At 40.6% G+C, this 1061565-nt stretch overlaps 5 protein-coding genes across 15 annotated transcripts; 3 read left to right on the top strand and 2 right to left on the bottom strand.

Moving 5' to 3' along the window:
* The first annotated feature begins 152110 nt into the window (after positions 1–152110).
* LOC132825831 (probable G-protein coupled receptor 150) lies at positions 152111–153367 on the top strand. Its single transcript, XM_060841357.1, has one exon. It carries the CDS (start codon positions 152111–152113, stop codon positions 153365–153367), a length of 1257 nt encoding a protein of 418 aa, XP_060697340.1.
* A 5944-nt stretch (positions 153368–159311) lies between these two features.
* arsk (arylsulfatase family, member K) lies at positions 159312–210010 on the bottom strand. Of its 3 annotated transcripts, none has more exons than XM_060844242.1 (8): positions 209811–210010; positions 206124–206253; positions 190406–190565; positions 187481–187763; positions 181629–181800; positions 173819–174043; positions 171922–172143; positions 159312–161015 (listed from the first exon to the last, which is right to left on the bottom strand). In XM_060844242.1, exons 1-8 carry the CDS (start codon positions 209973–209975, stop codon positions 160735–160737), a joined length of 1638 nt encoding a protein of 545 aa, XP_060700225.1. In that variant the 5' UTR covers positions 209976–210010; the 3' UTR covers positions 159312–160734. The 3 variants fall into 3 exon arrangements, with proteins under 3 accessions (XP_060700225.1, XP_060700243.1, XP_060700234.1); XM_060844251.1 differs by lacking the exon at positions 159312–161015 and adding an exon at positions 165630–166357; XM_060844260.1 differs by lacking the exon at positions 173819–174043.
* A 263-nt stretch (positions 210011–210273) lies between these two features.
* On the top strand, positions 210274–325967 carry skic3 (SKI3 subunit of superkiller complex). Its single transcript, XM_060844228.1, has 41 exons — positions 210274–210312; positions 215708–215801; positions 219558–219701; positions 225935–226026; positions 228216–228291; positions 235448–235588; positions 237302–237400; positions 241857–241965; positions 242737–242877; positions 245436–245537; positions 246432–246568; positions 247163–247246; positions 247570–247673; positions 249590–249716; positions 252696–252875; positions 255108–255232; positions 256473–256726; positions 261335–261437; positions 264517–264699; positions 270195–270330; positions 271405–271483; positions 272054–272115; positions 273159–273215; positions 273434–273502; positions 274637–274711; positions 274827–274968; positions 277570–277663; positions 286967–287044; positions 292444–292568; positions 294315–294438; positions 299358–299579; positions 302762–302834; positions 305298–305351; positions 305500–305611; positions 310205–310333; positions 313939–314063; positions 314447–314605; positions 319499–319651; positions 322281–322411; positions 323695–323818; positions 325451–325967. The coding sequence occupies exons 2-41, from the start codon at positions 215712–215714 to the stop codon at positions 325526–325528; spliced, it is 4692 nt and encodes a 1563-aa protein (XP_060700211.1). The 5' UTR covers positions 210274–210312; positions 215708–215711; the 3' UTR covers positions 325529–325967.
* Positions 325968–334454: 8487 nt separating this feature from the next.
* Positions 334455–369998, bottom strand: fam81b (family with sequence similarity 81 member B). Its single transcript, XM_060844215.1, has 8 exons — positions 369973–369998; positions 357639–357888; positions 351670–351788; positions 348933–349062; positions 348592–348698; positions 346689–346824; positions 337811–338006; positions 334455–334893 (listed from the first exon to the last, which is right to left on the bottom strand). The coding sequence occupies exons 2-8, from the start codon at positions 357837–357839 to the stop codon at positions 334757–334759; spliced, it is 1026 nt and encodes a 341-aa protein (XP_060700198.1). The 5' UTR covers positions 357840–357888; positions 369973–369998; the 3' UTR covers positions 334455–334756.
* Positions 369999–382885: 12887 nt separating this feature from the next.
* On the top strand, positions 382886–1029349 carry LOC132823183 (multiple C2 and transmembrane domain-containing protein 1-like). 9 transcript variants are annotated; one of them, XR_009645516.1, is made up of 23 exons: positions 382886–383669; positions 488322–488396; positions 625605–625719; positions 656899–657041; positions 672259–672338; positions 674871–674982; positions 695100–695138; positions 711316–711480; positions 718057–718187; positions 748020–748206; positions 772674–772767; positions 804632–804734; positions 818498–818600; positions 818917–819018; positions 819224–819298; positions 839332–839451; positions 915238–915357; positions 952294–952353; positions 961070–961138; positions 1004595–1004704; positions 1006291–1006400; positions 1007822–1008015; positions 1021677–1021762. XR_009645516.1 is itself a non-coding variant. In XM_060836773.1 (23 exons), exons 1-23 carry the CDS (start codon positions 383223–383225, stop codon positions 1029113–1029115), a joined length of 2733 nt encoding a protein of 910 aa, XP_060692756.1. In that variant the 5' UTR covers positions 382887–383222; the 3' UTR covers positions 1029116–1029349. The 9 variants fall into 9 exon arrangements, 8 of the variants coding, with proteins under 8 accessions (XP_060692756.1, XP_060692763.1, XP_060692772.1 ...); XM_060836773.1 differs by lacking the exon at positions 1007822–1008015 and adding an exon at positions 1029041–1029349 and having other exon boundaries at positions 382887–383669; positions 1021677–1021774; XM_060836780.1 differs by lacking the exons at positions 695100–695138; positions 1007822–1008015 and adding an exon at positions 1029041–1029349 and having other exon boundaries at positions 382888–383669; positions 1021677–1021774.
* Positions 1029350–1061565: the final 32216 nt, after the last annotated feature.

The raw sequence follows: 1061565 nt of genomic DNA, 5'->3' as shown, positions 1-1061565 counted from the left end.
ACTGATGTTCAGTCGGGTTCTGCCAGGGCCACTCAGCTGCTGACCTCATTATATATCCTTGCTCCAAACATGGACAAAAGAGCTGAAATCGAGAGAGAGAGAGGACGTGAGACTGTTTGTTCTTCATGTTAAGGCTGCATTTGACTGAGTCTGACATCAAGCAGCACTCACAAAACCTCAATCAGTGGGAGTCAGAAAGTAAATTTTGCTGGTTGGAGTGACTTCATACAAAGGAAAGGGACTGTGGATGTTGGAGGTCAATCACCTCAGGCCTGAAACATCAATGCATGAGATCCCCAGGGATCTTCTAAACGCAGCTCACATGATTCATAAATAACTTTCCTTCCATCTTAAGGTCAGAAGTGTTGACATTCACGGAAGATTGTACAGTGTTCAGCAGCATTTCCAGCTCCTCAAAGCAAAGAGGTCTGTGTCCTTCTTAAGCAAGACCTGGACTGACAAGTGGCATGTAACAGTAATGTCATACAATTGTGATGGAAGTTGACAGTATATTAGTGTTGTTTTGGATTTATATTTTATTGTCATGTGTATTCAAGTACAGTAAAAAGTGTACAAAGTTGCCAGTCTCAGGCACCAACTTAGTATACAAAAGACAGGATTACAAACAGAAACAGAAATAAAGGAAACAGCCAAAAGAAAAGAAAACATCCAGAAAAACAACAATTTTGTATTTCTGTATTGTCCATGTTAAGATGGGAGAAGACACAGTTTTAGTTTCACTTTGAGAGGAAATGTCATGTTTGTTTATACATTTGTTTAATGAAGGTTACAGCCTTGAATTAGAGCATGAGGTGAACAGTTCAGAGCATTAAAAAAAACAATAGAACAGAGAAAAACTGTTGTTGCCTTGTGACAGGAGTCCAGTAAAACAGAAAGTTACAATATGGAAGAAATCAGGCAGTGTGCAGGTTCATGCAAAGGTAAAAGATCTGTAACAGTAAGGTTAGCAATCTTCAAAATATTCAGAGCAGGAATGAGGAAAAGTCCCAATTGTTTAGGAGAAAGGCTCCAGCTGATAAAGATATATGTTTATGGAACAAATGTTCTGTAACAAAAGAGTTGAGGTATTATTGCTTTTTAAGGGTCTTAAGATGAGCCATTAACCAAAGAAAATATAATTGAATGAACTGCATAAATTTGCTGGAAAGAACCTGACTAAAGCTTTTTCTTCAACATGTACAAATGTAAAGTGAAGATGGACAGTACCTTCACTGAGTTTTGGGTGTTTGTTTGGATAAAAAGGGTTGAATCATTCTTTTTGATATTTGTAATGAGATCATTTCAAATAGTCCTTATACAGTGTAACATGGATCACGTTTTTCTTTTGTCTAATAAAACTTCAAGTTATTTTCTTAAAAGTATCTTGTGAATATGTTCAGTAACTAATTTCCATGGTAAAGGAAAAGAAAAACAACACTTAAGAGCAATAAGCCAGATCTTACTTGGGGATTAAACTTGTCCAGTGTTCCAGTCAGCTGGGATCTTAACAGGATCAAAATTCATGGAATTTAAGAGGGATCTGTGTATCTTAAAAAGTATGTGCAAGTACACTGCATTAAAAAAATAGGAATATGTAGTATATTGTACTGGTAGGACATTCAAAATGACTGACTAGATTACTTACAGTGTGGAAACAGGCCCGCCGAAGCGCAACCCACCCATTCCCCTACATTTACCCCTTTACCTAACACTACGAGCAATTTAGCATGGCCAATTCACCTGACCTGCACGAGGAAACCAGAGCACCCAGAGGAAACCCACGCAGACACAGGGAGAATGTGCAAACTCCACACAGTCAGTCACCTGAGTCGGGAATTGAACCCGGGTCTCTGGCGGTGTGAGGCAGCAGTGCTAACCACTGTGCCACCTGTATTGCCTATTGCCAGACTTTATTGGAAGTACAAACTGTCACAAAAGGATTACTTGAAATCTTTGATAAGGCTAAATTAAGAAAGATATCGAAGAAATTGAAGATAAAAATAAAAATATAATTTAGAGTTAAAAAGAGGGAAACTTGAAATTGACCTGTCATTGATAAAATGAGCTTTCAATGAAAAAGCTTGAATCAAAAGGAAAATGCAATACAGAACAATGCAATACAGAGGAACATTCCTACTCCTTATTTAGGCCAGTTACATATTATTATCCATTCATAATATTTATCCTGCTGTTCACCTCATGTTCATGTGTTTATCAAAATACACTTTCGACATTGCTAATGTGCCTACTTCCACCTCCCCCACTGACAGTGCTTTCCAGGCATCCACCATCCTCTGTCTGAAAAACTTTCCACAACTTCTCCCTAAACTTACCCTCTCTCATCTTGAACCTATGCCTTCTGGTAGTTGAATAGACAGAAATGAAAAATAAGGAAAGGGAAGGGAAAAACAATGATAAAGAAAATGAGAAACAGACAAATTTGAAAAGAGATGGGCAGAATTGAGCTTGAAATGAAAAGTGTGAAGGAAGAAAAAGAAAGACAGTGGAATTTAAAAGGCTTGAACTCTAGAAAGAGAACTCAGACATGACTTGGTTGAGAAATACTGAAAGTAAAGGGAGAAAGAAGTGGTGAAAAATGATGATTCTGTTTCCATGTGGGATTAAACTAGAAATCGGTGTTTAGTTCATAAAGTTATAGAGGATGTAATTCATTGATATTGTCGTAGTACCCATGATGTTGAAATGGCCAAAAGTTCCTTGGCCCTCAATATTATAAAATCGATTATTAGCAGATTCATTAAGTGTAGGGGGCCATTATGTCTGCACCAGTTGTCTGAGCATTTTAACTCAATGCCAGTTTCCTGATAGGTACAGCTATGAATGTGTACACTATTTCGTCAGAGTCACAAAGTGCAGACTATGAAGCTGTTAAAAGGGAAACAATCAACATTTATGAGCTTGCCGCTGAAGCATTTTAATTAAAATGTAGGATTCTAATAAAGCACTCTAATCATATACTTACAGACATTGCAACAGAAAAGAAATATCTGTGGAATCAGTGGTTTCAATCACTGAAGTTGGAGAAAAATTTTAAGAATGCAAGTGAAATCATGACTATGTATTAATTCTGAATAGTGTTTCAGCACACCGTAATACTTATCCTGATGAGAGTCAAATGTCAAAGATCCAAAAAATGGCATCTCTGGTGGTTACCATTGATATCTCACATAGAGTGTTAGATGGGAAGAAATAGTCATATGAGAATCAAGAAAGAAAATGGAAACATTTCTGGGAATGGAAATTATATGAGTTTTAGGGAAGAAACAGACCTTTTCTTAGATGTGCACATTGCTTCAAGTATTTTTTCAGGGATTCTTCCGTGTGGCCCCAGTAAGATTTCTTTCTGTATATTACCAGACGGGATACACCCGAAACAGCGACTTCTTCACCTCCTGATGGTATTTGGTAAGTTCTTCCAGCCTTCTCTCTGCATACCTAATTAACCAGCTACCCCACCCCTAACAGAATGAATCCATCATGTCCAATTGCATCATCGTCTTACCAAAACAGCTTTGGATATCTGGCAACTTATTGAAGAGACTGGGGGTTGGGCAGAGGGGTTGGGGTTGCCTTGTTAGTTAAGAATGAAATTAAATCTATGGTACTGAATGACACAGTATCATATGATGTGGAGTCTGTGTGGATGAAGTTGAGGAACCACAAAGGCAAAAAGACCACAGTGGGAGTTATGTACAGACCAGAAATAGATAGGGCATGTCAGAAAGACAAGGTCACGGTCATGGGGGACTTCAACCTGCAAATGGACTGGGTGAATAATGTTGCCAGTAGATCCAAAGAAAGGGAATTCATGGGATGTTTATAGGATAGCTCTTTGGACCAGCTTGTGATGGAGCCCCAAGGGACCAAGCTATTCTGGACTTAATGCTATGTAAAAGATCTTAAAGTAAGGGAACACTTAGGAGACAGCGATCATAATATAGTAGCGTTTAGTCTGCAGTTTGAAAGAGAGAAGGCAAAATTGGATGTTACAGTTAAATAACGATCATTACAAGTGCATGAGAGACGAACTGACAAAAATCGACTGAAAGCAGAGCCTGCTGGGGAAGACAGTAGAGCAACAATGGCAGGAGTTTCTGGGCATAATTGAGGACATAGTACAGAGGTTCATCCCAATGAAAGATTATCCAGGGGAGGATTAGACAGCCATGGCTGACAAAGGAAGTCAGGAAATGTATCATAGAAAAAGAGAAAGCCCATAAAGAGCACTGGGAAATTAGGAGATTGGGAAGACTACAAAAACAAACAGAGGATAACAAAGAGAGAAATAAGGAAGGAGAGGATCAAATATAAAGGTTAGCTAGCCAATAATATTAGAAATGATAATAGAAGTTTCTTTCAATACATAAGAAACAAACAACAGGCAAAAGTAGAAATAGAGCTGCTCCAAATTGACACAGGAAGGCTAGTAATGGGAGATAAGGAAATAACTGAAGAACTTAATATATACTTTGTGTCAGTCTTCACAGTGGAAGACATGAATAATATCCCAACAGTTAAGGAGAATTGGGGGCAGAGTTAAGTATGGTAGCCATTAGAAAAGAGAAAGTGCTAGAAAAGCTAAAAGGTCTAAAAATTGATAAATCTTCTGGCCCCAATGGGCTACATCCTTGAGTTCTGAGGGAGGTAGCTGAAGAAATAGCAGAGGTGTTGGTTGTAATCTTTCAAAAATTACTGGAGTCAGGGAAATTCCCAAATGATTGGAAAATCACTGTTGTAACCCGCTTGTTCAAGAAAGGATCAAGACAAAAGATGGAAAATTATAGGCCAATTAGCCTAACTTCAGTTGTAAGTCAAATTTTAGAATCCATCATTCAGGATGAGATTTCTAAATTCTTGGAAGTGCAGGGTTGGATTAGAACAAGTCAGCATGGATTTAGTAAGGGGAGGTCATGTCTGACAAACCTATTAGAATTCTTTGAAAAGGTAACAATTAGATTAGACCAAGGAAACCCGGTGGATGTAGTCTACCTAGACTTCCAAAAGGACTTCCTTTGCCTCACAGGAAGCTGCTGAGTTAGGTGAGGAGCCATGGTATTTGAGGTGAGCTACTGGCATGGATTGAGGATTAGCTGTCTGACAGAAGGTAGAGAGTTGGGATAAAAGGTTGTTTTTCAGAATGGCAGCTGGTGACAAGTGGTGACTCTCAGGGTTCAGCATTGAGGCTGCAGCTGTTCAATTTATAAATTAATGATCTGGATGAAGGGACTGAGAGCATTCTGATGAAGTTCGCCAATGATACAAAGTTAAGCAGACAGGCAGGTAGTTCTGAGAAAGTGGGGAGGCTGCAGAAAAATTTAGACAGCTTAGGAGAGTGGTCCAAGAAATAGCTGATGAAATTCAATGTGAGCAAATGCAAGTTCTTGCACTTCAGAAAAAAAGAATACAGGGATGGACTATTTTTTCAATAGAAAGAAAATTCATACAATTTAAGTACAAAGGGATCTAGGAGTGCTAGTCCAGGATTCTCTAAAGGCTGACTTGCAGGTTGAGTCTGTGATTAAGAAAGCAAATGTAATGTTGTCATTTATTTCAAGAGGGTTGTAATGTAAAAGCAACAGTGTGCTACTTAGACTTTATAAAGCTCTAGTTAGGCCCCATTTAGAATACTGTGTCCAGTTTTGAGCCCCACACCTCAGGAAGGACAGACTGGACTGGAGCATGTCCAGTGTAGATGCACACAGATGATCCCTGGAATGGTAAGCCTAACATACGATGAATGGCTGAGGATCCTGGGATTAGAGTTTACAAGGTTGAGGGGAGATCTAATGGAAACTTACAAGGTAATGCATGGTAGAGAAATGGTGGATGCTGGAAATTTGTTTCCACCAGGCAGAAATATTAGGACTCGTGGGCACAGCCTCAGAATTAGAGGGTGTCAATTTAAGATAGAAATGAGGAGACATTTCTTCAGCCAGAGAGTTGTGGGCCTGTGGAATTCATTGCCACAGAGTGCAATGGAGGCCGGGACGTTAAATGTCTTCAAGGCAGAGATTGATAAATTCTTAATCTTGTAAGGAATTAAGGGCTACAGGGAGAGTGCGGGTAAGTGGCATTGAAATGCCCATCAGCCATGATTGAATGGCGGAATGGACTCGATGGGCTGAATGGCCTTACTTTCACTCCTATTTCTTATGGTCTTATGGTCTTAAAGGACTAGCATCCTTGGTTCCTGCACCATATTCAAAAGACCACTGTTCACCCAGACGAGCTCTACCACTCTGAAGCTGCCCTGCTTAGTCAAGAATGTTTCTGCAGTTGTCAGAAAGATGATACATAGCTCTGTGATGCTCCAATGGGCATCTGGATGTTTTGGTTCAAGAATTGGTGCAAAGGAGATGAGTCTTTTTCCTAGAGTACTGCCAGAAGACGTCACACCACAGACTGTGGCAGCCTGATCCAAGGTTGTCAGCAGATCAGTGCGATGCTGTGAAGGAACAGCTCGCAGATTCCCATCCTGGTAGCCCTTCCTGTGAACTCTCCAGATCTCCACCCAACCCAGCTACACAAGCCTGCACCAGCCATCTTATCTCCTGACCCTTGGCATATGAGTTCTCCTAAGTCTGGGCAAATCCCCCTCCTGTATGACCTGCTCCCCATCCATAAGTTACGATGTAACCCTTTGCAGATACTGGTGCCCCCTTTCACATTTATCATTTCCTTATTTCCCCCCTACCCTGTAGCCCCCAAATCTGAAGAACAGTTTGCCAAGGCTTCCCAGAAATTTCTCCATCCCCTCCAATCCTCTTCCCTTAAAAGAAAATTCCAACCAACAAAATTTGGACCCAACCAGGACAACCTGTAAAAAGAAAACCTGCCTACGGAACCGACTGATCCCGCAAGGACTCCGGGCTACATTCCAACCAACAAAATTTGGACCCAACCAGGACAACCTGTCAAAAGAAATGCTCCCACGAGGAGGTTGAACAGTTCATCAACTTTACCAACACCTTCCATCCCGACCTCAAATTCACCTGGACTATCTCAGACTCCTCCCTCCCCTTCCTAGACCTTTCCATTTCTATCTCGGGCGACCGAATCAACACAGACATCTACTATAAACCGACTGACTCCCACAGCTACCTGGACTACACCTCCTCCCACCCTGCCCCCTGTAAAAACGCCATCCCATATTCCCAATTCCTTCGTCTCCGCCGCATCTGCTCCCAGGAGGACCAGTTCCAATACCGTACAGCCCAGATGGCCTCCTTTTTCAAAGACCGCAGACTCCCCCCAGACGTGATCGACGATGCCCTCCACGGCATCTCCTCCACTTCCCGCTCCTCTGCCCTTGAGCCCCGCCCCCCCAACCGCCACCAAGACAGAACCCCACTGGTTCTCACCTACCACCCCACCAACCTCCGTATACAGCGTATCATCCGCCGTCATTTCCGCCACCTCCAAACGGACCCCACCACCAAGGATATATTTCCCTCCCCTCCCCTATCAGCGTTCCGCAAAGACCACTCCCTTCGTGACTCCCTCGTCAGGTCCACACCCCCCACCAACCCAACCTCCACTCCCGGCATCTTCCCCTGCAACCGCAGGAAATGCAAAACTTGCGACCACACCCCCTCCCTTACCTCTCTCCAAGGCCCCAAGGGATGCTTCCATATCCGCCACAAATTCACCTGCACCTCCACACACATCATCTATTGCATCCGCTGCACCCAATGTGGCCTCCTCTATATTGGGGAGACGGGCCGCCTACTTGCGGAACGCTTCAGGGAACACCTCTGGGATGCCCGGACCAACCAACCCAACCACCCCGTGGCTCAACACTTTAACTCTCCCTCCCACTCCACTAAGGACATGCAGGTCCTTGGACTCCTCCATCACCAGAACATAACAACACGACGGTTGGAGGAAGAGCACCTCATCTTCCGCCTGGTAACCCTCCAACCACAAGGGATGAACTCAGATTTCTCCAGTTTCCTCATTTCCCCTCCCCCCACCTTGTCTCAGTCGATTCCCTCGAACTCAGCACCGCCCTCCTAACCTGCAATCTTCTTCCTGACCTCTCTGCCCCCACCCCACTCCGGCCTATCACCCTCACCTTGACCTCCTTCCACCTATCACATCTCCATCGCCCCTCCTGCAAGTCCCTCCTCCCTACCTTTTATCTTAGCCTGCTGGACACACTTTCCTCATTCCTGATGAAGGGCTTTTGCCCGAAACGTCGAATTTCCTGTTCCTTGGATGCTGCCTGACCTGCTGCGCTTTAACCAGCAACACATTTTCAGTTTCTGTGAAAGGACCTGATAGACTGACTGTGACCATTCTCTCGAGGACCTAATTGGACGCCATGATAAGAGGTACCCAAACTCCGATTGATGGCTACTATTCTTCCCCCAATATTAGCTCTTATGGAGTCACTGACTACCACCCAAGCCTTGGAATGGAGAGCCATGGATCTCCTGATGGAGATAACACCATCCAGATTCGTGACCATGCACAATCTCCTGGATTAGGTTGACTTATTCTGGTCAGCATCTCCATGCACTTCAGTGGGGACTACTCTCTAAGACCATGAGACATGGCTTCTTGCTTGCTGTGCATGCAGTGTGTTTGCCACATAAGCTGCTAGTACATTGTACTGGTATGAGGTTAATGTATCAAGACATCTGCCCTCTTGTCTGAGGAGCAGACCAGCAAAACAGACTAGCAAGACAAGGCGTGGATGTTGTGAGCATTCAGGAAGGCATCAAGCAAGTAATTGCTAAGAGGACAAGTGAGCAACCATGAGATGCAGCCCTGCTCTAATCATGATGCAGATACCTGTTTCTGTACACAAAGTGTCCGGATTCTCTTTTTCAATGCTAGTTGCAATTGCTGCTTGCAATACAAGATGTACTTCTAAGCAACCAGGAAGATGCCATGCTGGACATGAGGGGTTGGCAAATGCCAAATGAGAATATTCATGGGCATGAGGTATGCACGGCCTGCCTTGGTTGTGACCATGTGCTGAGCTATTCACAACCATCAGAGAACTGAAGTCACCAGGTACCCATTCTGATTTCCACATCAAGAATTCTGGACATCTAACTTGTTCAGATAATTTGGTTCAATGAAAAGCAAAATATTATGGGTAGAGTTGGGACATTATTAAAGCAGGAACTGAAATTACCAAGCTATAATCCATCTTAATTGTCAACCTATCATGCCTAAGTGAGAACCTTGCCCCCCAGCAAAAGGATAAAAGATGGACTATGTGCACCCAACATCGAAATTGACCTCAACTGACTTCTTGGCCAATTCTGCCACAAATCTTGTCATAGACCATATTAGTCAGACCCCTGTAAGCTTCCACCCTAGGACACCAAAATAATAAAGGACCAAGGTTAGAATCTAAAAATCTTACAAAGAAAATAATTTCTTTTACCATAGTAATACGATTGGACAAATTAGAGATAATTGCTGCAAGTTAAATGGGAGAACTATTGCAGTTATCAGAATACCCAAGGAACCCGGAGAAAAGGGTGTATCAATAAAGGAAATGGATGGTAAAACTGTAGCTGTGGTACAGATGGAACCGGTCAAGAAAATCAAGCAAGGTCTTCCTTAAAGATTGCCAAGAGAATCAGTGGAGATTTTGAATATTTAATTTCAAAGGGGGAATGTGTTTTTTTCTCCAGGAGGCAAATCAAAAAAGTTGTTGAGAGATACTGAAGCAAGCCTCATGCTGCTACTGGCTGATGATACAACATGTCTTGAGAGCTAAGGTGCTGGACAGAAAGTTAGCTTTACAGAACATCTGTATTCTGTCTGCAAAAATGGTGCTGAGCGTCAAGCAGTCTGCTACTTCAATACACCACTGTGTCCCCACACCAATCTTTCTGCCTTGGGCTTCTTGCAGTGCTTCAGTGAAGCTCAGCACAAGCCGGAAGAACAGCATTTCATTTTAGACTTGGGACTCTACAGCCTTCAGGACTCAATATCGAGTTCAATAGTTTTAGAATCTGAACACTTCCTTCTATGTCCGTTACCAACCCCACACACCTTAGGCCCTGTCATGACATGGGCTGCTTTCATCACAGCTAAGCCATTTCTATCCATTAATACTCCCTATTGTCAACTTTTCTCCCTCCATGGTTCCCCATCATCCATCTCTTTTTCCATCAACTGTCTTTCTGTCTCTATGGGCTCTGTCTCCACCTATCTGCTTACTTGTCTTCCACAGATATACTACCTTTTCCTAGCTACATCAGTTCCGAAGAAAGGTCACTGGACCCGAAACATTGACTCTGCTTTCTCTCCCCAGATGCTGTCAAACCTGTTGAGTTTTTCTAGTCTCTTCTGGTTTAGTTTCCAACCTTCAGCATCTGCAGTTCTTTGTTTTATCACAATCTTAGCAACTGATTTGATCGTGAAATAAAATTCTGCCCCCCCTTCCAATGCTGTCCATTCCAAAGACAGAATCATAGAATTGTTAAAGTTCAGAAGAAGACCATCCAGCTCATTGTGCCTGCCTGTGAATTCCATTGGTGCAAAACAGCATGGGATTTGATCCCAATTTCAACTGGGGTAGATTCAGAACCTGTCATGTTGCCCAATCTGTGCTGAGATGGATTTGTCTTTGGGCAGAGAACTGAAGAAGAGAAACGAGACATTCTTTGAAGAGGTAATGAGCACTTAGACAATGGAGAACTAGTGGACATGATCTATTTGGACTTCCAGAAGGCCTTAGACAAGGCGTCATACAAGACGCTGCTAAATAAGATAAGAGCCCATGATGTTAGGGGCAGGGTATTGACATGGATAGAGGATTGGCTGACTGGCAGAAAACAGTGAATGGGATAAAGGGGTCTTTTTCAGACTGGCAGTCAGTGACTAGTGAAGTTACATAGGGGTCAGTGTTGGGATCACACTATTTAAGTTATACATAACAATCTGGATACAGGAACTGAGGGCATTGTTGCTGGGTTTGTAGGTCACAGCTGCAAATGTGTTGCTGGTCAAAGCAAACAAAGATAGGTGGAGGGACAGGTAGTGTTGAAGAAGCAGAGGGGCTGCAGAAGGACTTGGACAGATTAGGAGACTAGGCAAAGAGTTTAGTGTGAGAAAGTGTGAGGTCATGCACTTTGGTAGGCAGAATAGAGTCATAGACCTTTGCTAATCAGGGACAGGCTTTGGGAATCCTCGGAGGTTGGGAATTCTAGTTCAAGATTCTATTAAAGTAAATGTTCAGGTTCAGTTGGCAGTTAGGAAGACAAATGCAATATTAGGATTCATTTGAGATGGCTAGAATACAAAAGCAGGGATTTGTTGCTGAGGCTGTACAAGATTCTGGTCAGGAACATTTGGAATATTAGTGAGCAGCTTTGAGCCCCATATCTAAGGAAGGATGTGTTGGCATTGGAAGGGGCAAATGATCCCAGGATGAAGGGCTTGGTTGATGATTTGAGGATGCTGGGTTTAGAAGGATGATGAGGGATCTCATTGGAACTTCTAGAATACTGAGAGGCCTCGATAGAGTGGGCATGGAGAAGATGTTTGCATTGATAGGAGAGATTAGGACCTGAGGGCATTGCCTCAGAATGAAGGGATATTGTTTAGAGCTGAGATGAGAAGGAATTTCTTCAGCCAGAGGGTGGTGAATCTGTGGTATTTATTGCTGCAGAAGGCTGCGTAGGTTAAGTCATTGAGTCCATTTAACACAAAGATAGATAGATTCTTGATTGGTAAGGGGTTCAAAGATTATGTAGGGAAGACAGGAGAATGTGATTGAGAAACATATCAGCCATGATCAAATGGTAGAACCGGCTCAATGGGCCAAATGTCTGATTCTGCTCTTATGTCTTATGGTCTTGTGATGAATTTCAGAATCACAGAATTGTTACAGTATAAAAGCCAGCCATTAAGCCAATCATACCACCAGTTCTTCAAATGAGCATCATTACCTAGTGCCAAATTCCACCCTTTACCTAAATCTCTGAACACTACTTCTATTCAACTAACCACCAAATGCTCTATCGAATGCCTCAGTTGAACCTGCTTTCACCACATTTCCATACTCTAAGAAATCAATATTTGAAAAAGACTTCTCTTACATCACCCTTCTTCATTTACACATCACTTTAAATCTATGTCCTCGTGTGTCTGATCTTTCAGGAGCGAGACATCTTTTCCCTATCTATTCTGTCCAGTGTACTTATGATTTCAAAAGCGTCCATCAAATTTCCTTTCAGCCTTCTTCCCTCCAAGGAGAACAGTCTCAACTTCTTCAGTCTATCCTCATCACTGAAATTTCTCATTCCTGGAACCACTCTTGGAAACAAGTCATCCTTCTCAGGGCTCTCCCACAATCCATCTGCTACTGAAATCCTCATCCAGATTTTATTTAATTTCTCGACACAACTACTAAACTATTATTCTGGACAGCTTCTCTCTCATTTCCATCCTACATAAAACTGAGGTCATCAAAAGCTCAGTGGCCCATAACCTAATTCACATTGAAACACATTGATCCATCTGCCCTATGCTCGTTTGACTTCCAGTTCCACAAAAATACTGATTTTAAATTTCTCATCCTTGCCTTCAAATCCCTGTGTAGCCTTTTCCTTTTCCAATTTTGCAGTCACTTTCCATCATACAAATTTGCAATCCTCTAACTGCAGCCTCTTTTGCATTCTACATGTCTTTTATATACCTTTGATGTTTGTGCCTTCTGCCATCAAGGCATTAAGCTCTGAAATTTCATCTGTAGGTTTTTTTCACATGTTGTACCCACTTTTCTCTCAGCCTCTAAGACAAACTTTTGACAAAGCATTCAGTCACTCATCTGAATATTTTCTCATTTAGCTTACAAACAATTTATTGTTCCATTGTATCTTTGTGAAATAACTTAGGGTATGTTACTGCAGTGGGTGCTATGGGGTCACCCGTCCCAACTCCAACACCCTCCTTCCCTCCCCCATGCTAAAAGCTGGTTGGCATAGTGCCAAGCAAAAATCTCTTTGTCCTGGAGTGATATTACACTGGGAATATCTTAAGACAAAATCAGTAGTCTCTCTTAATGATGCTAATGCTATGTTTATCACGATTTCAGAAGATAATTGCTCACCTTACAGTATTTTTCTGCCGCTTTGAGTGTAATGAACTGAGATGGGCGAGCAGAAGTTGCATGATGTTAGCACATCGCGAGAAATGTTAACTATAAATTGAGACTTGTTCTGAGCTTCACCCCCATGTGTAGTTTCTCTCTGGACTAAAAAGAACTCACAAAAGTGATTCATGTGTCTTAACCTATCCAAAGCATATCTAACATATATTCCCCTGGAACATAATGAAATAATTCTCCAAATCACTGGAGTTCAAATCGTACAGTACAGCATTGTTTCAGTTTGAATCACCCAACACCATACTGTACTTGACTTTGAAGCATGCAAACTGAATGCAGGAGTCTGCCATTTGTCATTATGACATCAATGAGCTGTAAAAATAAAGTCCAGAAGTGGAACAAAATAACATTTCAAATTCTAAGTCACAATTATTGACATGGATAGAGTGCTCCAAGGTTGTGTTACGTTTTAAGGTTCAAATTATGATAATGTGTTGAAACTTAATTTTTAACAATTTGTGAATTAAGAATGATAACTTCATGTGATACTGACTTACAACTAATACCAGTCTATATAATTTCATTTTAGAAAGGTTTTCTCCCACAGAGTCATTTAGAAACTTGGTGAAAAGAAAAAAAACTGTTTGGGCAAGTTTCTCTGATTTAATCAATTAAGAGAATTGCTGAAAAAAGGACATATTTTGTTGAACATTTTCATCTTGCTTACATCAGGACAATTTGCAAGAATGTCAATGTAAAGGAAAAATGTTAACACACGGAGAGTGCAGTTTGGTTGCCAAGTAGACTTTAATTGCTGGAGGCATTATCATAAAGACCTGCCAAGGTTCGAAAATGTGTCCTAATTACTTTGGGGGTTTGGTATTTCAAAGGTTTGAGCAGTAGTGTTTCATGTTGATATTATGCAGAAGCAACACAAGTGGTCTCTTCCACTATGAGGTTAAGTAAATGATTAATGTGGTGAATTAATTTCTAATGTGATATGATGCTAGGCCTCTCAACCTGAAACAACAGTTGGATTCCACTCTGCAAAATATGCCCCTACCTTCCCTCCATCAGCTTGATTTCTCTCAGAGTGCATGGTGATTTTGGAGATGGATCTATGTTCATTGGTGTGATGATGTGGAGTTTGCCTAGTGTCTTGGCCTAAGGCAGTATGAAGCAGACATCCACTTTGCATTATGCTGAGGGATTCTTAAAGAACATATGAATTTGGAGCAGGAGTAGGAAATTTAGCCCATCAAGCCTACCCTGCCATTTAATATGATCATGGCTGACCTCGTCTCAGCCTCAACCCCACTTCCCTGGTGAATCTGAATAACCCTTCAACCCATTATTAATTAAATTCTTAGGGAAGTTGGCTTATTGTCTGCAATATCTGTTAGTTAGCAAAGGCCATTAAGAAATATTAATTACCAACAAAGGACTTTTTGGCACGCATTTGAAATTATGATTTGCACACAGCCTATTCATTACAATGCCCCTTTACATTTACAGGAAAGGACAGCATATAATGTCAGAGGCAGGGATGGAAATGATGAAGCCAAAATGGTCATTCTCAACTTTATCGAGTAGGAAATAGATTAGATTACTTACAGTGTGGAAACAGGCCCTTCGGCCCAACAAGTCCACACCGACCCTCCGAAGAGCAACCCACCCATACCCCTACATTTACCCCTTACCTGACACTACGGGCAATTTAGCATGGCCAATTCACCTGACCTGCACATCTTTGGACTGTGGGAGGAAACCGGAGCACCCGGAGGAAACCCACGCAGACACGGGGAGAATGTGCAAACTCCACACAGTCAGTCGCCTGAGGCGGGAATTGAACCCAGGTCTCTGGCGCTGTGAGGCAGCAGTGCTAACCACTGTGCCACCGTGCCACCTCAATGGTGTAGCCATTGTCACTTCAATGAAGATGCACCAATGTTGGAGGAAAGTCTCAGGATTCTGCAATTCCAAGGATGCAGAGCTTGCAACCCTGCAAACAGTGTTGATGGTGATGGTAACATTGATGACTTTTAACTTTGGAGACTTGCAGATTTTGGGGGACAAATGTGTGCCTCAGTGTTAAAGGGGCTGAGATTGAAACAACGGTTAATATCTCTGAAGATGTCTCTCTCTATTGTCACCTGAAACATTGGCATTGCCTTCATTCGCCTTAGTTTTTTTCCCTCCATAAGTTGACACTGGGCATGCTTGCCCCAAGGGATCAATGCTAACCCATGGGAGGAAAAGGAAGGACTCTGACAGGGTGCAGAGTCACATCCTTGCTCTGGTCCAGGCACAGATGCACACATCTCAGGCTTGTATGAGGGAATTGGCTGAAAGGGATCTACACAATGGCACAAGCAATTCGCAGTCACAAGACAAGTGATCAGGTTAGATTGGGCAGGCCTCTGGCAATTGAGGCAAACTAGATGCTGCATCCCAAATAGATGATGAACATTTGGGTCCAGCAGACACAAGGTGTTAGATTTAAAGTGAGTTACATGGAGACAATTCAGTAATTTCAGAGCGGTTCCAGATTAGATGGACAGTGAAGGAGTCAATCAGACTCTGTGCATTGCTATCACCTACTCTTCAGAACACACATTTTCTTTTCTGAGTGACTAATGATTGTCATAGATGGTTAAATCCAGCAGCTCACTGAGAGAATACTGGGTATCGGTTCTAGCTTGTATTCTATCCTTTGAATCTAACATCCAAGGCCCAGAGTCAGGGAGAGCTAGTGTTGAGAAGCTTGGATTCAGAGCCAGGTCCTGGTTCCTCTCAGGATAGTAGAGAGGACCAATGGAATGGAAATGTTGATGAACAACTGCTGCCAACATTGGGAGGCAATTCAGGACACTCCTGTATAGGCACTGCCTCTCCTTTGCTATTGGCCCCAATGGCCACAGCAACAGTGGAACCTCCATATGTCATGCCATACCTGGGCCCCATGGTCACAGGCAACCTCAATGCCTTTGCACATGGAGATAATGTAACGAAACAAGAGGTTACTCATGTATGGCTTCATAAGGGTAATTGTTCAGTTTTGATAGTGACAAAAATTGTTAATTTGTTTTGAAATTACATGAATGTTATTTTCTCTTGATGTTCCAAAAGTGTTTATGTGTGCAAATTGATAGTTTTCATTTGGATTGACTACATGCCTTTAAGAATGTTTGTTCATGGCTGTCCAGGTGTTCGGCTTCATTTGGTACCCACATTGGCATGTATACAACTGCTGGCTGCGGATGTGTGGGAGATACCAGGAAAACATGTGCAAGTCCAAGAAGTTTTCATTAAGGAAATGAACAAACACTCCTCAAATCTTTGCAAAATGAAAGAATATTCCACCACTCTAGTATCTGAAGCTTCCATCTATGTGTCCATGGTCACTGTCTTTGTCTTACAGCCCTTTGCACACCAGTAGGTTGCACACCTTGGTGGAATACATGGTGCATCTATTGACTGCTCTCCTCCTTTTTCCCCTTCTCAGTGGAAGAGGCATCTCCTCCAGATGTCCTACAATTCCCCTGGGGGAATGGCATTTAAAGGTCTAACTGTTAAAGTACACAAACCTGATTGTAGCACTTTTTAAAAACCCATCTGCCTGAGAAAATTTTCTAAAGCAGGCTGAAAACTAGACTAAAGCAAGTGTAAACCACTGTCAAACTCTCCCACCTGGTTTGGATCCACAAATACAACTGAATTCCAATCAGATTTGTTCAGATGAAACTTGCGTGTCCCTTATCTGACCTTGAGGCAAGCGTCTTGTTGTCGGGAGTGGAGGTGAGGGAGGAGTGAAATAGGTGCCAAATTTGGTTCATTTCATAAGGACATAATTACACTATTGCATAAATATTGATGCTAAGTGAATCCTAATCTTTAGGTCAGAACAAAGCTATCAATATTCTGCAAGAATTCTTCCAATCACACATCATAAATTTAGTGGAAGTCTGACGCATCCCTGTAGAAATAATGCAAATGGCTAAAAAATAAAACGAAAGAGGAGTTCACTAAGTTATAAGTACCCACTATGAAAATTTTAAAAATTGCTTTACGTGAGATCTGTTGTTGCCAGAGCCCTGAAATTTCACGTTGGCTCAATGTTAGAGAGAGGATAGACTTCCAGATTCACATTTAATCCAGTTTCAAGTCGTATTTTAGTTTCTACAGCAATGGGGGGGGGGGGGGGGGGGGTTGGCCGATGGAGTTGGGAGTAAAATGTTGATTGAATTTCGGTGCTCCTCCATGTCAAAAAGCATGTGTGGTGGTGTGGTGGAATTCCCTTAATACATCAGGAACTCCACCTAGTTTATCCTCACAATGATAAAAAAGTAGTGGAATGTTCTGTGAAAGTCCACAATTTGCTCCAAATCTTAGAAGGATCTATTTCCTTTTAATTCAATTATGAAACATGAATCACTGAATTTGTTCAGTTTCATCAAGTTGGACATTCAGTAAAATGTTAACCTTAAGCATTGAATATTTGTAAGGATCATAAAAAGAAAGAAACATAATTAACTGTCCAAGTATCTAAAATACAATTTACCTTGACTATAAAGTGCTTAATTTTAACTTTTTTTGATGAGACGTTCATTCTCAATTCTTTCTGCTAAGTATTCTTACCACTGTCATCCAAAGGTCCTGGCAGCTTCCTTTCTTCAAACAATATAAGAAAAGCTGCTCAATGGACGAGTCAGGTTTGAAAGAAAAGCAATTTCATTTAAATAGCATTACAACATGTTCCTGGGCTTCACATAGCAAAGTGCAGTCACTGTTGTTATTCAGGAATGCAGAATAAAATGCAAGGAAGAAATGTCTATGCCTTACATTGAAAATGCAATAAGCCCTATCAAGAAGTGCAACTTTCAATTCCCTAACCTGTCACTTGCCAAGTTCAGGGATTGTCCAAATGGGAAGAGGAAAACAAAATGAGACCTATCATCATTTGACTGTTCTCACACTCTTAGGGTTCATTTAAGAACAACATTTTCAGAAAGGTGAGAATAATTGTGATAGTTGTCAGTTTACTTGAGCAAACACATGGGCTGCTGAAAACAGAAAGTGGGGAAAATGACTAAAAAAAGTCATACTCAATCCACCTTACACAGAATGTGCAAATAGAGTGGCTGATTTTTGAGCAGTGATTGTTTTTATGCAATTTAATCAAATATTTCAGATGAAGCCATAAAATTCATTCCCTCTCAGAATGTGTCAAACCTTTACATAGTCATTTTAAAAATTTTCATACCTTTTACAGACTTATATGTAGTATTTTTAAAGTAATCTTATTTTAATTTACAAAGATATACGTGGATTCACTAAAAAAATGTGGTTATGTTGCCATTCTGCATTTGTTTCAATTGTTCACTGAGCAGAACAAAACCACCCCACACTGCATAAGCTTTGTATTTGTATAACTCCACTGGGATGAAAAGCTGATTTTTCCTGGATAATTTCCTGGAACAGCTGGGCATATTTTACGCCAGGGGTTTATTTGTAGGTGCTTCATTCCACACTGTAGATTTTTTAGAAGTTAGGTAGAAAGCCGCTTGTTCTCTCACACACTTTTGAGGAAGGGTCACTTGACCCGAAACGTTAACTCTGATTTCTCTCCACAGATGCTGCCAGACCTGTTGAGCTTTTCCAGCAATTTCTGGTTTTGCTTCTGATATACAGCATCTGCAGTTCTTGGGTTTTATTATTAAGGTTTGTTCTGTTTATTGCAAAATATTTCTGATATTTTGAAATGTTGAATTTGAAAATGAAGATGTGGATTTATAAAATTAGTTTGTTGAATCTGGAACTTTTGTAGGCCACTGAACAGAGTGGTGTTAGTGAAAGGATTGTAGAATAGAAATAAACTCCCTACACTGTGGAAAAAGGCCATTTGGCCCAACAAGTTCTCTGAAGAGTATCCCACCCAGACCAACTCCCCTACCCTATCACTCCCTATACAGGGAGAACTAGCCATTTGGATACAGAACTGGCTTAAAAGTAAAAGGTGGTGATGGAGGGTAGTTTTTCAGACTAGAGACCTGCGATCAGTGGAGTGCCACAAGGATTGGTGTTGGTCTACTACTTTTTGTTATTTATATCAATGATTTGGATGTGAGCATAGGAGGTATGGTTAGTAAGTTTGTAGATGACACCAAAATTGGAGGTGTAGTGGACAGCGAAGAAGGTTATCTCAGAATACAATGGAATGGGCTCAGAAGTGGCAGCTGGAATTTAATTCAGATAAATGCGAGGTGCTGCATTTTGGGAAAGCAAATCTTAGCAAGACTTACACATTTAATGATAAGGTCCAAGGGAGTGTTGCTGAATAAAGGGATTTTGGAGTGAAGGTTCATAGCTCCTTGAAAGTGGAGTTGCAGGTAGCTAGGATAGTGAAGAAGGCATTTGGTATGCTTTCCTTTATTGGTCAGAGTATTGAGTACAGGAGTTGGGAGGTCATGTTGCAGCTGTACAGGACATTGGTTGGGCCACTTTTGAAATATTGCGAGCAATTCTGGTCTCCTTCCTATCGGAAAGATGTTGTGAAACTTGAAAGAGTTCAGAAAAGATTTACAAGGATGTTGCCAGGGTTGGAGGATTTGAGCTATAGGGACAGGCTGAACAGGCTGGGGCTGTTTTCCCTGGAATGCCGGAGGCTGAAGAGTGACCTTACAGAGGTTTATAAAATCATGAGGGGCATGGATAGAATAAATAGACAAAGTCTTTTCCCTGGGGTCAGGGAGTCCAGAACAAGAGGGCATAGGTTTAGGGTGAGAGGGGAAAGATATAAAAGAGATTTAAGGGACAACTTTTCAACATAGAGGGTGGTACGTGTATGGAATGAGCTGCCAGAGGATGTGGTGGAGGCTAGTACAATTACAGCATTTAAAAGGCAACTGGATGGTTTTGTGAATAGGAAGAGTTTGGAGGGATATGGGGCATATGCTGGCAGGTGGGACTAGATTGGGTTGGGATATCTGGTCGCAATGGATGAGTTGGACTGAAGGGTCTGTTTCCATGCTGTACATCTCTATGACTCAAACAGGATTTTGTGGCACTGAACAATAACAGAAATGGTTGAGCCTGTCTCCTGACATTAAAAAGCAGCTGTTGTGTGAATAGAGCTCTGAGCTTTTGCATGGGTATGAACAGAATGTAATACATAGGCAGAAGCAACCTTCAAGACAATTCATTCTAAGACGGTTCTTTCTCACTGTTGTGATGTCTTTTAACGTAAAAGTACCAAAACACACATAGGGAGTGGTGGAATAATAGTGTGTGTTCTTGATCTGAAGGCAAGACTGTGTACAAATAAATTGGGAGAGATCACATATTTTTCCTTTTTGATGACAAACTGGATTGGAAATCAGACACTGTTAAATAGCTAAAATACTAAGGAAATTTTGCAACTTAGAAAAATCAAGTGGTGCTTATTTTTAGCTGTCCAAGTGAGTGGGGGGGGGTGGGGGGGGGGGTGGGGGTGGGGGGGGGGTAAGCATCTTCCCAGCTCCTGAATGATTGGTGGGTCAGGGTCAGTCAGGAAAATAGAGTGAGATCAGTAGCAATGGAACTCTCAATGCAGAAAGGAAAAAGTCCAATCCTCCAACCATGTTTTGAACAGTGCGACAAGAATCTCACTATTGAGCCGTGAGAAATCTATTTGCATGCATTTGCCTGCATTAGCATGTTATTATTGCCTCATCTTGTTTTTTAAATTAATTCGTGGGATGTGGGTGTCACTTGCTAGATGTTGACAAATCCTGACATGGAAGTCGTGTACCTGGTGACTCCAGCCTATTGTTTGCAGCTCCAGGCTCCCTCTTGGATAACAGTTACCAACAGTTCAGGGCATGTTCCTTGGGCAGAAACTGCTAGCTACACCCCTCCCCCCCACTTGACAATGGATATTGACATCAGACCTCACCACACCCTCATGGCATGTCGCTGACTGACTTACAAAACAGTCTTGCATTTTAATGTTGCATTTTGGAGCACCGTGTACCTATCAAGGTAAAGCTGCCAAAAAATAAATAAAAGAACTGTGGCATTGCTGGAAATCAGAAATGAAAACAGAAATTGTTGGAAAAATTCAGCATGTTTGGCAGCGTTTGTGGAGAGAAATCAGAGTTAATGTTTTGGATCTAATGACCGTTCTACAGAAATGCTGCCAGGACATTTTGTGTACAGGGACAGCAGGGAATGTAGTGGGAGGCACGGTGGCACAGTGGTTAGCACTGCTGCCTCACAGCGCCTGAGACCCGGGTTCAATTCCCGACTCAGGTGACTGACTGTGTGGAGTTTGCACATTCTCCCCATGTCTGCGTGGGTTTCCTCCGGGTGCTCCGGTTTCCTCCCACAGTCCAAAGATGTGCGGGTCAGGTGAATTGACCATGCTAAATTGCCCCTAGTGTTAGGTAAGGGGTAAATGTAGGGGTATGGGTGGGTTGCGCTTCGACGGGTCGGTGTGATCCCAGAATCTGCCTGAAGTCCCAGGAATTGACTTCTCCAATTTCCCTATCATTGCAATGGCTGTTGATAATCCATCTTGCCTTTCACTGAGCAAACCCACATGACTGATTGTGGCCCATGCCCACCATCCCCACATCACAACTAAAATAGATGAAAAGCCTGACTCATGACTGTCCAGACCTCTGACCCAGCTTAGTCTTCTTTGCTTTCTCTTTTAGTGCATGCTCACTTTATACCTATTTGGATCTACATAGTGTCTGCCTTGTCTTGGCTTTTTGTACTTTGCCTTCTCTGGTTGGGGCTCACAGTACTTCTGTCTTGCCTTGTCCTTTAATGCAAGCCAAAAGCCAGACAAATTGCTAAGTGGGTGGACAGATTGCTAAGTGGGTGGGCAAGTTGCTGTATGAAAACATGTAACATTATGTCCACATCTCCAGCTTACTGAAATGTACTGCATATGCTTGAACCAAATGGACATGTATGTCTCAAAGACTACAAGGTGCAGTCCTCAGTAAGATCAAGGTAGATAGCCTTCAGTCAGGGGAAGTCCTGGCATAGTAAACCAAGGGCAGCTCTTGTTTTGTCCAGGGACTTGGGCACAGTCACTCAGTCAATCAGGGCAATCAAGGTCAGGACAACTAAAACTCTGCAATTCAGGGTGTGAACTATGGTCAATTCTGCAAGGCAAGTGCAATCTATCCAGGGATTTGCATTAACCCTGTCAGGGAGTTTCACACAAATCGATCAGGGGTCTAGTCAGGCATCAGTCAGGGCTGCAAATGTGTTGCTGGTCAAAGCACAGCAGGCCAGGCAGCATCTCAGGAATAGAGAATTCGACGTTTCGAGCATAAGCCCTTCGCTGGTCAAAGCACAGCAGGCCAGGCAGCATCTCAGGAATAGAGAATTCGACGTTTCGAGCATAAGCCCTTCATCAAGAATCATCAGTCATGGCTGACCAACCAAGTTGTCAGGGGATCAGCTCACAGTCAGTCCTGGGAGTCAGCTTAATGAACATCAAAGGGGGTTACCAGGGGCCACTACCTTAATAGGAAAGTTGTGCATGGCAACACTGGAGTTTGGAGGCAGCATACTAGAATACAGAGGAGACAATATTTGCAAAGTGGGTGAAACATATAAAGGAGGAGATGATTGTTCATTGGAGGACATGGGTTGGTTGGGAGGAGTGGGACCATCAATGTCACAACTATCCTGGCCTCAATAGGGGAATGGCGCAGCATGATGGTTGGCTACACTGGGCACTGAGGGAAAAATGGCACTCCTACAGACAGGGTTTTAAGACAGGATGACATTAAGAATGGACAACCTGTGTTGCTTTGGTATTTAAGTAGCAATAATTTTACAAGCATTTCCCCTTTGGTTTCCCCTCAATCTGTGCACGGGCAAAGCTAATCTCCTGTCTGTCAGCACTTAATCTGGTGCACAGTGGGCTTCAGACATGATACCAAATCAGGGACTGTCTGCAGATCCTGGCAGTGGTGAGGATTTCTGCCTCCGGCCATAGGGAAGATTTGGTGCACAGGGCGCCTAGACGCGGGATGCATATGTAATGAGATGAGTTTAGAAGAATAGACTGGAGATGATCTGGGGCCATTTATTTAAGACTGAAATGAAAGGGAGTTTCTTCTCTCAAAGGGCATGAATCTGTGGAATTCTTTACCGCAGTGGGATGTAGAGGTTGGGTCATTAAGTATATTCAAGACATAGACATATTTTTAATTAGTAAGGGAATCAAAGGTTACGAGGAGAAAGCAGAAAAGTGGAGTTCAGAATTATCAGGTTAGCCAGCAGACTCTCTGGGCCAAATGTCCTCCTTCTGCAATGATGTCATGTGGTCTTTTTATGGTCTGAATCTCACTACAGCTCACAGAGAGACTCTTCATGAAAATTGCCACAATTGACATTTGATATCTGGTAATATTCAGCCTAATGTTGCTTTTAAAGTAACAAGAGCGATGGAGTATTGCGTCAGAGCAGCACCAGGAATTTTTAGGTTAAGGAAAGACTACTAAACATTAGATCTCAGATTGGTCAAGCTGCAGTTTGTTACACAGCTGTAAGTGTAGGGCAGCTACAGATCTCCAGAGCTGTCAAACTGGTATGAGTGACAAGTCAAGTAAAACCCAAGAAATTTAAAAGAAAGTATTTTAATATATTGAAAATCATAGTCCATTGGATTAACTATTGAAGTGAGGAACAACATCAGTTTACTAGCACAAGCTATTAGAATTACTTAAAGCAAAAGAAACTGAAAGACCATTTAGCCTGTCCTTGAGATATGGATGTTTAAACTTCAGAATTTTGTTTCTTGCTGTCTTTTTTTTTCACCCATCATTTTTTTGTCAAACCATCTGTCTTTTGATTGTTTCATTTGTCAGTAAGTGTGTATTCAAAGTTTGTGCGAAGATTTGTAGCTCGGGTGCTTGTTTTGGTGGTTCTGTTCGCCGAGCTGGAAGTTTTTGTTGCAAACGTTTCGTCCCCTGGCTAGGAGACATCATCAGTGCTCTGGAGCCTCCTGCGAAGCGCTTCTTTGATGTTTCTTCCGGTATTTATAGTGGTCTGTCCTTGCCGCTTCCGGGTGTCAGTTTCAGCTGTCCGCTGTAGTGGTTGGTATATTGGGTCCAGGTCAATGTGTTTGTTGATGGAGTTTGTGGACGAATGCCATGCCTCTAGGAATTCGCTGGCTGTTCTCTGTCTGGCTTGCCCTATGATAGTAGTGTTTTCCCAGTCGAATTCATGTTGCTTGTTATCTGAGTGTGTGGCTACTAGGGATAGCTGGTTGTGTCGTTTCGTGGCAAGCCAGACAGAGAACAGCCAGGGAATTCTTAGAGGCATGGCATTCATCCACAAACTCCATCAACAAACACATTGACCTGGACCCAATATACCAACCACTACAGCGGACAGCTGAAACTGACACCCGGAAGCGGCAAGGACAGACCACTATAAATACCGGAAGAAACATCAAAGAAGCGCTTCGCAGGAGGCTCCAGAGCACTGATGATGTCTCCTAGCCAGGGGATGAAACGTTTGCAGCAAAAACTTCCATCTCGGCGAACAGAACCACTACAGTAAGTGTGTATATCTGGGGTTTTAAATGGGTGTGGTTTACGTTGCACAGTATTAGATGTGCAGGGCTGGTTGATTAGCTATGATAAATGTGGGTGTAGGGGACTGGGTGTGGATGGGATGCTCTTTAGAGGATTGGTGCATAGCCAATGGGCTGAAATGCCTTTTTCCACATTGTAGGAGTTCTATGGATTAGCAATCCATTCGCTTCCATTTGTTAAAAATAAGTGGACTTACAAGAAATGTAGTTATTCGCTGTTAATGATGAAAACTAGCATGAATTGTTTTTGTCCTGAATAGCACTCAGTCAGGCAAAGTGATCACTTTGGTGGTTTAATCCAGATTTTACACATTTGTGATGGCTTGAGGAATTTTGTGAGTTTGAATTTCACCATACACTTCTGAGATAAGTCATGTCAAGATTTGCTGGGAGGCTATATACGGAACAACTGATCACTACCACTGCTGCTTCAGACTGCAAAACAAGCCATGACACTAATACAGCATGTCCTGCTGAAGTACTTAATGATAGATGGCAATTGAAGAAATGAGCCCTTAAAGTCAACCGAGTGTGCCAACTATAGCTACCAAGCCAGGATCAGTATTGAGGTATAATTCAGCATAATTCTCTGTGAAGTTGGCTTGCAGTTAAAAAAAAGACCCTTCGAAAGCACCAAATGTCTGGCAGCAATAAAGGTTTTGCAGTTGTGGTGCAGTGCAATATATGCGTGGCTTCATGCACTGTATGCAAATGTTACATCTGCCTAAAAAGTGTTGGATCAGCATCTGAGCTGGTGACTCACATGTGAGTACAAATTATATTGTTTCTATGTCAACACTTACTTTCTGTTCTTGCGCCTTTTGTTATTCTACCACTGTCTGGCCAAATCACAACTGTGGGCCAATCAGAAATGAAAAAGGTACAAAGATGATATTGTTGTAAGAGGAAGGTTGGAAAACAAGAGATGGATATTTACACAATTTTCAGTTTGTAATCAGAAAAGATTGTGGCAAATGGGGTTGGTAAGAGGTGAGATGGAAGATTAGTAATGAAGATAACACTATCTTCCTTGATTTTAAACTGACTGCAAGCCATAGCCTCAGACATGGTTGTTCCAAAGATAACTATTGATGTCTCCTCCATCAGAGTAAGGACATATAGTTGAGTTTGCACATTGTTGTTAGTCCTGAAGAAGGGCTTATGCCTGAAATGTCGATTCTCCTGCTCCTTTGATGCTGCCTGACCTGCTGCGCTTTTCCAGCAACACATTTTTCAGCTCTGATCTCCAGCATCTGCAGTCCTCACTTTCTCCCACTTTGCTAGTTAGGTCATGTTGCCTTCAGTTGCATACTGCACTGTCAGCAAGTGATACCAGTGTAGTATAACAGTGAATGTGCCGCAAGATCTGGGTGAGTTTTGCAGCAGCGCTAAGTGTGTGAAGGTAATGTGAAGCTATAAATGGAGTCATTAATGAATTAAAATTTATCATTGCTGGCGAGAAAAAGTGATGTTATTTAAGATATACTTTGACTTTGACCACATGGGAGATCATTGAATGTCTTGAGGTACTGCATTCAGAACCTCAATTATAGATTCCTGACAGTGATCACCACACTCATCCCAATCCATTGCCTTCTCAAAATGTGTCTTAAGATCCACTGGTCACATCTCTCCTATTCTCTACCTCCTGTAACAAGGTCTCCAATGCAAGGTTGGAATATCATAGAGTCCTCTCCCTGCCAACATGTGCTATTATTGAGATCCTCAATTCAAAATTAATTTTGTAATGGCTTTCAGCACCTGCTCCAGCCACAATGTGCCACATCTTCAAGAGGTATAGGCTGGCTGGATGTAGTTCAGGCCAGCTTTAACATGTGATAGCTTCTTATGACTTTGTGAGCCTTTCTTAGAAATGCAGTCACTCAGGAGAGAGGGCTTAACAGTGGCTGCATGCTGCAATCAGTTAAATTAACAAGAGGATTGTGTGCTACCTGTATTAGGAACAGAGTACAGGACAATCCTACATCGAAATCCTGAATCAATTTTCAGGTCCTAGCCAATCTTACATGAAAATTTATATTTCTAACCTGATTAACCACACTGCAAGCAAATCAGGAAAATAATTCTTGTCTGAGGTTCATTAGTATTTTCTACTGCATTTGTTACATGTTTTAAAATAATTGTAGAATTGAAAATGATTGTTTGCTCGTCTAATAATCAATATTATTCTATATCATTTACTTTCTTCCTTCTTGTGTCATGCAGCTTCATATACTATTTCCTTGCCAGGCATCTAGAGGAAACTGCATCTTCAAATAAGCTTTTGATCTTGCTCCAAGAAGTACACATGAGTGGGTTGTATCCAGTAACTCTTTCACACGAATAATCATAGGCACAAATCCATAACATGCTAAACCCTGGCACAACACATTGAAGTAACATTGTACTGTGTTACTGTGACAAAGTCCTGAGAAAATTTATGTTTGAAGCCATTCAACATTTTGAGATTAAAGTGAGGTCAAGATTGATCACTAATTTCCTTGAATTGGTTATGCTAAGCTCCCCTGCAGTTATGACTTGGGCACGTACACCTCCCCACCTTACTCTACCACCTCCACCTCTTTATCGTTTGAATGTTTTACAGGCAACACTGCCTAAAAAGGAATAATATGTTTGATTATGGAATAATGCGGAACTCAGAATGCTTGATAAATGTACAGCTATATGCAGCCTAGATAAAACAATCATAAATCAATAACCAGTACAATGATTAAATCTGTGGTCCTATGTGTATAGTTACCCATTGTGATAACATTAGTCAGGCAGCCAAAACCAGAAAAAGGGAAAGCAGTCCAAGAGTCTCTAAAAGCTGATGAGCAGCAGCATTGGAAAGGCCACCTCAAAGAATTGGCTATTTTATCAATGTTAGCATTTGGGGAGCGGATGCCAAGTCCTGACAGCTCAGGCAAAGATGCTAAAGCTCAATGTTCATTTGAAACACACACTTTCCATTGGTTCTGATAGCAGCTACTTTAAGGAACTGAAGCAATTAATTTTAATCTTTATTGAGCAATAATTTATTGTGGCAATATACTTAATCAACTATTATTGGTCCAGCTTCTCCTCACATATTGAATGTTTATAAGACAGATATTGTGATAAAATTCACTTACAGGAAGCACATAAATGCTGAAGATCTCGAAAACCATTTGAAATGGGAACTTTGCCTGCTTGTGGTCTTGTTCAGTGCCCACCTTCTGCTCTTGTTTGAGGTCAAAATAGAAGAGCTAAATAGCCTTGGTGTGTGGGACCTTTGAGAACCTTCTTCCACCTGGAATAATTATTTCTTGATTAAATAATAGACCTTATGACTCTTCAAGGGGCTCAAAAATTGAAGCAAAGATAAAATAAAACATCCCTCTTCCTGGGGCACCAACCTGAACATAAACGCAACTCAAAAAGCAAAAGGAAAACTTATACAATAGAAACAAAAAGATTTACTAAGCAAAAATGTTATTGTTCAGATTCATGAATGCTCTCCAGTTCCGCAATTCTCCAACACCAATCTTTAAGCCATGTACTTATCTCTGTAGTCTGATTTGTTTTATGACAGATTGTATGTGGCTCAGATAATAATGCAGAGTTTGTTACCTTTGAGGGTCTGCCACTTAATTTGGTGTATGGTTCTTATGCTGACCACTCAGAAACATTTTTGTAATTCTATGTAACGAGTACTAACACAGATGGTGACGACTAAATCCTCCCCTTCCTATTTCAGGGGTGACTTGGTGGCTCAGTGGTTAGCACTGCTGTCTTACAATGCCAGGAACCCACCTTGATTCCACCCTTGGGAGACTGTCTATGTGGAATTCATATTTTCTCTCCATGTTTGCACAGGTCCCCTCTGGGTGTTCTAGTTTCCTTCTCACAAACTAAAGATGTGCGTTAGTAGATTGGCTATATTAAATTACTTATTATGTCCAGGGATGTGTAGGTTATGTGAATTAGCCTTGGGAAATGCAGAGTTATAGGGTACAGAGGGTGGGTCTGGGTTGGATACCCTTTGGAGGGTCAGTGTGGACTTGATGAGCTGAATTGTCTATGTCACACTGTAGGGATTCGAGGCTGCAAGTTCCTCAATGGTTCCAGGCAGGCATTCTGAACCTGGAGCTGGGTGGACAACACAGCAGTCTGGGCCTGTACTTTTGCTGCAGGGAGCATGTCAATCTCCCTTACTATACTGTCCATTATTACCCTACATTCCTTTCTGCTCCCCTTCACCTTGTACAACAACACGCCATGGCCAGACTGCTCATCCAGCTTTTGGGCCTTGCTTTTTTCCATACAGGATGAGAGCACTTTAAATTGGTTTGACAATTGCAAAGTCTGACCCTTCGTCATTATATCTGCTTGGCCCCTTTACCAGCATAACTCATGGTTATATCCTCCTATCCTTCATAGCTACAAAATCAGGGGAACCGATTCTGATTGTCATCCAGAACACAGTGCCAGGTCTTTGGTGGGCGACACAGTGGTTAGCATTGCTGCCTCACAGCACCAGAGATCCGGGTTCAATTCCCACCTCAGGTGACTGACTGTGTGGAGTTTGCACATTCTCCCCGTGTCTGCGTGGGTTTCCTCCGGATGCTCCGGTTTCCTCCCACACTCCAAAGATGTGCGGGTCAGGTGAATTGGCCATGCTAAATTGCCCATAGTGTTAGGTAAGGGGTAAATGTAGGGGTACGGATGGGTTGCAGGTTGGTGTGGACTTGTTGGGCCAAAAGGCCTGTTTCCACACTGTAAGTAATCTAATCTTGCTCCCCCCTCTTTTATGTTGTGTAGTCTCAGTAGTTTGGCATCTAGCAACAATCCTAATCTTAGCCACGCATCAGCAAAGGTGAGTCAAATGCACCTCACTTGAAAGTTACATGGTTAGCACTTAAACACTTGCTTGGAGGCTGCTTCATCAATTGATGCCATATTGCATTCTGTCACTGGGTCAACACGTGGAACTCCTTTGAAGGCAGCAGTTTGTGTGTCATTAGCTAGGCTGCTGTAGTTCAATAAGACAGTTCACCATCACCGTCTTGAGGACAATTATGTGTGAGGAATAAACGCTCACCTTGTTAGTTGTGCTCACATCCCAGGAACAATTAAAAGAAAGCCTATCAATGCAGAATGCATGGTCCTATGATTTATAGGATTCATAACATGAGGTCAATTCAGTATCGAACCAGTCTTCTGTACATTGCTGCCACTGTATAAGGAATGTAGAATTATCCCTGACTGTCAGACTGAAAATGTATTTATCAACACTACATGAAGAGAAATTCTTACTTTTATTCTTGGTATATTGGCAACTGTAAACACACCAATAACTAGCCCAGGCACTAACTGACACAAACTTTATCAATCAATAGCAGAACAGTAAATAATCCAAAAGATACAGATGAAACAATCAACCTAAATCTCCAAACAAATAGCAGAGCCAGCAGTCTTACTCCTGTCCTTACTTAGCTGGGATGTAAGTGGAGCATAACTTTGTCGAAATCAATATTGCCCAAGTTTCAAGAAACATTTTAACAATTGTCAACTTCTACCTTTCTTAGCCATTGGAATTCTATCTCACCTTTTAGATTAGAATCAATCTAAACATTATGGCATAGATAGAGAACACAGGGGGCTAACAACTTCAACATAATATCTAGCTAACACCAATTGTTACAGTTAACTTGAGAATGCAACTTTTAAAAAGAGTTTTGTGATTTACACATGAAAGAAGTGAAACTATCATGGTGTTCGAACAGATGAAAGACTCAACAGACAATCAAGGTATTTTTCAATGTATGATTTCAGTTACATCACACTGTAAACTTTTGCTATAAATTCAGTGCTTTACAATTGTGTCCTCCACAACCACCTGATGAAGGAGCATCGCTCTGAAAGCTAGTGTGCTTCCAAATAAATCTGTTGGAATATAACCTGGTGCTGTGTGATTTTTAACATTAAAATTCATGACCTATGATGCTAATCCATTTGCATTTCAGATTTTTAAAGTTTTGTTGGAAATTGGATGTCTAAACTTCGAAAGCTTAGAATCTCTTTCATTGTGATGTGGCCAGAATTCATTCTTGATCTTGGTATTAATCAGTGCCCAGTTTAGTTTTAACTGTGAAAATGGCTGTCACATTACTTTGAAGAGCAGCTGGGCTGCATTTAATTTAAGTAAAGCAATTGAAACATATTTCTAAAATGTAAAGTTAATTTTAAGTAGAACTTCTGTAGTTCAAGGAAATAGTCAGAAAGTGGTATGATGCAAAAGTAAGTACCCCAAGTGCGAATGTACACATTCCCTTCCCACAAAAATAAAACAGTAGAGAAAAAGAAATATTAGAAATGAAGGTGTGAAACACAACTGCTATGAAACTAATCAAACTGAGCCCTTAAGCCATAACAAATAAAAATTAAGCTATGCTTGTTTGAGCATTATAATCTGATAGTAGTTACCATGAAAAATTTTTCTTTGACGAAGAAGTTGCATTTAAGAAATGTTCTGCATTTTAAGTCTATTTTCTGAGTTTGCATTAATTACTTAATTTAACAGAGTCTACTGGTATCCTGATTGTTTAGCCACACAATTGTATGTATAAAATCTCAAAACTAAATAGCCTTGGATAAGAAAGTCTGTTTTTATCATGATACCTGTAAAATACCCGATTAGAGGTTTTGGCTCAAGTGTCACCACAGTTTACCCCAAACTGTGGCAGGATTTTACACAGGACCAGCCTTAACTATCAGACATATACAGGGATATGTATCAAAACCAGCAGCAGGATACATTGCAAAGCTAATTCAAAGCTGACCAGTTGGCAAGTGTTGGTATTGAAATACGTTTTTAAGTTGCCTTCCACTGTCAATCTGGCCTTGGATGCCAAATGCCTATTACAGAAACTGCCTAATTTCTATTTCCATTCTTTCGATAGTTGGCAGCCGATATCAAAGCAGACTTTTGAAAGTCTCTTTGTAAAGCTCTACAAAGTTACTTGAAGTTATTATATGATATTGTCATCATGTCATCATTTCAGTTTGTTTATGTAGAGAGTGGACACAGACCCATGATGGACCAACATTCGCCTCTGGGACTGTAACAATTCTCTATACTATAATATTTGTTTCTGCTTGGGTGCCAGAAATAGAACACATGCATCACAGATCCATTGCATAATGCTTATTCAAACAAATATATGAACGAAAATTAATTTCTCAGAAAGCTGCAATATCTGACTGGTTTCTGACTTCTTTTTTGTTTAGTCCTAACCCGTTGTATAATCTGAAATGGCTACAAATAATGGCCCAATTTTCCAATCGCTAAGTAATAGCTTTACATAGGAGTTGCCCATGGGTACACAGGAGAGACAGAGGATTTGCCCAGGAAAGTGAAGGTTCTGTTGGATAGTTCTCCTATGCTTGGAACCCTCTGACAGTATTCACTGAAACTGAAGATTTCAGAGGGTTCTATTGCAATTACACAGAAAATAGGAGCAAGGGTAGACCATTTTACCCTTTGAACTTGCTCCACCATTCAATATGATCATGGCTGTTCATCTTACTCAGTACCCTGTTCTCACTTTTTCCCATACTCTTTGATCCCTTTAGCCCTAAGTTTAGACAATTGAATACATAGACTAACTGCTGGGTAAGTATTATATTCAATACACACACATGCACAAATTTCTGCCTCCCCCAGACCCCATACATCCCCGCTCCCTGACCTAACAACCTTCCCCCATCAGTGCACTCGACATTGCCTTCCCCTCAAGTCCTGAATCACCCCACCATCAAACAACACCCTGATTAGGCTGGGGTGGGGGGGGGGGGGGGTGGGAGTGGGGGAGGGGAGGGAGGGGAGAGGGTACAATCTCCGTTCCCTGCTCAAACCTTCTCAATGCCTCCCATCCTCCCCCAGTCAGCCTGTTGGAAGTTGGCACGTTACCTACATGACACTCTACCTACCCGACACTTCAATACTCTGTTGCCTACTCAAGTGGCACCCTGACCTCACACTTACCTTGAGCACTTAACTTTTCACAGGAGGTATTAAAGTCACAGTCTGGACATCCAATTCACAAAATACAGCCATTAACTTCCAGCGTTAGGAGATGTGGTTTGCCTTTCCCCAGCTATTACGGGAACTGTCAGAATTAGAGCACTTGTCGTAATCGGTATCGCCTGTCTGAAATGCAGAGTTCTTTCTTAATGTAAAAAAAGGCACAGAATTGCAATCTGAGTGTGGTTGGGACTCCTCAGAAATCCAGGTCAACATGTTTTGCAGCTTACAGCAGAGGTGGATCTTAAGATGAGATAGGTCCTGAATTCGTGTCTTGCTGGACATCGGAGTGCATCTGGGAAAATTAATAAACAGTGAAATTCACAACTAATCTTGGAGGAACTGTTGGGCGAAGTTTACAGCACAGAATCAGATCAGTTAATTGTTGTTTTAAGTCTGTCCAAGAGAAAGGATACAGTAGTGGGTACAGTGATTCCTGAAGAAGGGCTCATGCCCGAAACGTCGATTCTCTTGCTTCTTGGATGCTGCCTGACCTGCTGCGCTTTTTTCAGCAACACATTTTCAACAATGGATTCTTTCTTGATTATATGTTTTTGGAGATAAACCTCTTGATTAAACTTAAAACATAAGCCATAGCTATTAATTTAACCTGGGACAGTGTTTGTAGAGGAATAAGATGGTGTTATTTTCTGGGTCTGTAGATTGTGAAGGAGCAAAAATGGCCTTTACAGTGATATGTACTTCTTGTCAGATGTGGGAGTTTAAAGAGAATTTAAGGGTTACTGCGGATTATATCTGCCATAAATGCTGTTGGATGCAAATTTTATCAGATCGAGTGGATCGGTTGGAGAGACAAATAGAAGCGATGAGGAATTTGCAACAGCAACAGTATGTGATGGATGGCAGTTATAGAAAGGGTGAAAGTCTCAGATACAGTCACAGTTAACTCCAGGAAGGTTCAGAGAGGTAGGCAGCTAGTGCAGGAGTCTTTTGTGGATATACCCATTTCAAACAGGTATGCTGTTTTGGAAAATGTAGGGGGTGATGGATTCTCAGGGTAGCACGAACAGCCAAGTTTCTGGTATTGAGACCCCCTCTAATGCAACGAGGGGTACGTCGGCTTCCAAGAGATCAATTGTGTTAGGGGATTCTGTAGTCAGAGATACAGACAGATGTTTCTGTGGCCAGCAGAGAAAAAGTTTCCCTGGTGTCAGGATCAAGGATGTATCAGCGATGGTGTAGAATGTTCTCACAGGGGAGAGGGGCCAGCGGGAGGTTATTGTCCACATTGGAACCAATGACATTGGAAGGGAAAAGGTTGAGTCTCTGAAGGGAGATTACAGAGAGTTGGGCAGAAATTTTAAAAGGAGGTCCTCAAGGGTGGTAATATATGGATTACTCCCAGTGCTACGAGCTCGTGAGGGCAGGAATAGGGACTAATATACTGTTGGGGAAATTTGCTAGAACTGCTTGGGAGGATTTAAACTAATAAGGGGGCGGGGGGGGGGGGGGGTGCGTGGGGGGACCCAGGGAGATAGTGAGGAAAGAAATCGATCTGAGACGGGTACAGCTGAGAACAGAAGTGAGTCAAACAGTCAGGGCAGGCAGGGACAAGGTAGGACTAATAAATTAAACTGCATTTATTTCAATGCAAGGGGCCTAACAGGGAAGGCAGATGAACTCAGGGCATGGTTAGGAATGTGGGACTGGGATATCATAGCAATTACAGAAACATGGCACAGGGATGGGCAGGACTGGCAGCTGAATGTTCTAGGATACAAATGCTACAGGAAGGATAGAAAGGGAGGCAAAAGAGAAGGAGGAGTGGCATTTTTGATAAGGGATAGCATTACAGCTGTGCTGAGGGAGGATATTCCTGGAAATACATCCAGGGAAGTTATTTGGGTGGAACTGAGAAATAAGAAAGAGATGATCATCTTATTGGAATTGTATTATAGACCCCCCCAATAGTCAGAGGGAAATTGAGAAACAAACTTGTAAGGAGATCTCAGCTATCTGTAAGAATAATAGGGTGGTTATGGTAGGGGATTTTAACTTTCCAAACATCGACTGGGACTGCCATAGTGTTAAAGGTTTAGATGGAGAGGAATTTCTTAAGTGTGTACAAGACAATTTTTTGATTCAGTATGTGGATGTACCTACTAGAGAAGGTGCAAAACTTGACCTACTCTTGGGCAGGTGACTGAGGTGTTGGTGGGGGGACACTTTGGGGCCAGTGACCATAATTCGATTTGTTTTAAAATAGTGAAGGAAAAGGATAGACCAGATCTAAAAGTTGAAGTTCTAAATAGGAGAAAGGCCAATTTAGACGGTATTAGGCAAGAACTTTCAAAAGCTGATTGGAGGCAAATGTTCTCAGGTAAAGGGACGGCTGGAAAATGGGAAGTCTTCAGAAATGAGATAACAAGAATCCAGAGAAAGTATATTCCTGTCAGGGTGGAAGGGAAGGCTGGTAACTATAGGGAATGCTGGATGACTAAAGAAATTGAGGGTTGGTTAAGAAAAAGAAGGAAGCATTTGTCAGGTATAGACAGGATAGATTGAGTGAATCCTTAGAAGAGTATAAAGAAAGTAGGAGTATACTTAAGAGGGAAATCAGGAGGGCAAAACAGGGACATGAGATAGCTTTGGCAAATAGAATTAAGGAGAATCCAAAGAGTTTTTACAAATATATTAAGGACAAAAGGGTAACTCGGGACAGAATACGGCCCCTCAAAGATCAGCAAGGCGGCCTTTGTGTGGAGCCACAGAAAATGGGGGAGATACTAAATGAATATTTTGCATCAGTATTTACTGTGGAAAAGGACATGGAAGATATAGACTGTAGTGAAATAGATGGTGAATTCTTGCAAAATGTCCAGATTACAGAGGAGGAAGTGCTGGATGTCTTGAAACGGTTAAAAGTGGATAAATCCACAGAACCTGATCAGGTGTACCCCGAGAACTCTGTGGGAAGTGATTGCTGGGCCTCTTGCTGAGATATTTGTATCATCCATAGTCACAGGTGAGATGCAGGAAGATTGGAGGTTGGCAAACGTGGTGCCACTGTTTAAGAAGGGTGGTAAGGACAAACCAGGGAACTATAGACCGGTGAGCCTGACTTCGGTGGTGGGCAAGTTGTTAGAGGGAATCCTGAGGGACAGGATGTACCTGTATTTGGAAAGGCAAAGACTGATTAGGGATAGTCAACATGGCTTTGTGCGTGAGAAATCATGTCTCACAAACTTGATTGAGTTTTTTGATGAAGTAACAAAGAGGATTGATGAGGGCAGAGCAGTAGATGTGATCTATATGGACTTCAGTAAGAGGTTCGACAAGGTTCCCCATGGGAGACTCATTAGCAAGGTTAGATCTCATGGATTACAGGGAGAACTAGCCATTTGGGTACAGAACTGGCTGAAAGGTAGAAAACAGAGGATGTTGGTGGAGGGTTGTTTTTCAGACTGGAGGCCTGTGACCAGTGGAGTGCCACAAGGATCGGTGCTGGGTTGTCTACTTTTTGTCATTTACACAAATGACTTGGATGCGAGCATAAGAGGTACAGTTAGAAAGTTTGCAGATGACACCAAAATTGGAGGTGTAGTGGACAGCGAAGACGGTTATCTCAGATTAAAACAGGATATTGACCAATGGGCTGAGAAGTGGCAGATGGAGTTTAGTCAGATAAATGCGAGGTGCTGCATTTTGGGAAAGCAAATCTTAGCAAGACTTATACACTTAATGGTAAGGTCCTAGGGAGTGTTGCTGAACAAAGAGATCTTGGAGTGCAGGTTCATAGCTCCTTGAAAGTGGAGTCTCAAGTAGATAGGATAGTGAAGAAGGCGTTTGGTATGCTTTCCTTTATTGGTCAGAGTATTGAGTACAGGAGTTGGGAAGTCATGTTGCAGCTGTACAGGACATTGGTTAGGCCACTGTTAAAATATTGCATGCAATTCTGGTCTCCTTCCTATCGGAAAGATGTTGTGAAACTTGAAAGGGTTCAGAAAAGATTTACAAGGATGTTGCCAGGGTTGGAGGATCTGAGCTACAGGGAGAGGCTGAACAGGCTGGGGCTGTTTTCCCTGGAGCGTCAGAGGCTGAGGGGTGACCTTATAGAGGTTTACAAAATTATGAGGGGCATGGATAGGATAAATAGGCAAAGTCTTTTTCCCTGGGGTCGGGGAGTCCAGAACTAGAGGACATAGGTTTAGGGTGAGAGGGGAAAGATATAAAAGAGACCTAAGGGACAACTTTTTCATGCAGAGGGTGGTACGTGTATGGAATGAGCTGCCAGAGGATGTGGTGGAGGCTTGTACAATTGCAACATTTAAGAGGCATTTGGATGGGTATATGAATAGGAAGGGTTTGGAGGGATATGGGCCGGATGCTGGCAGGTGGGACTAGATTGGGTTGGGATATCTCGTCGGCATGGATGGGTTGGACCGAAGGGTCTGTTTCCATGCTGTACATCTCTATGACTCTATGTCATTAAGTCTTCAGAGCATAACATGTAGTTTTAGAAGCATTGATTGTGTCATTCTTGTCTTGGATACAAATGCAAGGTGTACTTTAATTTGTTAAATAGTCTTGGTTTATGCGCAGATCAATGTTATTGTAGTTGCCAAGGAAACATTTGTTTAGAGTGCAATTTTGTAAAGCCCATGGATCAAACCAACACAATTGTTGGAGTTGAAGGATCAATCTCCTTCTGTTAAATTTTTATCTTAGGTGCAGAACCTATTGTTGAAGAAATTCAGAATGAATACTATCTTGTCTGAACAGTGCAGATTATCCATGGAATTAAATATCAGTGACTCCAGTTTTATGCAATCTGTTTGACTTTGTGCTCATTAATTCTGAATTCCAGCAATATGTATTGTTTGCAGTATTTACCTTTTAGATCAGGAGCTCTGTAGTGGCAGCACGGGCCAGGAGCATTGATCAGTGTGCCCAGCAACTACTTAAAAATTAGACACCATGTGGAGGTGTCGGTGTTGGACTGGGGTGGACAAATTTAAAAATCACACAACACCAAGTTACAGTGCAACAGGTTTATTTGGAAGCAAATCCTCCATAACTACCTGATGAAGGAGCAGTGCTCCAAAAGTTCGTGCTTCCAAATAAACCTGTTGGACTATAACTTGGTATTGTGTGATTTTTAACTTTAAAAATTAGAGGTTGCCCATTTAAAACAGAGCCGCAAATCTGAGAACATCAGCACCTTCAAGTTCCCCTCCAGGTCAAACACCATCCCGAGGTGGAGTTAAGTCACCATTACTTCACTGTCCTTTAATTCTCTCAAAAGATTACAAAGATAACATTTCACCATCATCTCCGTCAGGGTAATTATACACAGGCAATAAACACTGGTCTTGTCAGTGAGGCTTGGATTCTACACATGAATATTAAAAAATCATTGAGATTATGCTGTCTTCTGGCACTCGAAATCCTGGAGAATGAAAATGAGTGCAGCTGTCTTTATTAAAATGTTGGAATATTTCACTCACCATCTTTTTACCAAAGTATTTTTTCGATTTAACATTTAGACCTGGTCATTTGTTAGTTTCTATGGGTAGCGGATGATCTTTAGGAGATGGGAAGCAAAATATGACCAAAATTGAAGGTTTTAACTCACATAGTAATATTACTATCAGACAAATATACTCACAAGTATAGGAGTAGGCTATTCAGCCCTTGAATTTGCTGCACCATTAATAAGATCATGGCCAATCTGATAGTAACTAGTATCTTCAAGCGTTCTCGCTTACCCCCGATATTATTTATACCCTTATATCAAAAAAACTATCCACCTCTGCTGTAAATATTTAGATTACTTACAGTGTGGAAATAGGCCCTTCGGCCCAACAAGTCCACACTGACCCGCAAGAAGCGCAACCCACCCATACCCCTTACCGAACACTACGGGCAATTTAGCATGGCCAATTCACCTGACCTGCACATCTTTGGACTGTGGGAGGAAACCGGAGCACCCGGAGGAAACCCATGCAGACACGGGGAGAACGTGCAAACTCCACACAGTCAGTCGCCTGAGTCGGGAATTGAACCCGGGTCTCTGGTGCTGTGAGGCAGCAGTGCTAACCACTGTGCCACCGTGCCGCCCAAATATATTCAAAAACTGTGCTTAGACAATAGACAATAGGTGCAGGAGTAGGCCATTCTACCCTTCGAGCCAGCACCACCATTCATTATGATCATGGCTGATCATCCTCAATCAGTATCCTGTTCCTGCTTTATCCCCATAACCCTTGATCCCACTATCCTTAAAAGCTCTATCCAACTGTTTCTTGAAAGTATCCAGAGAAGTTTCTCCTCAACTCTGTTCTAAGTGGCCTACCCTTTATTTTTAAACTGTGTCCTCTGGTTCGGGACTCACCCATCAGCGGAAACATGCTCCCTGCCTCCAGTGTCCAACCCTTTAATAATCTTATACTCCTCAATCAGATCCCCTCTCAGCCTTCTAAACTCAAGCATATAAAAGCCGAGTCGCTCCAATCTTTCAGCGTAAGATAGTCCTGCCATTCCGGGAATGACCTCGTGAACCTATGCTGCACTCCCTCAATAGCCAGAATGTCTTGCCTCAAATTTGGAGGCCAAAACCGCACACAATATTCCAGGTGCAGTCTCACCAGGGCCCTGTACAGCTGCAGAAAGACCTCTTTGCTTCTATACTCAAGTCCTCTTGTTATGAAGGCCAGCATGCTATTAGCTTTCTTCACTGCCTGCTGTACGTGCATGCTTGCTTTCATTGACTGATGTACAAGAACATCTAGATCTCGTTGTACTGCCCCTTTACCCAACTTGACTCCATTTAGATAGTAATCTGCCTTCCTGTTCTTGCCACCGAAGTGGATAACCACACATTTATCCACATTAAACTGCACCTGCCATGCATCCGTCCACTCACCTAGCCTGTCCAGGTCACCCTGAATTCTCCTAACATCCTCCTCACATTTCACCTTGCCACCCAGCTTTGCGTCATCAGTAAATTTACTAATATTACTTTTAATACCTTCATCTATATCATTAATGTACATTGTAAAAAGCTGCGGTCCCAACATTGATCCCTGCGGCACACCACTGGTCACCACCTGCCATTCCGAAAGGGAGCCGTTTATCACTACTCTTTGTTTCCTGTCAGCCAACCAATTTTCAATCCATGTCAGTATTTTTCCCCTAATACCATGTGCCCTAATTTTGCTCAGTAACCTCCTATGTTACTCCACTGCCATCCCTGCTAGGGTATTGCACCATTGAACTTCTGTTACCTTTTCAGAAATAGAGTTCCAAAGACTCATGATCTGCTGATAGATTATATTTTGCCTCTATTTTAAATGGGTAAAAACTATGACTGCAGATGCTGGAAACCAGATTCTGGATCAGTGGTGCTGGAAGAGCACAGCAGTTCAGGCAGCATCCAACGAGCAGCAAAATTAACGTTTTGGGCAAAAGCCCTTTATTCCTGATGAAGGGCTTTTGCCCGAAACGTCGATTTCGCTGCTCGTTGGATGCTGCCTGAACTGCTGTGCTTTTCCAGCACCACTGATCCAGAATCTATTTTAAATGGGTCATCCCTAATTTTTAAATAGTGATCCAAAGTCCAAGGTTCTCCCACAAGAGAAACAATGTCTACACATCCAACCACTCAAGATCTCCCAGGCTCTTATGTGTTACATTCAAGTTGCATCTTGTTCTTGTAAACTCCAACAGATACAAACAAAGCCTGTCCAACCTTTCTCATTAGAAGAACTAGCCATTCAAGATATTAGAGACAAAAATAACTACAGCTGTTGTAACCCAAAGCAGACAATGAGGAGGCTGGAAAAACACGGGAGGCCAGGAAGCATTAGGAGATGGAGAAGTTGACGATTCAGGTGTACCCCTTCCTCAGGATTGGGGTGGGTGCAGGTAAAGGGCGTGGCAGGGGCAGGCTGGTGAAGTCGGGGGCACAGGATGGTGAAGTGGGGAATATGTGAAGACAGGTAGAGGGTACAACCTGGTTGGTCAATGGGAGGAATGAATCCAGCTGGTGGTAGGGAGGAGTGGAAGTGAGGGGGAGGGTCTGGGTAGGTAGTCGGGGGATGGGAAGAATAGTTATTTGAAATTGGAGAAATCAATTTGAGTCCTCCAGGCTGTAGTCTGTGTAGACAGAAAGATGACATGTTCCTCCAAAGTGGTTTGTTGTAGCAATGAAGGAGACCAAGGATGGTCATGTCGGAAAGTGAGTGGGAAGGGTTTTTGAAATGGGTGGTGACTGGGAGGTCCGGTTGGCCCCAGTTGGCACATCTATGTTGCTTGGCGAACTGTTCCCTAAGTTTACATTCTGTCTCCCCAGTGTAGAGAAGACCACATAGGGAGCACCTGATGCAGTAAACTAGGTTGGAAGAGAGGCAGGTGAACCTCTGCTTCACTTGGAAGGACTGTTTGGGGACTGGATGGAGGTGAAAGGAGTGGTGTCGGCAGGTTTTGCATCTTTTCCGGTTGCAGGGGAAGGTACCTGGGGGTTTGGGGGGAGTGGGGAGAGAGGGGGTGTTGGTGAGGGGAATGGCACAAACCAAGATGTACAGAAAGCAGAGAGGAGTGGGGAAGGGAAAATGGTGGTGAAGTCTATTGGAGTTGATGGAAATGTTTAAGGATGATGTGGTGGATGCGGAGACTGGTGGGGTGATAGGTGAGGACAAGGTGTCTCTGTCATTATTGCATTTGGGGGTGGTATACAGCAGTGGAATGGGGAATGGAGGTGGTGCAGTAGAGAGCTGTTTAGATGACAGAGGGAGGAAAGGAACGTTGTTCGAAATAGGTGGGCATTTGGGATGCTTGGAAGTGGAATGTCTTCTTTTCTGAGCAGATGCAGCGGAGGTGGAGGAATTGGAAGAATGGGATGGAGTTCTTGCAGGATACTGGGTGGGAGGAAATGTAGTCCAGGTAGTTATGGGAGCCTGTGGGTTTGTAGCAATTGTCCGTCTGGACACTGTAGCTGGAGATAGAAATGAAGAGGTTAGGAAAGCGGGGGCAAGTGTCCAAGTGGTTCAAGTGAATTTGAGGGCAGGATGGAAGTTGTGGGCAAAGTTGATGAACTGCCAGCTATGCCTGCCTCGTTGACAGCTACGTCGAACCGTCCCTCTTCAGTACCTACACAGGCACTGTGCCCTAACTCGTCCACCGTTACATCGATGACTGTGTCGGTGCAGTGTCCTGCACGCAGACTGAACTGGAGCTGTCCATTGACTTCGTCCACAACTTTCACCCTGTCCTCAAATTCACTTGGTCAGTCTCAAATACCTCCCTCCCCTTTCCTGACCTGTCCATTTCCATCTCCAGCGACAGTCACCAGGCAGACATTTACTACAAACCCAGAGATTCCCATAACAACCCGGACTAAACATCCTCCCATCCATATCCTGCAAGAACTCTATCCTGTTCTCCCAATTCCTCCATCTCCACCACATCTGCTTGGACGAGGAGACATTCCACTCCCAATCATCCCAGACGTCCACTTGTTTGAACAGCGTGCTTTTCCTTCCTCTGTCATCCAGACAGCCCTCCACCGTACCACCTTCATTCCCCGTCCACTGCTCTAACCTCCCCTCCAAATGCAATAAAGACAGAGTCCTCCTCATCCTCACCTCCCACCCCACCAGTCTCTGCATCCACCGCATCATCCTTAAATACATCCATCAACTCCAACTAGACCCCACCACTAAGAACATCTTCTCCTCCCACCTCTCTGCCTTCCACAAGTACCATTCCCTTCGACAGTTCTTGGTTTGCACCATTCTCCCAACTAACCCCCCTGAACCACAGATAGCTTCTCCGACATCCGAAAAAGATGCAAAACCTGCCAGTACACCACCACCCTCATTTCCATCCAGGGCCCCAAACAGTCCATCCAGGTGAGACAGAGGTTCACCTGCTTCTCCTCCAACCTAGTTTACTGCATCAACTGCTCCCAATGTGATCTTTTTACAAAGCGTAAACTTAGGCAACGGTTCACTGAGCCTGTCAGACAGGCCCAGACCACCCAGTCACCACCCATTTCAATTCCCCTTCCCACTCCCTTTCTGACATGACCATCCTTGGCCTCCTGCATTGCCACAACAAACCACACCGCAAATTGGAGGAACAACACCTCATCTTCTGCCCGGCTAACCTAAAGCCAGGACGATTCAACATTGCATTCTCCAATTTCAAATAATGTCTCTTCCCATCCCCCGACTCCCTTCCCATCCCCCGACTCCCTTCCCATCCCCTTAGTCCCTTCCCAGCCCCTCCCCCCCTTCCACTCCTCCTTGTCACAAGCTAGATTCATTCCTCCCATTGACCAACAAAGTCGTATCCTCTACCTGTCTTCACCTATCCCCACTTCACCGCCCTGCCCCCATCACCTCCTTTATCTGTAGCTCCCCCTACACACACCCTCAGTCCTGAAGAAGGGTTACACTCAAAATGTCAACTTCTCTACCTCCTGATGCTGCCTGGCTTGGTGTGTTCTTCCAGCCACCTGCTGGGTTTGGGGAGACGGGGGAGGTGGGGGCGGGGAGAGGGGCTGAGAGATAAATGGGAGGGTGTTGAGGCTGGGGGGAAGGTATCTGGGAATGCCTTCAGGTAGATGAAGGTGGAGGTGGAAGTGATAGCTCAGAGGGGAGGGTGGAGCGGATACAAAAGATAATGTATGTTGAAATACAGATAAATTTTTGTTGGATGCAGAAAAATCCTTTGAGACCTTGGATCACATCCCCTCACCTCCATCCAAGGCCCCAAAAGATCTTTCCACATTCGACAGAAATTTACCTGTACTTCCATGCATGTTATCTACTGTATCCATTGCATGTGGTGTAGTCTCCTCTACTTCAGGGACACAGGACTCCAACTTGTGGATCATTTCAGAGAACATCTCTGGGACACCGACACCAACCAACCCCACTGCTCATGGATGAACATTTTAACACACCCTCCCACTCCACCATGGCCTCCTCCATCACCAAACCCTTACCACCTGACATGTAGAGGAAGAACACCTCATCTTCTGCCTTGGGACCCTTTAACAGCACGGGATACAGTTTCCTCATGTCCCCCTCCCCCACCTTATCCCAGTCCCAAGTCTCCAACTCGGCACCACCCCCTTGACCGGTCCTACCTGACCATATTCCTTCCTTCCCACCCATCCACATTTTCATCTACTTACCATATTCCTAGCTACCTTACCCGCAGCCTCAAGCCCCTCCCATTTATCTCTCAGCCTCCGTGGCTCACAAGCCACATTCCTGATGAAGGGCTTATGCCCAAAATGTTGATTCTCCATATCCTCGAATGCTGCCTGACCTGCTGTGCTTTTCCAGCACTACAGTCTCGACTAGATACATGAACAGGAAATGTTCAGAGAGATATGGACCAAATGCAGGCAAATGATACTAGTTCAGCATGGCCGTCATGGAAGAGTTGGACTGAAGGGACTGTTTCTGTGCTGTATGACTCTATGATTCTCTTGCATTTACTTTCCTAAATCTTAACTGAAGTTATATGTTAACCTTAAGAGAATCCTGAACTAGAGCTCCCAAATCCCTTTGGGCTTCAGAATTCTGAAGCTTTTTCCCATTTACAAAATAGTCCAGACCTCTATTCTTCCTACCAATGTACATAACTTCGCATTTCCCCAAATTGCATTCCATCTGCCACTTCTTTGCACATTTTCCTGGCCTGTCCAAGTTCTCTGCATCCTCCTGTTTCCTCAGTATACATAAATATTCTCCCAGCCAGAATTACATATTCTTCTGGCCAAAATGGAAAATTCTACACATTCCCATGTTATATACCATTTGTCACATCTTTGCCTATTCACTTAAGTCTATCTAAATCTCTTTGTAGTCTCCTTATGTTCTCTTCCCACCTTACTTTCTCACCTACCTTTGTATCATAAGAAAATTTGGTAGCATACTTTCTTTGTACCTTCATCTAAGACATTATATTAATTGTAAACAACTGAAATCCCAAAGCTAATTCCTGTGACACATCTCTCATTATATTTACCAACCTGAAAAAGACCCATTTATACCATCTGGCTGCATTCTCTTAACCAGCCAATCTTTTATCAATGCCAATATGCTACCTCATAAAATGTGAGATTTTGTTTTCTGCAATAACTTCTGTTATGACATGGTATGAAATACCTTCTGATGATCTAACTCCAGTACAACAACTTGTTCTCCTTTATCTACAACATACATTATTCCTCAAATAACTCTAATAAATTTGATAAACATGATTTCCTTTTCACAAAACTATGTTGACTTTGCCAGATTACCTGGAATTTATCTAGGTTCCCTGCTGCAACCTCTTTGGTAATAACCTCTAACATTTTCTCCATGACAGATGCTAAACTAAATGACTTGTATACTTTTTACAGTCTCTCCTTTTTGAAGAAAAATAGTTATTTCTGTTATCTTCCACCCTTATAGGACCTTTCCCAAACCTAGGGAATTTTGGAAAATTACCATCAATGCATTAACAACCTCATTAACTATAGCTTGTAAGACCTTCAGATGAAGTTCATCAGGCCTTGGGCAGCTGTCAGCTCATAGCTCCAAAAATCTATACGTTTTAAGTTAGTTGTCTGGTGATGGTAGTTTTCTAAAGTAAATCACTCCCTTTCTTTGTAAGCTGCTGCAGGAATGTTATCTGTATCCTCTATAGTGAACACTGAAACAAAATATCCATTCAATTCATCTGCCATCTACAGATTTTGCATTATTATTCCTCTAGACTTACTTTCTATATACCAATGATCAAGGTGTTAACTCTTATTTTTTAAAGTATTTTTACAATATATTACCATCTGCTATATTTCTGGCTAATCCTCTGTTATATTCTTTATTTTACTCATTCTTTGCTTTTCCTTATATTTCATCCTGTGTTCTGACCTGCGAGCTGAACATGCACACTACATTATTTTTACACATGATATTATCTCGAACATGTCAAGTAAACAATGGATGTTAGGTATGTCCCTTGGAATTTTTCTTAGTTGTTGGTATGTATGTAGACTCTTAAATCTCTGCCACTGCATCTGTGTCAAATTACTCTTGCACCTAATTTACCAATTTGTTTCTGCCAGCTCTGCTTTGATACCTTCATAATTGCCATTATATAAATTTTTAAAAATAATCTTGGACCCATTCCTTTCCCTCTCACATTATGGGTGCTGCTACCTACAGGCATCTTCACTATGAAATCATTAATTAATCCTACCTTGTTGCACATTACAAGGTCTATGATAGTCTACTGTATTGTCAATTCCAAAATATAATTTCCAGAAAATATCCAAAAATATTCTATTACTTCCTTATCTAGACTACCTTTGACAATCTGACTTTTCCAGTTGATGGGTGGAGTTAAAATTTCTCAGGATTATCGCTGTGCCTTTCTGACAAGCTTGCAGTATTTTGTCCTTTATGGTCCACTCAACCATGTGGTTACTCTTAGGGCATCTGTACACCATCTTAATTTATTGGCTTTATCATTTCTCATCTCTCCTCAAACAGTTTTCACATCCTAGATTTCTGATCTCCTTGATTGTGCTCATGTCATTAATAACTAATGACCCCAGCCCTCCAGCTTTTCTTAGCTGCCTGCCCTTCTGAAATGCCATGTGCCCATCAATATTTGGGTCCAAATCCATGTCATCCTGCAGCCATTTCTGTAATGATCACCAGATCATATTATAAATATATATACATAGTTCTGTTTATGCTCTCAATTCTTCTCTTTTGTTTTGAATTCTCTGCCTTTGAGCCCCATCCCTCCAACTACATCAAGGATACAACCCCCCTGGTCCTCACCTTCCACCCCACCAATCTCTGGATACAACGCATCGTGCATTTACATCCAGATCCTTTAGTTTTTTTTCCCTTTTAATCCCTTTGTCAATTCTAGTGTTATCTGTTGATTTTCTCTTAGATTTGTTCTTTTTATCCTTTCCTGTCACAGTCTATCATTTCTCATACTAATCCATTTGTATTTACGTTTTGTCTCTACTTACCATATTTTTCTAAATTCAATCCTTTACCCCTCTACTTTCCTTGTTATGTGGCTCACAAGTCAACCCTCCTCAGAACAGTTCAGGTGGAGATTGTCCTTTTGCTTCAGTCCCTTTATCCCCAGGACTGGAGCTGACAGGCTAAAAGCTTGAATCCAATTAGGTCTTGAGCCATATATATATCTCGCTGGGTAAGCCTATATCAATTTCCACATGATTCAAGTAATAATCCAGAAATCATGACCTTTATATTCTGCTTCTTAATTTGGCTCCAAACTCTATGTACCAACTAGATGGAATCTCCTTCTTTGTGCTGTTTATCTCATTTGTACCTTCATGGACAACAATAACTAGGTTCTATCCCTCCCACAAGTTCCTGTCCAGCTACAAGCCGAGATCCCAAAGCCGTCTGGACACATGTTGTTTCCTCTGGAGCATGCTGTCCAGCCCTGTATTGACTCACCCATGACAACTAGATTCCTTTCTCTCCCCCCACTTGAATGGCTTTCTGTGATCACAGCACCATGATCAGTTAGTTTATCCATGCAGTAACCCCAACCCCATCTAAACATGATGAAAGAATCTCAATCAATTGATTGGACAATTGAAAAAGCTGAGGTTCAGTTGTTCCTGTCCTTTGGGTCCCTCATTGGTACAGACCATCTCAGACACCTCCCTTCTCTTTCTGGACTTCTCCATCTCCATTTTTGGTGACCGACTCAACGCTGACATCTACTTCAAACCCACCGACTCCCACAGCTACCTGGACTACACTTCCTTCCAAACCCCTCCCGTAAAAATGCTATCCCTTACTCCCAATTCGTCCATCTCAGCCATATCTGCTCCCAGGAGGAGCAATTCCACATCAGAAAATCCCAGATGACCTCCTACTTCAAGGACCACAATTTCCCCTCCCAAGTGGTCAACAATGCCCTCCAGTCTATCTCCTCCACTTCCTGCACTTCTGCCCTTGAATTCCACCACTCCAACCACAACAAAGATAGAACCCCACCCCCCCTCACCCCAGTCCTCACCTTCCACCCCACCAATTTCCGATACAATGCATCATCCTCGCCCATTTCGGCCATTTACAGTCAGATCCCACCACCAGAGATATATTTCCCTCCCCACCACTATCAGCATTCTGCAGAGATCATTCCCTCAGCGACTCCCACGTTAGGTCCATGCCTCCCACCAACCCACCCTCCACTCACGGCACATTCCCTTGCCACCATAAAACCATAAGACATAGGAGTGGATGCAATCATGACTAATGGGCATTGCAACATCAGTTATCCACACTCTCCCCATATCCCTTAATTCTTTGCGAGATTAAGAAAGAGGTGTAAAACCACCGCCCAAGGAGTTTCAAACTTGCGCCCACACCTCCCTCCCTCACCTCCATCCAAGGCCCCAAATAATCCTTCCGCATCTGGCAGAGATTATCCTGCACATCTAAACACCTAATCAATGTGCTGTCCTCTACATTGGGGAGACAGGATGCCAACTTGCGGAACGTTTCAGAGGACATCTCTGGGACACATGTGTCAAACAACCAATCCTGTGGCGGATCACCTCAACTCACCCTCCAACGCCACCAAGGACCTGCAAGTCTTGAGCCTCCACTGCAAAACTCTAGCCATCTGATGCCTGGAGGAAGAACACCTCATCTTCCACCTTGGGACCTTCTAACTGCACAGCATCAGTGTCAATTTTACCAGTTTCTTTATCTCCCCTCTACCACACCTCATTCCAGATCGACCTTCCAACTCAGCAACCCCCTCTTGAACTGCCCTACCTGCCCATCTTCCTTTCCACCTATCCGCTCTACTCACAGCTCTGACCTATCACTATCAGCCCCCACCTGTATCTAACTATCGCCTTCCAAGTTACCTTCCCTCCCATCCCCACCCCTCTTCTATTGATCACTCAGCCCCCTCCCACACCCTCCCAACATTCCGGACACAGGGCTTATGCCCCAAATGTCGACTCCCCTGCTCCTCCGATACTGCCTTGACCTGCTGCACTTTTCCAGCGCCAGACTTTTCAACTTTGGGCTTTTCTGAATAAGGCGAGTAGCGGCTAAGCCACAGCAAGGTAAGGTATTTTCTTTTCTTTTCCTCCAGAAGTTATTAGAGGGGTGGTAATGGCAGTGAGTGGAGTGGTATGCTCCTCCTCTGAGATCAGGGGAGATCCAGGAGAAGTCCCTGACAACTATACCAGCAGGAAGTGTGTCCACTTGCAGCTTCTCTCAGACCACATAGATAGGTTGGAGCGGCAGTTCAACTAACTGAGAAGCACACAGAAGGCAGAAACTTTTAGAGACAGAGGTTTCTGGGATATGGCCACACCAAAGGTTTTGTTAGGTAATTGGGCGATGCCAAGAGGGACAGGCAAGCAGTGCAGGAGTCCCCTGTGGTTATACCCCTCACAAACAGATACACTGTTTTGGATATTGTTCGAGGAGATGGCCTCTCCATCTCAGGTAAAAGCTACCAAAGCAGCCAGATCAGTGGCACCAGAACTGGCTCTGTTGTACACCAGGGAAGGTGACAGTGTAGGCTAGGAGATTCTATAGTCAGGTGCACAGATATGCAATTCTGTGGCTGCAGCTGAGACTCCAGAATAGTGTGTTGCCTCCCTGGTACCAGGTAATGGAGGTCTCTAGGTGGGCACAGGACCTTCTGAAAGGGAAGTGTGAGCCAGTAGGTCATATTGGTACCAAAAATATAGGCCAGAAGAGAGAAGAGGTCCTGCAAAGGGAAATTAGGAGTTACGTAGGAAGTAGAAAAGCAGGTTCTCTCGGGTTTTAATCACTACGCCACATGCTAGTGTAGCCAGAAATAGGAAAATAATGTAGTTGAACATATTACTTTGCATCGGTATTCACCAGGGAGATGGAAAATATTGATGCTAAACTGAGGAAGAGGTCCCTTGATATTCTAGGGCATTTCAGTATGGAGAAGGGGGAGGTGCTGGATGTATTTAACAACGTTAAAGTAGATAAATGCCCAGAGTCTGATGGGATCTATCCCAGGATAGTGAGGTTGGCAAGGGAGGAGATTACTGGGGCCTTTTTTAGCCACAGCTGAGGTCCCAGTAGACTCAAGAATAGCATATGTTATTCCTTTGTTTAAGAAGGGTAACATGGTTTTTAGCAGGTGAAATCTTGTCTCATAAATTTGATTGAGTTTATTTGAGGAAGTGACAAATGATTGATAAGGGTAGGGTAGTGGATGTAGTCTACATGGATTTACTAAGGCCTTTGACAAGGTCCCTCATGATCATCTGATCCAGAAGATTAAGTCAGATAGAATTCACAATGAGTTTGCAAGCTGGATATAAAATTGGCTTGGTCTTAGAAGACAGAGGGTAATTGTGGTGTGGTGTTTTGCAAGGATCAGTGCTGCGACCTCTGTTGTTTGTGATATATATAAACAATTTGGATGAAATTGTAGGTGTTCTGATTAGTAAGTTTGCAGACAACATGAAAATTGACAAGAGGTGTGGACAGTGAGGAAGGTTGTCAAAAACACAACAGGATATAGACCAGCTGGAAAGTTGGACAGAAATTGCAGATGGGCAAGTGTGAGGTGATGCATTTTGAGAGGTCAAATGCAAGAAGAAAGCATATAGTAAATGGCAAGACCTTTCAAAGCATTGATACACACAAGGATCTTTGTGTGCAAGTCCATAACTCCATGAAAGTGACAACACAGGTGGATAAGGTGATAAAGAAGGCATACAGCATATTTTCAGTCATCAGTTGGGGCATTCAGTATAAAGATTAGCAGGTCATGTTGCAGATGTATAAAACTTCCGTTAGGCCACATTTGGAGAATTATGCACAGTTGTGGTTACCACATTATAGGAAGGGTATGGAAGCTTTGAAAAGGGTGTAAAAGAGGTTTACCAGGATGTTGCCTGGATTGGAGTATTGGAAATAAGGACAACTTGGACAAACTTGGATTATTTTTGTTAGAGCACTGAAGATTAAGGAGTGACATGATTGAAGTATATAAAATTATGACAGGTCAATACTAAAGAGCAGAGGTTTAAGGTGAAGGGGGGAATGTTTAAAGGAGACGTGTGAAGCAAACCTTTCCACTGAGGATAGTCATTGCCTGGAACGTACTCGAGGAGAAAGTGAGGTCTGCAGATGCTGGAGATCAGAGTTGAAAATGTGTTGCTGAAAAAATGCAGCAGGTCAGGCAGCATCCAGGGAACAGGAGATTCGACGTTTCGGGCATAAGCCCTTCTTCAGGAATGAGGAAAGTGTGCCCAGCAGGCTAAGATAAAAGGTAGGGAGGAGGGACTTGGGGGGGGGGGCGGCGATGGAGATGTGATAGGTGGAAGGAGGTCAAGGTGAGGGTGATAGGCCGGAGTGGGGTGGGGGGCGGAGAGGTCAGGAAGAAGATTGGCTAAGATAAAAGGTAGGGAGGAGGGACTTGGGGGAGGGGCGATGGAGATGTGAGGCTAAGATAAAATGTAGGGAGGAGGGCTAAGATAAAAGGTAGGTTCCCCCAAGTCCCTCCTCCCTACCTTTTATCTTAGCCTGCTGGACACACTTTCCTCATTCCTGAATTAGGACTTATGCCCGAAACGTCGAATCTCCTGTTCCCTGGATGCTGCCTGACCTGCTGTGCTTTTTCAGCAACACATTTTCAGCTCTGATCTCCAGCATCTGCAGACCTCACTTTCTCCTAGAAGATTTTAACCTACTGCGAATCCTCTTGTAAGGATGCCTTCCTTGAAGAAGCTCTCTTTCTCCCTCTACAAGGATTTCATTTCCCCTCCCCCCACCTTGTCTCAGTCAAATCCCTTGAACTCCGCACCGCCCTCCTAACCTGCAATCTTCTTCCTGACCTCTCCGCCCCTACCCCACTCCGGCCTTTCACCCTCACCTTGACCTCCTTCCACCTATCACATCTCCATCGCCCCTCCCCCAAGTCTCTCCTCCCTACCTTTTATCTTAGCCTGCTGGGCACACTTTCCTCATTCCTGAAGAAGGGCTTATGCCCAAAACGTCGAATCTCCTGTTCCCTGGATGCTGCCTGACCTGCTGCGCTTTTTCAGCAACACATTTTCAGCTGGAACATACTGCCAAAGGAGATGATAGAAGCAGATACAATAGTAATGTTTAAGAGGCATTTAGATAGACAAATGAACAGGCAAGGAATTGGGGGATATGGACCTTATTCAGGCCCATGGGATTAGTATAGAATGACATTAAGGTTGGTACAGACATGGTGGGCTGAAGGGCCTGTTCCTGTGCACACTGGTCTATGTTGTATAAACAAACAAGATTGGATTTATACATAAATTAAGAAACTCTTACCCTCCAATGCCAGCATTCAGTCTTAGAAATCATAGGACCAGGACGAGACCAAGAGGATTTCTTCTCATTGATTCCATCACATTGATCAGCGAGTTTGGTAAACAGCTATAAACTAGTTTCAGAAAAATCTGTGATTATCACAGCTTAACATCTTAACAAGTGAAAGGAATTTTTTTTTAATAGTGTGCTGGGCATAATTTTAGATCCACAATCACAAGATAAATAAGAATAGTCGTATACTTAACCAATATTTTCTTTATTGAGGTGTACATAATCATGAGGAGCCCATGAATTACAGTCCCTGCTGCAATATCAGAAATGTAGCTGCTAATTTGAGCATAGCAGGCTTCCTCAAACAGAAATGTGGTATTGATCAGACGATCCAATTTAATGATGATGATTGAGCATTAAATATTGGCCATGACTCCAAGGATAACTGACCTGCTTTTCTTCAAAAACAGTGTCACTGGATTATTTATATTTATCTGAAAGTACAAACAAGGGTCCATTTTAGCTTCTCATCTGAAAGACAATATCTGTGACAATGCAGCGCTTACTTGCTCATGAGGCTGATGAAGTGGAATCTGCTACTAAAGCTGGAAATGATTTATATCTATACCCCATCTTTTCCTGTTAATATCTTGAAGACTTTGATCAGGTCACCCCTTATCCTTCTAAATTCTAAAGAAAATTTCTATTTATAACTTAACTCTAGAATTCCAGGTATCATTCTTGTAAACCCACACTGTACTCCTTCCTAGATCAATATTTCATTCTTAAAATATGGTGAGATCTAACCAGGGTTTCTGACATAGAAATCAGGACGGGTACCCAGCAATTTCAGCTTGCTGCCTGCTCCGCAGGTCCTCCACATTGGACAACAGGCACCAACATCTCAGGGAATGCTCCAGCAGCACTGGCCACACCCAACCCAAGTCCATGGACTTTGGCATCCAATATGAGCCAACTTAAGAACCATCATGGAACATAGAGTCATAGAGATGTACAGCACAGAAACAGACTCTTCGGTCCAATCCGTCCATGCCAACTGGTTTAACACTTTCAGACCGACTGAGGATTGTTTTCTTCATGGAATGAGACTGATGCAAGCATCAAGGGAGATGAAAGTTACTTTTAGTGTTGGTGGAAATGTGCCCCGAATGAATAAGAAGGCAGCACAGAGGGCATGCAGGGCTCATGATGTCAGGGGTTGGACTGGGTAACAGCAAATGAGGGAAGATATTTCCAGGAACAGTTAGAAGGTTTGAGCATGAGCCTTGTTGAGAGGTGGGTACAGTAGCAGAGATAGTGTGTGTGAGGTCTCAAAAAGTGTATGGTATCACATAAAGTGGTATTTTAAAAAGTCATTGACCTTCTTCCTACATTGCTGGGAATTCTTCCAGATGGCTCTAACCAGGTTAGAATCAGACCAGGTAGGCATGGACTGCGATTCCTCTGTTGGTACTCGTGAAAAAGGGTCCCACCTGTGCACTACCCGAATCCACAGCTCTCCAAGTTTTTGTCAATAAAGCAGGAAGCTGATTTCTCCCCTGTCTGATATGATTAGGATAAATTTCAGCAACCATGCAGCTTCAACGTGACAGTGCTTGTGGAATATACGATGGGTATTTAAGATGCAACAGGTGCAAATGATGCTGGTTGCTGGTTGCCTCCAGGATATCCCAACAGTAGCACATTGTTATGAAAATGGTGCATGGTAATACGGGGCTGTAGTAAGGCTTGAGTGCTGTCTTCGAGGCTCAGTAGGTAGCTAATGAGGCAAGTTTGGTATGATTAGATAAGCAAACCTGTTGCCCTCACAGTGAAAATCAGTACAGGACAATGTGGTGCAACACAAACCCAGCCAATTAGGCCCATTGTGTAAAGATAGGCAGATGAATTCAAAGTATGAAAAAGAGGCTGAATTCTTCAGGCATGATAACAAATTTCCCAAGGCAGAATTTCTGAAGGGCTCTTGTAATGTTCTACCCAAATGTCTTTGCTCAAGATTGTTGAAAATCCTGAAGTAAAATTGGAAGGAGACATTCTTACTGCTTCTTTAGAGAGTTCATCAATTTTCTGTGAAGTTAGAACACCAGCTTTAAAGTTCTTTCCCTTTACATTCTTATGGATGACAAAGACTTGTCCCTTTCATCACTTACAATGTATTCTAGAACTATTTATTTACTCTTACTTGTCTTCTCAAGGAGTCATAGGCCAAATTCTTACAAGTGCCAATATCCCACCCACTGTCCAGAAGGTCAGGCAACACTGCCTGCTCATGAATATGAAAACTAAATATGATTTCTGAGTACAACTGTGGAATTTCCATTTATACATAGACACTTTATTGCCTCAAAGATTGTGGCAGCTGAGAGATATTAATCCACACAGACTGGTGATTGAACCTGAGACTATCCTGGGTCACATAACTTAGTTACACACATTATTAACTCACTGAGACATTGGGAGAGTCAACCAAAAGAACTATGTCAAAACTTAACATTATGATTGTGTCAAATGTATATTATTATAAATTGAGGGTGATGTATCCAATATATGGTCGGAAACCCAACAGATGGCATCACTATACATATTCATTTAAATGTATTGACTGTGATGTCACTGTTGTTGTAAAACAATACTTCCTCCCCAGACACAAAAGATCCTATTAGCATTTGACGTTTAAAGTAAAGAAATTGAAGGACGCTATTTATCAGGATAAAGCTGAAATATAAATGATGAAGTCCTGACACATATTCTTCTGCCCTATCTGCAGTAAATTATTCCAGATATCTATTACCCTTGACTGTCAGAACAGCAAATACAGGCCTTTATTTAACGTGGACAGGAATTGCTTCCTGGCCACCCTAATTAAAATTAACGTTTTCAGCAAAGTGTTTAAAAATGAACTTTTGTCACTATTTTCCTCAATATGTGACTTACCTTTTCACTGGACAGCTTCTTTCCTGTAACTGTTAGTGCTTCAATCAACCACCAGGAATATACAGGTACAAAAGTAATTTGAAATAAACCAAAGAAAATTGCTCAGAGATTCGGTTTTACCCAAGTGTATAATCCCAACACATTTCCAAGACAGTCTGCCAATGTAGTGAAAGAATTATAGAGAATAAACAGAACAACCACAAAATGTTAAAGCAGAGATCAGCTTTAAACAGGAATGGAGAAAGGTAAAACTGTCAAAAATCCAAATCAATTGAAGAGACGTAACACCACCAAAAAATGTGTAATATCCATCTTACTCAGTGTTGGCTAATTACAGATTACTTAATAAAATTACTGTCATGACAACAAACTGGAGAAATTAAAAATGATTTCATAAAACATAGCAGCGTATTGGTGATGTCTCACTTCAGTCGATTATAAGTGAGAAAGAAGGATGTTGTAATGTCATGACAGGATGTCCGTTTGGTAACTATATTATGTTCTATATATAGTTAGCCTTTACATCTTATTCTTAACTTGCGTGCAGATCTGTCGCCATCCCAACCAATATTGCCTTTGAATGCTATTCTTCAAAAATTCTTTTAAAATTTTAATGGCCTTTAAAGGAAAGCAGTGAACATATTTACAAAACCCATAGCTCACCAACTACAAGTTAGTTTTTCACCTTCAGTGCCGAGCTCACATTTTTCATGGTTAAGTAATTCTGTATACTTTCTTCTGTTAATTGAATTGACTTTCCTGTTATTCTCCAGCAGGACCATTGTGAGGATTTTTCTTAATCTATTTATTATATAGACTTTTTACTATTGTGATGCTATTATTAAAGTATGTTGGTTAAATTTTATTATTGATGCTAGTTTTCAACATCAATTTTAATGTTGAGCTAATTTTGAGGTCTGCTTATTTCAATTTAGAATCAACTAATACTTTATTCCTACTTCTGCCTTGTGACATGCCACAGTGTGTTATTCCTTTTTAATGTTTAACTTCATTAATAATTGACAATCATTGAAACTGATCATGTGCAATGGCATAATTCAATCGCATTAAGTTGTAAGTTTAAAAAGAGCGAAATCTTCCATTCTCTGAACTATCAAAGACTGGAACTTTTTTTTCTGGAGATCCATGTTGGGACATGCAGATGTCTTGGCTTAAGGATGTTTGTGAAAATTGTCCAGCAAGGTTAAACGTTTGGTGGCTTGATTCCTTGCTAAGTACCCTCAATGAATGTCTTTGACTTTGAACTGACATTGGAGATTTTACCGAGCACACAGGAATTAAGTTGGAAATGTTAGACAGTTTGAAATAAAGTCTCACCTAGCTACCCAGTTCAGCCACTTGCCCACTTCACTTAATCACCCACTTCATGCGTACTGCTGTGCTGCTCTGTGACAGGACAGATGACAGAGAGCAGGACAAACTGCATGGAGAGGGAGAACAGGTCGGGAGAGAAACCTGGAGAAAATTTTGTCTTAAGATGTTTAAGGTATCATGCTTCAATCAGAGTGAGGAATAATACATCAGATATTTTGCTTCACAGCCTGGACTTCAGCATCAGAGCACAATAAGATAAAATAACAACATTCCATCAATGAATGATTTTATTGTCACATGTATTTGGAAAATACAGTGAAAGATGTTTTGTCGCCACAATCCAGTGCCATTTTGGACTGCAAAATGAATAAAAATAAATTACTTAAATTGTGCTTCATCTTGTGTTTAATTGACAGAAAGATGTCAGGGCAGAAAAATAGGAAATAGTGTTCAGCTTAATAGTCTTTCTTGTCAAGCATGGCTCTGGGTTTTCTTAAGCTGTCATAGGTTTTTTAAGGTGCTCCCATCTCCAGGCTGTAACGAGTCCCTGTTCCGGGTCCAGTCGATACACCAGGAGTCCCTGGCTCCACTGCTACTCCCTCCCTGACGTCGCTAGGAGTCCCAATCCAGGCCCACCATGCAGCCAAAGCTCTTTCTTATCATAGCATTTATCATGGCCATGTCCCTGTGATGGCAAGCACTATCTCCTTCTGAGAGATGAAGGCATTCAACCATGTCTGTGCTCGATTAGTTAGGTATTGCTGCTTTTGGTTATGTGCTAAAGGAAAAGTCCTAAAGGAAAAAGGTAAGTTTGATAGTCAGTGCTGTACAATGTGCTTGGAAGAAGTGACTGTTCTAGTTGAATTAGCTGCAGTGTGTGCAAATTGCTTCATTCCTGATGAAGAGATTTTGGCAGAAACATTGATTTTCCTGCTCCTCGGATGCTGCCTAACCTGCTGTGCTTTTCCAGCACCACTCTAATCTAGACTTTGATTTCCAGCATCTGCAGTCCTCACTTTTGCCTAAGTTGTGAGATGTGGCTGGGAAGCCTGTAGCAATGTGACGTGTAAGGGTAAGGGAAAGTTATGAAAATTGATGTTTGCAGCATGGTTGATACAGATTATAGATAAATGAGTAAAGCAGATATTGGTGAGTTTAGCAGTGTGTGAGGCTAATGGTTCAATTGGTTGGTTCTGGCATTTCGTAATGCATTCACTCACCTTGATCATTTTTGTCAATGAACTGTCATTGAACATCTGTGGTTGGAAAGCTACTCGAAAGAGTTCTTAGGAATACATTTGGAAAAGCATGGCCCAATTAAGGACAGTCAGCATAGCTTCGAGAGGGAAAGGTCATGTCTTACTAATTTGATTGAATTTTTCAAGGAGGTGATTGATGAGGGTAGAGTAGTGGATGTTGTTTACACTGATTTTAGTAAGGTCCCTTTTGGCAAGGTCCCTCATGGTAGACTCATCCAGAAGATTAAGATACAGGGGATACGTGGATTCAGAATTGGCTTACCCACTGAAGTCAGTGGGTGGTAGTAGAAGGGTGTTTTTCTGGCTGGAGGTCCATGACTAGTGGTGTTCTGCAGGGATCCATAGTGGGACCTCTGCTGCTTATGATATATAAATGACTCAGATGAAAATGTAAATGGGTGGGTTAGTAAGTTTGCAGACAACACAAAGATTGGTGGAGCGGTGGAGTGTAGAAGGCCGTCAACGGATACATTGGGATATAGATCGTTTGCAGATATGGGTAGAGAAATGACAGATGCAGTTTAATCTGGGCAAGTGTGAGGTGCTACACTTTGGAAATCAAATGTTAAGGGAAAATATACAACTAATGGCAGGACTCTGAATAGCATTGATGTGCAGAGGGATCTTAGGTTCAAGTCCATAGTTCCCTGAAAGTGGCCACACAGGTGGATGGGTGCCAAAGGTGTACGGCATGCTTGTCTTCATTGGTTGGGGAATTCAGTACAAGAATGTCATGTTGCAGCTTTATAAGACTTAGGTTAGGCCATGGTTAGAGTATTGCATTCATTTCTGGTTGCCACATTATACGAAGGTTGGTGGAAGCTTTGGAGAGGGTACAGAAGTGGTTTACCAGGATGCTGCCTGGATTAGAGGGTATGAGCTATAAGGAGAGGCTAGAAAATCTCAGGTTATTTTCTCAGGAGCAGCGGAAACTGAGAGGAGACCTGACAGAAGTCTATAAAATTCTAAGATGCATAGATAGTGTTGACAGTCAGAATCTTTTTCCAATAGTTGAAATGTCTAATACTAGGGAGCATGCATTTAAGGTGAGAGGGGAAAGTTCAAAGGGGATGTGAGGGGCGAGTTTTTTTACACGGAGCGTGGTTGGAGTCTGGAACATGCTGCCAGGGCTGGTGGTGGAGCACATGAATATGCAATGAATGGAAGAATATGGATCATGGGTAGGCAGAAGGGATTAGTTTGATTTAGTGTCATGTTCGGCACTACATCATGAGCTAATGGACCTGTTTTTGTGCTATACTGTTCTATGTTCAATGTTACCCGGGGACTATTTGCTGTTACTACCTTGCAGTGTTGGTCTGTAGAGTATTTTTATCCTTTGTAGATCGCGCATGTCTCTTTATCATCCCACTTCCTACTCCAAGGCCTCGCGTCCTACATTTAAAATTATACTGTGTTGCAAATTGACAAGGCACAAGGAAACTCAAACTCGGGTAATGGCCATTTATTCAACCATTCACAAGGAGAAGCAGCCTTAGGCAGTCTGAGACGGTATTCCAAAAGCCACAAACGTTCATCCCTATGTACGCATACTATAATTCAGTTCCAGTTTTGTCACTTTATAATCACATGCTAAACAAATATCCCTGAATTCAGTCATAAGGTATAGGAGCAGAAGTAGACCATTCAGCCCACCAAGACTACTCCGCTAATCAAGAGTTCCTAGCTGACCTGATAATCCTCAACTCCATTTTCTTGGCTTTTTCCCATAACCGTCAATTCCTTTATCAATGAATTAATTAAAACTCAATCTATTTCAGCTTTGAATATACTTAATGATTCAGCCTGACCAGCCCTTTGCCATGAAGAATTTTACATGAAAAAAGTTCTTCCTCATTTGCGTGCTAAAGGGGCAATCCCTTATTCTGGGTTCTCGACACTCTCACATGGGAAAACAATCTCTCTGCATCGATCCTGTCAAGCCCCTGTAGAATCTTGAATGCTTCAATAAGGTTGCCTCTCATTTGTCTTAACTCCAATGAGTACACCGACTCAACTCACGCTCATAGTCAATTCCTCCATACCAGAAAACGACCCAGTGAACTGTCTCCAGACAGCTTCCAGTGCCAGTATCTGTTTTCTTACAAAAAGGTACAAAACTGTTCACAGTATTTCAGCTGTGGTCTACTTAGTACCTTGCCCAGTTTCAGCAAGACTTATCTATTTTCATACTCCATTCCCTTTAAAATAAAGGCCAACATTCAATTTGCCTTCCCTATTAACTGCTAAATTTGAATGCTAGCTTAACTTGTCTATATCCCTCTGCAGACTCTTTGTGTTAACCTCGCTATTTCCAATCCCATCTACTTTTATGTCATCTACAACTTGACTAAAGGACATTTACTTCCCCCATCCAAGTCATGTATTTATATTGTAAATAACTGTGGCCCCAGTATTACCCCTTGGCACTCCACTGGTTAGACTTAGCTATCTTGAAAAGGCCTCCCAAATCTCTGTCTTGAATTAGTTAGCCAGTCCTCTATCCACAATAATGTGCTACCTCCAACACTGGAGTGTCTTGTTGTATTAAGTTTCCTACATGATATATTATCAAGTGCCTTCCAGAAATCCTTATTTTCATGTGTACACACATCAGTTTTCATCCATGTAAAGCCTCCATTATTTTGCTGTTTGTGCAGTCTAGGCTGTCTCTTTGTTTCTATCGCCCTCTCCCTGTTGTCCTTATCTTTTAAAAATGGACAATTTTGCTTGAATCCCAAAATAGGTGAGGTTGATCACATGATGGTACTTCCGGGAAGTTCTGAACTCCCTGCATTGAATAGACATTCCAGATAAAGCTGACAATGTGGAGATAAGTCATCTGCCTCTAATCATCTCTGGATAAAGGAAAACACCAGAACCTATTTAGCTAAAACAACACCAATGGATTACAGTGGCTTTGTTACTTTGCAATGGAAACTCTGCTGTGGGTGGGAAAACAACACTGTTAGCTTAATAATCTTCCACTTAGGTAGGCCATCAGCACCTGAGGTACTTCTCCTAGTCACCTGGTTGAAATTACACCTTTTGAATTGCTTAAATATAGAATTCTAAGAGTTTAAGTGAGTTGTTATTTGATCTCCAAAGAGAAAGCAGAGCTCAAATGTTGGCAGTTTGCCTCAGACCCTCGATTTCTGTCTGCCAGTGGCTGATTGGAAAGATGATTACACCTTGCCAGCAAGAAGGAAAGCGACTGGATCCAGCTAACCAATGACACTGTTATTGGACTCTGACATCTGAGAAGTTGTCACTCACATGAAATGATATTAAATACCTTCAAATTGACCAAAACCTGTAATTTGGGACCTAGCTCCTCTCTTGTCTTTCTCAATTCCTTGAGTGGCATCAGACAGAAGAGTGTGCTTACATTATGCAACTTGTTCCCTGCATTCATTCTAGGGGCTACCAATTTTGAGCCCTGTTCTTTCTATCCAGGGATTCAAAATATTCAGAAGAATTGGAGGAGAGTGTGCATTTGAGCACTAGATGTACAAGTGTACAAAACAATGATCAACTAAAATTTTATGACTGGAATAAATAGCAACCCATGGAGAGAACTGAGGATGATTAGGATAAATGCAAGATGAATAGATGCTGCAGGAAATCAGTTATGCATTTCCTGAATGATGGGACTTTGGAAATACATGCCAAATTGACAGCAGGACTAGGATATAAAGTGTTAGTTTTGTCAAAACATTCAGAAGACAGAGTTCCACTAATAGCATTCTATTCCCTACTCCAAAATTTTTCATGCCCACTTATACCAGATCAAGTTCACTCTTCATTATCCACATGTACATTTGACTGAACTTGGAAGTCGTCTGCCTTCTACCTCTGGGTATATGATTCTGATTCACAAAATATTCTGTGCTCCTGAATAAGCTGGGACTCTGGTTTGCTCAGTAAATCCAGGACTCTGAGTTGTATGAGGTGGCAACAACAGTGACAGCGATTCACTCACATCACTTACATCAGTTCATGTGCAGAAATGTGTTATAACATGGAGACAAACAATTAAGTCAAGGCAGCCTCCCTACCTCTATATTCACAATATGATAGAATTAAAAACTTCAAAGACTGTCAAAATTGACTCCAATGTTTCCGAACCAGAATTTTTAAATAATCAATCCCAGATTTTGTAAATAATTGATTCTACACACTAGGTTGCAATTTAAACAAAAGACTTAATAATTTATTAAAATATAGTAATTTTAGCAGAGTAATGTTAAACAACAACATGATCTAATTGATGTCTATGATTTAAACTAATAACCTTTGTTTTCAGCCCCATTCTCACAAAAAACTGACAGGCAAATGAAAGAATAATGTTTTTCAAAAAACTGGCCAAATAACTTAAGTAATTTTCCTGATACATTGTTCCACGGGCATACATGACTGTTTTTTGGTTGACTTTCTGAAGACATTGATCAGTGCCACTTTTTCAGTTCATTCAGAGGAAAATAAATCAGCTGTACTTATAACTCAGCTTCTATTCTTTGAACTTCCAATAGCAGATAATGGGACGTTGGACAGGGAGCTTTCAAATCTTCATGTTCTGTAATTACAGCCAAAATTCTTCTCTCAGAACTCCAAATGCAGTCTAAAAACCAGTTCAGAATCTGACCTCTCCTCCGCTAAACTATCCTTTTCCAGCCCAGACTTGCTAGCACCAGTTCCCAGGTACTGACCTCATCAATGGCCAAACCGCTCTCCCTAAATGTCGCAGTTTTTGTCAAAATCCAACCTGCAATTTCAGGCCGATCCTCATAAACAAACAATAGTGTATTTCTTCCTTTTTTTAAACACAAGCTGCTGCTCACAGTCCAAATGTCATCTTCAGCTCATAGTTCACAGCTCCAAACCAAACTTGATAAAAGAATAAAATAAAAATCATGAAAAATCAATGAGTGTTCTAACAAATATCTTTTAAACTAATATAGCCTTCTCCAAGGGAGTGGGAAGACATAGTGCACAGGATGACTCAGTGCAGAGTGGCAAATTTGATTTTAGTGTGTGCATGCTGCTGGTGACTTCCTGAACTATCTTGCACTCACTAAAGCTGGATTCAACTGCAGTCAAGCTGATTATTTGAGGTGACAAATTCTTCAATTGTTCTTAAACATCATCCCCAGTGTTTGCACTGAACACGTAGATGTTCCCAGGCTCAAATTTAATGCAGTTAGTTTGTTTTTACCTTGCTCTACATTACTATTGAGCCAGGTCCACTTGTATAATGGGATCCCATAAATGATAAAGTTGAATGACTATAGTCTCCAAAGGAAACTAGCAGTAGGTGATGATAGGTTTTGCATGGATATCAATAACAGGTCAATGCATCTTATAGCTCCTTTACATAATGGGCAGAGTTTTATGGATCCTCTCTATGTACATATCCACAATGTAACTAGGTGGCCAGGGTGGAAGGGGGTGAGGCAAAAGGCAGCTTTGCTGCCCCAATTTCAAAGGACGCCCTATTGTAACTTATTAATATCCACCTAATTATTAATATCCACCCAGTTTTGGGTGAATGTGTGAAGGACAAGGTGACTCCCCTCTCAAAGCACGACCAGTCACTCTCTCTTGCCCTACCACATGGGCTCCTAATCCTCCTCATCATGTGAACCCGTGTTTACCTGCAAAAAGAGGCTCTAGCACTTTGACAAAATAGATTATCTGACATCTCTCTAAGATAGGACTTCTGCTTTATTGACGAGTCACAGGCCCAGCTCCAACTATTTAATGTCCTTGGAGATCACTGGAGATGCATTCCGCACTAACATATCCAGCAAATCTCTCCAACAGATGCTAACATCAGAAAACATTTATCAGATGAAATGTCTCAAGATGCTTTACAACAATATTATATTAAAAAAAACCAAATCATAAGGAAGATAAATCAGATGAACAAAATCTTGGTCAAATGCATAAGTTTCAAGATGTATCTTAAAGAAGGAAAGCAAGATATAACGGCAGAGAGGGAATTCCAGAGTATGGAGCCTAGGCAGCTAACTCATGTCTTGGCTAACAATTGGGCAACAATTAAAATGAGGAAAGCACAAAAGGCCAGAATTAGTGGCATACAGATAATTTTGAGGATTGTGAAGCTGGAGGAAATTACAGCAATTAAGGAGGAAGGAAGCCTTTGACGGTTTTAAAATCAAAGATGAGTATTTTAAGATCAAAATGGTATTTGACTATGAACTAATGTAGATTAGCAACACAGGCTGAAAGGGGTTAGTTGTGAATTAAGACATGGGCAGCAGTGATTGGCTGATCTCAAGTTCATGGAGAATAGAAAATGGTAGACCAAACAGGAAAGCATTGGAATAGTTGAGTTGCACAACAGACATTAGAGATAAGTAACAACAAATGGAATAAATAGGATAGAACATAAAACGTAGAACATAGAACATTACAGCGCAGTGCAGGCCCTTTGATTCTCAATGTTGCATCGACCTGTGAAACCAATCTGAAGTCTATCTATCTCAAACTAGTCCATTTTCATTCATATGTTTAATAAATGACCATTTAAATGCTCTTAAAGTTGGTGAGTCTACTACTGTTGCAGGCAAAGCATTGCACACCCCTCCTACTCTCTGAATAAAGAAACTACTTTTGGCATCTATCCTATATCTATCACCCCTTAATTTAAAGCTGTAAAGATAGTAGCAACATAGATACAAAATTGGCAAAGGGATAGGAAACAGAAGGTAATGTTAGGTAAATATATATTTTTCAGGCTGTCTGAGGTTTGTAGTAGAGTTCCCAGTATTAGGAACCTTGCTTTCTGATTTATATTAATGACCTGCATCTTGGTGTGCAGAGTTGCAATACAAATTAAAATTCCTGTTTAGTGCCAGGTTTACCATTAAATATCTTATTTATATCGGGTTTTAAACAAAAAGATCTATCAACCAGATTTCTTTGTAAATATAATTGAGGGTTTATTCTGCTTGTCACAAAGCTAAAAGTGTAAAAATATTTCCATTAATACCACAAAGGCCTACAATCATTTGCTTTATTACAAGTGCTGGATCACTCACTGTTGCGAAAGGCTTTCTGACATTTTCTTTAAAAAAAATACTGTTCACAAAAACAACCAATGCACATTGGTCCCTATTTTGAATTCCAAAAATTATATATATATATGTGTGTGTATATATATATATATATGTTGTTGTGGTTCTGTTCGCCGAAGAGAACCACAACAACAAGCACCCGAGCTACAAATCTTCTCACAAACTTTGAATATATATATGTACATCAATGATCTACCTTTAATCACAGATGTGAGAAAATTAATTATTTTTACAAAATGTGTGTTTTGGTTTGGAATGTACTGCCTAGAACAGTGGTGGGGATAGGTTCAGCCAAGAGAAAAAATAGTGCAGTAATAAGTTTTTAAACGGAGATAATGAACAGGATTATGGGGAAACAGCAAGGTAATGGCACTAAGACAAACAATTTCTTGAATAAATATAATCTCAAACAAGAAATTGTTAGGAAAATCTCAGCAGGTCTGCCAGCATCTGTGGAGAAAGACACAGTTAATGTTTCGAGTGCAGAGACACTGCTTCACTAAGTCCTGGAGCTCATCCAGAGAGCTGGTACAAGTATAATCAGCCTTATGCCCTTTTCTTTGGCTGTAACAATTCTGAAATTCTGATTCAAGAGTTAACAAAGACATGCGAAGGTTTCAGCAGCAGATGAGCTGAGGCAGGGGAAAAGTTCAATGGCATCATGAGTAAATTTGAACAAGTTGAGTGAGTATTGGAAAGGCAGAGCAGATGAAGTACAATGTGGGAGTAAAATCAGAAAGGTAGGTATTTATTGAATGGCACTAGATAGGAACGGCTGAAGTGCAATGAGACCTAGGTGTCCTCGAACAACTGTCACTGAAAGTAAATCTGCAAGTGCCGTTGATGGTAAAGGAAGGCAATTGGAATGTTGGCCTTCAGCATGATAGGACTTTGAGTACAGGAGCAGGGTTGGCTTGCTGCAGTTGTACTGGGCCTTAGTGAGATGACATTGTGTGTAGTTTTGGTCTCCTTATCTGACAATGGATGCTGTGGCTGTAGTGATAGTGCAATGCTGGTGTACCAGACTGATTCCTAGGATGGCAGGACTGACTTATGAAGAGAGATTGGATCGGTTAGGATTATATTCATTGGAGTTTAGAAGAATGAGGGGGATCTCATGGAAACCGATAAAATCCTAACAGGACTACACAGGGTAAACACAGGATGTGCCTGTCAACTGGGGAGTCCAGAACAATGGCTCACAGTCTGAGCATACAGGGTCAGCCATTTAGGACTGAGGTGAGGAGAAATGTCTTCACCCAGAATGTTATGAACTTGTGGGATTCTCTGCCACAGAAAGTGGTTGGGGTCAAAACATTGCATGTTTTTAAGAAGGAGTTAGATGGAGCTCTGAGAGCTGAATGGATCAAAGGGTATGGGGAGAAAGTAAGAACAGGGTATTGAGTCTCAGCAATGATTGTAGTGAATCACAGAGCAGGCTCAAAGGGCCTACCCCTGCTCTGGTTTTCTATGCTTTGATCTTTCTAGTTGTATACAAGTGTTCCTACTGATGACACAAATATGGGATCATCAATGAGATGCCAAGTTTGCAAACTATTTGGCTTAACTTTAGATTGTTGCTGGGGAAAGAGATGGAATCCGTAGCTAGAGATCAAAGGTTGATCAGTTGGCAACTTGTGGGTAGCTTTAGCAAGTGCAGAGCTTACCTAGACAAAATCAGTTGATTCAGGTAGGTAATGATTACTCAGGTCTCCATTCCTCTACTGTGGATGTTTTTGAGGATGTAGAACATAGTGAATCTACTCTCAAATAAAGACTATTACATCAGCAGGATCTGCCTGCTTCCATTGAACACTAGCAGGTGGCCTGGCAGATCCTAATTGTAAAGTCCGATGAAAAAAGTGGGAATCAAAGGCATGATGCATTAATCTTCAGGAACAAAAGTTGTGGGTCCTTGCTCCAGTGGGATACATGGTGATATAGAACTTTGATGACTAGCTTGCTTCATGGAATGGTATTGTGGCAAAATTGCTGAGTCCTGAAGTGTTCCATAAGGGGCTGGAAGGTATAAATAACAAATTGGTTGAGGCCAATTGTGACCTTTACTGGTCTGACACTGAGGCTGCTGTTGACTGACTGTCCCTGTTTTTATCGAGAAAATATTCACCGGCCATTATGATGCAGCTTGATAACTTGTTGACTCTTATTCTCTGTGCTTCTGGTCCTTTTCCACTCCAATATATTCAGCATATGGGAAGAATGACATTGTGCTGAGTCTACTTTCAGCTCATGCTTCCTGAAATCTAAATTGGTGCAGGCAGAAATTTACTCAGAGCTGAATTCGGTATGACCGCAACATGGCACACTAAATGGTGCAAGAATGAGAATTAATTCAACTGGAACATTTGCTGGGCCACAGGATTAGACTACTTAGCTCAAAGGAAAGAGGAGTCATTTCAACAAATCAACAATTCGTGAAAAGAATATACAGTAGGAGACAGAATGTTCTCTGAGTTCAGTGTATTGATTCATGATTTGTTTGTGCGCAGTGATCTGTGAGACAATGTTTCACAGTTCAATTAATTGCAGCAAACTGTTTTGAACTTGACCCTGCATGAACCCTGCTGGCCATTCTAACTCACACCGACTCCCATTCATCCATTCCACATTGTCCCTGTGCTTGTTCACCTACAGTTTCCTGGTGTTTCAATTTTAACATGGTCATCACTTTCAAATCCCTCCATGATTTTTTTTCCTCTCTGTCCCTGTATTCTCTTCAAACTTGCTAAGATCTTTGTGCTTCCTTAACCCTGGCTTCTTGCACATCCTCAATCCTCATAATTCCACCCTTGACAGCTGTTTCTCCAAATCTTAACCTCTGGAATTGGCCACCTACACCACTGAGTTTTTGTAACCTCTTAAAGATGTTCATTAACATCTCCCCCTTTATCTAAAATCTTCTTTGACTGAACCTTTAAGTTTTGTTTTAATATTGCCTTGTGCATCACAGTGAAAACAGTTGTCCGAATATGCTTCGATGAAGGGCCCCTGGGACATTTTATTTCATTAAAGACAGTATTGTTATAAAACTTGCTGCTGTACATTATATACCAAAGGCTGTTCCACTGCCACATCATCGCAACATATCGGTCACTGTGCCCCCTACTCAGAAATTGGCATTTTACACCCAAATTTAAAAAACCCATTAAATTAAAAATCTAGCCTCTTGCACAGCTTTCGGTCAGACAATTAGTTGAACACCTTAAGAAGACACTTCCACAGTGAGAATTAAACAGTGACATTGATACTAAAACTGTATTCTCGGTGTACTTAAATTTAACAGTCCCAATTCTAATCAAAGCTTGACAATACAGTTGTTTTATACGCCGTGCTTGTCTAACAATTAAACACAGTTCATTGGTCTCTTAATATTGCTGAAGAAAAAGACCATTTCGTTGAAGAATTTTGTCCTGTGCTCATCAGGATAATTTGTAAGATAATTTATACCTATGAGAGAAGAGTGCTGATTGGTTGTCAAGTGAACCCTGATTTGTGGAGATGCTGCCATGAACGATGTACCAGTTAGATGATGTTTGACAGTTAACAATGGAAAATTTAAGCCAGAGATACCTAAAAATGAGGTATCAAGATTAGACTAGATTACTTACTGTGTGGAAACAGGCCCTTCGGCCCAACAAGTCCACACTGACCCGCCAAAGCGCAACCTGCAGACCCATTCCCCTACATTCATCCCTGCCCCTAACACTACGGGCAATTTAGCGTGGCCAATTCACCTAACCTGCACATTTTTGGACTGTGGGAGGAAACAGGAGAACCCGGAGGAAACCCATGCAAACTCCACACAGTCAGTCACCTGGCACAATGAGGCAGCAGTGCTAACCACTGTGCCACCCACAAATTAATCGGGCACTTTTGCACAAGTCATGAAATCAACTTGGTGAATCTACAGCACAGACTATTTCCATGACAAACTGGAGAAGTAGAGTGCCTTAGTGTGATAACCCTGAGAAGCTCATGTGAAATCATTAACTAATCTCTTTGTGGGGGTCAAAAGTATGGTTCTGAAAAAGCACAGCAGGTCAAGCAGCATTTGAAGAACAAAAGAGTCAACATTTTGAGTATAAGTTCTTAATAAGGAATGTTGTGGTTTGGGAGATAGGGGTGAGAAGCGGCTGTGATATAAATGGGAGGGGGTGGGGCTGGAGGAAAGTGGCTAGGAATGCGATAGGTAGATGAAGGTGAGGGGTGATAGTGATAGGTGAGAGCAGAGGGAGGATTGGATAGGTGGGAAAGAAGATGGACCGGTAGGGCAATTCAATTTGGCGGTGCCGAATTGGAGGTTGGATCTGGGATAATACAAAAGAAAATAATAAAAAGAAGCAGACCCATACATGAGAGGTTATGGTTAATAAATGTCTATAAGAATACTTCTGGATATTAATAAAAAGCAGATCAAGAAGATGGTGTACACACCCTAGACCATCATGGAAGCCAACCTTCGATCCTTGGCTCAGTTTACACATTTCATTGCCATGGAAATATTTCCAGCATTATCAAAAATCTCTCCCAGCTCGGTAATGCTCTCCTACAACCTGTTCCATCTGGCAGGTGTTACAGAAGTTGAACACACGCACCAATAGGTTCAAGAGCAGCTACTTTCCTGTCATTATTAGACTGATGAATGGATTCTCTAACTTCAAATGATTTTGATCTTATTAATGATGATCTGAGATGGGCACAGCTGATAACTCAGCCTCGATGTCTCTATTGCATGAAGAAGAGGATGATTTCTGCCAAGACGCTCCAAGTGTAAAAGGCGGCTATAATCTGCTACTCATCACCCGTGTCTGAGGCTGCATCTGAGGAACAGAACCCTTGATGAAATATGCCCCAGGATAGGTTACAATCCCTGTACCTGGTTGGGGTGGGGGCAATGTAGTGAGGTCAGCCAGGTAGACCGCTTAGAATATGAGTCCCTTGATTGAGACTGTTAATCCATTACAATCAGAGAGCCGTGACTGATGGATATAATTGGGAGTGTCAGAGGTTCTCTTCACTCGGAGAGCTGGCTCTGAGGAAGCTGGACAAACACTATGCAAATACAGAAGCTTTGCTGGTGGGATACCGGCCTCTGTGGAATTATTTCACAATCTGTTTCTATAGAGATTATACATTGACAGTCAATACAGCCTTCCACTTAGACAGATACCATATGCCACACATAGAAGACTTGTTTGCAAAGTTGACTGGAGGTTACATATTTTCTAAATCGAACATGACCCACACCTACCTCGAACTGGAACTTGAGACTCATCCAGGAAGTACATCACTATAAATACTTGACAATATGAGTATACTTGCTTGCCCTTTGAGGTGTCATCGACTTGAGCCATCTTTCAAAACATAATGGACAACATTCTCCAAGAGGTGCCCAGACCAGTGGTCTGTCTGGATAGCATTTTAATCTCAGGAGCTAATGCATAGGAACATGTGGAGAGTTTGGAAGAGGCCTTCTGAGGCCAACTTCCAGCTAACAAAGGAAAAATATGTGTTTCAGGTAAAAGAGGTTATGTATTTCAGGTGCAGAGTCAATAAAGACAGTTTATACCCTGTCAAAGAGAAGGTGAAGCCATATATACACTCTGACTCCAAAGAACACAACTGAAGTTTGATGTCTTTCCTAGTTCATGAAATCACAAGGGGGAGATATGGCCAATGAAAAGAACTTTGGTGATGACTCTACAGGGATTCTTGGGGTTATCCTTAAAACTCAGGACTTGTATTGTACATGGTCAAAATGGGGAGAAGATCACAAAGCAAATGTTGACCAGCTCTAGCAGAAACCCTCCACAAAGAGGATTGTTTCAACCCATACACTACTGAGCATGAGCACCCTGTAGTGACCTTTCAACAATCTTCATGGAAGACACATTCACCTACTTATGCCTCACAGCGCCAGAGTCCCGGGTTCAATTCCCGCCTCAGGCGATTGACTGTGTGGAGTTTGCACATTCTCCCCGTGTCTGCGTGGGTTTCCTCCGGGTGCTCTGGTTTCCTCCCACAGTCCAAAAATGTGCAGGTTAGGTGAATTGACCACGCTAAATTGCCCGTAGTATTAGGTGCAGGGGTAAATGTAGGGGAATGGGTCTGGGTGGGTGCACTTCGGCGGGTCGGTGTGGACTTGTTGGGCCGAAGGGCCTGTTTCCACTCTATAAGTAATCTAATCTAAGTAATCTAATCTAATCTAATGATATGTCCCTTGATCAGACCCAAAATGCAAAAGGAGTGGGTACAGGGGTTAAGCAACACGGGAGGCCCCATCATCTCAGGAGAAAGGCAGAGCCCTCAGACGCAAAAGGGAGCAATGTAATAACTCCTACAACGCCCATGTGGAAGCAATAATTAATCTCCCTGTTCAGATCATTCAGTGTGAATTCCTTTGTAACAAGCAATAGACTGTCCAATGGAAACTCACCTGAGTCTGAAAATAAAATAAAGCAGACTAAGCAGGCTTTGAATGTAAATTAATCAATTGGAAATACACGTGATTTTCTGGTAGTGGTTAATAAATTAAAAAAATAACCACTGTGATTTGATGATTGGGGGGGGAAAGCAAAATAAAGCAGATCCAGGGATAGGTTTGCAGAACTGTCTGATCGGGCTGGGATTAACCTATGAATGCCACAGACAGTGGTTTTATTTTGGTATTTAACAATAAACTGCAACACAGCTACGTTTAAACTAAGTAGCTGGGGGGAGGGGACAAACTGGATGTTTAAAAAGGAAATTGGAGGGAAAGTTAGAACAAGGGAAGTCAAAAAAGATAACTGTATCAATGAGGCAGAAAACTCAGAGAGGGATCATGCTGTAAGGTTGAGTGAAATAGGGATTGATGGGAAGGATGAGGGCAGTAACAAATTAAAAATACTATACATGAATGAATGAAGCATTAGAAATAAGATGGATGAGCTTGAGGCTCTTTTGGAAGTTGGCAGATATGATATTGTGGGGATAACTGAGACGTGGCTTCAAGTGGACAGGGCCTGGGAAATGAATATTCAAGGCTACACGTGCTATTGTAAGGAAAGACTGATGGACAGAGGGGGTGGGGTGTCCATGTTGGTAAGGGATGATATTCAGTCCCTTGCACGGGGGGGGATCTAGAATCAGGGGATGTAGAGTCAGTGTGGATAGGGCTGAGAAATACTAAGGGTAAAAAGACCCTCTTGGGAGTTAACTACAGGCCCCCAAACAGTAGTCTGGAAGTCAGATGTAAGTTAAATCAGGAGCTGAAATTGGCCTGTCGCAAAGATGTTACTATAGTTGTTGTGGGAGATTTCAACATGCAGGTAGACTGAGAGAATTAGGATGGTATTGGATCTCAAGAAAGAGACTTTGTGGAGTGCCTCAGAGATGGATTCTTAGAACAGTTGATGCTTGAGCTAACCAGGGAGAAGGCAATTCTGGATCTGGTATTGTGCAACGAACCAGAATTGGTCAGGGACCTCGAAGTGAAGGAGCCATTGGGAAGTAGTGGCCATAATACATTAAGCTTCCATCTGCAATTCAAGAGGGAGAGGGTACAATTGGAAGTGACAATTTTTCAGTTGAATAAAGGGAACTATGGAGCTATGAGGGAGGAGCTGGCCAAAGTTCAATGGTGCAATACCTTAGCAGGGATGACAGTGGAGGAACAATGGTGGATATTTCTGTGTATAATGCAGAAGTTGCAGGATCAGTTCATTCCAAAAAGGAAGAAAGATCCTAGGAGGAGGCATGGGTGGTCGTGGCTGACGAGGGAAGTTAAGAAACATATAAAGTTAAAAGAGAAAAAGTATAACATAGCAAAGATAAGTGGGAAAACGGAGGACTGGGAAGCTTTTAAAAAACAACAGAGGATTACTAAGAAGGAAATACGCAGAGAAAAAATGAGGTACGAAGATAAACTGGCCAATAATATAAAGGAGGATAGTAAAAATTCTTTTAGGTATGTGAAAAGCAAAAAGATGGTTAAGACTAAAATTGGGCCCTTGAAGACAGAAACGGGAATATATTATGGGGAACAAAGAAATGGCAGAAGAATTGAATTGGTACTTCAGATCTGTATTCACTGGGGAAGACACAAGCAATCTCCCTGAGATAACAGTGGCTGAAGGACCTGAACTTCAAGGAATTTATATTTGCCAGAAATTGGTGTTGGAGAGACTGTTAGGTCTGAAGGTTGATAAGTCTCCGGGGCCTGATGGTCTACATCCCAGGGTACTGAAGGAGGTGGCTCGAGAAATCGTGGATGCGTTGGTGATTATTTTCCAGAGTTCAGTAGATTCGGGATCAATTCCTGCGGATTGGAGAGTGGCTAATGTTATACAACTTTTTAAGAAAGGTGGGAGAGGGAAAGCAGGAAATTATAGACCAGTTAGTCTGACCTCAGTGGTGGGGAAGATGCTGGAGTCTATTATAAAGGATGAAATTACAACACATCTGGATAGTAGCAACAGGATAGGACAGAGTCAGCATGAATTTATGAAGGGGAAATCATGCTTGACTAATCTTCTGGAATTCTTTGAGGATTTAACTCTGAAGATGGACGAGGGAGATCCAGTAGATGTAGTGTGCCTGGACTTGCAGAAAGCTTTTGATAAAGTCCCACATAGGAGGTTAGTGAGCAAAATTAGGGCACATGGTATTGGGGGCAAAGTACTAACTTGGATCGAAAGTTGGTTGGCTGATAGGAAACAAAGAGAAGTGATAAACGGAATGACAGGCAGTAACCAGTGGTGTACCACAGGAATCAGTACTGGGACCGCAGCTTTTTACAATATATGTTAATGATATAGAAGTTGGTATTAGTAATAACATTAGCAAATTTGCTGATGATTCTAAGCTGGGTGGCAGGGTGAAATGTGATGAGGATGTTAGGAGATTACAGGGTGACCTGGACAAGTTAGGTGAGTGGGCAAATGCATGGCAGATGCAGTTTAATGTGGATAAATGTATGGTTATCCACTTTGGTGGCAAGAACAGGAAGGCAGATTACTACCTAAATGGAATCAATTTAGGTAAAGGGGCAATACAGAGAGATCTGTGTGTTCTTGTGCATCAGTCAATGAAGGTAAGCATGCAGGTACAGCAGGTAGTGAAGAAGGCTAATGGCATGCTGGCCTTCATAACAAGAGGGATTGAGTATAGAAGCAAAAAGGTTCTTCTGCAGCTGCACAGGGCCCTGGTGAGACCACACCTGGAGTACTGTGTGCAGTTCTGGTCTCCAAATTTGAGGAAAGACATTCTGGCTATTGAGGGAGCGCAGCGTAGGTTTATGAAGTCAATTCCTGGAATGGCAAGACTACCTTACGCTGAAAGACTGGAGCGACTAGGTTTGTATACCCTTGAGTTTAGAAGACTGAGAGGGGATCTGATTGAGACATATAAGATTATTAAAGGATTGGACACTCTGGAGGCAGGAAACATGTTTCCGCTGATGGGTGAGTGCCGATCCAGAGGACACAGCTTAAAAATACAGGGTAGACCATTTAGGACAGAGATGAGGAGAAACATCTTCACCAAGAGAGTGGTGGCTGTGTGGAATGCTCTGCCCCAGAGGGCAGTGGAGGCCCAGTCTCTGGAAGCATTTAAGAAAGAGTTGGATAGAGCTCTCAAGGATTGTGGAAACAAGGTTTATGGAGATAAGGCAGGAACAGGATACTGATTAAGGATGATCAGCCATGATCATATTGAATGGTGGTGAAGGCTCGAAGGGCAGAATGGCCTACTCCTGCATCTATTGTCTATTGTCTATTGTCTAATAAACAATGTTGTTTTCAATCAGTTGTCCTGAGTTATTTTGTTTTGAATGAATATTCACATCCCCAAGCAGGTTGTTTCTAATTGGCAAGCCATTAGCCTTAGAAATCAAAAGTATTATACTTTTAAAAAAAGACAACACACAATTTCTAATACATGAGAAAAAATGTTGTATACCTTCTCCAAAACAATACATTTCACAATTTCTAATATATGGAAAAAAATGTTGCAGAGCTTTTTAAAAACAATACAGGTACAGCATGCATACATACCCACACAGCAGTCATGTTGTGATTATACCTTAGACTATGTGATAGGAATGCAAATGCATTAAACTTTTTCTCATTCATTCACAAATAGATGCAGGTTCAATCTGGTATAAGACAGAATTCCCTATAGCACCATTATCAAAAAGTTCTTCTTCATGGAAGAGAATGATCTACATATAGAATTGACTCATGGGCTGAATTTTCATTTCAGCAGTGAGAAACAAGAGCAGAGATTGTTTTCAAGTCCCAAATCAACACCAGTAGGGGTAGGAGTGGGAGAAGAATCACTCAATTTTGACTATTACCCCCTTTAACAGACATAGGTGAACTGTCTAATGAGAGTAGAAGGTGCACTCTTGAATATGAAAGGACAAATAAGGTGCCTTCTAAGTATAGCAATGCACCCAGCTACAATAGATGTATGTAACTGAGAGGCCACCTCATCAACAAGGTGCCCTCTCAGTCACTTTCTAAAATTTAACTTAGAAAACTTGGGAAAGCAGCATTTGGCTATACCCAGAAGCTTGCAGGGTGAGAATGTCTATGGGTATACCAGTAACACTGAAATCTCAACCTGTCACTCCACACCATTACAATCTCCCTTGGCATACCATGAAATTAGAGACTAGCTGGAAAATCCCAATCACCTATCTTAATCCCTGATTGACAATACTCAATAAGAGTCTAATTGTCTGCTCACATTATGGAGGAGAGCAGTCATGTGAGAGCAGTGCTAAGGCAGTGCTAAGTGATCCCACGGACAACAGGTCTGCTTTAAGCTCTACCACATACAGCCATGAATGGTGATGGTTAACGAACAAGAAGAAAAGGATAAATACCCTCATTGTCAATGATGGAAGAGTCCAGCACATCAGTGTAAAAAAAGCAACATTAATGCATTTTCTTTCAGATTCAGCCAGAAGTGTCTATAGATAATCCATCTCCTCTTCCTCTTAAAGTTCCCATCATTACAGATGCCAGTCTTCAACAAGTTTAGTTTAATCCAAGTGATATTAAGAAATGGCTGAAGGTGTTGAATATTCCAAAGGCTATATGTCTTTAAAGCACTTTGGTAATAGAACTAAAAACTTGTGTTACAGCACGAGCCATGCTTCTAGTCAAATGGTTCCAGTACAATTAAAACACTGGCATCTATCCTGACAATGTGGAAACATTCCCAGGTTTATCATTTCACAACACAGAGGACAAACCTAACCTGAACAATTATTGCATGATCAGTCTACTCTTGATCATCAAGGGAAAATGCTTCATTGATTGTGGCTATTGGAACTCAATCAACTCAGCCCCAAAACATCACTGCAGGAGTTCTTTAGGTTAGGGTCCCCCGCCCTGTCACCTTCAATGATTCATCAATGAACCTCTCCCTGTTATAAAGTCAGAATTAGGAATATTTACTGATGTTCACAATGTTCAGCACCTTTTACGATTGCTTATGTACTCAAGCAGTTCAAGTTCAAATGCAGCAAAAAGTGGACAATATCCAAGCCTGGATGATAAATAATAAGTACCAGGCATTGGCCATCTTCAACAAGAGAGGACCTAGCCATCACTCTGTGATGCTTCGTGACACAACCATCACTGAATCCCTCATTATCAGCATCCTTCAGGATTACCATTGACCAGAAACTGAACTGTACGAGCCATATAAACACTTTATTTATATGAGCAGGTCAGAGGAGATTTCTGTGGTGAGTATTCTATCTGCTGACTCCGAAATGTTTCTCCACCATCTCCACAAATCAGGAGTGTGATGGGATAGACTCCACGTGCCTGAATGGGTGCAGTTCCAATGACATTTATGAAGCTTGACAGTATCCTGTCCATCCGCCTGATTTACCCTATATTCACCATCTTCAACATTCACTCTCTTCACTACTGTCTATCACATCGACTGCAAGCACTCACCCAGGATCCTTCAAAAGAGCCTTCCAAACTGATGACCTCGACAATCCAGAAGGACAAAGGCAGCAGGTGAACGCCAATCCTGCCATCTGCAAATATCTTTCCAAACCACATACCATGCTGGTGGAGCATGATGGTGGAGAGACTTGGAACTGTATCATCATCTCTTTACTGTCACTGTCTCAAAACTCTGGAACCCCCTTCCACTAGGAGTGTGGGCTTCCCACACTCAAAAAACGACAGCATTTATAGAAGGCAGCCTACAAACCATCTTCACTAGATTTATTAGGGGTGGGAAATACATGCTGGTTCTTTTATCAATGCCCGTATCCCATGAATGAAAATAAACTTTGCCCATGTATAGAGAGGCAATGGCCTAGTAGTATAATTGCTGGACTATTAATCCTAAGACCCAGGTAATGTTCTGGGGATCTGAGTTCAAACCCTACCACAGCAGATAATAAAACTTGAATTCAATGAAAATCTGGAAGTAAGAGTCATTCCTGTGACCAGAACAACTCTAGTGAAGAGGCATCTCGACATGAAATGTAACTTGTTTTCTCCCCATGGGTGTTGCCTGACCTGCTGTGATCTCAGTACCTGACCTGCTGAGTTATTTTCAGTACAGATTCCAGCATCTGCTCCAGACCATCCTAACCTGGTCTGGCCTAGGTGTGACTCCAGAACCACAGCAATGTGATTGATTCTTAACTGCTCTCTGGTCATTTAGAGGTGGGTAATAATTGTTTGCCTACCCAAGATGCCCTCATCCTGTGAATGAATATGAAAGAAAAAAACCACACTGATTCAGAGAACACTGACAGGTATGAGAAAACCTCCTGCTGGGTGTTATAGGGGGGAGTTTCCATTCTTACAATTGCTAAGGCGGTATCTGTCTGTCCTTCCTTCTTGAAGGGGGAGTAACCACAGCTAACTCTGACTCTGGCAAGTCTTCCCGCAGAATAATGTTGGCCATTCACGTGTCATGTAATCTCCTGCTGTCCTCACACAGTATCTTAAACATCTTCACTTTAAATAGTTGCAGTAAATCAGCAAAAATTCCATCACCTGCTAACTTAGTGCAGAGATTAATGAATCTTTGTAAAACAAAATACTTCCTGACAGCTAATCTAGTTCTATTCTTATCTTGCCTGTTATGCACAAATATGTTATTTGAAAACATAGACACTCACTCCTCCACTTCACCACTGACATACCAGAGCTAAGTCATACACACTGCAGCGATTCATGAGGCCCTCTGAAGAAGCACTCCTAAACCTTCAATGGCTAAAAGAGCAAGGGCACCACTGGCGTGCGAATACAGGCACCTCTAATTCCAATCTTCATTGCAAAGGACACTAACAATATTCTAAAAATACTAAAAGGAAAAGAGAAAATAAATGCAAGGACTATCATTGGAGAAACAATGCTAGGCAAACTAATGGGGCTAAAGGTCAATAGGTCCCCCTGGACCTGATGGATTACATCCCACGATACAACAGAACATAGCTACAGAGATACGAGATGCATTAGCTGAAATCTTCCAAATATCCTTAGATTCTGGAAAAGTTCCAAGGGTTGGAAAACAGACAATGTGACAACATTATTTAAAAAGAGGAGACAAGAAAAAAGTGACTTTTGGTCAGTAAGCATAGCACCTGCAAATTGAGAAAACGTTAGAATCTATTACAAACGTTGCAATACCAGGGCATTTAGAAATGTATACTATAATCAAACAAAGTCAGCATGACTTAATTAACAAATTGGTTACAATTCTTTGAAAAGGTATCAACATGATAGATAAAGGAGAACCAGTATTTGTAATATATTTGAATTTCTAAAAGGCATTTGATAAGGTACTGAACTAAGGTTACTTGATAATACAAAAGCTCATGGATAAAGGATGGCTAACTATAGAAGACAGAGGATTCATTTTCAGAATGACAAGCTTTAACTGGTAGACTGTCAGAGGAATCAGGGTGGTGCTGGAAAGGCACAGCAGGTCAGGCAGCAGCTGAGGAGCAGGAAAATCGATGTTTCGGGCAAAAGCCCTCCTCGAATGCTGCCTGACCTGCTGTGCTTTTCCAGCACCACTCTAATCTAGACTCTGGTTTCCAGCATCTGTAGTCCTTGTTTTTACCCTGTCAGAGGAATCAGTGCTAGTTGCCGCCATTACTGTATTCACAATTTGAGTGAACCATTCTGAGGAGAGAAGTGAATATATTACAGCCAAGTTTGCAGATGACTCAAAAATTATTAGCTCATGGCATGTGGGTATCCCTGAATGGACCAGCATTTATTAATTACCTCCAGTTTTCCTTCAGTTGAGTAGCTTGCGAGCCCAATTCAGAGGGAAATGGTAAAAGCCAACAGCAATGTTTTGGTCTGGAGTGACAAAAAGGCCAGACTAGGTAATGATGGAAGATTTCCTCCCGAAAGGATATCAGTGAGCCAGGTACATATTTACAATAATTAACAAAGGTTACATGCTTGCTATTAGACTAGCTTTTAATTCTAGATTTTTATTGTATTCAAATCCAAATCCCCAGATCATTAGACTGGCCTCTGGATTACTAGTCCAGTGACTATACACTGGCCCCTCAATTTACAAGTCATTTCATAATAATTGCCTGCAAAAAATCTGAAATCACATCTCACCATTTATTGTGATCCTGTTTTGAAAGTTTTGATTATACTTTTAATATTAATTAAATAACATATTTTGAACTTTCAATTAATCCATAGGCAATAGGTTTAAAAGGCATTCATCGGCTATGCAGTGCTGTAGTTAGGTTGCAATCAGAATTTTACCAAGATCGTACCTACATTCAATTCAATAATATCATCATCTCAGCTGGCTCATGGAAGAGCTCAGCTCTTGAAATTGGGGGATTTGCACCATTCACAGAGGGTAATAATTGCATTGTATACAACATTCTGACACTTGGTTTAGATTCAGTCTCACTTGGTATGCCAGCAGATACAGGAATAAATTCTTGAACTGTTTGAATCAGAGTTTGGCTTTCTTGGATGTTCTCAAAGGAAAATCTTAAGTTTAATAGAGATGGAATTTTAAAGTTAGTTCCCCATTGTCTAACTAATAGCCCAGAAGATACCTATAAATTAGTTAGAAAAGACGTAATATCACTGAAATTGAAGTTGATCCTGAAACTATTAAATAAAATGGTTCTATAAGTTAAAGAAGGATGCACTCAATTATTCTCATTTTCTTTGCAACATTCTTAGGTTAACCATATACTTCAGCTGTCAGCTTTGGCTCAACACAATGCCCTTTGTTGGGGTCATATAAGCTGGTTAACATAGGCTCAATGGTTGCAAATAGCCTGCCAGAGCATAGACAGAGCAAAGAAGAAGCTGCGCTAAGACAGGGTTACACCAGCTAGGCATTCAGTATCATGGTCTAGTGGCCATTAGCTACCAATAATGCTCATGGGGGAGAGGCGGAAGTTACTACACCCTATGGCGGTGACATACTTTTTTTAAGCTAGCAGGAAAAATTTGTAAGATTTTTAACTGTGGAAGAGAAATATTCATTTCCAAGATGCAAGCCAAACAGCCAGAAAAGTCACTTTAGGGGTAATGAAGCAGTGAACTGCATCACACTGATCACTGTTCAGAATACATGCAAAAGACAAAGTTGTATTAAAAGTGCTCATTTGGGCTGATGTAAGTTTGTCTAATTCTTAATCAGCAAGAAGGAGGTTTGGCACTTATCTACCAAGTTCAGAGTTTGAGTCTTAATTAAAACCATTTAATTTTATTTCATAACCATAACAAGCATAAATTAATCTCATTGCCATCAGTTAAATATTTATTCATAATAAACCTTAAAATTACTTCATGATGCATGATGCATGGAAATCAAAGATTTTTTTTGACGTACCATCTATTATGAGTCAAGGTGAATCGACTGCCCTTTTTTTTTAAACTGCTAGAAAGGTTGCCACAAAGATTAAAGCTTTGTTTTAGCAACAGCTAAATCACACTTCAGTTAAAATGCAATTCATTAGTTCAAAAATGCAGGAGCCAAGTACAAGATTTCATTGAATAAGAGAAAAAGAAATTTTATTCCCTATAAACATTTAGAAAAATATTAACAGAACATGAAACATGCACACGCATAAAATGCACAAATAAAATTTAAAAATGGGCAAGTGACTGGTTTATAAAGGAAGATAAAAATAACAGTTTAAGAAGTCCTTAGTTTAAGATGGTGGGTTTAACCTGAGACCACAATTGTTTTTGATTTGATTTATTACTGTCATATGTACAGATGTACAATGAAAAATGTTGAGTCGCAGGTTTCACAGGCAGATCGTACTACACCAGTGCATCAAGGTAACGGAACACAGTGCAGGATACAGTTTTATAGTAAAAAAAATTGCCAGGGTCTGATAAATTACGTCCCAGAATACTAAAGGAAATGGCTCTGAAAATAATGGATGCATTGGTAGTCATCTTCTAAAATTCTATAGACGCTGGAGCAGTTCCTACAGATTGGAGGGTGGCAAATTTAACCCATTATTTAAAAACAGAGTATTGTAACCACAAAAAGATAATACCCAGATCTGCCATTCCTTGAACCAGGTCTTCAATATTGCCACAGGATTGTAATCCTACAAAACAATCTATGCCTGTAAATCCCCAATTTTATCAACGGGACTTCATGCATTCACATACATGCAACGCAATTAAGCTTAATACTTTCTCCCTTATTTGGACCCCACGTATTAACTTACTATTCTCCATTTCTTGTTAACTGCCAGCATTTTGTGCACTCTTGTATTACTTTCTAATGCTCCCTCCTGGTTTCCACATTCCTGCTGAGTTAGGTTAAACTCTTCCCAACAGCACTAGCAAAATGCTACATAAGGAGCTTAGACCCGGTTGTGACAGGATCCACCCATCTGCCTTGTGCTATCACTCGGTGAACCATTGCCAATGTCCCAGAAATCTAAAGCCCTTCCTCCTGTACCATCATTGCAGTCACACACTCATAATTTTTATCTTCTTTCTTCTATACTCACCTGCACATGGCATGGGTAGCAATCCAACAGTAGTGCTTGCTGAATGTTTCACCTACCCCCTAAATTCTGATTGCAGGTCTGTATCCTTCTTGCTACTTACATCACTAGTATCAATGTGCATCACAAATTTTGGCTATTCACTCTCCCCTCAAAAACAGTTTACCTAATGAAACAATCCACTCTTAGTACGACCCTTCCACTCTTCTTCTTCTTCAATGCAGCTGGGCTAACCCTGTCCCTCAGGCTTGTCTCTTTTATGTTCCTAAAATAATCCATCACCCTCACTAATATCCAGAATGGGAAACTAGTTGGTGAACAAGATCTCTGGTAGCTCCTGCACTATCTGTTGGTTTCTCTTAGTCACTCTGCCAGTCAGCCATCCCCTATCTGCTGGCCTGCCCCACACTCGCAGTGCGACCACCTCTCTGGACATGCTATCCCTCTAGTTCTCTGACTAACAAATACAGCTCAGTGATTCTTACAGTTGCTTGATCTCTGAAATCTGGAGCTTGAGCTTATGGCGACACATCCTGGGCTTGTCTAGTCCACAATTCTCCACAAGTCATAGGACAGGCATTCTGCTTTGTTAAGCTGACCCGCCACAACTTCACTTACACTTTTCAGTTATTCCACTTACCTTAGTTTAATTACTGTAATATTCATTTTAACCTTCCTCTTTTACTATTAAATAATAACTGGAGATTTGCAATAAGTAGAAATCTTTTGCTTCTGCACACAAATCAACTTTCTCATATCTATAGATTCTTACCTTCCCTTTTTATTTAGAAATTTATGTTTTTCAAAATTATTCGAGTTGAAACACAGTTCCTAAAAGCAGCAGATCAACAACTAAACATCATGACTTTCCTGTGAAGTTACTCTTAAGATTTTGTTTCTCTTCTCTTTGTATTGTTTTATGTGCTGTCCACTCCCTCCAACTCTCCCCCACTCTGTACATGAGCTAGATTTTATTAATTTTCTCAAGGCTAGTACTTCCACTTAAGAAAATTTTGTGATTGGTTCCTTAATATTAGCTGGTACGACATTTTAATTTAAGTAAGATAGATTTACTAAAATTAAACAAAATACTTTGTACAGCTAACTGAGAGAAGAGAAAAGGTCAACCACACTTCCTTGCCTGATTGTAACACTGGTTCAAGTTAAGTTTCTGGTCAATGTTAACTCTTACTACTTTGATAGTGGTGGATACAGTAATGGTAATTCTATTGAATGTCAAGAGCTAATGGTTAGATTCTCTCTTATCAGAGATAGTCATGAACTGACACTAGTGTGGCATATTAAGACCTTAGACATAAGACATAAGAGAGGAAGTAAGGCCATTTGGCCCATTGAGTCTACTCTGCCATTTAATCATTTTTCAACTCCACCTACCCACACTTCCCCTGTAGCCCTTAATTCCTTTTGAGGTGAAGAATTTAACAATCTCTGCGTTGAAGACATTTAACATCCCAGCCTCCATTGCGCTCCGTGGCAATGAATCCACAGGTCCCCACCACTCTCTGGCCGAAGAAATGTCTCCTCATTTCCATTCTAAATTGACTCCCTTTAATTCTAAAGCTGTGCCCACGGGTCCTAGTCTATCTGCCTAATGGAAACAAATTCCCAGCATCTACCCTTTCTAAGCCATGCATTATCTTGTAAGTTTCTATCAGATCTCCCCTCGACCTTCTAAACTCTAATGAATACAATCCCAAGATCCTTAGTAGTTCATCATCTGTTAGTCCTACCATTCCAGGGATCATCTATGTGAATCTCCAACTACGGAGATATTTCCCTGGTTTTCAGTTTTGTTATGACTCCTTGATACCACACATGATCAAATGCTGTTTTAATGTTAGGGGCTAACAGATGTAACATGAACAAATTCTGCATATTTTCCCATACTGAATTATGCTGATCTTTTTAATTTGTTAATTGATTTCCTCACAGATGAAAATAGGTTCCTCTTCACTTCTGTATAGCACATAAAATGCAAGGTACAAATACAGTACACACATTAACTACAGTTCATCGCCTTCTTCTAAAGGGCAATTTAAGGATGGGCAATGAGTGACAATCTCACTGGCATTGCACACATCCCATGAATAAGTAAAGAAAAAGATACATTTGAGTGAAGTACATTTGAGTGAAAGCAATCAAAATCTTATTACCACAATGAGAAGTGAGGTGGAACTCATCTTTACATCTTACCTAAGGAGTAATCTATGTGCCACTCCCTCAGGACTGCAAAGGATCATGTGATCAATTTCTAGCTGTAAAAGATGAACAGTCAACTTTTCGATTGAAAGAAAAGAGTAGAACATACTAAGCCAAGTGGATATTTAATGACATGTATGTGAAAAATGTCAAGTTACTGTAATATCCATCATATATAACTTTCAGACAGCTACTGCTGCATCACAATGGGTTGATATTATTACCTACTGCTGCACTGAGGAGTGGCTCAGTCACAAGACTCCCTCGGGCTGCATTGTAACCATTTTTAAGAGTCTTTCCTAAGAAACCCCCACTGACCATTTTATTGTATTAACGTGCTCATCTTCTGGGAAGGCCCACTGGAATTGACACTAGCATGTTCACAAGACCAATAGGGTGGCTATGTGGTGAGCTTCTCTCTAAGTTTTCAGGGCATGGTAAGTTAAGTGAGAACAAATTACTTGTTGATAAACTCATATTATAAACATGCTGATGCAGTGGAATTAGGTTCTTGCGTTTCACTCTAAGATTTCTCTTGGCTCAGATTAACATTTGGTTATAGAATTAAAGAGGTCAACAACAAAGAAAAGGCCATTTGGTCCACTGTGTTAGCGCAACATAAAAATAACCACCTAACTATTCTAATTCCATTTCCAGCATTTGACCCATAGCCTTGTATGCCTTGCCATTGTAAGTTGTCATCCAAATACTTAAGACCATGAGACCACAAGAAATAGGAATAGGAGGAGGCTCTTTGGTTTCTTGAGCTTGCTCCACCTTTCATTGGATCACGGCTGATCTGTTCTTAAATGTTATGAGGATTTCTGCCTCCACTATTCTGAAAAGCAGTGAGTTTCTGATTCCCACCATCCACTTGGTGAAAAAATATTCCTGCTATCCCCTCTAAACCTCCTGCCCCTTACCTTAAATCTATAGCCCTGGTCATTGACTCCCCTCAGCACAGGGTAAAAGGTTATTCTCGAATGCCCCATATAATTTAATGCCCCATATAATTTGAATGCCCGCAACCATTTCTCACCTCAGTCTTCCCTGCACCAAGGAAAACAACCCAAGTCTATTCAATCTCTCCTCATACCTAAAACTCTCCAGCCCAGATTATATCCTCGCAAATGTCCTTTGCACCCTCTCCAGTGCTATCACATCCCTCCTATAATTCTTGAATGTCAGATTCCAAAACTGCACATAATACTTAAGCTGTGGCCTAAGCAACATTGTATACAGATCCATCACCTTCTTAATGTCTATGCCACAATTAATAGAAGGCAAATATACCATATGTCTTCTTAGTTACATTATTTATCTGTCCTGCTACTTTCAGGTACTGGTGAACATGCACACCAAAGTCTGTCTGATTCTCAGTGCTTTCCAGAGTCCAACCAATCATCATTCCCTTGCTTTGTTTGTCCTGACTAAGTGCACCACCTTACATTCATCTGGATTCCATTTGCCACTGATCAGCCCATCTGACCAACCTGTCTATAGCCCCACAAAAATCTAAGGCCATCCCTCCTCACTAGTTACCACCCCAACAAAAATAGTCATTGAGATGTACAAGTATGGAAACAGACCCTTCAGTCCAACCCGTCCATGCCGACCAGGTATCCCAACCCAATCTAGTCCCACCTGCCAGCACCTGGCCCATATCCCTCCAAACCCTTCCTATTCAGATACCCATCCAACTGCCTCTTAAATGTTGCAATTGTACTAGCCTCCACCACTTCCTCTGGCAGCTCATTCTATACATGTACCACCTTCTGCATGAAAACGTTGCCCCTTAGGTCTCTTTTATATCTTTCCCCTCTCACCCTAAACCAATGCCCTCTAGTTCTGGACTCCCCGACCCCAGGGAAAAGACTTTGCCTGTTTACCCTATCTATGCCCCTCATAATTTTGTAAACCTCTATAAGGTCACCCCTCAGCCTCCGATGCTCCAGGGAAAACAGCCCCAGCCTGTTCAGCCGCTCCCTATAGCTCAGATCCTCCAACCCTGACAACATCCTTGTAAATTTTTTCTCAACCCTTTCAAGTTTCACAACATCTTTCCGATAGGAAGGAGACCCAAACTGCATGCAATATTCCAACAGTGGCCTAATCAATGTCCTGTACAGTGGCAACATGACCTCCCAACTCCTGTACTCAATACTCTGACCAATAAAAGAAATCATACCTAAATGCTTTCTTCACTATCCTATCTACCTGCGACTCCACTTTCAAGGAGCTATGACCCTGCACTCCAAGGTCTCTTTGTTCAGCCACACTCCCTAGGACCTTACCATTAATTAAGTCTTGCTAAGATTTGCTTTCCCAAATGCAGCATCTCGCATTTATCTAAATTAAATTCCATCTGCCACTTCTCAGCCCTATAGCCCATCCTGTTGTAAACTGAGGTAACCCTCTTTGCTATTCACTGCATCTCCAATTTTGGTGTCATCTGCAAACTTACTAGCTGTACTCTTATGCTCACATCGAAATCATTTATATAAATGACAAAAAGTAGACTACCCAGCATCAATACTTGTGGCACTCCACTGGTCACAGGCCTCCAGTCTGAAAAACAACCCTCTACCACCACCCTCTGTCTTCTACCTTTGAGCCAGTTCTGTATCCAAATGGCAAGTTCTCCCAGTATTCCGTGAAATCTACCTTGCTAACCAGTCTCCCATGGGGAACCTTGTCGAACACCTTACTGAAGTCCAGATAGATCCCATCTACCACTCTGCCCTCATTAATCCTCTTTGTTACTTCTTCAAAAAACTCAATCAAATTTGTGAGACATGACTTCCCATGCACAAAGCCATGTTGACTATCCCGAATCAGTCCTTGCCTTTCCAAATACATGTACATCCTGTCCGTCAGGATTCCGTCCAACAACCTGCCCACCACCGAGGTCAGGCTCACTGGTCTATCATTCCCTGGCTTGTCCTTACCACCCTTCTTAAACAGTGGCATCATGTTAGCCAACCTCCAGTCTTCCAGCACCTCACCTGTGACTATCAATGATAAAAATATCTCAGCAAGAGGCCCAGCAATCACTTCTGTAGCTTCCCACAATGTTCTCGGGTACACCTGATCAGGCCCTGGGGATTTATCTACCTTTACCCATTTCAAGACATCCAGCACTTCCTCCTATGTAATATGGACATTTTGCAAGATGTCACCATCTATTTCCCTACAGTCTATATCTTCCATAGCCTTTTCCACAGTAAATACTGATGCAAAATACTCATTTAGTATCTCCGCCATTTTCTGCAGCTCTACACAAAGGCTGCCTTGCTGATCTTTGAGGGGCCCTATTCCCTCCCTAGTTACCCTTTCGTCCTTAATATATTTGTAAAAACCCTTTGGATTCTCCTTAATTCTATTTGCCAAAGCTATCTCATGTCCCCTTTTTGCCCTCCTGATTTCCCCCTTAAGTATAGTCCTACTTCCTTTTATATTCTTCTAAGGATTCACTTGATCTATTCTGTGAACTTCTTGATCAACCCTCCTACATTCAAGTCTAACTTGTTTAAAAATACAACAAACAGCAAAGGCCCAACACAGGTTTCCAATCACATTCACACACTCAGCCATCACCCTGATTCTGGTTGCAATTTGTCAAATTTCCTTGGTTTCCACGGGTTCTTACCTTCGCTATTCATCTATCATGTGGGACCGTATGAAAAGTCTTAGTGAAGTCTAAGTAGACTATGTTGAATGCATTGCTCTCACTGACGTACCTGGTTATCTCTTTCCATAATTCAATCAAGTTGGTCAAACATGACCTCCCCTTAAGCAAACTATGTTGACTATTCTTGATTAATCCCGGTCTCCCCAAGTGCAGATTAATTCTGTCACTCAGAATGAACTTTGCTTCTCAAAGTGACCAATGTGAAATCAATTTGATATTATCAATCCAGTTCTTTGTGGACAGGAGTCCAAAGCATGAAAAATGTTCTTTTAGTTTATCCATTTCACAAAATGACTCATTGGAAATTAGGAATAATGCAGTTAAGAATCAAATTGAGAAACTCTTGAAGGAAATTTATTCTCCATTTAACTTCTTAATACTTTACTTGGGAGAGCTGAAATGGAAAGCATCCCATGTCTAAATTTAATACTTCAATCTTAATGATGGCATAAATGCCAAGACCTCTTATCATTGAGAAAAAAATGAAATTATACAGCAGATCCCTTACCATCTGAAAAGCGATAAGGTATGAAAGCAGTTCCTGAATTAATTCTGGTTAAAAGGCAAACTGAGTTATTAATCTATTCAAATTGCAATTTTCCTTCAATGCTTGTACTTCTGTCTTCTTTAATTCATCTCCATAATGTTTAATACCTGTTTAGAAGCCTTAAATTTGTCATGTATATCATGTATATTTCATGCTGCCATATTTGTTCATGTTTTAATTTGGGAGAGGTTTAAAAGACTATTTAAAAAACTGTTTTGGTTCAAGTCTTGATCACTTATATAAATTCTTATTTTGATCTGCTTGAGCTAATAGTTCTGGTTTCTGTTCTACTCTGTCTCTCTTACAGCTACTGTCATCCAACGGGCTGCATTGGGCATTGTAGAGGAGGCCAAGGATGAATTTCCAAATCTGACATCTCTAGTGCAATCCCAGGTACATTATAGCTTCCTGAGGAATGAGAAAATAAAATTTCTACTGAAAAGATCTGTAAACAGGAGTAAGACAGACAATATGTGAGCTATACCGCTCGTTCCTATGATGTTAATTGTGTAAAGATATTTTTTACAGCAGTATCGTCCAATATATTAGTCACTAGCCATATATGGCCAGTTGGAGATCTAGAAGTAGCCATTTCCATTTTTGATTAGTAAATTGAGCATGAGTATCGGATCCTATTGCTAAGCATACATGCAGAGTGTACAGTGTGTTTTAACTTTCTATGCACTTACTTGTAAACTGGCAAAATAAAAATAGAGTGAATGTATTTTGAGCTGAAAACGTATTGCTGGAAAAGTGCAGCATGTCAGGCAGCATCCAAGGAGCAGGAGAATCGACGTTTTGGACATGAGCCCTTCTTCAGGAATGAGGAAAGTGTGCCAAGCAGGCTAAGATAAAAGTTGGGAGGAGGGACTTGGGGGAGGGGCGTTGGAAATGTGATAGGTGGAAGGAGGTTAAGGTGAGGGTGATAGGCCGGAGTGGGGGTGGGGCGGAGAGGTGAGGAAGAAGATTGCAGGTTAGGAGGGTGGTGCTGAGTTCGAGGGTTGGGACTGAGACAAGGTGGGGGGAGGGGAAATGAGGAAACTGGAGAAATCTGAGTTCATCCCTTGTGGTTGGAGGGTTCCTAGGCGGATGACAGTCCTGTTACTATGGTCTGGCGATGGAGGAGTCCAAGGATCTGCATGTCCTTGGTGGAGTGGGAGGGGGAGTTGAAGTGTTGAGCCACGGGGTGGTTAGGATGATTGGTCCGGGTGTACCAGAGGTGTTCTCTGAAACATTCCGCAAGTAGGCGGCCTGTCTCCCCAATATAGAGGAAGCCACATCGGGTGCAGCGGATGCAGTAAATGATGTGTGTGGAGGTGCAGGTGAATTTGTGGTGAATATGGAAGGATCCCTTGGGGCCTTGGAGGGAAGTAAGGGGGGAGGTGTGGGCGCAAGTTTAGCATTTCTTGCGGTTGCAGGGGAAGGTGCCGGGAGTGGAGGTTGGGTTGGTGGGGGGTGTGGACCTGATGAGGGAGTCACGGAGAGAGTGGTTTTTTCGGAATGCTAATAGGGGAGGGGAGGGAAATATATCCCTGGTGATGGGGTCCATTTGGAGATGGCGGAAATGACGATGGATGATACGATGTATATGGAGTTTGGTGGGGTGGTAGGTGATGACCAGTGGGGTTCTGTCCTGGTGGCGATTGGAGGGGCGAGGCTCAAGGGCGGAGGAGCAGGAAGTAGAGGAGATGCGGTGGAGAGCATCATCGATCACGTCTGGGGGGAAATTGCGGTCTTTGAAGAAGGAGGCCATCTGGGTTGTTCAGTATCGGTTTATAATAAATGTCCGTGTTGATTTGGTCACCCGAGATAGAAATGGAGAGGTCTCGGAAGGGGAGGGAGGAGTCTGAGACAGTTCAGGTAAATTTGAAGTCGGGATGGAAGGTGTTGGTAAAGTGAAGAACTATTCAGCCTCCTCGTGGGAGCATGAGGCAGCGCCGATACAGTCATCGATGTAGTGGAGGAAAAGGTGGGGCGTGGTGACAGTGTAGCTGTGGAAGATGGACTGTTCCACATACCCTACAAAGAGGCAGGCAAATCTGGGGCCCATGCGGGTGCCCATGGCTACTGTTTTGGTTTGGAGGAAGTGGGAGGATTGGAAAGAGAAGTTGTTCAGAGTGAGGACCAGTTCAGTCAGTCGAAGGATACTGGTTGGTACGGCGGGAAAGGAAGAAGTGGAGGGCTTTGAGTCTTTTGTGATGGGGGATGGAGGTGTACAGGGACTGGATGTCCATGGTGAAGATAAGGCATTGGGGACCAGGGAAGCTAAAATCATGGAGGAGGTGGAGGCTGTGGTGGTGTCCCGAACGTAGGTGGGGAGTTCTTGGACTAAGGGGGACACGACCGTGTCGAGATATGCAGAGATGAGTTCGGTGGGGCAGGAGCAGGCTAAGACAATGGGTCAGCCGGGGCAATCAGGTTTGTGGATTTTGGGCAGGAGGTAGAAACGGGCGGTGCAGGGTTGTGGGACTATGAGGTTGGAGGCGGTGGATGGGAGATCTCCTGAGGTGATGAGGTTATGGATGGTCTGGGAGATGATGGTTTGGTGGTGGGAGGTGGGGCCATGGTCAAGGGGGCAGTAGGAGGAGGGGTCCACGAGCTGGCGTTTAGCCTCAGTGGTGTAAATGTCAGTGCGCCAAACTACTACCACACATCCCTTGTCTGCCGGTCTGATAGTGAGGTTGGGGTTGGAACAGAGGTAGTGGAGGGCTGCACGTTCCGAGGGTGAGTGGTTGGATTGGGTGAGAGGGGTGGAGAGGTTGTGGCGGTTAATGTCATGGCGGCAGTTGGCTATGAAAAGATCGAGGGCAGGTAAGAGGCCAGCACGGGGTGTCCGGGTGGATGGGGTGTGTTGGAGGTGGGAGAAGGGGTCGTCAGAGGGTGGGTGAGAATCCTGGTTGAAGAAGTAGGCACGGAGGCGAAGGTGGCGGAAGAATTATTCGATGTCTCACCGCGTGTTGAACTCATTAATCCGAGAGCGGAGGGGAATGAAGATGAGGCCTCTGCCAAGGACTGACCTTTCATCCTCAGAGAGCAGTAGTTCTGGAGGGATGGTGAAAACACGGCAGGGTTGGGAGCTAGGACCTGGTGTGGGGCTGGAGCTGGGAGTGTGGGTGGGGTTAGGCGTGGGGGCGGGGATGGAGATCGGGGCGGGCGTGGGGTTCAGCGTGGGGGCGGGTTAGGCATGCGGACGGAGATCGGCTTGGGGGCGGAGACGCATGCGACGTGGTCATTGTGCAGGCGAGTGATGTCACTGGGGGCGGAAGTATCTATGGCAACGGCAGAAACAGTGTTGTTCCCGATAGCCGTGGACCCCGCGGAGGCTGCGAATTTGTTGGTGATGGTCTTCCTGGCAATCGTGGAGGCGGTTGTCTGGGCGGCGATCGCGGAACTGCGAGGTCGGTGGGGGCGAAAGTGACATCATGGTTCGCGGCAGCGGTTGCTGCTGCGGGCGCTGCAGCGGCCGCTTGGTTAATGGTGCCTGAGTGATTTCAGAGGCCAATGGAAGATTCTGGAACAGTTGAGGAACCCAGAGTGTGGGGGTAAGTACATGAAAGTTTTTGGTACTTACTGTATTTAATTTCCGATATAGCTAGGAAGAACTGTTTGTTTAGTGTGTGGTTTCTTCTGTGGATGAAGAAGAGTAGAGGTCCTTTGCAGGTCTGTGAGAATGTTGTCCTGAGCTGGGGTAGGGCTGATTGCAGGGAATGTAGGTAGCGGCGCATGGCTGCAAGCGTGGAGCGGAGGATCCGGAGGGAGGTCTGTTGCTGGGGGCTTTGGATTTGTTGTAGGTACTGCTTGTCCTGGTTGGGTCCACATTTTGTTGGTCTGAACGTAGTCTGGAGTTGGTGTGGGGTCAGTCGGTTCCATAGGCAGGTACTGAGGAAGTAGATGTGGCTGTGGTAGCGAGTCTGTTTAAAAATGTGGCTGAAGAGCTGGAGATCAGAGCTGAAAATGTGTTGCTGGTAAAGCACAGCAGGTCAGGCAGCATCCAAGGAGCAGGAGAATCAACGTTTCGGGCCATGGAATAAAAGGAGTAGCCGTGGGCACCCGCATGGACCCCATATATGCCTGCCTCTTCGTAGGATATGTGGAACAGTCCATCTTCCGCAGCTACACTGGCACCTTTTCCTCTGCTACAGTGATGACTGTATCGGCGCTGCCTTGTGCTGCCACAAGGAGGTTGAACAGTTCATCCACTTTACCAACATCTTCCACCCTGACCTCAAATTTACTTGGACCATCTCAAACACCTCCCTCCCCTTCCTAGACCTCACCATTTCTATCTCGGGTGACCGAATCAACACAGACATTTACTATAAACCGACCGACTCCCACAGCTACCTAGACTACACCTCCTCCCACCCTGCCCCCTGTAAAAACGCCATCCCTTATTCCCAATTCCTTCGCCTCCGCCGCATCTGCTCCCAGGAGGATCAGTTCCAATACTGAACAACACAGATGGCCTCCTTCTTCAAAGACCGCAATTTCCCCCCAGACGTGATCGACGATGCTCTCCACCACATCTCCTCCACTTCCTGCTCCTCCGCCCTTGAGCCCCGCCCCTCCAATCGCCACCAGGACAGTACCCCACTGGTCCTCACCTACCACCCCACCGATCTCCATATACATCATATCATCCGTCGTCATTTCCGCCATCTCCAAACCGACCCCACCACCAGGGATATATTTCCCTCCCCTCCCCTATTAGCATTCCGAAAAGATCACTCTCTCTGTGACTCCCTCATCAGGTCCACACCCCCCACCAACCCAACCTCCACTCCCGGCACCTTCCCCTGCAACCGCAAGAAATGCTACACTTGCGCCCACACCTGCCCCCTTACTTCCCTCCAAGGCCCCAAGGGATCCTTCCATATCCGCCACAAATTCACCTGCACCTCCACACACATCATTTACTGCATCCGCTGCACCCGATGTGGCTTCCTCTATATTGGGGAGACAGGCTGCCTACTTGCGGAACGTTTCAGAGAACACCTCTGGGACACCCAGACCAACCATCCCAACCACCCTGTGGCTCAACACTTCAACTCCCCCTCCCACTTCACCAAGGACATGCAGATCCTTGGACCCCTCCATCGCCAGACCATAGCAACACGATGGCTGGAGGAAGAGCGCCTCATCTTCCGCTTAGGAACCCTCCAACCACAAGGGATGAACTCAGATTTCTCCAGTTTCCTCATTTCCCCTCCCCCCACCTTGTCTCAGTCCTAATCCTCGAACTCAGCACCACCTTCCGAACCTGCAATCTTCTTCCTGACCTCTCTGCCCCCACCCCCAATCTGGCCTATTACCCTCAGCTTAACTTCCTTCCACCTATCGCATTTCCAACGCCCCTCCCCTAAGTCCCTCCTCCCTACCTTTTATCTTAGTCTGCTTGGCACACTCTCCTCATTCCTGTAGAAGGGCTCATGTCCAAAACGTCGATTCTCCTGCTCCTTGGTTGCTGCCTGACCTGCTGCGCTTTTCCAGCAACACATTTTCAGCTCTAATCTCCAGCATCTGCAGTCCTTCCTCTCTTTCCTGAATGTATTGTGATTATTGTACATGATTTACTTTTTGCTGACTGCATATTTTTTATCTGCTAAGAGGGTATGCAACACAAATTAAAAGTTCAGTGTCAGATCCACAGGAAAAATCGTGAACATTGTATTGAGAGGTTAATTTTAGCCAATTAGAATAATTGTGGAAGGAGTGAAAAGCAAACGCTATCAATTGCTCGCAGCTCCAGCAGATGTTACTATGCCAAAGGGCACTGAGTAGCCAGCTGTGTACTGTGTAGAGGTCAGGACCAGATGTTTCTAAAGTTTCTTTATTAGTCAACATTCTCAACACTGATGAAGTCAAATGCCATGCAAAACTATTGGGCAAAACCCAAAAAGTTACACAAACATTTGCTGTGTCGGAATTTCAAGTCCTGATGGAAGATAAAGACAGCAATGTTTCACATTCAATTGTAATAAATGTCATTATGGGTACAATATGCTTAAACCTAATATTCCGAGAGTTTATGCAGGTAGTGATTTTTTCCACCTGCAATAAGTTGTTTCCTCAATAGAAATGATATGGATGTTTCAAAGTGTAACTACCATGTTTCCTTTGAAAATAGGAGAAAGTAGGGATTGCAGATCAGGGTCAAAAAACATGGCGCTGAAAAAGTGCAGCAGGTCAGGCAGCATCCAAGGAGCAGGAGAATCGACTTTCATTCCTATCATTTTTGATGAAGGGCTTATGCCGGAAACGTCAATTCTCCTGCACCTTGAATGCTGCCTGACCTGCTGTGCTGTTCCAATGACACAGTTTTCAACTTCCTTTGAAAATAGTTTAGAAACATTATGCTTTGATGCCTAGAAACCACAGAACTCTAGAAAAATCATGGCACAGAAAGAGGCCATTCAGTCCAACCACCAACCCATTATAGCATCAGGATCTCACTCCTGTTCTGTAACCTTAAGTAACACATTGACTACAACAAACTTTTCTGGGCCAAATATTATCTTCTCACAATACTTACAAAATTTATTGAAGTTGAGCATACTAACAACATTTGTTTAGCCCTACTCCAAGTATTCTCTAAATTTTGTGCCATCCACAAATTAGGGCATTTTGGAAACAATTTATCTTCCATTTTATTCAAAAGATTTTACAACAGCATCATCAATGTTGAACTTTGTCACACACTTGCTGTTAACTGTCAGCCAACAAATCCCTTACTCCTCATTGTTGTCTAAAAATCAATCACTCACCAATCAATTTTTAATATATATCCATCTATCCTATGAGCTTGGACGTTATTCAGCAGTCCACCATTGAAGTACACCTGAGCTGGCCATTCAGCTCCATCACATCCCTCTAAACTCTTTAAAAGAGTTACGAAGTTTGTCCCATTCTACCATTTGTAGAAATGTTTTTCTCAAACATAACCTAAATTTTCTTTTAGAAGTTACTATTGAATTTACTTCCAGTACGTTCCAGATCATATCACATAACCATACCAAAATATTTTCCATTATTTCTATGCTTTTTAAAAAAAATAAATTATTTTAAATTTGTACTCTTTAACCACTGATTCAAGCACCAGTCGAAGCAATTTCTATCTAGTGCCTCAGAAATTTTGACATAAATTAAGAATGAATGAGCAAACAAATTCAGCACAGGAATTCCTACTTTGGAAATAGAACTTGTCTGACTCAAGGTTGGAATAAAGATAGAATAACCTCACACCTTTAATGCCTTGTGAGCTGAGATATCTTTCTTCAAACATTAAATTATCTCAGGAATGTGACTTGAAAGAAGTTCTATAATTTACATATTAATAAATCAAAAGCTGAAACCCATTCTAAGTGATTGAAGACTTAACAGCAACCTAGGTTTGTTCAATACATCGCATCAGTTGTATGACACTTTGATCTTTTATGGTAAATTTTTTATCTTATAATCCTGCCTCACTAGCTACCTGATGAATGAGCAGTGTTCTGAAAGCTTGTACTTCCAAATTGACCTGTTGGAATATATCCTGGTGTTGTGTGATTTTTAACTTCGGTAAAAACAATGACTGCAGATGCTGGAAACCAGAGTCTAGATTAGAGTGGTGCTGGAAAAGCACAGCAGTTCAGGCAGCATCTGAGGAGCAGTAATTAATCCACCCCAGTCTAACAACAGCACTTTCACATTTGTAAAAGTATGCTGACTTTTTTTGCTCATTCGTGGGATACAGACAGCATTGACTAGGCCAGAATTTATTGCTCATTCCTAAAAGCCTTTGAATATTTTGTGCTAACCTGTGTTCTTGAACCACTGTGGTCCATGTGGTACTAACCCACAGCATAAAAGAGGAGATGTTTCAGGATTTGGGTTCAGTGACAGTGAAGCAATGGTAATGTAGTTCCAAATCAGGATGGTATGTGGCTTTGAGGGGAGCTAGGAGGTGGTTGTATTCCCCGGATTTGTTCATTTTTACTGAGGTGGTAGAGGTCATGTTGAGGAAAGTAATTGAGATGTCTTGGTAAATCATTAGAGAACATCTTGTACACACGGTACGCATTGTTGCCACAATGTGTCAGTGGTGGAGGGAGTGAATGTTGAATGGGGTACCAATCAAATGGACTGCTCTGTCTTGGATTGTGTCAAGCTTCCTGAGTGTTGTTGAAGCTGCACTCACTCATCCAGGTAGGTGGGGAATATTCCATAATACTCTTAACATATTCCTTGTAAGTTTGCTTGCTGAACATCCAGAACCTCAACTTGAGTTACAAATCTTCTCAAAACTCACTAAAATACCTTGTAGATTGAGACAGGCTTTGTAGACTCAAGAAGTCAGTTTCTTGTTGCAAGATAGTAGCCTCTGACCTCTTGTAACCACAGCATGGCTGGTCAAGTTTGATACGTAGTCAATGGTAATTTCCAGGATGTTGATAGTGGGAGAATCAGTGATGCTAATGTCATTGAATATCAAAGGACAATGGTTACAATCTCTCTTTAGGCTGCTGGTAATTGCCTGGCACTTGAGTTGTGTGTACATTACTTGCTACTTGCCATTCCAAGTCCAGATGTTGTCCAGGTTTTGCTGCATCTGAACATGCTGAAAAATATGTTGCTGGAAAAGCGCAGCAGGTCAGGCAGCATCCAAAGAGCAGGAAAATCGACGTTTTAGGCATGACCCCTTCTTCAGGATGGGCTCATGCCTGAAACATCGATTCTCCTGCTCTTTGGATGCTGCCTGACCTGCTGCGCTTTTCCAGCAACACATTTTTCAGCTCTGACCTCCAGCATCTGCAGTCCTCACTTTCTCCTGCATCTGAACATGTACTACTTCAGTGTCTAAAGAGTTGCAAATGGTGTTTAAGTAGCTGTAGATGGTTGGGCCTAGAACACAACTCTGAGGAACTCCTGCAGAGATGTCCTGGCACTGAGATGACTGACCTTCACCAATCATAATGACCTTCCTTTGTCCCACATATGATTCTAACTTGCTTTCCGCTGATTACATTGATTCCAGTTTTCCTAGGGTTTCTTGATACCATACTTGATCAAAAACAACAGTCACTCTTACCAAATATCTGTAAATTAGCTCTTTTGTTTATGTTTGAACCAAGGCTACAATGAGTGGCTTTGGAGGAACTCAAACTGAGCATTGCTGAGCAGGTTATTGCTGAGTAGATGATGCTTGATAGCAGTGTTGATGATGCCTTTATCACTTTACTGATGATTGAGGGTAGATTGTTTGGGCAGCAATTGACTGAGTTGGATTTGTCATGGTTGTTGTGTACAGGACATACCTGGGCAATTTTTCACATCAGGTGGATGCTGGTGTTACAGTAATATTTGGTGGAACTAAGCACACTGGCCAACTCATTAGCATACATGGTGTGCCAGTCTAGGATGGTGTTGAACATCAATAACCTCTGGCTACTTCCTTCCAGGTAGGTCGTGTTTTGAGCCTTGTTGTTGGTGAAGAGCTATTGACATTTCAAGGGATATTGGTGGAGCCTCTGCCTCCTCCAGTGTTGTTTAAATGCCTACCATAACAAATAGCTGTGAGTCATTCTTAGTTATGACTGGTGCTGCTCCTGAAAATTTGCCTTTCTACATTTTTTATTGAAGTGTATGCTAGATCCGGCTGCTGAAGATTTCCCTTTATCTTATCTGAAGAATTTCAAACTCTTTTCTGTGAAGTGATAAGCAGGCTGGCAAATCAGTAACCTGATAATGTGAGAAAGTGCTGGATATGAGCCTCCAGGTGGATAAGGTAGTTAAGAAGGTATACGGGATATGTGCCTTCATTAGTCAAGGCATTGAATTCAAGAACAAGGAGGTCACAGCTGGAGTCCAGTGTGCAGTTTTGTTCACCACAGTATAGGGAGGATATGATTGCACTGAAAGGGGTGCAGAGAAGATTCACCAGGATGTTGCCTGGAATGGAATGATTCATCTATGAGAGATACTGGGCTTATTTTCCTTAGAACAGAGAAGGCTGACAGGGGATCTGATTGCAAAGTATAAAGTTCTGAATTGCATAGGCAGCGTAGTTCCCATTAGTAGAAGCATCAATAACCTGGGCTATAGTTTTAAGAACCAAGTAGTTTAGAGGGACTAAAAACTGAAAGAACGGCAGATACTGTAAATCAGAAACAAAAACAGAAATTGCTGGAGAAGCAAAGAAAGTTTGGCAGCATCTGTGGAGAAAAATCAGAGTTAGCATTTCAGATCCAGTGGCCTTCATCAGAACGACTCTGAGGAAGGGTCACTTGACCTGAAACATAATATGATTTCTCTCCACAAATCCCTACAGATCTGCTGAGCTTTTTGAGTTTAGAAGGGAGTTGAGAAACATTTTTTTCACCCGGAGGGTTGTGGGCATCTGAAAATCTTTGCCTAAAAGTGTGGTAGAAGTAGGAACCCTCGAGCTGTTTAAGAACTATTTAGATGAGCACTTGAAATGCAATTGCTTAAAAGGCTACAGGCCTACTGCTGGAAAATGGGATTAGAATAGTTGGATGTTTAACGTCCAACATGGACACTATAGGCCAAATGGCCTCTTTCCATGTTGGAAAACCTCTATGACTCTCTATGATTGCACAAAAAAAAGGACAAATCCAATACTGCCAATTACCATCCTGTCATTTTACTGTCAATTAGCAACAAAATATTAGAAGGTGTTACTGACAAAGTTAACAAGTGGAACTTACCACACCAATAATCTGTTTGCTGATGTCCGGCCTTTGTCCATTCATGGACAAAAGAGTTGAATTTCAGAGGCAAGGTGAGATTTGAGATCCTTGACATTAAAGCAATATTAAGTGCAATATCAAGGAACCTGAGCAAAACTGGAGTCAATGAACTCTCGACTGGTTGGATTCATATCTCGCACACAGCGAAACGATTATGCTGTTGGATACTAAGCATCTAATCATAAGAACATCACTGTAAGATTTCCTAAATGTAGAATCCCACACCCAGCCATTGTTGGCTGGTTTATCAGTAAACTTTGTGCCTTCATTCACTTATAAGTGGCAATGTTTGCTGATGATTGCCATGTTCATAATTATTTACGACTCCTCAGATTGTGAAGCAATCCATATTTGCATGCAATCAGACCTGGGCAACATTAAGGCTTGGGCTGATCAATGGCAAATAACATTCATGCTACGCAATTGTTAGGCAATGACTACCTCCAATAACGGTGAATTTAAATATTTCCCTTGATGTCTAATGCAATTGCCATTATTGTCTAGTCTCTCCTTAAAACAATTTAGACAACTCTGACCAAAAAGTTATGAATGAATTTGCCCAGATATCCCACAATACTGAAGCGATCGAATCAACACAAACTCAAGTCTGTGCCAATGCAAAATAGTCCCAACTTTATTAGCAACAAAGTTACAATAACCTTTACTACTAAACATACTATACGTCTAAACCTGTTTGGTCCCTCAAGGTTACAATATTTCCTGAGTCTCATGCAGATTTGCACAGGCGCTCTCCGTGGCGCTCTCTCTCTCTCTGGATCTGCGAAGCTGCTTCCTTCCTCTCTCCCTCTCTCTCTCTTTCTCTTCCTGGATGTTCAGCTGGTCTCTGCCTCCCACCATGCTGGTCTGCTCAGAAGGCCTCAGATGATTCTAATCAGGTCCGAGAGAGAGGTCTGAAAGTGAACCCTGTATTTATACATTTTAGATGGTTTTCTGGAACTTTCTATAGTTCTGGCCAGTCAGGGAGATATATTTAATAGTTTGAAACAGAGGCAATTATTTGGATGGCATGCTACCGTTAGTTTCTTTATCTTTGGGCCTTCGTTGGTTTAGAGGATAAGTTGGAGGTATGTCTATGCAGGATAACTGTGCCCTATTATATTATGCAAATATCATTAGCACCTAGCTATTGTGTTTGCGCTGCATCTGGTTTGTGAGTTTTGTGATTTCAAACTTTTACTTGGCCAACATATGCAGCATCCCTTGCTGTTTGGCCAAGTTAGCAATCTGTCTGTGTTTATCAGCCAGGAGGTTGCTACACCCTCACTCAATGCCCCACTATTAAATCCTGGAGATTGTCACTGAGCAGAAGCTTCAGTGGAATAGTTCATAATTAGTGTGGCTACAAAGCGTGTCAGAGGTTGATAATTATATAGTGAATAACAGATCTTTTGACATTGCCAATTATTCTGCCATTCATAAGACTCAAGTGAGGAATACTATTGAAACAATTTCCACTTGCCTGCATTAATCCAGCTCCAATAACACACAACAAAATTAATGCCATCACAGATAACACAGCCATCATGACTGATATCTCATCCACCATTTGCTTTGCATTTTAAATTCACTTAAAAGCAACTTGCAATACAAGTGAGTCCTCCCTAATAACCCATCACAGAACTGATACCAGTATCTGTAGGCATCTTAATACCTCATGAATCTCTCCTCAAGTCTTGTGTTAAGGGATTTAATTGTCCTTGCCTAATCTGCTCAATGCATGAATCATATCACATAAAATCATATAATGGAATCATATCATCATCATAGAATCATAGAATCATAGAATCATCATGAGGATGGCACAGTGGCTAGCACTGCTACCTCACAGCACCTAGGTTCGATTCCAGCCTTGGGCAACTGTCTATGTGGAGTTTGCACATTCTCCCAGTGTCTGTGTTGATTTCCTCCTGGTGCTCCGATTTCCTCCCACAGTCCAAAGATGTACAGATTAGGTGAATTGGCCAGCACGTTCAGGAATGTATAGGAAAAGTACATTAGTCAGGGGTAAATGTAGAGTAATAGGGTAGGGAAATGGGTCTGGGTGTGTTAGTTTTCAGAGAGCCATATCTCGCACACAGCGAGACTTGTTGGGCCAAATGGCCTGTTTCCACACTGTGGGGATTCTATTAAGTAATCTGCAAATTATTAAATGTTAAGGTCTTGGCTTCAAGCCTGATGCTAACTTTTATCATACTGTCTCCGCTGCATATTCATAGCATTTTCAATCCTGCATCATCAGTTCCTAGCGCTTTTAGGTTACCCTCCCACTCTTTTCAAAAATTTTTTGATCTGACCTGTTATGCCCTTCATTTTGGAACCAGACAGACAACAAGCCATTCAACAGCCAGCTACAGGCTGCTGAAAGGTGTTTCTATCCCTCTGATAATTTAGTTTCTGATCCTTGAATAATATTTGTTCCAAAGTACTGCAGCATTGGTTGTCTTTACATTCATTTGTTTGACTGGTCTATGAGCAGAAGAGCACAGAAAGCTGAATCTTACCAGAATTTGGCAAAATGTCAATTTTGGTTTGTTTCATAGAGGGGTTTTTTTTGCACCTAATACAGTTTCTCATTCTATCTTGCCAAACTCATCTCATTACTTATGCACCATGCCTCTATGGCACTCTGCTCATCCTATTTTCCTACTCCCTCTCAGCAGACATTCTCACCATTGCTGGGATATCCCAGAATACCCAAACATTGGTGCAATTTCTGAAGCCCAGCCATGCACCCAGTCAAGCATTGAAGCTCTGGAGTTGTTCGTGATGAGGCATGTACTGGGAGAGCAAATACAAACCAACATGGGTGCATGAGTAATATAGTTGACATACAAGAACACAATTATATCACTAGTTAAGAAGCAAGGGATACTCAGCTTTCACAATCTTAGCCATATTCTATCTTACAACCCTATCAAAATCAGCACCAGTTCTTCTTCAATGATGAGTGTATCCCGGCAATTACACATTGTTCGTTGTGCGAGTATCATATACAGAAAAGTCATTAATTGGTTCAAAGCATTCAAGTTATTCAGCAATAGTAATAATGAACAAAAACAAAGAGAAGCCCTATTATCAAATCCGTGTGGATAGGGTTGAGGAACCGCAAAGGATGAAAAAAGACCCTGATGGGAATTGTGTACAGGTCTCATAACAGTAGTCAGGATACGGGGAAGAAAATAAATCAGGAGAATGAAAAGGCATGTAAGAAAGGTACTATTACAATAATCATGGGGGACTTCAATATTGCAGGTGGTCTGGAAAATTCAGGGTGGTAGTGGATCCCAAGAACAGGAATTCGTGGAATGTCAAGGAGAATTTTTTTGAGCAGTTTGTGGTAGAGGCCACTTTAGGCAACAGACAGTTCTGGATTTGCTGATTTGTAATGAGGCCAACTTAAGGTAAAGAAAGCCACTAGGGTGTAGTGACTATATATGATAGAATTCACCCTGCAGTTTGAGAGAGAAAAGGTTGAATCAGATGTAACGGTATTAAAATTGAGTAAAGCTAATGACAGGAGATATGAGGGTGGAGCTGGCCAGAGATGATTGGAAGGGGACCTTCCGGGGAGAAAATGGTACAGCAATGGCAGGAGTTTCTGGGACAAATTAGGAGGCCAGCAGAAACTCATCCTAAGGAAGAATAAGCATTTTAAAAGGAGGACCATGGCTGACAAGAGAAGTCAGGGATTGCATAAACCAAAAGAAAAAGCATACAATGTGGTGAAAATTAGTGGGAAGCCAAAGAATTTGGAAAACTTTAAAAATCAGAAGAGAACAACTAAAACATCAGAAGATAAAATATGAAGATAGTTAGTAATATAAAAGGAGGTTGTAAGAGGTTTTTTTAGATATATAAAAGGTAGGAGAGAGGCAAGAGTGGGCATTAGACCGTTAGAAAATGAAGCTAGAGAAGTAGTAATGGGGAACAAAGAAATGGCGGAGGAAGTGAATGGGTACAATGCATAGTTTTCACAGTGGAAGGCACTAGCAGCATATCCAATCTTCAGGAGAGTCAGGGAGAAGAGGTGAGTGTAATCATCACTAAGGAGAAGCAGGGTAGGCTGAGGATCTGAAAATTAATAAATCAACTGGACCAGATGGACGATACCCCAGAGTTTTAAAGCAAAGGCGATTGTTAGGGACATTGGGAGTCATCTTTCAGGAATCACTGAAATAAGGGAATGTTCAAGTGGACTGGAAAATTACTAATTTAACATCGCTGGTTAAGGAGGGAGGGAAGCAGAACTCAGGAGATTATAGGCTGATTAGCCTGACCTCGATCACTGGCAAGGTTTTAGAGTCCATTATTAAAGATTAAATTGCAGAGTGCTTGGAAATGCAGGGAAAATAGGGCTGAGCAAGCACAGCTTCATCAAGGTGGGATCAGGCCTGGCAAATCTGTTAGATTTCTCTGAGGAGGCAACAAACAAGTTAGTAAATGGACAGCCAGTAGATGTGCTCTATTTGGATTTGCAGAAGGCCTTTGACAAGGGACTGCACAAGACACTGAGGAATAAGATAAGATGGTGTTAGGGGCAAGATACTGGCACAGATAGAGAACTAGCTGATTGGCAGAAGGCAGAGAGTAGGGACAAAGTGGTCTTTTTCAGGATGGCAGCTGTCATTGTGGATGTCTGCAGGAATCAATGTTGGAAATACAACTATTCACGTTATTCCTTGATCTCAACGAAGGAACTGAGGGCATTGTTGCTAAGTTTGACACAAAGGTAGGCGGAGGGACAGGTACTGGTGAGGAAATTGGGTAGTTGCAGAAGGACTAGGACAGTCTAGGAGATTGGGCAAAGAGACAAATGGAACACAATGCGGGAAAATGCATGGTTTTGTACTTTGGTAGGAAGAATAGAGGTATAGACTATTTTCTAAACAGGAAAGGCTTCAAAAACATGAATCCCAAAAGGAATTAGGAATTCTAGTTCAGGATTCTCTGAAGGTTAAACATGCAGGTTCAACTGGCAGTTTGAAAGGCAAATGAAATATTTTCATTAATTTCAAGAGGACTAGAATACAAAAGCAGAGATATATTGATGAGGTGTGGTTAGACCATTATGGAATATTGTGATTCTGAAGTAGATTACGCTGGCATTGGAGGGGCCCAGAGTAGGTCCATCAGAATGAATTCAGGAATGAAGGGCTTGACATATGAGGGCCAGTTGAGGACTCGGGGTTTGTACTCGATAGAGTTTAGAAGGATGAGGGGGATCTCACTGAAACTTATGGAATACTGAGAGGTCTACTGGAATGGGAGTGGAGAAAATATTTCCATAATAAGAGAGATCAAGACTTGAGGGAACAGCCACAGAATGAAGTAATGACCCTTTAGAACTGAGAGTGGGAGGAAATTCTTCAGTCAGAGGTGGTGAATCTATGGAACTCATTGCTGCAGAAGGCTGTGAAGGCCAAGACACTGAGTGTAATTATTACAAAGATAGTTTGGTTCTTGATTAATCAGAGGACCTATGGTTATGGGGAGAAGGCAGCAGAATGGGGTTGAGAGACATATCAGCCATGATTAAATGGTGGAGTAGACCAGATGGGCTAAATGGTCTAATTCTGCTCCTGTAATTTTATAGTCTTATTGTATTTACCTCTTCAAACAGAAGCAGATTGCTTGCCTTTTGTGCACCAACAAATTTACAATCAACCAGTGATCCCACTCACATTCACTAGAACTGAACGTTAATTGAGTCCTGGTTTTTTTGTACCTGACGCTGTGCTGTTCTATAGAAGATAATGCTTGGCCTTCTCAATGTCCTCATCTTCCTCCTGAGAAGTCTGTTTCTGCTTTCCCAGCTCTTCAGAGTCCATCACCTCCCCTCATTGTCTATTCTTTTTACATAGAACAATCTATCAGGAGTGTACTGCGAGGCTTACCCAACTCAAACTAAGTATAAAAACTTTATCTTCAGCAGGGTCTAGATTAGAGTGGTGCTGGAAAAGCACACCTAGTCAGGCAGCATCCAAAGAGTAGGAAAATCGATGTTTCAGGCAAAAGCCCTTCATCAGGAATAGAGGCAGGGTGCCAGCAGAATGGAGAAATAAATGAGAGGGAGGGTTGGGGTGGGGAGAAAGTAGCATAGAGTACAATAGGTGAATAGGGGTGGGGATGAAGGTGATAGGTCTGAGAGGAGAGTGGAGTGGATAGATGGAAAGGAAGATAGGCCAGTAGGACAGGTCATGGGGACGGTGCTGAGCAGGAAGGTTGGAGTTGGGATGAGGTGGGGGAAGGGGAAATGAGGAAACTGGTGAAATCCACATTGATGCCCTGGGGTTGAAGTGTTCCGAGGTGGAAGATGAGGCGTTCTTCCTCCAGGCGTCGGGTGGTGAGGGAGCAGCGGTGGAGGAGGCCCAGGACCTGCATGTCCTTGGCAGAATGGCCCCCATTCACCTATTATACTCTTTGCTATCTTCCCCCACCCTCCTCTTTGACCTATCACCTCCATCCCCACCCCAATTCGCCTATTGTACTCTATGCTACTTTCTCCCCACCCCCACACCCCTCTCAATTATCTCTCTGCAGGCACCCTGCCTCTATTCCTGATGAAGGGCTTTTGCCCGAAACGTCGATTTTCCTGCTCCTCAGATGCTGCCTGGCCTGCTGTGTTTTTCCAGCACCACTCTAATTTAAACTCTGGTTTCCAGCATCTGTAGTCTTTGTTTTTACCTTATCTTCAGCAGGCCTATTGTTTGCTCGGCCATGACATTTGTTGAAGAACAAGCAACATTGAAACTACGCTCCAACTCAGTCGGAGATGGTTTGTAATGGAGCCATAAGCCATGGTCAGAGTGTAGCCCTGTCTTTCTGTAACCATCCTCGTAGGATTCCATGCCTTGAAATACAGCAAGAACATGACAATTCTCAAGGATTTAGACATCTTGGCAGCTGCCAAGGTACCTGACACAGACTGTTGGTATGTGATACCGATGATCACAGGCGACTTGAACATAGAATGGAACCTTTTTCTGTTGATGCGTTCAGCTGCATTATGACACAACCTTCTCAACGCAATGTGTGTAAAGTCTGTCATGCCCTGCACATAGGAGGTGCCAGCTTTGTTAGCAAAACCTACTGCTGAAACTACAGCACTGATTTTGTCATAGGGAAATCAAGTGAAGTGCTATGATCTTTCATAAATTACACTGGTAACAGTCTTGATACACTTGTGGGTTAAGGATTGAGAGATCCCATACATTCCTCCAGGCTCCTTGGAAAAAGCCAGTTGAATGAAAGTTTAGCATAGATGCTACTCTGATGGTCACCGAGATAGCACAGCCACTCTGTATCAGACTGAAGTTCCCACTCCAGCAGATGATACAGTTCGATGACAGTGTGTTGAGACATCCTCAGCCTGCAGCAACACTCTGCTGCACACATTTGGAGGAAATGTCTTTGAAGATAACAGACTCTCAGCCTCCTGGACTTCCACTGCATCCTGAGGGGACCTACAGTGGTAATTGCTTCATGTTGAGGATGTTTAGGATCCAATGGAGGTTGTTGCTGGTCCTAGGCTTGCTGGAACATCATAGCCATAAAGACAATAACTCCATTATGACTGTATCCATCAATCATGCTTACAATGAGTCTGTGTGGGGAACATAAGAAACAGAACAGCTCATTAGTAATGTGAGTACTCAATATTCTTATCACTCACTCGTGACAACTTACCTTACTCCTTCATACAGTGAGACATGGAGACAAGGTGGGCCATGAAATGGATCTTTGACATTTCACCGTATTGTGGTGTATGCAAAGAAACAGTAGGAGGTTGAAATTGCTACATGAGCCTTTGACCTCCCAGCCCTACATCATCTATCTTAGCGAATAGGTAAAGCTCAAGGTAAGAGGAAATTAGTTCTGTGTCCCTGTATTGCCAATGGGATCTTGCATTATCTCTATCTTAGTGGTCTGCAGGTGCTACTTTTAAGTTCCATGTGGTTACTTCTCTTCACAATGATGACTCAATCCTAAGTGGCTGATGACCAAAATTACATGGGAATAGCATTTGTGCCCCACACAGTTATATACTGCATGAATTTCACATGCAGAGCACTATGAATGCAGAAGACTTAAAGCTATGCTGTAAAAGTGCCTAATTAATTTCATTGCCCTTTGATGGACCTCATGTTGTCATAAAGTAGAGCCCACGCATTCAGACAGTAAAGAAATACTGACCCCAGCCACTCTGGGTATGGTTGCGGCCATTTTCCATTTCCAGTGTGTGTTTACTAGTTGATCAAACATGGAAAGCAATGCAAATTGCATTTGGTACAAAGGCTCAGGCAAGGGCATCCTCTGCACCTTCATGTGTCTTTATGCCTGACATTCCCTAGCTTACCCATCAGACTATAAAATATAGGTTGAGATTTAGGCCATTTAAGCCACTGCGTCTGCTCCATCTTTTGATCATGGCTGATATGTTTCTCAGTCCCATTCTCCTGGCATCTCCCCATAATCCTTGATCCCTATGCAAATCAAAAACCTATTTATCTATCTGTCTTAAATACACTCAATGACTTGGCCTCCACAGCATTCTGCAGCAATGAGTTCAACAGATTCACCACCCTTTGATAAAAGAAATTCCTCCTCATCTCGATTCTTAAAGGGTCTACCCTTCACTATGAGTTTGTGCCCTCAGGTTTCAATCTCTCCTACTAATGGAAACATCTTATCCATGCCCATTCTATCCAGGCCTCTCTGTATTCTGTAAATTGCAATGAAATCCCTTTCACCCCACATCTAAACCCCATCAGATATAGATCCAGAGTTATCAACCGTTTTTCATATGACAAGTCTTTCATCCCAGGATCATTCTTATAAGCTTCTTCCCCACTAATGCCAATACAGCCTTCCTTAGATATGGGGCCCAAAATTGTTCACAATATTCCAAATGCAGTCTGATCAGAGCCTTACACAACCTAGCAGTACATCTCTGCTTTTGTATTTAGCTGTCTTGATATGAATGCTTACATTGCATTTTCCTTCCTAACTACTAAATGAACCTATATGTTTACCTTAAGAGAATCCTGATCTTGGACTCCTAAGTCCCTTTATGCTTCAGATTTCCAAAGCCTTTCCCCATTTAGAAAATAGTCTATGCCTCTATTCTTCCTGAATAGTGCACACTTTCCCATATGTCCCCACACACTACTTGGAATTTTGTCTGAAGCTCTGGTCCTGGCATCGTATTCCCAACTTCCCTAACAAAGCAGTGTCCCCTGATAAACCCCTTTGACTTTCATTAAGCTGTTTCATTGACTGTTGCCCACCTCATCATCAACTTTGAGAGAAGGCCCTGATTAATGAGTGACTAGACCACTGAATAACTTATGTGCAGCTCCTGATGACTGACTGTGGCTTACTCCCTGCATGGTGGTGAAACAGTCCTCAATTGTGTCCTCCCCAAGCAGTTGACTAATCGTGAGCAACAACTGGACTGGAATTAGATGATGCTCTTTACCAGGATCCCCTGACTGATGGCAACCCCTCTTGACTTGACTGAGGAATTTAGGAAAAGGTAAGGTCCTAAAGTCTTGGACTTTAGGGCATGGCCATTTGATTGATGCAAGTGCACTGTATATGCTGTGTAGGGTGCTGGCATGTGCTGTAGGTCTAAGATTAACATAACATGATGCTATATAGCAGCATATCCATCTCCTTGAGTGATAACTGCTGACAACTAATACAAGCTGCCCTGGCTTTGTGGTTGCACTAAGCAGCAAACAGCAAGCTCTGGCTCAGGAGGTGAAGTGTCAAAAGGCAAGGCAGAAATAGAAACATCGAAAATAGATGCAGGAGTAGGCTATTCAGTCCTTTGAGCCTGCATCACCATTCAGTAAGATCATTGCTGACCATGCAATCTCACTATCCCACTTCCGCTTTCTCTCCATACCCCTTGACCCCTTCAGCTGTAAGGATCACATCCAGCTCCCTCTTGAATATAAATAATGAGCTGGCCCCAACAGTTTTCTGTGGTAGACAATTACACAGGGTCACAACTCTCTGTGTGAAGAAATTCTTCCTCATCTCTGTCCTGAATGGCTTATTCTTAGACTGTGACCCCTTGTACTGGACTTCCCCAACATCGGGAACATTCTTCCCACATCTAGCCTATCCTGTCCCATCAGGATTTTATATGTTTCTTTGAGATGCCCTCTCACTCTTCTAAATTTGAGTAACTAATCGATCTAATCTTTCTTCAGATGTCAGTCCTGCCATCACCGGAGTCAGTCCGGTGAACCTTCACTGAACCCATCAATAACAAGAACGGATGAGGAAAAGGGCTCTGGACACGATGAGCCAACTGACCAAGGCACCATGGTGCAGAAGAGGGGGGAGCTAATAGACAAGCAGTGGTTATAGGGGATTCTATAATTAGGGGGACAGATAGTATCCTTTGCAAGCCGGATCGGGAGTCTCGCATGGTGTGTTGCCTGCCCGGTGCCAGGGTGCGGGACATCTCCGACCGGCTTGAAAGGATATTGGAACGGGAGGGGGAGGATCCAGTTGTTGTGGTCCACGTTGGTACTAACAACATAGGCAAAGCTAGGGTGGAGGACCTGTTTGGGGATTACAAAGCACTAGGCAGGAAATTGAAGCACAGGTCCTCAAGGGTCATAATCTCCGGATTACTGCCCGAGCCACGTGCCAATTGGCATAGGGACAAGAAAATTAGGCAAGTAAACACGTGGCTAAGGGATTGGTGTGGGAAAGAGGGATTCCACTTCATGGGGCATTGGCACCAGTTTTGGAACAGGGGGGATCTGTACCGTTGGGACGGTCTCCACCTGAACCGATCAGGTACCAATGTTCTAGCGAAGAGGATAAATAGGGTGGTCAGTAGGACTTTACACTTCTGAGTTGGGGGGAAGGGAAAGTGAAAGCGACAGGGTATGGCGTTAAATGGAAAGATAAGCAGCAGGATAGCATGTGTCCAGGCGGATTTAAAATTGAGGCAGACTGAGAATGCAGACAAAAGCAAGGATAACTTAGGACATCATATGACTTCCAACATCTCTAATGATAAGGAAGTTAGCATTAAGGCACTTTACCTGAATGCTCGTAGCATTCATAACAAAGCCGATGAACTAATGGCACAGATAATAGTGAATGATTATGATGTGGTAGGCATCACAGAGACTTGGTTACAGGGGGGTCAGGACTGGCAGTTAAACCTCCATGGTTTTTCAACTTATCGAAAAGACAGAGAGGTGGGCAGAGGGGGTGGGGTTGCCTTGTTAGTTAAGATTAGATTACTTACAGTGTGGAAACAGGCCCTTCGGCCCAACAAGTCCACACCGACCCGCCAAAGCGCAACCCACCCATACCCCTACATTTACTCCTTACCTAACACTACGGGCAATTTAGAATGGCCAATTCACCTGACCCGCACATCTTTGTGACTGTGGGAGGAAACCGTAGCACCCGGAGGAAACCCATGCAGACACGGGGAGAACGTGCAAACTCCACACAGTCTGTCGTCTGAGTCGGGAATTGAACCTGGGTCTCAGGCGCTGTGAGGCAGCAGTGCTAACCACTGTGCCACCGTGCCGCCCAAATTTAAGAACAAAATTAAATCAATGGTATTGAATGACATAGTGTCAGATGATGTGGAGTCTGTGTGGGTGGAATTGAGGAACCACAAGGGCAAAAATACCATAATTGGAGTTGTGTATAGACCTCCTAACAGTGGTCAGGACCAGGGACGCAACATGTACCGGGAAATAGAGAAGGCATGTCAGAAAGGCAAAGTCACATTGATCATGGGAGACTTCAATATGCAGGTGGACTGGGTAAATAATGTTGCTAGTGGATCCAAAGAAAGGGAATTCATGGAATGCTTACAGGATGGCTTTTTGGAACAGCTTGTCATGGAGCCCACAATGGAGCAGGCTATTCTGGACCTAGTGCTTTGCAATGAACCAGACTCTATAAAAGATCTTAAAGTAAGGGAACCCTTAGGAAGTAGCGATCATAATATGGTAGAGTTCAGTCTGGAGTTTGAAAGAGAGAAGGCAAAATCGGATGTAATGGTGTTACAGTTAAATAAAGGTAATTATGAGGGCATGAGAGAGGAACTGACAAAAATAGACTGGAAGCAGAGGCTAACCGGGAAGACAGTAGAGCAAAAATGGCAGGAATTTGTTGGTATAATTGAGGACACTGTACAGAGGTTCATCCCCAAGAAAAGAAAGATTATCCGGGGAGGGATTAGACAACCATGGCTGACAAAGGAAGTCAGGAAATGTATTAAAGAAAAAGAGAGATCCTATAAAATGGCCAAGAACAGTGGGAAATCAGAAGACTGGGAAGGATACTAAAACAAACAGAGGATAACAAAGAGTGTAATAAGAAATGAGAAAATCAAATATGAAGGTAGGCTAGCCAGTAATATTAGAAATGATAGTAAAAGTTTCTTTCAGTACATAAGAAACAAACGACAGGCAAAAGTAGACTTTGGGCCACTTCAAACTGATGCAGGAAGCCTAGTGATGGGAGATAAGGAAATAGCAGGAGAACTTAACAAGTACTTTGCGTCAGTTTTCACAGTGGAAGACATGAGTAATATCCCAAAAATTAAAGGGAGTCACGGGGCTGAGTTGAGTATGGTTGCCGTTACGAAAGAGATAGTGCTAGAAAAGTTAAAAAGTCTTAAAATTGATAAATCTCCTGGCCCTGATGGGATACACCCTAGAGTTCTGAGAGAGGTGGCTGAGGAAATAGCAGAGGCATTGGTTGAGATCTTTCAAGAGTCACTGGAGTCAGGAAAGGTCCCGGATGATTGGAAGATGGCTGTTGTAACCCCCTTGTTCAAGAAAGGATCAAGACAAAAGATGGAAAATTATAGGCCATTCAGCTTAACCTCGGTTGTTGGTAAAATTCTAGAATCCATCATTAAGGATGAGGTTTCTAAATTCTTGGAAAAGCAGAGTCTGATTAGAACAAGTCAACATGGTTTTAGTAAGGGGAGGTCATGCCTGACAAACCTGTTGGAATTTTTTGAAGAGGTAACAAGTAGGTTAGACCAGGGAAACCCAGTGGATGTGGTTTATCTAGACTTTCAAAAGGCCTTTGACAAGGTGCCACACGGGAGGCTGCTGAGCAAGGTGAGGGCCCATGGTGTTCGAAGTGAGCTGCTGGGATGGATTGAGGATTGGCTGTTTAACAGAAGGCAGAGAGTTGGGATAAAAGGTTCTTTTTCAGAATGGCAGCCGGTGACGAGCGGTGTCCCGCAGGGTTCAGTGTTGGGGCCACAGCTATTCGCATTATATATTAATGATTTGGATGAGGGGACTGGGGGCATTCTAGCGAAGTTTGCCGATGATACAAAGTTAGGTGGACAGGCAGGTAGTACTGAGGAAGTGGGGAGGCTACAGAAGGATCTAGACAGGTTGGGAGAGTGGTCCAGGAAATGACTGATGGAATTTAACGTGAGCAAGTGCGAGGTCTTGCACTTTGGCAAAAAGAATAAAAGCATAGACTACTTTCTAAATGGTGAGAAAATTAGTAAAGCCAAAGTACAAAGGGATCTGGGAGTGCTAGTCGAGGATTCTCTAAAGGTAAACATGCAGGTTGAGTCCGTGATTAAGAAAGCGAATGCAATGTTGTCTCTTATCTCAAGAGGGTTGGAATATAAAAGCAGAGATGTGCTACTGAGACTTTATAAAGCTCTGGTTAGGCCCCATTTGGAGTACTGTGTCCAGTTTTGGTCCCCACACCTCAGGAAGGACATACTGGCACTGGAACGTGTCCAGCGGAGATTCACACGGATGATCCCTGGAATGGCAGGTCTAACATATGAGGAACGGCTGAGGATCCTGGGATTGTATTCATTGGAGTTTAGAAGATTGAGGGGAGACTTAATAGAGACGTACAAGATAATGCATGGCTTGGAAAGGGTGGACGCTAGGAAATTGTTTCCGTTAGGCGAGGAGACTAGGACCCATGGACACAGCCTTAGAATTAGAGGGGGTCAATTCAGAACAGAAATGCGGAGACATTTCTTCAGCCAGAGAGTGGTGGGCCTGTGGAATTCATTGCCACAGAGTGCAGTGGAGGCCGGGACGCTAAATGTCTTCAAGGCTGAGATTGATAGATCCTTGTTGTCTCGAGGAATTAAGGGCTACGGGGAGAACGCTGATAAGTGGAGTTGAAATGCCCATCAGCCATGATTGAATGGCAGAGTGGACTCGATGGGCCGAATGGCCTTACTTCCACTCCTATGTCTTATGGTCTTACAGTCTTATGGTCTTAACGCCCTTCCTCAGACTAGGAGACCAAAACTGCATACAATACTCAAGGTGTGGTCTCATCAAGGCCCTGTATATTTGCAGCAAGACATCCCTACTCCAATACTCAAATCTTCTCCCTATGAAAACCAGCACACCATTAGCTTTCCTCACTGTCTGCTGCACCTGCATGCCAACCATCAATGACTGTTCTCCTATGACACCCATGTCTCATTGCACCTCACCTTTTCCTAAACTGCCACCATTCAGATAATAATCTGCCTTCCTATCTTTGCCACCAAAGTGGATAACATCACATGTATCCAAATTATATTGCATTTGCTCAGTATTTATCCACACAGCCAGCCTGTCCAAGTCACCATGCAGCCCCTTAGCATCCCCCTCACAGCACACACTGCCATCCAGCCTAGTGTCCTCTGCAAATTTGGAGACATTGCATTCAATTCCTTCTTCCAAATCATTAATATATTGTGAACTGCTGGGGTCCCAGTACTGAACCCTGCGGTACCCCACTCGTCACTGCCCTGACTCTGAAAAGGACTCATTTATTCCAACTCTCTGTTTCCTGACTGCCAACCAATTCTCTATCCACATCAATACATTACCTCGGATATCATGAACTTTAATTTTGCTTGTTAATCTCTTGTGTGGAACCTTGGCAAAAGCCTTTTGAAAGTCCAGATACACAACACCTCCTGATTCATCCTTGTCTACTCTACTAGTCAAAAAAATTCAGAATATTTATCAAGAATAATTTCCCTTTAGTGAATCCATACTGACTTGGACCGATCCTATCACTTATGCTCAGTTATTACATTCTTCAATGCTGTATGCAGATGCTGTTAGCACCAAGCAAACACAAAGTGAGTGAGTGAGCACTAAAAAGAATGAGCAAGCAGCCTTGAGGTGCAGCCTGGTCTAATTCGCAAACAACGTATCCTGATAACAGCATTGCAATGAAAGGTGCTGTGTGCTCCAAAGTGCAGAATTGAAATGCAGAACTGTAATTGGATCAGAAATGTTTCCATATGATGCAGTGACACTGATATGTATCAGATACCAAAGTTCTTAGACTGGAGGTGGTGCGTTGTTGCTGGTACATATCAGATGCCTGTTTCACAAACTGGGATGTGTGAGGTCACTGCTCTCTAAGATGTCAGTGATTGATGTCTAAGGTGGAGGTCTGGAGGAGCAGGAGGTGAGCTGGAATCCCCAGGTTACCTACCCTATCTGTAATGCCAAATACGATCACCATCTGGTTTCTATTCTGCAGATGGGAGACTGGAATTCTGTGTTGCAGTGAGGTGAAATTAGGAAATAATGAAATATAATTGGTCTTATTTACTCATTTTTTACTAATTGGTCTGTTGCTGTGTGCTAGCTAGAACCCCATTTCACCACTCAACAATTAGTTTTTAAATTAGACTTTTTACTCCTGATGCTTTACTGGTCAAGTCATATTCTCTATCTTGCTTGCCTTTGCTAAATCTGTTTTCCATTCCATCAAAAAAATAGGCCATTCAAATGGTGTCTCTGAAAAACTATTTTATCACACTTCTGTGTGAAATTGTCAATGACTTCACTTTAGAACTTTGTCTGTTAAAAATGTTCCATGTAACTACAATTTAAAAGATGGAGCGACAGAAGTTTGTCTATGCAGCACTGACAGGCTGGCTCAGCTTCGCTGGGGTAGGCAATCACTACCTGTGTGGCTCTTGACAATTTCTTTAATGTGTTGGGATCCATTATTAAGGTTAGGCAGTGTAAGAAACTTTATTGTTAGGTAGTGCTCACGTAAGGTAGTATTAGCAAGTCTGGAACTTGTTAGCTTCACTAGACAACAGTAAGCCATTATGTTACACTAAGAACAGACTGAAAAGCTGATGGCATAGCCTGAAGAGGCCCCAGGGAGGGTGAGAGATAACAGGACATTAGAGCCGTGTCTAGATACACGTAGCTCAAACTGAGGTAATAGAACGTTATCAGGTGAGACCCAATCACATATGAAAATTCTGAGTTTTACCAAATAAGGATGTAGCACTGGGATGCGAGGGGCTAAAAAGCTAGACAAAGAGAACAATAGACAGAAGGCGCTTTCTCCAGTGAGCTGTAAACACCTCACTGTATTTTTGTGTATGTCTCTCTCTCAGTAAACAGCTTATATTTTGAATCAGATCCAGTGTTTCTCTCCTTCAAACGAACACGGGGACGGTAGCCCGTCCTAACAAATGATATCAGCTGTTTCTGTAGCAATTGTGATACACCAATAAATTTGTCCGAGAGAAGTTGTGATGTATTGAGGATTGTTATTAATTCACAGAATCACAGAGTTGTTATGGTGTATTTAGCTGCAAATGTGTTGCTGGTCAAAGCACAGCAGGTTAGGCAGCATCTCAGGAATAGAGAAGCAACACATTTGCAGCTGTGATCTCCAGCATCTGCAGACCTCATTTTTTACATGGTGTATTTAGCCCATTGTGTCAACTACCTTGACTTAGATATCAACCAGTGCAGGATTTCCAAGCAGTGGGAGGTATTTTGTGATGAGACTGAATGAGGTGCATTTTTTTTAACCAATTCCTCACCTAGAAAGTGAGCTGATTTCGGCTTGGATCCCTGTAGATGCAAAATGCTGTTAGACACTGGCGATGAAGTAGTAACTTTGTGCTGCTCAGCTGTAGAGTTTGCTACAGTGAGATTTGTAAGTGTTGTAGGCAGTTTTAGAAGGTCAGAGAAACTGAGTTAGAGATGGGGGTCCAGGAATTCAGAGATTGTGGAGCAGGGTTGTTAATTACAAGAGGAAATCATGATCACATGATTAGGTCCCGTCACAAAGAGGGGTAGTCTAATTGTTTGGGAAGTATTGTTAGTCAGTGCTTATGAGTGAGGTCCTAGCATGCGGAATGAAAGATAGTTTTGGTTGTTGGGCTTTAGGGAGGATACCTGCTTCTCTTGGCCCATAAAGCAATGCTAGAAAAGGAATGTATCTCTTCCTCACAATCATCAAATTCTTTGAGGTCTGGGGGAGAAAATTACACTTCAATCCTGACTCAGATCTTACTTCATATCGCCATATTTATATTGTCATCATTAATTATACTTTTTAAAAATTTTGAATCATCTTATTCAGACATGTTTCAACACACCTCTCAGCACATGTGAGACTTGAATGTGGACCACCGGCCTAGGCTTAGGAAGAGTACAACCGTGTCAGAAGACCCCATTGAAGAAACAATTTATTTACAGTTTTACTCGATTATTTAAATCAAAAGGCTTGCAACTCAGATTATGGAAACCACTTGAAAGGATCACTCAGAGATAAATAATTCAATTTATGCCACGGTTTGATATTCACTTTGGGTTTAAGTGCCTGAAAAAAATGGCTGTTTATGATACCTGTGAACAAGAACAGTAACAACCTGCATGTAACTAAAATGATTTTAATGCAGTAAAAGCATTTAGCCATCGCAATTTACAACACAGATGGAGGCTGTTTGGCCCATCATATCTGTACTATCTCTTTCAAAGTCCAATCAACAATATGGGATGCTTAGTCCCATATCCCTATTTCATTTTCATAAATCTGTAAGTGCCTCAACCCAATTTTGTTTCAGATTGTTCTGATCATTTAAGATTTCATAATGTTCACATTTAATGTATCTCCAGTCAAAACAACTTTTCTGATCTGTGCAGCTATAAATATTTCCAGCCATCAATTGCAATGCAATCTCAGTGAGACAAGTCAGCTTTGAGTGTCTGTAGTAGATACGTTGATGTGGAAGATTTTGCACAAACAAGTCACTGTTTATGCGCTTTAACTGTAAGTTTAACTGATAAGTATTGTTTCATCGCAGAAAAGAGAACCAGTATTTAAAAGATCAAGAAGCATAATGTCTAAAGTCATGCGCAAACACAATGATGAAGAGCTTGCTAATGGAATGACCAATATCTTCAAATTCAGCAGATCAACACCTCTGCTTCTGCGGACTCAATTCCTTCCGAAAATGGGGAACCTGCATCGCAAAGCCCACCAACTGATGACAGCCCAAGCACAAATCAAACCACCTCAACTGGTAGGAAATTGTAATTATTATGAAATTTATTGTGATACTGGTTACTGTTTTGCAATAGTCACAGCTAAAAAGGTAGAGTGGTTAGTTAATAAATCCATCATTCATACGTTCATCATTTTTTTCATGAAATGAGATGTTTTAATCCCATTTTACAAGGCCAATTCCTCTTCATTGTTGGGCACTACAAGTCCTAAAAGAAGACATCAGAGTAGATACTTAATTGGAATTGAACAAAATTGCCATTTCCGTTGACATTCCTGGTATTTAGCTTGACCTAAAATGCTTTGAACTTTAGTTAAGTCTGACACTTGGAAATAAACTTGGATCAACATTAAGACAGCGATTTACCATATAGTTCATTGCTCTGCTTTTATGTCAATAGCCTTTGGTGGTATTTACCCAATACTTTCCTGGGTCAGTTTGTTAGCAGATCCATTGGAATACTAACTGGTAGAAATCCTATGTCAGATGGGTATAACTTGCTGGAATGCATGGAGTCATAATGAATGGTGAGGAGTTTCAACAGGCCAAATGAACTGCTTCTGCTCCTAGTTTCTATGATTCCATGAATATAGAGAAGAGTCTATTTTTTAAGAAACTATTTCAGTAGCAATAGCAGCAACAATCAAAAGAAGGAAAAAACAGGTGTTATTCAATACTTTTGACAACATTAGGGCATCCCAATATATTTGAGAGTCAGTAGAAGTATGGTTGAAAGTTATGTTTGCATTGCAGGCAAACATATTTGGCAATTTGTGTCCAGCAAAGTTTTGCAAAAAACAATGAGAGAAATTATCAGAAGCTCTTCTTTATGTCACATAAATGATAAATATTGGTGTGCATAGATAAAGAACAGGTCATTCAATCCTTCAAAGTTGCTTTGTCATTTCATTAAATGATGGTTGATTTACATTTCTTAATATATTTATTTAATTATCCACCTCGATGTTTAATCTTTCAATTGCCCCAGCACCGGCAGCGTCCTAGGGAATAGAGTTCAAGATTTCTGCTGTTTTTTGTGCAAAAGTCCCTGAAAGATCTATCTTTTACTTGGAGTGGCATGGTGCCTCAGTGGTTAGCGTTGCTGCCTCACAGCACCTGGGTGTTAGGTTCGATTCCAGCCTTGGGAGACTGTCTGTGTGGAGTTTGCACATTCTCCATGTCTGGTGGGTTTCATCCGGGTGCTCTTGTTTCCTCCCACAATTCAAAGATGTGCAGGTCAGGCGAATTTGCTATGCTAAAGTGCCCATAGCATTTGGTGCATCAGTCAGGGGGAAATGGGTCTGGGTGGGTTACTCTTCGGAGGGTTGGTGTGGACTTGTTGTGCTGAAGGGCCTGTTTCCACACTGTAGGGAATCTAATCTATTATTTCCCATTATACTTCACTAACTCCACTAGAAGAATTACTTTCTTCATATGTACCCGATCAAATACTTGCAAAATTTTAGAGATTTTGATTAGACTAACCCTCAATCTTCTCTATTCAACATAATATTCTTAAGTTTAAATGATCTATCTTCATAATTCAACCCAACAGTTTCCAGAAAGTTTCCAAAATGACCCCGTTTAACACTTGAAAATTAACAGATGCCAACAAAGCAAAATTGACATCTAAAGCAGCATAGTAACATTCATAACTCAATGTTCATATCAATATGAAAATCGGAGTTTAAAGTATGCTGTACAATAGATAATAGCAGTTTTACACATGTTGATTTCTGCCTGACTTCCCCTATTCCCTCTTGACAAGAGAATTCTGCCAAGCCTCTCCCTTTCACTTCCACACATTTTAAAAACCTTCCCTTTCTCCCAGTCTCTCTCTCTCTCACACACACACACTACCCACTTACCTTCAAAACTCTATTGTCACCTCACAAACATGAAGCCTCTTTTCCAAACACCCCCTCCATTCCCCCACCAACCCCTCAATCATACAGCAACTCAACTCCCATGCCCTTACTATCTTCAATTGCAACCCCCCTTCCCAAAACCCCTCATCTTATTTATGGAATCGACTCACCTCCTCTCCACTTTTTGTCTAGTTGCTGGAGTCCAGACATTCTAGACATATTTTGTAGAGACAGTGGTGACTATTTAGAAGAGATGAGAACAGTTCACCACAGAATACAGAAATTCTGACCTGCTCTAGTAAGCACAGCTTTCACATCCAGCTGAATTCTTGGGCAATGGTAATGGTGTTGATGAAGGAAACTTCAGTGATTATAATGGCATTGAAAGGTAAAAGGTCTCTTTAAATTAATTTGTTGGAGTAAGCTGTTGCTTGGCACTTCTGTAATGTAAATGTTGCTTTCCACTTAACAACCAATGTTATCCTAATTAAATTCACCAATAGCTTCTATGTTGAAGTTTGCGAAACTTTATTGATCCTGTCAATTCCCTTCTAAACTTTGTGAATGCATTCAAACACATTCAACTGGATAGTTTTATCTCACTGCTTCTTTGATGATGGGCAGAAGCTGCTGAATCACTCAAATTACCTGCAACCTATTGCAATCCGCCTAGGTAAATAGCATGTTGCCATTGAGTAAAGCTCACGACAAGGTGCTTTGTGTAATGTCTATTAAGAGGCTGTGCATTGCAGTTATTACATGGTTCTGGCTGACTAGAAGGCTCTCAGATGTAAACATAAATGCAGCGAATGATATTGCAGGCCTTGCCATTCGTTGCCTGGAAAGAGTTTGTCCTATAAAGATTGGGTGGGGGAAGTCCCTCATATTTACACCAAGATAAACACAGATAGATCACCAATGTTACAGATTTCTATGTAACTGGTGGCAGAGCTCTTGTATTGCCTCTTCAGTAAAATACACATATCATATATGCAAATTTTCTCAAAGCCTTGTAGCAGTTGGGGCGGGGGGAGGGGGCAGTTAAAACTGGTACTTTCCTTTAATGGTACTTGACACTCACTCATTCCATCTCTATTGCCCTTCCATAATAACAGCATCCAAGCTTATGCTCATTAGAAAAAGTATTTCCATTTCTAGGAATATGGCCAAATTGTGAATGGGGAAAGGATGAGGATGATACAAGTTTGGCCTTTTTGAATGATGTCACTACCCAATCTATAATGGTGTGGTACCATGACCAGAAAATGACTTCAACGAGAGGTTCCCACCTGCAGAACCACAAACGAAACTTTGCATACTCTTGGGTGTAGGTGCTTTCATTTCTGCCCGTCCCAGTTTATCCTGACCAAGTTGTGGCTTATAATTGTCAGTGCTCTGCAAGTGCAAAAGTAGGAAATTCAATGCCACCAGGGCTCATTATAGTTTACTTAACTGAGGTTGTTAAGGAGACAAGTAAGGAAAACTTCTGGCAAAATGGAGAACAATCGAGACCCCAGATGCTTTGGGTTCACAATCCATTTGAGGACTTAATGGCCAAAGAAAGTGGGTTCATAACACAACCAAAAACAGGTTGAGTATCAACTTGTAAATTCTTCCAAATTTACTAAGAGTGGAAGGAATTTTACATGGTCAACCCTGTAACGGGAAAAAAAATTGGAATCACAACTATCACCATGCTCATCTACAATATGCATGAAAGGGTATATGGTTGTCATAGCAATCTATGCTCCATAGGCAGCTAGTTATCTCTGATGGCTGGATGGCTAGTGTGAATCAGATTGATATAACCAGCACTGGATTCAATTCTGGTTTTGGCTGGGATGGGTTCAGAACTTATCGCCTTGCCTAATCTCTGCTGAGATGGATCTAAGCAGAGAACTGAAAAAGGAAGAGGAGACAATTGGCAAATTTAAGAATGTTCTGACATGGGGTAATCCCTCTGCAAATTTAAACCTAACACACAGAGAAGCTTGCCCGCGCTGTAATCTGTTAAATTTCAAGAGGCAAAGAACAATCCCAGATTTTAATATTTAAAGTAAAAATTAAGAATTTGATACTTTAAGTCTGACAGAGAACATTAAAACCACAACTATTTACAATTCCTTTCTCTTCAATCTCTCTTTTACCTCCCACTCTACAATACTGGTCCAATAAACTCCCTCTTAAATTTTCAGTAAATCAATTTCAAACCCAGTTGTCATCTTCAGATAGATATCGAACATTCACTGTAGATTTCTCTAGATTGGCTTCGGTCTTCTGCTGCACAATTTTTTGTGGACAGGTACCTTTCAGAAAGCTATTCTGCTGGCAGTCTTTACTTATGAGTGCCCTTTACTGTTCTCCCTCTAACTGTTCAAAATGCCTAGTATCATACCCCAAAATATCTGATTATTTCATTGGTTTGATGTCATCCCAAATAGTAAAATTCAAATATGATTGGAGTTTGGACTCGGGGCATAATTTAAACTGATTGGCCGAATTTGAATTTCTTTTTATACCATGGCAACACAGCACCAGCTATTTATGTCAACCAAATGTTACATTTTTAAACTGTTCAGCACACGTTGTGCTTTTAATCCTTGCCAGTTTGCTCTCTTTCATAAAGGTATAGTACACCTACACCTTCATAACAAGAATTAAAAACTGTTACGGTGTAGAAAGAAGCCAATCGGCCCAATGTGCCCATTGTATTTCTTAAAATTTGCATCATCATCCTTGCACACCATTTCTATCCAAGTAATCATCCAATGCCATCTTAAATGACTCAATTCCAGGCACCACATTTCATTTTGTCACTTTCCTCAAGTCCAGGGAAGAGTGAACAATCATGGCCAGTGCTCCCCTAATTTCTAATCTCAGTCCCTTCAAAGTCCTTGGATATATCTCACCCACTCCCAATGCCTTATCAAATTTAAGCACCAACACTTCTTCATGATTAAGTTTGTACCCAATTAGTGATAGAGTTTCCTTTTATGTCATCATGGCCTGGGTAGAAACCTCCTTTTATAAAGACAGATGCAAAGTATTCATCAGCCATACTGCTTACCCTTTTAACCTCTAATTGTCCCTTCTCCTCCATTAGCCACTCTTTTGCTATTTATCCCTATAGAAGACTTTAGGATTCCCCTTAAGCTAACTGCTACTCTTTTCTAACAATCTCTCTTTCCCTTCCTTTATTTGTTTTGTCACCCAAATTAAACTTTGGTATTCCTCTAGATTCCCAAATGTATTTTTTACTTCTGTCATAAGTTGACCATATCCTTCTAATTTCTATCACCTTTGTCATCCAAGGAATGCTGGATTTGTTTGACCTACTTTTCCCATTTGAGGGAATCTACCTCAACCTTACCTGAACCATCTGCTCTGTGAAGGTGGCCCAATGTTCAATTACTGCTTTTTTCCTGCCAATCTCTTATTGAAATCAATCCTGCTTAGCTCTGTGAAAAATCCAAAAGAACTACAGATGATGAAAATCTGAAACAAAAACAGAAACTGCTGGAAAATCTCAGCAGGCTTATCAGTATATGTGCAGACAAATCAGAATTAGTGTTTTAGGTCCAATGACCCTTCCTCAGAACTACAGGTGGTTTTACAAGTGTTAATGGGAGAACTTTAACATAACTTGACAGGGGTATATGAACCAAGGGAGAGTAGCAGAGTAGAATATCAAGGTTCAGGAAATGCTTAGAGATGCAGGTGGCATTAGCAGAGCAGCAGTAAGTTAATAGGTGAAGTCAGAGTAAAGAATAAAGAAATGAAGTCCAAAACAAAGCTAACATCTATGTTTGTAAATACACAGAAGGGGAAGGAAAGCTTAAGGGGAGTCAATGGCTGAATGGTATTATCACCAGACTAGAAATCCAGAAAGTCAGCTAATGCTTTGGGGACCCAGGGTTGAGTTTCACCACAGCAGATGTTGGGCTTTGAACTAATATTTTTAAAATCTGAAATTAAGCATTTACTAATAACCACTAAATTGTTGTTGACTGTCAGAAAAACCCATCTGGCTCAATAATATTAAAAACCACACAACACCAGGCTATAGTCCAATAGGTTTATTTGGAAGACTAGCTTTCAGAGCACTGTTCCTCAGCCACTTGATGAAGGAGCGGTGCTCCGAAAGCTAGTACTTCCAAATACACCTGTTGGACTATAACCTAATGTTGTGTGATTTTTAACTTTGTCCACCCCAGTCCAACACCAGCATCTTCAAATCATGGCTCAATAATGCCTTTCAAATAAGGAAATCTACCATCCTTACCTAGTTTGGCCTAAATGTGACTCCAGACCCAAAGCAATGTGGTGGACTCTCAATTGTCCTCTGAAATGGCCTAACAAGCCATCAGTTATAGCAATCACTACAAAGTCTCAACAAAGAAATGAAACAGGACAGATCACCTGGCACTGACTTAGGCACCAGAAAAGACAATGGCAGAAATAGTCCTGTTGATCCTGCAACATCCTCTTCACTAACATCTGGGGGCTAGTACCAAAACTGGAAGAGCTGTCTTAAAGATTATTCAAGCAACAGCCTAACATTAGCCATATTCATGGAATCAATCCTTGCAGAATATTTTCCAGATACTACCATCACCATACTTACGTATGCCCTGTCTCACCAGCAGGACAAACCCAGCAGAGGTGGTACCACAGTAGTATACAGTCCCAGTTGCCTTGGGAGTCCTCAGCATTGACTGTGGATCCCATGAAGTCTCATAGCTTCAAGTTAAACATGGGTAAGGAAACCTCCTGTCGGTTTTCAAGTACCAACCTCCTACGGCTGATGAATCAATTCTCCTCCACGTTGAACAACCCTTGGAGAAAACACTGAGGGTGGCAAAGGTGCAAAATATACCATGGGGGAGGATTTTAATATCCACCACCAATTGATAGCAATACTATTGGTCAAGCTGTTTGGGTCCTAAAGGCCATAGTTGCTAAAGTGGGTCTGTGGCAGGTGATGAAGGAACCAACAAGAGGAACAAACATACTTGACCTCATCCCTACCAATCTGTCAGCTGCAGGTGCATAAGTCCATGACAGAATGACCATTGCATAGTCCTTGGGGAGATGAAGTCCTGCCTTCACACTGAGAATCCCTTGTTCGTGTTGTGTGTCAGTATCACTGTACTAAATGGGACAGACTTCAAACAAATCTAGCAACTCAAAACTGGGCATCCATGAGGTGTTTTGGGCCATCAACTGCAGAAGAATTATACTCAGTACACTTTCCAACCTCATGGCCTGGAATATTCCCCACTCAACTATTACCATCAAGCTGGGAATCAACTGTGGTTCAACGGAGAGTGCAGGAGGACATGCCAGGAGCAGCATCTGAAAGTGAAGGGTCAACCTGGTGAAGCTACCAAACAATATAAGCAGCAAGTGAGAGAGCAAAGTGATCCCACAACCAATGGATCAGAATTGTGGTAGACAATTAAACTCCACGTGAAATCAAGAAATGGCTGGAGGCACTAGATAGAGCAAACACAATGGACCCTGAAAACATTCCAGTAATAGATTAGATGACTTACAATGTGGAAACAGGCCCTTTGGCCCAACAAGTTCACACCAACCCGCCGAAGTGCAACCCACCCAGATCCATTCCCCTATATTTATCCCTTCACCTAACACTACGGGCAATTTAGCCTGGCCAATTCACCTAACCTGCACGTTTTTGGACTATGGGAGGAAACCCACGCAGACATGGGAAGAATGTGCAAACTCCACACAGGGAGTCTGTGTGGAGTACTGAAGACTTGCGCCCTAGAACATGTTGCTCCCCTGACCAAGATCTTTCAGGACAGTTACAACACTAGCATCTACCCAGCAATGTGGACAGTTGTCCAAATACGTCCTGTACACAAAAAGTAGGACAAATTCAACCTGGCCAATTACTGCCTCATCAGTCTACTCTCAATCATCAGTAAAGTGATGGAGGGTGTCACCAACAGTGCTATCAAGCAGCACCCACTCAGCAATAACCTGCTCACTGACGCTCAGTTTGAGTTTCGCCAGCGCCACACAGCTCCTGACCTCATTACATTCAAACAGAAAAAAGAGCTGAATTCCAGAGGTGAGGTGAGAGTGACAGGCCTTGACATCAAGGCCACATTCAACCAAGTGTGGCATCAACGATCCTTAACAAAACTGAAATCAATGGTTATCAGGGGCAAGTACTCTGTTGATTGCAATCATACCTGGCACATAGGAAGATGGTTATGGCTGTTGAAGGTCAATCATCTCAGCTCCAGGACAACTCTGCAGGAGTTCCTCAGGGTAGTGTCCTAGGTCCAAACATCGTCAGCTGCTTTATCAATGACCTTCCCTCCATCATAAGGTCAGAAGTGGATTTTCGCCAATAATTGCACAATGTTCAGCATTGACTTTTTCAATAGTGAAGCAGCCCATGTTCAAATGTAACAAGATCCAGACAATATCCAAGCTTGGGCTGACAAGCGACAAGTAATATATACGTCACACAAATGCTAGGCAATGACAATCCAATAACCACCCCTTCACGTTCAATGTATTATCATCACTGAGTACCCTACTATCAGCATCCTTGGGGTTACCATTGACCAGAAACTCAACTGGACTGGCAGGTAAACACAATGACTACAAGAGCAGGTCAGAGACTGGGAATACTATGACGAGTAACTCAATTCCTGACTCTCCGAAGCCTGTTTATCCCCCATGAGGCACAAGTCAGTAGAGTGATGGAATACTCCCTATTTGTTTGGATGAGCACAGGTCCAACAATAACACAAGAAGCTTGACACCATTCAAGACAGAGCGGCCCATTTGTTTGGCACCACATCCAAAAATTTTCACTCCCTTTACTCTGAAGCTCAGTAGCATCAGTGTGTACTATGCACAAGATGCACAGCCGAAATTCACCAAACATCCTTAGACAGCACCTTCCAACCCATGACCACTTCCGCCTTGGCAAGAACAACACTGTAAGTTCCCCACCAAATCACTCATTGCTCTGACTTGGAAATATACCACTGTCTCTTCTTTGTCACTGGCCAAAATCCTGGAATTCCTTCCCTAAAGTACATGGACTGCAGTGGTTCAATAAACAGCTCACCACCACCTTCTCCAGGGCAACTAGGGACAGGCACTAAGTGCTGGCCAGCCAGTGACGCCAATGTCCCACAAAAGAATTTTAAAAAAAGGAAATGAATGGAAAGACTGGGTATTAAATATCCCTGGGTGTAGTTGTTCAAGAAAATTAGAAAGAAAAAGTTGCAGTATTAGTTAAGGAATTCATTATGCTGCTGGGGAAAAACATGTCTCAGATGTTCAAGGACAGAATCATTTTGACTAGAGCTAAGGAATAAAAAGGGTACAATTACATTGCTCAGACTAGTCTATAGACCACCAACTAAGGGAAAGGGGCTGTTCGCATGCAACCCCTCTGGTTTGCACATGTGCCATTTCCCCAAGACCCTGTGTCCCAGGAATCTAAAGCTCTCCCTCGTGCACCATCAGGAGCAGGAAATTCAGCAGAGTTGATCTAAGGATGGAAAACCAATGTAACTGCTTCAGGCCTATCAAGAGATTCTAAAGTTGGTTGCTCTGATCAATGACCACATTGCATATTTTTAATATTTTTAAATCACACAACATCAGGTTATAGTCCAACAGGTTTAATTGGAAGCACTAGCTTTCGGAGCGCTGCTCCTTTATCAGGTGGTTTGTGGAGCAATTAAACCTGTTACAATTAAACCTGTCCAATTAAACCTGTTGGACTATAATCTGGTGTTGTGTGATTTTTAACTTTGTACACCCCAGTCCAACACCGGCATCTCCAAATTACATTACATATGAAATCCTGGCCTCATGTGAGGTAACTAAGGCATTTTCATATCATACCAGATGTTATTTATGAGCCTATCTTTTTAAATACTAGCATGATTATAACATGATAACATGATTTGAACGGCACAGTGGCACAATGGGTAGCACTGCTGCCTCACTGCACCAGAGACCCAGGTTCAATTCCATCCCAGGCAATTGTCTGTGTGGAGTTTGTACCTTCTCCCCATGTCTCTGTGGGTTCCTCTGGTGCTCTGGTTTCCTCCCACAGTTGAAAGATGTGCAATTTAGGTGGATTGGCCATGCTAAATTGCCCAGGGATGTGCAGACTAGAGGAATTATGGTTAGGAATTTGAGAAATGCAGGGTTATGGGGTGGGTTTGGGTGGGATGCTCTTCAGAGGGTCAGTGTGGACTTGAATGGCCTGCTTCCAATTGTAGGGAATCTTTAGTTCTGTGAATCTGCTGAAAACATAAAAGATTCTAGATGTTGGCTGAATATTGGAGTTCTATCCAATGATATGTTCAGTTTCTTAGAAGGTGGTGATACCACTTTAAATTCATGCTTGGAAGGAGAGGAGCGAGTACTTGATCTGCCTTTGCGAGCCCTCATTCATGGCTGGCTAACCTTATATCTTCCATTCCCATCAACGTATCCTACCCAAGTCCAAATGAATTGTGAAACATTTAAAATCATCTAGTTTATTTGTTTCTGCCAGCTCACCTGTATTCATAATAACTAGAACCCATTGGCCAAGCTCACACTCTGCTATCACTTTAGTCTTGACTATATACCTCTGTGCTATAAGGCTTCCTTCAACAACTTACATCAGTGAGTTTTGGTACATTGTATAGCCAAATTAATTGGGTTGAATTCAATCCTCCCTCCCTGGGGATAAAATGTAATAGTCTTCCTCTGACCAAGTCTAGGGAGGACTCATATAAGAGAAAGTGAGGACTGCAGATGCTGGAGATGAGAGTCGAGAGTGTGGTGCTGGAAAAGCACAGCAGGTCAGGCAGTATCTGAGGACCAGGAGAATAGATGTTTCAGGCATTGGTCCCTCATTCCTGATGAAGGTCTAATGCTTGAAATGTCAATTCTCCTGCTCCTCAGATACTTCCTGACTGGGGGACACAAATAGACAACCTTCCCACCCAGAAGCCAATGGCCACCAATTCATCCATTACCACTCAGAGAGGCCTCCCAGTAAACCCTATCAGGCATGTCAGTGACCTGCCAAGGTGTGGTCCCACATTCACAAGTTCTCTGTGCCTGATTAGGGGGCTTAGCATTGGGAAGGGGGACCCCACAGAATGCAAATCCCAGCCCTTGCTTCTGATATCTACCATTGACAATCCCCTCTCTGTGATCTCCATTCCACCCACTTGCTCCCTTTAGGGATTCAGTGGGAATCACTGGTGAAGCCCCCATTATAATAATGGTAGTAACCACCAATTAGAGTCATGGAGTCAGAGAGATGTACAGCACAGAAACAGCCCCTTCAGTCCAACTCGTCCATGCTGACCAGATATCCTAAGCTAATCTAGTCCCATTTGCCTGTATTTGGCCCATATCCCTCTAAACCCTTCCTATTCATATACCCATCCAAATGCCTTTTAAATGCTGCAATTGTACCAACTTCCACCACTTCCCTGGCAGCTCATTCCATACACTTACCACCCCCAGCATGAAAATGTTGCCCCTTAGGTATATTTTATATCTTTCCCTGCTCACCTAAACCTATGCCCTCTGATTCTGGACTCTACCACCTCAAGGAAAAGACCTTTCTTTTTTACACTATCCATGCCGCTCATGATTTTATAAACCTCTATAAGGTCACCCCTCAGCCTCCGATGCTCTAGGGAAAAAAGCCCCAGCCCATTTAACCTCTCCCTCTAGCTCAAATCCTCCAACCATAGCAACATCCTTGTAAATGGGCGGCACAGTGGCTCAGTGGTTAGTACTGCTGCCTTGCAGCACCAGGGTCCCAGATTTGATTCCATCCTTGGGCGACAGTCTGTGTAGAGTTTGCACATTCTCCCCCTGTTTGTGTGGGTTTCCTCTGAGTGCTCCAGTTTCCTCCCACAGTCCAAAGATGTGAGGGTCAAGTGAATTGGCCATGCTAAATTGCCCATGGTGGTAGGTGCATCATTCAGAGGGAAATGGATCTGGGTGGGTTACTCTTCAGAGCGTGGTGTGGGCTCGTTGGGCCGAAGGACCTGTTTCCACACTGGAGGGAATCTAATCAAAATCTAATCTAAATGTTTTCTGAACTCTTTCACAACATTCTTCCAATAGGAAGGAGACTAGAATTGCACACAATATTCCAAAAGTGGCCTAACCAAGTACACCCGCAACATGACCTCCCAACTCCTGTACTCAATACTCTGACCAATAAAGAAAAGTATACCAAATGCCTTCTTCACTATCCTAACTACCCGCGGGTCCACTTTCAAGGAGCTATGAACCTGCACTTCAAGATCTCTTTGTTCAGTACCACTCTCCAAGACCTTACCATTAAGTGTAAAAGTCCTGCTCTGATTTGCTTTTCCAAAATGCATCACCTCGCATTTATCTAAATTAAACTCAATCTGCCATTTCTCAGCCTATTGGCCCATCTGATCAAGATCCCATTGTACCCTGAGGTAGCCTTCTTTGCTGACCACTGTACCTCCAATTCTGGCCTTTGATTGACCAGCAGCTTTTGAGAGAGTGATTTCAGTGAAAACAAACCCAGTCTACTTGGGCTTAATCAGTTTGAGGCCATGGGCTGCCCAAGAAATGCACTTGACTGGAATATAATAGTACCAGTTCTTCCACTGAAAACGATGTGGGATTCCCGCCTATCCAGCCCAACCTCATTCCTTAAGGGACACTATTATCCAGCGTAAAATCACAATGATATGAGAAAGAATTGCAAGAAGCAGAAAATGATTAAAGGCTATAGGTTTCCTTTATTGTTGTGTTTGAGTCCTGAGTATAATTGGGACCTTTGACCTTTGACACCATGCAGCTTCCAAGTGTTAATAATGTCTCCCAACATGTTAGAGAATGTACAGCTGGAGGCAATTACTTCAGCATTGGAAACTTCTGCTTCTCTGACCCATAAAGGAACCAGAGAAACATTGGGAGTTGGTATGTCCAGTTGCGGTAAGGTACAAAGGGCAGGCATGGACTCTGCTGCGAGGGTTTCAAGGTAGGAATACAATTTCATGTTTCATACAAAATCATGCACAGAGAATGTACAGCTTTTTAAAAAAAATTTAATGAAAAGTCATAATGAATTGCTAACTTAACTATTATAAGTTGTACATCCTGATGGTGTAGTTAAAAATCAAATAAAAACCTCTATTCCATTTTGCTCTTGAGAACAATGTTGGGAATCATATTAGACAAAAAAATATGAAGGTTATTAGTCATACAGTCATAGAGTCATACAGCATGAAACATATCCTTCAGCCCAAATAATCCACGCCAACCATCATCCCAAACTAAATTAGTCCCACTTGCCTGCATTTGGCCCATATCCCTCAAAACCTTTTCTATTCCTGTACTTATCCAAATATCCTTTAAATGTTGTAACTGTGCCTCCATCCACCATTTCATTTGGCAATTCATTCCACATACAAACCGGTCTATGTGTAAAAAAACATTGCCCCATCACGTCCTTTTTAAAGCTTTCTCCTCTCACCTTAAAAATATATCCCATAGTTTTGAAATCTCCCACCCTAGCCATTCACCTTATCTATGCCCTAATAATTTTATAGACACCTATAAAGTCACCCCTCACCTTGCTATACTTCAGTAAAAAAAGCCCCAGCCTATCCAACCTATTTTTATAACACAAACTACCCAGACAAATATGAGATGATGCATTTTGGAAAGTCAAGTGCTGGTGAAAATATACAGTGAATGACAGAACTGTTAGGGGTATTGATATTCTGAGGGATCTGGGTGTGCAGGTCCACAGATCACTAAAGGTGGCAGCTCAGATAGATAAGGTAGTAAAAATGTCCTATGGCTTGCCTTCATTGGATGGCGCATTGAGTATAAGGATAGGCAAGTTATGCTCCAGCTTTACAGAACGTTACTGAGGCTACACTTGGAATATTGCATACAGTTCTGGTCACCACATTATCAGAAGATATGGATGCTTCAGAGAGGACACAGAAAAGTTTTACCAGGATGTTGTCTTGAATGGGGGCTTTTAGCTATGAAGAAAGGTTGCATAGACTAGATTAGTTTTCACTGAAACGAAGGTGGTTGAGGGATGACCTGATAAAAGTTTATTAGATTGTGAATGGCATGGATAGAATGGAAAATATGAGACATTTTCCCAGGGTGGAGGGCTCAATTACTGGGGGACAGATGTTCAAGGTACAGGAGGGGATGTTTCAAAGAAATGTGCAAGGCAAGTTTTTCACACAAAGGGTGGTGAGTGCCTGGAAAACATTGCCAGAAGAGGTAGTGGAAGCTGACACAATAGCAGCATTCAAGAAGCACCTGGAAGAATACAGGAATAGGAAGGGAATAGAGGGAGGCTGATCATGTAAGTGAAGACAGTTTTTGAGTGTAATTGTTGCAGGCTTGGAGGCCAGGAGGGCCTGTTCCTGTGCTGTATTGTTGTTCATTTTATCCATTCCCAGCAACATCCTAGTAAATCATTTCTGAACCCTCTCTAGTTTAATAATATCCTTCCTATAGCAAGGCGACAAGAACTATACCCAGTACTCCAGAAGAGGCCTCACCAATATCCTGCACAACTTCAACATGACATCCCAAGTCCGATACTGAAAGGTCTGAGCAATGAAGGCAAGCGTGAAACACCTTCTTCACCATTCTGTGATACAAATTTCAAAGAATTATGTATCTGAACCCCTAGGTCTCTCTGTTCTACAACACTACCCAGGGTCCTACCACTAACTGTGTAAGTCCTGCCCTTGTTTGTTTTACCAAAATGTAAAACCTCACATTTATCATAACTAAACTCCATCTGCCACTCCTCAGCCCATTGACCTGACTGATCAAGATCTCTTTGTAATCTTAAATCTCTTTGTAAATCTTCACTGTCCACTATACTCCCAATTTTGGTGTCATCTGCTAACTTACTAACTATGCCTCATCCAAATCATTTATATAATTGACAAATAAAAGTGGACCCAGTACCAATCCCTGTGAAACACCGTTGGTCACAGCCCTCCAGTCCGATAAACTACCCTCCACCACCTCTCTCTGTCCCTGAACATAAAGTCAATTTTGTACCCAATCGGCAAGCTCTCCCTGAATTCCATGTATTCTAACTGTCTACCATGTACAACCTCATCAAAGGCTTTAGCTTTACATTTATATTGTAATGCTCTGCCTTAGCAACCTCCCACAGCAGGGTGTTGAGAGGAATCAGTTTACGCAAATAACAAACCTTCACTAAAGACACTTGACCTTCTGATTGCCATTTTCAAATTGAATACTTTTGACTTTGCCATAAATATGCTTTCTTTCTCTTTTTTTTATAAAGATGGAGAGGGACCATCCACTAAATGCAATCTCATTTCCTGCAAGGGCAATCGTCAATAATATAGTGTGTGCTTCTTACGCAATAATAATCTGCATGGTAGGTAAACAACTAAATAACTCCATTTTTTAACAACACTCCGCATTAAATCAACTCAATTCAATAAGTATTTTTCTTTCTCAATCTCCACTTAGGCAGTCTACAGCAAAATGGCAGTGGAACTTTTGAAGGACTTTACTTTGGTTCAGTGTACACAACGGGAAAAGGATGGCAGCATTAACAACCAATTTACAATTTCAAAACACTGCACAACAAAGAATGGAGCTCCACTGGAAAAGAACAACATAGTTTCAAAGCATTAAACAATGTCATGGTCATAATGATAGAATGAGAAAAACAACAAATGCACACAACAGAGCTGCTCACATCCAACTGCTTTCGCATACCAACTGGGGGGATCACCAATAACCAAAAAGGACCAGCTCTTCATTTCCTATATGTAATATTGCTTGCACGGCTGCTTTGTAAGATCTAAGCGTTTTCACACTTGTCATTGGTACTGAAACAAGTAAAGCTGGGTTACAGAATTTTTATTCGGTTTTTGTTTAAAAGGATACATAAGGGACAAATAACCATTCCAGAATATTTTACAAATGACAATGTTTTTGATTGGGATGTAGGTGTCACTGGCTAAATTGCTCATCTGGTTCCTCTTCAGAAGGTAGTGGGGAACTGCCTTCTTGATCCGCTGCAGTCCATTGGGTGTCCATAACATGATGCATCAGACAAACTGACCAATGCATGGAAAAATGTAACCTTTTTCTCAATAAAAACTAAAAGAATGCAGATGCCATTCTGAGGAAGGGCCACCGGACCCGAAACATTAATTCTCATCTCTGTTTTCAGATGCTGCCAGACTTGCTGAGCTATTCCAGCAATTTCTGTTTTTGTAACTTTTTTTTCTCAATTTGGCAGATGAGGAGCTGAGCTGAGAAAAGTAAGCTCCCACATCCTCTCATGGCCTGTATTGTATAAATGACTCTAATACTATGATTAGACTTGCTGCTCAAGGTGGGGAGGGATAGCATAACTGGCAGATCTCCTTTAACTGATTGGATTTGGTTGAAAATAGCATCAAGACTCAGCTGTGATTAAGTATGATTCTTGGATAGTTTGCCAGTACTCACTCCTCAGACAAACGTTGTTGTTAATTGGAATTATGTACAACATGCCTGCCTTCAGGAGAGGAAAAAAAATCAATTAGGGAGGGAGTGGAGACACAATTAGCACAGTTATATACTTTGTGTGAAGAATATGTTTGATATTGCAAATTCTAATGAAGTAGTGCACATTATTTAGCTCAACACATTTTATCAGGTAAACATAACTCCTTTCTTCCAAAATTGTTGTAGCATTCAGAGATCCCAGTACAAATTTTCAGAAATGGCCATTGGCAAGCTTTGCTTCTAACCTTACTGAACTTTACATAAACTGGACCAGCCAAGGTTCAAAATAGTAACTTTTTTTTAGTGCAATTACTGCCTAAGGAGCTCTATGCTAATCAATATGTCTGCTTTTCATTCATGTCCTCACATATCAGAATGTCACACTGGCCTCAGGACTCTCATAGGCCAGGCCCACCACACCCCATTTAGACTAGAAAAAGGTTTGGGGTTAGGCTTGATTTCACAGGATGCTATTCTCACTATTTGACCACCCCTTTAACTGAAAAGTCAGTAATCAACCTACTTGCCCAAAAATATAACTTGCTTTTTTACTCAAAAATATAACTTGCTTACCGTGATCTTATGCTGTGAGCAGACTTGATTATTTCAGAAACATCTGTCTCCATCTGGGAGGACACTCAAACTTGGAGAACTGCTGGCCAACCTGACTATCCCAGTATTGAGTGTCAGCATTGAGTGGTGGCCACTGGTGAAACAAAGGAAATCCTCAGGAACAAGACTTTGAGCCTGTATTTGAAAGTTGGGTGACTTTGGCCAAACTTGGCTGGCAGACACTGGTGAGAGGTGTGGAGATGGGGCCATGGTTTTATAAGCTGCTAAGGAGGGCCTCAGTCTTAGAAGGGATGGGGTATGGGGTGTGGGGTGGGGTGGGGGGTGTAGGGAGAGGAGAGGCTCCAGTAGGTTGAGATCCCCCAAAGGAGGTGCCCTTCCCTTTCCTGCCTGACCACAACTTGTGTAACGGAGGCTGCCCTCCCGGTTGCTTACCCAGTCCTGGACACTGCGGCTGCTCTTGAAGCACGAAATGGTCGCAGGACTGCCTGAAAGACAGGGATGCAATCCTCACCAACTCCTTGACAGGTGAGGCGGGACATTGTGCTAAAACAAAACCCTAACAGTCTATCCTCCATTACCAGTGATGCCCTGCTCAAGATTTATTGGTGTGAACATCTAACACCAGATCCCACCCCCACATCCTGCTCCACACCGTCCACCACCAAGTAACAGCCCGACAACCAGATTGTTGTCAGCTGAATTCAGAATAGGTCACGTGACCACATTGTAATAAAACATATTTTAAAAAAACAGTCTCACAAACATCACATCTGTAACAATGACAAGAAATCCAGATTTCTCACAAAATTTTTACACCTCTAAATCACAGACCAGGTGAATAATCCACTGACATTCATTCCTGGCACCCACAGTCCAATTCGGGAGATGAGTTGCCTGTGAGTGGGGATCAAAGTGGAGAAAAATTGAAAGAACATTAAAACAAATGTATTTTTTTGTTGGTTCCATTCATTACAAGTACAGTGCACGAGTATTTAATTTGTTGCCTGGGCTTTGAAGCTCTGAACCAAGGGACTGGCACAAAACAAAGTGTCACAGGAAAGCTGTCAGTCCATTGGTTGGTAATAGATGTTAATTTGATTATCTATTATAGGTTACTATAAGATTGAAGGTAATTTAGGGAAATATTTACAGGTTACAAACTGAAAGACCAGCAGGAACTTTTTTTCAAAATAAATTAAGAACTAAGTAAAATTGAGGTGCAGGGCATGTCTAATAGGTTTGAGATTCTTGCTGTGTGTGTATGTGTGTGTGTGTGTGTGTGTGTGGGCGAGGGCAGGGGAGGATGAGCAAACTGACCATAGCACTGTGTTAGAGGGAGCAATTCAGGAGCAGAGAGCAAAGCGTTATGTACACGCCTCCTAGCAGTAGTCAGGATGAGCAGAAGAATGTAAATCAGGAGATGGTAGGGCACATAAGAAAGGCACTATTATAATAATTGTGGAGGACTTTAACATGTAGATGTACTGGGAAAATCAGGTTGGTAGCAATTCCCAAGAAAAGGGCTTAGTGAAATGTCTACAAACGTTTTGTTTGGAGCAGATTTGTGGTAAAGCCCATTAGGGAATAGTCAGTTCTGGATTGTGTGGTGTGTAATGAGCTGGAAGGACAGCCTAGCAAGGAAGACAATGGAGCAGCAATGGCAGAGGTTTGTGGGGATAACTCGGAAGGCACAACAGAAATCCACCCCAAGGAAGAAGAAACAATCTAACGGGAGGATGAGTCAACCAAGGCTGAAAAAAGAAGTCAAGGTCAGCATAAAAGCAAAAGGATACAATTTGGTGAAAATCAGTGGGAATCCAACAGAAGATCATTTTTAAAAAACAATAAGTTGGGGGGGAGGGTGTAGAGAGGATGAAACATCATGATAATGTGAGAAACAAATAATTTCAGTCCGAGACAAGATCTGAATCAGTAGTGTCATTTATTTCACACTTGCAAGTGGGTGTGATGTCCACTGTCCACAAGGCAGGGACAAAAAACACACCCCAAATTCAACGAATACTCGATATTTATATAAGTTGGTTCCTATTTTTTAAATTTCATTGCTCCCCCCCCCTCCCCCCGTTTACATCCTCCACTTCCCTAAGACCGGTACCCATTACTCCTGTTTATCTCTTGTCTTATCCGGCCTTGCCTGTGACAAAATGCTTATTCCTGGCCTCACAAGGCCATTTGACCTCATCCTGCTGTGGGTTATTGTTAGGCACATCCTTTGCTTACCATTATCTACTCCCTCCATCTGTGCCGCCCCTCACAGCATCTTATCATTAAGACTCTTTTAATTGGGGTTTGTTCCTGTGTTTCTGTAAAAGTGGGATACAGATGTTTATACCTACTGTTTATACAGGCGTATCTAGCTTAACTGCCTCTCTTCACAGCATCTTATCTAATGCCTGTATTTCTACCATTGTTTTGCAGTCCCGTTTCTTTCTTGCATACATTTTTAGCTAATACAAAAAAACAATTACGCATTTCCTCCACATAGTTTCCATTCTTGTTGACTCAGTTCTTGGCTGAAACATATTACACACTGGTGTGAGTTCATTTACTTTGTATAAACAATTATAATTGCAAAAGTAATATTACTTTACCTATATCCCACAGTAATTTAGCTAGTAATCTAAGAAGACTGTAAGAGTTTTAAGATCAATAACAGGGAAGACAGAGGCAAGAGTGGATATTGAACTGCTGGAAAATGAGGCTGGAAAAGTAGTAATGGGGAACAAAGAACTGGCAGAGGAACTGAATAGATACTTCACAGGAGTCTTCATGGTGGAAGTCACTAGTAGCATTCCAGACCTTCAAGAGAGTCAGGGAATAGAGGGGAGTGGGTGGCCATCATTATTGAGAAGGTGCTGGGAAAGGTGAAGTACAAAGTGGATAAATCATCCAGACCAGATGGACTACACCTTCAGATAGTTGAGGAGATTATGGGGGCATCAGTAGTGATCTTTTTTGGGGTCAGTTTTGGGACCACAACTGTTCATGTTATACTTTAACATTCTGGATGAAGAAATTGGGGGTATTGTTGCTAAGTTTGCAGAGGACACAAAGATAGGTGGAGGGACAGGTAGTCTTGAGAAGGGGGAAGGCTGCAGAGAGACCGGCTAGGAGAGTGAGCATAGAAGTAGTAGATGGAATACAATGTGGAAAACTGCGAGGTACTGCACTTTGGTTGGAAGAATAGAAGCATAAGCTATTTTCTTAATGGGGAAAGGCTTTGGAAATCTAAGCAAAAAGGGATTTAGAAATCCTAGTTTCGGATTCTCTTAAGTTTAACATGCTCGTTCAATTGGGAATAAGGAAGCCAAAGACAGTGTTAGCATTCATTTTGAGAACAGTATAACGCAATAACAGGATTTACTGCTGAGGTTGTATAAGGCTCTGGTCAGACTGCATTGAGAGCAGATTTGGGCCCCACATATAAGGAAGGATATGTCCAGTTGGAGGGGATCCAGGGGAGGTTTACAAGAATGATCTCACGGATGAAGGGCTTGTCATATGAGAAGTGTTTGATGACTCTGGGTCTGTATCCAATGGAGTTGAGAAGGATGAGGGCTATCTTAGTGAAATTTACACAATACTGAAAGGCCTGGATAGAATGGAGAAAATAGTAGGAGAGTCTAAGACCTAAGGGCACAGAGTCAAAGTAGATGAGGGTGGTGAATCTGTGCAATTCATTGCCACAGAAGACTGTGGAGCTTGGTCACTAAATGTATTGAAGACATATAGGTAGATCCTTGATCAGGAAGGGGCTCAAAGATTACAGGGAGAAGGCAGGAGAATGAGTTGAAAAACAATTAAGCCATGGGCTGACTGGCCTAATTCTGCACCTATAAGTTATGGTCTTATATGACAGGCAGATAAAGCTCAATACAAGGAGCAAAATCTTGGGCTCAGAGGCTTTCTGCTTGCCCTGCTGAGTATTTACTGTTGTTATTTCTGATTCATAATCCATAACATTTTGTATTTGTATTTTCTCTCCTTTTGCAAGAAAGATGTTGGTATTCTAATGAACAGCAGTTTATGACCTTTTTATGTAGGATTAGGAGCTAAAGGAATTATTTGCAGAAGTTATTAGATAGGATTGAAAAACTAAAATAATTACATGTTCATTAAAATTTGTACCCATAAGGACCGCCGATATTTTTCATTTCGAGTCTTAGATTATAATTGGCTAGCAGTTTTCATTTATATTACTTATCTCAGTATTCCTGTTTCCTGTTTTAAATATTCCCATTCCTGCCATACTTCATTATTACCACTGAGTAGCGCTGTAATTAGCTTTATCAAAAAAGTCAGATGTTGTGGCAGCCTGGTGCCCTCTACTGACCGACATAGGAAACTACAGGATAGTTTGCTTAACATCTGTTACAGGGAAGTTATAAGAAGTTATTGAATAAGTTATTGCAGGACATAATGGGATAATCAGGCAGAGTCAACATGGTTTTATGAAAGAGAAATCATGTCTGTTCATTCTGTTGAATTTCTTTGGGGAAGTAAAATGTGCTGTGGATAAAAGTGAACTGGTAGATGTACATCTAAAGTAATATATCAAAGGTCATTGCTGAAAATAAAAGTCCATGTTACGTGAGCAGTAAATTGGCATTGATACAAGAATGACTGGCTAGCTGGAAGCAAAAATGGCCTTTTTCAGGTTAGCAAGATGTACTGACTGGTGTGTCACAGGGGTCACTGCTAGGACGTCAACTGTTTACAATTTATGTAAATAACTTAGATGTACGGATAATAAGGTATGGTCACCACATTCACTGATGATACAATGAGAAGTAGCAAAGTAAATTGTGAATAGGGAAAAAGGGAGATTACAAAAAAGATATGGATGGGCTAACTGAGTGGACAAGGATCTGATAAACAGAGTATTATGTTGGAAAATGAAATTGATTATTTGGCAGGAAGAATAAAAAGAAACATATTAGCTAAATGGTGGGAATTTTACGAGCATGGCCAGCCTGTATTGCCCTTCCCCTGCTGTCCTTGAGCTTAGTAGCTGGCTAAACAATTTCAGAGTCAACTGCATTGCTGTGGGTCAGGAGTCACATGTAGGCCAGACCAGGTAAGATAGCAGATTTAAGGAGATTAATGAACCAGATAGCCTTTATGATAATGGTTACAATTAGATTAGCTTTCAATTTCAGATTTTTATCAAATTCAAATTTCATCATCTGGCGTGATAGGCTTTGAATCTATATCTCCAGAACATAAGGGATCCTGGATTACCAGTCTAGTGATATTATCGCTGCCAAACCGCAGCCCCTAATCTCAAATCGTTAGTATGCAGGTACAGCAAATAGAATGTTATGATTGATTTTGAGGGGAATTGAACTCAAAAGGTAGGGAGGTGATGCTTTAGTTAGTCAGGACACTGGCGAGGCTTGAGTATTCTAGAGTATTGGCCACCTCATTTAATGAAAGAAGTTGAAGGAAAGTAAAGTAAATATAATCATAAAAACTGGAAACATTTCAGAAATGGTTTATCAGTCTAGTACCTGGAATGAATGGAATGCCTTTGAGGAAAGGTTGAACAGGTTAAGCTAGTATCCACTGCAGTTGAGAAAAATAAGAGGTGATTTGATTGAAACATACAGAATCCTGATAGGTCTTGACAGGATAGATGTAGAGATTATTTTTCCTCTAATGGGAGAATGTAGAACTTGGGGTCAGTGGTTAAAAATAAAGGTTCCTCATTTAACATAGAAAAATAATTTCTTTTTCTCACAGAAGACCAAGAGTCTTTGGAACTCTCTGCCTAAAAAGACAGTGGAAGCAGTGGAGTCTTTGAATATTTTTCAGGCAGAATTGGTAACCAAGGGGTTGAATGGTTGTCAGGGTAGGTGCCAGTGTGAACTTGAAGTTACAATCAGATTAGCCGTGATTTTAATAAATGGAAAGCATGCTCCAGAAGCCTTATAGCCTATTACTGCATCACATTCATACATTTGTATGTCACATAGCTCCAATTAAAACAGCAGAAAGGTTTGGCCAATAAGGGGTCTTAATTTACTGCAGCAGGGCAATGAATGCTTTAAATCTATCCTCCTTAGTCTAATTGCAACAATGTTTTGCATCCACAAACCACTGAAAGTACAATGAAATAAGATTACATTGAGATAATCAGGCATAATCAGGCACAAGCAGTTTTGTATCTCTTCAACTAATCAAGCCATATGATTATATAAAAAAAGTATAAGGACTAAGAAAGAGTTCCAAATTAGAATGAGTGAATTCTATTGAAAAAGAGCAAAATATCTATTTTAAAACTTGAACAACTAAACTCAAGACTGAGGTGCCACATTTGTCACAATTAATTTTCTGTGTCCGAGACGTTGTTTTGGCAGCAATTAACATGTAGTACATTTACTTAAATGCTGCTGAGAGGAACATGGTGCTGAAACTTAAGTGTCTTTCACTCATCAGGACAAATGCAAGTATGTATATATATTTTAATCAGCCTATTCAGAGGTGTTCAGATACCCTACGGAACAGGTGAGACTTGAACCCACACCCTCTATTCCAGAGGTAGCGAAAATACCACTGCACCAAAGGAGCCTTGAAAATATAAAAATACTAAATGTCAAATAATCACAACAATTTATGTTGCAGGAGAAAAATGTGCTGATTGCTTGATGCTTAGTGTCCAATGTCATGGATAAAGCAATGGGGAACTTTTGGCTCCCCAAGCTTCCAGATCATTCAAATAGTTTCAAAACTATTCATTTTATTTACAAAGAATCAATCATTGTGTCTGATTGTATGCCACAAAACAAACACAACTAATTATGTTAAATTAGTTGTTACAGTAGCTATTATCATACTAGTGACAATGCAGCGAGTGTTGCCTATTTGCAGAATCACATTAAACAGTAGATGTTTTGTTTTGGATTTTGTGTGGGCTGTTTGATTATCATGTGTACTCTTTTATAAAATGTTGAAGGAGTATGCTGTTTGATTTCATTAGCCAATTAGGATGTAAGGCCAATTATTTTGCATCATGTCATGCTGAATTTCATATGCAATATGAGTCAATTGTACAGTAGGTAGAATGCCTTTTTGGACTAATCTGATGGCAACTTCCTGCTGGTGAAAAATCCTATTTACATTTTTCCAGTTCTGAAAGTGGCAATCTTTGGCTTATTTACAAGTTTGCATGATATCACAGCAAAGAATGATATAATCAGGTACTGTATAGTCATTATTAAGCAAGGGCAAAGGCCACTCCTACAAGATTTCTGATCAAGGTGAATCTTTCAGCACAGGGATCTAAATAAATCTAAACTGACTGATGAAGCTAGGCGTGTGCTGAACTGAAGTGAGGAACCCGTTAGTGGGTTTCTTAATGAACATGTTGAAGAAAGGAAGTACAATAGACTGTTCCATCTCAACAGTGATGTGGAGTTACCAGCGTTAGACTGGGATGGACAAAGTTAAAAATCACACAACACAAGGCTGTAATACAACAGGTTTATTTGGAAGTACAAGCTTTCGGAGCGCTGCTCCTTCATCAGGTAACTAGTGGGGCAGGATTATTGATCAAAGTGTCATACAACCTATGCGATGTATTGAATACACTCACTATGCTACACTACACTATAGAGCTTGGGTTCATGTCACATTACAGGTGACCCCAGTACACAATACACACACACATACTCATGCAGACCCTCTCTCATACACATGATCTCTCTCAGACACACACACTCAGACATATACCCTCTCACAGACATATACTCTGTCTCACTCACACACACACTCGCACACTCTCTCCCCTCCCCCTCCCCCCAAACACGCACACTCTCTCATTCCCTCACGCATGCACACACACACATATAGGTCTATGGGGTGAATTTGCATTTGCAAATTGATTTTATTTTGTTCAAAAGCACACAATTTGTAGACAGTCAGTCCATGTGACATTTTATAAGTTCCTACTTTGGAAATAGAACTGGTTTGACTCAAGGTTGGAATACAGACAGACTCTAACCTTACACCTTTGATGCATTGTCTGAGCTGAGATATCACCTGTTTTTTTGTAAAACCTTAAGTTATCTCAGCGATGTGACTTGAAAGAAGTTCTGGGATTTATATAATAATTAATTGAACCTACATCCCCATTCTAAGTGATTAAAGACTTAACAGCAATCTAGGTTTGTTCAGTGCATCACATCAGTTGTATGACACTTCGGCCTTTTACTATAAACTCTGTGTCCAATGATCCTGCCCCACTAGCTACCTGATGAAGGAACAGCGCTCCGAAAGGTTGTACTTCCAAATAAACCTGTTGGGCTATAACCTAGTGTTGTGTGATTTTAAACCATCTCAATAGTGAAATTGAACATGAGATCATGTGTATTCGGTGTCTAAAACTAGTCCTTATATGAGGCTGCCGTTTCAAAGCTCGTGAATATATTGGAATTATATTGAATTACATTGAGCTTCAGAAGACTGCAGTTGCCCATTTGTCCTCTGAGGCAATGCCTTGACAGTTAGAGTCAAATTGCCATTACTCAACTGTTTACACCATAGATACTGTAAAGTCAGCAAGCATGATCAAAACATTGAACATTCAATGGATCTGCAAGATTGTAGAAATCATCATACTCTGTGGTTTAGGAGAAATATTACCTTTTGTGCTGTGCTTTCAAACATATGTTTCCCCCAATAAAGGCCATAAGTAAAATGTTTAATTTTAAAAGTTCAAAAATAATAGGCTGATTGTTTGTTATGGAGCAGAGACTACAGAACAGCACACTCCTCTTTAGCGTCATGATGATTAAAAACTAACACTAACACCAAAAAACATCAAGATACAAGAACTCAAGTCAGGATAAAGGCTAAAGGGAAAAACACAGATAATGAAACAGAAAAAGGGAAACATGCGTAAAATGAAGAATATGAAGATTAGTAAAAGAAAATTAAACCAAAGGAATAAGGAAGACCAAACAAAGTGAAATGTATGAAGAAGAAATGACAGTGAATGTACTGCCCATCTGTTACCTAATCTGCGCCTGTGCCATTCTGGTTGCTGTGCTACAATACAGATTCTGTTTACTACTGACTGGCTCGTTCAGGGCACTTGGTGTCTGATATGACAGACTGTGAGAAGGTACAAGAAACTAATACCATTTCTGATATTCTAGACATGTCATTGCTGAATAGTCATGATTTGGAGATGCCGATATTGGAGTGGGGTGGGCAAGGTTAAAAATCACTTAACACCAGGTTATAATCCAACAGGTTCATTGGGAAGCACTAACTTTTGAAGTGCTGCTACTTCATCAGGTGGTTGTGGAGCATAAGATCATAAGACATAGAATTTATAGCAAAAGGGTTACAGTGTCGTGAAGCTGTAATGATGTATTAAACAAATTCAGATTAAGTCCTTCATCATTTAGAATGGGATATGGTAGTTCCAGTTCTTTAATATGTGAATCCCAGAAGTCCTTTTAAGTTATATTCTTAAAATAGCTTTAGCTTTTTTAACAATAGGTGCCATCTCAGCTCAGACAATACCTTAAAGGTGTGAGGTTAAAGTCTGTCTGTGTCCCAGTGTTGAGTGAGACTGGTTCTATTTCAAAAGTGGGAACTACAGCACCTTACATGGATTTATGCAGTTTTTGAGCAAATAAAATGCAATGCTGTGAACACAAATTCACCCCACAAACTTATATGTGTGCATGTACAGGAGAGACAGAGTGAGTGTGTGAATGTGAGTGTGAGTACATGCAAAAGAGTGTGTGTATGTGACTGTAAGCTTGGTCAAGTACGTATGAGTGTGTTGCGTATAAGCCTGTGAGAGTAGAGTACAGTTGAGTAGAGTAGCTTTTAATTTGTCATTTCTATCATATACAACTGATACAGTAAAAATGAGACAGTGTTCCTCCAGGACCGAGGGTGTTACGTAGACAGCACAAACTATACAGTCGTACAGCATAAAGTGCAAAACATACAAGTTGCAGTGTAATAGATTAGATTACCTACAATGTGGAAACAGGCTCTTTGGCCCAACAAGTCCACACTGACATTCCGAAGAGTAACCCACCCAGACATTCCCTTAGCTAATGCACCTAACACAATGAGCAATTTAGCATAGCCAATTCACCTGACCTGCACGTCTTTAGATTATGGGAGGAAACCAGAGTACCCAGAGGAAACCCACACAGACACAAGGAGAACATACAAACTCCATCCAGATAGTTGCCTGAAATCGAACCCAGGTCCCTGGTGCTGTGAGGCAGCAGTGCTAACCACTAAGCCACCATGCCACTCGGTTCCATAAAGCAGAAGAATGATAAATAATAGACATATTTTCTAGCAGCAATTCAAAGTCGTGCAAAGAATTTCAGATGGGAAAGGGTCCGATCATACTGTGTGAAGGAGCCTGATGGCTTGGGGGAAGAAATAGTTGCTAAGATAAACCAAATGCTCCAGTATCTTCTGCTAGATGGCAGGAGGGAGAAGAGTTTGAGTGAGGGGTGTGGGGTCTTCCACAATGCTCTTAACCTTTCAGAAACAGCATAGAGTCATAGAGATGTACAGCACGGAAACAGACCCATCAGTCCAACCCGTCCATGCCGACCAGATATCCCAATCCAATCTAGTTCCACCCGCCAGCACCTGGCCCATATCCCTCTAAACCCTTCCTATTCATATACCCATCCAAATGCCTCTTAAATGTTGCAACTGTACGAGCCTCCACCACTTCCTCTGGCAGCTCATTCCATACACATACCACCCTCTATGAGAAAAGGTTGCTCCTTAGGTCCGTTTTATATCTTTCCCCCCTCACCCTAAACCTATGCCCTCTAGTTCTGGAGTCCCTGACCCCAGGGAAAACACTTTGCCTATTTACCCTATCCATGCCCCTCATAATTTTGTAAACCTCTATAAAGTCACCCCTCAGCCTCTGATGCTCCAGGGAAAACAGCCCCAACCTGTCCAGCCTCACCGCACAGCTCAAATCCTCCAACCTTGGCAACATCCTGGTAAATCTTTTCTGAACCCTTTCAAGTTTCACAACATCTTTCTGATAGGAAGGACACCAGAATTGCATGCAATATTCCAACAGTGACCTAACCAATGTCCGTACAGCTGCAACATGATATCCCAATGCCTTCTTCACTATCCTATCTATCTGCGACTCCACTTTCAAGGAACTATGAATCTGCAAGGTCTCTTTGTTCAGCAACACTCTCTAGGACCTTACCATTAAGTGTATAAGTCCTGCTAAGATTTGCTTTCCCAAAATGCAGCACCTCACACTTATCTAAATTAAACTCCCTCTGCCACTTCCCGGCCCATTGGCCCATCTGATCAAGATCCTGTTGTAATCTGAGGTAACCTTCTTCGCTGTCCACTGCACCTCCAATTTTGGTGTTATCTGTAAACTTACCAACTGTACCTCTTATGCTCGCACCCAAATCATTTATGTAAATGACAAAAAGTAGAGGACTCAGCATCAATCTAGTGCACTCTACTGGTCACAGGCCTCCAGTCTGAAAAACAACCCTCCACCACTACCCTCTGTCTTCTACCTTTGAGCCAGTTCTGTATCCAAATGGCTAGTCCTCCCTGTATTCCACGAGATCTAACCTTGCTAACCAGTGTCCCATTTGGGAACCTTGTCAAATGCCTGATTGAAGTCCATATAGATCACACCTACCTCATCAATCCTCTTTGTTACTTCTTCAAAAAATGTAATCAAGTTTGTGAGACATGATTTCCCATGCACAAAGCTATGTTGACTATCCCTAATCAGTCCTTGCATTCCCACCACCAATGTCAGGGTCACCGGTCTATAGTTCCTTGACTTGTCCTTACTACCCTTCTTAAAGAGTGGCACCATGTTAGCCAACCTCCAGTCTTCCGGCACCTCACCTCACTCTGTGATACAAATATCTCAGCAGGAGGCCCAGCAATCACTTCTCTAGCTTCCCACAGAGTTTGGCAGTACACCTGATCAGGTTCTGGGGATTTATTCACCTTCATGCACTTCAAGACATCCAGCACTTCCTCCTCTGTAATATGGACATTTTGCAAGATGTCACCATCTATTTTGCTACTATCTACATCTTCCATATCCTTTTCCACAGTAAATACTGATGCAAAATACTCATTTAGTATCTCCCCATTTTTTGCGGCTCCACACAAAGGCCGCCTTACTGATCTTTGATGGGCCCTATTCTCTCCCTAGTTACCCTTTTATCCTTAACGTATTTGTAAAAACCCTTTGAATTCTTCTTAACTCTATTTGCCGAAGCTATTTCATGTCCCCTTTTTGCCCTCCTGATTTCTTTCTTAAGCATACTCCTACTGCCTTTATACTCTTCTAAGGATTCACTCGATCTATCCTGTCTATACCTTACATATGCTTCCTTCTTTTTCTTAACCATCCCTCAATTTCTTTAGTCATCCAGCATTCCCTATACCTACCAGCATTTCCTTTCACCTTAACAGGAATATACTTTCTCTGGAATCTCGTTTCATTTCTGAAGGCTTCCCATTTTCCAGTCATCCCTTTTCCTGCGAACATCTGCCCCCAAACAGCTTTTGAAAGTTCTTGTCTAAAACTGTCAAAATTGGCCTTTCTCCAATTTAGAACTTCAACTTTTAGATCTGGTCTATCCTTTTCCATCACTATCTTAAATTTAATAGAATTATGGCCGCTGGCCCCAAAGTGCTCCCCCACTGACACCTCAGTCTCCTGCCCTGCCTTATTTCCCAAGAGTAGGTCAAGTTTTGCATCTTCTCTCTGTAATGGAGGGAAGATAGACCCTGAGAATCTTCTCAGATGTTCTCACTATCCAATCTGAGATGGGGTAATTCCTGAACCAGGTGGTGATGCAGCAGCTCAGGGTATTTTCAATGAATCCTCTGTAGAATGTGGTGAGGATGGGAGGGTGGGAGGTGGGCTTTCCTCAGCCTGTGCAGAAAAGTAAAGATGTTGCTGGGCTTTCTTGGTTATGGAGCTGGTATTGAGAGTCCAGGTGAGATTCTCTGCCTGGTGTACACCAAGAAATTTGGTGCTCTTCACAATCTCCTCGGAGCAGCCGTCGATGTCCAGTGGAGAGTGGTCACTCCGTGCCCTCCTGAAGTCAACAACCATCTCTTTCATCATATCCATGTTCAGAGAGGTTTTTGGCTCTGCACCAGTCTGTTAGCCACTGCACCTCCTCGCTGTATGCTGATTCATCATTCCTGCTGATGAGACACACTACAGTCGTATCATCAACGAACTTGCTGATGTGATTTGACCTGTGCATCACTGCACAGTCATATGTCAGCAGGGTGAACAGCAGTGGACTGACTACACAGCTCAGGGGGCTCCCCATGCTCAGTGTGATGGTGTTGGAGATGCTGTTCCCGATCCGTACTGACTGAGGTCTCCCAGTCAGGAAGTCCAGAATCCAGTTACACAGGTCGATATTCAGGCCCAGCACATCCAGCTCTCTCTTTCTCTCTCTCTCTCACACAGACACGCACACGCACCCTGTCTCATACACAAACGGTCTCTCATATGCACACACATGCAACCCCTGCATTCACACCGATGCATGTACCCTCTCTCAGGCTTATACCCAACACACTCGCGCACATACTTGACCAAGCTTACACTCACATATACATATTCTTTCACATGCACTCACACTAACATGCGCACAATCACTCTGTCTCTCCTGTACATGCACACATATAAGTTTGTGGGGTGAATTTGTATTCACAGAATTGCATTTTATTTGCTCAAAAACTGCATAAATCCATGTAAGATTCTCTAAGTCCCATTTTAGAAGTAGAACCAGTCTCACTCAACATTGGGACACAGGCTTTAACCTTACACTTTTAAGGTATTGTCTGAGGTGAAATGGCACCTATTGTTAGAAAAGCTAAAGCTATTTTGAGAATGTAATTTAAAAGAGCTTCTGGGATTCACATATTAAAGAACTGGAACTACTATATCCCTTTCTAAATAATGAAAGACTTAATCTGAATTTGTTTAATATATCACTACAGCTCCATGACACTGTAACCCTTTTGCTATAATTTCTATGTCTTATGATCTTATGGTCTACAACCACCTGATGAAGCAACAGCACTTCAAAAGCTACTGCTTCCAAAAAGCCTGTTGGATTATAACCTGGTGTTGTGTGATTTTTAACATAGCTGAATAGGTCAGTAAAACCTTCTCCTCCATCTTTTCCCACGCAAATGCTTTAATTGTCCCTTTTAATAAAGGTCAGTAATTATTAATATTGGCTCATTTTCCACTATTATCCACTGCTCAGGAAAATCAAGACCCATACTTTAACGTGAAGTGTAATAGCAGATCACACCTGGAGCTAAAGATCCCCATTGTCATTGCTTCACTTGCAAAGGAAAATATGTTCCATAGTAATTAAGCCTGTCAATAACAATACCAGGCTCATTGTCATTTTTGAGTTTAAAATAAGCAGCCAATCTGGAATTGTGTACTGTCTTTACCCGCTAAAGGCTACATTTTGTCCTCTGTTTCTTACAGGTATTAGTTTTTGTTAAAAAATTCACTTTATATGTCAGGACAATTCAAATGCATACTTATTGAGAGTGTGGTCATGAAAAAGAACAGCAGGCCAGGCAGCATCCGAGGAGCAGGAGAATCAACGATTCGGGTAAAGGCCCTTCATCAGGAAAGCGTTTCATCCCTGGTGAAGGGCTTACACACGAAATGTCGATTCTCCTGCTCCTTGGATGCTGCCTGGCCTGTTGTTCTTTGCCAGCACCACACTCTCAACTCTGATCTCCAGCATCTGCAGTCCTCACTTTCTCCAAATGCATACTTGGTTTATTTAAAAGTTTAAATAATTTGTTCTTTCTGCAAAATGATATCAAATTAAGCTAAAGAAAAGTTCAATGTATCTTTGTGAAATTTAAGGAATGTAAACAAAAGCTGGACAGTATTTTTCTCTTTCTTTCTCTCTCACAGTGATACAAAAACAGAAATTGCTGGTAAAACTCAGCAGGTCTGGCAGCATTTGTGGGAAGAAAGCAAAGTTAACATTTTGAGTCCATGATTCTTCATCAGTTCTTCATTACTTACCTACTCAGACCTGCTGAATTTTCCCAGCAATTTTGGTTTTTGCTTCAGATCTCCACAATCCATAGTTCTTTGTTTTAACATATACACTGACGCCCTGCTTTAAACAAAAGCTTCTATAAAAACTTAGCCTGACCAAAGTAGCTTTTCGGAACGACTAAAATGTAATAGTCAGATGAGAGAAGCTTATAGCATGGATAGCACAGTTATCAAGGGTGACTTCAACCTGCATAGAGACTGGGTAAACCAACTGAGTGCTAAAGCTGTGAAGGACGAGTTTGTTGAGTGTGTAAGGGATGGTTTTCTGGAGCAGTATGTTAAGGAACCAACTGGAAGACATATTATTTTAAGATCTAACATTATATAAAGAGAAAGAGCTAACAGTCTTGTTGTAAAAGAATCTTTTGGAATGAGTAATCACAATATAATTGAATTTTATATTTATGAGATAGTTAATTCTTCATAGAGTTTGTTAAATATGAATGAGGGAAATTACAAATGATTTGGAGATGTTGGTGTTAGACTGGGGTGTACAAAGTTAAAAATCACACAACACCAGGCTATAGTCCAACAGGTTTAATTGGAAGCACTAGCTTTCGGAGAGCTGCTCTTTCATCAGGTAGTCGTAGAGTATATGATTGTAAGACACAGAATTTATAGCAAAAGTTTACAGAGACGTAGCTGGAATTATACACTGAAAAATACCTTGATTGTTTGTTCAGTCTCTCATCTGTTAGAATGACCATGTTAGTTTCACTTCTTTCATATGTAAAATTACAAAGACATGAAAACATGGCTAAGGTGAATTGGGAACATACATTAAAAGGCATGACTGCACATAGACAATGGACAGTTTTAAAATAACTATTACATGACTTACAGCAAGTATACAAAGTCTGAGAAAAGATTGAAAGAAAATGTCTAAAACAAGAAATAACAGTATTTCTGAAGATGGAAAGATTTGTTAAAGAAGCCCAAGAAACTGATAAGGTGAGGGAGAATGGAATGCAATCTAGTAGCATAAAATATTAAAAATGAAATTTAAGAAGTACTGGGCGTGCCTAAAAAGGTAGCATTCGAATAAAATAATTGTAAGTCCAGTACAAGTAGAATGAGGAGGATTTACATTGGGGCACAGAGAACTGGCATAAAGGCTAGATGATTAGTTGGTATCTGTTTTCACTGATGAAGATACAAAAAATTCTCCCAGCAGTACAGATCCAAGTGGGTAGGGAGAATGAGGAGATGAAGGAAATCAGCATTAAGTGGATGACTGTGCTGGAGAAATTAATGGGTCTGAAAGTTGAATCACTAGGCCAAGATGATCTACATCAAAAAATGGTAAAGGAGATGGACTGTAGATGTATTGATAATTATGTTCCAAAGTTTTATAGGTTTTGGAATGATCCTGCAGAGGTACCAAATGTCACTCCAATATTTAAGGAAGATTAGATTAGATTTACAAATTAGATTAGATTTACAGTGTGGAAACAGGCCCTTCGGCCCAACAAGTCCACACCGACCCGCCGAAGCGCAACCCACCCATACCCCTACCCCTAACCTAACACTACGGGCAATTTAGCTGAGGTGAGGGAGAAAACAGGGAACTGCTATGAGACTTGTTTGTCTTATAGCAGTTGTAGAATAAATGCTACAATCTATTCTAAATGATGGAGTTAGTAGATACTTGGATGATTGTGAATGGGAAATCGTGTTAGATAAATGTGGCATTTTTTTGAAGATTTTACTAACAAAATTGACGAAGGAGAGATGATGGATGAAGTATATTTGGATTTTCAAAAGGATTTTGATCGAATTCTGTGATCTTTTGGAGATCAAATTTGCATTTCCAGAATGTGTTTAATCAAAAATTTGTTTTATTATTCATTACAATGATCGACTCTGAAAAATAAACTGTTTTAGCACAAAGTAAAATATGGAACTTTTATAGAACTACCATCTTATGTCTATAATGGAACCCTCACATCAGGCTGATATTAAAAGATAAATAAACAAACCGAACAACCAGGTGTTGCAAATCAAAAACAAAAAAAACACAATTTGCTGGATAAACTCAGTAGGTCTGGCAGAGAAAGCAGTGGTAAGGTTTTACGGTTCAGTGACTTTCCTTCAGATGCTGCCAGACCACTGCCTTTTCCGCAATTTCTGTTTTTGTTTCTGATGTCAAGAGATAATTGAACATGTAATTCAGGAGATTCCCCCCCCCCCCCTCTGTCTGTCCAATCCCATTTCGCCTCAGGTTTTGTTACACTTTGGCAGCAAGTCGATGAAGGTATCAACGGTGGGACTTTTGAAAGGATCTGCGGGAACATTATGCATTAGTTTCGAACTGAACTAACTGTGTAAAAAGGAGACATCAGAGACATTCTCTTGTCAACACGAAACATTGTGTTTCTGAGGGTCACTGGATCCGAAGCGTTCTCTCCAGATGCTGCCAGACCTGCTGAGCTTTTCCAGCAATCGCTGACTTTGTAACACAACATTGGTTTACTTGCGCAGGTCTGTCAGCAGATGACGTGCAGATATATATATAAAATGCATCAGTGCAGACAACAATGATCATTCAGTTGGACAAGCAAGAAACCGGAGTCTAACTGGAATAATGTGTTGTTTCATGGACCCGGCGATGGCTTTGGACAGTCCATTTGAAAGAAACTTTTCTCTGGATGCCTGGAGTGTAAATCCTACCGGAAATGTGAGCGATGTTTTCGAGCTCCCGTTGTACCACAGACAGATGAGGATAATCTCCATGACGGTCATTTTCAGCCTGGCTTTGATTGGGAATGTGGCGGTGCTGCACAGGAACTGTTGCAGCCAAAGCAGAAGGCGGAAAATTGACGCCCTGGTCAGTAACCTGGCCGCTGCAGACCTGTGTGTCTCTGTCCTGCTCCTGCTCTCTCAGATCATCCAGGAGGCGTTGGAGGGAGAATGGCTGGCTGGAGATGTCGCGTGCAAAATGTTCAAAGTTTTCCAAGCTTTTGGACTGATTGCTTCTTCCGGCATCATTGTCATTGTCGCGTTGGAACGGCACCATGTCATAGTCAATCCGCTGGCATCTCCTCTCCCTACCAGGATCCTGACTGCAGTCATTTGGATCGGTGCTTTTGTGCTGTCATTACCCCAAGCTTTTGTCTTCAAACTGACAGTCCAGGAAGGCAGGGAGAAATGTCTGAGCGTGTTTGGGCAGCTTCCCAAATGGCACTTCCAGGTATATATCATGTTTGGAGCTGTTATTGTCTTTTTAGCTCCCTTTTGCACGCTGTGTGTAGCGTACACGAGAATTCTCTGGATCATTTGGAGGCAGAAGCAGCACATCAGAAAAGGCAAAGCAAGTGAAAAGGTGAACCAAAAGCAACAGAGAAAAGTCCAGATTCACGGTACCAACGGCTCCATTCCAAGAGCCAAAGTGAAGACTCTAAAGATGACTTTGGTCATGATCATATTCTTCGTAGTCTGCCGATTACTTTATTTTATAATAGAGATGAAAGTTGCCTTCGGGACCATCACTGAGACAGACACCAAGGTGATTACAGCGCTGGGAATCTTTGTGGTTTCCAACAGTGCTGGCAATCCATATGTCTATCTGTTCTTCAAAACCAACAATGTCCACTTCAGACGACTGGAGAAGAGCGTGTGTTTCACCTGTCTGAAAGATTACAGAGAGAATACATTTCACAGGGAACTGTGCGCAATTGGCAAACGGGTAGAGCACTCCCGCACCACACTGAAGCGGCCACCATCCACTCAATTTCCTTTGTCAGACTCCTGTTGTGAATTCTCAACAGGGAATTCGCATCCGGAGGGAGTTCTGTCTGAAGAGCGCATTCCCCAACCGGGATTACTGTCCACTGCTGGCAGTGACCATTGCTATTCAGTTTCTTAAAATACATCAATTTTTTTTTTACAGAACCCTTTACATTTTCCAGACAATATGAAAATGCTATCTAGTAAAAGCCTCGATTATTAAAAACCTTGTATTATTATTTTAATGAATCGTTCATCATATATTGCTTTCTTAAGGACTTTGAGTAAAATACCGACCGTTTTGTTTTTCCCTAAAATCGGTATGATCAGTTCTTCGGTTGGATTGATATTCGTTCATCTTTCAAGGCTGGGAACCCTATCAAATGGATCTGGTGTCGTTCATTTAGTGTAATATTAAAGTCTGGGAATTGCCGCCACATTTTAACACTTCTCTTCATCGGCTCCAGGTTAGTCTCATATTTCACGTTTTGAACTGATCCCCAAAATGTAATAAAAAGGGCAATTTGAAAGAAATCTTCTTAGGCTGCATGTATTCAAAACAAAATCTTATAACAATGTAAGGAAGTAATGCCATTTATACCGGAATTATACACTTTTATTCAAATCGTATCCACAGTTTAAGAGTTTCCAAGTATTCATTTTGGCTCAAAATTGCTGCCAAAAATAACAGCAATAATGCAGAAATCAAAAAGTTACTGTTGGAGTTGCAGCAGTCCACCTTATAATCTAAAAACCGCATTTCTCTTTCTTGCTCTCAATTCAATGCAATGGAGCAGAATGAAGTTCCATAGCAACTAAGCTGTCTCACCACAGAAAGCTCAACCAAGCTAATTCAAATTTTAAGTACCTATTTAATTATTGCTAACTGAACTCCCTGGCATTAAGAATTAACACTACTACTGCAGAGTCCCGCTTCTTCAGGTTTTGTGGTCGGAGATTTTTCAATTCATTGTTCTAACTTAGTCTTCCTTATTTAGATCTACCAGATTAGAGAAGGAGATACAGAGTGACGCCATAAGTCGTAGGAACAGACGCTAGTCAATCAACCCTTTGGGTCAGTTTTACCATTCAATAAGATAATGGCTGAATTGATAATCCTCAATTTATTGTCCATAACTCGATTCCTTTAATGATTTAGAAATTGCTTCTGTCAATACACTTCACAGCCCTCAGAGGCGAAAATTTCCACAGATTAACTACCTCTTAAATAAAGAAATTCGTCCTAATGGATGTTTCTTTACTGTGGTGTTCTATTCCTAGACTCAAGAGGAAACAACCCTTTACAACTACCCTGTCACGCACCTAAGAATCTTAAGTGTTTCAATAGGGTTGTGTTGTAAAGCAGGAACAGCAATTTCTGTTTTTGCTTCTAAGTACTTATTGCGCAATTGTTTGCATGGTTCACTTAAATCCTTTAAAAGCTGACTTCAACTCGCACCTCAGCAACTTATCACACAAAATATAACAGAAATTAAATGGGCAAGTGCAGATCTAACTAATTGCACGTACAATTCTTCGACCCATTATGGCAGTGGTCTCCAAACATTTTTGAGCACAAGATTGCTTTTCAAATTTAAGTGCACCTCAGGACCTATCCTGAAGAAAACAAAGGTTTTTAGTTTCAGTATGACTGCACATTATCTGCCAGTGCATTGAACTCGGGCTTGAAGTTTGAGGCTGCATTACATCAAATGGGTATCTGTGGGGTGGATGTGATATTAGCACTTGACTATCTTTATTTGGGAAAATGCTGTCTCATAGAGGTGCTTGGAGTCAAAGTTAGCTTTCACTTTAAAAGTACAGGATGAAGAAGTGGGTATTTTTCTGAGTCCCCAAAAATCACTGTCCTTTGAATGGGTTTTGCATATTGATTATCTCTATCAACTCTACTGTTTTGTAATCAACACCTAATGGCCAACCCATCAATATCGACTTGAAGGAATGGATTTATTCTATCATATCCAATTCCTGAAATTTCCCGTTGAATTCCTTTGCTAAGTTTCTCAGCTGTGTACATAGGTTTTCAGGGTGAAATAGCTATTTGTCTTAGTTTTTTTTAGTATTTACTCTCGACTTGGTAATGTTGCAGCATTTCATTTGTTTATTTGGGAGTTTTAACTACATTCACATTTATATGTAAAAAACTAAATGTCAAAATCCCTTGGTTCACAGTTCAGCTCATTCAGTTTTGGTATTATGTCTGCTAAGGAAGTCAAGTAACCACATATAATCTAACACCTCATTGCATTCTTTGAAGTGATTTCTGGCAGCCAATATTAAAATCTTTACAAACATATTCCTTGACTTAATCAGCATAGAGAATTAGTTCAGCATAGGCAGCATCAAGTTTGTCAAGTAGGGATTTATACAAGGTGTCCCTGAATTGAATAGAGTTTATAATCTTGACAATAATTTCCTTTATATAAGAAAAGTTCATTTCATTACCTACATGCCGTGAGATTATAATGACATTTAACAAAAAAGGAGAAATCAGAATCATTTCTGCAAAATGTAACAAAGCTCACATTTTTTGCAAAGCATGGCAAATGCATCAGTTGTGCTTAACCTCTTTCCTTACGAACAATTATATCTCAACAAAAGATTTTTTAAAAATCAATTAATATTTTGTGGCTGTGTTAATTAAGTTCCACGTTTTACTATTAACCTTGTTCACAGATTAACACGGGTGGAAATAAAGTACAGAGCCATTTTACAGACACATACATAATCTTCAGCTGGTGGACCACTCATGCATAATGAAGCCTCCATCCAACCGGGAAACACTGTCGCTAGAATTTGCCCCTGCAGTTAATCTTTGCAACGCACTAGTTAATCTTCAATGCGCTCATGTACAGGAAAGAGAGAGCTAGACAATGTGTTCCAAGCAACGATGACAATACACTTTAAAACAGTGAACAAAACCCCCGATAAACACCATAGAGTTAAAAACGCATGGAATAAACAAAAGTTAGACTCGAACAATTACGGTATCCCAAATAATGTGAATTAAGAAAATGAGTTCATATAAATCAATATTAACAAATTAAAATCATGCTGTAAAATAGCCTTGTAGGTATGCCACAATAAATCAATACATTCATAGTCACGAACATCGGAGTTAAAAAGGCACCAACCATTACATTTATTTTTGTTTTAGTGGAGAAAACAATTACTTTAGTTTTGGCAATGTTTAATTGGTGGAAATCACAGCTTATCTGGGGCTAGATATGGGTGGAGAAGGTGGGGAGAAAAAAAAAGAGGTACTAGAGGATTAAGGATTTGGTGGCGGAGGTCGAGTATCATCAGGATACATGTGGAAATGTGTTGCCGTGCTTTTTGACATTAACTGCAAGAAAGCATGTCGATAAGAAGTAGGGCTGGGCTAAGGAAAATTCCTCAGAGGAATCCATAAATGTTTGCGTGAGGTGGGGAAAGAGTTACTCCATACGATTCTTTGACAGCATTTGGCAACATAAGAACGGATCTGGATGCAGAAATTCTAACCTGGCTGGCCAATGGAGGAGAGGTATTTGAAGAGAACGTCATGATAAACCGAGTAAGAAAGGCTACGAGGATAGAGAAGGATCAGAAGGAATCGTGCACCACCAATCACTCTGGATTCAATTTGTGACTGTTCAGAAACATTAAAGTATGGAATTAAGTCAAAGATGGGCACAGATTTGTGTAGTGACATGTTAAAGGACTTCAGAGGTTGGGATGGATGGGTGATTTGCAAAGACGGAGGTGTAATGGGTGTTTACTTTGAGAAGGGAGAATAATGCTGACAGATTTGAAAAGAGTACATTATCTGGGAGAAAGCAGGTGGTTGTTAGGGAGAAGGTGAACTCAGAGAATAAGAATGTAGACATGGGAGAAACCAGAGTTGGAAGTTTAGGAATACGGCATGGAGGAACCTTGTTGAGGAAGGGTATGAGCATGATCATGGAAGCAGAAAGGAGTCCTGTAGTTCCTTGCATTACCTTATTAAATATGCACTCCATTAGTAATAATGAAGCCCGAGGACCAATTCCAAGTAATCCCTGGGAATGTCTTTTGGAATACATTGTCCTTGCATCATCTGTTTCATGGTAATCATCCGATATTAAACTCGCTCCAAAATAATATTGAGTGTGCTTGATGACAATGGAGATATCAATTCTCCACTTCCACCTTTGTTAGCATTCATTGTTCCCAGATAAGTGATTGAAAGAGAACTCCTTAATGATAGCTATGCAGAAGAATTGGTCAGTAGTCCAGTAACATATTCACTTACTTTCCCTCTCTCATGAACAACAATGGAGCAGTTTTTGCTTGGAAGTTCTTAGTGTGAGAAGATCCAGCTGAGTTAAGAATTTACAAACTGATCTAAAGACATTAAAAAAAACATAAATTAAATGCCACATAGTGATAGCAAGTTTATATCTCTCCTTGTAATTTGAGATTGGGAGAATAGGCATGAAGTAGAGTTGTATTCCCTGGAATTTAAAAGACTGAATGATTAGCTTGAAGTTTTCATGTTATTTAGCAGTTAGAGAGAAATGATTTTGTTGATAGCAGCATCTAGAGCTACGAGTGAAGTTAAGACACACTTCTACATAGAAATTTTGCTTTAAGCATGGAACCAGCTGCCAGAAAGGCAAGTGGTGCTAGGTCAACAGTTAATTTCAAATTATGAAACCTATTCCCTATCTCCTCCTTTAAGACCCTTAAGATCCACTTCTTGAACATGGTTTTGTTATATCAATTTACCAGTCTTTCATTCTTGGGTTCTATAGCTTTCCATATTAATGGATTTTTGTTAAACTGCAATATTATGGAATATAGAGCAAAGCAAATGGAATGGAGCAATGGCTACAAATCCAGAGGCCTGACCAATTCCTCTGTTCGAGGAGAAAGTGAGGTCTGTAGATGCTGGAGATCAGAGCTGAAAATGTGTTGCTGGAAAAGCGCAGCAGGTCAGGCAGCATCCAAAGAACAGGAAATTCGACGTTTCGGGCATAAGCCCTTCCTGATGAAGGGCTTATGCCTGAAACGTCGAATTTCCTGTTCCTTGGATGCTGCCTGACCTGCTGCGCTTTTCCAGCAACACATTTTCAGCCCCAATTCCTCTGTTCACCTACCTTCAAGGAGTTCTCTTTCAATAGTGTATCTGCGAGCTAAAACATAATAAATGGAGTTAGTGAAATCTTGGCTGATCTATGATCCAAGTGGTACAATAGATATGTGGGGTAAAATGGTCGACTCTTACGGCCTTACAAGTAAAATAACTTTACGATGCTCAAGAAAATCTTAATAAATCTATGTTGACAAATACATCAATACAACTACATGAAGAGTTAGTATGCATTCATATGATTTGATCTCAATTATGAACAAAACACAAGAAAAGCTTCATAATTCTTGCAATGCAAATAATGACAGCAGCATTTTACATTCACGTTTTCCCTCTAAATTAACTAGGAAGAATCTGCAGATACTTCACAGGTGTATAAAGCTATAGAACCCAAGAATGAAAAATGGGTAGATTGATATGACAAAACCATAATCAAGAAAGTGGATCTTAAAGGAGGAGATAGGGAATAGGTTTTAGAACTTGACTCTATGTAGGAGAAGGCATACACACTCCACAGATGAGGTGAAGGAAGGGAATTGAAGAAAAGGCTTGAGTCATAGAAATAGAGTTTAGCTGGTGGAGGGTTTCCTTGATGATTAGAAAGATTTGCACACGAAGCTGAAGACATGGAATATTCTAAAAATGGCAAATAGTTTAAAAATCAATTCATATTATGTGTAAGATAATTACAGATATGGAAGTGCCACCATTTTGATTATTATAGCCAGATTTCATTTCAATTCCACATTAATATGTTTTATATTCCCCTTCCAACTAACATTGGTTTACTCTATCTTCAAGTTCATTCCATATGTTGCTCACTCTGTTAAAAGCATTTTCTGTCATTTGTCCAAAACTAATGTTGAATCAATTGTCTAATTCAATTTCAGCTATTCGCATTTCACCCACCTTTTCTCACTTTAAAGGATCATTTCTCAGACACCTCCTCTCAGCCTGGAAAACACTGATGGCAATTGAATACAACAGAGCCACTTTCAAAGAGCAATTAAAGAACTTTTATTTACATACAATCAATTCTGCTATAAGTTGCATTTCTTCAACGCAAATTGGCAATAACATGATTGAAGAATTTAGACCATTATTTGTAGAATGCAAACTTTTCTGACCTGTATTGGCTATAACGTGATTCCAGTTCCAAATGGTGCTGCTATTATGTGATTTTCTTATAATGCACGATTGCACGAGAACGGAACTATCACGTTATATTAGAACAGAGTGTAATACCTCTCGTGACTTTAGGATCTTTGAAATTTCTTGAGTCAATTAAATAATTCAGATGTGTATTCAGTAGTATGATGTAGTAAATTTGGCATCATTATTGGACATAAACAAATTTCCTCAAACAATACCATAAGGACCAGATAATCTGTTACAATGATATAGATGCAAACAGCTCTATGGATTAACCCAATTTCTTGGTTCTGCACCATGCTTGGAGCTAAAATATCACCCATATATATCAACACCCAGTACACAAAAGTGCAGTTTAACCTACATTGTTTGATTACAGATTTATTTTATTCATATTCAATCTTTTGGCTGTTTAGTTAAATTTTTTATTGGCCTGGTTGATTGCAGTTTTGCATGTGACTGGCATTTGGTTAAGAAATACCTTTGTCTCTTAATTTGGTCAACAACACAAGCAGTTTGACACCGTCCAGAACAAAGCAGCTCATTGCATCAGCACTACACCCACCATGTTAAACATGCATTTCCTCCACCACCAATGCACCCTGACAGCAGTATGGTTGATATGCAAGAGACACAGCAGCAAATTGACAGGCCTCCTTCAGCCAACTTCCAAATACTCAATATTTACCACCGAGAACAAGGGCAGCAGATCCACAGCAATATCGCCACCTTGAAGATTTCCCTTCAAGCTATACCATCCTGGTTTGGAACAATAGCCATAACTTCACTCTTGCTGGGGCAAAATCCTGGAACTCCAGTCCTAACAGTATTTTGGATGCACCTGCACCAAATGAACTGTAGCAGTTCAAGAAACTGTCTCATCACTATCTTCTATAAGGCAATTACAGATGAGCAACAAATGCTGGGGTTGACTCTGGTCAAAGCTGAAAATGTGTTGCTGGAAAAGCACAGCAGGTCAGGCAGCATCGAAGGAGCAGGAGAATCAATGTTTCGGGTATGAGCCCTTCTTCAGGATTCCTCACTTTCTCCTTGACTCTGGTCAAACAAAAATTAAAAGAATGTTGCAGATGCTGGCCCACATTTGCCCATGTCTACAAGCAGCAACAATATGTTGATGAGCAGAGGAGACAGCTAAGGATAGAACCTTGGAAAAGCTTGTTCTTAACAGTACAAAGGTGGAAAACTAAATATATGCAAAGCTACATTCTAGCAGGTGAATATAACCACTTTTTAATAGCATTTTCATAAGTTGCAGGATCCTTTTGCCAGTCCTCGTGCCATCTGAGATTGGCGATAACATCTGTGTAGTTCTTTCCTAGACTTCTTTTCCATTTGACAAATTGAAGTTTGTTGTACTGATGAACAGTTTTGGACACTTCTGGGTAATTTAGTATGGAGCGAAGTTTTTTGTCAAGAACACTCGTAACATCTAAATACTTAGTAGCCACATTTTTCAATTCATCTGGATCAGCTGATAGATCTGGAGAAAGGTCAAAAAATACTGTCAATACAAATTTGTTTTAGAAGTAACTTTACAACATAAGGATAGACACAGACATAAACAGATAGAAATTTATCTTGGCTTCATGTCAGAAGGACTGTTGATAAAAATGCATTAATAAATATTGAGGAGATTTTTCAGACAACCATTATATCTGTTTCAGGCAGATGAAGGCCTTTATTTCATCACTGAATTACACACATCCAGAAAATGATGGACTGATTATATAACAACTTTGGATATCCGAGCAGGTCAGAGGTTGGCAGTTCCAAGCTTAGCAAATTCCCTCCTGATGCACAAAAGCCAGCCTGATGTCTAAAATAGACAATTCAGGAGTGTGGTGGAATTCTTCCTATTTGCCTGGATGACTGCACCTAATTCTGGATTAGTGGTGCTGGAAGAGCACAGCAGTTCAGGCAATATCCGAGGAGCAGTAAAATCGACGTTTCAGGCAAAAGCCCTTCATCAGGAAAACAGGCAGAGAGCCTGAAGGGTGGAGAGATAAGTGAGAGGAGGGTGGGGGTGGGGAGAAAGTAGCATAGAGTACAATAGGTGAGTGGGGGAGGGGATGAAGGTGATAGGTCGGGGGGGAGGGAGGGTGGTGTAGATAGGTGGAAAAGAAGATAGGCAGGTAGGACAAGTCATGGGGACAGTGCTGAGCTGGAAGTTGGGAACTGCGGTGAGGTGGGGAAGGGGAAATGAGGAAACTGTTGAAGTCCACATTGATGCCCTGGGGTTGAAGTGTTCCGAGGCGAAAGATGAGGTGTTCTTCCTCCAGGCGTCTGCTAGGAGGCAGAGGAATTAGGAATACGGGATGGTATTTTTGCAGGAGGTAGGGAAGAGGTGTAATCCAGGTAGCTGTGGGAGTTGGGTTTGTAAAAAATGTTGGTATCAAGTCAGTCGTCATTAATGAAGATGGAGAGGTCTAGGAAGGGGAGGGAGGTGTCAGAGATGGTCCAGGTAAATTTTAGGTCAGGGTGGAATGTGTTGGTGAAGTTGATGAATTGCTCAACCTCCTTGTGAGAGCACGAGGTGGCGCCAACCTTCCCCTGCCACCGCAGGAATTGCAAAACCTGCGTCCACACCTCCTCCCTCACCTCCATCCAAGGCCCTAAAGAAGCCTTCCACATCCATCAAAGCTTTACCTGCACATCCACCAATATCATTTATTATATCCGTTGCTCCCGATGTGGTCTCCTCTACATTGGGGAGACTGGATGCCTCCTAGCAGAGCGCTTTAGGGAACATCTCCGGGACACCCGCACCAAACAACCACACCGCCCCGTGGCCCAACATTTCAACTCTCCCTCCCACTCTGCCGAGGACATGGAGGTCCTGGGCCTCCTTCACCGCTGCTCCCTCACCACCAGACGCCTGGAGGAAGAACACCTCATCTTCCGCCTCGCAACACTTCAACCCCAGGGCATCAATGTGGACTTCGACAGTTTCCTCATTTCCCCTTCCCCCACCTCACCGCAGTTCCCAACTTCCAGCTCAGCATTGTCCCCATGACTTGTCCTACCTGCCTATCTTCTTTTCCACCTATCTACTCCACCCTCCCCCACTCACCTATTGTACTCTATGCTACTTTCTCCCCACCCCCACCCTCCTCTCACTTATTTCTCCACCCTTCAGGCTCTCTGCCTGTATTCCTGATGAAGGGCTTTTGCCCGAAACGTCAATTTTACTGCTCCTTGGATGCTGCCTGAACTGCTGTGCTCTTCCAGCACCACTAATCCAGAATCTGGTTTCCAGCATCTGCAGTTATTGTTTTTACCTACCTGACTGCATCTGATGCAAGTCAACACTGTCAGGACAAAGTAGCTTGGCTCATTGTCTCAGCGGCAGCAATGTATACTATATGCAAAATGAACGTCAGCAATTCACCAAAGCTTGTTTGGACCAGTGATCTATACTAATGGCAAAATTAGAAAGACAGCAAATGCAGGGGAACACCCCAACCGGCAACGGTTTACCTCGAAACCACGCAAGCCCGATATGGAAACATTGCCAGCAACTCTAAATATACCTGGACCAAATTAAACATGGTTATTCAAGAAAACAGACCACTTATTAGGAATGGGTAACAAACACTGGCCTTGCCAATGATGCGCACACAATTCATTCATGGATAAAAAGCTTTAGTGCCTTCTATGAACAATTTTCCTTTTGCACATTTTTAATATCCACAAATGTTATTTATTGACCAGTCAGGTTGCATCTTGAAATCCACTGCAAGAGATGTCTTGCCTAGAAATGACAATTAAGTGAATGGACTTTATTTCTTTGAAGTTTTAAAACTCACCAAATTATATGCTTTCTATTCTAATATTGTTCACATTTTTCTTTGACTTTTTTCTCTTAATACAATTTTTTCTCTCTTTAATTCTCTTTCAGTACCTGCTGGATTCAAACGTTCTCATTCACTCCACTGCTCACCAGTTGTACTTGTTGTTTTTGTAACAGTCTGCAATTCCAACAAACTTGTGGGCAAAAGATTTTAAAGCCTAAACATGGACGACAGATTGAACAAAAACATCTTGTGAGGTACCCTGTTTCAGCAAAATCTGAGCCAAGCTTTCCTGTTTTAGCACCTGCGCTGATTACAATTCCACATGCTATCTAAAATTTTAGATTTTAAAAAAAGTTTCTCTTGCATTTGGCTTCACTTGTAAACGTTGTTCCCTGTGTATCCTTAAAATCTGTACATGGCAGAAAAGATTAAGTGGATCCAATCTGTTGAAATATTCTGTAATTTCAAGCATATCAATTCTTGGGATGTAAAGATCCAGGGTAGTCTATCTTTCTTTAGGATATAGGTTCTCTGATCCTTTTCAATAACTGAATGTACAGATGCTTCTTTCCCAATTTCATTTGAATGTTTGGGTTGAATTTTCATCTGATGCAAGAAATGCAAATGTGTTTTCAATGAAGTGATCCATGATAGGGATCTGTCTTGCAAAGATAAAGTGACCCTTGCACTCACCAACATAGTTTAATTGTTCATATATATGACAATACTTTTAAAGAAAGCATAATAATAGTGAACGATTTTTACATAGTGTCCTGTCAACCTGTGCTGTGATATTTTTGGACTGTAATTTAAATATATGGTAGCTCAGGCTTATTAAAACATAAATCTACAATTAACATTTGAAAAAAATCCAACTCGCTGCACCCATTCATTGGTGGAGGCAGTTTTGAAATTGAGATGGGTTATTTTCCTCTCAAAGGAACAATTGAGGTTATTATGAATGCTTTATCGAGTTTGAAGTGCAAATTAGTTTTGCCATATTAGGTGCTGTCTTCATCTGAGAACGAAGAGATTGTACATTTGATGTGATTTTTGTTTTGACGACACAGACAAATACGATTGCAAGTATTGCAAACTTTCTGCTTCCGCCACACATTAGAACTCTTCCACCCAGTATTAATGGTATTACATTTCATAAAAGTGGAGATGGCATTTGAGGACTGGGTATTTGATGAATACTGGGTGAGCAGCTATGAAGAATGCATACGATGAATGAGATCGAGGGGAGGGTTCAAACAGCAAAGGTGGGCCTCCTGACCAGCTTGTTGCCATACCCGTCCTCCTTCAGCACATGTTCGTGGCTTGTAAACCTCGGTCTCACAAAGAAAATTCAGCCCTTTTAGGATCATTCAATGATGGTGGCCAACCCTCAGGATGAGTAAATTGAGTTAAAATGCACTATATTATACTAATGATAATGGTAATCATGGCGCATTAACAGGATCACCCATGTCCTTTCTGGCTTCACATTTAGCTAAGCATGTTTCAATAACTTTCCTACTTGGCCATAGGCAGCTCCAAGGCATTACATTTATCTCTTCTTACCCCCGCACTACTGCCTAACTGCGATAGTGCTTATTTTACCCCCGCCCCCATGTTGTGTGTGCAGGTGTGAGACACAGTGAAAGAACAAGGTGCATGCATCTTTATTCGATTTCCACCAACAGGAAGAAAAGAAACACCTAAGTGGCGAGTGACAAGCAGTGCCCTTCACATCAAAGGGCAATGCTGCGTGATCAAATAGTGAAGGGGAGGGCAGGGATTAAATCAAAATAGAGTTGGAGGGGGAAATAATGCACTCCACTTCCTGCAGCACCCACCTCTCCCTGAACAACTCCAGGGTGTTGGTGGACACCGTGTGCTCCTTCTCCAGAGACACCTGGGCTCTAACATAACCGCGGAAGAGGGGCAGGCAGTCGGCCCTAACAAACCCCTCCATGGCCTGCTGCCTGGGCCTGTTTATGGTCAGTTTGGCCAGGCCCAGAAGCAGACCCTCACGGAGGTCTTCAGATCTGTCCTTCCCCCTCCGTACTGGGTGTCCGAAGATCAGGAGCGTGGGACTGAAGTGCAACCAAAAACAGAGGAGAAGTTTTTTGAGGAAATCAAAAGGGAGCATTGCATTTATTTTTAAAAAATTTTTTTAAACCCCTACACTACCGCCTAACTGTGGTAGTGCTTATTTTTCCCCCAGCACCCATGCTGTGTGTGTGCAGGTGTGAGATACAGTGAAAGACACAAGGTGCACGAATCTTTATTCAAATTTCCACTACCAGGAAGAAAAGAAACATCCAAGTGTCCAATGACAAGCAGTGCCCTTCACATCAAAGGGCAATGCTGTGTGATCAAACAGCGAAGGGAAGGGCAGGGATTAAATCAAAATAGAGTTGGGGAGGGGGAAATAATGCAATCCACTCCCTGCGGCGCCCACCTCTCCGTGAACAACTCCAGGGTGTCGGTGGACACCGCGTGCTCCTTCTCCAGAGCCACCCGGGCTCTAACGTAACCGCGGAAGAGGGGTAGGCAGTTGGCCCTAACGGCCCGCTCCACGGCCCGCTGTCTGGACCTATTTATGGCCAGTTTGGCCAGGCCCAGGAGCAGACCCACCAGGAAGTCTTCAGACCTGCCCTCCCCCCTCCGTACCAGGTGGCCGAAGATCAGGAGCGTGGGACTGAAGTGCAACCAAAAACAGAGGAGGTGGTCTTTGAGGAAATCAAAAAGGGGGCATTGCATTTATTAGTGCAGCTGGCTTCAGTGAATGCAGCTGTAGTCAAAAAGTTTTCTCAGAAGCAGCCAATTCATAGTATCTTCGAAAATGCCTCCTTTACATTATGTACAATGTGTGGCAGAATGATCTTGAAGCACAAAGTGCCACTGCTATTGACAATGCCTTGAAGCTAGCTCAACAGGAATTTCTTTAGAACATTCTTAAATAAGCAAAACACTGTGGATACCAGAAATCTGAAGCAAACACAGAGAATGATGGAGAAACTCAGATGTCTGGCAGCATCTGTGGAGAAAGAAACAGAATTAACATGGAGTCTAGTATGGCTTCTTCAGAACCTGGTTTCTGTAACCCTGTTACATGACATTAGTATTTTCAGCATGGGTCACCGACAACTGCAATGCAGCAAAGGGCTACCACACCCAAAGCCTGTTGCGATTCACTGCAGACGACTTAATTACATCATCTATGTAATTAGGGGCGACACTGTACCTCACAACACCGGGGTGTTCGAATCCAGCCTCAGGCGATTGTCTGTGTGGAGTTTGCGCATTGCCCCCGTGTCTGCGTGGGTTTCCCCCAGGTGCTCCGGTTTCTTCCCACAGTCCAAAGATGTGCAGGTCAGGTGAATTGGCCATGCTAAATTGCCCATGGTGTTACATGCATTAGTCAAGGGTAAATATAGGGTTGGGGAAGGGGTCTGGATGGGTTACTCTTCGGAGGGCTGATGTGGACTTGTTGGGCCGAAGGGCCTGTATCCATACTGTAGGGAATCTAATCTTGCAGGCATGCCACAATTCTGATCAACAGGTGTGTGAAGAGACTTACTCTTATTGCAACCAGCTCATGCAGCACCAATACCATTTCAGTCATAGAGCATGCTGTTGGGTACTGCATTGCTTCATCATTTGTCTATTAACTCATGCATTCACCTGGTGCAGTTTTTTGCCTGTTGCCCCTAATGCTCTGTAGCTTTGCAGCCTTGAAAAAAGTCAAGTTAAAATGCCTTCTGATGTTTTCTCTAAGCTGTAGGTTATATAATAATTTGATATTTTCCTTCAACTACCCTCACACCTTTAAATTACTTCCATATTTTAGTTTTTTCTCAACATTTATTCAAAGCTACACCTGTAAATAATTATGTAAATAAGTTCACCCAGAGCATTCAAACACTAAGTGTATCATCAGTCTAGTAATGACTTGCAATAACGTTCAACAATTTAAAATAAATGGCCAATTAAATATTGGCAAGTTTAGTGTTCATCAGTTCTTGAATGAAAGTTGAGAGGATAGATCATTCATCCACAAACACATGGAAGGGTTAAAGAATAACTATAGCTGCAATTTCTCAGAGCACCACCTTCCCCCTCCAGGGTAGCTGGATTGGACACCAACAGTCAGACTGCTGTTGCCTTTTCGGGGCGGGGGGGTGGTGAGTTGAGTCTCCAAATAGTGCACACGCACACACACACATTTGACTGCAACTTTTTGACAAGTTCCATATTTGTCCTGTGCAGGGCAATGTTGGAGAGATTATCTGGGGAAGGGGGTTTTAGTGTACACCCTTGTGCAGAAAGTGGGGGAGAGAGGGAGGGAGAGAGGGAGAGAGAGAGGGAGAAAGAAAGAAAGAAAGAGAGAGACCATTCTTCCAAACAACTCTGGCATAGTCCTCATGGAAATAATATCAGTGGTTGTTAGTGTTATTTCCCTTACTGTTCTACTGGTCTCCCAGGGTTACAGGAGACCTACAGAATTTCAATAGCACACACAAATGCATGACGATATTAAATAATACTGACCAGTTTTATTAGTACTTTTCTGCTGTCCTAGCTACAATTTCTATGGTGACAAGAGAAAATAGGAAGTTCGTCATCAACCAATAATTATCGCTAATCTGCATGATTGCTGTACAGCAGTATGTGATTTTTGAAATAATGAATAAAGGTTTCGAGCATTGGCACTTAAGGTGAATGGAAGTGATGATGATAAAGATAGGATGCAAATGTTTAGATGGATTAAATTGGAAGATATCTCTAGCTGTATAAGACTTTAGCAGAATATATAAACTAAAATATCTTGAGGTATTCCAGCATGCAAATCTCTTAAAATGAAGTCAATATCTTTTTTTTAAGCTTAGCTGCTTCAAATGTTATAGCATTTAAATGACAATGACAAAAAATGCTGTAAAAATTCAACATGCATTGGGACAAACACTTATGAGCTGTGCGGAAATGGAGGCAGAAAATAGGACTGAACCTACAAGTCTGAGTTTGCACTAATTCACTAATGCTGCTCTGTTTCTCGTAACATATGGAGTATTTTGGGGTTTGAGACAGGCTTTACCTGTGTGATGTCTCTGCCTGCTTTGGAGATAATAGCTGTAATTGTCACAGGATGGAAAGCATCTCTCCAGCATGGTATATACGGGAAGACATCAAGAATTGCCAAGAGACATCCCTTTGGGATTGGGAGTGGCTCTATTTTGCACTTGCACTGTTCCCAGAGTCCATTGCCATCTAAATGATCCCAATAATGAAAATTATCATAGAATCATAAAATCCATAGTGTGGAAACAGGATATTCTGCCCATTGAGTCCACATTGACCCTCCAAAGAACATCCTACCAATACCCATTTCCTTATACTATCCCTGTAACCCTGCACTTCCCGTGACAACTCCACCTAGCCTCCACATCCCTGAACACTGTGGGGCAATTTAGCCAATCCATCTAATCTTCAGATCTTTGGAGTGTGGGAGGAAATCGGAGCACCTTTGGAAACCACGCAGACACAGACAAATGTGCAAACTTCACACAGACCGTCGCCCGAGGGTGGATTTGAATCTGGGTCCCTGGTTCTGCAAGACAGCAGTGCTAACCGCTGAGCTACCACACCATCTATAGTTTGGAAAGTCCATCACTCAATATAAATCCGATATAAGTAAAGGTATTGTGGATGCTGGAAGTCTGAAAATAAACAAATAAAATGGGTGCAGAAATACAAGAGGTCTGGCAGCCTCTAGAGAAAGAAACAGTACTAATATCGAGTCCAATATGACTCTTCCTCTTTAAAAGCTGGAAAGTTGTGGTTGTCAGATGCTGTCACAAATTCTATAATGGTTTTATAGGACTAGGCACTAACAAGTATCTCAAACCTTTCTTTAAACTCAAATCTTTTTGGCCAGTGTTTTGAGAATTTTGCAAGTTTCGAAAAATTTGTTCATGATTTATACATAAAGCACGCCTTGTCACAATCTTAAAGGGTGCCCTACCACCACTAAAGGACCAGAATCGTCGAGTGTCTTGCTTATCAAGTCAGCTTTTCTGTTTGTCTCTTACAATGTCAACTACTTCACTACTTTTCTGTGCGCTTTTCGGGTTATTCGCTCTACCCACCATTTTTGTATTTTCTCTCCCTTAAATTTGTCCTCTTTTCTACCACCAGTCTTGGATTCCGTATGTTACTATGTTCTAGGTTTTAGAATATTAAAATTACATGCATCTGTTTAATTTCTCCAAGCATTTTCCCTGTTCTTACATCATTGCGCCAAATGATCTAGACCCGTATAAAGTTGTAAAATTGGGGAATTCTGTGTACGTTTTAAAATCTTTAACTTTTGTGATGACTCCAGAATCAGTGAGACTTTACTTCCAGTGTGTAACCCCAGTGAAGTGAAGCATTGAATCTTTGCTGAAATAGGCAAGAAAATTATGTATTGCAGAACTAAAGAGGCAGCTCTGGTTGCTGTGTAGAATTTAAGAAGACTAAGAATTTTGTACTGCAACAAAAGACCAAGATTTTGCAGTTTCTCCCAGCAGAGCAGCTTATCACCAAATATCAACAGAAGATTGGGTAGAGATTTGCCTACATTGAGAACAAAGCAAAAACGAAACAGAAGTGTGTGCCAATTTATGAGTATAGATCGAGTGCTCTCTCAGATTGTTAATGATGGATAAGAATGTGTGTAAAAGGTACATAAACAGCTCGAAATGTCCAATATGTTGTGAAACTTGAAAGGGTTCAGAAAAGATCTACAAGGATCTTGCCATGTTTGGAGAATTTGAGCTATAGGGAGAGGCTGAACCGGCTGGGGCTGTTTTCCCTGGAGCGTCGGAGGCTGAGGGGTGACCTTTACAGCTTTACAAAATTATGAGGGGCTTGGATCGCATAAATAGGCAAAGTCTTTTCTCTGGGTTTGGGGAGTCCAAACTAGAGAGCATAGGTTTAGGGTGAGAGGGGAAAGATATAAAAGAGACCTAAGGGGCAACTTTTTCACGCAGAGGGTGGTACGTGTATGGAATGAGCTGCCAGAGGAAGTGGTGGAGGCTGGTACAATTACAACATTTAGGAGGCATTTGGATGGGTATATAAATAGGAAAGGTTTGGAGGGATATGGGCCGGGTACTGGTAGGTGGGACTAGATTGGGTTTGGATATCTGATCAGCATGGATGGATTGGACCGAAGGGTCTGTTTCCATGCTGTACATCTCTATGATTCTATATCAAGACCTATCATTTAGTACAATTATCCATCATAGTTATTGTACACAAGATTAGTTACTGTGGCTGCTCTTTTGGAGCTCAATGTCTTCAGACCACTGATGAAAGAATAAGTGATAAAAATTATGCTGACATTTACAATCTTAGACGCAGGGAAGAGATTTCTCAAAGGTTCAGGGCCTCTTATCCAAGCAAAGATATATTGACATATGCGGCATACAGAAAAGGTTTACTAGGCTCATACCAAGCATTGAATTGACTGTCTTGTAAGGAGAAATTGAATGGGCCGGGTCTGTACTACTTGGAGTTCAGAGGTGATTTTAGTGAAACATACAAGATTCTTACAGGACTAGTTTAGTTTGGGATTATGTTCGGCATAGACTGGTTGGACCAAAGGGTCTATTTCTGAGCTGTTTGACTCTATGACTTTAGCTATGGAAAGGTTGTTTTTTCCTTGTAGAGTGTCTAGGACCAAAGTGGATAATCTTAGAATTATTTTCTCAGAAGGTAGTGAAATATAGAAAGCTGTTGATGTTGGGTTGCTATTTAAGGTTGAGATAGACAGATTTTTAATCAGTAAAGGAAATCAAGGTTTATGAGAAAAAAGTAGAAAAGTGGAGTCGAGGATCATCAAATCATTCAGGATCTCATTGACTGGTGGAGCAGCCTTGATGGGCTTGTGGTTACTGGTGATTTTTGTTAAAACATCAATGACTTAAATGTGGGGCTGTCAGGCCAAGATTTTAAATCTGCAGAGGGTAAATGTTCTATTAGCTGACTTTAAGAGCACAGATAGGCTGGGGAAATATACAATTTTCATAGTAGGGTGCAATTTGATGACAGAAAATCTGAGGTGATATAGTTTGATGGGAAGAATGAAGGCATAATTTAAATGATACAATTTCAAAGAGGTGGGAAGAGCAGAGAAATTTGTGACTGCTTGTGCACTTACCTTTGCAGGGTCAGGACATGCTAACAAAGCAAGATAGAATCAAAATTAATAAAACATATGGATAATAGTAAACATAATTGTGAGCAATAACACAGGAGAACTATGGAATGATTAAACTTTGACAGGAAAATTGGCACTACGGTCTACTATTAACTTGTTTGCTGTGCACAAAAGTGTTTTTTTTCCAGAATTAAGCAGCAGAGGCTATCCAGGAAAGTGAGCTTGAAAATTTCAGACACTTTGAAATCTGACTGAAATGCACAATATCAACACAAAAAAAATGCAGATATCATTTTGAAAGTATGAAACTTGTACATGAAACAATTGCCTAGGTCAGCAATTTGATCACATTATAAATGAGAATTTAAAATCGCCATCAATATTTTAATCAGACTTACCAAACAGCTGAGAAGGCACAGTAATTCCATCTGCATAGGCCACATATTTCCAGTGACCACTTCTAATCATATAGGTGGAGGCATTTACATTGCAGCCATGAAACTCACTAAAAATCCAGTCAGGACGCAATTTTTTAACAGACACTTCCTCTTCAAATCCTTTCAACAACGGGAACAAAGAATAACCACTTATATTTCCAGGAACGGGGATTCCAGCAATATCTAAATGGAAAAGGAAATTATTGTTTTGATGGAGTTTGGAAGACATTATACTGGTGCATAATTCTGTGCATAAATAATCATTTGAATTTAATTAATCAGTTAACAGTAATTTATTCAATATTTGGAGAAAAATGAAAAATGCTACAGTTTCTGTCTTGTGATAATAAATTAGTAAAGGGAACACTTTGTTTGAAGAACTCTGTTACAAACTGATAATAGGGAGTGTCATAAATGTATAAATTTTACTTTGTACTGAACCATGCTGCACTATTGAAAATAAAAACAATGTATTCTGCTTCTCTTGACCAAAGACGCTTGAAATTAAAACATAGCTAATTAGGAAAATGCCACCATTGCCAATGGTGCCTCCCCTTTAACTTAAGAACAGAAAATAATTCCAAAACAACATTTTTTTAAAGTTAGGGTAGGCTTATTGGCCTCAAGTAGAGGATGTCATTGCTGGGGAATTAAAAACTCAAATATTAGCAACAGATACTCCCAGGGCAGGTACTGCACGTAATGTAGATCTCCTCCTATTCCTCTCAAAACCAGGTTTTCCAGGCACTGTTTCATATGGCATTTAATAGATGAACTGCTCATGTACCAAACTGAATAACTATCAAAAAAGATAATTAATATACAGCATTATACTACTCATATGCAAAAAGCTGACAATTTCAACAGCTGTGATGAGTGAAGATAAATGTTTATTTGCATTCTGTATCTTAAGCAGTAGGAAAGTTCTTCATTTGTACAGTGTAAAATAAAAAAAAATGGAAACCTCAAAACACTTGCAGAATTAATAGGGATGCTTGCTTCAGCCAGAAAGTAGAATCATTCCATCAAGTTGACCCCACCCAAAGAGTCGAGATAACAGCAAGCAAATGATATATGGAACATTTGATTTTCAAACCTTAATTCTTTGATAGGATACAAAGTGCATAAAATGACACTTTCTGAACTTCTACACTGAATTTTAAAAGGCAAACGTGGAAAACATCAAAGTTCCCTATCAATACTAATACTTGACAGTGTTTCTTTTATGGAGAAAGTGATGACTGCAGATGCTGGAGATCAGAGCTGAAAAATGTGTTGCTGGAAAAGCGCAGCAGGTCAGGCAGCATCCAAGGAGCAGGAGAACTGACATTTCGGGCATAAGGAGGGCTTATACCCGAAACGTCGATTCTCCTGCTTCTTGGATGCTGCCTGACCTGCTGCGCTTTTCCAGCCACACACTTTCTTTTTTACCAAGTCAATTCCAAATAAATGCCAGAATGTTTATACAGAAGAACCTCGATTATCCAGACAAGATCGCAGGGTCCCCGTGCTTGGCTAAACTGTGTTATCTGACATTCGATTAACCAAACAAGATATTCCCAGCCGTGTAGTTTAGACAATTGAGGTTCCTCTGTATATCTATGATCACTGCATCCTTGATTCCTAATCTAAAGCCAAAGTACGGAAAGGGTCAAGATTAGAGTTGGTTTGAGATCACTCAAATTCAGATCCTTTGAGATTTCCTTCAAAAAAACTTATATCCTCTCAATTTAAGGCAAATCAAAATGAAGATTTCAGCACTAAGATTGGAGGCTAATTAACATTCACCAAACATGGACATCAAGAAAAAAAGTGATACCATCTTTACTTCTCTCATGTACTTATATGTTTTGCTCACCAAGAAGAGTTGGATAAATATCCACAAGAGATACCAAATTTGAAATCTGTTGTCCTCCAGAGATACCTGGCCCAATCATCAACAAAGGAACATGCGAACTTCCCTCATACATACTCATTTTATAGAACTGACGATGCTCCATTGCCAGTTCACCATGATCAGAAGTAAAAATTACATAAGTGTTGTTTTCGAGCCCTGTGTCATGAAGGGCTGTTAAAATTTCTCCTGTGGAAATAGAACAGTATACTTTAGCAACTTCATGATATACAAACAAAACATTTTTATTTTACCTTAGCTAAAGCCTTATACTTTCGCAAGCTAATTTTGCTGTCCTCCCAGCTTAGGTATTTTAAAATGTGTTCTGGTTGTTCGAGATCAATTATCCCAGTCCAGATCATCCCAGTAGGATTTCCTCAGAGTAGTATCTTGGACCGACCTCTGATAACTGCTTCAACGACATTCCCTTTATTATAAAGTCAGAAGACAGAACGTGTCCTGGAGGTTGCAGCGCTTGGTACCACCTCAAACTGCTTAAATATCTGAGGCATCTATACTGACATATTGCATCATGTACATCATTCAGGCTTGGACTTATGATTGACAGTTAGCAGATGGGCTAGATAATGTCCACTTCCAACAAGATGTCATCTGGTTGCCCCTTGGCCTTCAATGGCATTGCCACCGCTAAATTTCCTACTATCAACATCGTGAAGGAGAGGGAGAAATTTATTGTGACCAGGTATATAAATACTATGGATAGAAAAGAATGTAAGAGGATACGATTCTCTGATAAGTAACTTACTCTCTAAATCCATAAAGCCTAACCACCATCTACAAGGTGAAATTTAGGAATGTTACAGAATTTCTCTCAATTCCACTATGAATGCAGCTCCAACAACATTCAAGAGGATTGACAGCACCTTGCCTGCCTGAAAGGCATCCTGTCTACCATGTTAAACATTCATTCCATCTACTAATAGTATGCATTTATAATATCATGCATCATCTACAAAGTACACTGCAACAACTAATGAAGGCATCTTTGACAGCTCCTTATTAACATGAAACCTCTTTGACTTCGAAGGACAAAGGTGGATAGTTCACCATTTAAATGCTCCTCTCCAAGAAACACGACATCCTAATGTGGAACTTTGTGAATTCACCTTTATTCGATCAGCTTCCCTGAAATGGAACTTCCTCCTCAAATGCACTTTAGATGCATTATACTGCTGCTGAGAACTACTGCAGTCAATCAGAGCTGGAAAATAAATGGTGGCCTTGCAATTACAGTCCATAAGTGAATTTTTAAAAAAGACATTCTCCTCCCCAGTCCTCCAGACAAAATTCATAAATCCTGTACAGTAGAATAACTGAAATCTGGTATTAGATTACTTACTTTCAGTGTGGAAACAGGCCCTTCAGCCCAACAAGTCCACACTGACCTGCCAAAACACAACCCTCCCAGACCCATTCCCCTACATTTACCCCTTCACCTAATGCTACGGACAATTTAGCACTGCCAGTTCACCTAACCTGCACATTTTTGGACTGTGGGAGGAAACCAGAGCACCCAGAGGAAACCCACGCAGACACGGGGAGAATATGCAAACTCCACACAGACAGCCGCCTGAGGCAGGAATTGAACCCGGGTCTCTGGTGCTGAGGCAGTAGTGCTAACCACTGTGCCACCGTGCTGCCTATGTGCTACCGTGCCGCCCATATGACGGCCTTTTCCCAACGTTTCCTTCTATTTGATGCTCTGGAATAGCACAATCGCCAAGCAGATTGAAGTTTTCGCTTGCTCTAAAAGATCTCTATGTTGGACATGAGGCACCATGTCGATCATTCCTGATGAAGGGCTTCTGCCCGAAACTTCAATTTTCCTGCTGCCTCAGATGCTGCCTGACCTGTTGTGCTTTTCCAGCACCACTCTAATCTTGACCATGTTGAATCATGGAGTAAAAAATGAGGTCTGCAGATGTTGGAGATCACAGCTGCAAATGTGTTGCTGGTCAAAGCACAGCAGGTTAGGCAGCATCTCAGGAATAGAGAATTCGACGTTTCGAGCATGAGCCCTTCATCAGGAATAAGAGAGAGAGAGCCAAGCAGGCTGAGATAAAAGGTAGGGAGGAGGGACTAGGGGGAGGGGCGATGGAGGTGGGATAGGTGGAAGGAGGTCAAGGTGAGGGTGATCGGCCGGAGTGGGGTGGGGGCGGAGAGGTCAGGAAGAGGATTGCAGGTTAGGAGGGCGGTGCTGAGTTGAGGGAACCGACTGAGACAAGGTGGGGGGAGGGGAAATGAGGAAGCTGGAGAAATCTGAATTCATACCTTGTGGTTGGAGGGTTCCCAGGCGGAAGATGAGGCGCTCCTCCTCCAGCCGTCGTGTAGTTGTGTTCTGCCGGTGGAGGAGTCCAAGGACCTGCATGTCCTCGGTGGAGTGGGAGGGGGAGTTAAAGTGTTGAGCCACGGGGTGATTGGGTTGGTTGGTTCGGGCGGCCCAGAGGTGTTCTCTGAAGCGTTCCGCAAGTAAGCGGCCTGTCTCACCAATATAGAGGAGGCCACATCGGGTGCAGCGGATGCAATAGATGATGTGTGTGGAGGTACAGGTGAACTTGTGGCGGATATGGAAGGATCCCTTGGGGCCTTGGAGGGAAGTGAGTGTGGAGGTGTGGGCGCAAGTTTTACATTTCCTGCGGTTGCAGGGGAAGGTGCCGGGGGTGGAGGTTGGGTTGGTGGGGGGTGTGGATCTGACAAGGGAGTCACGAAGGGAGTGGTCCTTGCGGAACGCTGATAGGGGAGGGGAGGGAAATATATCCTTGGTGGTGGGGTCCGTTTGGAGGTGGCGGAAATGGCGGCGGATAATACGTTGTATGCGCAGGTTGGTGGGGTGGTAGGTGAGAACCAGTGGGGTTCTGTCTTGGTGGCGGTTGGAGGAGCGGGGCTCAAGGGCGGAGGAGCGGGAAGTGGAGGAGATGCGGTGGAGGGCATCGTCGATCACGTCTGGGGGGAATCTGCGGTCCTTGAAGAAGGAGGCCATCTGGGTTGTGCGGTGTTGGAATTGGTCCTCCTGGGAGCAGATGCGGCGGAGACGAAGGAATTGGGAATATGGGATGGCGTTTTTACAGGGGGCAAACGCCATCCCATATTCCCAATTCCTTCGTCTCCGCCACATCTGCTCCCAGGAGGACCAATTCCAACACCGCACAACCCAGATGGCCTCCTTCTTCAAGGACCGCAGATTCCCCCCAGACGTGATCGACGATGCCCTCCACCGCATCTCCTCCACTTCCCGCTCCTCCGCCCTTGAGCCCCGCTCCTCCAACCGCCACCAAGACAGAACCCCACTGGTTCTCACCTACCACCCCACCAACCTGCGCATACAACGTATTATCCGCCGCCATTTCCGCCACCTCCAAACGGACCCCACCACCAAGGATATATTTCCCTCCCCTCCCCTATCAGCGTTCCGCAAGGACCACTCCCTTCGTGACTCCCTTGTCAGATCCACACCCCCCACCAACCCAACCTCCACCCCCGGCACCTTCCCCTGCAACCGCAGGAAATGTAAAACTTGCGCCCACACCTCCACACTCACTTCCCTCCAAGGCCCCAAGGGATCCTTCCATATCCGCCACAAGTTCACCTGTACCTCCACACACATCATCTATTGCATCCGCTGCACCCGATGTGGCCTCCTCTATATTGGTGAGACAGACCGCTTACTTGCGGAACGCTTCAGAGAACACCTCTGGGCCGCCCGAACCAACCAACCCAATCACCCCGTGGCTCAACACTTTAACTCCCCCTCCCACTCCACCGAGGACATGCAGGTCCTTGGACTCCTCCACCGGCAGAACACAACTACACGACGGCTGGAGGAGGAGCGCCTCATCTTCCGCCTGGGAACCCTCCAACCACAAGGTATGAATTCAGATTTCTCCAGCTTCCTCATTTCCCCTCCCCCCACCTTGTCTCAGTCGGTTCCCTCAACTCAGCACCGCCCTCCTAACCTGCAATCCTCTTCCTGACCTCTCCGCCCCCACCCCACTCCGGCCTATCACCCTCACCTTGACCTCCTTCCACCTATCCCACCTCCATCGCCCCTCCCCCTAGTCCCTCCTCCCTACCTTTTATCTCAGCCTGCTTGGCTCTCTCTCTCTTATTCCTGATGAAGGGCTCATGCTCGAAACGTCGAATTCTCTATTCCTGAGATGCTGCCTAACCTGCTGTGCTTTGACCAGCAACACATTTGCAGATGTTGAATCATGCTCTATGGACACCAGACACACACATGCCATGTCCATGCACACTGGCATCTAACATATGTCAGCGTCTATGAACCTTCAATCAATTTACAGAATGTTATTGAATTAGAATTAGGTTTATTGTCATGTGTATTTATGTTACAAAAAGAAACAGTAGAAAGTATACATTGCCAACATACGGCACCATCTTAAGTACAAAACAGAAAAAATAAAGAAAGAAGTTTTACAATGTATATGCATAATGCAGCGTAAGTTTGAAAAATAAGAAATAAAATTTTAAAGATAGACATTATGGTCTGTATATAAGGGCTTCCACGTGGTCTGACTGGGTTCCACTAGATCCCAACCAGTATTACACTTCAATGATGCAGGCTGGACTGGATCAGGCTGTATCATTGAACTCTTCACTCAATGTCATTGCGCTCACTCACTGAAGCCTACCCAGACACTCATGAGCTTTGCCTTTCGTGTTTGGCCCTCTCAGTCAGAGACGCCAGATTCATATTCCTACTAGCTTGTTATGCCATTTGGCGCAGACACAGTTTGTGTTAAGTTTGCACATTCTTCCTGTGCCTGTGTGGGTTTCCTCCTCATGTTCTAGTTTCCTCCCACAGTCCAGGATCCTGACTGTGGATTGTACTGCTGTCCCTTCACTGTCCTTGAGTTAATATTCTGGAACTCCCTGACAGCACTGTGGATGTACCTGTACCTCAAGTACAAAGTTCAAAACAGCTGCTCACTAGCACCTTCTCACGGGCAATGAGGGATAGTCAATAAAATACTGGACCAGCCAGTAACACGGCCATCCCATGAACAAATAAACACAACACGTCATTGTCTTAGCATAATGCTTACCGATTAAAACTACTCTATTATAATTATTTTTATTTACAGATGAATATCCTGAAACAAAAACAAGATACTGAAGCAGAAATAATGGAAGAAGTGCACAGGATGACATTTTTAAGTCATGTACTTCTTCATCTGGTGACATCATGTACTGCAGTAAGAGTGTCCCTACATCCCCACCCAAAGCTAAAATGTCTGGGTCATCTTCCTTTCCATGGTTTGATGGTCACAAAAGGTGCATTCATAGTGTGACCAGACATGGAGAATATCAATCCTAGTAGCTTACACCAATGGCATGTGGAAAGAGCAATGTAATGGAAAGAAAATTGGACCTTATACCACCACCAATCTTAGCTTCAACTTATAACTAGCATGCAAAATGTACATTAACGCAGCAACTTGAATAGGGGTCAGTTGGCACAGCGGCCACACTGATCAGTTCATAATTGTCAGCCATTACTGTTGTTTGCTTCACAGTTGCAGCCCTTTGGTCTTCAACATGGTTTCTTAATATAGAATATAGTAAGTTTTTAAATTCTTCTGACAGAGTAATCACTCTGAGCCATGATACTTGGTTTCAACTTCTCATTCTCATAATTTATTTGCCTTGCTATTTTTTTCCAAGTGACAAAGAATGTCTCCATACCCTTTCCCTCAAACTTTGGTCGGGTCTGTACAAATTTTAAAATTTTCTCACTGAACTTTAGATTATGACTAGGGGTAGTCTGCATCAGAGACTATATTAGCATTTGAGGTCTCATTTTTAAACTACAGCATCTTAAGTTTATATGCATGTTCTCTGTAGAGGGGTGTGGTATTGCAAGGTCAACTGGCATTCTTCATTTGTCTGCAGGTCACTCACTGGCAGCAGCCCAGGATGGCTAGTGCTCCAGGAAGCTTAGAGGTCTATCTTCCACTATCTGCCTAAATGTAGCACTTGTCCCAACCCCATCCTGTGTCTTATTGCTGCTTTGAAGCTGAGAGGTATTTAAGTTGCCCTTCTCTCCTAGGAATTTACTCTCCTAGGAAGCTCACCCTCTGTCCATTCTGACAAATTGGAAAAATCATAATTTTTTCCAACAGTTTGGGCTTCTGGCCTCCATTTGAATACAATGGTGGGATTCAGAAGTCTCCTGGGGAAAAAAAGTCATAAGTAGCTAGTCCATGTAAAGGTAGCAGTTTTCTTCCCAAAAGACATGTAGAGAAATCCATCAGGTTCAAGAGTGACAAAATATTTCTTACATCAATCCAGTGACAAAATGGTGAAATTAAAAGAAACTTTTAATTTAAAACTTTACACTGAAGGGAAAATATGCTATACCAATGGGTTCTGCTATAGTGCACATTTCTTCAACACAAATTGGCTTTAACGCCATTGAAGAATTTAGACCATTATTTGTTGGGTGCAAATTTTCCCTACCTGCCTTGTCTATATCATGATTCTGGCTCCATTAGTTTAAATGGTGCAGCTATTGCGCACTTTTCGAATAATACAAGATCGTATGAAAATGGAACTATCCTACTATATTAGGATGGTAATTCTATTTAAAAGGAGTGAGATTTCATCTATATTGTGATCTGCCTGTAAGTCGGCCATATGCAAGTATTTTTGCTTTAACCTCATTTTAATAGCACTGATGAATCTTGAATTTTAAAACCAGGATGCAGGGATTTAATTGTCATTTCATATGCTCTCTCCAACAGTGACATATTTAAGTTCTGATGCTGACATTGCTAAAAGCTGAGGTGATATGGTTACTGTTTGTTTGCATCAAGGTGACAGTCACGACATTTTGTGTCCTCATTAGTCATTAGCAATTATGGAGAGACAATTGCTAATGAATTGTTGTCACATGCATGGAAAATCCAAATTTAAGTTTAAAATAGCCAGCTAGCACTACCGCGATTAGGCGGTAGTGTGGGGGTTTAAAAAAAGAAAAAAATAACAGAAAATAAAAAACAGGAAAGTCAGCGGTTCTGTTCACTAAAAAAATAAAATAGCCAGCTATCCCATCCTCTTCAAGAACTGTGGCAGAATATTCTAAACTTGCATCGGTGAGGGTAACTCGCAACAATACTCTTGAAGCTCACTATTATGCATGAGAAAACAGCACAATTAATTGGTATTTTGACCACTATCTTCAACATTCACTCCCTCCACCACTATCACACACTAGCAGCAGTATGCACTTTCCCTCTACATGATGCACTTGCCAAGGCTCATTTAATAGCACCTTCTATGAACTCCAAACAACAGAGATTTAAATCTGAGTTCAATTAACCTTGTTCTCTGCCAAACGAAAATGGGAGTGACATAGGAAATGTATATTCACACAGCCATGTGTGTGTGTGTAAGGAGTGACACACAGAAATGATAAACAGAAAATTGATATGAGATTGTGAAATTGCAGCATCAGTAAATGAATTCCACAATTAATTAATTTTGGTATGAGCCTGCAACATAAGTAAGTAATGAATATGTCTAGAGTATGGTGCTGGAAAAGCACAGAAGGACAGGCAGCATCCAAGGAGCAGAATTTACCCAAAACGTCAATTCTCCTGCTGTGCTTTTCCAGCACCACACTCTCTACTCTAATCTCCAGCCTCTACAGTCCTCAACTGTGCTGAGTCAATACCTGCTACTGCCAAAACTTCACGCTGTCATTGCCATCTTTCAAAGTCAGTGAATCACTTACCAAGCATCAAATCTGTTTCGGCACACATTGCATAGTAAAATGATCTGATGTCCAGGATGTCTTGATTTGTGAAATTGCCAGTACAGTTCTTTGTGTATGAGGAATAAAAATCTACAGGATGCATCTCAGAGAAAGCAAGCCATTTTGGAATCCTGATTGAGTGATATTTCACCTGCAATTAAAAGAATGAAAAGAAGACTAAACTATAAACTCAGAAATGGGCGAAATTAAGAATGAATGTTGTGGCTGAATAACATACAAATTTTCTTCAGTTTAACTCTAGTAAAAGTAATGATATAGCTCAATCTCTATTTTATGACATGTAAATAGAGAAACATACTTAAAACTTTACTATAATTGTAAAACAGCGAATTAATTTTTCAATGGCTTAAATATTAATTCTTACAATCAGACTAACTATAAGTGTAAAAGAACTAGAAGGGCATGTTTTTTATATATAATATTGGCAAAGCATTTGTCAGAAAAGTATGACCAGTTCCTGTTGACACCACTTTTTAGTGACTAACAAATTGAGCAATATGTGGAGAGGAGAAAACATGTCCATGAATTATGCGTCACCGCTGCTGCTTGACAAATTGGACAGTGTTGTTGTTACCCTTGCAAAAATGGGTCCACATCATCAACCCTTCCATGCATTTCAGGAAGTGGCTGGATTATCAGAGTAAATGGCTGGATTATCACAGTAAATTGAAATTAAATAGATAAATTTCTTAAAGTTAAAGATGTCAGGGATGTGGACAGACAGCTAGTACAACAGTTTAATAGAGAATCATACGTGATCATGCTGAATAGTCGAGTGGAAACGATATGCCAAAAAGTCTACTCCTGGTCCTATTTTCACCGCAGAAGAATAGTCTGTTAATTTCATGGTAAAAGGACTCATTACAAAATAGAACATTACAGCGCAGTACAGGCCCTTTGGCCCTCGATGTTATGCCGAACATCGGAACCAATCTAAAGTCCATTTATCCTACACTATTCCATTTTCATCCATAGGTTTATCCAAAGACAATTTAAATGCCCTTAAAGATGGTGAGTCTACTACTGTTGCAGGCAGGGCTTTCCATGTCCCTACTACTCTCTGAGTAAAGAAACTATTTCTGACACCTGTCCTATATGGGCGGCACAGTGGTTAGCACTGCTGCCTCACAGCGCCAGAGATCCAGGTTCAATTCCTGCCTCAGGCGACTGTCTGTGTGGAGTTTGCACATTCTCCTCGTGTCTGCATGGGTTTCCTCTGGGTGCTCCAGTTTCCTCCCACAGTCCAAAGATGTGCGGGTCAGGTGAATTGGCCATGCTAAATTGCCTGTAGTGTTAGGTAAGAGGTAAATGTAGGGGTATGGATGGGTTGCGCTTTGGCGGATCGGTGTGGACTTGTTGGCCCGAAGGGCCTGTTTCCACACTGTAAGTAATCTATATTGGTCACCCCTAAATTTAAAGCTGTGTTTCTTTGTGCTAGCCATCACCGTCTGAGGAAAAAGGCTCTCCCTGTCCACCCTACCTAACCCTCCAATTATCTTGTTTGTCTCAATTGATCACCTCTCAACCTTCTTCTCTCTAACAAAGACAGCCTCAAGTCCCTCAACCTTTCCTCATAAGACCTTCCCTCATAAGACTTTTCCTCCATACTGGGCAACATCCTAGTAATTCGCCTCTGAGCCTTTTCCAAATCTTCCACATCCTTTGATTTGTAATCCCGAAAATGTCACTCAAACCTGGACAGCCATAAAAGGAAGAATTGCAACAACGAAGTTTGTTAATGTAGAAGAAAATTACTGCAGATGATGGAATCTGTACTGAAAACAAAAAATGCTACAGAGCACAGTGGGTCAGACAGTATCCATGGAGTGAAAGCAAGCTAACATTTCAAATCTAGATGATTCTTTATCAGAGCTAATGTGAAGTGGGGAGGGGGCACCATTTATACAATAGTTGGGGGTGAGGGTGGGGGAGTGGAAGGGAGTGGAGTGCTGTGGAGAAAGGATGGTGAAAGTTCATATGAAGTGTTTGGAATGTGAAAGTAGCAGAACTATGGTGTATCTAACTACCAGACTAGAAAGAGCAGTCAGTCCCATTGGGGTGGGGTGGGATGAAGAGGGCAGAGAGGACATAGTAACAGACGATGTAACAAATAAAGCTAAAACAAAAGGAAAGGAATGGGAGTAGGAAAGGAATAGGAGTACAGTAACAATTTGAAGGTGTTGAACTCAATATTAAGTCCGGAAGGCTGTAAAGTGCCTTGTCTGAAAATAACAAGTTGTTCCTCCAGTTTGCACTGTGATTCACTGGAGCATCGCAGTGTGCCGAGGACGGACATGTGGACATGTGAGCAGGATGCTGTGCTAAAACAACCAGCTATGGGAAGGTCTGAGTCCTGCTTGTGCACAGACAGTAGATTTTCTGCAAAGTGGTCACCCAGTCTGTGTTTGGTTTCTCCAATATAGAGGAGGCCACATTGGGTGCAGCAAATACAATACACGAGATTGGAGGAGATACAGGTGAAATGTTGCTTCATCTGGAAAGACTGTTTAGGCCTTGGGATGGTGAGCAGGGAGGTGGTGAAGGGTTAGATTTGCACCTTCTGCGGTTACATTGGAAGGTGCCGTGGGAAACCGGCAGCTGGTAGTGGTCGAGGCATGGACTATTGTGCCCCAGACAGGCAGAGTAAGGGGAAGATGTGTTTGGTGGTGGCACTCTGCTAATGTTTTCTGGGTGGAGAGTGATCCTTTGAACGCGAAGGCTAGTGGAATGAAAAGTGAGGACAAGGTGGACCCGAATACACTGTTGTGAATCTTGGGAAGGGGCAAAGGCGGAAGCATAGGTAATAGTTTTGATGCAGTTCAGGGTCCTGTCAACTACAGTGGACAGGAAACCACAGTTACGGAAGAAGGAAGCTACGTCAGCAGTGCTGTTTTGGAAGGTGGCATCATCCAAACAGATACAGTGTAAGTGAAGGAACGAGGAGAATGGGTTGGAATCTGGATGTGGGATTTGCAGAGCTGTAGTGAAGGTAGGGTATGGGAGTCAGTGGCTTTGTAGAGCATGACAATGGACAGTTTATTGCCCAAAATAGAGAGATGGGGTCAAAGAAAGGAAGTGAAGTGTCTGAGAAGGATGATATGAAAGTTTTGGAAGGATGGAAATTTGAGGTCCAGGCGGAGCGTGAAGCACCAAACTAGTCGTTGATGTACAGGTATGCCTTGCTATCTGAAAGTAGAGCATTCCTATGAAACCTTTCATAAGCCAAAATGGTGTAAAGCAAAGAAGCATTAATTCATATGGGAAAAACCCTCTCAGATTCCTTTCGGTTAGCAAAAACAGGTACTAATATAGCTCTTTCGTAAAGCGAACCTTTTGAAAAGCGGGGGATACCTGGACCAAAAAAAAAATAGTTGTTGGAGGTGGCCAGTGTAGGACAGAACAAAGATTGCTCCACATAACCCATAAAAAGGCTGGCATAACTGGGACCCATGCAGGTGTCCATAGTTATTCCTTTGAGGTGGCAGAAGTGAGGTGAATTAAAGGAGGAATTGCTCAATGAAAGAACCAGTTCAGCCAAGTGAAGGAGAGTGGTGGTGGATGGGGATTGTTCAGGCCTCTAGTCAAGGAAGAAGCCGAAAGCTTGTTTGTTAAGTTGCTTTTAAATAGTAAACCTTACTTTTTCTTTCTTAGTTTTTCTCTCTTAATACAAACACTATTTCCTTTTCCATTTCTTTTGCTGTATCTAATTTAATTTATCTTACTTCTATTATCCTTCATATTTTTGTTTATTTTTCTGTACCAAAGTTTCAGTATGAAGGAGATACACTTTTGGACCTGTTCTGTATTTAAGTCCCAGAAACCCCAATGACTTCACCATGCTATTATCAATTTGGATTTCAGTAACTTATGGCACAAAAATATTAGAACTGAAGAGCAAAGGACAAAAAGAAAATCAAAGTCTGGCCACATGATGCAACAAGCTGGCCTGCTCCAGCTAATTCTGGGTGATCGTTAAAAAGTCTAATTAGATTTAGTGTGGAGATTGAGTATTTGGAGAAGACTTTTGAGTATTTGGAGAAGAGTAAATGAAATTAAAAATCTGGCTTTACATTACTTATTTCACGAATGAACGAGTTTAGGAGATTTTTACGGGAAAATGTTTCTTATGCAGGCAACATTTCAAAAAAATCTTTGGAGAAGTCTCAGTTGAGAGAGATAACAGCAGTGAGCGGCAGGGGAAAAGAAAATACCACTTTTAATAACCACTGCTTTAATAGCCAATCATGTAGTTTTTGAACTGTAAACATGATTGCAATGTCGGAAACATGGCCTTCCATTTATGTTCAGCAAGGTCGAATGATGAGAAAATCTGTTTCTGATATATTGACTGAAGGATAAATAATGACCAGAACAACTTTGAAAACTTTCTTGCTCTTCTTCAAAACTGTGTATGGGTTTAGTTTTTACATTCACCTGAACAGGCAGATGGGACCTTAATTTAATATGGCATTTGAAAGTTGGCACTTTTAACATTGGCAGCGCTCCCTTTATATCGTACTAGAGTGTCAGCCTTGATTTTTGTGCTCTAGCCTTGGTCGGGCCTTGTGAGATTCAAAGGTATTAGCTGAATTACTAAAGTCAACTGTATCAGAAGTTGGGAGAAATACAATCATATTTTTGCTACAAATTCTCATCCTCACCCACTTCGGATACACCAAGCAGAACTGGTAGTTGCATATATTATATAGTTGAACTCAATAGTAGCTAACCTTCAGATGAGAGTAAGTTCATTTTAACAACTGCTTGATTAAATTAATGAATAAAAAAATAGGAAGTGCAGGTAACATTCTTCCTAGCTTTTTACTGGAGTATGAGGCCCTTTAAATTCTTTGAGGGTAACTTCAAGCATGCTCAACTTGGAATTTGGGTTGTTGAGTAGCCTACAGAAAACATTGATGTGTAAGGCAACCCATGTGAGTGTTGTTCCTCCTCAGGGTTACCCTACTTAAGAAAATCGACCCTTATTTCTTTTTTGTTCAAAGACTTGTAGTGTTGCACCATTGTTGTAGGATGGAAAGGTTTACTTTTGGTCAACTTTATTTAAGGCTCTAACTTAAAAACAGTTAAACCCTTATCGTACAGTACATACCGTGTGGGCGGCACGGTGGCACAGTGGTTAGCACTGCTGCCTCACAGCGCCTGAGACCCGGGTTCATTTCCCGACTCAGGCGACTGACTGTGTGGAGTTTGCACGTTCTCCCCGTGTTTGCGTGGGTTTCCTCCGGGTGCTCCGGTTTCCTCCCACAGTCCAAAGATGTGCGGGTTAGGTGAATTGGCCATGCTAAATTGCCCGTAGTGTTAGGTAAGGGGTAAATGTAGGGGTATGGGTGGGTTGCGCTTCGGCGGGTCGGTGTGGACTTGTTGGGCCGAAGGGCCTGTTTCCACACTGTAAGTAATCTAATCTAATCTAATCTAATATTCATGATTCACTAACTCAAAATACAACAAAGTCAATCTACAACAATTTGTTTCCCTAACCTTCCACTCCGTAACAGCTGAGAGAAAAGCTTTTCTTTCATGTTATCTTGCCACTTGCATACCCCTAAAAAAGTGTCCATGTCAGCCAAATGAAAATTTTATTTCTCTCACGGCTAATATGAGTTTACGAACAAGACGCGTGTCATCTGGAAGCTTCTACAGAAAAAAGGGGGTTGTTCCACTGTCTGGTTTATCATATTGCCTTTAAATAGCCAAACACTAACAGTTCGATACATTTTGTTTGGTTTAAAAACGGGAACTAAATGTATCTTAATAAAGCAGGATCAGTAATTCAGTTTTGCAAAATATACCCTTTTAAGCCAGTAGGGTGATGTTTTAAATGTGGAACCACCACATGCCTCTCCCATACTTGGCGTTGGATACGGATGAGGCAAATTCAGACCCAAACTCAGAACAAATGGTTGATCCAGCTGTGTTGCTTTGTGTCGGATCCATTTTGTAGCTTCATCTACATTCTGCCAATCATGGTCCATGACTCTGACAGTTGATTCATTGCCAGTCAGAACAGTTGTTGGTCTACCTTCCTGGCGAAGCAAAAACTTGACATCCCTTGTCCAGGCTTCTACGCGGTTACTGAAGTCAATGAGAATTATTGTGCAAAACAAAATTATTAATTTAACACAAACAACAACCAAATATCTATTCACTCTTAAATCAGTTTTAGATTTTGATTGGTAGTGTTAAAAGAGTTTTGATCTTTGAGTGTTAAAAGGAGTGACCACAGAGAAAATAAATGAATTAGTTGTTGGGGTAAAGACAAAGGACAAGAAAAGCAATTTAGACTGATAACTATCACTTAAAAAAATGGCAGAATCCATTATCAAATGGCATGCAATTATCATTGACATTCAATGGTATTACCATTACTGAATTCACCATTATCAACATCTTGGGGGTTATCATTGACCAGAAACTCAACTGGACGCACCATATAAACACAGTTGCTACCAGAGCAGTTCAGGGACTAGGAATACGGCAGCATGTAACTCACCTCCTGATTCTCTAAAGCCTGTCTACCATCTACAAGACACAAGTCAGGAGTGTGATGGAATATTCCCCCCACCGCCTGGAGGAATGCAGCCCCAACAACATTCAAGAAGCTTGACACCATCAAGGACAAAGCAGCATGTTTGATTAGCACTATATCCACATTCATCCACTCCCTCCACCACTGACGCTCAGTACCAGCAGTGTGTACTATGACCAGGATGTACTGCAGAAATTCACCAAAAATCCTCAGACAGCACCTTCCAAATTCACAACCACTCCCATCTAGAAAGACAAGGGCAGCAAATATGTGGCAATGCCACCACCTGCAAGTTCCTCGCCTAGCCACTCACCATTCTGACTTGGAAATATATCGCCGTTCCTTCACTGTCGCTGGTTCAAAATCCTGGAATTCCATCCTATTGGCATTGTGGGTGAACTGACAGCAGGTGGACTGTAGCAATTCAAGAAGGCAATTCACCACCACCTGCTCAAGGGCAACTAGGGATAAGCAATAAATGCTAGCCATCCAGCAAAGCCCACATTCCACAACATGAATAATTTTAAAAAAATATTAGCAGGACATTTAGAAAACCAAAATACTAATCAGGCAGTTGCTTCATCAATGGCAAAAAAACCCAGAAGTTACTGGATAAACTTAGCAGGTGTAACAGCATTTGTGGACAGAAAGCAAGGTTAACATCTTGATTCCAGTGATCCTCCTCATCGATGACCTTGCCTCCATCATAAGGTCAGGCTGCAAGACCATGAAATTAGGAGGTTTTTCTGCCCCTTGAGCTTGTTATGCCATTCAGTTGGATCATAACTCATCCAACACTCCCCATGCCCTTTCACCATACCCTTGATCCCCCTACTGATCAACAATCTATCTCATCATTAAACATACACAAGGACTCTAAACACATAGCTCCCTTTGGCAAGGAGTTCTAAAGACTCTCACCCTCAGAATAAATTCCTATTCATCTCAGTCTTAACTTGATACCCCTTAATTCAAAATATGTGCCCGAGATTCTTCCATGAGGGAAAATATCCTGCCACCACTTTGCCTATCAAGTCCCTTAAAAAACATTTCTGTTTTAATGAGATCACTTCTCATTCCAATGAGTATAGTCCTAAACTGTTTAACATGTCAGAATTGGAGGCATGGGTTGATAATTGCACAATGATCAGCATTATTTACGATTCTTCAGACACTGAAGCAGGTCAGCTCCATATGCAATAAGACATGGACAACATGCATGCTTATGCTGATAAGTGACAAGTAATATTTGCACCACAGACAGTCTCAAAAAGAGAATCTACTGATCACTCCTTGACATACAATGGCACCACCATCACGAATACCTGGCAAACAACATCCTGGGGTTACCCCGACCAGAAATTGAATCGGATTAGCCATATTAAACACTGTAGCTAGAACAGCAGCTCAGAAACTTGCAATTCAGGCATGGGTAACTCAACTTTCATCTCCAAAATGTCTGTTCACTATCTACAAGGCAGAGTCAGTGGCATGAAAAGAATACTCTCTCATGTCCAGATGGGTGAATCTGCAAAACATTTAAAGTTCAACATCATCTTGGAAAAATCAAAGCACAACTGATTAGCAACAAATTAATCTGTGATGCACATAGCAACAATGTGTACCAGCTACAAGATACACTACAGCAACTCACAAAGACTCCTTGACAGCATCTTCTGAACTTATGACATCTACCAAAGAGAAGTGGGATAGAGCATAGGAACATCAGCACCCCTACAAGCCATGCACCACTGAAGTTCTGGAAATCCCTTTCTGACAGCACAGCCAGCATACCTACACCCCAAGATCTGCAGCTCAACAGCATTCACTGCTACTGTCTCAAGAGCAATTAGAAATGGACAATAAATGTTAGGTTAGCCAGCAATGCCCAATCTAATGGACAAGTTTTTAAAAAGCACATTCTAGGAAGGGTGACTTTACACTTACATAGATTTAACAAAATTGAATTGCGGTACATGTTCCAGATGCATTTTACACTTTACATACTCTGTTGCCATATAAATGGAATGATCAAATTATGTATTATTCATAGCTAATGGGAGCTACAAACAGCTGCAATTTAAAGACTTTGTTCCTTTTTTTAAAAAAAGAAAACCTTGATTCTAAATAGAAGGAAAGCTGACAGAAATTCTCACCAAAAAAGACAAATTAAAAAAAAGTATCCTACCTTACAGAGTGGTGTCCAGAAGTATAATCAGTTTTACCATAGACTTTTGTGTAATAACCATATTTCTGCAGGATTTTCATCCAAGTGGGGTAATCATGGTTCAAGCACTTGTAATTATTCCAGGATTCCGTTAAATGAACAAACCGGCCACTCCACAAGGCTTAATAATTAGAAAAACATTGGCTCTAATCATAAATCTTATTAAATTGATGATGATTAAAAGCTATAAATCAATGAAGAAAGCAATTGGTGCAGGCTTAGCAAACATAGGAACATAAATATACATAGAAAAAGCTGGAGAAACTCAGCAAGAGTTGTTTCTCTCTCCACAGAATCTGCCAGAGTTGATACCCCCTCCAGAGATGCTGTCAAACCTGCTGAGCTTCTTCAGCATTGTTTGTTCTAGAATTGACGTGGAAGTGACACTGTTGGACTGATTTCAGAGCTTTCAGAGATTTCACATTAGCCTGCTGGACTATAACCTGGTGTCTTGTGATTTTTGACTTTGTTGTAGAATTTGGCAGACAACTGGTTTAGCTATTGCCCACCAGGTCTGAGTGGACTACTTCCAAAAACAAAACTATTTGGTCCTACTCCTATCTGCTGAAACTTCCTGGAATGCAAAGGCAACCCAACATTTTTTCTCATCTTTCTAAAATCTTTTTTTTCCTGAACCTCCACCCTCACCACCACATGGATTGGTTTGTTATTAATATAAATACCACCCCATCAAATGCCTCTGTCATCTAATCTCATTTCCTTTAGCCCGGATGACTAAATTATCTTCATGATTCTCCTTGCCCTGACCATGCACTCACACATTTCTCTCCCATTCCTCCTCTAGGCCATTCTGAGCTCATTTTGTTCATGAAACCAACCTCCTATTCCCACTGAACTGCTGGGCACCCAAATTCTGTTCTTGGTTCCTAAGTTAGCTGTAATTGTAAATGGTCTTCTCTTTTCAGGCATTGCCCCTTACATGTTTAAAACTACTATCATCACTTCTTTTCACACAAGAAACCAATGCTTCATGCCTCTATCCTTCAAAACTACTGTCCCACCTTCAACTTTTCTTTCCTTTCAAAATCCTTGAATGTATTGTCGCTTCCAAAATATATCCCAGTTTTCATGAAGTCACTCTCTTCAATCAGATTTTGTACCTATCATTATTAAAACGGCTCAATTTTTCAAATAGCACTTGCTAATAAACAAGCAAGGAGGTTAATTCAATTTTTTCCCTCTTTTCCTATCTGTAAACAGGGACGTTTTAAAATTTTGTCTATTCTTTCATCTTTTGCAAAACCCTTTCCAGATGCTCCGTTTATAAAGTCGATTTTTATTTTAATATGACATGAAACAAACTGTCTGTAGGATTCGAAACAGAAATGTTAAAACCATAAGATGTAGGAGCAGAAGTGAGCCATTCAGCCCTTTGAGAAGCTGCACTATTCAGTTAGATCATAGCTGTTCTGATAATTCTCAATTCCACTTTTCTTTCTTAACTCCTTGACCTTGATTCCCTTGATAATTAGAAACCTGCCTATCTCAGACTTAATGACGCAGCCTCAACAGCCCTCTGCGGTTAACAATTCTACAGACTCCCCACCTTCCAAAAGAAAAATCCTCCTCATCTCTGTCTTAAACTGGGTTGGAAGAGTCCAGAACTAGAGGGCACAGGTTTAAGATGAGAGGGGAAAGAATTAAAATGGACTTAAGAGGCAATGTTTTCACGCCAAGAGTGGCGTGTGTATGGAATGAACTGCCGGAGGAAGTGGTGGAGGCTGATACAAATACAATATTTAAAAGGCATCTGGATGGGTACATGATTAGGAAGGAAGGGTTTGGGGGGTTATGGGACAAGTGCTGGCAAATGGGACTAGATTAATTTGATATCTGGTCGGCACAGACAAGTTGGACTGAAGGGTCTGTTTCCATGTTGTATAGCTCTATGACTCCTTACTCTGAGGTTACGCACTCTGGCCCTAGACTCTCTCAGAAAGGGAAACAATCTCTCTGTATTTACTGCATCAAGCTTCCTCAGAATCTCAAGTGTTTCAAAAAGGTTACAATGCATCCTTCTAAACTCCAATGAGTACTGGTCCAACCTACTCAATGTCTCCTCATAAATAAGTCCTTCCATACTAAAGATTAACCAACTGAAATATCTCTGGACTGTGCCCAATGACAGTATATATTTTCTTAGATAAAAGGCCCAAATCTGTTCACAGTATTCCAGCTTTGGTCTGACTAGTGACTTGTATTGCTTTTGCAAGACAGCCCCAACATTTTTCTTTTTTCCCTTTGAAATAAAAAAGGTCAACATTTCATTTGCCTTTCATGTTTGCTAACATCACATTTTCCCACATTATATTTCTATTTGCCAAGTTTTTGCCCATCGTCAATCTGTCTATATCCCTCTGAAAACTCCTCATGTCATCTGCTCTACTTACCTTCCCCTCCAGTTATTCACTAACTCAGCAATAGTATATTTATGTCATCTATGTCATTAATATTTGACAATGAATGTGAGCCTAGTTGTGGTATTTTAGTCACAGCTTGCCATTCCTAAAATAGCCCCTGTATCACAACTCTGACTTCTATTAGATAGCCAATCTTCTGTCCTTGCAAATATATTACTCCAAGGCCACAGACTCTTAAATATTCTGATGTGCAGCACCTAAACAAATGCCTTTTGGAAGTCCTATTATATTACATCAACTGATTCCTCTTTATCTCCCCAGCTTGTTATCTCCTCAAAAGAACTGTAAAAAAAAATTAGGTGTAATTATCCCTTCATGAATCCACACAGATTCTCCTCAATTTTCATATTCATTTCTAAATGCTCTCTTATATCCTTTCTAATAGCATCTAACACTCGGCCAAAGACACGTTCAGTTAATTAGGTACCTTCCTTTTTGAATAGGGGCACTGCATTGGCAGTCTTCCAGACTACTGGGACTGGTCCAGAGTCTAAGGATTCTTGGACAATTACTACCAGTGCATTCACCATCTCTGCAGCTACTTTCAGTAATATCTGACGATCCAACACAATATGGGGACATATTGACCTTTAGCTGCATTAGTTACCAGAGTACATTTTTTTCTCGTGATAGTTATTGTACTTAGTTCCTTCCTGGTACCCTTTAGCCTTCCCACTTATTTGGTGTATTCGGAATGTAATTAATATCCTCTATCAATGCAAAATATTTGTTCAACTTATGTCATTCCCTGGCTCTCCAATGTTATTTCTCCACCTTCATGCTCTAAGGGGATTATGTTCATTATTGCCTCCCTCTTCATTTTTATATACTGAAAGCAGTTCTTATTGACTTATTTTTTGTGTTACTTGATGGTTTGCCTTCAGTTTATTTTCGTTTTGTTTTGAGTGACCTTTTGTTGGTTTTTAAAACTTTCCAAATTCTTTGATTTATCACTAGTCTTTGCCAGATTGTGTGTTTCTTCTTTCAACCTGATACTGTCCTTAACTTCCCTGCTTATCCACGATCGAGTATCTTTTTCATAGGATCCTTCTTCCTCAGTGGGATAGATTTTTCATTTTGAAAACATCTGTCATTTTTTCTGCTAAAATACTTGCCTAGTATACTTCAGTCACCTCTGTTGTCATTTTCCATGTAATTACCCTTTAAGTTTATCACAAGTTTTTTCAACCCCATGTATCTCACGCTCAAATCGAATGCTAGAATATCAATGTCATGCTCACCATTTCCTTGGGGATCTTTTCTTCAGAGATCATTTATTAAACTTGTCTCAAATGCAACATAACTTGATCACTGGCAGGATCCAGAACATATTATTCTGGGAAACTATCTCAAAAAACTATGAATTCTTTCTTGTGATACTTCTGCCAATTTGATCTTCCCAATCTGCAAGAACTTCAAAGTCATCTTAAATTAGGGTGCTGCCTTTTTCTTTTTTTACATGCCCTCAACATCTTCTGATTTATTCTCTATCTTAAAGAACAGCTTTCCAAGTTGACGGTGGCGGGGTTGACAGCATTCAGCTCCTGAGCACAGGGCTCAGCCGCTCATGGCTCATGCGACAGTTTTTTGCCACATCCACATGGCTTCATTGTTGTCCTTCCAGCTCAGTAATTTTTTTCGGTTTGGTTTCCCTGTGGCATCTTCCTGATGTCCTCTTTCTGTTCATGGGAAGCAGTATCAGAAGTTGATCCAAGACACTGTCAGTCAACTCAGAGTCAGAACCTATCAGTCGATGTCCAGCATCAGAGATGGTGTGGGACCCGTGCAGCATGACAGTCACCTGCTTGCAGGCAGCAGAGGCAGAAGTGATGGTGCCGGTGGCAGAAAAGGAGCACATTGCCAGGACCTAGGGTGATATCAGATGGTGGCAACTGGAGGAGCAGAGAGGATGAAGGCTGTAATGAGGGAAGGACCTTGGTGAGGGCTCTTCTGAAGTACTACATGCAGTTCGAGTCGCCGTTTACAAGAAGGATATTATTAAACTGGAAAGAGTTCAGAAAAGATTGACCAGGACATCGCTGGGAATGAAGGATTTGAGATGTAAAATTAGACTGGAAGGGCTGAGACTTTTTTTCACTGAAACGTAGGAGGTTGAGGGGTGACCTTATTGAGGTTAATAAAATCCTGAGGGGCATAGATAAGGTGAATGACAAGGGTATTTTCCTTAGGGTGGCAATGTTCTAAACGAAGGGGCATATTTTTAAGATGAGAGGAGGAAGATTTAAAAAGGACAAGGGGGGAGGGCTTTTTTTTTAACAGAGTGGTTCATGTGCAGAATAAACTGCCAGAAAAGTGTTGGTTGCAGGTACAGTTTCAACGATTAAAACACATTTGGATAAGGACATGAATAGGAAAGGTTTGGGCCAAGCGCAGGCAAATGGGACTAGTTTAGTTTAGGAATATGGTCGGCATCGACTGGTAGGGCTGATGAGGCTGTATGACTCAATGAACTTTTGAAGCTGTTTCACTTTTAGTAATGTCAATTTAATGTTGATGTATTCACTAGTTGTACAATTTATTCAGTAATTTATTTTGTAATCCAAGATGACGTCAGAACATGGTGACATTATCCTCTTTTCACTGTACCTCGGAACAAGTGACAATATCAAATAAATCTAATTCTAAATCTAACAGCTGGTCTGACATCTATAAACTATTTCCACCAGTGCCTTCTTCCCTTTATGATTCCTTACCTCCCTCCCCCATTGGATTCTGTATCACCCAATCTATTTCTTGCCAATGTACTCCATATCATGATAACAAAGTCACCCCAAACCCCTTCCCTTCTGTTGTCCTTTTGGAGGATTACATACTCATTTAGTTCCCAGTTTCAATTTCCTTTAAACCTTGACTCTATGTGGATACAAAATTGTACCCACGAGCCTGTATTTGTGGAGTTAATTTGTTTATTTTGTTCCATGCACATTCATGTAAAGAGCCATTAATTTTGCCCTTATGCCAATTTACTCCTTTTGTCCATAGCTTTTGCTTTTTTAAAAAATGCTTGTATACACTGCACCTCCTGAGTAATTCTGGAAATTGCTGTCAAAATAATGGCCCTGCAATGCTGCCATATCCTTTTGTTTTGCAAGCCTACATTCCTCTCCATGCCTCTGTTATGAAGGTGTAGAGATATATGAACAAGGTAACAATGTAACAACTTGTCGAAAAAAATAGCAGCAGCTGGCTGGCCAATGAACAAAAACAATGAACAATGCCTCAAGATACCAAAATCCAATCAAATTTAAATTTATTATTTTGATGACATTAAAACTAATGAAACGATCCGATGTTTTGAACGGTTGGAGTAGAACTGCCAAAGAACAGCAAATATAGATTCCTAGCTGAAGAGCTCTCTGAAACATACTTGTCAGTAGGAAGTTTGCACAGCCCAGCATCGAGGCCAACTTGGAGAGAATCTACAGAGGAAAATCTACAAAGGAAAATCTACAAAGGAGATTCATCAAAGCTGACTGGTTTTGTAATGTGATTTTTTTTAATAAATCTTAATTGGGATTTTCTTAACCGGACTAGTATTATAGAGTGGGAGGTAAAATATAGATTTAAGAGAAGGGAGTTGTAAATAGTTGTTGGTTTTAATATCCTCTGTTGGACTTAAAGAATAAAGTTGCTATTTCTTTTACTTTAAATAGTGACCTCTGGGTTAGTTCTTTGCCCATTGAATTTTAACAGATTACAGTACAGGATGAATCTTTTCTGTGTTGCTGGTTTAAATTAGCAGAGGGGTTTACCCCATGTTGTAAATCCTCCGACAATTCCTGAACTCTCCGTACAATTAGTTTAAAGCTATCTCTACAGCTCCAGTTATTAGATTCGCGGGGATACTGGTCCTAGCATGGTTCAAATAAAACTCTGACTGGTACAGCTCCCCTCCTCTGTAGTACTGATGACAGTGCCCCATGAGTTGAAACCCACTGCAATCTTTAAGCCACACATTTAACTGTTTGACCTTATGTTAATTAACCTTATGTTAATTTTCCAGTGGCTCACGTGTAATCCTGAGATTATTACCATGGATGATCAGCACTTTAGTTTACTCCTAACTCTTCAAAATCTCTCAATGGTATCTACTTTCCAGTTCTAACAATGCCATTAGATGCAATATGGATGACAATGACTGGATCTCTCTTCTCCCACTCCAAGTCCCTTTCCAGCCCTAATCCCAAGGAAATATCCTTAACCTTAGCTTCAGGCAGCTAACACAGCCTTCAGTATTCATGATCATGGGATTTAATTGTCAAAACATATACAACCATACAATGAGGAAAGAAAATAGTGGAAAAGGTTGAAAGGAGTTATACTTAAGAATAAGTTGTAGACCTAAGATTTGGACATTAATTCATGCGATTTTTGTCTAAGTTCAGAAAATCTGTGTCCAGTGAAGAATATTTTTCATAGTAACTCATACTATGCAAGTGCCTGGCGTTTTAGACTTAGGTTTGAAGTTGAAGATGATGCAAGACAATATCGGTTACAAACCTGATGAAAGAAAGATGTTTTCCAGAGATTAGGCTTCACAAGGGTCAGTTTTGAAGAACAGTCATACGAGACTCAAAACATTAATTCTCTTTCTTTCTCTGCAGAAGCTATCAGACTTGCTGATTTTCTCCAGTATTTTGAGGTTGTTTCAAAGAGGTTGAGACAGGAGGCAGGCATACGTCCCTGTATTCCATAAGATCTAACCTGGCTAATCAGTCTCCCTTGGGGAACCTTGTCGAACGCCTTACTGAAGTCCATATAGATCACATCCACAGCTCTGCCCTCACCAATCCTCTGTTACTTTTTCAAAAAACTCAATCAAGTTTGTGAGACATGATTTCCCACGCACAAAGCCATGCTGACTATCCCTAATCAGTCCTTGCCTTTCCAATATATGTAAATCCTGTCCTTCAGGATTCCCTCCAACAACTTGCCCACCACTGACGTCAGGCTCACTGGTCTATAGTTCCCTGGCTTTTCCTTACCTCCTTTCTTAAACAGTGACACCACGTTAGCCAACCTCCAATCTTCCAGCACCTCACCTGTGACTATCGACGATACAAATATCTCAGCAAGGGGCTGGCAATCACATGCCTAGCTTCTCACAGATTTACCAACTTTTATGCGCTTCAAGACATCCAGCACCTCCTCCTCTGTAATATGGACATTTTTCAAGATGTCACCATCTATTCCCCCACATTCTATATCTTCTATGTCCTTCTCCACAGTAAACACTGATGCAAAATACTAATTTAGTTTCGCCCCCATTTCCCATAGGCTGCCTTGTTGATCTTTGAGAGGCCCTGTTCTCTCCCTAGTTACCCTTTTGTCCTCAATGTTTTTATAAAAACCCTTTGATTATCCTTAACCCTATTTGCCAAAGCTATCTTATGTCACCATTTTGCCCTCCTGATTTCTCTCTTAAGTATACTCCTACTGCCTTTTATACTTTTCTAAGGATTCACTCGATTTATCCTGTCTACACCTGACATATGCTTCCTTCTTTTTCTTAACCAAACCCTCAATTTCTCTAGTCATCCAGCATTCCTTACACCTACCAGCCTTCCCTTTATGAATAGGAAGGGGTTAGAGGGATATGGGCCAAGTGCTGGCAAATGGGACTAGATTAGATTAAGATATCTGGTTGGCATGGACATGTTGGACGGGTGGGTCTGTTTCCTTGCTATACATCTCCAAAACTTTATCTCTGCTTCAATTCCATAGCAATTGTCTGATATTGAGCACAAAACCAATTGTGTTACATTTGATCCATAGATTTGCCTCACTAACTTACAGTTGCACCTTTCTCAAAGAAAAAGTGCTTTTATCACTCCCACCCTTGTTTTCTATTGTCCCTAATGCTTTACGTCTCACAGTCTGTGTTATGAACTGTCTCATCCAGGCATTGATTTTTGCAGGAAAAGTGACAGGTTCAGTGACTAGGTAACCATTTATGCAATGACTAAAGACAATGTTTCAAGTCAAAATAATTTCCCATTATTTAGATGAGAGAAATTTATGCTTGTCCAACATTGTCCAATCAGTCTGATATTTTAGGAATAGTGGAGGTGTCAAGTGAGGTGGTAATCACATTAAACTGGATCTCCATTTGACTATGGCCAATATGTTTCTCTGTTGACAAGTTTGGTGCTGGAAAAGTACAGCAGGTCAGCCAGTATCCGAGGAGCAGGCGAGTCGACGTATCGAGCATAAGCCTCATTCCTGGTGGAGGGTCTATGCCACAATTTTCAACTCTGATCTCCAGCATCTGCAGTCTTTCCTTTCTCCCTGTACATTTCTCACCCCATTCTCCTGCCTTCTCCCCATAAGACTTGGTCCCCTTACTAATCAAGAACTTTTCTACCTCTGTCTTAAAGAGACTCAATAAGTTCACTTCTACAGCCAACCTTCATCAATACGTTCCACAGATTCACTACTGTGTGAAGAAATCCCTTCTCGTCTCAGTTCTAAAGGGTCGTCCCTTCATTTGGAGGCTGTGCTTTCAGGTACTAAAGTCTTGTTTAGTGGAAACATCATCTTCACGTCAAATCTTTCTATGCCTCTCAGTATTCTGTCCGTTTCAATGAGATTTCCCCCTTATCCTTACTCCTCATATGACAAGCCCTTCAACCCAGGATGATTCTTGTGAACCTTCTCCCCTCCAAGGCCAGCACATCCTTTCTTAGATACAGGGCCCAAATCGACTCACTGTATTCCAAATACTGTCACAACACTGCCTCAGCAGTATATCATCCCCGCACTTGTATTCTAGTTCTCTCGAGGTAAATGCTAACATTGCATTTGCTTTCCTAACTGCCATTTGAGCCTGTAAGTAACTTTAATAAAATCCTGAACTAGGACTGCTAACTTCTTTAATATTTCAGATTTCCAAAGTCTTTCCCCATGTAGTAAATGGTCTATGCCTCTATTATTCCTATCAAAGTGCATAACCTCATACATTCCCATATTGTACTCCATCTACCATTTCTTTGCCCACTTTCCTCATCTGTCCAAGTCCTTTTACACTTTCTCTGCTTCCTCAACACTACCTGTCCCTCCCCCTAACTTCCTGTCATCTGCAAACTTAGCAATTATGCCCTCAGTTCTTCTGTCTAGATTGTCAATGTGTAACATGTACAGTTAAGGTTCCAATGCTAACCCCTGCAAAACTCCACTATTTGCCCCTACCTTCTGCCAGTCAGTCAATCCTTTATTCATACCAGTACCTTGTTCCTAACACCATAGGCTCTTATTTACCAGTCTCCTCTGTGGCACCTTGTCAAAGATCTTCTGGAAATTTAAATAGATCACTGGCTCACCTTTGTCTAACTAGCTCATTACCTCCTCAAAAGAATTCTAACAAGGTTGTCAGGTATGACCTCTTCTTGCCTATTTTACCATGCACTTCCAATTACTCCACAATCGCATTCTTGGTTATGGTCTCTACAGTCTTACCAAGGTGAGCTCAGGCTAACCAGCCTATAATTTTCCATCAGCTTCCCTCCCTTCTTAAACAGGAGTGTTACATTTCCATCTTGCATTCCTCTGGGACCTCCCTAACTCCAGTGATTCCTGAAAGATAACCACTAGTACTTCCACAATATCCTTAGCTATCTCATTCAGGATCCTGAGTCTATCCACTCGGGGTGATTTATCCATCTTCAGACATTTCAGCTTCCCCAGCACTTTCCCCTATACTCATCTCTGCTCCCTTATTCTCTCCTGGTCTGCTATTAGTATTTTCTATTGTGAAGACTGATGCAATGCATCTATTCGGTTCCTCTACCATTTCTTTGTTCCCATTACTACTTCTCCAGCCTCATTTTCCACTAGTCCAATGTCCACTTTTACCTCCATTTTATCTTATGTATGTCTTAAAAAAACTTCAAATCTTCTTTAGTCAAATGTAAGATTAAGGAAATTGAATTAAACAAGACCCTTCAGAAAGATAAAGAAAACAGAAAAGAACTTGAACAAGAATTAGGTGGGCTGGAAAGGGACACAGAGTTTATCCATATATTAGGAGCAAGAGGGTAAATGGGGAAAGGGTGGACCCACTCAGCAACAAAGAAGTTAATATATTATGTGGAGTCAGAGAAAGTGGATGAATCCTTAATTAGTACTTTGCATTGGTATTCTCCAAGGACAAGGACAACGATGAAGGTAAGATTAAAGAGGGGTATGTTGATATTCTGGGGCATGTCAATATTAAGGAGGTAGTGGCATTTGGTATCTTGAAAAACATTAAGGTTGGTAAGTTGGAATCTATCCCAGGATACTGAAGGAGGCAAGGGAGGAGATTGCTGGGGCCTTGTTTTCTTGAGCCACAGGCAAAGTTCCAGAAGAGTGGAGAATAGCCAATGTTGTTCCTTTAATTAAAAAGGGCAACAGAGATTATAGGCTGGTGAGCCTTAGCTCAGTGGTAGGAAAAGTATTGGAGAAGAATCTTAGAAATAGTATTTACTCGCATTTGCGGAAAAAAATGTATATTAGGGATAGGCAGTATGGCTTTATGCAGGCAAAGTTTGTCTCACAAAACTGTTTTTATTTTTTGAGGAAGTGAAGAAGCTGATTGGTCAGGGTATGGTAGTGGATGTTGCTTACATGAACTTTACTAAAACATTTGAAAAGGTCCATCATGGTAACAGGTGACTAAGTCACATGGGATCCATGGTAAGTTGGCAAATTGGATCCAAAATTGTCTTACCGTCACATGAGATAGATTGTAGATGTGAAAGGGTGTTTTTCTAATCAGATCAGTGGTGTTTTGCAAGGATCAGTGCTGAAACCTTTGTTTTTAATTTATATAAATGGCTTAGATGAAAATGCAAGTGGTCTGATTAGTAAGTTTGCAAATGACATGAAAATTGTAGAAGTTGCGGATAGTGAGAAAGGTAGTTGAAGGATACATCAGACTATCGAGCAGTGGGGAGGCTGGGTAGCGAAATGGCAGATGAGGTTTAATGAGGACAAGTGAGGTGATGCATTTTGGGAGGTCAAATGCAAGAAGAAAGTATACAATAAATGACAAGACATGTAGGAGCATTAATATGCAGAGGGATCTTGGGTCCAGGTCCATTGTTCCCTGAATGTGACAACACAAGCAAATAAGGTGTAAATAAAGAAGGCATTCAGCATGCTTGCCTTCATTGGTTGAGACATTGAGCATAAAAGTTGACAAGTCAAGTTGCAGCTATATAAAACTTCAAGTTAGGCTACATTTAGAGTAACATGCAATTGTAGTTGCCACACTATAGGAAGGATATGGAGATGTTAGAGGAAGTGTAAAAGAGGTTTACCAGGATGTTGCCTGAATTGGAGTATTTTAGCCATATGGAGAGGTTGAACAAACTTGGATTGCTTTTACTAACATGTTGGAGACTAGGGAGTTCGGGTAACCTGATAGAATTATACCGAAAATTATGAGAGTTAATGGATAGAGTGGATAGTCAAAATCTTTTTTCTCGGATGGAAATTTTAAATACTAGGGAGCATTGGTTTAAGGTAAGGGGGAAATGTTTAAGGGAGATGTGAGGAAAGCTTTTTCACACATAGGGTGTTAGGAGCCTGGAAAGGTGCTGCAGGGTTTGGTGGTAGAACAGGTGTGTTACTGAATGTTTAAGAGACACAGGAACAGGCAGGAAACAGATGAAAATGGACCACATGCAGTTTAGAATGGCACAATTGTCGGTACAGACACTGTGGGCTGAAGGGCTTGTTCCTGTGCTGTACTATTTTATGTTCTTTCATATTACTAGCTAGCTTAGTCTATAACTTCGATCCCCCCCTCCATTATTGTTTTTTTAGTTGTCCTCTGCTAGTTTTGAAAGGCTTCCCACTAATCTTCACCACAGTGTGTGCTTTTTCTTCTGTCTTTATGTTTTTCCTGACTTCCCTTATAGGCCATTCCCTTAGTATGTTTCTTCTTCCTTGAGAAGGATTTTGGTTGGGCTTCCTGAATTAGCCCCAGAAACTCAACTGTCTTCCCGACTGGGGTCCCATTCCAATCAATTCTGGCCAGCTCCACCCTCATGTCTTTACTCAATTATAATACCGTTAGAGTTGACTCCAGCTTCTCCCTCTAAAACTGCAGGGTAAATTCTATCATATTGTTGACACTGCATCCAGGAGTTCCTTCATCATAAGCTCCCTAACCAAGTTTACCATGTTACGATCACCAAATTCAGAACTGACTGTATCCTCGGGGTTCTACTACAAACTGCTTAAAAAAAAATTCGTAGATATTTCACAAATTCCTTTTTTTGAGAACAACTACCAACTGATTTTCCGAGTCTATCTGCACATTGAAGTCTCCAGCGATTATTGTAATTGTGCCTTTTCTACATGCCCTTACTATCTATCTCATTTATTTTCTGCCCCATATCCTGATTCCTGCTGGACAGGGGGCCTGTACATAACTGCCATCAGGATCTTTTCTCTTTTGCAGTATCTCAACTTTATCCACTCAGCTCCTATGCCTTCTGACTGTGTAATCACTTCGTGATATTGATTTAATTTCATTTCTTACTAACCCCATCTCTCTGCCCATCTGCCTGTTCTTTCAATAGGACACCTTTCCTTGGATGTTTGATTCCCAGCCTGATTCCCTTGCAGCCATGTCTCTGTGATGCGCACAACATAATACATCCAATTTCAATCTGCACAACAAGCTCCTCTACTTTGTTTCATATGCTGTGTGCAGTTAGAGTCATAGAGTCCCAAGCATGAAGTCAATCCCATTGGCCCAAACTAGTCCATGCTGACCAAAATGTCCAACACCCTCAGTCCCGCATTGATCATACCCATCTCATAGCTGTCCCCTTAACTACTGTAACTGAAGTTAAGCTCCTCACCTTTTTCATACTCCCTGACTGGTTACTTGTTAAGGAACCTTTAATAACTTCTCCTGAGCACACCCGCACTTCTTCCTTTATCTATGGGTGCCAGTGTTTTAACAAGCAAGCTCCTAAAAAACAATATAATCATCCAAGATACACCAGCTAACAAGGATAGGTCAGAACAAAATTTAGATGAATATAAAGCCACAAAAACTGCAACAAGGGAAATGTTGTAATTTAGAGCTGGCACACAAAATTAAGACATTTGTAAATTACTTAAGAAAATTGCTGCCTTTAAAAAATGACAACTGATAAATAAACCAATGGTATAAAATACACGTGACCAAAATTATTTTGGAATGAAGTTAAAAAATTCCCTACGGATAAAATACCTTAAAATAAAGTTATTCATGCTCACAGAAATTACTGCAACAGAAACTTCCTGCCTCATACATCATCACTTTTGAAACAAGTAGTCAATTGTTTTGTACTATTTCTAATATTGGCAGGTTTACACAAACATCACTAGAAATATTGGCCATGCACCAGCAAATTTGAATATTGTGTCAGGCCAGCTTTACCTTTTATTTTTCTTGACATCAATAAATGGGTTGAAAATCCATGAAGGCTCTAGCATATCACACCACAACTTTGGAAAATACATAAGACTGATCCATAAATATGCCAAGTCTGGCTTTACAGTGAAAATCCTGAAAAGATTGTCTGAGAATTTAGCCTCAGTCCATCCCAAACAAAGTCAAAAGCATGGGTACAGATAAGTTTATGACCAGATATTTTTGATAAACATAACATCAATAGAGACATCCTACTGAGATCATGAAATGTGGAACAGCTGCATATAATTTATTTCAACAACGGCAGTGAAAGGAAGAAGTTGCACCAATCCTACTGAAACAACTACTTCCACCGTAAACTGTAAGGCTGCCCTTACAGACAATTGTTACACAAGAGTGTGGGACCAGGTATATCCATTAAATGCTTCGCATGCAATCATCATCTAGCTCTTCATCGTAATTATTAAAGTTACAGTATTTGTACCACAGTGATACTGCCTCTCACTTATTTGTGAAGATTCTTACTTAAAACATAAAAGTAGCTACAATACTCAGCAGCTCAGGCATCTTCAGCTCAATGATATTTCTTCACAAGAATTAGAATTAGAATCTGGGTAGCACGATGCTCAGTGGTTAGCTCTGCTGCTTCACAATGCCTTGGATTCCCACCTTGGATGACCGTGTGTGTGGAGTTTGCATATTCTCCCCGTGTCTGCATAGGTTTCCTCCCAACAATCCAAAGATGTGCAGGTCAGGTGAATTGGTCATGCTAAACTGCTCAGTGTTAGGTGCATTAGTCAGGGGTAAATAGAGGGTAGAGGAACGGGTCTGGGTGGGTTACTCTCCAGAGGGTTGTTGGGCCAAAAGGCCTGTTTCCATACTACAGGGAATCTCATTTAATCAAAGAGAACAAGCAAGATCAACGGTGGCTGCTGAGGTGGCACCAAATGAAGCAGTAGGAAAAGAAGGGCAGAAGACACAGACCAAGTTGTGCTCTCTACACGATCACACTCAGATCTTTTCCCATATGCAGTTTTACACCATTCCTTATTCAATTCACCAGCTGTTTCTCCATTCCCAGCAAACCTAACCACAATGTGTCCCTGACCTTAAATATGAAGTTCCTATCCTTCCCTGTCCTATATGTCCTTCTCATGTCTCTCCTCAGGAATTCTTGCAGTACTGCCATGCCCTTTTTATTTCCACTGTTCCTTTCCACTTAATCACCTTTATCTGAACCTTTTGAGTTGAACCCCACTGGCTTGCCTTGGTCATGTTTGCGGACATCAGCCAAGGTGGGTGTCTAACTTGGACAGGCTGGTTGATCACTTCAAGACTTCAACCCTTACACTGTAGAACTCTGTGCCAAGAAATGGTTTAGTTGTGAAGAAGCCAAGTTGAAGAAATTTGTACTTTCCAGAGCTTAGAAAACGTCTACCCTACCAGTCACACCTCTCATATACATTAGCGGGTTTATGAACACACATTTTTGCTGAAACAGATTACACCCTAAACATTATAGGGTCTCACTGAATATTCATACCACGCTAATGAATGAATTGTAGACTTCTGACTATCAACGTTGTGAAGGCTGACCTGCAAGAAAAGTTCAGAGAGCTTAATTCCAAATTTTAACTCACTGCTGGGCTACTGGCTTTTTGCTTCCCCCAATTCACTTCCTCCAACAGTCCACTATTCTAAAGCTCAGGCAAGACTGCAAGATTCCGGTCTAGATGTACAATGATGCAATAGGTTCAGAAGAGATAGGATATTCTTGTAAAGGTTTTATTTTTAAGAAATATACCTGCTCGAGAAGGACAGCAGATTGGGGAGTTGCTGTAGGCATTGAGAAAAACAGCACCACTGCCCTTCATGAAGTTTATGTTGGGAAGTTTAACTGTCTGGTTCTGTGGGCTGAATGTCAATCTTCCATCCTAGAAAAGATAAATTCATCAGATTAGTAGAATTTTAATAAAATTTCTAGCTCTCTTACAAGAAAATTTTGAATGGGATTCACAATATTATCAGATTTAAGGATCAAATGTTGCAATAACACCCAATTTTAAGGCATGTGTTTTATTTTTCACATGATTATCAAATAAACAGTCAGTTAATTTAACTTTGACAATGATGGTAGTGTGAAGAATGTTGGTCCGGACATGAAGTGCACTACATATTCTTCCAATGATACGACAGGTCTTTTATATCCTGTTGGATATAAAACTCAAAATTTTCCATGTTCTACTAGCTTGATGGTGTGTTCCTGTATCTTGCAATTTAACATGAATTAGAGTTGTGGATAAGTGTTTTTCCATTCCATTCATACATACTGCAACAAAGAACAATTCTAAAATGCTTCCTTTCTAACCCAGAAGACTCCAAGATTCTAATTTAGAGCAATTCCAACTTTCAAAGCTACAGATAAGTCTCATGATTCTGAGATCATTTCTGAGCAGTCGGAACCTGTACACGTTGGACAGGTTATACTTAACCAGAGTGGAACTGATATCCTTAACTGAGAGATATGCTAGTGCTGTTGGAGTGGGCGGCACAGTGGCAAGCACTGCTGCCTCATAGCGCCAGAGACCCAAGTTCAATTCCCGCCTCAGGCGACTGACTTTGTGGAGTTTGCACATTCTCCCTGTGTCTGCATCGGTTTCCTCAGGGTGCTCCAGTTTCCTCCAACAGTCCAAAAACGTGCAGGTTAGATAAATTGGCCATGCCAAATTGCCTGTAGTGTTAGGTGCAGGGGTAAATGTAGGGGATTGGATCTGGGTGGGTGCACTTCAGCGGGTCGGTGTGGACTTGTTGGGCTGAAGGGCCTGTTTCCACACTAAGTAATCTAAACTAGTTTGTCAGGAGTTGGGAACATAAGGCATAACTCAAAATGGAAAAGATTAACATTGTTCACAGCAAGTGGAATTAAGAAACAGCAAGGGATAGCTGACATTGCTTGGAATTAGTTATGAGCCACCAAATAGTGATGGTAGAATCAGGAGTTGAAGGAAATCAGTATTAGTAAGCAGATGATGGTAGGAAAATTATGGTTGAAAGTTTACCAATACCCAGGACCTGACAGTCTACATCTCAAAGTATTGAAAGAGGTGACTTTAGAGACAATGAATGCCTTCCACAATTCTATAGATTCTGGATGATTTCTATTGATCGGAAAGTAGCAAATGACACCCCACTATTTAAGAAGGAAGTTCTGACGAAACATTAACTCTGATTTCTCTCTACAGATGCTGCCACGTGCTGAGCTTTTCCAGCAATTTAATGTTTGTGCAAGGGGAATATGCGTTTGATGAAGATGTAAAAAGGCTTCAGGAGGCTTTGAACAAGTTTAGTGAATAGCCAAAAACATGGAGTATAAATATGTCAAAATGAAAGATTATCCACTTTGGTAGGAGAAACAGATATGCAGAGCATTTCTTGAATGGTAACAGGTAGGAAAATGAAAAATTAGGTGTCCTTGTTGACAAGAAACTGAAGGTTAATATGCAGCTGCAGCAAGCTATTAGCAAGGCTGACAAAATATTAGCTTTTATTGCAAGAGGATTTCAGGACAGGAGTAGTGAAGTCTTTCTTCAATTGTTTAGGAAGTTGATTGAACTGCACTTGGAAGATCGTGTGCACTTTTGGCCTCAATAAAAGGTACAACAGCGCTCTTGGTGCAGTGGTAGTGTCCCTAACCCTGGCCTGGAAGGTTCAGGTTCAAGTCCTACTTGCTCCAGAGGTGTGTAATAACATCTCTGAAGAGGTTATTTAGGAAAATAGGTTTTAAAGAAAAGTACAAACTTGGGGATATAAAAAAAGGTACATACTGCATGTTCATATCCTATCCATGTTTAGAGGCACCTAGTTGGATTTTAAGGAGCTCTTGTGTACAGTGGTAATATTCTTACTGTTGAGCCAGGAGACCTGAGTTTCAGTCTCACCTGCTCCAGAGATGTGTAATAAGAACTCTGAACAGGCAGATAAAGAAAGAAAGGTACTAACTGTCGCCAACATACACTTGCATAGAAGTTGTGTAATGATTGAATCCTATTCATCACCTCAATCAGGCAAACAATTTAATTGTAAAGAATCTGATTTTAATGAATTTGCATGTCTAGACAGTTAGATTTTCTGTTATTACAGATGATCATTACTTGGTACTTGTGGCACAAATGGCATTTTTTACTGAGCCCATTTCTGAATGTTGTCAGGTCGAGCTACATTTGGGAAGAACTGTTCCATTTCTACGGAGTAGCAACGAAGCATCCAATCATCAAGCAGAACCACTTTTAATATTGGGGGATCGTGGACAAAGTAGGTGAAGATGTTTGAACCTAGCACAGTATTTTGAGGAATTCTTACACTAATATCCTAGGGCTGAAGTAATCAGACCCAACAACCACACTTTGGTATTGATGCTGCAATGGCATCAAGGACCCTAGACTTTGCAATATCCAATGTCTTCACCTATTTCTTGATAATGCATGGAAGTAATCAAATTGGTTGAAGACTGGTATCGCTGATGCTGGGTACCTCAGGTCAAGCCAAGATGGATTACCCACTTCTCAATGAAGATTGCTGCAAATGTTTAAACATTGCCAGCAATACTTATATCCTGATAAAGTGACCGCTTGAGTGGACTCTGTCAAGGAAGTTGATTAGGCAGGATTTTCCTTCTAAGAACCCAACTTTAATTGCCCTTCAATACAGGAAATGATAGTGTCATTTTCTCTGAATAACCTGCTCAGAAATCGAAGAAAATACTAGGAAGCAATTTTGACTTTTAGGCAAGCGTTAAAATGGGCAAGATTGATTCAGCCACCCATGAACTCATCTCTTTCAAAATTGAGGGATGTAATTGGTCGGCTGTTTGTTGACTGTCAGTACCTTTCACAGTTTTTGTTTCCTCATTATGTAGCTTATTATTCTTCTCCATAGTCTCTGGGCTAAATAAAATAACACCTGGCCCCAGAGATTTAAGTTATAATTTTAAAAATATGAATAAGTCACTGATGGGTTCAGGGTAAACCACATCTCTCTTACTCTGCCCCTCATCATAAAAATATACAATCTTGTATTCACTGTGTCCGTGTGGAGTTTGCATCGGTTTGCTCCGGGTGCTCTGTTTTCTTCCACAAACGGAAGATGTGCAGGTTAGGTGGATAGGCTATGCTAAATTGCCCCAATTTAGGTTTGTGTCGGCTAGGGGGATTTACCATGGTAAATGCGGGATAATGGGTATTTGGGCGGGATGCTCTTCAGAGGGTAGTACAGACTCGATGGGCCGAATAGCTTCTTTCTGTACTATAGGGATTCTAATCCAATATGCAAAGTGCTCACATTCATGAACACTAAGACTATTCAAAGGACATAAGTTAATAAACAAGCATCAAGTCTACGCCCTTCATTGAATCTACAGTGGCAGCAGGTCACAAGTATTAATTCGCTATCCTCTCAACATTTACCCCCGTTTCCGCTCAAACTTTCCCCTTACCAAAGAGTCACAAGTGACCAACACTATATTAGCTGCCACTTGCTGCTCCCGTGTGCCGATCCCGGAGTCACTCCGGCTGCTGTCCGCTCCGTGAATCGCGAACACAATCAAGATCCCAATCGCGGTGGTTACAACAGAACGGTTTAAATCGAGAGAACGTTCCATTGTCGCCCCAAGTCCGCGCAAGGCAGAGCACTGCGCCCGTCCCGCTTCAAACTACAACTCCCAGCCGTCCCTGCGGCACGCCGCGGGCCTGGCCACGTGACCGTTCTGCCACAACTTCAGCTTCAAAAAAGATAATCAAAAGAACGGAAAACAATCAGAATGGTATTAAGATTAACGGGATGCTAACGTCGTCTATTTTTATATTAAAAGGTTTTTGACTGGATGGAGTTGAATTTGTCTCCTTTCCGAGAGGGCAGGTGCCGCAGTGGATGCTGGGATTGGTTTGTGCTTGAAGTTGCTGGACCCAGCAAGAGAAGCTCTTTGACACAGCTGATCGGTAAGTGTCTCAGTTTTAACTGTGGGTTACCTTTAGGAACAGATTTCCGTTAACAGTCAACAATTACATTGGCTGTTGGAGAAGGCCAGCTACCAGTGAATGGGGCCAGTAACAGTTTGGAGTCGTGGCCGTTTATTATTTCAGCTTTTGGAGGAGTTGGGATTGTTCTTCCCAACTAAAGAAAGTTGATTAAAAATAAAATTGAGCATCTCTATTATGATGGTGTTGATGGAGTAAAAGGAAAAACATTTTCCACTGTTTGGAAGATTAGTAATCAGAGGGCACAATCTGAAACTAATTGGTAGAGTGATAGGTAGGAATGAAGATATTTGTGTTTGCACTGAGTTATGATGACCAAGTATGCATTATCTGAAAGGGTGGTGCAAACAAATTCAGTGCTAATTTTCAAAGGGGAACTGAATCAGTACTGGTGGGAGGAGAGGAATTGCAGGGCTAGGTATTTTCTAATAAAGAAAAGAGCGATGGATGCTGGAAATCTAAAACCTGAATTGCTGTTGAAACTCAGCAATCTGGCAGCCTCAGTGAAGAAAGCAGTGTTAACATTTCAAACCCAGATAATGCTATTTCACCAGACTCAAGAAAGTGTTAACTCTGTTTTCTTCTGATAGATGCTGCCAGACTGGCTGAGCTTCACCAGCAATTTATGTTTTTTGTATTTTTATAATCACTTAGTTCAAGATTTTAATACACCCACCTTTGGAGACTTGAGCCCAGGCCTTTTGGCCCAGGTTATCAGTGCATCAGAAGAGCTCCTTGAAATGCAAGGGTATGCATTCATGTTGAGGTTAATTAGGTAGCTCTATCAAAAAGCTGCCATAAACTCACTCCCCATATAATGCTTCCTGCTTGATTATATGATTTAGTGAAATAAGTTCTTGGTAGAATATGTGTAGTATGATATGTACTTTAATTGATCCATAAAGATGGCAATGTTGCCACTTGAGGGATGCAGGAAAGCTGGTGGCAACTGCTGCAAAGGTTCAGTGGGGCACTGACTATGGCCTTTCAGCCATTGTACACCAAGGTGCAGGTAACATAGAATCACAATGGGCTTGCACTGTATATATAAAGGAAATGTCACTTGTATGTAAGTTTGATTGAGGCATCAAAGACTGCAACTTCCTGAACAGAGAAATTTATTTATTTTCCATACTGTCCAGTCTGAAGCATTTTAGAATATCCTTTTTGTATTTTATGAGGAAAGTATATACTTACAGAAAAAAAGTGTATTTTTTGTATGAGTGATTTTAAAAAATGGAACTGAAGTCGAATTTATTTTCCAGTACCCATTAACATTGTTTGTAAGTGAATCTGTCATGGAACTTTAAAGGTCTTTAGAAGTTGAACCACATTTCATAATATTTAATACAGTGTAAATTTGGGATGTTTCAACAAAATCTGAGGTTAGCCAAACTCTTCCTTTCTCCAAAGCAGTCTTGCTGAAATTTTTCGGCTATTTTTATGCAGTTTTTTTTTCCTTTTTTTGATTTAAACATTGTTCGATTTGAATTTGCTTAAGTAGCTGAATAAGTCTTACAGCCAGGTTTGTTTCTGTATATAACTGTTTCTGATTTTGGTAAGCTATGATCTTATGAAATGGCAGAACGTGCTAGAGGGGCTGAGTGGCATACTTTTGTCTCTTGTTTGTTCGAGGCAGAATCACGAAGACTTAATTGAAAATCAAATCCCAATTGCATCGCAGATTGTTCATACCTTAACTCCTGTACCCTAAGAGCTAGACTACTCAGATTTCAGGTGATAAATAAAGGCAGCTGAAAAATGTGTAGATGGAAAAGCACAGCAGGTCAGGCAGCATCCAAGGAGCAGGAGAATTGACGTTTTGGGCATAAGCCCTTCTTCAGGAATGAGGAAGGTGTGCCAAGCAGGCTAAGATAAAAGGTAGGGAGGAGGGACTTGGGGGGGAGGGGTGTCGGGAATGCGATAGGTGGAAGGAGGTTAAGGAGAGGGGGTGGGGGCGGAGAGGTTGGGAGGAAGATTGCAGGTCAAGAAAGTGGTGCTGAGTCCAAGGGTTGGGACTGAGATAAGGTGGGGGGAGGGGAAATGAGGAAGCTGGAGAAATCTGCATTCATCCCTTGTGGTTGGAGGGTTCCTAGGCGGAAGATGAGGCGCTCTTCCTCCAGGTGTCGTGTTGCCATGGCCTGGCAATGGAGGATGCCAAGGACCTGCATGTCCTTGAAGGAGAGGGAGGGAGAGATAAAGTGTTCAGCCACGGGGCGGTTGGGTTGGTTGGTGCGGGTGTCCCCGAGGTGTTCTCCGAAAAATACCGCAAGTAGGCGGCCTGTCTCCCCAATGTAGAGGAGGCCACATCAGGTGCAGCAGATGCATAAATGATGTGTGTGGAGGTGCAGGTGAATTTGTGACGGATATGGAAGGATCCCTTGGAGGCAAGTGAGGGGGGAGGTGTGGGCGCAAGTTTTGCATTTCTTGCGGTTGCAGGGGAAAGTGCTGGGAGTGGAGGTTGGGTGGTGGGGGGTGTGGACCTGATGAGGGAGTCGCGGAGAGAGTGGTCTTTCCGGAATGCTGATAGGGGAGGGAAATATATCCTTGCTGGTGGGATCTGTTTGGAGGTGGTGGAAATGACGAAGGATGATATGATGTATCCGGAGGTTGGTGGGGTGGTAGGTGAGGACCAGTGGGGTTCTGTCCTGGTGGCAATTGGAGGGGCGGGGTTCAAGGGCGGAGGAGCAGGAAGTGAAGCAGATGCGGTGGAGAGCATCGTCAACCACGTCATAGGGGAAATTGTGGTTTTTGAGGAAGGAGGCCATCTGGGTTGTTCGGTATTGGAATGGGTCCTCCTGGGAGCAGATGCGGCGAAGGCGAAGGAATTGGGAATATGGAATGGTGTTTTTACAGGGGGGGCAGGGTGGGAGGTGGTGTAATCTAGGTAGCTGTGGGAGTTGGTTGGTTTATAGTAAATGTCCGTGTTGAGTCGGTCGCACGAGATAGAAATAGAGAGATCTAGGAAGGGGAGGGAGGAGTCTGAGACGGTCCAGGTGAATTTGAGGTCGGGCTGGAAGGTGTTAGTAAAATGGATGAACTGTTCGACCTCCTCGTGCAAGCACGAGTTAGGGCCAATACAGTCATCGATGTAGCGGAGGAAAAGGTGGGGGGTGGTGCCAGTGTAGTTGCGGAAGATGGACTGTTCCGATACGTGGAACAGTCCATCTTACTATACTTACACCTTTCTCCCCAACCTCAAATTTACCTGGACCATCTCAGACTCCTCCCTCCCCCTCCTAGATCTCTCCATTTCTATCTCGGGCGACTGACTCAACATGGACATTTACTATAAACCGACCAACTCCCACAGCTACTTAGATTACACCACCTCCCACCCTGCCCCCTGTAAAAATGCCATCCCATATTCCAAATTCCTTCGCCTTCGCCTCCGCCGCATCTGCTCCCAGGAGGACCAATTCCAATACCGAACAACCCAGATGGCCGCCTTCTTCAAAGACCGCAATTTCCCCCCAGATGTGGTTGACGATGCTCTCCACCGCATCTCCTCCACTTCCCACTCCTCCGCCCTTGAACCCCGCCCCTCCAATCGCTACCAGGACAGAACCCCACTGGTCCTTACCTACCACCCCACCAACCTCCAGATACATTGTGTCATCCTTTGTCATTTCCGCCAGCTCCAAACAGACCCCACCACTAAGGATATATTTCCCTCCCCTCCCCTATCAGCGTTCCAGAAAGACCACTCCCTCCGCAACTCCCTCGTCAGGTCCACACCCCCTGCCAACCCAACCTCCACTCCCGGCACCTTCCCCTGCAACCACAAGAAATGCAAAACTTGCGTCGCACCTCCCCCCTCACTTCCCTCCAAGGCCCCAAGGGATCCTTTCATATCTGTCACAAATTCACCTGCACGTCCACACACATTATTTACTGCATCCGCTGCACCCGATGTGGCGTCCTCTACATTAGGGAGACAGACCGCACACTTGCGGAACGTTTCAGAGAACATCTCTGGGCCACCTCCACACGAACCAACCCAACCGCCCTATGGCGGAACACTTTAACTCCCTCTCCCACTTCGCCAAGGATATGCAGGCCTTTGGCCTCCTCAATCGCCAGACCACGGCAACACAACGCTTGGAGGAAGAGCGCCTCATTTTCCACCTAGGAACCCTCCAACCACAAGGGATGAACGCAGATTTCTCCAGCTTCCTCATTTCCCCTCCCCCCACCTTATCTCAGTCTCAACCCTCGGACTCAGCACCGCCTTCTTGACCTGCAATCTTCTTCCCGACCTCTCCGCCCCCACTCCCTCTCCGGCCTATCACCCCCACCTTAACTTCCTTCCACCTATAGCATTCCCAACGCCCCTCCCCCCAAGTCCCTCCTCCCTACCTTTTATCTTAGCCTGCTTGACACACCTTCCTCATTCCTGAAGAAGGCTTATGCCCGAAACGTCGATTCTCCTGCTCCTTGGATGCTACCTGACCTGCTGCACTTTTTCAGCAACACATTTTTCATTTCTGATCTCCAGCATCTGCAGTCCTCATTTTCTCCTAGATAAGTAAAGGCAGCTGTTTTTGTGCAAAGTGGTTTTAATTTGAATTGTGCTGCCTTAAGGGTTGTGGAGGAAGATTTAATCTTATTTTCAAAGGAACTTGGATAAGCTTCTGAAGGGGAAATCCTTTGCGGGGAGAGGACAATTGAATGAAAGGCATTTCTCTTGCAGAGAACCCGCGTGAGTTTGAAGGGTTATATGATAATTTGTTGTTTTGTGCCACTCTATGGTTCTAAGAATTGGGAGTTGATATACATGGATGACATTACTTTTAGCTTATGTATTTTGTAATTGGAAATGTATTTGCCATTGTAAAATAAATATCAATTTGTTTAGGAATGTATATCAATTTATTTTAAGGAGGCACCTTTCAGTTTTGCTTACAGCCTTAATTCCAAAATATGTGAACATTAGGTTTGTCCGTTTCAAGTTGGGGGATAGGATATGGTTTTATATCAGTGCTGTTCTAATTTAGAGTTTGTAATTTTGTAATTGATATTATTTCCTAGCTGCTTCTCTTCTTTGAACACTGCCTTGTCAACTTACATATTTCTAGAAAACAGCTACTTCTTTCATTGTTTTGATACGCTGAGACATGAAAACAGTCAGTGCCTTTTTAAGTATTGCATTGATATGTTGAATTGAGTACTTCCCAATTTGACATTTCAATTTGTCATGGTTGATGTAATGCCCCACATTATAAGCTCTACCGCATTTACTTGTTGACTGAGCCCAAATGACCAGATCATGAAATTTACCTGCACAATTGAACTGTAGTTCCTTTTATAGCACAATATATCAAAGATTTTATAATTCTTGTCTCCTATTTTAAAGGAAAATGTCCAATAAAGAAGTTAAGGCCACCTTGAAAAATGCAAGGGAAGCTATAAGAAATAAGGAATTTAAAGAGGCATTGAAACATTGCAAGGTACAGTAAAACAATGTTTTTTGTATGGTAAGGTTAACTTCTAGTTTAATATTAATGTTTAAGTTTAACATTTTGGTATTAAAAATTGCATAAATATTTAAATTGGTAAGCGTAGTGTCAGACAGTTGATCTCAATACTTGCCTGTGTTCCCTTGCTATGCACCTCTCTGATAGTTGATCTCACCACCCACTCTCATTCCCTTGCCGTGTGCATGTTGATCATCATTTTGCTGCATGTATTCCACTTCTGGAAGCCACTTGGTTAGAGAAAAGTGCATGCTGTTAATAAACTCGTTTCAGTTTGGTCCAACTCAATGATTATTGCAGAATAATGTAGATTTTGTGGTGGCTATACAAACAAATAAATAAAAAATATACTAGAGCTGATGTGAAGTCAGTTTTAGAAATATGAGGCTGTTCAGTCTGTCATGTCCATATGATCTCTGCAAGAGCAGCTCAGTTAGTTCTGCTCGTCTGGTCATTCTCTAGACATCTGCAATTTTCCTTCCTCCATTGTGACATGGTAGGTGCATATGGGTGAAGAAAATTATGGGGAATGATGAAATATCTGAACAGAGCAAGCTGACTGGGGCCCCAGAAACACAAGATGATCACAGAAGTGACCTCCTGTACCTCCATACATGAAAGTAGTCTGTGACAATGTGGATGTTCCTGAGGCCGATCTGCAGGGTGACCAGTGCAAGGAAACCAGACATTGCAGCAAAAATGGTTTCTAATCTGTGGAGCTTCTGCGATAGGATGTTTGTATAGCAGTCTTCAGGTTGTTAGAACTGAGAGTGTTCTAGTTATCAGAACACTGAAGGGTTCACATCAGCATAATTAGAACGGAATTGTAAACAAAAATGTCTAATAGTTCAAGAGAAAGAAACTGGAAAGATTCCAGAAAGATGATTCAAAAGCTGAGGTCAGAGTGATATTTCTCTGGAATAGAATATCTATAAAAGGATAATTTTGGTAAACTTTGTTCTGCATTAAGATATTTTGAATGTCTTTTTGTTTAATATATCTATATTTCATTTTTAAGAATATCTGCAGCCTTATGTGAATATATTTCAGTAGGAGTTTGCACATTCTCCCCGTGTCTTTGTGGGTTTCCTCTGGATGCTCCGGTTTCCTCCCACAATCCAAAGATGTGCAGGTTAGGTGAATTGGTCATGCTAAATTGCCTGGAGAGTTAGGTGCAATAGTTAGGGGGAAATGGGTCTGGGTGGGTTACTCTTCAGAGGGTCAGTGTGGACTAATTGGGCCAAAAAGGTCTGTTTCCACACTGTAGGGAATCTAATCTAATAATTGCCATGTTAACTACCTACACAAATTTAATGTATGAATTATCGGTCCACTTTGCATTCTGGGCTCTGAATTATCCAGTACAGCAGATATCTTTTGTCCAAAAACATTGGGATCAACTGCTTTTCAGATGAAGAATATTTCTGTTTTTTTGATTACTTAGCATTAAATGGACTTGCCCATTTTTAATCACTTGATTTAACTTGACAGGGTTAAAATCAAGATCATAATGTCTGTTCAATGTCTGTTCAAATTTCTGGCACTTGTCGCGTTCTGCCAACAGTTATTGGGGTTCTTTGTCACAATGCTTAGTGAATTATTTAATTCACAATGGTTGTTACCTCCTGTGATGGCTGCACTCAAAAAAAAAAATTGACCATGTTGTGTGCATAGGTGTGTTTAAATAAATGCAGCAGAGAAAAATATGACACAAATCAATCATCAAAAGACTTGCATTTACCAGGATACACTTAGGTCTACAGTAGGTATGTTTGGGCCATGTGATAAAGGACATCATTTAACCCAATTAGAGCTGAATGGAATTAGAACGGGCCTGACCAGAGCAGACTTTTTTTTTGGCTCAGCATGTCCCCAGGTCTATTTGGATACGTCCAGATTAAGTGCAGTCATTTTTACAAAGGGACTGAACTCCGTGTATCTACGGATTCATTTGGGTCAGGTTTTAGGTCTTTTTGGTTTTCAGACATGTACATAAATGACACCCAAGTTGTATTTCTGTAGCTGGGCCAAAACAGTTGCATCAAAGCTTCACATTCCTCAAACTACTATGATCATTACTTGGGAGGGACAAGCGTTTTGAGGCCAGAAAAATTTACATGTTTGGAGGAACATATAAGCTTTATTTGGATTTACTGACTTTGAGTTGGAGGAGGTGTAATAACTTATTTTATTTTTAAAAATGTAATACTGTATGTAATACTTGACACATTTAACATGATGGTAAAAACAATGACTGCAGATGCTGGAAACCAGATTCTGGATCAGTGGTGCTGGGAGAGCACAGCAGTTCAGGCAGCATCCAACGAACAGCGAAATCGACGTTTTGGGCAAAAGCCCTTCATCAGGAATAAAGGCAGTGAGCTGGAAGCATGGAGAGATAAGCTAGAGGAGGGTGGGGTGGGGAGAGAGAAGCATAGAGTACAATGGGTGAATGGGGAGGGGATGAAGGTGATAGGTCAGGGAGGAGAGGGTGGAGTGGATAGGTGGAAAAGAAGATAGAAGTCCGGACAAGTCATGGTGACAGTGCTGAGCTGGAAGTTTGAAACTAGGATGAGGTGGGGGAAGGGGAAATGAGGAAGCTGTTGAAGTCCACATTGATGCCCTGGGGTTGAAGTGTTCCGAGGCGGAAGATGATGCATTCTTCCTCCAGGCGTCTGGTGGTGAGGGAGCGGCGGTGAAGGAGGCCCAGGACCTCCATGTCCTCGGCAGAGTGGGAGGGGGAGTTGAAATGTTGGGCCACGGGGTGGCGTGGTTGATTGGTGCGGGTGTCCCGGAGATGTTCCCTAAAGTGCTCTGCTAGGAGGCGCCTAGTCTCCCCAATGTAGAGGAGACCGCATCGGGAGCAACGGATACAATAAATGATATTAGTAGATGTGCAGGTAAAACTTTGGATGTGGAAGGCTCCTTTAGGGCCTTGTCTAGACGTGAGGGAGGAGGTATGGGCACAGGTTTTACAGTTCCTGCAGTAGCAGGGGAAAGTGCCAGGATGGGAGGGTGGGTCGTAGGGGGGCGTGGACCTGACCAGGTAGTCACGGAAGGAATGGTCTTTGCGGGAGGTGGGGAGGGAAATATATCCCTGTAAAGTGACGTAAAGTCACTGTATATCTTTTGGAAGAGGGAACTATGAAATAATGTTAGGCTAATTGTGGTGGCCATTTATTTTTCTACTCTAAAGTGCTTCACTGAAATTGAGATGAGAATTTCCCTCGTACCTTTTTTTTTGATCATTTATGACACTGACATTTACATGTGTTTGGACACCTGTATCGACCGTAGACCATTTGAGTAATTGCAGTAAAGCAGAGTGCAAAGAAAAGGTTGCCTGACTTGCCTTACCTTTTTAGCCTGAAAACAAATACTGTTTGCTGTAAGTTTGAATGGTTTTCATTTCCTATGCCAGCCACCCTTACAGTAGCATAAGATCAGTAAATTGCAATGTGACCCAATATAGTCTTTGAAATGTGTTGTGATTATACTTGTCACCTATATTTCTAAAATCACTGAGAGACTGAAATCATACATTTTATACTATTTTCCTGGTCTGGATTAAAATCTAAACCCAAAAGGGGAAAAGCTAGTCACAGATTTTAGATAGCAAGTTGGGTAGTATTGTTTATTATACTTAAAAATAGCAATCCCATTTCTAGAAGGAACAATGTCAATCTATGCTGCACTGTTATTTCTTACATTTGCGTTTTTACTGTCCAGGCTGTGTTGAAACAAGACAAGAATAACTACAATGCCTGGGTTTTCATTGGAGTTGCTGCAGCAGAGTTGGAACAGCCTGACCAGGCGAAGACTGCATATAAAAAAGCCACAGAACTTGATCCAGACCAGTTGCTGGCATGGCAGGTAGATAAGGAATCAAGTAGATTTATGTGAATATGAAATTGTATCATATAGTATTTACATAATGTGCAGCAGGAAACAAACCTGCAGCAGTATTACATGTACAAGTAAAATTGAGGCTTGCATTAGTACAGTAGAAAAACAGTTGTTACCATACAGTACTTGTACTTTATTAGCTATCTCTTCATGTTGACAGCAACTTAAGCATTAGTCAAGCTGTCAACAAACTAACAACAGCATTTGATAGATTCAAACATTGACAACATTTTCATTCAACCTGAGGGGAAATCTGTGGATATGTTTTACCAGTAAGATTTGTGAAAAGTACGTGCACCAGAGCTGTTTTGGTATTGCTCAATGATCTCTCTCTCTCTCTCTCTCTCAATTTTGACTGCTATCTTGTTCTTGGTTTTGCTTTTTTTTGGTGTGATTTTTATTTCTCTCATTTTCTACTTTTCTGTCCTTTGCCAATATTTTGTGATTATATTGGGGTTGTGGACGAAGGAGAAAGAGTGGTACAGATCAGATTTGGATGTTAACAGTTGGGACCAGGCAAATTGAAACTGAAGATATGTGTAGGCAGCAACCAGCAAGGCAGTGGAGAGGAGAAGGATATTGGTTAAAGAACTCGGAGAGTTGAGATAGGGGATTGGGTCATAAGTGGGATAGAATGTAAATACATAAAGTTGAATGGGGTCACTTGTGACCACATGACCTCTTTAAACACTGTCCTTTATCCCAACACAACTTTGATATTCATCTTGGATGAGAGATGCTGATCCTCAGTAACTAAAGCTACTTCCTAGCATCAGGTTGGGAATTGCCAGTTTTCTGTTATGTCACTATAAATAGACAATAGCACTCTAGTACAAAGAACAAAGAAAATTTACAGTCCAGGAACAGGCCCTTCGGCTCTCCAAGCCTGAGCCGATCCAAATCTTCTGTCTAAACCTGACGCCCAATTCCTAAGCTTCTGTATCCCTCTGCTCCCCACCTACTCGTGTATCTGTCCAGATGCATCTTAAATGAATCTACCATGCCTGCCTCTACTACCTCTGCTGGCAACGCGTTCTAGGCCCCTGCCACCTTCTGTCTAAAGTACTTGCTGCGTGTATCCCCCTTAAACTTTTCACCTCTCACCTTGGAAGCATGACCTCTCGTTATTGAATCCTTCACCCTGGGGAAAAAGCTTGTCTCTATCTACCCTGTCTGTACCCTTCATGATTTTGTAAACCTCAATCAGGTCATTCCTCAATCTCCCTTTTTTCTATTGAAAACAAACCTAACCTACTCAACCTCTCTTCATAGCTAGCACCTTCCATACCAGGCAACATCCTCGTAAACTTTCTCTGCACCCTCTCCAAAGCGTCCACATCCTCTTGGTAATGTGGCGACCAGAACTGTACGCAGTATTCTAAATGTTGCCGAACCAATGTCTTGTTCAATTTTAACATGACTTGCCAGCTCTTATACTCAATACCCTGTCCGATGAAGGCAAGCATACCATGTGCCTTCTTGACCACTCGATCCACCTGTGTAGCAGCCTTCAGGGTATAATGGACCTGAACTCCCAGATCTCTCGGCTTAGCAACTTTTCCCAAGGCTCTTCCGTTTACTGTGTAGAATTAGATTTCCTAAAATGCATCACCTCACATTTGCTTGGATTAAACTCCATCTGTCACTTCTCTGCTCAACTCTCCAGTCTATCTATATTCTCGTGTATTCTTTGACCGTCCCCTATGCTTTCTGCTACTCCACCAGTCCTCGTGTCATCTGCAAACTCGCTGATCACACCAACAATGCCCTCTTCCAGATCATTTATGTATATCACAAACAACAGTGGCCCCAGCACTGATCCCTATGGAACATCACTGGTCACCTTTCTCGATTTCGAGAAACTCCCTTCAACTACTACAATCTGTCTCTTGTTGCTGAATCAGTTTTTTCATCCACCTAGCTAGAATACCCTGCACATCATGTGACTTCACTTTCTCTGTTAGTTAAGTATGGGGAACCTTATCAAACACCTTACTAAAGTCCATGTATATGACATCTACAGCCCTTCCTTCATCTATCAACTTGGTCACTTCCTTAAAGAACTCTATTAAGTTGGTAAGGCACGATCTCCCCTGCAAAAAACCATGTTGCCTGTCTCTGATAAGCCCATTCTTTTCTAAATGTAAATAGATTTTATCCCTCAGTACTGTCTCCAGCAACTTTCCCACCACTGACATCAGGATCTCTGGTCTATCCCTACAACTCTTCTTGTACAGGGGAAACAACATGAGTAACCCTCCAGTCTCTGGCATCTCACCTGTGTTTAAGGATGCTCCAAAGATATCTGTCAGGACCCCAGCTATTTCCTCTCTCACCTCCCTGAGTAACCTGGGATAGATCCCATCTGGTCCTGGGGATTTGTCCACCTTAATAACTTCTAGCCTACCCAACACATCTCCCCTACTTGTGTCAGCGTGATCCAGAATTATCAAACTTCTGTCTCTAGTCTCAATGTTCATCATGTCCCTCTCCTCAGTGAACACTGATGCAAAGTACCAATTCAGAATCTCACCCATTCTGTCAGGTTCGACACACGGCCTTCCTTCCATATCCTTTAGTGGACCAATTGTTTTTCTAGTTACCCGCTTGAATCTTATAGAAGAATAAAAGGTTTTGGGATTCTGCTTAATTCTGTTTGCTATGATCCCTTGATCCCTTTTATCCCGCTTGATTCCTCGTTTAAGACTGGTCCTACTCTTCTAATATTTCTCCAGGGCCCATTCTGTTCTTAGCTGCCTGGACTGTATGTATGCTTCCATTTTCCCCTTGGCTAGTCGTATAAATTCTCCTGTCATCCATGGTTCACGAATCTTGCCTTTACTATTCTTTTGCTTTCAACGGGAAATGCCTAGTACTTAGAAATGAAATTGCTGATTCTTGACTGATGCTTGGAACTAGACAAAAGAAAACACAACCACTTGGACCCAGTTTACACTCTGTCTGATTTGCAGCAATATATTTTGAAAAGTTTCTTGTGATATACAAGTGAGGTTGTAAAGTTTCTGCTTTGGATGCAATAGGTGATCTAGCACAATTTTTTTTTTTCCTCAGTCCTGCTTATATTTATTTTCATATCACCCAACAGAAAATTGACCATGGACTAGTACAATGGGTAATGTTTTAAAACATATTTTCAGTTTAAAGATCTTTCATTTAAGAAAATAGCCATTATATATTTAGTGCAGCTCATTAATACAGCTGAAATTAGTCAGAGAAAGGCTTCTTTAATCAATGTCTAATCAAGTTCTTCTTGGTAATTTAGATAGTGGAAACAGGCCCTTTGGCCCAACAAGTCCACACTGACCCACCGAAGCGTACCCACCCAGACCCATACCCCTACATTTACCCCTGCACCTAACCTGCACATCTTTGGACTGTGGGAGGAAACCGGAGCACGCGGAGGAAACCCACGCAGACACGGGGAGAATGTGCAAACTCCACACACAGTCAGTCGCCTGAGGCGGGAATTGAACCCGGGTCTCTGGCGGTGTGAGGCAACAGTGTCACCACCATGCCACCACAGTTGACTGGCTGAGCCATATGGTAATATCAGCCAATGTAAATCTTCAAATTTGAAGGTTCGAATCCAAACCTTACTAAATCAATGTGTTTAACTTCTGTATAACCATCATACCATGCAACAGTCAATCTATTTTTGATTGGCTCTAGCTGTTGGTAAATTTTGTTGAATTCCACTTGTATTCTCTAAGACCGTCTGACTTTAACACCTCAAACAAATCAACTGGATTAATTCTATCTAATCAGCTTTTGAGCACCTTTTTTAATTATTAAGCTGAATATTTGCAAGGCCATTGTGTACTGTCTCACAGAGCTCATTAGGGTTGCAAAAGATTTTCTTGTTTATACGATCAACTAAAACTGCACTGCATCATGAGAGAGACTGATTTAAAAACCTGTAAAGTGATTAATTCTTAGTTGAAAGCTGCACTTTCCTAAGATGATTGATTTAGATGTTAGCGAGTTTTGAGAAGATGTGTAGCTCAGGTTGAAGTTCTGGATGTAGGCTTGCTTGCTGAGCTGGAAGGTTCATTTTCAGATGTTTCGTCACCATGCTAGGTAACATCATCAGTGAGCCTCTGGATGAAGCACTGGTGGTATGGCCCGCTTTCTATTTGTGTGTTTAGGTAAACCCAAATAGAAAGCGGGCCATACCACCAGTGCTTCATCTGGAAGCTCACTGATGATGATACCTAGTATGGTGAAGAAACATCTGAAAATGAACCTTCCAGCTCATCAAGCAAACCTACATCCATTGATTTAAATGTATTGATTATTTTTATTGATTATAATTTGATCATTTGTTTCATAGTTGGCCACAACATAATGTATTTTGATCAATATATGTAGTTAATACAAGCTACGAAATGGCTTCTTCAGTCATGTTAGTATTAAAATAGCTTCCTTTTGTCCTTGTTAGTTACAACTTTAAATGTCATCTAACCACTGCACGTGTAACCGCAAGAAAGAATTCATAATAGCTTCCTGGAATGTGTTATGGGTCAAACCAGGAATTGGACTGCTTTGTACCTGGTAATAACGAAAGTTTAGTAAATGAACTGAGAATAAGATGTTTACTAAGAATCATTAACTATAAGATGATAGAAGTTTTAGTGCTCAATCGAGCATGAGCAACTTAGGTCAGAAAGAACAATGCTACACTTATAAGGTTAATTACATTGAAATTAGGACAGAGTTAGCTTGAGTGGACTAGGAAAAGGGTTTGGTAGAAAATAAAGTTGATAAACAATGGTAGCCATTTTGTAAAAAAAAAATCCAGGACTTGCAGGAACAATATATACCAGTGAGGAAGATCCTAGAAGGGGATAAACTGACCAGGGAAACTAATGGCAGTATCAAATTGAAATAGAAAAAGTATGCAATCCAGTAAAGATTAGAGGTGAATCTAAGAATTAGGAGCAGTTCTAAAAAGCCAACAAAAGGTGACCAAAAAGAAAGAGGGAGAAAATAGATAAATAGAGTAAATTTGCAAGTAACATAAATAGGCTCTCACTGTCAGTTTTTTTTTTAAATAAAAAGGAAATGCAAGGTAATGGTGAACACAGGCCTTTAGAGAATGATGTTAGAGAAATAATAATGGGAAGCCAAGAAATGACAGAATAGTTTAAAACTAACTTTGCCTCAGTGTTCATGGGAAAGGGCACGAATAACATTCCAGAAGTGCAAGATAATCAAGGAATTGAAAGAAGGGGGAAATAAATAAAATAACTGCTGCTAGAGAAAAGGTAGTCGAGAAACCAATAAATCCCCTGAATCTGGTGGGATACATCCTAAAATTTTAAAACAATTAGCTACAGAGATAGTGGGTGCATTGTTAATAACCTTTTGAGAATCCTTAGATCCTGGAATAGTCTCGGGATTGAAAAACTGCCTATGTACCACTCTTCAAAAAAGAAGGGAGAGAAAAATCTGGCTGAAAATGTGCTGCTGGAAAAGCGCAGCAGGTCAGGCAGCATCCAAAGAGCAGGAGAATCGACGTTTCGGGCATGAGCCCTTCTTCAAAAGAAGCGTCAGATTCAAACCAGTATAAATGCCAGAGGAATCAGCACAAAAGCGCTTCACAGGAGGCTCCCAAGCACTGAGGATGTCACCTAGTAAGGGGACGAAACGTTTGCAACAAAAACTCCCAGCTCGGCGAACAGAACCACAACATTAAACATAAATATGAAAATTTTTCATACACTAATTGAGTATTTGTGAGCCAAAGAAAAACCGGGCATATGGGGTGAGTGAAACTTGATGTAAGATAGGATAAAGGCATCAATCTTTTTGGAGTTGCTGAGATGCATAGGGGATGCATGTTTGGCCAAGAGAACATTGTGGTTGTCAAGTCAGATGACAAATGCATATGGTAAGACTTACAATATTGCAGTGTTGCAAGTGGATTTTCTTTGTCATGGACAGGTTATAGAGTTGGTTTCTCGGCCGAAGTTGAGTAAGATATTAAAATAATGTAAAGTGTGGTTCAGTTGAATGTTGCCTGCTACATTCCGTGTACCCCACCCACCCCACTCAACTCCAAAAACTCACTGATTGTAAAATTCAGGAATATAAATAAATTTTCCACAAATTCTAATAATTTGTCTTTATGTTCTAGTTCCTCCTCACAGTGCTTGCACAATGTCTTGTTTTCTTTTCAGGGGTTGCTAAATCTTTGTGAGAAGAACAATACATCTGACAACAAGCATGAGCTGTTGGGAATTTATCAGAAGCTAATGACGTTGTATGAAAGGTAACCTGGATGAATGTATTGAACTTGTGTTTGTGTGATGATGAGTATATCTATCCATGTTTGCATTAGAGCTTACACTTTTCTTTGTTCCTGAAAGAAAAGACAATGTGCATTTAGAGAAATTATTATTTGCAAATTCAAGTGTATAGCTTTGTTAAAAAATCTATTTTTATTGATTGTTCTTACCACTCTTCAATTCACTTTTTGTTCCACAGAATAAATTGGTCAATGAGATTATTTGTTTGTTGCTCCCAATGTTTTTTAAGAGAATTGTCAAATTCCACAAAATCACGTCCAAAAGAAGTAATGTTACTGTAGTTTCAGGTTTTACTTGTAACATTGTGCAGTAATTCACTGACTGGAAGAAACTTGCTATATGTATGCCATTGTTGTAAAGTTTATATTTGCAATGCCCATCCAAATGCTAGATGTCCCCAGAAAGGGGAAGATCTATATTTGGCTGTGAAGTAATAAATGCAATAGTACCTTTTTTATAATCCAGGCGGTCAGGCTATTTGGAATTTCAGGCATTGATGACCTATTTATACCATCTGTCAATGTTAGGAATAGTACTATCCAAAATGGGAAATCACAAACATGACTTTGTGAACTACACCTGACTCATTTTAGAATAAAAATATGGTAATACGATTTTATCTTCTAGCCAGTGTTGTAATATGCTGTTCTAAGCTTCTAGTGTTACTCCTCCAAACAAGCAAACTGCTATCAGAAACTGTAGGACATGTTGTATCATGGCACAAAAACAGAAATTGTTGGAAAAGCTCAGCAGGTCTGGCAGCATCTGTGAAGAGAAGTCAAAGTTAAAGTTTTGAGTGTGGTGACTCTTCCTCAGAAATGTAGTGGCACGATGGTCACCGGATGAAACTACTTGAGAGATAGTAGAACCCAACTTATAGTGAAAGCAGGTTGCCATATATATGTAAATATATGATACTTAATACACAGATGGCTTACCTTGCTATCATAAAGTTCTGCAGCCAGACTAATAGTTTTGAAAGATAGTTTTTCCATAACTATTTACATAGAAAATCAGAGAGTTCTCATAAGTGCATAATTCAGTTGTTACCAATCGTAACAAAACAAGTGGTATCTTCAGTAGCACAATACTGCTGTCAAGTCAAGAAAGACTTTTTCTTTACCACACAACTAAATATTGTGGCTTATGAATTTCAGTGCCAGTGTAATGCCAGATATATACATCCCGTATATCCCAAAGGTTGTAACAACCAGCATGTTACTGTGTGTTTTGTAACAAGCAGAGAATTGACTAAACTCAAACAGCCTATGTTTGCACAACTCAGCACATAGTGTCCAATGTGGGATGTGATTTTATGATTGACTGGCATTCCCCCAACAAAATTGAATGTGCTAAATGATGAAGAGTGTGATGCTGGAAAAGCACAGGCAGCATCCAAGGAACGGGCGAATCGATGTCTCAGGCAGAAACCCTTCATCAGGAAGGGCTAATGCCTGAAACGTCGATTCTCCTGCTCCTCGGATGCTGCATGACTGGCTGTGCTTTTCCAGCACCATACTCTTCGACTCTGATTTCCAACATCTGCAATCCTCACTTTCTCCTGATGGTGCGAAAAATTATGCTTATAACCAATTCAATATCATCAAGGCTCACAATATGGTTCACTTGTTCTTGTTAGATATTACACATGTTCATACAGGGCCCTCTCCCTTTCAAACAGAATGAACGTGTCCACACATTGTGCCTTTTTCAATGAAACAAAAACTGTGTGCAACCATTCTTGGGTGCAATCCACAAGGTAGGACCTAGACCAACCCAAGTCAACTTGTCTAGTTTGAACTTGAACAAAAGTTTGATAATTAACTATTCCCTGATGTACCTTTATGGGAACAACTTGACCAAAGTTGACTTCCCAATGAATTAGTACCATCCTTTATGCAATAACATTTGTTGTTACGTTTGAAATTTGGTGTTTTGATTCTACTGAGTTCAAGACAAAAAGCTTTGACACCAATTCTGTATTTTTTTGTAATAGTCCTTGAATTCTGTACTACCAAAAACAATTCATCTCCTTTTCCATTTTCAAACCAATCCACAGGCTGGCAAAATTTGTTTTCAGGTCCTCCATCAATAATTTGTTCCCACACTCATAAAATTTCAAATATTACACTTTTTCTTTCCCATTCTGTAGTTCAGACAAACAGAAATGGCATGAAGTCTGCTTAAAATTAGTTGATCTCTACAATCAAGAAAAGAATTATCTGGAGGTGAGTGAATTTAGATATTGGACATATGTAGTCCATCAATATAGATATGTTAAAAAGTGGAAAAGATGTAACTGGGCAATTCCTGGATTACATGTTTTTTGCGGGAAGTGGGTTCAGTAGTTTAATGTGTGCCATGATCAGCTTGCAAACACTCTGGTTAGAATCATACCTGGCACAAAGGAAGATGTTTGTGGTTGTGGAGGCTCAGTCATCCCAACTCCAATGCATCTGCAGGAGTCCCTCAGGGTAGTGTCCGAGGTCCAGCAATCTTCAGCTGCTTCATCAACCACCTCCCCTCTATCATAAGATCATAAGTGGGGATCTTCGTTGATGATTGCAGTGTTCAGCATAATTTGCGATGACTCCGGTACTGAAGCAGTCCATGCTCAAATGCAACAAGGTCTGGACAATATCCAGTCTTGGGCTGACAAGTGGCAATTAACATTCGCACGGCTTAAATGCTAGACAATGATCATTGCCAATAAGAGAGCCACTAACCACTGCCCCTTGACATTCAATGGTCTCACCATCATTGAATCCCTCACTGTCAACATCCTTGGGGTTACTATTGACCAGAAACTCAACCGGACTCACCACATAAACACAGTAGCTACAAGAGCAGATCAGAGACTAGGGATACTGTTGAGACTAACTCACCTCTTGACACCCCAAAGTCTACCATCGACCAAGCACAACTCGAGAGTGTGATGGAATGCTCCCCATTTGCCTGGATGGTTGCAGCTCCAATAACACTCCAGAAACTTGACACCATCCAAGACAAAGCAACCGGCTTGATTGGCACCACATTCAATCCCTCCACCATCAGCACTTAGTAGCTGCAGTGTGTACTATCTACAAGATGCACTGCAGAAATTCACCAAAGATCCTTAGGCAACACCTTCCAAACACACAACCACTTCCAGCTAGAAGGACAAGGGCAGCAGGTACTTGGGAACATCACTACCTGCAAGTTCCGCTCCAAGCCACTCACCATCCTGACTTGGAGATATATTGCTGTTCCTTCACAGTAGTTGGGTTAAATTCCTGGAATTCCCTCCCTAGTGACATTGTGGGTCAACTCACAGCAAGTGGACTGGAGCAATTCAAGAAGGCAGCTCAGCAGCATCTTCTCAAGGCAAATAGAGATGGGCTATCAATGCTGGCCAGCCAGTGATGTCCAAGTCTCACAAATGAATAAATAAAATTTACAAGAAGTCAAGTGACTTCAAAGAAAAAGTCAAAGAATGCTTTGAGAGTTAAGAGAGGATATTTATGACCTTTTTTAATTGCTGGAAAACCTGTCCTTTGAAAAGACTACAAGGGGCTTGTGTGCTGATGCTTCCTTGGCAACTCTTTCTGGACTCTTATTTCTGTTATTCTGGACCTCGATGGTCAGGAAGAAAATCCAATAGTAGTTACTCTCTCTCCCTCTCTCCCTCTCTGCCTCTTTCATCCTCTGCCTGTCATCCTTCCCTCATTCTTGGGAACCTTATGAAGTTTCCAAACATCAGTATTTCTGACTATTTTATAAATCCTGAAAAGCTGAACTGTAACTATTTTCTAAAGAATCTGGTCCAACTTGATTTAAATCTGAACTGGAGGTTTTCCATCTGTCTGCCTGTCGGCAAGTCAGTTTGTCAACCGGAAACTTTGGGCCATGAAAATCCATGAAATTCGATACTTTGTTTTCAGAACCTTGGCCGCACAGATGTTTATTTTCTTTCGCTTTTTTGTGTTTCAAGACATCATTGCTGTAGAATCTATTGTCTTTTGTGTGATGTGAATGTATCTATTTGGGATTAAGAGGATATAGTTTAATTTTGGTTTACAGCTTAGGTATTCACCAGTGTTTGCTATTTGTTTTAAGAATATGTTTTGTGTTATATTAAACAGATTGTTTTGCATTAACCAAAGAAGTCTAGTGAACATTTCATCATTTTGGTGATTATATAAAAACATTTATATGGTGCAACTTGTAGTGGGACTTGTTCAGCAGCACAATATCGATGGGGGGTCAGAGTTAGAAGCTTGGGCTCATGACAGATAGTTGTATGTAGTCCCTCCATACCTGCGAGGGATATGTCCCAAGACCTACTGCAGATAGGTGCAAATCCATCCATTTTAATGGGAAATGTACCTTCCTGGCAGTCTCTAGTCCCTGGTTCTGAAACATTCTCATTTAAATGTTCAGGCTGTGGTAAACTGCGGGTAACTCAAACTCTGGTAACTGGACCTACTGATTATGGGGGTTGCCCACAGGCCTCATGGACTAACTCATACAGGTAGTTCTGGGTAAAAGATAAAAGATTTCTAATTTTAAAAGAAGCCAATTGGCATTGAAAATGGCTAAAACGTTTTTGCAGATGGAGTAATTAATGCTGAGTGGCTTCCAAGGTTTAACTGAAGCTAAACTTTTTTCTTTATTTATTCATTTAATGGAATGTGGGCATCGCTGGCTGGCCAGCAGGAATGGGTCTAGGTGGGTTGCTCTTCGGAGGGTCAGTGTAGACTTGTTGGGCCGAAGGGCCTGTTTCCACACTCCAATCTAACCTAATCTATATGCCATTTAGAAAGTGGTGGTGAGCTGCTTTATTGAACCACTGCAGTCGGCCTACTGTGGCTTGACCCAAAATGCCGTTAGGGAGAGAATTCCAGGATTTTGACCCAGCGACAGTGAAGGAACGATAGTATATTTCAAGTCAGGATGGTGAGTGACTTGGAGGGGGACTTTAAGGTGGATCTGCTGCCCTTGTCCTTCTAGATGGAAGTGGTTGTGGGTTTGGAAGGTGCTGTCTGAGGATCTTGTAGATAGTACACTCTGCTGCTACTGAGCATTGGTGGAGCGAGTGGATACTTGTGGATGCAGTGCCAGTCAAGCGTGTTGCTTTGTCCTGGATGGTGTCAAGCTTGTTGTGTTGTTGGGTCTACACTCATCCAAGTGAGTGGGAGTATTCCATCATGCTCCTGACTTGTGCCTTGTAAATGTGGACATGCTTTGAGGAGTTGGGAGGTGAATTACTCACTGTAGTATTCCTAGCTTCTGACCTGCCTTTGTAGCCACTGTGTTTATCTAGTGAGTCCCGTTGAATTTCTGGTCAATAATAACCCCCAGAATGTTGATAGTAAGCGACTCAGTGATGGTAATATCATTAAATGCCAAGGACGTTGGTTAGATTGTCTCTTATTGGTGATGGTCATAGCCTGGTACTTGAGTGGCGAAAATGTTTGTTGCCACTTGTCAGCCCAAGCCTCCATATTATCCAGATTTGATAGAACTTGCAAAGGAGTTAAAGATGGAGATGCCTGCAAAAAGCTAAGAAGGTTAACATATTAGCTCAGCATTTGGGAGTGATAGAAATACAAGGGTAGGGGGTACATTAAGTGGTGAGTCAAATGAATGAGCAAAAAGTCAGTTGCAGTTAAAGCAGCTTGAGAATGATAAAGAAATGAAGCCGCTTGAAATTAAGAAAGGGATGTGAGACTGTATAAAATATGAACTTTTCAGTCAAGTGAAGAGGAGAGAAAGTGAATACTGACTTAAAAGATTTTCATTTTTTAAAAAAAGCTAAGATTCAAAGACCTGAGCCTAACACTCTGTCTTGGAAGGAGATCCTGAAGTTTGCACATACCTTACCGAAATTTAAGGAAAAGGATGTGGATGTATTCTTTATTTTGCTTGTGAAGGTCGTAAAACAAATGAGTAGTTGAAGGTACACTGTGGGCTCCTCATGCATAGCAGTTAACAGAGAACGTAAGGTTTATTCAACCCTTTCAAAAGGAGTTCCGATGGTTTATTGTTTTAAAAAAGGCTATCCTTGGTGAATACAGGTAGTTCTGGGATAACGTGCATTTTGACAATGCGATTTGGCTATAACATTGCTGAAGAATTACAGTACGGTATTTTCAAAAACGCCTACCTCCGTTGGCAACAGCACAATTCCAGTGGGGATCGGTTTGCGTGCTTCGTTCTGCTTATGCTCCAGTGTCCACGCTGAAACCTCCACACTGTCCACACTGGGGGGAAGGGTAATTGAGTGTTTTAGGTAGATTTGGGGGGGGGGGGTGCATGTAATGATAGGTCAAAGAGGAGGGAGGAGTGGATAGATGGGCAAGTGGGACAGATCATGAGGGCGGTGCTGAGTTGGAAGGTTGGAATTGGAATAAGATGGGTGGGGAGGGGACATGATTTCACCAGTTCTTTTCTACATTGATGCCGTGGGGTTGCACAGTTCCGAGGTGGAAGGTGAGAGTAAATGACCTGTCTAAAGCTCTGAGAAATTATTCACTTAGAAAAATTTTAAAAAGCTAGAAATTCATATCCTCCCATAAATAACTCTCAAGTTAAGACCATAGTTTTACAAAAGCTAAATAGGCAGTGGCTTCATTTGGGAGTGGGGGTGGCAAGGACAGAGAAAAGTGGAGGGCTTGGCTGCCTGTGGACTGTGTTGAATGAAACCTCTCTGAGAAGCAGGTGCCTACTTGTAGTTCCTCCTTCAGCTAGTCTCTTGTAAAGGAAGAGGCACCTGGGATACATCCTAGGGTTCCCCATCCTGCTGTTGGTCCTGAGGTGTGTGTGCCTTTTCAGCGGATCCTAAGTATACTGGATTTCATCTCCACACAGCCACCTACCTGTGCTTGGACACAGCCAGACAGTCGTTCAGTTTGCTGCAATGCTGCAGCTTTTAGGCTACGATGGACAGAATGTTGCACTTTTTTCTTGTCTGCCACTCCTGCTTCTCCTTGAGCACTTGGATGAAGTCTATAATTGCTGACACCATGGCATCCTTTGTTGCGTGTGCCTGAGCAGGTCCCTGGTCTCTGGTATTCCTGTGGGTGCCAGCAAACTGGGGCACTACTCCAGTCAGCTGTGTAACTGTCAGTAAGATGCTTCTCAGATTGTACTCCCACACTTTTTAAGTGCCACGTTCCCATTGAGATGCCAGTATCTGAGCTGATGGTTAGAGAAGGAGGCAGTCTTGCTGGTGCTTCCTCTGAGTCCTCAGTACTATTGTCCCTCATCAGCTGGGTATTTCATCATAGTGGTGCCAGAAAAAGTGGTCAAGTCGTGTGCACCAAATGACACTAACCATGAAATTAATGTGAGAGTTGCAGTGAAATAATGGTTCTTACTCAGGTGACTGGGCATGGATGTCTTAGCACCCCCACAGGACTAGTCCTGGTCTTTTCTAAGGGCCAGAAGCACAATGCCCTTCATCCGTTCACATGTACAGACCTCCCCTGCCCTGTTCTGACTGTGTTCTGGAATGAGAGCTAGGGAGGAATTGAATGAAATGAAAATAATTGGCACGATTGTAAGTCCTGTTGAAGGTGTCTGAAAGGCAGTAAGGTATTTTTGGGTTGCTGAAGAGGTTTGGTGGTGGGAGGTTGAGGTGTGTGAGAGCAGATAAGAAAGATGTTGCAAGCAAGAATGGTAGAGTAGGAGCCTTGATGGGAGGTTGGTCCAGTAGGGCAGAGAGAGCGAGTGTGGCACTTACCTTAGCACAGGGGATAAGGCCATTGATCTCCTTATGATGTTGCCAACTGTTCCTTCAAATGGTGGATACAGTACTGACCCAATTGGTGACATCATACTGTGCTGCCAGGATCTGGTGGTGTGACCTCCTCATCTGACCTCTGGGAAGAGGAGAGACCTCACCTTGACCAAACCTCCAGATTCCTGTCAGAGTATTATGGTACCATCTTCACCTTATTTGATATGTTTAGAATCTGTTTTTAACTGATCCATACAGTTTCAGAATTCCATTGTTCATCTCTATATTGTGGTATTTTAAAGATGATGCAGGCTCAAGGAATCCTGATGTTCTGGTAGAAGTCCATTAACATATGTTTTTATTTTGGGAACAGTTTGTGTAGTAAGCTGGGTTCTGAATTAGATGTGACAGGTTCCATGGGAGTGGATTTGGTAGTTAATGCATTGTGTTTGGCAATTTTATTTTTATACATAGTACAGCTTCCCTTACAATGGAAATCCCTTGCAAAAGCAGGAAGCACGGTGGCTCAGTGGTTAGCACTGCTGCCTCACAGCAACAGGGTCCCAGGTTCGATTCCAGCCTCGGTTGACTGTCTGTGTGGAGTTTGCACTTTCTCCCAATGTCTGTGTGGGTTTCCTGCGGTCTCCTCCTACAGTCTAAGGATGTGCAAGTCAGGTCGATTGGCCATGCTAAATTGCCTATAGTGTTAGGTGCATTAGGACTGCATCATTATCAGAGGGACTGTCAGTGGAGCTATGGCATTATGATGGAGGAAAGACTATTATGTAGCAGTTAAAGAATTGGGCGAAAGACATGTGCCTGAGAATCTCCGATAGCAATGTTCTGTGAGTGCAAATACTGGACTCCCAACAGTTCAAACTTACCATCCTTTGGATCATGTTTCAGTCTCGCCACTAAAGAAATTTGATCCCAATTACTTCACTGTTTTCTGAGGCACCTTGATGCCATTCACATTTGAATGCTGCCTTAAGGTTAAGGACAGTTATTCTCGGATTTGGTTTTATTTTTATTTAAGGCATATGAACATAATTAAATCCTAGCTACGAATTTCCATTTGAGAATGAATTGATTATGTAAGTTAAAAGCAATTACTTGATTATGCTACTTTGCTTTCTGAAGGTAATATTTCTGGATAATGCAGAAATGAGTAGCTAGTAGTCCAAGTTTATTTTAGGTACCTACATCTTTTCCAAGATAGTTATAGTTTGCAGTGCTATTCTTAAGACAATATTTCATGTTGACTTGTGACTTGCCCCATTCCATTTTCAGCTTTACAACTTGAGCCATCTATTCCCATCTCACTTCTCTGCTTACTCTCCATGTTTTAGTATTTCTATCTTTAAAGCACATAATTCTTTTTTGAAAATAATCTTTTAATGTTATTTCAGTAATGGTTTGAGGAAAATAATTTTGTATGCTAAAAGTTATACAATCTTGTGAACCATCTTTCATTCTTCTATGATTATCTGAAATGTATGTAATTTGTTGTTGTCTTTCTGATTAGTGCTCTTACCAATCATAACCTTTCTAATCTTGTACATTTATTATCATCATCACTTTTTGATCTTAGTGTATTTGCCCTAATTCCTCAAACTGTGTTCTGAACTGTATTTCCTTCTTCATTGATAACACCTTTGTTACAGGTCGCCAAAACTTGGAGTCGCTTGATACAGCTAAAACAACAAGATGGAGCTAGTAAACAAGAGCTCCATCAGATGTGGAGGAAGATGATCCAGTTACTTGCAGATAAAGTAGAGAGTCAGGATAATGAAACCCAACAGCTGGTAAAGGCCTCTCATGCATGTTAATCTCTGTTTGTTTATAAATAATACAATTTCATAGGTTTTCAAATGATTCATATACTACTGTTGGGTTCGATTTAATTTATTTTCAAAGGGATGAAATATATAATTTAATACTTGGAAAGAAGTTTAATTGTTGTTTTTCCTGTGCAGAATTGAAACTTGCAGTTGCTATTATTTTAGAATAGAGCCACTTGCCATTTTCTACATTAACAAAAACTGAGGAAGGAGTCTTCCAAGAATGGATGGATTATTTCCCGGTTTGGAAAACAAGGAAAAGTACTTTCCTTTTCCAGTGTACTTACACTTTTACAGACCTGAGATTTGTTTGAATAATGAACCAGTGAACTTATAGTAACAAATAATTTTGTTTATTGATTCCCTTCATTCAGTGAGCTAATTCACAGTCCTTAATTTAATAGAATCGGTCTCGCAATTCTGGACTGTAATAGTGAATGTAGCTACCAGCATGTGGTTCAAGCTAGAATGTGTCCTTAAGCTTTAGAAGAAATTGGCATTCAACCAGTGAAGGGGCTGGTGTTTTTCTTCATTCAGTAACCACTCTGTTGACTGAAACATGTAGTCATACATATGCTAAAAGCCATTTTTTTTCTTTTTTCTGAAAGATTATCATGCTGTATTTCAGTAAAGAATTTAAAAACTAAAAGAGCATATAAACTTACTATTTAAAAATGAAGTTAGTATTTTGTTCAAGATATTGTTATTTCCTTAAATGGGCAAAAACATCTTTTCAAAAGAAATTTAGTTAGTCAGTACTCATCTTCAATATTACTTTTGATTTTTCAAATATTTCACAAACCAATTAAGTATAGCATTGAAATAGCCATTGATTAACTGGCCATGATATTTCTCTGTCATTGATATGAGTTTTATTGTCTTGGGTGCGATATCCTAAGTCATTCCTCTCAGATATGATTTGTATGGGTTTTGGCAAAGCAAATGAAGATAAAGGTACAATTCAAGCTTTATAAATTGTATGTGTCATGCCCTTGTGTAGGTGGCAAAGAAGCTGTTAGGCTCTAAGGAATTAATATTTGCAAACTGCAAACAGCTGACATATGATCGAATGTTGTGTGATTGACCTTCAAGGATTATGTCAATGCATTTTGCACCTTTAGCTGAAACTGATCTATTCTCGACGTTGTACTGAGTCAGAGGTAAAACCTCTATGACTTATCACAGTGATAGCAAAAATCCATTTTATAGTTGATAGGCTTTCATTTTAAACCAGCAAATGTGCAGTTTGGAAAGCTGATTTTCAGATGGGGGCGAAAACACATGCCTCAGGACAATTGAAATAAATCTCCTTTCGGTCTTAGAGCGTAGAGTTTGAAAAAAAATAATTTATGAAATTGATGGTCTTAAATAAACACTACAGATTATGGTAATTGATTAATGTTAAATTTTGTTGGTTGTAAATATCTTTTCAGTTCAACTTGGTGGTAGTAAATGTGGTTCCATGTCAGAAGACTGTTCAATAGAATAAGTTATTTAATTATTTTTCAAACTTTGTGAAGATAAATTTGATCTGCTTGTGCCGGCATTATAAGAGTGATTATGCTACTTAATTTGCTATGTAACCTATTGGGGCATCTTACATTTATATAACAGCTTTCACAATCTAATATTTTTTCAAAATTCTAATGCATTGCTAATTCTCTGTTCTCCATGTAGTTGATAACAGCTTTTGAAAATGTCCTTGCTTCCATGGACAAGATTCCAAGTGATAGCCATCAGAAGCTTTCCACGGATTATGTTAAATTTCTATCAAAAGTAAGTCTTTTTTCAATTGTTTTACAAGCTGTGGTCATTCATGGCAAGGCCTGGATTTATTGCCCAACTCTAACTGTCCTTGAAAAGATAGTGATGAGCTATATTCTTGAACTGCTGAAATCTTTATTGTGAAGGTTGTCCCCCAGTATTGTTAGAAAAATCCGAAGTTTTAACCCAGCAATAATGAAGCAATGTGCTATTTTCCAAGTCAGGATGCTTTGGGACATGGAAAGGAATTTGACAAGTGGTTGCATTTGCTACCTGTTTTGCTACTGACTGGCAGAAATTGATTTTGCCAGGTACTGTCACAAGTACATTGACACATTGTTGCAGTATACAGAATACTATCGTGTTGGGCTTCAGTACAATAAATGATACGCAACGTTGCCATTTTGAACCATTACAAGAAATAATTGTTTGAGGTGGTGGATGTAGTGCAGTTCAACTGGGCTGCTTTGTTCTGGATGCTATCGAAGTTGATGAATACCCTGACTTTGACAAAACGTGGTAGACACACTAATTGAGTGGCTAGTCCATTTTGTTAGGAGCAAGAGCAGTTGGCCTTAAAACTTACTCCACCACTTAAAAAGATCATAATGAACTTGACTGTATTCGCAATTCCATTTTCCTGTCTCTACTACTCCCCACATCCTCTTGGTATCCCCGCTATTATGTCCCCACAAAATTTTATATTTCAATAAGATCACTTTATTGATTTTTATCAACTGTAATGGGTTTGGGACCAACCTGTTCAATCTTTCATCATATAAAAGAGCCTTTCATGCCAGGAGTGGGTCGAATTAATTTTCTTTGAACTGCTTCTTTCATAAATATATCCTTTCTCAAATGAGCATTGGTTGATAGAGAATTAAATGATGGTACACTCGGTCAGTAGCTTGGGAAAGGCAATTAAACACTTTTGTAAGGAATGGAGCTTGCCTGGCACATGTGTGTACAACTTCTCATTCAATAACCTCTGGCTAAAGGTTAAACAGGACTTGCTGCCTGTGACCACAGACTGCTTTAATATTTGAGAAGTTAGCAATGCTCCTGAACATTGTGTAATCATTGATAAAAATACCCACTCTTGATGTTCTATTGGATGGAAGGTCTTGATGAAGGACCTCGTGGTCGTTGGATTTAGTGGCTGCGGCAGCAAAGGGACTGAAATGAATGGTCTAAAACAATCATAGTTGTCATCATTTGGTTGTACTCAGCCAGTTTAAGAATTTTGGGAGTTTCAAGAGTTTGACCTGCTAATGTAGTTCCGGGTAGGATCTGGTGTCCCTTCGATGAAAACTTGCAGATAGTGATGTTCCCATACATCTGTTGTTCTTGGTGCTATTGGAGGAGGCTTTGTGTGTTACTGCACCTTATTATATAAATGATATGCACCACTGCCACTGTGCAATGGTGATGATGGTAGTGAATCTTGAAGTAGGTGGATGGGTTACCATTCAAGCAAGCTGCTTTGTCTTGCATAAAGTTGAGCGTCTTGAGTGGTGTTGACTTGCACCATTTAGCAAATGGAGTGAATTCCACTGCACTCCTACCTTTTACTTTGTAGATGGTGGACAAACTTTGGAGAATCAGGAGGTGAGTTACTTCAGAATTTCGAAATGTTGTTGTGCTGTTGTAGCCACAGTATTAATGTGACTGATCTAATTCACTTTCTGCTCATAAGCCTGCAGGAAGTTGGTGGAGACTCCGTAGTGGTGCTGCTGTTGAATATCCAGGCATGATAGTTAGATTCTGTGTAGTTGGAGATGGTCATTGCCTGAAACTTGTGTGGAGAGATAGTTACTTGTCAATTATCAGCTGAAGCCTGAATAATGTCTGAATCTTGCTGCAACTGATGCATCAGCCTCTGAGGAGTCATAACTAGTGCTGAACATTATGCAGTGATAAGTAAACATGCAACTTGTGACCTTATGAAGAGAATGCCATTGATGAAGTTGTTGAAAATAGTTGGTCTTAATACTACCCTGAGGAACTTGTGCAGTGATGTCTTGAAGGTGAGATGATTGACCAAGAGCCATGACCAGGGTTGGCATAGTGGGCTGCTTCACAATGCCAGGGATTCAGGTTCAATTCCAACCTCTGGTGACTGTGTAGAGTTTGCACATTCTCCCTGTGGCTGCATGGGTTTCCTTTGGGTGCTCGAGTTTCCTCCCATAGTCCAAAGATGTGCAGGTTAGGTGGATGGGGCATGCTAAATTGCCCATAGTCCATGGATGTGTAAGTTAGGTGGATTACCCACTGAAAATGCAGGATTGCAGGGATAACTTATGGGGGTGGGTCTGGGTGGGATTCTTTCCAGATAGCTCGTGTGGACTTGGCACAAGTGACCTGTTTGTACACTAGGGATTCTATGAATCTTCCTTTTGTATCAGTTATGATCTCAACCACCAAAGCATTTCCATCTTAATTCCCATTAACCTAATTTTGCTCCGGCTTCTTCATGTGCTTCTCTGGCAGGTGCTACCTTCATGTTAAAGACAGTCACCTCATCTCTAGTCAATCCTTTTGTCCACGTTGTAACTAAGGTTGTAATGAGGTCAGGAGCCAAATGATCCTGATGGAACCCAAACTGTGCAACAGTAAGCGAGTAGTTTCTTTGCTATTACAGCTTATCAGCAATATCCAAGACTCCTTCCAAGACTTTGTTAATGATCAACAGTAGACTGACCAGGCACAAGTTGGCTAGGCAGCATTTGTCTTGCTTTATGCAAGACATGCTTGACAATTTTCCACATTGTGAGATAGATGGCCCTGTTGTATCTGTGCTGAAATCTACTTTGGATTGCAGCATCTGCAGTTTTGTTTTGTCTGCCGTAACTCCCCCTACCCCATCTCCACTCCCGAAATGTTGACTTCACACCCTGCGCCTGATGCTGCCTGACTTCCTGTGTTCTTCCAGCCTCCTGCTTATGTATTTTGGTAGGGGTTTGGCAGCTACTAGAGCACATGCCTTCAGTACTATTGCTGGAATGTTGGCAGGGTACAAAGCCTTTGCAGTATCCAATGTCTTCAAGTGTCTCTGATATTTTCTGGGATGAAATTGAATTGGTTGATGTCTGGCATTTTTGATCCTGAGGATGTCAGGTGGAGGATGCAACTGATCATTCATTTGGCACACCTGGCTGAGAATGGATGGAAATACTTCAGCCTTGTTTTACGCACTATTGCGCTGGCCATCCCATGTCATTGAGATTATAGTTGTACGTGTGATCTCCACCTCCTGTTCGTTGTTTAATTGTCCAGTGCCATTCATGAATGCTTGTAGCAGAACTGCAGAGATCTGTTGATTGTGGGATCATTTTTACCCTGTCTGTTGCATGCTGCTTCTACTCCTTGACATGCAAATAGTCCTGTGCTATAACTTCACCAGATTGTCACTTCATTTTTAGGTATGTCTGCTGCTTTTGGCATGCTCTTCTACAGTCTTCATTGAACCAGCATTGATCTCTTAGCTTGATGGTAGAGAGAGGGATAATCCAGGCCATGAGAACACATGAATTGAATTCTGCTGTTAATGACACACGTGGATAGCTAGTTTTGAGTTGCTAAATCTGTTCCAAATCTGTGTGTTTTAGCTCTCTGGTTATGGTTAAAACATGATTGAGATAGATCCAGTGTGAAGACAGGCTTTGGCTCCACATGGGTAGTCACTCCGATAGTTAAATTTTCCCCTCTTGATGGTTGTCTCATGACCTGCCACAGAACTAATCTAGTAGCTATGATCTTTAGGAATTGGCTACTTTGGTTAGTATGAGTGCTGAAAATGTGTTGCTGGAAAAGTGCAGCAGGTCAGGCAGCATCCAAGGAACAGGAGTATTGACGTTTTGGGCATAAGCCCTTCTTCAGGAATGCCTGAAACCTCGATTCTCCTGTTCCTTGGATGCTGCCTGACCTGCTGCACTTTTCCAGCAACACATTTTCATCTCTGATCTCCAGCATCTGCAGTCCTCGCTTTCTCCTAGTATTAGTGCTGCCAATCTACTGTTTGTGATCGAGAGTGACGTCCTCCATCCAGAGTACATCTGCCTCCTGGTCATCTTCAGTGCTTCCTTTTTTAATGTATGTCTGGTGAATATTTAGAGAAATAAGCTAATATACTTCTATATTACTGACTATGTTAAACAAGCATTGCATTTTAAATTAATATATTTTGTTTTGATAAATCAATAATTGTATTTCTTAAACCTAATTAATCTTGTTGTTTAAAACCTGATATAGATATGGTATATATTTTGGTAACTGGAGAAATTTATTTTTATTTTATGTTACAACTATGGTGTATTGGGACTCCAGTGATAATGCACTTCTCCAGCTTCAGTTTTAACTTAATACATGATTTATGATATGTTTTATTTTACTTGAGGTTGCTTAAAATCAAAGCCATAGTAGTTTGAAAATGTAATTATGTAACTTTGTTAAAACTTCTTTCTTTCAGCTGCCACATGAAGGAAATAAGCTAAAACTAGCATGTGAAACTTTGATAACCCAGTATCCTGATTCTTCTTCTTCACTCGAAGTACTTGCCATGCATTTTATCCAGACAGGTAGATTTAAAATAATAACTCTTTAGACAACTGACACCAGGTGGTTCAGATCTCACAAAGCAGAAAAGTATCCATAATTTGGCACAAATTGAGAGTCTTGCAGAATTAATAAAGATTTAATTGTCTGAGAACTGAAGAAATTCATACTGTACATTAAGAGGCATGATCTTGATGCTGGAGTTAAGGGCCATTATTGAAATAAAACCAAGAGGGAGTGTTTCTATGGTCAGTACAACTTTGATTTGTACATAATGTTGACACTTGTAGGAAAGAGCACAATTTTCTAACACTGGTACTTCTTGTTTTGATAAAAATGACTTGCTCAATCTTTGAAAGGTAAAATAGTTTGAATAAGAAAGCAATTTTTTGATTCAGAACTGAGTCTTAAACATTTATCTCTAGTACATGGGGTTTGGTGCAGGTTAAAGAAGAATATGCCAGTCTAAATTAACCTTTTTAAAACTTCTCAATCAACATGTTTAAATTGATTGATTGGCATTGAACATTTCAAGTGTTTCAGCTTCTCTATTAGCTCCTAGCAGGGGTATTATTGGAATTAGGTTGTTTCTTAACATGCTACTGTTGAAGCATATTTGTTTTCTATCCTATTGTCTTTCTCACACTTTTGAAGCTTGCTATCGATACTGTTAGTAGCAAATTTCTGCAATGTGCTGAGGATACCTTCGATGGTAGATAATCTTTTTATGCACCACTACAGACTTGATAATCAGGTTATGTTACTGTACTAAACCATCTTCTAATTTTAAATAGAGAGCTTTAGTGAAGAAGCTTTGCAATGTTATTCAAGACTTAATATAACTGAACCAACAAATGGGCTAGGTCTTATTGGAGTTGGAATCAAAGCTATGCAAGAAAAGAAATATGAAGAAGCTGCAAAGAACTTAACTACAGGTAGTTTTTTTAGGTTGTTTCATTTGGAATTATACTTGTGTGATAAGTCTACAATAATAGGTTATATAATACACCATTTGTAATGTGTCTGGCTGAAGAATCTCTGAAAGTTAATCTGATTGTATTATTTCTTGATTTTCAAAAACACGTTTAGTGAAAATGTATATTTTAATGTCGATTTTTCTGTTTACAATTGCAGATTTAATTAAAAGTAAAAATAATCTGGATGCTAGAAATCTTGTGGTGACTTCCTCAGCAGAGTTATATTAGGCTTGAAATATTAACTCAGTATCTTTTGGATTAGAAAACAATCAGACTTGTTGAGTTTCTACAGTATTTTCTGTTTTTATTGCTAATTTATTTAGGCCAGGATATCTTTCCAAATTCAGAAAAGATGTGATCTGCTAACTGTTTCATTTTAAAATAAGTTGGACTAGATTCAACCTAATTTCTAATGGTTGTTGGTTTCAAGCACAAATTTGCCTTAACACATGCATGGAAACATGGGTATATATGTAGAGTGAATTGGTTGATTCATTTATGGAACTGATCATTATGAAGTGATAGATGAAACCACTTGGAGTTAAAACAAGCTTTTAGGGCAGTGTAAGGATAACCTCCTGCTATTTGACTGTGTTGTATACATTCTAAGTTGGTGGTGTGGATACCTGGAACTGTGGGGTCGAAGTGTGATTGTCAATTTTGTCTAGGATGTTTCTGGATCACCCGCAGCAGATACAATGTTACAAGCCTCCTCTGACAGTATGGTTCCATTGCTTTTTCTGTAATAGTGTAGTTGTGGGTTTCAGCATTTCATTTTTGGGAACTGGTACTATTAATTTGAACTCTTCCTAGATTACTTATAAATTGTGGAATTGAAAATACACTTTTAAGGAACCCATCATTTCATTTCAAATGGCTCGTCAAATGTATTTATAAAAATCACATTAAATTTTAGTTGTATATGTGCAGTTTTGGATGCGGTGCAATTACATTTTGAAATGATCATTCATAAAAAAGAAATTTGAAAACATTTCAGTGTTAATTACAAATTAAAATAGACTAAAGTTGAATTATATGAGAAAAAGTATTGTGCCTGTGAACTATACAGAATTCCTTGACTTTGCAGAGGTATGTTCTCCAAAAGGTAGACAATTGCAGAAAGTTCAATAAATCTTTCCTTCCTTCACTTTCCCACCAAACAAGCCTTCCCCTCCCAAAGGAGAAAGTGAGGACTGCAGATGCTGGAGGCAGAGCTGAAAATGTGTTGCTGGAAAAGCGGAGCAGGTCAGGCAGGCTTCCTGAAGAAGGGTTCATGCCCGAAATGTCTATTCTCCTGCTCCTTGGTTGCTGCCTGACTTGCTGCGCTTTTCCATCAACACATTTTCAGCTTCCCCTCCGAAAGACTAAGCCAAGAAATGCCAGAGTCATTTCTGTGCATGCTCAGGATGTGCATACTCATCCTGTATTCAAATACAATCTGCAACCTCATGGTTTGGTATGTCTCCCACTGTATAATTACTGTCAAGCGAGGGAATCAGCACTGGTTCAATGAAGAGTGTAGGAGGATATGCCAGAAACAACAGCAGGCATACTTAAAAATGAGGTGTCACCCTGCTGAAGCTACAACACAGGATTACTTGCATGACAAAGAGCAAAATCAGCAAGCAATTAACAGAGTTAGCAATTGCACAACCATTGGATCAGATCTAAGCTGTGCAGTCATACTACATCCTGTTAAGTATGATGGTGGAGAGTAAAACTGCTCGTTGGATGAGGATGCCCACAAATATGTCTGTCCTCAATGATGGAGGAATTTAGGATATCAGTGCAAAAAGTTGATTTGATATATTTGCAATAAGCCTTATCACAATGTAAAAGGCAACACCACTTTTCTGACCTGAAAAACAGTATTTTTACATTTAAATAGCTGACATGTTGACCCCAGGTTTCAACAATGTCACACTGCATTCATTGATATTAAGCCTCAATTTTTCACTTCACAAATGCATGCATTACTCACCAGTATGTTTTAAGCAGGCTCAAGGCATCTCTTTATCTGTTCTCATTCATGCCATTATTACCTCCAGACTTCCAATGCATTCCTGCTGATCTCCCACATTCTACTCTGTGAACTTGAGGCCCACACCTTAACTTCCACCAAGTCCTGTTTTCCTATCACCATTGTGCTTACTGATCTACATGACTCCTAGTCAAGCAGCATCTTGATCTTACAATCTTAGTCCTTGTTTTCAAATCCTTCACTTTCTCAGTACTTTCCTCTAGCTCCACAACCTGCTGAGGTATCTGTGTTTCCTGGTTGCCAAGTTGTGATTGCTGTTCCTGTACTTCTCCAGGTCCTTCCTCACTTTTTAATGTTTTACAACATGCCTTGAAACCTACTCATTTACCAAATATCTGATCATTTGATCTCATATCTCCATGTGACCTGGTGGTGTCTTAGTGCCTCAGGATGTTTTATAATGTTAAATATATGTTGTTTGATCTGAATGTTCGATCTCTTACAAGACTTGAGAGAAATGTTACTTGTATTACAGGATTAAAGCAGGCACATTCAGCAACAATAGCATGGTTTTACCTAGCAGAGATCCAGTTCCGGATGCACAAATATGAAGCAACAATTAGCTCCTGCAGAAGTGGTAGGAAATGTTCTTTTGTTTACATATAAAAGGAATCATATGCTAATTAATCATTCCTATGTTATTCCTGGATAAAAATTAATATAGCTCAGTCTAATTGTCTGTTTGTCTCCACTGCTACTTCCATTTTCATATCTCATCTCATTGTTTGTGCCTCCATCTCCGATTTCTTTTTCCTTACTTTTTTTGAGATGTATCTACTTTTGCAAGTACTATACATCACAATGTAAAAGGCAACCCCATTTTTCTGGAATGAAAAGCAGTATTTTTACATTTAAACAGCCCATACTTTGACCCCAGGTTTCAGCCATGTCATGCTGCACTTATTAATAGTAAGCATCACTTTTTCACTTGACAAATGCATGCCTTACCAGTATCTCTTAACTGGGCTCAAGAGATCAAGCAGGTGATACAGACTGTGTTACAAAGATGTGTGGCATTTTAAGACATACCCATAAAGAGCAGAACAACAAAGAGGAATGATCCTTCCAACAAAACAAATGAAGTATGTTGCTGGTGTCAAAGTAAAATTCATAACATTTGATAGCTCATTAAATAGCCGCTGAAAGGAAGGAATTTGGTGTTATGAAAATCTGTGTGTAAATAGATGATGGGAAATTACTTCAGGGCAGATTCCTCCAAGCCCAAATGCTCAACAGGAATAAAGACTAGCCAGGAGCTAAATATTCAAAAAACTGTTGAAGGGGAGCCCTCAAAATCATAATGTTTACTACATCACCAAAAAGTTATTAACTTTATCTGTCATTGAAAATTATCTCATTAAATTTCAACATTAAAATTGCTAGTGCAATATTAAAGTATTTTTTGTATTCAGTGAAATCAAATTAGGAGCTGAAGTTTGTTACAGATTTTGTTTGTGATTCATGTCCATAGGTTTGGAGCTGTTGGAAAGCAGTGGTCATTATGGGAATACACAGCAAAAACACAAGTTGCTTCATTTACAAGCAGATGCAATGATCAAATCTGGTGATGCAAATAATATAGAGAAAGCCTTTGATATCTTGGAACAGGTAAGACACTGTGAAGGAGGCAAAGTAAAAACTGTACTATTTTTCATGTGAAGTCCTTATTCTTTTCCTATTAACAGTAATATACATTGTATCCAGAAGTTTTGTTCAAAATTACTGGTTAAGGGAAAATCAGTTTATTTTGAGGGATTACTTGCTATTGAATTGAATTTTTTTTTGTCTGTTAAACAAAGTTTGCATTGTTGAAATTGGAGGCTTTTTAGAAATTGTCTTAGCTTTTCTGTTCTTTATTATAACGTCTGTTTAGCTTACACACATGGCAAGGTGACAGGACTTTGGGTGATCACAATGCTGCTGAATCCTGGTCATCATCTTCAAGTTACCAAAAGATGTAGTGTAATACTAATATTCTACTGATGATTTATAGCTCATGGATTCACTTCTGATATTTTCTTAGAGCTCACATAGTTTATGGAGATCTTCTAGTCACTTAAAATCCATTCTCCTGCTCCGTATTAATTCAGAAATAGCTGAGCAGGAATTACCTTGTCCAAAGTAGGGTTTGAAATGTTAGCGAGAATATAGAAACAATTGACTGATCTTTGCGACATAATTTGAATGTTGCTACCTCTTTAGCTTCCTGACTCCAATGAACCAACACTACTTGCCTTGAAAGGACAAGCTTGTTTGAACAAGGGTCTGATGAAGCAAGCATCTCAGGTTTGTTTGTTTTGAAAACTTCTTAATAATATGCAAGTACATGTGAAGCAAATGTTCTAATAGTTGTCAACATTATTTTCACTTTGTAAATGCAACTGAAATTCGCTGTTTTGAATGGTTGCATTTTCTTCATTGAAAGCAAGAAAAAGTAATTCTAGTACAATGTAAAAACTGTAGGAAAATGTTTACATGCATGAAATTTAGATCTTAGTTGTTTTATAATTTTTTTTTTCCAATCAGCAACAATCCATTGCATAGATATTCAGCAGAATTTGAAATCTTTCTTGAAAGATTAATTAATATGTTCTTCATTCACCTGATAGATTGCAGCAGATCTTGTAGCTTCTTGTCCTGATGTGGCAGAAACATGGGAACTCCAGGGCCTTGTTAGTTATGCCCAAAAAGACTATATTCAAGCAGAACAAAGGTATGAGAGGTTTTAAACTCTGAGGTCACTTTGTGTTTGCAAATAAAATTAGAGATACTTTTTTGCTTACAGAATTAGATGTTAGGCCTGATTTTTTTTTTATAGAAAAGAGAAGCTTTAGTTTGTAACTCATTTAATTTTTCACTAATTAATCAACTAGATCTGAATTATAAAGATATCGTACTAAGGTTTGCAAACCAGAAATATTGGAAGCATAAGGAATTTTTGAAATTTATATTGCTAATGCATACTTTTGCAACTAGGCACTTTTCAAATTGGTTTTCCTTTCCCCATCTCCACAATTAATCATCTATAGACAGTGATGAATTGATTCCTATGTTGTAGTAACACATTGGATTCTTCACTCAAATAGACACTTTGTTATGAACATGGAAAATGAATGTTGCCAATTTATTTGAACATGTGAGAATTCTTAAAACTAAGGCACATTCTGGTTCTCAACCAATGTTACTATTAGAGTAAGTAATGCAGACCTGAACCAAATGGATTTCTCCCAAATGTTGTTTAATTTGAGAATGAATTTCACAATGCAGAGTATAAATTCTCCACTGTAGTGGATTGCAGATGAGGGGAGATATTCCAGGATGGGGGAGAAAAGTTTGAAAATAACCTCAGTTGGAAGATTGGTGGATGGGTAGGTGGAAGCCAGCCCACTTTTTTTTATTTTGATGAAAATATTCTGATATTTTACTCTTCCCTCTCCTGATCGTCTTAGCTTTCCAACCATCAAGATTTCATTGAGCATTATTGAGATAGGAAGAGATGCTACAAGTACAGGAATGATGGTGTACATGTGTTAATTCAGAAATGTTATGAGGAATCTGAAATTTTAAGGAATTGAGTACCCTCAAAATGGAAGCATACACTTGCTTGCAAAGGACAAGCTGAAAGTAATCTATTCCATTAATGGCAGTCTTAAGTACAGCATGAACCTTCTTTGAGGGGGTGAAGTTATTGCCTTAGACTCAGAATGTAGATACAGTGCAGTGATGGAATCCAGCTTTCAAAGAAACCTGGCATGGAGTTTTGGAAGTGGGAAGAGGCCTGCATGGTCCACAGGTGCAAGGTGCCAGCAAGATTCTAACAAAGGGCACTTTTATTGACCTTAATAGAAAGTGGAATCTGAGTGAACAGATTTCTTAGAGGAAAACCCATATGAAGCAAAGTGATGGTATAATTTTTAAAATTATTTTAAACCTACTGTCACATTTCCTATATATTTTCTCATTCCTTTGTCAATGCTGGTGAAAACACTTGAGACTTAGTACCTAGTCTGCTCTGTAGCATTATCAGGGAACTGGAATCCCAAACTCAATACAAAACAACTACTTTGTCAAACGCAAAAGAGTTACTGCAATTAGTTATTAATTCAGTTACTAATATCGGTTAACTCTTTGTGTGACACAGGGACTTGGAAATCAATCACCTGTATGTTTAATGGAAAAATCCTTTAAATGTAGTTGAGAAAGGAGTTTTCAACAGATTTTGACGTTGTGTTGTGATCTGCACACCATTTTTCATATGTAGTAGCCACGTATGTACTGTTTCTAAAGACAGTGCAAAAAACTATTTACAAATAATGAAAAGGCAACTTGGTGTTTAGATTATAGAGATAAAATTTGGTCTTGTGCAAGAATAAATGCCAACAATTTAGCACTGGTTTGGCTTAAGAGAAAGCTGAATTGCTGATACAGTACCACCTCAATTGTTTAGATTGCTGTTTCACTGATGTCTTGCTGGTGACTGAAAGAATATTGAAACCAACTGCATGACCACATTAGTCAGAGTTTTAAAATAGCCTGTGTAAGGAATGAATTCCAAAATCTTCACTGTTAAATGATCCTAATTATTTTTGGAGAAATAAATCTGATAACTTTTTTGGCGTATACCTACAGTTTCCAGAAAGCTCTGAAATTGAAAGCAGAGTGTGGAAAATATTACTACTACCTTGGACTAACTTACTGGTTCATGGGGGAGGTGATGAGAAAAGACAAGTCTAAAACTGCTACACATTTGTTAAAGGTTTGTGAAACCATAATGATCGATCTTATAATGTATAAATTCTGCAAGTAAATGCTGAAATATTTCATCATGTGGAGGTGTTAGACTGGGGTGGAAAAACTAAATCACACAACACCAGATTATAGTCCAACAGGTTTATTTAGAAGTACAAGCTTTCATAGTGCTGCTTCTTCATCAGGTAACTAATGAGGCAAGACCATAGGACACAATTTATAGCAAAATATGAAAGTGTCATGCAATTAAAATGATATGTGGAACAAACATAAATTGCTGTTAAATCTTTCATCTTTTTGAATGGGACTATAGCCTGGTGTTGTGTGATTTTTAACTTAAATATTTCAGACAATGGTATTATGACTTCTGACTTATTAAGAAATCACCTAATCTCATTGATCTTGCTTTAACTCATCATATGCATTCTCAGAGATGCTAGTAAGATTGATTTAAATGAAATTTTATTAATCATCTAACCAAGAAAACACTGCAGCCCATTGTACCGTAGTATATTGTTACGTATTAGCTAATTTCAGGGTTTTTGTCCACACTTGTCCAGAAAGCTGTTCTATCTGTTGACATTTTTTCTGTATGAAGAAATTGCTAAAAAATTGCATGAAGAAAATCCCTAAATTTTGAAGAAATTCAATGTGTAACTTTTCCCTGAAATGCCTCAAAGATTGGAATAAAACAGTATTACTGTATAATCTGACTGTTATACGGTCGATGTATGATTTTCTTTGATCATTTGGCTATGTAGTTCACATTCAATTTTCTTGATTGGTGGTTCATACTGGTGGAGTATCTTAAGAATAAGTCTACACACATTTCCAGTTCTCTTTTCAATTTTATCTGTAGGTGATTCAAAATTGTTCACTTATGTCTTTTTTTTTTCCTGTTTGTGCAATGCTTTTACATTTGTTTTGTACTCTGTGAGCAGCACCTTTTAACAGTTGCTGCCCTTTGTACTGTTTAATCTGAAGGGTGTAGATTTGCTCGCTGAGGTGGAAGGTTCATTTTCCTCTGTATAGGGTCTTTCAAGTTCATTAGTTGCAATGAGAAAAATCTTTTTCACACAATGAGGAGTTAAGGTATGGGATTCTTTGCCTGGAAAATAGAAGCAGATTCAACTGAGGCATTCACGAGAGCATTTAATGAATATATGGTTAGGAATAGTGTGCAAGGATATGGGCAAAAGATGGATCGAAATTTTGTGCCCACACCAGTTGCAGTACTATGAGCCGAAACGCCGTCTCCTGTGCTGTAATAATTTGGAAAGTCTGAATGAGCTCAAGTACATGGTGGGTATAAAGTGGAAGACGGGCCAGTATAGTTTAGGAATAAGGTAACAAATGCATAGGTAAACTTTTCAGCAGCAAATGAGCTACAATTGCATACAGTTTTGGCCTCCTTACTTGAGGGATTAGTTGCATTGGAGGCATTTCAGAGGAGATTCACTAGATTACTTCCAGAGATGAGGGACTTATTTTATAAAGTGAGATTGAGCAGTTTTGGGCTATATTGTCTAAATGAGGTATATAAGATCTAAAAGGTTATTGACAAAGTAGACATAGAGGGAATAGTTCCCCTTTTGAGGCAAGCTAGAATAGGAGTCTTGATTTTGGGATAAGCGTACCAGATTTAAAATAAAGATGAAGAATTAGATTTTTCAAAGGGTCATGAAATTCGCTACCCAAGAATATGATGAATTCTGGGACGCTAAATAATTTTAAGGAGATAAATTTTTAGTTCTATCCCATTCTAAATGGGATGAAGGGTTATGGAGAGTAGGCAGGAAAGCGGAGTTGGGACCAAGATGAGATCAACCTCGTGTATAAATGGCTAAGCAATCTTGAGGGGTTGAATTGCCTTCTTCCGTTCCTAGTTCTCTGTTCTTGTGAGCTAGGTGGGACCGAAGTTACGGAAGTGGGATTGGTGATCATGTTACTTGAGAGGATTACTGGTTGGAAGTTGACCCCTTCAGTCAAATTGTCACATCCTTGTAGTCTGTCTCCAGGCAGAGGGATGCAATCATTGGCTATGGACTGCAGACCATAGCTTCATTTAATTGGTAAATTTCTATTGATTCTCTGGTTTGAATAAAGTCAGTGAAAGGATTGAAACTGATTGATGTGATATAACAGAGTTGGATATTGTTCGACAGATTCTTTATGCTCTGTGAATGCTTAACATTCATTTAAACATATGTTACCTGCTACAAACTAAATAAGCTGGAAGTCACGTATGAAACCTTGTCAAAATGTCGTAACCATTTTTGACATGAAAAGAATTAAGAAACATAAAGTACAACTAAGTACATGTTTAAACCTTTCAAAGGAAACATCCAGAGGGCAATTGGATACTGTATTTAATTCTAACCCATAACTTATTGATTCCCTTGCATTTTTTTGTAAGATTTTGAAAATAAACTACTGTATAATCTTGGAATTAGAGACATTTCTGAATAGTGAAAGCTAAGACACCTGAATTCAAACTTTATAAAAGTTATATTTTTGTATCTTCTGTCGTAACTGTGCTTGGATTTCTTTTGGGTACTTAATTGTACGCAATATTTTTGCAGTTATGATCATCTTGTCACATTTTCCAAGGTGAAACTAAGGAAAACATAATGGAAGCTTTGCTAAAATAATTGCTACTTCAATATCATTATAGATTTATAATGCAAAAGAAAGGTGTGACTCAGCATTCTAACTCCCCCCTCCTTAATCTGTGGTTCTAAGGACAAACTATTTCATTTAGGAATTAAAATTCAAACGAGTGTACCATGATGGAAAGTTGAAGACGAGGAGAAAACAGTTACAATTTAGCTATCGAAGGGTATATTTTCCAGTTTCTGTTACAATGTGTCTAATACTAACCAATTATAGTTTCAAAAGTGTCAAGATATTTTGTTTCTTCTGTTGTCTTTTTCATTTTTGACTTCATTACCAGTTTATTCTTAAGTTTCTTCTTAACCGACTGTAGGCTGCCAAGTTGGACACATACAATGGACGAACATTCTGCTACTTAGGCCACTACTATCATGACATAGTACAAGATAAAAACAGAGCTCGTGGTTGCTACAAAAAAGCCTTTGAGCTAAATAATAGTGATGAAGAAGCAGGAGCAGCTGCTGTTGACCTCAGTGTTGAACTTGGAGATATGGTACTGCACATGTTTAAACTATTCTTTCAGAATTGTTTTCACTTTGTGACTGAAGCTAAGTTAGAAAGGTACATATTCATCCTAGTATATCTAAACGGTGTTATGATTCCCACACAGACTTTTAAATTTTTAAAAGGTCATTTGAATTTCCATTGAATAACTGGAAAGATTACACAGTAGGATTTCAGGCTTTAAGACTTTTATTATATTGTTCAAACTAAAAGCTGTTCGGTAGATACAGCACGGAAACCGACTCTTCGGTCCAACTCATCCATGCTGACCAGACCTCGTACATGCTGACCAGGTATCCCAAATTAATGGAGTCCCATTTGCCAGTACTTGAAACCCTTCATATCCATACACCCATCCAGATACCTTTTAAATGTTTCAAGCTTCATAATTTTTTTGACCTTTTATATATAGGTCTGATACTTTTCTTTGATCTTTGTATTTCATGTGTACCTTAACACATGACCTGTGACCTTGACGAATTGTTGGGCATTTTTCTTCTGTTGAAATTGGATTCAGATGCGCAAAATAATTACATAAAAATACTTTTATCCCGTTTTCTGGGCTAGTTTTTAGCCTAACAAAGTCAACTTCGGCCCAACAAGTCCACACCGACCTGCTGAAGCACAACCGACGCAGACCCATTCCCCTACATTTACCACTTCACCTAACACTCTAGGCAATTTAGCATGGCCAATTCACTTAACCCGCACATTTTTGGATGTGGGAGGAAACCAGAGCACCCGGAGGAAACCCATGCAGACACTGGGAGAATGTGCAAACTCAACACAGTCAGTTGCCTGAAGCGGGAATTGAACCCAGGTCTCTGGCGCTGTGAGGCAGCAGTGCTAACCACTGTGTCACCGTGCTGCCCCTAAGTTTTGAAATAATATCAGTCCTGACTTGGCATTCAACAAAAGCAGCAAGGCTGGCAATAGTCACCAATATTAGAGTAAGTAGTACAGGAACTTTTGGGGTCTGTCCACTCACCGTTAAACAAGGAAGTCTGAAAGTTGAGAGGTTATTTACCCTGCTGCTCTGTATTCTGCATTATAACAGAACTTTGCCTATCATCTCGGTTTTGAAAATTTGCCTGCAGTTTGTTAGTTATACACTAATCACGGCAAAAAATAATTGGGACTGGTGTATTTGAGTTTTAACTGTGAGATAACATTTGCTGCCAAGTAACTTCTCTGGTCATGGAGTCTCACTCTTTCAGAAGCTTATTTCTGTTGGAGATTATTTTGTTAAAGAAAAGTCCTTTTTGACTTTATAATAACTAATTAATTTATAATTTCTCTTTCTCTTAACACTCTTTCTCTTTGCACACACTGACTAATATAAGAACAGTTTAAATGCATTTTTTTACTGGTTTAGATTGCATGTCTTTGTGAAGTTTTTTTTGTTTGGTTGAAGATTTGCTGTTACTTCTCTACTTCCCTACTTTCAGTTGTCACAAATCCTCAGCTGAGGGCACCTGCTAAAGCAGATGCGAGAATCACACAAGTCTTCGCTTAAAAGCCAGCAGACCCTTTGTGGGCAACTGTCATGGGATGAATCATGAATCTTGTCACTGACTACCCATTATGTGCCAACGTTTAACTTGCAATACTGCCAACTTATTCCAATCAGTTAGTTTACTGTTAGTAAAGTATATTCATGGGCGGCACAGTAGCACTGTTGCCTCACAGACCCAGAGGCCCGGGTTTAATTCCTGCCTCAGGCGGCTGACTGTGTGGAGTTTGCACGTTTCCCCCAGTGTCTGCATGGGTTTCCTGCAAGTGCTCTGGTTTCCTCCCACAATCCAAAAATGTGCAGGTTAGGTGAACTGGCCATGCTAAATTGCCTGTAATGTTAGGTGAAGGGGTAAAATGTAGGGGAATGGGTTTGGGTGGGTGCACTTTGGCGGGTCGGTGTGGACTTGTTGGGCCGGAAGGCCTGTTTCCATACTGTAAGTAGTCTAATCTAATTTAAGTAATTCTGTGAAAGGTGAGTAGGATGGCAATGATTGGAACTGAACAAGCTTGAAAGTCACATGTTGTTGCGTTTTACTTGGATGATGGACAAGACCAAATTGATTACTTGAAAATTTTTAATGCAACTTTTTAAAAAAAAAAGTAATTCCTATTGTTACTTTGGCAATTGTATTACACAACGAGTCGATTTGTAGTCGTGATTTATTTATTTATATCACTTTTCACATTGATATTTGTTTACTTTTAGGAGACTGCTCTTGCAATTCTGAGGACAGTGACTGATCAGTCAAGTGCTGGAACATCCAAATGGGCTTGGCTTAGACGAGGACTTTATTACATGAGAACCAACCAGAGTTCACTGGCTGTGGCAGAGTAAGATATCTATGTTTGATTGCCAGGTACTCAGTTGCGTCATTAGAAGAGAATTATCAGAGCAGGTGGGGAAATGAGTATCCTAGCTGAGGGAGAATATTGAGGGTGATTTGAGAGAGGTGTATAATGCATAAATCTAGCACATGTTCCCCGTGATGGGGAGGGAGGAGAGAAGGAAAAAAATCAACAAAAGCAACTATGACTGGAGGAATGCGCTGGTGAAACCCCACTAGTCCATATGTTGCATGATTCATAAAGAAAAATTAATTCAATCACAAATGGCAATTGTTTGTCTTTTATTCTGGATAGCAATATGAAGGGGATTTTGACCAGAGTTGTATTTTTTTCATGAAATAATTGATCAATTTAGTATAAAACAACCATTGTTAAACATAGGCAAAACCAGTTAACTTCGAGGCCATAATCTGGAGTTAGAAATTTTTATTTTACTACCAAAACAGGTACATTCTCACAGTGCAAAAGACGACAGACGTGCCAATGTCTGCAGAGGTGATATTAGGGCAAAAGGAAAATACACCTCTATTGACCATCGGCCTGTGAACAAAGGATAGAATTTGATCATTCTCATGGGTGCACCAGGTTTCTTGCTGATAAAATTGAATTGCTTACTGCAAGTGGCAAATCTTCCAAATAAGGCTCCAGTTAGGATGGAAAATGAGTTGGATCCAAGTCTTCAGATAATAATCACAGTTCAGCTTTTCCGAGTTTATAAGATAATCAAGATACTGAGGTGTGGAAACCTCATCAAGTTCCCAAGTACTTCATCCAGAGAGGGAGCGAGATCAAGGAGGAAAAGGAGAATCTTGCAATGATGCTCTTACTTTGTATGTTTTTTTTATCCTCCTTTTTAGACCTCTCTGCATTGGTGAAACCAATAACAAAAGTTCAGAAAGGCTTGCTGGGAAATAATCAGCACAAGGGGTGATTTCATTGACAGGCATAAATTGGAAACTGAAAAAATGTAAAGAGCAAAGTGTTGAGACTCACTGTACCACACCATACCAATGCTTGATTTTGTTTTTTTTTGTTTATTTTTATTTATTTGTATGTCTTTCAGCCCAGTTAATCTATTCTCTCCACTGTTAAAGAATTTTAGGGCCACAGGAAAATAGCTTTGTGGAGAATAGTTTGAACGACGTCAGTGTTCTCTTTTATTCTATGATTTTAAAATCAGCTTTTGATTATATTATTGGAATTAATGATCTGTCATTTTTCACAGTTTACAAGCAGCCTTGAGAGCAGACCTGAACGATTCAAATTGCTGGGAATGTTTAGGAGAAGCTTATCTCAGTAGAGGAGGTTACACTGCTGCCTTAAAGGCTTTCACTAAAGCCAGTGAACTGAATCCAAACTCTGTATACAACATTTACAAGATTGCAGCCATTAAACAGATTATTGGCAAATATGCAGAAGCAGTTACAGAGTATAAACAGATAATTCAGAATTCAAAGAAGTATGTCCCTGCCCTCAAAGGTAAGTTTTATTTATTTTTACTTTGTCCAAGGTGCATTAAGTATTTCTGTGTTGCATGGTAAATTATTGTTTGAGGTAGACAGGATATGGAAAATTCTTGAAAGCTAATATTTCCAGATCAATTTGGCAGGTGTCTCACTTGTCCTTCAGCTGGGTTACTTTGTTCAGACAAGGTGAGGAGGAATAATGTTTCTTATTGTGACTCCATGTTTCAGAACTTTTGACCATTTAACACCTAAGGATTTGGTTTCTTTGATACATAAAATGCACGTTGACATTTGGTGCACCAGCTGACTCAAAGTACTGGCACCTTTCACCCTACAAACCTTCGCATAAACCAAATTATCCGCCACCTCCAAAAAAACCCCACCACCAGGGATATTTCCCTCCCCATCCCTTTCTGCCTTCCGCAAAGACCGTTCCCTCCATGACTAACTGGTCAGGTCCACGCTCCCCTACAACCCACCCTCCCATCCTGGCACTTTCCCCTGCCACTGCAGGAACTGTAAAACCTGTGCCCACACCACCTCCCTCACCTCCATCCATGGCCCTAAAGGAGCCTTCCACATCCATCAAAGTTTTACCTGCACATCCAATAATATCATTTATTGTATCCATTACTCCCGATGCGGTCTCCTCTACATTGGGGAGACTGGGCGCCTCCTAGCAGAGGGCTTTAGGGAACATTTCCGGGACACCCGCACCAATCAACCACACCGCCCCGTGGCCCAACATTTCAACTCCCCCTCCCACTCTGCCAAGGACATGGAGGTCCTGGGCCTCCTTCACCGCTGCTCCCTCACCACCAGACACCTGGAGGAAGAATGCCTCATCTTCCACCTTGGAACACTTCAACCTCAGGGCATCAATGTAGACTTCAACAGTTTCCTCATTTCCCCTTCCCCCACCTCATCCTAGTTCCAAACTTCCAGCTCAGCACTGTCCCCATGACTTGTCCAGACTTGTCCTACCTGCCTAGCTCCTTTTCCACCTATCCACTCCACCCTCTCCTCCCTGACCTACCACCTTCATCCCCTCCACCACTCACCCATTGTACTCTATGCTACTTTCTCCCCACCTCCACCCTCCTCCAGTTTATCTCTCCACGCTTCAGGCTCACTGCCTTTATTCCTGATGAAGGGCTTTTGCCCGAGACGTCAAGTTCGCTGCACTTTGGATGCTCCCTGAACTGCTGTGGTCTTCCATCACCACTGATCCAGAATCAAAGTACTGGCTGGCTGCAGCAAATAGATGGTCAGAGTATTCTTTTCTGGACTATTTTACATCTAATCATTGAGCTGCAGAGTGATGATTGAATGTCTCTGTGTGGCTTGTCAGATTAAGGCAGGCCAGGTCTGGGTTGCCTCGCAAGGATAGTGCCCAGAAGGACAGTTCTAATAACGATTGCAAAGGAAAAATCCTAATTATTTTTATGGGGTTTCAAGTACTCTTTGTTCTTCTGAGCCTCCACATAATATCATTTAAGCAGTACTTTTGCTGGGTCTCTTCAGTTTAGCATTTGTAAGTATTTTCTAAAAGAACATCTTTAAACAACACCCCACCTAAGTTTGCTTCATAATTCTCGCAGAAAATAGTACTGCTTCCTTTTGTTCTCGCTTTGAAGGCCAGGGAAATAAGAGAAACACAGTAACATGTAATTGAGCTGTTATAAAAGGTTTAGTTCGATTACTGAAGAAGCATCAAAAAAGTGTGCAGTTTAGACCTTAGTACAGGTGCTGCTTTGCTTTGTCAAACAGAATTGAATGATTCACATTAACTAGTGATTAAGAAATTGAATTTGTGGTGCTAATCTGATCATGAGTCAAGGCTGTCTCATGGTTATTTAGAGTAAGTACTTTAAATATAAAAAATACTGAATATACTTGTAATTTAACTTGAGGTTCCTTAAAAAGAATAGAAAGAACCAGATAGAATATTCACGAAAATCGCAACGCTGATTTGATGTAGGATTGTTGTGGAACAGCATGCCAAATTATTAAAGCAGTAATTTTAAGATTTCTGTAACAGCTAGTGAGTTACCAATTTTAGTAAAGGGTGTAAAATAAACAGTAAATTCCAAGAAAGAGCGAGCAGAAATGATTGCTGCATTAACCTCTAATCATTCTTCCTTGTTACCCTTAAAGTCAAACCAGCTTTCATCAAACTGAGAATTCTAAACACTTCAGACATACAAAAGATATTTCATAGCAATTTATTGAGCAGAACCAGATTGTACCAAACGTAGTTGCACTAAACTTAGTTACAAAACAGTAATTTTTAGAAGCTACAGAAACCAAAGTGGGAGATGGCAGGATGGAGAAATTTGGAAAGACTGTCCAGTGATACTAAAAAAATGGTCACTACTGGTAGAGAAAAAGTAAGGAAAGGGGGGTAGCTGGTGATCGATAAATACATTGTGTATGTTTGGACCTATGGGATATTGCTGAGCCAAATGTTATGAAGATGTAGGAGTACTGTACATTTTGAGAGTTGAAGGACTTAGCAAGCACACAGAGTGCTGGAGAATTTACTATGTTACACTTGGTCCAGCAGCTAGCAGTACCTGGGTTACTTTGAGACAAAAACAGATTTAAATTCGGCCTATCAGTTTAAATTATGCCCCAAGATACTAAACTACAATCAAGTTTGAATTTGGTACTTGACAATATTAAAACCAATGAAACGATCCGATGCTTTTGGGTATAAAACTGAAAAAAATTGAACAGTTGGAGGAGAACTGCCAAGCCACCAAAATATGCAGACTGCCCACAGAATAGTTCTCTTAAGGATATCTTTATCAACGACTTGTGAAACAAAACCACTAAGGAGAAGATGCAAAGAGAAGATTTGTCAACCAGCTGATTTTGGAAATTTGAACATTTTGGTAAATCTGAATCGGGGGGGGGGGCTTTGTCGGACAGTATTATAGGAGGGAAAGTAAAAGATAGGTTAGAGAAAGGAGTTGTAAATAATTGTTAGTTAATTATTATCTGTTAGACTTTTTTGAAAAGAAAGTTGTTAATTTTAACTTTAATGATGACCTTTGGGATAGTTCTTGGCCTCTCGAATTTTAACAGGTTACAGCATAGGCTAAATCGTTTGTGTTGCTGTTTTAAATTAGTGGTGGTGGTGGTGGTGGGGCAGGGGTTTACCTTGTGTCGTAACACAAGTTCAAGATAAGGATGATAAAGGATTTTAAATGCATCGGTTATTCTCATTTTTTCTAATAATAAACTGTGATTAAGCTGGAAAAAAGGAAAGAAAAAATACATATGGCATATTATATAGAACATAGAACAATACAGCACAGAACAGGCCCTTCGGCCCTCGATGTTGCGCTGACCTAAGCCAGAATATACACTAAATCACAGTCATTTAAGTATTTGAAACCTGGTAAGCTAAAACAAAAGGTGTCATGTTGGCCGGGATAATGCATTGAAGGTGTGAACTGCCCTGTGTGAGACTGTCTGTGCCACAATGGTCAGACTGACTCTAATCTAAAATTTGGATTTACAGAATCTTACACAGATTTATATAAATCCCTTTTTTTTAGATAGGATCAGACTGAACATTGGGACTCAGACAGCCTCACGCAGGGCATCTCACACCTTTGGTGTATTATCTGGGCCAACGTGGCACCTATTATTAAAGTTCATTTGAGAATGTAACTTTAAAAACTTTCTGGGATTTACATATGAAAGAACTGAAACCAACATGCCCATTCTAAAAGACGAGAAACTTAACAAACAATCGGTCTTTTTCAATATATAATTTCAATTAAATTACACTGTAAACATTTGTTATAAATTCTCTGTCCTACGATCTTATACTCAACAAAAATGGTGGGCGGCACGGTGGCACAGTGGTTAGCACTGCTGCCTCACAGCGCCTGAGAACCGGGTTCAATTCCCGACTCAGGCGACTGACTATGTGGAGTTTGCACGTTCTCCCCGTGTCTGCGTGGGTTTCCTCCGGGTGCTCTGGTTTCCTCCCACAGTCACAAACATGTGCGGGTCAGGTGAATTGGACATGCTAAATTGCCTGTAGTGTTAGGTAAAGGGTAAATGTAGGGGTATGGGTGTGTTGCGCTTTGGCGGGTCGGTGTGGACTTGTTGGGCCGAAGGGCCTGTTTGCACACTGTAAGTAATCTAATCTAATCTAAAAAAAAATCTGAAGAAGCAGCAGCGCTCCAAAAGCTAGTGCTTCCAAATAAACCTGTGGATTATAACCTGGTGTTGTGATTTTTAACTTTGTACACCCCAGTCCAACACCGACACCCCAAATTATTTGCAAGTTAGGATGACTGCTTTCAGGAGCCTCTTCAGGCTGAGTTACCTGGAGGATGGCAGGGGTTCCTTCAGTTGCCCAAGGGTGCACGTATTTTGAAGGGAGAGAAATAACGTTCACGTATTCTGATCTAAATTTAATTTTTTGAAATGCACAACTAAAATAAAATAGTATGCAAAAATAGCATGAAAATGTTTTACAAGTGTATTGTTGGCAGAAAAAAACGTACTTAAATATATAAAGTTGAAGAGGATATTCATTTCTTTTTTTTTTAAAAAAGTAGACATCCTCAAACCACATGGCTTATTCATGCTTTTCTAGGCCTAGGTGAATGCTATTTAATGATGACACGAAGTGCCCTTGATGATTGTTTAGATGGAAGGGCTTTGGATTCAGCAGAAGAAGCACTTCAGTACTTAGCGAGGTGAGTAAAAACAAACATTAAACCAGCTTTGAAATTGTTGTTTCAACATCTTTGTTAAATTTGCAAAGCACTAAATTAGTAGTTAAGAGAGCAAAATACGTTTTGTACTTGTACCATTTACACCAATCCAAAACAGGATGCTTTTATTTACAAACTATTTTCTTTTGAATCCTCTACAACAACTTCAGTGAGCAGAATAGAGTGGTGACAGCAGGGTAGAATATAAAGGTGATATAGGTTTGCTGTTGCAATTCTCCTCTCCTTTGTTGAGTTCCAGGTCTTCATTGAAAAGACAAGTGCAGACCGACTTGGAGTCACCAACATTATTTAGTTGTAGCCAGGAAAAATTTTAATTTTTTTTGCGATGCAAATTCATATGTCACATCTAGCGCACTGGCCCTGTGCTCATGCAAACCAAACAAATCTCCAGCACACTGTCCTAACCCTCTGTCTGATTCACATATGATCGCTTGCGTAGTGATTTGTACTTCAGTATTTTCTTGTGCCAGCAGTTTGTCTTTGGAAAGCCATTCCACCTTACCTCTCTGCTCACTCTTGCTGATTTCCCAATGGGAAGAATTGTTTTTTCTGATCTAAATGATCAAAGCTCTTTGTAATTGTGAGAAGCATATCAAATTTTACCTTGTTCTCTACTCTAATGTAAATATTGTCAGCATTTCAGTTTTTGCCTTGTAACTAGTTTCCAACCTTTGCACTATTTTGGATTCTACGCTGTACCTGCTATGTGTCCATGTCCAAAATGGTACCCAGTGTTGTAAATGTGGACTCATCAATTCACTGTTATATTGTTATATATAAGCCAGATTTGTTCATTTCTGGATTAAGCCAAAATCTAAGATTAATGAATTAAAACCTGTGGCTTACCTTTATCAGAAAGCCTGCTGGAATCAGATGTTACACTGGCAGCTGAAGGTTCCCAGTAAGCTTTCTGCTGGAAGTAAGAAGCCACACCAGAAAGTTCTACTCACCTGGAGCTACCAGCCAATCAAAATCCAGAATGTGCCAATACCATGGCAGAGGCCATGGCTGCTGCCAAGCAATCACTCATGTCTCAGACACTCTGATAAAGGGTCAAAGGTGAAATTTATAACTGTTTAGGGGTTAAGAGGTTCATCAGGTTTCTATTTGTAGGGAGGAAGTCAGAAGTGAGCACTGGGAGTGTTTTTCAGAGCCCATATCCTGACCTGAGGTGAGCCCCTCAATCTTGCAATCGTTAATGTAGATTGAGGGACCACCAATCCCCAAACTGACAGCGTATCTGTGCTGGTTTATTTCTTGGTTAGGCTAGCTGTTTCTTGTCCTTGCTGCTGCTTAAGTAATTGCAGCCCAGGCGAGATGTGGCTGTTAAGTGGTTATTAATTGATAACTTAAGGCTCTATTTGCCAGAAGATGGGGAAAGTCAACCATGGGCCTTCCGGCCCAGAAATTAATATCTGTGGTGGCAAGAAGGAGGTAGATATCTTCCTAGTGCCAACCTGTCCGATTTTTGTTTTTTTTTATTTCGGCTGCCTTCTTAGAAGGAGAAAGGTGAGATGTGAAGCCAGTGAAACCAACTAACAGGACTATTTGTGTGCCAAACAATATAAGCAGCAAGTGATACACAGAGTTAAGCAATCCCACAACCAACAGATCAGATCTAAGCTCTGCAGTACTGCCACATCCAGTCATGAATGTTGGTGGATGATTAAACAACTCACTGGAGGAGGAGGCTTTACAAATATCCCCATCCTCAATGATGGAAGAGCTCAGCACATCAGTGCAAAAGATGAGGCTGAAGCTTTTGCAGCAATTTTTAGCCAGAAGTGCCAAGTGGATGATCCATCTTGCTGTCCTCCAGTGGTCCCCAGCATTACAGGTAATAAGTTTTGAGCCAATTCAATTCACTCCACATTATCTAAAGAAATGTTTAGAGGCACTGGATATTGCAAAGGCTACAGATTCCAACAACATCCCAGCAATAGTTCTGAAGAATTATGCTCCAGAACTTGCCGCTCCCCTGGCCAAGAACTTCCTGTACAGTTGCAACACTGGCATCTACCTGACAATGTGGAAAGTTGCCCAATTTTGTTCTGTACATAAAAAGGACAAATACAATCTAGCCAATTGCTGCCACATTAGTCTACTAATGGGCAGCTAGGATGGGCAATCAGCGCTGGCCTGCTAGTGATGCCCACATCCCAAAAAATGAATAACTTTAAAAGCAAAATCCCACCATAAACTCAATGAAATAATTAACTGTCAAAATTGGGACAAAGCTAATAACATTTGCAGTTCTTTTTATGCAAATGCTATGCAAATCAAAAAAGGAAAGACAGATTGGAAATGCTGAAATTCAGAAGTTGTTTTTCAAGATGCACCACTGCACTGTTAATTTAGTAAAAGCAGCAGGGCTTCCATCTGTTCACCATTGAAATGTACTGAATGGAGTGATGTCTCGGCACTTGTTGGAATTAAACTCACCACAAAGTAATATGGAGATCTGAAACAAAAAAACAATTTGCTAGAGAAATTGCTAGAGAAACTAGGCAAGTCCAGCAGCATCTGTGTAGAGAACAGAATTAACATTTTGAATCCTGTGGCACTTCAGGATTAGAAGCAACTAAAGTTGTCTTATCCATTTCAAAGTACCAATTACTGCTGAACGTCTTCTTTCATGCTTAGAATAAACAAATTACAATATAGTGTTAGAGATTTTAATGAGATAAAATTAATTTTGAATAAAGCTTTCTTTTTCTTAATCACTTTTTGTTCTTCATTTGATTTGAATTCACCCATTTTAACTTTGACTTTCTTCTCGTCCTAGTGCTGTTAATCTCCCAGTTCTTCAGCATAATTAGTTAAGGAGGTACATTTGTTTCGTCCTGTCCTAAATGCCCTGTTCTCTCTCAGCAACTTTAGGAGCTCACAATGGTTGAAAATAATTTAATGAATTACTGCTTTTTTAAAAAAATGTATGTATATTTTGGTAGCCTTGACCTTTTGTTAAAGGCAGCTGCTTGAAAGTGGTGCTATAGATTAAGTGACTGTGTTTATTGTTTTACCTCTGGTTTTATTGCAGAGCTGTACAGTGTCGACCTGATGTATCCTGCCTATGGAAGCTAATTGGAGATACGTGCACTGTGCTCCACGTTTTGTCACCAGCAAAAGTTAACATTAGAGTCTCTGCCATTCTCATTGGACAGGATGAAAAGAGAAATGTGCATTATTTAGATAAAAATGAACTGCTCCGACTAGGAGGAAGGTAAATTACTTTGTCAAAAAAGAGGCCTAGTCTCTCTCTTTTTTTTATATAATCCTTCCTGTAGCTATACCTTCTTAGACTGTTCTCCCTTCAAGTCCATAATTTTTATAGTTGCACTTGCCTACTATTGGAAAATCATTTTAAGGTGAGGAAAATCTAAAGTCTTCTATCTATAACTCACTACTTTCTACAGCCCTCTTGATTTGATTCCTTTTTTCTTCACCTCCAGTACCAATGAAGAAAAGCAGAGGAACACAGCCTCTGAACTTGATCTCATCCCTGTAATTGACTCTTACTTATTTTGTCATTCTCTCAGTCATATCAGTTAGCCACCAGCTTCCCCAATTCTTGAAAATCTTCTAGGTCTCTGCCATAATCAATGAACAGTTTGTTTTTTGCCTCTGTACAAAATAAAATTAGAAATTAAAAATCTTCCAAAAACCATTGCTACTGCTGGCATAATGCAGAGTTAGCAGCCAACATTTTCCTCATTTCAAATTTCAAAATAAAGATTAAATGGTGTTGAATTACTAATAATTGAAAAAACTATTGAGTCTAATAATATGAGCTTCAATAATCATAAGAGACTAGAAAATTAATAATGTAAAGAGCAAAGATCAGTATGTTCCTGGCTGCATAAGGAAGGGAGGCATTGCTGGATCTGGTTCTGAAGAATGAGATAGATTAAGTTGTAATAGTGGGACATTTAGGGAGCATCACTCACAGTTCCATTATATTTGAATTAGAAATAGGGGAAAAATGAGGAATACTATGAGGTAAAAATGCATATTTGGATTAGAAGTAATTTCAGTGAGGTAATAAATTGGAATCAAAGACTGGCTGGCAAGACTAATAATGTAACAATGGGTTGCCTTAAAGAAGATACAGTTTGGGTACAGTGGAAATATGTTCCGACAAGAGGCAAAGATAGGGTAAGTAAAGCCAGAGCTTTCTGAAGGATGAAAGATATTTGAGGAAAATTTAAGCTGAAAAGGCATGCATATGACCAATCTGAGATTGATAATATAGGACTAGACTGAATATATAACATTCAGAAGGCCAACGAAAATTGAACTAAGACATGCAAAGACATGGAGAAGAGACTGGCAGCTAACATAATATGGACTTTTTAAATCTTATATAGTCATATAAGAAGTAACACAATACAAACAAAAGTAATAGAGTAGATTAGGCACCAAAAAGAGGATTTACACTTCTAGGCAAAAAGCATATCTTATGTATAAATTACGGTATTGCATATGCAATAGCAAGGAAGAAAATTCTGCCACGGTAATGTTGAATGTCCTAAACATTGATAAAAGTGAGCTAATAGACGGCTGTATTAAATTCGGGACCTGACTATATGGAGATGAAAGGTAGAAGTGGCCATATTTTTTTTATTTTACGATGAGGTAATTAATACAGACTGGATTCTGGATTCCATATTAATGGAGGTATAGGATAGAAAAATCAATGGAGTCATGGTGGATCACTTTTAAAGTACTGATTCAATCTCAGTTGGATTGTTACGTTCCTTTTTGGGCAATATACTTGATGGATGATGCCTTTAAAGACAGTACAGAGAAGATTTTCAAGGATGGTTGCAGGGATGAGGAACTTCAATCATGTGAATAATATGTAGAAGCTGGCATTAATTTTAGAGAAGAAAATGTAGAGAAGGGATTTGAAAGAGACTTTCTAGGGTATGAGTAGTCTACACAAAGTAGGTGGAGAGAAATTATTCACATTGGCAGCAGTTTTGAAAACAAGAGAACAGAATCTCAAGGGAATGAAGGAAGCCCAACATGACATGAGGAAACTAAGAACTGCAGATGCTGCAAATCTGAGTCAAAAATTGGGCCCCCACAAAGAAACAGGCATAGCTGGGGCTTATGCAGGTACCCATGGACACACTTTTGATCTGAAGAAAGTGAGAGTTAAAGGAGAAGTAGCTCAAATTGAGTACGGGCTGAGCCATGTGGAGGAGGGTGGTGCTAGTTAGGGACAGTTCAGGCCTTTCCCAAAAGATCTGTCTCTGTCTGTCTCTCTGTCTCTCTGTCTCACTCTGTGTGTCTGTCTCACTGTCTGTCTGTCTGTCTGTCTGTCTGTCTGTCTCTCTCTCTCTCTCTCTCTCTCTCTCTCTCTCTCTCTCTCACACACACACACATGCGAAAGGTGTAAATTACTCCAATTTTGCCTTTTTTATTAGTTGAGTTTCTCTTTGCTGATTTTTATATTGCATTCAATTTGTAATCTACCATTCACTTATACAAAATGGTTTACTTTCTCTTTAATTCTACCTTTTAACTTTTTAAATCATGGATGGTGATACTTCCCCCTTGAAATATTTTTCATAGTCAGTCAAACAGTCAGGGCAAGCAGGGACAAGATAGGACTAATGAATTAAACTGCATTTATTTCGATGCAAAGGGAAGGGAGATGAACTCGGGGCATGGTTACAAATATGGGACTGGGAATATCATAGCAATTACAGAAGCATGGCTCAGGGATGGGCAGGACTGGAAGCTTAATGTTCCAGAATTCAAATGCTACAGGAAGGATAGAAAGGGAGGCAAGAGAGGAAGGGGAGTGGAGTTTTTGATAAAGGATAGCTTTACAGCTGTGCTGAGGGAGGATATTCTCGGAAGTACATCCAGGGAAGTTATTTGGGTGGAACTGAGAAATAAGAAAGGGATGATCACCTTGTTGGAATTGTATTATAGACCCCCCCAATAGTCAGAGGGAAGTTGAGAAACAAACTTGTAAGGAGATCTCAGCTGTCTGTAAGAATAATAGGGTAGTTATGGTAGGGGATTTTAACTTTCCAAACAAAGACTGGGACTGCCATACTGCTAAGGGTTTAGATGGAGAGGAATTTCTTAAGTGTGTACAAGACAATTTTCTGATTCAGTAATGTGGATGTACCTACTAGAGAGTGCAAAACTTGACCTACTCTTGGAAAATAAGGCAGGGCAGGTGACTGAGGTGTCAGTGGAGGAGCACTTTGGGGCAGTGACCATAATTCTATTAGATTTAAAATAATGATGGAAAAGGATGAACCAAATCTACAAGTTTAAGTTATAATTTAGAGAAAGGCCAATTTTGACAGTATCAGGCAAGAACTTTCGAAAGCTGATTGGGGGCAGATGTTCGCAGGTAAAGGAACGGCTGGAAAATGGGAAGCCTTCAGAAATGAGATAATGAGAATCCAGAGAAAGTATATTCCTGTCAAGGTGAAAGGGAAGGCTGATCGGTATAGAGAATGCTGGATGACTAACGAAATTGAAGGTTTGGTTAAGAAAAAGATGGAAGTATTTGTAAGGTATAGACAAGATAGATTAAGTGAATCCTTAGAGTATAAAGGAAGTATGAGTATACTTAAGAGGGAAATCAGGAGGGCAAAAAGGGGACATGAGATAGCTTTGGCAAATAGAATTAAGGAGAATCCAAAGGGTTTTTACAAATACATTAAGGACAAAAGGGTAACTAGGGAGAGAATAGGGCCCCTCAAAGATAAGAAAGGCTGCCTTTGTGTGGAGCCGCAGAAAATGGGGAAGATACTAAATAAGTACTTTGCATCAGTATTTACTATGGAAAAGGATATGGAGGATATAGACTGCAGGGAAATAGATGGTGACATCTTGCAAAATATCCAGATTACAGAGGAGGAAGTGTTGGGTGTCTTGAAATGGGTAAAGGTGGATATACCCCAGGGCCTGATCAGGTGTACCCTAGAACTCTGTGGGAAGCTAGAGAAGTGATTGCTGGGCCTCTTGCTGAGATATTTGTATCATCAATAGTCACAGGTGAGGTGCCGGAAAACTGGAGGTTGGCAAACGTGGTGCCACTGTTTAAGAAGGGTGGTGAGGACAAGCCAGGGAACTATAGACCGGTGAGCCTGATCTCGGTGGTGGGCAAGTTGTTGGAGGGAATCCTGAGGGACAGGATGTACATATATTTGGAAAGGCAAGGACTGATTAGGGATGGTCAACATGGCTTTGTGTGTGGGAAATTGTCTCACAAACTTGATTGAGTTTTTTGAAGAAGTGACAGAGGATTGATAAGGGCAGAGAGGTAGATGTGATCTATATAGACTTTAGTAAGGCGTTGGACAAGGTTCCCCATGGGAGGCTGATTAGCAAGGATAGATCTCACGGACTACAGGGAGAACTAGCCACTTGGATATAGAATTGGCTCAAAGGTAGAAGACAGAGGGTGGTGGTGGAGGGTTGTTTTTCCAGACTGGAGGCTTGAGACCAGTGGAGTGCCGCAAGGCTGGGTCCTCTACTTTTTGTCATTTATATAAATGATTTGATGCAAGCATAAGAGGTACAGTTAGTAAGTTTGCAGATGACACCGAAATTGGAGGTGTGGTGGACAGCGAAGAAGGTTACCTCCAGATTACAACAGGATCTTGACCAGATGGGCCAATGGGCTGAGAAGTGGCAGATGGAGTTTATTTCAGATAAATGCGAGGTGCTGCATTTTGGGAAAGCAAATCTTAGCAGGACTTATTATAATGGTAAGATCCTAGGGAGTGTTGCTGAACAAAGAGACATTGGAGTGCAGGTTCATAGCTTCTTGAAAGTGGAGTCGCAGGTAAATAGGATAGTGAAGGCGGCGTTTGGTATGCTTTCCTTTATTGGTCAGAGTATTGAGTACAGGAGTTGGGAGGTCATGTTGCGGCTGTACAGGACGTTGATTAGGCTACTGTTGGAATATTGCGTGCAGTTTGGGTCTCCTTCCTATCGGAAAGATGTTGTGAAACTTGAAAGGGTTCAGAAAAGATTTACAAGGATGTTGCCAGGGTTGGAGGATTTGAGCTATAGGGAGAGGCTGAACAGGCTGGAACTGTTTTCCCTGGAGCGTGGGAGGCTGCGAGGTGACTGTTTCGAGGTTTACAAAATTATGAAGGGCATGGATAGGGTAAATAGGCAAAGTCTTTTCCCTGGGGTTGGGGAGTCCAGAACTAGATGGCACAGATTTAGGGTAAGAGGGGATAGATATAAAAGTGGTTTGTGTCATCTGTAAGGATTCACACATGGTGCTGAACATTATGCAATCTTCAGTGAATATCTCTACTTCTGATTTTCTGATGGAGGGAAGGACATTGAAGCATCTGAAGATGGTCAAATCTTGGACGCTGAGGAAGTCTTGAGGAAGTGTCCGAGAAGTGGAATGACTGACCTCCAGCAACCACAACCACAGTTCAAACTGGTTTCCTTAACTAACTAACTACAAACAGAGAGCTTTTATATCCCTGCTTAAGCCTGAGTGAAATTTAGAGTTCAAACAAAATTAGGAAAATTTTCATCAATACTGTAAATCGCATTTATATTAAATGCAAGCAAAATTCATTTCTAGGAAGAGATCAGGATTTCCCTTACCCAACTGTCAGCACACTGTTCAAAGAGATGTTCAATCTCAGCCTGATTCTGTTATTTGTGGTGTGAAAAGTGTAGTTTCACTTATAACTGCAACTTATTTTCTCCTAGATGCTATGGACGGGCCCTTACATTGATGTCGACATCTGCCAATCTGTGGTGTGACCTTGGTGTGAACTACTACCGACAGGCTCAGGCTACTGCAGAAGGGAATATAGTGTCTGAGTTATTGGAAAAAGCACTACTGGTAAATTTTTTTTATATAAAAAGTAGAGAAATACATCTACCTTAGAGGGTCTAGGTTTTCAAAGTTTTGAAAATTTTGATGTATTTTGTTTTGGTTTTTGACCTTTTTTTGCATCAAGTTGAATTGCATACTGTGATTACCACTATACTCCCAACACTCATTCTGTTTTTTAATTTTACAATTTGAGAAATGTGATTGATCATTGATTGCATCCATGTACACAATAAAAAGGTTTGTTTCAATTTATTGCCCTGTCAGTATTAAACCTAACCAAAACTGAAGTGGGAGCAAATGCTCCTGAGAGCAGATGTTTTCCATTACTAGTTGCTTATATGTTTTAATGGCGTGTGTCCTCTCATAGTCTGTTAGTATAACCTTTAATTCAAACATATACTGCACAACTTCAGTTTTATTTCTGAATTGAAAGCATTCTTTCTTGTGTAATTAAATGCCTTCATTTCATCTTTCTACCTGTTTTACAAATACTGCTTAGTGTCTAGTATTAGCTTGGATATAATGGCTTGGACTTCTTGCAAGCTTTCCACCCATGCAGCTGCTTAACATTAATTCAACAGTACCTTTGCCAAAGCTTGCTATGCCCAATTGAAAAGAGGAATTTGCCGGTTGCAACCCCAGTAGAAATTCCAGGCTAGTATTGATGCACATTTCTTATTTTATTTGAACATAATGGATCACCTAGCAACTGATTAGGAGAAGATCAATTCTGATTCAGGGATTCTATCTGACTTTTAATTTACCTATGTTAATAATAAGTCAATTTGTTGAGCTCTATTAGCACATGCAATCCTCTTTTTTTTTTCCTCCCTCTTCAATGTGTCCAATTGATCTGTTCTGTCCAACTACAGTTCTGAAGAAGGGTCACTGGACACTACATTAATTCTGCTTTGTCTCCACAAAAGTGGCCAAGCCTGCTGAGTTTCTCCAGCAATTTCTGTTCTTGTTTCAGATTTCCAGCAATTCTTTGTTTTATAATTAGAGGAAAATTGGTTAACTGCCTCAAAATTACATGTTTATAATTTTTAATGTAATTTTCATTGCATGTCTATTCAACAGTGCCTCAAAAAATCTGTGATGTTAGACAGCAAAAATCATCTACACTGGAATGCACTTGGAGTTGTTGCATGTTATAAAGGTATTGCTTTATTGAATTTCAAGTTTGGTATAGCAGTAAAAACTGACTTACTGAAAATCTATCTGGAAGTTATTAATTTTCTCTGGGACAGCTCAATGGTTAGCACTGCTGCCTCATGGCATTAGTGACCTGGGTCCAATTCTACCTGTGGGCAACTGTCTTTGTGGAGTTTGCACATTTTCTCTCTGTTGTCCGTGGGTTTCCTCCAGGTGCTCCGGTTTCCCCCCACAGTCTGAAGATGTGCAGGTTAGGTGGAGTAGCCATGCTAAATTGTCCATGATGTTCAAGAAGGTTTGGGTAGGTGGATTGGACTCGAGATATGCAAGTTTCCGCGTATAGGGTAGGGTGGCAGGAATGGGTGGGATGCTGTTCTGAGGATAGGTATGATCTGCTTCCACTGTAGGGATTCTGATTCTGTGATGATTCTAAAACTTTGGTGCACTAAATTTTTGTTTTTAAAAAATGTTTTTGATGCATTGTCTCATCAGTACAAAATAAGATAAGCAGCAAATTAATTGGATAACTTTAATTAAATGTATTTTGATTACTTTCCTCATTGTTCTGATGCAGGTATTGCAAATTATGCCCTAGCCCAACATGCATTCATCAAATCTGTTCAGGTTGAACAAAATGTAAGTAAACTTGAAACTTCATTTTTTACACTTCCAGTAAGTGCATTTTACTCAAACTATTATTAATTAGGTGATTGGTTTGTTTGAAATAATTTTAAGAGAGCAGAATCACGCTTATTACAGTGCAGAGGGAGGTCATTTGGCTCACTGTGCATGCATTGGCTGTATTACTACTGCTAATCTCCTGTTTTTCCTCATATTCCTGCCCATCATTAGGATCTAAATAACCATCTAATTCCCTCTTCAATGTCTCAGTGCATTCCATATCCTAACAATCAGAGTGAACAAGTCTTTTTTTTCCTCACCACAACCTTTTCTCATTTGCATAACACTTTAAATCTATGACCTCTCAGTCATCTTTCTTTTACAAGCAGAACAGGTTTCACCCTATCTACTCAGCTAAGTCATGATTCTGAAAGGGTGGCACGGTGGCTCAGTGGTTAGCACTACTGACTCAGAGCACAAGGATTTCAGGTTCGATTCTAGCCTCGGGCGACTGTCTGTGTGGAGTTTGCACATTCTCCTAGTGGCTGTGTGGGTTTTCTCCGGGTAGTCCGGTTTTCTCCCACAGTCCAAAGATGTGCAAGTCAGGTGAATTGACCGTGCATTAGTCAGAGCGGAAATGGGCCTGGGTGGGTTAGTCTTCAGAGGGTCGGTGTGGACTTGTTGGGCCAAACGGCCTGCTTCCACATTGAAGGGAATCTAATCTAATCTAATCTAAAAACTTCAATCGGAGGTTGTCTTAGCCACCTTCTCTCTGGGGAGAACAGTTTGAACTACTTCAATTTATCCGGTTCTGAAGTTTCTCATACTTGGAACAATTCTAGTAAATCACTTTTGGGCTCTTTCCCGTCCATTTGTATATTTCCTATTATGCAACCACAACTGCACAGAAAAACAGAATACATTGTACAGTTACAGTTAATATTAAGATAATTTAAATGACATTGAATTCAGAACAAACTCTAATAGCATATGTTTCAAAAGCTAGACCAGCAAAACTTAAAACTTGATTTTTCAAATATTATAATCTCTTCTACTAGAATGTAATGGCCTGGACCAACCTGGGGGCAACTTATTTGAAGAATGAAAATATTGAGGTAAATGTTGAGAATACTAGTAATTACGTTAAAGTAAGATTGATCGATTGTCACAGTAACTGGAATTACTTAGTATTATGTAGCTATTCAATGTTAATTCATAATACCGCTGATAAAATCTCATCCAATCCTATTTAAACCATTAATATTTTTGAAAATGTAATCCTTACTTTAATATTATCATCACTACTTATGACTTTCATATGTTTCTAATGTAGCTTGCTCATGAAGCCTTTAAGGTAGCCCAGTCTTTGGAACCCTCGTATGTTATATGCTGGATTGGACAGGTAATCATCTCTGTTTCTGCAGTTTAATATTATTTGAAGCAAGGTGAAAATATTTTCCAATTGTTGTATCAGTTTGATACATTTGGATAGTTTAAGGATCTAGATAGGTAACTTTACCATTTATTTGAGACACAACTTATGCAGTAATTTTTCCACTTTTATTTTAAAATAACTTTTGTAGCATCAGAAATAATCATATAGCATACAAACATGATAACTCTATAAAATTAAATAATTAAGTGTTGTGATGCTCAAATTGGTGAAAATGATCTGTCAAATACAGGAGTACCTTTCTCTCAAGGACCGAAAATCTACTTTATCTATCTTTCAAGACCTATCTGTTGCTTTGCTATTTCACACACGGGCCACTATCACAGATTTCTCTCCTCCTTGGTTATCGATAACCTGAAGAATTAATAAAGTTGTTTAACTGAACTTTCATAAATTATATACTTTTGTCTTTTGCACTTACACTGTTTAGATGTTTAATTACTATTTATAATACTAATGTATAAAGTCATATACAGCATGGAAACAGACCCTTTCGACCCAACTCATCCATGCTGACCAGATATCCAGTCCCAATCTAGTCCCACCTGCCAGCACCCAGTCCTTATCCCTCCAAACTCTTCCTATTCATATACCCATCCAAATGCCTCTTAAATGTTGCAATTGTACCAGCCTACCACTTCCTCTGGCAGCTCATTCCATACCCGTGCCACCCTCCATTTGAAAAAGTTGTCCAGTAGGTCTCTCTTACATCTTTCCCCTCTCACCCTAACCCTATTCCCTCTAGTTCTGGACTCCCCAACCCCAGGGAAAAGACTTTGCATATTTACCCTATCCATGCCCCTCATAATTTTGTAAAGCTCTATAAGGTCATCCCTCGGCCTCCGACGCTCCAGGGAAAACAGCCCCAGCCTGTTCAGTCTCTCCCTCCAGCTCAAATCCTCAACCCTGGCAACATCCTTGTAAATCTTTTCTGAACCCTTTCAAGTTTCACAACATCTTGTTTATAAAAATGTCATACTTTTGTCATCTTTAAATTTTTTTCTATATTGGGAAGAAATTTTAATTTGTTACTTGTATATTTCTACTTTGGTAGTCTAAGTTTCCAATTATTTGAACTTGTAGGCACTAATTGCTGAAGCTGTTGGCAGCTATGAGACCATGGATTTGTTTAGACATACCACAGAGCTTGGTGTTAATGTAAGTATTGTTCATTATTTTGGTTATATGTAAGTATGTCTAACTTGTTCAATTTTCAATCAAGTTGAGTTTATTCTAATTTGTTCAACTAATTTAGAAAAAACTATTTTTACAGACTGAGGGAGCTAAAGGTTATGCACACTGGGTGTGTTCAACACTGCAGGATAAATCAAACAGAAATTCTGAATTGTACAAGTACAACATTGTACAAATGAATGCAATATCTGCTGCGCAAGTTGTCATGAGCAAATATACAGGTATGGTAAAATGTTTGAACTGGAGCATTTAATATAATTAATGTTTCATTCAGTTTATTTAGAAAAAGAGGTAATGTTATAGCCCAACTATGAATGTATCCATTATTCCAAGAATGCAGTCAAAACTTCTGAAGAATTTTACATTGGCTTGGCAATACCTAATAATAATGAAGTCTCTTGTAAAAGTGTCACACATCTTAATAACAAAATATTATAAGAATATTGTGAAATTAAAGAACTAGTGGTACATTGGTCAATTATCCTTAATTTTCTTGGTATTGTCATGGAATGTGGGCATGACTGGCTATGCCAGCATTTATTGCCCATCTCTAATTGTCTGGAGGGCTGTTCAGAGTCCACCACGTTGCTGTGTGTCTGGAGTCGTATATAGGCCAGATCAGTTAAGTACAGCAGATTTCCTTTTCTATTAGTGAACCAAATTGTATTAAAAACCTATTAGCACTGGTTGCATGATGGTCATTAGATTATTCCTTTTATTTCGTATCTTTTATTGAAATCAAATTCACCATCTGCCGTGGTGCGGTTTTAATCTATGTCCTCTGAACATTAGCTTGGATTTGTGGATTACTAGTCCAGTGCCATCACTGCAACATGGCAACTTCCAAATAACCTATTTAAGTACAATTTTCAATGGAGTAAATTTCCCAAGATGTATCTCAGAGATGTAATGAGGTGATAATGGGTATCAAGAGAAATGAGAAGATAATTGAAATTGACTAGACATTTGTTTAAACAGGTTGGTTTAGATGGAATGCCAAAGGAGATGAGGGTTGACAGGCTTGAGAGAGGCGTTTCAGAGTATTCAGCTTAGTTATTTGAATACATAAGTCAACACTGAGGTGAAGGTATGGAGGATACATTAGAGACTAAAACAGATGTAGTGAGTGGTAAAGCTGGAGGAAATGAGAATGCTGAGATCATGAAGGATTCGAGCACCAGAATTAAGAGTTTTGATTTTTGAATGAAGACTGGGAGCCAGCAGAGATTAATGAAGATAGGATTGATGAGTTGGTTGCTGCAAAATACAGTGGCTATAAATTTTCGGTAAGCTAAAGTTTTAAGAGCATGGAGGAAATTTGATTGGCTAGAAGGAGAGGCATTCTGTTAGAACCATAGAAAAGAATCTTTATAGTATGGAAGCAAGCCATTTGGCCCATCCGACCTTCTGAAGAGCATCCCACCTCTACTCACCCCCCCCACCCTATCTCTGTAATCCTGCATTTCCCATGGCTAATCCACCAAACCACATCCCTGGATACTCTGGACAATTCACCATGGCCAATTCTCCTCACCTGCGAATCTTTGTACTGTAGGAAGAAACCAAAGAACACAGACACGGAAAGAATGTGCAAACTCCACACAGACAGTCACCCAAGGGTGGATTCAAACCTAGATTCTTGGTGCTATAAGGCAGCAGTGCTAACCACTGAGCCACGGTGCCATCAATTTGTTAGAAATGGTGTCCTGGCAAGTAGGGAGAGAACACAAGAGAAAAGAGACTGAAGTAACATGGAAATGTAAGGCTATGGAAGAGTTAGGTTTGACAGATAGTTTTATCTTAGTGATACAGAGATACATCAGCGTCTTGCATTAGTTTCAGAATGTGACGGTAGAAAAACAGTTGACAGTAGAGATTAGAAACCAGGGATTATCTCTGCTGTCATGAATTATCATGACAGTCTGAATTTAACAGAAGATGGTGAAGCCAGATAATCCTTAATGCTGTCCAGCCAAAGCTTGGGGGTGTTTGGAAAAAACAGGTTTGCACTAGATGCAGTCAAGAAGCATTCTTTCGATTTTACTGAGGATAAGGGGATCACAGTGAGTGAATTATTGAGATCGGTAGCTGCACAATTGGCTTGACAAATGAAAGGCCTTAAAATTGCAATTGAAAGAGACTTGGAGCATTTAGTTCTTCTGAAGAGCAAACTCTGAAGGAGATGTGATTTTGAGATGCTACTAGCACTCGGGTAATGAGTGATAAAAGGAAATAGTTTGAGGTGGGATTTTTTTGATTAACATCATTGGAATAGAAAAGTCACGAATTGGCATGACTGGAGGTTTAGCTGTTAAATTTCAAAACTGTATTTGTATGACTTGAGAGGTTATAAAATGGCTGTGAATTCAGAAGAGACTTAAAGTGATTTGAGAAGGAGATTATAACAGTAAGAAGCAGTTGTCAACCATGTAGTTGAGGATGAATGTCTCAGGAGTGGGATGTAAAAATGCTGGCAGATGAGGATCTCAAATAAAACTTGAGAGGTACAGAACAAGGCGAGATGCTTAGAGTACAATGTGCTAGAGAGCTGGGGAGGAACAAGATGTAATCTCATAATGAATGTTGTCCCACTGCCACCATGGAACAAGTAGTGAAAATTATAACCAGGCCTCAGGAAGCTGCAAGATAAGCCAGTTTTCAGTGAAAACGCTGTTAATTCATTCTTTTGCAAAAGACTGTGGATGAAAAGGGCCTAGTTACAATGATCAAATATTCTGGCTGAGATACTGTATTGGATTCTTGTGTGCAGCTTGTTTTCTTTGAACCAGATTAATAGAATGCTGTTTTATGTTTTTTTTAAGAGAGAATTCAGAGTGATGCAACAGCTTTCACAATGTTGGGTTATTTAAATGAGTATCTAAACCTCAAAGAACAAGCAGAAGTGGCATATCACAGGTAAGGATCGTGTTTAAATACAAAGTGCATCTGCTTATGTTTGGAAGAAAGATTTCCTGAAACAAACATGTATAAATCTCCATGAATTTATGTCGTCTATAAAGCAGCAGTTTCAAAAGAATGAAAAATTCACAGGCTTATCTCAGAGTTCAGTCAAAATAGTATGCCCATTACTGTGTTATTCCATAAGAGCTGAGTATACTGTATAAGCCAAGGATCAGGATGATACCATATGACTAGCAACCATGAGGATTCTAAACAGCCGCACTCTAGACTGAGGTTGTGAACTGTAACTTGAAAATTATCTGCTTAGGTAAACCTGTTTAGAACTCTATATTTTTCCCCTCTCACTCTAAACCTATGCCCTCCAGTTCTGGACTTCACCACCCCAGGGAAATTTTTTTTTAAATCTATTTATTTATCTTATCCATGCCCCTCCTATAAGGCCACCCGTCAGCCTCCGAAGCTGAAGCGAAAAGAGCCCTAGGCTATTCAATCTCTCCCTACAGCTCAAATCCTCCAACCCTGGCAACATCCTTGTAAATCTTTTCTGAACCCTTTCAAGTTTCACAACATCTTTCCGATAGGAAGGAGACCAGAATTGCATGCAACATTCCAACAATTGCCTAGCCGATGTCCTGTATAGCCGCAACATGACCTCCCAACTCCTGTACTCAATACTCTGACCAATAAACGAAAGCATACCAAACGCCTTCTTCACTATCCTATCTACCTGTCACTGCACTTTCAACGTGCTATGAACCTGCACTCCAAAGTCTCTTTGTTCAGCAACACTCCTAGGACCTTACCATTAAGTGTATAAGTCCTGCTAAGATTTGCTTTCCCAAAATGCAGCACCTCACATTTCTCTAAATTAAACTCCATCTGCTACCTCCCAGCCCATTGGCCCATCTGGTCAAGATCCTGGTGTAATCTGAGGTAACCTTCTTCGCTGTACACCACACCTCCAATTTTTGTGTCATCAGCAAACTTACTAACTATACCTCTTATGCTCGCATCCAAATTATTTTTATAAATGATGAAAAGTAGTGGATCCAGCACTGATCCTAGTGGCACTCCACTGGTCACAGGCCTCCAGTCTGAAAAACAACCCTCCATTTCCACTCTGTCTTCTACCTTTAAGCCAGTTCTGTATCTAAATGGCAAGTTCTCCCTGTACTTCATGAGATCTAACCTTTGAGGAAGTTAGTTATTTTGTTAATGTTAATAAAGAGAACCACTGATGTAGAGAATTGGAAATTTTGCCTTTTCTACAACAAAATGATGTAACCTGTTCCTCTGTTTGTTAACCTGCTATGAATTGCTCAAGCCTGCTCCACTATTCAGTGAGCTCATGGCTAATTCTGGAACTAAACTTCACATGCCTGGCTTTTCTCCACATTCTTTAATATATTTGGTTAACAGCGATCTATTAATATTGAGTTAATATTACCAGTAAACCTAACATTAACTGTCTGAAAGTTTTAGCTCTAACTTTTAATCTGTCACTTAACATTGTATCTCAATCAGTACAAATAGATTCTATTGCTCATGTCTAAATTTGTGGATTCAGGTAGTATATCAATATTTCTGTAGTGTTATGACTTCAGATATATTGCTTGGTAAGCAATCTGAAGTCATAACACAATAGAAATACTGCTTACTATACTGCTTATTTTGGTGTCATTGGCAAATATGTGACACTCTAACCCAAAATCTCAGTTCTTCATAAATATTGTAAATGGTTAAGGTCCCAAACCAGGCCTCAGGATTTTACTGTTCTACCTTCAAATGGAGCAGGAAGGCACGTGGATGAGGCCATGAGGGAGTAGCATATCACAGTAATATAAAAACAAAGTATAGTGAACGCTGGGGATCTGAAATTGAAACAAAGTGTTTGAGAAGTTAAGCAGGCCTGGCAACGTCAGCAGAGAGAGAAAGAAAGTTAAGGTTTCATGACTGATATGCCCCTTCTTTGGAGCTGAGTTCCCAAGAAGAGTCTTATAGGACATTAAATGTAACTTTATTTCTTTCCTCAACAACACTGCCAGATTGCTGAACATCTCCAGTGATTTGTTTTGTTGCCTTCCTTACAGCCCTGGTATGTGTTGTTGTATGAGTTTAAGTTTGAGTTTGATTTATTGTTGTCACATGTACTGAGATACAGTGATAAATGGTGTTTTGCATGTTATACAGGCAGATCATACCATACAAAGTACATAGTAGCAGAACGGAGTGCAGAGTAGTGTTATGGCCGTACAGAAGTTACAGAAAGATCAAAATTAACGTTTAAATATCTGAAAACAGCGGGATAGGAGCTATTTCTGAATCTGTTGGTATATGTATTCAAACTTTTACATCTTCTGCCCAACAAGGGGGTGGAAAGAGTATAACTGGAGGGGAAGAGGACTTTGATTATGTTGGTTGCTTTCCTGAGGTAGCGGGAAGTATAGATGGAATCAATGGATAAAAGGCTGGTTAATGTGATGGACTGGGCTATGTTCGTGCTTCACTGTAGTTTCTTGCAGTCTTGGGAAGAGCAGTTGCCATACCAATCTGTGCTACATCTATAAAAATTGGTAATAGTCTTTGTGGGCATGTCTAACTTCCTTAGTCTCCTGAGGAACTAGAGGGATTGTTGTGTTTTGTTGACCGTCTTGTGGATACGGGTGGACCAGGTCAGATTCTTGGTGACCATCACTCCCAGCAACTTGCTGCTCTCGACCATCTCCATTCCAGTGCTATTTATGCAGACAGGAGCATTCCCTCTGCTTTGCTTCCTGAAGTCAATAACCAGCTGCTTCAGTTCACTGACAATGATGGGGAGATTGTTATCTTTATACCATGCTGCTAAGCACTCAATCTCTTTCCTGTATTCTGTGTCATCATTGTTTTGAGATCCACTCTATAGTGATGGTGTCGTCAGCAAACTTGAAAGTGGAGTTGGGGCAGAATTTGGCCGCACATTCATGCGTGTATAGTAGAGGGCTGAGTACACAGTCTTGCAGGTTACCAGTGTTGGTGATTATAGTGGAGGAGGTGTTGTCACTTATTCTTACTGACTTAATTTATGGGTCAGGAAGTTGAAGATCCAGTTACGGAAAGGGAGGGGAGCTGAGACCCAGGTCTCGGAGTTTAGAGAAGAGTTCTTTTGTCGTCAATAACTAGGAGTCTGACATAAGGTCTGTCTGTATCCCAACCTTCAGTCAGACTGGTTCTGTTTCCAAAATAGGACTGATTGCCTATTGATTGTGTGCTTTTTGAACAAAATAGAATGCATCTGCAAGTACATTACAGGTAATCCCACTACAGAATACATTCTTTCACATGAGCACGCGTAGACACACACTTAGACATGATCAAACTCACACAAACCCTCTTTCATATACACATTTGCTCACATACACACGTGTGCATACACATTCTCCATGCACGCACACACACTTTCCCCCTCTCCACACATGTACACACTTTCTTTACATGTGTACACACACAAGTGTATTGGTGAATTTGCTTTTGCAGATATATTCTATTTTACTTAAAAAGGATATCATCTGTAGGCAGTCAGTCCATGTGAAACTTTATAAATCCCTATTTTTAAAATAGAACCAGCCTGACTCAAGTTCGGAATACAGGCAGACTTTAACCTCCCACCTTTAGTGCATCGTCTGAGCTGAGATGTCACTTTTAGACTGATAAAACCTTAAGTTAACTTAGGACTGTGACTTAAAAGAAGTTCTGGGATTTACATTTTAATCAATTGAAACCTACATCTCCATTCTAATTGATTAAAGACTTTTTCCAGCAATTTAGGTTTGTTCAGTACATCGCATCAGTTGTATGACACTTTGATCTTTTACTATAAATTCTGTGTCTTATGATCCTGCCCCACTAGCTACCTGACAAAGGAGCAGCGCCCTGAAAGGTTGTACTTTGAAATACACCTGTTGGACTATAACACTGAGCCTGACGTAGGTATCTTTGCTATGCAGATATTCCAGGGATAAGTGTAGGGCCAGGGAGATGTTGTCTGCTGTAGACATGTTGCGCTGGTAGGTGAGCCATGATTAACCTCTTAAATCATGACTATCAGATAGTAGTCATTGAGGCATGCTGCATAATTTTTCTTTGGCACCAGAGTGGTGGTGGTCTTGAAGTCAGTGGGGACTTCAGATCATGAGGAGAGGTTAAAGATGTCTGCAAATACTCCCCCAAAGTGGTCCACATGTGATCTGAGTGCACAGCATACTCCTCTATCTGAGCTACTCGTTTTACATGAGTTCACTCAAGAAGGCTGACCTAACATCTGCGGTGGTGACCATGGTACAGATGCGTCTGAGGCTGTTGGGATAGCTCACATTGGTTCACTGATGTCCTGTTCAAAGAGAGCATAGAATGCATTGAGCTCAGGTAGGGATGCATTGTTGTCAGAGAATTCTGTTTAACTTCGTTTTATAGCCTGTTCTGAAAGCCTCGCCACACGGATGGGTATCTGTACAGGTATTCTGGGTCTCAAGCTTAGATTGGTATTGCCTCTACAGATTAGTCTTTGAGCAGTATACACATACACCAGTAATTCTAGATATGGAATCAATACATGAGAGCAGTTAACACCACTAAACTCGAGAATATATTTAAGCAAAACCTAAAATTGTAACAGGCTGTAGAAGCTACTTTACTCGTGGAAAAATATTTTAAACAAATATTTTATAAAGTGGACTTATAAAGGAATGCTTGCAAAAGACAGATAATTAAAATAATGGGCACAAAAACTGAATAAGTCACTATCTGAGAATAATGTCTTGAAGTGATGAGAGATTCCTGTGTGAAATAAATCATATAGAGATACAAATTTTTTTCAATGTTTATTTATGACAGCAATTTGTGTCATAGTTAAAAATAACCTTAAATTGTCAAAGATCTTTCTGTCCTGATAAACTTTGAATTATGTTTCAACATCCGTTTCTGTGTAGGCTCCCTTGTCCCAAAACTTCCAAGAAACAACGTTGTGGGAAAATATCATAGGGATAACAATTCTCCTAAATAAAAACTTGATTTGGAGATGCCAGTGTTGGACTGGGGTGTACAAAGTTAAAAATCACACAACACTAGGTTATAGTCCAACAGGTTTAATTGGAAGCACACTAGCTTTCGGAGCGCTGCTCCTTCATCAGGTAATAGCTATTACTATTGACTATTACCTGATGAACGATCAGCACTCTTAAAGCTAGTGTGCTTCCAATTAAACCTGTTGGACTATAACCCGGTGTTGTGTGATTTTTAACCTAAAAACTTGGTTTGATAATGCAACTTTCTGCTCATCACTTTAACGAAGAGTGTTGGTTAATCCAGAAAAGTTCAGTGGATTTATAAACTGCTCTTGTCCCTGCCCTTTGTAGGTGATATTACATTCCGTACTTCAAAGTTAGTTCTGTTCATCCTCGATTTTTAATTTGTTTATTACCATGCCTGAAAAAATAGCAATTACATTTGAATTTTTTCATTATATTTCCAGCTGTAAAGAAAGTATCTGATGTATGCTCAAAGGTCAAATTCTAACAAAAGGCTGTTTATGTTTAAGAAAAAAAAACTTGTGCTTGCAGTGAGATGGTGATGATGAGGCTCCTTCTTGAGCTCTGTATTTTGCTTTAAAGATATATAAATACAGTGAATGTGTTGTTGGAATAGAAAATTGGAGAATTTAGTTAATCCAGATCCTTGTGTGAGAACTTTTAACACAGAAATCACAATAGAAAGCAATGATGACACCCAACAATTCAGCTGCTTCCACAGACCATGTATGGAAACTTGGAAACAGGATTTCCTTTGTTTTTACATTCAGCATTTAATTCAATGAGTCACTTATTAAAGAAGTGAGTAAGTCTTCAGGAATAATGCTGCATATAATATGCCTATTGAAAATTTTAGGATGAAAAGTTGTGAACCTGTAATTAATTATTTCTCCTCCAAGATGCTGCCTGACTTGCCAAGTAATTTTTGAGATTTTTCATTATCCAGAGCAATTTTATTTTGGATTTCAAATATTCTCTTCCTTCCATATTAAGGAAATCTTTAAGTTAGGTTTCCAACTCCTGACTAGTACCCCCACCATGGGCAAGCAGCGATGTCAAATCAAATTAAAGCAAAATATGCACCAATGTAGTCGTGAGAAACCACATTCAGCCTAGAACTTGCGTTTGTACGCTGATAGGATTTCTTAGCTTTCTTATTGTAAGCAAACCTGTCAGCTAAAAGAACAAATATGCTAAACTTGCTAGATCTTACTGAGGGGTGCAAAAGAGGAACAAAATAGCCTTGTGGACTGTGTCACAAATCTGACCTGCTCTAGGCTTAACTAACTTGCAAGTAGTTGGAGTCTAGATTAGAGTGGTGCTGAAAAGCACAGCAGGTCAGACAGCATCCAAGGAGCAGGAAAATCGACGTTTCGGGCAAAAGCCCTTCATCAGGAATAGAGGCAGGGTGCCTGCAGAGTGGAGAGAGAAATGTTTTCTCAGTGCCTGCCTCAATAACCAACTCATCCCACACGGACTGTAAACCACCTTTAAACCAGCAGAGTCCGTAACCGAACAGGACAATCGGTACAGACTACAGATTCAAAAACACCAGCAACAGTTCTCCTTCAAGATCCTTCGCTTCACGCTCGCAGCCATGTGCCGGCACCTAACCTCTCTACCCCCCTCTCATTTATCTCTCCACTCTGCAGGCACCCTGCCTCTATTCCTGATGAAGGGCTTTTGTCTGAAACATCGATTTTCCTGCTCCTCCGATGTGACCTGACCTGTGCTTTTCCAGCACCACACTAATCTAGACTCTGGCTTCCAGTATCTGCAGTCCTTATTTTTACCTTGTAAGTGGTTGGAGTCTTATCTAGCTGAAAGGAAAACCAATCATCTCAAACTGCAAGAGCTCCTCAGGGTAATGTTCTAAACTCCTGCAGCTTCATCTTTTGTGGGAAAAGATTTGCCACCCTGCCTACCGGCCACACAGAACACAGAGTCAACCTGATCAAACCATACAAGAAATACCTAAAATGCCTCAGCATTGACCAAACAGGCTGACAAGGGAAACCAGACATGACCATAATCACTCACAGACCAGGGAATACACTTCCCAAGACAAACTGACAATCAGCTTCCTGGACCCTATAGACACAGCTGTCCCAAAACCCTAAGGGCAGTCTTGTATCCCAGTGATACGAAAGCCACACAAAGGACAGGTCAGACAGAGAGGCACCAGAATGCCTCGCTCACAGGAGAGAAGCCGTGAAAATACCTTATTTTTTAATTACCCTATTTTTTAATTAGCACCATTGTACAGTATTCCTATAAAAACTGGCTTGAATCTCTGCTCAGGGAAGTGAACCCTTGATCTACCTGTACAGACTGAGAGATCTGTGTTAACCTAATCAATTTCTCTTCCAGTGAGATAGCTTCTAATAAACAACTTGTCAATTTCACCCGATCTGGCTTGTGTGGTTTCTGTTCAGTTGGGCTCAATTCTCCAACAGCTTTTATTTTGTAATCGTTCACGGAATGTGGACACCACTGGCTAGGTGAAGCATTTGCTCATCCTGAGCAGTTAATAGTCAACTGCATTGCTGTTGGTCTGAAGTCACATGTAGCCCAGACCAGGTTAGAATGGCAGATTTTCTTTCTCATAGGACATAAGTGAATCAGGTGGGTTTTTGTGACAATTAACCATGGTTCCTATCCAGATTTTGATTGAATTCAAATTTCAGCATTTGCCATGGTGGGATTCAAGCCAGTGTCCCCAGTATATTGGCCTGGGATTCTGAATTGATGGTCCAGTGACACTATCAAAATGCCACCGACTCCCTGTTGACCTCAATGCAATGACAGGGCAGATGACCAAAAGCAAAAGAATCAAATGTTCAGTTCTGGCATGATTATTTCTCTGCAAACAATCAACCGTTGCTGAAGCTCTGGGTGACTATCTCTCAATTTGTCATGTAAGGTTTGTGATTTATATTTAGTTTCATGTCATTTATTTAAGAGTTTAGATTTAAGCTAGTGATGTGAGAGTTTTGGTCTGAAGGGATTTAATGATCAAACTACAGGTATTTCTATGTCCATTGTGATTTTGCTTAAAAGAAAAGCCTAACAGTGCATACTCGGAGGCTACTGAGAATTTTTTTTACATTGATAGAGATTTTAGTGAGTAAACAACGAAACAGATTTGCATTAGCCTTTCAGTTTAGAAGGTCAGATAGATTTTTCTCATTTTTGATGAGGGAAAACATCCATATCTTTAAGAAGACTTTTGGGTTATGATTTGGCAGTTAGGCAGAACTCTTGGCTGAAGCTCATTGTGAGAATCAGTTGCTCCCAAACATAAAAGATAGTTTTGAGTTGTAGAGGAATAGATTATCTCGGTGTAAGGAGCTAGTTTGAACATTTCATATCAAAAGTGTTTGATGAAAACGTGGAATGGGTTATTTGAAGCTGGGAAAGTCTAAACTCAGTTGTATGAAAACTCCAGGAATAGGATAGCAGATTCTCAAGATGGGTCATTTTAAGCCACCATCCTAAAATAAATCAAAGATACTGGAAATTTAAAACAAAAACAAATTGCTGGAGAAACTCAGCAGGTGTGGCAGTATCTGTAGAGAGAAAGCAGAGTTGTAGATGTGATAACAAAGGGAATTCTTTCTCTTATGAGTGCTGTAAAAGAGATGCTTTTGGGGTTAGTGGGATTGTTTTTTTTACCATCTGTTTCGAAAACTTGTGTTATGCACAAGTATGGATTGTTCTATTTTATCTTCATCTCTTTTGCAAATTAACTTCTGTTTTCATATTCAAACTGAATCTGCAACATTGCATGTTTTTTATTCACTTGTGGGATGTGTGCATCATGTGCTTGGCCAGCATTTATCGCCTGTCCATAGTTGCCCGTGAGAACATTGGTGAGCTGCCTCCTTGAACTGCTGCAGCCATGTGCTGTAGAAGACCCACAATACTGTTTTGGTGGGGTGGGGTTGCGTGTTCTGGTGCAAGTTCTGTGAAAGAACTCATCATTGATACCAAGAGCAAAATGTTCTTTCGACCCTGATTTTAATTGTGGGATTGGACTTACCTTCTAATAATATTAGTTACAGATGAATCATCATTTCATATGGTATGGTGCGTGCCTCTGCTCAAGACATGTGAATGGTATCAGTGCATAAGTATTTTACGATGAGCTGCATTACTTGCCATGACACTGAGGATCTGATATTCACAAAAGAATGGTTTCCTTTAAGAAATACGTTTCTTGTATTTTCAGAGCATTTTTGCTGCTCCAGAATACTGAAGATGAAGAAAAGCTTAAGTATGCACAGAGGAATTGGATGCGAGCTTTATGGTAAGTTGTAAATTTCTGCTGAGCAAAAGATGTTTTTACAGTTTTCTTCTGTCATTTTGTTTCTGACAATGAACGCTATAAAACATATTTAGAATCTGTGTCCCAATCAGCTTTCTTTAAACAACTCTATACAAAGTTCCCTATATTGTATGAAACTCAGTTACATGTAGTTGATCTTATTTTCTTTGGACTTTTCATAACTTTTAATGGTTTGCAGGAAGATAGTGTCATTGTAATAATGTCACTGCACAAGTAAATCTGGGAGCATTGATTCAAATCACACTTGGGTAGCTGGATGGAATTCAAAATTAATCAATTAATTTGTCAATCATAAATAATCCAAAAAGAAATTAGTTTTAATAATAGTGATCACAAAGCTATCACTGAATATGGTAAAAACCATCTGGTTCATTAATGACCCTTAAGGAAGGAAGTCTGTCAGACTTATCTGACTTCAAACCATAGCAGAGTGCTACACTCAAAACCTGCCACAGGATAATTAGGGATGGGCAACAGATGCTGGTATTGCCCGTGACATCCACATTCCTTAAAAGAATAAATAGAATTTTTAAAAAATTGAGTTTAGAAATGCGTATGATGCTCTTATCAAACTGTCACTCCGAAAGCTAGTGTGCTTCCAATTAAACCTGTTAGACTATAACCTGGTGTTGTGTGATTTTTAACTTATCAAACTGGATATGGAGTTGGTGTTTTGATGTCTGCAGATATACTTGAATATACCAGGGGTCTTTTTTTTTTAGGGATCATCTTGAGATTTCTTCAGAGCTACATTTTGATTTTTGGGAGTTGATTATTCCTTTCATTTTCAGGGGCTTTTTTTTTTAAAAATTCACTCGAATGCCTTAATTAGGTGTAATGCTTTCAGATTTGGAGTAATGATTTGGAGATGCCAGTGTTAGACTGGAGTGGATAAAGTCAAAAACACCAGGTTATAGTGAACGCACTAGCTTTACTTAGGTTAGATTAGATTACCTACAATGTGGAAACAGGCCCTTCGGCCCAACAAGTCCACACTGACACAACCCACCCACTACATTTACCCCTTCACCTAACACTATGGCCAATTCACCTAACTTGCACATTTTTTTTTTGAACTATGTATGGGAGGAAACCCACGCAGACACAGGGAGAATGTGCAAACTCCACACAGTCAGTCGCCTGAGGTGGGAATTGAACCCGGGGCTCTGGCGCTGTGAGGCAGCAGTGCTACCCACTGTGCCACCGTGCCACGCTGCTTCATCAGGTGGTTGTGGACTCTTATACTCTTCAATTCTTTGAAGAGGTGATAAGTAGGTTAGACCAGGGAAACCCAGTGGATGTGGTCTATCTCGACTTTCAAAAGGCCTTTGATAAGGTGCCACACGGGTGGCTGCTGAGCAAGATGAGGGCCCATGGTGTTCGAGGTGAGCTGCTGGGATGGATTGAGGATTGGCTGTCTGACAGAAGGCAGAGAGTTGGGATAAAAGGTTCTTTTTCGGAATGGCAGCCGGTGACAAGCGGTGTCCCGCAGGGTTCAGTGTTGGGGCATTATATATTAATGATTTGGATGAAGGGACTGGGGGCATTCTAGCGAAGTTTGCAGATGATACGAAGTTAGGTGGACAGGCAGGTAGTACTGAGGAAGTGGGGAGGCTACAGAAGGATCTTGACAGTTTGGGAGAGTGGTCCAGGAAGTGGCTGATGGAATTCAACGTGAACAAATGCGAGGTCTTGCACTTTGGCAAAAAGAATAAAAGCATAGACTACTTTCTAAATGGTGAGAAAATTCATAAAGCCAAAATACAAAGGGATCTGGGAGTGCTAGTCGAGGATTCTCTGAAGGTAAACGTGCAGGTTGAGTCCGCGATTAAGAAAGCAAATGCAATGTTGTCGTTTATCTCAAGAGCGTTGGAATATAAAAGCAGAGATGTGCTACTGAGACTTTATAAAGCTCTGGTTAGGCCCCGTTTGGAGTACTGTGTCCAGTTTTGGTCCCCACACCTCAGGAAGGACATACTGGAGCGTGTCCAGTGGAGATTCACACGGATGATCCCTGGAATGGTAGGTCTAACATATGAGGAACGGCTGAGGATCCTGGGATTGTATTCATTGGAGTTTAGAAGATTAAGGGGAGACTTAATAGAGACGTACAAGATAATACATGGCTTAGAAAGGGTGGATGCTGGAAATTGTTTCCATTAGGCGAGGAGACTAGGACGCGTGGACACAGCCTTAGAATTAGAGGGGGTCAATTCAGAACAGAAATGCGGAGACATTTCTTCAGCCAGAGGGTGTTGGGCCTGTGGAATTCGTTGCCACGGAGTGCAGTGGAGACCGGGACGCTAAATGTCTTCAAGGTAGAGATTGATAGATTCTTGTTGTCTCAAGGAATTAAGGGCTACGGGGAGAATGCTGGTAAGTGGAGTTGAAATGGCCATCAGTCATGATTGAATGGCGGAGTGGACTTGATGGGCCGAATGGCCTTACTTCCACTCCTATGTCTTATGGTCTTAACCATCTGATGAAGGTGCAGCGTTCTGAAAGCTAGTGCTTCCAAATAAACCAGTTGGACTATAACCTGGTGTTTTGATTTTTAATGTTAGGAAGTAACTGTTTCTTCTATATTTGTCTTAATGTTTGGGAAATTTAGACTTTAGCAGAAGCAGATTTAGAGTTCATCAATATTCACAATAACTATCAACAGACCATTAAATGTAAACCCATAAACACAGAGGAAACCTTAAATTTCCTGGGTTTCACCTTATTTAAATTGACAACAATCATAAGCAAGCAACAAAAGATTTTGTTAAATATGTGACACACATTCCATAAATAGAGTAATTTGCAGGCAACTTGAAGTTTTTCTGACTCCCAGTTGCTGAGTATTCTTTTGTTGATAGGTTTAAAACTGCCCAAGCACCCCTCCCCCTCCCCCTCCCCCTCATATACATCACCTCACATTTGTACTGCAAGATTCTGACCTCTCAGATTTCGGATCCACTGACAAAGAAAGAAAGGCAGAGGCCTGAGCACAGGACGGCAACAGAATGGTACGCAGGACAGAAAAGCCTAGTGCCTAGTTTCGGATCTATTGCATCCTGCTTGCCCATGATATCCTCATCACCCAGTTTCACCCCTTCAAAGAGTATGATAGGATGTGGCATGGTAACTGCGCTGCAGAGGGTACCCTTGCAAGATGTGAGGTGACTGTTGTGAGATTTCTGATGGTGGCACGTGCTCTTCAAAGATTTAAGAATTTGTCCTCAACTCTATGATCAATGGAGAAAGCAAGAAAAGATAAAGATATCTAACCTCTGAAATCGAAGCCTCCATAGTGTTTAGGTTTCCTCAAGTATCTGAGTTATGAATGTAGCAAATAGCATCCCTTCATTTTTGCATTATTCCTAGTCACTCTGTCCACTAGGGATGCACATCTCACCTTCCTCATGATCAGCTGCACTAATATATCCATCGTGACCTTCTCCATTTTGGTCCAAATTGGACATGCCTCCAAGCATTGTGTCCTACCTTTTTTTTAATTACTTAGTGTGGAAACAGGCCCTTTGGCCCAACAAGTCCACACCGACCCACTGAAGAGCAACCCACCCAGACCCATTCCCCTACGTTTGCCCCTTCACCTAATACTACGGGCAATTTAGCGTGGCCAGCTCACCTGACCTGTACATCTTTGGACTGTGGGAGGAAACCGGAGCACCCGGAGGAAACCCACGCAGACACTGGGAGAATGTGCAAACTCCACACAGAAGCTGCAAATGTGTTGCTGGTCAAAGCACAGCAGGTTAGGCAGCATCTCAGGAATAGAGAATTCGACGTTTCGAGCATAAGCCCTTCATCAGGAATAAGCCAGAGACAATTGCCTGAGGCAGGAGTTGAACCAGGTCTCTGGTGCTGTAAGGCAGCAAGTGCTAACCACTGTGCCACCATGCCATGCAAGAACAAAAGGAGAAAAGTCTACTGCTGGATTCTATGACCGGTGCCATTGACTCATTAATATAAATTGCAGTTATCCATGCTGGCAAGTTTCCAGCATGACTGAAAATCCCTCTGAAGGTTCAGGCTGTGCCCTGTGCACTCATTCCTCAGGCTCGGGCTGTTCAGTTGGAAAGTCTCCTGGAGGTTGAATATCCATAGTAAGTCCTGAGGGTCTGGGTAATGCACTCATCTAGCCAGACTGAGTAAAGTCATTGAACCTCTACCAGCAATGTGTCAGGTTCCTCCTACACTGCCCCATTCTGTTGTCTCATTTCACATAATCACAGAAGGGTTATGGCGCAGAAGGTGACTATTCAGTTCATTGTGTCTGTACTTGGTTCTCAAATGAGTGGCCTTTATCTAGAGCCAATCTCCTGCTTTTTTTCCATACCTTTGAGCAATTATTTGGATAGAAATAATGCTCAGTGTCTTCTTGAATGCCTTCACTGTATGTTTACGCAGTGCATTCCATACTTTTTCACATAGCAAGTAGTTAGGGTATTTTCTCACCCCACATTAACTACTTTTGCAAATCACTTTAAATCTATGCCCTCTAAATCTTGATTCTTTTAAAGCATTTTGCATGTCTGCTTGAAATAGATGGTGGTCGTCCTCTGCTACCCTCCAGGAAAGAAGCTCTTTTTCAGTAGTTCATTGCCTCTCTGAGGATGTCCTGAGTTTGCTTCTGTAAAGTGACAGGCAGTTCTGAGCCTCTGCCTTTCTTGGACCATGTTTACCACTGCAAATGAATGAGTAAAACAATGGCCAGTGGTTGCCGTGGTAATTCAAGTCTGTACTTGCTACTGTTACGACTAACTCCCTTCCACACTGACAGCTGCTAAATAGCTCCCTAAGCCACACTCCTGGACTGCTGCTGTGAAAATAGATAAATTGGATTGTTTCTTCATTAGATACAAATATGAAGCTAAATCAGGATAATCTATTCTTTCAAATTTAACATAAGGCTGATAACTGCCGATCCTTATAATTTAATCATTTTCATTGTGTTTTGTTCTGATATAATTTATTACATTGATGTTGCATTTTGTAGCATGCAGCAAATCCAAAATATAATTCAGACCTATGACAGCTCTCATGCAAACAGTGACAGCAAACAATCCTTTCTTTGCATCCAGATGGAGGAACAAAAAAGAAAGTTAGTCAGATTTTAAGTTTTAACGCTATTACACATATCTAGCCTGGATAATAGATCTCCAGTTCAATTAATTAATGTTTTGGTTACTGTTACATTTGGAGTTTTTATCTTGATGGATTAAACAAAGGTCAGTTTCAATGTGACTGCCCTGAAAGGCATTGATATTGCTCTGTATTTACCTTGTGGGTTATAATGCAAGCAGTGTGAAGTTGACCTTGTTCTACATAGAAGTCACCTTTCTATTTTTTAGTGCTGCAGGTCAGTACCGGGAGGCCATTGAGACTTACATGTTGAACCCTTTTGTGGAGTTTGATGACATAATTAGTCTTGCTCTGGTTTACTTGAAGAAAGGGCTTCTTCAGGAGAGTGCCAAAGGTAAAGATGGATTTAGCATGAACTAGGAATGTGAGGAGAGCCTGAAAGTTGAATATTCCTGTGTAAAATGTTCAGTATTTATTAGTCTAGATGTATCAGTTTGTATCTTTATTTAACCAATATATAATGCACCTGGATTAAACTCTGAAATATATATATGTTTAACTGTTTATAAATCAAGTTACAATGACCTGGATTTTGAGGTCAGCAGTGAAACAGTAGTGATCACCACTGCCCCCAAAAAATTTGCCGATAAAGATCCAATGATTTCTGTGTGTACTTTAGCTGTCTTCCACTGTGAATCTAGTGTCGTGGATCTCCAGGCATCCAGCAACTGTGATGCTATCGAGTCAGCGAAACAGCATATTACATTAAAGTATTTTCATGGAAAGCAAATGCACCAATTATCCTTCACTTTGTGAATATAATCTGAGATCAAAATAAATGACTACAACATATGGAATTAAGGTAGAAATTGAGATACCATAAATTTAAAAAAGTCTCTGCCTTTTAAATATGTGGAGACATTTGACATTTACAAATAAAATTTTTCAGCAGTGATTATATTTACCACTGCACCCTTGGGAGAAATGTAAAATCAGAGACATGCAATTTCTCAATTTCCATGTTTAACTACACATTTCGATATCATATGCTTCAGAAGAAGCATTAGCAGTACTGTTGTGGTTCTGTTCGCCAAGCTGGGAATTTGTGTTGCCGACGTTTCGTCCCCTGTCTAGGTGACATCCTCAGTGCTTGGGAGCCTCCTTTGAAGCGCTTCTGTGATCTTTCCTCTGGCATTTGTAGCCCTTTATATCTGCCGCTTCTGGTTGTCAGTTCCAGCTGTCCGTTGCAGCGGCCGGTATATTGGGTCCAGATCATTGTGCTTATTGATTGAATCTGTGGATGAGTGGCATGCCTCTAGGAATTCCCTGGCTGTTCTCTGTTTGGCTTGTCCTGTAATACTAGTGTTGTCCCAGTTGAATTCATGTTGCTTGTCATCTGCTTGTGTGGCTACTCAGGAAAGCTGGTCGTGTCGTTTCGTGGCTAGTTGGTGACACGCAGATGACAAGCAACATGAATTCGACTGGGACAACACTACTATTATAGGACAAGCCAAACCGAGAACAGCCAGGGAATTCCTAGAGGCATGGCACTCATCCACTGATTCAATCAATAAGCACATCGATCTGGACCCAATATATCGGCCGCTGCAACGGACAGCTGGAACTGACAACCGGATGCGGCAGATTCAAACCACTACAAATGCGTGAGGAAAAATCACAGAAGCGCTCCCAAGCACTGAGGATGTCACCTAGACAGGGGACGAAACGTCTCCAACACAAATTCCCAGCTCGGCGAACAGAACCACAACAACGAGCACCCGAGCTACGAATCTTCTCATTAGCACTACTGCCGCCACAAAATTAGAGCCTTTCTTGAAGTGGAAAAGAGAAAGCTGTCAAAAGATTAATAACAATCACTATTGTGTTTCAGTGTAATTCCTGTCTGAATCTGATTTCAGCAACCTTGCACAGGAAAGTACTATAAAATGCCACCTTGAAGAATGCGATTTAGTTTTGACGAGTGAATTCTTGCATTTTATCATCCAATTAGTATTCTAAAATTTATTAACTAGGTAGTCATAATTATTTCTATTATACTGGAGTTCCTTTTTTTTCTTTAATAACAAGCTGATCAGTTAAAGTTTTGTAGGGTATTTTTGACTATTTTGTATTTTTACAGCTTATGAAAAGGCTTTAACTATTGCCCGTACGGAGAACGAGAAGGCACACATAATGATTGCACTTGCAATGATTGCTTTCAAAGAGGGTAGGATAGATAATGCCAAGACTTTACTCTTCAAATGGTAAGTATCTGCAAAAAATATTATTTGTTACTAGCCATTCCAATTTTTAGTTACTTGTATGTATCTAGTTTTGTTCTTTGTAATTTATAGACTTTGGTAATTAAAAGACCTTTGAAGTAATTTGAATCTAACGTACAAAGATTGTCTGTAAAACAAATTACATTTTCAGATAGCATGAGCTATTAGATGAATATTTACCCACTACATTAAAAAAAGCTATGATTCCTGCGCGCACAAAGAAAAAGTGAAGTCTACCAAATGAAGTAATTCTTTGTGCTACCTGAACACCAGTAGTGAGGCAAACTTTAAAATTCTTGACTGAATTTTTAAAAAACACCCAATTTCAGTGCCTTTTCAGAATTTACCATGTTCCAGGTGAAGGTTGGGCTTTCCTGCAGCATTTTGCTGAAGTCTGTTGATTTTTCTGAGCTTTCTACACTTTAGAACATGAGGGAGAGAGAACAAATGTAAATGGTTTTGAAATAGGATCTGGACATTGTTCAGAAAAGAGATCTTAGCAAGGTTGCATTTATTGCCCTGCTTATTAATTAGTCTCATCATGAATTTTGGTCATCTTGTGAGCTTCCTGAGATCATCCATACTACAATCAAAGTATGCCACTAATGATGTTGTTTATTATGAATGCTGTGGGACTGTGTTCAATGCAGGAGTAGTGATCACTCAGTTTATTTTTGTTCATTCATCAATGTGGGTGTCATTGGCTACACCAACACTTATTACCCATCCCTAATTGTTGAGTGGTTCCCTGAATCTCTGCAATCCATAGGTGCTGGTACACCCACAGTGCCATTGAGAAAGAACTTCCAAGATGAATGATGTTCCACAATGTCACACAGTAATAGTGAAGGGCGCTGATACAGTTCCATGTCAGGAAAGTGTGTGGCTTAGAAGGGAATTTGCAGGAGGTGGTCTTCCCAATTATCTACTGCACTTATCCTCCCAGATGGTTGTGGTCATTTGTCTGGAAGATGTTGAAGGAGCCCTGGTCAATTAGATGGTACACTGTTGTTACTGTTTCAGTGATGGAGTAAACGAATATTTGTGATACCAATCAAGTAGGCTGCTTTGTCCTGCAAGATGTCAAGCATCTTATGTGGTTGGAACTGAAAACATCCTGGCAAGGGGATTGTGTTCCATCACACTCCTGACTAGTGCTTTATCGATGGTAATGCCATTGAATGTCAAGAGACAATGTTGAATTCTCTCTTGTTAGAGATGCTAATGTTACTTGCCAATTGTCACCCCAAACTAGGCATTTTCTAGGTTTGTGGCATTTCGAAATGAATTGTTTCAGACTCTGAGAGTTGCAACTATTGTTGAACATTGTGCAGGTGATCAGCTGCTTCATAAAGAAAACCTTCCCTTCATTATTAGGTCAAAACTGATGATGTTCAGTGAAGGTGGCTGGTCCTATGACACTACTCTGGGCAGTTAAGGGCTCTCATGGTGCAGTATTAGTGCTCTACCTCTGAGCCAGAGGGACTGAGTTCACAACCCACTTCTGACATAGTGGTGGAGATGAAGTAGAAAATCATCCTTGATTAAAATGGATGGCAGAGCAGGTTCAATTTCAATTTTTTTATTTAAGTAACAATTACTCTATTATGTGCTTCAACAGAGGATGGAACAAATGGTATATATAGAACTTGGGACAATACGGCATAGAACAGGCCCTTCGGCCCACGATGTTGTGCCGAACATTTGTCCTAGCTTAAGCACCTATCCATGTACCTATCCAATTGCCGCTTAAAGGTCACCAATGATTCTGACTCTACCACTCCCACAGGCAGCGTATTCCATGCTCCCACCACTCTCTCTGGGTAAAGAACCTACCCCAGGCATCACCGCCCCCCCCCCAATACCTTCTACCCTTCACCTTAAATTTATGTTCCCTTGTAACACTCTATCGTACCCGGAGAAAACGTCTCTGGCTGTCTACTCTACCTATTCCCCTGATCATCCTATAAACCTCTATCAAGTCACCCCTCCTCATTCGCCGTTTCAATGAGAAAAGGCCTAGCACACTCAACCTATCCTCTTATGACCTATTCTCCATTCCAGGCAACATCCTGGTAAATCTCCTCTGCACCCTCTCCAAAGCTTCCACATCTTTCCTAAAGTGAGGCGACCAGAACTGCACACAGTACTCCAAATGTGGCCTTACCAAGGTCCTGTACAGCTGCTGTATCACCTCACGACTCTTGAATTCAATCCCTCTGCTAATGAACACTAATACACCATAGGCCTTCTTACAAGCTCTATCCACCTGAGTGGCAACTTTCAAAGAGCTATGAACATAGACCCAAAGATCCCTCTGCTCCTCCACCTTACTAAGAACCCTACCATTAATCCTATATTCCGCATTCTCATTTGTCCTTCCAAAATGGACAACCTCACACTTGACTGGGTTGAATTCCATCTGCCACCCCTCAGCCCAGCTCTGCATCATATCTAAATGTGAGTGAACAAATACATACATTATAGTTAAAGATACATTCTTAACTGTTCAGGCAACATAAGCTTAATAACCTGTTTTATTTTTGTTTTTTCAAAAAAAACTAGGGTAGAGAACTAAAACAAGTTCAGTTATTAGGAAACACAAGGTAAAACTAATGAAATCATAGCAAAGTGACTTTCCTGACTCCATCATTTGTCCTGGAACACACCAAGCTTTGTTTCGCAATGAGCTTCACAATCTCTTTTATAATGTGAATTCAAACAAGGACAAAATAGGGTGAATATCCGAAGTACAAACCAAATAAGCTGGAATAGCTCCTTTCAGGCAGTATCCATGAAGAGAGAAAATGTTGACGTTTTAGGGCAATGACTTTTCATCAGAATTAAAGAGAAATAGAGATTTAAGGCTTTTTAAGCCATTTAAACTGTGATGATAGGTGATGGGGAAGTGTAAAATCTCAACATCTGAAAGCATTCTATGACACAACTGCGACGTTTCATTAGATGATGATTTGGAGGTGCCAGTGTTGGACTGGGGTGTACAAAGTTAAAAATTGCACAACACCAGGTTATAGTTCAACAGGTTTATTTGGAAGCACTAGCTTTCAGAGTGCTGCTGCTTCATTAGGTAATTGGGGAGCATACTCTGAAAGCTAGTGCTTCCAAATGAACCTGTTGGGCTATAACCTGATGTTTTGTAACTTTTTTAAAAAACTCATTAGATGATGTGTGCCTTCAATGGGATTGATAATTATTAATTGTTTAGGACAGGTTAGATTTCCACAACAGCCGCTGGATTCAATTTTACAGCATGGACCACTGTTTACTAGGAACTTGCTGAATAAGCCTCAGGAAGAAAATGGACCTGTAATAGACTATCAATCCAGAAACTCAGCTAATGTCGTGGGGACCTGAGTTCAAATCCTGCCATGACAGATTGAATTCAAATTCCACAATAAAGAATCTGGATTTAAGGGTCTAATGATGATGACCATAAAGTCTTGGAGGATTGTTGGAAAAACCCATCTGGTTCACTAATGCCGTTTATGGAAGGAAATCTGACATCCTTATCTGGTCAGACCCATGTGTCTCCTGACCCAAAGCAATGTGGTGGATTCTTGACTGCCCTCTGAGGAATGGGCAATAAATGCTAGCCTAGCCAGAGACACCCAAATTCCATGAGTTAATTGCAGAAAAACTTTCTAGTGGAAACAATTATCAGCCAGCAAGGAAGAGCAATCTTTAGCCTCTTCCCATTAGATTTGACGTTACTTTTAAATTCTGTTCCATATAATCTCTCCCTTAGCTTCCAATGAGACCATGGCTAATGTGCTCAAAAGTAAACGTCTTTTTTTTAAAGTATCTAAATCCAAGATGCACTCCTCCCAAGACCAACCTTAGGTGTGATGCCCAGATCTGTTCACAGTATACCAGTTGTAATCGAAGCTTGGACTTTATATAGCTGTAGCTTAACTTCAAGCCTCTTGCATTTTATAATGTCAGATGTAAAGATTGTCATTCCATTAGTCTTTTTGATTTTTTTGTTTATGCCGCTCCTGTTCATGATATTTTAATGTATTTGCATGGATTGCTTCACCTTCTAGCTATTCACTGTTTTGGAAGTGCACTCTGTTTCTATCCTATTCAGGTCCTAAATGAATGATTTCACATTCATCTGGATTTAAATCTCTTTGTCACAGTCTTCTTAATTCACCTATGAATGGCTTTTTGTAACCTTATGCTTCCATTTACACTACTTAGAATACTGCCTACCTTCAGCAAATCTAGATACATGGCTTTCCTTTCTATCCCATCAATTAAATTGCTAATAAATATGGAAAACACCTGAGGCACAAATACAGATCCCAGGTTTTTGAAAAGGAGGAATGCAAATTAGCAACCAAGATTATTCTTCCTGCCAGAATGCAACAGTTTAGTTTTTAAATTAATTGGTCAATTATCAATTTTGCAATCTTATTAATGTATTCTTTTTTTATGTTGCAGTCTTCCTCAGTATTAATTATATTCCCCCAACTTAGCAAGGTGCACAGATTTTAAACTTCAAAGGTGACCAGTTGCAGTAAGAGCACTACTGCCCATATTCTGTCAGGCTAAGTAATTACCCTTCACCTCTCCCAACCCTAGCAAAAATGGATTAATTGGTCATCCATCTAATTGCAGTTTTTAAACCTGTATTTTGGTTAGAAAATACTGTAAGATTTACTGAATTATGTTGGCAGCAGTTGAAATGATTCGTTGTATATAAAGTTTGACAGAGAAGGTACAAAATAAATCATCTTCTTTATTTTCTGTTTTAATTTATTTAATAATTGTGAATATATAATATATTGAAAGGTTGCCAATCTTGAATGCTTATATCATTGAATATCAAAGTTAATTTTATTCTGTTAATTCTACTTTTTGTATAATTTGTTTAAAAGTTCCATGCTGAAGGATCCCAGTGTAGAAAGTCTGCAGGCTTTATGTGCTCTGGGTCTGTCGAAGAAGGATACCACCCTCACTACAGCAGCACTTAATGAACTGTTCAAACATTCAGATAAAATCAACTCAACCTATGAAACCAGCCTTCTTTCTTCAGGGATGTTTTCTTTGCAAGCAAACAATTTAGCTGTGCAGAGACAAGCAGCTAAAGCTGTCCACAGGTAAGAAAAGTTGATGTAAGTCCATACTCTAATATATTAATGAGAATTTGTACTCTTTGCACTATGAAGAGAATTTAAAATGAGTGTATGCTGTACTCTAATTCTCTATGATTTATACCTTAATAACAGAATAATAGCTGTATTATTGGATCTTGGCAAAATAGAACATAGAAGAACACAGCGCAAAACAGGCCCTTTGGCCCTCGATGTTGCGTCGACCTGTGAACAATTCTCAGCTCATCCCCCTATATATCCCATCGTCATCCATATGCTTATCCAAGGATTGTTTAAATCTCCCTAGTGCGGCTGAGTTAACTACATTGGCAGGTAGGGCATTCCATGCCCTTACCAGTCTGAGTAAAAAAACCTGCCTCTGACATCTTAAATCTGTCATCCCTCAATTTGTACTTATGCACTCTCATACAAGCTAACATCATCATCCTAGGAAAAAGATTTTCACTATCTACCCTATCTAATCCTCTGATCATTTTGTGTGTCTCTATCAAATTGCCCCTTCACCGCCCCCTTTCCAATGAGAACACCCAAGTCTCTCAGCCTTTCCTCATAAGACCTTCCCTCCAGACCAGGTAACATCCTTGTAAATCTCCTCTGCACCTTTTCCAATGCTTCCACATCCTTCCCAAAATATGGCGACCAGAACTGTTCACAATGTTCCAAGTGTGGCCACACTAGCGTTTTGTATAGTTGCAGCATGATATTGCGGCTCCAGAGCTCAATCCCTCTGCCAATGAAACCTCGCACCATGTGCCGCCTTAACAGCACTATGAATCCGGGTGGCAACTTTCAGGGATTTATATACATGGACTCCAAGATCCTTCTGCACATCCACACTACCAAGAACCTTTCCATTGACCCAGTACTCTGTCTTCCTGTTTTTTTTCCAAAAGTGCATCATCTCACATTTTAGCTGCATTGAACTCCATTTGTCACCTCTCAACCCAATTCTGCAGTTTATCCAAGTCCCCTTGCAACCTGTAACGTTCTTCCAAACTGTCCACTACTCCACCAATACAGGTATTAGTCTGTGATACTGATGCAACTTAAGCTGAAGAAGAAATTTACAGTGTTGATTATTTCCAAGGATACCACAGTAGATCCTGTCTTCAAAGCTTCAAGATCACTTTTAACTCAATTTTTGAAACTTTAAATGTCGACCGTTGTGATGCAGTCTAATTAAATGGTTGGAATTTAGTTGGAATTCAATTAATGTTCAGAACTACTCTAAAATTTTTCTTGCAGCTTGACATTTAAACACTTGGTTTGAATTGCAATGATTTTTCCTTACCGTTCAGAATTATATTTTCATTTGACATTCATCTTAAGTAGCATTAATAAAAAGCTAAAGTATTTGTAATGAATGATTTTAGAAAATGTATAAAAGATATAAATCAATCTGTGGTAAATGTCCAATGAGGCTAACCATCATAATGCAAGTTTGAATGAGTTTTGACCTCTGTTACATTATGCTACTTTAAATACAAGTATATATTGCTAATGTATTTAGTTTATTATTAAAAGAATTTAATTATCACTCTGCAGGCCATGGTATTATGCAATTTTTAAACACTGAAGACATTTGATGAAGTAAAGTTCTTTTTCCAAACTGATTAATAATCACTCAGTAAATGTTTTGCCAAAGAAAATTGAAAGGACGTTTGTATAATGAACAGGTGATTTATGAGTCAAGACCAAATTTAGGGACATAGCAAGAACTTGAGTGAAATTGTACATTACAGAAAACCACCTGTATAGACTTAGCAGCCTAAATACCTGTACTACAAAACAATTGAAAATGGCTAGAAATGAATGCAAAGGTCTACTGAAGCTTAAGTGCAGTGACTACATGCAATTTTGTTTGATCAATTTATGATTATGATTATTCACAAACCATCCTTTCCCAAAGCTGAAATGGGGGAGACATGTGAAATTACAAGAAAATGAAATGGGGTCTTCAGGAAAGTGATGAAGCCCTGCCAGCATCTGACTGTCTGTTCACTGGCTGTAGTAGTAGGAGTAGTAGTAGTGCTAATAAGTTGAAAGGACTGTTTGCCATCGATGCAACCTTTATATCCAGCATTTTGGAATGGTTGGGAAAAGGTAGGAACAAATGAGATCTTTCTGCTGACAGTTGTTACCTTTAGCATTGAGTGGAATTTAATCCAGCCTGCTGCACCAGAAAGCATGGCAGTTGAACCCATTTAATTGTGGGAGAGGCAATATATCTGTTTTCAGTAATGGATAAATCCCTACAGTTATGTCAAACGTGGAAAGGGCATCATACAGGAAACTCTACTACCCATGGCATATGTTCATCAGATTTATTAAAGAGACAATTAACACCAATTAATCTGATCCTGCTGTGATTTAGTGATGGCTCCGGGGATTAATACACAATTTTTCCATGTCACCTGAAGGCCTCCAGTAAACTATAATCAAATTTGTCAGCACTAATTTAGAGTGTGTTTTGTGTGGTGAGGTAACATTGTCAAGCACTTTGCGCCCATTTGAGGTCCTTGTATAGGGATGGAGGCACTGCTGCTGAAAATCAATCCCCAACCTTGCCTCTGACCTTGCAGTTGTACACCTGTGTCTAAGTACCCAGTGGTGACCCCTGGAGAAGGACCTGGAACACAAGTGGCACCAGCACTACTGCTATGGCACTTCATCTCCAATGAATGGTCTCTGCTTGACCAGCAGCTCTCTGAACAGGTAGGATTTCTGCCACCATCATCCTAAATCTGAGGAAAGATTCGATCCTGGCAATTTGAACCAACGTGGCTTTCCCACAGTTTCCCCAAGCACTGGGCAGAAAACAATCAGGAACACTCTCTGCTGCACTTCCATGCAACTGATTTTGCACTGCATTAAATCTGGCCTGTGCTTAGCTAAACTTATGATGAATATTTTCTTTAGCAATTATTGTTGGTGGTACATTCGTGTAATATATCTTCTATGATCTACGTATGAGTTTTATTTTACCCACTTCATGCTCTGATAAGTAGTCTTAATTTTAAATTGTATGGATTCACTCCTTTTAAAGAATATGTATTTATAAATATTGTAGATTTTCGTGTCATAACATCTGCATTCTTCACGGAAAGCATATTATATTTAAGTTCAAAAACTATAAATAATATATCTGTTTAAACTTTACTTTTCAGCAATCCAGCTGATCCTGCCCTTTGGACATTATTATCCAGACTTGTTCCACAACATACTCCCCAGATGGCAGAAGTAGGTTTTTTTTTGCTTAAAATTCTATTGCCAGAGGATTTTTTTTCTGCAATATTTTCTTACAAGAGAGTTTCTTATGGTTTTATATGTATCTCAGCTGTTTATGGTGAGAAAAATGTAATGTTTCAGGTAAATTATTTGGGAGTCACAAGGAACTTTAGCATTGTTTCTGCCAGGTGATGGTAACAAACTGGTAAGGCAGTGTGAAAGAATATGGTTTGAATGGACAGGAACAACGTTAAGGATTTTTGCTTTTGTGAGGGAGGCCATAAATTCATAAATCATAGAAATAGGCAATTTGATAATCCTTAATTCTGTTTCCTGTGTCCTCATAACTCTTGATTTCTTATTGTTTAAAAATCTGTCTTTCGACCTTGAAATTATTTAGCAACCCAGTCTTAACAGCACTCTGCAATAAAGATTGTTGGTAGATCCCTAGATTGTAAGTGTTGGAAACTGCAACGTTTTGTCTACTTATTCAGAGTTTTGATTATTCTGATATGACCTGCAATGTTTGCTGTTATAGTAGTGAAATAATAGATACACGAAACGAATATTACAGTACCATATGTACATTTGTTGCCTTGAGTATTTCCCTACAACATTCATAGTTGTAAATGTAACTGAAGTTTCCTAACCAACAAGTTCCATTCCAAACCACTCACCATCCTGACTTGGAAATATATTGCCATTCCCTCTGTGTTATTGGGTCAAAATCCTGGAATTCCCTCTCCAGTGGCATTATAGGTCTGCCTACAGTATATGGTCTGCAGCAATTCTAGATGCCAGTTCACATCACCTTCTCAGGAGCAACTAGGGATGGGCAATATGCTTGCCCACTTCTTATGAGTGGTGACTTATTTTGGAAAAAAAAACAACATATGCATCATGCTGTTCACAAACACAGAAGTATCCCACAGTAACCATGTTAATCTGGTCATCACTGGAAAATTCTAATAAGTTTATCATTTCTTGGCATGTCAGCTAATCATAATAAAGCCTACATGGTCAGTGAAGAAGTACAGTCCACAACCCAGGTAATGACGCCCAATTTTATGCAGGTAATGGGCATGAACTGTAGGTTTTCTTGTACTCCTACAAATACCCACAGACTAGAACTTTGGTTGTTAGTTTGAGGTATAAAAAGTATTTTTAAATCAACTTGGTCAAGCATCTTATGCATTTCCAGGGCAAAAAAGGTCTTTAACCTGGACCTTCTGTCAGACAGACAAAAAGGGAAAAGAGATGGGTTAGCATTGTTATTAAAGGTCAAATGTCTATACTAGCGAAGATTTAAATATTGGTGTAGAAAATCATGTGTAATCTGTACAGGTGAGGGCCAGATGGCACAGAAAATATTGGGGATGATCTGAAGGCCTGAAGTAGTGGAGATGTAGAAATCAAGTGCACACATTAGGGTATAACTGTAATCATTGGTAATTTTAATTTACATATAGATTGGACAAACAAGCTAACAGTAGTATTGTGGAGGATTGGGTTAGTGAGCATTGTAGCAAAAGAGGACAAAGTTTCATCAAGGTGGGGAAATAGACCATGACAGTAAAGTTGCAGAGAATGTAGAAACTGACTGTAAAAGCTTCTATCAGTATGTGAAGAAGAAAAATGAAATGAATGAAAACAAATGTAGGTCCTTTATCGCCAAATGGGTAGCACGGTGGCCCTGGTTAAGTTATAGCTCCAGGGACCCGGTTCAATTCCAGCCTTCCCACAGTCCAAAGATGTGCAGGCTAAATGGATTAGCCATGCTAAATTTCCCTGTGGTGTCTATGGATATACAGGTGAAGCGGATTAGCCATGGGAAAATTAAGGTTATGGAGATTAGGTGCAGTGCTGGGTTTAGTTGGGATGCTTTTCGGAGAGTCGGTGCAGTCATAATGGGCCAAATGACCTCTTTCTGCACTGTCGGGATTTTAGATTCTATGATTTGATAATCCGGAACGAAGAAAAATTATTATGGAAACAAAGAAATAGCAGATAATTGAACTCACACTTTGATTCTATCTTCACACCAGAGGGCAGAAATAACATTCTCGAAATGGTAGGAAAGACGAGGTCTAATGAGAGGTAGGAGACTTCCACGATTGTACTAGGAAGTGTACACTTGTAACTTGCAATTTCATACATAAACACTTATAAAAGTTTCTAAGTTTGGCTCTGGTCTGTTGACTTTCTGGACTATAATACCCACATGACCACAGGCAGAAATGCTCCTTATTTTAGAAGCCAACCTACATCACCAGTACTAAGTTTGTCTTAGGGGTTGTTATGACCATACTTTATGAACAAATGCAAACTAGTTCATTAAGATGTAAAACTATTGGTACAAAACAGCTGTCTGAATTGAACAACTAAACACTTTTGTGTTATGTTGTTTTACCTTTTAGTGTACTGATGATCAGAAACTGTAGCTTGATCTTCTCAAACATTTTCCTTTCTCTGTAGGGTGGAATAATTGCTGGCAATATTGCAGAGATTTTAAGTTCCCATCAGACAAAGGTAAATCCAAACAAAACCAGTACTTTTTTGTTGTTGTTTTTCAAACTAGCATCACAAATTTCAAATCTTGTATAAAAGCCTTGTACTTTACAAATATCTTAACATCTTCATGTTTTTTAATTACTACCTTTTTCCTCCTCTTTTCTAGAATGCACTTTTGTTCAGTGCTGCAAATCAGTTGGCAGCTGGTAAAGGTACAGCAGCCAATGAACAAAATAATGCATTAAAAACTATTCAAAAGGCAGTCCATCTGTATCCAGGTAAGAATACCAGTCTGTTTCAAAGTAAAACAAATCTAATGATCCCATCCTTCCCCCACTCAACTCCAGTATCTGTTTAAAATAATACTACTGTTGTTTTCTGTGCAAAACTAGGGCTCATGGGTTCACACTGGATTCATCTTTTATTAACATTTAGTTTCATCAAGGTGGGGAAATAGACCATAACAGTTGAGTTGCAGGGAATGTAGAAACTGGCTACAAAAGCTTCTACAAATATGTGAAGAGGAACATTGGAAGGCAATTTTGTAAATCCAGTATGTACATAACAAACTTGAAATCAAAAATGATGCAAAATTGGTACTATTACTGCCAAATTCAGGATATCTCAAACTCTGTGTTGTGGATAATCCAACAATGTCCTATCCTTGGTTGTGATATCAGTAGATTTTAACCTTTTGCACTGGTCATCAACTGCTTGGTAAATCTGTTATTAAATATATGTTACATGTAATGTGACACCAGTTGTCTAAAAGTTTCTTGTGTCTGTTGATGAACGAGCACACTGCAGCAAGCTGTGTTGGAATGGAGTCAGCTGAGGCAACAGATTATTGCATCAGCTAACAAGAGCATCACAGCATTGTATAGAATAGAAACAGTACATTCAGCATATGTTGATGATGATTGTATATAAATGGCAATCCTAAACCCTTGTACCTGTTCTGTTTCCTATAGACCACTTCAGTCATCTGTTTGTCAGTGTTTCCTCTCCTTCAGTCACTTGTATTGGTAATATATCAGCTTCTTTCAAATTACCATATCCACCTGAGCCTCTGCTTTCATGATTTGTGAATCTGATCCCCAAATCCTCCAACAAAACAGTTTCTATAAATCTGCAATAAAATCTGAAAATATAAAATAAATCTGAAAAGTTGGAAATTTGATCTGGCAGCATATTAACACTTTAATGTTTCAAATTATTGCTTCAGGTTGATGTCCTTTCATAAGTACAATGACCTTTCATTAAAATCTTTCTGAAAACAGATTTGGCTCAAGGAACGGTAGGACTGAATGCATATACCTGGGTATGAGGTGTTCAAAAAAGACAAGAAAGGAGGTGTGTGCTGGTATTGGTTAAGGAGAGCATTGGAGTGCTTGCGAAAGACAATGTCCCAGAGGGTTCAAGGACAAACATCGATTTGGCTAGAGCCATAAAGGATGCAATTAAGTTGTTTCATACAGTTTGTAGACTAGTGGGAAGAGAGCTGCGAACATTTATAAAGTGGTTACAATGGGGACTTTAGATGTAGACTGACTGTAGCATGTAGACTAGGACAGTGATAACACAAAGCATGGACTGGGGGAAATGTCCCTAGATTATGATAAGAAAACTTTTGATTGCAGTGTGTGACAAGTTCAATAGACTAAATAGACTCTGGTGGGGAGTTCTGAGGAAAGGTCACTCAACCCAAAACAGTAACTCTGATTTCTGTCTACAGATGCCTCCAGACCTACTGAGCTTTTCCAGCAATTTCTGTTTTTGTTTTAGATTCCCTGGTGGGACCTGGCTCGAAGAATTGTAATGGGCGAAGTCAATCAGTTGTCAGTGCAGGATCTTGACCATGTCATTGGTGAATACAACTAATCATAAATATCTTTGTGAAGCAAAAGCAATCATAGGTGGCCATAATTCACAAAGACAATCCATACTAGGCAGCACAAAAGCATAACATTGATTTCCCCTCGCTTTGAATTTGTTAAATATTTGCCAACATGTTTTTGTACATAATGGTGTGTTTTGTGGGTTATGTGGGGAGGTAAGGTTTCAATAATGCTTTTGCACTTAGTTCCTTCCTGCATTTGCAAAACCTGACTTCTGATGCATACATGAGAATAAGGTTCAACATGTCAAAGGTCATATACAGACATTCCATGGTCCTCCTTGTTGGGGTCCCCATCTCAGTATACGAAGCGCTATGCTACACTGTGTTTGATGTGAATACTGACTGCTCACATTACAAAGGACATTGGCATCATGACAAATGGATTGAACCATAGCAATTATTGTTACGATAACCATGGTGTAATGAAGATGCAGATACATTGAGGAACAAATATATTAGCAAGCTCAGGTACAGCAGCAACCTTTTGGTAACATTTTGAAAAATATTTTCACATGGAACGTGGACATTGCTGACTGGGTCAGCATTTCTTGCCCATTCTTAGATGGCTTGAGAAGATTGGTGGAGAGCTGCCTTTGTGACCTGCTACAGTTGATGTGCTGTAGCTAGATTCTCAATGCTGCCAAACAGTCTCTGTGTAAAGTTGCAGCTGATAGTCCCTTCATGATGCGAAGTAGGTACCGAAGGCATACAGAATCCATCATTCTCAATGCTGTTCTCTCAAGATGAATGAGACGCAATACCATTACAGAACTGTCATCTACTGGAGCAAGACTTGCAACCTGAAAGAGTGATGATTATCCTATCGCTTGGGAGTCAAGATGTCAGCTGTGATAAATTTGTTTGTGCATCTGATTTCTTCCCGGGCAGTAGGTTTAACAAGTATAACTGGCTAATCCCAGGTCTGGTCTGCCATAGACTCTGCTGTGGAGAATGCTTTTCATAACAAGGTTAACTTCATTGTGAGAAAAGGGTTACATTCCATCTATGTACATGTCATCTGTTATCATTAGACAGACTTGAAGTCTGCGCCAGTTGTTCTGGAAGTTGCCATGATGGCTATATCATTGTGATCTCTCTCGTTCCTGCTTCAAGGTCCAGATGGTTACTAGAAGACCAGAACTACCCTCTGAAACCGTGTCTACTGACTTCTGTTACACAGTCCCCAGACTGAGGCTGAACCGAGATATAATGCAGTCCATTCTCCACCAGCGCCATTATAGAGCAGATGATAGCATTCTTGAAGACTTGATTCTGATGCTTGGTTTTCTCTGGAGGTGTCCTTGCTGTTCAGTACAGAATGTGCTGTGTATTCCTTGCATACATTTTGCACAATTGGAATGGGCAAAGAAGAGATGTGATATATGCTGAAGAGCCGGGAGAGGGGCAATAGCTTAGAGGAGCAAAATGAGGAAATTGAGTAGAAGGAACATCATCCCGACTCAGGTGACTGTCTGTCTGTGTGGAGTTTGCACATTCTCCCCATGTCTGCATGGGTTTCCTCCGGGTGTTCCAGTTTCCTCCCACAGTCCAAACATGTGCAGGTCAGGTGAATTGGCCATGCTAAATTGCCCATAATGTTAGGTAAATGGGCAGGGGTATGGGTGGGTTGCGCTTCGGCGATCGGTGTGGACTTGTTGGGCCGAAGGGCCTGTTTCCACACTGTAAGTAATCTAATCTAATCTTTAGAATGATAGAACAGAAGCAAATATAGACTTGTTGTTTTCTTCATATTTTCTGTTGTTGAATTGAAGTTAATGTTTTCAACTGTTTGAAGGCTTTCTGACATGTGATTTCTCTCATTAAACAATGACAAGCTGTTAAGCTGCACTAAGCACATTAGGGAAAGAGTAGCATTTCCTCAAAGAACATTTTACGTGGTGTCGTGCTAAGGATAGTTGTAGTTATAATGACCATTGATCTGACAGGTGCTAATATAAAGTAGCAATACATTTGTAAATGTGAGCTTCTATTTACATACCACCTATGCGCCTTAAGCAGTTATTTCTAATTTCCCTCCTGTTATACAGAACATAAAGGGGTTATTTGTGGCTTGTAGCAATTGACCTGGTGCATGGTTGGGCTTTAAATCTCGCACCAGTGGCAGAAATCTCAATGTCCAGGCAGTGGGGCCAGTACTTCCACTGCTGCTGAGCCAGTGATAGTACAGTTGTGGATAGAAGCATACTTAATGAGTTTAAGCAATAGGGAATTGTAGGAGAACTCCTGAGAAGTCATGGAGAGAAACCTTCCAACACTCCGGAATTAACATTTTAGTTAAATTGTACGAACATTTGGCTGAATGGTTATCTATTTAAAATTCAGAAATGGTCAGATATCTGTACCAGGCTTGCTAACATTTCTAGGAGAAAGTGAGGACTGGAGATCAGAGTCCAAGAGTCTTCAGAATTCTGATGAAGAGCTTATGCTCAAAACATTGACTCTCCTGCTCCCCGGATGCTGCCTGACCAGCTGTGCTTTTCCAGCACCACACTCTTTGACTCTTGCTAACATTACTGTATGTAATTGCCTTCATGTTCATAGTTTGCACAGCTCAAATAGTGTCCTTAGCCATCAAGGCGCAATATGAATATCAATAACAATGGCCAAATATCTGCTAATAAGGCTAATGGCATCTAACACACCAAGTGAAGACTGAACTGGTGAAGTTTCTGTCCGCCGCTGTTTCAAAAAAAAAGGTTTGGTTTAACATTTTGGCTGCTAAGCTCAAAAATCTATCTTTTGCAACCTTTCGGTGTAATGTTAAGTAAAATCTGTACTAAACTCCATTCTTATGGAACAGTCCTCCTGCTATGTTGGTAAAACAACCACGATTGATCAGTCATTCTTCTATATTGTAAATGTATAATGTAGCATGAAAAAATAATACATGCTGCTGCTTTGTATTTACTATGTCTTAAGTAGTTGTGTTTATATATGGACTTTTGTGCAGATGATCCTGCTGTTTGGGCCAGTTTAATGGCAGCCTGTCACATGGAAAATACATTATCACATTTAGAAAATACAAAACCAAAACATACTACATTAGAAGAGATGTTTGTCACAACAATCACCACCAAAGGTAAGTGATTCATTTTCCAACTTTCATTTATTTAGTCGGATGCATTTAAAGATTCATTTGTATTCTTTCTTAGATATTTCCTATCAACCTGTTCAGAGTTGGTATTCCACACCTCTGCAACATGTAGGACTTGTACCCAGACGTTCTGACCCAGAGTTAGGGAGACAACCACTGTACCAAAAGAGCTCTTTTTAATGTTCCATAGTTCAGATGCTGGGATGTAGTATATTATCAATACTCTTTTGGATGTATTTTCTAATCATCTGTTCACAGATGTTATTGTACACCTCTGGAGTGTGTGGGACCTGATCCCAGGCCTCCTGGTTGACAGGCAAGCACACTATCACTTTGTGACAAGCGACTGTATAGTGCTATATAGCTATTTTTAATTAACCTGTTCAGATCTGCTAAGACACGTCTCTGGAGCAGATGAGGCTTTAATTTGGGTCTTCTGGTTCAGAGGTAGGGACACTACTACTGTGCCACAAGTATCCTAAAGCTTATATCTGGTATTCCCAGGCAGTCTCCTATCCAAGTACTAACTAGGCCTTAACTTCCATAATCCGATGAAATCTGGTATTTTCAGACTAGTATGGCCATAGGATATTGTGCTGCATATCTTAAATAAATTTATTTTTCTCATCAACCTATTCAGAGAATTTATTACACACCTCAAGAGTAAGTGGAACTTGAACCTGGCCTCCTAGTCAAGCAAAAGGGACACTATCACTGTGCCACAAGAGGCCCCCCCCAAAAAAAAGCACAATGACAAGTGGAATTTGAAGTATCGTTCTTGCAATTTGAATAAACATCTTCTGATAAATGTACGTCAGTAGAACAAGCTGACATTAAGAGACTGTCAAGGCCGGGGTTTGAAGTCTGGAGCCTCAGATTAGAAGTCTGACTAAACTGCCCAGGCCCATAATGCTGCATATGTACTTTTGTTAATCAACCTGTTCAGAAATGTAATTACACATGTTTGGAACAAGTGGGATTTGAATCTGGGCGTCGTGGTCCAGCAATGGGGACACTAATGCTGCGCCATAGTGTGAGCAGAGATTGGAACATCAATGCTAAACTTAAATGAGGGCAAAGCTATCTGAAGTGGATGGGAAAGAAACTTAGGAGCAAAAGCAACTGAGAAAAGTTGGCAGATGTTTAAGAAATTGTTCATGACTGACAGCAAAATATCGCCCAGTGAGAAAAGGAATTCTAGGAAGGAGGTAAACGAACCATGACTGACCAGGGAATTTGAGGCTGGCAAAAATTGAAAATAAAATACAATGTGGCCAAGACTGTATTGGATGATTAAGAAAGCTTTATTTTGAAAACTAACAAAAGATGACCAAAATAAATAGGGCACAAAGATAAACTTTGACAGTAAACTTGCATGAAAAATTTAAGTCAGGCAGCAAGAAATACTTTAAATATGTAAAAAGGTGGAGAAAAGCAAAAGTTAACTTAGGTCCCTTCGAGAGTGAGGCAGGGGAAATAATGGTGAATCAGGAAATGGCAAGGGAGTTGAATAAATACTTCCCATCAGTCTTAGTAGAAGATGCAAATAACATTACAAAGTTACTAAATAATTAAGGAGGAAAAGGAAGAAAGGAATTAGGAAAAAGGTATTAGAGAAACTAATGAGGCTAAAGACCCATAAACCCCAGGACCTAATGGGATGCATTCTAGAATATTAAAAGAAGGGTTCGATTCAAGCCTTGTATGTGTGGAGTTTGCATGTTCTTCCACTGTCTGCCTGGATTTTCACTGGGTGCTCCAGTTTCCTCCCACAGTCCAAAGTTCTCCAGGTTAGGTGGATTAGCCATGGGAAATGTGGGTTTATGGAAATAGGACAGGGACCAAGGTCTGGGCAGACTCAATGGAATGGGCCAAATGCCGCCTTTCCACACTGTGTAGAAATTCTCTGAATCTATGTAGCTACAGAGATAGTGGGTGCACTGGTAGAAATTCTTAGATACTGAAAAAGTCTCAGAGATTGGAAAACTGTCTGTCTAACACCTTTGTATAAAAATAGAAGGAGACAAAAAAAAAGGAGGTAACTATCAGCCAGTTAACTTCAGGTCTGTAACTGGGAAAGTGCCAGAGTTTCCCGGAGAGTATCTGATAGTAGTAGAGCATTTAGAAATATGTACGATTATTGAGCAGAATCAGGATGTCTTCATGAAGCAAATGTATGCAAATTCTTTTGAGGAGGAACAAAGCAGCATATATAAAAGGGAAATTGATAAGGTACTATACACATTAGGCTACTTAAGAAGATAAATGCCCCAATTGTTGGATATGATATATTAGCATAGAAAAGAATTAACTATTACACAGAATTTGGATAAGGGGACCACTTTTTGGACCCCAACGTATTGATACTGCAGAGATCAGTGCCACATTTACTTGCTATAAACATTTCTGATTTGGAAGACATAAATGAATGTACTGTAGCCAAGTTTCTGGATGACACAAAAATGGGTGTAAAGGCAAGTGATGAGGATGACCATAAGAAATGACAGAAGGATATAGACAGGTTTAGCAAATAGGCAAAAACTTGCCAAATGGAATATAATGTGGGGATATGTGACTTTGCAGATTTTAGTAGAAAGAGTAGAGTGAATATTAGTTAGAAAGCTACAGCACAGAGGAATTTGGGGGTTTTGTGCATAACTCACAAATAGCATCCAAGTTCAGGTAATAAGGATGTAAAAATGGAATGTTTCTGTTCATTTCTAAGGAAATAAAGTATAGAAGTAGGGAGATTTTGCTAAATCTATTCAGACTACAGCTGCAATACTATGAATAGTTTTGGGTCCCTTATCAAAGGAAAGGTATACTGGTGTTAGAGGCAGTCCACAAAATTTTCACAAGGTTGATCCTGGGTATCGAGGGACCGTCTTGTGAAAGAAGGTTGAATAAGTTGGGTCTGTACACATTAGAGTTCAAAAGAATGCAAAATGGCCTTACTTAAACTTAATAGATTCTTAAGGGATTGATAGGGTAGATGTAAAAAAGTAGTTTTCTTTTGTAGGAGAACCAGAGGCCATAATCTCAGAATTATGGATCATCTATTTAGGATTAAGATAAGGAATTTCTTCTGACAGTTATGAATTCCATGCAGTTCTTTGCCCCACAAGTCTGTTGAAGCTTGACATAAAGTACATTTAAGGGTGAGAACTAACTTTTCAATCAGAAAGGGAATTAAGGGGTTGAAGAAAAGGTAGGAAATTGGATCTGAGGATTATCAAATCATCCGTAATCTCATTGGATAATGGAGCAAACTTGGTGGCTGAATGGATGTCTGGTCTTCAACCCAATTTATCAGTAAATTGCTTGCTTGACCATCATGTCATTATTTACCCCTGCTGTTACCTCACACAGTTTCTTGAAATATTATTAATACTTTTATAACCTTATGATTTGACTTATCCAGGTCAATCTATGACTTCTTCCCACTGTGCCAGCTAGTCAGAACATATATAATATTTTCAGTTGTCTTACATTTGCCTGTTACATCAGTGTTATTGGTTGCTTCTGTGCTGTTTTTCAGGGAGTACTGTACTCTTGAGTTATATAATTTTAATATTTGTGTTATCCTATAGTTGAAGCAGAGAAGACCATGCCAACTCCTTATCTTCAATCCATAGAGAACTGGTCTCTGCAACAAGCTGCAACTGGATTAAAAGAAGAGGGCAGGCACTCTGAAGCTGAAGCCTTTTGCACTAAAGTACTGTCTGAATCAAAAAGCAGTTTTATTTATGCAATTATTTATTTATGCAGTTTATTTTATTACCTGCAATGTGATTGACGATATTAATAATCTTAGACCAAAGAAGCCAAAAAGTTCTTATACAATACATTTTTTATTAAAACACAAAATTTCTTATAAATATATGAAGTTTCAGTTCTAGAAACTTAATATGTCCTAACATATATTAAGTATATTTTTAATATCTCTATAATATGCTAATGACATTGTTTTATGATTTGGTGTAACAACAAAAACTTGGATGCATTTTAATGTTAGTACTGTAGTGTATCATAGAATTCGGGAACTGTATGCACCTATGCCACAAGCACTTTCTTTTCTGTCTCACCTTTATTATTTAGGTTCTGAAGAGGCACCCAGACCATCCCATGGTGTTCCTGTTGCTGAGACAGGTTCAATGTGAACAGCTGTTACTTTCACAGCAACGACTTCCAGATCCAGTTTTAGAAGAACTGAAAAAGGCAGTGATGTCAAACTTCACCTCGGTGACAGCTTGGCATGTAAGTTTTATTTGTGCTTGTATCTTGTAGTAGTTTTTTTTTTAAGTTTGACTTGTGATTTAGGTTGTCCAAGCACTAGGTTTCATGTCAATAATTTTAACAATACTTACATTTTTATGATTTGGAGATGCCGGTGTTGGACTGGGGTGTGACAAAGTTAAAAATCACACAACGCAAGGTTATAGTCCAACAGGTTTAATTGGAAGCGCACTAGTTTTTAGAGTGTTGCTCCTTCATCAGGTGACAGTGGAGGGCTCAATCCTAACCCACAGAATTTATAGCAAAAATTTGCAATGTAACGTAACTGAAATTATACATTGAAAAATTGATTGTCTGTTAAGTCTTCCATCTGTTAGAATACTGTGATAGTTTCACTTCTTTCATGTGTAAATCACAAAACCTTTTTTTTATGAAAAAGTTGCATTTTGGGTTAGCTGTTAACAATGGTGATAGCTAGACAATATGTTGAAAGTGTTAGCCCCCTCTGTTCTCTGTCTATGCCATGATCTTTAGCTTGATTCTAATCTTAAAAAGTGAAATAACGAAGTTTCACATGAATTCATGCAGTTTCTGAGCAAAGTACAATGTAACCCTGCAAGTACAAATTCACCCCACAAAATATATGTGTGCGTGCGTGCGTGTGTGTGTGTAGGTAGTGTCTTAAGTCTGTGAGGGGGTGCATGTGGGTGTGTGTGGGTGTCTGTGTGTGTGTTTAGTGCAATGGTGGTCACCTATAATGTGACATGAACCCAAGTTCCTGTTGAGGCCCTCCCTATAGATACCGAACTTAGCTATCAGCCTCTGCTCGGCCACTTTTCTCTGCTGCCCGTCCCGAAGTCCACCTTGGAGGATGGTCAACCGAAAGTCCGAGGCTGAATGTCCTGGACCACTGAAGTGTTCCCCAACTGGGAGGGAACACTCCTGTCTGTTGATGGGAACAAAGAACTGGAGAAATTTGGCATTCTCACTAGTAATAGCAAAGCACACCCTGGAACCAAATAGACAATATTATCACTGTGGGGAAGTCTATTATCAACTTATCGAATCACACCCTTTGACCAGAAGAGATTGAAGTCCTGAGTAGGGGTCTCAACTTCTGCCCCACTACCAAAATGGACCCGTTGGTTCTGGCAGCAGACACAGAGGGGTTCATCAGATGAATGAGACTCTGGGAATTCTTTAAAGGTGCCAACAGTGATCCCAATGAGTCCACTGATGAACTGGAACAGTCATCACAGGGATCTGTAGAGGAGCGACCAAAGGTGGTGTCAACTTGGACCCCACCAGAGGGCTGCTGCCGTGGGCTTGACATGTATGCTCAAACCATCAGGAAATGTATAAATACCAGATTCATCAGCCGTACCCACAAGGTAGAGCAAAACATCACCCATTCACAACGCAATGCCATCCAGGCTCTCAAAACCAATCACAACATTGTCATCAAACCAGCAGATAAAGGAGGAGCCATTGTCATTCAGACTAGAACAGATTACTGCAAGGAAGTGTACCAACAACTGAACAACCAGGAACACTACAGGCAACTACCAGCTAATCCGACCAAAGAACACACCCGTGAATTAAACACACTGATGAAAACTTTGGATCCAGTCCTTCAGAGTTCCCCACATGCCCTCATCCCAAGTACTTCTCTGTAGGCGACTTCTACTGCCTTCCAAAGGTACACAAAGCCAACACATAGGGACGTCCCATTGTGTCGGGCAGTGGGACCCTATGTGAGAATCTCTCCGGCTATGTGGAAGGCATCTTGAAACCTATTGTACAGGGGATCTCCAACTTCTATCGCGACACTACAGATTTCTTACAGAAACTCAGCACCCACGGACCAGTCGAACCGGGAACATTCCTTATCACAATGGACGTTTCCGCACTCTACACCAACATCCCCCACTATGATGGCATCGCAGCAATTGCCTCAGTACTCAACACCGATAACTGCCAATCTCCAAACACCATCCTACAACTCATCCGCTTTATCCTTGATCACAACGTCTTCACCTTTGACAACCAGTTCTTCATCCAGACACTGGATAGCCATGGGGACCAAATTTGCACCCCAGTATGCCAACATTTTTATGCACCGGTTCGAACAAGATGACTTTTCTATGCAGGATCTCCAACAAACATTGTACACCAGGTACATTGACAACATTTTCTTCCTCTGGCCCCATGGCGAGGAGTCACTGATAAAACTACACAGTGACCTCAACAAATTTCATCAAACTCACCATTTATTACTCTCGACTATCTGTCTCATTCTTGGACACATGCATCTCCATCAGAGATGGACACCTCGGCACCACCCTCTATCGCAAACCCACAGACAACCTCTCAATGCTACACTTCTCCAGCTTCCACCCGAAACATATTAAAACAGCCATCCCCTACGGACAAGCCCTACGTATACACCGGATCTGCTCAGATGAGGAGGAATGTGACGGACACCTGGAAGTACTCGGGGATGCCCTCACAAGAACTGGGTACAATGTCCAACTCATCGACCGCCAGTTCCGATGTGCCACAGCAAGGGACCGTAATGACCTCCTCAGGAGACAGACACGTGCTGCAACGACAGGGTACCCTTCATTGTTCAGTATTTCCCAGGAGCTGAAAGATTACGCCATGTTCTTTGTGACCTGCAACACATTATCAATGAGGATGAGCACCTCACCAAGACCTTCCCTACACCTCCACTACTTGCTTTTTAAACTACCGCTAAACCTCAAACCGATCGTTCGTAGCAAGCTGCCCGGCTGTCAGGGCAACTCCATACAACTGTCACGGTAGGCACTGCAAGACGTGTCACAGTGTAGACATAGATACCACTATTATGCGTGGGAACACCTCCCACCTTGTACATGGCAGGTACTCATGTGACTCAGCCAACATTGTCTATCTTGTACGTTGCAGGCTAGGATGCTCTGAGGCATGGTACATTGGGGAAACCGAGCAAAGGCTACGATAACAGATGAATGGGCACCGCACAACAATCAACAAACAGAAGGGTTCCCTCCCAGTTGGGGAACACTTCAGTGGTCCAGGACATTCAGCCTCGGACCTTCGGGTGACCATCCCTCAAGGTAGACTTCGGGATAGGCAGCAGAGAAAAGTGGCTGAGCAGAGGCTGATAGCTAAATTTGGTACCCGTAGGGAGGGCCTAACCGGGACCTTAGGTTCATGTCACGTTACAGGGCTGTATGAATACCATTATATCGTTGCTAACACTCTGTCCTGTTCATGTACTAATATTCTGTGTAAGAGTGAAAGCATTGCAGTGGATAGGTATAAGTATTCCTACATCGGTTTGTGGGCGTGAGGCTGGTGGGCGCTCAAGCTGTGTCCGTTATGATGCAGAGATGCACCTGATCATCAATGAATCTACCTATGGTCCCATTATTTTCAGTGGGTCAGAAGTAGGATTCTTGGACAGGAACATTGCTTTCTTCATACACCAGCCTCAAACCCAAAGTGGATTTTCTATTTCAGATTGATTTTGTAATAAAGGTGGGTATGTACTCGGTAGAGGTTATAAAGATGAGAGCAGATCTCATTAAGGCTTACAGATAGTGAGAGGCCTGGATAGAGTGAATGTGGAGAAGCTGTTGCCACTAATAGGAGAGACTAGGATCTGAGAGCACAGCCTCCGAAGAAAGGGATGACACTTTAGTACTGAGCTGAGTAATTTCTTCAGCTAGCGGGTGGTGAATCGGTGGAACTCATTGCTGCAGAAGACTATGGACACCAAGTCTTTGAGTGTATTTAAGACAGAAATAGGTTCTTGATTAGTAAGAAGATCAAGGGTTATGGGGAGAAGTAGGAGAATGGGATTGAGAAACCTATGGTGGAGCAGACTCAGTGAGCCAGTTGGCAAATTCTACTCTTGTACCTTACGACCTTATGGAGACAATCTACAAACTGTATCCTCTTTAATAACATTCATTTGATAGATTTGCAGTCAGGAAAACAAAAATGCTCATTGCAGGCATCAACGAAAGTCTCATTGAGAGATCTAGCGATCTCTGTGGCATGAGCTTTTGAATTTCTTGACCTGAAATAGAGGATAGTATTTTTTAATGGTGATTGTCAGTGTCAAACTGCAATGATGTCATCAAGCTACTTAATTGGCTAAACCCAGAGGAGTACTCCCAGCCACCAGGAAACAAATTCTAGTCTTAAATTCCAGAAATTAGCCAAATGATCGTTAACAACATTCCTAAATATGAATTTTATTTCAGAAGCTTATTGGTTGTGAAGTGGTAGCTATGTCTCCAATTACCAAACACAAACTTGATATGAGAATGGAAGTTTCGATTGTTTTGCCCAATCTGCTGATTTTGCTGTATGCTGATTTTAACTGGGGGTTTGGGGAGGATCCACAGCACAGCCTGTGGCAAAACTGTGGATGACTGACTGACTGAAATTTCAGGATTTCAATCATTGTGTTAAACTCTGAAGTTGTGGTCAAATCCATTGAGGTTATGACCATGAGGGCTGTCAGCTGTGAAAGTTTGCCTTAATGAGTATTCAAACTCATTACCAAACACAAACAGCTCGATACCTTGGGTGGATTTTTGTTTTGTTAGTATTTGTTAGATTACCTTTTATTAAGAATTTATGTCATGAAAAGGAATTAAAACATGGAACATCATTGAAAATAAATCTGTCATTGAAGCATCACTTAAATGCCACTGTTTTTCATGTAATCTCAAGCATTTATTTGTCATATAAATGTACTTGCCTATTTTCAACTCTGTACTTCAGAAAATTTTCAGAACCTGATTTAATGTTAGCAAATCAATCGTGCAGCAGGACGTCAGGTATTTGACACAGACTGCAATCGGTGCTCATTTTTTAAAAATCTCTGTTTCCACCTAGTGGCTGGCAGAAGTATATAAATCTCAGGGTTTAATGATCGCAGCGGAAATGTGTTACAGGCAAGGACTGCAACTATCTTCACAGCACGGCAATATGAATGGCAAACTGTCAAGTCTACTCAGATTAGCATTGCTTGCCCTCTCTCTCAGTACGGTAAGAATTTCATTAACTGCAACTGGAATTTTCTTGTGCACATGCTATAAGCAAAGGTTTTCTTGTTTTGTTTAAACCCTGTTTGTAACCGCATGCTGAACTTTGTGGTGAGAAGCTCGATTCTTGCTGCTACTGAAGGCATTAATAGGACAATTAATTTTAACAAGTTTAATTGTTTTCCACTCTTCCTAAATATTGAAATATAATAGCTGTTTTCTCCCCTTAGGTGATCTCCGTCCAAATTCAGTGCAGGGTTTTAAAAGTTAATTGAATATATCCAGTGAGAATTTAGAGGGCTGTGTCACATGCTATTTTATATAAATAGATGTGTGCAGCAATAAAGTATGGCTACATCCAAATTTCCTTGTCAGTAAAGAATATTCAAACTTTTATTCAGGAAAATAGAATAAATAAGCTGTTGCATGGCCATTTTATTTGCAAGAGATGTTTATGATTATTTGAACCTAGGATATAAAAGATTCCTTCTCTTCAGACAAATGGTTTAATTACATTTTTCTCCTATCAATTTCCTGTCTGTAGCAGCAACGATGAAATCCAGTTGCTCTTCCACTTGCATCAGTTCCTCAAAGAGAACTTTGTGCGTATGACCCTTCAACTTTACCTTCCTCCATTTGAAGAAGCAAGCCAAGCCCTCTACTTTACATCTCCCATAGTGTCATATTTCAAATCTTGAGCTTGCATCAAAGAAAATTAAAACTATAAGTTTGCAACCTGTATAAGTTAGTTGAACTATCAATTATGTGATAGATAAAACGGCACCAAGAGCAACTGCTGTCACTTTAATAGCACTGATAATTGTCTAATTTTATGCAACTTTTTAAACTGACCTTATATCTAAAATCATTGATCCCTTGAACTGATTTGTTAAATCTCCATACCCTCTCAATGACCACAATATCCACTCTAATGTGTAGTGACCAGACTAGATACAATGGTCTACTTGTAGCGTGATGATAACTTCATAAAGGAAAAATTGACCTGCTCTTATATTCAATACCTCTATTTATGATATCCCAGGTGTCAATTGCTTTGCTGCCTATGCTGTTACTATGCCATGCCACCTTCAACAGTGTATATACATGAACTCTGCAAGCGTTCTGTCGCTGTCCACTTTTTATAGTGATGTCATTGACTTTTCCTTCCCTCATTAACAAACTATGTGGAGTGCCATTCAACTTGAAGATAATATATTGTTCATTAGCTTCCTCATGTTTCGTGACACTGTCTCTTTCTTGTCCCCCCCCCCCCCCCCCCCCCCCCCCCCACCTCCCCGACTAATGATAGCATTTCTGCATCTTGATCTATAACTCTATCTTGGTAATTGAATCAATTACAGACCGCCACCGTTCCCATCTCTGGAGGATAATGCTTTGGTATTTGAATAAAGGTATCTTTGAGTCATACAACATTTATTCACATCCAATGAGTAGCCCAATATGACAGTGATTTTCAGTGCAAGTTCCTTTGAGGAGTTTTATGACTTTATAACTTTCATTGTTTCCTAACTTTTGAGTTGAATCCTAAAATATGCCTGTTTTCTTCTTGCTGAATGAAGTTTTAATGTCGACAGATTCAAAAATTGCCTACCGACCTAACAGTAGCGCTTTAGGACTGAAAACTGGTAAAATATTTAAAATTAGTTGTCTTAACTCATTGATTTATCTGTTGGAGAAGTTTTCCTTTAAATATATCCCAATATTATGGTTTCGAGGAAGACCGCAATCATGACATTACTAGCCTATTATAATGAGTAATTGCTGGAGACTGTGACAAGTGAACATTCCAATTAGTGATAACAGGTAATGAAATGTTTTTAAACAGTAGCATGAAATTTAACTTTGAGATCAATACAGTGCAGAATAAATTATTTTAAAAAGTCTTACACCTTTTTCCTGCTGCAACCAACCCACTGTCTTTGGCTGTGGAACATAGCCACTCCATCAAAATTTGCATATTCAGTTATAAATGCTTCCCAGAAAGTAGCACCTATCTTCATTTTGGTTAACTTTTTAATTTGAGAATTTATATTCAAAGGGTGTTCTGAGTGTTTTTGAGAATGTTCACCTTGTCCACTATGATGATACGTGTAAGTACTTGCTATCCTGCAAGTTTTATTTTGAATATAGACTGATTATTAGAGATTAACAAATGTAGATTTTTGCAATAATCAGCACAAACTACCTCTTTTTAAACCTGCATTAAACTTGGAATCTAAAAGATGAACAGGAAGGGAGAGTAGCAACGCAAATTGATAAATTTCTTAAGTACTTTTGAAAAGCTGAAAACTGGTCAGGATTCTGTAAAGTGAGCACCACCAGTTTTCATCCATTTTAGGTCAGTTAGATTTGATCATTATTATCTGGTCAATTAAATTTCATATTTTAATCATGCATTTTAATATAAATTTTCAGAGTACAATGCATTCAATTTTAAATGAAGTTTGTCCTTACTCCTTGTTAATAACATAACATAGCTTAAACATTGCAATAGATTTACAAACCTGAAATGTGATATAGTTTTTGCTGTACCTGTCAAGTTTAAAACCTAATTTAATGTATTGAACATTACTATCTATATAAACTTTTTATATTTGAACTCTTTTTGTTAGATTAAACTTCAGAACAATCGATGGGCATCATTAGTCAAAGAAGCAACCAGTGAAGCTCAAAAGATCTCTCTTTGTCCTCTTGCTGGTCTATTCCAAGCACTCCTGCAATTTATAGTTAAAATGGGAGCAAGGTAATATATATTTACATTTCAGATTCCATGAAATGTTATAATGTGTAGTTCTATACTTTTTTCCTTTATTTTTAAGAATGTTTCAGTGCATTCAACTTACTGGAAATATACACTTGGTATTCATAGGAAGGCATTAAAACTCTTGAAGTTTGCCTTCAATCAACATCTGTAGTTTGGAGTGGACAAATGAATTTGTAAATATGCACAAGCTAAAATTTTAAATAACATTTGTTAATGAACAAAACATTAATTTCGGAGAAAAGTTAAGTATTAACCCCATTACTGTGGGTCTGGAGTCACGTGTCGGTCAGAAAAGGTAAAGTGGCTGATTTCCCTCTTTAAAGAACATTATTAAACTAGATAGATCTTTACAACAATCATTATACAGTCACTATTAGACTAGATTTTATGTTCCAAATTTTTATTAAATTCAAAATTGCTACCTGTCCTGGCAGATTTCAAACCCACATCTCCATCTCGTTAATCAAAGCAAAATACTGCAGATCTGGTGTCCCAAGTCCACATTCTTCAGCTGCTTCATCAATGACCTTTGCTCCATTATAATGTCAGAAGTGGTGATGTTCATTGTGCAATTGTCAATGTTCAGCACCATTCAGAATTCCTCAGTTACTGAACCAGTTCATATCCAAATTCCACAAAAGCTGAACCGTATCCAGTCTTGGACTGACAAGTGGCAGGTTACATTTGTGCTATATAAATGCTGACAAAGGGTCTCCAAACTTTAATTTGATTTTTCTTTCTCCTGATGCTGCCAGATCTGCTGAGTTTCTCTAGCAGTATATTTTGCATTGGAATATTAGTCTAGTGACATTACCACTGCCTTCCAAAGTTGGCACGGTCAAAAGGCTGACCACAAACATGGGTGGGAGAGCTATTATGAAAAGAGAGGGCTGTGATTTATGAGGAAAAAGGTAAGGGAATGTTGGTGATTGCTGAAGTAATCATTGAAGCTATTGAGGAAAGAAAGGAAGGACCAATGTATCATGGAAATTTGGGACAGATAAATGAAATGATAAAGAATGAAGATTTTTCAGGAGTGAACTTAAACTTAAGAGCATCTGACATTATGAAGGAAGAAAGGCTCCCGAAAGAAAGGAGGAGGGACTAAATGTTGATGGTGTGATGAGATGATTTGCATGGGGTAGGCAGTGGAAAATATATTCAATCTTTGGACTTTAACTATTGACTTTATTTCTCAGTTTTGGAGGGTTTTAAGTGGTTAAATAGTTCAAATGAATTGATCATATTTTACTGCCCTATAGGGAAACACGACGGCTGCTGGAGAGAGTGGTATATCAGCCAGGTTACACAGAGAGCATTGCATCAGTTGGCCGTTGGTACCTCTTACGACATCTGTGGGCTAAAAATGACGATGAACTTATCACAGTAAGATTAAACAATTGGCACCTATTTTGTTTTTAAATTAGGAGCGTTGTACAGTTTTATTGCTGGCATTGATCTTTGCTTATAAAGCTACAGTGAAATTTAACAAGTGTTTTCAATTTTATTTTATCTTGTATTTTTTTTTTATTTGTTCATATGATATGAACCTCTCTAGCTAGGACAACATTTATTATTCTGCCATGTTTGTCTTGAGGGCAGTTAAGAATTAACTGCATTTACAGTGTCTGGAGTCATATGCATGCCAGACCAGGTAAAAATTTCCTTCCTTATAAGATCATTGCAGTTTGTGGAATCTTGTAATGTGCAAATTTGTTGCTGAGATTTGACTACAAATCAAACATTAATTCACTAAGTGTGAAGTACTTTAAGTAATGGACTGTGTGTGAATGGTACAATATGAACACATTCTTCTTTTTGCAGCTTTATTGTTTTAGCAAGAGGAGTGATGATGTAGTGGCAGATGTCGCTGACTAGAGCAGAATTTATTGCTCCTCTTAATTACCCAGAAATCAGTTAAGAGTTACACTGCTGTGGAGTCCCATGTAGGCCAGATTGGGTAAGGATGGTTGTTACCTCCCCTAAACGACGTTAGTATACTAGCTGAGATCCTCTGATAATCAACATGGTCATCATTAAATCTTAATTCCAGATTTTTTTTATTGAATTCAAATTCCACCATATCCCACTCAGGTTTCAAACCTAAGTTTCCAGAAGATTACCTGGATCTTTGGATTACTAATCCAGTGACAATATAACTGAACCAATATAACTGCCAAAATTTAGAGGGCAATGGATGGGCAGCACTCTCTGCTCTTTACATCTATAATAATTTAAACCCATGTCCTCAGAACATTAGCCTGGGTGTTCTGAGTCCAGTGAAAGTGCCACGATGCTGCTGCCCCTTGCTAAAATAACCAAGACATAAAGGTTTTTTAAAAAAAAAGTATGTTTAAATTGTACCTTTCACAACCTTAATGCATTACCACAACCTTAATGCATTACTGCTCGGAGAATTATTTTTGATGCGTAGGCATTGTTACGGGCAACCTCAGCATTAAGTTTGCACATTACAAGACTCCACAAACAGCAATAGACTAAATGATTTTGAATCTGTTTTCCTGGTTTTGGTTATTGAATCAATACTAACAATTACTCTCCTTGCTAAACAGAATATTAATGTAGTGTAAAATCGAATGAAGACAAGATTTACTTTGTTGGAAACACTTTAATCTGGTCTTATATACCACGATCCTTTAAAATTTGCATTGTCTCTCACAGAACTGAAGGATGATCACTGGACTTAAAACATTAACTGTTTTTTTTATCCAAAGCTACTGCCAGACCTGCTAAGTTTCTCCAGCTGTTTTGCTGTTTATTTATTGTACTGTTTTCTTCTTTGTTTTCCTTATTCTCCCATATCTGCAGCACAGGGTGAACTCATTTGTGGGAAGCCAATGACTGGGTTCAGCTAATTCAGCACGAGCTAGGTACAGAACATGGGACTTAGCTGATATTTGAGGATCGTATTCTCACCAGATAAATGTTGTTACAAGCTCCCAAGAAAATATTCACGTATTCAAGATGTCATCTTAAATGTATTTGTTGTATTTTCAGGTATTACTTCAAAATGGCAAAATGAATGGAGATTCTAGAATTGAAGAGCTGCACAAGAAGCTTATTGAAGCATCCTAATCAAACAAGAAAAAAGATTGAACTCAAATGCATGCACACTAAAGTCTCACATTGTAGCTATAGTTGCAGCTGCCATATTACTTAGATTTCTGGTTGTCAAAAAGCAGTAGCTGTGGCTGGCATTTTTGAAACAATTTGATTACAGTATGATTTGTTGCACTTTGGCTATATTGAAAAAGACTGCAAATATTTAGACTTGTTCTCTTCTGCCATCATATTTCCTGCACTTTTCATCTTAAAAACTGAAAATTTAAATATACCATCATGACTGGGAAGCATGCAGATTTGTTTATTTAAGATAGAACGCCTTCATTTTAACTTGGCAAATGATCTGTATTATTGTAGTATAAATACAAAGAAACAATCATGTCTGAACATTCATTGCAAAGTTTAATGTAATGTTGTGATTAAACTATGCACTCACATCATGATTTCCTATTGAAACCTATAGTCGTGTTTACATTTTTGTTTTTTTTCTTTTTATTTCACTTAGTCATTTAAGACAGAAATATCATTTGTTCTTTGCATCAAATGTATTCAGTTTTGTCAAATCACTATGCAATAGCAAACATTTCTGTATTGAACCAGAATAATCTTGTTGCAATATCTCTTCCCTACAGTTTTGCTTCATGCTCTGTTCTGTCTAATTGAACCAATAAAAATGCAAAGGACTTTGTTACAATCATATTCTCCTCTGGGCCCATTTATGGCACCTTATTTTTAAACAAGTATACAGAATGGATGGTTAAATTGGTTCTAATGCAACATAGAAAAATTAAGGACAAGTCAACTAATCTGAGTAAGCAGGTAGTAGGTGCCTTGACAGTCTCTACTGTCAGTTGCAGAACTAGTAACTTAAAATTGAGCCATAGAATCATTCAGCACAAAAACAGACTCTTTGGTCCAACTAGTCCATGCCGATCAAGTTTTCCCAAACTCAACTAATCCCATTTGCGTTTGGCCTAATTCAGTCTCAACCTTTCCTATTCATGTATCTGTCCAAATGTCTTCTCAATGTTGTGACTGTACCTGCATCTTCTACCACTTCTGGTGGTTCATTCCATTCCACACATGCACTACCCTCTGTGCGGAAAAGATTATCTTTCAGGTCCTTTTTAAATCTTTCTCCACTTAAAAATATGCTCTCTACTTTTGAATTCCTCACCGTAAGGAAAAAGCCTTTGATGTTTGCTTTATCAAAGCCTCTCATGATTTCATAAAGTTTTGAGGTCACCCCTCAACCTCCTACATTCCAGTTTAAAGCGTCCCAGCCTCTCCTTATAACTCAAACCCTCCAGTCCCAGTAACATCCTTGTTAATATTTCTGCACCCTCTCCAATTTAATATTCTTCCAAAGCAGGACAGCCAAAACTCTACACCATATTGTAAAAGTGGTATCACCAATATCCTATACAAACACATGACATTTCCTACACTCCATGGTCTGAATAATGAAGGTAAGCATGCCAAATGACTCTGTTCCTTGAAAGTTGTGTCACAGGTAGACAATATACCTGAACCCCTAGGTGTGTCTGTTTGACAACACTCCCCAGGGCCCTAAATGGAAGAATTGGAAGTAATGTTGGAATTTGTGGAAAGAAAATTAATGTTCTTAAGTGATATCTGAAAATTTGTGAAGCAGTCTCACCAGAAGTGGGCTTTTTTGTAATTGGGTTTTGCTAAATGCAAATTTTAGAGCATTTTGATACTGTCAAATTTAATAGAATCTAAAAACAGGCTTTGTGAGCATTGTTTACCCGTTCTTGGATGTTGTGTAATTATTGATGTGTTGAATCATGACAGCACAAAAGGAAACTATTCAACTTGTGTCTGTGTCAGCTCTCTGCAAGAACAGCTCAGCTGATCCCATTTCATTGTCTGTTCTCCACAGTCCTGCCCATGGATTTTCTTCCAGGCCCAGTACCTTTTTTGAATCTGCCTACATTCACCTCAAGCAAGGAATTCCAGTCATTTTGGAACTTGAACTCATTACTTTAAATCTGTGTCCTGGGGCCAATGGGAACAAGTTCTCATCACCTGTTAGAGTCATTGAGGCATACAGCATTGCAACAGGCCTTTCAACCCACTGCGTCTATGCCAACCAAATACCAAAATCTATTAATTCTGTTTACCTGCACTTTGTCCTTAACTTACAATGCCCTGTCATTTGAAATGTTTGTCTAGATTATCATGCAGTGCTGTGAGAGTACCTGCCTCCACCAGCCTCTGATAGTCCTTCCCATATTTCTTCCACTCTCTGGGGGAAAAAAAAATTCCTTGGATCCTCTCTAAACCATTTACTCCTCATTTTAAACTTACAGCCTCTGTGTTCGGCATATCTGCCATGGGGAGAATATTTTCATGATCTACCCTTTCTATGCCCCTCATAATTTAATGTACCTCACATCCTTCCTTGGCCTCCTCTGCTCGAGAGAAAATTAACCTAGTCTCTCCTTGTAGCCAAGCAATATCCTTCCAGTGCAGTCGCATCCTTCTGACATGAGCAGAACTGCAGGGGTATTCCATCTGTGGCCTAAACTATGTGCCATCAAGTTGTAACTTCCTGCTCCCTGGCTAATAAAGTCAAACATCCCATTTACCTCCTTCACTGCCCCAACTACGTGTGCTGGCACCTTCACGGACATATAAATTTGTGCGCAACCTCCCTTAGTTCATCAGTACAGTCAGTCCTTCTATAATGTGCTGGTTGTGTTCTTGTGCAACCCCATGTTATAGAAAGATTGCACTTTGGAAACGGTGCTTAAAATGGTGGTGCTGTAACCGTGTGACAGCCAACATGCGTGTTAAAACTTTGCACTGTAGAAAAAGCTTCTCCAATTTGTCAATTGTGTTATAGCGATTAAATGTTAATGAAACATGTATTACAACAAAACCACCTGTACTCCCTAGAAACTTACCATTTATTGTGTAAATCCTTTTTTAGATCTCCTAAAATGCAACACCTCACTTATCAGTATTAAATTACATCTTGACATTGTTTTGCTCAATTTATCAGCTGATTGATATCAGACTATAGCCTGAGGCCGTCCTCCTCTATCAACAACAGCACCAATTTTCATGTCATCTGCAAACTTAGTATATTATACCTTCTGCATTTACATTCAAGTTGTTAATGTACATACCAAAGAGTGAGGGTACCAGCACTGATTCCTGCAGTACACTGGCTTCCAAACAGACACAAACTTCCACCATCACCCTTTGCCTCTTGCAGGCTAATTTTGGATCCAGTTGGCTAACTTGCCTTGGCTCTTAACTTTTGAAGCAGCCTTCCATGTGAGACCGTGTCAAAGGCCTTTCTGAAGTCAATTTAAACCACTACAGCTGCATCACTCATCAATATATTTAGTCACCTTTTCAAAAAAACTCAAATTATTCAGGCAGGGTCTCCTTGCAACAAATTCATCCCGTCTATCTCCAATCACTCCCTGCCTTTCCGACTATTAATTCATCCTGTGCCCCAGAACTTTTGTCCAATAATTTCTGTAATTACATGGTTTATTCTGGCTGCCCTCCTTCATCAAAGGAATGTTAGCTATCCTCCAGTTATCTGGCACTTCATGTGTGCCCAATGAAGTATTAAATATCTATGTCAGAGCACCAACAATTTCCTCACTTGCCTCCTATAGTAGGCATCCTATCTAATGTTGTGATATCCTTTCCTAACTGTGCTTGCCAGTATTATAGTCCACATGATGTAAATCAGCACACAGCAATGTCAAGAAGGACATTCAGGATGTTGGCCTGGTAACATTGGAATAGTGATGATATTGTTGCATGTTCTTTTGGTTTGGTGCTTGGAGAAGAACTGCCAGGTGATGGTGCTTCTGTGTATTTTCCACCATTGTCCTTTTAGGTGATGGTTGCAGGTTTGAAAGAAGAATCCTTTCTGTCATGTATCATGAAGCTGGTACACCTGGTGGAGGAGAGATGAAAGTGTATGGGGATGAATGGTGTACCTATCAAGTGGGCTTCTGTATCCTGGATAATGTCAAGCTCCTTGCATCTGGATGAAATGGGGAGCAGGAATTCTATCACAGTCCTGACTTGTGCCTTGCAGGTGGAGGTCATGTTTTAGTGTCAGGAAATACAGTTACCACAGAATTTCCAGTCTTTTTATGGATGTTCAAATCAAGTTTCTGGTCAATGGTAACAGCTTATGCTGTTGAGAGTGGGGGTTCATCAAAATGTCAAGGGAAGACAGGTTCTCTCTACTTGGGAGCGATCATTATAATTTTGTGATGTGAAATGAACTTTTATACTTGTCAGCCCAAACCTGAATATTGTCTGGGTCTTGCTACATTTGTTCTATAGCTGCTTCAGAAATTGAGGTGGGAACGTTGCTGAACAGCAGTCGTAAACATCTCCAATCTGTCCTCATGATAGAGAGAAGGTCATTGATGAAGCAGCTGAAAATGTTTGGGTCTAGGATTCTACCCTGGGGAGCTCCTGCAGAGATGTCCTGGAGCTGAAAAGATTGATCTCCAACAACTACAACTATCTTTGTGATTCCAATCATCAGAAACTTTTCTGTGATTATATTGACTTCAGTTTACCTCCGAATTCTTGATGTCACTCTCAGTCAGTTGCTGTTTTGACATCGGGGGCAGTTGCTCTAATCTCTAGAGTTCAGCTGTTTTATCTGTTTTTGAAACAAGGTTGTAAGTGAGGCCAGGTGTTGTGTGGCCCTGACCCTGTAAGCCCAGTGAACAGTTAATCACTCTAAGTGCCACCTATTAATGACTTCAACACCTTCTGTCACTCTGCTGATAAAACTCACTTTTATTCTGTGTGATTTATCTTTGCTAATAAGCTTGTTATATGGCATTTTATCATATACCTTTTTGTAAGTGCACATACACTGCATCAATTGCATTACCCTCATCAAGCTTATCAAAATCTCCAACTTAGAAATGTCAGGTTGCTACTGACTAGTTAGAAAACTTGGAAGGGAAGTGAAGAAGAACAAGGATGAAAAGGAAGGTATGAAAGAGACTTGGAACTAATATGATTTGGAGGTGCCAGTGTTGGATTGGGGTGTACAAAGTTAAAAATCATGCAACACCAGGTTATAGTCCAATAGATTTATTTGGAAGCACAAGCTTTCGGAACGCTGCTCCTTCATCAGGTGGTTGACAACTGAAAAAGCTCCGAAACCTCGTGCTTCCAAATAAACCTGTTGGACTATAATCTGTGTTGTGTGATTTTTAACTTTAAAACTAATATGAAAGAGAGAACCGCAACCATCATCCTAAAGGCTTCCCCAATGCTAGGAGGAGCATTAACTGCTTGAAGGTAAGTCTTCTATCCCTGTCCCAGGAATGTCCTTCCTAGTTGGACAACCAGGAGCTCAGGCCAGGCTTCATCAGTGACTTTCCCTCCATTAATGCTCAACTGGAAATGGTGGCAACTCCTGTGATTTGAGGTACCAGTTGCACTGTGCTGAGACACTCAGCTCTGTCCAGCACTTTTCTCTATTCCTGAGATGCTGCCTGGCCTGCTGTGCTTTGACCAGCAACACATTTGCAGGGGTGAGGAGGGAGCATTACATGGGACATGACCTTGATGAGTGAGGGAGGGAGGGGTGTTGTTGATTCGGATGAGTTGGGGGAACATCAGTTCAGAGCTCCACTGGTGGCAGTGCCCATTAGGTGGCAATAAGAGCCTCAGGCCAAAGGTTGGCAGCTCTCTCACCCGCATTGACATATCATCTTGGTCAGGTACAGATACTGAGAAAGTTTGTGTTTGGAAGATTTGCTAAATTTTAGGTTTCCTCCACCACTTTCAGATCCATTGACTGAAGAGTGTAAAGTTTAATCCACTGTTCATGAAATCTTTCCCACCCTGATTAAACTGATTGATTGACTTCTGGTTCTGGGCTTACTCTTGCAGTCTTCTTTGAACATGGTTGTAGCATTTTTTGTTGCCCAGTCCTCTGGTAGCACTGCTACATATAAAAGATATTGAAAGATTATTTCTTCCTTCATAATTTTCTGTTGGATTTGATCTAGTCCTGCAGACTCAGTTTTAAGTACAGTCATGAATATCTCCCTTTTTTTTTAGCCCTTCTGGTGTTTCATGTACTTCCTCTTACATTATGACATCTGTTTTTAACAAAAAGACTACCAAAATATTAATTTAATAACTCTTTCATGTACCATTATCACTTGGGATATAGGCATCACTGGATGGGCCAACATTTATGCCTATCTCTAGTTGCCTTTACGAAGGTGGTGTTGAGCTGTCTTGTTCAACTGTTGTAGTCTGTGTGCTGTAGGTAGACCCTCAGTGCTGTTAGGGAATTCCAGGATTTTGATCCAGTGACATTGAAGGAATATTTCCAAAGCCTGATCGTGCATGGCTTGGAGGGGAACTTGCAGATGGTGGAGGTCTTCCCAGGTATCTGCTGCCCATGTCTTTATAGATGCAAGTGGTCACGGTTGTTGTCCTGGGAGCCTTGGTGAATTTCTTCAGTATCTTGTAGATAGCATGCACTGCTGCTATTGAGTTTCGGTGGAGTAGGGAGTAGTCAAGCAGGCTGCTTTGTCCTGGATGGTGCCACTTGAGTATTGTTGGAACTTCTTCTCCAGGTGAATGGGGAGTATTCCATCACACTCTGGACTTGTACTTTGTAGACGTTAAACAAGCTTTGCTGAGTCAGGAAGTAAGTTACTCACTGCAGAATTCCTAGCCTCTGAATAGATGTTCTTGCCACTGTATTTATGCAGTGGGTTTAGCTCACTATATGGTCAATGGTAAACCCAGCGTGTTGACTATGTGGGATTTAATGATGGTATAAGGGACAATGATTAGATTGTCTCTTATCGGAGTTGACTGTTACCTGGCATTTGTGTGGCGTGAATGTTACTTGCCACTCTCAGCTAAGCCAAGATATTGTCCTGCTACCTAACATTAACTTTATCTATTGCATGCTCTTCAAACCAAGGGTCATGCCCTACCCCTGTCAATATTACATGTAATGGCTTACCTCAGTTGCTCTCACCCACCCCACACACACCCCACTAACTCTATATGGTCTCTACGCTGCCTACTCATGCAATCAGTATCCGTCACCATGTTTTCCCCATTTGCACTAATGCCCCAAATTTCAACCTACTCAATCCTTTCCTTTTCTCGCATTCTAGATGAAAGCAGCCCACTTTAGGGCAGAAAGAGCCAAAATGAATGGTGGCTTGTGACATTCAGCTCCTTAGCCCCAAGGGGAGGATTCTGACCCGAGCGCTCAGAGTAGACCAAGTCTCTGCATTGATAAAGGAGACTTCCCTTACTGTAATAGGACCCCTGACTGAAGATTATTTCTCTTGGTAGGCTCAAAGGGAATAAGTGCTAAGAGAGCAAGTGAGCAACCCTGAGATGCAGTCTAATCCAATCTGAGTTGGATACCTGTCCCATGCTTAAGCTGTCCTTGCAGCAGCATTTCATTACTGGTTGCCAGTCCGTACCTGAAGGAGAACAATAATGTGTAGAAACATCCTGTAGTTTAGAGATGTGCCCCAAAGGTCCTGAGATACCACTGTCTGTGGGCAAGGGGATGGATGTCCTGAGATCTGTTGCCAGGTGTTCAAGATGATAGTCCATGTGACATACCTGACTAGGTACTTGTTCTGATGGTCACATGAGAAATTCTCAGCATCTGAGTGCTAGGATAGGAAACTGTATATTAATGATGTGCGATGCGAAGTTAATGAGGCTGATAACAAGCACTAATCTGTCAGTTAACATCTCACCATTGCCCAGTGAGAATCTCATTTTGACATCTGGAACTTAGTTGGAAAGTGCAGCTAGTTTCTTTCAACATCAGGAAAGGCTTCTCTAGACTTCTCATGTAATGTTCCCAGATTTAACATCATTCAGTTCCAATTCACATCATTCTGATTCCACCCAATGAGTTTTTCGAATGAGTACCAATAAGAATGGTTACAATAAGGTTAGAGGTAAACATGATTGGAAAGTAAGCTATGGTCAGAGGAATCTACGCAGAAGACTGACAGAAACTTGAAAAACACACTCAACTGGCATTGGATATGAGAACGGATGTTAGTTTATAGTCACGGTAAGAAGTAATTGAACTCTTCTAAATACGGAACAATTGGGGATAATGTGACAAATCAATAAAATTGCATCCTTCGGCCAGGAAATCAGTAGTGTAAAGCATATGGATTGTATACAAAATAACACATTTTCCAGTGTCTTCAGTCAAACAGTTCTAATTGAAGTATTTTCTAATAATGATGGAAACTGAAACCTCTCAATTCTGTGAACCAAAATACCTAAAAATACTCATGGGGAGAAACTTCAGAACCACAGTAAGACAATTTTGTGTTGGCCCAAAGAACCGTCATAGGATTTAAAATAAAGTACACACTTTTCTAATAGTTTGTTATAACTACATATTATGGTATTAGCACTTAATGTTTCAGTAAAATCATTAAATATATGTGATATGGGCAGATAGTGATGAAGAACAAAATACACACAATAGACACTAAACGTGGATATATCGCAAAATGATATTTATTCAAATGTGAATGAACATTTTCTAATCTGATTTTACTCCGCTAATGTCAGTAGTTTTGGGTGAACAATAAAGATTTAGGACTAAAATTACAAATTGTTCTTTCAGTGTTTATCATTTTTCTTACATGATTTAGTCCAGCAGCAGTTGCAGAGCGATTTTGCATTTCCCACAGCAATAATATATTACTTTCAAGAATGTAATCTCATTAGGACAGCCACTGAAGTGATCTTAATAACAAGGTTACTAATAAAAGTACCAATGTTCAATTGATCTCATATTGACCACTGATTACAACTTCCTGGAGTATTTACCTATCGATTTTAATTTTGGGGAAAAATATCTAAGTACCAAAAATTACCATATCTCAAATTCCAGCCATCACAATTACACTTGAATTGTATATTTGCAGCCAGAGCATTTTGTTCTTTGATAGAAATCACTGGTATTTGATGATGGGAAATAAGCGACATTGATTCTTTTTAAGGAAGATAATCTTAACCAGTTTCATTGCATGAATTTAAAACTGTAAATCCCATTTTAGCAGTAAATTCAATATTGAAGCTTAGATGAATATAAATCATGTGTTGCCGGTCTGATGTCTGATTGAATCTCTCGACGGACTTCCTAACTTCATTTGCTTCCAGATATCTGTTGAATCTTATTATGTTAGCTTATGGATGGCTTTTAAGATCAAAAATATGCCGCCTAATCTGTTTCAGGTCTTTCTGGATCTTTCCTTTGTCAATTTCTATCTTCTTTTCACTGATCTTGTTCAGTGAATTAATTGATTCCATAATGGAGTGAAATCCTTTTTTTTAAAAAAAGCTACAATTCAGATATTGAAGTTCATCCAAAATACAGTTGTAATTTTCCATTGATATATAAACAAATATTAAAATGGTAAGGTTCTATATTTGCTAAACACACAACAGATTATTAAAAGCAATCTATTTAGAAGTTATGACCCAACATTAAATGGCTGAATGAAAAACAACTGAGTCATTAACATTTTACTCCTTGATCATTATCATCCATGGAGGATGTGACGCAATGAAATTATTTGGCCACTAGAAACAAATAATTGAATAATCTATTTTAAGTATATCCCTCAGGAGAAAAACTGGAATCATACAATGTTTTAGCCTCCACTACTTTGTGTAATAGTGAATTCCAAGGGCTCACCATTCTCTGGGTGAAGAAATTTCTCCTCATCCCAATCCTAAATGGTTTGCCTGCTATCCCCAGACTGTGACCACTGGTTGTAACCACTCCCACCATCAGGAACATCCTCCCTGCATTTACCCTGTTCTAGTTCTGTTAGAATTTTATAGATTCCTATGAAATCCCCACTCATTCTTCTGAACTCCAGTGAATAAATCCTAAATGATTTGACCTCTCCTCATATGTCAGTCCTGCTTTGCCAGAAATCAATATACAGGGTAATAAACCATTGCTGCACTGCCTCCACGACAAAAACATCCTTTCTCAGATAAGGAGACCAAAACAACACACACTATTCCAAATGTGGTCTCTCCAAGACCCTATATAATTGTAGCAAAATATCACTGCAACTTATAAGAATTCCTTCACTGTGAAGGCTGACACAGCGCTTGCCTTCTTTATAGCTGCACCTATATGCTTACTTTCCAGCAAGTCTCGTGGCACATTCTCTTCTCAAATGATAGCCGTTCAGAAAATAATCTTCCTCCTGATTTTGCTACCATAGTGAATTAATCACGTTTATCCATATTATATTCATCTTCCATGCATTTCCCCACTCACCAAGCTTATCCAAATCACACTGAAACATCTATGTATCCTCTTTACAGCAACACTCCCATCCAGCTTTGTGCCAATTCTACTAGCTGGTGGTTTATTGAGATTATCAGATAGTGTAATTACATCTTACCTGTTCCTTAAATCTAGCCAAATAAATTCTGTTCTAGACTCTTACTGGACATTCCCTTTGCCCAGCACTGTAATGCTCTCCTTAATGTTGTAATCCTATCCACTTTTCTCCCTTTCCAAGCTTTCCTCAGCTTTTTGCATCAGGAATAATTAACACCAAGTTCTCTTCTCCTTTAAGCCAAGTCCCATAGCAACATGGACCTTTTTCCCTGGAGCTTAGGAGACCAAGTGGAATTTTATAAAATCATGAGAAACATAGATAAAAGGTAGATAGCCAATGGCTTTTCCTTCTGGCAAGGGAATCTAAAATTAGAGGGCATTGGTTTAAGGTGAGAGTGGAGAGATACCAAAGGGTCCAGAAGGGCAATTTTTCACACAGAGAGTGGTGAGTGTCAGGAACAGGCTGCCACAGGCTAGTACAATTTTGTCATTTAAGAAACAAGTACATGGATGGGACAGATATGGAGGGATATAAACCAAACACAGGCAAATAAGACTAGATTATTGTGAAAACTGGGTGATATGGACAAGTTGGTGAAAGAGCCTTTTTCAGTGCTGTAAACCCCTGACTCATTGGCAATACCACACATCATGTATTCACATACATTCACAGTAACTCTGACGTAGACATTATTACTTTCTCCATTACTCTGATTCCACCTATGAAATCCTTATTCTGCTGATATCTATCTTTTTCAGTATTCTGTACAATTTGGTATTCCTCTCTGATACTATCTCTTGTCACACCCGGCCAAGTTAGTTTAAACCTTCTCTTATTGCACTAGCAAACATCTTTGACAGAATTTCAGTCCCACCTCTGAATAGGTCTCCTCTGTACAGGTCCTATCATTCTCGATTCTAATGTTTCAAGAATTTAAAGCCCTTCTTCTTGCACCATCTTTCCTGCCACATATTTCTCTGCTGTATCCTACTGTTCCTATACTCAGTTGCACATGGAACTGGTAGTAATCCAGAGGTTGCCAATTTTGAGATCTCATTTACTAATTTCCTGCTTTGCTCCCTGTATTCTCATTGCAGGACCTCATCTGTCTTGCTATTTATGTCATTCACACCATGCTGTCTGTTCACCTTCCCTACCTCAGGGTGCTCAGAAGCTTCTCAGTGACGCCTTTGACTCTGACACTAGAGAGGCAAGACACCATCCTGGATTCATGTCAACGGCTGCAGAAATACTTTACCCTTGCTATCAAATCATGACTCCTCTTCCAGACTTCCTTCTGCCCCCTGAACCACCAACCCCATCCCTGTACAGCTCAGCTATGGCAATGTCACAGACTTGGTTCTGACTATGAGATTTTTTCTGTGCTTTACAATGAATTGCACAGAGCAGATTTTAGAATGCTGATGGGTAAAATGACCAGTTTTAATGAATAGTGAGAGAAAATTCTATTTGAAATTTATCTTGTGTATTTGACTGTTAGTTCACTAATTTAGCATTTATCCAAAATATTGTACCATCATTTGTGTTTTGATTCATTAATTCTATCATTATTTTTATTTTAAAATGCAGCAGAGAGCATTTCAGCAGAAATATCCTGTGGCGAAAGAAAAACACATTCCTGTGTCAAAATTCTTATCACGTTGTGTGAAACTTGACTTAGTGCTTGCAATTACTGTGTGCATTGTTTTATTTTACTAAGTAGAATTTTCCCCACACCTTCAGGTTTGCCTTGACATCACTGAAGGATTTGTTTTATTAGAATATATAGATTCGAAAGCATTCCCAATAAATGTACATGTCTGAACTAATTTATTGTCATATCACTGAACCAGTTTAAATGAAATGACCTACTCACCTTCTCTATAGTCATTCTTTATGCTTTCTAACTCGTGCCAAATAGTCTTTTCTACTTTGGCAAGTTTTGCAGTGATTTTCATGTCAGAGTAAGTCACTTTGTTGGATTCAATGTCAAGGCTTTGTCGGTTTTCCAGTTTTTCTAGTCTCACAGAGATCTGATTAAGTCTCTCCAGTATATTCTTTTCCATTAGCTCCTAGAAAAGTCAGAACAAAGCCAAATGCTTACTCATTCTTTTAAAAAAAAGGTGTTCCTACTAGATGTCAACCGTTACATTTTAGTTGAATCCTTTTGAAAATTCATTTGTGCCCCCAACTATATGCATGCTTTATCAGCACAAGCCCTGATGAAGGGCTTGTGCCCGAAACGTCGAATTTCCTGTTCCTTGGATGCTGCCTGACCTGCTGCGCTTTAACCAGCAACACATTTTCAGCTCTTATCAGAAAATGTCTAAAGGTAACCTCGTAATCAGTGCCTCATATGCCATTTCTCCATCTGCTGAATTGCCTGCTTATGGTTTGCCAACAGTCTCAGCAATGAGGCATCCAGTCCCATACAATTAATCAACAACAGCATCCTTGTGTATTTTCATTAGAATTACATTTAGTTGTAAAGTTAGCATTTTCATCAGATGAAGTGATGGAGTATAATAAACTGCTTTCTAACTGTAGAAATAAGCAGAAATTTATATTTGATGTATGTACCAAGCTTAGCACCTTCCTTTACAGTACGAAGGATGGAGGAGATATTCACTACATCTTGCTATCAGCTCGAGACCAACTGGTCATCCATAGGTGACTGCAACTGAGACCTCAAGTTGACAGAGATTGGAGTCAATGCATGAAAAGTCTTCACTGCTGATGGGAATGCTTGGGGACAAGCAGGTGAAATGGGTGAAGAAAAAGCAGAGGATGAAAGATGTTACCAGGTGGGAAATAAAAAGAGCCTGGTGAAGGAAAACCGATCAGTTGATTAACCAATTAATAGTCACCTCTGCCAGCTGGGGATTTACCATTAATAAATTAACCTCTACAACCACAACAAAATCCATTCAATCCAGGCATGATCTACAGCCAAGACACAGTCCACCACCTCCTAAGGCAGGTGGATACTATCCCTATTTAGGGACTGGTTTTTGAATCCAGCTTTTGCTTGATATCCAAAGAATAATGTGGACATTTTATTTTATAAGGCGTACTTTCAGAGGGAAAGGAAAGAAAGGCATAATCAGTTGTACAGGAGAGTGCTAGGACATGACCAGTGAATATGGTTAAGCCCCTATGGTAACAGTGCAGATAGACAGCCTTGGCTGCTTTACTTTTTTGTTGTAGTAAACCTATTGATCTGTCCTCCCTGAATTCCTGACTGCTTAAATACTAGAAAGTAAAGAGGACGTGTAATTGGTTCTGCAACAAATGTACCTCAAGGTGTATCAGCTTTTGTACAAAACTTCGTGTTGAATTTTCCTATCTTTTAAGCAAAGTGTTTTTTTAAAATGAGATTCATGGTGCCCAGTCCACCATGATACATGTCAACTTTTCTCACCTAATCCTCCACTCCTTCTCTCATTCATTATGCAATCAGCTCCTTGGTACCCAACCCATGGAATTGTGCAGCAGGAGAGGGTGGAAGGCCCTGACACTGCTAACACTTTAGAACATTCATGACCCTTGTGGAGAATTTGAGCATTAGCTGAAACCACTTCAAATGGCACAGAGAGACAAGTTAGCTCCTTGGTTTGTTAATGGAGAACTGCAGGTATTACATAGAAAACATAGAAACGTAGAGTATTGAACCAGGTGTAAAGCCATTCAGCCTTTGAGCCTCCTCCATTGTTCAATATGATCATAGTTGATCACCCAACTCAGTTCCTGATTTCTAAAAACTATATCTACATCTTCAATGTTTCATCCTTAAGAGTTTCCTGTGGCAGAGAATTCCACAATCTCATCACTTTCTCGATAATGAAATTCCTCCTCATCTCTATTCTAAAAGGCCTACCTTTTATCCTTAGACTACGACCCCGGTTCTAGATTAGCCAGTTATCAAGAACAACCTTCTCCTACACTGACAACCTATTAGGATCGTACAGGTTTCTATGAGACCCTTCTTTCTCCTTCTAAACTCAACTAAATACAGTCCTAACCAATCAGCTCTCTCCTTGCATACCATCCCAGGATTCAACTCGGAGAAAGTGAGGACTGCAGATGCTGGAGATCAGAGTCAGGAGTGTGGTGCTGGAAAAATACAGCAGCTCAGGCAGCATCTCAGGAGCAGGAGAGTCAATGTTTCGGGTGTCGATTCCTGAGAATTCCTGATGAAGGGCTTATGTGTGAAACGTCGATTCGCCTGCTTCTCAGATGCTGCCTGACCTGCTGTGCTTTTCCAGCACCACACTCCTATCCTAGGAATCAGTCTGGTAAAACTTCTTTTCACTCCCTCAAAAGCCAGATCATTCTTCCTCAGATAAGGAGATCAACTGTACACAATACTCCAGGCATGGTCTTACCAATGCCTTGTCTAGTTGCTGCAGGACATCCTTGCTCCTGTACTCCAATCCTTTCACAATGAGACATTCAGTGAGTGGTATATAAGGACAATCAAGTCTCGTTGCACCTCGCCTTTTCCCAATTTATTGCCATTTGGATAATAGTCTACCTGCCTGTTTTTACTGCCAAACTGGATAGCATCACATTTATCCACATCATAATCCATCTGCTATGTTCTTGCCCACTTACCTAATCAAATCATACTGAACCATCTCTTCATCCTCCTCACAGTTCACCCTCTTACCTAGCTTTATGCTATCTGCAAACTTGGAGATATGACATATAATTTACCCAACTAAATCTAATTTAATATATATTGTGACTAGTTGGGGTCCTCACACTGATCCCAGTGGTACCCCAGTAGTCATTGCCCTGCTGCTCAGAAAAAGAGCCAATATTCCGATTCTTTGCTTCTTGTCTGCAAACCTGTTCTCAATTCATTTCAGTAAACATCCTCCAATTCCAAGTGTTGTAATTTTACATGCTCAGCTCTTATCTGGAACCTTACCAAAAGCTTTCCAAAAGCCTCAACTGGTTCCCCTTTATCCATTCTATCATGTATATTTCAAAACACTCCAGTCCATTTATCCAAACACTACTGCCCATTCATAAATCCAAGCTGAGTCTGCCTGATCTTGTTACTACCTTTCAGGTGCTCGGCTATTACATTTTTACAATGGGCTGTAGCATTTGTCCTACTACCAATGTCTATAAATGGTCTATAATTTTCTGTTTTCTTTCTGTCTTCCTTCTTAATTAATGGAGTTACATTAGCTAACCTCCAATCCACAGACTGTTGTGGAGTCGACAGAATTTTGGAAAATGACTACTTGTGCATCTTTATTGCCAGGACCTTACTTCCTTAAATACTCTGGGATGGAGATTATCAGGCCCAGTGGATTCATCTGCCTTTAATCCCATTAGTTTTCCCCAACACCATTTCCCTACCTATATTAATTTATTTCAGTTCCTCCTTAAGCCCTGTGTTCTCCCTTTTTTTTAGAATATTATTTGTATCATTCTATCTGAAGACAGAATTAGAGGATTTATTTAATTGGTTTGCCATCTCTTTGTTCCCCATTATAAGGTCCCCTCTGTCTGCCTGTCTGGGACCTAGATTGATCTTTACTAATGTTTTTCTCTTCACCTAAATACAGAAGCTTTCCCATTGGTCTGTATGATCCCTACACCCTTTTTATTCTCTTTTAAATCAGTCTCTTTGTCGCCCTCTGCAGGAATCTAAACTGCTTGCAATCCTCACATCTGTTGACTTTTTTTAGCCAATTTGTATGCCTGTTGGTTGGATTTAATACTAATCCTAATTTCCCTTGTTAGCCATCATTTGATCACATTTCCCATTTTGATTTTTATGCCCAACTGGGTACAATACTTTTTGCATTTCCTCCCTGTGCTTTTTAAATGTTTGTCATTGTTATTTACCACCATCCCTTTAAATAATGATGCCCAAGTTATCAAAGTTAGCGTGCATCTCATACCATTATAATATCCTTTATTTACATTCAGGACCCTAGTCTCAGAAATAACTATGTCATTCTCCAGCTAAATGAAGAATTCCATCCTATTATAGTCATTTTTACCCTCAGAGGTCCAACACAAATTGATTGTCAATTATTCCTTCCTCGATGTACAACATCCAGGCAAGATCGCCTTTTTCTAGCTCCTTCACTGTCTCAGGTTTAAAAAAGTGGAATTCCCTCCATAATGGAATTGTGGGTCTATTCTACAGCACATGGACTGCAGCGGGTTCAAGAAGGCAGCTCACCACTACTATCTCAATGACAACCAGAGACAGGTAATAAATGTTTGCCCAGCCAGCAATGCCTATTTTTAAAAATTGGTTCTTCAATTTATTGACCCATAAAACTATCACATATACACTCCAAGAATTCCTCTTCGACAGTAGTGTCATTGATTTGATTTGCAGATTGAAGTCACCTGTAATTACAGCTGTACCTTTATTATTTGCACCTCATTCCTTTTAAATACATTCTCCAATATTAATGCAACAGTTTGGGGGTCTACGTACAACCTCTACTATAATTTACTGCCTCTTGGAGTTTCTAAGCTCAACCCACATAGATTCTACTTCACCAGAGCTAATAATCTTCCTCGCAATTGCATTATTTTTTCTTTTTAATCAACAGTGCAAAGTCACCTCCCTTTTTATTTGTCTTTTCTAAAAACTGAAAACCTCTGGACATTTAGTTCCCATTCCTGCAGCCACATTTCTGTAATCCCCATCACATCATACCCATTTAAATCTTTTTGCACAACTAATTCATCCAAATTATTGCATTCTTCGTCCTGTCCACTGTGACACTGCTCGATTCTAACTCTTGAACTCTGCTTATCTCCTTTCTTATTTCTCACTCTGTTTTCTGTCTTAGACCTTATTTCCCTGTCATCCATCTGCCTATTATGGGTTCCCACTGCCTGCCATTTTAGTTTAAACCTTCTCTAATAGCCCTTGCAATGACTCCCCCAACGACATCAGTCCCAGTGTAATCCGTGCAGTTTGTACTGTGCCACCTCTCCCAGAACAGGTCACAATGCCCCAGGAACATGAAATCCTCTGCCTTACACCATCTCTCCAACCATGTATTTATCCAATATATCCTGTTATTTCTACTCTCGCACGTGGAACTAGTAACAAACCTTTTGAGATCCTATTTCTTAACTTGCTTCCTTACTTCCCCTATTCTGCTTTTTGTACTTCTTTTGTTTTCTTGCTGATGTCATTGTTAAAGACGTGGACCACAACCACTGGCTGTTCACACCATCCCACTTCAGAATGTCCTGGAGCTGCTCATTGACAGAAGGGTTGGTCGTAAGTGAGGACTGCAGATGTTGGAGATCAGAGTCGAAAAGTGTGGCACTGGAAAAGAACAGCAGCTCAGGCAGCATCTGAGGTGCAGGAGAATTGATGTTTTGGGAATAAGTCCTTCATCAGGAATCTGGGGTGGGGCGAAGGAAGCTGACAGATAAATATGCGAGTGGGGGTGGGGCTGGGGGAAGGTAGCTGGGAAGGTGATAGGTAGAAAGGAGGTTTGGTTGCACTTGACCTGCAAGTCTGACCTTGGCCAAAGCCCTTGACTGTAATTACATGAGCCCCGAGATGATCGTCTGTGGTGGTATCCCTGATTAACTGTAGATCCCCTGACCCCACTAAGGACTGGTCCCCTTTGACTTTCATACATGGCTGTTTGGTTGAAACACATGCAATGTGTTTGCTGCATATGTTGTTGAAATGTGCTGTATCTGTGACAGTGATTTAGCATATTAGCACAACAACATATCCATACCTTTGGTTGTTCAGTACTCTTAATGTTCTAAAAAGGAATTCAAGTCACAGAGACAGTCAGCCTCAAAGGAAGCACAAAGTGAGCACTAAGCAACTAAGTTACGAGCCATAAAATGCATCCAGTGTGGATGCATAATATCTGTGTATGTATGCAACGAGACTTGGCAGACCCATACAAATTGTACATGTCCCTGAGCTCCGACCTGAAAACTGAAGGGCTGCATGGATGTGTGAATTGGTCCAAGAGCAGCAATGACAATGTGGTAAGTTTAGTGGTTTGCCATTGCTGACTTGGTGGAGTGAATGATGGAGGAGGATGGTATCCACGCAGCATGTAGTAGCGCTGTGATGAAAGCAGAGTTGGACAAGCTGCTGCTAGATTACGAGAAGTTTCTTGGTCGAAGGAGAGGAGAATTAGAAGGTGCAAAGAAAGTAGGTTAGATGGTCTCATAATCATAGAATCCCCACAGCGCAGAAAGAGGCCATTCAGCCCACTGCAACCCACCAAGGACCTTCCTACCCAGACCCAGTTCCCCAACCCTATGCCCATAATGCTGTATTTCCTATGGCCAACTCACCTAGCTTGCACATCCCTGGACACAACAGGCCAATTTAGCATAGCCAACTACCAAACCTGGACTGTGGGAGGAAACTAGAGCATGCAGCAGAAACCCAGTTAAACACATGGAGAATGTGCAAATTCCACACAATCACCTGAGGCCAGAATTGAACCCAGGTCCCTGGTACTATGAGGCAGCAGTGCTAACTACTGAGCCATCTCAGAAATATGGTGGTTGCTGTTCATTCGCAAAATTCAGAACTTGCCATTTAAACCTTAAGGGAAAAATTAGAAATAGTTTTCTTGGTTTCAATATCCTGAATTTTTCATTTTTGTTACATTTTCTAACATTTCTCATCCATGGTCATTCTGGTCGAGAGAGCAGCACATTCTAGCCTTTGTTTTCGCAAATCCACAATAAAAAACAATGTCAGTGTACCACACTGTTTATATTGCCACTCTGAGTTGATCTCAGAGAACAGGTCTGACCAGGTTACTTCATGAAGAAAATTAGAGATGTACCACAGGAAACCCAACCTGAAATGCTGGTATGTATCAAATTCAACTTGTGACAAAGTTGCAACAAACATTTGTTTGGAAAAGTCACTCAGTGTTTGAGTACATTAACTATCTTATAAGTTTTGAAATTTGAACTTATTCAAAACTATTTCAGGAATTTGTGTGTGTCATTATTACAGATATTTTGAAAAATAAACGTTTTACAAATTGTTTGTAGTTCTGAGCAACAAATGACAGTTGCAAGTGTGATTCAAATAAGATCCCTTAAAAAGCAATGGCAGCAGTAAGCTCTGATTTACAAAGTATTGATAAGAATTGATCCAGGCTATAGACTTTGACTGCACTGGCAATTCAATTCAAGGCAGGGTCTGTCAGGTTTGCCTATGAGACTTCCTAATCTTCAATCACGCAGGTTGTTGACTCGAGAGCACAGTTGGCTGCCAAGCAGAAAATCTGGTGAAACAGCCCTGTTAAAGGGGAAATTGTGATAGTGACAGCAAATCGTCTAATTAGATTTGACTGGACCTTAACCTTGCCTTTCACTGCTGTTCTTCTGTTACTATATCTGCCAAGGGCAAGAAGGTCATACTGTTTCCTCAAACCCCTTCCTTCACCCTCACTACCCTCGCCTTCAATGCTAAACGTGAAGAGCTAAATTTCTAAATCTGAGACTCACCGTGCAGTTTCCTCCTCCTTTACCTCTGCCCTCCTCCATCACCCTGATTCTGATTGTCAGTCACATTCCATTTTTGACTCATTTCTTCCAGGAGACCCAAATTTGTTTTTTTCAATCTTCTCACTACTCCACTGAGAACCATTCAATACATTCTTTCCAACATTTGCTGATATTTAATGGGTCCCTCTGCTTATACACAATCCCTCTTCTATTAAGTGCTGCTGTCATCATCTACCTCCAGAAAACAGTTCACCCTTGATAAATGTGTCTTACCCATATTTTGATCCATCCTTATTTCATAGGTTTGGATTATATTCACTGGAATTCAGAAGAATGAGGGGGCTCTCATAGAAATCTGCAACATTCTAACAGCACTAGACAAGGTAAATGCTGGAAGAATGTACCTGATGAACAGTGAAGGCCAGAACTAGGGGTTACAGTCTGTGAATACACAGTAAACCATTTAGGCCTGAAATGAGGAGAAAATTTCTTCATTCAGAAAGTAGTGAGCTTATGGAATGCCACAGGAAGCAGTTGAGGCCAAAACATTGTTTGATTTCATGAAGGACTTGGAGAACTTGGGATTGAAGTGATCAAAGAATATGGGGGGACAAATGGGAATAGGCTATTGAATGAGATGATCAACCTTGACCATAATGAATGGCAGAGCAGGCTTCAAGGACCAAATGGTCTATTCCTGCTCTTATTTTATTTGTTTCTATGTCTACTTCAACTTCCTGTTCTTCAAGGCTCCCCTCCACACACGCTCCATAATCTCTGATATCCAAATCTCAGCTGACTTCTGCTGCCTTACATTAAGCCCGGTTCACTATGGCTCCCTGTCCTTCAGCACACTGAATCTAAAATTAGCATTTTCATCTCAAAATGCTTCTGTAAGTTTGTCCATCCTTATCTCTGCAACCTCTGTAATGTGCCTTGTGTCTGTTTTTTAAAGTTAAAGTTGCAAATTTTTTATCTATGAGAAGGAAGTTATTGATTAATTACATATGTCACATAAGCAAAAGTGAGCACTGAAGATGCTGGAAACCAGAGTTTAGATCAGAGTGGTGCTGGAAAAGCACAGCAGGTCAGGCAGCATCCGAGGGCAGGAAAATCAATGCCTCGAGCAAAAGCATTCATCAGGATATTGATCGAGGCGTCGATTTTCCTGCCACTCTACATATGTCATATGCATAGTGTTATGAGTTATCTTTTTTTTTACTGTGTTAAGTAATATAAAGCAAACTGCTTACGGTTTTCTCTTGCATAACATGTAAGGAGTGGTCTGCTCTCTGTATTATCTCAGTCTCTGTTTTATCCAATTTGTATTCTGCCCACTTCCGTTGGTTTTGCATCTGTGTTTGCAACTCAGTCAGTGCAGTAGTAATCCTGGAATATGATTGCTTAATGATTGTTTACAGCATAAAATTAATTTAGCCTTCAAACAGGGTTTATACAGCACCCAACAGTTTCAATGAATGCAAAAATAAAACAGATGAACAGCTACCAATGTTCTGCAGTAATTTCTTGGAATTCTCACATTCGTGAAACACATAAGCGTTACAAAGATTATACAAGCAGAATCATGTCCAAACTTTTCCACAGCTACTTTTAGAGGAAGAGGAACAGGACTGTTTTAAATAACAAAGGAAAGTTTTGACAAACTTTCATTGTGTTTCAATTTAATGTTGCTTGCTGCATTTCAAAACAAAGAAAAACCTTTCAATTTAGTTATGAATTATTCCTTCAATTAGGAATCTGTGCATGACAAAGGTACATTGTCATCTTCTATCTTGCTTGACCAACCTCATTGAATTTTTAAAAGAGGCAACAGAAAGTAGGAAAGAGTAATGTAGTAGATGTAGTTCATAGAAGGCATTTTGAAACTTTGAATAATGTAAAGTAGCCATAGTCGCAGAGGACTGTTGTCTCATTCCAGAGAGATCACTACAGCTGAGGTGAACCTGAGGCTTATCACACCTCATGTGAGGAGGGGCAAAGTTGAGAAGGCATGATTTTCAATGGTAACCTCAGCGAGAATGGGAATTGAATGCATGCTATTGTCATTGACACATTATAAATCAGCTAACCAGCAAATTGAGCTAACCAATCCTAATACAAGTAATGGAGTAAGTAATAGACTGATGAATAGGGTCAAGGAATATAGACTCACGTGGTAGGTAGCAAAATGAATGGCTATCTGGCTTCAAGACAAAAAGCAGAGTAGGGGAATAGAATACTTACTAAGAGTGACAAAAGGTGGGAAGTGGTGTTCCACAAAGATCAGCCCGGGACCCACTATTAGTCACGATTTATATTCATGATTAAGGTTTTAAATCAAAATATAATTTCTAATATTGCTGTTGACACTAAATTGTGATGTGGTCAATGAGGAGGACTGACAACAAATTATTAATTTGTAGCTGGGACAAGTTCAGGAAAATAAACTTTAACATCGAAAAATGTGAGGTATTACATTGGGGAACAAAAATAAGGAGGTTGCATGTTATCTGGAAAATAAAATCTAATCAGAGGAAAGGAGCATCTGGAGGTACAAATGCACAAATCACTAAAAACAAACTTAATACAAATTAACAAGGCACAAAATAAATTTACAGGAATTACAAAAAAATGGGAGTATGCCTAACAGCTGAGAATGAATATGCTGGGGTTTCTTTTCCCTTGCAAAAGAAAGCTGTAGGAGATCCAACAGAGATAAAAATGTTTTCCATTTATGAGGAGGACCAAAATTAGAGACAGCAATGCAAGATTGTCTCCTCGAATTCAAATAGGAGATTCAGAAGATACTGTTTTGGCAGTGATTGGGTGAGAATATGGAACTCAGCACAATGAGGAGAATAGTATGAATGCTTTTTTCTGGGGATGGTAGATAAGTAGAGGAGGAACAAGAGAATAATGCTAATAATGTTAGATGAGGAGGCTTGAGTTGAGCATAAATGTCAACATGACAAGTTGGGCCAAATGACCCGTTTCAGTGTTGTGTATGCCGCATAATTCTAAGTTAATAATTCAATTTATGTAGTTGTTCTAAGTTAACTCTTAAATACCAGTTAAATCTCCAAAACCTCCAAATAGAATAATTCAACAAAATGAATGTGGTAAAAATTAACACATTCACATTTATAAAAAAATTACTTGAAATCTAGTCGCTGAAGTTCATGTTGTAGCTCTCCTCTTGCAGTCTTTAAGTTTGTATTATGTTCACATTTAGAGTTATCTATATTTCTCAGTAGTTGCGTCACCTATTATAAAAACAATGACATAAGTGACTATGTTTCCATGCTCTGGAAACATCAACATTACACAATATCCTAAAATGCTGCACTTCATAAAGTTTTCTCTCCTTCCAGAGTCCATCTCTGTATACGTACACATAACTAATAAACACTTTGGTGTGAAAGTTTTGATAACACGAACAAATTACATTTATATCAAGAACTCCATTCACATAACTTATCTGAAAAAAATCTACCAACCTTAATTTCCAATTCTTTGATTTGCTCCTGGAAGGAAGACTTAGCATCTTGAACATCTTTCTTTACTTTTTGAATCTCATTGTTGGTTATGCTGACATCCCCAGCCAGCTTGGAGATACTGGCATCACACCTTGTGTTGGAAAACAACATTATAAAGCCAGTTCACTGCTTTAAATTGACAGAAATTAAGCAGGTTCCCATATTCATTTGCAACCCTCCCCATTCCATTTTTCTTCCGCTGCACTACACTTGGGGAATTGGCTTTGCAGGTACAGGCAACCTGCCCCTTCAAGCTTAGGGAGATGAGCTTTGTATTAGAAGTCACACCAGTGCAGTTAAGACATAAGATTAGGAAGACAAAAATAATCATAACACCAAGAAAGGGAAGAAAACGGGATGCAAGAAGAGAACAGACTGTGAGCTAATGACAAATTCTGCTGAGGAAGTGATAAACCAGCAGGTATAAGGCAGTAAAATAAGTAATAAAATGTTTCATGGTTACATAAACCAGACAAATGTGAGGTGATGTATTTTGGAAGGTCAAGTAAAGGTGGAAATTATACAGTGAATGGCAGAACCCAGAGGAGTATTGATATACAAAGGTATCTGGATCTGCAGGACCACAGATCACTGAAGGGGCAGCGCAGGTGAAACACATAAGCGTTATGTGTTTTACTACATGTTAGATAAGGTAGTAAAAAAAGCTCATGGTATGCTTGCCTTCATTGGAAGGGGCATCGAGTATATGGAAAGGTAAGTTAATATGCAACTTAACCGAACTTTAGTTAGGCCATTATTGGAATACAGTTCTGGTCACCACACTACCAGAAGGATGTGGATGCTTTGAAAAGGGTACAGAAAGGATTTACCAGGATGTTGCCTGGAATGGGGGATTTTAGCTTTGAAGAAAGATTGGATAGACTAGATTTATTTTCACTGGAACACAAGAGGTTGAGGGGCCACTTGATAGAAGTTTATAGGATTGTGAATGATAAGAATAGAGTGGAATGTATGAAGTTTTTTCCTAGGGTGGAGAGGTCAATTAACAGGGCACACACGTTCAAGGGGAGAAATTTGAAAAAAATGTGTGAGGCATGCTTATTACACAAAGGCTGGTCAGTGCCTGGAATAGATTACCAGAAGAGGTGGTGGAAGCAGACACAATAGCAGCATTCAAGGAGCATTTGGATGAATAAATGAATAGGAAGGGTATTGAGGGATACCGATTCTGTAAGGGAAGACAGTATTACTATGGAAAGGCAAAATGTTTCGGTGAGGCTTGAGGGGTGAAGGGCCTGTTCCTGTGCTGTATTGCTCTTTATAACTGACCAGTTAATGCTGTGCCACAATCAACAGAAAGAATTATAGACATTATAACATTAGCTGCTGTCTCATTGAGTAACCAAAGGAACTACATGGATCCAATTGCAAGCAACACTCTAAAAAAATCAGAGCTTTTAGGGAATTCAACAAATGTCAATTCTGTCAGCTTCTAAACAAATGGATCAATTCATATAAATGTAAAATCCAGATATTATCAGCTATTGCTCAGATTTGGTTCAAATTTGAATAAGTGGACAAAAATATCTGCTTATTTGTCTACTAAATAAATCTTTTTATCTTTTCTTGCTAGTAAATATCAATATTGCAATATTTTGTAGGCAGTAGATTTTAAACTTCTGAAGGTCTTAATGTTTTCATTCATTCTTAGTGATTTTTAGCAAGAAATTAGATTACTTACAGTGTGAAAACAGGCCCTTCGGCCCAACAAGTCCACACCGACCCGCAACCCACCCATACCCCTACATTTACCCCTTACCTAACACTACGGGCAATTTAGCATGGCCAATTCACCTGACCCGCACATCTTTGGACTGTGGGAGGAAACCGGAGCACCCGGAGGAAACCCACGCAGACACGGGGAGAACGTGCAAACTCCACACAGTCAGTCGCCTGAGTCGGGAATTGAACCCGGGTCTCAGGCGCTGTGACCACTGTGCCACCGTGCCTCCCACTGTAAATCTTTACAGTTCAAAACCATGTTTGTCAAACATTGTGCAGCAGCTTAATATTTGCAAACAAGTACTCCATTTATGTTGTCAATACCTCATGCACACTCACCTGAGTCATACATTATGATCCAGTCCATAAATAGGCATTTCCCCCATCTCTTTTCTGGTTTGCACTTTAGATAATTAATTAAAATAAACACCAAATTTAACATCATTACAAATGTATTATTGCGTAGATTGAAAAATAACCCTGGTTGAACTGTCTCCAAAGAGTTTATCCCCCAAATGCTTTTATTTACTATTGTGCATAATTATGAAAAAATGCATAATGAATTTTTGTGAGATGATGCCTCTGGGTACAAAATTGGATATAGTTAGGAATGCAAAACAGGCAGTATTGTGTTTGTTGCCTGACACAGCTAGTTATCAATTCTTTTGAGATTAATTGAAATGAATATCAGGCAGGCTTATAATAGATGGCAGACCAAATGTCAGTTTTACATCGTTACTCATGTTCAATTTCATTCCTTGTAACTGCACAGGAAATTAGACAGAAATTGCCAGGATTCTTACTAGATGGCGTTAATCTTAAATAATCCTTACAAACCAAGAGCTGGTTGTAGAGTTGTATGTGTAAGTGTGGTCTTGGCCTTAGTTCAGGTTGTGTGTTTATGCTTTAGTATTTTTATGTGTTTTCCTGCCAATCTGAGCTCCATCCCTCATACCTGGCAACTCTTCCACGGAGGTCCCCAATCCCAAGCAAATGTTTCTGGTTCAGGCTTTGAACTGCGAAGCTAGTCCCTGTAGTCACACCATCACGTCTTCTAATCTGTTCTTCTAGAACCTAGGAGGACATCAGGACATTGTTTCAAATCCCATGACAGCAAATGGTGGAATGAATAAGTTAGGAACTAAAAGCCAGTTTTTTGAAAGTTGAATCTTAACTGCCATTGTCAATAGCCTGACAAGCCATTGCCAATGGCAGTTATACCTTGCAGGTAATGCCCCAAACACCACTGTCACCTTTCTTGGCTATGTCCTGTCCCACAATTACACAGAGGTGATGCACGATGGTGTACAATTGGTAATTACCGTGGAACTCAACATTGACTCTATGTCTCATGATGCCATATGATATCAACCCCAAAAGGCAAGGAACCTCCTGCTAATTATCAATTATTGCCCAACCCACTCTCAGCCAATACATCTGCACTGCTGCATGTTGAAAGCCAATTGGAAGCTTGTAAGAAACCCTGATGATAGCAATGCTGTACTTTGTTTAGGGAACTTAAATATTCATCTCCAAGAGTAGATCAGTAGCACTATTAATGACCAAACTGGCCAAGTCCTGACGGACTCAGCTACTAGAATTGATATCAAGCATTAGGATTATCAAGCACTAGGAAAGAAATTGAAGTACAGGGCCTCAAGGGTCATAATCTCCGGATTACTGCCCGAGCCACGTGCCAATTGGCACAGGGATAAGAAAATTATGGAAGTAAACACATGGCTAAGGGATTGCTGTGAGAAAGAGGGATTCCACTTCATGGGGCATTGGCATCAGTTTTGGAACGGGGGGATCTGTACCATTGGGACGGTCTCCACCTGAACCGATCAGGTACCAATGTTCTAGCGAAGAGGATAAATAGGGTGGTCAGTTGGACTTTAAACTTCTGAGTTGGGGGGAAGGGAAAGTGACAGGGAGTATGGAGTTAAATGGAAAGATAAGCAACAGGATAGCATGTGTGCAGGCGGATTTAAACTCGAGGCAGACTGGGAATGCAGCAAAAAGGAAGGATAATGTAGGACATCTTATGACCTCCAATATCTCTAATGATAAGAAAGTTAGCATTAAGGCACTTTACCTGAATGCTCATAGCATTCGTAACAAAGCAGATGAACTAATGGCACAGATCATCGTGAATGATTATGATGTGGTAGGCATCACAGAGACGTGGTTACAGGGGGGTCAGGACTGGCAGTTAAACATCCAAGGATTTTTAACTTATAGAAGAGACAGGGAGGTCGGCAGAGGGGGTGGGGTTGTCTTGTTAGTTAAGAACAAAATTAAATCTATGGCACTGAATTACATAGCGTCGGATGATGTGGAGTCTGTGTGGGTGGAATTGAGGAACCACAAAGGCAAAAAAACCATAATTGGAGTTGTGTACAGACCTCCCAACAGTGGTCAGGACCAGGGATGCAACATGTACCGGGAAATAGAGAAGGCATGTCAGAAAGGCAAGGTCACAGTGATCATGGGAGACTTCAATATGCAGGTGGCCTGGGTAAATAATGCTGCCAGTGGATCCAAAGAAAGGGAATTCATGGAATGCTTACAGGATGGCTTTTTGGAACAGCTTGTCATGGAGCTCACAAGGGAGCAGGCTATTCTGGACCTAGAGCTATGTAATGAACCAGACTTTATAAAAAATCTTAAAGTAAGGGAATCCTTAGGAAGCAGCGATCATAATATGGTAGAATTCGGTCTGCAGTTTGAAAGAGAGAAGGCAAAATCGGATGTAATGGTGCTACAGTTAAATAAAGGTAATTATGAGGGCATGAGAGAGGAACTGACGAAAATAGACATGAAGCAGAGCCTAGCGGGGAAGACAGTAGAGCAAAAATGGCAGGAGTTTGTGAGTATAATTGAGTACACTGTACAGAAGTTCATCCCCAAGAAAAGAAAGATTATCTGGGGAGGGATTAGACAGCCATGACTGACAAAGGAAGTCAGGAAATGTATTAAAGAAAAAGAGAAATCCTATAAAGTGGCCAAGAGCAGTGGGAAATCAGAAGATTGGGAAGGCTACAAAAACAAACAGAGGATAACAACGAGAGAAATAAGGAAGGAGAGGATCAAATATGAAGGTAGGCTAGCCAGGAATATTAGAAATTATAGTAAAAGTTTCTTTCAATACATAAGAAATAAACGACAGGCAAAGGTAGACATTGGGCCACTTCAAACTGATGCTAGAAGCTGAGTGATGGGAGATAAGGAAATAGCAGGAAAACTTAACAAGTACTTTGCGTCAGTCTTCACAGTGGAAGGCATGAGTAATATCCCAACAATTAAAGGGAGTCACGGGGCTGAGTTGAGTATGGTTGCCATTACAAAAGAGAAAGTGCTAGAAAAGCTAAAAGTTCTTAAAATTGATAAATCTCCTGGCCCCGATGGGATACATCCTAGAGTCCTGAGGGAGGTGGTGTTGGTTGAGATCTTTCAAAAGTCACTGGAGTCAGGGAAAGTTCCGGATAATTGGAAGATCGCTGTTGTAACCCCTTTGTTCAAGAAAGGATCTAGACAAAAGATGGAAAATTATAGGACAATTAGCCTAACCTCAGTTGTTGGTAAAATTCTAGAATCCATCATTAAGGGTGAGGTTTCTAAATTCTTGGAAGAGCAGAGTCAGATTAGAACAAGTCAACATGTATTTAGTAAGGGGAGGTCGTGCCTGACAAACCTGTTGGAATTCTTTGAAGAAGTGACAAGTAGGTTAGACCAGGGGAACCCAGTGGATGTGGTCTATCTAGACTTCCAAAAGGCCTTTGATAAGATGCCACACGGGAGGCTGCTGAGCAAGGTGAGAGCCCATGGTGTTCGAGGTGAGCTACTGGTCTGGATTGAGGATTGTCTGTCTGACAGAAGGCAGAGAGTTGGGATAAAAGGTTCTTTTTTGGAATGGCAGCCGGTGACAAGCGGTGTCCCGCAGGGTTCAGTGTTTGGGCCGCAACTGTTCACATTATATATTAATGATCTGGATGAAGGGACTGGGGCATTCTAGCGAAGTTTGCTGATGATACAAGGTTAGGTGGACAGGCAGGTAGTACTGAGGAAGTGGGGAGGCTGCAGAAGGATCTAGACAGTTTGGGAGAGTGGTCCAGGAAATGGCTGATGGAATTCAATGTGAGCAAATGCGAGGTCTTGCACTTTGGAAAAAAAGAATACAAGCATGGACTACTTTCTAAAGGGTGAGAAAATTCGTCAAGCCAAAGTACAAAGGGATCTGGGAGTACTAGTCGAGGATTCCCTAAGGGTAAACATGCAGGTTGAGTCCGTGATTAAGAAAGCGAATGCAATGTTGTCATTTATCTCAAGAGGGTTGGAATATAAAAGCACCATTGTGCTACTGATACTTTATAAAGCTCTGGTTAGGCCTCATTTGGAGTACTGTGTCCAGTTTTGGTCCCCACACCTCAGGAAGGACATACTGGCACTGGAGCATGTCCAGCGGAGATTCACACGGATGATCCCTGGAATGGTAGGTCTAACATACGAGGAACGGCTGAGGATCCTGGGATTGTATTCATTGGAGTTTAGAAGATTAAGGGGAGATCTAATAGAAACTTACAAGATAATACATGGCTTGGAAAGGGTGGACGCCAGGAAGTTGTTTCCGTTAGGCGAGGAGATTAGGACCCATGGACACAGCCTGAGAATTAGAGGGGGTAAATTCAGAACAGAAATGCGGAGACATTTCTTCAGCCAGAGAGTGGTGGGTCTGTGGAATTCATTGCCGCAGAGTGCAGTGGAGGCCGGGATGCTAAATGTCTTCAAGGCAGAGATTGATAAATTCTTGATGTCACAAGGAATTAAGGGCTACGGGGAGAATGCGGGTAAGTGGAGTTGAAATGCCCATCAGCCATGATTGAATGGCGGAGTGGACTTGATGGGCTGAATGGCCTTACTTCCACTACTATGTCTTCTGGTCTTATATGTAACAGGTAGTGAGGAAAAATCTAATTAACTTTGCCTTTACAAATCTAGCTGTTACAGATGAATGTCCATGGTTGAAGGGACCACCTGTCTTCACATTGAGGATAGCTTCAATCCTGGTCCACTGGCAGGAGTTCCTCAGAATAGCTTGCCAGGCCAAAGCAGCTTCAAATACATCATTAATGATCTTCTTTGTTTCATAGTCAACAAAGATGATAGCTGATTTTACAGTGTTTGGTACTATTCACAATGATCCAAATGCTGACGCAATCTGTGTCCATATGCAGGTAGATCTGGACAACATTCAGGCTTGGGTTGATACATGGCAAGCAACATGCATGCCTTATAATTGCTGAGCAATGCTATCTCCAACAGGAGAGGGTCAAACCATTTCCCCTTGATACTAAATGACATTCACTGAATGCCCTAGTATTGTCATATTGGAGGGTACCATTGACCAACTATATAAATTACATGATTACAAGAGTAGGTCAGAGGCTGGGAACTCAGAAGTGAGGTTCTCATCTTCTACCTCCTCAAAGCCTGTCCACCATCTGCAATAAACAAAGCAGAGGTGTGATATAATGCTCTTCATTTGCCTTGGAATGAGTGCAGCTCTAACAACATTCAAAAAGCTTAACCCCATCCAGGACAAAGCATTCCATTTGAATGGCACTGGTTTCACATTCCACATTCACTCCCTATGCCAGTGGCATCAGCGTGTATCATATCCAGCATGCAACTGCACAACTTGCCAAGGCTCCATCAGCAGCTCCTTGCAAATCTGTGGCCTCTACCAAGTGGAAAGGCAAAGGTAGGATATGGATGTAAATACCACAAAGTGAAAGTTCCTCCTCAAGGCAAATACCATTCTGACTTCGATGCATTTCTACAGTGTTGATGAGTGTGGTGCTGGAAAAGCACAGTTCGTCAGGCAGCATCCGAGGAGCAGGAGCATCGACACTTCAAGCATCAATGCTCAAAACGTCGATTCTCCTGCTCCTTGGATGCTGCCCAACTGGTTGTGCTTTTCCGGCACCACACTCTTCGACTCTATGATCTCCAGCATCTGCAGTCCTCACTTTCTCCTAGTTTTTATGGTGTTGTTGGTCAAAAACCTGGAACTCACTTCTTAACAGCACTGTGCATGCAGCTAATATGGACATTAGCAGTTCAAAAAGGCAGCCCATCTCAAGGGCTATTAAAAATGGGGAATGATTGCTCACCGACCCTTTGACGTCTACACTTAGTGAAAGAATAAATTGTTTAAAAATGCCCACTAAAGAATGGAAGAATACTATACATAGTTTCCCAAAATACAAAGGAGCTGACTTTAAGTCACAGCACCCAGCTGCAGTGTTATACTGTGCTTCAAAAAGAACTTACATTATCTCAATACTTTCCTCAGGCTTTGAATCTTTACACCAAGTTTTTTATGTTCCAACAAACGCTAATAAATATGGACATTTTGACATAAATCAAAATTAATGCAAATCGCAGTGAGATTTGCAAAAAGAAATCAATAAAACTTAATATGCAAGAGGTTAAAAAAATGTTAACCTTTCAATGGAAAACTCTTAACAGGAAAATTTACCTTTACCAGTTATCAAATTGGCAGCCTGATCTCATGGTGTTGCCCCAGTGATGAGAATAAAAACCATCTACAACAAGTTTAATTTTACGAGATTATTACTGATGATGTTACTTGGAACAATTTATTCATGAACTTACTGATGCTGTGAGGAAGCTGACTGGATTTATTGTAAAACACTACATCTCTGTCTGTAGGTGGCAGACTTATGGCAGTTCAGTAGATTGAAGATGGATGGATACATACCCTGAATTCTCTTGGATTTTGTTTTCTGACTCATGATGCCACACTGGCTGTAGCAACATGCAGTAATTAGTACAAATGTGGCAGACTCACTCATATCACTTCCATGATGATAAGTAAGAACAGCAAAAGAAATAAAGTACCTCTATATCATTACTTAGTTGTTTGAGAATCCTTGTTGTAACTTGTATGTGGTTTTCCAGAAGCTGTTGGGATACTTTTTCAACTGGGTAGTGGGCCTGGTTTCCTCTCAAGTGGGTAATGATGTCTTCTTTAATCTGAAAAGCTTGCTCCAGAAGTGTCGCAGTAGTCCTTTCCTGGTTGGATATACGATCATCCATCATTTGTAAGTAGCTCTTCGTCACTACTGGAACTTGAAGCAAAGTGTTGTCTCTGAGTAAATAAAACAAAAAGAAATTGAACATTGAAGATAGAATGGAAGGTCAGTCATTTATCCGTTTTAAACCTATTCTTCTGCTCAGTAAGACTGCAAATGGTCTGTAACCTAAGTCCAGCACACTGACCTTTGCCCTCTATCCCACAATAACCTTGGCTAGCAAAAATCTATTGATCACAAGCACAACAACAACTTATATTTATACAACAGTATTCATATCATGAAATGTTCCAAGGTACTTTGCAAGAATATTGTAAAATGACAATAACTCACAAAAGGCGAAATTAGGTTAAATGATTAATTTGTCCAAAGCTTGGAGCCAAAGTAACTGAAGACATCACTACCATGACTGGAAGCAATTATGATGCTGAATGTGTAGGACGTCAGAATTCGAGGGTCACAGGTGTCTCAGAGGGTTGTGGAGCTTTAAGTGATTATAGAGTTAGGTTAAGGGCAAGGCTATTAGGGACTTCCAAACAAAGATGGGAATTTTAAAATCAAGACACTGTTCGTCATTTTGATTCAGGGTAGATCTGTGAGCATAAGGAATAGGTGAAGAAGAATTATTAGTCACAAAACATGCAGCAGAGTTTTGGAAGGCCTCATGTTAGCAGAGGGCAGAATGTGGGAGAGTATGTTATAAGATAATGATTCTGAAGGCGTTAATCTTCATATTACAGTGGCTCCACTCACTTTATTGATGTTATTCTCAGTATCTAGGTAACAAAAAGAAGTTCTGTTCAGAGGGTACAAATGCATCTGTGCCAGCTCCCTATGGTCCTAATAATCATGCCTGACTAAACGCAATAGTATTTATTGCTGTTGTGTAAGCAAGTGTGAGATACTATGTTATAGGCTATCTTTATTAATTCATTCACCAGTTCGCTATATTTATTAATATGGAATTCCTGTTCATTTATTCATAATCCTTTATTAACCCGTTATTTACCATAACACTGTTTCATTCATTCATAAAACTGTGGTTTTGTAGTATCCAAATTTACAAACCCTTTCAAATCCATTACTGCATTTCCACACCTTATCAGCCCTTGCTACAAGCAGTGTTTACCTCTGAATAAGTGCAACATACAGAACAATACCACCCCCGTCAAGTCTCCATGAAACATTATAATATTAATCAGCCCTTACCAACCATTTTGTGGACTGAATAGATTAAGTAACTGTTAAATAACTTTTAACTGGGCCATTATCCCTTTAAGAAACTAACTAACAAAACTGTGTTTCCATGAAATTGCATGAATGAATGAAACTGGTACCAGCAAATAGTAAATAAATCTCACAACCCAGCTACAGTCATCAGTTTAATATCCTTTATTCTTTCATTAAATATAGGTACAATTTTTAACTTATTTAGGCCATATTAGCCAAGCATTTTTACTAATATTTACTAACTTAAAAGACAAAATGACTAATACTTCCTAGTTATACAAGCAGGCTGGACAGACATCCCATCACAAGTAGCAGCCAGCACTTCGCACATGTTTTAACCCATCTCCTGTCTCCCAGGACAGAAGCCCTTCAAACCTTTGTGTACTAAAGATTAAAAAAAAGTAATACCATCGTAATGGAATTTTAATATATGTAAGAACTGTGTATAAAGGCCCCTTGTCAGAACTGTATTTCAGGATTCTATTGCTGCCTTGAACTTGTGCAATGATTGTTAAATAAAGAGGCTATTTTTACCACTCATTAATTCCGGTTGTTATTTGAACACAAATCCACAAAACTTTCTTGTCATCTAAGAACAGTGCTTCTTCTAAAGGTTCTCTATAGCAGTTCATCGTTTACCACTAATTATAAGGGTCATAGAGATGTACAGCACAGAAACAGACACTTTGGTCCAACTCATCCATGCTGATCAGATATGCTAAATTAATCTCGTCCCATTTGCCAGCATTTGATCCATATCTCTCTAAATCCTTCCTATTCATATACCCATCCAGGTGCCTTTTAAATGTTGTAGTTGTACCAGCCTCCACCACTTCCGCTGGCAGCTCATTCCATACATGAACCACCCTCTGAGTGAAAATAATTGCCCTTTTATACCTTTTTCCTCTCACTTTTAACCTAATGCACTGCCCTATCCAGAGGAAAAAACCTTGACTATTTACTCTACTCATGTCCCTCATGATTTTATAAACTAGCCTTCGATGCTCAAGGGAAAATAGCCCCAGCCTATTCAGCTTTTCCATATAGCTCAAACCCACCAACCCTGACAACATCCTTATAAGCCTTTTCTGAACCTTTTCAAGTTTACAGTATCTTGTATGTCCTGTACAGCTGTAACATGACCTCCCAACTCCTATATTCAATGTACTGACTAATAAAGTCACGTTTACCAAACATTTTCTTCACTACCCTGTCTACCTGGGACTCCACTCACCAGATAGGACCAAAGCAACTCAAAGGCAAAAAAGGATCAACAGCAACAAACTACTTCCTTGTCCAGCACCATACACTATACCAAATATCAAAAGATACCAGAAGTGGTCATTTGAGAAAATTTCATGTGGTAGCAGTGATCTTCCACCCTCCCTCCCACTCACCACCCCACATGAAGAAAAGAAATCCCAAAGACCCAATAAAAGTCAAAAATTCAAGCTAAAGAGTTTACCACTTTTAGAGCATGATGGCTTTAAGAGGACACAGACAGTTAGTCAGCAACTGAAATGTGATGAATGGCAGATAGAGACAGCAGCAGTTTTGGAAGCAAAATGGCAGGCTCAGCACTCCAAAACCAAGTCTTCATTCAGAAGCTTCAATATGCATGGGTACGTGTGGATTTTAAAAATATGGTCACTGTTGGCCAGGCTAGCACTTATTCCCCATCCTTAATTGTTCTTGAGAAGATGGTGGTAATCTGCCTTCTTGAAGCACTCCAGTCATTGTGGTATAGGAACACTCACTGCGCTATTAAGGGATCAGTTCAGGATTTTGATCGAGTGACAGTGAAGGAAATGTGATCTAGTTTCAAGTCAGCATTGTGTGTGGCTTTGACTGGAAATTGCATGTGATAGCGTTGCCATGTATCTGCTGCCCTAGTCCTTCTTAGTAGTGGAGGTCATGAGTGTAGAAGGTGCTGTCGAATAAGCCATGATGGGTTGTTGCACTGCATCTTGAAGATGGTACACACTGTTGCTATTGTGGATTGGCAGTGGAAGGAATGAAGGTTCAAGGTGTTAGATCAGAAGATATATCAAGCAGCTGCTTTTTGCTGAGTAGTGATAAGCTTCTTGAGTGTTGTTTGAAGCTGCAACCAATCAAGCATTCAATGATCTAGCATGGTAGGAGAAAGAAGAAAGAATGCTGGATGGAAGTGGGCACATAGTTGGCAGAGGAGTATGACAGGCTATGGGGAATGGCCAGAGGCCTTTAGCTTGTATGGATACAGGTCTCGGTCTGTGTGGAGTGAGTGCTGTATACTCCTTCTTTATTTAGAGAGGTAATTTACCTTTGAATCTGGTCCTGGGACACCTCTTGTGGAGGTTAAGGCATTGTTTAGTGACGATAAGGACAATTATGGGATTTGAAGGGACAATGGAGTTTGAATGGAGTTCAGTCTGGAAAAGTGTGAAGTGATTCACTTTGGAAAGTCAAATTTGAATGTAGAATACAGGGTTAAAAGCAGGATTCTTGACAGTGTGGAGGAGCAGAGGGATCTTAGGGGTCCACATCCACAGATCTCTCAAAGTTGCCACCAAGGTTGATAGGGTTGTTAAGAAGACATATGGTGTGTTGGCTTTCATTAGCAGGGGGATTAAGTTTAATAGATGTGAGGTTATGCTGCAGCTCTATAAAGTCCTGGTAGGGCTACACTTGGAATATTGTGTTCAGTTCTGGTTGCTTCACTACAAGAAAGATATGGAAGCTTTAGAGAGATGCAGAGAAGCTTTACCAGGATGCTGCCTTGGCTGGAGGGCATGTCTTATGAAGAAAGGTTGAGGGAGCTAGGGCTGTTCTAATTGGAGTGAAGAAGGATGAGCTATGACTGGATAAAGGTGTACAAGAAGTTGAGAGGCATAGATAGAGTGGATAGACAGACACTGGTTCCCAGGGCAGAAATGTCTATCACAATGGGACATAATTTTAAGGTAATTGGAGGAAGGTTTTGGGGAGAGGTAGATTCTTTACACAGGGTAAAAACAATGAGGCAAAAACAATGACTGCAGATGCTGGAACATCTTTGGGACCCCCACACCAATCAACCACACTGCCCTGTGGCCCAACATTTCAACTCCCCCTCCCACTCTGTCGAGGACATGGAGGTCCTGGGTCTCCTCCACCGTCGCTCCCTCACCGCTAGATGCCTGGAGGAAGAATGCCTCATCTTCCGCCTCGGAACACTTCAACCCCAGGGCATCAATGTGGACTTCAACAGTTTCCTCATTTCCCCTTCCCCCACCTCACCCCAGTTCCAAACTTCCAGCTCAGCACTGTCCCCATGACTTGTCCTACCTGCCTATCTTCTTTTCATCTATCCACTCCACCCTCCTCCCTGACCTATCACCTTCATCCCCTCCCCCACTCACCTATTGTATGCTATGCTACTTTCTCCTCACCCCCACCCTCCTCTCATTTATCTCTCCACCCTTTAGGCACTCTGCCTGTGTTCCTGATGAAGGACTTTTGCTCGAATCGTCAATTTTACTGATCCTCGGATGCTGCCTGAACTGCAGTGCTTTTCCAGCACCACTCTACTCCAGGTTCTTAACACAGAGAGTGGTGGATGCTTGGAATGCACTATTAGCAGTGGTAGCAGAGTCAGACACATTCAGGGACAGTTAAGCGATTCTTGGATAGGCACATGGAAGTTAGTTCAATGAAGAGTATGCAGGTTAGTCTGACCTTAGAGCAGGATAAAAGGCCAGCAATGACCGTACTGTGCTGTATTGTTCTATCTTCTAACACAATGTATAAAATGTGTATTAATCTTTTGGGACTTGCAAAGTTGTCAAGAAACTGTCCAAAAGAAATGAAGCTAAAAAAAAACTTGGTATTTCAGAGTGCCTGGTTATATAAAACTGCTACAGAATTGGCACTGCATGACTCATTTCCCAAACTATCACTTTGACATTGGGGTGCCCTTTTATCCACGTGAGTCATTAAGCACTTCAGTGAAATGTTTATTGACATAAGGTACAAATCACTTAAGTGAAATGCATGTTCAAATAAGTCATTGAATACTTAAGTGAAATGCTTGTTATCATAAGGGACATGTTGAAATAGCTTTCATTCTATTGGATGTTTATTTTCTATCAATAAGAGTGTTCCTTTTTCAATAGTGATACACAAACATTGGTGCTTTTGTGGCTACTTCCTCTCAGCCAATCTTCTAACTAGATCAATCATTTTGGTTTTGAACTAATTCCATGAGTTTTAATTTTGGTTAACTCATCAATAAATTCAATCAGTTTTGGCAGTCATGGCTTATCATTTATAAATCCAACTTGGCTTTCAAAATTAAAATTTTCATGGTAACCCTATCATGAATTATAGGCCCTGAAAACTTTCCAACAACAGATGTTAACTGCATTGATCTATATTTCCTTGGTACCTTTTTATAATGATATGTGCCACTTTCTAATCTAAAGGAAAGATGTCTTGAATCAGCAGTCATCTGGAAAATTATAGTTAGGGCATCTAAAATGTTCTCCCCTACTTCGTGCATAGAATGCAACCCATATTGTCCTGGGGATTTGTCACTCTTTAGCACCATTAATTTCTCACTTTAACTTTATTGAGCTCCCATTCCTGATTCAGTAACAGTTTCCTTGGCCTGTCTGATAAACTGACCTCTTCCTCTATTGTAATCACTGATGAAAAGTAATTATTTAGCATGTTAACCATTTTCTCACTGGCATAACTACCATTACTGGTTTTCAAAAAACCCACATTGCCTCTGGCCACGCCAATTTTGATAAATGACCACAGACCTGCAATATTGGCTGAACTGTTTCTCTCCACAGATACTGTGTAACATACTGAACATTGCTTCTGTCCACTCTTCTTTTTCCCAAAGCAGTTGTGAAAATTATTGTTGATTTTTATATCCCTCATAAGTCCCTTTTCATGCTCCCTTTTTGTAGCTTATTACTTGCTTCGTTATCTGTTGCTGGTTTTTGCATCTTTCTCATTCAGCTAGTCCTTTTTTTTGCATCTTTGTCAGCTTTTCCCTTTAGTTAACACAATCTCTTGTCTCTTTTGTTGTCCATGGCAGTCTTTGTCGGCAAATACAACTCATGCCCAATAGGGTTAAGGACTATGACTGCATCATGTTAAAAGTTTCTTGGAATCCATGCTCTCATGCTCTGTTCATTTTACCCTTGAATAGATTTGTCCAATTTACTGAGGACAATCCTTGACTTATCCATTAAAATCAGCCTTAATGAAATCTAGAACCTCAGTTTCTGTCTCAGGTTTCTCTCTTTCATAAATGTTTTGAACACAACCATACTATGATCACTATTAGATAAATGTTCACTCAACATTAGGTTAAATAATTTTACCTTACTGTCCATTATTCAATCTAATATGGCTTTAGCCCTTGTTGGTTCCACTACACTTCACTCAGCAAAACTGTTCAAGACAAGAAAGTCATGACTTTTCTGATGTGCTTATCTGCTTATGCAAATTTATGTGAAAGTTAAAATCCCCAATGAAATCACTCTGCTTTTGTTACATGCTTGTTTAACCTCAGGTGTATTCATCTGCTACCAGGGACTCTATAAATAACACAACTATAGTCCTAAATCCTTTTCTACTTCTAATTGCGCCCATTAAAACTTGATTGCCTCTGTACCTCTCATTATATCTTAACTCATCATTGAATTGATTTCATCCTTAATCATAAAGGGTTTTCCTTTCTTCTCACATTTTCCTTATCGTTCCTGTAGTCCAATCACATTTGGTATGTGATTTAGTTCACCACAGTTCTGAACATTGAACAGCTTCATTTCCATCATGGCTAACATATACCATCCAGGTTGTACCTATAATTCTTTGTTCCTTAGACTATAAAGAACATTAATGGGTTACTCACTCCTTCTAATCTAATACCATATTTACTCACATCTCTCCTATTTCCTTCCCATGGTTTAATTATTTTATATCTTTTCGTTTTCCCTTCCTCAAAACAAAACACATTTTTGTAGGTATTCTACTCTCTTTCCTTTTATTTATTTTCATTCTATTATCTGCACTACTTTCTTCACCTGAGGCCTCCCCAATTCCATCCTCCAAATTACAAGCTGTCCTGGTGATTGTCCTTGCTGAAAAATTCTATCAAAACCTTAGTCCCAGACTAGTTATCATCTGGAGTCAATCCCAAATAATTTAACATCAACAAGTTAAATAATTAAACTAAAGATCTTCTTATTTGAAGATATGATCAGCAAAACATTTATGTATTTAACTATCTATCATATTTAACAGTACACTTAAGAAGGGAATTATGAAACTACTAATTCTTATCTTTATTCTTATCATTATCTTTGGCTGTTCAGTTAGGGTTCCACCTACAGCCATTCAGCTTTAATTGTCTTTGTATCCTTGATCTAGTCAGGACACAACGTGAATATCAATAGATGGCAATGAAATTACCTGTCAGAACTGAGGTCAAAGGTGGAGTTGCAATGTAAAATGCTTCCAACATCTGGACATATCTGAGACAAAGGAAGTTGGTCATGGTTGTTGGATTCTACAGCGTTTATCTCCATTCAAAACCCATTTGTTAACAAAACAACAGTACTTAGCATAATATCCATATTTAGTTTGTCAAATGGCAGAAAGACTAATTGCATAAATTTCAGGCAATAGCTTTCCAACAAGGCAAGTCCATTCACTGACACAATCATCACCAAGCTCTCCAAAGGAGCATTCTAGGACTAAGAGCTCTCAAGGATAGTGGAATCAAGGGTTATGGAGATAAGGCAGGAACAGGATACTGATTAAGGATAATCAGCCATGAACATATTGAATGGTGGTGCAGGCTCGAAGAGCAGAATGGCCTACTCCTGCACCTATTGTCTATTGTCTACTCATTGATCAGAAAAAATAACTGAATTAGCCTCTAAACAATACAGATAAAGGGCCAGGTTAGAAACAGGATTGTCTACACTGAGTGGTTTGCCTCCAAAACCTTCAGTCACCTCTTTATGCTGCAAGGTTTGTTAGGACTGTGAGGGAATGTTCGGCACTTGTCTAGATGGTTGCTACTGAATCAAGATACTTGACACCATACCCAACAGAGCAGTCCACTCCATCAATGCCCAAGCAGTGAAATTAACCTTTAGTTCATACATTGCTGTGTACTATGGTTTCAGTATGCATTATCTAGAGGAGGAATTGGAGCAATTTGCCAACTTATTTCAACAGTTTCCCCCAGCCTTGTAACTTCCAGCATGACAAGTAGCAACACTTCCACGTTTCTCTCCAAATAACAGGCAATTCTCATGCTACCACAGACAGCCATCCTTCATCATCAATGCCAAAGTGTAATTTCATTCATAGCACCCATTTGAAGGCACCACAATAAGGACAGAGCAATTTACAGAGAAAGTCCAGAAATGTTCTCTCAAGGCAGCTAGGAGTGGGAAATGCATAGAACCTAGTGAAGGGTATTCACAGCCTGCAGCCAGATCAAAATAAACAGAATTTGAACAGCACAGAAGGAAGCCAACCAGCCCTTCATGCCTGCTCTAGATCTTCAGTCAAGCATCATTACCTAGTGCCAATCTCCTGCTTTCTTTACACACCCTTGCACACTTCTATTCAAATTATCATCCAATGCCATCTTGAATGCCTCAATTGAATCTGCCTCCACCATATTTCCAGTCAGTGCATTCCATACCTTAATGATCCACTGAGTGAAAAAGTTTCTTCTCACATCAACCTTGCTTCATTTGCACATCACGTTAAATCTATGTCCTCTTGTACTTCTTCCCTTTATGAACAGAAACAGTTTCTCCCCATCAGCTCAATCCAGTGCACTCATGATTTTGGGAGCCTCTGTCAAATCACCTCTCAGCCTTCTTCAGGAGAACAGTCTCAAGTTCTTCAATCCAACCTGATAACTGAAGTTTCTCATTCCTGGAACCATTTTCAACAATGACTTCAAATTAGACAACAAAGTCAAAACTGAGGAGGTAGGAAGGAATAGAGAAGATAAGAAACAACCCATTGAGGATTTAGAAATGGGATGGGAAGGTTATAAATGTAACACCACTAATGTTGTGAAAACAGTCAAGTTTACCAAACCAGCTTGGTATATATGGAATAAAATATCTAGTCACGAAAAACTATCATAAAGTAGAAACAAGAACTCAAATTAACGAAATCACTGAAGATACTTGCAGATTATTTTTTAAAATTCTTTTTTGCTTCAATATACTGTCCAGAGGCTCCTGATAAAGTTTCTAATATAGCAGAAAAATGTAATTTAAAAATGTGAAACTGATTTTTAATCTTGTTCGGATACCTCAGGAATATGTTCAGTTGGAAGTTTTGGTTTCTCTTGAAGTTGCTGTTTTTAAATGTTCTCACTTTCTCAGGTGAACAAACTACATCACTGCCTGCCAGGTCCCATAGGCAGAATCCTTTGGTATGTTTGGTGATGGGGGTCTTTATGCTAAGAGGTATACTTTCCCATTGCCTTAAATTTTATCTTTGGATTTCTAAATTAGCTTCTATATAAGTTCTTCTCCCTCTCTGTTAATTTAAAGTAATTCCTCCTTTATTTGACTGGACTGTCGATATAAATGTAGTGGCTACAAGAGCAGTCAGAGGCTAGGAATCCTTCAATGAGTAATTCACTTCCTGAATTTCCAAACCTGTCCATCATTGTCAAGGCTTAGGTCAGGAGTGTGATGGGATATTCCCCACTTGCCTGGATGAGTGCGGCTTCAGCAATAGTCAAGAAACGTGACACGATCTAGGACAAAACAACCCTACTTGATCAGAACCACATCCACAAGTGTTCACTCTCTCCATCACCAGTACTCAATGCTAGCAGTGTGTACTATCTATAAGATGGATTACAGAAATTTACGGACAACATCTTCCAAACTGTTAACCACTACCATCTAGGAGAACAGAACAGCTATTTATTTTTATTCACTCAAGGGATGTGGGCACCTTTGACTAGTCCACCATTTATTGCCCATGCTTAATTGCCCAGATGGTAGTAAAGAGTCATCCATATCACTGTGGGTCTGGAATCATGTAGGCCAGACCACGTAAGGATGACAGATTTCCTTCCCTACATGGCATTAGTGAAGGAGATGGGTTCATTTAGAACACAACCATCAGCAATTTCCCTTCGAAGTAACTCACTATCCTGACTTGAAAATATATCCCCATTCCTTCAAGTGTCATTAGGTCAAAATCCTGGAATTCCCACCCTAACAGCATTGTGTGTCTCTCACCACCTTCCCAAGGGCAATGAGGGAGGGCAGTAAACAAAAAATTCCTGGTATGCTCTTATGCTTGTATGTTCTGTCCCTTCCTGCCAATCTGTGATTATCATTACCAATACCAGACCACTGCATTATCATCTTGTACTTTCAACTTAACTTTAGAAATCTTCTCTTATCCTCTTAGAACACTCTTAACAACCTTAGATACTCACCAGAACACAACATCAACGGCATAGCTTCTACTTCCTTCCCCATTACTGTATTTGTGTCCCATGAATTAAAATCCACTTCTTCAACATCAGTCTCTGAGCCACAACTTCAAATCTCTGATCTCATTTCCCTATACCAACTTGTTTGGGGCTGAGGTTGTAATACAGAGATTATTAACTTTGTGATTTTTCTTTTTAATTCAGCTCCTAATTATATATTTGATCAGCCAAGTCTCTTTTTTTGTCCTATTTTTGTTCACTGGTATCAATATGCACCGTGACAACTGGATGCTTCCCTGCTCACTCTAATTTCCTATCCAACTCTGAGACGATCTCATCAACCCTGGCACTGGACAGGCAATGCAGCTCTTGCAATTGGTTCACACCTTCAGCAGCAGTTACTTTTCCTGGGTGGCTAGCCTGACATCACTTTGATTGGACCTGTACCCTTAGGATCTTGTCACATTGAATATCAGGAGGCTATCTGACCCCACTTGGAGTACCGTGAGCTGATCTGAGCACCGGACCTGTGGAAGGATATATTGGCCTTGGAGGGAATACAATGTTGGTTTATAAGAATGACACTTGAATTTCAGGGGTGAAGTTATGAGGGGAGATTATATTAATCTGGCAAGCTTTCTACAGAATTTAGAAGGTTATGGATGATCTACTTGAAGTCTTCAAGATATTAACAGGAAAAAGCAGGAAAGATAAAGATAAACCATTTCCACTGGTTGGAGATTATAGAACAAGGCAGTATAGTCTGAGAATTATGGACAGACCATTCAGGGGAGATGTTAAGAAGCACTTCTGCACACAAAGAATGGTAGAGATTTGAAGCTCTCCACCGCAAATGGCAGTTAATGCTAGATCGGTTGTCCATTTTAAATCTGAGAAAAAAATTTTTGTTAAGCAAAGCTATTAAGGGATATGGGCCAAAGCATCAACTATGATCTCATGGAATGGCAGCATGGGCTTGAGGAAGGGATTTTGCCCAAAACGTCGATTTCGCCGCACTTTGGATGCTGCCTGAACTACTGTGCTCTTCCAGCACCATTAATCCAGAATTGAGGGGCACAATGGTCTACTCCTATTCCTATGGTCCTACCTACCAAACATTTGTGTGGATGGAGATGATGACAATGTGCAACTTGGTTCTGTTTTTAGGGTCAAACATCAACCAGGAAATTTAGCCTTTTCTCTATCAACTCATATCAAAATTTTAGCTCCTTATAATCATAGCCTTCTTGTTTATACTTGGACTGGTAAATACATTATTTCAAGATATATAATCAGAGTCTTTTTAATGTTAACATGATGCTTGTAATCGACAGTTGAATAAACTGCTTCCGGTTCTCATCATGCGAGGAGCTGGCCACCCTTTCAATCACTGCAGCATTATAAGAATATAACATAAACCAATGTCTCTAACACTTACTTCCCTGGTATCTGAACCAGCAAAAAGTTTTCTCCAGACATTTTTAAAACAAAGTTCAAATTATTCACGAACACTCTAAAACAGGAAAAGACAGAAAACAAGGTAAGTCAATGTTTTGAAATATGGTATCACATTAGGTGCTCACTTGATTTCTTATTCATTCATTTGATGTTTAGGATTTGATTTCACCATTTCAGAACCTTAAGCCACACATCACATTATTGACACAGAAGACATATTAACATACATCTAGCATATTATCATACACAATCTACTCGAATTGAATGCAACAATACTTCCAGTTCCCCCTCCTTGGCAGACTGAATTTTCCATGGGTTGTTTGGGCTAAAGATTTAACTTGCAATGTTTCTGCAAGACTAGATTCTGCATTTTCCTTAGCAATAGTTAAGCTCGAAGTGCTAATTAATTATTTTAAAGGAATTATACATTGAATCTCAAATGTTACCCCAGACTATTGTGAGAAGACCACCTATAATAATCTCTGTGGGTTCAGGAGTTAATGCAATGGTGATCAGGATTATCCTCATCTCCCATTCTCAGGGACTCACCACTACAGGTTGATGATAGCTAATAATGGCAGAAAGAATAGAAAAGCTGAATGTTATTTCAATTGGAAAAACTGTAGAAAGCTGCAGCATGGAGGTTTCAGGGTCCTTGTTCATGAATCACAAAAATCTATCATCCAAGTTCATAAAAGGTAAGGTAAATGGGCTGTGGCTCTATTTTAAAGGGTATATTTAAAAAATAGGGGAGTAATGGTAAAACTATACACAGCACTAGTTAGACCACACCTGGAATAGCATGAACAGTTTTAATCCCCTTATTTAAGGAAAGATATATTGGTATTGGAGGCACTTCGGAGAAAGTTCATTAGGTTGGTGCCCAGTGTGTTGGGATTTTCTTAAAATGAAAGGTTGAGTAGGATGGGCCTGAATTCATTGGAATTTAGAAGACTGAGGGAGTCACCTGAATGAAACAAGATTTTTAAGGGCCTTAACAGGTTAAATGCAGAAAGGTTGTTTTCCATCGTGGGAAAGTCTAGAACCTGAGGACATAATCTCAGAGTTATGAGTCATCCATTTAAGATGCAGGTGAGGAGAATTTTTTCATCTCCGAGAGTAGTCAGTTTGTGGAAATTTTTTACCACAGAGGGCTGTTGAGGTAGTATTGTTAAGTATATTCAAGGCTAAAATAGGCAGTTTTTTAAATTCACTCATAGGACGTGGGTTGGGCCAACATTTAATGGCCACCTCCAGTTATTCTTGAGAAGGCAGTGGTGAGCTGCCATCTTGAACCACTGCAATCAATACATAGCTGCACAATATTGTTAGGGAGGGAATTCCAGGATTTCCACCCCAGTGACAGCAAATGAATGGTGTTGTAGAGTCATACAGCACAGAAACAAGTCAGGATACTGAGTCACTTGGAGGGGAACTTGCAGGTGGTCGTGCCTGGTCCTTTTAGATGGTACTGGTTGTGGGTTTGGAAGGTGCTGTTAAGGGGCCTTGGTGAATTTCAACAGTGCATCTTGTGGATGGTACACACTGCTTCTACTGAGCGTTGGTGGTGTAGGGAGTGAATGTTTGTGGATCTCATGCCAATCAAATGGACTGGATAGTGTCAAGCTTCTTGAGTATTGCTTTCACTTAGTTGTGATCATTTATTGGAATTATGAGTCAGATCAATGGTAGTTGTGGATCTGATTTAAAGGTAGAACAGACTCGACTGGCCGAATGGTCTACTTTGGTTCCTAAATCTGATGGTGTCAGTTCAACAGGCATTGCTAAAAAGAGCAAAAATCGTTCAAGTAGCGGCTGTCTCTTATTTTCTCTTTGTGAACAAGTGTTTCGCAAACTCTGCATGAAAAGATTAACACGTTTAACGATTTAACAAGTTGAATATTTACTGCTTTACACATTCCGAGAGCATAGAGTAATCGATTATTCTCATTTCAAAACTGCACCTCGCTTCCCTTGTGTGTATAATATGTAAATTCATCAATGGATTTCCTGAAGATTTATGAATACAGATATTTTACAATCTTGAAATTCATTAGGTAAGTTGGGCCAAGTTCGATTGTGCCAAGTGAAACCTGACTTTTTCTAAGTTCTATTTTCTAAGAAGAGCACTCACCGGATAGTTTGAGATTCCTTTTTGTTTGCAATGGGCTCTCCTGTAATGGGTGGAGTCCTCCAATGGGACAGGAATACATCGAACACTAAGAACAAATTTAACAAGTACAGCAACCGGCACAGTCCGCGAATTATTCGTTCCACTACAGTACCTCACTGGTTTTGTAAGTTTGAAACAGGGCTCATAAACTGCAGTGTGATCATTGTGTAAAATAACCCCGGTCAATTTCCCGGAAGTGCGAATCTGAGAATGACCTTCTGTTTACTGTGGTTTCCAAGCTACTGTCGAATGGTTAGCACTGCCATCTGATCATTGCACGAAGCGATTTGATGAGGGAAAGATCCATTGGCTTTCAGCAGCAGTTGTAACAAAAATATAAGTTGACATCAAAACTCAACAACATTAATTTTTCTGATAGCTTTATTATTTGAAAGCTACCGGAAGATTGCATATGAAACAAAATTGCATATTGAAGTAATTGAGCAGGATATTTCTTACATTATGAATTTCAATTGACCACTTACATTTAAAAATTATTGACTTTGAAATAAAAGGGAAACTACAAAATACACCTAATTATACATCAACTGTGCAGATAAAGCTAAAAAATTGGCTTTACTTATGTATCATATTGAATTATTATTTAATGTAAGTTTTGTAGGACAAAATAGTCTTTATTCATTGTAGCATCAACCAACTTCCAGAGATGAAATCTTTGACTTCCTTGTTGTGTAAAGGCCTTAGGACCATGAATTAATCCTGCAATTATGTTACAGAGTTGTGGCTCACTGGGTGTAAAGGGCACCCAGTGAAGTTAAGAGGAGAGAGGAAGAGAGAAACACACTGGGAGCTCAGAGCAAGCTGAAGCGTAATCTTGTGAATGCTGGAAACATTTACAGAGAAGTATGAGTAGACTGAATAGCATAGGAGTTTATGGCTGCAAATGTGTTGCTGGTCAAAGCACAGCAGGCCAGGCAGCATCTCAGGAATAGAGAATTTGACGTTTCGAGCATAAGCCCTTCATCAGGAATAAGAGAGAGAGAGCCAAGCAGGCTAAGATAAAAGGTAGGGAGGAGGGACTAGGGGGAGGGGCGATGGAGGTGGGATAGGTGGAAGGAGGTCAAGGTGAGGGTGATAGGCCAGAGTGGGGTGGGGGCGGAGAGGTCAGGAAGAGGATTGCAGGTTAGGAAACGAGTCTGTTTGAGAATGTGGCTGAAGAGTTTCTGTGCAGAGGAGATGACCTGGGGGGTGCAGTGAGAGAGAGACTCACTGAAATCCTTGTAGAGGGAGGAAGAGAGCTTCTTCAAGGAAGGCATCCTTGTAAGAGGATTCGCAGTAGGTTAAAATCTTCGAGTAAAAAATGAGGTCACCTTGACCTCCTTCCACCTATCCCACCTCCATCGCCCCTCCCCCTAGTCCCTCCTCCCTACCTTTTATCTTAGCCTGCTTGGCTCTCTCTCTCTTATTCCTGATGAAGGGCTTATGCTCGAAACGTCGAATTCTCTATTCCTGAGATGCTGCCTGGCCTGCTGTGCTTTGACCAGCAACACATTTGCAGCTGTGATCTCCAGCATCTGCAGACCTCATTTTTTACACTAATAGGAGTTTATGGAGCTATCTTTCAATAAAATAACAGTAACAGTGAGGCTCAGAGTAAGCTGGAAGAACAGCACCTCATTTCCTGTTTGGGAACCCTACAGCCTTCTGGACTCAATATCAAGTTCAACAACTTTAGGGCTTGAGCTCTCCCGTGTTCTCACTCCCAACCCCACACATCAGGTCTTGTCATCACATGGCCTGCTATTACACACAATCCATTGTTAACCACTAACAGTCCCCATTAATTGCTATTCATTCTCCTAGCCTTAGTGTTATCCACTCGTTTGTATATACAACTGTTGTCTCTCTTTGGGGTTTATCTCCAACTATCATTTCCTCCTTATCCCTCCTCCATGCTATCTGCTGTATGAACAAATAGGTACAGACACTGTGGGCCCAGTGATCTTCATTCTGACTATAATGTTTTATTAGATGGTTTACAGTTTCCATATTATTTCCACCTGGATAGTTTTGTCATTTGAACTAAATCAAATGCAACACTGTTAAGATTTGCAGAATGTTACATGTTTTGCCCATAAGCATGTTATACTGGATTACACTGTCCTTTTCCTGATACAGTCCTACTCACATCCTATGTTGTTACAGTGAGTTTTCAGATATTAAAACTGTTCAGCTATGTTCATTTCCTGGTACCGAAAGTGATGGGTGTATGGGATAGTTATTCAGAGCCATTCACCGGTGTGTGCAGTTGCCAACAATGAAGTAAAGCCTCAGTCGGCTCTATCTATTACTGATGTAAATGTTTAAAATTAGTTTTAATATAGTCAATTAGAATAAACAAGATAACATTTGTGTGGCATCAAAGGCTTTATGGGCAAGTCACAGTATTCAATTAATGGCAATTAAAAAGGTGACCAGTATTAAAAAGCAGACGAAAGTGAGGTTTGCAGATGTTGGAGATCAGAGTCAAGATTAGAGTGGTGCTAGAAAAGGCAGCAGCCCAGGAGCAGGAAAATTGACGTTTTAGGCAAAAGCCCTTCATCAGAAAATAGCATTAAAAAGCAGTCCATTAAAGAATGGCTAATTTCCAAGCAACCTAACTTCTCTTTGAGATTGTGGAGAATACCTTGATCCTGTCACATATCGATTATGACGAAAAGTAGTGATTTACGAGAGACTTCATGTTCAGAGTTATGCTCATAAATGCACATGGAAAATTGAGTTTAGCTACAACCCAGGAAATCATCTGACAATTGTATAACTAGAATTGAAGAGATTAAAGCTGGATGTAGAAGGCAATATGTGAGCTAGAGCTAAGATCATATAAAATGTTTCACAACAATCGATTTACTACAAGACAAGGAGAAAATGCTATTGGCAACTTACTTTGTAATTTATTTCAAATTTATAACATCTAGTTCTTGGCCTGCTTGCCAAAACAAACAGTTTCTCAGTTTCTCAGTTTCTCTATTAATTCATTTAATATCAATACTTTTCCTGGGTCTCCCCTTAAGCTTCTCTGACCTAAGGTGAACAGTTCCATCTCCTCCATTCTTTTTCCAAATAACTCAAGTCCCTTATCTCTCTCTGATGGGAGAGCAGCTCAAAGGCCTGTTAGGGCTATTGGTGACTATGTCTTTTTATTGCTAGTTATCAACAGCACAGAGTAATGATGAGTTAATAAAGAAACTGAAGAATTAAACAAATTCACTTCCACAAATATTGAGTACTCTTAGATTAATGACCAAGAAAGTAGGATAGTTATTGAGTGAAGTAGTAAATTGGTTCTATAACAGCTAATGGCCCTGCAGCCTGAAATAATGGATAGAATTTAGATGCAAAGGCAAGTAATGTTTTAATGAGTTGCACAGGTAAGGAGGGGTTGAAATTAGATTAGATTACTTACAGTATGGAAACAGGCCCTTCAGGGGCCAACGAGTCCACACTGACCCTCCGAAGAGCAACCCACCCAGACCCATTCTCCTACATTTACCCCTTAACCTAACACTACGGGAAATTTAGCATGGCCAATTCACCTAACCTGCACATCCTTGGACTATAGGAGGAAACAGGAGCAGCCAGTGGAATCCCACGCAGACACGGGGAGAATGCGCAAACTCCACACAGACAGTTGCCCGAGGCAGGTATTGAACCTGGGTCTCTGGCACTATGAGGCAGCAGTGCTAACCACTGTGCCACCCCATCACGAAGAGATCAGTAGATAAATTAAAATTGATTATGTAGAGGGTTAGAGAATGATAGAATGTTGATGAATAGAAGTGGAGGATGAATATGACTTAGTGTTAACCTCATTCCTATGAAGTATTTTTAAAAAATTTATTCATGGGACATGGGAGTTGCTGGCTGGGCCAGCATTTACTGCCCATTTCTTGTTGCCATGGGCTGTGAGCTGCCATCCTGAACTGCTGCAGTCTAGATGGCGTAAGTACACCCAGAACACCCAGGGAGAGGTTACCAGGATTTCAACCCAAGAACACTAAAGGAATGGCAAAAGATGTCCAAGTCAGGATGGTGAGTGGCTCAGAAGGAATCTTACATATAGTGGTGCTTCCATGTATCTGCTGTTCCTTAGTTTAGGAAGGGCGTCAGTAATGAGCAGCACATAGGTTACTAAACCTGTCATAGGAGGTCACATACAATATGCAGGAGCAGGGAGGTGAAACCATTACAGAAGGTGTGCTAATTATATTGTGGCAGAAAGAACTGAATCAAGTCAATGCAATACACTGGAGATAGCTAACAGAAGGTAGAGAATGAATGGAATGGTCAACTGCAGAAAAGTCAAAATAAATCAGAACAGAGAGCAAGCACACTGTCACCAATGTGACAATAAACAGCCCAGTACTATTATCGTTGGCCTGGTGATCTGGAGATCCAGGTAACAATCTGGGGGGTGGGTTTGAATTCCACCATGGCAGATGGTGGAATTTGAATTCAACAAAAATCTAGAATTAAGAGGTCTAATGATGGCCACAAATCCATGGTCAATTGTCAGGGAGAAAAAGATATCTGGTTCACCAATGTCCTTTAGGGAATGAAACTGCCATCCTTACCTGGTCTGGCCTACATGTGACTCCAGACCCACAGCTGTGTTTGAGGAATTAGGGATGGGCACAAATACTGACCTAGCCAGCAATACCCTCATCCCATGAATAAAAAAAAAAGCCTTCAGTGAGTTGGATAGCGCAAGCACAGATCTGCTGACATGGTGGAAGCTGAATTGAAGGAACTGAGGGAGTGACAGGAGAAATGGATAGGCAATCACAGAACAACCTCGATTATCCGAATGAGATGGGCGGGGAGTATTTTGTTCAGATAACTGATTGTTCGGATAACTGATCTGATCATAAACAAAGAAAGTATTTACAGGACTTTGGGATCTTGTTTGGATAATCCATAATCCAGATAATTGATGTTCGGATAACCGAGGTTATTCTGTAAGTGGTGATATTATGTTTGAGTGCTCTGTTATGACAGTGCTGTTACCACAGAAAAATGCAGTTACCACACCTACTGCTTAGGGTGACATCACCCCCACACATCTTGTATGGAAATTATTCCCATTTAAAGTTAGCTAGACACTAGAGGGAATCAAAATGTACAGATGGAGAGAGCAATATGGACTAGTCGTCAAGAATGGGGGCTGGCAATTAGGTTTTGGGGTTTCGGTAATATGAGAGTGTTTTTGGAATAGAGGTTAGGCAAGCAAACAAGGAAGACTGGGAGCAAGACTGGAGAAAGGGAGACTAAGGAATAAGATGGATATGCAGCCCAGTTTTCCGATAAATCTGACAGTAACAGTAGTACCAGGTAAGTGAAGGGAGTATATGATTGATTGTTTCTACTGGAGAGAACAGTGGGAACACTAGGCTTTGAGGATTCTTTTTGAAAGAACCAAAACAGAAGGAAAAAACTTTGCCAGATCATAAGACGTTTCATCTTGAGTGACTAGTCAGAGCCACAAACTTTATCTAAATGGGATAATAATTTGCAAAGCCAAAATATAGAATGATCTTTTGGAATGGGATTACATAAGAGAATGTCAGCACTAGCACAGAATCACATGCTAAATTTGCTGCAATTTCTGTCATTCTGTGCAAATCTTATTGAATCTGAGCCAAGGCATTTGTTTACAAATAAAAACAGAAAGACCAACTGAAAGTTAATGCCTCTGATGTTACTTGGCATTTCAGGCAGAATCTTCCAATTCCTGTGGGGTCTGGAAGACGTTAGTGAGAGAAAAGTCAAAAATGTTAAGAGTAGGTTCAGTTTGTGGCCTAATTGGGATTTTCGGACAGAGAATCTTCTCCCTCTGAGTACCCCTCCACTGGGTGTAAGATAAAGCTTAAGTTTTATCTTTATTCCAGGAATAGCTACTGAACATGTGTAAAAACAGCTACGTCACAGTGATATCAGATCCCATGGAAGTAAATCTGAGCCAAAAGATCGCAGTAGCAATAATTCTCTTCACCATATCTTCTAAGTAATAATATTTCTTTAATAATGCTTGTTAATGTTTACTCATAAAAGTGTAGACCTCATGTCTTCACATGATGGCAAGTAGTGACCAGCCCGACAAGACTAGATGTCAGCAACAGTAAGAACTCAAAGTGAAGCTCAGTGTTAGTACAGTCTTAAGAATAAACTACAAGGCCTGTCCAGTGATCTGATGCCAGAGTGAAGAAAATTCCTGAAGAGGTGCTTATTGATGATAGGGGCCAGTCAGAAATCAAATTCAAGGTCCCACTAAACACCAGACTACAGAGAGGCAAAACCTATCTAAAAGCTGAAAAGTTGCAGCAGAAGGCTCATAATTGAGAACACAGAAAATGATAACTAACAAGAAATAGGGAAGATCAGTCAGCCACGGTAAGTAAAATATAACAGGAAATTATGATTCATAAAATCCCCAATGGCTTGAAATGAACGTGAGAACATAAGAACTAAGAGCAGGAGTAGGCAATTCAGCCCCTTGAGCCTGCTCTGCCACTTAGTACGATCATGACTGATCTCATCTTGGCCTCAACTCCACATTCCTGCCCACTCCCCATAAGCCTTCAACCCATTACCAATTGAAAATCTATCTACCTCCTCCTTAAATTTATGCAATGTCCCAGCATCCACTGCACTGTGGCATAATAAGTTCCACAGATTCACAGCCCTTTGACAGAAGTAATTTCTCCTCACCTCTGCTTTAATCTACTATCCCTTATCCTAAAACTATGACCTCACATTTGAGATTGTCCAACAAGAGGACACATATTCTTTACATTTGCATTGTCAATTCTCTTTCGTGTCTTTAGTACCTAAATTAGATCTTTTCTCATTCATGTAAACTCTGGAGAGTTTAATCTCCCTTCATTAGACAAACATCTCATCTCTGAAATCAATTTAGTGAATCTCCTCTGAACTGCCTCCAATAAATCTGTATCCGTTCTCAAGCAAGGGAACCAAACCTGTACACAATACTCCAGGTGTGCTGTCATTAGTGCCATGTACAGTTGCAGCCACACCTCCCAATTTTAAACTCTATTTGTTTATCATTTAATGTTAAAATTCTAATTGCCTTTCTTATATTCTGCTGTTCCCCTATGTTAGTATTTTGCAATTCGTACAAGGGGTCACCCAAATCCCTCTGCCTTAAAATACCCTGAAATGGCTCTCCATTTAGACAATAGATAAAAACCAAATAGCTGTCAATGCCGTGAAGGAATTGCACTGGTGGGAGCACAATCCAGACAGTTTTATACTTCCTTTGAGCTATCTCAGGGAAGTTTGTTCATGTGCCATTCTGCAGAAACAGCCTCTACATTAGATGGCAGGCTGTAAAGGCTACTGGCTCTCTGACTGGGCCATCAGCCACAGCAGCCCTCTCTTCAACTGGTCAGCACCCCAGGTGTAATCTCTTAATTGGTTTTAAAGATCGCTAAAGATTTCCCAGGTGGGTTCTCTGAGAATCGTATGGATTCAGAACTTGGATCTGCCTAAACTCGTGATCTCTTTAATCTGTAAAAGATTTTGTCTGTTGAATGGCTCAGTGGTTGGCACTGCTGCCTCAATGTCAGAGACCCAGGTTTGATTTTATCCTCAAGTGACTATCTGTATGGAATTTGCACATTCACCCTGCGTGGGTTTCCTCCAGGTGCTCCAGTTTCCTCCTACAGTCCAAAGATGCGCAGGTTAGGTGGATTGGCTATGCTAAATTGCCCATAGTGTCCAGGTTTGCGCAGGTTAAATGGATTAGCCAGGGGGAATGCAGGGTTACAAGGATATGGTGGGTCTGGGTGAAATGCTCTTCAGTGGGTTTAATGACCTTCTTCCACACTGTATGGATTCTATGAGTGCTTTTCTGTTTTGATTTCCAATTGTCAGTAATTGGCTTTGGTTTGAGATTATTAGAGTTTACTTTTGGATGATGAGAATATGAGAACCATTCAAGAAATCATTCAAGATTGCCACTTTAATTGGTATAATATCAGAATATAAAATCTATTCCTATAGGTTACATACAAATTATCAATGGGGTACTGCATTCCTGTTGAAGGGAATTGACTAGTGAACAATGAAATTTCAGTATGTTCAGTATGGCAACGCATTCCACGCTCTCACAACTCTCTGCATAAAGAACCTGCCTCTGACATCGCCTCTATACTTTCCGCCAAACAGCTTAAAACTATGACCCCTTGTGTTAACAATTTCTGCCCTGGGAAAAGGTTTATGGCTATCAACTCTATCTATGCCTCTCATTATCTTGTACACCTCAATTAGGTCCCCTCTCTTCCTTCTTTTTTCAAATGAAAAAAGTCCAAGCTCAGTCAACCTCTCTTTGCAAGATAAGCCCTCCATTCCAGGTAGCATCTTTGTAAACCTCCTCTGAACCCTTTCCAAAGCATCCACATCTTTCCTATAATAGGGCGATCAGAACTGGACACAGTATTCCAAGTGCAGTCTAACCAAAGTTTTATAGAGCTGCAACAAGATCTCACGGCTCTTAAACTCAATCCCCCTGTTAATGAAAGCCAAAATACCATATGCATTCTTAATAACCCTGTCCACCTGGGTGGCAATTTTAAGGGATCTATGTGCCTGCACACCAAGATCCCGCTGTTCCTCCACACTGCCAAGAATCCTGTCTTTAATCCTGTACTCAACCTTCAAGTTCGATCTTCCAAAATGCATCACTTCGCATTTATCCAGGTTGAACTCCATCTGCCACCTCTCAGCCCATCTCTGCATCCTGTCAATGTCTTGCTGCAGCCTACAACAGTCCACTATACTGTCAACGACACCTCCAACCTTTGTGTCATCTGCAAACTTGCTGACCCATCCTTCAAACCCCTCATCCAAGTCATTAATAAAAATTACGAAGAGTGGAGGCCCAAGAACAGAGCCCTGTGGAACACCACTCACTACTGACTTCCAGGCAGAATATTTTCCTTCCACTACCACTCGCTGTTTTCTGTCGAGCAGCCAATTCTGTATCCAGACAGCTAAATTTCCCTCTATCCCATTCCTCCTGATGTTCTGAACAAGCCTACCATGGGAAACTTTATCAAATGCCTTACTGAAGTCTATATACGCCACATCCACCGCTCTACACTCATCAACTTGTCTAGTAACATCCTCAAAGAACTCAATAAGATTTGTGAGGCATGACCTGCCCCTTACAATGCCGTGCTGACTACCTTTAATCAAGCCCATGCTCTTCCAGATGGTCATAAAGCCTATCCCTCAGAATCCTTTCTAACACCTTGCAGACAACAGATGTGAGACTGACCGACTGAAGTAACCTTTTCCCTAACTCTTTTTTTCCACTGGAGTTATTATATTTCCATTGGTTTGACCATCATTTTCCCTTCTTCACCTTCTGGTAGGGGTGCTCACTCAAAAGCTTTTGACAGAAAACTGAACCAAAGATAGATAACCTAATCTGTATAAGTTAAATGCCATGACATCTATAGATGTGGTCAAATCTCAATTAATACCTTCAAACAGTTGGCAGGTATAAGCTTGAAGCAGAGTGATTAATGTCACAGAATATTCATTGAAATAGGGTTGTTATTTCATAAGAAGTTCAAAACTGGCATTACAGTATACATCTGTAGGTGGACTTTCCACATATTTCCGCTATTTCAGATCTCGATCAAGGAGCTGCTGATGATTCAACTACTGTATATTAAATGTGCCAATTATTGTCAGATTAGGTCAGACTGGGTACAATCACAAGTGTGACAGTCCTCTCAAAGGCAGAGTCCTAAATGGGTTGGCACTTACCCATCAGAGGCAGCATTGGACAAATGGAAAGATGGAAGATGGTTAAGTTCGAAATGTTTATGTCCCGTATGGTTAGGGAGCCAGTGCCAGACTAACAGTGAAGCACCCAAGCTCTGATCAAGAATGAAAAAATGAGGGCACTAAACATGGACTGGCACACCTGGGAGGCAGTAGTTGGCCGGAGAGGGAAATGGTGACATGTGGCTGGTAGCATTAACACAATGGTCAGTTACTGCAGCCTGGCAGCAGGGTGTTAATGTCGAAAAACAGCGATTCTCATTGTCACATTGCAGCTTCATGTATAATATTTCCTGTCTCTCAATGACTGACCTTTATAGCCATTAGCAGATGGTACACTATCCTGTGAACACAACCCACCTAAATGGATCACGTGCAGTATGTTGAAGATATCTGGCAGATGTAAGGGATACCGACACTTCGAACTGAACAGCAACTGGTGTTATCAGTATTTAAACAGAAATATTCCAGGTAAAGTGCAGTGAAAAGAGCAAAAGAACGTCAGTGGAAATTGTTGTTTTCTGTACTCCCGCAGAGTTCTGTGACACAGGTTTTAGAATCACTTAAAGGGATGCAGATCGTGAAATGTGTGCTAATAGAGTCATAGAGATGTCCAGCACGAAACCGGCCCTTCGATGCAACTCGCCGAATTAATAGGAGGGCGCACCTTGGAGATCCCGGTGTCCTTTCTAATTTGTCCATTGCATAGGCTGAGGATGTTGTTACCAATTTTTTCCAAATGAATGGAATCTACAACTTTTAGCATATAACGAGTACCGCCCCCTTTCGACACGTGTTGTCTTGGAGCAGTAAACAAGGCTGCAGGTTGGTTATAAAGTCACCTCCTCTCCCGGTGACTGAGGGCTTCTCTTTCAGAGAGGCGAGTTTGATCCTTTACATCAGTGAACAGTGTGAGGCGGTTTGCTTTCCACATTCAAGCTGCTGTTTAATTGATGTGAAGCCGGGTGCTCTGTCCCGTCAGAGGAACCGCTGCTGGAGGAGATGCCACTGCAGCTGACTGTGTTGAAGCAATCCTGGTTATTGTTGTCGGATGCAGCCTTTGTTCATAACAAACACTGTGGCGTTTCGATATAAAACCTGACAGGAGTTGCTGCTTTCCAGGAACTTTTTCACCGCAGACAGTGGGTGCCCGGTGACAGCTTGGAGGCTGTGTGGAGTGGTTCCCTCTCTGTCTGTCTCTCTCTCTCCCTCCCTGGTGCAGAATGGAGGAACTGGCCGCCTCGGACACCAACACCACGAACAAGCAAGAATCCCACTCCATCCAGACTCGCCTCCGGAAACACTTCCAGAAGAACAGACCCTTCCTCGGCTCGAAAGAGCAGAAGGGCGACCCTAAGAAAGAAACCGCCGGCAGAGTGCAACTGAAAAGCAAGAGGAGGCATGTGCTGGACCGCGTCTTCTCGTCCTCTCAGCCCAACCTGTGCTGCTCGGGACCGAACGACAACACGGGCTCCGGCGGCCAGAGGGATTCGCGGGCTGGGAACAAGCTGCTGTCCGAACCGAAGGCGGCCACCCCGCAGAGACAGAAAGCTATTTTCGCCAGTGTTTGGTCTGCAGTGACCCACCACAAGAGCTCCTCGGAATGCCTGAAGGTCCCAAACCGCGCTGAGGAAGTGCAGAGCTGCAGTCAGCCTCAGGCTGCAGTGACTGTGAGTAACAACTGCTCTCCCTCCGTCTCTCAGCTCCGGCTTTATGCTGCAGTGTTGGTGTGTTCCTGGTTCCTCTTCACGGGACCGGGTTTAAGCGGGGACTGAAGGCTGGAAGCTGGGCTGGGTGGGTAATGTGTAAGCAGTGACCACGGGCATATCCACATCATTATAAACTGTAGGTGACCCCCACTTCACCCGACACGCGGGCCCTAGCCGGAGACACGGGGTAAGCTGCAGCTGCTTGGGTTGGGGGAGGGGGAGGGGGGGTCGGACCGGGGAATCCTGCCTTTGGGAGATCCCAAACTTTTGTTTTCTCCAATTGTCACAAAACAAACGGAGCACACCGGCACCGGGAGAGGCGGGGTTTGAACGTCATAGGGAAATATTTCCACCCCGGGCCAAATGTAATTCGGGCATCGCTGAATTGTTTCAGCGGCAGCATCTGGAAGATAGCTGGCGATTCCTTGTTGTGGTAAATCAACTTGCTGCTGCCCTGACCCTGAACTTGTCGCACGTATTACCTGCAGCAGTTGTAAACCATGTGAGACACTGAGGGTTGCACAGTCTCAGTAGCAGCAGCTCCAGGGCGACTTGGTATTTCATCGGACAACTCCGAGAGGGCTCCATCTCTCGCCAGAAACGTCACAGAATAATCCGTGAACGGAATTAAATCAGGGACACTTCCCTCTTTGCAGTACACGGTTCCTTTTCATAATTATAAGAAGTGGTGATTGAAAATAAGAGGTTAGAGTCCATCTAGTCTACTTTCAAGGAGTGGTATTACAGAGAACGATAATAAAACTGTTCACCAAACGTGACAATCGATTTGTTTTGAACAGACCCAGAGATTAAGGAGGAAAACCTAATGATGATGAGCTTTGGGAACCGAAACCAGGTCAAAAATCATTTTTCTTCCACTTAATGCCAAACATACCATATGTCTTCTCACCACTGATTCTGCTCTGAAAGAATTCAGTCTGATTTGCTTTTCAAGCAATTAACATTTACAGACACCACCAATTGCTGGGGTTAGCTGCTTCTTACATGTAACATACACTCACTTAAATAAGAGTAGTATTAATGGAATTTCAGGAATAGAGAAGGGAGTTATGTTTGAGAAAATGAAAAGACATGATTCTCCAAATGGAATGGAGACTTCTCCTTGGTGAGCATATTTGTTTTAAATGCTGATTTCTCGATGGAAGTCAGTCTGACTGAGAGACAGGCTTGGCTACCCTGTGGGAGTCGTGGAGTCATAGAGATGTACAGCATGGAAACAGACCCTTCGGTCCAACCCATTCATGCTGACCAGATATCCCAACTCAATCTAGTCCCATCTGCCAGCACCTGGTCCATATCCTTCCAAACACTTCCTATTCATATACCCATCCAAATGCCTCTTAAATGTTGCAATTATACCAGCCTCCACCACTTTCTCTGGCAGCTCATTCCATACTCGTACCACCCTCTGCCTGAAAAAGTTACCCTTAGGTCTCTTTTATATCTTTCCCCTCTCACCCTAAACCTATGCCCTCTAATTCTGGACTCCCTGACTCCAGGGAAAAGATTGAGTCTACTTATCCAATCCACACCCCTCATGATTTTGTAAACCTCTATAAGGTCACCCCTCAGCCACTGATGCTCCAAGGAAAACAGCCCCAGCCTGTTCAGCCTCTCCCTAAATCTCAAATCCTCCAACCCTGGCAACATTCTTGTAAATCTTTTCTGAATCCTTTCGCGTTTCACAACATCCTTCCAATAGGAAGGAGACCAGAATTGCACACCAGAATTTCCAACAGTGGCCTAACCAATGTCCTGTACAACAGCAATGTGACCTCCTAACTCCTGTACTCAGTACACTGACCAATAAAGGAAAGCATACCAAATGCCGCCTTCGCTATCCTATCTACATGTGACTCCACTTTCAAGGAGCTATGAACCTGCACTCCAAGGTCTTTTTGTAAAGCAACACTCTCTAGGACCTTACCATTAAGTGTATAAGTCCTGCTAAGATTTGCTTTCCCAAAATGTCTCACATTTATCTAAATTAAACTCCATCTGCCACTTCTTAGCTCATTGGCCCATCTGATCAACATCCCGTTGTAATCTGAGGTAACCTTCTTTGCTGTCCACTACACCTCCAATTTTGGTGTCATTGGCAGACTTACTCTTATGCTCACATCCAAATCATTTATGTAAATGATGAAAAGTAGTGGACCAAGCACCGATCCTTGTGGCACTTCACTGGTCACAGGTCTCCAGTCTGAACAACAACCCTCCACCACCACCCTCTGTCTTTTACCTTTGAGCCAATTCTGTATCCAAATTGCTAGTTCTCTTTGTATTCCATGAGATCTAACCTTGCTAACCAGTTTCCCATGGGGAACTTGTCAAACACCTTACTGAAGTGCATATAGATCATATTTACTGCTCTACCCTCATCAATCCTCCTTGTTACTTCTTCAAGAAACTCAATCAAGTTTGTGAGACATGAAGAGAAGGGAAGCCTTCCAGAAAAGGTTGCAGTCAAGGGTCAGGAAAACTTTGTGAACGATATTGGTGAAAAATGCAGGAAACAGGCTGTGTAAGGCATGGTTGGAGGCATCAGAGTGATCATAAGATCTTGAGGGAGATTGAAAGGGAGTCAGAGATCAGAGAAGTTGTGGAAGATTCAGAGATTGCAGTAGAGATTTTGGGGTTTGTGCTGAGAGCAAAGGTGACAGCAGGAGATTATGAAGGTGGCAGTTTTTAATGGGTAAACCTGTTGGAGGAAACACTCCTACTGCTCCTGACCCACAAACAATGTCCACAAAGGCAGCTTGTTGCTTCAGGTCCAGTGCTTCTGAACTCTTTTCCGACCAACATTGATTAACAATAGTGATGCATTAGAAGTAGAAGCCTGCAGCTTCCTTGAACCTCCTTAATCTCACACACAGTAGATTAATGGCCACTCCCTCATATCACCAGTATCAAAGTGGCTCAGATTCTCTTTCAGATTTTTAACATGTTAACCTCCCATCTGACCCAAATTTGGAGGTGAGTAAATTACTCCAATTAAGTTGATTAAACATTATTTTCCTTTGGTAAGGCCATGCTGATTCTTCCCAATTACTTTGAGATTTTCCATGTGTGCATCTATAATCTCTTTCATGCTTGATTCAACCACCTTCCTCACGATGTCAAGCAAATTGATCCATTGTTTATTGTTTACTGCATATGTCCCTACTTTTAAAAAATGATGTATTTGCTACTTTCCAGCCCAATGGAACCTTTTTTTGAATCAAGGAGATTTTGGAAAATATACATAAATGTATCTACTGGCCTTCTCTTTTAGACCCTAGGATGAAGACCATCTCGACCTGAAGGTTGGTCAGTCCGCAACTCCATCTGTTTGCTTATTACATTTCCTTTCGCAATTTAATTTTACAAAGATCCCCTCTCCCTTCCACCTCTTGAGTTACAGCTATTACTAGAATGTTTTTTGTATCCTTTATGGTAAAGACAGAAGATAATATTTGTTCATTCCATCTGCCACTCCTTTACTATCTACTATTATCTCCCCATTCTCACTCTCCAGGTGACAAACACTTACTTTGCTTACTCTTTCTTTAAATACTTGTAAAAACTCTTGCTATCTATTTTTACATTCCTAATTAGCTTCCTCTTGTATTCTAATTTCTTCCTCCTAATTAACCTTTAAGTCATTACTATTCTTTATATTCATTCTGTTCTTCCCGTTTGACCTGTCCAGCTTTGAAGTCTACTCCCTTTAACATTTCTTCTACTTTTACAGTGGATACTAGTATCCTATTGAAAGGGTCAATAGATTGTCTTTTCCTGGGCATTAAGTACTATTATACTGCAGCAATGATTTCTCATTGACATATGGAGCAACAGATTTCCTTGCATTATGTACTTCAATGACAGCCTCCTGCAAGTACATCAAAATCATGCTAGTACATTACATTTATTTTTGTTTGTCATAAATAAACTTCAATATTGAATTATAAGAACAACATAAAGTATTTTGCCATTCAATAATCCTTTCCGCCTTTTAAAAAAGCACATGCATTTTCATTTTTATGGTTGCACAATCATGATTAAAATTCATGGCTTAAAATGTATATATATTTTTAAACATATCTCTGGAAATTTCAGTAATTCTGGATTGAATAGCTGAATTTAATCTTATTATTTTTAAGAAATTTGCAACATTGCATTTATAGCTCAGCATGCAACATGGTACTGATGCTGCTATGAAAGAGTTTTAGACATGTGCTTTAGAGATAACTCCACCTGAATAGGTGACATGACTGCTGTCACCCAAGAAGATGGATCACCACCAGCCTCACAAGGGCAATTAAGGATGGGCTCTAAATGCTGGCCTTGCCAGCCATGCTTACATCCCATGAATAAATTTTTAAAAACGTATACATTGCTATCAAATTCCTTCATGAATGGCAATGTCAAACGAATGCTGATCTGCAGCATAAAGCTAGAATCCAGAAGTAATCTAAGATGCACTGTTTCAGCTGCACAAAAGTGGCATTGTGCCATCTGGCTCCACAGCCAAATACATTTAATGATGTGAAAGATCTCTACTGGTGATGTAGATCTGGGCTGAGTTCACCGCAAAAACAAAGGTCTTGTCCATGAAGATTCTAAATACCATCATAAGTCTCAATTACTGTTAAACAAACTCTCTGACACTGAAAGTTTCACAGGCATGAAGTTTAATTCCTTCAGCTAGTAATTCCTTTGGAGACCATGTATGTTCTCTTCTCTTTTTCTAAATCTTTTTGTTCCCTTTAGTTTTATTTATCTACTTCATTTAACAATCAGCTTACTATTTTACTATAAATCCTGCTTTATACCACACTATTAATTAACAGTTCTTCAATCGATTATTGATAATGAATGAGATATACTGTTGGTTGCTCTGTTCACACAGGTCCTGGCTGCCATATGGAGGGCACTGCACCATTTCAGTCACACATTTGCAGAAAATTATTGTGCAATAAGCCATGGAAATAAACTGGGCAAAGGCGGGTGTCTGTAATTTTGCCTAAACAAACTGCTGGAATACTATAGCAATGATTCTGCTTGCAAACTGAGTGATTTCAGTGAGCTAAACATTTTCCTATGTAAGAACAGTAACTCTTAATTTAACTTTGGGAGTAACAAATTCTAATGATACCTCAAAATTTATTCTTCATAAAGATAGTGTTGGTGCAGTGGAAAAGTTAGATATTCTGTAATTGCTCTATGAGTCATTTGCCCCACCAGAAACTGCCAAAGTTGCATTTGAATTATATTTCCAACTGGTATCAAGATCAAGCCCCCTTTTCTTTCAGTCACAGGATGTGGAACTCACTGGTCAGGCCAGTATTTATTGCCCATCCCTAATGGAGAATCAACCACATTGCTGTGAGTCTGGGGTCACATGTAGGACAGACCAGGTAAGGATGATAAGTGTCCTTCAATAAAGGAATTTAGTGAACCTAATGGGCTTTTCTAACAATCAGCAACAATTTCATTGGACTCTTAATCCCAGATTTTTTTTTTTACTGACAACAAATTCCAACATCTTTGGACCCGAGTACCCGGAACATTATATGGATCTCTGGATTTATAGTCTAGTGATAAGACCACAAGGCCATCTCCTCATACTAAGTGTTAATACAGCTTCCACGAGAAGTACTCAGAAACTGCTGCAAATATAAGAGCCCATGGTTTTAATGTATTGGAATTGTGTTTTCACATTTGCCCTGCTGGGAGTTGGAAACCAATTTACATCACTGCACAAGTGACAATATTATGGTTTGGGACAGATGCTGGGTGTACTTTATTATTGTGAAACAAATCAGCAGATGTTTTATTCACAGCATTTGTCAAAATGTGGACTGCTTTCTACACTTACATCTGACTGCTGTGGTTTAAAACATATCCCCCTGTTTAACTTACAGCTCAAGCTAAATGTTGTTCGAGTAATATTATATATGCAGATTTTATATCCTACAAAGAAAATATATCCGACAAAGATGTTCAAAGCTTTGTTTTTCAATTGTTAATGGGATTTGGGTGTCAATGGCTGCACTAACATTTATTGTCCATTCCTAATTACCTTGAGAAGGTGGTAGCAGCCTGACTTCTTGAACCATAGCTTTGATTTTGTGTAGGTACAGCCACAGTGTTGTTTGGAAGAGAGTTGTGGACTCAGTGATACTGAAGAAATGGTGATAAATTTTCAGGTCAGAACACTGAGTGACTTGGAAGGAGACCTAAACGTTATAGGGTTCCATATGTCTCCTGCTGTTGTCCATTTAGATGGTCATGGTTATGGGTTTGGCAGGTGCTGTCTAGGGAGCTTTGGTGAATTTCTGCAGTGTATCTTGTCAATGGTAGGCACTTCCGTTATTGAGCAATGGTGGTGGAGGGCGCGGACTCTTGTGGATGCAAGCCAGTCAAGCAGGCTGCTTTGGCATGGATACTGTCAAATGCCTTGAGTGTTGTTGGAGCTGTATCCATCCAGGCAGGCGAGGAGTGTTCCGTCAGACTCCCAACTTAAGCCGTGTAGGTGATGGCCAGGCTTTGGGGAGTCAGGAGGTGAGTAACTTGCTGCCAGCTTCCTAGCCTCTGACCAGTTTGTGTAGCCACTGTAGTTATATGACAAGTCTAGTGCAGTTTCGTTTCTATGCTAACCCCAGTTGGTGGGGGAATTCAGCATTGGTAGTCAAAGGGTCAGATCTCTAGCAGCTGCAGTATTTTGCTTTTATTGAACTGAATATTAACCAAGTCCTATTACTTTTCAACTTTCGACTTTCCTGAGGAGTCATGAATGGTGTTGAACATTCTGCAGTCATCTGGGAATATTCCCACTTCTGACCCTTATGATGAAAGGAAGATCACTGATGAAGCAGCTGAAGATGGCTAAGGACCTCCTCCAAAGATATCATATGACAGATCTCCAATAATCATTAGCATTACCATTACCATTTTCCTATGTGCTATGTATGGTTCCATACATTGAGAGTTTGCCCCATTTCCCATTGACTCTAGTTTTGCTAGTGCTCTTTGATACCACACTCTATCAAATATGGTTGTGATTTCAAGGATAGTAAGCATGTCTGGACCAAGGTTATAATGAGGTCAGAAGCTGCGTGTCCTTGGTAGAGCCCCAACATTGTCACCTGTCAGGGGTTATTGCTAACTGAGCACTGCTTGATAGTATTTTTGATGATACCTTCCATTACTTTATTAATGATCAAGAAAAGACAGATGGGACGTAATTGGTTGGGTTAGAACTGGTCTTTCTTTTGTGTTTGGGACATATGTGGGCAATGTTTTTGCAATTATTGTGTAGATGCCAGTGGTGTTGTAGCTGTATAGGAACAGCTTGGCTAAGTCAACACCAGGTTCTGGCGCACAAATCTTCATACTGGTGACAGAATGTTGTCATGGCCCAAAACTGTTGCATTTTACAGTGTCCCAGCCATTTATTGTGATCACATGGAGCGAATCAAATTGGCTGAAGACTGGCATTTCTGATTCTGGGAAGCAATGAAGGAGGCCAAGTGAATCATAAAGGAAGAACATTGTTGGCATATATCAAGAGGTCCACCCAAATTTCTCAAGTATTCCTCTGTTGCTGAATTTGTTTCTAAGAATAGATCACATTTGTAAATATTTCAATATTTTGATGTGGAAGTGCAATGATAGTTGCTGAAGAGCTAAAAGGCCTGTCATGATGTTGATGATATTATGATATATTGATAATACATTGCATTACAACAAAGGCAATGCCTGCCAACACCTCAGCCGTTGTGCTGAAGACCTGTGCTCCAGAACCAGCTGTGCTCTGTGCCAAGCTGTTTCAGAGCAGTTCCAGCACGAGCATTTACTCAACAATATAGCAAATTACCCTGACATAAGAAGCAGGATTAATCCAATTCAGATGTTTACTGCTTCATCAGCCTTCTCTCAATCATACGCAAAGTAATGAAAGATGTTGCCGACAATTCTACTTAATCAGCAACAATCTGCTCATCAGTGCTCAGATTGGGTTTGTCTATGGCAGTTCAGCTCTTGACCTCACTTCAGCCTTGATTCAGACTTGGAGAGAAGAACTGATTTCCTCAGAGGCTAGGCGAATGTGACTGCCCTTGACATTCAAGCAGTAATACAGCAGGAATTATAGCAAGAAACCTTAGCAACACTGGGGTCATTGAGAATTGAGTAAACTCTTCATTGTTGGGGGGGGTCATTCCTGGCATAAAGAAAGACATTTGTGATTGTTGGAATCTAATCATCCCAGTCCCAGGGTACCACTGCAGGAGTTCCTGAAAACTAAGCCCTTTGCTCAACCATTTTCAGTTGCTTTGTTATCTGCATCTCTGCATCATAGGTACAGATGCGAGGATATTCACTTTTGATTGCATAGTGTTCAGCACCATGGCAAAATCCTCAAATACTGAAGCAGTCTGTTCCCACATTCAACAACACCTGGACAGTAACTTGTAAAAGCTTCATTAATGCCCTCTTCCTTGATCTCTGCCACTTAAAGTAAATGCATGGGAACACAGTGACTCCACATTCCTGTCCAAGTGATATACCATTTGATTTGGATTGGAATTGCTGTTCTTTCATTATTTAGTTACTTGGTAACACAGAGCTTAAAGATTGGAATAAAGGGAGATGAGGCCAAAGCTGTTTGTCTTGTAATTATCAGATTAAAATGCAAGAAAAACAGTCTTAGACAGGAAATAAAATGTTATGCTGAATGAGAAGACGGTGATGAGTAATTAGACTGTGGTTAGCATTGAGGTGAAACAGGAACTATCGGTCCCATCTAAATTATTAAGTTCAAATTAGACTAGTTAACTGTGGTCAGGTGTAGCAATGAACTTGCCATGGGAAGATAGCAGGAATTACCTTTCACCTTTTCACTCTTGCATCTTTCCAATTAGGAAAGCGTTATGTGTGGACATATTCCTTTTGCTGACAAAGAATAAGGCCCTGTATGTCAATATATGCAGCCTTTGGCAGATGCAAAGAAATCTGTGAAGAAGAAATCGAAAATATCAGAGCCAAACTGATAATAATAAATTGGTTTCCAGTGTAATTCTTAGTGCAGTCAAAATGAATTATAAAATGCTGTCCAATAACAGAATCATATCTAATACCGGATACTGTGCTCTCAGTTTTGCCAGCACCATTTGGTTGAGCACAATCACCACACTGTCTGCTGTCGACAATAAAATAAGAACTATGGATCCAGAAAATTTGAAACAAAGACCAAAATTTCTGAGGAAACTCAGCAAGTAGGATGGGAGAGGCCACAATCAAAGATGTAGGTTTAAAGTGAAAGGGGAAAGATTTAAAAAGGACTTGACAGGTAACTTTTTCATACAGGGGATATGTGTACGGAACAAACTCAGAGGAAATGGTGGATACTGGTACAATGAAGACATTTAAAAGGCATCAGAATGAGTATATAAATAAGAAGGGTTTCGAAGGATATGGGCCAAATGCTGGCAAATGGGACTAGGTCAGATTGGGATGTCTGGTTGGCATGGAATTGTTGGATCGAAGGGTCTATTTCCCTGCTGTATGACTCTAGGTCTGGCAACATTGTTGAACAGTTTTGAAAAAGGGTCACTGGACCCAAAACATTAACTCTACTTTCTCTCTGCAGATGTTATCAGAGCTGCTGAATTTCTCCAGCAATTTATAATTTTGAATCAAATGAGTGTTTTGTTTGATGAAGTCCACCTGTAATTTAGACATATGGCCTGCAATACTCTCAACACATAAACAATGAAACTCATACTACCCATTTCTGTGCTGTGCAGAACATCTTTTGGCTTAACAGCACCATCATATTCATGGAGAATACCATTTGTGTGTTTTCGGAAATGTAGCATTGTGAGACAGCTGGCTTTGCCTGTTATTCAAACTTTGAGACACATTTGCTTCTAGAACAGTCTGCGCAAATGAAGCACCTTTTCAGAGCCAAAGATTGATGTTTTAAGCCCTTACTATTGCACACTATGCATTAGGGCAGCCAATATCACTGTAGCTATTTTGATAAACTCAATCAACAGACTCTTCTCAAGCAGTATAAAATGTTGTTTACTTTCTAAAGTCAGTTTTCTTGCATTTCCTTCATCATTGCTTGAAGCTACTGTATAAGTACCATCAATACAAGGACTGCAGTAGTTTAAGAAGTTGGCTTACTGACGCGTTCTTTGGACAACTTACATTGAACATTAACTAGTGGACTAGACAATGATGTCCGCATCCTAGGAATAAATAAACAGTTTATGTCTCTATACCAGAAACACATTATAGAGGTGTTTGAGAACATTTGTAGCTCAGGTTGAGGTTCTGGACGTAGGTTTGCTCGCTGAGCTGGAAGGTTCATGTTCAGACGTGTTGTCACCATAATAGGTAACATCTTCAGTGAGCCTCCGGGTGAAGCATTGCTGATGATTCCTGCTTTCTATGTATATGTTTGGGTTTCTTTGGGTTGGTGATGTTATTTCCTGTAGTTGTGCCATTTCCCATGGTGATGTCATTTCCGGAAGTGATGTCATTTCCTGTGCTTTTTCTCAGGGCATGTTAAATTAGGTCCAAGTCAACCCTAGCTACTATCTCCTACATCAAAGACATTTCGGTAATGACTGCCAAACTACACAGACCCTTTGGCATTTTGGTAGCACACAAACCCACTAACACACTAAAACAGCAGCTAATGAACTTGAAAGACCCTGTACAGGCACTAAGCAAAACTCATGTAATTTACAAAATACCGTGCAAGGACTGTAACAAACACTGCATTGGAAAAACAGGCAGAAAACTAGGCATCAGGATACATGAACATTAACTAGCCACAAAACCGACATGACCCTCTCTCACTAATATCCTTACATACAAATGAGGAAGGACACAACTTCGAATGGGACAACACATCTATCCTTGGACAAGCCAAACAGAGACATGCATGAGAATTCCTAGAAGCATGGCATTCCAACTGGAACTTGATCAACAAACACACTGACTTGGACCCAATTTACCATCCCCTGAGAAAAAGAACAGGAAATGACATTACCATAGGAAATGACATTGCCATGGGAAATGACATCACCAACCTAACGAAACCCAAACAAATACATAGAAAGCAGAAACCATCAGCAGTGTTTCGTTCGGAGGCTCACTAAAGATGTTACCTAGCATGGTGACAAAATGTCTGAACATGAACCTTCCAGCTTAGCTAGCAAATCTACATCCAGAACACATGTTTAAAATTTTCAATGTAATTTTTTAACTTCCTCACGGTGAATGGAAGTTTAGATGTGCAACTCATAAGAGATTGTGCTATTGATGCTGGCATGTGAGTTTGAACAGGTATGTTTGAACATCTGCATAGTATTTTAAGAAACCTAAACTGCTTTGGTGCATCATGTAGGTGGTATGCACTACTGTCATAGTGTCAGTATTGGGTGAGTGAATATTTAAGTTAATAAATGGGATTCTCAGCCTGCTATGCCCTGAAAGTTTATTAAATGTTTTGAGTGTTCCTGCAACTATTCACTTGTACCTCGTAGATTGTAGATAGGCTTTGGGGAATCAGGAGTTTAATTACCCAACGCAGAATATTCAATCCTGATTTGCTCTTGTTACCAAAGTATTTATGTTGGCTTGTCATTTACATTTTGAGTCAATGATGAGAATGATAGATGATTCATTTATTTTCTTGCTGACGATAGCCATTAATTACATGAGTATTGTATAAATTGGACTTGCCATGCATCAGCCCAAACGTGTACGTTTTCTGGATTTTGTTGCACTGACAGACTTATTACCTGAAGGCTTGTGAATAGAACTGAACCCTGTTCACTCTTCAACAATCAACACCAATTATGAACTTGTGATGAGGGAAATTAATTGATGAAGTGACCAAGATAGATGGGCTGAACGTGGTAACCTGAGGAGCTCTTGCAGTGACATCTTGGAGCTGAGATGCTTAGCCTTCAATCATAGCCATTTGCTTTTATTTAAACATGATTAAAGCCAGCAAAGAGTTTTGCCCTCATCCCCACTGACTTCCATTCTACTAGGATCTGATTCTGAATCAGATACAGCTTTGATATAGCAAACTTAATCTTGCTTCATCTGAGAAATTCACTTTCTTGTTTGTGTTTAGATCAAAGTGTAATGAGGCCTGGAGCCAAATCTTGACATAATCCAAATTGAGCATTAGAGAACATGGCATTGGTGTGTAAGGCTGTTTGGTTGCACTGTCAATGATACCTTTTCATTACTTTGTAGATGATTGTATAAAGCGTTATATGGTGTGTATTAGCTGGATTGGATTTTTCATATATTTTTGGAGAGGATTTACCTGAACCATTCTTTGCTAGGTTGTAGCTTTACTGAAGTAAGTTATTAAGGATCAGGCCAGTTCTGGAGCAGAGATTTTCAAGCTATGTTAGTGACATTTGTCAGCTATATTGCTAAACAATAGGTTATCTTTGCAGAAGTAAGCAAATCCAAGACTAGTTCCTAATGATTTCAGAAGCTCTAAGAATTTTTCTTTCCTGATGCACTTGCTCTTCTTTAATTGACTTTTAAATAAAATTTAAATTTCACAAATGTACAACACTGCACACCCATCAATAATTTTCCTCCTGTCTTCATCCAAATTTACACCTGGTGTATGAAAATGAGTTAACCTAGAAACTCACATGCAAACAATACACACATTTTATTCTCCCTCAAAGCAGTCACTAACCATTCTATTCAAAGCTATGGCAATATTGTTAGGTATAAAATTTTAAAATTATTTGCAGAAATTTGAACTTAAAGCAGTTTGTGTGCAAGTGTTTTGCACAACTCTTACATGTCACATTGGTTCACTTCATCTATCCCCCAAGATCCTTTGGGTATTATTAAACATACCACACTAGTTGTGGGTATCTGTGATAGGAGCCATGGCAACAATGCTAAGTTATTGTAGTGCATAAATTCAGTAAATAAAAATAAAATTCACTTTGATCTATCTGGAAATGTAAAGTTCACTATGAATCGGATGGCCTCTGGATATCTGGGCAATGAGGAGCAATAAGTGCATATTGGTAGTAGATATAAGTCCAATACACTCATGGATCTGCTGAAAGCTACAGAGTGCAAATTCAGTTGCATGAAAGGAGAGCTTATATATAAATGTCATACATTAGCATTAGTTTTCATTTTATTCAGATGTTGAAGTGTACTACAGCTGCTAATTCATCAAGAAATAATTAAACAATCCCAGCCTCGGACTTTGCAAAACAAAAAGTGATGGGTTCATTAGGTTAGCTGTCAGTGATGGGAGTGAATGAGAATGAAGACAGACAAGTAGTAAAATTGTACAAGTATTCATTGATTGTTGGCATTTATCATAAAATATATGAAAGTACTGGAGGAGGTGCATTGTTGCTTAACCTGACAACCATGATCCATAAAAGGAGAAGAGTTAATGCTTATGTGCAAATATGTAAGTAGATCCTAAGAACTGGCTGCAAACAAATAACATAAATTAATGTGAAAGACTATAGTGTCTTTCACATCCTCAAGATACCCTAATACACATCATAAACAATTAATTACTTTGAAGCATGGGAGAGGTTTTAACTTGGAAGACCATTTGGATTTGTGTATGGGTGGAGTTAAACAATATAAAATATAAGCATAGAAGGTCTGGGACCCAGTCCCACCTGCCCCAGACATACATTGTGACATGTCTGAAAATGTTGATGTAAAAATGTTTCTGCTATTGGCTCCAATCCGTGTTTAACTTAATTAGGCTGCTGGCACATAAGCCCTTGGGAGAGGTGGGTTGTCTATTAACACATGCTAATCACTCAACTGGAGAAAAATTTTAACTCACTTCAGAATTTAATGGTGCTTCCACTTGTTTCCCAGGTTTCCTGAAATTCACCAAAGAAACCCATGTGGCAACCCCAACACTCTGCAATCAGGCAGGTGTGTTCTTCACTCTTTATTCTTTCACTGGCAAGTGTACCTGGCAAGGCTGGTATTTGTTGCCCATCCCTAATTGCCTTTGAACTAAATAGCTTGCTGAGGCATTTCACAGGGCAACCACTTTGATGTGGGTCTGGAGTCGTGTGTAGGTCAGATCAGCATTAGTAAATGAGATTTTTTAATGACAATTTCCTGGTGACCAATATTGAGACACGCTTCATATTTCAGAAATTATTAATTGAACTTAAACTCCATCAACCACTATGGATTGCTCTTCCAATGGCGTTCCTGCTGCACAACTGCCTTCTCAGTAATGAGTAAGAGGAAGGCTGCTCCTATCCCTGATACTGCTGTGAAGATGCTCATGGGCAATGATTTTTTTCTTTTAATTTTTAGAAGGCCAGGCAGGCCCTGATAAAGCCAATCCAATTTGCAGAATGGATCTGATCCTTGAGAGATGAGGAAAAATTAGAGCACTTTGCACATTGTCCAAACTTCCTTTTGCCATTATTGCTGTCATGGTCCAGTCATATTTCGCTGCTACCAGTCTGCTGGAAAGCAGATTGTGATGGAATCAGGTAAAGGGTAAGGTATCTTTTTTATTCACTTGTCGGTCTAGGGCATTGCTGGCTGAGCTAGCATTTATTGCCTGCCCCTAATCGCCCCTGAGAAGGTGGTGGTGAGCTGCCTTTTTGAACCACTACAGTTCATGTACTGTAGTTGACCCACAATGCTTTTAAGGAGGGAATCTAGGATTTTGAGATAATGACAGTGAGGGAATTGCGATATATCTCCAAGTCAGATTGGTGGATGGCTTAGAGGGGAACTTGCAGATGGTGGTGTTCCCATGTATCTGCTGATGTCCTTCTTTTTGGAAGTGGTCGTGGGTTTGAAAGGTGCTGTCTAAGGATCTTTGTTGGTGAATTTCTGAGGTTTATCTTGGAGATAGTAGTAGCAATGTGTACTGTGTGTTGGAAGTGGAGAGAGTGAATGTTTGAGAATATGGTACCAATCAAGTGAGCTTCTTTGTCCTAGATGGTGTCAAGCTTCTTGAGTATTTTTAGAATTGCACCCATCCAGACAAGTTGAGAGCATTCCACCATACTCCTAACCTGAGACTTGTAGAGAGGTTTTGGGGATTCAGGTGGTGAATTAGGCACTGCAATTTTACTAAGATATGGGGATTCAGTGATGGTAATGCCATTGAATGTCAAGGGCAGGTGGTTAGATTGTATCTTATTGGAGATGGTCATTGTCTGACTTTTGTGTGGTGTGAATGCTCCCTGCAACTTTTCAGCTCAAGCCTGGATATTGTCCATGTTGTTCTGCATTTAGGCATGGACTGCTTGAATATCTGAGGAGTCGTGAATGGTGCTGAACACTGTGTGATCATTACTGAGCATCATATCTTATAATGGAGAGGAGGTCATCCCATTGAAGATGAGAGGAATCGTGGTATCCAGAGTCTGCATGTGATTGCAGCTTTTGGGAGCGACATTATCCGGGGAAGAACAAATTTGCTGAATTTTATTCTTGAAGGTCGAGTTCTCACTAATGTACTCCAATGTCAAATTTGAACTTTGGTAATTTGAAGGAGGCCCTGGCTTCATTTTCTCAATGGCAGCCAATTGATATAGAGGATGTTGATGAAGGCAGGTGACATTAGTATCATAGAGAGGACTAACTATTACTTCTAGTGGTGGGGGAATCACTGTTAAGATTCCAGTAACCGTAGTAAGAGACCTGAAAGTGGTCACTTAAGTGGCTGAATTAGGCTTTGGATGGGAATGCCATCCACCAATTTTCCCACTGCAATCAGGATCACACAGTAACCTTCCCCAGCTATCTCTAACTATGTGTAGCCTTCAACACAGTTGACCACACCATCCTCTTTGAAGGCCTCTCTTTTGTCATCCTATTAGGTGGAACTGCTCTTATAATACATTCTTTCCTATTGTTTTATCTCCATAGTGTAACTTGTCAAAGTTAATTTTTCCCTGTGCCATTATTTCTTGAATCCTTCAAGGATTCACCGTAAGACCATAAGAAATAGGACTGGAAGCAAGGCCATTTGGCCCAGCAAGTCCACTGCACAATTTAATTATGGCTGATAGGTGCTTCAATTCCACTTACCCACACTCTCCCCGTAGCTCTTAATTCTTTATGAGATCAAGAATATATCAATCTCTGACTTGAAGACACCCAACGTGCTAGCTTCCACTGCATTTCATAGCAATGAATTCCATAGGCCCACCACTCTCTGGCTGAAGAAATGTCTCCTCATTTCCATTCTATATTGACCCCCTCTAATTTTAAGGCTATGTCCTCAGGTCCTAGTCTCCCTGCTTAACGGAAACAACTTCCCAGTGTCCATCCTTTCTAAGCCATACATTATCGTGTAAGCTACTATTAGATCTCCCCTGAAAATGTGTTGCTGGAAAAGCACAGTAGGTCAGGCAGCATCCAAGGAGCAGGAGAATCGACGTTTCGGGCATGAGCCCTTCTTCAGGATTCCTCTGATCTCCAGCATCTGCAGTCCTCACTTTCTTCTATTAGATCTCCCATCAACTTCTAAACACTAATGAATACAATCCCAGGATCCTTAGCCGATCATCAAATGTTAGGCCTACCATTCCAGGGATCATCCGTGTGAATCTCCGCTGGACGAACTCCAGGGCCAGTATATCCTTCCTGAGGTGTGGGGCCTAAAATTGGACACAGTATTCTAAATGGGGCCTAACTAGAGCTTTATAAAGTCTCAGAAGCACATCATTGCTTTTATATTCCAACCCTCTTGAGATAAGTGACAAGTGAAAGTGATTTGCTGTTGGCCCTCTCCTATTTTTCATCTATACACTAATCTAGGGTAGCATTATCTAAAAGTACAATGTTTGCTTTAACATATACACGAACAACACTCACCACTATCTGTCTTAACTCTCCACTGTTGTTGATTTCACGAACCCTTCATCTGACATCAGTGCTGGATGAGCAGAAATTGCCTTCAAATGAATATTGGAAAGACTGAAGCCATTGTTTTCAGTCCCCACTCCAAACTCCCTGCAAACATTCTAAGATTAAACCTGTCAATTTGCAATAATTAAGATCAGAAAATATTGGAAATTCTAAGCAACTCAGCCAGCTTCTCAGGCAGATGCATAAGTAACAGACAGAGACAGAACCATTAGTGATGTTTATAATCTGTCACAGATGCTGTCTGACTTGTTAAATATTTCTAGTCATTTCTGTGTTTATTTCACATTTCTACCATTTGCAGTATTTTTCTGTTACATTTTATTGGAACAAATAAAATTCTTAGGGTCTTGACAGGATTAATGCGGAGGGGTGGTTTCTCATTGTGGGACAATCTAGGACCAGACAGCATATATCAGTTAAGAGGTTGCCCATTTATAACAGAAATGATGTGACTTTTTTTTTCTCTTAAAGGATGGTCAATCTGTGAAATTTTGCCACAGAGAGCTTTGGGGTTCACTGTGTTAAATACATCCAAACCTGAGATAGACAGATGTTAATTAGTAATGATGAGGAGGTGCTGGTGTTGGACTGGGGTGTACAAAGTTAAAAATCACACAACACCAGGTTATAGTCCAACAGGTTTATTTGGAATTACTGGCTTTTGGAGTGCTACTCCTTTGTCAGGTAGCTAATGGGGCAGGAGCATAAGACACAGAATTTATAACACAAGATCATAGTGTCATGCAACTGATATGATATATTGAACAAATCTAGATTGCTGTTAAGCCTTTCATCTTTTAGAATGGATTGCAGGTTTTGATTAATATGTAAATCCCAGAAATTCTTTCAAGTCACATTCCGGAGGTAACAAGGTTTTATAAAAAAAGGTGACATCTCAGCTCAGACAATACATTAAAGGTGAGGTTAGAGTCTGTCTGTGTGTGTGTGAGAGTGAGAGAGAGAGACAGTGTATAGTGTAGTGGGGTCACCTGTTGTGTGACATGAATCCCAGGTTCTGGTTGAGGCCATCTCACGAGTATCGAACTTGGCTATCAGCCTCTGCTCGGCCACTTTGTGTTGTTGCCTACCCCGAAGTCCATCTTGGAGGATGGTCACCTGAAGATCCGAGGCCTAATGTCCCTGTCCGCTGAAGTGAAGTACGTCTAAATAAACCTGTTGGACTGTAACCTGATGTGTGATTTTTAACTTTAATCAGTAAGGCATTGAAAAGCAGGGAAGTGTCATTGAGAATGATCAAATCAGCCATGATCAAATTGAATGGTGAGCAGAGTCTATGGGCAAATTGCCATTTTCTGCATCTTCATCTAATGGTCTTAAATCTCAACACATCATATTTATACACCTCTTCTCCTTCCCTGAGAAATGTTATGGTGTAAGTTCTAAATATGTAAGTCACACAGGTACCTGCTTGCCACAGCTCATTGATTCCTTTACCTAGTTATCATCAACTGTGTCTTTAGCACTCTGCCCTTGCATGCTCTAGGGACACCACTCTGCTTAACCTTTCATCCACACAAATTAGCGGCAAACCACCAACCTCACCAAACCTGCTCTGGTACTAACTCACACAAATCTTCAGCCCTTCAACATTTTGATTGGGATCATTCCAGGCACTGAACAATGTGAACTTTGGCCACTGGGAGAATAGGACAAGCATAGTGCCAAAGTGGCATGTTGCATAGGTAATGAGGCGAATTTTGGAAGATAGTGAGAGAAGATTGTTTCCTTATGGGAAGAAACCCACCAGGAAACTCACCAAAATTGAGACAACCAATTTCTAGCAAAATTCAGCCCAGGTCAAATCAAGTGCCTAGTGTGGCCAGACTCCAGTGATTAATGTCCTTGTAGTCTCGGCCACGGTCAGTCCTACAGGACAAATGCAACCAGTCCAGGGATTACCAGCAGTTAGGTTTAGAAGCTGTGGACACATTAGTCTGGCTACTGGGCAAATTAACATACGATGAGACAACAGGAGGAATTGAGGATGATATAAGAGCAGTTAGTGGTAATGCAGGAGCAGAGAAGGTAGTGAGGTGTCTCCAGTGAATGAATACGAATCACAGAGGGAAGGAAGGTTTAGTAGTTAGGTAAGACGAGCTGGGTGAGAGTCACTGAGTGGACATGATGTATGTCCATAATAGTGAGAGTTGTAGCCCATGAGTCTTGAGAGTTATAATACAGTGACAGAGTTAGAGTGAGTGGCAATCCTGTGAGAGTGAGATAGCAGAGAGAAGGTGGTGGCATTTACTCTTGAGGAGCACGGAAATTCATTGACCTTTTTGCACTGCTGGGCATTCCTTTAAACCTGAGACACAGCACCGAGTCAGGCTGTTATCAAATTCCAATTTGGCAGTATGATGCATGGTTATCCTGCAGCAGTCAACAGGAAAGTGGATGACCTTCCTTTCCACTATCCCAACATACAGCACCTCCCTTTTTTCAGAATCTTTAGTATTTGGGCTGTGAACTCAGTGATCATGGCTGAACACTAGAATGATGAGGACCAGTTCCTGGCACACAGCATCTCACATTGTGTGTAGCTGGGCATTAAATATGGTGCCAGTGTTGTGGCTGCAGCAAAGTACTGGCAGTGGTGAGCACTTCCATCTCTCCTGATTCCCAATTCCACAAGAAGGAACCAATGAGCCTAGTTACACAGTATTTGAGGTGAGGAATGGAGGTTGAAGCATTGAGCAATGGGGAGGTCATGGCTGAGTGGTATTATCGTTAGATTATTAATCCCAATATCAGATCAGAGTGGTGCTGGAAAAGCACAGCAGGCCAAGCAGCAACCAAGGAGCAGGAAAATCGTAGTTTCGGGCAAAACCCCTTCATCAGGAATAGAGGAATATTAATCCAGATACCCAGGTAATGTTCTGGAGATCTGCCATAGTGTACAGTGGAATTTAAATTTAAAAAGCAATCTGGAATTAAGAGTCCATTGCTGGTTTTTGGTTCACTAATTTCCTTTAGAGACCTGGCATCCTTAACTGGTCTGGCCTACATGTGACTCCAGACCTATAGCAATGTGATTGACTCTTACCAGCCCTCTAGTCAATTAGGAATGGGCAATAAATGTGTAATGCCAGTGACACCCACATAAGCAAATAAAAAAAAATGTTGCTCCAAGCCATAGTGCATTGGACAGCATCAATCTTAACAAAACACTCTAATTGAAAATGGGAAAATTCTTGTCACTGTCTCAATACAGCAGTTTTTATTAGTTTTATTAAATCTTTCAAAAAGAACTTTAAATAACATAATTTTTGGTAACCAGACTGTCCACTAGCTATGAATACCAATGATCAGACATTCACATACAGTGGCCTCTTGGCTTCTGGAGAGATGAGAATGGTTGGAGAACAGCAGTCTAGATTGGAAATCAGATATGTAAGAATGCTTAATGGTGCCTGAGGATGAATATTTATATAATGATTTTACACAGGTAAAGTGTAGACTGGAGATGATTGAACGATTGCTTACATAAGGTCTATGAAGGTGTGTGCTTAATTGACCTGTTCTTGTTTCATGTTTACATGTTTCATCTCCCCCTTTTAAAATCCAATGGATGGATATGTATTGAATATATTCTTCATATAGAGATTTGTATGATGATCATCTTATGAAACAGTCACACAAAAATAGCTGTAACACCTTCTGATTCAGAGAGTGCTGTCTTGAATATGAAAAAGGACAATTGTTTACAGCATTTTGTTTTACAATTAGATATTGATGAAAGTCCCCTTTAGACGTTGCTGCCTGCTGTATTATTTATACACCTGGCAGAGTATATGGCTCATTGATAACTTGTTTGAATGTAAATACAGTCAAATCTATTTGCATGTGGATGAAGTGTATGTAAATTTTTCACTCCTTATTTAGGGTTTTATAAGTGGTCTAATTCTTTGCAGTAATGGATAGTCCATGCACAAAGCAGCATCTTGAGAGCACACAATTACACAGGTCAGAAATGTATCCAGACATAATATTGGAACACAGGGCAGGAGTTATGCCCAGAAAGTGTGAATTTCCATGAATATTTGGAAGTTTAATTGCCATGGCCTATTTGAGATTTTTGTTAAAGTTAACTGATTACAGCTCTGGAACAGGTTTGGAATGTATTGATGTGATAATCATAATCTGAGGGCAGACTCAGAAAGCATTAGTGAGGTGAAGCGGTTTGAAGTGGTGGGATAAGAAGAATTCTGATTTGAGGGATGGGATAGCTTGGGTGTGTCATTTCAGAGATCCTGGAAATAGGGGTAAACAGGCTAGCATTGTGGGTAGAGGGCTTAGAGAGGACAAAAGGGTAGCATGTGTCCTCCTGGTGAACAGGTAGTGCCTTTCCATACAGGAGTCCTCATGGCCTCAATTAAAGCTGGAAGACAGAAAAACATGAGTTAAGAAATCTAATTGTAATATTAAATAATCAGCCTGCCTCCTAGGAGTGGGTTAGCTAGTTGCTCCCTTATCCTGCTTCGATTAAAGCTGGATGTGCACAGCTATGAGATGGGTTGGATTCTAGCTTCAGACTTCAAACATTTTCCCAGAGGACCAGAGCTGAACTCATGCATTATAGAGGTGAAGCAGGGTGACCATTTCTGTAATTAGCAGGGTTTGGGTTCAATGATTAGAAAATAATCTGAGGGGCTGGGGTGGTGTCAGAGTGGGGTTATGATTGTAAATCAGCAAGATCAAGGTGTTGATGATAAGGGGTCATTGTTTGTGGAGGTTTGGGAGAGCTGGTGACCAGAGAGACTGGGTTCTGATGGTTAGCTGTGGAAATGATTGGGGGTGTTGGTAATTAGAGAACTAGTGATCTGGGCAGATGGCAGAGCTGGCTATCCCACTGGGTTAATGATCAGGGAGATTGGGGATTTGATAATCAGGGAGATTGGAATTCAGTGATCAGGGAGATTTGTGTGTGATGATCAGGTTGTTTGTTATTCATGGAATTCGGTGATCAGTAAGATGAACATTTTAGCAAATGTTGGGGTTCGATGACTGGGGAGATTGGAGACTTTCTTGACGAAGGATTTGATGATTATGGAATCCGGGTGTTGATGATCTGTGTGTTGGTGATTGCCGGGCTGATCAGTGAACCCAAGCAATGGTTAATTGTGATTCAGGTTTTAGATGATAGGAAGTTGAAAGAAGGCTAGATTCTTCACTTTGCTCAGAATAAGCCTATAGCAGATTAGATTAGATTACTTACAGTGTGGAAACAGGCCCTTCGGCCCAACAAGTCCACACCAACCCGCCGAAGCGCAACCCACCCAGACCCATTCCTCTACATTTACCCCTTTACCTAACTCTACGGGCAATTTAGCATGGCCAATTCACCTAGCCTGCACATCTTTGGACTGTGGGAGGAAACCGGAGCACCCGGAGGAAACCCACGCAGACACGGGGAGAATGTGCAAACTCCATACAGTCAGTCGCCTGAGTCGGGAATTGAACCCGGGTCTCTGGCCCTGTGAGACAGCAGTGCTAACCACTGTGCCATCGTGCCGCCCACCAGATGTAGCAAATACAAAATATTATCTAACATTTATGTAAGATTACAGGTTCAGTGTCAACACTTCAGTCCCTCCATACAAATCAAGATGTGGATGTGGAATATTTGCACTCAAAATTAATAGATAAGGAACACATTGGCAGACTTTGTGTATCTAAAATATGGCACAATATATAAGCTGGAAGGGATGATATCCTGAGGAGAAAGCCTTCAATGGAGACATTATGGATAGAGCTGAGGAACAAATAAAGGGTCTAAAACTGCAATAGGTGTTGTATAGATCCTGGATTAGTAGTGCTGGAAGAGCACAGCAGTTCAGGCAGCATTCAAGGTTTAGCGAAATTGACGTTTCGGGCAAAGGCCCTTCATCAGGAATAAGGGCAGTGAGCCTGAAGCGTAGAGAGATAAGCTGGAGGAGGGTGGGGGAGGAGAGAAAGTAGCATAGAGTACAATAGGTGAGTGGGGGAGGGGATGAAGACGATAGGTCAGGGAGGAGGGTGGAGTGGATAGGTGGAAAAGGAGATAGGCAGGTAGAACAAGTCATGGGGACAGTGCTGAGCTGGAAGTTTGGAACTAGGGTGAGGTGGGGGAAGGGGAAATGAGGAAACTGTTGAAGTCCATATTGCAGCAGAGAGCTTTAGGGAACATCTCCAGGACACCTCCGCTCCCTCACCACCAGGCGCCTGGAGGAAGAACGCCCCATCTTCCGCCTCGGAACACTTCAACCCCAGGGCATCAAGTTCCAAACTTCCAGCTCAGCACTGTCCCCATGACTTATCTGGACTTGTTCTACCTGCCTATCTCCTTTTCCACCTATCCACTCCACCCTCTCCTCCCTGACCTATCACCTTCATCCCCTCCCCCACTCACCTATTGTACTCTATGCTACATTCTACCCACCCCCACCCTCCTCTAGCTTATCTCTCCACGCTTCAGGCTCACTGCCTTTATTCCTGATGAAGGGCTTTTGCCCGAAACCTCGATTTTGCTGCACTTTGGATGCTGCCTGAATTCTGGCAGCACCACTAATCCAGAATCTGGTTTCCAGCATGTGCAGTCATTGTTTTTACCTCGTGTACAGATCGCCTGGTAGCAGCTCTGAAGTGCTAAATATATTAATGCAGAAGTTAGGCATTAAAGTCAGAATAGTATTAGTGGGGGATTTTAACTTTAACATAGAGAGGCAGACAAGCACCTGACAGAAAGGTAATGAACTGTTGGAGTGTGACCAGGATGGTTTCCTACAGCAGTATGTCCGGGATGGAAACAGGGTACAGTAATATTGAATTTTGTCGTGAGTAATGAGCCGCATTTAATCAATAATCTAATTGTGCATGAACATTTGTCAAATAGTGATTATAAGATGATCGAGTTCAATGTAGCGTTTGAAAGTGAAAAACATGAATCAGCTACAATAATTTTAGATTTATTTATAATTTAGATTCAATTTTCGTGACTAAGCAAAAAAAACTCAAAGAATTGCAAATGCTGGATATCAGAAACCAAAGCAGAATTGCTGGGAAAACTCAGCAGGTCTATCAGCATCTGTGGAGAGAAAGCAGAGTTAACATTTCAGGTCCAGTGAGTTCTGCAGAACTTCTTTGGTCCCTGAAGAAAGGTTGTCGGAACTGAAATGTTAATTTGACTTTCTCTCCACAGATGCTGCCAAACCTGGTGAGGTTTCCCAGCAATTTCTGTTCACATTACTAAATTTGATGAGATGAGACCGTGTGAGTCCATAATAAACTGTGTAAATCTGCTGATGGATAAAAGAGTTGAGGAGGAACAGTAGAGGATGTTTAAAGAAACATTTTACACAATACAGAAGCAGTTTACACCCCCAAGAGGGAAAAGCTCCACTTTACATACATAGCAGTCAGAGACAACTAAGCAGGTAAGAGACAGCATAGAATGAAAGCTGAAAATGTGTTGCTGGAAAAGCGCAGCAGGTCAGGCAGCATCCAAGGAGCACGAGAATCAATGCTTCGGGCATGAGCCCTTCTTCAGATTCCTGAAGAAGGGCTCATGCCCGAAACGTCAATTCTCCTGTTCCTTGGATGCTGCCTGACCTGCTGCGCTTTTCCAGCAACACATTTTCAGCTCTGATCTCCAGCATCTGCAGTCCTCACTTTCTCCCAGCATAGAGTGAAAGAAAGGCAAAAGAAAAAGCACAGATTCTGACCCAAGTGGAAAGATACAAAGATCATCAAAGGACCATAAAGTAGCTTACAGGAGCTACTAAAAGGAATCATGAAAGGAAACTTGCAAGAAACATAGAAATCAATAAAAAGAACTTTTATTGTTAAATAATGGGAAAGTGAGTGGGCAGAAGCAATGTTGCCCCAGAAAAGACTGCAAGTGGGATATTGCTAATGGTTTTGTGGAAATGGCAGACATATTGAAAAATCATTTTGCCTCAATATTTACTATTGGGAAAAAAAGGATAGCTGGCCAGAAGTCCCGATGAAATTAATAATGGATTGGGTTCAGGGAGTAAATAAAATGAACTTAAGAAAATGTTGACAATGAGGAAATTAATGGAAATTAATTGATGTGATGTGTCCCCAGAACTTGATGCTTTCCATCTGAGGGAGTTGAAGTAGGGAGCACATTTTAGATGCCCAGTTATCATTTTTCAGACAGCCCTAGATTCAGGAGTTGACCCCTTAGATTGAAAAATTGCATATGTCACTCCCACTTTTTAAGAAGGATGGAAGAAGAAATCCAGGGAATTATAGACAGTTAACCGAACATATGTGGTGGGAAATTGTGGAGTTTGTAATCAAGAATGGGTAATTGAATACCTCAAAATTTTTTCAGCTAATCAGGGAGAACCAGCATGATAGGTCACATCTGATAACCCTCATTGAATTTTTTTTGAAGAGGTAATTAAGGCAGTAGACTGGGAATATATATGAATGTTGTTAATATGGACTTTCAGAAGCTATTTGATGAAGTCCCACATAAGAAACTGTTAACTAAGCTGGAAAATCACAGAATTGAGGGCAAATTACTGACATGTGAGGCTTATACGTGAGGCAGTATAGTGGCTCAGTGTTTAGCGCTGCTGCCTCACAGTCCCAGATTTGATTCAGTTTCTCCCAGTGTGCATGTGGGTTTTCAAGGGTGATCCAGTGTCTATCCATATTTCAAAGATGTGCAGGCTGGGTGGATTATCCATGCTAAATTGCCCCTCAGTGTTTGGGGATGTGCAGGTTAGGTGGATTGGTCATGGTAAATGTGGGGTTACAGGGATAGGGTGGAGAGGCAGGGTCTGGATGGGATGCTGTTTGGAGGGTCAGTGCAAACTCAAGGGGCTGAAGGGGCTCTTTCCACACGAGGGATTCTATGACATGGTTAAGAAATTGGTTGAGTGGCAGGCATCAGGAAGTAGGGATAATGGATAGATACATAAATTGGCAAGAATAGTGATGTACCACAGGATTTGGTCAGCTCATTCATCCACATTATCAATGATTTGGTTAATGGCATAAAAAGTCATAGATCAAAATTTGCTGATGACACAATGTTAGGTGGCATTGTAGACAGTGTAGATGATAGCATAAGATTTTAAAGGGATATAGATAGAATAGGTGAATAGGCAAAATTGTGGCAGATGGATTTCATTTTAAGGAAGTTTGAGGTTATCCATTTTGGACTGGAAAAGGAAAGATCATGGTACTTTCTAGATGGTTTCATGGCAATAAATTCAGTGTCTTATGATCCTGCCCCACTAATTGCCTAACAAAGGAACAATGCTCTGAAAGCTTGTGCTTCCAAATAAGCCTGTTGGGCTGTAGCCCAGTGTTGTGTGATTTTTAACTTTGTCCACCCCAGACAAATATCGGCATCTCCACATCAAGTATTTTTGAGGAAGTATTCAGCATAAAATTTCCTTAAAATCATGCAATTAAACATGCAATTACTTCAGAGATGTACCAGTTTGGGAAATGTTAAAGGTTTAATTTTAGTACACTACACATTACTTTTTCTTGGCTAATGTTTTGATTTGATTGTTTAAAAGTTAACTTTAAATGACAAATACTTAGTTATGAACTGGCAAGCAACATTTGATTTATGGTCTATCAAAACTGCAACCATTTTGTAATATTTCTGTATATTCTACACTTCTACATTCAAAGTATTTTAGAGACTTGGAACTCTCCTCCACACACAAGCTGGATCAGTTATTAAATCTAAATCTGAGACAAACCAATTTTGATTAAGCAAAAGTGCTAAGGAATATTGTCCAAAGGATTTAGGTCACAGTCGAAGAGTGTGGTGCTGGAAAAGTACAGCTGGTCAGGCAGCATCTGAGGAGCAGGAGAATCAACGTTTCGGGCATAAGCCCTTCATCAGGAGTGAGGAGGTGGCCAAGGGGGCTGAGGGATAAATGGAAGGGGGGTGGGGCTGGGGGAAGGCAGCTGGGAATGCGATAGGTAAATGAAGGTGGTAAATAAATCCAACGGAGCCTTGGATGGAAGTAAAGCGGGATGTGTGAGCACAGGTTTTGAAATTCTTCCTGTGTCGGGGGAAATTGGCAGGAGGGGAGGGTAGTTTGGTGGGGGGGCGTGGACCTAACAAGGGAGTCATGGAGGGAATGGTCTTTAAGGAACGCCGATAGGGGTGGGGAGGGAAATATGTCCCTGGTAGTGGTGTCCGTTTGTAGGTGGTGGACATGGCAGAGGATAATGCGATGTATGTAGAAGTTGATAGGATGGAAGTTGAGGACTGGGGGGGGTTTTGAGGGTCAGGTTACGGCAAGTGGATGAAATGTGCTGAGGGGCATTACTGACCATGTGGGAGAGGAAGTTGTGGTCTTTGAAGAAGGGAGCCATCTGGTGTGTTCTGCGGTAGAATTGGTCCTCCTTGGAGAAGATGCGATGGAGGCAGAGGAATTGGGAATAAGGAGTAGTGTTTTTATAGGTGGGAGGAGGTATAGTCCAGGTAGCTGTGGGAATTCGTCGGTTTGTAGTAGATGTCCATCTTGAGTTGATCACTGTTAATGGAGATGGAGAGGTCCAGGAAGGGGAGGGAGATGTCTGAGATGGTTCAGGTGAACTTAAGGTCAGGATGGAACATGTTAGTGAAGTTGATGAATTGTTCAATATCCTTTGGAGAGAACGAGGCAACACCGATACAGTCATCAATGTAGCAGAGGAAAAGGTGGGGAATGGTGCCGGTGTAGCTGTGGAAGATGGACTGTTCTACATAACTGATGAAGAGACAGGCGTAGCAGGGGCCCATGTGGGTTCCCATGGCTACTGCTTTGGTCTGGAGGAAGTGGGAGGCTTCAAAGGAGAAATTATTGAGGGTGAGGAGCAGTTCAACCAAAGGAATGAGAGTGTCAGTTGAAGGGTACAGATGGGGTCGAAGGGAGGGTAAGAAATGGGGAAGCAAAAGTCATGGAGAAGGTGGAGGGCGTAGGGTGATGTCCTGAACATAAGTGGGGAATTCCTGGACCGGGGGGCTAAGATATGTGGAGATGGATTCGGTGAGGCAAGAGCAGGCTGAAACGATGGGTCGACCAGGGCAGTCAAGCTTGTGAATCTTGGGTAGGAGGTAGAACCGGGCGATGCGGGATTCCGGACTATGAGGTTGGAGGCTGGGTGGGAGATCCCCTGAGGTGATGAGGTTGTGTTTGGTCTGGGAGATGTTGGTTTGGTGATGGGAGGTGAGGTTGTGGTCAAGTGAGGAGTGGGATTTAGGCCACAGATCAGCCATGATCTCATTAAATGGCAGAACAGGTTCAAGGGGTCAAAAAGCTGACTCCTGTTCCTGTGTTCCTCTGGTAAATTGGGTGGAAAGCTAGAAAGCTGAATGCTAACAAATGAGAAGAGAAATATTCACATGATCGCTGTAATACGTTTCCTGTTAAAAGTGTAAGCAGACTTTCTGCCTCTGGTATGTGAGATGGAAAAGCAAAGCTCGATCTAAATATAAGATGAGAGAGGTAGATTTGTGTTTGCAGAAATTAAAGTGTACGTCAGTAAACTGCACAAAAATATTCAGCTGGATCAGTGCTGCAGGATTGAGTTTTTAGCAAGTTAGTAAAGTAAAAACTATTACATTCATGTTATTATTGTGCATCTGAAAGATTGTAATTTTAACTTCAATATCATGCCACAATTTCTGATTGTAATAAACCTTCTTGGAACTGGACTGAATTGTAAAAACCACTTCTGGTGTATAGTGAGTTCTTGGCCTTAGGGTAACCTTCAAGGAAGCAATAAGAGGATGAGTAGATATTATTGCTGCTGAACAAATAAAGAGAGACATCTACAGAAAGGGCCATTTGAGGCAACTTAAAGTCTGTAATAACCCAACAACAAAGCTTGAAATTGAATCAGGCTGCTCTTTTATCTGGGGAAGATGGATTGTGCAACACTATGTAAAAAGAAATGAATAATCTGATGTTCTGCAGTGAAAAATCAAGAAAATGAAATTCAAGAACTCGCTTGTGTTGTGTGTCTTCCTTAAGAAATCTTTAGGAATAAAAATTTCATGCACAATGTAGTTTTTCCTTTTTTTATCAAACTGTTCCTATGCAATATTGTTACTTTTCTATATACTGTCAAGAGCTGAATGAAAATGTACAGAAATGCTGCGAAATGATTGCAATTTTGAAAGAGCATAAATCAAATGTTGCTTGTCGGTTCACAACTAAAGCATTTATTATTTAACGTTAACTTCTAAGCTATCAAATCAAAACATTAGTCAAGGAAAAAATGAAACCTTTAACATTTTCAAACTAATCTCTGAAATATTGCATCTTTAAAAATGATATTAATAAAATGTTATGCTAAATAGTTCCTCAAAGATACTTGTCAGATAGCAGCTGGCTGACAACTGGGGGCTTGCTCGTAAAGGACTTCCTATCTCCCTTGTCCCTCATCAATGCTGACATTTGTTATTGTAAATTTAATGCATGTAGGGGCCTAAAACTCTGGTTAAGTCCAGCATGACACCAGTAGATTTCTAACTGGGAAATGGAAGAGCAGAATCTATTTTGCTTTTGCTTCAGATCTTCAACATATCGACAGTTCTATATTTTGCTTTTGTTGGGGTTCTGTACTGTTCTCTGTTAACTTGTGGTGGAGGAAATGTGATTCCACTTCCCAAACTTGCCATTCTTTTCATTTTTGTTATTTTTGTTATGTTTCTTCAATGTATGAGAAGAAATGTTCAAAGTGCGTGAAAGTATGGCTGCTTAGTATTTGTTATTTAGCTCCTCTAAATATCAGTCTTCTTTATACAGACCCATAATATTTACTCAATACCTGCATCCGAATTCCTCACTGTACATTCAGTCTGTGTTTCCTTCTTTCAGGTGGCCATATTGTATCCATAAACTTCTTTAAATTTCTTTTTCCTTTTCTTGATTTATGTTCTTAAGTGTGACTGTTGTTGCACTGAAGTTATGTTGACAAACTTTTACCGTGTTTGCTCTCCTTGATAATGTCAAGATCAATTAGATCATTTAGACTTCAGGTAGTTTAAACAGTTCTTCAACATTAAACAAAAAGTAACAAAGCAAAAAATCATTTAGAATCTTTGCTATAGATGCTACAGGAAAATCTAAAACATGCAAAGCAATTAAGCAAGAAGAGTCAAACAAGAAGTGTGTGAGTAAAATATTAAAACAGAAGCATACTTTAGAGTGCCTGACCTCAATCCTTATGTAAGCACATAGAGTACAAGGAAAACGTGGAATGAATTGCAATCACAGGATCAACTTTGTGGGCATAGTATTGGTGCCATGACTGAAGATGCCTACAACATGGTTAAGACTGTCCCAGGTTGTTTATGATTACAAGGTCTACAGGAAAGGTACAGGTATTAGTACAGAGAGAGAGGACTTATCTTAGCGATTAAAGATATAAAACTTCAATGATTTAAATTTTTGATCAATGTTCATAGGTTACACAAAGGTGATTGAGGAGCGAAAAGCTGTTTATTGAGTGGCAATAGATTAGTCTTTCAAACCGTGGTGGGTGAGAAGCTTAACTTGTCCTGGCTCAGAGGAATGGAACAATCTGGTCTCTGCTGATTAATAATCTCTTTATACCCCATTATTGATAATGGTTTTAAACTGAATCCAGCAGAATCCACCCAAAAGATTTTTCTGCCTGTTTCCATGTTTTTCCCTCCCCTGATGCCCACTTCTATAATTGCTGGGCACTTCATGTCATTTAGTTGTTCAGTTTCATTTTCCCTCACAATTGTCCCATTCTCAGGAATCGATGTCCAAGACTACCTTCTCCTGGCCAACATCTGAAGGTCTGAAAAAAAGATAATGAGAGCTATAAGAAGAGATTAAGGAAAGAGACTTGCAAACCAATATTAAATTCAATACAAAATAAGTTGTAAATCTATGAGGAAAAAAGGCATTACTAGGAGCAACATGGAGCACTTATGAACTCAATAATAATATGAGCAAAGAAAATAAGGAAATGGCAGAGATGGTAAATAATTGGTTTCCGTCTGATAAGAGATCAGGAAAAGGCCAGCATCCCAGTGAAGCTGATATTCAGTCAAGTTCAGAGACCCACACGAGTTTATCTAAGGAAGTGACAATATTGAAGAAACTAATTTTATTAAAATGTAACAATCCTTGGGACCAAATTGTTTTCATCTCAGGATTGTAAAGGAGTTGGGAGAAAGCATTGCAGATGTCTGAACATAATTTTTCAATTTTTAAAAAAATCATGAATCTATTTCTTATGAGGGGAAACTCATGCATGCTAAGAAAGGAGACAGATATAAACCAGGGAATTGTCAACTAGTCAACTAACATGCTGAGTGCATCAAATGTGAGTGAGTTAAGTTTTTAAAAAATATATTCTTGTGATGTGGGAGTCATTGCCTGGGCCAATATTTATCAGCCATCCCGAGTTGCCTTTGAGAGAATGGTTGTGAGCTGCCTTTGTAAATGTCTGCAGTCTGTTTGGTGCAGATACATCCACAATGCCATTGGGAGGGAATCCAGAACTTTAATCCAGTGACACTGAAGGAAAAGTGATATATTTCTAGTCAGGATGGTGAGTGGGTTAGATTATGAACAGTGGAACAAAATCAAAATATTTCAGATGCTGGGAACCCAAACTAAAAGCAGAAAGTTCTGGAAATACCCAGCAGTCTGACAGCATGTAATAGGACAGAAACAAATGTGCCATTTTAAGCAGATTGTGACATGTACTGTTCTGAACAAAAGTCATATTCAAATCAAAATGTCAACTCTACTTTTCTCTCCACAGATGCTTGTGGAGGTACCAAGTATTTCCAGCACTTTCTGTTTTTATTACAAACAATGGAGATTTTTAGATTCCCTACAGTGTGGAAACAGGCCCTTTGGTCCAACAAGTCCACACCGACCCTCCGAAGAGTAACCCACCCAGCCCCATTTCCCTCTGACTAATGCACTTAACACTACAGGCAATTTAGCATGGCCAATTCACTTAACCTGCACATCTTTGGACTGTGGGAGGAAACCAGAGCACCCAGAGGAAACTCACGCAGACACTGGGAGAATATACAAACTCTACAAAAACAGTTGCCTGAGGCTGGAATCAAACCTGGGTCCCTGGCACTGTGAGGCAGCAGTGCTAACCACTGAGTCACCATGCCGCCCCCATGGCAGCTTCTCATTGTAAAGGGCAGTTGAGAGAACAAACAGATGGGCAAGACTGTGGCAAATAAATTATCGCATAAGCAAACGCGAGATTCACCTTGAACTGAGGCAGAATAGAGCAAGGTACTTATAAATCTGAAAAGCTAGAAACAAAGAAATTTACAATTTCAGGCACATAGATCAATTAAATGTTTTGAGCAGGAGTAGAAGAGTAATCAACATCTAATGCTTTATATTTAGAGGAAAAGAATTTGTGGGCAGCACGGTGGCACAGTGGTTAGCACTGCTGCCTCACAGCACCAGAAGCTTGGGTTCAATTCCTGCCTCAGGTGACTGACTGTGTGGAGTTTGCACATTCTCCCCGTGTCTGCGTGGGTTTCCTCCCACAGTCCAAAGATGTGCAGGTCAGGTGAATTGGCCATGCTAAATTGCCTGTAGTGTTAGGTAAGGGGTAAATGTAGGGGTATGGGTGGGTTGCGCTTCAGCGGGTCGGTGTGGACTTGTTGGGCTGAAGGGCCTGTTTCCACACTGTAAATAATCTAATATAAGGGGATAGAAGTCCTGTTTCAACTTTTCAAAAACCCTGAATATACCTTACATCATAATTTATGAAGGATGGGTTATCCTTCGAGGGACTGTAGTCTAGGTTTACCAGAATGTAATCTGGATTCCAAGGATTATGTTATTCTAAGAGATTACAGAAACTAAGTTTGTATTCTCTGGAATTTAGAATGTCAAAGGATGATTAGAAATTTTCAATACCAAGAGAATCAGTGGATTGGGAGAATCTGTTTTTGTTAGTTGGGAAAAGGGGTTATGAATTGCAGTATCATCTAAAAATTAGAGTTTCAGAGATAAAAAATAGGAAACAGTTTTACAATTTGTTATGGTCAGCTGGAGAAAAATACTTTTTAAAAAGAAATGTGAATTTTGCACAAGATATCATGTATTAAGACTTTTATTGTAACAAAGGAATATAAATCAACATTGACTAAGCATTATTTGGGAGGAAACACAAACTAAATTGAAGGTGTTTTGAAGGAGGGAAACATTAACTCTGATTTCTCTCCACAGATGCTGCCAGACCTGCTGAGCTTTTGCTGCAATCTCTGTTTTTGCTTCTGATTTCCAGCATCCCCAGTTCTTTCTTAAATTGATGATGTCCCCTGTTATCTCATTGACACACCACCAAACACACACTTGGGAGAAAAGTTGTACTGAACGTCCAACGATTCTCCCTTTGAGAGAAACTCTTCTGTCTGCCCACTGATAACATGCTTCAGCAATATTCTCGTAACCTTTTGAACCACGTTCCCTTCACACAATTTTCTGAGCATGTTTCAATGGATTTTCACTTCCATATTCTGATGATTCCTTGGTCTTTAAATCTTTACAAGCCTAAGTGTCCCAACCTGATAACCCATCCTTAGGTGCACACTACTTAGTTAAGGCCAAAGCAATTTTTTTTCATTTGATTGACACAGTAGGATCTGTGTCAAGAGTGTGGTGCTGGAAAAGCACAGCAGGTCAGACAGTATCCAGAAGCAGGAGAATTGACATTTTGGGCAAAAGCCCTTCATCAGGAGTGAGGGTGGGAGCTTCGGGGGTGGAGGGTGGAGAGATAAAAAGAAGGAGGGGTGGGGCTAGGAGGAAGGTAGCTGAGAGTGCAGTAGGTAGATGGAGGTGGGGATAAAGGCCATAGATTGGAGGGGAGGGAGGAGTGGATAGGTGGAAAGGAGGATGGATGGTGGGACAGGTCATGAGGTGGGTGCTGAGCTGGAAGGTTGGAACTGGGATAAGGTGGTGAGGAGAGGAAATGAGGAAACTGGTGAAATCTACATTGATGCCATGGGACTGAAGGGTCCCAAGGCGGAAGATGAGGCATTCTAACTCCAAGCATTGGGTGGTAAGGGAGTGGCAATGGAGGAGGCTCAGGAGCTGCATGTCCTTGGCAGAGTGGGAGGGGGAGTTGAAGTGTTCAGCCAAGGGGCAGTGTCATTGGTTGGTGCAGGTGTCTGGTGATGTTCTCTGAAGCGCTCTGTGAGTAGGCATCCTGTCTCCCCAATGTACTGGACAGCGCATCGGGACAATGTGGGCAGCACGGTGGCGCAGTGGTTAGCACTGCTGCCTCACAGCGCCTGAGACCCGGGTTCAATTCCCGACTCAGGCGACTGACTGTGTGGAGTTTGCACGTTCTCCCTGTGGCTGCGTGGGTTTCCTCCGGGTGCTCCGGTTTCCTCCCACAGTCCAAAGATGTGCGGGTCAGGTGAATTGGCCATGCTAAATTGCCCGTAGTGTAAGGTAAGGGGTAAATATAGGGGTATGGGTGGGTTGTGCTTCGGTGGGTCAGTGTGGACTTGTTGGGCCGAAGGGCCTGTTTCCACACTAAGTAATCTAATCAATGGATACAGTAAATGACGAGTGGAAGTGCAGATAAAACGTTGATGGATGTGGAAGCCTCCTTTGGGGCCATGGATGGAGATGAGGGGGGAGGTCTGGGCACAGGTTTTGCAATTCCTGCAGTGGCAGGGGAAGGTGCCGGGAGGGTAAGGTGGGTTGTTTGGGAGCTTGGACCTAACTAGGTAGTTGCGGAGGGAACGGCCTTTATGGAAAGCGGATAAGGGTGGGGAGGGAAATATATTTCTGGTAGTGGGGTCCGTTTGTAGGTGGTGGAAATGGTGGAGAATGATGCGATGTATGCAGAGGTTGTTGAGGTGGTAGGTGAGGACCAGGGGGTTCTGTCTTTGTTGCGGTTGGAGGGGTGGGTTCGAGGGCAGAGGTGTAGGAAGTGGATGAGATGCGCTGGAGGGCATCATCAACCAGGTGGGAGTCGAAATTGCAATCTTTAAAGAAGGATGTCACCTGGTGTATTATGTGGTGGAATTTTTCCTCCTGGGAACAGATGCAGCGGAGGCGGAGGAATTGGGAATAAGGGATAGCATTTTTGCAGGAGGCAAGATGGGAAGAAGTGTAATCCAGGTAGCTGTGGGAGTCGTAGGGTTTGTGGAAAATGTCAGTGTTGAGTCATGATTTGGAGATGCTGGTGTTGGACTGGGGTGTACAAAGTTAAAAGTCACCTATACATACATACTCACGGGCACACATATACACAGACGCACACACAGACACCCACACACCCTTACAGAAACACACACTCCCACACTCACACATGCACCCCCTCACAGACTTAAGACACTCTGCACTCACTATACACGCACGCATACACTTTCTCACACTCACAACCCCCAACCCAGACAGACAGACAGACACACACACAGACAGACAAAGACCCACATGCACACATATATTTTGTGGGGTGAATTTGTACTTTCAGGGTTACATTGTACTTTGCTCAAAAACTGCATGCATTCATGCAGAACTCTGGGCTCAAAAACTGCATGAATTCATGTAAAACTCCATTATCTCACTTTTAAGATTAGAATCAATCTAAACATCATGGCATAGACAGAGAACACAGGGGGCCAACACCTTCAACATATTGTCTAGTTATCACCATTGTTAACAGCTAACCCGAGAATGCAACTTTTTTAAGAAAAGGTTTTGTGATTTACACATGAAAGAAGTGAAACTATCACTGTATTCTAACAGATAAAAGGCTTAACAGACAATCCATTTTTCAATGTATAATTTCAGTTACATCACACTGTAAACTTTTGCTATAAATTCTGTTAGGATTGAGCCCTCCACTATCACCTGATGGAGTGTCGCTCCGAAAGCTAGTGTGCTTCCAATTAAACCTGTTGGACTGTAACCTGGTGTTGTGTGATTTTTTTTAAGTGTTGTGTCAGTTACTGTTGATGGAGAGGTCCAGGAAGGGGAGCAAGGTGTCAGAAATCGTCCAGGTGAATTGAAGGTGGAGGTGGAATGTGTTGGTGAAGTTGGTGAACTGTTCACCCTCCTCGTGGGAACACGAGGTGGCGTCAATGCAGTCATCAATGTAGTGGAGGAAAAGTTGGGGAGTGATGCTGTTGTAACTGCAGAAGATGGGCTGTTATACGTAGCCAACAAAGAGACTGGTAAAGCTAGGGCCCATACGGGTGCCCATGGCTACCCCTTTAGTCTGGAGGAAATGGGAGGATTTGAAGGACAAATTATTGAGGGTGAGGACCAGTTGAGCCAAACAAATGAGAATGTCAGTGGAAGGGTACTGTTGTGGATGTCGGGAGGGGAAGAAATAGAGGGCTTGGAGACCCTGGTCATGGCGGATGCTTATAGTAGGATCTGTGATCATCATCTGTTGTGTAATTGATTCTGAAAGTCTGGGCAAGACCAGATACCTTCTCCTTTATGTCCAGGCATTAAAACTTACAACTTGCTTCTGATAATTTTAACTGAGCCTTTGCTTCCATGGCAACTAGGGCTCATGGACTTCTCTTCAGACAAATGTCAGAGGAATTCACTTCCCCAGCTTCAAGCTACTCCATTTTATCTTGACTTGGAGTTGCTGCTTGGGTGGACAAAGTTAAAACTCACACAACTGAAAATGTGTTGCTGGTTAAAGCACAGCAGGTTAGGCAGCATCCAAGGAATAGGAAATTCGACGTTTCGGGCATAAGCCCTTCATCAGGAAAGGGCTTATGCCCGAAAAAAAACTCACACAACACCAGGTTATAGTCGATCAGGTTTATTTGGAAACACTAGCTTTCAGAGCGCTGCTCCTTCATCAGGCTCCTTCCCCACAACCACCTGATGAAGGAGCGGTGCTTGAAAGCGAGTGCATCCAAATAAACCTGATGGACTATAACCTGGTGTTTCATTTTATCTTGTTCAGTTACATGAAGACTGATGGCAGAATCCTACAATCCTGTGGAGACCTCATTCTCAAATTGACGGTCAGCCAATTGCATAAATATCTTATAAAATCCAGCTTAAAGTATTGGAAATGTTTATCAAACTCTTCTGCAAATAATAATTGATGCCAAATCTGTTGTCAAAAAATAGAAAACTGAAGAGATTGATTTCATTTATCCCAACATCTCAAGGAGTGTAGGCCAAAGGTAAGTATGTAGAGTCGGGTTACAGATCAGCTATGATCGAAATGAATGGCAGAATACTTTGAGGGCCTTAATGACTCAACTTCCTGTGTTCATATGAGTTATATACAAAGCAGCTGGTGACTCCTTAGTCAAATGCCTCTGTAAACTACTTCAATCTGTGTGGCAGTTGTGAAAGATCAATCATAAGTTCAATAATGTTTGAACTGGCAACTGCCAATCAAAGAGCAAACACTATATCGGTGTTAATAACTGAGGATTCTATTCCTGATGAAGGGCTTATGCTCGAAACGTCGAATTCTCTATTCCTGAGATGCTGCCTGGCCTGCTGTGCTTTGACCAGCAACACATTTGCAGCTCTGATCTCCAGCATCTGCAGACCTCATTTTTTACTTAATAACTGAGGAATCTGTTTACAAACTTGGAGCAGCCTTCTCCAGTGCTTGGTTGGCTGTCGTTCTTCTTAGGGTTTCAAAACTCTCAAACAGAAGATCCATAACAGGTGGCCATCTCTTCAATTTTAATCTGAACACTATTGTCATTGCTGTGCAACAACAAAAGCAGAAATTGCTGGAAAAACTCAGCAGGTCTGACCACATTTGGGGAGAGAAATCAGAGTTGACATTTTGGGTATATTGACCCTTCTTCAGAATTGACTATCATTACTGCTGTTGGCTGACCCTCAGTTTGAGAATGAGGTTTCCAAAGGATTGTAGGTTTCTATCATCAGTTTTCATGTAACTGAACAAGTCAATTCTCAACCTGAAGACATGACTTCCCATGAGGTAGTGGGATGAAGTGCTGGATTTGCTGCTTTTCTTTCCTTCTCTGCCACCACTCAGTTTCATCTTTACATCGTTTGGACTGAAAACATGTTGCAGCTTGATGCATTGCTCATTGCTATTCTAAATTATTTACACTAGGCGCTTCCCAGTCATGAACGATCATGCTGACATGCTTCGAGGAGAGCTTTAGAGTGTCTGTGTACTGTTTTACATGTCTTCCCCGGAACATTGCCCATTTGAGAATTTGTTTGAACAATATATATTAAGAAGCTGAATCACTTTCACCTACTTGCCTGAGATGAGTAGTGACAATCAGATGACAAGGCAAATCCCTGACAGCAAAGTACATAAACAAAACTGATATACTAAGTTCATTAAGACACAACTGTCCCAGTCATGCAGTGTGGTGCAAATGTCTGATGAACAAATCTCAATCTTTTATGGCAGCCTGATCAAATGATGCATGGCAAAAGAGATATAAAAGCTGTGTAAAAGTGGCATTGAAACAGTGCATGTTAATGATCACAAACCTTTTGGGGTTTGTGGATCATTTTCCACAGGAAGGATTAAAAGGAAAGCTATTTCCAAATGTAAGACCTTTAAAGCAAGTTACATAATTTTTTTAAAGAAGGAACCTATCAAAAGGTGATTAGTATGCTAACTGGAGTTATTTTCAACAAAGATTGTGAACAATAAGCATTTTGTCAGTCTCAGTCATTGGAAAACTCCTCACATCAATGGCGAGATGCTTTTGTTCAGTAACAGAGGTCAAAGATAAAACACTGAGAATTAAGTCTTTTTTTGAATTGCAATGCTGTATGGCAGTCAGACAGCGTCACCTGTGAGAATCATAAATGCAGGAGTGAATCGTCAGAGATTATTTTAAGTCAAGCCACATGAGTCACTATTATGGAGAAGTACAGAATGTTAATAACTTTGTAGGATTACATAAATCTACATTCAAATCTCTTTTAAACTATGAAAGAGCCTTATCCAGATGGATGTTCTTTACCAACAGGGTGGTGGAAGTTTCTGCCACCGCAAGTGATTGATGCCAAAATATTGAATGTTTTCAAGAAGGATTTAGATTTAGCTCTGAGGGCTAAAGAGATCTAAGTGTAAACGGAGAAGGTAGGAACAGAGTTTGGATGATCAGCCATGATCAGTTTGAATTGTGGAGTAAGCTTGAATGACCGATCGATCTAGACCTACACCTACTTTGTGCGTTTGCATGATATTTAAAGAGGCCTAGTGTTGCTATGGATATCATCTGGAAAACCACATTAACAATGGAACAGCTGGCAGGTTATTTTCATGACTGCTTTTCATACAAGGCCAACCTACATCAAAATTAGATCTGAGTCCAATTTTTAAAATATAGTCAAATTGCAACAGCTTTAGGCCATGAGAACAAGCCCTTTTGGTTGCTAACTTGTAGTATGACTTAGTAAAAATTCTGTCAACTGAGAGACGATTAATTAAGCAGTTGCAATACTTGGTCAGAAACACTGCACCTTTGGTGTCATACTTCTGACCCAGTAGGAGGAAGGCAGGATAAGCCAATTCCACATAATGTAAGAGACTTGACTAAAAGTGGGACAAGGTGGCAACCCTGAACCAAAGAAGGTGTATGTGAAGCTATACCACTGACTGTATATAGTCCCTTAAATTTGTACTATTATAGTTGTTGTGGATATGTTCGCTGAGCTGGGAAGTTGGTTTGCAGACATTTCGTCCACTTTCTAGGTGACATCCTCAGTGCTGTGGAGGTTTCTGTGAAGTGCTGTTGTACTGTGTCGGTTGGAATTTATTTGGTTTTGTTTCTGCTGCTTCCAGTTGCCAGTTCTGGATTTTTGTTGCAGGACCACAGTTGTAATCTGAGGTAACCCTCTTCGCTATCCACTACACTTCCAATTTGGTGTCATCTGCAAACTTATTAACTCTATCTTTTATGCTCGCATCCAAATCATTTATGTATATGACAAAACGTAGAGGGCCCAGCACCAATCCTTGTGGCACTCCACTGATCACAGGCTTCCAGTCTGAAAATCAACCCTCCACCACCACCCTCTGTCTTCTACCTTTGAGCTAGTTCTGTATCCAAATGGCTAGTTCTCCCTGTATTCCATGAGATCTAACCTTGCTAATCAGTCTCCCATAGGGAACCTTGCCAATGGGCTGAGAAGTGGCAGATGAAGTTTAGTTTAGATAAATGCGAGGTGCTAGATTTTGGGAAAGCAATTCTTAGCAGGACTTATACACTTAATGGTAAGGTCCCAGGTAGTGTTACTGAACAAAGAGATCTTGGAGTGCAGGTTCATAACCCCTTGAAAGTGGAGTCGCGGGTAAATAGGATAGTGAAGAAGGCATTTGGTATACTTTCCTTTATTGGTCAGAGTATTGAGTACAGGAGTTGGAAGGTCATATTGCGGCTGTACAGGACATTGGTTAGGCCACTATTGGAATATTGCATGCAATTCTGGTCTCCTTCCTATCGGAAAGATGTTGTGAAACTTGAAAGAGTTCAGAAAAGATTTACAAGGATGTTGCCAAGGTTGGAGGATTTGAGCCAAAGGGAGAGGCTGAACAGGCTGGAGCTGTTTTCCCTGGAACGTGGGAGGCTGAGGGGTGGCCTTATAGAGGTTTACAAAACTGAGGGGCATGGATAGGATAAATAGGCAAAGTCTTTTCCCTGGGGTTGGGGAGTCCAGAACTAGTGGGCATAGGTTTAGGGTGAGAGGGGAAAGATATAAAAGAGACCTAAGGGGCAACTTTTTCACACAGAGGGTGGTACGTGTATGGAATGAACTACCAGAGGAAGTGGTGGAGGCTGGTACAATTGTAACATTTAAGAGGCATTTGGATGGGTATATGAATAGGAAGGGTTTGGAGGGATAAGGACCAGGTGCTGGCAGGTGGGACTAGATTGGGTTGGGATATCTGGTCGGCATGGACGGTTGGACCGAAGGGTCTGTTTCCATGCTGTACATCTCTATGTTTCTATGACTCTATAACTGGGACAACACAATGATAATAGGACAAGCCAAAAAGAGGATAGCCAGAGAATTTCTAGAAGCATGGCACTCATCTACAGACTCCATCAATAAATGTATTGACCTTTAACCAATATACCGACCACACCAGTGGACAATTGGAACTGGCAACTGGAAGCAGCAGGAATGAAACCAAATAAATTCCAACGAACACAGTACAGCAATGCTTCACAGAAGGCTCCAAAGCACTGAGGATGTCACCTAGAAAGAGGACGAAACACCTGCAAACCAATTTCCCAGCTCGGCGAACATACCCACAACAACTCCAACCAGCACCTGAGCAACAAATCTTTACACAAACCTTGAATTGTACTATTATTTATAAATGAGAATAAATCCCACTGTTATAAGAAAGTAACTCAAAGTATTGAATCAGTTGAACTAGTTCATATTCATTCATACGCTCTAATGTTTTATTAATGGAGAATTTGCAAGTACATCTATTTTTTTAAGACAGTGACTCTGTCCTAATTCTGGGCATGTTGGTCTGAATTGAATAGCAGATGTGACAGTTACCTGCCAAATGCTAATTATTAATATTTGAATGTGATCCTGTTGAAGGCAACATTAGCAATACCAGGTTTCGTAAGATGTCCAGTCCTGAATTAATGGAAATTATTTTGAAACCTTAGTCCTTACAGAAATGATCATTACTGGGATAGGAACCTGACTCTTTGAATTTTATGCCTGGTTATTGCTCTTAATTAGAGCAAACTATTGGCATCTGACCTCTGGACTTCCTGATCAATTAGGGTAGATAGGGAAGATGGTGCATTCAATTTATGAAACAAAGGATTTCTCATTAGAAGGATGACGGCACAGGGACAGGCCACAAATCTGCTCTTGGAATGTAGAGGCTGCAGCAACCATCGGAATGAAGAGGAGACGCTGGAAAGCTCCCATCATGTTATACAGCTGGAGCACAGACAATGTTAACTGAGAAGCTTTCCAGAGGACAAGAGGAAAGGCAGAACTCCTTTAGCCAAGGGTGTAAGTGGCAAGGAAATCCTCTGCAAGTGTGGTCCTTCCAACATGGGGACATAAGAGAACAGGCCATTTTGACCATCAAGTCTGTTTTCCCTCTGATGGCTGATCGTCTATTTCAACATCGCTTTTATGTGCTATCTCTAGATCTCTTGATATAATGAATCTTCAAGAATCTATTTCTGCTTGAACCTGCTTAATGACTGACTGTTCATAACCCTCTGATGTAGGGAATTCTAAAGCTCCACCACCCTCTGAGTGAAGAAATTCCTTCTCATCTCAATCTTAAATGGCTCACCTCTTATTCTGAGACTATGAACAGAGTCTTCCTAGGCCCTGACTGATGTGGGCATTGGTGAGTCAGTTGGGAAAATGGCTTATATCCGTATAAATGAGATTCACAACTTTGAGAGCATGAAGTCCAATCCTGAACAGTTTTGAAGAGGAAGACAGGATCCTTGCTAGTGAGCAGCTCTATTTACATCTATTTTGCATACATAATCTTATCAATGTGCAGTTTCATATACTCCCATCTGCTGGTTAGAAACTAAATGGTAACAATTCCCAACATGGATGTCAGAGCAATTATCTTGTGACCCAAGCTCACTGCTTGCTCCTCTAGGCCTCTATCTTGGACTGTTGTCACCAACCTCATGGGGCATTCTTCATGGGCAATGACTATCAGCGCTCACAATCGACTTTAGCATTGGACATGTATTAACCTTAAAAAAGTCGTGAGTGTGGTGCTGGAACAGCACAGCAGGTCAGGCAGCATCCGAGGAGCAGGAGAATCAACATTTCAGGCATAAGCCCTTCAAAAAGCACCTCTTTGTGCTTTTCCCTCTCAGCCAGGACTTAAATGCTCCTGATACTTATGTCCTCACTTGTTTTTTTTTAACTGCAGCCACAAAGCCATTAACTCATCATGATTGTAAGCTGTTTTCAGTCAAGAGGGTGGAGACATTTCTGTATGGCATTGTGCTACATCAATCCCTCACTTTGCACTATGTGTCAGTGACTTAAGTAGCAAACTGACTTAATAAGTTTCAACCCAAATGGCTGTGTCTTAGTGTATAGTCCTCTGTCACGCCAAAGGAGAGAGCCGTAGGGTCCTGCGACAGTCCATCAGGTGCAGTGTCAAGGGTTTGCTATCAGTTGAGGGACTACGAGATTGTCAGTTGGCCACTTGGAATGGTCAGGATTTAGTTCATATCACTAGTCCAGGGAGTGGGCCACAGTCAGTACAAAATACCAGTCATATAAGGTTGGGTGTGTCCATCTGAGTCAGTCAGTGGGGTGAGCAATGGTCAGTCCTGGGGATCAGCCCAATGAAAGTCAAGGGGAATTATCAGAGGACACTGCTGGGTTTGGGAAGTTGGGCTGGTCAATTCTATGAATTGGGGATAGCAAGCTGGGATGCAGGGGGTACAGGAATGGTGAAGGGGCAAATTCCACTTACCGAAAGGAAGAAGCAAATGAAATAAAAACGGCTAGGACCACACCCAGAATGGCTTCTTACTATCTGAAAAAAGTGTGGGTTCTTCTCACTTTACTAATGTGAAGCCCTCAACAGAGCAATTACATTGATCAGTCACTTGCAAAGCATGGACTGAGGTTATCTACAAACAGAGTAGGTAAAAACAATGACTGCAGATGCTGGAAACCAGATTCTGGATTAGTGGTGCTGGAAGAGCACAGCAGTTCAGGCAGCATCCAAGGAGCAGCGAAATCGATGTTTTGGGCAAAAGCCCTTCATCATGAATAAAAACATAGTACCCTGATGTGAAAGGCACACTGTATACAACATGCTGTGTAGAATACAAATCCTGACCATCTCCTGCAATCATGACCATATCATTGGTCATTGCAGATTACAGGTAGTTGTCTCTGTGAAGCAGAAGTAATCGAAGGTGCTCTTAAAAATGACACCTGTGGGCCACCACGCACAAAGCTAATGCAAGATCCCATAGGCTGCACAAGGGCACAGAACGGATCTCCTTTCATCTTGAACTGTGCCAATATGCTCTTATATGCAACGGCTTGGGTGATGTGGAGATGGCAGGACAAGCCATCAATAATCATACAGTACTTACAATCTCGAACTGTATTTCTATGACAACCCATTTGCTGCATTCATTGGAATAAGATCCCTATGTCAGAAATTCATGTGGGAGCATTCGATGGTCCTCCTCGTTGTTGAATTTCAAGTCCCACCATATTAAAAACTTTTCGAAACATCTTTTGTGAATGACGCAAATGCAGACTGCTCCCATTATTAAGGGACCCGTTCTGTTTCTGATGTCCTCCACACAGGCTCATTGAAAGTTGGACAAATGGATCCAGCCTCTGCAGGGCTTATCATTGCTGTTGCTGTGGCGTAAAAAGAAGTAAAGGAGGAACAGATATGCCAGCAAGCGCAGCACTAACAACAACCTCCAGCAGGCTGCCAAAAGTCTCTAAATGAAGAGCTCACGGCTGAAGGTCCTGCAGTATGGGCAGGAGATACAGGAGGCTCAGAGTTTATTGTCATCCTTGCCATTTCCTCCTGATGAGTGAGGTGGAGTGCCACCACTTATGTGCCAGGGCACTGTCACTGACACTATCCCAGCCTTTGGAGCACCACCTGCAATATGAAGGAGTGGTGGCTAACCCATGCCAATGGCTGTCAGTCTGACAGCTGTGCTCAATGTCAATGCAACTAGCTACACTCAAGATCCACTGGAGTTCTGTGTCGAATTTCTTGATCCTCAACTCACAAATGTACTGAGGCTGTTACTGATACAATTTGTGCCAAATCACACTGCTCATTTATGTAGTGGTCTTTGCCGACATAGCTGGCTTCCCTCAGGTACAGGCTGTGATAGACTGTACACACAGCACATTGAAAGTGCCATATCATAATGATTCGAAAAAGATTCCATTCCATCAATATTCAGATCATCTGGGATCATCAATACCACATCTTAGAAGGTACCCTGGAAACTACCATGATGCTTATATCCTTGATAATTTCCACGTTTCTACTGCATTTCAAGGTTCAGATGCCTTACAAGAATGGTTATTGGGAGACAAGGGATACTCTCTGCAACCATGACTGACAAGTCCACTACCCAGCCTGCCTGAGGCCAAACATAGAAACAATGTTATCCATTCTTCCGTGAAAGCCATGATAGCCCTCCTGAAATTTGGATATTTGGATTGGACTGGGGTGCCTTAAAGTACACTCTAGATAGAATATGCCACATAATCCTTGTATACTGTGCTGTGCACAACTGGAACAACCAACGAGGGGATGTGTTAGACACTGAAGAGCTGGGAGAGCGCAGCAGTCTTCCAAGTAGGAAGGTGAGGATATTAAGCTGGAGGAAGAACATCACATTCTGCATGATAGAACGTTGCATCATCAGGCGCAACAAGCCAGACAAGACTTCATTAACACCCGGATCTAGTAGGTTCGAGCTGGATGCAGTGATCGGTCTTTGACTGTAAATTTGGTGCTGCTTGAAAAGCAAGCTGCCCAGTTCAGTTTGAGAGTGTTTGATTTTCAGGGTTTGTATTTACAGTTACCCAATATTATTTACAAATCGCACTCAATGATCGTAAGTAATTTTCTCATTGTTCATTGAGTTTGTTAAGAAGCAGCAGTTTAGTTATGATAGAGTAGTTAATTAGACAAAGAAAATATATAAGCATGGCAATTTGGGATGGAGCTCTGATACCAGAGAGTAAGTCGGCTGTCAACACAGAATGCTTTGAATTCCACCCTGTCAAAGTCTGAAATAATTTCAGTGAAATTTCAATTAAATCACTTTAGTGGGCAGCACGGTGGCACAGTGGTTAGCACTGCTGCCTCACAGCGCCAGAGACCCGGGTTCAATTCCTGCCTCAGGCGACTGACTGTGTGGAGTTTGCACGTTCTCCCCGTGTCTGCGTGGGTTTCCTCCGGGTGCTCCGGTTTTCTCCCATAGTCCAAAGATGTGCGGGTCAGGTGAATTGGCCATGCTAAATTGCCTGTAGTGTTAGGTAAGGGGTAGATGTAGGGATATGGGTGGGTTACACTTTGGCGGGTCGGTGTGGACTTGTTGGGCCGAAGGGCCTGTTTCCACACTGTAATGTAATCTAATCTAACTTCTCATCCTTGTAACTGTGGAGAATAAAGACAGAGTTCCCTCAATCTCTTCTCATAAGCCAATGCTGCTAACCTAGGAATCAGTCTGATGAACTTCCCTGCCCTCCTGTCTACACACAACATATGAAATAGGAGCAGATGGAAATGATTTGGCTCCTTGGACCTACTCCGCATTGAATAAGATCATTGCTGTACTGTGTATTTCAAATTCCACATTCGTCTTTGCCTCTGACAACCTTTGAAGCCCTAGCATAACGAGAATCTGTTGCCGTCTGTCTTGAAAATATACGACAACCCCACTTCTGAAGCAAATTATTCCAAGGTCACACAAGCTTCGAACAATCAATGAAAACTTCTTGTCATCTTTGTCTTTAGAAGTGACCCCTAATTTTAAATCAGTGCCCCCTAGTCCTGAGGTCACCCATGAGGGAAAATCTCATTTCCACATTCACCTTGTTAAGATTGTTCAGGATCTTATACAATTCAATGCAGTCACCCCTCACTCGTCGAAATACCAGTGGAAACATACCTAACCTATCTAATCTTAAAACCTGAATTCTATAAATCAATCCACTCATTCCAGTTATCCACCTAGTAAATCTTCTGAAATGATGACAATGCATTTACATTCTTTAAATAAGGAAATCACAATCTTACCAATGCCTTGTACAGCTGAAATACAATATCCTTCCTTTCTAGGCAAGTATATGTGTCCTTAGGTAATGAGATGAAAATTGTACTCATGGATCCATGTGCAGTCTCACCAAGTCTCGATACAATTGTCGCAAGTCATTTTTACTTCTGTATTCAAATTCCCTTTTGATAAAGACTGCCGTATCATTTCCTTTCCTAATTACTTGCTCCACCTGTAAGTTAGGTAAACTTTGATTACTTACAGTGTGGAAACAGGCCCTTCAGCCCAACAAGTCCACACCGACCCACTGAAGCTCACTCACCCAGACCCATTCCCCTACGTTTACCCCTGCACCTAACACTACGGGCAATTTGGCGTGGCCAATTCCCCTAACCTGCACATTTTTGGACTGTGGGAGGAAACCGGAGCACCCGAAGGAAACCCACGCAGACACGGGGAGAATGTGTGGAGTTTGCACAGCCAGTCGCCTGAGGCGGGAATTGAACCCAGGTCTCTGGCACTGTGAGGCAGCAGTGCTAACCACTTTGCCACCATGCTGCCCATTTACTTTAGTACAAAGACATCCAGGCCCTTAAAGGCAGTGCACCAGGAGTTTCCAGGATCTCAATCAAATACTCACCTTGATTAACATTGTCTTGAACAACATTCTCCATGCTAACATACCTTACAACTTCAGCTGTTTCTTTTTCTTTAGCTACCTCAAATCCCCATCCAAACAGCCAACTCTCATACCCATCCTCGGTCTATTAAACTCTTGAATATATATCCCATGGTCACCCACAAAAAATTGCATCCATCACCCCTTCCCTAAATAGGCAGTTACAGCCATTCACAGTTTTCTGCTGTATCCTCTCACTGGAGAAGGGAGCATATAACTTTGTAAGAGGTAGGAACCTCAGCCCTTCAGGGGCTGGAAATTATTGGCCGCTGGCAATTGAAGGACACTGGCAGTGTGTGCCTAGCTGTCCCTCTAAGAAGAGGGTCTTTTCTGGGAGACTGAAAATATCACAGTGACCTGATATGACATTTTAATATGCCGATGGTCAAACATGTTTTGAGAGCTGGTTATCAGCCAGTAGACCGTGTGTTCAGGATCTGCCTCATTTAGTTAGATATAGTTAGTTAGATGGCTCAGGGGTTAGCACTGCTGCCTCACAGCGCCAGGGACCCAGGTTCAATCCCACCCTTGGGTGACTGTCTATGTGGAGTTTGCACATGTCTGCGTGGATTTCCTCCATGTGCTTCAGTTTCCACCCACAGTCCAAAGATGTGCAGGTTAGGTGAATTGGCCATTCTAAATTGCCCATAGTGTTAGGTGCATTAGTCAGAGGGAAATGGATCTGGGTATGGTGGGTTACTCTTCGGAGGGTCAGTGCGGACTTGTTGGGCCGAAGGACCTGTTTCCATACCGTAGGGAATTTTATCAAAGAAATCTAATAATTCCCTCTGGTCCATGAAAGAGTATGTGTTTGCCAAGAAGGCTGGTATTATTGTTGGTATTATTGCTGCTGGAGCTGATTTTGATGGCATTTACTTGCCTTGGTGACCCTGTTGAATTGTTAGCAAGTTGTGAAACATATTCCACAGTTGGAAAATTTATAGTACCAATATTAAAGTACCTCAAACTGGTCTCTTAACAACCTCTACCCCTTCTTAACTAATTGCACAAGGGATCTAAGAGAGTTGTCTTCTCCCCTGCACTCCAACTCCAAAGGAAAGCCAGAAGATGATGATCACTTCAGAATCTTGATCCAATGTTAATTACCAGAAATTTCCTATCCTATTTTCTCCTGTACCTGCATCCATTGACCTCAAAAGTTTCTGATCAATAGTTTTAGATTAGATTCCCTACAGTGTGGGAACAAGCCCTTCGGCCCAACCAGTCCGCACTGACCCTCCGAAGAGTAACCCACCCAGACCCATTTCCCTCTGACAAATGGACCTAACACTACGGACAATTTAGCATGGCCAATTCACCTGCCCTGCATATCTTTGGACTGTGAGAGGAAACCCACACAGACTCAGCGAGAATGTACAAACTCCACACAGACAGTCGCCCGAAGCTGGAATCGAACCTGGGACCCTGGTGCTGTGAGCTACCATGCTGCCCCAATTAATTAATTTACAATATTTTGAACATTTAATATAAATTTACATTAATTTTATTGATAACATGGCAATTTCTTTTGGAGAGGTAAAATAATAGACTGTGGAAAAGTTTACACCAATTGTGATTGGAATTGGTAGTTCATCGAATTAGCCCTCAGTTTGGTTTCTCTGGCTTCAAGTCCAGATTTTGTCTGAGAAGCTTAAAGTCAGGCACTGAGGGACACAGATGAACATATTAAAATTTTCTACAGTTTCAGAATAGCCATCTTTCAATTCATAAGCTGTCTCAGGGCACGAGAAGTTCAGATTGCAAAAGTGAAGGCATTCACACTGGTGCATCACCTGACCTGCTATAGTTGTTGCACATGCAGGGAAATAGGAGGTGGGTAAAGGGTTCAAATCAATCTTATTTCCCATTAAAAGTGCAAATCTGCAAATACTAAAGAGTTAGGAGCAGGTCATCTTCTGGTGAGGAGATCTTGGACTATTAAATTAAATGAAGTCTTTAGTAGCTTCAGTGGGCCTGGAATTTATTGTCCTCTGCAAACTGTGCAGGCATTATAGACTTTAGAACAGTAAATGTATTAAGGGTTATGGTGAGCAAGTGGGTAAGCAGAGCTGAGTCCACAAAAAGATCAGCCATGAACTTGTTGAATGGTGGAGCAGGCTCGAAGGACCAGATGGCCTATTCCTGCTCTTAGTTCTTATGTTCTTATGAGACTGAAAAGGGCAAGAAAGTGAGAGTTTGAGTCCTGATCCATTTCTGCATGGTGTTGCATGCATACTGGGGACGAAAGCCACTTGACCTCCTGGCTGGGAAAGTTTCATTATTTTGATTATTTAGGGCCTTTTGACATCATGTGTCATCTTCTTTAGATATTGTGCTGCTTACCTTGATTAGTGTGAACCTATGCAAGTGTGCTCCACAGCTGTACGAAATGCCCCTTATAAAAGTAAGGGTACTTTTATATCATATATTTAATCAGTGCCAGCTTAAACTCTACATTTGCCTACAGTTGATAGTTACATTTCTTCCAAATAGTTGATTGGTGAACCAGCATACAGATTCAGCACAAGGAGTTCAGACCTATGTGTTAACAATGTTCAGTAAAACAGTAACAGTTAAAAAGGGGAGGGGAATAAATACAAAACTTCAAGTTCATCAGCCTAACATCCACATTTCGAGAGAACATAATCTAAAAAGTATGGAAAAGTGTAGGTTAATTAATGTTAGTCAAAACAGGTTTGTTAAGTATCTGAAAAATGTGAATGAGCTTTTGGATGAAATCATAAAGAGGATTGGTGAAAGTAGTATAGATGAATTTTTGAATGATGTTTGACAATGTGTCACAATTTATTATCAAATTGAAACTCATGGGTTTGGAATAGGAGAAACAATATAAATACAAAATTGACTAAGAGTCGGAAGTAGAAAGCAGTTGTGGATAATTGCTTTGCAGACGAGTCAAGTTTACAGTCATATCTCCCAATCCTCTTCAAGGACGATTTTTAATATATATTATGACAATCCTCAATAAGAAGATGTGATGATTGTAACAATAGAATGTGAGTTCCCTGACTGGGGCTGCTAACCTGGCCTAATCAGGGAAGCCTAGCTGACAGAGAAGAACAGGAGTATTAGATATTCTGACACTTTGAAAGTTGGCTCTGAGGGAGCTGGATCAGTGTTAGTGACTCTCTAGGTATAAATAAAGGGTGTGCTTGGTGATGGGATACCAGCTTCTGTGAAGTTACTTCAGGAAGAATACTCCAGTGAATGGTAGAAGCATTTAAGATGTGTTAAGTGCTGCAGTGCACTATGAGGGTTAGGACTGGGTTAACAGGAGAAAGGGAATTAATATATCCAAAGCAGATTTGGGTTGCATTGTGCAGTGCTGGTCTGTGGGAAAAGTTCCAAGGCAGAACAGACATCGGAAGCTCTGTCAGTAATGTGTAAAATCCACAGTCGCTGGAGAAACTTTAAATGTAGCAATAATTCCAGGCTTAAAAAAACAGCAATTTAAAAAAATAATTACTGCTGGCTCATTTGAAGCTTTGCCACTATAGCAAGTGAGCATGTGAAGTATGGCTACAGTCACAGAAGTAAAAGGCCATGAAAGAAATATTAATTCAAGATTGCAAACCGAGGATGTTGTGAAACCAGCATTTAAAGCAGTACGTTGGATAGATCGAAAGCCTGAATAGATCTGGTCCAACAAGGGCAGAAAGTTAGTAGAGTTTATTCAGATTGTCGAAAAGGTGGGAGATCCTTCAGGAGAGCTGCTTTAAAGGCAGAAATCATTAAGGAAATCACAATTAAAGTTGGAATTGCTTTTAAAGGCATAAACAGTGGAATTCAGTGGATGCATGATAACAACAGGAATCTACCATTTTAGCAGCAAAATGTAGGCACACCCTCCAGGATGGCAGCAAAGAGCACCACTGCCATTACTGCAGAATCAAAGCAAGTAAAAAGCAAGGAAGTAAAGTATGTGATCATGTCAAGAAGACATGGCATCAGAAACAATATTGCCAAGAAGACATCACTTCCTAGATGGTCCAGATAGAACATAGGATTGGACATCTTTGTGAAAATATTTCTGAGATACTGAAAAACTTCCAAATTAGATATTAAATCAGAAGCTGAATAAGGAATACACTGCTATGCATAATTGAGAATACAATTGGCAATCTTATAGTTCACTGAGGGATGAAATAATGAACAGATACTCTTGAAAAGGTACTGAGAGCCTTTGACAAATATTTCAACGTTAGAACCAATTCTTAAACAAGCAAGATTTAAAAAAGGAGTTCAGCATCCAGAGGAGTTCAAGGATAATTTCATAATGGTCTTTACAAATTAGTAGAGAAATGCGACTATGATTACTTCTAGACTGAATTTGTAAGAGTAGAAATGGTTGTTGGAATTGCTGATGTGTCTTTTCCAGATTTATTGCAGTCTAAAGACCTGACTCGGGAGAAAACCGGAAAGGGGAGTGAACCAGAAATCCAGAAACAACAGATTGATCCTAAGAAAGGAAAATCAACCATGGCTGAGGAGACTAGTAGCGTTAATTTATTGTGAGAAGCTAATGCAGTGATTCTGACATCTATCAGATACTAAAAGTCTGGTCAACGCTGTGGTGCAAAGAAACATCACAGGCACAGACAGTGAATCTATTACCAGTGAATGCTTTATCTGTCACATAAATCACTTCCAAAAAATGTGCAGAAGTTGGATACAGTTTCAGAGTAGAACAAAAAGAAATCAAACAGCTACTTATGCAAAGTGGTTCATGAGATACAGCGATCCAATCCAGAACAAACAACACTCCAGTTTTTCAAAGGGAAACAGGGGATCCATATATTTACATCAATGGTACATCACATGGGTTTGAAGTTAAATACTATGTCGAGTGTCACTAATTCAGCAGACAGTGATCTACAGTTCAGAAAACTGTCAACAGTGCAACTACATGGTCCAGGAGGCATCGCACTTCATTATAGCTATGCTTCAAGTGGCTCTCCAATTAGGGGATGCCAAATAATAGAACATCTATACTTGCTTCACAATCAATTAATCTCATCCATAATTATGAAGGTATACCTTGACCTCAATCTTTTTCAGCTGGTGAAACTATCTAAAATCATGTAACAACTAGATTAAGAACAAAACGTTAGATAGCAGCTAGTAGAAGGTTTCATAGACCTGGCTTCCCCACTCTCATGGACAAACCTTACAAAAAAGCCCCATTGTGATTAATTATTTTGGCAAAACATAAGTTTCATATTGTCAATGAGATAAGAACTTATGATTGGCACTAAGTTGTTCAACTATTATCAATGCTAACTATGAGGAGAAAGTGAGAACTGCAGATGCTGGAGATCAGAGCTGAAAATGTGTTGCTGGAAAAGTGCAGCAGGTCAGGCAGCATCCAAGGAACAGGAGAATCGACGTTTCGGGCATAAGCCCTTCTTCAGGAATGAGGAAGGTGTGTCCAGCAGGTTAAGATAAAAGGTAGGGAGGAGGGACTTGGGGGAGGGGCGTTGGAAATGCGATAAGTGGAAGGAAGTCAAGGTGAGGGTGATAGGCCGGAGTGGGGTGGGGGCGGAGAGGTCAGGAAAAAGATTGCAGGTTAGGAAGGCGGTGCTGAGTTTGAGGGATTTAACTGAGACAAGGTGGGTGGAGGGGAAATGAGGAAACTGGAGAAATCTGAGTTCATCCCTTGTGGTTGGAGGTTCCTAGGCGGAAGATGAGGCGCTCTTCCTCCAACCGTCGTGTTGTTATGATCTGGTGATGGAGGAGTCCAAGGACCTGCATGTCCTTGGTGGAGTGGGAGGGGGAGTTGAAGTGTTGAGCCATAGGATGGTTGGGTTGGTTGGTCCGGGTGTCCCAGAGGTGTTTTCTGAAACGTTCCGCAAGTAGGTGGCCTGTCTCCCCAATATACCGGAGGCCACATCGGGTGCAGCGGATGCAATAAATGATGTGTGTGGAGGTGCAGGTGAATTTGTGGTAGATATGGAAGGATCCCTTGGGACCTTGGAGAGAAGTAAGGGAGGAGGTGTGGGCACAAGTTTTGCATTTCTTGCGGTTGAAGGGGAAGGTGCCGGGAGTGGAGGTTGGGTTGGTGGGGGGTGTGGACCTGACTAGGGAGTCACGGAGGGAGTGGTCTTTTTGGAAAGATGCTGACTATCACTAAGATAGCAAGATTGAGCTATGTTTATGAGGAAGAACAAACAATGAGATAATCAATGAACAACATACTCCTTGAGACAACTAATGAATATAGAACTGAAATAAATTAAAATAAACACAGCTTGGTGAACAAATAACTGTGTCTGCTTCAAGTCTGATGTTAGATAATGAGTTGATGTAAAAGAGGTAAGTTCAGGCAAAATATTTGTCTTTCTTTCTTATCCAGAAGGAATCTTTAGTAACAGTGACAGAGATCATGCCAAGCCAGAGCAATCTGTAATAGCGGAACTAAAGAGATGAACATGTTGGTTTCACCAATAATGCAAACTTTAAGGACAAATGAAAGAGCCCAAACTAATAAACATATTGATGTAAAATATTTGCATTCTTCAGTAAAACCTACAGACAGATTGAGAATACAAATTGATGCCCCAATTGAAGATCAGATACATGCAACTCCATGGAAGCCATCACTAGAAGAGACAACCAATGCCCAACAATTGAAGTTACTGCAAACAAGAAATTGTCTGTTTTGGAGATTCAGGGTTTTGGAAAGTGGAAAGTGCCTGCTTCAGCAGGGAAGGCATTCTTTGCAATAGAGATCCAAGAAATGGACAGGTGCTTCAGGATCACACAGTCATAGTGAGGTTCTGTCTATAGCAATCAGCATGACGACAAATTGGTTCCACTTCTAGAAGTGATTACTGCACACAGAGGGCTTAGAGGTCCACATGGCAGAAAAGTATTCGAGTGAACATTACTACAGACCTCATGCTGTCAAGAAGCAAATCTTCCCAAACTATTAAGTATTCTAAGTCTGAAGAGATCATTTTCTCAGAGGATAATCAAACCTCTTTGTTGTCTGAACTTGTAAAATTTGACATTTGGTGGGATTTATGTATATACAAACTATATAAAGGTGTTTTATGCACAGATTCCAGTCATGGAGCAATAAATATATAGAGGTGAGTAAGAGGCCAGATTTGAAGGAATGTTGTAGACGTGGAGGAGAAAGAAGGAAAAGGGTTACAAAATAAGTAGAAGAGTTTTAAAATCAGGGCTGCTGCTTAGCTCAAAGTCAAAAAGTGTGGTGCTGGAAAATCACAGCAGGCCAGGCATCTTCCAAGGAGCAGGAGAGTCAATGTTTCCAGCATCTGCAGCCCTTACTTCCTCCTTACTTCTTACCTGAGGCCAATGTAGCTTAATTAGGACAGGTGTAATGACTTTATGTGATTTATTTCAAGTGAGGATAGTGTCAACTGAGTTTTGAATAAACTCAGAGGATGGTGCTTGTGTGGAATGAGCTGCCGGAGGAAGTGATGGAGGCTGGTACAATTACAATACTTAAGAAGCATCTGGATGGGTATATGAATGGGAAGTGTTTAGAGGGATATGGGCCAAATGCTGGCAAGTGGGCCTAGGTTTATTTAGGAGTTGGACCGAAGGGTCTGTTTCCATGCTGCATGGCTGTACGACTCTACAATTGTATGGGAGGTTTATGGAGGGAAAGTGGAAGACTGAACAGGCAAACATTGTAATAGTCGAGACTGTGGCAGTTCTTGTATTATGTGGCAGTTGACTTTGTCTTTGCAGTTATTGAGCAACATGGACATTAAGCTTCTATGATTCTTGAATAATTGAAAAATGAGTTAGATGGGTAATGGTAATTCATGAGATCCATACTCAGTACTCAGCTGCTTGTTATAGTATATTTACAGCCCATTTCTGATGTGATGACTCAGTGACTTGTTACGAAGTCAGATTCTGTCAATTTTATAGCTAAAACTATAATGTCATGAGTAAAATGCCTTCAGGCTAATGGCACTAAAAGTACAATGGGCTGGTCTCAGCTAAAGAGATGCTATCCTTTATGGGTTATGTTAAATGGTGAGTTTGGAAGCGATGAATATTGGTGATCTGCAAGAGATCAGAATTGTAGTGCTGAAGGAGATTACAGAAAAAGGAACAGGTTTAAAAACAACATAGAGAATTTCAAATTCATTTTAGAATTTTTAAACTATACTTTGCTGACTGGAGGTCAGTGTAGATTAATGTGAACAGAGTAATCGATCAATGGGACTAATGAGTACAAATCTAATAAGACTAGAGGTTACATAAATCACAAGAATATACATAGATTGTGAAACAAGACAAATGAAACAATATAACAAATAAAAATAAATATATACAATCTGGTAGCTGTTACAGAGATATGGCTGCAGAATGACATAAGCTGGGACCTGAATATTGAAGAGTTCATACATTTAGGACTTACAGGAAATGAGGAAGTGGTTGAGGGCTGGCTCTGTTCATTAGTTATAGTATAACAGAGAGGAAAACCTGAGTTAAGGAAAACAGGATGGAGAAGTGGTTTGGGAGGAAATGAGATGTGATCGCAGCAACCACATTGTCTCTTCTGTGTAGGCAGCCCCTTGGGATCAAGATAGGTTTGCTTCCATTATTTGTATTTGGCTTCCATTTGGACCTATCAGATATGCTGAAAATATTTGGTATCCGAAGAATGCTTCTTTTCCAATATGTGTGGTTTTGGGATAGATATTCTCACATTTTACATTTTTCAGGGAGCCTTTAGAGACAATCTTGAACGTTTCCTCTGCTCTATTGGTAACTGATTGTCATGACAAAGCTTGAAATAGATAATTTGGTTTGGAAGTCTTGCATGAAGCATGCAGATGTTATGGCTCATCCAGCCCTATTGCTGACACAAAGTAGTGCCTTAATTTGTCCTTCATGTTGTCCTGAGAGAAGATACTGATACTGGAGCACTTATCCTACCAGTGGATTTGCAGGGATTTGATGAGGCATTACTGGTCTCTTGTTCTCAATGGATTTGAAGTGTCCTCTATAAATTATCTATGTCTCTGACTTATACAGGAGGTCAGGGAACACGATTGTCCTGTAGATAATGAGATAGGTGTCAGGTTTGAGCTCTTTATCATCTTGCACTGGATTCCTCAGCTGGTTAAATATTGCACTGGCACACTGGAGTAATGTTGAATTTTGTCATCAATGTCTACTCTCACTCCCATTGTATGGGAATTGTTCCACATTATCCAGTCACTTACCCTGGATCTTCATAGTGTCACAGAAGTGTTGTAGTGCAGACTATGGCCATTCAGCCCTCACCAAGTGGTTAATTGGGTATCACTACTTTGTGTCAATCTCCTGCTTTCGCCACATATCCTTGCACATTATATTTTATCCAAATAATCATCCAATGCACTCTTGAATGTCTCAGTTGTACCTTCCTCCATCACATTTCCTGGCAGTACTTTCCATACTGTAAAGTTTTTCCTCACTTCACCTTCTTTTGCTCAATGTCCTCCTGTTCTTGTTCATTTGACAGGTGGCAACAGTTTCTCCTTGTCTACTCTATCTCGTCTGCTGACTGTTTTGATAACCTCTATCAGATCTCTCTCATGTGTCTTCTCTTCAAAGATAAATGGGCCAACTTCTTTAATTTTTCCTCATAAATGAAATATCTAATTCATGGAACTGTTCTTGTAAATTGCTTCCATTGTTTCTCTAATGCATTCAGATTCTTCCTCTAACGTGGCATCCAAAACTGTACACAATACTCCAGCTGAGGTTTAGCAAATTGTTTTGTTTAAGTTCTATATCATCTCCTTGCTCTTGTACTATATATCCCTATTAATAAAGTGAAAAATACTGTGCTTTACTTCCTCATTCTCTACCAGCCCTGACACCTTCAATATACACCCATGTCTCTCTGTTCCTGCATCCCCTTCAGAATTGTACCCTCTACTTTATACTGTCTTTCAATGTTCTTCCTACCTTACATTTCTCATCTGACATTCATGAGGCCAATTGTAGAATACTGTGTACAATTCTGGGCACCTTTCTATTGGAAGGATGTTGTTCAAATAGAAAGGTTGCAAAAAATATTTGCAAGGATATGACTGGGACTGGAGGGTTTGAGTTACAAAAGAGGCTGGGACTGAGGGGTGACCTTATAGAGGTTTATAAGATCATGATGAGCAGAAATAAAGTGAATAGCCAAGATCTTTTTTTTTCCCCCAGGAAAAGGGAGTCCAAAACCAGAGGATTTAGGTTTAGGGTGAGAGAGGAAAGAGTTAAAAGGGACCTGAGGGGCAACGTTTTCACAGAGGGTGCTATTGGAGGAAGTGGTAGAGGTGGGTACAATTACAACATTTAAAAGACATTTAGACAGATACGTGGATAGGAAAAGTTTAGAGGGATATGGGTCAAATGCAGGCAAATAGGACTAGTTCAGTTTCAGAAACTTGGTCAGTGTGGATGAGTTGGAACAAAGGATCTGTTTCCATGCTGTTTGACTCTATGACAGTATTTGCCACCTATCGTCCAATCTACCAACTCTCTTTGTTCTTCTTGAGTCCTATACTTTCTTCCTCACAGTTTACAGTTCTTCCACACATAGTGTCATCCGTAAACTTTGAGATTGGCCCTTGCACACCAAGATTTAGATCACTGATTTACATTAGGTGAAGTAAGTGCCCCAATATTGACTCCCTGGAGAACTCCACTCAACCTTCCTCCAGTCTGAAAAATATCCATTGACCATGAATTCTGTTTCCCATAACACAGCCATTTTTGTTGCTACTGACTGTTTTTATTGATGACCTATGACAAATCTATTGTTCAGCACTTACCAAATGCTTCCGAAAGTCCTTATACATTACATTAATAGCATTACTCTCATCAAGCCTTTCTGTTATCCCTTCAGAATACAAACAACAAGTTAGATAAATATGATTTCCACTTCAGAAATCCATGCTGACTCTTTCTACTCAACCCAACATTTCTCATACAACTACTAATTTTTCCCCAAATATTTGTCTCTAGAAGGTATCTTATCACTGACGTTAAACTGACTGGTCTGTAAATACGAGGCTTATCCTTGCAACTTTTCTTAAATAAGGCTGTAATGTTTATAATTTCTAGCATCTCCCTGCAGCTAGGACAAAATGTGATATTGTGACCAATGTCTCAACTGTCACTTTACTTGAAAATTTTTGGATGCATCTCATCTGCCTTGTCAACTTTCAGTACAAATGGTCTATCCAATACTTTTACCCTAACAGTTTGGAACTCTTGTTGTGACTGAGTTCCCTTTTCTGTCATTGTGGCCTGGATTGCATCTCTCCCTATGGTAAAAACAGATGCAAAGTCTCTCCCTGTGCCTACTATCAGCACCTCAGTCTCTCCCTGTGCCTGCTGTCGGAGTCTCACACTCACTCTGTGCCTGCTATCAGTCTCACTGTCTCCCTGTGTCTGCTATTGGCACTTCACTCTCTCTGTGCCTGCTATTGGCGGCTCACTCTCTCTCTGTGCCGACTTTCACAGTCTCACCCTCTCTCTGTGCCTGCTTTCGGCGCCTCACTCTCTCTCTGTGCCTACTATCGCAGTCTCACCCTCTCTCTGTGCCCGCTGTTGGCACCTCACCCTCTCCCTGAGCCTGCTATCAGAGTCTCTCCCTCCCTGTGCCTGCTATCTCACCCACTCATTGTGCCTACTGCTGGAGTGTCAGCCTCTCCCTGTGCCGGCTGCTGGGGCCTCACCCTCTCCCTGTGCTCACTGCAGGGTCTGACCCTCTTCCCTGTACCTGCTATCAAGGCCTTACTCTCTCCCAGTGCCCACCCTCTCTCTGTGCCTGCTATCGGCATCTCACCTCTCTCTCTGTACCTGCTATCAGAGTCTCCCTGGCTCCCTGTAGCCGCTATCGGTGCCTCACTCTCTCCCTGTGTCTGCTATCAGAGTCTCACACTCACTCTGTTCGTGCAATCGGTGCCTCACCCTCTCTCTGTGCCTGCTCTGTGAGTCCCACCCTCTTCATGTGCCTGTTATTGGCTCCTCCCCCTCCCTCCGTGCCTGCTATTGGCTCCTCACTCTCCCTCTGCTTGCTATTGACGCCGCACTCTCTCGCTGTACCTGCTATTGGAGCTCACCCTCTCCCTGTGCCCACTCCTGGAGCCTCACCCTCTCCCTGTGCCCATTGGTGGGGCCTTACCCTCTTCCTGTGCCCACTGGTGGGGCCTCACCTTCTCCCTGTGCCCACTGCCAATCCTCAACCTTTCTCTCTGCCCACTGCAAGGTCTCAGCCTCTCACTCTGCCTGCTATTGGAGCCTCACCCTCTCCCTGTGCACACTATCAAAGCCTCACTCCCTCCCAGTGTCCACTATTGGTCTCACCCTCTCCATGCACCTGCTTTTGAGGCCCCTCTCTCCCAGTGCCGGCTGTTGGAGCCTGACCCTTTCCCTGTGTCTGCTGTCGGAACCTCATCCTCTCCATATGCCCACTGTTGGGGCCTCACCCTCTCTGTGTCTGCTTTCAGAGCCTCACTCTCCTCCCTGTGCCTGCCGTCAGCTCCTCATCCTCTTCCTGTGCCTGCTATGTGAGTTTTACCCTCACCCTGTGCCCGTTATCGGCTCCTCACCCTCTCTCTGTGCCTGCTATCGGGGCCTCACTCTCTCCCTCTGCTTGCTATTGACACCACACTCTTTTCCTGTACCTGCTATCAGAGCTCACCCACTCCCACTGCCCACTGCTGGGACCTCACCCTCTTCCTGTGCCCACTGCCAGGCCCCATCCTCTCCTGTGCCCACTGCAGGGTCTCAGCCTCTCACTCTGCTGGTATCGAAGCCTCACTCTTTCCCAGTGTCTGCTATCGGAGTCTAACCCTCTCTATGTGCCTACTATTGAGGCCCCTCTCTCTCCCAGTGCCCGCTATTGGAGCCTGACCCTTTCCCTGTTTCTGCTATTGGAACCTCATCCTTTCCATATGCCCACTATTGGGGCCTCACCCTCTCTATGTGTCTGCAGTCCGAACCGCAATCTCTCCCTGTACCTGCTATCAGAACCTCGCTCTCTCCCTGTGTCTGCAATCGGAGTCTCGCTCTCTCCCTGTGTCTGCAATCGGAGTCTCATTCCCTCCCAGTGCCTGCTATTGAAGTCTCACTCTCTCCCTGTGTCTACTTTCAGAGCCTCATTCTCTCCCTGTGTCTGCCTTCAGAGCCTCACTCTCTCCCTGTGTCTGCTATCAGAGCCTCACTCTCTCCCTGTGTCTGCTATTGGAGTCTCACCCTCTCTCTGTGCCTGCTATCAGCACCTCACCCTCACTCTCTGTACCTTCTATCAGAGTCTCCCTGACTCCCTTTACCCGCTATCAGTGCCTCACTCTCTTTCTATGCCTGCTATCGGAGTCTCACACTCACTCTGTTCCTGCTATCCGCACGTCACCCTCTCTCTGTGTCTGCTTTTGGGGCCTTTCTCTCTCCCTCTGCTTGTTATTGGTGCCGCACACTCTCTCTGTGCCTACTATCGCAGTCTCACACTCGCTCCCTGTAGGCTGCTATCGGTGCCTCACTCTCTTCCTATGCCTGATATCAAAGCCTCATTCTCTCTCTGTTTCTGCTATCAGAGCCCTACTCTCTTCCTATACCTGCTGTTGAAGCCTGACCCTCTTCCTGTATCTGCTATCTATACCTCACTCTCTCCATCTGCTTGTTATTGGAACTGTACCCACTCCCTTTGCCTGCTATTGGCGCAGCACTCTCTCCCTGTACCTGCTATCGGAGCTCGCCCATTCTCTATGTCCACTGCCGGAGCCTCACCCTCTGCTGTGCCCACTGCAGGGTCTCAGCTTCTCTCCTTGTGCCTGCTATCAGAGCCTCAGCATCTTCCTATCTCCTCTATTGGAGCCTCACCCTCTTCCCGTGTCTGCTATTGGAACTTCACTCACTCCATATGCCTGCTGTGGGACCCTCACCCTCTTCCTATGCCTGTTATTGGTGCCTCACCCTCTTTCTGTGCCTGCTATTGGAGTCTCATTCTCTCTCTGTGTTTGCTATCGGTGCCTCACCCTCTCTCTGTCTGCTATTGGAGTTTCACCCTCTCTCTCTGTCTGCTATTGGAGTCTCACCCTCTCTCTGTGCCTGCTATTGGAGTCTCACCCTCTCTCTGTGCCTGCTATTGGAGTCTCACCCTCTCTCTGTGTCTTGCTATTGGAGTCTCACCCTCTCTCTGTGCCTGCTATCTGTGCCTCACCCTCTCTCTGTGCCTGCTATTGGAGGCTCACCCTCTCTCTGTGTCTTGCTATCGGTGTCTCACCCTCTCTCTGTGCCTGCTATCGGAGTCTCACCCTCTCCCTGTGCCTGCTATCGGAGTCTCACCCTCTCCCTGTGCCTGCTATCAGAGCCTCACTCTCTCCATCTGCCTGCTATCGGAAGCTCATCCTCTATCTGTGTCCGCTGTCAGGGCCTCACCCTCTCTGTGGAGCCATGGGATCTCCATGTCCCCAGTGCTGGAACATCAACCTCACACAGTGGGATGTGTGAAAAATAACAAATAATGGGAAATGATCAGAAAAATGGACTAGTAATCACATGAGATTTTAATATTTTTGCCAACTGGAAAGATCACTTGGGCAAAGATTGTGTTTATGGTGAATTTAGAGAATATTCCCAGGATAGTGTCTTTTATAGCAAACCTACGAGCAGATTATACTTGACCTGATATTTATTGTGCAATATGATAAGATTCTTTATATTCCACCAAATGAAGATGACCACAGATGTCTGCAATCACAATACAATTGAATTTTGCTTATATCTTGAGGGAGAGAAGAGTGGGTCTCAGACTAGTATTTAAAACCTAAAGGGCACTTGTGAGGGTGTGAAAGTAGAGCTAGCTAAAGTGAACTTGCAAATTAAGTTGACAGGTCACTGGTGGTACAGTGGCAGACATTTAAGGAGACATTTCGGATACACAGAGTAGACATATGCCAAAGAGAAAGAAAAATTCCAGAGGACCTCTGGAGAGCAAAGCCGATGAGTGGCATAAAAAAATTTATATCCCAATTCCCAAAATGAGTTGCTGAACATTCTCCTGCACAGAACTCCACAAGTCAAGGATCTTCTTGTCATTAACAATCCCTCAGTTTGAGGATGATGTTTACTCTAGCTCATGAGTTTCTTCCTTCCTTGGATTTTCACATAACTAAGCAGGACAGTTATCAATGTGCAGGCCTTTCGGCATATGGGGCAAGGTGTCCCATGAGGTAATGGGAACACAAATGCAGGATCTTTTCTTTCCTTGTGTGCTGTTGCTCTGCATCATTATAAAGATGTTGCTTTTGAAAGCCTATTGCAGTTTGATGGACACATCAACATTTGGAAGTAGCAAGCTTCTTCTAGTCAATAAAATCACTGCTGTATGCTTTCAGGGGAAGCTTCAGGCTGCTTTTGTTGCATTTATTGTCTCTAGTTTGGAAGTAATTTGGAACTGACACTCCTGAGACAAGTTGATCATCAATTACAATGAAATTTTGTTTACTGTGTTGTACTGCTTGATGCGCATTGCATTAATCTCTTGGGGACTTGTTTGATTTGTTATCAAAGTAAGTTTCGCTTACCTTCTAGTTGTATTTCACATGCACATGTTTGTTTTCTGTGCTGTACATCACTCATTTTCATTCGCCTGACTTTCATGGCAACGCGCCACTTATATTGCGCGCATTCTATTCAGAGGAGATAACACTGTAAACCAGCTGGCGAGACTGGCCACAGTTGCTGCTTCTGAAAGGGAAGGGTGGAATTTCAGCACTGAAGAGAGGAGTGGAGGAAAAAAGACATGGTTGTTGCCAAATAGATGTTTGATATCTTCAAACAAAATTTTCCTGATGGGGAATAATCAAACATTGGAAAGATTAGTTGGTGAAATATCAGCTGCTTGAATCTATTTGTCACCAGAAAATGCTCAGGTGAGGCTTAAACCTAGAGTTTCCGGCACAGAAAGTGTTAGCTACTGACCCACAACATCCTATATACAAAAAATAAAGAATAAAAAGTGGAATGGACTTCACTGAAAATGAACAGTGTGAAAAGGGAAATTTCACCAGGGAGACTACCAGAATGTTTATTCCTGGCAGTATTTGAATCATATAAGTAAATAGCAAGCCAAACCCTTCAACTGTCAGGCAACATTTCAATAATGATTCATTGACCTCTTGCTTTGGTGGGAAAGTCAGAAAAATCCTGGGAAGAAATGCTGTCTGATGTTTAAAGATAAGTAGACTATGATGAACTGAAAGGAGTGGTGAAGGGGGCGGGATGATGAACCAGGGTTAGATGCTCAAAGACAGACTAGTTACCAGAAAAACAGGGAAAAGGATATGGTTTTATTTGAGTTTAAGGTGTCGCCACCTGTGAGGAAATTTTCTTTTGTTGCCAGAATATCAATGTGATCATCTTAAGTAAGTCTGTGGAAGGTATGGAGCTTCAACGTGATTCAGCAGGCATTTTAGATGGAAATACAAGGATAGCTGGTGATAATTGATTGATCCAATGGAAATGATGCAAGAAATGAATGGGAAAAGGCATTGGTGTGATTGACTCCTACTTATTGAGCCATGGAGGTTTACAGCATAGAAAAAAGTCCTTAGGTCCATCGAATCCATGCCAGTCAAATGTTGATAAACCTAGTGTGAATATTAAGGAGACAGAAGGATGCAGAACCTGAAGTAACTGTTGTTGAAGGAACAATCATTGGTGTCACAATGGGTTAATCACAGAATACTGAGAGAGGCAGAAATTGAGGCAAACATTTGCTCCACAGAAATCCAAGAGTGAAACAGTGGCAAACAATTAACATAGAGAAGAGTAGGCATGGGTTGAGTTAGAATGGGGATGCAAAGGAACCCAAAAGGGGAGAGAGAGCTGAAAGGTTGCCTGTTAGAATGATGATCCAAGGAGGACAAAGAGCCCAAGAGGAGCCAATATTAAAACAAGAGAAATGGATGCAATGGAACTGAGTCTGAAGTAGCTGCCAAAGTGCAGGTGTGAATGAGCACAAGGGTAGTTTTAGATTACATTGGTATGGTAAAAATGGGGTGAAACATACACGTTTAGAAATGGATGATTTTCAAACAGCCCAAAGATGCTGAGAGTCATTTGTAGACAGCTTGGAGTTAGCAACCATTGGCCAATGTTCATGTTTGTCAGAGTCATAGTCGAGAAGGAATAAATTCAGATGTTGTTCGATGGGTAGAATATCAACAGAAGGGCTGATGGGGGTTGACCAGACCATAAATCACAGAAGTTTATCCCAGGGTCCATCAGAGATGTGAACTGGACTGAAATGTTGGTATTGAGTGAAGTTGGAGCAGGATTAAAACAAGTCTGTTGGTGTGAAATTCAGGTACCAAGAGCAGCTATTACAGAAATACTCTAAATGCTAGACTTGCTCAGCAGACTAGGCTAGAGACAGATAGTTTTAATTGAAATTTTAATTGGAACTCACAAAGGGACCATTGAACATAGTTCTGAAAAAGGCTGCACATCCGAAACATTAACTAGTCAGTTGTTTTCACACATGTTACTTGACCTGCAGAGTGTTCCTCGAATTTCTTTTATTTTCTATCAGCTTTCCAGTGTACACAACATCTTGAAGTTATTAATCAGCCAGATTTCAATGGCTTCTGAATTAGAAGGACATTTTTCATGACAATAGGCAACACAGAGGGTAGAATTTCACACCTTCCATGGACCAGGATAGGAAGCAGGGTAGCCATAAAATTAGGTGGCAAGACAGGGCTACCTATCTCATCCTCTGCTGTATTTTCACCACTGGCAAGGAGGCTCTGGATAACCTGACTGCCCTTATGCCAATTTAAGCCTTTAAGTAGCCAATTAATTAGTCCTGTTCTGGAGGGGAACTTCAATTGGGGAGGAAGGATTCTGTTGCCATGGTACAAATGGATATCAATGACATAAGTAGAATTAAGAAATAGATTTATGCTGAGTAGATTAGTTTGCTACATGCTAAACTTTGAAAAGCAGAACCACAAAGATAATAATCTCTGGCTTACTGTTTGAGCCAGGAACAGGTTGGCACAGGGTTAGTGAAGTCAAAAAGTTGTATGATTGACTCAACGACTGATGTAGGTGCTGGCACCAGTACTAGGAAAGAGGGAGCTGTACGGTTAAGATCGTTTTTCACTTGAAGTGTGTTGATGTCTTGGTGAGTTGTTAATTAAGGCTGTAGAGGAGGCTGTAAATTAAGCATCTGGGAGATAGTCACATGAGAGGTGTTTTGGAAAGTTCAGGAGAAAGGACAAGACAACAAGAGTGGAAAGGTTATAGAAATGTAAGGTTGCATTTGCAAATACAATCCTAAGGAAACAATAATTTTAAGTTAACATAGGAGAGTTTGTGAAGATTTATAAATTTGTGAAAAATGTTGAGGCGATGAGTAAGTTTTTGAATGTGAGTAAAGACAAGGTGAGTGGGATAGGAATGGATAGAGAGAGTTTAGTAGTTATGGGGAATCAGAAAATAAGGTCTTTGTCAGGAAATGCAGAAAATAAAACTGAAATCCCTTTATATGAATAGGCAGACCATTCACATTAGATAGATGAACTAGTGGTATACATAGAAATAATAATTTAGATCTCATCATCATTAAACAGAGATTTAGTTGCAAAGTGACCAATCCTAAGAAATCAATATTCCAGGGTATTAAACATTCTGAAATGACAAGCAGAATGAAACTGGATGAAGTGTGCCCTGATAATAAACTAACTTTAAGTCACAAAGAGACAAAAGAAGATAATGAATAGCCAGGGTCAGAAATTCTGCTGGGAATACATTATAAACCTTCTTACCCCACCCCCGCCCCCAGATATAAAAATGCATTTGGACAGAACATTAAGCAATAAATTATTAACAAGGAATATAATTGTTATGCGCAATATTAATCTTGTTATGGACTGAGCCAATGTAATTGGCAAAGGTTGCCTGGAAGATAAGTTTGTAGAATGGTTTTGTGGCAATTTCCAGAAGGACAATGTTGTGAAACCATGTTGGGTTAAAGTTACTATAGATTGAGTAATGTACAATGAGGCAGGTCTATTTAATAATGTTCTAGTCAAAGATCTATAGGATAAATAGACTGAAAAGCATAGTTTGAAATAAATAATGGCAACATTTGAAGACAAAATCAAAATGTTTAATAAAAATACATTTCACAGAAAAACTCAGTGAGAATGGTTCATCTGTGGCTCACTCAGGCAGCTAAGGATTTTATTAGATTAAAATAAGAGGCGTACAAAGTTGCAAAGAATAGTAGTAACACTGAGAATTAAGTGTCATGGAAACTTTGGTTAGAAAGGTAGGAAAGAAGTATTCAGCAGAACAAAATGTTTGGGAGGCATGAAGGTTTAAAATCCAATAAATCCCCAGGATCTGATGGCCTGCATCCTAAAAGAGTTCCAAAAGAGATAGATAGTGGATGTGCTGGCTGTGACTTTTCCAAATTCTTTAGATTCTGGAATGGTCTGAATAGATTCAAAGTTAGTTTATTCAACAATGGAGGGTGAGAGCAAATAAAGAACTAATATATCAGTTAGTCAGACAACAGTTATAGTGGAAAGTACTGGAATTTATTCTGAACAATGTACTTAGAAAAGCATTGTATGATAGGAAGATGTCAATGATGGAGCCATGATAAGTGAATTATTGGTTATATTTGCCATTAATGGGAGGACCTGAGTAATTATAGCTTTAGAATCATTCGGTATCGCTTGCATCCACTTCAGTGGTATCACATTTTGATTATAGTTCAATTCCTAAAACAATTACTGTAAATAAAGGGACATTCCCAAACTAAATGATCTGTAGAATGTTTCAACATCAACAAAACAAAATACTCTAAAATGTAAACCAAGGAAATATCCAGTGGAATTTATTTCAGTTATCAATTTAGCACTGATATCTACAAATGTAAATAACATAAGCACTGTTTCACTCACCACTAACAGTGCCCATTAATAGTGACTCACCCTCCTTTGTCTATGAAAGGTATCAAATTTCAACATGATTCAATGGCCATTTTATCCACCCCTTTGTCCAACTGTTCTTCTCTCTCTTTGTGCTCTATCTGCACCTAGCATTTACTCCTTATCCCCTCCCCCCACCCTCTCTCCTGCAAACAAACTGACATTTTCTTAGCTACCATCAGTTGTGAGAAAGGTCATTGGACCTGAAAGATTAACTCTGATTTCTCTTCACAATGCTGCCAGACCTACTGAGCTTTTCCAGCAACTTCTGGTTTTGTTTCTGATTTACAGCATCTGCAGTTTGTGAGCTGTTGATATTGAAACTTGAAATAAAAGTAAAAATCCCTTGATGTTTCACCTCTAAATTTATAAGTCATGCAGTAATTTCTGAACAGAAGGAGAGCATTTGGCTCAGCAAGTTCATGCTGACTTTTGAGACAGCAATCCAATAAAGTCCCATTCCACTGCTCTATTCCTGTAGCCCTGCAAATGTATTCCCGAAAGTCCCAATTCAACTTCCTTTTAAAATAATTCATCATCTTTGTTTCCACCATTCTCCTCGGTAGTAACTTACTGTATATTGTCATTTTCTGTGTAAAAAAAGTTCATCTCCAGCATCTTTGAAATTTGTGTCCCCAGCTGTGTATTAAAAATTGGATGAGTTGTTTTTGCACATATCAATCTTGCACCAATGACTGATGCTTTTAGAAATTGTGGTGTCATTTATTTATGGCTTAGAGGCAGGTGTCCTAGATATTGGATTTGAGCAGTACCTTCTGTATATCAGAGCACTATCAGGTTGGTCCAAACAGCAGTTTCAAAGCTGCTGATGAAGATGAGCTAGTGCAGGCTTGTTCTGTATAATCACAACCACAAAAAATAGATTAATTGGTCATGTATTGAATTGCTATTGGCAGGATTCTAATTTGTGCAAATATGCTGCCATTAATCTACTGAATAACAGAGTTTGCAATTAACAAGTAAATTGTTCAATTTAAAGTGCTTTGGAGCTTTATAAATGAAAGTTCTTTGTACTATCAAAGTACCAGGTAATTTGTTGGTTTGATCTTTTTGGCACAAGTTAGCATATTTTGGAAGTAACATGGTTTTGTTAGTAATGGTACGTGACAGCATAAATTTACAAAGGGATATTGATAGATTAAGTGAGTGAATGAAATTATTGCAGTTGAATTTCAATGCTAGTAAGTATGAGATAATACATTTTGGCCAAAATAGGGCATAGTTAAGTATTACTAAAATAGTGAAAAGCTAAGAACAGTGAAGAGTCTAGATGAATCCATATAAGTTTAGAGATTCTCGTTTGCAAATTATTTATCATGTAAAATTAATCAAAATGTTAGATGAAATGTTAGCCATTGTAATCAGAATGCAATGTGGTGGAAGCCAAGGTTAGACTGTATCTGGATTGTGGTATACAGCACTGGACACTACAGCTTACAAATAACACTGACTTAAGGATGAGGATAATCATTCCATATCATGCCCAAAATGATATCTGGCACTGCCCACACCAGAAGTGGATGGGCACCATTTTGGGCATGAGACAGCACCTAGAAAATAGAAACTGGTTTTTGTTTTCAGAATCGTACATCTTAAATTTAAAAATGATACTCTCATTCTTCCAGATGATATTTAAATTACATATTAATAATTTACTTTGTGGATAGGAAGCCTTTACTTCCACTAGTTGAAGGGTCGGGCATAGATTTAGGATAAGAAGTATGTCATTTAGAGAGATTCAATGGAAAATGTGATCATACAGAAGTTAGTGGGGATCTGCCTGAAAGTCTGGTAGAAGCAAAAATGCCTGATATCATTTTAGAAGCACTTGGATATACAATTGAAGTGCAATAACCTATAGAACTAGAACCAGCTGGATTAGATTAGTCAGATATTGATGGTTGATGTGAGATATAGTAAGCTGTATGACCTCCTTTGGTGTTGTAAATATTTATAATGTAATTTTTCTCAAGAAGTAAACTGAATCACAGAATCGCAAACTTATTATGGTGCAGGAGGCGGTTTTCCTATTGTGTCTACATTGGCTCTCTGAGCATTTTGACTCAATACCAAACTCCTCCTGCTTCTTATTTCTCTTTAAATAATTATCTAATGCCCTCTTGAAAACCTCAAATGAATCTGCTTCCTTCCCCTATCTGGGCAGTGTACCTTTAAATCAAAAGAATAGTCCCTCCACGCCACTAAACTTACAGACATCACAAAGAGACTATTAATAACCAATGCTGCTCTAGAAATAGGTTCTGGCTGCCATTGGACAAATCAGCACAGCTGCAGTCTGCTTCGGTGAACTTCATTCATTGCATTGTTTTACATGTTTTCAAAAGCATTTTCCTTATATGTTATCACTGACAATTATTCATTATACAATTGCAGAAATGGGAATGAAATCTTTCACAGTGGCTTACGTGTACACTTACCTTTAAGACATTCAGATGTCTTAGAGGCATGAGCTTCACAACAGAACACGGCAATTCTGTTCTGTGCAGGAACCAAAGGGAATTCCATCCCTCAAGCTCAGCTGCCCAGCTGGTCACTGCTATATTTAAACAATTCTGGTTAACCAAATGCTTAATACGGATGGCATGGCCTATTCTTTGACTGTAAAACTCATGACTCAGGTAGAAATCCATGTAGGCAGAGTGCATGCACTGGGAACGATGACACATATGTGATAGGACTGACTCTTGGTGTGGTGAAACACCACTTTCCTGGTTGGAAGAGCCCTGTATACCACAGCAGAGCAAGTTAAGATTTCAGTGGCTAGCTGTGTGTTGCACAAATGTGTTAACATTGGTGGGATAGCTTTTTCACAGGATTTTGATGAACAGTTCAGGAGCATGAGGAGATATAGGTATGAAAAGGAAAGTAGAAGCAGTGAAGGTAACAGCTCTCTGGCTGAGCTCTCCCTGCAAACTCATCTGAGTACAATACCGATAACTGCATCCAATTTCCCTGATCACAACAGTCTCTCGCCTTCCTTTTGTTATTGAACTTCACAGCATCTGCTTGGTCACAAAGCAGAAATAAAAATCAGCACAAACTAGACATGCCAAAACAAATTTCTAAATAAACTTAATTCCTAATGCATGAAAAAGAACTCGAGTAAAAAATGAGGTCTGCAGATGCTGGAGTTCACAGCTGAAAATGTGTTGCTGGTTAAAGCACAGCAGGTTAGGCAGCATCTCAGGAATAGGGAATTCGACGTTTCGAGCATAAGCCCTTCATCAGGAATGAGAGAGAGTAGCCAAGCAGGCTAAGATAAAAGGTAGGGAGGAGGGACTTGGGGGAGGGGTGATGGAGGTGGGATAGGTGGAAGGAGGTCAAGGTGAGGGTGATAGGCCGGAGTGGGGTGGGGGCGGAGAGGTCAATAAGGAGATTGCAGGTTAGGAGGGCGGTGCTGAGTTGAGGGAACCGACTGAGACAAGGTGGGGGGAGGGGAAATGAGGAAACTGGAGAAATCTGAATTCATACCTTGTGGTTGGAGGGTTCCCAGGCGGAAGATGAGGCGCTCCTCCTCCAGCCGTCGTGTTGTTATGTTCTGCCGGTGGAGGAGTCCAAGGACCTGCATGTCCTCGGTGGAGTGGGAGGGAGAGTTAAAGTGTTGAGCCACGGGGTGGTTGGGTTGGTTGGTCCGGGCGGCCCAGAGGTGTTCTCTGAAGTGTTCCGCAAGTAAGCGGCCTGTATCCCCAATATAGAGGAGGCCACATCGGGTGCAGCGGATGCAATAGATGATGTGTGTGGAGGTACAGGTGAACTTGTGGCGGATATGGAAGGATCCCTTGGGGGCTTGGAGGGAAGTGAGTGTGGAGGTTTGGGCACAAGTTTTACATTTCCTGCGGTTGCAGGGGAAGGTGCCGGGGGTGGAGGTTGGGTTGGTGGGGGGTGTGGATCTGACGAGGGAGTCACAAAGGGAGTGGTCCTTGCGGAACGCTGATAGGGGAGGGAAATATATCCTTGGTGGTGGGGTCCGTTTGGAGGTGGCGGAAATGATGGCGGATGATGCGTTGTATGCGGAGGTTGGTGGGGTGGTAGGTGAGAACCAGTGGGGTTCTGTCTTGGTGGCGGTTGGAGGAGCGGGGCTCAAGGGCAGAGGAGCGGGAAGTGGAGGAGATGCGGTGGAGGGCATCGTCGATCACGTCTGGGGGGAATCTGCGGTCCTTGAAGAAGGAGGCCATCTGGGCTGTGCGGTGTTGGAACTGGTCCTCCTGGGAGCAGATGTGGCGGAGACGAAGGAATTGGGAATATGGGATGGAGTTTTTGCAGGGGGCAGGGTGGGAGGAGGTGTAGTCCAGGTAGCTGTGGGAGTCAGTCGGTTTATAGTAGATGTCTGTGTTGAGTCGGTCGCCCGAGATAGAGATGGAAAGGTCTAGGAAGGGGAGGGAGGAGTCTGAGACAGTCCAGGTGAATTTCAGGTCGGGATGGAAGGTGTTAGTAAAGTTGATGAACTGTTCAACCTCCTCGTGGGAGCACGAGGCAGCGCCGATACAGTCATCGATGTAGTGGAGGAAAAGGTGGGGGGTGGTGCCAGTGTAGTTGCGGGAAGATGGACTGTTCCACATATCCTACGAAGAGGCAGGCATAGCTGGGGCCCATGCGGGTGCCCATGGCAACCCCTTTAGTTTGGAGGAAGTGGGAGGATTGAAAAGAGAAGTTATTCAGGGTGAGGACCAGTTCAGTCAGTCGAAGGAGGGTGTCAGTGGAAGGGTACTGGTTGGTGCGGCGGGAAAGGAAGAAGCGGAGGGCTTTGAGTCCTTCGTGATGGGGTTGGAGGTGTACAGGGACTGGATGTCCATAGTGAAAATAAGGCGTTGGGGACCAGGGAAGCAAAAATCCTGGAGGAGGTGGAGGGCGTGGGTGGTGTCCCGACCGTAGGTGGGGAGTTCTTGGACTAAAGGGGACAGGACCGTGTCGAGGTATTGGGAGATGAGTTCGGTGGGGCAGGAGCAGGCTGAGACAATGGGTCAGCCGGGGCAGGCAGGTTTGTGGATTTTGGGCAGGAGGTAGAAACGGGCGGTGCGGGGTTGTGGGACTTCCGCCTGGGAACCCTCCAACCACAAGGTATGAATTCAGATTTCTCCAGTTTCCTCATTTCCCCTCCCCCCACCTTGTCTCAGTCGGTTCCCTCAACTCAGCACCGCCCTCCTAACCTGCAATCTCCTTACTGACCTCTCCGCCCCCACCCCACTCCGGCCTATCACCCTCACCTTGACCTCCTTCCACCTATCCCACCTCCATCGCCCCTCCCCCAAGTCCCTCCTCCCTACCTTTTATCTTAGCCTGCTTGGCTACTCTCTCTCATTCCTGATGAAGGGCTTATGCTCGAAACGTTGAATTCCCTATTCCTGAGATGCTGCCTGGCCTGCTGTGCTTTAACCAGCAACACATTTTCAGCATGAAAAAGAACATCAATCAAGATCTTGCATTCTCATTGTGCCTGTCTTCTGTGTGCCCTTGCTTGGCTTGGTTCTCAATCACAGTGACAGGTTGAAGGTTGCTGACTTCCTGTGGATACAATTGGCCTTGGAAGACCTGGATATTATCTGGCCCTAAAAGACCTGGTTGCTGGCTGCTCCGCCTGTGTAAGAGATGGCGGATATTAGAGTTGGCTAGCTGACAGCCAACAGCAAGGGGATCCTGGTGTAGTAGCTGATATGGTAGGAGAACTGCCTGAAAGAGGACAGCCAGATCTTGCTCCATGTAGCTCCCACCAATTCTCCCACGGTGGCCCTAAGCACTCTTATTAATCTGTTAAGGGGACAGACTATTAGACTGTTGTGATGCCCTTCAAGCCCCTTTGCACATTGTAATCCTCAAATGTGATGGCAGGCCTGGCCTGATCTTCCACTGGGAGAAAGTAAGGACTGCAGATACTGGAGATCAGAGCTGAAAATGTGTTGCTGGTAAAGCGCAGCAGGTCAGGCAGCATCCAAAGAGCAGGAGAATCCTCAATTCTCCTGCTCCTTGGATGCTGCCTGACCTGCTGCGCCTGATCTTCCACTGTACAAGTTAGACTTCTGATAGTTGCTGCACAGCTACAATGGAAGCTGCAACGTTAGCCATCAGATGCTGTATAATATAGTTGCATCCACACTGGAAAGGATGGACTCCAAGCTCTGCACAATGACCTGTTCCAAGTTAGTGCCAGACTCTACATGCTGCTTGACAATGATACAAGATTTCTCGCAGGCTACTCAAAGCACTGAATATTCTGCCAAGGATTCCTATCAGTGTTCTTATATAAATTGTCTATCAAAGTTCTCATCTGAGTCCTCTGCAGCAAAATTCTTACCTTCTAGCAATGTGGAATATCCTTTGCCCTCTTACCGTCCTGCAGACCTGTTCTGACCATCTCTCACCAAGATGAGATTCCATCCATGAACTATTCATTCATTTACAGGCAGTGTCAGTATCTGAGCTAGTGACTGAGTGCGAAACCAAATGATGTTATACCTTTATTCTCACCGTCTTCCTCCTACACTGCCTAAGCAGCTTTCCCATCTTGGGTATCTGAAAAAACAAAATGTAAAATAATAAGGCTTTGTTGAGGAGAAGGAATGCTTAGACGATCTGCAGCTTCCAGATCAGAAAAGAATGAAGTGATAAGGTTCGTTGGACATGAGATAGAGCATTAAGTGTAAGTACACCATCTCCTGGACCTATGTGGATACAAGGCATGTTTCCTTATTCTCACCTCCTTGATGTAGCAATGAAAATCCTGGAGCCTACACTGTCCCATTTTATCTCATTATTACTAATTATAGCATGGAGAGCTGCTAAGTCACTTCTGCTTCCGGTCGCTAACTGAAGAGTCCAACCAATTAACTGTGGTATTATTGCTGGCTAGTTCTGGAATCATTGAAATAGCAGGTGCTGTCTGCATTACATAGAAGAGAGTGTGTTAATCAAATTTAGTCCAGTCGATACCTGACTAAAGTGGGAGAAGGGATTTGAATCAGCAATAAATCTGAGGAGTTTATTGATGCAACGCATTCAGTGTTAGTTTCTTGTTGAACTGTAGCTCGGAGAAAAGGAGCCACATTCATAAACTTTTACACAGTTGGCACTAGAATCATGAAGCGTTTGTTAATTTAAACACATACATTTTTTGAATTAGCAGTAGTGTAGAATACCAAATGATACACAGGGCAACTATTTAGCACTAGGCAGGCTAAGCACATAATACAGTGACAAATGTAAAATTGTCACCACGTATATATGGACAAATGCAGCAATTAGGAGGAAGAAGAGCTGTTTGGCCTCAGTCAACTCTGCCATTCAAAAAGTCCATGGCTGATCTAACCATAGCCTCAACTCCAAATCCCACATTCCCCTCATAACCTTAGACTCCTTGGTTAGTCACAAATCTATCTATGTCCGTTTTAAAAGTATTTAATGACCTTTCCTCCATCAATGTCTGTTAAGGCAAGATCTAAAGATTCATGATTCACTTAGAGAAAACATTCCTCTGAACCTCTGTCTTAAATGTAGTCCCTTGGTTCTCATCTCTTCTACAATGGGAAACATCCTTTTCACGTCCATCCTGTCAGATCTCCTCAGGATCTTCTGTGTTTCATAAGTTCATTTCTCATTCTTCTAAATTCCTATCAGGCTTGTTTTCCCAGCTCAATTAGAGAGAGTAATAAACTTAAGAATGCAGATGCTGGGTTTCCAAAAGGGAAACAGAAAATGCTGGGTGTGTTCCACACATCTTTAAACATTTTTCAAAGTTCCTTTGAGTCCAAAATTGTCTCACTAGATCAGGAAGCAGTGAATTCCTCTAGTCAGGAAAATGGGGAGATAGAAAACAGGAAACGACAAGCTGGTCAGAGATGTGTTGTAGGGAAAATACTGGAACTGTTATGAAGGAGGTTACAGTTTGGCACTTAAGCAATCTGAATGCGGTCAGGTAAAGTCAACATGGTTTTGTGGGAGGGAAATTGTCTTTAACCAATTTATTTGGAGTCTCATGAGAAAGTAACAAGCAAAGTAGATGACATGAAATCTATAAATGTGGTATACTGCAATTTCCTGAAAGCATTTGACAAGGTGCAGTATAAAATGTCACTGCAGAGAAGAAGAGCTCATGAAGATAGAGGATCATTTATTTGCATGGGTGGAGGATTGATTAGCTAACAGGAAATGAAAAGTAGACACAAGTGCTTCACTTTTGAGTTGGAATGGTGTAACGCAATGTCCCTGGTGTGACTGCAAGGGTGTTAACCGTTTGTAATCGATATAAATGACTTTCTTGAAAGGACCAAGAGTATGGTTGTTGAAGTTGAGGATGACACAAAGATAAGTAGGAGAGTAAATTGTGAAGTGTACATGAAGAGTCCACAAAAATAGAGTTAGGTAAAGTGTGCAGGCAGAAACTTGGATATAATTTGTGAAGTCGTCTTCCTCGGCAGGAGTAATTGAAAATGAGTATACTTTTTAATTGAAGAGCGTTTGCAGAAATTGCAGGTACAGAGGGACCTCAGTGTTGTGATAATATAAATCACAAATTGTTTGTATGCAGGTTCTTATGACAAGTTGCGGAGATCTGAATGGTCTCCCTTCCTTTCAATTTCCTTATTTAATTACACAAAGATTTTAGGGTTTTTGAGCATGAGGCTGTACCTCTAATAATAATGCCTTACCCAATTTCTATCGAATTGTTGAGGAGCCAATTATAGACTTTTGTTGAGTGAAGGAAAGCAACTTTATTATCTGCTAACCAAAGAATAAATATATAATTTCAAGCACACATACGCACAGTTAACGAAAGGTATGGTGTTCAATACAAAAGGAACTTTGAAAGAGTGTATAATTTAATGTCCATAGGTTGTCCTTGAGGTAACAATGTTTTAACATGAGACCAGGGCTGTTTTGTTGTGTCCTCAGCAGTAGCAATTATTACAGATTTCTTTAAGTTGTCAGTAACTGGACCTTTCTGTCTAATTTTTGTTGTCATCCGGTGCTTCATCCTTTGAGTGGCAGCAAGAGAGTCCTTTCACCAGTTCCACAGTCACAAATTGATTTCCCCTGTCCTGCCAAAAGCAGTTTCCTGAAATGTAACTGCTTTATGTATTTCAGTGTCTGAGTGCATTGTTCCCCAGTTTGATAATTGGAGTTGATGACTAGTTTTTTCAGTGTTCTCTTTGGGAATTCAGAACAGTGGGAATGGATGTTCGGGCAGTTGCATGCTCCTCCTGTAGGATGTGGGAGGTAAGGGTCACCATCAGTGTCCCCACTGATTTCATCTGTGGGAAGTATACCCAACTCCAGCTCCTTGGAAACCACGTTAGGGAACTGGAGCTGGAGGTGGATGAACTTTGGCTCATTCGGGAGGCAGAGGGGATAATAGAGAGGAGTTACAGAGAGGTAGTCTCACCTTAGGCGCAGGAAAAAGGTAATGGGTTACAGTCAGGGGATGGAAAGGGGACAGGCAGACAGTGCAGGGATCCCCTGTGTCCGTTACCCTTAATAATAAGTATACTGTTTTGGGTACTGTTGAGGGGCGGCCTACCAAGGGAATATCATAGTGGCCAGGTCTCTGGCACTGAGCCTGGCTCTGTGGCACAGAAGGGAAGGGGGGAGAATAGAAAAGGGCTAGTGGTAGGTGACTCAATAGTTAGAGGAATGGACAGGAGATTCTGTGGTCACGAACAGGACTCCCGGAAGGTATGTTGCCTCCCAGGTGCCAGGGTCCAGGATGTCTCTGATCATGTCTACAAGATTCTGAAGGAGGAGGGAAGCAGCCAAAGTTGTGGTGCACATTCGCATTAATGACACAGTTAAGAAAAAGGATGAGGATCTGATTTCAGGGAGTTAGGTTGGAAACTAAAAAGCAGGACAAGCAGTGACAGGTGCCATGTGCTAGTGAGGTGAGGAACAGGAAGCAAGTGCACCTAAACACGTAGCTACAGGACTGGTGCAGGAGGGAGGGCTTCAGATACGTAAGTCATTGGGGTACCTCCTGGGGAAGGTGGGACCTATTCATGAAAGACGGGTTGCACAACTGAAGGGGCACCAATGTCCTTGGTGGGAAATTGATATAGCTCTTCGGGAGGGTTTAAACTACTTTGGCAGGGGAATGGGAACCTGAGCTATAGATCAGAGGAGAGGGTGGTTGTTGAACGGGCAGAAATAGAATGCAGAGTGTCTGTCAGGAAGGGTACACAATTGATAGGGCAAAGGGATAGATTAAAGTGTGTCTGTTTGAATGCAAGGAGTGTCAGGAATAAGAGTGACAAACTCAGAGCATGGATCACTACTGGAACTACGATGTTGTGGCCATGACAGAGACATGATGTCACAGAGGCAGGAAGGGTGTAAAACAGGAGAGGGGATAACACTGTGAATTAGAGAATGCATCACAGCTGCAGACAAGGAGTTTGTCTTACTGAGGAGGGTTTGTCTACTGAGTCAGCTTGGGTGGAAGTCAGTAACAGGAAAGGAACAGTCACTTTATTGGGTGTTTTCTATAGACCCCCCAATAGCAGCAGAGAGATGAAAGAACAGATTGGACAGCAGATCTTGGAAGGGTGCAGATCTAACGGAATTGTTGTGGGTGACTTCAATTTCCCCAGTATTGCTTGGAATCTCCTTAGTGCAGATGGTCTGGATGGAGCTGATTTTGTCAGGTGTGTCCAGGAAGGATTCACGACTCACTATGTAGATAGGCCGACTCGGGGTGAGGCCATACTGGATTTGGTGCTTGGCAACCAGCCAGGTCAGATGTCAGACCTCTTGGTGGGAGAGCATTTTGGGTGACAGTGACCACAACTGCTTCACCTTTACCATAGCCATGGGGAGGGATAGGAACAGATAGTATGGGATGGTATTTAATTGGGGCAGAAGCTGTGGAGTATAAATTGGAAACAATTGTTCTACGGGCAATGCACAACAGAAATGCAGAGGCTGTATAAGGAACACTTGTTGCAAATGTTGGATAACTTTGTCTCACTGAGACAGAAAAGCAATGGTAAGGTGAAGGAGCCTTGGATGACAAGAGAAGAGGGGCTTCTTCTCAAGAGGGAGAAGGAAGCTAACTTAAGTTTGAGGAAGCAAGGATCTGGCACAGCTTTAGAGGATTACAAGGTAGCTAGGAAAGAACTCAAAAATGGACTGAGGAGAGCTAGGAGGGGGCATGAAAAAGCCTTAGGGGAAAGATTAGGGAAAACCCAAAGGCATTCTACACTTACCTGAGGAATAACAGAATGATCAGAGTAGGGCCAATCAGGGATAGTGGAGGGAACTTGTGCATGGAGTCTAAAGAGGTAGAGGAGACCGTAAATGGGTTTTTTGCTTCACTATTCACTAGAGATAGGGACCTTGTTGACAGTGAGAAACCGTGGACCAGGTTAATAGGCTTGAACAGATTGATATTAAGAAAGTGGATGTGCTGGAAATTCTGGGAAGCATCAAGATAGGTAAGTCTCCAGGGCCAGACCAGATATATCCAAGGTTACTACAGGAAACGGGAATGAGATTGCTGCACCTCTGGTGATAATCTTTGTATCCTCACTCTCGACGAGAGATTGGAGGGAGGCGAATGTTGTTCCTTTGTTCAACAAAGGGAATATGGAAATCCCTGAGTATTACAGGCCAGTCAGTCTTATGTCTGTTGTAAGCGGGGTACTGGAAAGGATTTTGAGAGATAGGATTTATGACTATGTAGAAAAGTAGAGTTTGATTAAAGATAGACAACATGGCTTTGTGAGGGGCATGTCATGGAACAGGAGATTCGACGCTTCGGGCATAAGCCCTTCTTCAGGAATGAGGAAAGTGTGTCCAGCAGGCTAACATAAAAGGTAGGGAGGAGGGACTTGGGGGAGGGGCGATGGAGATGCGATAGGTGGAAGGAGATCAAGGTGAGGGTGATAGGCCGGAGTGGGGTGGGGCGGAGAGGTCAGGAAGAAGATTGCAGTTGAGGAAGGCGGTGCTGAGTTCGAGAGATTTGACTGAGACAAGGTGGGGGGAGGGAAAATGAGGAAACTGGAGAAATCTGAGTTCATCCCTTGTGGTTGGAGGGTTCCTAGGCGGAAGATGAGGCACTCTTCCTCCAACCGTTGTGTTGTTATGGTCTGGTGATGGAGGAGCAGATGCGGTGGAGACGAAGGAATTGGGAATATGGGATGGCATTTTTACAGGAGGCAGGGTGGGAGGAGGTGCAGTCTAGGTAGCTGTGGGAGTCAGTCGGTTTATAGTAGATGTCCGTGTTGATTTGGTCGCCCGAGATAGAAATGGAAAGGTCTAGGAAGGGGAGGGAGGAGTCTGAGACAGTCCAGGTGAATTTGAGGTCGGGGTGGAAGGTGTTGGTAAAGTGGATGAACTGTTCAACCTCCTCATGGGAGCACGAGGCCGCGCCGATACAGTCATCGATGTAGTGGAGGAAAAGGTGGGAGGTGGTGCCAGTGTAGTTGCGGAAGATGGACTGTTCCACATATCCTACGAAGAGGCAGGCATAGCTGGGGCCCATGCGGGTGCCCATGGCAACTCCTTTGGTTTGGAGGAAGTGGGAGGATTGGAAAGAGAAGTTGTTCAGGGTGAGGACCAGTTCAGTCAGTCGAAGGAGGGTGTCAGTGGAAGGGTACTGGTTGGTACGGCGGGAAAGGAAGAAGTGGAAGGCTTTGAGTCTTTTGTGATGGAGGATGGAGGTGTACAGGGACTGGATGTCCATGGTGAAGATAAGTCGTTGGGGACCGGGGAAGCGAAAATCATGGAGGATGTGGAGGGCGTGGGTGGTGTCCTGAATGTAGGTGGGGAGTTCTTGGACTAAGGGGGACAGGACTCTTCCACTGACAACCTCCTTCGACTGACTGAACTGGTCCTCACTCTGAACAACTTCTCTTTCCAATGCTCCCACTTCCTCCAAACCAAAGGAGTTGCCATGGGCACCCGCCTGGGCCCCAGCTATGCCTGTCTCTTCGTAGGATATGTGGAACAGTCCATCTTCCGCAACTACACTGGCACCACCCCCCACCTTTTCCTCCGCTACATCGATGACTGTATCGGTGCTGCCTCATGCTCCCACGAGGAGGTTGAACAGTTCATGCACTTTACCAATACCTTCCACCCCGACCTCAAATTCACCTGGACCGTCTCAGACTCCTCCCTCCCCTTCCTAGACCTTTCCATTTCTATCTCGGGCAACCGAATCAACACGGACATCTACTATAAACCAACTGACTCCCACAGCTACCTAGACTACACCTCCTCCCACCCTGCCCCCTGTAAAAACGCCAACCCATATTCCCAACTCCTTCGTCTCCGCCGCATCTGCTCCTCCATCGCCAGACCATAGCAACACGATGGCTGGAGGAAGAGCACCTCATCTTCCGCCTAGGAACCCTCCAACCACAAGGGATGAACTCAGATTTCTCCAGTTTCCTCATTTCCCCTCCCCCCACCTTGTCTCAGTCAAATCTCTCGAACTCAGCACCGCCTTCCTCACCTGCAATCTTCTTCCTGACCTCTCCGCCCCTGCCCCACTCTGGCCTATCACCCTCACCTTGACCTCCTTCCACCTATCACATCTCTATCGCCCCTCCCCTAAGTCCCTCCTCCCTACCTTTTATCTTAGCCTACTGGACACACTTTCCTCATTCCTGAAGAAGGGCTTATGCCCAAAACGTCGAATCTCCTGTTCCTTGGATGCTGCCTGACCTGCTGCGCTTTTCCAGCAACACATTTTCAGCTCTGATCTTCAGCATCTGCAGACCTCACTTTCTCCTTGAGGGGCATGTCATGCCTCACAAGCCTTATTGAGTTATTTGAGGATGTGACGAGTCAAGTTGATGAAGGTAGATCAGTGGATGTGGTGTATATGGATTTCAATAAGGCATTTAATAAGGTTCCCCATAGTGGACTCATTCAGAAATTTAGGAGGTATGGGATACAGGGAAATTTGGCTATCTGGATACAGAATTGGCTGGCCAAATGTAGACAGCGAGTGGTAGTGAATGCAAAGTGGTTCAATTTGGAAGGTCAAATTTGAATGTTGAATGCAGTATTAGAGACAGGATTCTTGGCACTGTGGAGGAACAGCAGGATCTTGGGTCCACTTACATAGATCCTTCAAAGTTGCTACCCAAGTTGATAGAGTTGTTAAAAAGCATAAGGTTTGTTGGCTCTTATTAACAGGGGGATTGAATTTAGGAGCCACGAGGTTTTGCTGCAGCCCTATGAAACCCTGGTAAGACCTCACTTGGAATAATGTGTCTAATTCTGCTTGCCTTATTACAGGAAGGATGTCGATGCTTTAGAGAGGGTGCAGAAGAGATATGCCAGGTTGCTGCCTGGATTGGTGGGCTTGTCTTATGAAGAGAGGTTGAGGGAGCTAGAGCTTTTCACACTGGAGGGAAGAAGGTGACTTGATAGAGGTGTACAAGGTAATGTGAGCATAGATAGAGTAGATGGCCAGAGACATTTGCCCAGGGCAGAAACAGCTATCATGAGGGGTTATAATTTTAACATGATTGGAAGAAGGTATAGGGGAGATGTCGGAGGTAGGTTCTTTACACAGAGAGTGGTGGGTGTGTGGAATGCATTGCTAGCAGTGGTAGAAGAGTCAGAGACATTAGGGACATTTAAGCGACTGCTGGACAAACACATGGACGTCAGTAAATTGAGGGGTGTGTATGTTAGATTGATCTTAGATTAAGATAAATGCTCAGCACAACATGGGCCAAAGGGCCTATACTGTGCTGTACTATTCTATGTTCTCTGTACTAATCCACCTTCAGTAATGCACGTCACCCAACCTCTTCCGAGGTTACCAACATAACTGTAGTCTGATGTAAAATTGCGATTTTTTTATTTTGTATCCTCAGCTGCTGCCTAAACTGCTGAGTATTTCAGGCATTTTAATTTTTAAATCCCAAATTGTCAGTATCTGCAGCACTTTGTGTTTGTCAGTTTCTATTTCATTTTGTCTGTTTGTTGGTTATAGTATTGTCACTCACTCTTTGACACCAGTGTATTACTTCCTGTTTCTGAGCCTGTATTTACTCAAGCTCAAGACTGCCCTAAGTCTCACAAGCTGCATTGAAACAATCCTGTGGTTTTGTTAGCCTTTGACTCGCTCTTCCTGTAGGGTTTGAACTGCTTGTGCAAGAAGCGTTTACTGAAAATGAAAATACAAATTAGTAATCTAAACAAAAAGATTAAGAGATTCAGGAAATAAAATGTAAAGTATGTTCCAAAATAGCAGAAATTGCTGTAGGTTTGGCATTATCAGAGTCAAGTTTGTTGAGGTTATTACACACTGGTCACTGCCTTGAAGTAGAACAAGAGGCAGTAACAGATAATTTAGCATAAATCTATCCTACTATTCCTAAAAGTTGCTAAAACATCAATAATAAAAAAGTACTCTTTCTGACAGATCTCTTAGACGCATTGATCCAGTATATCCAGTCCATTAAACCTTTGTTAAGTACTAACAAATATGAGTTAGGGGCAGGAGTAGACCACTCAGCCTGCTGAACCTGCCTAACTTATCAATGAAACCATGGCTGACATGTTTACTCCACATTCCTTCCTAAACCTGATAAATTTTCACCACCTTACTTATCAAGAATCTAATGCAAAATGAGCCATCTCACGTTTTCTCACATTATACTTTATTTGGCAGATCATTGCTCACTCTCTTAACTATCTATGTTTGCTCATCGCCTGCTTATGTCCTCTCCACAGCTTGCATTGCTACCTATTTTTGGGGCATCAGTAAGTTTAGTAACCTTTCATTCCTTCATTCAAGCCATTTATATAATTTGTGTGAAGTTGAGTGTTGAACCCAATGATTCACCACATATTACATCTTGCAAACTAGAAGACCCATTCATTGCCAACGCTTTGTTTCCTGTTTACCAACTAGTCTTCTATCCATGCCACCCTTACATGATCAGCTTTTAACTTCTGCATTAACCTTTAATGTGAAACTTTATTAAATACCTTCTTGAATTCTCAGTACAGACCATCCATTGGTTCCTCATATGTTTCACAACATGTTTACTTTTTAAAAGAACTTCAATTGATTAATTCTACATGATTTCCCTTTCCACAACAATCATGTTAATGACGCCTGATTAACATGACTGTTTTCAAATTTGATCATGTGCATCCAATGTTTCATTTAAACCTCTCTCTACTTCCCTACCTAAACAAGCTGAAAGAATGTCAAACCTGTCAGACAGCTTTAAAGGCGGAGTGTTCTGGGTTCCCTTCCCTGTCTCACTTACTGTGCCCTTTTTTTCCTAGTGTAAAAAATGAGGTCTGCAGATGCTGGAGATCACAGCTGCAAATGTGTTGCTGGTCAAAGCACAGCAGGTTAGGCAGCATCTCAGGAATAGAGAATTCGACGTTTCGAGCATAAGCCCTTCATCAGGAGGGCTTATGCTCGAAACGTCGAATTCTCTATTCCTGAGATGCTGCCTAACCTGCTGTGCTTTGACCAGCAACACATTTGCAGCCCTTTTTTTCCTAACCAAATTTGAAAAAAAAGCATTCAGGTAAGTCTATCTCTCCTGTCTGTAGTTCAACCTTCAGCTCATAAACTGCGAGTTGAAACAGCGCAGTCTGCAAACATTGACAGTGAAATGTTTGCAGTGGATCACACTGGAACACAGGATCGCCTACATACTACGACAATGACATTTCGTCTCTTTCTTTGTCCTTGAAGTGCTTTAATTAATTTTACTTAGTTAATTTTACTATTTATAATTAATTTTAATTGTTTATTTTTGTTTTCTATATATTTCATTAACATTACCATCAGTTCCTGTATTAGGATAAACTGGGGGTGTTAAATAATCCTCATATACTGGACACTCAATAAACACTATTGAGTCATACAGCACGGAACAGACCCTTCGATTTAACTCGTTCATGCCGACCAAGTTTCCCAAACTAATCTCGTCACGTTTGCCTGCACTTGGCTCATCTCCCTTTGAACCTTTCCTATTCATGTACCTGTGCAAATGTCTTTTAAATGGTGTATCTGTACCTGCATCTACCACTTCCTCAGGGAGTTCATTCCATATATGAACCACAATCTTTTTTTGAAAAGATTGCCCCTCGGGTCCCTTTTAAATTTTTATCATTTCATTTTAAAATTATGCTCTTTAGTTTTGAACTCTCTTACCCTAAAGAAAAGACCTTTGCTATTCACCTTGTCTCTGCCCCTCAAGATTTTATAAACCTCTGTAAGGTTACCCCTCAGTCCCCTACACACCCGTGAAAAAACATCCCAGCTGATCCTGTCTCTCCTTATAACTTGAACCTTCCAGTCCTGGTAACATTCTTAAAGATCTTTTCTTTGCTTCTCACTTTCTTTTGAAAAAAACTTGGGAGCACCTCCTTTGCTCCTTACTTAACTCCCTCAAACACCGAACTCTCAACATTGTTTAAAGATAAAAGTCACACAACACCAGGTTATAGTCCAACAGGTTTATTTGGAAGTACAGGTGCACAGTTCTTTATACAAAATACTGAGGACCAGCTGGTTTTCGGAATGTAGAATTTTTCAAATTTTGGAATAAGTGACAGCTTGAAGGTGAAATTTTTAAAAATCTTACTGAAGGAGCAGACTCAATGAGTAAAACAGACCTTGAAACAGAATTGAAGTCTGCCAGTGCTGGGTCACGCCCCCATGTCGCATCTGAGTGACATTCATTGAGTGGGTGTCGACTTGAGTGAACTGTTTGCACACCAAACAACCATGTTAATGAGAAAAAAACCTCACAAAAGACGTTCGGACTTTGGAGCTTTTCGGATTTTGGGATTTTGGATAAAGGGTTGTCTACCTGTACTAGGTTTTGGAGCGCTGCTCCTTCATCATGAAATTGTGGAGCAGGATCATAAAACATGGAATTTATTGCAAAAGATCAGTGTCATGCACGCAACTGCTGTGATATATTGAACAAACCTAAATTGCTGTTAAGTCTTTCATCTTTTAGAATGGATTGCAGGTTTAGGTCCATTAGGATGTAAGTCCCAGAACATCTTTCAAATTTTTGAGACAACTTAAAGTTTAAAAAGCTTTAAGCTCAGCTCAGACAGTGCATTAAACGTGTGAGGTGTCAGGGACATTCGGCCTTGGATCCTCGGGTGACCATCCTTCAAGGCAGTCTTCAGGATACGTAACAATGCAGAGTGGCCAAGCAGAAGCTGATAGCCAAGTTCAGTACACATGGGATGACCTCAACTGTGATCTTGGGTTCATGTCACACTACAAGTGACCCCAACACTATACACTCTCTCTCTCTCTCTCTCTCACTCAAACACACACATACACTTACTACTCATACACCCACGCAGACCCTCTCTCATACACACGCTGTCTCTCAGATGCACACACATACACCCCCTGAGAGGCATATTCACGCAAACACACTCTCACACATATTCTCTGTCTCTCTCCCTCCCCTTCACATGCACGCACACATATAAGTCTATGGGGTGAATTTGAATTTGCAGTATTCTAATCGCAGATATACTTATTTTGTTCAAAAAGTTCACAATCTGCAGGCAGTCAATCCATGTAACATTTGATAAATTTCTACGTTGGAAATTGAACCAGTCTGCCACAGAATTGGGATACAGACAGACTCTAACGCATGTCTAGAAAGATGTCACCTTGTTTTTTATAAAACCTTAATTTATCTCAAGAATGTGATCTGAAAGAAGTTCTGGGATTTACATATTAATGAACCAAAACCTGCACCCCATTCTAAAAGAGGGAAGACTTCACAGCAATCTAGGTTTGTCCTTACATAGTATCGTTTGCAAACATGACACTGTGATCTTTTGCTATAAATTCTGTGTCTTTTGATCCTGCTCCACAACCACCTGATGAAGGAGCAGCGCTCTGAAAGCTAGTGCTTCCAAATAAACCTGTCGGGCTATAACCTGGTGTTGTGTGATTTTTAACTGTGTCCACCCCAGTCCAACAATGGCACCTGCACATCCTGTTTAAAGTTGCACTCACTATTAAGTTGCACTGAGATGTATCTGAAACTAAGAGTTATCTCAGCCCCATGTGCAGAAAAAGTGGTTTAAGTGGTTTTCTCAATTAATTAAAGTCAGCTTCTGTCAAGTAGAGAGCTTGAATATGCCTGTATATGCTTACATTAAACTTAGAATTTAAACAGTAAACTATAGTGAAATATTAAATGTCAAATACAGAAAAATTAGACTTTTAGAAGGAGATTAAGAACACCTTTTCTCATCCAACTCTCAACAAGCTGTTCAAAGTCACATTCTGTAGGAGATAAAATATCATACAAATGTGTTAACTGTTTGTTCTCTAGTATCACGAGTCATAGTTTCTGACAAATAAATGGAGTAGATATCTAAACTAATATTTCTAAATATTTCTAAAAACTCTTAAGAAAAATTAATGTATTCCTTAAATGCAGCAATTAAAATGTTAGCCTTCTTCCAAAATAGAAACTTGGCTACTTTGTTTATCAAAGGAGGCAAAAGGAAAATGAAACTTATTGTGTTATCACATTTATAACAGCAACAAACCTGCTTCATAGAATGCTTACAGGTCAGGAGACCACTTGACTTGTTTTTACTCTTTGTAGGAGTTATTCAGCTATTCCCAAAACCCAACCTTTTCTATCCTGCTATGCAGATGTTTTTAGCTAGATAGAAAACAAAACAGAGAACAGTACAGCACAGTACAGGCCCTTCAGCCCTTGATGTTGTGCCAACATTTTATCCTGTTCTAAGACCAAATGATATTATATACTCTTAATTTTACTCTCATCCATGTGCCTATCCAGGAGTCGCTTAAATGTCCCTAATGTATCTGACTCTACTATCACTGTTGGCAGAGCATTCCATGCACCCACCACACTCTGTGTAAAGAACCTACCTCTGACATCTCCCCTAAAACTTTCATCAATCACCTTAAAATCATGATAGCCATTTCCGCCCTGGGAAAAGTCTATGGCTATCCACTCTATCTATAATTTGGAGATGCCAGTGTTGGACTGGGGTGAACAAAGCTAAACATCACACAACACCAAGTTGTAGTCCAAAAGGTTTAATCGGAAGCACTAGCTTTTGGAGCGCTACTCATTCACCTGTGCTGTACAGTTCTCTGTTTTGTTTTCACACCTTTCCAAGTTGAATTCCATCTGCCCCTTCTCAGCCCAGCTCTACATCCTGCCGATATGCTATTGCAAGCTACAAAAACTCTCCACACTATTCACCACTCCACCAACCTTCCTGTCAATGGCTAACTTATTAATCCACCCTTCCATTTCCTCATCTAAGTCATTTATAAAAATCACAGAGGTCTCAGAGCAAACTCCTGTGGGATATCATTGGTCACCAAGCTCCAGGCCGAATACCTTCCATCTACTACCATGCTCTGACTTCTATACGCCAGCCAATTCTGTGACCAGCCAGCCAAATTTCCCTGTATCCCATGCCTCCTTACCTTCTGAATGAACCTACCATGGGGAACCTTACAAAAGCCTTGTTAACATCCATATCCACTGCTCTACCTTCATCACTGTGTTTTTTCACATCCTCAAAGAATTCAATAAGTCTTATGAGGCATGCTCTGCCCCTCACAAAGCCACACTGACTATCTCTAATCAAGCAATGCTTTACTGAATAATTATAAATCCTGCTCTCAGCATCCTCTCCAATATTTGCTCACCACCGATGTAAGACTGACTGATCTGTAATTCCTATGGTTATCCTTATTCCCTTTCTTGAATAAGGGAACAACATTTGCCTGAACATCTGGGACTATTACTGTGGACATTGAGGAAGCAAAGATCATCGCCAAAAGCACAGCAATTTGTTTCCTTTCTTCCCATAGTAAACTTGGGTATATCCCGTCTGGCCCAGGCGACATATTTATCATCACATTTTTAAAAATTTCCGGCACATCCTCCTTCTTAACATCAATCTGTTTGATCATATCAGCCTGTTTCATGCTGTCCTCACAAATGACGAGGTCTCTCTCACTTGTGAATACAGAAGCAAAGTAATCATTAAGCACCTCCTCAACCTCCTCTGACTCTGAGAGGTTCCCCCCTTGTCCCTGATTGGCCCTACCCTCACACTGGCCATTCCCTTGTTCCTCATGTAAGTGTAGAAATCCTTGGGGTTTTCCTCAATCCTTGGGCTTTTTCATCCCTCCTTCTAGCTCTCCTACATCCATTCTTCAGTTTCTTTCTAGCCACCTTGTAACCCTCTAGAGCCCTGTCCTTGCCATTTCAACCTTAAGTAAGCTTCCTTCTTCCTCTTGACTAGATGTTCTACATCTCTTGTCATCCAAGGTTCCTTCACCCTACCATCCCTACCTTGCCTTAGTGAGACAAATCTATCCAACAGTGGCAGTAAGTGTTTCCTAAGCAACCTCCACATTTCTGTTGTGCATTTCCCTGAGAATATCTGTTCCCAATTTCTGCTGCATAGTTCCTGCCTAATCGCGTTGCAATTTCCTCTTCCCCAATTAAATACTTTTCCATATTGTCTGCTCCTATCCCTCTCCATAATGACAGTAAAGGTCAGGGAGTTGTGATCATTATCACCTAAATGTTTTCCCATCAAGAGATCTGACACCTGATGTGTTTCATCGCCAAGCACCAAATCCAATATGGCCTACTCCTGAGTCAATCTATCTACATATAGAGTCAGGAATCCCTCCTGGACACACCTGACAAAATCTGCTTCATCCAAACTATTTGCAGTAAGGAAGTTCCAATCAATATTAAGGATGTTGAAGTCACCCAGGACAACAACCCTATTACTTCTGCACCTTTCAAAACTCTGCTTCCCAATCTGCTCTTCCATGTTTTTGTTGCTGTTGGGGGTTCTGTAGAAAACTTTCAATAAAGTGACTGCTAATTTTTTGTTTCTGACGTCCACTCATACTGACTCAGTCGACAAACCCTCTTCGACAATCTTCCTTTCTGCAGCAGTGAACCTATCCCTGATTAGCAATGCCACTCTTTTTACCTCCCTTCCTATCCTTTTTGAAACATCTACAACTCTGGAATATACAACAACCATTCTAAGACCTTGTGATATCCAAGTCTCCATAATAGCTTCAACGTCATACTCCAAGTCCTGATCCATGCTCTAATTTCATCACTGTTATTCCTGAAACTTCTTGCATTAAATTAGACTCACTTCAACCCATTACACTGACTGCAAGTTTGCCCTATCAACTGTCTGTCCTTCCTCACAGACTCTCTCTTGCTGTATCTGCCTGTTCGCCAGCTACCCCATCCTTTGATCTATAATTCTGGTTCCCAACCCCTTGCCAAACTAATGTAGACCTTACCAAAGAGCTCTCACAAACCTCCTGTCCAGGATATTGGTACCCTTCCAGTTCAGGTGCAATCTGTCCTCCTTGGACAGGTCCCACCTTACCCAGAAGTTATCCCAATTATCCACATATCTGAAGCCCTCTCTCCTACACTAGGTCTGCAGCCACATGTTGAGCTGCACTTGCTGTCTATTCCTAGCCTCAGCGGACTACAATTGAATCTGTCTCCACCACACTTTCAGACAGCGCTGTTTAGTTCCTGTGAGACAAAAAAATCCTATTTGCTGTATCCAAATTGGTTTGAAAGCGAGTTATGTGGAGGTTATTAAAAGTTTATAGAAGAATTCTCTTCTTCAGTCCACAGTTGCTGCAGACCTTATCAGACCTTGTGTTTCCAGCACTCTCTAGTTTTATTATTGCAAAGGAATATGGATAGATTAAGGATAGAGAATTAACTGATGAAGACGGTGTAATGGACAAATGGGTTATTTTCAGGTCAACAAGATGCAACCAGTGTGCCACAGAGATCAGGGCTTGAGTCCTAACTACTTTCAAATTATATCAATGCCTTGGATGAAGGGGCTGATGACCCAAAGTAAATTGCAGAATAATAATAGGAAGAGAACAGAAGGAGTGTCTGTGGCAATATCATTGGGATATTGATAATTCAGTAAGTGAATAAAGTAAATGTCAGACGGGGGATAATGTTGGAAAATATAAACCTGCCCACTTTGGCAGGAGGAATGAAAAGCATGACATTATTTAAATGGAGAGAGATTGTGGAACTCCAGAGTACAGAGGGATCTGTGGACCAGGTGCATAACAGGTTAGTTTGCACGTACAGCAAATGATTAGGAAGACAAGTGGAGCACTTTTGTTTATTTTAATGGGAATAAAATGTAAAATCAGGATGTTTAGCTATAATTGGTGGAACATGTTTTTCTTCATTCATTCACAGGGTGAGGGCATCGCTGGCTAGGTCAGCATTTATTGCCTATCCCTAATTTCCCAGAAGGTATTTAAAGTCAACTACATTGCTGTGGGTCTGGAGTCACATGTAGGCCAGACCAGGTAAGGATGGCAGTTTCCTTCCCTAAAGGACATAAGTAACCAAATGGGTTTTTATGAGGATTTTTAAAATTCAGGTGTTCATTGAATTCAAATTCCACCATCTGCCATGGCAGGATTTGAACCCAGGTTCCCAGAATCTTATTTGGATCTTTGGATTAACAGTCCAGCAACAATACCACTATGCCATCGCCTCCCCTTTCCGATGTAAAAAATTGATCTTCTTACTTAACAAAAGGCATAATTGCATTAGAAGGAATTCAGAAAATGTTAATTAGACTCGTTCCAGGGTGAAGGACAGTTGAACACTTTGGAGCTGTATCCAATGGACTTTCACAGTGGTCAAGCTTATTAAAACTCAAGATTCTGAAGGGACTTGATGGTGAATGCTGAAAGAATGTCTTGTCTTTTGGATGACACTAGAACTAGGGCAGACAGCTTAAAAATAATTGCTCTCCCATTTAAGACAAAGATGAGGAGAATTTTATTTTTGTCACAAAAGGTTATTATTCTGTGGAATTTTCTTCCTCCAGACAGCAGTTGAGGCTGGGTCATTGAATCTGTTTAAGGCAGCATTAGATGGATTCTTGATCGAAAAGTGAGTCAAAAGCCACAGGGGTGGAGAAGGATATAGAGACCTTAATTAGGTCAGTGTTATGAAGTTGAAGGCATGGACTGTACCTTTAAGAGAGTGAATACTGTTCTCAACTGAGAGATTACAAACACCCCAGAGTGTACTGGGAAATTAAAAATATCTAATATTTGACTGTGAAAGTGATACCTGAGTTTTGGTTGCTGTTTTGACAACAATTCAGATTTAACCAATCAGTTTAAATTATACCCTCGGATACTAAAATGAGACGATCCGATGTTGGGGGTGGGGTGATAAAAAATGCAGACATTTTGAAAATTGGTCAGAGAGCCACCACCATCGAGATAGAAATGTATGGAGAGCTAACATCTTGCTCTGTAGTAAGTTAGAAAACACTCTGTATCAGAGGTACCTTTTCATATGAAGCATACTTGCAGTAAAAAGAAAGAAGACACGGAGATCCTCAGCTGGAAAAAGAAAGACACAGATGTTGATAGCAGCTGTATGGTTTTGACACTTTAAGTGTCTTATTGGAACAACGCATTGTTAGAGAGTTTGAGGTAGATAATAAGCAGTTAAGAGAAAGGAGGGCTTGGAGTCGTGAATAGTTGTTGTTCAATGTTCACGCTTAGAGTTAAAAAATAAATTGATTTTTTAAAAATAGTGGAATCTGGGAGTTCTCTGTCACTCATATTTTAACAGATTATAAGGCAAGGCGAGCTTTTCTGGGTGTTTGGTTTAATTAATAGAGGGATTTACCTCAGTGATGTAACAATCAGTCATGATCTTAAGAAATAGTGAAGCAGGTTTAAGGGGCTGAATGGTCTATTCCTGTTCACAATTCAAAAATTGGGATGTGTGTTTGTAAATGGACAAAAAAATTGGGAGATGGAGTAAAATATGGGAAAGTGTGAAATTGACCACTTTAGCAGGAAGAATAGAAAAGCAGAATATTATTTAAATTGAAAGACTACAGAATATTATGGTACAGTCCCAGGGTATCCTTATACATGAATCATCAAAACCTCAGCATGCAGGTATACCAAGTGATAATGAACTCAAATGGAATACTGGCCTTTATTGCCAGAGAGAATAAATATAAGGAGTTTTGCTACAACTGTATAGGGTATTAGTGAAACCATATATAAAGTACTGTGTATAATTTTGGTCACCTTACTTAGGGAGGGAGTTAATTGCTTTGGAAGCTGATTCCTAGAAAGAAGGATTTGTGTTATGAGGAAAGGTTGCACAGTTTGGGCCTATCCACAACCACCAACATTCACTGCCTCCACCACTGACGCTTAGCTGCAGAAAGATGCACTGCTGAAATTCCTTCATATTCCTTAGATAGCACCTTCCAAATCCATGAATACAAACATTTAGAATAACTGCAGCAAATACATACCACCAACAGTATGTTCTCCTCCATGTCTGTCACCATACTGACTTGGAAATGCATTGCTATTCCTTCAGTGTGCTTGGGACAAAATCTTGGATCTCATTCCCTAATGGCAATGTGGACGTATCTACACTGAAAAAACTGCAGTGGTCAAAAAAGACAGTTCACTACCACCTTCTCAAGGGTACCCTTGGATGGAAATTAGATACTGGCCCAGCCAGTAATGTCCTCATTTATGAATGAGTATATAAACAAAATGGTCATTGGAGTCTGGAAGAATGAGTAGTGAGTCTAATAGAAACATGTAAGATTCTGAGGGGGCTTGACAGATTCGATCCTGACATGACATCTCCCTTCATAGAGGAATCTAAAACTGGGGACACAGTTTAAAAATAATGTGGAACTTATTTAAGACAATGACGAGGAGGAATTTCTACTCTCAGATGGTCATTAGTGTTCAGACTATTTTCCACATGTATCAGTGGAGACGTGGTTTTAGAATATAATCAATGGTGAGTTAAGCAGATTTCTGATTGACAATGGAGACAGGGGCTATGGGGACAAGCAGGACTGTTCAGTTAAAGCCCCAAGCAGATCAACCATTCACTTATTGAAAGGTGACGCAATGTCAAAGGACCAAATTGTCTACTGTATTTCAAATTCTTACATTCTGATGCTCTCTCATGAATTTGAACACTTCTATTGAATCTCCTCTCAGTCTTCTATTGAAAGATATATGCAGCTTCACCAATCTATCCTTGCAACTGGTCTTTTGCTTTAGAATCACTCTCATAAATTTATTTTGTACACTCTCCAATTTTCTTTTATAATCTTTCCTGAAATGTGACCACCCAGAATTGGACACAATGCTCCAGATAATTCTGAATCAGTGTTTTTCTAATGTAAGGTCATGGATGTAAAATATTAGCTTTGTTTTTGTCTCCACAATTGTTGTCATAGATATTGAGTATTCCTGGAATTTTCTGTTCCTATTTTCAATTTCCAGCATTTTGCAGTATTTTGCTTTTGTGTTGTTTCTGATTTTGTGGTTGGGAGTAATAATCAGTAACAGTAATCCATTAATTTTGAAAAATTTATTTTAAAGTAAGTCAGCACTAATTTTTATAGAGCAACTTGTTTTTACATAACTTGTTGAGTTTTATGACAAATTAGTGAACAGATTCACCAGAGCAATGTGAGCATCTAGTGTACATGTCCTTCCAAAGGATGTTTAATAACATGCCTCACAACAGGTTTTTTCATGATGTTGAGCCCCACAAAATAAAAGGGCAGTGGCAGCATGGACACAGAGTTAGAGAGTTATTCAGAATGGAAACCGAGATTTCAGTCCAACCAGTCCATACTAACTATAATCCCAAACTGAGCTAGTCCCACCTGCCTGTTCTTGGCCCATATCTTTTCATGTACGTACTGAAATATCTTTTAAATGTTGTAACTGGACCCACATCCGCCACTTTCTCTGGAAGCTCATTCCACACACGAACCACCCTCTGTTTAAAAAAAAAATCTTTTTAAAATATTTCTCCTCTCATCTTAAAAAGTAGCCCCTAGTTTTGAAATGCCCCACCCTAGGGAAAAGACACTTGCCATTCACCTTATCTCTGTCCCTCATTGTTTTCTAAGTCTCTATAAGGTCACTTCCCAACTTCCTATGCTCGAGTGAAAAACCTTCCAGCCTATCCAGCCTGTCCTTATGACTCAAATCCGCCATTTCTGGCAATGTCCTGGTAAATCTCTTCTGAAGCCTCACCAGAGTTGAGGGATGGGAAACAGAGAGTAGAATGAAAACATTGGAAATACTCAGCAGGTCAGGTGGCATCAATGGAGGGCAAAACAGAATAAACATTTCAGGTCAATGACCTTTCATCACATCCAGCACCTGTAATATCTTCCTTTTGTGGTAATACTGAATAGTTATTTTTGGACTGTAGGAAAATATATTGAGGTTCCTTATGGGTTGGAATTGGGATTTAAAAAAAAATTGATCTATATTAATCACCAATACTTGAGTGTACTGGACATAATTTTAAAATTTGCAGATGACAGAAAACTTTGAAGTATTGTGAAGAGTTAGGAGGATTGTGATCAGCTAGAAGAGTGGTTAGGTAGCTAGGTGGAATGGGTTAACACATGGTCAATGAAATTTGATGCAGAGAAATGTAAAGTGATTCATTCTGGTCTGAAGAACAAGGAAAGACCAGATAAAACAATGCAAATCTGGTACAGGAACACAGGGCTCTGGGGGAATAAATGCATGAATTGCTAAAGATGACAGGATAGATTGCCACTATATATTGACATTTCGTCTCTGCTACTGGGTCAAAATACTAAGTCTCCCTTCCTAACTGTGAGTGTACCTACATCAGGGGGATTGCCATGGTTTGAGAAGGCAATTGATCACCACCTTCTCAAGGAAAATTAGAGATAGACAAACAATGCTGCCCTGCCTAAAAAGCTCAAGGCTTATAACTGAAGAAAATAAAAATGGTTACTAAGACTTATGGGATCCTTTGCTGTATAAATGTAGGCTTGATAAAATGTAGCTATAGCATAGGAACTTTAAGTGTTCATCCATACATTAATGCAGGCATGTATGATGAGCTGACCTTCATAACATTTTATGGACAAGAGCCGTGTCACCACCAAATGAGAAAGGGAAGCTCCAGGCTTTCTATTAAAGTTGCAGGGCTGTTCGGTGTCAATGGAACAAGTACATTCTCAATACACTTGGGACCAGTGCCTTTACCCTGCAAGTAATGCAAAACTGCCATCATATCTATCTTGCAATCCAGAAGACACAAAATCGATGTTTTGATGCATGCCCTGTTGATTCTGACATAAATTGCAAAATCCTGAACATAATACAGTAGGATGCCATCAGAATGAATAACTAGATAACAGAAACACTGTCAAGGCTGAAACTATTAAAATGTGGTCGAGAATTTATTATTGCATTTACCTGCTCTGAACTGAATGACAGTGAGATAAAGAAGGTTTTAAAGGCAAGATTTACAAAGTCAGTTATCCTTGTGAGAAGCAGGTGCTTTGTACATTTTAGGGCTCCCTCTACCAGATAACAAGAGGAGGAGGAAACAGTTGGATATTGGTGGAGAGATACAACAATGTAATGAAGTGGTGAACTCAGTGAAGTGCTCTACTCTGGATTCACAGTTAAGAGATTCACAATGTTAGCTTTGGAATTGGTGGATGCCATTGCCAATCTTAAAGTTGACTTGGAAGAAGATGATATGATGTGAAGATGGCCCTCTTCCCAGGTAAGTTGGATCAGGCATTGCTGGGACCAGAATGGTCCAGGGAAAGGCGTATAGTGACTTCCAACCTCTAGACAGAGTAAGGGGGATTGCCATCACGTGCCTGAATTGGAGGCTCACCCTTCCCAAGTATTCTTGGAGTCTTTCCATGTGGTGTAAGGTCTGCTATGCCCTGGTAATAATGCAAGTAACAGCAGATGACCACTTAAAGTGCCTAATTGAATTCTGGCTGGGAGGACCATTCCCCATGTTACTTTTGCTGATAAATTGATATCATGCTGGAATGGTGGACACTATGCCATCTCCTCTCTCTCGCCAACTCACAGCCTCCCCCTTCTCCTGGAAGGCTGGTAGAATCTATCTCTATTTGGGAAAAATTACTGCTTCTGATTTCCTCTGAGATAGCCAACTTCTGGCCACTAAATTGGCTTTGCTGTACAACTGAGATCTGTGGACAGATAGCGGAGGATTCATTGAAGACTGTCTGATTTGAAAACAACAGGGTGCCATTCAAGGTAAGTCAGAGAGCAGGCACGCAAACACACAGGTGTTTTTTTCTTTCAACTTAAAAATTGAACTGAAAAATGGCTTTGTGGTTGGCTACCATTTTGCCATGGAGATTTCCTCCAAGGAGTGACTGAATCCAGGGAGAATCTGGAACTCAAACTCCCTAGTCTGGCACTCAAAGGACAACTATATGCAGCTAAACTGTCCCTCATCTGGAGCCTGACTGAAATATTCCAATTTGACTCTGTATATATGTCTCAGTGTACCACTGGGCCAGAAGGTCTGATTCAAATCTCACCTGCCCCAGAGTTTTGGTAAGACATGTCTGAACAAATTGATCAGAGATATTTATAGGCCTCAACAGGGCTTTAATTACCTTATTCAGCAAAACATCAGTTATGGATGGGTATCCATGCAGCTACGTTCGACCACCCCCCAACAAAAAATCCTGCTTCTGGAAAATTATGGCCCATTGTGTTGTTAGTATTTTGCATAACATGCTCCTGAAGATTTTATCATCAAAGTAAAATTGCAATTTTAATTTTCAGTGCTGAAACTATCCACTTATTTCATCAAACATAAAAAGGATGGAGAGTGCATTATTTGCTACTCATTTTAGGAATCAGGAGCAAAAAGTTATCATTCACGTGTTTTTGTTTTATTTCAATTAAAAATGTCACTATTGCTTTAAATTTGAATGAGCTGTCTTTTTGAGGCTTTTGTTTTCTTTGTTAATCATTCAAAGACACAATCCAGTGCAAGTTAGTGTACAACTCTGAGTATTTAGCAAGTGTCAATAAACTCCAGAACTGCCATTTGCCTATAAATCACCTACAAGCTGTTTTTTTTCAATTTCATGGCCTCATTAGTTGTATTTTATATATGATACCATTTGAAATCAGTCTTGAAATAATTCACTTCTCAATAACTTTCAAAACAATTCAGCTCCTGGAATATCACCACAGTTTTTTTTTACATTAGTTGTGTCATGGCAGTAAAACACATGGCAGTGTTTGCACCTTGCAGCTCTAAACCCTGAGTAAGTTAAAAATATGGGTCATTTTGGTAAATCTTACATCGACAGCATTGGTGAACAGCAATATTTGCAAGAGTGATTGCTCTAGACTCCCAATATTGCTTTACAGGCACAACTTCATTGAAGTGAACAAATGTAATTCCATATACTCCCACCCAGAGATAAATTGAGACACTTTAAATGGTCATTAAGGGTTTCATCTGGTTTTCCTGGCACTATTATCAGTGATGGGTGGATTTCCGTCACATGGAAATGATTTTTGCAATGATTGACTGAAATGGGAACTCTGAAGTGGAATTGCAACCACAGATCAGTCACTGTAGTCATTATTGGCTTGGATGGGAGAAGACATTCAGAGTTGGACCACTGTAGCAGTTGCTTGAATCATTGGTGCTGATTCTGTAACATTTAAAAAAAAATGTTCATTGATATTGACATCACTGGTAAAGCCACATTTGTTCCCATCCTCATTTGAGAGGAGGGGTGGTGAGCTGCCTTCTGAAATTGTTGCAGCCCATGTGGCGGAGGTAGACTACAGTGCTGTTAAGGACAGACTTCCAGGATTTTGATCCAGCTCAACACATTTGTTCACAGTTCATCTCCAGTGTAGGCAGGAGATCTTGTTTACAATCTTGCTCTCTCCCTTTCAGCTATATTCCACTCATGTTCAGTGATAACCTTTACAAGTCAATCCCTGTTTCTTGGCATGCATGAGTTAGACCGAAGGGTCTGTTTCCATGCTGTACATCTCTATGACTCGAATGCTGATAGTGGTACACTTCCAAATGAGGATGTAGTTTGGAAGGAAACTTGTAGTTCATAAAGTTTCTGTGTATCTGCTGATCTTTGTACCCTCTGTGGTATTAAAGGAGACTTGGCTGACTGCTGCATGGCATGTTCGAGATGCTAAGTGTTTCTGCCACTCTGAGTCATCAGTAGAAGAAATTAATGTTGAAGTTGATGGATAAGTTGATAATCAATGGGAGATATTTTGTCCTGAATGGTTTTGAACTTCTTGAGTATTATTGAATTTGCATTCATTTAGGCAAGTGAAGAATATGTGATCACATAACTGACTGGTGTCTTGGAGATGGTAGTGCTGGAAAAGCATAGCAGATCAGACAGCATCTGAAGAGCAGGAAAATTGACGTTTTGGGCAAAAGGGCTTCATCAGGAAGCTGATGAAGGGCTTTTGCCCGAAACATCGATTTTCCTGCTCCTCAGATGCTGCCTGACCTGCTGTGCTTTTCCAATATTACTCTAATCTTGACTCTAATATCCAGCATCTGCAGTGCCCACCTCCATCTTGGAGATGGTAGCAGGTTTAGGAGGGTCAGCAAGTGAGTCAATTGCCACAGAATTCCATGCCTCTCCCTTTGTAGCAGCAGCAGCTTATTCATACAGATAGGTTTCTGGAGAATGGTGGACCTCACAGTATTGATAGTGTGGGATTCAGTGGTTGTAATGCTGTTGAATGTCATGAGGAATTGTTAGATTCTCTCTCTTTGGGTTGCCCATTACTGGACACTTATGTGGCATAAATATTACTTACCACTTATCAGCACATATCAATATAGGCCAGTTAACTTAACATCTATAATTCAGAGAATGTTAAAATTTACAATAAACAATGTAATAGTGGAAAATTTCAGAATATAAAATAAAATACAGCAGAATTAGCATGGCTTCATGAAAGGAAAATCATGATTGACAAATTTATTACAGTCCTTTGAGGTAACAAGAGAGGTAAATAAAAGGGAACCCATAGATGTAATATATTTGGATTTCCAAAAGGTATTCAGTAAGGTACCACACAAAAGGTACTTAATAAGATAAGAGCCTATGGTGTTGGAGGTGCTATATTAGTGTGGATGGAGGATTAGCTAACTAATAGAAGACAGAGGGTTGAGATAAATGGGTCTTTTGAAGATGGCAACCTGTAACTAAGTGGATTGCTGCAGGGATCAGTGCTGGTATCCAATTATTTGCAATATATACTAGTGACTTGGATGTGACCAAGTTTTCAGATGACATAAAGATAGGTGAGAAGGCAAGTGGTGAGGATGACACAAAGAATTGACAGAGGGATATAAAGAGGCTAAGTGATTGGGCAGAAACTTGGTAGATGGAATATAACATGGGAATGTGCAAGGTTATACACTTTGGCAGAAAGAATAGAAGAGCTGAATATTATTTAAATGTCGAAAACTACAGAAAGCTAAGAGAGATTTGGGGTTCCTTGTGCATGAATCTCAAAAAGCAAATATCTAAGTTCAGTGGCTAATAGAGAAGGAAAATAGACTGTTGGTCTTTATTTCGAAGGGAATGGAGTAGAAAAATAGGGAGGTTTTGTTAAAATTATACAAAGTACTAGTCAAGCCACACCTAAAATGCTGTAAATGGTTTTAGTCACTGTATCTAAGAAAAGGTATACTGGCCTTAGAAACAGTCAAGAGAAGCTTTACTAGCATGATTCTAGAAATGGAGGGATTGTCTTATGAAGAGACATTTGGTAGGTTGGGCTTGTACTCATAGGGGTTTAGAAGAATGAGAAGCGACCTAATCAAATTATATATGATTTTTCAAAGACTTGCTTGTTTCTTTTACTTCTGCTTCTGTTTTTAATCTTGTCTTTTGTATACTTAGATGGCACCAGAACCTCTGTCTTCTATTAGTTAGCTAATCCACCACGCTTTTCACTGTATTTCTGTATGCGTATACTTGAATGTATGTGACAATAAACCTAACTCCTAATCACATTGGTCAGTGGTTAGTACTGCTACCTCACAGCACCAGGGTCCCAGGTTCGATTCGCAACCTTGGGTGACTGTCTGTAGGATTTTGCACAGTCTCCCCATGTCTGTGTGGGTTTCCTTCCATAATCCAAAGATGTGCAGGTCAGGTGAATTGGCCATGCTAAATTGCCCATAGTGTTAGGTGCATTAGTCAGAGGGAAATGGGTCTGGGTGGGTTACTGTTCAGAGGGTCAGTTTGGACTTGGTGGGCTGCAGGGCCTGTTTCTATGCTGTAGAGAATCCAATCAAGGGTTGCTTCTTCCTTTGAGGAGAGCTGTGACCAGAAGGCATAATGTTAGTGTAAGAAGTAGGTAGTTGAGGAAAAAAAGAATTTCTCTTAGAAAGGAGTGAATTTGTGGAATTCTTTCCCACAGAGGATTGTTGATGCTGAATCGTTAATTATATTCAAGACATTGTATTCAATATATTTTTAATCAGTAAAGAAATCGAGGCGATGAGGATAAGGTCAAAAACTTGATTTGAGGATTATCAGATCAGTTAACATCTCATTGAATAGCACAGCAGACGCAGTGGGCCAAATGGCCTACTGCTCCTCCTATATATCATGGTCTTAGCCAAACCTGAATTTTGTGCAGGTCTGTTGTATGTGAGCACAGTTTGCTCCAGATTTGCAAATGGTGCTGAACACTGTTACAAGCATTTGTAAACATCTACACTTCTGCCCTTATGATGGATGTATGTTCCTTACTAATTCATACCCATTAATGATTAATATCCAGTTAATATCCAAAGGAAGTGCAACTGGCCCACCACCTGAGGCAATGACTCAGGGTAGCAGTCCACAGTTTAATATCTGTTAATAATATTGTTAAAATTATATTTGCACCATTTCATACTTTCTGCTGTTAAGCTATGAAGACAATTCCAGACTAAAGGAACAGAATCCATATTTCTTTAATGATTAATTGTGTATGAAGTAGATTGCCCAAGGTAAGCTATTTTGAAATTTTAAACCAATTGCCCATGGGATATTTAGGATGATGCAAGTAAATTATACTTAAGTATTGATACGGTGCCATTAATGCACCATTAGATTAACTTCCATTCCAATCTTGGCAATAGCATGCTATTAGATTTCCAAGGACCTGCCCTGAATAGTAAGACAAAAACTCTACCTGAAAATGTTACTAATCCCAGTCTGTGCAGGATGAACATAGTTCAAATTGCATTGGCCTAGACTCATTCTGTCTGCTATATTTTCCTGATTTCAGGAGAGATTTAAAATTGACTGCTGATTTGTTACCCTTCATTTTTTGCAAGGTGATGGAAGTTATAATTATTCACTTTGAGTACTTCTTTCATTTAGGAGACACACCCACTGGTCTCTTCTATAGTTATCTCTGGATCTGTAGCCTCAGTGATATATGTTTTTCCTGATTCTGTGACAACACGGGCGGCACGATGGTTAGCACTGCTACCTCGCAGCATCAGTGTCCCAGGTTTGATTCCAGCCTCGGGCAACTGACTGTGTGGAGTTTGCATATTCTCCCTGTGTCTGCATGGGTTTTTTCCCACAGCCCAAAGATGTGCAGGTCAGGTGAATTGGCCGTGCTAAATTGCCCATATTGTTCGATGCATTAGTCAAAGGGAAATGGGACTGGGTGGGTTACTTTTCGGAGGGTAAATGTGGACTGGTTGGCCCGAAGGGCCTGTTTCCACACTGTTGGGAATGTAATCTAATCTGCAACGTTTAAAAAAAAACACTTTGTTCTTAAAAGCATTTGAAATTATTTGATGTTTCATCACTGAGTCTGACTAATAGCACTGTTTTGAAGATGCATTTACATCAGATTCCAGTAAAACTTGACTACAGTGCCTTCCACTGGTTGATGCCACTAAAGTAGCTACTTTATATGCAGCTCGGTGCAAGGTTTGATGTGAGGTAGCTTTGGCACTTTCACTCCACATACCTACCAATGTGAGGAGAAATTCAGGCTATTTCATCTTCTGATGTTATGCATGCTTGATATTCAGAATCGAAAATATCAAGCAACAATCAAAGGATGTTTAAAATTGGTGAATCAGTGATCATTTCAGATGGGGGTTAACAGAAAGAACAGAAACAAAAATTACCTTCAGTTCAATTAAGCAAAACACTTGGATAACAGCTAATATTTATAAAACTGGATTTAAATATGGCTGTTAGGTATAATTTTGTGTCTTTATGTGTCAGGTCAAGACTTCAAGGATGTAATTAGGAGAGTTGATGAGGGGGAGCCAGTGGATCTGATTTGTATAAATTTTCAGAAGGCATTCAACAAAGTCCCAGATAAGAGATTTTCATGTAAAGTTAAAGTGTGTGGGTTTGGGAGTAGAATATTGAGATGGATAAAAAAAATGTTGCCAGGGTTGGAGGGTTTGAGCTGCAGGGAGAGGTGGGGCTATTTTCCCCAGAGCTTCAGAGGCTGATGGGTGACTTTCTAGAGGTTAATAAAATCAGGTTGGCCATGAATAGGGAAAATAGGCTTGGTCTTTTCCTCAGGGTGGGGGAGTACAAAAACTAGATAGCATAGGTATAAGGTGAGAGGGGAAAGACATAAAAAGGAACTAAGAGACATTTTTTTCACGCAGAGGATGGTGCATGTATGCAACGTGCTGCCAGAGAAAGTGGTGGAGGCTGATACAATTATAACATTTAAAAGACATCTAGATGGATATATGAATAGGAGAGTGTAGAAGGACATGGGCCAAATGCTGGCAACTGGGACTAGATTCATATGGGATATCTAGTCAGCATGAACAAATAGGACTGAAGGGTCTGTTTCCAGGCTGTATATCTCTATGACTCCCTAACTATAACTACTTGGCAGACAAGGAGCAGAAATAAATAAGTCTCTTTCCTACTGGCAGGCATTAATTACTGAGGTGCCATAGAGATCAATGCTAAAACCCTAGCTATTCACAATTAATTTTAACGATTTAGATGAGCGATGAGATGCAGTATGTCCAAATTTGCAAACGACACAAGGTTATGTGGAAGAGTGCGCTGAGAGGAAGATGCAGAGATGCTTCAGTGTGATTTCGACAATCTGAGTGCGTGGCCAAATGCATGGCACATGCAGTATAATATCGAAAAATATATGGTCAACCACTTTGGTAACAAAAACAAAAAGGCAGATTATTGTGTGAATGGCTATAAATTGAAAGAAGGGAATGGGTAATGAGATCTGGGTGTCCTTGTACACCAGTCACTGAAGGTAAACATGCAGGTGGTAAAAAAGCAAAAAGTACATTCACCTTCATAATGAAATGATTTGATTATAGGAGCAGGCAAATCTTGCTGCAATTATACAGAGCATGGAGATGGAATATTATGTACAATTTTAGTCTCCCTCTCTGAGGAAGAATGTTCTTGCTTTAGAAAGATTGTGGTGCATGCTTACCAGATTAATTTCTGGGATAGTAGGACTGACATAATAGGAGAAGTTGAATCGATTAGGATTATACACACTGCAATTCAGAAGGATGAGGGAGGATCTTGTGGAAACCTATAGAATTCTAATGGAAGTAGACAGATGATTGGAGGAGAGATGATCCTATTGGCAAGGGGAGTCCAGAACTAGGGATCACAGTGTAATGTTATGGAGTAAACCTTTTGAGATTGAGGTGAAGAGAAATTTCTTTGCCTGGAGAGTGGTGAGTTTCTGGAATTCGCTACTACAGAAAGCAGTCAAGGCCAGAACATTGTTTGATTTCAAGAAAGAATTGGATATAACATTTGGGGCTAAAGGAACCAATGGATAATGAGGAAAAAGTGAGGCAGGCTATTGAGTTGGATGATCAGCTGAGATGATAATGAATGTTGAGCCAGGCTTGAAAGGCTGAATAGTGTTGAAAAATGTGATGCTGGAAAAACACAGCAGGCCAGGCAGCATCCGAGGAGCAGGAGAATCGATGTTTCGGGCATAAGCCCTTCTTCAGGAATGAGGAAGAAGGGCTTATGCCCGAAACATCGATTCTCCTGCTCCTCGGATGCTGCCTGGCCTGCTGTGTTTTTCCAGCATCACATTTTTCAACTCTGGTCTCCAACATCTGCAGTCCTCACTTTCTCCCAGTTGAAGGGCTGAATAGTCTATTCATGCTCTTATTTTCTATGTTTTTATGTTTCAAAATCCTTACTATATTCTTGAATTATTGAAGTAGAGTTTGTTGTTTCTTTTACAGGACAATTCAAACAGTCATCTTCGGTCTTCATTAACTGGAGAAGACTCCATAATGCCCATCTGCGGAGAACCTCTTGTAAGTGCTGCAATGCGCACTCTTATAATGAAGTGTGTGACATGACAGACTAGTTCCTGTTGATGATTTGCTTGTGTGTTACCTGTTTGTTACTTTTTTATTGTTATAGATTGCGAATAAGTACCTGTTTTGTTCTTCTTTCTAACTTTATTTATTTGTTAGAGCAAGATCCAATAAAATAAAGTGGAAAATATCTTTTCCAATTGTGGCATGAGGTACAGAAATTAGGAAGTCTCCAAGTTCAATACACAGTGTGCTCTGAGGTAGTTCCTTTTAGGCTGGACACCCTTAACCAGAGAGAGGAAAGTCAGTGAGAGCTGTAGCTTTTGATTCTAATCCGATAACCTGAGCTGAAAAGTAAGTCTCAGTGGACACTGTGTGGCAGTAAAATTAGGCACAACTCTGAAACCCACAATGCGAAAATATTTTGTTTTTATACACTCTCTTGGCTTGCCCTTGAAGAAAGCCATTTGTGAAATTCATGAACTGTGACACAACAAAAATTTACAATTTTTATGGGATATTGGAAAAAATAGATTCTGCTTGTCTCATGCCAGAAGAGTTTGGTTAGGACATCTACCCCTGCCATGGTCCACCAACACTTCTGAGTTAATTGTCAATAGAGTGAATTTGTAGTTTTACTGCTGGACGGAAAATTTACAGTAGTGGATCTGGTTTCTGTTTTATTTTCTGCATTTTTTTCATTTCAAAGGCCTCTCAATTTTCCTATCACTGTCTGACACGATTTGGAGGAGAGTAACAGAGAAATTCTTCCTAGTTTTTTTGTGTGAAACATAACTTGGTTTCATGATATAAAGCTTAATAAGGTAATTGATGTTTTAGGTAAGTTATTTGTAATTCTTTCATGGATTGTGGACATCACTGGCATTTATTGCCCATTCCTATTTACCCTTGAACTGAGTGCCTTTCAATGCCATTTTTGAGAATGTACTTAAGCTTCAATCATATTCCTGTAGTTCTGATCAAGTAGCAATAACTGATTTCCTTCTCTAAGGTCATTAGTGAACTAGATGAGTATCAAGAATGATACTTACACAGTCACCATTTGACTGGATTTTTATTGAACTTAAATTTAGACCATAAGACCATAAGACAGAGGAGTGGAAGTAAGGCCATTTGGCCCATTGAGTCCACTCCGCCATTCAACCATGGCTGATGGGCATTTCAACTCCACTTACCAGTGTTCTCCCCGTAGCCCTTAATTCCTCGAGACAACAAGAATCTATCAATCTCTGCCTTGAAGACATTTAGCGTCCCGGCCTCCACTGCACTCCGTGGCAATGAATTCCACAGGCTCACCACCCTCAGGCCCACCCAAATTTCACCTCTACCATGGTGAGATTTGAACCCACGGTCCCCGACTTAGTGACTCATGATTACTAATCCAGTCACATTACCACTATGCCTCTGCCGCCCTTGTCAGTGGTCTGTCAATACTTTACAATTGCTTTACAATCTTATCTACTATGATGAAACCCCAGGCAAGTTTCCAGTATTCATTCTGATTCTAGATGAGATGCCCAAACTATGAAGCTTTTAGGTATATTCACCCAAACAACCTGGTTGATATCACATTAATTTCAAAAGATCCCTTCCATTGTAAGCATCTTTCTCCTAGGCCAAATGTTTAAAAGGAATCTAATTTCACTCTGTAGGAGCATAAACCCCTGACTGGGGACAAAGACTCAGGAGGCACGCAGGATCCAGGCAGTGGCAGACTGTTATTCAAATAATAACTGGTTAATGCAGGGAGAGGGCCAAAGATCTTCCCTGAATCTGGCCTTGATATGAGAATCCAGTCATTCTCTTAATCTATGGCTCAGATCCAGAAAGAGATCAGTGACACACTCTGATGTTTACAGTGAAATGCAACATTTTTTATATATTTTGTGTTACAATAATCACATACAACATGGCCACCATGTCCTTCCCTTTATTCTATACACACAATCCTGTGAAACACAATCAGTGATGGGCATTCCTATGGACAAACCTAGGATCCTATGATCTCATGGTGTTTTGACAGAAATTGTAATCACCAGGCCTTGGGATCTTTCTATGCATCCTATTAATTCACATTCCAAAGTTACTGGTTATACTCCATACGGCCTGTCCCAGACCTGGTTTTTTTCTAAACACTGCTTGAATCCTGTTATTCATTGTGTTCCATACGCTATCTCCATCAAATTCCGTTATACCTTTTATTGTATATATTCGAGTAATACCCAAATTTTCTTGACTACTTTTCAAGGTTAAATTTATGGGGTTGACCAGTTCATGGATACTACCTTAGAGTGGCTGAAATTCATATCCATCAAAACTCTTACCGTGTCATTAGCAGAAGCCCCATTGATCACTAAACAAATGAAGGAAAAAAATTGTGGCAATTCTGAAAACCTGGAATGGAGCTCATTGACAGTGGACTGGAAGACCCTGAGTGGAGCGGGATGACCGGCAGACTAGAATGCTGGAGCAGAGTGTGATGGCCAGCACACTGACTCATAAATGTTGATCTGTTATCTGTGAAGAACTAGGATCGATTTTTTTTACAAGATATACAGAAAATTCCAGATTTTTAACCAAAAATAAGGTGTCAACTTTTACATGAGATCAACTATTACTTGAGTATATGTGGTATATTTATGGTACAAAAGACAGTTGGTTTGAACTAACTGCTATAAGATTCATAGTATTGAAGAGTATTACAGTTACTCCTACTGTTAGCACTTTTTAACTATTAAGTTGTGAATAATCTATTTCATTCAGGGTGTGTCAGGCATCATTTTAGAGAAAAGGAAAGTTTTTCCCAAAACTGTCACATCTATATTTGAATGCTTTTCCCCTAATGCTTCTATTATAATTTGGTTATATATAATTATGTTGAAATTTATCTCGATGATTATCTGAAGAATCTTTGGCTAGAATCTATTTCTTAAGCTTGTGCATAACTTCAAAGAAACAGCTGTTTACTATAAAATAACTTTACCTGTTATTTTCATAGCTGCTTAATGAGTCAGGCTCATTAACATATGACAAGTGATTGATTCCAGCCTTATTAACGAGAGGCTGATGTCCCATAAGGTGAACAGCACCAGTGAGAACAAGGGGTGTACACACTAACCAACTCCACCTTCCAGTGGCCAACCATTTCAACTCCCTCTCCCACTCCCCCTATGACATGTCCATTCTGGGCCTCCTACACAGGGCCACCTGCAAACAGGGGCAAAAACACCTCATCTTCTGCCTCAGGAATCTACACCCACACAGCCTCAACATCGAATTCACCAGTTTGCAAACCTCCCCTCCCTCATCCCATCCCACATCCAACCCTCTAACTTGGCACTGCCCTCTTCACCTGACCAACATGTCCATTTTCCTTCCCGTCTATCCACTCTACCCTCCCCACAAATCGATCACAATCACCTCCTCATCTGCATCCAACTATCGCCATCTCACCTACTTCCCCCCCCAACCCTGCCTCACAATCCTGCCACTATTTATTTCTCAAACTACTTCCCTCTCTCCAGTCCTTATGAAGGGTCCTGCTTGATATGTTAACTCTCCTACTCCTAGGGTGTTGTCTGACCTGCTGTGCTTCTTCTAGTGCCACACTTTATCGACTAGTGAATTAGGCTGACTGGTTCATGGACTAAGATTTACATTGTTGTGGTTCTGCTCGCCGAGCTGGAAGTTTTTGCTGCAAACGTTTTGTTCCCTGGCTAGGGAACATCATCAGTGCTGTTGGAGCCTCGTGTGAAGCGCTGCTTTGATGTTTCTTCCGGTATTTATATTGGTTTGTTCTTGCCGCTTCCGGGTGTCAGTTTCAGCTGCAGTGATTTGTATGTGGGGTCCAGGTCGATGTGTCTGTTGATGGATGTTCTTGCCGTTTCCGGGTGTCAGTTTCAGCTGTACGATATACGAACAATCAGCTATACGAACAAATCAACGGAACACCCATGGGATCACCAATCTCGGGACTCATAGCAGAGGCAGTTATGCAAAGGTTAGAACATACAGCCATACCACAAATCCAACCCAAACTCTGGATCAGATATGTTGATGACACCTTTGTAATCATCAAAAACACAGATATAGAAAAAACACACCGAATCATCACCGCCACACTCACAGGAATCCGATTCACACGAGAAGAGGAAAAGGATAGCCAACTCCCATTCCTAGACGTGTTAGTAGAGAGAACACCCAACGGAGAATTCACCACAAGGGTACACAGGAAACCAACACACACAGACCAAGTCTTAAACTATGAAAGTAACCACCCCAACACACACAAACGAAGCTGCATCAGGACACTATTCAAAAGGGCCACAACACACTGCAGTACACCAGAACTGCGAAAAGAGGAAGAGGAACATCTATACAAGGTATTCGCCAAAAACGGATACCCACGCAACTTTATCACCAGATGCCTAAGAGATAGACCGAGAAACGAGGACATGCCACAACCAAAAGGACTAGCCACTCTACCATACGTCAGGAGCGTCTCAGAACTGACAGCCAGACTACTGCGACCCTTAGGACTCATAACAGCACACAAGCCAACATCCACGCTCAGGCAACAACTCACTAGAACAAAGGACCCAATACCCAGCATGAGCCAAACTAACGTAGTTTACAAAATACCATGCAAGGACTGCACAAAACACTATATAGGACAAACAGGAAGACAGCTAACAATCCGCATCCATGAACATCAGCTAGCCACAAAACGACACGACCAGCTATCTCTAGTAGCCATACACTCAGACAACCAGCAACATGAATTTGACTGGGAAAACACCACTATCATAGGACAAGCCAGACAGAGAACAGCCAGAGAATTCCTAGAAGCATGGCATTCATCCCCAAACTCCATCAACAGACACATTGACCTGGACACCATATACAAACCACTACAGCTGAAACTGACACCCGGAAGCGGCAAGAACAAACCAATATAAATACCGGAAGAAACATCAAAGCAGCGCTTCACACGAGGCTCCAACAGCACTGATGATGTTCCCTAGCCAGGGAACGAAACGTTTGCAGCAAAAACTTCCAGCTCGGCGAGCAGAACTGCAACAACGGATACCCGAGCTACAAATCTTCAATCAGATTTTAAGATTTACATGCCTTGTGCTAACTGGTGTTGTTCACCTAATGGAACAACATCCTTCTATTAATGAGGCTGGAATCAATCAATTGTCATATTTTAATTAACTTGCTTCTATCCTTAGATATCCTCTTTTCAAACTGTGTTGGATGGATGCTTATATAGCACCTCCCATTCACCTTGGAGTTGCCCTGTTCAAAGGTACCTAAATGCTGGAGTAGGCTGTTTTATTTCTGTTGCTGGCTCTTTTACTTCTGTTTAACCCTTGGTGGCCATTTTGTGTCTTATACACACACATACACACACAGACACACACATGCGCGCGCACACACACACACCTTTGACTTGTTTGTGAAGAATCCTTAGTTTTTCAGATTTGTTGCAATTCTGTAGTTCTATTTCCTTTCAACGGTGAATGAATTCCACTATTCAGGACATGAGACAGTTCTTTTGCTGTCCAGTTTCCTTTTGGCTAGCTGCTAGCCAGCTGACTTCTAGCTTGATACCAGTTGATGTTACATTCCATTGGATTGATCCCACGCAGAATCTTCGGTTTTGTCATTGTACCAGTCCTCCACTTTTGGAAAAAAAATAGGAATTCGGGGTTAAAAATGCCCTGAGTATTTCAGGATTCCAAACTATTGTCATGATATCTATGAGACACTTAAGTGCTTGGTCTTTTTTCTGGCTCACAAGAACCTTTTGAGAACGATTTCCAAAGTGGGATTACAGGACATGGAAATGAAGAGATGATGAACACTATAGATAAATATTGGTAAGAAAGGTGACTCAGCTATCGATCTAAACAAAGTTTCAACTTCTCCATGGGTGGGAGTTTTCAAATCATGGTATTTCCGGCCCACAGGTTTTTCAGGCAGTGCATCCTTACCAAAATTCTCATGTAAAAATAATTCCTTTTTGCTGAAATGATTTGAACAGCAAGTAGCCTGTCTGAGATGAAGTTTGAGCCAAGTTATTCCCAGTAGTTTAGATATTTTGCATAATTTACCTTGCTTTCCCAATTACAATCTGTCTGTTTGTGTTAGCTGATATTCTTCGGAATGGCCATATCTTTAATGGCCCCAAATCTAAGCAGAGGCAGAATAGAGTTATGGTAGCTCGAAAGAATGTAAGATTCTGTTTTAATTCTTTTTTTTGGTGAATGAACATTTATCTAAATCCTTCACATGTCCACTTTCGGTAAAAATATTCTAGTTTTTTTTAAAGCTAGTCTTTGTGTCTACTTTGAACTTTAAACATTTCTGGATGATTTTTTTCATAAATTAAATAATTCTGTGCACAAATGGCAATTTTATAATTTACTGAATAAGCATATGAACCTGTAGTAAACAAGTTATTTTCTGTTCTGTAACCTTTAGTTGTCATTTCTCTTTTATACCAGAATGCACTTTACATTCTTTACATAGTTTTCACATGTTTAAGCTTGTGCACTGTGTGGAACAGATTTGAACTATCTGTCTTTCATGGATCATATTCTTTTATTGTCATGGCTTGACAAGGTTTTCAAAACCTGCAAGAGTAAATGTTTATCAATTTAAGTACTATAAATGTTCTTATTTATATGCAACTGCTCATCGGGGAAACCATTTACTGCTAGCATCACAATAAAGATAAAAATATGTCAACTTTCAAATATAATAAGATAAATCGTCAACTACAATGCTTCATGAAAACTGTTCATCGTAGCTTTACTAGCATTTCTTACATTGAGAGAGAGAGAGAACAAGTGGAGCTTTAACATTCTCTAGTCTGTGTTGATTTGGGTTGCTGAAGAAAATGTTGTAGAAACACCAGAGGCTCTAACCACAATCTCTTGTTTCTCCTTTGGTGAGGGAATGGTGCCAAACGATTAGAGGTTAGCAAATATTGTACTTCTGTTTAAAAAAAAGAGCTCAGGGAGAAACTTGTGGAATCACAGGTCGAGTCGAGCTGAATGTCAGCGGTGGATAAACTGTTGAGTTCAAATCTTATGTTCTCTCCCAATGCAAATTTGTTGCAGAGGGAGATTTAATTGAATCAGAACTTGGTGGGTGTGACCCCCTGCCTTTTTTTACCTGCACCCTGAGTAAGTCTGGTGCGGGAAGACCTGTAGACATGCTAAGGGTCCACTAGAGAGTCTTATCTAGTCAATATTGCTAATAACTGAATAATGGGTGTGGTGTTCACGACATGGGGAACATGACAAGAAAATCCTAATGGTTTGTTTGTGGACTTCCTGCAGGGGGAGTCGGAGTCCCTTGTTTTCAGGCACCTAGTGTCTGATTAAGCCATCACCTGCATTTGCTGCTCACACCTACCACACATCTTTCCCATGATCCAAATCCTGCAATACTTCTCCCATCACCACACAGAGGGATCATTGGGTCAATGTACTACCAGAAGCAGCCACCGCTATCATACTGATGCTGTTGAGTACAAAGAAGCTGCCAGCCTCTGATTGGTCAGCAGTTCTTCATAAGCAGGGCTTCCATCCTCAGGTCAAGTCCGTCATTTTGGGAATTATCATTTTAAGTTCCTGAGTGGCACAAGATGTGCCAGACCTACTAAAAAAGAGGTGATGTCTTAGTCTTGCTGGTTTTCCAGTCAGTGGCCAAGACACCCATTACTCCACCTTTAGAGACTATAATCCACAAGAAAATTGTGTCACTTGGAAAATGGTAATAGTAAGCGTGGATTTACTAAAGGCAAATTGTGATTGACTAATCTCATTGAGTTTAGATTCCTTACAGTGTGAAAACAGGCCCTTCGGCCCATCCAGTCCATACCGACCCTCTGAAACGTATCCCACCCAGAACCATTTCCCTCCTAACACTAGTGGGCAATTTAACATGGCCAATTCACCTGATCTGCACATCTTTGGATTGTGAGAGGAAACTGGAGCACCCAGAGGAAACCCACGCAGATACAGGGAGAATGTACAAACTCCACACAGGCAGTCAGCTGAGGCTGGAATCACACCTGGAACCCTGGTGCTGTGAGGTAGCAGTGCTAACCACTGAGCCACTGTGATCAATTAGCACAGCTTTAGTGAGGGCAGTGTGATGCAGGTGGACTTGTAGAATTGTAAAATCACATTTTAGATTAATAACAATATTGAAACAGATTTGGTACAAAATTAGCAAAATGACAGAAAACAGAAAGTAATGGTGACCGTGTGTTTTTCAGACTCAAGGTAAGTGTGAAATCAATTGCCTCGAGGGTAGGTATGAGAATTATGTTTTGGTATGGAATAAAGACCTAGACATGGGTATATCAGGCATAACTTCAAAGTTTGCAAACATATAAAACTCAAAAAAATAGTAAACAGTGAAGATAGCAACACAGTATGGAAGGCAGACTGATGAAATGGGCAGAACGAGAGCAGATGAAATTTTAAGGAGAGAAATGAGATGGAAATTATTTTAAATGCAATGAATTGTTATCATATGGAATACACAATCTGGAAAGGTGATGAAGCAATTTCAGGGGCAACTTTCAAAAAGGAATTGGATAAATACTTGACGGGGATTCCTGTGCAGAACTGTGAAGAGGAGCGAGTGCCTAATTTGATAGCTCTTGCTAAGTGTTTGCGCAGACAAATTGAGCCAAATTATCTCCTTCAGTGCTGAAAGATTATAGGATCAGCAACAATACTATACTTGAATTGACTTGTGGTTGATAGGTTAATTCAGAAACTAAATAGATCAAAGCTCAAAGACAGAGGCAAATAAATTGTCAGATTTAAGATTTTGGTCATATGTTGTGTTTTACATGGCCTGTGTCCCTCAGTTTCTTCTTCTGAATTGGAGGGTTGCTTTAAGCAGAACAGTATACAGCATTACTTCAGAATTTAGTGGAGTTAGTGAACTCATTTGCTTGGCTGGTTGGTTTGTGAGGAAGGACTGTCTCTCTCAACCTCCACCCTTTCCTGTGACATGGTTAAACCACCACTAATTGTCTCTATTCAGTGAGAGAGCAGGACTATGATTTAGAATTAGCTTTATTATAAAGGTACCTAGGTACAGATTCTTAAGTGTAACTTCAGAGGGCAAAATATTACAAAATTAAAGAAATAAAAAGTCCAGTAATAAATTAGAAAAATTGACAAATAAAGAGTCCAGAATAATACCCTTTCCAACCCACGTCATGCCAGGCTTCACCTCGAGGCCTGGTGTGCTTGGAATCGAATCCACGCTGAGGCCAGGAGTCTGCGTCTAGGCTGAGGGCAGGCGTCTGAGTCCATGCTGAGCCCGGGAGTTCGAGTCCACACTGAAGCCAGGAGTCCGAGTCAATGCTGAGGCCGGGAGTCCGAGTCCATGCTGAGGCCGGAGTCCGAGTCCACGCTGAAGCCAGGGGTCTGAGTCCAAGCTGAGGCTGGGAGTCTGAGTCCACGCTGAGGCCGGGAGTTCGAGTCCACACTGAAGCCAGGAGTCCGAGTTCACTCTGAGGTCGGGAGTCTGAGTCCATGCTGAGGCCGGGAGTCTGAGTCCATGCTGAGGCTGTGTGTTTGAGTCCATGCTGAAGCCAGGGGTCCAAGTCCACGCTGAGGCCGGGTGTTCAAGTCTACGCTGAAGCCAGGGGTCCAAGTCCACGCTGAGGCCGGGAGTTTGGGTCCACACTGAAGCCAGGAGTACGAGTCCACACGGATGCCAGGCATCTGAGGCCACACTGAGGCCGGGAGTTCGAGTCCACACTGAAGCCAGGAGTCCGAGTCCACACTGAGGCCGGGAGTTCGAGTCCACGCTGAGGCCGGGAGTTCGGGTCCACACTGAAGCCAGGAGTATGAGTCCACACTGAGGCCGGAGTCCGAGTCCGCGCTGAGGCTGGGAGTCCAAGTCCATGCTGAGGTCAGGAATCTAAGTCCACACTGAGGCTGGGTGTTCGAGTCCACGCTGAGGGCGGGGATCCGAGTCCACGCTGAGGGCAGGGGTGCGAGTCCACACTGAGGGCGGGGGTGCGAGTCCACAGTGAGGGCGGGAGTCCGAATTCCTGCTGAGGCCGAGGGTCCAAGTCTACTCTGAGGCCGGGGTCCGAGTCCACACTGAGGCTGGGAGTCCGAGTCATGCTAAAAGTCTCTGACTTTTATCTTGGACATTGGTGATGCTGTCCGTGCCCAGGAGCTGCTGAGCTCTGGGTTAGGTGTCCTACTCCACTATATCTTGGAAGTATGGTGACTTTATCTTTTACATTTTCATTGAATAATTTAAGAAATTATCAGCAATTACTGCGTGCCTTTTGACAGTTTCCTAGAAAACAGTCTAATCAGAATTATTTTTATTTAATATAATGCTAATCTGAGTGCAAATGGTGCAGTTAGCAGTGATTATAAACCTAGGGAAACTGGCAAAGGTAGCCAGAATGCATTTAATAGAAATTTATATATAACTAACCTGTCAATAACTAATTTTATTGACCAATGTTACATGGAAAAAAATTTTCAAAAGCTTATATCATTCTTTAGTATTCAAGTTTCTTATACTAATGGACTATTGAATAACGTATGCAGCATCTTTTTAAGTCTTATACATGTACCCCACTTAGAGCCATCAAAGTAGCAAAGCTCAATGTAAATTCTCATTGCTCTCCTCAGGCATGACTCGCAACCAAGAATTGAACAGCATTTTCATTACAGCCTTACTGTGTAAAAAATGCATTATTAATTAAATTGTGCTCGAGGGGAGTATAGAGCGACAGCTCTTGGTTGTAAAGGATTAATGAGTGAGAGTGGGACCAAATAGGTAATGAACAGATGAATCAATTTAGCCTCAATTTTGGGAAAGTGACCAGTATCTATCACTGGAGGTTGAGACACTGAGTCATTGAAAGTACTAGCAATGTCTGCCAATGGATTTTGGAAGGGGGTGGGTGACGATTGTGGGTTGGAAGGGTGAGGTGTGCTGAATGGGAGTAGGCAGTGACCTGCAGTTGTGCAAAAGAATTGGGACGAGCAGAATTTTTTTTTTAAAGATTAAATTGACATTAAGATAAGTATTATTTATAAAAGCATATGCAGTTGGTGAATCCTCCAGTGGTCCATTTAAGGAGTTCTGATTGATCTGCATATAAATAAGGAGTAGGAGTAGGTAGGAGTTAAGCCTTAACCTCTTGAAGCTTAAACCATTTACGCAGTACATTGATAATTAGTTTCAAAAACATATACTCAGCAGCAGCTGAGTGATCTACAGGATCTCATCCTCCTTGGCATTCATCAACCTCTCCATGGATAAAGCCGTGTGCTCACACGCCTGATGCATGACAGAACCTATGGCTCATGATTCGTGCAGTGCTGTCCATGATCTCTGGCAGCAAGACCAGATGTTTCGCTTCCAGCTTTATACTTCCAGAAAGTTTATCCTGGTCATGATCAGAGGCCCATCATCAGCATAGGGCTCGATGGACTGGTGTCCAAGAGTCTTCAGACTATCTGATATCTAGTCTGTAATAGACTTCATCAGATTCTGTGATGTACGTGTTACTTGTTCATCAAATTGCGACCCCAAAACTAACCATGAGCACATTTCCCACATGGTGACTATCTCTGGGGTGGTAGGGCCTACAGGGAAAATATTAACCTTTATTACTCAAACTATCAAGATTAGGGAAACTCAGGTTAAGGATATTGATTAATTACAAACACAGCTGGGAGACACTGGGCATTGGTTAGGGAGGAGACAAACATTTGTCACCTTGCATTCTACAAATAAATTGAGTCTTATTTGCAAAGGTCACTGTCTTGTTTCTTAGATCACTGTATGACTTTGGAACACTAAAACTGAAAGATGTTTATAATATATCCTCTTAGTTGTGAGTGCCTTTATCCTCAGAGCTGCACTATTATGTTATTGTTCTGAAGCAGGGTCACTGGACCTGAAACATTGACTCTGTTTGCCTTCCACAGATGCTGCCAGACCTATTGAGGTTCTCCAGCAATTTCTGTTTTTGTTTCAGATTTGCAGGTCCGGAACTTTTGTTTTTCTGCTTTCAGGTCAATTCCACTGCCACCTTCTCTGCAGGCATTAGGATACCGATGTCAACCACTCACCCACATGTTCCTTTATATTGTGGATCAGTATCTCCTGAAGGGAAAGGGGTATATTTAGTATAGTCTCAATGGATACCTAATCCCCGTACTGTATATTTCCCTCTGACTGATAATAAAGCCTCTATAATAATAGCTCTATACTTGCAAACTCATGATACTAAAACACCTTTATCTTCTCACTCACATTCAATTTTCGTGCCTCATTAATGATGAAATATCTAATTAAATGTCTGCCACTGGTCATTCACTGACTTTCCCCTTAGACTATTTTCCCAGTCCCTTTAAGGTGACTGTTTTTTCACAACTTTGTAATGGCCTTTATTAAAGTTGAGGACACTGGATTGAGAGTAGAGTGGTGCTGGAAAAGCACAGCAGTTCAGGCAGCATCCGAGGAGCAGGAAAATCGGCGTTTGGGGCAAAAGCCCTTCATCAGGAATATAGGCAGAGTGCCTGAAGTGTGGAGAGATAAATGAGAGGAGGGTGGGGGTGGGGAGAAAGTTGCACAGAGTACAATAGGTGAGTGGGGGTGGGGATGGAGGTGATAGGTCAGGGAGAAGGGTGGGGGAAGGTAGCAAAGAGTACAATGGGTGGATGGGGGTGGGATGAAGGTGATAGGTCAGAGAGGAGGGTGGAGTGGATAGGTGGAAAAGAAGATAGGCAGATAGGACAGGTCATGGGGACGGTGTTGAGCTGGAAGTCTGGAACTGGGGTGAGGTGGTGGAAGGGGAAATGAGGAAACTGGTGAAGTCCACATTGATGCCCTGGGGTTGAAGTGTTCCGAGGCAGAAGATGAGACGTTCTTCCTCCAGGCATCAGGTGGTGAGGGAGCGGCAGTGAAGGAGGCCCAGGACCTCCATGTCCTTGGCTGAGTGGGAGGGGGAGTTGAAATGTTGGGCCACAGGGCGGTGGGGTTGATTGGTGTGGGTATCCCAAAGATGTTCCCTAAAGCGCTCTGCTAGGAAGCGTCCAGTCTCCCCAATGTAGTGGAGACCGCGTCGGGAGCAACAGATACAATAAAGTATATATGTGGATGTGTAGATAAAACTTTGATGGATGTAGAAGGCTCCTTTGGGGCTTTGGATGGAGGTGAGGGAGGAGGTGTGGGCGCAGATTTTGCAATTCCTGCGGTGGCAGGGGAAGGTGCCAGGATAGGAGGGTGTGTTGTTGGGGGGCGTGGACCTGACCAGGTAGTCATAGAAGGAACGGTCTTTGCGGAAGGTGGAAAGGGGTGGGGAGGGAAATATAACCCTGGTGGTGGGGTCCATTTGGAGGTGGCGGAAATGTCGGCGGGATGATTTGGTTTATGCGAAGGTTGGTAGGGTGGAAGGTGAGCACCAGGGGGGTTCTGTCCTTCTTACGGTTGGAGGGGTGGGGTCTGAGGGCGGAGGTGCGGGATGTGGACGAGATGCTTGGTGGGCATCTTTAACCACGTGGGAAGGGAAACTGCGGTCCCTAAAGAAGGAGGCCATCTGGTGTGTTCTGTGGTGGAACTGGTCCTCCTAAGAGCAGATTAGGCAAGAGCTTTCGAAAGCTGATTGGAGGCAGATGTTCACAGGTAAAGGGACGGCTGGAAAATGGGAAGCCTTCAGAAATGAGATAACAGGAATCCAGAGAAAGTATTTTCCTGTTAGAGTGAAAGGGAAGGCTGGTAGGTATAGGGAATGCTGGATGACTAAAAAAATTGAGGGTTTGGCTAAGAAAAAGAAGGAAACATATGTCAGGTATAGACAGGATAGATCGAGTGAATCCTTAGAAGAGTATAAAGCAAGTAGGAGTATACTTAAGAGGGAAATCAGGAGGGCAAAACGTGGACATGAGATAGCTTTGGCAAATAGAATTAAAGAGAATCCAAAGGGCTTTTACAAATATATTAAGGACAAAAGAGTAACTACGGAGAGAATGGGGCCCCTCAAAGATCAGCAAGGCGGCCTTTGTGTGGAGCCACAGAAAATGGGGGAGATACTAAATGAATATTTTGCATCAATATTTACTGTGGAAAAGGATATGGAAGATGTAGACAGTAGGGAAATAGATGGTGACATCTTGCAAAATGTCCAGATTACAGAGGAGGAAGTGCTGGATGTCTTGAAACAGTTAAAGGTGGATAAATTTCCAGGACCTGATCAGGTGTACCCTTGAACTCTGTGGGAAGCTAGAGAAATGATTGCTGGGCCTCTTGCTGAGATATTTGTATCATCGATAGTCACAGGTGATGTGCTAGAAGACTGGAGGTTGGCAAACGTGGTGCCAATGGTTAAGAAGGGCGGTAAAGACAAGCCAAGGAACTATAGACCGGTGAGCCTGACCTCAGTGTTGGGCAAGTTGTTGGAAGGAATCGTGAGGGACAGGATTTACATGTATGTGGACAGGTAAGGACTGAGTCAGGATTGTCAACATGGCTTTGTGCGTGAGAAATCATGTCTAACACACTTGATTATTTTGAAGAAGTAACAAAGACGATTGATGAGGGCAACGCAGTAGCTGTGATCTATATGGACTTCAGTAAGGCGTTCAACAAGGTTTCCCCATGGGAGACTGATTAGCAAGGTTAGATCTTATGAAATACAGGGAGAACTAGCCATTTGGATGCAGAACTGGCTCAAAGGTAGAAGACAGAGGGTGGTGGTGGAGGGTTGTTTTTCAGACTGGAGGCCTGTGACCAGTGGAGTGCCATAAGGATCGGTACTAGGTACTCTACTTTTTGTCATTTACATAAGTGATTTGGATGCGAGCATAAGAGGTACAGTTAGTAAGTTTGCAGATGACACCAAAATTGGAGGTGTAGTGGACAGCGAAGAGGATTACCTCAGATTAGAACAGGATCTGGACTAGATGGACCAATGGGCTGAGAAATGGCAGATGGAGATTAATTCAGATAAATGCGAGGTGCTGCATTTTGGGAAAGCAAATCTTAGCAGGACTTATACACTTAATGGTAAGGTCCTAGGGAGTGTTGCTGAACAAAGAGACCTTGGAGTTCAAGGTTCATAGCTCCTTGAAAGTAGAGTCGCAGGTAGATAGGATAGTGAAGAAGGCATTTGGTATGCTTTCCTTTATTGGTCAGAGTATTGAGTACAGGAGTTGGGAGGTCATGTTGCAGCTGTACAGGACATTGATTAGGCCAATGTTGGAATATTGCGTGCAATTCTGGTCTCCTTCCTATCGGAAAGATGTTGTGAAACTTGAAAGGGTTTAGAAAAGATTTACAAGGATGTTGCCAGGGTTGGAGGATCTGAGCTACAGGGAGAGGCTGAACAGGCTGGGGCTGTTTTTCCTGGAGCGTCGGAGGCTGAGGGGTGACCTTATAGAGGTTTACAAAATTATGAGTGGCATGGATAGGATAAATAGACAAAGTCTTTTCCCTGGGGTTAGGGAGTCCAGAACTAGAGGGTATAGGTTTAGGGTGAAAAGGGAAAGATATAAAAGAGATCTAAGGGGCAACTTTTTCATGCAAAGGATGGTACGTGTATGCAATGAGCTGCCAGAGGATGTGGTGGAGGCTGTTACAATTGCAACATTGAAGAGGCATTTGGGTGGGTATAAGAATAGGAAGGGTTTGGAGGGATATGGGCCGGGTGCTGGCAAGTGGGACTAGATTGGGTTGGGATATCTGGAAGAGTTTGACCGTAGGGTGTGTATCCATGCTATACATCTCTATGACACTATATGGCGGAGGCCGAGGAATTGGGAATTCCATCGCCTCTGCCGTATCTGCTCCCAGGAGGACCAGTTCGACTACAGAACAAACCAGATGGCCTCCATCTTTAGAGACTGCAACTTCCCTTCCCACGTGGTTAAAGATGTCCTCCAACGCATCTCATCCACATCTCGCACCTCCGCCCTCAGACCCCACCCCTCTAACTGTAACAAGGACAGAACCCCCTCTGGTGCTCACCTTCCACCCTACCAACCTTCGCATAAACCAAATCATCTGCTGCTATTTCTGCCACCTCCAAACGGAGCCCACCACCAGGGATATATTTGCCTCCCCACCCCTTTCCACCTTCCGCAAAGACCATTCCCTCCGTGACTACCTGGTCAGGTCCACACCCCCCCAACAACCCACCCTCCCATCCTGGCACCTTCCCCTACCACTGCAGGAATTGCAAAATCTGTGCCCACACCTCCTCCCTCACCTCCATCCAAGGCCCTAAAGGAGCCTTCCACATCCATCAAAGTTTTACCTGCACATCCACCAATGTCATTTATTGTATCTGTTGCTCCCGATGCGGTCTCCTCTACATTGGGGAGACTGGACGCCTCCTAGCACAGCACTTTAGGGAACCTCTCCGGGACACCCGTACCAATCAACCACGCTGCCCTGTGGCCCAACATTTCAACTCCCCCTCCCACTCAGTCGAGGACATGGAGTTCCTGGGCTTCCTTCACCGCCGCTCCCTCACTACCCGACGCCTGGGGGAAGAAAGTCTCACCTTCTGCCTCGGAACACTTCAACCCCAGGGCATCAATGTGGACTTCACCAGTTTCCTCATTTCCCCATCCCACCTCACCCCAGCTCCAAATTTCCAGCTCAACACCATCCCCATGACCTATCCTACTGGTCTATCTTCTTTTCCACCTATCCACTCCACCCTCCTCTCCGACCTGTCACCTTCATCCCACCCCCATCCACCCATTGTACTTTTTGCTACCTTCCCCCACCCTCCTCTTTGACCTATCACCTTCATCCCCATGCAACTTTCTCCCCACCACCACCCTCCTCTCACTTAGCTCTCCACCCTTCAGGCACTAAGCCTGTATTCCTGATGAAGGTAATTTGCCCTAAAAGTCGATGTTCCTGTTCCCCAGATGCTGCCTGAACTGCTGTGCTTTTCCAGAATCTGGTTTCCGGCATCTCTGTCATTGTTTTTACCATTGGATTGAGACTCAAGTTGCTCTCCCTCAAACTGAACTTGAAATTTTATCTTGCTGTGATTGCTACGCTCTTGAGGATCCTTAACTATGAAAGCCTTTATTAATTCTAACTCATTTTACATTTCTAGATATAAAGTAGACTGTTTTTGGGTACGAGGTGCAACACCCTGCTCTATCACTGTTGCAACCAACAAATTTATCTTCCATGTTGCTCTTGCCATTAATTTGTACAGTTGATATGCAGATTAAATTTACCCATGACAATTGCTATTCTTACACACGCCCATTATTTCCCGATTTATATTTTACTGAATAGTGAGGCAACTCTTCAGGAGCCTATAGATGACTCCCACCCACAACTTTACTTTCTTGCTTTTCCTTATTTCCACCCAAAGTGATTCCACATCACAATCCATTCAACGTTAATGCTGGTGAGAAAGCAGGAGTTATTACACAGACTGCAAAACTGCGGTCTCACTAAATGGGTTGCCATTACAGATCTTTTTTGCCATTTGCTTTGTTGCTGTTGACTTCTGTCTTCCTGCCAGACGATATTGATTGCAGGACCCGAGGAAAAGGTTGTGAATCAGGTCAATGATTGCTGAAGAGAGGTCAAGGCCAGTGAGACAGTGAGGGAATGCACATTTTATTAACTTAGTCACTGAGCTGCATAAAGTATGAGATGTGAAAAAGGCCATTCAGCTGACTCTTTCTAACAGCCATTGACTTTTTCAAAGTTAATTTTCTGAGGGAGATAAACTATTGATGCTTGAAGGCTGAGAAGCAGAAACTCCAAGCAATCAAATTAATCCTTATTTTATTATAGAACTATTCAGCCTACCATGTCTCTAACAACTTACTGCACAAAAAAGTATTTTTTCCCACTCCTCTATTCCCAATTCTTTCTATGCAATGCTGCAATTTTTTCCTTTTCATTTTATTTTTCTAATTTCTGTTTGAATTTACCTAAACCAGACTTCCAGAAATGGCATTACCAGATCCCAATCAATCCCTGGGCAGAATTTGTTTTTGCTCATGTCTTCGTGAGTGTTTCTTACCAGTTACCTTAAGTTAATGATTACTGGAGATTGCAATGTCTCCTGACAGGAAGCCTGAAACCAACAACAAAGTAAAATGGCAAACAAAATCTGTAGTACCAATCGATTTAATGAGACTGCAGTTTTGCAAGTATATCAGTCTCTGGAGTGGTTTTTGAGCCCTCTGCTAATTTTCTTCTCGAAGGAGAACAACCTCTATCCACAATTTGATATTAGAATCCCTACATTAGAATCCTTACAATGTAGAAACAGGCCCTTCAGCCCAACAAGTCCACACTGACCCTCTGAAGAGTAACCCACCTAGACCCATTCCTCTACCCTATATTTACTCCTGACTAATGCACCTAACCTACACATCTCCAAACACCATAGGCAATTTAGCACGGTCAATTCACCTAACCTGCACATCTTTCGACTGTGGGAGGAAACCGGAGCAGCCAGAGGAAACACACGCAGACACAGGGCGAATGTACAAACTCTACACAGACAGTCCCACAAGGTTGGAATTGAACCCGGGTCCCTGGCGCTGTGAAGCAGCAATGTCAGCTACTGCTCTTAAAAAAAGGCTTTTTTGCATGTTTTCTTTAATGGGCTATTGATGGATTATAGGTTTGCATGAAGGGATACAGGCGATACTGTGTGTTGATGTGATGCCCTAGTGGTATTGTCACTCTATTAATCTAGAGATCCAGACAATACTCTGGTTGCCTCGGTTTGAAGCCCACCATGACAGTTGGTGGAATCTCAATTCAGTTTAAAAAATAGAAAAGAAGAATCTAATGATGATCACGAAACATTTGTCACTTGGTGTTAAAAAACCATCTGGTTCACTCATGGCCTTTCAGGAAGGAAACTGCTATCTTTACTTAGTCTGGCTCATCTGTGACTCCAGGCCCACAGTACTGAGGTTGACCCTTAGCTGGGGCAATTACAGATGGGCATTAAATGTTGGCCTGGGCAGCATGAATTAATTTTTAAAAAATTAACCTATGGGCGGGAAAAGCAATAATACTTGGAAATGAATTTACTGGAGCTCCATTTTGAAGTAAATGAGATGAGTTGGACCAATCTTTGTCATTGGCAAGTTTTACTTGGTTTTCCTTCTGAGTTGTAACTGATATCTCCTTTTCTTTCTGGGCATGGCTTATGCATTCAATTACCAGCAAAGTGATGAAAGCATCATTGATGGCACTTACAGATGGCTGTTACTCAGCAATAAGCTGTTCACTGATGTTCAGTTTGCGTTCCATCAGGACTACCAGGCCCCAGACTGCATTCCAGCTTTGATCTATCCATGGTCAAAAGAATTCAGGTGCAAATGACTGCGCTTGACATTGTTGCCTTGACATGTATATAATCAACTGCTTTTGACCGAGTACAGTTTTTTTCAAGATCGTTTTATTCAAGTGATGCAAAAATAGATCAGTTATTACACTGAAGTTAAACTCTGACACATATAAAGAATTGGTTGTCGTTATATTATAGCATCCCCTTAACCACATACCAACCTCATTTTCTACCCGACAATTAAAGCAGATGTACCTCTGTGTTCTAGGTTAATGTGGTAAGGCCTCCTTCACCCACCCAGGGTATAAACAATCAATCTTACTGGATGTTGTTGTCTCTTCCTTAGCAGTGTCTGCCCTACATTACCTCCTCGCTCAGAATCTTAACAATGTCTCCTATTTACACAGAAGCTTACAGACACTGTACACTAGCTGCAAAAGGTTCATTCCATAAAAAGTTACAAATCTATCTTCTATTTCTAATATAGAAGCATAATTTAACTCTTAGAGGAAATTTATGCAGGCACAAGGATAACATATAGACCCCACACTGGAGTTGAACTGGGATCCCTGGCATGGTGATGCAGCAGTACCAAACACTTTGCTACCATGCCACCTATTTGTATTCATATAAGTATTCAGGTTGCATATCAAACTACCAATGTGTCAGTTCACAACATGCAATGAGAGCTAAGAAATACATTAAATGTCAACTCAAGCATTTGACTCAAAGAGCAATTATTTTAAAATTCTGGGAAGCATAAGACAGGACATGGTGGCACCAAATGTCTGTAAGTAAAACCAAACATTATGAACAAAATAAAATATGGTGAGAAGAATCAACCCCAAGTAGTGCCAGAGGAATGTAGGGACATAAGAACAGGAGGTCAGCCCCATTCAGCCCCTTGTGTCTGTTCTATCATTCAATGACATTGTAGTTGATCTGCAGCCTAACTCCATATAGCTGCCTTTGGCTCATATCTCTTAAAATCTTTGCTTAATGCAAATTTATCTATCTCAGATTTAAAATTAACAATTGATCCAGCATCCACGGTCATTTGTGGAAGATAGTTCCAAACATCTACCATTTTTTGTGTGTAGAGATGCTTCATAACATTTCCTCTGAACAGCTGGCCCTAATTCTTGGACTATGCCCCAGGCCTAATCAGTGAAAGTGTTTTTGTTTGATAATATCTTGAAGATTTCAATTTTACCCTTAATCAGATATCCCTTAACCTTCTACATTCTAGAGAAAAAAAGTCCAGTTTGTCTAATCTCCCTCATAATTAGCCTCCAAAGTCCGTGTATCATTCTTGTAAACCTATGTTATATTCTCTCCATTGTGAATACAGCTTCCTAAGGTGTGGTGATCAGGTCTGCTCACAGAAATCCAAACGGGATTTCTAACCAAGGTTTTGTATTACTGCTTACTTGCGGAACACTTCAGAGAACACCTCTGGGACGCCCGGACCAACCAACCCAACCACCCCGTGGCTCAACACTTTAACTCTCCCTCCCACTCCACCGAGGACATGCAGGTCCTTGGACTCCTCCACCGGCAGAACATAACAGCACGACGGCTGGAGGAGGAGCACCTCATCTTCCGCCTGGGAACCCTCCAACCACAAGGAATGAACTCAGATTTCTCCAGTTTCCTCATTTCCCCTCCTCCCACCTTGTCTCAGTTGGTTCCCTCAACTCAGCACCGCCCTCCTAACCTGCAATCTTCATCCTGACCTCTCCGCCCCCACCCCACTCCGGCCTATTACCCTCACCTTGACCTCCTTCCACCTATCACTTTTCCATCGCCCCTCCCACAAGTCCCTCCTCCCTACCTTTTATCTTAGCCTGCTGGACACACTCTCCTCATTCCTGATGAAGGGCTTATGCCCGAAACGTCGAATTTCCTGTTCCTTGGATGCTGCCTAACCTGCTGTGCTTTAACCAGCAACACATTTTCAGCTGCATCCTTGTATCCCAGTTCTCTAGACCAACATTCCATTCACTTTCTTGATTAGTTTCTGCAAATGTTTGTGACAATTTAAAAATGATCTATGCATCTAAACCCACAAATCACTTCAAATATTCACTGTAATTAACCTTATTCGATCTAGAAAGTACCCTGACGTTTCCTTTTCAGTCCAAAATGGATAATCTCACACGATATTACATTTAACTCCAATTGCCATAATTTTGCCCATTCACTTAATCTATCAATATCCCTTTGCAATTTTATGTTATCATCGATGCAATCTACAATGCCACGCAATTTTGTGTCATCAGCAAATTTGGATATATGATTTTCAATGCCATTAGCCAATTGGTAAATGTAAATAATTGCGAACCTGACCCAGATAGATCCTTCTGGGACACCACTCATCCTGCCAACTTATGTACCCCCTCATGATCCCGACTTTCTATCTCATGCCAGTCTACAATTTTCCAGCCGTGTCAGAATCTTGCCCTCAATTCCATGGACCTCGAGCTTAGTTAACAGTCCCTTATGTGAGACTATATCAAATGCCCTCTAGATATGCATATAAATAGCATCCATAGGTATTCCCCCGTCCACCACCTTAGTCAAAGCCTTATGTCTTCAAAAAGTGCAATCAGCATTGTCAGGTGTGACCTACCTCTCATGAATCAATGCTGGCTTTCCCTGATTAACTGAAAGTTTTTGAAATGTTGTTACTCCATCCTTTATGATAGACTCCAGTAATTTCTCCACCACAGATGTTAGAATTAACTGATCTGTAAGTTCTTGGTTTTCTTTTCTCGCCCTCCTTAAAACGTGGGAGCAACATGTGCACTGTTTCAATCCAGGAGGATGACTCATGAATCTAAGGAACTCGGATAGATTACGGTCAAGAGTGTGATGCTGGAAAAGCACAGCATGTCAGGTAGCATCCAAGGAGCAGGAAAATCGATGTTTTGGGAAAGATTATAGTTAGGGCATCTACAATGTGCTCCCCTAATTCATTTAACACCTTTGGATGGAAGCTGTCAAGTTCTGGGGATTTGTCATTCTTAATTTCCATTAATTTCCTCATTATTGATTTTTTTCCCTCAGGGAAAACAAATTGTGTTGCGTTAAATGTATCTTTAAACATCCTCCACTGTTTTTCTGATGTTTTATGCCATTAAAGTTTGCCTTACCTAAATCTAAATCTCGAGTAGCTGATTTATGGGTGGCACGGTGGCATAGTGGCCAGAGACTCGGGTTCAATTCCCGCCTCAGGCGACTGACTGTGTGGAGTTTGCACGTTCTCCCTGTGTCTGCGTGGGTTTCCTCCAGGTGCTCCGGTTTCCTCCCACAGTCCAAAGATGTGCAGGTCAGGTGAACTGGCCATGTTAAATTGCCCGTAGTGTTAGGTAAGGGGCAAATGTATGGGTGGGTTTCGCTTTGGCGGGTCGGTGTGGACTTGTTGGGCCGAAGGGCCTGTTTCCACACTGTAAGTAATCTAATCTTATGCTTTTTGTTTCAAACGCTGCATTGATCTTGATCATATTAAGGTCAGTATTTGATAAACATTCACACACAATTAGGTTACTAATTAAACAGCTCATTACTCATTATGAAATCCAATATTGCTGTCCACTAGTTGCATTGAGGACTTACTGCTACAGGAAACTATGCCAGACACACTCCAGAAAATCACTATCTTGGTGACACATGCTTGTCTACCTCTCTCAATCCATGTTAAACTTAAAACCCCCATTAATATTACTCTGGCTTTGCTACACACTTGCCTAGTTTCTATACTTTTATGGTCCAGCACTTCAGAGCTATCACTAGGAGGCCTATAGACAAAATCTTCGAGTTTCCTGATGAAGGGCTTATGCCCGAAACATCGAATTTCCTGTTCCTTGGATGCTGCCTGACCTGCTGCACTTTAACCAGCAACACATTTTCAGGCCTATAGACAAAACCTATTACAGTTTTAGATCCTTTACCAGTTCCTCTTATCCACCCATACAGTCTTCACTGATTTCTTTCCCCTTATCATATCATCCCTCACCATTGAAGTAATTTTGTTTCTCGTCATTAATGCTACTCTACCTCCTCTGCCATTTTCCCTATCCTGGTCATTTTTAATTCCCATTGCTGATCATTCTGCAGGTATGTTTCAGAATGGCTACCAAATCATAATCTCTGATTTGAATATGTGCCCATAGCTCATGTAACTTATTCAGAGAGAGAGAGAGAAAAGAGTGCAAAAATGAAATGACTATTGCCACAGGAATGAACATATAGCTCTAGCTTAGAATGGATCGGTAACTGATGACCTTGAAAAGGTATTTGGGAAGTTTAAACAAAAGGGCAAACATAGATAGTCTGTAGTTTTCCGAATAGGTTATCTGCATCCTTTTGTGGTGGGACGGAAAAGGCTTAGATCAGTTTCTTAGCTTGGAGATGAGACAGGATGAGAATAAAAAGCCAAACAAAATTTATGAAAAATTCAATTCAAACCATTGAAATCACAAACTTGAATTTCAAAACCTGAGGCAGGAACCATGTGAGTCTGTTGACACTTCCTTAATGAGCTTGAAAAATTAGTCAGAATGATTCAATTCAAGGAAATGAATGAGAGGCTAGTATATCAGCTCATTTGAGACCCTGTACACCCAGTTATACAAAACACTTTGATAGGAAAGGACAAGCTCATAATATGACAGACATTAACACTGCCAGTGAACATGAAAGTAAGAGATGACAGATGAAGATGTTTCCTGCCCAAACTGCTAGCCTTTAGACATGTCAGTTAATGTAATGAACCAGCTACAAAAGATAGGACACCAGACAGAGTGAAAGATTTGCCAGAGCAGTGGATAACGAGTTCACAGACAGAAAGAAATGTCTTAAACATGGATCAAATTGCAGAACTTGTGGAAAACCTAGTTACTGGAACAAAGATGTGCAGAATAAGGAAGGAAGAGGATAAATAAATCATTGGCAGACCAACAAGATAATTGAGGACTAAACTAGTCCTGTCCCTGTGTGGCACAGTGATTCTGTGGTTAGCACTGCTCCCTCACAATGTCAGGGACCTGCGTTCAATTCCAGCCTTTGGTGACAATCTGTGTGGAGTTTGCATATACTTCCTGCATGACTGTGTGGTTTCCTTTGGGTTCCCTAGTTTCCTCCCACAGGCCAAAGATGTACAGGTTAGGTGGATTGGCCATGCTAAATTCCAGCTGAAAAATGTGTTGCTGGAAAAGCGCAGCAGGTCAGGCAGCATCCAAGGAGCAGGAGAATCGACATTTCGGGCATAAGCTCTTCTTCAGGAATGCTAAATTCCAGGTGGGCAGACTTGATGGATTAGCAATGGGAAAAGCAGGGTTTCAGGGTTAGGGATGTGGGTCGGTATGGGTTGCTCTTTGAAGGGTCATTGTGGATTCGATGAGCTGAATGGCCTGCTTCCATGCTATAAGGATTCTATATCCAACAAGATAGCAATGAGTTTGAATACATAGCAGACATTAAAACCAAACATCTATAAAAATTGTGAGGATGGAACAGTTTCTAGAGGGGAAAAATGTGATATTTTAGAATAGGAAGGAGGTGAGAAATAGCAACCATAAAGCCATAACTGCAGGCTTATACAGGAATACAGAGTCATTTCATCTTGCTCAGCTGTATAAGAAGATATTTTCTAAAAATTTGAACGAAAATGATTATCAAGAAACTATGTTCTGAAATCAAGCAATATCAGGGTATACAATAGATCTGAGATACAGCAATATGCAATGTTCCAAATCATGCAAAGGAAAAATTATTAACAGCATGTTCTATATCACTGAAACAGGTGTTCCTGCCATCATAGGGGTGGACAGATGTGAAGAGCTGCAGCTGACCTCAGTAAATCATGAGATGGTGGAGATTCCTCAAGGGCTGAAAGTAGCACACCCTTGAAAGAGCAGATTGGTACAAATAGATATAAAAGAAAGGGTTGCAAAAAGTCTCCTTCAAGAGAGCTCACAGAAAAAAAAAAGTGAGATTACCAGAATAACAGAGCCCAGAAGAAGAAATACATAAGGTGGTTAAGAAGGTGCATGAGAAATTTGCCTTTATTAGTCAAAGGAGGTTATAATGGAGCTGTACCTAACATTAGTTAGGGCCCAGCTGGAGTACAGTGTGCATTCTGGTTGCCACACTACAGAAAAGGTATAATTGCATGAGAGAGGATGCAGAGGACATTCCACAGGATGTTGCATGGGCTGCTGTGATTCAGATGTGAAGAGAGACTAGATAGTTTAAGGTTGTTTTCCCTAGATCATAGGGGCTCCTCCTTGAGATGCATAAAATTATGAGGGGTAGAGGAAGAGTAGATACTGAGAAACTTTCCCTGTCAATAACCAGGGGGCACAATTCTAAGGTAAAGAACAGGAGGTTTCGAGGAATTTATGGAAAAATATTTCACCAAGAGGGTGGTGGATGTTTGCAACTTGCTGACCAAAATGTTGGTAGAAGTTGTACCATTGGCTTTGAGATTTAGATTGGCCAGTTACTGGAAGTTGGAATGAGAATAGATAGATGCTTGATGACTGGCTTGGACACAATGGGTCAAGAGACTTTATTCCTTGCTGTAAAAACACTGTGACTCTAAAATTGTGTAAATTACACCATTGTGAGAGATTACATGCAAAGCCAAGAAAATAGGTGGCATTCAGATACTGAAATTTGCAACATCCATATTGACATAAAAAAAAAGCTAATTCAGAAAGTTCTTCAGCTAACACAGGATTCCTGAAACTTACAACATGAAAAATTTGCAGTAGAGCTTGAGATTGTTGACCTGGAAAAAATGAGCAGGATGTAACTGGCAAATTGAAACTGGACATACACAAGACAAACTACATATCTTTTACAAATTAGCAGAAGAGGTATCTAATAGGAAGCTCCTGAACTCAGGTCAAAACTACAGCAGCACATGCCTCAAGTAGTAGAAGTTTAAAAGAAAAGAATAATGATGCTATGATCAGATAGCATGTTAGTGAACTGCAAATACAGTTCAGCAGCATATCACCATCAGAGAATGATAAACTGGAGACTAATAACACACTGCAAGAAATGTTGAGGTACTTAAAAGAAGAAATAGTCATAGCATCATACAGAATGGAAACAGACCCTTCGATCCAACCAGCCCATGCTGAACATAATCCCAAAGTAAACTAGTCATCTCTTGGCCCATATTCTTCCAAACCTTTCCTCTTCATGTATCCATCCAAATGTCTTTTAAATGTAATTCTAGTTGCACCCACAACTTCCTCAAGAAATTTTTTCAACACACAAGCCACCCTGTGTGTAAAATAAATGCCTTTTATGCTTTTTTCAAATCCCTCTCATCTCACCTTAAAAATGTGCCCCGAGTGTTGAAATTCCCTATCTTAAGGAAAAGCCAACTACCACCAACTCTATCTATACCTCTCATTACTTTATTAGCTGTTATCATGTCACCTCTCAAGCTGCAGTGACAGAAATCCCAGCCTATCCAACCTTTCGTCATAAATCAAACCTTTCATACCCCGCAACATCCTGGTAAATCTCTTCTGAACCTGCTCCAGCTTGATAATATCCTTCCTATAACTGGGCAAGCAGAACTGGTCACAGTATTCCAAAAGAGGTCTCACAAATGTCCTACACAACCACAACATAACATCCTACCTCTTACATTCAAAGGATTGAGTAATGAAAGCAAGCGTGCCAAAGGCCTTTTTAACCATCCTATCTATATATGCAGAGGGGACACAATTAGAAGATGTAAAACTAGTGGAAGGCAAGCACACAGAATGCATGGAAGATTAACATTAACTGCAAACTTTTAATGTAGAGCTTGAGAATTGCTGCCAGGTCAAGGACTATCTTCATTTAGCTCTTAGAATTACATTTGATATTACTTCCATCTGTGTTGCTGTGTAAAACTCTGATTGCTTCAAACTTCTGGAAACCACAGGACACAATGACCATTTGGAAAGACAAAAGCAACAGATGTATGGCAACGCCATTACCTGCAAGTTCCCCTCCAAATCACACAGCATCAGAACTCAGAGCTGTATCTCTATTCCTTCAATGTCCCTGTGTTAAAATCCCATTTCTAACAACACCATACATGTAACCACACCAGATGAACTGCAGCAGTTCAAGAAAATGGTTCAACACCACATCCTCCAGAGCACTGAGTGTTGGACATTAATGCTGGTCTTGCCAATAAAAGCCATTTCCTATGAAAAAAAAAGTGTGAAACTTGAAGTATTTCTGCATCTGCACACACATATTGTGAGTCAGTTGCCTGGGGAATGACCTGCATGGCAACTTCAGGGTTACATGATCACACATCCGTGCAGCCCAGAGGGAATTTTGCTTGTGACCCCATAGCAAAATATCTTCTGCCTGCAAATGTTCATTATCAAATATGTGACTGATCACATGCAGGACATTTCCACACCATCCGTCCACTACCCTTGCTGTTTGTGCTGCTTGTATCAGGCTGTGAACTGTTTGAACACCTGCTCTCGCCAGATGGTTCCATTTCTAATTCCCTTTTTGAATTATTTAATGCAGAAATTAAATTGCCCAACAGACTTATTTAAAGAGGGAGCAACACTGTCCATATTCTTTGAAGACTCAAAAGAATTACATAAAATCAAGTAAACTCTTAACATCCTCTTCTTTAGGAAGTTCCTTGTTATTAAGGATGATTTGCTTCCAATGGACTCTGCAATGGCTGATAAGGCCAATGCACTATCGACAGAATCTTCCACATGAAGGGTTGTTAGATGGTTCATTTGGAGGTATGTGTGTTCCCTCTGATGTGTTGACTTCACTGCTGTATGTTCCCAATGAATACATTTAGTGCCTTCCCAAATGAGCCTTCTCCATTTTGACCAGTCACAGGTCTCAAGAAATTCCATCAGCCATGCCTCCAGTGCATTCCTCAGATTCATTGGCAAAGCCATTAACAAATGCTACATGTGGAGAATATCTAATGGAAAGCTGGCATTTGGAGAATTGTATCCCTAGACAATTTAATACCACCAAGGCATGAGAAGGAAATAAAAGCATCACATATATGTGCTGTGATATTTGGAATGAGATAGTGGAATGAGTTGAGGACAGTAATTAAATCAGAGAGTTAAAGAAAAATTAACCGTCTGAGAACTGGTGGTAGTGAGAAAGCATTATTACTAACGTGTCACTATATTTGCAAGAACCAGTAAGATTTCTGAATTAAATGCTCTCCCACAAAAAGCAGTATACATGTATGGAATGAGCTGCCAGAAGAAGTGGTGGAGGCTAGTACAATTGCAACATTTAAAAGGCATCTGGATGGATATATGAATAGGAAGGGTTTGGAGGGATGTGGGTTGGGTGCTGAAAGGTGGGACTAGATGGGTCAGGATATCTAGTCGGTATGGGAAAGTTGGACCGAAGGGTCTGTTTCCGTATTGTACATCTCTATGACTCTAAATGCTACCTTAGTTAAAAATTTTAGATCTCAAAGTGATAAATTTTTCAAACCAAGAATTTTAAAGAATGTGAAAGGCTGAAAAATTGACTTATGAAACTGACCAGCCATGATCTTGTTGAATGATGAACAGCAGCAAGGAGATAATAGAAAACCTGCTTCCTATGTTTCAATGAAAATCCTGTCTGAGCCAACTCTTTCAAAGAATTACCCAACTAATTCCATTCAATTGCTCTTTCCTCATGGCCCTATTAATGTTTTTCTTCAGATATAAATCCAATTAGTTTTGAATCTGCTTCCAACTTATCAGATTATTCATTCTGAATTACAAAACTTTATCTTTTAAATTAAACTTCTCTTTTCCCTCCTGGTTCTTTTGAAAAATTTCTTAAATCTGTGACCCTTGGTTGTCAAACCTGCTGCTGGTGAAAACAATTGCCTCCTATCTACTTTATTGAAAACTTTTGTAATCTTGGACATGTCTGTCAAAGACAAATGTTTGGGATTGTTGAAGACTAATCATTCACCTTCACATTATCACTTAAGAGTTCCTCAGCACAGTGTCCTAGGATCAACCATTTTCCCCCCTTTATTCTTTTAAAAGTGTGTGTACATGCATACATATATGAAGGTAACTGATCGTGCCTGGTACAGGGGAGGGACGTGCCACCTCCACAGCGAGTAGGGAGGAGAGGGTCAGGAATGGTAGGAGGGGAATCAGAGCAGGGTTAGGAAGCAAGTCCAGAATGGGTAAGGGGGATGACCAGAGTGAATCAGAAGTCTCAGGTTCTGGGAGGAGTTGGGTGTGTGACTTAAATAACTTGGTGGTGTTACCCACCCAGGGACACCAATTGTGAGATATTAACGGTCTGTGGAAGATGTAGTTGAGTTATGTGTGTTTTGTGAGAAAGATATATATGGGGTCAGTTGAATAGTTACTCATGGACTAGACCATGTATTTAACAGTCTAACATTTCCTGAGTATTTATTTTCTTAATTTCATCAGAAAATTCTGAATTCTCTAATGTAAGTGGAGAATGTTGAAGGGTGAAGGGCATTAGGGAATTGCTTAACAGAATCCTCAATTACCTGAACAATACCTTCAGAATCTGCTACAATGGAGATTTCCCAGGGTCCCCATGTGCAACTTCCATCTACACTAGAAAAACAACTGTGTGGCCATTGGAAATTCCCAGCCAATGTTTGTGTCAGAAGAATGTAGTTAAAACACTTGTTTAATCAGTTCTACATAGAACTATGGACCAATATTACCATTTGACCTGAAATCATAAACCAAAGCATAAGAGTCTGGAACCATCTCTAGTTTATTTAACGTCACTGTTATTGGCCCTACACTCCATGGGTGGCAGCAGATCAAGAAGGCAGCAATGAGAAAACTTTTAGTAGACAAGAGGCAGGCACACAACACTTTAATTTAGTGCAGAACACTGTGAACTGATACAAAGAACAAAGAACAATACACCACGGGAACAGACCCTTCAGCCCTTGAAGCCTGCGCCGACACATTTTGCCCTTCCATACTAAAACTTTCTTCACTTACATGATCAGTCTCCCTCTATTCCCTTCCTATTCCTGTATTCGGCCAGGTGCTTCTTGAATGCTGCTATTGTGTCGACTTCCACACCTCTTCTGGCAACATTTTCCAGGCACTCACCATCCTTTGTGTGAAAAACTTGCCTGGCATATCTCTTTTAAATTTCCCCTCCCGTACCTTGAACCTGTGTCCCCTCGTAATTGACTCCTCCACCCTGGGAAAAAATCCTCATACTTTCCACTCTATTCACACCATTCATAATTTTATAAACTTGAGGTCGTCCGCTCAACCTCCTGCATTCCAGTGAACACAAACCTAGTCTACCCAAGCTTTCTTTATAGCTAAAATCTCCCATACCAGGCAACATCCTGGTAAACCTTTTCTGTACCCTCTCCACAGCATCCACATCCTGGTAGTGTAGTGACCAAAACTGTACGCAATATTCCAAGTATAACCTGACAAAAGTTCCATAAAGCTGCAGCATAACTTGTCTATCCTTATATTCAATGCCCCCTCCAATGAAGGCAAGCATGCCAGACATTGATGAGCAGGTTATTGCTGTGTTTAGTGCTTCATGAAATCACATTTGTACTTTGCTGAAGATTGAGAGTAGACCAATGGGGCAGTAATTGGCTGGATTGGATTGATTGAAACTTCTTTTATGTTATTGTGGAACAAACTGATCATCTTTGGACATCTTTCAAGGTTGCCAATCCTTTGGCCTTGTCTTTTGCATAGATATTTTTATGGGCCCTCCACCTACTGGTTTGATTGTCCTCACCCATTCAAAATTTGATGTGACCAGATTGGAGAGCTTTGATCTGATTTGTTGACTGTACAATTACATAGCTCTGTCTATGACATGATGTTTCTACTGGTGGTCAACGACATTAATTGAAATTATATGCCCACTGCTGTATTCTATTTGCACAACAATTTGTTGAATCCTCCATCTAATAAAAGTGTAAATTTGGCACTGTTACATCTGGGATCTGGTGAAAGCCAGCACCTTGTTTTTCTGAATGCCAGCACTCATTTCACAGAGCATGAAAGAAACAGCTGGAGAAAGAAATGAAACAAAAAGCAGAGAAGGGAATGGGTTGAATGAAAGTCAAATGAAATACATAGAAAGAAAAAAAAAGGCAGAGAAAGAAAGAGGCTTGATGAAGGGGTCAAACAAAGAGACAGAAAACAATAGTGGAACATTTTTAAATGAACAATCAGAGGAAGATGCTGTCAGTCAGCTGAGTTTGCTGAGTGCTGTGTTGGTCCTTGAGAAGTTGGTAAGTGAATGGCAGAGATAATTTTGTAAATATACAAACATGCTGGGTTCATAAAGTACAGAATTACCCCATCCATCAAGATCAAAAATGACAAAATACTGTGTGTATGTCATTGCACTGCTGTCATTGGAGCATAGCAATTGATGGACAAAACAAAACTAAGTACTAACCTTTTGCCATTATACATGAAACAATGGCATGAACAGTGCTAAACATCTGAAGAAGGTATAAGTTGTAGTAAGGTTATTAATTCAGAATTGCATCATTGCTTTCCAGTATAATGGGAGCCTTATGGCAAAATTAACTATAGAGTGAAGTGGGTCATCTTCAATTCGTAGACAATAGGAACTCAGGGACTGCCTATTCTACTAGTCAAATCATTGGATTTTCTACAGATTAATAGTGATGATCATTTAATGTGTAATTCTAGTAATGTTACTGCTTAACAACTTCTGGCGTGCACATGCTTAAACACAATTTTCTTTCCAGATATATTTCAAAGATTACAGTAATTGTCCTTCTTTAACGTAAACACTTTTTTTCTGGTTTTGTAACTTCTTTTCTCAGATGATACATACCCTTCCAGCACGCCTTGTGAGCCAGGGGAATGCATCCTATCCCAAGGCAACCGATTATTCTCGCTGGCAATGAGACTTCACAGTTTGGTCAGAGTTCCCTATCCATCTGATCTTCCTAATTCCTACTTCCTATTTCTTAGAATATACAAATATCTTGCGCATCTGACAATGATCACTTTGTCACCCCTCACCAACTCTCCACCTTTCCCCCATTCAATTTCCTCCCCCCTTATTCCAGGTGTCTCCTTTCCTCAATTCACACTCTGGGGCGGTAACCTGATTCCCTGGTCTATCTACTTGACATTAACAACCATGTATCTTGCAAAATGTATTTAACATCCAAGAGAAAAGTTTTGTAAGGTTGACTTCAGATTCTCTAAAGATAGCCATAGAAATTTTCAGAATATCTATTCAACACTGCAATGTTCTTTGCTCTTCTTTGACCAGTTGCTTTCCATTGCGTATCGCTATAATCTCAGCTGCTTCTAAGTCAATGTTTCAAGTCTCATTTGACAAATTCCTTCTAAACTAATCTAATCTTCAAAACATGCCTATATGTACTACATGTATATTTATGTCTTCACAAGAATTAATTAGCATAACTTAAAATGTTTACATTGACGAATATTCACATGTCAACTGGTTTGTAGGGAAAGAAAATTCTAATCTTGAGTCTCATTTAAGGCTTGTTAAATTATACAGAAGTCAACTAATTATGCTCTCACACTATAAATGACATAATCTACTTTGTACACCTCCTGCCACTTAACTGCTCAAAGCATTTTTCCTCTTCCTGTCTTGGGAAAATAATTGATATCCATCAGAAATTTAATGCAGATGTTTGATGTATTGTGTTGTTTTCATAGTAAGGTATTTTAAACACTACTGTTTCTAAAAATCTGCTTTTAAAGTAACATTTGTGTTTGCCTGCTCGTTGGTCTATTATTCTTGAAACTCAGGACTACAGTGTCCAATTCTCGATGTTTGGTTTTAAAAGGAAAATATCTATTTTAGCTCAACAGACGAAAGAAATCCAAGATTAAGGAGACAGAAAATTTTCGCACGTGAAGCAATAAGTTTTGTCATTAGTTGTTCCCTTTACATGTACAGCATATCCAGAAACATTGCGAGTTTCCTGAAACATAAGAGAAGCAAGCCATTCGGTCTCTCCAGCCCTCTGTGACTGATCTGTATCCTGATTCTATCCATCTTCATGACCCAATATTCCTTACTATCCTTGTCTAACAAAAAGCGATCGACTTATTGAGCTAGCATCTACTGCATTTTTGTTGGAAAGAATGCCACACTTTGGTATCTTTATTTTGAAGATGTGTTGTCTAATTTCTTTTCTGAATGACCTGGCTGTGAAATGAACGTTATATCTCTTTATTCTAGACACATCCATCAATGGATACTATTTCTCTTTACAAGATCTTAATAATCTCACATAAAACACCTCATAAACTATGTATATACCAGCAAATAAATACAAATTAACAGCATATGTACAGGACATAAGTAGATCATTCAGCCTGCCAAGTCTCTGCTTGCAATCAAAGAGCTATCCAGCCAAATCACTGTAGTCCTGTAGATCACTAGAATCCAAGAGCATCAACAACTATCTTTTAAATGCAATGATGGGTTCTGCCTTTTACACCCAATGGCTGAAAAACGTTCTTCTCAACTTTTGACTGAAAAACTGTAAGGAGCAGAACTTGGCCATTAACTTATCCATTTGACCCATTCTCTGCCATTCAATGAGATCATGGCTCATCTGATAACAGTGAATTCCACTTTCCTGCACTTTCCCCATGCCCCTTGATTCCCTTGATGAATAAATATCTGTCTATCTCAGTATTGCATACACTAATGACCTAACCTTCTGCATAAAAAGATTCCATAAGTCATAACCATCTGAAAAAAACCCTCCTCATCTCTGTCTTAAATGGGTGATCCCTTATTCTGAGATTAAGCCATATGATCCTAAGCTGCCCCACAGTTATTCCAGCATTTTTTAACTCTTTCTAGTGATAGCTATTTTATTTCCTTCCCAGCCCCAATTTGAGCCTCTTGATTATTTCGAATTTGTGGATTGCTATTAATGTTCTCTGCTGTGATTAATGCAAAGAATTTGTTTAGCTCCTCTGTCATTTCCTGGTTCACCATTAATATTCCCCCATCCTTATTCTTGAAGGGGCTTACATTCACTTTGGCCTCTCTCTTCTTTTACACACACACATTATATATATATTTACAGAAGCTCTTACTCTTATTTATTCTTACTTATTTACTACTATTATTTTTATCTTACTTGCTAGCTTGCACTCGTTGTTTATTTTGTGCCCTTTTATTATTATTTGGTAATCTTCTATTGGCTTTTAGAACTTTCCCAATCTTCTTGTTACCACTAACCTTTGTATGATTTTTGCCTTTCAATACTATACTCTTCTTAACTTCCCCAATTAACCATTGGGGAAGTTAATCCTTTCCTAGAGGCCATTTCCTCACTGGGGATATATCTTGCTGTGAGTTATGAAGTATTTTCTTAAATGGCTGCCATTGTTTGTCAACAATCTTTCCTGCCCTCTAATTCTTCCAACAATTACTTGAAAACATGATACCAATAAAAGCCAAGTTTAATCAATCGCATCTTGGTATTGATACTCACCATCCTTGTGAATGTTTTAAGTGATATTTTCAATTTTAATACAAATTAGAACCATTCATTTGCAATTGAATCACTATAATTAATATGTTATTTAAAGTGCAAACTCATTGAAGCATCAAGTTTACATGTAAACTAGATTAACAGCTAACCACTCTGTGGATCAAACGGTTTGGCACAGGCATCAGAAAACCAGATTTTGAGGTACAAATGTTTTTCTGTTCATGACATTGTTGGATCAGCATTTATAGTCAAACTGTTTTTGCCCTTCTTGGTGGTATACTGCCATCTTGAACCTGACATAGACAGGCAGGGGACTGGGAGTCAGGATTTGGAGAAGTCGATATTTCGGGTATAACCCACCTGATGCTGCCTGGTTTGCTGTGTTCCCCCAGCCTCCTATTGTCTACCTTGCTTCCAGCATCTGCAGTTTTTTTTGTCTGTAATCTTGAACCTGACAGCCGTTATGGTGTACAATGCTTTTAGGCAGACTCTTCCAAAATTTTGACCCTGTCACCCTGCAACCAGAAATAATATACTAATGGTTGTGTTTATTTCAGTGTAATGTAGGAAACAAGATCATTCTGTTAAATCATTCGACAGGAATAAATTTAACATTGAATTCCTGTTTAAAGTGGGCTTTCCTCTGTTTATTTCCCACATGTTACCATGACTGCACTTGGATTTTGTCAGTGACATTTTGCACCTCCTGTTCTAGACAATGGCTGGATGATACTTGACAGTCCTTCAGTCATGGATAAATATAGCCTAGCAGTTAACATGAGGAGGGTTGGTGGGATATTAGATTCCCCTACAGCGTGACAAACAGGCCCTTTAGCCCAACAAGTCCACACTGACCCTCCAAAGAGTAACCCATCCAGGCCCATTTCCCTCTGACTAATGCACCTAACACAATGGGCAATTTAGCTTGGCCAATTCACCCAACCTGCACATCTTTGGACTGTGTGAGGAAACCCACACAGACAATGTGCAAACTCTACACAGACAGTTGCCCGAAGCTGGGATCAAACCTGGGATCCTGGTGCTGTGAGGTAGCAGTGCTAACCACTGAGCCACTGTGCCGCTCTATAATACCACAAGGCCATTGCCTTTCCCTGTTGAAGTCAGCCAGATGAAGGTGGAGGACATCCAAAAGGCCTGAGGTTGAAGGTTTGTGAGAAGAGGAAGAATCTGGCAGGGTGACAGGGCTGCAATGAGAGGCTGAGAAAGGAAAGGTTGTAAATGAGAGAAGAGACAGAGCTTCAGGGCTGAATGCCAAGGGGAAATGCTAAGAGGTATGAATTGCTGGCTGAGAGTGATCTCACATTTAGTAGTGAACAGGGCAGCTCAGGAGCAGTGTTGAGAAGTGTGGTGCTGGAAAAACACAGCAGGCCAGGCAGCATCCGAGGAGCAGGAGAATCGATGTTTCGGGCATAAGTCCTTAAGTGGTGAGTGGTCTTTAAATGTAGAATCCAGCCTTTGCTCTTCCAGGCTTTACATTCAAGTAATTGAAATAAAAACTGTAACTTGTAGCCTCCAGGTAGCTGCTATTTGCTCACATTGTCTCAGTGCAAAAGAAGCATCAGACACCAAGTTTGAAGGTGCAAAGGTACAAATATTTGTTTAAGGTGTGGGTCTTGCATTCATGTTTGTCACTTTTCCATATGGCATGGAGGACATTGCTAGCTGTAACTCGTGTGCTTTCTGTTTGCCACGCTGAAGATTTGGGTAAAAACAATGACTGCAGATGCTGGAAACCAGAGTCTAGATTAGAGTGGTGCTGGAAAAGCACAGCAATTCAGACAGCATACGAGGAGCAGGAAAATCGATGTTTCGGGCAAAAGTCCTTCATCAGGAATCAAGGGCTTTTGCCCGAAACGTCGATTTTATTGCTCCTCAGAGGTTGCCTGAACTGCTGTGCTTTTCCAGCACCACACTAATCTGGACGCTGAAGATTTAGTCAGCCAGCTACTACCTGAATAATGGATGTTGCATGGCAATATTTCTAGATCAAAGTTTCACTCGAAACATGATAAATTTCCAAATATACAAAAGACATACTAACTCCTGTATTCATTTTCATTATTGCAAACGTGTTTTACCATTTAGTCAGATATTATTATTTTAAACTTGTATTGCTCTAATAAGAAAGTTGTTCCCATTATTTGTTTAAGTATGTTCAGCAAGAGATATAGAATGGGGAGGTGAGGAAGAATATAATTTTTATAATAATGAACTGAAAGTCTACTACCAGGGTAGTAGAAGCCAAGTTCATCATTGATTTCTGAAGGAAACTTAATTGACACTTGTTAGGAAATAAACTGGCAGGGCTATGGGAACTGCAGGGGACTTCAGCTTACTGGGTTGTTCTACTAACTGATGGGTCAAAGACTTTTTGTTTAGTATATATTGATGGGATGTGGGCATTGCTGGCTTCTGTTGCCCTGAGAAAGTAGGGGTGAACTGTCTTTTAAATGGCTGCAGCTGTTGATAGACTCCTAATGCAGTTAGAGAGGCAGTTCCAGGTTTTGTAATCAATGACAGTGAGGGAGCTGTGGCACAGGTCAGTGAGTGGTTAAAGGAGAATTGACTGTTGGGGGGGAGGTTTCCATGTATCTGTTGCCTTTGTCCTTCGAGATGGTAGTTGTTGTGGGTTTGGAAGGTGCTGTCTGGGAATCTTGTGGATGGTACGCAGTGCTGCTACTATGTGTAGTGGTGGAGGGAGTGAATATTTGTGAATGTGGTATCTATCAATCAATCAATCAATGTTTTGTGCTGGATGCTGTGTTCATGCAGGGAAGTGGGACATATTCCATCACACACTTGATGTGTGCTTTGTAGATAGGGAATAGGCTTTGGCTGCAACACTTACATGGCTCGTCCAGTTCAGTGCTTGGTCATTGGTACCTCTGGCATGTTGATCATTGGGAACTTGACAACTGTAATGTCAGGAGATGACAATTAGATTTTCTCTTGCTGTAGATGGTCATTACCTGGTATTTGTGTGCCATAAATGTGATTTGCTACCTTTCAGCCCAAGCCTGGTTATCATCCAGATCTTGCTGCATTTGGACATGGACCAATTCAATATCAGAGCAGATATGAATAGTACAGAATATTGTGCAAATCACTTATGAAAGTCCCATGTTCTGACCTTATGAAGGAGGAACGGTCATTGACGAAGCAGCTGAAAATAGTTTGGCTGAGGACACTATTCCTGCAGAAATATTCTAGAGCTGAGATAACTGACCTCCAAAGTCATAACCATCTTCCTTTATGTTAGGTAATACTCCATTGAGGAGATTTTCCTCTGATTCCTATCGACTCATGTTTTATTGGGGCTCCTTGATGCCATGTTTGATCCAAATCTGCCTTGATGTCAAGAGTAGTCACTCTCATCTCGCCAATGGAGATGAACTATTTTGTCTGTATTTGAACCAAGACTGCAATAAGGTCAGTAGCTGAGTGACCCTGGCAGAACCTAAACGGAGTGTGCAGATTATTGTGAAGCAAATGTTACTTAATAGCACTGTTAATGACCCGTTCCATTTCTTATTGATGATTGAAAGTAGACTGATCAAGCCTCGCAATTGGCCAGGTTAGACTTGACCTATTTTTTTGTGTACAGGACATACCTGAACAATTTTCCACATGTTGGATAGATGCCAGTGTTGCAGCTATACTGGAGTATTTTGGCTAGGCATCCAGCAACTTATGGATCACAAGCATTCAGCATTCTTGCCAGAATGTTATCAGGACCTATAGCTTTTGTAGTAAATCATGCCTCTCACTGTATCTATGGAAAGTGGACTAAATCAAATTGGCTGAAGGCATCTGTGATGCTGGGGACCTCTGGAGGAGGCTGAGATGGATCATCTGCTTGGATCTTCTTATTGAAAATGCTTCAGCCTTATCATTTGGTCTGATGTGTTGGGCTCCAACAGCATTGAGGATGAGGACATTTTTGCTGCTTCCTCCTCCACTGAGTTATTTAGTTGTCCAAAAACATTCACAATTGGATGTAGCAGGGTCTGCAGAGCTTAGATCAGATCCAATCATTATGGAATTGCTTAGCCTGTGTATCACTTGCTGATAATGGCATGAGTGGTTCTGTTTTGTAGCTTCACTAGGTTGACACCTCATTTTCTCACATGTCTGTGCTACTCCCTGCAATCCTCCTTGAACTGAGGTTGATCCCCAGCATTCAAATGTGTAATGTGGATATGTGAATTTCATTACTACTCTATTGTTAGTTTAGTAGGTGTTATATTCCAAAGACTGATGGATCACACAAGCAGCATATCTTTTGAATTATTTGTGGCAAGCAAGGTACCCAACCAGCTTCTGCTTGTAAAGCTTGCAACACAGTGCCCAACGTTAGATGTAATTTTGCAATCGGACAACATTTACTAAATAATTTTAAATATACAAAGAATTATGTTGATAACCAATTTAGGATTGTCAGTCAGGCTCTCGGTGCGGCATACTTAACTGTACTGGAAGTTATTTATATTGGTATAAAGAGCCCTGTTCTTTCCAGACAGAAAAAAACAGGTAGACACATTGTACCTGTTCATTTCAATACAAGAGGTGACAGCCATTCTCTGGCTCATTTCTCAGAGTAATACCTTCACCAATTAATGTCAACATGCCTGGTTTAAAATTTAAGCAAATTCTGGCAATTAATTGTTGGTCATCATTAACTAGTTAATTATTTGGAGGATTGCCTCCAAAAATCAGAGTCCACATTCCAGTTAATTGGCACTCTCCTCTTATACATTAGAAATATTCTTTCCTCTTGCATTAGCACATTCACTGATTGTTCTGATTAGTGCATGGTGGCTCAGTGGTTAATACTGCTGCCTCATTGTGCTAGGGACCCCAGTTCAATTCCAGCCTCGGGTGATTGTGTGGAGTTTACATGCTCTCCCTATGTCTGTGTGGGTTTCTTCCCATAATATGCAGGTTAGGGTGATTCGCCATTTCACTGAACTCAAAATGCTAAATTGTTCAGGGATGTGTAGGTTAGGTGCATTAGGCAGGGGTACATGTAGACTAATAGGGTAGGGGGAATGGATCTGGATGGATTACTCTTTGGGGTAAAAACAATGACTGCAGATGCTGGAAACCAGATTCTGGATCAGTGGTGCTGGAAGAGCACAGCAGTTCAGGCAGCATCCAAAGTGCAGTGAAATCGACGTTTCGGGCAAAAGCCCTTCATCAGGAATAAAGGCAGTGAGCCTGAAGCATGGAGAGATGAGCTAGAGGAGGGTGGGGGTGGGGAGAAAGTAGCATAGAGTACAATGGGTGAGTGGGGGAGGGGATGAAGGTGATAGGTCAGGGAGGAGGGGGTGGAGTGGATAGGTGAAAAAGGAGGTAGGCAGGTAGGACAAGTCTAGACAAGTCATGGGGGCAGTGCTGAGCTGGAAGTCTGGTACTAGGGTGAGGTGGGGGAAGGGGAAATGAGGAAACTGTTGAAGTCCACATTGATGCCCTGGGGTTGAAGTGTTCCAAGGCGGAAGATGAGGCGTTCTTCCTCCAGGCGTCTGGTGGTGAGGGAGCGGCGGTGAAGGAGGCCCATGTCCTTGGCAGAGTGGGAGGGGGAGTTGAAGAGCTTCAGGGCAGAGGAAATGACCTGGGAGTTGCAGTGGGAGAGGGACTCCCTGAGATTCTTGTAGAGAGAGAAGGAAAACTTCTTCAAGGCAGGCATCCTTGCAAGAGGATTTGCAGTAGGGTTAAAATCAACGAGGTAAAAACAATGACTGCAGATGCTGGAAACCAGATTCTGGATCAGTGGTGCTGGAAGAGCACAGCAGTTCAGGCAGCTTTGGACAGTTGGTGTGGACTTACTGGGCCGAATGGCCTGTTTCCATGCTGTAGGGATTTTGTGAAAATGGAAAAATTCAATATGTGTTCATTTTGCAACAAATGTTCCAAATGACTATTACTAAATCCCTTGCAGTGACTATCCATATTTAAAGTGACTATCCATATTTAAGTCTGACATATAGTCTCATGAAAAATTCACACTGAGATTATTCATTGATAATTTTACCAGGATGCTGTAAATATTAATAAAATTCTGTGGCAAATAAAGTGGATGGAACAGTGATAAAATTTCATTTTTATACCATATGCTGAGGTAAAAGTCTTGCCTTGATATAGTATTTCATTAAAAATTATAACTGAGAAGTGATACAGATGTATATTAGCATTGATATGAGATTGGCTAACAATTTGAAGACACAGAAATGGGATAAAGGAGGCATTTCAGGATAGTAACCTGTAACTAGTGGAATGGAGTACTAATTATTTACAATACTAATGACTTAGATGAGGGAATTCGTGTACTGTTACGACATTTATAGATGATCCAAATATAGATGGCATAGCCAAGATGTTCAGGATAACACCAGGAATCTACAGAGGGATGTAGTCAGGTTGCTTGCAGATGGAATATAGTGTGAGAAATTGTGAGTTTATATACTTTAGCAAGAAGAGTAGAGGAGCAGTACATTGCTTTAATGGAAGAATAATAAAGGTACAGCACAGAGAGGTATCGGGGTCCTGAAGTATAAATTATAAAAACCTAACATCCATGTTCACAGGCAATGGCGAAGGCAACTGGAATGTCAGCCGTTATTTTAAAGGAAATGGAGCATAAAAACAAGGAGATCTTGCGAAAACTATGTAAGGCACTAGTCAGACCACAGCTGGAATAATGAGAAAAGGTTTTGGCTTCTTATTTAAGGAACAATACACTGGCATTGGAGGCATTCTATGGAAAGTCACTGGGTTGATCCCAGGCATAAATGGATTTTCTTATGAGAAGATGTTGAGTAGTTTAGGTCTATACTCATTGGAGTTCAGAAAATGAGAAAAATATTGAAACATATAAGACTTTTAGGGGTCTTGATGGAGAAGATGCAGAATGGTTGTTTCCCATTACTGAAAAGTTTCAGGCTAGAGGGAATAATCTCAGAGTAAAGTGTCACTTGTTTAAGATGAAGTTGAAGGGGAACTATCATCTTTCAGAAGGTAGTGAGTCTGATTGTTTACAGCAAAGACCAGTTGACACTGGGTCATTAAGAGATAGACAGATTTTTAATCACTAAGGGAACAAGGGAAATGGAGAAAAGATAGGAAAGTGGAGTTGAGGATTGTCAGATCAAGTAAAAAATGAGGTCTGCAGATGCTGGAGATCACAGCTGCAAATGTGTTGCTGGTCAAAGCACAGCAGGCCAGGCAGCATCTCAGGAATAGAGAATTCGACGTTTCGAGCATAAGCCCTTCATCAGGAATAAGAGAGAGAGAGAGAGCCAAGCAGGCTAAGATAAAGGGTAGGGAGGAGGGACTAGGGGGAGGGGCGATGGAGGTGGGATAGGTGGAAGGAGGTCAAGGTGAGGGTGATAGGCCGGAGTGGGGTGGGGGCGGAGAGGTCAGGAAGAGGATTGCAGGTTAGGAGGGCGGTGCTGAGTTGAGGGAACCGACTGAGACAAGGTGGGGGGAGGGGAAATGAGGAAGCTGGAGAAATCTGAATTCATACCTTGTGGTTGGAGGGTTCCCAGGCGGAAGATGAGGCGCTCCTCCTCCAGCCGTCATGTTGTTGTGTTCTGCCGGTGGAGGAGTCCAAGGACCTGCATGTCCTCGGTGGAGTGGGAGGGAGAGTTAAAGTGTTGAGCCACGGGGTGATTGGGTTGGTTGGTTCGGGCGGCCCGGAGGTGTTCTCTGAAGCGTTCCGCAAGTAAGCGGCCTGTCTCCCCAATATAGAGGAGGCCACATCGGGTGCAGCGGATGCAATAGATGATGTGTGTGGAGGTACAGGTGAACTTGTGGCGGATATGGAAGGATCCCTTGGGGCCTTGGAGGGAAGTGAGTGTGGAGGTGTGGGCGCAAGTTTTACATTTCCTGCGGTTGCAGGGGAAGGTGCCGGGGGTGGAGGTTGGGTTGGTGGGGGGTGTGGATCTGACGAGGGAGTCACGAAGGGAGTGGTCCTTGCGGAACGCTGATAGGGGAGGGGAGGGAAATATATCCTTGGTGGTGGGGTCCGTTTGGAGGTGGCGGAAATGGCGGCGGATGATACGTTGTATGCGGAGGTTGGTGGGGTGGTAGGTGAGAACCAGTGGGGTTCTGTCTTGGTGGCGGTTGGAGGAGCGGGGCTCAAGGGCGGAGGAGCGGGAAGTGGAGGAGATGCGGTGGAGGGCATCGTCGATCACGTCTGGGGGGAATCTGCGGTCCTTGAAGAAGGAGGCCATCTGGGCTGTGCGGTGTTGGAATTGGTCCCCCTGGGAGCAGATGCGGCGGAGACGAAGGAATTGGGAGTATGGGATGGCATTTTTACAGGGGGCAGGGTGGGAGGAGGTGTAGTCCAGGTAGCTGTGGGAGTCAGTCGGTTTATAATAGATGTCTGTGTTGAGTCGGTCGCCCGAGATAGAAATGGAGAGGTCTAGGAAGGGGAGGGAGGAGTCTGAGATGGCCGAGATAGAAATGGAGAGGTCTAGGAAGGGGAGGGAGGAGTCTGAGATGGCCGAGATAGAAATGGAGAGGTCTAGGAAGGGGAGGGAGGAGTCTGAGATGGCAGAGATAGAAATGGAGAGGTCTAGGCCGAGATAGAAATGGAGAGGTCTAGGCCGAGATAGAAATGTCAGATCAACATCATCTCACTAAGTGGTGGAACAGACTCAATGTCCCAAATGGCCTACTTCTGCTTCTGCATCTTATGATCTTATCTTCTCTTACAGCTGCAAAGTAGGATTGATAACTCAGGAGATGGCTGGCTATGCACCTTGGACTATAGTTAATTGGCATATTTTCTACTTGACAGTGCTCAATCGTATTTTTCATCAGTCAGTTCATGCCTACCCATTTTGCATTTGCATAGAAGATGAATTTCACCCAGTTAGTGATAAGAAATACTTGGCAATATTTAAGGTTGTTAGCCAGCTCAGAATCATCTACCTGGAAAGAAGCAGTACAATGGGAAAGGTATACTGTGAATCCTTAAGCATTTCAGCCTAACTGGTCAATGGAGTCTAAAACAGGCATGATGGTATATTAACCTACAGCATTGCCTGCAATGTAGGCAATTTGCCAAAAGCGTGCTGCATGCTCATTTGTACAAATGCTGCATGCCACCAGTGCTAAATAGCTTTTTTCATCCGAATGCTATATCAGATTTCATTTGGTAGTCTGGTATTTGTTGTATGCATGCTGTCCAATTTGTACATTGGTGGCATGAGCCATTTCACCAATGGATAGCCCTTGACAAATAGTCAGGCTTTAACTTGCTGGTAGGGAATGGATCGACACAGTGTTTAGATATCATGACTGCTGCCAGGAAAAACAGACTCTAGGGAGCAAATATTTTCAGCTAATAGATCTTACTGTTATGTCTGCCTAGATAAGATCTTAGACTAGGGAGCACAGTTGTTTGCAAGGAAATTGCTTTTGTGAAATATATAACTGATTGGGTCATCCTTTGGTAGACTATGAGAGCTAGCACATTAAATGTACAGCATGTTTTAATTCCGATGACAGATGTATGATATATATATAAAAAAATTAAAATCTTCTATTACAGTTTGAATTTCAACTCTGTGGCATATGGGTATTGTTCAATTTTATGAAGGGGGGTTTAAAAATTATTTAGCCAGTTATTCTGGAACCATGCCTCTGAAACGAGTATGTGCCTCTTGGAGTGTTAACAGATTTTTATTTTTATAATGAAGATTTGAAACTGAGGTGAAAAAACTTTAAGTCATTGGCTTGGCAGAAACTAGAATGAGCACACTTTGTTTTAGAATCATAGAATCCCTACAGTGTGGAAACAGGCCATTGGCACAACAAGCCCACACCGACCCTCCAAAGAGTCCCCTACCCTATTACTCTACATTTTCACCCCCACCCCATGACTAATGTTTCAAATCGGTTCAAAAACTGTTGGGTAATTGAAAGGAGACTAGATGGAAGTTTGATGCAAGTATCGCTTTTCCTAGAAAATCAGATACTGTTCAGAGCTGTTAAGGAAACAAGTCATCTCTGTATTTTCTTTGTGGAACTTCTAGACCAGCAGAGTTTGATTAGAAACCTGCATTGGTTATTTAAATTTGAGGAGGTCTAAGCTGTCAGATATGTACATGGTCAAAGGAAAGGCCTCACAGCTCATCAAACCTGTACTGAGAATGAAGCAGTTCAGGCAACAAGCAGATTTGATAGGAGAGGAACTTCTCTGGATCTTTATTGACTGTAAAGTGACAGTGTTGGGAAGTAGGTGGCGTTTATTAAACCGTGTGTTTTATAGTTTTGAAACTGTGTTATATTTAAATCACTCATTTTATTTTACTCTACATTTATTTTGTATTATAAAATGTTTGCCTTTTGTTGTTAAAACTATTCCTGCAATTTTGTATGTTTATGTTTCAGGGCAAGACTGTCACATTAAATTAAATAAAGTATGAACAGGGATCTGACTTGTCTAGTTGTAATACCAGCTGGAATCACAAATTCAATGTTAATATTGTGACGGATAATATTGAAGAAATTTGTGCCTATGAGTAGTGGGTAGCAGGAGGAGGTATAATGTATAGCTTGTCAACTGCTTTGCCTCCTGATATTTTACCCATGGTGCATTAAGTATTCGTGGTCTGTTTGCTATCAGTCAATTGAGCCTCTTGGACAATTAATGGTCCTGTAAGGGCTTCCTGTTGCTGTCACTGGGACTTTACCTGCAGTGGGAGAGGCCAATGGCAAGTGGTTAAGGCTCAATGTGAAACCTGGCAATATTGTGGCCTTATTTAGCATGGGGAGTCTAATTCCGACACACTGTACCACCTCCCATCTGCATTTCCACTCTCCCTCTTGTCCTGCCAATTCCAGCCACCAGTTGCCCCCAAGTCCAGACACATATGGGTGAATCTTATGCAACGTTTTGGCTAAGTCCAAGTTACGTTGAATATTTTGTAAGAATTTCTGCCACAAGGCCTAGCATGTTTCCTCAGCATATCTGCAAATCTGCAACTTTGTGTTATTATGTTTCATTGGAAGGCCAGCACATCACATTAATTACATATCCCACCCTTATGACATTCATCACATCTGATCCTGACCCTGACTCACCACACATTATTACCAGAACAGCTCTCCACTCAGCAGTTCTTTTGGAACTTAGTAGCTTTTTTGCACCCATGCCATCTTTAAAAGCCCATTGTTTGCCCAAATCAGCACTGTCAGTCCAGAGCTGCGCTCTATAGTTTCTGACATTTGCCTTAGACGTGGCAAATGAAGCTGTTGGTGACTGCTGTTTCCAGAAGAGGCCTGGATATAGTGGATGTGGAAAAGATGTTTCCATAAATAAAGAAGACTAACACAGCCTCAGAGTGAAGGGCTGACTCTTTAAAACTGAGATAAGGAGCAATTTCTTCAGCCAAAGGGTGGATAATCTGTGGAATTCATTGCCACAGAAAGCTAGGAGACCAATCATTTAGTGTTTTTAAGACAGAGATGGATAGGTTCTTGATTAGTAAGGGAATTAAAGGTTACAGGGAGAAAGCAAGAGAATTATGATTCAGAAATCTAACAACCATGTTTGAATAGTGGAGCAGACTCAGTCAGCTGAATGGCCGAATTCTGTTCCTATATCGTATGGCCTTTTGGTCCAGGTGGACAGAGTAAGACAGAGACAGGAATTCATCTTTCCCCCGGGCTGGCACTGAAGTCCACAACACATCGTTCGAGATTGCCACCTGGGTTAAAGCGTTCTGCATCATCTGGAGGAATACCCAGCACTGTAGGAAGAATGTCAATGACATTCTTCACTTTACCACCTTTCCCTCTGCAACATTACACTCACTCTATCTCTGCTACTATGCCCAACTCTCACCAAGGCTCATACTATAATATTTTCATCAATGCCTGCAATACCTTCCTCACTCATTGTCATTCATTCCAATCCCTGACACTGCGAGCCTTAACACTGCCTACCCACTCTACCTCTACATCCACTTACATCTTCTGTACTACCTGCACCTCTCTTCTATCCCAGGAGGAAACCCTTCCCTCCCACCAACGAAGAAAGGGCAGAATGACACAAGATGGCTGGTGGGCTATACCTTATATAGAGAGCATCCTGCCTCTGATTACCTTGAGTGGTTTCCAAACCACTGGACTGGTATCGGAGGCTATCTTTGACTAAATGTGTCATGATCTCTGAGTGCAGGATATTCCCCTTGTCTTGACTGAAGCTTGCTAATAACCTTTGTACCTGAGCTAAACAGCATGGCAAGACAGGAGTGACACAAGCCTGGTATCTCTGATTGAGAGGGCAATAGGCAAAAAAGACAAATCAAGACAAGACAATGCAAGGCAGGATGCTGGGGGCATCCAGGTAGGCTCCGAGTGGGTGAGCACTAAGACAGAAAGCAAATATCCCTGAGATGCAGCCTGGCCCAGTCCAGGCTGTTGTCCTTACAATGGTATGAAAATGATTGTTATTCGTAGCTGGGACATTTAAGATGTCAATGTCTGGGGTGCATGAAGCCCATGAAACATCCCGTGATATGCGGCTACCCGGTATCCATCCTGAACAATCTTTGGAGCATACAGTGATTGATACATACAGATACCCACTCTGGTTTCCATGACGAGTTTCCTCAACCTCTAGCTTGGTTGGTGCATTTGCTAATATAGGAAGCTGAATATTAACACGGAGATTTGGGCCATTTGTAAAGCATTTATCAAACAATAAGTGACAACTCGTTCCAGCTGAACAGTAAGCTGCCAACGCCGCTGGTCAAATCATTGATCATGGAGCAAGACACTCCTGATGATGAGATGGGCCTTGCCAGACACCTCGTCATTTCTGCCACAAATCTCACCATCACACACGTTGCTCAGAAGCCTGTACGATTGCATCCAATGTGTCTATTTCTTCAGGTTTGTCTGTAGTTTCAGTAGAAGCCATCATTCCTGGTAAGTCAGTCAGTATGAGAAAGATGCTGGCTTTTTGATTGACTGACAGCTTGATAATGGGACTTCCTCTCAGCTGGGGTCAGAAGATTTGCTTCAAGCAAATTAAAGGCCTAATGGTCATTAAGTGATCAAGGAAAGGGGGACTTACCCTGAACTTTATGTATAAATTACACAGAATTCAATCCAGTGTGTGATTTTAGTAATCAATTTTAGGCCTGATTCATTCACAAGCAGATATGTTTTTGCTGTATCTGTCCTTCTTTAAAAATCTTCACCAGGTTTCCCTTTAGGCTTCTCTTTTGCAAATTAAATGCCCAGCCATGAAAGATATATTAAAAATTAACCTTGGTTTAATATCTCATCTGAAAGGCAACATTTCAATCTTTCAGTTTTGTTGTCAGTCTTGATTTTGAACAGAAGCCAAAACTTTCAACTCAAAGGGCAGAAGAATTCTAAGTTAGTTATTCAAAGTGTCATATTTTGACTGATAACACCCTATGAGATTTAAGATTTTACTGTTAAAAATGATGGCTAAATGCCTGTTGAGGTTGTTATTTTGAAATGTTCATGTGTCAAGTAAGACTCAATATTCTTTTGGAGTATCTCTTGAGATAAATTAAATACTGCTGTCATCGGTTACACTGATAATCTCTAATAGTACCTTGAATTGCCCTTATCTTGTTCTTTTAATGTAAGAATTTGCTGTAAAACATAAAATGACTCTGAGATCATTTCAGGCACTGTAGTTAGCAAGTTTCCTTCCTACGTGCATCTGTTGCTCTATGTTGGCAACAACAGGTTCTCAGTTCTACCACTTTTTCAGCTGACTAGTCTTTTGTGGTGACTGAACTAATGCTCTGTATGCTTCCTAACATCCATAGTAACTGGCTGTTTGAAAGACGAGAACAGAGGCAACTATACATCTTGAGTAATATCTTCTCTTTGAGTTTCTTGTCGTGCTCGAAAAATTCCCACTCATTGGCTCCCATTCCACACAAATTTAGAAGGAGTGTACATGGTGACACAAGTTATTTAGAATGCTCGAATCTTACAGCATGGAAGGTGACTTTTCGACCCACATCCCTGCTCTACTTATTTGAAAAAGCTATTCAAAGTGTCCCACTCTCCTGCTATCTCTATAGTGATACATATTTGTCCATCATTCACCTTGTATATACAACAGATTGTGTTTTACAGGTTGAGAGTTTATCCTTTCTTAGTTTGCTGATTTGAATGCTTTATTGTCAGTTGCACTTTTACAGTGAATAATACAGTAACATACAGTAAAAAGCTTCAACTGTTGCCACAATCCAGCATCACTTTGAATAGTTTAAGAATAAAAAGAGTAAAAAGAAGAAAGAGAGTCTATCTTTGTTCCACTGCCTCCACCAAGGTCCTCAGCCAGCTCACCAGTGACACATGCGCTGCCACATCCCCTCCACCACTTTGCTGCTGCTTGCACCGGATCCACTAACATAAGGGTCACCATTCATTAAGCGCCATCTTTTTGCTGCTGGGTTCACCTTGCGACCGAATCCCAAGCTGAACTCACTCTCCCCACAACCAGGAGTCCCCAGCTCTGCTGCCGCTTCTGCCTTGCCAATAACCAGGAATCTCCTCTCCGGGCCTACAGTGACTGCAGCCGGGAATCTCTAGCTCTGCTGTAGCCTCAATGATACCAGGGGCACCCGCTGTGGGCATACCACACTGCAGCCACCACTTCGCCAGTGCCAGGAGTCCCTGTTCTGGGTGTACTGCAACCAGGAGTCCCTGGTTCCACCGCCATGCCAGGCCACCACCATACCAAAAGTCCTGCTCTGGCTGCCCTCCTCTGAGATGTCACCTTGCCAGTGTCACCACCTTCAAGAGTCTGTTGCTGCCGCCGCCGCTGCTCTTGCCAATCCCAAATGCCAGGAGGGCACCCTTGCTGCTGCTACCGCTGCCTCCGATGACCAGATGGTGTTGCATCCACTGCCCCCACCTCTTACTGCTGGGAGGTAGCTGACACCGCGTATGGCACACTCTCACTGCCACACCAATACCACAGACTAACCTGCCAAAGAAAAGAAAAAAGAAAGAAAGAAACGAAAGAAAAAGCAGAAGTAAAAAAAAAGAAAGCATATGGGAATGGATGAGCCTGGGCAAGAACCTGCATGCAGTCCGGCTACTCTGCCGCCATTTTGGAATTGTACTTGTACTTTTGGATGAATGCAGTCTAGAAATGCTGATAATCTGCAGGTCAGGGGGTTAAACAGGTTTCTGGTTCCACACCAGGAAATAATTTGTTTGTGTTCCCAGTGATCTGCTGTGTTTGGCCTTATGTTTTCTAGATCCAGTCCTTGCTCCCAATCTAGATCTTTGATAGGTTCCACATCTGCCCATTTTCACAAGGTCTGCAGTGAAATGAAGAGCTTTCATGTCCTGACTCTCTATCAGGTCCTGACAGAGATCTAAGATACGGAAACAGCCAATTTTAAGGAGCACCCGAACCTTGATCCTTCTCTCACACATCATTCGATATGTAGAAACATTCCAGACTTTTGTGCAACAAGGATACAGAAACATTGACTCTAAATCACATTATGTCCTTTCTGCTTCCCAGATGAATTTGCAGCCAAGGGGTATGATTGATGAGATTACAGTGCAAATCCATAGAATACCTGCAGATTTTCAATCACATCTGATAAGTTCATGGCCAAGACATCATGTTTATCAGAGGATTCATGGACTGTGCCTTTTGGAATAATTTACTTGAAATACAGACATTACCTCATAAGCTGCAGGCATCTTTTGAAAAGGTTCTAGAGGGAAGTGTAAGCTATTGCTTTAGAAACCGTGGGGCTGATCTTTCTCTACAGATGGAAATTAATTTTAAATAATTAAAAGCAAATCACATCTGAGAATTCAAATATTAATAGCTCTTAATTCTCAAATGTAATTATTCTTAATAAAAATATCCATAGCACAATGTGTCGTATAAAACTGCAGAGGAACAAGCTCCTTCTGTTGGGGGAAGAAAGCTGGATCTGTCAGATATAAAGAAAAACAAAAATGAATGAATACCTTTGGATGGTCTCCAATCTCAACATATCACTGTCGTTAGTGAAAACCACTGTAAATTAAGTAGCAAAAGAGCAATGACAATAAAAGGTTATAGAAACATTGTAGATTTGATCCACAAACAAATGAAAAATGGCTGTTAGTAAAGTCAGCATTGTCAGGTGTGATGCCTGCAAGCAAGTTGCCTTTTGTGCCACCACATAGTGGGTAGGCCTACATGTCACATCCTTGCAAGCAGGTACAGACAAATTTCAGGTGACAGCTGAAAATCACTGCCCTTGAATATGCTAGTCTGATGCTCTACATGCCTGGTAGGTATCACAATCCCATCTCTCTGCTGACTCAGACACTGACAAGGCATGTTTTGACAATCTTTGCGATAGATGATGCCAAGACTGAATAAATGCTGGCATCGTGGCACATTTCGTCAACCGGGCAGCACTAGCTTTTGATCACTATGGTATGTTTTTCTCACAGAACGCTGAAACTATGGCTCCTCTGACAAGGCTGCTTCTGAGGAAATTTTTGACCAGAAAGGAAGTCATAGGAAAATAAAAAGGAGGGGATCATTGTGTTAAAGGCAGATCATATGTTCTGCCTTTCAGTTGGATCACAGTTGAGTTTTTTGCTTCAACTACCATTTACCCATCTTGCTGCACACACATTGATACTCTTAACCAACAAAACCTTGTCAATCTTTGACTTAAATTTCAATTGATAGAGCATTCACAGTTGGAGAGGTGGTATGCCCTCTTCCATTTCTCTTTGAACTAGGGTTGGTCCCACACTTATTGCCCACTCTATCATTGCCATTATGTCAGGTGATGAGATTACAGATTGTGGCAAAACACAATTCTACTGTTGGTCATTGTTCATACACTTCGTGATTACTTCCATTTGAGTTAATAGATATTTTCAAAATCTATCCCATTTAGCATGGTGGTTATGCCACTCAACATAATTAGTTGAGGGATTGACTGATCCTCATTGTGAAAATTCACCAATAAGTTTCATGGACAAATCTATTTATGACAGGTAGATTGATAAGGTATGTCAAGTATGTTTTTCCATTTTGGTGGTTCCCTCAGCACCTATACCTATGTTCTCCATTAGTGAAACATGGTGATGGGCATTGACATTCCCCAAAGAGTGTACATTATGTGCCCTTGCTACCTTCAATGCTTGTATGAAAAGGTGCTCCTGATTTCAATCCTACATAATTTGGCTCTAATTTTAAGCCATGATGAGGAGGTGCCTGTGATGGACTAAGGTGGACAAAGTTGAAAATCACACAACACTGCTCCGACAGTTAGTGCTTCCAAATAAACCTGTTGGACTATAACCTGGTGTTGTGATTTTAAACTTTAATTTTAAGGTGAAGTTTTTCTGGAGGAATGTGTTTCTCTGTAACTATCCTATTAAATCTTCTTTTAACTTTAAACACTTTGATAAGATCATCCACCAACTTTCTAAATTCAAGAGGAATACAGCTGGTTTATTATCATTTAAAACCTGATATAATTCTGGCCAATTGACATTGCGCCATGTGATCAGCAGGGATGATGTAAGTAGGCATAATTCTGTATTTAAATTTTCTTCCGCCATTGTCAATTCTTGTCTATATGACGTGGGCACAGTCCCATGGCTTGACTCCCATGAGTGAGCATCGCAAGGTAAAGGAATGAATACATCTAGAATTAAAAATGACTAGTCTTAGTAATGATAACGAAGGACCTATTGGATTGCAGTAAACAAAAATTTGATTCAAAAATAGCCTTTCGGGAAGTAAATGAGCCATCACTGCCCTTGAATATGCAAGCCTGATTCTATACCTGCCCTGGCAGATATCACAATACCTAGTGTGGTCCATGTGTGAAATCAGACACACACAATGCAGCTGAATCTTAAATGCCCACATAAATGGCCAAGCAAGCTGCCAGGCTGCTGCAATAATATAAAAGATGAATAAAAGTGTAGAACAATGCCAAGTACACCTGGCATTGACTGAAGCACTGTTGACCCTTCAAAATAATTTTAAATAACATCTGGAGTCTACTGTCAATATTGTGAGCACCATATAACTGACTAATTGAGAAAAAGCATGATACAGTCATATTCAGGGAATCATATCTTACAGTTGATAACTCCAGATCCTCCATCACCACGAGTTCAGTCACACTATCAAGTTGCGTAGTGGAAGAGAGCTACCCTGGGTGTCCTCAACAGTGATTCCAGATCCTATAAAGTGTTGTGGCATCTCATGAAAGCTTCTCTCTGATTACCACCTATTGCTGTTCCTCAGCTGATAGCTCATTGCTCCGCAATGTGGATCATCACACAGAACAAGCATTGAAGGTAGCAAGGGCACAGAATGTACTCTATTTGGGGAATGTCAATGCCCATCACCATGTTTCACTAATGGAGAACATAGGTATAGATGCTGAGGGAACCACCAAGATGGAAAAACATGCTTGACATACCTTATCAATCTACCTGCTATAAATAGATTTGTCCATGAAACTTATTGGTGAATTTTCACATTGAGGATCAGTCAATCCCTCAACTAATTATGTTGAGTGGCATAACCACCATGCTAAATGGGATAGATTTTGAAAATATCTATAAACTCAAATGGAAGTAATCACGAAGCGTTATGAACAATGACCAACAGTAGAATTGTGTTTTGCCACAATCTGTAATCTCATCACCTGACATATTGCCCACTCTACCATTGCCATTAAGTGTGGGATCAACCTTAGTTCAAAGAGAAGTGTATGAGGGCATACCAGAGTAGCATAAAAAAAATGAGATGCCAACCTTGTGAGAGCAGAACACTGAATCACCAATCACTGAAGCACTATCCCTTTAATTCTCACTGACTCCAGGTTTTCTGGATCTTCAATGCCACACACAGTCAGTGCTGCACTGACATCAAAGGCAGTCATTCTCACCTTAGTTAGCTAATTTTTCTCTTCATGGGCTAAACTATAAAAAAAGGCAGAAGTGAGCCTGGCAGAACCCAAAGTGAGCATGGCCACTCGCAAGAGACAGAGCTAATCAATCTCGCAACCAACAGATCAGATCTAAGCTCATCAGTCCTCCCACATCCAGTGGTGAATAAAACAATTAAACATATAGTCATAGGTGAAAGGTCCAGGAAGGTCTTCAACGATGTGGAATCCAGCATATCAGTGCAAAAGACAAGGCTGAAGCATATGTCGCCATCCTCAGCCAGAAGTGTATGATTTATTTTGGTCTTCTCCTGAAACCCACAGTATTATAGATGCTGATCTTCAGCCAATTTGATGGGCACTATGTGATATCAAGAAACAGTCAGAGACATTGTCATAGAGTCATAGAGATGTATAGCATGGAAACAGACCCTTTGGTCCAACCCATCCATGCCAACCAGATATCCCAACACAATCTACTCCCACCTGCCAGCACCTAGCCATATCCCTCCAAACCCTTCCTATTCATATATCCATCCAAATGCCTCTTAAATGTTGCAATTGTACCAGCCTCCACCACTTCGTCTGGCAGCTCATTCCATACCTGTATCACTCTCTGGATGAAGAAGTTGCCCCTTAAGTCTCTTTTATATCTTTCTCCTCTTAGTCTAAACCTATAGCCTCTATTTCTGGACTCACCCGATCCCAGGGAAAAGACTTTGCCTATTTATCCTATCCATGCCCCTCATAATTTTGTAAACCTCTATAAGGTCACCCCTCAGCCTCCGACGGTCCAGGGAAAACAGCCCCACCCTGTTCAGCCTCTCCCTATATCTCAAATCCTCCAACCCTGGCAACATCCATGTAAATCTTTTCTGAACCCTTTCAAATTTCACAACATCTTTCTGATAGGAAGGAGACCAGAATTGCAAGCAATATTCCAATAGTGGCCTAATCAATGTCCTGTACAGCTGCAATCTGACCTCCCAACTCCTGTACTCAGTACTCTGACCAATAAAAGAAAGCATACTAACACCTTTACTATCCTATCTACCTGTGACTCCACTTTCACGGAGCTATGAACCTGCACTCCAAGGTCTCTTTGTTCAGCAACACTCCCTAGGACCTTACCATTAAGTGTATAAGGCCTGCTAAGATTTGCTTTCCCAAAATGCAGCACCTCGCATTTATCTGAATTAAACTCCATCTGCCACTTCTCAGCCCATTGACCCATCTGGTCAAGATCCTATTGTCATCTGAGGTAACCCTCTCTGCTGAGCACTACACCTCCAATTTTTGTGTCATCTGCAAACTTACTACCTGTACCTCTTATGCTCGCATCCAAATCAGTTATGTAAATGACAAAACGTAGAGGATCCAGCACCGATCCTTGTGGCGCTCCACTGGTCACAGGCCTCCAGTCTGAAAAACAACCCTCCACCACCACCTCTCTGTCTTCTACCTTTGAGCCAGTTCTGTATTCAAATGATTAGTTCTCCCTCTATTCCATGAGATCTACCCTTGCTAATCAGTCTCCCATGGGGAACCTTGTCGAACGCCTTACTGAAGTCCACACAGATCACATCTACCGCTCTGTCCTCATCAATCCTCTTTGCTACTTCTTCAAAAGCTCAATCAAGTTTGTGAGACTTGATTTCCCACGCACAAAGCCATGTGGAATGGCTTTCCAGCAACACATTTTCAGCTCTGATCTCCAGCATCTGCAGACCTCACTTTCTCCTCGAAGGTCTATAGTACAATCCCAATAAGATGATTATCCCTTTCTTATTTCTCAGTTCCACCTAAATAACTTCTCTGGATAAGTCGTCAGTGCTGTTGAGTAAATACATGCATTTGGAAAGGACAGATTAGGTATAGTCAACATGGCTTTGTGCATGGGAAATCATGTCTCACAAACTTGATTGAATTTTCTTAAGAAGTAACAAAGAGGATTGATGAGGGCAGAGTGGTAGATGTGATCTATATGGACTTCAGTAAGGCGTTCGACAAGATTCTCCATGGGAGACCGTTTAGCAAGGTTAGATCTCACGGAATATAGGGAGAACTAGCCATTTGGATACAGAACTGACTTAAAGATAGAAGACAAAAGGTGGTGGTGGAGGGTTGTTTTTCAGACTGGAGGCCTGTGACCAGTGGAGTGCCACAAGGATCGTAAATGATTTGGATGTGTACACAGGAGGGAAAGTTAGTAAGTTTGCAGATGACACCAAAATTGGAGGTGTAGTGGACAGCGAAGAAAGTTACCTCAGATTACAATGGGATCTTGATCAGATGGGCTAATGGGCTGAGAAGTGGCAGATGGAGTTTACTTTAAATAAACATAATCATTATGTGGCTGAACTCTAATTATTTGCTCTTGCAACTGTAAAGAAAAAATCTCCATTCTTTCTTTGAAGAGTTTCATTTTCAACAAAGGATCATCATTTGTAGGAGAATATTTTCCTTTGATAATATTTCCTGGTGATCTCTGAGCTTAGAATATTTCAGTAGAACAGAAACTTCCTCCACTATAAAGGCATCTACGTGTTGTGTTATTTGCCTTAGAAAAGACAGTCCATGCACAAAACTTATGGGAATTTTCTGGAATCCTTGTTTTCTCAGCCTCCCAGTCTTGATTTTCCTTTGTGACTGCCACTAGCTGGATGTTTAGATGGACAGTCTTTTTGAATAGTTACACTGCTCTAATTCCTATTAACCTTTGATCTGTTTGAGCTCCTTATGATGCTCACCTTTAAACTTCTCCAAGGAACTCTATAGTTCGATCCTATAGTTGGTGACTGAAATACCCCTTAGGTTTCCATGATTTGATGAAGAGATTTCATTACAGACCCCAATTGATGTTTATGCAGATGAATAATTTCTGAACGCTGACACAATTTATGTGGATGAATAATTTTTTAACGCTGACACAATTTGCACATTGTGCACAATGTGCATATAATTTTCAATGGCTTTTATGAGCTCCTTGAAGTAGTTGAACTTTTGAGGGCTGTTTTCAAGGTTTGAAGTTTTGCTCTAATTGTTTCAAGTTTATCCTGATATTCCTTCTGCATGACTGTAAACATTTGTCTCATACAATGAACGTGTGCTAATAAAGGTGAAGTGTCATTTACTCTGACTGAAGCTTCAATGCTCATGAATCTGTTTCGGAGTTCTGAGACCTCTTTTCATAAGAAATAGAAGCAAAAGAAGGCCATTTGGGATTCAAGCCCCTTCGCTAACATAATGGCTGATCTGCCACAGATCTCAATTTCACTTTCATCCTCAGATTTGAAAAATTTATCTTGCTTCTCCAAATACCGGGTATACTCGAGCAATAGTCAAAGTTTTTGACAACTTTTTTAAGTATAAATTTTTGGCGTCGACTATGACATGGATACTACTTTTGAGTGGCTGAAATTCATGCCTGAAAAAATTCATACCGTATCATTAGCAGAAGTCCAACTAATCTCTAAATGTATAAAGAAATGAAAATGAATTATGGTAATTCTGAAAACCCAGAGTGGAATACAACAGCCAGTGGACTGGAAGACCGGGAGCAAAGCAGAACAACTGGCAGACTGGAAGGCTTGAGTGTGATATGATGGCTAGCACACTGACTCATAAACATTGATCTATTATCTGTGAAGAACTTGGGTCAACGTTTACATGAGGTATATGGAAAATTCCAGGTTATTAGGCCAAACATAGGGGGTCGACTTTTACATGAGCTCAACTATTACTCAAGTATGTACGCTACCTCCAGTGATATATCCTCCATAATGATATGACCCAAAATCTTTTTCTAACTCCATTATCCCAGAATGTTCAGATGTCATGTTGCATTTCCTGGCTGTGTAAAATATTAAAGCTTTGTCTGTGGTCCTTTATGATTGAAGATCTCCTTGAGTTGCTTTGCTGACCCTTCACGTGTTATAGTATCTACGTTTTCTGGCTGTGCAATGTACTTAGCCTCCATCTTTTACCTTTGGGAGTGTTTCCTGGAGTTTTTCCAAGGTTCTGCTTATTTCCATCCAACAGGTATTGAGACGCAACTGACAGCAATGACGACATCAGAATATGTCTTTCATTTTCCATGTAGTACTCCAGCCTTTATCACAAGGGGAACACTTCATCTAATTGTGGTTGCTGACACTTGCTTTTGCTGTAGATTCTTGCTGTGACAGTGGTATAAGAAGACAGGTTTACCTCATAGTTATCCTCTTTGTAAAAGGATGTTTCTCCTCAAGGACACAGTAGAATCTTCACAGTCAATGATGTCGAAATCCAGGTGTATGTAAAATTCTTAGACTTCTGCCCCCATTAAATTAACAACATAACTGGTATCTTTATCCTGGGTCATCTGTTTGTGAAAGAACAAATTACATTTCAGGGTGTTGTCTTACGGCTAGTAATGATTGCTAGGGTGCCTTTTCTTCCCACATTCTGTAGCCTGTGTTTTGAGGGAAATGAGAGATCAACACCATCCTTCACTGGTCCTGGAGATGAAGGTAATAATAAGAAGGCATAGTTATCAGAAATGGCACACAAATTTTGTGTGTGTCATATTAGCAAAGTGAATCCTGCGTCTCCTTCTAACTCTCATTTTAATAACCCCTTCACTCTAAAGTTGAATAGAAGACTGTTGAAGAATTCTTGGCCTCAGCCATAGTATTGCATCTAAAAAAAATGGATGCAAGTACCTCGGGATTGAACTCAAGCTTTGTTTTCTTGCTATTAAATATAAGATCTGCATACTAGATCTTGTCTTGGTTTTTCATAATCAGTGAAACTAAACCTTTGCTGTCGGCCTATCTCATCCCCTGGAAGAATTTTTATGTTTTTCTGTCTCCTTTACCTGCCGATTGCTGTGGTCTGTGTTTAGTTTTCTGGGATATTGCTACATCTCTGACATGATCTCTCTGGTGCCTTGTGACCATCTGTAAAAATGGCTGGGCTAAATTTCTTAATTTGTGATTCCTTAATGGTATTAACTGCCTGATTCTTTATGCACATCTATCTGATAAATTTTCCAAGTCTATGTTTCTTGTACACTCACATAAGTCCTCTGTTCTACAGTATTAGTTTACTCTCTGTAGTCGACTGCTTTAGCTGAAAGCTTCCCGCCTTCCTTCTTGTGGGTTTTATATGTGATTTTTCAGGTTTTGTATGGGTTTTCCCTCTGTGTGGCCTTGTACCTCGGTGAACCTTGAAGTACATCACCTGTGGTTCCTTTTTGCTCTGTGGGCATCTCTTTGGGCTCTTTCCTCCATTTTTGCATTTGGTTGGATGGACTGACCTGGTCCTTCATCTGTTGTACTGTATTACCACTGGGTTTCACTTCAGGTGCACCTTGCCACTTGCCTCTGGGCCCTTGCACCATGTACTAAGATCAGGTCTCAACTCAGATCAGTGAAGATTAACAGATTTATAAAATTAGTACATGAGATGGTAAGAGAGGTCACCTTCTGAACCTTACAAGCTCAGGTGCCAGTTCTATGTAATCTAATGTATCACTGAAATAGCTTCTTATGCACATGCTCAGTAGCTATTTTTAGAGTAATGATCTAATTAATCTCTATTCTGCACTCATTGGATGGATTTCACCAGAACATGATGGTTGCTCACTATCACTTTCTCAAAAGGCAATTAAATGCTGACAACATATGCATGCACTAATCCTTATCTTAGAAATTATCGTAACACAGAGCACTGATTGGATATGCAGTAGGGCTGAGTGCTCGTGACTCTTCTCCAGTTTCAGTACAGTTTTGGCAGAAGAATTGTTAAAATGCCAGAAACCCAGTATAAGTATGCTTCCATGAGCTTCTCAGAGTTTCCATTGTTCTTCTTCCCAATATTTGAGCAGAGACCTACGCAATTTGCATTTTAGTTTTACTTACATGTCACTATAAAATCAATGGGGATCCATTGGCTCTTTTCAACAGTTTTAATCACACATTCTCCGAAGTTTATAGATTTTGGTACCTTACATTCAAAGGTCCTCTACTCTATTACTTCTTTTGGAGTTTTACAGATTGCAACTTATTTTACCTCGTTATTCTTCTGCCAAAATGATATAATTCACATTTCATTATATTACATTTGATCTGACATCTGTCAGTCTAATGAACTAACCATCTGAGTTCCTTCTGATCTTTTTTGACCATAATCATAATTCTTATATCATTTCGAGCTGCAAGTTTTGATATTGTGCCCATTATACTTAAATCTTTGAAGATAAACTGAAACAAAGTTCCATTAGATTACTGTATCTCCTATAAGTATACTATATTGTCAAATGGCTTCATTTCTCTTAGCGGAATTAACTAAATACCAATCAAATACTTGTGGCAAGGATTTTTCTACTCCCTGTTCACTGAATTTGATTTATCTGTGGTAATTGGAATTATTTTTCTTGCAACCCATCATTGAAACAATGAATGCTGTTGAACAGAGTCTGTTATTAGATGAGGAAATGCTTATACCTTACAGAGGCCATTGCTTTCATGAACAATAATTGAAATTCATCTGATACAATATGTATTTTCAGTCCCTTCCAGAAAACAGGAAAACTACAATTGACCTAATGTGTATTATTCCAAAAATAAGGCATTCAAAGCAATCGTCTGATGCAATCAGAAAATGTTTTTTCGAAAACACTTTTCCAGTCCTCCTGAACATATGTTACTTTGACAACTCTGTTATCTTCTGCACAACTGCCGTATCTAAGGATGTTTGAAAGTTTATGGCTAAAGTTGTGTTATTCCCTTGATAATTTCCAAGCTGCAAGTTGTCTGCCAACAGGTCCCTGTACTTTTTCCACTTTGAATCCCATCAAGATTTCCTAGACAGTGTTTTTATTTATTGTTATCTGAAATAATGGTTTCATTCCTTCCTTTTGTTTTCATCATCACATTCTTTCACATTCACTACTGCACAGGTGCAATATCTCATTTGTGAAGCATTTTTAGATACCTCTAGGACAGATGAAAATGTTTTCCTGGTTCAGAAAGCTGTGACAAAATAGCAATTTTAGTATCATCAGTACTGCTTTTACCATCATCGGATTTCATTATTTAGCCTCTAATTAGTCATTTGCTTGAACTATTGTTTTAATTTCGCAAGTTTTTAAAATTATTTTATTATTTCACTTTATGTTACCTGCCATCTTTCATCATATTCCCTTCTTAGCTTTCCTAATTTTTTTGCCATCACCTATTTTCTGCATTCTTCAATATTTCCCCTTGTACTTTAAGCTGAAATTTGTAATACACCTAAGGATGCAAATTGTACCTTCAACCCTACCAACCTTTGCATAAACCAAATCATCTGTCGACATTTCCGCCACCTCCAAACAGACCCAACCACCAGGGATATATTTCCCATCCCATCCCTTTCCACCTTCCGCAAAGACCGTTCCCTCCGTGACTACCTGGTCAGGTCCACGCCCCCCTACAACCCACTCTCCCATTCTGGCACCTTCCCCTGCCACCGCAGGAATTGCAAAACCTGCACCCACACTTCCTCCCTCACCTCCATCCAAGGCCCTAAAGGACCCTTCCAGATCCATCAAAGTTTTACCTGCACATCCACCAATATCATTTATTGTATCCGTTGCTCCCGATGCGGTCTCCTCTACATTGGGGAGACTGGATGCCTCCTAGCAGAGTGCTTTAGGGAACGTCTCTGGGACACCTACACCAATCAACCACACCACCCCGTGGCCCAACATTTCAACTCCCCCTCCCACTCTGCCGAGGACATGGAGGCCTCCTTCACCGCCGCTCCCTCACCACCAGACGCCTGGAGGAAGAACGCCACATCTTCCACCTCGGAACACTTCAACCCCAGGGCATCAATGTGGACTTCAACAGTTTCCTCATTTCCCCTTCCCCCACCTCACCCCAGTTCCAAACTTCCAGTTCAGCACTGTCCCCATGACTTGTCCTACCTGCCTATCTTCTTTTCCACCTATCCACTCCCCCCTCCCCCCCCCGACCTATCACCTTCAACCCCTCCCCCACTCACCTATTGTACTCTATGCTACTTTCTCCCCACCCCACCCTCCTCTCACTTATCTCTCCACCCTTCAGGCTCTCTGCCTGTATTACTGATGAAGGGCTTTTGCCCGAAATGTCAATTTTACTGCTCCTTGGATGCTGCCTGAACTGCTGTGCTCTTCCAGCACCACTCATCCAGAATCTGGTTTCCAGCATCTGCAGTCATTATTTTTACTTGGTACTTAAAAGTGTCTTTCATGATCCAGAATACCTAAAAGTTCTTTACTGCACAATGAGATCAATGGGTAAATGAGATTACTTTCAAATGTCATCACAGGAGTTGCATTTTTATTTTTAATTTTCTCTTCATCCAAGGAACACTCGATTTTGCCACACCTCTTGTATTTCCTTTATATGACCAGTTTATACCAAAATTATTGCTTGCTGTTCTTTTATTTAGTTTATCTGAGCTAATATATCTTTTTATTTCTGTAAAATTTATTTTCTTTTCCAGTCAGTTGCTTTTATCTGTATGTGAAAATTGGCAAATTATTCAGTTTTTCTGGAAAGCCAGCGATTTGTTCGGGAAGTCAGTTTGCATGAAGGGCATGTTGTGATTTTTCTCTCTCCCACAGCATCCCAGCAACTTGAAATATTAAAATGGGCTTGATTTTCAAATTTCACCAGAGTTGGGGCATGTACAAATGTCGAACTGCATTTGTGGTGCTGATGTAGGAGCAAATTGATTCCTCTCTGTCGCATATCTGAAACCTACATTTTTCTCTTTTTCTTTTCATGTGCATTGAGATTTACTACTTGCTTTCATCATCTCTTGTTTTATTGATTAATTTTATTTAAAATCAATAAAATCTGGAATAACAAGTTAACATTCATAATGATGACCATGCAATTACTGATTGTCACAAATTGAATACACTATGATCTAATGATCTTTAAGATGAAGATTTGCTACCTTCATTATTCTGGCCTTCAGACCCAGAGCAATGTGCTTCATACTCACTTCCCCTCTGATGTAGCCTACTAAGCCATGCAGTTCAAAGCAGTGAACACCAATTCTTTCTCAAGGATAGTTAGAAATGATTAAAACTGCTAGCTTTACTCATGATGCTGACAGATGAGGAATTAATTAAAAATCAGATTTTCTGTGTTGTTTTCTTTTATTAATATTAAATGGTTGCCATTTTATGTTGCTATAGTAATTGCTTGCCTTTGTCATGCAACCATTATTTGAAGAACTAAAAGATTAGTTTTGTTTTAGTTGTCACGATCTTCTATTTTTGAATCAAAGCCATATGGCAATGAGAAGGATGTCTTTCTCATCATATGGGTTCTTTAAATAAAAATGGAATATTTCCACAGCTCTTATTCTTGCTCAGACTCCTCTGCAGTACCTAAGCTTCTCTAACATTTTGGACCACGTTCAGCAGTCAGGTTCGGCCCCATCAAACTTAGATTCTAACCCTGCAACTTTGATCTGGGGTGGAGAGTGCTGCGTGAAGCAGTCCTATGCAGTTGTGGGTTAGGTAAGTTCACTGGTTGCCAGGTCATGAAAATTTTGCAGCCTAGGGAAAATGGTTTTATCATGTTTACACTGAGTGTTTTCATTTGCAGCCTCTTAGTTTTTCAAAGCGGCTGCTCCTCAATGTTTGGCTACACTTCAGCCCCACGCTCGTGATCTATGGGCACCCATGTGGGGAAGGGGACCTTCTCATGGGTCTGCTGCTGGGCCTGGCCAAAGTAGCCATTAACAGTCCAGGCAGTGGGCCGTGGAGAGTCTCAGTGTTTCTCAGTGTGTCTGTTTCTCTTTCACAGTTACGTCTACATTCAGATGGCCCTAGAGAGGGAGCATGTGATGTTTACAGGCATGATAGAGGCTTTTAGTGAGCAGTGGGTACCGCAGGGGTTGGGTGTATCATCAGCCCAATGATGTTATTTTAATTTAGTAAGTTTTTGTTTCATTATATAAGATTCTGTTAACTTGTTAATTCGTGCTTGTGTTTTCAGTGCCCCAGAAAAGATTAGGGTCATCATTTGTAGCTGTAGGTGGCCAGGGACTCTCATAGGTACACTTCCTGAGTGTAGGGAGATTTGCTTTCTCGAGTTCATAAGTCTTTCCTCTATGAGCTGGAATTCTGCCACCTTAATTTTGGGCTCACCATTGGCAATTATGCTCAACATATACATTGAAAAGAGAGAGAAAGAAATGTATCAACACCAAGGGTAGGTATCTATCAGAAGAAGAAACTAAAGATTTGAAAGGGCCAGACTCATTATTTAAACTGTGACCTGAGTGGTAAGACTTAAAAAGGCACCTATTAGAGAAGTTAATTTTGAAAATTATGTAGAAGGAAGTACCTGGTGGTTCAGAGATGGAAGTGGGTCAGACAGTTGTTACTTTTGGAGTAGACGAGGAGGTGGCCTGAGCAAATGGGTTAGTAGTGCTGAGGGTGTGCAGGGCTTAATGTTCAGCGTGTAAAAGATAAACATTCATACACAAGCTGATAGGCAGTTCAAATGCAAGAGCATGAGCTCGGAAAGGAGAGAATTGCTAGCTACAATTAAAAAATGGCAGAGGTATGAGGGAGTTGAAAATGTGTTGCTGGTTAAAGCACAGCAGGTCAGGCAGCATCCAAGGAATAGGGCATAAGCCCTTCATCAGGAATGAGGAGAGGGTGCCAGGCAGGCTAAGATAAAAGGTAGGGAGGAGGGACTTGGGGGAGGGACGATGGAGATGTGATAGGTGGAAGGAGGTCAAGGTGAGGGTGATAGGCCGGAGTGGGGTGGGGGCGGAGAGGTTAGGAAGAAGATTGCAGTTGGGAGGGCGGTGCTGAGTTGAGGGAACCGACTGAGACAAGGTGGGGGGAGGGGAAATGAGGAAACTGGAGAAATCCGAGTTCATCCCTTGTGGTTGGAGGGTTCCCAGGCGGAAGATGAGGCGTTCTTCCTCCAACCGTCGTGTTGTTAGTTGTAGTGCCATCCAAGACTACTCACACCTGATGCCTGATTTCAAAGTACCATCAATTTGTGGGGGATTTTGATAGTGTGCAGAAACCCTGAGAATATCCAATGCCTGGTTCACTAGACTTTACATAACTAGGGATTTTAATGGAGAAACAAAAATGCACTGCATGCAATAAATCTGCAAAGAAAGGCAGAAAAAGCTAGAAACACTGGGCAAGGCTGTGAAACGCACAGTGAAGAAATTGACTTCCCACATGCCACACATACAATACATTGGGAATGTTAATTGGAGATCACGCAGGGTGGCATATTTGAGGAAGAAGAATAAGTGAAAGCTTGATGAGTCCAGAAGTACATATAGTGAGGGGTGTTCCTGGGGCTCCCTCCCACTCCACCGAGGACATGGGATACACCTCCTCCCACCCTGCCCCCTGTAAAAACTCCATCCCATATTCCCAATTCCTTCGTCTCCGCCGCATCTGCTCCCAGGAGGACCTGTTCCAACACCGCACAGCCCAGATGGCCTCCTTCTTCAAGGACCGCAGATTCCCCCCAAACGTGATCGACGATGCCCTCCACCGCATCTCCTCCACTTCCCGCTCCTCCGCCCTTGAGCCCCGCTCCTCCAACCACCACCAAGACGGAACCCCACTGGTTCTCACCTACCACCCCACCAACCTCCGTATACAACGTAACATCCGCTGTCATTTCCGCCACCTCCAAACGGACCCCACCACCAGGGATATATTTCCCTCCCCTCCCCTATCAGCGTTCTGCAAAGACCACTCACTTCGTGACTCCCTCGTCAGGTCCACACCCCCCACCAACCCAACCTCCACTCCTGGCACCTTCCCCTGCAACCGCAGGAAATGTAAAACTTGCGCCCACACCTCCTCCCTCACTTCCCTCCAAGGCCCCAAGGGATCCTTCCATATGCACCACAAGTTCACCTGTACCTCCACACACATCATCTATTGCATCCGCTGCACCCGATGTGGCCTCCTCTACATTGGGGAGACGGGCCGCTTACTTGCGGAACGCTTCAGAGAACACCTCAGGGACGCCTGGACCAACCAACCCAACCACCCCGTGGCTCAACACTTTAACTCTCCCTCCCACTCCACCGAGGACATGCAGGTCCTTGGACTCCTCCACCGGCAAAACATAACAACACGACGGTTGGAGGAAGAGCGCCTCATCTTCCGCCTGGGAACCCTCCAACCACAAGGGATGAACTCAGATTTCTCCAGTTTCCTCATTTCCCCTCCCCCCACCTTGTCTCAGTCGGTTCCCTCAACTCAGCACCGCCCTCCTAACCTGCAATCTTCTTCCTAACCTCTCCGCCCCCACCCCACTCCGGCCTATCACCCTCACCTTGACGTCCTTCCACCTATCACATCTCCATCGCCCCTCCCCCAAGTCCCTCCTCCCTACCTTTTATCTTAACCTGCCTGCCACCCTCTCCTCATTCCTGATGAAGGGCTTATGCCCGAAACGTCGAATTTCCTATTCCTTGGATGCTGCCTGACCTGCTGTGCTTTAACCAGCAACACATTTTCAACTGTGATCTCCAGCATCTGCAGACCTCATTTTTTACCCAGAGGTATGAGGGAAGCAGTTTGTGCAGAGAACAAGAGAAAACTCCAGAAATAAAGTTAGATATCCTGAAGAGAAAAGAAGAAAAATTGATGAATATGTACATACACCGAAAGGGAAAGTAAGGGAGTGACCTAAGAGAGTTCTTATCTCTCACAACATTTCATTGCCACCAATAAGAAAATGCTCCATGTGCCAAAACTGCAAGAGACAGTCAAAGGGCAAGAAAATAATTTTTAACTAGGGCTGTAAAGTCAGGAATGCCTCAGAATTTATTTTGAGTTGAATAGAATAGCAATTCAGCAGCACATGTATATTTACAAAACATAAAAATGGTACATTTTATAGGTTACCATACAATAGCACCTAAATTAATGACAGAAGTTTTAAACAAGAAGAAGGAAAAAGTAAAAATTCATCACAGTTTGATTAATGACTCCTTGGTTTGAGGTACTCTGGAAATCCAGTCCAAAACCTCCACGACAGGATGAGACCTCCATGCTAGGACAAGAATGCCACCTTAGGCTCAGAACACCCCTCCTGGACAAGATCACCCCACCAGGTACCAAACCTATACCACCATTCCAAGCCATTGGAAGCCACCTTGTCAATAGGCCTGGCCTGGGAGAAGCTGTCTTCCCCAAAGTTGTTAAAAGAAGGCATGGAATCATAACAAATATAAACAGAAAGAAAATATTGTAAAGCAGACAGAGTAGTTGGGCTCTGGGCTGCTGGGTTGAGGAGCCAGCGCGTTGTGCTGCCACCCTGTCGCCATCTTGAAAAAAGGACACTGAAGAAGAATAAATGTATCAACACCAAGGGGAGGTATCTATCAGAAGAAGAAACAAGAGATTTGAAAGGGTCAGACTCATTATTTAAACTGTGATTTGAGCAGGAAGACTTAAAAAGGCACCTATTAGAGAAGTTAATTTTGAAAATTATGTAGAAGGAAGTACCTGGTGGTTTAGAGATGGAAAAACATCCATCTTTCATGTGAAGAAATGGTAAAACTCTGTTGTTTGGTTGCAGTAAGTGGGAATACCTAGAAAAGGTGGGATAGCCCGGTAAATAGTGTGGCAATACAATATTCCAAAGATATAGAATTTTAAAAATAGAAAGCAGTGAATCACTACAGAGCAGTTAGTTAATAGACTTTGAAGATTTATTGAAGAATTTAATACAATATTACAGCAATACCAAGTTTAAAAATAACTCGCAAATAATGAAAATACTGTACAATGTTGTACAAAATCTACAGTAATTGAATTTAAATCAATGATGAATTAAAGAATACAAATTCAAGAAACTGCAGGTTACAAACAGTATTGGATGACACAGATTTAAACCAGCTCCAGAAAAATAAAAATTAAGAAAAAATATCACAAATGAATGGGGAAAGATGGTAGGGAAATTCAGGGCAGGATTTATAACGTTATACAGTATGATCCTGGGGAGTGCTGCCAACAAAGAGACCTTGGAGTGCAAATTCATAGTTCCTTGAAAATGGAGGTACAAGTAGACAGGATCGTGAAGAAGGCATTTGGAATACTTGCCTTTAGTGGTCAGTACATTGAGTATAGGAGTTGGGAGGTCATGTTGCAGCTGTACAGGACATTGGCTGGGCCACTTTTGGAATGCTGCATTCAGTTCTGGTCTCCTTGTGATAGGAAGGGTGGTGTTCAACCTGAAAGGGTTAAAACAATATTTACAAGGATGTTACCAGGGTTGGAGGGTTGAACTAGAGGGAAAGGCTGCTTAGGCTGGGGCTGTAACCCCATCAGGCCAGAGACATTGTTATTTTTCATCTGTTGCGGCTAAATTCTTCTGCTCTTTCATGGATAAGAGTCATAAATGGATTGTGCCACACTCAACTACAGAATAGGTGGTAGAGTACAAGCTGCCTCTGTGGATTCACAATTGAGGAGTCGTTAGAAATGTTCTTTGCAACATTAATGAATGGCATTGTCACCTTTAAGAAAGGATACATAATCCTGTGAATGAAGGGGATTTTGCCCATTTGTCCTTAGTCTGCAGTTTGTAAAGGGACCTGATGGCTTCAGAAAAGCTTCGCATGTCATGATGGCCAGCATATTATTGGATCTCTGGACTGTGTCTCCTTACCATATTTCATTTATCTTACGGAAAGCTCATCTGCACAAATAAGGAAAGCTGTTTTACTTTCCTAAAAGACATTAATGAACCAGATGGGTTTTTAACAACAATGCTTACAGAGTTATTGGTCGACTTTTCATTAAATATGTTTATCAAATTCTCCCTTTGGCTGTGGTGGGATTTGAACCCAGAATATAACCTGGCTTCTGGATTATTAATCTAGTGATTATACTGCTATGCCATAGTCTCCTATTCAGCACAGTGATAATGACACGCAGAGTACCCTCACTGTGAAGACAGGACTTCATCTCATTAAAGATTGTGCTGTTCACCCCCAGTGACAATTGTGGATGGGTGATAACAGCTGGCTTCTCCAGTGATACTCACATATGTGAATCAACAGAAGATAATTGGAAGCTCATGATTTGAGCAAAAATATACTCTTTCATGATGAAGGGCTTTTGCCCGAAACATCGATTTTCCTGTTCCTCGGATGTTGCCTGACCTGCTGTGCTTTTCCAGCACCACTCTAATCTAGACTCTGATTTCCAGCATCTGCAGTCCTCAATTTTGCCTAGTTGATTTTAACCCTACTGTGAATCCTCTTGCAAGGATGCCTACCTTGAAGAGGTTCTCCTCCTCTCTCTACAAGAATCTCAGTGAGTCTCTTTCTCATTGCAATCCCCAGGTCATCTCCTCTGCCCTACTTCATTCCTGATGAAGGGCTTTTGCGATTTTCCTGCTCCTCGGATGCTGCCTGACCTGCTGTGTTTATCCAGCACCAATCTAATCTAGACAAAAATATACTCCAGCCTCTTGCCATTTCGTTAGAATTTTAGCTACAAGTTAAATTAAACTGTTCAGAGCAGCAGAAAGTAAAGCTGTTTTATATATATATCCTGATATTGTTTCTTACTTTAGAAGTGCTCCTGTGTCTGTATTTATTTATAATCAAACTGTGAGATTTTAACTTGATAGGGGAAGATTCTTTCTGTGCTGCGAAGCTGCCTCCTCCACCTCCTCTCCAGTAGTTGGGTGTGGAGAGGATTGGATTGGTATCATGCAGTACATTAGTTGTGGCTGTCCACAGATAACTGGATTTCCTGCTGTAATGACTGTGGAGTCACTGCTTTTAATATTTATATGCACCTTGTAGTGGTTCTGTCTGGTCTTCACTGCTTTGTGCGTTTGATTGTTGCACTCATCCACACTAAGGTAAGTACCCTGTCTTTTATTTGTCTGACTTGAGTTGACAAACGAGCCAAAAGGACCATTGCTTAGGCAGAGCTCTCTGTCAAACTTAGTTAACTACATAAGTTACTATTGTAGGCTTGCCTTGGGTTTAATTCAGGAGCCTGTAAATAATGTGATCGTGTGGAGCTACTATCTAAAGGGGCTGATATTAACCCCAGAAAGTTCATGGGCCTGTTCTACAGCTGCATTTCAACTTTGCTGTATTGAACTGAAGATGACAGCTGTGTCAGTGGAAGTGGAATATTTCAAACTCTGTTCTGGTTAACAGTCACAGGTTGTTAATAGGTAATGAAGGAGTGGAATTTAATTCCTTTAGTATACTAGATAGGAGTGGGGGTGATTGTTATCAGATCAGCACAAACTGGATAGTTCAATCCCTATTAAGTAGTGTTCTCACAATAAATACATATTTATAACAAGCTTTTTTTCATAAAAATGTAACTTTTGTAATTTTTGTCCAATTAGACATATCTTCTTGAAATATTTGAAGTTCCCTGGGTAATAAATGATACATCATTAAGCAATTTACTTAAGCAAAAGAAATACCATGTCGGGTTATTGATTTCCAGAGCATAAGGCAGCTTAATTAAGGAAAGAAGAAGGCTTTGTCAATTCACAAAAACCTTTTTTTTATTGAGCACTTCAATTGAGTAGTATTACCAGGCTGATGAGATATGTCCTTTTGAATAGCATTATTTTCAAACTAATGATTCTAACATTACAAAGGCAGCCATAAAACTGACACTGTTGTTTGTTTTAAGAGCACTATGATTCTGAAGTAGCAGCATAGCACTGCTGCCTAATTTGTCCAAGTAACAAACTGAAGCCAAGTTATGTGTGCAATTCCCCTCCGATTTAAATATTATTACTAGCTTAGTGCTAGTATCTTCATGTGTTAATGTTAATGCCACATCCACATGAAGAAAATGCTAATTGAAGTGCTTTTCTAACAGGCTTCAGTTGTTTTCATTAAAACAAAAAGAAAATAATGATTGATAATTAAAATTTCCATGGTGTAGGGCAATGAGCTTTCATTATAATAAATGATCTCAGTTTGGAGTTCAATCTGTTTTGCAAAGTTTAACAGTATTATTGAAAAGGAGATTTTCTTACCTATGGCCAGTGGCTATAGTTAGCTGGCAATCCCATTCTGTGCATTAACGGTTTTCTTAATCTTAGTCATAACACAAATGTTTCTCGTTTAGTTTACCCTCCAAATGTATTGCTTTAGTTCCATTTGCTTCCTTTGTTTTTGCAGATTAAAAAAAATCTGCAAAACATAATAATTGAAATATCACAGCATCTTCTTTCAGAAGAATTTTACATTATATCCAGAGGATCAAACAGCGTTGTACATATTACCTCTATCCACAAGTCTCATTCACAATCTTTCCAATAATTTCATGATTTTCTAAATGTCCTATTCTTAATAATGGATTCCAGCATTTTCCTTTATACTGATCTCAAGTTAGAATTTTAAATGTGAGGCCATGGTGAGGGCAGCATTTATTTGCTCATTTCTGACTGCACTCAATAAGGATGTGGGGATCAGCTTTCTTCAATTGTTGCTATTTGCTGATAATTCTGGAATTGAAAGCTAGCCTCAGTAACAGTAACCATAAAACTACTTGTTTCTGTGCTGTGCAAAGCCAAATCTTGATTGGAGGGCTAACTGTAGTTTTGCACATTGGCCTAGAGAAATCTTGTCAAGAATGTGTAAGATTGTCATGGGAAGTTTTTCCAAATACTTTTTGCTATCCTGAGTGCTACACTAAATGATGTTGTAGTGCAATCAAATAGTGCCCAAGTAGTTCGCTCAAAGTCATGCAATTGATGACCCATCACAGGATATTATTGTGTTATTGAGACTGAAAGCCAAATCTTCATTTAGCATTGCACATTTGTTTTTAGTTTGCCTGAGCCAATTGTTATTTATTTGTGTCAGTCTATCCCCAGGCTGTGTTGGATAGACAGTTGTGATTGCATCTGATCCCTTGCCCAACATTGCTACCCTTGGTCCAGAATCACATACTATCACTACTGATTAACTGAGTACTTCAGAAAATAAATCTCCAAATTACTTTCACATCGAATCTAGGCAGCTTTGAAAAAAAGAAGCACTTGCATCGTGTTAGTTAAGGACAAGAGCAAATCCAGACCAAAGTGCAATGCAACCTAACAGTTCAAATTCATCCCCAAAATGATAATATTTTTAAAATTTTACTTTGTCCAAAATGAATATGTTCATCTGAGCAAGAGTTCATCAGAGGTAGTGATGTGGCCCTGAATTGTGTTTTATCATGCTGGAAACAGGAGTTTCATTTTTCAGGTAGAGGACAGGTTGTATCAGTGAGTGGTCTAATCGGTTCCATGTATTAAATATCATTTCAAGTTATGAACTTGTTCATGAATTTTCTCCAGTGCTTATGGGAAGACAGCCGAGACCACAAGGATGGTTATGATCATAAATACATTTATTATTAGTATCAAATGAGTTAAAAATAGAAGGAACCATTAAAAAAGGGCACCTAACATGAACATAAGTTGCATGAAGCTGAAACACATATTGAGTTGTATATTTCTATCAAAAAGTATACATACCGCTTCTCAATTTTCTGCTTCTCTAGGATGCTTTGTTTTTCAAGAATACTGTTGCTCTCTTGAAAGAAACATTTTCTTTTGAAAACCAGGTTGGTTCTAACCCAGATAATTGTTAACTGTTATTCTGTTGTTGCTATACTCAATACAGAAATTAATTGTAAGATATGAAAACTGACTTTTCTCAGTGACCTGGAATAATGTTTTATAATTTTATAGAAATATTTAAAAGGGACCTAAGGGGCAATTTTTTTCACGCAGAGGATAGTATGTGTATGGAATGAACTGCCAGAGGACGTTGTGGAGGCTGGTACAATTACAACATTTAAAAGGCATTTTGATGGTAGTATGAATATGAAGGATTGAGAGGGATTTGGGCCAAATGCTGGCAAATGGGACTAGATTAATTTAGGATATCTGGTCAGCATGGATGAGTTGGACTGAAGCTGTTTTATGCTGTACATCTCAATGACTCTATGAAGTCATAAGGGCAGCATGGTGGCTCAGTTGTTAGCACTGATTATTGAATCCTAACAGTGTGGAAGCAGGCCATTAGGTCCATTGAATCCACACACTGATCGTCCAAAGAGCATTCCACCTAGACCCACCTCCTATCCTGTCCCTTGTAACCCTGCATTTCCCATGGTTAACTAACCTAAACTTCCCTGGACAACATGGACAATTTAGTATGGCCAATGCAACTAACCTGCGCATCTTTGGACAGTGGGAGGAAACAGGAGCACCCAGAAGAAACCCATGCAGACACAAAAAGAATGTGCAAATTCCACACATACGGTTGCATAAGGGTGGAATCGAACCTGGGTTCCTGCTGCTGTGAGACAGGAACTCCCACTGCTGCCTTACAGTGCCAAGAACCTGGATTAAATTCCAGCCTTGGGCGTGGTATTTGCACATTCTCCCCAAGTCTTCATGGGTTTCCACCAAGTGTTCCGGTTTCTTCCTACTGTCAAAAGATGTGCATGTTAAGTGGATCAACCATGCCCAAGTGTCCAGGGATGCATAGGTTTGGTGAATTATGTAGGGTAAATGTGGGGGTGATGGGAATAGGATAGAGGGGCTGGGTTTGGGTGGGATGCTGTTTGGAGGGTGGTTGCAGATTTGATTGGCCAAATGGCCTCTTACTGAACTGGACTCTTTGAACCTGCTGCACAATTTAGTAAGATTGTGGCTGATTTTCAACATCAATTCAATTTTCGTGACAAATCACCATTGATTTGATCCCTTTTGAGTCCAAAAATCTATCAACCTCTGCCTTAAACATGCTCAACAATAAAACAGCCATAGCCGTCTGAGGTAGAGAATTCCAAAGATTCACAATGCTTTAAATTAAAGAAAAATCTCTTGACGTCTATCCAAAAAGGCTGATCACTTATCCTGACACAATAAAAAATCAACTATGTTGGCTTGCTAATGAATTCCCATCTCCAGCCACTTTTCTGTGGTGGATTGCGTGTCATGCTGGGATGCCAGCTTAGATTGGTGAGTGCTTAATAATTGACAACTTTCATACCACAGTAATTTTAATGAGCATGCAAAGCTTCCCTGTCTGTGCAGGTCTTGGTAATATAATGGAGACAGATTCACATTGGGAGTGGAACTGAGTGAGAACATTTTTTAATTTATTGTTTCACAATATCATCCCTAATTGCTCTTGTACTGAATGGCTTTTTAGACCATTTCAGAGGTCAATTAGGAATCAACTGCAGTGCATAGTCTAGAGTCACATATATGAAAGATCAGATAAGGATGGCAGATTTCCTTCCTTTAATGACATGAGTGAACCAGATGGGTTTTTGCGGCAATTGAGATTAGTTTTCAATTCCAGATTTCATGAATTGAATTCAGCTGTCATAGTAGGATTTGAACATATGGTTCCAGAGCATTAGCCAGGCACTCTGGGTTACTTGGAGAAAGTGAGGACTGCAGATGCTGGAGATCAGAGCTGAAAAATGTGTTGCTGGAAAAGCGCAGCAGGTCAGGCAGCATCCAAGGAGCAGGAGAATCGACGTTTCGGGCATAAGCCCTGAAAAAGGGCTTATGCCTGAAACATCGATTCTCCTGCTCCTTGGATGCTGCCTGACTCTGGATTACTTGTTCAGAGGCATGCACACGTCACCATCTCTTCTGAATTAATATGGATGTGTTTCATTGTTTATGAGCTGAAAATAGCAATGCTACTGTTCTGCCATGCTCTGTTACTGATTAACAATTCATTGGTGATGGCTGTGATCATTATGGAACTTATGCTGTGGCAGCCACTCCATTTATATTACCTCCGGGCTTCGCTTGCTGTTTGGCCCTCAGCCACAATGTCACTGGTGCTGCAGTGAGGAGTGCTGCTCTCCCTTGCAGTCAATCACACTATTTACCTCCTGCCTCTGAACCTGCCCACTGCCTCTATTTACAAGGCAAATGCCTAATATTGGCCAAATGTAGAGGTGAGCAAAATCAGACGCAGAATCATCCCTGCCATCAGACTATCTTCAAATTAGAAGAAATTCAGCTCTGTGTATCCTACTTATAGTTTAATTTCCTGTTGAGCAGTGTATAATCAACACGTTTTGATACATTACACTTTGTCCCTTCACCCAAATCAATAAAATACATAGTTAATAGTTGAGGCCTCAGCAGGGATCTTTGCGACACACCACTTATAGGATTTTGGTGCTCATGATAATCTTGTCACAACATTCACCACTTAACAAAATATATGCAAGGGTGGAGTGAACCTTGTGACAATCTCCCAGACTTGAACTCAAGATTAAGGGAGGAAGCATATTGCACTGCATTATATCAACAACTCTGTTAATGAATATTTTTAGTTGTATAACCTAAGCCAGCATCCAGTTGTAATGTAGCAATTAAAATATTTCAACATTTTCAATACCATCTGTGAGAGCCTCTTTATCAGCTTCCTTGATAGAGCTAGGCTACAGTTTTTTTTATTTTAAGGATTACTTTTCCTGCAAGATATTCTACATTCTTTTAATGAAGCCACACTGTGTCAGACTACACCCTCAGTAAAATGGGCTGCAATGGGGTCCTAATGTCCATCTGTTTAAAATGCCAAACTGATGAAGGGTATCAATTTGCTACATATTTACAGACATTTCACCACTTGTAGCAACTAGCAAGCATATTTGACAGCATTGCATTTCAACCCAAAAATCCTATTGCCTGTTCATTGATCCCTGAGAGGCAAAAGTGCAACATCACAGAAAAACAAAACAGTTATGGACAACTAAGGAGATAAGGGATAGCATAAAACTCAAAGAAAGAGCATGCAAAAATGCAAAAAACAGCACATGTCCTGCAGAATGGGAAAGATACAAAAACCAGCAAAGGGCCACAAAGCAACTTAAAAGAGCTATTGAAAGGGACGAGGAAAGGAAACTTACAAGGACATAAAAATTAATAAGAACAAATGTTATAGTTATATAAAGGGAAAACAGGTGGCCAGGAGCAATGCTTTCCTCACAAAGACTGAAAGTGATGATATTGTTAATTACAATGGAGGAATGGCAGGTTTGTTGAATAATTACTTTGCCTCAGTATTTACAGTGGAAAAGGAGGATGGCTTGCCGGAGATCCTAAGGAGAATAATAATGGATTGAGGACAGAGGATGACTAAAATTAATGTAAGAAAACATTAATAAGGAGGAAATTAATTGAACTAAAGAGTGACAAATCTCCAAGACCTGATATTTTCTATATAAATGAAGTAGATTGGTCATTTGTCCCAGAAAACATATCAATAGAATTTACAATCAAGTTATTGCTACTATTCCTGATGTATACTGTTTTGTACAATGGTAATGATTCAGATCTCTATGGACTAATTGTATATGAATAAATATAAGAAAGCAAAGGTTTACCCTGTCTCACAATAGCAAAGAATTCTTAAATAGTCAAGGATTATAAACTATACGGAGTTTGATCTCAACTAAAAACTAATCAATGTTTCTTGTGCCATGGCCATCTGTGCACCAAAGTTCATCCAAATATATCAATTTGTTTGATTTTTAGAGATTGTAATAACAAAAAAAAATCAAAGAAAAAGGAGTAAAATAGTTATAAACTGTCACTTTTGCTGATGTAAAAAATGAATGTCTTTTCTCAATTGCAACCAAGGTTTGCATGTTTTCAGTCACTTCTCTTTCTATATTGCAATTATGCAGCTGTTCCTTTAGGATTTTCCAGCTAGGTTGATGGCTTCTATTTATGAAGCTTAAAAAAATAGTTTTATTAAGAGTGCCCTTTTTACTTGGGATTCTCACTAGGGATTCCTGATGAAGAGCTTATGCCTGAAACATCGACTCTCCTGCTCCATGGATGCTGCCTGACCGACTGTATTTTTCCAGCATCACACCTTTTGAGTCTTCAGGCCAATCCAGGCAAATAACCTAAAAGACTTTTTTTTAAAGTGAATTCACCTCATTACTCAATGTTAATGGGTCATGTAAATAATTCCAGGGTCTAGATCTGCATCTTCACCAAAAACTGATCAGTTCATCTTTGGTCTTTTCCTATCTTTGTGCCAAATTTTGTTGATATGTGTTTGCCAACAAACAGGATTGCAAACAAAATCAATGCCCACAACTTTAATACATTTGCAAATTTTCCTGTTTTCTTAATGATTTGTTCAAACTTCATAATATTAGAGACCAGGAACTTCCTTGACTCAGATTTCAAGTCAATTTTTTAAAAAAGTATTCTATAATGGGATGTGAAAGCCAGTGCTAAGCCAGGATTTGTTGTAGATACCTGGCTGCACTCAGTAAGGAGGTAGTGATCTGCTTTCTTCAATTGCTGCTATCAGCTGATCATTCTGGAATTGAAAGGTATTCAAAGTAACAGTGACTATGAAATTATCTGGCTCAATGACAGAAGATATTGATGGCATTCTAAAACTATAGTCAGGAGCAAAACTGGGAGAGGCAAAAACAATATGATAGCTACTCAAAACAAAAGTAATTGTAAAATTAATAGGTCGATAAAGTGTGGCGATGGAAAAAGCACAGCAGGTCAGGCAGCTTCTGAGGAGCAAGAAAGTCGATGTTTTGGGCTTAACCCTAACGGCTCGAAGGCCAATAGGACTCCTGGATATGATGGGTGCATCCAGGGATGTTAAGGGAAGTAGATAACAGAGGTAGTGAATGAACCGTGAGTAATCTCCCAAGAATCCATACATTCTGGAAAAGCCACACATACTTAGAAAACTACCAATGCAGAACTTCTCATCAAAAAATGGAGGAGACAAAAGAAGTTATAAAGGATTTGATAGCAAATCATTAGGGATAAACAGATTTTGGTCAAAAAGATAATCAAGAGTTATTGGGAAAAGGCAGGGGATCATCGGACCAGCCATGATCTCATTGAAAGGCAGGGCAGTGCCAGTTGGTCCAATGGCCTACTTCTGCTCCAAAATCCTATGTCTTAACTGCCTGTTAGTGCTTGTCCTGGTAGCCCAAGTTATCAGTCAATGGCTTGACCGTGTTTCTGTATGGCAAAATGTGATGCCAATCTCACACCTGCTCCTTATACCAACTACGTGAAATATACTACATGACTTCAACCAAATGATATTGTCTCAAAGTCAAAGGGACGTTTCCTCTGTCACATCAAGGGAGACACCCTTCAATCAGAGAGTATTGCCACAGTAAATTGGAGGTAGCCTCCAATCTCAGTTCAGCATCTTGGACAGGATGAATTGGCCGTTTAGTAAAAGCCACTAACATTTCAACCAACAAACACACATAATCATTTATTCAATATGCTCCTGTTCGATGCCTTTCAGAGTTGCGAATGCCTGTTATTGCATATCTCAACCAAACTGGATGAATTCATAAACCTGATTTGTTCACTCTTGTGTGGCTTGGTAGAAAATGGTACTCATTACAGAATCTAAGAGCTTAATCTTTGATTCCTGAAAACACTAGGACAATCTACTTAGTTTGGGGACCTAAGAATTGGAGTCCCTTGTGAAAGGGAAGAAGGCGGCATATGTAAAGATGAGGCGTGAAGGTTCAGTAGGGGCGATTGAGAGTTATAAGGTAGCCAGGAAGGAGCTAAAGAGGGAGCTAAGAGAAGCGAGAAGGGGACATGAAAAGTCTTTAGCTGGTAGGATTAGGGAAAACCCAAAGGCTTTCTATAGGTATGTCAAGAATAAAAGGATGACTAGGGTAGGTATCGGTCCAGTCAAGGATAGTAGTGGGAAGTTGTGTGTGGAGGCGGAGGAGATTGGAGAGACATTAAATCAGTACTTTTCATCAGTATTCACTCAGGAACAGGACACTGTTGCTGATGTGAATATGGAATCACAAATAATTAGAATGGATGCCCTGGAAATATGCAGGGAAGAGGTTTTGGGAATATTGGAAAGGATGAATATAGATAAGTCTCCTGGGCCTGATGGCATTTACCCCAGGATCCTATGGGAAGCTAGGGAGGAGATAGCAGAGCCATTGGCCTGGATTTTTATGTCGTCATTGTCAACGGGAATAGTACCAGAGGACTGGAGGATAGCGAATGTGGTCCCATTGTTCAAGAAAGGGAGTAGGGATAGCCCTAGTAACTATAGGCCAGTGAGTCTGACTTCAGTGGTGGGCAAAGTCTTAGAGAGAATGGTAAGGGATAAGATTTATGAACATCTGGGTAGGAATAACGTGATCAGGGATAGCCAGAATGGTTTTGTGAAGGGCAGGTCGTGCCTCACAAACCTTATTGAGTTCTTTGAGAAGGTGACTAAGGAAGTGGACGAGGGTAAAGCAGTAGATGTTGTGTATATGGATTTTAGTAAGGCGTTCGATAAGGTTCCCCATGGTAGGCAAATGCTAAAACTACGGAGGTATGGCATTGAGGATACATTAGAGGTTTGGATTAGGAATTGGCTGGCTGGAAGGAGACAGAGGGTAGTAGTTGATGGATTATGTTCATCTTGGAGCGCAGTTACTAGTGGTGTACCACAAGGATCTGTTTTGGGACCATTGCTTTTTGTTATCTTTATAAATGATCTAGAGGAAGGGCTTGAAAGCTGGGTAAGCAAGTTTGCGGATGACACAAAAGTCGGTGGAGTTGTGGATAGTGAGGAAGGAAGTGGTAGGTTACAGCGGGATATAGATAAGTTGCAGAGCTGGGCGGAAATGTGGCAAATGGAATTCAATGTAGCTAAGTGCGAAGTCGTTCACTTTGGTAGGAATAACAAGATGATGGATTACTGGGCTAATGGTAGGCTACTTGGTAGTGTGGATGAGCAGAGGGATCTTGGTGTCCATGTACACAGATCTCTGAAAGTTGCCACCCAGGTAAATAGTGCTGTGAGGAAGGCATATGGTGTACTGGGCTTTATTGGCAGAGGAATTGAGTTCCGGAGTCCTGAGGTCATGTTGCAGTTGTATAAGACTCTGGTGAGGCCTCATCTGGAGTATTGTGTGCAGTTTTGGTCGCCATACTATAGGAAGGATGTGGAAGCTTTAGAACGAGTGCAGAGGAGGTTTACCAGGATGTTGCCTGGAATGGTAGGAAAATCTTATGAGGAAAGGCTGAGGCACTTGGGGCTGTTCTCATTGGAGAAGAGAAGGTTTAGGGGAGATCTGATAGAAGTGTATAAGATGATTAGGGGTTTAGATAGGGTAGATACTAAGAACCTTTTACCGCTAATGGAGTCAGGTGTTACTAGGGGACATAGCTTTAAATTAAGGGGTGGTAGGTATAGGACAGATGTTAGGGGTAGATTCTTCACACAGCGGGTTGTGAGTTCATGGAATGCCCTGCCCGTATCAGTGGTGAACTCTCCTTCTTTATGGTCATTTAAGCGGGCATTGGATAGGCATTTGGAAGTTATTGGGCTAGTATAGGTTAGGTAGGATTCGGTCGGCGCAACATCGAGGGCCGAAGGGCCTGTACTGCGCTGTATCCTTCTATGTTCTATGTTCTATGTAAACCACTCTTCAATTATTTTTGCAACATTTTTTGGAAGGATAGATTGCTTTTCTCTAACTATGTGCCACATGCACTGCACTGCAAATCTTGATTGATCAAAAATGTAATGAGGTTTAGAATTTTTACAGATTTTTGAAGGATCATTTTTCAAAGAGAAACATTTTTTGTGCTTTATGTCAGACTACTTTTAGAATCTGCAGTATGAAATATTTCATAAGTTATTATTCATCATTGTTGCTCAGCAAGTACACTGACAACGCTGCATTACTCATGAATCCAAGGTTACACTACATATATCCATGCCATCCTGACATACCTTTTCATATAGCCTATGGATAAAATTAAAGAAACTTTAGTAGGCATCATCATCATCATTGGTGGACCCTTGCAGATAGGGATGACTGTCTTCCACTCTCAGGGTGAGCCCGTAGGTGGCTGTACAGACTGATGCAGTTACTGCAGGCTCTGTTACACTTGGGTCGGAAGGTGGTTGCAGGTAGGGGTGGGTGGGGCATTGGTGTGACAGTATGCCCCTTTCGCTGTTTTTGGACGGCCAGTATCAAGGTGCCCAATGCCTTCCCAATGCTCCTCCTCCACTTCGGAAGGTTTGGGCCAGTGATTCCCAGGTGTCTATGGAAACACTGCATTCTACCAGTGAGGCCTTGTGGGTATCACTGAAGCGCTTCCTCTGTCCGCGTGGGGCTTGCTTGCTGTTTCGGAGCTGGTAGTAGAGCACCTGCTTGAGGATTCTTTCATCAGTCATACGGATGACATGCCCAGTCCATCGCAGCCAATCACGGGTGATCAGTGCCTCAGTGTTGGGGATGTTGGCCTGACAGAGGATGTCATTGCTGTGTCCTTTTTCCCAGCGGATTTGCACTATCTTGCACAGGCAGCAATGATGGTATTACTCCAATGCCTCGAGGTGTCTGGTGGAGCCAGTCTACACCCCAGAGCCATATATGAGGGCAGGAACTATCACAGCTCTGTAAACTATGATCTTGGTGTTGGATCTGATGTTGCTGTTTTCGAATACCTTTTTCCTCAGGCAGCTGAAGGCTGCACTAGCACACTGGAGACGATGCTGGTTCTCTTCATCACTAACAGCTTCAGCTGACAGGATACTCCTTAGATATTGGAAGTGGTAAACATTCTCCATGGCCTCCCTGTGGACCTTGATAATCAAGATTTTGCTCCACAATGTTGGGTCAGGTTGGTGGAGGATCTTCGCCTTATGGATGTTCAGGGCAAGAAACATCACATAGAACATAGAACATAGAATATTACAGCGCAGCACAGGCCCTTCGGCCCTCGATGTTGCACCGACCTGTCATACCAATCTGAAGCCCATGTAACCTACACTATTCCATATACGTCCATATGCTTGTCCAATGACAACTTAAATGTACTTAAAGTTGGCGAATCTACTACCATTGCAGGCAAAGCATTCCATACCCTTACTACTCTCTGAGTAAAGAAACCACCTCTGACATCTGTCCTATATCTATCACCCCTCTATTTAAGGCTATGCCCCTCGTGCTCGCTGTCACAATGCATGGAAAAAGGCTCTCCCTGTCCACCCTATCTAACCCTCTGATTATCTTATATGTTTCTATTAAGTCACCTCTCAACCTTCTTCTCTCTAACGAAAACAGCTTCAAGTCCCTCAACCTTTCCTCGTAAGACCTTCTCTCCATACCAGGCAACATCCTGGTAAATCTCCTCTGCACTCCTTCCAAAGCTTCCACATCCTTCTTATAATGCGGTGACTAGAACTGTACACAATACTCCAAGAGTGGCCGCACTAGAGTTGTGTACAACTGTAGCATAACCTCATGGTTCCGGAACTCGATCCCTCTATTAATAAAAGCTAAAACACTGTATGCCTTCTTAACAACCCTGTCAGCCTGGGTGGCAACTTTCAAGGATCTGTGTACCTGGACACCGAGATCTCTCTGCTCATCTACACTACCAAGAATCTTACCATTAGCCCAGTACTTTGCATTCCGGTTACTCCGACCAAAGTGAATCATCTCACACTTGTCCGCATTAAACTCCATTTGCTACCTTTCAGCCCAGCTCTGCAGCTTATCTATGTCTCTCTGTAGCCTACTACATCCTTCGTCACTATCCACAACTCCAACGACCTCAGTGTCACCTGCAAATTTACTAACCCACCCTTCCACACCCTCAACCAGGTCGTTTATAAAAATGGTGAACCACAGTGGACCCAACACCGACCCTTGCGGTACACCACCATATGTAACAGCAGTAGCGAGGCTAGTGGCTCTGAGGCACAGCGGGAAAGGATAAAGCTAAACAGGACCTTAGTGATAGGAGACTTGATAGTTAGGGGGACAAACAGGAGATTCTATGGCCACAAACAGGAATCCAGGTTGGTCTGTTACCTCCCAGGTGCCAGGGTCCAGAATGCCTCAGATCAACTGCAGAACATTGTGACTATTGTTCTATTAATTTTAAAATAGCTATGGAGAGTGACAAAACTGGTGCACGGGTTCAAGTTCTAAATTGGGGCAAGGCAAATTTTGATGTGAACTGAACCAAAGCTTGCAGTGGTTGATTGAAGTAGTTTGTTTACAGGCAAAAGAATCTCTGGCAAGTGAGACACATTTAAAAGTGAGATAGCTAGAGTTCAAGGTCTATATGCTCTTATGAGGGTGAAGGGCAAGGCTGGCAGAAATAGGCAGCCCTGGATGATAAGAGATATTGAGGCTTTGACCAAAAAAAAGGAAGCGTGGCTCAAGTACAGGCAGCTGGCAGTAAGGGAATCCCTGGAGGTATACACGGAATATAGGAGTTTACTGGAGAAGGAAACCAGCAGGGCGAAAAGGAGCACGAGATAGCCTTAGCTGAGAAGATTAGGGTGAATCTTCTCAGAGGTACTTTAAGTATATTAAAGGAAAAATAATAACTAGAGAGAGAATAGGGCCCCTCAAGGAACAAAGTGGACATGTATGTGTAGAACTGCAGGAGATGTGCGAGATTCTAAATGAATATTTCTCCTCTGTGTGGAGAAAGACATGAAGACATAGGAACTTTGGGAAGTTAGTGGTGATATCTTGGAGACAGTTGAAAATGCGTTGCTGGTTAAAGCACAGCAGGTCAGGCAGCATCCAAGGAATAGGAAATTCGACGTTTCGGGCATAAGCCCTTCATCAGGAATGAGGAGAGGGTGGCAGGCAGGTTAAGATAAAAGGTAGGGAGGAGGGACTTGGGGGAGGGGCGATGGAAATGTGATAGGTGGAAGGAGGTCAAGGTGAGGGTGATAGGCCGGAGTGGGGTGGGGGCGGAGAGGTTAGGAAGAAGATTGCAGGTTAGGAGGGCGGTGCTGAGTTGAGGGAACCGACAGAGACAAGGTGGGGGGAGGGGAAATGAGGAAACTGGAGAAATCCGAGTTCATCCCTTGTGGTTGGAGGGTTCCCAGGCGGAAGATGAGGCGTTCTTCCTCCAACCGTCATGTTGTTATGTTCTGCCGGTGGAGGAGTCCAAGGACCTGCATGTCCTCGGTGGAGTGGGAGGGAGAGTTAAAGTGTTGAGCCACGGGGTGGTTGGGTTGGTTGGTCCGGGCGTCCCTGAGGTGTTCTCTGAAGCGTTCCACAAGTAAGCGGCCCGTCTCCCCAATGTAGAGGAGGCCACATCGGGTGCAGCGGATGCAATAGATGATGTGTGTGGAGGTACAGGTGAACTTGTGGCGGATATGGAAGGATCCCTTGGGGCCTTGGAGGGATGTGAGTGAGGAGGTATGGGCACAAGTTTTACATTTCCTGCGCTTGCAGGGGAAGGTGCCAGGAGTGGAGGTTGGGTTGGTGGGGGGTGTGGACCTGACGAGGGAGTCACGAAGGGAGTGGTCTTTGCGGAACGCTGATAGGGGAGGGGAGGGAAATATATCCCTGGTGGTGGGGTCCGTTTGGAGGTGGCGGAAATGACAGCGGATGATACGCTGTATACGGAGGTTGGTGGGGTGGTAGGTGAGAACCAGTGGGGTTCTGTCTTGGTGGCGGTTGGAGGGGCAGGGCTCAAGGGCGGAGGAGCGGGAAATGGAGGAGATGCGGTGGAGGGCATCGTCGACCATGTTTGGGGGGAATCTGCGGTCCTTGAAAAAGGAGGCCATCTGGGCTGTGTGGTGTTGGAACTGGTCCTCCTGGGAGCAGATGCGGCGGAGACGAAGGAATTGGGGATATGGGATGGATTTTTTACAGTGGGCAGGGTGGGAGGAGGTGTAGTCCAGATAGCTGTGGGAGTCAGTCGGTTTATAGTCTGTGTTGAGTCGGTCGCCTGAGATAGAAATGGAAAGGTCTAGGAAGGGGAGGGAGGAGTCTGAGACAGTCCAGGTGAATTTGAGGTCGGGATGGAAGGTGTTAGTAAAGTTGATGAACTGTTCAACCTCCTCGTGGGAGCACGAGGCAGCGCCGATACAGTCATCGATGTAGCGGAGGAAAAGGTGGGGGATGGTGCCAGTGTAGTTGCGGAAGATGGACTGTTCCACATATCCTACGAAGACAGTCTATATCACAGTAAAAAAGGCATTGGATATATAAGAATGTGTAAAGATGGATACATCTCCTGGTCCAAGAGCATTGCAAGAGGTTAGAGAAGAAATTGCGGAGTTCCTGCCTGATAATTTTGCATCACTGTTACCCACGGGTGAGGGCCCAAAAGACTGGAGTGGAGCGAATGTTGTGCCATTATTCAAGAAGGGTTACAAAGAAAAACCTGGGAACTATAGACCAGTAAGCTGAACATCTGTGGTGGGTAAGTTACTTGAGAAGATTCTGAGGAAGAAAGACAGGGTTTGGTTTGGAGTAGTCAGCATAATTTTATGAATGTGAGGTCATGCCTCACAAATTTGTTAGAGTTCTTTGATAAAATGACCAGAAAAGTTCACGAGGGCAGGTTGATAGGCATAGCCTATATGGATTTCAGTAAGGCCTTTGATAAGGTTCCACATGGTAGGCTGCTCTGGAAAGTTAGGTCCCATGGAATCCAAGGCGAGCTGGCAAATTGGATAAACTATTGGCTTGATGGTAGGAAGCAGAGGGTAATAGTGGAAGGATGCTTGTCAGACTGGAGGCCTGTGACTAGTGGAGTGCCTCAAGGGTTGATGCTGGGCCTATAACTGTCTGTTATATATCAGTGATTTGGATGAGAATGTACAAGGCATGATTAGTAAGTTTGTTGATGACACAAAAATAGGCAGTATTACGGACAGTGAGGAAAGTTGTCAGAAATTGCAGCAGGACCTTGATCAGCTAGGGAAATGGGCTGAGAAATGGCAAATGGAGTTTAATATAAATAGGTGTGAGGTCTTTCATTTTGGAAAGTCAAATCAAGGTAGGAGTTTCTGGTGAATGGCAGAACCTTAAGGAGTGTTGTGGAACAGAGTGATCTTGGAGAACAGCGTTCTTTACAGTCCTCTGAAAGTGGAGTCACAGGTAGCCAGGGGAGTAAAGAAGGCTTTTGGCACACTGCCCTTCATCAGTCAGAACATTAAGCATAGAAGTTGAGATGTTATGTTGCAGTTATACAGAACATTAGTGAGGCTGCACTGGGAGTATTGTGTTCAGTTTTGATCACCTTGTTATAGTAAGGATGTTATTAAAATGGAAACAGTGAGGAAAAAATTTACAAGGATGTTGCCTGAATTCAATGGTCTGAGTTATAGGGAGAGGTTGAACAGGCTAGGACTGTTTTCTTTAGTGCTTAGGAGACTTATAGAGGTGCATAGGACCATGAGAGGCATGGATAGAGTTAATTCACTCAGTCTTTTTCCCAGGGTTGGGCAATTGAGGATGAAGGGCATCAGTTTAAGGTTAGAATAAAATGGAACTTGAGGGGAAACCTTTTTACGTAGAGGGTGGTCCGCATATGGAATAAGCTGCAAGTGGAAGTGGTTAAGTCAGGTACATTAACATTTGAAAGGCATTTGGACAAATATATAGACAGGAAAGCATTAGAAGGATATGGGTCAAGTTCAGGAAATGGCGTTAGCATGGACTAACATTTTGCTCGGCATGGACCAGTTGTGCCAAAGGGCCTGTCTCTGTGCTGTAGGAATCTATGTCTCTATGTTTCCTCAGTCAGGGCTCTGTCATTGATCCGAGCATTCTTGAACCCAGCCCACAGCACATTATACCCCGTGAGTTTAGCAATGCCCCTGCCCTGCACAAAGTAGAGATGGCTGTCCGATAGCTCAAGAACAACAAAGCTGCTGCAGCAGAAGGTATCCCTGTTAAGTGTGGAGGCAAAGAGTCCCTGCTGCAGCTCCATGCCCTTATCTGTCTTATATGGAAGGAGGAGAACAAGACCGATTATGGTAACCACAGTCCCTGAAAAATCATCGCCTAAGTCCTCTTTAACTGTCTCCTCGCTGTGGCTGAGGAACTCCTCCCAGAGTCACAGTGTGCCTTTCAGCCTTGGCCAAGGTGACTTGCTGCTGATCTCCATAGCAGGCTTTACTTTCTTGTAATGTGCAAAAGCAAGGCATCCTTTGATTGGAGTGCTTTCAGGGAAACACCAGCACAATAATCAGTCAAACAATGTTGTGTAGTAACACAGAATGCTGGAAATCTCTGGCAGCATCTGTGGAGAGAAAGTAGAGTTAATATTTCAAGTTGAGTAATCCTTCTTCTGAACTTCAGATTTCTGAAGAAAGGTCACTGGACCAGAAACATTAACTCTGTTTTCTTTTCACAGATGCTGCCAGACCTGCTGAGTTTTTCCAGCAATGTCTGTTTCTGTTTCTGATTTTCAGCATCTGCAATTCTTTGTTCTTTTTTAAGCAATGTTATCTACATGAGTGCTACATCAATATTCTTTGGTAGTCAGAGCTTCTCCACTCAGTAGTACTCTACTAAAGCTAGATTTATTCACTCTGGGATGTAGATATGGCAATCAGCACCAGTAAATGAGAAAGCACATCTCTGAAATTGCCAGGACTGCCTAACGTTGCTCAACTCTGCCCTTTCTCAATTCATGTGCCCTCATCCGTGTCCTCGTTAGAGCTGGAGTTGATTAATTTATCATAATCTTAGCTTGCCTCCTATATGTTATCCTCTACAATTTAAAATCATTCAAAACTGGGTTGTCCAAACCCAACTTGCATCAAGTCCCATTCATCTATTATTTATAACATAAATTTGTTTCCAGTTTAACAAATGGTCAATTTTAAACTTTGATTTTTCCTTGCCTTTATCCATTTCAATCTGTGGTAACTCCTATGGTGCTAGAACCGTCCAAAATATCTGTACTCTTCTAATTCTGGTCTCTTGAATGTGCTCCCATTTTTATTACTCCAACATTTGTGGCTGTGCCTTCAGCTGTGGAATTTCCTCCCTCGATTTCTGTTCCTCTGTGCTTCTTTAAGATGATCTTACGACATCCCTCTCTGACCAAGTTAATAGTCATCTGCTTCAATGTTTAGCCCAATGTCTGATGTTGCTTAATGTGAAGCACTTCAGGATGTTTTATTCCATTGAATGGTGCTGCAAGCAGTTGTTGATTTTTATTCCACCAACATAATGAATGGCTTTACAGATTCCTACTTTTAATCCCAGTGATATAATTGGAGCTGGAGGATACCAGTTATCACAGAAGTTAATAAAAATGAAATGTTAAAAAAATTAACAAAAACAGGAATTCAGGACAGAAGTTAAAGTTGCTGAATGAATCTTACTGGGCATCTTAAACAGACAGTCAGTTGCAGCTGAACAGCGAGAAAGCTTGGATTTCCATTGTACATGATGTCATGATGGTGTAGTGCAATCGTAGCATAAAACCTGAAAATGATCCAGCAGCTGTTATGATATAAATTTTTCCTGTGTTAAAGTATTCATAGTTGATCCTTCCTCAATCAGTAATTACCCGTTAACACTCACAGGCCTACTAGAAGGTCTTGTGCTGAGCAGCAGCAACAAAAGCAGTGTGCTGTGGCAACAGAGCATAGAATTTTTTAGTTTGTTGTTTTTGGCGTGTTAATGGCTGAAGAAGAGATAGCAATTTAACTGACAGAGGGTTATTCATTTGTCACACTGCCAAGAAACCTGTTACTGACTGCATTAGAGAAACCACAGCGAGTTTATAATCAACTTCCTCCTTCTGTGTGGGATATAATTTCTTTTAGCATTTACTGTCAGGACATAACCAAACAGTAGCAGGATAGGTATTGAATTCCCTTAACAAATTACTAGCACTAAAATATTAATGAACTATGTGTGAAGAAACCCTTCCTAAAGCTATACTTCCTGTTCCTGGCTCGTGGTCTTTGACAGTGTTCGCATTTCAAGATATGAGTCAGAAGATGTATCCGGCTTCAGTTAGTCCAAACCAGTAGAAGCCAGAGTTGCAGATTTTATTCTGAGTAGATACTGAAATAACTCCACAAAGGTTGATATCCTATCACCAAGTCACCCTTTATTTACCCATGCATAACACACAACGCTGACCCAGTTACCTCCAAGATGGCTTCTAGAGTGAACAGAATCTTTGACACTCCTCTTCTTTTTTTCACCTCTTCTCTTTAAAGAGCAAAGTCCTTCACTCTACACTGATCCAGCTCCCTCAGAGGCAGCTCTCAGAGTGAACAGAAGCTCTGACACTTCTGTTTTTTTTTTGTTTCTTCCCCCACACTACCACCTAACTGTCATTGTCCTTATTTTTCCCCAGCACATATTTTGTGTGTGCAGGTGTGAGACACAGTGAAAGACACAAAGTGTACCAATTTTTTATTCAATTTCCGCTACCAGGAAGAAAAGAAACATCCAAGAGGCCAGTGACAAGCAGTGCCCTTCACATCAAAGGACAATGCTGTGTGGTCAACCAGTGAAGGGGAGGGCAGGGATTAAATCAAAATAGAATTGGACAGAGAAATAATATACTCCACTCCCTGCGGTGCCCACCTCTTGCTGAACAGCTCATTTACCCCCACACTCCTGCCTAATTGCAGAAGTGTGTATTTTTTCCCCAGCACCCATGTTGTGTGTGTGCAGGTGTGAGACACAGTGAAAAACATAAGGTGTACAAATCTTTTATTCAATTTCCACCACCAGGAAAAGAAGAAACACCCAAGTGGCCAGTGATAAGCAGTGCCCTTCACATCAAAGGACAATGCTGTGTGGTCAAACAGTGAAGGGGAGGGCAGGGACTAAATCAAAATAGAATTGGACGGAGAAGTAATACACTCCACTCCCTGCAGCACCCACCTCTTGCTGAACAGCTCAAGGGCCACTCCCGTTTTTATATAGAGTCATAGAGATGTACAGCATGGAAACAGACCCTTCGGTCCAACTTGTCCACGCCGACCAGATATTCCAACCCAATCAAATCCCACCTGCCAGCACCCAGCCCATATCCCTCCAAACCCTTCCTATTCATATACCCATCCAAATGCCTCTTAAAAGTTGCAGTTGTACCAGCCTCCACCACATCCTCTGGCAGCTCATTCCATACATGTACCACCCTCTACATGAAAAAGTTGCCCCTTAGGTCTCTTTTATATCTTTCCCCTCTCACCCTAAACCTATGCCCTCTAGTTCTGGACTCCCCGATCCCAGGGAAAAGACTTTGTCTATTTATCCTATCCATGCCCCTCATAATTTTGTAAACCTCTATAAGGTCAGTTGACCTCATTCGAATCACTAATGTAATATTCATGGAATATGTCATCATTGATTTTATTGAGCCTGTAAAACCCTTCTACTAGATAGTAACAGCCATCATATTGGATTTTTAAAATTTGTTCATGGATTGTGAGTATCTGGAGCTGAAATTCCCCAAGGCCTTATTCATTGTGGCTGGTGACTTCAACCAGGCTAACCTCAAGAGGGTGCTGCCAAAACACCATCAACATATCTCCTGCCCCGCTAGAGGACATAATATCCTGGACCGCTGCTGCACAATCAGTCTCCATCCATACAGATCACAACGCTGTGTTCCTCTTCCCAGCCTACAAACAGATGCTGAGACAGGAGAATCCTTCACAGGAAGAAATATTTTGCCGGTCTGAGGTAGCAGTAGAGCGACTCTGCGACTGCTTAGAGTTGGTGGACTGGACTGCATTCAAGTACTCAGCGGGAAACCTAGATGAGTATGGCACCAGCATCACAGAATTCTTTAGCAAGTGCTTGGAAGACTGCGGGTGAAATAAGTCAATCAGTGTGTCCCCCAACCGGAAACCTTGGAAGGACCAAAAAATCCATTCCCTCCTGAAGAACAAGTGAGCAGCATTCAAGTCAGACAAGTCAGACCTATACAGAAAATCCAGATATAACCTCTGCAAAGCCATCAGAGACACTAGGCAGTAGTGGACCAAGTTAGAGGCCCAAACCAACCATATGGGCACCCACTGCCTGTAGCAATGCCTAAACAACATAATGGGATACAATATGAAGCAGAGCAGGATAGGGGACAAAGATACATCCCTCCCTGTTGCACTCAATGCTTTCCACGCTCAGTTTGAGCAGAATGCCAGTGATACGGTGTCACTAGCCCCGTACACACTTAGTCCCTCTGTCACTACTGCAGAAAGTGGGTTGGTCTTCCTGGGAGTCAACCCGAGGAAACGACAGGCCAGGGCAGAGGTTCCGGCCGTGCATGTAGATCCTTTCCAGAGCAGCAGCTAGTATTCACTGAAATCTTCAACCTCTCCTTCTTACAAACCAAAATCCTCACATACTTAAATAAGACCATCATCACCCCAGTACTAAAGAAAGCACATGCACTGTGCCTTAATGACTCCCGCCCAGTGGCTCTGATCTCCATAATCATGAAGTACTGCAAGAGGCTGGTCATGGCCCACATCAACTGCCGTCCTAGGCTGCTTAAATCCCCTACAATTTGCCTTTGCATATAACAGGTCCACGGTGGAAACCATTTCCCTAGCCCTACACTCATCCCTGGAACATCTGGATAACAAGGACACCTACGTCAGATTCTTGCTCATTGACTACTGCTCCGCCTTCAACCCCATTATCCCGTCCAGTCTAATCTTAAAGCTCCAAGACCTTGGTCTCGGCTTCGCCTTCTGCAACAGAATCCTCAATTTCCTGACCCATAGACTGCGAACAGTGAAGATAGACAACTGCACCTCCTCCATGTTAACCCTCAGCACTAGAGCCCCCCAAGGACACATTCTCAGCCCCTTACTGTACTCCCTGTACACTCAAAACTCTGTAGCCAAATTCTGAATGAACACTTCTACAAGTTTACTGATATTACCACCATGGTAAGACGGATATCAAACAATGATAAGTCAGAATACACAAAGGAGATAGAAGGCATGTTGATGTGATGCAATGATAACAACCCCTCTCTCAATGTCAGCAAAACAAAAGAACTGATCATTGACTTCAGTAAGAAAGGAGGAGGACACACCCCCATCTACATCAACAGAACAGAAGTAGAGTTGGAGAGTGTCGTGTTTCTAGGAGTGATGACAACCAACAACCTGACCTGGACTTCCCACGTAGTTGTGATGGTCAGGATTGCACAACAATGCCTCTTTTTCCTCAGGTGAGCTCAGGAAATTCAGGAAATCTTCAAGTGACCTCTCCAACTTTTACAGTTGCACCATAGAAAGCGTACTATCCAGAGGCATAACAGCCTGGTATGACAACTGCTCTGCCCAGGACTGCAAGAAATTACAGAAAGTTGTCTGCACAGCCCAGACATCACGGAAGCCAAACTTCCATTCATACACTCCATTTACACCTCTCAGTGCCACGGAAAGGCTGCCAACATCATCATAGACCCATCCCACTCTGGTAATGCTCTACTACTACCTCTTCCATCAGGCAGAAGATACAGAAGCTTGAACATGTGCACTGACAGGTTCAAGACCAGCTTCTTTCTTGCTGTTATGAGACTGATAAATTGACTCTGTAACTTCAAATAATGTTGATCTTGTTAACATCCATCTTGCTTTGTGCATGTCCTGTGCAGTGTAACCTCTATATCTCACTCTGCCCAAGAATTCTTCACTCTATGATCTGTATGTCTTTAATTACTATGATCTGCCTGTACTGCTCGCAAACAAAGCTTTTCACTGTACTTAGTACACGTGAAATTAAATCAAATCATTCACTCAAATCAATCAATTGCTTGGTAGGCCAACATTTATTCTCCATCCCTGATTGTCCTGCAGTGTGAGCTGATTTCTTAAATTGCCGCAGTCCTTGAGGACTTGTGGCTCATTGTGAACAGGCAATGGAAGACAAGATGTGATTTACCCAGTGCAGAGTTCCTAGAATTCAACTTGTTCTTGTAGCTACAGAATTTATATAGTTTATACCATTCAGTTTCCAGTCAATGGTAATCCCCACACAGGATGTTGATCGTGGAGATTCAGCACTGGGGATGTTACTGAACATTAAAGACCAATGGTTAGTTTCTCTCTTGAGGAAGGTGGTCATTGCCTGGATGTTGTACAGACCTTGCTGAAAATGGACACAAACTGCTTCATTATCTGAGGTGTCCCAAATGGTCTTGAACATTGAACAATCATTAGTAAATATCACCACCTTATATTAGAGAAGGGCATATGAATGTATGAATTAAGAGCAGAAATAACCTACTGTACCATTTAACAAGATCATGTCTGATCTGACTGTAACTTTAAATCTGCATTCCTGCCAATTATTTCACCCCCTCACTTAACAAGACTCTACCTACCTCTGCCTTAAAAATATTCACCAATTTTTCAGGAAGAACGCTTCAAAAGCTCTATGATTTTAATTTGCATTTTAAATGGGCAACCCCTAATATAAAATGTATCCTCCATCTTCCCAGTCTAAATTCTCCTGTAAGAGGAAACATCTTCTCAATATCTATCATGTGAAGATGCCTCACGACTTTATATGTTTCAATCAAGTCACATCTTCATTTCCTAATCTCAAGTCTACCTTGTCAACTCTTTCCTTATAAGACCACTCTTTCATTGACAGGATTACCATCCTGACTTGGAAATATGTCGCTGTTCCTTCATTGTCACTTAGATCAAAACCTTAAAACTTCTTTGTTAATGGCATTATGGGTCTACCTACAGCATGTGGACTGAGCTGTTCAAGAATGCAGTTCTTCATCATCTTCTCAAGGGCAGCTGCGGATGGGCAATAAATGCCAGCGAACCAGCGATATTCACTTCTCCCAGTGAACAGAAAAAAAATTAATCTGGTTTTCCTTCTCTGAACTACCTTCAACATATCTGTATCTTTCATTAAATAAGGTGACCAATATTGTGCACAGTACTTCAAATACAGCATGACCTCCCTACTTTTAAAATTAATTTCCTTTGCAATAAGTGATCACATTCTTTTAGATCTTCTCATTGCTGTAGATGCATACTAACCTTTTGTGATTCATGCACAAGGATACACAGATCTCTTTGCATTTCAGAGCTCTGTAATCTCTCACCTTTTAGATGATAAAGTAGGTTTGTTTTTTATTCTTCCTGCAAAACTGCACACTGTGCTCTATTTCTATCGATATTGTTTTGTAACTTCCTTATGTTATCTTCACAACTTACTTTCCTATCTTTGTTTGCATTGTCAGCTAATTTGACAACCAGACCTTCCACACCTTCATGCAAGTCATTTATATATAAGTTGTAAACAGTGGAGGTGGTTGTAACAATCCTTTTGGAGAGAAGCTGCAGAAAAGGAATGGGGTACTTGTGCAGGAAACATAGAAGTTAGCACACAGGTGCAGTAGATATTCAGGAAAGCTAACAGAATGTTGGCCCTTATTATGTTGGGTTTGCAGTATGTCTTACTGCGACTGTACAAGGTACTGGTGAGACCACATCAGGAGTACTGTGAGTTATTTTGGTCCCCTTAGTTAAGGAAAGGTATTGTTTCATTGGAGAGAGTTCAAAGAAGGTTCACAAGGATGATTGTTGGTATGGAAGCATTGTCTTATAAGCAAAGGCAAAACAATTTAGGCCTCTTACTCACTAGAGTTTAGTAGAATGAAATCTCATTGAAACACAAGGGGCTTGACAAGGTAAATGCTGAGAGGATGTTTTCCCTTTGGGAGCATCTAGGGCCAGAGGGCGTGGTCTCAGAACATAAACAGATGCCAATTTAAGATTGAGATAGGAGTTTTTTTCTCTTAGAAGGATATGAGTCTTTGGAACTCCTTGCCGCAGAGAGCTGTGAGGACAGAGTCCTTGTGTATATTTAAGACTGAGGTAGATCGATTTTTGGAGAAAGTGAGGTCTGCAGATGCTGGAAATCAGAATTCCTGATGAAGGGTTCCGGCTCAAAACGTCAATTCTCCTGCATCTCGGATGATGACTGACCTGCTGTGCTTTTCCAGCAACACACTAGATTGATTTTTGGTCAGTCGGGAATCCAGGGTTATGGGGAAAGGGTGGGGAAGTGGACTTAAGGAATATCAGATCAGCCATGATCCTATTGAATGGTAGAGGAGGCTACTCCAATTCCTATTCTTGTTGCATTTGTTTTTATGGCCTTAGGCCTATTCTCTGTTTCTTCTTCTATTCATTCCAAAATGCAACTCCTTATGCCCTGAGTTTTTATTTTCCACCATAACCTTTGTTGTGGAATCTTATCAGCTGCATTCTGCAAATCTAAGTACGGTATCTCTGCAGTTTCCCTTTACTCATTGCACGATACATCTCAAAGAAGTTCAATAGATTGTTCAAGCATGATTTACCTTTCTTAAATCCATTTTGACTTTGCCACATTGCCTTGAACTTATCTCCATGCTCTGCTATAACTTCTTGAATAACAGCTTCTAAATTTTCTCTAAAACAGATGTTAAGATAACTGGCCTGTAATTTCCTGCTTTCTCTCTCCCTCCTTTTTGAAATGATGAAGTTACATTTGCTGTGTTCCAATCTAATGGAAACATCCATGATTCAAGAGAGTTTTAGAGAATTAAAACCAATGCATCAACTATTTCACTCATTTCTTTGGTAATTGATAAAGTAGCTGAAGATGGTTGGCTCTAGGACATTACCCTGAGGAACTCTTTTCGAGATGTTCTGGAGGCAGAAATGACTGACTTTCAGTCACCAAACCCATCTTCTAATGTGCCAGGTTTGACTGTGGCTGGTGGAGAGATACCCCCGATTTGTATTGACTCCAGCTAAGGCTCCTTGATACCACATTTAGTCAAATATGGCCTTGTTATCAAGGGCTGTCACTCTCACCTTACATGGAACAAGTTCCCAGAATATTAATCAACCTATGGATTCATCTATTACTGCACTCTTCAGAGAACGAGATACCACAGCTTTTTCCTAAAGCAGTGTGCTATGTACTTGTTCCACCTTGGACAGCTGAAAGACTTCATTGACACATATACATTAGCCTTCCACAACAATCAGGATTTTAATGTAACCATTGCCAGCCATCTTTCCCAGAATTCAGGAAAGCAGCAAAATGGAGTTGGGAGCTGCCAACTTGAGGAGCAAAGTTGTGGGCCAGGCGGTGCTGGTGTAATCCCTGGGTCCCTCAAGGAACTTACGGTCTCTTTTCTTTCAATTACAGCATCTCTAATCCCTGCTGCCATCTCAGATACACATTCTACCACTTCTGCCACAACCCTGATTATTAGGGACCACCCCAACGATTCCCAGTTCCAGCTTCCAACTACTGTTTATTTGTCTCTGCTCAGCAGCTGACTAGGCTGTATGTGGTGCCCCATGACAGTGCATGGTGACACCCCATATTAGTCAAGCCTCTTTATCCAAAGTGAACTGCATAATTTGCACTACTGTTAGCAACTTTGGAAAATGAGATACCTGACATGGTCCTTACAATTTGCCTGCAATATTTTTGGTGTAAATGTACATTTTCATGGCTCAACATCAGAGAACCCAGGTATGGAGTGGTGCCAGGGGATACTGACACATGTTTCTAGCAAGAAGGAAGCCCCTTTTCATGCATGCTGGGAGCAGTATAGAGAAGGAATCATAGAATCATAGTGGAAGTGTGAAAACAGCCAGTACAGCCCATCAAGTCCACACTGACCATCCGAAGAGCATCCCACCTATACTTATCCACCTACCCTATCCTTGTAACCTTACATTTCCCATGGCTAATCCACCTAGCCTGCACATCCCTGGATACTATGGGCAAATTAACTTGGATAATCCACCTAACCTGTACATGTTTGGACGATAGGAGGAAACTAGAGCATCTGGAGGAAATATATGCTGACGCGGGGAGAATGCGTAAACTCTACACAGACGGTTGCCCGAAGGTGGAATCAAACCCAGATCCCTGGTGTTGTGAAGCAACAGTGCTAACCATTGAGCCACCATGCCGGAAGGGAAATACTAGTCCTATTGCAATCAGGAAATGGCAGCAATCCTGCGAGAACTTTAATGATCTGACCAACTGCTGTGATTGTGTAAAAGGAACATTGATGTAGTAGATCTTATAGATAATACACATTGCTGCTTATGTGCATTAGTGAAGGTTGTGGATATTGAAAGTGGTGGATGAGCTGCCAATCAAGCAGGTCGCTTTATTCTGAATAGTGTTAAGCTTCTTGTGTTTCATTGGAACTGCACTCATCAAGGCAAGTGGAGACTATTTCATCACTTTCCTGACTTATACTTTGCTGAAAGGTTTTGAAGAGTCAAGAGGCATCTTATTCACTGCTACATTTCTTAGGTCTGACCTGTTCTAGTAGCACAGTATTTGTATGGCTGATACATTTATGGTTATTATTAATGGCAACCCTCAGGATATTGGTTGATGGGGATTTAGTGATGGCAGTCCTATTCAATATTAGGAAACTATCATCAGACTCTATTCTTGGAGATGGCCATTACCTTGGCACTTGTATTGGTGAGTATCATACAATAGTGTTTCAGCCCAGGCCTGAATCTTTTTCTGATCTTGTAACATAGTGTCATCAAGTTTTACAGCACGGAAATAGGCTATTTGGCCTAACTTGTCTATACCAACCAGGTTTTTGAAACTGAACTAGTCCTATTTGCCTGCTTTTGACCAATATCCCTCTAAACTTTTCCTATCCATGTATCTGTCCAAATGTCTTTTAAATGTTGTAATTGTACCCATCTCTCCCACTTTTTGTGGTAGCTTGTTCCATATATACACCATCCTCTGTGAAAAAGATGCCTCTCCAGTCCCTTTTAAATCTTTCCCCTCTCACCTCTAGTTTTGGACTCCTCTACTCTAGGGAAAAGACCTTGCCTATTCACTTCATCTACTCCCTTTATGATTTTATAAACCTCCATAAGTTCATCCCTTAGCCTCCTATGCTGTAGGGAAAAATGTCTCAGCTTATCCAGTCTCCCCTTCTAACTCAAATGTTCCAGTCTCTGCAAAATGTTAGTATGTCTTTTTTGTGCCCTTTCCAGTTTAATAGCTACCATCCTATTGCAGAGTGACTAGAACTGTACACAGTACTCCAAATGAGGCCTTATCAATGCCTTGTACAGTTGTCACATGATGTCCCAACTTCTGAACTGAGTGCTCTGACTAATAAAGTCAAGCATGCCAAATGCCTTCTTCACCACCCTGACTATCTGTGATGTCATTTTCAAGTCATTTACTAGTCCTATTGCAATCAGGAAATGGCAGCAATCCTGCAAGAGCTTCCACATCCATCCTATAATGAGGCAACCAGAACTGAACAGAATATTCTAAGTGCAGTCTAACCCGGACTTTATAGAGCTGCAGCTCTTAAATTCAATTCCTCTGCTAATGTAAATCAACACCCCATATTCCTTCTTAACAACCCTATTGACTTGGGTGGCAACTTTGAGGGATCTATGGCAAGATTTGCAAGGCAGTCATCTGTAAAGTTTTGCATACCAGTTCTCCTTCTGATTGACAGAGGGATGGTGTTGCATGAAGGTGGAGGCTGAATAATAATTGGACATCTCTCCCCCTTACCCTGGACTGAACTCTCTCCTGTACTCATCCTGTATGGTAACTGAGTAGTGATTGACATTGCCGTTCTTCTGCTACTGTTTGCTTTTTCCTCTCTTTCCCCATCCCATATTCCAGTTCTGTCAGAATTTCCTCACAGTAATAGACATGGTTGTGAACCCTGCAGAGAATGTTGTGTCTCTCAATTTCATCCTTAAAATGTGCAAGATCTTTAATTCACATTCACTAAACTTTTCAATGTGACTTAAAGAGCTCCACTTCCAATGAAAGTATTTTCCTCCTTAAATAAGTAGAACAAAATACACAATGGTCTTGGTTCAGTCTCGACAGTCTCCTATATGGTTTTAGTAAGACTTCCCTACTTTTATACTGCAATCCATTTCTGTCTTCCAAATTACTTGCTGTACCTTAATGTTAACCTATTGTGATTCATGTATAAGGGCACCTAAATATCTTTCTACCATTTAAATAATATGCTGCTTTATATTCTATCTGACAAATTTGATAATCGCACAATATTGCACAGTAAATGATCTATATCACTTTGCAGACTCATTGTATCTTCCACATATTCCATTAATATTCTACCATCAGCAGCAAATTTATCATTCTCTTCATCCAAATCATAGAGCTGTAGAGTCAGACAGTACAGAAACAGACTCTCTGGTCCAACCCATCCACGCTGACCATATATCCTGACCCAATCTTATTTGCCAGCATTTGCCCCATAACTCTTTAAACCCTTCCTGTTCATGTACATTTTCAGATGCCTTTTAAATATTGTAATTATTGCACCACTTCCTCTGGCAGCTTGTTCCATACACGTGCCACCCACTGCATGAAACATTTACCCCTCCGGTCCTTTTTAAATCTTTCCCCTCTCACCTAAAACCTATGCCCTCCAGATTTGTATTTCTCCATCCTAAGAAAATCTCTTCATGGTACTCACACAAATTCCATGCAGGCACTAGACTACATCTCCTCCCACTTGGTCAGCCTGGGACAAAGTGACATTATTGCCATGGGAATGTTATAGGTGGATGTCCCTGCTCCACCATCACACCATCAATTAATGTCTAAGCTGCTGCTAGGAGAGGAGCTTGCAGGTGTCACCAATGGAGGTCAATAATGAGACAGGTTATCAATACAGTTTAGTTTTGAGATAATTTAATAACTTAGCAGAGAAAATGCTCACATGCAAAACAATTATTATTCCATAAGCAAAAATAGAAATTGCTGGAAAAGCTCAGCAGGTCTAGCAGCATCTGTGCAGAGAAATCAGAGTTAACATTTTTGGGTCAAGTGATCCTATCTCAGAACCTGACCTGAAACGTTAACTCTGATTTCCATCCACAAATGCTGCCAGACCTGCTGAGCTTTACCAGCAATTTCTGTTTGTTTCTGATATACAGCATTCACAGCTGTTTCAGATTTAAATTATTATTCTATTCCTGGACCTAAGCAATGCAGGATTCCAGAAACAACCTTCTGATAAACATAGAGGGCAGTGATAAGTTTGTGAGTATCTTGAGAAAAGGTAATGAATCCCAACGTTCCTCATTCGATGAGAGTTTGTGTTCAGGTACGTGGCAGATGTAGAAGATTTCTGTGACTCATATTTGCATGTGAAAACTATGTGCTGAAATTATCCAAACTCACTCTAAGGATCAAAGGTCTTGCCCATGAGCTTTCACATTGGTGATTTTAAAAATTTTAACTGGAACCTACCTCAGTGCTTGATATATAGTCTACATATTAAGGCATTCTTGGGGTTAATTTTCTTTGAGCTTTATGATTCAATTTCATAGAAACCCTACAGTGCAGAAGCTATTTGGCCCATGGAGTCCAAGTTGACCCTCCAAAGAGCCAGACTCGTTCCCCCTCCCCCACCCTCCCCACCAACCCTGCGTTTCATGTGGCTGATTCACCTAATCTACAAATCCCTACGGACTATGGACAATTTAGATGCGTATTTTTGGACTGTGGGAGGAAACTGGAGCATCTAGAGGAAACCCACACAGACATGAGGAGAACATGCAGACTCCACACGGACAGTTGCCAAAGGGTGGAAATGAACCTCCAGCCCTTTGTGCTGCAATGCAGCGTTGCTAACCACCGAACCACCATGCTGCTCATAATTTGTCAAGAGATAAAACAAAAACAGCGCATGAAAAAACCAAGCAGGTCATGTAGCTTTCAGGAAGTGAAGTTTAAAGTATAACAACATTGTGTACTGAAGAAAAGAAGTCTTGTGGGTTCCAAGTATTCTGTTAAGCATTGATCACCCTTCCTGTGTCATCTTCCCGTGTTGTGTGTGAACACTGTTCAGTCTCCACAGTTTTAATGAGTGACTGCGATGAAGATGTATTTGAAGATGCAAAACGTCTTAGAAAATGAGGACTGTTCAGAGCTTGAACAACAAATTTCACACTTTGATGGTTTTGAGGTGCGTTTCATAAAGTATATTTTTTAAGTCGGCACTTTTTGCTTGACTATTTTTTATATTCATTCTTAGATTGTGAAATCAACGATAAGGTCAGAGTTGTTTGTCATTCTGAATTGCCTTTGAATCTCAGCAGTCCATGTGGTGTAACTACACCCAAAGATTTTGATCAGCAACTGTAAAACAACAGCAATGTTGTTTCATTCAGTATAACGTGTGACCTGGAGGGGAACTTGAAGGTGGTATTTTTCCAAAGGCCCACTGCCTTTGTCTTTGCATGTAGGAGAAGCTATGATTTTGAAAAGTTTTTTCAAAGGAGCCTTGGTGAGTTGCTGCATTCTATCTTTTAGATGGTACACATTGCTACTATTGTATGTTGGTGGTGGAGAGGAAATATTGAACATAATGTATGAGGTCGTGATCAAAGGGACTGCTTTGTTTTGGATGCTGTCTTCCTGTATGTTGTTCGAGCCGCACTCATTCAGACGAATGAAGAATATTCCATCCCACAGCTGACTTGTGTTTAGTAGATAGTGGACAGTGGGCAGAATTAGGAGGTGAGGTACCTACTGCAGAATTCACAGCTTTTGTAGTCAGGTGTCCGGTCAGTTCAATCTCTGGTCAATCACAACCTTAGGATGTTGACAGAGAAAGTTCTAGCAATAATATTGCCATTGAATCTCAAGTTGAGATGATTAGATTCATTCTTATTGGCCAGTGCTTGGCACTTATGTGATGCTAATGTACTTATCATCCTAATCCTAAACGTTGTCCAGGTCTTGCTACATGTGGGCATGCATTGCTTTAATACCTGGATAGTATTGAATATTCATATAGTCAGGGGCAAACATCCTAATTCTGAGCTTCGATGGAGGAAAGGTTATTAAAAAACTGAAGCAAATGAAAAATGTTGAAATTGCTTTGTGGTGCAATTAATTTTGAAAGAAAACTTTGCATAGTCATTAAATTCCAGTATACTGGAATTGCAAAATATTGCAAATGTGGGAAATCTGTTACAAAACAGGAAATAATTCATCTCAGTGAGTTTTTAAAAATTAATTAATGGGGTGATGGACTTTTTAATAATCCATCGTTAGTTACCCTTTAGATTTAGATTGAGGCTTGAATTTTATTGTTACGTATACTCAAGTACAGAAATATAGGAGTACCTATATGTCACTGGACATGGCACTATCTTAGGTATCAAGTACTTAGGTACAAAGCAGTAAATGAAACAAAGTTAAAATAGTTAAGCATTACCTTCGTACAATAGGTAGAAAAATAAACAAATAAAGTAATAATTGACATTAAAGTCCTTCTTAATATAAACTAGAAAAATAAAGGAATAAAGTTAAATGTTCAACAGTCTTTGAGTCCTCTGCTTAGTTTGCTCTCTAGGAGACCTCAGTTGCCTGGTCTCGAAGCCCGCTGTAGATACTTGGGGTGGGGGGGACTCTCCCTCACCACGCATTCTTTCCACATTGGGCTGTGATGCCTTTACTGCTGCTGCTGAAGCAGCTGCCACCTCCCCACTCTCCTCCTGCTGTCTCTGCAAAATGCCTGAACAGGACCCACTCGCATGTCAAGACACTGCCACATTGGCCGAGCGACTGGTCCGATACACTGCCACAGGCCGCTGAAAGACTATCACAGGCCGAGCTGAGTCAATAAGATGCCTCCCTGGTTCTGCGCTGAAGCTGGAAGTGAAGGAAAGAAGACAAAAAAAAACACCAAGAGAGAAAAAAAAGTAAAAGAAAAGAGAAAAAAGCGAGAAAGAAATAGATGAGCTCTGGTTGAAGTGTCCTACTGTGCCCTACTCACCCTCCTTATTTGTGGCTTTAGATGGTGGACAGGCTTTGGAACATCAGGAATTGACTTGCTCAGCATTTATGTGGATAGTCAAGTTCAGTTTCTAATTATTGGTAATGCCCAGAATGTTGTTAGTGGTGGATTCAGTGATGATAGTTCCATCACTTTACACAACGGTTTCTTTCTTTAATGAAAGTGACATCAGTTTTTTTTCTGTAACACCTGCATAAAGTTAACATTTTGTGCATTTAGAGTCATGTATTCTAAACCTCTCTCTGCTTCAAAGTGCATTTAGTCTGAACATATATGGTGCTACTTCTTTTTCTATTTGCGCCCAGCACTCTCCCCGCTTTACCACCTTTTCTTCCTTTCTATTTCTATATACAAGTCTCCATCCACTTGCCAATTTAGTTTAAACCTTCTACAAGCTCGTACGCCCAGTCCTGTTGAGATGCCTCTCATCATTTTTGAATAGGTGTCTCTTGTCCTAAAACTGGTCCCAATGCCTAAACTCTGCTGCACTTCCCCCTGCATTTTTGTTTAAATTATGCATTGATTCATCCGATCTTCTTTTTCCTACTCATATTTATGCATGAGAAAAATAGTAATCTAGAGATTACTATTTTAGGGCAGCACAGTGGCTCAATAGTTAGCACTACTGCCTAACAGTGTCAGAGACCTGGGTTTGATTCCAACCTTGGGTGACTGTCTGTGTGGAGTTTGCACATTCTCCCCGTATCTGCTTGGATTTGCTCTGGTTTCCTCCCACAATCCAGAGATGTGCAGATTAGGTGAATTGGCCATGCTGAATTGCCCATGGTGTTCAGGGATGTGTAGGTTAGGTGCATCAGTCAGGGGTAAATATAGGGCGGGGAATGTGTCTGGGTGGGTTACTCTTTTGAAGGGCGGTATGGTCTGAAGAGCCTGTTTCCACGCTGTAAGGGTTCTAATTCTAAACAAAAACTATCTTAGAAATGTTCTATCTTAACTAAATCACCAACTCCTGAAAGTCTTACCATAAAGTTGTAAATGGGTGAAAGGTTTAATACTTAAGTGTAATATAAGCATCATCCACTGTGATTACACCATTTGGATTTTTGGATAGAACAGGTTAGGATCTCAAATGGGTGAGACCTAAATCTGGTCCTCTGCAAAGAATCTGTAACAATGTTGACTATATCAAAGTAAGCTGTAACAAATTGCTCAAATGTAATAACCTGTATTTTGTTGACTACAAGAGATTTTCTAGATAATCCTTGAAGTAGTTTTTCCCTACCACATTAGACCAAGTACACCTAGTACTTCCCTCCATTTAAAAATCATGGTGGCAGCAACCTTCATTGTGACTAGCACTTCATATGGTGCAGTGAGCTGGTATGCCCAGACAACACATAAAACCTCAATACCTGTCTTCTCCACTTACTAACACTAACAGTTAGCATCACCCTGGCTCAGTTATTTCCCCAATGCAACATTTGCAATGTCTCTGAATTGCCCTTTTCTCTGTTACAAGGGAAGCAACACATCAGAATGGACTCACAATGAAGGTCAGTGCCCCTAACAATGGAATCACTATAATGGATGCATTGCTGTCATGTTGTTACCTCCTGTAGAGCTCTTTATTCAGGCTTTGGAGTGCACTGTTTCAAGGCATTGTCAATCCTAGGAATCTGCAATACAGAGTTCAGTTTTTTTTCATTGGCATATACCCTGAAGACTGCTGTACTTCCTCCCTCTTCCAGATGGCCATCCATCTGCAGTCTTGAATTCTTACTATCTGTGGGATGACTTCTGAAAGTACGATCCTGGAAACTCACAATTAGTCTGTTGCTCTGCAACTACCCCTGAAGTGCAGAAATTCTCAGCTGAAGCTCAAATTGTTGGGGACAGTTCCGAGACACATGGCCCCATAAGCCACGTAGAGTGTCCTGAAGTTCACACACGACGTGGGAATTATAAGGAACTCAGGTTCTCAACCATGATTGAAAAAAATCTATTCAATATTTTCAATTCTAATTAGTATTTTGCTTAAGCTCTTAAAATTATTTTAATGTCTCAACCCCTCAGCTCTTAGATTCATCGTGTCCCATCAATTCCTCTCCATTTAAAACTACAACCTTTGAAAAAATACAGATTAGAATACTTTTCTTCGCTCACCAGATTTCTCGAGTTTAATATTCTGGATAAGCAGAACTCTGTAGCACTGGACTTCTTGAAATCCTATTACATTTATACGTACAAAAATTTCAAAAACATGAGTAAGGTCCTGTTGGTGGTACTTGTTAGTCTCATGACTCTCCTAATTAAGTAACTGTGCCTAACTAACTGTTTCTGGAAAGCAAACAACTTGATCACCAACAAATTGTGAAAGAAACAAGTTCAGATTTGGTTCAACCTAAATGCTAAATACAAAACCTAATTAAATTTTAGAAAGAGATAAACCATTAACATGTACACATTCAGCAATTTCTCTAAATTCAGCACATTGTAGAAGTACTCTGGTGAATTAGATTCCGTGCTACAGTTTAATTGAGCGTGATTGAGGGAAGATACCAATTAAACAACCTGAATTTTGATGTATGACCGACATGATGAAGTGTAACAAATGCCCTGTAACAAGTGATTGAGCAATGCACATCACTAAACAGTATTTGGACAAAAATTCTAACATTATGTTTTTGAGACTGTTGTTAGTTATCTATATAATGCATAAAATTGAAGTTATGTGAATGTCTGAGAATTCAAAACCGAGCAATTTTTTATGGACATCTTCCCTCAATTAGAAGTACAGAATGTACTAATGCCAGTGTAGTTTTGCTATGTATGGTGAATTGAGACATGCATAAGTCTAGGGAATTGCTTGTGGTCAAAGGCAATAATATACAGTAATATGTTATTTTTAAAAAGCTAACCATAATTGCAAATGATTCAAAGTGGAGATACTTTTTTAAGGGGCACTTATGATATATTTTTCTTTTGTGGCACAGTAATACTTTTATCATGACTTTTTTTTGGGAAGCATTAAACATAGCAAAAACATAATTTGAAGTAAGAGATAACAAAGTGAATACAGGCATGGTTCCAATTTGCAAAATATCGTCATTGTGTTAGCAGTATGTACCATGTACGAGAAGTACAGCAATGACTCTCTCGGTCATCTTTGACAGCTCCTTCCAATCTGTAACTTCTATAACCTACGTAGTCAAACGTGGCAGAAACACTGGATTTGCACTACCTTCAAGCTGCTTAACATCCTAATTTAGAATTATATTGCCAAACTTTTACTGTCGCTACTGAGTCAGCATCCTAGAACTCCCTTCAGCACAGCACTGTGGGAGTGATCTAAACCAAATGGACTTTATTAGTTCGAGAAGACAACTCATCACCCCCTTCTCAACGGTCATTAAGGATGGACAATAAATGCTGATCTCGCCAGCAATGCCCACATCCCATGAATATATAAAATATTTCCAAACTTTAAAAACCACAATAAGCGACTGTTGCATAGAGAAGTGCTATTTTTATTAAGCAAAAACGATAAAAAGCTAATCTTCTGACTCAAATGTCTGTTGCAGAACGTGGAATATGAATTACAATTCTTTTAAATGCAACTTTTTTTTTCTATTTCAGTGGCCCTACAAGACACGAGGAGTTTAAATGGGCCACACAACATCAGTTTTAACCTCTGCTCGTAATCATTCGGCTCATAAACACCATGTTAGAAGTGTATACATAGCTCTGACTGTAACTGAGCCACCAGCATTTTTGGAAAAGGACAAACATGAGGCACCACATTTTTTAATAAAATCTGGGCTTTGCTTTAACGTAACTGTAAGACTCAGGTCAATTACAATTAAATTCCTACATTGGGATAGCTAATCAAAAGGGACTTTCAACTTAGACTAGCACCAATACATGCTTAGCATGAAGTTGTTTTCACAAGTCTCTTAGACTTTGTTAGGTTTACCACAATAAAAACAATAATAATGAAAAAGAAGCAGGAAGTACTAGAAAAATCTCAACAGGTCTGGCAGCCTCTGTGGAAAGAGAAAAATGTTAATATTTTGAGTCCAGTACGACTCTTCTTCCAGAATTTCTGAAGTAGTGTCCCTGAAGAAACATCGTATTGGACTCGAAATGTTTTCTCTTTCTCTTTCTAATCGGATGCAGCCAGATCTACAAAATTTCTCTATCATTTTCTGCTTTTACTTCATATTTTCAACATCCACAATATGTTTGAAGCCAAAATAATGATACTGAGCAAAAGGCAGAGGTCAGCAGTCATGTTTACATTGGAACACCAATCTTCAACTTTTAGTCCTTTTGATTGAAGCATGTTTGCTGTTTTGTTTTTGGCTTGCTGTTGATGCATACTTAGTGTTTTACAGATTCTTATTTCATTCACTTTTCTCAGCTTGCCACAGTGTTAAAATAAGTAAAACCCCTCTTTCGTCCAACTGATTGTTCCATAATAACTAACTGCCCTTCAATGATGGCACATTCCTCTGTCATTCGGGGAGGGGGAGGGGTCCAGTTTAGTGCTTTTTTGACTCAATTAGTACTTTTATGAAGGTTAAGACAGTAGGTTATAAGCATAAACAGAATGAACATTGCTGCTTATTCATCCACAGTGACGACTTATTTAGATTAATGTGTACTTATCTTGTTTCACAGTTGCTTGACTAGATAGCAGCATGTTTATAATCTTTACTAGTTAAAAAAGGCTAAGAACTTACCTTTGGTGATCTGAAATATAACAACTTTAAAACTAAAAAAGTGGGTTGTATTTGCAATTTCTATTGTTTCTTGCTTCTGGAAATCAGCTGAGCTTATCCATTATGTTTTGTGGTTATTCTATACAATTCAGTTTAACTGATGCATTTAAAGGATATGACAATTAAGTTCTAACAATATTATAACTATATATAAACTTAATCTTATACTTTACACATTCCTGAACCAAGCATTGGTTTATTTGTATATACAAGTGTAAATCATGGGCACAATGCTCAGTTCCATTCTTGCTGCAGTGTTAGATTAGATTCCTTACAGTGTGGAAACAGGTCCTTTGGCGCAACAAGTCCACACCGACCCTCCGAAGAGAAACCCCCCCCCCCCCCCCCCCCTATATTTACCCTGACTAATCCACCTAACACTATGGGCAATTTAGCATGGCCAATTCACCTAATCTGCACATCTTTGGACTGTGGGAGGAAACCAGAGCATCTGAGTGTGTGGCTACTAAGGATAGCTGGTCGTGTCATTTCGTGGTTAGATGGTGTACAAAATTCCATGCAAGGACTGCACAAAACACTACGTAGGACAAACAGGAAGACAGCTAACAATCCGCATCCATGAACACCAACTAGCCACGAAATGACATGACCAGCTATCCTTAGTAGCCACACATTCGGATAACATGAGTTCGACGGAACAACACTACTATTATAGGACAAGCCAAACAGAGCACAGCCAGGGAGTTCCTAGAGGCATGGCACTCATCCACAGATTCAATCAATAAGCACATCGACCTGGACCCAATATACCGGCCAGTGCCGCAGACAGCTGGAATTGACAACTGGAAGCGGCAGATACAAATCACTATAAATGCTGGAGGAAACATCACAGGAGGCTCTGAGGATGTCACCTAGACAGGGGACGAAACGTCTGCAACACAAATTCCCAGCTTGGCGAACAGAACCACAACAACAAGCACCCGAGCTACAAATCTTCTCCCAAACTTTGAATATTACATAACTTCTAAAAATTAAGTACTTTCCACAATCAACATAATATTCCCAATGTAGGCTTGTCCTATCTCCCTACTGATCCCAAATTCCAATTTCTAAGCTTGCTGGTCCTCTATCCCACTTTGATTTGACACATGAATGCAAGTGCAGCAGGCAGTGAAGAAGGCAGATGGTCTATTGGCCTTCGCATTGAGAATATTCAAGTACAGGAAAAGGGATGACTTGCTGCAGGGAAGGTAATTTGGCTATTGAGGGAATGCAACAAACTTTTACCGAGCTGATTGCTGGGATGGCAGGTTTGATACATGAAGAGAGACTGGATTGATGAGGACTATATTCATTTGAGGATCTAATAGAAACCAATAGAATTCTAGCAGGAGTGGACAAGATAAACACAGAAATAATGTTCCCCATGACTGGGGACCAGAACCAGGAGTCACAGCCTAATGAAATGGATTTGTCATTTTGAAACGAGGAGAAATTTCTTCACACAGAGGATAGTGAGCCTTTGGAATTTTTGGCCTCAGATTGTGGTTGAGAACAAAACATTGGATGTTTTCAATAAATTAGATATAGTTCTTAGACCTAAATGGATCAAAGTGTATGGAAAGAAAACGGAATTGAATGCTGAGTTAGATTATCAGCCTTAATCATACTGAATGGCAAAGCAAACTTGAGGATGAGAATGGCCTACTCCTGTTCCTTTTTCCTACATTTCTCTGAAACAAGACTGTTACAGCACTTCACAACATCAGATTTGAAATCCTGAGACCTTTGATCCCAATCTAAACACCAATAAAGCAAAATTAAAGAACATACTTGATGTTTCTTCTCATAACAACACCTGGTTCATGGGTTCCAATGTCTACTCAGTGCACATTGGCCTCACCATTTGTACAGGTGGATGTAGAAAGTAGCACTGCACAGTAGCCTAGGTACCGAAGAGCGGTATTTTCTCAATTATAGAGTCATAGAGATGTACAGCACGGAAACAGACCCTTCAGTTCAACTTGTCCATGCCAACCAGATAATCCTAAATTAATCTAGTTTCATTCGCCAGCACATGACCCATATCTCTCTAAATTATTCCTATTCATATCCCCATCCAGATGCCTTTTAAATGTTGTAATTGTACCAGCCTTCACCACTTCCTCTGGCAGCTCATTCCATACACGAACCACCCTTTGTATGAAAAAGTTTCCCCTTAGGTCCCTTTTAAATTTTTCCCCTCTAATCCAAAAGCTATGCCATCTAATTTTGGACTCCCTCACCTCAGGGAAAAAACTTTGTCTATTTATCCTATCCAGGCCCCTCATGATTTTATAAACCTCCATAAGGCTCAACCTCAGCCTCCAGGGAATACAGCCCTAGTCTACTAAGCCTCTCCCTGTAGCACAAACCCTCCAATCTTGGCAACATCCTTGTAAATCTTTTCTGAACCCTTCCAAGTTTCACAACATCCTTCCTATAGCCGGGAGATTATTCCAAAAATAGCCTAACCAATGTTCTGTATAGCCACAATATGACCTGGATGTAAGTTTGCTCTTCCCGCTCCTCCGCCCTTGAGCCCCGCTCCTCCAACCACCACCAAGACAGAACCCCACTGGTTCTCACCTACCACCCCACCAACCTGCGCATACAACGTATTATCCGCCGCCATTTCCGCCACCTCCAAACGGACCCCACCACCAAGGATATATTTCCCTCCCCTCCCCTATCAGCGTTCCGCAAGGACCACTCCCTTCGTGACTCCCTTGTCAGATCCACACCCCCCACCAACCCAACCTCCACCCCCGGCACCTTCCCCTGCAACCGCAGGAAATGTAAAACTTGCGCCCACACCTCCACACTCACTTCCCTCCAAGGCCCCAAGGGATCCTTCCATATCCGCCACAAGTTCACCTGTACCTCCACACACATCATCTATTGCATCCGCTGCACCCGATGTGGCCTCCTCTATATTGGTGAGACAGGCCGCTTACTTGCGGAACGCTTCAGAGAACACCTCTGGGCCGCCCGAACCAACCAACCCAATCACCCCGTGGCTCAACACTTTAACTCCCCCTCCCACTCCACCGAGGACATGCAGGTCCTTGGACTCCTCCACCGGCAGAACACAACTACACGACGGCTGGAGGAGGAGCGCCTCATCTTCCGCCTGGGAACCCTCCAACCACAAGGTATGAATTCAGATTTCTCCAGCTTCCTCATTTCCCCTCCCCCCACCTTGTCTCAGTCGGTTCCCTCAACTCAGCACCGCCCTCCTAACCTGCAATCCTCTTCCTGACCTCTCCGCCCCCACCCCACTCCGGCCTATCACCCTCACCTTGACCTCCTTCCACCTATCCCACCTCCATCGCCCCTCCCCCTAGTCCCTCCTCCCTACCTTTTATCTCAGCCGGCTTGGCTCTCTCTCTCTTATTCCTGATGAAGGGCTTATGCTCGAAACGTCGAATTCTCTATTCCTGAGATGCTGCCTAACCTGCTGTGCTTTGACCAGCAACACATTTGCAGCTGTGATCTCCAGCATCTGCAGACCTCATTTTTTACATTGAACTGGAAGGTTCATTTTCAGATGTTTTGTCACCATCCTAGGTAAGATCATCAGTGAGCCTCCAGTGAAGCAGTGGTCGTATGGCCTGCTTTTTATTTATGTATTTAGGTCTCCTTGGATTGGTGATGTCATTTCCTACAGTGATGTCATTTCCAGTGGTGATGTCATTTCCCATTCTTTTTCTCAGGGGATGGTAAATAACAGCCAAGTCAATGTGTTTTTGATAGAGTTCTGGTTGGAGTGGTATGCTTCTAGGAATTCTCGCATGTGTCTCTGTTTGGCTTGTCCTGGGATGGATGTGTTGTCCCAGTCAAAGTGGTGTCCTTTCTTATCTATATGAAAAGATAGTAGTGAGAGTGGATCATGTCATTTTGTGGCTAGTTGATGTTCATGGATCCTGATGGCTAGTTTCTGCCTGTTTGTCCAATGTAGTCTTTGTTGCAGTTCTTGCAAGGTATTTTGTAAATGGCATTACTTTTGCTTGTTGTTTGTATAGGGTCTTTCAAGTTCATTAGTTGCTGGTTTAGTGTGTTTGATGGGTTTGTGGGGCTACCATGATGCCAAGAGGTTTGAGTAGTCTGGCAGTCATTTCTGAGATGTCTTTGATGTAGGGGAGCATGGCTAGAGTTTCTGGACATGTTTTGTCTATTTGTTTGAGTTTGTTGCTGAGAAATTGGTGGACTGTGTTCATTGGGTACCCATTCTTTTTGAATACACTATATAGGTGATTTTCCTCTACTCTTCATAGTTTCTCTGTGCTGCATGAGTGGTGGCTCATTGAAATAATGTTCTAATGCAGCTCCATTTGCGGGTGTTGGGATGATTGCTTCTGTAGTTCAGTATTTGGCCGTATGTCTTGTTTTCCTGTAGATGCTGGTTTGAAGTTCCCCATTGGCTGTTTGCTCTACTGCAACATCTAGGAATGGCAGTTTGTTGTTGTTTTCCTCCCCTTTAGTGAATTTTATGCCTGTAAAATTGATGGTCTTGAAGGGTTCCTCTAATTTGTTTCGTTTAGTGCTGACAAAGGTGTCATCCATGTAGCGGACCCAAGGTTTGGATTGAATGGTTTGCAGAGATGTTTGTTCGAGTCTCTGCATTGCTGCCTCTGCTAAGAACCGTGATATGGGAGATTCCATGGATGTTCCATTGGTTTGTCTGTCGGTTTTGTTGTTGAAGTGGATGATTAGGCATAGGTCCACTAGCTTGATGATATTGTGCTTGCTGATGAAGCTGGTGGTGTTTGGTGTATGTGTCTTTGGTTCTTCAAATAGTGTAGTCAGTGTTTCCTGGTTTGTGAATTTTGGGTAATCTGTAGAAGCAGATACACACTCAATACCCATTAAAGGAAAACACTAGAAGGACTAAAAAAAATTGTTATCCTACCTACATTCAAAGGACGCTTGACAGTCAGTTTAAATCAGAGACTACGTTGAGAAAGCGAACACACTGCTTGCAGATACCAACACTTACCAACAAGTGGCGATAGACCCGACCCCACAACTAGAGAACTGAATCACAGCTCTACTCAAAAAACTTTAGAAAGTTTTATGTCAGAGAAATATGTAAGATGACTTCCAAAAAATGAAACCAGACGGATCCAACACACCATGCTTCTACGGATTACCCAAACTTCACAATAACTTTCACATGAACAAACTTACCAAAGATGGAGAAGTCGTACTCCATAACTATATGATTTGTAGGAAAAGCAAAGAGAATATCTGTGGTCAAAGAATAAACATAAGTCGATAGTTTGGTCTTGTGCATTTACTATAGGACTCCTTTGAATTGCAGAGTGCGATTTAATAAATTGATCATGTGCTAAATTGCCACGATGACAATGTTCATTCACAAATTGCACAAATGGAAATAGCCTTATGTTAAATCTTGATGACACCAATAACACAAGCACTTTTAAGCTGTTATCTTCAAACACATAACCTTAGGAAAGGTAAATTGGCCTTGGAGGGAATACAATGTAGGTTGACAAGAATGATAACTGAACTTTAGAAGTTAGGTTATGAGGAGAGATTATATAAATAAGGTCTGTTTTCTCTATAATTTAAAAGATAGGGTAGCATCATAGAGATGTACAGCATGGAAACAGACCCTTCAGATATTGGCCAACCAGATATCAGAGGTTCATTTTAAATCTGAGTAAACTATTTTTTTGTTAAACAAAGGTATTCGGGGACATGGGCCAAAGGCAGCCTTGATCTCACTGATGATGAGTGGCCTATTCACGTTTTTATGTTCCTATTTGAGAATCATACATATTATAGAAAACATATTATCTGTTCAAATCATTCTTCAGATGAAATAAATTTATCCTGTCAAGGTGATTCGCAGTTCAGTCTTACATTACACTTTTATTAAAAACCAAATAGTAAAATGATGTCTTGCAGTGCAACTCCAATGGAGTGCAGAATTGTAAGATGTTAATTGTTAGAAGGAATCTGTGTTAGACCGTTTAATGGAAAATTCCTGAGTGTTTATGAGGAGGAAAGACTTCATCAGTGCAGTGAGACACCATCACACATAAAGCAATGGAATAAACCCTATTCGCCACAGAGTTTGCTCAGGAGTATAGTGGATCAATTAAATTACTTCAGAAGCCATTACCAATGACCTTTTCTCCACATGTATTGAATTATGCTGAGAATAATTGTGCATATTTAGAACAAACAAATATTTAGATGTCTAAACAAGCAGCATGCACAGAAGTCCAAATGCTGATCACCCATGAAAGTTGTACACAATTGCCAATCATGACATCTTGGTCTTCAATAAATGAGATTTGAATTATAATTTTGATTTCCTTTTCAGAAATGTTTCATTTTCTCTACATTGACCTTTTATAAGTCCTTAATTAGTGTTTTAGAGTGGGAGGGTAATGTGCAATTGTCATTTAATTTTTGTGAGTATAGTTAACTGTGACAAGAAAATGGGAGAAAGACCATTATAATTCTTGATTATTGATACTCATTGTTTATTTAGTTTTGTGTATATCTTACGTGCATCAGAAATTACCATTTATGTGCAGGGAGAAAAAAATCTACCACTCAGTATCTTTAAGATTAGACAGTAGGATGTAGTTAGTAGTGCAAATTTTAAAAAGGATGTTATTTGATAGAATAAAGGAAATATTAAAATGGAAGAGAACACCACTTCATGGGGAAGTAATTCAACTCAAAAGTTTTCCAATCTCAAGCAACTCCAGCCTCCCCACTACTCTTGACTAACTCCAATTTGCCTATCAGAACAACAGATCCACGTAGATACCATATCACTTGCCCTTTACTCCTCCCTAGAACATCTTGACACCAAGAAGAGCTATGTAAGAATCTTCTCATTGACTACAGTTCAGCCTTCAACACTATTATCTCCTCGAGACTGATTACTAAACTTAGTGATCTCAGACTCAGCCCCACTCTCTGCAACTGGATCCTCGGTTTCCTGATCCACAGGCCACAATCAGTGAAGATTGGGGACAATATTTCACCAACACTAACACTCAACACTGGAGCCCCCCAGGGGTGCATACTCAGCCTCCTATTATAATCACTGTACACCCATGACGGCATCACCAAATACCAGACTAATACCATTTACAAATTCACTGATGACACCACCATAGTCGGCTGAATCTTAGATGGCAATGAAACAGACTACCAACGGGAGGTGGAAGACCTGGAAAAATGGTGCACTGAGAACAACCTAGCTCTCAATGCTGGCAAAACCAAGGAACTCATTGTTGAATTATGGCAGCATGTTACTTATGCCCCCCCCCAACACACACATTAACAGCACAGAGGTGAAATGAGTGGAGAGAATCAAGCTCCTGGGAGTGGTCATCAACAACAAGCTTTCTTGGACTCTTCATATGTACGCACTGGTTACAAAGGCCCAACAACGCCTCTTCATCCTCAGGCAGCTGAGGAAAGTTGGCATGACGGCGAACACCCTTGCCAACCTTTATAGGTATGCTATTGAGAGCATTATGTCCGGATGTATCTCTACCTGGTATGGCAACTGTACATTCAAGATCGGAGACGGTTACAGAGAGTGGTGAACTTGGTGCAGGCAATCACAAAGGCCAATCTCCCATCTACAGAATCTATCTACCAGGTTCGCTGTCAAGGAAAGCCCGCCAGCCTTCTCAAAGATCCATCTCACCCTGGCAATGCTATTCTACAACCTCTACCATTGGGGAGAAGGTACAGAACACACGTACCAACCGATTTCAAAACAGTTTCTACCCTACCTTTGTTAGAATACTGAATGGACACAGAAACTCTTAGCATTTGCCTGTGCCTGTGTTTTGGTTTTGCCGCTGTTTGCTTATTATTTACTATCCATGCTACTTGACTACGTGATCTGCCTGTGTTGCTCATAAGACAAAGCTTTTCACTGTGCCCCAGTACATGTGACAATAAATTCAATTCAATTCAACACAACCTTACAGAACAAAGTTATAAAGATGTTTCATGATTTTAAAAAGTTGCACAACACTCTTTACCAAATTCTAGTAATGCACTTCACTTCTACCTATGCCTGCCAAGAGCAAATCCCTTGCGTCTGTTATTTTCTGTGAAAATAACAATACAAATTGAACTGCTTGCTGTAGGTCAGCATGGTCAAAGCTTCTGTTATCCTACATTGTTTCTTGCAGTTTTACTCAAACAAAGAAACATCTCCAATCAGCGTTGGATGTTGTGTTTTCCCACCTCAGAGCCTCCGCTTCTCTGCAAACAACATTCCTTTAACAATCCAAAACTCAATCTTATTTTAAAATCAAACAACATATTCTCCCCCAAATTCGCAGGACCTCATCCATCATTATCAAGAGAGACAAAAATTGGGAGTTGGAGTATGAAGTAGAGGTTTTACTGCCACTCTACAAGGTGCTGATGAAACCATACCAGGAGTACTGTAAGGAAGTATTTAAGGAAAGGTATCATTCTGGAATACTATATTTAGTTCTGGACACCCAGTTATAGGAAGGATATTATCAAGCTGGAGAGAGTTCGGAAGAGATTTACCAGTATGTTGCCAGATATGGAAAACTTGAGTTAGAAAGAAAGGCTGGCTAGGCTGGGACCTTTTTTCATTGAAATGTAGGAGGTTGAGAGGTTATGTGATAAAAGTTCATAGAATAATGAGAGGTATACAGTAGATAGAGTTAATACTAGTTGTTGTTTCCCTAGGATGGGGGATTTCAAGACTATGGTGGACATTTTTTAAGATGGGAGGAGAGATATTTTAAAGATACATAAGAGTCAGGTTTTTTTACACAGAGGGTGGTTCGCGTGTGGGATGAACTTCCTGAGAAAGTTGTGAATGCAGGCAGGTGGGACTAGTTTAGCTTGGGATTATCTTTGGCGTGGATTGGTTGGACTGAAGGGTCTGTTTCCTTGCTGTATGATGCTATTCATTAGGATAGTCCCTGGGAAGGAGGATTGTCTTATGAACAAAGGCTAAACAAGTTGGGACTCTACTCACTGGAGTTTAGAAGAATGAGAAGTGGTCTCATTAAAACAACAGATTCTTAAGGGGCTTGACAGGGACAATGGTAAGAGGATGTTTCCCCTCATGGCAAATCTAGGACCAGAGGGGATAGTCTCAGAATAAAGGGCATCAATTTAAGACTGGGATTTGGAGGAATTTCTTCTCTCAAAGGGTTGTGTGATTTAGAACTCTTTGCCATAGTCCCACCTGCCTGCTCCTGGCCAATATCTCTCCAAAAATTTCCTATGCATGTATCTATCCAAGTGTCTTTTAAATGTTGTAACTGCAGCCGCATCCATCACTTTCTCAGGAAGCTCACTCCACAAGCAAACCACCCTCTGTGTAAAAACATTTGGAACTCTTTGCCACAGAGAGCTGTGAGGGCAGAGTCCCTGTGTTTATTTAAAGCTGAGATAAATCAATTCTTGATTAGTAGAGAAATCAATGGTTATGGGAAAAAGGCAGGAAAGTGGACATGAGGAATGTCAGATCAGCCATGATCCTATTGAATGGTGGAACAGGCTTGAGGGGCCGAATGACCTACGTATGCTCCTATTTTCTGTCATTTTTAGTATCAGTTGGCTGAGTAAAGTCTCATCCTCCTTCAGCTGCAATTGCCTTTTAACATTGCTAAAGAGGTCATACCTTTAATTGAATTCACACACCCAGCTGCAAAAAGAGCTTCTTTCAAACTTTTCTTGTTTTTAGTGAGAGGAAGTAAGATCAGTGAGGGACATAATTCAGACATTTATAACATGACCAATGTTGATGTGAATGGTTTAATTACCAGCAATTTTAATTGGAGAATGAGAGGACAAGATCATACTCTTGGTAAGTTTCATAAGGGACTGAAGGTTCAAACAGTAGTCCTCTATTATTAGGGGACTTAAAGAATTATTAGGAGATTATCAAATTATCCATGATCTCATTGAGTAGTGGAGTGAACTTGATAGTCAAAGTAGCTTTCTTCTGCTCCTGCATCTTATGGTCTAGGAGCAGTGGAAATATATAGTTGACTCTCATCAAAAGTGTAAATGGTGCATTGATCAACATCTGTAACAACAAGCTGGTAAATATCTAGTTGAGAACAGAATGCAAAGCATTAATTGGATAAACCTACAGAACAGCAAATAAGTACTCGACATAACATATCTTCACAGTTTGTGGATTATCTGACAAAATTAAATTGTTGCATTGCAAAATCTGGAGTTTCACCCTGTTTACCTTTGGGGTTAAGAAGGAACTACACCGACCTTTATTCTCTTGCAACTTATGCTTATTCACACTTAGGTTACAATTTTAGATGTCCTAACAGTGAAAGTAGTTTATGGTAAAGTGAATGACAGGATCGATGAGTCAAAGAATTTTAGCTCTATCTAGTAACCGTTTAATGAACAGACTTGTAGAGCTGCAAATTGATGTACCATTTCTTTGTTTCAAACTTTATTAGCTCAGAAGAAAGCAGACTGTGTGTTGTAAAAGTCACACTGTGACGGTATTTGTCTTTAGACAGTCTTATTGGTGAGTTTGAACAGCACCATCCAAAGTGTGATGTTTGAATGGTGCTGTTCAAAGTGACCAAATGGATACTTGAAGGAAACTGAATTTGATTTCTTGTTCCCTCAACCCCACTCCCATGCATTGCTGACCACCCAGCTTTCTATGTCAGCTGATATTGTTCATGGTTCTCTCTCCTCAGATATTGTACATTCATCCTTCAAATCACTTCTCATCATCCCTCCCTCCACACATTACTCTTCACCTGTCCATCCTTGCAAACTGTCCATCTCCAAATTCCCTTTCTTTTCCTTGACTGTGTTTTCCAAATACATGGACACGTTTCCCAGAGTTCTGGATTTAAATGACTTTCATTACGTTTTCACCCTTACCAAGTATAGAAACTGCATATTTAAAACTCACAAAGAATATTCGGTGTGACTATGACAAAGATAAACTGCCCATTCTCAAGCTTCAAACCTGCCCATTGCCTTTTACACCTTCCATCATTGTCCAGACTGCTGTTGCCTGGTTCCATTCTTATCTGTGTCAATCTAGTAAGAGAATCATGTGCAATGTTTCTCTCCCTGCTTCATTACATTCTTTCTCCCTGGTGTCCCCCAAAGAGGTCCTCAGTCCTATCTCTTATCCACAAACTACCCCTTGGCAAAATCGTTCAAAAACCTGGCATCAGTTTCTGGATTTACACTGACAACATTCAGTGACACATCACCACCACTGTCTCTCTGTCTAACCATCCTGTTTATCTGATATCCATTACTGGATAAGCAGAAATTTCCTCCAAGTAAATATTTGGAATATGTATGACATTCTCCTCAGTCCTACTCAAAAACTCTGTGCTTATCTACTAACTCCATTCCACTCCCTGGATCAACCAGCTTGTTCGCATTCTCACTGTAAAACTTCACCTGAAAGTGAATTTCTGACAGCATATCAGTGATCTCACTAAGACTGCCTGTTCCTACCTTTACACGCTACCTCTGCCTCAATTTATCTTCCACTACTCAATTTTTTTTAGGTAGAAACTTTACTATTATACTTTAGACCTGCCTTTCATCTTCCATCTCCTCCAAACTTGAACAAATTCAGGAGTTTGCTAGATGGAACCTATCTTGTACCAAGTCCTGTTCACTCTTTATCCTATCTTTATTTACCTGCTTTGGATCTGAGTCAAGAAAACCTCCAATTTAAAATCCTATCTTTGTTTTCAAATTGCTCCTTGGCATTGGCTCCTCCCTAATCTCTGTAATTTTATCCAGTCCTGTAACCCTCACAAGTATATGTCTCCTCAAATTCAGGTCCTTAAACTTTTCTTGAACTTCTTCAGTGGCTGTGCCTTTGGTTGATAAGTCCTAAACATTTTTCTTTCCCCGAACATCTCTGCCTTGACCCTTATTTTATTTTTCTTCAAAATGGTTCTTATATACCCTCACTTGTTGACAAAAGTGTTGATCATGTGATGAAAACCTCCTATTGCTATTTAGTATCAGATTTTATTTACAGTCATGAGGTGATGGTCCAAGATTTAATGCTCCTCTACTGGATTCAGCAGACTTTCTGTTCACCCACTCGCCCCTTCTCACACTGTAATCTTACCAGTGGCAGGGTCTTGTGTTATCCTTGTGTCCTCCAGCTAATAAATGCCCTTAACTAGGCTATTAACAGGCAGCAGGAAAGGACAATGCAAGCCCAGAAAATTTGCCAGTGCGAGTTGGTAGTTGGTGAGGGATATGAGATGGTGTTTAAAACAGCCCCTCAAGGTCTAAGTCCCTCCAAGCTTTCCCCTCTACTTTTCTAGTCCAGTCTCACCATCTCCACCCTCACCCCAACACCCAACCAAACAAGTTTGGTCCCAGCCAGACAGCAGGTTCAGCTGACATTGAAGATCCATCACCACACACCTTTCTCTTGGTCTCACTATCAATGGTGGCCACCACTCTAGTAACTCTGCTGCTATCGGCTTCTGTTTGGCTGGCAGCTCTGAGGCAGGACTGCTGATTATTAAGGGCCGGAATCCTGCCTTAACTCAATAATGGGCTAATCAGCTGTTTATATCCTGCAGGGCAGCCATTAGGCTCATGAGTGGGTTAGCCTCATTTTAGCTGAGAGGATGTTGACTACGATGTCCCATTAAATCCAATCCAGAGTGTTATTTCAGCACAGAAGATAGTTATTCAGATCATAAAGTGCTTGTTGGAATTTGAAGAGCAAACCCTTTCCCCACCCCTTCTCAGTAGCTCTATAAAGTTATTTTTCTGTACAATTTCCTTGATTATCTGCCCTTCCACCACCCTCATGCACAGTCAGTTCCAGCTAATTACCACTCACTGCATAAAACTGCTCTTCCTCAAATCTCCCACTGGATCTCTTATCCATTCTCCTAAACCAATGCCCCTGCTTTGTCTACATGATTTAAAGCTGCCATAATATTGTACGCATCCATACTGCCACATCTATAACTTTTACATTTTGAAATTTTATTCTGTATCCAGTCATTTTAATATTTACAATTTTCTGTTCTAGTAGCAATATTCTTTTCAAGCTGAAACTGACTCCCACCCACCAACCCCCCACGACCCCCTCCTCCTGTTCCATGAGCATTGGTTTTGTCAACCAGTCTTTTTACGTGATACTTAATCAAACATTTCTTTTGGATGACATTCACTGTATTCCTTTCATCCACCTTCTCTGGTAATTCATGAAAAAAAAATTAATGAGTCAACCACGAATAGCTTTTTACAAATCCTTGCTGTCTTCTTTTAGTTATCTCAAACTTCACTAAGTGCTTGTTAATTTTCCCCCAAAAGTATTATTTATAAAACCTGGTTATATTATTTATGAAACCTGTTTCTAATACCAGTGATGTGAAATAGATCACTTTAAATTACTAAAATTGTCCTTGCACCCTTACTTAAGAATATTACTATGAAGCATCCCGGAAATACATTAAAGTCATTACATAAATAAAAGTTTCTTTTGTTTAATTCTGTGAATTAACTCCACTTAGTTATCATGATGCACTCCTGATATAATATATTCTAAATATTAATTTAGTTTTCTTGAGATAAGATCAAGTAGGCATTAGTCACTTCATCATTAGGGAATTCTCTGAGAGGGAAATCAAATCTGCTCAAAACTAATCCTGAGCTTATCTTCATGTGTTGGGTGCCTAAATGACATGAGCAAAATCCTTTCTCAGTGCTCTGGAGAATTAGGAAATAACCCTTATTATTGGGTAATATTATTATTATAAAGGATAGCAAAAGGGAAAGAGAGTTGCTAATGTGAATGTTGGTTTCTTGGAAGATGAAACCGGATAGTTAATAGTGGGGAACACTGAGATGGCAAAGACGTTGAACCAGTTTTCAGAGGCGATAGATATGGCACAATTTAGTACAGTCAATATCGATAGGGAAAAGGTACTAAGCAAACTGTTAGGTTTGAGGATACCCAAGTCCCTCAGGCCTGATGGCCTACATCCTAGCATATTAAAGGAAATGGCAGCAGAGATAGTAAATCCCTGGTTACAATATTCCAATATTACCTGGACACAGGAAAGGTTCCAGTGGATTGGAAAATGGCTAATGTAATGCTCTTATTTAAAAAGAAGGGAGGTAAAATGTAGGAAATTACAGCCCAGTTAATTTAACAGATGTTGTTGGGAAAGTGTTAGAATCAATGATCAAAGAAGCAGTATCAGGACACCTAGAAAGTCAAAACGTTATCCATCTGAGTCAGCATGGCTTTAAAAAGGGCAAATCAGGTTTGACTAATTTGCTAGAATTCTTCAAAGACGTAACTAGCAAAGTGGATAATGGGGATACTGCAGATGTAATTTCTCTGGATGTCTGAAAGGCATTTGATAAGGTGCCACACAAAATGTTAAATCACAAAGTTGGATCATTTGGGATTAAGATGAATTTATTAGCCTGGATAGATGACCGGCTGGTGGACAGAAGACAGAGAGCTGGGATAAATGTTTTTTTTTTGGATGGCATGTTGTAACTAGTGGGGTGCCACAGGGTTTGGTCCTTGGACCCCAACTATTTACAATCTATATTAATATCTTGAATACAGGGATAGAAGGCTCTATAGCCAAATTTGTGGACAATACAAAGATAGGCGGGAGGGCACATTGCAATGAGGAAATAAGAACCTTACAAATGGATATAGATAGGTTGGGAGAGTGGGTCAAAATGTGGCAGATGGAGGGAATGCGTGGGAGGTCAAGCATTTTGGGTCAAAAAAAGGGAAGGCAATCTATAATCTAAATGGGAAGAGACTTCGGGGTGCTCCAGTACAGAGGGACTTGGGTGTCTTTATGCATGAGTCACAGAAAATTAGCATGCAGGTACAACAGATAATAAACAAAGTGAATGGAATGTTAGCTTTTAAAGCTAAGGGAATAGAATATAAAGGTATGGAAGTATCATTGCAACTATACAAGATATTGGAGAGACCACACTTGGATTATTGTGCGCAGTTTTGGTTCCCTTTTTAAGGAAAGATGTAGTGGCATTGGAGGCAATTCAGAAGAGGTTCATTAGGTTGATCCCAGAGATGAAGGGTTTGTCATATAAAGAGAGTTTGAACAGTTTAGGCCTATAATCTCAGGAACTTAGAAGAATGAATGGAGATCAAATTGAGAGATTCAAGATGATAAAAGGTGTGGAGTGGTTGCTTCCTCTTGTGGGCATGCTAGGACAAGAGATCATAGTCTTAGGATAAGGGATATCAAGTTTAAAACAGAGTTGAGGAGAAGCTACTTCTCCCAAAGGGTTGTGAATGTGTGGAATTAGCTACTCCAAAGTGCGGTGGATGCTGGAACAGTGAGTAAATTTAGGGAGGAGATAGACAGATTTTTAATTGATAACAGGTTGAAGGGTTATGGAGAGAAGGCAGGAAAATGGGGGTGAGGAGCAGATAGCCATGGTCAAATGGCAGAGCAGACTCGATAGGCTGAATGGCTTAATTCTGCTCCTATATCTTAAGAACTTATTTCCATATTATTAGAGTTCATGGTATTGTTAGAGTTCATGGACATTCATGATAGCAGCTTTGAGTTCAGTTGCTATTTGTGTTCTTATGAAACAGCTGTTAATTACATTTTTTGGTTAATTTCTATCATTATTATTTGGGGTCTGTTTCTGAAAATGTCCATGTCTTAAGCACTGTTTGGGTAGAATGGAAGTGTGCTCAAAGCATGAGTATTTGCAAAGTAATTGAAAACATTCTCATGTCTTTGCAGAAACAAGGTTTCTCTTTAACAAAATCTAGGTTTAAATCTACTTAAGCATTGAATTAAGCCATCACTTTAATGTTGTGTCTTTGTAAGTTACAAACAAGCACTTTCTTGTGATGCATGACGAACTTTGATATTAGTTGGCCTGAGTGGCAGCTGTGGTAAAATTTCCTCAACAGCCATTTCAACAGTCCACACACTTGGTGGTTTAAGATAACGTGGGCGGCACGGTGGCACAGTGGTTAGCACTGCTGCCTCACAGCGCCTGAGACCCGGGTTCAATTCCTGACTCAGGCGACTGACTGTGTGGAGTTTGCATGTTCTCCCCGTGTCTGCGTGGGTTTTCTCCGGGTACTCTGGTTTCCTCCCACAGTCCAAAGAGGTGCGGGTCAGGTGAATTGGCCATGCTAAATTGCCCGTAGTGTTAGGTAAGGGGTAAATGTAGGGGTATGGGTGGGTTGCGCTTCGGCGGGTCAGTGTGGACTTGTTGGGCCGAAGGGCCTGTTTCCACACTGTAAGTAATCTAATCTAATCTAACGTTGAATGCTGAAAAGTGGACATTATAAAATAATTAGGCACTTGCTTTGCAAGATGGTACAGTGCTTAACTAGCTTCATGCACTGTATTATGATTTGATGGGAATTTGATTGGCATATAGTAAACCTTTGTTTCAATTTGGCTTTGTGAAAGGTACAGAAAAGAATAGAAAATCAGGAGAGCCATTCAAATAATGGTTATTTAACTCCCACCCACAGGCCTGTTGCAGAATGTCATTGGCACAGGTTTGCATCTGTCAACTCTCAAACTGGTGTATTATAACACAGTATCAATTAAAGGTGAGATTGTACAAAGGAATAAAAATGAATTATTCAAGTTTATCCATCTTGTTTGACACATAAAAGTTATTGAATCACATAATCATATAATGACTTTTCCACCCTCTGTACAAGTGTTTTGGTAGGAGAACCACAATTGACCCCACTCCCACTTCTCTTTAATCATCATATGCTGTGGGCAGACTTTATGCTATTCTGTGAAGTGGGCTTTGAGGAGGAAGAGGGAAGGTCGGCGGTGAGGTGGCTGAATAGGTTGCTTGTCACCTACACAATTAGTTAGGGGCTAGGAAGAATGAGGACAACCTCCCCACAATTGAGGCCATTAAGGGCCACATCATGTGCCACAGGTACTATGGATTGGCAACCTAGTAAAAGCTGGTGCCTCGTGTTTGTGGTGAGTGGCCAAAAGTCTCCTGAACAAACATCTTTTGGCCAATGGCAGGTGCTGCCCTGCCTTTGCAACAAAATGTCTCCTTCAATGGGGCCAGGCACCAAAATATTAATTTCAGGTCTACTTCCTCCTGTTGTAATTTTTAAGATGTATTTCAGCCTTATTTTCCTGATCTTTGGTCATCCAGTTCTGGGAGGGGCAGTAAATCGGATCTTTATGGGTCTGGCAAATGTCCAGGCAGTGGGCGCTTGACGGGATTGTGGCACCTGACTGCATCCTGTCTTTCATGGTCACATTCAGGCCCGTGTGTCCTCTGAGAGGGAGCATGCAGTCTGACTTGCTGGTGACTTCCTGCCTTCTGTGACTGAGGGACATTGCAGAGACTGGGTTGCATCACCATCCCTGAAAATTCCATTTAACTTTAAGTTTCCTTTTAGATTTTAAAGTTTGTTATGATGCTACATTGGCATTTCACTGCTAATTTTGTTTCTTTTTTGCCACATGATTATTTTTAAATTATGCAAAAGAAGATCGTTGGCATAGAGATGTTTCCTGGATGAACTGCTGCTGCTTTCCCTTGTCTACAATCCAGACATACTCTGGCATTTCATTGTATTATCTGATGGTGATGGAGGTTCCCATTTTGATGCTTAAATGAGCTTTCATTAAATTGTTTGGTTACAATTAAGTCCCATACTTCTAATGTTTGGGTACGTGGTGCTGAGAAGGTCAGGAAGTTCAGAGAACCTCCATGTGGGTCTGGTCAAGAATTCCACCAACAGGTCCAGGCAGTGAGCCGTGGAGGAAGCCATTGCAATTGACAGTCTGTCTCTTTTCTGTGATAACCATCGTGTCAGTGACCATGCACTGAGACAGGATGCATGTGATATCCACCAGTATGCTTAGGCCTCTGCAAACAGTGGACATCATGAAGGAGGGGGGTATGTCATCACTCACCTCACCTCCATGCCTCCCCACCCCCAATTCCAAAATGATACTTCACTTATAATTTGTAAGTTCCTTTGGAATTACTTTTTACAAAGTCCCTTATTGGCTGACATTTCCATCTGTGCTGAATTTGGCTAATGTATTTACATTTTAAAACAATAGAAGGAAGGATTGGTGTCAGCGCTCAACCTCAACCACTAGAGTAGATGGTGTGTTCTATCACTTTGTTATTGATTGATAATACACTGATGGAGCAGAAGTTCATCTGGTTAAATCAGACCTGCATTGTGTAGACAATACAGGGGATATTCCAGTTTGATGGGTACGTACCAGTACTTGGACAATTTGGCTGTAGTTGTTGACACAGGGTTCAGTTGGACTGCTAAGAAGCTGAAGGGGTTCCAATCATTCAGTGATTTTTTGACCCTTTTTTGAGTGAATTGAATCGAGTGAAGACTGAGATTTTTGATGGTCAGGACGAGTGTCCATTATAATCTTTTGTGGAGTACATGAAAGATCTATTTAAATGTGCAGTTCCTTAAATTCCTTCGCCAAGCAATGCATGCATAATGACTTAGAGTCATAGAGTCATAGAGATGTACAGCATGGAAACAGACCCTTCAGTCCAACTTGTCCATGCCGACCAGATATCTCAACCCAATCTAGTCCCACCTGCCAGCACTCAGCCCATATCCCTCCAAACCCTTCCTATTCATATACCCATCCAAATGCCTCTTAAATGTTGCAATTGTACTAGCCTCCAATACATCCTCTGGCAGCTCATTCCATACACGTACCACCCTCTGCATGAAAGAGTTGCCCATTAGGTCTCTTTTATATCTTTCCCCTCTCGCCCTAAACCTATGCCGTCTAGTTCTGGACTTTCCGACCCCAGGGAAAAGACTTTGTCTATTTATCCTATCCTCCATGTCCCTCATAATTTTGTAAACCTCTATAAGGTCCCCCCTCAGCCTCCAACACTACAGGGAAAACAGCCCCAGCCTGTTCAACCTCTCCCTATAGTTCAGATCCTCCAACCCTGGCAACATCCTTGTAAAGCTTTTCTGAACCCTTTCAAGTTTCACAACATCTTTCCGATAGGAAAAAGACCAGAATTGCACGCAATATTCCAACAGTGGCCAAACCAATGTTCTGTACAGCTGCAGGATGACCTCCCAACTCCTGTTCGTCAATACTCTGACCAATAAAGGAAAGCATACCAAACACCTTCTTCACCATCCTATCTACGTGTGATTCCACTTTCAAGGAGCAATGAACCTACACTCCAAGGTCTCTTTGTTCAGCATCACTCCCTGGGACCTTAACATTAAGTATATAAGTCCTGCTGAGATTTGCTTTCCCAAAATGCAGCACCTTGCATTTATCTGAATTAAACTCCATTTGCCACTTCTCAGCCCATTGGCCCATCTGGTTCAGATCCTGTTGTAATCTGAGGTAACCCTCTTCACTGTCCACTACACCACCAATTTTGGTGTCATCTGCAAACTTACTAACTGTACCTCTTATGCTCGCATCCAAGTCATCTATGTAAATGACAAAAAGTAGAGGACCCAGCACCGATCCTTGTGGCACTCCACTGGTCACAGGCCTCCACAACTCTTCACCACCACCCTCTGTCTTCTACCTTTGAGCCAGTTCTGTATCCAAATGGCTGGTTCTCCCTGTATTCCGTGAGATCTAACTTGTTAACCAGTCTCCCATGGGGAACCTTGTCAAACGTCTTGCTGATGTCCATGTAGTCATCTACTGCTCTGCCCTCATCAATCTTCTTTGTTACTTCTTCAAAAAACTCAATCAAGTTTGTGAGACATGATTTCCCATGCAGAAAGCCATGTTGACTATCCCTAATCAGTTCTTGCCTTTCCAAATACATGTACATCCTGACCGTCAGGATTCCTTCCAACACTGAGGTCAGGCTCACCGGTCTATAGTTCCCTGGCTTGTCTTTATCACGCTTCTTAAACAGTGTCACCATGTTAGCCAACCTCCAGTCTTCCGGCACCTCACCTGTGACTATCGATGATACAAATATCTCAGCAAGAGGCCCAGCAATCACTTTTCTAGATTCCCACAGAATTCTCGGGTAAACCTGATCAGCTCCTGGAGATTTATCCACCTTTAACCATTTCAAGACATCCAGCACTTCTTCCTCTGTAATCTGGACATTTTGCAAGATGTCACCACCTATTTCCCTACAGTCTATATCTTCCATAACCTTTTCCACAGTAAATACTGATGCAAAATATTCATGTAATATATCCCCCATTTCTGAAGGCTTCCCATTTTCCAGCCGCCCCTTTACCTGCGAACATCTGCCTCCAATCGGCTTTCGAAGGTTCTTGCCAAATACCGTTAAAATTGGCCTTTCTCCAATTTAGAACTTCAACTTTAGATCTGGTCTATCCTTTTCCATCATTACTTTAAAACGAATAGAATTATGGTCGCTGACCCCAAAGTGCTTCCACACTGGCATCTCAGTCACCTGCCCTGCCTTATTCCCAAGAGTAGGTCAAGTTTTGTACCTTCTCTAGTAGATACATCCACATACTGAATTTGAAAATTGTCTTGTATGCACTTAAGAAATTCCTCTCCTCTAAACCTTTAACACTATGGCAGTCCCAGTCGATGTTTGGAAAGTTAAAATCCCCTCCCATAAGTACCCTTTTATTCTTACAGATAATGGAGATCTTGCAAGTTTGTTTCTCAATTTCCCTCTGACCATTGGGGAGGGTCTATAATACAATCCCAAAAAGGTGATCATCCCTTTCTTATTTCTCAGTTCCACCCAAATAACTTCCCTGGATGTATTTCCGGGAATATCCTCCCTCAGCACAGCTATCATGCTCTCCCTTATCAAAAATGCCAGTCCCCCTCCTCCTGAGTTCATCTGCCTTCCATCGAAATAAATGCAGTTTAATTTATTAGTCCTACTTTGTCCCTGCCTGCCCTGACTGTTTGACTTGCTTTTGTTCTCAACGGTACTAGTCTCATATTGATCTCTTTCCTCACTATCTCCCTGGGTCCCACCCCTCCCACCTTACTAGTTTAAATCCTCCCAAGCAGTTCTAGCAAATTTCTCTGCCAGTATATTAGTCCTCTTCCAATTTAGGTGCAATCTGTCCTTCTTGTACAGGTCACTTCTACCCCAAAAGAGATTCCAATGATCCAAAAATGTGAATCCTTCTCTCATACACCAGCTCCTCAGCCATGTATTCATCTACTCTATCCTCCTATTTCTGCCCTCACTAGCTCGTAGCAATGGGAGTAATCCAGATATTACTACCCTTGAGGACCTCCTTTTTAAATTTCTGCCTAACTCTCTGTAATCTCTCTTCAAAATCTCGACCTTTTCCCTTCCTATATCGCTGGTTCCAATGTGGACAATGACCTTTTGGTGGTCCCTCTCCCCCATGAGAACATTCTGCATCCTCTTTGAGACATCCTTGATCCTGGCACCAGGAAACAACACACCATTCTGCTTTTTCTCTGCTGGCCACAGAAACGTCTGTCTGTACCTTGGACTGCAGAATCCCCTGACACAATTGATCTCTTGGAAGCTGATGTACCTCTCGTTGCATTAGAGCTAGTCTCAATACCAGAAACTTGGCTGTTTGTTCTATGTTCCCCTGAGAATCCATCACCCTCTCCATTTTCCAAAACAACATACCTGTTTGAAATGGGTATATCCACAAAAGACTCCTGCCCTCGGTGCCTACCTCTCTTACCTTTCTTGGAGTTAACCCATCTATGTGACTGTATCTGAGACTTTCCCCCCTTCCTATAACTGTCATCCATCATACACTGTTGCTGTTGCAAATTCCTCATCGCTTCTATCTGTGTCTCCAACCCATCCACTCGATCTGATACAATTCGCATCCAACAGCACTTATGGCAGATATAATCCGCGATAACCCTTAAACTCTCTTTAAACTCCCACATCTGACAAGAAGTACATATCACTGCAAAGGCCATTTTTGCTCCTTCACAGTCTACAGACCCAGAAAATAACACCGTCCTATTCCTCTACAAAATACTGCACCAGATTAAATTAATTACTGTGTCTTATATTTTAAGTTTAATCAAGAGACTTATCTCCAAAAACATATAATCAAGAAAGCACCCACTGTAGTCACTGATACAGCATTTCTCTTGGACAGACTTAAAAGAACAATTAACTTATCTGATTCTGTGTTGTGAATTCGCCCAAACCGATTCCTCCAAGATTAGATTAGATTAGACTTAGATTAGACTTACAGTGTGGAAACAGGCCCTTCGGCCCAACAAGTCCACACCGACCCGCCGAAGCGAAACCCACCCATACCCCTACATTACCCCTTACCTAACACTACGGGCAATTTAGCATGGCCAATTCACCTGACCCGCACATCTTTGGACTGTGGGAGGAAACCGGAGCACCCGGAGGAAACCCACGCAGACACGGGGAGAACGTGCAAACTCCACACAGTCAGTCGCCTGAGTCGGGAATTGAACCCGGGTCTTCAGGCGCTGTGAGGCAGCAGTGCTAACCACTGTGCCACCGTGCCGCCCACAATTAGTTGTGAAATTCACTGTTTGTTAATTTTCCCAGATGCACTCCGATGTCCAGCGACATATGAATTCAAAAACAGCAAAGGCAGTTACTGTGCAGGTTTTCTCTCTCTCTCTCTCTCTCTCTCTCTCCTGCACTGTCCTCACCATGTGCTTCCTTTGTCTGTTCTTCTCCCTTTTAAAACTGCTGTTGTTTTGACTTTTTTTTCCAAAGTTCCAAAACAATGCAGCAGCATATAAAACAGTAATTGACTTGAAGGGACCAATTGCGCGTGGCCACATGTCTGACAGTAAAACTATTTGGGAGTCAGGAAGTGGCCAAGATAAAGCAATTATTGAGTAGTTCAGACTGAAGATGGTGGCAAAGTCTTGTCTTTCATGCTTATACTGAGTTCCACCTTTGTGAAGGGAATGTCCATGAGCTTCCTTCTCCTGTTATTTTTTAGTTTGATATTCCTGTTGCAAGTCTGGGTGTGGCAGGATTGCAGAGTGATGTTCTTACCCGTTGGCAGTGTAATTAGTTCCAGCCATTACAGGCTACTTTGGTGTCGAGCATACATTTATGTCCTGTGTCTTAACTTCACCAAGATGTTGTCTATGACATGCTCTACACTCATCATTGAACCAGGATGTGGTTTAATGGTAATGGTAGAGGGAAGTATATTTGGGCCCTGAGATTACAGATTGTGATGAAATCTAATTCAGCTGTTGATGATGTCCGACCCTGTCTTCATGGATGCTGAGTTCCCTGGAGCAGCAGGAGGCTGGAAGAACACAGCAAGCCAGGCAGCATCCGGAAATGAAGAAGTCGACGTTTCGGGTATAACCCTCTTCAGGGCTGGGGGTGGGTGTGGGAGGAGCTGCAGATAAAGGGGGAGCTGGGGGCAGGGTGGTGAAGTGGGCATAGGTGAAGACAGGTAGTGGGTACGATCTGGTTGGTCAATGGGAGATATGAATCTGGTTTGTGGCAGGGAGCAGTGGAAGGGATGAGGAGGGGTTGGGAATGGAGTTGGAGGTGTGAAGGGAGACTATTTGAAATTGGCGAACTCAATGTTGAATCCTCCAGCTGTACAGCACAACCACAAAGAATTTACAATACTATGTCCGCATTATTTGTGTGCCTCTTTCCTATCCTCAGTCTATCAGCTGCTGGACCCTCTTTCATGATTTTGTTTATTATAAACTCAACTGTTCCAATGCTTTCCTAGTTGCCCTCTCACCTTCCACCCTCTGTATGTTAATATGTATCAAGCCCTATTCACCTATCACTCCTGTGTTGATGCAGCCTTCAAATCTGGCTTTGTCTTGATTTAAAAATTCTCAACCTTCTGTTCAACTTCCTTTATAAACTCACACTACTCTATTTTTGTAACCCCTTTCAGATATGCAACCCTCTGAAGTGCCTGCGGTCTACTAATTTCAGGCTCTTGTTGTCTCCAATTCCCGTTGCCCTTCCATTGATAGTCCTCCTTTGACAGGCCGGAGCCTAAGCCATAGAATTCCCTTGTTAACTGTTGCCAACTCTCCATGTCTCTCTTCTTCCTCCTTAAGTCATTTATTAAAGCCTACCTCAATACATATTCAAACAGCTCTTTATTTGACTTGTGTCAGACTTTATCTGATAACACTCCTTTGATGCACTTTGGAATATTTCATTATATATTAAATTGGTGTTACATTATTGTCATTTGTTTTACTTTTGACACACCGAGTAAGTTTATCATTCACTGTATTTACTTGGCAGAATGGGTCACTGAGTTGTGAAAGCCCAGTCAATTTTTATTTCTTTGGAAATTTATCCAACTGGATCGACAATGTGAGGGAGTCTTTTTTTAAAGGTCATAAAACTTCTGACACGCTTGTGGTTTTGAATTTGTCACCATGATTGTAAAAGGGAACATTCCACTGAGGAATTGTCTGCAAATGATATACACACAGTATATTCTGTTTAATGAAGCATCCACATTAGCTTCATTTGTGTTGTGTTGTGTTGTGACTGAGCCCCTTGACTTGTTGAGTATTTGCATTGTTTCTTGCTTTGACTTCATATTTGTGTCACAACAATTGGGGCAAATGAAATGAATTAGCTTAGTTTAATTTAGTAGCACCTGACTGCTGACACTAATGCCCTTTAAATGTTAGTGTCATTGTTTCTTCATCAGGGAGAAAGATTGCTGTAATATTTTCTGTGTATTGTGAAAGCCATTTCTATCCTGTCAAAAGCTGCAGCACACTGATGGAATAACACATAAATAACTCAGTTCTAACATGTCATTAATATTTACTTGGCAAAATTAGGTAAGGTTTCACATTAATCAATCAGCCCTTGGAGAAATAATGGAATTATGTCCATAATGTATTTTGAACTGTGAGGGGCTCAAGATGTGAATTCCACACTGTTAGAAGAAAAGCTGTGATTTGAATTTTTTTTAGTAAAAGGCCTTTATTATCTGAATTGTAGCTGACTCCTTTCTAAATGAGATACTGCTTGTGTATGAAAATTACTGGCTAGTGAGTCCATATCTTAACTACTATCTTAGGTTAATTACCATAACTAAGCAATATTTTCCACAGCAATTTTCTTCTTTCACCATCATCCCCCTATTCTGCCCATCAGGCAGAAGATACAGAAGCCTGAATACATGCACCAGATTCAACAACAGCTCCTTCTTCATCGCCATTAAACTGATGAAAGGACAGATGCTGATCTTGTTAATGTTGATATTGCCTCGCGCATGCCCTGTGCAATGTAACTTACATGCCTCTAAGTCTTTTTGATTTGTACATTTTTGCTTGCTATGATCTGCCCGTACTGCTCTTAAAGAAAGTTTTTCACTGTGCTTCGGTACACGTGACAATAAATAAACAAATAAATAAATCAAGAAAGGGTTAGAAGAGATTTACCAGGGTGTTGCCAGAAAGGTTTGTGTTATAAAGGATGGATAGGTTGGAACTTTTGTACTAGAGCATTGGAGATTGAGAAGTAACTTTATAGAGGTTTATAAAATTAGAAGGGGTATAGGTAGGGCTAATAGTAGGGATCTATTCCCTCGGATGGGGATTTCAATACTGGGGGCATATTTTTAAGGTGAGAGGAGAGATTTAAAAAAGACATGAGGGGCACGTGTTTTACAAAGAGGGTAGTTCGCATGTATAATAAACTTCCTGAGGAAGTGGTTGATGCGGCACAACTACAACATTTAAACAACATTTAGATAAGTGCTTGAATAGGAAAGGTTTGAAGGCATATGGGCCCAGTGCAGGCAGGTGGGACTAGTTTAGTTTAGGACTATGTATGGTATGGACTGTTTGGACTGAAGGGTCTGATTCTATGCTGTATGAGTCTGCATACAAATGGCATGTAAAAGTAGTGGAAATAGGAATGCTGGTCATGATAAAATTCCAGATCCAGTCTTACACCAAGTTGAAGTCATATTAGATCTAAAGCTCGTTGAGGAGTCTGAAAATTGAGTGTGCGTGTGATACCTGAAGTTGGTTGAATAAGCAGGAAGATCAAGATTTGTATTCAGCCACAAAGCAAGAAAACTAGCACATGGAAGATAAAAGCAGTTGGGTTGAAAATAAGACTCCAGCACCCATAGACAAAATGAAATGCAGAGTTTCACAACTCTCTCTTATCATTAATCCAGCTGCAGCAGAGTCTGTTTTCCCATGGGGGAAAAAAATAAAAGATTAAAAAATAAAAAATAACCCTAAGTCACATTCTCCAATGCAAATCTCATGTGAAACTGACTAGGTTTTCCATTAGCCGTATTCCTCTGGTAGAGGACGTTAGTGTTAGAGCCAAATATGATGATACAATATACTACTTTCAATTGATTATGAGGGTTGGGTTCAATGAGTCTGATTTTGGGAAGGTGTTGGGAGAACACAAAATGGTCTATAGTCTATAGTCAGTGCCACAGTCAAGATAAAGAAGAATGGACAGTTTACATTGTTTCAGGGCCACACCAGTGCCTTGTGCACATTTAGGAACAGTAAATGAAGAGATGAACAGGTGAGAATGGGGTTGATTAAGAATATGGCTGCATTCAGATTTGTGATTAGAAACAAACAGTTATCAAGGTGATGGAAAATGATACTTAACTGCAGTCTGCCAGTGAAGATGCTTTCTAATTTAACAAATGGAAAGGTGTTCAGTAGAATAGATTTGTCAAATGCATATTTCCAATTAGAATTAACTGGCAATGACAAAGAACCCCTTATCATTCATACACAAAGGGTTTTTAAGTTTAGTATCTCTTAATTCCTACTTAAGATGTATTTATTATCAATGTATATCAGACATTTGTTTAACACTGCTTGGATCCTTTAAACATTGGCATCTTCCACTTAGAATTTAGCAGGTAAAATTAAAATTAACTGTTTCATTACTCTCATTTACGCATTTCTTTCTCACTATTTCCTCTTGATTTATCTTTTTTAACCACCTCCTTTCCCCTTTGCCACAAGTTTCCACTCTCACCAAATTCCCATTGACATATTCTTTAATAAGTCACTCCATTTGACATATTCACCTAAGTTTGACTAAACCCTGTGCTTAAAATTCTAAACTTTATTAGCTGGATGACTTATCTAAAGAGAGAGCACAATGTTCGTAATATTTTACTCTACTCCCTAAAAACAAAAGCTTAGCAACAGGAGGTAAGAAAGGCAGATGTTCATGGATTAACACTCCTGAGGACTGGCCTGGGGAAATAAAATTCCAGCATACGTATCAGTAGCTACATTTTGTTGCTTTTTCCCATTAAAACACCCCAAAAAATCTCAGAAGAGCTGCATTATTACTCTGTTGACTTTAGGACATTTGAGGAAAATTCACTCTAATTTTGTGCATGACAACAGTGATTAAATCGAATTTAATAGAGCATGAGTTACCAAAAGCAAATTAAATACACAAATATTTGCCACCTTTATACTGTATTTCTGTTATTTATTTTTACATAAATGTAAACCTATTTATTTTAATTTATTGTATAAAACAATGCATGCAAAATTTTAATACCTTTTACAGTCTAAATTTTAATACTTGCATCAGATATGTAGAGTTCTATAAAACTGCTCTAGAAATTGAGACGGTCATTCTGGGGTGGTAGGGTTCCCTGGTGTGTTAGGCAAGGTGTTCCTGGAATGAATGTGGAACTTACCAGGAATAGAGGCAGACTGCACGGAAGTACCTTGGTGTGCTGGCACTGTGTTGAAGTAATTACAAAAGTTTTGTTTTAAAAAGAAGCCCTCAACATTCACCTCTCACATCCTTTCATCCTACACTTCATATTGGATGTTAGACTCCTACTTCACTGAAAGTACAGGTAAGTGAGGCAGCTCTTATTAGTAACTTCGAAGAGCCAAGAACGTGCAATTTAGATCCTGCTCCCATTTCTAACCCATGCAGGAATGGCAGAAGCTGGGTTCACTGGTAAGCCTTTGGAATTTGGAGAAAGCTTCTGCTATTGTATTTGTGTAGGCTGAGACCCTTTGTGTGAAAATTTAGGGCTTGCTGTTTGTCATTCATTGTTGCTACAAATGTGTTGCTGGTCTCCAGCATCTGCAGACCTCATTTTTTATTCATTGTTGCTAATCCACATTGTTACTTTAGCAGCCAAATTTCAGCAACCACTTTACATAATGAGGGATGTTCTTGGAACAAGGTGCACATTTTCAATTTACAATAAATGTTATTCAACACTTACCTCATGTGTAGTACTATTTAACTAGCACTCTTAAATGCAATTTTTGCTGTGACATTTTTTTTCCCTTACCAAACTCTAAAGTAAATAAAATGTTCAGTGTACATTTTCTCTTTGCATAAGTGAGCTTCATGATTTTCCCCACATAGTATCAGGTTATCATTAAAAAAGAGCATAGAGCAACTGTGAGATGAAACTGACAAGAGTACTTGTTGTCCAAAAGAGTCAAACCCTGAAAATCGACTTTCCAAATATGTACATAACGCTGATGAACAGACAGCAACAAATATTATTTTCCTGGATACTGAAAGGATGCTTCTTTTTAAATTGTTTTTATTCACTCATGGAATGTGGCTGTCAGTAGCTGGGGCAACATTTATTGACCATCTCTTGTTGCCCTATTGAATGGTGTTGATAAGCTGTCTTCACAAACTGCTGCAATCCATTTATTGTAGGTAGACCCACACTGCTGTGAGGGAGGAAGTTCCAGGATTTTGACCCTGACACAGTGAAAGAAGAGCAAGATAATTCCAAGTCAGGATGGTGAGAAGCTTAAAAGGGAAATTGTAGGTGGTGGTGTTCACATGTATCTGTTGCCCTTGTCCTTCTAGATGGTAGTAGTTTGGAAGGTGCTGTCGTCAGAGCCTCAAGGCATATCAAAAGTGTATATTGCAAATGATACACACTGCTGCTATTGTGCATGGGTGATGCAAGGACTGAATTTGGATGTGGGCTGCTTTATCCTGGGATGATATCAAGCGTCTTAGTGTTGTTGGATCTGCAGTCATTCAGGCAAGTGCGGAGTATTCCATTCCACTCCTGATTTTAGTCTTAGAACATTAGACAGACTGGAACTAGCAGATACAATTTAATAATAAGGGATCTCCCATTGAAAAGTGAGATGAAGAATTTTTCCCTCAAGTGGCCTTGAGTCTTGGGAACTCTACTCCCCAGAGTGGATCTGGGTCATTGAATATTTTAAAGGCACAGGTAGATTGGTTCTTCATTGACAAGGGAGTCACAAGTTATTGGGGCGAGGTGGGAATGTGTAACTAAGGTCACAGTCTGATACGTTGCAATGAGATACTGAATAACAAAGAGGGACAAACAGCCTATTCCTTCTGCTAATTCAGTTTATATGTTTGTTCTTTAATTTTGAGTGCAATGTAGTAATAGTAATGACAGGTGGATGCAAAGCCTTACACTGAGGATTGTCTTCTACTTCCGTATTAAAAAAGCCAGCATATTTGTTTTAAATGTCTTACAAGATCCATTTACAGTGCTTAAGATTCTCTTCATATGTTGAATCATCATTTCAGATGCACCATTGCATCAGAGCACCAAGCAGAGACTATTGGTTTTCTGTGTGGGAGGGCAGTCTGGACAGAAAGCACTACTGAATTACTCACGCTCACCTCTGCATACTCAGCTTTAGTTCTGCACTACAGTGGAAAGGTGCATACGGTGGGGTCACTGATAAAAAAAATGTGAAAGGATGAATGCACAAAAATATCTCTGACTTCAAAGTAAAGTGTTTTCTGTCAAGGTCTCAATAGTAGGCTTTTAATTGACTCCTTTCACATTTTCTTTGCACAGGGGAATCAACTACTTAGATCAAGTAATATAGATCTCCCTTCAGCAGACACAGGAATGTACCAGCTGAATATTCTGCTGAAGAGCGGTCACAATCTAGCAATACGTGATCGTGGAGGTAAGAAATATTAATATAAGCTACTAGTTGCACTAAAATATTAATCTACTGCAGAATGTAAAGCTAATACAACATTTGATTAAAATTCTGCTGTGACTACCAGCAAACATTTAATGATGTGCAATAGCCACAATTCAACATAAGTGATGTTTCTGAGAGAGTTCAAAATTGACATAATATTATTTTTAGGTTCGTGACTGATACTGTTGGTGTAAAGTCTCATATTTCTGTATGTTGAAGTCTTTGTGTAAATCCTATTGTTTGCAATATTAATTGTCAACATTACATTTAGAACTGCAGCGTTTATTCATGATAAGATTTTTTTAATAAAATACAAGTTTGTTTATTCAAAAAGAACTTGGGGGAATCATTTTTGATTTATAAAAGATTTTTGCTGGAATGTTTAAAAAAATAGTTTCAAAGAATGCTCAAAAGGAAGTAAATTCTTCCAGATTTATCTTTGAGAAAAAAATTGAATTGCAGCTACAATTGAATGTATCAATATTCTTGAATACAACAACTAAACAAAGAAGGTTAGATTGCTTGCTTCACTATCTGTACATTAAATATTACTCAAGTGCAGTACAGAATGAGGAATCTGTGAAGGAGGGTATCAGGGTGTTAATACATCTCATTCTGCCAAGGCATTGCTTAAAACCTAACTATCCTGTATTTATTTCACTGTTGCAGGATCAATATCCCATGTAGGTTTTAAGTTATCTTTTTGGAAATTATGCTCAGACTTTTGAATGTCGTGCAATTCTCTGCTTATTAACGTGACTCTCTTGAGTAACCCTAGACATCAAGCAAAGCAGTTATCGGTTTGATGACGGAAGAATAAAAAGGCTGTGTATTCTGAATATCAGAATTCCTCTTGGATTTCAATAAGTTACTAATCCCCTCCATCTAAAACTTATAAAAGTCTAATCACATTACCTCAAACCTAGTATTGTGCTATTGAGTTGATGCCATATTATCTAATTCCACTTCTTTAAAAATATCTGCCAAAGGTTTCAACCTGATTGCACTCACTACTTGCAGTGACCATTAAAATATGACTCAGAAGATTATCATGACAGTGTCAATAAAGATAATATTTAGAACTTTTTCCTATTTGAGGATTATTTAAATAACTTTGACTTTACTCTTCTATGATCTCATTTCTGTTTATGAAAGCCATGATGTAGAGGACCTGTTTTCGACTGGAGTGGACAAAGTTAAAAATCACACAACCCCAGGTTGTAGTCCAATAGGTTTATTTGGAAGCACTAGCTTTTGGAGCACTGCTTCTTCATCAGGTGGTTGTGGAGCAGGACCATAAATTCTGAATGATAAAGGAGCAGTACTCTGAAAGCTAGTGCTTCCAAATGAACCTGATGGACTATAACCTGATGCTGTGTGATTTTTAACTTTGTTTATGGAAGGTAGGTTAACCTTATGGAATAACAATAGCCACATCTTTATTTAATGTTAGAATTTTACATTTAGTCCTAAATATGTTTCAAACTGCACCATCTGGTTCCTTGTAGCACAGTTATTCAACCCTGCCATCAATCTAGAACACCAACTGATTTCATCCAGTTACTGATGTCAAAACAAAGTGTCTTTTTTTCATAATGAGTGGAATTTTATTGTTCCCTGGGAGTAGGATGGCAAACATGTGCCAAGATGGTGCACATCACTTACGATCTAGAGTTGTTATTCTATCAGCAGTGAGGGAAGACATTGGCTGCCTCATCCACTTTTAATTCAGTTGAGGCTTTTAAGTCACCAATCTCTTCCCACCACCACTGGTATTTTACAAACAGCAGTCTCGTTGCCAGATGAGAGTGTGGTCCTTCCTTTTCAGGCACACTGCACCCAAAGGTGCCCTTCATATGGTGTTGCCACACTCCGGTGGACTTTATCCCCAAATCTTTCAATCTCAGCCTCCCATCCCCCTTTCCTGAGGCAGCTAGCCTAGGTAATGTAGAAGCATTAGACTGGCTGTGTGGACCCAAAAGTTGTTAAATCACGAGGACCATATGAGACATAACCAAGGATACTAAGAGAAGTGAGCATGGAAATTGCAGAGACACTGAGCATGATTTCCCAATCTTTCTTGAATTTGAAGTTGTTGCCAGAGGACTGGTGAATTGCAATGTTATGCCCTTTCTCACTAAATGTTGTGAAGGGAAGCCTAGCAATCACAGGCCATTCAGTTTAGCGTTAATAAATAAATTATGTTGGGATAAAATTAATCATTACTTGGCAAATGTGGGTAATTAAGGAAAGTAAGCAGAATTTCTAAGGGAAAATTGTGTTCCTGTTACTTGTATGTGTTTTTTCATGAAATAACAGAGAGGATTGATAAAGGCAATATTGTCCATATGGTCTCCATATATTTCCAATATTCACTTGTTAAAGTGTCATAATTGACTTGTGAGTAACATTGGGAGTTACAGAATAAAAGGAACAGTTGTGTCGCCATAGTCTTACCAGACCATAGGGATTACTCACTCATTAGAGAGAGAAGTGATTGCTGGTGAGTTAACTTGAGGGCCACCAAACCTCAGGCAAGGGAAGAGGCTGAGAAGTCCTTCGTGATAACCTCAAACCGGTGATGGGAATTGAACCCACGCTGTTGTCATCACTCTGCTCTGAAAGGCAACCAAGCAAAACCGATCTCGAAAAGGAACAGTAGTAGCACAACTATAAAATTGGCTGAGGAAGCAAATAGTAATATTGAATGAATTCTTTTCAGATTGAAGAAATGTTCACAGTTGACTTCATTGGAAGTTAGTGTTAGACCCCTTCTCTTCCTTAAATATATTAATGATATGGAGGTGCCGGTTTTTGACAGGTGTGGACAAAGTCAAAAATCACATGGTATCGAGCTATAGTCCAACAGGTTTCAAATTAACCAGTTAATTATAACCTGGTATCATGTGACGTTAACTGAATATATGATAATGACTTTTGTATATAGGGCATAATTTCAAACTGTGCAAATGGTAAAATAAAAAGCAAGCATGTTAACAATGAATAGGACAGTATAGAAATTCAAAAGGACAGAGATAGGCTGATGGCATGGGAGGGCAAATAGCAGATGGAGCTTAATGCAGAGATTTGTGAAGTGATTCATTTCAGTAAGAAAAGCTCAGAGAGGGAGACAATATTAAATAAATTCAATACACATAACTCAACAATGTACAGCAGAGACTTAATTTAAGTTGTGAAATGCAACAAAGTACTGAATGTTTAACACCAATATTCCATTAACCTTATATAAATAGAAGCTCACCATCAGCCTTCCCATGAATTTCAAATAAATTGCTGCATTATACATTTAAAGCAAACTAAACATATTATAGAGGGTTTGCTTATGACTGGCAATGTTTGGACCCTTTTAATAATGATACTTTAGTTATTCACCTATATTGCCACACAACCACTGAAGTCCAAAAAGGAACTATTAAAACTGTGGAGTCTTATTCCTGAAAATAGTAGTATATTGTTCTTAGAGGATTTTAAAATTTTGATATTTTTTCAACTTGCCTTCCTGTGACTTTGTCTTCTCTCTCTTCATATCATTTTTCTTCCCCTCCATTTAATTTTCTTTCTGCACCTAATGTAATTGGATTTCACTGTTCCCTTTTTCATCTTTGCCTCCCCTTATATCTCAGAGGTAAGGAGGTACACACTGCTGATATTATATTTGGTGCCCTCTTGCCCATTAGTTGCTTGTACACAGCAATGTTTTTCTTCTTTCATGGGATCTGCTTGGAATGAAATGAGTGGCTTTGTGTGCTATTCAGAGGGCAGTTAAGAGTCAAGCACATTATAATACTGGAGTCACATGTCGGTATAACTAGGTAAAAACAGCAGATATCCTTCCTTTAAGGGCATAAGTGAGCCAAATGCGTTTTATTCTGGCAACCAATGATAGTTATCATTACTCAGATCAATTGTAATAACGAAATTTAAATTCCAACATGGCAGGATTTGTACTCATACAGTCTGAGTCTTAGGTTAGGTCTCCAGAATACTGATCTAGTGACATTACCACGACTCCATCACCTTCCCTAATTTGTGGCACAAAGATGATTAGAGCTGAAGGGTGAGGAAAAAGATTCTAACAAAAAGAACTGAATTCTGGGCCAATGAGGCAGATAATTTGTTTTTCAGTTGTCGTGTCTAATTGTCATCCTCATATGTGATATATTGTATATAAGTCTTTTATTACATTTTAAGCACCTAGTTAAGTCAGGGGTGTATGTTTTAAAAAAACAAATGATACATCTGTTTAATGTCTTTGCCTAGTTAAAGTGAAGACAAGGATGAAAACCAGGCTTCAAATTTGAACTGTTTGGCATTGGGTAAAAATTCCAATATTGAAATTGTCATTAATATAAACCAATTTCAATATTGAGTACCTCAGTTAATTTGAAGTGAAAAATGAGTTAATTAATCATCCTTGATATATTTGGCTCATTAATTATCTCAGTTAACTTATTTTGAGTTTTTTTAGGGTAATGTTATTTCAATAGATATTAATTTTGTTGTCAGGTCTCTAAGTAATAGTGTTATCAATTACTCTGTTTGTAGACAGTGAAATCTGCTTTATAACATAATTTGCATATTGATCAACTCTTAAAAATAGGAACAGTTTGTTACACTGCCCACTTTTACATTCATCAATCATGATGCCAATGTTATCAAAGTAAAAAATTGTTTGAACTCTTTTTCACATATCTCCACCAAATCATATCATATTTCTTTATTTGCTGAATTTAATCATTCTAGTTAGGTTTTACAATACCATAAATACTTATTACATAGGGGTAATTCACATTGATGATAAGGAGAATTATTCCATTAGACCAAGATGATGATGTTGAAAATATCAGAGGAAGAAACAGGAGAAAAATATCATTGTTTATTTTTGCCATGAATGAATTAACATACTTCTTGCTAAATTCTTAAAATAATGAACGTAGCAATGTTTAATAATACTGTTATTGCCCTGGAGCACTTTCTTTACATGGTCCAATCTCTCTTCCTTGAGGATCATAAAACTGTGCTATGTCATTCCTCCCAAGCGGTTTTCACCTTTGCAGTAAAGGTTAATATCTATCCATTGTTTGTGTTTTGAAAATATTCTATCTGCCTCTTTTAGGAGTTGACATGGATTGTGGAGTGGATGGGGATAGTGGGGTGAAACGCGTGAGAGGAAGTGTTTAATCATGGATGCAGCTGCCATAGTCAGTTTGGGGCAGGCTTGCCAAACCATCATCTAGTCTTCCTCCATGCCAATTACAGATGTTCTTATTTTGGAACTTCCCTTCATTCTTTCTTTCAAACCCAAGTTAGTTCTCTCAATAGTTTGAAGTACTGTAAGACCTGGGTTGTTGAATTTCAAGTCAAATATACAATGGAAGTGAAAATGTATGTATTAATTCCATCCCAACATGGTAATGAGCAAAATGTCAAACTAGGATAAACACTAATCTACTATTGTTACCGTTAATAATTTATACTGTCATGATGACAACTTCAATGTTTCGGATAAAAGAATACTTTGTGTAACTGACTGTTAAAACTCTGTTCCATAGCTAATGATTGGCATATCTACTCCATGAGACTTGGTAAAGTCTAAGATTCTGTCATGAGAGAGAAGTATAATTGACAGAGGACATGTATAGGTTTAAACTATTTTCTCAGATAGATGGCATAATTAACAGGAAATACTATAAACTTCAGCTATTTTAAATCCAGTACAGTAAATTAATAACTAATTTTGTAGTTTATAAGCACATACATGTTTACTACGGAAATATGAAGTTGATCATAATAAAATGCTGAATGCATAATTTCTTGCAGCCAAATCATACTGATTGTTACTGAGAAATGATATCATATTCTCAACTTTATAGATTAGCAATAAGCACTAAACCAAATAATTTGCATTGGGCTATTTAGGATAAGGTTAAGTTTGGAAGATCATGTGCCTTACTAAAATAATTATACTGTGCTAATTACTTTTTGCCAAATCACTGATGTCCTCATGCATCTATGACTTGAATGTTTTTTTCCCTGTAAATTCATACTCTATTTTGCCTCTTCTAACATTTAATGACTAGTTCATTTTTCAGAAAATCTTCAGATAAACCTCTGTTATGATCTCAGCTGATGTTAGACTGAAATCTGACTTGACAGATCTATTTTTTAAAGTATCACTAAAACGTAAGCACGCAGATCTGGTTTGAAAAACAAAATAGAAATTTGTCAACCAATAAAAGAAAAAGATAGAATATAATATGAGAAAATGTGAGGGCATGCATTTTGGCAGGAAAAGTAGTAAAGCTGAATATTTTTTTAAGTGAGGAAGGTTAGAGGGAAAGTAAATGGAATTGAATATAAAAATATGAATGTCTTAATAAAACTATACAAGGTGCTGGTCAGATCACAGCTGGAATACTGTGGACAGCTTTATCTAAGATTTACTGACTTTGGAGGCAGAGTAGAGAAGGCTCATGAAGTTGATCCTGGGTGTGTAGGGATTTTCTTATGAGGAAAAGTTGACTAGGTTGGGGTGGTACCCATTGGAGGTCAGAAGAATGAGAGGGGACCATTTTGAAATATGTAAGATTCTCAGGGTAGGAGTGTAGAGATTGTTTCATGTTGTGAGAGAGCCTAAGTCTGGAGGAAATAAGGAGTCACCCAATTAAGGACAGCCAAAAGAAGAACATTTTTCTGTCAGAAGGTGGTGAATCTGCATAAGGCTGTCGAGCCTGGGTTATTATGATTGATATAGCAGACTCAATGGGCTAAATTGCCAACTTCTGCTCCTACATCTTATGGTCAGATGGTAAAAGAAATGAAGATAAAATAGAACAGACCAAGTTATTTACATATAAAAGAATCTGAAAGATTTTGAAACACGCAACAGGACAAGATTCTATCTTTTCCAACACCATCACTTTACTGTGCTCAACTACCAGAGAAAGAGTGTGTTCCTTTCTCGATCACATCTGTAATTATATTATATATAACTATTTTTTCCAATTCAATCTTGAGAATTTAATACATTTCTTTTCCTTAATTATTTTCATAACAGTGCTTAAACTTTCTAGCTTTAAATAACCTCCTTCCAATTTTCAGCAAACACCTTTGGCTAGTATTTCAAACTAAACACTGAGATAATCTATTTCCTAACTGTTGGGAACTAACTCCTTTCTCTAGCAGAGCTATTTATGCGTCCAGCCCCAGCTGCATCTTCTGTAAAATGATCCCAAAAGCTTCTTATTCCATGGGTTTTTCTTACCAAAAATCAATTGTTGATTCTTCAGAGCAAAAAGGAAGCTAATGTCCTTCAATGTTTACTGTTTGCAATTGTAAAACTCTCTCAAAACAAAATCACATTATCACTTTAGGATGGTGCCAGTCACCCGCTCTTTGACATATAGAAGTTTAAAATCATGACTCCAGAAAGATTGGCAAGTTAATTCTAAAAAAACCCCACAGACACATAGAACAACTTCAAGGAAAATGTACTCGAAGCTTCTTGGAGCATTCTTTGCATGCAACTTATTTTCTGTTTCTATAAATGTTTAAAAAAATCTGGTTATAAGACAAGTGTCACTTCCTTGTCCTTCAACACCAAATAACACCACACTGGAAGTGGTTAGCAAATTCTGCTGCCTTCAGTCCATAGTGGCAGATGATCTTTATCATGATGCAGAAAACAATGCTTGCATTGGGATGGTAAAAATAACTTTTGGCTGACAAATGAAACATTCGTGCAAAACCATTAAAATGACTTTTAGGACCAGGCTGTCAGTTTCTGAGGCCTTTGTTCTCAACATCCTGTTGAAATATTTCAAGATGGCAGTGAGGTTGGCAGTGATTGGTTCCTGAGCGTGGTATGCAGCAGCTCATGGCTCATGCGACAAGTTCTGCCTCATTCACATGGCTTCATCATTGTCTTTCCAGTTCGGTAACTTGTTATTTTATGTCTTGGCTGCTCTTGGGCCTCCTCCTCATATACTCCTGTGAGACGCTGGGGTCACACTTACCTCCATACCTGCTCCATCTCAGGTGGTGGCATCAGAAGATGAGCCAGGACCCCATTGGTTGACTGGGTGCCAGGGCCCATCAGTCAATGTCCAGCATCAGAAGAGCTGTGAGACCCAGGCAACTCTAACTCAGAGAGGGCAGCGACTAGAGGAGCAGATAGGGAGAAGTTAACAGAAAGGGAAAGATGAACTTTTGAAGTTGTTTCAGTTTTTGTCATATCAATTTAATATTAATTTAATCAGTACTTTACCATTTATGCAATTTAAGCAATACTTTATTCTCTAGTCCAAGATGATGTCAGAACATGGCAATGTTATCCACATTTCACTGTATCAATGTACAAGTGACAATCTTAAATAAATCTAAAACTAAGTCACATGTCACTAGTTCAAAATCTCAACTCGAAAATAAATTATATTAATGGGATATAAACCATACATATTTCATAACACCTTATATGCTGCAAGCATTTTGGCAAGTTGTTGAATTGAAACAACTTCAAGGAAAATATAGTTGAAGTTTCTTGTTAGCTTTATTTAACCACAGATCTTTCTAGAGTGCAACTTGTTTTCTGTTACTGTAAGGGTTAAAAAAAAACTGCTTATGGGAGAAGTGGCACTTTCTTGCCCTTGATCATGCCAAGTAGCACCACACTGGAAATGGTGAGCAAATTCTACTGCCTTGAGTCCACAGTGACAGATAGCCTGTGTCTTGATGCAGAACTTAATGCTTGCATATGGATGACACAATCACCTTTGGCTGACAAATGAAACGTTCATGGAAAGCCATTAAAACGATTCTTAGGACCAGTCTGTTAGTTTCTGAGGGCTTTGTTCTTAGCATCTTGTTATTGACAGACAATCGACAGCAATCAGGAAAGGAAGATCAGCAATTTTTATATGTACCACATTCTGGGAATCTCATGCAAGAACAAAAACACGAATGTGGCAAATTTCTCAAAGTCAAATGCCCCAACCATGATGGCATTCATTAAGCAGAGTTAATTTCACTGGCTCAGGCATATTTGTAGGATGGAAGTTGGACCTCATCTTTGGCTAAGCATTCACTATCATGACAATTGGTAGCTACGGTGGCTTGAGGACAGGCATGAATGCTGAAAACAACAATCCACATTAACAACTGATTATCACTTCATATGTAACCCTTGTAGCTGAAGCTGTTCTCACAGATTGGTCTTTTCAGTCCTCCAAAAATGTGCACTTTTTCAAGCTATGTCATATCCAGTGTATTTGACTTGCTGCATAGCCATCATCTTGTATAGATGGAAGGGTGGTGATGACAACAGAGCAATCACACAAATAATATTGAAGATATCATTAACTTGTACAAAAAAAATCACTGTTTTCTTCACAAGTTAAGAAAAGCTTTGCCATCTGCCTTTTTACTCTGTCAATGTTTCTTCAAGTGACAGGTAATAGAGGCAAATTATCATTAACAATGCAGCTGGCAGACAAACTGTTTTTGTGTGACCTGTTTATTATTTTAATTAACCACATGTTTAATTGCAATTCTAATACAATAGAGAGCTCCTGTTCCTCAACTGCTGCTTCTAATGTTGAATCTGAACAGAAATATCATCTAACAGCAAAAATAAGGTTTCTAAAATTAATTATTTCATAAGAAAATGTTAGATCACTGGCCTGTATCTGACAGAAGTGATTTACAATTGCATTAGAAGAGGCTTCATCAGATCTGTTACACTGAGATGTATTTATTAATAGCATTAATAACAGTACTTTTCACACTTCAGTGGGTAAAATGCTAATAAGATGTAGTTAAATGTAAAAGAGAGATTACTCAATCACTAGTAATCAACTTTCAAAATCTAACACAAATTTTCCACAGTATGTTTCTTTATTCCCAGAGGCAGTGACTGTTGCTATGGTATGATTCTATCCATACCAGGAGACCTCCAAGGGGCTAAATTTGACAAATAAAATGTAGGTGGTATTTGGGGTCATGTCATACAATTAACCTGTGCCTATTGTCCTTGCTGCCTGCTCATTTTAACAATTTTAGTGTTCACCTGGTGCTAACCATGCTGTTGATTAGCTGAACATGTCAGCAGCTGGTCAATACAATGAATGGCCAGTGGTGTGTAAAGCTATCTGGACTGTTCAAAGCCTGTGCATCTTGAAAGAGTGACCCCTTATCCTTAGACTGTAACCCTGGGTTTTGGACCCCACACTCCTCTGAAATTGCTGTGCTTCTTTAATGTTGACCTCTTATACTTTCTGAAATAAATTTATTTCACCATAGTGGCCTTGCCTCCAGTTGCCTCAGCCCCAAGTTCTGGAATTATACTCCTTATAGCTCTGTGTCTCTGTGCATCCTGTTGGGGTTGTGTGTTTACTCGCTGAGCTGGTAAATTTGTTCTCTGATGGTTCATCACCAAGCTAGGTAACATCATCAGGGAGCCTCCAATGAAGCGCTGGAGTCTGTCCTGCTTGCTATTTATCTGTTTTGGTCTGTTGCGGTCTGTGGGTGATATCACTTCCAGTTCTTCTGCTGACAGTCATAGAATCATAGAGATGTACAGCATGGAAATAGACTCTTCAGTCCAACCCGTCCATACCTACCAGATATCCCAACCCAATCTAGTCCCATCTGCTAGCACCCAGCCCACATCCTTCCAAACCCTTCCTATTCATATACCCATCTAGATGCCTTTTAAATGTTGCAATTGTATTAACCTCCAACACTTCCTCTGGCAGCTCATTCCATACAGGTGCCACCCTCTGCATGAAAAAGTTGCCCCTTAGGTCTCTCTTTATATCATTCCCCTCTCACACTAAACCTATGCCCTCTAGTTCTGGACTCCCCCACCCCAGGGAGATACTTTAAGCATGCCCCTCAGGTCACCCGTCAGCCTCTGACACTCCAGGGAAAACAGCCCCAGCCTGTTCAGCCTCTCCCTATAGCTCAAATCCTCCAACCCTGGCAACATCCTTGTAGATCTTTTCTGAACCCTTTCAAGTTTCACAACATCTTTCCGATAGGAAGGAGACCACAATTGCATGCAATATTCCAACAGTGGCCTAACCAATATCCTGTACAGTCGCAACATGACCTCCCAACTCCTGTACTCAATACTCTGACCAATAATAGAAAGCATACCAAACGCTTTCTTCACTATCCTGTCTCTGCGACACCACTTTCAAGGAGCTATGAACCTGCATTCCAGGTCTCTTTGTTCATCAACACTCCCTAGGACTTTACCATTAAGTGTGGAAGACCTGCTAAGATTTGCTTCCCTAAAATGCAGCACCTCATATTTATAAGCGCAGTTGGCTGATTCCTACTCAAAGACCTAAACAAGACGTCACAACAGACCCAGAGGCCCTAGTCACCCTACCATACATTAAAGACATCTTGGAGATGATGGCCAGACTACTTCGGCCCCTAGGCATCATGGGAGCTCACAAACCTACCACCGCAATGAAACAGCTCCTAATTAATTTAAAGGACCCCGTACCAACAACCAGCAGAATGAACATCATATACAAAATGCTCTGCAAGGACTGCAGCAAACATTACATTGGACAGACGGGCAGGAAACTAGCCACCAGGATACAGGGCCACCAGTTAGCCACCAAAAGACGTGACCAGTTTATCACTAGTATCCATACACATAGATGAAGAGAGACACCAGTTTAACCCAGACAATGCATCATCCTGGGACAGGCTAAACAAAGACATGCACGGGAATTCCTAGAGGCCTGGCATTCAAGCCAGAACTCCGTCAGCAAACATATCAATTTGGACCCCATCTACCAACTTCTCAGAAAATGAAACAGAAATGATATCACCCACCACAACAGACCAAGACAGATTAATAACAAGCAGGACAGAACACCAGCGCTTCATCGGAGGCTCCCTGATGATGTTACCCAGCATGGTGATGAACCATCGGAGAACAACTCTACCAGCTCAGTGAGCAAACTTACAACCTGATCCACAACCTGAGCTAAAAATCTTCTCCAAAATCTGTGCATCCTTTTGAGATACTTCTTAAAATCTTCCTGTTTGACCGAGTTTTTGGTCATCTGGTCTAATGGCCTGAATCTCCTAAACAATGGCAAAGTTGTATTCTTTTCCATTCTGCACGAAGGATCTTCCAACATGATATTACTTGTGTATTTCTTCTGACGTGGCTGTCACAGAAACATGCAGCACAGCATCCCATAGCGAACTCTGTCAGCGTAGAGCAGAGGGAAGACAGGACATGAGTGTTTTACAGTATTAGCTATATTCTGTAGTATTCTGTAAAGTAACTGTAAAAGTTTCTTCTTTGATTTTTGCTTTATAGATTGAGTGAGTGAATCGGTGGGTGAATAGGTGATTGAGTGAGTGGTCAGGTTGATAGTGTAGTCTGATCCAATTCAGGGTTTAATCATGTTAAGTTGGGGAGGACTCCATGGGTGCTTGTGTCAATGGGAGTTGTAGGTGGATCACAAGGTAGTCATATGTTAAGTCAATTGTTGGGTTGTCCAGATATTAGCCTAAATTTTAATCTGCCTAGAGTTCCGAGTAATTATTTAAGTAGCTACTGAGGGCATGTTTGAAATTTAGTACTCTAGCTCAGAAATGGAAACATTCTTTTGAGTTCCCAGGGAGCAGAGTGCATGCTCATCAGAAGTTTGACCTTCCTGGGCAACTCCTGTGCAAAGCCACAAGTCCAAACTTCCATCGAGACTCAACACACAACATCAATTGTAAACCCGGTCTCCCATGATGCTGAAACCAGAAGTTTTGAGAAATATTTGCTTACATGACTTTGTTTCACCACTTTGATTTACAATGCTCCTGTACAAAGATTTGGGATTTTATAGTGTAAAAAGTGCTATGTAAAAAGAACTTGTTTCTTGTTATCCCGTGGAGTGAATTGGAATGGCTGAAATCGACTTCTTTGATACTGAGGATCCCAGATGGTGGTCAAGGTGAATCATTCACCTGGTCATTCTGGCTGAAGGCATTTGTAAAAGCTTCAACCTTGTCTTACTGGGCAACTTACTGGGCATCTCCATCCTTTAGTACTGGACAGTTTTGGAGTCTCCTCCTTTAATTAATCACTTAATTGTGTAATACCATTCATGACTGAATATGGCAGATCTGAATTATTTTCTTTCTCTGTATTAGTTGATGCATACATGTGTTCATTAAATGCTGGAGAATTAAGTATTTTCCAGACACAAAGTAGGGCGGCATGGTGGCTCAAGGGCAGCACAGTGGCTCAGTGGTTAGCACTGCTGCCTCACAGCGCCAGGGACCCAGGTTCAATTCCTGCCTCAGGCAACTGTCTATGTGGAGTTTGCACATTCTCCCCATGTTTGCGTGGATTTGCTCCGATTTCCTCCCACAGTCCAACGATGTGCAGGTTAGGCAAGTTGGCCTTGCTAAATTGCCCATAGTGTTAGGTGTATTAGTCAGGAGTAAATATAGGGGGGTGGGTTTCTCTTTTGAGATTCATTGTAGACTTGGTGGGCTGAAGGACCTGTTTCCACACTGTTGGGAATCTAATCTAATATAATATGAAACACTGCTGAGTTTCATGTTAGATTGTTGATTGTTTTCGCCCCTCTTGTCTTCTATTATCAACTACAAGAGATTCCTTCATTGCATGGGAACAACATCACCTACAAATTCCCCATCAAGCTATGTAGAATCCTGCTTTGGCATTAGATCACCATTCTTTCACTGTTGCTGGGTCAGTATCATGAAACTCTCTTCCCAACAGCAGCATGGGTGACATGCTAAGATTTGCAGCTACCATCACCTTCTCCAGGAAGTTATGACTCAGCAATAGATGCTGACTGAGCCAGCGATACCCATACCTCATGAACGAATAAAAACATTTTTACAGGTAGGATGTGGGCATCTCTGGATAGATTATCTCTAACTGACCATAGGACAGTTAAGAGTCAACCACATTACTCTATGTCTAGACTCACATCTTGACCAGACCAGGTCAAGATGGCAGATATCCTTCCTTAAAGGACATTAGGGAACTAGTTCTGAGGAAGGGTCACTGGACCTGAAATGTTAACTCTGATTTTTCTCCACAGATGCTGCCAGAACTGCTGAGTTTTTCCAGCAATTTCAGTTTTTGTTAGTGAGCCAAATATTTTCTTTGAAACATAATTAACAGTGATTATATGGTCATCATTGCGCTTGCTTTTTATTCCAGACTTCTGTTGAATTCACATTACCCCATCTGCCATAGTGGGCTTAGAACCCATGTCCCAAGATCATTAGGGTGATAATTTGCCTTCCTAACCCAGTGACATTACCAGTTCACTGCTGCTTCCTCTTGTAGGTGAGATTGGTGGGTTTATGATGCATACAACTAGAGAGCCTAGCCAAGAAATGAAGAAAGAGAAGTTAGGAAAGGAAATGGGAGTGTCAGAGATGGACCATATGAAGGTAAAACGGGGATGGAAGATTGTTGAATGATGATACAAAATCACTGCACTGTATGAGCTGATGCTCATGGTGGTAGCTGCTGACACCATCTTCTTTAAGTACAGGACACCACAAATCTCGTGTCCTGGTGGTGGAAACCACTTTCTGGATGAACCAAGAAATCTTTTGTAGTGAATAAGATATAGTTATTGCATGATGGCCTGCAGTTATAGGGTATAATGATATGATACACATTGTTCCAGGGACATTAAAGCTGACCAGATATTAGGTTCTATTCCTTCAAGATTTTATACAGTTCTACCATAACACATCATCATTGAGGCTGGTCCTTATAGCACACCTCAGATTAACCCTTTCAGATCCATATACACATGTCCCCACTACCCCAAGATTTTCTTTCAGTATTTATTTGATATATTTATGTACATTTCCAACAACCTAATCTCAATCCACAGAATCAGAGAAGCTTCAGAGTGCAGAAAAGTGCACAGTCTTTCTGTACTGTTGTTGGAAAGGAAGCACACAATTTTACTTCCCTTTTAAAATGATTCATGCTTCTTTTCACCTCCAAATGGGAAACTCGCTGCAGCTGAAGGGAACGAGATCAGGATATATTATGGGCAACCTCCCTTTTATTGTCCATTTTGCTACATTCAACAAAGTACTAATAAATTGTAATCCCAATGTTGAAACATTGGGAAACAGAGCAGCCAATTTCACAAGCTGTGAAATAAAGGATCTGTTCTATGTGGTATAAATATTAATTAAGGGAGTAATGAAAATCACTTACTCTTCTTCAAATAATGCATTAGAATATTTTCAAAGACAGACAGGATATCATTTTAACATGCCATCTGAAAAACAGGATCTCTAACTTTTCAACACTCCTCAGTACTGTCCTGAAGTATCATCCCATACCAGATGCTTAGGTTTTCAGAGAGATTTGAGCCTTTTTGAACCTTCTGATGCAGAAAAAAACTTGATGAATATTAGGTGAAGCATTCCAAGCACCTGTAATAGGAGACTGTAATGTACTAGAAAACATCAGAGAAAAAGACAGTTGAAATGAGCGATAGAAATGGTTCTGGAATAAGCAACAAGTTACATTCTGATACCTCAAAGAACATTTCTCTAATACTTATTTATATTTTTCATGCCCTACATTTCTCAAGGTTTTTTTCTGGCAGTATATTAAGCTTCTGCCCAGGCACCATATGTTCTCTCATTGGTAAAACAATGGTAATTGTTCTTTTTCATTTGTTCAGATTCACTGGCAGTCAAGCTACCCCTTTCACCAATATTTCATTTATATGAAACTCTTTTTTAAATCACTTTATGTGAGAGAACAGTCAACATTTGTGGGCCAGCGTGGGTTTGCAGCTCTAGAGACACAATAGAACATTTAATTAAATACCAACGCTTTAAAAATGAGAATACATTATTGACAAACTAAATTATATGTATTTTAAGAATACATACTGCAATGGCATTAAATGATGGAGAAATAGGTTGAATGTTTGGTTTTCTTGAACATTAGACATAGTTTTCTTCACCAATAACATCTTGATATCCATACTGATGAAAATAACTTTTCATAAATTGTAGTAATTGGAATGAGGTTGGCCTGTTGGATCTCATTGACTATGAGATCCCTGATTGGGGCTGTTAAACTGGGCCAATAGGGAGCCCTGGCTGACAGATATAGACAGGAATCTCAGAGAGCCCCCTCAGTCTAGGGACTGGCTCTAGCTGGCTGGTCAGAATGTGTGTATTGTGCATGTGTAAAGAAAGGACGACTTGGTGATGGAATACAGGCTTCTCTGCAGTTATTTCATAAGTATTCTTATGAATCACTAAGAAATGGGCCTCAAACGGGCCTTGCTGTGCAAAATGCAATTTATATTTCAGTGGTGATCCCTCAACTGGATAACTATTAGGCTGACTACGTTATAATCTACATACGTTATAACAAATAATGATCCACCTGACCATGGAAGCGAGATTAGATTTGTGACTGAAGCACTAAGAGCTCTAGAAAACTCCTCAATAGAATATTTTACATTTTTTTAAGTCACAAAAGTAATCATTCCTGTATGAATTAATAAGAATATAATCTTGCAGGAAATGGAATGGCCTGCAGAAAACTTTGGCAAATTCAATTTTTAAAAAATCATTACTTGGTTATATATTGCTTTGTGAACAACTTCCCTTCCATCAGTTGTTAATTTATAGGTACAGCTGCTTTGATATCGATTTTAAGTTTTTAGACTGACTTTATTTGCAAGAATCAGCTTTATTCAATTGGTAGTACTCTTGCCTCTGAAAGAGGAAGTTGAAGGCTCAAATTTCACTGCAAATCTTGAACAGTTACCTTGAAAATATTCCAGTCAGTAGCAATGCCAAGGCATATGCCATTAACCAGTATTTCACCTGTGACCTGATCTCTTGCACTGCAGCCTTAGGAGTTTCTTGCCTTGGTGACAATTAAATGTAATAAGAATCATGAGAGGTACTGGTGAGGCACAGAAGTGCTGAAGCCATGTCTCCTTCAGAGTTAGTGTAGAATGAATTCTTATTCGGGTCTAGCAGCTTGGCACTGTCGAGGTAAGTGTCTTTTTTTTTAAAAAAACCTAAGCATTTATTCATCTAACTTTAATCTTTAAGGGAACAATAGTTGCTTTGTATAACCTTTAATGTCAAGTATATACATAGACAAGTGTTGAAGTGAATTTTAAAACTACCATAAATACCTAATAAAGTACATTGTATAATAGTGTACATGCAGCCAAGGAAAATAAGGAAAACCTTTTTTCTGTTTTTAAGCACGATTGCTTTTCTAGGTTTTGAGTCTGGACAACTTAGCTCTTGTGAGTTAAAAATATTTCTGCATAGGGCAATTAAATCTTGGGATTAAAGATGGAGTGTGTAGGGTGGAACTTTGTACTTGGGAATAAGTGGGAGTGTTCTGCAAGTTTGATTCTAAATGTATTTAGTATTAAGGAAAGCCTTTCTAATGCAGCTTGCACTATCAATCGCTTTCCAGCCTTATTCTGTGCATGTTGTAGGCATACTGGTGTAAATTTCTGGGCAAGTTTAGGACATGGATCTCAAGTCTCAGTTGTTAGGCTTTATTCATATCCATAGGAGGTATCCATAGAAAGCTCTGGGCAGCAAATCGCTGTTTATCAAAAGTTTAAAGTTCCCTTGCAGATGCCACATTTCTACATGTGTCATGACTTCTTTTGGGTCTAATTCTCTTCTGTACTCAAACTGAGAGACAAAAACACAAAGTTATTTCCAACAGAGACACAAGTCATGTGACTCAACAGCCCGCCAGTACACATTTGCTTAAACATTCCACTTTTCAAAAAAAACAATTGCAGACACTACCATTGGCAGTTCATAAGGTAGACAATTACCCAACAAGCGTGATCTCAAAGAAAATTATCATTACTTAACAAAACAACCAGTGTTTATATTCAGTCACTTTTTCATCAGTCTGTGCATTTATATTACACTCATCATCTTTAAATCATGTAGGTCTTCAAATGGTATGCATTTATATTGTTTTTGGCTGTTCCTGTGGTACCTGCTCATTCTTTTAGGAGAAAGTGAGGACTGCAGATGCTGAGGAGTGTGGAGAGTGTGGTGCAAGAAATGCACAGCTGGTCAGGCAGCATCCGAGGAGCAGAAGAATCGATGTTTTGGGCAAAAGCCCTTCATCGGAAATGAGACTGGGGGCCAAGGGGACTGAGAGATAAATGGGAGGGGGTTGGGAGTGGGGGTTGGGGGGGTGGGGGGAGGAGGATGTAACTGGGAACACGATAGGTAAATGAAGGGGGGGGGCTGAAGGTGATAGTTCAGAGTGGAGGGTGGAGCAGATAGGTGGGAAGGAAGATGGACAGGTAGAACCATTCAAGAGGCTGGTGCCATGTTGGAAGGTTGGGCCTGGGATAAGCTGGGGGGAGGGAAAATGGGGATGATGAAGGGCTTATACCCGAAATGTCAATTCTCCTGCTCTTTGGATGCTGCTCATTCTTTATCCAGGGAGCATTGTTCCCATTATGAGCGCAGTTTCCACGGTTACTGATTTGCCTGATCCATTTCTGTTGTTGGGGAGCAGTGAACCTCTGGGACTGTTGGTCATTCTGTGCAGGTGTGAGATCACTTCTTCCCGATTTGCTTCTGCAGTGAAGGAGCAGCTTCTCTGCTTGTGATGTGAGATACTTGGTTGTTCACACTCGCTACAAGCTGGTTAAAAACTGCTCATCCCAGGTCCAATGTTACCACATGAGCTGACCTTTGTTGAGAGTGTTGAACTTCTGGATTCTGCTCAGTTCTCCAGTTCTCACATCTTGCAAAGACGTGGAATTTTATCAAAGTGAAATTTGGTTTTCTGTCATTTCACCTTGATTTTGTTACTCACAGCTGTTACTATTTCTAACTTCAGTATGTTTTTGACTATTGGAAGAGTATTTTGGATGCATCCGACATTTCTTTGGACTGGACTAGTTTCTGTGCCTGCAGTAGCTGTGTTTCTCCACTCAAGGATTGCACTGTACATGTCTGTGCTGGATGGTTTGATTTCTTTCTGATTCCTTTTTTGATTTTCATTGCCACTCTCAGCCTTTCCATTTGACTGAAAGTTGTGTGGAAATGATATCAAATCTTGAATTTCCCAATACTTTGTGAAGTGCCTGAGTTCTTCACTTGTGAATTTGGATCATTATCACTCATCACAATGTCTGGAATATAATGACGGCTGTACTGTGCTGGCAAGTACTCTACAATCTCACTGGTACTGATATCAGCTGGATCAATTCCCAGTAGTAAGAATAGTACATAGAACATAGAAAAATACAGCGCAGTTCAGGCCCTTCGGCCCTCGATGTTGCGCAGATCCAAGCCCACCTAACCTACACTAGCCCACTTTCCTCCATATGCCTATCCAATGCCCGGTAAATGCCCATAAAGAGGGAGAGTCCACCACTGTTACTGGCAGGCCATTCCATGAACTCACAACTCACTGAGTAAAGAATCTACCCCTAACATCTGTCCTATACCTACCACCCCTTAATTTAAAGCTATGCCCCCTCGTAATATCTGACTCCACTAGTCACTAGTAATGGGGTAATCAGTCTTTATGAGCCTGAAGACGTCTACCTTAAGCTTCATCTGTGGACTTTCTGGGATGTCATGCTTCTTAAGTAGTTCTTCAGCTTTCTTATCTTGGTAGTTAGTATTTAGCATGAGCACTGCACTCCAATGACAATGACATGTTCTTTAATCTCATTATTTATGCTTGACTTCCTCAGAGAAGACTGAATTCCTTGATACCTTGCCTGGATATCCACCCCTGGGTGAAAAGATTTTTCTTCACATCCCCTCTTTACCGTAAATCTATGCTCTCTGGTTATTTATCCGTCTGTCAAGTGGAAATATTCCTTCCTAATTATCCTATCTATGTCTCCCCACAATTTTATACGTCCACGATCAGTCTCTTCTGCTTCAAAGAAAACAACACCAGTCTATCCAATCTCTTGTCATAACTAAAATGCTTCAGCTAGTAAATCTCCTTTGCATCTTCTCCAGAGAACTAACATCACTTCTATAAATCCAGAATTGTATACGGTACTCTAGCTATGTCGCCACACAACACGAGGAAGGTTATCATCAACGTAAAAATGGAAACTGGCACCGTAATGACATTTCAATTGTCACTCTTATGGACAGATGCATTTGTGGTAGACAGATTGGTGAGGATGAGGTTAAGAATGTTTCTCCCACTTGTTGGTTCTTTCACCACTTGCCATAAACTAAATCAAACAGCAATGTCCTTTCGAACTTGACCCATTTAGGCATTAAGGGTGTTGCTGAGTCTCTCTTGGTGATGGATGTTGCAATTCTCCACCCAGAGTCCATTCTGCATCCTTGCCACCCTCAGTACTTCCTCCAACAGTTGGTCAACATGGAGAAATACTGATTCCAGCAAGAGCAGGTGTGGGAGGCACAATAATTAGCAGGAAGGCTCCTTGTCCATGTTTGACCTGATATCATGACACTTCATGAGGTCTGGAATAATGTTGAGGACACCCAGGGTAACTCTCTCCCATCTATACTGCTATGCCACCATCTCTGCTGGGTTTGTTCTGCCTTTGGGATAGGTCATATCCAGGAATAGTGATGGTGGGACCGTATGTTATTTCTATGGGAATGATTATGTCACAAGGTTGCTTGACTCATCTGTGGTTCCAATCTGTGCGGTTTCAATGTTAGCACTAGCCCCCAGATGTTAGTAGGAAGAATTTTGCAGGGAGAACAGGGTTGAAGTTTTTGGTCATTGTCTCCAGTGCTTAAAACAATGCCAGCTTGTCCATCTAATTTAATTGCTTCTCAATATGGTTCGATAGAACTGAGTTGCTTGGAGTGGTGCTGGAAAAGCCAGCAGGTCAGGCAGCATCCAAGAAGCAGGAAAACCAAGCAGGAGTCCTGATGAGGGCTTTTGCCCCAAACATTGATTTTCCTGCTCCTTGGATGCTGCCTGACCTGCTGTGCTTTTCCAGTACCACTCTAATTGTGACTCTGATCTCCAGCATCTGCAGTACTCACTTTCACATAGCTGAATGCCTTGTTCGGCCATTCAAAATCCATAATCATCTGATGACTAGTCCAGTGACAAAGATTCCCCCTTTAATTCTGTAATTCAAAATTACAGACTGCTCTTTTTCTTACCTTCCCCCTAGCTGTTTCTTTCAGTAGCTGACCATTTTACAGCTCTGAAAATCTTCACACTTTCAGCTACAACATTCCCGACAACACATTGTAAATGATTTGTTTTAATGTCGGCTACAAAAGCATTTACAGCAGGTAGCGGTCACATGGATATGGTAAGTCAAGCCATGCACTAAATATAAATGCAATTCTCCAAACATACAGTAACACCTCAGTCCACTGCTTCAGTGTTACAAATGCCATCCCTTCAAATGAGAAGTTACACTGAGGTTTCATCTACTTGTTCCGACACCAAACGCCCAAACTCTAACACGTGGAAGTTTCCTTCCGAACTACACAGTTTCCATTCTTTCACAGCTGCTGGGTTGAATTTGTTGAACACCCTTCCTAACAGTGTAGTCTGTGTACCCACACCGGATGGACTGGAGTAGTTCAAGAAAGCAGCTTGTCACCAAATTCTTAACTCCAGTTAGGGATGGACAACAAGCCTTGTAACTGATCCTCATTCTCCAGGAGCACAATTTGAAAGAAATTCTGACGATTTGGATTGATTGTAAAAATCCCATTGACGGATTTAAAGAATTGTATTTTCCTGATTTCTTGGCTTCGTAACTTTCTTCATTAACATCATAAGATTAAATAATCATTTCTTCATTCTCGAATCATACAGTGTGGATGGTGGTCCTTTGACCTATTATGCTTTTGCCAGTGCTGTGAAAGAACTATTCAGTTAGTTTGAGTCCCCTGTTCTTTCCCCTTGGAGCTGGGGAAAGAATACATACTTTTTCTTTATAACATATATATGTATGTAACTCCTATTTGAAAGCTAGTCTCAAAAAGTGCTATATGAATGATAACTCTTTTATTCTTTTGTATATTTGGGCAAAAAATGCCAGATGAGCAGCTTTCATAAGGTCAAGGAATCCTGACCTTTTCCATTGTATTGCTATGAGTCAAGTAAGGCAGTTCCAGTAGGATCCATTTCAAAGAGTTTACATTTTTCACACGCAATAGCTGGAATTAATACTTTTTAATATTGACTAGTCACTTTTGAAAGTAAAACACTGATTAAAAAACTAAAATGTTAAAATCTCAGCTGGAGACTCTCACCTTTCTCTGATATTTACATTCAGCCTTACCTTCCCAATAGTAATTGGAACAAAATCAGAAATTGCTGAAGAAACTTAGCACTTACTACTTTAGTTTCAGATTCCAGCATCTGCAGTTCTTTATTTTTACATCTGGGCAGCTGGATTTGTTTTCTCCTCACTATATTAAAGTCTCCTTCCTTAGAAGAAGATAAGAACAGCAGTAAAATACATTAAAGAAGATATCTACTGAATGAATACATGCAAAGAAATTAGTTGCAGTGAGATACAGGCAAAAAATATCTTCGATGCCACGGATAGATTTTGGCTGGAAAGCAACATCAATTGTTTTGATGTTTCCATTCCATGAATATAATGCTAGTGAATTGGGCACCCGTGGAGTTAACCAAATTTGGGTTTTTGTAGTTGTTCACAATCACTCATGACTGGATGTGGCAAGGCTGCAGACCTGAGATCTAATCCATTAGTTGGAATGTCTAGCACTGTCTAGTTTTGCTTTCTCCATTTGGCATGTATGCACAATAGATTCATAAGGAGAAAGTGAGGACTGCAGATGCTGGAGATCAGAGCTGAAAATGTGTTGCTGGAAAAGCGCAGCAGGTCAGGCAGCATCAAAGGAGCAGGAAAATCGACGTTTTGGGCATGAGCCCTTCTTCAGGAATGAGGAAAGTGTGCCAAGCAGGCTAAGGTAAAAGGTAGGGAAGAGGGACTTGGGGGACAGGCGTTGGAAATGCGATAGGTGGAAGGAGGTTAAGGTGAGGGTGATAGGCCGTAGTGGGGGTGGAGGCGGAGAGGTCAGGAAGAAGATTGCAGGTTAGGAAGGTGGTGCTGAGTTCGAGGGTTGGGACTGAGACAAGGTGGGTGGAGGGGAAATGAGGAAACTGGAGAAATCTGAGTTCATCCCTTGTGGTTGGAGGGTTCCTAGGCGGAAGATGAGGCGCTCTTCCTCCAGCCGTCGTGTTGCTATGGTCTGGCGATGGAGGAGTCCAAGAACCTGCATGTCCTTGGTGGAGTTGGAGGGGGAGTTGAAGTGTTGACCCACAGAGTGGTTGAGTTGGTTAGTCCAAGTGTCCCAGAGGTGTTCTCTGAAACATTCCGCAAGTAGGCGGCCTGTCTCCCCAATATAGAGGAGGCCACATCGGGTCCCCTATCAGTGTTCCGAAAAGACCACTCCCTCCGTGACTCCCTCATCAGGTCCACTCACCTGCACCTCCACACACATCATTTACTGCATCCGCTGCACCCGATGTGGCCTCCTCTATATTGGGGAGACAGGCCGCCTATTTGCGGAACGTTTCAGAGAACACCTCTGGAACATCCGGACCAACCAACCCAACCACCCCGTGGCTCAACACTTCAATTCCCCCTCCCACTCCACCAAGAACATACAGGTCCGTGGACTCCTTCATCGCCAGACCATAGCAACAAGACGGCTGGAGGAAGAGCGCCTCATCTTCCACCTAGGAACCCTCCAACCACAAGGGATGAACTCAGATTTCTCCAGTTTCCTCATTTCCCCTCCCCCCACCTTGTCTCAGTCCCAACCCTCGAACTCAGCACCACCTCCCTAACCTGCAATCTTCTTCCTGACCTCTCCACCTCCACCCCCACTCCGGCCTATCACCCTCACCTTATCACCCTCACCTTAACCTCCTTCCACCTATCGCATTTCCAATGCCCCTCCCCCAAGTCCCTCCTCCCTACCTTTTATCTTAGCCTGCTTGGCACATTTTCCTCATTCCTGAAGAAGGGCTCATGCCCGAAACGTCGATTCTCCTGCTCCTCGGATGCTGCCTGACCTGCTGCGCTTTTCCAGCAACACATTTTCAGCAATAGATTCATAAGGCTGGCATCTAATTTTTTACATACACGTGGCGCTGGCATCCTGTACTCTTAATTGATTAAGAGTTAATCACATAGCTTGGTGATACTGATGGAGGGGAGGATCCACCCATCAAATGATGATGGGTTATGGTTGAATTTTTTCTCGTTTTTCATTGGATGTGGGTGTCATTGGCAAGGACAACATTTGTTGCACATTCCTAATTGGTCTGAACTGAATCGCTTGGAAGGATACTTCAGAGACAGTTAAGAATCAAACAAATTGCAGTAGGTCACAGTCAGCACAGATCATGTAAAAATGGCTGATTTCCTTCCCCAAAAATATTCAAGAACCAAATATTTTTACAACAATCCACAATAGTTTCATGGTTATCATCATGGTCATCAATACTCAGATTAGCGTTCAGTTTTTTATTCACTCATGAGACATGGATATCTCTGGCTGGCCAGAGATTTATAGTCCAACCATAGTTGCCCTTGAAGATGGTGACTTGACCCAAAATGCCCTTAGGGATGGAATTCCAGGATTTTAACACAATGACAGTGTAGGGACAGTGATATATTTCCAAGTCAGGGTGGTGAATGGCTTGGAGGGGAACTTTCAGGTGTTGGTCTTCCTGTGTATCTGCTTCCCTTGTCCTTTAGATGGAAGTGGTCATGGGTCTAGAAGGTGCTGTCTAAAGATCTTTGGTGAATTTCTGCAGCACATCTTGTAGATAGTGCACATTGGTGCTCCTGAGATTTGGTAGTGGAGGGAGTGAATGTTTGTGGATGTGTTGCCAAGCAAGCAGTTGCTTTGTTCTGGATGGTGTCAAGCTTCTTGAATGTTATTGGAGCTGTACCCATCTGGGCAAGTTGGGAGTATTCCATTCGACTCTTTACTTGTGCCGTGTGATGGTGGACAGGCTTTGGGCAGTGAGTAGTTGAGAAACCCACTGCTGTATTTGCAGCCTCTGACCTGCTCTTATAGTCTTATATGATGAGTCCAATGAGTTTCTGGTTAATGTTAAGCCTCAGGCATTTGATAGCTGGGGAATCAGTGGTAACACCATTGAATGTTAGGGGGCAGTGGTTAGATTTTTTCTTAATATGATGATCATTACCTGGCAATTCTGAGGCTTGAATGTTGCATATCACTTTCAGCCCAGATATTTTCCAGATCTTAGTGCATTTGGACATGGATTGCTTCAGTATCTGAGGAGTTGCAAATAGTGCGGAACATTATGTAATTATCAGCAAACATTCACATTTCTGTTGATTAAGTAGCTGTGGATGGTCGGGCTTAGGACACTGTCCTCAGGAGCTTCTGCAGAGATGTCCTGAAGTTGCTAATGACTGACCTCCAACAACTGCAACCATCTTTCTATGTGCCAGGTATGAGCAAGTTAGTGCTGAGCAGGTGCTGCTTGATAGTACTGTTGATGACACCTCCCATCACGTTACGGATTATTGAGAGTAGACTGATAGGGTGGTAATTGGCAGTAATTCTAATTATATTCCTCCAACTACCAGAACAGAAATTGAATTCCCGTTCCCAGAGCTTTAACCACTCTCTGTAGGTTACTAGTCAAGATTAGAGTGGTGCTGGAAATGGACAGCAGGTCGGGCAGCATCCTGATGAAGGGCTCCTGCCCGAAACTTTGGTTTTCCGCTCCTCGGATGCTACCCTGACCTGCTGTGCATTTCCAGCACCACTCTAATCTGTGATCTTGACACTAATCTCCAGCGTCTGCAGTCCTCACTTTTGCCTTTCTCTAGGTTACTAATCAAGTCACTTTCCTAACTACACCACCATATCTCTACCTTGAGGCATCTTATTGATGCTCAGTTTTGACCTGATCCATCTGAATGAAATCTCTCCTGCTTAGCTAAGGGGTAGTGCCACACAACATGATGGAGGGTATCCTCAATATGAAAGTGAGACTTTGTCTCCAAAGGGACTGTCTAGTGGTCACTTCTACCGATACCATTATGGACAGATTCATCTGCAACAAATGGGTTAGTAAAGATGAAGTAAAAAAGATGTTACTTTTGCTCATATTGCTCCCTGTGCAAATGTATCTGGCAGATACATCCCTAGGACATGGCCAGTTAGGTCAACATTGGTGTAGCTGGGCTGTTTATGTTATTGAACCTAGAGGTTATCTGACCCTGTGTACATTCAGTTCTCTTGCTCCTCTCCCTGTTTCAACGTGGAGCAATATTGATTTATGAGTTGACGGAGGGTCCTTGCTCCTGTTTGATTTTGTAAGAAATCTCATGAAATCTGGATTCTAGGTTGAAGACTCCCAGGGCACTCACTCCTATACATTATTGTGATCCTACCTCTGATGGGTGTGAATTGCCAGTGAGAGAGCAGGGATGACAGTATAGGGGTTTGAGAAAGTAATTGTACTGTTTTGAAACAAGTTTTGTAAGGACGACTTTGTAGAGTCAACTGGGCAGGTTGTGCATTTTTTATGTCTAGTGCCTAGGTCAATACACGATGATCCTTTCAGTTTTATTCTTAAATGTTTTTTGTACAACTTTGATACAACTGAATGGCTTGCTCGGCCAATTCAGAGGGTATTGTAAAGTCAACCACATATAGGTAGCAGTATCGAAGCCCAGCAAATATCCACCCTCTAAGAATATTAGTAAACCAAACTTTTTGTTTAAAATCAAAACCTGTTGTTTTCACTGAGACTAGCCTTTTAATTCAAGATTTATTTGATTAATTGAATTTAAGTTCCCTGGCAGCTATGATGGGATTTGAACTCATGGGAACAATTTTTCACATGGATGGGGGATTTTGCAGCCCAGTATCTGAAGAGGCAGCTGGGAAATACTTGCTCACCAATCAGAGCAATTCCATAGCCATTTGGAACTTGTGTCCCTTACTTGTATGGCAATCCTGCTTCAGACAACTGCCGGCTGATTGAATTGGCTATTAGCTCTGTAATCTCCACTGGTAACAGTTATCTTTACTCAGCGGGTTGTGAGTTCATGGAATGCCCTGCCAGGAGCAGTGGTGAACTCTCCCTCTTTATGGTCATTTAAGCGGGCATTGGATAAGCATATGGAGGTTATTGGGCTAGTGTAGGTTAGGTAGACTTTGGTCGACGCAACATCGAGGGCCGAAGGGCCTGTACTGCGCTGTATTTTTCTATGTTCTATGTTCTATGTAGGACTGCAGCAACAGTGCCCATCATATTCCCTGGGTAAATGCAGAAGGGAAGGGAAGTAAAGTGAAGTGAGGCAAGGCAAGAAGGAAAATCATAATCTACTCAAACAGAGTCCATGTAAGGGAAATTGCATCTGACTAATTTATTTGAGCCTTTCAAGATAGAGATGAACCAATAGATATGTAGTACATGGAGTTCCAGAAGGTGTTCAACAGGTACCTCTCAAAAGGTGAAGTCGAAGAGCCTACAGTGTTGAAGGTAGTATATTGGCAGCCATTGCCTTGCTTTGCTGTAGTACAGCCGCAGTAATCAGCAGCCTCTCTTGCTGCTCAGCAATCCTCAGTCTTGGGGAAGGGTTTCTTGCTGAATGGCACTTGTGTCTAAATGGGTCAGACTAACTGAGGGTCTTCCAGAGGCAATTTGACTCTCTTTGGCTTGAACATCCAAAGGGCAGAGAGGGCAGTCATGCTGGAGGTGGAGGACCCAGTCATCTCTCCAGTGCCCTGAGTGGAAACTGCTGAAGGACCTGTATGTGGCCCAGCCTCTGACTAAGTGCCTGCTGGCACCACTATGTCTCCTGGAGCCACGTGGACACTTGGACTGGGGTCAAAACTCCCCATAGCCTATTTTGCCATGCCTTTGGCCTTGGGGACCAGTGGCTGGCACAATGGATTGCAGGGGTGTGTGTCCATCCAGGGTACCCTGAGTATGCTGAATCTGGCTCTGTGTGGCAACAACCTGTCCTTGGAGGCAGAAAGAAGGTCACATGATTTGCTGCACTGCTGTAACTTCTGGGCAATGAGGGCCATTGCTGACTACTGCTACTCTCTATGCATTAGTCTGAAGTCACTGATTGCCAACCACAGAGTCCTCTCCTGCCTGGTCCTGAGCAAGTGTTTGGTCTCTGACAGTTCTAAGAGTATCAGCTGTCCAGCTGCAGAGTTATTTTAGTGAAGTCCTCACTAGACATGTATTAGTGTTCTCTATCACAATAAGCTGGTGGTGAGCACAGGAGGCAGTCTTGCTGGTGGTGCAGCTTCCCCTATCACTGACCTAGAAGAGGGAAGCCATGTCTGCACCACCCCATCCACCAAGACCTGCAGAGTTCTGTCAGGGAATCATGATGCCATTTGTCCCTTTGCCAGTGGTTTTCGTGTTCATGACTAGAATGCCAGTGCTCATACAGATGCATTTTGAAGATGGCACAGGTACAAGGGATGCCATCATTTCAACTGCAATACGGTGAGCGGCTTGTTGTTCATGGAAGGGCACATGGTAAGTTGGGCTGTAAACTGGACGAGACAGATACCATGGGGAGAGGATGGTAATTAATACGCCCAGCTTGGTAAGAAACAGTGATGGAAATCACCAGGCCTTGTGATAACAAACTCTTCAAGAAACTCAGTGCAATTCAAACTTAGCCAAAAAAAAGTAAGGTTCAGTCTGACATTTTGAACACCCTTTGACCCTTCCATGATTGTGTTTGCATTTCTTTATCCTAACCAGCAAGCTACAAACCTACCTCTCAATTCTTTATATTTGCCTATGTCTGTTCATTGTGAAGTGAAAGGAGTGTTACGCCATCTTGTGGTGAAACCAAACTGAGTTGATGCATAAAATGCATGTATAACAATAGTTATTAGGTAATGAGATAACCACGTATTAGTACATTGATAATGCTGAACAAGCAAAGACTGTTAAGGTGAATTAATGAAGCCTGTAATATCAGATGAAAGCATTTTATTAGTAAAGAGTCAACTGCATTAATAGCATTCTCTGGCCATAAAGTTACAATCAAGGAGGGTTATTTTTGACAGATAATCAAATAATTTTATTATCTGTTCTTTCTAAAAATATAACTGACAAATATATATTTTTTCTGATTATGCATATTTTTTGCAACATTGACACTACTTGGTTGATGAGTCCAATGAATGGTTTAAGGTGTAACTTAATATCATGTGATGCACTGACCAGAAATGATTTAAATTCATAGCATTGTAGAAACCCTACAGTGTGGAAACAGGCCCTTTGGTCCAATAAGTCCACACCAACCCTTCGAAGAGTATCCCACCCAAACCCATTTCCCAACCCTACATTTACCCCTGACTAATGCCCCTAACCTACACATCCCTGAACACTATGGGCAATTCAGCATAGCCAATTCACCTAAGCTGTGCATTTTGTATTGTGGGAGGAAAATGGAGGAACCCTGACGAATGCCCCTAACCTACACATCCCTGAACTCTATGGGTAATTTATCATGGCCAATTCACCTAAGCTGCACATCTTTGGATTGTGGGAGGGAACTGGAGCACAAGTCAGAAACCCATGAAGACACAAGGAGAATGTGCAAAGTCCATACAGACAGTTGCCCAAGGCTGGAATCGAACCTAGGTCCTTGGTGCTCTATGGCAGCAATGCGATCCACTGAGCCTCTGTTCCATCGCAATGGTTACTTAAGGAATAACTGTGCCTTGGAGCAACATGAATGATTACATTAAAGGCAGATTTTTGTGATTCCCTATAGGTGGCTTCACAGGTCATGGAGCTCATCAAATTTTCTGGGAGGCCTTCCCATCACCCTCCCACTGACTTGTCCATAGTTTTATGTCAAGCTGACTAGGCCAGGGCTGAGAACATATTGCTGTCTGTCACACTAATTGTTGCCTTTAAGTAGCCAATTTAAGGTAGATGAGAAGTATAAAGGGCCAGGCGAATGTTTGATAAGTTACCCTTGGGCAACAGGCAGGAATGGTGGGGGTGTTTGCCTCCTTAAAGACACATTTTCCATATCAGGCACATATGATTCATGCTGTTCATTCACATTATCCTTTCATACTTAAACTTAAAGATGAAGTTTCTGGAGGAAGTGATGTTTAAATTTCCACTGGCTGTTGCAGCTGTGATTCATTAAGAATTCCATAATTTTCTACAGTCTGCCTCCTGCACTCATCGGCAGCTCATTGTGATAGAGAGTGTAGGTACACAGTCTATTGAGCACTTTCCAACAGTTCATCCTGCAGTGAAGCAAATTTAACCTGTGCCACCTAGTACAAACAAAGTAGTCTCAAAATTGGACAATCTACTTAGAGTGAATTTACTCTTTCGATCTATCTGCTGCCATCTTGTGTTAGATTCTGAGAAATACAGCCTGCTTGCCCATAATACAGAAACCAAATTGGGCAGCTAGGACCCCAATATAATTTTTAGGTATCGATGGGAGCCTTTGCCACACACGTTCCATCATTGCTACCCTAGTGTACTGCTTAAGTAGAAGTAATTAAAGTAATGAATCTCAAAATATTTGAAAAAATGTTTGCTACAATTGGAACACCTGATTGATGTATAAAATTAAAAATCACACAACACCAGGTTATAGTCCATTAGGTTTAATTGGAAGCACTAGCTTTGTGGACAACAACCTGATGAAGGAGCAGCACTCCGAAAGCTAGTGCTTCCAATCAAACCTGTTGCACTATAACCTGATGTTGTTTGATTTTTAACTTTGTACACCCTAGTCCAACATCGACGTCTCCAAATCCTGATTGATTTATACAAATACCCTGAAGGATCCTGAAAATCTCACACATTGTTATTCCCTGATGTGCTTGTCATGTGGTATTCTGATTATCTCTGCCAAATCATAAAAATGATAGATTGCTTATGTGATGAAGAAAAGTTAAATATTCTGCTAAATGTCAAGCTTTTAACAAAGTGTTTTGATAATATTAAACAATGTTGATATATTTCCAGTTAAATTATTGCAACTGTTATCTTCAAATAGCAAAGTAATACTTTCACACTGAATTTTCTCAATACTATTTCAGGAACAAGTGATCCATATGTGAAATTCAAAATAGCAAGGAAGGAAGTTTACAGAAGTAAAATAATTCATAAGAACCTCAATCCAGTTTGGAATGAAAAAATTTCTCTTCTGATACAAAACATTGCAGAAACTGTGTATATAAAGGTAGGTAAATCTCTAAACATCCCTGCTTGGCAATTATAAGTGAGAAAACATCAAAAAGATGAAATAGGTTTTGGGTGATGATGCAAAACAGGCAACTGCAAATCCCCCACCCAATTTTTGTTTCCATTTATGTCATAAGTCAATGAATGAAAGTTAAAGTGACATGCAGATGGAATTTAACTTTGTATAATCCAAAGTGGTCAACATTTTGTGGATGGTAATCAGTTTGTCCCACAGTTTACCTACCAAATTGTTGAGGTTTCACATTGTCACCTGTTAAGTTCACCCTCACAGAATCTGATTACGTTTCTGATGTTAAGTGCATAAGTGAACCCAGAGAAATTATAAGGGATTTCATGTAGATTGTGTAATTCTATAATTTGTCTCAAAAACACATAGCCAACTAAATTCAAGGATGGATCTCTTTGACATCTTCAAACCTTATATTTTTAACTGCTACATCAATCCAAAAATTGTTTTGACCAAATTGGTGAAAAACCTTGATCTAGTTTGATCAGAGAACAGTACAGCACAGTACAAGCCCTTCAGCCCTCAATGTTGTGCTGACCTACTCTAAGATCAAACTAATCCACATACTCTTCATTTTACTATCATCCATGTGCCTATCCAAGAGTCGTTTAAATATCCCTAACGTATCTGATTCTGCTACCACCTCCAGCAGTGCATTCCATGCACCCACCACTCTCTGTGTAAAGAACCGAACTCTGACATCTCCCTCTAAACTTCCTCCAATCACCTTAAAATTATGTCCCCTCGTGATAGCCATTTCTGCCCTAAGAAAAAGTCTCTGGCTGTCCACTCTATCTGTGCTGCTCATCATCTTGTGCACTTCTATCAAGTCACCTCTCATCTTTCTTCACTCCAATGAGACAAGCCCCAGCTCACTCAACCTTTCTTCATAAGACGTACCCTCCAGTTCACACAGCATCCTGGTAAATCTCCTCTGTACACTCTCTCTAAAGTTTACACGTCCTTCCTATAATGAGACGACCAGAACTGAACACAATATTCTAAGAGTTGCAGCGTAACCTCGTGGCTCTTAAATTCAATCCCCCTGCTAATGAAAGCCAACACACCATACACCTTCTTAACATCTCTATCAACTTGGGTGGCAACTATGAGGCATCTGTGAATGTGAACCCCAAAATCCCTTTTATTGTGCAAATTTTCTTCCTTACTTGCCTACTTACAGGCAAAATTGAAAAGTGTGGCAATGGAAAAGCACAGCAGGTCAGACAGCACGCGAGAAGCAAGAGAATTGCCATATCGGGCATAAGCCCTTCATCAGGAATGTACCAACAAAGGTTGCCCTCCAAATGACTTGTATAATGTTTTGGAGCATCTTGATACTGTAATAATGTACCAAGTAAACAAAATTCTCTTTAAGTATCCAGAATTTTTACCTTTTTTGAACAAAATGACAGCTATTGGGTTTTTAAAAAAATGTTAACAAATTCTTCAAATCTGAAAACAAGTGAAAATGCTGATGAACATAAAAATTTCACTTCTGTCAGGGGATGAAAAGCATTAGAAGTGAGCATAAGAACTGCATTAACAGTATTGTGTTATATCATTGAGATTATGCACTCCACCTGCTGGCCAGTGTGATTATTACATCAGGAGAATTTCTTAAAGTCAGTTCTGAGATACAGTAGAACCTCCATTATCCGAACGAGGTGGGATAACTGGAAACAAGCGGTAATTTAGGAGTGTCGGTTATCCAAATTTCTCGATTATCCGGCAATGCACGCCATAATAACGTTTAACTGATAACTTAATGCTGAGTTGCGTAATGCCGTTTTTACAGGACCTTAAGATCTTATTCGGATTATCCAAAATCCAGATAATTGATGTTTGGATAATCAAGGTTTTACTGTAATGCGATAGTTCCATTCTGGTACGATCAAGCATTATAGGAAAATCATGCAATAGCAACACCAGTTAGGTACATTAGTCAGAGGGAAATGGGTCTGGATGGGTTACTCTTCAAAGGATCGGTGTGGACTTGTTGGGCCAAATTAACGCACTGTAGGGGAATCAAATCTAATCTAATCTGATCAGTCAAACTAATGGGACTGGAATTGTGTTACAGCCAATACAGATAAGGAAGTTTGCGTTCTACAAATAACAGTCTAAATTCTTCAATCTTGTTAAAGCAAATCTGCATTGAAAAAACACACGTTTTCACCAAGTGACTGTAGTAACATAACCAAATTTTTCCGAGGTTTTTTTCTACATGTTCATATATTTACTCTTATGGTTTTAACTATTTATGTAAAATGGTGAAGTGGAGGAACAGTCAGTAATTACAGGCTGGGATTATTTTTATTATTTTTAAGGAAAATTTTGAGGAAGTTCATGAAAGTCATTTATGTTGGCAGTTTCCCCAGCCTTTACCAAGTCACCAAAGATTAATTAAGAGGGAAAAATAAGATATAATTAAACTAGTTTTGCAAAACATTTATTTATGGATTATAATTCAGAACAAAACTTCTACTTTTTGGAATTAAAGTTCTGTTTATAGTTAAGTAGGATGGGAACACATGATTGCGAAACTACTAATCAATACCAAAGTAAATGAATTAAGTTGATTACCAGTGAAAGTTTATTTACAGTTATTCTATGAGGTTAGAATTGAAAAGGAGTGATCCATCCCCTAAATTATAATTGAGCCAGGGAGCCTGGAGGAACTGTTGTAAAACTATTAGTTATGTCAATTGTTCATATGAATTATAGAATCAAAGAGTTGTGTTGAAGGTGAATAATTTCATTTGGTTCCTGATAAATCTTTTGGAGAACTGAAGTGGTGACCGGAGGTCCAGGGTGAAGTGAGTGAACCTTCAAGACTTCATAGGATAAGGAAATGCTGAGGAGATAGAGGGTGAGTAAAAAAATAAGCCCTTCCCCATTCCTGAAGAAGGGCTTATGCCCGAAACATCGATTCTCCTGTTCCTTGGATGCTGCCTGACCTGCTGCGCTTTTCCAGTAACACATTTTCAGTTCTGACCTCCAGCATCTGCAGTCCTCACTTTCTCCCCGAGTAAAAAATAGAACTGAGTTCAAAGCGTAAATAGCTATAAACAAACAATTATTTTTAAAAATGTTATTTTTTTAATATACTGTAGCGTTTCTTACTGGGTCTGAAGAAGAATCATACAGGGTTCAAACTTTTAACGTGTTTCTCTCTTCTCAGATTCTGCCAGACCTGCTGAGTTTCTCCAACATTGTCTGTATTTGTTAATGGGTTTACACTTCTGCTGTGTGTTTAAAAATCTTTGAATTTGTGTCATAGTTAGATGGTTCAGTTTATTCTATTTTATCTTAATTTCTTTTCTTGATAGACTTCAGTATATTGCTAAAGCAAAATCTGCAGCATTGCATTCAGCTTTTTGCAGTGGGAAACCCCTTTGTTAAAACCAAAACAAATAGATCATGTTTTTATCAAGTCAGGTTTCAGTTTGGGATAACAGCAGTAATAGCATCAGTTAAGGTCAGAACCGTGTGGCTGGTTCAGTTCAGCCAAGTTTCTAGTTAATGGTAACACCCAGGATATTGATAGCGAGGTTTGAGCTGTTGTAATTAACTCTTAAGGAGCAATAGTTAGATACTTCATTGTTCGAGGTGGTTGTTGCCTGGCACTTGTGTGGTTCAGATGTTACTTGCCACATTTCAGGTCAAGCCAGGATGTTATATTGATATACAGCATAGAAATAGGCTCTTCAGCTCACCATGTCTATGCTGACCAACAAACATGAAACAACACCAATCCCATGTAGTTGTTTGGGTCTTGCTGTATATGGACACTAACTGCTTCAACATCAGGAGAGTCACAAATGTTGCTGATTATATGATCATCAACAAACATTCCCACTTCTGATCTTTTGATGGAAAGAAGTCATTGATGAGATAGCTGAAGATGATTGACCCTAGGAAAATACCCTGAGGATTGCTGTAGACTGGGATGATTGATTTTCAAAAAACACAATCATCTTCCTTTGTGCCAGGTCTGAAGCCAATAAGTGGTGAGTCTTTCCACTTATTTCCATTGACTCTACATTTGCTGGGGCTCCTTGATGCCACACTCAGTTGATATCAAGGTGATCATATTTACATCACCTTTGGAGTTCAACTCATTTGGCCAAATTTGGACTAAGGCTGTAATGTGTTCAGAAAATGAATGGCCTGGGCCGAACTCAAACTGAACATCAGTGACCAGGCTATTGTGAAGTAAGTTCTGCTTATTAATATTGTTGATGACACCTTCTGTTAATTTACTCGTGATCAAGAGTAATTACTGGCCTGATCGGATTTGTTCTGGTTTTTGCGTACAGGACAGGCCTTGGAAAATTTCCACACTGTTGCATAGATGTCAGTATTATAAATGTACTGGAACCGCTTGGCTCGGGGCTCCGAACTATTGCCAATATGTTGTCGAGACACAGTTTGCAGTTCCAGTGCTTTCAGCCATTTTTTTGATGTGTGGAGTGAATTGATTTGGTTAAAAACTGGCAAATGTGTTTCTCAGAACCCCCATGATAAAGCTGAGAACCACTTGGTACTCCTAGCTAAAGGTGGATGCAAATCATCGAGTCTTATTTTTTGCACTGAGGGGGAGGGCTCCTGCATCATTGAGGATGGGAATATTTGTGGAGCCTCTTACTCCTATTAATTGTTTCATTGTTCACCACCATTCCCAACTGGATGTGGCAGGACTGCAGAGCTTAGATCTGACCTGTTGTTTGTGGGTTTGTGTTTGGGCAATTGCGTAGCCTGTCTGTTGCATGCTGCTTCTATGTTTTTTGCTGGAATGTAGGCTGTATGGCACCTTCAACAAGCTGACACGTAATTCTTAGGTACGCTGGTACTACTGCCAGCATGCCTTGCTGCATTCTTCATTGAACTCAAGTTGATCTACTGGCTTGAGGATAATGATTGAGTAGGGGATATGATGGGCCATGAAGTTACAGATTCCGGTTGAATTTAATACTGCTGCTGTTGATGGCCCAGAACACTACTTAGATGTCCAGTTTCAAGTTGCTAGATCTGTTTGAAGTCTGGACCATTTAGCACGGTAATAGTTCCACACAGCACAGTGGAATGAACTCCCTGAAAAGATGCTATAAATCAGAAACAAAGACAGAAATTGCTGGAAAACCTGAGCAGACCTGGTAGCACCTGAAGAGAAAAATCAAAGTTAACGTCTCAGGTCAAGTGATCTTTCCTCTGAACAATGGAATATATTCTCAATATGAAGGTGGGACCATGAGGTGACAAATCATAGACTAACAAAACTGCGACAGGTGGATTGGTGTAGACAAGGAAAAGTAGATGATTATTTTCCCTTATTGATCCCTTTACCACTTGCTGCAGACAGTATCAAGGCTACATTCCACTGAGTGTGACATCAAAGAGCTCGAGCAAAACCAGAATCAATAGGCATTGGGAGCAAGCTCTCCACTGGTTGGAGTTATACCTGACACATAGGAAGGTTGTGAGATTCAAGATGGCAGCAGTCTGAACAGTCTGCTGTGTTAGACTCTGTGCCATACCCTGGACAAGGTGAACTCCTATCACCACCACCCCCTATCCCCCACCTGGGCCACTAGTCACTCCTGGAGAAAGTCGGTAGCTTGAAGCTGGTAGAGTACCTAGAGCCCCTTTAAATTAAACATTAGAAGGTCTGGTGCTGATATGAAGGCATCCAAGGGAAAAGGATTGAGGGGAGTGCAGTAAGCAGGGCACTCGCCTACTATGTAGGGCACATGTGGAGCCATTACCTCAACTTCTGTGGTGATGCCCTTGAGTCCAATGGAGCAGCAGCATCCACTCACAGAGTTTACAATACTCTGTGTAAAGATAGAGGGAGGGCTAGAACCAATTACTGCCATGCTGGCAAAGCATGAGCAGGAAATCTTGACCTTGGATCAGCGCTTTGAAGTCGTGGAACAAAAGACCGCAGGCTCTGAGGCCGCAACGGAGAGCTCCGAGGGGCAGGTTCGAACTCTAGGAGGCCAGGTTTGGGTGCTGCAGGAACAGGTAGACAACCTCGATTTTCGAGGTCGGAGAAAATCCTTACGAATTTTGAGCTTATCTGAACAGGAAGGAAGGAGAAAGTCTTGCTGAATTCCTCAAGGGATGGATTCTGGTGCTGCTAGGCCTGGGGATTGAGTCAGGCTGTGTAGGTGTGGAGCAGGCCCACTGGATCGCATTGCGCAGGTCCAGGCCAGCTCAGCGCCCCTGCTCGGTCCTAGTGTGACTCCAGCAGTACAAGGAAAAGCATTTAGTGATTGAAACAGTCAGAAGACTGGGAGAGGATCCACAGGCTTTGGCTTATAAAGGCTCAAAATTAATTTTTTTTCATGACTTCTCTGGGGCTGTAATAAAGGAAAGGAAGACCTTTGATGAGATAAAATTTTATCAAAGGTGTTGGCTTTGAGACTGGAGAAGGTGTTGCCTGTTAGTATAAAAGAGGACCAGATGGGTTTTATCAAGGGCCACAGCTCCTCTAATGATATCAGCCGGGTATTGAATATGGTGCAACTATGTCATCAGAGAGCTATTCCAGGTCTGGTGGTCTCCCTAGATGCAGAAAAAGGCTTTTGATCGGGTGGAATGGTCGTATCTCTTTGCAGTTCTACATTGTTTTGGTTGAGGAGAGGCCTTTGCTAGATAGGTGGCAGTGTTATATAAAGCCCCTAAGATGGCTGCTATTACAAATGGGGTTAAGTTGTCTAATTTCGATGTGGAGAGGGGTAGCCGACAGGGATATCCCATATTGCTGCTACTATTCACCTTGGTACTTGAACCACTGGCAAAGGCTATTCGAAAAGACACTGAAATAAGGGCACCAAAGGTGGGAATTGGGGAACACAAAATCACGTTCAATGCAGATCATGTCTTTCTGTTTCTAGCTAACCCAGAAAAGTCCATAACGCGGTTAATACAAAAAATTAAATTACTCGGTAGCTTTTCGGGATATAGGATAAATTTCACAAAATCGGAAGTAATCCCCATGGGACAGTTGGTGGAGGTACCGAAGATGGAGGGCAGGATGGAATTTCCTTTTTGATGGTCACAGAAAACTTTTCTCTATTTAGGAATTTTCTCTATTTATTACTCCTCGTTTCTGGCAGCTGTATGGAGCTAACTTTGTACAGATGTTTGAGAGGATAAAGCAGGGCTTGCAGCAACAGGAGGGACTGCCCATATCATGGCTTGGCCATATAGCCTGGATTAAGATGAATATTCTCCCTCGGTTGCTATATCCGATATCTCAAAAATACCTCAAGTCAGTTATAGGAAGGGGGGAAAGTCTCAGATACAGTCACATGGATGAGTTAACTCCAGGAAAGGTAAGAGAGGTAGGCACCTAGTGCAGGAGCTTTTTGTGGATATAGCCATTTCAAACAGGTGTGCTGTTTTGGAAAATGTAGGGGGTGATGAATTCTTAAAGGAACATAGTACAAACAGCCAAGTTTCTGGTATTGAGACTGACTTGAATGCAACGAGGGGTACATTAGCTTCCAAGAGATCAATTGTGTTAGGGCATTCTCTAGTCCGAGGTACGGACAGACATTTCTGTGGCCAGCAGTGAAAAAGCAGAATGGTGTGTTGTTTCCCTGGTGCCAGGATCAAGGATGTTTCAAAGACGGTGCAGAATGTTCTCACGGGGGAGAAAGGCCAGCAAGAGGTCATTGTCCACATTGAAACCAAGGACATAGGAAGGGAAAAGGTTGAGATTCTGAACGGAGATTACAGAGAGATAGGTCCTCGATTGTAGTAACATCTGGATTACTCCCAGTGCTACGGGCTAGTGAGGGCAGGAATAGGAGGATAGAGCAGATGAATACATGGCTGAGGAGCTGGTGTATGGGAGAAGGATTCACATTTTTGGATCATTGGAATCTCTTTTGGGGTAGAAGTGACCTGTACAAGAAGGACGGATTGCACCTAAATTGGAAGGGGACTAATATACTGGCAGAGAAATTTGCTAGAGCTGCTCGGGAGGATTTAAACTAGTAAGGTGGGGCAGGGTGGGATCCAGGGAGATAGTGAGGAAAGAGATCGATCTGAGACGGGTATAGCTGAGAACAGAAACGAGTCAAACAGTCAGGGCAGACAGGGACAAGGTAGGACTAATAAATTAAACTGCATTTATTTCAATGCAAGGGGCTTAACAGGGAAGGCAGATGAACTCAGGGCATGATTTGGAATATGGTACTGGGATATCATAGCAATTACAGAAACATGGCTCAGGGATGGACAGGACTGGCAGCTGAATGTTCCAGGATACAAATGCTACAGGAAGGATAGAAAGGGAGGCAAGAGAGGAGGGGGAGTGGCATTTTTGATAAGGGATAGCATTACAGTTGTGCTGAGGGAGGATATTCCCGGAAATACATCCAGGGAAGTTATTTGGGTGGGACTGAGAAATAAGAAAGGGATGATCACCTTATTGGGATTGTATTATAGACCCCCTAAGGAGATCTCAGCTATCTGTAAGAATAATAGGGTGGTTATGGGAGGGGATTTTAACTTTCCAAACATAGACTGGGACTGCCATAGTGTTAAGGGTTCAGATGGAGAGGAATTTGTTAAGTGCGTACAAGACAATTTTCTGATTCAGTATAGTGGATGTACCTACTAGAGAAGGTGCAAAACTTGATCTACTCTTGGGAAATAAGGCAGGGCAGGTGACTGAGGTGTCAGTGGGGGAGCACTTTGGGGCCAGTGACTATAATTCTATTAGATTTAAAATAATGATGGAACAGGATGGACCATATCTAAAAGTTGAAGTTCTAAATTGGAGAAAGGCCAATTCTGATGGTACTAGGCAAGAACTTTTGAAAGCTGATTGGGGGCAGATGTTCACAGGTAAAGGGATGGCTGGAAAATTGGAAGCCTTCAGAAATGAGATAATGAGAATCCAGAGAAAGTATATTCCTGTTAGGGTGAAAGGGAAGGCTGGTAGGTATAGGGAATGTTGGATGACTAAAGAAATTGAGGGGTTGGTTAAAAAAATGAAGGAAGCATATGTAAGGTATAGACAGGATAGATTGTGTGAATCCTTAGAAAAGGAAGTAGGAGTATACTTAAGAGTGAAATCAGGAGGGCAAAAAGGGGACATGAGATAGTTTTGGCAAATAGAATTAAGGAGAATCCAAAGAGTTTTTACAAATACATTAAGGACAAAAGGGTAACTAGGGAGAGAATAGGCCCCTCAAAGATCAGCAAGGCAGCCTTTGTGTGAAGCTGCAGAAAATGGGAGAGATACTAAATGAGTATTTTGCATCAGTATTTACTGTAGAAAAGGATATGGAAGATATACACTGTAGGGAAATAGATGGTGACCTCTTGAAAAATGTCCATATTACAAAGGAGCAAGTGCTGGATGTCTTGAAATGGGTAAAGGTGGATAAATCCCCAGAACCTGATGAGGTGTCCTGTAGAACTCTGTGGGAAGCTGAAAAAGTGATTGCTGGGCCTCTTGCTGAGATAGTTGTATCATGGATAGTCACAGGCGAGGTGCCGGAAGACTGGAGGTTGGCTAATGTGATGCCACTGTTTAAGAAGGATGGTAAGGACAAGCCAGGGAACTATAGACCAGTGAGCCTGATGTCGGTGGTGGGCAAGTTGTTGGAGGGAATCCTGAGGGACAGGATGTACATGTACTTGGAAAGGCAATGACTGATTAGGGATAGTCAACATGGCTTTGTGTGTGGGAAATCATGTCTCACAAACCTGATTGAGTTTTTTTAGTAAGTAACAAAGAGGATTGATGAGGGCAGAGCAATAGATGTGTTCGATATGGACTTCAGTAAGGCGTTCGACAAGGTTCCCCATGGGAAACTGGTTAGCAAGGTTAGATCTCATGGACTACAGGGAGAACTAGCCATTTCGATACAGAACTGGCTCAAAGGTAGGAAACAGTGAATGGTAGTGGAGGGTTATTTTTCAGACTGGAGGACTCTGTACAGTGGAGTGCCACAAGGATCGGTGCTGGGTCCTCGACGTTTTGTCATTTACATAAATGATTTGGATGCAAGTATAAGAGGTACTGTTAGTAAGTTTGCAGATGACACAAAAATTGGAGGAGCAGTGGACAACAAAGAGGGTTACCTCAGATTAGAACAGGATCTTGACCAGATGGGCCAATGGGCTGAGAAGTGGCAGATGGAGTTTAATTCAGATAAATGCAAGGTGCTACATTTTTGAAAAGTAAGCCTTAGCAGGACTTATACACTTAATGGTAATGTCCTAGGGAGTGTTGCCAAACAAAGAGACCTTGGAGTGCAGGTTCATAGCTCCTTGAAAATGGAGTCGCAGGTAGATAGGATAGTGAAGAAGGCATTTGGTATGCTTTCCTTTATTGGTCAGAGTGTTGAGTACAGGAGTTGGGAGGTCATGTTGCAGCTGTACAGGACATTGGTAAGGCCACTGTTGGAATATTGCATGCAGTTCTTGTCTCCTTCCATCAGAAAGATGTTATGAAACTTGAAAGGGTTCAGAAAACATTTACAAGGATGTTGCCAGGGTTGGAGGATTTGAACTATAGGGAGCGCTGAATAGGCTGGGGCTGTTTTCCCTGGAGCGTCGGAGGCTGAGGGGTGACCTTATAGAGGTTTACAAAATTATGAGGGGTATGGATAGGGTAAATAGGCAAAGTCTATTTCTTGGGGTTGGGGAGTCCAGAACTCGAGGGCATAGGTTTAGGATGGGAGGGGAAAGATATAAATGAGATCTGCAGGGCAACCTTTCCACATAGGGGGTGGTACATGTATGGAATGAGCTGCCAGAGGAAGTGGTGGAGGTTGGTACAATTGCAACATTTAAGAGACATTTGGATGGGTATATGAATAGGAAGGGTTTGGATGGATATGGGCCAGGTGCTGGCAAGTGGTACTAGATTGGGTTGGGATATCTGGTCAGCACAGATAGGTTGGACCGAAGGGTCTGTTTCCATGCTGTACATCTCTATGACTTTATGACTCTAAGTCTGCTTTATGAGTTGTTAACCAAATTTTCAAATAATGCACAATAATGTGTAAGCATGTCGGAGAGTGGTCTTGGAACTGCAAATTTGTATCATTCATTAGTCACTTGTTAGTTCTTTTGAGTCTTCCATTTCAAAAATAACCGAAAGTAAGACGTTAGTCTTATACAAGATCAATGGTTAGATTATCACATAATTATTGCTGAAAGCTGCTAAGGCAAACTGGTAACGTTATTCGTTAAAGTATAGCCAAAATTTCAAAATAATTATAGAAAAGCACTGTTATAAAGATGCAAGTCAGGTGTTGTGTTATCATTACACTCTTGGCTGGCTTGAAGGTTTCTCATTCTGAGTTGAAGGTAATGAATTCTTGAACTCAACATTCAGCAGAAGTGACAGTGATTGCAGTTGAATAGTAGCGGCTTTTCTTTCACGGACAGACTGAACAGAATATGCGCGGGGATGACGTGAAGGTTCCTTTTGCTTTCTCTTTTAAGGCACTGTAGTTTGTGACCATTGGTAGCCTGATTCATTACTGGTGAAGGGCTTTTGCCCAAAACATTGATATTCCTGCTCCTGGGATGTTCCTGAAGAAGGGCTCATGCCCGAACCGTCGATTCTCCTGCTCCTTGGATGCTGCCTGACCTGCTGCGCTTTTCCAGCAATACATTTTCAGCCCTGGGATGCTGCCTGACTTGCTATGCTTTTCCAGCACCACTCTGATCTAAACTCTGGTGTCCAGTATCTGCAGTCCTCACTTTTGCCTGGTTCATTACAGCAGTCTGAACTAGTTTGCCTTTTTCTAACTCCCTGTTGAGAACTTCCCCTCTTGAATGGTGTCATTCATGGAATTCTGCCAAAATGGTGTCTCGTAGCTTGTCTTATCACAGTCGAAGCAAATGGCTACTATATTAACTTTGAACCATTGTTTATTCAAAATGGAGTTATTTACGCAGGATTTCCCTGTGATATACTTTTAAATTCTAAGTATCTCATTTTGTATTTCTAGATGAGGTTACACATCGGGCAGTCTGCTATTTTGAATTTAGTCTGCTTTTAGTGATTCAACAAAAGCATTCATTTGACATCTGGTGGATGCCTGTAAGGTTTTGTATCTATATATTTTAAAGATAAATTCACGTTGTTTACAGTATTATCATTTATATTATAAGTACACAGTCATGTCAAGACACAGACACAATCATTTGGCAAGCAACACTTGGTTGGTCACGTTGGCTGCAGACAATGATGGACAGAGCATTGGCCAGTCACACAGTAGTTCAAGCTTTGCTTAAGATGTCATAAAGCATAGAATTGATTTTGATTTAAATCTTTGACTGTTAGGCAACAGGAACTCATTGAGAATTCCGATTCAGTTATGCCCTCAACTGTGCCCGGTGAGTAATCTGTCAGCTTTCTCTGGTGGGTTTCTATGTTATTGAGAACCTCTGGACCAACTCTGTTTGGCTGACTTGAATTTCAGTTTTAATTGCAGATAGGAATTATACATTGTGTGTAAAGGGTTCAGTAACTGCCTATCAGTAACTGCCATCACTGCCTTAACCCACTTCTTCCCTGCCCCTTCACGGCAGAAGGAACTTGTGAGACATGTCATTGTCATTCCTTAGGTCAAATAGACTGGATGCAATTGGGGGGAGGGGGCACCAACAGGAAACTGTGGACAGACTAAGTCAGGACTCACATTGAAAACAGAATAGTGCAGGTAAACAACAACTCAGTGGAGGAAACCAGGGAGGGAATTTCAGAGCTCAAAGTCTTGATTGTCAGTGATGAAGCAGTGAGGTTGGGGGATGATCAAGAGGCCACTGAGCAGAGAAATGCAGCGTTCCCAAAGAGTTATAGGGCTGGAGAGATAGGAAAGGACAAGCTGATGAAGGGATTAGACACATGGTGAAATAATATAAATCAAGGTGTAGATGGACTGGACTGGAAACCAGTAAAAGTCAAGAGACCAGTGGAATGATGGGTGAATGGGACTTGCTATTATACTTGTAACATGTATGGTAGTTTTGAATAATCTGACATTTGTGGATGATCGAAGAGTAACCAGGAAAATGCTGGAATTGTTGATTCTCAAGATGACACAACCAGCAATGAGGGTTATAGCAGCAAACAACGATGAAGTTAGAAGGATGAAGGGGGGTGGAATCTATTTGAACCATCCAGATCATTGGATGGCCTGGACAGATTAGATATTGGGATGATGTTTCCATTGATAGGAGAGACTGAGACCAGACGGCACAGTCTTAGAATAAAGAGAAGATCTTTTAGAACAGAGATAAGGAGAAACTTCTTCAGCCAGACAACAGTGAATATACGGAATTCACTGCCACAGAAGGCTGTGGAGGCCAGGTTATTGATAATATTTAAGACTGAGCTAGATAGCACCTTGAGTATCAAGGGATCAAACAAGGGGAAAAAAACAGGAGAATGGGGTTGAGAAACTTATCCGAGTCAAGAGTGTAGTGCTGGAAAAACACAGCAGGTCAGGCAGCATCTGAGGAGCAGGAGAATTGAATGCCGCTGATTAACCTCATTTCTGAGAAGGGCTTATGCCTGAAACGTCAATTATCCTGCTCCTCAGATGCTGCCTGACCTGCTGTGCTTTTCCAGTTCCACACTCTCAACTTTGATACTCCAGCACCTGCTGTCCTCACTTTCCCTCCCTAGAGAAACTTATCAGCCATGATTGACTGGTGGAGCAGATCTGATGGGCTGAAAGAAATCTTGAATCCATTTTCACAATTTAAGCATTCAAAGATTTTCTTGAAATTCAATTTGGAAAAGTCAAATGATATCCGTGTGGATTGTGAAGAGAAAGAAATGGAGAGAATCACATCTGGTGAATGCATATAAAGTTTCCAAAAGGAAATCTTGCAACCTTGTCAGTTAAATAAGAAATTAAACTGTTTAAGTTTGGATCGATAATTCAGTGTGACAACTAGAATGGTATTGTTGAGGAAAGAGCTGGGTTTTTTTGGCTATTTATATTAAGATCTTTATAAATTGACATCTTTAACTTTGTTTTTCTCTGTTGTGTGAAAAAAAGCCTGCATTCTTTTATTAAAAGAACATTAACAGCCTCTTGCAAGTATGCTCAGTGGCTGATCATGATAGTAACCAAACTATATCAAGAGTGTGATGCTGGAAAAGCACAGCAAGTCAGGCACCATTGAGGAGCAGGCGAATCGACATTTCAGGCATAAGCCCTTCATCAGCTAATGCCCGAAACATTGATTCTCCTGCTCCTCGGATGCTGCCTGACATGCTGTGCTTTTCCAGCACCACACTCACGACTCTGATTTCCAGCATTTGTAACCAAAATCTGTAAAAATAAAACTTATGAACTATCAAGCCAGGTTGCAATCTGAGTTCTGACCTTGCCAGTATTGTCATAAACTCCAGTCTTAAGAATACCGGAGTCTAAACATTAACTGTTTCTCTCTCCATCCGTGCTGCCAGATCTGCAGAGTTTCATCAGAATTCTCTGTGTTTGTTTCAGATTTCCAGCATCCACTGTATTTTGCTTTTATTTGAGTGTCATAGCATATGATAATTTTGTGGTTTGCACTCGGGGCTGTTTCAGAGCTGTGATAGGGACAGAAGTGTGTCGTTTATTATTCCAAATTTCTGTTCCAACTTTATTTGCATAACACTGAATGAAAAATCTGACCTCAACCAACACTGTGCTATTTAAGATGATGGATTGTAACTTGTTTATTCATGCAGCTGCGAACTGCTTTTCCGGAAAAGGGGATGCTTTTAGTTCAAAACCTGTTAGTAACCCAATTTAAAGTTAGTACAAGTGAATTTTAGATAATGTACAAGGCTATTTTCTAGTTGTATTGGTGTATAGTACTTTGTGTCTTAATAAACTGTTTAAAAATGAAGTCATTCAAAACAAACAGTATGATTATGGCCCATAGATCCACCTTAATGTGTGGAGGCTCCCCAAAGTGCTGCAAATGCTTACAATTAAATTTACCTTAAGACCATTTTGAGTTTTATTGGTGGCTTTTAAAATGAATGCAAACGATCTGCAATCCCTTGTGCTAATTACACTGGCATTGGGCAAATTGCATTGAAAAAACAACACAACTGAGTGGAAACACAAAGTCATCATGTTTTATTTTTCTTATAACTTGTTAGCATCAAATTTTAACCATGGGTTCTTCCTTTTAGGTGTTTGATTATGACTTTGCATTACAAGATGACTTCATGGGTTCAGCTTACCTGGATCTGACTAACTTGGAATTAAACAGGTGACAAATTTTAAAAACAATCATCATAATTTTATTTTGTTGTATCCCGTTCATTTGTATAATCAGCACTCTGTATGGAGAAGAAAGTCAAAATGGATTTGTTCATTCATGTAGATCATTTTCTGCTAGGATTAATTCATGTTGGTGTGCCAACTTATTTAAGAGGTTAGATAACATGCAGTCTCTTCTGGAGTATTATATTTTCCTCTGGATGTCAGTCAATCTTTCCATCAGAATAATCTCAGAATCACAGAATGGTTACAGCATATAGCATTTTGAACTTCTCTCAAATGTCTCAAGACTGTCGAAGGAGCAAATCACCTCGTGCCACTTCCCTGCCTCACCCCGTAACTGAGCACATTTTCATCTGTGGATAATGATCCAATTTGCTTTTGAAAGCCATGATTGAATCTGCCTCCACCACACTACTCCTGGAGTGGGAACAGGAAAAGTCTGAGGAAATTGAAGGTTCTGATTGGTAATTCTCCCTACATCTAAAACCCTACAAAATAGCTCCTTATCATCAGAGAATTTAGTAACTTTTGCTTCCATTAAGGTAATACTTACCCAGGAAACAAACGACAATAAAACCCAGCTGAACTCCTATAACTATTAAACTTCCAACATAACACACACAGATCGAACTATGCCTCCCGCCACCTCTTATAACCCTCCAACCCCTGAAAACCATTTCCTGACTAGACGCCTGACACCACACTTTCAGCCCCTCCTCACCCCTCCTGTCCGCCAGTTCCTCCATTCTCCTACCACTGACCTGAACACCTGTTGTCACGAATAACTTCCTTCCCCACCAACATGAACCCGTGAAATCTGACACACATTCCCTCATCTTCTATCCCTGACATTATCCTATACCACTGCCATCCAACTGAACAACTCTCACCCACTGCTGGCCTTGATACCAGACACCTTGGTCATTGCTAGTCCCAACGTCACCTCCACTAATACTAACCCCATGGTACACTCCAAGCATTTACCTGCCACCCTTCCATCCTTCTTACCTGACACCCTACCTACTTATCTACACCTCTACTCACCTGGCAACCTGATACCCTCTCCACTTGGCACCCTAAGACCCAGACTTACCTACCTTAACACAGTAGCTGTCTGGTCATGCCACTGACGCTTAAATCTCAGAACACAGCAGACTGAATGCTGCTAGAGAGGGAGTGGTTTAACTTCCCCAACTACCTGCACTACCTGAAAACCATGTTCATTTTATGTCTGATCCACATTTATGAAGGAATAGGATTAGGATTCCTGGCTAGAAACGTGGAGCTCGTTGCTAATGGAAAGAAATATGATTGAGCGACAATCCGACTGTGATTACCATCCTTCAGAGTATTCGGTCCAATATATCGAACATTCTTACTACCTATTAGTATCGGATGCAAAAAGTGAGAAAGTTAATAATTTTAAAACACTGGGTGTTCTCTGGCATCACTAACAAGGCCATGTTCATTACCCATCCTTAGTTGCTCAATGAAAATGATGGGAGTAGGCTTCCTTCTTAAATTACTGAAGTCTTTATGATGCTGCTTATCTCACAATGGTGTTCATTTAGAAATCTCACAATGTCCTTAACAATGAAAGAGCAATGACATAGGCCAGGATGTCAGAATGGCATGTTATTTGAAGGGAAACCCTGATGATGATGGTATTCCCACAATATTGTTCCTCTGTCCTACTTAGTAGCTTTTTTCAGCAAAAAGGAGATATGATTTCAATTTATCCTTAGTACATCAGTGAGGTGTACATCATACACACCGCAGCCAGGGGATGCCTTATAGGTAAGCATGTTTCTGAAAGATTGGCAGGTCATATCAACAGTATGTCCCTTCAGCTGTTTGTACCAAACAAGATATGAACATACCCAATTAGTCAGCATTTCTGAAATTTGCAATATTGTCCTTGATATTAGATGTGATGCTATGATTCACATTTGCTGGATAACCCTGAATGTATAAGGAATTATGCTGACACCCAATTTAGTGCTATCGCTTGGGCTCTCAGTGTATTGTACTTACACACTTGAAGCTACATATATGACTATCTGGTTCAAAATTTTAAAAAGACTGTTTCTTAACTGTCAATCAACATTAATTAATCAGCATTCTCCATGGCAACAGCTCTGCTAATCAGAGTCCATTAACCAATCTGTCAGCATTTCTTCTCATGCAGTAAAATATTGGTTTTGCCCTCGAATTTGTATTTCTTGCAAAATGCCCCAATATGTACAAGTTGAAAAACTTGGACAAAAGGTACTTTTCTCAACATTACTCACATTTTTTATTACCAAATGACCATAGACATTTCTCCTTAAATTGTGCTGAAACAATTTTTGTGCCACTTTAGGAGAATATAAACAGAAGTATACAGAGACGTCAATAAATCATCAATAACAAGTATTTTTTATTTAAAGTTTAACCAAATACCAATCTTTTTGTAGGATTGTGTGAATTTTGTCTGACCTTCTTAATTACAATGTGTCCAACTTTTGTTTTTTTCTAGGCCAACTGACGTCACTTTAAATCTGAAGGACCCAAGCTGCCCTGTTCAAATACTAGGGTACCTGTTGATGACTGTTACATTGGTTTACAGAGAAACTGATCCAAGAGAGACTGTAAGTTTAAAATTTTATTCTTCAAAATGTGGAAACATTTAACAAATAACATTCTTCCAGCTGTAAAGGTATAAGCTTTTCTGTAAGTTTTCATTAAAATGGAGGGACCCAGTTATTTAATTACAGCGAAGGAAACAACTATGGAACATAAGGTGTAAATATCATTGGCTCAATGCATTTGTGTGTAACTGAGTAGGGAGGTTTCCAGCAACCCAGTTTCAGTTCTGATCTTCAGCATCTGCGGTCCTCACTTTCTCCTAGGGAGGATAAGGTAAGTGAGTAGTTGGGTGATGAAATGGGTTGAGTGGCAGGGTGGCAGCTGAATAGGATGGCAGATAGAAAAGGCAGAGTGGTATTTTGCTGGGTTAGAAAGGGGCAGGTGAGTAGGGTGATATCTACATACAATGACAGGGCAGGTGAACTGGCTTCGTGGTTTGGGTTAGGAAAGTTTTTCAGTTCCAGATTGTTAGGAGAGTTGGACTCAGAATTGGAGTTGAGTGATCAGGGTGAGGGAGTCAGGTGGCTAGGGAATTGGGTGGTGAAGTGGATATCAGTATGATAGGTAGTTAGGGGTTCAGTTTGTGGTTATCCTGGAGTTATACTAGGAATTTTATTTCTAGTATTTCTTAGATAACTATCCAGGTAAAAAAATTACAACTGTCTTTGAACGCTAAAGAGTTGAAGAGATTTATGGAGCATCTCAGGGAGCTAGGGACTCACCTGTCAGAAGTTCAAACTTCCTGGATAATTCTCAAAGAGTCAATGCATTGGAGATTCTGTACAGTACCAACACAAGTGCTGGGTTATATTTCCAATAATTCGGACACTGGAAGATTTCTGCTGTTTGTTTCTTCTTGCACAAAGGGACATATTTTTAGACAGTGTTTAAGAGTAGACAATTGTATTCTTGAATTCCATGAATACAGAGTGACACCCAAGTCAAATTAATATCAGTATCTAAGCTAGTTATTCAGGCCATCCTAGCTGAAGATAAATTTCATGTTTGCTCTGTTAGTCTTTGTTTTTTGTGAAATTTGCTTTGCTCTGTTGTGTTACTATTTTTAAGACCAGTTGAACTGAAGAAAAACTTGGGAAGTGACTGCGCCACAAATTTGTGTAAATTCCATTGATGTGTATTAAACATATATGAGAACCTTCTGGAGTTCAATTTTTTCAATGGCTCTGATCCTAGGGCAATGTGACAACATCTTTACAGGGAAAGATGTTTGAATGTTATTGTGTGAATAGTTATGAAGCCATTCTGTTGTCCATCGTTTAGTTTGTGAAAATAAATGGCATGCAGTAAAGGAATGCATAAGTACAAAGAAAGTCAAATAGAAACGGAATGACTTTTCCCTGGAATAACTTAAACAGATATCCAAAATCAAGATCCCTTCAGATCTTAATTATCAAAATAGTACATTGTATGTTCACATTAGGTTGAAATTGAAAATTCACAAATAGAATCTGAAATTACAAAATGGTTCTATCATGGGAAAATAGGAACTGGAGTAGGCCATTCAGCCTGTCAAACCTGCCCTGCCATCCAATACCAGAAGACCATAAGATATAGGAGCAGAAATTAGGCCATTCAGCCCAAGGAATCTACTCCGCCATTCAATCATGGCTGATAAGTTTCTCAACCCCATTCACCTGCTTTCTTCCCATAACTCTTGATCCCCTTGACAATCAAGAACCTATCTATCTCCATCTTAACTATACTCAATGACCTGGCCTCCACAGCCTTCTGTGGCAATGAATTCCATAGATTCACCACACTCTGGCTGAAGAAGTTTCTCCTTATCTCTGTTCTAAAAGATCTTCCTGTTATTCTAATGCTGTGCCCTCGGGTCCTAGTCTCTCCTACCAATGCAAGCATCTTCCAAACATTCACAGTGTCCAGGCCATTAAGTGTTCTGTAAATTTCAATTACATCTCCTCTCATCCTTCTAAACTTCATCGTGTCATGACCCAGAGTCCTCAAAACATTCCTCAAGTGTTAAGCTTTTCATTCCTGGGAGCATTCTTGTGAACATCCTCTGAACCCACTTCAGGCCAGTCCATCCTTCCTGAGCTATGGGGCCCAAATTGCACACAGTCCTCCAAATGTGGTCTGACTAGAGCATTATAGAGCCTCAGAAATACATCCCTGCTTTTATCTTCAAGTCCTTAAAATAAATGCCAATGTTGCATTTGCCTTCCTAACTACTGACTCAACCTGCAAGTTTACCTTGAGAGAATCCTGGACTAGAACTCTCAAATCACTTTGCACTTCAGACTTCTGAATTTTCTCCCCATTTAGAAAGTAGTCCATGCTTCTATTCTTCTTACCAAAGTGCATGATCTCACACTTTCTCATGTCGCACTCCATGTGCCACTTCTTTACCCCGTCTCCTAACCTGGCCAAATCATTCTGCAGTCTCTCTGTCTCCTAAATACTACCTGCCTCTCCACTTATCTTTGTATTGTCTGCAAATGTAGCCAGAATTCCCGAAGTTCCTTCAGCTAGATCTTTAATGCATAAAGTGAAAAGTTGTAGTTGCAACACTGAACCTTGCGGAACACCAGTCGTCACCGGCTGCCATTCTGAGAAAGGCCCTTTTATCCCCACTCTCTGCTTTCTGCCAGATAACCAATCTTCTATCTATGCTTGCACCTTCCTCTAACTCCATGGCCCCTTATCTTACTCAGCAGCATCCTGTATAGCACCTTGTCAAAGGCCTTCTTGAAGTCGAGGAAGATAACATCCATTGGCTTTCCTTGGTCTAACCTGCTCATTACTTCCTCAAAGAAGTCTAGCAGATTTGTCAGGCGTGATCACCCCTTGTTGAAACCATACTGACTTTGGCCTATTTTACCATACTCTTCGAAGTATTCAGTACAACCATGGCTGGGCAAACATTTCAATGCCTTTTACTCACTCCATCCTACAACCATGTAGATTCCTGGTAATTAGAAATCTATCAATCTCTGCCTTAAATATACTGAAAGAATGAGCCTCCACAGCTCTCTTTTGGAGAGAATTCCAGAGAGTCACTAATTTCTGAGTAAAATAATTTCTTCCCATCTCAGACCTAAGTGGTGCCTGCCTTATTTTTAAATTGTACCCGTGGCTTTAGACTCCCCAATCTAGGGAAACATCTTACCTGCATCTAGGCCATCTATACATTCAGGTATTTTGTAGATTTTAATGAGATCACCTCACACCTTTGGAACTCCGGAGAATGCAGGCCCAGTTTGTCCAATGTTTCTTGATCAGACATTCCTTCCAATCTGGAAACAAGTCTGATGAACCTTTGTTGCACTCTCACTAAGGCAGTAATATTTTTTTCCTGTGATAAAAAGATCAAGCATACACATAGATGTAGTCTTACCAAGCTCCTAAGCAACTGAAGGAAGACTTCATTGCTCCTGTACTCAAACTCTGTTGTCCTAAAGGCTAACATTCCATTATGCTTCCTAATAACTTAGTGCACCTGCACATTGGCCTTCAGTTAGTTATTGACAAAGATATCCCTTTGTACCTCTACACTTTGCAACCTCTTATCATTTAAGAAATATTCTGCATATCCGTTTTTTTTTGCCAAGGTGGATACCCTCACATTGTTCCATATTATGTTCCATCGACTATGTTCTAAACCATACATGAAGCTTGTCCAAATCCCCATGAAGCCACTTTACATCTTGCGCATAATTCATTCCCACTTAGATTTGCATTAGCTTCAAATCCGAAGATGCTACATTTAGTACCCTTCTACAAATCATTGATATGTGTTGGGAACAGCTGGGGCCCAAATCCTTGTCATACTCATGGCCTGTCAATGTGAGATTTATTTCTTCTCTCTGTTAGTCAATAATTAGTCCATGCTAGTACATTACTGCCTATCCGATGTGCTGTGCGAGACTTCCAATAAAATCTTTCCAAAAGTCTAAGGATGCTACATCCATTGGATTTCCTTAATTTACTTTGTTAGAAACATCTTCAAAAACATCCAACAAGTTTGTCAATATGATTTTAAATAATCCTGAACTTCTTTCATTAGCCACAGTTGACTGACCTTTTTAATTTTTGTACCTTGAAGGAATGTATAGTTGCTGTAAGTCATGGAATAGCTTTTACAGATAATTCATATATATAATCATGTATAGTGTATTTTCCCAATCCAGCTTAACCAATTTGCATCATATGTTTTCATAATTACCCTTATGTAAAATTAGCACCATTACTTCAGAATGAACTACCTCACTTTCAAACATAATGTAAAATTCCATCATATTATTGTCACTCATCCCTAAAGATTCTTTTACAATAAGATTGTCAATGAACCCTTTTTTATCATGCAATACTAAATCTAAAATAGCATGACCTCTAGTTGATTCCTCAACATGCTGCTCTAGAAAGTGCCCCTAATGTATTCTAGAAACTCGTCCTTCACAGCTTTGATGCTCAATTGGTTTGCTCAGTCCATACTTAGATTGAAGTCACCCATGATAACTGTGTTTCCATGTTATATGTTTTTCTCATCTCCTGATTTATACCTAGCAAATCTTCCTGCGAGGATATCAGTCCCTGTCCTGTTAATGTGCAATCTATCCACCTTGTGCAGGTTCCATCTACCACAGACCTGGTCCCAATTCCTTAGAAATTTGAAACCCTCCCTCCAACACCAGTCCCCAGCCCATATTCAAATGATCAAGCCTCCTGTTTTTATGCTTACTAGCACATGGCACTGGGAAGTAATCTTGAGATTCATCTTCTTGAGATCCTTCTTTTTAATTGCTTCTGACTCCCTTAAGTCTGCCTTCAGCAACTCATTTCGCTTCCTACGTATGTTGTTGGTACGCACGTGAGACATAACTTATGCCTGATTCCTGTCAACCAGTGGAATATCCTGCAGCTGCTCCATAACATCTTCAACCTTGGCACTAGGGAGGCAGCACACCATCCTCAAGTCACGTTTACTCCTACAAAAAGGCCTGTCTGATCTCCTGAGTGCAGAATTCCTCATGACTATAATTTTTCCACTCTTCTTTCTCCACCACTGTTCAGCTGATTCACCGGTGGTGGCTTGAGCTTGGTTCTGGTTGCACACTCCTGAGGAACCTTCTCCAGTTTCCAAAATGGAATACCAATTGGCAAGCACATTAGACTCGGGACTCCTGCACTATTTGCCTGATTTTCTTAGACTACGCGTCAGTTACCCATTCTCTCTCTGCATGCACACTTCTAACCTGCAGTGTGGTCACCTATCTAAATGTGCTATACATGTAGTCCTCTATCCTGAAGTTGCACAATAGTGCTCCAGCCGCTTCTCAGTTTCCAAAAGTGGGAGCTCAAGTTTGTGTAGTCGGTGACATTGCATGCAGATATGTATATCTGCAATATGCTCGGCCCTTCTACCTTGCCATCACATAACTCAAAAACTGTTTGTTATCTTTAAAATAATTATGGACTTATCATGAAAACGTAAACTTGTTCTCAGAAAGCAGAGAGAAATAAAGACTAGACACTTAAACACATACTAAGTCTCCTGTCTTCACTTTACATATTGGAAATACTGACCAATTCTAATCACCAATCAGATACTTTCCCTACTTTGTGATGTCACATTGCCATTGGTCTCAGTGCAGGTAGGCTTCATGATCTACACCTTATTTCTTCTCCTACTCACCTCTCACTGGAGACTCTATTTCTTGCATTATCCTTAATTAAAGCACACCTTTTCCTCTCTGACTTGAATTTCCACTTGGACACAAATTTCCAGTTACTCACTCTGTCTCAGTCTCACCCTGGCAAAGTCTCCCTCACTCTGGCTCTGCAACTTACTTTTACCGTTGTCACATATCTCAGGAAAAGAAAGCATGCTGTTCAGGATGAAAATAAGAATGGTTTTGGAGGGTGGAAATAATAATTTTATGGACATTGCCATTCATTCATAATACTGTAATTTTGTCAATGAGAAGGGCTCTGAAAATGGAATTCTAAAGACAAGAGCACAATAGTTGACCAGAGTATAACAGTTGAAAATACAAACACTGATGAAGGAGAAAAAAAGACAGATCTTAGAGATTTAAAAGCTGCTGAACAATGTCAAACTGGTACAGATTGGTTGAGTAATTGTCCAGAATATTTTCTTATTGGCTTTGGCTGTTCTCATTCATTTCTTTGTCTGTCCTGAGGTTTTCACGGCTGCAACAGTTGAAAAGAAAGCAACTGTTGTAAAGTCGTAAAGAGGGGCAGGATGGTGATTGAAGACGAGAAGTACATACTTACAATCTTCCGGGGAAGCTTAAAATAAAGCACTTAGTATTTTCTTGTTAACTAAATGATGACAGAACAATTTGAATGACAGGAGAAACATCAAAAAGAGCAGCAATTCAAAAAAGCCAAATACACAACTCACACTGGCTGCGGAATTGGCCTCTATATAGAGAAATAATGACAACTGAAATACTTCATTCTGGATTAGTGGCGCTGGAAGAGCACAGCAGCTGCTCCTTGGATGCTGCCTGAACTGCTGTGCTCTTCCAGCACCACTAATCCAGAATCTGGTTTCCAGCATCTGCAGTCATTGTTTTTACCTAACTGAAATATTTCAGTCAACTTTAGCTGTAAAGCATGCTTTGACTGACAGGCTGCTAGCAAAAGCAAACAGTGCATACTGCAGAAGCAATGGCCCAACTGCTTTGAAGGATGATTGTACGCAAACTGTTCATTGATAACGCACGCCTAGTTCAGGCCCTCTCATAGTCACTCCTAACTGAACATGCATTAAGGAGTTTATGATTTACTTTTGCTCATGCAGACATCGTAAAACTGGGCTGCATTCTTGGAGGACCTTTCCAAGGAAGGAAGACCTTGGAGGACTAGTTTTTTGAATCTTCAGAGGAGTCATAGTAGATGCTGACAAGAACATTGGAAAGGTTTTCTGCTCTGCTAGGAGAAAATCTGTTGTAGCTAATGAGTCTATAGTTTCAGGCTGTATTGGGTTACAGCATCATGTGAAATTGGAACTCAGACAACAACAGGAAAAACACTGGGAAAGGGGGAGAAGACTTTCAGTAGACCACTAACCTAGAGTTGTTACCCTTCAATCACTACATCAGCTCAGGAGCAATTGTGAGGCACCTGAGTTTCACTAAGGGATGGTCAAGGTAGGGTGGTGCCACCTCCTGTCAACTTACAGCTGCATAGCAGGGCTAGGATGGTACTGCCAAGGGCCATTAAGGTTCGTTGTTACCCTCAAGTGGATCCTTCCAGGCAGAGGTAGATGACATCAACACCATCTCAGGTTACCATCCATCATCGCTTCGGAATGCAGAGGAGAGAATTCCCATTGTTTTTCTCACCGACTGAAGAGAAGCAGGAGGAGAGAGCTATTGAATTTTCCCTACTAGCATTTCCAGTGTGCACATGCTGTGGCTCTGGGGGCTTCAAATGTGAACACGCTGATGTTCCATAATTCTAAGAGTTACCACTACATCAGCATCCTGTTAGTATATCACCATGATTCCAGGATCATCTTGGTCAGTGGTTGTTTTCATGGTCACAGTTGTGTGATTTTTCAGCTGTTCTGCTAGTTTTGCACGAACATGAGAACACACAGAGACTGGATCTGGATCTCAACACATTCTTGCGAATGCATCTGGCTGATGACTCATCTCTGCTATCTTACTGCAAGAGATTACATCACGAGGATACAGCACATACAATGCAAACAAAGCAGCAACAAGGAACAGGGTGAATGAAAGGACTGCAGATACTGGAGATCAGAGTCAAGATTAGAGTGGTGCTGGAAAAGCACATCAGGGTCAGGCAGCAGCAAGGAACATACTGGAGTACGAAATATTTTAGACCACTGTTTGGACTCTGAGACTCTGCTTGCCCTAAGATGCCATCTTAACAATATAGTTTCCCTCTACTTCTCCATTTTTCAATCCATAGCTGTGTCACGACTCATCAGACAGCAATAGCACAGGTATATTTTACAGCAGAGGAATCAGTTGAAGACTTAAATGGGACAGCATATAGGTGATAATATACTCTGAGGTGCTTCATACCTTCACAGATCTGCCAGATAGCCTTCTGTCACAATCTGGAACAGATGAATGTGGTCTCAACCTGGCAAAGGAGTTTGTACAAAGTAGAGATCCCATTCTTTTCAGCTTTCTAAGTGAACCCAATGCAATAGTGCAGGAATTTATTCCCCACTAATACCATTTACTAGATCTTTGGAACTCATGTCTGTCTCTCATGGAAAAGTCATGTCTTTCCCCAACAAAAGAGTTTGAGTAACTATATCTTCAAGTATGACTGTAAGTTTATTTGATTGTTGTGGTTCTGCTCGCCGAGCTGGAAGTTTTTGCTGCAAACGTTTCGTTCCCTGGCTAGGGAACATCATCAGTGCGGTGGGAGCCTCGTGTGAAGCGCTGCTTTGATGTTTCTTCCGGTATTTATAGTGGTTTGTTCTTGCCGCTTCCGGGTGTCAGTTTCAGCTGCAGTGATTTGTATGTGGGGTCCAGGTCGATGTGTCTGTTGATGGATGTTCTTGCCGTTTCCGGGTGTCAGTTTCAGCTGTAGTGGTTTGTATATGGTGTCCAGGTCAATGTGTCTATTGATGGAGTTTGGGGATGAATGCCATGCTTCTAGGAATTCTCTGGCTGTTCTCTGTCTGGCCTGTCCTATGATAGTGGTGTTTTCCCAGTCAAATTCATGTTGCTGGTTGTCTGAGTGTATGGCTACTAGAGATAGCTGGTCGTGTCGTTTTGTGGCTAGCTGATGTTCGTGGATGCGGATTGTTAGCTGTCTTCCTGTTTGTCCTATATAGTGTTTTGTGCAGTCCTTGCATGGTATTTTGTAAACTACGTTAGTTTGGCTCATGCTGGGTATTGGGTCCTTTGTTCTAGTGAGTTGTTGTCTGAGCGTGGATGTTGGCTTGTGTGCTGTTACGAGTCCTAAGGGTCGCAGTAGTCTGGCTGTCAGTTCTGAGACACTCCTGACGTATGGTAGAGTGGCTAGTCCTTTTGGTTGTGGCATGTCCTCGTTCCGTGGTCTATCTCTTAGGCATCTGGTGATAAAGTTGCATGGGTATCCGTTTTTGGCGAATATCTTGTATAGATGTTCCTCTTCCTCTTTTCGCAGTTCTGGTGTACTGCAGTGTGTTGTGGCCCTTTTGAATAGTGTCCTGATGCAGCTTCACCCCAACACACACAAACGAAGCTGCATCAGGACACTATTCAAAAGGGCCACAACACACTGCAGTACACCAGAACTGCGAAAAGAGGAAGAGGAACATCTATACAAGGTATTCGCCAAAAACAGATACCCACGCAACTTTAGCACCAGATGCCTAAGAGATAGACCACAGAACGAGGACATGCCACAACCAAAAGGACTAGCCACTCTACCATACGTCAGGAGTGTCTCAGAACTGACAGCCAGACTACTGCGACCCTTAGGACTCGTAACAGCACACAAGCCAACATCCACGCTCAGACAACAACTCACTAGAACAAAGGACCCAATACCCAGCATGAGCCAAACTAATGTAGTTTACAAAATACCATGCAAGGACTGCACAAAACACTATATAGGACAAACAGGAAGACAGCTAACAATCCGCATCCACGAACATCAGCTAGCCACAAAACGACACGACCAGCTATCTCTAGTAGCCATACACTCAGACAACCAGCAACATGAATTTGACTGGGAAAACACCACTATCATAGGACAGGCCAGACAGAGAACAGCCAGAGAATTCCTAGAAGCATGGCATTCATCCCCAAACTCCATCAATAGACACATTGACCTGGACACCATATACAAACCACTACAGCTGAAACTGACACCCGGAAACGGCAAGAACATCCATCAACAGACACATCGACCTGGACCCCAGATACAAATCACTGCAGCTGAAACTGACACCCGGAAGCGGCAAGAACAAACCACTATAAATACCGGAAGAAACATCAAAGCAGCGCTTCACACGAAGCTCCCACCGCACTGATGATGTTCCCAAGCCAGGAAACGAAACGTTTGCAGCAAAAACTTCCAGCTCGGCGAGCAGAACCACAACAACGGATACCCGAGCTACAAATCTTCAATCAGATTTTAAAGTTTATTTGATTCAATTTTAGAAAGAGGCAGTACTTTTCCTTTTGACAAGGTATTGTAACTCTTAAGCAGGCACCTTGTTTACTTTCCTCACACACATAACAGTGCTCCCACTTGGTCTCACATCTGTGTCAGAGTTATATCTTGGTTTGTTGTACTTGCAGTCAGGGCTCCTTTCACTTTGTATCCAATCCTGCAGCTTCCAGCAAGCTGCACAAAAGTGATCTACTTTGTGACATTCAAGGTTGAGTGATCAGGAGAGTGCCTGGCATCTTTTGAGAAGTTGAAAACCATTTTGATCAATGAACCAGTTTGACTGCATCAGATTTCACTAAGCCCTTCAAAGTAGCAGTTAGTGCTAATGATCTGGGAGTGGGTGCTGTTTTGTAACAAGAAGATGGATAGGTATGGCAAAGTCTGTAGAATATTTTTACCAATAATGCTAAAATGCCACCAAATAAGATATTCAATGGTAGATTAAAAACCTTGGGATTTCACTGGCTCTTAGACATTTTGAAATATACCTGTATATCCATCACAGCAGCAGAGAGACATTAGAATGTACCAAACATAACCTCCCAGCTGTGGAAAAAATGTTTACAAAGCCAGATTATTCCAATGGAGTTTGCTATTATAGCCTTAGCACATAAAGATTGTTCACATTGCAGGAAAAGATAATATAAGTGCAGATGCTTTGTTAAGGAGGCGTACAGTGAAGGTATCAGCGATATTTGCATAGGTTACATGGAACAAGCAAATGAGAATGCTTTTGTGAATGTGTCAGAATTCTCTAAAATTTTAATTTGTCCACATATTATAATGAAGTGCACTTAAAAATAGCTTTTCATTTTTTAAAGGGTAGAAGTGTTAGAAAGCAACATCATATTAAATATTTCTTGGATGACTTAAGTTTTGAAGGATTATGTACAAATTGATTACTTTTCATTTTGTAGAAATACCTGTCATGATTTCTTTAAAAGACTGGGTTGAAAAGTCACTGTAGACATTGGAATTCTGTCTATCAATCCTTCATAGAATTCATATGACTCATAATAACTGCATGTTTTTTCTGCAAACACACTGCGGGGCTGCTTGAACAGTATCTGGTGTGGATACTGTTTTGCTTATTTTATTCGGTCTTGAACTGGAGATAAGAAGCCTGCTGGATGGACTGCCCAGCTGATTTCTCCTATTTCTGAAAAGAAGGTGATTTTGTTGAGTTCAGAGTTTAGCCTATTTCTTTGCTTGAAACTGTAATTGCGGGAACTTCTAAATATTTTATCTCCTGAGCAAGATGTGTCTGCCAAGATACCAGTGACAGTTGTGCACATTTGATGACTTGACTGTACATGCCAGAACATCAAATCCACAGACCTTAGAACATTCTACACTTTATTTTTCTGCCAATGTGAATTTTCAGAAAGGCTGTCTCTAGAGAAATATATATTTGCATGGCAGTCTCACTCTCTAAGGAACAGGCAATTCATGCTGTGCCTCCAGAGATGTGATCATCCACTCAAGACTAGTTGTAAGTTCATGACAGTGAGGAAGTACTGACCTTTATATTTTGATAGTCGATAAAGGCTGGACCATAAATCTGCCATCGTATTTTCCATCTAAGGAGAACCATGTGGAGTTCATCTGTCCTACTCATCCTGGAAAAGGGCTAAACATGTTGATGATTGATACTTTGGCCGAAGAGACTTTGAGGGAGTTAAGTGGGAGTTAAGAGGAAAATGTTGATGGTGAAATGTTAAAGGTTAAACATTATTGATTAAACCAGGGCTTCCAGAAGTTTGCTGGGGAGTTGCAGGACCCCAAGTTGGGTCACAAGCTGGAATTTTGGGGGTTTATAGCTCTGCTGTAACAGACCCCTACTCTCAAGGTCCTTGTACATTCTTCTTCCAAGTCTCACTGAGAGTTCGTAACAATTTTCAAATCTTCATATGGAGTTAATCATTAAAAATGGTTCAGTGAAAGACTTAAAGGGATTTTGATGGGATACTATTTTTACTATTTCAAGAGGCAGATATTCGGGCTTAATCATCTCCATCACTTGAAATCAGAGTCCACTTTCTCACCAGGCAGCACTCTCCTGTCATCCATTAGATATGTCTTCCTTTATATTAGTACATACTGTGAATTGGCCTGATGAGTGCAAGATGAAAAGTTTTGATAAATCTGTTTCTTCAGCAATACTCAAGTTCTATTATATCAATTGATAATAAGTAACTTTGCACTAAAGCCTTTGCTGTTGCTCTTGATTTTTAAGTATGACATACATTCTCATGAAAAATTTACACAGAGATAATTCATTGATAGTTCTATCAGAATGCTGCAAGCATTAATAAAATCCTGTGACAAATAAATTATTCACATAAATTGGAAGAAGCAGTGATATAATTTCATATTTATACAGTGTATTGAGGGCAAAATTCATATGGCAGTCTTCATACAGTGGTCATTAAAAAGTATATAACTTTTTTGTTGCAATTTCCTTTACCAAATCGAGGCCACTTAGTATAAGAGTCCATGGTGCTGGGGATAGTACACTAGCATGGACAGACAATTGCTGAATTAATCAGAGACAGTGAGCTAGGATAAAGGGCACATTATCTGGATTGCAACTTGTAACTAATACTACAAGGATCAGTGCTGGGGCCAAGATTATTTACAATACGTGTTAATGACTTGGAAGAGGAAAGTGAATGTACTATAGCCACGTTTGCTGATTACACAAGAAGAGGTGGGATTGCAAGGAGTGAGGCTGATACAGAGTCCACAAAGTGATCTTAGACAAATTAAGTGAGTGGGCAAACTCTTAGAAGGTGAAATACAATACGATGAAGTGTGAGGTTTTGTTCTTTATCAAGAAGGATAGAAAAATGGTATATTATTTCAATGCAAAAAAGTAGCTCAGAGGGATTTGGAGTCCTCCAGTGTCTGGGTGAAGACATTTCTCCTCACCTCAGTCCTTAATGGCCTACACAGTATCCTTACAATGTGACCCCTGGTTTTTCACTGTCTGTAGTCATCAAGGACATCCTTCCTCACGTTCACCTTACCTAGTCCTGTTGGAAATTTATATATTTCTATGACAACTCCTCTCATTCTTTTAACTCCAGTGAGTACTGTCCTAACCGATAAGTCTCCCTTTGTACATCAGTACTGCCATCCCATGCATGAGTCTAGTAAACCTTTTATGCACTCTCTCTATAGCCAGTACATCCTCAGATAAGGAGACCAAAATTGCACACAGTACTCCAGAGATGTGGTCTCACCAAGTCCCCATACAATTGCAGTAAGACATTCCTGCCCCTGCACTTAGATTCTCTCACTCTGGAGGCCAACATTTAATTTATCTTCCTCACCATGGACAGCACCTGCATGCTTGCTTACAGTGACAGGTGTGCAAGAACTCTCAGGTCTCGTTGCACCTGTCCCTTTCCAAATCTATTGCGGTTCAAGTAATTATCTGCCTTCCTATATTTGTAACCAAAATGGTTAACCTCATATTTTACTCCCATTATACTGCATCTTCCATGTATTTGCCCATTCACTCCAAATCACACTTAAGCATCTTTTTTAATTCACTCAGAGGATGTGGGTGCCACTGGCTAGGCCAGTAGTTATTGCATATCCATAGTTGCCAAGAGAGAAATTAAGAGTCAATCATATTGCTGTGGGTCATGAGTCACATGTAGGCCAGACTAGGTAAGGACTGCAGTTTCTTTCCTAAAAGGAGTTAGTGATCCACATGGATTTTTCTGACAAACATAACAGTTCTGTGGTCTTAAGCGGACTTGTCATTCAGAATTCATGGCTAGGAACATGGGACTGGGATATCATAGCAATAACAGAAACATGCCTCAGGGATGGGCAGGACTGGTAGCTTAATGTTCCAGGATACAAATGCTACAGGAAGGATAGAAAGAGAGGCAAGAGAGGAGGGGGAGTGCAAGTTTTGATAAGGGATAGCATTACAGGAGGATATTCCCGGAAATACATCCAGGGAAGTTATTTGGGTGGAACTGAGAAATAAGAAAGGGATGATCACCTTATTGGGATTGTATTATAGACCCCCTAATAATCAGAGGGAAATTGAGAAACAAACTTGTAAGAAGATCTCAGCTATCTGTAAGAATAATAGGGTGGTTTTGGGAGGGGATTTTAACTTTCCAAACATCAACTGGGATTGCCATAATGTTAAGGGTTTAGGTGGAGAGGAATTTGTTAAGTGTGTACAAGACAATTTTCTGATTCAGTATGTGGATGTATCTATTAGAGAAGGTGCAAACTTGACTTACTCTGGGGAAATAAGGCAGGGCAGGTGACTGAGGTGTCAGTGGGGGAACACTTTGGGGCAAGCAACCATAATTCTTTTAGATTTAAAATAATGATGGAATAGGACAGACCAGATCTAAATATTGAAGTTCTAAATTGGAGAAAGGCCAATTTTGATGGTATTAGGCAAGAACTTTCGAAAGCTGATCGGGGACAGATATTTGCAGGTAATGTGACGGCTGGAAAATGAGAAGCCTTCAGAAATGAGATAACAAGAATCCAGAGAAAGTATAGGGAATGTTGGATGACTAAAGAAATTGAGGGTTTGGTTAAGAAAAAGAAGGAAGAATATATAAGGTGTAGACAGGATAGAACGAGTGAATCCTTAGAAGAGTATGAAGGAAATAAAGAGGTTATGAGATAGCTTTGGGAAGTAGAATTAAGGAAAATCCCAAGAGGTTTTACAAATACATTAAGGATAAAAGGGTAACGAGGGAGAGAATGGGGCCCCTCAAAGATCAGCAAGGCGGCCTTTGTGTGGAGCCGCAGAAAATGGGCGAGATACTAAATGAGAATTTTGCATCAGTACTTATTGTGAAAAAGGATATGGAAGATATAGACTGTCAGGAAATAGATGGTGACATCTTGCAAAATGTCCATTTTACAAAGGAGCAAGTGCTGGATGCCTTGAAACGGGTAAAGGTGGATAAATCCCCAGGACCCGATCAGGTGTCCCCTAGAACTCTGTGGGAAGCTAGAGAAGTGATTACTGGGCCACTTGCTGAGATATTTGTATCATCGATAGTCACAGGTGAGGTGCTCGAAGTCTGGAGGTTGGCAAACGTGGTGCCATTGTTTAAGAAGGTGGTAATGACAAGTCAGGAAACTATAGACCAATGAGCCTGACATCGTTGGTTGGCAAGTGGTTGGAGGGAATCCTGAGGGACAGGATATACATGTATTTGGAAAGGCAATAACTGATTAGGGATAGTCAACATAGCTTTATGTGTGGGAAATCATGTCTCACAAACCTGATTGAGTTTTTTTAGTAAGTAACAAAGAGGATTGATTAGGGCAGAGTGGTAGATGTGATCTATATGGACTTCAGTAAGGTGTTCGACAAGGTTCCCCATAGAAGACTGATTAGCAAGGTTAGATCTCACAGAATACAGGGAGAACTAGCCATATGGATACAGAACTAGCCCAAAGGTAGATGACAGAGAGTGGTGGTGGAGGGTTATTTTTCAGACTGGAGGCCTGTGACGAGTGGAGTGCCACAAGGATCAGTCCTCTACTTTTTGTCATTAACATACATGATTTGAATGTGAGCATAAGAGGTACAGTGGAGGTGAAGTGCACAGTGAAGAGGGTTACCTGAGATTACAACAGGAACTTGACCGATGGGCCAGTGGGCTGAGATGTGGCAGATGTGAGGTGCTGCATTTTGGGAAAGCAAATCTTAGCAGGACTTATATACTTAATGGTAAGGTCCTAGGGAGTGTTGCTGAACAAAGAGACATTGGAGTGCAGGTTCATAGCTCCTTGAAAGTGGAGTCGCAGGTAGATAGGATAGTGAAGAAGGCGTTTGGTATGCTTTCCTTTATTGGTCAGAGTATTGAGTACAGGAGTTGGGAGGTCATGTTGCAGCTGTACAGTACATTGGTTAGGCTACTATTGGAATATTGCATGCAATTCTGGTCTCCTTCCTATCGGAAAGATGTTGCGAAACTTGAAAGTGTTCAGAAAAGATTTACAAGGGTGTTGCCAGGGTTGGAGGATTTGAGCTATAGGGAGAGGCTGAACAGGCTGGGCTGTTTTCCCTGGAGCATCGGAGGCTGAGGGGTGACCTTATGGAGGTCTACAAATTACAAGGGGCATGAATAGGGTAAATAGGCAAAGTCTTTTCCCTGGGGTCGGGGAGTCCAGAACTAGAGGGCATAGGTTTAGGATGAGAGGGGAAAGATATAAAAGAGACCTAAGGGGCAACTTTTTCACACAGAGGATGATACGTGTATAGAATGAGCTGCCAGAGGAAGTGGTGGAGGCTGGTACAATTGCAACATTTAAGAGGCATTTGGATGGGAATATGAATACGAAGGGTTTTAAGAGATATGGGCCAGCTGCCGGCAGTGGGACCAGATTGAGTTAGGATATCTGATCGGCATGGACGGGTTGGACTAAAGAGTCTGTTTCCGTGCTGTACATCTCTATGATTCTAAATTCAAATTTCACCATCTGTCAAGGTGGGATTTGAACCCAAGTCCCCAGAACATTAGTTGGGTTTCTGGATGAGTAGTCTCGCAGTAATACCACTAGTCTATAGTCTCCCCTCTCTACATTCGCCTCACAGTTCACATTTCAAGCTAGCTTTGTGTTTTATATAAACTTGGAGATATCACATTTAGTGCCCTCATCTAAATCATTATTATGTATTGTGGATAGGAGCCAAGCACTGATCCCTGTGCAACTTCACTGGTTTCTGGCTACCACTCAGAAAATGATCCATTTATCTTCTGTTCATTTCTGATCAGCTTGCCAGTTTTCTGTCCATGTCAGTGCACATCTTCCAATCCCATGTCCTTTAATTTTACATGCTATTCTCCTATGTGGGACTTTATCAAGTGCTTTCTGAAACTCCAAGCGAACAGCATCGACTTGCTCCCCCTATCAACTACCCCTAGGAATTAATAAGTAGGTTTCTTGCGCATTATTTCCCTTTTGTAAATTCAAGCTAACTCTATCTAATCCTGTAACTGTTTTCCAAGTGGTCTGCCATTAAATCTTTTAATATAGACTCTAGAGTTCTCCCAATGTCAGGCTAACAGGTCTGTCATCACGTTTTCTGTTCACCTGTTCTAGGATCTATATCGACTCTTGAAACATGACTATCAATGCATCCACTATTTCTAGGACCACTTAATTAAGTATTCTGAGACGTAGGTTATCAGGTCCTGGAAATCTGTTGCTGTTTAATCTCATCAATTTCCCAACACCATTTTCCTACTATTGCTGAATTTCTTCAGTTCCTCTCCCTCATTAGACCATGTATTCCCCAACATTTTTGGGACTTTACTTGTGTCCTATTTTATTAAGACAGACCAAATTATGTATTTAAACTGGTTTGCCTTCTTTTTGTTCCCCATTATCATTTCTCATGTTTCTGATTGTAAGGGACTGACCTTTTTAGTCACTAAACTTTGTTTTTCTTTTTACACAACTAGGGAGCTTTTAAAATCAGTTTATAATGTCCTTGTAAGCTTACTCTCATACTCTTTTTTCCCCTCTCAATCAATTCCTTTGGCACCCTTTGCCAAAATGTAAACTGCTCCATGTCCTCTGGTCAGCTGCGCGTTTTAGCAAATTTTTTGCCCCTTGCATAGATTTAATTCTGTCTAATTTCCCTTGTTGGTCATTTCAGGGTCACCTTTCCCATTCTATTTTATTATTTGTACATATAATTGCAACACCAAAAGAGGAAATATTGCATGAATGAGTCGCATAATCAAACTCTGTAACATACCAAGATTGTAAATTTTTATCCTTCCCCCATTTCTACATTCAGGCAGAATGGATCACCCGCCTATCGTCAATACAATTAAAGCTCGGTGGCTGCTATAATTGGCAGGGTATCTACTTCACCAAATTACCATGATGTGTTGAACTGAAAATTTATCTTACATTTCCTGATTTCCAAAGATTCTGTTCAATTGTGAAAAATACATTTATTGTATATCTAAGAATAGATTCCTGCATTCTGAAAAATGAGTACTAACAATAATTTGCACATTAGTAGAATACAGTCTCCATTGCTTTATTTGTAAACAAGTCTACTTAACAACATTATTTAACAAGTACTCAAAGAGTATGCAGCAAACTTCCTTTTGAACAAACCAAGCCATTATGTAAGTCCTTTTATATTACGGCGTGGAAATATGTAGTGGTCCTGGCGAGATATTACATACTCATAAATTGATTTATTCTGCAGCTTTGTTTTGTTATTAAAGTATGGCATAATGCACAATCTAATCTAGTAACTTCTATTATTAAATACATATAAAAGTATACTATGAGAATTGGGCAGTTAGGTCACAGACTAGATCCTGCTGTATAATGGAAGTGGATCAACTGCCTGACCCAGGAATGCACCTTTGAGAAAGAGGTAGTCCACTAGGGGTCAAGTCTGACCTTACTGCTGACAGCTGCCTACAACTGCAGAAAACCCCTCTGGCCGTTAATTATCAGTAACCAGTCTCACCCCTTAATCTTGGGCCTCTGGTAGGTGATATTCAGGCAGCATACATGATTTCCTCAGTGGCTCTGCCATTCAAAGGAGTTGGCAGGTTTAGATTGACCAAGAGCTGTCAGTCAGCAGGATAACCACCGAAGCATCCTTGATCCTGTTGCTGCCTGTTATGTGCCTGAGTGATCATTAATAATGACTGGCATTGCCAGAGGGTGAATATGGTACCTTGCCTGCTCTATGGGCAAGAGATGAGGCTCCAGGTGTGTCTATAAGATCCAATTTGATTCCAATTGTATACTCAGGTGATGAGGTGAAAGGAAATGCATTCTCATGGGGAAGAGGTCTCATTAACTGGTTGACAAATGTTTGGGCTAGACTTAATTGTATGTAATGGGAAACACAGTGGGCAGACCCACTCAATCTCCCTGTGGCAACAAAACCTCCTTTCATTAAGGCTCAGGTTGGAAGGAGCTAACTCTTGATTTCTGTCATTGGAATGACAATCAGAACGATTAATGATCAATATATTAATGCATTTCTTGTGAAACATTTCAATCTATTCTATACTCAATATGCAAAGTACCTGTTTAAAGATTCCATACAATTCAGGACACCATTGAGTTTGAAGCGATGAGTTTTACAACACAGAATGTCTTTCGATGCTTGAGCAATAGTGAGTAATGGTGCACATTAAGCTCCAGCAAAGCACAGCCATATAATATTGCTTACATCTTATTGCTGAAACCACTCTGTTCAAGAGGGGCTTTTGCATATTCTTGGGCACACGCAGTGTAACGTACTAATGTTTAGGAATTTGAGGTTAAAGAGTTGTGAAAAATCTTGCTTTGTAGATCTCTAAGCAATTTGTTAAACAATTTTGATAACATTCTAAGACTCGATGACTCTATGACCATGCAACGTTAAACAAATATAATTAGTGAGACTATCAAATGAAGGAAGTGCCACTCAGTTCAATAGTTTCAATCCAGAGTAAATCATGTGCAGATGTGGGCTTCATGACAAGAGCATCAACACTAAATATGCAATGTAAAGGCATTATTAATTTCCAAGTTTTCTTGCAATTGCACTAGTACTATTTTTCAAAGGTCTTTTAATCATCAATTCAGTAAGCAATTTTGCCTCTGCAAACTGATTATTAGGAATAGAATGTTAATATGACAATAATAGAACTTTACAAAAGCATGAAATAAAATATATGCTGTAAGTTCCATGAAAAATAAGTATGAATTCAGGTTAGGCCTCTTGCTTAGTCACCATGACCTTCATTCATTTTTACTCGGTTATTAAACATTCCATCTACATAAAGCACAATATGTTATGTTAAATCCCTCACCCTACCTTGCCCTAATTTTCTCTATTGGCAGCATTACTTCCCATATCATTAATTATATATAAATAATGATTAACATTGCTCATCAGTGGTATTTAAATATTTTATCCTTTCCACAGAATATGATTTTGAGAAGGAATTGGACACCATCATGCAAGGTAATAGATAGTCTGATAATTGTTTGCTCTTAGCATGGGATGATAGGGAGAAATCATAACTGCCTTGTAACTTGCAAGTTTCTGTTTTAAAATTGTGATATATTCACAATGACTATTTTTCCATTCTCACTAAGTGGACAACCATCATCAAATTGCTTAAATCATAACTGCCTTGTAACTTGCAAGTTTCTGTTTTAAAATTGCGATATATTCACAATGACTATTTTTCCATTCTCACTAAGTGGACAACCATCATCAAATTGCTTTTATAGAATTTGGATTTTTAGGATATTCTGCATATAAGGAAAGTCTCTGAAACTTATTTTGTCACAGGATAATAATAGTAATTCCTAGATCATGTGGAAACATGATGTAAGTTATTGTCGTCACAAACTAATCTTAGAAAGAAACTAGACAACAGATATTGTTCTGATTGTTAACATCTAATAGTTCTACATTGCCAACAGTGCGTTTTTTTTATAACAGCGATATATATATATATATATATATATTTCAAATTCTAGCCATGGGAATTATTGTTACGGATTTAAGGGAAATATACAAGTCTACTACAATTTAGACGGTGTATGAGATTTAATCTTAAGGTTTATTTATGAGTTCCCAAGGTTACAAATGATTCAAATGAGCAAGAATTTAACATGTGTAACTGGTATACCAATTGCTTAGCTCCACTATACCCTTAGGCTATCCTTTCAGGAGGAAGGCTGCAGGAAGAGGCTGTTAATGTTCGCATTTAATGTCCGTTTTTGCAAGCCAGCTGTAATTTTCCAATAGGTATCTAGGTTCCTGCATGTGGCTGGGTTTGGCAGCAGTAAACCAACAGCCAGGAGATGCTTATCCAGTTCCAAAGCTGAGGGCCAGAATTCCAGGTGGGATCTCCCTCTCCATTTATCCCGTGGAGAGGCTCCCACACAACCATCATCACCGCCACCCTTACCCTCGGCTATAAAAGGCTCTTTTAATTTAAAATTTAAATATTGGAATGAGGGCTCTGCAAAATGGTCCTGCTCTCTCCCTTACTTCCCTCTGTGATCAGCTTCTGCTTCTTCATTGGTGAAAGACCTCCAATTAGCCATCTGGATTTGACTCTCTAGATTAGATTAGTTGACCATTAGTATGGAAACAGGCCTCTTGGCCCAACAATTCCACACCGACCCTCCGAAGAGCAACCCACCCAGACCTTTTCCCCTACATTTACCCCTGACTAATGTACCTAACACAATGGGCAATTTAGCCTGGTCAATTCACCTAACTTGACATCTTTGGATTGTGGGAGGAAACCGGAGCACCTGGGGGAAACCCACGCAGACACGGGGAGAATGTACAAACTACACACAGACAGACGCCCGAGGTGCGAATTGAACTGTGGGTCCCTGGCACTGTGAGGCAGCAGTGCTAACCACTGAGCCACCGCGCTGTCCTCCAAAATTGAATTCACATTATCATGGTGGGATTTGAATCCAGGCTCCTGGTACTTTGAATTGGGGGCTTGGATCACTAGCCCAGTAACATCACTTTTACACCATCGCCTCCTAAACCACCCTTGGATAGCGAGCTCACTCTGCCTTTAATTAGCCATTTGGGGTAAAGCACAGGTCAGTGACTATTTCCCACCTAGTCTAACACTCATCGAAACAGTGTCCTGAAGCCAAGAAAGATGTTCTAGCCTTGGAGAACTGCACTATTCTTCATTGTATATTGTCAGAATATTCTCTACCTTTAAAAATCAGTTTTATTCTACATAAGTTTAAAAGTGCAGAAGATGCTGGTTATGATACAGAATGTGCTATCTTTCACAAACAATCTGTCTTTCTCAGATTAGTTTTTATCCATCGAGAGTGACGACAGTTACGTATTAAAGTACCTATTCAAATTATTGCTTGAAATCTAAACTGGCCACTTTGTGCCAGTTTTTATCCATTTGAACTTGGAAATTTAGTGGTGCTTTTGCAGTAAGGATATACATATATATATTTACTCCTTGGTCCTGACTGTATGACTGGATTAAAGCAGAATTGTTGAACAAATATTTATAACAAACAAACGTGTATCTAATTCAGCTTTGTAAATTTAGGTTACTTCAAAAAATGTGCAGTTTATTGTCTCTGGTCACTGTCATTGTCAGCACTCTTCCATCTGTGTAAATTAATGGACATGCAGCAAATCAAATGCATTGGAGATTGGGCAGTTACAATCTGAGAGAGATTTTGTCACAAGAACCACTTATGAAGTAGTTATCAGGTGTCACTGTAAATGGTTATTTTTGATTTTGGTATAGTCACTGATCATGATGGTAAATGCAGACCCAGAGTGGTGTCGGCATTTTCCACTATTGTCAACTCTCCTACCTCTTCTCTTAAATGTAATAATCAATATTTTGGGCCTTCATAGAAACATAGAAACATAAAAGATAGGTACAGAAGGAGACCATTTGACCCTTTGAGCCTGCTCCACCATTCATCACAATCATGGCTGATTGTCCAACTCAATAGCCTAATCCTAATTTCTCCCCATAACCTTTGATCCCATTCACCCCAAGTACTATGTCTAGCCGCCCTTGATTACATTCAATGTCAGCATCCTTGAAATAGAGCTCTATGGTTCAACTGGTCTTTTGACTCTGGTTACCTTACAAATAAAGAAAATCTTTAGACATGCAACTATTTTCTGTCCCGCAAACATGCCCAAGTCAGCGAAATTACCTTTGCTTGATGAATGTTAACTTACTTCGGAGATTTGCCTTTGAGTCAACTGTATTCTCAACATTTTCCTTCTATGAGATGCCCAGAATGCTGTGCAAACAACAAAAGGTGAAAGTTGTTGACCTCCGTTTCTTGATAGCTGTAAATCATCCATTCTTCAAGGTGCTCAGAGCACAGTCCTTATAAGCCTATATCCTGACCCTAACAGTCAGCTTGATATTGTTAAAGAGTTCATCAAAGGCCACTTTCCGTAAGAGTGTACTGAGTTCTGTATCAAATAACATATTGATAAATTTGTGAATATACAATAAATGCTGGAACAGCCAAAGTCATTATCACATGAATTAATTATAAAACACATGAACCTAAGGTGGTAATATTTGCTAATCACTTCCAATGAGGTGTTATTTAAAGTGGTCAGGTTGGAAATTTGACACCTTGTTCAAAGACTATGGTTACCTTGATCAGGGAGGAAATTAAGAATCACACAACACCAGGTTAGAGCCCAACAGGTTTATTTGGAAGCACTAGCTTTAAAGTGCTGCTTCTTCATCAGGTGATCGTGAAGCAGGACCATACGACTCAGAATTTATAGCAAAAGATTACAGTGTCATCCAGCTAAAGTTATATATTAAACAAACTTAGATTAAGTCTTTCATCTTTTAGAATGGGTTTGCTCATTTTGGCTCTTTAATATGTAAATCCAAGAATATCTTTTCAGGTGCATTCTCAAGATAACTCCAGGTTTTCTAACAAAAGGTGCCATCTCAGCTCAGACAATGCATTAACGGTGTGAGGTTAAAGTCTGTCTCTGCCCAATCTTGAGTCGGATTTATTTCTAAAGTGAGATTTATAGACGATTACATGGATTGACTATAGGTTATGCATTTTTAGACCAAAATAGAATGTGTCTGCAAATATAATACTTTAGATACAAATTCACCTATAAACTTATATGTGTGCGCGTGCAGGAGAGACAGAGTGAGTGTGTGTGTGTGTGAGAGAGAGACAGATAAAGAGAGAGAGAGGGAGGGAGAAAGAAAGTGTATCGTGCAGTGGGGTCACCTGTAGTGTGACATGAACCCAAGGTCCCGGTTGAGGCCATCTCTATGGGTACCGAACTTGGCTATCAGCCTCTGGCCACTTTGTGCTGTTGCCTGTCCCAAAGTCCACTTTGGAGGATGGTCACCTGAATGTCCGAGGCCAAATGTCCTGAACTGCTGAAGTGTTCCCCGACTGGGAGGGAACACCCCTGCCTGGTGATTGTTGTGTGGTTCCCACTCATCCATTGTTGTAACATCTTCTTGGTCTCGCCAATGTACCATGCCTCATAGCATCCTTGCCTGCAACGTGCAGTTTAGACATCATTGACTAAGTCACATGAGTACCTGCCGTGTACGTGGTGGGTGGTGTGCCCACATGTATTGGTTGTATCCGTGTTCTAGGAAGATATTCTGGAATTTACATTTTAAAGAACTAAAACGAGCAAACCGTTCTAAAAGAGGAAAGAGTTCATCTACGTTTGTTCAATATGTAATTTCAGCTGCATGACACTGTAATCTTTAGCTATACATTCTGTGTTTTATGGTCCTGCTTCACAACCACCTGATGAAGAAGCAGCACTTCAAAGCTAGTGCTTCCAAATAAACCTGTTGGACTCTAACCTGGTGTTGTGTGATTTTTTAACTTTGTCCACCTCAGTCCAACAACAGCACCTCCAAATCTTAATCAGGGAGAGTAAGTTATAGGTATGAGAGAGATAAGACTTTGAGCTGAATTTCTGTGTAAGCAACTAGCATGGTATCATCAGCATAGAAGAGTTCTCTGGTCATGACATGCTATATGTTTGCCTTTGATTTCAGTCAGTATGGATTGTAGAGTTTGCCTTCATCCAATGGCCCTTTGAATTCTTCCTTTCCAGGAAGTAATCCAGTCCCTTCTCCAATACTTCAGTTGAACTTGCCTCTGCCTCACTCTCAGGTAGTCCATTCCAAATCCTAACCCCTCACTGAATGAAGAGGTTTTTTTCTAAATTGGCAAATTGCTTCATCTGCCAATTACCTTAGACTTGTGCTCACTGGTTCCCTATTCTTGGAAACAAGTTCTCCTTATCTACTCTGTACAGAGCATGCAGCATTTTGAAAACTTGTTCAAGCAAAACAGTCCGAATGGAATGAACCTTTTTTTGGGTAAGTGTCATTTGCACCACGTGCTTTAAAGGTTTTTTGATGCCTGGTCTTTTGCCATATCCTACCACTCTCACTCATTTACTATCTACATCACTCCAGAAGGGCTCCTGTCATTCAATTCTAGCCCCATCTTACCACATGCTAAAAGAACTTGTCACTCACTGGATAATCACAGAAAATCTGGCATCCCTGATGCCCATGTCCATTTTAAAAGGCTATGTGCACCAGGAAGGTGCCCCTCACTTGCAACATTAAGGCACAGCGGCCAGGAAGCTACATTGTTTGTGACACCCCACAGCTGGTATGGCTGACACTCCCTCGCGTATACAACCCCATTCTCTCCCCCTTGTTGCTGGTTTACTACCAGCCTGCACAGTTTATGTGTGCTTAACTACATCACATCTAAACACCTTCTCTAGTCACCAGTACACTGTCCCCAGTGACCACTGGAAACCTGCAGCTTGTTATTGTCCAGGAGGGGAACATCACATGCTAGCAAGCGATCGAATAATTCCAAGCACAATCTTGTATTAGTAGCCAGCAAAAATGAACGTGCACAAAACAATTTCACAGTTTGTGCTCTCGATGTAAGCCAATTGCTGTTATGATGACCAATGATCCATAATGGTGTGCTGCAAGCAGCTCTCATCTGTTGGAACCAGATGTCAATTAAGTCATTTCTGGCCTCTAGCACCCAATACCACTGTTTGATTTGCAGGGAGATATACCTCCATTCAGTGTCCACATCCTTCTCCACCTTCTTGGAAGTCTACTCATTCCACTGGCTCCTCAGCACCTATCATATTGCCTCATTGCCTGCTCCAACTGTGCAGTGCACAGCATGCTGAGATGGTGCAGCACACTATCTGGACTATACTGGAGTGGTCACCCCCCCCCCCCCCCCCCCAAAACTGGTTCAAGCAGTGGAACCACATCTTCAGTAGTCCCATTCTCAAGAACAATTAGAGATAGTTAGTTAATGCTGGAGTGACACCCATGTCCCACCAGTGAATGAAAGTATTGCCTGCTTACCCAGGTCCCTAACTGCAGAATGTGCGCCAACTTGATGAAGGTGCTGAATGCGGTGAGTAACCAACGCATTCTGTTGAAAAGAGAGGGTCGAATATGTTGTGGCCTGCTTCCCATCCTGGACCCCAGCATTCCTTCAATTTTTCATTGAATTCATTGGAGGCTAGCATCATACTCACATGACATTATAATGAAGTGACATTCTCCTCCTCCCATAACATCCATGAAAGTTTCACAAATGATGAGACACTTTTGACCAACACTTGCCTCTTTTTAGGACATTTCCAGTTATATCTGCATCATTGAAATGCCAATGTGACATTTGCAAGCACCAGTGGCTAGTGCAAGTCAATTGGCTGGCACTCTCATCCATTGCATATGGATGGAGAAAGGATTGGAAATTAAATGTGGCTAGGGTTTGAAAATCCAAACTTCATGTATTTACCCCTTCAATATCCTAGCATCCAGCAAACTTGGAGATTGTTCCTTCATCCATCAGACTGACGTTAACTCCATCCATCCTGGATGAACTCGCTGTCACTTCCAGTTTTAGTCAGCATCGAGAGAAGGGCAAGTGATGGAGGGGAACGCAGCTTGTGGTGCACACTCTCAGCGCCAGCCTTCAGTTGGTTGCCATATACCTCTCCAGAGTCTCCTTGATTCCTATTACCTCACGCTACACTGTCAGCTGTTATAGACTATGCACTCCATCTGGAGTCCTACCAACTTGAGCAGTGCTTTGGACTGTCCTTCCTATCTCTTGACCTCCAACATTAGACCTTAATGATGCCCACCTTGGTGCTCTGTGTTGCCCTGATGTCCCATGCCAGCCCATGTGCGCCCCACCATAGCAGTCACTGCCAATAACGACTATTCTAGTAACCTACCAAGTGCTCTGATGATGTTCCACCTATCCCCTTACTCTCCTGAGCTTCCACTGTGCCCCTGTCAGTCATTATACTTGACCCCCTCTCTAGAAATGCCTGTGTTTCCTCCGACACCCCACCCCAGCTTTGACAGCCCATTTGTTTTGGGAATGATCACTTTCCCCTTCTCCCTAAAGGTCCTCCCTCTCCCTCACACTCTCTTCAATGTGTGAACCTTCAGACACCCCGACCTCTGACCAATTTTGAACAACCCTGACCTAGACATGATGGACCAGATCCGGACAGGTGTCTTTGCAGCACCCTGACTGACGAAAAGCAATTCTCTTCACTGCTTGTGATGCCCCTACAAGACTGACTACTGGCTATTCTGCACATATGGTCAGACAGATCCCTTGAGTGTGACTGGTGCAAGCACACAATGACCAAATTTTGGTACTGAATGCTCACTCTGCTCATGACTGATGGTGCCGATGGCATGGTGAAGCGTCCACCAATTTTTTTCCAATCTTTTTATGTATCTGAAGTTCCTCATTGCTGGGACTTCATGATTCCTTTTTGCACCCCCACTAATTATTTTGCATTTCTAAGTAAGAAAAATAACTAAACTACCAAGACCAGAACGAGAAAAAATATACCACTCTAGACAAAGTCTGTGTTTAGCCTACCTTGCCTTTGTACTTTGTGCTCCTATTAAGAAAGTGTAGGATGTTCTATACTTTATCAAGTGCTTTCTCAACCTGTCCTGCCACTTTCTATGCTTTATACACGTAACACCAATGTTTGGTTGTTTCTGCCGCACTTAGAACTGTTCCCTTTTGTTTTAACTTGCCTTTCTACATTCTTCTACAACAATGAATCAAATAACACTTTTCTGCATAAAATTTCATCTGTCATTTATCCACCAATTTGTCTATTTTCTTCCAAAGTTCCACTCCTTCATTTTCATAGATCGCCATATTAGGCCCCTGACACCAAGATGTATTTCATTAATATATAATCAATAAAGCATGACTTCAGTGGTGCTGTGGTAATGTCTCTACCCGTGGACTAGGATAATCAGGTTCAAGTACCATCTGCTCCAGAGGTATGTAATAACATTGATGAACAGATGATTTTAAAAAGACAGCAAGACTTCAGACAATGACCCACTGGGGTTTCTAACAAATCTTCCAGTCAAAAACAAACATTAGTCAACCTTCTTTATTCATATCATTGAAGCCATCATTGTTTGTCTGCTCAAATATCAAATTAAAATGGTAAATTAGTTTCCAGTGACTTAAATATACCCTGACTTACATATTTAAAGAGGATCCCATGCTCTTAGGCTGGTTCCCTTGCCTCTTGCAATTAAAAATTTCAATTGACCAGTTTAGGACAGAAAGAATAGACGCTAACCTATTTTCACTAGGAAGAGTAAATTAACATCAACAACTGATTCTCAATAAAATGTAGGGTGTCAGCTTTGCTAAATTTATTTACTAGAATGATTCAAAATTGGAGAAGCACCTTCTTTCTACATTGCTCAGTATTTTTCCAGATGATGTAACTGAGCTGAGGTGGAATCACAGACAAGGGTAGAATGGTCAGATATTGCGACCTCTTCTCCACATCCTGGGGGAAGAGGATGTGCCCACATCTACCCAAATCATCCAGCAGAACCTCCAGCAGCTTGTCTACAAAGTGAGGTGCTAACTTTGCCTTCTCTCCTTTGACCACTGCAAATGTCAGGAACTTGCAGGACAGCTCTGGATTAACAGTCCTTGTCAGGTGTACAGTAGCTTTTTGAAGATAGTGCCAGTGCCAAGAACACCACAAATTCTGGTTTATCCATAACTTATTGATGACAAGTTATTCTCAGGGTTATTAGACAAAATTGGTAAGATATGGTCAGAAAATTTACTACCATTTCTACCACCAAATTTCATTTCTGACAATAGGCATCTGTACACAATGCGTAAAATGTTGTATGAAACCTAATGGAACCTTTCCCAAATCAAGTGAATGCTGTTTTATTTTCAACCAATGTATCAACCATCTCACTATCCATTGCTTTTAAGATCATGAATGAAAATCATCTTTACACAAAGTGTCCATAACATTATTACTGTCTGCTAACTTCACTCAGGAATTTTCACTAAGCTGGTATGAATCTTGACCCCATTTTTGCTTTCCAATTTTCAGGAGTGCTGTTCCAGGGTTCAGGCTGGTTCAGTGCATAAGTCCTCATCATGTACTCTTGACCTAACTGGCTCCATTGTAGGGATTATATTTCATAGTCCTCTTGAATTTTCATGAAGTCACGTCTGTTTTTGAAAGAGTCAAGGGTCCCAGCTCCTCAGAGGTGCAGTGAATCATAGTCTGTATAAGGGAATGTTTTAAAATGTAACTTCAAAAGCCTTGCACAGCAGACTATTCCCACAAACAGCTGCCATGACCTCTAATGTCCATACCAGTTCATGCATCCCACCTAAACCAATGGCCACTATTTCCCCATACCAGGATATGATATTTCTTTGGCTATTCATCCACGATAGACTGTAACAAGTAAATAAAAGTATAGCTGGTGTATATCTTCTGTTGACCCTCCCCTAACTGACACCCTTTGATCCACCATAACTCAAACTTGGAGTACCCCATCTATTAAATCCTTCAACTAACAACCATGTTGAAATGACCCATACTTTACAAGTATGCTTTACAAGTTCATTTGTTAAGTCAAATCATAAATATAGATCCATGAAGATTGCATTCAGTAGTAGTAACATTGATCAGAGTTAAATGTCTACTCTCTAAGTTGAATTATGTTCAATTCTGAGTATTGGATTTTGTACATTATATTTAAACATGCCTATTTGAATATTGACATTTCTTTCAAGAATAAAGATTTTGGGCCAAAGGTTCAACAGAGCCTGATAACAAGCTCAGGGATTGTGATACACAATTAGGCCAAACCATCATGTATGTGATACAAACAGCATCACTTCATGTTGACCACTCATTTCTATGGTAGTGACATATAGCCCAGCAGAGTTCATGCAAGGTTAGCAGCATTAATGCTGGCCTGCATTTCTGGTGCATTCTGGCTGCAGTAGCTCATTCAACTAAACAGGAAACCCACTGGAAACAACAGGAAACCTAAGTAATAGCACAGCAGGCTAGAGTGAAGTTTCTTATGTTCTCCATCATGATAGAAGTCTTGGTACAAGTGATCATAAGAAGGAGAGAAGTGATCTAAACGTTTTCACAATTTCCAAGACCAGACCCTGATTACCATACTTTTTACCTATTTCTATCATAACCCAGTAACTCTGTAAAAGTATGTAAAAGTGAAAAATCAACTAAACTGTAAGATGAATAGAGGTACATTTGAATAAAGCTGGTTAAGATTATGGAATCTCTCATGTAGTAGAATGCATGTTTAAAAAGAGCTTTATCTAGATTAGCAAGGTCCAGGATGGCAGGTTGAATATTTCCACATCAAATCTGTCAAAACCCCTCAGGGGATCTTGTACGTTTCAATCAAATCACCACATACTCTACCAAATTCCAATAGATACACACCTAGCCTATCCTGCCATTACTCCAGAAAATAACCCACTCATTCTGGTAGTAATCTAGTAAGAGAATGAAGTGCTGGACAAGCACAGCAAGTCAGGCAGCATCCAAGGAGCACAAGAATCGATGTTTCAGGCATAAGCCCTTCATCAGGATGCTCCTTAGATGCCGTCTGACCTGCTGTGCTTTCCCAGCACTACACTTTCTACTCTGATCTCCAGCATCTGCAGTCTTCACTTTCTCCTAGTAATCTAGTAAAGTTTCTAAGAACTTTCTCCAATGCTTTTACACCCTGTTTAATTCAGGACACTAATACTGTGCACAATACTACAGATATGGATTCACTAATGACTTGTATAACTGAGTATAACCTCCCTCCTTTTATGTTTAATTCCTCTTCTATCTGCTTTTCTAATGTTATACCAATGCATTAACATTTTGTGATCCATGCGTCAGACCACCCAGACATCCCAGAGCCTTTTAGAGCTCTCCAATTCCCTCACCATTAGATAACATGCTGTTTTGAAACAAAAAATTTCCACCAAAATGGACAAGTTCACATTTTCTCACAATTTGTTCCATTTGGCAGATCTTTGCCCACTGACCTAATCATTCTATATTCTTTTGTTGCCTTCTTTTGTCGCATTCACAAATTATTTCCTCCCTGTCTTTATATTGTCAGATAATTTAGCAATGCTACCTTCAGTCCTTTCAGCCAAATCATTTATATAAATTGGAAAATGTTGAAGCCTTTGCATTGATTCCTGTGGCACAGTGATTGTTGAATCTCAAGTCAAATGAGTCAAAAAACTGTGGTGCTGGAAAAGCACAGCTGGTCAGGCAGCATCAGAGGGGCAGGAGAGTTGACTTTTGCACCTGCTCCCTGGATATTGCCTGAACAGCTGTGCTTTTCCAGCACCACAGTTTTTGACTCTTATCCCCAGCATCTGCAGTCCTCACTTTCTCTGTACCTAGAAAATGACTGATTTATGCCTACAATCTATTTCTTGTTAGCCAGTTAATTTGTCATCCCTCCATCATAATCTTTAATTTTCTGAGAAAACCAATAACCTTTGATATGACATCCTATCAAATGTTTTTTTTTGAAAATCGAAGTGCAATGTATTCAAAGTTCCCCTTTATGTGCATGGCATGTCACTCCTTCAGAGATTATCAATAAATTAGTTATAGGTTATTTTCTTTTCACAAACTATGTTTCCTCTACCAGATAATCTTGAATTTATCTAAGTGCTCTGTTATGATGTCTTTAATAATAGTTTCTAATATTTTTCTATGACAGATGTTAATTTAACTAGAATATGTTTTCCTGCTTCCTATCTCCATCCATCTTTTAATGAAGTTTCATTGGCTACTTTGTAACCTAATAGAACTTTAACCAAATCAAGTGAATGCTAATTTTTTTTAAACCAATGCATCAAATATCTCACTATCCATTTCTTTTATGAATGTGAATGAAAACTAATAGGACCCAGGGACTTGTCAACCTGCAATTCCAGCAATTTGCTAAGAACCTCTTCTCCAGTGAATGTAATTTTCTTGAGTTCCTCCCTCCTGTCCAAATCTCGATTGACAGCTATTTCCGGGATGTTACTTATATCCACCACAGTGATAACTCAAAACAAAGTAGCGATTCATTCATCTGCCACCTCTTTATTTTCATAATGTATTCCCTAGATCCATTTTCTATAGGATCCTAACAATCCTAAAATAAACTGTTATTTTAAATAGTTGTTGAAATTCTTACTAAGCTGCCTTTACTTCTTTAGTTATTTTTCTCTTGTATTCTAAGTTTTCCTTCCTTATTAATATCTTCATCATTCTTAGTTTTTTTTATGTTGTTTTTGAACTTCTGACCAACCACCCTTATTGCAAACTTATTTACTTTTATCTTATAAGTTTAATACTATCTTTCATGTTTAAGCTATATATGGATCTTTCCTCTAAAATGTTTCTTTCTTATTCAAATGTATCTATTCTGCATTTTGAAATATCCGTTTAAATGTCCACCTCTGCGTCTCTATTGAGCTGGTCTTTAATTGATTTTGGCAGTTAATTTTTCTAACTCTGCTTTCAGGTCCTCAAAAATTGTCCTTATTTAAATTTAGACTCTTCTCTGTCTCAAGCTGGATTAAAATTCAGTCATATTATGATCAGTGTTACCTATCCTGTGATGAAGAAGCAGCGCTCCAAAAGCTAGTGTTTCCAAATAAACCTGTTGGACTATAACCTGATGTTGTGTAATTTTTAATCTACGGTTGGCTTCACTATGAGGCCATAACACCAAACATAGTTTGCTCAATGGTTGGTGTCAGAACATGCTGTTCAAAGAAACTATCCTGGTAAAGTTTATGAATTTCTCATGCAGGGTCCTTTGCCCATCTGATTTTTAAATTAATCTGCAGATTAAAATCTCCCATGATAACCACTGCTTGTTTCTGACAAGCTCCCATTATTTTTGATACTACATCCTACTGTGTGGTTATTGTTAGGTGGTCTGTACACCACTCCCACAAGTGACTTCTTGCTTTTATTTTCATCATCTCTATTCAAATTGTTTCTATTTCTTGGTTTCCTGAACTAGAGAATTATTTTGAATTGTTTTCTTTCACCAATGGAACTACACTCCCACTTTTTCCTAGCTTTCTGTCTTTTCTTAATGTCACATACCTGACAATATTCTGGTCCCAGTCTACATCATCCAGTAGCCAGGTCTTTGATATGGTTATTGGATCACTTTATCTTAATTTGCACTATTACATCTTCTGTTTTGTATTGAATGCAATGCGCATTCAGATACAGAAACTTAAGTTTGCACCTTTATTATTTTTGTAACTTTTAGTCTTATCTGTTGATTTTCTGTTAGGTAGGTACTTTACATTCAGGCACAGCAAGCTTTTAGAAAGGCTAGTGGCACGTTAACCTTGTCTCAAGTGGATTTTAGTACAGGAGTGGTGGAGTCTTGCTTCCATTGTATAGGAGCTTAACTAAACCACATCTAGAGTACTGTGTGCAGTATTAGTCTCCATATCCAATAAATGAGATTACTGCCATAGAAGGAGTTCCACAGAAAGTTCCACAGACTGCCATAGAATGTTCCACCAGACTTGTTCCAAGGATGACAGGACTTTCCTATGAACAGAGCTTGAGAAACTGGCTCTGTATTTTCTGGAGTATCAAAGAACGAGAGATAATCTAATTGAAACCGACATAAAGGGAACAGACAGGGTAGACATTTCACCTGGCTGGGGAATCTAAAAACAATAGGTATCAAGGGGTGCCACTTTGGCCTGATGCAGAGAAACTATTTTATTTAGAGACCAGTGAATGTTTGGAATTCTCCATGACAGAGGGCTGTGGGATCTCAGTCTTTGAGTGTGTTTAATGCAGGGTTTGATAGATTTCTGATACCTATGATCCGGGCTTGTGGGAGGCCGTGGATGAAAGGCATTGAAGTGTTCAATCAGCCACAATCAAATTGAATAGCAGGCTAGGCTTGAGTGGCTGAATCGCCTACTCCTCTTCTTATGTTCCTAATTCAAAATGGCATTGAATTGCAGGGGAACTTGAAAGTGTTCATGCATCAGTTGCTCTTGACATTATGGGTGGAAGAGATTGTCAGTTTAGAAAGTGTTGTCAGAGGAGCCTTGGTGAGTTGCTGCAACGCATCTTGCAGATGGTAATGAATGCTGGGCCTCACTGCTGTGGTGAAAAAAAATAATGTTGAAGGTAGTGGATGGGGCATTGGTCAAATGGGCTGCTTTGTCATGGATGATGTTGAGCTTCTCGAATTTTGGTGAAACTGCACACAGTGGAGAATATCACACTGCTGACTTTTACCTTGTAGATGTTGGAGATGAATTGGGGAGATGGCAGGTTAATTGTTAGGCATAGAATTCCTTACCTCATAATTCTTTACGATGGAGGGAAAGTAAATGAAGACGCATCTGAAGATGGGCCCAAGACACTACCCTGAGGAATTCCTGCAATTATGTCCTGGAGTTGTGATGACTAACCCCCAATAACTACAGCCATCATTCTTTGTATGATTCCAACCCCTGGGGAGCTTGCTCCCTGATTTCCATTCACTTATGATTTCTTCGGGCTCCTTAAAACCATACTTGGTTAAGTGCTGCCTTGATGTCAAAGAAGGCACACTGACCTCACCTTTGGAGTTTAGCTCTAAGATTGTAAGGAGGTGAAGAGCTGAGTGGTTCTGGCAGTACCCAAACTAAGCATCAGTGAGCATGTTACTCCCTTGCAAGTGCTGGTTTATAACCCTGTTGACACCTACTTCCTCACTTGCTGATGATCAAATTTTCAACATTGTCGAATAGATTCTAGTGTCGTGAATGAGGTCTGCTTCTTAATTCTGTGTCTAGATTCTAATACTGACCATGGAGAACATCTTTCTTTGTCTTAATTGTGTTAGATGGTACCTATATGCATGACAACACTAGATCTTCCTTCTCCCATGACAAATTCCTTTTCCGCTCTGAGCAAATATCTCAAACCCTGGCACCTGGCGGGCAACACAGCCTTCTGGACTCATGCTCTCTGCAGCAGACAACAATGCCAATGTCCACTCCTGTCTATTACTATTATATTCTCACAAGGATCACTTGTCCTTTATCTCCGTGGCTTTGTATTAGAATTAGTGTCAGTCAAATTTACACTGTTTGTGTATACATTTAGGATCACCTTCCTCTTATGGAATAGACTATAATTATAACATTATAGGAAGACAATTTATTTATGTTGTGCTGCTGCACAGCCACTCCTTGACTACGGCCACCTGTGTAATGTATTTGGCATTCTTTATTATGATCAGTGGAGAAAATTCAATTCTGCAATGTTGTCATCTCCGAAGGAATTGCATAGTTTCCATACTGCTGATAGAAAGGGAATTTCTTCCCCATTTTCTTTTGTAAGAATACTAAGTTCCATTTGCACATATAAAGTACATCAGTGTTAATAAGGTCATCAGATTTACTAAATTACGATAATAGTTTGCGAATGTGCTCAAGATCTTTATTAGCAAAACACGCTGCTGGACCTCAATGATTGTCACCCTTTGTAACCCATCCTTTTAGCCTTGTGGAAAGATTTATAAAAGTCATTGGAACATATTCCATTCTATAAGTACTAAAAGCTATTGTCCTAAATCACATTTTTTTCCTCTGCAGTTAAAATGAATTTTGACAAATTGCTTATTTGCCTAAACAATTAAGCAGTTGTTCATCCTACTTATTTGTTCCATTTATTCTCTTCAAACCACAACAACCAAAATGTTCATTGTTCTCACAGGCAGCATAGCAAGAATCACACTTAACAGAGTCTGTTGAGAATTAAGATATGCTTCATGTTTCTGTGACTTGCTAACTTTTATTATAGTAAGAAATTATATGCCATATACTCAAAATAAATTTAAATTGAAAAGAATTTTGATGCAAGACTAATTTCTTTTTAACAGAGATAATTGAATTTCAGAACATTGCTGTCCAGAAATGAGAGTATAGCATTGATTTTAAGAATCCTGTTTGTTGATCTATTTACTGCATTACATTGATGGGGCATTATATGAACTGATCAGTTTTAAAGGTCAAATAAGTTATAAGTGACAATACAGAAGATATAGTGAACCCTGATGCTTGTATATTTTATATGTGCACTTACTACTATCCACCAAAGCATTGGCAAACAATAATGTAATGTCAGTATTCAGTGCCTATATGCATTTGGTTTCATGACTTCTCTATGCTGCATGTTCCCTCAGGTACAGAACATCCGTCTTCTGGAAGCACACAAAAGGGACGAGCTCTGGAGAGGGGTTGTCAGTGTCACTTTAGTTGAGGGCCGAGACTTAAAACCTATGGATCCAAATGGGTTGAGTGATCCATATGTAAAATTCAAAATGGGCTGTCAGAAGTACAAGAGTAAGGTAATTGAACAATTATATAAAATATTTTAAAAGAAGCACTTACCTAAAATGCATAATTGTAATATAAAAAGCTTTATGAATATTATCTTCTCCGCTCTGTCTTGTGAATTAACTGTATATTTCAGTCGTATATGTAAGAAAATGTGTTCTTCAATTTTTGTGGTACTCCTGCACCACAACTGATATTTATATAGAACTTTTCACATCATAACAATTTCAAAGATATTTCATGGATCATTATAAGACAAAATATGACAAAAGCAGATAAATAGACATAAGGCTAAGTTACCAGTTACCAAACGTTTCTGATCTTAACAAATAGGATCAAGAGTATACATTTGATCCATCAAGCCCACTCGGTCATTGAATAAGACCATGGCTGATCTAATTGTGGCTTTAACTCCACTTTCTGGTCTGCCCTTCATAGCCATAGGCTCCCTTGTCAATTAAAAATCTCTCTAACTTAGCATTGATGTATTATTCGCCTGAAAGTATCTAATGGGTTCTTAAAGGTTTGATCAAAATTGATACAAGAAGACACGTGTATTTCAATACATAACAAATGAAATGGCTTAATCTGCTTATTCTATATACAAATTAATGAGTGAATCTATTAGTTTAAATAACTTTATATATATGTAAACAAATGAGTCTCACAGCTTTTCGGCTTGTCAGGGACTGACAATGGTGGCACCTGGAGCTGTATCTCAGATTCTATGTCCTGATCTCATGAACCATAGCCAATGGTGACAAGCCAACGAGTGGGACAAAGTCTTTGATTTTAATGCTATTATGAATTTAATGTTATGTGCTGTATCACCACGTCATGTTACTTTCAGTACTTTTCCAGCTATTCAGTTGCATCAAGGCAAGAAATAATTCCAGGTATCTCTGTGATACCTGCACAATATTCTGTTTCCAAGGCTCCAGCTAAGGTCACTGCAGTTACCTTCCACTCAAAACAGGCTGCTAGACCTGCTTTCCATATTATTCTCCATCTTTTTCAATTGCTCATCATCATATGCAATTAACCATTAATGATTAGCTCTCATGCTTAAAGATTAATTCCTCTTGCCAAACTGCACAACCTAATTTTTTTAGCTTGATCACAAAAGTAGGTTTCAGAAAGAAATCGAGCTGCAAGGAGGATCCCATCAATGAAGTCACAGTCACAATTAAAAACTGAGATGCTCTAAAGGCTGGAGTTGAAGAAGCACAGATACCTTTGACAATTGCAGGGCTGGAGGAGATTTTCCTTGCCTTCATGAAATGAGGGCATTGCTGGCTGGGCCAATATTTAATGCCCATCCCTAATTGCCTGGGGAACAGTTAAGAGTCAACCACATTGCTTTGGATCTGTAGTCATATGTAAGTAAGACCAGGCACTAACAGCAGATTTATTTTCCGAAAAGGCATTAGTAAACCAGATTGATATCTACAATTATCAAAAGTGGTTTTATAGTTACCATTAAGCTGTTTTTTTAAAATACCAGAGTTTTAATTCCACTGTCTGACATAGTCATAGTCATAGAGATGTACAGCATGGAAACAGACCCTTCGATCCAACTTATCCATGCCGACCAGATATCCCAACCCAATCTAGTCCCGCCTGCCAGCACCCGGCCCATATCCCTCCAAACCCCTCCTGTTCATAAACCCTTGCTTCCACAACTTTAAATCAGGATTCTGGATTACAGTCCTGGGGTCAGTACCACCTCCACATACATTAAGGAATTAGACAGGAGTGAAAGATTTGAACATAAAGATGAGAAATTGAAAAGCAAGACATTGTTTGATTGGATGGCAGTGTAGATCAGCAAACACAGAAGGGATAGATGAATAGGGCATGGTATAATAAATAGATACTGTAAAATATACTAACTCAAAACTAAGAGGTGGTACGGTGGCTCAGTGGTTAGCACTGCTGCCTCACAGCGCCAGGGACCTGGGTTCAATTCTCACCTCAGGCAACTGTCTGTAGAGTTTGCACATTTTCCCCATGTCTGCATGGGTTTCCTCCGGGTACTCCAGTTTCCTCCCATAGTCCAAAGATATGCAGATGAGGTGAATTGGCCATGCTAAATTGCCCGTAGTGTTAGGTGCAGGGGCAAATGTACACGAATGTTTCTGGGCGGGTTGCTCTTCAGAGGGTTGTTGTGGACTTGTTGGGCTGAAGGGCCTGTTTCCACACTGTAGCTCATCTAATCAAAATATCTAATGGATATATCTGTGTCTGGAACAATTAGCAAATATGAAGCCAACATAAAAATTATGTTTTGAATGGTAGTGAATGTTTACCTTTCCCAAAAATATGACAGACACCTTTCTCTTTATCCCTAACCTGCCAGAAAAAATATTTAATAAAGATGAATTCTGAACTGTGCAACTCTGCAAAATATTGTATCTTCTTAATCAACCTGTTCAGAGATTTTGTTTTATTTAACCTATTTTTCTAATCAATCAGATTCAGGAAAGTTATTCCACACCTCTAGGACAGGTGGGACCTCAACACAAGCTTCCTGGTTCATCTTCTTAAACATATTCCCAATTAGTAAAATTATTTCAACTGCAAACATCTGGCTCCACCAATTATAAATATTTCCTAATGTCTATCAGAAAAGGAGCCATTTGAGGACATGACAAATAGCCACAGGCTGTCAAGCCATGTACTTGTTCAGTCAGAGAAGAGTTTCACAGATTTTAAGTTCAAGCAATGAAACATAAGCGACCTCCTATTATTTCCAGTATTATTGATAGTTAATGTGAAAGCAATACATTATTAATGGCTTTTGCTCATTAATCAAATGCTCACCACACAAGCAGAATGATTTGGATTCAAGCCCTACCCCAGAGAATTCAACACTTAATGTAGAGTGATAGATTCAATGCTGTACTTCTGAAATTTCTGTTTTTTTGGAAGTGCTGTCTTCCGGATGCAACATTAAGCCAATATATCATCTGTTCTCTCAAGTAAATGCATGGTAATATTTGAAAACAAAAGGAGGTATCTCTTAGTAGTGTAAATTGGCGCTACCTGCCACTAGTTTATGACCCAAAGTAAATTTGAAAAATAAGCCAGTATTCTGGTAATTTAACACATTGTTGTTTGTTACTTGCTGTCTGTGAATTGATATTTCCTGAAATGTGACTACGCAATAAAAGTTGCTCACCGTTAATCACTTCAGGACCTTCTGTGGCTATCAGAAAAATCTATATAAATGCAGATAATACAGGTGTTTTGTTAGGTGAATGCAGCTTTCATTTTTATGCCAATAAAATGCTCAAATTCCTCAGGGTAGTAACCTCTTCCCAACCATCTTTAGCTGCTTCATCAATGAACTTCTTCCATCATAAGGTCAAAAGTATGGACGTTTGCCAATTATTGCATCTGTCCAGCACTGTTTGTGACTCCTCAGATGCTGAAGCAGTCCATGTTACAATGCGGCAAGATCTGGACAATATCCAGGCTTGGACATGACAAGTGACAAGTAACATTCATGCCAAGCAAAAGCCAGGCAATGACCATCATTAGTAAAAGACAATCTAACTACCATCCCTTGACATTCAGTGGTGTTACCATCACCGTATTCCCCACTATCAACATGTCTGGGATTGTCATTGAACAGTACCTCAATTGGACTCACCAGATAAGCACAGTGGCTACCAAAGTGCTAAGAGGTGAGGAATACAATGAAGAATAACTCACTTCCTGACTCTCCAAAGTTGTCTAACATCAATAAGTCGCAAGTCACGAATATGACTTTCCTGGATGGGTCCAGCTCCAACAGCCATCTAGAAACCTGACACAATCCAGGACAAAGCAGCCCATCTGATTGGCATCACATCAACAAACGTCCACTCCTTCTACCACCAATGCTCAGTAACAGCAGCGTGTACTTTCTGCAGGATATACTGCAGAAATTCAGCAAAGATCCTCAGATACCTTTCAAGTACATGATTTAGAAAGACAAGGGCAGCAAGTATATGGCAGTACCACCACCTGCACGTTCCCCTCCAAACAACTCACCATCCTGACTTGGAAATATTTTGCAGTTCTTTCATTGTCACTGGGTCTAAATCCTGGAATCCCTTCCCAATGACATTTGTGAGTCACCCTCCAGAATATGAACTTCTGTGGTTCTAGAAAGCAGCTCATCACCACCCTCTCAAGGGTAACTAGGGATGGACAATAATTAGTGGCCAGCCAGAGATGCCCACAACCCGTGAATACATTTAAAAACTATATGTATTTGTTCACCATCATTGGCCGTGATTGTTGCAAACAAAGTTGGCTAAAATAGCACATATATATGAGGAATTTTAAGTTTAATTATATCCAGCATATATTGAGTTAGTGCATTCTTTTGCATTAACATAAAATCATTGTACTAAGAGCCAGTCAGATTCAGGTAGCAAGCTACATTCTAGGTGGCACAGTGGCTCAGTGGTTAGCACTAGTGCCTCACAGTGCCAAGGATCTGGGTTTGATTCCAGCCTCAGGTGACTATTTGTATGGAGTTTGCACATTCTCCATGTGGTTTCCTCTGGTGTTTTGGTTTCCTCTCACAATCCAAAGATTTCCATTATTGGTCAGAGTATTGAGTACAAGCATTGGGAGGTCATGTTGCAGCTGTACAGGACATTGGTTAGGCCACTGTTGGAAATAGTGCATGCAATTCTGGTCTCCTTCCTATCGGAAAGATGTTGTGAAACTTGAAAGGGTTCAGAAAAGATTTACAAGGATGTTGCCAGGATAGGGAGAGGATGAATAGGCTGGGACTGTTTTCCCTGAATCGTCGGAGGCTGAGGGTTGACTTTATAGAGGTTTACAAAATTATGAGGGGCGTGGATTGGATAAATAGACAAAGTCTTTTCCCTGGGCTTGGGGAGTCCAGAACTAGAGGGCATAGTGTTAGGGTGAGAGGGGAAAGATATAAAAGAGACCTAAGGGGAACTTTTTCACGCAGAGGGTGGTACGTGTATGGAATGAGCTGCCAGAGGATGTGGTGGAGGCTGGTACAATTGCAACATTTAAGAGGCATTTGGATGGGTATATGAATAGGAAGGGTTTGGAGGGATATGGGCCAGGTGCTGGCAGTGGGACTAGATTGGGTTGGGATAATTGGTTGGCATGGACAGGTTAGACCGAAGGGTCTGTTTCCATGCTGTGCATCTCTATGATTCTATGTGCAGGTTAGGTAAATTGGCTATGCTGAAATTGCCCACGGTGTTCTAGGATGCGTAGGTTGCATTAGTCAGGGGTAAATGTAGAGGGGTGGGTTGCTCTTTGGAAGATCGACGTGGACTTGTTGGGCCGATTGGCCTGTTTCCACACTGTAGGGATTCTGTGATCAAATTAATGACATTGTGAGTTTCCACTAATTGGTTGTATTTGGTAATCTTCAAATATCCTCTTAGATTGAAAAGAAATTGATAAGTATGCTTCAAAAACCTTTGAATATTCTTTTTATAGTTTACTAACAGATTGACTGCTGTATATCAGTGCAACTAACAATTGATATTATATGCAGTTCATTTTTTAAGATTAGGTTATGCACAGTTCTTGACAGACTGATTAAAAATGCTTAATTGTAAAAAGATTGATTTACATTTTATTAAAAAGACTGACCAGGTTATGCCTCTTAACTATATCAAAGAATATTATCAGGATATATTTTATATCCCTGTAATTATGTTCTAAAATGCTGTCAATGATGCTGGTTCACAGCAGAGACTATGTTCTGCAAAGTACAAATGATTGCGAGCGGAAACTTCAGTGCAACAAAACAATCCAAAGTTTGTGAGAAGATTTGTAGCTCGGGTGCTCGTTGTCGTGGTTCTGTTTGCCGAGCTGGGAGTTTTTGTTGCAAACGTTTCATTCCCTTTCTAGGTGACATCTTCAGTGCTTGGGAACCTCCTGTGAAGCGCTTCTGTGCTGATTCCTCCGGCATTTATACTGGTTTGAATCTGCCGCTTCCGGTTGTCAGTTGCTGTCCGCTGCAGTGGCCGGTATATAGGGTCTAGGTCAATGTGTCTGTTGATAGAATTTGTGGATGAGTGCCATGCCTCTAAGAATTCCCTGGCTGTTCTCTGTTTGGCCTGCCCTATAATAGTGGTGTTGTCCCAATCGAATTTGTGTTGTTTGTCATCTGAGTGTATGGCTACTAGGGATAGCTGGTCGTGTCGTTTCGTGGCTAGTTGGTGTTCATGGATGCGGGTTGTTAGCTGTCTTCCTGTTTGTCCTATGTAGTGTTTTGTGCAGTCCTTGCATGGGATTTTGTACACTACTTTGGTTTTGCTCATGCTGGGTATCGGGTTCTTTGTCCTGGTGAGTTGTTGTCTGAGAGTGGCTGTTGGTTTGTGTGCTGTTATGAGTGTTATCCAATGTGCTGTTATCCAATCCCTAAAAGTAGTGCAATTTTGAGTGCAACTTGTGCACAGGCCACCAGTTCAGGCCAGAATAGCAAATTCTTGGCTAATATGTTAAGTATCATTTCTTGTTGAAAGTGTACAATTAAGTCACTGATGCTCATTTTGAATTGTATCCCAGAGTGTGATTTGTGTTGATTCTTTCAGGCTATTTTAAAAACGCTGAATCCCAAGTGGAGGGAGCAATTTGACTTTCTTCTTGCTGAAGAAAAAGGTGGCACCATAGACATCACTGTGTGGGACAAGGACTCTTTGAAAAAGGATGACTTCATTGGCAGGTCTGTAATAATATTTTGGTTCTCTTATAACACCTGATCTTAGTTTTCTGAAGTTAATATATATATTTCTTTCAACTCATTAAATTCATCTACAATTTATTTCCTAACCTTGATAACTCTGTAGAACATTTTGTCGAGCACATTTAAATCTTTTAATTGATTTCATTTTTGACTACATAATTGATATAACTGTATGTTTGTAAGGACAAACATTCTTAATGGCTTCAATGTTCAAATAGTTGCACCTCTCTTATTGATCAATTCATGGGAATGCTAATTAATAAGAACTTTGTGTTTTGATTGACCCATACCTTTGATGAATTGGTTATTCAAATAATTTCTTGCACCTGTTCTTCACCTTGAATCCTACACATAACACTGCTGGAAACTTTTGAGTACAGGTATTGCCTCATGTCTTCCTCCTCTGGAATACCCTACAATAGATGATATCTGTAAACTACTCCTATCTTTTGTAGGGTAGACATTAATAAATTCCTGGAACTAATATTAATAAGGTCTCAACATCATTGGCAAACATTCACTAGCATGTGTGATTGTCCACCTAAGAAATTCCATGTTAGTGGTCATAGGTTTTGTGGGACATGTGTGATGGATGGGCCTGACCCTAGAGCAGCATGTCAGACCACACATTTAACAGGTTTTTCCAGGAGCTGGTAGTGGTCCTTGACCTTAAGATCATTGTAATTCCTATCCGTGGTTCCTTTTCCATACTTGCTCCTGCCATCAGGTTTTCTCAAAGAAGTGTGTCTCTTCATTCAGGTGTTTCCTCCATGTTGCGTTCTTCTGAACAAGGCTCTCCCACATAGCGACGTAGATGTTGCATTTCTTGAGGGAAGTCTTTGAAATGCCTCCTTAGTCCTCCTCTCATTTGAGTGCCTTCCTTGAGTTGGGTTAAGATGATTTGCTTTGGTTGTCGAAACTTGGGCATCCTAAGCATGTGCAGCACATCGACCTTTGGAGCCATTTTCCCAATCCTGACATTTGTTATTCTCCTACATATTGTGGTCTTATGTTGAGCAAAGCTTGACTTTTTGCAACAGCACAGCACGCACCACCTCCACATGCAGGCCCCACCTTGCACACTCCCCCGAGGGAGTATTCATCCCAGTACTCTGATTGACTTTGAAGAGCAACCCCGAGACATGACTGAATCAGAGCTGACTTGTGTGTTTGCAGTTCCCAGGTGACAATATGCAATTCCAGTACTTTTAATGGCACTACAAGACCGCCCATTGCCTACTCCAAGGTCCCGTGAACTTGAGTAGACCAAACAGGTGACTGCAGCCAAGCCCATAGATTGTGTGCGGTCTATATCAGTAACTGGTAATACTGGGTCTTCCTGATTGACTGTGAACACCCACCCTCTGTCCCTTCCTGAAGAAGGGCTCATGCCCGAAACGTCGACTCTCCTGCTCTTTGGATGCTGCCTGACCTGCTGCGCTTTCCCAGCAACACATTTTCAGCACCCTCCCTCCCATCCAGACAGAGGACTAGCCTCACCAGTTTTTGATGTGGTATGTTGTAGCATGACATGTTGTGGCATGGCAAGGCAGGAATGTTGCAAACATGCAGGTTAGCACTAAGTGAGTGAACACAAAGACAGAAAGCGGGCAGCCTTGACATGCAGCCTGCTCTAATGTGTGACTGGCTGCCTGTGCCTGCTTGTCAAGTGTCCCTTCTGCAGCCATTCAATGCCAGTTGCTGGTGTGGCCTGCAACACAAGTCTGTGCTTCGTGAGCATCCTGCAAGTGTATTGGAGTGATGTCATGATGGTTGTGAGTGGTGCCACTCCCTTTGGACAATGGATGCCCGTAGATGCTGCCAGTGGTATGTTCCCTTAGCACGCTTTTGGTCCTTAGCAGTATGGAGGTCCTTCAGAGCAAATGGCAAGCTGAATCTACCAGATACCTGCTCTGATTTCCATGTCAAAATTTCTCAACATCTAGCTTGTTTGGTGCATTTGGTAAAATAGAAAGCAGAATACTAATGAGCTGAGTTATGGTATTAACAAAGTATTTAACAATCAATAATCCTCCTTAATTGGCAACTTGCTACTGCTGACTGAGAAACTCCTCGCTGCTTGGCAAAAGCATACAAGATGTAGCAAGATACTCCCAATGTTGAGGTCGGCCTTACTGGACTTCTTGTCTGTTTCTGCCACAAATCTCATCATAGTTCACCTTACACTATCCTTTACGATTCAGCCCAATATTTCAGTTTGTTGATTCTGCCATCTTGAATAACTTGAGGTATCCTGTCCAAACCTAGTTTGTGCTAAAGACTTACTTTTGGAAAGTGGAATCTATTTTCTTTCTACATGTCAGACTGGCACTTTTTCTCAGTTGTCTGCTAAAGCCCCTTCTCTGTGTCCAATAATAGACTTTCCAAAGGTATTATTCAAACTTTAAAATGTCAGATAACTGTTTGAATTATCTAACAGACCTTTAAATTAATATTTCTGCATTGGTCTTTGATAAACATGAGAAATAAACCTTTCTGAGCCACCAACTCATGTAATGATATGATAAAATGTGCAAGTAAAGAACCCGGGACTGCAGCCAAGTTATGTGTCTCATTTAGCTCAAAGGTCCTAAGCTAGCACCAATTAAAATATTGCATTTAAATTGTATCTTTCAGAATCTTATGCAAACATATGAATCAGGGACAGGATTAGGCCAATAGCCCTTTAAACCTGCTCTGGTGTTCAGTAAGATCATGGCTGATCTGATTACTCCATTTTTCTACCTTCCCCGATAACATTTCACCCTCTTGCTTATCACAGAATCCTTACAGTGGGGAAGCAGGCCCTTCAGCCCATTAAGTCCACATTGATTCTCTGAAGAACATCCTACCCAGACCCACCTTTGTAATACTGCATTACCCATGGCTAATCCACCTAACTTGTACATCCCTAGATGCTATGGATAAATTAGCATCGCAATCCACCTAACCTGCATGTCTTTAGACTGTGGGAAGGAAACTAGAGCACCCAGAGGAAACACATGCAAACATGAGGAGAATATACAAATTCCTCACAGACAGTCACCTGAAGGATGGAATTGAACCTGGATCCCTGGTGCTGTAAGGCAGCAATACTAACTATTGAACCACTGTCTCACCCCTGTCAACATCAAGAATCTATCTATGTCCCTGCCTTAAAAACATTCAAAGACTTTTCTTCCACCATCTTTTTGAGGAAGAGAGTTCCAAAGGACTCATAGTTTTTCATGGGGTAAAGAAATGCTGCTAATTCCTGCCTTAAATGGGTAACCCCTTAATTTTAACAAGGAAGCTTACTTCTAGATCCTCTCATAATAGGAAACATCCATCTCATCAGGATCTTATATATATCAGTTAAGTTACATCTTTCCCTTCCAAATTCTCGTGGATATAAGCCCAGCCTGCCCAATCTCTCCTCAAAAGACAGCCTACTTCTAAGTATTAGTCTAGTAAACTTCCTCTGAACTGTTTCCAACATATTTACAAACATCCCTTTAATAAGGAGACTAATACTACGCACACTACTCCAGATGTGATCTCACTGATGCACTATATGACTAAAGCATACCCTTACTAGAGTTTGAATTCATTTTCTTTCACAATAAACAATAGCATTCTATGTGATTTCTTAACGAGCTGCCGTATCTGCTTACAAACCCATTGTAATTCATGCATGAGGACACCAAAATTCCTCTGTATCTTAAAGCTTTGCAATTTTCATCATTTAGATAACTAGCTTTTCTTACCACTCCTGCCAAAATGAACTGTTTCACATTTTTGCATATTATATTTCACTTGCAAGATGTTTGTCCACTTACTTACTGATCTATAGTGGTTTTTAGCCCCCTTATATTCTAGTCAAAACTTAATTCCCTTCCCTTTTTTGTATCATTAGCAAATTTAGCAATCATTTCTTTGGTTACTTCATCAAAGACATTTATGTAAATTCTAAAAAGTTGAGGCTTCTGTATTGATCCCTGTGGCACACCACTTTATTTACAAGGAAATGACCCATATATACCTAATCTTTGTTTCTTGCGAGCCAGCCGATCTTCTATCACTGATAATATGTTAAAGCCTTCACCATGAATTTATACTTTCTATAGTAAACTGATTTAGCACATTATCAAAGCTCTTCTGGCAATTTAAGAACAATCCATCCACCGGATGATCCATGACACTCGTTAGCTTCTGACAGAACTGCAATAAATTAGTTAAATGTGATCCACTTTCACTTAACCATGCTGATTGCTTGATCTACCTAAACATTTCTAAGTGTCCTGCTGCAACATCTTATATAATAGCTTGTAATATCTTGCCATTACCAGCTATCCGGCCTATAGTTCCCTGCTTTTTGGATAGAGAAGTTGCATTTGCTATTTTCCAATTGAAAGGAATCATACCAGAGTGTAGTTAATTTAGGAATATTAAAAGCAATTTGTCATCTGCCTCACAGGGCATTTCATTGAAGGTCCTAGGATGAAGTCCATGAGGATCTGGACATTTATCAAACCAAAGCTCCCAAAAGACCATAGGACATCAGAGCAGAAGTAGTCAATTTAACCCATCAAGTCTGCTCCGCCATTCAGTGAGATCAAGAAAAATGCTAATAATCCTCAACTCCACCTTCCTGCCTTTTCCCTATAACCCCTGATTCCCTGACTGTTTAAAAATCTATCTCAGCTGTGAATGTACTAAACAATTCAGCCTCGACAGCCCTTTGTACAGAAGAATTCCATAAATCCACTACTCCCTGAGAGAGGAAATTCCTCCTAATCTCAGTCTTAAATGAGCACCCCTTATTCTGAGATTATGCTTTCTGGCCACAGGGGGAAACAACTTTTCAGCAACCACCCAGTCAAGTCCCTAAGAATCTTATATATTTCAGTAAGGTCACCTCCCATTCTTCTTAATTTCAATGAGTACCATCCCTTCATATCTGGCATTAGCCTAGTGAACCTTCTCCAGACCGCCTCCAATACCAGCCTATCTTTCTGTAGATAAGAGGCCAAAACTGTTCAGAGTATTCCAGTTATGGTTTGCCTAATATCTTGTATAATTTTAGCAAAACCTCTCTACTTTTATAATCTATTTGCATTGAAATAAAGCCAACATTCTATTTGCTTTCCCTATTACCCACTGAACCTGGATGCTAGGTGTTTGATGCATGGATAAAGACTCCCAAATCCCTATTCTGAGGCTGTATGCATTATTTTGGGCAGGCTCATTCCAGCATCTAAACACAGGCATGGTCCTCATGTCCTCAGCCATGACCAACTACCGCTCACCTTCCAGCTATTTGATTGCTTCTCTCAAGACTGCGTCTCACAGGTCTTCATAAGACCACTCCCCAGAATCCATTAAATAGCGCGATTCTAGTTTTCTATCTGGTCTGACCAGGCAAATGGGACCAGTTCAGTTTAGCATGGACAAGTTGGACTGAAGGGTCTGTTTCTGTACTGTATAACTCCATGACTCTATAACTGGCTATCCTTTGTCCCAACTGCATGGAGCCACTTAACCGCAACACTTCATCAAAAGGAAGTGACATTCTCAGAGTCTCTCCCATTGACTAAAACCGACTGACCCGTTATTACTCTTCACTGACCCCTGAACTTATCTGAATGGCCTATAAAAACTCTCCAAGAATGTCCTTGTTTCAAGGCAGGAACAAATGTTTCAGCTCTGGAACATTCTGCACATTTTATGTTTCAATGTTGACTGGCCAGCTGGCTGTCACAACCTACTGGCTATAGAGAAAAAACATGGATGTTATCACAATTTCCGCTCATTATTTGGTCTTTCTTTACCTTTGTTTGACAGTTATATACCAACTACGTCCTCATGAAACTAATTACACTCCTCTTCACAATTAATTACTCTGCTTATCATGTGCCAGCTGTAAGTTTTAATTTTGTGTCTCCAAATTTAACTTCAGGTCATTTCTGCCTATCGAAGAGAACCACAGCCTCAAAACTGACCCGTAGGGAATATCTATTCAGTCAAAACAAAAATAATTAAGCACAGTTCTCTATCCATTAATGAACAACATTTTCTGTTGAAATGCAAGTAGATAGCTATCCCTTCATATACTATCTATAATTGACTGTGGGAAATTGTTTACTGACTTCCTATTTCAACAACTGGAACATTGGATGGATAAAAATAATATAATTAAGAAACATAGACATTCTTATTTATGTTTCCATGTATTTTTCAAATATCAGCTAAGCAACTAGTTAACCATGTATAGTAGACCGCCTTATATGATTTTAGGCTGAATAATTTTCACTGGGAATCTGGTTTGTATTTACTGGTTGCTAGAAAGGAATTCCATGCATAACTGAAAAAGAGAATATTTATGCTGACTGTTTATTTTTTATTTGATGGGGTCATTGACACCAATTTATCATGCCAAAAAAAAACGGATCTTTGCACCATCATAATATTTTGCCTTCTGAAAAATCTTGTATAATTCATTTTCACATATTATTCATTGTTGAAGTCGCAAATTTGAAAAAAAAATAAAAAGATCACACCAATGTTGGACCATGCATTGAATGGTGAAGCAGGCCTGAGGGGCCGAACGGTCTGCACCTGATCCTGAAGCATATAGTCAATAAGCATTACTAGAACATTGCTTTGGCTTAAAGTTCAGTAAAATAGATATTATTTATCAACTTAGTTGGATTTTCACTGAATGTCTAAAATTTCTATTAAATGCATTTCCCTCATAGACTAGGTAAATTTTAAATAAATATGCCCTTTACCAAAGTGAATGGATTTTTGTGTGTGTGTGTGTGTGTTCATCAATGAATCCAAGCAGCTCCAGCTTTGAAATCATTGACGGATCAAAGCTCCCTATGCCTGGCCTGCCACTTAAACACATTTGCTACAGTTCCACTAATTGCCTGATGTCCAGCTTTGCAATTTAAAACAAGTTCACCCTTTAAAAGACTCTTGTTCAACCTTCCAATTATGCTGCAGAATGTGAAAATGAGCTTGCGGGTTGGGGAAAATGGAAGGGCCTTGGTTAAAGAGACGAAGCTTAGTAGAGTTGAAGCCCAGTCGTTTCAACCATTTGTCAAAAACTATCAGGATACAGGACACTTGGAGAAAAACCCTGACAATCCCAGTCAAACTCAGATGTCTGGTCACGACTAGTCCTGTTCCAATATCTTATGTTATTGTCTGTCAGACCCTTGATACTCCACTAATGTTTAAATTTAAGTGATGTGAAGCCTTTTGAATGTAGTTTGAACTTTGGACTTCTTGACTTAGAGCTAGAAGTGTAGAGCCATGAAGCCAACAAATATCTCAAAGTTTAGAAGAACAGCAGAACAAAGAAAATTACAGCCCTCCAAGCCCGCACCTATCACCATCCTCTATCTAAACCTGTCACCTATTTTCTAAGGATCTGTATCCCTCTGCTCCCTGCTCTATCCTGCCTGCCTCTACCACCTCTGCTGGCAATGCGTTGCAGGCACCCAGCACCCTCTGCACAGAGAACTTCACATGCATTTTTCCCTTAAATTTTTCACCTCTCACCTTGTACTTGTGACCTCTACTAATTGAGAATCCTACTCTGGGAAAAAGCTTCTTGTTAGCCACTCTGTCTATTCCTCTCATGATTTTGTAGACTTCAATCAGGTCCCCCCCTCAACCTTCGTCTTTCTAATGAAAATGATTCTAATCTATGCAACTCTCGTCAGACCTAGCGCCCTCCATAACCAGGCAACATCCTGGTGAAGCTCCTCTGCACTCTCTCCAAACCATCCAAATCCTTTTGGTAATGTGGCGTCCAGAACTGTACACAGGATCCCATGTAATTTCTTAAGTTTCCCTTATTTCAAGTTTATCTCTCTTTGTTCTTGAAAATATCCTGCTTTTCACCCAGGCCTACTGAAAGATGATCATTTTTTTCTCTTTTAACTTCCACATTATTGATCAAAAGTGTACTTTATGAAACTACCAAAACTGCTGTTAACATTTAAATTATCCATAATCTTGAAAGATGTGATTTGGAGATGCCAATGTTGGACTAGGGTGAACAAAGTTAAAAATCACACAACACCAGATTATAGTCAACAGGTTTATTTGGAAGCACTAGCTTTCGGAGTGCTGCTCCTTCATCAGGTGCTCCTTCATCAGGCAATCATGATGCTCCTTCATGATGCTCCCAAAACTAGTGCTTACAATTAAACCTGTTGGACAATAACCTGATGTTGTGTGATTTTTCCGCTTGAAAGATATGGCTTACTTTATAACTAACTTTGCGGCTTTCAGCGTGGTCATCCTGTTGGTGCTTTGTTTTCTGTGTTACATATTCTGTAATTCTACATTTGAACAACCCAGAGAATCTACAGTCATTGCTTTCAACAATTCCAAAGCCTTTAACAGGGTACAACGTTTAGCGTGTCACAGTTTGCCTTTGTCTCTTGAAAACTCTGACTCCTACTCGAGCACTGTTATATGCAAGGATAGGCTAGCATCCAATAGTTTTCCAAAGTAATCATCATTCTTGTTTGAGCTTGGATAGTAAGTACCAGTAAATGATTTGTTTGTAGGAGAAATTGTGACTTTGTGATGCATCACACATGTACCTTCCACAAGCATCACTGGGGAATAATCAGGATCAACGCCAGTGACTAAATTTGCCTTTCATTAACTTCAGAAATCATCACAGCAAACAAGAGTAAGGGCCAAGTGCTGGAAAATAGGATTGGAATAGATGGGTGTTTGATAACTGGCAGGGACACAGTGGGCAAAAAGCATCTTTCCTGCTGTAAAATCTCTGAATATATGCCTCTGTATATCCCAGCATTTAACGGATGACAGGTTAAACCTTAAAGCTTTTGAGGTCTATAGTATTTACTGCTGAGTTAAAGCTTGCCAAAGGATGGCAGATCTTGCAAGTCAACAACAAAAGCCTCTATTTATATAGTAACTTGGACAAAACAAAATGACTCAAGATGTTTCATAGCAGCCTGGCTTCCACTGTTGGAGCAATGGAAACCTAGGATGCTCAAGGGGCTCGAATTGGACGCTTGCAGATTTCTCAAGTTTATAGAGAGTTCTCAGAGCTTATGAGTCACAGAGATAGTGAAAGGAGAGGCCATGGAGAAATTTGAAAACAAGGATTATGCATATTGCAGAGCATTTAATGCATTTTCTCTGAGGTTTTCCGACATCATCCACCAAAGTACATCCCGAAATCTTCCTTCCCACTGGACCATCTGCTTCTCCCTTTGATTCATCTTTGATAGCTGTGCTTTCAGCTATCTGATTTCATCACCTTATGCAAGCTGTGGTCATTGCTCCTGTTTTGGCTGTTCACTAATTTCTCCATCTTTACAACCCATATTTTTAACCAAGCTTTTTGACACCACTCCTGGATTCTTTTGCTTTGGCTCATTATCCATTTATTTCTGAGCTGTGAAGTACTTTGAGAAATTTATGTTAAAGGCAGTATGCAAATAAATGTTCATTTATTGTGGAACGTTATAAGAACATTCAAATCCTTTGTCTGAAGAGCAATTCCTCTATCACTTTTAGCTTCTCTCTCAATCTTACTGGGATTTTTAAAATAAAATACTTTTGCATTTTATCAATACCGTTATCATCTGCTGTCTTTTAAACTTATCTTTGTTTATCATCTGTACTCCAGATATATTATCTGATGCATTTCAAGTCAGGCCACTCTGTATCTAAATTTGTGAATTTTAATTCATTGCAAGGAGCCTTTATTCATCTGGAGAACATAGGATTGTAAGGAGCACCACACATTAGATGTACTGACTTCTATATGTAATATGTCAAACAAAATTCTATGTGTGAAGTGGATTCTTGGAAAATATGTGCAAAGTTCTGGAACATTAAAAAGTTGATTTTGCAACTTTGTCCAGTAGGTGGCAAACTCCACCATTTCTACAAACATTGGCGTGTCTAGCCTGAACGTTTACAGCTAAACTTCAATCTACCATTTAAACTTAATTGGTCAGTTGTCACAAGATTCTTATTTAAATCATGAAACTTATTTTGCAGTCTGACTGAAGTGACTAACAACTTGAGATCGCTTCACATAAAACAAAATCTTTGTAGAATGTGGATGAATAAACTACCAGATGGAATGGTTTAAAAATCTGGAAGCAATGATTGTTTTACAGGCAGACCATGACGTCTCAAGACTCCAAAAGGGTGGGCAGGAAATATATATACATTACAAATGCACCTCCCAACATATTCAGATTAGTCAATACTTAAAAAGGTGCTAGGCCTTTTGCAAGTTGCAATTATGGGTCTAACATAATTAAAACACCCTGTTCAAACACCCTTTAAAATATTAAATTGCACTGAATGTGACTGGTGGTAGGTCAACTGAGTTCACAATAACCAGATCCATGTGGATCTTAACTGATAATTCTTGCAGAGACCTTAATTTAAAATTAAGATTTTAAATTATATTCCTCAGAATGCAGAGCCAAAGGGGCAGGACTGCCCATAGTCTCTAAGGTCCTGTGTCCCAGTTCCTTCTGCAGCAATCAAACAGATTCCAGCTTCTGCAGGCTACCCACTACCTACCTCATGAGTGTGCTACACTCCCAATATACCATCTCTGATCATATCTGCCACCCTTCTGATCAGGTCTTCCCCTCCTTCCAGATCCCCCTTAATAAGCTACCTGACCATTGCTGCAGATATTGCAGAGCCTGTCACTTTATTCTTCTCTGCTGCTGAATTGGGTTGAATTTCCATGCCAGAAACAAACCAAAACTGCACCAGCCAAATGAAATGAGAGTCATTGCTCTTGATATCAAGATGGCATCAAGTACCCTCATAAAATTAGAGTCAATGGGAATCAGATGGGAATCTCTCCACTGGTTGGAGTCATACCTGATACAAAGAAAGATGGTTGTCGTTGCTAGAAGTTAGTCATCTCAGCTCTAGGACATCTCTAGTAGAGGTCTTCAGGGAGTGTCATAGACCCAACCATCTTCAGTTGCATCATCAATGACCTCCCACCATCATAAAGTCAGAGATGGGAATGTTTGCCAATGAATGCACAAAGTTCAGAATCACTCAGGAGTCCCAGGTACAGAAACTGTCCATTTCAAAATACAGCAAGTCCTCGATAGTATCCAGGCTTAGGCTGATAACTGATAAGCAACATTCATGCCGTACAAGTGTCAGACAATGACCATCTCTGAGAAGAGAGACAAAACCTATCCATTGCTCCCTAACTTTCAATAGTGTTATCATCACAGAATTCCCCCACTGTCAACATCCTGGAGGTTACAATTAACTAGAAACTGAACTGGATTAGCTACAAAAACTCTTGCCTACAAGAGTAGATCAGAAGCTAGGAATTCTGCAGTAAGTAACTCATCTCCTGCATCCTCGATGCCTGTCCACCATCTGCAAGGCACAATTTATGTAAACACTCCCCATTTACCTGGATAGGTGCAGTTTCTACAACACTCAGGAAGCTTGACATCATCCAGGATTAAGTATTCCACTTTACTGGTGCACCAGCCACCAACTTCAACATTCAAACTCTCTACCAATGATATCCAGTGGCTGAAATGTATACCATCTAGAATATTCATTGCACTCCTCAAGGTTCCTTCAATAAGGTCTTCAAACTTGTGACCTCTACTACTTAAAAGGGAAAGGACTATGGAGGCAATGGAGCAACACCATCTGTAAGTTCCCCTTCATTCACCCCAGCTATCCTAACTTGGGACCATAATCATCAATCCTTCACTGTTGCTATGGCAAAATTCTGGAACACCCTTCCTCACAGCAATCTCTGTCTTCTCACACCAAATGGAGAACAGTAGTTCAGGAAGATAGCACACCAGCACTTTCTCGTAGTTAAGTAATGATGGACAATAAATGCTGACCTAGTCATTGATGGCCATATTCCACGGGTAAATAATTTTTTACAAATTAAGTAGATGACATGTTCACTTACCCTCACGTGTCATGCTATCACCTCTCTGCGATTGACTTGATACTGTGATACTATGAGCCTATGAAAAATTTAATTCAGAGTCTTGTTTGTATGGTAATCTCTGCTTTCCATTATCTAACTTGTCCTGAAAGGAGAAGGCATTGCCATTTTTAAGTTTAAAGAGGCTCCCGTTGCAGTGTAACAGGTAGTAAAACCTCTTTTGGTTCATTTTCTACAATTGAAGCAATCTCATCAGTAAACTGACTGCATTTCCTGTGTGATGCAACTTAAAGAGATGCACTATACTGATCAGTGGAGGCATTTCAAGAGCTATCATTATAATTATGAAGAACCAGAAAAAAAACCACTGCAAATAATTGTAAATGTTATGGTTTCAATCAAGCTAACAGATCTCCAATGGTACTTCTTATGGGTTTTCTGAGGTCTGGAGCACAATTATACTATTTAATTATTAATCTTGTCATGCCACAATGCTAAATAGAGAACTCCAGGGAATAGTGCTATTTATCAACTGTTGATATCAGTTCTGATTGCTCTTGAATCCTGAGCACAGACAAGTGACTGTGTTTTATTTAAGATTGTTTTGCATCTATAATAAATGCTCATAGTATGTGCTTGGTATCTGTAAACTTTGACTTGGAATGGATATATGTTAGAGTCAAAACGTGTGGGACCAGAAAAATCACAGCAGGTCAGGCAGCATCTGAGGAGCAGGAGAGTCGACATTTCGGGCATAAGCCCTTCATCAGGAATGAGGAAGGGGAAGGGACTAAGTGATAAATAGGGGCTGGGGGAAAGATAGTTGGGATAGCGATAGGTGCTTACAGGTGGGAGGTGATTGTGATAGGTTGGTAGGGTGAATGGAGTGGATAGATGGGAAAGAAGATTATACAGATAGGTCAGGCCAAGAGTTTGGTACCAAGTTGGAGGGTTGGATCTTGAATGAGGTGGGGGCTGGGGAGATTTAGAAACTAGTGAAGTGGATGTTGATGCCATGTGGTTGTAGGGTCCCAAGGTGGAAGATGAGGTGTTCTTCCTCCAGCTGATGGGTGGTTTTGATTTGGCAGTGGAGGAGGGCCGGAATTTGTATGTCCTTAGGGAAGTTGAAGTGGTTGGTCGCAGGGCAGTTGAGTTATTTGATGCATGCAGACCAGAGATGTTCCCTGAACTGCTCTGTGAATTGGTGCTCGATCTCCCCGATGTATGTTAGACACAAATGACAGGAATTTCACCACCAAGGCAGACAGCTTAAGTTGAGAAATTTTCCAACTCGCTGAATGAAATCTTTAATTTGGACACCTGTAGCCAAGCCCCCATCTCCTGAAATTTTAATGTAAGCAGCGTCAGTCAGGGGCAGCCCAGTGCCCAGATTGGTTCGAAGGCACATATTAATTCCTTGAAAATTCATCCTAGTTGTGTTATAAAATTTTCAGCCCTCTAGCCCTTCCCCTCACATTCTGTAACCACACCCCCCAATGGCTCTTTATACCACCCATACCAATTCCCATATCCACCTTGGACAGATCTCAGAAACTTTGTAATGATTAAACAAAAAAGTTGTTACATTTAAAATTGTCATTTACATAAATGATTTGGATGCAAGCATGAGAGGTACAGTTAGTAAGTTTGCAGATGACACCAAAATTGGAGGTGTAGTGGACAGTGAAGAAGGTTACCTCAGGTTACAACAGGATGACCAGATGGGCCAATGGGCTGAGAAGTGACAAATGGAGTTTAATTCAGGTAAATGTGAGGTGCTGCATTTTGGGAAAGCAAATCTTAGCAGGACTTATACACTTAGTGGTAACGTCTTAGGGAGTGTTGCTGAATAGAGACCTTGGAGTGCAGGTTCATAGCTCCTTGAAAGTGGAGTCGTAAGTAGATAGGATAGTGAAGAAGGTGTTTGGTATGCTTTATTTTATTGGTCAGAGTATTGAGTACAGGAGTTTGGAGGTCATGTTGCAGCTGTACAGGACATTGGTTAGGCCTCTGTTGGAATATTGCGTGCAATTCTGGTCTCCTTCCTTTCAGAAAGATGTTTTGAAACTTGAAATGGTTCAGAAAGGATTTACAAGGATGTTTCCAGGATAGGGAGAGGCTGAACAGGCTGGGGCTGTTTTCCCTGGAGCATAGGAGGCTGAGGGGTGACCTTATAAAGGTTTACAAAATTATGAGGGGCATGAATAGGATAAATAAACAAAGTCTTCCCTGGTGTTGGGGAGTCCAGAACTAGAGAGCTTAGATTTAGGGTGAGAGGGGAAAGATATAAAAGAGACCTAAGGGGCAACTTTTTCACACAGAGGGTGGTACGTGTATGGAATGAGCTGCCAGAGGAAGTGGTGGAGGCTGGTACAATTGCAACATTTAAAAGGCATTTGGATGGGTATATGAATAGGAAGGGTTTGGAGAGATATGGGCCAGGTGGGACTAGATTGGGTTGGGATATCTGGTCGGCATGGATGGGTTGGACCGCAGGATCTGTTTCCATGCTGTACATCTCTATGACTCTATGATACAGATCTCAATGCACAGATTTGATAGTAAAACAACCCCTGTTTAAGAGAGCCATTCAAAGGTTTTTATTAAATCTTGTGTTTAGTCACTTCTTAAAACAAACTTCTTCTCATACCCCACATCAAAGACAGCTAAACATTTAATTGCCATATCAAACTGTGAACTGAGAACCTCTGGCTAAGATAATTGTAGTTTTATAAATTGGGGAAATGTTCAAAAACGCCCTTATGGAACTGTCGATAAATAACCATTTTAATTATTAGATTAACAGTTGCATGGCCAAAGCAATGCAGCAGTTTTTTTTAACTCTCCATATTGGAAAGCCTGTTCAAATTTTTTTCTTCCAATTTTTAAAGGATTTGATGAGTTAAGTATAATAATAAGAGTAAAATAGACCTCATAAAATTATTTATGCCTGCTCCATAAATTTGGGACTCACAAACTGTGCGTTAAACTAATTGCAATAGCCAAACTGGACATTGTCCGCAGACCCTGCTGTTTGGATTTCATTCATTTGTCAATCACACTCTGCCCCTTCCGCCAAAATTTGGATTTATCAGAAATGGGGCCGGGACTCTAACATCCTAGTCCAACTTGCCATTCAATGCCTGGATCCCTCTTAAGGTTTCAAAACAGAGAATTTGGACAGTTTTGATTAAATAAAGTAGTTATTCAATTATTAAATGCACGGTCTAACTCCTGAGTAACTATTCAATTAACATAATGCAGCCCCAAATCGATACACCCGGAGTCAGGCACTACGTCCCTCCCTCCCGGCCCTGGCTCTTAACTTGATTCTGCATGATCCCAACTCCTCTTTCCCTGCTGCCAATATGACATGCCATCTTTTGAACAATCACCTGACACAGTTATCCCCTTTTCCCACTTCACACCTGACCTTCCATCCCTACACCCGCGCCAAACCCTCTCCCTCTCCCCGCCAGCTCGGACCTGATCCAATCCGTCATGCTGGAGGACCAAACCCGACCATACCATTTCCCTCCCCAACTAGACCCAACCCAACTTGACCCTCCTGCTGCTGAGCTCAATCCTAACTGCCCCACCATTGGAATGAAACCTTCACCCACCCTCTTCAACCCCTTGTCAGACCTGGTTTCTCTCATCCGTTTCAATCTAATCTAAACATTGCATCATTTACCTGGCTCCTTTGCCTCTTGAACTCTACCCCCTACCCACTTGGCACCCTATCCAACAGGTGTCCTACCCCTTACCCAGCTAATACTCTACCCAGCTAGCACTTACCCCATTACCCAGTCACATCCCCAGCTGGCACCCTACCAAGCTAGCATCATTCTTACCTGAAAACCTACCCACCTGGCTCCCTATTTACTTGGCAACCTGCCCTGTACAGATCTAGCATTCCACCCCGGTACACTACCCCAACCCAGCTGGCATCCTACAGATCTGATACCCTACTCTCCCAGCATTCAAGCATCCTATATACGTATGGTCTGACAGTAGTTGTCAAAGTGGCTGTCAGGACCTTTTACATTTCAGAACCTGACAGCTGACTACTGTGAAAAGGGGCATGGTTTGCTTTCCACTGATAATTCTGTGCTACATAAGAACTATCTGGTTGAATTGAGCATCAATTGAGCCCTTATTAGAATCTCCTTTCAGAAATATGGAGCTCCCTTCTTTCAAGGAAATGGAGGGCTGGAATAGCAACTGCTCAGAAAGTCCATCTCAATGTTGTGGAGGGTATATTCATCTGAAGTTCATCTAGTTTTAACAAAACCTTCAAGAACCAAACAAATAAAATTGCAATTGCTAACAAATAATTGTTCTTAGAGTGATGACTGATGAAGAAACAAATTAATGTGTGTAGGTCAGACCTTAAATAATATCCAATTCTTTACATGTTCTGATGTCCATAAGAGTGAATTACTGCAGTTAATGTGCTAATTTTATAGATTTGCTATAAACTCCTATGATCTCTTGCCTTCCTATTCCTTCTTGTAGTAGTCTCACCTGCATCATCCCAGTAGTGATTTACTTAGAGGGAGACAATATACAGAAATTCTTGAGCAGTATTTCATAATATAAAGACTTTCTAATATGAAGAGATTCATTTATCATTAATCAAAAATTAAAACTGTGGCCAAGTTATGGATTTTAGCTCTAAATTTCCCAATCCAGTCATTGACAAAACCCATTTTTTTTTGCCTGTTAAAGGACTGACAAATGCAGAACTGGGAAAACCTCATGTTACACCTGGTATATTGGCACAGGTGACTGAAAACATTCTGCACTTCAGTTTTAACATTGCTTTATTAAATTATAAAACAATGAGTAATTAGCAGGAGCATCAATGTGAAATATTTACACTATAGTATGCCAGTTTTAAAGAGACCCATTTATTTTGGGAACTGACTGTTTCCTGTCTCTGAAAGTCTGTTCATTTAAAGTGGTCACATTTTTCCAGGTTTACTAATCCAGATTTCTGACGATTATCTGTTCCTTAAGGTTTCTAAGTCACTGAGTGCATGTATCTGTTTTGGAAATATTTGATAAATGATTACTAAAGCAAGTTATAATTCTGTGGAACCTGGACACACATTGACCAAGCTCCTTAAGGATTTTATTTCAATATTGTGTTAGCTTCCTTGTTAAATATACAAGATAAAGTTAAACGTGTGCCAAAACCCCTTCTGCTTTCTTGTTAATTTCCTCAATCCATTAGAACTTTGTTGAAATTGAATGAAACAGTGAAAAAAATATTCCTGTTATGTCAGGTTGGAAATACCTACATTTTCAAATCACAATGTTCCAGCCCATGCCTTTCACAATCTGTTTTTAGTAGAACAGATGGATTCTAGCATAAAATTAAAGGAAATCGCTAAGTATTCATCTAAGAAACACAAGCCCGTCTTTTGGGTCATTTGTGAAAAGGACAACAAAATTCAGTGACTCTTGGAAACCATGTGCTAATGGCTCCAGAGGTATCAAGTTCAACTTTGATTTCAGTCAGTAAAAGAGGTTGGTTGATTCTCTTGCCTTTTCTATATGACTGGGTATGCTTAAGAGCAGCAAATACGTCAATTATCCTCTCCCTATTTAAACAATCGGCTTGCATTACGATGCAGGCGTGCAACAAATGGAATGTGAAGTGGTCGGAGAGATAAATGTTGCAGCTAATTTTATTCTATCAGTGTGTTTTTGATTCTTCTAACCACAATTCCCATGGGCACATCCAGTTACAGCGTGTCAATTAAATAACCAATCAGTAATTGCTAGAAATAGAGATACTGTGCAATGAGGTCATTAGCATTGGGTTCAGTGCCTCCTCAATATAAGGATGTCATGGTTGCAGGAAGACCACCAGATCCTGGTGACGTACATTTAATATGCCATCATTTTCTTACTTTCTTTGAATATCAGTGCCATAAATTCGATACCTTGTCCAGGAAGCCATTATGTTCGTACAATGTCTAGCATTGAGTCATCAAATACACCACCCACAAGATTCTAGTTATATAGCACTTACAACATACGAAACTTCTAAGTTTTCACAATTAAATTATCAAATGTTCACACTAACCAACATAAGGAGATATTAGATGACCAGACAGCTGTTCAAAGAAATAAGTTTTAGGAAGTGTATTAAAGGAAAAGAGGGGGCAGGCAAGAGGAAACGAGAAACCAGTTAGTTTAATATCTGTCATTGAGGAATTGTTGGGATCCATTATTAAGATAAAAATAACAGGACATTTGGAAAGTCAGAACACAATCCATCAGAGTCATTTTGATTTTATTTAAGATAAGTCATGGTTGATTAATTTGCTAGAGTTCTTTGAAGGTGTAATGGGTAAAATGGATAATGGGGATTCTGTGGACGTAGAATATCTGGAGTCGAGAGTGTGGTGCTGGAAAAGCATAGCAGGTCAGGCAACATCCAAGGAGCAGGACAATCAACGTTTCAGGTAAAAGCCCTTCAATATCTGGACTGGATTCAGTAAGCTAGAGCACAAGGTAATACATAGACATCTTCAAACTCTCATTATTCTGATGTAATGTTGCCACCTACTTCAAGAAGACCACTGTCATCTCAGTGTCAAAGAAAATCAGGCAATGTGCCTCAATGACTACCTCCTGGTGGCTCTGACATCTATCATTCTGAAGTGCTTCGAGAAGTTCGTAATGACACATATCAGCTCTATCCTCCCTGATTGCCTTAGTCCATTACAATTTGCTACCTTTGCCATCTCCCTGGCCCTCTGCTCGCCCCTGGAGCATCTGGATAACAAGGACAACTATGTCAGACTCCTAATTATGGGCTTTAGCTGTGCCTTCAACACCATAATTCTAATAAAACTCATGTCCAAACTCTGAAACCTAAGATTCTGCTCCCCTCTCTGCAACTGGATCCTCAATTTCCTGACCCAAGACCGCAATCAATTTGGATAGGTGACAACACCTCCTCCAGAATAATCCTCAATACCAATGCCCTGCAAGTCCTTATAAGAGTCCTTATACGCTCACAACTGTGTGGCAAATTCAGCTCTAATTCCATTTACAAGTTTGCTGATTACACTACTGTCATGGGTTGGATCTGAAGCAATGACAGGACAGAGTTTAGGAAAGAGGTGGAATATATAGTGTCATGGTGTAAAGACAACAATCTCTCCCTCAATGTCAGAAAAATGAAGGAGCTAGTCATTGACCTCAGGAAGTGAAGTGGAGGACATGTCCCTGACTGCATCAAAGGTGCTAAAGTGGAAATGGTAGCAAACTTCAAGTTCCTGGGAGTAACAATCAACAACAATCTATCCTGGTCCACCCATGTTGATGCTACAGTCAAGAAAGCACGCCAGTGCCTCTACATCCTCAGATGGCTAAGGAAATTCATCATGTCAACAATCATTCATACAAATTTTTATAGCTGCACCGTAAAAAGCATCTTATCTGTGTGCATCACAACTTGGTTTCGCAATTGCTCTATCCAACACTGGAAGAAATTACAGAGAGTTGTGAATGCAACTCAGTCCACCATGCAAACTATTCTTTCCATTAACTCTGTCAATACTTCCCACTGCCTTGAGATAACAGTCAACATAATCAAAGACCCCTCCCCAGTTATACTGTCTTCCCCCCTTTCATCGGGCAGAAGGTATAAAATTTTGAAAATGTACTAACAGATTCAAGAACAGCTTCTTCCCCACTGCTATCAGGCTTATGTATGGATCACTCATATATTAGAGTTGATCTTTCTCTGCACCTTCTCTGTAGCTGTTTATATTCTGCAGTTTATATTATTACCCTGATGGACCATTTAGGGCATGATTTGTCTGATAGCACGCCAAACAATACTTTTCACTGTGTCTTAGTACAAACGACTATTGAAACTGCACCTGGAATATTGTACGCAATTTTTGTCCCCTCACTTGAGGGGGGTTGTAGTTGTATGGGAGGCAATTCAGTGGAGGTTCACTGGATTGATTCCAGAGCTGAGGGTTTTTTCTTATGAAGCGAGATTGAGTGTTTGAGGCATATAATCTCTTGAGTTTAAAAGAATTACTGGAGATCTAATTGAGACATATTAGATATTAAAGAGTATTGACAAAGTAGAGGATGTTTTCCCTTGTGGGGCAACCTAAATGAGAGGTCATAGTTTTAGAATAAAGGGTAGCAGTCTTAAAACAAATTGGGAAGAATTACTTCTTTCAAAGTGATGTGATTCTGTGGAATTCACTGGTTCAGAATGCAAGAAACAATAAATTTAAAGAGCAAATAGACAGACCTTTAATTAGTAATGGTTTGGAGGCATGACAGTGGAGCTGAGGCTGAGATGAGGTCAACCATGATCTTATTAAATAGTGAAGCAGGCCCTGGGATTGAATTGTCTACTCCTGTTCCTCATTCTTATGTTATTCCTGCCCCATTACTTCTAGGCTCCTCCTACTTCTCATCAACAAGTTACCCCTCAGTGACATTGTCCAAGGTAAAACTTTAGTTTTTCACATGCTTGCTTAAGACCCAGTTCTATCTCAGAACCATCTCTCTTAAATCCTCCACTGATGCTAAATCACCAAAGTACTTACCGCACATCTGGTTGAGTGGAATCTATAAATTAAGCTTTGGGTATGATAACATTTTTGTTTTCAGTCCCTTTTCCAAATGCTGCAGTTACTAAAGCCATTCTTCTCACTGGCAACATTGAGATGAAGCAAATTTTTCACACCCTTGGCATCTCATTCAATATCATGATGAGGTTCAGACTGTTTCCATCTCTGTAACATCACTTGACGTTATCCTTGTCTCAGGATACATGTTATTGAAATCTTTACTTGTGTCTTTGTAACCTCTTGTTATGATAGTGGCTAAATAGAAAATGAAATGTTTGTGTGGTGTAATGCAATGCTCACTATAAACTTAAAAATAAGAAAAATATTGTTTGTGTTCTTTTCTCATGGTAAGGAGGTGTCATGGTGAAATATGGCCAATCAATTTTTGACATCTGTCATTTAATTTCAATATGTGGAACTTCTGTGGACTAAAATATTCTTATAAAAGCAAAAGCATTAGTCTAAGATGGCTGAAGTGATCAGCTGATCAGTATGAGCCAAGCTTCTTGAAAGTTTGATCGACTAGTCCTAGTCTGGTTTATAAGTAATACATAATCAAAATAATTGAACCCATTCATTCAGATCTATATCGCCTGTTTGATTTACACCTTGCAGCAAGTTTCTCATATTGAGATGAAAGACTTATCCAGAGACTACCTAGCTTGATACAAAAACAATGAAGTCAGACACAAAAATACACAAAATAATTGTATTTCAGACAACAGTGTTAGGGCAGAACAGGGAGCAGAACCAGAAATGTCTATTTATCCATTTCCTTCCAGCATCCCTGAAGTCATGCCAGGTAAAAGCCTAATCAGGGCCAAGAATACAAGTAAGTACAAATTTCACTGAAACTGAGAAGACCATAAAACCATTAGATTTAATACCATAAGACCATAAGAACTAGGCCATTCATCCGATCTGATCTGTCATTCAATCATGGCTGACATCTTTCTCACCCCCATTCTCCTGCTTTCTCCCTGTAACCCTTGGTCCCCTTCCCAATCAAGAACTTATCTATCTCTATCTTAAAGACATTCAATGACTTGGCCTCTACAGCTTTCTGTGGCAATGAGTTCTACAAACTCAGCACTGTCTGGCAAGAAGCTCCTCCTCACTCGATCCTTCATTCTGAGGCTGTGCCCTCAGCTCCTCATCTCTCCTATGTGCAAACATCTCTGCTTTCTCCAGGCCTGTCAGTAGTTTCAATGTGCTTTCCTCCCCACAGCCCCCCCCCCCCCCCCATCCTTCTGAACTCCATTGAGTACAGACCCAGTCATGTCTTATGACAAGCCCTTCATCCCCTGATCATTTTTGTGAACCTCTTTTGGACCCCCACCTCCCCCCCCCCCCACACACCTCCAAGGCCAGCACATCCTTCCTTAGGTACAGGACCCAAAACTTCTCTGAATATTCCAAATGCAGTCTAATCAGAGCTTCAGCAGTGAAATGAATGCAGAATTGCATTTGCTATCCCAACTGCCAACTGAACCTGCATGGTTACCTTAAGAGAATCCTGAGCTAGGACTTCCATAATCCTGTATTGTTCAGGTTTCTGAATCCTTTTCCCCTTTAAGAAAATTGTCAATGCCTTTATTCTTCCTATCAAAATGCATAACTACATGTCTTCCCATGTTGTATTCCATCTACTAGTCATTTGTCCATTTTCTTGCCTTCCTAAGTGCCTCTGCAGCCTCCCCACTTCCTCCATATTACCTGTCCTTCCACCTATCTTTGTGTTGTCTGCAAGTTTAGCAACAACATCCTTAGTTCCTTTGTCCAGATCATTAATATATGATGAAAATAGTTGTGGTTTCAACACTGACCCTTGCAGAAATCCATTAGCCACCATCTGCCATTCATAAAAAAACCCTTTTATCCCTACACTATCTGTCAGCTAATCCTTTATTCATGGCACTACCTTTCTCTTAATAGCATGGGTTCTTCTCTTATTTACCTGTCTCCTATACTAACCATGTCGAAGGCTTTTTGGAAATCCAAATGAATCACATCCACTTGCTCTCCTTTGTTTAACTTGCTTGTTACCTCCTCAAAGAATTCGTACAGATTTGTCAGGCATGACCTCCCCTTGACAAAGCCATGCTGAGTCAGCTGTATGTTACCAAGCATTTCCAAATACTCCACAATTTCACCCTTAATTGTGGACTCTAAAATCTTCCCAACTATTAAGGTCAAGCTAACTGACCTTTAATTTGCTTTCTGCCGCCTCCCTCCCTTCTTAAGCAGTCATGTTACCTTACCCATTTTCCAGTCATCTGGTACCCTCCCTGACTTCCAGTGATTCCTAAAAGATCACCACCAATGCGACCATAATCTCCTCAGCAATTTTCTTCACATCCCTGGGATGTTGTCAGTGCAGGCCAGGTGATTCAAACCTTCAGACCTTTCAGCTTCTTTAGTACCTTCTCCTTAGTGATGACCACTAAACTTGCGTCTGGCTCCTGGGTCTCTTGAAGTTCTGGTGTGCCACTGGTGTCTTTCACTATGAAGACTGATGCGAAGTATTTATTCAGTTTTTCCACCATTTCTTTGTTTCCTATTACTATTCCTGTAGCCTCATTTTCTGGTTGTTTAATGTCCATCTTTGCATCTCTCTTAGCTTATATATCTAAAACAAAACACTTGCAATCTTCTTTTATATTACTAGCTAGCTTAACCATTTATATAATTTTCTTGCTCCCCAATTGCTTTTCAGTTGTCATCTGCTGGTTTTTAAAGCCTTCCCAACACTCTGCCTACCCACTCATCTTCACCATGTTGTATGTTTTTCCCTGTGCTTTCATGGTGTTCCTGACTCCCCTTGTCAACCATTCCTGATGAAGGGCTTATGCCCAAAACGTCGAATTTCCTATTCCTTGGATGCTGCCTGACCTGCTGTGCTTTAACCAGCAACTGCACCAACCTCTACTGAGTATGTTTCTTCTTTCTTGGAATGAATTTTGTTGTGTGTCCTGAATTATCCCCAGAAACTCCCACCATAGCTGCTCCACATCTTCCTTGCTGGGCTGTCCTTCCAATAAAGCTCCTCCTTCATGCCTTTGTAGTTATCTTTCTTAGTTGGAGTACCATTATATCTGATTCCAGCTTCTTCCTCTTAAACTGCAGGGTAAATTCTATCATATTATGTCACTGGGCTCTAGGGTTTCCTTCACCTTAAGCTCCCTAATCCAGTCTGCCTTATTACACATCACCAAATCTAGAACTAGCAGTTCCCTCATGGGCTCTGCCACAAACAGCTCCAAAAAACATCTCATAGACATTCTACAAATCTCTTTACATTATCAATGAAGTAACTGATGTCTTAACTTAAAACCAAACAACTCAAGTATGCTGATTTGAAGATGCCAGTGTTGGACTGGGGTGTGTACAAAGTTAAAAATCACACAACACCAGGTTATAGTCCAACAGGTTTAATTGGAAGCACACTAGCCTTTGGAGCATTGCTCCTTCATCAGGTGGTAGTGGAGGGCTCAGTCCTTTACTTAGATTACTTACAGTGTGGAAACAGGCCCTTCAGCCCAACAAGTCCACACCGACCCGCCGAAGCGCAACCCACCCATACCCCTACATATACCCCTTACCTAACACTATGGGCAATTTAGCATGGCCAATTCACCTGACCCGCACATCTTTGGACTGTGGGAGGAAACCGGAGCACCCGGAGGAAACCCACGCAGACACGGGGAGAACATGCAAACTCCACACAGTCAGTCGCCTGAGGTGGGAATTGAACCCAGGTCCCTGGCACTGTGAGGCAGCAGTGCTAACCACTGTGCCACCATGCCGCCCTCCTAACACACAGAATTTATAGAAAAATTTACAATGTGATGTAACTGAAATTAAACATTGAAAAATTGATTGTCTGTTAAGCCTTTCATCTGTTAGAATACCATGATAGTTTCACTTCTTTCATGTATAAATCACATTCTCAGGTTAGCTGTTAACAATGGTGATAGCTAGACAATATGTTGAAGGTGTTAGCCCCCTGTGTTGTGTGATTTTTAACCAAGTATGCTGAGGAATTTTCAACTGCATTTTCCTGTCCAAACTGGGTTTAACACTAACCCTTTTGATACTTTATTCCTGTGTAGTTGACATTGCATGTCATTATTTTTCTTGGGTTTATTAAGAAGTAAAATTTATTTTTCTTAACTGAACCAGTTCTTCAATTTTAACTTTTTTATTCATTCATGGCTGTTGGCATCACTGGCTGAGTCAGCATTCATTGCCCATTCTTTATTGTCGTTGAACTGACTACCTTGCTAGGCCATTTCAGAGGGCTGTGTGGTATAGACCAACATATAGGCCACACTGGTAAGGATGACAGATTTTGTTCCCTAAATTACACTAATGAACCAGATGGGTTTTTATGACACTTAGTAATGGTTACTTGGTCACCTAGTTCGCTTTTAATTCCAGATTTTTATTGAATTCAAATTTCACCATCTGCCATGCTGGATGGAATTCAAACTTGTGTTCCCAAAACATTAAGGATTCTAAAGTACTAATCTCATGAAATTATGACTAGGCCACTGCCTGCAACTTGTGAATTATATTTTAAATGATAAATGATATAAACTTCTTTGTTGCAGCCAACCAAGAGGGTGAAAAAGACAAGAGCTCATTCACCCCTCATCATCCCATAATAACACTCTCGACTTAATTATTCCAACACTTCTGTCTAGTCTCTGACATTCTATGCTGCTTAATATTGAGATCGTACCAAACTCTGTTGCTTGGGCCAACTTAGAACAAAGTATATTTCCGAATCATATTTATGCGCAGTGACCTACATTTCATTCAAGGTATTGCTCTGTTGTAAATGGATACGTCATCACTTTTTTTTTTGACTACTGTTTGGATGCTCTGGCACAATCTCCCTTTACATTAAAGTCAATAGAATAAATATTTCCCTGCTCTATCTTAGGCTTTGTATTTCCAAACAGGTTGACTAAATTACAAATTGAATGAGTGACTCCAAGCATCATCACTGCATTAGACAGTTGGTCCTTGACTATTAATCTCCTTGTTGTGGTTTGCCACTGGCTGTCCTTGCAGTCTCTTTCTGGCTTCAGAAACACAAAAAGGCAAAGGAAATCTAATTATGAGGCTTGTAAGTCCCAAAGAGCTGCCATATAAACATTCGTCTGAATATAAAACCCATAAGATGTATTCTTTTCATTCAATGGCTTGATTCTCCAAATGAGCCTCATCATATCTCACATCTGTTTCTCTGTCTTAGTTCTCAAAATACACTGGACAATTTTCACGTAAAATAAGCCATTAGCATGATACGACTGAAACAAAAATGAAGGATTTTAGCACAGTTTTGACTGCCACTGGCAATATTTATCTTTTTTTCACTTTGATCTCATAGTTCGGAGAAAGGTTTCTGTCATCTGCTACAGCAAAAATATACATGTGTTGTAAAAAGAATGTATTTACAATTTCACTGATAACACTGAATAGTTGAAATGTTCTCCTTGTTAAGCCATGGAGACTCACGAGAATTTGTCTGGAGGTATGGGTTTGATTTCTTTGCCATCTGTGCCTCCAAAACCACAATGACTTTAAAGATAACGTGCAAGTAATTCCCTAGAAATGTAATGAGGCATCCAACTTCCCTGGCAGGGATTTAGTTCATCTCAGTTTCAATTGCTAGAATCTGGAGCACAAACTGATCCAAATGCTCATCTCAATTTCCAAAAGTCTAATCAGAAGATCACAACAAATAATCAATGTGAGGATTTAATTTTGGCACATCTGAAATTCATTCTAAGTAGGGCTTGATTTGTCACATTTACTGAAATAATCCTCCAATGTTTTTAATCGTGTTGCAATTTTAGTGCTTTGTTTCCTCTGAGCTACATGAGCAGCTATAATTAAAAACAGTGCTGAAGAAACTCAGCAAGTCTGGCAGCATCTGTGGGGAGAGAAATAGAGTTAACATTTTGAGTCACTATGACTATCCCTCACAACTCTTCTCTCTACAGATGCAGTTTCTCCAATACATTCTGTTTTTATATCAAATTTCCAACATGTGCAGTTTTCTTTGGTTTTATATGTGCAGCTACAATATTGTTTTGTAACTATAGGGAAATGGTGCATGGGTAATGACATTTTCAAACTCCATCATTTTATCTAAATGTGAAATGGGCCATAAATGTTTTAGTCGTTTATCCAATGATGAGGCAATTAATCAAGAATTTTCTCCATCCTAAGAGAAGGATCATAAGTTTAAGTTTTAACTTTGGCTTAGTGTTAGAATGCTTGTCTCTGAGTCAGTAGATTGTGGATTCAAGTGCCACAAAGATTACTTGAGCACAGAATCTAAGCTGGCATTCTGATGTGCTGAGGAAATGCTCCATGATCTTTTACATGAGTTGTGAAACTAAGGCTCTGTCTTTCCTCATGGATGGATGTAAAAACTTCCTCATGAAACTCTTTGCAAAAGTATTGATGAACTGTCCTTAGTTCCCTTGAAGTAACACCACAGAAACAGATCTGTCAGAAAATATGCAAAGCAAGATTCATTTGCCAAGTTTCCTACATTAGAAAAGTGACAACAATTCAAAAACACATCAATTGCTTTGGAACATCCTAAAATTCATTGCATATAGATGTGATTGATGAACCCTCTTGGGGCACGGTGGTACTGCCCCCACCTCGGGACCAGGAGGCCTGGGTTCAAGTCCCACCTCCTCTAAAGATATGTAATAACATCTCTGAACAGGTTGATTTGAAAAATAGGTTAAGTACAAAACATTTGAAAAATTATAAATGCAATTGCTTATTAATACAATTTGATCAATTTATTTCTTTCTCTAAAAATGCCATGAATGCAAAATGCTATGACAATCCTTTTGCACAGCAGTTTATTGTCTTTAATTGTTGTTACAGTAAATGGTTTCTTTAAAAAAGCTTTGCTGGTACATCGATCAGTGTTTTTGAATGATCAGTGTTTTTGAATGATCAGTTCATTTGTGCAGGCCTCCATAGTTTGCTCCAAAAAAGATCATGTCTTCTTGTATGCTTCACATATGTCACAAAATGATACTGCTACCTGAAATATCCTTCTCACCAGTTAAAAGCATTTGGAGGTGCTAGTTTGCAAATAGGCAACATCTAAAGGCAGAAATTATGAAGTCCTCAATTAATGCAAATTAAACCTGATAGGAGCCTGAACAGCATGAGCTATTGTGTGATTTATGATAGATCATGCAAGAAGTCTACCTACAACACAGATTGCAGTGATTCAAGAAGTCAGCTCACAATCGCCTTTTTAAGAGCAACTATGGATCGGCAATGAATGATAGCCGAGCCAGCAGTGCCCATATCCCAGGAGTTAATTTTAAGAAAAGATATTTGGAAGAAATAAAATAACAGTCGAGTCTGTCCACAAGCCACTCAGAACATTCTCCTCAGGCAGCTATTACTTGTTCCGAAGTATCTGAAAAGAGTGGTACTCTGATTACAGAGATACTATCCCAATGTGACATGCAAGCAAGGGGAACAGATCAAATCAAGCAAAGTACCCAACAAGATGCAATTCTGCAAGTATTATAAGAAATCATAACACAAAGATGGTCTGAAAGCACCAAAGACATTCCAATGATTGCAGCATCATATTGGGATACAGACAGGACATGATAGCCCAAAATAGCATGCTGCACAAAGGAAGGTGAGTCATTATCTCTGAGGGGTTGAGAGGCAAGATGTTAAAATGCTTCCATGCAAGCACCCAGGAAATTAAGCTGAGTCTGAGGAAGAAATAAGGTTTAATGACCAAACATGAGGAGTGAAATCAAGGACGACATCACCTTTTGCAGTGTTTGTAATGAGTACCAAGCTAAGGAAGCTAGAGAACCACTGAAGGCACATTATATAACAAATATGATCAATTCTGACAACATCCCAGCTGTAATGCGGAGGAGTTATGCTGCAGAAATAGCAATGTCTGTAAACAAGCTCTTCTCACTACAGCTACAATAATTACATTCCACCATGCAGAAAATTTCCATATCCTGTCCACAGAAAGCAAAACAAGTCCAATCAAGCCAATCACCATTCCAATAAATATGAGTAAGGTGATGAAAGTCATCATCAACAGTAGTTACCAAGTGCCACTTTCTTCAGCAATAACCCCCTCTGCAAAGTTCATGTTGGGTTATGCCAATGTCACTCAGCTCCAATCTTCATTTCAGTTTGGCCCAAAGTTGGAGAGAAGAGTTGAATTCCAGGGATTAGGTGAGGCTGATTGCCCTTAATATCAAGTGAGGGATCAAGAAACCCAAGCAAAAATGAATTCTATCAAATAGTTCAGGGAGAATACTCTATAATGCTTGGATTCATACATAGCACAATGAAGGGTGATTGCTGGAGATAAACCAATTCAGAGTCAGGACATTGTTTCAGGAATTCTTCAAGTTTCCTAGGCCCAACCATCTTTGGCTGTTCCTTCCCTCCAACATAATGCCAGATGTGGGGTTTTGTTTTGATAATTGTATAGTGTTCAGTATTAATTACATCTCCTCAGAAATGAATGCAGGTCATACTTTGATGTAGCAAGGTTTTGACAATATTCAGGCTTGGTCTTTTTGGTGCCAGCCAATAGCCATTTCCAATGAGAGAAAAATCTAACTGTCTCCCCGTGACAGTCAACAACATGTTATTGTTGAATCAAAATTATCAATGACCAGAAATTTAAATGATTCAGCCATCTAAACACTGTGTCTACAAAAGCGGGCCAGCTGCTGAGAAATCTGTGGGTAGCGATAGATGCCATATATGTAGGTTAGGAAAGAACCAGAAATAGGGCAAATGGATTAATGTAACCTGAGGAAGCATTCCCAGACTTCCTGAACATATAGAAGTCCTCCAGTGATCAGTTCAATACCTGGAGAAATAAAACTGAGATGCACCACACATGGGTCACCGATTTTTCCTTTGAACGTTGCAGTATGGATCTACAAATGACAGAGCTCTGTGTTTGTTTTAGTCAGAATTCTGGGTACCCACTATAATCAAGCTGATTCAAATGGAAAAAATGGACACAAAACTCACACCAGATTTTTAACTGTTGGTCATCTGCTTGTCATATAAAAAGATGGATACAAAAAAATTAATGTAAGAATTTATATGAAGTATCCTTATGTCTCATGGATCAATTTCTACAGACAGGTCATTGATTAATTCTTTGCCCTTTTTCTGTTGCAGGTGTCAAGTTGATTTGGCAGGTCTAAGTAAGGAACATACGCACAGGCTAGAGTTGGCACTGTCAGGAGGAAAAGGCAGTTTAGTGCTTCTGGTCACTCTAACAGCATCTGCTCCAGTCAGTATCTCTGATCTTTCTTTCACCACATTGGACAATGAAGAAGAACGTAACAAAACAATGGCAAAATATGTATGTATTATTGCTCTAATATTTGTCATAGTCATTAAAGTCAATTTTACTCTGCATTTTAAAAATCTGGATTTTTACAGATATAATTAATATAAAAAGAGAATATCAGTTGGGGATGGGGTAAGGGGTGGGAGGGATGGGGGGTTGATGACCAACAACCCAAGTTCGAATGGAGAAAATCATAGCTTGCCACCAAACTTTTACTGAACTCATGACATATTTTATTAAAATTAAAAGTAAAATTAAAGAACCTGTAGATGAAATCCACCTTCCACTCTAAATCCTGAGGGATGGTTGCAGAAATAACTATTTAAGCCATTTATAAGAGTAGACTAGTGCAATCCCCAACAGGTTCTCTTTGCTTCAGTCTTTATTGCTATTCCTCTAACTACTTAACCACAACCAAAATGATGTGCAATGATAATGTGAGATGTTTCTGTCTGATATTCTGCTCTGGGAAAGGTTTGTGCTCTGGTATTTTTTCAGTGAAAGAAATTTCACTCTTTACCACTTGATTTCTAACTTTTACCTACCTTGGATTTTGATCTATTTGAACTGCATTTCCCTACTGCCAGGCTTCATTGTAGATAGAAACCCCTTATTCTACCTTGAAGCTCTGATGAGGAACAACAGGACCAGTGCTAAGAGTAGTACTAACTGTGTATCCCTTAGGAATTTGATCCTCCACAGGGCAAAGGAGATGGGCACAGACATTCAGTACTAAGCAAGTGAGAGATACCCCTCTCCTCACTTTCTTCCATCTACAGGTAGAGAAGCAATTTTCTCAACATGCTGTGGTGCCAATACTTTAGGAATATCAGGCTTTCACTGCAGGTCACTGCTAACATCAGCAGCAAGCCCACTGTCCCAGCATATGTGGTGGGAATACATTGTCAATGGCCATCATGATGGCTACCACTGGAGGGCCAACCCTGGTCTTTCATTCCACCCCTCAAGTTTTCCATTTTTCTCCTGAAAGGAGACAGAAGTAAAGAGTTGTGAGTGTGAGAAATGCATTTTGAGGAGAAAACCTGCAAGGGATGCAAGTGAGATAGGGAATTTTCTTCATAAGAGCTTCACTTCCAGAAGGCCTTTCTGGGCTCAGTGGTGACCCCTGTGGCTCTGAAGTCTCTGCTGGAGGATATGAATAGAATACAATCAAATCCCTACAGTGTGGTAACAGGTCCTTCAGCCCAACAAGTCCACATCAACCCTCCAAAGGGTAACCCACCCAGAAACATTCCCCTACCCTATTATCCTATATTTACTCCTGACTAATGACCCTAACCTACACATCCCTGAACGCTATAGGCAATTTAGCACGGCCAATTCACCTCACCTGCACATCTTTGGATTGTGGGAGGAAACCAGAGCATCCGAAGGAAACCCACGCAGACACTGGGGTGAATGTGAATACTCTACACAGACAGTCGTCTGAGGTTGGAATCGAACCCAGGTTTCTGGCCCTGTGAGGCAGCAGTGCTTACCACAGAGCTGCTGTGCCCCACATTGAGCCAACTTTCATCACCTAAACCACTAAGCCAGTTCACCTTCTCTGATTGAAAGGGTCTTCATGCCTCATTGCAGCATATTAAAAACTGTCTTTTCAGCTTCTCAAGAGCATCTCAATTTTGAGTCTTCCTCTCTTCTTTCCTGCAACCTAAGCAGCAGCAACTTCTGTCAGTGGCATCAATAAGTCTGTCTAACTCCACCAGTCCATGTCATTTGCCCATGCAGCCTCAGTGCCTGCTTTTTTTATATTGATGACAAGACCTGTGGTGTGCCAGAAATAAGAGTTAAGAAAACTCACTTCTTTCTGAATAGACTTTAAAACACAACCACCCCTCCCAACTTTGCTCCCTTGTGCAAGGTGACCAAACACTCCACACCCAAAGCTGCTGACTTGCTTCAGTCCACAGATCAACTGGACCCTCATCTTTGGACTAATCAGAGACCCGGCAGCATCTCTGACTGAACTCTTGCATTACTGGGACTGTTTGAGATGCTGGCTACTCATGTTTGCTGCAAATTCCAGAGAGCTGGACTTTCTCTGACCGAAGCACAGAATTCCTACTTCACACTAACCTTAGCCCATTCACAGTGTGTTATAGCTGTGGGACAATCTACTTCTAGATTTGACAGCTGGCTGCTGACTTTCCTTCCGTGAGGGTGGAATGAACCATCTGCTCCCTCTGCACATTTCTGTTCCAGAAATCTCCATACAACATATGATTGATCTCAGCTTTAAGCACAAGCATAGGTGTTCAATAAAATGAGATGATTATATGCAAGACTGCTACTTTTGTATATTTTAGAGCATTCCAATTCAAAAACATGATTAGTAGAGGCCTTGGGCAAGTTGGCACATCCCTTAGCCACTGAATAGCGTCTGGCCAGGAAATACTTCAAAGATTGAAATACAATTAAATGAAATTGAAAAAGGATAAGAAGTTATAAAATTTAAAAAGAATACCCAGTGAATTTTGTGTTTGTTGTGGATAAGATTCTTTCTTCTTTGCATATTTTTCTACGTTCCCACTTATCCACACACCATACACTATCAATAGCCAAGAGGACAGATGGGAAATCTGCCCTCAGGTTTCTTCCAAAGCAGGTCTTTTGGAATTGCCTGAAAATGCTCATGCTCAGATTGACTACCTCTATTTATGTCTCAACCCTTTGGGAAATTTCCAGGTCTTACCATGGTAAAGGCCCAGAACTCCAAATATATTGGCACGATATTGAATCCTGCCTATGAATAATGTTATGTATTTAGGTTCAAGTATGCCACATCATTGTGCTGGCATATGAAACTCTACATATTCCCCTGAAATGATCTTGTAGAAATACTGAAATGCAGCTCACTCACTGCAGTTTTACAAAATGAGCAGAGAGAGGAGCTATTACACTGGCTTTCGCTTAAAACAATGTATTCCAGCCTCTTCATGATTTTTCTTTAAAAAGTGATAACATACTACAATTAAAAATCCTCTCACTTGATGTGCAGGCTATTATTTAAATATATATACACTAGGTGCTATCAAACATGGCAGTAGGAAGAGTTCAACAGAGCTTTAAAAATTTGAAATTTTATATTAAAATACGTCTTTCGCCTGACTAGCCTGCACTGGATAACTGAATTTAATAAAGACATATCTTATCAGCCTATGCAGTGAGCAGATAGCATGAAGCAGTTGTACAAATGCTTTACAATGCTCTTCAAACAGATTAACAGGGCACTTGCTGTAGCTCAGTGGTGGATTTCTTCCTGCTGTCGACTTAGAATCAGCTGTTTGCCAAGGCTTGTATAGATCATAAATGCATGACACTATCAGAAGAATAATGACAGGTATTGTTTAAATATTGTTACTCATCTTGTGGCAGGGTGGGTTAGTGATGAAATATCATTTGTTAATAATTTCTACTGAAAAAGTTGGTACAAGCAACTCACATTGACCTTTCATTATATTACTCTGTGAGGGATCTGATTCCTAAAATGTCTTTACACTGAATATGATTTTAATAGTTGCATCTAGCTTGGATGTAAATAAAAGCAATTGACTGATTTCTCTGGGATAATGATTTCAAAATCTTAAAATAGGCAAAACAACATACTTGGAGATGGCTGTGGTTTTTTTTTTGCTGAAATGATTCAAATCATTTGGCAAAGCTGAGAATTGCAGTCTTGACCCTGCTATCGGAATGAGTAAGCCTAGAAAATAAGATTACAACAATTTAACTATTTGTAACCAAGTATACAAGTACATCAAATTAAATAGACATATTGATTCTCGTCATTAAAATGAAAGAAATCTTTTAGAATATCCTTTCATTTTCTTTAATGGACTTTAGTGAGATGGCAGCCAGAAGGCAATGTGGTGACCTCCTTGAAATGGGAGCATGAAGCCACTGTTTTCCACTTTGTCATCGCTTAAATTCAGTAGAGCTAGTTTGAAAAGAAGTTGTTAGCTTTCCATTTTTATTATGACATTTCACAATCGTCCGATTTAATGTCCCTTGACCGAATTGTCCATCGTGAGACGATGGGCTTGAAATGTTATTTGGAGCATTGATAAAAGGTGAGCGGTTATAAGATGACAGCAAGTCATAAGCCTGGTGGTGTGACATTAATTTTCTTCATAACAGAGATGGAATAAGACGTCATGATGACAAGCTGTCAATCAGTGCTGGCCCCTGTGTGTATCTCTGTGCCATAGGATAGGGTATTGCTTCTCCCATAATAGACCTGAACTGGAAAGCTCTTGCTGACAGCTGCTGCCATACAGAAAATTTATTATACAGCCTTTCATTAAAAAAAAATAAAGAGGAATCATCTCTTGAGCATTTCAATCTTTTCTGTCTATTGAGATTTGAAAGGAATCATGGGAGAGAAAAAATAATCTACAATAGAAATTCCAATATTAAAAGAAATTACACGGGGAGCACATGGTAAATAATCAATCTATAGAAATATGGTGAGTAGTGCTGGCTGAAGTTATTTCACACATTAAAAAAGATTTGTTATATTCCAACATTGGTGCAGTATGGAGCAAACCCAGACTGTCACAGTTTGTAATGAATTAAGTCACCAGTCAAACATAAACTGAAAATCCAAATGGTAATTAACCCTCAGGGTACTGAGAGCATTTCTGCAGAAAACCATTAAATGTGACAAGGCTTGCAAATTTTATTTCATTGTCAGGGAGCAGAGTTTCTTATTCCCTTTTCTTTCAACCTTGTTCATGATGATAATTTACACAGTGCTGTTTCGTTCAAGTTGGGAGGCCGATTGAGTGTTACTAGGTTGTAGGTCATAGTCCATACATCATGATTGCACAGTTGTTATTCCAAATGTGTAGGAAAGCCTCTTAAATGTTCTATTTTAGTTGGACTTTTTAAATAATATGTTGATGTGCCTTGCTTATTTTAAAAAAGTCTTTTGGAATAATTGTAATGCTTCGTCATTGTCATAACCCCTTCCAGGTGGATTAGTTTATCTTTCCACTTTCCATTCGCTAGTCAAAAACAACTTCCTTGTTAGTAAGGCATAGTGAGTTTCTACTGTGAATGTAATAATGCTTTGTTCTTCCATTATTTTAAAATGACTGACAAAATAAATATATGCATGAATTATTTAAATATGCTGGTTATGGAAAAGTCACATTGTGCAATAGATGACACTATAGCTCCATTAAAAGTAGATAAATGGTCTGATACTTTTCCAGTTGGTTCCATTGGAATATTGACTTATTCACTTTTCATAGAATGTAGTTGGTTGCGTAATCTGCATTTCAATAAGTTAGAGCTTTTTCAGATTAAGTTTTTGAATTAGCTTGGACTAGTTGACTTGAAAGTTTCAACCATAGTGTTACGATTAACTCCCCTGAAAACTTGATATTTCTTGCTGTGACCTTTTTCACTCTTCAGCAAAAGTTACTTGCAATTTTTTTTACATTATAGTTAATAACCTCAGTTGCCCATCTATTTATTTCGTATGTGTGGGCATTTATTCCATTTGTTGGACATTAAGATTCAATAAGTAATTATTTCAGTAACTGTTAATATGTTTTCACTGTTGCATATTGTGTAAACATGTAGAAAAAGTACATATTGGTGATAAAAACAAGTTAACTCAGGTGGGATAATTTCTTCAATATTTCATCTTCTTAGAGGAAGTAAGGTGATCAATTGAATCAGAAGTATCCACCAGCTGTGCAGCAATTTAGAAATCTTAGTTCATGACAGAGTTTATAGTTTGGAACATCTGAAATTTTCTACAATAAGTTTGCATCCTGCAATTTCTGCAATGACTTCTTTTAAAAACCTTGAGAATAATTTTAAGGTATGAAAGCATACGCTAATTTAAAATGGCAAACAAGTATCTGCCACCTGTTGCTGAACCCTTGTCCAAAAATCATGGAGAAGTAGTTGTAATAGATGCTATGCAGGCTCTGAGTAGACTTCCAATGTGCAGCAGACAACTTACAGTCTTTTAAAAGATATTGGAAGCCAAACACGAAATGGGAGGGAAGCTTTTTGATACTTTTCCTTCCTTGGAGCTAGGACTCTTTCTGATTCCACAAGATGTGTATAGAACATAGAACATTAGAGCGCAGTACAGGCCCTTTGGCCCTCAATGTTGTGCTTATCTGTGAAGTCAATCTGAAGCCCTTCTAACCTACATTATTCCATTCTCATATACTGTCGAATGACTACTTAAATGCCCTTAAAGTTGGCAAGTTTACTATTGTCGTAGGCAGTGCATTCCACGCCCCTACTACTCTCTGAGTAAAGAAACTACCTCTGACATCTGTCCTGTATCTATCACTCCTCAATTTAAAGCTATGTACCCTCGTGCTAGCCATCCAAGGGAAAAGGCACTCACTGTCCAACCTATGTAACCCTCTGATTATCTTTATATGTCTCAATTAAGTCATTTCTCAACCTTCTTCTCTCTAATAAAAACGGTCTCAAGTCCCTCAGCCTTTCCTCGTAAGACCTTCCCTCCACACCAGGCAACAGCCCAGTAAATCTCCTCTGAATACTTTCCAAAGCTTCCAAAATCTCCCTATAATGCGGAGACCAGAACTGTACGCAATACTGCAAGCATGCCAGCGCTCAGACTTGCCTGTCCATCTGTGTTCTGCTCCATATCATTTCTGTGATTTTGCCTGTAAGCAAATCCAAATTTGTAGCAAACCCAAATTCAACAGTGGAAACAGAAATTACTGGAAATGCTCAGCTGCTGTGAAGAGGAAACAGAGGACCAAGTCTTTCTCAGCCTTCTGGCAAGGGACTGGGAGGTGAGAAGGCCGGCAATTTGGTGAGGGAAGGCTGGTATCTTCCTGCTGTCAGGGCATATTGCCAGTGACAGGAATTTTAGCAGCTTAACTGCCCAGTAGGAGCAAACAAGGATCAAGTCCTTACCCCACAGGCATTATATCAGCATCAGACTGTTGCCACAGATACAGACCACTGAGTTGACCCTGATGGCCTTTCAGCAGGAGGGGAAGTGTTTTTGTCCTTAATAGGTAGTCCTCATGAAGGGGCCCTGTGCCAACAAATGATGCCCACATTCCAAACTCACCATCATTGCAAAATCATTCAACCCATTTCCTGCCTGCAAACTACCAATACCACCCTAAAGTGATGGAGTCTGCCTGCCTGTCCACACATTGCACAAGCAATGTAGCTGTTTTCAAGATGCATTGGTATTGAGACATTCTGTCCTTTATTCTGTACCCTTAGCGAAGGCCACTATTAGCAGTGACACTGCCAAACTTACTGAACTGAGTGATAGACCTCAACTGTACACCAGCTCCAACAAAAAATGAATAATTAACCAAGGCCAACAAATTGCTGACCATTGTCTCACCAGAGGGGAATTGGGACCTACTTTTGGCCTACACAGGAAGACTTCAGATTTCTCAGAAAAACTCAGCCTGGCAGGAATCTTTCAATTCCATGACTTTTCTCATTACAAATAAAAAAGATTGGAGAGAAGGTTTAATGCAAGGTCAGAGGCAAGGAATGGGAATGGTAACTGAAACACCAAAAGAGTAAGAAGGGTCAAAGAAACAAAAGATTAAATGTTAGAAGCTATACTGCTGCAAGGTAGACAGAGATGGCAACAAGGTCTATAAACAATGGACTTAGAGGACATTTGAATGAAGTAATAGAATTACCAAAAGCTATGATTCAAAAAAAATGAGGATGTAAGTTTGGATTTTAAGTGGTTGACCGCAGTATTAATCTCACAACCTCCAATCTAAAGATAAATTATTGTTCTTTAAGCCTAAACTGAACATGACTGGAACAATGCAGAAAGCTGAGCAGAAAGGTCACAGTAAAAGCCTAGAGAATTAAACTTACAGCCAACCAAAAGCTGTGGATAACGCTAACAGATTGAGTATGACCTGAATTGACCTACTGTGAATTTGGTCTGTCCAATGATGACAAGACCTACATCTTGTCTGCAGATGGGACAGGTGGATGGATAAAATGAAATTTGATGCTTATTCCAGATAAACCTTCTACCTTCTACTCAGATTTGCAGCATGTCAGGTATTTGGATCTAGAAATGACAATCCTGCTCCTGCTCCCTAAAATTGATGTATGTGCAATTTATTCATTGATTTGCACCACTTATCAATTTCAAAAGTAGACAAGGAAAATATTGATTTATTTCACTTGCATTTAACACTAATCCAAAATTGTGAAGTTGAAATTTGTTTTGTTTATTCTGGCAGTTCTACAATTCCAAAGGTATTTTAAAAGATGTCCAAATTAGCATGTGGAAAATAATCACATGCTTTAGCTATGTCATTAAATAGAAATTGAGGTGCACATCTGCAGTAATTAGCAAGATGCTGTATTTTTCTAATGAGAATCCCAGGATCAAGTTTTGCGGCTTGTTTCTTCTAAACAAAGTCTTCATAGAATAAATATTTGGTTAAATAATAGCCTTCTGCCAATATTCAAAAGTATACATTGTTTAACTGGATACATTTGGACGTTATTGTATTGGTCTATTGAATTGCATTTAAAAAATCAGAAATTTTTCACACCTTTTTAATACTTTGAGATAGTTGCTGTGTAATATGCTTGTACAAAAGACTTGTCACCATGAAAAGTAAAAGTAGGGAATCATATGCTGCTTTAGTATTAGGAAGTGAACTTGAAATTGTGAAAAATGCAAAATTGCTCATATACAATTTATAATATCCACACAATTACAAACTTCAGTCGTTCATTTTTGAAACATACAGTGAGAAATACACAATTTAATAAATACAGTAAATTGGTTGCTTCATATAAGCTTAAAAATAAATCACAATGTTATAAATATTGATGCAAACTGCTTATTGTTTCTTATTGAAGTTAATATAATCTCCCATACCTTTTCAGGCTAACTAACTTACACGCAAAGACATACAAATCTTTCATTAAGTGAAATGTATTAGCATGTTTATAATCCTTACCTTTTAAATTAATCCTTTAATCCCTTCCCACCTATTTTACAACATTTAGACAACTCTTGATTCTTTATTTTATCTCATTATGCAGGAAACACGGTCAATGCAGAACTGATTTTCCAATTTAATGTAAATGGTAACTCCAGATTTTAAACAGGAGTGCTTAATATGTGTTGCAGTATAAAACTTACTTACAAAAAAAAATGTTACTGTGTATTTAGTACAGTACAGATAAGGATTGCTTCTTGAGCTCTGCCTATAATATTTACAGTGGATGGACTAATAAATCAATGAGCAATTAAAAGATTTCCATTAGCACTGATGAGAATGGAGAGCTGGGCTATAAAATCATACACTCAAAGACAATTACTCATATTATTATACACTTAACAAATCAGACTTCCATAGAAATGAATGGGGAACATTTCATCTTTGTAAAAAAAAACATAATTCACAAGTGTATATGCCTGTTAAGTAGAATAGACTGGAATACATCTGGCTCTTTTTAATTTTCTTTGATTGCTTCATTTCATTTTTAGTCCTTTTTCTCCCAGATTAATCCTATAGGCTATTTAATGTCCTATATTTGGCTGGTAAATTGGGTCTGGTAATAAGTGGATTCTGTGGTTATTCATTGAAACTGGTCACATTTTAATATGATGAAGCAAAGGGAAAAGGGAAAAAAAAAAGGTATTCTAGTAATCCTGGCCTCATATGTCACTGTTTCTGTAATAATTGTGGATCCCCAAAGACAGAATTTAGCTACCAGCAATATTTTTGTTCCTGAATATTTGAAAAAAAGTGTACATTTTTAGATTTCCAACTGTGCAGGTGGACAGGAACACACACAAAAAAATGCATATTGATGAATAAATGCAGAGTTAGGAAGGGTGTTGTTGTGCCATAACACATTATGTAGTGCTATAGAAAGTTTGAATCTCATTGAAGGGAGAGAAAAGTAAGTGAGGCCTGCCAATCATGTTTCACAAGGCTTTTTAATCAAGTATATAGAGGAGAACCTTTTCTTCAACTCTAGCTAAAAAACAGGCGTTAGTATGTCATTAGTCTTTCTTTTAATGCCTACATGATTTTCTCTTCCATTAAAGTCAATGGAACATAAGATCAGCCCATAGAATGGCCTGCCGATCTTCTATCACCACATAATGCTCCTAGCAGAAAGCAATTTTATGTCTACAACTCTTGATGTTAACCATTGATTCAATATTACAGAATTTCAAAATATTTTAACAGAGGAAGCAGAGAGAATTTTGACAAAAATTTTGTTAATAATACAACTTAAAATTTTACATTATGTAAAGTTTTATTTATAGTTGTTTGTCATACAGAACTTGAGTATTGCTGATGAAAAGACACATTATGAAGATTTTTCCTTACACTCATCAAGTGTAAAAATATTGTTTACATTTTACTTTGGTATTTCTTGCAGTTTGTCCCGATGAGTGAGATTAGATTAGATTACAGTATGGAAACAGGCCCTTCGGCCCAACAAGTCCACACCGACCGTCCAAAGAAGAACCCAGCAGACCCATTCCTCTACCCTGTATTTACCCCTGGCTAATGCTAGCACTATGGGCAATTTAGCATGACCAATTCACCTAACCTGCACATCTTTGGATTGTGGGCGGAAACCGGAGCACTCAGAGGAAACCTACGCAGATATGGGGAGAATATGCAAACGCCACACAGACAATCGCCCGAAGTGGGAATCAAACCCAGGTTCCTAGTGCTGTGATGCAGCAGTGCTAACCACTGAGCCACCGTGCCACCCCACGGTGCAAGACTAAACCTTGTGACCTGCTTTAAACTGATGCTACTCCTTGGGTAGTCTCTAGATCTGGGATTACATTGGTCTTGTAATGTATCTAAATTTGATGATGATAAAAAAATGCAAGCTTTAAAGTGGACCTGTGAAGACGTAGACAGTTGAATGAGTGGCAAACAAGATGGCAAATAGAAGTTCTTCATTTTGCTTATAAGAGAACAAAAATAATTTTAAAAGGTGTGCAACTTGTAAATGTTGATGTGCAGAGAGTGTACTCATTACAAGGAACATAAAAAATTACCGTGCATGTGCAACAAACAATTAGGACAGCAAATTGTAAGTTGGCCTTTAATTAAAAGGGATTGGAGTACAAGAATGAAAGGTTTTGTCCCAATTATGTGGAGCCTTGGTGAATCCACATCTAAAATATTTTGCACAACTTTTGTCTACCTATTTATGGAAGGGTATATTTGTACTTAGTTATATCAATAATGACTAAAACTTGTAGTGGTATCTCAAGTATTAATTGGTTTTATTTTTAACAGGCTCTCTCATCCCTCTCTAAGTCAGCATTTGTTACCCGTCTGTTTGCCATGGTGGAGATGACAGTGAGTTGTCTTTATGAACTGTTGCAGTCGTTTTGGTACAGCGACACCCACAGTGTTGTCAGGAAGGGAGTTCCAGGATTTTGACCAAGCAACAACGGAGGGATGTTGATATCGTTCCAAGTCAGGATGTTGTGTGGCTTGTAGAGGAACTTGCAGTTGGTGGTTTTTCCAGGCATCTGTTTTCCTTGTACTTCGATATCAAAAGGAGGATCCCCTAATTGGGCAAATATGACATATTGGTCTGACCTTTTTATTATAAAATGGATGTCCAGTATGACCAGGTATTACTTTTATTGTTTTTGTCCTTCTGGGAGGTAGGAGGAGTTGTGGATTTCAAAGGTGCATTGGAGGAACCTTGACAAATTACTGCAGTGCATCATGTTGATGGTACACACTGCTGCTACTGTGTGTTGTTGTAAAGCTTAAAGGTGGTGGATAGTAACCCACCAAAGCAGGCTGCCTTGTCCTGGATAGTGTCAACTGTCTTGAGTGTGGTTGGAGCTGCACTCATCTGGACAGGTGGAGTGTATTTCATACTCCTAGCTTGTAGATAGAAAGGCAATGAGTGGAAAATAGGAGGTGAATTAATCGCCGCAGAATTCGTAGCTCTGACTGCTCTTATATCCACAGTATTTATATGGCTAATTCAGTTCAGTTTCTGGTCAACGGTTACTCTCAGGATGTTGATAATAGGGGAAAAATGGCAATTTAGGAACCAAGAATTTCGACAGAATTCTAATATTCAATTGGTGTATTGTTATCAAAAAAATAGGTCTTGATAGAAAACAATTTCAATTGGCTAAGAACCACTTGACACCTCTTTTGTTTCACTCATATTTCGATTATTGCTCACATCAGAACTGTGAAGCTGCGAGGATCCAAGAAATAGAAAATTAAATTAACTAATTTATGAAATGAAAATCTCCATACTCTAACCTGAAGGGAATAATTAATCTGACAACTCACATTTATCTAGGTTGTAAATGTTCAGTACCATTGTAGTTCTCACCAGTGACTTGTGACAGAGCAAATAAGAACATGTATTGTTTGCTATATTTATGACTCACTGTATGAAGCTGAGTTCAAAAGCAAATTGCAGGGTGCTGGAGTCCCTGATAAATTCAAACTTTCTCATCTTGTTATCTGACATAGGGCTGACAATTAATAGAAGAAAGTTATTCCTTCCTATAAAAATGTTTTTTTGAATTTTGCACCACAATTTTCCAAGTACATCAAAATTAAATACATCAATGCAGAAAGGTAATTATTAGTTTGGAATGTAGCAGTTAAAAACATGGAATGAGGATGTATGGACAAACCCTAAAATTGAAAAGAATTAGACTTTTGATGTTTAAAAAGAAAACCTGAAGATTATAGGTGGAATTAAAGACTGAGGGTAGTTAGAAAGAGATGCACAGTTTGAATATTTTGGGAAAGAGTTGAAAATTCAGCAACACTTCAGAGGCAACGAAGGGAAGAAATGGCATTAAAAGAAATAAGAGAAAGAAGTTCTGGGGAGCATTAACATGCTAATGCTGGGAATTGCAAAACTGTAATAATGGTGAGAGGGACTGAAAGCTATACATGAGAGAGGGATTACTTATCACACCATAACCGTTTCCTTGTATTCAATCCAGAGTATGACAAAGATGTTAGAAGAATCTCTCCTAATATGGAAGTGTTAATCAAATCTTACATAGAAAATCAAGGGTTTAGAACTGTTTGATGCAGCAGGGAAACTGTTTCTTAGAGGCAGTTGAGCAGTGAATGGATGCTGGAGTCTGACTTTAAATCACAGGAGTATATGATGTCCATAATGTTAATATTTGAAGAAGATTGGAATACAAAACCATTGGAATATAAAAGTACCTGAAAAGGCTGACTGATATCTTGAGAGAGAATCTCCCAATCATTATGGATAGGAGTGTTGTCAATTGTAGTGCAGTGCGTAGTATCCTTACCTCTGAGACAGACCAGTCAAGTCTCATTTATGCTGAAGATATGTCATAACATGTCAGGTTGAATTGCAGTAATCATAGTAAAGGAACTAACCAGTTCTGCTTGTAAGCAAAATTGCCTGTAATTTTTTTTTTGACCCTGCGTGGATCTCCAAGGTTCATGCATGGCATTGGCTTCTGAAGGAGAAGCCATTCATAGGTAAGTCAGTTGGCATGAACAGAGCTTTCTAGCATCAGCTGTACAGGGAATATTGTTTTTTGGACAATCTGGCACAAGAGACAAGCATACATTTCAGATATAATGTAATTAACCATTATGTTATAGATGATTGAACTATAGAGGGATTGGAGGGCTGCGCGTTGTGAGGGTAAGAGGTTGGAGTGGGGGAGGGGGGTAGACAGGTTGAGGTGGTTAATGTCCCGGCTATTCATCAAGGTTGAGCTTATCTTCTGCTAAAGATCTTGTGCGGCATCCTTCTTCATATGGTATCACAAGCTGAGACTAACACCAGCAAGAACGATTAGTAGCAGTGAGCCTACACAAGATGTCTCAGATGGTTCAAGTGGATGACCATGACACTGTAAGAGTTATAGGAAAAGTATTTCTTTTTGACTTTAACTCGTGTTCAATAGTTCTTTTAATTCAATTACTGTACACAAGGAGTGACAAATACAAGACTATTATAAGCAGAAAATTCCCCTCTGGTGTGATGAAATTATTCTCAAGTGAGGTGATTAAATAGGGTGAGAATGATATCCTTGCATAGTCAACGGACTCTATCCTCTTCAACCCTTGGTCCATATAAATCTGCATTGCCCTTAATCTTTATGCATTTCAGGAAGCAATGGAGTGGGGATGCCTCGGTGACAGCTCCCAATCCCTCACTCATAAATGCATTGGAATATTACTGATACCATTTTTTTCAGACCCCAACCTTGAAAAGAAATAAGCATCTCAAGCTTGGATTTTCCACCACCACTGACTCCACAAGTGCAGAGTGCTGATGATTGCATCAATATTGTTTGAGACTGCTTCCTAACTACCCCATAATGTTTGTGAACAGAAAACACTTCAATTCTCTTTGTGTTCAAACTATTTGTGAGCATTGTTGCCAAATTTTGGGATATCCTGGGAGTTGCTATGACTTCTACACACTACAGTCCTCAGGCTGTACTGGGATGGCCACTCCCACCCACTTCCTCCCCTCACAATTCCTCATGCAGCACATGTGACATCACTTCCGCTCCTCACATCATCGCTGATGTCACACACTCAGTGACTTCCGCCACCCCTACTGCCGTGTCTGCCACCACTTCTGCCCCTACCAACACCACTCACCTGCATTCTGCTGACTCGCCCCCCCACAGATCCCACTGTCACCATTCCCAGAACCCTGAGGGGAAGACTACCCCTGCTCATGACCCCACCCCCCCTTCCCCCCACGATCACACCCACTCAGTTACCGGCTCCGCCCCCACTCCCAGCTCTACCCCCACACCAGATCCCAGCTCCCAGCTCTGCCGAGTTTTCACCATCCTTCCAGACCTTCCCCTCACTGAGGACGAACGATCAGTCCTCAGCAAAGGACTCACCTTCATCCCCCTCCGTCCACACATCAATGAATTTAATACACGCTGTGACGTCGAACATTTCTTCCACCGCCTCTGCCTCTGAGCTTACTTTCACAATCAGGACTCCCGCGCACCTTCCGAGGAACCCTTCACCCACCTCCAACACACTGCATCCACCTGGAGACCCTGCGCTGGCCTATTACCTGCCCATGACCTCTTCATTTCCAACTGCCGCCGGGACATTAACCGCCTCAACCTGTCTACCCCCCTCCCCCACTCCAACCTCTCACCCTCACAACGCGCAGCCCTCCAATCCCTCTGCTCCAATCCTAACCTCACCATCAAATCAGCAGATAAAGGGGGTGCAGTGGTAGTCTGGTGCACTGACCTCTACACCGCTGAAGCCAAACGCCAACTCGAGGACACCTCTTCCTACCAGCCCCTCGACCATGACCCCACCCCCCATCACCAAACCATCATGTCCCAGACCATACAGAACCTCATCACCTCAGGAGATCTCCCACCCACAGCTTCCAACCTCATATCCGGGAACCCCGCGCTGCCCAGTTCTACCTCCTTCCCAAGATCCACAAACCTGACCACTCTGGCCGACCCATTGTCTCAGCATGCTCCTGCCCCACTGAACTCATTTCTACCGACCTCGACACTGTCCTATCCCCCTAATCCAGGAACTCCCCACATACGTTTGAGACACCACCCACACCCTCCACCTCCTCCAAGACTTCTGTTTCCCCAGCTCCCAATGCCTGATCTTCACCATGGATATCCAATCCACCTACACCTCAATCCGCCATGACCAGGGCCTCCAAGCCCTCCATTTTTTCCTCTCCTGACATCCCAACAGTACCCTTCCACCAACACTCTCATTTGTATGACCGAAGTGGTCCTCACCCTTAACAATTTCTCCTTCGAATCCTCCCACTTCCTCCAGACCAAAGGGGTAGCCATGGGCTCCTGTATGGGCCCTAGCTATGCCTGTCTCTTTGTTGGCTACGTAGAAAAGTCCATCTTCCGTAATTACACCGGCACCACTCCCCACCTCTTCCTCCACTACATTGATGACTGCATTGGCGCCACCTCGTGCTCCCGCGAGGAGGTTGAGCAATTCATCAACTTCACCAACACATTCCACCCTGACCTTAAATTTACCTGGACCATCTCTGACACCTCCCTCCCCTTCCTGGACATCTCCATCTCCATTAATGACGACCGACTTGGCACTGACATTTTTTACAAACCCACCGACTCCCACAACTACCTGGATTACACCTCTTCCCACCCTACCTCTTGCAAAAATGCCATCCCGTATTCCCAATTCCTCCGCCTCCGCCATATCTTCAATATAGAACACACCGGATGGCCTCCTTCTTTAGAGATCACAATTTCCCTTCCCATGTGATTAAAGATGCCCTCCAATGCATCTCGTCCACACCCCGCACCTCCGCCCTCAGACCCCACCCCTCCAAATGTAACACGGACAGAACACCCCTGGTGCTCACCTTACCCCTACCTACTTCACATAAACCAAATCATCCGCCGACATTTCTGCCACCTCCAAAAAGACCCCACCACCAGGGATATATTTCCCTCCCCACCCCTTTCCGCCTTCCGCAAAGACTGTTCCCTCCGTGACTACCTGGTCAGGTCCACGCCTCCCCTACAACCGACCCTCCCATCCTGACACCTTCCCCTGCCACCGTAGGAACTGTAAAACCTGTGCCCACACCTCCTCCCTCACCTCCATCCATGGCCTTAAAGGAGCCTTCCACATCCATCAAAGTTTTACCTGCACATCCACCAATATTATTTATTGTATCCGTTGCTCCTGATGCGGTCTCCTCTACATTGGGGGGACTGGACACCTCCTAGCAGAGCACTTTAGGGAACATCTCTGGGACACCCGCACCGATTAACCACACTGCCCTGTGGCCCAACATTTCAACTCCCCCTCCCACTCTGCCGAGGACATGGAGGTCCTGGGCCTCCTTCACCACCGCACCCTTACCACCCGACACCTGGAGGAAGAACGCCTCATCTTCCGCCTTGGAACATTTCAATCCCAGGGCATCAACGTGGACTTCAACAGTTTCCTCATTTCCCCTTCCCCCACCTCACCCTAGATCCAAACATCCAGCTCAGCACTGTCCCCATGACTTGTCCTACCTGCCTATCTTCTTTTCCACCCATCCACTCCACCCTCCTCCCTGACCTATCACCTTCATCCCCTCCCCCACTCACCTATTGTACTCTATGCTACTTTCTCCCCACCCCCACCCTCCTCTAGCTTATCTCTCCATGCTTCAGGCTCATTGCCTTTATTCCTGATGAAGGGCTTTTGCCTGAAACGTCAATTTTACTGCTCCCCGGATGCTGCCTGAACTGCTGTACTCTTCCAGCACCACTAATCCAGAATGTTGGGAGATCAGGGCTACTCCTCTACACATGGCTCATGACACCTTTAAGATCGGCACAGAATGAAGGTACGATGCCACTTAAAATTGTATCGGGAACACAGTGTAACTGATCAAAGGACCTCTTGCAGATGAGATTTTGATGCTTTGGCCACTTTGAGTGACCAACCTACACCTTTCAGTGATGCCTGACATCACTGTAGTATGCAATGTCGTTCATAACTGGAGCCAAAGAAGGGATGTCATAGATGCAGGGAAACATGAGGAATCAACAGCAATCTTCTGATGAGGAAGCTGAGGCAGAAGATGTGGTCATTAACCAGGAGGGCCATTCGTGAGAGCAAGGCAATATTTCAGAGAGTTTTAGGCCAGAGGCAACTTGGTAGCCATCCATGTCAGGATGAATAAGCTGGGTTCAGACTTTGTTTCATTGTTTGCTACTCAGTTGTTCATCTGGCAAGCATGCCCTGCTTTGTGGACTTCATTATTTTTGCAATCTTCCATGTGTTGTGTTGTTGAATAAAGTTCTCATTATCTATGTTTTTGTATAAATGATAACTTTGGGGTTTCCCAATGTGCACACAACCCTTGCATAACTGAGAAAAAAAGCAGCAGTGAAACAGTGTACATTGAATGGTGCTCATATTAGTTATACTCATAAAGATATGACATCTGAGTAATATATAGTGCAATCCATCATGATAGCCACCAGCTGGATGTGAATCTTGAGGAAGCTCCTTTTGACCTTTCCATCACTGGTAAAAGCATATATAGATTGCTAAGTTCACTCGAAACAATAAGTGTTGAGATGAGTAACTCTTAGCAACTGCAACTTCATCTTTGGAATGTTTGAAGAGGCTGCTTATATCTTCCTTGGGTGTGACTTAACCAGATCTGACAACAAAGATATACCAGATCAGACATTGTAACAGTATAAATGGAAGTATATTAACAAAAGTGCAGGGTTATTTATGATAATGTAGCATGTCTACCTCTTAGTATGTTTTCTTCTTCCTCTCCCTCTTACTACATCTAGATGCCTCCCTGATATTTGCAATTGGGATGGAGGGAAGCTGCTCTATGGTGAGTCTACTGACTGGAAGATATGGGTGTTTGCATTCTGATGCCTTTGGGCAAAAGGACTATTAAGAATCGTTTGCTCAGATGCAGGCTAACCCGACGTTACTTGTACTACTGCAGGCCTTGGAATTACAAGCTGTGGGGAGTTGGGGAGGCATGGCCAGGGAGTTCTGGTGTACCTATATATTGTACCTCAGTGTTGGTGGTGACTGCTGGCACCACCCTGTCTCCCTGAGAGGAAGGAGCGTGGAGTGAGGTTGAGGTACCTTGTATCCCTGTTTTCACTTATTGCTGCTGAACACCCATGACTAAAGCAATGTAATGCAGACATTTGGATATCTGAGTGCATATCCAAAGGCCATGAAGTTTTCTGCTGCACCTAGATCTTCAGGGCACTGCTTCCTTTCCCATGAGGATAGACAGGTAAACATACAGAGCCAGCACAGTATGGAGAACTTTGGGAGCCTACACCATTCTTTGTTCCATCATACCAGCTATCTCTGGTACAGCTGCCTGATGTTCTTGTGACTGTCTCTGAAGGTTGATCAAGTAATTTATAATCAAGAACAGGGGCACATCTCTGGCCTGGGGCTGAGCAAGGGCAGCTCTCTGGCCATTCTTTGATTTCCAGAGACCTGTGACGGTTTTTGCCTATATTGACAATGGAGATATGTCAGTAATGTGTGATGTATTATGTTTTAGTTCAGTATGTTCGTATACTTTTAAACAACATGTATTGATGTCATGATTGAATCATAGCATGTGATGTGATGGTATAAAGATCTCAGAATCCGTCTCCCCCAGGGATCATTTGAAGCATGACAACACTAACAGAAGTATGAGGCTCTATGTCACTTAATAGCCTAATATGAACATAAATATTGATGTGCCTGTGAATGTAATATTGATATATATTAGTGAGCTGTAATAATTTTGCTTGTGTATTTACACAGCACATAGTACAAGGGAAGAAGTCTTAAGACTGCAGCACACACACTCAGAAGAGAAGTAACCAATGCCTGGAAGGCATTCAGTTTTTTTTTCCCCCACCTATTGCTGTTAACTGTTGCGTCTTAAACAAAAACTGAAATTTCTGGAGAATTGCTGTTTTGTTTCAGATCTCCAGCGTCCATTGTTCTTTGTTTAGTTTTAGCTGTTGCCTCTAACCAATTACTTTATAAATATTTTAGTAAGACTTTATAAATAGTGTGGCAACCATACTGTATCCTTTTCAAAGAACTGAAAGAATTTGGAAAAAGGAGATGAAAGAAGGGATGGTCCGGGAAATGAAAGGGAGAACTCATCAGATCCTGTAGACTGTGCTATTGAACCGTGTTTCTCCAATCCTTTTTACTTCACCCATAACACCCAAGTTTGTTTATTTACCTGAGCATGAATGTGGTTGTGCACAGGGATTTAAGAAGGGAATTAGAGTTTGATCTATTTGGATTATATGTTAATTTGTGGTTAGAACAGATTTTTCATAATTAATACTAATAATTATTAAAGGTTAGAAACCTTGTTTACCGGTAGCATGTGCCCATTAGATAGGTAGAGTTGGGACTTTGTGTGTTTTAACTATATCTTTAACTTCTGTGATGACCTTGGGAGTAGTGGGACTCAAATATCAATGCGCTTCCCCAAGTGGCTCATCTCAGGCTTCATTGTCTTCTATGTCTCAGTGCAGTCCCAGGCTCTACCGCTGGGAACAAGGGCCTTGCTCTACATTGGAGCCTGTTAGTCTTGGAGTTTGGTCTTATGAACCCCAAGGATGTTTGTGGCTGGAGCAGCCAGACATGCTAAATGTGACCTGCCTAAAGGCAGGACCATCCCCCACAGTTTGCACCCTCACAGAGTCGTGGGTGACAAGCAGGAGATGGAGGTGGAAGGCTCTGTCACCTTTGGAGTGTTCTTTGTGAAGGTTTATGGATGCTGGGCTGGCAGTTCCTCCTCCAGTTGGGTGCCTACTGGCACTGCCCTGTTTCCTGGTGAGGAAGGGACACCTGGATTGAATTCAGGATCCTACACTGCCCTGTTGCCCTTACTCTTGGTCCTGAACACTAAAGTCTAGAACAATGGATTGCAGGTCTGTGTGTATATCCATTGAGTGGGCTGAACTTGGCTGTCTGAGGCAGCTAGGAATTCAGAGTTGAGAGTGTGTTGCTGGAAACGCACAGCAGGTCAGGCACCATCCGAGGAGCAGGAAAATCTCTAAGGCAGCTGCCAGCCTCTCCAAAGAGGCAGCCAGATGCTCATATGTCAGAGCCACCATTGGTGGATTCCTCCAATCTTTGAATCACTATATCCAGTTCCTTTGACAAACCACCCTGCTGCTCCACTGTCTGCTTGTGCCTTTCCACAAAGTTCTAAATTACTAGTGACAGAGATGATGTCTGCTCTCTGGCAGTCCGACGAGTGGTAGTGACCTGAGATTTTTCTTTCTCAGCGAGTTGCAGAGACATGATAATGGTGTGCTCCCAATTCTAATCTAGCAAGGATACCCCCCAAGATGTCAGCATCTGAGTTGGTGAAAGCTGTAGAAGGGAGTCTTACTGGCCGTTGTTCTGAGGTGGAGGAGGAAATCTCTTTCAGGTCTGGCCTCTTGCTGGAAGAGACTTTACATTTTCACCAGTGCCTGCTGGAGACCAAACAGCAAATGAGTTGTGAAATTAGGTAAAATTTCAGGCATGTTAAGAGAAAAGAGACGGAAATGGGAGAGTAGCACAGTGATGGACAATGATTGCTACTTGCTTCACGGGACATTGAATTTGTGATATCACCACATGACCAATCACAGTTCTCTCTTAGACAGCAAGGAGATGAATGCCAGGCACCCCACCACTCATCTTATTGTTCTAACTTATTGTGGACTGACTTCTCCTGGAATGATACAAAGAGTAAGATGAAAATGCTGGTGCAGGTGTGGGAACAATGGTAAGGTATTCCAAGTAAGTGGATAGAGCTTACAGGGTTGGTAGTGATGGGGGAATGGATGAGTAAGATCAAGTGAAGAAGCTGCAGCAAGCAATAGTGAGAGTGGTACATCATGGTCCTTAGTGATAAAAGAGCTCCCAAGCCATCACTGTAGAGGGAGATCCTCTGTGCTCCCAAGCCAATAGGACCCCTGACTGACATATCCAACAGGACAACACTCCCTCAGTACTGGACAGGAGTGTCAGCTTGGAATCATGTGATCAAAGCTGTAGAATGTAGCTTGGATCCATAACTCTCTGTCAGATACATGCAACCTAGCAATTTAATCATAACTGGAACATACATAGAGCTAGCTAAAATAGATAGAAGTGTGCATGGCAAAATATTCTGCAATTAGGTGGAATTTAGGCTATTTTTGACAATGGCCTGTAATTTGTACTAGAATCCACTACAACTGGATTTCTGCCCAGTTTAGAAAAAGGTTAAAACTTGCATTTTATGCTGTACCTAAATATGCTCGAGCTATTCAGTTTGTCCTGAATTTGCCAGTCTGATCATACTTCCTGAGAACAGTTATGGTTTCCATTCTAAACATATTGTGAAGAAAATGGGAAAAAAAACAGGCAAACAGAAGCAGAATCTTGATCATTTTTACTTTTCTCCCTCTTCACTGCAACTCTAAAACTTACTGTGGCAAACCAAACACAGTCCCCAGGAGGCCAGTTGATCTTTCACTGACTGAATTGAGCTTGGCATCTTTCTGATCTCTGTGGGTTAGATGTTGACTGGACAAAAACTGAACCTTGAATTATGTTTTGCTGGGAAATTAATTGATGAGGTTTAAATTAAAATGATTTTCAGTTATACTAAATAATTATTGTATAGAACATGATGTAATGGCAAAGCTGAAAGCCCTAAATCTGAAATCGTTAAGTGATAAGAATGTGCAGATATGTCGATTAATTTTTTTTAACTTTGATTTCATTTATAAATTCTGCTCAATGGAGCAGAGACCAAGTGAGTTCTTCCTCTGTAAAACGAAATGCTGTTCGTGGAATTTATGCAGGGCCTGTTTTTTCTTTGGATGTGGATAATCATTCCATTTATCAAACATTTTGCCTAATTGTCTGAATAGGTTGATGAACCTCCAAAACATTCAATGGAATCCGTAAGATGTGCGTCTTTTGTAGAATTAAGATCACATTTTCTGTTTATTTATATGAACAATTTACACAGTCGCAAGGCATCAACATCAATAGTTTTAAAACTCTGTTTCAATTGTTGCACTGTGTACTGAATTGTGTTTAATGACCTCATTAATAATGGCACCATGACACTGTAATGGGGAATGGCTGTGGGCTCAGTCTGGCTCGTTTGGCTTAATGGACCCCAGAAGAATATAAATGCGAATTCCTGCAGTACTTAATGAATAAAGTAATGTTTAAGTGGAGACAACGTTGCAAGCTGCCACAAAAATAATGGCCGTTGACATTTCCACCATCACCCTGTGCTTCCTAAGTTATGCCAATATGATTAACTTCGCCAAGAGTACTAAAGTGCCATATTCAGTTGCCAGTTATGAATTACTTACATTGCTTTTCTAGATTTAACCATCTTTGTGCCCATGTTAAGGCCTGTGGGCATATTTCATTCAGAAGCATTATGCATTTAAAGAATTCTTCCTGTGTCATTTTGAATTCAAGACCATCTTTAGAGCTCTGACTTTCCATATTAGATTTGAAACATGAGTCACTAGAGCAATAAACTCTGGTTTAGACTTCTCTTTATCATCTATGCTAAAAAAAAGTAGGAAAACTACTCACTGGAACCATTACTCCATTGTGCAATATGTTAGAACCACATGAGGAGTGGTGAATCAGCTCCTTTGCTTTTAGCACCTTCAGTCAATTGGAACAAATATGTTCTTTTTAGCACATTAATTAAAACAGTATCAATCAAAATTAAGGAGCCAATTATAGGGTTTCCTTGAATGGATTTTTATTATTTGGTAATCCCAATAAAAATAGTCAAATGTGGCATGAAGCACATACACAAATACAGTTATAAAGATTAAAAATGAAAGTGTTAAGTACAAAAGAAAGGTCTAGAATGTACAGTTTACAAAGGGGCGGATTTTAACCTGGCATCAGCAGTTGGTGTCTCTTATTTCCTCAGCACTGACAAAATCTATATTCTCAATTCTTTAGTCTGAGTGTCAGGAACTTGGCTCCACCTGCTCAGGTGATCACTGCAGCTATCTTAAGTCAGTATTTCCTCCTTTGCTTAAAACCATTTTAGTTCACAAAAGGTTACAGGATTAAAATCAGATGATGGAAGTTGAAAATTAATAGTCCATGTTTTACCACAATACTGATAAAATGAAGAAATATCCCCTAAGTAAAACTCTAATCATAGATTTTGTTATGCATCACACTGAGAGGAGGAAGAGAAAACCATTCCACCATGTTTTGATGTGAATTGTAACTGTCATGTATATTGCAACCGTATGGAAAATATTGTGAAAAATCAATCACTGTGCCTTTGTATTCCACTGGGATACCTTATATTGGTAAATGTTACAGAAATCTACTTCAAAAAGGTGGTTCTTAAAGGTACATTTACCTGCATATAAATATTTGACTGAAAAGAAGATGCATCAAATAACACAAATAATAAACTATTAGTATAAAACCTGCTAATATTACTTAAAAGCAGATTCTAATTGTTCTGCATGGGCAAAAGTCTAATGAGATTTTACTTGTGTAAGGACAAAATACTGTTGATGCTGGAAATTTAAATAAAACATTAAATACTAGAAACACTTAGCACGTCTGACAGCATCGAGGGAGAAAATATATAATAACATCTTGGGCTGTTCAGGACATTTTATTTGTATCGTGCAATGTAAAATATAGTTAAATAAATGACAATAGCCATACAAATTCTTACAGCAATTTTGGTAGGGGAGCATAATAGATATTTGAAATAATTTGGAAATGAACTGTAAAACTGACTTGCACATGGTTAATTTTTTGGCATTGAATTTATATTATGTACAGAATAAAGGAGAATGAAATCTTTCATTCTAGAGAAAAAGACTCACTTCAAAATCTGTTTTGTTTTAGTCCTTGCTAAGATCCTTCCAAAACCTGAGAGACATTGGATTCGTCCAGGTAAAGATAATCAAGGCAGAAGGGTTAATGGTGGCTGATGTCACAGGTAAGAGGACACCAGTTAATTGTTTTATATGTGAGAGGTTTGTTGAGATTTAATGTGTCACAACGGCATTTACTTTTCCAACTTATGCGTATGGATCGCTTAAATATTCACACAAAACCTGAATTATATCTGAAGTTGCAAGGCACTTATTCTATAATTTTAACATAGGTGTGAAATCAATATGGTTTCATAAATTTTTTAGCAAATTAATTTGAGAAATTTATGCTGTTATAACTTTTAAAAAGCTGAAAATTTTTATGATATTTTACTTAAATGAACTGGTGTGCTTTTTACATTGATATAAATAAGAAAGGAAATTAAGATTATTTCCTGTTAAAACTGCTTCCATATTCCCTTTGGAAGTAAAGTGAATATCTGTGTACCTGTTACTTTCAGTCTTTGAATAGTGAATGTTGTATTTGATCTTCATGCTTCCAGTGTCAGTCCAGCAATGTCATGCCTTGGGCAGCTGCAGCTCTGGTTCTGAGATCTTCTGCTTATTTAAATGGAGCTAAAATTCAGATGGGCTGTGAACTAAACCGTTTATTTATTTATTTATTTTTGGGATATGGGCATTTTTGGCAGGCCAGCATTTATTGGGTTAAAAAAAAGGACTGCAGATGGTGGAAATCAGATTCTAGATTAGAATGGTGCTGGAAAAGCACAGCAGGTCAGGCAGCATCCGGGGAGCAGGAAAATTGATGTTTCGGGCAAAAGCCCTTCATCGGGAATAGATTTCTTAGTTTGCTCATTCCTGAAGGGCTTTTGCCCGAAACGTCAATTTTCCTGCTCCTCAGATGCTGCCTGACCTGCTGTGCCTTTCCAGCAACCACTCTAATCTAGGCCAGCATTTATTGCCTGGCCCTAGTTGCCCTTGAGAAGTTGGTGGTGATCTGCCTTCTTGAACCGCTGCAGACCTTCTGCTGTGGGTTAACCCACAATGCCTTTAAAGAGAGAATTCCAGGATTTGGACCCAGTGACAGTGAAGGAACGGTGATATATTTCCAAGTCAGGATGAGTGGTTTGGAGGGATGATGATGATTGTAGGTGATGATGTTCCCGTGTATCTGTTGCCCTTGTCCTTCTAGATGGAAGTGTTCGTGGGTTTGAAAGGTGCTGACCGAGGATCTTTGATGAATTGCTGCACTGCAACTTGTGGATAGTACACACTGCTGCTACTGAGCTTCAGTGGTGAAGGGAGTGGATTTTGTGGATGTAGTGTCAATCAAGTGGGCTGCTTTGTTCTGGATAGTGTCAAGCTTCTTGAGTGTTTTACTAGCGGCACTCATTCAGCCAAATGGGAAGTATTCCATCATACGTCTGACATGTTCCTTGTAGACGCGACGTTTCGGGCATAAGCCCTTCTTCAGGAATGAGGAGAGTTTGCCAAGCAGGCTAAGATAAAAGGTAGGGAGGAGGGACTTGGGGGAGGGGCGTTGGAGATGCGATAGGTGGAAGGAAGTCAAGGTGAGGGTGATAGGCCGGAGTGGGGTGGGGGCGGAGAGGTCAGGAAGAAGATTGCAGGTTAGGAAGGCGGTGCTGAGTTCGAGGGATTCGACTGAGACAAGGTGGGGGGAGAGGAAATGAGGAAACTGGAGAAATCTGAGTTCATCCCTTGTGGTTGGAGGGTTCCTAGGCGGAAGATGAGGTGCTCTTCCTCCAACTGTCGTATTGTTATGGTCTGGCGATGGAGGAGTCCAAGGACCTGCATGTCCTTGGTGGAGTGGGAGGGGGAGTTAAAGTGTTGAGCCACGGGGTGGTTGGGTTGGTTGGTCCGGGTGTCCAAGAGGTGTTCTCTGAAACGTTCTGCAAGTAGGTGGCCTGTCTCCCCAATATAGAGGAGGCCACATCGGGTGCAGCGGATGCAATAGATGATGTGTGTGGAAGTGCAGGTGAATTTGTGGCGGATCTGGAAGGATCCCTTGGGGCCTTGGAGAGAAGTAAGGGAGGAGGTGTGGGCGCAAGTTTTGCATTTCTTGCGGTTGCAGGGGAAGGTACCGGGAGTGGAGGTTGGGTTAGTGGGGGAAATGACGGCAGATGATATGCTGTATATGGAGGTTGGTGGGGTGGTAGGTGAGAACCAGTGGGGTTCTGTCCTGGTGGTGGTTGGAGGGGCGGGGCTCAAGGGCAGAGGAGCGGGAAGTGGAGGAGATGCGGTGGAGGGCATCGTCGATCATGTCTGGGGGGGAGACTGCGGTCCTTGAAGAAGGAGGCCATCTGGGCTGTACAGTATTGGAACTGGTCCTCCAGGGAGCAGATGCGGCGGAGATGAAGGAATTGGGAATATGGGATGGCGTTTTTACAGGGGGCAGGGTGGGAAGAGGTGTAGTCTAGGTAGCTGTGGGAGACAGTCGGTTTATAGTAAATGGTCGTGTTGATTCGGTCGCCCGAGATAGAAATGGAAAGGTCTAGGAAGGGGAGGGAGGAGTCTGAGACGGTCCAGGTGAATTTGAGGTCGGGGTGGAAGGTGTTGGTAAAGTGGATGAACTGTTCAACCTCCTCGTGGGAGCACGAGGCAGCGCCGATACAGTCATCGATGTAGCGGAGGAAAAGGTGGGGGGTGGTGCCAGTGTAGTTGCGGAAGATGGACTGTCCATCTTCCACAACTACACTGGCGTCTCAAGAGCTTGCTGTAGGATGGTGTGGCAGGGGGTCAGTAGGGATTCCAGGGAGTGTGGGGTCTAGTATGTGGAGTCTCCCTGACATAGGCTTTGAGTTATGGTGTGACACTAGGAGAGGCCACAAATTTGAGAAAGGGAGAGGTTATGCCAAATGCATGAGGTAAGGCACTAAATAAACATTAATTCAAATTTCATGGCACTCAATGTGATTTTCAGTCCTAATAAGAACTTTGAAGAGAAATGACACTGAACAGAGAAACATTAAATACAGACTCGCTATGTAAAGATAGTGTAACTTAATAAACATGTTGATCATCCAGGATGAGTGTGCTTTTGTGACTTTATTTCTGGGACAGCTTTTGGCAGGGTCTTCAATCTTTCACACTTTGGTGAAAGCTTGACCATATTTCTTGTTTCCTTTCTCATGGGGCTTTAGTCCCAATCCAGGGAAAACTTTAATTGATGTTTGCAAACAGCAACTGAGTCCCAAACCTGAGGATGGTCTATGCTTTTAGGCTGGTGTGAGAAACAATAGATGTACACAAATCAACTGCACATTCTCTATTGAGGGAACCTTGCAGATTCATATCTGTGAATATCTGCTGCCTGCCAGACTCTGCAGGACTGGATACCTCAATGTGACATTAAATAGTATTGCTATGTGTGTGAAATTCCTAAAAGTGTTCAGGGAGGAACAAAAGCTAGTGACCCAGTCAGTCCATCATCAGAGCATCTATTTGCAGTACAGTTGCAATGGAGTCCTGTCCATTTGAAACCCACAATATTCCTGTTGTGCATGTATTCACTTTGCCACATGGAATGTGAGAGCAGTAGGGAACACCACTGGGGTCAAGGACCCTTCAGATTTAGACCAGAATTACAAGTTGGATGGCAAGATAGAAATCCTCCACCCTCCCTTCAGCTTTGCTATCATGGAAGCCAGGGATACCTTGCCTGTGTAATCAGAGTTTGTTGCATCAGCCATATTTTGGCCACCAGTAGCACAGTCATCTGAAAGAACTGCAGGCAAAAAAGCCACCAGACAAGGGACGACGAGAGGACTAAATGCTGCAAACTTTGTGGTGGGACAGACCAGTTCTAGCAGATCTGAACAAAAAGCTGCATTAGATATATGGCAAGAATTAAGGGGCGCACATAAATATAATAAAGATGTAGACAGAAAACATGGCAAATGCAAAGACGACTGGTAACCCTCACCAAGTTGGTGATCTACCTTGAACAAAGACATGTTGTAGTAGGCAAGATGATGTTTGATAGTTTTGATCATCTATTGCATCCGCTGCACCCGATGTGGCCTCCTCTATATTGGTGAGACAGGCCGCTTACTTGCGGAACGCTTCAGAGAACACCTCCGGGCCGCCTGAAACAACCAACCCAATCACCCCGTGGCTCAACACTTTAACTCCCCCTCCCACTCCACCGAGGACATGCAGGTCCTTGGACTCCTCCACCGGCAGAACACAACTACACGACGGCTGGAGGAGGAGCGCCTCATCTTCCGCCTGGGAACCCTCCAACCACAAGGTATGAATTCAGATTTCTCCAGCTTCCTCATTTCCCCTCCCCCCACCTTGTCTCAGTCGGTTCCCTCAACTCAGCACCGCCCTCCTAACCTGCAATCCTCTTCCTGACCTCTCCGCCCCCACCCCACTCTGGCCTATCACCCTCACCTTGACCTCCTTCCACCTATCCCACCTCCATCGCCCCTCCCCCTAGTCCCTCCTACCTACCTTTTATCTTAGCCTGCTCGGCTCTCCCTCTCTTATTCCTGATGAAGGGCTTATGCTCGAAACGTCGAATTCTCTATTCCTGAGATGCTGCCTGGCCTGCTGTGCTTTGACCAGCAACACATTTGCAGCTTTGATAGTTTTGCGCTAATCATCGATTCCATCTCTTATGTGCAAATGGGGACATGGATATCTGCCCCATTAGTTTAGATCAGAGAAGGTCTTTTACAGATATTGTTATATTTACATGATGGATGTGCACTCCAAAATAGGATTTGGGGAGACATTCTGCAATTGGGTACAACTGCTTTACACAAACATTAGTCGTGCAGCTTCAATCAGTGGGTGAATATTCGAAAGCAATCCTTCGAATTCAAATGCCTTCTCCTTTATGTTTTGTTCTTGTGAATAAGAGGGTGACAATTCCAGATAGCGAAGTCACTAAAAGCTTTCTTGTACATGGATATCATCACACCTATCACTGGAACGTGCTGTCAGTATGCAGACCAATGACCATCTATGACCGGTTCAAACTGACCTCAGAAGCCAAATTAAATCACCACAACATTGAGGTTGTGTTCCTTGTCCTTTATTGAGTGATTTGATGCCATGCTGAGTTAGGATGTCAGACAAATTGATTGAAGAGAACGCAATGTAAAGAATTGCTTTCAGGCTTAGACTTCAGAGTAACAGTATTTATTATACACTGATACTGAATACTGTCATAGAAACATAGACGATGGGAGCAGGAGGAGGCCCTTTGGCCCTTGGAGCCTGCTCCACCATTCATCACGATCATAGCCATCCAACTCAATAGCCTAATCCTGCTTTTCCCTATAACATTTGATTCCATTCCCCCAAGTGCTCTATCAAGCCGCCTCTTGAATACATTCAATGTTTCAGCATCAACTATTTCCTGCAGTAATGAATTCCACAGGCTGACCACTCCTTGGATAAAGAAATGTTTCCTTATCTCCATCCCATATGGTCCACCCTGAATCCTCAGACTGTGACCCCTGGTTCTGGATGCACCCACCATCGGGAACAGCCTCCCTGCATCTACCCTGTCTAGCTTGTTAGAATTTCATAAGTCTCTATGAGATCTTCCCCTCACTTAGTGTGAACTCCAGCGAAAACAACCCTAAGCTAGTCAAGTTCTCCTCGTATGTCAATCCTGCCATCCCAGGAATCAGCCTGGTAAACTGCACTTCCTCAAGAGCAAGAGCATCCTTCCTCAGAAAAGGAGACTAAAACTACACACAATATTCTATAGATGGTAATCATGGATATACCAGGCTGTGAGTTATATTAGAGCTGAAAATGTGTTGCTGGAAAAGCGCAGCAGGTCAGGCAGCATCCAAGGAGCAAGAGAATCGATGTTTCAGGCATGAGCCCTTCTTCAGGAATGAGGAAAGTGTGCCAAGCGGGCTAAGACAAAAGGTAGGGAGGAGGGACTTGGGGAGGGGTGTTGGAAATGCGATTGGTGGAAAGAGGTTAAGGTGAGGGTGATAGGCCGGAGTGGCGGTGGGGGTGGGGGCGGAGAGGTCAGGAAGAAGATTGCAGGTTGGGAAGGTGGTGCTGAGTTCGAGGGTTGGGACTGAGACAAGGTGGGGGGAGGGGAAATGAGGAAACTGGAGAAGTCTGAGTACATCCCTTGTGGTTGGAGGGTTCCTAGGCAGAAGATGAAGCACTCTTCCTCTAGCCGCCGTGTTGCTATGGTCTGGCAATGGAGGGCTCCAAGGACCTGCATGTCCTTGGTGGAGTGGGAGGGGGAGTTGAAGTGTTGAGCCACGGGGTGGTTGGGTTGGTTGGTCCGGGTGTCCTAGAGGTGTTCTCTGAAACGTTCCACAAGTAGGCGGCCTGTCTCCCTAATATAGAGGAGGCCACACCGAGTGCAGCGGATGCAGTAAATGAACTGTGTGGAGGTGCAGGTGAATTTATTTCGGATATGGAAGGATCCCTTGGGACTTTGGAGGGAGGTAAGGGGGTGGTGTGGGCGCAAGTTTTGCATTTCTTGCGGTTGCAGGGGAAGGTGCCGGGAGTGGAGGTTGGATTGGTGGGGGGTGTGGAACTGACGAGGGAGTCACGGAGGGAGTGGTCTTTTCGGAACGCTGATAGGGGAGGGGAGGGAAATATATCCCTGGTGGTGGGGTCCGTTTGGAGGTGGCGGAAATGACGATGGATGATACGATGTACCTGGAGGTTGGTGGGGTGGTAGGTGAGGACCAGTGGGGTTCTTTCCTGGTGGCGATTGGAGCGGCGGGGCTCCAGGACAGAGGAGCGGGAAGTGGAGGAGATGCGGTGGAGAGCATTGCCGATCATGTCTGAGGGAAAATTGCGATCTTTGAAGAAGGAGGCCATCTGGGTTGTACGGTATTGGAACTGGTCCTCCTGGATGCAGATGTGGCAGAGACGAAGGAATTGGGAATATGGGATGGCATTTTTACAGGGGGCAGGGTGGGAGGAGGTGTAGTCTAGGTAGCTGTGGGAGTCGGTCGGTGTATAGTAAATGTCCGTGTTGATTCGGTTGCCCGAGATAGAAATTGGGAGGTCTAGGAAGGGGAGGGACGAGTCTGAGACGGTCCAGGTAAATTTGAGGTCGGGATAGAAGGTGTTGGTAAAGTGGATGAACTGTTCAACCTCCTCATGGGAGCACGAGGCAGCGCCGATACAGTCATCAATGTAGCGGAGGAAAAGGTGGGGGGTGGTGCCAGTGTAACTGCTGAAGATGGACTGTTCCACATATCCTACGAAGAGGCAGACATAGCTGAGGCCCATGTGGGTGCCCTTGGCTACTTCTTTGGTTTGGAGGAAGTGGGAGAATTGGAAAGAGAAGTTGTTCAGAGTGAGACCCTCCTTCGATATCAACCAGTACCCTTCCACTGACACCCTCCTTCGACTGACTGAACTGGTACCATGTTCTCCTGTGAGTTATATTACAATATATAAGGCCAAATGTATCTTCAAGTTTTCATGTCCATATACTCTCGAGATTTTCTTATCATCGAATATTCAACTCTGCTGACTCTGTGCCATTTATAGTCAGTGATGTGCAGCTGTAAGATATATTTGCAAAATTTCTCCTTAAAACCCTTACACTATAGTTTGGGAACTGAGTTGACTGATCCTTTTCTCCATTTCAATGTCAGGTCAGATGCCTGAGAATATGTTTTGAAGGGACTAGGTGAGTGCATTAAAACTGGAAGGAGCAAGTAAGCATACGTGAATATGGAAGTGACACTCTCTCCCCGCTGTCAGTAAAAACCTGGTCGTCAATTACAAGAAGCTGTCAATGTTGCTGTACAGGACACATGTCTGGCCCATACTGTATTCCTGTGCCATCGTGGTCAACTAAACCTTCTTCTGTTTTATCTGAATGAATCATATCCAGAGGGAAGCAATATACAACCTTGAGAATGGGGGAAGTGGAGCGTGGAAAATACATATCCAATATTGCCTTCATCCTGAGTGTGACCTTAGTTGTGCAGAAGTAACAACTCTGAGAACAGAAACATTAAATGTTAGACAGCTGAGTGTTGACATCTGACTAGTTCCCAGTGTAGAGAAAGATGAGTCTGGCCATGTTGTCTTGAAATGCTTCATTCAGTTGGATCATGTCGTCCCACCTATTCCAAGTCCATCAGGCAGTGGTCAGCACATAACGTCCTCAACGCCCTCCACGAAAAGATGATGGTGGTTCCTGTTGGACAGTTCCTGAGCAGATTTTCAAAACTCGTCAACGCATTATCTCATCACTTGAACTTGCAAATAAGCGCCAAGATGTATCTTGGCTTCTGATGACAAGGGCCTTTCCCCTCAGCTCCTTGCTGTCTAGCCCAAGTCTCACCTTCTCTGCATGTTGCCCTCCAGCTGATTGCAGTCAAAAAGAAATTATTGGAAAGTTCTGGAATATACCTTTTCAAATCAGATCTGGTAAAAGAGGTTTTTGTCAAGGTTAATTTTGCATTGTTCCATAATTCAGGACTCGGGGCTGTTTTTAGGAGTGCACACTTGGATAAACTAAAACTGCAGCTGCAGACTCACTAGCCCAGTGAAAGGGATTTTTTAGTCTGCCCAAACCTTGTTGTTTTTCAGTGCAAGTAGTTGTCCACATTGAGTGTTAGAGATTAGTACATACCAATGTCCAGGTCTACTTTCTTAACAATACAACAACATTTGGGGCAGCTGTCACAAAGGTGTACTGAGGAAGGCCATTGTCTCAGCACCTTCAGAAACTGGAAAATCCTCGACTGTATGTCTGGCATTTAATGAATGTTATTTGATCATACTGGCGATGGGTTTTGCTGAAAAAAAATACCCATTTTGTTGAAGCTTTACAGCTTACTCTCATCAGGACATTTTGGAAGAATACAAATTCAGGAGAAAAATTGACATTGCTACAGCACAAGAGAAGAGTGCTCATTGATTGCAGAGGTATTAACATGTAGAATTCACCCATTAATTCAGATTGATAGTTAACAGCCAAATCTTGTTTCAGTTTAAACCAGGCATGTTGATTCTGATACATCAAGGTATCGCCCTCGGAAATGAACCAGTGAATGGCTGTCACCTATTTTGTTGAGTTGAAACTAGTACAGTACGTTTTTGTATAATCCCTCATGGAACATGGGCATTGCTGGCTGGCCAACACTTTTTATTGCCTATTCCTGGTCACCCTTCAGCAGGTGGTGGTGAGCTGCCTTCGTGGACTGCTGCAGTTAGACCCACAATGCCCTTAGTCAGAGAATTTTGACCTAGTGACAGTGAAGGAATGACATATTATTTCCAAGCCAGGATGGTGAGTGGTTTTGAGGGGAACTTGCAGGTGGAGGTGTTCCTATATATCAGCTTCCTTTGTCCTTCTTGATGCGAGTGGTCATAGGTTTGGAAGGTGCTGCCAAGGATCTTTGGTGACTGTATATGTACAAGATTTTTTCTATTTGCAAAAAATACCACTCTGTGCATTAAAATATGTAGCTTCCTATGCACCATACTGTGAGCCCAACTGGATATTTGAAATTGGTTGTCACCATAATTCCTCACGTGTTCAGCATTATCCAGCAATTGTACCCAATTGCAAAATCACATCTAATGTTTGATACTATGTTGCAAGTTTAGTGAGTGTGGGTTGGTTCAATACATTCACTACCTTGATTGTTATGAACAGCCAAAGGTACAATCTGTTTGATATGATCTGCCAGTCTTACACAGTTGTCATTACATTGACACTTGGATTCATTTCATTTCCCAGGCCAATGCTCTGACCCATCAGAGTCAACCTGCCTGTTATAAAATTTAAACAATAATTTGTTGTTAACTGTCAGCATTAATGGGTATATTCTTCATAGCAAACCTTGACCAGAGTCCACTTGTAAACCAATCAGCACTCACCTCATATGCAGTAAAAATATTGGTTTTCCCCTTGAATTTGTTTTCTTGTGAAAGATCCTGTTGACAGCAAGAGGATAAGTTCGGACAGTGTCTTATTTCTCTGTAAACATTGATTTCAAATAAACATAGTAAATAATGTAATGACTCAATGTAGTTGATTTGCTTTGAAATGCATGTGATGTAAATTTTGAACAGTAACTTATATATTTATTTTTACTTTTATAACATTTTGACTAAAGTATGATTTTGAGGAAGAGAATCATCAGGGAAATAGTTGTATACCAGTCTTAGTGAGCAAAATAAGAAACAAGAATATATCCAGTTTTGCAAGTACTTATTTTATAATTCAGTATCATTTTGTGCAAATATGTTTCAGCAAATTTAAATCAATAACCACATTATATTTCCGAATATGTGCTGATTCAATAAGAACTGATTTCTTCCTGTTACAAACCTGCCATAGCCAGCTAGTAAATCAGGCATTCCTTGCCTATAAACCTTACTACAGCACTTTCTGCATTGTCATCTGCTCCCCAGGAGGAGCAACATAGAGACTGGCTCTCTGGCCAGTTTTGCAAATTTGACTAGTTGGATGACTACTGATGAAGCTGGATGCTGAATGGCTGGATAGCTACTGGATGCTGGACGACCACTTGGATGTAAATATTTATTTAAACCAAATTCTATTCATCATGAAATCAGTGTAATTAAGCACTTGGGGAACCTGTACATTTCCAGTTTATGGAAATTCTTGGAGAAACTAATACAGTTTAAAACAAATTGAGTAACACTTTAAATCAATTTTTACTAGGTTGATTTTGTATTTCTCAGACTCGCTCATCAGACCTTGTTGGCAATTTCAAGAGCAGTGTGCTGTAAGCATCAATGTGTCTCTACAACATAGCATGATAGTATTGTAAAGGAAGTGTACACAGATGGCTAATTCCTGCCGTCCCCAGCAGGAAGCCAGAATTCCCTTCTGAATACTGCCAAATATCTATTCTAATTTTCCCTCCCGATCCCTACTATTATTTCATTGCATAGATCCAAAGATCTCTGTGGGGATGATACAGTGCCCTGAGCATAATGTTTACTTCTTTCCTAAAAGCTGGGACTATATGTCTTTTAACAACACTGTATAATGAAGAATCCAGTTCAAGTTGGATACTGGATGAGGGACAGTCTATATGAAAACTCAAGTTGTCTGAACAAATTTCCCAGTATTAACTATCAGGTGATCACGTCACATGCATAGGATATGATTGAAGTGGAGTCTCAGGTAGGAGTTGTTGAAGAAAAGCATGTTCTGTCATAGACCATGATAAGTCATTTTGTGATTCTTGCAGGGCCACTCATAAACCAAAAGACTCTCAAAAAGGCCATGCACAGTCCACTTGCCTGCTTGCAGAACACACTCTCAATTAAACTGCCACATCTCTTATGATCATTTTCATGAAGCAAGAGTTAATGGCCTGCAGGCTGCTGTAAAACAGTTAGCAGTATTAGCATGAAAAGCCTCAGGTACGCAGAGAGCTTGAGTGATTGAAGCACATGTGAGGTTGAAGTACTGAGATTGACCGTGTGGCAGTAACCAGTTTCACAATGCTGTGAACAGGCACTAGTGAGCCATGCTTAGAGATCTCATACCAGCACAATGTTTTACATTCAGAAAAAGTTTTGTCTTATAGATACATACTGCTTCCAGCAGTGCCACAAAAGCACAGCAGCAGCAGGTGGATCCTCACGTCGCCAACAGTTTTTTTTTGCTACACCAACTTCCAAACAAATGTCAAAATCAACCTTAAAAGTTAACAAACTTCTGTAGATGAAACAGAGCAGGCTTTTTCTGATATATCTTTATGTGCCCCTTGTCAGTGTAACCAGGAACCGAGCGACAAGCACATCAGCAGCAAATCTCTTTATAAATTTTTATTTCAATATTATATGTGCCAGAAAGATAACATACAGCAGCATCTTGTGACACATGCTGCATTTTCATTACTAATTTTTCAATAAAGTTATAATGCATCGCCTGAAATTTTACATTCCATGTTTGTTTTGGATGAAAAGCAATATTGAAGAATGGTGGTTTATTAAAAAAAAATTTAAAGTCAGCATGCCAAAATAAGACTCTACCTGTTTCAAGAAGCCAAAGAGATGTGCTGTTGATGCAATAGTTTGTTGCAATGTAAAGCTTTCATATCTGGCATCACACCAGTAGTGAAATTCATATACCACATTATTAATTTGTGTGGTATGTACTTTGACTTAATGGTGGCATCTTATTGATGGAGAACGCCATTCATACTGTTAAAATTACACAACACCAGGTTTATTTGGCCATTTTTCAAAACTCAGAATGGCAACCCAAGTTCTAAGATTTTTACTTACAGGTAGTTCTTGGATAATGCCCGTTATGGCAGCGCAGTTTGCTTATGACATCACTGAGGAACTAGGGAACAGTAACTTCAAGAATGCTTACCTCTGCCTACAATAGAGCAATTCCAGTACTTTGTTCTGTGCATGTGCCGTTGTCAGCTTCTGACAGAGCAGCTTTCTGTAAGAGGTACTGTACAGAGAGCAACTTTCTGAGAGAGATACATTGAGCAGGTTCCTGTGAAAGGTACACTGATCCTAGATTATTCTTTTTTTTGAAAAAATGGAGGAACATACTGTCAATGTTAACAAGAACTATCCAGGTGATAAAATTGCAGGTGGTGAACACAAAAGAAAGGCTATAATACCGGAAGAGAAGCTGGGTATTATAAAGCGTTTTGAGCATAAGGAGAGAATATGTGATATAGCTCGTTTAACGGGAATGGGGGAGTCTACCTTACGCGTTCATGATCACTCCCTGTCCCTGTATTGACAATTTTTTTTTAATGTACTGTGGTAAATTTACTTTTGTTTCATTGATAAAAATGATTTATACCTTCATTCAGGCTGTGCTATACTTTGTGATAGACTTTTGAGTGATTTTTGAGCGATCGTGAGTGATTTTGTTTGCTAGTCTGCCCCTAACTCCACTTTTTCTATAGGCCCTGTTATTTATATTAAACGAGGTTTTGGGGAACACAACAATGGAGATAGAGTACTATACATATGAGTGTTACAACTCAGTAACATGTTCTTACTAACTGGCCTGTTGTTTCCATGCTTTCTTCTCATTAATAGCAGGATCACAGTTGCCACTTCTTAATTCAGTCGAAATTATGAAATACTGAAAATCAAAACCAATGCATCTACAGCCAACTGTAGCCATCTCTTTTAAAATCCTAAGCTATAGTTGAGTCACTCTTGACATTGGATTTTTATTTCATAAAACATAGATGACCTCTACCATCTGGAAGGACAAGGACAGCAGAAATGTTCTCCTTAAAGCCACTCATCGTTCTGACTTGGAAATATATTGCTGTTTTTCCAATGTCACTGGAGCCCTTTCCCCAGTGGTATTGTATGTCCACCTACAGTAATGCTCTAAAGGCCATGAATACCTTCTCAAGTGCAACTAGGGATGGGCAATAAATGGTGATTCTGGATTAGTGGTGCTGGAAGAGCACAGCAGTTCAGGCAGCATCCGAGGAGCAGTAAAATCGATGTTTTGGGCAAAAGCCCTTCAGGAATAAAGGCAGAGAGCCTGAAGCGTGGAGAGATAAGCTAGAGGAGGGTGGGGTGGGGAGAAAGTGGCATAGAGTACAATAGGTGAGTGGGGGAGGGGATGAAGGTGATAGGTCGGGGGGTGGAGGAAGGGTGGAGTAGATAGGTGGAAAAGAAGATAGGCAGGTAGGACAAGTCATGGGGACAGTGCTGAGCTGGAAGTTTAGAACTAGGATGAGGTGGGGGAAGGGAGAATGATGAAACCGTTGAAGTCCACATTGATGCCCTGGGGTTGAACTGTTCCGAGGAGGAAGATGAGGCGTTCTTCCTCCAGGCGGCTGGTGGTGAGGGTGCAGCGGTGAAGGAGGCCCAGGACCTCCATGTCCTCAGCAGAGTGGGAGGGGGAGTTGAAATGTTGGGCCACAGGGCGGAGTGGTTGATTGGTGCAGGTGTCCCAGAGATGTTCCCTAAAGTGCTCTGCTAGGAGGTGTCCAGTCTCCCCAATGTAGAGGAGACCGCATCAGGAGCAACGGATACAATAAATGATATTGGTGGATGTGCAAGTAAAACTTTGATGGATGTGGAAGGCTCCTTTAGGGCCTTGGATGGAGGTGAGGGAGGAGGTGTGGGTGCAGGTTTTGCAGTTCCTGCGGTGGCTGGGGAAGGTGCCAGGATGGGAGGGTGGGTTGTAGAGGGGTGTGGACCTGACCAGGTAGTCACGGAGGGAACGGTCTTTGCGGAAGGTGGAAAGGGGTGGGGAGGGAAATAAATGATGACCTAGCCAACAATGCCCACATTGCTTGAATAAATTTTAAAAACATAAGAACCAAGTTTTTAGACTTATAAAATAATTTTCAAATTCAATTTAAACTTTTCCCATATTATAAGCATTCTTCAGGTATTTAGTAACTGCAATGTTATTAATTAACTCTGATTTATTGCAAAATATTAGTACTACTACTGTCTAAAACAACTGCTTTTCTATTTGGATCTTTGGTATACTAATCATGAATTTGTTCACCATGCTATTAGTTTAAATTAGTTTTGTTTTTCAGTATGTATAAAAATTATAGTACCCATGATTATTGCATTATGCTCTTACATGGTACTTGGAATTTTTTGATTTATACCCTGTACCTACAATTTGGAGGATGACTGTAAGTTACTACTTTCAGCATTTCTTTTGTGTCCTTTTTATTTTCTGATTCGTTACAAATTGATTCCACATCTTTACTTTCTGAGCTAAAATTCTTTGTCTATCATGTCTACACCATTCTTTCTTTCCCCCTAATCACACACCAACATCATCATTTTCCATTTTGCCTTCCTCTTTTAAAAGTTAAGGATCCTGGAATACTTATTTAGGAGAAAGTGAGGACTGCAAATGCTGGAGATCAGAGTCAAGATTGTGGTGCTGGAAAAGCACAGAAGGTCAGGCTGCCTTACGTGCTGTGCTTTTCCAGCGCCACACTCTCGACTCTGGAATATGTGTTTCCCAAGCTTGGACACATTGCAATCACTGCAGTCTCATGGTTGAATTGATCATGTGAGGAAAATGACGAAGATTCATTTTGTGACATAAACCACATTCTAGTCCATTGAGCAGGACAAATCAAGTTGACTATAAAATTTCAGATATCTCTTCAGGAATCTGAAAGCTTTCAATATTTATAATCTATATCAAAGCTCTATTACTTATCCGAATTTTTGGCAAGGAAGGATAGAGAGTCATTTATAATTTTGCAAATAATCAGGAATTTATTTCATTTTTTTCCCTTTATGATTCATAAACTTTCCAAAATCAGACACTGGGTAATTTATTAATTAAACTTTTTGCAATTCAGATAGATATCTTTATCTGTGGAAATATACAAGTAATTATTCCACGTCAAAGATCTGTCTTTTACCCCCTCACCATTTAATCTCCTCTGTCTTCCTCTGGTGAAGTTGATTCCTTGCAAGGCACAGGCATTGGGATACCAGCTAGTGTCTCACACAAATGACCATTAAGAGTGCACAGAAATAAATCTAACTTTTATTGCTGGACATAAAATCAGTGATAGCAAACCAGCAGTCTGTTTTAAACCTCATCCGATTTCTTTCTCCACAGTGGAAATTGAAGTCATATATTACTATTAAGATAACTGGGAGATTTCATTGCATTAACCTAACCTGTAGGTTGAAATGAGAGGTTCTGTTGTTTGCTCAATTAGATTGCTGCCTAGTTGAAATTGCCATTAATATTTACTAGCAGACCTCCCATGAGGTTTCCTGCAATCAGTTAGAGGATGTGCTATTTTGTAATAACAAACATGGGGTATCACAAAATTGGAATTTAGAATGGCAAAGTTGATTGGAAATGCATGCAAATGTGAGATGTTTAACATTATAGTTATGCATACTTTTTTCAAATGGACAATAAAGTAACTTTAAGACTCTAATGTTGTGGAATCCTATTGTCTGATGGATAGTCTCACTGTAATGGGGAATTGTTTGCACTATTTTCACATGCCTTAAAATAAACTAGCTAATTAGCTGAGGATCTAGCTCTTAAAGAAGCACTGGAATGAAAATCACTTTAAAAGAAACTTTCAATTTGAATTAAAATAATATTTGGGAGGGTGGGAGGTGGAGATGATGCAGTCTAGAGGAGAATTGTGTATTAGCAATGTACAATTAAAGGTAATATAAATTTTAAGTTCTTCTTCAGTTTTCCTAGTGTATGATTAGAAGATGTTTATTAATAAATTAGAATCTGTGAATGTTACATGCAAGTCCTGAATAATCCGGAGTGATGTTAGATGAATGGTGGATGTGTGGCACTTGCACTGCATGAGGTGCTGATGTAAAAGTGTTTATGAGAAACGACGTACTAATTCACAGAACTTGCCCATCCATGTAAACATTTTTGGGCACTCTCCTCATGGCCACACTTCTGGATTCCCTTGCATTGCCACATGCTTTCACCCAAGGCATTGGGTGTTTCTTGACAGTCTCCTGCAACCATTCCTCAGAGGAAACTAGGTCACTCTCCTCACCTCTATCTGGGTGAGTAGCACCTCCGAGTCCCTCCCTTGCCATCTGTATCTCTTTCCTGCAGCTTGCATCTTTTGAAGTAATTTACTAGCAGCCTTCATCAAGATAAAATCTCCATAGTCTTACCAGACCATAGGGCTGCTCACTAATTAAACAGCGATGACTGTTGGTAATTTAACCTGAGGAGCTGTACACTTCAGGTGATGGGGAGAGGTTGAAAAGAAGAGTCTGTCATGGTGACCTCAGCCAGTGTGGGAATTGAACCCAAGCTGATGGCATTCCTCTGCATTGTAATTCAGCCATCAAGCCAACTGAGCTGGCTGACCCACATTGGCCTTCAGATCAGAACTGGTGCCTATGATAGGGCGTGAGCTGTGGAAGGCTGGCTGCACTATCTGTTATGAGTCTTATGTCACTTAGCTTGCTGCTGAATGTAGAAACCATCTGAAGTGCTACAAAGAGGAGCTGCTCAGGAGCCATTTGATGCCATGCTAGATCATGTTAATGAAGTAGAAGAACCAAACTTCTACATAGGTTGTACATGACAAAAACAAAATATTCAACCTACAGACTGTGCTGCAGTTTATGTTTCAATATCTACTTCCACATTCCTCATGTAACCTGTTTCACCTGTCTTTTGAATGAGATGTTAAATCAAGATCTTTTCTACTATCATAACTGGACACAAGGGGTCCATGGGTGCTATTTTAAAGAGAAAGAAAATAATTTTGGTGTCCTGACTAATATTTATCCCTAATCAACATCACAAAAACAAATTTTCTGTTCATTACTGCTTGTAGATGCCCAGTGTGTCAAAAATAGCTGTCTCATTTCCGAAGTTACATTTAGCAATTACACTTCATTGAGCTGTAAAATGGGAATTCCGTGGTGGTCATGAAAGATACATTATAAACTCATGACTTTCTTTATATCTTCCAATTTGATCAGTAGTTCCACCTCCTTCATATGCTTATCTAGCTTCCCTTAACTGTATTTATACAGTTTGCTTCAATCTATGGCAGGGAATGTCACATTCATACAACACTCCATGTAAAGTATTTTTGTTTTCAATTCCCAATTCTTTTGGAATCAAGTCAGCAGTCCACATATCACTTTGAAAAGAGGACAAACCAATTTCTGCCCATGATTTTAATACGATTTTAGGCTACATTTATGCTGTCTTCTTTAGTTACTCTGCATACATTTTTGCTGTTTAAAATTAATCACAATGCTAATCGGTGTCAATAAAATGGGTATGTATTAGGGTTTGTTGATATAAACCTATCATACCTCAGAGAACATTGCCTGCATGCTTCAATACCATAAATCTTTCAATGATTACAAAAGGTTTTTTTCCCTCTCTTTTCAAGGTCTGTTTCTAGACATGTAAAGAGTCATTTAGAAACATTTGAATTGTACATTAACCCTTTCAAATTAAAAAGTAATTAAGAACTCTTTGAGTTTCAGAGAACAAATCACTTTTGGCGAAACTGTGAATTCTTTTCTTTCACACAATGACTCATTGCCTTGTTCAGCTGAATACCACCACAGTGTTTCACCTCAATTAAGCTCCTCATAAAACGTTGAGTGGGGACTATATTTTTGTCTTTTATGAATGGCTCAGTGTTGGGCCTTGCATTTCAATTGCTAGAGGTTATTAACGAGTAAAAGGGATTAAGTGTTGTCGTTAATACCTCATTTAACAACTCCCACATATTGATTAACTATAACTGCAGCATCATTCAACAAAAAAGGCAATGAGTGGGTTGAAATTTTATCTAAATTAGTCAAGGGCTATTCATCCTCTGACTAGACCAGCATGCTTTGAGGTAGGGGCCTCTCCATGTAAAAGGCTTATCACCATTAATCAGATACTCTGAGATGTGCACCAACAGCAGTGTGATGAACAGTGATGCAAAACTTACCATTAGAGCCATTAGCTGTGCTGCTAAATTTGACCGGGTTAAGCTTGGCAGTTGGTCTGGAAAACAGCCTGTTTGGCTGTCGGTGGGCCTTAATTAAGATGTGTTCAATTCTAACTCCCCTGCTGTGTCACAGACCAGTGCTCAGACATTTTCAGCTGGTCCAGTCCATGACTTTGACCTTCTGAGCAGTCCAAGGTTCCCTGGGGAACCGTTCAGCTCATGAGGTCTGATTTCACACTTCTAGGCTGCTTCGCCTCTCTTCACAATGACAGAGAAACAAAGCCCTTTAGAGTAGGGAGCATGGGGACTTGTTTAAATTGGAAACTAGAGAGGTGTCAAGGAACAGGGTTATGGGCTACAGAATAGCATTTTTTAATAAAGAGCTCAGAGCTTTGAGTCAGCTCAAGAGGCTGGGTTTACCAACACAATTAAGAGTCTGGGATCTTATCTTCCCTAAGCCTGTCCATTCCCATCGTATTTAAATTGTCCATTTTCTTGAATGAGACGTTTGTACATTTAAAAAGAGAACATGTAACTAACCATAGATATTTGAAAGTTGATCAATGCTTTCAAACAACAAGACTTTTAAAACACTGATGAATAGTAACAACAGGTAGGGGAGCACTTTGGTTTTACTACAGGACAAGGAGTCCAGATACATGGTCTAGTAATCCACAAGTATTAATAATATAGTGGAGTTTTGGGACTTTGAATTCAGTTTAAAAAGAAAATGGGGATAGGAAAGCTAGAATTAGATTGTTATAAAGACAAAACTGGTTCATTAATTTTTTTTTAGGAAGGAAACCTGACCTCCTTACTTTGTCTAGCTGACATGTGACTGCAAAGCCAGACAACATAGTTAACTGCAAGCTCCTCTCACAGACAGTTTGGAAGGGCCCTCAGCTGAGTGAAGTCTGGGCAAGAATGGGTGGTCAGTAAATGCTAACCTGAATTACCACCTTCATTTCAATATGAATTTTGAATTAATTTCATAAGTAGCCCCCGGCGAGGTTTCTGAATTTGATACAGTTCCATATATGATGCCCCAAATTATTAAAATCCTGGTTGAGGAAGGTTGTATGAGCTCCCCTTCTTTATTTAACTATTCCCTTGGCTGGTCAGAGCAAGGTTAATTTAAAATCATTCCTTCACTTGTGGATACCTTTCTCCAAAACAAATTCATTTATACTCTAAAAGGAGCCAATTCAACCAGGTTTCCCTCAGTTAACAAAAGAGTGATTTTATGGATTAATGAACATGAAAATATATCGTAATGTAGCACGCACACACACACACACAAATTAGAAGTAAGAGTTGAGACTACAAGAAGGTTTATAAAAATGGTATATAGCTCAGTCTCCGTGACATTGTGAAGGGAAAATAGTTCAATGTTGAAGTTTTTACTTGAGATGATACCAGCTACCAGTGTTGACATTGGTAATCAAGCAGTCTGTTTTGAGATTCTAAGCTTTGCCAGTTGATTGAAATTATTTTGCCCTAGTTCACAAGGCCATAAGATGTACATCCATAGTCAGCAGAAATGAGTCAGTCAGCTAATCAAGCCTGCTTCACGATTCAATGTAATAGTTGATCTGATCATTCTCAAGCCCAATCATTTTATCTGACTTTTCCCAGACTTCACCAACATCACCAGATTTGTTCTTGAGATGGTGGGGCTGGCCTATGAAGAGAGACTGGGCTAACTGGGCCTATATTCTTCAGAGTTTTAAAGAATGCGCGGTGATTTCATTGGAACGTATAAAATGCTGAAAGGGAATGAAAGGGTAGGATTCGAGAGTCTAGAAGGAAGGGGCACAATTTATAAATAAGGGGGAATTGCCTCTTAATCTGAGATCACAAGGATGTTGTGAAACTTGAAAATGTTCAGAAAAGATTAGAAAGATGATACCAGGGATGGAGGATTTGAGCTATAGTGGCTGAATAGGATAAGGCTATTTTCCCTGGAACCTCGGAGGCTGAGGGGTGATCTTATAAAGGTTTGTACATGATTAGGAAGGATTTAGGGGGATATGGGCCAAATACTGGCAAATGCGACTAGATTACTTTAGGATATCTGGTCAGCATGGCATGGGTTGGATCGAATGGTCTAGTTCCATGCTGTTCATCTCTATGACTCTATGAGAAGAAATTTGTTTTTACTCGGAGTAATGCTGTTACATCCTTCAGAGTAGACTCAACTTCTTCCCAAAAACAGATTTTAAGCCATCTGGCCTATGGTCTCTCTCCCAATTTGAATGAACGCGGTTAGCAATTTTCCAGACCCTTTAGACTTTCTTCAAAAGTTACGACCAGTGCATCCATCATCATTATAGCTACTTCCTCTAATATCCTAGCATGTGACCTGAGACCCAGCATGGTATGTGAGGTAATGAGGAATATGTAAACAAAGGAATTAATTGCAAAATTAAGGTATTGATTAACTGGGAGCCATTATAGGTCAGAAATGATGGATGAACGTTACTTGATGCACGTTAATACATTGGCAGTAGAGGTTCGGATAAGTTCAGGTTTATGGTGGAATTGAGTGGTGCAGGAGAATCAGGAGTACAGTACAATAGTCAAGTCTGGAGAAAGCAAAAACAGTGATAAAGATTTTCATCGAATTATAGAATCCCTACAGTGCAGAAAGAGGCCATTTTACCCGCCAAGCTTGCAACAACCTTCTACAGAGCATCCCACAAGTCAACCAGGCCCTCCAACCCCATCCCAATAACTCCATGGAGTTTTTACCATGGATAACCCACCTAGTCAGCACATTCCTGGACACAACAGGGTAACTTAAAATGGCCAATCTACCTAACCAAAGTTTTGGTAGCAGATGAGCAGATGCCAGGCAGGGTCATACAATATGTCTCAGAGTCATAGAGTCACACAGCACAGAAACAGGCCCTTCAGTACAACCTGTCCACGCTGACCAGACATCCCAAACTGACCTAGTCCCTAGGTGAAAAAGTAAGAAGTAGTGGCTCTTATTGATGGCATGTATGTATGTCTGGAGGCTCAACTTGAGGTCAGATATGACAACAAGGTTATGAACTGTGTGGTTCAGCCTTAGACAGTCACAACGTAGGGGAATGGAGTGCACACTAGGGAACAGAGGTTGTGGCAGAGACCAGAAACAATGGGCAGCATCTTCTGCTGTTGCTCGTGATGAGCACGGAGACAGGAAAAGCATCTAATTAGGTGGAGTAGTAATGCAGCATTCCACCTTTTCCTGAATTTAGTTTTCAGCAAAAAATGGCCAACCTTCCCATCTCAGTGCCTGAGCAGCATGTTGGACAACAGCAAGGGAATGGCTTGCTGAGGGCTACCCTCTCCCTGTGACCCATAACCTGGATAGCATCCCACAACTCCCTCTCCTCATTTCTTTCCCGCAACCTCAGGAACTAGTGGTGATTGTCCTCGCAGCAGCCACATCCTCTAGAGATTGACCAGCAGCTTTAATGGGCAACTCCTCTATCTCTGGAAGAGAGTCACCAGTGACCTTGTCACTGTTTGTTTGGCCTCTGGATCACCAGGCCTTCCTAAGGGGTTAGAATGGACTCTCACCAGCTCTCTGACCAGCATGTGAGCCCCCCAACTTTATAGCTCAAGTATGAGGATGCAGAGATGCTTCAGTGTGATTTCAGCATGCTGGGTGTGTGGGCAGATGCATTACTGAAGTAATAATGTGGATAGATGTGAGGTTTTGGCAGCAAAATTAATAAAGTGGATTATTATCTGAATAGGTTTGAATTGAGAGAGGGGAATATACAAAGAGACCTGGGTGTCCTTGGTGCTGAAGGTAATCATGAGGTAAGCAAGAGGGCTGTAAAGAAAGCAAATTATATATTGGCCTTCACAGCAAAAGAATTCAAGTATGGAGGAGAGATATCTTGCAGCAATTATACAGGGCCTTGAGGAGACCACACCTGGAATATCATGTGCAGTTTTGGTCTCCTTATCTGGGGAAGGATATTCTTGCTTTAGAGGGAATGCAATAACATTTACCACACTGATTCCTGGGATGGAAGGACAGATGTATAAGGAGAGGTTGAATTGGTTAATATTATATTCACTGGAATTCAGAAGAATGAGGACGTTTCTCATTGGAAACCAATACAATTCTAAATGGACTGAACAAGGCAGGCGGAGGAAGGATATTCGTGATGATGAGAGAGTCCAGAACCTGTGGTCTGGACTCTTTCATCACAGACTCAGGATATGGGGTAAATCATTTAAAACTGCAGTGAGGAGAAATTTCTTCTTCCAGAGAGTGGTGAGCATGTGGAATTCATTATGACAGAAAGCAGTGCAAGCCAAAACATTATCTGATTTCAAGAAGGAGTTGCATGTAACAAGAATCAAAGGATAAGGATCAAAGTGACATAAACTCATAGAGAGGTACAGCATGGAAACAAACACTAGTCCAACTCGCCCATGCTGACCAGATATCCTAACCTATTCTAGTCCCTTTTGGCAGCACTTGGATCATATCTCTCTAAACTCTTCCTATTCATATACCCATCCAGATGCCTTTTAAATGGTGTAATTGTATCAGCCTCCAACACGTCCTCTGGCAGCTCATTCCATACACACACCACCCTAATGTGTGAAAAGTTGCCCCTTAGGTCCATTTTAAATCTTACCCCTCTCACCCTAAACCTATGCCCTCTAGTTCTGGACCCCACCACAGGGAAAAGACATTGTCTATTTAACCTATCCATGACCCTCATGATTTTATAAAGCTCTTTAAGGTCTCCCCTCAGCCTCCAACACTCCAGGGAAAACAATCCCAGCCTATTCAACCTCTCCCTATAGCTCAAATCCTCCAACCCTGGCAACATTCTTGTAAATCTTTTCTGAACCCTTTCAAGTTTCACAACATCCTTCTGATAAGAAGGAAACCAGAATTGCATGCAATATTCCAAAAGCAGCCTAACCAATGTCCTATACAGCTGCAACATGACCTCCCGACTGCTATACTCCATATTCTGACTAATAAAGGAAAGCACTATCCTATCTACCTGCGACTCTACTTTCAAGGAGCTATGAACCTGCACTCCAAGGTTCCTTTGTTCAGCAACACTCCATTAAATGTATAAGTTCTGCTCTGATTTGCTTTTCTAAAATACGGCACCTCACATTTATCTAAACTAAACCCCATCTGCCACTCCTCAGCCCATTGGCCCATCTGATCAAGATCCCGTTATAATCTGAGGCAACCTTCTTCATTGTCCACTACACTTCCAATTTTGGTGTCATCTGCTATGGGGGGAAGCAGATATAGACTATCAAGTTTATCAGTCGTGATCATAATGAATGGTGGAGTTGCCTACTTCTGGGCTACTTCTGCTCCTATTTTTAATGTTTCTATTTTATATGTTTCTATTTTATATGTTTCTATTTGGCACAGTGGCTCAGTGCTTAGTAATGCTGCCTCACAGTACCAGGGACCCAATCGATTTCACCCTTGGGTGGCTGTACGTGTGGAGTTTGCACATGCTCCCCATGTCTGTGCGGATTTCCTCTGGTTGCTCCAGTCTTCACGCACTGCCCAAAGATGTGTAAGTTAGGTGGATTGGTCATGTAAAATTGCCCATGGTGTCCAGGAATGTGCAGGCTAGGTGGATTAGCTATGGACACTACAGGGTTACAAGATAGGGGGTTTGGGTCTTGGTGGGATGCTGTTTGGAGACACTCGATGGGCTGAATGGTCTGCTTCCACACTGTGGGGATTTTATTTTATTCCCAATATTGGGGAAAACTTCTCAGTGAACAAATACTGGTGGAATTGGGTAAGTAATTGACAACTTAGTTAGTGGAGGGGGTTAATTGATGCCATTGTACCATTAAATGGGTGCCATCAATGTGTATGTGAACTTGAATGTATTTTTAGATTATATTGCTGAAGGATCACATTTAGATGAGAAATAAGAGGGATCTAAGATTTTAACCCAAAAAATATTTTGTCATGTTTGTACAGCAGTTCTGCAGTATATTAAAGCTTCACATATTTTTATTTTGCTGGATTATGTTCAGACAGTTCTGCATTCACCACCTTTTATCTTTCTTGTCGTTCAAAAAGTCACAATCTTAATTTTTAAACATCTCACCGGTAGAATTCTCATCTGCCGAGCAGAAGGCACTGTGTTGTAGGGCTGTTATCTTGATTAAGTAAATGGCCAAAACAGTTGCAGCTGGAGTTCAATAGGAGGTCATCCACTTCGGATTCAAGGAAGACTGAACTGAATATTTCCTACTACTATCAAAAGTAAAAATTATTCTTTCTCGTCTTCCATATGAAAATAATACTTTCAACTTTTATGTACGGCAACTGCCAACATTGATCAAGTGTTTGCTAAACATTGTTGACTGATATTATGCACATTGAAAATTGCTGACCATGCAAGTTAATTGAGAAGCAGTTAGAGATTGATTAACAGGAAATTGTGTCATTAATATATTTCTGGACATTCACTTCTGAATATCTGTATTCTGTCATTTCTTTCTTTTTCAGTTCAAAAGTATGGCATCACTTGCACATGAAAGCCAATAACAGGGTGGAATATTCTCCTCCCTGCTTTGGCATGACTGATGGGGAGAAATGTGGGTAAATACATAAAGAATGAAAAATATCAGATTCTTGAGGTCATTAGAGAGAATCATAGAGAGAGTCATACAGCAGAGAAGTGGGCCCTTTGGTCTATCATGTGATACTGACCAACAATGTTAATCACCCAACTATATTAATCCCATTCATCTGCACTTAGTGCAAAGCCTACTCTGACCTGGAATTTTAAGTGCTCCTCCAGATGCTGCTTAAAAGTTGCAAGAATACATGTCTCCACAATCCTTCCAAACGGTGTGTTCACTTGACCCAAAATGTTAATTCTGATTTCTCTCCATTGATGCTGCCAGACTTGCTGAGCTTTTCCAGTAATTTCTGTTTTTGTTTCTATATTTCCACCACATCTCAAGAAAGGTTTTCCCAATTTTCCCTCAACTATTAAATAGTGACCCTCAGACTCTCGCCATGGAGCAATAACTACCTTATTTCTTGTATTTGCATCTCATTAAAGCCTCAACTGGCCACTTCCAATTTTACTCTCCTCCACTGAGAAACTAGAAGGTGCAAATCTTCATTATGTGCATTACAGCAAGTTCCTGGCCACTCAGATCGCCAGATGTTTGTCTCAGCCATTATGCAACTGTTTCTTCAGAAGAATATCCCTGCATGTTCCATGGCTCACTTGTGTGAGTCCTTGGAATTCCCTTCCTTTAAAGGCATAGGATATGAAATCTTCCAATATTTTTAAGGCAGAAGTTGATGGATTTGTGACTACCAAGAGGTTGAAAGATTGGGGAAATGCAGGAATGGACAGTTTACAGATCAGGCATAATCGTATTGAATGACAGAGCCATTCAAAGGGCTGAGTGGCCCAACCTTGGTCCTTGTTCATTTGTTCACATCTATGATCCTTTGTTCATGCAAATCAGCATCAGCAAAGCACTAAACCCACCACATTGTTGTTCCTACTCTCAGACTAATTCAGACACCACTTCAGCCCTTGAACACTTTGGTGCTTAGACGTACTGAATATTTGCACACTTCTGCCAGGTTACTTTGCCCTCAGGGATACAAACACACCTCACACAAGATGCATCTTATGGCTCTAAGCTTGTTTTCTTAGTGTTCAGTTACTTGCTCAATCAAGATTTTACAATATTTTCTTAAATAAGCCTTGAGATATATCTTTAATACTATCTAAAACAAATTATTTTCAGCTCACAATTCACTATATTAACTAGTGCATATATTTGCCCTCTATCTTAACAAAAGCATTAACCCATGTACAATAATTTGATTAAAAGCTGCTTGAAACACTGGACAAAAGGAATATCATGCATGTGCTAACAACAGCAGCAATCACTTCTGCTGCAATTTTTACTGTAACAAAAGTTCTAATGAGCCGATTAATCTTCTGTGGGAGAATGGAAGCAAATTTTTATTGACTAAATGCATATGTACTTTTAACATTTATTTATTACTCTGGTGCCACATTTAATTTGGAAATTAAATTAATTTGGAAATTAAAGCGCTACTCAGTATAAAACATTTGGATTATCACTGGCTATGTAAATGATTCCATTCGAACTGCAGATTTCCAGTATTGCAGCCTCACTACTGGTCACTATTATCCCCAAAGCACATGCATGTAACTCAAAGTTTACAAGATTCAATTAGAGTGATTGTGACAGTCTAAGAAATACACCTTGGCCCTAGTGGCTGAGAACACTACCATAAGTAACTTCAAGCTTAATTTTATTTAACACAAAGTTCAACTTCATAAAAACGTCCCTGCGTTTCAAATTATCATAAAAATCAATTTCTTTTTAATTTGACAAACCTAAGAAAGTCACTTAAAACTACAATTTATACAAGCTATCAACATATTTCATCATTATGTGCATGTGAAATAAGCATCCTAAGTAATAAATTCACTGCCTTAAACTTGATGTTAAGAGCATCAGAGCAGAGGAAAGGAGCAGGTGGAGGCCATATGGCCCTTTAAGCCTATTCCACAGTTTAATAATGTTCTGTAAACTAGCTTTAAAGGTAAGTGCTATGTGGGTTTGACATGAATATGTGACCAATATATGAAGCTTGCTGTCAAATAAAAGTCCTTTTTAGAAATGTCTGTGGAGCAATATGTCAGGGCTCTTAGAATCCCTTCATTGTGGAAGCAGGCCATTTGGCCCAACACGTCCACATGAAAAGCATCTCATCTAGACCCACCCCCCTACCCTATGCATGCAGCTATCCATTTCCCAAGGCTAATCCACCTAGCCTGTGAGAGGAAACCAGAGCACCCAGAGGAAACCCACACAGACACAGGGAAAATGTGCAAACTCCACACAGACAGTCACCTAAGGGTGGAACCAAACCTGGGTCCTTGGTGCTTTGAGGTAGCAGTGCTAACCACTGAGCCACTGTGCCTCCCTTGGTTCTATGTTTTACTCATTCTATTTTTCAATACTCCAAATGAATTTTGAACTGCTTTATCTGATGTTGATTTTTTTAAATCCTTCTGTGAAATACTGACCTAAAGAGGGCAGCATTGTTTTTGATAAAAACTGAGAAAGGAAAAAAACTTGACACATCAGCCAATCAGGCCAATGTTCCGATTCACAATCTGTACAAAGCATTATGCAGAGATTAGGAGAGGGATGCCTTATATATGTTCAGATTGAGAGTTGTAAAGATGCCAGAAAGAAAGCTTGTCTGAAATGTAAAAAACATTTATATTTTAAGCATTATTGTCGAACCTGCCCTCGCAATTAGTGAAAGACCATGCTGATTCCAGGGTAATTATTTGAACTTATTAGATCCACTTACATTTAAATATAGAAGTAAATTAAAGAATAATAAACAAAAACAACTTCAAAAGACTGTGTATGTGGCATCACTACTTTGGAAAGACTACATGAGAAAGCCACAAATGTAACTAAAACATTTTTGTGCATGTTTAAAAGCTTTAACTGAAAACTCCTTTTGTGTTTATAAGATAAACAACTCATCAGGAAAGTGCTTGAGGAACACATTGATAATGATTTTCAAAGACAATTGTCAGTTTATTAATACCTAAGAGTAAATGCTTTAAGCAAGCTTATAGTCCATTTGATATTTCAATACCCATAGTAAACATTCAGTTCTCATGAACCTACACAGTTGCTTCTCATTTCTTTTTCTTTGAGAATCTTGGTGTGTTTTTTTTCAGAAGCATGATTTTAAGTACATCTTTGTTTCTATATTATTTAAATTAATTAACTTATTTTGGCAGGTGTCAGTTTAATGGCCTGAATTGTGCTATATGCTACAGCCTTATGAAAGACCTCTTTGATCTGTGCCATCAAAGGGGTTGCAGTCATCTCAGCATCTGGTAATGTGGCAGGACCCCATTGAGATGAGTGTTTTTGTCACTGGGACTATCTATTAAATTTGTTGCCAATCCTATATAGGCACAGGTATTTCTCGACAGCAGGGAATGGTTTTGTAATTCATAGGGGAGCTGTAAGTAGTAACATCAGTGAGCAATGCCCGAACCATCTTGCAGCCAGGTTACATGAACAGCAATGTTGAACAGGCCAAAACAGCACAGATATGCAGGTCGTTGCCATTATACTGAACTCCCAGAATTAGTGACAGCTAATTTATTAATGGATCATATCAACAGGAAGGAAGTGAACTGCATTTACAAATATGGAATGGAACATCATTTCACACCAAGATTATAAAGTTTGTCACTGAAACCTTTTAATATTGAAAAGAAAAGTGTGGTATAACACTACTTTATTCAGCTGTAGAGTTTTCTTTTGAATACTTTAAGTTAATACCATAGTCCATCAAAATCAGAGTTTATGTAGTTGAGTCAAAAGATTGTCTATTTTTTAATAGACGTGGGGATAGGCTGATGTGAGATCAGAACATAAGAACATCATGGCTGATCTTATTGTGGACTCAGATCCACCTACCCATGCTCTCACTGTATCCCTTAATTCCCTTTTTAAAAAAAAATCGACCTTAGCTTTAAAAACCTTTACTAAAGTAGTGTCAACTACTTTGCTGGGCAAGGAATTCCATAGATTAACAACCCTCTGGGTGAAGAAGTTCCTTCTCAATTCAGTCCTAAATCTGCTCTCTCTAATCTTGAGGCTATGCCCTTTTGTCCTAGTTTCACCTGCCAATGGAAACATCCTCTTTACTGTTATCTTATATATTCCCTTCATAATGTTATATGTTTCCATAAGCTCGCTCCTCATTCTTATGAATTCCAATAAATATAATCCCAATCTACTCAGACTCTCCTCATAAGCCAACCCCCTCAACTCTGGAATCAACCTAGTGAACCTCCTCTCCACCCCCCCCCCCCCCCCCCCCCCCCCCCCGCCCCCCCCCCGGCCCCAGTACCAGTACATCCTTTCTCAAGTAAGGAGACCAAAGCTGCACACACAACTCCAGATGTGGCCTCACCAGCACCTTGTACAGCTGCAACATTACCTCTCTGCTTTTAAACTCAATCCCTTTAGCAATGAAGGACAAAATTCCATTTGTCTTTCTAATTACTTGTACCTGCAGACCAACTTTTTGTGATTCATGCATAAGGATACCTGGGTCCCTCTGCATAGCAGCATGCTGTAACATTTTTCTATTCAGGTAATAATCCTTTCTGCTGTTAATACGACCAAAAATGAATGACTTCACATTTATTAACATTGTTTTCCATTTCACATTTATTAACATTGTTTTCCATTTGCCAGACCTTTTCCCACTCGCTCAATGTATCTATTTCCTCTGCAAAGTTTCACAGTCCTCTGCACACTTCACTCTGCCACTCATCTTATGTCATCTGCAAACTTTAACACCCTACATGTGGTCCCCAACTCCAAATCATCTATATAAATTGGAAATAATTGAAGTCCCAAAACCGATCCCTGAGGCACACCACTAGTCACTGGTTGTTAGCCAGAATAGCACTCATTTATCCCCAGTCTTTGCTTCCTATTAGTCAACCAATCCTCTATCCATGTTAACACTTTAATCGTAACACCATGCATCCTTATCTTGTACAGCAGCCTCTTGTGTGGTACCTTGTTGAAGCCTTTTTGAAATCTAGCTGAACCACATCCACTTTGTCCTTGTTGTCCACCTTGCTTGTAATGTCTTCATAGAATTCCAAAAGATTTGTTAAGCATGACCTGCCCTTCATGAGCCCATGCTGTGTCTGCCCAATGGGACAATTTCTATCAAGATGCCTTGCTATTTCTTCCTTGATAATTGACACATGCATCTTCCCCACTACAGAGGTTAAGCTAACCAGTCTATAATTCTCCATCTTTTTCTACCTCCCTTTTTAAACAATGCCATCACATTTGCTGTTTACAAATCTGCTGGGACTGCCCGGAGTCTATTTTGGAAAATTACCACTAGTGCACTTGCTATTTCTCCCACCATCTCTTTTAGTACCCTGGATGCATTCCATCAAGGCCAGGAAACTTATTTATCCTTAGCTCCATTAGCTTGCCCAATACTAGCTCTTCCGTAATAATGGTTGATTCCAGGTCCTCACCTTACCTTCATTTCTTTGTCAATCAGTGGCATGTTATTAGTACTCTCCACTGTGAAGATCAATACAAAATACCCGTTCAATGCCTCGGCCATTTCATCATATCCAATAACCAAATCCTCCTTCTCATCCTCTAAATGACCCATGTTACTTTAGCCACTCTTTTTCACTTTTTATATGTATAGAAACCTTTGTTATCTGTATTTACATTCTATGCCAATTTTTTTTTCTCATGTTCTATCTTACTTTTCTTTAAAGCTCTTTTTGGGCTTTCTGTTGACCTTTAAAGTTTTCCCAATCTTCTAGTTTCATGTTGGTTTTGGCCACTTTGTATGCCCTCTCTTTCAGTTTGATAGTCTCCCTTATTTCCTTAGATACCCATGGCAGATCCCTTTTCTTACAGTCCTTCCTTTTTCCTGGAATATACTTTTGCTGAACACTTTGAAAGTCTTCCACTACTCATCAACTGTCCCACCATAAAACCTTTGATTCGAGTCTACTTTAGCCAAGTCCTGCCTCATTCTATTGTAGTCTTTCTTGTTTAAGCACAGGACCCTGGTATTGGATTTTATCTTCACACTCTCCATTTATATTCAAAATTTAACCATACTGTGATCATTCCTTCCAAGACGATCCCTAACTATGAGGTCATTAATTAATCCTGTCTCCTTACACAGGACCAGATCTTGGATGGCTTGCTCCGTCTTCGGTTCCATTACATACTGTAATGAATTGCCTCTGTTGCTACTCATTTAGGTCATAGCCAGTCTTTTTCTGAATTCTATTTGCTTACTTTCATTTGGTACCTTTTAGTATCCTTACAGGAGAAAATAAATCTATCTCAATTTTTAAAATGTTTGGTTGAAAAAGCTTCAACATTGTTTTGGAGTGAGGAATTCCAATTTTTTGCAATCCTGTGTTACAGATTTAATTCTTGTTGTCATCACTATAATTTGAATGTTTTTGCCTCCTTGTTATGGTCTTCACCATCAGAGATAATGGTTTGTCTTGATTTACTTTTATCATATAATTTAATAATCTTAAATGTCTCAATTATTTCATCTCTTAATTGTCTGTGCCAAAAGCAATGTAAGTTTTATCACGTGCATGTCATAATCTTGCACATTTAACAGCCACTAGTAGATTTTGGAAAAGGATGAACAGAGTGAGCTCCATAGTTCTAATGGTCCTACCCTCCTGATGCAAGAGGTATATGATGCTAAAAGCACATTGAAACAGGACAAGTCAGGAATAGGAGAAAATTTGTCACTTAGATGAAGTATTACTTATTGTTTCAGCTACACAGCTAAAGCTCTGATGCAGTTTTTGAAATCCTATCAGTTCAACTAATTTTTGATTCTTAGTTTGTAATTCCCAGGTTATAACAAATGATATATTTAAAAATGGCTTTTCTTTAGGGAGCAGTGACCCATTTTGTGTGATTGAATTGAACAACGACAGACTGCAAACACACACTGTCCATAGAAGTCTCAACCCTGAATGGAACAAAGTCTTCACTTTGTGAGTATGAGCACAGTGATTTCAGCTTTGCTTTGTGAAAATTCATAGGTAATAAAGATCCTTGTCTCAGTGACAACTGGTAAAATCTGCTTTAGCAGCACTAATAAAAAATGTGCCATCGCTAGTACAGAATCTAGTAACCATTAGAGCTTAAGACTTGTTTTACAAATATTAAACCTATATTTCAACCACATGTTAGTGGAAATATATATTTAAAATGGTGTGGCAGTATTTAAGGAGAACTTTGCCAACATATAGAGAAGCAGTCCCAGAGGGATCACGGACAGAATCTATTTGGTTAGAGATAAGGAACAAAAAAGTTGCAAGTACTTTGCTCTGAGTGGTTTATTGGCCATTAATGGGAAATACATAGAGAACCAAATTTGCAATAATATTATGAAGATGTGCAAAGATGGTAGAGTCATTGCAATGGATGATGTTAATCATTTGAATATAAATTGGGAATGTAGTACAACAGTGCAAAGACGGGCGGAGTTATTGAGTGTGGGGTCAAGAGGAATTTTCTACAGCAGCATGTTTTCAGTCTAATGGGAAAGGAAGGATAGAAGAAATAGAAACAGAATTAGGCCAATCAGCCCCTCAAAATCACTCTGCTATTCGATTAAACCATGGTTGATCAGTTCTTCTTTCATACCAGCTCCTCTCAGGGCTCAACTCCTCAACATTTCAAAAATCTATCTACCTCCTCCTTAAGTATCTTCAGTAACGTAGCCTCCACAAATTTCTGGGATAGATTCTCAATATCTCCCATAATTGTACTCTTTACCTGCAATAATGCCTCTTGATTTAAACCCCCAATCAAATAAGACATGGACAATTAACCTGTAAATCACCAGTTTGTTTCAGGTGCTCAAATACTAATTGCCATAATCAAGTAGCCGCCTCCTTACTAAAAATAAATTCTTTGGAGTATGTATAGTAAAATGGTGATAGGAGGAGGTGTGGATTATTTGTGCAGGTAAGCAGAACACATGGCAGAGACATTCAATAAGTGAGCTACAAAGTGTTTTTACCAAACCAGAAAATGCTGCTTAGGACAGCTCTTGAAGGATTTAAAATGACTGAAAAGGGAATATTAGATAGGCTGCCTGTCATTAAAGTTGATAAGACAGGAGTAACAGATAAGGTGCTTCCAATACAGAAGAAAGTGACTGTGGAAATTGCTAAAAAGCTTGTCATAATTTTTTAATCTTCCTTAGACTCAAGGACAGTACCAGATGTTTGGGGGATTGCAAATATTACACAATTGTTCAAAAAAAGCAAAGTCCAACACTAAGACCATTCAGCTTGACCCCAGTGCTGCCAAAGCTTTAGAAACAAAGGATAGAAAATTCTTCTCTTGCTGGTGCTGATCTTGGAAATATATAGCCATAGATTAGGTGGAATGGTGGGTCTTACATGCAACCTACTGTCTCCCTGGCTCCTAAGAGAATTAAATTCTGATTAGAAAGGCCAATCTCAACCTTCTTACCTTGCATTAAATTCTAGCTTTTAGGTTGCCAATTAATGATCACTTCAGGGCTTCATCTCACTGCCAATAATATTAACTCGTGTGTGTGATAATTTAAATCATATGACCCGCTTGCCACCTTTAGTAAGTGAGGTGTCCCAGTATAAAAGCATTTAGTTGCTAATTGAAGGCCAGGCCATTTGGAAGGGGAGGCTTCTTGCGATTCATGACCTTGCTGTGACCCTCTGCCTATGACACCCACCCCACAAACCCTGCTTCTCTCTGCCACATGTTACTTATCTGTGCCATGGGCCCATTCCCAGCCTGCCCCAGGCTACATCTACTGGTATCCCTGTTCAAGGAAGTATTGGACAGACTGCTCACCTGTGGATCAATTAGGACAGTCATGGCCAATTAATGGCCAAAGGATCCTCTTTCTGGTCCCATTACATCTTTCGCCATGTCAAGTAGAGTCTAGCCACCCAGGCAGATGCCTCCCAGTTTTTACTACTTGAACTGCTGGTCGTGCTTTGGGGGAGAACTGCAATACCACCAGTTATTCAGATAATTCTATTTGGAACATGGATCTCCTGGCCATTTGAATGGCAGGTAACTCTCAGAGATGGAAGCTGCTTCTCAGATGGGACGCAAATCTCACCTCAAGCAGTTTAATAGTGCACTGAGTGTTAAATGGCTGTACGTCACAACACTCAAATTTATGCTGGGATTGAGATACTGGTTCAGCCTACAATTCAGCCCTGTATGTGTGGCATGCTGGCATGCTGATTCTGTAGATCAAATTCAGAACACATCTTTCTAGTTAGTTGCTGGATCTAGCTTTTATTGTCTGTGCACTGCTCAAGTCAATTGAGCATAAATACAATGTGTTATCTTGTCAATAGCATTGTATTAAAATTATTTTTTTAAACAAATTTTATGGTTGTATTATAACTTCACAGGTATTTCTGGTCAATCTAATCTCCTTAGTGAAATCTGCTGGCAGACCAATGGTTTGCTCCATTGTAAAATGTGTTGTTTCATGGTTCTCATTGATGGTCCTCTGTTCTTAAATGATTATCAATAGCAGGATCTCTGCAGTACATGTCTGAGAGGGTCTCAGTGCTTTTGATGACGTGCTATTTCATCCATAACCATGCAATTAGGAGGGCCTGTAAACACCTCCTGGGATCCAGAAGTTTTCTCAGTCAGAAACAGTGAGGACATAGAGAGGAGACTACATGCACCATTTTGAACTGAATGAGCTGGACCCCCTTATTAAGTACCCTCCCCCTTAATGGACCATCCATTCAGTCACATCACATCTATTACTGATTCCTGTAATTTTCACTGAGGGAATGTTCTTCAGCAGCTCAGAGCCCAAGCAGTCTGGTTTTGAATTGTGTCACCTTGGTATCAGTGGCGATAGTCTGGCCAGTCTGACTAGCCCATCACTTTCCTAACGTATTTCAGCATTGAGGTGATAAATATTATGAGTTGAGAAGGAGATGGTGTGGAAGGATTGTGAACTAGAGGATAATGATTTAAGATGACTCACAGAAGAGGCAGTGGTGACAAGAAGAACCTTTTATGCAGTGAGTGTTTAGCATCTGGAATACATTGCCTGAGAGTCTGGTGAAGGCAGATTCAATCATGGCTTTCAAGGGGGAATTAGATGTGCTCCTGAAGGAAAATAAACGCTGGGCTACAGGGAAGGGCAGGAGAGTGGGACCAGCAGATTGGCTCTTAAAGTAACCAGCACTCACACATCTCTGCCTGATGTCCTCTGGTCGGGTACAGCCACTTTACACTCCTAGCCAGTGACCGAAGGCAATCTGACAGTCTGTTCAGTGCACGCATCATTTAACTGTGATCATCTGAATCTTCTGAAGCAGAATTGGTCTTGCCTTCCATGGACGTCATAAAGAAGCTTACCTTTAGTTTGACCTGAAGACAAAAAATGCTGGAAATCACAGCAGGTCAGGCAGCATGTATGGAGAGAGAGCAAGCTAACGTTTCAAGTCTAGATGACTCTTCGTCAGAGCTTATATAACATGTGAAAGGGAAAGCATTTATGTAATAGTGGGAGGATACACAGAATGGTACCTAGGCAGGAATTTCTAAGGCCTCCTTCTCTTAACTCCTCACAGAGTTTTCCCCTCCCTGTGTCTGATCTGCTCCTATTACAGGGAAAGTGGTACTGCAAATACCACCCCCCTTCCTGTCTTCCTGGTGTGGTCAGCAAAGATTTCTGCATTCCTCCATAACTCACCAGTGTTTCCACCAAATCTTGCCTGAGGTACTTTCTAATCAGCCTGTTCAGAGATGTTACTGTGCAGCTCTGAGCTGGTGGGACTTAAACCTGGACCTCCTACTCAGGGGTAGGGATTTTATCATGGTGCCATAGGAACCCCAAATGCTTGGTTGAATGCAAGTGAATCAAAAGCACTTCAGCTGCAACTTGTTGAATTGCCTTTAAATATCCCATAACAGATGTCATCTCACTTCATAATGGTTATTGTTATGAGGAGTGGGTGAGGAAGACATTGCCAGCATGTTCAATGAACAACTTTGTTGTGTTGGTCTGGCTTCAGTCCATTGGTGTCGTGATTATACACATGCAGTGATTTTCGGCTCATAGCATGGACACACCTGCTTACATCACTATCGTTGATGCTCACCATGCAAAACAATCTGTCCAAGTAAACTTCATGTCAACACTTTTTTGGGTGTTGTTGAAGCAAATGTAGGCAATGTAATGATCTTCTTGTCCTTTATGTATGAGCTGACATAATTTATTTAAAATATAGCCAAATGTAATTTGTGCTCCTGAAATGGAAGAAATTAATCTCTAAAATAGTTACAAATTGAGCAAGAGGCTCTTGTATACTGACTGGATAAATATGAGGGCATACCTCCAGAGCAAGGTGTTCCATTTATTTATTAGAATATAATCTGATTTCCTCTATCATTATTGATTGAAAATGTAACAACCGACAGAAAATTGTCCGTAATGTAGTGGATTTACATTCTGTTATTTTGTGTCATTTTATAAGTATATCTCTGCTGTTATACGTGTATTCATAAATCTACCCATCTATAATTCATTGACCAAAAGGCTGTGGGATAAATTTTGACCTAGATTACCTGGAGCAACTTCATGAAATAAAAGTTGGGTTTGTTTCTACATCAAACAAGAGACTTATTCTACCATGGAATTGCTCAATCAGGGAAGATACAAACTAACCCCAAGTAACTTAGCATCCCTGATGTTTCTTCCAAAAGTGAATAAGCTTGTAGGTAATTCCTGCTACAGACAGGGGAATTTGTGTAAGTTTCTTTATACATATGAAAAAGCACAAAGAAGTTACATTTTTTTGCAGTAGTACTAGAGCTGTCAGGTCATGAGATTAAATTGCAGTGCAGTCTTGGCCTTTGCAGAAATTTGGGGACTGGACCCAGCATAGGAGACATGGGGACAGGATATCTCATGCAACAGCAGATTTCAAGGAGCAGATTTTCTATTAATGTTTTTACTGCTTCATGGCACAGTTCAAATCGGAGAAAACTACTCAACTTCAGCCTCCCCAACTGTGTTATGAGGGCCACAGAGCTGAGCATAAGAGCCATGAATCGGATTCAGAACCAAATGAAATATTGCCTCATGCTTCAGTGTATTCAATGTATATGTATAATCTATATACCATAATATATATGGGCCACCTAAATTCCAAGAGCTATTCACTAACATCTAAAATCTAACTATTTCATTTATTTCCCCTTCTGCAATCTTGTGTAACATTAGCTTATTGAAGTTAGGAGCTGTTTATGAATAGATATGTCGTGGTATTTATTAAACCAAAATATTTTCCATATCTGGACTTTTGAATTAATTGTTGACTCTTCTATCTTTAATCATTGCAATTCTATCTCATCCTCTGAATACAGAGAGTAAGAGGATTTCCTAAAGGGATGCCCATTATGTTTGGGTTGTTTAAAACCGATTCAAGCTCTATACCATGAAATCTATGGTATAAAGATAGACAAACAGTGAAAAATGCAAATAATGTTGAAAGCAAAGATTGAAGTACTTCATTAAGTACTGTGTTAAACAATCCAGAGGCAAAGCCATTAGATGCAGCTGCATTGTTTTTTTAGATGGTAAGAGTAACAAGAAGATGGAGTACTTGGCTAATGGTCGGATACTTGGTAGTGTGGATGAGCAGAGGGATCTTGGTGTCCATGTACACAGATCTCTGAAAGTTGCCACCCAAGTAAATAGTGCTGTGAAGAAGGCATATGGCGTACTGGCTTTTATTGGTAGAGAAATTGAGTTCCGGAGTCCTGAGGTCATGTTGCAGTTGTATAAGACTCTGGTGTGGCCGCATCCGGAGTATTGTGTGCAGTTTTGGTCGCCATACTATAAGAAGGATGTGGAGGCACTGGAACGGGTGCAGAGGAGGTTTACCAGGATGTTGCCTGGTATGGTAGGAAGATCATATGAGGAAAGGCTGAAGCACTTGGGGCTGTTTTCATTGGAGAAAAGAAGGTTTAGGGGTGACTTGATAGAGGTGTACAAGATGATTAGGGTTTAGATAGGGTTGACCATGAGAACCTTTTTCCACGTATGGAATCAGCTAATACGAGGGGGCATAGCTTTAAATTAAGGGGTGGTAGGTATAGGACAGATGTTAGGGGTAGATTCTTTACTCAGCGAGTCGTGAATTCATGGAATGCCCTGCCAGTAGCAGTGGTGGACTCTCCCTCTTTATGGGCATTTAAACAGGCATTGGATAGGCATATGGAGGATAGTGGGCTAGTGTAGGTTAGGTGGGCTTGGATCAGCGCAACATCGAGGGCCAACGGGCCTGTACTGCACTGTATTTTTCTATGTTTTATGTTCTATGTTCACCATCCTGCAACAAGACTGATAACCATCTGAATTTCTACAGCCCTTTCTGTTTTTATTTCAGACTATAGACTTGTTTTTCTGTTGGGTCCCAAGAGTTATTAGTTGTTTAACTTCAGCAATTTTTTTCTACTTTTGGAGTGTAGGAATGCTCAAATTTCAAAATTCTGAACAGTTATAGATTTTTCAGCAAAACATCCAATGTCAAAAAGAGGAAAATTCATATACTCTATTAACTGTTAATGGGAATGCATTACCAATCGAGATTGAGCATCGAAGAAATTACAGAATAATATTGTAATGAAATAATGTCCAACATACATAACTGATTCTTGTCATATTTTGACTCAATGTCAACTTTGTTGGATCATGAAGGATCATGAGGCCCAAAGAAATTTCTTACTCTCATCCAAAACTCATTTCTTTAGCTACCTACCGTTAGCTAGCTACTTGTCATCTGATGTTAGCCTGATTGAACCATTCAGTGTAGCCAGCAGGACTCACTGTACAGGATATCCTGGTATTAACCATCATCTCTGGCATCAGCACCATTTATTAAAAAGCCATTGGCCACCCAGACAAGCATTGTTAGTCCAGAGCACCCCTGCATGTTGGCTGATATTTGCTCTGAATATGGCAGGGTAAGAAATTGACCCTCACTTTGTGGCAGGGTGATGCAGAGAAGGCCACAACCTTCCAACATGACATGGCATGACATCCGACCTTGCCAGAGGTTGCCACACATGTCAGTACAGCCTCAGCGTGGAGGGATGCCCTGCAATGTGTAAACGTCATAAATGACTTTCTCCACTCCACCAGGTAAAAGCCAACATCATCTCTCTGCTAACTCAAACTCACTCTATCACTCCTACTCCACACATCTCTGGCCAATGCTCATGCTCTGCCACTCTCACTATTGCATCTAACATTTTCCCTCACTTGCTCTCACCCATCCAATATCACCAATCCTGCATGCCTTCTGTGCTGCCTACTCACTTAGCACAGACAACTTACCTTCACCAGCACAAATAGTTCTGATATCCACTTTCAAATCACTTAATTCCTCCCTTTCTTCAATTCCCAGAGAAACTATCCACAATAGGGCAGAAGGAAAAGGGCAACAGATACATGGGAATGTCACCCTCCAAGTTCCCTTCCAAATTGCGCACCATCCTTACTTGGAAATATATCACCAATCATTCAGTGTTGCAGAGTCAAAATCCTGGAACTTTGTTGCTGATCCATAGGAAATAGCTAGAACAAAAGGACTGCAGTAATTCAAGAAGCCACCTCATAGCCATATTTTCAAGGGCAGCTACAGATTGCATTAAATGCTGGCCCCGTCGATGATGCCTGCATTCCGTAAGTGAATGAGCTCAGAAGGGTGATGCGTGTCCTGCCCCTTACGGGAAGAGGAGCCTGAGCCTGACCTTCCCAAGTGGCTGACTGACCCTGCCCAGGCCTCTGGACTGATATCAGAGACTACTCTTGTTACAGGACCCCTGACTGAAACTGTCTCTGTTGACTTGGCTGAAGACTGCCGACAAACATGACAAGCTGCCTTGATTTGTGTCTGTACTGAACAGCAAGGCACAACAGAAGTAATGTCAGCCTGGTATCTCTAGCTAAGGGGGAAAAATGCTCAAAAGCAAGACATGGCAAGGAATGGATCTTGTTAAAATCCAGGTAGACACAAGGTGAATGAGCACTAAGAGAGCCTGATTCAGCCTGATTCAATTTATGATCTGGATGCTTGATCCTGCAGGCAAAGTGTCCTTGCAGCAGCAAATCACTGCTGTAAGTCCAGCTTTAAAATGTAGAAGCATCCTGGAAGCAGATTGAAAAGTGTCATGAGGGTCCTGGGAGGCTGGCAGATGCCGGGGTTCATGGATGTGGATTGCTTGTAACTGGTGCCCTGAAGAGTGCCCTTAGAGATTGTTGTTGGCTATCAACAAGAGTGCCCAGATAGGCAAGCAGTGATATTAAGTCACCAGGTATTCTTTCATGTCAGGAATCTTTGATGTCTAGTTATCTCATGGCCAGTGGTAGGAGAGGAAGTTGCATGTGAATTAAATGAGATCTGCAGTTAATAAGGCTGACAACGTAGAATAATTCTGTTAGTGAGATTCGCACTAGGGCAGCACAAAAATGTATGTCACCATGCCCAGCATGCTGTTTGAAAATACAGTGAGTTGCTCCTTATGTTGAGAAAGACCTCGTTTGCATATCATGCTACTCTTCCAGATTCTGCAGCATAATCCATGTTGTTCGGGTCCCAATAGATTCTGTCCATGGTTTCCACCATTGGATAGTCTGCCAACAGACTCACTATCTAGCCTCACGTGGAGGTTGCTTACTTGTCAGCAAACAAAAAGATGGACAATGTATGTGGAACGTTAACCCATTCTAAATCAATACTTTCAGATGAAAGAGGAAAATGAAAGCAATTTTGGAATTTAAATAACACTAGCAGCAGCAACTGATAGGAAGATTTTTGAAGAAATATAAGAGACTTCTAATAGAAATGTTCAACCTTATTTATTTTGATCATAGAGTCATAAAATGATTATAGGATAGAATGCAGTAATTCGGACCATTGTGCTCATTGCCATTTCTCCATAACAGCAACTAAGTCCCACTTCTATACCTTTTTTGTCCTTTCAGAGAATTATCCAATTCTCTTTTCAAAGCCACAATTAAACCTGTCTCCACTGAACTTTAAGACAATGTACTCTAGATGGGAACCGCACACTGCAGGAAAACGTCTTCTTCATGTCGCCTTTGTTTCTTTTGCTATTCAACTTGAACTGGTGGCTTACACATTGAAACCTTTCCACAAACAGGAATAGTTTCTCTTTATGCACTCTGTCTAAAATTCTCTTAATTAAAAAAAAACTCTCATCAGATATCTCTCCTCCAAGCAGAACAGCGCCAGCTTCTTTATGCTGTCTACATAACTGAAGTGTCACATTCTTCAAGCTATTCCCAAAAATCTTTTCTGCATTCTCTCTGTAGAAAAAAACATATCAATAATTTTAAAACAAGTGGGTGATAAAGCACCAGTTCAAAAATATGTGACAGACAGTTAAATGTAACTCTTCAAGCTAGGTAAAGGCATGTATTGCAGCATTCTGTCTGATTTTAAACCAGAGTTTGAAGTTGCTTTAAATGTTACTGTGAGGCAAGATTACTTATATTCACTGAATCAGATAATCTCACATGCCAGCAAAGCAAGATTAACAGTTTTTTTTACCTATTTTAATAAATAAACTTGCCGAACCACCTGTTCAGATTGTGCCAGTCCATCCAGATGAAATGGCTCTCAGAGCATTACCCTTCACTTTGTGTGCCAGCTTTTCAATCTACTTAGGAGTCATATTTGCTAATGATCCTATATATTTCCCATTGTACCAGATAGACCAACTATTTTGTCTGTGTCAAGTTTACTGATTGTGACAGATGTGCTCACTGTTCTAGCCATGCCAGCTGTACTAAGTCTGCCAAGTGTGTTTACTGTGACAGCTTTCAGTACCTGTGGTGCTGGAACAGCTGTGGCTTTAGATATTGACACAACTCATCTGCATCCCCATTTGCTTTCTCATTCATTATAGTTGGATCCTAAATGATTTCAACTTTAAAGCATCTTTAGGGCAATACCTTTGACTGTGTTTGAAGGAAAGCTTAAAGATATCTTTTTATAGTTTTGTTTACAAAAGATGTGAGTGCAACTTTAATTAGCAAAATTAACCAAAAGGAATCAATCATCACTCAACTGTAAGAATGATCCTTTGAAACTTTTCATTAAGACAACAAGCCAACTAAAAGTTTGGGTAACCAAAAATTGATTAATCTAGCAACTGAGTGCACAATATTTTCATAAGTTGCTGAATGGCAAGGTCATGGAGCCCTTATTTCAAAGCCTTGTCTCTGACTGCCATACCGAAGTTTGTACCGAAGAAATGGTAGGCTTTGCTGGAGGAATGGGGAAGAGGATTTGAATGTAGGAGTGGCAAAGTTTTGTTCTAATCCTATAGAACCTTAGTTAGATCAAGCCTGGAGTACTGTGTACAGTATTGCACCTCTTAGCTTCAGAAGAATCTTATTGCCACAGAGGGGAGTGCATAAAGGTTTACCGCGACCTGTTACAAGGATACAATTTCCTATGAAGAACAATTGGAATCATGAAACCGTACCAGCATTTTATAGAATTTTGAAGAATGAGAAGTGTTCTCACGAAATGTTCAAAATACATGAAGGGATAGACAGGATAGATGCAAGTAAGATACTTCCCCTGAAACAATAGCTGCAGGACGAATTTTCAAGATAAGGGGAAGGCAGTTCAGGCCAAGATAAGGAACATTTGTTCACTCAAAGGGTTATGAATCTTCAGATTTGAATATCCCAGAGGGCTGTGGAAACTCAGTTGTTGAGTATGTTTATAGTAGAGATTTAACAGATTTCTAAATACAAGCAATGTAAAGGGGTACTGAAGTAGTGTGGAGAGAAAGATATTGAAGTTGATGATCAGATTTGATTGCTTTGAATGGTGAATGATTGCCTCTTGCTCCTATTTTTTAAGATTGGAAGGGCATGTTGTGGAAGATGGTGTCTAACAGTAATGGAAGGAGGATAGGTTCAAAACAAAGTAGTTGTATTTTGTAACCACCAGTCAGAGTTTCTGCTAAAAAGTTATGGAAAATAAAATTCAAAGCTTTAAAATGGCCAGAAAAAAAACCAATAAGACTGTCAATCTGAAATGTCAGCTCTATGCTGTAATGTTCTATGTTCTATATGTCTGTATTCCGGTTCGGAGGTAGTGCAGCATTTAATCAGATGAGAAAGCATGGAATGGAGAGCCCAAAGCTTTCTCAACATTACCTGGTTACATCAGGGTGGGGACATTTGAGGACAGAGTGCCAGCTCAGACGCTAATGGCATACTAATGAATATGTAAGGACCTCTTTCTACCACAGTTATTGTTCCTGCAGTAAGAGCCTGCAGATTGAGTAAACATATTGACAGACTGGGCTCCCACAACCTCTTGGATAGAGACTTCCAAAGATTTACATTGAACCCACCTGCACCTCACCAGAGACTGTGCAGCTGACCTTCCTTGCCCTTCCCCATTTTACCTTCCCCTTTGGGCCTCTATTACTAATCTTTGTGCTCGGCCTCCTGGAGTCCCAGCTGTGACCATAACCCCTGGTAGTCTGAAGCGCTGCCAGCCTCTCATTGGCTGACTGTCCTTGTCAGCTAAGAGTCATACCAGATCTGAATCATGAATTCTGTTTCTTTCTCGTTGCTGCCAGACTTTATGAGTTTCTCAGTGTTCTCTGTTTGTTTCAGATTTCCATCATCCACAGAATTTTGCCTTTATTAGAGGTGGCAATTTGACTACTCAAGCTACCTGTATACCTTGGCACCATACTTGAATGTACGAACAGATTGTGCTAGGGAAGGTCACGGTATCTGTATGATCATCGATGGCAACAACAAATTTAGATATATTACAAATCAACTGCATATCCAAATCATTTATATGCACTATTAACACTCTGGATGTAGTGCTGATATTTGTGGTACCCCATTAGTAACAGCCCGCTAGCCTTAGAATGATCTGTTTGTTTTTACGCTCTGCTTTCTGTCTATTCACCAATTCTCAATCTATACTCATGTATTTTCCTCAATCTCATTTGCTCTAGTTTTATTTACTAACCTCCTTTGTCAGACCTTATCAAAATCTTTCTGAAAATCCGTTGTGTCTCCTTTGACAATGCCAGAAGTGACATGCTCAAAAAACTCCAACAGGTTTTTAAACATCATTTTATTTTCATATGTCCATATTGACGTTGACCAAATTTGACATTTTTTAAAAAAATATTGAGTTAACACCAACTTTATAATAGATTCTAGCATTTTCTAGCTATGGACATAAAGCTAACAGTCTGTAGTTCTCCATTTTCCCACTCAGCCTCATCCTTTTTTCTTAAATAGTAAGGTTACATTTGCCACTTCGCAGTGAACAGAAATCTTTCTAGAGTTTATTGAATTATAAAGATAACCACCAATGCATCCAATATTCTTTTCAACACTCTGTCACGAAGCTCACCTGGTCTAGGGATTCTATCAATCCAGCTTATTTTTCAAGTACCACATTTTGTCAACACTTCAGTCACAAGTCTCTTGGTCACTGAGTACTTCTGGGAGATTTTCTGTATCTTCTGAAGACATTTAAGAAGTAACTCTTTAGGTCATCTGACATTTCTCTTTTCTCCTGTCCCATCTGTAATGGGCCTCTATGTATCTTTGCAAATTTTTTTCCTTTCGCTTATCGATAGAAGCCTTTATAGTCCTCCTTCATGCTTCTCACTATTTTGCATTCATATTATCTTTTCCATTTTCTTGTCAATTTCTTGCTATTCCTTGCCTGTGGAATTCCTGCTCTTGTCTGGGGAATTCGCTATCAAGGAAAACAGTCAAGGACAACACATGGTATGATTTCACAAAGGAGTTGGATATAGCACTCAAGGCAAAAGGGATTAAAGAATACCAGGGGAAAACAGGAACAGACTATTGAGTTGGATAGCAGCCATAATCATTATGAATGTTAGGGGTCGGCTTGAAGGACCAAACAGCCTACTCTGCTTCTATTTTCTATGTCTCTATGTCTCCTTTTCTGAGTTGTTAATTGCTCCCAAACTCCAGGCCTGCCTTTATTTCTAGCATTCTTATAGCCACTTCCATTAATCTAAAGAAATCTTTAGCTTATTTTGTCAGCAATGGTAAATTTATCTTTCCCTTTGGATATTTTTACCTTTGATGAACTTCTTGTTGATCTTGTATAGATAGTTCTTTTAAGTACAAGCAATTTCCTGTCTACTATCAAATCTTTTAGCGTATTTTCCCAATTCATTATAAATAACTTGCCTCTCACTGTTTCATTTGCTCAGTTTGGAGACTAGTTGAACCTTTGAACAAACCCAAGCTTTCAAACAATGTTTTCTGGCACCCATCTTAATTATCGTCCAATGGTTCAGTGTTTATTCCTTTTATCTTTTTTTCACAATGCCGCTGCCCTTTGGCACCCAGCACCTGAGAACAGTACTACATTATGGGCACCATTTAATTGCAATCTGCTATATCATGTCTCTCAATTGTGATGTGAATATCTTTCACTTATCATTTGTGATTTTTTTTCTAGTTATTGCTAACACGCTATTAAATATTGTGTAAAATTTGTTCTTTCTAATCTTTCTACATATGCCCTTTCACGCGTTGGTTTTTGTTCCTTTTCTGTCTGCTTATAAATCCTTTTATGAAGTTTAAAAATTATTTCTTATATATTTGCATTTAACTATTTCTTCTGTTCCTCTTCCCCCGATTTAGCAATATTAAGGATATTCATTCAGTTCTGGAAGTGACAGTTTATGATGAGGACCGGGATCGGAGTGCAGATTTCCTGGGCAAAGTTGCCATACCTTTGCTAAATGTAAGTCTTATCTGTCTGACACATTGTTCGTTTTTCGTACTTAATAAAATTCCACACTATATGTCTGTCATTTCTCAAGCAAGATTTGTAGTAATAACACTAAAATTCTAGCATGCCCAATCCACAACCACATTGAATCCCAAGATAGTTAATTTTTTTGACAGACTTGGTGCTGGTAATGAACAGGTACTTGTCAGAGTTGCCACAGTTGTTTTGGGTTCTCTGTCAGTTTCAGCAGCTGGGGGTCAAAGGTTGCTGGGGGAGTGTATTCAGCAGAGACTGAGAGACAGACGGCTGTCATGTCCTTTTCCCACAGATTCAAAATGGTGAACAGAAAGCCTACGTCTTGAAAAACAAGAATCTGACAGGGGCAACAAAGGGGGTCATCTATCTTGAAATGGATGTGATTTTTAACGTTGTAAGTCTTAACTTCGGCTTTTCCTACTGCCTAAGATGTTCTTTTTGGTCGAATGAATCTCTTTAGTAATTCTGTATGAGAGTTTTTATGTTACACTTAATTTTTGTGTAGAGTTCTGCAATTGTTATCTCAGTCATGAGATACCATGGGAAATATTTTACACTGTGAATGAAGCATTTTTTTTGTTGTATGTGATACTGTGCAGATAAGAGCAAGCATCAGAACAATCACTCCCAAAGAAGAGAAATACATTGAAGAGGAACAGAAAATCTCAAAAGAGGTACATTTTTTGACCACAATAAAATTATTCTCTGATTTTTCACAGCAACCTTAAAAGACATGTACCAAGAGCAATCTCAGTTATTAATCTGCAAATTGAACTGTTCCCGTGAGCTTTTAGCATACATGTTAGTAGTACCTGACGAGTGGAGAGGTAAAATGGATTATATAACTATTTGTCCATTGCTTGTACTCATTCAGTTAAGCAAATCAATACAAATATGTGCAGTATTAAATGCCTTTAATTAAAGATTTGACATTGATATTGACACAATTTACCACAAGTCTATTAATATACCAAAAAAATTCCTAACTATTTAGCTTGGGCATTATATGGCAGAAAATTACATTTATAGTTATGTTATCACATGGATTTCAGTCTGTTGTGGTGACAGTTGATATCTTCAGTCATTATATTATATTTTTAACTTACATTTTGGCAACATTCATTGCAAACCCACTAAAAGTGAAAGAGCTGAAAGTATAGTATTAATTTTTGTGATTCCATTTTATTTTATTCATTCATGAGATGTCCATGTCACTGGCTAAACTTTTATTGCTTATGTTGTGAACTTAGTTAATGGTAATATTGGACAAGTCAGATCCCATATGAAACTTGGGTTGCTTGATCAAAAGTTTTTTTTTACAATTTGTATATCATGGTGTTTAGTCACTGAACTTATTTGTCTGTCAGTGTATTTTTAAAACAAGAACATAGCAATTTATGACACACTAAAAACCAAAAAATGTTAACTATATTACACTTCATAACAATTAATTGAAATAGTCTTGAGACAAATAGCAGACATACATTTCACCCCTTTTACCCTAAAATGTAATTGTACAGATACAATGAAGTGAAGTCTCCTCTTTTCACTTTAACATTTCTTATTTAGTGAGCATGGCCTCTTGGTTTCCTTTCAGTATTTCCGCTTTAATTTTATTGTCTCTTCCTGAGGCCCGTAAACAAACAATTAACAGAGCTCACTTATTTCTTAACGTGGGCTCCATAAACTTCCCTTTCACAGCTTTATGTGTTTGGACTTATTCACTGACTGGCCATTCAGATTGTCTTTCCTTCTGCTCTGTTATAGAAACTGCTTAACTTTACTGCTGATATTATCGGCTTTTTCTCCCTTCTCAAATTGTATCTTTTTCTGAAAGAACATGCACACTCACTGACAATCTGAATGGTTCTCTCTTTCTAAAATAACTTGTTTCAGTCTCTGACTCACTGTGCCATTGGACAGCTTATTGCTAGGCAACAGCCCATTGGATTTCTTCTCTCTACTATCTTTATTTCTAAGTCACTGAACAATTCATCTCAAAGGTTTTAAAGGGTTCACTCAACATTGTGTTTGAGCCCAACAATGCTAACTTTTTAAAAAAGATTTTCAAATTCTGATTGATATTTAAGAATACAATGCAAAAGTATAATCAGGAAAGGGCAAGAGAGTGTAGTGGTGGTGGAAGAAACGGGGTTGATCTACAAATGAGTCAGTGTGGCATTGATAGTTTAACACGCCACCTCTGTGCCATACAAATTAGCAGCTTGATGGGCTGGATTTTATGGCTACAAGTCAGGCAGGCCCTTCCATCAGATTCATTCAAGATATCAGGGCACCTGATGAAGGGCTTATGCTCGAAACGTCGAATTCTCTATTCCTGTGATGCTGCCTGGCCTGCTGTGCTTTGACCAGCAACACATTTGCAGCTGTGATCTCCAGCATCTGCAGACCTCATTTTTTACTCGAAGATTATACCAATATAATGTAATTAATCAAGTCTGGGAATTGAAACCCCACCAACAATTTGAAATAACAAACTGTTGAGCCTGTTAATAATTGAATTGAATGCAAAAGTTAGGGAGTGATTTACATTGTGTGAGAAGGGAGCAGATGAAAACACCTGCAAATGGGACCATGGTTGCATGTAGCAGTAGAGTCGGCAGGTAAAGGTGGCAATATTGGTATGTTTGTACTCTTTATTATCCCACTATTTTTAGACTGCTACAAGAAATGAGTAGAATGAGGCCACAGAGGCTTAGATTGCTAGTCATAGAGTCATACAGCATGGAAACAGATCCTTCGATCCATTCCCAAACTAAACTAGTCCCACTTGCCTATTCTTCTAAACCTTTCCTATTCATGTATGTGTCTTAATCTCTTTTAAATTTTCTAACTGTACCTTCATCTACTATTTCCTCTGGCAGTTCAGTCCATACATGAACCACCCTGTATAGAAAAGTTGCCCCTCAGATCCCTTTTAAAACTTTCTCCTCTCACCTTAAAAATATGCCCTCTGGTTTTGAACTAACCTACCCTAGGAAAAAGACCTTTGCTATTCACCCTATCTATGCCCCTCATGATTTTATAAACCTCTATAACATCACCCCTCAGCCTCGTATGCTCCAGTGAAAAATGTCCCAGCCTATCTAGCCTTTCTTTATAACTCAGACCTCCAGTCCTGGTATAACCCTGTTGAATCTTTTCTGAGCCTTCTCCAAAGTAATAATTTCTTCAAATAAATCTATACACAGTACTCCAAAAGTTGCCTCACCAACTTCCTCAACGTGACATCCCAACTGCTATACTCAATGGTCTGAACAATGAAGGCAAGCGTGCTAAACACCTTCTTAACCACCCTATCTATCCCTGACGCAACTTTCAAAGAGCTATGTACCTGAACCTCTGGTCTCTCTGTTCGACAATACTACCCAGTCCACCGTTACCTGTATAAGTCCTGCCCTTACCAATACCTTACAAATCCAATACCTCGCATTTATCCAAATTAAATGCTATCTGCCATTCCTCAGCCCATTGATCAAGATCCTTTTGTAATCTTCGATAATCTTCTTCACTGTCGACTGTACCACACATCTAGTTCACACACTAAACCTTCTCACTCCAGACCTGGCAAGCCAGACATCTGATGAGGCACACAGAACACCTCAGGCCACGAATTGACTGCTATCCGGGTAATGGCAAATTGACATGCCAACATTTGATTCATTATGCTGACAGGGAGGCAGTGTGAGAGAGGGAACCCACCACCCACTTTCAGTTCCCCTCCCTTACTCCAGTATTAACCATCAACATAAACAAGGAATGAGCAATAAATACTGTCCCACCCTGTGATACCTACATCACACAAATGAATTTCTAATGAAGGAGCAGAGCAGAAGAGGTTACAGGAGAAGTTCTGGCACATATCCTGCCTTGAAGTGGGAAATGAAACATTTAAAGCTGTTTAAACATGTGCAGCTTCTTGATATCCTATTTGAATTTAGGGTAACATGCACACACCTGAAAAATTTGTTTCTGGTAATCGCAGACAAGGCATATATTCAGTGAAGTGGAAACATTATGAATGCAGTTGGCTGATTCCAGGGAACTCGCAGCACCACATGTCCCCTTATGCCATTTCACTGATGGGAGAAAATCCTACAACTCTGGCAGCATTGCTCTCTGGGTTTATTATGAACCTTAGAAATTCACTTGTTCTTCTATCCAAGCAATTGGTGACTTTGCTTATACATTTGTAAGTGGCCAACTAATATTCAGCAAATAACCCAGTGGAACTAAGTGGCAAAGCATGGCAAAGCAATGTCATGATGAATTCCAATGCTATTGGAATTTGATTGCTTCACAGTCCATATGGACAGAAGAGTTTACTGAAGGAGCTGGAATATGTGAATGATGACAGCCATCTCTAACATTGCCTCTCTGACATTTGCATGGAGCAAATATCTACCCCGACTCCCACACTGAAACCCTCAAATGGTCATCCATCTTGTTCAGCACTCATTGTATCACCCTTGCACTTCCCACAGTTATTCTTGTGCCTTGGGACTTAATTATGCTTCACTTATACGCTCCTGACATTGATCTTCTCTGGATAATCCCTCTTTCCAGCACAAGTCAGACTGACACCATCCTTCCTACCTCCATCATTCAGCATTAGCTCTCCTTCAACAAATTCTTTCTTCCTACTTCTGACCTTAGGTCAGAAGCCCATGGGTCATGTAGCAATGATATTATTTTAGGAAGGTGACCACAGAGATGTGAACACATTTGACCATGATTGCTATCCATTTTTATAGGATTTGCATATAGTATTGTGAAATTAACAATACAATAACTGAGAAGGAAGTATAAGTTAGATTGGATGAATTATGCCAAATGAAGTGCAAAAAGACCAAAGAGAGAGAGAGAAGAGAATTTTTTTTTCAAATCATGTTTTTAAAGTTTCCAACAATTACCATCTGATTAAGTGAAATGCCACATTTGTAAAAGTTATTTTTCACTGTTAGGGAAACTGTCTTTGAGCTAATTAATAATTAGCATAATATTAAAAGACTGCTTAGATTGAAATGGACAAGGTTTAACTCTCAGTGGCATGTTTCACTCAAATCTATTCCACATGTGCAGCAGTTTCAATCTGTTTAGTACATTTCAGTGGTGGGTCAGTATAACAAGATGCTGTTTATTACCAAGTTAATGTGTCACAGCAATGCAATATGAACAAGAATGTATGGATATTTAATTTTAACTGCACATAATGCAGTACACCTGAGATTGCTATACCGTTTGTTCATGAATAATGGTGAACTCCATTAGCCTCACTACTATTTTGACAGCAAATTATGACACATTAACCCAAACTGGTACATTGTATTGGGAATGCATTTACTATTTCTGTGTTTAATTAATGCCAAATTAATTTTGATATTTTTGGCTCTTTTTTCATGGAATTTGAAAGGTAAAAATAATAGCATGAGACTGACTTTATTTAGTTAATTAAAAGTAAGTTCACTCCAATGGAATGTAAACATACTGAACACTGACAAACAACATGATGTGGAGGTCAATAAGCCGAAATAGCTAAACACTGCTTGCACCACATTTTATGGATATTTTAGAATAGTACAATCAGAATATATAAAATTGAGTGCATTTCATAATCCAGATGAGCATTTCCAGTTTATTAGCTAATAGAAATTTGCTGCTGTGTTCTGACTTTATCACCATACAACATGTGCAGTGAAGCAGAACCAGATTTTGACAATGACATCACTTATGACACAAAAATGCAGCAACTCAACTTGCAATTTCATTCATATTTGAATCTTCATATGCATTGTATAAGTTTCCAAACTATCGATATGGATATAGTTCAGTGCTGGTTGCTTCATGAATGATGTGTGGTGGAATATCCGGCAATTGTTTATGAATATGCTGAACTGTTTGATACAAAACTTCTTACAAAGCATGTGCTGAACTAACCGATCTTGCTAATATCCCATGTCCATGGAAAGGTTCCCTACTTTATGTCCGATTGACAGCATACTATTTAGGGCTAAAAAATGAGGTCTGCAGATGCTGGAGATCACAGTTGAAAATGCGTTGCTGGTTAAAGCACAGCAGGTCAGGCAGCATCCAAGGAATAGGAAATTCGACGTTTCGGGCATAAGTCCTGATTCCTGATGAAGGGCTTATGCCCGAAACGTCAAATTTCCTATTCCTTGGATGCTGCTTGACCTGCTGTGCTTTAACCAGCAACGCATTTTCAACTACTATTTAGGGCTTCCTTACTAAACTATGCAATAACTGATCTTGATTTGAGACTGTTTGGAGTCTTCCCTTGTAGACTGAGGGAAGTATCTTGTCAAACTCCTTTGTAAACAAGAAATAAATTAAACTGCAGTGTTTGAATCTTCCCCAATCTGGACTCTAGGTTGGACCCCATTTTTCCTAAGTAAACGGTACTTTGCAAATCTATGCAACACATCATCTGAATATTTACTTAATTAACACACTAGCTGTCACTGAATGGCCGGTTTGAAGATATATAATCCAATTTATTGACGATATCATAACAGAAAAATTTTAATGAACACCATACTTTTTATATGTACAAGTAGTTATTCTATAACACAATGGTTGTGTTCTAATGCCACCTTGCATTATAGAAAAATCGCGTTTTAGAAACAGCGCTTAAAGTGTTGGCAATGTGCGTTACAGCCAAAACCCATTTTAAAAGTTCATGCTTTAGAAACAGTGTTCCAATTCATCAGTTACGTTACAGTGAATTCGCGACCTGTACAGTCAGTTCTGCTATAACGCGTGTTTCTTCAACATGAATTGACTTTACTGCGATTGAAGAATTTGGACCATTATCTGTAGAATGTGAACTTTCCTTACCTATATTAGTTATAACACGATTTTGGCCCTATTGGTTTAAATGGCACAGCTATTGCATGATTTTCTTCTAACATAAGATCGCACGAGAATGTTACTATCGTGTTACATCAGAACCGACTGTATTATTTTTATGTTACTTTTGTCATTGGAGTGTTAAAATATCACTGTGGTTCTCAAAAACAAATTTCATCTATATAAGACCTTTAATGTATTAAAACGTCTCAAGGCAACTTATTGGACTATTATCAAACAAAATTGGGATCGAGCTCAATAAGGCAATAGTAGGACTACTGAAAAAATCCTTAAATAGAAAATGCCATCATTGCAATTTCAATTTCTCTGTTCCTGATGAAGCAGAGTTGGTACCTACCTCCTTGCTTCATCCCATCATAAACATACGGATTAAGCTGTGATTTGGAAACCTTCAAATCATTGAGGATGCTACCTGGTATGGTATTTGTCAGTGAAAGAATATTGCCACCCTTCACTTTGCTTGACTGATTCTACTTAGTTTGCAATGGTACAGGAACAATCACTGGTGAGCCTTAGAAAGAAAAGGTTCTTTTCTTAAATAAGATGCAGTTTAGTTTGTGTTTGCAATTACTTAAAAGTTATAGTGGTATTTTTTAGACATTATTATAAATGGGGAGACTTGTGGTTAGAGTTTTGCATTCCACTAGATCTGAGAGTTCTACCTTATCCCCATCTTGGCATACATGGCATCATATGATTGGGTGGAGCTTAATGCTGTGTTCAACATTAATTATTTCAGGACCTTTGTGATTTGAACTATGGGATTTATGTGCATAATTTTTAATGGTATTTAGGGTGAGATTGGTTCTGGCTTTTGAGTTCACAACCAATGGGTTTTCTGTGTGTCTGAAGTTAATAGTTTTTTAAAGTATTACTGTAATCACGGTGGTTGTTTTTGAAAACAGCTTTTGAAGCCTGGCCAAAGAGTGATCAGGTTAATACACTAATAGATTTTTGTTTATTTTAGATTGTTTGTGACTTAGCATGGTAAATAATGGGGCCTCAAATAGAGTTAAGAGAGTTTTGTGTCTGGGCCCCTGAGAAGACCTTGGAACAGAATAGCTGCATATGGCAGAATCCCTGAGAAGGGATGATAGATTTACTGAATTAGATTATTTTACAGTGAAAAGTAAGTATTAATCTCAGACCAGAAGTGTTGGGGTAAAAACCTGGAAGTGTTTATTTAGGTTGAGTACATTGAAGCTCAGATATGTTATAGCTGCAGGAAGAAGATATCACAGTTCCAGTCTAAAAGATGAAGTTGCAAGTGACTTAAACCTACCACACTGTTAGATTCAAGGATATTGGTGTCTTATGTTATGCTTTTGGGAACTATATGAAAAATGGTGTTTTAGTTATTATACAATAACCACTTTGTTTCTTATCAATTATAAAGGACTATTTTGGGATTAATGGAGTTTTACTGTGTGTTTGTATAATAAATAGATAATTCCATTTTATCTTTATTTCTTTTGTAATAAACACCTATCTTATTGTTAAAAAAACAGTATCATTAGAATCACTGCTTATGTTTCAGTGGGAGACCAATTCATTAAAATCAAAACAAATAAAATTATGAGCTATTAGGCTGGGATTCTATCTGGGATCTGCCCTGTCAGAAGTAACATCAGCTGAGATTATAACACATTACCTTATGTAAGATATTCCCCAAACTCTGTATTCTATAGCTAATATTAGTGCATTCATTATAGAATTACATGTACCACTATCCCATTTCCTCACAAATTTAGACAGTCTGGATATTTAACAATTTTTCATTAACATGTTGACCTTGATTCAGATCTTGACTGTGGTTCTGATCTTAACTCTGCATAGCCTGCAAACTGTCATTGTTACAACATTCCTCAAAATCTATCCACTATCTAAAATGCACATGCCAAAAATGAGATGAAATGCTGTACAGTCACCTGGATGAGTACAGCTCCAACAGCATTGAAGAAACAGTATAATCGAAGAGAAAGCCGTCTGCTTGATTGGCACCCCATCTGGCACCTTAAATAATCAACTTGCTTTACTGCTGACATGCACCGTGATTATTATGTAAGCCAACAACAAAATGCACTCTACTAACTCACCAAGGTTTCTTTCTTCAACAGCAATCCCATGAGCACTGCCCCTGGGAAGAATGCATTCGGGAACACCACAATATGCAAAATAATCCAAGCCACATTTTCATAATTTATGATATATCACCATTTCGTAATCACACCGGGTCATGAATTTTCCCCTTATAACATTGTGGAATTATCTTCAACGCACAGACTACACTGGTTCAAGAATACAGCTGACCATCACTTTTAAAGCAGTAAATACTGACTTCATCGCGAATGAATAAAGCAAAAATCCAATAGTTTTGTTTCCCTCTACCTTCAGCCAGCAGGGTTAAAATTTCTTGTCAACCTTGTGGCTGTTTATTTATCTAGGCTTTCTGGTGGTTTAAACTTGATGTACTGTACATATTAAATTCCTCATTAGTTTTGCAGTCATTCAGTATTTGATCCTTCAAAATCAATATTAATGATTTATGATATAATAATTATGAAATTCATCCAACTTTTAAAATCTTAAAATGCAAATTATTTGAAACAATTAGATCAATGATAAAATGGCCAAGGGCATATGAGCTGCCTTTTAGGCCTCACTAAAAATAAAGCCAGAAATTTATTTCCTTGAAATTCAGCAGTCGCCAGATGTTTCTGTTCTGATTCAATCTGTATTTGTCACTAATTAGATTCTAGTTCCTTATAGTTTTGTGCAATGATATGTGGTAAAATAGTGAGGTACAATAAACGAGTATCAAGTTCATTTTTCCAATGTATAGAAAGACTATGATATATTTCCCCTGACTAGTTTCTGCTATAGAGGGCCAATGATGTAGAATGCTGTGGGGACTGATCAGAAAATGTGTGATATGCCATAATTACTCCCACATTGCCCTGAATTACCTCTAGTTAATGCTTTATACTGACAGCAATTTAGTGATATTACAACCAAGATCATTAAAGATGTGCCATTTGGGGTCTTCTAGCCAGAAGAGATGCATGTGCAGTTATTGCCAGTAGCTTGTCAGTGAGTGACTCTGACTGTTGCACAAGGGATTCCCAGTCCTACATACTGGTATCAGAGTTTCAAAATGTTTTTTTTCTTTAAAACCAGCTTACATTCATATAGCTTAAAATGGTTACGTTTATAACAATGGCAGAAATTTTGAATTATGACTATTACAAGATGTCAGTCTTGTCTCAATAATAACACTCTCGACCCAGAGTTGTGATTGGTTTAATTTATTCTGTCATGAAATGTGGCCATTGTGGACAAGGTCAGCAATTATTCCCTATCTTAATAGCTCCTGAAATAGTGATGACGGATACCTTCTTGAAACGTGGTGGCCCGTAGGAAAAGGATTAGATCATTTAGTCCATGCTGCTTGTTCCATTGTTCACTAAGAATTGTGATGCACTGTGCAGCAGTTAGATTTAAGTTCTACTTCAGAGATTTAAGCACATAATCTAGACTGACATTTCATTACATTATTGCAGGAGTATTGCACTGTCATTGGTGCCAATGTTTAGATAAGATATTAAAATACAGTGCCTGGCGATATGAAGGCAAGCTCTGAAAAGAAGTTATCCTGTTCTTCCCATTATTCTCAACTAACATCACTAAAATAACTTGTCTTGTCATTTATGCAATTTTTAATGAGAACTTGAGTAAATTAGCTTTTATGTTTTCTAGAATGCTACTCTACGAGTAACATTGCGATTGAGAAGTTGTTTGGATTTCCCTAAATTCAAAGAAGTTATTAAATAAATTCAGATAATTTTCTTTCCTTCTTGGCATAACAGCTTAACGTAAAAAAAAAATTCAAAGGCACTTCCCAGAAATACCATGAAACATAATGGAACCAGTGAAGATATTTAGAGGGGTGATTTAAGGTTTTGTCAAAGAGCCAGATTTTAAGGAAGGTCTTGAATTCCAGGACAGGACCGAAGGCAGTGAAAGGGATTGGGAATGCACAAACATCAAAGAGGGAGGTACACAAAAGTTTTGTAGGAAGGTAGACCTGGAAATAGTTAGAGCTAGAGTGAGGCAAAGCCACAAAAGAACCTGAATGCAATGGGTAAGAAGGGTTGATTACAAAATAGGTCACCGACAGCACAGTTTTGGCAGAACTAATTGGAAGGTTGGAGGTGAAAAACCAGACCTTGAATGTAAAGGTAGTTTGCAAGTAACTTAAGGCATTAGGAGAGCATGAGTGATGCTATAAAACACCATGTGTTTGAGAGTCTCTGGGGTCCTGAAGCTCTGGTCAGTACCTAACGGAATGATGAGATTGCAGACAATCTATTTCAACATGAAATAATGCCTTGCAGGTGTCTGCTATTGAGGATACAGAATGCATCCATGGGTAGCAGGCTGTAACAGCAAGCAAGCAAAAACAGAGCAGTAAGTCAAACTCAAAAACAAAATGCCCAAAGGTTCCATCACAGCTAATTTTTTTTTTAAAAAAACATAAATGGCATGGGGAGATATTCCTTCTGGCTGTGCTCTGGTAAGACATCCTCTGCCCCGGGATCTTTTAAACTGTAAGAGCTTGCTACAGTGAAGCAAGAGACGTCCAATTTCTATGTCTACCTACAAAGCTCTCAGCCCCAGAGCCATAAAAAAATAAAGTTTTATCCTCACCATACTCTTGCACAGTCCCAGCAGGAAATATTTGGCTGATGTGAAACTAACATGCAGACACTGCTTATGTTCTTATTGCACTCAGCTGTGCTGCTAGTGCAAATGACCATACTCACAGTGTTTGAAAATATAATCATGCTCAAAGGATTAATGAGAATGAATCTAGCAGCTCAATATTGAAGCGTGGTGGATCCTCAAAAATATTAAAAGTGTTAAAACTTCAATCTTGGCATACTCCTTGGTTTGTTATTACTATCAAGTTAGGGGATGAATCTTGATTCAAAAAGGAATGTATAAGAGCATGGCAGAAGCAGCACCAGAGACCTAAGATGAAGTGTCAATCTAGTGAAGCTACATCGGACTACTTTTGTGCTAACGAGTGAAAAGTGCATGAAGTAGGCAGAACGAAAAGATCTTACAACCTTCAAATCAACTCAAAACTTTACAATCCTTCCGCATTATGTCACGAATGGTAATGGACAATTAAACAGCTAATAGGAGGTGGAAGCTTCACCAATCTTCAGTGAAAAGGGAGCGCAGCATATTAGCGCAAAAGACCATATTCGCCATCCTTATCCTAAAGTGCTGATTGGTTGATCAATCTTGTCCTACTGCTGAGGTCCCCACCAACACAGGTAGCTGTCTTCTGCCAGTTTGATTCACCCCATGTCAAGAAACGGCCGAATTCAATGGATACTGCAAAGACTATAGGCTGTTACACCAACCCACTGTAAATACTGAAGATTGTACTTTGGAATTAGCCATGTGCCAAAACAAGCTATTCAAGTGTTGTTAGAATATTGTCATCCACCCAGCAATAAGGAAAATTGACCAGCTGCATCATGTCCATAAAAAAAGCAGGACAAATCTAATCCAGCTAATTATTGCCTACTCAGACTACTGTCAGTGGTCAGCGAAATGATGCAAGCTGACATCGACAAGGTTATCAAGTGGCATTGACACAGGAATAACTTGTTCACTACCATTCTGTTTGGGTTCTGCCAGTGCCAGTCAATGCTGATGCCTCAATAGCCTTAGCAATGCAAAATAAGGCTGAAATCTGGAGGTCAGGTGAGAATAACTGCTCTTGACACTAAAGCAGTGTTTTACTGATTATGGCATCAATGAGCCTGAGCAAAATTATAGTCACTAAGCAATAGGGAAAGTTCTTCATTGATTGGAATCATAGGTAGAACAAAGTAAAATGATTATGTTTTTGTAGAATCAATGATCATAGAGATGTAGAGCATGGAAGCAAGCCATTTGGTACAACTCATCTGTGCTAACCAGAAATCCTAAATCATTTGCCAGCATTTGGCCATAGTCCTCAAACTCTTCCTATTCATCTATTACATCATCTATTGCATCCGCTGCACCCGATGTGGCCTCCTCTACATTGGGGAGACGGGCCGCTTACTTGCGGAACACTTCAGAGAACACCTCGGGGACGCCCGGACCAACCAACCCAACCACCCCGTGGCTCAACACTTTAACTCTCCCTCCCACTCCACCGAGGACATGCAGGTCCTTGGACTCCTCCATCGGCAGAACATAACAACACGACGGCTGGAGGAGGAGCGCCTCATCTTCCGCCTGGGAACCCTCCAACCACAAGGGATGAACTCAGATTTCTCCAGTTTCCTCATTTCCCCTCCCCCCACCTTGTCTCAGTCGGTTCCCTCAACTCAGCACCGCCCTCCAAACCTGCAATCTTCTTCCTAACCTCTCCGCCCCCACCCCACTCCGGCCTATCACCCTCACCTTGACCTCCTTCCACCTATCACATCTCCATCGCCCCTCCCCCAAGTCCCTCCTCCCTACCTTTTATCTTAGCCTGCTTGGCACACTCTTCTCATTCCTGATGAAGGGCTTATGCCCGAAACATCGAATTTCCTATTCCTTGGATGCTGCCTGACCTGCTGTGCTTTAACCAGCAACACATTTTCAACTATTCATATGGCCATCCAGTTGCCTTTTAAATGTTGTAATTCTACCAGCGTCCACCTCTTCTTCTGGCAGCTTGTTCCATACACACACCACCCTCTGCATGGAAATGTTTCACATCAGATTCCTTTTAAATCTTTCCCCTCTCACCTTAAACCTATGCCGTCCTGGTTTGGATACCACCACCCTTTATACTGAACCAATTCAGTCGCAGAAGCTCCTCAGAGTAATTTTTTTTATTAATCTATTTTTCTAATCCACCTGTTCAGGGATGTTATTACACTCTTCCAGAGGAGGTGGGACTTTAACCCAGGCCTCCCAGTCCAGGGGTAAGGACACTACCACTGCATCACAAGAGGACTCCATTTCTTCAGGATAGTGTTCTATACTAAACCATCTTTGCAGTGATTTTCCTTCCATCATAAGGTCAGGCATGAAGATGTTCTTTGATGATTGTGCAATTTTCAAACCATTCATGACAACTCAGATACTGAAGTAGACCATGTCCAAATGCAGTAGTACTCGACAACATCCACGTTTGAGCTTGTCAGTAGCAAATGAAATTCACACCTCACAAGTGCCAGACATTGACCATATCATATGAGAGAGAAATCTAACCATTGTCTGTTAACACCGCTGAATGTTTCACCATCAACATTCTGGGATTACCAATGACTAGAGACTGAAGTGGACTCGCCATACAAACTCTTTAACTACAAGTGCAGGTCAGAATCCAGTAATCTAAAGCAAGTAACTCACCTGATTCCCCCAAATCCATCATCTACAAGGCACAAATCAAGAATAAGATGGAATGTTTTTTACTTGTCTGGATGGGGACAACTCCAACGCAAGAAATTGAACTCCATTGAAGTCAAAGTAATCCAGTTGATAGGCACCCTCTTCACTAAGTTAAATATTCACTTTTTGTACTATTGATGCACAGGGACAAGAGTCTGCACTATATGCAAGATGGACTACAGCAATTCATCAAGAGAATATTCCGAACTTGCTCTCACTGTGACAGCAGCAGATGCATGGGAACACCATCACTTACAGAGCAGCACGGTGGCTCAGTGGTTAGCACTGCAGCCTCACAGCACCAGGGACTCAGGTTTGATTCCAGCCTTGGGCGACTGTCTTGGTGGAGTTTGCACATTCTCCCTAAATTGCCTGTAGTGTTAGGTGTATTAGTCAGAGGGAAATGGGTCTGGGTGGGTTACTCTTCGGAGGGTCAGTGTGGACTTGTTGAGCCGAAGGGCCTGTTTCCACACTGTAGGGAATCTAATCTAATCTCCTCCAAGCCACACACCATTCCAACCTGGAACTGTTGCCTTACTGTTATAGGACCAAACTTCTAGAGCTCACTTCTCTTCAGCACTGTGGCTTTACCTGTACCAAATGGACTTATAGCTGTTCAGGAAGCTGACTTACTTCTTCCTTCTTAATTAGGAATGGGTGACAAATGAGAGTATTGCCAGATTGTCCATACCCCTTGCAAGAATGAAAAGAGGCTTGTAGATTTTTGTTTTTGTGATTAACATACAAGGGTTTGAGTATTTTGCTTAGCATAGACCTGCTAGGAGCAAGTTTAAAATGAGAATTTTTCAAAATATTGTCATGACATTGACAGAGTGAATAGCATGCACAATGTTTTGAAAGAAAACATAGATTAACTGCCATGGAGAGATGCATCACAGTAGAGAGGAGGAGAAATGGACCAAAATGTGTAACAGCAAGAGGATACTTAACGTAAGCACTATTCCAGATTGTAGCTTTACAATAGCAGAGTTGGAAATAGAGATATTTATTAGAATAACGCTTAGATTAAGTTTGGGTGATGTAAGAAAACTATAACTCAAGTATGAGCAGAAAGAGCTCCATGGACAGTTAATCTAATGAGGTGTACTTTCAGTGACAATGAAGGAGTATTGGTCTAAAATTTAAAGCAATAGAGATCCATAGTGGACAGTGAGAGAGTCTGCCATGATATTTACTTTTGAATAACTATCATCTTTTTGTGACAAGAAAATGAGTGCTTTCACAAAATAATCAATGTTAATAAATTTCACACAAATAAAAATGACAAAAAGTGCAATTGATGAAAACCTAATATAGAAACTGGAAATGCTAGGAAATGTCACACGATCAGCCAACCTCTGTAAAGAGAAGAGTTTAGCTTAGGGGTGTAACTTTCCTCAGATTAATGCATATATGCTCTTCATTGGGTTAGTTTTTTGGTTATTCAACAATTGGGGTTTTGGGTTAATGTCGAAGGTGTGTACCATTTATTTGTCTAATATTTTAGGCACATAACTTTCATCCAAAGGATATACACAAAGCTAAGCTGTTTTACACAATACAAAATTCCTGTTTTCTTTATCTACAATCATTATCTTAAGGTTGATATGAATGAGTGATCAACAAGCTTTGTGAGATAGCATGTAAAATGGAAAAAGCCGGGAGAGACAAGAAAGCCAATCAATAGATTGTGGTGAGGGGCATAGCACTTATTTGAGGCTCTCCTCTTCAATTGTATGTCAGATCTGCCTCAGGGATTTGGTCTGTGAAAATTACTTTCTGAAGCACATTTCTCTCATATCATAGCATGAATAATGTAATTTGCATAACCTTGCAGCCATTTCATCAACTACTTTCTATATTTTAGTTAACATTTCTCCATGTCAATTCAGATTTAGATATTATGTATCTTTAACATTTACTTCTTTTCACAATGTTCATCTATGTCCCATGCTACTACTAGACAGTAATATTCTTGCAGTACTTTTGCGCTGTTCTTTCTTCTTTACTTCATTCCAGGTCTTTCTCATCAGTGACACTGCATTAACTACCTTGATATACTTCCACACTTCATCCACACATCTGTTCTGAGGTATCTTTTCCACAAGATACAAACCCTCAGGTGTCAAGGGTAAAATCCACTAGACTTGTGGCATCTAGACCCTTAAATCTGGTTGCATTATTCTGTGGCGCAGTTATGCAATCATAGTTGCATTAACAAACTTTGCAGCACTCATGTAAAATGAAGTTACTCAATAGGCACTTAATAGTTTGAAACAGTTAGGTCTAGAACGAAAATCCAAACACATTTACTCATCGAATCCTTTAATTCATTTTTAAAAATTAAAGTAAACAGGGTTCACCTCAGTGATTCCCAATGTTAAAAGAAGTCTAAGCCACTGGTCCTGCTCCACAGAACCTTTTGGAAATGTTGATGATGATCAACACAGCAAAATGTTCAATATCTTACTCCCCACATCCTCTATGTTGAGTCCATTAAGCAACTAAATCCTCTGTGAGTATGTAAAAATTGTTTCTTAGTATTAGAGGGCTGTCAACAGCTGTGGCACCATGCCTTTGTACCTATAGGACTTTCAACACAGAAAAGAACATCAGGGCATTAAAAATACATTCAAACATAGTACTTAAATTAGTTGTATTTATGTTAAATATTAAGACACAAATAAATTTGAAATGAGATTGTCCAACATGGCTTCAGGAAAAAAATGTACCAATGTGTTTTAATCAATTTTTCCATTATATAGTTCCCCCTTACACCTTATAAAATTTAGCTTCCAGGGATGAAGCTAATTTTAAATTTTGAATAATATTAGTTAGCAGTGTCACATTATCTTATAGATATTTCTTATCTAATAACACCATGATCATGTAGAACCAATGAGTGGTGACAATACAAAAAGAGTCTATTTTACTGGTTGTGTCTGTGCCTGTTCTATGAAGGAGCTTTTCACCTAATCATACTACTCTGCCTTTTCCTTATAACTTTTAAACTTCCTCCTTTTGAACAATAATCAGAATCTCATTTGAAACACTCAATTAGTCCTACTTCTACCACATTGCAGATCCTAACAATCACTGCATAACTTTTTTTCGTGTCATCATTTCTTTGCTCAGTTTCCTAAATCTGTGCCACCTTAGTCTTGATCCTACGACCATTGGAAACTCTTTCTCTCTCTCCACTCTGCCCAGATTGCCAATAATTTTTAATACCTTGATCAAATCACCCCTCAACATCTTCAGTCTTTCTACTTTTGTAAACTTTTCTGCACCCTCTATAAAGTCTTTACATGCTTCATAAAGTGCTTTTCCCAGAACCAGGCCCAGTATTCTATTTGAAGCCAAATTAGAGTGTTATACAAGTTAAATGGAAATTTTTCACTGTTGTACTCCATGCCTCTTTTGATAAAGCACACAATTCCATATGCTTCATTAACTGTTCTCTCAAACTTTCAATGATTTATACACATTACAATTGTGTCCTTTGCTCCTGCCCCACTTTTAGAATAGTGTTCAATCATCTCTCCAAATTCTTCCTATCAAAATGAATTGCTTCACACATGATGTTAAATTTCATCTGCCACTTCATTACATCAAGCTGCTTATGTCCTTCTGAAGCTCTACACCAGCCAAATGATGGTTCAGAATACTTTGATATTTTGCATTACCTGTATTTTTAAAATTCAACTCCAAAGTCGAGATCACAAAATTTATCAGGAAGAGCACTGGTCCATGAGGCACTGCACGACAAAATCTCCTCCAGTCTGAAAATCAACCAGCTACCATTGCTCTGTTTCCTTTTTTTTTAGCCAATTTTGTATCACTTGAGCTGAAACTTACATAAGCTCTAAGTTTGATCCTAGGCCTATCACTGGCGCTTTATCACAGGTCTTTTGGAAGTCCATGCAGTACTACTACCTTTAGCCTTTTCTGTGACCTGATCGGACTCTAGCTACAATTAAGAAGCAATGAAGAACAATTGACATATAGCTCTACTAATTAAAACTCTTCTCCTTATCAATTGTAAATCTTTCCAGTGTCTGAACTACCTTTCTTTACCATGATACAGATAATATCTTCTTCCTTAATAAAGACAGATGTAAAGTATTAACTTAATACCTCAGCTGTGCCCATTACCTCCTGGTCAAAATTCCCTTTTTAGTTTCAATTCAGTCCCAAATCTCTCCTCATCTTTATACCATATATATTCCTGGTTCTCAATTGTATTATCCATTGATGTTTGCGCTAGCCACATTTTTCTGCTTCATCTTAAATTCCTACCTCTGTTATCATCCAGAGAGATTTCAATTTGTTTACTTCCCTTGTCCCCATTGCAAGGAATGTAGATGGATTGAAACAACATGTTATGACATAATCTCTGGAGCAGGTGCAATTTGTAACCCAGAGGAAGGGATATTACCACTCTACTAAAACAGCCCTCATTGTAGGAATTTATCTTGACTGTTCTTTAGCTATTGCTTCCGTAATTTGGGTCTGATACTAATCCGTGTTTTCAATTAACTGGTCTAGATCTATTCTTATGCCCTGAAATTAGCTTCCCTCCAGTAAATTGTTCTTTCTCTGGATACAAAGATTGCTGTCCTCAACATGATCCACTTGACTCCTCTCATTCCTGAGAAAAACATCTAGCAATGCCTTCTTCCTTGTTAGACTAAAAAGATACTGCAGTAAATCTTCCTTACCCTCTCTTCCCTTTATGTTATGTCCTCGCTATAACTACTTCACAATTCTTTCATGTAACTTCCTTCAAAGTTTGTTTCTCAGGATCTTTCCCACTTACTGGCAGCATGTGGGCTACACTGAGCAATGTCATTGCACCTCCACTTTAGTCAAATCGATTTTGTCCTTTACCCATCTGAGATACTTTTGATTTACAGAAGTGTGTTGTTACTCATAAGGAGTATTGCCACCATCTTCATCTCCTTCCTACAGTTATTTTTGAACTTTATCGGCAGATAAAGATTTAAGGTTTCAGTTTTGAGACATCTTGGCTGAAACTGAATGTGTAAAATGGTTGCTCCTGTGAAAGGGAGGTAGTTTAAAACTGTTAAGGAAGAGGTAACCTTAGTCAGAGTTGAGTTTTAAAGTTGTAGATCAGAAGTGTTTTGTAAAAGTTGTGAAGGATTTATTTGAAGCTGAGAAAATTTAAGCTTTTTTGTAAAAAGGCTTCAGAAAGTAACAGGTTCTCAAGATAGGGCATTGAAGCCGTTGTTAAATTAAGTCTTATCAACTTGAACTAGAAGGGAATCCTTTGTTCTGTGAGTACTGTAAAGGTGGGTTTTGCGATTAAATTGATTGTATTTTATTGTGAGTTTCAAGATCTTTAAATTCATATTATATGTGAATGGTTTTGTTAATTTATCTTCATCTCTTTTGCATAATAAATTTGCAGCATTGTGTGTTTGTGTTTATGTGAAAGAGTACCTCATTAATTCAAAATAAAAGATCTATCAAGCCAGATGGGATCTGATTTGTCCAGTAGAAATCAGCTTGGATCATAACAATAATATTAGTATCCATATGGTATGTCAGTGGTTTACTAAATGGGACACATGATGTAAGTATGGGTTTGAAACCCTCTAGGTAAAACATTTATGCTCATTTTGGACTGAAGTGGGATTCTCCTCATTTTTAGATTTTATCTTTTGTATTAATTTCTTGAATTCCCTCCCTTAGTGACGTTGTGTGTCTTCCTGTATTAAATGGACAGTAAGGTATCTTACCACCACCTGTCAGGAATAACTAGGGATGGACAATAAATGCTGGTCCAGCCAGCAATGTCTATATTCCATGAATGGATAAAAGAAATTACAGATTTTGCTGAGGCATTGAAGAAATTGCAGAATGGAGAGGAAATTTAACCTAAGGTAGAAGGCCAGCCATGATTATTTTGAAAGGTAGAACAGACAAGAGGAGCTATATAATGTATTTCTGCTCTTAGTCTTTATGTTGTTGCGTGAACTGGATTCCACTGCTTTTCCCACCATTTTCCCTGACCTTTAAGACATCCCCACTGCCAGAATATGCAGCTCCCTCTCTACTTTGCTTCACAGCTTTTTTAGAATTTCCACCTCCGTCTGTAAAGAGCAAGTAGGTTGTGACATAAACTATTGGGTTTCTTTGACTGCTTTACCTCATTCATTGCAAAGAGGATTTTGTTTAGTCAAGATGTTTGGGTAAGTATTTTACCTTCAATAGTTTTTAAACATACAAAAAGCAATATTCTCATAACCACCCTGAGGTTTGACATTCCTTTAGTTGTTATCAAATAGTGGGTAAGAAATATTAACATTCATCTTGCCTTTCCCAGCTACTCCAGAAAAACTACTACCGTGTGAGGCGCTGCATCATGGTACTGGTCAATACTGGTCGTTACATTAACAGCTGCTTTGAATGGGAATCACCACAGAGGAGTCTCACTGCTTTCCTGGTATGTGGAATTCACAGGCTAAATCACCACAGAAATGTTTTTATATCTTGGATGTATTAATGAAATGCATAGTCATGCTCACTGACTGAAACACAGTCTGACTTGTCCAGAAAAGGGTTTATCAACACTTCCAATTAAATTCAGTGAAATAATGTATTTATGTTAGGCTTACCTAGGAACACTTTGGCACTGTAGTAAGTATATTAAGAAATAATTTCCACTGAGTGGAATAATAAATTAGTTTACATAAGAGTGACGATCATGAATGTTGATTGAAAGAGAAAGAAAGGCCGTGGGAATTTGTTTAATGCAAAATGCTTTGCAATCCATGGGTCAATCTCTTGTCTAACTGGAGCTATCGTGAATTCAATAAGTAATGCTTCCTCCCATAAAACCCAGTTTGTTTTGATTTTAATGGGAGGTTGCATGATGTTTGTGAGCCTGAAGTGGAAGGATGAAACTAAGAGGTTGAGATTCTTCAGTTCCGTAAATGTTTTCTATCTCTCACTGAAACCCAGCCAGATTGACTATCTGCCTAGTGGTGCAAGAAGGGATTTTAAAACAGGAAGCCATGGTGAGGATCTATGGAATAGTCTGAAACAGTCGGATATCTGATGATGGAGGAGGGAGCCCTGGGCAATAATGTGGCAATAGGGAGTGGTCAGAGTAAAAATATTCCAAGGCTTCTTTGGAAGAGCCATGCTTTACCTCTGTAACTCGCATGATGGAATAAGCTGCCAGAGGAAGTGGTGGAGGCTGGTACAAGTACCGCATTTAAAAAGCATCTGAATGGATATGTGAACAGGAAGGGTTTAAAGGGATATGGCAAATATGACTAGATCAATTTAGGATGTCTGGTCAACATGGATGAGTTGGACCGAAATGTCTGTTTGCGTTCTGTACATCCTTATGACTCTATGACTGATCCACAGTTCAACTCATGGAAGATATGACTTGATGTGGAAACACAATAGCTGCTGGGGGTGGATCTGTCTAAAATACAGGTTGGGTAATCTGAACACAACATGTGTGTTTAGAGATAGACCCCTGTCACATACTGCAGAAAATGGCATTCGTAAGAACAGGTTGAGATCAGAATGAAGTAGGAAGATTCCAGGATCAGAGAATGGCTATTTATTTTCTTCATTTTAACTCCCTCTTTCAGCTGGTGAGGTGTGGTGGTTACTATTTCAGCTTGCAACTTGTAAAATTGATAGGTACCATCTGATGCAGCAGAATCAATGGAAAATAACTATTTCACTTTCCCTGGTCTACCCAAAGAATACTGCTGTTCAATTTGGGTTCAGGAGCCATCACACTGATGCGGTATACTTTTGAAATTATTGACCTGTTGATTTTCTCTATTAACACGTACTGAACCTTTGGATGTCCAGGAAAAACATCCTCCTAAGAGAAATTGACAGCAAATAAAGCATTCCCATTGATGTAGAACCTCAAAAAAAACATGTGCTTGTATCAAATCCAGTAATGCCTACCCGAACACACTCTGCACTTGACAGACTAATGATAGCCCCATCTCTCAAAGCCACACTCCTGCTTGACTGCAAATAAACTGCAAGTATCAATATTTCCAACCTAGTAACTTATCTGAATAGTGACATTCCAGGTTTTAACCTTGCAAAAAAATCTACCAACCATTTCATGACTGGCTGTGAAAGATGTGACCTCTTTCGCCCCAAGTGAGGAACAGCTCAATTTGTGCTCATCTAACTGTGGCCAACCAATTTAGTGCATTGCCCACGTTCCTTGAGATAGCCATTGCTGGTAGCAACACAACTATTCACACTGAAGCTGTTGGATTGTTAATTCTAACATCACACTATAAGTATTTCCTAAAACTGCCAAATGAATAATTAAAAGAATAACTTACTGGTTTTTCTTTCTGCGAGTCAAAAATACATTGATAGGCTAATTTGACTGACAGTTGAATCATTACCAGGCTCAATTCTGTCATCACTGTCTATGCATGCACACTTTCCAGCACAATACTGATCAGGCCAGAGCTCTGTCTGAATTATTTCTCCTGAACCAAAGGGCACTAAGGCTAATTCCAATTCCTTGTCTCAGCCCTGATTGAGAACAACTAATGCAGCACAGGCTAGATATCAAGCTTTAAAACATTTTGAAAATTAAGGTGCTCTAGATGCTGACAATTTAGACTAAGAATAAAACAAAATACTGTGCAGGTCTATTAGTGTCTGTGAAGAGATAAATAGAGTAAACCTTTTATACTACTTAGCTCTCATCAATCCAATAGTAGAATCATTTCTTTGAAATCATTCATGGGGATTTGAGTTTCGCAGGTCAGGCCAGACTTATTCCTATGTGCTCTTGAGTGGATGGTGTGAGCTGCCTGTTTGAACTGCTGCAGCCCTTTGGCATGTATATAAACCCACAAAGAAGCATGTGTAGGATTTTCAATCAATGATAATGAAGGAACAGGGATCAAGTTCCAAATCAAAGTGGTGTGTGACTTGGAGGGGAACTTATACATAGTGGTATTTCATCCATCTGCTGCCCTTATCCTTCTAGGAGGCCGAGAATGCGTGTTTAGAAGGAGCTGTTGAAGGAGTCCAGGTGACGTGCTGAAATACATCTTGTAGATGATACAGACTTCTGCCTCTATGCATCGGTGGTGAAGGGGATAGATATTGGAGGTATTGGATGAGGTGCCAGACAAGCAGGCAGCTTTGTATTGGATAGTGTCAAGATTATTTAGTGTTTGGGACAAACATTATGGAGACAGGAGATCAAATACCTACCACAGAATTCATAGTTCTTGCAGTCATAGTTTTTATATTGCTGGTCTAGTTTAGTTTCTAGTCAATGAAATCCCCTCCTAGAATGTTGATAGTGGCGGATTTAGTGATGGTAATGACATTGAATGGTATGAAGGGATTGCTTCATTCTTCTTGGAGGTAGTCATTGGCTGGTATTTATATGGCAAGAACATTACTTGCAGCTTATGGGCATAGGCTGATTAAGTATCTGAGGATTGACAAATGGAGGGGACTATTGTGTAATTATTACATAAAGTGAATCGAATTTACTGAAGATTTGCATCTATGACTCTGACAACAGGACACATTCCTCTCAGCAACTCTGGCTGAGGATAGTTGCGACTGCTTAAACCTCTTCATACACTACAAATGCCATTTCCAGAGCGAGAACAGCAATACCAACTGAAATTAATATAGCACCCTTAATGTAGAAAATCTCACTGGAGTGTATTGAGATGCCAAGACAAAAGAGAGTTTTCAGAAAGGAACCAAGAGGTTGTCAAATGTATTAAAAATGATTAGTTTACTTGATGTTATTAATATCACATTGGAGACTACAACGAGCCCAGCTAAATGTTAATGTCCTATAGTTAAAGATTACTACTTGTAAATCCAGGTTGATATGTAACTTGAAGGGCAATGCAACCAGGTATTAAATTGATGCAGTTGCAATATAAGTGATTTAATAACATTTTCTGAAACTTGTTGTGATCTTCTGTCTTTACATACAACAATAATTTGATTTCTCAAGAAATGTAAAGAACTAAATACTTGACTATCCCTTGATCACGTTGAATTGCTCAATGATCTTCACACAAAGAAGTTGTTTCCAATATTATTTCCATATGGATTTTCTTTGTTCCTTAATGTCATGAGTTTAAAGTTTGCTGAGGAGTTCTATTTATAGAAATTATTGCAGTTGGAAGCATTGCTTATTCATTATTGGTCACACATCAAAAGTATGATTAATGTAACTAAGTTTACAAATCCTCCTATGTAATGTGTATCTGGAGCTATTCTACTATATTGTGTTTCAGGTACCAGCTACAAGAGCTTCACAGTCTTGCAAATAGGAGAGGATTGAGCTGTGCTCATTTGCAAATGTTGAATAAATATAGCAGTAGGGTCCATTGTGCTGAAGGTTGTCCACGTGAATAATTTAACTCTGCAGGTTTATGGTGGAAACTCAATTTAGTTTACAAATATGGACAGCATAAACTATCCTAACCTGTTCTCATATTAACTAGAACCAGTTAGTAAACTGGCCATACTGCTACTTAGCAATGATATAGGTTATTTTGCAGACATATTGGTACAAATGCACAGTTAATAACTTGAAAATTTGTAATGAATCATTCAACATTTAGTGGTCATTTTCCACTTATGATAACCTGGCTCCCTCCTTCCAGAATTACACATTCAGATTCACTCACCTTGATAAAACTCTGTTAGATAGAATCCTCAGCATATTTGCCCACATGGTCTGTATTAAAGTTACTTCTCCATACAAGCATGCTCGCATTCTCATTACTTCTTCTCACCCAGCCTCAAATTCCTCTTGCCCTCCGTGTACTGTTTTGTTTATTGTGTAACTTTGGGTCCAATATCAAGTTTAAAATGCACCTTCCTTTACTTGCCATTATATTTGTAGGTCAAACTGAATGGTCTCCCAAAAATATTCTGTTTTTCTGCTGAAGTTATGTTGAAAGGATGGATTGTGAAATCTAAACAAGCGCAAATGTGATGCTAAATGTTTTGACAGATTGATCTTAATTTTCAGCTGGTTACAATCTTTTAATTTTCATTATTCTTATAAAAGGCTGTCAAGTATTAATCAAACACATTAAATAAAGCAATATTGCAAGATTCAGCAATGTAGTAATGTAGAAATGCAGGAAGGTAAGCAATTGATGTGAGGGTGTTTAATTTTAACCTAATTCAACTGACAGGAGTTGAGAAGAGGATCTTGAAAGTGGAAAAGCTTTTCTGACTTACCCTTCCTTATTTAAAGCCAATTGCCACAGTTTATAACTACTCACTCACATTAGGGGTTGAAATGCATGTTACAAGCTAGCAAGAGACTCGGAATTAATGCAAATCATGGTCATGTTGTGTTTAAAATTACCATCTCAGAATGATTTTAGGTTACAATGGAGGCTGAAGTCAGTTTACTGAACTGGATGGCATAACCAATGCATTTCCATTCCTCATGTAACTGGGACTGATAAACTGATCAAAGATAATATGCAATGCTGAATTCATACCAAAGATATGAAATAATGTACAAGACAAATTGACAATCAGTAACAACCTGCAATGTTCTTTTCACCAATCCCTGAGAAAAGATTTATGTTTGGATGCTGCAGGCAATTGCACTGCCATCTGGATAGATAGACAACAGAGAGGCAGGAAGAAATGAGAATTCTTACCCAGATTGCTTTGTGTGACTGAACGATCAAAAGTCACCCTTTCCTCTCACCTTATCTGTTTCACTGAAAGGCAACTGGTGCAGAATGGTAGGCAAGGTGATAGTTGCTACATTCAGAGAAACCCACAATGCCAAAACTTAACTCCAGATGTTAAGAATGTAAGAGAAATGCTGAGGCACAGTAACATCTGCCTATCTTGAGGCTGTAGTGACATTTAATAAAAATAGTGAAACTGCAAAAGAGGCTAATCAGCAGATATGCTGCCTCTTCAACTATCCATCACCTTAAATATCTGGTAAATAGAAGCGCTGTAAACTTTTTAAGCAGAAGCTCACATGCAAAAGTCGATACATCATTTTAAAGGATCAACTTCTAACCTTTTTTTATGGGATTGCAGGTAATTTGCTGGGCCAGCATTTTTTTGTCTGCATTAAATGAGACTTTTCAGGTTGTATTCTCATCTGTGTGACACTATTCAGCATTTGCATTTGATATTTTACACAGTTAATTTCTGGTCTGAAAGCCCCCTGGGATTTGAACTGTAGCGCTACTTGAGAGAGGCAGAGTATTGATCAGCTAACATTTCCCTTACATTTTTTGTATGCCATAAAATTAATGAGACTTCAAGCCAAAAATGTCAAAGTACTCCAATAAGCAATGATGATTAGTTTTACATTTACAATCTCCGGTCTGTTCAAATTAATAAATTGCGGATTATTAAAAAAGCCTAGCTTCTGCTTACTGAGCACTCTCTGCCACATGGGGCAGTATACTTATGCAATGTTTGGGATAATCATTAAATTCACAGTATGCTTTGTTTGCTTTGATTATTATATCTTTAAGAACACATAATGGTATTTTTGAGATTATCTCCCTCCTTAAAGAAAAATATATCATAAAAGCAATAACGTAGCTTTGCAATCATTTGAGAGGAAAGATTTATTTAGATTCATGAGATGTTGGCATTGCTAGGTGGGCCAGCAATTGTGGAGCACCCCCTAATTGCCCTTGAGAAGATGATGGTGAGGTATCGCTTGAACCACAGCAGTCCATTTGGCGCAAGTAAACCCACAATGTCATGAAGTGTAAAAGAATGGTGTGCTGATACTTTTGGAAGTATTTTATTTTCAATTGCTAACTAACTTACAAGTTATCCAACAGTTGGTGACTACTTTGTAATGTCTTCTTTGGAAAGATGTGTATTTTGTTTGGCATCAGTTAATTTTAAGTTGACCCTATGACAGCTACAACAGGGTGATAGGCAGAAGTATGCTTTATGTTTGGCAGTGTGAATAGAAACACTGATCAAATCAATTGGGATCAGCTGTCCAAAGATAGACTGATAGATGTTTGGTTTCAGTCTGTTGGCATAGTTTGGGAGGTGGGGGACAGATTGATAAAGCAATCTGGAGGCTTGATTTCTAGCTAGTAATCTTTAACTTAGTGCTTGAGGTGCATTCTATTGAATTGTTCCACAAAATTTTTCATGTAACTGCCTTTTACATTCACTGAGGGAACTGCTGTGGGTTTGCAGCTCTTATTTTGCATTTTTATCTCAAGTTTCAAACACAAAGTTGTTCTTAACTTATCCCTATGATTGTTTGTATTTAGCTACACTCTTTAATGACTTCTAGTCTTAATTTATGCATAACATTTTGCTGTATTCTTGAATTTCCATTGGGTTTTCACCTTGAACTGGTTGCTCTGATTGTTGGGTCCCATATGTACTCAGCAATGCTATTCTAAGGTCAGGTGCCTATATCGAGTGAGGATGATCTTCTGATTTGTTCCCCTGTTACACAAAGATTAATTACAATGAATTAAGCAAAGTATATGTTTTGTCAGACACTGGCAAAAATACTTTGGAGCCTGAAGTAACTTAAGGCTTATAAAAAGGATGAAATCTTGTTTTGAAGAAGGGTCACTGGACCTGAAACAGTAACTCTGCTTTCTTTCTTCAGTTGCTGCCATATCTGATGGTTTTTCCAGCAATTTCTTATTGTGTTTGTGATACCCCACATCCACAGTTCTTTGTTTTTACGAAATCTTGTGCTGCTATTGGGGCAGGAAGCAAGTTGTCAGCAGGAATGTAATGAAATGGGAGGCCAAAAATCAGCTTTGCAATGGAAGAATGAAACCAATCTATTAAGTTCACTAAATGTGTTCATCAATGCATGTCATACATGCTAATTAAAAAGCAGTCTCACCAGAATTAAGCACCACTTTTCAATTGTTATTCAAGAGTGAGCAATGCACGCCTTTAGATTTTTGACTGCATTTTAGACCTGTGTAGCAGGTGCATTAGTCACGGTGGTTTTGAACAGAACAGCCACTGGGTTTTACTGTCCTGGAAGAGCGTCATTCAGTGATGTGGTGATTGAAATCAGATGGAGGCAGTTTAACGGGCATGGGGCAGGAAGGCTGACTGAGGGAGTGTGGAGCAGGAAAGAAGGCAGACTGTTTGGGACAGGGAGGAAGGCAGGGAGACCATGCAGGAAGCAGACAGGGAGAGAGCTCCTCTTCAACTTAACCTGCTGCCACCAAAGGGAGATTGAGTAGCATAAGTACTTTGGAATGCACTTGGATAAATCCCCAACGTACTATGGTGGCCCTGCTCCTTGCTGACTGAGTGCAATACAGCACCCTGATTACTTGAGGCAAAGAAGCCATTAGAAGGATGTTGAAGTGCCCAATTCCCCTCTCACCTGATGATTGCTTCAGTATACCATTACACCATGCTTACTTTAGTGGAGTGTAGGTCTGAGTTTCTATCCATAAGCAACTGACAACTCTGCCATATCAAGCCTTCCATGGCAGTTACCAGCCAATCTTAGGAGGAAGCCGAATGCACAGATGTTTTAACCAGGATTGTACGAGCAACATGGATAGACTCACCTAGCCTTCACTTATGTCTGTCCATAGCATCTGGCATCTTTTCCTGATGTTGTCTAACCTATCTGTAAACCACCATCAGATTTCTTATAGTGGGTTGATTCAACTGCATGGGACCCAGCTCTGTTTTATTCTCCAATTGTCAGGGAGCTCAAATGTCTGATCCTCCATCAACTGTGGAGCCCATGTCCATAATGTGCTTCCCATACTGTGACTCCGAGACTAATCTAGAATATGAACTCACCGGTTGTTATCGTGTGAATGAAGGGTGGAAGGGAATGCTGTAGCGGTACATCATTTAAGGGCTCTGAGTTACCAACCTCGGAACTGGTGGTCAATATTCGGCTGCCTCTTGGTCTTGCTTCTAGTTTCTGAACTGGAGACCAAAAAGAATTAACTCAGCCACAAACCCTTTTCCCACATGTTTCTTTCAATATAATTCTGCATATGCATTGGCTACTACAAATGTGGAGGCACCCTCATAAGACTCACTTTAGAGATGTGGTCCTCTATTGTCAATTCTATGGCCTCTTCCTCACTGTAGTGAGGTGTTTAGGAAGACATGTAAAGTCTAGTGGGTGGCCTTCCTGTTGCCTGCCCAGCCCACCCTGTGACTGATAGGGTCTCATTTCTCTGCCACTGGTATTTTATCCACAGCAGGAGAAAACTGATACCATATGAGAACTATTACTGCTTCAGCTGCACCGCTTGGTAATTGGCAAGCTCCTTTGCTAACTTTCTGGGTCCATCAGAAGCAATTGTCTTAATCCTCCCCCCGCCCTCTTGAACCCAGCTTGCCATCCTCATTCACCTTCCTCACATAGACACTCGAGCCCAGATTTAGCTATGCTCTTTGACAATGGGGTTAGAACAATGGCTTCTTCTGGCTAGTACAGCTGGGATTACAGAGTTGACAGGCATTAAATGGACTGCAGCTCTCCAAGACTCGCTCTAAAAACATTAAAACACTGTTGTCTGCATTATGTGGCCTGCAAGCAGCTGATCGGATTTTGGGTAGGATCCCCCAGCAATATTTTGGCCTGGTGCGCGCAAGGACTATGGCAACCCATTAAATCCAACCCTTGATCATACTGAATATGTTTTTTCACATTTGCAATTAAAGCTTTCTTACATATTGATGGTGTGATATATCTTATTCAAAGATTGTGACTGTGAAACTTGAGGAGGAGACAATCTGTGGCTGAGACACAGCATAACCTCAGTTCCTAACATATAGATTGTTTTACTTTTAAACTTCTCATAGTTTCCTTTGGGAGACCACGAGCTGTTAAACCACACAATGCCTCAGGCAGAAAGCAGTTAACTCTACTCTAGAGCTTCGTTAGGGAAGAAATACCAAAGGCAAAATTTATTTCAGGTTTTGCTTTTCCATTTTTCTAAAATATTAATGATGAAATCTTGTGGAAACTAAGAAGACATTTCTCTTGTTCTGATGTTAACCTTTACCCTATTGTTTATAATATACATACATGGTATGTCTCAATATCTTTTATAGCAAAATTGCACGCTTAGATTTTTTATTTTATTAAGCAAATTACAAAACAGTGTACGAAAAAGCATTTACAGCTGTACACAAGAGACAGCAATTTTACAAGGGAGAGGAGCAGCAAAGCTAGACCCCAAACCCTACCGTTAACCATTTTACAGGGAGATGAGGACAAACCTCAAATCCCAGTTCCACATATGATAAGACAGTGACAATGACATTTGTACATTAGACAATACTGTTACATACAAAAGTGCAGACAATACAGATCCAGCAAGCCCCCGCCCCTCCCGACCACTCTAAGGCAGTCCGCCCCTACTCATCTTCGGTCCACCCCATGCCCCTTCCAGTTCTCGGTCCGCCCTGACACACCTTTCGACCATCTCTAGGACAGCCCGCCCCGGTACCTGCCCGGGGTGACAGCGGTCAGGACGGCCTACCCACCTTCTGGCTTCACTAACCACCCTCAGCATCTTTCAACCACCTCTGGGGCAGCCCGGGGTGACAACGCTGAGGACGGCTACCCGCCTTCTGGCTCTCGGTCTGCCCCTACGTACCATTGGGCTCTCACCCACCCCGATGCACCATCCGGCCAGTGGGCTATCCTGGCACACCTTCTGGCCACCTCTAGGACAGCCCGTCCCCTTCCCTGGGACGACAGCGCCCTTCTGCTTAGAAACCCGTGTTCAACCTTTATCACAGGCCCTGAGTTAATTCCAAATTTCAAAATAATTTGCATATGCTTTGAGGCATACTGCTTAAAACTAACCATTTCGGCATGGTGAAATTAATGTGTATTTTTTGTAAATAGCTGATGTTTATATTGTTTGCAGGTTACAGTTTGGAAAATGAGTAAATATGATGTGACGTTATTCGAGCAAAATGCCTTGTTTAGTAATCTTAGTAGCTGCAATTTTCTAATTGGACAGAGAAGTCTGCATTATTTGTTTCTGGCCCATTTTGAAACATCATTGGAAGCTTTTTTATTGGCTAGATAAAACAACTAAAATATTTGTGTATTAATGAATACACTAAAGTTTTGCAAGTAATTATTGATTGTCATTTTGTAGAAATGTTTTGAGGTCTGAATATTAACAAACTGCAGATTAAAAAAATGTTGATTATGAACAAAATTGAATATTTCTAAAGGGATTGATGAATCAAACAAAAATACTCCCTTGTATCAGTGCTATGCAATGTTAGGTTTAACTTTTTAAGGAATGAAGTGGCCTGTATTTACAGTGAAGATCATGGATGAGGGCATTTCAAACAGAAAAAAACATAAATATGGGTGCTTTGTACATCCTGCAGAAATTAATTGCAGTATATGTTTGCATCTTTTCAAAATGTTTCTTACCTGATAGAGGCTGGACATAGGAGCTATGGGGTCTGGTGGGGAGCAGTGTTAAAACATTACAAGGGTATTATCATTACAAGGACTTTGAAAGGGTAAGGAAATACATAAAACTGAAATAAAAGTGTAAGAACTTTCATAGGCCCTGGCAGCTGGGAGAGATACAACGTATGACTGAATCTGACAAAACGGAAACTTACAAAATAAAAAAACTATATTAGGACAGTGATGACCATCTAATGTGAGCCTTTTGAAAACTGATAACAGTGGTATAGTCAATAGTAGGAAATAGTAGGCAGATTGAATAATTATTTTGCATCAGGACTTAGGGTAAAGGAAGACCATAGTATGTCAGATCTCTCAAGGACACTAATATTGAATTGGGGGGAAAGTTTATAATGTAAATAAAGTAAGGAAGATAATGATGTTAGTAAACTAGGACAATTCCCCAGGGGCCAGATGATTCCTATCTCAGGATTTGGAAGGAAATAGGTGAGAACATTGCAGATGCCTTTATGATAATCAACCAAAACTCTTTCAATTGGGAATTATATTTTAGGAAAATTGTGCATGCTATTCCATATTTAAGCGAGCCAAAACAAGCAAATCAGGAAATTATAGATCATTTAGCAAATTAATTTCAATGTAGGCAAGTGTGAGACCATCCATTTTGGAGGTAAATAGAAAAGGACAGAATAATTTATAGAAAGCTTACCAGTCCATACAGACTTGTGGGCCTAATTACCTAAGCCATTTAAGATGGCAGGAACAGATACAAAAAGTAATCAAAACAACTAATGCAATGCAAGACTTATAAATAGAATGTATGGGGACGGAGTTTAACCTACCAACATGTAAAACCTTGGTTTGATCGGACCGTGAATAGTTCTGAACACTATATCTTAGGAGGAGTGTACTGACCATGGACCGTTTGCAGTTTAGATCTTTTAGAATGATTCCTGACATTAATGGTGTAGTTACAAGGTGAGAATACCCAAAATATGGAATTCATATGGAGGCGGACCTAATTTAAGATTTCAAGCAATTAAAAGCAGGAATAAAAGTAAGTGTGTAGAAACTGTTTTTCCTGGCCGGGGAGTCCATAAATACAGGGCAAAGTCTAAATAATCATCCCAGATCTTCCATCAGTGGTATTCAGAAACACTTCCACGTGATGGCAGAAATTTTAGAACTATCTTCTACAAATGGCTTTTGAGGATTCATTGTTAATTTTAAAAGTGAAAATTATGGTTTTGTGATAACCACAGCAATGAGGGAATATTGGACCAAAGTAGTTATATAGTGCCAAAAGCAGAAATTGCTGGAAAAGCTCAGCAAGTTTGGCAGCATCTGTGAAGAGAAATTAGAGTTATAGTTTCAGGTCTGGTGATGCTTCTTCAGAACTCAATTCACAGATACTGCCAAACTTGCTGAGCTTTTCCAGCAATTTCTGCTTTTGGCACTATATAACTACTTTGGTCCAATATTCCCTGCCAGACCTGCTGAATTTTTCCAGCAATTTCTGTTTTTGTTTCTGAAATACAGCATCCACAGTCCCTCCAGTTTTTAAGTTGTTATATAGTATTAAGTTGTAGATCAGCCATGATCTTACCAAACAGAAACAGATCATGAGGCAGTATGGTGTAGTTGAGTATCTACACTCCAATGTGTGAAGATCCCATGTCAGAATGTCAAAAATAATGCAATGGCTAATCATTATAGCTGGGAATCAGATACCACAGGACAATGAAAGATCATTGGACTCAGAATTGGGTATCGGGGGCTGGACAATAGAAAGGTTAAATACTCCAAGGGTGAAGATCAGAAACCTGAGAGTTGGATGTCACAGGGGTCAGACATCATCAAGGTAGGGATCATAAGACATGTAGTTACATACCATGACAGAGGGAGTGAATTGAACATGGCAGAACTGCAGTCACAGTCACGAGTGATGTGGCAGAAGCCTGGAGGTTGGCTACCGTAGTGCCCCTACTTAAGAAAGGTGGTAGGGAAAAGCCAGGGAAGTGTAGATTGGTGAGTCTGACATTGGTGCTGGGCAAATTGTTGGAGGGAATCCTGAGGGACAGAATTTACGTGTATTTGGAAAGACAAGGACTTATTAGGGACAGTTAACATGGCTTTGTGTGTGGGAAATGATATCCCCCTAACTTAATTGAGTTTTTTGAAGAAGTAACAAAGAGGATTGATGAGGGCAGAGCACTTGACATGATCTATATGGACCTCAATAAGACTTTTAAAAAGATTCCTCATGGTAGACTAGTTAGAAAGGTTAGATCACATGGAATACAGGGAGAACTAGCCATTTGGGTGCAGAACTGACTCGAAGGTAGAAAACAAAGGATCATGGTGGAGGGTTGCCTTTCAGACTGGAGGCCTGTGACCAATGGTTTGTCTCAAGATTGGTATTGGGTTCACTGCTTTTCATCATTTATATAAATGATTTTGATGTGAACACAGGAGGTGAGTTTGCAGATGACACCAAAATTGAAGGTGTAGTGGAAAGCAAAAAAGGTTACCTCAGAGTACAAGGGAATCTGGATTGGATGGGCCAATGGGCTGAGAAGTGGCAGTTGGAGTTTAATTTAGATAAATGTGTGGTGCTGCATTTTGGAAAGGCAAACCAAGGCAGGATTTATACTGTCAATGTTAAGGCCCTGGGAAGTGTTGCTGAACAAAGAGGCCTTGGAGTGCAGGTTTATAGCTCCTTGAAAGTGGAGTCGCAGGTAGATAGGATAGTGAAGAAGGTGTTTGGTATGTTTTCCATTATTAGTCAGAGTATTGAAGTTGGGAGGTCATATGTTGCAGCTGTACAGGACATTGGTTAGACCACTTTTGGAATATCGTGTGCAGTTGTGGTCTCCGTCCCATCAAAAGAATGTTGTAAAACTTGAAAGGGATCAAAAAGATTTACAAGGATGTTGCCAGGGTTGGAGGGTTTGAGCTATAGGGAGAGTCTGAACAGGCTGGGGCTGTTTTCCCTGGAGTGTCAGAGGCTGAGGGGTGACTTTATAGAGGTTTATAAAATCATGAGGGACATGGATAGGGTAAATAGTCAAGGTCTTTTCCCTGGGGTGGGGGAGTCCAGAACTAGAGAGCATAAATTTAGGGTCAGAGGGGAAAAATTTAAAAGGACCTAATGGGCAACCATTTCATGCAAAAGGTGGTGCGTGTATGGAATGAGCTGCCAGTGGAAGTGGTGAAGGCTAGTACAATTACGACATTTAAAAGGCATGTGGATGGGTATAGAACTAGCAAATGTTTAAAGGGATATGGTCCAAGTGCTGGCAAATGGGACTAGAGTAGGTTATGATATCTGGTCGGTATGGACTAGTTGGACCGAATGGTCTGTTTCTATGCTGTACATCTCTATGACTCTATGACATGCAGTTAAGCTTGATGGATCTGGAGGAAATACTCTACATGGCACACAAGCAAAATACTAAAAGGTAATCATTTCATATTTCTCGCGTTTTTCATCTCCTTCCATATGTCAGTTTTCCAAGACCAGGCAGTAGAAGCCATTATTAGTGAAAAATATTTTAAAAATAGAAGCACACAATTTTCTGAAATGATATCAGAAATTGCCAAGCCTCCTGGGAGCAGGTTGGCTGCCCATGCCCCTCAACTATTGATGTTTCTCTATTCAAAATATAGGTAGCAGAGTGGGGTCAGTTTTGAGTTTGTTTTAAATTTTTATCTTCCCACCTGCTCCTAATCCTTCTACTTATGGGTTTTAAAATGCCTCCCATATGGTTGGAGAAAATACATTTTTCCTTTATTAAGAAAACAAGTAGCAGAAAAATGCTGACATAAAGGGCAAGTAGAACATCTCTGATTATACTGCATGCTGTAATATTATTAAAATATTAATACTAAGGGATTTCAGGTCAATACCAAATTTGTGCTTCAATCTAAGGATGTCATAATGTAATTTTTAGATTGTGGCAAAATAATTGATAATCACTGTATTACAGAATAACAATAATCCTACATTTTGATTAGAAATGCAGGTTTGTTTGCCCAAGGATAAAATGTTTCCTGAAGGTAATACTGCATCCTCAATTGATATATCACATGTTTCAATTATGACAAGGTCTCACAATAGAGAAGAAAAACACATGATGTCATGGGGTTTGTAGATCACAGTACATAAACTTTTCTGATTGCTTGAAAGACAGAGTTGTGTTCTTTCTGGCAGCTCTTGAGGGAATTCTGATAAGATCATTTCTGACTGAGGAAGGTATTTCAGTATAATAATCTCTTCCCTTCAGTTCATTATGGGTGAAAAAAGTATAAATTGTCGAAGCTATGTTCAGCATAATGCCAGTGTCTTGTCATGCACCGATGGACTAGAGGTCTCAGGACCCCAGCAGAGATTTTTACACCCCAAATGCACTGCATCAAACTATGTGATCTTCCATATTGTCTCATAACAAAAGCAAATAGGCAGTCTGCTGTGGTCCAATAAACTGAAGGATACATGCAGAAAGTCATATAATGAAAAGATGTTAATACTTTAGGAATATTACGTGCAATTCTGGTCTCCCTTCTATTGAAAGGATGTTGTAAAACTTGAAAGTGTTCAGAAAAGATTTACATGGAATTTGTCAGGGTTGGAGCTATAGGGAGAGGCTGTATAGGCTGGGGCTGTTTTCTCTGGAACGTTGGAGGCTGAGGGGTGACCTCATAGAGGTTTATACAATCATGAGGGGCATGGATAGGGTAAATAGACAAGGTCTTTTCCCTGGGGTGGGGAGTGCAAAACTAGAAGGCATAGGTTTAGGGTGAGAGGAAAAAGGTTTAAGAACTTTTTACGCAGAGAGTGGTGCATGTATGGAATGAACTGCCAGAGGAAGTGGTGGAGGCTGGTACAATTACAACATCAACAGCAACTTGCAAACCCAGCCAATTTCCCCCTATACGTTTATGCATCTAAATATCAATCTTATGTATCTTTAATGATGATACAAATCCTCACTTGCCAAGAGCACAATGGGAGACAACAGCCTGCTCCCAGAAGATTAGATATTTGCTGGTTGGACGAGAGAAATGTCCATCTATCCTGAATGCTGAACAGGTTTGATCTTGGACTGGCTGTTCTTTTTCTGACTATCAGTTTCCTATGTTGAAATGTTTTCTGCCTATTAATTTTAATTGATGAAAAATTGTGGATACAGAATCAGCACTTTTCTACTGTATGATCCCGGTGAATGAGGCTATGCTACAAGGTGAAGAAATCCAAAGATGCAACCCTATAATTAATGTCAAGAATGAGTGAATGCTGCAGAGCCCATTGAATGCCATGAGCTAGTAATAACAAACAGGATGGATAGCTGAAGTAAATTGAAAAGGCAGGAAGAAATTTTTCCAATGACCACAATATAAGGTACTCCAAAGTGTGCAAATAAAATTCAGGCACAAGTCAGTCATTTTCTGATTGAATGGCACAAGATTTTCGAGGGGTTGAATGGCCTACGTCATGCTCAGGGGCAGTCTTGAATCAGCAAGTCACACTTCATTTACATGTTGAGAGTCCTTAATACTGATCCAGTTCCCTGAGAGCCAGCTCCCAAAGTGAACAGAATCTCTGACACTCCTATTGTTATCTTGTCAGGCAGGGCACCCTGATTGGACCAGATTAACAGCCCTAGTCTGGGAACTCATACTCTATGAGGTCCAGCTGACTGACCTTGTTACAATCACTACAGTAACCATGAATGTTTTCAGTTATTTCAATACAATGCTAATGAATCTTATTTTTACAGACTAGCTTAATAGTATATTTTGCAGACCACTGTTATTCACTGATGTACTTCTTGAAAGTTTCATTTCACTATGGTTTCAATGAAAATATATAAAATAAATGAACTTTGATACTGTATGTGTAAACTATGCAACACATCAGGTTATTAGTGTCCCTTAATATATATGTTTAAAAAGTGTAATATTTCCCAGTGGGCTACAATAAAATAAAACTGAATAGCATTCCAGCTCAGATCATTTGATTCAATTGCAAGAACTTATTTTGCTGCTAGTTAATGTTAAAGGTTTCTATGCCCATATAATAGAAAAGAAGAGTGATGGAGGACTGGTGAAATAACTCCACAGAGGCTGGTGTCGCATCACCAATTCATCCTTTACTTATACGCGTGTAATACTTGACACTGGTCTGGCTTCCTCAGAGACAGCTCTCAGAGTGAGCAAATCTCTCACACTCCTAGTTATATTATGAGCCAGGGCCCCCTGATTGGACCATGTTAACAGTTAAGCCCCAGTCAGGGAACTCATATTCTATGAGGTGCACCTCGCTGACCTCATTACAATCGCTGCAGGATGTAGAAAGATAAATTACAAATAGAGATAGAGGGAATAGCTGATTAAATAAGCACTTTGCATCTGTCTTTGGCAAGGAGGGGAATGCTACCAAAAATGTTGTGAAAGGTAAGGTTCTGGGCACTTCTTGTAGGTAGCTGACAAGCAGGTAGAAATAAAACACAGAGTTTAAAAGGCTCAGTTGTATGTTATGATGCTAAATAGGTTAAGCATACACCCTATATCACCCCCAAAGATTGCTTTCATTGAAACATAGACTCTGAAATTCTTCCAGACCCAGTGGTCTCAAATGCTGCCTTGCCAGAGGTGCATTTCAATGGTTTGCATGGCCATCCACAGAAAATTTGGCCTTTGTCTCGTGACAAGGAGTTTTCCAGACAGACTGATTTAATGCCGCATTGCCTGTACCAGCACTTTCAATGTGGGAAACATTACATGCATTTACTGCCTGCTTGCAGTCTCACTTCATTTATCAGTTTCAGGACATGAGCAAACTAAATTGGGTCAAGATCAAGTTGACTCATTGGACCTTTTTGTTTATTGTAGGAAAGTGAGCCATGAACGAAAACAAGTTCTTCCTGCCACCTTCTTATCAAGCTTCTCCCTTTCTGGGGATGTTGCTGATGACTTGACCATTTGATATCAGAATTGACTGCACTCTTCCCTCATTAAATATCATTCAATATTATTATCACTAGATAGCAGAGGCATGATGCTTTTTCCCGTGGATTCTTTTACTCCCAATACTGATTACTACTGAACCAAAGTGTAACCACCTCACTGCTGAGTGTTTAAAGATCCTCTTCCGTTCAAATGCAGATGGATATTTACACAAATGCCAAATTGCACAACCAAGGATTTCATTCCTTATCATTCCATTCATTCTAAGCTCTGAAACATACATACATAAGACTCAAAACATTAATTCTGTTTTGCTGTCCACTGATGCTGCCAGAGCTTCTGAGTTTCTGCAGCAATTTCTATTTTTATTTCATATTTTTAGTAGCTGCATGGTTTTGTTTTTATGCTAGCATCGTAGCACATTATTACAGTAAGGGAAGTGGTGTCATTTTAATCAATAAGGTCAAATCTGTATAAATAATTAATTCACAGCTATTTGTAATCCGATATGATTTTGAAAAGACTGGCTATTGGAACTGTGTGAGAGCAGACTCAGAGTTACCTACCACGTTCTCTCAGGGGTCAAATTCCCTTTTACCTTTCTAATGAAACACCTGCAAATTGAGTTCTCTCTCATTTCACCACAAGAGAACAGTCTCATTGTGGCTGGAGGTAGTTTGTTTCTGGGAGAAAAAGAGACTAGTTTTGGATCTGAAAAGAAGACGAGGCTATGATTGCTCATGAGATCCCAAGCATCGTTGCTTTTGTAAGAAAACAAATTTGCAGTAATTTTATCTAGCAGTTAGTATTGAATGGTCACAGATAGTCTCCGTGGTGTATTCTACAAGGCAAAAGAAAGAGCACTTGTTCAGCATGAAGAAAGAATACAAGCTCTTATTCTTAGAACTTCCTTTATCAATACAGGGTTTAGTATGGAGTTGAAAATATTTTGGTTGCAACCTCAGCACCAAACACCTGTTTTAAATTTCAATAAATAAGGCATTGTGAGAAATGCTGAAAAATGTTTGTGGCCACATTGTGGTTCTTTGATACATTGAAATTGCAGTTTTCCTCAGGCCAATACACAGTGCCAATGAGTCATGTCATTTTTTTTAAGGCAGGGTCACGTCCTGGAATAATGAACTCCCTATTACCACTTTTGTTCTTGAAGCCAAACTTTGTTTGACTTGACCTTAGTTAACTTGAAACAGTAATGAGTATAAATTCAGAGGCTGTCTTAGTCCAGCACTCCTTGTAAAAATGAACAATTAAAATTCCTGACTTCATATTCAGTGTCAGCTGCTGAAAAGCACTAGTTAGTAGCCATCTGGTAGTAAGCTGGAGATTGGAATGGATAAGAGGCACTATTTCCCCACAGCAACAATGGAAGCCCTATTACAAACAGATTCAAAAAATGTATCTTCTAACTAAATGGACAGTGGCAAGGGCTTAGTTATTTTCCAAGGCCAATTTGGAAGTTTTTTAAAAAAGAAAACAGGCGTAATGTTCCATTAAAGTAAATTAAAACAAATAAATATTACATGGAAATTTTAAAAATATGTTTTCTCCATATATCTTAACAAATTAAGTTTGAACCTTAATAAAAATTGAAAGTGTTAGAAAGAGAAACAAAGCTAGCATTTCGATTCCAATATGACTCTTCTTTGAAACTTACATTATTTGTATTTCCAGCAACTGGAATCTCTTGCAACTGTAGCACGTTTCTTTTATCTTTGAACTGCAACTACATTAACTCCTCTGTTCAGTAATTTTTTGATAATTTTTATACAGACGGTGGATTTTTTTGAAGATGTACAAAGTTACCAACTGGATTCAATAAATACACTGTAATATTTAAAGCAAATCATGGTAGATAATTAATTGATTTTGCTTTTACTATGTATTCATTCTGAAAGGTTATGCATTTTTCATTCCTTTCATACATTTCAAAGCATAGTAGGATAAAACGTAGTGAAAGTTAGCAAATCTGCCAGTATGAAGGGATTGAATGGACATCAATGAATATCATTAAATTCAGTGTTCTTGTTGAGTGTGTAATATTACCAATGGGAAATTTAACGCAATGTGTCTTTCAGCTCAGTATTTTGTTCCTCCTTCAGCAATGTCATTAACAAAGTACATTTATATAGCTTCCTTTTGGCCTTTCACAGAAGAAAATGATAAATAAAAGTAAATGGACCCTGGGCCATCATTGCTGTTGGGAGATGTGTAGAAAACCTGAATAAAAGTGAGTTTAACAAAATCCTTTAAAGATGCAAAGAGGAAAAGTGAAGGGTTTAGTGATGGTGCTCTGAAAGAAAAACCAAGGCATTTTGTTACCAATAAGGAGCAAAGGGACAGAATTGCACAGGAGACCAGACTCATAAAGCAAGAGGAAGCAGGCAACATAGAAAACTGGTGGCCTAGGAAAAATGTGAATGGAATTGAAGATGAGGCTGCATTGTTTAAATCTAATGAAGGAAAACATTAACTTGAGTAGAAAGGAAATTGGAGTCGAAAAGTGTGATGCTGTAAAAGCATAGCCGGTCAGGCAGTATCCGAGGATCAGGAGAATCGATGAAGGGCTTATGCTCGAAATGTCGACTATCCTGCCCCTCAGATGCTGCCTGACCAGCTCTGCTTTTCCAGCAGCACACTCTTCGACTCTGATCTCCAGCATCTGCATTCCTCACTTTCTCCTAGAAAGGAAATTTGGCAAGATGTAAAACCAGCAAGCAAACTCACCACCGTCAAATGACTATAGGTATGCTGTCTCATTAAAGAGACAGACAACTTAGTGGTTTAAGCCGAGGATCGTCACACCTCAGTTGAGGGGAGAGGTTGAGACCTGTTTGCTAACCTCAGTCAGTATAGAAACCGAACCTGCGCTGTTTGCATCACTCTCTCTCACAAACCAACCACCAGCCAGCTGAGCTAACTGACCCACAAAGGAGATCCCTATAAATGTCCCACCTTCTCAACCTTGCCCCCTGACTGAGGTGTGGAAACCCTCAGGTTAAACTCACCAATGAGAACAGCCTTATGTTGCTCATGGAAGCTGGCAACTTTACCTGAACAACTAACAAATAATTATCAAATTTATATCGATAACCATAAACCAATGAATAGAGAAATGTGTTTTCTAAAACAAAACAATACTATTCAATATATAGTACAAATGCATTAGTACATTTTTGTGAAAATTTATAATTTGCAAATACATTGTTGCCTGTTATACATTTCCTCTCAATTTCACAATCCAACTGTTTAGGGACTGCAAGCTAGTGTAGTCCAAAATTGTAAGCTAACATGATATATTCAATTGAGTTCTGGATGTGTTAAAGCTAACAAATGGAATAAGATGGAAAGCAGTATGCAGGACATTAGGTAAAACTGACATTCCCCCAAAATTCTCTCAATTTCCACACTTTGGAAAGAGATGGAGGAATCCCAGACAGAAATAGCAGAAAATAGCCATTTTCATTATCATTCAGTGGTTTTCCAACTCCTGCAAGTGTAAGTAATAGAAGCTGGAGTAGACCATTTGGCTTTCCAAAGCTCTCATCACCATTTAAAATGATCATGGCCAAACTTCAAAGTCAGCTACATCTTCCTGCAACATTCCCATTTTCCTTAATCCTCAAAATCACAGTGATAGACCAGGAGGAGATCTTCAGGAATGAGGAAGGTGTTCCAAGCAGGCTAAGATAAAAGGTAGGGAAGAGGGACTTGGGGAGGGGGGTTGAGAATGCAATAGGTGGAAGGAGGTTAAGGTGAGGGTGATAGGCCGGAGAGGGGGTGAAGGCGGAGAGGTCTGGAAGAAGATTGCAGGTCAAGAAGGCGGTGCTGAGTCCGAGGGTTGGGACTGAGATAAGATGGAGGGAGAGGAAATGAGGAAGCTGGAGAAATCTGCATTCATCCCTTGTGGTTGGAGGGTTCCTAGGCGGAAGATGAGGCGCTCTTCCTCCAGGTGTCGTGTTGCCATGGTCTGGCGATGGAGGCAGCCAAGGACCTGCATGTCCTTGGCAGAGTGGGAGGGGGAGTTAAAGTGTTCAGCCACCAGGCGGTTGGGTTGGTTAGTGAGGTGTTCCAGAGGTGTTCTCTGAAACGTTCCGCAAAAGTAGGCGGCCTGTCTCCCCAATGTAGAGGAGGCCACATTGGATGCAGCGGAAGCAGTAAATGATGTGTGTGGAGGTGCAGGTGAATTTGTGATGGATATGGAAGGATGCCTTGGGGCCTTGGAGGGAAGTGAAGGGCGAGGTGTGGGCGCAAGTTTTGCATTTCTTGCGGTTGCAGGGGAAGGTGCCGGGAGTGGAGGTTGGGTTGGTGGGGGGTGTGGATCTGATGAGGGAGTCGTGGAGGGAGTGGTCACTTTAACACTTTAACTCCCCCTCCCACTCCACCAAGGACATGCAGGTCCTTGGCCTCCTCCATCGCCAGACCAGGGTATCACGACGCCTGGAGGAAGAGCGCCTCATCTTCCGCCTAGGAACCCTCCAACCACAAGGGATGAATGCAGATTTCTCCAGCTTCCTCATTTCCCCTCCCCCACCTTGTCTCAGTCCCAACCCTTGGACTCAGCACCGCCTTCATGACCTGCAATCTTCTTCCTGACCTCTCCGCCCTCACCCCCTCTCCGGCCGATCACCCTCACCTTAACCTCCTTCCACCTATCGCATTCCCAACGCCCCTCCCCCAAGTTCCTCCTCCCTACCTTTTATCAGCCTGCTTGGCACACCTTCCTCATTCCTGATGAAGGGCTTATGCCCAAAACATCAATTCTCCTGCTCCTTGGATGCTGCCTGACCTGCTGCGCTTTCCCAGCAACACATTTTTCAGCTCTGATCTCCAGCATCTGCAGTCCTCACTTTCTCCCAGGAGGAGATCTTGTTGATAAAACTACCATGGATCTTGGGGGATCATTTTAAGTGTGAAACAAAAGAGATGGGACAATGTGAGGTATCACAGGACATGGGGAAGTGCATCAAAAACTAGGACACTGGGCAGTAGACAAATGTCAAGCTAAAAATGGAAATTTCTGTGTGAGGCAATGGTGTCATGACCTCTGAGCCAGGTTTCTGCCACTGTCTGAATGTGAATGGACTGATCCACAATCATTCCAAGTATGGAAGAGATGTTGTTCACAACTTGGCACGAATTGATTATTGTGTAATTTTCTTAGACTTGTATTCCATGATTTTGGCTATAGATATTTTCTTAATCATCCTTTGTCAGAGATGTTGCTACAGACCTGTAAACCCAATGGGATTTAACTCCAGGCTACCTAGCTCAGAGGTAGGGACATTACTACTGTGCCTCAAGAGTGTTGCTATTTTGGCTTTATCATTCAACATTCTGCTAGATTATTGGACGACTGTGGAAAATGACTTAAGTATTTTTTTTAAATTGGCAGTGGAGTAGGGTCAGAGAATGAAAACTGAATTGATAGCTTCACCTCAGCACAAAGATGCTGCTGAAGTTTATAAAAGTGAAGAGGAAACATTGTAAACGTAACATACTCATTAATCCAAAGGGTATGGATAAAATAGATCTCAATGACACAATAAGTTCTATGGTATTCTGTGGAGTTTTTATATCAATGACACAGGGCGTGGATGAGCTAGATTAGTGTGCCACATAAAGCATTTTTGGAATTGTCCTGGATGTGAGAGCTGGATGAAAAACACTCACACTATTAACAAGCGCAAGCATATAAACTCAGATGAGATTTTATTAAATATAAACAGAAAGTGCTGAAGAAACTCAGCAAGTCGGGAAGTGTCTGTGGGGAAAGAAATAGACTTAATGTTCTGATAACAATATGACTCATCTTTCGAAGAAGAGTCATAATGAACCTGAAACATTAACTCTGTTTCTGTCTGCAAAGATGCTGACATAAATGTTAAGTTTCTCGAGCATTTTTTGATTCTATTTCAGATCTAAGTACTTTAATTTTATTGGTCATCATATTTTGTCTCCTAAAATCCTTCATTTCTGAGTTTAGCTGAACAAAGCAGACATATTTGCCAAGGTCAGGTGACAGGAAATTTAAAGGAACCCTGCAGAAGATTTATGTAGGAAAGAGTTTTTGCTTGCAATCACATAAAAACTTTATTGCTCTTTTCATTTGAAACCGTCAGCTTCAAATCAAGTTCCTCCTGGACAGAATTGAAAGGAAGGTTAGGATGACATTTAATCAAAAAAGGCAGCAAAATGGGATTCCCAATGGAAATCACATTATTTGGCCACGTGGGAAGCTGACCAAATAAGGCAGCAGCAGCAGCAAAGACACAACTCTTTTCTCAGCTTCCTTGCCAACAGAGTTTATCAAGTTAGTAGCGGCATTTGTAATTTTATTTGCAAATCAATGTCATCATTGTGCCACAGCTTTAGACAAAATAGCACCAGGGACCCGGATTTGATTCCAGCCTTGGGCGACTATCTGTGTAGAGTTTGCACATTCTCCGTGTGTGTGTCTGCATGAGTCCCCTTCGGGTGCTCCAGTTTCCTCACACGATCCAAATATGTGTAGGTTAAGTGAATTGGCCATGATAAATTGTCCATTGCATTCAGGGATGTGTAGGTGAGGTGCATTATTCAGGGGTAGGGGTAGGGGAAGGGGTCTGAGTGGGTTACTCTTCAGAGGGTCAGTGTGGACTTATTGGGCTGAAGGGCCTGTTTCCACATTGAAATGATTCTATGATCTGTGATGTTCACCCTTATGACCAGAACCGCAAAGCAGATCCGTAGTTATGATTGCATTTACCACAATAGCAGAAGTAAAAATGTCTTTAAGTCTTTTAATGCCGAGACAGATCAGATGATTTCTACCATGTCAGTCTCTTTGTGCTTTGTACTAACTGGGCAGGTCACAAAATCTGTTTGTTGTGTTATCAAACTGTCAAGTTTGATTTCGTCAAAAGCAATTAGCAAACATGCTTCCTGATTCATGAGATGTTTACAAATGAAGCATAACATCTGGACTGTCTTTTTTAGTCTTTTGTGTCCATGCATTTTCTAGGAAACAATGACTACTTGTAGTTTTTCTACCTTAACTAATCAAGATATTTCAACTGCTGTTAAACAGTAATGAATCTGTATACTCGCCCTCACCTTTCTCTCTTTATCCCTGTAAATTTGTTTTCTACAGCTCTCTGCTCAAGCTTCATCTCTTGCTGCTCTCTCTGTCACTTTTTAAGAATTTATTTCAGGGATGAGGATATTATTTGGGTCCACATTTATTGCCCATCCTTGCCTTTGAGATGGTAGTGAGCTGCCCTCTTTGAACCATGCTGTCAATGTGCTGTAGGCAGATCCACAATGCCTTTAGCGAAGAAGTTCTGACATTTTGAAATAAAAGCAAAATGGGTCCAAATGAAGGTGGCGAGTGGCTTCAAGGGGAACTCGCAGATGGTGATATTTCCATATTTCTGCTGCCTTTGTCCGTTTACATACTAGTGTTAGCTTGGAAGGTGCTGTCCATGGAGTCTTGGTGAATTTCTGCAGTGCACCTTGTAGATAATACAAACTGCTGCAACTGAGTGTTAGTGATAGAGGGAGTGAATATTTGTGAATGTGTTGCCAATCAAGTGGACTGCTTCGTCCTGGGTAGTATCTGGCTTCTTGAATGTTGTTAGAGCTGCACTCATCCAGGCAAGTGGGAAATATTCCATCACACTCCTGACTTGTGCCTAGTAGATGGTGGACAGACTGGAGTCAGAAGATGAGTTACTCACAGTAGTATTCCTAGCCTCTGACTTGTAATTCAGTGTCTGGTCAATGGTAACCCCAGCATGTTGATATTGGAGGATTCACTGATGGTAATGCCCATGAATACCAAGGAATGATGGGTAGATTCCTTCTCCTTGGAGATGGCCATTGCCTGGCAGCATGTGTCACTTGCTACTTGTCAGCCTAAACTTTGATATTGTCCAGGTCTTGCTGCATTTGAAGATAGATTGTTTTAACCATCAAGGCCAGTCACCCTGCCCTCACCTCTGGAATTCAGCTCATTTGTCCATGTTTGAATTATGATTGTAGCTCAGGAGCTAAGTGATTCCACTGGAAATCAAACTGAGTGGAAATGAGCAAGTTATTGTGAAGCGAGTGCTACTTGGTAGCACTGTTATTGACATCTTCCATGACTTTACTGACAATCAGGAGTAGACTGATGAGGTGGCAATTATTCAAGTTGCTTGTTTTTTGTGAACATACCTGGGCAGTTTTCCACATTCTGGATTAGTGGTGCTGGAAGAGCACAGCAGTTCAGGCAGCATCCAAACTGCAGCGAAATCAATGTTTTGGGCAAAAGCCCTTCATCAGGAAGGGCTTTTGCCTGAAACATCGATTTCGCTGCACTTTGGATGCTGCCTGAACTGCTGTGCTCTTCCAGCACCACTGATCCAGAATCTGGTTTCCAGCATCTGCAGTCATTGTTTTTACCTAGTTTTCCACATTGTCAAGTAGGTGCCAGTGTTGTAACTGTCTTGGATGAGTTTGGCTATGCAGTTTTCAGTATGATTGCAGGAATGTTGTCAGGGCCAATAGTCTTTGCTGCATCCCGTGCTTACAATGATTTCTTGCTATTATGTGGCAAGATTTGAGTAGGCTGAAGATTGGCATCAGTGATGCTTAGCACCACTGGAGGAGGCCGAGATGGATCATCCACTTGGCACTTCTGACTGAAGATTGCTGTGAAAACTTCAACCTTAATCTTTGCACTGATGTGCTGGGCTGCCCCATAATCGAGAATGGGAATATTTGTGGATCTCACTCCTTCAGTAAATTGTTGAATTGTCCACCACCATTCATGACTAGACGTGGCAGGACTGTAGAGCTTAGATCTAATCGATTGGTTATAGAATTACTCAGATCTGGCTATCTTTTGCTCATTATGCTGCTTACCACCCAAGTAGACCTGTTTTATAACTTCACTGAGTTAATATCTCTCCTTGTGGTTGCTGTGGGATAGCTTTCTCAGGTCTGATCAGAGCCTGCAAGTATACTAATTGCAGCCTGTTATCTTCGCACCAAACCTGAGCTTGCCACTGTGTAGCTGGTGTTCCCCCTTGAGGTCACTTGGCTTCTTGATAATTAAGAGTAGTGTGAATGTACTTTGATTCAGTGGAATATCCAGTATTTCTGTGCATGAATATTAATTGAAGTTGAATGTCTTGGTATCTGTATAGGCCCCGTCATGTCTGGATTGGGGGTAGCCTGAAGGCTAAACATTAGGTTTCAGTCTAGAGTGTTAAGTCTGGTTAATTGTTCTATTAGAATCGAGGTGTAAATTGGATTTTCAGGTTGAACAATAGTTTCAGAAGGGCAGCTATCTCTGTGTGTATTTTCCCAGAGCATAGCCCAGCTGCCTTGTTCTTTTACTTTTTAAAGTTGCTTGAAATGTCCAGGATTTTGGTCCAGTATTTCAGAATGTGGGATTTTTGCTCAATCCTACACAGGGCAACCACCAAATTGGCCATTTCTGGGTTTGCCATGCTTGGATACAGCTACTGATGCACCCCGAAGAACATTAGGAGGAGTTTTAATTTAATGTTCAGGATGGCCCATGGGGAAGGAAGCAAAACCCCATTGGATACAGCGTCAAAGCTGCAGTGGGTGCCTTACCTCCATGTGACCCTGTCTCTGGAGCATTGGGCCTTTGGCTTTGTTAATCAATGGGCTGGTGGCCTCTGTTCACAGCAGGGAAACAGCACTGAAGACTTTCTGTAAGTAGTGGCTTGATTATTTAAACTGGGAGAAAGTGAGCACTACAGATGCTGGTGATCAGAGTCGAAGAGTGTGGTGCTGGCAAAGCACAGCTGGTCAGGCAGCATCTGAGGGGCAGGAGATTGACATTTCAAGCATAGGCTCTTCATCACTAAACTGTCTATTCTCCTTTGTGTACCTATCTAGCAGAGGGAATGTTTTGGAGAACCACCCCACTGCAGCTAGCCACTAAGTTGTTAGCTCACTATATTTCAACCATTAAAATTCTACTTAGGATACTGTATACATGAAATACTATGTATGATAAGAGAAAATCTTGGTTTATGAAGTTCTTTTCATAAGCACTATGCATCTTGAAATCCTTTACAGACATGATGTATGTGTTGTCATGTAGGTAAGGGTGTATTAGTGGGTAGAAGGATGCTCTCCTTTTCCCTTTACTGAGTGGAAACAGCTACTTAATTTACAGTTGTTGAGAAACAACCAGTGTTAGGTCTTAATGAGAAGAGGCATCATATAGTTAACTATTAACATCATATAGATAGTTCCTAGTGCTCAGCTGCATTTTAGCAATTTGGTACAGGTTGCACTAGCTCATCAGGCGCTGTGACTAAGACAATTGGAATCACAGATGGCAACTGTCTCCTTTAATATTCAGATGTATTCTCCTGATTTCTCCAGCCAAGACTATATGGTATTATCAGAATGAACAGAACTTAATGTCGTTCCCATGATAAACTCAGTCACAGCCATTTGTCTTACACAACAGGAAATGTAGCACACAAACTATAATGTTGCAATTGGTGAGTAATGGTAATATGTTTTTTATATTTTATAAAGTATATTGAGAAATAAGTACTAGCCAAACTACTGGGGATTAGGCCCGGGGTCTTCCTTGAAAAAGTGTCATGTGATTTTCTGAACCCACCTCAGAGGGCAGAGTTGCAGTTTAAACTTTCATCTGAAAGATGGCATCTCTGACAGTGCAGCACTCCCCCAGAATAGCACTAGACGTTGCACCAATGTCAAGTATCTTCCAACTCAGCCTGAGCAAGCAATTGAATGGAGGGTGGAATTGGTGACTGATCTGTCAGCTTCTGAAGTCAGTGTGTTCAGTATGGTAATGTGATAATGGAGGCATCAGTTAATCAGTATATTTGATACAATTCCAATATTCATAAGAGGTTTGGAAAATATCCTGAATATTTTGAAAAAAAAGTTTGAAAATCCAAATAAAAATTAGTATGAATTATTCGCCATTGTGAAATTCACTCTTTGTAATTAACACATTTAGAAAGACATATTCACAGCTATGATTTTATTTGTAAAAGCAATGGGTTTCCACTTCTCTGTGAATTGGTCACTTAAATGGAAGATTAAATGGCATGTTAACAAATACAGAAGTTGAATTTCATCCTTTAAGGAAATTAATATAAAATCAAAGTTATGATAATCTGCTTGCAGTAGAAGCACTGTAAAAACATAGTAACATCTTTCACTTGGTCAAACTGGAATTTTGCTGAAAAGACAGACACGTTGCCAAAACTTTTCATTAGCAGAAATTCAAAAATGCCAAATTTCAAATGATCACACCGATTATACTCCAGGAGTAAAGGGTGACAAGTGGTTAGAAAATCATTCATGATTGGCAAAGCATTGCCGTGGAGCAAGCAGCAGGGAGCTATAGGCTCCATGTGTTTCTGTCTAATTCATAAATGGTGCAAGGTTCAAACTTGTTCCTTTTGTTTGCACAGAACAAGTTCTTGCATAAAAATGTATGTCATCACTAACAAACATAATTGAGCCATGTTATGAACTCAACTGATTTCTCTTAAATTTATTTTCCTCATTTTCTTCATTCTTCCAGGAGGTGTGAGCATGCCCACTTGTCCATCATTCCAGTCAATGCTGGTCTCCACTGTCTCCCAATTCCCCAACTTCTCCAAAGCTTTGAAGCAATCTCAAAATGGAGCCCTTAGCATCACCATCTGTGGTTGATGCAAATAGTATAGATGTGTTTACAAGCTAGCTGGATAATTACAAGAGATGGAAAGGGAAGAAAAACATACTGATTGGCCGAGATGTAGTAAATCCCCTGGGAGAAGGCTTATATAAAGCATGAATGTTGCAAGGTTTATATTTTGGAAGTTGTTTTCTGAAGTATTCCATCTTTGTCTTTCCGTCAGATTTTCCAAGCAGTCAGCACTCACTGTCATTCTCTGGCAGCACAATTAATATCAAAGACAACATTGTTGAAATGCCTGAGTTCTCATATACAACCATAGTAGTATGTGGTGAAACAGCTCTATGCAGAATCTGCATTTTTTTTTAGTAGAATTATATATAGATCTAATGAGGAAAAGTCATACCTGAGCAATGTTTTGCCACAGTTACAATAAATCATGAACAAGCACACTTTGTAGGCTGTCAAAAACATGTTATACACTAGAAATTCACCTCACAACCAATGCTGTAATTGTAATAATATAAGCCTTTACATTTTAGCCTGTGTTACACAGACACTTAGAGACTGTTTTAAGAGTTCTCTTAAAGGACTTGTGGTGCAAACAAACCCAGACTGAGGTAGCCTCCTTCTCAGGTTCCATACCCATTAGTTCTACAGTGAAGTGCTTTATTAGAACTTAAGTGAACCTCTCTAGTTACTTCAGAAATAATGATTAGTGATCCAGACAGTTTGTTGGATAAAGCTTTAAATTCAGTGCAGATTGCCCAGTGTTAAGGCTGACATACTGTTCTTCACCACTAGATGGTAGTACTGCATCACAAATATTAAGTAAGTCTCCATTGGAAAGAACTTGAACAATCTTTTTGTTTTGCGTTTTTTCAAGCTCAGGATAACTCCGAGCATTTTCCATTCAAAAAGTACATTTGAAGTACAGTCATTGGTGTAGTTTAGGGAAGTAAGCAACCGATTTGTACATAGCAAAGTCACAAAATAGTAATGATTGACCTCATGCCAAAAAACAGGAAAATCGACATTTCGGGCAAAAGCCCTTTATCCGTATTTCCTGATGAAGGAGTTTTTTTTTGCCTGAAAGTCGATTTTCCTGCTTCTTGGATACTGCCTGACTTCCTGTACTTTTCCAGCACCACTCTAATCTAGACTCTAAGTTCTAGGATCTGCAACCCTCACTTTTGCCTAATGCCAAGAAAGCTGAGCGAGTTCCTGTTTTAGTGTGTGCAATTATCCGATGTTGAAGTGATCCATTTCTATGTGCAGCAAGACCTGAACAACATTCAGGCTTGGGTTTACAAATAAGTAATATTCACACAACAGCAGTGCCAGGTAATGCCAATCTCCCAACAAGACAGAATCTAACCATTTCAAATTAGCATTTAATAATATGATTATAGACAAATTCCCCATTATCAGCATTCTCGGGAGCTGAATGGACTGAACTGGACCAACCACATAAAAGGTGTGAGAAAAAAGCAGAACAAAGGCTAAACCTCGTACCTCCCCAGGGTCTGCCCACTTTCTACAAAGTACAAGTTAAGGGTGCGAAGAATACTCTTTTTCTCCTGGATGGCTGGTACTTCAAAACACTCAAGAAACTCAACATCAACCAGTTCAAAGCAACCTACTTGACTGGCACCCCATCCACCATTAGCATGCATGACCAGTTCCATCCATGCTTTGTCTTTACTGTATCCATCCCCCACCCCGCCCCTTGCAAATACTGCATCCACACCTCCCTTTCACAATTATTATGCTCTTTTTCCTCCAGCCTACAGTCCCCAATCCTGAAGAATAACTTGCCAAGTCTCTTACATGGCAATGACCACCTTGATCCTTCCACCCCCTTTGCCTGTAGTTTCTGTGGATGAATCTGATAATAACTGTCACCCATCTGTTTGAGTGACCATATTGGACTGTCCCAAATGAGAAGTGTGCAGTGATGGCTGTACATCTCATCAATGATTTTCAGATGGGATTTGGTAAGGTGTTACGCAGGTAACATAGTCACATAATGTTACACAGGTACCTGCTCTGATTTCCATGTTGCATTTTCACAACAGTGATACTAAACAATTATATTCACCAGCAAAATAACAAAAACGCAGTACAAAGTTAAACAAAACAGAGGGCAGCAATGTGTTTAGTAAGTGATCTGTGTTGCATTAAGTAAGAAATACTCGAGTCAAGAGTGTGGTGCTGGAAAAGCACAGCAGGTCAGACAGCATCTGAGGAGCAGAAGATTCAATGTTTTGGGTAAAAGCTCTTCACCAGAAATACTCGAACACTGAGGAACCCCTTGATGATAAATGCTGCAACACCAGTCCCATCCTGTACGTCTTCAAAATAACTTCCATAATTAGGTCCTCATCTTTCTTTGGTTTTCAGTGTTACATCTGACTTCATACTGTTATGACACCTCTCGACAAGTCACGATTGCTGAGTTGTGCATGATCCAGGGGGACAAAAGTAAAGTTAAACTGCAGTTGACCTTCTCTTTTAACCTCTAGAGTTTGATATGATGCACATTAGTGGGTTTGAATACTTACTAAATGACAATGTAAGGCTCAGAAAGACTATATAATCTGAGTTGGGAGTCATGGCAATCAATTGTAAGATTTACAGAGAGACTAGGGACAGGTTCTCATTAAAAGATGTAATTAGATTATGTGTTGTTTCAAGAACTTTTATTCAAGTTTTGACGAGGATGTTCATGAGTACAACAAACTAGCGATGTAAAGAACTAGCTAGAGCATCAGTTTACAATAAAAAGGAAGAACAAATTAATCTTTGAACATAATAAATATCAGCAAAGTAAAGGATAAGGGAACAGTGCAACATCAGGTAATAAAGATAAGGCAAACATTTCCTTAGTAAATTGTATAAGTGATCTCAGATCACTTTACAAAGACTAATTCTTCTCATGCGATGTAATGCGTAGGGTGGTATTTATTGCTCTCGCTTTATTACCCTTAAATATATGGGAGAATTCTTCTTTGATTCCCACAAACTGTTTGATGAAGATGTTTCAACAATAACATGAGATTAGAGTCTTAAATCCATGATCCAACAACACTGAACAAATGGACTATGTGTGACTTGGAGTGGATTTTGGAATTTTCCTTTATATTTTCCACAAATCAGCGAGAGATCTTATTTGATAGGTTTGATTGAGTTTTTCAAGGAGGTGTTTAGATGCATGCCATAGGGAATACAGTGGATGTAGCCTGAATGAGAGACTTTTGACAGTTTCTTGTGGGAGATTGGTTAAGAAGTTAAGAACTTGCAGCACGGGTTGGTGCGGGGGATTTCGATGTTGTTGCCATTTCAGAGACATGGATAGAGCAAGGACAGGAATGGTTGTTGCAGGTTCTAAGATTTAGATACTTCAGTAAGAACAGAGAAGATGGTAAAAGAAGGGGAGATGTGACATTGTTAATCAAGGACAGTATTACAGTGGCAGAAAGGACATTTGAGGACTCATCTAGTGTAGGCTGAGATTAGAAATAGGAAAGGAGAGGTCACCCTGTTGGGAATTTCTTATTGACCTCCAAATAGTTCCAGAAATGTAGAGGAAAGGATAGCAAAGATGATTCTCGATAGAAGTGAGAGTGACAGGGTAGTTGTTATGGGGGACTTTAACTTTCCAAATACTGGGAATATTGTAATTTGAGTACTTTAGATGGGTCAGTTTTTGTTCAACGCGTGCAGGAGGGTTTCCTGACAAAGTATGTATACAGGCCAACAAGGAGCGCGGCCACATTGGATTTAGTACTGAGTAATGAACCTGGCCAGGTGTTAGATTTGGAGGTAGGTGAGCACTTTGGTGACAGTGACCACAGTTTGGTTATGTTCAATTTAGCGATGGAAAGGGATAGATATACACCACGGGGCAAGAGTTATAGCTGGGGGAAAGGCAATTATGATGTGATTAGGGTGCATAGGATGGGGAAGGAAACTGAATGGGATGGACACAATTGAAATGCGGAGTTTATTCAAGGAACAGCTACTGCATGCCCTTAATAAGTATGTATCTGTCAGGCAGGGAGGAAACTGTCGAATGAGAGAGCCGTGGTTTGCTACAGAAGTTGAAGCCCTTGTCAAGAGGAAAATGAAGGCTTACGTTAGGTTGAGATGTGAAGGTTCAGTTAGTGCACTTGAGAGATACAAGTTAGCCAGAAAAGACCAAAAGAGAGAGCTAAGAAGAGCCAGGAGAGGACATGAGAAGATGTTGGTAGATAGGATCAAGGAAAACCCTAAGGCTTTCTATAGGTATATCAGGAATAAAAGAATGACTACTGCTAGATTAGGGCCAATCAAGGATTGTCGTGGGAAGTTGTGCATGGAGTCCGAGGAGATAGGGGAAATGGTAAATGAATATTTTTCATCAGTATTCACACTGGAAAAAGACAATGTTGTTGAGGAGAATACTGTGATACCGGCTGCTAGTATATATGGGATTGAGGTGCACAAGGAGAAGGTGTGAGCAACTCTGCAAAGTGTGAAAATGGATAAGTCTCCTGGGCCAGATGGGATTTATCCTAGGATTTTCTGGGGAGCCAGGAAGGAAATTGCAGAGCCTTTGGCTTTGATCTTTATGTCATCATTGTCTTCAGGAACAGTGCCAGAAGACTGGAGGATAGCAAATGTTCCCTTGTTCAAGAAGGGGAGTAGAGACAATCCTGGTAATTATAGACCAGTGAGCCATACTGTGGTTGTGGGTAAAGTGTTGGAAAAAGTTATATAAGATAGGATTTATAATCATCTAGAAAGGAATAAGTTGATTAGGGATAGTCAACACGGTTTAGTGAAGGGTAGGTCGAGCGTCACAAATCTTATTGAGTTCTTTGAGAAGGTGACCAAACAGGTAGATGAGGGTAAAGCTGTTGATGTGGCGTATATGGATTTCAGTAAGGCATTTTGATAAGGTTCCCCATGGTGGGCTATCGCACAAAATACAGAGGCATGGGATTAAGAATGATTGGATCAGAAATTGGCTAGCTGAAAGAAGACAGAGGGTGGTGGTTGATGGGAAATATTCATCCTGGAGTTCAGTTACTAGTGGTGTTCCACAAGGATTTATTTTTGGGGCACTACTGTTTGTCATTTCCATAAACAACCTGGATGAGGGCATGGAAGGTGGGTTTGTAAATTTGCGGATGACACTAAGGTCGGTAGAGTTATGGATAGTGCCAAAGGATGCTGCAGGTTACAGAGGAACATAGATAAGCTGCAGAGCTGGGCTGAGAGGTGGCAAATGGAGTTTAATGTGGAAAAATGTGAGGTGATTCACTTTGGAAGGAGCAACAGGAAAAAAGAGTACTGGCTAATTCTAAGATTCTTGGTAGTGTAGATGAGCAGAGAGATCTCAGTGTCCATGTGCATAGATCCCTGAAAGTTGCCACCCAGGTTGATAGGGTTTTTAAGAAGGCATACAGTGTGTTAGCTTTTATTAGTGGAGGGATTGAGTTTCAGAGCTATGAGGTCATGCTACAGCTGTACAAAACTCTGGTGCAGTCGCACCTAGAGTATTGCGTACGGTTCTGGTCACTATATTATAGGAAGGATATAGAAGCTTTGGAAAGGGTTCACAGGAGATTTACTAGGATGTTGCCCGGTATGAGTTTTTCCACATATGGAGTCAGCTGTTACGAGGGGCATAGCTTTAAATTAAGGGGAGGTAGGTATAGGACAGATGTTAGGGGTAGATTCTTTACTCAGGGAGTCGTGAGTTCATGAAATGCCCTGCCAGTAGCAGTGGTGGACTCTCCCTCTTTATGGGCATTTAAACGGGCATTGGATAGGCATATGGAGGATAATGGGCTAGTGTAGGTTAGGTGGGGTTGGATCGGAGCAACATCAAGGGCCAAAGGGCCTGTACTGCGCTGTATTTTTCTATGTTCTATGAAGGAAATGTCTTTCGAGGAAAGGCTGAGGGACTTGAAACTGTTTTCATTAGAGAGGAGAAGGTTGAGAGGTTATTTAATTGAGACATATAAGATACTCAGAGGGTTAGATAGGGTGGACAGTCAGAGCCTTTTTCCTCGGATGGTGATGGTTAGCATGAGAGGACATAGCTTTAAATTGAGGGGTGATAGATAAGGACAGCTGTCAGAGGTAGTTTCTTCACTCAGAGAATAGTAGGGGCGTGGAATGGCCTGCTCGCAACAGTAGTAAACTTGACAACTTTAAGTGCATTTAAATAGTCATTGGACAGTATATGAGAATGGAATAATGTAGGTTAGAAGGACTTCAGATTGGTTTCACAGGTTGGCGCAACACCGAGGGCCGATGGGCCTGTCCTGTGCTGTAATGTTCTATGTTCAGTGTTATGAGCTATGAGATTCAGTGCAATTTAGCTAATTGTATCCAAAATTGGTTTTGTGGCAGAAGGGAGAGGATGATGGTTAAAGGTTGCATTTGTGACTGGAAGCCTGTGTACAATAGCATACAACAGGATTTGGTGTTTGGATACAATTAGCTAAATTGCACTGAATCTCATAGCTCATAACACTGTACATAGAACATTTATAGTGTACATTAATGATGTAGGAGGTTTGATCAGTAAATTTGCAGATGATAGAAACATTAGTGGCATGGTAAATAGTGACAAAGAAAGCCTTGGACAATATGGCGGGTTTGGTAAGGTAGGCTGAACAGTGACAAATGGAATTAGATTAGATTCCCTACAGTGTGGAAACAAGGTCTTCGGCCCAACAAGTCCACACCAATCCTCTGAAGAGTAACCCACACAGACCCACTTCCCTCTGACTAATGCACAGCACACTATGGGTAATTTAGCATGGCCAATTCACCTAACCCGCACATCTTTGTGCTGTGGGAGGAAACTGGAGCACCCAGAGGAAACCCACGCATACACAGGGAGAATGTGCAAACTCCACACAGACAGTCACCTGAGGCTGGAATCGAACCTGGGGCCCTGGTGCTGGGAAGCAGCAGTGCTAACCAATTGAATTGTGATAAGTGTGAGTAATGCAAGGGCGTACAGGACAAATTGACCTAAGGCAGCGTAGAGAATCAAATGGACCTTGATGTGTATGTACATAGATCCAAGTAGACAACAGGTTGGATAAGTAGTTTAAGAAGATATATGGAACACTTGCCTTTATCAGTTGAGGCATTGAATACAGAAACAGGGGTTTTATGATGGAGCTGTATAAAACAGCTGGACTACTGTGTGCAGTTCAGGTCACCATGGTATAGGAAGGAAGTAATTGCAGAGGAGAGCACAGGCAAAATTCATCAGGATGTTGCCTAGGCTGATGTGTTGCAGCTATGAAGCAGGAGATTAGATAGGCTTAGGGTTTCCTTAGAGCAGACACGCAGAGGGATACCTGACTGACATGTACACGATTATAAGGGGTGTAGGTCGGAAGAAATTATTCCTCTTAATGGAGGCATCAGTAACCAGGGAACATGGATTTAAGGTAAAGGGCAGGAGGTTTAGAGGGGATTTAAAGAAGATGGTTTCACGCAGAGAATTGTGGGTATCTGGAACACATTGTCTGAATTGCTGATACAGACAGGAAGCATCATAATACTGAAGAAATATTTAGATGATCACTCGAAGCCCTATGGCATACAGGGCTATGCGAACAACGCTGGAAGATGGGACTTGAACAGTGCTTGATGATAGCATGCACATGATGTCCAAAGGGCCACGTTCCATGCTGAAAAAACACTGACTCTCTCACCTGCAGCCTGTATCATTCTAGCTACAGGTTGAGTCAGGTTCAGCCTTGCCAGGTTGTTGCTATGCATTGTGTGAATGGTTCATATTGCAGTAACAATGAATAGTTGCTGGATCAAGTAGATATTCAGACTAGAGGATGAAATGCCAAACATGCCAACTGCTTATTCTTGGATGATGTCAAACTCTTGAGTATTATTTCAGCTAAGCCCCTCAAGGCAATGGAGATTCATCCATCAGATTTCTGACCCGTGCATTATAAGTGCTGGAGAGATTTTCAAAAGACAAAAGATGAGTCAGTCACTCTCAGCAGACACTCAGCCTGTTGCCTGTTCTTTATGAGGTTTGATATTACAATCAAAGACAACTCTGCTACTAAAAAGAGCCTAGCACGCACCATGGATGCCCAGTTTCGAATTTCTTGGTCTATTCTTTAGCTGTTCCATTTAGCATAGGAATAGTGCCAGATAATATGATGGAACCCCTGCTAAAGGTGAAACTATATCAGAATGATGATGACCTGATGGTCACACCTGTCATTTTATCTTGCAGAAACAGATTTGTGGTAAGTAGGTGTGGTGAAGATGAAGCCAAATTGTTTATTATGTTGGCACTCTCTGCTGTGTAACCAGCTGACAGTATATTAGTTGCAAGCAACAATGCTGGTATGAGACTAGGGTAGAAGATAGCCTGTGTAAGTATGATGCATTTCCTTACCTTAATTACATCAGTCTTTCAGTCATACATAGAATCCATGGCATGGAAACAGGTTGTAAGACCATAAGACCTTAAGACATAGGAGTGGAAGTAAGGCCATTCGGCCCATCGAGTCCACTCTGCCATTCAATCATGGCTGATGGGCATTTCAACTCCACTTACCAGCATTCTCCCCGTAGCCCTTAATTCCTTGTGACATCAAGAATTTATCAATCTCTGCCTTGAAGACATTTAGCATCCCGGCCTCCACTGCACTCTGCGGCAATGAATTCTACAGGCCCACCACTCTCTGGCTGAAGAAATGTCTCCGCATTTCCGTTCTGAATTGACCCCTTCTAATTCTAAGGCTGTGTCCACGGGTCCTAGTCTCCTCACCTAACGGAAACAATTTCCTAGTGTCCACCCTTTCCAAGCCATGTATTATCTTGTAAGTTTCTATTAAATCTCCCCTTAATCTTCTAAACTCCAATGAATACAATCCCAGGATACTCAAGCCGTTCCTCATATGTTAGACCTACCATTCCAGGGATCATCCGTGTGAATCTCCGCTGGACACGCTCCAGTGCCAGTATATCCTTCCTGAGGTGTGGAGACCAAAACTGGACGCAGTACTCCAAATGGGGCCTAACCAGAGCTTCATAAAGTCTCAGTAGCACAACAGTGCTTTTATATTCCAACCTTCTTGAGATAAATGACAACATTGCATTTACTTTCTTAATCACAGACTCAACATTTAAAGAATCCTCGACTAGTACTCCCGGATCCCTTTGTACTCTGGCTTTACAAATTTTCTCACCATTTAGAAAGTAGTCTACGCTTTTATTCTTTTTTCTAAAGTGCAAGACCTCACATTTGCTCACGTTGAATTCCATTAGCCATTTCATGGACCACTCTCCCAAACTGTCTAGATCCTTCTGCCCACTTCCTCAGTACTACCTGCCTGTCCACCTCTATACCATACCAGTAGCTCACCTCGAACACCATGGGCTCTCACCTTGCTCAGCAGCCTCCTGTGTGGCACCTTATCAAAGGCCTTTTGGAAGTCTAGATAGACCACATCCACTGGATTTCCCTGGTCTAACCTACTTGTCACTCCTTCAAAGAATTCCAACAGGTTTTTCAGACACAACCTCCCCTTACTAAATCCATGTTGACTTGTTCTAATCAGACTCTGCTCTTTCAAGAATTTAAAAACCTCATCCTTAATGTTGGATTCTAGAATTTTACCAACAACCGAGGTTAGGCTAATTGGCCTATAATTTTCCATCTTTTGTCTTGATCCTTTCTTGAACAAGGGGGTTACAACAGCGATCTTCCAATCATCCAGGACTTTCCCTGACTCCAGTGATTTTTGAAAGATCTTGAAAGGTTATTTGGCTTATTACATGGTCTGTGCTAGTGTTATGTTTCATATGAGTCTTTATCACTTAAACGTATTCAAAATCCACTTGAATGCATCAGTGCTATTTGCAGTAACCACTCTTCGTGACCAATAGTCCTCCATTCTCACCACTTCAATGTATTGAAACTTCATAAATTATTTATTTAATTGCTTCCTTTATTTGTACCTCTTGTTGTGGACACACAAACGCAGATGAAAACAGTTTCCCCACATACAACCAATTACATTGCTGCTGGAGTAAAGTGTCCCAACATGCTGAAACTTTACTGTGTTATGGCCAGTTGAGGAGGGGCCGCAGATTCCCCTCTTTTATAACACCTACTTGGTCAGTTGCAGTAATTTATCTTCTGTTTTAGCACACAGCCATCACACTTTAATTAAACTAAACATATCAAAGATGGAGAATCGATTCCAAGTTGAATGAAGGAGAGTGAAGTTTTACTATCCAAAGAAAAATTAAACATAACACACACAAAACACAGGTAAGGTCAAAGTTTAGTATCCGGTACAAACAGTAACGTAAAAGTAGTTACAGTTTACATTTTTTTAGAATCTTTGATTTGGAGGAACAAAACCTGAGTCTGATTATGTTTGTTCCTGTATAATATCAAAGCTGCAGGAGTATGTGAGAGAGAGAGGGAGAGAGAGCGAGCAATGGTCTCATCCTGTGAATGGATAAAAATAAAGTCCATCTGTATGTTCCCAAATCTGCTCATTCTTTTCTCAAGCTGAATACTCCATAGACAACTTGCCATCTCAATGTGCAAATTCCAGAAAGGATGTACAGATTTGAGTTTCAGTACCTCTGTGAAACTGTGTTGATTTTTGTGCAGGCTGATCCTTGTTTATTGATAGATTCATGAGCTTGGCTTACCCTAGTCAGGTGATCATGTCAACAATTTCAGATCCACTTTTGTCCTTTTTAAAAGCATATTAAATCCAATGAAATCTCAAGTATTAAAGTCAAATGATGAAAGTTGAATATTGAAAATCAATTTTCATTACAATCGTAACACTTAGTAGTTCTTTCCCCTCAACTCTGGGAACACTGTTTGAAATATTTTCTGAACTTCCTTGAATGTTTTAATATGTCTTTTATGATATGGAACAGAGCTGCAAACAACTGTCCAGGATTCTGTATATGTTAAACACTTTTGCATTTTGCGTTTGTATTTTCTTCTTCCCCTAGAATTTAAGCCACAGAATGCATTTGCAGTTATTATGGCTTTATGAACACATATTGTTACTTTTATATTAATGTCATAAACGATGGATATAGTTCTTGGGAATGAGTCTGACCAAGTGGATCACGTGTCAGTAGAGAAACGTTTAGGGGACAGTGATTATTATTTTAACAACATGCTTTGGATATGGAAAAGGACAAGAAACCATTTCAAGTGATTATAATAAATTGAGGGAGAGCCAGCTTCAATGGGGCCGAATGGATCAGAAGCAAGGCTAGTGGGGAAGATGCTATCCTGCTCTTAGAGAAAATGTAGTTTTGGGCACATATTCCTGTGAAGCAAAAAGCCAGGACAAACTAACCTACAGCTCCTTGGATAATAAAAGACAAAGAGTTTAAGATGAAGAAGAAAATGTGTTCGATATCAGCCAGACAATGCAGCTGAGATCAAGCTGAATAAAGAAGGTTCAGAGGACAGTTAAAAAGCAAATAAGAGAATCAAGCAAGGTTAGGTAAGGAGGAAAATACTGCACAGCACATATCCCTGAAGGACGCCAAGCCCAACATTCTGGCCATATGAAAAACTTCTCTTACTCTTTGCCACTGGTTTCAGTTTGTAACCATTGTCTTGACCTTTGTCTTTGATGATATATATGGGTGTGAGTAGGTTTAACTGAGGAATGCCACAAACATCAGCTCCTAAGATAATGACATACAGACTTGTCGGCAGAACAGCCTTGCCCTGTTAGTTATGTGTCTGTAGAATACATCACAAAGTTTTTATTTCTTTAATATTTTAATTCCTACTTTTTGTTTTATTCTGTTTCCTATGATCAGCATACTCTCTTTTATCATCTGCCATTGATTATCTAAAAACATTGTACTTCCCATATCTATAATAATCCATGGCTTCTTATTCTTGTCTGGTTTGTTGCTTCAAGTGAAATGTATTTCTGATGAATATTATTAAGTTCATTTTAGGTATTGTTTTCCAATTAAGAGCTAGGAGTAGATCTCTTGCAACATTACTTAAGGAATATCTGAGTTAAGGGTGGAGGTTTCTGATGTTTAATGTGACCACTGTTAGTGGTTAAACACAGGAGACTGGTTGCATGGCACCCCACCCCACCCCCAACACCATCACCACCTACACTGAGCAAGTGTAATGCATTTAGCAAACCCTGTGGCTGCCCCCCCTCAAAATGCCTGAATGTGATTGGCCAGCATCCACGTAGCAAATACAGACTAACTGCTTGTTAAGAGATGTGAAACTGGGGCATCCAAAATGGTGGCAATCTAGGAAGTTTGTTTTGCAGAACTCCACACAGCATCGCAGGCAGGACAAAGCCATAACCCACCCTATCCAGGGCATCGCAGTACTCTCAGACTCTGAAAAAGTTGCAGAATCTGAGAAAGTTGTAAGAAGGCACTTACCTACATTTTCGCCATCCAGGCATGCCTAAGAATTGAATGAATTGAATTGAATTGAATTGAATTTATTGTCATGTGTACCGAGGCACAGTGAAAAGGTTTGTCTTGCGAGAAATACAGGCAGATCACAGAATTAAGTAGCATAGATAAGTAAATAATAGGTAAACAGTGGCAAAAACAAAACACAGGTACAGGTGAATGTTGAGAGTTTGTGAGTCCATTCAGTATTCTAACAACAGTAGGGTAGAAACTGTTTTGAAACTGGCTGGTGTGTGTGTTCAGGCTTCTGTATCTTCTCCCCGATGGTAGAGGTTGTAGAAAAGCGTTGCCAGGGTAGGATGGATGTTTGAGAATGCTGGTGGCCTTTCTTTGACAGTGGGCCGGATAGATGGATTCTATACATGGGAGGTTGACCTTTGTGATTGTCCAGGCTGAGTTAATCACTCTCTGTAACCGTCTCTGATCTTGAATGGTACAGTTGCCTTAACAAGTAGTGATACATCTTGGCTGATACATCTTGGCAAGGATATTTTCTGTCATGCCAAATTTCGTCAGCTGCCTGAAGAAGAAGAAACAATGTTGAGCCTTTGTAACCAGTGCGTCCACATGAGGAGTCCAAGAACGCTTGTTGTGGATGACCACTTCCAGGAGCTTGACACTCTCCACTCAGCCCACCTCTGTGCTGTTAATGTGCAGGGGCATGCATAGCATCCCAGCAAAAGTCAATAATGAGTTCCTTGGTTTTGCTGGCATTGAGAGCTAGGTTGTTCTCAGTGCACCTTTTTTCCAGGTCTTCTATCTTCCGTCTGTAGTCTGGTTCGTCGCCATCTGAGATTCAACCGACTATGGAGGTGTCATCAGCGAACTTGTAAATGGCATTAATCTAGTATTTGGCAACACAGTTATGGGTATACAGTGAGTACAGTAGGGAACTGAGTACACACCTCACGGGGGATCCAATGTTGAGTATTAGTGAGGATGAAATATTGTCCCCAATCTTCACTGATTGTGGCCTGTGGGTCAGGAAACTGAGGATCCAGTTGCCGAGAGTTGGGCTTAGTCCAAGATAACTAAGTTTAGTAATCTGTCTCAAGGGGAATAATAGATTAGATTAGATTACTTACAGTGTAGAAACAGGCCCTTCGGCCCAACAAGTCCACACCGACCCTCCGAAGAGCAACCCACCCAGACCCATTCCCCTACATTGACCCCTTCACCTAACACCACGGGCAATTTAGCATGGCCAATTCACGTAACCTACACAGGGTCGGACTGTGGGAGGAAACCAGTGCACCCGGAGGAAACCCACGCAGACACAGGGAGAATGTGTAAACTCCACACAGACAGTTGCCTGAGGCAGGAATTGAACCCGGGTCTCTGGCGCTGTGAGGCGGCAGTGCTAACCACTGTGCCACCGTGCCACCCAAGAAGTGTTGTAGGCTGAACTGTAGTCAATGAGTAGAATTCTTATGTACCTGTTCTTGGTGTCAAAATGTTCTAGGGAGGAGTGAAGGGCAAGTGATATAGCATCTGTTGCTCAGATAGGCAAATTGGAGTCGGTCAAGAGCAGCAGGGAGGCTGGAGTTGATTAATGCCATGACCAGCCTTTCAAAGCACTTCATGACCACTGACGTTAGGGCCACTGGGCAATAGTCATTGAGACATGCTGCATGAGCCTTCTTAGGCACAGGGATGATGTTGGCCCTCTTGAAACAGGCAGGGATAGTGACTTGCTGCAGGGAGTGGTTGAAGATGTCTGAGAAGACCTCTGCCAGTTGATCTGTGCATGCTCTGAGTGCACAGCCTGGTACTCCATCTGGTCCCATCACTTTGCTTGAAGTCTCACGAAGGAAAACTTCTGCTCACAGTGATTATGGAGGGTGATGAGACGATCTGGGAGGGATATGTCATTGTCTATTATCTTGCACTGTCTCTTTTTAGAACCTGTGATCTCATTCAGTGCTTGCCATAGTTGCCGGGTGCCTGTCTGGGTCTCTAGTTTGGATCAGTATTGGTCTTCTGCAAAGGTCATACTTGGATTCCTTATATTTGAGTGGGTCTCCTGATCTGAAGGCCTCACACCTGGTTTTTAGCAGGTTCTGTATGTCCTGATTCATCCAGGGTTTTTGTTTGGGAACACCCGGCTTGACTTCCTCGGTATGCAGTCCTCCACACAGTTGCTGATTAAAGTCTGTGACGGTGGTGGTGTACTCTTTCAAGGTACCTGTGAACTGTTTGAACTCGGCCCAATCAGCCAATTCCAGACAGCACCGGAGTTGATCCTCTGCCTCCTCCGACCAGCACTGGACGTGTATCCGTGAGGGGGGTCTCCTGCTTGAGCTTTTGCCTGTAAGCCAGGAGAAGAAACACGGCATTGTGGTCAGAGTTCCCATAATGAGGGTGGAGGATGGAGCAGTAGGTGTCCTTCACAGTGATGTAGCAGTGGTCTAAAGTGTTCAGGCCCCTGGTGGGACAGGTAATGTTCTGGTGGTACTTGGGGAACACCTTCCTTAGATTGGCTTGATTGAAGTCGCCAATTACAATTCCAGGGCTTGGCCCAACCTACAGAATCCTTGGACTTGATTTCTTACCAGGCCTTGGAATCGGAGCTTACAAAATCTCACGAGATGCTGGGTAAGCAGATTGAAGAGAAGCTGGCATAAGCACGAACAGCAGCTTGGAGACCTCGGGAGAAGGTCGGATGAGGTCAAATGCAGGGTCACAGTGGCGAAAGCTGAGACCAATTCCTTCCAGGATAGGATCCAGGCCCTGGAGACGCAGATTTGTAATTTGCTTGACAAGGTCGATGATCTCGAGAACAGGGGCAGGAGGAAAAATATTCGGATCGTCAGTCTGCCTGAGGTGAAGGAAGGTGAGTGACTAATGGAATTTATTGAGGATTAGCTGCCAAAATTCCTTAACTTTGAGGCTGAAATGAGAAGTCTGAAGATTGAGACAACTCACTGGGTCACGTCACGGAGGCCAGGTCTGAATCAATGTCCTCACCCTATCTTGGTGGTGTTCCATAATTATAGACAATCAGAGAATCGTGGAAGTTTCCAGAATCCAGGGAAAGGATCTGAAAGCCTTAGTTTACTTTGGGATCATATATTTCCAGGACTTCTCAGCGCTGGTGATCTGGAAAAGGAAATCCTATGATGGCATGAAGAAAAGACTGAGGGAGCTTGGGATCCAGTATTCCCTAAGGTACCCAGCAGTGCTTCGGAATTATCGTTAATGGAGAAGGCAAGAGACTTTGTGGACTGGCTAACTTAGTTTGAACGATTTAATATGTACAGGTAATAGTGTTGTTTGGATATGTCTTTTTTTTAGAAAAGGAAGTTGTGTTGGTGTTTTCTTTTCTTCTTTCTTTGTGGCAATAATTTGGGTTAAATTATGCTCGAGGATGGATGAGGAATTTCCTTTTAACTTCTAAGTTAAGCTATACCAGGGGATGGTGGTGTTCTTACTTACTTATTATTCACTTTTCACTTCTTTGATTGGGTGCGCTTCTTACAGACCCATTTCACTCTTAAAAGTTGATTTTAAAATTCTTTCTAAGACTGTTGCGTTAAGGCTGGAAACCGTGTTACCTTCTATTATTAAAGAGCCCCAGACAGACTTTATGAAGGGCCACAGATCTTCCAATAACGTTAAGAGGTTACTTAATGTGATTCAAGGATGTCAACAACAGTCAATACAGGGATTGGTGATCTCTCTAGATGCAGTGAAGGCATTTGACTGAGTTGAGTTGCTGTACCTTTTTTATACTGTGAAGTGGTTTGGCTTGGGTGAAACCTTTATAAGATGGATCAAGGGTCTCTACAGTGACCCTCTCACTGTGATCATCAACAATGGGGTGTGATCGAGCAACTTTACTGGCAGTCAACAGGGCTGCTCCCTCTCACCATTGCTTTTTACATTGGTTATCAAGCTGCTGGCAAAGGCCATTCATAGGGATCCTAATATATCGACTCCAGAGATCAAAATCACATAAGATTTCGTTGTATGCAGACGATGTCCACATCTTTTTGTCAAAACCAGCAGTTTTGGTGCTTCGCCTGATACAATTTGGCACATTTTCGGGTTACAAGGTCAATTTTGCAAAATCAGAGGTTATGCCTATGGGTGGTTTTATGAATATATTAGGTTTTGAGAACAAATCTCGATTCCCTTTTAAGTGGTCACAGGGAGATTTTCTGTTTTCGGGTGTATTCATTACTCCAGTTTTCAATTGGCTGATTATAGTTAATTTTGTTCATTTATTCAACAAAATCAAACAAGACCTTCAAAGATAGGAGACACATCTGGTTTCTTGGTTAGGTCGGATAGCCCTCATTAAAATGAATATTCTCCCCCGTCTTTTGTACCTATACAAATGCACCCCCTGAATTTCATTAGGCAAACGCTCAGGAGACTGAACAGCTGAATCAGCTCTTTTCTCTGACATTGTAAGCGGCCCCTTATTAAGTTTGCTGAATTGCAATTGCCTCACAGACTGGGGCGGGGAAGGGGGGGAAGCAGTGTGGGAGGTGTGGATCTCTCTGACATTAAAAACGATCAACTAAGCTCGCTTATATCTTATGTGAGTGACTGGACTTGTGGGGATCCTCTTTCAATATGGTTCCACGTTGAAACTTCTCAGGAGAAAGTGAGGACAGCAGATGCTGGAGGTCAGAGTCCAGATTGTGTTGCTGGAAAAGCACAGCAGGTTAGGCGGCATCCAAGGAGCAGGAGAATTGACGTTTTGGGTATAAGCCCTTCATCAGGAATGAGGGGCTCTTGCCCAAAACATCAATTCTCCTGCTTCTTGGATGCTGCCTGACCTGCTGTTCCAGCACCACACTCTCGAGACTGAAACTTCTCAGGCGAGGTACCCCCTTACTAGCTTGCTCTTTCTGGCCAAAATGAGGATAGTTACAGAATATTGCCACAACCCAATATGATCAATACTGTTAAAGCATGGAAGGCAATGCAGCAAAGTGAAGGCAGTATTGCCAAAACGTCACTTTTTACACCTATAATTGCTATGCCAGGGTTTCAACCTGGGTTGATCGGCTCAGCAGTTAAACTTCGGGCAGCGAGGAGTGTGTCTTGCATGGGTGATTTATTTGAGGGGAACACAATGATGTATTTTGATCGGTTAGCTCAGAAATACAAGCTATCTAGCAGGGACCTCTTTCATTTTTTTCAAATTAGCTATTAAAAAAGGGACTATACTTGTAACCAATCCCTACAGATCCAACATAGAGAAGAGGGTGCTCAGTGCTAAGACCACACTTTCTGTCAGCACCCTTTATTATCTGTTGAAGGGGGCGGCCCCTCAGACAAGATCGAATGGCTTTGCAGGGTTTGCGATAAAGAGTTGGGCATTGAGATCTCCTCAGAGGCATGGGAAGATATTTGGGAAAATGTGAGAAAGATCTCAATTTTCAATAGGACCCATGCTTTACAGTTGAAGATTCTCCAATTCTCCACAGAGTCGACTTGGCTCCAGATTGTTTATCAAAATTTAAACCAGAAGTATCTTTAACATGTCCCAAGTGCAAATTGCCTCTCATTGCCTCTGGTCTTGCTGCAGGCTCCGAATGTACTGGAGCGATGTGACAGGTGCGATAGAGAGGATCTTGAGGACAAGGGTGGACCCAATTTCTCTCCTTCTTGGCTTGCCTAGTGTATTCCCTGTAGATGGCACTTAAGAAATACTTTTCAACATCCTTACTTTTTGCACAAGAAAGAATATTCTGTTAGGTTGGGTGTTTGAAAATCCTCCAAGTTTGTCGGGTTGGCATAAGATTGTTATGGAGCTTTTCGCTTTGGATTTTCTTACAAGTATGGTGAATCATAAAACTGAGAATTTTTATAAGACGTGCTGGAGGTCAGTGTCCAGCGTGTGTTGCTGCCCTTTTTGAACTACCTGCCACATTAAGAAGGGTTTTTACATAGCCGTAATGATTGTGTTTTACAGGTCTAATACCCAGAGAATGGGAACTGCAAACATATGAATATGTGTAAATTAATACTCTTGATAGTCGAGAGTTAGTATTTTGTCTCACTGAGCCGTATTCTTCTTCTTCTTCTTATTATTATTATTATTATTATTTATTAGTTAACTGTTAGTTATTAGTTATTTATTTAAGTATTTAGTTGCTCTTTTTGTATATAGATTTATGCATTTGTACGTGTGTGCAGTTTGGTTTTCTTTTGTTCTTTCTTTGTACTGTTTTGAATTATATTGTTTTATGTTTGTTGTAATATCAAAAATCTATTTTCAACAAAAATATATTTTAAAAGGGAGAGATGTGCAACTGGTTGCTGGCCTGCGGTGATAATGGAAATAAAGACCGAATAGAGAGGAGAAACTTTTATTCCATTGTCCCAAGCCCAAGCTAGATATTAACTCTTATGTTTTTCTGTTACTACAGTTGATAACACAGCAACACTATATTATACATTGGAGAATATTAAAGTGAATTATTAGAAGTGTAGTGTAATACTATGTCACACAAGTTTTAGGTCATAGAGTGAGGATATTCTGAGTTCTTTATCATAAGATATTTGAGTTAGTGAGAGAGGTTTTCTTCTCTTGAAGAAGCCTGAAGATGAATCAATTACCTACTAGGACTGGGCTTGATTAATTTTACTTATTGTTAGATTTAACAGAGGAATGTGGCACAGTATGTTTAATATTACATATAGAAATGCCAGCACACATATTACTATTACATTATTTAGGTAAATTTATTTTTAATGGTTGAATTTGTGTAGCATGAGAACAATATTATTATCACTTGGAAGTAATTGAATGATATTTTGTCAGTCCTCAGTAAATTTACTTTGCTAGGTATTTGTTATATTCATTGATTTAGAACTAACATTTTGTTTATTTGCACAAAGACTGAATCAAAAATGCAACAGGTCTTTGTTCAAATGCTGTGGTAATTTGAGTCGAACCTCCACAGATAAAAATCCACAGTTAACAAACTGATTAAATTATGCAGATCATTTTACTGGAGCTTCATACTATTGAGTTTCAAGAACTTTTATTGGTTATAGTATAATTTTAGCTGATTGTGCTAAGAAAGGACTTGTTATCCCAAGACATTAAATAAAGTCAATTCTGTTAGTCAAAATATAATTCTAATAGGAAACAGAAACAGAAATTTCTGGAGAAATTCTGTTGATCTGACAGCATCAATGGGAGAGAAAGCAGCTGTCTTTTGCCTGCTGCAGTACTCCATTGAAGCTCTGCTCAAGCATCCACTTGAAGACCCTGATGACTTCAGGACTCGATATCGAGAGCAATAGTTTTAGAACCTGAATATCACCTTGCATTTCCTTTGTCCATTCCTGTGCTCCAGGCACCCTCATGAGATAGGCTGCTTTCATCACAGCCAACCCATGTTCACTGCCTAATTATCCCCATCATCAGTTTTTCCTCTTCCCTGGCATACCATTGTCCATCCCTTTGTTTGCTAAACTGTCTTTCTATGCCTCTGTGATCTGTCTCCTTTACCACACTCCTTCCTGTTTTCACCACATACTCCAGGTTTTCTGAGCTACTACTAGGTCTGATGAAGAAGGGTCACTGGACCTGAGATGTTGGTTCTGCTTGAAGAACCAACTCTGTTGGTTCAGAGTTGATAAACTGGAGTCTGAGCTTCTAATACTGCGACAAATCAGAGAGTGGGAGATTGACTTATCACTATGTTTCAGGAGGCAATCAAACTCCTTAGATTAACAGTCTCGAATTCAGTCAGTGGCCAGAGACAGAAGGATTTCACTACGAGTGAGGCAGGTGGGGAGATCCAGAAAGTAGTGCTGAAGGAGCCTCAACCCTTGAGCCCGTTTAACAGATTTGAGATTCTTGCTCCCTGTTTGGATGAGAATGGGGACTGTGGACAGGATGAGCAAATTGACCATAGCATCATGGTAGAGGGAGCCATTTTGAAGATGGGGTGGAAAGCGAATATAATTGCAATTGGGGATAGTATAGAAAAGAGAATAGACACTGTACTCAGATGTGAAAAACCATAATTTCACAGTGGTTAGCACTGCTGCCTCACAGTGCCAGAGACCCGGGTTCAATTCCCGCCTCAGGTAACTGTCTGTGTGGAATTTGCACATGCTCCCTGTGTCTGTGTGGTTTTCCTCCGGGTGCTCCGGTTTCCTCCCACAATCCAAAATAAATGTGCAGGTTGGGTGAATTGGCCATGCTATATTGCCCGTAGTGTTAGGCGAAGGGGTAAATGTAGGGGGATGGGTCTGGGTGGGTTGCTCTTCGGAGGGTCGGTGTGGACTTGTTGGGGCTGAAGTGCCTGTTTCCACACTGTAAGTAATCTAACCTAATCTAATCATAATATGATAGAATTCATCCTGCAGTTTGAGGCGAAGAAGCTGGAGCTAGATGTAATACCATTATAATTGAGTAAAGGTAACTACAAACACTTGAGGGAGATGTTGAGCAGAGCTGATTAGAAGGGAAGCCTAGCAGGGGAACTGGTGGAGCAGCAATGACAGTTGTTTCTAGGGGTAATTCAGGAGGCACAGCAGAAATTCATCTCAAAGAAGAAGAAACATACTAAGGGGAGGGCGAGGCAAGGGAAATCAGGGACAGCATAAGAACAAAAGACTAGTAGTTCTTAACACTAACTTCTCTTGATTCATGTACCATCATTTCAATGGATAATGTTGCTTGGCAACCTATGTTGAAAATGTACTGTGAATGCCTTCACTTTTGAAACTGCATGCAACTCTGCCCTGTTATGCGGTCTCTTGAAACTTTTTATAATTATATTTCTCTTTTGAAATGTTATGCAATTACATGGATCGCTTTGTCTAGGTCTCAATAAATGTTCTAATATCCTCTCTGGGATAACTGATCACTTGTTCCAAACTGGTAGCTTCAGTTAACTCCAACGACTTGGGACTGTGGTGCTTCTCACACTTACTTGAGTCTCTGACAGCAATGTGCCTTTTGGTTTAGCAGAGATGAGCAAATTCTTGAGTGTATCATGTGCTTCTGGGCCTGTTTCAGTCAGATATCATATTTTCCTTTCCTCACATGCCTGATTAACAGCTAGATTATCAAGAATATCCAGGATATTAACAGTCGTGAAAAAAATCTCACAGGATCCATTTTGTAATTTTATGCTTTTTTCATAAGTGGCCCATGCAGATCTTGCCAAGATTCCAGGTTGTTCAAATGTGAAATACTAATATTATACTACCTTGTTGGATTATGTGACATCAGGTTGCCACCAGTTCAGTGTGCTACACTCCTAGCAGCATGTCCTGCAATATCCAAGCTTTCATTACTCTTTCAACTATCCTTAAAAATCAGAGCAAATTTTACTAGGCTGGGCATCTCTGGATGCGAAATGTTCAGTAGAAGCTTTTAAATGAACAGAAAAAGATCAATCTGATCACCCCCTGTAGGCCAATGAAACTTTCATCTGGTTTCCGAATACTGTGAAAATTTGTGCAATTTCACCAGCTACAAATACAAGTCAGCAACATAAGGCAGTTCATGAATCCTTATCATTATAGAATGTCATGTAGCTGCTCAGGTATTCACTTACTTCCATTCTCATCCCTTTGAACATTCACAATTTCCATTAGTTTGGATGAATTGTCTCCCCAAAATCCTTTATCTTTCTAAAAGTAAGTGGTCCCCGTTCTTCTTCTGATATGTTTTTTTCAATGTTTTATACAAAAGATTTGAGTCATTGTGTTTTCCAAAGCCACTTGAGACATTCATTAGGTACCTACTTCTGTTTCTATTTGTTCCACTAAACTTCATCCACCACTCTTCACCTTTGCCCCCTCCAAATATTCTAAACAAACACGTCTTACTCATGTCTATTTTTGAAAGTTAATGTGGTCAGGATGTTGGTTGTAATGATTGTAAGGAGGTTATCCATCTGAACATCATAGAATATGAGTTCCTTGCTTAGGGCTGTTAATCTGGTATAAAAACATATATAAAGGGTGAGTGTCAAGAGAATCTGACACTCTAGTACCTGAACCTGACCGAAGCAGTACTATATTCAATGACTGTTCATAGAGTCATAGAGTCGTAGAGATGTACAGCATGGAAACAGACCCTTCGGTCCAACCCGTCCACACCGACCAGATATTCCAATCCAATCTTGTCCCACCTGCCAGCACCTGGCCCATGTCCCTCCAAACCCTTCCTATTCATATACCCATCCAGATGCCTCTTAAATGTTGCAATTGTACCAGCCTCCACCACATCCTCTGGCAGCTCATTCCATACATGTACCACCCTCTGTGTGAAAAAGTTGCCCTCAGGTCTCTTTTATATCTTTCCCCTCTCACCCTAAACCTATGCCCTTTAGTTCTGGACTCCCCGATCCCAGGGAAAAGTTTCAAGAGATTCCAGAAATATAATTATAAAAAGTTTCAAGAGATTCCAGACTCATATTACTTTTGTTTTGCCTTGTCATTGGGTGCAGACATAAAGGCAGGAAGCACATCATGGTTGTTAGCAGGCCTCAGTCAAAGTCAAGGGAGATAGCCTTTGGTCAGTGGGTTTTGGCACAATGGCAGCTTCCAATACCAGTCCAGGGGTATGGACATGGGCAGTCAGTCATGAGGTGCTGGCAATCTGCAGAATGCCCTGAGAGAATAAGAGGGACTGCACTTGATTTATAGAGTCATGTAATCCCTATAGTGTGGAAAGTATTTGACCCATCGAGTTTGCACTGACCCTCCGAGGGAGACAAAAAAAACTGCAGATGCTGGAAACCAAAGTAGGCAAGCCTGAGGCTGGAAGAACACAGCAAGCCAGGCAGCATCAGGAGGGGGGAAGTCAACGTTTCGGGGTAGCCCTTCTTCAGGATTGGGGGTGGAGGTGGGGGTAGGTGAGCTGGAGGGTCGGTGTGGACTTGTTGGGCTGAAGGGCCTGTTTTCACACTATAAGGAATCTAATCTAAGCTCTCACTATTCTCAACCAGCCGAACACCTGACACCACTAACCCTGCCTGCCCTCTGCACTATCTAAAGAGTATCAACTCCGAAAATACCTGGCACTCTCTCATTCTAGGAGGAAAGTAGCCCTCAACAGGGCAGGAAGAGTGAGGACAGGTAATGAGCTGCCTGCTCCTTCCCCTTTAAATGAAGACTATCCTGATTCTGAATGCTCTGCCAGCGTAAATAAAAGATGACTTGTGGATGGGCTACTGGCCTCTGTGGAGTTATTTCATTGGTAGCACTGACAGAGCAATGATTGTGTACCTCAGGTTCCTTGGGAAGGTGATGGAGGAGCATTGTCTGCATTCTTGGCTTCATACAATAAAGACAGTTCAGTGCATTTGGACCAGAATTCTGCCCACTGTAGATACACAACTGGAAAGGAAAAGTTGAAAAATTGGAACTTTTTTTCTCAGATCAGAATATATAAGCTCACTTAATAGAGGTATTCACACTTAGATATGGCACTCTTACCATCTTTTTAAAATTATTTTCAACAAATGACTGCTGATAATGAATCTCTAGTACCTACATTAGGCTAATTAACAATTAAGCTAAACTGCTACTATTGATTTTTCTTTTATTTTGCTTTGTATTTTTTTTCAATATTGCAAATCATGAAGTCCTGAAGACTGCCATTCTTGGAAGAAAGATTGAAACAATTCTAGACTGGAGAAGATATGTAGAGCCATGATAATACTTGTTTCTTAGGCATTCTGCAACCATTTAATAACCAAAAATGGGATCCACAATGTTGTGCACACTTCTGAAGGAATGTGTACAAGTTGTCACCTTGTTAAAGGGGCTGCATGCAAGCATCTAATGACAATGGTAACATGCAGAGCAGACAAATCAGACTGTAATGACAATTTGATGCCATGCAGCCATTTTCCCACTCCACAGTCCAGCTAGCCTTTGTCTTGACTTTGCACTGATGACCAGAATGTTAAGTGGCACAATAGTCACCTACAAGTGCTATTAAAAGGGATCATGAACTGCTTATGGGTTAGTTGCTGATTTTTCTTTCCAACTAGTCAAATTGCACAAATTTTCAGAGTATTCTGAAAATGAATAAGTTGCATTACCCTATAGGAAGTTGTCAGGTTGTGTTCATTTAATTGTTTCCAACGAACAAGTTGCTTCCACACATACCTAGCCCAGTAAGGCTGCCTCTGTTGTTTTTTAAGGATGACTGACAGAATAAAGAGAGAGTGAAAAGTGAGGTCTGCAGATGCTGGAGATCAGAGCTGAAAATGTGTTGCTGGTTAAAGCACAGCAGGTCAGGCAGCATCCAGGGAACAGGAAATTCGACGTTTCGGACCAGAGCCCTTCATCAGGAATGAGGAGAGTGTGCCAGGCAGGCTAAGATAAAAGGTAGGGAGGAGGGACTTGGGGGAGGGGGGATGGAGATGTGATAGGTGGAAGGAGGTCAAGGTGAGGGTGATAGGCTGGAGTGGGGTGGGGGCGGAGAGGTCAGGAAGAAGATTGCAGGTTAGGAGGGCGGTGCTGAGTTCGAGGGAATCGACTGAGACAAGGTGGGGGGAGGGGAAATGAGGAAACTGGAGAAATCTGAGTTCATCCCTTGTGGTTGGAGGGTTCCCAGGCGGAAGATGAGGAGCTCTTCCTCCAACCTTCGTGCTGTTATGTTCTGCCGATGGAGGAGTCCAGGGACCTGCATGTCCTCAGTGGAGTGGGAGGGAGAGTTAAAGTGTTGAGCCACGGGGTGGTTGGGTTGGTTGGTCCGGGCGTCCCAGAGGTGTTCCCTGAAGCATTCCGCAAGTAGGCGGCCCGTATCCCCAGTATAGAGGAGGCCACATCGGGTGCAGCGGACGCAATAGATGATGTGTGTGGAGGTGCAGGTGAATTTGTGGCGGATATGGAAGGATCCCTTGGGGCCTTGGAGAGAAGTAAGGGAGGAGGTGTGGGCGCAAGTTTTACATTTCCTGCGGTTGCAGGGGAAGGTGCCGGGAGTGGAGGTTGGGTTGGTGGGGGGTGTGCACCTGACGAGAGAGTCACGAAGGGAGTGGTCTTTGCGGAATGCTGATAGGGGAGGGGAGGGAAATATATCCCTGGTGGTGGGGTCCGTTTGGAGGTGTCGGAAATGATGGCGGATGATACGCTGTATACGGAGGTTGGTGGGGTGGTAGGTGAGAACCAGTGGGGTTCTGTCTTGGTGGCGGTTGGAGGGGCAGGGCTCAAGGGCAGATGAGCGGGAAGTGGAGGAGATGCGGTGGACTCCCACAGCTACCTGGACTACACCTCCTCCCACCCTGCCCCCTGTAAAAACACCATCCCATATTCCCAATTCCTTCGTCTCCGCCGCATCTGGTCCCAGGAGGACCAGTTCCAATATCGTACAGCCCAGATGGCCTCCTTTTTTTTTAGATTAGACTTACAGTGTGGAAACAGGCCCTTCGGCCCAACAAGTCCACACCGACCCGCCGAAGCGCAACCCACCCATACCCCTACATTTACCCCTTACCTAACACTACGGGCAATTTAGCTTGGCCAATTCACCTGACCCGCACATCTTTGGACTGTGGGAGGAAACCGGAGCACCCGGAGGAAACCCACGCAGACACGGGGAGAACGTGCAAACTCCACACAGTCAGTCGCCTGAGTCGGGAATTGAACCCGGGTCTACAGGCGCTGTGAGGCAGCAGTGCTAACCACTGTGCCACCGTGCCGCCCACTTCAAGGACCGCAGATTCCCCCCAGACGTGGTCGACGATGCCCTCCACCGCATCTCCTCCACTTCCCGCTCTTCCACCCTTGAGCCCCGCCCCTCCAACTGCCACCAAGACAGAATCCCACTGGTTCTCACCTACCACCCCACCAACCTCCGTATACAGCGTATCATCCGCCGTCATTTCCGCCACCTCCAAACGGGCCCCACCACCAGGGATATATTTCCCTCCCCTCCCCTATCAGAGTTCCGCAAAGACCACTCCATTCGTGACTCCCTCGTCAGGTCCACACCCCCCACCAACCCAACCTCCATTCCCGGCACCTTCCCCTGCAACCGCAGGAAATGTAAAACTTGCGCCCACACCTCCTCCCTTACTTCTCTCCAAGGCCCCAAGGGATCCTTCCATATCCGCCACAAATTCAACTGCACCTCCACACACATCATCTATTGCGTCCGCTGCACCCGATGTGGCCTCCTCTATATTGGGGATACGGGCCGCCTACTTGCGGAACGTTTCAGGGAACACCTCTGGGACGCCCGGACCAACCAACCCAACCACCCCGTGACTCAACACTTTAACTCTCCCTCCCACTCCACCGAGGACATGTAGGTCCCTGGACTCCTCCATCGGCAGAACATAACAACACGACGGTTGGAGGAAGAGCGCCTCATCTTCCGCCTAGGAACCCTCCAACCACAAGGGATGAACTCAGATTTCTCCAGTTTCCTCATTTCTCCTCCCCCCACCTTGTCTCAGTCGATTCCCTCGAACTCAGCACCGCCCTCCTAACCTGCAATCTTCTTCCTGACCTCTCCGCCCCCACCCCACTCCAGCCTATCACCCTCACCTTGACCTCCTTCCACCTATCACATCTCCATCCCCCCTCCCCCAAGTCCCTCCTCCCTACCTTTTATCTTAGCCTGCCTGGCACACTCTCCTCATTCCTGATGAAGGGCTCTGGCCCGAAACGTCGAATTTCCTGTTCCCTGGATGCTGCCTGACCTGCTGTGCTTTAACCAGCAACACATTTTCAGCTCTGATCTCCAGCATCTGCAGACCTCACTTTTTACTCTCTCTTTATTCTGTCAGTCATCCTTAAAAAACAACAGAGGCAGCCTTACTGGGCTAGGTATGTGTGGAAGCAACTTGTCCGGTGGAAACAATTAAATGAACACAACCATTTTAATTGCCCTTACCTCTTAAAAGTATTAAAAAAAAAGCTATAGGAAACAAAACAATATGTAGTTCAAACGATTTTTAATGACTTTTTTCTTTGGATTTCTTTTGTGCTTTTTATTGGCAATTTTTGTGTAAATGTCCTTGGCCAATATATTATGCTTTGATTCATAAAATAGTATTTATTATTTTTCACTCATAATTATTATTGTTGTTCATTACACAAGTAGTATTTTCCAACATACATTAATTCCTGTTTTTGAATTCTGTTGTAGCCACCAGTATTTTACAGCTGAAAGCGTAGGCAGACGGATTACTTGTGGATTACTATTAAAAAATGCTTTTGCCTGTGCTTAGAGATCACTCTTTCTCTCATTTTCTTTTCCCCATTTCTGAGAAATTGGTTAGTTTCCATCCATACTAATGTTGCTCACAAGGTTAGTACAATATCTTGAACTGTCTATGTGATGATTCATAACTGTAAGCACCTTAAAAAGGGCACAAAGAGGGTTAGAGGGTCATCATGACATAGTATATCAGATCCAGGCAAAAGGAAAGCTAGACTGAACAATGTATCATAGCAGGGATGTAAATTGATACCAATAGCGCAGATCTTTATTGTGTTAAAACACGCACCCTGTTTTAAAGTAAGTATGTACTTATTTCAACAGATACCAATTCAGTAATTATGTGTAATATACAGGATTGGAGTTTATAGGAGAGTGGTAGCAGGACAAAGGCTAACTGTGCTAATATCACTACAGATAAATGAGGATTAATAGCAGGTTCTGCAACAAAATCAATTAATGAAAAGTTGAGTGCAGCTTCAGGCAAATGATGGACAGCACAATTAAAAGTGGGTTTAACATGTTGCTGCCTATTGTGTACCTGAGATTGCACTTAATTCCTCAATACTGTAGTCATATGTATAACTGATAACATCAGTAGTGCATGGCACTGTTAATCTGAGTGTTGGCAATTAGCTCATTTGTGACCTTTGACAGTCATTTTCTTCCATTGCAAAAGCAGAACACTGCAGACTCTGGAAATCTGAAATAAAAATAGAAAATTCTGGAAATACTCAGCAGATCAGGCAGGAACTGTGGAGAGAAAAATCACCCAAATGAGGTAACATCTGAAATATTGACTGTTTTTCTCTCCACAGAAGATTCCTGACTTGTTGAATATTTCCTGCATTTTTGGTTTTTATTTTCATACATTGGGCAAGATTCAAAACTGCAGTGGCTAGGAGCATTCTGCCCCACCATACTTATTAATTTCACAAATAGTAATAGTCATTTATGTAAAATGTATCACCCTAAATCTGTAATGCTAATTTGGTCATCACATGATTTATATACAAATGACAGAATTAGAAGCTGATTTTGATATTTCCTTTAACATGAAGAATTATATTTGCTTTTGAATGTGTTATAGATGAAAGCCATGTTGCTCATCAGATTTATTTAGGCTTTTTTTTAAGCAATCTGATCAGTCCTCTTCCCCATTGTTTCCCCCGAGCATTGTATGTTTATTTATCTCAAAAGTGCATCCAATTTCTCTTTGGAATTATTTATCACCTCAGCTTTCACAAAGATTGTAAGTCAATACCATCCACTTATGTAAAAAGTCATCTTCGCTTTCCCCTTCCTGCAAAAAAACCTAAAGTCTGCATGCCCTACTGTTATACTATCAGCAAATGTAAAAGCATTTTTTTGCTTTTATTTATAATTATGACTTCGTAATACACAATGATTCCATGAGGAGTTGTAGGCATCTACTCTGTTCACTGCAATTCTGTGCTGCTTTATTCAATTTTAATCAATTTCTGATGTTGTCCACCCATCCAGGTCTCCTCAGACATGACCTGGACTTTCTGTTTTATAACCTTTTATCATTACTATTATTGGACTCTCATTGCACTGTTTCCAATGGTAGTAGGTCATACTTTCTCAATTTCCAGTTTATCATACAGCTGAAAGCCAACTGAGATACTGGTACTGTACTTTCTCCAGACAAATTCACTGGTCTTTGTCTAACTTATATAGATGTATGTGTACTTTTCTCATATCTTCCTTCACACAATATCCTATGCTACTTGGAGAACAACCTCAACACTCTAAATTAATTGTAGCTAAAATCCTCTAACCAAGGTGATAAAATCTGCTCCCTATAACTTTGTGGTTTGATAAATTGAGGAGTGTTGTAATAAGCTTGGTAACCTAGAAAGCATCAGGATAAATCCCTGATATGTACTGAATTATCTAGTTTCATATGGGATATCATTTAGGTATCACCTGAGCCTCAGTACCCTTGGGAATGAGGTGCATGTATTACTATCCAGTGACCATATTTCAGAAAGGCCACCTCTGTGAGTGACAGATAAAGACAGGTTCAGGTTTGGCTTCATTGATTTCTATCACCAATTAGTCTGTTCAGACAATTTTAAGATCATCCTTGAGAATAGCTAATGGATTTTAAAAAAAACTAAGATTTGCCAAGGAAGCCAAGACTGGAAGCAGAGAATAAAAGCAAAGATTTGGAAATCTAAAACAAAAACAGGAAGTGCTAGAGAAGCTCAGTAGGTATGGCAACATCTGTAGAGAGAAAAATAGAGTTTCACGTTTTGAGTCCAGTGACATTTCATCAGAAGCATAGCTTGGAAGATTACCTCAGCAACAATGGGTCCCTTCAAGAAAACAAAGGAAAACATTGAATGAGAATGTATATGAAGGATGTTTGGAAAATTACTGTATTTTTATGCAATTTTTTGATCCTACATTTCTAATGTTTAGAGGGGAGGACTCTGTCTTAGCAGGGCTGAATTTTATGGCCTCCAAGGGGTGGATTAGCAAGTGGAAGATGGGACAATGAAATTAGGCACACTGCCATAGATGAAAGTGAGGACTGCAGATGCTGGAGATCAGAGTTGAAACGTGTGGTGCTGGTAAAGCGCAGTCAGTCAGGCAGCATCCGAGGAGCAGGAGAGTTGATGTTTCAGGCATAAGCTCTTCATCAAGAAATTGGGGGGTGAAAGAAGGGGAATGAGAGATAAATGAGAGGGGGGCGCGGATGGGGTAAGGTAGCCCCATAGATATCCTTCCTACCACCTTCAACATTAACTCCCTCCACGATTGATGCACAATGGCAGCAGTATGTGCCATCTATAATTTACACTGCACCAACTCACCAAGTATCATTCAACAATACTTTTCTAATCCATGATCTCTACCAGCTAGAAGGTCAAGGAGAGCAGATGCGTGGGAGAATTGCCATATGTAATTTCCCCTCCAAACCACACACCATCCTTACACTCTCCTCATTCCTGATGAAGGGCTCTGGCCCGAAACGTCAAATTTCCTGTTCCTTGGATGCTGCCTAACCTGCTGTGCTTTAACCAGCAGCACATTTCAGTACTGAACCATCAAAGTCCTCATCAGAGACAATGACAAGAGAACTTAACTGCAACCTTGCTATTCAATGCATTGACCTGCACAGTATACTTCCTTACTGCATTGTTGCTGTCCACAAGCCATGTGACTCAATGGATTGCATGTTCCAAATCAGTTACTGTTTGTAATTGGAATGATGTTTGTCTTTGCCTGGGTGTTTATAATACAAGCTCTAAGTGTCAGCAGCATGCTTGCAAGACACATGGGTTTTAGTGGTTGGGAAAGTTATTCACTGGTGAAATCCAGCATCAACTGACAATGCTGCATCTACAGACATTGTATTAAAGTGCCCCTTGGTCAAATAAGGATGGTCTGCAACATGGCTATGACACTCTTGCTCAACCATATTGCCAATGTCATAAGAGTTGAAAACAAATGTTGGCAGAAGTGTTTTTCAAAATTAAATATCGCTTGATAATATTTCATATTACATTAGTTTCACTTTAGGCATGCATACATCAGCATTATATATTGAGATAAGCTTAGCTAGAGTGCTAAATGCTAAAAATGCCTCATGATTGCCACATATTGATGATCCACAGGGGAGTTTGGTACAAGAGCTAAAGATTGAGAAGTATTTAATATAGAGCAAAGGAAGAACAAGAAACTAATAAGGAAAGGAAGAATAGAATACAAATTCAATCTACCAGAAAAAAGTGGAGTATAGAACTTCTACAAGTAATTAAAAAGGAATAAAGAGGCTAAAAGTATATAAAATGCACCAGATGTGGTCTCACCGAGGACCTGTATAGCTTATGTTCCATTCCATTTGGAATAAACTCCAATATTAAATTTCCCTTTCTAATAACATTATAGCTGCAAATGTGTTGCTGGTCAAAGCACAGCAGGTTAGGCAGCATCTCAGGAATAGAGAATTCGACGTTTCGAGCATAAGCCCTTCATCAGGAATTCCTGATGAAGGGCTTATGCTCGAAACGTCGAATTCTCTATTCCTGAGATGCTGCCTAACCTGCTGTGCTTTGACCAGCAACACATTTGCAGCTGTGATCTCCAGCATCTGCAGACCTCATTTTTTACAATAACATTATAGCACCTGCCTACTAGATCCTCTTCTACCTCAGGGTTCTGCAATCTCTGTTTAATAGTATGCTGCTTTTCTAATCCTGCTGCTAAAGTGGACAAATTCACATTATGCTTCATCTACCAAACCTTTCCCATTCAATTGACCTATCTATATCTCTTTGCAGACCTCTTACTTCTTGTTGGTAACATAGTTTACAACGTGTCATAAGCAAATTTAGTTGCCTTATGTTCGGCTCCAACATCTATGTCACAGATATAGATTGTAAATAGTTAAGGCCCCAACTTTGATCCCGGTGATACATCACTAGTTACACCTGGTAAACCCCAAAAATGAGCAATTTATTCCTTCTTTACACTTCCTGTTTGCTAGCCAATCCTTTACCCTTGCTTATATGTTTCTCCGTACAGTATATGTTCTTGTCTTATGTGGTAACCTTTGACGCTTTTAAGAAATCCAGGTATACCACATCTACTGGTCCTCAAAAAAATCTCTTAATAAATGAATTACTCTGCCTGATCACATCTTAAATTTTCTAAGTATCCTGCTGTAACCTGCCTAATAAAGCATTCTAACCATGTCTCTACTATGCTAACAGGCATATATCTTTTTGTCTCTCTCTTTTCTTTGAATAAATGTGATATATCCCCAGGACCCTTTCAGAATTTAAGAAATTTTGGAATATTATAACCAATGCATCTATTATCTCTGCAGGTTTCTCACCTCTATTACCCTTCCATTCCAGATCCCACAACCATCAGGGTGAAAAGATAATTTCCCCTCGAAAACACTGCTTTTCACCTTACAATTATACCCCATGTTCGTGACCCTTCCAGTAAGGGGAACAGCTACTTCCTATGAATTTTGTCCATACACCTCATAGTGTCATACACTTCAGTCAGGTCCCTTCTCAGCCTTCTCTGCTCAAAAGAAAATTGTCTGACTCTATCCAGTTTCTCTTCATGAAATGCTGCTCAATCCCAGGCAACATCCTGTTGAAGTTCCTCTGCACTCCCTCCGTTGCAAGTTTTGTACAGCTTCAACATAACCTCTCTGCCACAAATGGCATAAATTTTGTCTTTTTACCTTTTTGCAATCTCACCTTTATCGCCTGATCACTCTTAAGTTTCAAGCTCTGTACCACATCGCCTTTCACATAATTTCTTTACCTCCAATATTTAATTTAAATTATTTTCAGCCACCCTAGTTATGAAATTCATCATAGCACTGGTCCCACCAAGGTTCAGCTGAAGACTGTCCCAACGATACAGCTCCTCCTTTTTTCCTATTAACAGTGCCAATGCCCTATTACCAAGTTTAGAGTAGTGCTGGAAAAACACAGCAGGTCAGGCAGCATCTGAGGAGCAGGAAAATCAACATTTCAGACAAAAGTCCTTCATCAGGAATGAGGCTGGGAGCTGCCTAACCTGCTGTGCTTTTCCAGCACTATTCTAATCTTAACTCTAATCTCCAGCATCTGCAGTAAGTTGCAGAATGAAGGTTAAGTGGGATTTGATGTGCATAAGGCAGCAATGTACCACACTCCCCGTTGGCTACAGTGATGCAACTGACCAAGGCTTTAAAAAAAGCTTCTCCCATTATTCCCAGCACTGTCTCCTCAACAGGAACAGCACTATAGGAACTGTGCCTGCCTTGCACTGATTTGTTGTTGCTGTAGTGTATTACAGTCACTGTGTTCTCCCCAGTGCATTTATTTAGTGCTCCTGTTGTACTTGATGGCAGTATTTGAAATCTATGAGATGTGAGTGTGAAGAGTTCAACAGTATTAAGGGAGGGAGAGTGATGTGAAGCTTATGAAGCTGATGTTTGAATCACAGTTGATATAGATTGTTGGTAGGTGAATGAAATGGGTTTGGAATATTCATTCATTACAAAATTTGGGGGATTCCTAATTTCACTCGATATCGTTATTGATGAGCATTTAACTTATATTTTATTAATTGATCAGGAGGGAATCAGTAAAAAATATTAAGCTCATAAGTTAGCTGCTTAAATCTTCCATTTGCAATAAATATGTCTAGGGCTGAGAGCTCAGGGAAAAGTCTGAAATATGACATTTACAACAGTTAGACTCTGAAATTATACAGCAGTTGAGTATTAAGATGGAGTGTTTAGTAGATTCTTCGTTAATTGCAAACAAGAGGCAGTTTATAGATGCTTTCTGGGAAGAGTGTCCCAACTATACTTCCATAGGGATTGGTAAATTTAAACAGGATGTGCTCAAAACTTCTGTAGCCGACAGGGTTATGTGTGTAAAGTTTCCACAGCAGGCAATCAGGAGAACCCAAGAGTGTTCAGGGTCATGGATTTTACATTCACTGTTATTCCTTGTTACTTTAGTCTCATGTAAAATAATGGAACTGAAATCATCCATACCAAACAGCATTCAAACAATCATAAGGGCAAGATTTTATTTGATCTGACTTCTTGACATCTTTGAAGAAAAACACTATACATTTATCTTTATAGTGAATATTTATTATTTGGGTGTTCTGAGTTTTGCCAGGTGAAATAAATAAGAGCTTGTATATCAGCTAATTTTATATCCTGTTTGAAGATGTACAGATGTGCAGAGTGTGCTTACCATTCAACCATTTGTGCCATTTGAAGCTGAGTTTAAATATAAGTAATAAATATGGAATTAAAAAGCTAATCTCAGTCATCATGACCATGAAGCTTTCAAGGGAAATTATCATCATTGGCAAGAACCTTTTGATGATATTTCTAAGTTGCATATAGTTCCAATGATTGCTTTGACCAACAGATACACAAAATGGGCAACACATAGAAATTGAGCTGAAAGATGTGTTGCTGGAAAAGCGCAGCAGGTCAGGCAGCATCCAAGGAGCAGGAGAATCGACGTTTCAGGCATAAGCCCTTCTTCAGGAATGAGGAAAGTGTGCCAGGCAGGCTAAGATAAAAGGTAGGGAGGAGGGACTTGGGGTGGGGGGGGGTGGCGTTGGGAATGCGATAGGTGGTAGGAGGTTAAGTTGAGGGTGATAGGCCGGAGTGGGGATGGGGCGGAGAGGTCGGGAAGAAGATTGCAGGTCAAGAAGGCGGTGCTGAGTCTGTGGGTTGGGACTGAGATAAGGTGGGGGGAGGGGAAATGAGGAAGCTGGAGAAGTCTGAGTTCATCCCATGTGGTTGGAGGGTTCCCAGGCGGAAGATGAGGCGCTCTTCCTCCAGGCATCATGTTGCCATGGTCTGGCGATGGAGGAGGCCAAGGACCTGCATGTCCTTGGTGGAGTGGGAGGGGGAATTAAAGTGTTCAGCCACGGGGCGGTTGGGCTGGTCGGTGCAGGTGTCCCAGAGGTGTTCTCTGAAACGTTTCGCAAGTAAGCGGCCTGTCTCCCCAATGTAGAGGAGGCCACATCGGGTGCAGCGGATGCAGTAAATGGTGTGTGTGGAGGTGCAGGTGGATTTGTGACGGATATGGAAGGATCCCTTGGGCCCTTGGCAGGAAGTGAGGGGAGAGGTTTGGGCGCAAATTTTGCATTTCTTGCGGTTGCAGGGGAAGGTGCCAGGAGTGGAGGTTGGGTTGGTGGGGGGTGTGGACCTGACAAATGAGTCACGGAGGGAGTAGTCTTTCTGGAACGCTGATAGGGGAGAGGAGGGAAATATATCCCTGGTGGTGGGGTCCGTTTGGAGGTGGCGGAAATGACGAAGGATGATACGATGTATCTGGAGGTTGGTGGAGTGATAGGTGAGGACCAGTGGGGTTCTGTCCTGGTGGCGATTGGAGGGGCAGGGTTCAAGGGCGGAGGAGTGGGACATGGAGGAGATGCGATGGAGAGCATCGTCAACCACGTCTGAGGGGAAATTGCAGTCTTTGAAGAAGGAGGCCATCTGGGTTGTTCGGTATTGGAATTGGTCCTCCTGGGAGCAGATGCGGCAGAGACGAAGGAATTGGGAATATTGGATGGCGTTTTTACAGGGGGCAGGGTGGGAGGAGGTGTAATCTAGGTGGCTGTGGGAGTCGGTCGGTTTATAGTAAATGTCCGTGTTGAGTCAGTCGCCTGAGATAGAAATGGAGAGGTCTAGGAAGGGGAGGGAGGAGTCTGAGACGGTCCAGGTAAATTTGAGGTCGGGATGGAAGGTGTTAGTAAAGTGGATGAACTGTTCAACCTCCTCGTGGGAGCACGAGGTATCGCCGATACAGTCATCGATGTAGCGGAGGAAAAGGTGGGGGTGGTGCCAGTGTAGCTGCGGAAGATGGACTATTCCACATATCTGACGAAGATGCAGGCATAGCTAGGGCCCATGCAAGTGCCCATTGCTACTCCTTTGGTTTGGAGGAAGTGGGAGGATTGGAAAGAGAAGTTGTACAGAGTGAGGACCAGTTCAGTCAGTCGAAGGAGGGTGTCAGTGGAAGGGTACTGGTTGGTTCGGCGGGAAAGGAAGAAGCGGAGGGCTTTGAGGCCTTCGTGATGGGGGATGGAGGTGTACAGGGATTGGATGCCCATGATGAAGATAAGGCGTTAGGGGCCGGGGAAGCGAAAATCATGGAGGAATTGGAGTGTGTGGGTGGTGTCCCGAACGTAGGTGGGGAGTTCTTGGACTAAGGGGGACAGGACCATGTCGAGGTATGCAGAAATGAGTTCGGTGGGGCAGGAGCAGGCTGAGACAATGGGTTGGCCGGGACAGTCCAACACATAGGAATTGCCTCACTAGTAGCACGTATGTTTGAGGTTAGTAAACACAATGGGAAATGCACAAAGATATTTGTTACTGAATTTCCAATTATGACTCCAGAATTGTCAAAAACCTTTAAGGAGGAAGACTGCTCACTGAAATACAAGCATCATGATTTTTGAAAATACGTACATAAGTATTTACATTATTTAGAGTTAGCTTTTTAAGTATTAACTAATAGGCTCTGGGTATCACTGCAAGGCCAACATTTATTGCCCATCCATCCCTATTGCCCTTGGTAGGGTGGTGGTGAACTGCCTGCTTGAACTGCCACAGTCTATATGATAAAGATGCACACACATTGGTGTGTGTTCTAGGATTTTAACTGAGTGACACTGACGAAATAGCAACTTAATGACAAATCAAGATGGTGAGTGACTCAGAGGGTAAATTGCAGGTGGTGATGCTGCTGCTCATGCCCTTTTAAACAGTAGGGATTGTGGGTTTGAAAGGTGCTGTTGAAGGAACTTTTGAGTTGCTGCACTGCATCTTGTAATTGGTATATATTGATGCCACTATACATTGGGCTGGAGGAACCAACATTGAAGGAAATTATGGTATGCCAATCAAGTGGGCTGCTTTTTTTCTGAATGGTGTCAATTTCTTTGAGTTTGTTAGAACTGTGCCCATGCAGGCAAATGGAGGTATTCCACCCTCCTTGGAGATGGTGCATAAGCATAGGGAGTCAGCAAGTGAGTTACTTACTACAGGTTTCCTAGCCTCTAATCTGTTCTTGTAGCTACAGCATTCAGGGTGGCATGGTGGCTCAGTGGTTAGCACTGCTGCCTCACAGCACCAGGGTCCCAGGTTCTATTCCAGCCTCGGGCGACTGTCTGCACATTCTCCCCATGTCTGTGTGGGTTTCCTCTGGGTGCTCCAGTTTCCTCCCACAGGCCAGGTGAATTGGCCATGCTAAATTGCCTATAGTGCTAGGTGCATCATTTAGAGGGAAATGGGTCTGGATGGGTTACTCTTCGGTGTGGACTGGTTGGGCCGAAGGGCCTGTTTCCACACTGTAGGGAATCTAGTCTAGTCTATTTATATGACTAATCCAGTTCAGGTTCTGCCCTTTGTGGTCCCCCCAAGATATAATAGTGAAGGATTCACTGATAGTCATGTCAAAAGGCAAATGATTCAAATAATCTTTTATTATAAATGGTCATTGCCTGGAACTTGTGTGCTATAATTATTACTTTGTAATTGTCAGCTCAAGCCTGGATCTTGTCCAGCTCACAATGAACTGGGCATGAACTGTTTCGGTATCTATAGTAATGTGAATGGTGCTAAACATTGTGCAATCATCAGTGATCATCCCCACTTTATGATAGAGGGAAAGTCATTGAGGAAACAGCTGAAGATGGTTAGGCCCAGGAAACTAGCCTGTGGAACTCCAAATAATTGACCTCTAACAACCAGACCTATCTTCCTTTGTGCTGGGTATGATATCAGTCAGTGGAGTGCTTTTCCCCTGACTCCCTCTGACTTTAGTTTGACTCAGGCACCTTGATGCCACGTTCAGTCAAGTGCTGCCTTTATTTCAAGGCAGTTCACTCTCATCTCACCTACATATTGTGGAGACACAGTCTGAAACATCAAATAGTCCCTTGAGTCTGCTAAAACCTTTCTATCAGAAAGATATGAATAGTGTATACTTGCTTAAAGAACGCAAACTAGTCTATCTAAACATTTAGGTTCTTATTAAAGGTGATGTTGCACAGGTGTAGTTACCTTGATTCTTTATACATATCTTTCATTCTAACCATTCCAAGAATAAGTTAAGTAACAGTGATTTTAAAGTGACTTTTCTTTTAAGTAGTTTTAGAGAACAGCTGACAACACAGTATAGTAACTAATGTACTTACTGTGATGACATGAATATAAATGGAATCTTGGGTTAATGAAATACCATCAATGCTTTCCAATGTAATCCTTTAGGTATCTGATTAACATATATATTTATGAGCATGGAATATTAGTAAGGCAATTTTCCCAGGTTTGTAAACAAAGGTGAAGAATGACAGGTTTATGCCTGATGACATATTAGTGCAAGTTTTCATCTTCAATGCCTGGATGATAATTAAACATTGTTGATTAATTAAATCGATGGAATTAATATCAGGGTGATTCTATCAAGGGCATAAAGTTATATGTGTCTATGTGAAATTGAGCTGAGCTCATCTGGTGCAATATAAATAAAGGGTTAACACTTTAATTAAAAGAGCAGATAAAGGAAATTCACACAACCAGTTGACAGTCAGTTCTGCTCTAATTCTAAGCAGTCTTACCACACAATAAGAGTAAAGGGAATTTTCATGCTACTCCTTAGTTTTTTCAAGCAAAACAAGACTTCTATTAATCAAATTGAAAGGGAACAAATGTTGGCCTTGTCAGCAATCCTCACATCGCATGCAGGAATTAAAATAAACTAGAAGTGTTGGTACATGATATACTGCACTATGATTAAAACTTACGTTGAAGCAGGAAGCCAAAAATCATCCCATCGCTAGCAATATAGCATAGTGGTGGAGAAGGTAATGCTTTGGTTGTCCACTGGCTTGTCAATTGAGTCAGTTCAGAAAGTGCTTAAGGGCCAACATTTGATGAGAGGATATATTCAGTTAAATACTGGAGACCCACCAGTAGCTTCTAGGCTGAACCATCTTTAATAGGTGTTCCCTGGCTAAGATGAGGTTCCTTAATAATAGTGGCCTCAATATCACAATGACCTGTCTTTGAGGGTGTCCCAGTGTTTAGATAGCCTCTATCTAGTGTTGCAGCTTCAGGAATAGCTGTTGTTTGTGGTAGCACTCGTAAGCTACAGTACTCTGATTGGACAGGTCACTACTATTGATGGAGCTGCCATTTTCCTTTGGTTGACAATCACTGTAGCAGCCTCGTAATTGCTGGTAATATGCAACCCTGGTTCCTGCCACCTATTGAAGTATGATTTCTTTTCACTTTTGTTATGAAGTCGAAGGTGTGTACTGTACCTTTAAGACAGGGTGAATACAAGCTCTACCAGGTGACTGACTGCAGACAATTTGAAGATGTAACATTTGAGCTGTAACCCAGATACTGAGTTGTTTTCACAGCAATTGGAATTCAACCAATCAGTTTAAATTATGCCCCGAGTTACTAAAACCCAATCAAATTTAAATTTTACTGTTTTCACAACATCAAACCATTGAGACAATCCAAAATTTGGGGTATATATTAAAGAAAACAGGCATTTTGGACAGTTAGCCAGAGAAAGAGCACCTGCCATTGTCATACAGACTGTCCACAACCCTTCTCTCTAAAAGGTACCTTTTTCATATGAAACATCTTTGCAGCAGAAGACCAAAGATGACCCAAGGGAATCTACAAATAGAGGAGGTTTGACACCCAAAGATGTCAACTGGTTTTGAAAATTCATTTGCTGTAAATTTAATAGGGGCTTTATTGGATCAGTATAGTGTTACAGTGTCGGCGGTAGATAACAATTTGTTTAAGCCTGACAATTATAGATAGTTGTCTGTTAATGTTCTCATTTGGAGTTAAAGAACAAACTTGTTATTTTTACTTTAAATAGTAGCATTTGGGTACTTCTCTGTCACTCATACTTTAACAGATTATGAGGTGAGCTGAGCTTTTCTGTGTGTTTGATTTAATTAGCAGAAGGGTTTACCCATGTCGTAACACTTTAAATCCAGTGGCAAGACCACCAAGTCAGTTGGTAAAATTCAGCACTTACTATAATTGGTGTCCCAGACAACTGAAGAGGGTAAATTCTTCAGTGCCATTTACCTGGAGTACCGTACCTACAGTTTACATGATTCTGACACTCAAAGATCACACATATTTGGAAAAAACATATGTCATCAGTAACCAGCCATTTTCCCCATCTAGTAAGGGGCATGCTTTGTCTTTGACCTCCGACATACAAATCAAAAAAACAAATAACTATAGATGCTGGAAATGTGAAACAAAATAGAAACTGTTTGTACTGGCAGGCTTGCTGAGTTTCTCCAGCAAATTCTGTTTTTGCTCCTACAGGCAGGAACTCACAAACACTGTGAAAAGCACTTTTGAACACTAATATCCAAAATTGTTTACAGGACTGGGAAGACTTGAAGTTTACAAAATTACTTTGAAAGTCAATATGTCTCTTTCTACCTAGGATTGCTACTCATGCAGAAAAACATTAAAATCAATTTGATGGACTATATTTGGTTAAGTATGCTTGGTGAATCTTCTGAAGAATGACAATGCAGTAAAGGGGGAATTACCAGTTGACCAACAAAGTCAAGCAGTGTTCCCTTTCATGACTAGGGATTTTGAAACAGTTAAAGAAACTTATCATTATGGTCAATATGTGTGTTATCTCTCCAGTGACCAGTTTGATGGACATTTTTAAAAGTTTTGTACTGGTAAAATATTTACGAAACTGGATGCCAAAAGTGATTTTAGCAAGTCACTTGACTCCTCACAACCTTCACCACCCCTTTTAGTACTAACTTTATAATACCCCTTTGATATTGCTCTGCATCTAAGGTTTTCCAATGAGCAACATTTTTCAGGGACTAGGTGGTACCATATACCCAATGGACAATATTCTGGGACATGCTGATACTTTCCAGCTCCATGATAGGAAATTACATAATGTCCTGAAGCAGCTCCTTACTGGATTAAAAAAACAGTTAGCGAACACACCTCTTTGTGTACAACAAATTTTGGTCAACTTCATGAAACTAACTTAACCTCATCAGAGAAGGACTTTCTAAGTGTATCAGTGTGTGCAGGTATTGTATCCAAGCACATCCTGGAATAAAGTTTACAGTCCATGCTCAAAAGACATACCCCAAACAAAGGGAACACTACTTGACTTTGTTGGTCAACTGGTAATTCCCCATTCACTGCATTGTCATTCTTCAGAAGATTCACCAAGCATACTTAACCAAATATAGTCCACAAGCCCTTGGGGCCATTTCATGACTAGGGATTTTGAAACAGTTAAAGGAACTTGTCATTAATTATAATACTTGTGCCAGATGTAATGATTAATGATAGGAAGCTCTCATTCCTACAACATTTCTAAATAGATTCAGGGCCTGTTTGTGCATGAATATGTATGAAGGCCATGCTTAACTCATCATGGTCGATGACTATTTTTTACAATGGCTTGATGTTAAAAAACTGACAACAGTGATCAGTGAAGTAGATGTAAAGGAACCTTTTGCTACCTACAGTAATCCAGATGTGTTGTTTCCACCAGCAGTCTACAGTTTCCTTATGAGTAATTCAAACAATTTGCAAAGACACTGGGCTTTCAGCGTATCACGGATCAACCTAGATACCCTTGGCCTCAGTGGAGACGTAGAATGAACAGTTCAAACTGCAAAATATCTGCTGAAAGAGAATCCAGATTTTGTTCTTTTACCACTCAACTCCACTCTCCTCAGGGCTTTTTCCATCAGAACTGCTGATGAGCCACAGGTTAAAAAGTCAACTCCCTACACTGCAGAGAACTTGATTATAGGCAGCAACAACTAAAATAATTCAGATTGCTACTCAGAAGGAATGTGAATTCAAAAGTAGGCAGGAGCAGAAATAAAATAAACATTACTGCACCAAAACGTTACCTATCTTAGAATGTTGCCAGACTGTCTGGGTAAGGGATCTTTATAGGAAGGGTCCTTTCAGAGAGGCACTGGGCAGTACTGATTGCACCTATTAGTGAATGGATTCTATCCATTGCAACTAGCATCACCTCATCTCATTATTTCACACTATCCATCTACCATCCCTATGGCAGGAACTACCCATTCACTGGAACAAAATCAGACACCGCTAGTAGTGTGCCACAAAGTGCCACTGCCTTTGACCGATGCCTTATGTCAGACTACCGTGAATAACTTTTCTAAAAAAAAGCCAGCAGAGAAAAACACAGCTCCGAGAACTTGTCATAGACTTTCTTGACATACCTACGAACACCAATGGATCAATTCAAAGACATAGGAGAGGGGTCGCGGAGAAATAAAGAAAAAAGATGTAAAGTAAATTCTGTAAAGAGAAATAATCTAGCTCACTCCACTGGGGGGATAAGCTTGGGGGGGATTATTGTGTCAGGTCTTTAGGAGTTGGAGCAAACTTGTGATATCATGGAGCTGGTGCTCACTGGGCATAAACGGCACAATGTCGTTGGAGTTAAGGAAGAAAGATAAAAACAAATAATACATGATCAACTGGTAGCACCCTTGTTCCTAATATAGCCATCTGATCAATTACATAATCATTCATGGCTGAGAGTGAAGGTACAACCACATTGCAAGAGTGATGCGAGATGGGATTGTGGGCGGCACAGTGGCACAGTGGTTAGCACTGCTGCCTCACAGCGCCAGAGACCCGGGTTCAATTCCCGACTCAGGCGACTAACTGTGTGGAGTTTGCACATTCTCCCCGTGTCTGCGTGGGTTTCCTCCGGGTGCTCCGGTTTCCTCCCACAGTCCAAAGATGTGCAGGTCGGGTGAATTGGCCATGCTAAATTGCCTGTAGTGTTAGGCAAAGGGGTAAATGTAGGGGTATGGGTGGGTTGCGCTTCGGCGGGTCGGTGTGGACTTGTTGGGCCGAAGGGCCTGTTTCCACACTGTATGTAATCTAATCTAATCATCAGAATAGTAATGCAGTTGTTTTGACTTGTGCAGTCTCAATGGGCTAAAGAACCTTTTTCTGTGTTGTAGGCCACTGTGCCTCTCCTCATCTGTCAAGTTGCAGGACAATGTTGGGAATTTCATGGGTATCCCTAAATAAGTCTCATAGAGTCTTAGAGCCTTGGAAGTTTACAGCACAGAAAAACACACTTCAGCCCATTAGGCCTGCACTAGTTAAAAACAATAACCTAACAATTGTAATCCCCTTTTTCAGCACGTGGCCCATAGACCTTGGCATCACATGTGTTACTCTAAATACTGCTTAAATGTTATAAGGGTTCCTGCCCGTACAGGCAGTGAGTTCCAGACTCCCGTCACCCTCTGGGTGAAAAATCGTTTCTGCACATTCTTTTAAACCTTCTGCCCCTCATCTTAAAACCATGCCTCACTTAATTGATTCCTCCACCAAGGAGAAAGGTTTCTTTCCATCTGTCCATTCTGTGCCCCTCATAATTTTATGTGTCTTGATCATATCCCCTCTCAGTCTCCTCTGCTCCCAGGAAAACAACCCTAGTCTAGTCAATCTTTCTTCATAACTAAAACTCTCCAGCCCAGGCAACATTTGGGCGGCACGGTGGCACAGTGGTTAGCATTGCTGCCTCACAGCGCCTGTAGACCCGGGTTCAATTCCCGACTCAGGCGACTGACTGTGTGGAGTTTGCACGTTCTCCCCGTGTCTGCGTGGGTTTCCTCCGGGTGCTCCAGTTTCCTCCCACAGTCCAAAGATGTGCGGGTCAGGTGAATTGGCCAAGCTAAATTGCCCGTAGTGTTAGGTAAGGGGTAAATGTAGGGGTATGGGTGGGTTGCGCTTCGGCGGGTTGGTGTGGACTTGTTGGGCCGAAGGGCCTGTTTCCACACTGTAAGTCTAATCTAAAAACATTTGGTAAATCCCCTCTGCACCCTCTCCAATGCAGTCTCATCTCTCCTAATGTGAATACCAGAACTGCACACAATACTCAAGCTGTAGCCTAACCAATGTTTTATACAGTTTTAGCATAACCTCCTAATTGGTAATCTGTTTGACTCAGCTAACAAATGCAAAAATCCCATATGCCTTCTTAACCATTTTATCTACTTATCCTGCTATCTTAAGGACCCAGTGGTTATACATATCAAGGACTGATCCTACATGCTTTCCTGTGTCCTATTATTCATTGTATATTTCCTTACCTCATTTATCGTGCCCAAATGCATCACTTCACACCTATCTGGATTGAATTCCATTTGCCAGATCAGCTGATCTCACCAGCCCTCTATAATGCGCTGACCCACAAGCCTACAATCCTCGTTGTTTACTCTCCCCCTAACTTTCTTATCATCCACAAACTTACTGATCAACCCTCCTACATTCAAGGCAAAATTGTTTATATATACAAAAAGATGGTGATACTTTGTTATGGATGGAGAACATGTTCTATTTTGTGAGTGACATTTTCATGGTATATATCTACATATATGTGACTGCATTGCACTGTTTAGATTTAGATTTAGATTTCTTACGGTGTGGAAATGGGCCCTTCGGCCAAACAAGTCCACACAGACTCTCCAAAGAGTAATCTACCCAGACCCATTTCCCTCTGACTAATGCACCTCACACTATGGGCAATTTAGCATGACCAATTTACCTGCCCTGCACATCTTTGGACTGTGGGACGAAACCGGAGCACCTGAAGGAGACTCAGGGAGAATGTGCAAACTCCACACAGACAGTCGCCCGAGGCTGGAATTGAACCTGGGACCCTGGTGCTGTGTGGCAGCAGTGCTAACCACTGAGCCACAGACAACAAAAACCATGAATGACGTATGAAGAAAATTTCACAATCCTAGATTGATAATATCATGGTCAATAGTCATGTTTGTGCTATTGATAGATTTATTTCTAAATCCCAAATTGAATGCAACTAAAAAGAAAATATTGATGAAGTTTACATCACAACAAGTATATGCTTTCAAGAATTCATATGAAATTTCTTTCACTATTATTTCATTTTACATAAACAGGATGACATCTTTTATGCTCTTTCCTTTAATCTGATACAGGAGGAGACAAGAGCACAAGCATCACTAAATCATTGACCACTAAACCATTACACTTTTGACTAATTAGTCACTTTCAATTAAGTCTGAGCTTTGGGAGAAAACTAAAGAGAAAATCAAGGACAATAAATATTAATGCGTCAAATGTTTCTTTACAAGAAGGGATTCCTAGGTTATAGTGTTTTTATGGAGATAAGTATATCTAGAGGTCATCACAAGTAATTGAGTTCTTAAAGGAAGTTTATTCTCTTTAACACCTTCCAAAAATATACTCATATGTTCTTGATTACCGCATTAGGGACAATTTTACATTTTACAATTCTAAGTTTACTTATGTAATTCTCCAAACTTCCCATTGACATGAAAATAAACATGGCAATAATTGTTAGAATTACAATTTATTATTCCAAGTTGGTCACCAATTTTCCTAGATCTCAAGTAGAAAATAAAGCATTTTTTTTTCACTGGTGAGACATGTGGCAAGACCAGAAGGTTTCTGGTGAGAAAAATACTTTTACAAGGGGGACAAACGTATTTATCCCTGAACTCATCCAAAACAAATTGAAGGAAGATAGCAATTGAAATTGAAGATCTTAACCATTGAGCCTCAATGCCCTTATATTGAACTGTTCAGAACTTCAATTTATTAATGTGGCCTATCAGAGTCCAAGTTTAGGGATTAATTTCAGCTGGCATTTTCATTCTCTCTCGACTATATCAGGGTAACAAAAAATGCCAAGAATTGACATTTGTCTCCGAAAATGTACTTCGTTACAGCCAACCAATAATCAAAGAGCTTAAAGTAGATAATTTAAGAAATATTCTGTTTGATCTTACTCTGCATGATTTGTTTAATCAATTATCTTTGTATCTTTATTTTGTCTAGATCTATCTGGTTACAGTTTGGAATTTTGAACTCTATGTTATCCCACTGATGCTGTTCGTTTTGCTGATCTACAACTACTGTTTAATTAGATCAGGGAAGGACAACAGAATAAGCTCTATGGTAAGAATCACATTCTGTCATTTTCCCTGAATCAGCCTCGGGCTAAAACTTGTTTGGCCACTAGATTTTTGGAAGATTGACTTATTCTTACAAATAACATATTGCTCAACCTCTCCACAATTAAGTAAGTTTGACATCTCAACAGATATTAATGCTAATAAAACATGGCATTTTGAAAAATGTCCTTATTACAGAGAAGGAAATACTGGATGTCTTGAAACACATAAAAGTGGATAAAGCCCCAGGACCTAATCCGGTGTACCTAGAACTCTGTGGGAAGCTAGGGAAGTGATTGCTGGCCCCTTGCTGAGAAATTTATATCATCGATAGTCACAGGTGAGGTGCTGGAAGACTAGAGGTTGGCTAACATGGTGTCACCATTTAAGAAGGAAGGTAAGGACAAGCTGGGGATCTATAGACCAATGAGCCCAATGTCGGTGTTGGGCAAGTTGTTGGAGGGAATCCTGAGGGACAGGATGTACATGCATTTGAAAAGGCAAGGACTGATTAGGGCTAGTCAACATGGCTTTGTGTGTAGGAAATCATGTCTCACAAACTTGATTGAGTTTGTTAAAGAAGTAACAAAGAGGATTGATGAGGGCAGAGTGGTAGACATGATCTATATGGACTTCAGTAAGGCGTTCGATAGGGTTCCCCATGGGAGACTGGTTAGCAAGGTTAGATCTCACAGAATATAGGGAGAACTAGCCATTTGGATACAGAACTGGCTCTGAGGTAGAAGACAGAGGGTGGTGGGTGGAGGGTTGTTTTTCAGACTGCAGACCTCTGACCTGTGGAGTGTCACAAGAATCGGTGCTGGATCCACGACTTTCGTCATTTATATAAATGATTTGGATGTGAGCCTAAGAGGTATAATTAGTAAATTTGCAGATGACACCAAAACTTGGAGATGTAGTGGACAGCGAAGAGGGTTACGTCAGATTACAATAGGATGTTGATCAGATGGGCCAATGGACTGAGAAGTGGCAGATGGAGTTTAATTTAGATAAATATGAGGTGCTGCAGTTTGGGAAAGCAAATCTTAGTATGACTTACACAGTTAATAGTAAGGTCCTAGGGCGTGTCATTGATCAAGAAGACCTTGGAGTGCAGGTTCATAGCTCCCTGAAAGTTGAGTCGCAGGTAGATAGCATAATGTAAAAGACATTTGGTTTGCTTTTCTTTATTGGTCAGAGTATTGAGTACAGGAGTTGGGAGGTCATGTTGCGGCTGTACAGGACATTGGTTAGGCCACTTTTGGAATATTGCGTGCAATTCTAGTCTCCTTCCTATCGGTAAAATGTTGTGAAACTTGAAAGGCTTCAGAAAAGATTTACAAGGATGTTGCCCAGATTGGAGGATTTGAGCTAAAGAGAGAGGTTGAATAGGCTAGAGCTGTTTTCCCTGGAATGTCGGAGGCTAAGGGGCAAGCTTATCGAGGTTTTTAAAATCATGAGGGACATGAATAGGACAGTTGTACAAAGTCTCTTCTCTGGAATGCAGGAGTCCAGAACTAGAAGGTGTAGGCTTAGTCTGAGAGGGGAAAGATATAAAAGAGACCTAAGGCTCAACTTTTTCACTCAGATGTTGGTACGTGTATGGAATGAGCTGCCAGAGGAAGTGCTGGAGGCTGGTACAATTGCAACTTTTAAAAAGCATTTGGATCGGTACATGAATGGGAAGGGTTTGGAGGGAAATGGGCCAGGTGTTGGCATGTGGGACTTGATTGAGTTGGGTTATCTTGTCAGCATTGACTAGTTGGACTGAAGGGTCTGTTTCCATGCTGTACATCTCTATGATTCTATGTTGCATTTTTCATCCATCATGCTGATAGGCAGTTTTCTTAAATAAGTTCTGTCTCAGTGTATTTATTATGTATTTTTGAACTTCACAATTGGATTAACAGTAGCTTGAAATACAAAGTTGTGAAGCCCTGTTGAAATCTGTCACTCCTTAATAAAGAGTAAAGAATGTTATTTAGACTCAAATGCTGCATAGGCTGATGTGTTTTTATTCTCAGTGATTGTCAAAACAAGCAATATTAGATTTGGTACTGATTAGGCATCGGTTTGTAAACAGTAATACTGCTGTACTGCCCTTCTTATTAAACTCACCAGGGAATTGCAATTGCAATTTGAAAGGTATTTAATTTTTACCCATTCCTTGTGCTTAGAAATTAATTGGAGCAATAATAGTATTTAGTTTTTCGGTATTTGACTATTATTGAAAAAAACACATTTTGTTTGAGAGGAAAGTATTGGAAGGTTGGTAAATGGACTCTGATTGGCAGAGGAGAAAGTGAGGACTTCAGACGTTTCCTGAAGAAGGGCTCATGCCCGAAACGTCGAATCTCCTGCTCCTTGGATGCTGCCTGATCTGCTGCGCTTTTCCAGCAACATATTTTCAGTTTTGATTGGCAGAGACCAATGTCCTGAGATGCCTTGACCAATCAGAGCCTATACACCTGGTTTTGAATTTAAACTATGCCAAGCAGTTAAGTGTCAGTTACCATTAGATTTTTTATTCTCCATGACAACACCTCTACCAGTCAGAGTCCATTTAATAGTCATTCAGCACTCTCACATCATACAGGGTAAATATTGGTGTTCCCTTCACTTGGTTATTTTTGTGAATTGTTCTGATGAGTTCAAGATGAAATACTTCAAAAAATATTTTTTTCTCAGCAGTACTCAACTTTTGTTATATGACTATTTGTATTTATGTTTGATTCTAATTTAAACTTAAGCTTTATTCCTTTGTCTCAATATTTTCCCTTTGATGTTTCCTTTAATTTTCTCCCATAGCCATTTTCATTTGAAGACTGCAAACTAGCCAAAGGTGTAATTCTATTTAAGTCATAAGCGTTCATTCTCTTATCCAAATATTTGTTAGTACTTTGTGAGCTGGATGGAAACTGTTGCCAGACTAATCTGGGAAGAAATAATGCCAAAACTATTTATTGTATACTTGGAACCACAAGAAATGATCAGGAATGGAAACTAGTTAATTTTCTTTCAGACAGTTTAACTAATGTTTCCTAAAATACCATTTTTTAGTATGTGGTTTAGCTTTTCTTGTACGAGCTTATAAGTTAAAGGTATGTCAATAACCCTATCAATAGTTTTAGACTGTTGCTGACAGAGGCTTGGATATGGAACAGAACAACTATCATTACCTCACATCTGTCTTAAGTGGTCAGGAAGAATCATGGAATATGAAGAGGCCTATCTTGTTTCACAAAAATGACCTCAAATAATTGCCTGAATTCAGAATAAACTGGCATTTTAAAATATTTTCTTTTCTCAATCTTTGGTCATTTAAGTTTTGGCCTGGCTATAGTCTTGACTGATACAACTCATGAGACTGGGACTGAGTAATGTAAAGCAGCAGCCTGATGTGACCCCCTGTTTACGGGTTGTGCTATTGCAAGATACAGTGATATGTCAAGAGATAGTACAGATACAAGATGAAGCTTATTATGCCATCTTGCATTTGACCCTTTGGAACACAATATTGTCTGGCTTCTGAAGCAGACATACAGCTAATTGTAATATGGATTAATTTTTCATTAAGGGGAACTTCAGATAGGAACTTAGGCTAATTCAGTACTCAACTGGGAATTCTAACTTTATTACTATCCCCAATTCTACCAATGTAAATAGTTAGCAAGGCTCTGAGAAAATTTAACTGGCTTGTGACAGAAATATAATTTCAATATTTAATGATTTTACGAAGTTAAATTAGAAAAAAATATATCCAAAGATTTTAGTTATTAAACATGGAATTAAAATAATTGGTGAAAACTCTGAATTGAATCGGTCAGCAGTTTAGTCAATTTAGTTAACCCATTATTTTATACAGATTATCAAATTTTGCAAATTTTCTTTTTTGTCTCTTATGTAAGTATAGCATGAGGCCAAATATATTTTTAAAATGATTTGTGAAATATAGATGCCCAATTCTAATTTCAGCAGTATCAGCAATATACTTATATCAGAGAATCACAAAGTTGTTACAATCCAAAAGAACATTATGTCTGCATTGTCTCTCTGAGCATTTTAACTTAATGCCAATCTCCTGCCTTTCCAGCGTATCCCTGCACAATTTTTAAACTCATTTTTGGGTCGTGGATATTGCTGGCTTGGCAGCATTTATTGCCAATTCCCCAAACAGCAAATAAGAGTCAATGAGATTGCTTTGTTTTTAGAATCACTTTTAGGCTCTACCAGGTAAGGATGGCTGACTTCCTTCCTAAATGACATTAGTGAATCAGATAAAATTTTCAGCAATTGACTGTAGTCACAATTAAGTGATATATCTATTCCAGATTTTTTTAATTATTGAATTTAAATTTCACCATCTGACATGGTGGGATTCAAACCCATGTCTCCCCAGAACATTACACTAAGGTTCCTATGCCCATTGCCTTCTTCAGTGCTTCAATTGAACCTGCTTTCATCACTCTTCCAGGCGGCTTTGGTAATAAAACTTACCAAAGTGACTCAAAGAAGTGTCATAAAACAAAAAGTGACTCCTGTCACACAGGGAGATAGTGGATAGGCTGTAAGGAGTGTCTTAAAGGCAAAAAAGCAAGGTAAGATGTCAAATAGTTCTATCAATGTATGGAGGGTAGAATGTGTGGATAAGAACTTCAGCAGCAGATGAGCTAAGAAGGAACAATGTCAAGCAATGTTATGGCAGTAGAAAAGGGTGATCAATTAGTCCATACAAACTGTAGCATCTGACAATGAATTGCAGTTTGTCACCAATTTGATATTATGAAGAAATATTTTGTATAAACCTTCCCTGATCACCAAGAGGTAATGAAATAAATTTAGATATACTTCAGCACAGGCATGTGTCTGTTTCCGTTCTTATCTCCTCCTATTGTAGGAACCGTGGGGATGAAAATTAATGGCCTTCCAGACATCCTTCTTTTGGAGCTGACAGAAGTCAGATTTAAGCTTCAGTCTGGACCCAGTGATCCTAGCTTCCCCAAGCAGACAGAGAATGATGATTGCAAGGACTCTAAGGCTGGGAGTTCCCACGAAATTAGCTTGAAGCAATATATCTGTAACCCTTATGGCAGATGTGGAAGTTGGCCCATATTATCTTTTGAAATATGCCATGGACCTTTAAAGGTTTTGACATATACAGGTGTTAACAGCTCTCTTAAAAGAGAAAACCAGCCCCCACACTGCAAACATGTTTTGACAACCTCAACCCTAGCTCTCTCCAAAATAGGACAGCCATGTCTGCAAAGTATCCCAGTGAACTTTGGCAGGGGAAGGATGAGATATCACTGACAAGTGTTCATTTCTTAAAACTTAGATAAAAGACTATGTATATTTGAGCCTAATGTGGGCTTGCTCCTGCCCCACTGAACTCATCTCTGCATACCTCAACATGGTCCTGTCCCCCTTAGTCCAAGAACTCCCCACCTACATTCGGGACACTACCCACGCCCTCCACCTCCTCCATGATTTTCACTTCCCAGTTCCCAATGCCTTATCTTCACCATGGACATCCAGTCTCTGTACACCTCCATCCCCCATCACAAAGGACTCTCTGGGTTCCCTAAAGTGGGCTTGCCAACTTTGATTAGATATGATTCAGAGATGCCGGTGTTGGACTGGGGTGTACAACGTTAAAAATTACACAACACCAGGTTATAGTCCAACAGGTTTAATAGGAAGCACACTAGCTTTTGGAGTGACGCTCCTTCATCACGCGATTATGGAGGGCTCGATCGTAACACAGAATTTATAGCAAAAATTTGCAGTGTGATGTAACTGAAATTATACATTGAAAAATTGATTGTCTGTTAAGCCTTTCATCTGTTAGAATACAGTGATAGTTTCACTTCTTTCATGTGTAAATCACAAAACCCTTTATTTAAAAGTTGCATTCTCAGGTTAGCTGTTAACAATGGTGATAGCTAGACAATATGTTGAAGGTGTGGCCCCCTGTGTTCTCTGTCGATGATCTGATGTTTAGATTGATTAGATTGAAGTGAAACTATCACTATATTCTAACAGATGAAAGGCTTAACAGACAATCAATTTTGCAATTATATAATTTCAGTTACATTATACTGCAAATTTTTGCTATAAATTCTGTGTTACGATCAGCCCTCCACAATCATCTGATGAAGGAGCATCACTCCGAAAGCTGGTATGCTTCCAATTAAACCTGTTGGGCTATAACCTGGTGTTGTGTGATTTTTAACATTGATTAGATATATGTTTGATCATAAGATTTCTGCCTCCAACCATCCTGGTCCTGATTGGTGATCCTGCTGACAGTTGCCCTATGCAAATGATATTACGGCACACCATTTTCTTTTATAAAGACACGAAGTGCTGGAAAAATCTCAGCAAGTCTGCAAATATTTATGGAGAGAGAGAAACTGATCCAATTTCAATCCAATAGGACTTTAGTTCCTTGAAAGTGGAGACTCAGGTAGTTAGTTAGGATAGTGAAACTTGGTATGCTTTCCTTTATTGGTCAGAGCATTGAGTATAGGAGATGGGAGGTCATGTTGCAGCTGTTCTGGACATTAGTTAGGCTACCTTTAGAATATTGTGTGCAATCCTAGTCTCCCTCCTTTAGGAAGGATGTTGTGAAACTTGAAAGGGTTCAGAAAATATTTGCAAGGATGTTGCTAGGGTTGGAAGGTTTGAGTTATGGGGAGAGGCTGAATAGGTTTGGGCTGTTTTCCCTGGAGTGATGGAGGCTGAGGGATGACCTTATAGAGGTTTATAAAATCATAAGGGGCATTGATAGGGTAAATAGACAAGGCTTATTCCCTGGAATTGGGGAGTCCAGAACTACAGGGCATCATTTAGGATGAGAGGGGAAAGATTTAAAAGGGACCTAAGGGGCAACTTTTCATGCAAAAGGACGTGCATGTATGGATTCAGCTGCCAGAGGAAGTAGTGGAGGCTGGTACAATTACAACATTTAAAAGGCATCTGGATGGGTAAATGAATAGGAATGGTTTAGAGGGATATGGGCCAAGTGCTGGCAAATGGGACTAGATTAATTTAGGATATTTGGTCGGCATGGATGAGATGGACTGAAGGGTCTATTTCCGTACTATACATCTCTATGACTCTATGACTTCTTCAGAACTGAAGGGAGCTGGAAAAATGATTCTTTTGTGCTGTGGAGAAAGAGGAGAGGAGGAAAGTGGAATTGACTGGAAAATGCAAAGAGAGCACTCGTGGTAGCTAATAGTAGCAGAGAACAGGAATAGACAAACAATAAATTTTAATGATGGGTGCTGATAGCAGAAAATAGATCAGTTATATTTGAGCATATGCTCATGGTAAAGTCTCTAAAAATCCAAAGTCCCAGGCTAATTCTCTGGCGACATGAGTTCAAATCCTACCACATCAACTTGTAGAATTTAAATTTTAATTTAAAAACCCAGAATGGAAAGCTAATCTCAAGAATGATAATGTGTAACTATTATCAAATGCTGTAAAACCCTATTTCAATCACTAATGTCCTTTAAAGAAGGATATCTGCCACTCTTACCAGTCTGGCCCATGTGTGACTCCACACTCACAGTAATGTGGTGGACACTTAGCTCCTTTTTATAATAGATATTTTTAATTTAAAAAGGTTTTTAAGGTTTTTTATAAAATTGCAGAAATAATACAAACTAGTGTATTCCACTTTACAATATAATAACCATCTTTGAAATGGCCTTTCAAACCAGTGAGTTCAAAGGCAATTAGGGATAGGCATTTAATACTGGCCTTGCCAACAAAGTCCACATTACATATTAGAATAAAGAAAATGATACATAAGTGATTTTCCTCTAGCTTCACGAAATGGAGGCATCCACTCCTCAACATTTGTTTAAACTTGTATGTTAACAGAAATCCTCTCAGGAGCTGAACCAGTGCAGGGTTAACCTAATACCAGTAGATAGGGAAGCCTTCAAAGCCAGCCTGGAGTCCTCCCCCTCTTCCACCTCCATCCACTGTGTGTTGCCCAGAAAGTAGCCTAGGGACTGGATGAAGCTGGCTATTCATCAGTATGAAATTTTGTGCCTGTCCATGTCTGTAGTTTCCCACAGTCTAAGCTGAAAACTTGTAACTGAGTCTGTTAGACACTTTTTATTGTAATTTTTTAAAAATACGTTGTCTTTAATTGTGAAACAAGTTGTATTTTGTGAGGTGAAATTGCTTCTCAATATTTTTGATTGAGGTTTTACATTATTTATTGATTTCCTATCAGTTTTCAGCTCTGTGCAGCATTTGAATGCCCCATACTGCACAGTTTGTACCTGCTAAGTTGATATTTGTTGCAGGCAGTTTCAGGTATCAAATATTCTCATCAGGACTGCTTCAGCAGGGACTATAAGTTTGATTGCTATGTGAGCTTGAGTAAGAAAATCTCCTTCTTCAAAACACTGTGCCAAACCTGTCAGTTTAACTCCTGCAGGGCTGGCTCTTAAGCAGCGGACTGTCAAATTCATCAGATGTATGACTGCATTTTGAATCAAGCATCACACAAGATGTGAACTTGCAGTAACAAACTCGGTACTGCCAATATTTTACAGTTAGGCTGCTACATTGATTGTTTTCTTTTGCCAAACTTTCTAAGTATCACAATTAGTAATGTAGGTGGGAGCAAAACTTTGCAAAGGAATATCAGTACTTCCAGTGAGTAGTTTATTTCCAGTGGGGCTTTTCAGGATTTGGGGCTAGGGCTCTTGCTGCTTGTGGTGTAAGTTCATGATTTGGACACAAATCTAGGGGTATGATCAAAACGTATGTGGGTGATATATGAGTTATTTAGATCATGAGGAGGACATTGACAAATAGCAGGAGGATATCAGTGGATTGATCAACTGGTCAAAACATTGTCTAATGAAATTTGACCTGGAAAAGTACAAGGTAAAGCACTTGGCGAAGACTAACAAGTCAAGGAATCACACTATGAATGCCCTGCAAACTACAGAAAATCAGAGGGAATTTGGTGTACGTATCCACAGACCCCTGAAGGGACAAGGCATTTGGTTAAGAAGGCATATGGGCCATTTGCCTTGATTATCTGAGTCTTCTAATACAACAGCAGGAAATTGTGCTGGTACTGTATATAATGATGGTTAGGCCACATCTGCATTATTGCACACATTTCTGATCACCAAGTTTTGGAAGAATATGATTGCACCAGAGAGGGATATTACTCCTTCTGGGGTAGCATACTGGAAATCAAGCATCATTATTCCTGGAATGTTCAGAAGAGATTTAAAAAAAACTTATCAAAATATGTAAAGTTCCCAAATTACCTGACTGACAGACTCAAGTAAACAGAAAACATGGAACATGTTTCTGTACTTAACAAGAATTACTTTTTATTTCAAATAAATAGATTCAAATCACAGGTTAGCAACTATGAACAGTTGAAACATTAATACCCTTCTAAACTCTCCCTACATACATATATGGACTGGCTCAGGCAAAAGAACATTGATGTTATGATTGGAGGGAAATAAAACTAGGAACCACAGTTCAATAGTATTCACTAAGAGGATCCTTTTTCTTATCAGGACATTCCCTTCTACAGTGTCTTCTTCAGGTTTTTGTTCCATTTGTACATAGGAGGCACAGGGCATTGGTACTCTAACTGCAAAGTCTCTTAGTTCCTGGTTTAAGGCCATAGTTTACAGCAACTGGTGGGAGAAAATAACTGTCTTTCTTCATGTTTCAGCTATTTTCCCTGCTGAAAGCGAGGAATACCACCTCTCCTCCCAGGCTTCTCACTGTATTATTTACACCTACAAGATGTTAGTTACCCAGGAACAAATTGAGCTCATTGGATGCATCTTCTAATCCGTAGTCATTTCCACCACCTTAACCCATTCCTCAACATCTTAATGCCAGACCCAAAACATCTCTTTCAAGCTGGACCAGAGAGACCTCAGACCCTAGACTAACTTGACCTCCTCAGTGTGGTTGGTCTTCTCCCTGAGGCATTACTGGAACTCCAGGGCTGCCAACAATCTAATTCTCAGTCAATATTCTGTTTTCACATATCTCACTCGCAATATTTGCAGATATCATCAGCACTACCCTTGAATTTCATAAGATCAACTTGTCACCATTGCAGTATTGTGCTAACCTTTACCAGCACTTCCACATTCCCAGCAAACCATTGCAATACACCAAATGCCCGGAAATTTATTTTCACTCCATAACACTGCCCCTATTGCTTTGTCTACCTAGCTACTACCTAGCTAATTTATTTGTAGTCATTCCCACACTTACACATGATTGTTACTTATCTGCAAACTGAATAATCTTCTCTTTATAAAAAGGGAAGACATAAAATTCAGACCAAAACAGGTAAACAAATAATATTGAACTACACTGATTTATACTTGCTATGAAAATGAAGAAGTGTTATTGTAATTGTAACTATTATTTTAAGTATTCAACCCTTAAGGTACAATACCTGACATTATCTTCTGAAATGAATAACTTAGCTTGCCCCCAAAAATACACCAGAGCAATTGTGTTTTCGAAGTGAAAGGTGCATCCATGGATCGTCTTTGTCTGGCACAGGCCTCTTTTAGTTTGTGAATGTGGGAGAGAGACAGGGAACAGGTCCCTAACTCTTGATAGTTTTCATCCTAGGCTCTTAAAATATGTAGCAAGTGAAATAATTGATTTGGTGGTTTTAACTTTTCAAAACTCATTTGATTTAGGGAAGTTTAAAGATAGCAATGTAACTCTTTCATTCAACAGTGGAGGGAGGCAGGAAGCAGGAAAATAGAGGCCAATTAGCATAACATTGACAATTGAGAAAATGTTAGAAACCAATATTAAAGACATTGTAACAGGGCACTTGGATAAGTTCAAAGTAATCAGGCAGTGCCAACATAATTTTGTCAAAAGGAAATCATGTTTAACTAATTTATTGGAATTGTTTGAAGAAGGAACTTAGAGTCATAAAGTCATAGAGATGTACAGCATGGAAACAGACCCTTCAGTTCAACCCATCCATGCAGACCAGATATCCCAACTCAATCTAGTCCCACCTGCCAGCACCCGGCCCATATCCCTCCAAACCCTTACTATTCATATACCCATCCAAATGCCTCTTAAATGTTGCAATTGTACCAGCCTCCACCACATCCTCTGGCAGCTCATTCCATACACATACTACCCTCTGCGTGAAAAAGTTGCCCCTTAGGTCTCTTTTATATCTTTCCTCTCTCACCCTAAAACTATGCCCTCTAGTTCTGGACTCCCGACCCCAGGGAAAAGATTTTGCCTATTTATCCTATCCATGTCTCTCATAATTTTGTAAACCTCTACAAGGTCACCCGTCAGCCTCCAATGCTCCAGGGAAAACAGCCCCAGCCTGTTCAGCTTCTCCCTGTAGCTCAGATCCTCCAACCCTGGCAACATCCTTGTAAATCCTTTTTGAACCCTTTCAAGTTTCACAACATCTTTCTGATAGGGAGGAGATCAGAATTGCACACAATATTCCAACAGTGGCCAAACAGATGTCCTGTACAGCCGCAACATGACCTCCCAATTCCTGTACTCAATACTCTGGCCAATAAAGGAAAGCATACCAAATGCCTTCTTCACTATCCTACCTACATGTGACTCCACTTCAAGGAGCTATGAGCCTGCACTCCCAGGTCTCTTTGTTCAGCAACACTCCCTAGGACTTAACTATTTAGTGCATAAGTCCTGCTGAGATTTGCTTTCCCAAAATGCAGCACCTCGCATTTATCTGAATTAAACTCCATCTGCCACCTCTCAGCCCATTGGCCCATCTGGTCCAGATCCTATTGTAATCTGAGGTAACCCTGTTCGCTGTCCACTACACCTCCAATTTTGGTGTCATGTGCAAACTTACTAACTGTACCACTTATGCTCGCGTCCAAATCATTTATTGTGCTATGGATAAAAGGAAACCAGTGGATATACTGTACAAAGTCATTGGATAAAATGCCACGGCAGAGATTATTGCAGAGTATAGGAATTCATGGTATTTTCACACATTGGCATAAGTAGAAGATTAGCTTGCTAACAGGTAGCAGAAAATAAAAACAAATTGGTCTTTTTCAGGCTGGTGTGATGAGTGGTCAGTGCTGGGGCCTCAAGTCTTTACCATTTTTACAAATGATTTGGATGAAGATTCTGAGAGTATGATAGCTACATTTGCTGATGACGCAAAGCTAGGAAGTGAGTTCTAAAGAGGTCATAAGGGCATAACAAGCCTACAAAAGGATATCAGTAGATTAAGCAAGTGGACAGTGATCTGGCAAATGGAATATATTGTGAGAAAATGGTAATTTTGTCAGAAAGAATATAAATGAAGCATATTGTCTAAGTAGTGAGAGATTGCAGATCTTTGAGATGCAGAGATCGAGGAGCTTGAATCATAAAAGGTTACTATGTAGGTATAGCAAGTAATCAGGAAAACTAAGAGAATGTTATGTTTCGTTGCAACAGGAATTGAATGCAATAATAGGGAGATTATGCTTCAGCTATAGAGGGCATTCGTGAGACCAAATCAAGAGTACTGTGTATAGACCTGGTCACTGTACTTACAGAAAGATGTTGATGCATTGGAAGTAGTTCAGAGAATTTTATGAGACTAAAACCTGGAATGTCTGGATTGCTGTATTAAATGGGAAACATCAGTGAAAATAAAAGTTTAAATACTCTTATGTTGGATACTTTTAGAACAAGTAGTGCAGCTTAGGAAAATCTGTTGCATTATCTATATTAAGGTGGTATGTGGTCAGTTATGTTTGTAGAACAGACAAGAACGAGCAAAGGAGAAAATGTTGTTTCCAGCGTTCATGTCCCAGACTTATAATGATCACACCAGACAGTGAAATGATATGACTCCCATGATCGATGAATGGAATCACATGTATTATTGGTGACTGGTAAATTCAAATAATGCAGCACCCATGTATAGGCAGTATAAAAATCAATGTTTTGTAGCAATCATTTTTCCCACAGGAAGAGTGAGCCTCCCTTCCATATGCATGAGTAATGAGTGATGAAGCCTCCACCTGCTGTGTCTTTAATCATGTTTTGATGAAACACCTAATCTTTCTTACTTGAAAATCATATCTGTTTCACTCTCAAGTACAATGTCCTAATGTCTTAAAGGTAGCACAATTTCTCCTTATCAGAAAAGAGCTATTTGCACTGGGCCGAGCATTGTCCATACTGTAAACTGGCCATGGTACATTTGGGGCAATATTGGTACTGATTTGGTGGTGTGCTTTTAAGAGCATTGTTAATTGCATTCTGCAATGATGTGTTCCATGATGGATTCTGTTTGACTTCATAGTGGAAAGAAAATTTGATATAATTGGCTGTCTTCTCTCCAAAGGTGTCTGGTATTTCTCTTACTATCTGTTTAACAAAGACAGTACAAGAGATTTGGCTTGAGAATGCTATCTGATGCTTACAGGTTCCTTATGATCCTAATTCATTTTATTCTTCAAGCAGATGATGCTAAAGATTAAGAGTTGATGCAAGCCAGAGCAGAATTGTTAGATTTTGGGGTGTAGCTATTGTCACCTAATATAAAGAGTCAATCCTTTGAAAGAAATTTCCAGATAGTTTATTACATTTGTTAAGGAGCAGCAGTTTAGATACAAAACATTAGCTAATTAGACAAAAAAGGGTAAAGAACTCATGAGAATTTTATGACAATTCACTCATGCAACAGAAAGAACGTGGTTGGCATGGAGGTGCAGTAATCTCATTAAAGTTGTGAAGGCAGTATCCTACTCTTCAGCTGAAATATTAGGAAGGTAGCTTCTCCCAATCTCTTTGTAGTCCATTTTCTAACTGAACAAGACAGCCCCTGATGAGAACTGCCCCCTACCAGGCCACCTAATGGGGACTTCCTGACAAGGCCCAAAGCACTTATTGATATGCCCCATTTCTCGGAGATGATAATTTACATTATGTCAATCACCCACTTGAATCCTTCTTGACATTAGTTAAATGAATCGTTATGACCTTGGTGAATCTGGTGATTCCAATGTCCCTTCTTGTACCTTGTACCTTCCTTTTGAGACTTTAAATTGAGGATGCAGGAGTGATCCCTTCATTTACCCATTGGCCCCTGCCCAGTTTGTGCCCAATTTATCCTTAATATTCTCAATTAGTGAATCCAGCCCTGTCTATGACATCAAAAATGTCAAAAATCCTAATTGAATTTATAAATTGATAGGTGTTTTCTGATGTAACGGATACACTTTCACACTTTCTTCTGGTTTCCAAGCAATAATTTACTATTCCAAGCAATAAGTTTGTAACAGCTTTTCCAGTCCCACTGGCTTTGAGCTCATATCTTCTTCATTGGCAATGTGCTATGCACATGGGAGGATAATAAGTTTTAAAAACCTTAAACAAGCAAACTCTGACTAACAAAAGAGCTCACTCTGTGAAATTTCACATGACACCACTGAATTTCTTGAAAAAACTGAACAATCCAATCTTTTCATTCACTGTTCCCCTGAGATTTTTAAAGAGCTTTGCCTTTTTTTTCTGAAGGTGCTTATGTGATGTTTTGCTCTTAGACAAATATAATCACTAAATATCAAGTGAATAGCTGCTGTTACACATCTAAATCCCTGTGAAGCTTTGGTTCAGTTACTTTTAATGTTTCGCATAGGAGCTGCCTGAAGGCCTAGTGGTAAATCGTTTCGCTCATATTTCTTTAGTTGAATCATAATTTGTGTGATTGAATTTGTTGGAATTCTCTATCAGCTCCTGGAGGTCCACTGATTGTAAAGTACAAGATTGCCTTGGGTCCTCAAGGACTGCTTACTTATGTGAGCTCTCCCCTTTACCTCAAGGTACTGTCCATCTTTTTGGTAACTCACAGACACAATACAGAGTTGCTATCAGTAGAGCCTGCAGCAAGGAGTGCAATTCTAGCTGGAAACAAGCCAGTATGAATTTTGGGATGACTACTATAATTCAATAAATGTCAAACATAGTTTTTGAAAGACATTTCTTAATATATGGTTTGTGGTCAAATAGGAGAATGCCTTGGCTTGCTGCCTGCTTCTTACAGCTTGTTCCACAAGCTGAGCAGGATGTAGCGAGTCTTTGAAATATCTTGTTTTTCTTAGTAAACTCCAATGGATGCAGTGGAAAGCAAAATACCAACATTAGTCTCTTAACAATTCAGAGGCCAATCTCACTTAAGCAGAGTGTAATTTCTTCTAGATGGCATGTAGCTAGTCTTAGCACATGGCAATCCAAGTGACATGCCAAAACAATGCAAGCCACATACCTAACTTCCTGATATAAACACATTAAGAATCTGGATCTTGTTGTGCAGGGGACAATTTAAAAGTTTGGAGGTGACACAGAACTTGGAAGGATTGTAAACTCTGAGGAACTCCACAAGGTGGAGTGAGCGGATAGGTGACAGATGAGGTGCAATACAGAGAAGTGTGAATTGACACACTTTGGAAGGAAGAAAATTGAAAAACAACATAAAATAGGTGAAGAGAGCAGTTATAAAGCATACAGTGCTCTTGGTATTAGTGCTGTGGGTCTGGAATCACATACAGTTCAGCCTCAGTGAAGACAGCAGATACTCCTTCCCTGAGGGTGTTAGTAAACCAGGTGATTGTTTTATGACAACTGCTTCACAGTTACCATTACTAATGGCAGATATATTAATTCAATTTCAACTTCTACCAGCTACCCTGGGGGGAATCGGAACCAGAACATCAGCACGGGCCATTATACTACCAGTCAATACAATTGTGCCACGATCTCCTGCCAGTATTGTGCTATGAATGTAACATATAACATAAGTGACAGAGATTGTTGGTAGCATCTGTTAAAGTAAACAAGTGCTTTCACACATGTTAAGCAAACATTACATACTATGGATTCTAGATGACAGGATTTAAGAATAGGTGATAAAAAAGAATAATTTATAAATTCTCTTCTTTTGAAGACAATTCTAGCTATGTTACTTCCATTCTACTGAAGTAAGATAACACACCTGGGTGAGCTTCGATACGTGCATGACATACAGCTCCACTTCTCTATTCACTTCACTTGGTCTTGTTGCTAACTCTCTGTTGCCAGGTTCCATTGCTTAGAATAAGAATATAGAATTGTGATGAGACAGGAGGAGGCTATTCAGTCAACTCCCTACAACAGCAAATCAGCTAGTCCCAGTCCCATTTTTTGCACAGCAGTGCAACATTTTTTTCTCTTCAGGTGCTTGTCCAATCCTTTTTGTTTTACTTTGAACACCTCTATCAAATTTCTTCTGAAACTTTTCTTCCCCAAGGATAAGAGCCGAACTTCTCCAATTTATCTATTTAATTGAAGTCCCTCATCCCTAGAACCATTCCCATAAATGCTTTCTGCATCCTGTGTTAGCCTTTTACATTCATCCTAAAAAATTGGACGCGCCATTCCAGTTGAGGCGAGACAATGCTTTTTAAATCTTTAAAGAATACTATATTGCTGTGTACAAAGCCCATGATCTCAAATTGTCCTTTTAAGCATTTCTCAACTTGCCCTGCTACTGTCATCAATTTATGCACGTATAAACCCTCAATCTCACTATTCCTGCATGCCTTTTACAACTGTATACAGGTAGTTCTTCTATAACACAATGGTTGCGATCTTGTGCAACCCCACTTCATAGAAAAATTGCTCTTTCAAAACAGCGCCAAAAGTGTTGGTGATGTAATCATGTTACAATCAACGCGCATTTTAAAAGTTTGCGCTTTAGAAACACTGTCCCCCAATTTGTCAATCACATGACAGTGAATTTGCATTGACAAGAATGACCTATACTTTATTTTATGTTGCTTCTCTTCATTATTCTTACTAAAATATATCACTACACACTTCTCTACATTGGATTTCATCAACCATGAATAGATGGGTCCATCTATTCAATCCATGTCCTCTTGAAGTCTCCTACTATTCTCCTGACAGTTAGCAATACTGTCCGCTTTTCTTCATGAAGACATTGAAATTATTCCCGTACACCCAAGTCTAGGCCATTAGTGTACATGGAAGAAAATCTCTGGTCCTAGAGCCGATCCCTCGGGACCCCACTGTATATTATCTTCAAGTCCAAGAAAAATTGTTCAGGGGAGACAATGCCTAGTGATATTATTCCAAGTCTATTAATCTGAGGACCTGGGTTTGAATACCGCATGGTAGATGCTGGAATTTGAATTCAATAGAAATCTGGAATTAAACATTTTATGATAGCTGTGGAACTGTTGTCAAATATTAGAAAAACCTATTTCGTTCAAAGATGTCTTTTTGGGATAAAAATCTGCTCCCCTTACCTAATATGACTTCAGAGCCACAACAATGCAGTTGACTCTTAATCACCCTCAGTCTAGTTAGGAATGGGCAACAAATGCTGGCTTTACTAGTAATGCCCACATCATGAAAATGAATAAAACAACTATAGGCAGTTCTTCTGTAACACAATAGTTGCATTCTTGTGCAATCCTGCTTCATAGAAGCGATGTTTAAAGTGTTAGTGATGCAGCTTTTAAAAGTTCGCACTTTAGAAGTCGTGTCCTCAATTCATCAATCACGTTACAGCAAATTCACATCAACAAAACACATAGCAGAACGACCTGTATTCTTTTTTTTCCCTCTCATTCGGCCAAATCTATTCCCAATTTGCTCTTCACCCTGAATGCTTGATATCTATTCAGACTGGGGAGTTTTCCAGACCATATTATTGCAGTTGACACTTCTGATTTCTTGAGGTCCAACCTTTCTGTCAAGTCTGTTATATAGATAGTTTCTTGATGGATAAGCGGTTAAACGGTTATGGGGAGAAGGCAGGAGAATTGGGTTGAGAAACATATCAGCCATGATCGAATGACAGAACAGACTTGATGGACTGAATGGCCTAATTTTGCTTCTGTGTTTATGTAGCTCTTAATCAATTACCTTTGGAAGTCCATATGCACCACATCAAATTTGACTCTTCAGCACCATTTTTTGTAGCGTCACCTCTAACTGATTATGCCATGCCCACCTACATTTCTGACTGCCCTTTTGGTGACAGCATTAAAACATGCACAGGAGATATATCCAGTCATATACACAATAGGTGGAACATGATGTCACTTTTTGTTCTGGTGTTGGGACCTCAACACTTGGTACATTTCCAGGTCTAAACTTTGCATTGCATTGGCACTCAAAGTGATCTTTGACCAGCTGCCCTATTACAGCCCAGAATACTTGTTCCAAATTCATCTAAAAATGTTGTGCATTCCTCCTGAGGCTGAAGGACCAATAGCAGGCCCTTTATTATTGGCAGATCAGCAGCTACACATGAAATGTATCAAAGTGGATCACTAATGTGCTTATGTGTCCTTCTGGAGGAACTCTCCAATACTAGACACAGTGCTCATCAAGATTTCTGGTGGTTTATCGCATGCACAGCCTCACCTCATGAGAGCGTAGCCCTTGCCACCAGCTATATAAAACCAGCTGAAGAGGAAGTGGAGGCAACCACCATAATCTCTTTCTGGACAGGTTTTCGTGACTGTCTAATAAAAAACATTTATAAAGAAACATGTCTATCTGCCTAACTATCTGTCATCCATCAATATTTAATGACAATGAAGTAAAAGTGCTCACTCCAATCTCAAAGAAAGCAATTCACAAAGATCTAGTGATCTCTGCAACTTGGATATTACCTTTCTTTTTAAGCTGGTACCAGTGTCAATGAGATCTCCAGATGTCCAGCAAAGATGATATTATCAAATATGGGAAACAACTAATCACATAAAAATATTCTCACAGGATGTAAGTTGGGAATTGAAATATATTTGACAGAGAGCAAGATAAATGGTTTTGATATGCCCTAAAGATGAAACATCATAAAAAAATCTTCAAAATTATTTTTAAAATATTGAATTTATTATCATCGTGGAAGAAATTGATTTTTTAGAAACATAAAGTAATGTTTTTAGGGCCAGCCTGAGTGAACTTAGTACACTATTAAAAACCCAGTTGTACTTCATTCAACAAGCAGTAACTTTTTCAAAGGATCTTACAGTGAGATTAATATTGCAAAAGGGCAAGTTCTCATCAGAGATTTCCAAATGAGTACAATTTGAGGGTAGTTCAACTGCACATCCCAGGAGAAAATTAAAATCACTGACAGCACTTTATGGTTTTCTACATTTAACTGTATATGTGTGAATTCCACATAGAGAAGTTTCTGTCAATTTCACAGTTTTGCCACCATTACTACCACAAACGTCAGACCATTATCGTCTATATCTAAATCTGCTTTACTCTCTGTCAAGTGCATAATTGAAATAAAGATATAGAAGTCAATCTATAGAGCCAGCAGTAACATATCTAATTTCCCATTTTTGGGTGATAATTTATTATTTTCAAATGAATTATGCTGCAAAACGTTATGGTGGTGGGAGGCACAAATAAGAAGTGTTATTTCATCTGATATTATTTTTGATTATCATCACTTGTTGAATTCTACTGGGTGGAAATCATGCTGTGTGATATCAATTATACTGATCCCTACCCAATTTGTATCAAAGTAATTGCTTCTTAACCAAATTTAAACTATTTATTGTGTACTATTTCACATCATAATTTCTACATATCCATATGATATTGATTTTAAGTTGATTGTTAAAAGAATATTAATAGCAATATTATTACATAATATTCTGTGATGAGTTTAACGGGAAAATGCGGAAGCTTTAAAAACGATAGAAATTGAAGGATAAGATGCATTTTTGCAATGCTAGTGGTAGTACAACACAAACTTGTGACAATTTACAATCCACGGGATATGTCTTCTTCCCCACAAATTGTTGGCCAAATTTTACACTAATCGATTTACTTCATTAAAGTTTGAGGCCAGTAAACTTTACATTTCCAGTAAATGACAGTACTGAATTTATTAATGGAGAATAGCTTATGTAAATGTGGTCCTGCAGAGGGAGACATAGTTCACAGAATAACTGTTTTTCTTCATACTGAACAGCTGCCAAGTTTAACAAACCTTTTATCCTGCTGTTCTGTGTAATGTACATTGTGAAATTTGTAACAGATGTGCTGTTCATATTCAAAATTCATCTCAAGCAGAGCAGAAAAAAAAACATGTGAATGATAAAAAAGCACAAATGATAAATCCCAAAACCAAAATGTAGCTGATTGATAGAATTAGCATGACATCAATCTGAAGTTGTTCAACAGCTGACAGTTGAGCATATTGTCATCTGAGTGAAGATCCTCCAGTGGTATCTGCGGCATCACTAAATAGTGCTTTGGGCAGGATATTTTCTCAGCTGTCATTCAATAAAAATAAATGTTAACTTCTTCAAACTGAACAGTTAAAATAAGTTGCCAAATTTGGCATGTAAATGATTGTGCTAAATTCACAATCATAGGTAGCAAAGGTTTACAATGGAGGATACAAAAATATCTTGATCAAAGGATTTCATCTTGCAATCAACTGAATTCTTATATTCATTGAAAATTCTCTCTCTGCCCATTTTTATTGCTACATTCACCAGCATTTACTGCTAGTCCTCCTACTAGAGAGAGAGGGTATTCTGTAGAGTTCACTTGTTCTCTGATCTAATTTCAGTGGAAGAGGTTTTGAACTCTCTGCAAAATCACTTTCCCTGAGCTTTGCTATTTTCTAATCTACCTGTTCAGTGATGTAAAAACAAGGACTGCAGATGCTGGAATCCAGAGTCTAGATTACAATGGTGCTGGAAAAGCACAGCAGGTCAGGCATCACCCCAGGAGCAGGAAAATCGACGTTTCGGGCAAAAACCCTTCATTAGGAATAGTGATGTGTCTAGGTTAGTTGGGACTTTAATCCAGGCCTACTGGCTCAGAGGGAGGGACACTACCATGGTGCACAAGAGCACTCTGCCCCCTAACTTATTTTTATATGTTACCACAGATGACCGAACAGTTTTTTTTCCCCATCACCTTATCACCCACGCCATTTTTCATCTGTTAATTCCCCAAAGATTTCTTTTTCATTTATCCGATTTTCTAATCAACCTGTTCAGAGATGTTATTACACAACTTTGGAACAGGTGGGACTTGAATCCGGGCCTCTCAGTTCAGGGGTAGGGACACTACCACTGTGCCCTTTCCCCATGCTTGTTTTTCTTAAATCACTTTTCTCTACCTCAATCAATGAAACCTTTTCTTTTCTTTATTGATCTATTATTGTAATACACCTGTTTGGAGATGTTATTACACACATTTAGAGCAGGTAGTATTTGAACCTGGGCCTCTTGGTCCAGGGGTAGGGATATCATTACTAGGTCACAAGATGGCCCTTTCACCTACATTTTAACTTACTTTCAAAACTAGCAAGAGTTGTACTTTGCCACTTTTGGTGGTCTGTTAGTGAATTTAATTTGTACAACTGTTCATTCTGATTGGTGCATGCAATGTTTTTGTACAATATTATTATTTTCAGATCTTTGTAATCATACTAAAAACCATTTATATGAGATTTGGAAATAATGAAAATTTCAATATTTAAATAATAAAAGGCACAGCTAATCCTACATGCTTTACAGGAATTGACCTCCATCTCTGAACCACTCAACACTTGTTTTGTACAAAAGTGATAGAAAACTTTGACAGAAACAAAGTATAATCTATAACAAACATATTTCATAAATTCTCTGTATTAATGTGAGTTTTATTTGATCAATAGTATCCTGAATTATAATTCATCATTTCAAACAAAATTTTTGGAGAGAGAAACAGAGTTAGTTTGTTGAGTCTGGCATGACTCTTCTTCAGTCTTGAAATGCTAACTCTGTTTCTCTCTCCAGAGACGCTGACAGGCCTGCTGAGCTTTCTCAGCACTTTCTGTGTTTATTTCAGATTTCTAGCATTCGCAGTATTTTGTTTTTAATTATTCATCATTGAATTTCTGGGAATGACATTGGATCTTCTAGAAATAGCAAATTAGAAGTGGTGTAAAATTGCCTGTCGATTTGTTGGTGTCATTTTGTGCAACCTCTGAAAGCCAATTTCACTCCAACTGATTCAATAAAAGTTTAAAATAAAAAAAAGTAGCATCAATAGCAAAATTCCTACAAAGTCAGCAGCCAAAAGGTTAATGAGAAGTGGGCACAGGATAGTAAATCTCAACGGCTTTTGACAAACTGACCATGCATTGTAAAAGAGACTGATCAAAATGACTAATAACTAGGTTATTGACTCTGTGTGAAGTCAGCTGAACCATAGGTGCTATGGACTGACCCCAATGTTTCTAGACAGACCTCAATCCATATACTGTCAATAACCTATTATTACATTTGCACACATAAGATGTAAATCAATTCCCACACAAACATACATTGTGATCTATTTACGTGCCATAGTCTTGGAGAAATCAAGTCCAGGCCAGCTGGATTAATTGATCTCCCAACCAAATCTTTGATACCATGAGGTTAGTCATTTTCCTCAATCCATTTTAACTTCCAATAAAATTCTCAAAACTTACTCAGATTTTTATTTTTGAAAACATTTCATCAAACAATATGTTTCATCTTGTGATAGATTATAAAGACAGGATAAAAATTAAAATAGCAGATCACCCCCTTCTATTAACACAGCTTCTTAGTGTTTTAAATGCACTCATTTAACAAAATTATGTTCAGTTTGTCAAAAATAAATGAATTGAATAAAAGCATATTAGCCCACTCAGAAAAAGCTTAAAGTTTGTCCTTACATTACTTTTTTTTTGTTTTTGTCTGAGGCAGTAGGAAAAGTATTAGCTTACTTCTCTGTAATTACTTAATGAAATTGTGGAAGTAAACCATTTAACTTCAGTACATAATATCTCTGCAAATGAATTTATCACAAAAAAACTAACCATTGGCTTCTAAATATCTAAGTTATTCAGTTAAGTAAAACTATTTCTACGCTCTCCCTGAAAAGAATATAGATCAGGGAAGTAAACCTTTATTTACTATGAACAAGTTCATTTGCTTACTTTAAATTTAGATTTTAGGTTTATAACACAGTTACTTCATTTCTAGAAGCTAGAGTATATTTTTAGAAAAATTGAAAAGCACTCAGTCTTGATTGTTTCTATTGGCTGAGACCAGCTTTTTGAATGGATATAAATAATCTGAACGAATTCATGCATTCATAAATGAAGCTGATTATTTTCAAGAAGTCATTGATAACCTTCCTAATCAATTATTGCACAGCATAAAAAATTAGTTCCTGTTCTTCAACGTGATTTTAAAGTTACGTCAATTATTTAAATCCTTCACTATCAATGCCTTGCTTATCATCTTAACCTGTTCTTATTTTTCCAGGCTAGCATTATAATTTAGCAAAGATCCTTTTCCTTTCAGGGGCAGAAATTTACTGCAGCAGATGTGCAGTTATAATATCATGAATGAAATGAGTTAAGCAGTTTTTTAGTCAATTTCCTACCAGGTGTTAAAGTCTGTTTTGCCCCTCTCTCCCAATCATTCTGTTGGAAATTAAGAAAACAGCTAAAATATTTGACATTCTTTTGTTTTGCCATGTGACAAACAACAAGTTGGGTGCTCTAGACTAAAGGTTGTAAAATGCTTAGTTTTGAAACCTGGACTACAGAGGGAAGCAATATCCCTCTGACTAGTATCCTGTTTATCAATAGGTGAGGCCCCAGAAGACTGGAGAATAGCCAATGTTGTTCCTTTATTTAAGAAGGACAACATGGATGGTCCAGGAAATTACAGGCCAATGAGCCTTATATCAGTGGTAGGGAAATTATTGGAAAAGATTCTTAGGGACAGGATTTACTTACATTTGGAAAAGAATGGGGTTTATTACAGAGTCAGTGCGGCTTTATGTGGAGGAGGTCTTGTCCCACAACTTTAATTACACTTTTTGAAGAAGTGATGAAGATAATTGATGAGGACCGTATTAAGACATTTGACAAGGTCCCTCATTGTTGGCTTGTTCAGAAGATTAAATCATAAGGGATCCACAGTGAGTTGGTAAGTTGATTTTGGCATGGTGTGTGGGGCAGGTCTTTTTCTGATACTGTGATGGTAAAAGACAAAATCATAAATATGTTTGTAGCCACTTCTCAGTTTTCAGGATGATGGTAACAACAGCTTCTATCCATGATTCGTAGAAGGTAGAACAATACAGCACATGAGCAAACACTTTGGCCCATCATGGAGTTCTGTGATCAGTGATCTTCTGTAAGGGTCTGTGTTGGGACCTCTGGTGTTTATAATGTACAGAAATCACTTGAATGAAAATGAAGGTGATCTGATTAGTAAGTTTGCAAATGACATAAAAATCAATGGAGTTGTGGATAATGAGGAAGGTTGTCAAAGGATATAGCAGGATATCAATCAGTTGGAAAGTTAGGCAGAGAAATGGCAGGTGCAGTTTAATCCAGACAAGTGTGAGGTGATGCATTTTAGGAGATCAAAAGTAAGAGGAAAGTATACATTAAACAGCAGGACCCTTAGAAACATTGATATACGGAAAGATCTTGGGCTCCCTGAAAATGACAACATAAGTGAAAATGATGGTAAAGCAGCATATGCGTTCTTGTCTTCATCACTCGAGGCACTGAGTATAAAAAATGGCAAGTCATGTTACAGCTGCATAAAACTTTGGTGAGGCCATATTTGGAGTATTGTGTGCCATTCTGGTTGCTATACAGTAGGAAGGATGGCATCATGGTTAGCACAGTCATGGTGGGCCAATGGGTCTGTTTCTGCACTATACCTTTCTATTTTCAATGTTCTATGAATCATGGATGGAAGCTGTTGTTGTCTTGATGATGATAAGTGAGAAATGGCAACAAATGAATTAAAAATTTTGTCTTTTGATATCACAATAAAAACTTTTTGTATGTGCAGAGATTTGAATGTGATATTTAGTTTTGACTTTGATGGCAAAATTATGTAAACATTAAGAGTCAGTTGACAATTTAAATGTACACAAGGTTAGTTTAATGACTTAGGAAAATTACATAATTAATTATGTAAGATATCCAAATTATAAGAGAAGACAGTTTTTCAATGTGTCAAATGATTTTGTGATTATGTCAGGTTGACCTGTGGAGATTTTTCATGAAGAATCACAAACAGTTCAAATGTAGTTATACTTACAATTGGGAATCAGTCAGGAATATCAAAAAAAGCTCTTCCATGTTATTTGTACTTTCAATGATTGGAGAAAACAAGAAGCATCTGACTCTTTGAATAAATAACACTAAGTAGTGAATAGTATTTAAAGATTAATCACAATTGATTTGTTACACACATTATAATTTAATTAATTTAAAATAGTCGTGAAACTGATATTTCTTGTTATTCCCCCGTCTATAACCTGTCAGCATATCAGAATGAAAGCACAAACATCATTCCCATCATTACCTCATTACATTGACTGGTGTAAGGTGCAAACAGTGGTGTGGAATTTTTGAAGAGATTCCCAGTGCAGGTTTTATATATTATGCAAATATGTGCAGATTGCAAATATTGAATTCCTCAATGTTGCAAAGTGAATGTTCTGCTTCATGAGCAAAGGATTAGTCTTTCTGTGCATTGTGAGAAAGGTTTACAAATGGTAAAATAAACCCAGATAATGTACCTTTCATTCCATTTAATAATATAAGGTTCACCACCTGCTGCGAACTATTCCTTTTACTTCCAATTACATAGATGTTAGTGATATAGCTTTAGATCAATTAAACAGCGGACAGTGTTTAATAAAAGCTCAAAGAGTATACAAATGTGTTTATGTTTGTTGAATGATGGCATTTTGTACAATTTTAATACTACTGTAAAAAAATAAGGAGCATTGACAGCTTTCAATGTTGTGTTCTATAAATTGATAAACAATCCTTTACCATCAGTTGTAAATATAAAGACAGAAATACATCAGGCCTAAAAAGGCAGGTGTTTTAGAAATAATAGCAGAAAGTGCTAGGTAAACTAAAGAGGCCTGGCGGCATTTGCGGAGAGAGAAATAATTAACTTTTTCAGTCCAATATAACTGTTCTTTCAAAGTGCCGAAGAAGTGTTGTATCGAACTTGAAATGTTAACTTCGTTTATATCTCCATAGGTGCTGCCAGACCTGCTGAGTTTCTTCAGCAGTTTCTGTTTTATTTCAACTCTCTGATATCAGCAGTGATTTGCTTTTGTTCAGATGTTTTAGGATGCAAAGAATATCAGGAAAAAGCATCATTCAACATATACCTCATCACTTGTTTCCTAACAATCATGAACACAGTCGATGCCTAGGCATTCCTGGTGTTCAGCATTGCTAAGGTATTGACAAATTACAAAGAAGAACTTTCAGAAAGTTAGCCTCCAGAAAGCAAAACAGCATGATTGTGTAGTTCTATATCTGTAATTCCCTCTTTCCATGGGTCCACATTACTGTAGCAAGGCAGATCACCAGCTAATCACCTCTGCCACCATTGTATTGATGCCTTCCAGGAACATGCATTGTAAGTGACTTGAGGATTGTGACAGCCAGAGTGCATCCACAAGATCCTCAAAAACCATTTACCAGTAATTGGCAAAGTTAAAAACATTCCCAACTCAACTGAGGAGCTGTATCAACGTCATGGAAATCTCCACTGGAAATAATAGTCATCAGGGAAGTGCTTCATCACAAACAATTTTCTTTTCACCTACTCAGTTTTCTAGGCATTTGACCTTCTGTTTTAAACTTGATTTCAGTTTCACTCTTTCTCTAAGATTTTTGTTTCCTTTGTTAAACATTTGGTTGTGGAATCTGGATAGGTATTGGATTCATAAACCCTCCAATCATATAGTTGTTATGATTTGTGCTACAATCAATGTAGCATTTATTGTACTGTAGTTTTGTTTTGTGTGTCAATTAACACTGCATTATAATGTTCTAACCAATCTGTCCCACTGACTCAGCATGTCAATAAAATGCTTACAGAGATAATCCTTCTTTAATGTTATGTCAAATACGTTATGATTTGTCATGACCTAAGAAGAGAAAATGTCAAGAGTAAGAGTCATTAATTTGTTTCTCTTATCATCAAGCAGCCAGTTTCATAAATTTATTTCTTTCTCTCTCTCTAATCTCTCTTTAGATAGCATGTAGAGACTATAAACAGGCCATTCAGCCCAAGAAATCCATGTGCTACAATCAAATAAGGAGGGGTCACAGCTCCCCTCTTGAATAGTCACAATAATGTTTATCCCATGTATTTCAGTTGATATGTTATAACTACTTAGCTGCTGTCCTGCTTCCTCAGAAGTGTCAAAGCTTACAGATACTCTTAATTTCTTAGACAACAGAGATTTTTATAAGTTTATTTGTTAATTGGAGCTGATTTTCTCATAATATTGAGAGGATAGAAGGGAGGAGGGAGATAATGGTTATCTGTCTTCTTGGTGAACGTTGCTTTCTCTTTTTTTGTTGCTCTAAGTAAGCTACTGATGGGGAGGTGCTGGTGTTGAACTGGAATGGACAAAGTTAAAAATCACGCAACACCAGATTATAGTCCAACAGATTTATTTGGAAGTACAAACTTGTGGAGTACTGCTCCTTCGTCAGGTAGCTAGTGGTACCTGACAAAGGAGGAGCGCTCTGAAAGCTTGTATTTCCAAATAAACCTGTTGGACTATAGCTGATGTTGTGTGATTTTTAACTTCATACTGAAATATTGTTTACATATTTCAAGTTTTCCTCTTGTATTTTTAAAACTCAACACTCTGCAGGTCACCATTCATCTCCAATATGGGGAATTATCTTGCAAGTGTGAATAAAACAAGAGATGCAACTTTCTTGACACTTCATTCAGCTTTCTTGATGGGAATAATAAAGGGAGATAATGATAATTCCACTGAACTAGTAATCTAAACACCCAAATGATTTGAGGTTATTGGTTCAAATCCTGCTGTGACAGCTGATAAGAAGTAAATTTTATTAGTCTATTTGGAATTAGCAGTAAGGAATGCAAACCATGGAGCCATTATCAGTTGTCATAAAAAGGTACTGATTCGTTAATGCCTTTTAGGAAAAGAAGTCTGCTCCTCTTACGGTCTGTCCTATATATGATTGATTCTAAAATGGCTTCTGAAATGACCCTGGCAGAAAACCGGTGGCCTTACCAGCAATGCCCACATCTCATAGTCGAATAAAAACAAACAACACAAACTGCTTGCAGCAGTTTAAGAAGGTGGCCTATCAAAAAGAAGTTGGGAGTTGTAACAAGTCCTGGTCTTGCTAAAGATGACTAAGTTTTACTCTTACTTGTGACCTCTATTCATTTATTTATTTGAAGAGGCTATCTGTTACTTGTAATTATTTTGATTCTGCAACTTTGGATCAACTAATCATAATGCTGAATGATCATTACTTTGATCAACTCTCTCTGTTCTGTTACCAACCACATGCTTAGACATTTTTGTTCTAGAATCTCGAGTGTTCTCCAGTTGTGTCTGGTTGCATCCCCACAAAGTCGGCATAGATGTCAGCATTGGTTCAGAAGACATATACTGCAAAACACATATACTGTTACTGTTTTGGATACTGTTGACCGGAATGGCCTGTCAAGGGATAACAGCAGCAGCCAAATTCATGCTGTCATGGTTGGCTCTGCTGCAGAGGGAGGGAGAAATGAGTCAATCACATTGTTGTGGGACTGGAGTACTTGTAGGCTAAACCAGGCAAGGACAGCATGTTTGTTCCCTAAAGGATGTTCATGAACCAGATGGATTTTTTCTGATAATAAATAATGGTTTCATGGTCATTGTTCAAATCTTAATTCCTTTTTTTAATTATTGAATTCAAATTGGAGCCTGGATCCCCAGAACATTACCTGGATTTCTGGATTAATAATCTCCTGATAATACCTAAACCATCACCTCCCCTGATATATTAGCGGTGAAAACTGTCCAGAGGAAGCTCACTAGGTTAAAATCCCCTGTATAAAGGGATTTCTGTATAAATGGAGATTGTGTAGATTACGCTTATATTCGTTGGAGTTTAGAAAATTGAGAGGACATCTTATTGAAACATAGATGATTCTTAGGGGATTTGACAGAATGGATGTGGAAAGGTTGTTCCCCCTTGTGGGACACTCTAAGACTACAGGGCATAATCTCAGAATAAGGTGTCACCAATTTAAGGCCAAGATGAGGAGGATTTTTTTTCCCTCTCAGAGGGTTGTCAGTCTGTGGAATTCTTTATCCAGAAGTTTGTGAAGTATGAATCGTTAAGTATATTCAAAGTTAAGATCCAGTTTTTTAATCAGAAGGAGAATCTAGAGCTATGGGGATAAAACAGGATTGTAGAGTTGAGGAATATCACATTAATGATGATATCTTTGAATGGGAGTGAAAACCTGGTGAACTGAATGGCGTCCTTCTCCTCCTAAACCCTGCGGTCTTATGAACCTTACTCCAGATGCCCCTTCCTTCTAACCGGACAGGGTGATGCTAGTAGGCACCAGATGGAGGACAGATTACATACCGACCCCCGGATGTCTTCTTTATAACACTCCAGTGGTGCCTGGCATTTCCACAATCACCACCAAGCCTGCGATCCTCCCAACCCTGTGAAATTGAAGACAAGCAGGATAAGCCTGAATTAACATGCCTGGCCCATGCAATCATAAACACCCCTGGGGCTAGCTGCCCAAATTCTTCAAGATCAATAGATTCCACTATAGGGCAGGCTCCCACCACCTCAACTGCAGACCCTAGGACTGCACCAAGACACAGTTGAAGAGCAAGGAAAAACGAAAATCTTGTGAAGGCATATTGGTGACACTTCTTTGGAATTGGAATCTCACATATGTTAATGTGATCATTTTAGCTGTGCAACCTAGAATCAACTGACAGATTTTACTCTTCTTTAGCACCATATGATTAGAATCCCGTCTGAAGGAGTGCTACTCTTCCTCAAACACCCTTTGGACCATAACATCTCATCATTCTTCAGATGCTGTGAAGCCTTCAAACAGTTCTTAGGTTAAATTTGTTAGTCAAACAGGAAAAGTAAAGAAAAAAAACAAACAAAAAAAACTGCATTTACTTTAGAGATGAAACGGAGTTTCTTGCCTTTGGTGACGTAAAAGAATTTACAGTTAATGAATGATGTCTCCACCCATATCACATCTGTTGGAACCCTTTTCTCCCTCATCATCCTTCACATCCTGTATTTGCCAGCTTTGGTTATGTAGAGCACAGCATGTTAGGATCACTGTCTGGAGAGTACAATAAGGTCACTCCAGACTGATCCAAGCAGTGCAATCTCATTTGGCAGAAGCCTATTGTTGGCCCTGCTGGAAAAATCTTCGAGTAAAAAGTGAGGTCTGCAGATGCTGGAGATCAGAGCTGAAAATGTGTTGCTGGTTAAAGCGCAGCAGGTCAGGCAGCATCCAAGGAACAGGAAATTCGACGTTTTGGACATAAGCCCTTCATCAGGAATCTGATGAAGGGCTTATGTCCGAAACGTCAAATTTCCTGTTCCTTGGATGCTGCCTGACCTGCTGCGCTTTAACCAGCAACACATTTTCAGCCCTGCTGGAAGAATGGACTGCATGGTGTTTGCCTGAAACGTCAATTTGCCTGTTCCTCGGATGCTGCCTGACCTGTGTGGTTTTCTAGCACCACTGTAATCTTGACTCTAATCTCCAGCATCTGCAATCCTCGCTTTCGCTTGCATTTTAACTATATCCTGCCTCAGTCAGGGGTTGTGATGAAGAGATATCAGCTATGATCACAGAGGGTAGCCTGGCCTCCTCAACAACAATGCTTGTAAGGCATCCAACCAGAGGGTGCTAAGACATCACTTGTTTGTATCCTTGGAGTGGACTTCACCATCAGTGCGGGTATCGTTGAAGAACCTGATGTTAAGGAAAGTCAGCCCCAAATATTACATTACTATCGTGTCTCCAGCCCTGCTTCCTGTTCTATCCAAGACAAAAAAGAGAAGCAAAATTCAGAGGAGAGGAGATGGACATTGTGAGAGGAAGGCTGCTGTGGAGAGTTCCATTTGGTAAAGGAACGTGAGCCTAAATAGCTTACAGAAACTGTTGTTGGTGAGTAAGTTTTGAGAAATACAGCAGAGAGCACTAGCAGCTTCAATTTAGTATTAAAAGTATTTGACATTGTAAGGTTTAATTAAGTTAAAGGGTAAGACATGGCAGGAGAGCTCCAAATCGTTATCTGCTCCTCTTGCTCGATGTGGGAAGCCGGGCACATTTCCAATGCTCGGGACCTGCATGTGTCCAGCTCCTGGAAGCCAGAGTTTCAGAATTGGAGCAGTGTCTGGGGACACTGTGGAGCATTCATGAGGCAGAGAGTATTGTTGATAGCATGGATAGAGAGGTGAACACATCGCAGAGCCAGACTCAACAAGCAGGAAGGGAATGAACAACAACCAGGCAGAGCAGGAGGGCTATGCAGGCAATGCAGGAATCTCCCATGGTTATTCTCCTGCAAAACACATATACTGTTACTGTTTTGGATACTGTTGAGCGGAATGGCCTGTCAAGGGATAACAGCAGCAGCCAAATTCATGCTGTCATGGTTGACTCTGCTGCAGAGGAGGGAGAAATAGGCATAGAAATGCGATAATGTAGGGGATTCAATCATAAAGGGAATACATAGGTGTTTCTGTGGCCGCAAGTGGGAGTCCAAGATGTTGCATTGCCTCTCTGATGCTGGGGTCCTGGATGTCTCAGAGCGGTTGCAAGGCATTCTAGAGGAGGATGGTGAACAACCAGTGGTCGTGGTACATGTTGGTAAGAACGACATAGATTAGAAAAAGGGACGAGGTCCTAAAAGCAGAATAGAGAACAAGGGAGAAAGTTGAAATGTAGGACCTCAAAGATAGTTATTTCAGGATTACTATGAATACCACGAGCTAGTAAGAATAGAAACAGCAGGATATATAGGATGAACAAGTGGCTGAAAGGATGATGTGAGGAGGAGAGTTTCAGATTCATGGGGCATTGGGGCTGGTTCTGGGGGAGATGGGACATGTGCAAACTGGACAAGTTACACTTGGGCAGGACGGGACTGATGTACTTGGGGATATTTAGTACAGTGGTTGGAAAGGTTTAAACTAGTGTGGCAGAGGGATGGGAACAAAAGGACTAGGACAGTAGATGCAGAAATTGAAAGAGAGATGGAAACCAAGGCAAACATGACCAAGAACAAGAACAGACAAGGAAATGCTACTGAAAAGAGCAGGAAAGATGGTCTGAAATTCATGCGTTTCAATACGCGAAGCGTAATAGGCAAGATAGGTGAACTTAGAGCTTTGGTTAGTACTTGGAACTCTGACATTATTGTACTTGGCTAAAAGAGGGACAAGACTGGCAGCTGAATGTCCCAGGATTTAGATGTTTCAGGTGTGATAGAAGGGAATGTAAATGGGGTGGTGGGGGCAGGTTGCATTACTGGTAAAAGAGTATCTCATAGCTGTACTGAGGGAGCATACATCAGAGGACTAATGCAGTGAAGCAATATGGGTAGAACTCAGGCAATAGGAAAGGTGAAATCATAATACTGTAGGTATACTACAGGCCTCCCAACAGCCAGCAGAGATAGACAAAAGAACATGTAGACACATTTTGGAAAGATGGTTTAAGATGGTGGTTTTTCCAGATCATGCTCAAGACATGTTATTCTGGGTGCATCTAGGATATCACTGATGCTAATTTCCTCAGAGTACAGCTCTTCATATTCTTCCCCCATGATGAGAATCTCAAGCAGTTAGAGACCTGGAGTTATCCACCATCACTGGCAACCTGCAGATATATGCTTTAATTTGAGAGTGCCCTATCACCAAACTACAGAGTTCATCAACAGAAACGACTTCTACTCCATCAATATTCTAATTATAGATGACTATTGATCCCAAATTCTGGAAGATTGTGTCAGATGTTCTGGGAGTGGCCATAACTGTTACAGGACACACAGGGGCCATATGAGATGCCAGCTGGACAACAAGTACAGCCCCTCCAAACATGGCTGTTATCAGCTTTTTGAAACTCTCCGACTGTCAGAGAATGATGTTACAATCCTGCTCCTGCTTCCACCAGGGCAGTGTGAAATAGACAGTAGGCTTGCTTAAGATGTGGTTATGATGCATGGAGTATTCAGGCAGGAGCTTCCAGTCCAGCCTAGAAAAGGTCATTGTAGCATGTTGTGACCTTCACAATTTGAAACTAACAAAGTGAGGTAGGGGATATGTCCTGGATGCAGACAAAATGGGGGAACAACAATTTTCCAAAGCTGAAGATGAGGCAGAAGATCGGGAATGCCGCCCAAGGCAAAGTGACAGAGCACTGCATCATCAAGCTAGAGAAGCCAGAGATACCCTCATTAAAACCCACCTCCATAGTAAATGAGCTTGGACTTGATTTAGTTGTTTCATATTCAATTGATAATCTGGCAAACGACCCTATTTGGTGCAAAGAATATGTGGAATTTATTATTTTGGAAGTCCTTCACCTTTTGTGTTGCTGAATAAATACTTCATTATTGATGTGATTGTACATATAATATCTTTGGGCAATCCTAATTTCAAGTGTCCACAAATAACATGCCCTACTGATCATTGAGGAGAAAACAGCAGTCAGTGGGTCAGTGAACCAACATCACATGGTGCAAAGGTTAAATAGTTCTTAAGGCATCTGTCAGGATATTGCATCCAAATGTTGTGTTGTGAAGTCTCGCATGAAAAGCAGCAGGGTGAGAGGAATCCTGAGGAATCCTATTTTGACCCTTCCATCATCGGTAACCCTTTAATAGATTGTTAAATTGCCTTGAATTGCTTGAGCATCCTCAAGGACAATGTTGAAACTGTGAGAGGCAGTGGTTTGCATTTTTCTCAGAAAGTCAAGGTCCCATGAGTCACAGTGGATGTATGCCCTTTATACATCTCTCACCCTTGTGTGTTCCTGACAAAAGCTGTTACATCGAATAAACTTTCCCTCTCAGAGATATGTAGAATTATCATTGATTCTATATTTTCAGTGTGAACAGTTGGAAGTAATTATGGAATGATGTATGCAGGTCAGACCTAGCACATTCTCTGCACATTGTGTTTAGCTTCAATGTTGTACTCTAAGTACAGTGCCTTAGCTGTAGTCATTAACATCATGGTACAGGGATTCCTTGATGTTTATGAGCCTATTTGTCATCATGGAGTCAGTTCCTTGCAGGAGATAAGCAATACTTGGCCATTACAATTTCTTTGATCATTGTCATGTCTAAAGGGATTACGTATCTCTCATATGGGTGTGATGTAACCAGGTTTGAACATTTTACTACTGCAGATATTTTACTCTCCAAATGAGCATTTATTTTTCAAAGTTAAAGGTTATTTCCAGTGAGCTTTCATCCCTGTCACCTACAATACCTTCTTCTGCTGCTTTTCATTATGTCAAAGCACTATCCAGACCTCTGCAGCTCAGATGGAAGGATTTGGGTGGTTGTCCCATAGTATCTATGGGCCCACAGGTCCCAGGTCTGCTTCTGATCAGATACAGAATCACCACCGTCAGCCTGTACTGCTGAAGGAATAATGAAGAGGGTGGAGATGAATGGAACAGGCACCTCTGGAGTAACCTGTGTTACTCCATAGTAGTTGGATGCCAGCATCAGCATGGCGGTGATAATGTTGTTGGACTTCTCTATTGTCTGATCCAGCTGACCAAGGGCATCTCATAAACCTGCATAATATTCCTGTGCCTGCCTCAGCAGTTTAACCAAATCGTAAATGGCTGACACTTTGGGATCATCTTCTGCCTGCACTTCAGTAGGTGCCTAGTCTCTGAGTGACAGGGACACCTGACATTTTGTCTTTAATCAGCTGCAATTGCATGTCTGTGATGTGCTCCTGAATCTAACTGAGAAACGGAACCCACAGAGGTGAAAATCTCTGACCAAGAGATTAGATTGTGTCAGAAGTGAAGTGGAAAAGAAGGCCGTGGAGCATACATGAAGAAGGCCTTATCGATGCATCCTGTGAAACCTCAATGGCTTCTACCTCAGAGGTGAAGGTGGAGTTGAGGATCTCTGGTGCTCAGCTCTTTGCGGAGGTTCTATGGGTGTTGCTAGTGCCTGCATAAGAGAAAAGAGGAATCAATTACCGAACATGGACAAAAATGTGCAGATTAAGAATGAATTAAAAATCGTATTAATGGGATTGTGGTGTAGCACAACATAATTAAACTTACTGGGTTGGTTGCTCATTGACATCTATCTATTTCCACATGAATAGTTCATTACCTTTTCTGGACAACTGTAATGTGTCCTTATCAAGAATGATACCTGGATCTCAGGGTTAAGTTACGAGAAGAGATTATGCAAATTTGGTCTGTTTTCTCTAGAGTTTATGAAGTTAAGGGGTTATCTGATCAAAGTCTTCAAGGTATTAATAGGAAAAGACAGAGAAATATAGATAAACTATTTCAATTTGTTGTGGATTCTATAAATGGGGACATAGTTTGCGAATTAGGGCAAGACTATTTAGAAGAGATACGAGGAAATACTTCTACACTCAGGGTTGCAGAGATTTGGAATCTGTTCTACAAATGGAACATTGTTAATTTTATATCTGAGAAAGATAAATTGGTTAAAGGCAGGTATATGGAGTGAGGCCACAGATCAGCCATGATCTCATTGAATGTAGAATAAGCTTGAGGGCTGAATGGTTTACTCCTGTTCCTATGTCCTTATAAGAAATGCGGAGAAATTGAGCTGAAATCTCTCAACCTGGCTGTGCCAATGTTTGGTGCAATGGGATGCTTAAGCGAGATGGAAGTTGGTGGAAAACAGTTAGTAATGCAGGTGTCCCAAATGAGTGAGTAGGGAACAGAGAGGGCAGATGACTTCACAGCTTGAAACGATGAAATAGGCAACAGCCATGAAGAGGATACGCTGCAAGAAATAGTGAGAGTTTAGCTCTATGAACCTTGGTGAGATCCGTCAGCTGTGGTAAAACTAATGTGTTTGCTGTGTGAATGTGAGAAAGCAGAGAAAAGATGATGAAGTTCTTACCCTTGTGGAGTGCAGAATATCATTGTCCTTCTTTCTCACTTCACTTGGGACACAGTGCTAATCTAGGCTTCAATTTATGGGTAGGCTGGCATGGTCTGGTGGTATTGCCCATTGGCAGTCATCTGATAAAAGGAGTGCCCTACTCTCCACCACCCCATCAATACCTCAAAGCCCCTGTCCATGAAAGAGGAAGTAAACTTTCCTTTCTTCCAGCCCATGTCCTGAATGTTGATGTTCAAGCGCTGCAAAGCACCTGCATCATCTGAATTAGTGTGTAGCTGGGCTTCAAATGTGGGATGAAAGCCAGGAAGAACAGCAAAGAACACTTCTGCCTCTCCGTCCCCATGATTCCCCAAGACTGGTGTCCAAGAGGCCAGTTGCATAACTAATGGGGTGAAAGGCAGAAGATTGTATGGGAAAAGTTACTCTGAGCCTTGGCAGCCTGGATGCAGTGAATCTCACGCCACAAACATTTCAATTGAAAATGGGAAATTTTTGCTGACTGTCTTTTAGGTCCTGAATTAAACCAAGGACCTGTCACCACTCTTAAGAGAATGTAAAAGATTTCTATGTACTAGTCAAAAGTGATCAGGGCTGTCTAGTGACCTGGTCACTATTTATCTAATTACACCATTAACCACCTTCACTAAAACAGATTGTCTGGTGATTTATCTTCATGCTGTTTTGAGAATATTGCTTTGCTCTATGTAAGAATCCTGAAGAGGAGTTTAACTATCTACCTATTTCCAGTGTAATTATTAAAGATTAATCTGAATATAATTCCAGTAATGTAACAACTTTGGGTTTGTCTTTCATTGATGATGTGTTGAATTTTCTTTCCTCTTAACAGCAAGAGTTGGAGGAGAGTTTGATAGCATATGAGGAGGATGAAGAGGACAGAACTGACAAGGTAATTATCTTTGGAGCACTTCTGTTTTCCCTCAGGTATTGAGAATTGTTTTTAGTCCTGATGTAGTGCTGAAGACTGGAAAGGAGTTGAAGAGTTTGAATAAAGGTAATACAGAGCTGTTTATCATTTCAGCCGTGGTTATTGTGTACATTTTGAAGGGGAAAAGTGAGCAATAAATCCTTACCTCTTGGCTGTGACTGGGACAAACACATTTTTCGTATTTATGTCAGTGTTTACTTGCATGCATACACATATTTGGAAATAGGAACCCCTCTATCACAGCAGAAAATAGTCGAACTATCTTGTCCGGACTTGTCCTACCTGCCTATCTCCTTTTCTACCTATCCACTCCACTCTCTCCTCCCTGACCTATCACCTTCATCCCCTCCCCCACCCACCTATTTTACTCTATGCTACTTTCTCCCCACCCCCACCCTCCTCTAGCTTATCTCTCCACGCTTCAGGCTCTCTGCCTTTATTCCTGATGAAGGACTTTTGCCCGTAACATCGATTTCGCTGCTCCTTGGATGCTGCCTAAACTGCTGTGCTCTTCCAGCACCACTAATCCATAATCTGGTTTCCAGCATCTGCAGACATTGTTTTTACCACCTTGAAAATCATAAATGCCAACCCTCACTGACTCCGACTACAGCACTTCCCATCTTCACAGGAGTGAAGATGGCAATGGGACATGTTATTCCATGTATGCTTTATGGATGTGCCTGGCCATTTAACACACTGGGTGTTTTGTCTTAGAGAGTGAAACTGTGCAGATTAGAGCAAGTAAGAATGAAATTCAACTGAATTTCATTGAATCATTTGAATAAGCAGGGTACCCTTTGGAGAGATAAGTTACCTCTTTGGTTCTGGGGCACATTTAGGGTGCATATTGGATGATGAAAGGCACATTTCAGAGTTGTTAACACTATACATACGTGTGTTAAAAGTGCACAAACAAATTAGTATCAAGCTATTGGAACTGTCAATAGCTATGACAAAACCAGCTGTCAAACTGTCAATATAATCCATCTAGACCACCTGTCAAAGGGCTTTTGCCCGAAACATCGATTCTCCTGCTCCTCGGATGCTGCCTGACTTGTTGTGCCTTTCCAGCACCGCACTCTTGACAGTTGTTAAGAGGACCTGTTGAAGCACATATTAAAGAGAATTATCAAATTGTCAAGTCACTTACAAATCCTACCCTTTAAATCTTTGAGAGCAATGTCTGGAGTGTTAAACAAAACTATTGCTTGCTATTTCAGTCTTGCAAATTTTGAAATCTAATAAAGTCTGCTGTCAGATGTCTGAGAGTTTCTGTCTTTATAGTAGATCTGTGTGAGTGATTTCACAGCATATATTATCGCAGCAGAGTGCCTTCCATTTCACTGTTTGACTGGAAATTGTGAACTATTTGATGTTGGACTAGAAGTTATCATTTTAATAAGGTATTTAATGTAATGTTTATTGTTCTAAAGCTTTCAATTGTAGTACTTTTTAATGATGCGAGTGTTATTTTCTATCTAATGATGTCTACAATAGAAAATTATAGCTTTGTGTCATGGAATATTACACTCTGTTACCTCTGCATGGGTCTGGTCCATGATGGATACCAGGTGAGTTGACATGGTAAGTGTCAGGGCAAATGGTGGTGAATGGGTAGAGAACAGGATTTAACATTAAGTTCGCTTACAGGCTATAAAATAACATTTGTGTTGTATAAGAATGGACAGATCTGAAAATATTATCTGAAAAGTGCATTATGTATCATCCAATATGGTGATGTGACATTTCATTAATAATCTCGACAATAGTTAAAAATGTGACTTTAATTGGAGCTTTAAAATCATGAGACAGTTGTTGTTAAAATCACCGATGAATCTTGTCTGATTTATTAAAGTCAAAAGTCAATTTATCTCTATAGAGAAATTCATTCCAATGATAGTGAAGCAGAAGCCTGTAAATATGACAGGTCAAACCTAAGGGGAGAGGATCAATCTTAGCACAGGAGATCAACAGAATTGAAGAAGTTCTTAATGTTATCTTCTTGATGAAATACCTCCACAGAGGCCAGTCTTCTGTCACCAAGTCACCCTTTGTTTACTTGGAAAGCCCTTTGATCCATCTCCCTTACAGGCAGCTCTCAGAATAAACAAGCTTTCTAATTGGACCAGATTGATAGTCCCAATCAAGGAACTCGCAATCTATGAGGTCTACCTGGCAGACCTCGTTACAATCACTACATCCCTCTCCCTCTGAGGCTGAGGACATAGGCCTGTTTTCTTGTTGTATCTCCTCCTGCGGCAGTTTAGTATCAGGTCACGTCCCTCCAATTCCACTTCTGATTCAGGTGGTGTGCAATGCACAGTGACTCACCTCATGCGCCTGGAGCTTCTTGGAAGAAATCCATCCTCTTCTGCAGACAGCAAAAGACATCAATGTTACAAAATCTACCATGTCCATCTCAGATTCTGAGGTATCTTTGACATTTAACAGAGAGGGAAAATCTATGGGTTCCAGTACATTTGGAAGGACTTTTGAAGAGGCAGGTATGTTTTGTTCCCGCACCGTTTATGAGTTTGCAGCTTTCATATGGTCCACATGCTTGTTCAGGACTGTTGCAGCTGCCTGAACTTTATATGTCATGGTACCTGACCTGGTGTTGACATTCTCATGGTTCTATACCAAACTTTGTCCCCTGAAGTAAATTGGCACTCTTGCTTAGCGGAGGCTTGTGTCCTGCATTGGCACTCCAGATGCTGTTTCACACTCATCCCCAGATCCGGGAAGATCAGATTTAACCCTAATGTAGAGTCTTCTCCCCATTAGCAATTCTGCTGGAGCTATCTCTGTAATTGCATGAGGGGAGCTCCTATAATCAAATAGGAATTGGGACAGTTTGGGATTGAGTGAATCTGTAGGCTGCTTTTTTAAGCCTGCCTACAAAGTTTGGACTCTTTCTGCCAGACCATTGGATGATGGTTGGTATGAAGCTGTCCTTAAATGTCAAATGGCATTTACTTCAGGAAATACTCAAATTCCCTGCTCAAATAGCCTGTTATTTGTAACTAACACTTTTGAGAATCCATGTATTGCAAAAGATGCACACAGTTATTCTTTCATCATCCCTGTGTTTGACAAATGAACTCTATGTATGTCCAGCCACTTTGAGTAGACATCCACAATGACTAAGAATATTGAGGCCATGGAAGGACCTGCATTGTTTATGTGTATCCAAATCCAGGATTTACCCAGCCATTCCCAAAAATGTGGGGGAGCTGCTGGCCATAATCTTTGTCCTTGTTGGCACTCTGGGCACTGGATCTCCAACACAGTTATGTCTACATCCAACCCCGGCCACCAGACATAAATCTGACCAGCACCTTCATTTTGGAAATCCCTGAGTGACCCTTGTGGAGTTTAGCCCGTATCTGACAGCAACTTTTGCTTGGGGCAATCATTCTTGCTCCCCATAATAATATGCCATCTTCTATGATGATCCGGTCTCTTCAGGTTCTAAAAGTTCATTGTAACAGCCCTTTGATTCCCCACCACCATCACCAGCAATTTTGCTAGGATTGGATGTTTCTTCGTCCAAAGTCTGATATTGTCAGCTGTGACTGGAAGTGTGCCTAGACAATTTAAAACCATTATGAATTGTTCCAGTGACGGTACTGTCATGATGTAACTCCCAGCAGGAGAAAGCTCAATGCATTGCATTCGCTGCTTGCTGACCCTGATGGTGCTCCAACTGGTAATTATATGCACTTAATATTAGAGCGCATCACTGAAATCAACCTCCAACTATGGGAGGCACTATCTTGTCCTCTTTAAGTAGACTCAGCAGGGGTTTGTCGTCCGTTATTATTACAAATTTACATCCGTAATGACATTGGTGGAACTTCCTGATTCCAGTATGGCTATCAAAACTCTCTTCAGTATTTGGATATACTTACGTTCTGCATTAATCTGGATGCATACGCTATTGGGCGTTCCTCTCCATTGGGACACCTATGAGTTCATACCACTCTGATGCCGGATGGTAAAGAATTGCACGTCAATATCAGGTCTTGTTTGGGATCACAGTGTACCAGCACCTTGGAGGATGATAGCTGTTTCTTCACTTGCCTGAAAGTCATGAGTTGGCTACATGAACATTTCCAATGCTGACCTTTGTTTTAGGAGCTGATACAAAGGTACCAGGATGGAGGCCAGGTTATGTATGCACTCTCCGTAATAATTTGTCAGCTCAAGGGAAGACCTAAGCACTATACAGACATGGGAACTGGGTCACATTTGATCACCCTCACTTTATCTTTCAATTGGTGTAACACAGTCTTGTTAACTATATAGCCCAACCAGGTCAGTTGTGGTGCCTGGAACACACATTTGTCCCTTCTAAGGCATATTCTTGCCTGGGAGAAACGTCTAAGGATTATGTCCATATTTTCTAAGTGCCCCTTGTAGGTCTTCCCTGTGATCATTACATCATCTAGATAAATGGTGATTTGGGGTAGACCTTGTAAAATGTTCTTCATTGTCTGCTGCAAAATTGAATAGGCTGACAGTACTCCAAATGACAGTCTTGCATATTGGTACAAACTTTTATGGGTATTAATGGTGACATATTCTGAGAATCCTCATCTAAATGCAATTATAAGTGCGCATGGCTCACATCCAACTTCATGAAGGACAGCCCCCTACCAGCTTTGCAAATAAATCCTCTATGTGAGGGAATGGGAATTTACCCAGCTGCAAAAATGGTTTACCATTTGTTTAAAATCCCCACAAAGGTGAACTGACTCATCAGGCTTCACAACTGATATGATCAGTGCTACCCATTTTGAAAACTGGACTGGTTTGATGATTCCTTTGCTTTCCAGTCTTCTATTTTCTGCCTCTAGTTGTGCCCATAAGGCAAATGGCACTGAGCAGGCCTTGCAAAATCGTAGAATTGCTTCCTGGTCAATGTGCAAGGTGGCCTTGGCTCCAGATTTCCGGGTATTTAATTAGGCCTTCACTAAATGACTAAGTGAAGTCCTAATCAAATTTTCTAATCAAAAAATGTTGAGCCAATCAGGGTGAATCTTTCACAACCAATTTCACCACATTGAGCTTGGACCTGAGCCTTTACTACAATCAGTAGTAAATGAATCAGAAGCTTCTCGTAAGAGACCGGAACCAAATTTGTACCCTTAATCTGTAAAGGTTCCCCGGTATAGATTCTCAGTCTCACTGAGCTCTTGTACAAATGTAAACGTTGGAGTCCACACCAAATTTTATTAAAGACTGATTCTGCAATCACTGAAGCGGCCTCATGGTACCGACCTCCATTAGAACTGGGTGACCATTTAATCAGACATTTACTTTGATTGGTTCTGATTTGGATGTTGCTGAACAACTTAACCTTTCCAAACCAGATATAGGAGAACCTTCCAGGGTTTGACTCTTCTGGATACTGTCCTAAAAGTTCTTTTGCTCAACTTTGGTCTTGTGGGACTCTTTTGCTGTCTCAAATCTGCATACCAGCAACAATTTCAACAGCTTGCCGGTTTGGTTGCTGAAGAAAACTTTTACCATTTATTCAAGACTTGGCTTTGTTTTGGGGTTTTGCTGTGGGCTGACCTCGAATCCCTCTGTTCAGGATATGTCATGAGTGAAGCTATACAGTTGCCTTCCCTCAATTGGTCTTCCCTAAGCCCAGTCATACTGGTGAGAGTATCTACTTCTGTTGGAATGCCCTGCAACTCATATGCTCTATTTGCTGCATTTTCCATTGATAAAGCCAGTTGTGGAGCCTGTTTAAAGTCCAATTGGGCTTCAGCTTTTGCATGATTACATCACTAATTCCGCATGCCAAACAGTCTCTCAGCATCTCATTAAGGGTTAAACCAAAGTCAAATGTCTCTGCTAGTCATCTTTTCCTAGTCAAAAATCTCGACACAGAGTCCCCTACTTCTCAAATTGCTGAGTAAAATTGATAGTCTCTCAGAATGTACAGAGACTTGGGTTGTAATATTCCTTAACTAAATGCATCATCTCTTGAAAGGTTTTTAGTATCCGGTGCCTCAGATTTCTAATAGCCGAAAAAGCTATGGGTCCGCAGGCTGTCAAGACAATTACTCATTGCTTTTCCCAGAAAAAATGATGCATTCTTTCCACACACTGGGCCAAATCTTTGACACCAGATTGATTGAGTCAAGCTTCCCAAATAATGGCATGATGCAGGAAATGCTTGCCCCTAATGTTGTGAGTGAATTTCTTCAGAAACATTATTTTTCTCATTCCCACTGTGAAATAACTCCATAGAACATATAGAACATTACATAGAATATTACAGTGCAGTACAGGCCCTTCGGCCCTCGATGTTACGCCGACCAGTCATACTAATCTGAAGCCCATCTAACCTACACTATTCCATGTGTAGGTCCATATGCTTGTCCAATGACAACTTAAATGTACTTAAAGTTGGTGAATCTACTACCATTGTAGGCAAAGCATTCCATACCCTTACTACTCTCTGAGTAAAGAAACTACCTCTGAGATCTGTCCTATATCTATCGTCCCTCAATTTAAAGCTATGCCCCCGCATGCTCGCCATCACCATTCTTGGAAAAAGGCTCTCCTCGTCCACCCTATCTAACCCTCTGATTATCTTATATGTCTCTATTACGTCACCTCTCAACCTTCTCTCTTACGAAAACAGCTTTGTCCCTCAGCCTTTCCTTGTAAGATCTTCCCTCCATACCAGGCAACATCCTAGTAAATCTCCTCTGCACCTTTTCCAAAGCTTCCACATCCTTCTTATAATGTGGTGACCAGAACTGTACACAATACTCCAAGTGCGGCCGCACTAGAGTTTTGTACAGCTGTAGCATAACCTCATGGTTCCGGAACTCGATCTCTCTATTAATAAAAGCTAAAACACAGTTTGCCTTCTTAACAACCCTGTCAACCTGGGTGGCAACTTTCAAGGATCTGTGTACCTGAACACTGAGATCTCTCTGCTCATCTACACTACCTAGAATCCTACCAAAAGCCCAATACTTTGCATTCCGGTTACTCAGACCAAAGTGAATCACCTCATACTTGTCCGCATGAAACTCCATTTGCCACCTCCCAGCCCAGCTCTGCAGCTTATCTATGTTTCTCTGTAACCTACAACATCCTTCGTCACTATCCACACTCCACTGACCTTAGTGTCATCTGCAAATTTACTAAGCCATTTTTCTACGCCCTCATTCAGGTCATTTATAAAAATGACAAACAGCAGTGGACGCAACACCGACCCTTGCGGTACACCACTGGTAACTGGACTCCAGAGCTCAGAAGAGCCAGGAGGAGAGATGAGAAGTTGTTGGGTGGATAGGATCAGGGTAAACCCTAAGGCTTTCTCTAGGTATTTAAGGAATAAAAGAATGACAAGAGTAAGATTAGGGTCAATCAAAGATAGTAGTGGGAAGTTGTGTGTGGAGTCAGAGGAGATAGGGGAAGCACTAAATGAATATTTTTCAACAGTATTCACTCTAGAAAACGACAATATTTTCAAGGAGATTACTGAGATACAGGCTACTAGACTAGGTGTGATTGAGGTTCACAAGGAAGAGGTATTAGAAATCCTGCAGAATGTGAAAATAGATAAGTCCCCTGCGCCGGATGGGATTTATCCTAGGATTCTCTGGGAAGCCAGGGAGGAGATTGCTGAGCCTTTGGCATTGATCTTTAAATCATCATTGTCTACAGGAATAGTGCCAGAAGACTGGAGGATAGCAAATGTGGTTCCCCTGTTCAAGAAGGGGAGTAGAAACAATCCTGGTAATTATAGACCAATGAGTCTTACTTCAATTGTTGATAAAGTGTTGGAAAAGGTTATAAGAGATAGGATTTATAATCATCTAGAAAAGAATAATTTGATTAGGGATAGTCAGCACGGTTTGTGAAGGGTAGGTCGTGCCTCACAAACCTTATTGAGTTCTTTGAGAAGGTGACCAAACAGGTAGATGAGAGTAAACTGGTTGATGTGGTGTATATGGATTTCAGCAAGGCGTTTGATCAGGTTCCCCACAGTAGGCTATTGTACAAAATGCGGAGGAATGGGATTGTGGGAGATATAGCAGTTTGGATCAGTAATTGGCTTGCTGAAAGAAGACCGAGGGTGGTGGTTGATGGGAAATGTTCATCCTGACTTGAACTGATTGATGAATCCTCAAATTGTGCAATTCAGACCACAATACAGCTTGGTGAATAGTGATGACAGAGAACAGCATAATATCTGATGCTGAGCAGAGCATTTTCAAGAAGAAAGTTTTATTCCTATATTTTCCCAGGAAGAATCATCAGTACCAGTGGCAGAGATAATGTCAAGCAAGAAGCAATCCTAAAGTAGTATGACTAATGACTTGAACATGTTGATGTTACCAGTTGTGCAATCAGTAAGAATTCAACTTAATGCATAAATTTAACCAAAAGGTATATATACTTCAGTACAAATTTTCCATTAGATTGTGAATAAAAATCTGCTCACAAAAATTGAAGATGAGGTGCATACATGTGGTGCCTCCCTGAGATAGGACAATTTATTTCCACAGATTTAGGACACAGTCAAGAGTAAATTGCTTAGCTTAAAAATACAGAGTACTCTCAGGAAGAATCTTGCTGTTTGGAGAGGGCCAGATCCATGATACTGCAAAACAGAATCTTTATATTTTCAACTTTATAGACATCATCCATGAAGGAAATCCTTGGGGTTATCAACTATTGCAATGGAGCAGTTTCCAGTTTCAACAAGGTAAGATGTCTTCAGCAAAGGAAACCCAATAGATAAACAGACTCACAGTTTGGAACTAACTGATCTTACATTGTCAAGAACACCTTCACCTGAGGTGTAGTGACCCTCAGGTTAAACTCCCCACCAGTTGTCTGTCTCTAGTGAGAGAGAAGCCCTATGGTCCTCTGGGACTATGATGAATTCTCTATCAAGAACAGAATTAAAGTCAACAGTCAAAGTCAACATACTGAGACCACTCTCTCACGTCTAAAGAAGATACATTTTAGGAGAATGGTGAAACCTTCCAATTGCCTGAATTGTGAAATCAAAAAGTTTTATAGCTTTTGCAGATGGGAAAGGGGTAAATGTCATTACATGCACAAATATACCATGTTAATAACAATAAAAAAGCCTGGAGGGAGATGTTGTATAAGGGTGTAAGGGTCTGAAAGGGTTAATACTGAGAAGTACATTAAGCATAGCCAATATGATAATGCAACATAGATTTCGAAGGAGGAACAGCTTAAGATGTTGAAGGATGAGCTCTAAGTTCAAGGTCTCCCTCATAATCTAGAAGCAAATATTGAGAATACCAATGTAACTTGGATCTAATCAATATCATGCAACAAACTACATCTTATGTAAGACAGGTTTTTTTTTCTCCACCACATCAGATTAAGCACACCCAGAAAAAGGATTGGGAATCCAAAACTTCAAAGGATCTTACATTCTGAGCTAAAGTGAGAATTGGGAGTTGGGCAGAGGGGTGTAGCTTGGTATGAGAGTGTGAGGGACCATGGAATTTGGTTGGGGGTTTGAGAAAGTAAGCGGATACATAATGAAGGCTGGAGGATTGTTTCATATTTGTTAATTTTTAAATTTAAGGTCAACACAATGCTGGTGCACTGACAGGCCTACCACCCAACTCAGCTTTCTGACTGGCTGCCTCTGTTCCTGTTCTTGTATCACCCAGCCTGCCTCGTGAGGAACTGTAATACTCTAGAAAGAAAAATCTAACCTTCTGGGCTACTTTGCCCAGATCTGTTATCATGAGTTAGAAATGTCCTAGTTCTGTGGGATTGGGAGTGAAGATCCAGTCCTCAGCATTCTTTTGTAAAGATGAAAGCAGTGATTAACTTCTGAAGGACAAAACTGAGTTTTGGAAATCAGCAGCAACGTGTGTGTAAAGTAAATTCTTGCGTGTGTCTGAGAAATTCTGGTAAATTCCAAATTTTTTGAAACATGAAGCATTCAGCAGCTAGATGAATGAAATGTTGAATGCAAGCCTACACAAATCAGGAGTCATTTACATTTCTGTTCCAGTTCCTGCACTGTTTTCCATTTCACACATGATTCTTGATATTTAAATTTGTTTCTGAAATGAATTCTTCTGCATGTATTGGTATAGATTTTATCATTCATGGAAGTCAAACTTTTTTAGTCATAATAATATTATATAATAGGAGAAATATAATTGAACAATGCGCTGTGATAAAATAAGCTGGACTGTTATAAATCTGTATCCATGAAACATATATAGTGCACTTCTCCTTAAAATTGTATTTCTAATTCACAGTAACTAATTATGAATGTAACAAAACTACATGTAGAATTATGAATAAGTGCAGTTGGGATTGCAAACATGATCAGAAAGTCTGGGTCGCTTTGTAATTATCCAACATGAAGCTTCAATAATTTTGTATGTCATTCAATCAGCTGAGATGCTTTCTTTCCTAGGACATACTTTTGCCACTTGTCTTTCTATTTTCATACATATTTCCAATGTCCTTATCTATGCAATGTGGTGTGATACTAGAAAATTGTGCTTTACTAGTTAGCATTTCTGCGGAGTATTGGGAAGAATGTATTTGGAGTGTATGGTGTAGATGCTGCCCTGTTTCCAGTAGGACAATGGCACAGTATAGCTACAATTTGAGTGATATGGTGTGTCTGATAATAAAGTAATTCTCTGTGTAGGAATGTACAAAAGTGCTGATAACTGTTTGCAAGAGCACATTTTACATGTTTTCACAATAGAATGAATAATGGGGAGAAATTGTTTCCCATTGCATCAATTTCTGGATGAAAAATAAGCTAGGTATTTCTAGGTATTATTTGTTATATCTGATCAATCTCCATGATGTGTGCCTTGCACCATATTGACAACTTGTAGTTTTAAGTGTAAATATTAACTGTGTAAAAGAGAATGGGACTGCAGCGATCTTATTGAATGGTGGAGCAGATTTGATGGTCTGAATGTGCTTCTTCTGCTCCTCCACCTTATGGATCTATGTGTTACGATCTTATCTTAAAAAGCCATGAGGCCATTTAATAGACCAGGGGCCTAACATCTGTTTTATGACACTGACGCCAAAATTGGCAAAAATCCTTATTTTCCGTTCCATTGCTCTGAGTTTATAGCAATCTACTTAGCGATCCTTAATCTGAAGTTTTTTTCTAACTTACCTCAATGTGGAACCAGAGGGATCAGGAGTGCTAGTTGCTCAACAATATTAAAGATTTGCCTATCCCTACACCCATCAGCACTCCACCGCTTCCACACCCTCAACAGGATTTACTTATAGCTATTGTTATTAGCTCTGATTATAGCTATCAGCTATAGTTGTTATCTGAACTAGGCATAGTTAGAGAGATTTTTGAACAACAAGCCAGTCAAGGGTTATGGGAGATGGAAAGAGGAGTTATGTCATAGATCAACCACAGCATTATTGAGTAGCAGAGCTGAGGGGCCTAATGACCTAACCCCGATACTAATTCTTATGCCCTTATGTTCTAGGTCCACAGCTAGCACGTTACATCGAGATGTCTAATTAATATAGATGAGGTACAAGGATTATCTGCATTATTTTTCACCAAGACAGTATTGTTCTAAAACTTACACCAAGGCTCAGTGGTTAGCATGCTGCCTCACAACAGCAGGAGCTCAGGTTTGATTCCAACCTGAGGCAACTGGGTGGAATTTTGTACATTCTCCCCATGTCTGTGTGGGTTCTCTTTGGGTGCTCCGGTTTCCTCCCACAGTCCAAACGATGTTCACTCCAAGAGGTCTAGCACTCAGGACTATAGTGCAGTGCCACAAGACAGGTGAGGTTAATTGAATTGGGTTTATTGTCACATGTACTCATGTGAGCACAGTGAAAAGTTTACATGTCATCAAAAAAAAGGCACCATTTTAGGAATAAAGGTACCTATTTAGGGTGTAAGTTTGCTCGCTGAGCTGTAGGTTTGATATCCAGATGTTTTATTACCTGGCTAGGTAACATCATCAGTGGCAACTTCCAAGTGAAGCGAAGCTGTTGTCTCCTGCTTTCTATTTATATTTTTGTCCTGGATGGGGTTCCTGGGGTTTGTGGTGATGTAATTTCCTGTTCATTTTCTGAGGGGTTGATCTCTGTGTTTGTTTATGGCGTTGTGGTTGGAGTGCTACTAGGAATTCTCTGGCATGTCTTTGCTTAGCCTGTCCCAGGATAGATGTGTTGTCCCAGTTGAAATGGTGGTTCTTTTCATCCGTGTGTAGGGCTACGAGGGAGAGAGGGTTGTGTCTTTTTGTGGCTAGCTGGTGTTCGTGTATCCTGGTGGCTAACTTTCTTCCTGTTTGTCATACGTAGTGTTTGTGGCAGTCCTTGCATGGAATTTTGTGGATGATGTTGGCAGCAGAGTATCAACACTGAATGCTGTGTTGATACTCTGCTGCCATCATGTACACTGAGACAAGTGAATGCAACTTCAAATATTTACTAACTGCGCAATGAATCAGCCACTGCTCAGATTATCCCTTTTCATTCATCTACCAGCAAAAACTATCAATTACGATTCATAGCTCACTGTGACATAAATCTGCTTCACCTTGGCCTCATACACAACATACAACAGAAGTAGCAAGTCTCACACTTTATATCTAGCCACAGCTTGCATTTCTGCTGTCAAAGCATGAGAGTCACAATGCTCAATTATATTGCACCATATTCAGTCACATGCTTCCCTTTCCCTTGCAGGTTGAGATGGCTCACAACTTGAAGTAACAACAACTAACCGGAGGGATAGATTCGTCAGAATGTTTTATCCCATGGGAAAGGTGATGCTGACCAATTTTATAAGGACCATTGCTGAGGCTAGTGACAGGGTGACATACCCTCATATCTATTTCCTTCCACACATCCCACTTTCATCTTGCCCACACTCTCTTCTTGCCCACACAAGTTACTGATTGTGTTAAGCATGTTTCAACTTATTTTCTCATCTACTCCTCACCAGAGTCTTACCTTATGCATTTTTTCCTTTCAGATTCCCCAGATATCAATTGCCAATCAGCAACCAAGCAGAAAAGGGAGAGTAATGATGATTACCTAACATTTCCAGTTCTAAGAGATTATCAACCTGAATTGTAAATTGTGTTCCTTTATTCATGGATCCTATTTGACCTGCTAAACATTTGTAGTAATTTCTTCAGTTTTTAACATTGGGTTAGTGTGCGGTACCATTCACAAGACAAATAGGAATTGCCACCCATGTTTTCCCTGCATGGCATTTCATTTTAGCGCACCGTTTGGAAGCAGAGAAGTAGAAAATCAGTTACAGTACAAAATGCCAATTCTCTAATCCCTTAAGCAACGATTCTGTTTCAGAGTCTGAGACTATGCATTTTTTCTGAATTGTAGAGTTGAAAAAATAGTGTCATCCATAGAATCCCTACAGTGTGGAAGCAGGCCATGTGGCCCATCAAGTCTACACTGATCTTCTGAAGAGCATGCCACCCAGACCCATCCACCCTCCCCCCCCCCAACCCCATAGAACCCTGCATTTCCTATTGGTTTCCTGAATACTACAGGCAATTTAGCACAGCCAATCCACCTAACCTACATATCTTTGGATTGTGGGAACAAAGAAAATTTACAGCCCAGGAACAGGCCCCTCAGCCCTCCAAGCCTGTGCCGATCCAAATCCACTGTCTAAATCTATCGTCCAATTCCTAAGGATCTGTATCCATCTGCTCCCCACCTACTCATGAATCGGTGCAGTTGCACCTTAAATGAATCTACCGTGCCTGCCTCGACTACCTCTGCTTGCAATGCGTTCCAGGCACCTAATCCTCTGTGTAAAGTACTTTCCACATGTACCCCCCTTAAACGTTTCATCTCTCACCTTGAACGCATGACCTCTCGTTATTGAATCCCTCACCTGGGAAAAAGCTTATCTCTATCCACCCTGTCTACAAAACCCTTCATGGTTTTGTAGACTCAATCAGGACCTCCTCAATTTCCTTTTTTCTAATGAAAACAATCCTAACCTATTCAACCTCTCTTCATAGAAATGGAACACCGAGAAGAAATGTACACAGACGGTGGAGAATGTGCAAACTCCACACAGATAGTGGCCTGAGGGCTGAATCAAATCTGGGTCCCTGGCAATGTGAGGCAGTAGTACTAACCATTGAGTCACTGTGCCATTCAGACCTCCATTTGAAAGACTCAGATATAATAAATTGCAAAGCTCGAAGTTTGCAATACATTCTGAAGGATTAAATTATCACTTTGGAATTACTGCAGAATGCATCATTATTTATAAAATGTGCTCTGACGTTAATGAGTTAACTTTAGGTCCTTTACTTAGTGACAGGAACATTCAATGCTTAAACTATCAGGTAGTAATGCCCCACAATACTGTTGCACAATTTGCAGTTGATTGCTGGGAAGTAAAATAAAAAAAAATTATGTTACTTTGGAATAGTTTAGATATAAATGTAGCAGGTAGTGGTCTGGACCTCAGCATCCTGACCTCTGACTTCAGAGCCTGACCATTTGGCCTGTGATCACCCTCTTTAGGACAAGAGGTGAAGTCCTTGGCAGATTTGGATCTGAGTCTCAATCCAGAATGTGGATCGAAGAAGGCAAGGTGGAACACGGAGCTGGACTGAAGTTGAGACAAAGCCAGAACACCATGGAGAGAGACAGACAGACAGACAGACAGAACAGGTCAGTAGCTGAGAGAAGGAGCAGAAGTCCAGGACTTGTGAATCACAATGATTGGGAACCAAGACCAAACTAGGACAAACTGACAACTCTATTGGAACCTGTTCCACATTCCTGAGTTCAAGCGGCAATGAGGAGAGGAAGATCCCATTTGTGTCAGTGAGAGAAGATCATTTGGATCATTGGAAATTGACAATGAGAGCCATTAACTGAACTCAGGTATTTGACTGATAAAAGATCAGGAGTTCATCCCTCACAGCATCCTGGTGGATGTGGAGCATCAGCCAAGACTATCTATTGTAAATATGTTGTTCCTCTGAGTTAAGCTTTTTCATTAATATTTATAAAGTTTTGATGCCAATGGAAGACAAGCTCCCTGTTTTTTAGCCATCATATAGTCCGTGTGCTTGAATATCATGTGACAAGCATCCAAAACACAAACACTAACAGATCTGTTGCTGTTGCTATAGATGAAAACTCCATACTACATAACACAGCTTTTTATCTACAATGTTTGTCTGCTAAATATGTGAGCATTCAAATATCCATTGGCAGCTAGCTGCACTATGGTAACTACTATGGATGATATTTAGTAATTCATATCAAATATCAAGTCATGCATTAAGAAAAGTTTGAATCATCCCATGGGGAGCATAGACACTGTGAAGAGGAACAGAGGTATTGGGATCTTTCCAATCTCAGATGACTTCCCATGTTTCACTCAGCAATAATATGGAATTTTCTCGCTTGTGGGCCACTGCTCATCATTGACACAGTTGGATCAGCTATACAGATTTCTCCAGCTCAGGTGAGCTGTTGATCCACATGTTTTCCCAAAGTGCAGGAAATCTGAATGTATTACTGGCTTTTTATAAAACTGTTCCACAATATCTCATGAGAAGCAGAAGCCAATTATGCTGCACAATTCCATCAACAATGTATCATGAACAAAATTGAAAATCAGATTCTAGGTGGATCTAATTGATTTACCATCTGATTTGTAAAAGCTGTGTGTACTTTACCCAAATGTTCACGGTGGTTCCCTCTTCATTGGAACTGGAGCAATTAAAATGGTCTGTAAACTACAACCGGTAGGCAAGAAATCAGGTTACTGGAGCTGTGGAGGGCTCTTAGAGTGGTCTTGTCTCTTCCTCAGACCCAGGAGGCCTGAGTGCAACTTTCACATGCCCTGCATGACTGCTATAATCTGTGTAGACAGGATGATTAAAATGAATAACTACTGCACTATTTATACCTAAGGACCACATGCCTTTAAAGTGCTTTTTAGTGAATGAGTGAAGTCAATAGATCTGAGGACCATGCAATCATCAGCACACATCTCACATCTTATGACTTTCTGATGGAGGAAGGATCATTGACGGAGCAACCAAAGCAGCTGAGTGTGGCTTGATGTGTTGGTATTTTAGGCTTGTGGAACAGCAAATGTTAAAAAAAATGACAAACCCTGCCAATATAACAAACAATGAGGAAGATCAGAACAAAGTATAAGCTGGTGAAAGAGGCAGATAAATGAGCCGGTACTTTTTTGGTGAGAGCTTTGAAGTCAGCAAATACTTGCTAATTGTTACATTTTTTGTTTAGTTACACAAAACTTTGGGTATTGATGAAAAAAGACAATATGTTGAAATTCTTCATCTTGAACTCATCAATAATGGGTGATCAACATTTATTCTGTACAAGAGAAAGCGTGCTGCATTCACATGCACTTGAAGCTATGTATATTAATACACAGAGCCCTGATATGTTCACTTAGCAAGAACATGCATACGTACAGCATCTGTTTCAAATCAACAAAATAGATGAACGCCATTCTCTGTTTCAGTTCTCAGGGCAGTGCTTTGACCAATCAGAGTCAACCAGTCTGGTTTGAAATTAAAGTTGGTCGTTAACTGTCAGTCATCATCAATTGGTTCATTCTCTATGGCAACACCTCTACAGCCCAGTGCATTGGGGGAGTGATGATGAATCAGCACTCTCCTCTCATACAAAGTAAACATTGTTTTCCCTTGACTTTATTATTTTGTACAAATTATCCTGTTGAGTGCAATACAAAAATCTTTTGATAGAAATGTCTTTTTTAAGAAATGTTACAATTTCACAAGGGGTGAAAGAAGAGTGAGATCTGACATGCATGCGGACAAATGTTTGAAGGTGATAGGACAGTTTAAAAAGGAGTTCATGAAACATTTGGAATCCTGGCTTTCACACTTAGGGGCAAAGAACACAAAGAAACCAAGAAGTTATGTGAAGCTACATATTTTAAAAAACTGTTGTGGCCTTAGCTGGTGTTTTGAGTAGACATGAAAGCTTTGTAGATGGTATATAAAGTATTTACTAGAATGATTTCAATGACATAGAATCAGTGTTACATGGGTGATCAGAAGAAGTTAAGGCTGTTCTCCTTCGAGCAGTGAAGACTAAAGGCTGATTTGATTGAGCTGCTAAAACTTGTAATGAGGTTAGATCGTTTAAATAAACAGGATCTATTTCAGTAGCTGAAGAGTTCAGAAGTAAATGTGATGGGCAGAAAAAAAGAGAAAACCCTTTTAGTGCAAAGAACGGTTAGAATTTGGAATATACTGTTGGATAGAAAGTGGATACAGTTCCAACAGCAGCCTTCAAAAGGAAATTGATTGAATATTTAACTGAGAGCAAATTGCAGGGATTTCAGAGTTTTTTTTCCAAAATAAAAATTGGGAGTGTGGGGCTAACTGAATTATTCTTCAAAGGCGATGGCAAAAGTTTGATATGCTGAATGGCTATTTTGTGTGCTGTGCTACAAAAATGAAACTGAAAAGAAAGGCTACCAGTAAATCATATTAAATACACATTATTTTAAGCTATCATTCATTAGATACACTAGGGGAAGATGGTAGTTAAGTGGTAATGTCCTTGGATAGTAAACCAGAGGGTCAGGCTGATGCTTAGCAGCAGAGATTTAAATCACGTAATGGGACTGGTGAAATTTAAATTCAGTTAATAATTCTGGAATTAAATTTCAGTAACGGTGATTGTCTTAAAATAAAAGTCTGGTTCATTAGTGGCCTTCAGGGGCATCTTTCCTGGTCTGTTTTCCACATGATCCCAGACCCACAACAATGTGGGCGGCACGGTGGCATAGTGGTTAGCACTGCTGCCTCACAGCGCCTGAGACCCGGGTTCAATTCCCGACTCAGGCGACTGACTGTGTGGAGTTTGCACGTTCTCCCCGTGTCTGCGTGGGTTTCCGCCGGGTGCTCCGGTTTCCTCCCACAGTCCAAAGATGTGCGGGTCAGGTGAATTGGCCATGCTAAATTGCCCGTAGTGTTAGGTAAGGGGTAAATGTAAAGGTATGGGTGGGTTGCGCTTCAGCGGGTCGGTATGGACTTGTTGGGCCAAAGGGCCTGTTTCCACACTGTAAGTAATCTAATCTAATCTAATGTAATAGACTCTCAACTACCTCACAAGAGGTATAGCAAACCATTCAGTTCAAAGGTTATATGGATTGGGCAACAAATGTTGGCCTTGCCAGTGATGATCACAAGCTATGAAAGAATCCTGAAGAAGGGCTTATGCCCGAAACATCGATTCTCCTGCTCCTTGGATGCTGCCTGACCAGCTGCACTTTTCCAGCAACACATTTTTCAGCATTGCTCTTAATACTACAACATAAATGGAAACAAATATGGACCAGTATCTTTATCATGCTTCCTAACAGCAATCCCATTCACAAACATACTGTAATCTTCTTATTTGTGGTTTTAATATTAGTATAAGTGTTAACACATGAATCAGGGACCTGCAGGATTTGTGGAAAACGCAGTAAGGAAGTTGGGAGTGGATTCATAAAGTTAATATTTATTAATCATGGAATGCAGTGGCCAGGTTAAAAGATTTCAAATTTGATGCACATCTCCAAGGGATTCTTTCCCTTTTTTACAGGCTTTTTTTTTCTTCTTGTATTTTCAGAATAAATTGGAGTTCACTGTGCAACAAATTTGTCTGTTCTACTGCTAGCAGGTAGAAACTCATTTTCATTACTCCTCTGTTTGTTCGTGCTGAAAAATATTAAGGTCAGGTCAGAGGCTTTTTAAAAGATGAAAGTAAAAGATTAATAAATGTGCCAAAGCCTCATTCTAATTGAAGCTGAAGCATACTCTGCAAGTATGTGAAATATGTCCCAGATGTTTAACCTCAGCCTGTGCCTCTGCTCTCCCTGTGCAGCACAAGGCACCCATTAGTCATGTAACCTTTGTACTCAGGGGTAAATGGGGTATTACATGGCACAAAACTCACACACCTGTTTTGCATTCAATAAGGACCCCTCACGGGCATCACATAAGCTCCTGCATGTGGTTTTAGTTAGCAGATTATTGACTGATTGTGAAAAGTGTCTTTCTTGGAGCCAATGGAGATATTAGTCACTTAGTCACAATGAAAGAGTTAGTCACAATGAAAGATTAAGTCACTTGCTAATTGATGAGAGCTGACTCTGCAAATTGGAACAGGTAACTGATAAAGAGTCTCTGTGTTTCCAAAGTTATTCACAGCCTTTGAACATGTAGCTGTTAGAGTGAAAAACCCTGTTTAGAATATTGGTGACAGATAATATGTAGCACAATTAATGGGTTTAATTATTTAGTTTGCTTCACAATTGTTCTCTGATTACATATTTTTAAATATCATTGGACTAATAATCCAGAGGGTCAGACTAACACTTCATAGCAGGGATTCAAATCACATAATGGGAGTGGTGAAATTTAAATTCAGTTAATAATTCTGGAATTAAACTTCAGTAACGGTGATTGTCTTAAAATTAAAGTCTGGTTCATTATATCTTATACAAAAGTGGATAACAATACATTCAACTATAACATAATAAGTAGTTTGATGTATAGAAATGCTCATGATTACTTGTTGAAACAGGCTGTTGCAATGATTGTTGGTTGCCTTCTGTTTGATTTGTTACCCCAACTCCGGTGCAGACTCACTGACCGCCTGCTTTTTTCATAGATGATTTTTATTTGTTTTCACTTCATATTACATTCTTGTAATTTTACTTTGTGTACACCCTGGTTTTTTGACTAGGTGTTGCTTGCTTTTGTCACTAACCTGTTATTTAAAAATATATATGGTTTTACCTTCAAGGAATAATTAAGTTGTTAGATTGGACCAGGCCCCACATCCTTAGACCCATATTACAAAACAGAAAAGACCGGACTTTTACCATTTCAGCAGAATGCACTTAGGCTTCAAGCAGGAAGAAACTCAAAATATTTTTAGCATGACTCTCAAGGAATCTCTTTTAGTGCCAGGGGAGGCAATGTAGTAACTTGGGTTCATTAGGGAGCCAGTTTATCTTTTTAATTGGCCACAGCAGGTGTTCCCAAAAGTATTGATCAAATCCAGGAGATGTTTGGCAATGCGCCTTCTCTCCAGCATCTAGGTTCCCCTTGATGTTTAAGGGAGGAACCAGGCATATGCAGTGGTTTATCGTGTTCTGTCCTACTTTTCATCTGAAGAAAATGCTTTAATATAAAAATCTTTTTTTGTTGTTTTGTGCATTCTTATTGCCTTGTGCAGCATGCATCGTCAAAAATTTATGGCATGTCAGTTTAGAAAATATGTGAATGGAATAGCAGATGGAGTTTTTTTTAGGCTTATACCACAGATAAATCTCATGCTGAAGTTGGGAATAGAAAAAAAAAGACTTTACAGAAGATCTTTTGTTTTCCTTGTTCTCTGATACCTGCTTTACTGTGGTGTCTGAGTGGGCTCATTTTAATGTGAAATTAGTGAGTGACATCTCCTGGTGTCATCCTATTATATACGAGCATAGACAATGATAATATAGACATTTCTCCAGTGAGGTGATTCTGATCTTGATAGTTATTTTATTACATTGGCACACTGTGCAATAAATTTTAAAATATCAATAACCCAAGTGTGGTTTGAATGTTTAAAATATTTTTTTCATGAATATAGGTAGAACTGGCAAGTTCAGCATAAGTTGCCCAACCTTAGTCATCCTTGAGAAGGTGATTGTGAGCTGGTGTCCTGAACTGGAGTAGTCCGTGTGATTTCAATGCAGAGCTATTAGAAATTTATTAAAGTAATAGCAAGATTTTAACCTAGCGATGGTTAAGGAATGACAACATTATTCCATTTCAAGATGGTTTGTGATTTGGCAAGGAATTTGTGGGGAGTGCTGTTCCATTGCATCTGCTGCTCTTATCTTTCTGAGTGGTCCAGATGTGAATTTGGAAGGCCCTTGCAAAGGAAAGTGCTTGTGATTATTAGGGCAGAAAGTTTGGTTGGTGAAGGCTACACAAAAGCTTTAAATACTCATACAATATTGCGTTGTTCTCCTTGTAAAGAAATAACCCACTAAAATAATTCATTTGACATCAATCTTAAAGTCACAAATGTTGAAGGCAGATGTAATGGGAATGTCGTAAGCATCTGTATATGGTGGGAAAATGGTGGGAAAGTAGGAAAGGAAAAAATTTAGAAGCTATTACAAAAGACATTATAACAGGCCATTTGGATAAGTTAGGGTAATCAGGCAGAGTCAACATGTTACTGTCATAGGGAAATCATGTTTAATTAATTTACTGGAAGTAAATTGAAGAAGTATCTTTTGTTGTAGAAAAAAAATGGGAGGCGGGTGTTATATTGTATTTAGATTTCCAGAAATCATTTGATAAAGTGCCACATCAAAGATTATTGTTGAAAATAAAACCTCATGGGGTAGGGGTTAACGTGTTGGCATGGATAGAAAACTGATTTAATAAGGAGCAGAGTGTAGGACTAAGAGGTCATTTTCAGACTGGAAGGATTTCATGAGTGGTGTGTCACAGGGGTCAGTGATGAAGCCTCAGTGCTTTACAATTTACACGACGTATTTGGAGAAAGGTATTGAATGTATGGTAATTAAATTTGGTATAGCAAGTAATCAGGAAAGCTAATAGAATGTTATGTTTTACTGAGAAGGGAATTGAATGCAGGAGTAGAGAGGTTTTGTTTCAGTTATCGAAGGCATTGGTGAGATGATGTGAAGTAACTTGTCATTGTACTTATGGGAGGATATTAATGCATTGGAAACAGTTCAGAGAAAATGTACTAAAGTAATAGCTGGAATAAGTAGATTTCCTTACATGGAAAGGCCAGATAGGTTAGACCTGTATCCCCTGGAGTTTAGAATCAGAACCTGAAGGGACTTGACCAGGTGAATGTTGAAAGGATGCTTTGTCTTGTGGAAGAATCTGAAACTGGGGATCATAGTTTAAAAAGAAGGGACTGTCCATTAAAACATTTTTTTTCTCTGAAAGTTGCATGCATTTGGAATTCACTTCCTCAGAATCTTTAAATAGTTTTAAAGCAGAGGTCGATCAATTTTTGATTACCAAGGGGATGACAGGTGCTCAGGCATATACAGAAATGTAGAGTTGTGATTAAAATCAGATCAGACATGATCTTATTGAATGGTGGAGCAGCCTCAAAGGTCCAAGTTGCCTTCTTTTATTCCTGCTTCATAGTCATTTGTTCATAAATGTGCTTGGAAATGTTACCCTGATAGATCAGGAAGATACACTTAAACATACCTACTTTTGTACACATGACACAGGGCAGAATTTTACCCATAAAGTTCTCTGGATGGCCTTCTTGCTGCCCTCATGGTTGTATGTGACTTGTCTGTAATATTACAGTAGGCTGCTGAAACCAAGAGCAGTTGAGGAATCTAATTGAGGAAAATAACTGGCCAACTCTGTGGCCACCTCTTTCCTAGACTCCATCCAAAGGCTGAAGAGGGAAGTTCAGAGACCTGGACGAAGGCTGACAGGTGGCCATGTTTGGATTCGGGTGAGAAGGGTTGCTGAGCCCAAGGTGGCTCTCCGTCCCCTTCTGACCTATCACTCAGGCTTCAATATGTCTCCCTAACTCTCCAGGCCTTCCCTACCCTTCCTATTGTGAGGCCCCCAAGAAAGAAGAAAGGAAATAATGCTTTTATATAGTACTTTCTCAAATCATTTTACAAGCAATGGAAATGTATTTGTTGTTGTAAAATAGGACTGCAATTTGTACTTATACTGTGCCCAAGCTGCTTTCAAGAATATTAAGCAAAGGTTGGAGTAGTACAAGTAAAGAGATTTTAGGACACATGATTAAAATCTTCTTCAAAATAACTTAGCCCCTCTCCATTCTTTTTTCTTCTCTAAAGAATAAGAAAATCTAGAGCATAGGGACCTTGTAACCAAAAAATAATCATCAAAGGTGAACTACATAAAACTACGTAAAAGGCCAGAATTAGAGTACTTCAAATTTCTCAGGTGGTTATGGAGCTGGAGGAGATTACAAAGATAGGGCAAAATGAGGTCAAACTCACAAATGTGTCCAGTAAACCAAAATAAATTTGTGGTCAATGTGGCATTTGTCAATATTTTTGAGATTCAGGATTCCCTACTGGGAAAGGGACACTGCTGTAACCCAAACCATGCAGAGCTATTCAAACTCTCACAAACCTGTTTTCATTGCAGGCAAACCCGTGCTGGTTGTTTTCATGAAATTATTAATGGAGGCCAAGATTAAGCATATAACAGAAAAACATTTTCTTTAAAAATTACATTGTGTCATGCTGGTCAGTGGAACTACATTTACTACACTTTTATGTACACCAGTTTAAGTGAACTTAAATAACCTTAGCCAGAAGTAGACTATCATTTGTGTAAATTTCTTTGACAACATTGCTGCTACACTGCTGAGAAACAGTAAAGAAGCAGTATGTTACATATTTGTAAAATGTCAAGTTGATATAAGTGAATGCAGTTAATCCACAGGCTTGAGAATAATAATGCTTAAAATCACTAAGAATGAAAAATAACACTTAGAGAGCCATCATATTAGTCATTCTGAGGAAATATGTTAATAATTTCCTGTTCATAAACTTTGCTTTTGTAGAATTGCATTCAATGTTAAAATGAGATTTTATGTGACTTATACTAAGTGATTCTATTGAATTTTACAGTCAGATCACTGAGACCCTTAGGCTGAATGATATTTATATTTGTCTCCTTCAGGCTTTTTATTGCAAGAACAAAATGCTAATGCAACTCACCTCAATGATCAAATTATCCAGAGAATCTTAGTTTCTGACCCCCCAAAAATTGTAACTACACCATGTGAACATTGGCTTTGAGTTATGATGCCTTTAGTTGAGAGTGCAGTGCTGGAAAAGCACAGCAACAGAGGAGCATGAGAATCGACATTTCAGGCATAAGCCCTTCATCAGGAAGGGCGTATGATGCCCTTAGTTAAGTCACGGCTGTGTTATGCACTCTTTACATCAAGTATGCTATTGTTGGAAATTTACCAAAAATCTGTGAAGCATCAATTTAAGTGATTTCCGTGAAGGGTTTCTCTCTGTGAAGCCGAATGGGTTTTTGCATACTGTCGTCCCAAATTAGTGTCATTACCTATGTACCACAAAACCATGGTACACTGCTGCTTCTGTTTTCCCATTCGTCGTAAATGGAAATACTTCTATTGCTGGCATTGATGCAGTTTAAAAGCCCAGCCGTATCCTCAGTCAAGAGCTGGCATCTAAAACTACCCTTAACAATGCACAAAGTGGGAGAGCAACCTCAAAGCAATGCTTCTCAAGTCACAGAGTTCTGCTGAAGCATCACTGGACTTGAAACATTCACTCTGCATTTTTTCCCATAGATGCTGCCAGGCTAGCTGAGTTTCACCCTCATAGCTGGCATGTGTAACACTTCATTACACATACAAGTGCACACTCCTACACCTATTGCTATTTAAGAAGCAAGCTAGACAGCTAACCCATCTCTAGCCTTACACATTTTACAACCCTATCCATGGGATTGCTACTCTCTCCCTACTGCCCAGAATAGCCCAACATTCTTTCGTTGTTCATCGTGGGATCATCACATACTGTTCAAAACATTCACTTTATTCAGTTATGGCCAAAGTAAACAAAAAACAAATGGACAGAAGTTTCATTTGCCCCTGTGAATGGGTAGGAACTGTTGCCTTTTTATGAGCTTTCACCTGCTCCTCCATGGCCCGGATCAAATAATGGGCAGCAGTGAATCTATATTCTGCCTCGGTCAAGAGTTGCAATGTCAGCAAAGCCTACTGCCTAGGCTGCAGCACTGACCTCATCATGGGAAAATAAGATGAAGTGGTGTTATCTGGCACAAATTGCATAAGTGTCTCCTTAATACATTTGTGGGTTGAGAACTGACACACTCATTCACTGTCTAAGTGGCTCCTCAGAAGCAGGGAGTTGCATAAAAGTTTAGCGCAGTTGTCATCTTGATGGCCACAGGGATAGGATGGTCACCTGTGCTTCATATCATAGGAGCTACATAGCTCCATGGCAGTGTCCTGGGACATCCTAAGTGTACTTCACTTAGCTACAGGAAATGAAATCAAGATTTTAAGTGTCCTGTACCTCCCACACATCCTGAAGGGAACTTCAGCTGTGATCTCTTAACATGAAAGCTGTTCAGTATCTGCTGGACATTGCTGCTGGTCTTGGCCTTGCTGGAACATCTGTTCCTCTCCATGTCTCTGTGTCTCCATTTGGATAGAATGAAAAACTGAATGGTAATATACTGAACTTAAGTATTAATGAAACTGCATGTTAAAAATCTGAAATTAACCAATAATCAGATTTAATTCATGCAAAAATTGTGAATAGGCCACTCACTCACTGCTCACAAGTAAGACCTCAGCTCGCCATTCAACACTTGTGTGGAAAATGGGGCTTTTGCTCTCGATATTGTGGAACTCCCTCACTGCCCATCTCATACAATGTTTCTAACTTTTTCATCAAAGTCTGCATCATTCGGTGCCTGGGAAGAGTCTAACCAATGCCTTTTACTTCATTGCCCTATTATTGATTTGTACTCCTGTAAAATAAATGAGCTGAAGAGCATGTCTGATTTCATGCAGACATCTGAAGGAAATCGGAAGTTCAGTGGTGCTCCTTACTTTGTTGTTGAAACCAGTAGTTGTTCAAAGTTGGACAAGCATCAGATGTATTTGATTTGCACACATGGTGGTCTGGAAAGAAAAGCATTAGTGAGTTATTTTGCTAGTATTTTAAAGTACTCTTGGGTGTGAAAAACCCAGAATATTTCCATTTTTAAAATGCACTTCTATCCAAGAAGAAAATCGCCCCTGGCATTATACTTTAATAATAATACATGCAGAACAAACGATAAATATAAGCGATATGAAGATGCTCTCGGCAAAAGAGGAAATTTTCTTAACCCTGTCATATTTAGTGTTTGAGCAGTTACATGAAAATCATGAACTAATAAACAGCTGTAGAAGTCTGATAATGCAATGTTTGTATTGATCAGCTGTCTATTGGTACAGCTGGCATGTGCTTGTTTTATATATCAAGCTCTCTCTGCCTGTGGGATGGGTCTCTGAGGTAACCTTTCACTCAAATGACCTTTGTACTCAGAATTTCCTAATCTAAGTCTTCAGATTTCAAACCTGGCAATTATATTGCTTTTTAATGGATTACATTAGAGAAATGTGTTGGCTTTGAGCAGAAACATATAACATCAAATCAGATCAATATCCATGGGCAATTATAAAAAGAAAACTGAAATATGGAATTACAGCCTTACTTATCTCCAGATAACACATGGAAAAATAAACTTACAAAGCTGACATAGTCCCCTGACTCCTCAGATATATTTTAATGTGATAGTTGTCAGTAAACGGAGTGTAATAGGATTACGCTAATGCTTTTTGAAACAAGAGCAAAGTTGATTTAAGGCATTGGGATATCTGATTTTCTTTACCTGGGATAAGTACATTTGAAATGTGGGAAAGAATGCAAGATTTATTATTGTCTAATACATGGACCAAGACAACAATGATTTGAAAATTGAATTAAAAACTAAATTTTGAAACATATTATGATTTGGTAGCAATTACATATAAAATTCATATTTGGATATTGTACTTTAAAAACCTAAATACTAAAATCAAAAGCTTAAACTTGAAATATTTCATGGAAACATTTTTAGATATTGTCGGCATAATAAATATAATTGTTGATGAACGAATTTCAAATTCAAAAATATCTGATTTCTTCTTTCACTACATCTGAATAAATTAAATAATTCTTAACAACGCATTCTCTTACTCAGCTGTAATTGATTACTGCGTTCATCCCACCCACTCTTACACTGGAACTTTCACACAATTTAACAAGAAATCTGATTTGGGTAATGACCCCTGTAGCAGCTATTACAATAAAATTGTTTTGCCAAAATCTTTTTGTTTTGCTTTAACTTTTGAAACTGACTTATAACTAATTTTATAGGCTGACATCTAGAAGAATGTGTCTTTGTATGTTCAAACATTTAGCAAGCTTCACAAATATATCTCAGTCGAAACTTACATTTCTGACAATGCGGCTAAAAAATGTGGCTAATGTGTAAGCAATGAATTGTGCCATTGAAATTTAAAGTCAAGCTTATTCTAAAATTCAGGCAATTTCTTTTCACACTAATGCTTGTGATATTATCACATTTAGAGGACTATTGTTGCCTGGAAAATTATCGAGCAAGACAATTTATCAAATTAGTAGTAACAGTATATAATAATATAACTTCAGTTTTTAATAATTTAAAAATGTAATGTTGAATCCAAAGGAGAAATTTTAAAAAATAAAAGGTATAAGTATTTCCAGGTTACACTCCACTTATAAAATGACTTAATTAAACATAATTATAGCCAGACTTAGGCAAAACCAATCAAGAATTATTGCCTTGGAAATGATCAAGTGGCAGAAAAAGCCAGTATGAAGACAAGGCTGTTCAACAAATATTGTAAGATGGATCCCAGGATAATTAAAGATGTAAATTACATTCAGTGTGCAAAATGAGCAATTGAAGTATGGCAATCAAGGGATATTTTTGACAACATGATAATCTAGAAATAACACAATATTTTGATGAATGCTGGATGAAAGCCAATGCTTTGTGTATTACTGCTGCTATTACTCTGATTGAGAGATGGGCACAAATTAATGAATGCAAAAGAGACCTTTTTAGTTTATGTTTTTATAAATTCCATTATCCTATATCTATAAAAATTATTGCTTTATGTTTATATGTGAAACAAAATTGAGCTGCCAATTCAGTTTTGCAAAAGAAACACTCTACTCATGCTACTCTTATTTTGTTGTTTCTATACTCTTGCATTCATATCACATTATGGAAAAAAGTAACTGATGTTGGTATCACAAAATTAAACTTACACAGTTAAATATTCATTAGTGCAACATGTGTTGCTAATTGAAAACTTTTTCAATGTCAGCTCTTGCTGGAGTGGAAGTATTTGGAAGATCCTGTAATATATATGCAACTTGCAGCAACAGGAAGCAGTAGGGACGCGACACCAGTTGACAATGACATTCTTGTCCCTATGGTTTTCAAACTGATAAATTGCTGTGTTGCTTTTCATTGGAATTAACATTCTACCTCCTCATCTTTCTCCTCCCTCCCCCACTACCTGAGTCCTTAAAGTCATCCTGTTTTGTTCAGTTTAAAGATTCTAGTTGGCCTGACCTTTAAAGGTACTGAAAAATTGCCATCCATTACTTGTATAATAATTTTCATTTCCAAGTAGTCAAAGGTTCCTGCATGAAATTGAATCTTGACACATTTCAGTAATCTGTTAAGTAAAATCAATTGGATACCACAAAACAGATTTCCTGCATAGTATTTTCATAACCAATGACTTTATTCATTTTGATCATTTTGGTTTCCCATATCTCCATTTCCCAAAAAGTTGATTCCACATATTGTCTTCATTGATCAGTTGACAAGAGGTGACATTTTACAATTTATGGACAGGAGCTGTCATTACTTGCTTTTCCATCACCCTGATCAGGAAAGAGCTCCGCTTGTCATGCAGATTTATCCGGCAACTTGATGAAGGAGTCTTAAATTTTATTGAGATCTAGTTTGGAACCAAACACAAATCATTTGAGTAACATTTTTTAATAATGAACTTCTCTGACTATATTTTTCATAATTTTCCATATAATGTTTAATGATACTAAATAAAAGTGGATCCACATGTATTATTACTAATGCTGATTTATTGGAATAAGTCCTGGGTTGCTGTTATTACTTGTTTCCAATGTCCTAACCTCCTCCTCAGGCTTTCCAGTGATCTTCATATATAAGCATGCAACCTCAATTCTTTATGCATGCCTTTGATTGGGAACATGGCATGTTGTTCTGATCTGGGTTCCCTACTGCAGGAGCAATGGAATGTGAGCATATGAAATTAAGTTGTTGATATTAAAGTACTTTACATGTTTTCCCCCACCCCTTTTATTAAGGGGATTTATTAAGGAAAAAAAATCTTAAAAAGGGAAAAAAAGTTACTCAATTGAGGAAATAATTTAAATAAGACATTTTTGTATCTTGATCACATTCTTTATTTTCTGAAGCTTTTGGATCTCCTGTGAGTTTTCCTCCAGGCCATATTGAGAGGTGGACTCTGTTGGAATCTCAGCATAAATAATTAACAACTCAGAGAGCTGAAATGAGAAAAAAGAGCTCATACACAGGAAAACAGTGGGTCACTTCTTTGCAGGTGTCTGCTAGCACTCATTCACAACGTGCTGGTCAGCTTCCCTCTCATGAGAGGCTGAAAACACTGTTCATAATTGGCTGCCAGGTGAAATACAGATAAGCCAAGACTCATGGATGTGTATGGGAGAAGGAGTCAATTGAATAGGTTTCAGTCAGGTCTTGCAAATATTCCAATTATCCAATTCATCTGACTCATTTCTTTCTTCCTAACTCCCTTCTTCTTCATCAATATTTGAAGATATGATTATGTAAATCTAATCTTTCCTCTACCAAACATCTTCCATAACTATTCGATCATAAAACATAGGGGGAGAAGTCGGCTATTCAGCCATCAAGTCTGTTGTGCCATTCAATGAGATTGTGGCTGATCTGATCATCCTCAACACCACTTGCCTGTTTTTTTTCATAACCCTTAATGCCCTTCCTGATTTAAAAATCTGCCTACCTCTGTCTTGATTATACTTAACAGCACAGCCTCCATAGCCATCTTTGGTAAAGAATTCCACATATTCACTCCCCTCTGAGAGAAGAAATTTCTCTTGTATTGAATGGGCGATCCTTTAATATAAGATTGTACATTCAAATCTCAGACTTTCACACAAGGGGAAATTATTTTTCTGCATCAATCTTGTCAAGTGTCTTAAGAATCTTGTATGTTTCAAAAAGGTTACCTGTCATTCTTCTATTCTTCAGTAAGCACAAGCCCAACTTATTTTGAGGATATGCGCAAGGATCATTAAAGCCATCTGAAGTGTGCATCATGAAAATGTATGACTCCTCTTGCTGGCGATGTTCTTAAGTTGTTCTTTCACATCAACCTCCAGTTCAACTTCAGACATCTTTCTCTCACATAATCATGACTCTGTCTCAATCTACTTTTTTACAGGTAATAAATTATTAGAATGGAAATGACAAATGTAACTATTTTATTCAAAAGGGAGGGAGGAGGAAGCAGGAAACCATAGGCTAATTAGCTTTACATCTGTCATAGGAAAGGTGTTAGAAGCTGTTTTTAAAATGTTATAGCAGGGCTTTAGAAACATTCAAGGTAATCAGGGTTATACAGTACTTTGCTATGACTGCATGTTTGTGTCCTGTGCACATTATTAGCCCTGAAGGATGCTAATTCAATGGAAACAGTTCAGAAAGGATTTACCAGATTAATAGCTGGAATGAGCGGTTGTCTTATGAGGAAAGATTGAACAAGCCAGACGTTATCCACTCGAGTTTAAAAGAGTAAAAGATGGCTGAATGGAAACATATTAGAATCTGGTAGGTCTTGATGGTATGGCTATGGAAAGGATGTTTCTTCTGCTGGGAGATTCTAGACCTAGGGGTTATTATGGTTGCTCATACAAGACCGAGATGAGGAGAATTTGTTCCTCACAAAGAATTTTGGATCTCTTCCTCAAACGGTGGTAGAAGCAGAATCTTTAAATATTTTTAAAGCAGAAGTAGATAAAATTCTTGGTAAGCAACAGGGTGAAAGATTACCAAGGATAGGCAAAATTGAGGTGTACTCTTATTGAAGAGTACGACAGACTCGAGAGGCCTAGTGGCCTATTTCTACTCCAAGTTCATACATTCATATTTCTTCTACTGACTGCTGAAGCTGAATTTTGCACCATGAAAACTTTATTCTGGACTGTCATCTAAGAAACAATTCAGTAGCATTCTACTGCTAGTAGTGTGAAGTGTGTTGCAATAAATAAAAAAAAACTGCTTAAATAATGTGCTGCCTCTGTCCACCTACATTTCTATGGTGGCAAAGATAATAATTGCAGCCTCTTTCTTTTCAAGCTTGACAAACCCTACAATGTTTCATTGTGATTTCTAGGCACAGTGGTACAGTGGTTAGCAATACTGCCTCACAGCACCAGAGACCTGGGTTCAGTTCCCACCTCAGGCAACTGTCTGTGTGGAGTTTGCACATTCTACCCTTGTCTGCGTGGGTGTCCTCCAGATGCTCTGGTTTCCTCACACAGTCCAAAGATGTGCAAGTTAGGTGAATTGGCCATGCTAAATTGCCTGTAATGTTAGGTGAAGGGGAATGTCTCTGGGTGGGTTGCTCTTTGGAGAGTGGGTGTGGATTTGTTGGGCTGAAAGGCCTGATTCCACACTGTAAGTAATCTAATCTAACCCTGGCCAAAGATAGCTTCCCATTAGATTTTATTATTAAAGCCATCTGAAGTGTTGGTCATGAAAATCACACAGCAACTGTGATCTGTACTGTTCTACAATTGCAACACTGGCTCCTCTCAAAACACCTCCTTTGTCAACTGACAGCTCAATCTTAATGGATAAAAAAGGCCTGATTTCCAAATAGTGTCTGTAGTGGCCAACCATTTATGATGTATTTGTTCATCCTTAACAAGATAACACTTTGATAGTTTCGTTTTAAGGAAATGTGAGGAATACACTGATAACCAAGGCCTACTAATTTTACTATTTGCTCCATTTGTGTAAATGGTGATTCCGTTACCAATGCAGCCAATTGCTCCTCTTTAGAACTATCAACAAAAATAAAAGAAACATTAATCAATCTGCAATAATGAACTCAGTAGAAAACTTTTATCTTATACAAGATGTATTCTTAAAGCACATGACAAATCCAGGTCAATATCTAAGGCATCATATCTTCTTACATCCTTTTAAACTCACAAACAGACACACTCACACAACAAAAACACAAAAAATCGTCTCTGCAGAAATCATAGGATTTTAAGAAAGGCAAAAGAGAACAAAATAACTCCTGAGGGCCAACAATCTAGAAACACAGAATAAAATCTGACGTCTTTCCATGTTGAGAGTGAAAAGCACAGCAGGTCAGGCAGCATTCAAGGAGCAGGAGAATCGACATTTCGGGCATAAGATTTTCATCAGGAATGGATTTTTCCACATCTATTGAATTTATTGTCAATGAAGCTAATTGATGATATATGTCCATTTCTGATTCTAACCAATTAAGATTTGAGTTCTTGCTAATTGGTCAGAGTTCATTCCTTCAGGTTTTATTACTTGGATGCTCTATCCATTTGTCAACGACTTCTATTAAGAAACGGGATTTAGAAGAGAGATTGCAGTTTCTCAGTTGTCACCTTTATTTATTGATAGCTAGGTCTAATACAGAATTCCAAGACGAGAGGGTTGCTTGGCAAGCATGAGCAAGGAATCCCCGTAGTCCTCTCAAAGTTAGATTGTCCTCGCAACTAAAGCCATAAACCCAAATTCCTACCTCCTTTAAATTTGCTAAACTGCTTCTCCAAAGTCATTCAATTTCTAATAAAACAGCAGGCTGACAGTACACATTAAATTGTTGGCTTCATTTCCAAGGAACCACATGGTTTAACCCCTCCCAATCCAGAGAATGTCCAAATAGTGTGTAACCTTTCAGTATTTTCCAGATATTCTTTAAATACATAATCTTATAAACTATTATTTGACCATCAGGTAATTTTGCTACTGTTGAGTGGTTTCCAAGGCCATCTTCAAGGATAATTGGTTTGGGAATTGTGTCAAACATGGGCTAAATCAGAGTAAGATTAAAAGACATTCTTCTCTAGAAAAGGCAACTGGATGGGTATATGAATAGGCCCCCGTGGGCCAAGTGCTGGCAAATGGAATTAGATTAGGTTAGGATATCTAGTCAGCATGGACAAGTTAGACTGAAGGGTCTGTTTCCGTGCTGTACATCTCTATGACCCAATGACATAGGTGAATCAATTTGGTGTTGACAAGACTTCATAGAAACATAGAAAATATGACCATGAGCAGGCCACTCACCCCCTCATGCCTGCTCTGTCATTCATTATAATCGTGACTGATCATCAAACTCAGTATCCTATTCCTGCTTTGTCCTCATACCTTTTGATCCCTATAGCCTAAAGAGTTAGCCTACTCAAACCTCTTCTTGAAAATATTCAATGCTTTGGCCTCAACCATTTCCTGTGGTAGAGAATTCCACCGGCTCAATAGTCTTTGGGTGAAAAAAAATTCTCTTCATCTGATCCTAAATGGCCTACCCTATATCCTTAAGCTATGACCCATTGTTCTGGACTTCCTAGTCATTGAGAATATCCCTCCTCTATCTACCCTGTCTAATCCTGTTTGAATTCTAAGAGTTTCACCTTCATTGTTCTAATCTCCAATGAGTTTAATCCTAAGCTATTCAGTCTGTCATTATACATCAGTCCTACCATTCCAGGAATCACTCAGGTAGATCTTTGTTGCACACCCTTCATAGCCAGAACATGCTTCATCAAATAAGGAGACCAAAACAGAACACAATTCTCAGGTATGGTCTCCACGAGTCCCTGTACAATTGAAGCAAGACATCCCTGCTGCAGTACTCAGATTCTCTCGTGATGAAGGCCAACATACCATTTGGCTTCTTCACTGCATGCTTCATCTGTATGTTTACTTTCAGTGACTGGTGTACAGAGTCCCCAAGGTCGCAATGCATTTCCCCCTTTCCCAACCTATTGTCATTCATATAATAATCTGTCTTTCTATTTTAGCTACTAAAGTGGATAACCTCACATCCACATTATATCTTATCTTCATGAGTGTTATCTTTTGGTAGCAATAGACTGTAACTTTTAGATTATTGAAAACTTAGTTTGAGGTGGAGAGGAGTATGGATATGAACTACAAAAAATGAGTGAGTTTGTTTTGGGTAATAGTAAGTGTATAAAATCAGAATTCCAACCCAAATCATCCTCCAACATGGCAAAAGTGATTACTGCAGATGCTGGAGATCAGAGTCAAGAATAGAGTGGTGCTGAAAAAGCACAGCAGTTCAGTCAGCATCTGAGGTGCAGGAAAATTGATATTTCTGGCATAAGCCCTTCACCAGCACCACTTTAATCATCCTCCAACATATAGTCCTTTTGTGTAAAACTGGTCTGCGACCACAAAAGGTTTCCTCGTGTTTCCTGACAGTTGCAATGACTGCACTGACCTCTACCATTCCAACTTCCAAAGTTGTAGATCAGTTAAAGAGAATGTGGATATCTCTTCAGGCGCAGACAGAAACACAGAGGCAATACAATCAATGCCACCAGCTCAGCAGGGCAGAAATTCTGCAGATCACTGAGCTTCTGAAGTTGTGATTATGATATACCCTCAAATGCTCTCCTGCAATGGTCTCGGTCATTTTGGTGTTCTGCTGCACTCTATCTCTGTCTCATGCCTCTCTAGAGAGGTGTGGTCCTTGTAGATACCAAGGCTCTGGAAGGAGAGAGCTCACCAGGGAGGTGACCAAGATAAAAGAGAATGAGTACTTGGAAGTGCAGGGAGAAGAGGCTGAGCAGAAACTGCCCTTGTTGTACAACAATGTATACTGCACCTTCCATGAAGAGAACTTGCCTATTTTCCCCTGTGGCTTCCAACATTAGTTCCAGATTGTATCCCTGAAACAAAGGTCTGTCCTGCCAGGGATGCCAGGCTTCCAGGTTCCCTGTGACATCTTGCTTCCCTCAGGTGCAGTAGATTTCTCTAACAGGAGAATCTGTAACCGCAATCTATATCAAATAAGGACTCAGCCCTGAACCTTAATCAGTTTCCTACTAGAGGCAGATTTCTGAGCCAAAAATGAACCTGGCTCTGTTTCCCACTTCTCTCGTAATTTCAGCATGTGGACTATGCATGTTTTGTAACACACTTTAAGGATGATGCCTGGATCTTCAGAGTACAGTGATCGATTGGTATGCCATGAATGTAATGGAAACAAGATGCCAATGTTGGGTTTCAAGGAGTGCATTGTTGGCAGATTTTCACCAGGTGCAATCATTTTTCCACTGAAGTTCATAGAGCAATAGGTCAGGTTATTTTTGTAAACTTCTTTCCTATTCTCACTGTCACATTTACTTAGTTGGAAATTAGAAATCTTGACAATATTTTTGAAGACAATGGAAAATAAAAATGGGGCTAGTGAGAAAGCAGCTGTCAATTCATGATCATGTCATTTCACATAGCTGGTTATGACAGTTTCACCACATTATAGTGTGCATAACTTAGAAATTTTTTTATATGATTCATGCATTTGAATCCTTTAATTTTCTTTGTGTATCTTGGTTGCAGAGAGTCAGATTTGTAGCATTCTGCTATTTTCTCATTTTAAAACTTGATGACCCTGCCTTTCATGTAACTGCTCTCACCTCTCCCTAATTTACATTGACTCACTAATTGAAATGATCAGCTCTATTACAGAAAACAGACACACTGTAACACAAAACTGTTCACCATTGATTCTTTTACTTGATCGTAATGCTGTGTCACTTCTGTTGCTGTCACTTGAAACCGCATTTGAAACAGCAAGATCCTCTAGATATTGCTCTGCTTTATACTTACTGCTAATATTTGTTGCTTGCCAAATATTACATTACAAATACAATCTGGCTTCAAGCTTAGACTCCAAATAATCAAATGTTTTCTATGCAACATGTCAAGTTGGAGGGATTGGTTGGGAATCATTCAGTAATAAAATTTGTTTGTTAGCTTTGATTTCATTGTCTAAAACAACATTTTCCCATATCCCTTTTTACTGCTGAATGTCCTGACAGAATGGAAGTGTGCAGACAGTTGTCAAACCTGGATTTTAAATACTATTCAAAGCCTGAGCTAGACAGATTTTTAGTAAGGGTATCAATTACTATAGGGAAAAGTCAAGAACGTGGAGTGAGGATTATCAGATTAATCATGATTTGGAGATGCCGGTATTGGACTGGGGTGTACAAAGTTAAAAATCACACAACAGCAGGTTATAGTCCAACAGGTTTAATTGGAAGCACTAGCTTTCGGAGCGACGCTCCTTCATCAAGTGATAGTGGTGGGCTCAATCCTAACACAGAATTTATAGCAAAAATTTACAGTGTAATGTAACTGAAATTATATATTGAAAAATTGATTGTCTGTTAAGCCTTTCATCTGTTAGAATACAGTGATAGTTTCACTTCTTTCATGTGTAAATCACAAAACCTTTTTTTTTAAAAAGTTACATTCTCGGGTTAGCTGTTAACAATGGTGATAGCTAGACAATATGTTGAAGGTGTTGGACCCCTGTGTTCTCTGTCTATGCCATGGCGTTTAGATCGATTCTAGTCTAAAAAGTGAGATAACGGAGTTTTACATAAATTCATGTAGCTTTTGAGCTCAGAGTTCTACATTAATGCATGCAGGTTTTGAGCAAAGTACAATGTAATCCTGCAAGTACAAATTCACCCCACAAAATATATGTGTGCACGTGGGTCTTTGTCTGTCTATGTATGTGTGTCTGTCTGGGTTGGGGGTTGTGAGTGTGAGAAAGTGTATGTGTGTGTGTGTAGTGAGTGTAGAGTGTCTTAAGTCTGTGAGGGAGTGCATGTGTGAGTGTGGGAGTGTGTGTGTCTGTAAGGGTGTGTGTGGGTGTCTGTGTGCGCATCTGTGTGTATATGTGTCCGTGTGTATGTGAGAGTGTGTGTGTGTAGGAGTGTGTGTGTGTGTGTGTGTGTGTGTGTATAGTGCATAGTGCAATGGTGGTCACCTGTAATGTGACATGGACCCAAGGTCCCGGTTGAGACCCTCCCTATGGGTATCGAACTTAGCTATCAGCCTCTGCTTGGCCACTTTTCTCTGCTGCCTGTCCCGAAGTCCACCTTGGAGGATGGTCACCCGAAGGTCCGAGGCTGAATATCCTGGACCACTGAAGTGTTCCCCAACTGGGAGGGAACACTCCTGTCTGTTGATTGTTATGCGGTGTGCCCATTCATCCATTGTCATAGCCTTTGCTTGGTTTCCCCATGTACCAGATTAATCATGCACTCATTGAATGACCAAATAGACTCACTGGGCTAAATGCCTTACTTTTGCTCCTTTGTCCTGTGGTATTAATATAAAACTCCCAGAATGTTAGATATAGCAATTGAGTTATGGCAATGAGGGAGAATATCAAGAGATGGTCACTGGCTGACATTTGTATGGCATGGATTTTATGTCATGTTTGAAATTGAAATTTTGATTTTAGCAATGAGTAAATGTAATCATATTGCAAAATTAGAACACCTAAACATTCCCAATGGATCAATTGATACATTCACAGCAAGGTGCAATGCTAAGCCATAGAAACTTGCAAGATCTCAAATTTGACACATCATTTAAGGTGTAATTATAAAGGCTAATTACCACAAGGCCTAATTGTTCCTAATTGTGCTTCAGCAACCATTACCTGGGGAAGACAGGATTGGACTTTAGGTATGATGCTCCCACAGTCAAATAGCCTTTCTGTTCAAATAACATTTTCTGTTCAGGCTCTTGTATAAAAAGTGGTTACAGATGAGCTACTGTAAACCAGTAGCATTGGTAGATGTTAAGGGGAAGAAAACCAGAAAACTATTGAAAATAATATCACAAATTTCAACATGGGACAGGTGTAAATGGAGAATAGTCAGGCAGCACCAGCATTGACTGCTACACTAACTTCAGTACAGACTATATTAATTACTATTAAAACTAATTTAACCAGTGTGAAAGGAATGAAATCAAATGGATCACCTGGCATTGATTCAAGCACCAGAAACAATGCAAATGCAGTCCTGTCATCCCTACAAAGTTGTCTTTACCATCATCGGGGGGTCTCATGCAAAATTGGGAGAGCCACTTCATAAAATAGTCAAGCAACAGCTTACAAACAATGTCCCAGACACAGAAGCGATGTTATAGAGATTTATAAAATCATGAGGAGCATGGTTAGGGTAAATAAACAAGATCTTTTCCCTGGGGTGGGGAAATCCAGAACTAGAGGGCATCGGTTTAGAATGATATGTGAAAGATATAAAGAGGACCTAAGTGGAATGAACTGCTAGAGGAAGTGGTGGAGGGTGGTACAATTACAACATTTCAAATGAATCTGGATGGGCATATGAATAGGAAGGGTTTAGAGGTATATATAGGCCAAGTGCTGGCAAATGGGACTATACTGGGATTAGGTTAGGATATCTGGTCAGTATGGACGAGTTGGACCGAAAGATCTGTTTCCGTGCTATGCATCTCTATGACTCTATGACCATCATTGCCATCTCGGCATAAGTCCTGTCTACTGGCAGCTCAGACTCACCAGAAGTTTCTACCTCATGTTATATAGTAGAGAAGAGATTTCCCTGGAAGTCCTCAACATTAACTTCAGACCCCATGAAATTTCCTGACATCAGATCAAACATGCAAGTACACCTGCTGACCACCACCCAACTCTGGCTGATGAATGAGTGCTCTTCTGTATTGAACACCACTTGGAGGAAGCAGAGGGTAGCAAGGGAACAGAATGTATTCTGGGTGAATGACTTCAATGTCCATCAAAATGAGTGGCTCAGTAGCACTATCACTGATTAAGCTGGCCGATAACTACCAGACTGGCGCTCCAGGAGCCAACAACACAAAAAGAAAATGTACTTAATCTTGCCCTTACGAGTCTACTGGTCATATACATGGCCATCCATGAGTATTGGTAGGAATGATCACTACACGAGGTAGAGACAAAGGCCAGTTTTCTTACTGAGGATGCACTCCAGCATTATGATGATATTCGTCTCTCTACTATTGCCATCAAGATGCAATTTCCTTTCTTGCTTCATTCAGTATTCTTGGACGCATTTTATCCACTCAGTCACAAAACAAAGATGTGGCATGACCTTTGGTTCTGCCATAAAGGCCTTAACTTTTGCCCGAAACGTTGAATTTCCTGTTCCTTGGATGCTGCCTGACCTGCTGTGCTTTTCCAGCAACACATTTTCAGCTCTTAACGTTTTCTAGTGAACCAAATCTACAGGAGCACTGGAATCTAATTCCAAATGAAAGAGCATCATTATTTCATGAAAGAAGGACTTGCATTTTAATTGTTTCTTACGTAGACATATAAACATACAGGTTATGAATAAGAGTTACCATTCAGCCCTTACTGCACCATTCAATTGGGTTGTCACTGATTTGACTGTTGGCTCAACTCCACATTCCTGCTCACACCCAATAAGGTTCAATTTCATTGTTAGTCAAAAATCTATCTAACTCTGCCTCAGAAATACTTAATGACCACACCTCCACCACTGTCTGGAGAAGAAAGCATCACATTTAAAGATTTTTCAGCATTTTGGTACATAATGAAACAAAAAATATTTATACAACACATTTGTTAAAATTTAGGATTCACACAACATCCCAATCTAGAACTTTGTGTTAATTTTATCATTTATTAGATTTAGACTCCCTACAGTGCAGAAACAGGCCCTTCGGCCCAACAAGTCCACTCGGACCCTCCGAAGAGTAACCCACCCATCACATGGGCAATTTAGCATGGCCAGTTCACCTGACCTGCACATCTTTGGACTGTGGGATAGAACCGGAGCACCCAGAGGAAACCCACACAGACAAAGGGAGAATGTGCAAGCTCCACACAGTCACCCAAGGCTGGAATCAAACTTGGGTCCCTGGGGCTGTGAGGCAGCAGTGCTAACCACTGAGCCACTATGCCACTCTAATCCATGATGACAACACTGTTTGCATTGACTGAATATTTTTTGGTGGTTTGAAATATATTTTGTGATTTCACTTATTTTTATTCACTTACCTTAAATGGCATACGCATGATAGTTCTTTAAATTTCCAGTCAAAGTGCTTCTGCAAATCTCAAAAAATTGTCGAAGTCACACGTTTTCTGAATTACCATCATAATTTTTCCTATTTCACTTGTCTTTGTAATATATGAACCACATAGATTACTGTGATTTAAAATACTGAACAATTACTGAGGTGAGATAGTTAATGGTGGTACTGATTAAGGTGTGAATCTATCTTCATTTGATTTAAGTTGGATTTCCACATTGTGTGTTAAGTGCAAATAGCATCCTTCTTTCAAGAGCTGGAGGAAGGCTTGGTATTACAAGCATGAACTCGCCCAACACTTGGAAGCAAGATAATTGGGTAACTGTAGATTCGCTTCACACAGTGATTAAACAAGTAGTGATTGCTTTCACCATTTTGTGAATTTACTCTTAACTGACTTGTGATAAACTGCAAGTTTCCTAAATGAGATAAAGTATGTGATTGTATGTTGCATGCTTTCTCATACAGTCAAAAGGATTGATGAATAGAGGATTGTGGGTTTTAAAATGTGTCACAAAAGGTGAATTATTTTGTATTAATCTTCCTTGCTGCTTACTTAACTAAGTCTCCTCATCTCTATCAATAAAATTAGCATTAATAGCTAATTTTGTCATGAGGTGTTGCTGCACAGCTGCCTTCTGAAAGGATTGACAGAAAATACAATTAACTGGTTGAAAGGTGCCATTGCACCATCTCTACAGAATAACTGAAAAGAATGGCATTTGTTAAGAACGTATATTATTAGTGTTATTTTTAATAAATGTAGAACATCTGTCCTTTTAATGATGTGGTGAAGAATAAATGAGAAAGGTTAGCTTGTCCTAAAAGTTGTCAAGGGTCTGTGTGTTTCAAACTGATGAATGTTTTGGGACACATTATAATGACCTTAAAAACACCGATTCTTATCCAACTAAGCCTGTGAGTTATTTTAATATGCAGCTTTCTCTGAGGTTTCTGGCACATTAATACTAATGTTATTGGCAAACATGAGGGGTGCTTAAGCAGTTCTCAGTAATATTTTATCTCTTTTATGTGCGCCTTTGTGCAACAAAAAGTTCCTTTCGAATAATGAGTGGCTAATGCAGCTTATGTTTCTGTTCGTGTTCTGTAAAAAATGACAGTAGAATAGAAAATGACAGCAATGAATTACAAGGCAGTAATTTAGTCAGGTATTTCTAGTAATATTATAAACTGTAAGTTCATGAAGGTGGCACATATATGAAAGCAGATATGTCATGTTTGTGATGTGATACTATTACAATCTTTTTTTGATTTCTAGGAGCAGTGGATTAACAGAAAATGAAAATATTTTACAATATGTATTAATGATAATTTAGATGTGTAGAGAATTTATATCACTTTACGACAATTGATGTTAAGTCTGAAATGAATGTTTCATTAATGAGTATTACCTCCTGAACCTCAAAGTTGAATTTGAGTTTTCCTGCCAAGTTAACCAAGTTTTCCTGCAATTAAGATCTTATAGAATGAAATACATTCCAATCAGAAGATTCTAATTAAACATCGAGATGCAGACCAGACATTAATATATTGTTTTAAGATATGTTATATGGCAATGATCAGGAAATAACAGTTCAACTAAGTGTTTTTACTTTCAGTTAAAGATGGCAGAGACAATATCCAAGAAATGCTGCCATGCACCATGGCTGAAAATACTGGAATCCTCAAAGTGCTATGTCCTGTTTCTCATCCTCAGTGCATGCTCATTGGCTATAAATCCTGAAAATGGAAATAAAAGTTACAATGTGTGACTAACCTGCTTCTAATGCTGATGGCAACTTTGTACTGTCTGTTAATTTGTAAAGTTGCTGCATCCAGTCAATGCTCAGCATGTTATTGCGTAGCTGCATGATCAGGTGTCCCAAGTTTATGCAAGGAGAGCAATTTTAGAAACTAGCTTGTACAATTTAAAACTAATCTACACCCAAGTGTGAGTAAGAGTGAATTATGATATAATGACACCAAATAGCATAAATGTTGGAATTTTCCCATTTTGATATAGATAAAACAATTAATTTGTTGGAAAAGAAATTAGTCAATCATTTAAAACAAAACTAAAGTTTCACAGCCAAAGTGCCCACACAGTTATTTTCCCTTAAAGTGATATTTGTTTCAAAGTAAACAATTAAAAGTGCAACAATTTCCAAAAACATTGTAAAAGAAATGTAGCCACGTGAAACTGCCACATATTATTCTTCACAACATTGTGCCTGTTAATAAATGACTGTACTCACTAGTACTAGGACTAACACTGTCAGCCCATCGGAAGTGTCACCACTTTCCTTATACACCAGACAGTTTCTCCCAGGTGCAGAAGTCAACATTTCGGGCCTTCATATTTGCATTCTTGAAATGGAGCCTTGGGTAAGCCCTGCTTATCTGGCTCTGATCATGTCACCATACAGAAGTTGCTTGGCTATTTGGCTGTATTTCACCCTACGGAATTGCCCGATACACTAAACCGGCTCTGTCGGTAATGATATTCATGTCATCATACAAAATATCATTGTGAACTGTTGAGTTAGCTAAACTGCACTTAAACTGCTGTGACCATTCTAACAAACCCTTGCCTTCATGAGGGGACAGCTCTTGTCAGTTGGAATGCAATAAGCAATGAAGGAAAGGAGGAATAAGAAAAGCCATCCCATTTCTCGTTGAGCTGTCTACAATTGGTTAATCCAAATCCAGTACCAAAGAACCCAACCTCACCCTCCCATTCTACAATGTTAACCACAGCATCCACACAACTAGAGATGAACTAAAAAGCCACCACATATCAAAAAATGCCAAACTAATTTTATCAAACAGATCATCCAAACCTTTGTAAAAAAATTCCACTGTTCGCCCACGTGCATTTATTCAGATCTGTCTTCTTGTGACTATCCTGGTGCTCCTATGCAGTGTCACCCACTGCAACATGGCCAACCGTTTTGCTGATTTTAAGTTGAGGCATTGCAGATGAACTTGCAGAATGATCTTACACATCTCTTCACCTGTAAAATCTGGCAGCAGGCAGCACAGTTTCCATCTGGATAATGTGGTTAACAGGCAACAGCAAGGGTACTAGGTCAATGGGATTAGTGAGAGATCAAATATGATCATTTTGCAAAAGCACCCTCAGCAGGTTCATATTCCAGGGAGCCATTGTTATTTCCCCCCAGGGTGGTACCTCAATAAAGTTTGTCATTTGTTGGAGGACAGATTGCAGATTATCCATAAGGCTTTGCAAGCCTCTCATAGGTCGGTTTCCACTGGCAGTTTCTTGGTTGTCCATGGCAGCAAGTTCAGCTTGCTTGACATCAGTTTGCTGCAGCCAAATGTTTGGTAACTGAATTCTGCTTATGCTAAACTGGAAACGATAACTATTAAGAGCTTGATCAAGATTGGATCGAGAATTGTTCTCGTGTATTTGGTCACCATTTGAACTGCACAAAGCCATCTGCAGTATTGGTGCCAGATTCCTCCATGTTCACTGACAGTGACCACAAGGTCTCTGGTAAGTCTAACAATGCACCAAGCGCCTCTGTGCATGATTATCAGCCATTTTCTGTATGCTGCCCATCAGATTCCTTATCTGAGTCCTCTGCAGCAGAACTGTTGTAATTTTGCCCTCTTGTGAGCTAATGCCCACAATTCTTTTCCTCTGCCTAGGCTGCAGGCCATTCATGCCAGTGACTCCTGTCTCTAAGCAATCCTGTAAAGTACAAGCAGGATCAGTATTTGAATTAGCAGGTGTGAGTGTGACAGTGTTTCTTCTTCATCAATCTCTTCCTCTGTCCAGGATGCCTTATACTTTGAATGTGAAGGATGAATCAGAGGGATAGTGAGGCTCATGAGTCAGTTATAATGATATGGCATTTAAAAATGCATTTCCTGACCTTGATCACTTCTGTGAGGTCATTAAACTTTTTACAACACTGTATCTGATCGGGTCACAATGCTGACCTTGTCCATGATAGCTCTTTGCCGTGCTGGATCTCCTGGAGGACCTCTTCCTTTATACCAATAGCCTAGGCTGCCAGTGATGCATCAAAAAGTCTTTGAACTCTCTCATTGCCTTGCTGTGCCATTTTTGCATCTTTCCCAGTTTAAACTCACTTTTAGTAGCACCTGATCTATTTAAAATGCACCTCCTATTTAAGAGGTATGGACTAGCTTTAAGCAATCTAGCCTAGATTGACTTTGTGCAAACCTTTCATAACTTCACCCTCCTGCTCAATTTCTCAACAGCACATTTTACACTGACTTCACATTGCAGTTGGCAACTTGAAACTTATGTATCGCCTACATCGACGTAAACAGTGTGTGTTAATCATACTTTGCCAGTTACTGCTCCTGTTTATCTGGGTATTTGATTTATCTCCAGCATTCTTTAAATAATTAACCCAGTTGCTCACGTTACTGGTCTCTACATAAGCCTTTTCATAATGGCATTTTGAAAATTAATAATTTTAAGCAATTGGAATGACAAATATTCAGTACAATAATTGCTAAATCTTAATCGCAAAAGAAACCCCACAATTGTGGAAATTAAATGGAATTGAAGTAGTTATTGAATATATCCTCTTCTGTATAAGGCTAATGATTGTTTCCTTAAACCTCCTACAGTAGCCAGAAACTGTTGAACCTGATTCTATTTACCTGCCATCTTGAAAACACCAGTGTCCTTCAGACTGTGTTTGTGAGGTCTACTGATACCGAAAGTTGTCTTGTGAATTCCATTTGCAAAACAACAAGGAGAGCCTTTCACTGTCTAGATTGCTTTTCCAAAAACCTTCAGCACAGGAAATGGAGAGCAGCTAATGGTTTGTGGGGCATGTGGAACTGGTTTAAGTAAAGCCGAACTCTGATCCCACTAACTGCCTCCTCTTTCCTGTGCCATTTTGTCTATGGTTTTGTGCTGAATATGTCAACAAATTTCTTCAGAGTTCTGCTGGATTTTTGAATAATGTTATGCTAGCCTAATTCAAGACAGATGCACTTGTAAGAAGAATGCCAGCTTGTCTTGTACTTCCAATACATTTGTAAATAGAAACTGCTTCAGGTTCCCATAAAAAGATTTCCTATTTATCTTTGAAAATTGTCAGTTGGAGTGTTTTGTCAAAGATTCAATACAAAGATTATAGAAGGTGAAAATTAGCAATAGACCTTCTAAATATTTGCCCATGGATATTTATTCAAGCTGATGAAGTGACCTATTCCACAACATTCCACGTTAAGTGCTAGAAAAGAACAAGGTTACAAGAGTAATGTGCAGAATTATTGATAATACTTGAATTAATGAAAGGCCTGTCCTACTTATTTTCCACCATCATACAACAGCATTTATGCATATTACAAATGAATTTTCTTCCTCACAAAGAACGTTATTTCTTAAAGCATTAACAAGAGTTCTATTATTTATTCATATTTTCAACATTACTTTTGTAATTTCAGTAACTGTCAATAAATATAACTGCAGCAAAACAAATTATCTCATCAATAATTAATGACCTAAACTTTATAAACCACAACTTCGAGTAAAATTCCTCTTAAATGAAAACAGGAAAGTGACTTTTTTCTGCGGAATTAATCACTTGCAAACAATGTCAAATTTTATGAAATCAGATCTTTGCGACCAATTGTTTTCTATATGTAGGGGTATGGGTGGGTTGCGCTTCGGCAGGTCGGTGTGGACTTGTTGGGCCGAAGGGCCTGTTTCCACACTGTAAGTAATCTAATCTAAGTAATCTAATCTAATCTAATAATTCCATTAATGTGTAATGAATTAGCATTACTCTCCTTTTTCACAGGAAACTAAATTTCACTCTGACATTGTTTCTTCACAACTGCATCTTATTATTTTTCTAACTTTCGTTTCAATCTAATGACATGTAACTCTAGGCATTAAAATTACAAGTTACACATTCTGCGTTTTCCAAAAAAACTTTTAAAACTCAAACCTAATCCATTTAAGAAAGAAAGTCAAATTTAAATTGGTGCTCCTAATTTATGTAAGAAACCTGAATAGTAAAAGTAACTCTTAGCTTGTCATTTTACTGAAGACCGAAAGAAGACAGAGGCCTAGAAAGAAGCTAGAATTAATGGAAAATTTTATTTTCAAGCCAGTAGGTTCAGATGGTCGTGATTTTGCTTAAAAATACATAGGTTACTGCTAGCATTAAAATAATACTGCTTGGAAAATCCAACCCTGACATTCTACGCTGATTGACTGATGGTACATATGTTCAAATAATACACGTCATTTTATTATAACGCATGTTTTGTCAAAAAGAAGTCGCTGTAATGCGATTGATGAATAGGGACGCTGTTTCTAAAGTGCCAACTTTTAATAAGTGTGTTGGGTATAATGTGACCAGAGTGCCAACACTTTAAGTGCTGTTTCTAAGTGTGATTTTTCTCACAAAAGGTTGCGCAAGAATGCAACCATCACGTTAAAGAAGAACTGACTGTAGAGGATAGTCCGTAAATTGCATTGAGCTCTTAATCAACCTTCTAATAGACAACTAGATGGGACAGGAAGAACAAAATACTGAGTAGTCTTAAAAACAAGAGACCAGTATTATGTGGGACATTATTTTAATGTTAACATTTAAAACCAAATCTTCTCAACTCTGAGCTTTATTTATAAAACTCTTCAGTATTTTGAAGAACCTCAACCAGCTTGTATTACTAATAATCAAAGTAACTAATACGATCAAAGTAGCAAGAGGAAAACTTCATAGGTGTCGAAAAATATTCACTCAACCTAAGTGAAAAAATATGGTATTCAAGAATCATTATGTTGCTGTCCAACAACTCTTCATGTCTGAGACATTAGCTAAACTGCTGATTTCATCAGTTTGGAGGAATTATTCAATTGCCTTCTAATCTTAAACATACCTTCATATTCTAATTATGTGATATCCTTGACACTTCAACTAATAGGGGTTACTACTACTCTTGTTACAAACATGCACATGAACAACAAATTTGAAACAGAAATAAGTCATTTGATCCTTTAAGCCTACTATTTTTTCTTGACTTAAGCACTTTGTCACTAGAGTGAAGGAATTGAATGTGAGCCAAGCTGAAGTATGTTATTGTACATGGTTAGTCATAACTAATAAATTTGTAGATGCAATTTGCCTCTCAGTAAGGCCATGACTAAACTGTTTGTGTTCCAAATTTCACATTCTTATCCACCCTCAATAATATTTGATTCCCTTGCCCAACCAGAATTTATCTACCTCCACTTTAAAAGTGTTCAATGACTTCTCCACCAACTTCTGAGGCAGTGAGTTCCAAAGTCACACAGCCCTCGGAGAAAAAATTCACAAATGTTGTGGTAATGTCATGAGTAATGTGGAGTTCTGAGGTCATGGGTTCAAAACTCACATGACACTGGTGAAATTTGAATTCAGTAAATATTAAATTAAAAGGTGAGCCTAATGGTGACAGTTTAACTATTGCTGAGGGTCATTTTAAAACTTTATGGTTCACTAATGTCACATTTTATAATCTTCTCCTGATGTTCTTACCTGGTCTGACCTACAGCTGGCAAATGGGATTAGATTAGGTTAGGATATCTGGTCAGCATAGATAAATTGGACTGAAGGGTCTATTTCTGTGCAGAACATCTCTATGACTCTGTGACTCTAGACTCACAATAAACAACGTAGTTGCTTTCTGAAATGTCGACAGTGAGGGTAAATCAAAACGGGCAGCAAATGGCCTTTACAGTAGCTCCAAAACCCCAAATATGTATTTTAAAAACATGTATACTGACATTCAACTGGAGTTGAGAGGGCTGGAGAACTCTCCTAGACCCCAGAGGTTACCTGAAGGCTAATACCAGTGAAGCATCCAGGTCAAATTGGGGTAACCTGTAAAGGCAAAACTGGTACTTGCAACTGACTGAAACCATGGCGATGATATTTGAAGTATGAAATTAAGCAAGCCTCAGGCCTTCAACCTCTGTCTGTGCTTCTACTGTGTCAACTATTTCAGAGCTGAAAATTAGCCTGAAAGAATTTCAAAGATATTAACTTAATATTAAACCAGAGAAGCAGTAGCAGATGGCAGAAAACCATGAAAAATAAATTTAAAACCTAGACAGGTAGAAGTTCATTGCTTGAATAATAAATGTTTTGAAGAAGCTGAAAAATAGAAGCAGAAACATTGAGAGGTACCATACAGCAGTTCAACGGCTATAATAGAAGAATAGACAAGGGATGGATTTTGATTATATGAACCGTTTAATGAAATCTTTTCTGATCCTTGGCTTTTTCTATGTTCTAATTTAAACTATTTAATGCCCTTTTCATTACATTTTCATAATGCAGTTTGTCTTTCATGAAAAAAGGGGATTCGTAAGAGCACAAAGCGAAGAACTCTGAAATTTGTTTTTGTGGGTTTGGATAGTAAAAGCTAAAGATTCAAGAACTGTGCCAAGATTTGCTTTGTAGAAAAGGGGAGATAATAATTCAAATGGATTCATAATCTTTTTGTAATTTTCATATGTTTTGGCTGTGGAATCAAATTACACAGCTTTACAGGAGATTGTAACACCAGTAGCCCAAAATGAATTTAATAACCAATTGTCAAGCTCTTCTAATTGTTATACTCTGCCTCATTCACTTTTGTAGACAAATAACGAAAAGAAAATGTTAATAAGTAATATTCAATACATTGGTAAAACATAGGCACTTCTTCCTATTTTAGTAATATGAATCTGTTCTTATGTTAGACGGTCTTAATATGTTGTGTAAGGGAATTAATGGTCACCATTGGCCTGGTGTTGCTGATGTCATCATACTCTTGAAGTTAACTAGAAGTCATTCATGGGACAAATTTCATCTTCTGTTTAAGGAACAATTCCAGATTTCTTCCAAACAGACCCCATCAAATAAACTAACATTATATTAACGAGTTTTAACTTCTTTTTATACTTCTGCAGTATCGGCATTTTCAACAACTTCCTAATTTCTGCGGCTGACTTATTTTTTCAGACTAGTTGAAGCTGATAGCATTCCTCTCTTGGGAAAGTTCCAGATGTCTGTTAGAGATTTCCAATGAAAGATTAGCTAATTCCAAAGAGTCAAGCATGAAGGTGTGACCTATCAATGTACATAGTGATGATTATTGGTATTGTAACTCTCTTCAAAGAACTACATGTCCTGTAGGGACAAGTCACATGTTTGGGCAGTTTCACCTTTGTAGGAGTGAGGCCATAACACACCAACTATTCACAGATACAAATGCCAGGACTTTTACTTCTGAGCTGGTTGCGCAGTCAAAACATTTCCTGACTTCCTGAACCTGGTACACAAGAACTTGTCCCAAATGGTTGGATTTTCTGTATGGAGGTGCAATTTAAGAATGCATTTGGATTTAGCGATCCCAGAAGTAGAATAACTGCAAAGGTGGACTGTGCATGTATAATGCATCTCAGGCCGGGGTCAGCCAGGGTAAGAAACAAGAACATGTAAGAAGTTCCTGAGGCACAAGGTGAGTGCACATGCTGCTGTTGTTCAAAGATATCAATCAGAAGTAAGGTGAGCAATTACTGTAATATTGTCCCACTAAATATCAGGGAGGTGATAGCCTACAGGTATTATCACTAGACTATTAATCCATAAATCCCAGGTAATGATCTGGGGATCTGAGTTTGAATCCGACCACAGCAGATGGCGGATGATGACCATGAAATCATTCTCAATTGTTGGAAAAACCTACTTCGTTCACTGATGTCTTTTAGGAAAGGTAACTACAATTCTTACCTGGTTTGGCCTACATGTGACTTCCGTCTCTCAGCATTGGGGCTGTCCCTTAGATGTCCTCTGGGCAATTAGGGATGGCAATATATGCTGACCAGCAATATGCACTTCCCACGAATCAATAAATTAAAAAAAACAAATAAATGTTGCTGACATTGGAAGAGATGGCCTCTATTGGGGCTGTCCATGGGACACTCTAATTATTGATGCTGCCTATTCAAACTGTAATGAAGGTGCACAATCTACAAAGTAAAGACTAATAAACTTGTCATGGAACTTGTCATAATAAATTCTGTCATGGAAATGACAGCATTTTGGCACAATCAGCCTACAATAAAACTATGGGAAGACTGATAAACACCACATTTTGCCAGGTACCTATGCCTTTCCACTTACCTTCTGCCACAATCTATTTGGGTATAGCCATGCAGTTGAGCCTTGACCTTGACTCTCACAGCTGCGAACTCTCTTAGCTGCCTTCACTTAACAGGACCTTAGAACTGGTGGTGCAGGTGGTTGCTGGAGTGAACGGCTGCTGCAGCCCAACAGCCAGCTCCAGGTCTACGGAAGTTAGTGATGAGGGGGATGGTTTTATGAGCATCTCAGCCCTCATATTATTCTAACTAAGCTGCTTGTTATTAGAGCCCTAAGCTGCTCTATGTGTCGTATTGATGATTGATGCCCCTGCAAAATTCCAGAGGCCACAGCCTGAAGCATATCCCAAACAGGTCCTCTGCTCTTCAACATTATGTCGCCTACTTCAATGAAACATTGTGGAACATCTCATGGGAGAGCTAATGACTACAGAGAATCATGTAGTTTCTATTTCTGATGGACTCTGTGTGGTTTGATTTTCTATTGCCATTGTTCATATCCCCATAAAGTCCATTGTAAATATATAGCACTATTTGCAAAAAAAATCAGTTTGTTTTTGTACATGGACCCAGAAAGAGAACATTTATTAAATGACGAACGTCCTTACCGCTGGCTAAGTGTTAAAAAGTGAAGAGAATTTTTGAAGATGAATCTCGAAAAAAAATGAAGCAGGACATTGAAGGGCAGCTATGACAATTACCAAAAATTAGAAGTCTTATTTTCCTGTAATAAAGGAGGTGTCTTCTACTTCAAACAATCAAGCAAACCAATAGCCACCATGAACAGCCATTGGGACAGACTATACAGATGTGATTGCAAATGTTACATAGCCTGAAAATCTCACCTGAAGACTATTGATATATAAAGTCCAGTGATCTTGACGAAGGATGATATTTTTAATCAGAAAGGTTCCTCAGAAGGTGAACATTGGAAAGGCCAAATTAGATATTGTTCAAAGATTTTATTTCATTCATTGAAAAGTTAATAATTAAAAAATGCAATCAGTTTTAGCTGACATACTCTGCAACACTGTTTGTGCTTTCTAATTTGTCTGCAAACTCTTCTCAACACCATCAACAGCATCAGCTAATGATGGGTTTAATGACTGTAAAAATCCTGTTGGAATTCAACATCATGAAAATGCTGAAGATCATGGGGAAACGTTGCTTGCGAATCTAATGAAGCAATGTGAGTTAATCTTAGATTCACACCTGAAGGAATAGGTGAAAAAGGGGCAACAGTATCGGAAGAGTATATTTGATTATGTTATTGCAGTTGCGTGCACATTATCAAAATGTGAACTCACTATTGGTGGGGGGGGGGGGGCAAAGGAACATTTAAGTCATCACATAATGGGAACTTAGCTGTCTTCATCAAACCCAGAGTCTATCACAATTGCTGAAGTAAAAAGAATATTGTGTCCCTGTGAAATGGAAATAATTCTCTGTGAATGAGGGGGTGAGGGGGAATAAGAGAGGAATGCTGTGAATTTTAAGTAATTTTGTTGTATGGATAAGACGAACTATCACATTTTCTTTGAGCTGATTAAAGAAACATATTTTAAAATAGCCAGAATATGCCATTTCAATGCAAATAGTTTAAGGATAGTATTCCCCAGATTCCCAACAAATGCATATCACAATATGGGAGGAATTGCACAATTTCAAATTTGCTGTCCAAACCTCAGGTATTAACCTGCACCTCAGTCCGTTAAGGTGATGCTTGATGATGCTACCTTAATAAGGCACACAAAAAAGTGAGAATCCATTATTACTTCAATATAAACTAAAGCCATAAGGTTCTGAATCAAGCCACTTATTTATTGCTTGAGACTGTGTGAAATTAATGTTGTTTTATCCTCTGACAATTGATTTTAAGGTAGCTAATATTCTGTCACAATTCACAAACAAATATCCAATCAAAAAATGTTAGTTTTCAAGATATATTTCTTCATTAAAAAATCTGAATGATCACAAAAGTCTTTTCATAAAATGTGTTGCATTCAAATACAATTAAGTACATAATTTATTTTCTGTTCTTCCCTCAGGAAAGTGAAAGGAAAGGTCTGATGGATAAATTATCAGCCATCCAGGAAGTGGGTGTAGCTGTTCAGAATGGTCTGGATGAAGTTGCCAATCTTTATGAAAGAATAAAGAAGTGAGTCTTGCCCCACTACTTATAGGTTTCTTTGACGGATCTCATATTTCTTTCCAAGCAAAGTGCAGAATGCTGGCTGTATGTTTGGTAGGAAACACCAATTGAGGATGATGAATGGTCAGGTTCTGTCATTAGTTGCCATTCCAGCCCCTATATTGTGGAGTTGCAGTTCTTGTTCTCTTGTGATTCATCTTTCCTATAAATGACTTCTGGCTTTCGAAATAACAGGAGAAATTTATCCTTTATCTTTGATGTAAAGATGTTTTTAAAAGAAATGTGGGTAAGAATATAAAAATAAATACAATATAATTCAATAATTGTTAACAGGACATTAACTAAACTAGACTGCTGTCTATTTTTATTAAAAATGCTTAAAGCTTAATAGACTTGCTCCAAAAAATGTTCATACAATTTGAAATTCATCTACCACTTTATCCAGAGCCTTAAAATATTTAATGTCTTTAAAAAAGTTTTTATCTTTTTCTCTAGAGCTTATTTTTAAGATTTTGCAGGTACAACATTCCATTTAATTAATTTGGTCATCTGAGAAAATGTTGCAATTAAAGCTGCTGTGGATGATGAAAAAGTTTCTATGCAGTAATACTTGCAGTGGATAATAGTGTAAATTTCAAAAATTCGTTGACAGAATTTGCTGAAACTTAATGCTGTCTGAATAATGGGCAGCTGCTAATGCACATACCAACCTTTACACTCAATATGAATTATCACCCTGGTTGCTGGCAAGTGTACTGTTCCACTGTTAGTATCACAAAAATAATATCTCACCTTGAACCTTCTATTGATTTTCATGAAGTTACTACATTTGCACATTAATTGTTATTTACTTTCACCATGGAAAGTTAAGTGTGTAGTTAACAATATAACTACCCTTCAAGCCAAAATAGTTATTAGGGACTCTCAGACTCCCTTGTCCCGAAAGTAAACAATTTTCAGAATTTCATTATATTATGAATTGTCTTAAGAGTTTTACAAACATCCAAGTTGAAAATTTTAAGATTATCTTTACTGTCTCTTTCTTGTAATCCAGTCTTTCTTTCCAAGTTTTGATCTCTCTTTCTGCACTTAGTTTAAAATTATATTGATTCATCCTCTTTAATTCATCCCCTTTCTTAGTATTTCCTGTTTATTTCTCAGTTCTTCAGTTTCATTGCTTACGGTGCCACAATGTTTGTAACATCGTTGTACAAGTTCTCAAATGTCCGGTTGCCAGGACTGTTATTGTTTCATGCTGCTAGAAACTTTGGAGGCATTTTATTTTTAAGTATGCCCAAATTTAACTCAACAAACTATATAATAAGTAAGAAATAATAAAGTATCATAAATATCTGTTAAACTTCCATGTGCCAATGCACTGAAGAACTACTTCTGATGGATATATTAGGACAGTAAATTGGCCCACCACTATCTGCCCAAACAGTTCTGGCACAGGCCCCAGAGGGATTAAAATGTTTAAGTCTTTTCTCACCTTACAATGTTGTTTTAATAATGTCATGTTTAATTGCAGTTACTCATTGTATGTAACCAATTGTTTCTTATGTAACAATTATTTCTTATTTCTATTAAAGTACCTTCAACTGGACAGTTCCTTTCCTGAGTTGGTTGGCTGTTTTTGTCCTGTTTGCTGGCACCATTATCCTTTATTTTATTCCTCTAAGATACATTCTTCTTGTCTGGGGTAAGTTGAGCTTTCTGCAACATGCCACACACAATTCTTCAAAGTATTAATTCTACTGTTTGATACAACATTGTTAAGGAGGTGCTTATTAACTGTGGCTTTGTCTTTTAGTGTGAAAATCTCTGTGTCTAGAAATAGCAGACATAATTATATGGATGTTTGCCCTTTTAGTGGTGTTGAAAAAAGTACTAATATGTTCTTACCCCAATAAGCAAAGAATAATAAATGATAAAGAGATTTACTTCCATACTGCCAAACCATCTAGGAAATTGCTTTTGTTTAACATAATTTGCTAAAAGTTTGCTCATTTTTTTTAAGAATACATAGTTTGGTGTATGTACTGTCTAGTTAATTTTCTAGAATTATTATAGCATCAGTTTCTGATGCCAAATATCTTAACATTTTGCTTGAATCAAAGGGGTTGGATTATTAGTTCACTGTGTAATTGTACTTGATCCATGCTTAGGAATTCAACAGTGAAGGGGGGCATTTGACAATGTACTGTATGCTTTAAACATGCAAGAACTAGATCTGCACTTATGTAGCCCCCTTCACATTTTAAGGCACCCGAATCTCTTACAAGCCATCAAGTGCTTCAGAATTCTTATCACTCAAAGCAGTTTTCCATATAGAGAGATCCCCAAAAAACTGAGATAAATAATCAGTTATTCATTTCTCTGTTTTTAATGTGAAACAATTGTTACCTATGTCACATGGAGAACTTTCTGCTCTACCATGAAAAGTGACAAAAGATTATTTAAATCATCCTTAAAAAAAATCCTTATCTAAACATTAGCAACTTCAGGCAATGCATCAGATTTTTAGTCTCATAGATTATAAATGTTCAAGTTTGGAGGGAAATTTGAACCCACAGGCAAGCACAATATCATTGGCTAAATCTGATTAGGAAACACTGAGTCAAAGTCAGTCTCCTAGAGTTTCAATAACTCATTAAGTTCTTCTGTTTTCTTGGAGGGAGACGAGAACTAGAAACACAGTGAATTAAGGGATTCGTTGAAGATGGAAATTTGAAGAATTTCTTTTTCTCTCAGATGCCTGTTGGTCTGTAAAATTCTCTCCACCCAGAAGATAGTGGAGATCATGTCATTAAATGTATTCAGGGCAGAATTGGATAGATTTTTGATAACGAGAGAATCAGCAGCAATGGAGAAGGACAGTTAGGAGAGTGAGTTTGAGACCACAAACCAGATCAACCATGATCTTATTTATCAGCAGAGTAGACTTGAATAATCTAATCATACTCCTGAATCCTACATTCCACAGTCCCAACTTAACACGAAGAACATTTAATATTTTGTAAACTAAAGTACTGCAGATGCTGAAAATACGAATTAAAAACACAACATGCTGGAATGAACTCAGTGCTTGATCTGCTGAGTAATGGGCAGAATTTTTCACAGGCATTAGGATCCCAAGTTCTGAAGCAAAAAGTGTTGATACCCCTGCCAACATGATTTCTGGAAGCCCTGAGATGCAATATCTACTCCATCCCTGCTAGTTGCCAGCCAGTCAGAGCAGGAAGCTCCCCATTAGGACTACCAGAGGAGGCATAGGCAATCAGTCACAATGGATCAACAGGCATAAGGTTGATGGGGTGAGTTCGCTGAGGCCTGATAAGGAAGTATCAGGAGGTTAGTATTTAAAGTAAGTGGTATCATCAACAAAAGGCAATCCATGTCTCTGACAGGTAACTGCACCATGCTTTGTCTCTTAGCTCACATAAAGTTAGAAATAATTACTTTTTATACTGAAAATGCTGGGTGTATTTCTTGTATTACTCAATGTGGCTGATAGACTGATAGACCAATGTGGCACATAATTACAGTGCAGCAATTAAATAGGTCACATCTTGGTTCTAAGTTCTTTACAAGTAATAGAATAATGTACCTAAATGTTATAAAACATCTCAATGTACTTAACAGGAGAACTATCATAAAGAAATTTCATGCCAAGCCACATGACGAGACACTAGGACAGATAGTCATGAGCTTCATCAAAGAGATAATTTTTACGAAGCATCTTATACAAGAAATATAAAAAATAGGAGCAGAGGTAGAACATTCAGCCCTTTGAGTCTGTGAGATCAAGAGGTAGATAGGATTAGGAAAGGAATTTCAAAGCTTAGGGCCTTGATAGATAAGGCCACACCCAGCAATGGTGGAATAACTAAAATGGAGTATGCTCAAGGATCCAGATTTAGAGTAGTACAGATAGCTTAGAAGGTTGGGGAATGGTAGGAGAATATAGATATACGGTTGTGAGACCAATGAAGAATTTGAAAACAAGGATGAGTTTTAAAGTTGAGGTGTTGCTTAACTGGGAGCAAATGTAGATTAGCAGAGAGAAGGCTGTTGGACAAACATATCTCAGTGGCGGCAAAGGTATGGATGATTTTAGGTTTATAAAAGGCAGAATGAGGGAGGCCAGTCAAGAAAATATTGAAATAATTAAGACCAGAAGTAGAATAACTAGAAGTAAAAGAGTAGTACAAGAAGCTCATGATTGTGCTGACACCCAGAATAGGCAAGGAAGAATAGGGATAATGTTCACTGTGCAACCTCACCTGTCCTGGTGTGGTTAGTTATCTTCTCAAGGTATTGGTCTATAGTCTCACAGAGGATAACTGGGACTCTGTGCCAATGCCATCTCCCAACAGGTGGAACCAGTGAGATACCGTGTAGATCTGGTGGTGCTCACAGTCATGGTCCGTATTCTTATAGTTTTATTTCTGCTAGGAGTGTTAGAAACACCAAATCGTTAACATTGAATTCTTTCATTCTATGCCTGGACCCCATCCTGTTTTTGCCATTTTATATTGCCCAGTGATTTCCTGCTAATACTTCTCGAAAACGTGAAGAATAAATGGTGAGGTATACTATTTGAATGTTAAGCAAGTCAGCCAGGCATTGTACCTTCTTTACTTGTTCGCCATTCCACTGCTGCAAATTCAACTATAATGATTCATTTAAGCCTGAAGTCTAACTGATGCACTCTAATAAATTATCTATTTTCACATGGTATTCACATTAAATACTACTGCAAACAACATGAACTGATGAAGTTCCCCCTTCATGTAATTACTGCAAGTTGTTGCATGTTTTTAGCCACTGGTATAATAACAGTGCCAAATCACTGAGAAAGTTTGCTTCCAATCTATGAAATTGTTAAAAATGATAAAGCCCAATTTTGAGAAATGTAATGTGTTGTCTGATAATTTACCCAAGTATAAATTTGGACAATTAAGGTCAGCAAGCAATTTGCTTCTAATCACAGTTGATCCTGTCTTCAACCAATAGCCTTCACAATACTGAACTACACTTCCGAGAAGAGAACTTTGAATAATCACACATAACTCTCTGCATTTTTGTTTTATGATACATTGCAAAGATTAAATTATTTGAACAATAGAAAATGTAAAATTTAACCCTGCAGGCTGATTAATTATTCAAAAATTATTCTGCGCCCACACTGGCACATTGAAAAATTATTAGGGCGTGATTTTCTTCTTTCTCTGAGTTCATCAAATTTTATGACTGTTAATGTAACTTTTAATCGCTTGTTTTATAGATTTTGCCTGTAGTTATATTTAGCATCTTCAACGCACCAAGCTGTTCTGGTCCCTGCATTAATGCGAAAATTTAAATTGCTCTATATTTTCATAGATTAATTTGAAGTGTGGCTTGTCTTATCATGTTGGTTACAATTATATTAGGAAATTAAAGTTGCACATAAGGGGTTAGATGAAGCTGGTTATGTGCAAAAGAAACAGGACTAAACAAGCTTTTATCAGCCAGTGAACTAAATTATGCAGACATAATAAATGTAATTTTTTTCTTGGGAACTATCACAGGGAAACAACAGTAATTCATAGAATCCCTACGGTATAGAAGCAGGTTATTTAGCCGATCAAGTCCACACTGATCCCTCTGAAGACCATCTCACCCAGATCCACATTCCTGTAACCCTGCATTTCCCATGGCCAAGCCACCCAGCCTGAACATGTTGGACTGTGGGAGGAAACAGGGGAAACTCATGCAGACATGGGGAGAACATGTAAGCTTCATGCAGACAGTCTTCTGAGCATGGAATTGAACATGGGTCCCTGGAACTGTGAGACAGCAGTGCTAACCGCTGAGCCACAGTGCTGCCCATTTGACGCATTACTATTTTAACAATCTGTTGTTCAGTATCTAGTAATTGTAAGTTAATATAGATTAACAGACAAGCTAATTGCACCAGTTAATGTATCTTCTACATTGTAACAATTTCAGTAACTGAACTATTACTGAATTGATTAACATGGATTAGTAGATTTTCTGTCAAAATTACACGTGAAATTACAAATGAAGCAGAATTTTTTTTCTATTAGTGCCTTTGTTTCTCCAGAAAACCATGCTTAAACCTAGTGACAAATAAAGCTATGAAAGATCATAGAAGGTTATGCCTTAAAAATAGCCAGTATAGTTATGCATCATTTGCATCATGATAGACACAAGTAGGTGACATGGAGATTCTTTCCATTTGACTTTTGATATTGTCTGAAAATACAAAAGTAAAATTTACTCAATACTCCTTCTGGAACCAGAGCCCCTTTAACTATAACAGGTGAAGCTGGGATAAATCAAAAATGTGATAAACTCACAACCAACGGAACATCAGGAATCACATCCTGAAAAGGTTAAGATTCATAACAGAAATAAATAAGTTTGCTCACTGATTATAAAACAATAGTAAAATATTGCAAATTTGGAAGTCTAAGATAAAAACTTAAATGCTGAAAACCTCAGTGGGCCTAGCAGCATCTGTGAAGAGAGAAAGTTAAAAATTTGAATCACATGTGACTTCCTCAGAACCTCAGGAGATTAAAAGTGGGATATCATATAAACCATTGAATGAGTGCAGGGAAGGATAGAGGGAGAGCTAGGGAGAAGGCCTGGGCAAGTGAGATTAAATTAAAATGATATGATGAAACAAAAGGTAAAAGGAGTGGTAGTCGTTATCTGAGCTGACAAAGCATTTGTCCAGAATGAATATTGATGGTAGATTAATTAGCAGCACTAGGTGAAAGTAAAATGTAAAAAAAGTTCAAACTGGCACATAACTGAAAAATAATCAAAATCGGGAACAGTGTTCATGGTCTGAAATTGTTGAACTCATTGTTGAGTCAAGAAGGCCATAAGTGTCACATTGGAGGATGACTTTCTGTTCCTGATCCATGCATTAAGCTTTGATGAAACAGTGCAGCTGGCCAAGCACAGAAACACAAGAATGAGAGCAATGAGGCGAATTAAAATGGCAAGCAACTTGATAGCGAATATGGTATACTAAGTTGAAAGAAATAAGCAAATCACTGCTTCACCTAGAAGGAATGTTTATGGCTTTGAATGGTGAAGAAAGAGGGCAAGATATGAACCTCCTGTTGAATAGAAAGGTCCAGATTTTAAAAATTGTTACTTTCAATGTATGAAATTTATTTTAAAGACTCAGAACAAAAACCAGGATTCACCAGAAGGCCTGCATTTTTGCATAGTAAAGAGTTCTGTATTCACAAAGCTGGATTATAGTGTGCATCAGGAATAGTCCAATATGTTTTAAGGCAAGACTTCTGCCCATGACAGGGAATCCCATGTTAGAGAATTGCCATTTCCTCTGTGAGTTCCTTCCCCACTCTCATTTTGAGCAAATATTAGTGGGAGTGGGGTAAAGCCCTTTAGAGATAATTGTCTCTGCGTTTGTTTGTAATTTTAAAGGTTCCAATGATTTGCTGATTTTGTCCTTTTTCATCTATTCTGTGATTTCATTGTTCTGACTGACTCCTGGAAAATTGTAATGATCTTCATTTCTTTCCCAACTCATGGCTCAATCTTTCAGTTATCATCTTTGTGATGAATATTTGTATTCATGTCCATTTCCTGAATGTGCCCAGTAGCCTGCCAATGTCTGTTAGCAATTATTTCCAAGTGTAACCTGCCATTATCTCAGCTTTGTTATTTGTTGCTTTCAGCTTTGATTACCTTAATCTTATAGAAAGATTTTTTGCCCCAAGCAGAACCATTGCTCCCACAAGTCAATAACAGCTGTTGCTCACATTGATTGAATTGTACAAGAAAACTTTATTTTAAATTTTCCAAACTAAGATAAATTATTTTAAAGAGTGACAACTTCAAGAAAAGGTGTAAAGGTATTTATAAAACACCCAGTGAATTGAATTTTATGTAAGTTTGTCACATTAGGAATGCAAGATCACAACAGAATAAAAATGATACAGTTTTTGTTCCCAAAATAATGGTCCATGAAAGGAGATACTCTTTAAACTGTTCCAAGCATAAGGACAGGGAGCTTTAGCCAGCATTTAACAAGATCATGGCTGGTCTGATTGAGATCTGCTCCACTTTCCCCACACCACCCCCTGCAAATAACCCTTGATTTCCTCATCCATCAAAAATCTAGCTTGACCTAGAGTATTGTATATTCAATGTCACAGCCTCCACAGTTTCCCGAGGAAGAGAATTCTACAGACAAATTACCCCAAGAGTAAAATTTTCCCATAATTTCTGCCTTAAAAGGATGAATTCATATTCTAAAAAGCTGTGCACAATGTCTAATCTCTCCAGCAAGAGGAAACATCTTTCATGTATCGACTCTATCAAGTCCCCTTCGGATCTTGTACATTGCTATATGTTTCCTCTAATTTTTGAAAATTCTAATGGTTAAAGCCCAACCTGTTTATTCTTTCTTTTTAAGACAAATCTTCATACCAGGGATAAGTTGAATGCGCTTCTTCTAATGCTATTATACTCTTTTTCAAACAAAGAGCCAAAACTGTTTAGCAGTGGTTTTCACCATTGTTCAACAAGTTGAGAAGTGTGCCACAAAAATTTCAGGAAGTGTTGCCCATTTATCTGCTGACATCAGGCATCTCTCTCATGGGGATGGCAGGGGAGCAACTCCAGCATCTGATTGGAGTACAACACTGTCAGTAAAGGTCATTGCACGAGGGCGGATGTGTGGGACAATTCCTAGCATCTGATTGGTGCACAGTTCTTCTGTCACTCAGTGCATGGAGCCAGTGAATCTGTCATCTTTGACCTGTGCTCTTTTGCTGGCTGAACCAGTCAGATCGCTCACCACTGCTACTGCGAGTCATCACGGCTGCCCCGGGGCAGAATATGGTAATTGCCGAAGCTGCAAAACACAGAGCTTTTTTTTTGTTGGAGCTGAATCCGGGTGAAAGGAGTTCAGCTCACCACCTCACCCAAGCCGAGCACAAGGAGCACAATTGTTGCCACCAGCGACTGAGCTTCCTCTCCATGACTAAGTCTCATGATAATATGATAAGATGGGCATGAATTGTGTGAGACAGCTAGATGGATGGTGACTGGGAAGTGAAAATCAAGGAGAAAATTCTTTACTGGTTGGAGTCATATCAAGCAGAAAGGAACATGGTTGAGACTCTTGCTGGTCAGTCATCTCAAAGTGTGGACATCACGACAGGAGTACCTCAGAGTAGTGTCCTAGACTCAACCATCTTCAGCAACTTCATCAAAGACCTTTCAGCCATCATTAAGTCAGTACAGGGGACATTTATCGATGAATGCACAATATTCAGCACTATTTATGACTCTTCAGATCCTGAAAAAAAGCAAAATACTGTAGATGCTTAAAATCTGAAACAAACACAGAATGATGGAGAAACTCTGCTGTTTTGGCAGCATCTATAGAGAGAGAAACACCTAGTTAACGTTTCAAACGAAACAGTATGACTCTTCTTCAGAAATCGTAAAAGCTGCTTCATTTTGCAGTATCCTGAATTTAGATTTATGTGCAATTTAACAAAGCTTTGCTGTTCTAATACTCTAAAACATTGCCAAATGTAGGTGAGATATTACAGCTATTATCTGGGTTACTCTAAAACATTCAAAGGGAGTTGAGACATCTGTCTGAGAGTGTATTTTTATGCCCTACAGTTAAAGTAGATTCATTGCATATTTTCTTTCATAGTTGATAGTTTTCAATTATAAGCCACATTGGGCTGTCTATATAGAACAAGCCTCTGTAGACCATGATCTTTTTTGGCGAGTTTGATCTTCAGGTGACCTATTAAAGCCCAAAACTGCTCTTGAGACAACTGCTGTTGTAATTCTGTACAAAAAAAGATAATTAATTTTAAAAGGTTAATCTAGAAAAAGGGTTGTTTTTCCCAAAGCTGATGCAACTCGTTTTACGAATGAATTAAACATATGTTCATTGTTTGTTGCAATATGGCGAAAATGGCAATTGAAATATTGTTTAGTCAAAACAAAAATAGGCCTTAATATGCTTTTGCTTGGAATGGTGCTGACAGTTCTGCACTGAATGCACTCCAGTGTCTTGGTTAGATTATCTTTCTTCATGCTTGAGGAAGAAGATAGGCTGATTAGGTCCGAGGTGAGTTCAGCATAATGTGCTTCACTGTCACATCTTGTGGTTTCCAGAGTTCACAATAATCACACATTTAGAAATGAATACTGGAACTTATTTATCACATCTCATCGTATTGAACTATTGTTGCTTTGATACACAGACTGTAGTGCAGTGAGAATGATGTGGTAGCACTCTGGATATACATTTATATCAATGGATGATAATATAGTTCTTAAAACATTTTGGAATATTTTATAGCATGACTTTTTCTTTAAAAGAAAATTAATACTTATTTATGTAATTACAACCCTTTACCATGAGTGTTTTAAGGAATCTTACAAACAACATTTATAATTGAACACGTAACTACAAACATTGAACAATTTTCTATCTTGTTTCTTTTTCTTAAAAAAATACACTAGTGCTAAGATATTACCATGTTGTGCCTTCATCTCTTGGATTTGCTCTGGTTATTTTCATTGTTAAGTTAGCACACTGTACAGATGATGTTGGTGTTGCTTCTGTTGTTGTGGAGCTGTGTTTGATGTTGCTAATGTTGTATCACCTAGAGTCAGAGATCATAGAGATAGACAGCATGGAAACAGACTCTTCGGTCCAACCCATCCATGCCGACCAGATATCCCAACCCAATCTTGTCCCACCTGCCAACATCCAGCCCACATCCCTCCAAGTCCTTCCTATTCATCTACCCACCCAGATGTAATGTTGAAATTGTACTAGCTTCCACTGCAGCTCGTTCCATACTTGCACCATCCTCCGCGTGAAAATGTTGCCCCTTAGGCTTCTTTTATATTTTTCCCCTCTCACCCTCAACCTCTGCCCTCCAGCTCTGGACTCCCCCACCCCAGGGAAAAGACTTTGTCTATTTATCCTGTCCATGCTCCTCAAGATTTTATAAACCTCTATAAGGTCACCCCTCAGCTTCTGACAACTCCAGGAAAAACATTCCCAGTCTATTCAACCTCTCCCGATAGCTCAAATCCTCCAAACCTGGCAACATCCTTGTAAATCTTTTCTGAATCCTTTCAGGTTTCACAACATCTTTCTGATAGGAACGAGACCAGAATTGCACACAACATTCCAACAGTGGCCTAACCAATGTCCTGTACAGCTGCAACATGACCTCCCAACTCCTGTACTCAGTACTCTGACCAATAAAGGAAAGTATACCAAATGCCTTCTTCACTATCCTATCTACCTGTGACTCCACTTTCAAGGAGCTGTGAACCTGCAGTCCAAAGTCTCTTTGTTCAGCAACACTCTCTAGGACCTTACCATTAAGTGTATATAAGTCCTGCTAAGATTTGCTTTCCCAAAATGCAGCACCTCACATTTATCTGAATTAAACTCCATCTGCCAAATCTCAGCCCATTGGCCCATCTGATCAAGATCCCGTTATAATCTGAGGTAACCTTCTTTGCTGTCCACTACATCTGCAATTTTGGTCTCATCTGCAAACTTACTAACTATACCCCTTATGCTCACATTCAAATCATTTATATAAATGACGAAAGGTAGTGGACCCAGCCCTGATCCTTGTGGCACTCCACTGGTCACAGGCCTCCAATCTGAAAAACAACCTTACACCACCACCCTCTATCTTATACCTTTGAGCCAGTTCTGTATCCAAATAGCTAGTTCTCTCTGTATTCCTTGAGATCTAACCTTGCTAACAAGTCTCCCATGGGGAACCTTGTCAAATGCCTTACTAAAGTCAAGATTAGATTGGTGCTGGTAAAGCACAGCAGGTTAGGCAGCATCCGAGGAGCAAGAAAATGGATGTTTCGGGCAAAAGCCCATCATAAGGAATCTTTTGCCTGAAACATTGATTTTCTTGCTCCTCAGATGCTGCCTGACCTGCTGTGTGTTTCCAGCACCACTCTAATTTTGACTCTAATCTCCAGCATCGGCAGTACCCACAAACGCCTTACTGAAGTCCATATAGATCACATCTACCACTCTGCCGTCTTCAATCCTCTTTGTTACTTCTTTAAAAAACTCAATCAAGTTTGTGAGACATGGTTTCCCACACACAAAGCTATGTTGACTATACCTAATCAGTCCTTGTCTTTCCAAATATATGTATTTCCTGTCCCTCAGGATTCCCTCCAACAACTTACCCACCATTGATGTCAGACTCACTGGTCTGTAGTTCCCTGGCTTGTCCTTACCACATTTCTCAAACAGTGACACCACGTTAGTCAACCTCAGTCTTGTGGCACCTCACCTGTGACTGTTGATGATACAAATATCTCAGCAAGGTATCACTTCCCTCGCTTCCCACATTTTCTGGGGTACGCCTGATCAGGTTCTGGGGATTTATCCACTTTTATGCATTTCAAGAAATCCAACACTTATTGCTCTGTAACATGGACATTTTCAAGATGTCACCATCTATTTCCCTACATTCTATGTCTCCCATCTCCCTTTAATTATGTTGCTGATCTTCCATTGCATGTTGATGCTGTGAATATTTCCTTGTTTGTTATTGATATTTTTAGTGTTTCTAATTACCTTTTCAGCTTTATACGCTCTGCTTGTGGTGCAGTGGTAGTGTTCCTACCTTTGAGCCAGGTGGCCTGGATTCAAGTCCCACTCACTCCAGAGGTGTTTAATAACATCTCGAAACAGGTTGATTAGAATATATATATATATATATATATCTGGTATAGATGTACACAGGACTCCTATCCTTCTCATCTAATCACCAGTTTCAACTTCGATTAATGAAGAATCTTCAAGTCCTAGCTTCACCAACAATATTTGTTGAGTTCCAGATTTCCAGGACAGAGTCTGGTACATGTTCAATACTTTCATCAACTCAGGCAGGGATTTGGCATACTTGTATGCATAAAATTATGCCCTCTCATTATTGACCCTTCAATTAAGGAGGGAAAAAGCAACTTTTTCTTCACTGTGTCCATGCCTCTCATAGTCTTATACACCTCGTTCTTAAAGAAAACAACTACGCTTATCCTGTTCTCTTCATGGCTAAAAATCTTGATTGAAGGCAACATTCTGGTAAAACTCCTCTGCAGCCCTTCCAGTACAATCACAGTCAACCTGCAGTGTGGCAACCAGAAATCCACACAGCACCCCAGCTGTGACAAAAGCAAGTTTTGTACAACTCCAAATAATCTCATTGCCATGAGGCAAGTGTCCCATTTGCCTTCTTAATCATTCTATTAAACTGACCTGCCGCCTTCAGGGATCTGTGGGCAAGCACCCCAAGGTCCTTCCATTCCTCTGAGCTTTCTAGTGTCCTGCCATTCATTGTGTACTCTATTATCTTGCTACTTCTTCCAAAGTGCATCATGTCAAACTTTTCAGGATTAAATTCCATCTGTCAATGATCTGCCCATCTGACCAACCCATCTGTATTCTCCTATAACCTAAGAGTTTCTTTATTGCTGTCAATCACTCAGCCAATTTTTGTGTCATCCACAAACTCATTTATCAACACTGCCCCTCACCCACTGCCACCCCCACATTCATATTGTCGATATGCCAAGAACAATGAGGGACCTAGCAGTGAACCATCACACAGTCCTTCTACTACCAGCCTCCTGCCTCCTACCACTAAGCCAATTTTGAATCCTACTTGCCACGTTACCCTGAATCTCATGTGCTTTTACCTTCTTGAGCAGTCTGTCATGTGGAACCTTGTCAATGGCTTTGCTGAAATTCATATAAACTACAACAATTGCATTATCTTCATCTTCACACCTAATCACCTCCTCGAAAAATTCTGTCAAATTTATTAGGCATGACCTCCATCTGAAAAAGTCATGCTGACTATCCCTGATCAAACCTTGTCCCTCCAAGTGAAGATTAATTCTGATATCATAGAATCCCTACAGTGTGGAAACAGGCCATCCGGTGCAACAAGACCACGCCAACCCTCCGAAGAGTAACCCACTCCGATCCATTCCCCTACCCTATTACTCTACATTTCCCCTGCCTAATGCACCTAACCTACAAACCCCTGCACATTATGGGCAATTTACTTGGACCATCTCTGACATCTCCCTCCCCTTCCTGGACCTCTCCATCTCCATTAATGATGACCGACTTGACACTGACATTTTTTACAAACCACCGACACCTGCAGCTACCTGGATTACACCTCTTCCCACCCTACCTCTTGCAAAAATGCCATCCCTTATTCCAAATTCCTCCGCCTCCACCGTACCTGCTCCCAGGACCACCAGTTCCACCACAGAACACACCAGATGGCCTCCTTCTTTACAGACAGCAATTTCCCTTCCCACATGGTTAAAGATGCCCTCCAACGCATCTCGTCCACATCCTGCACCTCCGCCCTCAGACCCCACCCCTCCAACTGTAACAAGTACAGAACGCCCCTGGTGCTCACCTTCTACCCTACCAACCTTCGCATAAACCAAATCATCTGCCGACATTTCCGTCACCTCCAAAAGACCCCACCACCAGGGATATATTTCCGTCCCCACCCCTTTCCGCCTTCCCCAAAGATCGTTCCCTCCGTGACTACCTGGTCAGGTCCACGCCCCCCTACAACCCACCCTCCCATCCTGGCACCTTCCCCTGCCACCGCAGGAACTGTAAAACCTGCGCCCACACCTCCTCCCTCACCTCCATCCAAGGCCCTAAAGGAGGCTTCCACATCCATTAAAGGTTTACCTGCACATACACCAATATCATTTATTGTATCCGTTGTTCCCGATGCGGTCTCCTCTACATTGGGGAGACTGGGCGCTTCCGAACAGAGCGCTTTAGGGAACATCTCCGAGACACCCGCACCAATCAACCACACTGCCCCGTGGTCCAACATTTCAACTCCCTCTCCCACTCTGCCGAGGACATGGAGGTCCTGGGTCTCTTTCACCACCGCTCCCTCACCACCAGACGCCTGGAGGAAGAACGCCTCATCTTCCGCCTCAGAACACTTCAATCCCAGGGCACCAATGTGGACTTCAACAGTTTCCTCATTTCCACTTCCCCCACCTCACCCTAGTTCCAAACTTCCAGCTCAGCACTGTCCCCATGACTTGTCCAGACTTGTCCTACCTGCCTATCTCCTTTTCCATCTATCCACTCCACCCTCTCCTCCCTGAGCTATCACCTTCATCCCCTCTCCATTCACCTATTGTACTCTATGCTACTTTCTCCCCACCCCCACCCTCCTCCAGCTTGTCTCTCCATGCTTCAGGCTCACTGCCCTTATTCCTGATGAAGGGCTTTTGCCCAAAACTTCGATTTCGCTGCTCCTCGGATGCTGCCTGAACTGCTGTGCTCTTCCAGTACCACTAATCCAGAACTATGGGCAATTTAGCATGACCAATTCACCTAGTCTGCACATCATTGGACTGTGGGAAGAAACTGAAACATCCAGAGGAAACCCACGCAGACATGGGGAAAATGTGCAAACTCCACACAGACAGTCACCCGAGGGTGGAATCTAACCCAGGTCCTTGCCACTGTGAGGTAGCCGCTGAGCCATCATGCTGCCCTCAGTATTCCGGACTTAGACTCCAAATAGAAGATTTCACCCTATAATTCTGAAGCCTCAAGCACAATCTCTGCAGTCAGGCTGGTGGTTGGCACAGAATTTTCTTGTGGAACTGCTGCAGTGGACAATGATAACACTGTTATAAACTTATCCCACAGATATATTATATATACACATATGGAATTTCTCACCTCCACGTATGATTGTCTAATATTCTGTTTCTATGTTGAAATATCTGGTCTAAGCAAATATTCGAGCTTTGGATATGGATGCTATTGGCTTTCCACTTTGTATCAGTGCTGCAAGCAGTCCTTTTGAGGAAGTATCTATTGCAGAGACCCAGGTCTTTTATGCCAATCAAGGATGTTTCATGGTCCTTGCTACAGAGATTAGTTTTCAATCCCAGATGTTTATTAATTACAATCTTTTCCTGTGCTGTCCCCGGGCATTGTCCTGAGACTATAGATTACTAGAGCTCAGTCACATTACCATGATATCCCCTCATTTGTTTGAGATAATGAAGAAATAGAAACAAGGACAGTTTTTTTTAGAGCCTTCCACTAAGCTCCATGCCAAATAGGTACAGGTTGGCTGGTATGCGACTCAGCTGACTTGATAGGGAGGCCTCTCAAATGTAAATGAACCATGCGGTCAGATTGTGTGCAAGATCTCAGTGCTCCCTCTGCTGACTGCCTGCATTGGGACATAATATTAAACACCCAGAGACATTGCGGCCCTCAGACCCATATACAGGCTGTGTAGGGATTGTATGTTTACCATAATGAAACTTACAAAGATACCTGGAAAGTAGAAAGGCAGGAAATTGTATTAACTGCTTTCTAAAGCAGTTACATTCATCAAAGACACAAACAACACTACTTTCATGTTGTGATGCTGTTTTAGAAAAGAAGGCTAATAATTAAAATTCAACTAAATTCCACTTTGTTGATTGCTTAGAATTGGATTACAAGACTCATGTGCTATTTCGGTTTGGAAGAATTAGCAGATTTTAAATAGCAAAAGGAATAAAATATAGGATCAGTTAGCATAACACACTATTATTTTGCCAGATGGCATTGTTTCAATTAAGAGAAGTGTTAAATATAAATTAAATGTTATTACACTATAATATGAGAAGGCTTGGCACAATTCAATAATACAGACTAGTAATAGAAAACCCATGTAAGGTGACTTAATTATGTAGAAGTCCAGGCTCATTTACACAAGTGTGAAGGGGGATTGCTCCATCTCCTGATTACAGTTCATCACATTAAAAGTCATTTGATTTGCAGAAAATGAAAAAGAAAATGTTTGAGATTCTTCCATTACAATTTTAACAGGTATCCATAAATTCACCAAGAAACTTCGTAACCCATTTCTCATTGATAATAATGAACTGCTAGACTTCCTCTCCAGAGTACACTCAGATGTGGAAGTGGTAAGTACCTTTTTTATTTGTGTCAAGTAACAACTCAGCTGTCATTCAGTAAGTTCAACATACAGCTGCACTAAAATCAAGTTTTAATTCCCAGTTGTCTGTACTATAGATCAGTTCAACTGCTATCAGTTGGATATCAGTTTACCAAATTTCAGAATTGAAGCAATGTAGAATGAGTTAATAGGATTGATTTGGGGATTGAGCATTCTCAGCATGCAGTGTTAGTCTCAGGGAAAACTGACTGGGAAATTGTGGGTCCGTAGGGAGCATATCCTCCCAGACCCTAAACAGTGTGGCCATTTGCAGAAAAGTTGAGAAGATAGAATATGATCAGCAGTAGTGAGATTTTCAACATTGAAAGCGAAAAGTGTTGAAGGGTGAGATAGCAAATGGCTAGTCAGCAGGAAGAGGTCTATTTGAATGCAATAGCATGCCATTACTACTGAATCTCACAGAGATGCATTTGGGGGATTGAGTGAGATGTCATTGGGTGATGCAGAAGTCATTCAAGATTAGTAATGTAGGGAGATTGGGTTGATGAGAGAAACGTTTTTAATTCAATACTGAGAATGATCAAGCATGAGCCTTGGTGGAAGGTTGAAATAGAGTGAGCAGAGAGAAGATGGTGGCACTTACCCTCTCGGAATGATGAAGGTTATTGACCATCTTCCTGTATTGTTGGGCATTCCAGTAAACATGGAAACACTGAGCTGCATGGCAACTTCTGACCAGGTTGGCAATGTCTGGTGGCCTGGTGTCCATTGCCAGTCCCATGGAAAGAGGCCAGCACTCCTCTGTACCATCCTGTCCACTATAAACTCCTTATCTTAACTGGCAAAATACAATGACAATTTTCCTCTGTCCTCCACGTCCTGGGCATTTCATGCAAACTGTGCAGGGTAGTTTCGGACTGACAGCATTCTCTCTGCTAGCCAATTGAGTTCTAAATGTGGTGCCAACACCAGAAATCATGGAAAATCTCAGAAGTGGCAAGTATTTCCACCTGGGGCAAGAGGGACAGTACAACAAGCCGGGCATCATAGAGGTGTGGCACATAGGTTACCCATTTTGGAAGCTAGCATAAGAAATCTAGCTAGGTCTCATGGAGAGAAACCCATCATGAAAGTCACCAAAATAGACACTTCAGCTAAATTTTGCCTGAGATCAGCCAAAATGCTTGGCTTTCCTTTGATTAATTTAAGCGAATTGGGTGATCCTTTAGTCAAATATTTTTTACAGCTATGGATGCATAGCAGAATGGTGAATGATATTTTTCAAGTCTTCCTGTGAGGCAAAAACAAAACTTATTTCAGTCATGATATGGATTTGTTCTAAAGTGCTCACACTTGATTTATATGATATCCTACAAAGTTTTCAACCATTCCTTGGTCTCATACTCAGAGTAGGCGCATGGCTCTGAGTGAACACCTTATTCTGGTTTAAGCTGTTCGATCTAAACCAGCCTCCGTATGCCCTGCAGAATCCGATTAGTCACTTTTTCATATTGATGGACTAAACCGCAAAAAAACCTTTTGAAAAAATACAAGGAAAATCAGAAGAATTCTAACATCTTATATCTTAAGACTCTTGATAAGAATGATACAATTTAAAATCTATTCCACATTCATTCTCAATCCGTATGCACTTCTGTTGCATTTAGAACAGTATTTTATAAGTAACTGGTACTCCTCATATTCACAAGGGGAATGTTTTAGGCAAAAACCTCCCACAAGCATTTTATTCTGACTCAACTTTAAATACAGGAAATGTTCATACACTCAAAATGGAACTCCTATGGCACACGACATGGGAAATAAATGTAACGGCATTTACTTTTGTATTCATGTATTCACTTAATAAGACCAGAAGAAAAAAATGTCATTATCACAAAAAAAAAGGAATATTCAACAATAACAGCCTGGCTCATTTTAAAAGCCTTAAGAAGATGCTAATGACACATCACATACACTAAAAGGAATTGGCAATAATAAAAGTAGTTTGTAGTTAAATGAACAGAAATAACCATTTTTAAGAGATTTTAAGGCATTACTGTTTCTTTGAGCTTGGGAAGGGACTTAGGAATATTATTCCTTTTGAATGTTCTTGACATTTGCACATCATTGTGTTATTCTCAAAAATTACTTAGTGTTTTGCTTGTAACAGGGAATAACAGATTTAAGCATTATATTACCATATATTTTCCCTTGTTAACTTAGCACACCAATTATAACATTAAAATGTACGTTAACAATTAAATAGTTCTTATTCTAGAAATTCTGATAAGCTACATATAATCCGATATCAAAATATGAATACATTAAAGCATATGCTTTATTGATTACATTGTCACTTTTGCCTGCTCCATAGTATTTGTAAAATTATGACTGACCAAGATGACTAAGATTAAATTGTTTTAGCATACAGTGAAATTCCATGTTTCGCAGACATAACATTGGATTGAATTTTACCAAACGTCAGCTAGGTGTCATATTCATGGAGCATCATGGAGGGTTTCTCTCCTGCTAACTCACCTTGACTTTGATGAACAGACTCCCAGGACAAAGAATTGCACATGCCCCTGGCCATCTTGGAAGGACATACCTGACAGATGAGTGACCCAGATTCCTGACTAATCTCTGTGCAGCTGTTCAACTGACACTGCAAATCCGCTGTCTCATTGCACTGGTCCTTCAGGACTGGAGCTGCCCACTCCCTAACTGCAATGGTATGGAACTTCAACCTTGATCACCCCAAGCAGCTGAAGTGCAATTGGACACTGCCTTAGATTTACTGTGCCAGTATCCCCTAATTGACAGCAGCCTCCAGACTTGAGCGAGGGCTACTCTCATTAGAATCTGAGACATTTCTGTTTGAAGTGTGTTTATCACATATGCTACTTGCACATGGAGAAAGTGTGATATTGATATGGCATGATGGCATACAGTAACATGTCCACCCCTTTGAGAGGTCACTGCTGAAAAGCATAACCTTTTGTGTCTCCGCTAAAAGACAAGGCAAGACAAAGGCAGGACCATAGCCTGTAAATTCTGAATGAGACAGGAAAATGCAAAATGTCAATGCAAAGTTAAACAAGGCAGAGCATCCAAACAGACACAAAGAGAGTAATAGCTAAATAAGCAAGCAAAGGACTCATAGATGCACCCTGCTCTGATACTGGGATGGGTGCACTTTTTGTATGTAAGGCACCCAGCAGTAGTTTTACAATAGAAGGTGTCAGTGGACTCCAAAATGCAGCATTAAAGTTGATAACTGTATTCTAAATGATTGAGAGAAGAGTCACGGTGGTATGGTGAGACTAATGCTAAACTCTGAGAAATGGTGGGGGGAGGGTGAAGGCAGTCAGTCTCCATGGAGCATGCCCTGAGGCAAGATGGAAGCATGGAGGAGTAAGTGGCAAACTAGAGCCACCAGGTAGCTGCTGTGACTTTCATCTCAGGAATAGTTGCTGCCTAGTTTCTCTGTACCACATGGGAGAATAACAAACTGCATCTCAATAAGGTGAGAATAGGAAATGAGATGTAAATGCATGCTGCTCACAAACAAGATTCCAGACTCATTGTTCAAATCTTGAATGGAAATCAGACATTATTTTCTAAACATTGAGTGATCCAGTTGACCATTTTTCTGGTCTCTCATCTTGCCATATTTTCCTGACTGACCAGCTATTGCCTAGATTGTTCAGGGACTGGGAAAATTCATATCACTGTATTCTCATTTCAAAGAAACCCCTCATTAATCCCTCCTCAGCTAATTTTGACAACTCATACAAGTGATTCACTTTGGAAGGTTGAATTTGAATGCAGAATACAGGGTTAAAGCAGAATTCTTGGCAGTGTGGAGGAATTCTTAGGGTCCATGTTCATAGACCCCTAAAAGTTGACACCTAAGTTGATAAGGTTGTTAAAAAGGCATATGGTGTGTTGGTTTTCATTAGGAGGATTGAATTTAAGAGCTATGAGGTTATGCTGCAGTTCTAAAGAGCCCTGGTTAAGAGCTCTTGGAGTATTATATTCAGTTCTAGTCACTTCATTATAAGAAGGATGTGGAAGCTTTAGAGGGGGTACAGAGGAGAATTACCAGGATGCTGCCTGGACGGGAGGGTGTGAATTATGAAAAAGTTCAGGGAGCTATGGCTTTTCTCATTGGAGCGAAGAAAGAAGAGAGGTGATTTGATAGAGGTGTACAAGATGATGAGGGGCACAGATAGAGTGGATAGCCAGAGACTTTTTTCCCAGTGTGGAAATGGCTATCATGAGGGGGCATAATTTTAAGGTGATTGGAGGAATCTTAGGGGGAGATGTTAGAGATAGTTTCTTTCCACAGAGAGTGGTGGGTGTGGTAGTAGAGTCAGATACATTGGGACATTTAAGTGACTTTTGGACAGGCACATGGAAGATAGTAATTGAAGGTTATGTATGTTAGTTTGATCTTAGAATAGAATAGAAGGTCAGCACAACTTCAAGGGCTGAAGGGCCTGTACTGTTCTGTACTGTTCTATGTTCTATATAAAAGTGTGGGAGAAGGAGCATCTTCATACCTTTTCTAAGTGAGTATTCTATTGAACCTAAACAATAAGTGAGTCAAGCCTAATATTACTGTAACTAAATGTCCTTCCTTATTACCAAGATCAACCCACTTACCTCTCAAGTGAAGTCAACAAACTTCAGAACCCACAGATTCAAACTTGTCAAACTCAATTTTGCACTAAGGAGTGTATTTACCAATTAAGCAGCTAAGAAACCTTAATTTGCACATTTTGTTACTTAATATTTGTTACATAAACCACAGGTTCTTCTATATTCATTGTCAAACACACATCACAATTTGCTTTTTGATGTCCAACTCATCAATGACAATCAGATATCTTAAATGATCTAGTCCCATTTTCCAACATTTAGCCCATATCTCTCTAAACATTTCCTATTCATGTACCCATCCAGATGTCTTTTAAATGTTGTAATTATCCCAGTCTCCACCACTTCCTTTTCCTTTGGCAGCCCACACATGCGCCACCCTCTGCATGAAAAATTTGACCCTTCAGGTCTTCTTTAAATCTTTCCTCTCTCACCTTAAATCTATGCCCTCTAGTTTTGGACTCCCCTTCCCTTATTCACCTTATACATGTCCCTCATGATTTTATAAATTTCTGTAAGGTCACCCCTCAGCCTCTAATTTTAGATTAGATTAGATTAGACTTACAGTGTGGAAACAGGCCCTTCGGCCCAACAAGTCCACACCGACCCGCCGAAGCGCAACCCACCCATACCCCTACATTTACCCCTTACCTAACACTACGGGCAATTTAGCTTGGCCAATTCACCTGACCCGCACATCTTTGGACTGTGGGAGGAAACCGGAGCACCCGGAGGAAACCCACGCAGACACGGGGAGAACGTGCAAACTCCACACAGTCAGTCGCCTGAGTCGGGAATTGAACCCGGGTAAATAGCCCCAGCCTATTCAGCGTCTCCTGATAGTCAAACTCTCCAACCCTGGCAACATTCTTGTAAATCTTCTCTGAACTCTTTCAAGTTTAACATCATCTTTCTTTTAACAGGGAGACCGGAATTGAACACAATATTCTAAAAGTGGTCTAACCAATGTCCTGAACATCTACAGGCTAGTCTGTTCCTTCTAGCTTCTTTCCCACATGCTGACTGAACACAGCTATGTGGGCCAGCTGAGAACTAGCAAAGCCAAGTTAACTAACCTGAATAATCAGCAGCCCTAGCATTCAAACTTAAATGCTTTCATTATAAAACTAAGTTATTCCTCAACATGTGTTGCTCTTGCCCAAAGTTCAAAATTTTGGAGACTCCATAAAGCAACAGCAACCTGTAATTTAGTAATGTTTTTAATTTAATAAAACATCACAAGGCATTTCACAGGAAAGTTTTAAAGCAAAGTTTGACACCAAGCCACCTATGGAACTATTAGATCTAATATTGTAATACTAAAAATATTGGATGACTGAAAGCTTGCGCAAAGAGATAGATTTTAAAGGCTGTCTTAAAGAAGAAGAAAAGGAGGTTTGGTTTGGAGAGGTATTTTCAGAGCCTAAGGCCTTGATTGTGAATGGTGAAGGTAGAGGAATTAAAATTGTGGACGGTCAAGAGGCCAGAGTTAGAGGAGGGTGGGGCTAAAGGAGATTTTGTCTTAATACTCATGAAACAAGGGTATTGCTGACTGGACCAGCATTAACTGTCCATGAGAAGGTGGTGGTGAACTGCCTTCTTGAATTGCTGTATTCTGTGTGCTGTAGATAGACTCGAAGGAGCGCAGGGGAAAATAACTTGTCACTGAAAGAAAACTGCCATGTATCACCAAGTCAGGATGGTGAGTGTCTTGAAGGGGGATCTTGACGGTGATGGTGTTCCCATGTATCTGCTACCCTTTTCTTTATATATGGTAATGCCATGAGTCTGGAAGGTGCTGTCTAAGGACCTTTGATGAATTTCTGCAGTGCATCTTGTAGATTGTACACACTCAGTGTCAGTGGTGAGTGGGTGTTTGTGGTTGTGGCGCCAATCAAATGGGCTCTTTGTCTTGGATGGTGTCAAGTTTCTTGTGGTTGATGGAGTTGTACTCATCCAGGCAAGTGGAAAGTATTCCAACACACTCCTGACTTAGGCTTTGTATATATGGTCGGGCTTCGGGGAGTCAATCGTTGACTTACACACTGGAGGATTCTTAGGTTTTGACCTGCTCTTGTAGCCAGGTCAAAACCTAGGAACTTGTGTTTATATTGTTAGTAAAGTTCAGTTCCTGGTTAATGGCAACATCCAGAATGTTGATAGTGGGGAAAATTCCTTGATGACTATCAATTTTTGAATGTCAAGACTGATGGTTAGATTGTCTCTCATTGCCTGATATTTGTGTGGTGCAAATGTTACTTGCTATTTTTCATCCCAGGCCTGGATATTATCCAGGTATTTTGGTATGGTCTGCTGCTGCATCTGATTACAAAAATACAGAGAGGATACCACACAGATTTGAAAACAACGATGAGTTTTTTATTTTAAATAATTTTCTCAAGAACAAAAACAGCTGATTTTCCTGGCAGTTATTTCCCACAGGGCTGCTTTTTGCATGATTTATGGTGTTCCACTCGCTTCAATACCGGTTGTCCAATAAAGGAACCACTGACTTTTTCTTGTGTGCTGTCTCAGTCTTTATTTGCACTTTTCCCACTGCTAATGTAAAACAATCTGATCACCTAGTTTCTCAAAACTTTTGTTTAAACAGGTGCACTTCCATGAATTGAACCAAGAATCTAGTCAGGGACTGATGACTTTTAAGAAGAAAACCAACTCAGGATAATCAAACCCCTCAACCATTGGCTTTCTGAAGATGAGGAAGGCTCAGTTGCCAGACTACTATTGCCTTTCTTCACTCATTTATCTTGATTTTTACAATGAACTGTAGCATCTGTAAATGTTGTACAATATTGAACTCTGTATTTGAAAATGCACATACTGCTTATTATTGTATAAAACACTTATGTTAAAACTTTCAAAATTATGTTCTCATGATATTAAAGCTTTGCAAAATGTGCCTAATGCCTGGATCTTTATAACTAGTATAAGACCAAGATGGTAAATATTTACAAACTGTCCAGTGGCAATCATTCAATCATTCAAAAGATATTACAGCATTTTATATTTTGATTGTTTACAAGAAAACATACATTAGAAACAATCACTACAGTTCATAATCTAATGACAGACCCCTGCAATAAAATGATATATTACTATCAATGTACATATTTTCTCCTTTTCATCTTTTCCCAACAAAATGATATATTAGAAATTGCAAGATTTTTTTTCTGACCAATTCTCCATGAACATCTATTCTTCTCACCTTTGATTGCATTGTGCCTTTTTTTGTTATTCTGTTATATTAAAAGCACTAAATAAGTGAAGGTTATTGCAGATACAAGGAATGTTTTGGATCTGGGATTACCTGACAAATCAAATTCTTCTGATCAGCCATCACACATATTGGAAACTATGGGAATGTTCTGCCAAAAAGATGTTTCCTAAATTTTTGCTGCTCATTCGGGTACTGCAGTAGCATAGGTAACCCCAAAACCTCATTTGTGAATGTGCAAACTGCATGCTTCCAATGTCCTGAAAAGTGTTTGCCAAATCTCATTATTACATGGAAGTAAAATATTATCTCAGTTGTCTTGAGAAATTCTGAACTCTGAATCAGTAGGTGGCACAGCTGTTGAGGTGGGTTAATAGACCAATAGTCAGGGCTAAACACTTACCCAGTTAGCTGTGCAGTAATCCAAGTGGATGACACATTCAATAAAAAAAAGCCCCAACTAAAAGAAAGTTTACAGAAAAGATGCATTTCACACAAATTACATTACAGGTCATTTTTCTTAATAATGTACTTATGTACTATTAAATAGAAGAAATAGTCCTCAGGCATGGAATCTGCTTCGACTGTTACAATACTTACTCTTTCCATTGTCTCAACAATTCCACTGGCTCTGGATTGATTCTTTGTCCAACATAAGTTTTGGCAGAATTATAACTTCCTGCAGCTAAACATTAGGAAGACCAGAATCATCTTTTTCAACTCCCCTGCTAAGTCCATACCCTTGCTGCTGGCACCTCCTACCTGTGTCTTGGCTTGAAATAGACTGTTTCCTAACCTCAACACATTATTCAATCCTGAGCTGAGCTTCCAAATCATATTCTCGCAAAGATCTTCAACTTCTACCTCTGTAATATTGCCTCCCTGCCACTGCAATGTTTGTGTGTATCTTTGTCAACTCTAAACTTGCTGGATTATTCCTGGATACCATGCGGAATTAAATCCCAAATAGCCTCTGATTTGATGGCCATTGGGATTTCAGGGCCTTCAGGATAAGGATCCCACCTCCAAGATTTGCCAGCTGGTCAAATGTCTAGAAATTCTAAAGACACAGCAGTGCTGTAGGTGTACACAGGTGCCACTGCTAGGACTGCAGCAGGGATGAGGAGAAATCATTGAGGGCCCAGAACCTGGGTAAGTGGGCCCAACAGCCCCAGCGATGGTGACCACTGTAGAGGGCAGTGGAGACAATACAGACAGCCCTTGGGTCCAGCAAAACCTATTTGCCCAAATAGAAGCTGACTTCCCAGTCGCGCCAAAGTTACCAGGATTTAAAAGGTTTATTACCATATTGCATAGATCCCGACCACTGATGCAATGTCAGCAGTGCTGGAATGGAACCACTGATTGGAAAGTCAAGCTCGACTTTCCACTCACATGGTATAACCAGAGGGGATTGGGAAGACTGGGCTCTCAATCCCATACACATATACCCAATTGAACAGTCACTCTGCTTCCTAGCCAATTCCCAGAGTGAGAGAGCATTAAAGTATACTTGGTAGGTTTAACTTTCTCTTGGTCTGTCTCCTTTCTACTGTCAATGATCTTTAGTCCATTTTAAATTCTGTCATGTATATCTTATTCTGCACCAAATTCAATGTATCCATTCAGTGTGAGTAGGCAATTCAGCCATCTAAGACTTTTACAATACTACAATACAATGGTATTGTTCCAGTATTCCTTAGGATCATGACTGACGTAGACATGAATTAGATTTGGCATGGTATTATGGACCTGGCCTATCCACTAAATTTTCCATTTTTCTTTTGAGTTTCAAATGTTGAAGGAATACTGAAATAACTTTGAGCTCTATCATATCTAATACATTTAATCATTCCTTGATATTGTGCAGGTGAATCAAATTGAGTGAAGATTGGCTTCTGTGATGACCACAAGAGAAGTCCAAAATGACCACCTCATTGGCACTTCCTTTTGAAATTGATTTCAAATGTTTCAGCCTTGCCTTATGTAGGGCTACACATAGTTGAGATGTGAATATTTGTGCAGCTTCTTCCACCAGCTAATTGTTTAGTTTTGCGTCTCTACTCACAGCTGAATGATAGTGATGATCTGATCCATAAGTTGGGAGATCAACTTAGCTCTGTCTGTAGAATATCTCTCACTTTGGTATTCCATTCACTTTAGTTCTTGCATACTGAATTACCAAAGAGTTGTAGAATGAAAATGTCTCTGGTAGATCTTCTTTGTACCTTCCCCTTGGCAGTTGTCAACCTCCATGTAATGTGTTGGCAAATGATAAAGATGAAAGAATGAAAACTAACATTTTCCTACCCAGAGTGGTTCTCCACCACCTTCCCTTGGAAGTCTAGGAGGCAAGCACTTTTTTAAAAAGCTACAGATGATGCCAAGAACAGGCCTCTACTTCACTTTGTAGAAAGATATTAAAGTAGATATTATACACACACTATGTGTGAGATTGGTGCATAATAATGTCAAGAATATTACCAGTTGGCAATCCGTAACTTCCCAGTTTCACCACAGAAACTATTAACTATAGATGTAAAGAATTAAGGCCAGTTGGTAATTTGCCTTCCAAAGTGTAAAAAGGTAAAAAGCACCTGCAAATTCAATTTTTACAGCTGCTATAAATAGTCCATTGAAAATATAGCCAGTCGAATTGGCAACAGGATCTATTGTTATTAAGATATTTTGAATTATATTTACACATTCATTATTGTTTAACAGCAAGTCCACATGGTCAGTTTGTGAATATTTTCAGCAAATAATAAAATATGCATTGGATAAATTTTAATGTTGCACAAATATTCCTATGCCTTGACCTGATCATTCCAATATTTTGGAAATTGACAAGCAAAGCTGACCTAAGCGCTATAATGTTTATGATATGTGACTGCCGTCAAAAAAAGCATGATAGTTTTGCAATCTAAAACATTTGTGGTTTACCTTTTCTGTCAAAGATATTGTGTTGCCAAATATATTTACATACCATGGTGTTTCTAGTTTGATTTCTCTTAAATGCTAATTACATTTTGATCTTCAGTTTTATAGTATAACGTCCTTTGCTGAGGCACAAACTGTCAGAAGGCATCTTATCAGGGAAGTTGTTGATAAAGGTGCAAGTTATAAAAGGGACAGTTAAAGAACTTGCATTTATATAGTGCCTTTCAGGACACAGGACAATTCCTAAAGCACTTTACTGCCACTGAAATGCTTCTTGAAGTAAACTGACTGTTGAAATATGAAACATGGAAGTAAATTTATCCACATCAAAGTCCCATCATAACATTGAGATCATGGCTGGATGATTGTAATTAAAATTGCCTGCAATATCTTATTCCATTGTCTACTAATAAGAAGCCACAGACCCGAGTCTTGGACCTCAGCATTGTGAAGTCAGCACGACAAGTCCTCCAAATTTAGATTCTTAGGTAATACTCATGAGTGATTGGTGGGTTATGAGTTGAGAGTGCAATGCTGGAAAAGCACAGCAGGTTAGGCAACATCCAAGGAGCAGGAGAATCTACATTTTAGGCAAAAGCCCTTCATCAGAAATATGGTCTACAATGAATAGTCAAGAGCCTTGGATGGTGGATCATGTGGTTAAGAGGAAGTAATTAAGGGTTAGAATGGTCATGTTGAATGCTGAGAAGGTGTGTCAGGAAGGGGGGGGGGGGGGGGTCAGAATTCAAGTTTGAGAGAAGGTTTTGGGGTAAAAATGCCAGTGGGTTAAGGATCCAGAAACGTCGGTGGTCAGGGTGGCAATCTAAGGATGTTTGTTTATACAGATTTGGAGGTTGTTTTTCAAGGCAATCAGAACTGATATTTCAGGATGATAACCAACTCACCAACTCCCACTGTTACCTGGACTATGCATTGTCACACCCTACTTCCAGTAAGGACTCCAGCTCCATTGCAAAAGTTCTGATGAAGCCACTTCTGCATGGAGCCTCCATGGTAGTCTTCATCCACCATCCTGTATGCTTACCCTTATTGTGCCTAATCACCCAGTATCCAATATGGAGGACCACAAAACCCATGCTGAGGGGAGGTCAAACAAAGGGCTTAAGTATCTTTTGAATAATTCACTTTTTAAAAGAAAACACTTTCAATGATAAAATGTCATTAACTCCATTTAATTTCCTTTATTTCCTTATGAAATTAACGTTGAAGTTCAAAGAGCCCCTACGTCAAAAAGTCTAAAATGACTTGGAGTTGGCAAACAAACTGAAACAGCAGGCACTGTGATAATGACAGGTTCTAAAATCAGCCATGAAGCACTAATACAGTAATAATAGCCCTGAGTGAATCATGAGTTTTAAGGAGATGAGGTCCTTGTTCCATAATTGCCATTAAAAGGAACAGGCCTTTACCAATATCTGGGCAGCTCAAGTGCAGAGCAAAATAAGAGGAAAGGAAGAAGAGGAGCAGGAATAAGAAAAGGAGTGACAACTACCAGTTCTATCCCCAGCATGGCAGAGTTCCGAGATTGGGCATTCTCAGACTAAATTACGAGCAGAACTAGTGAAAGCATCAGCACTAATGACAGCTGAGATGAACAGGACAGTTTTGTTTTTGCCAGTTCTGAAGGGAAGGGAATTCTTGGTCATCTAATACATGACATAAGTGAAGCAATTAGACAGTAAAATGGTTGTTGAGCAGTCAAGAATGGCAACAAAGAAGTAATACTTCTGGCAGGCTTATAGTATTCCAGTGAAAGCTCAGCCATGTCAATGAATGATGTCAGTAAAGACCAGTAAATAGGTAAAGAAGAAAATGGAGGGAGGTGCTTTTTGTGTACCCAATCCAATTCTACACAGGTGGAAGAAAACCACTTACTAGAGATGCTTTGGCTGTTTTGCCACATGTAGAAACAGAACCTAATGATGCATTCCGATATGAAACACACTGCAAATATCTTGAAAGTGAATGGAGTAATCATGAAATCTAAAATGATGAATATTGTTGGTTATGATGTGGAGATGCTGGTGTTAGACTGGGGTGGACAAAGCCAGAAAACAGATGACACCAGGTGTCATCTGACTTCTGACATTGCTAGTTTTGTTTGGCAAGTTTTTTGTGACTTTGTTGTGGTCAGAAATAGTACTGTAGAATGAATCGAAACTAGATTGAAGTGACCTTAAATGGAGCTAATATATTCAAGCACATTAAGAAGAAGGTTTGTTTAAAAAAAATGTTTGAATAGCTACCTATATCATGGTGACATGGTTAGTTTGCTCACCCATTTATCGATCCCACTCTCATCCAAATAGGCTGAGAGAACCGCAAATCTATTAGACAGCTGGAGAGGCTGACACATCTACACTCTTACTCTCTTCTCGTCCTCACACACAGGTATAACCTCCTGTCCCTGACCACTAACCAAATCAGAAGAACCTACCCTAAGTGGTGTGACTACTTCCTGGTACATAACATATTCCCCATTGTGGTTTAGTCTTGAGCACAAAAACCCTAAGCTGTAGCTGCTCAAACTGCAAACACTTACAACAGCAATGTTTATTCTGGATGGCGAAAGTGAGGACTGCAGATGCTGGAGATTAGAGTCAAGAGTGTGGTGCTGGAAAAGCACAGCAGGTCAGGTAGCATCCGAGGAGCAGGAAAATCGACATTTCGGGCAAAAGGCCTTCATCAGGAATGTTCTGGATTGCAATGGTGTCCAGACAGTCCCATATGCTGAAGCCTTGATATCCAACCATAAGTAAAAAGTCTAAGTAATTATTTAATCATATTATTTACTTTTTTGCTTTTACATTGTTTATTGGCTTTACCACTAATTTATAAATCTTGATAACGTTTAAAAATACAGAAGAACGTAATCACTTATCTTATACTTGTGCCTAGCAATGTTTCTATGTAATACAGTAAAAACCAGCTCCAATGAGTCGAGCTTTGTATCAGCATCTGTATACTTAAGAGGGAAAAAAGAGGGAAATCAGGAGGGCAAAACGGGGGCATGAGATAGCTTTGGCAAATAGAATTAAGGAGAATCCAAAGGGTTTTTACAAATATATTAAGGACAAAAGGGTAACTAGGGAGAGAATAGGGCCCCTCAACGATCAGAAAGGCGGCCTTTGTGTGGAGCCACAGAAAATGGGGGAGATACTAAATGAATATTTTGCATCAGTATTTACTGTGGAAAAGGATATCGAAGATATAGGCTGTAGGGAAATAGATGGTGATCAGGAAATAGATTCCTGATGAAGGGCTTATGCCCAAAATGTCGAATTTCCTGTTCCTTGGATGCTGCCTGACCTGCTGCGCTTTGCCAGCAACACATTTTCAGCTCTGATCTCCAGCATCTGCAGACCTCACTTTCTCCTCCAAATAGATGGTGACATCTTGCAAAATGTCCAGATTACAGAGGAGGAAGTGCTGGATATCTTGAAACGGTTAAAGTTGGATAAATCCCCAGGACCTGATCAGGTGTACCCGAGAACTCTGTGGGAAGCTAGAGATGTGATTGCTGGGCCTCTTGCTGAGATATTTGTATCATTGATAGTCACAGGTGAGGTGCTGGAAGACTGGAGGTTGGCAAACGTGGTGCCACTGTTTAAGAAGGGCGGTAAAGACAAACCAGGGAACTATAGACCAGTGAGCCTGACCTTGGTGGTGGGCAAGTTGTTGGAGGAAGTCCTAAGGGACAGGATATAAATGTATTTGGAAAGGCAAGAACTGATTCAGGATAGTCAACATGGCTTTGTGCGTGGGAAATCATGTCTCACAAACTTGATTGAGTTTTTTGAAGAAATATCAAAGAAGATTGATGAGGGTAGAGTGGTAGGTGTGATCTATATGGACTTCAGTAAGGCATTCGACAAGGTTCCCCATGGGAGACTGATTAGCAAGGTTAGATCTCACGGAATACAGGGAGAACTAGCCATTTGGATACAGAACTGGCTCAAGTGTAGATTCAGAGAGTGATGGTGGAGGGTTGTTTTTCAGACTGGAGGCCTGTGACCAGTGGAGTGTCACAAGGATTGGTGCTGCGCCCTCTACTTTTTATCATTTACATAAATGATTTGGATGCGAGCATAAGAGGTACAGTTAGTAAGTTTGCAGATGACACCAAAATTGGTGGTGTAGTGGACAGCGAAGAGGGTTAACTCAGATTACAACAGGATCTGGACCAGATGGGCCAATGGGCTGAGAAGTGGCAGATGGAGTTCAATTCAGATAAATGCGGGGTGCTGCATTTTGGGAAAGCAAATTTTAGCAGGACTTATACACTTAATGGTAAGGTCCTAGGGAGTGTTGCTGAACAAAGAGACCTTGGAGTGCAGGTTCATAGCTCCTTGAAAGTGGAGTCGCAGGTAGATAGGATAGTGAAGAAGGCGTTTGGTATGCTTTCCTTTATTGGTCAGAGTATTGAGTACAGGAATTGGGAGGTCATGTTGCGGCTGTACAGGACATTGGTTAGGCCACTGTTGGAATATAGTGTGCAGTTCTGGTCTCCTTCCTATCGAAAAGATGTTGTGAAACTTGAAAGGCTTCAGAAAAGATTTACCAGGATTTTGCCAGGGTTGGAGGATCTGAGCTACAAGGAGAAGCTGAACAGGCTGGGGATGTTTTCCCTGGAGTATCAGAGGCTGAGGGGTGACCTTATAGAGGTTTACAAAATTATGAAGGGCATGGATTGGATAAATAGAGAAAGTCTTTTCCCTGGGGTTGGGAGTCCAGAACTAGAGGGCATAGGTTTAGGGTGAGAGGAAAAAGATATAAAAGAGACCTAAGGTGCAACATTTTCACGCAGAGGGTGGTACGTGTATGGAATGAGCTGCCAGAGGATGTGGTGGAGGCTGGTACAATTGCAACATTTAAGAGGCATTTGGATGGGTATATGAATAGGAAGAGTTTGGAGAGATATGGGCAAGGTGCTGGCAGGTGGGACTAGATTGGGTTGGGATATCTGGTCAGCATGGATGGATTGGACTGAAGGGTCTGTTTCCGTGCTTTACACCTCTATGACTCTATGATTACCATTCTCAGGGTTCTTTCCTCACCTGCTCATCTCGGTAGTGCTCACTGCCTGTTACGACATATTTGCCTCAAATATTCCTCTAGGTGGCCGTGACTGCCTATCCTAGGGTCCTCATCTTCCCACACATCAATAAGACTTTCTTTCAAAAAATCTCCATCTCCATATATTCCCAAGTGCGTATTCTTTTTGTTTTTGCCTATTGTATTGTTTTTGGTGGTATATGTCAAGCAGCCACAATAACGTACTCAATTTCTCTGGGGCATTTCGAGGCACAGTGGTTAGCACTGTTGTCTCACAGCACAAGGGTCCCAGGTTTGATTCCGGCCTCGGGTGACTATTTGTGTGGAGTTTGCACATTCTCCCTGTGTCTGCATGGGTTTCCTCCAGTGCTCTGGTTTCCTCCCACAGTCCAAAGATGTGCAGGCCAGGTGAATTGGCCATGCTAATTTGCCTGTAGTGTATTAGGCAGAGGGAAATGGGACTGGGTGGATTACTCCTCGGACAGTCGGTGTGTTGGGCCAAAGGGCCTGTTTCCACACTGTAGGGAATCTAATCTAATCACTATGATTGAGTTCTGGCCCAGCATTTGGTGATTCTTAAATATCCTTGGTGCATTGGGAACTGTGAGTTCAAGATACTTATGGACTATGTGTAACAACTTCTGTTAAAAGGAAAACAAACTAAACAAGCATTTATTATTCATGAGGCCAGGCAGGAAGTTACTTGTAGGCTGGTTCCTGAGCAAGGTTCCTCAGCTGCTTTATCAGTGGGGAAGAGCATAATGTTTAAACAGATGGCAGAAATTGGCTATGAAATGAGGTCAGTACCTGTGAATTGGTTCCACCAAGTCTGAAAAAGCCTTATACTCAAGCAGATGGCAAATGGGTTGAATAGTAAATGGGACATTGTGGAAAAAGTGATCAGTCGGCAACGGTGGAGTTTTAATAGTGTTTTTGTGAAAACAGAAATTTGGTTATTGATGCTACAGCTTGAAGATTTGAAAGCTCGCTGCTTGACCTCTTATCAGTTCTTGGAAGTTCAGAGAATAGAAAATAAAGTAATATAAGTTACTGTCTTTATCTGAGTGAACTGTAAAGATGACCCTGACCAACATTTTCAGAAAATCAACAAAGAGCCATCTATGTGTGTGGAACAATGCATTATGAAAACCATTTAAGTAATCTTGCCAATTTTGTTATTTTTCTTTTATTTATTCCCTAGCTGTTTGCCTGTTTTTATGTGAATGAGGTTAAAAACTAAAATGTTTGGGTTTATAGCATAGTCCAATTAGATCACTTTATTGTTTAATTTTACTCTACAAAAGTTGCTGCATTGTCAATTGTTAAGTCTTTCATTTAATATACAAACTGAATTCTGGAATTGATTATTTGTAGAGTCTGTGACTGGTTATTCTGAAGACTGATTAGGAACCATTAGGATACATTTTGAGGGACTTTGAAGGTTTTAATTTTATTCTATTGTGAGTACAAAGATAGGCTGATTTGGCTCGACAGTTGGTCTCCACATCAGAACAATATCATCAGCAATGGTGAAGCGATTCCTGTGTTCTGAAGAGATCTTTCATGGACATTTGATACAACCAACCTTCAGCACATTCTCAGCAAGTGGTAAGACATTTCCGGTCTCTCATTTATTCTTGTCATATCTGGCTAAGCTAATTGTGGCTTCTGATCATTGCACCCACATTGACCACACATATAGGTCTATTTCTTGGATGAAATCAACATTGTGGCTGGTAAGGCTGCCGACCATTGCCCTGAGGAGTGCATCTGTCATTATCTGCAGTTTTACCTGCCCATAGGCTACTTCATAAGCATTTTTCATGAGGCAAAGGCAAAATATTAGTATTCATGGAAGCACTCTTGCAAGTTCCTTCTCAACTAGTAGAGAAATATATTCCGATTCAATGACCACTTTCAGATTAAAAATGTATCTGAAAATCCATGTAAGTGAGGCAACTTTTGCCAATGATTCATACCCAATTATCTTTAAAGATCCAGAAACTGACTTGAAGTTGAGAATTATGTAACGATTTTCTGAGCATCCAACATTATGCTTTCAATATTGACAAAGTGCCCCAAGAAACAAATGGATTCTTGGAGAATTAAGATGAGGCCTTCTTCTTATAAACATTTCAATAGTGTATACACTCTCTGATCGTACCTACTGACTGTTTCACCATGCGTCTACATGTCATTCAAGTGACATATGACTTTGCAAAAACATGATAAAATATTTGACATCAATTTTTTGGAAAAACCTCGGGGGAAAATTTTGAAATTATACTAAAATAAAATCTTCTAAATAAAGTTATAAATGTAGTAAGTAATCTTGATAACTAATGCAATGGCTCCTGCTGGAATCTGCCATGTGCATCAGGTTTCATGAAAAAATCTGCTCTTTGATAGTTCAGCTAGACTCTCCTCAACTGTGGACTTTAGTTAAATTTCTCTTGTTACCATCTTGTTACATTTTGTAAGAACAATATAAATATGAATTGTACCTTAGATGTGGGTATGGTAGTTATGTAAATACCATTTTGTCTTGTGATTAAGGAAATGAATTACATTCATGTCATTTATAAGGATTAGTTCTCAATTTATTTCATTCAAGAAAGTAGCATCTTCCTTTATATATAAAGACATAGGGAGATGGTTGCGGTGATCTTCCTTTCTTAACTACAGTGGTCCATAGAAAGTAGGGACTTTTAAATACACCATTAAGAAGGGAGTTGCAGAATGTTGACCCAATGACAGTGAAGGAACTGTGATATATCTCCAAATCAGGATGATATGTAGCTTGGAGGTGGTGGAATGTTTCCATCCAACTGATACATGTGCTTTACCAGGTCATTGAAAATGCTGGTTTGGAAGGTGCTGGTGAAGGAACCTATGTGAGTTTATGCAGTGAGTTCAAGCAGTGCATCTTGAAGATTGTACACTCTGCTGCCACATCCATTGGTGGTGAAAGGAGTAAACTTTGAAGATGATGGATGAGGTGCCAATCAAGTGGGTGGTTTTGTTTTGGATAGTATTGAGCTCCGTGAGTGTTACTGGAGCTGCACCTGTCTGGGTAATTGGTGAGTATTCCATCATACTCTTCACTTGTGCCTTATATGTCAGGCATTTGAAGATAGAGGGTGAGTTTCTTGCCAGAGAATTTGTAGGCTCTGATCTGCTTTAGTAGCCATAGTATTATACTACAGCCTCCTCTAATGGGGTTGAAGTCATTCTTAATGGAATTCAATACTTTTTTGAATTTCCCTGATGACTAACATCTCTTGGTAAGCCACATCATCATTTGCAATTCTTCCGGTTGTATAAAGAAGTTTGTTTATTTTTTTTTCACTTTCTGTTGTAGTATTCAGTTTAGAAATCATTCTATATGTCAAGAATAATTTGTTCTTGATTCTCTAATGTGTTCCATTTGGTCAATCTCTGAAATTAAAAATTTCGAGCAGTAGTTTTTCTAATGCCATAGCTTCCTAAAGCAATTAGGTATATAATCTTCATTAAAGAGTTTTATTCTGCAATAATGATGGTGCTCTGTGCTTCACTGTTGTACAGGAGGGTTTTCCCACACTTTAGAGTCACAGCAGAGCTATGATGAAGGATTTCTTGCACTTTACACTTAGTAATGACTGTTTTTCTACACTACAGAACCTCAGCCTGTCTCCTTATCTCTACTCCTTGTCTTCCAAAAAATGTCTGTGTTGGACCAGAATCATGTATTGTTTAAATTGACAAATGTGCTGGGGCCTTGAATGGTTTGGTTAGCAATTTCCCCATCTCTCCAGGTCTGGAATATGCAGGCTTTCTCTCATAGCCCACGTTTGTTTTCTCAGCCCTACCTATGGCCAATGGTCATGATGGCAATCAGAAGGCTTACGTTGTCTTTCTGTTGGGGAGGTGGTGAGTTTAATTCCTCCAAGTAGACACCTTGCTTGGAATATCTTTTAACATGGGAATGCCATTTCACACCAGCAGACGCATGGTCTTTGATAGAAGGTAGATCCAGTTCCAGTGGCAAAGAAATCTCAAATTCTGGGGATCTCCCTACTGTTATAGCCTTCATCCACTATCGCAGCTATTGATTTTGCATCAGTATCTTCTGCCTGATCACAGCTGAGGATTTGTTTTGGGTTGTCTGGTTCCACTCTTCTGACCTTACTGTCATGGGTGGCCCTGCTAGGGGTTGAGAACTCCTGACGGCATCTCTCCATCAACGGAACACAGGGTCAACGGAAGGGTCAACGGAACACAGAGAAAGCACATCTGTACATGATCACTGTTCAATCCTATCACTCAACTTTTCATAACAAAATTAAAACTGCAAATTTGCATGCACTATAAATTTTAACTGTGAGTTACCCAAGTTACACAATATATAGAGAAAAGTTCTCTTGCATTAACAACTTTTGTTATTCTATAATTCTACTTTTGTCCACTTATTTACATATACAACATGTGTGACATTTCGAACATTTGGACCTTGTGCTAGTATATATTTAGGCACTCAGCATTTCCTCCAATGTCTGCTGGGTGAAATAATGTATCTCTGATTCTGTTTCAAAACTCTTCTCATCTGATTCTGTTGATTTACACAGTTGCCTTATACACCACTTTCTTTGAGGTCTATTTGCTGTGTCTGCCATAGCAATGTTTCTTTTGTGTTCCTGTAGTCAGACTTTTCTGTCTGATTCCATCTGTCAGTTAGTGAGACCTGGGAAACACTAAATCTCTTCTGAAATGTGTGTGTTTATTAGTATGAGCTTTCAACTTGCTTCTGCTGAGATGTGTGGCTTTAGCACTGTGTCGATTATCTAGAGATCCAGATCATCCGTCTTGTCAAAACATTAGGCTTTCAGAATATTTTGTGCTCTTAGAGTGAGAACCATTCTGTCACAGAGCCATAACCTTATTTTCAAGAGTCTCAGTTCTGGATTGTCATCTAGTATAAATTTACACAAGTTTGTGAAGCTCATCATGTTGCAGGAGGCACCAATATCTACCTGGCACTTCCTATTTGTTTGATGCTTTTGTTCTGCTGTCTTCATTGCAGTAGTTTCCTATGAAAATCAGCTGAGAAGGTTTTCAAAATTAGCCTTTAGAAATTGACAATCTGCTGTAATGTGTGGATTAAATTATCTGAGCCTTCATCCAATGCTGTTCTAGTACCCATGTTTGATTTATTAGAATTGTTGTTCGACAATTCCATAGTAACTATCTCGATACAGAACAACCTCGATTATCCGAATGGGACGGGCAGAGAGTATTTTGTTTGGTTAATTAATTGTCCGGATAACTGATCAGGAATGGCGTGGCAGTGGCAATAGCAGGAACAGGGTCCCGTGGCAGTGGCAATAGCAGGAACAGGGTCCCGTGGCAGTGGCAATAGCAGGAACAGGGTCACATGGCAGCGGCAATAGCAGGAACAGGGTCCCATGGCAGTGGCAATTTCAGGAACTGGGTCCTGTGGCAGTGGCAATAGCATGAACAGGGTCACATGGCAGCGGCAATAGCAGGAACAGGGTCCCGTAGTGGCAGCAATAGCAGGAACAGGGTCAGGTGGCAGCGGCAATAGCTGGAACAGGGTCCCGTGGCGGTGGCAATAGCAGAAACAGGGTCCCATGGTAGCAATAGCAGCAATAGCAGGATCAGGGTTCCCGTGGCAGCAATAGCAGGTTCAGGGTTCCCATCGTAGCAATAGCAGGAACAGGGTTCCGTGGAAGTGGCAATAGCAGGAACAGGGTTCCGTTGCAGCAGCAATAGCAGGAACGGAGTCCCGTGGCAGTGGCAATGACAGGAACAGGGTCCCGTGGTGGCGGCAATAGCAGGACCAGGGTTCCGTGGTGGCCCTGTTCCTGCTCGCGCCACCAGCCCTGGCTTCCTGCTCTCGCTGTACTTCTATTTAAATTTAATAACATTTTTACAGGACCTTGAGATCTTGTTTGGATCATCCAAAATTTGGATGGTTGATGTTCAGATTATTGGGGTTGCTCTGTAGTCTTCATAAGCTTGTTTATCTGATTCCTCTACAAAGACTTGCATGCAGATTTTCCCTCTGCTGGGCAAGTTTATTTGTATCTGATCACCTGATAGATTTTGGGATTTGGGAACCATAGACAGGCAACTGTATAGATAGTTTATGAAATTCGTTCAGAACTTGCGGTTTAAATATGTTCTATTAGTTAATTAATCAAAGAAAAGACCCATGACAATTGAGAATGGTTCAGTGCAAACAGATAATTCACACAGAATGTGTTAATTTCAATGGTGTGAAGGCAGCATCCTGCTTTCTAGCCAAAGTATTGGAGAACATTCCAGTAGGTCTTCAACCTCTTCTTCTAGTATGTCTTGCATCTGAAGGAGACAGCTGCCTGGTAAGTCCTACCATCTGACAGGGACTTTCCCCTGACTCTGAGCACTGGTTGATATTTCTAGGGCTGGTAGTTTGATCTATGTCAATCACCTGTTTGAATCATTTTATCAAATGAACATAAGCACAGGTACACAAATAACATGATGGTCACCTCACTCTTTAACAACTTTCAGCTTGAGATCAGTTTATATTACACAAGGAACATCTCGTTATAAACACAGGCATAGATAGCAAGCTATGCCAAGTTCCATCCTTCTAACAATAAATTTCAATCTGGAAGCCTGACCCAAGTGACTCAGATGCTTCCAGGGACAACCTTTAGCATTGTCTAGTATATTGCAAAGAAAGAAGATCAGTGCGATGTTAAAAAAATTCCATAATTTATTTAATATGCAGAAATTACTTGTTTAGAAAGGATCCTTTTCAATATTTGGAACTAATCCTTCAGCTTTCATTTTCCTGTTGGCCCTTCTTTGATATACTTATAACTTTCCTCCACATTGTTGTGCTTGAAAGATCGAGGCTGCTTTTCAACATAATGGACAGGTCTGAACTGTTTCTCCACATTGTGAAGAAACTCACCTTTTTTTACCATGCTTTAACTATATATACTTTAATATGTTTTTATATGCTTTTAACTATTGATTTACATGCTCAGAACTTCTGTAAATGCTTATCACTTCTTTGAAAGACAAATGCTCTTCCCTTACTGTCATAGTAGAATCTCTTAGGTCTAAGATAATTTCATCTTTAATTAGATCAATTTTCAGGTGCCCAAATTTACTGGATTCTACAAATGTTAATATGACTAAATATCTATCATTAGGCTCTTTTAAACCTTGAGCTCCAGTCTTAAACACATACGTTCATTTGATGATTTCAATTTAGAATCCAAATACACATTCAAATTATGGAGTAATTGAAAAGATAAATTACCAGTAAATATTATTGCCAAGGATAAAAGCAACTAGTTGCAAACGGTCTTTTCCAAATGCTGATTCAGATTTCAAAATTGTGAATGGTTACGGGGAAAATATAGATCCGTCTCTTTAACTTTCATACACCTGGTCCTTCAACTTCTAGCAGCACAAATGTCATCCAACTGCAATTATCTTCATTCAATCTTGAAACTGCTGTTCATATCATTTGCTGTAGCTACACACGACAAGGTAACAGCTTTACATAACAATAAGTAGCTTAGTGTGGTAGCATTTAGAGAGAAGTGTACGGATTAGAGAGCAATAGCTACTTTCACCATTGCTGGAAGTGAGGATTTTATACCAGGTCTGAATGATCAGAAAGTTCATGGAAGATTGTAGGAGGAAACAATGATGTGGAAATGTGATATTATGGAAGGATTTAAATCATTGCAGGTCAGAGCATTGGGATGATGAGGAAATGAAGTAAGATACAGACAGAATATTTTAGATGATATTTAAGTATGAAAATGCAGAGTATTGGAATATTCAAGCCTGAATAAGTTAACAACATTGATGGTAATTTCAGCAGCAGATGTGCTGAGCCCAGTTAATGGTAAACATTATTGAAGCATCAGTCATTGTTTTCTGATGGAAACAAGATGGGGGCTGAAATTCAGACAGCAGTTTAGAGGATGCTGAGGTTCTGAATGGTCAATGCAACTGGAGATTGGAAACCAACCAAATTTGTTCTCTTGCATAATAAAATTAGAAAATGTTGTATGTACTCAACAGAAATGGCAACAACTGTGGAAAGGAAAACAGAAGAACAGAAATATTCTCTTTTTCTTTCTACACCTGCTTCCAGACCTGCCAGTGCTTTCAACAGTCTTTTGTTTCAACATCCGTAGTGTTTGGTATCACCCCTCTTTTTCTTTGTCTCCTATTCCTACATCCTCCAAGGGCTTTTTAGTCCTGAGCAGGGGCACAGAGTACAAGAGAAAGATGGTTGTGCTGAATTTGTATAGGGATGAGATTATGGAATGCTTGAAATTGCAAGGTAAAATAGAGTTGAGTCAGCATGGCTTCATCAAGGGAAGATCATGCCTGATAAATCTGTTAGAATTCTTTGGGGAAGTAATAACCAAGTTAGACAAAAGAAAAGCAGCAAAAGTGTCACTTTGGATTTCCAGAAGGGCTTTGACAAGGTGCTTCACTGGTGGCTGCAAAATTAGGTAAGAGCACATGGTGTGAGGGGCATGGATAGAGGTTTGGTTGACTTGCAGAAGGCAGAGAGTGGCAATAAAGGGTCTTTTTCAGGATGGCAGCTAGTGATTAGTGGAGTTCCATAGGTGTTAGTTGGGACAACAACTATGCATGTCATAGATTAATAATTTGGATGAAGGAACTGAGGGTAGTATTGCGAGTGACGCAAGGAAACATTGCAGAAGACACAAAGGTAGGTGGAGGGACCAGTAGTTTTGAGGATGTGGGAAAATTGTAGAAGCACTTGGACAGGCTAGAAGAGTGGGCAAAGAAGTGGCAGATGAAACACGGTGAGGGTAAGTGTGAGGTTTTGCACTTTGATAGTAAGAATAGAGGAGTAGATTATTTTCTAAATGAGGAAAGGTCATGAAAATCTGAAGTGCAAAGGGATTTTCCTAATGTGTAGGTTCAGTTGGCAGTGAGGCAGGCAAATGCAATGTTAGCATTCATTTCAAAGGGGCTAGGACACAAGATTAGGGATGTACTGCTGAGGCTGTATAATGCTTTATTCAAACCGAATTTGGAACCTTGAGAGCAATTCTGGGCTCTGTATACAAGAAAGGATGTGTTGAAGGTGGTCCAGAGGAGGTTAACAAAAATTATTCTGGGAATTATGGTCCTGTTATACGAAGAGCAATAGAGCACTCTGGATCTGTACTCAACAAAATTTAGAAGGATAAGGGGGGGATGTTATTGAAATTTACAGATTACTGACAGGCCTGGTTAGAGAGGATATGGAGAAGCTGTCTCCACCAGTAAAAAAGGACCCAAGGGCACAGCCTTGGGGTGAAGCAACAACTCTTTAGAACTGTAATGAGGAGGAATTTCTTTGGTCAGAGGGTGGTGAATCTTTGGTATACATTGCCACAGAAGGCACTGGAGGCCAAGTCATTGAGTGTGTACAGAAAGATAGAAAGGTTCTTGAATAGTAAGTGGATTAAATTTTGTTGGGTGAAAGCTTTTATCTTATGGTCTTATGGTTTTATGGATACTAGTTAGACCTCAGCTAGAGTATTGCTTACAGTTAGAACATAGAACATAGAAAAATACAACACAGAACAGGCCCTTTGGCCCACGATGTTGTGCCAAGATTTAATCCTAATGTCAAATATAGTAACTTAACCTTCGCACCCCTCAACTCACTGCTATCCATGTGCGTGTCCAGCAGTCACTTAAATGTCCCCAATGACTCTGCTTCCATCTTCACAGCTGGCAACACATTCCATGCATTCACAACTCTCTGCGTAAAGAACCTACCTCTGATGTCTCCTTTATACATTCCTCCTAATATCTTCAAACTATGGCTTCTCGTACCAGTCAATCCTGTCCTGGGGAAAAGTCTCTGGCTATTGATTCAATCTATTCCTCTCATTAGTTTGTACACCTCGATCAGGTCTCCTCTCTTCCTCCTTCTCTCCAGAGAGAAAAGTCTGAGTTTATTCAACCTTTCTTCATAAGGCAAGCCTGCCAGTCCAGGTAGCATCCTGGTAAACCTTCTTTGCACTTTCTCCAAAGCCTCTGTATCTTTCCTGTAGTAGGGCGACCAGAACTGGACACAATATTCCAAGTATGGTCTCACCAGGGACTTGTAGTGCTGCAGCAAAACCTCACGGCTCTTGACTCGATCCCCCTGTTAATGAAAGCCAAAACACCATAAGCTTTTTTAACAATCCTATCTACTTGAGTGGCAACTTTGAGGGATCTATGTACTTGCACACCTGGATCCCTCTGTTCCTCCACACTGCCTAGAATCCTGTCTTTAATCCTATATTCAGCATTCGGGTTCGACCTTCCAAGATGCATCACTTCGCATTTATCCAGGTTGAACTCCATCTGCCAATTCTCAGCCCAGCTCTGCGTCCTGTCTATGCCGCGTTGCAGACTGCAGTAGCCCTCTATACTATCGATGACACCTCCAATCTTTGTGTCATCTGCAAATTTACTAACCCACCCCTCAACCTCCTCATCCAAGTCATTTATAAAAATTACAAAGAGCAGAGGTCCAAGAACAGAGCCTGCAGGACCCCACTCAACACTGACCTCCAGGCAGAATACTTCCCACCTACAACCACTCTCTGCCTTCTGTCATCCAGCCAATTCTGAATCCAGAGAGCCAAATCTCCCTGTATCCCATACTTCCTGACTTTATGAGTGAACCTATCATGGGGAACCCTATCAAATACCTTGACGAAGTCCATATACACCACATCCACTGCTTGACCATCATTGACCTGTCATGACACCTCCTCAAAGAACTCAATAAGATTTGTGAGGCATGACCTGCCCCTCACAAAGCCTTGCTGACTGCCTTTAATCACACAATGCTTTGCCAAATAGTCATAAATCTTATCCCTCAGAATTCTTTTCAAAACTTTGCTGACCACAGACGTAAGACTGACTGGTTTGTAATTGCCAGGGATTTCCCTATTACCCTTCTTGAAAAGAGGAACAGCATTCGCCTCCTTCCAATTCTCCGGTACGACTCCTGTGGAGAGTGAGGTGGCAAATAATCTCACCAATGGTTTAGTAACCTCCTTTCTCACTTCCTGGAGCAGCCTAGGATAAATCTGGTCTGGCCCTAGAGACTTATCAATCTTAATGTTTTCCAAAATTTTTAGCACATCAACTTCATCAATCTTGATCTGATCAAGACTGTATCCCAGCTCCTCTAAGTTTTCATTTACAACAAGTTCCCTTTCCTTTATAAAAATGGAAACAAAAAACTCATTTACAGCTTCCCCTATCTGCTCAGACTCCACGGTCAAGTTCCCTATGCTATCCCTGATCAGCCCTACCTTCTCCCCGATCATTCCCTTATTCCTCACATATGAGTAAAATGCCTTTGGATTCTCCCTAATCCTTATTGCCAAGCCTTTTTTGTGCCCCTTCCTGGCTCTCCTCAGTCCAATTCTGAGCTCCTTTCTAGCCAGACTATAATTGTCTAAAGCTGTGCTAGATCCTTGCTTCCTCCACCTTACGTAAACTGCCTTCTTCTTTTTGACGAGAAGTTCCTCTGTTCTTGTCATCCAAGGTTCCTTAATCTTACCCCTGCTTACCTGTCTCAGAGTAACAAATTTGTGCATCACTTGTAACAACTGCTCCTTAAATAGTCTCCACATGTCTGCTTGCCCTTCCTGTGGATCAATTGCTCCCAGTCTGTACTTCCCAACTCCTGTCTGATAGCGCCATAATTTCCTTTTCCTCAATTAAATATCTTCCCTTGGTAATTGCTCCTTTCATTCTCCAAAGCTATGCTAAATGTGAGGCAGTTGTGATCGCTTTCACCAAAGTGCTCTCCCACCGCGAGTTGTGGGCACTATTTCAAGAACATATTGTAGACAGTGAAGAAGTGATATACAAGAATTATTTTAGATGTAACATACTTCAGTTATGAGGATATATTGGAGAAGTTGAGACTGTTTTCCTTGTAGAGTATATGATAAGAGGAAACTTGATAGAAGTTTTCAAACTTTTGGCCTGGACAGTGTAAATGTGAAGTAACTGTTCTCAATCATAAAAGATCAAAAATGAGAGGGCACAGAAATAATGTGATTTTCAAAATAAGTAAATGGAAATGAGAACTTTTTTTCACATGATGAATAGTTAAGGTGCTCTTCCTGAACACAAGGTGGAAGCAGATTCATTCGAGACATTCACGAGGGTATTGGAGCATTATTTGAAATGAAATATCGTGCAGGATTAGAGGGAAAAACAGAAGATGGCACTGATTCATAATTCTGATTTAGAGGGCAAGTGCAGACATGATGGGCAGAATGCTTTTTTTAACCAGATGTTTAATCACCTGGTCACAATCATTATTATTTGCCTTGACAGATATTTTACATTACGTTTCCATGAAATGCCTTTGGATGTTTTTCAGCATTAAAGATGCAATATTAATAAATGCTATTGTTGTATTTTTGAGCTTGAGGTTTCCTTCTAGTCTTCATCCCAAAGGTAGCTACTTCCCAGTCCTGTTCCGAAGAAGGGTCACTTGCCTTGAAATGTTAATTCTGTTTCGTGTTCCTCAGATGCCCCATTGTCTGCTACGTTTCTCCGGCAATTTCTGTTTTTGTTTACTTCACAGCCTTTGTTGCCAGGTCCCTTGCTTGCATTCACAAAGTAGGGGGTCTTGACGACCTGTAGCCATTTCCTTTCTCCGAAATCGATGCATATTCCATCTTGGTCCAGCACATGGTCGAATTTTGAAACTAAGCCAAACATGAAATATCAATGCTTTCAGATGCTTTTAGATGTGACAGTTTTATAGCAGACATTTGATAGAGGGAAAATGTGGGCCATGATGTAACATTAGAATTATGCAACACATAAAATTTCATAGCATCACAATTAATTTGTCATATTTCACTGAACAAAGTCATCTGCTGAAATGATTAGATTACTTCAACTTTGATTCTGTTTTGATAGGATGAATGTGACTGAATCATTAGAAAGTCATGGAACTGTAAGGAAATTTTCATTAAAAATATCAATCCACTGAATTGTTTTTATTACTAGTACTTGATAAATGAATGTGGTTTTTTTCACAAAATAGTTGTAAAAATAGAGGCTGACAGCCTGTAAGTTATAACTGTAGAGGTTCTGTGCTAAAAGTAAAGATAAACCAGGGGGTTTGGTAGCACATCAGCATAAGGTGAGTGAGCAGTAGGGGAGTAAATTAACAGCCATAAGATGCATGTTATGTAAATGCATGAGATGTTGTGTATCCTTGTATGCAAAGCAATCTGGTAGATGGATGTAATGTACAACTGCTCCTCGCAGATGTGCTGTAGTGGCTGAAGCTCAGATTCCGGCTCATTAATTATGAGCCAAAGTTCTGCAGGCTGCAGGAACTGATCTCCCAGCTTCTACATCATGTAAGAATAACACATTGCCTATACTGCCACCTCTGACTATAATTAGGTTCTATTTTTTGTAGAAAGATGTTATTCTCAGATACATCATGCTGGCAGCAAATGTATAGCTACATAGCTCTTCCTGACTTTTCAGCATCTTCCTTTCTCCCTGCCACACCAGTATGTGTTTTCCAGTGACTTCTGGATATCATTCAACTTAATTTGCTGAGCAAAGTGGTGAAGAGCATCCTATACACGATATATGACATTTTTAGAGTTTGGATTTCATAATTGTGGCAGATAGGTGGTGGTTGTTTTTAAAAAGTATTTTACTCTAAAAATGAGGTCACAGTAATCTAAACCAGTACCTGTCAAGGATAACTACAAATAAAAAATATTTATATTGCTGGCTTTATGACAGGTAGAGTAAACATGTAAGGCCATTAGTTTTGTTTTCAGTTCAGAAGAATTTAGGGTGAACTATTTTTAAATTCAATTCTGAGTTAAGTTTTTCATAAGACATGACTATTGAGATCAGAAGCCAAATTAGTTTTCTTTTTTAGAAGCAATTGAGGCAATGCGTTATCTCAACAGAAGCAATTATTTTGTGAAATTTACATGCTAGGAGCATTTTTTTTAGAAATCTGCAGGTCGTTAGAACTGGGGATGTTTAAGCTCATAGGTTTGTGAGATGTTTATATCCATAGATTTGGCAATAAGTCTATCAAGAGTCAGTTGAGGTAGAAAGTATTTTCTATGGAGTTTGGACTCTCTAGAGTTTCCATAATGAATAGTGTCAGGAAAGTGGTTGAAATTTTGATTCACTGTGTCTTTGAAATCATTTTAACTGTAGTATATTAGATTTCTTGGTTTCTTTCTTTCTTCTTTTGTGCAATAAATCTATATTCTGAAGAAAACCTGCAGTCTCATGAAAAAATGTCCCACTGACTAGCCACCAGTGATTAACTAACTAAACAAAACAACCACATGATTCATCAATCGAGGTTCCATTCTTGAATTTTACCTGCCCAGAGGTATCATCAGCTTTGATCATAAGTTTCTTAGGATTAATTTGTATCAGTAAGGCTCATATTGGTGACTCACTGTTCCATAGATCATTGTATATCCTGCCCATCTCCTGAACACAAAGAACCAATTTTCACCAGCTTCCCCTTAGCACAAAAAAGTATTTTCCTGTGCCTTTTGCAGATGCAGCAGTTTCTGTCTCCTTGATTGTGTCTCTCAGTTTGTGTATCTTTATCCAGGAACAGCAACTCATTTACTCCTGTCAAAGTTTGAAATCGTATCATTTGCTTCTCCGTAGGTTCTAATCTCAGATCAAATAGGCCTGCCTCTAGGAAGAATTGATCACGTTATCCCCAAATCAGGATATTCCATTTTACTTTAAATTAATCGGTCAGAGCATTGAGTATAGGAGTTGGGAGGTCATGCTGAGGTTGTACAGGACATTGGTTAGGCCACTGTTGGAATATTGCGTGCAATTCTGGTCTCCTTTTTATTGGAAAGATGTTGTGAAACTTGAAAGGGTTCAGAAAAGATTTACAAGGATGTTGCCAGAGCTGGAGGATTTGAGCTAAAGGGAGAGATTGAATATGCTGGGGCTGTTTTCCCTGGATGTCAGAGGCCGAGGAGTGACCTTATAGAGGTTTTTAAAATCATGAGGGGCATGGATATGATAAATAGACAAAGTCTTTTCCCTGGGGTGGGAGGGTCCAGAACTAGAAGGCATAGGTTTAGGGTGAGATAGATAGGTACAAAAGAGACCTATGGGGCAACTTTTTCATGCAGAGGGTGGTACATGTATGGAATGATCTGCCAAAGGAAGTGGTGGAGGCTAGTACAATTGCAACATTTAAAAGGCATCTGGATGGGTTTCTGAATAGGAAGGGTTTGCAGGGATATGGGCAGGTGCTGGCAAGTGGGACTAGATTGGGTTGGAATATGGTCAGCTTGGATGAGTTGGACCAAAGGGTCTGTTTCTGTGCTGTACATCTCTATGATTCTAAGAGACAGTTGAAAAGATAATCTGTTGTTGTGGTTCTGTTCAGCGAGCTGGAAGTTTTTGCTGCAAACGTTTCGTTCCCTGGCTAGGGAACATCATCAATGCTATTGGAGCCTCCTGTGAAGCGCTGCTTTGATGTTTCTTCCGGTATTTATAGTGGTTTGTTCTTGCCGCTTCCGGGTGTCAGTTTCAGCTGTAGTAGTTTGTATGTGGGGTCCAGGTCGATGTGTCTGTTGATGGATGTTCTTGCCGTTTCCGGGTGTCAGTTTCAGCTGTAGTGGTTTGTATATGGGGTCCAGGTCTACGTGTCTGTTAATGGAGTTTGTGGATGAATGCCATGCCTCTAGGAATTCCCTGGCTGTTCTCTGTCTGGCTTGTCCTATGATGGTAGTGTTTTCCCAGTCAAATTCATGTTCCTGGTTGTCTGAGTGTATGGCTACTAGAGATAGCTGGTCGTGTCGTTTTGTGGCTAGCTGATGTTCATGGATGCGGATTGTTAGCTGTCTTCCTGTTTGTCCTATATAGTGTTTTGTGCACAAGCCAGACAGAGAACAGCCAGGGAATTCCTAGAGGCATGGCATTCATCCACAAACTCCATTAACAGACACGTAGACCTGGACCCCATATACAAACCACTACAGCTGAAACTGACACCCGGAAACGGCAAGAACATCCATCAACAGACACATCGACCTGGACCCCACATACAAACTACTACAGCTGAAACTGACACCCGGAAGCGGCAAGAACAAACCACTATAAATACCGGAAGAAACATCAAAGCAGCGCTTCACAGGAGGCTCCAATAGCACTGATGATGTTCCCTAGCCAGGGAACGAAACGTTTGCAGCAAAAACTTCCAGCTCGGCGAACAGAACCACAACAATGGACACCCGAGCTACAAATCTTCAACCAGACTTTAGATAATCTGTTTTCTGAATTTTTGCAATTGTTAACAAGTGTAATTTTTTTCATTTATTACTTATATTATTTATGTTAACATTAGTGAATTCCTAGCTCTGATTCATTGTTAGTTTCCATACCTAACATTTCTCATCTTTCTCTGTTGTAAATATTGAGACAACGTATTTAGGATCAAAGATAGGCCAGATGAACAAGTCTGCTCTGTCATTCAATGTTATGATGGTTGATTTGCCACTGTACTGCACCATCTCAATATCCCTGTTGCCATTAATGTTTATCTTCAATGATTGAACTTTCACAGTCCTACACCACTCTGAGTGAAGAAATTCCTCTTCACCTTGGTCTTAATTGTCTACGTCTAATCTTCCTTGGGCCTAGACTGACATTCTGGAGAAACATTTTATCTATATTCACCCTGTCACACCCTGTCATAATTTTGTATGTTTCAATAACATCACTGCTCACTCTTTGAAACTCGAGGGAATACAGACCCGAATTCCTCAATTACTTCTCACAAAATAGCCCCGCCATCCAAGGGATTAGTCTGGTGAACTTTTCTTGCAATCTTTCCATGCAAGTAAATAAAAAGCCCAAACTGTACATAATATTTCACAAAAAACTCTGCACAATTGCAGAAAGACACCATTAACTCTATACTCAGATCCCCTTGTGATGAAGATAAATATATTGTCTCTTCCTAATTGCTTAATCTATCTGCATTGTAGCATCTAACAATTTATAATCTAAGACATCTAGTTCCATTTAGACACCTGCACTTCCTAACCTCTCACCATTTGAGAAATATTCTGCCTATCTTTTTAAAAATGAGTACAGACCATTCTTATCCGGCTTCTCATTGTGTTACCAATTTGCTTATTTTAAAATATTCTCTTAGGATACCTTTAGAAAAGCTGAAACTCTTGCCAAATCTAATTAGAATATATTCTTTCCTTTGTACTTTCTATTAGCTATTGGTATTAGCTTCTTACTGCAGAGAAATTTGCTGCTACATTTCAAAACTAATATTGCCAGATTTAAAACAAAAACAATACCATTTATACTTAATCCACACAACCCAGAGAATCTACATATAATCTAATAACCTTTAGCAGAGTAAGAAAGAAAACAATTTGCTTCCTGCACTCCATATTCCATGATATCGTGGGACATTCTACCCCAGTATCACAAAGATATGTGGGTCAAGAATTGATATGTTCAATTAAATGAACATGAATGGTAGAAATTTATGATACCTTCAAATTGAGGGGCAATGAATGAAGGATTTTAATTCTATACTTATCATTAATTGGAGGTTTTTGATGACTCAAAAGAAGAACTATTTACTTTTATTGAAGCTCCTTTGAAACACATTTTATTTCCCAGGTTATATATTGTGAATAATATATGCAAAAAGGTTTGTGGCTTTCCCTTGCCCCATCTGTTCTCCATTATACTGTAATGCCATGGTGGCTCAGCCTGGGGATACCCCCTCCTAGTGTAGCTTCCAATTGATCAGATGTTGAATATTGAAAGCTTGAATATAAAATGAGTGCACAGAATGGATTTGAATTTGGCTTTGTTCAAAGTCCAATGATTTACCCATAAGCATTGAGAAGGATTTATATCATTTTATAAATGCATACTTAAGCTCATGCCAAATCCCAGAGGACCAGAAAGTCATTTACCACAGAAAAACACTCCTCTTGGAATGTTAATGCATCAGAGACCTTTTTTCTTCGCCTTGTTTTCTAAGTGCACCAATTTTCATTGTGTCAAGCAAATAAAAATAGGCAAAAACCTGATGATATGCCAATGACACCCTGATTATGTGTTTTTATTTTATTGCACCATAGGGGCCAGAGAAGTACTTAAAACTTTATTACAATTTAAATGGGGACAAATAACAATGCAAGGTTTACTGCATTTTCAGTGATCACAGGTCAGATGCAGGCTTCCTTCAGAACAATTGAGCTTGAGGTGACAAGTACATTATTTGTGGGGCTGATTTATTTTCATTAATTGACAGTACGTGGGAGTCACTGGTTGCACAGACAGCAGTTAAGAGTCAACCACATGACTACAAGTCTGCAGTCACATGTAAGCCAGACCTGATAAGGATGGGAAAATTCCTTCTCTAAGTGACATGAGTTGAAACAGACATATCATAAATTGAGGACAAATACATCATTTTCTTTTCTTTCTGGAAACAGTGCCAAAAAACTTTGTGAAGGTTTCCATTGAATTAGTCAGTTGTTTTTAAAAGCTGGGGAATGCTAAAGACTGCCACTCTCTTTAGCAAAATTGGAATATTCATACAAATTGAAGGGAAAGGAAGACAAACAGCTTTTAGATTCTAGAGGAGTCATGATAATTATAATACAATATCTTCCTGTCATTTTTCTATTAGATATATTACCAGTAGACAGAATTTTCAGAACTAAAGAGTGATACATTTTCAACAGGAAACCCAAGTCTAATGAACTAGATGAAAAAAGTAGATGGCAAGAGTCATAGCTATAAACTCTTTACAACAGGATGATTGCAGGAAATAGTCAATAATACATTTTATTTTCAACAATTGACTGTTACTTTGCTTTGAAGAGTTAACAATGACATCCACTTCCCAAGCACACCCTGGAACTTCAGGTCTGAGTCTTTGGATTACAATTGACATCAAACAAATCTTCATGTTCAAGGCTTGTGCGAAGATTTGTAGCTCAGGTGCTCGTTGTTGTGGTTCTGTTCGCCGAGCTGGAAGTTTTTGTTGCAAACGTTTCGTCCCCTGGCTAGGCGACATCATCAGTGCTCTGGAGCCTCCTGCGAAGCGCTTCTTTGATGTTTCTTCCGGTATTTATAGTGGTCTGTCCTTGCCGCTTCCGGGTGTCAGTTTCAGCTGTCTGCTGTAGTGGTTGGTATATTGGGTCCAGGTCGATGTGTTTGTTGATGGAGTTTGTGGATGAATGCCATGCCTCTAGGAATTCCCTGGCTGTTCTCTGTCTGGCTTGCCCTATGATAGTAGTGTCAGGTACAGACCACCAGTCAATAATCCACAAGCCAGGGAAACAGCCAAGCAGAACGGATTCAGGATGATCCAGGTAATGATCACAGACGCTCACAACCGACTGCACAAATACAAACAAGAAATTGCACGCCAAAAGTCGTTAATTTCAAAAACCACTAATCATGAATGGACCCAGACCATAGAACAGGCTGTCACTATAGGACAGAACAGGACAACACACCGCAAAAAAACGGCACTAAAAGAAAAAATGGCCAAACTAACACACAAAAAAGAGGACACTGCAACACACACCTGGGTTAAAAACCTCTCCCACAGACAGCTCACAGACATGGAAAGAACTATACTGGCCAAAGGACTCAACTACAACCACAGGGATGCCAAGACAGCAGACTTCCTAGCAGCACTAGAATGCACACTCAGGAACAATGGACTGACAGAACAGACACAACAAACAGTGAGACAAACAGTCGTACCTATGATGATAAGAAAAAGACAAACACATAACCTCAACACCAAGGAGAGGGAAGCACTGAAAGCACTAAGAAATGATAAGAACATAATCATACTACCAGCAGGTAAAGGCAGAATGACGGTCATCCTAGACAAATCAGATTACATCAAGAAAGCACAACAACTACTCACAGATACCAACACCTACCAAATGAAGGATTCTGACCCCACACCACAACTCACCAATAGAATAAATAACACACTAAGGAATCTACAAAAAAACAGACAGATAACCAAAGCTGACCTACAAAGAATGAAACCGGAAAGCAACAACACCCCCAGATTCTATGGACTACCCAAAGTACACAAACCAGACATCCCACTCAGACCCATAGTATCACTACCAGGGACACCAGCATACAAACTGGCCAAAGAACTACAACAGAAACTGAAACACCTGGTCAGCGGATCCAAACACTCCATACAATCAACACAGGTATTCTTGGATGTCATCAGGAATACACACATAGACAAAGAAGAAACCATGATCTCATTCGACGTGACGGCACTGTTCACTTCGATTGACAAAACCCTAGCCAGAGAAACAATAACCAACCTACTGGACATACAGAACAGAAAACAGGAGGCGGAACCTATCAACAAAGACGGCATACTTAAACTACTGGACTTGTGCCTCACTACACACTACATTCAACAATCAGATATACGAACAAATCAACGGAACACCCATGGGATCACCAATCTCGGGACTCATAGCAGAGGCAGTTATGCAAAGGTTAGAACAAACAGCCCTACCACAAATTCAACCCAAACTCTGGGTCAGATATGTCGATGACACGTTCGTAATCATCAAAAACACGGAAATAGAAAAAACACACCGGATCATCAACGCCACACTCACAGGAATCTGATTCACGAGAGAAGAAGAAAAGCATAGCCAACTCCCATTCCTAGAAGTGATAGTACAGAGAACACCGAACGGAGAATTCGCCACAAGGGTACACAGGAAAACAACACACACAGACCAAGTCCTAAACTATGAAAGTAACCACCCCAACACACACAAACGAAGCTGCATCAGGACACTATTCAAAAGAGCCACAACACACTGCAGTACACCAGAACTGCAAAAAGAGGAAGAGGAACACCTATACAAGGTATTCGCCAAAAACGGATACCCGTGCAACTTTATCAACAGATGCCTAAGGGACAGACCACGGAACGAGGACATGCCACAACCAAAAGGACTAGCCACACTACCATACATCAGGACCGTTTCAGATCTGACAGCCAGACTACTGCGACCCTTAGGACTCATAACGGCACACAAACCAACAGCCACGCTCAGACAACTCACTAGAACAAAGGACCCGATACCCAACATGAGCAAAACTAATGTAGTTTACAAAATACCATGCAAGGACTGCACAAAACACTATATAGGACAAACAGGAAGACAGCTAACAATCCGCATACATGAACATCAACTAGCCACGAAACGACACGACCAGCTATCCCTAGTAGCCACACACGCAGACAACAAGCAACATGAATTCGACTGGGAAAACACTACTATCATAGGGCAAGCCAGACAGAGAACAGCCAGGGAATTCCTAGAGGCATGGCATTCATCCACAAACTCCATCAACAAACACATCGACCTGGACCCAATATACCAACCACTACAGCGGACAGCTGAAACTGACACCCGGAAGCGGCAAGGACAGACCACTATAAATACTGGAAGAAATATCAAAGAAGCGCTTTGCAGGAGGCTCCAGAGCACTGATGATGTCGCCTAGCCAGGGGATGAAACGTTTGCAACAAATACTTCCAGCTCGGCGAACAGACCACAACAAATCTTCATGTTTCACCGTTCAGAACTCCATAGATGAATTGTGCAAGTTCAAACCTAAAAATGTGCAGCTTCTGTTATGAAGAAACTTACCAAAACATTACATTTCTAGGATGACATCTTTTCAATTCACTCATGGGATGTGGGCATCACTGGCAAGACCAGCATTTATTGTCCAATGCTAGTTGCTCTTGCAAAGGTCGTGGTGACTGCCTTCTTGAGCTGCTGTGCCACAGGTAGACTCACAATGTTGTTAGGGGGAGAATTCAAGTATTTTGACTTATTAACACTGAAGTACCAGCAATATATTTCTAAGTCAGGATGGTGAGTAGCTTTAAGGGGAAATTGCATATAATAGTTTTCCTGTACATCCACGGCCCTTCTCTTTCTAGGTGGTAGTGGCCATGGGTTTGGAATGTGCTATCAAAAGAGTCTTGATGAGTTTCTGCACTGCATTTTGTGGATGATCTGTACACTTGCTACTAAGCATTGGTGATGGAGGGAATGGATGCTTGTATTCGTGATGCCAATCAAGTGGGTTGATTTTTGATGGTTGATGTCAACTTCTAGAATGATGTTGGAGCTACCCTCCTCCAGACATCTCAGTTCTAGAATATCTCTGTAGGGGTTCCTCAGGATAGTGTCCTCAGCCCAACCATCTTCAGTTGCTTTATTAATGACCTTCCCTCCATTGTAATTGGGGTTGTTCGCCAATGACTGCATTATATTCAGTGGGAGGTATTCCATCACACTCCTGAATTATGACTTTTGGATGGTAGACAGCCTTTGGGACTCAGAAGGTGAGTTACTGAGAGCAATATTCCTAGCCACTGATTTGCTCTTGTAGCCATTGTATTTAGTGTGCTGTTTTTAGTAAATAGTAATCCATAAGATGTTGATAGTGGAGGACTCAGTGTTGGAATTGTCAAGGGGTGATGGTTAGATTGTCTCTGATTGAAAGTGGTCATTGGCATCTGTGAGGATCAAATGTAATTTGTGACTTTTCAGCTCAAGCTTGGATGTTATCCATGACTTGCTCCACTTGGAGATGGACTTCAGTAACTGAGGAGTTGCAAATAGTGCCTTAGTATCCAGTCACACCAACCATTTCTTGATGTCACATGGAGTGAATAAAATTGGTTGAAGGCTGGTATCTGTGATGCTGGGGACCACTGGCAGAAAATTGTTGCAAATGCTTCAGCCTTATCTTTTGCACTAATGTACTAGATTCTCCCATCATTAAGAATGTGGATGTGTGTGGAGCCTCCTCCTCCACTGAGTTGTTTAACTGTTCACAACATTCAGACTTCATCTGATCTGTTTGTTGTGGGATTGCTTAGCTCTGTCTGTCACTTGTTTTTTATGCTGTTTGGCATAGAAGTAGTCCTGTTTAGTGGCTTCACCAGGTTGATACCTCATCTTCAAGTATGCCTGGTGCTGTTCCAGGCATACCTTCCTGCACTGCCCATTGAACCAGAGTTGATTCCCTGACTTGATAGCAATGGTTGACTGGGGTTATGCTAGGCCATGAGGTTGCATGTTGTGCTGGAACATGATTCTACTGATGCTGATAGCTCACAGTACCTCATGGATGCCCAGTTTTGAGTTGCTAGATCTGTTTGAAATATGACCCATTCAGCATGTTGATAGTGTCACATGACACGATGTAAGGTACTCTCAATGTGAAGGCGAGACTTCATCTCTATAAAGATAGTGTAGTGTTTGCTCTTATCAATACTGTCATGGGCAGATTCATTTGTGGTTGGGTTGGTAAAGATGAATCAAGCATGGTTTTCCCTCTCAATGGTTCCCTGCCGCAGACCCAGTCCAGCTACTATGAATTTAGGACTCAACCAGCTCATTCTGTGGAGCTGCTGCTGAGTCACTCTTGGTGGTGAAAATTGAAAGCCCTACCCGGAGTACAATCCACACCCTTGCCACTTTCAGTGCTTCCACCAAGTGGTGTTCAACATGGAGTGGCAGACAGTGACAAGCTATCAAGTCATGGAGTCATAGAATCATAGAGTTATAGAGTATGAAAACAATGTGATAATCAGCAGGATGTTTTCTCGCTGACGTTTGACCTAGTGCCACATGATTTCATCATAACTGGAGTCAATGTAGATGAATCCCATTGCAATTCCCTCCGGACCGTATCACTGTTTCCAA

Source organism: Hemiscyllium ocellatum, chromosome 2, assembly GCF_020745735.1.
Source record: "Hemiscyllium ocellatum isolate sHemOce1 chromosome 2, sHemOce1.pat.X.cur, whole genome shotgun sequence".
Classification (NCBI taxonomy): domain Eukaryota; kingdom Metazoa; phylum Chordata; class Chondrichthyes; order Orectolobiformes; family Hemiscylliidae; genus Hemiscyllium; species Hemiscyllium ocellatum.
This window is presented reverse-complemented; position numbering and strand designations above follow the sequence as displayed.

What these genes read in the sequence shown, in the direction of transcription:
- LOC132823183 (XM_060836773.1), top strand. Translation starts at nt 383,223, where the DNA reads ATGGAGGAACTGGCCGCCTCGGACACCAACACCACGAACAAGCAAGAA. An exon ending in TGGATGTGATTTTTAACGTT is followed by an intron (nt 819,019 to 819,223) that starts GTAAGTCTTAAC and finishes GATACTGTGCAG; the next exon opens with ATAAGAGCAAGCATCAGAAC. An exon ending in TACACTCAGATGTGGAAGTG is followed by an intron (nt 1,021,775 to 1,029,040) that starts GTAAGTACCTTT and finishes TTGTTTAAACAG; the next exon opens with GTGCACTTCCATGAATTGAA.
- LOC132825831 (XM_060841357.1), top strand. Translation starts at nt 152,111, where the DNA reads ATGGCTTTGGACAGTCCATTTGAAAGAAACTTTTCTCTGGATGCCTGG.
- skic3 (XM_060844228.1), top strand. Translation starts at nt 215,712, where the DNA reads ATGTCCAATAAAGAAGTTAAGGCCACCTTGAAAAATGCAAGGGAAGCT. An exon ending in CATGCATTTTATCCAGACAG is followed by an intron (nt 241,966 to 242,736) that starts GTAGATTTAAAA and finishes AATTTTAAATAG; the next exon opens with AGAGCTTTAGTGAAGAAGCT. An exon ending in GCAGAAGTGGCATATCACAG is followed by an intron (nt 277,664 to 286,966) that starts GTAAGGATCGTG and finishes TTGTATTTTCAG; the next exon opens with AGCATTTTTGCTGCTCCAGA.
- fam81b (XM_060844215.1), bottom strand. Translation starts at nt 357,839, where the DNA reads ATGATGGATGATCGTATATCCAACCAGGAAAGGACTACTGCGACACTT. An exon ending in TCAAAGAATTGGAAATTAAG is followed by an intron (nt 348,699 to 348,932) that starts GTTGGTAGATTT and finishes TTTTTATAATAG; the next exon opens with GTGACGCAACTACTGAGAAA. An exon ending in AAAGAATGACTATAGAGAAG is followed by an intron (nt 334,894 to 337,810) that starts GTGAGTAGGTCA and finishes TTTAAAAAAAAG; the next exon opens with GATTTCACTCCATTATGGAA.
- arsk (XM_060844242.1), bottom strand. Translation starts at nt 209,975, where the DNA reads ATGGAACGTTCTCTCGATTTAAACCGTTCTGTTGTAACCACCGCGATT. An exon ending in CTGCTGTCCTTCTCGAGCAG is followed by an intron (nt 190,566 to 206,123) that starts GTATATTTCTTA and finishes CTAATTATTAAG; the next exon opens with CCTTGTGGAGTGGCCGGTTT. An exon ending in CACCCTACTGGCTTAAAAGG is followed by an intron (nt 181,801 to 187,480) that starts GTATATTTTGCA and finishes TTTTAATTGCAG; the next exon opens with GTGAAATATCACTCAATCAG.